The 974,044-nt window shown below is 38.0% G+C and overlaps 4 protein-coding genes across 10 annotated transcripts; 3 read left to right on the top strand and 1 right to left on the bottom strand.

The window, feature by feature from the left end:
• The first annotated feature begins 22,893 nt into the window (after positions 1-22,893).
• Positions 22,894-909,359, top strand: SNX16 (sorting nexin 16). 4 transcript variants are annotated; one of them, XM_049823263.1, is made up of 8 exons: positions 22,894-22,905; positions 885,024-885,411; positions 889,224-889,310; positions 894,371-894,519; positions 900,188-900,257; positions 904,819-904,955; positions 907,144-907,260; positions 907,548-909,357. In XM_049823263.1, the coding sequence occupies exons 2-8, from the start codon at positions 885,040-885,042 to the stop codon at positions 907,651-907,653; spliced, it is 1,038 nt and encodes a 345-aa protein (XP_049679220.1). In that variant the 5' UTR covers positions 22,894-22,905; positions 885,024-885,039; the 3' UTR covers positions 907,654-909,357. The 4 variants fall into 4 exon arrangements, with proteins under 4 accessions (XP_049679220.1, XP_049679211.1, XP_049679228.1 ...); XM_049823254.1 differs by lacking the exon at positions 22,894-22,905 and adding an exon at positions 879,860-879,928 and having other exon boundaries at positions 884,949-885,411; XM_049823245.1 differs by lacking the exon at positions 22,894-22,905 and adding an exon at positions 880,661-880,775 and having other exon boundaries at positions 884,949-885,411.
• Positions 909,360-922,221: 12,862 nt separating this feature from the next.
• CHMP4C (charged multivesicular body protein 4C) lies at positions 922,222-937,742 on the bottom strand. 3 transcript variants are annotated; one of them, XM_049823535.1, is made up of 7 exons: positions 937,470-937,533; positions 932,653-932,757; positions 930,329-930,493; positions 930,045-930,245; positions 928,980-929,094; positions 925,491-925,599; positions 922,222-923,254 (listed from the first exon to the last, which is right to left on the bottom strand). In XM_049823535.1, the coding sequence occupies exons 3-7, from the start codon at positions 930,403-930,405 to the stop codon at positions 923,190-923,192; spliced, it is 567 nt and encodes a 188-aa protein (XP_049679492.1). In that variant the 5' UTR covers positions 930,406-930,493; positions 932,653-932,757; positions 937,470-937,533; the 3' UTR covers positions 922,222-923,189. The 3 variants fall into 3 exon arrangements, with proteins under 3 accessions (XP_049679492.1, XP_049679483.1, XP_049679473.1); XM_049823526.1 differs by lacking the exon at positions 932,653-932,757 and having other exon boundaries at positions 937,470-937,573; XM_049823516.1 differs by lacking the exons at positions 930,329-930,493; positions 932,653-932,757 and having other exon boundaries at positions 930,045-930,222; positions 937,470-937,742.
• A 765-nt stretch (positions 937,743-938,507) lies between these two features.
• On the top strand, positions 938,508-949,691 carry ZFAND1 (zinc finger AN1-type containing 1). Its single transcript, XM_049823382.1, has 8 exons — positions 938,508-938,656; positions 939,195-939,237; positions 941,201-941,240; positions 941,601-941,728; positions 941,814-941,905; positions 942,720-942,844; positions 949,182-949,337; positions 949,476-949,691. Exons 1-8 carry the CDS (start codon positions 938,602-938,604, stop codon positions 949,644-949,646), a joined length of 810 nt encoding a protein of 269 aa, XP_049679339.1. The 5' UTR covers positions 938,508-938,601; the 3' UTR covers positions 949,647-949,691.
• Positions 949,692-955,554: 5,863 nt separating this feature from the next.
• IMPA1 (inositol monophosphatase 1) lies at positions 955,555-966,762 on the top strand. 2 transcript variants are annotated; one of them, XM_049823370.1, is made up of 9 exons: positions 955,555-955,591; positions 957,302-957,383; positions 958,600-958,733; positions 960,161-960,265; positions 961,616-961,661; positions 961,802-961,910; positions 962,647-962,755; positions 964,283-964,434; positions 964,847-966,762. In XM_049823370.1, the coding sequence occupies exons 2-9, from the start codon at positions 957,321-957,323 to the stop codon at positions 964,963-964,965; spliced, it is 837 nt and encodes a 278-aa protein (XP_049679327.1). In that variant the 5' UTR covers positions 955,555-955,591; positions 957,302-957,320; the 3' UTR covers positions 964,966-966,762. The 2 variants fall into 2 exon arrangements, with proteins under 2 accessions (XP_049679327.1, XP_049679318.1); XM_049823361.1 differs by lacking the exon at positions 955,555-955,591 and adding an exon at positions 955,708-955,887.
• The last annotated feature ends 7,282 nt before the right edge of the window (positions 966,763-974,044 follow it).

Raw genomic sequence — 974,044 nt, 5'->3', positions numbered from 1 at the left:
TGCTTAATTACTGCTTCGGCAGTAGAAGGAAGAGCAGGGAGAGACATCTGTACGAGATAAATTAACAGAGGAATAGAAGTGCGCATCCATAAACCAGGCGCTGTGATGGAGGGGGCGATCTAGGCGACACTTCCCCGCTCCCTCCTCCCCCCTTCTTCTCCACTCACTTTTTTTTTTTTTTTTTTAGAGCCCCTCTCTTTTCATCCGGGTCAGGAGGCAGGCGATACAGTCAGGTTATTACTCTATAAAAATTACTCTGGCCAGTAGGAGGATGCCCTGCTATATAAAAGACTGGTGAGGGCACCAGCCTGCCTTCTTCGCATCCTCGCACAAAGCTTTTTCCCTTGCCCTGACCATTTCTTTCTTTCTTTCCTGTCCTGTACCTCTTCCCCAGTGCTTCCAGAAAATGAAAAGAAATGCTCCCTTTCTTCTTTGCTCTCAACTTCTTCTATGAAGTATAAAAAGAACACTGGCCAAAGTTTAAAAATATGTACAAGCAGTTATGTTTTCTTGCTTGCTTTTTATTTTGGCACTCGGCTTGTTCTGGCATTTCCTTCCAGTCCTAGTTGTTCTCCACCTGCTAAGTTTGGCTCTCAGGAGTAGAGCCCTACCTCTGAGAAGGTTTAAAACACACAAAGAAGCCAAAAAAAAAAAAAAAAAAAGGAAGTCCTTAAAGATACAAAAATCTACAAGAAATGGAAACGTTTGGTGCCCAAACTAGCCAACTTAATCGTAAAATTTTTTACATACATATGACAATAAACTCAGTCATATTGTCATGATGGTATCACAAACTATCACATCTTGAGATTTCAGGTGTGGAAGGTGTATTTCCCTGGATGGTGCACTCTGATTTTGAATAGCATTATGTACTGCATGCAGAAATACAGTTCAATAGCTAACGTGGTTTTAAAATGATATTTGACATCAAAACATGTTTGCAGAATCGAGGCCTAAATAACAATCCTATTTTGTTGTTGCTTTTCAGTTTCCATTACTGTTTATGTAATTTTTGAGCACATATGTCTTCCCGAAATAGCAACAACAAAAGTTAAAGGATGGTGTTTTAATAATCCAAAATTGCATAATAGACCCGACTTGTAAATTTGCATCACGTTGACACGTGTATGGGAAACCGGATACGTACATTTTGGACAATATCTTTTATGTATTATTTACTCAGTAGATTCCAAGAACTAGGAATAAGGGAAACATGCAAATATATCTGTTTTCCTTTTCAATGTGTATGTATTGATTTGTTATACTGTAAGTGAGTTAAAAAGTCATTATGATACTTTGGGTAAATCTGGATGTAAACACTTCAAGGTGCAGGGCTTAGGGGCAGCTTCGAGTCCCAGGGCAGTGCAGTGAGCTGTTCCAGACCAGGTCTAGAAACAGAGCTGAAGGGGATCCAGACTCTGAAATGGTGACAGAATCACGTCCTGCTATAGTTAGCATTGTAAATATTGTGAAAATGAACTGGTTTTTAAGGACTTAATCTTAGGGCTACCTAAAGAATCACCAAAGTATGCTTCTGTTACTTTTCTGCTTACCATCCATTAAGGTAAAGTAAGCATTAGGGAGTAAGAGCTGCAAGAAGTTTGGCAAGAATACATGTTTGGAATAGGTTACAAGCAAGCAAGTAAGAGCTTGGGAGAATGTTATTTTCACAGAATCCCGGGAAACATTTATTCATCAGTGTCTACTTTCTGGCTACTGCCGCTCAAAGTTTCCTCCAAGAGCAGTTGTACACTTGATGCTGGACCAAAAGGAAGGAAAGTTCAGCACATTGCACACATTATAGCTTGGTTATGCACAGTGCTGAACAAAGTATATGGTAAAAGAAGGCAGCTGAAGAAGAAGGAAAAGGAGCATCACTTAGATCGTTTCCAGGGCATAAATGTTCATGTGCAATCCAGTGCATGCAAACATAGTGTCTGCTGGCATTTTTTAGGCTTTCCATTTTTCCTTCCGCAGGACAGCAACTGAGCTCCATTCCAACATAACTAAGAGTTATCCTTAAAAGTAACCAAGAATTCTGGGCAGGAAATGTATGAACTAGCACTTCTGTGCATCTGCCTTGGCTACCAGCACAGAGATGCTTCCTGAGGTTCCCAAACACTGTACTCCACAGCCAGTGCTCTGTGGCTTATGCTGGCCTTGCTATTCTTGTTAGTCATGCCATACAGTCCCAATATTTCACATCCCTTTCCTGCACCTCTGCAGTACGTCTCCCTTCCCCCCTCCCGGCCCCCCATAGGAGCAGAAGTAAGTACTTGCTCATTGCCTATAATCTGTTTTTCTTGATTGCATTTAAACACCTATGCTCTCAGCAGAGGGCTGCTGCTGTATATACGCCCTGCTTCGGCAATTTCCTTCCCTTTCTACTGATGCTAGTATTGGAGAAACGCATATGCTTTTTTTGCATCAATTTCACTGCACTTACACTTTCCTAAAATAAAGAAGCTTCTCTTTGCAGGTTGTAAGCAATTAGTTGGGAGTCCAGCACTAACATACTGGCTTTGCGCAGATCCGTCAGCATGAATCAGCAGCCTGCGAGCCTGAGCTCAAGTTGCAGACAGTTACTAGTATCTCCTATTGCACTGGCAAAAGTCAGCTAAAACAATACCAGATGCAAAAATAGCAACAGTAATAATAATGATAATGATAAAATAATTAGTGGTCCTTTTTGCAGATACAGCTGCCTGACCCTGCTTTAATGGCTAATTTGTATGTAATCCCTTTGAGACCACCCAGTATAACTGTAGGGCTATAAGGTTGTAGGGTGTTTTTTGTTTGTACATGTTGTTTGTATCTACCATGACAACAGAAAAGGGAAAACTAGTTGACTGGCAATAAATGCTACATGAAAGAATTACTTGAAGTTAGCCAAGGTATTACACTGTTAAACTGTTAAAGGAAAACTCTGTATTTCTCAAACTTTCAAATTAATATAGAGTTAGCTATCATAATTTAAATCCACTTATGTCTTGGTTTTCTTTTGATTAAATTTCTGTACCTTAGAGAACATCAAACTGAACTACTTCACATTTTTAAAATCAACTCCAGTCCATGTTGATAAATATGGGATATTACTTTAGACTGAAACAAATTTTTAAAAGACAGTTCCTTCATCTGTTTTTCTCTGCATGTTATCATTGTCATTCTTGCTTTGTTTCCATAGAATCATTGTTAATTTTCACAAAATTCTGCACTTTTTCTCCTTCTACTTGTCTTATAGTGCTTCTAAGACACTGTATTTATCTATATTGTGAAGCTAACTCACTTCTATTACCACCTTTTCAGCTGAAATTTCCAAGTGGCAGAGCACAATGCAGGTAAAAATGTCCAGTAATAAATGACAGAAGAAATTAAAGCAAGGCAGCTCTGTTTAAAGGAGGGCAAATAAAGTACCTGAACGTTACACCCACTGTGTAGGGGAATGCAAAAAAAAAAAAAAAAAAAAAGGAAATCTTCAACACTGATTTCATGGCATCCTTTTTAACTTCTTTTGTTGGGTTAGAGGGGTTTTTGAGAGGGAGGAGTTTTTAACTATTTAGCTATTTAACTAGCTTTGTACCCTGGAAAGTTTGATCTTTCAGCCCTTGCGTACTATGTTTTTCAAACAATCATGATATGGGCACACAGCATACAACAAGCTTTATGTCCTCAAAATTGCTATTTTCACATGCTATTTCATATAAATAAAACAAAAGTGATATCTGCATTAAAAATCACTGAGAATCTCGTGTACCCCAAACATCTTCCTAGTTCCAGAATTGTTGCCTTTTGCTCTTTTAATTTGTTCTTTTCTCAGAAGGGTTAATTAACAAGTACAAGTTATAATAAGCAGGTCTCGGTTTGTGAGTTTTGCAATAAATAATTCTGGGAACAGTGTGAGATAAGGCAGCTTATGATCATATTCACTGGTCTGCACCATCTGTTCTTATGCATTAATTTTCTATATGACAATCTTTCCATAGAGCATTCAAAACATACTTTCAGGGGTTTTTTATGGTTTTGGGGTTTGGTTTTTGTCTGTTTGTTTGGGTTCTTTTTAAATTGTGGTGTATCAGCCAGAATTAAATGATGGCTGATGACTGGTATTTATGGTTGAATGTAATGACACTGAAAGCTGAGAAATCGCATATATAGGGTTAATCAGACACAACACTGGAACATGTGCCTTTGCAAGAAAAGTAGTAACTCAAGAAGAAAAGAATACATGGTGCAGAAGATTAAAAAGAAAGAGAGAAAAAAGAACATTAAAAATTTCTGGCAATTTGAGTAATGGACTTTTAAAAATTACATCTAAACTGATAAACCTGGCTTTGGCAGAAACAATGGGAAAGAAGAGCTTTGTCTTCTGTGAATCAGATCCCACATGCTCAAGTTGGACACCCATAATATGAACAAACATGTATTGTATTAATCTTTCTAAGTCTACTTTAAGTGATTCAGCAACCATAACGTGCCTCTGTGTCAGTCAGAACTCAGTTTACCAGCCAAGCATTCATCTCCCTAAACTTACACCAATCCTTGTTCTTCTTGCCTTCAGCTGCTTCAATTTTCAGAGATGTGAATGAGACATGAGCTACGCAGTGTCCTCCTTTACTACAGGGCATTGTTTTGCATCTTGAGTACCATTTGTGAGCATTGCATAAGGCAAGGATAGATGAAGAAATAAATATGTGACCGTATGGCTGGTCTTTATCATAATGATTGTGCACTAAGAGGTGAAATAAGGCTGCATAGGCAATTCTAATCCAGGAATTTCCTGAAAAAAAGAAAATGTTATTGGCATTCCGCTGTTCATAAACAACTTTTTGCATGCAGGGAATGCACATGTATCCATACATAGGTATGCCTGCATCACATAACCTGTTCTACCATTTTCTTTTTTTGACTCTGCGTTCTAGTTATGAACAAGAGCTAATCTTAGCTAGCTAATGAGATCTGACATGATTGCAGTCCATAGCAGTATGGCTGGAGGCTAGAGAATTTTTGTGTATGTTTTTTTTATTCATGTGTTGTCCTGGACAGGACTGGAAACATCACATAAGAGTGCAAAGCACTCAGTGTCCGCCTTTAGGCAAAATACAGGTAAAGGACTCCTTCAAAATAAAATTATATAAAATTTAACTTTTTTTTTTTTTTTTTTTTTTTTAATGGAAAGACAATTTGTAATAGAGCATGTCTGACTCTAACCTCATCTGCCCTGCATAAATGCAGAGAACTTCTAGACAGGAGAACACTTACTCTATAATTACATCAGGTAAGTTGAGGTCAGTAATTTTGGAAACATATATCAGCATACTGAGTAGCATTTATTAATCTATCTGTTCTTATTTTTATCCTGAATAACACAAGCTCTTTTTCACAATCATAATTTCTTTTCTTCATCTCCTACTTATCAAGTATTATGTTCTAGGACAGCATCCCATTGTTCCTTTGAGGTAAATCATTAGCCTGTGAGACCATGTAGCAAATCTGTACAAGACAGATTTCCCTTTACCCCCCCTTCCTCAGTGCAGCTGCACTAAGAATTTTTTGGGTTTTGTGTTTGGCTCTCTCCTACAGCTAAATCTCTGCACTGCTGCAGATCTTTGAGCGCCTTGCAGCTTGTAAATGACTCATGCGGCACACTCCCTTCCCTCTAGCCAACACGGAGAAAGCCTGGAAAACTGTGCTTGGGAATGATCCTCCTTCTGGCTTACATCACAAATTACTTCCATTACAGGATGATGCCCAAAGGCACTATCCAGCCTGAAATGCATAGTCATCATGAAACATACAAATACAATTGCTCTTAACAGAGGTTATATACCTAGAATCATTTACTATTTTAAACCCAAATCTCTTTCAAGTCTACCTTTTCAAACTTTTAAAATTTGTTTTCTTTTTTTTGGTAGATGCCAATAACTTGCAGTTATTGTTTTTGATGAGAATGAACTATGTTACAAACAAACAGAGACAAGATACACAAAGCCACCCAAACAAATTCCATTATTTCCTATGAGATTAAAGCAGCAGTTTCAGCACAAATGAATCTTGGAAAAGTTCAAGATTCTTCAAATCTGCCAGCTCCTTTAGATAGGTAATTGCTGCAAAGACCACTGATAGATACTCAGTTCAATCTATGTTCTCCTTACTAACTATTGCCCAAACACTAGCTTCCTCAAAAGAAAGAAATCTGCAAATTTGCAATTTGTATTCCAGTAAAAAAAAAAAAAAAAAAAAAAAAAATCATAAATTGTCCATTAAATCAGCATTTATGTAAGAAGCTGGTGTAGTCTGATCTTTAGAATCTCCAAGTGACCATAAAATTGTTGTTATGGGTGCCCAACCTTCTGACAATCAAGCCTATGCTGCTCAAGAGCACTACCAATTTAGATATTGAAAAACCTTCCACTTTTATATTAAAATACACCTGACTATGAAAGAGGGACAAGTTTGTGCTCACCCTGTAATGGGTAACTTTGCTATTGTAATAACAGCCAAAGAAATGGCACTTAGTTGCCATCTAATTCTATTTGAGTATGCTTACTTTGGCATATACAGTGTTTCCATGCCAGAGAACAAAATTTCTTGTAGAAGCTATACCATACCTGTTAAAAAAATGGACTGGAGTAGCTCGCACTTGCGTTAAAACTTCACTTTTCCCCACCAACCCAGCAGATTTAGTATCTGGTTTGTGGGGTTTTTTTTTTCCCACATGCTAAACCATTTCACCAGTTTCACACACCAAATGAGAACATTTTGAACTGGATAAGCTTAAAGCAAACTCCAGAAATGTGTTAAATAAAATGCCTAATCACACTAAAGAAGTAATAGTAGGAGAATCAAGTATTCAAGTGGATGCTGTCTGCACCCTACAACTGCTGGTGCATGACACCCACTACACCCGCTGCTGCTGCACTGTAGGAACAGTTCTGCTTTCAACAAAGGCTCAAGAGCCAAGTCTCTACTGGGAAATGAAACAATACTAGGAAATATTTATATCTCAAACACCCATACTGTTAAATTATTAGCCTATTTTTTGGCTCACACTAGGCAAACATTTCCAAACTACTCCCAAAGTCAGTTTGGAGACCTGGTTCTGGGACACCTTTAGTGGAACAGAATGTGTGCAAACAGGGAGGACAATGTTAGTCTGGTACTAGAAGTGATTAGTACCTGCAGAGAAAAGGGAGGACTTACGGTGGAATGGGCTCTATCTCCCCTACTGCTTACATAGACCAAACAGCACTGACCACTGTTTTAGTCTGGTCACTGCAGTTACCAGAAGCTCAGTCTCCAAAATCCCAAATGAAGTGTCACATGCTGAGGCAATATGATTCTATGCTCTTTGCCTTCCAGGTTCCTCATTTCTTACAACATAGTCATCAGATGGAAGTTCTTGAACAAAAATTAAAAAAAATTAAAAAAAATATAAACCAAGTCAGGAAAGCCTTCATGCCAGCACTTAACTTGTTAGGATATCACAAATGTATTGCTAGTGATGTATGACGTTCATCGCTAGCAAATTTTTGAAGCCCATATTTTCCTACTTAAATTGGGAAATGCCTTACACCTTTAATAGAAAATTTTAGATCATTTTCAATTCTATTAGAATACAAAACAGAACATGAGTACAAAGGGAGAAACATCACAGGTTATTTCTTGAGAAGGTATTGGTTTTCCCTAGAAGTTCTTTTAAAGAAAAATCCTTCCTCCTGTGGTTTTTGAAAGCCTAAACATGCAATATTTTTCTCAGCAGCAGACCTGCCCAAGTACAAAGGAAAGTCTATCAGAAAACTTTGGAAGGTGTCACTAGGAGGACTTTTTCTTCATTTCTAAAGATACACGTGAGAAATGCAACTACAAGCATCAAGGTGACTTTGGAGGAAACAATTGTTGATAGCCCTGTTTTTAGAGGTTTTTAAGAGGAACAATTATAGATCTCTCAAGGTAGAATTACAGATTTTTATGGGAATGTTAGCTCTTAGCTAACATCTACCATATCAAGAAAGTCACCTGCAGTGCAATTGGTAATACCAATAACATAGCAATCCCACAGTGAAGCATTAAATCAGTATCAAGAAAATGGTATTTAGCTGATATCAGCTATACAAAGGGAAGGTAGAAGTAAGAAAGTAGCCTAGTAATATATATTTTTTTTTTACTTTCTCACACTTGCCTAATATTTTTTCCCTCTGTATTCCACAACATGACTGCAAGTTGGAATAAAGTGCATTTCTATTCATATATTCCTCTCTCATCTACAGACTATCTTACTTATCTGTTCAAAAAGGAAGTATATATTCTTGGTTTATAGTGGTGCTGATAGGGAGTTGCACTGCAGCTCAAAAAGAATAATATAAACCCAGGAGAAACCAGTAGCTTCTGGTGACCATTTTTATGAATGAGAATGACAAGAAAAGAGGGAGGAGAAAAGGAGGAAATCGGGAAAAAATTAACCAGTCTGAAGATTGCCAAATGTAATATTGTTGATAATGTAAGCAATCTGCTAGAAATACTAATTATTGATGGTTTCTAGAATCATAATTAGAATATAAGCATTCATATAATTTGTAGCAACAAATAAATCTGTGCTCTGTAAATATGATGTTCATTTGTCACAACAAAATAACATTTCCACCCTGTCTACATGTTGTAACTGTCTGCGTGTAAGAAGCATATTCTGTGATTGTTATCTGATATTAAAATCTTCCAATTATAAAAAGTGGTACATCAATATGAAAAACAATTTAACCTTGAATATAACCAGCACATACATTTTTACACGTCCATTTTCTTTTTATGAGTTAAAATAATGTACATACACATAATATACACAGAGAAGCAAAACAAGGAAACCAAGGTTCTCAGAAATAACAGGAGTCTCTGTATTGCAAGCATTGATTTAAGTGGTCTTCATACAAGTAGCAGTATTGATTTGAAGTGAATGCTTCTGTGGCTAAACACTACTTATATTATTAAAAATTTGCAGGAAAAATTTCCAACTTGTTGGAGATCCCTTTTGGCCCCACTACCACTTCAAGCTGTGGGAGGATCTTCTAAAATGTGGATTGCCATTAGCTTTTCAAAGCTGAAAATATTCTTGTAGCTTCTTCAGTATGTAAGATAAGATCCCTGCTTTAAAAAGAGTTTGAAGTTTCAGGAGGAAATAATGATGGAATAGAGGGATAAAGAAATGACCAAAGGCTTTATCATTATACAATTTGTTTATCCTTCCTGTTTTTTTATTTAGTTTTGTTTCTTTGAAGGTGAGACTGGGAGTCAAAGAATTAGGCTACCAGTAGGCATGCCACTCTGACTTCAGCCTAAAAAGGGTAACCAGCCTACCCTCATGGCTATTTATCTCTGCTTCCCCATCTCTCTCCTGCTAGAGGTTCTTCAGATACAATGACATAACTGCATAAACAGTTGATGCGGTTTTGTTAAAAAAAGATCCACTGTTACAGTGTTTATGTGGATAAGGATCACTACTATACATGGTGTTATGCTGCAGTGATGGTATCAGCTGGAAAGGATTAGTGGTGACAAGCAGTCATCTTGTAGATGGCAACCTTCTCATTGTGTAGCCAGATCAGCACATTTAAATTCACAGTTTGCCAAAAAAACAAAAAGATCCCAAAACATAATGGAAGATATAGACTCAAGAAATCCAAGGAAAATTTGGAGAAGGTTGAGAATTAGAGGAAGCGGTTTGAATTACGATAATAAGCCAGCAAATAACCTGCAAAATGGTTTAGAAGATAAGTGAGGTGTATTTTTTTCAACCTCTTTTTGAACATTTTTGAGAGAGAGAGAGAAAATAAACCAAGTAATAGAGGTTAGGGAGAAGCTGCAGGAGATATAGGTGAAATCTGTAAGAACTGGAGGAAAAAGGATAGAGAATTAAAGCCAAGAGGAAGTTATGAATGCAAATATTGAAGAAGCGTTTGAGAAAGTAAAAGGAGTAAAAAAATTAGTGCTTGGGTTAGAAATTGCCTGAAGTAGGAGAAGTGAAAGATTTTAGGTCAGGCCATAGGCAGTTCTAGCAAAGTGAGTATGGAAAGGAATTTTTTGATTCAAAATTGCAATAACGTAAAAAAAGTTGGTAATCAGAGAAACTATGTGAAAGTTTTAAGAAGATAAGCAGTGCTGTGGTGGATATTGACCTGATAATAAAAATGGAGTGTGCCTCATAGCGGTAATATTCCTCTTGATAATTTCCCAGAGATTGCCTGTTGGCATTTTTGGAAAGGTAAAGTAGAAAGTCATAGGTTGTGAGGTATTCATCTGTGTCTGCTGAGGTTTTACATGGTCTCAGAATGTGCATAGCGCTTAATGGACTTGGTTAGGAGACAGGACAGTTGGCAACAGGATAGGAATCAGGAACACAAGTTGCCTCAGTAATGTCTGCGTTGTATAGCTGTAAGTCACTAAATTGGCAAATGGAAGAGTAAAAGGAATTTCATTTTATTTGATTTATGAATCAGTAACTCCTTATCATGGCACCCAAATCCCTTAAAATATTTAGCTTTGCTTTTGTAATCTGTTCAAAGACTAAAGCTCTCCATTGTCTCCCCTTTTCCAAAGATGAGGAACAATCACAAACTATGTCTCCAGAGTATCTATAATTCCCAGAGTTTGAGCCTGCATAAATGAGAGTAAAAAGCTTTATTCAGTCTGATAGAATCCTTTCTGAATATGTTGGCTGAATGCAAAATAAGCATGTATGGAGAAAGGACCACTCTTTAAATTTAACTGTCTTTTCAGTGAGGATTGGGTTCTGGCTCACACATCTGTTGGCTTCACAAGTAATTTTAGCTATCTATGCATAGATGAATACATCTTTACAGAGAAAGAGAAATTTACAGTGCATGTCTTTGCAGCACATGTCCTGTATGTGTGAAAAAATTCAATAGCTCCTTTTTGTTAGTGTGTAATTCTTTAAGATTGTTTACTGTAATTCATCCTGTGCAAACCTTCATTGCACAGAAAAGCATGCAATGCACTTCTATAGCCTACCAATGCATTTACTAAATGTTACAAGGACTTGAAGATTATTAGATCATTAGAACAGGATGAAGAACACAGCATGGAACTGATGTTCAGGTGCTTCTCTCTCTTTCCACGTACCAATTTTCCTTACTCAAATGAGCCATAATCTCTCCTATAAGAGACATACACATTGGTTGCAACAAATGTGGTCAAGAGAAATAGCACCTTCAGTGTTTTCTGCTTTGACTAGCACAGATTTGTATCAATGGAAATACTTTCCTATTCGGCTTTTTCCTACTAAGTGGACTGCAATCACATGTGGTAGTATACGCTAATGGAAAGCAGTGGATATATAGCCCAGGAAACTGTTTACTTTCTCAGGGATAATCATGGAACCTTGGGACTAGTAGCATTTGTGTTTCTAAATAGGAATCTTCAATATCTACATGTGAGATCTACAGATAATGTGGTGATTCTTCTCAGGGACAGGAACAACAGTGTTTTCAAAATTTGAAATATTGAAAGTACTGCTGCCATACTCTTTATTTGGAAATGGATCCTCTAAAGTAGGCAATGTTACATTGTTCCTTGCTTTGTCATGAACATGGCTGGGGACTCTCAAAGATTAGAAATACTATAGCCTTTAGTTAAGATTGTGCATAGATAAATATACTATGTACAGGACTTGAAGACATTAAATACATACAGAATGTATCAATATTATGCCTTAAAGACTTTCTGTACTGGCAGTACACTAGTTTCCCTTTATGGGAAATTCTGTTGGAATGAGCTGGAGACAATTGTTGGAGTTTGACAGAAGCCAGGACAAATCCTGTGTCTTCCTTCCAGAAAGGGGATGTGACAAACAAGCAATACTGTAGTATGTATCTCCCTTCCTTGAAGAACAGAGGAAATAAAAGGTTATGAACTCTTAGCTGCATGAGAAACCCCACCATGATACTTTGCTTGAGCAAGCAAAGGTAAGACTGCATGTGAAGTATAGTCAATGTCTTTAAAGACAGATGTCTTTGGAGTTCCAGCCTTATTAGTGGGAGAACACACCCTGGTAAACATTGTACCTCTGCAAGGGTGTATAAAGGGAATAGACCTTTCAAGCAGGCCTGCAATTCTTACTGAAATCTTGCTAGAGTTTTTTTGTAGACCTGTGTAGTTCATCAAATGTGTATAGTAGCAATGTTTTTCTTTACTTTTGATCGGCGGTGGGGATGCAGCCTACTTTTGGGAGCCCTCCCTGTATGCGCTAACATTACAGCTCTCCTTTATGCAATCTCGTTCAGCTGAGCCCACATAATGACAGCTTCTACAGAAAGGCAGAGAGGAAGGTGTCACATCTGACTCCTCACTCATCCAAAGGTGCTGTCAAGATTTGGAATTTAATCTTTGAGATTAGTGCTTAAAAACTCAGAGCTCTAAAGTCAGGATTTAGGCTTTGTAAAAGTCAAGCTACATAATTATATGAAAGCTCAGTGGTCAAACCCAAAAAGCTCAGACTTCAGCTAAGTGCAGCTTTTAATAATGTTAGTTCATCATTTCTATAATGCACAATAACATATATATAGTATAGTACAGTATAGTATAGTACAGTATAGTACGGTATAGTTACTGACTGAACGGGTATATTTTCCTGATGATAAGAACTGATAAATCAGTTAAATGCATTAGCATGGTACACAAAACTTTCAAACAATGTTATTCATGAGGCAACTGCCTAGCCTCAGTGTGCAGAATACGCTTGTGACAAGAAGGAATGATCAAAGACAGCTCAGATATGTATAGATCAATGCTTCAAGTTCCTGACTGTAGTGAACAGTCTCTGAGAAACTGAGCACTGTGCAGGAAAACAAATGAGTTCAGGCTTATTTATGTACATTTGAGTTTTTAAAAGTTTTAGTGAAAGATGGGTTTGTTTGGATTCCTTTCTTCTTTAAATTTTATTAGGAGTTTTAATAAGCACACCTTTGTTTTGCTTTTTGGAAAAGAAGCAACAGCTTGTGCTCCTTGATTGGCATACTTTTTAAGATGAAATGTCAAAATTGGATAATAATTTCTCTAAATGTGTTTATCAAGTCTTTACAGATGCTTTTTTTTAGACAGCTTCTAGTATGAAAATAATGCTGGATGTTTGAAAGTGTTAGTAAGCCTCTGCTTCTTGCGGCATGGTTTCAGATTGCTGGAATTTTGTTGACTGAATTCTGTTCTGATGTCCTGAATCAGTGATGATGGGCATATGGACTCAAGCAGCTGAAATTGAATATTTTGAAAATATAATTTCATAAAAACACTATACTATATGACTAAACAATTTGAACTGTTTTTCAATACATTTACTTTTACAAAACTTTTCAAACACTGATCAGGTCTTAAATCCAAGGAAAAAAGATATCTTCTGTTCTATACAGTCGCTTGCTTGCTTATACCCACTTTTTGATTCCCTTTATTTTAGCTGTTTGTAGGAGATAGCTGCTGATTCATAAAACTCCATGTGTGTAAACTTTGTCTTTGGTTTTATTACTGTTTCTGGAAAACATGATGTTGAGTATTTGGCTATATTGCATTTTGATAAATAGTATAGAAGCAGTTTTCCATCATAACTGAAATTGTATTTGGTCTGGTGTAAGTGAAAGCAGAATCTGGCTTATTTCATTCAAACAAATCTCTTGTTTTCTAGTGTTATACTGATCTATTAAACCTGTGTAAAGTATTTACTGTCTACTGTACTGAGTTCACTTTCACAGACTATTAGTTTCTAACACACTACTAATTCTTAGATCTTGGCATTCATGGTGACATTACTGGATTCAAGAGAGGAAAATATTAGGAGAGAAGGAGGGGCACCATGAGATTTCCATTGTGTGGAACTGTTTTTTTGGATGTGGGGCTGATGTATCTCATTATAGCTACACCAAAATCTGTTAGAATAGGAAATTCTATATATTAGACTTCCTACATGCATATTTAAATGCTTGAATAAGTGAACTGGTTTAGTAACTGCTGACTATTTTAGAGTTCATGCAATTCACCTCATTCTAGTGGAAACAGGATTCAGTCAACTGAAGTTCTGTATTCCTGTCCAAAGTTTTCTTTTGTTTATGGAAATGTGCAACCATGCAAATACCATAAAGAAAACTACATTGTTTTATGTAGAGAGAAAGTGTTATTTAAAGTATTCTCATTTTAAGGATTCTCACTATAATTCTTTCCTCTCTTCTACTCAAGGTCTGAATCACCATAGACTAAATGTAACTTGCTTGAGCAAGATTCACTGGATCACTGGATATGATTTTCTTATCATATTACCTCTTATTTGTTAATGTAAGTTAATGGTAACATCAATAGTATGTTAATGTCTATAAAATCACACAGATGGTGATCAAAAACAGTTAAGGTTTTTGACTTAAGTTATGGGAGTTATATTTAAGTTCTTTGTAACTACTGTGATAGGTTGTCTAGTTCATCAACACTCAAACAGTAGAGAAGTGAAAGTGAATAGATTAAAACAGGACAAGTTGCTGGAACAACAGAAAAAGAGTTAGAGAAGAGTCTTTAGAAATGTTTGGGGTTTTTTTTCAGCTGGAAGTTAAAACACAAGTGCTTGCATTGCTGAAGGCAAGATTTAATATGGCCCTCTTAAGAAGTAGTTTCCTAGAACAAAGTGTCCTTGAATAGTTATGATTAAAAATCATTGTTTATTACATATAATTTCTGTGTAGAACTTTTCTTACATCAAGTGATTTAGAAAAACAATATTCTTCAGATCGTGTGGCTTAGAAGAGACTGCAAAGAACATGTTTGAGAGGAACGAGGTTTTGATTTTCAAAATAAATCTATAGGTGAAATTATTATTCTGTTTATTACTATTATAATAGAACTTTGAAAGAGGAGAAGCAAAGAAACACAGTGCTCTTAACATGTCATGAATTTGACAGTGTTTCCATGAAGTCAATGGTATATCTAGAAAGGAAAACCCTATCATAAAAAAAGATCTAAGTTAACACGGAAATCTGTTTGGGTAGGAATAACTTATTGAATAGCACTTGAACAACTTTCTTTTTTACACCCCTGTGTTCTGTTGGGAAAAAGTCTGTCCTTCTTACTTTCCAGCTGGCCAGTCCCTGCTCATTTGGCCAGTCCCTGTCAGATCCCTGTTGAGAGGAACAGCAGTGTTCAGGCTTTTCCAAAAGGGCCTTGAATGCTTAATTCCTGCCAGACCTTCACATATTGCCCCTTTGTTTTCTAAATCTAAATAGATTCCAACAGTTAAACGTGGGACAGAAAATAAGATTTTAAAAGGTAGGTGTTAAACAGATACAGCAGAAATTATGTTTGCTTATTGTTACATGATGGGTATCACATAAAGATTCAATTCCTCAATTATTTTTTTTTTAATTCCATGCAGAATCCTGACCATAACAGAGCACACAACAGTAATGCAACCAGGCAAAAATGATTTGTGATGAACATTCACATTGAAGAGAGAAGGTGAAACTCTTTTGAATTATTGAGAAGGGCAGAGTGATCAAACACACTTTTTCTAAGGAACTCCTATCACTTCTGTTCTACTTTCATAGTCTCGTTTTATTTCATCATGAATACTTTGCATTTATAAAGTGCCTACCACTGTGGTATGTGAGGCCATGAAAATAGCAGTTGGATTAAAACTGTGAAAGGCCCAGGCAAATCAAAGAGTTTAAGTAACATGATTCATACACCCAGACTCAAAAGAATGTCCCTCAAGGAATAACAATATTTTAACACTGAATTATTTATGTCATTTCTCTTTATTTCTGAATTTCACCTGTGTGTCCTGGAGGTGTTTGAAGCCATAGAGCATTAGATAAAGACATCAGGTGACTTGAGTCTTGCTATAGATACTGTCTTAGTCTGCTAGGTTGTGAGAGGTCTCCTGTGCTTTCTGCTTCCCCCACCTCGATTTTCTTCAGCTCTGTGGCACAAGTCCTCTCACAGTCCTCCCCCTCAGTGATTCATTATTCAGTGCCTCCAATCAACACAAACTCCTCAACCACATGTCTGCCCACCACCTGGAGTGAAACGCAGTCAAAACACTGGTGGCCTAATTCCTCTCTGTGGGGTGAATGGAAGAGGAAGAGGAGGTCCAGTGGGTGGTGGGGAGAATAGAAAAGACCCAACTCTGTCTCATGCTGCAATTTTAGCCAGGGGATGAAAGTCCTACCAACCCAGGGACTAGCATTGCAGAGAGACAAAAAGATCTGCATGCTCACTCACAGCTCCCAAAGCTTCACTGAACCCTCACTGTTCAGAGAAACATTGATATAACATAATGATATTTGATGATATTGTACTTTTGGGTATCAACATCATGAAAGATTCAAACAGTAACATCCAGAACTGCTAACAGTAAAAATGCTTACGAATCCCTCTAGTTCTTCATTTGGCCTCAAAAACAAACTGTGTGGGAACATTTATGGCATAGAATCCCAGAACAAAGTCATCTCGGATACTGGCTGCAGTATTTCAACTTGGTCATTGTGGAAGTGGGTACTCAGTGACCTCCAAACAGCAACTTGTTCAGTGCAGCTACAAGTCAGCATAATATCATTATTTTTTATTTACTCAGATCCATGAATAAAATACAGAATATAGGAAAAGGAGGACTGTATTGTGAATTTAAGTGAGATTAAGGGATGGAACCTATCCTGACCTCCTTGACACTAGGGTTTTTTTCAAGAAAACTTTACCATAGCTGTTAACTTCATTTGATTAAAAATCAAATCAATGGGGGTAACTGCACAAAAACGGGAGAGCAAAGGTGAACCTTAAGTGCAAGGATGCCTTTTTAACAAATGGTGATTACAAATGCAAAATAAATACTGAAATTAATTTGACATAAAAAGTCCATGTTAAACAGATGTTGTTATATGATCAGGAAATGTGAGAGAAAAAAGCTGAAAATTAATTTCAACATGCCTAATGAAGCAAAGAAGCTTAGAAGAAATCCCCTCCAACTCACTCACAAAGAACAAAGAAAACAATTGCTCTTTCCAGGTATGTCAGCTGTGTTTTGTACACTTGTTAATTATCTTGTTTCACAAATGCAAAGATTAACAGTTGTATTTTTCTAAAGTTCTGATGGATTTCATTATATTTGGTAAAATCCTCCTCTGTGTATAAACTCAGAATAATGTCTCCACAAACATTCCTTCCTCACTTTCCTTATATATTTGGTTATTTTTGTGATTTCCAGTTTGAACTCTGGGAAAGGAATTAAGGGCATGACCACATGACTAGGAAAGCATCCTTATGTACTGCAGTTCCTACCACAGTATTTGTGATTTATTTATTGCAGAGGGCCAGGGGAGCATAGGGAGATCCTAGAATCTTACAAAGAGCTCCTGTTTTGCAAAAACACACTTGGGGCATTAAATTAAAATTAAACTCAAAATTCTTAGTTTGGGGAAAGTTGTTCCAGAATTGTCTTCCCTAAAGTCAGTAGGACTCCAATGACAGAATTCTTTTCTGCTATAACTCATTCCATCTTGTGGAACATCCTGTCACAGGCACATCCAGACTTCCCCACTGGAAACATATTTCCTTGTATACAGGGAACATTTCATAACAAATAAAAAAGTAAGAAGTTCTTGAATTAGTGCTTCTAGACGTATCAGAATACTTGCTCAGGGTCTTTAGAAGACAGTAGGAATAAACGTCATCATGTTAAAAATTCCTTTCTGGAGCAAAGGACAGGGGGAAATTTCAGTTCAGTTCACCATTCACAATCAAACCTGGGAAATGCAGGTCATTATTCATAAATTCAGTTTCCGCTAGAATGCTGAAGTACAAAACAGGTTCATTCCTGCTGAAATCTGCACATTTAAGAGGTATATTCTATGTATATTCACATTTTTTATTTCTTCACATCTTAGGTAATGAATTGCTAGTTTCATTAGTATGATAAAAACACTTCAGAGAAAGCATGGGCCAAAATACTTTTCTTTCTATGACTTTCTATAAGAGCCTTTGGTATCTTTCTGTGGATGAGTTGCGTGGTGATGTTGACAAATTTCAAAATAATGTTCTTATGGTGAAGAAAATTTCCCAAGCACAACTTTTGTGTAGCAATCTGTATAGTTTTGTGGGCAGAAATTAAGAAGACAAGAACAAATTGAGTACAGAATTCTAAATTAACTTTGATAAAAAGTAAATCTAAAACATTAAAGCACTAAATGTTTATTGCAATATTTTCAGGTGGAGAGTACAACTTCACACACACAAAGTCTTTGCTGTGATTATTTCACATTTCACTCATTTGACTGATTTTTTTTCTTCTTCTCTTCATTTACAGTTTGTTGTTCTGCAAGTTTTCTGTTTCCCATAATTCCTACACTGGACTTCAAGTATAAAAATGGTTAGAATGGCCATGCTGCAACAGGTCAAAGGCCTATCTAGCTTCATATTATATCTGAAAGTGTAAGTCAAAAGCAAGTGTAAATGTAAGAGCACAAGAACAGAAGACCTGGACAAGAATATATGAATTTATGATACTCTCTTAATTCTAACCTCCAAGCACTTTCACCTCAAGAACTTCCAGAGTTGAATATAGTTTCTGTCTATTTAGTAGCCCTCAACAGATCTCCATGAACAAGTCAGGCTTTGCTTTAAGCTTATGTAAACTTTCAGCATCCTTTCACAAAATGTTTCATAGCTCAGCTACCTTTTGCATGAAGAACCACATCCTGGTGTTTGTTTTGAATATACTTAGCATCCTTATAGTGTCATCCCATCCCCCTTGTAGTACAGTCTTAGGATACCAGATGGTGCCAGGGAATTTTGGCAAGAATTGTCTCAGAACCTCACATTTCAGTTGAAACTGGGGTTGGCTGGAGTGCCAATAGGTATCATGCAAGTTTACAGAGTACCTCAACCTGGATCTTATATAACGGCTTACATGGAGAGGTTTGGTAGTTGTTATTTTTGTTACAGGAACTACCTCATAACATTCCAAGAAATCCAGGAGTAGCTGAATTTACTGTGGCACTGTTAGCTGTAAATTTATTCTTACGTCCTCCTCCCTTCATAAGAAGCTGGTTGTATACACTGGACTGCTTCACTGGTGAATATGAAGTCTCTAGGTCTTTTCTTACCTCCTTTGCTAGACATACATCTATCCTTCTAATGTTTTATTCCTCTTATCTCTTTCATCTTGTTATAAGGCCTGGAAGATGTGAGTGAGAACATGCTGTTTTAGTTTAGTCCATAGCACTTCTGACTGCTCACTTCTGGACCAGTGTAGAGTCAGTCACCTTTAATATAGGAGCCTGACTGTCTTTCAGAACGGGTAACATGATCATAAGAAATCTTTGAGCAGATCTCTCTTAATTTAATAAAGTTTGGCAGTCCATGTGAAGTCCCCTGGTTTATTCTGAACCTGCCTTGTAACTTGAAGAAAAATCTGTTGGACGTTAACTTTTTCTTCTCTGGATCTTTGGGAAGTATATGAGGAAAAATTGTCTTTATAGGATGGGAAAAGTTCATTTTCTTGTTTGGTTACCTTTTGTTGTGGGAGTTAAAGTTAAATTATTGGGTTTATAATTAATACATGATTGCTTGTTAACTGTATGGCAAGGATGCCTAGAGCTTGAGATAAAAGCTTTTGAATATTATGTACAAATCAAAAGTGAACAAACTAATCAAATTAAACAAAACCAAGGAAATAAGGCCCTTGCAGAGGACTGAAAGCAAACAAGCTTTATTTCCTCCAAAACTAGCTTCTAGATTATGTGGAAGTTAATTTTTCCTTCTTTAAAATATGAAACCTGAGGGTTACTAATATGCAAATCAAAAGCCAGGAACTAAAGCTAACCTCATATTTTAACTTGGAGATATTTTCAAGATTTCTGTCAGAGGCCACAGGGAGATTACCTCAGAATATCTGAATGGATTTAATTTATTTAGCTGCTTAGTATTTGTAAGCCACATTGCTCTGATCTGCTGTAGCAGAAAGGCAATGTGCAGGCAGGGCACTGGTAGGGCTCTTAACAAAACCCCAGGAGATTTTCTTGTTTTCCCAGGTCTGCTGGGAAATGCTGACTCATTCAGGGCAAGCTACTTCTCTGGGTATCTCAGGTTACCCTAGCTATGAGATAGGATTAAAAATGTTAGAGCCTCGTTTTAAAAAAATACTAAATTCACCAGAAATATGCAGATTCAGAGGACTCAGGCTACTCACAAGTCTGGGTAGAATTCAACTAAGTCTCATCCAAAAAATACTTTGTATTATAAAAAAATAAAAATAAAACAATATAACTCAGCAATTGATTGCAATTTAAAATAAAGAATGCATAGCATGTCTGCATTTACAATGAAATTGTAGATTTCAGTTTGACACAAAATTTAATTGGTTGTACTTTGTTTTGCTGTTTGGGGTCATTCACCTCCTCTTCCCCTGATTTCTGGTTTAGCACTTAAACAAAAACATCTATTATTCCCTGACTTCTAACTAAATTATTTTGCAACGGAGGTAAATATGATAATTTGCGCAGGAAACAAATATATTAGTATTACTGCCTCTGACTGAACTGGAACTGGGAACAGACTTTATGGCATGAGTGTGGGAGAGTAGGGAATGAAATGTCGCTGTCACTGCCTCAGTGGGGTTCTTTATCTCCCCAGTATACAACATGTCAGGTTAGGAGATTCTCAAGGTTTAACTAGACTTTTCACTAGAATTTGGCAGAAGGCTTTGTTTGCAGGAAGTTTAGGAATATTAGGTCTTTTTTTAGAATGGGAGTTGATCTTTTAAGCATGCAGGGCTTTGAGGACCTTACATACGAAAGTACGTAAAAGGGTAAGATGGCAGCCCACGTAAGAAGGACTATTCACTGATTAACAACTTGAAATGTATTGTCATGTTGTTTTGTTTTTTTCTGCCCAACTACTTATTTATGAGGTTCAGTGCAGTAGCGTTTGCAGAGATTGAAATGAGTTATTGAAGAAATAACACTGCATGAACTAAATCCTGAAATCCTGTTCAATTTTATGCAGATGGAACTCCTACACTAGCATGATTTTTATACAGTATCTGCACTTTGTCAGCAATAGATTTGCCATATCTGTTGATAATAGCTTTTAGTAACTTAGGAGTTGTTATTGTTCTAGAAGTATGTATTACTCATTAGGAATCTTTGAACTGTTAAACTGCTTTTTATCTCATAGCTTAATTTAAAATTTCTTTGAACATGTTCAGTTATTTACTTTTGTCTGGCAAGGGAAGCATTTCTTACACAAAGTAAAATGTTCTTATAAATATCTATTACTTTCCTTGGAGAATCATGGTTGCTCACAGACTTCTGTTCCTTTGATTTTCTCCTTGTATGATTTAGTGTATGTATCCTTCCTTACTATTAAAAATAATCAGTGTAGTTGGGACCATTAGGATATTTTTCTATGTGGCAGCAGAAAATGTTTTCTACTTTTCTTCAGGACTTAAGTTCATTTATTGCATTGCTTAATATTTACAAGGCAGTAGCAGTTCTGAGTAATCATTACAAATCAATTGATAACATTGCACAGTAGGTTTTTGGAGTGTGGAAGTGAACTCCATCAAAGGAGGGTGATAAATCAATAAAAGTCTATGGTTGTTTTGTGAAGTTTTTTGAATGATCTCACTGCAAATAGCTAGAATATCAATTTCTAACTACAATGACAAATTAATATAATGAAAATTTATGGGCATTTAATTTCAGTGTCAGATTACAAAGAAAAATAGTGTTGTTTGACATCTATAAAGACAACATCACAAGTGCAAAACATGTTTAGTGTAACTATACTAAGTGCATTTTATAATCGTTGACAGTTTCAGACTGAAACATAGAAATGCGTTACATTGTCTGTGATGCAAGAACTGCAGCATGAATCATCAGGTGGGCAAGAAGGGCAGTACCACACAGGTGGAAAAACACTGAAAAAGACTTCAAAATAATTTTTCTAAGATACCAGAGAAAAATTTTAGAGCAACACACTGTAACCAGGCCAGTTAATTTACAGTTGTGGTCACATATTGAGAGGAATAGTAATGGATAAGCTAAGGAATAATAGCTAAGTCCTTCTGACCTCTCAGCAGAATCCCATGCCCATTTCTCAGACTATCAGAAATTCACTTGATAATATATGGACATCCCATTCTGAGCCAGTCAGCATAGACTCCTGTAACTATTAGAAATCTGACTAATAAGAGTCAGTGAAGCCTTAGGCACAATTCATAACATTTTTGAATAAGCTTCAAAATAAATCTACCAAATTGTGTCTACTTCCACTTTGGGTGGTAAGAATGAGTTTAGTATGCCCACCTCAAAAGTTAGATGAATCCATCTACCCTATTGTCTGTGCTTTCCTCCAAACTCTACCAATTTTTTCTTAGGGAGCATGGTTCCAAGCCGCAGATATCAACAAAAGCATTTTCATTGACTTCTAAGACATTGTGAAGTTGCTACAGTCTCTAATCTTAAACCAACCTTAAATCCAACAGTTAAATGATGTACTCTTTTGTATTACCAGTCCCAGTTTAAGTATTAACAACTGTCTCTTTCTAGGAGGCACTGAGCCTGGGTAGGGCTGATGAAAATTTTGGTGCCTGACAACTGGGGAGCAAGTGTGATTATTAAGAAAATCTTTGGAGAAACACAATAAAGAACAACTGTCTTTTAACCTTTGATAAAATATATTAACTTTCACTGATCAACCAATATAGTAAAAATTTTTTCTAAGATTTGTTTGATTAGTGTCACACTTGGACTGCTGTAAACATTAAGTGCAAATACCTCCATATTTGCTGCAAATATGAATTGCCTTTCATGTTATAAGTGCACACCTTGTGTCTGGTTTCCATTTGTTTAGTATTAATGTCCAAAAACTGAAGTAACATAATTTGCATCATTGCCATTTAACTGAAAGGGAAGATTCAAATATTGTCTGAGACTTGAAAAAAATGATGAAGAATTAAAGCTTAGATCTTTCTCTTTATTAAAGCTGAAGCATTTCCAAATTAAAGTATTTCTATTGTAATGCTGTTGTATTTATACACATTGAAACTTCTGCTATTGTCTAGTTATCCATACAAAGAGATACATTACTATGAAAATCTGTTTCCTCTATTACAGACTATGAGGAGTGCAATATACATGCCAACAAATCTGTTCACTGCTATGTTCAAAGTCTTCTTTGCAAATAACAGGTTATTTTATATGATTTCTATAGTTCATTCTTGGCATGATCATTACCATGATACACTAAGCTGATTTCTTTTTGTATTTTTTAATTGGACACACCTATATATTTAATTAACACAAAAATTGCTTTTTAAATTTGCTAAAGAAGATTCAATAATATTGAGGAAATTATGAGACTAATTTAGTCACAGGTACACTTTCTGTTTTGCAGAAAAGAGATGGTTTATGTATTTAATTGTTGAGTGGTCTGTCTTCTTAACTTGCTAAATTAGGAAGCCTTAAAGTTCATGTATTTTGCAGAAAATATGGATAGATGTTTCATTGTCTGGGAAAGAACTTACTGGTGTTAAAAGATCACACATTTTTCTTCTCTGAATTTCAGAAGATTTGTTCAAATACCTTAATGTATTAGTTGTAACATATTTTAGAAGGGCAATAGGAAAAACATCATATTAAAGAAAAAAATATTTTGTAAAATTAAATGCAGAGCTTTCACTGATCCATTGTAAAAATGTTTCACAGTTTTGGTTATGGAGTCTAGACCTTATTTTTTTGAAAGAAGGATCACTTTGTGAAATCTGTATGGCATTGTGCTCTTTATTGGCATTTCTTACCCTGTCATGATAGGTATGGCGTTAGAAAGATGACACTGAAGCATCTTAAGTTTTTCAAGACTCTAGTTTCCTATTACTATTTAAAGTTTGTCAGGTACCGTGGCCCACACCTGCTGTCTAAGAATATCATATTATCTCTGAGTTTAATAGCACGACCTTTTGTTTTGAGTTTCTGTGGTGGGGTTTTGGTAGCAGGGGAGGGGCTGCAGGGACGGCTCCTGTGAGAAGCTGCTGGAAGCTTCCCTGGCTCCAAGTCGGACCCACCTCTTGCCAAGGCCGACCCAGTGAGTGACAGTGGTAACGCCTCTGGGAGAACAGATTTAAGAAGGTGAAACCTGTAGCGGAGAGGGGATTGGGATGTGAGAGGATCCCCTCTGCAGACCCCGAGGTCGGTGAGGAAGGAGGGGAGGAGGTGCGCCGCAGGAGGGGATGCCCCTGCAGCCCTGGTGAGACGGCAGGATGTCCCCCCCAGGCCACGGAGGGGAGCTGGGGAGCGGAGGCCCACCTGCAGCCCCAGGGGGAGAGGAGCCCACTCCGGAGCAGGGGGATGCCCCCCCAAGATGGCCAGGACTCCATGGGAAAGCCCGCGCTAGAGCAGTCAGTGCCTGAAGGACTGCAACCCGCAGAAAGTGCCCACAGAAAGTACCCGCACTGGAGCAGTTTGTGAAGAACTGCAGCCCGTAGGAAGGGCTCATGCTGGAGAAGTTCATGGAGGACTGTCTGCTGTGGGAGGGACCCCACGCTGGAGCAGGGGAAGAGTGAAGAGTCTTCGCCCTGAGGAGGAAGGAGCGGCAGGGACAATGGGTGATTGAATTGACCCTGACCCCCATTCCCCATCCCCTGTGCCGCTGAGGGGGTAGGTAGAAAAAACCAGGAGTGGAGTTGAGCCAGGAAGGAGGGAAGGGTGGGGGGAAAATGTTTTAAGATTTGGTTTTATCTTCTCATTATCCTTCGTTTGATTTGATTGGTAGTAAATTAAACTGATTTTGGTTTTTTTTCCCCAAGTTGAGTCTGTCTTTTGCCCATTACCATAATTGGTGAATGATCCCTCCCTGTCCTTCTCTTGACCCACAAGCTTTTTCTTTATATTTTCTCCTCTTTATCCCACCAGGGCGGGGGAGTGAGTGAGCAGCTTTGTGATGCTTTGTTGCCAGCTGGGCTTAAACCATGACACCTTTGAAAATCTGCATTCCATTCTTATTGGGGGGGGGGGGGGGGGGGGGGAACAACAACAAAAAACCAAAACACAAGAAAAGAAAAAGGCAACCTTTGGAACACATTTATTAAACCCTTGACCTTAAAATTAAATGCATAAAACTATAACTAAAGTCTTAAGTATTTCAGCTAGTTGGAATATAATGGTTTTTCTTTTGGACAGAGGACATCAGTTTACCAAAAGTGAAACAATTTGTGAAAACGTTTCTCTTGCAAGAATTTAGAAATGTACATTATAAAAGAACCCCAAAACTGGATTCCAGAAATTTACTTTTACTTTTAACATGGAAAATTGCAAAGTTAAAAAAAAAAAAAAAGCAGGGGGGGGGGGGGGGGGGGGGTGGGGAGGGAAGGGAGTTTCTGTAATGCTATAGTAAATTAGAAATAGCCACACTGAAAAAAATTACTACCTTGAGCCACACCGCAAATGCTTCATATTTTTGGTTTGTTTTGTTGGTTTTTTTTACTGAGACTTTGCACATCATTTACAAGAGGAATTTTTTAATTTTAATTTTTCAAACCTTGAAAAATCAAAAAGCAGCTCTGCAGTGCTTGCATGAGACTCTACTGAACACGGGTGAAGTATTTGCTAGAGGGAATGAAGCCCATAACTTCTACTGCCTAAAAGTTGGAAAGTTATTAAAATTGAATGTCAGTCAAGAGATATTTCTTAAAAACTGTAATTCTGGGGAACAATATTATCAGTTCATATTCTGTGAAATCACTCTGTCAAGTGCTATAGGAGGAGATAAATAACTTTCTGGGAAAAGGATTCCTGAACACACAAATGGCTTGAGAACTTCTGTATCATACTAAGGAAGGATGTGTTCAGCTTTCAGAAGAGAAGCATGAAAATAACTCAAGAATCTTTGGAGTTCTGGAACATATTCTATTCTTTCATATTATTATTTAAATTTCCAGGCTGGCATAACGGTCTACACAGCTGCCACACAGTCAGAAATAAATAAAGCAAAACAACAACAACAAAAGAATAAAATGGCGCTGTTTGTTTTTTTCTCTATTTTTTTGATGTTCTTTGAATTTGGGATAAGGATGGAATATTGCATGTCTTACATTACTTATAACTAGAGAGAGCCCTTAAAGAGAATTCTAGATATGATTTCCTAAAAATGGTAAAAACTTGGACTGAGATGGGAAACTTGTGGCTGTCCTCCCCAGTACTAATGTGTGTCCAGTTAGACTGTTATATGCTATCTGCCACGTGACATATAGTCTTAAAACACTTCAGTATTTTATTCAAAATGCAGAGGCAGATCATCTTCCTCATGTTTTCCATCTCTGGTCTAGAGGGATTGAAGCTCTTTTGGCTTGTTGTTGCTATTCTGGGAAGCCTGTCTGGAGGAATATGCTTTGCCTACTGCTCTGTGCTGCTGCTGTTCACAGTCATACTGCTCATAGCCATTCCTGAGACTGCTGAGTATTTCTACGTTGTGTCTTTATAAGTCTGTCTTTGCTACTGAAGCACCTATGGGACGTTATGTTATGTAAGAATGGGAAGACTCAGGGATAATTTCAGCCAATCACACTGACAAGAAGGGAGAAATCTTGCAGCTTTTTTTTTTTTTTTTTCCCAAGAAGAAGAGGGTAAAGAGCTATTTTTTTTAATTGTTATATTTAAATTCTGATTCACCTGTAGCTACTCAGAGTGAATGAATCAACTCATTTTAGGTTTTGATTTTGGAATTCATATGTGCCTCCATGACATTACAAATTCCCACATGAAGAAAAAATATTTGCACAAATACAAGCTGTGAATTTTTATTTTGAATATATGACACTGTATGATACTTCTTTAGCTAATAGATGATTTAGTATAATTTTTAGTTATTTGAATGACCCAATTTACTAACACTTTATCTTATTCTAGAAAGTGTTCTTTTCCCTAAGACTTTCACACTCTCCGTCCGTTTCAAAATACATATTGTTCATATGTTTCAAAATGCATATGCAGCTCATATTTTCTAATCACTTCCAAGACTCAGATATTTTCAATATATCAACATTTTTTGTCTTAATGGAGACATGGAAATGTTATATTAAGCAGTGACTCATCCCTGATTTTTCAGGAAAGACCCATAAGGTATTTCATGTACGTGGATGAGGCAGCAAATTATTCATTTAGCTTTCCTTCATTTGTCTCAGATGAATTTTCGGCGCACCCATTCCAGATTCCGTTTTGTTCTTAGAGATATTGATGGATACTCTTAAACTTCATGATTCCACTTTCAGATTTGACAGTTTTAATGACAAACTTAAACCAATGTTGATAAAGTAGGCTGGAGTGCAAAGATGGACAGAAATGGCTTGTTAACTATACACAATTTGATACCTGAACATTTGTATTTCGGTAGTGGATAATCACAAAACCACTGCATACATTTTTTTGTCTTTTAAAAATGAAGGAAATTCTGTATCAAACACTGGAGGGCTCTAAAAGTTGGTAATATATAATATATTGAAATCTTAAATATCTGGAAAAAGCAGATGATATACAATCTGATAATTTTTCTTCTTATTTTTCTCTAAATTTGAGTTTTTCATTCCTGTTTATTTGTATAGATTTGTTTTTATATATATAATGATAGGTCTATTTAAAAATAAATTTTTATTATGTTACATTTCAAGTTCAGAGGTTATGCACATGATATCTTAGCTATAAACAAACTGTCATGGATACATGCAAGGATATGAACACTAAAATATCCTATTTCTATGCAAGAGTATTCTGATATTGCATTCTATATAGATAGAGTAATAGTATACAGCATTGCTACGCTCCCTAATCTGGTACTTTTTAAAACAGTAGGGACTGTTGGCTGTTCTATTGGAATTCAACACTCCCAGTTACAGAGATCTATATCCAATTGAGTAACTGATTCAGAATTAAAAGTCTGTTGGTGGACAGTGCTTTTATGGCCTTCTAGTTAGGAGTCAGTGCAAAGCCTTTTCATTTTTGGCATGAAATACATGATGTAGCAGCAACAGGTCTGATCTATTCAGCACTGTTATGCTGAAATCTCTGATTGTTTTTCTGCCTCAAACTGTCTTCCAGTTACCTTTTATTTCCTCATTTGTCTGTTGCCTTGTTGGAGTAAGTGCTGTCTTCTTTTGCGCTTGTCTAATATTGTATACAGTGGTGTTTTGGTCTCTGACTGGGGTGGTAGATGTTACCACAGCAAACAGCAAGGAAATCTCAAAGATTATTCTACCATCTGGAGCTTATTAGAGCGCACTCTCATTCTTCCCATAAGCATACTATATCAGTTTGTGAAGTTGATTACGGCAGTCCAAAGTCACCTGCAGATGCCCAGGCAAACATGACATTACTTTAACAAGTGAAACTAATAACATGAAAGAAAATTGCATTCTGCTTCTACTTGCCTAAATAGAGAACAATAATACAAAAATGTTGGCTGTATTTTCTGGAGTTTCATGTAGTCTGTGTTCATAATTTTTGATTTTTCACTTTATTGATCTGTGGGGATCTATTTCCTATGCTGTTCTCAGTTTAATTCATCTGGGATTAGTTCTTAGTCATGTTTTCTTCACTTGTTTTGTATAAGACTAAATAGTCTAAACCATTGTTTTAAATCCAACTCTTAAATGATATTGATATTGACCCAGTTTTTTATAATTATCCTGTTCTCTGTCCAATCCTTTTTATTCCTTGGAAATAAAAGCATATTAATCAAAAACATTTCAGTGAAAGAGGGTAAAATCCCAGTGATATTAACTCTATGTGAATCACAAGATTTATCTTATCTTGCGTTACTTTTTCTAGAAAAACATGAAGCTGTTTGTCTGGGGATGTACCCAAAATATGTAACCTTTATAACACATTACAATGAAATTTCTATGGATTAAAGCATGTGGTAGATTAGTCTTTACTTATTTTGATTTCTAATTTTATATTGAATATAAAAAATACACAATGTTGATTGCTATGTATTTGCATTGACTGGCATTCAACTTGTAATTTTGGCAACTAGTCTGAACAAGGCAGCCACTTTGGGAAGAAATGGACTACCCTCACATGAAAGTCCTCAGCCCTCTTCCTCAACCGGAGAGGTAGCCAAAGTAGCAAACTTCCTCTACACACATAACTTGCAGTTGGGTAATGTTGGGGTAGCAGAATCAGAACTGTTACAAGACTAGATACTCTTAAAATTTCTGTGCAACAGCACAAAAAATTTTAAACAACAAACAAATTAGAAGGTATAACTGTCTGAAAAAGCACCAATCAAAAGGTAATTGCGATGACATCTTTAAAACACCTCTGCTAGGATGACAATCCCATCTTGCAGCACCATTTTCAGTTTCAAAACTTGCTTTTGTTACATGCAGGAATATAGAGGGTTTTTCCCAAACTTTTCAAAATGCCTGAGTCTTTATATGTGGAAAATATATATAAGCCTGCTTTTTTAAGGGTATATTCACGGGTCTCACACATCTGAATCCATAAACTCATCTGTCTAGGATGAAAAGTCTCTTTCACACACAGAATATTCCTATGAAACTTTATCAAAATGATATATTAACAGTGTAGCAGAAGAGCACTTTTGTCCCAAAATTCATATTTGGTGACAAGAATAATATATCAGACAGCTCTAGTCATAAAGCATTTTAGAATGATTGACCCTTCAGATGAACAGGACCTGTGACATTGTTGTGGATCAGTGTTCTAGTTGATACTTCAGAGAAGGTGCTAATGAAAGATGTGATATAGATCATCAGTCTGGATGACAGAACAAGTTGAGCTCTTTAAATTTCTATCCATATTACATACAGAGTTATATATTTTATATTTTATCCCAGATAGCTCAAATGCTAAGCCTCTATTATCTATTGAAACTATATTTGAATTTTCTAAAAAATAAAACAATGTGTAGTAATACCAATTCAAACTCTAGAAGATCTCATTGATTGCTGCACTAAAAATGATGGTTTGCTTGCATGCTAGTTTATTATGTTAAGTAAAAAATGTAGCACAGTCCCAGCCTATAATAAATGTCTTGCTATTCTAAAAGGGTCAGTTTCCTGATGCTGAAAGCCATCAGCTACAAAATTGGGTGGGAAGAACGTTAATGATAACAGAGAAAGTGAACACATTTTATTACATGCCACACATCCCTCATAAAACACACAATTCTGCTTTCACAGAAGATGGCTCTTTTATTTTAAAGCTGTCTCTGTTGAGAGAGAAAGCAGTCATTAAATACCTAACAAAAATAACAAATGGGAAAATATCTGGGCATACCAGTAAGTTAAAAGTGTTCATGAAAACCAGTCTGTGGCCAGGATCTATTTCCTTTACTAAGGACATGGATAAAGTACAGACATGAAATTCTAACAATTTTATCACTATTAGCATAGATAAAGCTGACGATAGTTTACAGTAATTCAGAACAGACTTAAGCAGTCAAAATAAATTCCTACTCAGTATTTGGAAAGAGCAGATACAGTAGTTACCAAGGGGTTCATTGAAGAGCAACTGCTAAATATTTACAACATAAAAGTCAAGTATTACCAAAAGTGAAAACTACTGAAATATCTGTCAGTGAGTCTGATGACCTCTCTGAAACCATAAGTACTATTTATTATCATCACTCAGAAAGCTAGTAAGTTGTCTAAGGCCCAGCTGGAACAACTGAAAAAAGCCCGTACCACTACTTGAACAAAATACAGACCTGGATTATGTAATTAACTTTAGGAGGGTTACCAACAACTAAACAATGCAAAGAGTGAAACAGGAAGCAGTATGTGCATAATTAAAGGAATATAACCAAACTGACTCTAAACAATGCAGTTTATGGCCAATAGGCGAGTAATAAACCCAATACATTTTTAAAATGAAATTATGGGTTTGCTTGATAAGTGCATTTAATGGAAGTTTGTAGAGTATTTTCATTGAAAATAGAAGCACAATTAAAAATAAAATAGATGTTACCAAAATGAAATGAATAAAAAAATACTACATAGATAAAATTAGTTTAGAAATGGGAAAAATTATTTTATGGAGAGGAAGCATGACACATTGGCCTGAATTATTCTTATAGTTTTTTGATGATTTGTGGAAAAATATAAAAATCACTGATTACAATATTTTCAGATCATATTTAAATGTGTTTGTTGGCATAAATACTTTTGGGAACCTGTCATTTATACTGACTGTTTTAGGGTGGTTTTGAGGATTCCCAAGAAGGCGAACGCACACACGCTCACTATAAGGGAAGAAGCAAGCATTTATTGACTACAGACATGCATTATGCTAAGGGTATCTTGTAAAGCAAATTAACATACCGACACGAGGACTGTGAGGAAGATGGACCATCCGTACATTCTTGTGCCATCTTGCGCCGTGACCTCAGCCCAGCAATCGGTAGGGGCCAGTTTTATGTGGGCGTCCCCATGGAGGCAAGGGCGGCCTTGCCGTACACTAGCCCGATGCTCTTTGGGAAATCCTGGTATCTATACATTTGCAGAGGAACGGGTTTCGGCACACATGGCCAGAGGGTGCCAAAGCACGCCTCGGTTGCAACACAGGGAGCCTGTGACGCATGCGCTCGCTGGCCAGGCGGGTTGCATGAGCCATAGCCATCCTGCCTATTGGTTCATGGGCTTTGTACACGCGGCATATTGTCATAATCCAGCCGTCACGCGCCGACCCTGCTCACAGCTGTGCTGTGCAACAGCCTGCTGCACGTCCTCCCCCAGTATTGCTCAGCTCTCTTATCTCCGTGGTCAGCATTCCAAGCAATGGGCAGCAAACCATCCGTTTTCTGCACTGACTGCGTTTTTCTCGGCTATCTACTTCTCCCCCATTGTTCAACCACAGACCAAAATTCCATCTTTTAACCCCTCCATATACACTGACTAATCAGATTTGAGCCTTTTTTTCTATTTGTAACTCTACTACAACAGCAAAGGACTGCTTGATGGGCACAAGACTTGCTGTAATCCTTCAAGACATCTTTGTTCTTGAAGCACAATGCGCAGTATGTTTGTCTCTTGCCAATGTAGGCAGCCATGCTTATGCTCCTTCTGCACCATTTTCTCATTATATTTCTATAGAATTTAAAATTAAAACATGTTGCTATAATCAGATTTTAAAGCTGTGAGTGATGGTAAGCCCTGTGAATAACAGCGATTTAACTCAAGGGTAAATAACATATACTGTGAGCTCTAAGTAAAGGCAGTGCATAGTTCACCAAACAGCCCAAATAACATAACAGCAACCAAATTGTGATTCAGGCATTCACAGCTTGATGTTTGTTTTTCAGAAAGTCCTAAAGCTTTTGCCTCCATGCTAGTTTAATTGTGACAGCCACAGACTGTGATATGAGAATTATTCTCTGCATTATCAGGCTACTATGGTAGGAGAGGAGAAGCATCCTAGTAGCATCAGTATTCAACACCTAAAGAAGTAGACTGTGAATTATGATCTGTCCATCAGTGAATTCCCATTTGTCTGATAGAGTGATATGAGGAGGAGATAACATCATGTGCTAGAATGAAAAAAAATGACACTTGTTACTGTGAACTTCAGGATGTGCAGCTTGCTGTCCCTGAATCTCTTTTTAGCTAAGAAACAAAAGAAATTTTAACTTACACAGCAATGGATGCAGTTCCTACATTCAGTCAGGTCTCTCTCTTATTGATTTTAGCTGCATAATTTTTAAGTATTGAAAGTCAGACTGTCTGGTATGTCATACCTTCTTCTGAGAGTCAGGAATCAAAGGCCTAATACCTCTTTTTCATTTATATGAGTTTTGATTGTTTGATAAATCAGTTCATTTTCCCCTGTCTCACATCTTACTTGCTTATCATGCCTAACACTCTTACCATAGTACTGTAAAAATATGTTTCTGCACAGTTTATGAATAGGTTCCAGTTCTTCAAAAGCAATACATATGCTAAAATTTCAGATGCTTATAGGAAATTATATTTTATATTTTTATTTCATTTTAATTTGTTTCTATGAGTCTGAGTAATGCTAAATTTATCTATCAGTTACTAGTTATCAGTTTTCAGTTCCTTGGAAGGCTATAATGCCACTGAAATACAGTTCTTAATGTGTTTATGTAGAATTGTCTTCAAATTTATGCCCTATAAACAGGCACAACCATTTCAATTTAACAATTGCTTTAATCAGTATTTCAGAATGACAACTTAGAATTATCCTATTAACTTTGTTATTGCAGCATTTATAGCCTTTGCAATAGATAGCCATTTGGATGCTATCACTGTATAACTTCATTTGAAGAAAAGAGTGAAAGGAGATAAATGCACAACTTTAGTTTCTGGTGCAAGAATGTCCTTTTTATATCTTACAAATGTCAATATTTGTAGGTCACTACTTAATAATGCTGCTAGTTGGAGAATGCTGTATGATCTACTTGTGTTCTTGAACGTATTGCTATACCACCATTAAACATAAAAAGATGATACTTTTTATGGTAATACAATTTTAAATCTTTATTTTTCAACTAAATAAAACTGTTCTATAAATTTGAAAGAAGAGCCAGAAAGATATTTTTCCATTATGTCCTCTTGACGACCTTTATACAGCTATTTCATCAGCCTCTCTTGGCTATAAAAGCAGTGTCACAAGGAAACAAGAATACATTGGACTTGTGACAGACCTTATCAAAATGTAAGATAACAATGCAAAGAAATGACAACCTCTAGACAGGTCCTTTACATAAATACATTTCAGTAGCATCTTTAAGTATGCTTATTTGGTGGCTTGTGCCTAAGAAAATGATCCATATACATGGCTGCACTTTGAAAATCCAGCCGACAGAGGAAATCCCATTTCAGCTAAAGTGAAAGCTAGCTGAACTGCTGCAGACAAATAACTTTTAAGACTTGGATCATTTGCCTCTGCTACCTTTCTCACTGGTCTTGCCTTTTCATGCGATATATTTAATAGGTATTTTTAAATAAATTTGGGATTTCTTAAAAAATAGTATTTTTGTGGCAAATGTCTTTTTTCCGCCCCCCCCCCCCCCCCCCCAAATAAAGCATAGCAAAGAACTGCCAGGAGCAATGAAGGCCACGCTATCTCCAATACAGAAAGAAAAAAGTATAATTCACAGCCAGGGTGGTCTTACCCCTCTGTTATTCTGCTTTCAGGACTGTAACACCTGAGCTGATGTTAACTTGATTGTGTTTCAGTTCAGTGCCATCATGCATGTAGACCTCACCTTGCATAACTTGTTGTTTGGAACTCAAGTTGCCTATTCTCCTTTGATTTGGTCCCTTTATTTAAGTTCATGATGATTCCATGTAGTCACATCATTGAAGACTTATCTATATTTGTGCTATTTCTGAATTCCTTTTTCCAGGGAGTCATCAAGTTCCTACCTATCAATCCCATTCTTCATTTAGACTCTGTACCTCACAACCCTGTTTACTTTCTTCCCCGTTTTCCTGCCTGCTTCCTTTCTGCGTCTCAAGTTCTTTCCCACCTCTGTCTTCTACCAGATGTGTCAGCTACTCTTTCAACATTCAGAGCAAATGTTTTTCTCTACTATGAATGGTAATTGAAAGAATTGGAAGGTTCTTCATTCTGGTGATAGGACCAGTATGAATTTGTGCAGGATTTGTAGATGAAAACTTAGGAGTCTGAGACCAAATTGTAGAGGAATAGTCTCACTTGAGCAAGAATCTTCAAAAGTGTTAGCTTTAGGATTTTAACAGGTACCAAAGGATATTTTTTTTTACCCTAAATGGAAATGAATTCATCAAATTACAGTGTATTTTCCTCATGAAAGCAAATGGCAAAATGTTGAGACATGGTTATCTTGATTGATCATCAGGATGCAATAGTTAATCAAATAGAAGTACAAAGCTATATAAAGAAAATAAGCACAGAAATATGTCTTTGGGAGTACTGTGGCATTCATGGAAAATTACTGACTTGATAAGCCTATTAAAGAATTCGGTCTACTGCTATTAAAATATGTCAACAGGTGATTTTTTTTTCTCCTTTGTACACTGTAAATCTGGACAAATCACTCCAGTTTTGGGGTTGCTGCTCAACTATTTTGTAAATGAAAGCAGAGCCTTCTCCTTTCTTATAAAATTAAGATGAACGTGGTCTGAGAGAAAGCAAATACTACATTTTCTAGAAGAAAAATCACGTTACACCAACATATGTTATGCCAACCTGTGTTATATTTGGCTTCAAAACCCAGAAGACAATCACTCTTATTTGATATGAAACTTGTTCCCTTCTGATTTTTCTTAGCAGATTGCAAGAAACAACTCTTCTAGTCAGTTCATTAAATTTTGAATAAACAAAGGATCAAATAGTTAATCTATGTAATGGTACTCTCCATAAAAAAGAAAGAGTCAGTAAAATTCCGTCTCTTAATTGAATCACTAAACAGTGAAAATCTCAGTAAGAGTAGATAAATGTTTCTTGAACTTTAAACAACATGAAGAAAAAGGTCTTTAAGGTAATGTATTCAAGAACTAGGAACACAAAGCATATTACCAGACTAAGGCATTCACTGGCTGAACAGTGAATGCAAGAGATTAATGTCTAAAGTGTGGTCAGATGAACTGTATTTGTATCTCTCAAAAATGTGACTGCAAAATCTGTAGTGACAGTTACGGTTTTAGATAGATTATCTAACTCATTTTGCTTAAAATAAGTAATGGTCTATGAGCAACATGGAGAATCTCTAATCTTCCTGAAGCAGGTAAGAGCAGTCATCGTTACTAAAATTCTGACAATTAGGGTATAAAAATGAGGAAGGATAACATATTTCTGTTTATTTGCAACAGATATGATTTAGTTCTTAACAGTACATCTCAGGGTATAAGTGAAGAATACGGCACATATAGTAAGGACCCCAACAGGCTTTATTGTTCTGACCCAAAATTTGCTTAAACAGTCTCAGTAACCTGAGACTTCACTACAGGCACTTTGCTATAAAATAGTTGCTCAGATATGAGAAGAGGCTGATGGATTTTAGATGTGAATTAGAAGCTAGAATAATTAGTAATTAAAAAAAAAAAAAAAACCAAACAAAAAACTGAATGTTTAATTTATTAGCAGCCAGGCATATTCTGTGCTCTTCAGATTTTGGAAACATCTCAAATACTGCCATTACAGAGAAGCTGCTCTTAAATTTGATTCTTGTTTTCCATTTTAATGCACAGAAAATGTGAAAGATGACTTCCGCATTTTGAATCTTTAAAGTTCATTTCCACATCCATCTAAAATATAGTCTTGATAATACATGACAAATGCTCCCATTACAGACAGTACCTCAAAAACCCTTTTAAACAAGGTTTTAATAAATAATATTTCAAGGCTTCCAATTAGTCTTATTTCTAGCTCTTGCTGTGATCTAAAACAATGTAAACTAATAATGTAGAACAGTGCAGAATGACTAAATGACTAAAACACCTACAAGTTGATCACCATCACTCTTAATTTGTATGGTCTGACTGTGCTGTAGAGTTCAACCCACAGCTAGACACTTAGATAGGTAGACATGTCCTATCCAGTCTAGAAAAAGAGATAGGAGCTTCTGTGGGCATCTAAGAAACTCCCACATTGAACTAGTTAACCACAGCTAACCAAGATGAAGCACTGAATACAGGTAATGTTTTTGTTTTTTTTGCCTTTTCCATGACTTATTGAAAAAAAATATATATAAATGTATTTTTGAAAGGCCTAATGGTATGTGTCAGGAGACCTTTGAATACAGTTACTGCATCAAGATCCTAAAAAAACATAGGCACTACTTCATTTTGTACACTAGTTCCCCACAGGCAGGAGCAGTACAAGAGTGGTACAGCATTCATTCAAATAAAACTAAAAGGTGGCTCCTAGGTTAGTGAGCCAATTATTTCTCTGGGATATATTTTGGGCGTAGATGATAGGCCTATAACTCTCACTTAAAGATGTTTGTTTACCTTGTGGATATCAACAGCTGAACTAGTTTGCTAGAGTCCTTTTGTGGCCAGTGGAGATGCAGTTACTCACCTATTTATTTCATATATCTCTTTTAACATAAAATGAACTGTACCCTAGGAGTAGTTGGCTATAAAGGAATGGATAAGCAGGTGAATAACTGAGGATTAGTGAATATTACAGAATGAACAGATGAACTTTATTCAGTTAAGGCCATATGTTTATGACCATAAATGCTATTTTGGATATAATCCTGAAACACTTCAGGTATTTGTTTTATGGTGAAAAAGAAGCTACAGAACAGCATCTTCATCACAGAGAAATGAAACCACAATAAAATATTACTGATGGTTACCAAATATGGTCAATGATTTGGTTTTTAGAGTGTTTTCTTTTCAATCAAAAACAAACTTCAAGTTATAATCCAGTTATGGAGATAATTTATCAGATTGGCAGTAATGCTTTTACCCACATAAGTAGGGGAAAATTATGAGTGCTACCCTTTTTATCAGTCTTTTTGGCTTCATCTCTCTTACTGTGTTCAATTACCAGCTGCTGGCATAGTCTCTTTTGTTTTTAATGCCCTGCAAAGAAAACTGCACTTTATTTCCTGTTTGTGTGGAGGGGATAAAGTCCATCTCTATTCTCACTTCCAGCCTGACTGTCTTACAATCTTTCAGATGGGGCATTCTTGGGAAAATGGGAGATAACGTCATATACTCTCAAACAGATAAAAACTTGATTTCAAGTTGCCCATGTTCTTGGTCCATGGAAAGACCTCTAAGAATTAATTTATTAAATAAAAGTACATCTCCTCTCTAAATCCATTTTCTTTCCTCCCAACTTCTATCCGTCTCTCTCCTCTCTCTTCTTCCCCAAAGGAAATCTACTTAGAGCAATTTCACAAATTTGGGTCAAATCCAGTTTTGGGATGAAAAAGACAGTAGTTCTTCATAAACATATTTACTTAATTTTCTTTCTTTTTTTTTTTTTTTTTTTTTTTTTTTTTTAACTGCTTGAAAATGATAGCATAATTTGGCTTCATATTTATACATAGTGTAAAGACTGAAACAAGTAATGATTCTATTCTTAATTTGATGACATGTAATTCTGCCCCTAATTCTTGACAGTGTAAATTAATTAAGGCAGATCACCACACTAAAGCAGCTATACTGATTCTAATACCTAAACTATCATTTTCAAAGATAGCTTGGATTATCTCTGCTTGGCACTCCTTTGTTCTGTGTGAAAGAACACATTTGTCTCAAACCTACTGGACACTGCGGGAATAAAGCTGCTACATGCCTCAAACCAAAATAAAATTATTATATCTCCTCTGAAGAGTGGCTAAATAGAAGATAAAATGTATTTTTAAATAGTCATTAATAGTATATTTATTTCTGCATTGAAATTGCTGAAACGTATGCTATTAGCATGATTTTCAGCAATTGAGCTGGTGTGAGTTGTTAGTAAATCAGGCCTGTAATCTTCAAACACACTCCCTAGGCCTTGAATCTAAAACCATCTGGACAGTGTGACAGTGTTCTATTTATTACATACAACTGCTTGGATACTGCCAATGCATAAACAGTAATTAAGCACACAAGCCAACCATGCATGCCAGATTTGCTAGAACTATCCTTTGAGTATCTTAGAGTTTCCATGCCAGTGAGCTTATTGAGGCATTGGCTGGTGATTAAACATTAATGATTTATGGTGTAAGCAGGGTTCATTTACTGCTTACTGAAATATGTTTGACTATCTTTGTGATTTTTTAAGAGATAATGCTTTCAAAGATATTTTTCCCGACTCATTTTCTATAGTGTTTTCAGTATGAATGTGATGTAGAATCTCATAGGACAGATGCTTGTATGTGTGGCTCTCTTGCTGTTGTATCTTTTGCAGCGAGAAAATGGGTTAAATGCAGCAGGAATTTGTAACTGTAACAAAGCGTTCTCTTTCCTCAGTTTGAGGGAGCTTTCTAAAAACCAATTCCAAAGTCCAACAATGCAGACTCTTAGTATTGAACTGTGTGTCTATACAGGTGGATTTTTCCACTGGTGTTTTCCTCACCCCAGCTCCAGGTGACCTTCCTAAAATCTGCATTTGGGGTCCAACACACTTTTCACAGGGACATAAAAAAATTGTATCTGTTGCTAGTCTGTATAGGGTTCATGAGAAAAGGCTGAGACAAACTAGGTACTGAATGTTCAATTCATCGGGAGAAAATCCCCTGTACTGCAAGTGGATGATAGTGAGACACCATCATTAAGGAGCTATCTGTCATTACTCAATTACAAGAACCATTGTCCAATATATCATGTTTATGTACATAGCAAAATTTCACTGTAAAGACAGAAATATTTTGTGACCACAACCATAAGTTTGAAACTGTGCTTGTGATGTTTGTCTGGAAATTATACAGGACTAGAGACTCATTATTACACAGTTTCAGCATTTATACCAGTAGATAACTGCTCATGTGTGTCAGTGTCAGATGTTTCCTCCTTCATCACACCAATCCTGATTTACTAGTATTTCAAATTCCCCTAGGAAGCTAGGAAAGTTAATTTCAAATTTGCACACCTAATCATGGAAAGCTAGGTATGATTCACTGCCTTGACAACACATGAGGGTGCTGATCAGGGATTCCTGGGGTTTTAATCTTAACTTTGGCATCAAACAAATCTTGGACCTGAAATAAATCCTGAACTCTCCAACCGAACTAGTATTTTGTAGAGAATCCTTTAACGCATGTTTTGGTAACTTCTGTGGTTGTACTGAGTAAGGTACAGTTTAGTGCCAGTTTGTGATCTATTAGTCTCAGATTTCAGAATCACCGGTATGGAGAGGTTAGTACTATAAGAAATACAAAATACAGAGTTTTGTAGTGTTTTTACCTTCCAGTAACACCCTACAGTCTGAGTCTAGGGACAGATGCTGACTCTCCATTTGGATTATGTCCAATTTTCATTAGCCATGCAGAAAGATTATAAGCAAAACTGAACCCACAAAATCACATGGTATGACAGTTTTCCACAGTGCGGACAAGCTAACGCAAGTTAAGAAACTAAGCCCTACATAGGACTGAACCTGTCAAATAAACAGTAGGCTGTGTTGGCTTTCTCAGACATAAAGTCCCAGACTGTAGAAAGATTCTTGAAACAGCTTAGCAACATTTAGCTCAGAAATTGGAAGCAATACAGAAATGTTAGTGTCATGCCCCAGATAATAATCTCTGCTGAGAGACAAGGGTAAATTAACCTGGAAACAGGATCAAATTAATGCTGTTAATACAGCTTCCAGGATGCAAGCAAATATTTTCTTTCAATGCTGCACTTTGCCACATGAATACATAAACTATTTTGGAACTATCTAAGATAAATTTTATGTGGGACACCATTCCCCCTGTGTAAATGTTGTGATACTCTGCACCCCTGCTAACAATAGAGGGCTATTCTACTGCCCCACAGTAGAAGGTAAAGAGTGATCTTCCCATATGCTCAGTAATTCTGTCAATGAAAATACTTTACCTGTGAGATTCTGTACTGAAAATTGTCTTCATTTTACAGAAACCACTGCCAAAGGTGGAACCTGAAACAATTGCTCCAGAGTTTTCTCTTGTAATTAGATTGTTCAGTATAATTTGGTTATTTGAAAAATAAAAGAAAATTGTCTGTAACCACACAGCAACAGAAGTCCTGGCTCCCCATGGTTTTCTGCCAGCTTCATACCAGCACTTGGAGGAACTTCCCTTGAAAGGCAGGATATAAACTGCTTGCTGCAGTTGTGAACTCCAGGTCTCGTATGCTAACACCACACCAGAAGGCTATAGCTGAAGAGTCAGTCTGTGAAGCAAATACTCAACCACAAACACATTGGACTGGAATTGTCAGTGTATTTTTCCCTTCAGGCTTGCAGATAGCCTCTGGCTAGCTATCCATTAGCTGTTAGCCACAGGCTACAACCTTGGGTGACTGTCTGCCTGGGATTTACTTTGCCCTCTGTTTTAACTAATTCAAAGTATTGTCCTTCTGTGTTTATGCTATTTAAAGATACTTATAAATACTGAGAATTTTTCTCTTGGGTTTTCTGTGGTTAATATTATGTTTAAAGAAAAAAATATCTGCACAGAGCAGAGAGGTGCAGGATCACTAAGCAAATAGAATTCAATTATGCTGATCTCTAACATGGTTCTCTCCTTTCTGCCCACCTCATCCTCTGCTGGCAGGCTGTTCGGTAAATATTTTCTCCGCACGTCCATGAGTCATCCTTGTAGTAAGTCACAGCCAGAGACTCAGGGATAATTGGGAAGTGGGTCAGTGCACTAGTCTTCCCTCTGGGGATCAGGGTTAAAAATTTCACCTATACTATTACCACATATTTACACCCCTGAGCTGCCGCTGCTGTTGGCCTGGTGCCTTCTGTAAGGAAAATCAGTCTCTCAAAGCTGAATTCAGATTTTGATGAGTGCCTGCCTGCACAGTCCATTTAGCTAACTGACAGACTTATATTCTTAGACAAATTGTTTTCATTTTTAACATGGAAGTCTCAATGTTTATATAAATAAGATATCTATAGATACAGTGTCCTCTGGAGGTCAGCTGGCCCAACATCCTGCTGAAAGCAGGAGAGTTACTGATGTGACTAACATAAGACTTATGTCAGGTGGCTCGGGACCCTGCCCGGATGCTCTCTGAACATAGAAACTAGAATCATTTAGGTTGGTGTCCTGGTTTCAGCTGGGATAGAGTTAACTGTCTTCCTAGTAGCTGGTACGGTGCTGTGTTTTGAGTTCAGTATGCGAAGAATGTTGATAACACACTGATGTTTTCAGTTGTTGCTCAGTAGTGTTTAGTCTAAAGTCAAGGATTTTTCAGCTTCTCATGGCCAGCCAGCGAGAAAGCTGGAGGGGCACAAGAAGTTGGCACAGGACACAGCCAGGGCACCTGACCCAAACTGGCCAACAGGGTACTCCATACCATGTGATGTCACATCCTGTATATAAACTGGGGGGTGTGGGGGCGGGGGGAATCGCTGTTTAGGGACTAACTGGGCGTCAATCAGCGGGTGGTGAGCAATTGCACTGCACATCATTTGTACATTCCATTCCTTTTATCATTACTGTTGTATATTTTATTAGTGTTATCATTATCATTATTAGTTTCTTCTTTTCTGTTCTATTAAACCGTTCTTATCTCAACCCATGAGTGTTACTTCTTTTCCCGATTTTCCCTCCCATCCCACTGGGTTGGGGGGGAATGAGTGAGTGGCTGCATGGTGCTTAGTTTCTGGCTGGGGTTAAACCATGACAGTTGGAAAAGACCCTTAAGATTGAGTCCAACCATTAACCTAGCACTGCCAGGTCAACCACTAAACCATGTCCCTAAGCACATCTACATGTCTTTTAAATACTTCCAGGGATGGTGACTCCACCACTTCCCTGGTCAGCCTGTTCCAATGCTTGACAACCCTTTCAGTAAAGAAATTTTTCCTAATATCCAGTGTAAACCTCCCCTGACACATCTTGAGGCCGTTTCCTCTTGTCCTGTCACTTGTTACCTGGGAGAAGAGACTGTCCCCCACCTTGCTACAACCTCCTTTCTGGTACTTGTAGAGACTGATATCGTCTCCTCTCAGACTCCTTTTCTCTAGGCTAAACAACCTCAGTTGCCTCAGCCACTCCTCATAGGACGTGTGTTCTAGACTCTTCACCAGCTTCATTGCCTTTCTTTGGACACACTCCATCACCTTAATGTCTTTCCTTCAGTGAGGGGCCCAAAACTGAACACAGTAGCTGAGCGTCACCAGTGCCCAGTACAGGGGAACAATCACCTCCCTGCTCCTGCTGGCCACACTATTTCTGATGCAGGTCAGGATGCCGTTGGCCTCCTTGGCCACCTGGGCACACCGCTAGCTCATATTCAGCTGGCTGTCGACCAGCACCTCCAGGTCCTTTTCTGCCAGGCAGCTTTCCAGCCACTCTGCCCCAAGCCTGTAGCATTGCATGGGGTTGTTGTGACCCAAGTGCATGCCAAGGTGGAGCATCCACAGCCTCTCTGAGTGACCTGTTCCACTCTTTGGCCATCCTCATCATAAAGAATTTGTTCATTTTATCTAATTGGAATATCCCTAGATGCAACTTGTGTCCACTGACTCCTGTCCTTTTACTGTGCACCTCTGGAGAAATTGAGCCCCGCCTTCTCTACTCATGAGATAGTCGAAGAAAGGAATTAGACTCTACCCTTTTTCTTTTTCTTCTTGATGCTGCACTACCCATTTTCATTCCCTTCCAGCCTTGCTTTGTTAAATACACATTAATTTGTTATTAATGAACATGATATATACCATTTTTACAAGCTAAAGCACTAACAGCTGCTTCCCTGCATGAAAGGTAGCTAACTGTCTTTTCCCTCTAGCCTAAGGAAATATTACTGCTTTTTTTCAGGACACAGTTGTATTAACATTACTGATGTCTGGTAGGAAACTAGATGGTGTCTCTGACCATTGTAATACATTACTCTCAGTGCCTCTTCCCCTCTAGTCCCTCTAATTTATCGTCTCCTGAAGATGTCCATATCAGCAGCCATAGTCCTTAACCTCACCAGGGTGCAGACTTTTCCTTGGTACATCATTTAAGAGCAGCTTCCACTGTCTTATGCGCCTCTCGCAGACACAGCCTTCACAAAAATCTTTCTGTGAAGCACTTTATCACATCTTTCCCTAGCAAGGGTGGTTCATCATCCTAATGTAAACTGCTTTCTTTTCATTTGGTATGGTTTCAGGCAATTATAGATCTATCCCAACGCTTTTCTGATATTTTGGTCCAATCCCTCTACCATATTTCTGTGCTACAGCATAAATCTTCTCAGACTTAATGTTAAAAATGTGAATGTTGGGGTGGTCTGGACGTTCAACTTCATCAGGTTAGATATCCTCTTTCCTGTGTGATCATCAAGAGAAACAACAAAACCTCCTGTAACTAGGATAACTCCCCTCTTTTTCCACCTTTGAAAGGGCCACGCTTTTTCTTTATGCTTCAGATGACCAACTGTCTTGATTGCTCCAAATTTGAATCAATATAGCTTCTTCCTTCCTAGAGCAACATTAAGCAATGCAATGCTTGATTAAACCTTGTTTTCAGTGCAGAATTCATCCCAAAGAAACTTAATCTTTTAGTACAGTTTTCCAAAGAGATGAGAAGAAAAGAAAGAAAAGGTTTTTCTTTTATGTTATTGTAAGCCTGCACTGAGTTGCACCGTTGAGATAAAATTAACAATGTGACTTTGTGTTTTGGACTGCATGCTATTTCCAAAGACCTTCTGCACTTTCAGTTCAAATAAAGAAATTATGTATAAATAATATATATAATATATAAAAAAATCATATGATTTTTATGGCAATATAAGTAAGAAATGCTTCTCCTGTACAGGAACTCTATACTTTATTACAAAGTTTCAATGAATATTGCATGTGTGGTTCAGTTTTGAAATGGTAGAAGGAGCACTGTCAGACCGTAGTTTTTCAAGCTAGAGACTTTACAAGACCCTTCTGGAAATATTTACCCAGAGTCACTATCCTGTAAGTACAGGACGACAAAAATCTCTGAAGAATTTTATGTCATAATACCAGGATGGCTTTGAAGAAGAGCTTCAGAGCTATGTGAGAAAACCAGACAAGTACTTGTTGAATAGTGTAGGAGACAGGTGAGGTGGAAAATGGCCTTAAAACTCTGTGATACTCATGTCATAACATGCTACTGTTTGAAGTCTGAGAAACCAGGCCAAGGTGATGTGGGGAACCAGGAACAACCAAGAGAAGGTATGTTACTACTAAACACTCTCTCAAGAGCTAAATGGGTGATTAAACCTGAGCTATCTTTGCTTGCCTCTTCTTCATATCCCTCCCAAACCTTGGCGTTTGGAAGCAAGCCCTGTATATCTCATCTTAAAATACAGTCATCTGAATGTTGATACTGCCTTTAAAACCAAAATATTTTTATTTTATTTAATCTATTACTAATATACAAGAGAATAGATTTGAAATGCATTTCAGAATATCCAGCATACACCAAAAAAATGCAGTGAGGGCTACTTTCTGTGCTCAGGCTTCAATTATTCAAACACTATTTAAAAATGTGCTCTTGTCATAACCTATATATTGGTTTCATGGAGCATAGAGCCTGGAATTGGTTGATCTAATACATAGTAGGTTCAAAGCAGGCAGAATGATTATTTTTATTTGGATTTTTTAACTGTTACCTATATTCTCACAAATAGTTATTGTAAGTGTGATGGTAACAATCTAAAAACTTATTTTGGCAAAGAACTGTAGACCAGCAATGACTATGATCTTGAACCTGGGAAGTACCAAGGACTCAAGGGGCTTCTGAATGAGGCATGGAAGATCGCTCAGAAGAACAAAGCAAGAGAAAGATGGATGTGATGTGAAGCAGGACATGAATACTGCAGTACTCATGTACTGCAGTACAGTTCCCCTGTACTTGGCACTGGTGAGGCCGCACCTCGAGTACCGTGTTCAGTTTTGGGCCCCTCACTACAAGACAGACATTGACGTGCTGGAGCGTGTCCAGAGAAGGGCAACGAAGATGGTGAAGGGCCTGGAGCACAAGTCTTATGAGGAGCGGCTGAGGAAGCTGGGGCTGTTTAGTCTGGAGAAAAGGAGGCTGAGGGGACACCTTATCGCTCTCTACAGCTACCTGAAGGGGGTTGTAGTGAGGTGGGTGCTGGTCTCTTCTCTCAGGTGGGTGGTGATAGGACAAAAGAAAATGGCCTCAAGTTGCAGCAGGGGAGGTTCAGGTTGGATATTAGGAAAAAATTCTTTACTGAGAGCGTTGTCAGACATTAGAACAGACTGCCCAAGGAAGTGGTGGAGTCACCATCCCTGGAGGTATTCAAAAAGCATGTAGATAAGGCACTTCAGGACATGGTTTAGTGGGCATGGTTGGTAGTTGGACTCGATGATCTTAAAGGTCTTTTCCAACCTAAATGATTCTATGATTCTATGATTGGTTATTTTAATATGTCTTTCTCTGGAAGAGATTGATTGTGAATGGTTGAAACTTTACTCTTGTATTTGTTCCTTTTCTTTTACTGCTTTTCCCATTTCTTTCAATTTTGTAGGTTCTTTTTTTCTATTTATTTCTCTTCAACTTTGTTTCTCTCTTGCTCATTTCACTATTTGTCAATATTTTCAATTATTTTCTTTTTAAAAAGCATTAAATAGAAACCAAGAACTCCTCCATTTCTTTTAATGCAATCTTTTAGCTAAGTGATAGCGTGACAGATTAGATTCTGTGTGAGTCTGTAGAAGGCATACTCAGTAAGGACCATATTCTTCCACTGTTATTCAAGGTTACTGTAACCTTTCCTTACACATACTTTCATTCATGTCAGTGGAGATGTTAATGAAATTTTGCTCAGTTGCATAAAGATAAAGAAGTCTATCTTTTGCTGATTCTATTTTAAAAACACTAAAAAAATCATTAGACTCAATAAAAATTGGCATAAAGGAAAGCATGCATATATACACAAAGAAAAAAATGTAGAAATCACTGTTAAAAATAGACAGCTCCAAAATCTACAAATTCTCTAAGTAAAGATCATCAATTATCTTTACTTGGCAAATGAAAGGCAATAACAGTAAAATGCGTATGAGCACCAACTGTGATGTGAAATTTAAGGCTCTAAAACTTCATTAAAATCAGACTGGTAATGATGTACCATATGCACTGGGCTGCGTTTGCCTGAGGATCTCCAACCTGTGGCTCATTTCTTCTGTCACACCACCTCTTTGTAAGAATGACTTGGAGTGCTTTGTTGAAGTGCTTAGGGGCTGACAAGCAGGGTAGGTGTTTCAGAAATAATAATTCGCTTCATTATACCCTGGTGGATTATAGACATTTTCTGTTTATAGGAGAATCTTAGTCTTTTATTTCTAAAGTTAACTGAAGACATGAAACAAGGCTGTTAACAAGTATTCTGACAATTTATGCTTTCCGAATAGGCAACTGATTTTTTTTATAGCAAGTAAAAAGTTGGTGGGTTTTTTTTTAATAGCTTTTTACAGAAATATCTGATAATGAATTTGGATAGTACATTTCAGAGGGATTACAGAAATATATTAACTAGGTAAGATAGATGGGTAGACATCATAGGTAAAGGGCTGCTCTTGAGTAATTTAGTCCCCATGTGCTTATTTTATTATTCTGGTACTTTAGTCACTTATTTGTAGCTCACCTTTATAAATTATTCAGGGACTTTTTTCCAATACTTTCATATATGGCTCCCATTAATGCCATAGCAAGCTACAGCTATATGTTGAAAGTAAAAGAAATGATTTTATATGAACCTTCAGCTTATTTTGATTAAAAATAAAAGAAAGCCTGTGCCAAAGTAACATTAAGCTATATTCTTTATATGTTAAGGAAGATGAACAGTTGGTGGTACCTGAGAGATATTAATTAAGATGAAATTAATTTGATACCTGGTCATACTCTAAACATTAAAAATTAAACTTCTGAAGATATGGGGAAGCACGTCTAAACACTGACATTTAGCAGAAGTGTCCAAGTTCTTACAAAAGACAATCTGGTGGGGATGCTTAAACTGTCTTCAGCATGTCTGGTAGCCACAGACACTCAGAAATGCAGATAAAAGAAAGAAGTAGTGGTTCCTGTGTTGTCTGGTTGGTTCATTTGCTTTCAACATAAGAAACCTGCTGACGAGGCTATTTACTCAGAGTAGGAAAGCCTGTGTTTAATTCCATTTTCTGAACAAGAAAGTGCCTTAGCCACTTAAAGAAACGCCTGGGAAGAGTGCACGCTACTGGCCTTGTAGTGCAGCAAGAGGAAAAAACGTGACCTTAAGAGCTAACATACAATAGACCTTACTGGACATAGGACCATCTATAAGATCACCTTTCCTTTTTCATGTAATAAAACAATTAGTGAATATATTTTATTGTTGTAGAATTATTTTCCCATGTTTCAAGTATTTTGAATATTATAAAAAGGATTTAAACATACTTTTTACAAGGGGTTTTTTTTTTCAGGTTGTCTCTGGTACCATTTAATAAAATAAAATCTAACCTTTTACTGAAAAAATAAATTTCAGATTAAGTTTTGAAAATTTTGTGATCACTTGGTAGATAAAAGGGACACCACAGGGGAATAATAACTCAGTGAACAGTATAGTGTTACCGGTGTCTGACCTTATACTTTGAACTCGGTAACCACTGGTAAAAAAGAAAATCTTATCTTATAGGATGAGAGTAAAGAATCATTGGACTACTAATTTTCCAGTTATAGTTTTTCAGCCTTCTAGAATAATCTTTACCAGAAGGTGATTATTAAAAGTTAATATCTTTTTCAATCTGAAATATTTGAATTAAGCCTTTGAGTAGCTTCATACTTTGTTATATGTTTCTGCATCAGTTCATAATTTAGAGAAAATAATGAAGGAACACATAACATTCATATTTTATTAAGACGTGCATGCAAGCAATGGTGGAATGCCTTTTGCATTTGACTCTACTGGCTAGGTGAAAGTGAACAAGCTGGTCAAAGAAAAAAAATCAGTAATGATCATTTGTATTTCAACTACATTCACAATACACTTAGAAAATGATGAAATTAAACAAATTCTATTCATGCAAACCAAATTTTCATCATAGTCCGTGCCTGTTTTGTGATTGCTGCCATGGAGTCTAGCATTACCCAGCTGACTAGAAACCCAGCCAACTAGAAATCTGGAGCTCAGACTGAAGGACCTCTATTCTGAGTACAGTTAGGTTGGTGCATTGGTTTTGTGTGGCAAGGTTTTGGGGGGGGGGGGATGGTGGTTACAGGGGTGGCTTCTATGAGAAGCTGCTGGAAGCTTCCCCTGTGTTCGAGATACCCCATACCAGCCGGCTCTAAGACAGACCTGCTGCCAGACAAAGCCGAGCCAATCAGTGATAGTGGTAATGCCTCTGTGATAACATTTTTAAGAAGGAAAAAAAAGTTGGGATGAGAGAAACAGCTGCCAGAGAGAGGAGTGAGAACATGTAAGACAAACAAGCCTGCGGACACCAAGGTCAGTGAAGAAGGAGGGGGAGGAGATGCTCCAGGCGCCGGAGCAGAGATTCCCCTGCAGCCTGTGGTGAAGACCCTGGTGAGGCAGGCTGTCCCCCTGCAGTCCAGGGAGGTCCACGGTGGAGCAGATATCCACCTGCAGCCCGGGGAGGACCCCACACAGGAGCAGGTGGGTGCCCGAAGGAGGCTGTGAAGCCCACGCTGGAGCAAGCTTCTGGCAGGACCTGCGGATCTGTGGAGAGAAGAGCCCACGGAGCAGGTTTTCTGGCAGGACTTGTGACCCTGTGGGGGACTCACGCTGGAGCAGTGTGCTCCTGAAGGACTGCACACCATGGAAAGGACCCAGGCTGGAGCAGTTCATGAAGAACTGCAGCCTGTGTGAAGGACCCACGTTGGAGAAGTTCCTGGAGAACTGTCTCCCGTGGGTGGGACCCCACGCTGGAGCAGGGGAAGAGTGTGATCAGCCCTCGTCCTGAGGAGGTGAAGCGGCAGAAAATAATGTGTGATGACCGGACATACTGGACTGTGTGGATTCGATAGCCTGGCACATCAGACCCACAGAAGTATAAGGCTTTGGTAGACACTGGTGCACTGTGTACGCTGGTACCATCAGGATACAGGGGCACAGAACCCATCTGGATCTCTGGAGTGACAGGGGGATGCCAAGAATTGACTATATTGGAGGCTGAGGTGAGCTTGACAGGGGACAAGTGGGAAAAGCACCCCATTGTGACCGGCCCAGAGGCCCCTTGTATCCTTGGCATAGACTACCTCAGGAGAGGGTACTTCAAGGACCCAAAGGGGTACTGATGGGCTTTTGGTGTAGCCACTGTAACAAGAGAAGATCAAACAGCTATCTACCCTGTCTGGCCTCTCGGAAGATCCTTTCATTGTGGGATTGCTGCAATTTGAAGAACAGCAGGTGCCAATCGCTACCAGGACGTTGCACCGGCGGCAATATCACACAAACCAAGACTCCCCGGCTCCCATCCATGAGCTGATTCATTAAGTAGAGAGCCAAGGAGTCATCAGCAAGACTCATTCACCTTTTAATAGTCCTATATGGCCAGTGCAAAAGTCTGATGGAGGGTGGAGGCTAACAGTAGATTATCGTGGCCTGAATGAAGTGACACCGCCACTGAGTGCTGCTGTACCAGACATGTTAGAGCTCCAATATGAACTGGCATCAAAAGCAGCCACGTGGTATGCTACAATTGATATTGCCAATGCGTTTTTCTCCATTCCTTTGGCAGCAGAGTGCAGGCCACAGTTTGCTTTCACATGGAGAGGTGTCCAATACACCTGGAATTGGCTGCCCCAGAGGTGGAAGCACAGCCCTACCATTTGTCACGGACTAATCCAAATGGCTTTGGTGGGCACCTGGCGTCCAGCCAGGGTTAACCCATCACAGTTGGATACTGAGCGACTACATTTCTGTATCAGCTGTGTAAACACAGAATTACCCCAAATGGAGTTCAGTTAAAACAGGAAGAGAAGCTGTTCCTAAAAGCTGAAGTTTTATGGTGAAGGGAAATAATATCATCCAATTCTCGATAGCTAATAATATAGTGAAAATGTAGAAATGCACTCATGACTGAAGTCTTTAATTTCTTCGCCTGGAATATCCAAGACACTAGTTTAAATAGTCAATAAATGAATAACCATCACAATCTAGTTTTAAATTCTTTGATCAGAAAAATGTGAAGTATGGTGAAATTCTAGTTCCACTGTCAGTTACCAGCTGAGGTCTAGGTATAGGAAGAAACTACTGCAGTTGTAAATGTACTATGGATTAATATTTGCATAGCATAAACTTATGTGTTCATGTAGTTGACTTAAGCGAGACCATCATCCTTAGTGTTGCCACTTGAGTTCCCTGGATTGAGAACATGTAAATTGATGACTGGTTATTTTCAAGATGCAATAATGTTTATAGACTGGTTTTATACTCTTTAGAAAGTAAAGTAAGTGTAATCCATTTGCCACTATACAGAAGGCTGAAGAAGTGAACATTTCTGATTCGTTTGATGCTCCATTTTTATCCAACACTGTCTTTTTAAACTTGTGCACTCTTTCTATGAAATGTAGAGTTTCATATTAAGTCATATGAAATCAAGAATAATGCTTCTCTTTTTAACCAAGTTGATTTGGTAACCTTATCCGACTATAGCTTCACCTTTGCTCTGTTCTGTATTCCTCCCCCCGCCCCCAAAAAAAATGACTTATATTTTTTTTCCTTCAGTGTTGATTCCACAATCCTAGTAAGCACCTGGCACTGAGTTCTGTTGGAGGCAGGATGTCGTAATAGCCGGACCTGGAGTTTGGTCCAATGTAATGAATATTTTGTTTCCAGGGCTCTATGACTAACAACATCAGTAAACACAAGTCAGCATCATATAGAGCTGCACCTTTGGGAACATTAGTAAAAATGTTGTATGTGACATTATTTCCAACAGAAAAAAAAAAAAAAAAGAAAAGGTTGAAAGAGTTAATATAAGAATGAAGATACAATTTTTACAAAAATACATTTCTTTATTTGGTCTTCCTTTTCTTAATGACTTTAATAGGATTGCTCAGTTATAAAGAAACATAATCCCTCTAAAAATGTTATTTTCTTAATGACTTAATAACATTGTTCAGTTGCTAATAGACAGCATCATGACACAGCTTCTATGTGTATTAAAAGCCCTGGTAATGTACATTTTTACTGCATACATATAATGTCTTAAGTGACAACATCTTAAATAGAAAATTACTGGAGGCAAATTTTAACAACATCCCAGAGCAGGGTTTCTATTGCTTATAGTATATCCATCATTTAACAAGTGCAAAGGAAATATTCATTAATTCTTCAATTAATTGATTGATTAACTTTCAAACATAGGATACATTTCTGAGCATCTACACACTATAAAAGTATTGATCCCATGACTAAAATAATTCTGCTTGAAGCAAATAATCTCCAAATGGAATCACTGTATTTTTTTTTCTTCTGACAATAATCTATGATCTCAGGAGAAAATACACTAACTCACATATACTGTAACCAGATATTTTAGTTTTTGTCATGCATTTCAAATGCTGAACAAATTTGATGACTGAATAGGTAATCAAAAAACATCACTTTGGGGCCACAAAACTTTCTATGAAACATTCAGTATTATTAACAAAAAATGTAGGTTAACTCTTGATGGATATATCATTAAATTCCCTGCTAGTTTTTTAAATGGTAAATTGCTAAAATTTCAACATGTAGGTCAATATGCAATCGAGATGATTGGGAAGCTGATCCATCTACGTTACTATGTGACAACATCTTTCTTGGGAGAAACCCTGCCTAGCAAAGAACAGTGAGTTTTTCAACTTCTCTCTTATATAATTTTGACAATAAACACTATAGATTGTCTCAAGTTTCAAAATTCACTTCCAGATCTGGAACTGCATCTCACTAGTTTTGGAAAACTCATATTGCTAATTTTTTTTTTCCTCCTTATTATAAACAGACGAGCAAGGTCTATATCGAATATAGTTTGTATTAAATGACCAAAGTATAGAGCTGTTTAGTTTAATCATTTTTGTTCACCTCTTCTTAAATATAAAATCAACAACCACTATCCCTGTGAACTAATGTCAGTTCAAAAAGCAGTACAAATCACTGATGCTTATTCATTGCCTCACGTGGCATATTATTGTGTCTTGGGGGCAGCACAAATCAGAACTTTTTTTCTCCAGGATATGAAAGATAGACTTACACTGTGTGTCACCAATCCAGAAAAAAAGGTAGTTTGATGAGCTGAGGGAAAATATATTTACCTAGTAAACATAACTTCATAGGCAGATCTTCAATGTTATGTACTTTAAAAGGAGGCCCCAAAGAATATCTGTCCCCAAACAATCAGATGTCAAGAGGAACCAATAGATTTCATTTCACCTCTTGCAGATAACAGGCCATCCAGTTTCACTCAGTTGTGCCTGTGGAGTCGAGTAACTTTTGTTGGTTAAAAACTCCTCCCTCAGTCTGGTTCCCGATCCAAATGGAACATGTGATGATACAGAGGATCCTCTGCTTCCCAGTACTGGTTTTTTCAAGTGTTAATTATTCTGACTGTTCTATCTTAATATTAAAATAGAAAATAAGGTCATAAAATGTTGGCTTATTTCTAGCTGGATTTTTTTTTTTAGCTTTGCCCCTAGATACTAGTTTGTTCTTTAAACTGTATTTTCTTTGCTAGACCAAAAAGCCCATTAGAACCCACTGGTTTTCTTCTGCAATCGTCCTTACTCAGGATAATCAATTTACATGTCATTGTTTTGGATAAAGTAAGTAGGTTGGGTTCTCTTAAGCTTATTATGGGATGGTAAGGTATTGTCTCTAGCCCCTGAAATATTCTGTTTACTTCTTCCACAGACCCTAGGATTTCAATATCTGTTACTAAATGTAATTATCAAGACTGGATGTTATACTGTCATTAACATTACCAGTGCCAAAACCAGACAAGAATTCGATCCCCTAAATCTACATCCCTGTTATGCCTCATTCTACCCCCTCTTTTCACAGTACCACACTGGAAGTTGATAATCAATTGCTTATTTGCTATGACTTTCAAACCGGGAAAAAAAAAAAAAAAAAAAAAAAAAAAAAAAAAAAAAAGACATGAGGTGAAACTGTGTCTTGGAACCACCTCATCAGTTGTTCTACAAGCTCAGCCTCTTCTCTGATGCAGTAGAAAATAACTTTATATATTGGTCTACCTGACTTATAAAAGCTTCCCCAGTATGCCAACCACTATGACATGTATTTGCAGTTGTTGCATGTATCAAAGGTTGAGTGAGTCAGGGGTAGCTTTGGAGTAACACAAACATGGCAAGAAATGTGACAGCTGTCTTCACCCAGGCAAGGGTCAGCTCAGCTTTACTAGATCTTTGAATGATGCCAGTACCATACACAGTTAAATAAAAACCAGCAAAACCTGATATTTTTCCAGGCATTCATTGTTCTTTCCACCTTTTTGCATCAGCTGTGACCAGCTTAACACAATAAAAAGAAAGAGGCTTCGATAAGCAATTTCTTAGGAAAGCCATTAATATTATATTGGGAAGTAAAACCCCAAAAGAGAAATGTTTACAACTGACATGTTTTTGTGGTTATTTTGGCACCAATATGGCAAAAGACTCCATTTTCTCATTGTCTCTGTGGCAAATTTGGACACACCTACTTTTTCTCCCAGGATCCACTGCACACTTGATTGGATAATATAAGCAAGTGCATCCAATTTGCTTTTGAAAAGAATGATGCACACTGTTATTAATAATGCTTCATCGTGCTGCAAGTAATCTGTAACCAGCACATAGAATATCCCAGATTTTTTTTCCTACCTTCAGTTTCCCCATGCATTTCTCTTACAATTCACCAAAATAACGGATTTTCAAGTGTTAGGCAAGTAAAAGATTCACAGGAAAAAAAAAGAAAAAAAAAGTTGCTTAGATTTTTTTTCAAAAACATATACATGAAAATAATTTTCATAGACTAGCTTTTCTTTCATTTTCCAGTACAATCTGAATGATACTTTCATAAACATTGTTAAAAGCTCTATTATTTATTTGTGTCTAGGCTGTCTCTAAATGGGACTAAAATGTACTGCATAACAGTGGTAAGTTTGATTTGGCTGGTCATTTGTATCTGGATAGATACTAGAGATAATACAGAGAAAGAGAGGAACATGGAGAGTTAATTATGTTCGTATATCATTAAATCAAGTTTCATTACATACCATTCCATTGTTTGGATGAATTCACACATTGGCTTTCATTGTACAGAATTATCTGAACATTGTACAGTAAACTAACTAAACAACCCACATAGACACCCACAAGCAAGATTAGTAATATCTCCCCTAACCTTCCTGTCTTCCCTTTCTGAGGCTATCTAAAAAGAATCCTAGATACTCTTCACTGCTGCTTTGAGAGCCTCACATAATTCAGTTTGAGAGAAGGTGGACAAGCAGGTGAAGACAAACTTGCTACATTCTCAGTTGCCAGGGTTCTTTAAAGACCATAATATTTTTCCATGGGCACAGATGTCTTGCTACCAAGTCTTACCATCTCCCCTTGACAACTCCAGCCTCCTGATTCTTGTGTAGTCCTTACACTAACATAACGTGGGTCTGGAGAAACCAGCAGTGTGGTTCCTGCAGCCAGAAGGTTTTCCTATGGTACAGCCATAACAGTTGAAGCACAGGTAAAGGGCCTAGAGAACTCCTGATAACCAAATCCATCAGTTTCATATTGTATTTGTAAAATTCATGTGATTGGTTAAAAAAAAAAAGTGGCACTTAACACACACACACATATGGGTGTTCGTGTGGGCATTACTAAGTATGTCCTGATCAAGGAGTCATCAGACTTCTGGCTGATTACTGAACTGACTGGACTCTACAACAAGACTAGAAGCCAAACGAAAAGTCAGAATATAATTTCTGTATGACTCCTGGTTTCATCCATTTCATTTTATATGGATCTACATATTATTTATCTATTAGGCAGCTCTAGGTAGTCATATTTATATTTTGAGCTAATTTCTATGTGCTCACCTAGGCTGATTGCATTAATTGCTTTTTTAAAGCAAACTTTACAGATAATGCCTTAAATTAAAATCTAAGATTCAACTCCATAGCACTGCAGAAAACCGATTTAATGCTTCTTCTCATTAAGGAGGAGAGATACCAGTTTTGGAGGGGAAGTAGCAGTTTGGAGAGCTCTTAGATGTTGGAGATACTAGGTCAATTTTCACCATGGCATGTCAGAGGCAATTAAGAGACAAGTGAGGGAAGGAGCTGTAAATTAAAGATAAGAATGAGCCCAACTCGACAGTACAAATCCCTTGGTTGGCAAAAGTTAGTGTGCTCTAAGCTACAATAGCTCATGCTGATCCCAGTACTTCTTTTTCTTGGAAAGAAATTTACTGTACATTTAATGGGAAGGTGATCCTGCTCCTGAAAAGACTTACTCAGGTACGTATTTGTGAGTGTATGAGAAGTCTATGATCCCAGACCCCATAGAGAAGATGATGATTTAAAATCCCCTATTCCTTCATTTAAATAAGATTTCATCAATTCAGGTAGAAAAAAACCCAAGGCACATTCTAGGTTTATGGAAAAGGAGCTAGCTGCCTAGGATGGCATAGCAAGGGTAAAAAATAATCCTGGGTTTTGATCTTTTCTTTGTCATGGAAAAAAAATGCACACTATGCAGTGCAATGGCTAATGATAATGCTGATGGAGAAGGGGATAGGTAGGTCCTCCGGGAAATTGTAGTTGACATCCTTTGCTCTTCCATGCATGTCCAACAGCAAGCCCATCCTACGTGGATCTCCACAATCCTTTCTCTCATCTTTCTGTTCTAATTTTACTCATTTTGACTTTCCATGGTAGCAGCAGTCAGACTTTTTATCCTTATCCAAGGGAAGGTAAAATTAGTCCATCTGGCTAAGAAGTCTCAGGCTAGCCCTGATGAAAGTTGCATGTTCTATTACAATTCAACATCAAAACGCCATGCCTATCATTGCATTTTCTCATCTGAGCCTAAGGAAATATTTTCTTGAAATCCCATGAAAAACGAGCAAACAAAATTGGCACAGAAACTGATCATACTGTGAGTGGCCAAGAGTAATTTGCTTTTATATCATTGTTTTATAACATAATTTTGCTTTATAACAGATAATAGCTTGCTGTGTTTTACTGAAGTAAGTCTTCAGATTAAAAGGAGGATAGAAGAACATCTATGTTTGCACTAGGCTGGATAAAATTTGAGGGTTATCAAAATTGCTTCTGGGCAGTATACAGTGATAATCAGCTAACATCAACGACAGATGCAGAAACAAAGAATCACACATTGCAATAGCTGAGGTATTGTGCATCCATGGTGAAACAGCGAACAGAAGTGTATACTGAAAGCACATGAGCTTATATACACACCAAATACACTTTATGGTAAAGCATTTTATCCAGGCTTCTCTAAGGGAGAGAGAATCAGCTTATAAAGAGCACACTGATACATACTGTGCTTTCACATTTCAGGAGTTAAGTTCCCTTTATAATGCAGTGATATCTCACTCTCCTCTTTTTATTCAGAAATGCTGGCTAAAAGTTGCTGCAGGCGTGAGACTTAACAGGCTGTTCATAATGACTGACAAGTTCCAGCTGGAACACAGAAAAAGGTAACGAAGCACAAACATAATAAGCCTTAAGTAAAGAAATAACTTCCCTTTATTGAGATTAGAGTGGGTGAGGTGGTTAGTGCTTTGGAAATGAAATGAGACAATTAATGTAAAATAGAATCTAATAATATTTTTATTTTGTTTTTCATTACAACACAGAAAAGGCAATAAACATATCCATACAATTCTGTTATTTGGTCACTAGCAACTAAATGTAAATTTTGAACTTTAAAGGAAAGGAACATCAATTTCTGTCAAGGGTAACTTCCACTGAAATCAGTTCTTTCAGACTTAAGTGTGTATCTCTTCTTTAGTAAATGTAACTTCATCTTTACTTCTGTGATATTTTTTCATGAAAAGCCATTTCTTATATTTACAGTCCTTTGCAAACAAAGGAGCTTTCAGCTCTTATAAATCTGATGACCGCTTTTATCCTCTTCATCCAGATTTTTCTGAAGGAAGTTAATAGAGGTCATCTAGATAAATGATTACCCTGCAGAATTGGAGGACCTTTTGATCAGTAAATAAAGCTGCAGAGAGAGAGATGTTATGGGAAATTCTAGCCAGATTATGGAACTGTGTTATCAGGACACAACATCCTGTGTGGCTCAGGCTTGAACCATAGCTTTGCTACAAGCTTGGTGTAAAAACAATGCCTAGATGAGCTACTCCAGGAGCTAATCATAGCGAGTAATTACTGCAGTATAGATAAAAATCATACAACATGTAATTTATTTGTAGTTTTTTGTTGTATTACTTATGGTAGTAACTGGAAACCAAAACCCCATTTTACTAAACCCTGTAAAAAGTGATGACTAAAGAAAATATTTGTATGACTCTGATTAATCTTGAAAAAAGATATTGGCATTAATGGGAAATACTGTTAGAAAAAGATTTAAAAAATAGTTATATGCAGTGTGGAAGATGATATAGTTTTTCCTTCCACACAACAAATTAATTTCCAAACTTTAGTAATTCCCCATAAAACTGTTTTCTTTCTTAATTATCACATTGCTGTATTTTTCTAAGTCTTTTGCTTCAGATGACACTTTTGTCATTATGGGACTAACCTTAAAGACCATTCACTGACCACTTGGTACCTCCTAATCAATATTAAGAAGTCATCATCTCCATAAAGTTGTCCGATGGTGATGGCCATCTTCATTTACTAATAAGGTTTCAAGGCCTGAACCGTCATGCTTTCTTCATCAGCACCTAAATGGTGCCCTCCCAGATCCTTTTTGGCTAATACCATGGTTCTTCATGTTGTATTGTCTCTGGCCTATGGTAGCTGTGCTTGCATTTGAGATTAGGTTCACAGTGGCATGCTTTCCTAGTAATCCTCTACCTGAATGATCTTAGACTATCAATTCTTTGATGGAAAGACTCTCTATGTACTGCATTTGTACAGTGTTACAATAAAACAGAAAAGAAGAAAGCTAATGGAGATGCCACAAATATGCTCAGTGGAGTAAATCAGGACAACAGAGCTTCCAGACACATTTTGTGTAACATAAATGATAAAACGTGCAGTTTGTCAAGACCAAAGAAGGAAAAGGCATTAACAGCCAAGATACTTGACAATTTATAGTTCTTTATGATTCTTTGGTAAAGTACTACTTCACTGTTTAACATTTTCATTACTTCTACAAGCCAGCACACACATGGATGTGTGCTTGTTTTGCTTCATGCCTTGTCTTGCTGTGTATGGTGTACTCCCTGTGAACAGGGAGATGGCTGGACAATTCAGTCTGCTGAATTCCCTGTGCGATTTACATTTGAACCATAGTTTTGCTACAGACTCTGTGTAAAAACAGTGAATAGATGAACTACTCCAGGAACACATAATAGATTGAGCTGAAACTACAAGAGCCATCTAATTTCTTTTAGCTAGAAAGAGAAGATTTTCCAGCTGCACACTTACGATTGAACATGCCTTAAAATTGTGAATGCAGATCACTCCTAGTTTCTTTGCCTGAATCTTACCAACTGCTATTTCAAAAGCAAGATATTCAGAGCATGCTAGTCAGGAAAAAAAACCCTGAAAACTCACCAAAGATTTTTTGTTTGTTTGTTTGTGGGGAAAAAAAAAAAAAAAAAAAAAAAAAAGCACAAATATTTTCATTAAGGTCTGAAGCAAACATTTATTTAACTTTGCTCAAAGTATGCATACAGACTGTGTAAACAATGCTCATACCATGTACATGGGGCAGCAAAAGAGGAGAAAGAGTAGATAACTCAAACCAAAATATTAGTCAGGTAAATAATACATTATTGGAAAATGCTTAGACACAGTCATTAATGATGGTTATGCACGTTAAGGCTTCTACCAAGTTGAGCCAAACACAACAATAGAACAGCTTCATGCAGGGAGCTAACACAGGGGACTAAAAATTTTCGTGTTGTCTTGCATGTTCAGTCATTAATAAAGTCTCAATCAAGTGCTCAAAGTGCTTCAGGCACTATGAATAATATTTCATAACAGCTAATTCTGAAGAAATCATATTCATTTTGAAGGTACGGCTTATTAGAGCTATGTGCTGTGTCCCAGATGTATATTGTCTCTACAGCAGGTCTTAGGATCATTTATGTACCATTTTTTAGAGAGAGGCAGACATCTCATGTTATAAGGATGAGAAAGGCGGTTCTTTCACTTGGCTTGCAAAATGCTGCATTCTGTTCTTGGCATTTCAGTACAAGAAAGATGTGAAGACACTGGTAGAATCTCAGAGCAAAACAATATGACTAAGGGGTTTCCTCAGTTCTAGTGAGGAAATACTAGAACTAAATATGTCTAATTTGGTCAAATGATAACACAGTGGAAGAACGTCTTAACTGTGTTTAAGTTTTTGGAATTCGAAATTCCAATTGGAAAGAAATGCTGCCTATAGTATTAGAAGGGGAACAAAGTAACTAAGGTTATTGGGATGTCAATAAGTAAAGAAAAATTTAGGAAAAAAGAAAATTTAAAGACAAATTTCATTAAAAAGTTTTTATTCAGTTGCAAAATTATCACCCTATGGAGCAAATGCTGGTATCTATAATTAACTAAGATTGAAAGAAAAATATCCACAAAACTACAAAAATAATTGCTATTTGGATTTTAATTTTAAAAAAATTTAAAAACCAGAAAGTCAAAATGTATGGTAATATATTTCCTTAGCTTTCTTCAAAACTAGTTATCTACTGCATTAATTTTGAAATGTGGTAAAGAGAAAGGGGGTTTATTATTTGAACAGTCAGGCTTTTAGTTACCAAAATTTGCACATTTCAGAAAACAGAAGCTGCTGAATTTGTAGTCCTCTTTTGGTGCCTATCTGGCTACAGGCATATGATGACTTCAGTAGTGTTCTGATGCCTATAGACAACCTGAAATTAATAAACTATGGAAAAGAGAAAGCAATGGTAAATAAGGCCAAATGAAGGTCCAGAATTTCACATACAACTTCACTGAAAACTCTGGACTATAAAAGGAAATGAAAAAAATATGTTATTAAGATATACAAAATTTTGTAAACAGGTAAACTGCAGGTGTGATACTGTTCCTTCTCTAGTGCTTGGACATGCGTAGAACATAATTACACAGAAACATACTTGTCTCTCTTTGGGAATGCTATAATTGGATGGTTTGGATTGGAACACGGATAAAACGAAGCTATGGTTATTCAGAAAGAGATCTGCTGCATGTGGACAAGTACACAGATTACTTAGAAAAAGTAGCTATCCAAAGTAGCTCTGTTCCCTGTTTCTCCACTTGAGAAACATCTGAAGGATGAATTCCTGACTTGTGGAAGTTTTGTCTTCTCCAAGTAGAGTCTTACTTGCCCTTCCAGAGCAGAGCTTTAGTTAAAGGCATACAAGAATATGCAGTACTGCAGAATATATGCAACCCACAGAACACATTGCAGGCTAGTAATACTTCAATATTATGAGCAGCCTAGTTGCAGTAACACAGGTCCCTGTGAGAGTAAATTTGTCCTGCAGATAAATTAACCATTACAGAAAGTATCACCATCATTGCAAGCTTTGGAAAGCTGAGCTAGCTAGGTGTGATTAAACTAAATCTATGCTTGAATGAAAAGTCGGAATATTCTTCATTCTTTGAGGGAGATATTCAGAACATTTTCCTTGTCATTTCACAAGAGGGAATGACTTGTTTGGGTTGGGGTTTTTTTTTTGTGTGGAAAAGATCTGAAAACTTTTAGATCCATAGTATTGATTCATTTACTTGATTTGAAATACAGGGTAACAAAATGGGGTAAAAGATACCTTAAAATGCTGACTTTTGCCCTTTTTAGAAGCATATAAAGTGGGTAACAAGATTCAACTTGTATTCAGTTATTGGTATGTTTAGTAGCAATGTGAAAACATAAATATATTAATCAGAATTTCCCGTGCCTAATTATCTTCTGTTCTTTTTCTTACAGTATTGATATGTGAAAAAATATCTAAAAATTCTGATATAGAATGATAGATAATTGTATTGTTATCAGTCATTGTACTAATTATTTCTTTTCTGCTTCGATATTCCAATTAATTTATGTTTGAACTTTGTAATTTTTAGGTATGACAAGCTTTCTATAAATCCATGAAATTCTGTAAGAATACATTTGTTTCTTAAAATTAAGTTTTATATACTCCTTAACACTATTCAGGATTTTTTTTTCAGAATAAATAACATGTATTTCAGAGCATCAAGAAATTATTCTTATTAAAATTACATTTATAATAAAATACTCCATTTCGTAATTTTATATCTTCAAAAATATTCTTCTGGTTAGAGCTGTGTACATGAAATATTTTAAAACCACTGCATTTAAAGAACTGACTTTCAACAGCCCATAAAGATTATAAAACTGCAAAAAAGCTCCATTGTTGTTTGGAAAAAGCTACTTCTTTCTTGACTTACTAAATGGCATTTTGTCCCTCTGGTGTGCTGACATTATATTAAATTAACTTCAGTTTGCCAAAAGTTCTGCAACTGATGTCCTAAAATACATCTAAAAATCATTCTATTACTGATTTCTTGTTCTTTGGACAAATTTACCACAGCACTGAATTAAACATAACAGGCTTTCTTGCATATTTGCTGTTTGTTTTTTCATATAAATAGAAAACTGGCCAGCTTGGGGCTAGTCTGCATGGAGATGATATGAAACATTAATGTGAAGCAGTGGAAGGCATGATGATACACTCTGTAAGTTAGTTAGGTTAACGCTATCACTTCCAACCACATGAGTGCTTTCAGATAGAAATAGTCATATAAGAGTACTGTATCTTAATTATTCTCCCATTTATGTGTGTATGTAGGGTGTACAGAGAGGTTTAACTTAATTTCCAAAAACATTCTATTCCATTTAATTTCCATGCACAGTCAAATCCAAAATTCCTTAAGAAAACCAAGGCAGGTCTATTTTGTCACATTGAAATTTTTTTTTTTTTTTTTTTTTTTTTTTTTTGCAAAAGCAGTCTCCACTGGCAAAGAAGAGATTAAAATTCTATCCATCACAGCTGGTTTATGGCTGGAATATAAGTGTGTTGCTTATGTGTGTTCCTTGCAGTCCATTGAGTAGTAATGTAAAATTGCTATCATGTCTGGCCTGTATTATAGAGGTTCATTCACAAACTTACAGAGAAGACTTAGTTGGGATCCTCTATAAAATTATTTTTCCAATAAATTTGCACTTACAACTACACAAAGAAAGTAATTGCAAATGGAACACCATTACAAAAATATTTGTTTTTTTCTCCTCAATAAATTGATTTATCTTTTTTATGTTTCATATACTTTAAATGCAAAGTGAAATGTAACAGATTAAGACTTTATTGAATTTGGAAAACTCTGACAATGACCTACCACCCTATGATTTATAGAGAACTGTTTGGCTGGCAATTACTTTCTAATACAGTCTTGTTTTTGTGGTAAATTGAAAATAAACACATAATCAAAAAAGAAGCGTGTAAGCATGACAACTGAAGTTGAAGTGTGAATATATGCACATAATAAGGTACGCTAAAGTGTTTTTCCTGTAGACAGAGAAGTAGTATGTTTAAAAACTGAGGAATTTATTAGTTAAGTATCTGGATGTGTGGCCTATTGTTATCAATTTCTATGCAAATGCTTGCATAGAAGGAAGAATAAGTAGGTTATTTGGGGATCAATCTTACTTTTACTGCATTTCATAACAAAACTTACATACATTTCAAATGAATGCAAGATCAGACTCTGGAAAAATACCAGTAAAGCATCCAGTATGACAAAGGTTATTGAGATGAAGGGGAATCTGAAAGTTTCTAAGAAGCCTGGTTACGAGGGTATATATCTTACAGGTTCCAATACTTGTAGTCTGACCCATCTTCCCTCTAAACACCTTCCCAGAGGGTGTTGTTACGGATGCACACACAATCAAATCCAACAGATGTTAAAGCTCAGATTTATTCTTCAGCAGAAAAGTTAGTTAGAAGTCCGGTAACATTTTATAAACCACAGACTCAATGACGTAAAGGGAATTAATACTACACAGCCGACTAAAGAATCAAAGTGATGACTCAAAATGCACATATCACTCACCTAAAAGCTGAGGGCTCTCTACCTTGAGGAGTTACCTCGAGCGGTGCCCCGACCCGAGGGGGAGTCCCCAGCTGCAGACCTGCTGCTCCCAGGAGGACTGATTCCAACATGTCCTCCAGCGGGACCCCGTTTATACCCTTGTTGAATCTGACCTGTGGTCATTTAATCCCTATTGACCAAGAAGGTCACCTCAGTGTACCTGGCACATCTTGATTAGCCAGTTCGAATTTCAACTTGTGGCCTCCAGGGTTTAGTTCTTTTTTTCCTCTTCTCCCTGCCTGGATAAGTTTCATTTCCTGCTGGGGGGGGCGGGGAGTAGTGGGGGGAGTGTACTGCCACAAGTGTTACCAAAGCTTTCCTAGTATCTGCTAATGTCACATGAATCCTTCACAGAGATAGGAATGATGGAGGTGGGAGAGAGTTACCAGCAGCCCTGTGAAGAAGTGGTAGACAGGGTTGATGAGGAAAGGGCCAGGAGTGATGGAAACAAAAGAGGAACACAAAAACAACAACACAGGGCTTAAGCAGGGTCACCTCAAGCATTTGCATGTAAGCAAGTAAGTGCCTACTAGCACTTATTATGAAAAAAACACCCAGATAATTTCTGGGAAATGAGCATACTGGGGTGCCTCTCTCAAGTGCCTATACACAAATGCACACAGTGTGGGGAATAAAAATGAAGAATTTGAGATCTGTGTGCAGTGCCAGGGCTATGATCTTGTTGGAATCACAGAGACATGGTGGGATGACTTGCATCCCAGCTTGGAGTGCTGCAGTGACAGCATACAATACAGGCTCTTTAGGAAGGATAGGCTGTGAAGATGAAGAAGCGGAATTGTCTTTTACATGACAAAACAGCTGGAGTACATGGAGCTCCACCTGGGGATGGATAATGAGCAGGCTGGGAGCTTATGGGTAAGGATTAAAAAGCAGACAAGTCTGGGTGACAGTGTAGTGGGTGTCTGCTGTAGGCCACTTGACAAGGAAGTGGATGAGGTTTTCTGTAGAAAAATAGAAGTTACCTCATGTTCATAGGCCCTGGTCTTCATAGGGGACTTCAGCCACCCCAATATCTGCCTTAGAAACAACATAGAAGGACATAAGCAATCCAGGATGTTCTTGGAGAGGATAAATGACAACTTTGTTACCCAAGAGACGGAGGAGCCAATGAGAAAAGGACCTCTGCTGGAGCATGCACAGATGTGGTTAGGAAAGCAAAAGCCCAACTGAAATTAAATCTAGTGAGGGATGTCAAAGGCAGCAAGGACAGCTTCTGTAAGTACATCGTGGCAAAAGGAAGATTACGGTAAATGTGGTCCTGCTGCTGAATGGTGCAGGTGCCCTGCTGACAGAAGACATCAAAAGGCTGAGATACTGAAGGCCTTCTTCACCTCTATCTTCAGTAGTAAGATCAGCCTTCAGAAATCCAAGGATACAGAGGCCAGGGAGAAAATCTGGAGCAAGGAAGATGTACTGTTGCAAGATAATCAGGTCAGAGAATATTTAAGCAAACTTGTCATACTTAAGTCTATAGGCCCTCAAGGGATGCACTCACAAGTGCTGAGGGAGCTGGCTGGTGTCATTGTGAGGCTACTCTTGATAATCTTTGAACGAACAAGGTGATTGGAAGAGGTGTCTGAAAACTGGGGGAAAGAAAATGTCACTTCTATCCTCAGAAAGAGCAAAAAGAGGACACAGGGAACTACAGGCTGGTAAGCCTCACCTCAATCCCTGCAAAGGTGACAGAACAACTAATCCTGGAAACCATTGGTAGGTACATCAAGGACAAGAGGGTGATGGGGAGTAGTTAGAATGGATTCACAAAGGGGAAGTCATGCTTGACCAGTCTTATAATTCTCCATGATGAAATAACTGGCTGGGTAGATGAACGGAGAGCAGTGGATATTGTCTACCTTGATTTCAGTAAGGCTTTTAACACTGTCTCCCATAAGACCCTCATACAAAAGCTGTTGAAGTATGGGCTGGACGAGCAGACTGTGAAGTGGGTTGAAAACAGGCTGAAAGGCCAGGCCCAGAGGGTGGTGATCAGTGGTATGAAATCTTGTCGAAGGCCAGAAACTAGTAGTGTAACCCAGGGGCCAATATTGGGTCCAATACTGTTTTACACCTTCATTAATTATCTGGAAGCTGGGGCAGAGCGTAGCCTCAGCAAGTTTGCTGATGACAAAACTGGGAGGAGTGGCTGATACGCCAGAGGATTGTGCTGTCATTCAGAGGGACCTTGACAGGCTGGAGAAATGCGCTAACAAGAACCTTATGAAGTTCAACAAAGGGAAGTGCAAAGTCCTGAAACTGGGCAGGAACACCTCCAGACACCGATATATGCTGGGGGCCACCCAGCTGGAAAGCAGCTTTGCAGAAAAGGCCCTGAGGATCCTGGTGGACACCAAGTTGAAAATGAGCCAGCAATGTGTCCTTGTGCCAAAGAAGGACATCAACATGCTGGGCTGCATTAGGAACAGTGTTTCCAGAAGATCAAGGGAGGTGATCCTGCCCTTCTACTCAACCCCTGGTGAGAGAATAGCTGGAGTACTGTGTCCAGTTCTGGGCTCCCCAGTACAAGAGAGACATGGCATCCTGGAGACAGTCCCGCAAAGTGCCAGCAGGATAATTAAGGGACTGGAGCACCTCATATAAGAGGAGAAGTTGAAAGAGCTGTTACTGTTCAGTGCAGAGAAGAGAAGGCTCAGGGGAGATCTCATCAATGTATATAGATACCTGAAGGGAAGGTGCAAAGAAGATAGAGCCAGGCTCTTTTCAGTGGTGCCTAGTGACAGGACAAGAGGCAATGGGCACAAAATGAAACACAAGAAGTTCCATCTGAACATCAGGAAACAATTTTTGACTGTGAGGGTGACCAGGCACCTGCACAGATTCCCCAGAGAGATTGTGGAGTCTTCATCCTTCGAGATAATCAAAAGCTGTCTGGACATGGTCCTGTGCAACCAGCTCTATGTGGCCCTGCTTGAGCTGGGGGGTTGGACCAGATGAGCTCCAGCGGTTCCATCCAACCTCAATCTTTTGTGATTCTGTCATGCTCTTCTTGACAGTCATGAACTTCTCTGCAACCAGAGATACAGGGACAAGGTTTGGTCCTTATCAAGCACAGAACAGGTATGGCACTGGCAGTTTGTCGACAGATTTGTTAAAAAATGATTAATCAGAATAGTCAATGAAATATTTAGACCAGTTTTGTGACAGTCGAATCTGTAAAAATAGTTATACAGTATATTAATCATATTAGGATATATACAAAGTAAGCTTCAATATATAAAATGAACTTAAGCACTAACTAGATAAGCGGACCACTTGAAAAGATTGGCAAATCAAAGATAAAACCAAGCTTTTCATCATCACTAAAACATGATATAAGGAAAATTTTTAAAATTTTTAAATTTTTTAAAACATCACTGAAAGAAATTTTAGCAAAAGAGTAGGATGGCAGAATGAAATGGTACAAAAATTAGAAGAGAAGGGAGATTGAAAGAAACAGATTCAAGGCAGCTACCAATATGTGCATACATGTAACATAATACGTGCAATACAGAAGGATTAGAATATGCCAGGTAATGGACCTAAAGGAAGTAAGAAAATATTGTCCCTACATATTCAGAAGAAAACCAACTTTGTGTAAAGACAGAAATGATAGGAAAATGCAGTAGGTAAGAAGTAAATAAAAAAAACTCAAAAGAATGTATTTTTAAATAGCTGTTTTTACTTGGTTTTCTCATTAAAAAATGATGAAGAAATGAAAGAATATTATGCAAGAAACAGAAACAGTGATTAATGATAATAGCTGGAGAGACTGAGACCAATGAGAAAACAGAATATCTGACCACATGCTGTTTGAACAGTGAATAATTCATAGAGAACAATCAGCTTCCCACTGCTGTGAAAATTATTTTAGGATCTACCTCTTGCAGTAGGATATTACCCCAGTAGCTAATTTTAAAGTTAAGTTTACAGTTCTCTTGGACAGAAGAAATGTCAGAAACTGTAAAATAAATACACTGAGTGGTAAAATTACAGGACCAGTAGGACTGAGAGGTGTAAATTACCCGGCTCCTCACTCCTTTCAGAGTGAGAACTCTGAAAACTAAGCCAGGTATGTTAAATGCCAGCTCTTAGCTATACAGTTGCTGAAGTTTCCGAAGTTTTCTTTAGTTGTGACATCCAATTAATGTGACTACACAGTCCTGAAACATTTGTCCATTGAGCATCAGCTGCCGAGATGTCATCAGCAACTAAAACTTCAACTTTCCCATTATAATCGATCTACAAGAAAAGTTCTGTTTGGCAGTTACAGAGAAAGAATGTAGAACTGAAGCCAAATCTATGTGATAAATTTCTATGGCATAGTTTTTGGAAAAGTGGTATAAGAATATTTTATTGGCATCTTTCAGAAAGTCTTTATGTAGCTTTTCTTATATGCACAGACATATCGATGTATGCATACATTCATATTTATGCATACACACTGCTTTTGCTTTCATACTAGCACATCCCTGTAACGTTTTACTAGAACACAGGGCTATGGTTCAAGAGTCATGAAAATCTTTAAACAAAACAATCCCACTCTGCCATTCAGCAAGGTGACTTATAAAAACCCCCAAAAGGCTGAGTCTATTGATTTCACTAGTGCCTGCATCTCTTATTAGAGAAGCATTCCTTTTTGGTTTATTCTTTTATGTATGGTAGCCTTTTTACAGGGGATCCTTTATTTCAAAATCTAAACAATAAGGCAAGGAAAGGTATAGGCATCTTTGTTGATGCATGATACTAGATCTACCACTCTCCAGGAAAAATGTGAAATGTTAATTTACAATTCACTGAACTTATTTATTGGTGAATAAAAACAGCAACTATGCAGTGTTGCAATAGCACAGAGGATGATTAACATCTAATCTAATCTCATTTTAAATCATTCATATAGATTAGTTTCTATGAGATTCATTCACCTGCCCTTATGCTAGTCATTTTAAAAATAACTTGCTCCTTGTCACTCTGCTACTAATGAATTCTCATCGGTTCTGTATTCCTCTGAGAGTTATTTTGAAATGCAATCTGTTATGTGAAATACATGTTCCTGATTAAAAGAAAAAAGCACATGAGAGTATGAATTCTAAAATCATGGTGTCACTTTTTAGAATCAAGCCTTGCAAAACTTTTCCTGCCACCAGTGGGTAGTCAGCTGGCTTTCCCAGGTTTCCTGTGGTCCTCTCCACCCCACCAGAACTCTTGCCAGGTAGCTGCCAGCAGCTGGCTTAAGCATATTTCCTCTCTGTTTGGTGCCCTCTTTCCCCCCATCATTTAGCCCTTGCTACATGTAGCTCTGAACATATTTTGTCTGGGAACAAAGCTATACATCTTGAAGAAGCTCCATGTGTTACAGACCCAGGAGAGCACTGTTTCAGAAGACAAAGTGTCCTGAGTTTGTTAGTGTCCTCACTAATCCTGCTTTTCTTTGAAAACAGACTCATGGAGACTTTTTATCATCTAATTGCTTATGGCCTGAAATGCAAAGAATTAAACATGTTATTTAATAATTTGAAAATTCCAGAGTAGAGAAGGACACAGTCAGTTGTATGCCAATGGTTTCAGCCATGACTAGTGAACATGAGAGGGTCCTGTTCATATTGCAGACTTCACTTGTATTAGCTATCAGTTGTAAAATGGGCAAGCAGTGAAGGACTGCTTGATAAACTGCCTGCAGAAAAGAAGAGGCAGCTGATCATATCAAACTCTGGTGCATGCTGGAAGCAACAGAACAACTAAGTCAGAGTTTAGTGGTTAATTTTTCACCATTACCATTGTTAGAAAAAGGAAAACGCTTATAAAACAGCTGTCTCTATATTATAAATTGTCAGGCCCAAGTTCAGGTCAGGCATCTGTAAATTTGATTCCCAGATGTCCAAAGAAAACAAAGAGAAGTTTCAGTGTCCTAGGTCTTCAAATTTTTAAAATCTTGATTTAATCCTAAGAGACCAAAGGATCCTTCTAATTAAAAATGTACTAAATCTAGGATGCTGAAGCTATTAACAGTTGCTTTTCATATTATAATCCAGAATCACAGATGCTTTATCCAGAAAGCAGAGCTACTGTTTTCTGGTAAACTCTTTCTTTTAAACATTAATTAATACTCTTTTCATTTTTTTTTTTTTTTTTTTTTTTTTTTTTTTTTTTTTTTGATCAGCCCCAGCCTACCCTTTTTCATTGTTTGGTTCACTCCATATTTCAATCCCCCAAGTCAGACTTCTTGTGTTAATCACACAGAGGAGGGCTACAGCTGACCTAAAGTAATATGCATTTATTGAAGGCAGCACAGGTATGCTACTTTGCATCAATTACAGGTCAGATCCTGTGTTCAGAAGACAGTGAATATGCACTCATTCATGAAATTACCTTCGATGTATTAACATAAATGCAACTGACTGGGATGTAAGTACCTTTCTGAGCGCTCAGTGTAACTGTGCCTGTCCACTCTGATTTCCCAGGCCTGCACACTCTGGGTTTCACGTTGGTTTAATCTGAGACTACTGTAGTATTCAGTTCTCTTCCTGCCCTTGTAGCTTCATCTCTAATTGCGTGGTCCTATATGTAGCTTGAGTAGTTTATTTGACCCCTTTGTGAAGCTCATCACAAGCAAGGAGAAAACTAATCCAGCAACAAGACAAGTGAGTGTCTTCCGACTGTCTCAGTGAGCTGAGCTCACTCATCAAAGGGTGAGATGTGTTCTTGTGTTGACACAAGTAAGGGAGAAGGCGTTTAGGGAGGGAGCATAGCTGAATCATATTCTGAGCTTATAATGCACCAATACATATATTTTTTCTTTATTACACTCTATAAAGATTAGCTCGATATAACCAGGATGACATTTATGCAAATGCATTTCACATGATCATTCCACATTCTCAGTGATTAAGTTTGTTCATCAGTTTAATGCTTTGTATTTTCTACATGTAATCATCCTAATTTCATTGTGGTTTTTGCCTGTGTGATGTCCATATCCAGAAAGAAGGCATTTTGGTAGAGACAGAAATAGAGTAACAGACTACATGGAGTCACCTGCTTCCTTTAGGTTTATCTTACTTCATTTTTCTGGATTGTCTGTTTCAAAAATCCTGCCATCTTCAAAAGTAGGGGAATCACCTTTGCTGTATTCAAGAAAGTACTGTTGTACTATTAACTGATTCTGGCATCTTTTTGCTGCAGTTAGTCCCTGTGCTTATGTAAGTTATTTAATTTTTTTTTTTTACTGCACTCATCTTCACACCTTCATCTTGCTGTATTTTCCTCTCATCTTTAATCAAGCTTCTTTTCCTTAAATTGTCCTGCAGTATATGCCCAGATATGATACAAAAAAGACCCCTAGGTAAACTAAGAGTCCTGAAGTAGGCAGTACTGGAGCAGTCAAGACTGAAGATCAATTTGTGCTTTTCATGCCAAATCATGCCAAATCCCGCCAAATCCCAGGCAATGAGGAGTTTGACCTACAGTCATGCACAGATCAAGTGAGGAAGCCATCTTTTACTCAGCAACATTAGAAATACAGAGACACAACATGTTAAGAAATAGTCTCAGAAAATATTTCATGACAAAAACTTACAATGCTGCCAATGTCAATACCTGAGTGGCCTATCTGCCTGCTCTACACACAGCAGTCTAACCTGGGCTTGGAGAGGTGGTAACTTGCATTGTTAAACATTCCTTAGTGTGCTGAAAGTCTTGTGTTTGATAGATGTTGTTTTCATGTAAATTTTCATAGGAGAGTTACATGACATGATTTTCCTCTTTACTGTGGCCAACACCAAAACATGTCAAAACAAGAAAATAAGTGATAATTTTTGGTTTTTTTTTTTTAAAGAAAAAAAGTATTTGACAGACTGGAATCAATGCTTCAAAAAATGTTTTTACAGAAAGAAAAAAATAAGTTGTTTTTGAGAATTTGAGCCTCATGGTTTTTTGGGGGTTTTGTTTTGCTTTGATTTTTCTTTTTTTAACTTGGATGTGAGGTTTCTAGGGGTTAATTTTGGTAGGGTTTTTTTGTTTGGGTTGGTTTTGGTTTTTTTAATAAAGACAACATATTTACTGTAAGTTAGGTTTAATCTTTATATTTGTTTTGCATTCAGCATTTAAATTAACTTGAAACATCCCAGACAGAGACAATGTATCCAAGTTCTGACCTTCTTAATGTTCTGATGACTTAAATGGAGGAGCTATACTGCTGCAATCACACCATAAGTAAACCAGAGTCTACTGAATCCATACCCCATGCTTTAGACTTTTATGGACTTGGATATATAGCTATTGTTTCTTGGCCAAGTGTTTGAAATATTATTTGAAATAAATCTTCCTACAAATACATCTTAATAAAACAAAGGAAAATAACTTAATTCATTGGACATAAAAAGTATAAATAAAAAAAAATGTTGATTAATTATTTCATCACTTGTAACATTTATTTCCGGATTTAAAAAGGTAGCTTTGACATAAAAGATAAAGAGCACAAATGGAATAAAAATTTACTTACTTTCAGAGAAACATGCACTACTGGCTTTACGTTATGGATCACCTGCTCGAATGTTGGCTACTGGTCCCTATAACACTGAGCTGGATGAAACCTCTCATCAAATGAGGACAACTGTTTTTATATTTTAGAACAGAAATTTGTTTCAACTTTCTCAGTAGACAGAATCAGAAGCTCAAACAGTTACCGTTACTAGAAATAAAGCTGAAAAATATGCTGGAGTGAAGTTTTATGTGCCTGTCCTGAGTACAATATGAGCAAGCAGTTGAAAAGGAGACAATGCTCAGACCTGTTTTATTATCAGAAGCAATCAGAACAATCAGATGAGAGATGCACTCTCATCATACAGCAAGAATGGTTAATATTGGCAAAGGTATGCAATGAACAGAGAAAGCAAACATCCTACATCTGTACCAGTGTAGGTCATACAGCATCATCCTGAACCTGTAAATAGCTGCTGCTTCTGAGCTCACTGATATTTGCCCAACATTTACATCAGCAAGGCCTAGCAATGTTTTGTTTCTTAAGACTGCCAAAGGGAAGATAAGAATAATAAGGTTTAAAACTATAAATGCATCTGAAAGCTGTAAGCCCAGCATCTGAAACCAAAAATCTTAGTTCAGAAACTGCCAGTCAAGCAATCAATATGTTTAGAAAACGGTCAGTATAGAATAAACCAAGAGTAACATAGCAATCAAGACACAGGCTTTGCTACCAGTCCCATCACATTCCACTACCCTCTGTTCTCACTAGCTAGGGGTCCTTCTGCAGTACACTCCATCCTTAAATTAAAGGAGACTGCTACGAAAAATGATTTAAGAAGGGTTGATGAAAATGGAATAGATATTAAAGAATGCTGTCATAAAAGGATTAGTGTTATTATCACAAACCCAGAGCCCTGCCTTCCCCTCTCCCAACAAATATGGTATATTTCAATTTGAATTTTGACTAGGAGATTAGCACTGCAGGTAGAAGAATGTTTTGCTGAAGAAGGCGTTAGCAGAACACACTGGATTTCAATTGCCTAAGAGAGTGAAGTCAAAATGAAAAATACATATGGATAAACTGATGTTTTGATAGCTTTATGTTGTACAGGGAACAGGTAGATAGAAACATGCTAATTCAAGCTCTTAAGAAAAGTGAATTCTTGTTTTTTCTGGTTTTTGTGGGTGCTTATCTAAGGAATCTGGATGATCCATACTGTCCTAAAACTTCCCAGTTATACATACCAAAGAAACAAAAAGCAAAAATCACCTTCATTTGAGAAACAATAATCAAGAATTCCTAAAAATGTACAATTAAAGTGAGAAAAGGAATGAACAGAGAACAAAGAGATAGGGCACAATTCTCCCAGTGCTAACTTCTCACAATTTCCTTACTCAATTCATGTGTCTATACCACCAGGCCCCCAAAAGCCAAATATGAGGAATAAACCATTTGCTCACTCAATACAATGCAAAACTGGATTTTCTGAGCACAACCAATTCCATACAGAGTTACATAACAGAATTACACATATCTCTTCATTAACTCTCTCTGACTTGTGTGAGCATGAATATCACAGTGCCAGAAAAATGATTTAACATCTAAATCCAAGGGGTCCCCAAACTGACCTCTGTATTTATGAAGTTGCACCCAGAAGTGGGAGCATTTAGTAATTCATATTTAACTACTTTACATTGTATACAAAAGTGAACAAGTGGCTGGAAATGCAGACGAAAGAGTGCTTGAGAGCTTTTCCTGCCACTGCTGGGACAGCTGGCAGGTTGGCTGATGGATGAAGGGACTGAGTTGAGATTAAACACAGACTAGTATCTCAGCCCCTCTCTACTAATACTGAGTCGAGTCATAAGTTTTGAAGGGCTCTTGGTAGAATCAAAATCTGCAACAGAGCAAGGCCTTTTTTGTTTCCCCATCAGTCTGTTCCTCCCAGATAACTGAAGCATAGGCAATGTATTTCATGACAGTTACAGTCACCTAAATTCGTATGCCATGAACTCACCTTGATCTCCCCCAACCTTCCCCTCCATTGCTGTGTGTTTCTGTCTTCTCCAGGACTGCTGGCAATACAAGTACGAGGTGAGCTGTTCAGGGAGCTGGGCTGGAAACTTGATCTAAAATCTCACAAGATGTTCTCTTAAGATTTCTTAAGAGAAGGAGCCAGTAGCTCATGCATTTTGCCTGCTCCAACAATTTAAACTGTGACATATCTTGTTCAAGGATTTTGTTTTTCATGCATCCGTTCTGCAAACAAAGTAGAAATTTGTAAATGCAAAATGCCTGTAGCTCTGGATGGGGAGAGAGAAGTGACTCAACTTGGATTGCCATAGGCTGCCTGCTCAGCTTTCCCCTGACCTGGGACAGGTCACAGGGAGAGGGAACAGCTGTTCCCTCAGGTAAGGAAATCACAGTAGTGTGCTAGTCAGCTGAGAAGCAGGTTCACATTTAAATGTCTAACTGTCCTTTTTGACATCTATGAACGCTGTTCCTTTGCTATAACAGTCTTTTTTTTCTGCCCACTAACCAGAACTAGTCTTTCTGTAAGGTAGAATGCTCCTTACAATAGCTGGAAAGAAAGAAAAAGGTACTGTATTTTGGATGAGTTGTTACAACCTGAAAATTAGACAGCCTGCAATTGCCTGGTGGTTCTAACTTCTTTTAACAGGAGTGGCCTCTCTGTTGGTCCTGCCATTCCTCTTTTCTTAGTGGCAGTATGACCTTTCTGCTGAGGAGTATGGCTTCCCATGCACTAGTTTCTGTGACCTTTATGGGCGCTTCGGTAGAATGACTTAGAGGCACAATCAGCATACTTCACTCTTATACTCAGATATATAACAAAACAATTTTGCAAATTTTGTGTATTTGCAGCAATAAAACAAGTAGAGCAATAAGTAAAACTAAGGATTGTTTCTGAGTGGAAAATCTGAACAAGTTTAAATAAAACCAACTTGAATAAAAATACATACAATAAAGTCACCAAAGTTATATGCAACTGTTTGATCAATGCACGGTTCAAACACATTTTCCTTTCCTTACTCAGCACCAAGGCTATTTGAATTTTCCCCATGACTATTAATCATGCAATCTACCGTCTTCCTCACCTACTACCAAGATTTGACAAGGACTTACTTTCACCTTGAAACACGCTAGTATAAATTCAGTTTGAGCCTTGCTTTTCTAGTAGGCCATACTGAGAGCACTAAAAATCTCTTTTCTGGTTCTCCAGAGAGAATTTGAACATAAGAAGAGGATTTCTCCATTTTCCTTCTCTAGCTATGAATACTTTTCATTTCATTTATTTATTATTACAAGTGAGATTTTACCTAAAAGTAATAATAAAAAAAAAAAAGTCACAGGCAGTAGAGCAATGTCAATGATTATTTTTTAATGTAAAATAACCTCAAAAATTCAAATGGATAGAGGAAAGAAAACTTGCTGGAAATCCTTTGTTAATGTTAGATACAGAAGCCAGGAGAGGACTGAAAAGGATATTGGAGAAAGTTAGGAAAACTCAGTGAAGACACACATGTTGATTATTAGACTTTTGGCAAAATGACAAATTCATTTATATAGCTACCTATTTGTTTAAACTAAAATTATGCCTGTAGCTCCTGAAAATAATAAGAATGCAGTAGATTACTCTGAAAGAATTCTGATTTAAACATTCTACAGACCTGTTTATAAAGATGTATGTGTACAGAAATACATGATCCATTCATAAAATACTGCTAAGAAGATTCTTTTTGGAAAATTAAAGAAGCTTGTAATAAAAAATTTTAAACTTCCAGGTGTTCTTAAAACAATTCAGAAAAGGTCTGCATTTCAATTTCTCTTGCTCATGTCTTTCAAAATATGCCAAATTGAATGAAACAATAGTGATCTAAATAGTGGATAAATGAAATGTTCAGCTTAAGTTCAAATGAAATGTACAAGTGGATCAATGAAAGTGGAAAAACTCTTAAATGTACAATATGAGAGAATATGAAAGGACATTAGTGAATCAAAAAATAAAGAGGCTTATGAAACAAAAAAAATAAGAACAAATATAAATAGTTTTTGCTACTACGTGGGATTTTCAAAAGAAGGCTGCATGCACGCTTTATTGTGCTTACACTGAAGCCAGTAATAAGTCTCCCACTGAATTAACAGAGAACAGATCTAAGCCAACACTGAGCACTTTCAAGTTCCCACCACTAACCATACACTAAACCATCAAATGATGAAAGCAAGCTTTCATATTCCTTCAGATAGCAAATAATCTTACTACATTATTTTCTGAGAACCTTGTATGGCCAGAGATTACTTCAATTATATTTAATACATAAAGCACCAATTTCAATATGCTCAATAGCAGATTGCCTGTATATTGTTAAAAACAGTGGCCTGCAGGGTAACTGTGAAAACATTTTTGAGACTGAAGTCAAGCAATATGGCTAGGATGAACATTAGCAGCAGCTGTCATGATAGACAAGGTGGCAAGAATCTTGTCATAAATTGTCATGACAAGATACTATGAAGACCACAGTCTACCTCAGTGTTGGATTCCAGCCTCTCTTTGAGAATTCACAACACTGGTCAATGCTTTGGATGACAGCTATCTAGAACATCGTTCTTTTCTCAGAAACAATTTTAAGGTATCTGTGTTTCAAGTCATTTGTAGCAAGAGAAAAACCTAGTGTCCTAAAAGCAATGAAGAAGATCATGTTGCCCATCTTGGTTTTGGGAAGCAAGGACCTAAACATATTTCAAACTCATACCTTTACAACATGGACACAGCTCTATCTCAGTCTTCTCTGGAGCTGCTCTAGTTTATATAAATCACTAATTATAAATCAAGTAAGAAAAGATTTTATTTGAAAATGACTGGTCTTCACAGTATGTTTCCACAAAACACCAGCCAATAATGAGCAGACAACATGAAATCATAGGAGTAACATATCAGAGATTACACTATCTCTTGTGTTAACTTGACATGCGGAAAACAGACTCCACAATCAGTGAGACTGTAAAGTAGGTATGTTCATTCAGCACTGGGCAGTACAGGGGGTAGTCCCACCAAAGTCGTGCGCGCCCGACTCGGCAGTTCGCCTCAAGTTTATACAGTCAAGTGTTACATATTCACACTACACCTATACATATGCATGACCTATCCCCACTTCATATTAAAATTAGCTCCAAGAGGTCATCTCCATAGTCTCCGCTCAACTGCGCTTGCGCAGGGCCTCTTTATGGTGGTTGTCTGGTGGTCGCAGAGATGAAGATAGATGACCCCATCACCGCTAGTAACCTTTTTTCTTGTGCAGGCTCAGTGGTTTCTTGGTATGTACCCAAGCCGCAAGACCAGTCTTGGCTGGCTTTTGGGGCCATCTCCTGCTTCTTATGAGGAACTGTCTCTACCTCATTGGCTACTTCTTGAGACCAGCTCTTCTTATCAAGGACTGTCTCTGCCACAGCTAATTTCAACAATTTAAGCACTAAACATCATCTTTCATCCCCCTTTATTATGTCTACTGAGATACTTTTGACTGGTTACCTTGCATAGATCCAAGGACAGATCTACCAAGTGTTGGTTGATGTGTATCAGCAGGCAAGAAAGCAAAACTATGTGTTGGAAGGACCTACATGTTGGTCAGCATGGGACCTTGACAGGCTGGGAAAGTGGGCTGACAGGACCCTCATGAAGTTCAACAAAGGGAAGTGTGAAGTTCTGCACCTGTGGAGGAACAACACTTTGCAGCAGTATATGCTGGGGTCACTCGGCTGGAAAGCAGCTTTGCAGAAAAGGCCCTGAGGGTCCTGGTGGACACCAAGTTGAAAATGAGCCAGCAATGTGCCCTTGCATAAAATAAGGTCATCAACATCCTGGGCTTCATTAAGCAGAACACTGCCAGCAGATCCTTCCTCTCTGCTCAGCCCTGGTAAGGCACACCTGGAGCACTGTGTCCAGTTCTGGAATCCCTAGTACAAAAGACATGAACATACTGGAGACAGTCCAACAAAGCAGCATGAAGGTGATTAATGGCTCGGACCATCTCTCCTATGAGGAGAGGTTGAGGGATTTGGGAATGCTCAGCCTGGACAAAAGGGTCAGGGGGACCCTATCAATATATATAAATACTGAAAGGGAAGGTACAAAAAGGATGGAGCCAAACTCTTTTCAGTGGTGCCCAGTGACAGGGCAAGAGGCAATGGGCACAAACTGAAATACAGGAAATTCCATTTAAATATAAGAATTTTCTTTTTCCTATGAAGGTGGTTCAACACTGGCACAGGTTGCCCAGAGAAGCTGTGTAGTCTCCATTCATGGGGATATTTGAAACCCAGCTGGACATGGCCCTAAGCAGCCTGCTCTAGCTGACCCTGCTTTGAGCAGTGGGCTGGACTAGATGATCTCCAGAGTTGCCATCCAACCACAACCTTTCTGCGATTCTATGATTCTGTGGTATTAGAATATCTTTGGAAGAAAGCTTGATAAGAATATGTTAAAAATATATATTCTGATCTTCTGGTTAGAAACTATACCTTGAAATTCTTTAGTATGGTCATTTTTCTGTTAAAACCCAGTAGAATATCAAACTTCCTATGAGTATTATTTCCTACTGTGGGATCTGAATTGGGTCCTGAAGAATTAGACATATAGAAGAAGTGGAGGGAGGTATTCTAAAGATGAGGAACATTCAAAGATAACATCAATAACAGGTGGAAAAATATGCATTGACAAATAAAGAACACTTTACAGTAAATAAATTAAAAGATAGAGGGTTGGTTTTTTTGGCTTTGTTTTTGTTTTTTTTTTTGTTGTTGTTGTTTTTTAAAGATAAGCCAATCAATTTAATTATGAAGCAATTTTAAACCTGGAGAGCTAATTTACAGAATACATAATTAGGATATGTAAGTAATTGCTATGAGATATTATCTAATCCTGAGATTAATAGGATTAATAAAAATGAAAAACATGAATATGCACAGCTAGAGTAGATAGGATAGAGTATAATGATAATAAATGTCCTTTGTGTCGAGTCAAAAATAAGAAAGAAAATCAGTCAAGTTCCAGTAAAATACATTCCAATTACTGTACCAGAAGTGCCAAGTAGTGATATATTTTTTTTCTGGTTTTGAAGCACCTGATACTGACCTTTCTGTCACTTACCTGGGATTTTTATCAGAATAATCACTAGGCTCAAAAAAACCCCAGCAGATGTAGTCTATCCTAAGGAAGGAAACTCTGTCATTTCCATTATGCACTTGTACCAAAATGACCTCAGTCCTCCTTAGATAGTTATCTGGATTCATACACCGAAGACTTAAAGATCTGATCCCCTGGTTTGGAAAGCTGACTATAGTTTTGGGACTCTTTGATATATTTTATTGTCATCACTGAAAAATTAATAGATGCGAGTTACTCCAATATGGGTAATAGCTAAATTATATATCAATCCACCTCTATTGGGCAGTTTTCCATTCAAAATAAAAATGGCATATTAACCATCTCTGTGGCAGTAACTTCTTTTTAACTTCAGTTTAATACTATATCAAGGGCAAATTTTCATCCCAAATAGTCAATGAACTGAAAATTATAAAATAATGAATTCTGAAAAATTATCACATAGAATGTAGTGGAACCAGTATGTGTGGATTCATTGATAGAACTTGTGATATATAAAAATCACCATTAGAATTACATTTAAGATTATATAAAATAGAAGACAAAGAATGATGCTACTTGTTTCTTTAACATGAAAAGGTTGAGTATTTTTCAAAGAATGAATAACAGGGAGGAAAGTGTGAGACTGAAAGATTTAATGTCTCAAACATTGTGGTGGGGCAAGTGCTACCTAAGGGCTGCATAGCAAGGAACCACAGGTGAAAAGAAGTTATCAGCACAGATCAGCACAGGGCAGGGAGGGCGTGCTGGAGGGTGCACAGCTCCATGTTCTGATATGCTGTTCTGATACGCTGAGCAGGGCAGCTCACCATGCATGGCCAAAGATCAAACAATAGTCATGTCTTCAGGGAAGTGGAAGTTACTCCCCAAACGACCCCCAAGCCCACCAACCCATTTCCCAAAGGTTCTGAAAGCACAAACTGCACATGCCACCTAATTAGCCTAATGAGTTCGAGTGCCCACCTGAAGGAGGGGCAAGGATGATAAAAGGACACAAACTGAAGCCCTTAGGCATGTGCACCCATGGGAACTGGACCCCTCGGCTGACCGGACCAATGCTGGACCCAGGACTGGTGAAATCTTTCTCTTCTCTTTCTCTCTGTCTCTCTCTCCCTCCCCTGCTTTTTTTTCCCCCATAGTCACTACACCTTATCCCTTTAGACATAAACTGTTGACCAAGTCTGGGGCTAGGAATGGATCCAGCCACCCCTATGATCCTCACTGAGAAGGAGTCTAGAAAGCAAGGGGGTCCACTCTGAACCTCGTGATTCAATGGGAGGGCTCTCCTTATTGTCTTCCCTGAAACGATCCCCAAATAAACAAGACCTGTAGTATCTGTTTGGTGATGTATGGTTAGCACATGTTACACAGCTTACTGACATAGTTTCATGCCAATTTTTGTCGTGAGCATACTAATTTTTGTGCTGAGCATGCCAACTCTTGTGGTGAGCGAATAAAAATTGAGTTTTGTGAGTTAAAGGATCCCTGAAGTTGTTTCATCTTAATCCTGACCTGGGAATCAGCAAAGCTGAGTCATCATCCTGAGAAATTGGGACATGACAGAAAGACAGATACAAAAGCTGAAGAAGCATGAGAACAGATAATACTCTACAGGAAAAAGTTCATAGAACATTATACCAGTAAGCATACATTTGCAAAAGCCAAATGTAATAGGGACGCAAACTCTGTAGAAAGAATGAGATTATTTTAAATACCAGATTTCAGGCCTGACCTTCCAGATAGTATTCTTTGATATAAAAGATCAGTTTGGTAGTGTTGTAGGTAGAAGGCAGAATAAATATTCCAACTACACATTTTTTGTAAATTAGGTAAATTAAGTTACGGAGGTTTATCAAGGTTTTTAGCCTATTAAATGTATTTTCAGCCACTAGAAACCTCAGCCTTACTGTTTTTTAAAGGAATTTATGAAAAGACTCACCTAAAGCTCTCAGGGAAATATAAATCTTTTCTTATATTGCTTTCAGAATTCACTGAACAACTTTTGGTTCTGGCTTAGAATCATACCTTAAATTATGATTGGTGATCATGATCTGCCTCTGGCTTATAAAGGACTTGTCAAGTTAAGGCATGCACCAGTTTTTGTAGACCTCAACATACAGTGGAGTAACTTAGCTATTATTTTCAGTTAATTCTGACTCTTCAGTGCAAACAGTCAAGCATGATTAACATGCTTGGACTTTCAAGCCTGTGGAAGTGATCAAATATGCTGGAAGTAATGTCAAAACCAATCAGAGGTATTTTTATTCAGCTATAGCTCACAGACTGAAAGGCAAAGCATCTTTAACTTGTAAAAGGCCATCTTTCTGTACCAAACATAATTTATCACCTTCTCCACTATCAGCAAATCAATGAGAGAAAAATATAATGTCAAGGCAAGGAAGAGAGCATGAGCTAAGAGGTTCTCCCAAAGGTGACTCTGTGGCTGTAAAAAAAAAAAAAAAAAAAAAAAAAAAGCCAAACAAAACAACCCCCAAATTCCTACAAAATTAAAAAGAAATAAAAGCACATTGAAATGCAAACCCACCTCAAAAAAAATCTGGTCTTTTCAGCCCTCTATCCTATCCCAGACTGTTCAACTAAGAGGAGCAGTTCTGTCAGCAAAATACTTTTCACTTCATGTAACTTCATTTAAAATGCAGTGCAAGTGAAGACTGCTCTGATATCAGCTGTTGGACTGGCAAGCAAAGTGGTGGGTGCAGCTAGATAAGCATTCATGTTTCCAAACTGTTCAATCACAGTTTAGAGGATGTTCATTAGTAAATCAAGCCCCTGTCCCATGGAAAACCTGCTCAGTTCATGTAGTTTAAACCAAATTAGGACTGAAGTGGTTTTACTGATTTAATGAGGTGTAATTAACTGAGAATCAGTGAACTATATATTCAGGATCAATATTAGTAATACAACAGGTAAACCACAATACTTTCGCAAATGTTAATAAGCAACAAAGCATTTTCTAAATACCTTCTATAATCCAAACAAATCTTAATCCCTCTTTTTATCTCCAACACAGTGATACGTGCCTATGCACCCCTTAAAAGGCCATGGGTGGTGCAGGTCCCCCTCATCTGGGTGTGTGAGACACCCTGCTCACCCCCTGCTCTGGGACATGTGAGTGCACTGGCTGCCCCCCATCCTCCCAGAGGTGGGTGACCCCACACCTGCAGGGTGCAAGTGTCTGAATGCCCCCGTGATAGCTGTGGGCCAGCTGGAGGCAGTGGCTGGGGGCAGAGTGGCCCACGGGGTGCTGTGCTGCCAGGCCCAGGCAGAGCCCCTGGTGTCATGGGGCCACATCTGGCAGGGTGACACCAGCACCATTGCTGCCCTACTCCCCTCTTCTCCTGTCCGCTACAAATCCTTGTGTTTCACTTGCGTATCTGCTTAGATGACTTTTTTCCACAGAGGTCTCCTAATTCACCAGTTACTGTTTAATCGGACTGATGGTTGTCTTCCTCTTTACCAAGATCCGTTTTGGGCATCCCACTCATGCACACTCTTACATGCACATTCCTTTCTTGCTGGCTTTTGTTATTCTGAACTCTTTGCCAATGCTGGGCTCACCAAGTGCTCGTAACACATCAAGGTACTAACCATTGAAATATACTATGTAGATCAGAAGTGGCAATGGGACAGAGCTGTTATGCATCTGTAATTTCTATGCTATTGTCATATTTGCACAAATAAATTCCATGTCTGCAGCTACAGAAAAGAACTAGAAAATCTTGTTACCAAAATATAGCATCTGCTTTTTTCTATCTTGCTATGACTTGGGGTTCTTGAACAGCAAGTATCATATGGCTGACCATTACATTCTGAAAGCAAGTGAGAAGCTAGATTCAGTTTTTTTAAATGGATGCTTTTCTGTCATTTTATAAATATTTTAACAGTTCTGAGGGAGAACTGAAATACCACTTTTTGAACAGAAAAGAGTATAACTGCACAAATTCAGAAAATATTTACAGCTGTACTGAAATCCTAAAGGTAAAGAGAAGAGTACATAATACAAGTCACAACTTTGAGATTGCAGAAGAAATGGAGCAGTTACGATGCCACTACAGAGAAATGAAAAGTGTAACAAGTTTAGTTATTATCAAGGAGAAATTGTCAATTCCTTCCCTTTGTACAAGCTCTAGTGGAGAATCAGTAAACACACTGATGCTCTACGCTTTGTTAACAGCTGTATATATTTGTTGTGCTTCTGTAAAATCCTAAAACACCCAAATTAAAGGTAGCTTGATGCATGTGAACACCTGTGTAAAGAAAAAAAAATCCATTAAAAGCAAATCATTATTTTTCAGGATGGTTTGGTTTTAATGACAAAAAGCAATTTTTGCTTCACTGCTCAGAATGTCTAAGTTCTTGCCCTCTTAGCTCAGAAACTATTGGACTCAGAAAACAACAATGGAAGAATGTGACAGCCTAAAACAAACCTAGTGACACTGTTGATTCACTTCTTGCTTGATAAACTGAGCAATCACAATTACATATGTGCGCAAGAATAGAATATACCTATATCTTTTAGTGTATGCATGGTTAAGCAAAGTAGCCTTATAAATTTAAACTGTAGTTACATGTGTATGGTAAGTGAGCAATCTAATAAATCTTACACTGCAAAGAATCAAACGAATAAACAGTTACTGCTGGATAATTCTGCACTTACATCATTTCATAGCTTGAAACATTGTACTATATTTTCCTCTAGTGGTAAGAATTTTTTCCTCGGTTTCATATACATTTCATTAAACTAATGTGTATTCCCACACAAACAGAAACCCCAATTTACAATTGCTAACATATCATTCTTTAAAATATTTTTTAAAACCTTGAATTTTAAATGTTGTCTTCAGACTTTTGACATATTTGTGATTGCATTTCCAGTACCCTTATGTCTGCCATCTTTCCACCTGTTGGAGTTCACTCTAATTTTTTGCCTCACAAAATTTAAAATGATATTGGTATATTTATGAATTTTAAACCTACTCAAGGTATTCAAACCATTCCCATATACATTTAGTACACAAAATTTCTTTTGTTCATCAGGTACATGTCAGGGCAAATTGCAGGGAAAGTTGGGAGATGGATCCATTTATCCATTCTATGTAATTTCTAACAAAAGAAATTTCATAGATGACTGATGATAGCCAATTGCCTCTCATGTATTTTTGCTAAGCTGTCAGAGAAACAGAAGAAAGCATCCGCAGTGCTCTTCTGCTATATTAACTGGGAGGTGGTAGAGGGAGAGTGGGGACCCTCCTTGTCACCCCTCTAATGAATGCAGCAAGCATTGGGAAAGGTTATTTGCTGTAACTTTGCTTTCTGTATTTACCTCAAATTCACATCTGCTAACACCTGTTGGGCTTGCGTATAATTTTCCAGTACCTGCTTCTGGTCAATGCAGTTCTGTAGCTCCAGAGTACACTCCTACCCGCAGAGGAAGACCAAAATCCCAGGACTAAAGGTAAAGAGAGACTAAGGGAAATATTTGAGTGTGGACCATGCCTAGAAGATAATATGTTTCAGCACAGTTCCAGATCAATATTTTACTGGTGCTAAACTGGCTAGCAGACACACAGTGACAGATACAAAGAAATTATGAAGTCTGTAGTTTAACATCAACTTGGAGAGTTTTTAAAACCGTAAGATCAAATTGGAAGAGATGCATGAGAAAAACAGTCTGATTATGGGTTGTCAATGTGGTTTAGGAAGGGATCAAGATTGTGCCTGACTTGTTTGTTGAAATCCTTTGAAAAGATTACCACCAGGGTAGACAAGGTGACACAGTGAGAGCTCTCACTCCAAGCTTCTCAGCAAAAGCTCTGCAGCCACTTCAGGTGAGTCTTGTTAAACAATGTATTTATTTTAAAATTGAAACCATACATAGAAACAAGGCCAGTGTAGAAGTTGAACACCAGGAAAAAAATGTAAGAAACATTTGTGGATATCGTGTTAGTAGCTCACACTGTGTTTAGTCCCAAGATTTGCCAGACAGCTTTCGCTGCCACCATTTAAATCCACAGTCTGGACCGACTGCTCCCCAAAAGGCAAACGAGCAGTCTTGCACCGCACCCCACCTCAGAGGATCAAAGACTCCAGGGAACTAAGTGCTGGTGACCCTTTTACCACCTCTAGGGCGACTTATTGCACATTCACCTCTGCAAATGGATGATGAGTTGTTCTAGAGGGGATACATCTCGCTGTATTGGGTATAAATGGCAAGGTGCTGGCAGGGAGGGCTGCAGGGCGGCCTCTGTGAGGGGAGGCCAGGGCTGCCCTGTGCCGGACACAGCCGGCTCCAGCCGGTTCCAGCCGGCACCACGGACCCACCGCAGGGCCCGGCTGAGCCCCTCAGCCTAGCAGGAGGTGCCTCTGAGAAAACATATTTAAGAAAGAACAGTAAAATGCTGAAAGAAAAAGGATCAATGATGTGAGAACATGAGGTGCTCCTTGGTGGAGCTGCCAGTGCCCACAGAGGGGCTGCAGACTGTGGAGGACTCACACCAGAGACACCAGAGAGGAGGAAACAAGCATGAAGGAAGGAGCAGTGGTAGAGTAAGGAACAAGGAGTGGCAGGAGACACCGCTGTGCCCTGATCCCACCCCCTGCCCCATGTGTCGCCTCACGGAAGAGACTGAGTGTAACCTGCGGCAATAACAAGGTGGAAGGAGAGGCCTGCAGTGAAGACGAGCTGGGGAAAGGAGGAGGAAAGGTGTTTTCACAAAGTGTTTATTTGTCTTCTTTATTTCCCAATACCCAAATCAATAATTAAATGTTTTAAATTAAGTTAGATTCCCCAGACTCAAGCAGGATTGAGTCTGCTTTTCTTCTGACAGTAACTGGTGCGTGATTTCCCTGCTTTTATTTTGACCCGTGGTTTTTTCTCTCTTGTTCTTCCCCATTCTGGTTGGGGGTGGGGGGAGAGGGAGAAAGTAGCTGTGTGGGTGCTTGGCTGCCAGCCGGGGCCAACCCACCACACTCAGCCTCAGATAACTAAAACTTTAGTTATCCTGACACCTAGACTACTTCCATAAGAATACCTACTTGCAGAGAGGGTATAATCCCATTTAAGATGATGGTCAAGGAAATGGCCTCAACATATTAAGAAGGTTCCAATTTACAGCTCTTTTCTTTCCAAGGCAGTGATCTAGCTGGCTTGATACAGTGTGTTTTGTGAAAGCGTAGGTTTCATAATCTGCTGCCCTATAGTAAGAACTATCCTCTTGTAGCAGGAAGACTAGTCTCTCAAAACTTTGTATGTTTTAATATTTAATAAATCAAGCTTAGCCTTGAAATGTGTCCAAGACTGTGGCAGTTTGGAGTAAGCAGAAAAACAGACCTAGAAGTGCATGCTAAAATTAAATGCATTGGTAAAATCTTGGCATCGGAGTATGCATGAATTTGTAGATTATCCTCTTCAATGGGCATGAATCCCATTTTAGATACCTGCATACTTTATACATGAGGACATAGATCTCCAGCTCACAGCAAAAGTGTGTATCCTTGCTTATGGAAATTGAGGGGTTGGGGGTTATCTTAGGAAATAAAAAACTTAAATTCTGTACCTTATTGTCAGTATCTTCATGTAAGCCAAGTGTCTAAACTGGCATTATATTTGATACGGTCAATGGAGTCTCTAGAGATAATAAGCTGAACAACAAATACGTATCTATTGTAGGGCAAAGTGATTAGTTTTCCGTACTCCTTTTTACTATATTGACCAGGTATTCATTGTTATAAGGGGAGATTAGGCACCAACAGCTTGATCCAGATGTCCAAACATAGGCAGCGCAGGTGATTTAAGCTGTCCTGAGATGTTCATTTCTCCATAGAGGTGATAGACACAGTATTTTTGCAACTCACACCCATGCTTATGCTCTCCAAGAGCAGCGGCTAGACACCAGCAGCGAGAGCAGGCTATCCTACTATCTCAAATGGCTGTACATACCTGTGTCAGGGCATCTTAATTGAACTCTTGGTTCACATTGAAACAAACAAAGATGTCTTTACCAGGTACTGGATCCTATGCTATGCACCTATAACCATAATCAAGAATGGAAATATCTCTAAAACAAATGGATGTGGAGGAAAAAGCTGCATAATCATGCAATCTTGTTGTACTGTGTAGAAACATGTGATGTACCAGCCATGTGATTCGGTAGGTAAATTTGTGATCGACTCCATCCTGGTAAATCTGCATCCGATTATAAGAATATATTCAGTAATACACAGTCACTTGCCTTTGAAAATTTGGCCTATGCTTTTAAAGGATTTAAGAACTTATTTCTTGGTCAGTTATTTTTAATTCAACTGTTACATTAGCTTTAAATATGTGCAATGGAAAGTAAGAAACAGGTATATGTGACGTTAAGCAAAGGCTGAAAATGTTTGTACTGCTTTTTGAGGGAGTGCTGCAAGGAAGATAACAGCTGAATATTCCATCAATATTTGAAAAGCTATTGTGCTGTGCATACAGTTTCCGAGATAGCAATGAGATAAATATGCAAGAAAAGCTGTTTGTGCTTGTGATATGAAGCAGTGTTACTATAGATCCCAACCTGAGAGCATCTGAAAAGCAGGCCCAGGGGAATGATGCAGGCAGCTAGCTGATGCAAGACTGTCAAAATTCAAGGACTTTCAGGACATTTTCTTAAATGAAAAAGAGACTGAAAATTGCAAATTTACATCTTTGAAGCACTTCTGTTTCATCTGTGGTGATTACTAGGGTGTTTTGCTTTGCCTAAAGATTTCTCTGAACTTAAAATAGCACAGACTAAATTCTTCCTCTCCTGTTTAGACTTGAAGTACTTAGATATCCTTACAGTGAACGGACAATTTAGTAGGATATGCAGAAAATAAATTCTTTTTCATATTTTAGTTTTAAAGGCTATGCTGGTTCAAAATTTAAAGTAATGACTACTTTTTCTGATGGTCATTTGTTTGCAAAGAATGAAAAATATTGGTTTTGAAATGTTTTCAACTGTGGTTTTTGAGTGACTGTAAGTAGCTCTTTTAGAACAGCTTAGATTGCTCATTGTGCATCAAGGAAAACAAAATTCATAGCACCGAAAAGTATAAATCTGGGTCATGTTTGCTCAGCTATGCCTCTCATGTCTGAAGTCAAAACCCAATTTTCAGACTGAATATAAAGAAGTGAGTTGCTATCTTGAGACTGTTCTTCACTTAGTCATTAACAAACTGAACGGCCAGATTAATTCTCACTACTAAAATTACATCATGTCATTTATACTAGCAGGCTGTTGCTGTAAACTTGTAGCAGAAAGCTGAACAGGATGCAAAGGCAGGACATCAGAGATTAAGCTACATATCTCAACAAATGTGGAATCCCTGTTTCCAAAGGTTTTTTTGTCCTTAGCATAACTCTCTTTTGGAGGGGCTGTGTAGGATTTCTGGTAAGTCTTTCCACCTCTCCTACTTGTTCAATTCTTTTTCCTTCTTGATGTCTCCTTGTCAACTGTCAAAACATGAGATCTTAGCTAATTCTTTTCCCTTATCTTATCTGGTAATAGGCATTATTCTGACATAGCTCCTTAGCAGTCATCCATAGCAAAGAGATGATGGAAAAAAATGTTTCCTAGTTTCGTACTGTTACAGCTGTCCTTTTGCAGTAGCAGGTAGATCAATGGAAACAAGACAGAAGACCACAGCTCACCTTAGTAAATGTTCTTTCAGAATTTTTTGTTACCTTAGTTCAGGGACTTTTTCCGCTTCTTTTCACCATTTTACTTTTTAAAGATTTCTGACTCCTTTCGTTACCCCTAGATTGAATGGACATTTTAAAGACCATATTTTTAAACACAGTAATTTGCATATACAAATACAAAAATATATCCTCTCTAATGACAGTCTATTGCCTTCTTTGAGTAAGTTTACCACATATATTGAAAATGTTCAGAATTCAGGCAAGAAACAGTATCCTGTTCTTATGTGAGGGATCTTGTATTAATCTATATTTTACCACTTTTAAGCATATGCTCTTACCCAGACATAAAATATTTAATATTCTGGTAAGTCAGTACTTGTTGTATAAAATATAGTGAGTTTAACATCTTGTCCTAGATTTTAAGAAACATTTTTTTTGTGTATTCAACTTTGCATATACAAATAATTGAGCTTGAATTTCTGCATGCATAATTCATAACAGGTGCAAATATTCTTTGGGTGATTAGATAACAGCTAATATTTGTGCTCACATTCACTTTAGGCACATGAATTCAGGTCAATGATTTGTGAGCACAAAATTGCCTCAAACTGTGAAGGCAGGCAGACACATGTAAATCAGGCCTTGATTTTGCTGACTGATAGAGGGTAGATTTGTTCCTGCAAGGTGCTGAGAACTTTTAAGAAATTTTGAGAATCCATGACTGCTCTTGTGATGGTTAGCAATGCAGAGTGATCAGCACCTTGCAGGATTGGGAACTATGATGTCCCAAAACCATCCTTTGTGAACAGACTCACTTTGAGGCTGCAATTCAGGAAGCATATGTTTAACTTAAAGGGCAAGTGGAGTGTCATCATAATGAATGGACTCACTTATGTACTTTAAATTAAACACATATTTAAGTACCTTGGTAAATCATGACAGTTTATTAAGAGGTTTGTAATGGGGGAAGAAGCCCATTAATATCAAAAAAGGACATTCAGGAGAACTTAAAAGAAATTAACCATCACACACTCGCTACAGAGCATTAAAGCTTTGTATGGGTGCTTTAATTCAGATGTAGAGTGGTCTTGGGTCACTTTATCTTAATCCTCCTTGAGCCAGTGAAGAAAGGTCATTTTACTTCTGAATGAAGGAAGTCACAGAATGTTTTAAAATGCTTTAATTTTGTTTTATCTTTTCTAAGTAGAAGCAATAAGCTATATTTAGGATGAAATAGCTATTTGTAAGAAAATGACAGTTCATTGACTGCAAGATATTTCCTATGGATCTTCTGAGGCCCTGACAGGAGGCTCAGCTGAACACACCAGCTCCTGTCACCCTGAGGTGCTGAACCAAGAGCTGAAGGTCCCAAAAGCTGCAATTCTAGCTGAAGATCAGCTTCCCAGCTCTGTAAGAAAGAAAGGAGGGACAGAAAACCTGGTTGAAGCCAGCATTATCAGAGTTTCACAAACCCTGCTGCAGACCCAAATTGGGCTGAGGTGTTTATTTAAATAATAACCAAACCACAATAAAATAAAAATTAAACACCTCTCCTTAACCTGTCCTGTTCCTCACTATTCTTGCAGACTTATTTTAGAAGACCTGTCTAGAGAAGGTCTATTCACTCAGAAAATCAGAAGCTGGAGGCTGATGACAATAAGATATTCCTGAGTTTGGATTTTTTTCCTAGACTGAGTTCTATATATATCATTTATATCTATAATAGCTTATTATATACAATTATATATCCATATAAATATTTCATTATCTATTATATATACGCATCAGTTATATTTATAATTAAAGGAAGATTACTACAAGGACTGATAACACAGAAGAAATTTTAAGTGTGATCAGCATAGGATTAATTCCTTTGGTTGAATATTCACCAACTTGCCACAGAAGATCAAAAGAAAATTCCTTAAGGAATAATAACCTTTAATATGCCCAATATACCATAAAAGCAAATTGGGATAAAATATGTGGATCAGGAACTTAATTAAAAATGTTGTAGTTGATTATTGTGGAAGCAAGTTGAATTAGAAGAATGTCATAATGTCCCTCATACTAATCACGGGTCCTCACATGTGAACCAACTGCCTCCTAGAGAATATAAATGAAGGTTCTACAAAGAGGGAGGGGATTAACATCCATGCTCTGACCCTACACAGATGTCAGACACTCAGTGTGCTGCTTTGGAGCAGAGCGCCAATTTTGCAGTCTTGTAAGGTTGTATTACTTCTTAACAGGCACCTGGTCAGAGATCCCGAGTATTACTATGCTATTTTGCAGTATAATTGAGTTTCCATTCGTACTGTTAGGCAGGATGCTTCGCACTTAGTTAGCATACAACAGTTTTTGTTTGTTACTGCTGACTTTTTTTTCACTGGTGTTATTCTCAGGCATAATTACAAGTAAAGAAGGAATCTACTACTGCTGTAAATAAAAAGTAAACATCATTTCACCAAACTGCACAGAACTCCATCCTGAACTTCAGTAGTTATGAAAGAAAATAAACAAGCCTTCTAGGAGGCAGAGAAAGAGGAAGAGTTCTGAACTACGTAGTATAAGGCTACATCAGCACCTTTCACTGAGTAACCTCAGAAAATCTAGGCCTCTGTCCAGAGAAGAAGGAACCATAGAACCTCTTTAAAAAGCATAGTGGAAGAAAACTAAGCCCTTCATTATTAATGCAGTCTAGCTAGAAAAATTCTTAGTGTTACAATACTGTGTTCAGAATATTAAACTATTAATTTTTTCTTAAATGGAGGTCTGCGGAGGCCCTTGATTCTAATGAATGTCTTTATGTCTACTTATATATCATGAGCAGCTGCAATGAACCCTTTTACAATACAACTGGAGCCATTTTCTTTCCACAACATCTATTTGTGAAAGGCTTTTTAATTGTCTCTGAAAACTGTATATTTGAAGATGTCTTGTCCCTGGAACACTGATTCTTACAGACCAGATACCCTGCCTCAAAGTCTGGTTCACCTGCCCCACTGAAAATTCTACTACTTCAGATCTTTCAATTGAGTGAATATCGAATTAGATTTTTTATCCTTGGATGCCTACCTGTGGATTTAATTTGGGTTTTTTTACCACTTTTGAATTTGGAATATTTGTCTTATACTAGAAATAAACTGGATTGCTTTACCAAATTTAAATTATCATTTTTCAACTACATAAAATAGAAAGAAGCAGTGTGATTTTTGTAAAGTTCTATAATGCAAAGAATACCAATAAGTCTTATAAGAGTGCATTGAGTTCATCAGGATGGTTAAAACATAATCTCCTCGCAAAAGGTCCCTTTAAGGCCTTCTTGCACTGCTAGAGTTGGACAAAGCAGATTTGAATTACTTAATTCAGCTGCTGAGGAGCTGACTACAAGAGAGGAGAGTTCTCAGCTGGTGCATGTAGGCAAGACTTGTCACACACAAGGCACATCTTGTCTCAGCTGCTTAGAGGAAGTTTTAAAGACAGGTGGAGGTCAAGAGGAAGAAAAATGAAGTTAACACATTGTGGTAACCCTGATATAGGAAATATTCACTCCTTGCAAAAATGAATTAGGGAAGTCCTGGAACTTTTGAGTTTAATTCCTGGAAATGAAAGATTAGCATATGTGGTACTGTGATATGAACACCTATGGTCTCTTTTCCTTATGCCTGTGAAATTAATACATGGGGTTTTTTTAGAGAAAGCTTTGTCTATTTTGGGGTGGAAAGTGCTTTGGTACTGTTTATATTCACTTCTAAGGTAGAATTTTTCATGAAGGATAGTCTCGTAGAGAGGAATTTTGTTGTTGTAGTGTGTCGCTAGCAAAATACATATAGTATATATGTATATAGATATTATTTCAGAAAAATAGCCCTTAAATGAGCATTTTTAGTTGCTGTGCACCTAAATATCTCATTTTGCCTTGTGACTTAGAGGTGTAGCTAGCTGAGTTCAAGACACTGTATAGCCTCTGGAATGCAGTGGAGAGAGAGTATATATGTGAAGGAGAAAGAGAAAACTGTCAAACCAGAAAACCATACAATGTGATTAATCTAATGTATGTTGATTACAAAAAATAATTTGATGGTTCTTAACAATAAAATACACAACTAAGAACCCATGATTACTGTTGCAGGTTTTTTTAATGGTCTGTTGTCGTTCTGATCTTTATTATAGTTCATTGTAGTCATTTAACCTCTTTATTATTAATATGCATAGCAAGGAAATGTAACATACTGATTCACCTACAAAGAATATAGTAAAGCAGGTAAAAAAAACCCCCACTCCTACCAGACGCTGGCAGAAAATACACACTACAGAGGAAAAAAATACTCAGACCAAACCATTATCATTAAAGAATGGCATTATACTATGTATTCTGCGCATGTGGAAATCTTCGTGGAAGAAAACTTAGTGATATGAATATATTTTCCCCTGAACATATATTTTCCCTTGAAAGTTTTACTTCTGTTGTATCTGGTGTTTCTAAAGGCAAAAAAGTTGACTAATATCAAACTGTGAATTTCATCTGATCCTTAGCTTAATTTCTCATGTACCTTGGATACATCTGGAGGTCTTGGTTGTGTGTGTAATGGTAAGGGACTGGAGTTCAGATAATTTGAAATAAGCATCTCTTAATCTCTGTATCAAAATGCTGGAACCACCACATATTTTAACTTCTCAAACAACTGGCAACATTTTTTTTTTGCCTTTGGAATGGCAAAGGCTTGGCTTCTGAAGCTGCTGACCTGACACTTTACAATAGTATGAGTTCCCATATTTGCTTTTTTCTATGAGCTGCCTGAATAATTTGGAACCAGGAACCTCAAGTCTTTGTGTCTTGGTCTCCCTACTTTTTTGAATGGGTTTGATATTGATCTACTTTATATAAAGTGCTATCTTACAGATAGGAATTATTAATTCTTTTTGCTGTATTCATCAACAGAATGGTCCATTATCACCAAAGCAGTAAGAAAATCTGAGGATGAAATTAGACACCTATTATTCCTTTACTTGTGTTGGCTCCTGGTGAATTCAGTGGTAAAACACCAACTGGCAAATAGCTAAAGAACAGTTTAGCCACCATGCAGTGTATCAGATGCTGAAATGTGATGCTATGTGGCAAAATTTTCTCACTAAACAGCATTGTCACACAGCATACACAGATGCATGAATTGGAGGGGGCCCAGAAAGCCTAAGCTAGCAGGAGCAATACATTTAAGTTAATTTGGATAGCTCATAAGTAAGACAAATATTATGAATCATGAACATTTCTGTTGTCTCTTTCAGAGCAAACATTGCATTTTCATTTATAGACTCAGTTTTGATTCCATTGAAGACACTGGGAATTTTATCACAATCTTAATGGATCTTTAATTAATCAGTTTTAAAATCACTTACATTTTAGAAATCAAAGTCTCAAGTCAACAGCTCTTAAAAGTAACTCATACTCATAAAGGTAAACGTATTAATGCCAATGTGATTATCCCATATGTAAGAGCTCTGGATAGCATTATTAAGGTGTCTAAAACAAGTAAAAAATTAATTCCCACTGTCTTCTGTCAAGGTTAGATATCTCAATAGAAGGTCTTATCAGGGTTTAATCTCCTTGTCTTCATGTTTAAATGCATTTCAAAATCTGTCTTTCTCTGCAGCAGTAAGACTTACAGCAATACAATTTGGTATCACAGTCCTGCCATTTATTTTCAGATACTCATATAAGTAGGTGATCCTGTTGTTTTCATAACTGTTTTCAGAAAGGAAGATGTTATTTTCATTATGCATATGGATTAGCCTTGGAATTCAATCTGATGACCCTCTACAAAAGCCTTGAGAATGCCTCTGCCTGCACTCTCTTCTGTAAGGATGTCAGAGTGTGAATTAAATGTTCTAATTTGTTTTAATAGCTGTAAAAGGCTGAATGGAAGTAGACTTTGTACTGTTTTTATGACTAATGTAGGAAACTAGCCAAAGAGAGTTCTTAAAGGTTAGAATGACTTTGATAGTGTTGGTGCCTAATCATTGCATAGAATATCAATGTGACAGACAGGTGCTTTGTAAAGTACATTTTTAAAGGAGGTAGTGACTTCCTAGAAGGAAAAGGTATTTCAAAGTCTGAGTTTAAACAATTTCACTGTTTAAAATTCCTTGCCATTGGTTTCCAAAGGCAATGATTACATTTCATTGTAATATTTTGCAAACAGTAGCTTTATAAGTATTTTGCAAGATATGTTACCCGTGTTCATAAACACTAAACTGTGATTGAACTAATTTTGATTTTGATTTAATTTGACATGTTGGGAGCCTTGTCTCAACATGTGTTACTATGTAATCATTTAACCAGTGACAGTTGGTTCCAAAAGCCAATTTTATACCTGCACTAAAACCTTGACTATGCAACAGAACTTAGACACTGGCGCAATTATTTCATTTTGGTTTTAGTGACAAATTAAAACTGACAAAGGAGAAAGAAAATTAACAAACTTTGAAATGGAAGCATGTACAGACTAATGGATTAATCTCTGCATTCACCTGCCATCTTTCCGTTTCTGTAATAATCCTGGGAAAAAAAGAACTAATGAAGTAAGATGAACACAGATTTCCACAGGACTCAAGCACAACGGCATATTTAAGAATCTACCCATTTCCCCAGTGTTAGCTCAGTTGAAAGGTATGGTTTAGCCACAAGTATTTACTTGAGTTAAAATGCAGGCTACAAAGACTCATGCCAGTCATAGGTTTTTAAAGGTTAATTACTTGAAGAATTGTGGGGCTTCTTAAATACAATCACTGACCTATATCACAAGCTATAGGTTGCATTAGCTAATGTGAGAAAGAATAATTTGTTTAGATATCATTGATGCTGGTTTTAGATTTTGTAGACTTATAAAAAATTAAGTACAGTGTGGCTATAAGTACAAAGACTTTCATGATTAGCATAAACATTGTTATCAATGAAATTGTGTGGGGACACAATGTCACTGCAGGTCCCTGCTTTTCTTGGGAAGTTTCCAATTCCAGATCAAAATTCTTACTTGTTTCTGTGGTCTCAGACACGTGTATTGTGCTCATATTTTTGCCTCGCTTGCTCTTTTAATTTACATAAAGTGTTCCATACTCTAGTCAAACACTTGATTTTTGCTACCTATTCATTCTAATATTTTGCTCCCCAGTTTGCCTTTTATCTCAGTCTTTCACTTTCATCATATCCTAGTGGTTCCATCTTTAGAGTCAATTACCTTTATTTCAGAATCCTTTACATAAAGATCTACTTTTCTTTTATTTTCTTGAGAAAATGAACAGTGATTTCCAAGGTGAATGCCAAGGTTCCTCATTTTCTATTATTGCTTCTGGAAGTGAAGTGTGTCATTCCATCAAAATTCCAGTTCTCTAGACTTAAAAGCAGCATCATGAAGTAGCACTTGGTTGTGCAGTGCTCAGGCATTCAGTCAGAGGCTTTTTTCTGACATTCTCTTAACACTGCTTTTTAAAATTAGTTTAATTATCTTCTAGAAAATGTTCCACTTCACTAGATCAACACACACATGTAGATTACAGTTATATGATTGGCTTTCTAAACAGGTTTAGGAAAAAATACTTTCATGAATGATGAAGGGGTAACAAAGAGGATAAGCTCTAAAACAGAAAGGGAAACCCTTGGATAAAGTAAGAAGCTGCAGGTTGCCCAACAAATTTCAACTGATTGATAAGTGTTGAATGTTGCTAAATTTCCACTAAATGAACAGTGCAGATTTGCACATGGCTCAGTCAAATTATAATTTTGCATGTAGACATACATGTGTATGTCAGCATGAAACTTTACAGTTACATTTTAATATCACAGCATTACTGTATAATGGCATCCAGTAAGTTGATTTGCTTGCCATCAATGTATCATCTTTTGACAGAATTTTATTGGTATCCCTGAAGTAAGATAACTTGCACTTTTCCCTAGATTCTTGTTGACTAATTTTTTTTAATTTTCTGTTTGTTTGTTTGTTTAAGCAGTAGATTTACTGATTAAAAAATCAACTCCCTATGCCATTTTATAATTCTAAAGGCAGTTACTTTGGTTTTTTTATTTGTTTTGTTTTTTTTATTTTAATTCTTGATTAACTTAAGTATTTGATACAAATTTCATTGTCTGGTAATACTAACAACTGATAGTTTTTCATCTAGAATGATAGTACTCTTCTTTACAGCAAGCTGCACATTTTAATTACGCATCAGTCTGGCAATTCAAGTCATGAACAACAAAAATAAATCACACTGCTTCTTAGGCAAGACATTGTCAATTTGTTGTAATAAATATGCGTTTGTTATCATTGTACTGGAAATAAAAAAGCAATAACTACATCAAGAGTAATGAGCAGTCAAGGTAATCTGAAGTTGTTAGTATATGAGGGGTGTGTGGCTGGATCAGTAGGCACAAAAGCACAGTAAGTTCAAAGTTGTCAGTACTCTACACTGGTCATGGTCCTGTGAGAAGAAGGTTTGCAGATATCTCAGATTTGACGTTACCCTTGCTGGTTCAGGTGGCACATTATCAATATACCTAACACACACTGACAGACCGAGGTTCCTTCTAAAAAGCTGCTCCTGAAGGATAAAAAGAAGTTGAGTATTAGCCTCACTATTGAAATGCTTTGTCCATGAAATGAGACTATTATGTTCTGCTTGGCCTAGAAATCTTAAAACCTATGGCTTTCACACCTCAGGAGAGCACCTGATTGGATGGAAGCTAGATTTCCCTCCAGAGATTAGGATTCTAAAACACAGGAATCTAATATACAGAACGTTAAGTTCTTTCCAGGCATGTTATACATTTATTTTGCATGGATATTCTGTTTAGAGACTTCTTCATCTGCCTTATGAAGTCAAATGCCTTCATCTTATGAAGAAAAAAACCTTGTTCTTGATAAAACGTCACACCAAAACAAAGAAAGACCTTGCAATATTTGGGAAGGCCTTAATCATATCTTCTTTGGTTCATTGTTCCTAATGTTCTTTTCAGGTATGCAAGGTTTGGATGACCAAAACAGACATTTAAACCTATAACAATCACAGATCAATTAATCACAATCAGGTTCAATTTATAAGAAAATTAAGCCTGATTTTCTCTTTCTTTCTAATGTATCACCAATGGTGCTTCTGTTGTTCAGTGTCCTTTTCAGACTTCAGAGAAAATTTTTCCTTATGTTTTTCAAAGCAACTGGATCTCATATAAAATTTTTTTGCATTTTTATAATGTTGCTTATGTATTTTTCATGGCCAGCCTGACACAACCTATATATTCCTGCTTATCTGGCATAAGGTGATCTCTACAATCTTAGTCTGAAAACCAACGTGAAAGCCAACATACCGCATGATGAAAGATGTTCAAAATCTGTTATGTCCCAGTCAATAGTGTGTCCAACATAGAAATCCTACTCAGTTGTATTTTTCCAGCTTTCTTATTCAACTGTTCTTTTTTTTTTTTTTTTTTCTTAATTAAATCATCATCCCTATAAGGTTGAAATTGACATCAGGGTCAAGTCTTGCCCTGTACTGTTCATGGGCAATTAGAAAATGGAAGGCAAGTGAGCAGAGGAATGGTAGACACTGGAATTAGTAGATGACCTGTGCTCTCCAACTTGTATGTTAAAATTTTGTAACCTGGTTTCATGACAAATGGAAAAGGGTAAAAAATAACATAAAAAATTAAAACCAGGTCTAACAGAACGTCTATCCAGATTAGTATTCCAACAGTTCCCTGGTGAAGATGATTAAGGAAGGAGTTTTGGGGAAAATACAGAAAAATCAATATCATCTGATGTCCTTTCCCAGCTACCAGAATCAGAGGTATAACACACACATACCAGCAGCCTTGTATCCAAGAAAGGAAGAGGTGATTTACTAACCATTTTCTATTATAAGGAATCTCTAAATATTATATTCATTGCAGGTCTTTGGACAAGAGAAGACCATTATAAAAACTTAATTTGACTTCTTGAATAATATAGGTCATAAAAAGACATCAAGTGATTCCTCTGTCATGCCTGTTAAAAGCTTTGATGTTGATTTCAACTATAAATCCAATACATTTTCCACTGATCCTCATGTGTATATATACATATGAGTGACTAATTACTTATACACTAGAATAGCCCATTTTTATTTTATGTCCTTGTTTAGGCAAACTTCACGCTCACACTGGCACCTCATTTCATTCTTTCCTTGTAAAGTCTAAGAGTCAATTGTTGTAGTCACCATTGGATTTTGACTCACAGTTTTCCCTTTTCTTTATATTTCTTTCTCTTCAAACCCACTTTCCACATTTTTACTGTCTTACCATCTTTGCTTATCATCTTTATTTCAAATTCTATGCTCTATCTTCTATCTCCTTACCTTTGGTTCCCATTGTTTTCCAAGCATATATAGTTTCCTTCTTTGCCACCTTAGTAGGAACACTATGAACATAGCTACATGGTACAGGTTGCTGTTTCAGTTTTTAATGGCACAGTAGCTTGCAGCAGCTATTGAACAGAAAAATCATTCAGGTTTGAAACTATGAACTGAAGAAAGCTCAGAATGTTTGGAAACACTGAGGCCAAAGTTGTGCAGATTTCTCCTGAGGAAAAACTGCCATGTTTTAAATAGCTGGATTTATTTACTGGATCTTAAGTTTCTGGAACCTGCAGGTCTTAATGCAAGAAAGTATTGTTTCAATTAAAAAAAAATAATCCCTTTGCTTTAAAATCAGTCAGTGAAAATTATGCCAAAAGATTCATGTTAGGGAAGTGGGTAGCTTCATGAGCAACTGAAGGTAGTGGGGAAACACATCTTCCTTTCTCAATAGCAGAGATGAATTGGGGCATTACTGTGGAAGTTCACAGACTGAAGGAAACTTCCAGTGTCCTAGCCAACTGACACTGGAAAGATCAATATTTGGGAGGATTTTTGTTGTTAATCTTCTGGCTTGGATCCATACCCTGAATGCTACCCTTTTTGAACACACAGAACTTTCTTGATAAAACACTCTTTGCCTACGCAAAACCTAGGGCAGGCTATGTCTGTGACTCAGAGGTACAGGAGCAGGAAAGGTTAATGACAGCAAGCTGAAAGCTAATAAATGCTTTTCTTTCTTTATACTTCTTTTTTTTCTGCAACTGCAATAGAAATTAAATCAGTGTCCACCCTAATTTAATGAATATCCAGTGCAATAATCTCTTCAGTAAACTGATGTTTACCTATGTTCTGAACAGCTAATAGAAAAGATAAAAGCCTACAGATGGGTCAGACAGGACAGCTGTATGAGATGTTCTCTAAGCTAAACTGTCTGAAGTATCGCTCTATTGTAAAATGAGGGCATCATTATACTATGGAATGCAGTTTTATGCTGGAAATATCTGATTTTTTTGTGAATGAGCTGAGAGGCAGAATAGTATTTCCAGTTAATGAACAGATACCCCCTGTTCAGTCAGGTGCTTGTTGTGGATCCTATTCTGAGGCTGCTCAGCCTCACCCACCCATCTAGAAAGAACTTAGATGTTTAACACAGGCCTCTGAATTAGCCAGGTTCCTGAGATTTAGGTATTATGGTACACAGCATTTTAGTTTTGAAGTACCTTTGTGAATTTTCCTTACTGTCTTTTCCTGTGAAGCTATGTAAGAGTTAGCAGCATCTCCAGGAAACAGATATTCACCGTTCTGGCTTCAGTTGTGAATCTGCCAGATCCCAATGGTAGAATAGCTTGAATAGTGGAACAAGGTATTTAGTGTTATGAATAGAAATGTTTTATAAAAACATGGAACCTGTTATAAAAATCTACAGAAGCTGAACAGACAAACCTATGCTTGTCAAAGGAAATTCTTACATGAGCTAGGTCACTTAAAGACAACAAAATTTTGGTGGATGCAGCTTCTCTGAAGCTATCTGAAGATTAAATCTAATTGAACAAACAATAGAAACACCCACCTGAGCACATGTTGGTCTCTGCTTATGAAAGCCAATAGTAGCTTCCACCAAACTGGGGAGGATGCATCAACCGATCTTTTCGATTGGTCTGTTTTCAAAAAGTTAATATAACTTTGCATTTAAGAATTTCAAGAGTCAGTTTTTAGAATGACAGAAAGAAGTCCGTTGTGGGTAGTTCAAATTTTTAAAGATTGATATGATGGACATTCATGGGAAAGCCATTAAGTCTAATTTATTTTCACACTTAGGAAGTTTTATTGTGTCACCTGAATTTCAGACAAGATTCTGTGCCCTTGCAACCTGTGGCCATTACTTCTTATTCTGTCTAATATAGACATGAAAAAGAAACTAAACTCTTACTGTTTGTGATGTATTTGTAGACTGCAATAATTTTCATTTTTTACTTCCACCTCTACCCTTTCTATTTTTTTAGGATTTTTTAAAAATCATAATTGGTCATATTTAGTGAGAGACAGAAATCCTGCACCATGTAACTTTCAAAATGTTCTTGTTGTGTAGATACACCCTACAACTCTTCTTTTATTTAAAAGGTGGAAATTTACACTAAAGACATACACAAGAACAGTGAGATCCAGTGCCAGATCACTGTGCTGGTGGATAGATATGATTCTGATGCAACTTCTTAGGCACGAGTCACATAGCTGATATTCAGATAAAGAGAATAGGGGGGTTTTTGAGTGTAAAATCTCTGCCTTTTTCTTTTCTTATTACTCAACCAGTGAATCCCAAGTCATCTTCTCCAAATAATGTCAACCTATGCTACAATCATCAAATCTATTTTTTCATATGCTAATTATGACATTTCAATTTCCATTTTTTAAAATTGTTTTACAATCACATAAAGTACCTAAAATAATGTAAAATAGAGGAAATGGATCAGTAATTTTTCTTCTCAATATTTTACTCTCAAGAATTTTTAATTTAACCATAACAGGACCAAGTAGGAAAAAAGAACTTACATTCATATAGGATCACGTTTCTTAAAGAAATTCTGCAAGCTCATGCTATGATACAATTAGATAAGGAAAGCTGCATTTTATAGCAATGCAGTGAAACACTCACAGCCAGAATGAAAGACATCATAAGTCTGACCGCATAACTTAATATATGCCAGGAGCTTCTCCCAGCACAAGCTATGCTATACAGAGATCATTGAATCATCCATCTGTGACCAATATAGCTATGTCAGTAAAAGTCTTCAAAATAGTCCTGACATAAGATATCCAGGGGTACACTGTATTTCCAAATTGGTAACAGCTTCATGTTGAGCTTCCTCTCCTCCATCAACAACTCTGTTGGCTATCTTTTGGTTCTATAGCTGGCGTCCACAAAGCATCTCTGACAGCAGTTGCAATCTAATTTGGGGGGTCTTTAAAAGTTCATAGGGATTTTTCTGGCTTTCTGAGTTGGAGTGAGTGTTACCCCATTTTGAGGAACCATTAATATTCTTTCTTATTTTTCTTTACCATATGATATGATAATTTGACTGAAAATTAAGCACAACTACTATACCCATCAGAAGTCATTTAAAATTAGTTGTTTGACTATATATTATGAGCAGGCATAGTAAGGCAAAGAATTTAATAAATTGTCCCCAATTCACATTTTCATTTAGTGCTCGGAACATAAAGCCAGAGAAGTTTGGCTTTAGTATTTACTCTGATAACCTGCTTTTAATAGTAAAGACTGAATTCTTGAAAGAAAAAAAGGCCTAGTTTTCTAGGAGTCCCTAATGATTCTGCCTGTCCAGCTTTGCTGACAATTGTATGACTTTCATTTTCAGTATACCCTTAAATTTAGTCTCTTTTAAAGTTATCCAAATTGACTTTCCAGTATCACTAACAATTAATGAGAGTTTAGGGAAAACATTTTCAAAGTATTTAACTTAAGAATTCCATTCATTTAGATGCTTAAGTCCCTTGATGATCTGAGTCTTGAGTCAGGCTTAACAAAAGTATTTGTTTAAAGATTTAGATAGGTACTTAGTGATATTACAAATAAAATATATTAAGCACCTGGCACGTCCTTAAGTGCTTTTGGAAATTCGCCTAGTAGCTAATGCATCTTTAGATGATTGAGTAATGTTGTAACTGGGGTTTTGTGGTGGGTTTAGGAGCAGGGTTCTTCTTGATGTTGTTCAGGATTTTACCATAAACCTTATGCTTTTATAAGACAAAAAAGTTTACATAGGGAATTAGGTTTTCTTTTTACAAACTTATTGTACATTTTAGGCATATCTGATGAACAAATGTGAAAAGATAGACATTTCTTGGTTTTGCTTTTCCCATTAGTATCACACTGGAAGTTATTGATACTGAAACTTCTTTAGTTAATTAATTACATAGTTGACTTAGTCAATGTGAAACAACATATACTGCTGCCATTCAAAGTAGGCCTCTACCAGCCACCACTATTTCTAGATATTAGAAAATACATTTTACAACACAATGTGAAAAACATTGGCAAAAGCTGACTTTTGAATTTATAATATCCTATAAAAATGTATGAGAAGCACTTTATGACACCAAGTGCTTTGTAATTTTTTTCCTTCCTTAACTCTGCTATTCTTTCATTTTCTAAGTGCTAGAATATGCTTTAGTCACATCACTGAGCTGCCCATGTCTCCTTTGACACACATCTTTTCATGGCTGTTTCAACTGTTTTTTTTTACCTATTTGAACAATATCAGCAAGAAATGTGAGAAGCGACAAGTCACTTCTTTCTAGAACAGAGAGGTCATCAAATGTCTAGATAGTGGCTAACAATCGCTGTGTATTTGTCTGTGAACAGATAGGAAGGAAATGTTTGAGGCAGAGCTTCTGTCACAGATTAAGTTCATATATTTTCAAAGAAGTCTTTAAATGAATAATGGACAATCTTAATGCGGTTTAGGGCCTCATCATTTTTAAAAGTGCTCTGCAGTTTTCTATACACCTTAGTTATATTCTTCATCTGTGATGTACTATATTCCCATAGTAAGGTGGAAGTTAACATTAAGAACTTCAGAAAGACATTTAATTTCACTCTATGTCAAGAAATTTCTGTCCTGAAAGATTCCATTTTGTTTCCTTTTCATTTTCAATATACCTTTTACTCTTTCTCAAAAGTATCACCTTCCTGAGATTTTTTTTTAATAAGAGTATTACCTGACTAGTACTGGAAGTAGTTAAGTCTTCTACCTGCAAAATGGGTTCTTTATAAATTACACTATTTCTGAAAAGTAAGTAATGTCACTGCTAACAGTAACTGTTAATATTATTTTTAAAAAAGCCCAGCGAAACAAGACATACTAAAAAAAGTCTTATTTTATATAGTTCCTTGGGTTCTATTTATTAATTTAAACAGTTTGAATTTTATCCCAGGAATTAGATAGAAAACAATAGGAAATGGCATTTCAAACCATAGTTTCAAATTTCTATTTTCACTCAGCAGTACTCCTGTTTTGCTATAAACACTAAAAATGCCAAATGAGACCTAAATCCTTTTGGCAGCCACGTCACTGCTTACTGTGATGCTGATTTATCATTTTAGGGTGCAACAGAGTTCAGACATTATTTATATGCATAGAAAAAGCCTCCATGCTTTACTAACACACAGGTTAAGTTATAAATGCCCCACCAAGCTCTGTTCTGCCTGTATTTTCATGAAATGTGAGAATATTATAGAAAGAAGAAAAGCAGAAAAAAAGGAAAAAACAAAAAGTCAGTTCTAGGAAATTAAGAATTACAGAGATGATCTTTTTGCCCAGTCTGATCTCCATCTTAAGAAATCCCTTAGCAAGTGAGTTTCATAACAGTGATGAAACACATAAGCTTTCAAGGATCCATTAGAGATATGAGCAGGAGTACTGTCTGAAACGGAGATGGTAGTAGGCAAAGAGGCAGTTCCAATATGGACGAGTGACGTTATACAATATTCTTGTTGTCTCCTGGCAACCCCTTGTGGGAGGCAGTTCTGATGAAAGGAAGAGCATGATTTGTCTGTATTTCTTTTTTTCTGACAGATTTGAGTACATAGAATGTAAAGTCATAGAATCATAGAGTATCCCGAGTTGGAAGGGACCCACAAGAATCATCAAGTCCAACTGCTGAAATGTACATTTTGAAATCATTACATTTTCAAATGGGTGGATTTGTTAGTCATGACTAAATGTTTACATGTGGTACTAAGATTTACAAGACTATTTAAGGACAAAGGATTTTTATATGCACATACTTTTTGTACGTGTCTAGATAGACAGGTCTAATAAAACTCTAATAGAAAACTAGTTCACTGTCCTACATTTTTAATATGTATATAAGATAACAAAAACACCACTCTTCTATTCAGGAAGTAAGAAATTATTTATTTTAATAATGAAGTGTGCCCAAATCAAAAGTTTTTAAAGATTTTTAATTTAAAAAATACATATATGTACCTCTCTCATCTACATTAGCTCAGCCTAACACTCTGTGTGGTTAATTGTATTTCTTTGCCATATGTGTATCAGTCTTACAGGATACCAGGAGGACTGAGGTGTTTCAAATCTGTATCACACATAAATTACAAAGTACAAAGATTATACTGATAGAGACTTTTAAGGCTCTTTCATGCTCTTTTCTAAAATTGGATGGTTTCCTTCAAGCAACAGAAGTAGTGTTCTACTAAATCCCTAAGAACATTTACGTCAGGTATGAATGTTTCAGGATTTTGAAAAAAAGGGAAGAAATATCTATTAACATGGCCTACTGCAGAAACGCAAAAGTACAGGTGTTGAATCACATAAGAAGCATCTGCTGGACCAGCTGTTGCCACCATTTCAGTGCAAGCTGGTGCCCAGGAGAATTTTCTCCTGCAATTTTGTTTGTTCATTTGGGGAGAATGATAGGTGATTGACTGCCAAGCTGAGATGTGATTATTGCATTAAAGAGTGATTTGGTTGACCTCAGGTGTGCCATCTTGTTAGTGACTTCCATGACTGGACTGCTGCCAAGACATATTTGCTGGGGAGTGGACAGATTTATTGAGTGGGACAAGAGGGAAAATAGTGTCTCCTTATTACATCTCCTCATATAGGATAATCTATATGAGCTGTTAACCAAGATATAATAGCAGAGATGATATTTGTGATAGCCAAAAAACAACAATTATTACTAAACTTTGGGTTAATGTTAGTTCACTGAGTGATAAAAGCACCTAAGCAGTACTTTCTTTTTAGCTTTGAAGGCTGACATGAAGTAGAATATGATTTCTCTGAACTGTTAGGCATCTGCAGCTGCCTTGGAATGCAGTTACATAGGTATATGGTTAGTATTTCAGAAAATCAGGCACTTGGTGTTTTATTTCTATTCCTAGGAAGCTGTGACAGAAAGGCATGACTGAGACACTTGGGGTACATGAAAAGGGTTCAAGAGCATCACATTCCTTACAGAGTGATGCAGGGACATAGCATTAAGTGATTATGCAGGAAATAGGCCACAGATTTATAACCAGTCAAAATGTTTTGTAAACTTTTACTAACAGTTTATGAACTGGAGAGACAAAAAACCTTTAGGTGTTGCAATCTTGGTGTGGCAGTACCTTATTTTTAGGTATTTTCTATTGCATTGGCAAGTCCAGCTCTTCTAGTACATTTCAGAATATATAGTTTAAAACAGTATCTTTTCATTGTACATTCTCAATCCTGCAAAGAAATTCTAAAGCAGTATAAGATTTTTGTACTCCACATCGTCTTGAAGGAAGCAGAATTTCATGTTTAAACCCCGCTTACGCATCACCTTTTTTCAACTTCTACTAAGAAGTCAGTTTTGCAGGTGTAATGATAAAACCATCTCCATGGTTTTATATATTAATTCTCACAAGGCTATTACCACTGAGTCCTATATTGCTCAGACTGAAGTTTCCACTTGTATCAATAATTTCATCAATAGCATGAGGACTATGTATTACATTGCTGTAAAGATGGGTTTTGCAAACAGCTAGCCAGTGAGGTCATGAAATTCATTTTACAACAGCTTCCTGAAGCAACTGATTAGGCCAATAGTATAGCTCTTCTTATTAGTGTTGGATATAAACCTTTGCCACCAGCAGCGAAACATAAATGTTTAATTTAAACAGATGCCCAATTCCCTTTATTAATGGATTTCCAGTATATATTTGTAATGCTCTGTTTAGTGTTATGTTATTTTTACAGATGCATTCTCCACACTTGGCTATTACAAGTTTTAATATCTTCAGTAAAATATTCTATAAATATCATTACTAAAATGCAAGTCTGATAACAAACTGCAAAGGAAGTGTTTACACTAACAAGGTCATAGTCTAATCAATTTATAACAGCTGTAAATATTTAATATGGGTGTGTGTGTGAGATAATACTCAGAGCTGTTCACAGTTTTGTTTCAACTTTTTCAGTAGAATTATTTATTTCAAAATTTTTTCTTCTAGGACAAAGTTTTGCATGGACTATGCCCACTAGAACATTGCTTACCTTTATTTCTGTTGTGCTCAGTGCATGTTGTTTCTTAGTGGTTATTACATCAGATCTATTAAGTTCACATAGAAACAAAGATCTTTTTCCAGTCTGTCAGTGGTCAGTCTCAGTCTGCAGTCTGAAAGTCACTGCGTTCTATGCCATGCCTTGCAAAAATCATATTGCAACAATACAAGCTTCTTTCTCCCTTGCCTATGCTTTCTGGAATGGGAACAGGAACTGGAACCATACAGGCATATTTTGCCAGCTGCCAGGAAGACAGGACTCCAAATAAATGCAACAGATGAAATCTCAGCTTCCTGGAAGGTAGCAGGAGTTTTTTCATTGGCTTCTTCAGTTAGAGGTTCACTCAGGGAGTATATCTTTTAAGATAATTGGTATTGTTTTCACATTGTTAAGTTTATGCTAATGGTATTTCAAGCATAGCTGTTCTATTTGGGTAATAATGGTGAAAATAGGAAGTATCCTTGTTTTGTTTTCCATTTCCTCATACATAATGGTTAAAACATATACATTGATCTTTCAATCTAATATTGCTCATGCAAACATCAGACTTGAATTCATCATATGTAGTCTCCATTGTATGTCTGGCCCTCAACCTAACAAATGATACTTCATTATTATCCATTCACTGCACATTTGATGCCTAGTCAAAACACCTTTACACTTGTTTATTACCTTTTAACCTGTTTATTATTAACTGCCAATAATATTCTGCAGTTAAACAATTTTTGTCATATAAACCACCTTGCAGTGCTTTTCAAAATGAATATTGAATTACTGTAATGTAGAAGTTTTTTCCAGCTATTCTTGGAGATGTGAATTGTCAGTCAAAAAACCAAACCTACCCTTAATTCTGTCGCTATTTCTGTGACCTCAATGTAAAGGTTTTTTAACCTACACTTAGCAAGGTGTTATTTTGTCTTTCTCCAGTGGGTTATCTCCATCATCACTAGAGATTCTAAGATATTCACTATGTCTCCACTTTACATGCTGTATAAGCTATTCTATCCTTCAGCTTCATGGAATATCCACCAGGTCTCTAGGTAAGGCATTGACTTAAAGCAGCTATTTATCTATGTAGATACACTAGAAGTAGTATTAGTGTTCTTTGCAATTTCACAGATGCTTCAGACTTTTTGAACAGTGACATTTTCATATCAAAATGAATAATGATTTTTTTGGACAGATTTGTATGCTATGGAATTTACTGGTGTAGACTTATATAAGCCAAGCATAGTAAATGCAACACTTATAGCATAGGCCTTTGGAACATTTCTCAGTCCTGACCTAAGAACATATCTTTCAGAGATGCAGATGTGACATCTTGCTGCAACCATAGTGGCTTGATAAGTCTTCTGCAAATAGAGTGAAGTAATATCAATTTCATTTATTATGAAGGGCTGGACTAGTTATTTGTCCATATTCAGTGTCCCTATTGCATTGTTTTCCTATTCAGGAACTAAAATGGGAGTTACAGCTGTAGTCTTAATTTCACCAGGTCCAAACTTCAAAGAATTCAATAGATCAGCCAGCATTTTCTCCTGAGATGTTCTGGACTGTATATGTTCTTTGTCAAGCACACAGTTTTCATTTCTTTTCTTCTAAATGACATTCTTAGGCTACCATTCCTTTTATTCGGCTTGGATGAAGCTCTAGCCACATCCCCAGCAATTATAATTATTAAAGAAATATTTGCTTTATCAGTTTTATATTTAGTCCAATATGATAATCTGTAAGGCAAAGTACTTAGTAACCTATTTATTAGTCAATGTACAGGCCGGGAGGATTCAACATCCAGTTTTACTTGTCAGTACTGATTTTCATACTTAGAATAACAAAATCTGTCTGGCTGGCAACTGGCTGTGAATGTCTGTAGTCATAGATCATTTCTGCTTATCAATGAGTTTAGCTCTTCCTTGCCCATTTTCCATGGAAACTATTAAGCTATTGAGTAGGAACAGTTACTTTCTTAAAGGTGAGAAAGAAAAAAAAAAATAAAAAAAATATTCTTTTCCTCTCTTGTAGAAGGAATCTGAAAAAACTTGTATAGACTGAATTAAAAAAAGTTACTCTTGAATCTCGTCTTAAAGGAAAAATAAATAATCAGGAATTTCCAGTCTTAATTTTCCTGTATTTGTCAAATAAGGTAGCTATTCTGAAAAAGTCTAGGACTCTTTTCAATCTTTGAGTTAAGGAGCTGGAATAGTTAAATATGTATAAGGACTCTTCTTCCAGTTGTAACCGGAATGCTACTAGGTATTAATGTTAAACAGGTGCAACATGAATTTAAAAGGATATTAAAAAAAAGTTATTATTGCTTTTCCTTTTCATTTATCATGATTTTTTTGTTAAACATTCTATGTGGTGGTGTTAGGAGTTTTCTAGCCATTGATAGCATTTCAGGTGAAAAGTTCAAGGTAGGAGAGACTTGAACTTCACAGAGCCATCTTCTTTCTTTCACTTAGCAAAAGCAATATTTATTTTTTTTTACTTTTACGTCTAAGACTATACAGCCTAAATCTGGATAAAAATAGGTATGCTTTTCATTTATGAGGGAAATGTCTATCATTTAACATGCTGTAGGATAATTTTGTTTCACTTGTTGTCTTATAGTTTCCATAGCATTTTCCATATGAGCCATATCAGACTTTGCAAACCTGTTCACTTACTATCTTCAGGACATAAGCAAAAACCTTTGTCTCCTGTCATTGGCAGCGAGAAATGGATGTGAGGACTTGAGTGACATTTCCTCTCCTGCTTACCTTTTCCATTCTTCTCCAGTTTTTCCTCTAGAATTACTTCAGAAAAAAATATCTTGATATAATGGAAAATAAATCTTATCAGAGATTCATAGAATAACTCCAGTTAGAAGGGACTGCTGAAGGTCATCTCGTCCCAACCCACTGCTCAGAGGAGGTCCAATTAGATTACATTGCCCAGGGCTGTGTCCAGTTGAATATCGGACACCACCAAGGATAGAGATTTCATTCTGTTCCAACATGTGTTCATTGCCCGTTTATCACCATGTACATTCAAGAAGAGTCTGGCTCTGTCTTCTATCTTCCCATCAGTTTTCACCAGGAATAAGGTCTCCCCTGAGCCTTCTCTTATGGCTGAACAAACCCATTTCCCCAATTTCTCTTCATAAGTCATGTGCTCCAGCCATGACCAGCTTCACTGCCCTCCATGTGCCTCACTGTGGCATGTCAATGTCTTTCTTGAAATGAGCCCAGAAATGGACATGACAGTCCATATGTGCTCTCACAGGTGCCAAGCAGAAGGGAAGGATCACTTCCCTTAACTGTTGACTCCACTCTTACTAACGCAGCCAACTGTACTATTGGCCGCCTTTGCTGCAAGGGCACATTGCCACAATTTGACCACCCTCACAGTGAAAAAGTGTTTCCTGATGTTCAAAGGGAACCTCCTATGTTTCAGTGTGTGCCCATTGCCTCTTGTCCTGTCACCAGGCACCACTGAAAAAAGCCTGACTCCATCCTCTTTGCACCATCCTTCAGGTATTTATATATTGATGAAGTCCCCGCTGAGACCTCACTTCTCCAGGCTGAACAGTCCCAGCTCTCTCAGCCTTTCCTCATAAGAGAGATGCTTCAATCTCTTCATCATCCTTGTGGCCCTTCAGTGGACTCTCTCCAGTATGTCCCTATCTCTCTTGTACTAAGGACACTGGGCAAAGCACTCCAGGTGTGGCCTCACCAGTACTGAGTAGAAGGGAAGGGTCACCTCCCTCCACCTGCTGGCAATACTTTGTCCAAAGCAGCCAAGGTCACCGTTAGCCATCTTTGCTGCAAGAGCACATTGCTGGCTCATGTCCAACTTGTTGTCCACCAGGACCCCTGGGTCCTATTCTGCCAAGCTGCTTTGCATCTGGGTTGTTGAACTCCATGAAGTTCCTGTCAAGTTATTCCTCCAGCCTGTTCTGGTCCTTCTGAATGGCTACCCTGTCCTGCATATTGACTGCCCCGCAACCCCAAGTTTGGTGTTATCTGCAAACTTGCTGAAAGTGCCCTCCGCTGCATGTAGTTAGTGAAGACATTAAACAATACTGGCCCCAATGTGGATCCCTGGGTGATGCTTACTAGTTACTGGCTGCCAGCTGGCCTTTGCACCACTGATTACAACACTTTAAGCCCAGCAATCAAGCCAATGTTCCAACCCCCTTTATCACCCAGTTATCCAGTCAGTATCATCTCACCAATTTGTTGATAAGGAGCCTACAGAATACTATATGAAAGACCTTACTAAAGTTAAGGTGTACACAATCCGTTCCCCTTCTCTTGTCCACAAAGCCAGTTATCTCATCATAAAAGGCAATCAGGTTAAGCAGACATGATTTGTTCTTGTGACATGCGGAAAAGAGACTCCACAATCAGTGAGACTGTAAAGTAGGTATGTTCATTCAGCACTGGGCAGTACAGGGGGTAGTCCCACCAAAGTCGTGCGCGCCCGACTCGGCAGTTCGCCTCAAGTTTATACAGTCAGGTATTACATATTCACAATACGCCTATTCATATGCATGGCCTATCCCCGCTTCGTATTAAAATTAGCTCCGAGAGGTCATTTCCATAGTCCCCTCCCAACTGCACCTGCGCAGGACCTCTTTATGGTGGTCGTCTGGTGGTCGCAGAGATGAAGATAGATGGCTCCTCTTCGTCACCGCTAGTAACCTCTTTCCTTGCACAGGTTCAGTGATTTCTTGGTATGTACCCAAGCCGCAAGGCCAGTCTTAGCTGGCTCTTGGGGCCTGCTCCTGCTTCTTATCAAGGACTGTCTTTACCTCATTGGCTGGTTCTTGGGACCAGCTCTTCTTACCAAGGACTGTCTCTACCTCAGCTAATTTCAACAATGTAAACACTAAACATCATCTTTCACCCCCCTTTATTATGTCTACTGAGATTCTTTTGACTCCCCTTGTCTCACTTGCTAAGCCCATGTTGGCCATTCCTAACCATCTACTTGTCCTTCATGTGCATAGAAATAGCTTCTAAGAGGATTCACTCTATATCCTTCCAGGAGACTGAAATGTGGCTGAATGCAGTTACCTGGATCCTACTTCTTGCCCTTCTTCAAGATGAGTGTGATATTTTCTTTTTTCCTGTCATCAGGAACCTGTGCTTTTGCTCACCTTCTTCTGCAGTTCCTTCACCTGCTGACTCAGGGCTGTGACAAGGCACACGGGAGGCCCCTGCTGCCCTGGCCCCAGCAGAGGCAACAACCCTCTCTCCAGCCCCAGACCTGGACAGAGGTGTCCTCCCTGCCAGAGATCTCGTCTGTGCCACAGACCTTTGCACCACTCAATGACAGAGAACATGCCCTGTGTTGTACTGAGACCATCACTGCCCTATCTTCCAGCATCCCCATGCAGTCATCAGCAGAGGTGCTCTGTGCCCTTGCTGTGCTACTGCTGCGTCCCTGCTAGCTGGGTCTTTCTGTTGGCCTCAAAGTGTATTACAGAGTGGACAGACATTCAAAAGCTTTGCAAAAAACCCCACCCCTAACTGAGAGCAGAAAAGCCAGAGCACAAACTTGCCTGTGTCTGAGAACTGCAGAGTAGACCTATTTCATGACAGAACTTTTTTCCTCTGTATAAGCAGATGAGGATATTTAATGATCTATATCTTAATTTATACCTCTGCTCCCTGTCTCCCATAATGCCTACCTACTTGGATTAGGATGCCAGTTTTCCTTCCCCGTCCTCAAAAGTATTATGAGTAACTGTGATGGATTTGCCATAAGTCTGATATTTCCTAAAAGTGTTATATTTACTGTGTATGCATAAATCAATCCTTGTGAAAAAAAAAAAAAATCAGATGTTTTCAGGAAGTGTCAAAATTGCTGCACTCGTACTCTGCTGTTAAGCACTGTGTACTCTGACAATTTCCAAAGGCATGACATCTTAGTCCGAATTAGTTTCATAGCTCTGAAACAAGCTTCTGGTACCCTCTAACAGCTTTAAAAAAAATCTTTAAATTTTACTTTGACAAAATTTACAGGTGGAAAAAGAGATATACATGTGGTAATTTTATATATATCTTAGCTCTATACGTGGAGATTGCAGACGCAGTAGTGTTTTAGGCAGACTTTCGCTCCTTTGAGCATCTGCAATCTATTCTCTACATTTATTTTTCTGATAGTAATGATATATAATGTGCTTAATTTTTTAATGTCTATTCTGTGAAGCAAGGGAAAAATGTTATTACATATCAACAGTATAGTGAACAACAGCAATTTTCAGGAATGAAGGGGGTTTTCTTATTGGAATTCATTGATCAAAGAAATTGATCAAATGTAAAAAGTGATATTAGCAAAAACTTGATAAGCTAACAGATGATTTGTGAAAAGAATATTTCCATTTTTATTACTGTATACTAACCTTGGACTATGAGACTGTGGTTAGAAAGATGTATTATACAGGTTATATCTATTGACATCAATAAGAATTCTATCTGGTTATTAACTCACTTTCTTTTTCTGTAACCCCATGTTATGGGACATTTTCCACTTGCTTTGTGTATTTAGATACCTGAACAAGCAAAAGAGTTGGAGATAATATTACTTACAAATTAACATTTCTTGATATGATGAAACTTATATCTGTGAGAATAATGTTCATTATATCTTTTTTATCAAATTGTCATCATGAACCTTGTCTAATAAAGAGGTGAATCTTATCCAGTACAACTAGAAATAACCATGATTATAAAATACTTATGATAGTTACTAAATAGCTTAGTAATACTCCAGCCAAAATCAGTTCACAATGATTTAGCCAGAATTTTAAAAGCCTCTATTCAAAGATGAAATTTGACTGTCTTTAAGCTACTAAAGAAGAGCAACCAACTCTGATATATTGCCCTACATGAAAGAACTAAAAATATTACAAAGAAAGCAAAACTTGTGAAATGTAAATTTAATTACATTTAAGAGGAATTTTATGTTTTCAAGAACTTCAGGGAACAAACCACGCCTACTGAGAAAGCTCATGCAGAACCTAAGGAATTCCCTTCAAACTCTATCATCTCTATCAACTGCAAACATTTACATTAGACTCTGAACTTTCTCTTGTATACGTTTTTCTCCCCCAAACACTAGCATTCAAATGTAAGATCAGTGGATTTGGTCTGTTCTTTACCTCTTTGGAAGTCCCTCCAGATTCTAGAGAAAGGTAGTTCATGAAATATCTAGCAAAAGAAAGTGAGATGCCAATTCATAATAGATTTTCCATCTTACAGGAATTGAGGATGAAGATCAGATTATCTCAGTTCTACATTTATACTCTCCTAACTGTTGTGAATCTGTGCTCCACTGGAGAACTTTTTCAGGTATTCAGAAGTGGTATATGGTATGTGGTTGCCTCAACAAAGGCACCTATTATCATTTTCAATGGCTTATTGTTATCAGCCCTTTTTCATGGGTCTGTCAGATTGACAGATTTTTCATTGGGTCTGTGCAGTTCTGTAGTGGTGATGTAAACCAGGTGACATATCCTTGGATTCCTGAAATTGCACTAAATACTTACCTGCATCCCACTCAAAAAGTTTTCTAGTTTTTCTGGGAGTGTTTGAGACTGTGCTAATGGCTAGACCCCTGACTTTTTTCTTATGTGGTAAATTAGCTTGTACAGACAGTAAACTAAAAATTAAGTTCTATTTTTACATAAGTATGTGTATTCTGGCCATGGAGGCTGGAGAATTATAGCTTGATATTTTATTGCCAATTATTGATCCTGCTTGTAGAATTTATAGTACTGCATCATACAAATTATATGGAAATTGATTTGTTGTTGGCATGATTGGTCATTATATAGAAGGCTTAATTGGTTTTCTCCTGAATTAAAAAAAAAACAAAATAGCGTGTGCTTATACACACACAAACACACACACACACACGCTTTTTAAAAATTGTACTCATATAAAGGATGCAAAAATTCTTGACTTACAGTTAATTATCTAGGCTTTCATATCAACATTAGTTGATAGAAAAAAGTAGTCTGCCGCAGAGTGATATAGTGAGACTCAATTAATTAATGCTAATACAAAGGACTGATTGCCTAGAGGAAAACTACAAATACATCTGGATTTCATTGACAGTGAAGAACATCACATTATAGGAAGGAGTCCAGGCTTTAGACAAAATTGCTAATCTGGAGCTTAGAAATCTCCTAAATGACACAAAGGCCTTAAAGTTTTTATGAATTACTCACTCTGGATGATAAAACTTTATCTCATGAACAGCTATGATGAGATCACAAAGAAAGGAAAGGATTCTTCAGATACATGAGCAGTAAGCAGAAGCACAGGGAAAACACAGGCCCATTACAAAACAGGGCAGGGAATCAAGTTACTAATAATACTGGCAAGGCAAAGGTTCCCAATACCTGCTTTGCCTCTGCCTTTACTGGCATAGCTGGACCACAGATCACAGGATCAAGTAGCTACAGCAATGCATGTGTCAACCCAGCAGTAGTTGAGGAAGGGCTGGTCTGCGGCTTCTTGCAAGGGCTCAAACCACGTAAATCTGTGGGTCAGGACACAATCTACCTCAGGGTGTTAGGAGAAGTGGCTGACACCGGTGCAAGGTCGCTGTCTATAATCTTTGAAAAGTTCGTGGAGATCAGGGGATGTCCCTGCTGGCTGGAAGAGGGCAAATGTCATACCCATCTACAAGAACGGCCCAAAAGAGGACCCAGGAAACTACAGGCTCGTTAGTCTTACTTCAGTCCTTGGTAAAGTAATGGAGCGAGTCCTGCTAGAAACGACCACAAACCAAATGAAGCAGGTGATTGGGAAAAACCAACACAGATTTACCAAAGGCCTGACAAACCCGATCACCTTCCACAATAAAATAACATCTTCTGTCGACATGGGGAGAGCAGTGGATGTTGTTTACATGGACTTCAGCGAGGTGTTCAACAGTGTTTCCCACATCCTTCTTCTGGACAAACTGGCAAGATATGGACTGGACAGGTGGCCTGCAAGATGCGTGGAAAACTGGCTTGCAGACTGCACTCAGAGGGTGGTGATCAATAGTTTTTACTCAGACTGGCAGCCTGTCACAAGTGGCTTCTCTCAAGGAATGCTACTGGACCCCACGCTATTCAACATCTTCATAAATGACCTGGATAATGGGATTGAAAGCACCCTCACCAAGTTTGCTGATGACACTAAACTAGGCAGTGAGATGAACATGTCAGCAGGGAGACACATCTTAGAAAGAGACCTGGACGGGCGGAAGAGTGTGCTAGCAAGAACAGTATGAAGTTTAACAAAGGTAAGTGCTAAGTTCTGCACCTGGGACAGAATAACCAGTACTGGTTTTGGCTGGGATAGAGTTAATTTTCTTCATAGTAGCTCTTATGGTGCTATTGGAATTTTGGATTCGTGATGAAAACAGTGTTGATAATACACCGATGTTTTAGTTACTGCTGAGCAGTGCTTACACAGCATCAAGGCCTTTTCTGCTTAAACAGTCTCGCCAGCTAGTAGGCTGGGCAATGGGTACAAGTTGCATTGGGAAAGGTTTCATATCGACACAAGACAGAATTTTTTTACAGTGAGAAGAATCATTCATTGGAACAACATCCCCAGAGATGTGTTAGAGTCCTCATCACTGGAAGTTTTCAAGACATGACTGGTTAGGGTGCTAGATGATCTCACCTAGGCTCCCTTTCCCAGGAAAGGTGGACCAGACTATTCTATGATTCTACAAAAAAAACCCCAAGCCAAAACAGTTGTGATGTTTGGCTGATTTTCAGTGATGACACTCTAATATAGAAATGAGGCCTATAAAGTGTACCATTTATCAAGCTGTTTTGCAAAATACTCAGAAATATATTTCTGAAGATGTTGTGTGTAAATTAGGCTCTTCTGGGACCCTGAAAGAATTTACTGTGATCATTTGGATATCAGGACTTGACAATTTTGGGAAATACAGCCTTTGTTAAGGAATTATGTGGGAAGGTATTTTCTTGCTTTAATATGATTGATCTTAAGTTTTAAGCATTGCATAGTTAAAAAAAAAGAAACTTTAGTGACAAGGCACATTACTGCAGGCTGATTTTAGTGCTATATAGATTTTATTAGGAGAGCATATACTATTAACATTTACATACAGTATTGGGAGAAAACAATGATGTGACTCCAGTGGATAAAGTCAATTTAGAGGTCCCTGAATCCATACATATTCAGGATTTCCGTCAACCATAGTAAATACATCTTACTGAAAACCTGTTCTGTTCTATTACAGCTCTTAAACTATCAGCATCACTTTATTATTTGATTCTTTGAGCATCTTTCAGTAATGCTTTAAGCAGTATGATCAATAAGTACAATTTGCTGTTTGTTCCCTGTTGTCTCCCTAGAGTTATGCATGCAGTGGAATGTTTTATTACAGCTTCTTTTCCTTATCTCTAAAACAAACGTGGCTATGCATTTATTTGAAAGATGTCAAGGACAAAATGGGTTTTTTCACTAAAATAAAAAGGAGTAAGGTTTGTGGTCATGTCTAGTTTTTCTGATACTTCTCATGACAGTCTTGGGCCAGCCCTCAAAATAGCACTGATCCCTTGGAAAACATAGACCCCTCATAGTCAGAGGATATGTGTACTATTTTACTTCATCTGTCAGGATGAGAATTAGCAAATTCCTAGGAAACCAGTGCAGAGAAGGAAAGATAGGTTTGATGTGCTCAGAGCAACCCATATTGCTGCAACATTCTGTATTCACTGGAATTTTCTATGGGCTGAAGCATTCATGCACAGTGAAACTGCATTGCTTTAGTCCAGCTCAAAATATGGTCCAGGTAGGAAGACTGCATGATGAAACAATGAGTAACTGGTAAAATATAAAGACCTGGGAGAAAACCAGCAATTGTGGTAGCTGATGTTTTAGAACTAATGTCTGAAATAATCTGTATGAGCTTTTGCTTAGGAGGAAATCCAGAAAAATATTAGCCTGTATTTTCCTCAAAGAAAAATATAATTTCATAGGTTCTGCCTATGTATTCAAAAGGCTAAAGGATGCTATGATGGTGAATTTCGGAACTGAATTTACTAACTGAATTTTGGAAACAATTTTCAAAACTTTTAAATTTTCTTTTTCGGAAAAGAATATGCTGGGTACAACTAGTTAAAGATAACATGAACAGTGCTAGGAAGGGGATTAACACAGAGGTCTGAAAGAAGGATTACAAGGGGTATGATGAACCTTAGCCACATCCACCAGGGACTTGGTAGGAACAGATGCCTTCAGGCTTTATGGTTTCAAGTGTAGAACAAATAGCCTATGAAGCAGGCTGTGTTTCTGACACACAGATGTGGTCCTGTGTGTTGTCCTTGATTTTTGGAGGACAGTCTCTCTCTCACTTCTAAGGCCAGAGCCTCCTGAGTATACTTTTAGAGTTTTGCTGTAAGTTCTGGAAGTGTCCAGTCCCAAGTGGAATGCTCTCTTAGTAGAAATAAAAAAACAGTGAGTCTTTTGTGGGGAAACTAGTACAGACCTTGGCAGCTTAATAGTGACCCAAGACTTTAATTTTGTGTTGCTCAGTGAACGAAACCTCTGTGCTAGGTTTTGCTAGCAGTTGTTGCAGGATATGTTTTCTAAAGCTTGTATTTTGGAACCAACACATATCTTGGATGTGATTCTGAGCCTTCTTTCTGTCTCTGGGGAAAATTTTCTGTAGACAGAGCAATTGAAAGGTGAACGATTTTTTTCCACACACTCCAAGCTGTGCAAAATTGAATCCAAGGAAGAAAAATCCTGGATCACTTCTTAAACTCTTTTTTCATTGTCTTCCTCTACTGGTTTTGCCTGGGATAGAGTTAATTTTCTTCAGAGTAGTTTGTATGTTGTTATGTTTGGGTATGTCATGAAAACAGTGTTGATAGCACACTGATGTTTTAGTTACTAATGAACAGTGCTTACACAGCATCAAGGCCTTTTCTGCTTCTTAAACTGCCCTGTCAGTGAGTATGCTCGGAGTTCACAAGGAGTTGGGAGGGGACACAGCCGGGACAGCTGACCCCAACTGACCAAAGGGATATTCCATACCATATGACATCATGCTCAACAATAAAATCTTCAGGGAAGAAGGAGGAAAGAGGGGACATTTGAGGCTATGGCATTTGTCTTCCCAAGTAACTGCTATGCATGATGAAGCCCTATTTTCTGGAGATGGCTAAACATCTGCTTGCCAATGGGAAGTGGTGATTTAATTCCTTATTTTGCTTTGCTTGCACATACATATTTTTCTTTACCTATTAAACTGTCTTTATCTCAACCCATGAGTTTTTGCACTTTTACCCTTCTGATTCACTTTCCCTTCCTGCTGTGGGGGGGTAAGCTATCAGCAGTGTGTTGCTTAGCTGCCTACCAGAGTTAAACCACAACACTTCCTTTAAAGGCAAGGATTTGCACTAGGAAAGTAAGACCATAAATTAAATGAACAAACATACAAACAAACAAATACCAATGGAAAACAATGCCCCCAAAGTCCTAAGGAGACAAACCTATTGAAAATTATCCAGTCTCATTAAACAAATTCCAACAATTGATGTGAGCCATCTGCTGTCATAGCTGGGAAAAGAAAGAAACTCTTCTTAGAGTGACAGTCACTTCTGCTTGTTCAGCTGGCTAGGCAGTGGGTATGTTTTACGAATTATACTGAATCACCCTCCATTGATAATAGAAATGTAGACATCTACAGCACAAGCAAACATCTAAATTTAGATGTCTAAATCTGGACTATAGTCTTTGCATTAGAATGTTGCTCTTTCTTTAATAACTCACCCATTGAATGTTCAAAGCAACAGGGCTGCCCAAGGATGTTGCAAAAGTACATGGGGCCATAGCTATAGGTTTTCACAGGTGTAGACCATGTAGCTAACATACTTGGAGTATGAATGTGCAGTGACTGCTTAAAGACATTAAAAATCTTTGTAGTGAGTTACATTTTTGCAGAACAGAAACCCTGACAGAAGTGTATTATGAAACACATTAAAGATACACTTATGAAGAGGGCTGGAACACAGCAAACAACAAATTGACTTGGGCTTTTAAAATAAAAATAAACCTTGCTGAAAGACAAAGTAAATTCAGTAAACTGAAGATGTGCTTCTTCATTGACAATAAATGTTACACATAATTCAGTGTTAAGAATTCCAATTTTGAGAGAAACTTTTTCCATTATAATAGAGCATGGAAGGGAAGAACCAAATTAGACTTCATCAATATAAAGTGCTCTATAATATAAAAAAGTGCCTATTAAGTTTAGACCTAAAGGGTGCAGTAAATGTGAATAAAATATAGCTCCCTCTCTCTCTAGCTAGACTAAATAGCACATAACATTTTAGACAACTGTACTTCTTTATCGAACTTACTAAAGATTTTTGCAGGACCAACACAACACAAACCATTTTCTGATTTGACATTTAGCGAAATACTAATACACAAAATAATTTTAAATGTAGACCTGCCGTTATCTAAATTCAACATGAACTTGGAAATCTAGTGTTATATAATTTATGATGAAAATTGCAAGACAGGGAAAAAAAAGGGCTTAGATTTTTTCCTTTTGTATCTCTAGCTAATAGCCCCAAAAGTGATAATTTATACTTTGAGTGGGACAAAATACAGACTAGCTTTCAGTTAGAATATCAAAATGTATTAAGAGGAATAGATAGTTTTAAGGTTTTAAATAGATGCTAAAATGATAGAAGAATAAATTATCTGAGTCATTTTCATCTGTTGCTCAGTCTGTCAGAAGATTCCATTAAGCTGGAACAGAGAGACCAGTGATGCCAGCAGCTTGCCTAAGGCCCTGATTCTGCATTTTAATGGGGCTCCAGACATACACTGTGGAATGACTATTACTGCATGGTTTGAATAGACTTCTTACTAGCTGTATGTATGCAGAAATTTAGCACTGCTTAAGAGTGTTTCCTCTAGAACTGCTGCCGTTTAAAACAAAACTAAGCGGGGATTTCTGACTATAAACTAGGAATTAATATCCAGACATTTCAAAATTTCATTGGCAATTTTTCCATCTTTTTTAATTTTTCCCAGTTCTGATAAAAAACTCAGTGTGATATTATATGTTGCAGGTGTTGACCAAAAAAAAATACCTGTATGTTTTTATGTGCAGTAGTTTTTATTGTTATCCATATGAAATGATGAAAAAAGGCAAAACATTTAACTCCAGTATACTTCACTTTTTTCCTTTAGCTCTTCATTCTCATTTCTTGGCTTGCAAAAGAGGCAGAAGGACGTTCATGCTTTCTGACATGGCTCGCTGAGAATCCTAGTGTTTCATGAGTTCTTTTAGGGCAACAACAGTAGGAGTGGTAGGTAGCCTGCTACTTCCACCTATGGAAAGGGGAACCTGGCAAGTCCAGCATCTTTGGGTTTATGTCGTGTATGAGACTGAGTGTAGTAGATGTTAGTTGGGGTTGGGCTTTACTGTCTACAGGGGTTAAAACCATAAGCATTCAAAAACAAGCAGAGCAGGCAGAAAAAATTTAAGTCAAAGAGTTATTCAGTAGAAAAACACTACTTGGATGCATTCATTTTACATCAATAAGTCACTGAGTAAAATATGCAATTGACTTGGGCATGAAAGCTTGGTGATCTGTGCCCCATTGGGTCACAAGGCTTCATCCATGGACTCTTTTCTTCACAGGAGCACAGCTTCAACAAAAGACATTAGGGGCAGGTGGTTTCTCTTCCTCCTCCCCCCTTTTCAAAGAAACCAGCCTACAGCACCTTGTATGGTTCACTTGTGGCAGCTGTGGTTGCAGGGAGCTTGATGTCTCTTACGTACAAACACAAACCTGGGTTTTCCTGTCCTGGCATGAGTGCTTTAACTACAACCTGACCTGTCACCTTCCATTTTCTTCTAGCAATATTTGAAAGAAAATAGAAGCTGTAAATGTCTTTTGTAAATCCCTATTTATATGAATTAGATGAGGCTGGAAACATATATCACGTCGAGGTTCTCAAACTGAAGGGCCACATTCTTGTCATCAGGGAGACTGAGACATGAGAGAGGACCCCAGCAAAGCTGGGTCCCTGGTACTAAGGTGCTGCTACAGTTCTGCAGTAGCAGAGCAGGGATTTTTGGAGTCCTTGACTTGGACAGAAGGTCTTAACATTTGCTCTGATCCCTGTATAGCTATGTAAGCTATACTTTGGTACTTCTGTATTTTTATACATAGAGCAGATGAAATATCACACTTTGGACATATTGGCTTGGTGCTCTGTTTTTTGAAAATTTTGTCCATAAACTGAAATTTAGAAGGAAGCTGAAATTTAGGTAAGGAAGAAGTAGAGAATTCAAAGGCCTAAGATATTTTTCCATAATTTTTGCCATCTGCTTTTAAGGAATAAATAGAGAACACAACCAGAGCGAAATGGTGTAAAGAAATGAGATGTCATGATTAAAGCAAATATCAAAGAATTATTATTTTCCTTTAAGTCAAAGAATATCTGCTATTACCAATTTTGCATTCTTACATCTAAGTTGCAGGGTACATATGTCTGATTATTTTTGGTTGGTTGGTTGTTTTTTTTGGCAGCTGTTAAAAGTGGGTTTAGTAAAAAGAAAGCAAAATGCTTTCAATCTGCAGGGGTGATCCATAATGTTACTGAAAACAATCAGTCTCTGAACCTGTTATTGTGAGCATTTAGACCAGATTTTATGAAAGACACCTTCATCCACATTTAACACAACTGGATACTCAAGAGAGTTTAGTTATCCTGTATAATATTTAAAGGTAAGATCAAGATTTTGAAAGTTGGTCAATATCTCAGCATTGTTAATTTAAAAAAATGTAGCTGTATTTGATTTAGCACTAATCTAAACAGCAAACAGTTAAGAATGTGTTCCTTTACCTTGCATTTAATTAAGAATGGAGCTTTTTGGAAACATCGATCCCAGCTACAGGTACTGAGCACATTATAATCTTGCTCTCTGGCTATCTTTTAATATCCTGATTTTTTTGGGTTACAGTTTAAATTGACTGTCAGTGAGTATGCATTGAATGAATTCCCTTGGTCATTCTGTATGACTGTATCTGATCACTTATCCAGGCCTCTGTGCAGTTTTTACACTATTTTCTAGCTCAAACACGGTTCATTTTGTTCAGTTGTATAAAAATAGTGATTAAGACTGGGATGTAGGAGGATCCAAAAAAAACCCAGACAAGAAATATGTTGTGGAAGCCCTTGCAAAATTTAATTGAACCATTAATATCTGATACTTCAAGCAAACATCATCTACCGCCTTAAATTTTGTACAGTTTCTTCAATCAGTAGTTGGTTGCATACAACTTCCACATGAAAAACAGATGGAAGTTAAAGGTCTTCCAAAATTTCTAAATGTTATTGCAAGGGAAAAAAAAAAACACACCAAAAAATAGAAACCTCCAATCCTCTTAGAAACCTTGAAATGTCTTTTTATGTGAATGTCTGACTAAGGTTTGCAGAATTTTCAGTTGGCTGATGATGAATCAAGTCATCTTGGGCTGATATTTTGTTGTTGCTGGAAGCCAGGAAAGATTTACCAGTTTTGCTTAAGATTTCTCTGAGTTTTTTAATTTTTTAGCACCTAATGCTCACAGAGAAATTCAACACATGAAACCCCACGTTTGGCCTGAAGAAAACTTTGTTGTTATTGACAAAGTAAACAAGCTACTAGTTTCTGCAGTGTTATGGTTATTAATGCTATTCCTTTAGAAGAAACAAAGAGCAAAGAGCTACCAAAGAGCAAGATAAGGCTTCTTACAGAAGTTTCTGAGATGATCACACATGCCAAGCAAAGAATGACATTTTATTTTGCAGATTTATGAGAAGCAAACGAGTACAGCCTGAAGATTATTGGTAAATACTGAGGTAGAGAAGCAGAAAAAATCCTTACAGGAATTATGCCTCTACAGACTTTCTAATAGATTCATTGCAGAGCATTTATCTGAGCTATTTAAAACGGACTAGAAGAGACAAGAAAAATCCGCACTGGTAGCAAAACATATTAGGTGGTTTAACCAGAGTTATTTCAGCTGGTAATCTTTGTGATTTGAATCTTTCTGTGAACACAGTCTGCATTTTGGACAGTGCTTTCTTCATTCCAGGATCCTACTAATTTAGACTAAATATGCTTACTTGCTTCCTGATAAATGACATAAGAAATATAGATCATGACATACCACAGATAATGTTGGGAATTGGCTTGATGAAAAAGGACATGGGTCTATAGAAAAGTTGTGCGAGCAGAGTTCTGTGTGAAAGAATGTCAGTTTGAGCAGCAAGATTAGGCCTTGGCCGAAGACTGCTGGCCTTGCTGATATCAGGAGAAAAACAACAGCTGGTCTCGCTGTTATCAGGAGAAAGACAGGGACGGTGTGACCTTGGCATAACTTCATAAGTAACTTTTGAAGAAGTTCCCATGAGAAAGTTACTGAACACGCATAGCTGCAAATTACAAGTGGGTGTGTTTTAGTAATGAATAAACATTAGCAATGTACCAATCATATTAGGACTAGTAGGCATAATTATCGCAAACTGTATAAATATGATGTATTGGTTTTGTTTGGCAAGGTTTTGGTAGCGGGGGGGGGGGTTACAGGGGTGGCTTCTGTAAGAAGCTGCTGGAAGCTTCCCCTGTGTTCGAGAGAGAGCGAGCCCATACCAGCCGGCTCTAAGACGGACCCGCCGCCGGCCAAGGCCGAGCCCATCAGTGATAGTGGTAACGCCTCTGTGATAACATTTTTAAGAAGGAAAAAAAAGTGGGACGGGGAGAAACTGCCGCCGGAGTGAGGAGTGAGAACATGTAAGAGAAACAAGCCTGCGGACACCAAGGTCAGTGAAGAAGGAGGGGGAGGAGATGCTCCAGGCACCGGAGCGAAGATTCCCCTGCAGCCCGTGGTGAAGACCCTGGTGAGGCAGGCTGTCCCCCTGCAGTCCAGGGAGGTCCACGGTGGAGCAGATATCCACCTGTAGCCCGTGGAGGACCCCACGCCGGAGCAGGTGGGTTCCCGAAGGAGGCTGTGACCCAGTGGGAACCCCGCACTGGAGCAGGTTCCTGGCAGGACCTGCGGATCTGTGGAGAGAGGAGCCCACAGAGCAGGTTTTCTGGCAGGACTTGTGACCCCGTGGGGGACCCACGCTGGAGCAGTGTGCTCCTGAAGGACTGCACACCGTGGAATGGACCCATGCTGGAGCAGTTCGTGAAGAACTGCAGCCCGTGGGAATGGCCCACGTTGGAGGAGTTCGTGGAAGACTGTCTCCCGTGGGTGGGACCCCACGCTGGAGCAGGGGAAGAGTGTGATCAGCCCTCGTCCTGAGGAGGTGAAGCGGCAGAAAATAACGTGTGATGACCATAAACCCCATCCCTGTCCCCCTGTGCCGCTGGGGGGGCTTGGTGGTGAAATCCGGGAGTGAAGTTGTGCCCGGGAAGAAGGGAGGGGTGGTGGGAAGGTGTTCTGAGATTTCATTTTATTTCTCATTACCTTGCTCTGGTTGATTTGTAATAAATTGAGTTAATTTTGCAAACTGAGTCTGTTTTGCCCGTGACGGTAATAGTGAATGATCTCTCCTGTCCTTATCTCGACCCGTGAGCCTTTTGTTATATTTTCTCTCCCCTATCCAGCTGAGGATGGGGGAGTGATAGAACGGCTTTGGTGGCCACCTGGTGTTCAGCCAGGATCAACCCATCACATATGAGCTATCCGTGCAAATAAAGTTGAATCACTTCTATCACTCATATTGGGTCGACTTATGTGCATTCCTCCGCCGCTCCAACAATATTACATAACTGTGGATATTCTTGGAAAAAAATTACTACATTTTTAAAATAATAGATGACCTCCAGAGAAGCTATGAAAAGTCGGTATCGTAATTCATGAACACCACAATGACTGTGTGTTTTCATAGTTCTACTGATCAGAGTATGTTATCTCAACATTCTGTGCAATGTATCTACTGCTCGAAGCTTTCATCTAGTTAGAGAAAAAGTTGCCTTCTCTCATTCTAAAGAATAATATTTAATGAGAAAAATACATCACTCTATAGGTAAAATGATCAGGAGAGCATGGGCTACTAGGGTTACCATTGCTATCTTCCTTAGTGTTTAACAGTGATATACTGTAGTCCTCCAGACAACCCAAAGAAGACCAGTCCTCCAACAACCAATGTTTCAAGCAATATATCTCTGAAGACCTAGCACTGAAAACATTCAAATAATATCACTGGCAAAATGTCTTAATAAATTAATGAAATAATCTCAAATTCTGCTGTAATCTGATGTTTCTAAAGCAAAAGCAATGTACAAAGAAGAAAAATTTTAAACCCATAGAAGTTCTTCAGTAATCTCCCAGGCCTTTCCAGAAACACTGTGATTTAAGATGCTCAGGACAAGTATACATATATTAAAAAAAAAAAAAAAAAAAAAAAAAAAGTGCCAAAATATCATGATAATATAATAATAATAATAATCATCATCATCATCATTATCTCATCCAGGGAGGTTATTCAACTTTTATTACAAAATTGTGGCAGTCTCTTGGGGTCATAATACTCATAAAGTGTTGGAGTGGGAGACTGTCCTGGCGTAACGACAGAGTCTCAATATAAGTATGATCGTTGTCCTTTATTACAGGGTTTTACAGGGTTTATATAGAAAAAAGTGATAGCATGCGCTAACAACAGCATTATTATTGGCTAAGCTTCTATGTCCACGTGCCTTGAGCATTATTGTGATTGGAGCAGCGCTTTGTTCACGCGAAGTGGAGACTCGACTCTTATCAGCTAAATTTCTGCTTATTCTACTTGCAGCACCACTTGCTTCCTTACATCTTACTGGTTATGGAAAGTCCAAGGTCACCTCCTTCGGGCCTAACTCTTGCTCAAAGCCTGGGTTGCTCAGTGGTACGAAATTGTGTCCCTTCTCACTCAACCATGTTTCCACAATAAAGAATAAGGGGATTTCGAGTCTTTGCTTTGGGGTTTTTTTTGGTACTAAACACAATATGCTTATTCAATGTAGATACCAAAATGCAAAAGGTGTATGTGTACTGAAAGCTTTGGAGAGCTCTAATGCATTGACTAACAAATGATGAATGTTATTTATGTAAGATATAAGTGCAATAGAACTTAAACCAAAAAATGCAATAAAAAAAATTATCCGTTAAGCTGTGAGGTACTTCAGTGTACATAGCAGGAAAGAGATTAGGGAGTAATTATTAAAAAAAATATTACCCCCCCCCCCCCCAACCATAAAGCTTTCAACCTAATATGTTACTGAAATGAAGAGGGCAAACAGGACATTAACTTTTATTGGAAGAAGAATACAGTATAAATCACAGAAGGGGATAGTAACCCACTGCTTATACTTTATGTCAAATACCATGTAAAACATAGTTCAAAATGCTTCATGAATGATAAAGAAAGTGCAGTGCACAGAAGCTTAAGGAATATCCAGTTTCAAGGATGTAAGAAACAAAGAAATGCTGGGAAATCTGATGCTGGGATGGCATAGAATTCGTAATGACTTGATATGTACAAGAATTCATCTTATTCTTCCTGACGACACAAGGCTTCATCCTGAAAATAAGGATGCTATTAAAAAAAATGAAAGGGATGAGCAAGCCAACCCAGTGCTATAATGGAAGTGACTCAATAGTCTTCTTTTAAAATAAACATTCAGTTTTGCTCTCTGGTGTGTTTGAAGGATTTTTGTAAGTGAAAACTCCCAAAGCATATGATTTGGGCACAAATGAATGGGGAAGATGAGAGTTATGTCCTCACTAATAATATTCAATCAGTCTGGGGTATCATTCCTGTAAAAAAAGCTGCTTTAATGTCTTGTCAGTAATTTCATGTAGGTTATCACTTTTCAAATATTTTATTTTTTCAGTTTGTGGTGATTTGTTTTGGAAAGATTATATGTCCCTGCAATGTAATTAATACAAAATTACAGATGCTTGTAGCATTCTCTGTTGCCTACATAAAATTATTACTAATTTTATAGTAGCAATATTCCCATTGCAAGCAGGAGATTGAATTAAATAATCTCCCAATTTTCTTCCAACTAGCATTTCTAAGATTACTTTGAATTTAAAGAGAAACTGAAAATTTGTAAGAGTGTTGGCTTTTCCCCTGAAAATCCAGGATTAAAGATGACTCCAGCAAAAGCCCTTTAAGTATACAAATAGATGTAGATATACAGATGGGTGTAGACATACAAATATACTTTAAATATTGTAAATGGTAGCACCTTTGCTGAATTGAAGCCTCTGAATCATTTTAAATACTAAAATGTCAAAAAGGAGGTGAGGAAGTAGACTAAACATCTTGAAAGATGTTTTCTTCACAGAAATTAATTTTAAAATACAATATTATATGACATGCAGTACTCAGAGGTCCAGAGTTGCAAGGTATATTCATAAAGAAGCGAGAAAGAAAAGAAATTAAGGTAGATAAATTCCTAATCAAGGAGAATAAAGAAAGGCACAGGTAAATGAATGAACATGACAAGTGAAAAGAAAAATGTGAACCTCAGTAACATATTTTGGTTTTATTACTATAGCTGTAAATTTTAACTTGTTTGAAATAAGTATGTTTTACTAGGTTTCACACTGATTAATAGGTATCCTGGTAGATGAAGAAACTGCCAGTTCAAAATATGAAGGGTATAGATACGTATTTATGGATAGAAACCTTCCTCCCTTCATTTTGTATTAAAAAATCAGTGTGACAAAAAATGCTAAAAGATATTGAGGTCTTCTCTCAACTTCAAAAACTTAGCCTGATATGTCATGCTATTATTTCTGAAGCAAAAGACCTGATTTAGACAACGAAAATTTTCTGACAATATTATCCTAAATGCTACATTACTACATGAGCTTCTGTTGTCGCTAAAAAGCCCTGTCACTGAATTTCCAAGTCACCACCTTTAGGTTTTAGAGAAAATGGCATGGCCTTCCAATTAGTTAGAATATCAATTATAACTGATATTAATTTATTTCAGAGGCATTTCCTCCTGTTTGTTTAGCCACATTCACATAGCACTTTAAATAAATAAAAGCCTTCAGATATTGTAAAGCAGGGCTTTTCAGTCAGCTTAATGAGCTCTTAAACAAATGCAGAAAATATTTGCTTTTTTTCAAACCTCTAGCTGCTTGGTCTGTGACATGAGGAATACAGGGCATGGTGGTGACTAATAGGTCTCTGTGCACTTTAAGTGTGAGGTAGTACAAAAGTTCGTTTGCTTTCAATAATTCTATTTATCAACTTTTAATTAGATCCTTTGCAGCTACATGTCCTTTGATCTGAGCTAATTGATCATGCATTGTGTTTTTAATAGGTTTCATAATAATAATGCTTGGCACTAGTATAATGCTTTAGATTTTCAAAGTGCTACACAAACATTAACTAATTAACCCACAGAAAGCCCCTTGGGAGTTAAGAAAAGTAAGTAAATATTTTACTAACTTTATAAAAGGGGAATCTGAGAGACACAAGGTGATTTGCCCAAGATTAGGGGGTGAGATGAGAGAAGTCTCCTCAAAGAGAATGCAGGAGAAACTGGTAAAGTGGGTTGACAGTCAATATTTGCATTTTTCTGGAAATGTTGATAATTTGAAATGTTTTATTTCCAGATTTGAACTAAATCATGATTTTTTTTTCTGAAAGTAGAACAAAAATAGAATACAAAAAATACATATTTACTGAAATCTTAAATATATATGTTAATTTAAAATATCAAGATTTTAATTTTTATCTTTTTAACATGTCTTTATTGTAAAGCTGGTTCTTTTATAATGCTATTCTTCATGACACATCTGGAGCTTTAAAATATTCTGTCAAGTTGCAGTAGAACATGTGATAGTAGTAAAACCATTAAATAACTTTGGTTTTATTAAAAATTAAGAAAGGAATCTGCTACAGAAAAAAAAAAAATGTTTTATTTCCATGGGGCACTTAGTTGAAATAATGTGATTTTTAAAAGTTACAAAAAAGTAATTTTTTTTTTGTTTAATTAAAAAACCACTTTAATAGTAAAGTTCCATTACAAGTCCACTGTGTCTTGATGTAAGTCAGAAAAGTTAGCATTTTATGACATTCAGGGACAAGCAAGTTCAAGATACTGTTATTCTTACAAAAAAAAAAAAAGTTATTCTTGACAGGTTTTTTTCCTTAGTGTTTTCTTTTTTTTTTTTTTTTTTTTTTTTAATATATATTTACTGGGCACAGTTTAGAGACTATAGACCCCTATATTTCAAAACTGAGATGACAGGAACCATTTAAATCAAACTGTCATGCTATTTCTATCCTGAGAATTCCTCTGTAGTTGCTGGACAAATGGATTTTTTTGTACCATTCATATCACTGTACATTTCTTAGCTCATTTGGCTAATCATTGTTTCTCATGCCAACTCATATCTTCTTTTATACAAAATCAATTATTTGTCTGTAATTAACTATTTATAATGTTCTTGGTTGTGCATAATATTTAGAGCAAATCCTTTAACTGCCAGTATATACACTTGAGACTTTGCAATTTTATGCAATATTGTTCAAATAGTGTGAAAATGGCTGCCTGTCAAAAAAAACTGAGAAATGAGAGTCCAGGATTATGAACTCTTTACTCCCCCAAAGACCAGGTAAAGACTAGCTCTTCTAGATCTAACATAGCTAAATTATCATTTTGTAACAGAAAATATCTATACAATGCTTTAGTATTGTATTGCATTGTAAAGATTTAGTATGTCTGTTCTCGAAAGGAATGTGATGAAATGATACATGATGTGTGTAGTGTATTTCTGAAAGTTGGTGTGAATATATAACTAAAATTCAACATTTTTTTTTTTAATTGACAAGTCATTATTAAAATCAAGGTTGAATTTTGATTGTTGATGCTTACCCTTCATTAGTCTTTCATTTCAGCTTTTTCTCTCCATATGAATTTCAGTGTTGGAAGGTTTCCAGTTTATAACTGGGGGCTGCAACAAGAGTAGGGTGATGAAAAAAAGTGAGAGCAGGGAAGGAGATAACAGTTGAAACAACTAGAAATTAAAACCTGACGGTACAGGCTAAAAAGCCGTTGTGGCTCATCCTGGCGAGAGCAGCAGTGCAAAAGAAAAATAATCAATGTTTATTGCTATTTAGCAATTAAAATCTTACCCTTTTATAGCTTATTAAAACAGATCATATAGAACTAATGGCTATTGAACTCCCAATGAGAATTGCACAGTACTTAAAGCAACAAAGATTTTTGTTGGGAAACAATAAAGTTTGTATAAAGATTCTTTGCCCTGTTCTGGGTTTCCAAATGAGAGATCTGACCTCTGCCAAATATGCCACTCCAGAAGTGAACCTAGCAGCATTTAAGATGACAAAATTGACTTCAAGAAGTGGGGTCTGATATCAGTGGAACAGGCTGACATCTTGTATTAGTGGTTTCGTAGTATCTACACCGACAGAAAAAACCATGGCAGAGACCATTGCTGTTGCCCAGGACTGGCAGCAGCTGCGACAGTGGAGGTGACTTTGTGAAAACAGTCATGACATCTCTTCCTGGGAGAAAGAGGCATCAGTTTCAGAATACATGGTAAAAGCCTGTGAAGCCATTTTTAGTACTCCTTGACTATATTCCTGGGGCAGTTTAAGGGCTAGAGGGAGTTGTTAGCGAGTCCTGAGCAAAATAAGCAACTAAGACTAGTTACTTGTATTTCCCACTCCCTACTCTTTAGGTTTTCCCAGTTCAGTTTATTATTGAAGCTAAGGTTCTTCCTATAAAAATTTTGTTTTCCCACAGCTTTAAAGGAAGAAGGAAACTATTACATGAATGATCCCCTTGCGGTTAAGTTGAAGGTTGCTAATGCCTGGGAATGGATGGGTTTTGAGAAGCAAGAGCAAGCCAAGCTATTTTTTAATTTTTACTTGGAACCCATAGTGACAGTTCCAGGCACAGGTATGTAAAGAGTAAAATTTGCAAGTCTAACAGAAAGCCTGTGTGCAAATTGCATCTTCTGGTGAGTTCCAGTTTCTAACTTTCTGCTGAATCTCTTTCAAATATTGACATTTCTTTTGCTCCTGATTTTGACATCTGCAAAGCTATTATTTTATTTACATTTCATAACCATTTCTCCTAAAATCCTTTATTATTGGAAAGTAAAAGAACGGGAAACCCCGACAGAAATACATTCAGCTTTGTTTCCCTTGCTTAGTGTCCAATGTATGATTTCTGAGTACACATCATTCGTTGTTACATTTGTCTTTGTATTTGACTCCAGGCATCCTCTAAGTTAAGGAAGAAAAATTTGTTGGCTTTTTAGCCTGCAGCTTTGTAAGATGCTGCAGGAAGCATCAAAGACAAATCACCTAGAAGCGCAAGGATCAATTGATGGGAAGGGAATAGCTTATCTTCCACATTATCACAGACCCCCTCATTAGGCATGCTGTGAGTCCGCTGACAGGCTGTGATGGATCAGCAGGCTCTGTCACACCAAGCTGCGTGGGAAATCCAGCCGCTGCTGCAGTTACCGTCAGCATCTGCTAGACAGCGCAGGGCGGGAAACACAGCACAACGCCATGCGTACTTGGTAGACTGCAATGGCACCTCGTATTCAAATGTGGTGCTTGCCACCATTTGCTAAAGGTAGCCAACATCAACAGGGTGGAAATGTTTACATGAAATGGCGCTGCAGTGATGCACTCGGGAAGTGAAGCCTTCCAGAAGGTGAACCAGTAGTAAGAACAGCAAAAAGGTTTTATGATCAACATTGTAATGCACAATTCTGAAGCCTTCTGCCATTTTTGCAGGACCCACGGCATAGTACTGGGTGCCCAGGAGGATATCTTTTAGCCAGATCTGTGCTTGGATCTGGTTTATGACATGACCATAAAAAAAGTTAAGCCGACATACGTACCAGAGTAGAAGCGAGAGTGAAAGATGGGTCAGCTTGTACCGCTTTAAGGAGAATCACTGCAAAATGAAGAGGCAAGTTTGTCCTCCACCTCTGCAAAACTCCAAGGGTGTAAACTGTCCATAGGTATCCGCAGCTATCAGCTGTGGTATAAAACTGATATTATTACTACCTACTGCTCCATTTGTACTCAGCAGGTGTGGAAAGAAGAGAGATTTTTAGCTCTGGTAGCTGGCAGAGTTTGACTTGCTACAGCAAAAGTCCCACGACAGACACAAGCACACCAGCTCAGCCTTCAGTGTTGGTGCTTCTTTTGTTTCATTATTAGCAACTCCAGTAGTTTAATCCTAAAGGTACAGGGCACAGTTCTGGCAGCTTAGTTGTCAAGGAGAGAGAAACAGTAACTTGATCATTGACAGCAATTCCTTCATAGTAATTTTTTTCTGACAATCCATAAAGAAAAGCTGCAAGAATATCTTATTTAAAGCTGAAGCTAGTAAACTGAGATAGTAAAAATAAATTAATGGAAGAATTTACCTAGCCATGAAGTTCATTTTCTATTATTTGAAAAAAATGCATTGAAACAGATATGGAAATTTTGTACTTGGTATAGAATTTGCCGGAGTGAGATCTTTGGCCTACAGTAGAAATCAGACGAAAAATCCTAAGTACCCCATTTTCCTTTAGAGTATCCTTATCTGCCTTGAATTCATTTGTAGAATCTGTTACATTTTCTACTGGTTCAGTCTTCTGTCTATGTATGTAAGTATATGTTGAGGGAAAGACAGAGAGAGGAGAAACATATCTCTATCCTAATATAGATGTATAACATGTTACATGATGTAATGTTTATCAAAGAAAATATCAATATTCCATCACACAAATAAGAGATTTTTTTCAAATATGTTAAAGCTGTGCAGTATGAGAAGGTGTAAATGTTTCCCATAACTGAGTATATTAAGCTTATATACTAATTTTATTCATGAAGATTGAGTGAATTATTACCTATACGATAAAGAGTTCTATTCCCCCCCCAGGTTATTCATGTTCAGGACAACAGGTAATAAAACATGCATTCATTTATGATGAGTTGCATTCAAAATTTTATCAAAAATAGAAGACTTTGATTTGATAATAATTTGTGACTCATAAGTAACAATAAATTAAATTTATTGAAAATACTCCTGCCCATAATTTAATGAAAATATTCCTGTCTCATTAAGTTTGGGACAATGCAAAACATTTCAGAGATTACAGTAATAATGTAATTTATTTGTGAAACCTCAGATACACTTGATTTAATTTATTAAAAAGAAAAACATAATTAGAAATTGTTCTAGGACTTGTGTAGATTTTTCTAATTTGCTTTATTTTGAAAGTTAAACAGTAGGTAGAATTATGAAATGGAGATAGGGGAGGAAGAAGCCCATTCTTTATTGGGTGAAATAGCATAAGTGAAGAAAAAAAAAAAAAAAATCCTGCTGGCATATCTTCCAGAAGCTTCATAAAATGCCATAATTCATTTTGAAGATAAATCACGTGCAAATACAAAGATCAATTTAAGGTAACTGAATGTCTTGTGTTTCATTTTATTGCAGACTCCTTCATTAAACCTGCTGTGATGATGTGCCAGCTTGGGATAGGCTATCATGTTAGATAACATCAAGTTATATGGTAAATCAGAGAGCACACAGAAGGATGACTACAAACAAGCCTCATACTATCTTCTAAATTGATCAAAATAACAATTCAATCTGATAATCTTGATTTATTTATATGTTCTCTTTAGCTTCAGAATAAAGTATCAGGGAATATGTTACACAAGTATTATGCACCAGATTACTCGGTCAGCTTCTGAGATCCCAAAGTTTTAACTTTATTTCCATTACAGAATCCTAAGAACCTACATTTTCCTTTTTTTAAAAGTTAGTACTGGAATTAATACAGATAGCATATTTTCATCCTCATGGAAACTGACAGTGGTAAAAAAGGAAATAGACTGTAATAGTTTACTACTTTCTTATTTTATCTCCTCCTTTCATACCATATTCAGACTTCTGCTGGTGGAAAAAATTTTGCATTTGGAAGGACACACTTTCACTGAGGACTGATCAATTCCCAACATTCACACATACATACAAACATATGCATACACATATATAAAAATATAGAAATTGTTCCTTTTGCTAGGAGGTTGTTAGTCCCATGGAGAAGTTTATTGCAATATGTGATACTGGTTTTAGAGTGTGCTAATAAGAACGTTAAGCTGATTCTGAAATTCATGATAGCTAAACCAACAAGATGAGATTTTTATAACAGAATAGTGTAATTAACATGGGGCACCTTTAGTATAGGACTGATATTTTGATTTCTTAGGTCCTGGGAGAATGCTCTCAAAAGCATCAAGAGCTTTCCTTTAAAGTTTTGCTGTAACCCTTAGAGAAATGTGTCATAGTCTTTATAATATATTTTTGTCCATCACCTTGAAAATCACTGAAATGCTGTATTTAAAAATAAATAAAGCAATGTGTGGTTTGCTCAGTTCTTGTCCAACATGACAGGACAAAGCAACATAAACATTGGGCAAGAGGAAGATTATTATGAAGCAATTCAGAATTGATCAGCAGAGTTTGTTGTCCAAGATGGATGAAATGCTAAAAGTGAATCAATAGTTTAAATAATGAAAACTAAATTATGTGTTTAAAAATCTTTGTTTTACTGGTTTGCTGTGAGTAATGCAAGTAAGGACTTGCTGAAATATATACCTCTGTCTTGATTATGGTCCTTTAAATTAACAGTATTGCAGATGGTGTCAAAAGGAAAATGATGGTTGAACAGACTCTGCCAGAGACAAAGTAAAGCCCTAAATCCAAGCTGAAATTAATAGTTCCCTGGTGAGACTGTATTTTTTTGTCAGACCCAGTTGTTGGAAATGTGATTCAAAATTCAATTGAAGAAAAGATGCTTTCCTTCTGAAAAGTATAGATTTATATTTCTTAATTGAAAAAAAAAAAAAAAAAAAAAGTATTCTGTTTGCAGGGAAAGGCATCAAAGTTATTCAGAAAAAAAAGATCATAAATTGATAGTCTCCTAATCAATCAAAAGATTGCAAACTAAAGCGTTCTTAATATCTATCTATCCAATACTTTTCTTCCCTAGACTTTCTGTTTTGCTCATCATCTGGAAATTTAAAAAGATGCTCTTATGGCTCAAGGTTTTACAACATGGTGCTCTTGGAAAATATATTCTGCTACAGATTTTGGCAGAACAATTGAGAGGAGTCTATGTAAAAGTTGAATGTCTAACATCAGATGCAAAATTGTTGTGTTGCCCGTACAGCTGCAACTGTCCAGTAACAACTGGAGTTAACTGATTTAGCGAAAGGAGGGATGGCTTTTAATAAAGAAGGTAGTCATCACCCATCATAAAATCTGCAAGCTAAGCTGGAACCCAAAACTTTCTGATTAACATTTAGTTAGACACTCTTTTTTATTTCAGAAATATATGGTTGTGATTTTTAGAGGCTACGGCACATAGCTTGTTTCCCAGAACTAGAAAAGCCTGGAGACAGTAAACAAGCTTCCTCCTCTGTTGAAATAGCCTCCAAGCTCAGAAATGTCCAAAAGAGATTAACTGGCTATGATTGATGTTCTGATTGTCTCCATCCGGCAGCCAAGACTCTGTGCATCAGCTGCTGGAACCAGCAGCCTTTTCTGTAAAGAGTGGAGATGGGCAAAGCCTCAGGCAGCCGTGGGTTAGGGAGAAGGGCAGCCTGCCAGAAAAATATTCTTCCTCCTGTGCCCAGAAGATCATAGTGCCTTTTTCAATTAATTATGAGAAAACAGAACCACCAGTGTTGCTCTGCCTTTCCTGCTGTGTAATCCTACCATAATCCCAGTTTTTACCAGTGCCACATGGGCAATGCAGAACAACAGCAGGCAGCTTTGTTTTTGAAATACCTTCTTCCGTTTAACTGCAGCTTACCCTTCTCGGGCATCACTGCCAAGTGGATGTTCCCAGAGATACTGATATGTGCCATATTCATATACTTCAACATACAGTGGAAACTTTTCACTTGCACTCTAGTCTTCCTCATTATGCATTTGTCATCTTAGGAACTTTTACCACAGGTAAAATGTCTTCTCTCCAGCAAGCTCATCTTTGTTTGGCTCCCTGCTGACCCCTGCTGCTGAGGGACAATGTCAGCTCTCTAGAGTTGGTACCGTTTTGAAATAGCACTAAGTCGGGAACTGGGAGTGGACCTACATTCACATACAGACCTACTGTATGCATATGAGCATGTCCTGGTTTCAGCTGGGATAGAGTTAACTGTCTTCCTAGTAGCTGGTGCAGTGCTGTGTTTTGAGTTCAGTATGGGAAGAATGTTGATAACACACTGATGTTTTCAGTTGTTGCTCAGTAGTGTTTAGACTAAAGTCAAGGATTTTTCAGCTTCTCATGCCCAGCCAGCGAGAAAGCTGGAGGGGCACAAGAAGTTGGCACAGGACACAACCAGGGCACCTGACCCAAACTGGCCAACGGTGTATTCCATACCATGGGACGTCACATCTAGTATAGGAACTGGGGAGTGGGGGCGGGGAATCGCCGCTCGGGGACTGGCTGGGTGTTGATCGGTGGGTGGTGAGCAATTGCCCTGCGCATCATTTGTACATTCCAATCCTTTTATTACTACTGTTGTCATTTTATTACTGTTATCATTATCATTATTAGTTTCTTCTTTTCTGTTATATTAAACCGTTCTTATCTCAACCCATGGGTTTTGCTTCTTTTCCTGATTTTCTCCCCCATCCCACTGCATGGGGGGGAGTGAGTGAGCAGCTGTGTTTTGCTTAGTTGATGGCTGGGGTTAAACCACGACAGAGCGGTATTACAGTAAAGAAAATCCCTTCCTTACAGTTTCTCTATTAAATGTTTACTTATAAACCTACTGTAACAAAAACACCTATTGAAGTATAAAAGAAAAACATGTATTGAGCTTATAAGCAATATCTCATATGCCTTATTAAGAAGAGGCAACCCCTTATGCTCTTTCTGTCACCAAGGTATCACAAAGACATTGAGAAAAATTGTAAGCGAGACTTTGGTAGAAGATTCCAGGCCCTCACAAGACTGTATGATATTATGAAATGCTTCTCTCCTTTTGCTATTGAGTTGTCCAGACTCTCCTCTTAGCAAAGCTCTACAGTTTCTGCTCATGTTGGATTTGTCTGGGCCTACGACTAGATTCTTCTTACCCATCACTAGCTGCAGCCCTAGACAATAGTCTCCTTTCTCTTTTTTGCTCCCCTCATTGGTTCTCAGAATTTCAGAGGTGATTTTTGAGGCTAATAGTTACTGCTTGTCAGTGTGGGAAAGCCAATAGTTTGTTCTTTTTCTCCTGATGGTCTTTTTCCTCTTTTGAAATATATAAATATGTTTAATGTAATATCATATGTAATCACAAAGGGGCAAACACACACATGGGACAGTTGCACAACTAGAGTACAGGAAAATATGTGCAAATAGAAAAAGAATGTGTAAAATAACAACAAAGGCTGTAAAACAAGCAGAAAAGATGCCCAAAGAAACCAAAGTAATCCACAGAACAAGCAAGACAGTGACTTGCAGAAAGAGAACAAGTGCCAGTTTCTGAAACAGTATGAATTATGTGAGGAGTATATGAGATCATTTTTCTTCTGGGAAGGGAGATGAGGATTGTAAACCCATCAGTAATGAGAGAGGAAAGATGAGCAGGAAAGGAGACACCCAAGTGGAGTTTAGCTTCCTTTACAAAAGAGCTCTCAAACCCAACTACCTTCACCTTGGCTAAGAACATCAAAGACTGTAGACATCAATGCTATGTGGCATCAGCTCCATGGTATTGTTATGTATGGCAACATACTATTGTCCTGCACTCACAGGTAATGTAGGATAAGATTGTTAAGGAATAATTGTGTGAAAATCCAGTGATAATGACTGTTAGTGAGAGCAAGTACTCTTGGCAAAGTGTCCCGTTAATGAATGTCAATCTGGAAAGGTGTTGTTCTGAAGTTTTTGAAACACCCATTACAGTGGTCTTTAATTCCCTGCATATTCCTGTATATACACCCAGTTGCAAGTCTTTTAAAACATTTGAGAGCTGTTCACCAGTATTAACTTTTAAGAGAATGGTATTTAATTTTTCCAGAGTTAGATCACTATATGGCAACTGACATTTTGACCAACAGCAGGAAGTGCATGAGAAAACGTTCAGAGCTGAAAGAGTGAATATGAATGGCTTGCTGTGGGGAGCTAGGACCTAGTGCTAAGCTCATATCCTTTGTAAATCAACCAAAGAAGGGGGCATAGCACACACAAGAGGGAATTCAATTATACTGTCCTTAACTCTGCTACTGATTAGCTACATGGCTTGATTTAATTCATTTAACTTCTTGTTATTTGTAAAAGAGGCTTATTTCATCTGTAAAATCAGTATTTTGCTTAGCCTGCCTTAAAGAGAGATATTATCTAGTTAAAAAATAGATTTTGATCTGAGATCTGCCTTCAGATCATCAGGCGTAGCAGCTCACCAATGCCTGTTTCTGAGAGAATCCCCAAATGCTTTACAAAGAGCAATAACGTTGTACCCTAATAATGGATTAATCCAAAGCCTGAAATACTGTCTAGTCAAACATGGTGCTCACATAATGTTGTATAACATTTCTGCAGAGTAACTTAGGTTAGAAAAAAAATAGACGCAGATTAATATTTCCTTATCTGTTCCTCAGGAGTAGTGAAATCTGGTTGCTTAGTTAGTTGGATCAACATTGTATTGTTAGTCTATCTATACTATGAACTTACTGGAGTTATGGAGACGTTTGCTACTGATTGTGATAGGACTAAGATGTGGTCTAGTTACAGACAAATAAGACTTGGGTCTGATTACTTCCTGTTTATGAACAACTTCATAAGATCATTGGAAAAAAAGGTTTCCTGCTTATAAAATTCATTCAAAGATGTTTCCTTTCCGCCTCCTCCCCCACCTTCTCTTAGAGTTCTCTTATTTTTTAAAAGTTTATAATCCCTTTCTAGGGATTTTGTTTGTGCTGGGGAAAGTATAACAGAACTGGATTTGGGATGAGGCCAAAAGCAGCATCTTAGACCATTAGATCAATTTCAGCTGAGAGAAATAATTGTTCCTAAGTAATGTCTTGGGCCTCTTCTGAGAATATCTTATCATCACACTTCATAGGAGCCAAAAAAAATCTCATTCAATAAATGCAGTGGTTGAATCAGGAGCCAGCTCTGGAAATCTTATTCTGACTAAAGAGCACAGCACCATACAAGGGACACAGTACTCATTCCTAGCCCTAAAGGAAGAGCAAAACATCTACCCAGTTCTGTCTTCATATTTGGAAGACTGAAACAATTTTGAAGATGAAATAACAAATGTCAAGAATTTCCATAGAAATTTTACTCTGTTTTAAACCTCTTAATTTTACAAACACTAGCTAGACGGTCTTTAACCAAGTAAAAGATTGGCTTTCCTAAAAGTTATTTACCACATGGTAAACTGACTGACCATTTCCCCACACTGCTTGGGACCTTGCTATGTTGAGATTTTTCTCATCAGTTTGGTAATGAAGCTACGGAGGAGGACAGCAGGCAGACCAGACCACCTGTTACTGCACTGATAGTGAGCAAATTGAAAGAGTATATTTCCCTTCTCTTGAAACAAGTTTTTGATAATCTGCTTATATCCTCAATACATCACTACAGGTTTTTGAATCCCTTTCCCTTATTAAAAAAAAAAAAGTATATCAATATATAAATGAATATATGTTTAAATATACAGTTTATAGATATAAATAAAATATTATTTATATTTATTTTAATCTCTTTCTGTCAGGTAAAAATATTTCATTTGTCTGCAACTTTTATGTAAAAACCCCACCTATTTCTTTTTGAAAGAGTTGAAATTTTATGGACGTGCTTCACTTGTACCCAGGATGCTTTACGTTTCTCTAATATTGTAAATGATTCCAGCAGAGACTGCATTAAGACTGCTTGCAGTCATTGTCCATAATAGGTATTACAAATGCCATCACATTAACAGTAAAGGTAGCAATAGTGGTTCTACTATCCAAGCTTCAGATCCGCATTTGCTACGTACAAGAAGCAGCACCAGTATCTAAATTAAGTAATGTCTTTTATGTGAATCTAATCAAGGTGTCATGATTGTTTCTCTCCATTGGCTGTGTAGGTTATATGGTACATGTATGTGTCTATGTAATGTTCTGAATGGCTTTTAAGTTGAATTTACTTTATTATCGGTGCATTTTACAAACCTACTCATATCACCACTGTGAAATAGAAAAAGATAATTTTGTCCTGTTTTGCACACAGGCAGTTGAAGAACTGATGACTTGAATCGAATTATTTCAGGTCAATGTACAGATTGTAATGACTTGAATAGGCTTCTAATCACCCCCAAAATGTTTAAATATTCAGAATCCTACTGGTTGCCTATATCAGATCTAGAAATTAAACCCAGGTACAGGAGCCAAGCATCTTCCTCTTTCTGACACAATAGCTCCTAAGTGAAACTTACTAAAACCAATATGAAATTTTACTTGAGTAAAAGTTATTTTTTTATTAAATCATTTATGCTAGAATTGTAAACTGTAGTGAATATATGCAGAATCTGAGCTCCTCAGTGATGAGGAAATGTAAAGACTTTTTTAAAAGCAAAACTGTCTATGTACACCTGTTTTTTAAATGATGACACAGTGGAGCAGTGTGCTTTTTATTTTACCTTGCTTAGATGTGCAAATGAAGCCCTGTATCTTTGTCACTCTATGAGAAAATAAGTGAATATGACATACATCTAAGCAATTACACTTGTAAAACACCCTTATGTGTGAAAATGTGATAATAGCTAAGATTCATTACAACAGACTTGCTACTCGGGGCCTGGCTTTGCAGCTACATTTAATGATGGGATGACCTCATCAATTCTAATGACTCTACAATAGCTAAGGGTTGTATTTTACCAGCATTTAATATAAGCTATAAATAAAATACATCCTTCATCTACTTTGAAAGTGGGCCATGAAACAAAAGTGAATTCCAGGCAATAAACAGAACAGACATGTCAGGTAGGTATATGCAATACTTTTCATCTGTGTGAGCTTGTTGGTTTTGTCCAAAGATTTATTCCAGTTACCATTACCTACTCCTGCAGTTGGTGTTGTAGGTACTAAAGCTTAAGAGAACACTGCTTTATATACAATGGGTATTTTACTAATTGTAAATGATCACTCAAGTATATTTTTTAACTCATGCAGATATTTTTCTAGCATTCCTATGCTCATTGTAACATATAGCCTACCAATAACATACTGGCTGAGTACAAAATTAGACTTTGTTGTAACAAAGTTATATGTGAAGTAAGACACACTGACCTATACCAAGGCTGAATTTGTCCTACTTTCTATTTATGGATAGAGTGGGAGATAAAAGTTACCATGTAATATGAGCACACCAGACTTCCCTAATAGTTCATTGTGTTGATATATATATATCAAAGTTTGTTGTTGGGTTTTTTTATAGGAATTGAAAAGCAATTCAGTTTTCTCACTAGTCAGGGTTTTAAATAGATGTAGGAACAGTCTGTGTTCTCTGCTTTCTAGCACATGCAGCTAGGTTTAGGTTCAGATAGGTGCTCTTACACGATCCATTTCTTGGTACTGAAGGGAACACAAATGAGTAGATCTCAGGGTTTATAGTCCACATTTCATAATTTCTTCTTTACTTTTCTTATGTTACTTTAATAATTTCTGTGCATATTTATTGTTTTTGAGGGGTATACATATGTATGTCAGATTTATAAAGTTGGGCATGTGAATTTTAGCGAACTGGTAGATACAGATGGTATTATTTACAGACGCAAGCAATGGAAGCTTAGTGATGAAGTCTGTAGTGTATTACAGGCCTACAGTTAAGTTATAAAAATTACAAAAAGTAACAACCCTTAGATTTTTTTTTTCAAAGCAAAATCATCAGCTGACCCCATTCATTGCATGCACATGCATTATCTGTTACACTCACAGTAACTTCCCTGCATGAGGTTTGCTTCCATATGAATATTAGTTGTCTGTGTTACAGTAGTGCCTAAAGCACCTAAGGCAGCCAGAGCACTCGGGTCTCCTGTGTGCAGGCAGGTTGTCCCACATGCCCAGACGAGGGGGGGCCTGCACCCCCCATGGCCTATAGTTGGGGGGAACACCTGTTTGGGATTAGTAATAGAAGGGCTCTTAGAAATTTGCGTTCGTAACATTTTGTAACTGTCTGGTAATGTGGCATATCTGTTGCATTGCTGATATTGATCCTAAATTTATAGTTCACTGATGGTTGATTAATTATATCTTGATAATAAAGCAGTAAACTACTTTCATTCTTGGGTCTGTGTGGATCGGACATTTTTTTCCCAGTAACAATGTTCAAGCTATCTGGCTTAAGACTAGCTTGCATGAATCATCCCAGTTGTGGAAGAATCCCAGCTGCATTGCAGATAGTTCTAGTTGGAGGGACTAGAAACGCAATGTCACCAAAATTAAAACAAAGCAAATATTTACAATTTATGGTTATATTAATTTATATAAAATATGGCATATAGAGACCAAAGTGTGGAAATACGTATTATAGAGTTTATTAGTTTTTATTTAAGATGACTTCGGTAATTTGATTTGTTTCTTCAGACATAAGAAATATAGATAACCAATAGTTACACTGTATAGCCCTATGTGTCACACAAGAAGTTGCACATCCCCTCAACGAAGTTAGTATTTTGAAGACAGTTAAGAATTGTTGATGCAGAAATCCAATTCAGCCTAACAGACTTGTACATTTGTATCTTCTCAAAATTACAAAAATCTATACACTGTGCTAAAGGACTGATTTTATAAAAGCATGCAATGGGAAATTCAAAGCAGATGGCTAAATTCACATCTCCTGTAGTTCAGACCTTGAAACCTACTGAGGATTCAGCCTAATGAAGACTGGCAGTGTCACATTGTCATGCTGCACCTCTCTACTCTCTTATCATTGCAGTTTTTAACATTTTTATGACATATTAACACTTGTTCACTTGCCAAAATGTTCTTTTGAACTTTAAGTTGAAGAGATCCTGAAGCTGGCATCCTGAAGAATGCAGTTTCACTCCAGCTAGTGGATACAAGAGAGCCAATGATGTAATGGAAAGAGAGGGGCAGAAGCAAAAACTGTCATGTTTTCATGCCTCCCTTAAAACACACTGCATTATTTACAATACTTTACTAATGTAATTTAGCTTGGAACATGATCAAAATTAAACTGTGTGTTTTAAATAAAAACTTAGGTTTTGGTCATGTTCCAGACAAAACTACATCAATAGGGTGCTGTAAATACTGCAGTGAATTTTAAAGGAGGCACTAAAACATGATGGCTTTTTCTTCTGCTCAGCTCTGAGCTGTGCTCCTTTCACCTCCCATAGCATCCTGGATCTCCCAAACTCAAGGTCACAGTCTGGATGAGAATAATGACATTTCAAAAGAGTTGATCAGTGGCAAAAACTTTGTTAACAAGAACATTGAGGAAATGAACTATGAAAAAGCTCTTTTTTGTTGTTTGAAATGTTGAATTCTCAAGGTTCTTAGGGGTTTTTTGTACAGGGTGTCAGGTGATTTCCATTGGAACTGATTGGAATTTTTTCATCAAATCATTGTTTTTGAAAGTGCCAATTTGTGAAATAACAGCAAAAGACAAAAAAAAAAAAAAAAAATTAAAATAGAGTGATATCAACATATATAGGCTTTACTTTCTCTCTTCATTTTTTGCATACCTCCTCTCTACTTCTTTCTGTCCTCACCCATATGCTCCTCTGCACTTTTTCCTCCTGTTTTTTTTTTTTTTTTTAATGTGAAAATCTTCCATAGCAGTTTATTTCATATTATGAGGACATGTAATGATAATGAGAAATGTACTGATTCTTTTCTCATCACCTTGAGCAAGAATAATTTGGAATAATGGTTTTAACTATTTAACTTTCTGAAGATTAGCAAAATTTATAACTTATTGATTGAAAGGGTGTTCCCAAATATAATTATTTTCATATCACTGTTAGAGAAGTGGCTTGTATTATTTTCCTCATCTCACTTTAATATGAAACAAGCTCTATCTTTTAAAAAATTATTACTATACAACTGGTATATTATACTTCTTGATTTCATGAAATTGTGTTTGAATTTATGGAAATTTTCAAAGTTGTGTCAAAATGTGAAAATAATATAAAGGCACTGGACTAAAGGCAATTTTATTATAATACTCTAAAAAATTTTTAAAAACTTCATACACAATGAAACCTTATATCTAGATGGGTCTTAAAATGTACAAAGTATCATGTTATTTTACTTAGTGCTTTATAATGTTTAAGTAATAGAAAATAAAACAAAACAAATCTCCATCTATTCCCTAGTACTTCATTTCAGGACATGGATTAGCGGGCATGGTTGATGGTTGGACTCTATGATCTTAAAGATCTTTTCCAACCTAAATAATTCTGTGATTCTATGATTTTAGTAAATCAGACCCTGCATTTACCAAAGCTGTATTCTTTCCTCTTTCCTATGCTTTCCCTTCCCTTCTCCTCTGGCATCTCATAGTATAAGTTCAAGAAAAATTGGTCTGGATGTAAGGCAATGAACATTAACAAGAGATTTGTTTTAGCTCACTTATCTCAAAACCCTCCAAATGCTGACATTTCCTCAATTTCAAGTGGCACTCAGAGTTTTAAGTTAGCTTTATGAATTGCATTGAAAGCTTGGCTAAAAACTGTTGTTAGTAGAAGGTCACATTTCTTTTGTAGGCATTCAATGGTATTATAATAGTTACAATTCAGGGATAGTTTCTAAAGCAAATTGTTATGGTCAAAAGCAAATGGTATAGCCATTACAGAAAACGCTAAATTATTTCTTTTTGCACATAATCTGAGGGCCAGGCTCTTAACTTGACATAAATGCAAGATCTTAATTAAAGGTATGGAGATCAATTCCATCTGGTGACCTAATCAAATTTACATTTGTGGATTTTGGCAGTGGCGCAGGGGATTATAGTATGCTGGTGCTGCAGGCTGTGCAGCTCAACACACAGAGTGAGCAGTTACCTGCTGCCAATAAAACACCCTGATCTATGTAAACAAATGGGATAAATGGGATAAATAGTCATAGGGCTACCTGAAATTATTTTCTATTTTGAAAATGAGTGTATTTCAATGAAATATTAATAACAGTTTGTCCTTTTTAAAATAAGACCCACATATGACTAATACTTCCACAGACTAATGCTAAGGACAAGAATGATTTAAAAAAAAAAAAAAAAAAAAAGTAAGCCATGTCTTTCCCCCACCCACTGCCACTCATATTAAGCAAAAGCTGTAGTAGGTGGTAAATCGTCACATGTAGATTTTTTTTTTTTTTTCATTGGTAAGAACTGCTTTGTTCTGATCAGCAGGGTGTGGGTAATACAAAAAAGGCAGTGATATGAAAAATGTGCATTGTAAAGTCTACTGTTTTAGTACAGTTTTAACAAGTAGTACTTGTGTATTTATTTTCCTTTTTACATGCTTTGTGGTGAAACCAGTATCTTTTATACTTCCAATAAACAAACAAACAAAACAAACCAGAAACAAAACCAAAATGCCCAAACCAACACATTTTTTACTCTCTGTGCATACTTTGTGGAGAACAGACTGCAATCTGGTCATAAAAGATGCAGCAGAATAGAGTAACTTCAGTGGCTAAAAAGAATTCCTTTAAGCAAGATGAATTATTTTGATTTTAAGAACTCTGTTGGAAGCTAAAACAACAGACTCAGTAACTCAGTAGAAAAATAATTAAAATGACTGTCATTTACACAGACCTTTTTATTAAAAGATGAAGGTTATATTCCTCTCTGTCAGTTCCACTGCACCAGTGGAGGGGCGCGGCTGGCCCTGGTGCCCATGGCAATTGCCAGCCTGTGGCAAGTGGTGGCCGGCAGTGCTTACTGGTGTGGGTGCAGGGAACCAGCTGCTGCAAGCTCCAGCAGCTGCTGCAGCAGACCTTGATGTTGGTTCTACCAAGTAGTTGGACAATCTTAGCCAGAACCAAGCCAAATACTACCATCTTTATGAAATCTATGTTCTAAAATCAGTCTTGTTTCCAAGAACCGTCTTCAGCTCAGATATCTGTCCCCTCTGACTGTAGCTAACTATGTATGTTCAATAAGCAACTTGTCTTTAATTTGGCTGTCATTCTAGAGTTTTTATTCTTTAAATAAGCAGATTGTCTTGGTGATTTCCATGTCTGGTCTGCAATACATGGCTTGATACGTGTGTATTTTTTTCACACTTTGATTTTTCAGTACAAAAAAAGGCAATTATTTCACTGGTAAATTATTACAAATTTTGCCAGTCTTTCATTATGGACTGAAGTGAATAGTAGTGAATGTCATTGATTTGCCTGGGTATGAGGGAGGTTCCTTTGTTTAAGGAGAAAAAAAAAAATTAAGAGTAAGAAAGAAAGAATGTATATTTTAAAGGCCATGGTTAATCTCAGTCAACTTCAGCTGCCTAAAAATTAGGCAGAGTCTCCATTGGTTTATTTACCATGTCAAGTTAATGGAGAGAACCTCTAGGCACTTCCGAAAGATATATGTATTTACTATCCTGGGTTGGAATGACACATCCTCCAAAACTGCTTATTTTCTGTCTTGTCTATAGAGACTAAACTACCAACTTAAATTAAACCAAATTTTGGATAGCCAGATGGTGAGATAAATCCCATCCTCTGAGTAAGAATATTAACAGATATGCCTTGATATGTGAATAGCCACTCTAGCTTCAAATTGTTTGCTGTTAGGACTATTTTATACTTCCTTTGTGTTAGCTTAAACACTTCACTTCTGCTAAAATGGATAATAAACAGAAACAAACTGCTACACTTTTATTTTTTTCATTTTACAGCACATATAACACCTGCAGTTTTGAATAAGGGTTGCCACATATTGTTCCTCCCATAAGTAAATTATTTAACAATCCCTTGACTTTCCTACATGAAAATTTGACTCCAGCAGGTGGGATGATATGAAATATCATATCAACACTGAAAATTATATCAGGGTAAGAAAAAGTTATCAACATATGCAAATATAGTGACTCCAAATTCTTCACTGCAGTAAAGACATCCCTGCTCTGTATGATAAACCTCAAGAAGAAAGTCATCTTATTTATGCAATTGGAAATACAATTTTCCCCATATGCACAAAAAATAACTCAGTGACAAGGGATTCCCTTTTTCTAACTTCTCTGAACATTTCTTTTAATTAAATTGGATACTGAAAAAAAGGATATTGTGACTAAAAGCTTGATTAAAAATTATATAAGCAAGCATGTAAAACATAAGCATAAATTTAGTACTAAAACCTGTGTGCTAAGCAGGTGTATGTGGTGACCTTGGCCCTAGACCAAATGGTGCAGACTGGCTTACAGCCCCACTGGTTAGATCTCGTTGCCTCTTTAATGGACTTGTTGCATCCACAACATAGAAATTGTTCTCGGGTCTTCTCTGGGACCTCCACATATAATTTAAGTGGTTTAGACAGGTTTTTCTAAGCTCAAATTATTTGAAGCAACACAAACTCTATATTGAAGATTTTATAATCTGAAATTATAGTTCCTGTAGTTGGCTCTGTGGAATGGCAGGAAAACAGGTGGAGCATTTGGATGCATAAACTCTGCTGTGTGAGCTGGAGGGAGCCAAACCTGGCTCAGCCTCGTGCTGTCTGATCTTTGGGAGTGATTCATGCTGAAAACCTCCCGAGCAATGTTCATGTTTCATCACTGAGAGTGCAAGCTGAAGTGGTCTAAAACACAGCTAGCAGTTCAGCAGCACGAAAAATCAAAAGCACAAATTATTCATTGCCTTTTTGTCTTTAGCAGGGTAAATATACTTAGTTCGGTTCTCTTGGAGCTTAAAGAAACAAACATTCATTGGTCCATGAAATTTCAGAGTTTGTTTCCGTTTGTTGCTTGGGGCTTCACCATCACAAGAAGACAATGAGACAGATCTGAGCAAGTTCTTGGTCATTCCTCAGCATCTCACTTTTCTCCAAGAGTTCCCAGACAGTGTCTATGCATATTAAAAAAAAAACAAAACAAACCAAACAAAACAATAATACTTTCCCTACACAACATCTTCGGTTAAAGCAGATTTAAAAGCTCTTGTGTTTACACTGCATTTCTATCAAGCTTTGGGTAGAAGTTAGCCAAAACCACCATTACAAGATAGAAGTGTTACATACAATTTTTAACCAGAATGTGATACTTAAATTGCCTACAATGAAGTTTAAAAGAATGTCTTTTACCTAGCATTGCATAACCTGTTGACATAAGCTGCCAAGCTGCTATTATTTGACATTTATCATATGGCTATGTCCAAAACTAAGGTTGCTTGATTTTAGTTCATATTTAGATGATTCAAAATGACAGCTACTGTTCAATTTTAAAACTAACTTTGTCATTAAAAGTACATTGGCTTTGCTTAACGCAAGCAAATTCCAAAAGATAAAGCAAATAAGTGGAAAAATATTCAATCATATGTGCCTACACTTAGGAGGTCTTAGATAAAATATTTTTTTTAGTTCTGCCTTCAAAATGATAGCTTCTTTTCAAGATCTGATTCACTTTTGCAGGTAAGCTGGACATTGTGCCCGGCAAAGGTGTACCTAAGACCTGGGTGTGCTGCAGGACTCTTCCTGTATCATAAAACAAGCAAACAAAACCCCAGACCTGAAATAAGACTTACTCTAGACATATACTGATAGACATATACTGGTAAGTATACAGATATGAACCAACTGTTGTACTAACATAAGCAGCAAACAGTTAATCTGTGCTAAAGGCCACATCACTCACTAGAGAAATAAGCCAGAGTGCAGCTAAGTCCAAAGGCTCTCATTGCTTTTTCTCTGGTGACCCTTCCTGACTCACCTTTCTGCTACTTCTAAGGGCAGACAGAATATTCTTAAATGTCTGTTGCACCACAAACTCTTCTTATGACACCACAGTCCAACAAATGATCTTCAGGCTTCAGCTATTTCAACTTCTATTCCTCCAAGGGAAGACAAGGCATGCAGTGATTCATGGCTTTCCATCTTACTCAGTTCTCAGCCTGAATGCCAATTTGAACAACTAACTGTGAGCTTCTTATATCCAGTAGGACCCATATAAGGCACTGCAATCTCTATTTCTTCAGCTTTCCACTCCCCAAACACTGTGTGCCAGCAGTCAGAGACTAATATGATTTAAGTCAGAGAACAAAATCTAGTAAAGAGTCAGCTACTGCTCCCCAAAAGGATGTGGAAGGATTTGTTTCAAAACACAGACACATAAATTAAAACCATACATGGAGGCATATATATGCATGCACGTGTGCTTCATAATTAATTTCGTACTACAATCACTGTTTAGGCAACTGAATTGAGATCCTGATCAACACAGTTCCTAGCGTCCAGAGACTGCTTTGGCTAACCAGCCAGCTGAGGCACTATTTAATTGTCTCAATATGTATACAGTACCAATGGATATCCAAGAAATCTTCATGGAGCTGGCAGGTATGCCACTGATCTATGTATGAACTTATGTTTCAGACCATAGATGACCCCAGGATACCTCTGTATTGGTTTTGTGTGGCAAGGTTTTGGTAGCGGGGTGGGGGTTACAGGGGTGGCTTCTGTAAGAAGCTGCTGGAAGCTTCCCCTGTGTTCGAGAGAGATCCCATACCAGCCGTCTCCAAGATGGACCCACCGCTGGCCAAGGCCGAGCCAATCAGTGATAGTGGTAACGCCTCTGTGATAACATTTTTAAGAAGGAAAAAAGTTGGGACAGAGAGAAACTGCCGCCGGAGTGAGGAGTGAGAACATGTAAGAGAAACAAGCCTGCGGACACCAAGGTCAGTGAAGAAGGAGGGGGAGGAGATGCTCCAGGCATCGGAGCGAAGATTCCCCTGCAGCCCGTGGTGAAGACCCTGATGAGGCAGGCTGTCCCCCTGCAGCCCAGGGAGGTCCACGGTGGAGCAGGTGGGTTCCCGAAGGAGGCTGTGACCCAGTGGGAACCCCGCACTGGAGCAGGTTCCTGGCAGGACCTACGGATCTGTGGAGAGAGGAGCCCACACTGGAGCAGGTTTTCTGGCAGGACTTGTGACCCCGTGGGGGACTCACGCTGGAGCAGTGTGCTCCTGAAGGACTGCACACTGTGGAATGAATGGACCCACGCTGGAGCAGTTCGTGAAGAACTGCAGCCCGTGGGAATGGCCCACGTTGGAGGTGTTCATGGAGGACTGTCTCCCGTGGGTGGGACCCCACGCTGGAGCAGGGGAAGAGTGTGATGAGCCCTAGCCCTGAGGAGGTGAAGCAGAAGAAAATAACGTGTGATGACCATAAACCCCATCCCTGTCCCCCTGTGCCTCTGGGGGGGCTTGGTGGTGAAATCCGGGAGGGTAGTTGTGCCCGGGAAGAAGGGAGGGGTGGTGGGAAGGTGTTCTGAGATTTCGTTTTATTTCTCATTACCTTGCTCTGGTTGATTTGTAATAAATTGAGTTAACTTTCCCAAATTGAGTCTGTTTTGCCCGTGACGGTAAGTAGTGAATGATCTCTCCTGTCCTTATCTTGACCAGCAAGCTTTTTGTTGTAATTTTCTCTCTCCCCTGTCCAGCTGAGGATGGGGGAGTGATAGAACGGCTTTGGTGGGCACCTGGCGTCCAGCCAGGGTCAACCCATCACAACCTCACATGTCACTAGATGTTTATGTTTAGGTAAGAGGTTCAAGTCTAATTTCAGAGTGAACCTTAGGTTCTGCTTTCGATTGGGCTAAGACAGCCCCCAGCTTGCATTGCCTGCAGGATGTGTATTTAGTGACAATACTGAGTCTCAGTACTGACCTCTACGGACTACAGTGGGAGTTCAGATATGTAGCATAGAGGTTGACATCAGACATCAAAATTCAGGTGTCTTAACAAACAATTGGAAAGCCTCATGGATTAGTTGCCACTTTGGCATCACTGAATGTTTTAGGGTGGTTTCGAGGATTCACGAGAAGGCAAACGCACACACACTGACTATAAGGGAAAAAGCAAGCATTTATTAACTACAGACATGCATTATGCTAAGGGTATCTTGTAAAGCAAATTAACATACCGACACGAGGACTGTGAGGAAGATGGACCATCCGTACGTTCTTGTGCCATCTTGCGCCGTGACCTCAGCCCAGCAATCGGTAGGGGCCAGTTTTATGTGGGCGTCCCCATGGAGGCAAGGGCGGCCTTGCCGTACACTAGCCCGATGCTCTTTGGGAAATCCTGGTATCTATACATTTGCAGAGGAACGGGTTTCGGCACACATGGCCAGAGGGTGCCAAAGCACGCCTCGGTTGCAACATAGGGAGCCTGTGACGCATGCGCTCGCTGGCCAGGCGCGTTGCATGAGCCATAGTCATCCTGCCTATTGGTTCATGGGCTTTGTACACGCGGCATATTGTCATAATCCAGCCGTCACGCGCCGACCCTGCTCACAGCTGTGCTGTGCAACAGCCTGCTGCACGTCCTCCCCCAGTATTGCTCAGCTCTCTTATCTCCGTGGTCAGCATTCCAAGCAATGGGCAAAACCCCATCCGTTTTCTGTGCTGACTGTGTTTTTCTCAGCTATCTACTTCTCCCCCATTGTTCATCCACGGACCAAAATTCCATCTTTTAATCACCTCCGTATACATCGAGAAATATATTGACAGGACTGAAGATGTAGACCTCTTTTGATATGTTATTGGTCCTAATAAATCAGAATTATTAAATGTAATACTGCTCTGCCAGACAGAAAAGACTCACAGCATGGTTAAGACTGCTGACATAATACCATTCCAAGACAGAGAGTTTTTTATGTATTTATGTATTTATATTTGATCCAAATGTGTCAGACTTTCCACCAAGTGATTAAGTTATAATAGAGGAATCTAAGAAAAGTACCTCCATAAAATTTCAAATACTGTATTCTAAAAAATTATCACAAATACTTAAAGCTTTTTATTCATCCATTAGGCAACTGGATTTATCTCTCCATAAGAAGAGAATCCAACACCAGCTTGCAATCACATTAATAAACACTGGAAGAACAGTGGAATGACAACATTGCTATTCTGTAGATGATGAGTACAGTCAGGCTAACAGAGTCCTGTATCTCTAGTCAAGACATACTGCTTCGAAGAACAAAATTTTCTTCAGTACGGAAGACAAGTTGAGAACATGTAAGTGGGACCTTTGTCAAAGGTAAATCATTTGGACTATCCATGACAGGATTTATTTGATACAAATATCAATTATATGAATTGCATGTCACACCCACTAAAACTTTAAAATAATATTTAGCTATCAGATTTCATTAACTCCTACAAGATTTTGGATTAGTGTACAGAGATCAAACTCCTAGACTTATGCTCCGGTCACAAGCTAGAGAGCTAGTGTGAGCAGATGTTGACCTTAAATTACTTTTCTGCTCGTTTATGTTCTTGAGTTCTTTCAGAGCAACAAATTAGGCAGCCTAAAAATCAAATTATAATTCCAATAAGAAAGTAAAGTAGTAGAAATTAAATTAGATGGGAGAAAAAGCTTTTTCTTAGCCATTCATCAAAGTTGTTAGGGTTCGTTCAGGAGCAAGTTTTAGTAAAACCTTTTTTATTTTCTATTTTAATTCTGTTTAAACTGTATTTTCCATAGAAATATTATTTTTCATAAAATGTTCATTGAGAAAGTCAGTAATAACATTTTGATAAAAATTGTTATAAAACTTCCTTAAACATGCAAATAATCCAGCAATTAGGACACGAGGCAGTAATGTGGCACAGGCTATTTCATACATATCCTGTCGTTCAAGGATTCTGAATAAGAAGCACAGGATGATCAACTCATCTTTCCTGATTTAATTTACCAAATTATATAAAGAATTAAATATTGAGAAAAGAACAGAAATCTGACTGTTCAATTCCCTAACCATCAAGCTGAATAATCAATCACATGCATGCTTGGAAAGTACAACAGAGTTATATGAAATAACTTGTGATATAGGGAAGCAGTATGGGGAATGATTTTGTATTTTTCTTCAGAATACAAAGTCTTTCATGTATTGACAAATGAAGTCACAACAAAAAGTCTGAGGTCAATCAAAAGAGACTTCAGAGCCCTGGGAAGAATTTGGGAGCACAGGTAGTGTTTTCCTCAGTCCTCCTAGTAGTAATGGGAGAAGACTTCGGAAGGAACAGGCGAGCCCAGGATATCGATACCTGGCTCCAGGAGTGGTGTCTGTGCAAGAACTTTGGATTTTTAAACAATGGAAGAGCCTTGGAGAGACAAGGTTTGTTGGGACCTGAAGGGATCCACCTGTCCTGATGGGGAAAACATGTCTTTGGGCAGAAGCTGTCAGGACTGATCATGAGAGCTTTAAACTAGAATCAATAGGAGAAAGGGATACCAACAGGATTGCAGTAGGTAACCCAAGGTTTGGCATGGCATTGCCAGAGGGTGGCAATCCTAGTGGGAACATTTACACTATTCCTGGGAGCATGGAGGGCTCAGAAGGGTATCTGAAATGCTTGTACACCAACACACACAGTATGAGAAACACACAGGATGAACTGGAAGTGTTGGTCAGTTCCCAGAGCTATGATATCATTGGTATTAGCGAGACTTGGTGGAATGAGTCCCACAGCTGGAGTGCTGGGATGGAGGGCTACAGGATGTTCAGGAGGAATAGGCAGGGCAGGCGAGGTGGAGGAGTTGCATTATATGCAAGGAAGGGTTTGATTGTACAGCCCTTACAGTTAGTGATGATGTGGTTGAGAACCTCAGGGTGAGGATTAGGGAGATGGAAAACAAAGGAGGTGTAATAGTGGGTGTCTACTACCTATCACTCAGCCAGTATGTAAACACTGATGAGTTATTCTATAGTCAATTAGGAGAAATTTCAGGATTAGTAGCCCTTGCCCTTATGGGAGATTTCAAATTCCCAGACATCAACTGGGAATATCATACTGCTGAGACAAACAGGTCTTGGAAATTCTTTAAGTTTGTAGGAGATAACTTCTTGTCAGAGTTACTCAGTGAGCCAACTAGGAAAGATGCCCTTCTGGACTTGCTACTTGTGAGTAGAGAAGAACTTGTGGGCGATGTGATGGTAGGTGTCTGTCTTGACCACAGCAATCACAGAATGGTCAAGTTTAAAATTTTCAGTGTAATCAGAAAAAAGGACAGCAGACTTGCCATGCTGGACTTCAGGAGAGCAAACTTTAAGCTATTGAGGGAGCTGTTTAGCAGAGTACGCTGGGAATCTGCTTTTGAGAGCTTAGGAGTCCATGATTGCTGATCAGTCTTTAAGAACCACCTTGTAGAAGTGCAGGAGCAGGCAATTCCACTGTGTTTTAAGTCAAGCAAGCAGGGCAGAAGACCAGCTTGGCTGAACAGGGAACTCCTCATGGAGCTCAAGAGGAAAAATAAATTGTATGATCTCTGGAAATGAGGTCAGGCTTTACAGCAAGATTGCAGAGCCATGGTTAATATATGCAGGGAGAAGACACAAGCGGCCAAAGCTCAATTAGCATTGAAACTGGACGGTGTTGTTTCAGATAACAAGGGCTTTTTTAAGTATGTTAATAGCAAGAGGAGGTCTAAAGAAAACATTGGACCAATACTTGTTGAAGATGGTCATGTGACTAATAGGGGTGAAGAAAACACAGAGGCATTCAATGGGTTTTTTGCCTCAGTCTTTAATAACATTGATAGACCTTGGGCTGCCCAGTCCCCTGAACTGGAGGGCCATGAGTATGGGAACAGTGACTTTCCATTTGTGAATACTGAAATTGTAAGGGACCAGCTGTGTCAGCTGAATGTTCACAAGTCCATAGGGCCTGATGGGATTCATCCCAGAGTACTGAAGGAGCTAGTGGATGTTATGGCAGGACCCCTCTCTATCATCTACCAAAGGTCTTGGGAGTCTGGGGAGGTCCTTGCTGACTGGAAGCTAGCCAATGTTATTCCAATCTACAAAAAGGGCATCAGGGAAGACGTGGGGAACTACAGACCCGGTAGTATTACCTCAGCTCCTGGAAAAAATATGGAAAAAATCATACTGGGTACTATTGAAAGCCATTTAAAGAATAATACAAAGGGAATTCCTGTTTAACTAATTTCATATCCTTCTATGATAAAGTCACCCACCTCGTGGATGAAGGGAAGGCAGTGGATGTAGTTTTTATGGATTTTAGTAATGTTTTTGATACTGTCCCTCACAGGATCCTTCTAGACAAGTTGTCCAACTGTGCGATGAGCAAGTACACGGTGCACTAGGTGAAGAAGAGGCTGAAGGGCAGGGCTCAAAGGGTTGTAGTGAATGGGGCTACATCTCACTGGCAACCGCACCCTAGTGTTCCTCAGAGCTCAATTCTAAGGTCAGTCCTGTTCAATATATTTATCAATGATCTGGATGCAGGAGTAAAATGCACCATTAGCAAGTTTGCTGGTGATACCAAACTGGGAGGTGCTGTTGACTCTCGAGGGATAAGAGGCCTTGCAGAGGGACCTAGATAGATTGGAGCATTGGGCTGTGATTAATGGGATGAAATTTAACAAGTCCAAATGCCATATCCTGCACCTAGGACAGAGTAACGTCAGGCACAAGTATAAACTGGGAGAGGAGTGGCTGGAGAGCAGCCCTGCAGAAAGGGATCTGGGGGTGCTGGTCGACAGCAGGCCCAGTATGAGTCAGCAGCGTGCCCTGGCAGCCAAGAGGGCAAACCGCATCCTGGGGTGCATCAAACACAGCAGAACCAGCCCGTCAAAAGAGATGATTATCCCGCTGTATTCAGCGGTGGTGCGGCCTCGCCTTGAGTACTGTGTGCAGTTCTGGGCCCCACAATTTAAGAAGGATGTGAACGTCCTTGAATGCATCCAGAGGAGGGCAACAAAGCTGGTGAAAGCCCTGGAAGGAATGTCCTATGAGAAATGGCTAAGGACTTTGGGCTTGTCTAGTTTGGAGAAAAGGAGGTTGCGGGGCGACCTCATTGCTCTCTGCGGCTTTCTGAGGAGGGGACGTGCAGAGGGAGGTGCTGATCTCTTCTCCCAGGTATCCATTGGCAGGGCATGTGGAATGGTTCAAAGCTGCACCAGGGGAGGTTTAGACTGGACTTCCATTAGGAAACATTTCTTTACCAAGAGGGTGGTCAAACACTGGAACAGGCTTCCTTCAGAGGTGGTCGATGCCCCAAGCCTGTCAGTGTTTAAGAGGTGTTTGGACCATGCCCTTAACACCCTACTTTAACTTTTGGTCAGCCCTGAAGTGGTCAGGCAGTTGGACTAGATGATCATTGTAGGTCCCTTCCAACTGAAATATTCTGTTCTGTTCTATTAAGTGTCACTCAATGAAATAATTAAGTAGCAGATTTAAATCAAAGGAAAATTTAATACAATTCTTAACAAAACCGTGAAGTTCTTTGACAAAAGCTCTTTTTGATACCAGCAGTATAAATTGATTCAAAATATTTTTAGACATATTCATTGAAGATGTATTGATCACTGCGAATCATGGTTGGCTGAGTGCAATTTGCAGGTCACAAAACTTGGCTAGTCAACATAGTGTATACTGAGGGAAGTCTTAAGCTGCACCTGGCCTTGTTTTCATGCTTTCCTTAAACATATGATACAACATTAAGTCAGACACAGAACACTGAGCTAGATGGAGCTTTGGTTTGATTTGTTGTGGAACTTCTATAATACAAACTATTGAATAATTCTCACTAAAATACAGGATTTTTTGTTCCCAGTCTATTTTCTGCATTTGAGTATATAATGCAGAATACTGAAGGACTCCTGAAATTATTCATTATAAGAATAACTGATATGGAATTAGTCTATATATGGCTTTTGTATATGGGACTATATAAAGTATAGTCCCTGTCTTTTTCTTTTCTTTTCGTCTCCCAATTACCCTTCCCCCTTCCCTTCCTTGAATACCTTTAATATTAATTGAAGAGAAAGGAAGATATATTATTTCAAGTCTCCCCCTCAGTGTTAGACAAGATTTTCACAAAGCTGCTGCTGACCAAGTGCTGCAGGGAGGCATGGATTTTAATGAGCCATTAGAGCAAGCAGAATTCATAAGATATTTCTCAAAAGTGGATCACCTGCAGACAATGAATAATATATTGGGAAAGACTGCCAAGAATAATAAAACCCAGATGACTAAAATGGAGAAGAGAGAAAGTAATGGTGAATTATCTTGAAAACTGCAAAGAAGTAGAAGTGCTTGGTGCCTGACGATGTCCTAAAATAGGGCATGGTATACATAGATACAGATATGTTGCAGTAACAAGTCAAAAGAATATGTTCCTGCTCATCTCATACAACAAAGTCTTGTTTCCTGGGGCACCTTCAACACTGAAGTTGTTTTGCTCCATGCAAAAAATAAGGTGAGGGAAAGGCCATCACCAGCCCTGGAATTTGATATCCTAATTTGATTGTATCACATGACCTTTGCAATAACTCATCTGGTGGAGCTAATGTCTTTAATGTCCCTGATTCTGAAGTGTGTGGAGAAATAAGATCTTCCACTGACATTGGCATTTGTCATAATACTGGAACATCAGTCAGAACTGGGATGTTGACTTGTAATTGAAAATAAAATTACATTTTTAAAAATAAGTAACAGTTTATGGCACATAACCAGACCTTGAAAGTTATTACTATCATTGCATCAACAATATAAATAATAATTATAACACTCAGTCCTTTTTTTTTGTTAAAAATATAGAGAGAAATATGATGGTTTTGATTTTTCAAGCAAAGGTCAATTGTCTTGTAGTAAAATATTCCCTGCTAGTGGTAAACTTGTAATAGTTGACACCAGTAACATTGACATCAGCAGGGAATTTACCCAAGGATCTCAGGGTTCGTCTCCTAGTCAGAGTTCAGTGCCTTCTTGAAGTGACTAACACAGATTAAGGTCCTTACACTTTAGATTTTTATATTTCAGGAAAGATTGCCTCTATTTTTAAAGTGAGAGTTTCATTGTTATTAATAAAATGCTTTTATATAGACTTCAGTAGAACAAATCATGAAGAAGGTCTCAAAAGTGATGGTGACTTAATTGGAAATGACTTATCCCTCAACAGAAAAATAGGAACTACTTCCCTGTCCCTTGCTATCTTTGTTGAATACAAAGTAATAACCTGCACATTAAGCATTTCTGCACATCATCTGACATAGTTTGGTCCTCAGTCAACTTTCCTCATGTCCATGTATTTAAAATTTTTAATCGTGTAAGAACATACCTCTGCTGCACATCACAGTCTGGAGAGATGAGATATTTCTAAATCATTCATCTTGAATACCAGAAACTGTCTAAACTTATTATCTAGTCAATGTTTTAATAAGAATTTTTTTCAGGAATTCAGAATAAGTGAATAAATACACTCTGGTTTATTTATTTTTGTATTATGTGATCAATTAGTTTTTATGAAGACAAGATTATCTAGCGTGTAGCAATAATTCAAGTACTACTAAATAAATGAGACAATGTGGAGGTTTTTTACTAGACTCTAAATGCAGATGAAAGAGTTAAAAATAAATTAATATAAAACAGGCAATTTCTCCAAGATTGCAAATCCAGCTCTGTATAGCCAACAGATTTAGATATGTAAGATCAAATTTCAATAGGCCTTGTATTTTGGGGGTGTTACCCATCCTGAATCAGTCATGCAAGCTTTTCTGATAACAAAGTATTAAACACTTGGTTTAAAATTCACGTCATTAGAAGCATATGCTGCAATCAGACATTTCCTGTTCATGAAAATACATATAATTAAAGAGAGAAAAAAAAAAAAAATTGTCAGCTGCCAGATGTGCTATTTGCTTATACAGTACATACTGTAGACAGGGTGAGAAGGATAAGATGTTATTTTGTCTTTTTACCAACTCTTAGTTTTAAGAGTTTTAAAAGCAGTTGTCTTCATAATGATGATAATCTCAGAGCTGCAGGAATACACAATTCTCAGTCCTCTAGTGTCTTACCTTATTATACTTCAAGTGCTATGCAAAATCATCTTTGCTGCTTTTTTGCAAAGCAGTAGCATAAGGGATTGTGGCCATGAAGGTTTGTGGGTGGCACAGTCCCTTCACCAAGGAGAAATGCATTTCACTGCAGACTAGATAGGCACAAAGGAAGTGTAGAATATGCAGCAACATCAGACACAGAGCACTTGTCCATACTGTCAGAAGCAAAGTGAACTCTTTTTACTAGAAAACTTTACTAGAAGACTGTGAGACATAACTGGGACCTTTTAAAATGAAATCTCTCACTGGTCCAAAATGCAAAGTCTTTACACCCTGCTGATTTTGTTTTTACAGTGAATGGATCTCATAAGCTTTCAGCTTGGAAATCCAAGCTGCTTCATCCTCCTAAATTTCAATTCTTTTCCAACTTCACTGGTGTTTTCACAGCACCTCTCTTACCTTCCCATCTCTGTGTTCATAGGTATCATATTAATTTTAGGCTTTAAATGCATAATTTCTTGAAGGATACAGTTGCTGCCTCTAACTGTGTGTTTTCTTCACATCTTAGTGAAATAACTTGAGAGACTAACCTCAGTTTTTAATTTGCAGCCTGAAAGAACTTCATATTGGTTTCCATCTCCTTGTAGTCTTCTTTGATCATCAGGCTGAGTGTGGAAATATCACTATCAGCAGTTAACATAAACATCCTATTACATCCACATTTAGTTACACACTGCCATTTCCTCCCCACATGGCAGCCCAGAGGTGAAATACACAGCTAAAAAGGAAACGCTTCACAACATTTGGAGAAATTCAAATCTCCTTAGAACTTGAAACAATACCCATAAAAGGACATCTGAAGTTTGAATACCCAGATAGTTAACCTAGAATAACCTTTGAATAACCTAGATAGTTAAATATGCACACCAATGCCTCAACTAAGCAGAAGCAGGGTTAAGCTTTGCTTCACAAAAGAAGCTGTGCTTTACCCTGGGAATCCAAAAGCTGCAGGGAATATGATGTATTTCATGCTGGTGCAGATCAAATATGACAAAACAGGATTTTGTCATATTCTTGACACTAAAAAGAAAAAAAAGGAAAGGCCTTTTGCCTTTCTTTCTTGAAAAAAAACCCCACCACTTTCTCTGTTAAAATTTTTCTCTATAAATAATTTCTCTGAGATTATGTGTGCTTCAAAACATGGGCTTATAATGGAAAAGCACATTCAGCTGTAATTTCAGTGCTAGATTCCTAAATAAGAATTCACAGGAGAGAATCATGGGATTTACTAGGTAAACTAGGTTCAACATTTCGGGAAGACAATATCTACAAAAAAGATATCCCAACAAAATGCAATTTCTTGCATGTTTTATTTGGTGATACATTTAAATTTGGTGATGGAGAAATAAACTCATGACGTTCTGTGTTAATTTGGGAACATCTGAAAGCCATTGGAAGCCATGTGAACTGCTAAAGAAATGCCCTTTCCCTCACTTACCCTAATATTATTTTGACCAGAGAAGGCTGTGGACTTGCAGCTGTCTGGGGGTAAAGGCATTCTGATAAGTGATTATGCAGTGAATAGATTGGTTTACCTGCAGTGCTTACCTGCAATGTTTGCATTCAGTGCTCCAGTGAGCTAATTTCCTCATGTGCTAAACTAAGCTGATTTTGCACATAGTTGATAAATTATATTGTATAAATTGATTTGTCTCTTGATGGAAGAAAAAAAATGAAACACTACAAACAACAGGTGGGATTTCTGGAATTTGCCTTAAAGCACAGATCTATTGTTTCAAAAGAGTCCTAGAAATGAGGAGTGAGATCACAACACTCATTGAGTTGCTTAGACAGAAGAGCCAAAAATGCGTTTGATTGATCTTTTTTCTTTCTCCAGAATAAAACTTCTTTCACCCACTCCTCACCTGAATATCATGTTAAACCAAATAAAACTTTTTGGTTTGGAATATATGTATATATAAACAATAAGGATATCTGTTGGGGAAAATAAATCATGTGGGATCCATCAGCCCAAGAGAGGCAAGGCTGCTGCAGCTCCATGTCCCCAGGTCCAAGCAGTAGCAAGGCTGAAGATGTATTCCTAGCAGGCGCATGCACACAGAGCACACATATACACCACATACATACACAGACACACACATATATATATATATATATACACACATAGTTGGCCACACAGATCACCGGCAGATACTCAGATTACTGACACAAACACAGACAGCACCAATGCCCTCATCTCTGGCTAAGCAGGATGGAGATCCATTAGTGGGAATACATGTACCTACCTATATGTAAGGCGGACCAGCAGCTGGACTCAGACACTCAGTCTGTCATGTGGATGTCCCTGACCTGTTGCTGGCACCTCACATATGCAAGCGCGCGCGCACACACACACACACAGACACAGAGCTGGTCCAAACTCCCTTGGTCCCATAGTTGATGTCCCTGTGCTCTCACCCTTAGCAACATACAGGCACTCTCACACACACTCATCCCCCTAGCTCCAAAGGCCACTTGACCTACTCGCTAGCTCCATCTTTCCTGTGATCACACCTGCACTTGCACACCTGCACTCGCTCCAGTTTCTGCACCGCAGACACATGGTCCCTCTGACCCATGGTCTGGCTCCAGTTGCTGCACTTAGACCCCCATATACACACAGGCACACTGAACATAGACCCCTTGTTGCCGAAATCTGGAATAAAACTCCTTAACAGCAATGTGAAGTTAAGAAGCAGGCACTTCGTTTATTGCTAGTGCTGGATGCATGGGGGATGGTTCCACCTAGCATGCATACCACAGCTTTAGCACTAACAGGTTATATAGAATGACTAACTGCATATTAATCAGATTAATATACATATACATAAAATGATTGCAACTGATTATCCTAGTAATGCCTACATCTGATCATGCGCAATGAATGATCCATTTGAATCGAAGGGCTGCTTTTGTGACCACCGACCCATTTGAAGTTCTTGTTGGCTGTCCATGAAGTCCTCGTTCTTGTCCTTGTTCTTTGACCTTGAAGCTTAGCACAATTTCAGTCACATGTGATCAATTTCAACATTGTTCTCCTCTAGTGTACAGGAACATCTAGCCATAAGAGCAAAGAACTACAAAACTTATGAGTAAATACTAGTTAATCACTTAACTACACTCTTGTAATTATCTCTATTAGCTAGTCCCCTGGCTACACTTTTGTCTATGGTTTCAATCATAATGTTAGTTCCTAAACACAAAATTTTGGCAGAAAATATACGAGGTTTCTATGGTTATACCCATCCTGATTCATTGCACCTAACACAATTCCAATTCCCTACAGTTACAATTTTAACCCATAAGTACAAAACTGATTTTTGTATTGTAACACCCTCACCCAGGAAAGGGTTAGAGAGGAATTTTATAAGAGGACAAGCACAGGTCATAGCCAGAGAAGTGTACTGACCGGGCAACTATTTTTGTGCGGCTGGCCCTTTCTATGTCTTTATCCTTCTATTTCCCATACTTGCTCCCCCCCAAATCACCTAAATCCCTCCCTTTTCCCACCTTTGGTTCCTCCCCTAACTGTCCCATAATAAATCTTGTGCAATCTCAAAATGCCTGTCCCCTGCATTCCACCACGTGTCCCACCCCCAGGCTCCAAATCCCGCTTAGTGGGAAGGTGACCTGGAGAGCTGCTCTTGAGGACTCATGGTGATGGGTTTCACACCTGGACAATGGAGCTTGAGGGTCCCCTGGGGCAGCCCAGGGCAGGGCCCAGACAAGGTGTTTGCCTCTCCAGTCTCCTTAATTTGGATTCCTGTCCACCATTGTGCCCTGTGAGGGGCCTGGGAGTATCCTAGCATGGTATTATTTGGGCTACCCCTCACCCTCCGTTGTCTCTCTGTGCTCCTTTGTGTGTTGTGCAGATGAGCTTTTATCACAAAGCCTAACTGTCTTCCTTTGACTCAAGTGAAGCTGCTTCTTCGCCAGGATGTGGGACTTGGCTTCCTTTCCTTTCTTTGGCAATTTGAACCTGATTTCTGAAATTTCCAAACTTCCTTTCCAAGTACTGGTCTTATTTGTTTGTTTTGTAAGGGGTTTTTGTTTGTTTGGTAGGTTGGTTAGGTGGGTTTTTTTTTTCCCCTCAGATATTTTGGTGCTAGCATATTCTAGAACACTCAGCAATTGTGTTTATTCATTTCCATTACTGTTTTACCTTTTGTTTATTTTTCAGACAAACTAAATTCATAAATTTAACATGAATTCATGAAGATTTTGGGCTGCTCCAGAATTCCTTCTTTCATGGAATCATTTATTTATTGAGAAAACAAACAAATAAATCCTGCCAAGTTTTATTTAGAAGCATAAACTTGTCTAGCTTTTTTGGCAAACTTATGACAGGATTTAAAAAAATCCTCTGCACTCTTAAGTTCATTGAATATCTAGTTAGCTTTTACAGGAGTTAGACTTCAGTGTTTTAATAAAGGTAAAATTATATTTTTCTTGTTAATTGATGTTATGGAGTTAAAACCTAACTGGCCAAAATATTATTAGACCATAGTACAAGGTCTGCCAGCCCTATTCCTTCTCTTATTAGTTAGGTAAGAAGTCCTTTCATGTTATGAAAAATTTTTGAATTACTCTGAAGTGGAAGATTATGCCCATAATCCCTCCAAATTCCAGAAAAACATTTAATCATATGTGGACTCCATTTGTTTTCAGAAAGGTTAACATTAACCTAACTTCATCATAACATTAAGTGCACCATTAAATCATACACATATTTTACAATAGACATGCTTAAATGTTAAACTGTGTAGAAATGAGCAGCTGGGACAAAGTCCTAACTTTGTAGTTTCAATTATCTTATACAGTCAGTGCACATTTGGGAAGTGGGGTACATAAGTTGTGATTTAATTAACTTTTCACATACAGTTTATTTTAATATGAACGATTCTGTTTAATTAAGACACTGCTTAGAAAATTTCTGCAGGAAGACTTTGCTAGCAGTAAGCTAGCAATGGCATGCAAATATTTTGAAGTAAAGGAAACATCAGGATATGATTCAATCACATGACAAAAGTGCTAAAATTTAAATATTTAAATTTCTTATTTACAGGGCTTCAGTATGCTAGTATAAAGGATTAAGGGATGGAAGAATTTACAGCTAATACTTTAAGATAAATCTAATCAATCTTCACAGAATACGGTAAAATAAAATACACATCTATATTATATCAAAATATTTTCATGTATTATTTATCTATTTTTTCTGGTCTCTCCTTGTGCATAAATACAGAAATGACAGCATGCAATAAAATAAGGCCATAATTACTTTTAACTGTTCCATTTTGGTGGTTACTTATCTTTATTTCAGTTTAATATATAAGTTTAAAAGATGTTCCAAACAAATCAATATTTGCTCTTGTACTGAAGGACATTCTTTGTAGCAACTGAAAGAAGTTTCATAACAAATATGAAGGAAGGGGGCATTAGAAGGATTATGGGGTGGCAAAAAACCACACTTATCCTCTTAAAGTCTTACAGTTCTTATGCTTACCTTCAATTCTGGTGAGGAACTCTCATAACTCCTGAGGAATTACCCTAAGAAAACAAAGTTCAGAACACACAGGGGATCAATGTCCGCTTGTTAGTCAGGTCTGGAACTAAAGGCTAACATTTCAAGTTTATTTTAAAGCTGTGTTGCAGGGTTGGACTGGAAATGTATTCTAAATTATGTTTAAAATTTTAATGTTGTTTAATGTCTCTTTCCAATGTAAAAGCAATGAAGGAAAATTTCCTTTGAAATCAGAACATTCATAACTGAATTCATGAACCAATAGAAGGAAAGTTAAAACTTGAAATTCTTCTGATATTCATGGTTTTGCTGGATCGTCTTCTGTTTTTATCCATGGGTAGTGATTTGCATTTATTCCCAAGTGCTACTGTGTCTACTTGGCAGCCATGGTTATGGAAAAATATCAGGAAGAGCTGTGCAAGAGCACAGGAGTCTGTGATAGCCATGAATCTTGGGATCTACCAGAATGAACTGAATAACATCTGCAAAATAATTTTCTGAGGCCAGCTATGTACTGGAGGTGAAAGGAGTATATGATATTATTTTTTTTTTTATTCTGTCCTATCCCACTTTATTTTACCTACTTTATTCTGTTAAAATAATTGGTTGGTATAGACAAAAGGCTTAGAATAGAGCTGCCTGGAGAAGTCCTGCATTAGGCATCCAATTTGATGTCCACTGATCCAGTTTATTGTCTGTTCTATTCCGTTGAAGAAAAAGACACTGAGTAATCTTGATGTTTCTGCTTAAATGCAGGAAAGATCTGATCTGCATTACTTATATTTCACTACAACATGTTTCTTTTTTGTGGGTTGGTTGCTTGGTGGTTTTTTTCAATACTACTTTGGGGTACTTTTTGGCAAATTAAACAGACATAAATAAACATAGGTTTACATGTCTGTTTTGATTTTGATTATATTTCTCTTGCTACAAAGATGCACATCAGCTGGAGAACTCATTTGTCACATACTCTTATATTCAGTCTTTCACACACAAGTTGACACTTTTTTTCATTACACTTTCACAGAAGAGTTCAGGGATACCCTTCTCACTGTTACGAAAGGCTACTGAACACCCTTTTGTACCACGGTGGACATGCTGTGTTCTCTCCCATGGGGTTAAATACTACAGGACGACTGTGTTTGACATTCTTCTATCATTCAGTTCAGGTAAGTAGCTTTAAATATGTCAACAGAGGTTTATAGATTAGATCACCCCAAAGGAATTTAATTGATCCAGCATTACTCATAGAAAAATATATAAAGTACATTTCTGTTATAATTAGTTACTCCAAAATGTTTTGGTGTAGTTGTGGTGGGTTGACATCGGCTGAATGCCAGGTGCCCACCAAAGCCGTTCTATCACTCCCCTCTCCTCAGCTGGGCAGAGCAGAGAAAATATAACAAAAGGCTCGTGGGTCAAGATAAGGACAGGAGAGATCACCCACCAATTACTGTCACAGGCAAAACAGACTCAGCTTGGGGAAAATTAACTCAATTTATTACCAATCAACCAGAGTAGGGTAATGAGAAATAAAACCAAATCTCAGAACACCTCCCCTCCACCCCTCCCTTCTTCCCGGGCACAACTTATCTCCCGGATTCTCTACCTACTCCCCCCAGCGGCACAGGGGTATGGGAAATGGGGTTTACGGTCAGTTCATCACACGTTGTCTCTGCTGCTTCATCCTCCTCAGGGGCAGGACTCATCACACTCTTCTCCTGCTCCAGTGTGGGGTCCCTCCCATGGGAGACAGTCCTCCACGAACTGTTCCAGCATGGGTCCTTTCCACAGGCTGCAGTCCTTCAGGAGCACACTGCTCCAGCGTGGGTCCCCCACGGGGTCACAAGTCCTGCCAGAAAAGCTGCTCCAGTGTGGGCTCCTCTCTCCACAGATCCGCAGGTCCTGCCAGGAGCCTGCTCCAGCGCGGGGTTCCCATGGGATCACAGCCTCCTTTGGGAACCCACCTGCTCCGGCGTGGGGTCCTCCATGGCCTGCAGGTGGATATCTGCTCCACCATGGACCTCCCTGGACTGCAGGGGGACAGCCTGCCTCACCAGGGTCTTCACCACGGGCTGCAGGGAAATCTCTGCTCTGGCACCTGGAGCATCTCCTCCCCCTCCTTCTTCACTGGCCTGGGGGTCTGCAGGGTTGGTTCTCTTACATGTTCACACTCTCTTTCCAGCTGCCATTTTTGTCTGTCCCGCAACTATTTTTTCCTTCTTAAATCTGTTATCACAGAGGCGCTACCTCTATCATTGATTGGCTCGGCCTTGGCTGGCGGCAAGTCTGTCTTAGAGCCAACTAGTATTGGTTCTGTCGGACACAGGGAAGCTTCCAGCAGCTTCTCACAGAAGGCACCCCTGTAACTTCCCCCGCCCACCACCACCACTACCAAAACCTTGCCACACAAATCCAATACGGTAGTCAAGGAATTCTGTGGTTTTAAACTGTCTTGCTTGCTTATACTGACAATATTAAATGTAAACTCCTGTGATATTATTAAATTAACTTTTACTAATCCTACTTATAAAGAGATTTACTGCAGAGAGGAGGGATCAAAAGGTTAATTTATTGGAGGAACTCTCACTAGCCATTAGTAAAAGGTATAGGTTAGTACAATTCCAGACATAAATCAGATTTCTATGTAAAACAACACATTAGAGTATGCTAGTCTAACCTCTGCTTCCAGGGAAGACCTTCTGAGGTTGGATTATTATGCTGTAGCAAGTCTCAATGGACTCAACACATACTACTCTTTTGAGAGTGCTAAGAAATCCCTGACTAATTTTTCTAAGATCTAAGCTCCACTTCCCCACCCCATGCATTGTTTATTTAAATAAATTCAAAGAAAATGTAACATGAAACTGAAAGTATACGCCACGATGCTTGTCTTGAATGGTAAAGCTACTTTACGTAAACATATCTATATGATTTAGAAGTCTAATCCTGATGAAAATTAGCAGCCTAAAGCTCCTAAAGCACTTGTATGCTTTTAAAAATGTTGCCTATGACCACTCAGGTATGAATCTTCTGAGATGAGCTGCTTGTCTAGGTTACAATTCTCTACACCAAAAAGCAATTGTATTCAGATTGTCTTTTGTAGGTAAGGACTGTAATTTATAATTGGAGCAATATTGATTATAAATTGTAACTGACTTCAGTATGTTAGCAATATGCAGTGTTCATCCATGTCATGCTGGAATATAGCTTCTCTTATGTACAAATCTTGATGCTTTGACCTTAAAGCATTCATTTCATTCAAAAATGAATAAATAAGATTTTTTTATAAGCCAAAATAGATCTCATATCTGTATTACTGTAACACACGTCTACTAACAGGTCATTCCAGGAATTGTCCAACTAAAAAAGCTGTTTCTACAGTATTGAAATAGTCAATGGAAGCATAGCATGGCAATAAGTATATTTTTTAAACTGAAAAATCCAGCAATTGTTTCAAATTCCTTATAACAGCACGAAAATTCTTCACATTAACACACCAAAAATGTTTTTGTGTGGGTTGACTTCAACTGCACTATGGACTTCCTACACTGTTGTCATGGTTTAACCCCAGCCAGTAACCAAGCCCCACACAGCTGCTCGCTCACTCCCCCCCCAGTGGAGTGGGGAGAGAATCGGAAGAAAAAAAGTGAGAAAACTTGTGGGTTGAGATAAAGACCGTTTAACAGGTAAGACAAAAGCCACTCACGCAAGCAAAGCTAAACAAGGAATTCATTCACAACTTCCCATCATCAGGCAGGTGTTCAGCCATCTCCAGAAAAGCAGGGCTCTGTCACATGTAATGGTTACTTGGGAAGACAAATGCCATCACTCCGAACATCCCCCTCTCTTCTTCCCCCAGGTTTATATGCTGAACATGATGTCCTGTGGTCTGGAATATCCCTGTGGTCATTTGGGGTCAGCTGTCCCAGCTGTGTTCCCTCCCAAATTCTTGTGCCCCCCCAGCCTCCTCGCTGGTGGGGTGGGGTGAGGAGCAGAAAAGGCCTTGGCTCTGTGTAAGGGCTGCTCAGCAGTAACAAAAACATCCCTGTGTTATCAACACTGTTTTCAGCACAAATCCAACATATAGCCCCATACTAGCTACTCTGAAGAAAACTAAGTCTATCCCAGCCAAACCCAGCACAACTGTCCAAGGCAGAAATCATGGAGATGCAATGACTTCTGCAACCAAAACCACTGTTCCCCTGGAATGCTGAACAACAATGGAAATATGCATCAAAGAGGTAAACTCACTCAAGCAAACACTTCAGATCAAATCAATAATTCAGAAGTTGCTGGTATTATTTAAGAATGTAGATATGCCAAGTTTTGGAAATATATAATGAATTCTTTTTTTTTTTTTTTTTTTTTTTTTCCCTTGTCTTTTGAGCAGTTACAACATGTCCACATTTGCTCCCTTGCTAGAAGAAAGCAAGAACTGAAATATCAAATGTTCTGCAGTGGTCATATTGAATACTGTTTGGCTTTACTAATTTTTAAGCACTCATTAAGTTATAGAATTTGTATTCATGACACTACCATGCCTGCTTCAATTAAAACAGGAAAATCAACTCTCAGAACAATCAGTTTGCTTGTATTTCAGCAGTTCTTAGATGTTTCCTATGAAACTGGGACTTCATTGGCTTCACACTACTTGTTCAAAAAGAAATAGTCTGTAATCCTAGACAAGGCAAAGAGAAAAGATCTAAAGGTCAAAAGGGCAAAAGATACAATGTATACTGTTTATAGAGAAGCACCTGAAGCTTAAGTGATAATATTTTCAAACACTTTAAATGACATATTGCCAAAAGACGCATCTACCTATGTCCGTGCAGTAAGATCTGGACTCCTCTGCCTTTACCCAGGCTGGGTAACTGCTATGACCACACCATTTGCATTGTATTTCAGAATATGTCCCTTAGCACGGATGCACAAGGATACTTTGAAACTGGCTCTGTTTAGTCAACTCAGAAGGTGGGTAGAGGAAGCTGGGTCAGTTTGTATCCATCTCTGTAGACACACACATTGAGGCTCTAAGGAACTAAATCCTAATGCACTATGTCACCGTGAATTGTTAGCTTTCTATCTCTGCATAACCATCCATAAATTCAGACCAACTTCTGGTTAAAATAATCCACATTCAGTCAAAAGCATTTTAAAAAAAGGAATATTCTAGCTGAGCTGCTCAATGTTTCTGAATTCCAACAATTTTTTGCCTTGCATCTCTTTCTCTGCAAGGCCAGAGTTAAATGGTAACAAAGTAGACTTGCATACATAGATAAACTCTCATAGTTTCATGTCGTGAAATCATTTAAACAGCTAACCCAACAATACAACCTTCAGAGGTGAGGTTTTCCTAAATATCACCAATTTTGACAGACGTACAGCAATCCATGTCCAAGTGTGAAAACAAATTGCAGAGTCCAAAAAAAACTGGGCAGAGTTAAAGGGAAAATTACTACTCTGTATGCAGTGCTAAGTAGTATGAAAATAGGTAAGTCACAGAACATGAAAGAAAAAAAAGAAACATAATTTCTGATGAGATGACTCCTGGGCAGATATCTCCTACAATGCACACACCGTCACCTCCTTTCCCTGAGTGAGTGATTGCCAGCAGAAAATAATCCCTCTCTACTCTAATAATCAGTAGTAAAATTAGAAGAATGGGGCCAACATACTGTGGAAAATGGGAACAGGAAAATAGGTCACCGTAAACATCATTTTCTGATGTTATTCACATGTGCAAAATATTGAACATATAAATATATAAGTTTATATGAAACCTTTGACATGATATGCATTTTGAAAAACACCCAATCCACTACGTTCTGAAAAGGAATTCTGCTATTCCATTTATACAAAACCACATTTATGCAAGAAAAATTAAAGCAGCTCTCCCTACACTTAAGAAAGCTCTATTTAGTTATTAGATTAGTAATAATGTAATGGGAAAGGGAAAGAACTAGATCATACTTAAAAGAAATGCCAGTCCCAAAATAACAAGAAAAAGACAAGTTGCAATGAGAGAAACACAGACTGTATTTACAAATCTAGAAAAAATAGCACAGAAAAAGACAAAGAACAAGCAAAAACCTCCACTTTCACATCATAATATGTATAACATTGCAGTATTTGTAGAAATGCATCACTCTGTTGAAAAAAAAAAAATAACCCTCAGTGTAAGCATACAGAGGTGTAATACTTCTCAACAACAACAAAAAGCAAACTCAAAATAAGCAAAATTTGAACGATTCCAAAGACAACAAAAATGATGCCTGTTAAAAGAAACTGAACCCAGTGAACCTCAGGACCCCAGGGAGATCTGAACCTGCTGTGGTTCCCTGTTCAAGATTCAGCCACTAATAAGGCTGAGCGTATTTCCCCAACACACATATACAAGTAGACATGGTTGACCACTAGCAGATAAATATGGGCAGAAGAGCACTGCCTTTAGGTGCACCAGATACACACAAACAGTAATCATGTAAATGATACAAATTTCCTGACCTGCTCCAGGCTGGTGAGACCTGGTCCCTCCAATATCCAGCTCCAAGACCAGCCAGCCAGACTACTTGCCAGCTGGTCTGACTGGAGTTTGCTAGCATCTCACACGCACACACAAAATAGGATGAGCACTCACACAGTTCTCTCTATGGAGTGAAACAGGAATTTACCAAGAAGTGAGGACAGGCTGTGCCGTGATCATGGACAGGGCTCAGACAAGTGTACTGACCTGCAGCTTGTTTACATGAGACTGCTCTCCATAATTGCCCCTCTTCTCCTTTTTTTCCTCCCTTTTCTGACATTTTGTCCTTCTCCTAAGCAACCTATACCAAGTTTTTCACATTCCCATAATCCACTCAAGCATCCCATAAGAATTTTTACATATTCACAATAATCCCCCTTAAATACCCTACAGTAAGTTTGCTCTTTCACATCAGATCCAGGATGCTCTCATTTCCCTTCTGACCTGTTACAAAGCTCTGGTTGACTATGCCCAAGGTCACACTTACCTGGTGCCTTTAACAACCCACCCAACAGCTCCTGTCTTTGGCATGGACTTCATCATCTACTGCTTTCTTAGGGTTTCTGTATCTGTGTCTTCAGTTACTTGCTTTTGAGTAAGAATATTAGTATTAGAGAATTCAGAACTACCAAATGTTTGTAACCAGACTGTTCAGCTGCTGACCCAACAATAACTATTTCTAAGACAACTCATCCTTACTGTATGGAATATTCTGCAAAGTACGATTAAGTGTTCAGTGCTGTTATCTAGTACTGTCCCTCTCTCATTTGTTAACACAATAAGCATGAAGTGGAACGTGCAGGGGAATACAGTCTCAGTGCCCTTCTTCTCTACACACAGTGAACATTTAGCTATAGCACATAATAGCTAACAACTTCTGTAGAAGTCAACAAGTAATGCCTACTTTGGCATCCCCTGGCACACATTGGTTAAATGACGTATGCTATAAAGGGGGTCATATGATTTTACCTCAGAGAAGCAAACTGAATCCATGTCTCCCACATTCATGTTGCGTAGCCCTATCGCTGAGCTACTGAAGCAGCATAAGAAGTCCTGCCTTCAAAACACTGATGTTTATTTATGCATTTATTCATGAGTTGGAGCATTCTGGGAATGCCAATGGTCTTGTAAGCAAGAAAGGCTGAGAAATATTTAACTCATGCAGTCAAAGAAAGTTTAGGCAGCTCCTGCCTGATGACATAGTTCCCTCCAAACGCACGCTTGTAGCAGCAAAGAAAACTTCACTGATGAAAACAAAAGGCTTTGAACTGGTCTGTATTGTGCCAGAGAGCCCCAAATTTACCAGATGGACACTAGAAGCAGCATAAGTGTACTGCTTCCATAGCACTTCACCCACAGAGCTAAGGGCCTGCAAATGTGGCTGCTGCTGTTGGGTTTTAGCAGATTCATGGCACCTGCTCTTGGTCTTCACACCACCTAGATCTTCATACCTGAAGATATCCTCCTCACATACATGTGGTTGAAGTGTCTCTGCACCCATGATCTCTTTGATGCATCTTGCCAATAACAGTTTGGTGACCTAAACTTTATGTACAGAAAGATATGGAAGCATTTTATATAGACCCAAAGTCTATAAAAAGTTTATATGAGTGATTGCTTTTAGACAGATGAAATACCAAGCATGTGGAGAGATCAGCAAAAGGAAGTGTTTATTGCATAGCCTGTGCCTGCTTTCTAGACTTCATTTTCCAGGACTATCACTCCATATTTCATAGCCATTCTTTTTTTTTTCAGCAGCATCTATGAAACTGGGTCCACAATAGGGATTGAAGACTCCCAATACCCTCACAAGATGAAAAAATAATAAATTAATCCATTAAGGGTAATAATAAAATACTTCAAAACCACTAGTAACTAGTGTTTCACTTAATTGAACGACACATCACCATATTGCAAATCCAAATCAAGGTTCATGCTTCACACTTTTTGTAATAACTACATAGAAACTTGATAATAAGGTGTATGAAATTATGATAAAAAGATAGAACAGAAGTCTGAGAAGTACATGTATAGAAACATGATTGTATGAGATTTCCTTTTTATTCAAATGCCCTTTCACATATCCTATGGAAACCATTTGAAATGTCTGTTTCATTTTATTAGTACTACTTTTGTACCTGCATGCTCCAGTTAAGAATTTCAAACTCTGAGCTTTTCAGTGGAGAACTCCCATGCATTTTGACAAGCCCTGCATAGAAATCAACAATGACTAAATGCTACATTCAGCTGGGACTACCCTGAAGTATTTTTTTAAGGCTTAGTACTACCTACTTCCGTAAATTTCAGCTACTACTGTAGAATTACAAAAGAATAAGCAAACCTTTTTCCCTACAAATATTTTTTGATTTGAGCAATGATTATTTAGGTTATGTATCTGTCCACTTGCATACTTGAGTTGTCACTCAGTTTTCTGAAATATATGCCTGCTTATGTATTCTCAGTGTTACATCAGTCTAAGCAACAGATGTTGCTTTTTAAAAATAACAAATAAAGATTAATGATGGAGTGAAATAGATCAGTGACTTGATAGATTCTAAGAAATGCTTGATATTAATAATGAAATTACAAATTTTATACAAAATATTATATTAATATTCAAAATGCGTGTTATGACACTTCAATATAATTGAATATTATTTTAGTCAAGCTAGGACCAATTATTTTATTTCTCTGACAACTCCTATTGTGGTAATTGTCACTATGTGCAGTCAGACAAGTGAGTTTCTTGTTGCAACTTGAGACAATAACTAAGACATGACATAAATGACCTTGGACGGGCAGATTTCAAAACATGTTCCTTTCAGTTTCACTGATATAATGAAGAGTAAAACAATGTCTTTGCATGGAAAGAAACACAAAACATACCAGCAAGCTAAGACTGTGTAGTGAAAAGGTGGTATAATAATACAGGATTAATGGCAATGCATTTTGGATGATGGTAAAGTATTGCCTGGTGAAGCCAGCACTAAGTAAGTTATTCCAGATAAAGGTAATAAGTAGAGCTTGCTAGAAAATAATGATTTGGTTTCCTGACAGTTTTTGCATTCCATATTTGTTTTATTCTGCTTTGGCATGAAAACAAAGCCTTTTAAATGCTACTGTAGAATGGAAGTGTGTCAAAATATCTGCTTCATGTTGAAAAGGTCAACTTTTTGATGCAAGACTTTCTCTCCTGAGTGTTCATTCTAGATCAAAACCTTTACACTGAAAATTTTGTCAAAATAAATGCCTCTGGAATGTTTCTGAAAAGTGTTTTGGCTGCAGCAAAATATCTTGCTCAAATGTGATTCCATAAGTAGCCAAAATAGTGAACCCTGGTCTGCTAGAGATTTGTGATTCCTTGCCAAACTCCCTCTAATTCACTGCTCCATACTGAGTGTGACATCCTTACTAAGAGACAGAACACTTCATTGGTTCATGCTAATTTCTCTCCTGTATGGATCTGCCCAGGTGACTGGCTAACTCACTGCTATCAAAAGAAATGGATAATCACAGGGGTCTCACAATTTTTGTTTCCAAGAACAAGGAACTGAGTCTCTCTCTTCAACAGCCAGTTTAAGGGGATGGAGCAAGGGGAAAAGGAAGAACTTATCATTCGGGGGGTGGGAGGGGTGGTACTTGGTTAAGACTGGTGATAACTTATTGTGGGTGACTGATAGACAGCATGATCACACAAAAAGGCAAATTAGGGGAAAAAAGATTTGTGAAGAATATTCTCATTTCATCACTACTAAATCCATTATTACACCTTTGCAACACATACTAAGAAGCTAATTTCACTTGATTATTATACCATTTATCTTTAAACATTAAAGTAATATTGCAAAACCACTCAAGAAAGTGATGACCTGGATTTCGTTTGGCAGTAGGCAGGTGTAACAAACATCACTCACAGTAAAGTTATAGCTATTTGTATTTTTATACTGCTCAAAGCATTGATACCTCTTTGTATTTTGAGGACAAGATTTGGCTTCTTGAAGAAAGCAATAAAGTGCCATAAGCACAGACGTATCTATATAGCTTGTCCTATCTGATGGGGACTGGATGATCAGTGGCTGATCATCTCTTTAAACACCAGGCACTAGATGGTATCAGAATTATTGCTTAATGTCTCAGTCAAATCTAGGCCACACTGGAATGATGTACACTGCACATATACACTGCTTAAATTATGTAAAACCACAAAAGTTTCCCTGACTGTATTTAAATTATAATTGTGGCTAATCAACATTTCTGTAATGCAGTTTTTATTGCTTTACCTAGTCATAAAAGCCACTCTTGCTGTAGAAAGACTTCTATTTGTCGTTTTTCTTAGCTCCTCAACAAAGCTACTTTTCAAAACTGGAATGCAGGGGAAAAAAACAAGTAAACAAAAAATCAGTGGCTTGTGGTCAGCACAGCCAGTGGGGAAAGTTTTGTTTTTTCACATAAGTACTTGAACCAGGGTGCCTGGTATGTAGTAAACAGCCCAAAAGAATACTGTGTTGGCTTTTTTGCCATCAGTAAAACATTCATCAGGCAAAAGAGACAAGGAAACTCTGCAGTCCAGAAGCTGGAGGGACATGTAAGACACTCAGAGGGGATTTGAGAAAAACGAAGTTTATACCCTTGCTTCAATGAACACTCAGTTATTTTTATGAAATAGAATAGCTCTGAGTGAAAATTAAGGGAATTTTGCTGTGGATGTCTACCTACCACAGAAAAGCTTGGTTCCACCAAGCTTGGGCAAGGAAGAGATATGAATACACATCTTTCACATCCCAAATGAATGCCCCGTAAACCATGCTTTTGCCTATTCTGAGAGAAGAATCTTTTTCCTCAGAGAATAGTTCCAGGCTCACCCAGGAAATAATTTCAAAATATTTTGTAGGATAGAAAATAACATTTTCACCTAGTTCTGTCTATATAAACACATACAGTCATGTCACTGTAACATGTGAAATAGCAACCCATATGCTCTCTAACTAAACACAGACACCTCTCAGATGTAGCCCCTAACAACAGGGTGATCATATTAAGACTGTCACATCTACAGCTCTGTGTTTCAGCTATATTTAGCACAGCGTCACTCCTGTAAGCTTTATATATAGGAAAGAAATCTGTTTTTCTCTTGCTTATTTTCAGCACTGCATGCCACACAGCAGCAAACTAACACTTCATGCAGGTTTTTTGTTTTATTGGGCCAGATGATGAAACAGCAGCATTCAATATAAATGGAAAAGAATGCTGCATAGCTTAGATCCAGCCCAGAAACAAGCAAATCACAGAACGTTCCTTGAGCTCAGCTTCCCATGTGTTCATTTTCAGTGGATCTGTGAGGCACTGCAAGCTGACAGGTGAAATAATTTGCCTCATAGATCATGAATGGAGCTACAGTAAGATGAATAGCATGCAAAATAGCAGATAAAAATCAACAATACATGACATACTGAAGCAATGAGAATTCTGCAGTAGATTAGGGAACTCACTGAAAAAAAATAAAAATAAAATATATGGCAGCTGCACTTCAGAATATAACAAAAGGAGATGTGATAAACTAAGCTTAGATGAGCATTAAGTACATTGAAGCTATGATATATGGGGTATAATAGAAGATGACTGCTGATTCCAGAAGGTCAGGTATTCCTTTTAAAGAATTGTCAGTCTAGTCTGTTGTGTTAACATCCGTTCATAGCCATTTTGTCAGCTGCTGGAAGCATACTGAGATACCTTTACCAATATCTACTTCCTGTACAGGAGTGGAAGAGGTCATGGGAATATTGTTTTAATTTGAAACACTAACAGAACATTTAAGACTAAAATCCCAAGACCTGATTCAGCAAAGCATCCATGTATTCTGTCTGGTCACTCACGCAGCCCGTTTTCTGTAAGCTGGTATGTTTAATTGTGGTTGTACTGAAAGATTAGTTTACTATAGTTTCTGTCAGAATAAAGCATTCATTTGCTGAACATAGTGTAAATCTAGAAGTGGGAGAATCTAGTTTTTCCTGGACTGAGATATGAGACAGCACTTTGGAGCTGTATTTAAGAATTGCTGAAGACACAGAACAACATTTTTCACCTGTGCATTCTTCTACATGTGCTGCTACTACAAAGGTTCTGGAGCCCACGCTTCCAGACAGGTTACTGTATGTGCATCCATTGCTCATGTTCAACATGTCATCTGCATGGCTGGGGCAATATCATGTGCCTGCCACTGCTTTTGTTTAAAGCTTGTCTTTTTTTATTGGGGAAAGCTGAGAGCCTAAGTCACTGTGAAAAAAAAACAGAGAAGCTAGTGTCCCTTTTCTTCATGAATGAAATGTAACATTGGAAGATGGCTACGTTCCTATTGGACCTGTTGGAAGTAGAAGTGCTTTTAAAATCAGGATAAATGTTGCTCCCCTCTCCCCAGTCCTTCCCTGAATAGGCAATCAGGCAATCAACCAAACACAGCCTGGTCATGACTCCGACCACTGTGAGCAGAAGTGTTGGGCTAAATCCTGAACACTGTCACATTGCCATAGCTTTGTGGAGAGGACTTGCGCTTTGAAAAACGTGCCCCTCCACCAAGCTGGGGTTCAGTCCAGCTCAGAGAGGGCAGGAAGGCAGCTGATTCTAAGGCGGAGGAGGGTGGCCCTTCAGGGAGGTGACCACAAGCCGGAGAAAGCTCTCTGAGGTGGACAGAAGGACATACAACACCCTGCACTACTGCAGCGTGAGGACCTGCGACCATGGGGCTGGGGCCAGGCTGGAGGAGCAGCTTTGATGAGAAGGCTCAGGGGAGACAGCAGGAAGCAGCAAGGGGTGCCCTTGGCCCCTGGACCCCTGCTCTTCCCAGTTAAAGCTACTTTCAGGCCAGACGCCTTCCGTGCCAGACAGAGCCATAGTTGGCCATGCATGTTGGCCGCCGTTGCAGTGGCCTCCTAATGTCACCAGCCAAACAAGATTTCATCTAGAGCAATACAGTCCTCTTTCATTTGTTCTTTGCTCATACCAACAGCCCATAATACCCCAAACACTCTTTAAACCTCTTAGTCAAAATGTTTAGGTATGTTCAGGTAAAAGCAGTACTGGGGCCATAAACTGTGGTACGTGAAAATATAATAAGCTACTATTACTCTTATATTAAACCAGCACATGTTTGAAAGGAGAATGGGAAAGGAGAGGCCCAGTTAAAATCCTTCATTAACATCATTTTAACCAAAGAGAGCAAGTTTGCCATTGAATCTGATAGGAGCTATTTCTTACCTGCTGCCTCACTACCATATCTGTTAATCTGGAATGTCTCTGTGGAAGTTAACAGAAATATAACCTTTGTGAGATCCGATCTATGTCAGGTCTGAAATGAGACCTTTTTTCCTTCAAACCCTCATCGTAACTCTGTTCACTGTTAACATATCTGTATAAAGTTCTAACAGCGGAAGAAGGTTAGACTCCAACATTTCAGTAATAAACTTTGCACAAGGAGCTTTAAAACCTGTTTGCAAATGAAACAAGTTAGGACAAAACTCTTTAATCCAAAAAGTTTAAGCACAGAGATAAGGGGAACAGGCAACTGCAGGTGCCATGCCTAGACAGCTGTACAATATCTCATTCAGGCTGCTGAAGTGGATGGTTGATGCCATTATTTTCTGCCTAAAAGTCCTCATGAAATCATTAGCCTGTATTATATTTAAAGTGCTTAAACACAGGTCTAAGAGTGAAATACTTCAGAGTGGACAGTTTGAAAAAACTTAAAAATAACTCTCTGTTAGGAAGATTTTATGACTGAAACAGATCTGAGTCTAAACCATGAAGTTTAGACTATAAATTGATTGCTTTTTGCAGTTTTATTTCCCTCATAATAATTAATATTACTATCATAGTATAATACATAATGTATAGTTAATATATACCACATGTGTGCATATATATATCAGTACAATACATACCATGTATGTTGTGTGTATATATATATGCATACACACATAAATATTATGTATATAATAAGAAGAATCAGTATGATTGGCTCACTATTCAGAACAAATGACTGTCTTTACTATCTTTATAATTACAAAATCTTGTAACTACATCCATCTCTGTCTTGTCAAACCTTAGCTTTGCAACTCTAAACCTTCCTCAGGGTCCACAAGGGAGAAATTTTGCCATTGAAAGATTTTTCTCAATGCCGAATAGAGGCATGGAATAGACAGGATGTTACTGTTTGAAATTATTAAGACATAGCTTATTAGAGTCTTAAGGTCCTGAACTTCTGTGATCTTGATTTATGTGATCGAGTGAATATGAGAAACCTGTGACTTAAGGGCAGGATCAGTGCTAATCGAGGTGCTAAGATGAGAGTGAATACTACAGAGATGTGGAACTCCATTCCATTCCACTGCTTTTACCGTGTGAGAATGTCATTATCTATGATGAACTTTGCTTTATAATCACTTCCAGTCACATCCACTAATGTTGGGGTTTTTTTAAGTATTCCTTTCTTGCACAATGCTGATGCTACTTCATTAACCATAGCAAGGGACAGCACTAATGAGTTACAAGCTGGTATTTTAACTGTTGCTAGTGTAGACCTCTTCCTAGTGAGAATAAAGAGTTGTTACTGGTACAGGTAACAAACAAATCTACACTCTGTCATCACTGTTAGGGTGACTGCAGTGCTACTGATCATGAAATAGACTACCAAAAAAAGAAGTTTTATGCATATATATATGTACACATATGTATACACACACAAACACACGTGTATATAAATGTAGTGACCATGTTTGGGAATAAAGGAAACTGAATAGATCTCCTGTAACTCCATATTCCACTTTGATTCTGTACAGTATAGCCTTGGCTATATCAAGGGTAATCAACCTCTGTCAGTCTGTCATTAATCTCTACAAATGCTCTGCAACTGAGTAATTACTAAGCAATTAAATGCAACCTTCTACTTTTAAATAACAGTAATGTTGTGACACAAGCCTATAAAAATAGGAAATTAGAAGATAAGGGCTGCAAGAGGTCCTTTATTCACATTAATATGAAGAAGCTACAACCATATGCATTAAAGAAGCAGTGACAACTTTAAAGCCATTTTCCTCTAGCCAAAGTGCTTATTTTTGCTCCATTATTAATGTCTAGAGGCTTTTGCTAAGTAAAATATTCTTTCTTTTGAAAATAAAAAGCACACATCACTTGTTCACGGAAAGTGGCCAAAATGGCCATTTTGCAATTTTTAGTTACTGATTATTCTGTCCCCCTCCCCCCTCCATTTATTTCAGATGACACAGTGATCTCAAAATACAGGGGAAAATGGTATTGTAGGTTTGTACTCATTTAAGGGATTTTCCCCTACATATCTATTTCTTTCATGGACAATAGGGTCTCTAAGATGAGACAAAATAAACTGATAAACCAAGTCATAGTAATCTTTGAAACCTAGATGAGCTCAATGAGCTTGACATCAGGAATGCAGAAGTCTTTATCCAGTGCGCTGAAATAATGTCTGTCTGTACTCTGTGCCTATCTTTGCTATGATGGCAGGTCTTACTGGAGAGCTGATACCTCAGCAATTTCCAGTGAATTTGAGGGGAGGGAGTTAGATGGTAAAGTTTTTAATTTCTAAATAACTTTGAAGCATGCTGCCCATTACTTGTAATAGAAATTACAGTCATTCACAAAGTCTTTACACCTACACAGTTGGCTTAGAGCCTAAAATTGGATATAGAACACGTTTGTGCTAGGCAATGTACAAACATGTAAGAGTCCCTTTTTCAAATTTTACTGTCCAAGTAAATGAATTAAACAACAGATGTCAGAGGAAAAGGAAAAATAAACCATTCTCGTACAGGGTTTTAATTCCACTGATGTAAAAAAAAATGGGAAGACCCCCTTCCAAAGTGTTGCTAAGACTCCAGATGAAAAACCGTGGTTTGATTTGGCAGTTATACTTCAAATAAGATGTAGGTCAACTGAATGAATCAAGAGGACCATAGTGAAAAATTATCTAGGAAAGCTTAAAGTGTTGTTTAGCCTCAAGAGTGAAGGAAAAATGAAATTATATCAGACCTCAAGTGTGTGAAAGACTTTTGCAAAAGCAAAGAAGGAAACAATCTGTTTTCTGTGCCTACTTGAAGGCCTTTTCAGTTCTGCAGCTCTGTGATCATTGTAAACTTCATCATGGCACTCAGGTTTTCCCAGTGCCAGCCCTACTGAGTGTCAGTCTATCAAATCACACCACCTTTCTTTTAAAGGCCTCTGTGAAATGACAGAATAACCCCTCTTCATCCCATAGCATTTGGATAGTTCAAATCATATTATTTGGGAATATAGAAACAGAGAAGACATCAGTTCAGTCCCTTCCCACCACAGGCACTATAACATAAAAATTCCATTTGGAAAGTTATCTCCAACCCAAAGGAAATATTCAAGGACTTTTTTTCCTTGGTAATCTCCTTGGGATGTTGCACTCAAAATTTTATTGGTAGTGAAATCTGGCAGTAAGAGAGTCAGATTTAGGAGTGATACAGCAATAATTTTTTTTTTTTTTTTTTTTTTTTCAACCTCTGAACTCATTCATGGACAATTTATACCTGATATTGGGGTTTAGTTGCAATAGTTCTTCACTGTCTGTCATGCCTGCCCTGTGTGTGATGACAATAACTGTGTCCATTCTTATCCTTTTTATTCCTCCTGTCTAGGCAAGACAATCTCTTTAATTTCCTCTTGTGTCATAAGCTTTCTGTTCCCTCCATCCTGTTGTGCTCTCATTCCACATTTGTCAAGGCAGGCCATCGTCCTAGAGGAAGCCCAGTGCTGGTTGGGCATGGACAGCCCTGTGCAAGAACCGAGGTTGCCAGCATAGCCGGACTGGTCTCACTGCTACTGCCACTGCCTTTAAAATTGTGCCAGTGGGCAAGTGAGAAGAAATGTCTCTGGCCATAGCTACAAGGAATTGAAAAGAAATAGGAGATTGTCTTGAGCAGTTAAATGCCTTACTACAGCCCTGAACAAGGGAACTTCAGAAAACCTTAGCAGTTGTGTGCCACTGAAATCTCCGATGGTCATGCGTTTGGTGATTTCAGTGAGTAGCTTGTTTGAATACAAAGATAAATTAATGAACAGAATTATAAGAAAAGGAAAACAAAATCCCAAACCCTATTACACTCACTACTGAATGATGCCTTACTAGAAATAAATTTTCTTTACCTGATTTTCACATGAGAATCAACTTACACTGACTTTTTCTCTCAAAGCTAAGACAAAATTTGGTCAATAAATTTTTTGGATAATAAATCAAGTTTGGATATTAATTAAGGTGTCATAGAAGATGCAACAAATTTATAACATTTTCTGATGGCTGAATAGAACTCCATATAGCTTTACAACACAATAGCAAAATTAACATAATGTTGAAGAAGACTGTGACAGAAGCTTTATGAGTTAAACCTAATTGTAGTTTAAAAGTTAAAATATAGAAAAATCTAAAATAATGTAAACTAGAGTGGTCTTTAAAAATCAAATGTATTGAAATAGAGTGATCAGCGATTGTGATGAATATTGAGAGAAGGACTGTATTATAATTGGCATTAACATAGGAAAAAAATAAAGTAGTTTAGAGTTTTAAATGGAAACAATTTAAATCAAGAAATATCTGCTGGCTATTTTTAAACCTCTAGAAATGTTTTCCTTTTCAACTGGGAAATTGTTTAGAATATTGAAAATATGTTCCTAGTTCAATAGATTTGTTTTAATCTTTAGGTAACTTCATAAACAAAAATAAAAGGACAAGCTTCACAGCTACTGTGAAAGTTAGTTTCTATGCATTTCATTAGTGATATGCTCTGTATTCATCTGTCTGGTTTCAGTCTCATTTATTCTTAGGCTAAAAAAATATTTATGTAGCTACCTTGGTCAATAGCTCCTCTGATAAGTAAATGTGTTTGAATATATTGAGGAACTGTAAGGAAGTCTACACAGCTGAATATTTACTTGATTTCTTTCTCCAAAAAAAAACCAATGTTAGGTAAGACAGTATGGAAGTTGTATCTCAGAAAATATATGTGAATAAACCCAAGTGAAGATGACCTTAAAAATGAAAATTTAGTTCTGATATTGCAGCTGAACAGTCTTTTGAAATGTGACAATATTGAGATTTCAGCTGCACTGATTTAAACAACTTAAATCAGACCAGAGCATGGAATATGGTCTCTGTTACATCATATCTCAATGCCTCATACTTTATAACACCACTTTATGATCCACACCATCTCCTTCCATTCAGATTAGTAGGTGGTCTGGGAGATGACTTTTTACTGACCTGGCTGCATTGTGTATTCATTATAGAGATCTGAGAAGGCTGCAAACAAGGAAGTGTGTCTATGGATAAAACTGGCAAAGAAACCTAACTCATATATAAATTTGCTTTTAAGTGTATGTCAGGTCTATGATACATATTTAGTGCTTCTGTGAATTTATGTCCAAAAGAGACCGTACATCGGTAGGGTGGCAAGATTAGAACATTAGTCTGTAGAGCAAATCTAAGAAATATTCCCAGTGAATGCAGATCCAATGTCACTGCTGCAATAGATGCTAGTCCCTTCACAGTCAAACAATTATATATATTTAATTGACAAAAAAAAGTGCAGCATTAAAAACAGATAGGTAAATCTTTGATTTTAGACCATAAACATTGACAAAATATTTAACTAACACTGTAAGTTGGCTTTATAGGAAATACATGAATAACATTACTTTCACTTTTAATGTTCTCTTTCTGGCAGTTATCAGTTGATACCATTTAGAAGTTACTGTCATTCAAAACTAGATCAAAATGGGGAAAAAAAGTGGTTTTTTCCCACATAACCATATTTAATATTCATACATAATTCAACATACATTTATACTCTGCCTAGTCAAGGGAACATTTCTTCTTAAACAGGATTTTGTTTATCTTGTATCATACATAGAATTCTAGGACCAGGTTATACATAAAAAGTCAGAGACTTAACAGAACTCAGCCATGTGAAGAATTTGTTTTCCCTCAACAGGGCCTTTAAAATTAGAGTTAGTTGATTAATTTTCATGTTTTATGAATTATTCATAATTTAATCATTAACAAACGAATACAGAAAATTCTGAATCTAGACCAATATTACAGAATCCATTAACTATTCTATCAATGCAATACAAATTCAAAGCTGCAAGAAATAAAGTAACATATGTAGTGATTTCCTTGGGTTTTTATCCGGTTTTCTGTTTCTGCTGGTGGGTTTACATCATCAAAATAAATAGGAAACTTGTTATATTGCTTTTGTTACAATTACATAGATACCTTTTGAATTTCATGTTTCAAACTCCAGCAGCAGTTATTGCCTGAACTGATTCAATGATATCTTGAAAATATTTTTTCCCTTCTATTTTTGCATATCTTTTACCATATTTCTTTCATTTGCTCCCTTTTTGGGTTTGGTTTGTTTTGGGGTTTTTGGTGTTGGTTGGTTGGTTTTTTGTTGTTTTTTTTTTGATAGAGCAAATGTTATTTAGATAGAAAATATGGCTGTCTACGAAAAAGATACACTTAACACCAGCAGTTTTATGAAAAATATTCTGTGCTTTAATAATAAGCTTAGATGGCTTCAGGACAGTTTAGAGATACCCCAGACAGTGTGAACAAATAAGCAATAAGTAGATCAATATGGAACAAATTTACCCAGCTCCTTGTCAAGTATACTAACTCACAGCCAACTCCTTACCTCTGTGGGGAGGGTACTTACCAGCCCAGGAGCCAGTTACTTCCTGAGTGTCTGGGTTTGGCTGGGATAGAGTTAATTTTCCTCCTAGTAGCTGGTATAGTGTCATGTTTTGGACTTAGTATGAGAATAATGTTGGTAACACACTGATGTTTTAGTTGTTGCTGAGTAGGGCTTACACTAAGTCAAGGACTTTTCAGCTTCTTATGTTGCCCTGCCATTGAGGAGACTGGGGGTGCACAAGAAGCTGGGAGGGGACACAGCCAGGACAGCTGACCCAAACTGGCCAAAGGAGTATGCCATACCATATGAAGTCATGCTCAGCATATGAACTAGGGTGAAACTTGGCTGTGGAGTCCCTGCTCGGGAGCAGGCAGGGCATGAGTCAGTTGGTGGTGAGCAATTGTTTTTCATTTGCATCCCTTGTTTTTGTTGGGTTTTATTTCTCTCTCTGTTTGTTATTTTCCTTTTTATTACATTATCATTAATAATAATAATAATTATTATTATTTTATTTCAATTATTAAGCTGTTCTCATCGCAACCCATGAGTTTTCTTACTTTTACCCTTCCCACTCTCTCCCTCATACCACCACAGGGAGAGTGAGTGAGCAGCTGTGTGGTGGTTAGTCGTCGGCTGGGGTTAAACCATGACACTGAGGAATTTGCATTGGTATCTGCAAGGGTCAAGGGTTTTTTAGTTAAATTTAAGTATGTGCACTTTAATTTAACTGTCCATAGTGAAGGTTAAGCTGGATATTAGGAGAGGCTTGACCATCAGAAGAGAAAGGTTCTGAAGTGGGCTTTCATTATTAAGGCAAGAAATCAAAATTAGTATAAAATGGAATTTAATATATTTAGATGTATCTCCATGGTATGGCTGCCTGAGACAGAAAAAGGCTAAGCTTGATAGCCCAGTGAGTAGCATTTGTAATATGCTCCCAATGACTTATTCAGCCTCACAGGCTAACATAGATTATCAAACAAACCTTGTAGCTACACCAAAACTGTAGCTTCACCAAAGCACCTCTGTGTATCATGAAAAGCATATATGTGTATCTGTATGCACGTATAACAAAAATGCAAAAATTATAGATTTTTCTATATGTACCTAATTGAGAAGTCACTTTTAAACATAAGCTTCCTTGCTATATTCTCTAGAGATAACTAAGGAAGGTGTCATGGTTTAACACCAGCCATCAACCAAGCCCCACACAGCCGCTCACTCACTACCCCCTGGTGGGATGGCAGAGATAATCAAAAAAGGAAAAATGAGAAAACTCATGGGTTGAGATAAAGTCAGTTTAATAGTCAAAGCAAGAGCCACGTGCACAAGCAAAGCAAAACAAGGAATTCATTCACCACTTCCCATTGTCAGGCAGGTGTTCAGCCATCTCCAGAAAAGCAGGGCTCTGTCACGCATAATGGTCACTTGGGAAGACAAATGCCATCACTCCGAACATCCCCCTCTCTTCTTCCCCCAGGTTTATATGCTGAGCATGACGTCCTATGGTCTGGCATATCCCTGTGGTCCGTTGGGGTCAGCTGTCCCAGCTGTGTCCCCCCCAACTTCTTGTGCCCCTCCAGCCTCCTCGCTTGTGGGGTGGGGTGAGGAGCAGAAAAGGCCTTGGCTCTGTGTAAGGGCGGCTCAGCAGTAACAAAACCATCCCTGTGTTATCAACACTGCTTCCAGCACAAATCCAAACCATAGCCCCATACTAGCTGCTATGAAGAGAATTAACTCTACTCCAGCCAAAACCAGCACAGAAGGTTATTTTGAGTAAATGTGTGTTTCACATAGGCATTTTTAAGTATAATTGTAATACAATCGCCCATTAACATTAGTTCCCTCAATTGAATTAACTGGATAAGCAATTGAGTCTAGGGTGAATGGTACATTTTCATTTTCTAGGCCCATAACTTCTTTTCCTTTAATACTTAGAAATATTATTGTTCTTCCTTCTCGCAAATGTAGTATTTGACTATTTGGACAAAACAGTCTGTGCTGTATTAATGTACTTGTTTATTAAGTGCACTTATCATCAGGGTATGATTTTGATGTGCAGCAGTGTGTGAGTATGACTTCAAAGCATCAGGGTTTGACTGCCTGAACTGTACTACCTCCTGATACTACAGCCTGTTTATGAATGCAGACTAACACAGACACTGTTCACTTTCCTTAAACATGCAATCTCATTTTAGCTGAAATTCTCAGAAAGAATTTTTTCAACTGCTTGAAAACAGGTTTGCCAACGGCATGCTCTTGTTTGCTTTCTGAAATTTCATAACACAAAGGCTGACTGGAAACAGGAAGTCTATTTGGTAAAAAATATCAAAGTTTTGGAATTTAGTGTTAGTCTTTATTGGAATGTGAGATCTCTCAAAGTAGCCAGAAGAAACTGCACCCAACAGCTGAGAGTTCAGTATTCCCAGATCCACCTGGAATATGAGAGATTCAAGTTTAAGGTCCTACTTCATGTCATCTAAATCTGACACTTCAGTTTGGTCATTTGATATCACAAAATCATGTTCTAATAGCTAAAATGCTCAGTTTTCAGTGTCTGAATGCTCCCTTCCATCTCCCTTCTTCCCTGACAGTATTGGTTGAATGAATAAGTTTATGTTGGTGTTAGATTCCAGTCCTGATTAGATCATAGTCTAGTGATTTGAGATCACATAGGTCAACATCTGTTCATAATTTTTTGTCTCTAAACTGATTCTTTTTCTTGGAAACTGTTTTGTTTTTTTCTTTTTGGTTTGTTTGTTTGAGGGGTTTTTGTTGTTTGGTTTATTTTTTTCTCAATGTGAGGAATAAAAATATGTTAAATTCCTTTGCCAAAGTTAAGATGATGAAAATTATTACAAAACGATAGTGGAAAAGTTTGATTTAACATTTTATCTTCCAAAAGACCTTAGACAATATAACTGAGGAGATGACTGTTTATCTCCTGTTCTGGTGAAGAGACTCCAGCTGACTAAAATCAGAAGCCTTTGTTTATCTAAGTTACAGAGTCTTTTGTAGTCAGATGCACCCCTGCTCCCTGTCTCTTCTTGGTATTCACTGTTCACTCTTGATACCATACAGTAACAATAAAAAATAACTATAACAATAAAAACAAGTGATGTGACCGGAGTTAACAACTATTAACATACTCTTGTACAATGGGGCAACAGCTTTCTTCTGTCTGTTCTGACACGAGACCTGCACTGACCACCACTTGCTGTCTTCTGCAGCACTGCAGAATTGATATGGGGCTGGTATCTTTCAATAGTTAATTTTTATGTTTTAAAATGAGACCTTTTTTCTCTTTTCCAGTCTGGTTCCTCATCTTGACTCCCCAGTGAGCGTTTTTTAAAATGCTCACTTTAAAACCTGTAAGCCCCAGTTCCCATGCTTTCAGTCCTTTCCCACCAAACACCGCCATCTAAACCTGTCCTTTTTTGCACCAAAATCTCTAGCAAAGTCCTCCTGAAATATATTCAGCTTAGCCTTTGCCCAGGAGGGCCCACTCACATCACACACCTTGGCTTTTGGATGGGGGTCTCTCCAATCTCTCCTCCTGCCCTTCTCTTAGGTTTATCCTTCCAACTTCATCATGATACCTCTGTCCATGTCTAGGATTTTTCATTGGGTTTGTGTCTACTGCCACCACCAAAGTCAACTGCAGGATCATCACTCCTTTCAACCCACTTTGTCCCAGAACTGCCACATGCTGGTTTTCTACAGCTGATTAACTCAAATTCCTCGGAAGAATCAGAGTCCTTTCCAGAGACTCCAAACAGCTTTTTCAGCACATCCTGCCAGTCCACCTTTCTGAGATGAAGTAGCCTTGTGGATCACTGCAGTGAAGCTGAAGTGCCTGGATCCCACAGGCGTGAGTCTGATTAATATATGTAGGTGCGATGGAGATTAATGGAGTGTTGTTCATATGACGGATAATTTAGGGGTTCAAGACATTGGAAGGCTTCCTCCAAGATCTTAGAAGGTTGCCAGGAGTAGAAGGAGAGCTGTCAGGGGCAGATGTAGTACCTGGCTAAAAGCAGTTCTGAGGCAATTACTGAGAATTACTGAGCTGTGGATAAAGTTGGGGTTTGCCATGGATTAAAACTGCTTCTTCTATTGCTGCAGCCAATCCCATCTGCAATAATAGAGTAGACACTAATATGGGTAGGGTGAATGACTCTTTCCTGGGCTTTTTTGTAGAAGAGGCAGGTGAAGGCTAAAGTTAGGAATAAGTTTAGAGTTCAGGTTCAATTACTGTTATGAACAATTTCCTATAACATCCTGCCATATTCTATAGAGTTTAGAAGAGTGCTGGTAGATGCAGAGTTGAATGATTTCTCAATAGGTATTTGAGAGGAAATTTGTTTCTTAGTTAAATCTAGGGTTAGCATTGGGGTTACAGTTAGGGTCTCAAACAGCCTGTAGAGATATGCTAATTACTGCAATAGTATCTTTTACACTTGAGACACTAATTATTTTGGGGGCAACTGGGCTGCCTGATGCCCCATTTAAAATTAGGATTAGGATAATCCAAAAGTTCAAACCCTTTTAACTTTTTTCCCTCTTCATGCCAGAACAACAGGGTTGGGTAAGAACAGTAGATCAGAATAATGAGCTAGGACATAAATATTCATACGATAATCAACTGTGAATGTCAGTGCCAAAGCATCAATGTTCATATTATCCTTAGCAATAAACATTCTAGACAGTTCTCCTTGCTTAAAAGCTAATTAGAAGAATGGAACTAATCAACCTATTTTCTTGGTCTGCCAGAATCCAACAGCAGTATTTACTTCAGCTCTTACCATTTAAACTTTGCCCCTAACCACAACCACAATTACTCCATTTCTCCAACTGCTGAATCAACTCAAGATGGCCTTAGAGGACATGTCCTGTCTAAACCCAACTTTAATCTATTCATTTTTGCCAACAGTCTACATCCTAGGTTTTAATTTCAAACACTTCTGACTGCACAAAAAACACTGCTGTCTGTTCAGTAGTTACAATAAGCTAATCATTCCTGTGATTGTCTTCTACCAGTCCTCAAAAATCCATCCCAAATTATTCTTACTCTGGAACAAAAAAATACCCCTTTGAAATGGATTATGTTTGGAATATCCCTCCCTCCTCCCTCCACTCCCCCAAAAATTTATCAATAACTGAGCTATCCTTGGTGGAAAACAGGCAAAACTTCAGTGGTTATTCCTGTGGAGTATAAAAGAAAATAGGTCTTGAAGACTGCTTTTCTTAATCTCCAGTAGTACCCCAACTGCTACTGTCTTTACAGCCACTATTTTTTCTATGATTTATTAAAGATTTTGATGTCATTACAAGATAGAATAGGAAAAATTTTAAAACCTTGACCAGTGTTGTGGGACAATATAATCATCTTTTGCTCTAATCTATTTGACAAATTGGCATTTTTGGACATAAGCTTGCTTCAGCTTCAGATTCTTGACAGCTCTTTCTACAACTCTCTCTGAAAAGGTATTAAAGACATGTAAGTAAAGTTTCATAATAATATAGAATACTATGGAGACAAGAACTAAAATAGTTCTATTTTGCAACTAGAAATAGCACTATTTCACATTGTTGTTTTAAATCCTAGTCAGTACAATGATGTGTGTCATGGTAAAACAAAATTATAATCTGGTATCATCAAATCCTACTTTTTACAGTAGTTAATAACATAATAATGCAAATTACTTGTTAATTTGTGTAACTCAACAGAAGTAAGAAATTAGATTATAACTATGTTTATTGGTCCACCGTTAGTTTTGAGGATTTTGTATTTGAGCATTGATAAACGTTACATGTGCATGGACACTTTACTTAGACTGTTTTGAATCAATATACTCAATTAAAATTAAATGCCAAAATCTAGTATGCAGTTTTGTTTAAAAATAAATATATGATTTTGAAAATGGACATAAAAACTCTTCCACAAAGTGTATTCTGATGTTTGCATTGGTAGGTGTTATCAAGGGACACGAAAAAATAATTTAATTTTTGTTTGTTTGTTTGTTTGTTTGACTGTATTTTTGCCTGCTGCTTATCTGTTTATATTTGCTGAATTCATAAGTCTTTCCTCAGGTATTTTTCCCAATTAAGCAAAATAGTCTTGCTTGTGACTATGTGGGATACACTTAAAACCAGAGTTTTACTTAATGGACTCATTAAGAAGGACCATTTGCAGACCCTGGATACTGAATCATGAGTCTACTGCACTATTCTTTTTTTCACAGCATGGATCATGGACAATCTAACAGTAAGTTATGCATTTCAGCAGTGTCTCCCCAGTCATAACCCTGCTCCTAACCATAACAGTGACATCCCTTTCTGCCCCCAGCTAATTAGGAACCATTCAACCAACACTCAGCTGCTGTTATTAATTGATTCTGCCAAACCAAAAAAGCGTGTATTTTACTTCTTGGTTCCAAAATGTGATCCTAAGCACCATAACATTTCTTAAGTCTTATCACAACCCTAACTGCAATCACAGCAGAGACCCAGACATCATCTCAATAAACAGCTGAAAGCTCTACGCTTCCTTATATAGAATATGCATCCTAGCTCTGTATATCTGGCAGGATCTAGTAATGAATTATGCATATCTGTCCCAAACTTTAATCCTGTACCAAAACAGAACTCTGGCCCTGCAGCCTACCCAGAAACTCATTGGGAATTATCTGTCCCTGTGGAGCTCTTATCCTGGTCCCCCGAGATTTACAGTAAGGAGCAGACAACCTAATTCTCCAGCCATTAATTGGGATAAGCAGAGGTATAACGGATAACCTCACTTTTTTGGTATTAATGAAGTAATCTGCTTTTCATCATTTTAATATTTGTCTGTTTCTTCATAGAATGTATCAGCATAATAATCACTCACTTTTTAGGCAAGATGCAAGGAACACAGCTTCAAGCAATACTAGTTGCAAGTCTGTGGAGCTGCAGTGGAAAGCACGATATTTTATGCAGCATGGATTCTCTGCTGTGTAGGACAGTTGTTTACCTCATTTTGTTTGCACAGATATTAAATCAGTTTCTGTGACATTCTTTTGTCGGTGATACTTGGCTAGTAAAGGTGATGGATGGTCCCATAAGCTATCCTGAGCTCTTTCATTCACTTGCTGAAAGTGTCTTGACAAAGTCAGGAAAAACTTGCTGAAACAGCATCTAAACCATAATTTGAAAGAAATACATGGGCCAAACCATGTGATCTAGTATTATGGTTGACATTTTTCTGGAGTTCCTTTTGGTGTGTATCCATGAAATATTGTTGAGCTCAGCTGAAAAATAAATAAAAAATAATCTAAGAAATAGTTATCAGATCAGTGAGAAGTATTCTTTCAAGTTTCTTTAAAACAAATAACCTCATGCTTTTCTTCAAATAGAAGAAAAAATACAAAAGCGTTAATAAATAATTTCACAGAAAATTTACTACTTTTTCATGCAGATGCATTTGTGTGTGAATGTGCAGACATACATATTAGAAGATAATAAAATTTCAGCCGAAAACGTCACCAACAAGATTGAATACTTCTGATTTAAAATATTATATTTATCAGCATCTTTGTCTTACTGATACTCTAGATGATTGTCTCCTTAATTTCATTTAATTTACAATACCGTTCAATGGTTCTTCTAACTTAAGTGACGCATGAAACTAATGTTAAACAAACAAATAAACAGCAAGAGTCCTGATGAAATCCTATTCTGATGAAAGCATAAGGTCAGTTTGCAGGTACGTTGCTTTTTCTGGCTCTTTGTGCTCTGCGTAGATTCTTATAGCAATAACACTCACATGACAGTAATGGGGCATTTCTTACACATATGCTACATCAACTATGGAAAGAACAGCAAATGTCACAGAGAAGCAGCATGAAAGCTGTGCCTCAGAAGCCTCTTTAGAAGCTGAAATAATGACTACATTAGTAGGGACACAAGATACATTAGTAGGGACACAAGATTACCTTTGCAAAATGGTACCTATGCAGCAACTGTGTCCTTATTTACCTCAGACTCTGGAAATGCACATTTCTGGGAGTCTTGCTTTAGCATCTCTCCTGTTTTCTGAGATCTTTCTCTATCATCAGCTTTTTCCAACTATTTCTTCTGTAACTCAGACACTCAATATTTTTCATCTTTCAGGGCAGCCACAGCTCTAAGGGGAAAGATGCCCAGCCTGCACTGCTTCCACACATGCTGTTGGCTCTACTTCACATGCAAGAGAGGGTCAGCTATGGCCAGCAGATGTGCCCCATGTGTATAAAAAATAGTACCCAAAAGGTCTGCTGAATAATCAAAAAGGAGATGCTTTACAATAAGCAACTATGCTCTGGGATTTTGAGGGTGGGGTGGTGTATTTCTTCAATAATAGAGTTTAGACATTTGGGTTTTTTTGAGGCACGTACCAATTCTTTATGATTTCTGGGATGTGACAGCTTTCTTATGCTGTGTTGTTGAGCTTGACTCCAAAGTTTTCACCCCAATTTCTGACTTTTGACGTCCTGTATCTGTTGAACTCTGTGAAGGGATAGTTTGTTTTGATGTTTGTGTTGGAGGGCATTATTCACTCAGTCAATGTCTCCTTGAAAATCATGCTTGACTGCAAAGGTGATTTATGAGGGATGATAAAGATCTGAGCAGCACAGGAACAGAGAGTCTAGCTCAGAAACATCAAATTAAAACACAGTACTATTTCCAAATATTATTTACAGTGCCATCTTGCGATATTGACAAGTAGTGTCTTAAATGAGCTACTGAAGCTCTTAGCATTTTTGTGGGGCAGCAGAGATCAGTCTATAGAAGTTCTGACAGTAATGAAAAACATGTTCACTTGTACGTCAGGAGACTGCACTGGTGCCTTCCTTTTTTTCTGTTTCCAGGGCCAATGAAATGTACACCAGATTTCTTACCCATTTCAGTGTCACCAGTTGATACATGGGTGAGTCTGCTGCGACTGAAATGCCCCTGAAACTCAGATTTATACTTTTGGTATTTCCATTGGTTATGGAAAACCTGTTGTGAAAAGCACCCTGGATCATCAATGAATTTTAAGTGCATGTTCCTTTTTACTTTCCTGAGTAAGAAGGGACTGAGTATTATGCTTAAGTCCTACAATAATCATCCTAACCCTACATGGTGCCACATAGGGTACAATTAATCTCAAAAGTGGCTGATAGGTTGGAGCTAATTAGAATTTTGGCAGTAAGGCTAATCATATTAAAAGTAAAATAGACAGCACTGCATGGCAAATTGTTTTTCAGTTAACACAAAACATTTAACAAACTAAATAGCTATGAGGAAGATAGGTAATAGTAGTCATTTGAATACAGTATTTTAAATCTTAACGGTACTACTTCAGAAATTCAATTGTCACAGAGATGAACCAGAAATTATTTTCTGTGCATTCCCTGATAATAAATTGTATAGATGGTCCAGAAGCTCACAGCAATTGTAAAAAGGATTTAATGTTTGATTTGTGAAGTATTCTCTCATTTGTAGCTAATCAACCTTGATAGTTAGTTGAAGGCCCTTAGGCCAAAATCCACAAAGAGACTCATATATAAGAAAGACGATTTTAAACGAAACCTAATTATGCTGGATTTTAAGCTGAATTTGGAGCTCTAATAACACCAGAGTTGTATTATCTTCCTTTCTGCTCATCTTCATTTGAACTCCAAGGGACATCAGTCCAGCAACAGGTCAGTATGCACCAAAACCCTGGAACTAATGAGACGGATCTCCTAGGAAATCTGTCAATAGCTGTATAAACCTAGGATATCTTACCACAATTGTAGGCTAGTAACAAAGAATTTTGACGTTTATATTAACAAAAGGAAAGATCTCCCAGTTCACCCATAGTTTGTATTGTCAGGATAGTTGTAAGCTATTGTTGCAGCATATTGTCTATGGTTTATTATTTAGATGTTATGACACACATTTGTTTAAGATGTTTAAATCAGCACTGGAATTTTTAAGAATATGCAAAATGAGTACTAAATAAATTATTTTGCTCAGAATTACTTGTTTCCTTCTTTGATGTTTCTATGGATTTTTCTTTTCTTCTTGTACATCCGAGATTGTTGAAATCTCTGAGAATTTTTTCAAAGTTCTTTGAGCCCAGTCCAGTAACATATTGCTGAATTAGATTGTAATAATCATTGATGATATTTTGATTTTATTATAGTCCCATAGTATGTTCTTTTTAGGCATAAAGGTTTCAGGTCTGAAGAATGATTTGCAGAGTATGCAGTCCCAAATGATAAGAGATCTCCATATAAAAACATGTACAAAACTTTAGCTTAATATATTCAACTGCTATTAATGAGAATATGTAACAAAAATACTAACTTACTAAGACATAAATAATGATAACCTCATTCTTCAGGAAACATCATGTTATGAAAAGGGATATATAACCTGGATAATGAAGCAGGGAACTCAACTTGAGCACCAAAATATTGGTCATTCAGTTATAACAGTAAGAGCTGAGGTAGATTTCTGTCACACTGTTTTGTGATATTTCAACATAATGTTTTATGGAGTGATCAAGGCTCATTAGCATTTGTTTTTTACAGGCTGCTCATTTGTAACTTGACTCGGACTAGATATACAGAAATTGAGTTGTGCTAACATAATATTTAGTGTCTAAATAATTTTTAGTCTTTTGAATATATCTTTTGATTAGGAAAAAATAACTCTTGGATTGAAAAATAACACTATTATTGACTTAGAACATTGTACACATAAAGAAGACAAGAAGGAAGGACATTCTGTGTTAATTTCTAGGATTTTCTGTATACTGGTGTTTCTCATTTTAAAACTCTGACACTGTATATAATTGTATTCACACCATTTTTTTTTCAGTTTGTTTTATATACTCTAAAGTGGGGAATCAAAAAACCACTGATCTTTATCGTAATATACCTGATTTTAAAGCTGCTGTACATTTGAAATTCAGTCTTTGTTTAGGATGTTAGGATGAACAACAATAAGGATTTAAAAGTACTTCACTGAGAGGGGGGTCAAGCAGTGGAAGACCCTCCCTAGGGAAGTAATCATGGCCCCAAGCCTGTCAGTCTTCAAGAAATGTTTGGACAACACTCTTAGAGGTATGGTTTAACTTTTAGGTCACCCTGTGTGGGGTCAGGAGCTGGACTCAGTGATTCTCATGGGTCTCTTCCAACTCCGGGTATTCTATGATTCTATGATTCTATTTTTATCCAACCACTAATTTTTAACATGAAGTAAATTTATCCATTATTAAAAGCAGATTTGAGGTGGTAAGTTTAAAGGGGCTGTGACATGGAAATGTAGTGAAACAGAGTTATTAATTATTATAACTGACACTCTGTCAATGTGTTGGCATCACACTAAAACAGGACTCCTACAGGTAAAGTAATCTCACTCTGAAAAAGCCATTGTTAAACTATAATAGTTGTACTATTTTTTTTTGTAATTCATTCTGTAACACATGATTTTCTCCTTCAGCAGAAAGAAAAACGAAATTTAAATAACTTAAAAGGCAAATTAGCTGTTGTACAGGAGGGATATTTGCACAATGCTTTCTGGTGAACGAAATGTACTATGGCTGTAGTTACTACCCATGGGTTTTCAAATCTCAGTAGTGGTCTGTTATGGTCACTGGGAAGACACTGATCACAATGAGCAATGGATCAAGCTTTATCAGTCTTATGAAGTGTTGAGAAATCCTTTCCAAAATCAGTACATTGTAGTAGCAGACTTTACCAAAAATAAAATAATAAAATAAAATAAAGATATAAATAAAATAAAGATATAAAATAGAGTAAAACCAAATGAAAACAAATCAGAAATTAAATATTTCAACCTTTATAGTCTGCCAGTGTCATGTTCTGATCTATCAGTACCAACCATGCATACTGCCCATTAGACATTCCTAAATGTATATAAAACTCAAACAGTAACATTTTATTTTAAATGAGAATTTCACCACTGTTGGTCCTTCAGTTCCCACTTCTGAATACATTTCCACATTATATGCCTTATTTCAAATTTTTAAAGGCACTGACTATCTAAATCACTAGTACTTACACATGAGAACATTTCTGAAGCCTGAAATAGGCAACTACTTACACATATATTTGAATAAATAGCATCCGAAGACTTCTTTGTAAAACAGTGGTAAATGGAGTTCAGATTTTTCTGTTTCTTTGACAAAACTGGTATTGCTCCATGATTTTTGCTTATACTAAACCAGATTAAATTTGTCAGGCTTTTTACTGGTCCTTGACCTCCTGTACTTTTCATGTAATGAATCTCTGAAAAGGTATTTTCTTGCTCTGGTTTTACAACTCTGAAAGTTTAAAAGCAAAGCGACAGCAGGAATCAGGCTATTCGCAATGAACAATAAAGTGAGTCTATTTTGTTGGGCAAAGGCAGAGAGTTTAGCCTTATGATCTCAAGCAATATTGCTTACAGTTAAGACTAAAGCATGGGTCATAGTCTATTTTATTTACCTGTATAAGTGTGTCCCTAAAAACCCTATTGTGCAGATGACATTGAAGGTTCCTGGACTAGAGCAGAGTTAATGATATTCTAATTTTGTAACTAGCTGTATGTCTAAGTACCTTTTACCTTCAGCCTCTAAGGATCTTTTATCTCCAAAATAACTTTAACAACCTATAATTTTAAACACAAAGCATTATTTCTAACAATGCCAACAAGAAAACCAAGAGACATTGGATTTACCAGCTCATGTTCATCAGTTAGTTAGGAGTGAAAAAGAACCCAACAAATCCTTTCCTTTAGATCAAATACAGTGAATGCTTTATTTTACCATGTTAGCTCTTTTAAGGGGAGTTCAAGCCAGAGAACAGACAAAGCAAAAATCTTTAAAAATGTCATATCTTTCACAAGACTGTGCATTGTGACAATGAAATGCACACATACAACATGCATTTTATTTCTTACTTAGGCAATATAATTCATTGTGTATTTCATTCCAAGCTATTTTTAAAGTTAAGAGAAACTGTCTGGAATCTGAGAGCAAAGAAGGTCCTTTACTTTTGAACACAGGTATGAATTAAGACCTCAGTCTTTGTTTATCTGAAAACACACGTCTGGTGTGAAAAAGAGCCGAAAGCACCATCTGCCCCTCACAATGGCAGCTCTCAATTTTCATTTTATAGGCTTTGGACTACACAGTAAAGGACTGAACTCTTCTCCATTTATTCTATTTATGGTCATCTAGTTAGCTTAGGATCACTCTTATTTTTAACATGTCCAGTCACTTCCAGGAGATTTTTGCTTGAATAAACTTGCTAATACAGGTCTGAAATTTGTAATATATTTAACTTAAGTATAAGTTACCTTTAAGTATAAAAGCCTTGACAGGTGCTTGAAGTTATCAATTTGAAATAGAGTACGTTCAGGTACTTTGAGTATAGGCTGCAGAAGATCATAATGTCTGTTAGGAGATTATAATTGTCAGACCTTGAGTGGTCTAACTTACTTTGAGGCATTAAAATCAAGGTTCTCTTCTGACTATTTGACAGAAATTTGACAGAGGTTTTCATTTCCCCCCCTTCCCCACATCGATCTGTTTGATTTCTACTGTGCAAGTAGCAGTAAAATGGTTGCCCTTCAATGCAATTTCAGAACAACTAATTACAAAAGATATCCGTCAATAAAATATACACATGACATTTTACTTACATGGAAAACTGCCTTCTAATTGGAATCTTTACAGCCCCTCCACGAAGCCCAGTTCACATGCTTAATCCTTCCACACCTTTGCATGGCTTCGGCCAGGCTGATTAACTTGCTGAAGCTAGAAAACAATAGGAAGTTGAGAAAGTTTAAAATAATAGATTTCCTTGATTAGCAGTACTGTATAAATATGTGATTTTGTCTGACTTTATGAACAGTTTTATGAATCCAGTCAAATCAATTCAGTGGTTTGTTCAGTCTTTCAGTTTTTCATATCCTTTTTTCTTAGAAAACTGACAGGTTAAGCCCAGCAGACTCAAGATTCCCCAACTGGTTTGTTTCTAGAGATGGTCAGAAATACAGTCTTAAACTTTTTTGCTTTTTTTCCTTTATTACTTTTGTTTTCATCATCACTGGATTCAGCTGATCAAAACTGAGCTGTTTCACAGGATGTGTGAAACTTCTTTCCAGATCTCAAACTATTTTTGTTGCACTATCATGTTTCCTTCTTAGTTTGCCAGTTGATAGCAACCTTGGAGCCCTGGGAACTGACAGGTGGGTCTCCCGAAGTTCCTAGCTCCCAGATGCCTTGGTTCAGGAGCTCTGGAAGCCCTGGCACTGCAGGCTGAAAATGACCTAGTTTGCATTAGCTTTGCTATTCCTTCATCACTGGATAGATGCCATGAAACTTGCTATCAGATAATAGAAATCTGTTCACCTTTTTTTTTTCCTTTTCTTTTTTTTCCCCCCAATTTTGAAATTCTTTGCCTGTAGAAGAACATGACATTGGTAATCTGTTGTTTAGGCAGTATTCAATTGTTCATCTTTATTAGTAGTATAATTAGTTGTATAACACCTGCTAACTTTACCCTAATCAAAGCCTTTACTAAAAAAAATAGTTGCTTCCGTTAGGAATCTACTATCTAACTAAACAAAATTAGGAGGCAGGCAGTGCTTTACTTCCAAATTTATGCACGGGAAACTGAAAGACAACAAGCTTAATTGCTGTACTCTGCTCCTACAAGAAAATTCTGGGAGAATCGGTATTGGGTCTACATTACATGAATCCCATTGCTGTAAACTGTGAACTTTTTTCCCAGTCTATTCATAACTTCTGCAGACTAACGATGTCCAGTCCACTCAAATTTTCTTACAAGGGCAACCAACAAGAGTACGTCCAGTAATTCTATTGTTGGTTTTTTTTCTAAATCCTCTCCTCTTTCTTTACTAATTCATAAGACCAACACCTTGTCCAGCAATTTCCTACTACCTTTGCGATTTTCATAGTCAAATAGCTTCCATTTTTTTACTAGCCCAGGTTTCCATTAACTTTTCCATAATCTGACAAGTCCAGCTTCATACATAAGATTCAAATAATCTTACAGAATGGAAGAAAGAAAAAGCAAAACTACTTATTCAATTACTGACATTACAAACATTGTTTTCCTAAATTTTAGATACATTTCACTTGCAACACATGCTGAGAATAAGTAATGCTGGTCTCCCTTGGGGATAATATTAGCTTTGTCATGCAGAGAGGCCTATTTACCGAGTAGCTTAAAACTGACCAATTTGTAGTATTATAGCAATATTGGGATTTCTGACTTACATTTAAGAAGTTTGTTTGCACTGATTTAGATTCCCTAAATGCCCATATGTCCTGATCCAATGTTGGGGAAAGTTTTGATATGATCCCAAGAGTGAGATTAAGACACAAATGAGGTCAAATGTCTTATACCCAAAAGAACTTTTATTATCAAAAGTATCAAATGTAGAAAATAGTAGCAATAGGATAGAATGGAAGAAAAGGCAGAAATCAAGCAAGCAGTCAGGATGGAGTTGCAAGGATAGTCAACACCATGGATCCAGCGACGTCCTGTTGGTCCTCAGTCTTTAGTTCTTCGGTGATGGATGCACACCACGTCTTCTCTCTGTGGTTTTTTTTATAAGACACAGTCTGATGCATGCACATACGTACTATTCACGCACTGTTCACATGCTACAAGTTTCTTCTGTCAGATGACCTTCACGTGATCAATACCAGAAACCAGTACCTTATCTCAAAGACTACAGTTTCCATGACGATGGTAGTCTCCACATTCCTGCATGCTTCGCCAGCTCTGGCCTCTCTCCTCCCCTGGATGCCTCAGTGGCCTGGTAATTGTCCTTATGGACAGAGGAGTGTCCCGCTTAAACAAGCCATCCCGGAGACAAATGGCTCATTACAGCAAACAATCCTTGAGACGAATGGCTTGAGATGACAGTCCAGTCTCTCACAACAATCTTTGAGACAAATAGCTCGGGATAACAATTCAGTCTCTCACACCATATTCTCTTTCCTCTCTTTAGCAGTGATGTCTATGGAGGCCATTTTTGCCTGAATCTGGTCTAACGTTCACTACTGCCTAGTTAGTGTGGGTATGACATAACTGACAACATATTTAAACATTTTCAATAAGCGTATTAATATAGAAGTCCAAGTAAAAAAAACAGGTGGTTTATCATGTATTCTTGTTTGCTGTCTGGAATGACCAAGATAGAAATTTAATGGAAAAAAAGCATATTCTACTAGAAACTAGTTGAAAATTCCTCCCATCAGACAAGCTTATAATATTAGTAAAACAACATTAAATTGTCTTGTCTTGTGGGGTGGTGGGTGGGGTTTTTTGGGTGGTTGGTTGGTTGCATTTTTTCCCCCAAAAATGTTGTGTGGCCCAATGTCTGTTTTATAAGTTAAGTTTGTTCCTTTTGTCTACCCTCACAGGGACAGGAAAGAATCAGTCTCTGAGACTTCAGCATTTTGAATCACAAGGGTTCCTCTAAGTCAACTGATAGAGTTTGAAATGTATTAGTTTTCTTTTCCATCTGAAATTTTGTTTGAACTCGAATTGATGTTCAGGCAAACCCACCAAATTATGATTTTGGGAAAAGTATAAGGAAAATTAATTATTGTAACTAGTCCCAGATGTGATGAAACATTCTAGTTTTTAATAGCTTTGAGAATTCAGTGTGAGTCTAGATGTTTGTTAGTCTTTTAAAAATCCAGTTAAGGTTTTCAAAAGGGATAAGTATATTTTGCATGCTTAAGTTTATAGGAACAGATATATTAAAATGCATTAAAAGGGACATGATTTTCTGAAGTTCATTTTGATACAAAAGTGCTAGTATGAAATTAGATTGCAACTTCTATTAATCTCATTAGAAAAAGAATCAAGCTGAATGTGTAATTAGATATCCTAGAGAGATACAAGCTGCTTAGCCCAAAGAAATAGTGAGAAGCAAGTCAATTACTATTTTTGTTAGCATTGTCATGACTAGGCTTAGATATGGCAGCATAGAATATCAATATAAACAGAAAAATACATATATTCATATCTTAAAACAGTTAATAAAAAACAAATAAGTATTCTTCCTCATGAAAGTAAGACATTTAGGAAGAGAACATAGAGGAGTGATTTTAACTAGGTGGGTCTCCTAGAAGGATCAGGAGGAAAAAAGAAGAAATTGAAGTTGTTCTGAACACCTACTGTCAGCTCCCTTTTAAAAGGAAATTAATGGAAATACAATAACAAAGCTCACCATAGGACACTTTCATGCCCATGACTTGGCAGATTGACAAGAACTTTGATGTTCAGAAGCCTGAATTTAAAAGAGGGAGAGACTGACAGTAAAAGAGAGTGAAAGGAAACCATATTCTGAATGGAAAAACAGGTCTGCAAGACAGTTCAGCTGAGCACCTTTTTCCAGTAATGGGACGGAGAAAGGGAAGGGGAAGGAGAAGGGGAAGGGGAAGGAGAAGGGGAAAAGGCAAGACAGGAAATCATATTCTATGGAAATACAATAAGAAGCAGGCTTTGAGATTTCCAGAAAATATGGGTATAGAGTTAAATACTGGGTAGGAATTTTTGCCTTAGAATGAGTCTTCCAAAACAAATACTTCCTTCATTATAGGCTTTGATGTTTTTTAAAAATTATTTATTTATTTGGTTTGTTTTAAATCAACCCATAATAAGAGTAAAAAATGAATCCCACTTATTTATTATCTTTAATTTGTGTACAGTGCACCCTACTATCATAAAAATACATCATCCATCACATAAAAATTCCTTTTTAAGACAAGGATTATACTGCCAGATTTTGTACTATCTCAATGTATGCTACCTAAAATGTGGCAATGCCATGCCATAAAAATTCTACTTCTTAGGAAGCTACCTTGGCTTTGGTTCTGTCTTTGGGAGAAGTGGTGTAGCCATGTTAGCTCAATGTATTGGATGTCCACTGGTGATTCTGTCAAAACAGTTTAGACAGTGGAGTCTCCTTACTACAGGTATGGCTTAAGAAAGATGATAAATAAAATTGAAATCTACATTTAAAAAAAAAAAGATTATTCTGAAGAAATAAATCTTGAAATAAATAAAAATCATTTGAATGTTTTTATCTAGATACACTGAGAGAAACTTAAGAGAAAAACTGACATCAAAAAAGGTTTCTCTTCACTTTGGTACCTTTGAACTCACACCCCTTTCATTGGTTCACAGTTCAGGGTAAGGAAGCTTCAGAGAACTCTTAAGATACACCTGTTTTGCTAAGACTTCAAAGGAGCATTCAAAGTGATGAGGGGACCAGAAAAATGGGTGCATGTGCCACTTTATTAGTGAGGAAAAGAACTGGATGAAAGAAAACGGAAATTGTCAGTCTTTGAACACATGTATCCAGAGAACTTCGAAAGGAGGGGCATGAGCAATGATGACAGGGGCAGAAGGAAGGTAAAAGTTCATTTATTGACCTCAACAGTTTCCCTGAGAAATTCAACAGAAGTTGAAATTAATATGAATGGAACATCCTCCAGAAACACAAAGGAGTTCTGCAGTTCTGTTTTTCGTCACCATCTCCCAAACAAATGCATCCAATTAGAAATCCATTAGAAATAACAACTCCAACAAGAAATACTTACTGTCTGGTGAAGTTGGAAGAATTAACAGAACACCTTGTAGAAGGGAAAATTGATACATGGCTGAATGAGGCAATATCCTCTCTCCAGAATGAGAAAGTCTTGAATCCATCAATTTTTTCTTGCGTTAATAACTTTGAGTTATGTGTAAATAAGACTGCTAGAAGAGAAATACAACTAACAAATTTGCATCCTTCCTGTTGTAATATGATCTTGCCCAAACATGTTTGCATTGTAAACTAGGCAGGAATTCTTCTGACTACAAAATCATGCAGTAGCTCATAGGAACCCAAAGGACATTCCTAATGATTTTTCCTGATCAAACAGAGCTTACAAAAGACAGATTGAATGTACAGCATTCATTAGGCGTCAAAATGTGATCTAAAAAAAATAAGGTCACCCACTCAGAGATATAAGATTGAAAAAAATAGTTTTATTCAATGATTCTATTCCTTTTCTTGAATTGAAAAAATCTGAAAATAAGCTCTAAATATCTGAGTTACATTAAAATCTTTTCTTTAAAATTCCATTAAAAATTAGTGAACTAGAATTCCTGAACTTTCAAAGAAAATGTGATTATATCTATCATTAATTTTTTCTATAGCTGAGATGTTTTTAACTTAGGTCTTTAGTTTATGATAGTATCTGACCTCTAGCTTAATATTTATTCCTTTATTTTCTTTACAACTGGATGAGTTTCTGTAGAGCTCAATAAATATGCAGTTCATGAAAAGTACTTTGCAGAAGCAGGGGCCTAAATCTAACAAAAAATTGTGAGTGCATTTTCATAATTAAATTGATATTATCTGAAACCCTGGTAGTATTATTATGAAGCTCTTTGTTTTGCTTTACCATGTGTGTTCTTCTACTATGTAATTTATTGAACAATGGCACAAAATTTTGGCCAATCTTCCTTTTCAAAAGTGAGTAATACAGCTCTTGTTAATTCCAAAAGTAATCCATGTGTTCACCGTTTCTTCCAGTAGTTGAAATAGTTCTAAAGCAGTACTATCCAGGCACATCTGTTAACAGTGGGAAAGGTTCTTTAAGGTTCATATATATGCAGTGCAAAATTGGACATATTCACAGTACTACATAAAAAATGCATATGGGAAATATAGCAAAGAAAAATTCCATGTAGAGAACAGTGACAACTTTTAGGCTTAGAATCAGATATTTAGTGAGTAATATTGAAAACACAGGGGAAAATTCCAACTCTTTAATAAACATTTATTCATAGAAAAATGTTCAGTGGTACCAAAATTAAATATAGAAACAAACTGCCACCAGTTATGACTACCAAACAATTTTGAACAGAAGCTCTGATTTCCAGCTGTGAATAAGTGAAACTTACTTGAAAGAGGATCACTGATATAGATATTAATTTACTGCTGTGGAGAACTTGGCTTATGCTTCTTATTCCAATAACAATTTGTAAAACTGCAATAAAATTTCAGTAAGATATTCCCAGGGCATTTTTGTAACCTTTGTGATGGCTACCATCCCCAAAATGTCAAAATATAGTGGAAAGGTAATTTAGAAACAAACAAACAAACAAACAAAATCCACACTCTAATACCAAGATTGTCATCTGCACTATTAAAACATCACACATGGACTCTATGAAAGACTAACAACATACATCAATATATTTGTAGTCTCTACTGCATGCTTATAAAGCAAAAGGGAAATAGCTGCAAAAACCTTAGAAGTTATACCTTGTAAAATGTTTACAATGTAAATTTATAATTGCAGCTCAGTTGACTTCCTTCCCAGCTTGATATCCATTTGATTTACTCTGCCACTGCTCAACAATTGCTCTGATTAAGGATTTGATCCTCTAGTTTCTAGTGGAGTGTGTTTAAAGGGAAAATATAAATAGGATTAGCAAGATCAGCCCTCCAAAGTCCCTCTTTCTTAATTAAAGATGTTCATAATAAAATAAGTTAACATTCCAGATATATCATATATAGCCAAAAGAAAGGTCTCTTAAGTTTCTTGAAAGCTCAGTCATTTTTGAGACCTTTCTGCAGTAGGTAGCAACCAGAACATTTCCATGTACTGAAAAAATCTCCAGAGGGGTAAGATCCCAATCTGTAAGAGTGCCATGATGAAAGGGATGCAATGAATCTCAGTTCCATGTAAATGACAGATAACGCCCTCAAAAAAGTCCTAAATTTTTGCTCAAATAGATTAGCTTTGAGTATTTTCATGTCTGCTTTTTCTGGTTTTACACTTCCATATTATAGTTATATTTCCAGTTTTATAATCACAAATTAAAACTATTTTGGTTTTTAGAATAAAGCATGAAGCTTTCACCTAGGGCTTCTGCATTGTTAAATACCAAATGAAAATGACAATCATGGGAAGCAATAAGTTTAATGGTGTCTGCAGATGAAACTTTTGGAGTATCCACAGCTCATGACAAGTCTGGGATGTAGTGTTTCAGATTAACATGTAGGAGCATGTAATGTCAAATGGCAAGATAAATACAAAATCTTGCCAGAAAGCATTATTCAGAGCTTCTGATGAGAAGTACACAGGAGAATACCCATATTCTGGAAAAATCCCTATTTCCTCACCCATGCTGTTCAACAGCTCAAACACCTTCATTTATGGAGTCTATGTGAAGTAGAACAGTTATACTACCAAAATGCAGATGATGAAGTGTAAATCACTGAGGAAATTCTTTTTCTTCTCTAAGAAAAATCTAAGGATTAGGTCCTAATGACATCTAAAAGTCTCTGAGTTAAGATGGATGATCTTGAATCTTTCTATTAGCTCTAGATTTTTTTCTCCTTATTTGCTTCTAATTTCTTTAATATTTCACTTGGCATTTTGAGTGGATTCACCAAAATGTACCTTAATTTGGTAGATATTTTTTGACAGGATCCCCCACAAAACCAGAAGAAAATCTTTTACACTTCACCACTCTGAAGTCTGCTTTATAACCAAGTTCAGACAGTAGAGGATGAGTCCACACAAACATTTTTGTGCCCAATGTGGATTGTCATAAATGGACATTGCATTTGGAGAAGCAGATGCCTACATACTTCTGTGCATCTGTACCATCTAGGCTATAGAGGTTTCATTCTGTCTGCTGGAAAGAATCAGCACTGATAATGTGGGCCATGAAAATGCTGTTCCTTTTTTTTTCTCCCTCAGGCTTTATTACACAACCTCCCCTATGGTTGTGTTTTTCTTCCATATAGTGATACATAATTATTCACAAACTGAACTAACCTTGTTAATAAAATTTTTATAATCAGAGACTTGTTTTCTACTGTCCAATTCATGGTTGATTATCTTTAGCCTCCTGCCTACATTGTATCTGGCCTAAGAAGTAATAGAAAGCATCATTTGCCAAATAGGAACATTCGCAAAGTGTTTCAGTAATGGGTTTTGAGGATAATTCTGTCCTCTTCTCCTTTTCATAAAGTCATTTGAGTTTCTTTTCAAGTAATGATCTCCTCAGTTTTCTGAAAGGCATAAATATGAATTTAGATATTATTTAGATAGCTGCTATTAATTCCTTGATTAAGTTTCCTGATTTCAGTTGTAGCAGTGCTTGCACTATTTGTGTGAAGAGGTACCATATATGTGGAACAAAGAATCTACTGAAGATCTTATCAAAATTTTAACAGTAAATTCAAAATGAGGCAAAGAAATATTTTTATTCTGGTTACAATGATGTTAACACTTTCAGTCTGAACGATCCAATTATAGTTCATTCCTAATAATAACGTACTTAAAAGTCATGTATGCAGTTATTCTAGTATCTATCCCTTTCTCTGCTTATCAGCACTCTTCCAGTATGTCACTGGGTCGTGAAATCAATTATCAGCCTTTCTCAAGGGGAAAGGTGTCAGGGTGAGCCCTCAGTGACATGAGTTCTTCAGGGTCTTTTGTCGGAGTTCCTTTCTCTTTGGTTGTAGTTCCATTTCTGTATTTTCAGTCTGTTCAACCACTCTCTTTTTTTGTTGACTCTCAAGTTTAGTTAGGCAATGATCACTTAGTATTGTTAAAACTTTACCACATATGGCGCAATTTTTATAGAGTAAAGTCAGATTATTTCACAAAGCTAAACGTAGGTGTAAGACACCTAACTATTGGACAGTTTGCTCCATTAGCTAAAACAAGCTGTAATAACCTCAAGAACAATAAAGGCAAATCCAGAAAAGAGATGACAAACCCTCAAACCTTGCATCATTGAGTTAATGAAAAATATATGGTTTATGACCAGCAATGGTGATACCATACTTACTGGGCTACAGTGGAGTAAGGATAAATTCAGAGACAAATAGGAAAAAAGAGGGTAGAATGAAACTATTAGGGAGTCTATGTTCTAGCTGAATTTGCATAAGACTGCAAATTAGTCTCTTAAATCTTCTATGTATATGTACTTTTCTCTTTGCTATAAAGACAACTCTTCTTTCTGGTGAGATGCAAAAAATCATCAGCTGCAGTGTTTATACTGTGGATCAAGTAGGGGAAGTATACTTTTAGCATTGGTTTGCAATGCACATTAGATCAAGTTTTCCACAGTCGTACTCCTATTTGAACAGGAATCAGCCAAACTTTTGAAGTGCATCCTAGCTGGGGTATCCTAGTCTCTTCAATGGGTTTGATTCTCATTGTGCTTAAATGACTGGCTCCACATCTAAGTACTGAGATGTGGTTACTGAGATCATCCTCGGGACGAAGCTCTCATATTATTGCCTGACACATCTTCAGGTTGTACACAAGTTTAAGATTTTACTATAAACCCAAAGATTACTGCCACCGTGTTACATTGGCAGTGATATGTGAGAAAAGGAAGGAAGATATTTCTACCAGTCCAGTAAATTCGGCCCAGTTTATTGGATCCTCTGTGTTGGCAGTAATAGATTTCCTGTTCCAAATTACTGCTAGATGAGCATGCTTCATAGGAATAATTCCTGACAAGATAAATGCAGGGAATTGGAAAAAACTAAGCCTTTTTTTCTTCTTCACCTTTATCATTCAAAAAGAGCACAGCATTTATTTCCTTTGTAAATGTCACAGACAGATTGGTGCTCAGTTGGAAACCTCCATGGTGATTTTTCATCTCTGCACAATTGTCTTGAGCTGGCTTATAAACATTGGGAAATGGAAATTATTACTGATCATTTTAAACTCTATTGGCACAAACATGGTACTAGGTTAATAGATATATCCTCTTTCCATTTCCTTTGACAGCAACTTAGGAAAACTTTTAACTATTCCTTCACTTGCCAAAAGATTAAGGAAGACTTCATTAAGTGCTGGATTTCAGCTCCTCTAGGTATAGAAAGTGTCACCAGCTCAGCAATATTTGTGCTGAGTCAGCTAAACGTGCAGAGCTAAAAGCACTAATTTACTTTTAAAAGTATGCTTGGAAGCAGAAATAGGAGCAAAGTCAGCTGAAAAACTGCAGTCAAATTCTATTTTAAAAGGAAATTTAAAAAATCAATTTCTTGTACATTGTTGTTATTTATGGAGGAAAAGCTAATACTGTAATCATCCTACTTTTTTAATGAAAAAAATAATTTAGTGTATTCTTTAGCACTAATGCCTTTCAAGTGAAAATACCCAACATTTAACCATTTTTTTTTAACTTGAACCCTTGGTCTCAATCACCTGTCTCAGAAGATTTGACAGAAATACTGTAAATGTCCTGCTTATACTGTATTTCCCCCTCCCAAAACAACTAAAAGAAAGGAAAGGAAAAAGGCAAATAAGTTTGAAAAAAAAAAAATTAATTCCTGTAACTCCCTTTCCTAATAAAGTCTCATTTAGTGAAAAAGATTACTAATTTATCTGTCAAGCCAATCTTTTACCAAGGTAGAGTGTTTCTCTTCTATACAATGCTTACTATCAATGGCTTTGCCATAAATCATTCCTTCCTCATCTCACAGAATTTGTGAGTGGTTTGGAAAACTCTGTACATAGAGAATTCTACATAGGCACCGTTCCACTGCACAGGCCTTGTTTTAGGTTCACTGAAATGGAAAATAAGCACAGATGTGGTGGTGAAGCTTTCAAGGATAAAAACATCAGCACTGATATTTAAGCATTCCCAAAGCATCATCAAAAAGTAAATTTGCCTGCCCTGTCCAGTCATGTCTGTGATCTTCCAAACTAGCTGTGTAGAGAGTGACTATTTACTTTGATTACAGGTATGAATGCAAAATGTTTCAGCAAAGATGAAAGAGAATTGAGTCTGAGACTCTTTAAGCATTTCCCAACTCATTAGTAAACCAGTATTTCAATAGGTGAAGAAAACTATGCTTTTGGGACACTGAGAGAAAGACAGTTTTAATGCCCTTGCTACTCAAGAACTATGTGAATATACACATTATGGATATACATATAAGTGAATATTTAAAAATGATGAATGCTTACCATAAAATGATACTTTGGAATGAAGGAAGAAGAAATCTGCTTGTTTTCCAATTCATCAGATTTGCACAATTCTATCAACAGTGGCTCTTTCTACTCTGTTGGTCATTTTGGAGGAAAGAGGGGTCCCTGTCCAGCATCTTTTTGCTAACAAAGTGCTCAGTGATGCAGAGGTCTGATTCCTGTGTGGACTCCTTAAGGCAGTGCTACCTCACTTGTAGAAATTGAATTCATAGTCTACTAAAATACTGGTGTGTGTCCTCCTTCCATACACCAATTAACAGGTTCATGAGATTTTAAAGGGCATGCAAGGTATGCTTTTCAGATCCTCAGGGAACACACTTGGTTAAAAAAAAAGAACAGGAGAAAAAAACGCAATCTCAGTTGTGCCTGTACACCCTCAATAACTCGGAAACAGAAAAGGCTTTACATGTTTCCAGACCTGGAGCTCTTTCTGCAACCATCATTTGCATCTCAAAGCCAACACAGAGAGACCCTGGAACAGTGTCTATGATATTTTTCATGGGCAGTCAAGTCCTTCATTCTCTGGAAGTTTTCCTTTTTATGAAATGACTGATACCTAAGGTCAGATATACTGAAATCCTACAATCTAGATCTCCATCTGTGCTATCATACATAGAAAGCCATCTGCTAATTTGATGTACAGTCTGTACCCTGGAAACACAAAGAGATCTTTATAAAAGTAGCAATCTTCTAATGATGAGATACTTTACATTTACCAGTCATTTCAGTTTTCCATCATAAAAAAAAGGGATCAGTTCACTTTCTTTAGTGTATGGGTTGCTGTATTCAAAAGGGAAAACTTCCCGAAGAGGAAACAGAAGCAGTTAGGAAGTGAACTTGTGGACATTACAGATAGACCCCTTGTCTACCACCCTTTGAAATCAAACAGTAGGCCTACATGAGGAGAAAAAGCTGGCTGCCATTATATGCAATCTAATGAAACTTCTCACTGAGAACTGGAAAAAATTCTAGAGAAAATAAACTGTTACAGGATAGACAGAAAATGGGATTAAAAAAAACCACAACAAAGCATTGTAGTAACGTCTTCAAAATATTTTGCATATGGAAACCCAAAACAGTCTTCATTTTCAAATGCAGAAATTAATTTATTTATCAAAGGCCACATAGCAGTTCAAGGTTGGAGTCATGATAAGAGCTTGAGAGTTAATAACCTTTCATTCTCTCTCAAGGAAGAAATAGTTTTCTTTTGAACTGTGTCACAGATTTTAAAGAACACGATGAATACAAAACATTTTTCATGTTGCATTTTGTCATATATGCCATCACACTGACCTTCCTTAAATATCTGTATTTTGGGTTTTCTTTCCCAGTGGCAACAGAGGTTAGGTCTGCTTTAAACGTTTATGCAACTTTTCTTTGCTTCAGCACTTCCTCTGCAAACCATCTTTGAAAAAATGAAAACTTCCACTACTTAACATTATTCCAGCAGAGCAAGCATTTAAAAATTGATAGCAGTGTTTCCTACTAGGCTGTTATTTTTACCTCCTTGGTAAATGAAATTCTGGAAGAGCCAATCTTAGTTTCAGGGATGTGAGAGTATTAAAATCCCTAATATCTCTAAGCCATATGAAAATTAGAATATTTATGCATTGGTGGAAAGGTAGATAGGAAAGAAAATAATGGGAAAACCCTTTTAAATAAAGTTTTCTTAAGAATGTTATCCTTTAATAGAGAGAAACATTTTTCCCAAGAAAAAAAAAAAAAAAAAAATCTGTATTTTGTTTTTAAGCCACTGCTTATTAATTTATTTTATTTGTAGATGCTGTATATGTGGGGTTTGCATCTTTGTGGGGAAAAAAAAAAAATATTTTGCTGATATACCACAGATTTCACTTTTCCCTCAAGATACTGGATGAGATAATATAATGGCCATGTTCTATAGAGACAAAAATGTTTTGAGTTCTTACAGTAAGTTTTTAAACCATGCTCACCCTGCACTCCAATGTTTGTTGAAGTTGGGTGGTGGTGGCTGCCTAACTACCGAGTTTATCTTGTCCAGCTGTCTGCATGACTGTTTCACAGCCAGGTGATTCAGTCCTGTAGTCAACAGGGGACAAATACATGGACCTTAGCATACAGATAGATTTTAAAAAAGCTTAAATTGCCTTTCATCATTATGTAATAGATAAGTTACTATTTCATTTTAATAGCTGAAAGTCATGCATTTTATGTATAGATTTATATAAAACTTGATAATAGCAGTCATGATAAATGAAATATCAAGTATAAGAACAAAACCTGATGCATTCTAAATATCCCAAGTGGTTATAAGTCAAGTCTGTTCTGGGTAGCATTGACTTGTTTATTTATTTGGGCCCCAACACTGCAAAAAAATTGCATGTGAACTTCTCTAAAATAAATCCTGGAATGTGATCTTGTCTTTTGTCATGGTTATCATATGAATATTTTGACTTAATTTGATATAAAAAATAGGGAAAAGAAAGCAAGAGACTGATAAGATGAGAAACACTTGAAATAAAATAATTCTTGATCATCAGAGATTCTGAAAAGGGGAATCTTCTGATAAGGGGAAGCGTTGATAAACTAGATGGATACACTGGCTTATGGAATACAAAGAAGCAAGACCTGACTAGCATCCTATCTGGTGATATTAAGACTTAAATAAGAAAGATGAGCATTTATAGACCACCTATCATTTTAAATGCTTTGTTTCCACTGTAAGAATAAATAATAAGACTTTGTCTTAAAGAGAACTGTCTCAGCATGAGGTATGACTAGTCCACACATTTCATTCAGGAAAGGGAAGACTATACCCTCAGTTCAGGAGGACCAATGTAGGGAACATTTAAACAAACTGGCCATACACAAGTCATAGAATCATTTAGGCTGGAAAAGACCTTTAAGATCATTGAGTCCAACCATTAACCTAACACTGCCAAGTCCACCACTAAACCATGTCCCTAAGCACCACATCTATTTTTTAAATACCTCCAGGGATGGTGACTCAACCACATCCCTGGGCAGCCTGTTCCAATGCTTGATAACCATTTTGGTGAAGAATTTTTTCCTAATATCCAATCTAAACCTCCTCTGGTGCAACTTGAGGCTGTTTCCTCTCATCCTACCACTTGCTGCTTGGGAAAAGAAACTAGCACCCACCTCACTACAACCTCCATGGGAGATGTGGAGATGGGACCCAATGGGATGCACCCTCAAGTGCTGAGGGAGCTGGCTGATCTCATTACAAGGCCACTCTTGATGGTCTTTGAAAGTTAATGTCAACTGGAGGAGGTTCATGAGGAATGAAGGAAGGAAAGTGTCACCCCTATCTCACTACACTGCTGGGTAGCCTCACCTCTATCCCTGGGAAGGTAACTAATCCTTGAAACTTTTTCTAAGCATATTAACAGAAAGGTGGTGGAGGGTAGTCAGCACTGATTTATGAAAGGTAAATCATGCCTCTCCACCCACAGCCTTCTCCAGTGAAATGACTAGCTCAATGGATGAAAGAGAGGAAGAGTGAATTTTTATCTTTACTTCAATGAGGCTTTTCACACTGTCTCTAATAATATCTTCACAGATAAAGTGATGTTATATGAACTAGATAAATGGACAATGAGGTGGACTGAAAATTGGCTGAACTGATGGGCTCACAGGGTTGTGATGAGTGACACAAAGTCCAGCTGGAGGCCTGTCACTGATGGTGTACCCCAGGGGTCTATACTGCGGTCAATACTATTTAGCACCTTCATTAATGGTAGAGCAGATAAAGGCGATGGGACAAAGTGCACCCTTAGCAAGTTTGCAGATGATAAAAAACTGTCAGGAGTGGTTGATACCCAAGATGATTGTGCTGCCTTTCAGACCTCAATAAGCTAGAGTAACAGGCTGACAGGAGTCTCATGAAGTTAAACAAAGAGAAATGTCAAGTCCTGCAACTAAGCAGGAATAACCCTACGCTCTAGTAAAGGCTGAGAGGACAACCATCTGGAAAGCAGATTTTCAGAAAAGGACCCGGAGGTCCTGGTGGTCACCAAACTGTACAAGAGCCAGCAATGTGCCCTTGCAACAAAGATGGCCAATGGCTTCCTGGACTGCATTAGGAGGAGTGTTGCCAAGAGGTCAAGGGAGGTGATCCTTCCCCTCTACTCAGCACTGGTGAGGCCACACCTGGAGTGCTGGGGCCAGTTCTGGGCAGTACAAAAAGACATAAGGACAAAGTTCTTTCCTTTAAAGTCATGATCAATACATTATTTTTTTATGGGGATATATGAAAGGTTTTCCTTTCTTTTTTTTTTTTGGGGGGGGGGCGGGTATATGAAAGTTTTTCAGCTTTCCGTACTGATGGAAAGGTTTAAGGCAATTAAAACAAAAAAAGTTTTGATGAAAAGCTTTTCCTCAAACAATTCTTTGTTTTTCTTGGTGCCTGAAGACTTCAGTAACCTCTTTGGATAGTATTTATCCTAGAATTGTGTAAAAAAGAGAATATTTTTCTTCAAGGTTGTCGTGGTTTAACCCCAGCCAGCAACTAAACACCACACAGCCGCTCACTCACTCCCCCCCGCCCTGAAACCAGGACAAGTTATGTACTAGCTTTAAACCTGAACAGTAAATATCTATATAGGTCTTATCTTTCTTGAAAATGTCCTACATATTTTTGAATATAAAGAACTGTCCTGGTTTCAGCTGGAATAGAGTTAACTGTCTTCCTAGCAGCTGGTACAGTGCTGTTTTGAGTTCTGTATGCGAAGAATGTTGATAACACACTGATGTTTTCAGTTGTTGCTAAGTCATGTTTAGTCTAAAGTCAGGGATTTTTCAGCTTCTCATGCCCAGCCAGCGAGAAAGCTGGAGGGGCACAAGAAGTTGGCACAGGACACAGCCAGGGCATCTGACCCAAACTGGCCAACAGTGTATTCCATACCATGGGACGTCACATCTAGTATAGGAACTGGGGGGAGTGAGGGTGGGGGAATCGCCGCTCAGGGACTGGCTGGGTGTCGGTCGGCGGGTGGTGAGCAATTGCCCTGCGCATCATTTGTACATTCCAACCCTTTTATTATTACTGTTGTCATTTTATTAGTGTTATCATTATCATTATTAGTTTCTTCTTTTCTGTTCTATTAAACTGTTCTTATCTCAACCCACGAGTTTTACTTCTTTTCCTGATTTTCTCCCCCATCCCACTGGATGGGGGGGAGTGAGTGAGCAGCTGCGTGGTGCTTTTTTGCTGGCTGGCGTTAAACCATGACAAGAACCTCTACCCAAGGTACGCTGTTTCAGCCTCTTGAGATCAAACTTCTGTTGACATCAGTGAAGTTTTGATTTTGCTGAAAGTCATCAAAGTTCAATACATCATTTGATTCATAATAACAAGCAGAGTGTGCCAGACATCAGTGGATCGGATATTTTATTTCTTTTTTCTCAGAGTTATGGGATGTATCAGCAAGGATTCTCATCATGTATGTGCCTGTGTGCAGCACATATTACTACCACAGTAAACTATCAAAATCATTGCTGAGCCATTTAAACTCTTTAATATGCTATTGGTTTAAACTTCACTGTAGAGAATAAAGCAAAGATGTTTGTTTCCTCTGAAATACTCCAATGCCAAGGCTGCCATCGTATTCTTTCTTTGCCCAGTAGAGGAAATCTACATAATAGCAGAAAGAAAGGAAAGACACGGGTCCTATTTTTAATGAGTCTGAAGGAAAGGAACCTGGAAGATGGGTTTGTCTTCAGCTGTCCTATTCAACTGTCTATCTTCTCCCTCCCTTCCTGATTTAACAAATGACATAGTAGAGTCTCTGATGGAAGGGGATAATGGGGGATCACTCACCTGTACTCTTTCTAAAAGGACCTAGTAATTTGCTAATAGTGAAACACATAAACTGTAAATGAATACAGGGCAAATCCTGAGCCATCTATTCGGTTCATCTCTGAGCCTATACAGGTGAGTGAGGTGAATTTCAATTACCTGGATCTGAACTGTAGTAGCTGAGACTGTGATCTCTTGTACTTCCTCCTGAGAAACGTGACTCTGCCGTGCTTCGGTAAATGTACGTGGAGGCTGGTGAGTGGGCAGCTTGACAGCACACATTGCCTCCTGACATCTGGGGTGTCATCCGAATCTATCAGAGGAATGTCTTTCTCAAAATGTACACAAGTACTTTGTAGCTGACCCTCCTTGTTCATCATAGTAAAAGCAGTGTAGGAGTGTATGCAATCATGAAAACTAAGCAAAGCACTTAGTCAGCTTCAACTTTCGGGTTTTGTCCTTTTGATTTCTGTTCTAATTCATTAACAGATTATGTATGGGCCAGACTCTCAGTTCATGTAAACTGGCCTTAACACTTCTATGAAACACCAGTGTACACCTACTAAAATCAGGTTTCAGGATGCATCTCAGATACATCTATAGTTTAAAATGATTTAAAATTGAATTAACTGTTTAGTTACTGTCGTAAATGGTAAAAAATCTGGAGAACATATTAATACAGATATGAATGAAGGATGGGGAAAAGTGAGACAAAAGTTAAATTCCTTTTGAGATGAAGCTGATTTTTAAAAAGACTAAGTTATCTAGAGGTGAGTTATCTGCATGTACTGTAAAGGGTCCTTGTATCAGCAAGCCTTGAACTGCTGAAATATTACTTATTAAATCAAAGAAGATTGTTAGGTTTAAGCTCATGTTTAGAAGGAAATTTGTGATTAGTTCAGTATAGCTACAAACAAGAAGTTATATATATTTCTAGACACTTTCTATGCTCTCAAAAAAAACCCAAAACATTTTGTTATACCTGATCCCCAGTTACCTCCACAGCTTTTTCTTTCATGATACCAGGAAAAAACCCGCACTTTAGAATAATGGAATGAAGCTTGACTTAATGCCAATGACCTCTCTAGTTATGAATCAAAAAGCAAAACTCAAGAAGTTGTGAAATAAGCTTGTTACAGAAATATTCATTCCCTCTTAAATATCTATTTGTCCTCGCAAACTAAACCAAAGAAAACAGAATTAATAGTTCTGCATTCACTTATTTTTACTTATATTTACTTAGAAAATGCATATTTTTTATATATCAATATAATTTCATATGAGTTCTTTTTAAAAAAAATCTTAGGAATTGTTTTTATAAAGTTCCTGCCCTGCCGCCCCCCTCCTCCCCCCCCGTTTTCCTACTAGCAGCAGTTTGGAACATCTAGGCAGAAATGGGAAAGTCTATTTATCAACATTATTAAACTTGATATGAGTACTTAATATCCCTCTATGAATAACTATCTTTATGGGTACTACTGGACATTTTTTCAGTTTCATTTTTTGCTGCTTTTCAAGATAACCATCCTCTTCATGGGGCTCAGGAACTGACTATAACTGAAATATCATCAGCATGCTGCCTGAGGAAGAAATTGAAATCAGCAGTTAATATTCCTTATTTTCAGTTAACCCACAAACACTTCTCTCTGGATTGAGCTTCCATTCTGGTGGACAAAGCTTTAACAACCTCCTGTGTGATCTCCATGCATCAGACCATGCATACCAAGAAATCAGTGAATCAGACTATCCAAACTAGTGTGAAAGAAAGAAAACCGGAAGATGGAGGTGTTAATGGGAGATGTAAATATATATACAAGAAGTGTTGATGGATATATATTGTCTATCCCTTCTCCATGGTTACAAGGAATAAAACTATTTTGTTAATACTTTTTCCCTAATCTGCAAACAGCATTGTGAGCAGCATGAAACATCTCTGACAGCAAGATCCAGCAGAGTCTGAAACATGTATTTTGAGTTCTCTGTGGAGGAATGGTTCAACAGCAGGAAGTCAGACACCGGGTCCCTTCATTCCCCGACTATTAGAATTTCTCAGTGCAGTGTGCATATCTGTCAAATCTCAGACAGGGAGAGTCAGGCTCAGACAACCAGCTCTGCCTCAGACTCCACTGCAGCCAGGTCTCTGACTCATACATTTTCAGCACTGTGTTCTCGCTCTACTCTCTCTCACCATCACTCTATATGTCAGACACATTCATGGTTGGCCGGATGTGCTACTGACCAACAATTTGTGTTTGCTTAGGATGAGGAGATCATGTAATGGAAAAACCCTGACTTGTAAGATTTCACGCTTGGTGCCACTCTTAAGCTGCGGTTTAATTTTGCCACATAATTTTCCCATTCTCTCCTCCCATAACCCTTCAGTCATAAGACAAAAGAGTCTTAACACGTTCACCAACTAGAAGTCGAAAAATGTCATGCAGAAGAGGTAATGGTCTGCACAATTCCCGTTGCCCAACATCATTTTGATTCCAACCCAAACTTTTCTGGTTTTGCTTCAAATAAGTAAGAATTCCTTTGAGATATTTTCTTTTCATTTTATATTAGCAGCTAGGAAAATCACATCTGAGTCTATAAACATCCTATATTTGCTGAGCACCAGTGCCCTGTAACACACACTGAAAAGGAATAGTCTGGAAAACGACCAGTGTGCCTAAGCCGGTTCTTATTCAAAACCGTGAAAGCCACACATTTTCCTCTGGAAATTCAATATTAGATATAATCTGTTGCAGACTTATGTGACAGAAAACTGTGCAAAATGTCTATGTCATTCTCTGATCAATGTTGGAAGAACTTTGGGGATTAGAATACCCTGTGTTTATGCATATAAATCATTAGACAACAAACCAATACACCACTGCATATGAAAATGGTATCAAATATTACTTATTAGAGAGGAGGTACTGTATCAGACTGGAACTTCTTTTCTTTTAAGTGACACTGGCTCCCTCTTTAATTTGCCAGATATGAGCCTTAGATAACGGAAGACAATGCAATAAATTTTCCATTGCTATTGCAGGCTGTAAAATATTTCTTGAGGACTGTAAAAGATGTTTCTCCTTCTCTGGCTGTCAGCAGTGTGCAGCAGGGCTGTTCACAGAAGAACTGAAGCACTGAGGTTTAAAAATTGTAAGGACCCAACACATTCTCAGTAGTATTTTAAGAACATTCAAAGACCAATAAAAGGAAAAAAAATGAACTTTAAAAAAAATCTGCTAAAATGCATTTGGCCTTTGTGATTTATATTTTGTTTTTTAAACTATGATTGTACCTGCTATCTGGCCTTTAGAAGTCCTTTCAGTAAGTCATACATTTCTCGTTGCTGTTTCTTTGAGTTAAACATTTATTTGAAATGCCTAAATGCCCCACTAGGCTTTCTTACACTTTGTATTGAATAGGTGGCAGAAAAAAAAAAGGCTGTTATCTGCTAATCCAGTTATATTTGTGATAGCAATAGAGGCTGTTCATTGTCACTTCTTGTGTTGATCATATCTTCTTTTTTCTTACTTGTTCTGATGAGAATTGGAGAGTTAATACTAAATGTTATCATCTAGGCATAAAACTATCATACATGGAGATAAATGGGGCATTCATGCTTTTTTTCAGAGCCATTATTATTGAAACAATTATCCTAAAAATGTAAGTCAAATGGTTCTGAGCAACATTACAAATGATTTAGTTTTAAAACAAACAAAATGCCACAGCTTTCTGAAGAATTAGGGAGCTGGCTGAAAAAGTTGTGCTTGTTCGAATAAATCAGAAAATTAATAAACTATAGAATCATAGAATCATAGAATCATTTAGGTTGGAAAAGACCTTCAAGATCATTGAGTCCAATCATCAACCATGCCCACTAAACCATGTCCTGAAGCACCCTGTCCACTCGCTTTTTTAATACCTCCAGGGATGGTGACTCAGCCATTTCCCTGGGCAGCCCATTCCAATGTTCGACAACACTCTCAGTAAAAAAAATTTTTCCTGATATCTAACCTAAATCTCCCTTGCCTCAACTTGAGGCCATTTCCTCTTGTCCTATCACCACCCACCTGAGAGAAGAGACCAACACCCACCTCACTACAACCCCCTTTCAGGTAGTTGTAGAGAGCGATAAGGTCTCCCCTCAGCCTCCTTTTCTCCAGACTAAACAGCCCCAGTTCCCTCAGCCGCTCCTCATAAGACTTGTGCTCCAGGCCCCTCACCAGCTTGGTTGCCCTTCTCTGGACACGCTCCAGCAACTCAGTGTCTTTCCTGTAGTGAGGGGCCCCAAACTGAACACAGGACTCGAGGTGCGGCCTCACCAGTGCCCAGTACAGGGGAACAATCACCTCCCTGCTCCTGCTGGCCACACTATTTCTGATACAGGCCAGGATGCTATTGGCTTTCTTGGGCACCTGGGCACACTGCTGGCTCATACTCAGCCGGCTGTCAACCAGCACACTCAGGTGTTTCTCTGCCAGGCAGCTTTCCAGCCACTCTTCCCCAAGCCTGTAGCGCTGCATGGGGTTGTTGTGACCCAAGTGCAGGACCCAGCACTTGGCCTTGTTGAACTTCATACGATTGGCCTCAGCCCATCAATCCAGCCTATCCAGATCTTTTTGTAGATCCTTCCTACCCTCAAGCAGATTGACCCTGCCTCCCAACTTGGTGTCGTCTGCAAACTTGCTAAGGGTGCATTCAATCCCCTCATCCAAATCATCAATAAAGATATTAAACAGGGCCCAACACAGAGCCCTGGGGAACACCACTTGTGACCTGCTGCCAACTGGATTTCACCCCAGTCACCACAACCTTCTGGGCTCGGCCATCCAGCCAGTTTTTCACCCAGTGAAGAGTACACTTATGCTGGCCATGAGACGCCAGTTTCTCAAGGAGTATGCCATGAGAGACAGTGTCAAAGGCCTTGCTGAAGTCAAGGAAAATAACATCCATAGCCTTTCCGTCATCCACTAGGCAGGTCACCTGGTCATAGAAAGAGATCAGGTTGGTTAAGCAGGACCTGCCTTTTGTAAACCCATGCTGACTGCACCTGATCCCCTTCTTATCCTGGACTTGCCATGTGAGTGCTCTCAAGACAAACCGCTCTGTAATCTTCCCTGGTACCAAGGTCAGGCTGACAGGCCTGTAGTTCCCTGGATCCTGCCTCCAACCCTTCTTATAAATGGGAGTCACATTGGTAAGCCTCCAGTCCTCAGGAAGGCTGATAGATGATAGAGAGTGGCTTGGCAAGGACCTCTGCCAGTTCCCTTAGTACTCTTGGATGGATCCCATCAGGTCCCATAGATTTCTGAGTGTCCAGATGGCGTAGGTCCCTAACTGATTCCTCCTGGATTAAGGGGGGTATGTTATACTCTTCATCCTTACCTTCCAGCTCAGGGGGTGGAGTACCCTGAGGATGACTGGACTCACTATTAAAGACTGAGGCAAAGAAGGCATTAAGTACCTCAGCCTTTTCCTCATCACTGGTTGCTACGTTCCCTTCTGTATCCATTAAAGGAAAGATATTGTCCTTGGGATTCTTTTTCCTGTTAACATATTTGTAAAAAACATTTTTTGTTGTCCCTTACAATAATGGCCAGATTTAGTTCTAGCTGAGCTTTTGCCTTTCTAATTTTTCTCTCTATATGATCTAACAAGATCCCTGTACTCATCCCAAGTTGCCTGCCCCTTCTTCCAGAGATTATAATCTCTCCTTTTTTTCTTGACTCCTAGCAAAAGCTCCCCATTCAACCAGTCTGGTTGTTTTCCTTGGCAGTTCGACTTGCAGCACCTGGGAATAGCCTGGTCCTGAGCCATTAAGATTTCCTTCTTAAAGAATGTCTATCCCTCCTGGACACCTTTGCCCTTCAGGACCGTCTTCCAAGGGACTCTCTCAACCAGTGCCTCGAAGAGGCCAAAGTGAGCTCTCCAGAAGTCCATAGCAGTGGTTTTGCTGACCACCTTCTTTGCCTCACTGAGGATTGAGAATTGTATCATTTCATGGTCGCTAAGCCCAAGACGGCCTCTGACCATCACACCTCCCACCAATCCTTCCCTGTTCGTAAAGAACAGATCTAGCAAAGCTCCTCCCCTGGTTGGGTCCCCCACCAGCTGTGTCAAGAAGTTATCTTGCACACACTCCAGGAACCTCCGTGGTTGTTTACTCACTGCTATGTTTTATTTCCAGCAGATGTCTGGAAAGTTGAAGTCCCCCACAAGGACAAGGGCACATGATTCTGAGACTACTGCCAGCCACTTGTAGAACGATTAACCCATCTTTTCAACCTGGTCGGGTGGTCTATAACAGAATCCCAGCACAATATCTGTCTTATTGGCTTTCCCTCTCATCCTCACCCCTAAGCACTCCACCTTGTCATCAGAATCGTGTAGCTCTGTACAGTCAAAACATTCCATAACATAGAGAGCTATGTGGGATGCCATATGAAGAATGACAAAGATTTTTAACTCTTTATGATTTGTGGTTTATCTTTGCAACTGCTGAGTGATCTGATCCTCAGAAAGTCCTGTAAGTTCTCCATATCCGTATAGCCATATATGCTATTTACACAAAATTCTGTGTGAGAGTCATTAAATACTGGAACAAGTTGCTCAGACAGGTTGCACAATCTTCAAATTTCAGCTGGAGCTGAGTTAAACTTGAGCAACCTGATCTGACTTTGAAGAAGGAGCTCGTCTCTTTCAGATGTTCTTGCCAACCTAAATTGTTTTGTGATTCTAAGTCAATAATAAAATTAATATAGTTGCTAAAAGTAGTTAGCTAGGACAGTTATTGCTAAGAGGAGAAACAGCTGATGTAACAAGGAGTTCTTGGAAGCTGCTATATATATTTACCTGGTACATAAATCTTCTTCCTCTGAATGTAGTGGGATAACACAAGAGGTAATTATTTCCTTACTACATTTCATGTTTTGGGTTTTTTTTTTCTGTGAAGAATTTATCCCAAGAAGTTTTATCTTTTGATTTTCTTCTTGGGGTGAAATATCATCATTTCCTTGGCAGCTTTTGATTTACTGCAGCTTTTTATCTGCCTCTCTGTAATTCTATTTCTCTGCTACTCTTTTTACATACACATTCTACTGAACAACAGCCAACCCTTGAATTTATGAATCACCCTCCCTGAAACACTACCACTGCCAAAGTTAGATTGTTTAGTGAGTCCTCCATGTTTTTGGTAATTGCTGCTATTTCTTTTAATCCATAAAGAAAATTAACTGGTGTGGGTTTTTTTGTTTGTTTGTTTCCTAAATGCAGAACATTATTCCACATCCTATTTAAGGGTTGTGTGGTGCAAGAACTGAAAAAAAAAAAAAAAAAAACCAAACAAAAACCAAAAACAACTCAGGAACAAGAGATTAAGGCAGAAGCAGCAACAAACTAGCATCAGAAGGTGAGATTTACAGAAGTTTTATGCAGGACACAAAGCGTACCCATTAACTGTCTGGTTTCAGAACTCTTACTTTGAGGGAACATCCCTTGTCAAAGCCAATTAATCTGGATCATTTAATTATAATCTCCAAGTTTTTGTCTGCTAATTTATGCTTCCAGTTACAAGTAAATTGCAAACCCTGTTTCTGCAAGGATAGTTTGTCATCTGGATTGGTTTACTAGAGATTTCTCTGTTGTGACAAAAGGTACTATAATACCTCTGGATATGCCATTTGTGTGACTAATACTCAAATGCCCTGCACAAGTTCCAACTCCATTTTTTCCTGAATACTGTAAAAAGAAAAAGTCACCAGAATGCTCTGAAATATTCATTTGTGCAGAAAGATTGAAGGACTTCCATTCATTCCGTTTAACAAAATGAATATGACCAGGTTATTTGCTTCTAGTCTATGCTGATACAGGAAACAGAAGTTTGATTAAAAACTAAAAAAAAACCAAAACATTTTTTTCCTCCTTTTCCTTTTGACAAAAACAAAAACTTAGAATTTTTTCCTCTACAGATTTAGACTAGAAGAAAGAAATTATAAGATGTATGTGTTTATTGACTACTGTCATGACTTACTAAGTTTCCATTGATACTTTAGCCATGACAATTTCTAAAAATAACTGATTGGTTTTCTAGAAAATGTAGAGCTGAAAGAGTAGTTCTAAAATAAGTTGTATCAAGACAAATTTACATTAGAAAAAATAATATAGTTGGTAGCAAACACTGATACGCAATGATTATACACTTTTAAGCAGAGAAATTTCTCAGTGTCTAGCTTGATTAATCAGAAAGGTGGGTATGTGTACTTCCTAATAACATACCACTCCTGAGTAACTGGTCACTTCTGACAGGTTCTAACCCTCATGAAGGAAGGAAAGAAGAAAAGAAAAGAAGAAATATATTTTAAAAAATCTAATAGAGTTCATAAATATTTTTTACTTAATTTTTTTTCATTAAAATAATTATTTCCAGAACCAAATCATTAATTTAAGATACAATTCAGGAAATAATGTTATAAATGGAGAATTCTTTTAGCACCTTCTAATGCAATGTTTTAAGAATATAAACATTCACATAGGTGTCTGAAAGTACAGCTAGAAAGAAAGCTTACCCTTAGTTTGAGCGAGTTCATAATTATACAGGAATTGTTCACATAGCTCAAATTTTTACTATTATGAAAACCACAAATATATGTTATTCATTATGCAGCTTCATTTTTATAGACAGGCATTAACCCCTACTTGTTCAGGCAGACTAGGTAAAATTGAATTTCCCTTGAAAACAGCAACATAATGAATAGGAGAAATACACCAGATGTGTCATTTTCACCTGTTAGAATATGGGTTTATATGCTGTAATCACCCACTCCAATGTGTAATTAGGAAACATTTTCTTCATAAATTAGAACTTACAGAGCATTCTAAAGATTACTGACAAACAAACTTTAAAATGTTTAGAAAATCCTTTGAGATAAGCACCATACCTTCAGTCTACTAAGGTCAGCAGTAGAAAACAACTCCTGCAAGAAATGATGGGCATAAAAAGAAGGAAGGATACTTCAGAAAGTATGTAGGAGGTAAAAAACCCTCTTCCTAGAACCTAAATTTTTTTATTTTGTTTTTGCAAGGTGAATAATTTCCAACAGTAATGTTACAGTAGTAGAAGGTATGAAAATTTGTACAAAATTCAGGTAACCTTGAAGCTAAAATAAGCGACTATCTTGATATGACTATTCAGGAAGTATGATAAATACATAAATTGTATATTTTATTTTTTAAATTATTTTATATTTTGAAGTCTTGTGGTTTACAATTGTGCAGGGAATTTCATACAGAGTCATACTGTAGAAAACTGTCTCACAGATTAAAAAAGAATAGCAAAGATTATTTTCTGGGGGAAAAAGTAGTATTATTTAAAAACAGATTAGTGTACAAATTTTGCCAAAACTTACTGAACATCTAAGAATTTTCAAATTCCCTCAGCAAGTTTGCAGACAACACCGGACTGGAGCAGTGACTGATAAGCCAGAGGGTCATGCTGCCATCCAGAGGGACGTCGACAAGCTGAAGGAATGGGCTGACAAGAACGTCATGAAGTTCACCAAGGAGAAATGTCAAGTCCTGCATGTGGGGAAGAACAACCCCATGTACCGATATATCTTGGGGGCCACTCATCTGGAAAGCAGCTTGGCAGAAAACAACGTGGGAGTCCTGGTGGACAGCAAGCTGAACATGAGCCAGCAATATGCCCTTGTGGCCAAAGCATCAAATGGGCTCCTAGGCTGCATTAGACACAGTATTGCCAGCAGATCAATGGAGGTGATCCTTCTCCTTTATTCAGCACTGGTGAGGCTGCACCTGGAGTGCTGTGTCCAGTTCCGGGCTCTCCAGTACAAGAGAGACATGGACGTACTGGAGACAGTCCACTGAAGAACCACAAGGACGATTAAGGCACTGGAGTAACTCTCCTAAGAGGAAAGGCTGAGAGACCTGGGTCTGTTCAGCCTGGGGAAGAGAAGGCTCGGGGGAATCTCACCAATGTGTATAAATACCTGAAGGGAGGGTGCAAAAAAGACCGAGACAGGCTCTTTTCAGTGGTGTCCATGACAGGACAAGAGGCAATGGGCACACACTGAAACAGAAGAGGTTCCCTCTGAATATCAGGAAACACTTTTTTATTAAGTTGAGGGTGTCATGGTTTAACCCCAGCCAGCAACTAAGCACCACGCAGCCGCTCACTCACTCCCAGTGGGATGGGGGAGAAAATCAGGAAAAGAAGCAAAACCCATGGGTTGAGATAAGAACGGTTTAATAGAACAGAAAAGAAGAAACTAATAATGATAATGATAACACTAACAAAATGACAACAGTAGTAATAAAAGGATTGGAATGTACAAATAATGCGCAGGGCAATTGCTCACCACCCGCCGACCGACACCCCGCCAGTCCCCGAGTGGCGATTCCCTGCCCCCACTTGCCAGTTCCTATACTGGATGGGACGTCCCATGGTATGGAATACACCGTTGGCCAGTTTGGGTCAGGTGCCCTGGCTGTGTCCTGTGCCACCTTCTTGTGCCCCTCCAGCTTTCTCGCTGACTGGGGATGAGAAGCTGAAGAATCCTTGACTGTAGTCTAAATACTACTGAGCAACAACTGAAAACATCAGTGTGTTATCAACATTCTTCACATGCTGAACTCAAAACATAGCACTGTACCAGCTGCTAGGAAGACAGTTAACTCTATCCCAGCTGAAACCAGGACAGGGGGTGACTAAGCACTGGCACAGGTTGTTGAGAGAGGTTGTGGAATCTCTCTTCTTGGAGATGTTCAAAAGCCATCTGGACACAGTCCTGGGCAACCAACTTTAGGTGGCAAAGCTTGAGCAGGGAGGGGTTGGATGAGAGGACCTCCAGAGGGCCCTTACAACATCAATCATTCTGTGATTCCATGAAATCTTCCTTTTTTTATAATTCAGGTTATTTTATGTATTTTTCTATTTTCATAGAATTTGAAGCAATTCTAGCTAGTTTGGTGACATAGAAAAAAGTTCTAGCAGGCTTACAGAGTAGGGTAGGAGAAAGTTAAATGTTGTGCTTGTCTGTAGAGTCACTTGTGAACACAGGTTTCAGTCTGCTTTTCTGAAATGTTGTCACCCAAACTTCAGTGCTGTAAATTAAGTCATTACAACATGAATTCAAGAATTCAAAAGAAGGAAAAAAAAAAAGCTCGGACCTCTGAAAGTTTGTAATTTACACAAAACACAGTTCAGATTCAGGCTCAGAATTTCAACTGGTATAAATTATTTGGGATATATTTGTTCATAGTAAATCCTGTCTGCCCATTCTTTAGCCAGAGAGACCTTTCTACACAGAATAAAGCCATCTACAACAGCATCTACTTGCAGGTAATGTCATACAAAACTTTTATGTGCGTGTGCATCCATGACACATAATGGATAAAAGGTGGCAATTGGCTACACCCTTTTCAACTTTCACTTTAAACTGTAGTGCCATTAAAAACTACTCTCTTCAAACAAAACCAGTAACTGTTGTTTTCCTTTTGCCTTTAATAAGTAGTTTGTCATTATGGCCTCTATTGTTAACATGTTTGAACATATGTCTTAAAGTGCTTTAACAGATAACCTGGCATGGAAAAATGCTGTAAAGGTGCAAAGGATTGATTTCACTGGTTATTTCCTACCTCTCTGCTGACATGATGGACTACCTTGATTAGCTGTCAGTTATCCATCCCAATCATCTGCTATGCTTCATATCTCTATTTCCAGCCTGGTAGATACAATATGTATAAAATCTATTTGATCTATTTGGAATAACCATTCATACGCCTGAGAGAAACACACACACACACGTCCTGAGCTGCAGTTGAAGCCCTCCTGTAAATTACTGCTTGTAATTCCCCTTTCTCTTCTGGTAATCAGATATTTAAAACAATATGGCAACTGAATCTCCCAGAATTACCCAGTTTTATCATTCTTATTTCTAACAAGTATCTCAGGAGCTGAATAACAGACAAAAGAAACAAGATAAAAATTGTGCACCGTCTCCTCCATTTTTGTTGTACTACTGGTACTCTGGCACAGCAGAGAAATGAACAACTACTACAAATCGATGCTATAGTCAGTGGAGCTATATCCCTGGAAGCCAGTGACTCAAACTGTGTTACCTTTGCAGTAGAGAAATTCTATTTCCTCCTTTAATTTTTTCTTTAAAAGAATTTATCATCAACTCTGAGATAAGGAATACACAACCACATTCTGACATGCTTAATGCACATTCTAGCAAGGCCTGCTGCTTTAGAAGTATGCAGGTTGGTGACCTGTGTCTTGTAATATGAACCCCCAAAACCATTATTTTGCATAGCTGCCTTTGGTACCAGCAATAGTCTTTTCCATTCATTATTTCTGCTTGGCATTGAAAGCACTTCAAAGAAGATGAACAGCACTGTCTTCATTAATTTTTGTAGTCCTTGAGATGATTCTCATCAGTCTCAAGTTGTCTCCTCCCATCTTCACTGCAGAAAGAAATAGTCTTGATTCTGAACTCTAGCTTGGAAGAATTTGACGTATTTGTGTAATACAAATTGTGTAATCCAAGTGTAATGCTGTATGCAGGACCCACATGCTATTTTGCTTACTGTAAATGTGACAGATCAGTTGACTGATATTCCTTACAATGGGATCATCAATAATCGGGATAGCTGATTTTCATTCTTTATGCTCAGGACTTGAGCCTTGCCCTGTTTTGAACATCCATTCATCTGCATTTGGCCTATTCTTAAGGAAAAAACTATAGGACCTTTAAGTTAACAAAAAAGTTCATATAGATGAAAGTTGAGAGCATTTTGTTTGTTTAATATGGTTAGATATTTTGAGGTTGTCCTACTGCAAATAAGACATTAGGTATATGTCCACAGTAAAGTTCTGCAAAGTGTCTTAGGTATATTGAAAGTCCAAGTTACCGAGGCCGAAACTGTCAGAGGTTTTTAAGTGCCAAACCCCTGCTTGCTTCAGTGACCAAATAATGAGACGCAAAATGCCTTAGCAACCAATGCAGTAAGGTCTTCTGTAAATTTTGCTCCTAGCTTCTTCAGGTACTGAGATGCTCATAGACAGATATGCTCAGACCTAAAAAGTAAGAGAGAGCACTGGGAGAAATATTTATCAATTAACTGTATCATTCTTTTCACAAAGATTGAATCATATAATTTAAAGGAAATATGCTAGTGCAGGCCTCATCCTTTATGGATACTTTCAAAAATTATATACTCTTGTTTTCAAGGAATGCAATAAAATCATTGCTTTTGTTACTATATCTTACTGTACTATGGTCATTTAATGAGGTATGCAGATACATTTTGTGTTATATAAACTGTGTTTTATAGAGCTTCTCTTGGGGAACATAATCGGGCAAATACAATTTAGGTGCCATTTGTGTTTATTAAGAATAATGAAAAGGGAACAAGCCATCTCAGCAGTCAATTACCCTTCTTCAGCATTTATACTGTAATTCTTATAATAATTGAGTCTCAAAGCATATAAACAGAAGAAAGAATACATTGTGAATTTTCAAATTTTTTTGTCTTGCATAAACTTGTATATTTTCACAAGTATGGATGTGAAAAGATGTTTCCTTTATATATATATATACACATGCACGTAAATGTATGTGTATATACAGATATATAAGCCTGCACATGTATATAAATACCTCTGTGCAATATTTAACACTTTGGTTCATGGTAGCAAAATACCACATTCTAAGAAAAAAAAATTAAAAATAGAGATAACTTTATGCTGGGTGGATGTGTGCATTGATAAATTGGAAATAAAACTGTTAAAGTACATAAAGCAAAAAAAAATAATTATAAATATATTTTAATGTTATGCCTAAGACTTGTAAACCACTGTCACTGCAGAGAAGATACTTATGATCAAATAAGAAACCCAAGGGTTACCCAACCATCAAAATAATATAAACTCTACTCTGGATGTCTCTTTGTAAATAAGATATCATCTTTGTTATAATCGATTAATTAATATAATAATGACAAAGTAGTATGACTATTGCAATCATTTAAAAATGTAGTGCTATATATAATCTCAATAATTTATATACAAAGTATTTTCATATTATAAACAAATACATTTATAATAGAATTTTTTTATAGAAAAGGAGTTTTTAAAATGCTTTACAAGGATAGCTTTCATATAATTTTGTAGACTTCACCACTTTAGATAAGAACTCCTTTGATGCCAGTCCAGAAAAGTGTTAAAATGTGTGCTTCACTCTAGTTAGCCTGAATTAGAAGCCTCCCATCAGACAAGAAAAAATTGATTTGTTTACCTTTGTAGTAATCATATTTGTATTAGTATGCAAGTAGTATACTGTCCAATAAACACTTCAAATTGTGTGTGGATATTTTAGCTATATCTCTTGATTGTTATTTACCACAGCTGCAAGATTTGTCAAAGATTGTTACAAAATGAAATAATTTATGAAGAAATACTTCTGAAAAAGTAAGAAAGGGTGTTCATAGAGGTCATTTCACAGGACAGCAGCATAGCTCAGAATACTTGGTATTCAAAGCATCTTCCTTTCAGTTGCATGACATTTGTCCGGCACAGATTTATTTTTATTTTTAGTCCATTCTGTCTTGCCAAAACACTAAGCCATCTATCTTGAACAATATGGTTCCTATTATTAGCACCGTCTAGTACTTAAAATTATTCTTGCTGAAGTGAAATTAACCTTAAATACCATAAGAAGTATTAGGAACTAGATGCCATTTGGGAACTAGGATAAAAAGTAAATTGATCAGTGAACACTTACAATACACACAATTTTCTCAAGCTAGACTGCATTATTGCTTTAGAGACTTTGAGCCTTATGAGTTGTGGCAGAGCACTTTGCAATATGTAGCTTTCACAAGAACTATAGAAAGGTGGGGGGTTTGGGCCTTGAAAGGTAAAAAAAAATCAAACCAATGTGATGTCTAAGTATTAAGTTCTTTCCACTTACTCTCTGAAATTCTTGGTTACGTGAATCAGACTGCCAAAAGTCATGTCTAAAGTTGTTTGTGTGTATTTTTTTAATTGGCGTGGATTTGTATGAATAACTTTACAGAAGACGTTGAGCCATTTATTGTATGAACATGGGCTTTGGTCTTCAAGCCACTGAAAGTAATGGCCATGACAGATTGCCTTTGATTTCATTGGAATTCTGAATTCATCTGACCATACTCTACTAAAGTACAGTCAATGAGGACACAACAAAGTGTTACCTGCAAGTCAGCCTCAGGCTGGCTGGACACTGTGGTCCTTACTAACTTTTGTGAAGCTAAACCACAAATGAACTCCATTATGTCACATTAGCATTCACAATCTAGCTTTCTTTTGATTTTGTGTTTATTTTTTATCAGCTGAGTGAAGGGCTGTCATGATTTAACCCCAGCCAGCAACTAAGGACCACACAGCTGCTCACTCACTCCCCCCCATGCAGTGGGATGGGGGAGAAAATCAGGAAGAGAAGCAAAACCCATGGGTTGAGATAAGAACGGTTTAATAGAACAGAAAAGAAGAAACTAATAATGATAATGATAACACTAACAAAATGACAACAGTAGTAATAAAGGGATTGGAATGTACAAATGATGCGCAGTGCAATTGCTCACCACCCACCGAACAACACCCCGCCAGTCCCTGAGCAGCGATTCCCCGCCCCCACTCCCCAGTTCCTATACTGGATGTGACGTCCCACGGTATGGAATACACTGTTGGCCAGTTTGGGTCAGGTGCCCTGGCTGTGTCCTGTGCCGACTTCTGGTGCCCCTCCAGCTTTCTCGCTGGCTGGGCATGAGAAGCTGAAAAATCCTTGACTATAGTCTAAACACTACTGAGCAACAACTGAAAACATCAGTGTGTTATCAACATTCTTCCCATACTGAACTCAAAACACAGCACCATACCAGCTACTAGGAAGACAGTTAACTCTATCCCAGCTGAAACCAGGACAAGGGCAAACTCAGAACTAAGGATAGTTGCCAAGAGTTAATACTGAACTGTTGTGCTAAATGTGAAACACAACTCCATCTCACAGAGACACTGTTTCAGCAGGACTGAAGGGTGGTAATGTTGGGGTTTGTGTTTATATATGTGTATGTGTGTGTACAAGGAAGGATCTAAATAGACCTTGGTGAGACAGACACATGTTGGTTAATTTGATTGAATCATGATGTGACAGCATATGGATTGATCCTTTGGGTATCCAGTAGAAGATCACTGACCAAACAAATGTCTTTCAGCTGAAGACGACTAACTGCATGAAAATATCTTGAAAGAAAACCTGAAGTGTTGGGATATCCCATAAGATATTTGAGGCCACTATCACCATGAAAACTATGTAAATTTCTGTTTTTCTTTTTCCTATAAAACTCAGAACTAAAAAGTAGCAAGACTGACTGAATGACTTCAGTGTGTTGCTGAAGGTATGGCCTTATTTTGAAAGAGCACCTTGGAAAAGGTAAAGGCTTAGTGATATGTGAGAGTACAGGGGGGAGAAAAGGTCTTGCAAGGAGAAGATATAAAGACCCAAAAAGTGACTACCTTAATAATTTTATGTAATTTCCCAGTCTTAGGAGAAAAAATATGTTTTATTTCACATTTAACTATTTTTCTATGGGTGGCATACTTAAAGCAGACAAGCTGATTCCAACAATTTCTTACCTTATTTCTTTTAAGAAATTAACATTCTATTTGACAGAGACAATTATTTTGCTGTGATAGTTTTGTAAATGACATTGTAAGGTCACGTTAAAAAAAAACCACAACCCTACACTATTATTCTTCATTATGATAATGAAATGAAACTAACAGCACCTAGAACAAAAAGTCATTAATATTTATTTGCAAAAGTTTCATTTTCTTGAGGAGGAATAATACTCTACAAAACTTTTTATTCATTGCCTTTAAAAGATACATAATCAATCAAAACCAAGATATCATTGCTTCACAATGCTAAAAGGACATTTATTTTGAAAAGCCAAGCATTTGAAATGTAGGAAATGCCAAAATTTAACCATTCTATAGATATATATCAGGATTTTTATTTCATTATTGCATTTTTTCCATTGAATTTCTGAAATATTATAACTTTTTTCACTTATTTTTAGATTTTCCATATGCAGAGCATATTTCCATGCTCTACTTATTCCATCCCTCAATAACATGAATACGGTAAGCACAGAAACACAGAATCACAGAATGGTTGAGCTTGGAAGGGACCACAGTCCAACTAGTCCAACAGTCATGTAGCCCAACTGCCCTGCTCAAAGGAGGGTCAGCTACGGCAGGTTACTCCAGATCTTGTCCAGTCAGATGTTGAATATCTCCACAGATGGAGACTTCAAAACATGTCTGGGCAACTTGTTCCAGTGTTTTACCACCCTCACACCTAAATATTTTTCCCGTGTTCAAATCTGTTTTGGGTTTGTGTGGTGGGGTTTTCTGGTAGCAGGGGAGGGGCTGCAGGGGTGTCTTCTGTGAGAAGCTGCTAGAAGCTTCCCCAGCTCCAAGTTGGACCCTTCTCTGGCCCAGGCTGAGCCCATCAGTGATGGTGGTAGCACCTCTGGGAGAAGAGATTTAAAAAGGGGAACTGGTAGTGAGTAGGGGATTGGGATGTGAGAGGAACCCCTCTGCAGACCCCAAGGTCAGTTCAGAAGGAGGGGAGGAGGTGCGCCGCAAGAGGGGATGCCCCTGCAGCCCTGGTGAGACGGCAGGATGTCCCCCCCAGCCCACGGAGGGGAGCGGGGGAGCAGAGGCCCACCTGCAGCCCCACACTAGGGCAGCTGATGCCCACAATGATAGCCATGACACCATGGGAAAGGCCATGCTGGAGCAGCCTGTGCCTGAAGATCAGCCCACGGAAAGGACCCATGCCAGGGAAGTTCATGAAGAACTGCAGCCTGTGGAAAGGACTCACGTTGGAGAAGTTAATGGAGGACTGTCTGCTGTGGGAGGGACCCCACGATGGAGCAGGGGATGAGTGAGGAGTCCTTCCCCTGAGGAGGAAGGAGCAGCAGAGACAACGTGTGATGAACTGACCCCAACCCATGTTGAACATTCCCCATCCCACTGTGCTGCTGGGGGGAGTAGGTAGAGAAATTCAGGAGTGAAATTGTGCCGGGAAGGAGGGAGGGGTGGGGGGAAGGTGTTTTAAGATTTAGTTTTACTTCCCATTATCCTTGTTTTGATTTGATTTGTAGTAAATTAAATTGATTTTGGTTTTTTCCCCAAGTTGAGTCTGTCTTTTGCCCGTGACCATAATTGATGAGTGATCCCTCCATGTCCTCGTCTTGACCCATGAGCTTTTCTTTATATTTTCTTCTCATCCCACTGGGGCTGGGGGAGAGGAGTGTATGAGCGGCATGTATGTTCATGATGCTTTGTTACTGGCTGGCCTTAAACCACAACAAAATCAAATTTTCCATGTTTTTAATTTGTGTCCATTGCATCTTGTCCTGTTAGCATGCACCACTGAAAAGAGTCTGTCTCCATCTTCTTTCTCTCCTTCCATCTGGTGTTTATACACATTGATAAGATCATCCCTGAGCTTTCTTTTCTTGAGGCTGAACACTCAGCCTCTCCTCATATGGATGATGCTCCAGTACCTTGATCATCTTTGTGGCCCTTTGCTGGACTTTCTCCAGTAAGTCAGTATCTTTCTTGTACTGGGGAGCCCAGAAGTGGACACAATACCCTGTATGTTTCCACCAGTCCTTAGTAGAGGGGAAGCATCACTTCTCTCGACCTATTGACAATGTTCCTCCTAATGCTGCCCAATATGTTGCCAGCTGCTTTTGCCACAAGGGAACACTGCTGGCTCATGTTCAATTTCGTGTCCACCAGGATACCCATGTCCTCTTCTGCAAAGCTGCTTTCCAGGTGGTTGGCCTCTAGCATGTATTGTTGTTTGGGGTTATTCCTCCACAGGGGCAGTACTTGGCATTTCTACTTGTTGAGCTTTATGAGATTCTTGCCAGTCTGTTTCTCTAGCCTGTCAAGGTCCCTCTGAATGGCAGCATGACCCTCTGGTGTATCAGTCACTCCTCCCAGGTTTGAGTTGCCTGCAAACTTGATGAGGGTGCACTCTGTCCCATCAACCAAGCTGTTAAAGAAGAAGTTGAAGGATTAGCCCCTGGGGTACACCACTAGTGACTGGCCTCCAGCTGGATTTTGTGTTACTGACCACAACACTCCAGGCCCAGCCTTTCAGTCAGTTTTCAACCCACCTTACTGTTCCCCTGTCTAATCCATACTTTGTCAGCTTGTCTATGGGGATGTTATGCAAGACAGTATCAAAAGTCTTGCTAAAGTCAAGGTAAACAACAGCAATTGCTCTCCCCTTAGCTGGGCAATGTCCCCTCTGCCTAACTTAATCCACCACTTTTGTTGAAACTGTGGACATCTAAGGAAACAAGTGCCCAAGTTACTTATACAATTTAAGTAAAGACAGGGAGGACTGAAAGCCTTTAAGGGGCAATCCTGCTGCCTAAAGTTAGTCACTTGAATTAGTCCAAAGATGGCAGGAACTTCCTATGGAATCCTTCACTGGGTACTGAAAATGAAGGTGCAGGACAGGTGCCCAAGAGAAATGGACTATAGAACACCCAACATTGACAATTTTCTCATGTGTAGTTTCAGCAATCTCATTGCTGTAACATGTCAGACTCTCAGAAATTAATAACATTAGCCCCATCTCAAAGTGGAGACCCTGAGAATTTAGTTGGCAACCTCTCCCAATTTTTCAAGAACATCTTTGAATATATTTCTAATTTCATTTGTTCTGAAGAATGAAACTAGTAGAGTTTCTCAGTGTAGGAGATGTATAAATATGTTTGAATATGGGCAAACAAAATGTATGATTTCCTGCTTTCAAGCAGAAGCATTTGTAAAGTTTTAAATCATTTATTGATATGAGTGATTCTCAGCCTATAGCAAGCACCTGGCATAAAAATTTCAGCTCAAAATACTTACAGTTATAAGTAACTTCTAGTGGATGTTGTCAGCAAAAATAACTATTGTCAATGAAGTGCTGATTGTAATGGGAACTGTCTGTTTATATTTCCTGTGACAGAAAAGTTGGCACTGTAGCAGTAGCAAAATGCTGTGGTAATGGAAACCTTGAGGAAGCAAAAAGATCTCCCCCAACAAACTTGGGGGAAAAAGTATATAACTTAAGGATATCATTTTAGAAGCCTTAATAAATGTAGAAATCACCATATAAACATCATAGAATCATTGAATAGAATCATAGAATGGTTTGGGTTGGAAGGGACCTTAAAGATCATCTAGTTCCAACCCCCCTGCCATGGGCAGGGACACCTTCCACTAGACCAGGTTGCTCAAAGCCCCATCCAACCTGGCCTTGGGCTACTTTGTACAGAGTGAAGAAATTCATGAATTAAAACACCACAGTCACTAACAGCCAATTCAAGCACACACTGATACCCATGAGTAACTCACCTATTGACCAGATTAAGTGATTGCAAGGCTTCAGCCTTATAAGAAACTGAAATTTAATAAAAGCACTGAAAGATTTTTCCCGTGTACAAATTAGTTAAGAAGAGAGCCTCTGAAATGTTATTTACTTTAATCATGTATCTGTTCGACTCACTAGTCCATGCATGTCTTCACCTTCCAAAGCATTCATATGGTTAAAAGTTAAGGCATCCCTATTCTACCTCTGTCTTCACATGTAATAGCAATGAGACATCGACACGACAAAAAAGGTTCACATGATCCTAAATGATGTACAGCCTATATTGACTTTCATTAGGAATATTAACTATTTATTTTTCTGACAGTCAGAACAACACCCATAATGAGCTTAAATGCACAAGGCTTCTTGCATTTTAGACCTAATCCTTTCTTTTTACACTACCAACTGTTTTTATGAAGATTGTGATCCAGGAAAAAAGTGTGCATTGCCATCTGTCACATATGTATTCTTTAAAAAGCTATTTGTAAGTAAAAAATGAAAACTGCCAGTACATCTTGCTTAACATTCACAAGCGATGCTGGCCTGAAAATAAGTTGAGTAAGGACTGAACCTGAAAGGTTGGAGTAGCAAATACTCCTCCTCCTTTTCCCCTCCAGCTGATAAAACAAGAAACCTGGAGGCTTGGTAAGACTAAAGGCTCCCTTTTACCTTGAAAGCATGATACAAAAAATTTTGATGGACATTTGTAAACCACAGAACTCTACTGTATATAACAGCAGGAATTTCAGCCAGGAAGAGGAGATCATTGAGTCCTAAGTATATACTGAGGGAAATAATTAGTGAGGCTACAGTAAAGCTCTGTAACAATGATCTCGGAGGACCTGTGGGTCACATTCCCTGTAATTCATGGAAAGGAAAGTGCAGGTAAAAAATCAGCCAATATCCAACATTAAATGGCACCAACTCTACACTTTAAGGACTCTTGGTCATCACAGTGACTCTGGCTTTTATCGCTGAGAGGGAGGATCAATTCTTTTTCTAACCTGTTTTTGTATGCAGGGCTGAAAAAAAGTGGGGAAAAAAAAACAGGTGAAGAAAACAAACCCACAATAAACTAATAGTCAAAGAATGTAAAAGGGAACTTGGTTTCTCAGCTATGGAGCAATATCCTAAGGACTGCACTATGCCATGTTTCTCTTTTCAACATTTGATCATATTCCATTCTGAGTATTGAAATCTTTGTAGAGTTAAGTCTATTAAATTCATTATGGTTTTGTAAATACTATTCAAAAGAATCAACATTTTTTAGTGCTTTGAATACTTAGCATATGTCTAATTGCCATCAAATTATAAATTATAAAAGTTAATTCCTTCATATAAGACATTTTGTTCTCTGTGACTCTAACTTTTTCTCACATGGTCAAATCAATTTCAACTTGTGATTTATTATCATTTGTGGAAAGCAAGATCAACGTATGAATTATTTACAAAACAAGCAGCAAACATTCCTATTTTATCCTCAGTTACACATTTCACTGGTTTTAGTGTAAGTCCTTGCATTATATTTATTTTTGTTATGTAAAAGACTGTCATGAAATTAAAATAAATAAAAGAATTAATCACAGAGACCATCAAGGGCATTTTCTGATTATCAATGGGGATTAACATTATTTATTATATCAATGTGTTTGTGTGCAGGGATGGAATCTAGAGTCCTTGTGTTCTCTGTCCCTACCCAGAGATTGAAAGACCACACACCTCTGTATATTGAGAAGTTACATTTCACCTAACTTCAGTTGCCTATAATGTAGATGTGAGCTGTCTAAGTGACCAATGTAAATGGTGGAGATATAATTGATAGAGTAAATGCAACAAAAGGCGCTATTTATCTGAACAAAGTAAATACTTTTGTGGGACTGAGATTATTCACTCTTAAAACACTGGTATCCTTATTGATTAGTTCTCCACTAAATATAGTAGAAGCACACTGTTTCTCTGCTCAGACATATCAGAACAGGGGAAGATGTCGTTGCCCATATTCTAGATGAATCCTGTTCCAAATGAATATATGAATATTTTTCATGTAAAGAAACTCTAAATGACAAAGTTTCATATTGGAACTTGCACATTTCCAGTTTGGTCAATGTGAATTTGGTTGTATGTAGACATACATATGCATACAGATTTTTATATATAAAAAATCTGTATATATATTGTACTGGTTTTGGCTGGGATAGAGTTAATTTTGTTCATAGTAGCTGGTATGGGGCTAGTGGTTTTGGATTGTACTGAAAACAGTGTTGATAACACAGGGTTGTTTTCATTACTGCTGAGCAGCCCTTACACAGAGCCAAGGTCTTTTCTGCTTCTCACCTCATCCCATCAGCCAGTGGGCTGGGGGGGCACAAGAAGTTGGGAGGGGACATAGTTGGGACAGCTGACCCCAACTGACCAAAGAGATATTCCAGACCATAGGACATCATGCTCAGCATATACAGCTGGGGGAAGAAAGAAGGGGGCACACTCAGAGTGATGGCGTTTCTCTTCCCAAGTCACCGTTACATGTGACGGAGCCCTGCTTTCCTGGAGATGGCTGAACACCTGCCTGTCCATGGGAAGTGGTGAATGAATTCCTTGTTCTGCTTTGCTTGCGTGCATGGATTTTGCTTTACCTATTAAACTGTCTTTATTCTAGCCCATGAGTTTTCTCACTTTTGTCCTCCCAATTCTGTGCCCTATCCTTCTAGCGGAGTGTGAGTGAGCAGCTCGGTGGTGTTTAACTGCCTACTGGGGGTCAACCTACAACACATATACACTACATATACACACATACATACGTATGTATATGATATATATATTGTATATATAAAAAACATATGTATTTCTGCATATATGTGCACATACACAAATATATATTTTTGTAGATTTACCCTGGCAGAAAAACAGAAAATCCATAAACATGCACCAAGAGAAAAACTTAACTTTTTAAAGGCTGAATTAGAACGTTAGAGAAAATGACTATGACAAAGGAGTTAAATATTTGTACGTGGATGTTAAACTTCAATCTGGTTTTAGATAAATATTTTCTTTCATAAAAAAAACTCAAGTGAAACCTCATATTTGGATGTTTTCTTTGCTATCTGCATAATTAAATTCCCATCCTGTGACAAGTCATGCTATTATAGGCACATCAGAACCAAAAATAGGTGCAAGAGAATACCTTGATTTCCATTCTCCTCTTTTAGGATGGACATACTTTAAACATGCATTTAGATATTTAGTGGAGTAAAGAATTAATGACTATCTGGGACCAAAATGTCTTCTTTTTTCCTCCTTTTGGCACTAGACAAAGCAAGCCAGCAGTGACGTGATAACTGCAATGAATAATCTTCTTTCATTATGAACTCAGATTGATGCTTCATCCTCTTTGACAAGACATGATGATTTTTGAATATAGTCAAGGGTTAGAGTATCAGTTTCTGCAGATGACACCTTTGTTTTTCTAAGATGTATGACTATGTGCCTGGCCAGATGATTTTTGCAAGGCAAATGTGACAGAGCATGAATCAAAAAAAAACAGATATAAGTGCTGCATCCTATCTGTTGCACAGAAATAATATTCATTTTTTTTTAGCCAGATGAAGTACGTTACCTTCTCTTCAGAAGTTACCAAAGTATGGGAAAGTATATAGTAGACTTAAAAGTCTACTTACAGGACAGTTTTCTGTTACAGTTACTTTTTTTTTTTTTTTTTTTTTCACCCCAATTCTTTTACTCTCAATGGTAAAGAAAATCAGAAAAGGAAGAACATGGGCCTGAAGACTCTGCTATACCTCTCTACAACGATATCCAGCAGCTGAGGCTTAGTCATGCTATTGCCTTTTGTGGTTATGGCATCAGTCTGGTTTGGTAAATACTAGAAGTTCAAGCTCTGCTGGTACATGGGCATGAAGACGAGGGAGGAATAGTTACTCCTACAGTCTGATTTTCTTCTCATGTTTTCCTTATTATGTGGCTAGGACTTTTTCTACATTTTTTTTCTAAAATCTAATAAATACCACACTGGTAATATTTTAATTTTTTATTCATTTTGATAAGAGAAAAAATTGAAAAAATTGCTGTTTATTTCATGAAGTGTAGAGATGTCGTCATGTCCTCAACTTTCACAACAGTCCAGGTCATTCAGTTACCCTGTTATAAAACTGAATGGGTTGAGCTTGAACCATTTGTGTGCACTTAGTTTGCTCATGATCTGTACTAGCTATTAGCCTGCACTCGAATACACTTAACATATTGGCTTCTTGGCAGTATAGAGAGATATGACACCATAAATGAATATAGTGTTCGCATTTCAAAACTATAAATAACGTGCTTTAGAAATGTCTTTCTGATATTAAGTAAGAAACAATAATGGGAGGAAAGAATCCTTAGTGCTGAGTTTAAGACAGCACTATGGGCTCATAATTATATTATGAGCTAATTTTTAAATTTCTTTGGAGGCTAATTAAAAATTCTTCTCCCCAAATTGCATAAGTGTTATTCTAAAATTATGGTACCCTTTATATGGGAAAATCCTCTGGATTTGTCTCCACAAGTTATCATCTTCTTTCTAGAACAAGACCATATTTTTTTCTCCTATGTCAACTCAAAATACACACATTCAGAAAACTGGAAGGATCTGTGTTATATTATAAATCAGCAAAAAACTTGTATCCTTTGAGGCAAAATGTAGGTAGAAATAATACTGAAACTTAGCATTAAAATTATGCTATTATGAAGTATGTTGCTGTTAGTTTTAAATACATGTGGGCTTGTCTCACAAAAGAAAGGATGTGCAAGAGAATGTTGAGAGACTCTAGAAACAACTGAAAGTCTGGAAACAACTCTGAGCTTGCTCACCTTTTACAGATGTGAGCTACATAAGAAGTTCATCATATTGTAGTTCAAGAAGCAGAAACAAAATGTTGCAAAAGAAACAGCACAAACTTAGAGGGAAGGTGAAGTACAGAGCTAATTCTGAGCAGCTCAGAATGCTCAGATTGCAGTTCTTGACTCCCACATGAAACTTGTAAAATTCAGCATTTGCTTCATTGTGAAAAAGACAATGAGCAGAAACGTAATGGAAAGAAACTTGTTATAATTATAGACTTCATTATCATCGAGACATAATAAAACATAGGAAAAGAAATCCAGGAAATTTTCAACATCCTCAATGTGTAAGTCTTATTAGTGCCTACTGTTCAATTATTTTACATGATCTGGATGAAGCACCTCAGGCACAGTTCACAATCTTGACAATGAAATTGTCACACAGGAACAATTCAAACTGCTGAGTATCAGAATCAGACTTCATCACAGGCCTTAGGACAAGACTGTTACTATTCTTCAAGCCCTCATGTAGCCAATACAGGCTGGAAAAAGAAACAATGCTACTAATGAATTGAGATAGTTCTGTATTAAACCCAATCTGCTCATCAGGGCTAGTAAGATGGAAGTAAATGCTTTTCTAGATGCAGGAGTCGTATGTATCACTTCTGAAGGAATAATAAAGCAACTAGGAATCATATATATTACTCAGCCAATTCTTATGGTTTCACAAATCCAGGATATTACTAATCTTACTGGAATATTAAGCAGCAGGTTATTTTGTTTTCAATAATCCAGTAGCACAGGTTTTTTAAATAAACATCTTGATAGTATTTAGGAATTTTGGCAGGGATGGTATGGTATTTACAGAAGAACAATGGGATTTATCAATTAGGAATCCCGACCTGTATTCTGCTTCATGCTGAGATTTCTTCTAAGGATCAGCAATCTGACAATCATCCCTACCAGCAATCACTACAAATATTTCACTTTCTCTCTAATAATAATCACTGTCATAAAATTATCTGTCAGCAATTCAATCTCATAGATCTGTTCACTAAAATTTTTAGAAACAGCTATTCAAAAGGTGTCAATGAGACTTAAAGTCAAATTCCTGGTGATTGCACAACATAATTTGCTTGAAGTATTTATTTATATAAATTTAATACCTCTTATATACTATGAGCAATGTACTCATACTTTTGTTATTTTTGTTGTCATAAAAAAACAAATTATTTGGAAAACTGACAAAAGTCTGACAAACTGTAGTACAAAAAGAAAACTGAACACAGGTTCCCAGAAACCACAAAAAATTTAGAAAACACTAAGGAGTCTTGATTAATGTTCAGCCACCTCCTGAGAGTCAATTCAGTTAGTCTGCTAGGCAAGTAATATCTTGCTGGTGCAATACATTAAAAGAAAACAAACCAGGCTTTCTTATTCCACAATTCAAAATGGAATTGTCTTCCATTAAGAACAGAAAGTCTCCCCCTTGCTCTCCCTCCATGGTACAAGGTCATTCATAGAATTTTTTGCTTTTTCCTATTAAAAAATTCTTCTCAAGTAGCTTTAGAAATTTGGCTGAATTCAGTTTTTCTACAGATTGTACATCTATAGTGTTTACAACTGGGATAAAATAACAGGTGAGAAAGATTGTTGTTTGAAAAGGAAAAAAGTATTAAACGTACAATCAGCTGACTATTCATTTTCTGGCAGGTAGTACCTGAATGTATTTGGACTATACTGTTTAAAAAGCCACTGCCACTAAGTTACCAAGTAATGATTGAATGTAATTTCAGAGTTGCATTTTCTTATTGCAGTGTAGTCATCAATACTTTGATACACCTAACTGAGAGAGTATTCTGCTAATAGGAAACATATTACGAGAGACTTGTTTTGTGTATTGCAAGAAAACCAAAGACTGCTGAGTAGCTGTGGTTGTTCTCTTAAAGTAGCACTTATTTCTTTGTTGAATGAAATATACCTGCATAAATATAAACATACATGAGGGTAAATAAACTGTAAAAATCTGCTTTTCTTTTTTTCTTTATTAGGCATTTCTGACTGGACAGCTTTAAACCATGATGTTAATGAGATTTTCATCTTCCTGTTATAAAATCCTTGACCCATATATTTGACATAGTTTTTGCAGTTGAAGTGTAGAACTGTTCACTCAAGGCTTCCATCAAAAAGCTGCTTATTTCCCAAATGATGGATGAACTTTAAAATGTCCCATTTTTAGTTCAGATGTGTCTTAAAAAAAATGTGAATAAGCTTCTGTGATGATTAGTTGACTTTAAACTTCATAGAGCAGAGGAAAGGAAATACTGTGAAGCAATATTTCTCATTAATAAAACATCAATGCCTTGAAAAATATGAGAGAGGGGAAATATAAATCAAATCCAACTATTTCTGATGTAACTCAAGGTCGTGCTGAAGACCAGCTCTGTCCAGTCTTTCTGTCCAGGGAGTTCAAGATCTCAGAATATAGCTTAATTCAAAGATGTCCTTTCAGCATTGATTTCTTTACTAACAATCACAGAAGACTTTAGAGATATGAAAGAAGTTGTGCAGAATGAAAATAATTGTTCATAATGTATTATTCAATGATTGCTTTTCTCTGTTCAGGATATGTACAATATCTTAGTGGATAGTAATGGTAAATTTTAAAACATTCAGAAAGATAACTAAAAATTAAGTTCATGTCTGAAAGCCAGATCATTAGTCTTGTTAATACCTACCTATGGTTCTCTAGTGGAATGAAGAAGTTGAGGTCATGGTTCAATGGATCATTTTGTAAACAGGAATCTCTAGGCCAGAAGGTAGTATGAAGACCTGATTTATGCATTTTCTGAAGTTAGGATTACTAAATGCCTCTCTCACTGAAAAAGTCTCCCTTTATGGAAACTCACCACACATCTTGCTATCATTCAATATATGCAAAAGATCGACTGAAAAGGAAGAAGGAAGCTTTTCCAAGTGTGTTTCTAAATGTCTTAATCAGAAGGAATTTGTTCTCTGCTAAAAGAGTTGGTTAGATCATGTTTGGAAAAAGGAATTTAACCGTATCATAAGCAGAAATACGACAATGCAAAAAGTTCAACTAATAATATTTGTCCTTTTATAATGTTTTTAAACTTTCTTTCTGATCAAATGAAGTAGCAAAGCAAGATACCTTGTTACTTTGATATGATAAACTTTGATTGTGGTGACTAGCTTATACAGCATCTCTGTAGATGAAGTCTGCACTGAGGTCAACAAGCAAGATGGACACATTTAACTTAAGACGCAAATTTTCTCTAACTTCTACTCTTTCTTAACAGAATTCTTCTAATGGGTTAGTAGAAATAGCATAAAATGACCGTGGCCGGTTGTGGCAAGACAAAACACTGTGGTAGACCAGGAATGCATATCAACTGTCATCAGCTTATTTATGCATGGAGCTTACTGTTCCCCACTGGCTTCAGATTAGGAAAACTAGAACAGTAATGTAATAGTATGCTTTCATTCTTTCTAAATCATCTGTCTGCTGGCACTAATAATTTACAATATGCATACTGTAGCCAGAAATCTGAGATTCATCCACAGTGTTTCTAGTTGAGCCAAAGAGACATTAACCTTAACGCTCCTGCAAGAATTCATAAACCTGTACTGGAAAAGTTTGGCTTGATTATGACTGAAATTTGTATTTCCCTCATATTTCTCCACCTTTTTCTCTCCCTCTCCAGAAAAAAATGCTTTACCATTTTTTTCAGACATGAAAACATTCCTGAAACACTGTAACTCAGTTTCAATAAGCATTATTGAAAGGTGACCTTGATATGAACCATAATATATGATGATCATTCTGCTCAACAACAAGGTTTGGATTAAGGATTGAACCATGGAGAAGAATCTGTGTTTTCCTAATATGACTGAAAAAGATAGAACTTTAGACTACAGATTCATATCCACTGTGCAGTTAAGTGCAACAGTAGTAAGCACATGGGCATTATTAGGCAGGACTGGGAAACAGTGGTCTGAGTTCACAATTTGTTCTCGGGCAACACAGACAAAGAACTTGAAGGAAAAATGATATCACAAAGAGTAACTCAGAAAACAAAACAAAACAACAACAACAAAAAACCACTTATCCTCAGACATCATTATTTCCCATTGGGAAATGGGAACATACAATCTCAAATGAACAAATATTACGTTTTAAATTATGCCTATTGTGTGTCCTGTAGCTTGAGTTATAATGAACAATCAGAAAAGATTTTATAAGTAGTTCTAAATTAATTTTAACATTTTAGGCCATGGGAGGAATTTAGAAATGTAAAATCACAGAAAGTCATGGTCCTCTCTGTGTTGAAATAACCAACACAGTAATTTGATCCATGCAGATTGGATGATCCAGAACCGCTACACTCCCAAGAAATTTTTTATCTTTTCTTAAGTTCCTTTGTGTAAAAGGTTCTGATCTTTAAACACTTTTTATCAGAAACGTCTTGTAATGCTTATACTAAAGACTTTGCGTCTATCTAGTTTATTGCATTTTAAATAATGAACACTCTTATTTAATTTCTCCCCCATCTTGTCATGTCTGGGTTGAACAACTTCTGTTCTTCCAATCTTTCCTCATAAATCATGTTTTCTAAACTCTGGTTGTTCCTCTATTTCTCTTTATGACTCCCTCCAGTAGGTCCATGCCTTTTTTTGAAACAGGGTAGTAAGAACTGGGCAAAAAGCAGCTGAGACCTTATTATGAGTACTTCACATTTCTCATATGCAACCTTCCTGTTCATTCATCCCAGTAAGAACTTGGGGTTTTTTCACAGCCCTAGGAGCTAGTTGACAGATGTCACTGATACATGGGATCATTATACCTTCTTGATCTAAAGAGTGTTTACATGTCAGTTGTGTTACTACTTTAAGAACTTGAAAAATGATTGATTTTGGCTTTCTGCACATGTATACATTATGATAACATGTGCAATGATTGCGTATGTTGCGCCATAAAAGCGAAGTATATATAACACAAAAAAAGTGATAGCATTGCCTAGCTGGCAGCAAAATACAGGCTACAGGCACTATTCATTTCTTATCTGGAAGAGGAAGAAGGACAGAATCAGCACTATGGTGAATTGCTGTTGGAACCCACTGGCAGAAACATCATGTACATGAAGCAGGATATGTCCTGAAAAGGAGAAAAATAGTAATAGGTTTTGAACAACAACAACAACAAAATATTATTCAGGAAAAAAATGCCAATTGCTCACTTTAAAAGTTGTATACTGTTTCACTGTAATCTGTATATTTTGTTAACAGCAATGAACAGTTAGAGCATTTTCTTTTCATCTGAGAAGTCAAGCTGACACATGGAAAACTAAAAATACTATTTAAAATTATACAAAAAAAAAAAAAAAAAGGCCATAACAACATCTATTTAGATCAGTCCATAAAGACTGCTAAAAGAGATACTTTCAAACATTTATTCATGGCTTTAAAACTCATAATGCTATTATTTCAGAAATTTCAAAAATGGAAAAGTGAGAAAAGCTATATGGAAAAATTCACAGGGCAAAGAAAGCAACTGAATTATTTATGTTTGTACGAGCAAAGCATTCTAAATATATATAAAGTTTTGGTGGTTTTTTTTTTTTTTTCTTTCCCTAGTTTATATATTTTTAGACCTGAATATAAATCTGAAAGAATTAGTATTACTATAGCAACCAAGATCCAGCCCTGCATATATACTCCACAGAGAATAGTAATTTTTATCTTAGTGAGTAAAAATCAGCAATACCTAACCTGGATTTAAGGTGGAATACAGGACACAGAAAATGGATTTTTTTTCTAAATAAGTGCAGACATCTGAATTAGTTATCAAAACACCCGTTATGATCATGAGGGATAAGTATCCATTTCTAGAGTCTGATTCAGCTTATACTAAAAGCACCTCAAATAGATCAGCTGAGCTGTGTCCTAAAAATGCCTTTTTTCCCCCTGCAGTTACTGTAAAGAGAGGTGATGGTGGCTAGATGTGGAGAGATCTACATTGTCAGCATTTCACCTCAGGTAAAATGAATCCATCCCAAAGCTGTTCACACAGAGAGAGTGGTTAAGTAACTGCTTTGTTGGATTTTCTAAAAACACACTTGTAAACTGTGCATGTTCTACCTGAAGCTGGATTTTCATCCAGACAGAGAATGTAATGGCATTGATGGCTCAGACATCTTCACAGGTGCCCTACGTGTACTTGAGTGCTCGCTTGCCCTGTGCCATGCACAGGACATATGGACAGCTGCTGGACACTCATTTCTGTGAAGTGCATCTGCTTTCATGTAGAATCAGGACCAGGTAGATAGCACATAGGTTAACGTGCATTAGATTCCCATTCAATATCCTGTAAATAATATTGGCTTTTATGTCATCAGATTTGAATTCTATTCCTTCGTATGCCAGGGTGTCAAAATGCAACTAATTATGGGGTGATGAGTCACTACCAGCCAGAAATCTCTGTTCACGGTGCACAAAAGTTGTGAAGGAAAATGAAAAATACATTGTAAATAACAGAATTAAAATTATAGGATGGAATTTTAGGTTGAGATAATTTAATTATCTAAGGTAATATTTTGGCCAGGAAACCTATAGCCGGCTGAATATGAGCCAGCAGTGTGCCCAGGTGGCCAAGAAGGCCAACGGCATCCTGGCCTGTATCAGAAATAGTGTGGCCAGCAGGAGCAGGGAGGTGGTTGTTCCCCTTTACTGGGCACTGATGAGGCCGCACCTCGAGTCCTGTGTTCAGTTTGGGGCCCCTCACTACAGGAAAGACATGGAGGTGCTGGAGCGTGTCCAGAGAAGGGCAACCAAGCTGGTGAGGGCCTGGAGCACAAGTCTTATGAGGAGCAGCTGAGGGAACTGGGGCTGTTCAGTCTGGAGAAAAGGAGGCTGAGGGGAGACCTTATCGCTCTCTACAACTACCTGAAAGAGGTTGTAGTGAGGTGGGTGCTGGTCTCTTCTATCAAGTAACTAGTGATAGGATGAGAGGCACTGGCCTCAAAAGTTGTGGCAAGGGAGATTTAGGTTAGATATATGGAAAAAAATTTTTACTGAGAGAGTTGTCAGACATTGGAATGGGCTGCCCAGGGAAGTGGTTTAGTCACCATCCCTGGAAGTGTTGAAAAAGCGCATAGACAAGGCAGTTCAGAACATGGTTAGTGGGCATGGTTGATGATTGGACTCAATGATGTTGCAGGTCTTTTCCAACCTAAACGATTCTATGAGTCTACATCATTTTTCATTTTGAAATTAATAAGCCTTGAGAAAGCCTTTACAAGAAATGAAGTAATTTCACAAATTCAAAATGTAAGAAAGCTCACGTATTTCTCCCAAGAAAATTATTTCGGGCAACTCCCAACAGATTTTAACATCTTTTCCTTGCTATCATTGTGTAATATTTCAACATAATTGTCTGTATGATATAAAGTGGTAAAAACAAAAAACAGACTAAAAAAAAAATATTCATGTATACTGAATCTTACCTGTACTATAAAAGAACCAGCCTTTCATAAGTGAGCAATGATCCACAGCTGAATGGACCTTTATTTATAAAAATCTCTCCTTAGAACGAGTTAAATGTAGTCACATTGATCATACTAGAGCACTGCTCCCATCAGTAGATTGATCAAAAAAATAATGAGACTCTTGCCAATGGACTTGATCTGAAGTTCAGAAGACAGGAAAAATAGTCTCAGTTGTCCACTGGGAAATCTTATGGGAAATATTAGATCTTACTTTTACTAGAATTTAAAATACTACACAACACACCATAAAATTTATGAGGCAAATGTTTATATACCTTCTTTGGGTAATGACATAGTTCTTGTTCTCAATACAACTGGAATCTTTTTTATATCCATATTATTATTCACTATATAGAAATATGCTTGCTTCTTTGTTCTCAAATAATATAGAAGATGACATATTACACAGTATAATAAAACTGTTTGGGAGCCACTTATGGTATAAAAAAAGCTTATATTTGAATATGATATGGCTATAGACCTCTTCTAGCAGCTGGTTTAAATAATACACTGTCAATTACAAAAAATTAAGAATTTTAGAAATCATAAATATGCAGAAATATCCAGAAAGACCACTTAACTTACCATACAATGTACATTTAAGAAACATGTCCACAGACATCTGACAATCCATCTGCACTACAAGGATACTTATTTATGCAAAGAATTACTTGCATTTATTTAGAAACTTAAAACTTATAATTTTCTGGTTCTTTAAAATTGTTTGAAAACATTTCTTCTTGTGGGGAAAGGGGGGTTGAAAGCCCTGATTCATACAGAAAAAAAAATAAAAAAAAATAGAGGATTTTTTCTTTTTATTTGCAATTGCCAATGAATTGAAAATAAGTTCCAGTTGTGGGAGAACTCTTCAAGTTTGAATTGCGTTTAAAAATCCAAAAATGAATGTGATTAATGAATCTTTGACATCTTTTCTTTTTTTCATTTGTATAATATTCCCTATGTTGTTATATTGTTATTCTCATTAGTAAGTTATTTTACTACATTAAAAAAAAAAAAAAAAAAAAAAAAAAAAAGGTGAGATGTTCAGTGACTTGGTTGAGCCATAAATTTACTGAAAGACAAGGACCTTAATTAAAGACAAAAATGTTGTATCATGACCAAAGTAAAAAAAACCAAACCAAAACAAAACATAAATTTCACAAATAAAAACCCTTAGAATGTGTTCCCACTTCATATGGTTCAAACAGGGGAAAAAAAAACACCAAAACCCCAAATATTTTAAAAGCACATTGTATTTAATTATTAAAATCTCAGTATAGTAATGCTTCTTATAACACCCTTTTCTGTCTCTCTTGTCTAGGATTATTCTGGGTTTACTTTCTTCTTTTTTTTTTTTTTTTTTTTTTTTAATAAATTTAAATCATTGCTCACTCTTTCTTATCCCTTAAAACTTTTAATTAATTAAATCCTGAAAAGAACCCTTAACCATCAGAATGGGTGTAATATCAGATATTCTACCAGGTATTAGCTAGCGACTACACATTCTCTGGATTGCTTGGAAGTACATAGATATCCATCTGATGGTTAATGCATATCTGGCAAACTTAGAAACCATAGCAGAAGTTAGCTACCACATTCAGGATCATAACTCCTTAAAATACTGCTTTTGGAATGACTGTTAGAATGACTTCAAGACATGCTCACAACCACGTTAAATTGTAAGATGGAACAGCATGATTGCCTTCCCTAACAGTGTCTCTCCTAGTAACATATTAAATAAGACTTTTAAATTGTTCATTATGTCATAGTGATGTAATAATGAATACGTCTTAGTGGACTGAAAAAAAAAGAGTATTCACAGAATCCGAACTGCTAGATTAAGAAAATGTGTATAGGATCAGGCTGAACCATATATTACAGTAGATTGACTGCATCCTAGTGAAGAGCTCTTGCTGAAAGAACTAATGTGATCCTTGGACACATACATAAAGACATGCTGAAATTTCTGGACATAACGTTAGGTTTGTTGAAGGCCTATGTTAGTTTCTGATGTGAAGAAGGTTATCAAAAATTGGAAGGGCTTGTTCATTACTGCTAAAGCAACCTAAGGTAAACTCAGAAATATGGAGATGCAGATGATGCATTTGCACATAAAAGGGGCCAGAAATAAGATAGGTACCTTGTGCATATACAAGGATCAGCTTTGTCTACATACCTTTAGTATTTGTGTGATTGGTTTATGCATGTCCATTACCTCTCATAATTTGATGTGTAACTAAAATAGTTGTGAATAAAGACAGGGAAATAAGATATTCCTAATCAAGCACCGTCACAACAGTGCTGAGAATATGAGCTTTAGATAAACGTTGTTCCTTCTTAAATTGGGAAAAATTACATCCTCAAAACCACACAGTAAAACAGATAAGCCTCAGAATTTTTTCCATAAGGGAATTCCATATCAGAAATAATATTTAGCATTCTCTACATCTAACATTATTATATTATTTGCATTCTTCTCTAAAAATATGGACTGAGATACCTGTTAACATGTAAATATTCCAGTATCATAAATGTCAGGGGTTTTGTCATATCCACTGCATCTCAAGGCTATACCTCATCCTTTTTCTCTCCCCTCTTGTTTTTTTCTTGATTTCCAACTACTGCTTGTCTTAAGGACAGTGAAGACTAACTTGGTATGACTTAGGATCACAGCAAAATTTTGTTGCCTAATGATCAAGCTTTGCTACCTGTCTTCCTGATCTCATTCAGTGCCAAGTACAAGAAAGACTCTAAAATCTACCTTAAAATTCTTCTTCATGTTCTGTAAATTATTTCCCTTTTATCTTGAACTTTCTTAGGTTAACTTTAGGAATAGTGTCAGTGGTCCTAAAATGAAATTATGATTATTGTAACAAAAATAATCAGTTTTAATAAAAGGTGAACTATTATATTTAGTATTTAATGAGAGCATATGTAGGTACTAAGGTTCATTTGCAAATATCAGAATTTCCATTCCTTATTTTAAAGCAAGAAGGTTAACAACATACAACAATTAAACTTTCCTTTTACAGATTTATAAGTGTAAAAATGGATAGTAGGTGTAAACCTTTAAGCAGTTAAGCAGCATTTTCTATGAATAAAGATGAAATTAAAGAACAAGAAAACTGTTTGATCTAATTTTTTATGCCCTATCGTTAATCATTGTTAGGAAGAGACTAGGGCGTGTTAAATGACTCTTATATACTCAATACAATGCTTTGAAGTATTGAATTAGTCTATTAGATCTGCAGAAATTAATTCTTCATTGGAATAGTTCTCTAAACTGCTTTAAGACCTACAAAAGCTAGAAAAATAACCATTTCCTTTTTTCACAGTACCAGTTATATGTAATATTAAAGATCGTCACAGCTGAAAATATGATTATATGAGTTCTACATCTGTATTGACATGAAAATCTTTAAAAGCATCTCTATCAGAGAACATCAAACAATTTTGATGCATGTACAAAAAAATCTTACTAATTTGAACACGAAGGGAATGACAGCAAGGTAATCGTGCGTTATTTAAAATACAAGGGTGTCTTAAAGAAAAAATGTAAAACAGTGCATTAAAAGTACAATCTGTCCATCCTAAAAGTTATAAAATCTCTTTTATATTCCAGGCAGAAAAAAGATGTAAGAAGGTGTTGAGGCAATACAGGACACATGATGCATACAAGTTTGGTTCCATTTCAGGCAGAGGAGATTTCATTGTTGAAATTTAGAAGAAATGTCTTTGAACAAGAATATTAACAAAAATCAGGGAGACATTGCACCAAACTTATGGTTTCTTTGCATCACAAAAGTACAGTGCCATGCTGCAGGTTGGTGCTGCACCTTCATCACAGCCTTCCTTCACCAGGAGAGACAGCAGTGGGAGAACACAACGGGGGCACTGGCATCTGACACACCTGAGAGAGGCCTGGTATATACAAGTATACACACACATGTGTATATACATATATATACGTATACACATGTAAAGATATAAAGCAAAGCTATCTATACACACACACATACATATAATATATATATATATATTCAAGCATTTTTTTGAGAGAGCAGATTATAGTAGGCATTTTCACTGTGTTGGTTCAGGCTTCACTACAACATAAGACTATAAAAATATTTAATAATTGTAATAATATATAATTAGGCAGTGGGCAGGCTTGCAGAATGCCTTGAACCCTATCTTGATTATTATCTTAAAATTCAAACCCTTGAAATTCATTTATGCCAGCTTAGCTTGCTTACTGTGGAATACTTTTAGTCCATTACTGTGTTGACTGTCTGTATAGAACAATATAATATAAATAAAAATGCAAATGAAAGTGTTCAACTCACCAAAAAAATTCATTGATTTCAAAGGAAATCAGTGGTATGCCAATGCTTTTGTTTGTTTATTTGTTTATTTAGAGCAATTTAAATAATAGTCTTGATTAAGCATACCACGATATCCAGAAGGGAAATTAAAAGGCTGCCAAAGAATAAAATATGCATGTATACTTATAATTTCCATTTTAAAAAACAACACTTTAAATGTAGAAGAAAAGACATATGTAATAAAATGTTATGTTCTGCAGACGAGATATATCTTCGGCTATATACCCGTCATACCTTTTTATAACATTAAGATGCATCTCATCTGATTGTATACACTAATCTTCTCATAGTATTGCCATCATATATAACTCACAAAAATAAAGTCTTTTTTATCAGTTTGTGTTATTGTGGATTATAGAACTAGTTGTGCCTTTATTTTGCTTGCTTATTAATTTAGTCTTTAGAGCTAGAGTATCTCCGTGGCTTTTTAAGAATGATCACATATGCTTCTTTCAAAAAATCAGGACAAATCTCCAGCCAGAGTAAACTGATGTAGATCCATAATTAAATGGTTATTGCAACAAATGGAGGTGAATGTCATGACCTTATTACCTGAAGTAGTGAAGATTCCACCTTGTGGAACAGCATGGTATAGTTGATAATAAATATAGCCCATACACATCATTCCACGTTGGAATATTGCTGTCGACAAACTCTAATGTAAGAATACCAAAGCTGTACCAGTGCAGGAATTGAACTACAACATACTTTTAATTCTGTGAGGTAATTCACTTGGGACCTTGTAAATATTATAGACCCCTAACAAAGGTCATCAGTGACAAAACTGATTACACAAAGGGCACTAAATGTGATCCTCCTACTCCAGGGCTGGCCTGCTGGTGTGATGTCTCAGTATTATTCATTATAGGTGTAAAAGCAAGATATTGCCATTCAGTGTTGACTGGCTGTTGATCCAGCTATTTATGATGGTTTTCTCATCCACTGCTGTTTTCTGTTCACATTATGTAGGACTTAAGGACTTTTTAATAGGTGTTGGTTTAATCAAGACACAATGGAAATATTTACTGAAGACTCTAGTAAACTCTTTTAGCTGATGAAAATTTCGTATCCCTACAAAATGCTGGAAGAGGATTCTGTTGTCTTAAGCAGTGGTGGAAATTAAATAGAGCCTGCAGCCTTTCTTTTCCAAGTATACATGTACACTTAACATGTGCAGAAAGGACATTACACTGATGCCTAAGCTTTATGGGAAATCTGATATATTGCCTTCCATTTTATTGTATCAACCCAGTAATCTTCAGTTCTTTTGCCTTTTAACATCTCACTCTGAAGCATACTTGATTAGATTGTCTAGCGGTAGAGAAACATATGAAAAAAAATTACTACAGAAAATAACAAACAGTAAATTAGGTCTGGTCTACATGCTGTTAGAGAACTGTTTGAACTCCATTACTTGCTTTTTTAAATCAAATGCTTTATGATTTTATTATATGTGAGGGTATGATTACAAAAAAGATGTGCTCACATATTGTGCTTTATTAACTCAGTACATAGTGTTGTGCATATATGAAATACACTGAGTTTGTGGAAAGACACTTTTTTATTTCCTACCAAAAGAAAAAATAGATCATTTTTGTGCAATCTCCAGTAGGGTCTGGCAACCATATTCTGTCTCCATGGTGTGATGTTTTTCTTGATATCTTCATTCACAGGATTTTTCTTATCTGTATTCATTGTTCTGCTAATAGAAGTAAAACTATAGACATGATTTTAGTTTTTACTAATAACGCTCAAGTAATTATGTCTGGTTAGAAATATTGTAAGCAATATTCTGATTTTTTTTTTAAGCTTCAATTATCATTCAATTGGAAGATCTAGGACTGTCTATTGTTAACTTCTTAGAGATTTGTATCTAACACGCCAGGTCAGATTTTTCTGTGCCACTAAATTTCCAGTATTTCAGAAGTTTAGATTAGCTGAAGAAATATTATCCTGAGGCCATTTGTATCCTTTAGCTAAGAAGGTTCAGTTAACGAAATTACTTATCTCACACATTCAGAAAAAAAATGAGACAGATAGAGACATCAATTCCCAAATTATTTCCGTTAAAAAAAATAAGATGAGATTGCATAAAAAGATTTTCCTTAGGACAAATTGTTAAAAGATGTATTTTTGATTAGTGAGAAACCCAGGCAATACCTCTCTATGTGTTAGCTGTCAGGTCCATAGATATTTCAGTACAATATGTACAACAGGACAAGATGTAAATGCCACAGCTTTTGGAGGTTAATAAATTTTTTTTAAAAGCTCATCAGTCTGAGTAGCTTGAAGCCATCCAGGAAACTATAATTTCTCTTAACATATGGTTCAGCACTTTACTTTTAGTAATATTCTCATTTTCTAAGAGAAGTAGCAGAAGATAGCTGCTGTATCACCATGAAAACCCTACCACCAGTGCTCTGAAGAGTTGTTCAACATCTATTTCCATTGTATTAAAAACATCTGAACATCTGTTTAAAACATCTGACCTATTTCATCCTTTTCATAATAACACTCCTTCCAGCTAAGTTACACCACAATTTAATTTGATCTCTCTGCTAATGATGATTTTTAGTTTGGTACAGTGAAATTTAAATATTTTTCTTAAATTGAAAATTTTAAGTGTCTGGGAATTTTGCGATGAAATGTATTTTTCTTAAAAGCAAAGGAAACCCAAACCAAAAAGAAGTTGGTCAGTCTAAAATAATATATTACATGTGAATATGGTGGTCTGGGGAAAAAAGAAACAAAAACAACAAAAAAAGACAATTCTCTCCAAAAAAGCCTCAAACACATTAATAGGAAGTAGTTTTCCTTGGTTCAGTTCCATAGTTTTAGTGCTTATTTTTGTGATAAAATGCATCAAAACTTTGAATGGTCTCAGCTCCACCCCCTACGGAGTGGGACGTCAAAATCTCACAACATTTTGTCAAACAGAAAACCTCTCCATATCTGAGTTCTAGCTATCTCTCTATGCAGTTGAAAAACATAGTGATTTACAGAAGCTGAACTGATGAAATAAAGGGTTGTAACCCCTCTGCATTTCTGAATTATTTCTGTTGTCCAAAGTAGCCATTTTTTTTTTATTTCTTCACAGTGAACTTGCTATGATAAACCAGACTCTGACTGTAAAACTCAAAACTCCGTACACAGATTACCCAGCCTCAACTGGTCAACCACTCTTTGTAGTCTCCCATCATTTGGCTAAAATGGGTGGATAGGTAGAAGCTGTTCTGGACTTCAAAAAAAGGAAACAATCTGGGTGAGAAGAAAACATACAAGTATAGATAAAGAAAGGAGAGGAAACAAATGAAGATGAAGCAAAATGATGCAGCAAGAAAGAACACAAGTGCAATTATTTACAAGAGACTCACACTATATCTACTTTGAAGATGTTGATCTTAGCACCTCCAGAAAAGTTATAGAGAGTAATGAATAAAGTTGCAAAGGGTAAAGAATGGCAGGCATGGAAGTGCAGCTTTCAAAACCACATTGTCCTCTCTTGTGAATGCCAAATCACTTACCAGGTCCTTTGCATGGTTAAAGCTCTACATTGGTTCCCACTGAGGGCTGGTATTGCTTTAGCAGGGGCACGAAGGTAGTGATCAGGATGCATCTTGGCAAAATTGCATTAAAATAAAATTACATTTTTCTTTATTGCTGTTACTGTTTTTCAAAACAACTCAGCAAAATATAGCTCAGTTATGTCATATTTTATTAGACATAATACAAGTCCCTTATCATAATACAAGTCCCTTATCAGTTCATCCTTAATGAACAAATATTTATTAGTTACAACAAACTACAAACCCCCACACATAAATAAAAGGAAGAGAGTTAGAGGTAATTTTCATAGCGTTATAATGTCACAGGCTTAATTTTATCTGTCAGATCTTCACAAAAATCCTTTTTGAAGAACGGGAGAATGTAACATGTTAATATTGTCTGCTAGGTAAATAAAAATTTGTCCTACCAAAGGCGGGGGGAGAGAACCTGAGTTTACATCACCAAAGTTAAGTGTATTTAATCACACTCTACTGTGAGTGAAATTATATATTCAAAACTGCAAATGACGTTTTGAGATAAATTCACCTGTAATCTACAATCCATATAAGGAATCAAATTATGTATGATCCATCACCTTTTAATTGAGTTGTACAATAAAACAGCTCTCCTTCAGAACAATTAAATAAAGGTGGTCTGCAGAATTATCTAAATGTGTGATTTCCTTTATAGCGATGATAAATGTTGAATAATTAATTCTAATGTAAGCTATTAAAAACATAGTTCTTAACCCATAAGGAACAAATTAAAATGTAGATGTTAATCTCTATTTTATTACAGTCTATAATGATTTTGAGGAGGTTTCTATGTTTAGATGCAGTGTAACTTTCCAAGGTTGATTAAGACTGTTCCTTCTGTACTATTGTGGTAAGTTTCTCATTTGGGTATTATGATTGCTGTTGACGTTTTTAACCAAGCTCTCCTTCCAGGTTTGAGTGTGGAAGATTGAAGAGGAAGGCAAATCATGAAAGCAGAACATCCATGTGCAAGACAAAATTGACACCAAACATTTTATCCAGAGAAATGTAGGTAGTGACTGCATTTGAAAGGTAGGAGCTGGCTAGTCACACATTTGGTTAGATCTTGTATTTCCTGACTTGACTGAGTTTTTAACTTCATTCTGTGGACCGATCACTTGGTGGACAAACTGAGAAGCAGCAATAAGGTGAAGTTTCCTTTTGGAATTAATTCTGGCACACTTGATTAGTGCAAAGTATCTTCCATATGCACGGACTAAACAAGGATTCTGGTCAGCAGAAGTTTCTTGTTAGCAGGAAAGAGGGCAGAAACAAGGTCCAGGTTTCACAGGTAAATAAGAATTCCTAAGGCTGAACAGCTGAGCTACTGCAAATTTTGAAGACCAGTATGAGGACACCAATTTTCTCTGAAATATAAGTCAGTCAACTAATATATACAGATAGAAACATATCCATAATCCTTTGAAATCAATGGATATGACCACAGAGCTTCAAAGGATCTGTGTATCATAGGTCTTCATGTGATCTGAGACTTTGATCACATACCACTAACAGATTAAAGCAACAAGAACTATGTAGACTGACTTTTTTCTATGAGCATGTTTAAGAGAAACTGCTGTTCCAAAGTAATCATGTTGAAAAAGAATCACATATAAAGAAGTAAGAGTTAGAAATGTAACCAAATTTACACGTAATCATATATAAAGAACAGATCAAACTCAGGTACTAAGTTATGTAAGTGTTAGCACTGAGTAGGAATATTAGTACTTATCCTTAATAGTAAGTTACTTGATGATATCTCTTACCTAATAAACTAACTGAAATTTTAATCAAAGTGTACATCAGTCCTTGTGTGTTGCTGCTTTCTGTCCCTGCTGTCAGGATGTTGCATGAGTATTACAGATCAGAGAGAGGCAAACAAAGTAGTAAACAAGAGCTGGCACAGCACGAGAAGCAACTATAAATATAAGCATCTTTATTAGAGTATAAAATAACTGCAAACCACAAGGTCATAGATGTGCTTATGTGAGAATGACAGAACTGTTACTGACACATGGAACTGAAAAAAAAAAAAGCTCTCATGCAATATCCACATCTCTCACAAGAATGCCTTTTCCTAATAAAGTGAAAAGCAGTAATCAGAATATCTGAATTAGAAGTAGCAAATTAGGGTGGGTGGATGCAGCAAGTGGAATGAGTTTGCTTGTAACAGCCCATTGTGGTAAGAGAAGAAAGTCAAATGTGTTTTCTGCTTTCTGTTATGAGGCAGCTCACCTCAAATACCAGACTGCAGACGCTTAAATGTAGGCAGATACATATAAGGTAGATGTTTAGGTTCCTTCAGAGCAGTCAGTGAACCTGTAGGTCTCTGCAGCTGACCTTCAGTGTCCTTTGGTGTAAGGGAAGGTTCCACTGATTTGCCAAGACCAGATACGTATAGCATGTAACACCTATGGTTTCATTTATTTGCTTAAACATAGGTACGTAATACTATTTCAGATGCTCTGATTGTCCAGGACATCTGGACAGAGTTTGCATAAACTTACAAGAGTCTTTCACATCTGGAAAGGCAGCTTAGGTGCCAGAGGGGATCTCAGATGGGACTATGCAGCTTGTATCCATCATTTAGATACTTTAGGTTTCTTCACTTGAGAGCTCAATATCACTCTCCTTGTTTAAAAATGAGGCTCTATAGCACACGCAGGAAGGTTAGAGAAAACATCAGATAGAAGCAATTCAGGAAAGAGCCAGACCTTCTAAGAAGGCTGTAAATCTGTAGCCCAATAGTGCCATTGCTAGTAACTGGCCATAAGCTCTGTACTGAGTTTGCAAGGCTTCAGGACTTGTCTTGTCAAGCTTGCTCTGTTGGAACTTTTCATCACCTGCCTGCAGCTTCACTTTGGCCATTTTCTCTGCAATGGTAAGGTTTATAATTGACTCTATGACAAAGGCTATTTTGTTTTTCTTGTGTTCATCTTTGTGTACTACCAGTATAGTTTTATATAGATACCAGTAATTAGCAGGTTTTCTAGACAGAGAGATTTATGGCTCTAACACAATAATGCAGTGTAAGGCAATAAAATACAATGCAATACTGGTACAGTACTGGTAAAACAGCAGGTATCTGGAGAAGTGATGGCACAGGACACAACATAGAGCAGTTCAGGCATGGGATGATAAGAGATGGGGCAGAATCTTGGCACTGGAGACCCCATGGCAATAACCATCTCACCAATGGTCAGTTAAAAGAAATGCAAACCAGGAGCAAGACAGAACTAGTTTGAGGGGTAAGAAGGAGACCAATGAAGTAGTATGTAACGTAAGCAAAAAGCACCATATAGGGTAAATTTGTATGCAATATGGAGCTGCAGACCAATGAAGAAAGCAAAGGTGTTAAAACTTGTGGATTCTACATTGAGGAAGAAGAAACCATCAACATGAACATCACATTTTCCCAGCAAAGAATTCCAGAGGCTTATGATTTGCTGTAATGCCCACCCCAGCAGCCTGAAGCTTCTCACCTTAAGAAGAATGAGAGTAACATCAAGAAAAAGGGTAGAAACCAAGAAGTGTGTGTATTATAATTTTAATTATATTGTTAGTATTAATTAGTGGGGGTTTTTTCTGTATGGAAGTTATTTTTTTAATGATTAGATCTAGAAAAATAATTATTCTTGTAAGTCAAGAATTACACCATTCACTCTTCCTCCTCAGAGAGCCAATCTATCCGTGAGACAACTTTCTTCCCCAGTCTAGTTACAATGGCATTTGAGAATTTTGGAAAATTTGAATACCCTTGGGATGTTGAGACCAATATGGTCCTATTGCTAGGAACTAGCATGGTCCTGAATGTGCTTCAGGCCTTGTTTAAGGTTAAACAACTATTTAAGATCACCCAGAGGTCTGCCCCGAGGTTGGATAATTATGAGTGGCAGGGTGTGTGGGGTAGTATGGGCAAAAGCCTTGAGCAGTGTTCCAAAACACCTCCAGTGTTTTGGAACTTCACCCTTGAATGAGTGCAGAATCCTGAAAAACTAGCAGAACATTTGGAAAAAGTATGCTGTCATCACCCCAACAATTCCAGGGAGGCACAACTCACTGCAATGTGCTGGGGCCTGGCCCATGCCTATTGAACCCTGTTCAACACCACTCAGTATCCTCAAGTGGAAGAGAAGGTCTCTGGATCTAACAACAAGGTGACAGGCACTGGGGCCACTCCAACCCTCACACCAGTATCAGTTGTCCCTGTACAAAAGAAGAAATATTCAAAAAAAAGCAGTTCACTTAGCAAAGGATGAAAGTGAACCAGGGTCATCACAGGAACAGGAGGAAGAGACAGAACCAAAGGTAATCACCTGATCCATATCCTTGAGTGAGCTGCAGGACATGGGATAAGATTTTGGCCATAGTATAGGTAAGCACATTATCACCTGGCTGCTCCGATGCTGGGATAGTGGGGCTAGTAGCCTGGACTTAGAAGGTAGGGAAGCCAAGCAGCTGGAATCGCTTGCCAGGGAAGGTGGCATTGACAAGGCAATTGGAAAAGGGGCACCAGCCCTCAGCCTTTGGAGGTGACTCCTCTCAAGTGTGAAGGAAAGGTACCTTTTTAAGAATTATATGTGTCAATCAAGCAAGTGGACCACCATGCAGAGAGGTATCCAATACCTGAGGGAATTAGCCATGCTAGAGACAATTCATTGTGACTCAAGACAACACACAATCACCTAAAGATCCAGACGAAGTCCAGTGCACACGACCCATGTGGTGGAAGTTTGCACGGAGCGCACCATCACCCTGCGCCAACACACTGGCAGTAATGACCTTGAAAGATGAAGAGGCACCGACAGTGGGTGAAATCACCTGCCAACTCCAACAATATGAAGAAAATCTTTCCTCCTCCATACAAGCCTGCGCTGTGGCTGTGGAGAAGCTGTCCCAGGATGTCCAGCAAATCAAAGAGGATATGTCCCGCTCCTCACCTGTAATGACCAATGTCTCAGCTATTAGAAGTGAGTGTTCCTCTGCCCAAGAGAAAGAATATAGAAAGTACACACTATGAGGTGACCTCATAGTGGTCTACCTATCTGACCACAGAGAGGATACGAGGAGATGAGATGAAAAACCTACCTCGGTCCTAGATGCATGGGTACGTGAGTTTCCTTGGAAAAACCACCACAACAGGGAATTTTCCAAGGAAAAAAATACCACTCCAGTTTCCAGAGTAGAAGGGCTGATCTTTCTTCTGATCCTCTCAAAGGGGCTTTTGAGTCAGTGTCATGGTTTAACCCCAGACAGCAACTAAGTACCACGCAGCCGCTCACTCACTTCCCCCATCCAGTGGGATGGGGGAGGAAATCAGGAAAAAAAAAAGGTAAAACTTCTGGGTTGAGATAAGAACGGTTTAATAGAACAGAAAAGAAGAAACTATAATGATAATGATAACACTAATAAAATGACAACAGCAGTAATAAAAGGATTGGAATGTACAAATGATGCACAGGGCAATAGCTCACCACCCGCCGACCGACACCCCGCCAGTCCCCGAGCAGCAATTCCCTGCTCCCCCCCACTTCCCAGTTCCTAAACTAGATGGGACGTCACATGGTATGGAATACACCATTGGCCAGTTTGGGTCAGGTGCCTTGGTTGCGTCCTGTGCCAACTTCTTGTGCCCTGGCTGGCCATGAGAAGCTGAAAAATCCTTGACTATAGTCTAAACACTACTGAGCAACAACTGAAAACATCAGTGTTATCAACATTCTTCGCGTGCTGAACTCAAAACATAGCACTGTATCAGCTACTACGAAGACAGTTAGCTCTATCCCAGCTGAAACCAGGACAGTCAGCTTCATAAGAAGTGGGTAATGGACACTCAGCAGAATTAGAAGGGCCTTGCCTCCAGCCACGTGGAGGAAAGGGATAACCAGGTCTATTGGACTGCGTGGATTCGAAGGCCTCCGTGTTAGACCCACAGGAGTACAAGGCTCTAGTAGACACCGGTGCACAGTGTACTCCAATGCCATCAAGATATAAAGGGGCAGAATCCATCTGCATTTCTGGTGTGGCAGGGGGATCCCAAGAGTTAACTGTATTGGAGGCTGAAGTAAGCCTAACTGGGAATGAATGGCAGAAACACCCCATTGTGACTGGTCCAGAGGCTCCATGCATTCTTGGCATAGACTACCTCAGGAGAGGGTATTTTAAGGACCCAAAGGGCTGTTGATGGGCTTTTGGTATAACTGCTTTGGAGACAGAGGGAATTAAACAGCTGTCTACCTTGCCTTGTCTCTCTCAAGACCCTTCAATTGTGGGGTTGCTGACAGTTGAAGAAGTGCCAATTGCTACCGCAACGGTGCACCGGCAGCAATATCATACCAACTGAGACTCCCTGGTTCCTATCTACAAGCTTATTTGTTGACTGGAGAGCCAAGGAGTGATCAGCAAGGCTCGCTCACCCTTTAATAGTCCCATATGGCCAGTGCAAAAGTCTAATGAAGAGTGGAGAATAATAGTTGACAATTGTGGCCTGAATGAAGTCACACTGCCACTGAGTGCTGCCATGCCAGACATGCTGGAACTTCAATATGAACTGGAGTCAAAGGCAGCCAAGTTGTATGCCACAACTGATATCGTTAATGTGTTTTTCTCAAGCCTTTTGGTCGTGGAGCACAGGCCACAGTTCACTTTCACTTGGAGGGTCATCCAGTACACCTGGAATCAGCTGCCCCAGGGGTGGAAATACAGCCCCATCATTTGCCATGGACTGATCCAGACTGCACTGGAACAGGGTGGAGCTCCGGAACACCTGCAATACATTGATGACATCATCACATTGGGAGACACAGCAGAAGAAGTCTTTAAGAAAGGGAAGAAAATAATCCAAATCCTTCTGAAAGCAGGTTTTTCCATAAAAGAAGGAAAGGTCAAGGAACCTGCGCAGAAGATCCAGTTTTTAGGAATAAAATGGCATGATGGACATCATCAGATCCCAATGGATGAGATCAACAAAATAACAGCTATGTCTCCACCAACTAGCAAAAAGGAAAGACAAGCTTTCTTAGGCATTGTGGGTTTTTGGAGAATGCATATTCCAAACTACAGTCTAATTGTAAGCCCTCTCTATTAAGTGGCCCGGAAGAAGAATGATTTTAGATGGGGCCCCAAGCAACAAAAAGCATTTGAACAAATTAAATGGGAGATTGTTCATGCAGTAGCCCTTGAGTCAGTCCAGGCAGAACAAGATGTTAAAAACGTGCTCTACACCACAGCCAGGGAGAATGGTCCTACCTGGAGCCTCTGGCAGAAAGCACCTGGAGACATCCGAGGCCAACCCCTGGGGTTTTGGAGTCTGGGATATCGAGGATCTGAGGATCGCTATACTCCAACTGAAAAAGAGATATTGGCAGCATGTGAAGGAGTTCGAGCTGCCTCAGAAGTGGTTGGTACTGAAACACAGCTCTTCTTATGCACCCCGACTGCCAGTGCTGGGCTGGATGTTCAAAGGGAGGGTCTTCTCTACACATCATGCAACTGATGCCACGTGGAGTAAGTGGGTCGCACAGATCACACAACGGGCTCGCATAGGAAACCCCAGTCAACCAGGAATTTTGGAATTGATCACAGACTGGCCAGAAGGCAAAAGTTTTGGAGTGTCCCTAGAGGAGGAGGTGACACATGCTGAAGAAGCCCCACTGTAAAATAAACTGTCAGAAAAAGCGAGGCAATATGCCCTGTTCACTGATGGGTCCTGTCATATTGCGGGAAAACATAGGAGGTGGAAGGCCGCTGTATGGAGTCCTATGTGACAAGTCACAGAAAATGCTGGAGAAGGTGAATCAACTCAGTTGCAGAGGTGAAAGCCATCCAGCTAGTGTTAGACATTGCTGAAAGAGAAAAGTGGCCAGTGCTCTATCTCTATACTGACCCTTGGATGGTAGCAAATGCCCTGTGCGGGTGGTTACAGCAATGGAAGCAGAGCAACTGGCAGCACAGAGGTAAACCCATCTGGGCTGCCGCACTGTGGCAAGATATTGCATCCCAGCTAGAGAACCTGGTTGTAAAAGTACGTCATGTAGATGCTCATGTACCCAAGAGTCAGGCCACTGAAGAACATCGAAACAACCAACAGGAGGATCAGTCCACCAAGATTGAAGTGGCTTAGGTGGATCTGGACTGGCAACATAAGGGTGAGCTATTTATGGCTTGATGGGCCCATGACACCTCAGGCCATCAGGGAAGAGATGCAACATATAGATTGGCTTGTGATCGAGGGGTGGACTTGCCCTTGAATACTATTGCACAAGTTACCCCATGAATGTGAAACATGCTGCAATTAAGCAAGGCAAACAGTTGAAGCCCCTGTGGTATGGAAGGTGATGGCTGAAATACAAATATGGGGAAGCCTGGCAGACTGACTATATTACTCTCCCACAAACTCGCCAAGGCAAGCGCTATGTGCTTACAATGGTGGAAGCAACCACCGGGTGGCTGGAAACATATTCTGTGCCCCATGCCACTGCTCGGAACACTATCCTGGGCCTTGAAAAGCAGGTTTTGTGGTGACACGGCACCCCAGAAAGAATTGAGTCAGACAACGGGATTCATTTCCAAAACAACCTCAGACACCTGGGCCAAAGAGTATGGCATTGAGTGGATATATCATATCCCCTATCATGCACCAGCCTCTGGGAAAATTGAACGATACAATGGACTGTTAAAGACTACACTGAAAGCAATGGGGGGTGGAACCTTTAAACATTGGGATACACATTTAGCAAAAGCCACCTGATTAGTCAACACCGGAGGATCTGTCAATCAGGGTGGCCCTGCTCAGTCAGAACTTTTACGTACTGTAGAAGGGGATAAAGACCCTGTAGTGCACATTTGCTAGGGAAGACAGTCTGGGTTACTCCTGCCTCAGGCAAAGGTAAACCCATTCATGGGATCGCTTTTGCTCAAAGACCTGGGTGCACTTGGTGGGTGATGCGAAAAGATGGGGAAGTCCAATGTGTGTCTCAAGGGGATTTGATTTTAGGTGAGAATAGCCAGAATTAAACTGCATGATATTAGTTGCTATATAACCCTGCTACTGTATGTTATCATTACTATAATTGTTATATGCTACATCCATAGTACTACAGTAAGAATCACTTAGATCAAGCAAGAAAGAACTGCGATAAAACTGAGCGAAGTGCAGTAGTGATGGAACCAGAACTGACTCCAGCATGCAACAATCCAACGGTGCACACCATCCTCCTGCTGCGTCCAATGTCAACCCACTCGTCACACCACACTGCAGCCTGATCCTGCTCTGCCGACGAAGAGGACTTTACACTATCCCTCCTGCCCAGAAAGACTGGTATGACAGATGGAGCCCAGAATCGGGAACTAAATGAACTCAACAAACTTTTTATGAACATGACCCATGAACCAAAGGAATGATATTCCTGTGTGTGCATAGTTATATATATATCTCAAAGGATGGAAAAGGTGATGATGACTGATCAGGATGACCGAGCATGACATCAATGATATAGAATAAGGGGTGGGTACTGTCCTAGTTTCAGCTGGGATAGAGTTAATTTTCTTCCCAGTAGCTGGTACAGTGCTATGTTTTTGAGTTAGGTATGAGAAGAATGTTGATAACACTGATGTTTTCAGTTGTTGCTCAGTAGTGTTTAGACTAAAGTCAAGGATTTTTCAGCTTCTCATGCCCAGCCAGCGAGAAAGCTGCAGGGACACAAGGAGTTGGCACAGGACACAGCCAGGGCACCTGACCCAAACTGGCCAACGGTGTATTCCATACCGTGTGACGTCATCTTTAGTATATAAACTGGGGGGAGAAGGGGGATCACCACTCAGGGACTAACTGGGTGTTGGTCGGTGGGTGGTGAGCAATTGCATTGTTCATCACTTGTATATTCTAATCCTTTTATTATTACTATTGTAATTTTATTAGTGTTATCATTATCATTATTAGTTTCTTCTTTTCTGTTCTATTAAACTGTTCTTATCTCAACCCACGAGTTTTACTTTTTTTTCCTTGACTCCCTCCCTCATCCCACTGGGTGGGAGGGAAGTGAGTGAGCAGCTGCGTGGTGCTTAGTTGCTGGCTGGGGTTAAACCATGACATCTTAGAATGCCAAGATTTCAATTATAATAACAATAAATTATTGGCTTTATATGTAACATGCTTTTCCCTTTTGTTAATAAACAAGATTTTGAGCATAACAAGGATAAATGACCATGTAGTGTTTATTAATAAATAGAAGACCTACAGGAAGGGGGATTAATTTAGTAATATGTGTTGGAAGGCTTCTTTTCCCAGCTTTAACTCAAGCATGTATTTCCAATGAAAGCAAAAATCTAGATTCAGTCTGTACTAATGACTCACTCTTGAGTAATACTTGAAGTATTAGGATGCAGCCACTATACTGCTATTTTATAAAAGGAAGTGGCATTTCTGCTCTCACTTCTGAACAGTCACTGTCGGTACTTTATTGCATCAGTGAAAGCAAGGGAACCAAAGAAGAAATAAATAAGCAAGTAACCAACCAACAAAAAAAAAAAAAAGGAAAACAAATAATTAGAAAGAATCTATCACTCCTGTCACTAATTGATATTTGTATGATATTTTGAAAAGTAAAATACTGCTTTAGATTTGGGTCTAGAAAATGGAAATGTGAATACAAGAGTGAATATTTATATAACTCAAATTTTGAAAGTGTGCTTTGAAAACTTTTTTAATGAAACCAGGACACACACTGTATAGCTTTGGAAATGTTCCAGAAGTTCCAGGTGTTATGTTTTTGTTTTGTTTTGTTTTGTGTTTGTGTCTTTTTTTTTTCATTTTTTCTTTTTAATCACTTGATATTTAGATGCAGAAACAGTAAAATCTTGTAGTGAGATATGTCATAAGCCACTGCAGTATATCAAAGAATATTTATAATTTATAGCAAAGGCTTCACTGGAAAATGTTATATGACTAAATAACATATCAAACATCCTATTGACTATAATGTCTGTCATGCATATTACATTTGATTAGAATTATAACGGCATAGAAAGAACTAGATTTTTTTTTTTTTTCCTAGAGTGTTAACAGACTTGACTGAAATTATTAAAATCATGAATAAGACATTTATTTCAATAGTAGGCTAGAAACCTTAGTCACGAATCCATATTTCCTGGTGCTGCATAAGAGTATTTGGCAGCAAAATTTGTTTATACCACAACAGGTTTCTTTCCATTTACAATTACTTCTTCTTTGTGACCTAAAAGAGGGATTGTTTTCTCAGGAAAAGTCTTCACTGTATTTCATCAAAGGAGAGAAACAGATGAGAAGAAAAAGCACAGAGATGCATTGATCTGGTGACAGGAAATATCCATGGCACATCAACGTTTTTAGCATGGTTTTTTTAATATAATTTTTTTTAAATATTTTTGAGAATCTTTATCAAAGGGAGGGGTCACGCAGGCAACCGTTTGAAAAATCATCCTCTTTTTCCCACTCGGTAGTTTAGTAGATATAGATGTGACAAACACTGACAAGGACCTGCCTCCTGCAGCATTTTGACGGAAGGTGATTGTTCTTCCTGTGCTGTTCACATGCAAAACCCAGACAAACAGTGGCTTAAAGTCACTCAGGGGATTATGTTCTCATATATATACTAAAAACTGAAAATATATCTGGCTCTTAAAAGTATGTCTTGTTATTCTGATTTCACTGTAAACAAGACCAAGGTTTTTAAGAATGACAAAAGAACCTCTTTTTGGATGGGTCCACTCCTTATGACGGAAATAAGATCTGAAGACCCAGTGAACCCAACAAACAAAATTATGTTGGACACCGATTTTACCCTGGTAACAAACAGGCTAAAGGACATGTGCTCAGACTGCTTTGGATTCTCTTGCTGTCTTCTGCTTACACTGAAGCTTTTTAGGTTTTTATATTGAAGGTCTTCAATTTGTTTATGGAAGTGTTTTGCGTAATTATTGCTAAGCATCCTTCTACACTTACATTACATGACTGCCTATGGGGATAGGATTCAAAGAATGAAGAGGTTTCTTCCAGGCTTGTGTAAGCCATTACCCACTGGGAGAATATAAAACCATGCTTTCAGTGGCACAGAAGCATCATTCCAAAAGAAAGCATACTTTCTAAATTCCCATCAGACAACCTAACCCACATCTCTTGCTTCACACTGTACTACTAAGAGAACTCAAAGCTACCAGTGTGCAAGGAAATTTCCTCTTGTGTTTCTGAAACATCTATTCCCTATTCAACCGATGAACTAAACATCTATTTAGGATTTTCAGCCTTTGGAAAAATAACCATTTGAGACTGGTAGGAGCTGTTGCACTCAAAATCTTGTAGTGGGCAAAAGGGAGCACACCATTCAGACGGAGCCAAAGATTTCTTACTCCAAGTAGTATCTTAGCAGTAGAATAGTCTAAACTATTCAATTAAGACTTGGAAGTCTCATTAATAAAATAAAATTGTTACACAAAGGCTTCTGAGTTTCTAAGCCTTGGGTGTAGCATTTGTCCTACCTTACATGTGTTCCTAGGGTGCTACATCTGATAGTTTCAGTCTTCCTTTAGCAGAATCAGAGGAAGGGCCAGTTTACTGGTGTCACCAGCACATTGAGGCCTTCTCTGGCAGAAGATCATGTTCCTGGTGGGGATTTGTCCTTCCTCATTCTTGAGGTCAGGTTGGGGCTACTTTTATATGTTCTCCTAACACAGACTGCTTCCTTCTCACTGACTCCCAGCCAAAGTTTGGAAGTTGCGCAGTAGCCTTCCTCAGCCTCAGTTGACCTGAAGGGCTGTTTGTCAAACAGGAACTGACTAGCTATGCCACACTTACACCATGAAGGACATGCACACAGCTTAAGCTAATGCAGGTTAGGTAGTAGTCACTTGACTAATAGACAATTTTTTAAACAAATAAAACCAGCTTGGGCCCAGGCAATCCCAGACAGGACCCCGCACTGTCAGTTCAGCACAGAGCCTATGGCTTTCTACTAGAAATGCCAGAAACAGTAGTTACTTGTTTACAGAGCTGGTCAGTGCTGTTTGCCATTAACAGTTATTCCTGATTTCCTTAAATCCTAAACCTTAATTTTGCCCAATAGTTTGAAGTAAGACCACAGAGGAATCTAAATAGACTCATGCTAGTATTAGCGGCCAATCTTGTGACTGGTCTTGATGCATTCACCTACAAAACTATCATAAGAGTGATGTAACATTCAGTGCTTATAAATTCATCATTCTTGACAACATTTGCAAGCTTGATCATTTTATTCACTTGTTGGCAGAGGATGAAATGGTGCCTTTATTGCACACAGTGAATCCTCTGTATTTAAGAGTGATGGGTGTAAATCAGGGAAGGATTTGAACATGGTAAGATTGATGTAAGGTTTCCAGCCAAACTGCTCCTAATTCTTAATGTGCCTAAACGTATGTAAATACATTTACATCAGCACACTGCTAACTGGGGACAAGATCTTTGTGTCTAAAAAGAGTCATCTTCATCAAAGGACATGCAGGTATGCCAGCTTCCATCAGCAGCAATTTTTGGACCCATAATTACTGAATGTCTATTATACATCAGAAGACAAATAATATCTTTGGGGGGTCTATTAAAATATCCCCCCAAAGACTAAATGGTCCCTAGGCATTCATACTCAGTACTGAATTAACACTGTCTTTGTTCTGGTGCATGACAAATGAGAGCAATCTTAAGCAAATCTCTGATTAGAGGAAGATAAAATTAAGAGTTTAATCTATTACAGCCACAATTAGTAATATGGCAGTAGATGTCTTCTCTTTGTAGCTTCAGTGCCTTTTAACTTAATAAAATGAAATAAAATCTGGACTTTTTATCTGTCATTGGGGTTTTTCAGTTACAGTAGTCCATGAATAAAGGACTAATATGCTGCCTAGGTGAAATGGCCGCTTTTTCAAACAGCAATCGGGAATAATAGAACATCATAACATATAGTTAAAGCTAATTATTTCAGCCAAGTTCCAATAGGAAAGAGTTACAAATGTGCATGAATAGACATGAAGCTAATTTTATATAAGTGGTATGAATATTTCAATAGTTAAGTCCACTATATATAGAAAAACTAGAGAGTATGGGGATAAATGAGTCATCAAATTCTGAGTTACTGTATAAAAAGCCAACATCAAGGGGCTAATATTACAGATATAGTACATGGATGATATACTTAACATTACCGTGCCATACTTCACTATGTGATCATGCTACATACTGGCAGTATTTCCTGATGTAATTGACTGTAATTTATTCACTAATCTTGTGATAACTTATGACAGCAATGAGGAGTGAATATACTTATTGTGTTACTTATATTCTAGGAAAGCAGTATGTCTTAAAATGCCACTGTAATTTTTTTAATAATTCATTCTTTCCCTATATTGTCCCAAATTCATTATATGTTTGTCTGTTAGCTTGGGCACATGGAAAGACAGCCAAGATTCAACCAACATGACCAGACTGAAGTAGGTACTGTAGATAAACTATCATTATTTTATCAGTAGAAATCATCTATGAATTTCCAATAATCGTTCATGATTCTTAACAATTTCTATTTGGTACATGCATCTATCAATAGGATCCTGTCTTCCTCTTGTAGGAGATTCATGTGTATCTCTTCATATTTAGGACTGCAGAAGTATTGTTGTCTTGCAGTAGTTTTGGGGAGACTGGTTTCCTCTGAAACTAGTTTCAGTTCCCAAACTTGTCTATGCCTTAAGTCTGTTTAATTATGACCTAGGACATCTCAGTGTGGTGCTTCTAAACCATACAAAGATGCATGTATCTTAACCTCTCTGTTAAGATATACCCCCAAAACAAAATGAGCAAAATGAAACAAAAATGCAGAACCAAAACTAATAATTTCTAGAGTCTCTCCCTCTTTCATGCTCTACTGTGTCCTCACATGCTCTTGTAGGTGAAGGCTGGATAACCTCAATCGACTACTTTCTTCACTGGTAGCCAGTTTCCTAATCCTTGACTCTGTAGTAGAACAAAGTATCTTTCATTCCATATACTGGCTTTGTTTTGTTCCTGTTCCCAGTCTATGTGTTCCTCAAGCAGCCCCTACATCACCAAATGTCCGGCCTCCTTTGGCAGCATGTGAAAAATGTTCAGACAGAACAGGAAAGTCGGTCTTCTCCATTTCCACTTACTGCCCTGTTGTCTACCCTTCCACCCTTTTCTAGGCAAAGGAAAGAAAGGAAAAACACATTTACCAGACAGGAGAGCTGAAATGACCACAGGTCCTTCACTTCTCACTGACAAAGCCTAACAGAACCCATGCTCTTAGTACTGTGACAGAGGGGAGCCTCCTGTGCTTCCTTCCCTCTCTGTCTCTTTCTTCACGCCGCTGTTGTAACCTGTTGGTTGTATAAAGATGTACTCACCAGTACTTAATGGTTATGTTAACTGTGTCTTTCCTGATCTGACAAAAGGGTCTGAATTAATGTTTGAGTTCCCTGAAGCAAGTAGTTCAAGTGAGCTGAGAATACCATTGACCTTGGCCTGTTTATGACGTATTTCGAACACGTCATCACTGTCCTTTGGCAGTAGTGAACTCAGAGCTATAAATTCTCCTAAATGATTTTGTATTCCACCATGACATTTCCATGTAAGGGTAGATAGTCATTACATGTACTTGGTAGACTGCTGTGACTCCTAAGGGAGTCCATCCAAGCTGAGAGAAGAGAGGGAGAGAGAAGGATGTTATGCTGAGGACCCCATGATTTTATGCAAGATTTTATGCCTATATGTTATAAAAGTCTTCAAAGAAAGAGCATTGGTATTCACGGGTTTCCAAAGAGATGGCCTTGAATTTGAACCTCCAGTGCATCTCTGTTCTGTCATTTACAGATTGGACATCGTGCTTTCAAATTTTACAAGCAGGGAAGCTGTTGGTGTAGCTATGCTTACTCAGATTTTAACATCATGTTTTCCTTGGTGCCCTAAGCAGTTTCTCTGCCAGCACCAGCTTCAATGTTGGGAAAGAGTGATCTTCTGAGCCTTGCTGCACTCAGCTTTTGTAGTGTGACACTGGTCACAGTATAGGGCACGAAGGCAGAGAAGTATGTGTGAGACATTGTGGCCTAACAAGTGTGAGTGCTACAGATCGGAAAGGCAGGTTAAGACAATTACTGTTTGCACCCATTCTGTTCATATTTGCAAGGAAGATATTTCTGTGTTGTTCTTTCTACTTTTCTTTTGAGTTTGTAGGTGCTGCGTTTCATTTCCTCTTCAACATTTAAATTTAGTGTTGTTCTACTGAAAGATTTCAGGAACCTCTGAAAAGCATATACACATCTAATAATCACAAGAGCCCCACACTTATTTCATTAGGTTTTGCTTAAGCTCTCTAACGGTGAGGATCTGTGAGACTAAAAGAGCTGTTTTATTTGTAATCGGTACATTAATGTAATGTTGCAAAAATCATTACCTTCAACTTCCACCACCAGTAAAAAACACTAGCAAAAGGCAAAAAAAACCCAGCTGACCAGTTTTTATGAAAATTTTCAACAGCTTGTCTGTGACACCTTCCTGCCCCCAAATGAAAAACCATTTAGAAAAAGCAATTCTAAAGTCAAATCAGGTTACTTGGTAACATGCTAAGTACAACAAAGCAGTTTCTACTACCACTCCTTAAATTGTCAGAATGAAATACAGAACAAATAGTTTAAACCCTGCTGTAATACATCTTTGCCAAGCATATTACTCCCTAGAATTACCATCAGTGGCTACCATATTTCTCGTAATCATAAATAAATTATGTTTAAATAAATAGGTTCTAAAAACTTCTGTATATTTGAATCTTGCTTTCAATGGTAAGTGAATTTAAGAAAGTCTGTGAAAGCTATAGACACCCTATACTCTGAAAACTCAAAACCTGTGTTCGCGAGTCTGTAAAACTATCATGAGTCCAGTTTCAGAGAACAGGTGTTACTCTCCCACTTCCTCAAACAGAATTTGCTTCCCAGTTTGGCCAAAATGTATTCACTTATGCTGAAAAGAAGATGAACCAACCAGTCAAGGTCTGAGCCTAATAACTATTACTTTATTTTTGACACTGTATGGCAGTTTTATGAAACAACTTCAGGGAGATTTTTTTTTTCATGGTGATGCTAGAACTAAGTTAAAACAAACGTAAACAGGATTAATATCATTTTATGGTATATGAATTACCATACACAGACTTAACATTTATGTTTGTTTGAGCAGAAACACAGATTGGAATTTGGATTTATACAGCCCCTTTCATACTGTAGGTATTTTAGAGCACTTTACAAACTAAGTTATATACTAGGAAAGTAAATATGTGTTCAGCAATAGCTCACATATATCTCTAGAGCTATTTTTTTGAGGAAAAGGTGTTGGACCTTTATTTATTTTCAGACATACCACAAACTTTAAAACACAAATGAACAATCACTAGAGATATTGAAAAGCTCATTAATTAAATTACCTACAAACATAGATGTTGCCAGGTTTTAAACTTGCAGACATTTCACAAACTAAGACCTTACAGAAATACTTGGTTCTTTGAGTAGTCTGTGACCTGCAGGGGCTTTACTATGTTAACATGGTCTTGTACAGACAGTCCTCTAGGGCCTGACCTTTCTCCTAGCAGTAGTCTTACTGAGTTCATGGAATGATCCATATCCTAGTGGGGCTTCTGTAAGCTTTGAAAGCTCATCCTTTGCTTGGAATTCATTCATCACATTTTCTAAGAAACAGCTGCTCCTTAGAAAAAAGTAAATTTTGACAAGTTTTGCACAGATCTAAGGATTTTTATTCCTCCCTGTATTGGCTTTTTAGCCACTATTTGTAAGCGATTTTCTATTTCTTGAATGCATTCATATTTTGTATCTGTTTTTAGGAACTGCCCATTTATCTTTTGTATTCTTTCCCAAGCAGCACTTAATAGTATTGCTAGACTAGGGCTTAGAAATCTTAGAAGAATATTCATAAAAATTCCTGCCCGTAAGTGAATATCAGCATGCTTCTGAGAACTGTTCAGAACTTCAGATATTCACAATCTGCCTTGAAGACATTATTTTTCTATGGCCCTTGTAAAGTTTTCAAGTCTTAGAACAACTGAAGATATGAACCAATAAAATTCAAATTGTTCCTCGAGGCCTGTCATGTAATGTCACCTTGCTTTCTCTGAATGCTTCAGCAGAAATTCCAGCAGTTCTTTCCCACATGCAGATCCAAGGATGGGCTTCAGGGGAGGCCAAACAGAATCTGAGGTATTGGTCTCTGCTTTGTCATGATTTTGCTGTTAGACCTCAGGACAGCCCATCTCTCTTTTACTGTATATATGACAGATTTTGATTTCATGCTTGCCTTGAACTCAGTCGGTATTGAACAAAGAGCAGAACAAAGTGGCCTTTTCTTTCATTTTCGTTTATGTCTATTGCATCCTGACAAGATTTTCTTTGTGAAAAATCTCCCAGTTGTCCAATGGGACCAGTTGTCCCTAGACCTATGTCCCACCAGATGTGTCCCTGGTGTTCAGTTGGCATTTTTTTTCTTATCTTGACAGTGAGCATTTTCAAGACAGCAAGAGCAAGCATACAGTCTCAGCCCCAGATGGCTTTTGCATACTGCATAGTTCCAAATCCATAAGGCTCAAATTGTAATTACACATTTCGCATTCATTCCTGCTTCTCTCTAGTTATAGTGTATTTACAGGATTCTGATACAGCAATACATTTATGAGGTATTGTAAAGCCTTCCACATAACTGATATCCCCATTTTCTGTTCCAGAAATAATAACGTCATCCCCATGAATTATCTTGCTCATTTGCTTACAAATCTTATCTAGTAAAGTAGTTTAGGGGCTTTGGTGTGCAATTAAATTCCATATTATTAATATTTATGTGATGCACTTGACCAAAATTCTCCTAGAAAACTTGAAAAATATCACTGAGACAGAATTAGGCAAGAGAGAGTATCATTTCCTCAGAAAACTTTTCTTGAAAGCTCACTGTATTATGCATTCACTTATTTTAAAAAAATACTTTGAATTACTGACTTAGTAACTGAGATTTACTATTCACAACAAAGTATAACCTCTTTCAAGATAGTATGAGTGAGTCCAGGAGAATGCTGTGGGAAACAGTGTCAAAGGCTTTACTACAGTCTAGGTAGACAACATCCACAGCCTTTCCTTCACCCACTAAGTGGGTCACCTTGTCATAGGAGATCAGGTTAGTCAAGCAATCAAGTCGGATTGTACTTTCATGCATACATTTGACACACACCTATTTTGGGTCACAAGAAACAATTATTTCAAGCAAGGACAATTCGGTGACAAAGATTATTGTAAATGCACACTCAAGACAGTCTACTTTGGAATGTATTCAGAATTTGCAGCTAGATCCCATCTCAGAGTATGTAATTGACTATTTCCCTTCTTGTATTCAAATTAACTCAGCTGACAGGAAATATCCTGTTGCATATACTAAGTTGTGATTTTAATTAGCTGTAAAAGAATGATAAATTAAATATATCCCTATGTCCAATAACTGGTAAGTATGTAGCATGGACACTAATTAAAGTTTTAACATTTTAGCTAATATTATATGACTTCTGCTGATCAGGTAGATCTGACAAAGGGGGATTAGGAATGGCAGTAGCCAGCTCACCTCACCAGCATGCACACAAAATTAATGATTTATTTACAAAAATAGTTCAATTACTTCCAAGACATTTTATAGATAAATATTTATTATTTGTTCTAACCACAATTTAGAGGAATGTTATTGCCCATAACATCAATGTAATATTAGTAATGCAAAGCTCATGTTCAAACAAGTTTATAAATAATAATAAAGAGCATACTACTTTTTGTTATAGTTATTGCACTTCACAATTAAAAAGTACCAGCATCAATTCACTCCCCTGGATACTTATGTTCATTGAAAAAAACTCTGCAAAGAAATTTTTATAATACATCTCTCTGTAAATACAGCCTCCTGAAAAACCGTAAAAGATTATCAGTAAAATTATTGTTTGCTACATGCCAAGTTGGAGAACAAAGATTCAAAACCAAAGTTCAAAGTGCTCCAACAAAATTCTCTTGATAGCAGTTTTGCAACCGAGAACTCCACTCAAATATGCTATTTCAGCTGTTGTATAACTGGAAACAAAAGTCCTCTCATTCAAGCAGGTGTTATACTACTTACAAATGTATGCATTATAACAAATAAATTCCAACCCAGTGTTACAGAATTAGCAACCTAGTGAAACATGTTTATAATTACATTTTCATGTTCATTTTCAATTAATATTTATACATTTTTACAAAATATTTATACATGTGCATTCTGGCTTTTCTACAGAGGGAAGATGCCAAACATCAGAAAAAAAAAAAAAAAAAAAAAAAAAACTAAAATAAGAAAATCACCATCTTCAAAATAATAACTCTGCATCTAAGAGAAAATGCAGATGAAGTGAATTCTGAATTGCTGTGGACTGAAATACTGGACTAAAATAATTCAGTATTTCTTGGAAGAAGAGACGCTTTATGAAAAAAATTTGTTTCTCTCAGAGTTCCCTATATGAGGAAAACTGCTAATAACAGAAAAATAAATTCAATTTGCCTAAAAATCTTTTCTGAGCAGTTTAATCTTTTGTGGCACTGAACAATTGCCATGGAAACTTTGGTTTTCTTTTCAATATTTAGTAGTATTCGCACAAGTAATATAGCATGATTTCAGCAATTAGGAGATTGGAACAAACACTTTTCCTAGTATAAGACCAATTAATTTAAAGGAAAAGTATATCACTATAGTAAATAATGATGTTCTAGTGGTCTAAAGTGTCTTGTATTGAGAATATGAAATCTTTACTGGATTTACTCTGGCTGAATGTTAAAGATTATAAGTAAAACTATACACATATATTTGCTTTTACCTAAGAAAACATACTCTGGAACAAAGTGTAAATATTTTAAATGTCTGTTCCTTGAAATTTGATATTTCTTTTAAAGAAAATAGATTTAATTAATTTTAAACTTCTTGTCATTCAAAAGTAACATCAATGAATTGATAAACAATTATTTCAACAAGGATTTCTTCATTCTTTCCTCACACAGAAACCTCTCAAAATATAGATTCCATATAGAAACAGCAAGAGACCTTGTATGATGGAAAGTAAATAGTTATCCTATGATATTCGAAATAATTCTACCAAGCAGATTCTTATACAGTTGTCCTGGTTTAACCCCAGCTGGCAACTAAGCCCCACCCAGCTGCTTGTTCACTCACGCTGGAGGAATGGGGGAGAGAATCAGAAAAGGAAAAGTGAGAAAACTGATTGAGATAAAGACAGTTTAGTAAGTAAAGCAAAAGCTGTGCACACAAGCAGAGCAAAACAAGGAATTCATTCACCACTTCCCATGGGCAGGCAGGTGTTCAGCCATTTCCAGGAAAGCAGAGCTCCGTCACACCTAACGGTGACTTGGGAAGACAACGGCTGTAACTCCGAATGTCCCCCCTTCTTCCTTCTTCTCCCCCCAGCTGTATATGCCGAGCATGACGTCCTATGGTCTGGCATATCCCTGTGGTCCGTTGGGGTCAGCTGTCCCAGCTGTGTCCCCCCCAACTCCTTGTGCCCCCCCAGCCTCCTCGCTGGTGGGGTGGGGTGAGGAGCAGAAAAGGCCTCGGCTCTGTGTAAGCGCTGCTCAGCAGTAACGAAAACATCCCTGTGTTATCAATCAACACTGTTTCCAGCACAAATCCAAAACATAGCCCCATACCAGCTACTGTGAAGAAAATTAGTTCTATCCCTGAAAAACCACCACAATAATACAAGAAATAATTTAGCATTAAGAGTGCTTTTGCAAAGCTTTCTAAATAGCTGGGTTATACGTATATCTGCAAAAGAATTTATTTAATTTTATTTACTTTACCATACAAAAACCAGCTTGGTAGGAAACTTGTAGTTATGTCTTTTTAACATTACACTGGAAAAGCCTAAGAGAATCTTAAGATCTTGAAGAACAAGACATGGAGACTGCATTGGGTCTGACTGGCATGGAGTTAACTCTCCCCATAGCAGCCGTCATAGTGCTGTACTTTGTGCTTGCAGCTAGAAAGGTGTTGGTGACACACCAGTGTTTTGGCTACTGCTGAGCAGTGCTCGCACAGCATCAAGGCCATCCCTCCAAACCCCCTCACCCCCAAAGGCCAGTAGGCTGGGGGTGGGCAAGAGCCTGGGAGGGGACAGAACAGCTGATCCCAGCTGACCAAAGGGATATTCCATACCACATGCTGTTGTGCTCAGCAATAAAACCTAAGAGAAAGGAGGAGAGGGAGGGGGGACATTTGTCATTAAGACGTTTGTCTTCTGGAGCAACCGTTACATGTACTGAGGCCCTACTCCCAGGCAGTGGCTGGACATCGCCTGCTGACGGGAAGGAGAAAATAAATCTGTTTGCTTTCCTTTGGTTCTGTGCACGGCCCTTGCTTTTGCTTTATTAAACTGCTTTTATCTCAACCCATGAGTTCTTTTTCATCTTATTTTTTCTCCCCTGTCCTGCTGAGGAGGGGAGTGATAGAGCGGCTGGGTGGGTACCTGGCACCCAGCCAAGGTCAACTCACAACATTGAAGTTATAATACAAACTGGAATGATTTCTTAATCTTGTACATAGTTCCATACTTTGAAAGGTAATCAGATGAAGTATGTGTGACACTCCATTCTGCTTCAGAGTAACAGAACATGATTGAAACAGTTATAGATTATACATTATTTAGAAAAATACTTGAAGATAACATTGCCTTTCTCAGAGGCAGGGGAGAAGGAAAATGAAAGTGATTTTCAGTTCTGAATTTTTTGGTTTATGATTTGTCTGCATAGACTTTTAATACAAAAGTCCAAATAATTAAGGCACTGTAAGTCACATATTTAACATGCATGCTATTTCAAAGTCTAATTGAGTTATTGATGTGGGGCACCGAGGGAGTTTCAGAATTTCATTTCACTTCAAAGTAAACATTTTTAAAATTTTTTGGTTTTGCTGATCTTATGAGGATTTGCAAAGTTTTATTAAAGACATACATTTTAGTATGTTTTGCAGTGACAGATTTTAAAACAATAATGGACATGCACTACTCTGGAATGTAGCTTTGTGGACGTATTTAAAATATCTAATTATTTTTCAGTCTGAGCACAAGACAATAGTTTTTATGTACTTCACGCCTTATGTAAGCATTATTGTTCTACCTGTGTCATAGATAGTGAGATAATAAAAGACAATATTTTAAAAATCTAGAAAGAAAAAGTTATTAAATGAAGGTTTTAAACTCCACTGTAGTCAATGGGAAGATTACCTCCTGATTTTACTGTGAAGTCTTGAATTTCAAAGTTATTTAGACATTTAGTGAATAAATTTCTGAAGTGAAAAAGTTTTCTATTTGAGAGACTTTCAGGTGATTCAGAGGATTAAATTATGTTCTTATTCTGAGAGTATTTATGGGGCACCATCTCCATTGACCAAAGTTAGGCACTTCATATTAGGTCTTGTCTAAATCTGCACTCTTAAGTCCTGTAATACACAATCATTTAACTGGCAGCTAAATTCTTAAATGGTTTTTAAGATCTGGGGCAAAGTGTTTTGGGTTTTCAGATATTTTTAACCTGCTGCAATACAAACAAAGCCAAACTAAGTTTGCAGTACTTTTATCTCCCTTAGCCCAGGATTGGCATTCACCTGATTCAATCTCAGTCTGAAGGTTAAGCTGACACATGCTATCCTTTTTTTGTAAACTGAGTTTTCTGCTGGGTTAATACCCTGCAGGGGTTAATCTCACTGTAGCGTCAGGAGTCAGTATCATAACAAGGAAAAGGGTTGTGGACAAGTATAAGTGGGATGATGGCAGTGCTGACCTAAATTGGCATAAACTGGCACTGAACAGCACTAACAGAGCCCTGACTTCACAGCGTATTTATAAATTTTGTTGCTAATACTGTGTGTTTTAGCCTCTCTGTGCTTTTGCTGTACATAAAATATGTATGTACAAGTTATATCAGAAGTTAGAGTTTAAGATTCCAAACGCAAGTTAGTGAAATACTTTGAAATCCATAGTTTCACTAGAACTAAGACTTCAGTGCAAATCCATTTTCTCTGATTGAGTAAAATGAAGAACAAAGAAACAATGCATTTTAAACTTCATATGTAGGAACTAAAATAGAACACAAAATTATTGAACACGCTATTTGTGGCAGAAACATTTTTGCTTAATGGAGAAGTAATACCAATACTTTTTTTTGTATATAATATTGTTTTTCCCAAGAAAATAACATTCAAGAAATTCCATCATGAAAAAAAATATGTTAAAACTCACTCTTATTAGCTGTCAGATTTATTTATCTAAACGAAATACAGTGGAAGGTGGTTGCCATAGCTACAGCAGAGCTCTGGAATAATTTTGCTTCTTCTTAATTGCTATGTATTTGTGTACAAACAGCTAAGAACATCTTACATTTTTAGTCTGAGACCTTAAAGCCACAAGAAAAACTTTGAATTTCAATCTCCTGCTGACAGAAGGGTACTCTATAAAAGGAAAGATGATGAATGAAAACTTGTCACTATAAAAAGTTGTCTACAGTTATCTGCATAAAACCAACATTTTTTTTCTTTGTATTATGCCAGTTAAGATTCTTGCACTGTATTTACCTCTGCAATCTTTATAATCATATCAGACTGTGGAAAGCTCAGGTACCTATAGATTTTTTTCCAGGAAAATCACATCAAATCTTACATTCTCAGAAGAATTTCAGTGGACTAGATGGGTAGAAAGAGCAACTCTTCTTCAAAGCTTCCTGTGACATATGGCTCTGATTTTTGCCTAGTTAATGTCATCATTGTCCATTTCTTTAACAGAATAATGCTACCAGAAGTGTACTTTCAACTTGTTCAGTACCATATTTATTCTTACAATTGAATGCAGATATGAAAATGGGTTCATCACAAAAAGGGAGAAAACAGTATTGAATTTTAATAAATTACTTCATATCATATTTTCTGTTAATATTATTCTTATACATGTCAAGCAGCTAAGATCAGTACAGCTATGCTCATTCATAGAACAGTGAACTCACATGTATTAGTCTTAAGGCCAGTATTCTCATATCTGAAGATCAAAAGTTAATGATGTAACTTCATAACCAGGCACTACATTGAAACAATTTCCTGTGGTTTTAGATGGTTTTAAGTGGATCTGCAGTCTCAGGACTAGTCAGAGATAGCCATGAGCAGAATACAAAAGTACAACTCTTCTGACACATTATGGGTAATAATATGTAACATAAATGTGCCAAGGCCTTCTACGTTCTCTTCACCCCTTTTTAGTTAAAAGTATCAGGGAAAATAAGAACATATAAACTGCATTTCAGTTTAATGGAGGCTCATTAACCTTTTTACCTTTTTTTTTTTTTTTTTTCTCCCCCTGAACATCAGCAGAAGACCACTTCTAATCATGCAGGTTACCTGGCTAAGTACAACAGAAGGCCTCTATTGTGGATTATCAGAAGATTCTGTTATTTTTCCCTGACCTATGTATAACATTATCTTTAGTTTGAATAATAAGCTATCTTTACTTCTTCACATTCTCAGTTGACTAAAGTCTATTTAAGACTTCCTTTGCATATCAAAATGTAATCCCATCTTTACCCTGGGAGTTCAAGGATTTCATTGTTCCTACTGCCTTCCAGTGCCTGCAATATCTTCTCATGGATGCTCTGTTTCTTCCACAATCCACCACAGAATTCTCCCATTTTATGACGTTACTGAATACTTTTCCAGAGTAATGATGTCAGGATTTGGTCTATATCCATCTATGTGAACTGAAAAACTACTGGTGATGCACAATCATATTTCAATATTTCTATTTCCTAAGTAACCTGGCAAAACTGAAATCTGGTTCTGGCTTTATGCAGTTACACAGACACAAGCTTAAATGAGACCCTGCTTTCTAGAGTTTAAAATATTCAATTATAGCAATTATAATCAATTTGGAAATTGGCAGACTTCCAAAAGTTGTTTGCTGTTATATCAAACAGAACAAAACTTTTTCTTCTTTGTATTCAGGAAGAGACTTATTTAGTAGTGACGGCAAACTACTGATTCTGTCTTCTTTCTGGCTCACAGAACATCTGAACTCTACCAAAAATAACATATGACTTTCAAGGATTTTATGATGTAATATGGTATAGATATTTGGCATCTACTACACTACATTAAAACATAGGTTTCTTTGTAATTGGAATTTTATACATACGTACTACCAGGGTATAAAATTTGTATAAAAAGGAGTAATAGTCTTCATTTCATACCTACTGATTTTGATCTTACTGAGAAAAATTCACTCATTATTTTATTTGCTCATGGATTTAATCATTCATTTACTGGCAGTGCAGTTTAAACAAATTGAAATGAGATATTCAAACACATCTGTCTCAGATGATAATTTATAGTATTTCAGAATCTGGATGATTTGGTCTTTAATAGCTCTTTTCTCTTCATGAATTCTATATTTATGACACAAAAGCTGATTTCATAGCACTTGAGAATAATGAGGTTAGTAAGAAATAATTTTTAAAGGCAGACGACTTCTTACCTTTTAACAACGTTTTTGAGTTAATCTTATGGGTTTCATATGGTTATGAAAGTAAAAGGTAAAAAATGATGTTAAACAACACAAAACTGACTATGTAAACTCAGACTGGCACTAACAGGCCTATGTAGACCTGTTTTGGGATACCCATCACTCTTGTAATAGATAAGAGTTGATTGTTCAGCACCTTGCAAAACTAAATTTACAGCAAATAATGTTTTCCTTCTTCTTAGGATGTGGAGTGAAATTTATGAGTACTGTGTTCTTGTATTCCCAGTCAAGACATCACTGTTATATATTTTCTACTACCTTTCTAGCCTTATTGTGTCATTTTGATTAATCTTTTTCTGACTTGTATTACAGCAATGACAGAAGTTTCAGTCAAGAAAAAAGTTTCATTATTCTGGCTTCTGTAGAAAGACAACCAAAACATCTCCTTTCCAAATCAACATGTTTCACCATTTCTACTGGCAATTATTTGCCTCTTGCACTCTGTGGTTTTATAGTCCTCATTCATGGCTGTATCTTTGCTGTGATTCCTTGTATTTTTCATTGTATTTCATTAATTCATTGTATTTCTCCCCCTCTTTTGCTTCTAAGGGATTAGATCACAGCTCCATTCTGAATTCTCGTTATTAATCACAAATATATGACCTTGAACGTTACACCTTTACAATCCACTTCATCCCTATTACTCCATTTACCAAGATAGCTTTTCTCATCTTGCTGTGTATAGATGATTCAAATTTGTGTCATCAATACCCTTCATTGTACTTTCATACTTTGATGATCATTGAAAGTATTTTTCAAAACGTTTCCAGAATTGCTTCTTTAGGACACCACTTGTAAACATCCAGCCCCTAAGTTCTCCCTTTCAGGATCATCAATGACTTCCAATGTGCAGCAGGTATTTTAATTATCCTACAGTTCTTGTATTAGCTTACACTTTCAACACCTTCACACACAAACAAAAAAAAGTCATGTGGCCTAATTATGTTATTAACATTCTAACAGATTCTGTCTGATACATTTCTTGTCAAGGAATATAATTATTTTAGAAAAGAAAAGTAATACTGTGGACTGACATATATAATCTGAATAACACCAGGTTGCATATCTCAGTCTCATTTTATATGTTTTAAATATAATTTCTTAGTATCAGTAGTATGTCTTGATTGTTGAATATGTCTTTTAATCATTGTGCTTTGATTTTTTTCCCCTTTGTTCCTATTAAGGCTCAGATTCCATGTTGAATGTCATGAGCATATTAACGTATTACTATCAATCAGCTAAGCTATTAAAACTGAATACCTGCATACAAGGAACCTTTAGTTTTTGTTAAGAAAATGTAGATAAGCAAAGATACTTCTATTTGAATCTTCCATGGCATTAGGGACATTTAATCAGATGCAACGTGTAAATTCCACTGGATTTTTTTTTAACAATGCCTTCCTATGGACTGAATGAGTTAAGTGTTTAGAAACATTTCTGGGGTATATTAGCAACACCTTTCCACGCACCATAACGTATGAATTCCAAATAATTAGGGTTTATGTCATTTTTTGAAGCTTTACACACCCAGCAGCAGTATTTCTGGTGGTGACATACTAGTACTACTATGAAACTTTGACCCTGTTGTGGTTTAACCCCAGCCAGCTACTAAGCACCACGCAGCCACTCACTCACTTCCCTTGCACGCAGTGGGATGGGGGAGAGAATCAGGAAAAAAAAAGAAAAAAGTAAAACTCGTGGGTTGAGATAATAGCAGTTTAATAGGACAGACAGGAAGAAAATAATAATGATAATAACAACATGACAATAATAATAATAAAAGAACTGGCATATACAAAAAAAAAAAGGATGCACAATGCAATTGCTCACCACTCCCTGACCAATGACCAGTTAGTTCCCGAGAAGTGATCTACCCTGGCCAGTCAACTTCCCCCAGTTCATATACTGAGCATGACATCACGTAATATGGAATACCCTTGTGGCCAGTTTGGGTCAGCTGTCCTGGCTGTGTCCCCTCCCAGTTTCTTGTGCCCCTCAAGCCTTCTTGCTGGCTGGGCATGAGAAGCTGAAAAATCCTTGACTTAGTATAAACACTACTAGCAACAACTGAAAACATCAGTGTGTTATCAACTTTCTTCTGGTACTAAATCCAAAACATAGCACTATACCAGCTCCTAGAAAGACAATTAGCTCTATCCCAGCTGAAACCAGGACAGAACTCTTAGTCCTTTCTCATAGTCTCTCTTTTCAGCCCAACTCCCAACACAGAAGTATGAGTAATCTATACATCACTGTATTGCTTCCTTATAGCCTACTCATTGGGGACCATATGAGGGGTTAATTCATGCCTTCTTATGTTTGAAAATAACTTCTCAAGGCATTCTACTCTTCTAATTGGAAGTATTGCTTCACATGCTTTATTATTGTTTGCTGCTTCTCTTTCAGAGAAAGACTACTGTAATGATTTCTTGGAAGAATTAAGCACCTTAATTTAAGTAATGTTTCAGGAAAACATACATTTAGTGACTAAAGAGCAACATAATTCAGAAGTAAATGGATGGTTAATAAACCATTCAATTTAACTCTCAACAAATTTTAATTATATTTCCAAGTTAACCTTCATAAAAGTTGTCACAGACTTTACTTGCACATTAAAACTAGACAGAACATTTTAATATGAAACATTATATTCACAAAAGATTATTAAGAATGTTTGTACTTAAACTGTTAAACAGATTCACAGTATGTTAGGAATAAAAGAAAATATGAATTATTAAACTTCATAAAGCTTATTATTAGTTCAAGTTTTAATAAATTATATTAAGGCCACGAACAAATATAAACACATAAGATGATGCATAAATACACACATGCAGAGAAGACAACCCCCTACTTGGTTACTTTTTCAGCTGTAGCATCGGTATCAAGAAGAACAGAGAGAAAGCCAATCAAGTCATACTCCACTTGAGATTAAATTAACAAACCTCTGGACAGAGGTGTACTGGATATCCTCTACATTATGCAATTTGGCTGAGAAAGAAGCATAAATTTTAAAATGTGGAAAAGAGTATGACTCTGCTCCCACTGAAATCCATGCAGACCCCTACTGACTTCAGTGGGATTAGAAGAAAGCAATGGTTTTTATCAGCTTTATTAGACTTTTGTCAGAAACCCCTTGGACAAGGCAAACAGTGGTCAGTAATGAATTATAAAAATAATTACATACATTCAACCATCATTTAAAAATTAAGCTTTCAAAGTAGAAAACTGACTGGGAATATTTGATAGTAAACAGTCAAAGTATTTGTTTTATTTTGGTTTTAGTCTAATTTCCCTCATCAACTTTGGTGCCATTGCTAAGCAAAGACTTCCATTTTAAAAGAGGAGAAGGAAGAATTGGTAGATAAGGTCTACTTAGAAGACTGAGTGAACGCCTCAGAAAGAGCAAAAGGCATTATTAGTGAGGGAAAAAATAAAAAAATTTGTAAGTTGGAATTTCCTTCAATCTTATTTTCAGAATTTTATTTACTTTGGTGTGAAGTGGTAGAGAAAAAAGGAATAAAGAAAAGGAAAACCAAGCGGAGTGCACTCCTTACACAAAAACCTACTTTTCTTTCCAACGAGAATATAAAAATTCCTAACTATTCCATGCATGATGGTATAGATGTAGCCACCTTTTATACTTGTAGCAGAAGAAATTTTCATCGTTTGGACCACCTCATAACTGGATTCTTAATGAGGTCTTCAGAATGTTTATATACATCTGAAACTATTGTGAAATCATTTACATCTACATTACACAAGAATCAGTCTGTGACGTCCCCTGAGAAGTCATGAATAATAATGCCATGCCATCTATCCTGGAAACAAGGGACACTAATGTACTCATAATTCTCTGTGTCTTTAGAAGTAATGTTAAACAAGTATGAAATATACAGTTACACATTAAAAAAGTATGTTGTGTAATGAAGGCTTGGACTGTGCTGTATGACTGTTTGAAGAACTTTAAAAATCTGCCTGTTTGCCTCCTTGAGGACCAGCAGCTGAACATCAGAGTTCTTCCCTCGCCACTGATATTATAATAAGGCTTTGAATATCAAATACATTTTAAAGCATCTATATATTCCATCAATCACACAAGTTCAATATGAGGAACCATCATAAAGTTCCAACCACACAACCTCTTACCAGAAGAAATGGTAAAACACTTAGATACAGGGCAGAGATTAAATTCAGTTCTTAAAATATTAAGAAGGATAACCATAAATAAACACCTCAATGTCTACTTGGTACCAGATGGGTCTTTTGTGTTAATGTTTACTTGGATGTGGGAACTATAATTAATTTGCTATTGCAAGAGCATATACTAGTGTCATGTTTATCATCAGTTGCTCATAAAAAAAGCCTACATATATTCTTCATTAATTCAATAGGATCTCTTGTTTAAAAAACAAACAAACAAACCCCCCACAAACAAACAAACAAAAAAAACAACAAAACAAACCTAACATAAAAATTAAGATTAGCCATACTAAAGATCAAAGCCAAGTCCATCCATCTCAATATTTTAACTCCTATGGTAGTCATCAGAGGAGTCCTAAAGAATATAGCAACAGGGTAAATACACAGGAGTACTTTCCTATTATATTCTCCATGCTTCCAGAGGTGATTAGTGAACATTAGTGTTGTTTAAGCAGTTTTCCTCCCATTGGAATCAAGGCTGAAGTCTGTCATCAGCATGCCAGTTTCTGTGTCCTGTTTGCCATGTCGCAAAGTGCCTTCCTTGTAGTTAACTTCTACAACATATCTAGGATTCAGTTGGCAACAACAAGGCAGGTGTACAGAAAAACTTTGCACATTGTCTGCATGTATTGCATATGCACTTATCTAGGACAAGCAACTGCAGTGAACTTCATCGATGGTAAACTTTTAATATGGACACACAACACAAGAACCGTAATGGATTACACTAGGTAAAACTCAAGTCCCTTCTTTTTTGTGCTTGCACCAGTCACCAAGGTGTATATACCTTTGCAACCAGTAACCTTCAGTGATTATTTTTTTTGCCTTCTTGATTCGTTCCATGTAAACTTTTGGATTTGCAGGATGTCATGGCAATGAGTTTCACAGCACTGTAGGTCACTTCAGTTTGTTTGGAGCAAGTTACCTGATAAATGACTGTACTAAAACAAATAAACATTAATATCCATTTGTAAAATTAATGACAGAATCTGACTTGCGAGCCCAACTAACCAAACTGAAAACATAAAAATCAATGTCTTCAAGAGTATTTATTTGTGATCTAATAAGTAAATAGTTACATATTTACAAAAGTGTTGGAGATTCATATTTAATTTCCAAAATTAAAAGAAAAAAAGAAATAAAATATAATCAGATTTCTGTGTACTGACTTGAAGTGAATATGGTTCAATTTTTCTTAAGTGAAAAAAAGGAGCAGGAAGGAGAATCAGCAACATGTTTGTAAGATCATCTGGAATTAGTATCATGCAATATATAGAATAAATATCCAAGATAAACCATCAAGCAGAAAATATAGGAGTGTCACGGAATAAGATTAATCAGGAAACTGACTTTAAAATAACTGCATTAAAAAAAACCCAAACAATCAAACAAGAAACTATACTTTCCTTTTCCAGATAATACAACCACGGATATACTATCACAGAACAGTATTTTGCAAATCAACTCTATCTTCATTTCACTGTTCTGTAAAAGGATTGCCTTTGTTAATGCAGAGGTGGGTTATGCCAGTCTCACTGACACCTTAGGCAATATTAGTAGAACTATATTCTCCAGCAAATTATTCCTTTTTCTAATTGACCTAACTATCGCAACTTTTTTTATTAATATGTAAATTAATATTTCCTGTTTGAGTTTCATGTTATTACTCTTGCTTTTATCACCTTTAATCATTTTAATAATTCTTCCCTATCTTCTTTGTTCCCACCTATTCAATTTTTATAGGCACTTATAACCTACTAACTAATCCATCCCTCCTTCACCTTTTTTCTCACATCCCTCTTCCCTAACACCTCTTTGTAATTCATACTAATGTTTTTGTCATATTAATATCTTAATGTCCTAATACCAAATTTTCTAGTTTTTGAAAATGAAATACAAGAGCAAAGAACAACACTTCAAAGACATTACAATCACACTGTGCAGAATAACAATAGGCAGGAACTACTACTTTGAACAGAGAAGTTTTTTAAGGAATGTTAATAATGGTTGAAACCAAACCTCTCTAACTCTTGCACCGTCCCAGGATGGGTGCAGCAGTTTACTGTCAGGGAGCAGCATCTTCCCTGCTCCAGCAGGGAGCTGAGAGTCAGCCCAGCACAGGGAAGGGCAGTGTCCCCTCCTGCAAGGCACAATGGGCCCAAACAAGGTGAGCAGAGCAGGGCTGGTGACAGCAACATGTCCTGTCAACAACCCAATGATCAGCATACAAAAGTAAGGTGACACAAAAGTCCTGAGGTCAACCTGGACAGTCCAGTCAAGAAGGCAGGAATGTCAGGGGACAAGCTGGGCAGAGGTCTACTTGCAGTATGGCTCAACTGAATACTGGGGAACAAGACTAAGCTGAAATAGAACCCCCAGGCCCATGGGCAGGGGTGTGGGTGCAGGTCCAGATGAAGATGTTCAGGGCCATTAGGGTCTGTCACTGCGCTCAGGGCCCTGATATTTTTTTTATGCTTTACAATGTCTGGTAGCTTAAAAGTGAATAATTTTTCTCACCTTATATGCATTTTTCCCTTTTTTTTTTCTTGTGCTTATGCTTTCGTGCTTTATTTTATTATAATTTTTTATTTAGTCTTTAAGCATAAACTTCCAAATTTTTCCTGTTATAGCAAAATCCTTATACATTGGTGGTGTGGTTTAGGCCCAGCCAGCAGCTAAGCACCACACTGCTGCTCATTTACTCCTCTCCACCCCGGTGGGATGGGGAGGAGAATCGGAAGAAAAAGGTAAAAACTCGTGGGTTGAGATAAGGACAGTTTAATAGGACAACACAAGGAGACATGAAATAATAATAACAATAATAGTAATAAAAGGATATATAAAGGGAGTGATGCACAATGCAATTGTTTGCTACCCAGAATACGATGCTCAGCCTGTTCCCTAGCTGCGATCCCTCCTCCCCTACCAGCCAGCTCCCCCAGTTTACATACTGAGCATGACGTCACATGGTATCAAATACCCCCTTGGCTAGTTTGGGTCAGCTATCCTGGCTATATCCTCCCAGCTTCTTGTGAAAAATTAACTCTATCCTAGCCAAACCCAGGACAATTGCAATATATTGTTTAGTGCCTCGTAAACAGTAAGACAGAAGAAAATGTTACTGCAAAAATGACTTCAAACTTGAATGTATGACTGCAAAAACTAAGCCAGTAAATTAAGGATTTCTTTTATTCATACTAAAGAACTAAAAGGAAGATTAATTCCCTTACTTCTGATGTTTGTATTAGCTAGCATTTTCATGTCGATTGATAAATTTTCTTCTCGTTGCCAGAGCATGTGGCTATCTTGACAGATCAGTAGCTAAGCCATGGATCAGCTGATGGGAATTAACTCTTACTCCATTGTGCCCTTTGTACCTGATACATACCTGAGCTTCTGGCTGCCACGGAAGCAATGCCAATGGCACGATGACCTACTGGGAAAGCAAGCAGCACACTGTCCTCTCCTGAAATCCTTTTCAAAGTACAGCTCAGGAATGGGAGGGGTTTGTTAGTATTTGAATATGTAGCTAAATCTTATGAAACTTTTGCTTTGAAATATGGGTTTATTAAACAGGTGTTGTGATAACCTGTTGGAAAGCACAGTTTACAACCTTACTAGACACTGGGGAAAGTGGTTCTTCTTCTATGTGCTTCTATATTTAATGCCTATTTTCTACTTTTATGATCTTACTGCTTGCATATTGGTGGATTTTTAAAGTGTGTTTTACAAATTTTCTTCATAAAACTTTGTCATTCAAGTTCCATAAGAAGGAAAAGCTTTAACTATGAGTAATCTCTAAGGTTTTCAAGGCTAGTTACAGCTATTTTTGGTTTTGCAATGTTGTATCATAAATAAGACTTCACTTTTCTAACACTGCTCATTGACCTTTAATCTAAAGCTGAAGCTTCTTCTTATTAACTTCACATAAATAAAGATAGTAGAGAACGGGCACTATAGCTGATAGTGCATTAAGATTAATGGATGCAATTCACATCACTACTACTATTGCTTTATTTTTTTATAGAAACTCAAAATATACAGGATTTTCAAATTTCTGTTCTGAGTTTAGAAGTTAACTGTTCAGATAAAAATAATATTATGAAGTTCTGTATGGAACAACTAGAATTAGAGTAGTTACTCAAGTAATTGTTTGGGCTGGGACCACTGATGTGGGGGCAGTTTCAGCAGTTCTTGGCTTCAGCTCAGAATAATAGAATGCTTCTAGGTAAGCTCCTTTTTTCTAACCGGTGCTAGTGCTACAGCCCTTCCAGCTGAAAGTATTCTATTCTACAGCTCCTGCTATGAAATATGCTCATGTCTTCTTTCCCACACAAACTTCCATGAGCTGGTCAAGCAAAACAAAAATTATTTGTTTTGTTTGCATTTGGGGATCTCCATGGGGACCTCCATCTCTTTCTTGCGCTGCAGTTTGAAGCACCAGGTGAATGATATTTGATCAGAACATCTGGTTAACAACTGCCTCCTGTTCCTGCTTATGTAGACACATGCTGTAATCTCCATCCACAAAGACTAGATTTTCTAGTCAAAACCACAAGTATTCCACTAGGCAATTTTTTCATGCATGGACAGAAATAGCCAGAATTCATAGGCTGTACTCTGGTAGATATTCCAAATTATCACTGCTGACTTGAGCATTCTTGAGCTGGAAAGTAGATACTACATCAATCTAAACTTTTTTTTCCCACCTGTACCAGAAATACCAATTATGAAACCTTACATTAAAGGATAATATTTACAATGATAAATCAAAATAGTTTATATTTATTGAATGTACAGAGTCATCAGTTTCTCATCTATTTTGCATAAATTTGGTTACTCTAAGGAAAGATGATGATGTGAATTTGATCAACTGTTTATAATGTAATTATTTATTCCTATTATTTTTTGATAGTGCATAACCTTTTTGATAATAACATGTAATACCTTGACCAGAATAATTTAGTGTTTAATCATAGTTTAATTGTTTTTTTCCATTTCCCACTACATGTATTTATTTAAAGAATAAAATAAGCCTCATTTGCATAAATCAGTTTGATATTAGTTAGCTATTGGATTAGATAACTGATCATTCCCAAAGACCAGGATGGCTAAGACTGCCTGCATAAATTTTCCCTCCATAAACTTCTCCCACTTTTGTATCACTCTGGGAGCCCCTGTCATCCTGTTCAGCCTTCATAATGTGAGTTTGATCCCATATCTTGGGTTTGCATGGTGTGAGAGACTGGAGGAGTTAATGTCTCAAACATTGTGGTGGCGCAAGTTCTGCTTAACAAATAACTCTGCCTAACAAGGAACCACAGGTGAAAAGAAGCCCATCAGAGCCCACCAGCAACAGGAGGGGGAGGGTATGCCAGAGGGTGCACAGCTCCCTGTTCTGGGGTGCTGTTCTGATGTGCTGAACAGGGCAACTCACCATGTATGGCAAAAGATCACATCTGTAGAGAAGGGGAAGCTACTCCCCAAACAATCCCTCAAGCCCACTGCCCAAAGGCTACCTAATTAGCCTAATGAGTTCGAGTGCCCACCCGAAGGAGGGGCAAGGAGGATAAAAGGACACAAACTGAAGCCCCAGCTGCACAAGCCCAGTGGAACTGGACTCCTTGGCTGACTGAACCAATGCTGGACCCAGGTCCAGTGAAATCTTTCTCCTTTCTCTCTTTCTTTTTCCTTTTCCATAGTCCATACACCTCATCCCTTTCGACATAAACCATTGACCAAGTCTGGGACTAGGAGTGGATCCAGTCACCCCTAGGCTCCTCACTGAGAAGGAGTCTAGAAAGCAAGGGGGTCTGCTCTGAACGTCATGATTCAATGGGAGGGCTCCCCTTATTGTCTTCCCTGAACTGGTTCCCAAATAAGCAACGCCTGTAGTATATATTTGGTGATGTATGGTTAACACAGTTTACTGACATAGTTACATGCCAATTTTTGTTGTGAGTATACCGGTTTTGGTGGTGAGCATGCCAATCCTTGTTGTGAGCAAATCAAAATTAAGTTTTGTGAGTTAAAGGATCCCTGTTGTCATTTCACCTTAATCCTGACCTGGGAATCAGCAAACCTGAGTCATCACCCTGAGAAATTGGGACGTGACACATGACAAGTTTTCTGTAGTGGTGGGGCTGCAGGGGTGGCTTCTATGAGAAGCTGCTAGAAGCTTCCCCCATGTCCAACAGAGCCAATGCCAGACGGCTCCACGATGGACCCACCACTGGCGAAGGCCGAGCCCATCAGCGATGGTGGTAGCACCTCTGGGATAACAGATTTAAGAAGGGAAAAAATGCTGCACAATTGCAGCCAAAGAGAGGAGTGAGAACATGTAAGAGAAACAACCCTGCAGACCCCCAGGTCAGTGAAGAAGGAGGGGGGGGGGAGATGCTCCAGGTGCCAGAGCAGAGATTCCCCTGCAGCCTGTGGGGAAGACCCTGGTGAGGCAGGCTGTCCCCCTGCAGCCCAGGGAGGTCCACGGGGGAGCAGATATCCACCTGCAGCCTGTGGAGGACCCCACGCTGGAGCAGGTGGATGCCCGAAGGAGGCTGTGACCCTGTGGGAAGCCCACGCTGGAGCAGGGTCCTGGCAGGACCCGTGGGCCCATGGAGAGAGGAGTCCACGCTGGAGCAGGTTTACCAGCAGGGCTTGTGACCCCATGGAAGGGACCCACACTGGAGCAGTGTGCCTGTAGGGCTGCATCCCATGGAGGAGACCCACGCTGGAGCAGTTCATGAAGAACTGCAGCCCGTGGGAAGGACTCACATTGGAGAAGTTCCTGGAGGACTGTGTCCCGTAGGAGGGTCCCCATGCTGGAGCAGGGGAAGAGTGTGAGGACTGCTCCCCCTGAGGAGGAAGGAGCCGCAGAGACAACATGTAATGAACTGATAGCAACCACCACTCCCCATCCCCCTGTGCCGCTTGGGTGGAGGAGGTAGAGAGTAGGGAGTAAAGATGAGCTCAGGAAGAAGGCAGGGGTGGGGGAAAGGTGTTTTAAGATTTGTTTTTATTTCTCAGTACCCTACTCTGACTTTTGACTGGCAATAAATTAAGTTCATTTCCCCTCATCAAGTCTGTTTTGCCCATGACAGTAATTGCTGAGTGATCTCCCTGTCCTTTCATCGAACCATGAGCCTTCTGTTGTGTTTTTCTCCCCCTGTCCTGTTGAGGAGGGGAGTGATGGAGTAGGGTGGTGGGCACCTGGCATCCAGCCAAGGTGAACCCTCCACACCCCATTCTCTCTGTAGACCTGAAAGTTTGAGACAGTCTTATCCACCTTTCTTCCACCCCACTCTCAAGGAAGAGTTTGATCAGCCTGTGAACAGGTTAGCAGGAGACACAATTTGCAATTAAATTACTGATAGAGTAGCTCAAAGATCCCCTCACTAGCACTGTCTTGTACCCAGGAATGCTCACAATTCAGCACCCTGCTGTCAACACCTACCGGTCTGGGTCTGAAAGTGGCTGAGAACAGCTGGCCCTGCATTGTCTGCAAGGTTAGCACAGCCCAGGGCAGTTTTGGTTTGTCTGTACACCGATAAAGAAATGCCACTTTTTCCATTAAGCCTTTTCAAGTCACGCAGGCATAAAATTTCCTGATTCTTCCCATGTAGTATCTCCAAGGTCTGGATATTTCTCTGTTCATAATGCTGAAATCCTCACTGGCGCATGCACTTCAATCCCCTCATTTCTGACTTCCTCCATGTCGCGTGTTGCTAAACATACTCACGTTTTTGAGGTTACCAGAAAGAGGTAACATAATGGACTACTTAGTATGAGAGAAGTTTTTCAAAATACTAACTTTCAGTTCAGTTACACCTGTTAGCATCTCCATTGAAATCCCATTAATCTGTTTCAATACCTTGAGGCATTGTGTGAATAACAGCCTAGTCTGTGAGTTCACAGAAGATAGGGGAGCAGCTTTCTCTGCGTACATGTCTGTGCATTGGGAATAGGGGAGAGAACAGATGAACAGGAGAAGGTGGGCTCAAAGGAGGGCCTTGCTTCTTCACCAGTGCCAGCAGTGCTCTGTTTAGCTATCCTGCTGCTCCAGCCTTGCTGTTGTGTTTGGGACTGAGGATGGTAAATCAGGGACTTCACCCTTTACACAACACATACTATGGCATGTCTCAACTCCAGTGTTTGCTAAGGTTACAAAAAAGATTGCCTTTCCTCAGGAAGACAGGCTGTTATCAGCTGGCTTATTTATCATTTTCATAATTGATAAATAGCTTTTTGCCTCCCTGCTTCCTGCCTGCCTTCCATACACACATTGTGCCATATAAATTCACTGCCTGTGTCATGTCTTAATCTGTGCTTTCAAATTGATATTAGGAACAACTGCCTAAATACATAGTGCTATTCTCTATTTCCCAGTCCAAAATTTCTTGAAGCCAATTGATTTTTATTTCATTTACTTCACTGGGCACTGGATAGGTTACATATTTCCAAAATCCATCTAGCTATGATAAACAAGGTATGTAAGATGTAATTTTAAAAAAGTGAATAAAAAGGAACCATGGTACACCCACAGCTGTAGTCTGATATAGCTGTCAGTAGCTCCCCCCGCTGCCCCCGCCTCATCCTACAATAGTCATTGCACCACATTAAGCCAGGCATTTCACAAGAGGTGCTGAGCATCTCTGAAGTAATCCCTCATCCAGGGAAGAAGCCTAAAAATGGAAACAAGAGAGAAAGATTGACCTCAGTGACTCTGATACAAACTCTGCAATTGTAAAAATATTTCAGAGAATTTGTAAAAAGATGGGCAGCAGCATTTAGAAGAGTGTCTCTCAATACACAATGATATTTTGATAATTTATGGTAAGACATGGCAATGTATAATCTAGGGGAGCTTATTACTTGTCCATTTTGTTCTGAGGATATTTAATGTCGTTTTGGTACAAGGTTTTTCTATCTGGCAGTTTAAAAAAAAAAAACCTCCACAATGTGAGAATGCAAATCTCATTTGTAAGAAGGTTGCATGAATTCCTCCTGTGAGAAATCTACTTCCTGATTTTGTGTTAATTACTTGTACAAGGACAAAAGAAACAGATGTTTATTTATGTTTACACCTTACAATAATAATTCCTTGATTACAGTAGAGACCAAAGCCTGATGTAAAAAAGATTTTTCATTTGCTTAGTGAGTAGATCTATGCTGGAAAACTAATACATTAAAAGCTGAAAGCCCAGTATTGAAAGCAAGGAATATGTAATTTGGGATGTTGTAATCTTAAAACATCATAGAATAGTCTGTCCTAGTACATATGGAATGATTAAATTTTGGAATTCAGAAGTTTTTGTTAAAATATATTTAGTAAACGCTTATATCTTTCTTGATCGTTCACTGCCTTTAATTTTGGAAGTAATGAATCTTTTCTTCACCTATATGTACAATAATAAATAACAGAGCTGACGAATGAGCTGATCATGCACTAGTTATAAGGATAATAAGAGGCTAATCTCCCTTCTTGACTGCAAAAATAATATATTCAAGGACATTAAAAAAGAATGGACATTAAAAATAAAATGTAAACCCTATTTAATATATTTCTTCTTTATAAATCCCTTAAAAATCAATTGGTATATGAACTTTGGTATAGCATAAATATTCCTTGATTGTCAGTTTTAGTATTTTAAAATGAATTTACTAAGAAAATTCTATTCAGACTGAAAAAAAGTACAGAAAAGTTTTAGATTAAGATGACTGTGACTAAGCTATTGCTGGTTTCACTTCATCACTGTCACTAACGTATTATTTGTATAGCATTTACAGCATCACTATGTCCTCTGTGTTGTTTTTGCCTAAAGCATATAACTTTCCTGCTTATTTGAGCTGACAGCATGATTTCCTGAATATTTAGTGGCATCAAAATTGTACTTTTTTTCTCCACACATAGCTTGTGATACAAAATGTTATTCATGTAATTTGGCTTTCACAATCATTATATAATCAGATTAAGGATACAGCCTTTTTATGTAAATGAATTACCAAGTGAAATATGGATCATAAAATATATCATGAGAACCACATTTTTGCTTGATTGCCTCTCCTATGAGAAAATCTTTCTTAGGAGTCTACAGTCTTCAGTTCTCTTCAGTTCTTTTCTCCTTTGTGATGATGAGAGTGATGAGAGTCCAAAAGTCATGTTGAAAGACCTGGTCCTGTCTGAGGCGTCCCTATGGTCTCTAAAAGTAAAGCCTCATGGTATGGAGATAGACTTCATGGAAGAGTGACAACAAACACTTGGTTTATTTCTTTCTTAACTTGCCATTTCCCTCCTTCCTATGCTCTGAGGAAAAGTACAAAGAATGAAGGGATCATGCACTGGTGGATTTCGCAGTCCTGAGGGATATGGGTCAGGCGAAGAGTAAAGTCAGGACCCTGAATTTTAGGAAAGCAAACTTCCAGCTGTTCAAGGAGTTAGTCAGTAGGACCCCCTGGGAAACTGCCCTCAGGGACAAGGGAACAGAACAAAGCTGGCAGATCTTTAAGGATACTTTCCATAGAGCACAACAGCTCTCAATCCCCAGGTGTAAAAAATCAGGAAAGGAAGGCAAGAGAGTGGCATGGCTGAGTCAAGACATGCTGGCCAAACTAAAGGGCAAGAAGGAAATGCACAGGCAGTGGAAGCAGGGACAGGTATCCTGGGAAGAGTATAGTGATGTTGCCCGATTGTGTAGGGGTGGGGTCAGGAAGGCCAAAGCGTGGCTGAAGCTGAACTTGGCAAGGGATGCAAAAGATAATAAGAAGGGCTTCTACAGGTATGTCAGCCAGAAAAGGAAGGTCAAAGAAAGTGTACTCCCCTGGTGAACACGACTGGCAAACCGGTAACAATGGATGAGGAGAAGGCTGAGGTACTCAACAACTTTTCTGCCTCAAGTCTCCACTGGCAATGTCTCTTCCCACAACTCTCAAGTGGGTAGACCACAAGATGGGGACTGGAGGAGCAAAGTCCCTCCCACTGTAAGAGAAGATGAGGTTTGTGACCACCTGAGGAACCTGAACATACATAAGTCTATGGGACCTGATGAGATGCATCCCAGAATCCTGAGGGAATTGGCTGATATAGTTGCCAAGCCACTCTCCACGATATCTGAACAGTTGTGGCAGTCAGGTGATGTCCCCGGTGACTGGAAAAAGGGAAACATTGCATCCATTTTAAAAAAAATGTAGAAAGGAGGACCCTGGGAACTACCAACCTGTCAGCCTCACCCCTGTGCCTGGGAAGATTATGGAACAGATCCTCCTAGAAGCTATGCTAAGGCACATGGAGGACAGGGAGGGGATTTGAGACAGCCAGCATGGCTTCACCAAGGGCAAGGCCTGCCTGACCAACCTAGTGGCCTTCTGTGGTGGAATGAGTACATCAGTGGACAAGGGAAAAGCCACAGATGTTGTCTGTCTGGGCTTCTGTAAGGCCTTTGACACAGTCCCCATCAACATCCTTCTCTCTAAATTGGAGAGATATGGGTTTGATGGATGGACTGTTCAGTGAATGAGGAATTGACTGGATGGTCACATTCAAATGGTAGTGGTCAACAACTCAATATCCAGATGGAGATCAGAGATGAATGGTGTCCCTCAGGGGTCCATATTGGGACCAGTACTGTTTAATATCTTCATCAATGACATAGACAGTGGGATCGAGTGCACCTTCAGCAAGGTTGCAGACAGTATCAAGCTGAGTGGTGTGGTTGACACACCTGAGGGACAGGATGCCATCCAGAGGGACCTGGGCAAGCTTGAGAAGTTGACCTGTGTGAACCTCATTAGGTTCAACAAGGCCAAGTCCAAGGTCCTGCACTTGGGTCAGGGCAACCCCCAGTATCAGTACAGGCTGGGGGATGAAATAATCAAGAGCAGCCCTGCAGAGAAGGACTTGGGGGTACTGGTGGATGAAAAGCTACACATGAGCTGACAATGTGTGTTCTCAGCCCAGAAAGCCAACCATATACTGAGCTGCATCAGAAGAAGCATGGCCAGCAGGTCGAGGGAGGTGATTCTGCCCCTCTACTCCAGTCTGGTGAGACCCCACCTGGAGTCTCCAGGTCTGGAGTCCTCAGTACAGGAAAGATATGGACCTGTTGGAGGGGGTCCAGAGGAGTGCCACACAAATGATCAGAGGGATGGAACACCTCTCCTGCAAGGAAAGGATGAGACAGTTGGGGTTGTTCAACCTGGAGAAGAGAAAGCTCTGGGAAGACCTTATTGCAGTCTTTCAATACTTAAAGGGGGCTTCTAAGAAAGATGGGGACAGACTTTTTAATAGGGCCTGCTGTGATAGGACAAGGGGTAATGGTTTTAAACTGAAAGATGGTAGATTTAGGTTGGACATAAGGAAGAAATTCCTTACAATAAGGATGGTGAAATACAGGAACAGGTTGCCCAGAGATGTGGTAGATGCCCCATCCCTGGAAACATTCAAGGCCAGACTGGACGGGACTCTGAGCAACCTGATCTAGTTGAAGATGTCCCTGCTCATTGCAGGGGGGTTGGACTAGATGGCCTTTAAAGATCTCTTCAACCCAAACTATTCCATGATTCTAAGCACCATTCCTGGGAGCTGGTGGTTATGTTTCTACATTCACTATCTTTCAGTACAAAAGGGATGAATGTGTTTTGTATATGAATAAATAGATTATCTGTGTTTAAAAAAAAGGTAATTAAAAAAATTTGCCTTACACTCAAAACTAACACATGCCATACAATTATTTAATTACTTAAATTTGTCCCTTATAATTCTGAGGTGTATTCAAAACTCTAATCATCAAGGTCATTGTTAATTACCCATATGCTAGAAGCTGGGAATTAACTTTTTCATCTGTCGGTTGGACATTTATTTTTTAAGAAATAATTTAGAGAAAAATACTTTTCCATAAAAAGTTCTGATAAGATAGGAGAAGTCAAGAAAAATATATGTCAAGCAATACTGAAAATCACAAGGGGACATTGCTTCTAGTAATTTTATCCATATATCAAAACAGCTGCTCAAGCTAAGAACTAAAATTCTCTCTCTAGTAAGCTGCTTCAACTCAAGACAGTAGAAAAACACAATTAGTCTTTTCTGACAAACAGTTTGTTTGCTAACAATTAAAATTTTTTTTCATTTTACTATCTTCAGCACCTTCTTTCCTGTATAAGCCCAAAAGATGTTTCACCAACAATAGATGTTACTAAGTAAAAGGCTGTATGCAAAATTTAAGGTCAGAGAAAACCTGTCTGCTCTGACCTAGAAGGAAAAAACTCCCGATTTTAAATTTGCAATGGTATAAAAAACTCCATACAGAATGAAGTTATTGAGAAAATCTTTTTTTAATATATTTTAAAACTAACACTCTAAAACAGAGGTTAAACTTTTTTTAGCCCAAAATTTCAATCTTTTTGAATATTTTTTCCTCCTGTGCATACTCTACTGTTTTCTTATCTCCTCTTTGTAAAAATACACAAATAATGAAATAACAATCAAACTAGTGTACGCTTTTTTCTAACTGAACTATATTAAAGATTGTCCTGTTTTCTGAAAGCATTATATGTATTAACCATTTAACTTAACAGAAATTAACTTAAAGACATGTTTTCAACTCTTGATGTGAGACAGCTAATTCCCAATATTGATATACCTTATCACAGAGCAAAAGAAAGCCTACTGAGAGTTGATTTGCTTTGTTTATTTAATGCTTGCACACTTACTAAATGTAGTCTACAGATCTCCAGAATTTCTGAGAAAAAAGATTGAAAACTACTTCTCTGAAGTACTCAGCTATACTTACTGAAAGACTGGTAATCTGGTTTTGACAATAGTATTTATTTGGCAGTACAAGACTAAGCAAATAAAAGCACATCTAAGACACTTCTCCAGAGACACTACACTTGCATTCAGGATTCAAGCAGATCCTACAATAGTAGTAAGCAGTAGTTACTTCTATCACACAGCTGGAAAAAATAAAGTCCCAGGCATGCATTTACATCTTGTCTTTCAGAAGTGAAACTTCTGATGGGCAAATTGCTTCTACTGCATTTCAGTCTGTAGTGTTATGCCATACAGTAAATGAAATAGCTGTAGAAGCAATATTACCAAAAAAATTCCAGATTTATAGTGGGTCAAAATGAATGACGATGCTGGAAAGTTCTTAATTGGATTTTATTTATTATATTTCTTTTATTAATAGAAAAAAAGAATAAGATTCTCAATGGAATTAATAATATCTCCAGGCTTTACTTTTCTAAATGTACCTTGAGACTCTTAAAGAGGCCTGATATTGAAATGAATTCTGTTTTGATCAACCTCATGATGTATACCACTAGTCACTGCTGACAGGCTGGGTGCTGGTGCTGGGCTTAGCATTTTAGAAAATAGGATATTGTTCAGATGAAGGTCCCAATGTGACAGACATGAATGTTGCCAAACATTCTCAAAAATTTAGATGCTCTGCAACCATGTTAATTATTAAGATAGAATGACCATTTCCACTGGAATGAGAAATGTTTCCTCAATATAATTACATTCTCCTGCACACTAAAACCATTTGAAAAAAAATGTGAATTAGAGTAGCAAAAAATGAAACCATCCTGTGGATTGTCCAAAATGAAGAAATTAACTCTGAAACAAGGCACTGTTCCTGGAAACCTCTGAATGTATCCCCAGAAGTAATGAGTCACCTAAAATCATGTTCATTTCAAAAGAAGTTGCTAGTCTCTTGGGAGGTGCTCAGCAGCTTGAAGGATTGGTTTCTAAGAGATGCTTTAGAGGTAAATTATGCTGTTCTTCCTATATTTTCCCTCCCACACTTCTTTATGCTTCATCACTAAGTGACCTTACATGGTAATGACTGCTGAACTGAGTAGACATCTGCAATTTTAGAAAGTAATCACAGCTTCTGCTTTAGTGCCTCCCTGCTGCTTTCAACAATTTATGAACAATAGCTGATGATGGCTAAATAATTAATTCAGCCGAAAGAAAAAAATATCTCTGAATAGGTTTCATATTGTTAGGAAAATAAAATGTCACAGGAGGTGAAGAAGAAGGAAGGGAAGCCTTCTTATTCTATTTAAATACCATAGTTTCCCACTTCTGTGTAAAAGATGACAGAAAGACATTGGAAAATCATGATGTCCTACCTTCTTTCAACAGATACAGTGAGGGCTTTTCCCCCTTCTTGGTCTCTTCTCCCTGAGACAAAATTACATCTATGCCTATCTTGAGCTAAGTATCAGTCTGAATTAACTCCTGTAGTTCTTCGGTCTTACTTCAATGTTTTATCGTTAATTTTTACCTTGATGTTTCTTGAGGACAACACAGCTGTGTTTAAGAAAAAAGTTTGTCTGTGAGTGTTTATTTACTGTAAACCATCTAAACGACCTTCAGTTTTAAAAAAGACCCAGCATTGACATGACCTCGCTGTAATTTAAGTTACTTGCAAAATTCCTATTTACTTCAATTAAAATAATTTTAATTGACCCATTGAAAGAAACACAGAGCCACCTTTCTCCTTTCATTCATGTAGTAGCTGAAGACCAAATTCTATCCTTTGGACTGCTGTGATGTGAATGACACCAAAAAAAAGAAAAAAAAAAAGAAAAAAGAAAAGAAAAAAAAGGCCTAATTCAGCAGAGCTAACAGGTGCTATGTACAAAAGACTTGGGCCCAGAAGGCATTTTAAAGAAATGTGAAATTACTTTTATGCCACTGGGCAATATATCCTGATTTTCATTAACACTGGGACCATTTCATGACAGGTAGACAATATAGAAGAGAGTGCAAATGAAAATTGCTCCCATTTAAAAGGCTTTTTTTCTATGAAAAAAACAGCTGCATAATAACTTCTGTTGTCCTGCCCTATGTATAATTTCCTTTGTCACTCTGAGAGACAGAATATTGGGCTAGATGGGCCAGCAGTCTGACTTAGAAGGACATTTCTTATGGATTACAACAGAGTAAGATCCATACTCTTCAGCATATTTCTCAAAGGACGTTATGAGCGGACTTACATATCTGCTGGATGAGAAATGGTAAATAAAACTCAGAAGTGAGAAATGCAGGGTTTTAATTCACAGTTAGCAAAATTTTAGAAGGAAATCAATGTTAAAAGTGAGAAAAATTAACTATAAAATGTTTTTATGAATCATGAAAGGGACCAGATTATATAAGTGAGAATTTGTTAGTGTTGCTTCAGCTAATATAATGTATAAACTCAGATATGCTGAATTAAAATAAACTTGAAATGAGCAACATGTAAATATATATTTCTTTTGCAATGATCAAATATCTGAAGAAAAAAAAAAGCTTACAGGGGAAGTTATTCACCTACATTTTAAATATAATTAGAATGATTCATTAATTTATTTTTTTTTTTCCAAAAAAATATGAATGAGAATAAATGGCCTGAAAAATTTCTCCATTTAAATTAAGCTCAAAGCTTTCCTGAAAATGGTGTTGCCCTTTTCCCTTAGCAGATTTCTTTGCCATGTAAAAGGCATCATATCTAGAACAAAAATGAAGGAAAGTTATATACTGATCTTCAGTGCCTGCAGGGTTTGCACGTTTTCTCTCACTATAAATATCTTACCCACTTCTTCCTACCCTTAAGTGTTTAATCTTTCTTTCAAGTAATAGCCGCTACCATGCCACTTGCTACTGCCCCTCTCCCCCAGTTAAGAGTCTTTTCTTGCTTCTCCAAGCTTGCATAACTTTGCCTATCACATAAAAAGACACAGGTAAGTCAGCAGGAGCATAAGAAGAACAGAAAAATAATTTCAACAGAATTAGGAGTTTAAAAATTGTGCCATCCTCTACTGGTGAAAATAAATATTACCTTCCAAATTAAGCCCTTTGTAGATTTCCTAGAATAAATTCTGTAGGTTTCATAGTGATTCTCTTCACCTTAGTAACTGTTACTTCTCAAAGATTTGCGAACAGATTTGCGATTTCTTTTCTAGTTTAGTGATAGCAACAAAAAATACTGTATTATACAGAAAACTGTCTGAAAAGGATGGTGTGCCTCCAGAGAAAAAAATTTTGCCAACCCACTTTGTTGTAGTCCTTTTTTTCTAGTTACACTAAGGAGAACTGACTTTTCTCTGACATCTGGAACTAATGCTCAGATTTCCCAGAATTCAAACCCTCCATAGTTACAGGAAGTACCAACTATCCACAACAAAGATCTCTGCTTAATATCTAACGAACTTTTTTAAGAATAGCAGCAAAACCATGTTCTTCATCAATGTTGATAACTGGTTCTTCTAGTTATACATGTAAACATCCACTCATTACTGAAATACCTATTTGAGGTGCATGTCTGCAGAGATGCTCTGCCAAGAGGCTTACTTATGAACAAAAAAACATAAAATTTGTTTCCATTGAAAATAGGAACAGATACCCTCTGAAATATCTGAATTCAAGAAAAGTTATTTTAAAAGCTAAATTAGCCCTAAAACCTGTACTTGCCCTTTAAATCTCAAACTCACTAGGGATACCCTAGAGTGACACTATGCCTATTCTGCTTTGAGAAATAAATTCTCTTCCATCACTTCCCCCCCAGCTGTGCAGCAGATTCAGCTCCTTTATATTTATACTTGCTTCCTTCATGGTTGTGTAGCATACCTTGTTATCTTTTTCAATATACTTGTTATCAGTGGTAGTTGCCCTTGGATACATAATGTTCTCTTCACCTGCGTAAATTCGGTGTCAGCTTGAGGTCAAGTTGACACATACACACAAATATGTGTCAGAAGTGTAACTGAACTCTGCATCTACATTTAAAATTTCTCCTGACTTCTGGGACAGAGCCTGACAAATCATATTTAAAAGAAGATAGCTCCAAGCTCAGGAGTTTGTTCATCAATTTAGTTTCACTTTTCAAGGTAGACAGGACACCATTCTTGAAATACCTATGAGGAAACTAGACCTGGATAGCTATTTTGAGTTACTGTGATTCAATGATTCAACCTCTTCAAAATGTCACTAAAAGTATTTGCCCATTCATCTGAAGCCTGCTTAATGCAGAAAACAAAATAAAAAAGGACTTAGACAAATATTTTGAAACTCAGCCTAAAGTCAGGCCTATATTTAGGTTCTTAGCCATGTGGGACAAATTTTTTTGGAAAAAACGATCATTCAGTTTCTCACGGAAATCAATGTGACTTGCAGAAAATCAGCTGTCTAAAATACTCAGGTCAGTTTTTAAGTGTCTTCAGTACTTTACCTTTATCAGTTTTGTATGTTGCATTGCTAGTAAAGAGAAGATTTTATCAAAGGCATGAAAATTCTGATTTATTGTTTTTCACATTAATTCTTTGCAAAATAGTACTCTAACTTTTTTGTTGTTTTGGGAATTTCTTTTGTATTTGTACATTTCTTTTTATTGTCCATGAATATGTATTAAGAGATTAAAGAAAATGAGTAAACCACTTTCTCACAACCTGTCTCATCTTATCTAGCCACTGACTTCCAAAGAGCCAGGATTTCATCATGGAAGCCCAGCACTTTAGTTGGAAAATACAACCTGCTGCCAACTGCAATTTCATCTGGGAGTAAAGCATCTCATTTCCTTTGGCAGAGGTCTGAGAAAGTATTTCAAAAGAGTATTTGCTGATCTTGCTTCATAACTACTCCCTTTATATTTAAGGCTCTTAACAGAGTACAAACTCATATCTCTCATCAACTGATTGATTCTTATCTCTGTTTTCCCTATCATGCCTTTATCTATTTGTTTGTTTATTTTTTAAGGTTCCTACTTTTTTTACCCAGAATGCTGCTTCCATTCTGGAGAAGTTCTCTTGCAGATTGCTTTTAAAACTGGTTATTTATACAACCCATTAAGAAGTAAAACGACACAATAATGAGAATGTTCAGGTTATTCCTACATCACATTATTTTCTTATTGTTTCCTTGTACTCCCCCACCAGTCCGTCTGGACCCATCTTTTACTTCTGAGTTTAAGGGAGACTTTTTTTTTTTTTTGGCTGTTGGTAGCTCACATAAGAAAACAGAGTCCTAAGATAGATTAATTGTTCTAAATACTATGATGATCTGAAAAATAAATATTACTGAAAGGCATAATGGATACAGGAGACTCACTTTTATTTTGAGAAAAAAGTTTGCTTTTTTTTACTCAAGTTCACTAATTTACAGTGAAAACCTATTATTAGAAACAAAAAACCCTGACAGTTTTCATCTCTAATTCACAGACTGAAGTAAATGCTAAATTGAAGACTTACCTTTAATCTGTCTTGTTATATGGAAGAAATCTGAATATCGCCTTGTTTGTCTGGGGTTTTTTTTGTTGTTTGAGCAGATATGACCATTAACTTCTATGATCTGATGGAACCTACTCAGTTTTGCTGGCCTTTCAACATACTCTGTAGAAAGATTCAATGACATTTCAGTCACATAAGAAAAGACTGAAATGAACACTAGCACTGTGTAGTATATACTCTAGAAAAATTTCCATTCCTTGTGATTTTAATTTTCTGATGATTAGCACAACATTTATCCTTTTTTTCCTTTTAAAAGAAAAGCAGCATAATTCTTTGATTTCATGAAATAATATTCAGAACTTGTTTCTTAACATTTCTTCAAATCCAATATTAATATTAGGCTCAACAGCTAAATGAGCAAGTGGAGGATTGACTCAAACTTTACATTTTAGACATTAAAATTGAAATGATCCCTCTGAAGAATTTCATTTTTATCTTCATGACTATAAGCATTATTACAAGGGGCTGCTAGAACAATACTAGCTTGTAGGCTTTTTTTGTCTTCATATTTCCTGTAGTATAAACTTCATACTAAAACTTTTTAAGTTAAAAAATACTTTAAACAAATTGCTCTGTGAGTGAGGAAGTACATGAATAAGTGTTCTGCAGGACTTTAATCAATGGACTGGTGGCATTAGTTAAGAGTGTACTACAAAAATTCCCTAACTCCTTCTAAAAATATATTTATCTATCTATGGGTAAGCTACACCATTATATGTACTAGTTGTATGGCTACAGTCATCTGAAAAGAAGCTATTTTAACATACTGGAAACATTTTTCAGAACTGTTTCAGTATCTAAGAAACAAGACTCACCGGTAACGAATTAGTAAACAGTCCTCAGAAACCTGGATTGAAAATCTGACTAACCAAAAGAGTCATGCTAACACTTAGTATTTCAAAGTTAGTAAGTGTAATTACATGCAAATGAAAAGAATGTGATGAAATGCATTGTGGCTCCTCTTAGGCTTTTCAGCAATAACTGTTCTCTGTCACAAGTAGAGTATTATTAGGTATAGAGGCGCACCAGAAAAATCAGAAACAATGCTTTTTATCAAGGTATATGCATTTTACAAAGTATTGATATCTTCACTTCACTGAGGAAAGGAACCAGTAACGGTAACAGCAGGGAGGCAAATGGTGACACAGAAATGAGTTCCTTCTACAATAAAAATTAAAATACTCTCCCAGTCAGAGATTTCTCCTCTGAGTATAACACCTTGCCAGGTCTGAGTTACACATCTTGGAATACATACAGGAAGATCTCAGGTTCAGAAAAACTAACTTAGGCTTATCATTATGTTTATTAGTTCTTGGAATTAACTTAGGAAACATTAAATATAATATCTTGTAGCTCACTTGCCTAATCCCATGAGAATCAAGAGAAGTTTCTAATTACATAATTAGGACTGTACTAGCAAGAACTTTGCTTAGCAGGAACACACCTGGCCAGTTCTGTGGTATCTTTAGGGCTTAAATATGTGACAGTAAATTGCATTAAGAACAGAATCTTTTGTATTTATATTTCATCACATCAATGTTTCAGATTTGAACAATGAGCTTTAGGGATCATGACCTATTTCTGATATTCATCAAGAAGTAATGCTTCCATATTATCAGATTATACTTTTAGTCCTTAAACTTTCATTTCTTTATAAAAAATTTAAATAAGGAAAAATCAATAGACTTCACTAAACTTATGAAGTTGATAAATTTTAGTGAACCACTATCACAGATTCATGATCTTAGTTTAAAAGACTTCATCTATTAAGAGCAAATAGTATAACCAAATTAGAACGTTACATCCATTGAGATTAAAGATTTGTTAAAATATTGTAGCATGAAGAAACTGAGGAATGACAGCTTTGTTCTTCCAACAACTGCTAATTTTGAGTGATAGCAACTTTTTTTAGATTACTGCTTTCCTCAGTCAAATGTAACATACCAGATTGCTGCAAAAAACCCTGGCCTTTTTCTACCAAGCAGTACACACAAATAATCAAAGCAAGAGTAATTTTTTAAAAAGTATTTGCAAGATGCTTGCATATGTTCCTTTATTTTTATTATTTACTGTATTTTAAAATATAGCCTAAGATGAAATAATGCAAGGAAAAATTCATATGAAGACATCTAGAAAACACAAGTGATGTAGAGGACCATTACAAACTGGGTATTATAAATAAGGAAAGAAGAAAACAAAAAGCAGAACACGGGAGCAGATGGCCAGCATGAAATTCTGGAAAGGACTTTTGTTGTTTGTTTTTTTTACAAACCAATCTGTCTGAGAGCATGTCTAACCCACAGGCTGCCACAAAGTGGTGGATTGTGTTCAACCTCTGGCTGTAGAAGAAGGAATAATTTTTCAAAAAGGTTCATTTTGTAACCTCTGCAATGGAAGGAATATCTGTGTGTGATAGAAAAGATTATTTTAAAACTATCATTTGCCCAGAGAAGTTGTGGATGACCCAGCCCTGGAAGGGTCCAAGGCCAGGCTGGATGGGGCTTTGAGCAACCTGATCTAGTGGAAGGTGTCCCTGGACACTATTTGGAACTAGATGATCTTCAAGGACCCTTCCAACCCAAACCATTCTATGATCATATGATCTCTCCATTTGAATTAGATGATACTTTCCCTATAATTAAAATTAACTTGCAATTATATGTCATGCCAAATTAACATGAATTAAAGTGCAAGCACCAAAAAGAGACCAAGAGAGGTGGAACATACACATTACTGACCAAAAAGACACATATTGACTAATATTGTCAATACCACACAAATGAACAACTCATTGCCACATTAATGTGATGAAATTAATTCCTGCTGTCATTATTACATTTGTTTGCATTTATAAATAGAATCATGTTTACATAATAGTGTTATCATATAAATTCTGTGATGATATGTCACAAACAGAAGTATGGACAACGTAGGTTGACAGCTCCTTTAGCTGTAAGAAACGCAGGGGGGCGGGGGGGGGGGGGGGGGGGGAAGGTTTATCAGAAATCCCCACAGCTAAAACTACAAAGGGATCTTGGTGTCCTGCTGCTTTCTGAAACTCATCAGACTTTGGACTTTCCATGCAACTAATAGAGAGTTAGTCTTCTAAAACCCCACAGATACAGAAAGACGAGCAAGTTAATTACAGCTTAGAACTCTGAGCAAAGTCAATAGTGTCAGGTACCTGGAAAAATTGCTTATGGCCACTGGTACAAATTAAGGGTTAGGTGATAGTTGAGCAGTATCTGGCAGAGCTCATCAATGCCTAAATGTCAGATACAAACATATTAGTCACACTGGGAATATATTTGTTTTAATTAATGAGAATAGGTATCATTGGAGTGAGAAGTTCTGAGGTTTTCAGAAGAGCCTACATCCTTGTGGACACTTTGTTTGAAAAGAATGTGTTCTCAGCTATTTTTTTCTACCTTATTAAAGGGTATGTTACAAAGAGGGTGACGTGGCCACATGATACAATACATAGCAATGCATTGAACAGTATGTTGAACTGGGAATTCCAAAATGCATAGTCGCATTGGAGCAGTATGGCATCAAAAAAGGATGAGCTTTACATCTCCGCAAAGCTAATTAGCCTAAGCAGAGAGCAAGCATGATATGTCTGTATTGCTCCAGTCACAGAACTACACACATTACGATTAACTCTTGTGTCTTTTTCCTCTTCTAAGCACTGTAAAAAGCCTCTTGAACACCCTTGAAAAATCCCACCTTACAATGCATTAAAAAAAAAAAAAGAAAGAAGAAAGATCTGAATATATCTGTCTTTCTCCACCCCTTTAACCTGACAAACCTTCTCAGACATTTATACAATATTTTATAATATGTCATTATCTAGGCAACCATCAATTAGACAAAAAACCTTAGGCTCAAATCCATATAATTAGCTATATAATTATTTTAAAGGCTTGGAAACTGAAACTTTTTTGTACAATTAGTATAAGTACTAGCAATCATAATTACAATACAATTTGTCAAATCTCAAGTCTTTGTGTTGGAACTTAGAAGACTGAATGGATTTGCTTTCATCACGTGGCTCTGCATAGATGGAAAACTGAGAAAAGATAAACACAGTTCACAAGCAAATTTGCACAGGTGGGGACCAAGAGATAGAGTAATGATTGTCATCTAGCAGTGAATGTTACAAAATGCTCTCAGACATTAGGAAAAAATATACAATGCACTATTATTTCTTTCCTTGAAAGAAATTGATCTGAATTTGTAAATACTTTTAACCTTTGACTGAGAAACTTAATATAAATCTGAGTGTTTAGAACTGAAAATTGAATCTTTTTTATACATTGGTTTAGGCAACTTTTATCTGACAGGTAAATTTTCAGGCAGATGTAGGAATTTTTCCTAATAGATGCAACCTGAGATTCCAGGTGTACTCACAGACTGAAACCCTGATCAACGCCTTCTCTGGAAGAACAAAAGGTCTTTCGGAAGAGGAAGAAGGCTCAGAGAATTGGGGAAAGGAAAAGAGAGAAAATGAGAAAAGAGGGGGGAATGTCTTTCCGACAGTATTAGTGGCAGTAGTCTGTGTGGCTTTGCTTTCACTTTATCTGTCATTTATAAACAGTTATTATCACACAATCACACAATCACATCAGCTTCTTGCTTCTACAGATCCAATCCTGTCACACTGCACAGTTTGCAAATCTAAGTAGAAATAACTTTAGACCTTCAGCAGTTAAGTAAGTCACAACTAATTGGTCAGTTCTATCCAGTCAGCCATGAAAAGAACCAAAAATCATATAATTGATGTGGTTACAAAGGAAAGAATCAATTCAACATCAAGGCTGAGAGACTGCGTGGGTAAACAACTACAGTCCCATTAAGCAGCAGGAACAAGCTTCAGCCCAGCTGAGGTCTTTGAATCAAACCAGTTAAAATGAAGAGAAATGAGGAGAGGGAAAAAAAAAAAAAAAAAAAAAAGAAGAAAAAAACATACAAAAACTACAGATAGAAAGCTAGTCCCTTGAAAATCAGGACACAGCAGAAAACTGAGAATGAAAGGCAGGATAACCAACAACAGGAGGTAAACTAAGAAAGACCTGAATTAGAGCAGGTATAGATGAAGAACTAGTCTAAAGGATGAGCAGGACTAGGATTCAGAATGCCAATACTGTGTGAAATAGGGAAAAGTAAAAACTGTGGTTACCTTTGGACCTGCTTTTTCATTTGTGATTGCAACTGCAGAACTGCGGAAAGGCTGTTAGGTGTGAAGAAACCTACAGTCAAACAGAAGGAATGAAGAACTGAAAGCAGAGAACAGCCAGAAGTCTCACTCTTTAAATGTGAATTGATTTCTGGAGACTGTCATGAAAAACTGGAATCAGTTTTTGAAGCAGAACACTGTAAAGGTAATGAATCAGACAGGAAACTACTTTATACCAGAAAACAGAGCAAAACAGGAAGGAGGTAATATATGAATCACTCATCCAAAATTTGTCAATATCCAGGCTGATGGATTACCCCATATATATCACTCCTGGATTACTGTGATAAGTCGTCTCCATTTTACTGAATATTTTATTGCATAATAATTAGAGAGCGCCTTCATTATTCTAGGCATCCTAATGCACACAGTTAGTGATCTGTTGATCAATCTGTATCAAAGCCTTTTTAAAACACTTCTTTTCCAAACACTTCTCATAATTTAAGCATGGCTTCCATTTTCTCTTTGGAGCATTAATCATTTTAAAACAAGTATGAATAAGCCTCACTTCCCAAGAGATGCAGGTCATAATGTGAAAGAGTCTTGGCCCTATTTATCCTTAAAAAAACTCACAACATCTACTGGTAATTACTTTTTGTTTGCACTCAGTGGGGTTTGTGTTGGGACAGTCTATCACCTATGTGTGTATAAGTGTATGGGCTAGAAATGTACACATGCAGCTGTAAGTTTAAAAACTCATATCCACTCAAGTGAAAACCAGAATATGAAACAAGACAAAACTTCTACCTTTGCTTTCCTGCCTCACACAAAGAGGCCAAATTTTTTCAGCTTCTTTGTAAAGTCTTGGTCTTGACAGGAAAGAAAAACTGAAATGCATGTTTTGGCTTTATTATCAGCTTGTATAAATGAGCACTATTATGTAAACTTTAATGGAGAGACTCTGTCACATGCCAGTTTGAAGATGTGTCCTGTTTACAGTAATTTCAAGCATTTGTCAGGCTGTCGAAAACTGAGGTGATTACAGCCCTGATGTCTTGTCTTCTTCTGTCATGTCACTGAGAACTGCAGAAAGGAAAAACATGTGTTACTCTGCTTGCTCCAGCACCACCAATTCTCTTTGGCTCCCTGCATCTGATCTCAGAGTTCAAAAGTCAGAAGAAAACTATGCCGCTGTGACAGCTTTATGTTTAGAAATAGGAGTCAAAAAGTGCCCTCCTCTCTCATAAATCCAGAGCTGACTTTAACAACACTTGCAGCACTGAACCAATGTGACAATGTTATTTAAGTGCCAAATTTGCTGAAAAGAGGAAGTGATGTTAGGAATTGAATATGGTTTAATATTTTCAAAGGCCTGAACATGAGGCTACACACACACACACACACACACACCCCTCCCATGCATTTGTGAGCAACAATGTTTTTCTCAATGCAGCATTTCAAATATGAAAAAAAAAAAAAAAAAAAAAAAAAAAAGACAAAAAGATGGAAATGGCAAAAGGAGGAATTACATCTAGAGGGTAATTCCCCAGAGGGATATCCAAAGCTCTGTTTTTGGTGTTCCAGTTCCCTGTGTAGAAGGGAGGCAGACACGAGAAATTCAGAAATCTATAAATGAATGTGGCAGAGTCAGGAAGGACTTCAGACATGCAGCTCCTGCTCCCAGAATTGTGTGGTGTTCCATTAAAGAAGCATTTTATTTTGAAAAAGTAATAATAATAATAATAATAATAATTTTATATATATATACATATGTGAACACAGGAACTAAAATCCCTCTGCCTGTTAAGGTCTGACTGTCCAAGCTGCCAAGTTACAAAGTCACCAAGCTGCTGCTTGCTTTTTCTGTATTCCAGCTTTACTACAACGGCACAGTTCCAGGGTACTATACTATCACCCAATTCAGCAGAAAAGTGCAACTTCCCTTCTACCTCATGAAGTCCATATTGACCTATTGAAGACCTAGTCCTGGAAAATGAGAGGCAAAACACTGAATCTTGCAAGTTAAGAAGGAAATTAACAAGAAATATTAAGGTATAATATTATTGCTTTTCTTTGAAAAGCCTTTTTTTCAACCATGTTAATTTTATTTAATTGGTCATATATTTTATATTTCATGGTGAATCAGAGGCAAGACTAAAAGTATAGATTGAACTTTCAGCTCAGAAACAAAAGTCAGTTTATCTGCCTAAGGGTCATACAACTGCTAAGCACAATTTTATCAGCTTGAAATTCTGGACTGAAGAAGTCCAAAACCATGCTGTGAACCTATATGTATGTAGTTGAACCAACACACCAGGTACAACTGCATTACTGAAGTGTTCAGTGCAGCAAAGGAATAACTAAGGTTTTATTTGCTGTAACCTCTCATGGTTTTGGGAGAAGTCCACAGAGCAACTTTTCTGGCAAGAAAGTTCACACCAGTTGCTAGTCCTAGGTGTTCACTGTGCATGCATGGAAAGTTAATCCTAGAGGACTTTGCATGTACTGCGCATACAGGTGTATAACCATGCATTTAGGGAATTATATTCATTTCCTTTTGCACCCTAAATACTGACTGAAAGCAAAGGAATTAGATGTAGAACGGGTAACGTGGCAGGCAAGTAATGAGAAGTGAGCCTCCGAAATTCATGAAAGAATTGTTATCACATTGCTGGTTTTGTGGACCGTGAGGTTAGTGGAAGCCCAAAGTAGCACCTGTGCAGAAGACAGAAGACATCAAAAGCCTAGAATATGACAATACCATTTTTTTTCTAATTATCCCTCACTTCATCCTATCAACATCATAGCTAAAGGGTAGAGGTACAAGAAATGTCTTTGCTGAATTTAATCACTAAAGAATAGATTGCTGGATTTAATTTTTAAAGTCTTGGTTCCATTTAAAATTTCTTTTACACTTACTTTTTGGGTATCTTCAGAATGAACAATGTCAATTTACTTATCAAAACACAATATTACTATTGCTCTCTACAAGTGAGAACTGAATTGATATGGTTCTTTTGCTTTTGAGATTCTCTATCTCCCCATCAAATAGGAATACAACTTTTACTTTTATAAGGCATTTGAGTATCCAGGAAATCTGTGTTTGAACTCTATTTCAAGGGAAACAATATGGTCTAAAATAAAAAGATCAAAGTTAAAAGAAAGGAAAGAAAAATATTTCTAACTCAGAGAAAAACTATTATACCTTGAATGACCTCTTAGTAGATTTTGGTTTCTTTATTAAGCCTCAAAATATTGTGCATAGTTTGATAACTTGAATTTCCTTCTTTTACTTTTTTTTGGAAACTACATCAAAAACATCAAAAGGGGTTGCTGTGTTCAGAGACTGAGAGTATGGGGAGCACAAGAGCAGATTGCCAGAAAAATAAAAAAATAATCAGAAGTCACCACTCTTTAGAGACTAGGGTTAAGGTCCAGCTGGTCTAATAAGTGGGTATTGGATTTAGAAAACCTGGTAACCCTTGTGTAAAAGAAAATAACCTGAAACTGCACCATATCAGGAAAAATATTCAGAAACTGAAAACTGCTAATTGCTAAGTCTTTATTAAACTAGTTATACTGGCATCTGGTTAACCCTTCAAAAAAAGTCATAGCTTTCAGATACTGCTTTTTAATTTTCACCTAGGGAAGACTGTCTGGCCCATGGGGAGGGAAGTTCACAATAAAACTTTTATTTGTAGGGGCATTGTGAAATAGAACTACAGACTGGGCATCAGAGGGTATTCACAAGCTGTCATAAAATATGAATTTTGTCTTTGTTATTTACTTAGTTTTAAGAATTATTATAAACTGAGGTAACCTTCTTTTAGGGTAGCCTCCCCCTATTCAATCTGTAACACATCAGATGAGGAATGTTAGCTATATCTACACCTCTCCCTCCTATTAGGAAACATACGTTCTGCTTCCAAATCCTACATGGAAGTGACTAGATGACCCAATTTGCAGGACAGTCCTATTACTCATTAGTTTTTATAGGACAGTTAGAGCCTGAACAGGACATTTAGGTAGTAGAATTGTACACTGCAGTTCCACTTCACTCCATTTCAAAAATCATCAGTTATAAATCTCTGTTATTCCTAGCCCTAGTCCTTGAGCAAAGTATGATGGGCAAAGCTTGGCCATGGTATTCATTAGGACTGACAGCTCTTCAGGTCTGTTGGCAAACAGCTAATATATCATTCAGTGATCCAACAATTCCATGAAATCAACAAAAAAATCTCGAACTTTACACTGACATTCCCAAACTGCCACAAATTCCTTGCAGTATTGCCACAAATTTTTTGAAAAACCATGGAGAGCGAAACAAGTGGCAAGGTATTCCTACCAGAGCCTTGACTAGATGTTGAAAGAAGGATTTACTGCTAAGGTCCAATCTGTTTGTATTAATTAGTTGCTTGCCCAGGGGAGATCAAATCTTCATTTTCATGACAGCTGAAATTTACCAAATGAAAAAATGGAAAAAGAAATCATTAGTGCAAATCACTAAAGTTTGTCATCATAACTGATTTATCATATATTGTCTTTTTTTCATTACACTGTAAAACCCATTATTTTCCAGAGTACTTTGTAAGCCCCAGTTCTCTGACATTGCAAATAATTTAATATTTTTTTTACGTGCAAGTAGAAAAAGCATCATTAATAGTCATGATGCAACTCTACTTGGGTTTATTTTGGCAAAATTCTTTTAAAATCTATTAAAATGCCCTAGTTTATACTGTACTTACCCTGGGGGAATGGAGTGAGTAATTGTGTTTACACACAGTTACAGAACTTCAAAGGCCTTATTAGACTAAACTAAACCATGGTGATTAACAATTTAGGTTGTGAACTGCACTAGTTTTCAGTTTGTCTGCCCCTGCTAAGAGGATATTCATCCTGGGGCTAGCACAGTGGATTGCCTCAATAGTGCCTCACTAAATCCAAATGGAGTTATCCCCTCCAACAGGCTGAACTGCAATGTGGTAAAATCAGCTGTTAGATATCACCAGGATTTGCAACATTTTTTTGTGTTGCTCACTGTGCTCAGATCCATTATCTAACATTTTTATGGTAGTCTGTGCCTTTAAATGGGTTTCACTGAAGAGTTATCAATAAACATATAATTGACTTCTGGGATATTGGCTTGATTTAGGAACAATAAATTTAATTTTTTGAGCAGCTGAGTGCAAATCAGTTTTGGGAAGAGAGAATCAGTTGTCTATATTGCTGTTATCAGGATGAACACTTTGGCTACAGCATTCCTCATCAATTTAGCTTTTTTTTTTTTCCGAGTGTAAGTAGTTCTTTGTCCTACATATGTAAGTCCAACAGACTATAGGCTGTGCTGTTCAGACAGACAGTACATGTTGCCTTCAAATTATAACATCATGGGGCAATTAAAGAGAAAACAGTTTATATGCTGTTAATCTATTTCCCAGTTTTTCAGGTTTTCTGATTGAAACTGCAAACTGTGTGTGAACGAGTAGACTAGAAATGCATAGAAGGCAATAAGAATAAATACATTCATTAAACTTTCTGAACACTTCAGCAATTCTTGAATCTGTCACAATGTTAGATTGAATTATAATGATAAATATAATAAAAAATATCAAGTCTGGGATGTACGAGAATTCTGATTCTCGTGACCTTACAGTAGGGTTTGTTGGTTTTGTTTGGGTTTTGAGCATTGTTTTGTATATAATGTTAATGGTCTAACAAATAGTGCCAGACAGAATTCATGCCATATGTACAGTGGAGGAAGCATGGAAAGAGAAACTGTTAGATAATTTAGGGAATTGTGAAGTGTTCTATTCCTCTTTGAAACGTTTCTAGGTATGTAGGATCATCACAAATTTCTAGTCTGAATCTCTTTGGCTCTAACTCTATCTTTGTTCTTTTTGCATCCAGACTACAGCTCGACTTGCCTAAATTCTCATCATTTGTTGCTCTTAAACTTGGGCAGTTTATGTAGGTTAAAGGAATACATGTTATATAAAAATACAATAATTTATTGCTAGTCTAACTGAAACAGTCTAACCAAAGAATTCTTTTCAGCCCAGACTTAACTATTACAGAAAAAAAGGAAAAAAAATCTTACTACTAAATAAAAAGTCCCAGTGATATCATAGTTAAAATTATTATACATACTTTCTGGGCCTTTCTACTGCTTCACTGGGTCCCAGGATTGATGGCCTCAGTCTGGGGAAAGGTTGTATTGAGTCATCAGCATCCTGAATCCTTTCTGGAAGGAGTATGATGTTGATGGTGAAGATTTCTCCCTCTTCACTCTGGGATATACTTGGGATTATTTTCCTACATTTTCTACCGTGCCCTACACTTTACTCTTTCTTCATTGCTCTCTCCATTACCAAATCCAAATTTGGTATATATGATGTTTTGCATACAATAGCTACCTGTTCATTGTTATTCCTAAAATTGTTTTACCCAGCTCCCAAAGATGCATTTATTTAATAAGGGATATTTAACTACTGGCAAATTGTTTATAGCTTTATGGAGTCTGGTAACATTTTGTGCCCACATTTTCAAGGCCTTTGCTATAATCCCCCACACTCCTCTACACTGTGTTTTTTATTCTAGGATCATAAATAGTGCATTCTACACAGCACATCTGCTTGTTATTGCTATCTATTATTTACAAGAAGTACCTATAACAATGGATGTTACACCATGCAACTGAACAAAGCTAAGCAAAAGCTATAGCAAATGAGAGAACAGTCACCTTGTTAGACAGCTGTTACAGCTAAACAAGCTTAAAGAAACCCATGTCGTCCAAGTCTAGGAAAAGCCTGACAAGCCCTGAGGTCTATGTTGTTAGCTTAGCACAAAGCCTGTGGGCTGTTGCTGTAAAGGTTACACCGTATTCACTGAGCTACAAGTCTACAGTCTCTTTTTCTGTGAGATGTCAGTGTTCATCACAGATATGATACCAGGAAATAGCTGTACTCTAGGCAGCACTTAGGCTCTTGTCTAAATCTCACAATTAAGATTTCAAATATGACATAAGAAAGAAGCATCGTAAGGAATGCAGAGAGGTTCAAGGCTGAAATAACAAAATCACGTACTTTAGGTAAGCTGCATGGAAATTCTACGAACTTCCCCATGTCACTATAGTGTCTGATATGGAAATTATTGCCTAAGAGTGTTATCACCATGCAAGATTACAGTGATGGTCCCTTTTCATATTCAAACCAATGAATAACAGAAACATTGATATAAGAATATTTTCACCTTACTACTTACTCATCAGCCAAATGTAAGTATATATGCTAGAGCAGAAGTATTTGCTTGCAGGTTTTAAACACAAAGTACAAGTATTTCACTACACAACCCAACAAGCAGAAATTCCCCTCAGAGAAGTCCCCTATGCTTCGTAAATCTTCATGTCTTTGTAAGCAATGGGAATGTGGCATACAGGTGGCTAAGATCAGAGGTTTAGCAATAAAATACCATTTCATCACTTATATTTTTTAACGCCAAATGAAGTCCTCTCTTTTATGACAGAAATTCATCTGTACCCTGCCACATTCAGTCTAATTCACATTGAATGGATGCCCACCCCATATGGACAGTTATTTTCACTATGTTTTCATCTGTATTGTTAGAACAAGAATTTAAGAGGAATAGTTTAAAACCCCAAACAAACTAACCTTATCTGTTACAGGCATTTCCTCTAAAAGCTGTTGGAGTAACACACAATTTCTCACAATCAGTAATCACTAGTTCTTCTGCGAAAGAAGAGGATTTGCTCCAGGGAGGCAAATCAAGGTCTTCCCCTAAGCATCAGTATTTAGATTTTTATTTTTCTTCTTTTTTTGCAGACATTTATTATATGATAACCACCAACAGTATGCTTTCTAAAAAGAACATGATAGTTGGATGCTGTATATATATGCTCACATTCAATATCTGTATAGGCTAGTTCAGAAGTCTTCAATGTCAGCAGGAATAGATGGCTTCATAGGCATTTATAATTATTCTGTGAAGTATTTCCTGCTTGCGTTTTCATTTCTTTATTTTCTTTATTTGATCAAATAACATATTCTAGCAAAGCTCAGTCCTTTTACTGTGTGGAATAGCACACTCTGTGCACTTTCCTGGGCAGGAGTGTTTCATCTCTATAATGAGTACACACAATGTGTGCATCAGTGACTCCTGTAAAGAGTCAAACGATGACATATGCTAAACTTCAATTCTCAGTAAAGGATTATAACTAAAACTTCAGCTATTGAGGTCCTGCAAATGAAAAATGTGGAAAAGGACAACATGCAAACCCCCTTACTAATTTAAGTACATTTCATTCACCAACAGCATTTAGTAAATCTGCAGTTATTGTTTTTGCCATACAATAAATCTGAAAATTAACACTGTCATTTGTAACAGCATATTATCAATGCAGAAACTTCGGAAGTTCCAGTTTCAGGTACTGGTTGAGAAGATGTGAACACCTACCTTAATTTGAAGCTTTTCACAATGTCTGCAGGGTGTATCTATGAAACATTGTCTCAGCAAGAGCTGCACTCCACAAAATTTAACATTAAGCTATATGGGTCTTTTTCTGATGCAGTATTAATCTATGTACACAATGCAAAGGCAGAAAAAGAGGTGAGAACACCTTATAGGTGCACTGGAATTGCTGGTATAGGGGTAGCATGGGGTGTCGGTGCCCAGGTGCTGGCAGGGAGGGCTGCAGGGCGGCCTCTGTGAGGGGAGGCCAGGGCTGCCCTGTGCGGGCCACAGCCGGCTCTAGCCGGTTCCAGCCGGCACCACGGACCCACTGCAAGGCCCGGCTGAGCCCCTCAGCCTAGCAGGAGGTGCCTCTGGGAAAACATGTTTTCGAAAGTCTAAAATGCTGGGCTGGCAGAGTGGAGCGAGAAAAAAGAAGTGAGAGAAACAGCCCTGCCTGCAGATACCAAGGTGAGAGAAGGAGGGGGAGGAGGTGCTCCAGGCACCAGAGCAGAGGTTCCCCTGCAGCCCGTGGAGAATGACACCAGAGCAGATCATATTCCTGAAGGAACTGCTGCCAGTGGAAAGCCCACAGCAGAGCAGAGGAAAAGTATGAGGAGGAAGGAGCAGCAGAGAGAAACATCACATACAGCCTGTCAGCCTCCACCCTCTATCCCCCCTCCACTGCTAACAGAGGGGTAGAGGAGTGGAGTTGAGGCAGAGAAAAGGGGAAGGAAAGGCATTGTTTTAATGTCTTTTTGTTTCCCACTACCCAAATTAGTCTTTTTTATTTTTTTCAGTTTTATTTTAATTTACAATAAGTTAAGTAAATTTTCTCCAGGTCAAGTCTGTTTTGCCCGTGACAGTGCAGTAATTGCTAAGTGATCTGCCTATCTTTACCGCAACCCATGAGCTTTCTTGCTCTTGTCCTTCTTACTTTCTCCCCTGTCTTGCTGAGGGGAAAAGTAAGCAAGAAGTTTGGCGGGGTTTTGGATGTTAACCACAACTAACCCACCACAGAGGGGAAGAAAATTTAATGTTAGTACATTATGCCCATTTCAGATTAATAAACATGAAAAAAGTAATACTATAATGAAATAGATAACAGTGGTAACAAAATAATAACATAGTTCTGTGTTGGTAGAAAGCACATATATAAAGATTGTTCAAAACAGTCTAGCAGGGACTTAAGGTGCATAAGCAGAGGGGCTAGTTATGTTTTAAAGCATGTGATGGTTCAATTACACAACTTATCAGAAGCCCAGGTTTGGCATGTTGTTTGCAGCCTTTGACGGAAACTGTTGGCAGGGGTGGGTGGGCTACAAGGCTTATCTGGGGATTAGGATTCCTATTAGAAAAGGCTTCAAGTGCTGAATATGCTCACTCTTCTTTCTTCAAGGATGAAAAAGTACTGGATTACAGTGTATAAATGTTTAAAAGGGTCACACATGAAGACCCTAAGAAAAGCCTGTTCTGATTCCAGGGGATTATTAAAGCAAGAAGTCATTGCTCTGAAGCTAGTAAACAATCCTTCAGAATCAGCAGTATACTGGATTGATATGTATGTGGCTTTCAAGAAAATCTAGTTATTACAATTATTGTAATGAGTTTGTAAGGAATTGTAAATATCATAGCTGAAGTTTTAAAATTTACTGTTACCTGATGAACAGTAGAGTAAAACCTAAAGAATAGATTATGTTTCTTATATTTTCCTCAGTGCTCTGAACATCTTGCATCTGCCTCTGAAACTTTTAACAGTAGCTGACAAAATATTGAATAAGACTGATTATGGCCTGAGCAGGGCAGCAGACACAGGTATGACAACTCGTTTCAGAAATCCAAAGTGGTGAAAGAAACTCTTCTTTACAATATTGACAAGAATCTGCACCTCATGGTAAGATCAAAAGAAGTAGATAAATATGTTTATGAATATATGTTGCTGACCTCAAAACATTTTTTTGCACTACTAGATTTATGAATGTCTATCTCTTTTGCTCCTATTATTTTCAGTAACAAAGTTACACAGTCTGATTTGTGTTTGTGCAAGTCAAAAAAATAACAAAAATTTTGAGATAATAGTGACTAGCATGCATTTTGGTTTTTTCCTCTGGAAAATTTGTCCATATGCTTGTGAAAAATATTAGTATTTGTTTAGAATTTTCTAAGGTTGTTTATTTGCCTACCTAATCTGTTGAAGCCCTAGGCATGTCCACAGCAAATTTTCAGGTCAATCTGACAGTGCTGGAATTACTAAGAAACATGACAATTGGTGTAGACCTGCAGAGTCAGCCCAGCACTCCTGGGAGACACATTTTACTCTTCATCTGATGATCAGTAGATTAATGCATGTGTTCTTCCCACAGACTTAAAGCATAACTGCAAAGAAATCGTTATTGAAACCGGTCACTTGAAAAGCACATACTCCAGAAGTGACCTTTACTCTTGAAATTTCTTCAAAAAGTGTAATTTTACTGAAACTATCAGTGAAAACAGGTGTCACAAAAATGTAAGTAACCCAAGCTCCTTTTTTCTCATTTTTTTCTCTTGATGTAATTTAGTAATAATAATAAAATGTAGCAAAAAAAGACATATTCAATCCTTTCTTATTTTGTTTGCAAAGCTTTGTTGTTCAGAGTGCATTGATGCCATAAATAAATATCATTTCCACACCCTCTAGAAATCAAATATACAAAGGGTAAATCATGCCGGAGTAACCTGATCACATTCTACCACAAAATAACCTCTTCTGTCAATGTGGGGAGAGCAGTGGATGATGTTTACCTGGACTTCAGCAAAGCATTCAACACTGATTCTCATAGCCTTCTCCGGGACAAACTGGCAAGATACAGATATGATGGGTGGTCTGCGAGATAGGTAGGGGACTGGCTAACAGGCTGCACTCAAAGGGTGGTGATCAAAGGTTTCTACTCGGGCTGGCAGCCCATCACAATTTGAGTCCCCCAGGGAATGATACTGGGTCCCACACTGTTCAACATCTTCATAAGCGACCTGGATGGTGGGACTGAAAGCACCCTCACTGAGTTTGCTGATGACACCAAACTCACCACCCAGTGAGGTGAACACATCAGAAGGGAGAGCCATCTTAGAGAGAGTCCTGGACAGGCAGGAAGAGTGGGCAAGCAAGAACTGTATAAAGTTTAACAAAGACAAGTGCTAAGTCCTGAACTTGGGACAGAATAACCAAATGGACTAGTACAGGCTAGGATCTGTGTGGCTGGGGAGCAGCCTTGCTGAAAAGGACTTCAGGGGCCTGGTGGACAACAAGCTGAACATGTCAGCAGTGTGCCACTGCAGCAACAAACGCAAATCGGATCCTGCGCTGCATCTGCAGGGGCATTACTAGCAGAGACAGATCACCCTACTCTACACTGGTCAGGCTGCACCTGTGGAGACCAGTTCTGGTCTTCACAATTCAAGAAAGACATGGACAGACTGGAGAGGGTGCAAAGGAGGGCCACAAAGGTGATTAAAGTGCTGGAGAACCTGCCCTGTGAGGAAAGGTTGACAGTATTCCAGTACTTAAAGAGTAGCTACAAAGAGGATGGAGGTTCTCTCTTCACAAGGAGCCATATGGAGAAGACAAGGGGCAACAGGTACAAGTTGCAGTGGAAAAGGTTTCATATTGGCATAAGAAGGAAATTTTTTACAGTGAGAAGAATCATTCACTGGAACAACATCCGCAGGGATGTGTTAGAGTCCCCACCACTGGAGGTTTTCCAGACATGACTGGACAGGGTGCTAGAAAATCTCACCTAGGCTCCCTTTCCAAGCAAAAGCTGGACCAGATCTTCTGAGGTCTCTTCCAGGCTGGGCTATTCTATGATTCTATGATAATTTTAGGTAATATTTACCTAATGTTACCTATAATCTGTAGTGTTCTAATACATGTGCTTGTGTACGAATTACGAATAGGTCTTTATTGAATGCTATAAAAGTACAACCAAAATAAACCTTAGATCCTTATTATTCATTCTGGTAGGTATATTTGGTTGAATATTTCTTATATTCTATGTTGTTAGACTTCTATACTGAGTTCAGAAAGGGAAAGGTTTCCTGTCCACTCTACTCCTATTTTCTGAATTTAAGAATAGGTTTGTGTCTGGTTATTTTAACAAAAATACATTTGAGGTGCCACAACAGATTTATGTCTAAAAACAGTAATTACAAAATATTTTAGTTTAAGATACCATATTGCAGACTGATGGAAAAATGTGCATTAAAAATAATGCTAAGAATATAGTTATCAACATTTAACTTGTACTGCATTCTTAAATATGATCTATAATGTTTTACTCTTACATTCATTGTGACATACATAATCATAACATACACACCATCAAAAACCTGCAGCATCTTCCTTTCATGTTCTGAATGTTTCTTACAATTACAAAAATTGTTTTCAGAATGACTTTAATATTCACATTGGAATAGAGCATCTGCCATAGCAGATGGAGAATACAACATCAAGTTCAGCTGGTATAATAACCCTTTAGAATCCTTGTAGTTTACAGAAATAATGTGTAATTCCTTTTGGCTATACTAAAATTGAAACTGTGCTATACAGTCAAGACAGGATATTGCTGGGAATAAAAAACTAGCCGTCATACCACTTAGTAATTTTCCTCAATACAGAGGGTAGAAATACATAACCTGAATTCTTCATTTAGGCTAGAAACAACAGCAAATAATTACTTTCTCTGTAAACATTTATGAGATTGACCTGAACCATGATTTTTAAAAACATTGAAATGTCCAGAAAAAAAGATAGTTTAAAAATATAAATATAAAAGGATTTTTTTAGGCTAAACTTTATGTAACATTTTTAAATTATGTTACTTCTGCAAAATCATTTTAACTTATCCAACACATTGCCTTTATATATATATATATATATATAAAAATAAATACTTTTTGATGTATTATAACATATTAATTTCAGTTCAAAGGAGATATTTTGCTTGGTACAAAGTTATCATTTTTTATGTTTTCAATTTTCCAATGAAAATATCCATTATTCAATCAGCCCTGCTTACAAGATAGGAAATCAACAGATAACTAAAGAATGTTTGATGATATTAAGATTGCATTTTTTGTTAAGGCCTCTTGAATGTTTGATAACAGAAAGATTAAATTACTTGGTAAGGCATTTTGTGCTGATGAGCTCAGTCAGAGATCTACCCTTTTCAGCCAGAAGACATTTCTGTTCCATTAAAAGACTTAATCCATTCTGATTCAGGAAAGGATTATTTTTCAAATAACTCACCTATCGGTTTTGCCAGGGATACCTTTTTAATGAAAAACTCCAAACTGGAAATTATCAACCCAGAAAATTTTTGTTAGGTCTTTGTTGTTTTCAATGTAAAGTTTTAATTTATCCTGAGAATTTTCACGTGATGGGGAAAAATAAACAAAACTCAAATTCTTATTATTTTCTGTAGTAAGATAGATAGTTTTTACAAAAGGTTCGTCCAACCCTAACTATTACGTCCCTATTTCTGTGTTCATTCTGGTGATGCCATGGATATCCCTGAGGTTCATATTCTGCCCATGTCACATAGCTGAATCCATTTCATCACAAGGAAAAAAGCCTGTACAGCATAGTTTCTTGGTATTCAGCTTTATCATGTATTAGAGCATGTAGAATTGTTTTGATTGCCTTAAAGCCAGTGTTTGTTTAGTAGAAAGATCAAGGCCTCTCAAAGCTATTCCTTTTCTGATTGCTGCTGACTAATATTGCAGTCTTACATTTTCAGTCTCTAAGTCAGGAGGCTGTAGCAATCTACCCAGCTCCCTGTCAGGGACTTTCTTCCAAAATCTTTAAAGAGGATCGGGCAAGGCGAAGGGTAGTTACAGATAAGAACTTTATATAAATATAATATATACACACATATATAGACACAAATAAGTGCACAGGTATACACATTCACTTTTATATCCATACATATACATATATATATATGCATGTATGTGTGCCTACACACACACGCATGCACACACACACAAAGGCAATTTGACATAATGATTTTACTTCTTGCACTGACCAAAAAGATGACAGGCATGTAGAAAACGGTTTCCCTCACAGAAAGTAATTTTGAAAGTAATCATCTTAGTTTATAAAAACTCCATGGTGCTTCCAAATCACTTCATTAACAATTGTAAAGTATTGGCTCAGCCCAGCCAGCAAGTGTCCAGAAATAGGATATCTGCAATTTTCCTAAAGCCTAAAAAGAGTAATATTCATTACTTTCTCTTGTGAAATCTTTGATTAGAATCCAAGATACCCTGGTGCTGATGCAGTATTTTTGGTGAGAGCACTGCAGAAACCAGAAAGATCATCTATCATTGCCATCATTTTTTAGATGTAACTGATTTTATAGGTTTCATTTGAACTTACTGAGACTGAAAATGTACTTAAATAGCCTAGTTAATATAATATTGGTTTTGATTTTTCAAACAGAAAAACAAAATTAATGCTTCTACACCTCCATCCTTTTTGCTTTAATTAAAATACCACTGGATAAACTGTACCCTCTTCAGGTTTCTTTCTAGGAAAATAATGCCTTTATAGTCCCAAACTGCAGCAGCTGCCTATAGTGCAATGTCCAGAGCTACATGCTTTTCCTTCACAAACGACTTCCATTTTTCTGTTCTTTATGTGAGCTCAAAACAATTCCAGATTTCAGTCATAAATAAACTTTTTACATGTAGACAAAGGAGACTATCAAGTAAGTTTGGGGGTTTTTCCTGATTTGAGATGATTACATTTACTGTCAGTATGGGATAACTCCAATAATGTAGTCATGCAATGTCTTTGCTTTCCTCTGAATTAAGAAGGTCTCAAACAGTGTTGTAACATTTCCCTATTCCATTTCCAATGTAATAACGTTACAGAGATGTTAAATGTGAAAGCTCCACTGCTCTTGGTACTGATGCTTTAGCTTCAACAAACTAAACACACTGTAATTTAATCACACTAAGGTCTTCCTATGGGAATGTTACTCTTTCTTGTGGAAGTCTTAAATCTATTATATGTAATTAATTTTAGGAATTACTTAGTTCACAGACTTTGGGAATGTGCAAATAATAATTTTTAATGTTAAAGTAACTTAAAAATGTATTTTGTAAACACACTTAGCAAAGCTGTCACTGACCTACAGAAAAATCAATATAATAAATATGGTAACAATGTAGATGCATGTAACATATAAAAGTTTAATTAGTTTATTAATTTAATTAGAAAGTATTTAATTCATTAGTGGGTATGCTGTGGGAATGTATTTTATATGTTCAGCAAATATAAAAGATAAACAATTCCCTATTATTCAACTTCTGCAATTCAGTTCTCTAGAAGACAACCAAAGAAAACAGGAAAAACAGTGAATAGGTACATCCATGATGAATCTGTCACATTTGATGTACAAGTTACTACAGTGGGTTCATTTCTTCTCTCAAACTCAGAATTTAGGAGCAGATCCCTCTTTAGAAATATTCATAAAATGAACAAGCATTGACCCCTGGTGAAATCCAAAAATTCTATAACAACCAAGGAATCTTTGGCAAGGGCGGCCTCATAGGTTTTTTTTCTGACAGGTGGGAACACAAGTAGCAAAGTACCATAATGTGACACCATGGTTTGGAATCTTCCAGTTTTGCATGGCCTCCAACTGAAATGTAGAAAGTACAATTACTTAGTAGCCTTCCTGTTTCAGTTTCTTATTGCTGTTTTTAAACAAAACATCAGTGTTGAGATCTTCAAAAGCCCTTACCACCTTCAAGGTCAGATTTAATCCTAGACTCCTGAAATTTAGAGCAATATTGCATAATTGTTCTGAACTGAATCTGTGTACTGACAAATTACATAAATTTTATGCTGCAGCACTGGAACTGGTATTTGCCTATCTTCTCTAATAAGCATTTTCATTGTGTTAGAAAAATGGCAAAGTTTTCACTACTATTATATGCAAGCATGTTCTACATCAGCTTCAGCCCAGTATTCCGTACACTTTTTAGGCTTAGTCTTTGCCATCCATTTTAATTTACAGGCACTTTTCAAAACCTCCTGCTTTCAGAGTGGTCCTATTCGATTTCTACTTGCTATATTCTTGAAATTGTATGTGTGATACCCTAAGTTCGTCAATGCTAGATTTCATTTGCCATGTGTGAAGCCAATTATACAGTTAAGTCGTATCTACCTGAAATCCTTTTGGTGCATCCAGTCTTCATTAACTACTTGTTCAAAGTTCTGAATCATTAGAAAATTCAACAAGCTGTTAACTGGGTTTTCTGCCAAGAAAATTGTACATAACTAGAGGGCTTGAGCAGTGATTTTCTATCGTGTTTGGTATATTCTATCCACCTCTGTACCATTCCTGCTTTGATTGTAGGTAGTGAGCAATGCAACTTCCCATTGATACCAAAAATGTCTTTATATGATATTTTTAAAATCAGCTTTTTATCCCTTGACCTCTTTCACTCTGACTGGCAAAGCAATACAAAATAGGTTCCTATAATTTACCAAAGGATTAAGATAATCCCAGTGAATGCTCTCATCTCAGCTACCATTGTCATAATTTCTTATCTCTTTCAGAAAGGTAAAGAGGTTAGTTAGGCAATATGTTCCTTTTCTATATTCATTTGGGAAATCTTCTGTTATCTCATTACTGCACAGGTGTTCTTTTATGCTATTGCTCAATATACTCTATTAGTTTGCTTACTCTAGAGAAAAAATGCCCTAGTTTAAAAAATTGGTGGAGGTTAACATGTTTGAAAAATGAAAAGTGTATGTTTTAGTAAAGAAATTAGTTTCTGTAAAACCCGCAGTCCATTGGTCCCTGGCTTGCAATGATACAATCCTTTTTCTTTTTATTTTGTCACCTCTAAGAAGCTAGTGGGAGGACTAATCAAATGGTGAGTAAGAGAAAGTTATAGTCACTGAAGTCAAATGAACCATACTGGACAAAAAACTACTTTTAGGCACATGTTCTGTATCCAAACTCTGACTTGTACACCTTAGTGTATTAAATAAAGAGAATGATCTGTGGGCAAAATCTGAATCTGCTTCCACTCTTTTAAAGCCTGTGTGATTCTACTGATACAAAGCTACAAACTTAAGCTTCAGTTTATGCTTATTGAGAACTGACACGGGAAGGAGACAGAATCTGCACTGTGAAAATTGCCCACAACTTCCACTGTAAAGACTCACTCTTAACAGAAGTTTTTATCCCAAGAAGTTTGACTATGCAGTTCAGAGGTCTTCTTAAATAAAGGCCACTTCTGCAAGGACTGTGTGTAGAATTTAAAGGTAAAGCAGTAACTGCAATTCATATCATCTTGATTACAAAAATGTTGTGTGGAGAGACTCACTTTTAAAAAATATAAAGAAAAAACTTTAATACACTACAGAAAGTCAGTTGAATCTGTGATTGCTTTCCCATATTGGTGAACAAATATGCGATTAAACCATTACTGTTACAGGAATTGTATACTCCCTGAGAAGCTGTTTCAGCCATCCCTAAATCTCTCTTGAGCTTGGTGTGCCACTCTTTCCCTCTTTTTTGTTCTGTTTTCTTCTTTCTTATTACCTACAATACATTTTATTATTGCATTACATACTCTAGTACATTTTTCACAAACATAGAATCTCAGTTTGAAGGGTCTTTGGATATTGCACAGGTAATAAAATGTTGTAAAGATCATCACACCATGGTTGTACTGGAACTGGCTTTCTCTCATTTTCTGATGTGTAAGTTTCCAGTCATATAAATGCAGAGCTTTTAGACCAGCAAAGCTCACTTCTAATGCACATTGTATGTTACTAACCATAAGGAGAGTAGTCAGAGGTGGCTATGGCTATTACGTAACACCAGCTAAGGAGTAAGTAGGAAGCCAATAATAAATCAACATTTTGCTCAGTTGTTGCTTTTAAAGAGAAGCGTTTGCAACTCTGAAAGTCAAAGAGATGAATGTCACTGAGAGGGGAGGATCCCAGTAAACAAGATTCAGGGCTTTGATTTTTTTGTGAGAAAAGAGTAGTGCAAAAGGTATTAATATGATTTAAAGAGGCATAGGGAGAAAAATTTAGAAGTCAGTAAGACTACTATATCTTTCCTCAAGTTTTCTAGGAAAGTGGAAAGAGAACTTTGTTTAATGACCTAAAGTACATTGATATCATCCTGTCAAGATCTCATCCAGGGAACTAAGTTAATTCGGGTGAAACCTGTGTTTAGAAACACATCAGGTAGTGAGGATATGTCTGTTGACCTCTCCTGCTTGGATTTGTGAAATAGGTTTTGAAAATGAGATGTCTATTGAGGGGACTGAATACTCTCATTAGTGTACTGGTGACATCAAGCTACTACACTAGAGAAAACATTAAAGGCAAAAGCAAGTAATAACTTTAGAAGTAGAAATCACAGTCAGGTGTATTAAGAAAAAAATAATCAGGGCCTGGAAAGTTTACCTTATGACATTTCTTTTCTAATGTTTTTATAAGTTTGTGTTCTTTCATACATCATTTTTCCTAATGGCATAATCTAATATTACTATTAATCCTTAATATGAATTCCATACTCTTAATCATTTATTCTACAACCTCATAAGACTTTTGTATTTTCTCTAGAACTTGCCTGAGATAGAGGGGCCAATGTCAGACAAAATTTGAGAAAACAACAGAAGGTTTATTCAGAGGTTATTATATGAAACATCAATCATCACTTAGACCAATGGATAAACAACAAAATGAGAGAGAAATCATTAGTATCTCATCCTAATGGACTAATGAATAAGAGAACATATGCGAAAATTGTTGGTCTTCATGGAATGGAAACAGAGGAGGCTGGAAAAAGAAACAGTCACAGTATGGTAAACTATTAAGTCATATTCAATAATTAAGTTTACCTCCCAAAGAATGTTAGAAAATGTGTGAAATTTTAAGAAATGTTTTCAAAATACATTTTTCTCATTAATCCTAGAAGAGACCTCCTGCCAGCCAAGAACATCTATAAAAATCACTTCTCTCCATACTGAAGCACATCTTCATTCACAGATGAACAGGGGGACTACTTTATTTTTTAAATATAAAAAACCTCCAGAGCCAAAGGCAAAATATTCTCTGTTTTGCATACCATGATTCAACTTCAGTATTCACTCAAAAGCTAATTTTATAGTTACAGTCCATGCAACCTGTTCATTACTGCTTCACTAATATATTAATGCATACTTAGAAAACAAGTTACCTCAGCTTGCAGTATAGCCAAATAAATTTTGATGTATTTAACACTTAATATTCCTGTAGGAAACACACACACAGACAAATGAAACACATATAGTTTGACTGTTTAAAATATCAGGAATATACCAGTCTGGTAGAGTAACATAAGATGAACAAAGAAGTGTGTTCTAACTTCAGCTTCCTGACTTTTGACTTCATTGAACTCATTTTCAACCTTTACAGGTTGCTGTAGCAACCTATAGCAGCCAGCTACAGTTTGAGTCTCCATCCATGCTAGATTTCACATTTGCGATAATGGTACTGTAAGTGAATTCCTGACCTTTATCTCAAGCAAAAAAATGTTCTCTTAAATATTAATACTTGTAGTACCTTGAGATATACTTGATTCATTTCATTTGGTTAGGGGGTCGATTCTGGGTTCTAGTGGCACGTGCTCTTTTATGTATGAGTATATTCTCATGTTGGCTAAAATACAGCGTTTTGTGGTTTTGTTTGCTTGATTTTGTTTATGGTGAGTTTTTTTATAATCTTGCTACAGCACTATAAAGATTCAAGCAGTAGGCCCAAAAAGGCTCACTGTTACTTACCACTTTTCACATACCTTTGGATAAATATTATGTTTGCTGTGCTTTCTTCTCAGTTTATATCATTCTGAGCTCTACTATATGTTCATAAAGCACTTTTATTTAAGAGCATTCTGCTTTATGAACTTTATAGTTCTCATATAGCCGAAGAGGAAAGTGAGGCATGGAACAGTGTAGACCAGTTATTCAAGATGGGCTCTTTGGAGCTGATGGAAAGACTCCAATGCTCTCTAAAGGAAAGGGCATTACTTCTGTGAGCAGTTGTGCCTTTTCTAGGCTGGTGAAGGACTAAATAGTTCAGCAGTAAGGGAAGCCTATGTCGGGTTGAAAAGACAAACTAAGTCGAGCTCTGCTGCTGCTCCCCAAGGAGTACCCTGCCCTCATCTGATCTTGAAACTTTGCTGAGTTCTCAGTGATGTGGTGCCTCTGCACAGGAAACACATACTTTTAAAACCAGGAATGAAAGTTACATTTAGGAAGTATTTGCTTTAGATCAGATGAGATTTCAAGTTGTAACTTCTACTCCTAATAACTTAGTTCTGAAATAACTCATTTTCCTTTATCTTTTCCAGTACTTTCTCTCATTGTCTTTCAGCTACACAGTCATACTCCCAGGGCCCTCATTGACCACAAATGTTTATTTCTTACAGTGCCACTGCTGCCAGCATGAGGAAAAGCAGGGTTGTGGATGATAAGGATCTATCTTTAGGAAGGAAAAATATTTGTTTCTCAAGTAAATTTTTGATTTGTAGCTATAGCTATTCAAACTCCTCCCTGTTGTGGATTGCTGTTGTGTGGTGGCAATTCTTAGTGTTAAGTTTAGCAAAGCAGATATATCTTGACTCCAGGGAGCTCCAGGGAGCTCATGTTTTATCAACTACAGAACTGGATGGGTACTATTATTTTTCGGCTGTACCTTCTAAATCGATGTCATAGTTACCAATTCATTCTCACTTTCTTGAACTGCCTCTGCATGATAAGAGGTCTGAATTATATTTATTTCACAGATTTTGTAGTAGCCACTCATTGTGAAAATGAACATTCAGTTTCTGTCTGAAACAGCATTATATTTAAAGTTCTCTTTTTGTTGCTGTGTCCTTTTAATATGCTTAATTGTACTGCATACATACATAATGCACACAGCCTTTAAATCAGGTTTGTGTCATAATAAATATGGAAGGCTATGCACCTCTGTAATATTTAGTATATACAGTTATTTACAGACATGCTTCTCTGACATTGCCAAGAAATTGTGTTTGTACCCACTACCTTAGTGCAATAGAGGAGAATGGAGGAGTGTCCTGGTTCCAGCTGTGATAGAGTTAATTTTCTTTCTAGTAGCTGGTATAGTATTATGTTTTGGATTTAGTACCAGAAGAATGTTGATAACACACTGATGTTTTCCGTCGCTGTTAACTAGTGTTTATACTAAGTCAAGGATTTTTCAGCTTCTGATGCCCAGCTAGCAGGAAGGCTGGAGGGGCACAAGGAGTTGGGAGGGGACACAGCCAGGGCAGCTGACCCAAACTGGCCAAAGGGATATTCCATACCCTATGCCTATTCCCTGACGTCATGCCTAGTATAGAAACTGGGGGGCAGGGGGTAGCTGGGGGGGCGTAGATCGCAGATTGGGGCCTAACTGGTCATTGGTCGGCAAGTGGTGAGCAATTGCATTGTGCATCACTTGTTTTGTATATTCCGATTCTATTATTATTATTTATTATTATTATCATCATCGTCATTATTAACATTATTATTTTCTTTCTTTCTGTTCTGTTAAACTGGATTTTTCTCAACCCATGAGTTTTACTTTTTTTTCCAAGTCTCTCCTCCCATATCACTGTGGGGGGAGAAGTGAGTGAGCGGCGGCATGATGCTTGGTTGCTGGCTGGGCTTAAACCACAATAAGGAGGTAATCAATTTCCAGAATAGAATACAACATACAGAGATTTTTTTTCCCCCAAGTTTTCCATTAAGAATCAATTAATAACAAATTTCATTGATATGAAAAAAAAAAAATCTTTAAACTAAAGCAAAATTTAGTATCGAATACTTCCAGTTTTATTTGTAAAACTGTAAATTTGTATACCAAGTATGCCTGATTTTAATTTGCAGTGACTTAATATTTTATTTCTTAGCAACAGATTTCCTTTTTTTGTATCAGGACAGTATTTCATGCTTAAAAACTTAAAGAGTAGGAAACAGCTGATTTTCTCGTCCTCTAATAAAACCAAGTATAACACTTCCTTTAGAAAAGAGTGATTTTCTGCTTTCTTCAGTTTTAACAATGATTTTCCAGGGAATATTAGGGGAAAGAAGTTAAGTTAGAAACTGTAAGATTATGGCACCCTGAGTCTGGTAAAGGTGAGATATAGACAAGTGTTAACAGAGAGTAAAGGAGAGGAAAGAGAGCAATTTTATTGTTTAGTCCAAGTCACATGACTTAAACAACCTATACAAAAGTTATTGCTTTTTTGAAAAATAAGAATTAATATGCCCTTACTTTGATGCCAGCTCTTCCATGGGAGATTTACTAAATTATATTTTTTTCATCTCAAAATAAAAATTGTTGTTTGTTTGTGTGGGTGGATGGGTGGGGTTTTTTGTTTTTTTATTATTTTACATTACCAACAAAGTCTAAGAAAGGGAACAGTATTTCAACTATTGGAATTAAATATTGGCTATGCAGCAATGCCTGTAGACTGTATGGAGAGGTGGATATTTCTTTTTGAAATGCTTGTTTTTCCAACAAATGGTTCTCTTTGGCACAACTTTCCAATTTCTATGTTCTTTCAGATGTGTTTTATTACACAAATGTTAAATTGAATACATTGATAACAGTAGATTTTTATATAAACTATAAACTCAATATAAAATGTGAAAAAAATAGAAAATGTTCCTGAATAGAAAGCAGTGCATTTTGTTATGAGCAGATTTAAATATACATAAATGTCATTTTTTGTTAATGTGTGTTTCGTTGACTGATTGATGCTGGAAATAAATGTGATATTTTCAGTGTTACATTTGAGTGCTCTAATCTCCACTAAATCATTTTCCCCAGGTGTCACCTCCAAGACAATGATTAATGACATACTAATAAAGTTCACTTTGGCAGTCTAAAACTAAAATGTCATTTCTATTGGGTATGAATAATTTTCAGCTAAATAGAGCCTTGAATCAGCACCATGATGTTCTTTGTTCAAGGACTTTATTTTTAAAATATTTTAATATAGCTGAAAGTGAAAAAAAAAAAAAAAAAAGTGGATGTGAGTTATCTACATGATGAAGTGATGTTTTTGTTGGCTGATTCTTCTTTTAGTCTTGGCACCGTGCTCTTTGAAATAAATTAACCATTATCAATCACTAGATATAATCGGGTTTACAAATCACTCTACAGTGCCATTAGCCAATCACAAATGAGAACTCTAATTCCTGTCCTCATACTAATATATATATATTCTCTTTTCTAAGTGGTGTGTCTTGCATGAAAATGGAAACCAGACCTTAGACTCTATTACTCCTTAACTGTAAAGCATTACCATCTGCACAGAATGAGCAATGGCAATCTGTACCCCAAAGAACTTAAAATTTTAGAGACAAACAAAGATGTCAGGAGGACACACTGAGAAGTTTAGGGAAGAAATAGAGTGGACAGATTTAAAGATAATATTACTGTTCTTCTCTATATTGCAATTGAAGTGATTTTTCAGAAAGGACTTAACAGTGAAAGTGTTGCCTAACAAACAGAGATTGTGTGTTTAGGCACAAAAAGCAAAGAAAAAAGTAGAAAAAGAAAGGACGACCACCTGTATTGAGATCATGTGAAAAAAATGAAGAAAAAAGGATATGAGAAGAAAAAATATCTTATAAGATGCATGTTCTTCTGAAGTTGTATAGAATGCTAAAGGGGAAAACAAATCACAGGTAAGGGGAAGGGAGAGTCTCAGAGGAATTTAAGGAAGACTTGGTTTGATCAGCTCTACAGGTACTGTGATCATTAGGAAAAATATGGGATTCTTAAAATCACCCATATGTAACTTGAAGCACAAATTACATTGATTTTTTGTTTGGATTCGTTTTTAAATCTGATATTTCTAAACTGTGGTATATATCATGCCAGTGAACCTACATCAGAGTACTGTTGAAACATATATGTTGGGCATGCTGGCACAGAGGCAGAACTAATTCTGCAAGTACTGCTGTCACTTTGTCCTCAGCCTTTACATCGTTACATCTACATTGTTCTATTACTGAACTTTCTGGGTTTTACTGTTCCTCTCCTTACTTACATTTTCATGTGCTTAATGACTTTCACAGATCACAGAATGATCCAGGTTGGAAGGGACCTCTGGAGGTCATCTTGTCCAATCCACCTACTCAAACATGGCTTCCTAGAGCCAGTTGCCCAGCACGATGTCCAGACAGCTCTTGAGTATCTCCAGGGATGGAGACTCTACAAGCTCCCTGGGAAACCTGTGCCAGTTCTCTGTCACTCTCACAGTGAAAAAGTGTTTCCTGATGTTCAGAGGGAACCTCCCATGTTTCAGTGTGTGCCCATTGCCTCTAGTCCTGTCACTGGGCACCAGTGAAAAAAGCCTGGCTTCATCCTCTTTGCATGATCCTTTGGGTATTTATAAACACTAATAAGATCCCCCCTGAGACTTCTCCAGGCTAAGTAGTCCCAGGTCTCTCAGCCTTTCCTCATAGGAGAGATGCTCCAGTCCCTTCATCATCCTTGTGGCCCTTTGCTGGACTCTCCAGTATGTCTATGTCTCTCTTGCATTGAGGAGCCCAGAACTGACCCAGCACTCCAGGTGTGGCCTCACCAGTGCCAAGTAGAGGAGAAGGATCACCTCCGCCAACCTGCTGGCAATAGTTTGTCTAATGCAGTCCAGGACATCACTCACCTTCTTTGCTGCAAGGCCACATTGCTGGCTCATGTTCAACTTGGTGTCCACCAGGACCCAAGGTCCTTTTCTGCAAAACTGCTTGCCAGCCATGCACTGGTGCATGGGGTTGTTCCTCCCCAGGTGCAGGATTTTGCACTTCTCCTTGTGGAACTTCATGAAATTCCTGTTGCCTCATTTCCCCAGCCTGTCAAGGTGCCTCTGGATGGCAGCACAACCCTCTGGCCTATCAGTCACACCTCCTTTTTCATTGTTTTCTTTCAGTCATTCTTTACATTTTTCTACACATTTAATGTTGTCTAGTTGCCTTACTTTCCTAAACATGCTGTTCAGTAGAGCTGGATAAGAAGATCTGGACTTAAAGGCATGAAGAAATAGTATGCCTGCCATTGTACAGCATATCTTTTACCTTCTGTATGCTCCTATTACTACCATTGCTTCAAGACTATGCTTTATTCCCTCTAAGATTTTCATGGTTTCTTCCTCAATCATAGTCATTTGTGAATATAACTTTACTACGTTTTGCAAAGGGCACATAATAAAATAACCCATTGTCAGTATCATAAATATGGCAGAAGCTGGTGAATAACTTGCATGTGGAACATTTTTCATAAAGGTATTTATTTTTATAGTAAAAGGTACATAGTTTAAATAATATAGGAGGAAGGCACAGGAGATACTTGTTTTATTATTGACATAAAGCAGGTCATTTTCTCTAGATATTTTCACAATAGAATAAAGGATCTATTTTTTTCTTCAAGGTCAATATGAATGTCTAAAATATTTGCTTATCTGAAGCAAACCTTCCTTTTCCAACAAAAAGGCTGCATTTTGCTTCCCCAAGAAAACACTGTTTAACATTCCATTTTGGAGTGGAGCATTAGGACATTACCTCTCTCTCCTAGACTATTACTGAAAAGGCCACAGTAGTTCAGACACAATTTGAAGTGCCCTTCAAAGAATGGTCATTAAATGACTTTCAATGATGTGATTAAGAACTTTTAATTTTTAACTTGACTTCTATAAACAATAAAAGAACAAAACAATATAGAGACTCTATTTAGTTTTTTGATCCTTCTATGTAATTCCAGGTTAAAAAAAAAAAGAAAAAAGAAAAAAGAAAAACCTTGATGATGTGCAAGCACCGTGCAGCAATAACAAAAACACTGGTGTGTTTTCAGTGCTGTTTTAGTCACAAATCCAAAACACGGCACCATGTGGGTTGCTGTGAAGAATACAAACTCCATCTCAGCCAGACCCTGTACATACATTCAGACCTCCTGAGACCAAACTAGACCAGTGACAGCATCATTTCTCCTACACAAAAGAAGCCAAACATTTTCTCTAAAAAACTGCTTCAAAGCGTATCTTTTTGGAAGAAATTCCATTTTGCCAAACACCAGGGATTCCACTACCTCTTTTAATGAGTTGTTTTGAAATTGAATCACCTCTTTAAGATACTGAATCTGATTTTGACAATAAATTTTTCAAACTTAAATTTCTAGCCATAGGTACTATGAAGCTGCCAAGATCAAAAAGCAAGATATATCAAAAAAACTTTCCCTGTGTAAGTGCATACTCAAGGGATGGAGGTGAACTCTTTAACCTAATGGGAGAATTAGGGCAAGGAAAAAATGGATCTTAGCAGCCTTGCGTACTTTGAAGATGGAAACCAGAACAAGCTTTCTAGCCACTAGAAGATTTGTAAATTCCCAGAACAACCCTCTGGAGGGATGATTGAGACAAAACAGAAGTAGTTTTTAAATGAGGTTGATCCATTTTTAAAATGGGTTCTTTCTGTATTTTTTATTTCTTCTCTACAGTTTTTGACTTTCTGTTACAGTAGAGGACTAAGAGTTCGTGATCCAGTGCTCCCTCCCAGGACTCAGCAATACAAGCCTCTGAAGATAAGGGTTATTTCCCAAACTCTTGGTTATTTCTGTTGTCCTCCTTTGGGAACTCTTCTCTGTTTCCACTTTCTTGGAATCAGGTCATAAGACTTGTACACAATATTTTATTTGTGCAATGCTGAATACTTAAACAAGATTACTCCTTAGACTACTTTCAGTGGTGATAATAAGTACAAAAGTAGGTCATCTCGGATCAAGACCCAAATGCTGACAGCCAAAAAAGAATCATTTTTGAATGCTAAACATGTTCAAGAGTTATAAAATGAAGAAGGGGGTCAAATCATCATCTAAATAATTCACAACTGTCTGATTCTATTAAAGAAGACTGGTTTTAAATTTATGTTTTCAAGCAGTAGAAAGATTCGTATCCAAATTATAAAATCTCTGCAAAATAGCCCTTTCCACAACAACTTTTTTTCAGCATACATCAGTGATAGTAATTTTCAGATTACTTCATGTGACCTGGTGGGCTTTGGCCAGCAGAACTTTCCATTTTCCAAGAGTGCAATAAACTTTATTCCTCTCCTTCTTTACAAATTATATTGTATTATATTATCATAATTGTAAAAAGTGGTGAGTTCACCCCAGATGGCACGTAAGCCCCTACCCAGTCGCTCGCTCACTCCCCCCAGCAGTTGCCATTAACTTATACTGTACACCTTGTAATTATTTGAAATAAGCCAAAATGGCATTTCAGCTTTACGACAGTTATATTGCATGTTCGTTCTTCTTTCCCTTTTTAATTTTTACAATTTTTTTTACACTGCATGTATATACTAAACCTCAAGATCCTGGCAACGCAGTGCAACAGTTGCCTGTGTGTGATGTAAAGTGCTTTGAGATCCCCTTTTATGAAAATTACATGTAAAAAGGTAAGGTATTATTAATCATTAGACGTGAAGTTATGAACAAGGCTTGTAAATCAAGACCATTTGGAATTCAAATAACATCCACTGTGTCAGTTTTTCACTGTGACTCATTATATATACTGTTAATTACTTTTGTAGCACCACAAGTAAGCATGATACTTCATAAATAAAATATCGAGAGCAAATCATATTTGTTAAAAATACTACATGTAGTCTTCATACGTACTTAAAATTATGAGAGAAACTAACAGAATCTACAAGATAAGGCACTTTCCTGATATTTAACGCATGCATTTTGAAAAAATGTAAAAAAAAATTACAAAAAGAAGGAACCAAAAGTCTCAGTATTGTAGTCAGATAAAGACAAAAGTTAATCTATTCCAAAGGTTTTCTATAGTGTACAATTTCAATCACTTTGTTCTGGCAGAGATAGAGTGAAATATCAATGCACTTGACCAAAACTTAAGCAAAAAAAACCCCAATATATAGATGCTATCAGTGAGGTATGAGGAAAAATAGAGAAAATTAAATTATTTCAAGACTGTCAGGGTATTCTGATTAGTCAAAATCAAACTTTTTGTATAACTTTAATTTGGAAATGTCATGAGGGTATGTATATATAGTTCTGCAAAATTAAAGACTGCATTTTTTTTGTAAAGCTATAAAAATGTGAGTTTTCATTCAATTTTTTTGCCTTCATCTTTCTTTTAAAGTAGGCTCCTTCCCCCCCCCCCCCCCCCCCCCCCCCCCCCCGCCTCAATGCTTTTCCATCTAAATGAAACTTTATGTCAAGGAAAAATGGCTTTAGACACATTTTCACGATCACCTCTAAAATTTTAAGGTTTTTTTTGAAAAGTAGTGATCAGAGCAGAGGAATAAGAATTGCTTTAAGAAAGATAAAGAAATGATTAATTATCTCATCCATGATGGAGAAAAAATCTAATCACAGTCCAGGATTTGTGTTGTTGAAATAACATAGGTTTATGAATAGAGTTTCTCCACTCTAACACTCAGAAGGCCAGGATTCAGAATTTAAACTTGTACTTTCTAACTAAAAGAATGAAGTCTGTGAATAAAATGTCCTGAGTTCTATAAACAAAACCATGGAGTGATTATGCAGTATATGTTTTCAGTGTTGTTGTTTTCAGAAATTAATATATACATCAGCTTCTGTAAAACCTACATGTCCTTCTTAAATTCATAGACCTATTGAATGTTTTAGGCTGGAAGGCAGCTCTGGAGGTCATCTTATCCACCTTCCTACTCAAAGTTAGGTAATGTTTGAGCATGTGGCCCAGGACCTTTCCAGTCAAGTTTTGTATATCTCCAGGGATGGGGATTCCTACAACCTCCCAGGGCCTCTGACCCTATGCATAACCATTCTTCTGAGGAAAACTCCTCCTTCAGTCTCATGGGAATTTCCTTTGTTGTATCTTGTGACAGTTACATCTTCACCCTGCATCTCTGAGGACAGTCTGGCTCCATCTTTCCTGCAACCAAAAAATGAGGAGTTGAAGACAGCAATGATATTCTCCTTCACCCCTGCAGTCTATGGGCTAAGAGCTGGGCCTCCAGCCTCTACTGCTTGACTCTCTCCAGGCTACCCTTGTCTTTCTTCTATTGAGGAGCTCAGAACTGGATGAAGGACTTCAGCCTCAGCATCACAACTGTGAAATAGAGGGGAATAATCACTTCCCTTGGCCTGCAGGCTGTCCTCTTGCTAATGCCACCCAGGGTATGCTTCCTATCAGAATTCTCTGCAAACATTTTAAAAATTGTTTGGCTGTACAGACACCACAGGACCCTTCAGATTTGCTGAGCCTATGGGTATGTTTGATTTTGCAAAATCCTTTAGCTCTAGGGATTTCATATGTAAGAGGAAAATAAAAAACTACATGAGAGAAGGTAGTAGAACTTGTATGAACCGTGCATACTCAGGCCGTTCTGATTAAATTATTATTTAACTCAGTGTTAACTATGCTTTCAGAAATCAAATTTCAAATAAAGTTAAAACATATGTTTAAAAAACAGAAAGAAAGCAGAAGCAATTTTAGCTTAGAAAAATAAGAAATACATAAAATCTTAACAATATATGAGAGTAGTAAATGGTTTTGTTCCATGATAGCCTACAGTCATTTGTCATTGTGAAAGTCTATTTGATAGGAAACTTGAATTGTTTCTGGGCTAGGTTTGGATTTTTTTTCCCCTTTACTAGTCTATCACATTGCAAATGCAGAAGAATCTGCAGCAGTGAGATGTGCTTTTGCTTGCAAAAATTCTCTGTTATATTTGGTGAAATCAGAATCAAGCCTTTCCAAATTTATTTCCTTCTTTCTCATATTCAGCAGTTATTTATTTGATGTTAAATGGCATATTTTCCTTATTTAGCTTTTTATTATTATTAAATGGAGCATTACATACAGTATCTGATGGCATTTGGGAGATTTGTGAATATTTGCATTCTGAATATGCAACTGGTAAAATATTTCACTATAATTAAATATACTAGTTGAGCACTGAAAGGAGGTATACATTTTCATTAATTCTGCTGTGTTTTATAATTGTGGTTAATTTAGTCCATGATTATTTGAAGCAGTGAACAAAGAAGATAAGCAGTGAACAAGGAATAGTGGAAAAAAATAAGGTATATCTCTATAAATGGCTAGTTATGTAGCAGTCAGACACAATTTATTCCACAAACAGGTAGAAAGTAACTCACTTTAAACACATGCCTAGCCCCAGTCATATCAATTCACTGGTTACAGAAAGCTGAACCTTCCCAAATGCCTACAGTAGACAAAGAAAACTCCAGAAAGCATTGCAGAACAGCTCCAAGAAACAGCATTATCTCAACAAAACATAAGCACCCTAAATTCAAATTTATTAATCAGGAAATTCCGGGTAACTAGGGAGCAATGACTATTGGCAAACATTCTCTAGGGATAAATTTATTTCTGTGAATCACAGAGCTCAATGACAACTCATCTTCAAAAGCAGTGTGGAAAATCAATATTCATCCCCCACCACTAATCACCCTTCCCACAGAAATTTCTTTATTGTTCACAGAAAACAGAAAGATATTCTAGCCCATCAGGTGTATAGGATCAAGAATCTTGATCTTCAGTATGATCTATTATCATAAAATAGACACAGCCTCATAACCATCTTATGGACCTCCAAAACCACATTCAAATAATAAACTCCCCTCTTGTGTTTCACCACATAACTCCTGGGCTACATGGTGCTCTACCTGCTATTTTCTGCTCTCGTATATCCCAATCAGCTCGGTTTGGAGGAAGAAGTGTTGGCACAAATCTGAATATTATGTTTCCTCCAGCATTCAAAACAACCTTCAGGAAGTTGGAATAAACCATCTTGTACACGGCACAATTTTTTTCTTGGCTGCTTTAGTTTTTCTTCAGTTACTCCTCCCCATTTCCACCCTTCATCTCAATTGCTTGGGGGTAATAACCCATATTCCTTTTCTGAGATAGGAGTCAAGAGTAATGACATCTCTGCATACTGGACATTGTACTATATGCAGATGACTTCCTCTTATGTCTACCTGGATTGTTTCAGAAATGCAGATGCTGAACAGAATGGATACTTGTCCAGGACATCTAGTCCAATGAAGAGTTAGAATTTAAATGGCCACCTTCCTTCCAGCCCAGCTTGAATTTACAGATATCAGGGTCAGAATATCTAGATATTGGGCAGAAATACTGGCTTTCCATTTTAACACAGTTCAAATATTTGAGAGAACAGTATGTTGCCAATCTACAATTCACAGATTAATTTCACCATTTTTCTATTTATGTGATTGGACTTTTATCAGCTTCTGTAAACACAGTGCTTTTCTACCACATCACAGCAAAGCTTTTCAGACCTGCTTTTCTTGTCCAGTTTTTCCAAAACCTCTTTTCTAATGAAGGAATATATTGAACTCTTTATTAAAAAAACCCAAACAACAACAACAGCAACACCCCCCCCCCCAACCAAACAGAAAACCCCAGAAAACGTTAATTTCCTACATCTATAAAAGGCAGTGGTAATTAGCTTGTGAAGGACAAGGAAAGCAACGATCAGTAGTGCTCTTTCCTCATCCGCTGACCAAGTCATCTCATGAAAGAAGCAATCATGCTGGGCAAGTATAATCTACCTTTGATAAATTCATACTCGCTGTTCACAGACATCTCCTTGTCCTTCACCTTGAAATGACTTCCATAACCTTCCCAGAGACTGAGGTCAGTGAGGCTGACTAGCCCAGATCCTCCTTTCCCTCCTTTGAAAATGGGTGCGACATTAACCTATTTTAAACAATTAGGAAGGATCTTTCAAAGACCTTATACAATCCAAGACAAGAGGCTGGTGTTAGGTCTGATATGCTAGTAAAGACAAATTATTGAACACTGTAAACAAAAATGATGTCTGAAATTTCAAGCATTCATTCAAACTTTCACTATTAACTCATAATGTCCATGCTTTCATGAAATGAAGCATCAGGCCAACAGGATGTGTTTCCATTCATTGTGTCTTCAGCTGACAATACAGAAAACAGTTTAAGTGTAACTGATGTAATTATATTGGTTGTGCAATTTTATTGATATAAATATAGTATATATTTAAAGTTTTTATACAACTACTTTGAAATAACTCCTCAGAAAATACACATACACACGTCATAACATTTTTTTTTACCAGGTTACTACTATAAGAAAGATAGTAAGAAAAAATTAATTACTGACTATTATACGAGCCAGATACATACAATTTCAATTCCACCTGTATTGTTTGTGCTGATTTTTAGTTCTTCATACAGCATTTTTTTTGTCTTAAAGGGAATCATAACAATTTTCAGAATTTGCTTGTGTGCTTTAGTCTCCATTTACAGTCTCCAATTAATTTCACAAAATAGTTACCTTTTTTTTTGTGATGAAAGCTAAACATTTTAAGGACCCGGTATGGCCACTGTATTTCTTCCACTCAATGCCAAAACCCCCACTTTTGTTGTTTTTGTTTAAGAAATTTAGAAACTCTAGCCCACTTCCCTAATTCTTTTTCCAAGTATGAGGATCTTCACCCCCTGCCCCCCCCCCCCCCCCCCTTTTTTTTTTTTGCATTGGCTGTGGTAAAGTTCTGTCATTCTGGCTTGTACAAAAAATAATAAGTTCTCTAAAACAAGGAGGCTTAACGAGTTCTCCAGAATCTGGTATGAGTATGAACAAAAGCAGTATTATTTGTTGCAATCTAGGCTATTTTGTTAATGACTGTTCTAGTATGTTACTGGATTTTGTAACATTCAGGGAAAACACCAGGCAAGAATATGATTTTATTAAATAAAAGTAACTACCAAACTGCAACAACAGAAATAAAAGTGGGTTTACATCAAAAGAGGGAAATTGTAATTTCCCATCACCCATGCGTCATTTGGACAATATATAGGATGTTATTTTCTGACTTGTTCTTTTAATCCTTACAGTATGAAACCTTCAAACATCTTTCCTTCTTTATAGAGAAATGAAGAGGTTTCATTTTTAATCTATGACAGTAACCAATGTTTTTGAGGGACAGAACCTATCAATTTTTATTAGAATTGTCTATCACAATTTGTACTGAAGTAGAACCTAATGGAAAACTAAAGAGGAAATTGAAGTCTATTACAGCTATTTTAAAAATAGACTAAGATTCCAGCATGGCATTGTATCTGGACAATATGTTGACTTCTTTTAGAATAAACCTAAAATAATAATAAAAATACACCACATGAAATAATTACCAAGAAAACTACATGACTGAATTGCTGTTTCAGTGAAGGACAATACAAGCTATACAGTTTCGCTTGATGTGTAAAAATAAATATTGAAGACTTCAATATAATTTTTACATCATATTATTAGAAATTGTAGTGGAAAAAAATAATATACCTTCATCTTTGTGAACAGGTAAACAATTTCATACTGATGAAGATGATGAACAGCAATTGCTTATGCAAACCCAAAAGTCAGTTTAAATAATATACATGCCTAACATCAATTTAAGCTCTCAGAAGACAGACACTTCCTGAAAATTCTCTATATTATTTTGCAGGCTTGAAATTCCGTTAATTTTTTTTTTTTTTTTTGAGGGTTTGTGGGTTTTTTCCCTCCACATAAAATGTGCAAGTGTAATTTATCTGTTAAAAGGCAGGGCTACAGAATCTGGACAACAACAACAAAAAAAAAATGTAGAAGAAGAAACTACCATTTCTCAGAATTTTTTAATTTCATCAAATCTAGTGTTTCTCTTTTGCACATTCAATCAGTAATTCTTTCCTTCAGATCATATAATTTTACTGTTTCTGTGTGTGAAGAGATTCTGGCACTGCTTATTACTGCTCCTAATCATTGTAATGAATGTTTTGAAGTATTGCTTTTAATTAGGAAGCCCATGTTATAATTCCATTTTTAGGTGGAAGTAAACACACTGAAGTTCATCAAATATTCTAATAAATGATCTATGCAGATCTGCCCTCACTGTCTGAGTCTATAAAGACAATCAAGAAAGCTCATACAAATTAAACAAAATTACACATTTTAAATGGATTAATTAGATTACATTAAACATTTATTGTGACTCTTTCTTCCCAAGGAAAGTATTCTTTATTCAACTTAACTCACTTAATTTCCAGGTGAATTAGAACCCCTTTAATTTACTTCAGTTCTGATTTTGAATGTCTATACAGGGAACTAATACTGTTTAACTAGTCCTCCATAAATCAGACTTGTTAATTGATTTGAATTAATTTCCTGAAGCATCTCTCTGGACATAAACCCTAAAGAGAAATATCCTGACAACTGGAGGTTGAATTCAAGATGAATAAAGGAAGATAAAAGGGTTAACAGCTTTGTGAAGCTTTAGGTCTTTTTCTCCTATTTTGTAGAGTGCTTTCCTGCTTCTGTGTTTTTATGTAGGACTAGTGAAGAACAGACCAATATTTTCTTCCAAAAAGAACTTATATAAGTTAATTTATTTCTCATTTCTGCCTCAGTCTCCCACTTAATATGTCTTAGATGTTTACAGAAGCAGGCAGAGCCCTCTTTTCTGGTCTGCTTTTTGAATATTTTGAGATTATATCAACCATAGATTAAAAGCATCTCACCAATCCTGAACATTAACAACTCTCTGTAAATTTTTATACATTTTTATTAAATAATAATCAACCTTATTTAATAGTATTTAACAAATTCTGTGACTACTGATGCATTCTATGCTTATGTTAAAAAAGGGAGGGGGGTGGGAATTTGCAACCAATATGTGAATAAAGTGGTGTTTAGGTAATTTGAATTCCACCAACCAAGTGTCCCAATCCAGTATCGGGGGTAGGGGGGGTGGGGGGTGGGTCTTAAATGATCCCAAGAGCAAGATTAAGACACAAACGAGGTCAGATGCCGTACAACCTTACAAGTTTTATTTCCTATAACAACTGATTTATTTCCTGTAACAACTGATAATAGCGACAGGACAGAGGGAATAAGAAAGGAAAAAGTGGCAGACCTAAGCAAGAAAATGGGAGAGATGCAGCAATACTAGTTACCACCACCACAAAGCCAGCAACGTCCCATTGGCTCGGTCTCGGGGCAGGTGATGGGGGTCCAAGTTCCAGGTTGCAGCAGAGACATGATGACAAAGTCCCAGTTTCAAGTGCTGATTATCAATCCTTTGCGGTTCCTTTCAGTTCCTTTTTCCAGTCCCTTGCAGTTCCTTTTTCGAGGGAGGAGTACGCAGTTTTTCCGAAGAGTTCAGCCATTCCCACAGAGACTGCAAGCTTCAGGCGGATATGGTGATTTCTTCAGGGCCTTCAGCGCTTACTTCCCACAGCAACAGGATGCTGAGGTTAGCAAATGGTCAGCAAAGTCGAGACAAATATAGTCCAACACAATCTCTTACAGTCTCTTACACTGTCATTCAATGTATATGACAAAATTTCTCAAGTCTGCTTCCTATAGACTATTTAGCTCCCCAGAAATAGGATATTTAGACCTGTGTGTGAATGCAGACCAAAGAAATTATTACATTCTGTTCAAAATAGGAAAGGGTACTTTATTTGATGTGCATGTTTAATACTTTATATATCTGCTGAAGATCATGCCTTTTTTTGTAACAATTGAATGAGAGTATGGCTTCATGTCTCCTGCCACACTCCAGACCTGTGCTTAAAAGGAGTGATTATGTGGTAGATTTTGAAATGAGGGAAGTTCATGAATGATGTTGTGCTTGCTTTGTTTTCATGACATTATTTAATTACTTATTCCTCTACTTTTTTTTATGGTGACAGACTATAGTTCAAATTATCCCTGTTACTTGAAAAAAAAATTTAAAAAGGAACAATTTGGCAATTTCTGTGCTCCGATAACTAAGATTTTTCACACATTGAAATAACATGAAGTCCAACTTCAGAGCATGGAATATGTGGTAACATTTTGCAAACTTGCTCCGAGGAATGACAGACTGCTGACATTTTCAAATGAGAGTTAATCATTGACTCTATGCTGACTAACATCACCAGAAGTTAACAAACAACACTGTGTTACAAATGTCATTTTCTTTACATTTCATATTAGATTTGTTATTGGCAATGACAATAAATGCATCAAAAAATGATTGGTGACCTACAGTTGCCCAGCACTTTCTTTTTGCTCTTTAATTCATCATGACTTCCTGTACATTGAACTAGACCTCTTTTACAGCTCATTAATTGTATCAACATTCCAATTTATTACCTGGGATAATGAAGTAGTTTCATAAAGTTTGCCAATTTTCACCATTGCATTTTAAAATTTACAGTTTCTGGCCAAGTTTGTAGCATCTCAGCCATTGATTCACATATGCTGAAAATTTTGTTGAATTTTTATCAGGATTTTGACAAGGCAATGGCAATGAAATAATTCTGGACACGTTTCTGTAATGAATCACTTTTTACTGATCATGGACCATCTGCTACCTTGGTTGTTAGATTTATTCTCCCTTTTTTAGCTTAGTGATCATAGGTGTTACTAGCAGTCCCATTAAAACATATGGTAAACCTGACAGGAACAATTTTTCAGTAACTAATCTTATTTTTATTTCTGTGCTTAGTTATTAATACATACTCCTCTATTTCTTCTCTGAAAGCTTGAATATGGTACTTCTTGCTTTAGTATCCTCTATTTCAGATGACAGAAATTTGATTTTGCAACTATTATCACACTTATAATGAACCAAAAAAAAAAAAAAAAAAAAAAGAGATACATTCTCTGCTAAAATGATCTCACCTGCTAAAGTAAAATACAAAGATTTAGGTTATTCTAAACATTGCATTTTAATCTACCTTCAACTGTTTAAATTTGCTTTTCTTGTTAAACTAACATGTTTCAACATAGTTAACACTTTCTTTTCTTCCTCAAAATAAAATTTTGATTAATATCGTTGTGAATTTTTAAATGTTGTGATGGCTGAATGTCACAGTTTTTTCTGTTGAATTCCAATATTTATAGGTTCGGATAGGTTAACATGAAAAACAATTATCATTATATTAAATTCCTTTGCTATATGTTTCCTTTTCATCCAATATGCAGGTTATAGATTCATGGTTGTCACCTACTATACTCTAATCTGTGTTGCTCACCTCCAAATCCTAGCCAATTTCAGTAAATTAAGGTTGGTGACTGATCAGGCATCTTATTCACTCTTTTGGTGGAATAGAGCAAAAAGTGCACAGAAACAGAACACAGCATAACTTGATAGCTAGAACCTGATTTCTTTTTCAGGTAAGATTCAGATGAATGTTCCCAAATCTTCCTTATCATCAAAAAGTTTACTTTTAAGAATAAGGAAAATATTTGTTGTCTTTCATCTTATAATTTGCTTGGATATCCTTACTGATAATCAAGACTACATGGATATTTTTGGCCTTAGGTGAAAATATTTGTGCTACCAGCAAGCTGAAAGGACACAAACCCCCGTTTATGCAAGCCTGCATTTATGAACAAATTAAAGGTTTTAGGTATACAAGGAACTGGAATCTCTTTCAAAAATATGTTTATTTTTAAGTAGAGTTACCTTTGAATTAGAAATGGTTGATTTAATTAACCTTCCTCTCACACCCATCAAGCAAAAAGTTATAATATGTGCTACCCTTAATTATAAATTACACACATTATAAAATGTACATGGAATTGTCTCTTTTGGGGGTGGAACTACCTCCTTGAGTTCCAGTTATTGACCAGAATGTATAGACATTCTAAAAGACAAACTGCAGTATAGTAGATGAATAACTAACAGGCATAGACCACTCCATATCTCTAGATACTGCACACAATAGATGGAAAAGATGGGAAAAGGGGCAGAAAAATAGGATTGGACCCATATTTTGCAATTTTACACCAAATGTCCTCTGCATTTGTTTAATACTTTGAATGATTGATTCTAAAATTATTTACTTCTGTAAAGAAATAAAATTAAAAGTATGAAATGAAGGTGGGTTTTACACTTAATACATTTCTCCTTGTTTATAAGAAATAAATTATTTTAGGCTTTTTTTCCACAGAAGTGTATCCATTTTTAGTTCTTTAATTATAAAGTTGAATTCAGTGATTCATATAAGAGTTTTTATGAATACCCACTGTCAGAAATTGCATATTTGTACCTTATTCTACAAGAAATTCCATATACCTTCAAGGCTGATATTATTCTTGCTCTGTGATCTTGGACAGTTTACAAGTTTGTTGAGGAATGACATAAATGAATGCAGCAGTGCTGACCTGCTGTAACTCAGCAGAAACAACAGTTGGTATGGCTAAACTAAACTGAAACCTCTACCATATTTATAAGCATGTAGGTTTCATTATTGGCTTAAAAAGTTGGAAAGAAAGAGATTACACAAATGCATACACTACATGCATTACCATTCACAGTGCAGAGTAAGTAACAATGTCACAATGACAGTAAGTAACCTAAGAGTACTAGACTACCAAAACTTGTCAGAAAGCCAGTCTGAAAAGTCAATCTACTTTTACATGTCAGTTTTTAGACAAGAATTATGTCCTCATAATAAGCACAGTCAGTTCAAGAGCCATTTCCACTCCCTGCCCCATTTTATGTTAAAAGATATAGAATTCCTAAAAATCTGACATAATATTGAAATCAAAACTAAACTATATTTCAGTCCCTATCAATCAGTACTCTCTGAAAATCAGTACCTTTTAAAAGATGCCTGGTATTGTGTTACACACACACTCTTAGTCTTGCATTTTTGCAATCGATAGCCATTTTTCCCTACAAAATCTATACTAGTGTGTCAAATGAGAGCAGAGAATCCAGTCCTTCTTTGGGAAAGAAATTGCAAACATGTATTGGAGTCTTTGGAGACAAAAAAAAAAAAAAAAAAAAAAAAAAAAAAAAAAAAAAAATCATGTGTATAATTATTTTCAGGTTCCTTTGTTTTCTTATTGCTTTTATATGAACTGAATTCATCAAGAGGACAAAAGAAAATTCTAAACTTTGAAGAAATGCTGTAGGGGAAAGCAGTATGAAACACACAAGTTCAGTTGAATAGTTTTTCTCCATTTCTATATTTTTGTCAGCTCTGATAAGAAAAGAAGTTATTTGATAAGAAAGAGGACTTTTATTCAGGAACTCAAAACTGTAAACTAAAGAAGTCTTCAAAAACAAAGTAACAATGCAAAGCTGTTTCTTCAATTCTAAATATATTTTCTGTATGATCTAGAAGACTCAAACTATTAAAATTTTAACTGCCTACTAAATCTGTGTGGCTTCAGTTGGAAGAATACCAGTGTACAGAAAGAAAGGTAACCTGAAGATTTTATAAATGACCTCTTAAGAACACATGTTGGTTTAAGAGTTGTCAGCTGCTCTCTGCTCTGACTTACTCCATTGAGACTCAGGAGGCAACTTTTTAATCAGCAGTCAATGGCCCGTTCGGAAAATCACATCTATTTTTAAAATGTATCAAACTGGGTACCCAAACAAGAGAAGAGAAGGGAAGAGAAGAGAAGAGAAGAGAAGAGAAGAGAAGAGAAGAGAAGAGAAGAGAAGAGAAGAGAAGAGAAGAGAAGAGAAGAGAAGAGAAGAGAAGAGAAGAGAAGAGAAGAGAAGAGAAGAGGAGAAAAGAAAAATACCAAGTCTCAGTGATCAGTACAGCAAACTACCTGTTATAAACTATTAGCAGAAAAGTAAGTAAAAATTTCATATTCTAGCCTTAGCCATTGCCACAAAAACTCAGTATGAGCTAGTATATAGGAAAAAATTCTGCAAAACTTGAAAAAAAAATTGACAAACAATATGCATTTAATAAACTCTGCAAATGGTTATGCATAACTGTAATGATAGTTTACTTATTTTTGTCAGTAACATAGGTACTGTGACTAACTAGTTTACACTACCTTTTCTAAATTCATTTATAGATAGCAGTGTTTACCAGAACAGCAAAGCAACCTGAAAAATACTTCTGGTTTTGTGCATAACTGCAAATTAACATGAACACTTCAGGACTTGTTATTTCTAAAAACATATGGAATTTGTATATGTGTAGTTTGAACATATCATTGCAAATACTGACCATATGTTTGTTACAGATTTACATTTACCCCATAACACTGCTAAACATTAAAGAAATGTATTTATTTTTTATATGTCAAAATCATAAAAATAAAAACATGACGTTATTTTCTCCTTATTAACATTTTTGAAATAAAATGTTGCAAAATAATTATCAAAATTATGTTTATAAATGATAGTAGCAACAGCATTTTGTGTAACTGACCAGTCTGGCACACTACTCCATTAAATTTAAAGATTACAAGGATTTGGGGGAGAATTTGGCTATTTGTGGTGGTTTAGCTTGCAACTGTCATTATTATATGGGAGAGCTATATTTATCAAGATGTCTCTATTTACTATATCCTGTCAAGAAAAAAAAGCTAAGAGAGGAAGAGTCTTGTGTGTCGTAACTATGGGCTCTTACTGGCTTACCAAACCTAGTCCTGAAGGACTGGAACACCGAAAATAAAACTACTTGCTTCTAAATAGTTTTTATGAGTGAAATGGTGCTTATGTGGGTTTTGTTATTTCTACTACATAGTTTTATTAAATACTAAGCCAAAGAAATCTATGCATTTCTCCCTCATTTTGAGAGAAACTGACTTTATTTTTAATTTGTGTTATTCATACCCCTATCCTTCATCTTATATGCTTCATTTATTTTGCCAACTTCACAGTCCCTCCTTCCATAGTTACTGAAAGCATCTTAATGGCCCAGGGTTGCAGACTACCTGAGCTCTTTGCCCTTCCAGCATCACTGGAGAAAACATGAAAAACTCTATTAAACATTGGCAAGAAACCTCACTTGGCCTTAGAAGTGTTTTTCATCTGTTCACCACAACACAAAACCCTGTTTAATCTGAATAAGCTTTTGTACACCTGAAAGGCTGTCTTTCCCCCACCCACCCCAAGACTGTCATTCCACCTACTAAGAGACAGCCCTATAACTGTTATATGTATAATTATGCAAATCTGGTTCTAGGGAAGCTTCAACACCTACACATGCAACAGTGAAAATTGTGTTCCTTCCCCACACTTACATAATCTGCCTTCATAGACTACCATGGTCAAGGAAATGATAGTGAAATCACGACTGAGGGTCTCAATGTGGTGCTTGAAGAGAAGCAAGGGACAGTTTATACTAATTGCTTTTTTGATCTTTATCATGTTATTCTTTTGCAAAGATGTGTCTATAACTAAAATATTTAAATTTCCTATCAGGACTTGTTTTCCTGTATTGGGAGGAGGATTAAGATGCCTTGTACCTATCTACTGACTCCATGCACAGTGAATTTCTTAGGATGCTAAGAAAGAGGCAGAACGTAAGAATACTGTATATAGTAACTGAGATTTAATTTCATTTGAAAACCTTTCTCTTTGTTGAATAGGTATATCACCTTTCTCCTCAGGTGGAGATAGTTCTTGTGTGAAATGTGAAAAGATAAATACAGCCATGGTTGAAAGGAGGTTAAAAACAACCTCTATAAGAAAGCATGATGTCTACAATGTTACAATGTGCTAGGTATCTTTAGGTACACTTAAAATGAAAGTGTTTGTTTTGAAAACAGAGCACGATATTAGAGTTTTCCTATGAATCATCAAAAATTCATCTACTTCATTTCGGTCTTACTCTTGTTATGTCTTTTCCTTTCTCATCATCAAACTGATTCAAAATCATACCAAATCTAATTCAACTGAGTGGATCCAAAGGGTATAAATCTTTCATCGACTTTCAACTTCATTGAAACTATATAAGATAATGCTAAGTAAAATTAATAATATGAAAATTTTCCAGTCTTTGTTTTGAATACTCTGACCTATTATCAATATAATTTATTCAGTGAACATAAAGAGTAAGTTTAAATATTTAAAATTTACTGAAAGCCATATTTTAAAGGATGTTAGAGCATTTGTGTTCTTGTCCTAGATACCACAGTTACATGCCTCAGGTGAGGTCAAGGGTCAAGGACTCCATACATGCCCTGTCAGTGAAAAGTTTCCATTAGATTTCAGTTGGTATCTCATCAGGATTGTATAGACAATAGTTATAAATAACTTAAAAAGAATTATATAAACAATAGATAAAATTAGGAGTTTTCAAGTGGGGGATTGGGACTTCTGAGCTGAAAACCTACAATATCTTACACAATATTTTTAAATTTCTTTTAAAAACTTGAATGTTCAACAGTTTTTCTCTAATTGCCTTGTTGGTTGTGAATTACAACAGAATTTAGCTGCACGTACAGACAAGAATATTTGACCAGAGGGTCTCTATCTTCCTCTGTGTCTTTCTTCCAGAATGCCACTGGCACATACACTCCATCTGACTAACAAATGATGTTTATAGGAATTAGCCTGTAGTACTCTAGGCAAAAGAGAAGTTCTAGAATGATTTATTTTTATATATGTTGTTTGGATTAGAAAAAAAAAATTTGTGTATATATGCATATACATATACATTTAGTTTATAAAAGAGGATGATATTTCATGAAAGCTAATAAAAAAGTATTTTCCCTCTCAGTTAACCAAGCAAATTTTTAGCAGTTGAAAGGCAACTTTCCATATGTTGTCATTCCCTTCATTAGCATTATAAAAAAGCCTGTCACAATTAAAATACAATTAGAAAAAAGGAAAATTGCATTTGTTATTGCAAGATGTTATTAATTTTATTCTTATAATCTCAGGGGTTTGCTCAAGTCCTTTTCAACTCTGTGGGCACCTTTAAACTGACTTTTGTATGAATTAGATCAGACCTTTAATCTTTGAAAGATTAGTACTGCACTATAGCTAGATAATAGTTTTCCTTTTAAGCATCTTTTACATAATAAATGAGACAAGTTTCATCCAAGCTACCTTTTGGCAACTTATACAACAGTTCCTATCAGTTCCGTCTCTAACTTGAGGCTGAAATCTATGCCTTTAGTCAAGCTAAAATCTTGGCAAAATTGGGAACCTGATAAAGCAAAAAAAAAAAAAAAAAAAAAAAAAAGGAGGGGGGGGTTTGGATATACCCTTGGGCCATGAATAACAGACAAACTCTTCTACATTGATATCTGAATCCTCAGAACATTAGTTCTTGTTCTGCTGTTTCTTAAAGGAGTTTGGAACTGAATACATCTGCTGATCTTTAATGCCACATGCTCTTACCACCACAGAGTAAAACCTACTGTACATAAAGACTGAGAGCTCAATTCACTTGAGCAAGCATAGATGCCCAGTGTCTTTTGAGACTCCAGAAGGTATACAGTCCAGGCTCTGGCTGCTGTTGCAGAAGTGTGCAGATCTCTTGGAGGTTAGTGCCTTATCTGTTCATCCTCTATGGTAAGCTCAGAAACTCTAAAATATTTCATGTAGTACTCCCTACCTGTGCATAGGTAAGTGAATTGCTCCCTGTGTGTCATTACTATATCTGTTTTCAGTTTCAGAAAAAGAAAGAATTGGGTTTGAAGCACTATGAAAAAAAATATGTCATCAGGTTTGTAACTTGGATCAGTGGCACTAAAAGATAGAAGCATTTTGAGTGCATTTGACACATTTGAATAGTTCTACAGAGACACCAGATTCATTGCAGTAAATTAATCTCTACTCCCATTGGGTCTAGGATCATTCCTTAGGGTTAGGTCAGCCAAACAGTGTTTTGAAACAGTGTGTTGTGGAACTCTTATATGACTCAACTTTAAAATAGCCTAAACCAGCAGATAGGTTTTTCTTCAGTATAACTGCCACTTTAAAAATAATTTCAAACAGGAAATTCAGAATGGAATCTGCCATGAATTTACACAACATTCTTACTGAAGGAAAACAATGAGGTCTTCCCACATTCTTTCTGTGTAGAAATACATTTAAAAACATACTTTATATAACACAGAAGTCCAGTGTGACACAAAGCATTGGAAATTAGTATTTGTGTTCCTTCCAAGGAAGTTAAAGAATCATATTTTTAGATATACCAGCTATATTAATAGTAGAAGCCATTAAATATATGTACTTGCTGAATAAAGAAGCAAATTAGACATATTTTCTTTCACGGAACAGATCTGTAGCAGTTGTTTCATGACAGAAAAAGAAAATAAGAATTCAAAATCACTGAAGTTACTGGAAGGCTAATAAATCACAATTTGAGGCTGACTGATTGATGCTTTAATACTTTTTTGCATCAAAGGATATTTTTAAAAGACATTTGAGTTAATCACCATGATCAGCTATTGTGATACGTTGGACAGAATAGTTTTAGCAAGAAATGCGTTATGTAAAGAGCAGTACACCTCTTAGAGAGGTGTCATCTGTATTTCTGTGTGGCCAGTCTGAGTACTGTAGAGGCCTATAGAAAGGGGGAAAGAATACTCAGAGGAACACACTAAAAAAAGTTCAAATACAAGTATTAATTCATACTATTCAAAACTGACAACAGCTATAAAAGCTTACAAAACCACATTTTAAAAAGTATGCTAAACCTTTTTCCATAGTGTTGCACTACTCAGTTCACTTGCTATTCCCTCCTGATAGGTTGGCAGTCAAGTTTTCTTCTTTTTTTCTTCCTTTCTAGGTGCTCTTCAGCTCCTATAGCCAGTCATCCTTTCAAAAGCCTTCTGAAAGATATGGTCTAGTTTAATATTTTTTTCCCAAACTCCTTCTAGTTAATTTAAGAATGGTCTTAAGAGAGGCTGTTTCCCTAAATGTACTGGCAGTCATCTCCTTCAGGTAACTGATTAGTAAGCAATCTTTTGTCTACTAGAAGAATGAAATGTCCCTCTCTGACGAATGCTTAGCATTACCCAGTAAGGAGCATATCTTTCGTTCTTATCTTACATTGTGACTACAATAGATCTTACATTTAAAACATGATACAAACATCTAAACAGTTTAGTTTTCTCTTGTGTATAACTGGCTCTAGACTGAGAGTAGGTGAAGCAGCAATCCATTGCTTTGGAGTAGTAAGCGTTATGAGGTTTCTTCAAGACCTTTTCAACAGAAACGAACTACAGTGATTTTAGAATGGATCCTAAACATTTGTGTAGGTTTAGTAAATATTTTGTCACTGTCATTATCCATCTAATAAATAAGGTGTTTTCAGATTTTAAAAAAGAAAAAAAAACACCAAACCAAAAACCTCGAAAGACAGAACAGTAAATTTTTACCTTATGCTTTAAAGGAGGAAGGTTATATTAGACTTCCATGCAAATTTCTATTAAAATGGTCTTCCTGAGTTCACCAATTCCACTATATGAGTTGCAGTTAATATTTAAATTTTCCTAATATTAAATTAGTTTTTATATTAATCATTTTTCTTTTCTTTATGTTAGGTTTGGATTTTTTTAAATGTCATTAGAATTAATGAGTAAGGTTGAAGTGTATTAATAGAAATTTTATTGTGCAAAAATTCCCACTTTAAGTAAACTTCTAATTTGCATATTATGAAAAAAAAAGATACTTTACACAAGAAGGGAGAGCTGTTCAGCATACACTTTATCATTAAACTCCTACACTATTCTTTAGACTGAAACATTAGGTATCATTTAGCCATGTATGAAATAGGGCTATCTGGTGCATAAACTTGACCAAATGTACAAGTGACTGCCTGACTGGACCTAAACTAACTGTTATCACAGACACAGCACTTTCTAATTCTTTGATTTTATGCTCTCTGGGAAGGAGCTCTGTGGAAAAGGCTGTGAGCGTCATGGTAGGCAGCAAGTTGAACGTGAGGCAGCAGTGAAGGCCAACAATATCCTGGGCTGTATGAACACAGTCAAACAAAGTGATTATCTCCACACTCATTAGGGCATATCTAAAATACTGCATCCTGTTTCAGGCCCCCAAGACAGGAAAGACACTGATAAACTGGAGTGAGATCAGCAGAGGGCCCCTGGCATGCTCAGAGGGCTGAAGCACTTGCCTCGTGAGGAGAAGTTGCAGGCACTGGACTTATTCTGTCTGGAAAAGAGATGGCTTGGGTGGGGGAAGGGGAAAGGGGGCTCACAGAATTCCCCAACACCTACAAGGAAGTGACTGAGGAGTTGGAGCCAGGCTCTTCACAGCAGTGCATAGCAGGAAGATGGAACAGAAAGAAGAGTGATACAGAACAGATAAGGAGACCCTTTCCCCTGGGGGGACAGGACTGGACAGGGGCACGGGTTCCCAGCAAGGCTGTGCCAGCTCCACCCTTGGAGATTGCCAAGCCTTGACAGGGCACAGCTCTAAGCATCCTGGTCTGAGCTCAGAGCTGGCCCTGCCTAACGGGGAAGCTGAACTGGAGACCTCCTGCCCTCCTTTCCCACCCGTGTCATCCTGAGATCCTACTGCTTTAGTACAGCACTAGCAGCTAAGCAGACCAATGAAAAACGGATTCTCTAAAAATGACTGGTAATTCAAGAATGCACTGGCTCTAAATACAAGTATTATTAGACTATGAATTGTGTATCTGGTACATCTGACAGACAACCACAGATAATATGCACAAAGTAAATTCATGTTCTACATTTAAAAAGTTCCTAAGCCTTAGATTTGTCCCAAGAATCAAACCACTTCTCTATTGCTTCTCAGAGGAATCAATATCTGATGACTTTATGTTGGCAAAACTATAAACAACAAAACTAGGCTCATGTAATGAAAACTGACAAAACTTAGGAATACATAGAACTATATACTATTCCTGTAAGTAAATGCTAATACTACCTTTCATCTTGTATTTTCTGTTAAATTTAAATCAGTTGTTGTCCTTGATTAAGGACTCTCAGTTCTTTACCTGTTAATGCCTCCACTGGAAGGATGTCCTTGTCTATTGCAGATGTAGGTTCAATTCCAAATGGAATAATTAAGGATCGAGCTATGTACTGGAGTACACCTTCTTAAATCTCTCTCCTTCAGGTTACTCTGGCAATTTATTTAATTGTAGTACTGGATTTAATAAAAGCCCTATATTTTCATCTCAAAATTTATTGTTTGTATATGTCATGCTTTAATCCCAGCCAGCAACTAAGCACTACGCAGCTGCTTGCTCACTCCCCCCCCAGTGGGGTCGGGGAGAGAATCAGAAGAGTAGAAGTGAGAAGACTCGTGGGCTGAAATAAAGACAGTTTAATAGGTAAGGCAAAAGCCACACATGCAAGCAAAGCAAAACAAGGAATTCACTCACCACTTCCCATGGGCAGGCAGGTGTTCAGCCATCTCCAGGAAAGCAGGGGTCCGTCACCCAGAACGGTGACTTGGGAAGACAAATGCCATCACTCTGAACATACCCCCTTCCTTCTTTTTTCCCCCAGCTCTTATTGCTGAGCATGATGTCCTATGGTCTGGCATATCCCTTTGGTCAGTTGGGACATGTCCCAAGCTGTGTGTCCCCCCAACTCCTTGTGCCCCCCCAGCCTCCTCGCTGGTGGGGTGGGGTGAGGAGCAGAAAAGGCCTTGGCTCTGTGTAAGGGCTGCTCAGCAGTAACGAAAACATCCCTGTGTTATCAACACTGTTTTCAGCACAAATCCAAAACACAGCCCCATACCAGCTACTGTGAAGAAAATTAACTCTATCCCAGCCAAAGCCAGCACTGCATAGTAAAAATAACATGACAGTATATTGAAAGCTCTTGAAGTTCTGAAGATTTTGCTATCTATTGTAATTGGTCAGGAAATGTTTATTGGATCAAACTTAATTGTCTCCAGTGTTGCTATGCTGTTACATGTATATCTCTGAGCCAAAATCAAAATCTGATAAAGCTTTATCATAAAAATATCATAATATTTTCAAAATATAGATTTCAAAGTTAAATATTCCACATTCCAATAGTATTTTTAAACAACTTTACTGGAAGGGCACATTTTCATTTACAGCATTCCTCAGTGAAATCGATACAGATTTTACAGCTGATCTCAATGTGAACAATTTCTTAACAAAAATATGATCACAATTTATAGACCTCAAGTGAAGTCAAGTTCTACACTTAAAAACTTCCCAAGGATTACACTAATACTTGCTAAAACAAACAAACAAGTGCACAGAAATGTTCTTAAAATAAAAATTCTTTTGCTTTGTATGCATATTTCATATAATTTTTGGACCTTTAAATTTCCAGTGAGATTTTGAAGATTCTGTAGCATTGAAAGTTAATAGCAGGGCATTTGAATGGTATGTTAATCTGCTGACCCTCAAGTTTATTTTACATAATAAGTAAATCACTCTCTCTTATCAAAAGTACTTTCTTGCTGAGCTACCTTATTGGTGAATTTCAGTTCCCTACTGACAATCCTTTATAACAAGAAGGGGTTATTAAATTTTGATTAGCATCAGCTTATACTCATTTTATCCACCAACTGACATTTCTGCTAATTGAGGATAAATGCACTAGTCTGATACCTCCCCAAAACATGGAACTTATTAAAAGTCTCAGCACAACCTGAAAACTTAATTAATATTCATTGTGTTTCCTGGAAGCTACTGGTTGCCTAAACCAGAGTCTTGCAGATAAAGTTGAAATTGCAGACTCTACAATATCACTATTTGGCACATTTTTTTTGAATTATTAAATAGAAGTGATATATCTAAAGTTATTAGCAAAATGTTAATGTAATGACTTTAGTCATTACAGACCTTTTTGTGATAAAGTATGCTCCTGTGCAGTCATTAAAGAACACCAGCCAAATGCTGATTTCCCGTTCAGGAAAATTTCACACACACTTGAAAAATGGGAACATAGTAAGGAGTACAGAACTGGGCCTCTCTTCTGGTATTAAAGATTAGGATTGGTAAAAGAATGGTCATCTTTCTTTGATTATTTTCATCAAGCCTAAGCAGAAACCTTAAGGCAGTAATTATTGCAAATGACAGTTGTTTGTTTGTTTGTTTGTTTTTTCTTTATTGTGAAGCCACTCCCCCCAGTGCTTTGTTGTCATGCTCTGAAATGGCTGTATTTTAATGTGAAATATTGTTATTCCAAAAGGTTTCAATTACCTAAACTGCAGAGTCCTTCTTTAAAAACTTGTATAGCTCACAGTTATATAATCAGCTGCTTAGATATTTCTCAGTTTAGATAAGGAATCCAGAAACTGCAGCTTTTAGATAATGACTACAAAAATGGAGCAGAAAGGAGAGCCCTTTCTTTTCAAGGAAACACAAATGGATAATTTCTGATACCCTTTTTTGTTAAGAATAGGGCAGATCACATCAAATGTACAAAACTAACACTTTCTTATCTAACTGCAACTGTCTTAAAGATAATATTGATTTAGACAAAGGAGAAAGAGGTTGAAGAAAGTCTGTGCCAAATTAAATACCAGTTTATTGTGTCACTGATTATGAATATAAGTATATCACTGGATTTATTTGACCAACTAATCTCTGGAATATGCTTTTCTTAAGTAATCAATTTTTTGTTTGCATTAATAATTAAATTAGAATGGAGTCCAAATGAAATATAATTAGCAATTCAAATCAGAATCAAATTTGTGAAAGGTACCCTGAATTTCAATTGTAGATGATTCACAGGCATGGTAAGAATTTTAAGGCTTTGGAATTTTATAACATTTTACTTTTCATATGCTGGACTCATCCAGCCACTCAATATTTTACAGTAACAAGTTTCATACCAATCAAACAATACGATATTAAATGAGTTGGAAATCTGTGTTACCATTTTCTATGCTGGTTTGACTATTACAGTATAAAATTATTGGCAAAAAATAATTAAAATTAATGACAATTAGTTTTAAAATCATAATAATGCATTTTCATTTCACCAGGTTTATTTTAAATTCTTCATTGCATATTGTGGTAAATATCAGTGCAAAAGTTCTTATTGTTCCACAAACTCAGAAATCCACTTATACACTGATTATGACTTTCATTTCATTAATAGTATTTTCACCTGTTTTTATACTTTGTGACATTTTGCTTCAGATTTTTGCCCTGGGAAATTTGTTAAGCATGGCTTGACTGAGAAAATAGAAGGAAAAAGGAACACATATTCGTAGGTATAGTAACTTAATGCACTGAAGACAGTATTCTATTCAGACTGTGGCTGTCACAGTTTACTGCTACCCTCTTTGCCTGTAGTTTTCTTTTAACAAACATTTAAGAGGATGTTGTCTTTTCTCGCTGAAAAATATATGCTAATATCATTACTATTGCTATTCTAACTCACTGAAAAGCTCTACTGCTTAAATTTTGAGAACATAGGTTGTAATGACATTATGGGAAACACTCAGAACCTACCAGGATCTGTCCCATTGCTTTTTTATAGAAGACTAGGAGAATAAAATTTTAATATTGTAAATATTTGCTAGGAATCTCAGTTTAGAACCAGAGACTTCTTGGAACATAAGCAAAATGGAACGAAGGATTCCAGCTGTGAAGTTTCCTGATTAAACTACCGTTTTTTTTGTTGGAAGTGGACAGAACTGGTACACATATAAATAAGCTGTCACACATGCTCAAGTTGTATATTGTTCAGCTACATGCATACAGGACCAAGCATATGGAAGAACAATAGTGTTATAAAACCACCCTGCATTTATTTGATACAGCTGGCTCTACACAATATTCCTGTAGCTTACAAAACTATAGCATCTGGCCTTTTGCTGTCCTTCTTTGAAGTATTATTCAGTTGTGATAGTGAATCAAATTTATAACAATGTGGATGTGACCTGCCTATCCTGACATAGGCAATGCACAAATTGAACAAACTCAGTAATGCTTTCAGAACTTAAAATTCTTGTTTTTCCCATAATGATGTTCATTTGGGAAGAAAACAGAATAGAAGAGTTATTACCTTCAACCTGGGCATTTCAGCAAGACAACTGCTGAAGTTACAAATGTCTGAATCCCTGGAAAAAAAAAAAAAAAAAAATCATTAAAAGAGGAAAGCAGCAATTCTGTTCAAGTTCTACCGCCTTTTCGGCAGCTCTGTCCTCTCAAAAGAGGTCTGCACAACCTGCTTCCACTATTATCTAAATAATAATCATTAAGGACTCTATCAACAAAGTCACTGTTTTCTGTTACCTAAAGAAGGTTACAGTGCTCACTAATATAGTCTTAAAATTACTGAAACTCATGTGAACACCAATAGCTTAACTTTGATCTGTGGTACTCAGCAAAGCTATCATTAAACACAACTGCTTGTGAAAACATGCACTCTAATGCCTTTATTGGCATTAATAATTTCAAAAAGTAACAATTTTGAGTACTTGTATCAGAACATATCACAAAAACACATCCTCTAGTATCTATAGTTACGATGAGCTTGGTTGTAATCCTACAGTTACTTAAAATGGGATTATTCCTGCTATAGATGGTTTTAGATTATCCCTATTAGAAGGGATGTCAATGTCTTTTTCACAAATAAAATAGTCTTTCTTAACGAAGACCTCTTTACATATGTTCATTGAATGCAAAGAAAACACCCAAAGCAAAATGTACCTTTGTTCTGAAATTGTCTTGAAATGTTTCAGAAGCAACTACAGCTTAGAATATATTTCATTATTTCTTTTTCTGATAAAAGACACACAGGCACACAATCAAGTTTGTATTTCAAATATGATGACAATTTGACTTGACAGATATATTTGTTGAATTAGCTTATAATACATTTGGGGAGACAGACACTGAAATATCATTAAAATTCCAATCCTTATCCAGATGAAAATCAAACTGCAAAGAGATTTAAGTTTGCTGGGTTTTAGCAGTGTTTAACATCTTAGCAGTCTGATTGCAGGTTAGAATCTAGAATTCCAAATCAGGTACCTGAATTGCAGATGCATTCATATAGCTGAGCCCCTTCCAGCAAGGCTCACAGCAGGGACATGCTGATTTGTCTTCTCGGAAATCCCAATGTTCTCCAGATGTCAGACATGCAACATAGCAGAGGGCCAAGCCCCAAATCTTTTTCTCAATGTCAGTAATAAAGTTTTCTCTTCTTTAAACTCCCAATGGCCTGCTTATTTAAAAATACACATGAAGGAGAAAAGTAAGTGCTGAAATAGTAGTAGTAATACTACCACCATCATTACACATCTTTGAGACTTTGTCCTAAGCTGAAAGCAATAACTTCTGGCATCACCTGCTGGGATAAGTAACAGTAAACATGGCTGGTTCATTTGGCACTAGACAAATGAGGAAAATCTCAGCCCTGAAAGGCTCTTACCACCTAAGCATAGAACTATATATCTAGGTGATATTTTTGAGGGGCTTCCCCTCTCAGATTTAAATATTTGCATTCTAGGGCTAATTGCAGGAGGTTCTATAACTGGGTAATAGTACTGTAGATCTAGTTAGAGCCAGTTCACTGTGTTTCTAAAGGCAGATATCAGTTTAGAGGTGTAGGAGAACAAATTGTTGGGTTCACAGAGCCTGTGCAAAAGTGGGTGGGTGTGGAGACTATTAGATTTTCCAGGGGTGAATTCAGTGTGAAATACTGCCTCTAGATTGAAAAGACGTTTCCCTATTGCTTAACCTGTTTTGTGTGCAAACCCATTTCCAAAGGTACTTCGTGTGCTTCTTTTAGGAAAACCAAACCCGCTTATCACTTTTCTACAAAAAGTCCCTGTCTTTATCCTCCTCAGTGAGGAAAGGTGTAGCTGGACTTGCTCCTGCCACAGAGGTGATCAGGGCAGTGCCTGATCACCTGGAAGACACCAGGAGAGCATGGGCTCACTCTTTCTGCTGCCAGGGTCAGGGTGAATAAGGGGAGCATTGCTAGAAGCAGATCTAGAACTAGAGAGTTGCCCGGAAGCAGAGCAACAGAAAAGAAATATCTGCTGTATTGTACATTTGTTTTTCTTTCCTGGTGTTCTGCATCCCACTTTCCCCAAGCAGCATTGGAGTCAGGGTTCAACTAGCTAGTGCTGCACTCAGATTTAACAACCAGTCCTTGAAGGCTGGTAACCAGACAAGTCAAACACAATTAGCAAAACCGTAAACCGGCTCCCTTTTGTGATAATAAAATAATATGAATGTATGTAGTAGTACAATACAGGACAGTTCTGTATAGCTCTGACCAGTTCTGATACTAGTTCTGATGTTTCTATTAGTTCTAACTGTTCTATTAGTTCCATTTTTCTGATTTTGAATCATGGTGCCAGCACAGCTAGCTGGTTCTGGTATATATACACGTTAAAGCAAGCTCTCCTATGCTATTAGATGTGAGCAGCTTCATTAGACTGTCACACAATTCTGTATCAGTAATTGGTCATTTGTATGAATAGCCCTAGGGATGCTGTTATCATTCTGTTCCTGAATTTTCTATGCCTCTGCTATCTTTTAATGTCAAAGTTCTGTGCTACAGCTTTGTGACTATTCACTTTTACACATACTTTTACTGTAATATCATTGATAGCTCCCTTTACATACTAATGGTGTTTAGAAGCATATACATGCACACATCCACACACAGACATATGTATATAAAATACCTTCTTTACTATTTATTATTAATATTGAACTATAGCAAAGTTATTGGTATAAAGTAGAATTTAGATATTTTCAGTTATAACATTAGCAGCACATGCTGCTTTAATGGCCATATCCAATGTCCTCCTTCACAGACAAAAGTAGTACTCCCTCACCCCTGGTCTTATTCAGTACAAAATCACTGACTGCTGGACTGAAGCCTGAAGTCAACCCTGCAATTGCAATGCAAGTTCCTCCTACTTATTCCTGGATAAATCTCATTTGTCATTTGCAATAGAGTCTACCGTAAAATAACCAGAACTGAACAATTCACTTAGAGCTGGGATAAGTTTGGTTTTGTGTCCAAAATGGAAAAAATACCTGAAAATATTTTTATAAAATGGTCATTGCAAATTCTTTCCAGATTTTCTAACAATTCTTTCCATCTAGCACATCTTGCAAAAAATCGCCACTGTGCTGGTTATTTTTAACTGAAAAAAAACCCTCCCAAAACAACCCCAAAACAGATCCCATATTTTTTTTGTACCATAATTGGATAAGATTTTTGGTAAGTATACATGCACAATAGATAAATATGTTTGTTTCTTTGTTTTCTTACCCCGTCCTTATTATAAACACCACTGGAAATGATCCATTTGAAACATTTATTACTCTTTCTCCATGTTTCTACTTACTATGGTAGTTTTCCAACTTAGAAAGAGTAATTTAATATTATCTATTTTAAGAAGATGACTAAAAAATAGCAGAAAGTGGAAAACGTATTACTAAAGATGGAGTGGGGGATGTGTATCAGGTTTGCATGGCAATGTTTTGGTAGCAGGGGGCTACAGGGGTGGCTTCTGTGAGAAGCTGCTAGAAGCTTTCCCCGTGTCTGACAGAGCCAATGCCAACCAGCTCCAAGACGGACCCACCGCTGGCCAAGGTCAAGCCTATCAGCGATGGTGGTTGTGACTGTGGGATAACAGATTTAAGAAGGGAAAAAAATAGTTGCTGGGACACTGAAACTGCAGCTGGAGAGTGGAGTGAGAACAAGTGAGAGAAACAACCCTTGGTGCAGACATCCAGGTCAGTGAAGAAGGAGGGGGAGGAGATGCTCCAGGCGCTGGAGCAGAGATTGCCCTGCAGCCCATGGGGAAGACCACGGTGAGGCAGGCTGTCCTCCTGCAGCCCAGGGAGGTCCACGGTGGAGAAGGACACTGCAGTCCGTGGTGGACCTACACCAGAGCAGGTGGGTGTTCCCTGAAAGAAGCTGCAGCCCATGGAGACCCCACGCAGGAGCAGTTGCTGTGGAGAGGAGCCTATGCAGTCTCAAGTTTTCTGGCAGGACCTGTGATCTGGGGGGGGACCCACGCTGGAGCAGTCTGTGCCTGAAAGACTGCACCCTGTGGAAAGGTCCCATGCTGGAGCAGTTAATGAGGAACTGCTACCAGTGGGAAGGACCCACACTGGAGACGTTAAGGAAGGACTGTCTCCCATGGGAGGGACCCCTTGCTGAAGCAAGGAAAAAGCATGAGGAGGAAGGAGCGGCAGAGACAAATTGTCATGAACTGACCATAGTCTCATTCCCCATTCCCCTGTGCTGCTCAAGGGGAGGAGGTGGAAGAGTTGGGAACAAAGGAGTGAAGTTGAGCCTGGGAAGAAAGAGGGAAGAGGGGAAAGGGAAAAGGTGTTTTTAGTTTTGTCATTGATTCTTACTATCCTACTCTATTTTTAATTGGCAATAAATTAAATTAATTTTCTTCAAGTCGAGCCTGTTTTGCCTGTGACAGTACTTAGCAACCTATCTCCCTGTCCTTCTCTTTACCCACAAGATTTTTCATCTTATTTTGTCTCCAAAGAACAGGTGAAAGTGAAGGATCAAACGGGCTGGGGTGCAACAAGTCTGGGAAAGTGGAGTGGAAATGAGAGGATAAAAGGGGCTTGTACCGTTTCAACACGCTGTAGTCAGTAACTTGTCTGGCTACAGCTGTTGCCTCATCAGCACTGTTGTTCTGCCTTCTTGTTAAACTCCTTCCCTAGCTCTGGCTGTGCCAACTTACTTTATGCTCTCTGTATTTGGGTAGGTGCATGATTCACAGCTGAAGATGGACTCACCAGTGAGTAGGAGGAGATGCATATGCACACAGATCAAGCTCTCATCCTAAGACTGATGCGAAGACTGAGCCTGAGGTCCGATGATGGGTATTAGGCAGTCTTAGAGCCCATGCTAATATCAAAAGATGTGCAAATGTGGGTGTGCCTGTGGAGAGGGTCCATGCATGAGTCAGTAGTGAACTTTCATCCCAATCAGGTGAGAACAGGGGTGGGACTAGGCCTCTCATACTCAAATGTATGAGAGTGTTGTTCATGTTTGCCTAGGTGCAGGTAAAGGCATTGCACCCTGTTGGGCTGATCAGCATGTCTGGCCATCTCTCTATGAATGTGTGTGTGCCCACAGGCACCTGCGCCTTTGGAGCTCAGACTTGCTGCTGGCTCAGTCAAAGGTCCACGGGATCCAGCTTCCCTTAACACTTTGACTAAAGACCTGCTACCTATTACAATGACAAACAACTGAAAGTAAGTTTTCTCAGTAGCATAACATCACTGTGAAATTTATTTGGTAGGAACTGTTGTATAGACTGCTGGTTTTAAAAATGAAGTCAGTCTAAAGACCATGTTGTTGTCCTCTGAACTATTGTTTCAACAAGATGTCAATGTTAGACTTCTTCAGGAGGTTGATTTTGGTGTTCCCATCACTACAGGTCACTGGGGCTGCCAGCTCTATTAATCCTATGCAGTGTGACTGGGCTTTTTGTACTTAAGGAACTCAAAACTCTATGGACAGCTGCCAGAAGTTAAACCAATCCTATGAAACAGAGCAAAACAAATTTATAGTTTAAAATGCTCCACAATAACTTTAGTTCCACAACTAAATAACTAAAAGAACAAAAAAATCCAGCTAACATTGTAGGAATTTAAATATTAAACTCATTTGAAATTATAAATATATGCTCTCTGTAAAACTATGATCATGGGTATCTTGTGATAGAGCCATCAAAGGGTCTTTGTGACACAAACAGACAGCTTCTGCTTAATGCTAGTACACCAAATAGTTATGCTTTTCCAAATAATTACTGAAGAATAAGATCTTTGGCATATATATTAAACAAATTCCAGGGTGAATAAAAGACAAACTAGAAGTTGTTCATTAATTTAACGCTAACATCAGTCACAAAACATAGAAAACCTGTATTAATCTAAGTTACCAGATAGACACTGCAGCAGATTCTTCAGAAATTGTACTGCGAGAGCTCTTACGCCCCTAAAGTCCTGCTTACTATGCATGCAGCAGAACAAACCTCACCTTGCATCTCTTTGACATGTTCTCTTATGTTGTTCTTCTTACAGGTGGAGTTTGGCTTCAGCTGGCTGGATCTGGCTTGCAGCAAAACAGTTTCCTTGCTGCTGTGCAGGTGCTTTGAAGCAAGTGAAAGCAGGCAGACTGGTTCTGACTGGTTTGCAGTTCTTTTTCTTCTTTTGGGCTATTCTGATTTTTAACAGTCATATCATAAATGTTTAATCCTTTGCCTATACTACCACTGAAATTCAGATAAGCATCGTCCAGCAATATGACAACTCTTACCTTTTCAAAGATACTTAACCATCAAAGAGTAATGGGAGGAGCAGGGACTCCTGGAAGATGCAGCACTGCATGAGACAGTACAGCATAGGCCATGTGCCCCAAAAGGTCCTAAGGATCAGGCAGATAAAAGAGTTTCCCTGCATCCTAGGAATATAACGAGTTTCCCAAACTTAGAAGAGTAAGTTTTAATGCCAAGTCTTGAGTAATTTTCAGATTCCCCCCTTAAAGAAAGCTATCATTAAATATAAAACATCACTTGAAAAAACCACAGATGTACATTTACTTTAAAATGCTAACAAACAGATGTTTTTAAATCAAACCTTCAGATTTTTTTTTAAATGGTGAAGTTTGGTTGTTAAGTTATGTAACACAGATGACCACCTTGCTTTTTGCCTAGGAGGTTTTGTGCTGCAAAATCTTCATAGAGAAAACTTTAATTTTTTTATTACTTTTTTCTCCTAAAATGTCATTTGCATGTTATTTCAACTATTTCACTCTAGTCATTTTGTCAGTTTTGTAACTGCTTCTGTCCATTTTATAATTTCACGCATGACATTTTCCATTACCTTTAAGTAGCCAGTGGCAGTTATTTATTTTTTCCCTTCAAAATATTTCCATGGAAACTAGAATTAAGTAGCCATTAAAATGGGAGAGTCCTTTTGTTCCTGTAAAATAGCTCTTGCACAGCACTGAAGTTGCTGGAATTAACAATTACATGTAGGCATCTGGAATCTCTGTGTGTGTGCATGCGTGTGCCTGTGTGATGAGTTGTGATGATGATAGCCTTAAAACCATCAAGATCAGGGTTTAGATAATGACTAGTTCTATACACAGACTGACATAGCTGCTCCAGTCCTTCTGAAGTTTAAGGCACTGTTGTACTCAAGAAATTTGTGTATTGCAATAACAAATAAACCTCTCTTCATTTATCCAGTGCATTCATCTACAACAGCCCTGAAGAACAAAAAATAAACATAGATACTTGTGTGAAAAAAACCCAAGAATTAAACTTCAAATGTACTATGAAACAAAAACTATGTAGTAAAACAGCAGATGATACTGGGGAAAAGAAACCCTGGTATCGCTGAATATGAAAATAATTTGAAACTTAAATGCAGTCTAAAAAATACAGGACCTGTAAGAGAAAATACTTGTCTTTTTAAATACAGAAACCATGAAATAAAACATTTTGTTTATCTTTCATGGAGCCAAGAGAATAACGGAAATGAGACAGCTGCCAGCTGTCTTTTGTGAAGAGGGAAGAACTAATAAATTTTCAAGCTGAAGGAACTTGTGAAATCTGGATTTTTAGTTAGAGTGTATTGTGAGATTCTGAGATTTTAACCACATTCTCCAAAAATGCTTAACACTTATTTAAGAAAAAAGATAGTAACAACATAGCAAACCAGCATTTACAAAAAATATGAAACCATTTGGTACCACAGATATTCCAAAAATGAAAGTGACCAAGACTAATCATAAAATTAAAGCAGCTGAATCCATTTAATCCTGCCGGTAAGGTACCTCTCATGGTCATTAAAAGTTTGATGACATCTGCCATCATCATGTGCTACATTTAACAAAGGCTGCTATAAATTTCTTCTGAAGAACAACCATATTTGTTAAAAATTTCTGATGGAGTGAAATCTGTAACCACCACATATTCATCTGGTACCAAAATATTATGTTTTCCATAAACAATTTTTTTTTTTTTTGTATTTTGTAGATGTTCAAGTAAAGTTCCAAACAAATCTCATTTTTGAATGGATGATAAAGTTTTCCCTGTTTCTGGTGTAATACAGAAAACAATCTTCAGAATGAACTTAAAAACAAGGTGCTTTTAATTTACTTCTATTCACATCTTAGCTTTATGTGTGTTATAGCCAAACCCTCTGCAACACAAAAAGACCTGCTTAGTCTTTTTGCAACTTTTCTAGACTCCCTCCCTAACATAAAACTCTTAGTTTCTCACATAAAACTCTCAGTATGTTGGAAAGAATAATCCACAGCTGTGAAGACATAAATTCACATTACAGATTAAAATATTGAAAGATCATAAAAAAGCAACAGTAGGGTTATCTGAAGGCTTCCATTTAAAACTGTTTTTAAAGGGAAAAGTAGATTTCCCACAACTGCATTTTTTCACAGGAAAATTTCACCACGAGTATTCATTTAACACAAAGCAAAAAAATTTTACTTGAAGAACAAGAGATGCAAACCAGAATAAAAAGTCAGTTCAACTTTGTTCCATGACCATCAGAGCTGCCTCACTGCCTTGTGAAAAATGTAGTTTGTGTTCCTCATGCTGTTGTTCTCTGTTTATGATAAGATCGCTCTCATGTTTCAGATGTCAGATGTGACATCAGTAAGACTTGTGTGTTTAAAGAATATTTTTTCTATATGTACCACCTGTTAAAAAGCATAGAATCATAGAACTGTTCAGGCTGGAAAAGACCTTTAAGATCATCAAGTCCAACCATTAACCTAGCACTGCCAAGTTCACCACTAAACCATGTCCTGAAGTGCCATGTCTACACGTCTTTTAAATACCTCCAGGGATGGTTACTCTACCACTTCCCTGGGCAGCCTGTTCCAATGCTTGACAACCCTTTTGGTGAAGAAATTTTTTCTAATATCCACATTAAATCTCCTCTGGCACAACTTGATGCCATGTCATCTTTTCCTATCACTCGTTACTTGGGAGAAGAGACCGACATCCACCTCGCTACAAATTCCTTGCAGGTAGTTGTAGAGGGTGATAAGGTCTCCCCTCAGCCTCCTTTTCTCCAGGCTAAATAACCCCATTTCTCTCAGCTGCCCCTCACAAGACTTGTGCTCCAGACCTTTCACCAACTTGGTTGCCCTTCTCTGGACACACTCCAGCACCTCAATGTGTTTCTTGTAGTGAGGGGCCCAAAACTGAACACAGTGCTCAAGGTGTGGCCTCAACAGTGCCGAGTACCGAGGGACAATCACAGTCCTGCTGGCCACACTATTTCTGATACAAACCAGGAATGCTATTGGCCTTCTTGGCCACCTAGGCACACTGCTGGCTCATATCCAGCCAGCTGTCAAGCAGCACCTCCAGGTCTTTTTCCACCAGGCAGCTTTCCAGCCACTCTTCCCCGAGCCTGTAGCGCTGCATGGGGTTGTTGTGACCCAAGTGTAGGACCCGTCACTTGGCCTTGTTGAACCTCATACGGTTGGCCTCGGCCTGTTGATCCAGCCTGTCCAGATCCCTCTGTAGAGCCTTCCCCGCCTCAAGCACATCAACACTCCCACCCAACCTGGTGTCATCTGCAAACTTGCTGAGGGTGCACTCAATCCCCTCGTCCTGATCATTGATAAAGATATTAAACAGAACTGGTCCCAATACTGAGCCCTGGGGAACACCACTTGTGACCCACAACCAACTGGATTTAACTCCATTCACCACAACTCTTTGGGCTCAGCCATCCAGCCATTTTTTTACCCGGTGAACACTACGTCCATCCAAGTCATGAGCAGCTCATTTCTCCAGGAGAATGCTGTGGGAAACAGTGTCTAAGGCTTTACTAAAGTCTAGGTAGACAATATGCACAGCGTTTCCCTCATGCACGAAGCAGGTCATAGAAGGAGGTCTGGTTAGTCCAGCAGAACTTGCCTTTCATAAACCTGTACTGACTGGTTGTCCTGTATGTGCTGCATGATGGCACTCAGTCTGGTCTGCTCCATAACCTTCCCCATCACCAAGGTCAGACTGACAGGCCTGTAGTTCCCCAGAACCTCCTTCTGGCCCTTCCTGTAGATGGCCATCACATTTGCTAATTTCCAGTCAACTGGGACCTCCCCAGTTAGCCAGGGCTGCTGATAAATGATTGAAAGTGTCTTCATGAGCACTTCTGCCAGCTCCCTCAGTACCCTTGGGTGGATCCCATCCAGCCCCATAGACTTGTGTGTGTGTAAGTGGTGTAGCAGGTCACTAACCATTTCCCCTTGGAATACGGGGGCTTCATTCTGCTCCCCATCCCTGCTTTCTGGCTCAGCGGGTTGGGTACCCAGAGAACAACTGGTCTTACTCTTAAAGACTGAAGCAAAGAAGGCATTAAGTACCTCAGCCTTTTCCTTTTCTCCTTAGCCCTCCTTTTGCTGCTAATATATTTATAGAAACATTTTTTAATTGTCTTTTATGGCAGTTGCCATATTAAATTCTAGCTGGGCTTTGTCCCTTCTAATTTTCTCCCTGCATAACCTCATGACACCCTTGTAGTCCTCCTGAGTTGCCTGCCCTTTCTTCCAAAGGCCATAAACTCTCCTTTCTTTTCTTGAGTTCCAGTGAAATCTCTCTGTTCAGCCAGGCTGGTCTTCTTTCCTGCCAGCTTGTCTTTTAGCACATGGGGACAGCCTGTTCCTCTGCTTCCAGGATTTCCTTCTTGAAGAAGGTCCAGCCTTCCTGGATCCTTTGCCCTTCAGGACTGCCTCCCAAGGGACTCTGTCTCCTAACAGGCCAAAATCTGCCCTCCAGAAGTCCAAGGTGGCAGTCCTACTAGCCCCCTTCTTACTTCTCCAAGAATTGAAGACTCTATCATTTCGTGATCACTATGCCCAAGATGGCCTCCAACAATCACATCACCCACAAGTCCTTTTCTGTTCACAAACAACAGGTCCAGCGGAGTGCCTTTCCTAGTTGGCTCACTCACCAGCTGCATCAGGCCTTGTTGGCCTTCCCCCTCCTTCTTACTCATAAACACTCAACCCTATCATTACCATCATTAAGCTGTAGACATTCAAAAGACTCCCTAACATACAGGGCTGCCCCGCCACCTCTCCTTCCTTGCTTATCCCTTCGGAAGATTTTATAGCCATCCATAGCAGCACTGCAGTTGTGTGTTTCTTTCCCACCATGCTTCCATGATGGCAACTGTATTATAGTTTTCCTGCTGCACAATGGCTCCCAGTTCCTCTTGTTTGTTGTCCATGCTGTGTGCATTGGTGTAGATGCACTGCAGTTGGGCTATTGATCCTGCCACCTTTCAGGGAGGAGAAGCCCAAATTCCTACATGACCTTTTTTCAGGCACTTCTATGGTTTCTATCACATCAATAACCCTTGAGTCTTTGCTTCTGCAGGGATCTCCACCCCCTACCTTCACTGAGACTGCAGACCGAAGGACCTCGCTAGCACACCATCCCTCAAACATTGGTGTGTTTTCCCCAGGCTTATCTGTAGCGAGCCTGGTTTTATCCCTTTCCCCCTTCAAATCTAGTTTAAAGCTCTTTCCGTGATCCCAGCTAACTCCTGTGCAAAGATCCTTTTACCCTTTTGAGACAGGTGTACCCCATCTGTTGCCAGCATGCCTGGTTTCATGTAAACCAACCCATGATCAAAAAACCCAATATTCTGCCAGTGACACCAGGCTTGGAGGCAGGAATTGAAGTGCTGGCTCTTCTTGTTTTTCTTCCCTCATCATTCTCTGCAACTGGAAGGATGAAGGAGAACACTACTTGTGCTCCTGATCCCTTAATCAGTTGTCCTGCTGCCCTGAAGTCTCTTGGTTGCCCTTGGACTTCTTGTTGCAACTTCATCGCTGCCTACCTAAAAAATCTGTAATCGATAATAATCTGAAGGCTGTACCAGGGTAGAAAGCTTTCTCTTCACATCTTTAACCCAGGCCCCAGGGAGGCAGCAACTTCCTAAGAAGTGGGTCCGGTCTGCATATTGGGCCTTCTGTTCCCTTCAGAAGGGAGTCTCCTGTGACAATGACCCATATTTTTTCTTTATGGAAGCAGTCGTGATGCAGGGAGTAGTCTGTCTTAACCTTGGCAACTCCTCCAACCTAGATGAACCATCATCCTTGTTATTCAATTCCACTTACAGAGCCTCATACCTGTTATGCAAGGGCACCTGGGAAAGTGGGGTAGTCACAGAGGAGATGTGCCTCTGTGTTGGTTGAAGATACAATAAAATTCCACAGTGCCTTTTCTAACAATCTAAAGTCCAAAAATCTAACAGTCCAAAAATCTAAATCAAATTGTTAACACTGATATAGTTTCATTTTCAAATGAGAAAGTTTTTATGGTGTTCAGAAAAGGTTGCATGCATATCTAAGTTCATTAAGTTAATGAATAGACTTACCTAATTTAGTAAATTAATTTTAGGAATAAAGTTAGATGTTTGCTTATGGATTTGCAACATCAGATCTCCAGTTTCAATACACAGGGAGGAGTGAGGGGTCCCTAATGTGCTTTGTGTATTTCAAACACCATTTTCTCTCATTAAAAGCAAGAAATTAAATCCCACAAGGCATTTACCAACAATTTGTAACCAGTGTTTTATTTTACCTAGATTGCAAAAGTACTTTTTGTTTGTTTGCCTGCTTGTTTGTTTTCCCTAGAAAACATCAGACTGCCTCAAATCTTTATATTTAAAACAAGTATGGAAAAAATCATGTAAAGATATAATCCAAATGTTTTCACATTCTTAAGGAGAAGTATCTCTGCCTTTAAAATGGAAAGAAAATAAAATTAATGTTATTCTTTCCATAGGTCAAAAATCTCTTTTCTTTTCACAACAGTCTTACCTCCAACTGTGACAAATCAGGTACTTTGATTTCAGAGAATATTATACCTCCTCATTGATGTATCAGTAGAGATCTTATTTAGAACTCAACTATATATTTCTGGTTTTACAAAATGCAAAGTAAGTTTTGTACTGAAGGAATTGTATTTAAATTACAAATAGATGAAGATTATACAAATATAAAGATAAAGATTGATACATAGATGATACTACAAAATAGCCCATTATCTTGGTTATTGCTATCTGGCAAAAAATAGGAAAAGTGTTCTGCCTTTTTTTTAATGTAATGTCCTGTATTTAGTACTACCAATTCCAATTACAGAGAATACTACATTTCTACATTATATCTCTTTTTTAATCCTGTTCCTATGGTAACTTTTATAGCTGCAGTTTGTTAAAACATTTGACAAACATTATTCTATTGGTTATTATAAACAGATACATGTCAGAATGTAAAGTTACTGACCCAAGAAAAAAAACTGAAAACTTGGTTCTACATCTTGTTATATAAAAATTCAAATGAGGTTGAGGTGAGCTTTTACCTAAATTAAATTTCTGTAAATGTTTCAAAGGTAAGAAGAGCTTTCAGATTACCAAAACCTGCCATAACATCTTATCTAAAAGAAAATTTAAAGAATTAACTTGGCCAATAAAAGAATAGAGTGTTGCTTTGCTCAGGAATCTGTGTTATTCAATAGACCCTTAAGAGCGATACATAGAACATAAATACTAGTAAGCTATGATGAAGCTATATTACTTAAGTGGAGGATTGCATTAGTATATTTAATAAGCACATCAATTCCCTTTGAAGATTTCATGCATCATGCATAATCTGACATTTCTTCTTCCAAAGAACTTATTTCAACTCATGTAATTTGCAAGGACAGGAAGTTTCAAAGGTGTGTCTCAAAAATAAGTGTACATTCTAGCAGACCCAATTATGCCAGCAGGTTATATCTATACCTGGACTACAGGTAGATTGAAGCTGTTAGTTTCAAACTAAACAGTAGCATTTATATATTTTGTTATTTTGTTCGTTGTTTGGTTTTTGTTTTTTTTTTTTTAGTTTTAGTATTTTAGACTTAGTATTGTGTTAAATGTTTTGAGGGTTGTTTGGGGGTTTTTGGTTTTTGGGTTTTTTTTGTTGTTGTTTTGGTTTGCTTTTTTTTTAATTTTCTTTATTGTTTTAATTCATGGATATATTTAGAAAATTGTCAATATGATAAAGTTGCAGTTTCTGCAGACAAGTGTGTCTTCAGGTACTTTCTCATGGTTTAGAGTATATGGTCACAATTGTGTCTTCCATCCACAGAAAACAGATGTTGTAAGTTCTGAATCATAGAATTCAAGTGAATGCTTAGAAATCATAAAGCATAGACCATTTAATGTGCAGAAATACACCCAAATTCTTTTCCCTGCCAGCAAATGAAAGGCATTTGATCTCAGAGAACCGTCATACTAATTCATAGGAAGTTGACAATAGAGTTTGCCCACTATACATTATGGGAATATCTGTGGGATCAATTGGGGTATGTCCTTATTTATTTCCCTACAAATAGACAGATCCAAACAAATTCTGATTCTGTAGAGGAATTTCGGTTACAGATAACTTTATTTATATTCAAAAGCAAACAAAAAATACCCCAACATATTAGTTCATCAAGATTAAAAATAGATCATAAGAAATAAGCTCCAGTAATACTGTTTTGAATGTCTATTTCAAATTTCTAATTCTAGGAATATAAGGAATAGAAGAGTTGGACTTGTCCTTTATCAAGTGTAAATCCTAACACCTAGATGATTAATAAAAAAGCACATCTATAGAAGTAAACAAAATTTAGAAACAAAATCAAGGCAAATAAAATCTACTGCAAAGCACTGACATTTCTTGACTTTCAGCAGTTGCACAGAGGATTAAGTTACACGATCCCTTCCTTGAAAATAACAACCATTTTATCATTCAGATGTGCACATCATGTTTCTCAGTTTCCCTATTATTATTTTCCAACTCTGTCTTCCTTTACACTATTCCCTTCTCATTTTCATTCATATAGTTTTCTCTATTGCTAAATTATAAGAGGGGAGATTTTTCTCTCACTTTAAACTTGGGAATCCATCTAGAAGGCTACTGTATTCTTTCCTACCATCTTTACTATTCTAAAGATTTCTCATTTAAAAGAAAATTCAGGGGAAAAAAAAGGTGTTCTTCTGAAGCACTTTTTTCCTAAGACTTCTTTAACCTCATGTTAATTGCAAACAAACCCAGTTCAGAATTTGAGTTTAAATATCAAATATCGTTAATATTTTCAGATAGCTGAGATATTAGGAGGCTATACATCCCATTTAATTCCTACGTAAATATCTGTTGATTCAAGATGCATTGCTATATTAAAAATGTAATTGAAAATTATTCTTCCTTAAGCCTTTTTGTTAAAATTAAGAACAAAAAGAGTATTTTTGTACATTAGTTCATAAACGCTTAATAGCACTAGCTGTTTAGCCTGGTGGAATCCATTCAGCCCTGTTCATAGGAAAGCATTCATTTAAAAGGATGTGACTTGATATTCCCTCCCAGGAAGTTCAAATCCTCAGGTTCAGTTTTCCTCTCCCTTTGCAACTGTGAGAAGACAGACTATTCTGTATTTAAGGATCAGGATCAGTGATAGTGCTTCTGAATGTTAATCCCCTGCTCCAAAAGCAACTCCTACCATGGCAGGGATTTTATCTGTGACATGGAAAGTTACTGAGCTTGTTCTGATGATCATCATAAAAAAGACACCTTGTGCATTATGGTTTATTGATTATTTATAAGAAAAAAATGCACACATGATAATTTCCAATAACCATGATGTAAAAAGAAAACTAAAATATTCACATTTAATAAAAAGTCAGTTTATTTGTCCCTCTAGAACAATGACAGTTAGAAATGGGTATACATAATTAGGATGAAGAAATTCAAATTAGGCAAAGAAATATTTTAAAAGTATACCATCAGAAATGACACAACAGCAAGAAATAGCTAGCTGTAACAGCAAGAAATAACAACGAACACTTTAAAATAATGATCAGAGTTAATTAATGCTGAATGAGAATCCTCCAAAAATACTCATGACATTCACAATAATACTAAATGAGTTCATCATTGCTTTTATGAAACCAACATTAAGCCAGTGAATTAGGAGTAAAAACAATTATGTGCAGTATGATATTTCTGTTCCTCATTTTGTATCTATTTTGTCTTCCCACAACTTCAGTCCTCCAAACAAATTCATGAGTAAATGAGTACATGAGTACACATTATTCTTGTGCATAATTCCATGGAGTGAAATTTATGGAAATTCAGGAAGATTGTATTAGTGATGAGCCATTTGCAAATCAATTCTGTGGTCTTATTCTTTATCTTGTCTATATTTGTAGTTCCTGCTAAGACATTTAAACTTGGAATTATCTCCCTTCCTTGCAGATGGAAATGGCGCATGACTAATTTGCAGTAAACTAGAATTAATATAGGTAGACTGAGTTAGACTAGGGAACAAGTCTGTCAGAAAAAAGCTGTAGGTATCGTTTTTCCCTGGTGATTGTGTAGCTTGTCTTTTGATGTCCCTTCCATCTTAAGAAACTTGATGTCGTATGAATGTAAATCCAAACCAAACTATCCGATACTTAGGACCTAGAGACATAGAAATATATGGTTGTAGGGAGGAAAATAACAACGTTCAGTAAGAAATATTTCAGTGGAGATGATGAACCTTTGAAGAAAAGGGACAAAGACACCAGGTGCCTACCCAGCCGCTCTATCACTCCCCTCCTCAGCAGGGCAGGGGGGCCAGAAAATAAGGCTCTCTCCTTTCTCTAGCCCTCTGCTGAGGGAACAGTCATGCACAATTCCTCAGACAAGCTTTGGATGTGCAGTGGTACTGGAGTATTCATCAGGTGCCCGATGGTCTCCAGCAGATGCCTGCATCTTTCTTTCAGCTGCTCAGTGAGGGCAGCGGGCTGAGCATTTTTCTGCTGGAGCCTCTCTGCCTTCTTGCATGCTTCTGGAGAGCTTCTCTTTCTCAGGAGGAAGTTCTCCATCTCAAGGGCACCACGTTGCCTCTCCAGGTCTTGCATGGCACGGTGCAGACGAGCGTTCTGCTCCAGCAGCTGGCTGCAGATGTTACCAGGGAGCACCAAGTCTTACTCTGCAGGCTCTGGCACCTGGAGCAGAGCACCCACCACAGCCTCCCATGTCATCTGCTGCCAGCACTGTGGTTTTCGGGAGGTCTTTCCTGTAGCACCAACCAGAAAGGCCGAGGCTCGGTGTGGCAGCTGGCTGTGGCCAGGGCCTGGGGCCCATTTTCCTCTAGGGAGCAGGATGTCTGCATCTCCTGATGGCCCCGCTGCCCAGGAGGGCCTTCAGGCTGGGCCCAGTGGCGCAGCTCACGGGACCGGAGACGCTCGCCCCCCGGCTCAGCCTGCAGCTCCTCCAGGTCCCACCAGTGCTCCTCCTTCTGCGCAGGGCAGCCGGGTCACCTGGGACCTGGGGGGGTCAAGGGGCAGATGCTTGCCACCGGCCCCCAGCCCGCACCATCCTGCCTCATGGCTGAGGGCATGGGGAGCAGGCCGTTGGCCACCAAATGCTGCTGCCAACAGTCACCACCAGTCACATTCCCTGGGCCTGCGAGGGGTGGCAGCCCCCTGACCCCACGTCAACTGCTGCCTGCCTTCACCATGCAGGAGCAGAGATAGCTTCCGCCATGGGCCAGGCGTGGGCGAGAGTGCAGCTTTATATGTGTGGCCTGGCCACAATGGGGGGGGGCAGTGTGGTCTTTGTGGTGGGTTGACATTGGCTGGCTGCCAGGAACCCACCCAGCCACTCTATCTGTCCCCTCCTCAGCAGGACAGGTGTGAGAGACTGAAAGAGTTAATGTCTCAAACGTTGTGGTGGGGCAAGTTCTGCTTAAAGACAAACCCTGCACAGCAAGGAGCCAAGGTGAAAAGCCCATCAGCTCAGACATCAGCAACAGGAGAGGGAGGGCGTGCTGGAGGGTGCGCAGCTCCCTGTTCTGATGCAAAGATCAAACAATGGCCATGTCTGCAGGGAAGGAGAAGTTACTCCCCAAAGCACCCCCAAGCCCAAAGGCTCACAAACTGCTCATTAGCCTAATAAGTTCAAGTGCCCTCCTGAAGGAGAGGCAAGGATGATAAAGGGACACAGACTGAAGCCCCAGGTGTGCAAGCTCACCAGAACTGGACCCCTCGGCTAACTGGACCCCTTGGCTGACTGAACCAACGCTGGGCCCAGGACTGGTGAAATCTTACTCTCTTCCTTTTTCTGTCTCTGTCTTCTCTCTTTCCTTTTCCTTTTCCACAATCCCCACACCTCATTTGTTTCAAGACATAAACCATTGACCAAGTCTGGGACTAAGAGCCGATCCAGCCACCTCTAGGCCCTTCTCTGAGGAGGAGTCTAGAAAGTGAGGGGGTCTGCTCTGAACCTCATGACTCGTCAGGAGGGATTTCCTTATTCCCTGAATTGATGTATACGGTTACCCTGGGTTACACGGTTTACAGAAGTAGCCTTATGCCTATTCCTGTTGGGAGAAACCCTGCCACCTACTATCACGCCCCTGCTGTTCAGTTTGCTTCTGTCATGAATAAAATCTTTAACTGATTGTTGGGTGTCATTTCACCTTAATTTAGCCCAAGGTAGTTTTGAATTAAACATGACTCCTTGGTCTGTCCAGTCTGGGTCATGACAACAGGGGGCAAGAAAATAGGATGGAAAAGAAGTTATGAGTCAAGATGAAGGCAGTTTAATAAAGCAAAAGCAAAGGCCATGCATGGAAGCAAAGGAAAACAAAAACATTTATTCTCTACTTCCCATCAGCAGCCACTGCCTGGGAAGTAGGTCCTCAGTAACTGTAGTGGTTGCTCCAGAAGACAAACACCTTAATGATGAATGTCCGCCTTCCCTCTCCTCCTTTCTCTTAGTTTTATAGCTGAGCATGACTTCATATGGTATGGAATATCCCTTTGGTCAGTTTGGTCAGCCGTTCTGTCTATGTCCCCTCCCAAGACCTTGCCTACCCTCAGCCTACTGGCCTTTGGGAGTGAGGGGTGTGGGAATGTTGGAGACGCAGCTTTGATGCTGTGGGAGCACTGCTCAGCAGTAGTCAAAATACTGGCATGTCATCAACACCTTTCTAGCTACAAGCACAAAGCACAGCACTATAAAGTCTGCTATGGGGAAAGTTAACTCCATCCCAGCCAGACCCAATATACCTTCCAAGAAAGAAGTTTACTTTCTTGCCCATTATTTTTTCTGTATAGTATAGTATAACATAGCATAGCATAGCATAGCTCAGCTCTTAAATAGTCTGAAGGGGTCACTGGCTGCATGCTAAGGGATGGAGACTTTTCTGCCAATGTAGTACCGTGACCTTGTGGCAAAACACACAGCTACTGATCTCTCATTTCATTCCATATCAGGAGGGATGTGGGATGTAATCCCAAATCAAGCCAGGACCTCCTGAAGTGAAAAGTATAATTTCATTACAGATTATGACATTCTATGAATCCATTCCATTTGGACATTAAATATATGGCAAATAATCCCATTTTTTGCATTCATGAAATGCTACATAAGATGCACATGTTTAACTACAAAACATAGTTCTGTAAGTACCAAACTGAGAAACTTTGTCTTCGTACAGATCTACCTACTAAACACTGGATGTCTGGGGAGAAGTAAAGAATATGTGGGAAGGTAGCAATTATAATAAATTTCTCCCATTTCCTCCCTGCTATTTAAGGAAGGTGTGTTCTGATATTACAGCTAATAGTTTCCTTAAAGCTATTACAATCTAATTGCCTATCTTCATTAGACTTGTAGAAACTTCATTTTGAGGAAGGGGAAAGAGGTTTAACCAAATGGTCAATAAGCTGCGAAGGTATTTATGGGGATGACCACATCAAAATGTGATCACAAAACCAGGATCAGAATTCATAACTTCACTTCCATATTCTTATTTAAGGATGTTAATTAAAATACAGATATGATTATTTAAAAAAAAATTTAAAAATCCAGGAAAAGGAGGCCAGAATAAACTGTCATGGTATAACTTGTTTTCCTTCACTCAGATTTATCCTCCATTGAAAAAGCTCTTTCTCGAGTCATAAATATAACAAGTTGGCAGTTTTCAAGGTGGCTTTTCATTCTGAGCCTCACAGGCAAATGGCAGGGAGTTTGCAAGCTTTTTCAAGCAAGCTTTAGAGGGTCTGCTTAGTTTGAATGTCTGTCAAACATCTACATATCCTATTTTAATAAAAACTACCAGAAAAAAAACCCTAGGATAATTAGATTTAATTTGGATATATTTTATCAGACAGCATGGACGTTCCAACTTGTTCTAGAAGCACAGAGAGAGACGATGCCTTATTCCAGCCTCTTTCCTTTTTCTTTATCCTTGAGTTTGAAGAAAGGGGTTCTCTTGCTTTATGGAAAGCTAACACTTGCTTGGTGGAAAAAGAGCAATATATCGATTTTGTCTTTGCACATTTCACCTTCTGTTTGCATTAATATAGAGTAATTTCCTTTTATGGAGGTGATATCAACCCCCCTGTTAGTCAATGTCTCATTTCAGATGCCTAAACACATCTACCATCACTTGCTCTCCTTCCATGTGATGCTGGATATGTGACAAAGGATCTCTGAGAGACCTCTGTCACTACAGACCTACCTGTTCAGTGCCTCACTATAATCTCAGATGGCACCTGGTGCCTATGCTTAGGCAAGGTATACATGTCCTTGCTGTCAAATCAGCTGATGTCCAAACGTATGGGTCGTAATAGAATTCAGTACAACTGAGAGCTGGGGAGAAATTAACACAACGTTTCGCCTTCCAGAGTTGAAAATGAGCTGAGATTTGAGCTTTTGTTACATGTACCCATTTTATTACTCGTTCTATTGGGCATGCATTATAGCCTAATGCAAGTAAGAGTGCTGAAATACAAGTAAGTTCCTCAGGAACTGGATAAATTCTGTGTTGTTATGCCATTGAGAAGTTTCAAAAGTAAAACAAGAGTTATGTATAAATTATATTCATCACATATCCTATAGTCCTGTCAAACATGTGGAGTCTATAGCTGGAATATGACCATAGTCAGAGGTACATAAAACTAATTTTGCTTAATAACCATCACGGTAATTTCTATTTTATTGCCATTCTGATGATATTGCCTTTCTAGGATATAAAGCAAACTGTCCCTCAAAGCTTGTTCTGTACTAGTAATCACTTATTTTAGTAAATGGTTGAAACACTAGGAAAAAAGTTATCTGATATATTGTTTCACCTTTTATTAATTAAAGATAATAATGGATTTAATGAAAATAATATATTATGTATCATATCATATAATATTTGGGGAATTAAATTTTAGTTTGCTCAGTGCTCTTTTAAGACTTCTCTGCCTATTTCTCTCTGGTATTTTCTCTGTACTAATCAGTCTAGTGCTGAAATTCCAATCAGTGTTGCAATTTAAAAGACAGATTCAGATTAACATCATTCCAGGCCATCTGTTCTGGTTGAAATAAATTGAAGATAATATCATTCCAAATGCAAAACAATCTTAACATAATACTTTATTTAAGAGTTAAAAGCAGAAAATCCACATTTCCACACAAGTCATCCCTAAGGAGACAATGTTAACATTTCAACTTACAAGAGCATTTATTCTTACTATATTTTCCTATGTTTTCTATCCTTCCGATAGTCAGAAAGGAATGTGCATCCTGCTTATCATTAGCACATACAATTTTAGTCTTCCTTTCCCAATAAAAATTTCCATGCACTAAGACAAAACCCTAAAATTTGTTCCAAAAACTGGGGGCTTATTTCAAAGACCAACTTTTGCTGATACCATGTTAAGAAAACACACAGCACAAACAAACAGCAACAAGCAAACAAAATCAAACATACGCACAATTTTTTTCCCCTGTACCTCTTAGGGAGAAATGTCATATCAGGTTGCTTTCAAGGTTTATAATTTTGTATGTAGGTTATATCATAAAGAAGCAGTAAATAGCATAGAATAGTTGTTCAGGCACTTGTGTCTGTCAAGCCATCCTACTTTTGAGGGTTAATTCCATATGTGAAGTACTTTGTTCCATTGAAAACTATTTTCCATTGACAGAAATAAAATATCTGTATCACAAATTTAGAGAAATTGTTTAGATCCTTTACTTTCTGTTCTTAAGAAATAAATTTTCTCTTGTCCTATGTTCTGTTTTCCTATCAATTTCAGAGAGAGTAGACCAGGTAATATGTATTCTTCTATACCAAACATAGCGTTAAATTCCCTATAAAACAGTTTGGTCACCCACCAATTTGTTAGCATTTCAAGCTGGTAAGTTTAATTTAGATGTTTCTGTGGTCTGTGACAGTTATTCCAGTACAGAATAAAGAAGAGCCACTTCTCAAACTACCCTTGAAACAACTGTATGCTGCAGTAGGCTGGACAGATGGTGCATCTCAGATGACATTGGATACAAAGTGTAAGCAAGTGAATCAAGTACTCCTGAGGGGTGAGGTCTGGGTTCTACCAAATGTACAGAATAAATTGCCCTGGAGCATAATGGCAATATCAGCTTCTATAATGGATTGTAGTCAACCTCATTTTGGTTGTCATGTCCAGAATGGAATACCACATATTGTTTCCTCAAATAATAAATCTGTGACCTCTCAAATTAGAAAAATATTTTCCTCCGTTTCTTAGTTTATCTAAAACCAAGAAGGACAAATGGAATCTTCCTCCTTCCTTTCTTCACTAGATTGTAATTAAAAAAGGGAACATTTCAGTCTCTTATGAAGCCTGTATTTCTACTGTTATGTCAGAAAAAGATACCAGGTACTGCAAATTCCATAGCAAATATAAACTAATTTCTACTTATACATTTTTTTCTAGATCAAAAGGATAAGTTTAATAAAAAGTTTTAAAAGTAAATGAAAATTACTTTAATAATTTCTAGCATCTCCTCTGTAAAAATATCAGCTAAAAGTCACATCCTTCATTTTCTTGGCATGAATCTACGTTCGACCAAAAGTGTGCTTTTAACTCATCCCCAGAGTAAATCTGCCTTTATTTTATTGAGCCTTCTGCACAGGTGATGTGCTAGTCACTGGTAACTATTAATCGTGATATTAAGTAATTAGAAAGAAGAATAAAACTAAAATAAACATTTTTTTTTCTTTATTATTGGTAGTTTCTTTTGCTGTTTTTTCAAAATGGAAGACATCATCAATTAGCTCTAAAAAAATATAAAACCCAATCAACTTCTGAAGTATTACTAATTCCTTCCTTCATATGTGAAGGGGGAAAAGAAGACAACAGAAACTTGCAATTTATATTCAAATTTCATATTTAAAGTTGAGCTGAATAAGGTGTTCTGAAAACATTATGTCTTGACAACTAATTAGTGATCAGTCTGCATGTCACTAATCAGACTGTATTTGATTCTAATCATCACCAAAGAGAGACAAAAGCTAAGGTGAAATTTAAAGGGGGGGGGGGGGGGGGGGGGAGAAAGAAAGAAAAAAAGAGAAGTGTTTAAGAAATTAAGACAGAGCAAAAGGAAGAAGTGCACCAGCAGGTAACCAAGAGGATAACTCTCTTAAAATGCAGTGGTAACCTTCACTGACTTGCATTCCTGGCAACATTTTGTGCCTTTGAAAATTTTCTTTACAAGACTCAAGGGCAGAAATTTGTTTAAGGTGATAGAAGGCAATATAAGCACATTTATATTCCTGACACAGTAAACTACTATTGTAGGCTGTAGAAGAACCATTGCTCATGCTTTTAGAACAGATTAAGCACAGCACTAGAAAATGTACTCTTTGAAATAATCCTGTATTGGCAGGAAGATGATAATTATGTAGTATGCATGCCTACAGCTCGTGGAGAGGACATTCTTCATGTTCCAAATAACTAAGCTCCCAGAGTTCTGCTTTTCTTACTAATGTTGAGTCAATTTTAATTACTAAGCATTGGCTTGATGTCAGCCCGTATTGAGGGACCAAAACAGTATAAATTCAATCTCTTGACCAAAAGGCCAAGAACCTTACCTGCATCCTCACATGTGTTTTAAAGTTCTCCCATGCATCAAATCGGGAATAGTTCATTCAGTAACTCAGGCCAATGAGATTAAGTCCCTGCTGGCTCTAGTGTAAATACTGGAAAATTCCATTACATCTTCCTTTTCTCCTGAGGCTTTGAAAAAAGTCTGCAGGGTTTTTCCTGATTTATGTTAGATATGATAAGCAAGGACCATGATTTTATCTTCATGGTTCTTAAGTGCTTAAGGGTGCATGGTATATAACCAGTGTGAATTTACTAAGTGTTAGGAAAGTAATTCAATAGTCCATTTTATGACCAACCCCTTCCTTTCTATCACTGAATATGTCCTTTCCTGGACAACTTTAAACTTGAATATAAGATGGGGTGTTCTTTCCAGTTAATCTGAAATGGCACAGTTCCTAACCCTGGCTTCAAATGTATCAGTTGTGAGCACAAATGCCTTCTGAAAAACTGAACTATGGAATCTTCTTTCATGTTATACTACCTGGCACTGTGCTGCAGTTTATGGTTCACATCAAGTTCCTTGAAAAGTGGCTTTTTCTTTCCTTTTTTTTTTTTCTTTCTTTTTTTTCCCTGCTAAGGTCAGGTTAGAGAAAACAAAGATATCACAGCAGAATTAAATCTCAGAGGAGTTCATAGCTCCCAGGAAAAGGACTGCAGACAATTCTTCATTTTCAGAACTACATAAATGGCCAACAAAGGAAATTTGTTGACTCAGGTGTTACTTTCCACATCTTGCAGTCTACTTAAAATTTTATATCATGTTCTTACGTAACGTCACATGTTTCTATTGGAAATGAAACCTGAAGTAACCATAAAATACTTACCAAGTGCTCAAAGCACAATTCCAGTTTTCATGAAAAATCACCATTTAATTTTTTTGTATCACAATGCTGAGGAAGACTTTCAATACATTACTTCTCTGTTTTTGAAAGATATCTGCAAAGCCATGAACCCCATACTCTCATGGGTTTTTTTTTTAGATTGTGAATAGCCCTGGTGGAAAGCAAAAGAAAAGCAGGGATGGTTGTATAAGAAATCTTTCACTAGTATTAGTACCCTTTTCCAGTATCTTTTCTTCATTTACCTAGTCCAGTCACACCAGTAATTTCTTTAACAATGACTTTAAGTTGGGCTGTGGTAATAAAGCACCTTAAACCAGTGAGGGGAAAAAAAGGGCTGTCCTGTCTTATTTGATAAATAAAAAATGGAGGTTCTATCTACTTTTCCTGTCTGATGAAGACACCATAGCAAACATCTTGGTGTTTATTAGACCTTAGTTCACCTACACTGGACCATATCTTCTTCTCCAGGACATCAGTCAGAAAATACATCTGTACACATTTTCTAATTAAAGGTTTTCAGTGCTTTTCTCAGTTAACAGAATTTCTGTTTCCACCAATAAAAAAATGGGCCTACACCCCATGTCTAAATCAGCTAAGCAGATGAGTATTAAGGGCAAATGTATCAGAATACAAAGGCTAATTTAATACTCTTATGCAAAGTTTTTTTTTGCCATTCTCAGGTATAGAGAGGATCACTAAAGAAAGAAAGTGTTGAGGGATAAAAGGAGATAGGGATGGAAGGAAATAAGGACAGTGAAAAAGGGTGCTGAAGGACAGATTAGAATAATAAATATTTTGAAGAATAAAGCATTAGGAGAGGAGAAAGGATATCACAGTAACAGTGAAAGAAGTTAAAATCGAATGAAATAATTCTGAAATTCTTTTATAGTATGCTCTATTCTGTAATGAAAGATCGCTTAAATTCCCAAGAAAGATCACCACCAAAACCAAACCCATAAACATGGAAGAAAGATGGGAAGAAGACTAATAACACTGGGGAGGGCAGCAGGGCAAAACAAAAAACCCAAACCAAAAAAACACCAAAACCAAACCAAAAATCAAAAACTAACAAACAAACAAAAAATCCCAAACAACCAAAAACCAAAACACACTGCACAACTACAACTTCAATCTAATAAACCAGACCAGAATCTTCCTAGTGTCCATAGCCCCACTGAAATTATATCAGCCTTCAATACTTAAAATGGGGACTGGAACAGAAATATCTCATAAGGAGATATCAACTTTTAGGTGATATATTTGACCTTGATGTAACTAGTAATATATTTTTATACCCACATATTTACCCTTTTATAATTCATAAAGACCAAATTTTATTTCAGAAAGAATGGTTCTGCAGTTTACATAGCTAATAATGAAATTAGTCCATCTAATAAGCTAAATTATTTTTTTTTTTAAATAAAAGATACAAATCATAGTATTCACAGGTAAAAGTGACTTGAAACCTACTTTAGCCTGAATACATGAGTAAAGCTTTTACTGCTTTAAGAGAAATATGTCTGCCCTTGGCACAAATTTCATTCACAAAATCAACCACCACAACACTTTTTGCCAGGTGATTGCCTGATGTCCTGTTACTCTGAAGATGTCCTTGTGCTTTCATGTGCTTACTTCAATACTCCCAATATCACTACAACATATATGTGTGAGAGACTGAAAGAGTTAACATCTCAAACATTGTGGTGGGCAAGTTCTGCACAACAGTGACCAAACCCTGCATAACAATGACCGCAGGTAAGAAGCCAAAGCTGATGAGCAACAGGACTGTGAGGGCTTGCTGGAGGGTGTGCAGTTCCCTGTTCTGATGAGCTGAGCAGGGGCAGCTTACCGTGTATGGCCAGAAGTCATACAAAGTTTACCTCAGAAAGGGTCTCATGGCCACCCGAGGGACCCTTCACGATCCCCCCCCTCAATGGTGCCTGCACACAAGATAGAGAATTACATAAGTCCTTACAGGCAGTGTGCAGAAGACCAAGAGGGGAGTGATTGATGTGAGAAAAGGTGGGAACTGGACTATAAAAGAGGAGCACTGTGTGCGTGCTCTCCGGAACTGGACCTCTAGGCTGACTGAACCAATGCTGGACACAGGACCGGTGAACTCTTTCTCTCTTCCTTTTTCTCTCTCTGTCTTGTTCTCTCTTTCTTTTTCCTTTTCCATAAGCCCTACACCTCATCCCTTTAAGACACAAAACCATTGACCAAGTCCGGGACTAGGAGTGGATCCAGCCACCCCATGGCTCCTCTCTGAGAAAGGGTCTAGAAAGCAAGGGGGTCTGCTCTGAACCTTGTGGCTCTACAGGAGGGCTCTCCATATTCTCTGAATTGACGTTTATGGTTACCACGGGTTACATGCTTTACTGAGGTAGTTTCATGCCAATTCCTGTTCTGAGAAACGCCTCCACCTACTGTAACATCTTCCAAATTCAGACTGCTTCTGCCATGTAATAAAATGTTCAACTGATCATTTGGTGTCATTTCACCTTAATTTAGCCTCAGGGAATTCTGAACTCACCACGACTCCTCCCTGGTCTGTCCAGCATGGTTTGAGACAATATGCTACTTAAAATGTTTCCAACATCACTTGCTTGACCATGCCAAGCTCAACCACAGTAATTTCAGTAGTGTTTGGATGCTACAGACATCATCAGCTTTAATCATGCTAACCAATGCAGTTTAACTTGTCTTGTAACATTCACTTAATTTTCACTTTAGTTAGAATCATTATATTCTGATAAAGCTGAAAAGCACAAAACCTATTTGAATACATATACTTCCTCCCTTTTCTCTATCTCACCCATCTTTTAACCATACTTAGAATTTAAGGACTGTGTCAGATGTGAGTCTGTGGCATAAGCAAGACATATGATATTAAATAGCAGGTCTTAAATATTTCTGATATACTATAAAAGGACCTGTGCCATATGCTTGGTTTCATGAGTTTTGGCGTCCTGTCAGAGTACTGGGTAACCAAAAACATCATGCCAAGACTGTTGTGCATTCTGAAATCATGGAAATATTTCTGCAGTACAGTCAGCTTAAACAGCAATAAAGTCTATACAGGATATTGATTCATTATCTCAGGCAGAGACTTAGCAAGCTGTTCACCAGACATCTGAACTCTAGCACAGAAGTCCCTCACCTTATTCAAAAGAAACTGTCAAAGAGTTTTGAAACCATTAACCTCCAAGTTATGAAGAATTTAAACCAGAAAAAAATAAGAAAAGCAAAAAGCAAAAAAAAAAAAAAAAAAAAAAAAATCAGAAAAAAATATCACTTTGAGCTGTAGGTCTTTCCAGCTCCATCTTTAATGTCTAGCTAGATAAGGAGGATTGTAAAGATTTATTCTGGGTGCAGCCTGTAATCCTCAAATCCTTAGGACACTCTTATTTAAGCATCTTTTATGTTATACAGTCTTAAAAGCAGGACCATACAAACAGCTGAAGACTACACAATAATTATCATATCCATTGCCAGTGTATGTTGTGGTGGACAGGACTAGCATTGTATCAGCACTAAGCATGAACATGCACACTTTTCCTGTTGCAACCAGCCAAAGGGTCTTACTGGTCAGGTGGTCTTGAGTCAGGTGGACAAGTGTCAGCCTCTTGCTCCTTGAAATGTGTTTCTCATCAGTCTTGTTGAGCTGGCATCTTTTCTTTTAGATTTTTACATCCTGTCACATCAAACTTTTTGTCCTAGTTCTTCGGTGATTTGCATCTTTCTCTTTACTTGTTACCAACTACTATCAACTCAGTAATTTCAGCTCTGCATTGTTTCTTTGTTTCTCCTTTGTCATCTTGCACTTCTTAGTAGCCTCAACAATTTCTCCTTTACAGACATTAGTAGTAGGGATTGATCATCATTAGCTTCAGTTAGCAAAACTGGGCTCTCAGGCATATCAAAATTTGCAGTTGTGACTTGCACTGAAGGTAGAAGAAGAGACAAATGTACCAAAAAAATTCTCAATAGTCAGTAAGTGTGCAAACAGATTTACTTTAGGGAAAAAAAGAATACAGAGTGAATGAATCAGTATCAATATAGAGACTGGGTAATACTGAAGGAATAGAAAAAAATATCCATACATTATAATAGTATAATAGATGAAGTGGTTATTACCTTGGGAAAATGACCTAAGTGACCTTCTCTCATTTAAATTAAGTAATGAAAAAGCCCCCACTATTCTGTCTAGATTAAAAGTTTTACAACTAGTTCACAAATATTCAGAATTCAAGAGATTAAGTATTCAACATTTAGGATGGAAATCAGCAATGTCTGTTACTAAAGTATTTGCAATTTAAACTTGTCACCTGATTTGCAGATTTTGGCTTTCTTCCAAGCAATTGCCTTTGACTTAGCTTTTCTGTCCAAGGATAAACAGTGCATATAACTACACAGACACTTACCTATTTCCTGAAAAATTTTGAAGTAGAAATTCTGGACTGTTGTATTCAATCACCTAAGACATACGCTAGCACCACAGTATTGCCATTTAGTTAAATCCTTCCCTTTTTGCTTACCAGGTTTGCATGGAACAAAGCAGAACTGCAAATCTGGTTTCTCTTCAATTACATGTACTTTACTGTTTTCCATTGGACAAAGGAGTAAAACACTAGGGAGACTCAGAGTCCTATCTATAGCTTTGGAAAGAGGTCAGTCTGGTAGGCTGATCAGCTACACTTGGAAATGTTACACACATTGCTAGACATTGTGATGACTGATGAAAAGTAAATGCAATATGTGCACTTACTTTGTTTTGTCTTACAAATTACCATTACTTAGTATAACTTGATAATCAAAATATAAGATTTGTTATTAGCTACAAATTATGTCTTCTCCTGCATTTCCTATATAGCCATCATGCTGATGTCATGGCCTACATCATCTTCAGCCTTTGCAGTCAAAGCACTGTTCATTTTTAATTTATTTTTAAACTTTATTAGGAAAAAAGCCAGTTATAATAAAGATAAGCATATAATAAAATCAAGCAGCAAGTGAGAACATGACTTTTGCTCTCCACAGAGAGTGTCAGTGCAGAACAAATTTGAAACAATTCAGTGAGAAATTTTTCTTCAGATACTAAGCTTTTATAGACTTATGTCCCAGTTTCTCAACTATTGAATTAATTGAAATCTAGTTTATCTTTTTGCTCTTAACATCAATAAAATAAACGCTATTTGTATTTCAAATATATATATATGTATATATGTCCATCCGTTGGCACTGATAACAGTACTATGGTCAAATAGAATATAGCAAAACACTGCGTCTATTAGGAATGATCTCTCTTCTGTACCGCACAGCTACAGTAGGCATCTGAAATTGTTCAGTGCCCTGAAATTAATCTCCTTTGTAAGTGCTGGACATGAGGTGCTCCACTGAGATTTCATTGGCTAGTATCAGAACAAACTGCAAATGTAATAGCAAGCTTGCCTCAATTTAACTGACATGGTGTGGTGTGGAAATTAGTATGGAGGAAAATAACTAAATTCCAGGACACTATCATGGTATTTCAAAGGTATTTTGTTGCCCAGATATGTTCAGTGTGTTCTCATCTTCAAAAAATATAGACCAAAGTTGTCCAGCTACAATCTTACACACTTAGATGCACAAATGCTGCTTGTAATCCAAGTCCTCTGTTATTGGAATATATTCCAGAGAAGTAGTTTTGACATTAACAAGAGAAAGTCCTGCTTTCAGGATATTTTAAAGTTTAGCAAATGTATAAAAGAAGTACTGGTTAGCACCATTTTTTTTTAATGGTTTATTCTAACCTCATGGAATTGTATTTTAAGTTTAACTCACTATTACCATATAAAGTTTTTAATATTTATCATGATACAAATCACGTATTGCTGCTTATTATATGCTGACTTAAAGTTACTCCCCCTACCCCAAAAAAAATATGCAATTTACAGCGCAGTTTTGAACTGTTGTTCAAAATGGACCTTCCCTGTTTTTCATAAACTATTCCCTTGATACTTATTTTTAAGATAAGTTTTCCAAAAGTATTTACAAAATATTCATTTGCCAGCATTTTTATTTTGTTTTGGATTATATATTTTATGATTATTTCTTAATTGATATAATAAGAAAAGGTGCAGAGGAAGGCAAGAATGGCAGAATTTTGGAGCAGTTTCTTTACAAGGAGAGATGATGTCAGCAAAGAACTAGCAGGTCCCTGGATTTCCCCAGGGACAATGTTGATGTCTACAGGTCATGTATTACAAAGGCGTGATAAACTTCCCTAATAAAAACTGACAGCAATAAACTATGAGCAGAAATATAAGAAAACAAATAAAAAGTCATTTGTCAAAAAAGTGTAATTCAATTATGATGGTCATTTCTATAAAGCATTACAAAGGAAAAATATGAATGAATCAAAGCTGAAAAAAATATAAAGAATAGGTCCATTAATAACACTTAATCAGAAGCACTACAAAATGGTGCACTAGAACAAACATGGTTTTTTCTATATAGAATATACCCCACTTGTCATACAGCACCCTGGACACCTGCTTCTTGTCACTATTGTCATTGCAACATTGGATTTTTGGTCTGACTTAGTAAGGCAATTCTCACTTTCTCATGCAAAAAAAAAAAAAAAAAAAAAAAGTTCAAGTGAAAGCAGAACTAAGTGTTGCTATATTTTAGTGAAAAATTGTTTAGAGAAATATCTTGAAGATATCTTCTGGCTCAGTAGATTTTATTTTCCAAGAAAGAGAGAAAAATTCTTGTCCAGAAGTCTTTTTTTAAAAAAATTATTCCAACTAGCCAAACGTTGCCTTATAACTGTTTATTGAGTGGAGTGAAACTGTGCTACATTCACTTCAATTTACTACATATTATGTTATCATGCAAATAATTGAAATAATGTTTAATAATTTTATGACTCTAGCATCTTCCTAGATCTAAGGTATTCAGAGGTAGGTCTTTATACATTGACCAATAGTTCATCCATTATTTATGTCTTTGAACAAAAAGAAGAAAAAAGAGAAAAACTTGTAAAAGTGAACAATGCAGCATTTATGTTAATTTATAGCTCACAGTAAATTTTCATGTCTAAGCTGTAAGCCAGTAACAACAGAAGGCGTATTATGGAAATTCAGATGGATTCTTAGCACTAACAGCATGTCCAACGCCACTGCAATATTGTTTTTTGTTTACTGTTAATAAGATACACAGAAACCTTCCTCTGTTACAGCAGACAAAGTGCAGTGACAGGTATTATCGATTTGCACTTCCACGCTCTAGCACACCCTGCTTTGTAGGCAGCTGGGTGATCCCCTGCATCTGTGGACATCATGATTTTCACCTTTCTCCTGCTCAGGGTGAAATAGAGAGTTAGAATGTCACTTTTCTCAGTTAATCTTCACCATACGCCTTGTCCCACTTGTGCAATTAGAGTTTTCATTAACTTTTTCAGGTAAGCTACATAAGCAGTCAAAGGCAACAGTGGAATTGGAAAGAAAAAAAGACTTACTTCTTAGTTCAGTATTTTAATTAAAACTGTTGGGGGGGTGATGCAGGGGTGGGGAGTAAAGGAGAAAGGCGGGGGGGGGGGGGGGGGAACAAAAAAAAAAAAAGAAAGGGACTAGTTTAATTCCAGAGAACTCCATAGAGAATGCAGAGAAGCTGAAGCAATTTCAAGGGAGCCAGAGCATTATTTACCAGGAAGGCAATAGTCAGCGCAGACAGAAACAGTTTCCAAATGTGACCAGTGAGGCAAGTTAGATCTTAAATAACAATTGTGCCTTGCTGCAGGAAGAGTTTCCAATTCCAAATGTGACCGGTGAGACAAGTTAGATCTTAAACAGCAGTTGTGTCTCTCTGCTTAGATAATAAATCAGTGCTTAAAGAAAACTTGTTTACAAACCTGAGTTTGACAGAAGTAATTGTAGTAACATCAGCCTATTATTCTAATGGTACTTTACAGGGAAATACTACAATATTGTTGTACAAAGACCTAAAGGTTTCCAAAGCTTCAAAGTGGTATCCCTTTTCTACCAGTTCCCACTTGTAGATGGCAAATGATATTAGACTTCCCATCACTTAAAATAATGTTTTATTAGGAAGTAAAGTAAACCACAACAGGAAAATTTGTTAAAAAGGACAACCCGGGACTGATAATCCAGACAGAAGTAAAGGTTTGAAAGTAAATCTGTAACCTGACCCCAGACTCAATGTTAATGGAGATCCTTTCCTTATCTTGTCACTCCAAGTCCACTCAAATTTCCCGTGTGAAATAGAATTCCTTCTCCAACATCTTACTTTGTCCAGTGTGCAGCACCAGTTTCTTTCCTACATATCTTCAGGGAGGGGGGGGCTTTTTCACTGCTGGCCTCACTGTCCCCAGCCAGCAACTAAGCATCATGCAGCTACTCGCTCACTTCCCCCCCCACCTTGTGGGATGGGGGAGAGAATTGGGGGAAAAAAAAGTAAAACTCTTGGGTTAAGATAAAGACATTTTAATAGGACATAAAGGAAGAGAAGAATAATAATATGACAATAATAATAATAAAAGAATTGACGTATACAAAACAAGTGATGCACAATGCAATTGCTCACCAGTTGTTGACCAATGACCAGTTAGTCCCCAAGCAATGAACCACACACACCACTCCCCCCCCGAGGCCAACTCCCCCCAGTTTATATACTGAGCATGACATCACATGGTCTGGAATACGCTTGTGGCCAGTTTGGGTCAGCTGTCCTGGCTGTGTCCCCTCCCAACTCCTTGTGCCCCTCCAGCCTTCTCACTGGCTGGGCATGAGAAACTGAAAAATCCTTGACTTAGTCTAAACACTACTTAGCAACAACTGAAAACATCAGTGTTATCAACATTATTCTCATACTGAACCCAAAACATAACACTATACCAGCTTACCAGCTACTAGAAAGAAAATTAACTCTATCCCAGCCAAAACTAGGACACTCAAAAAAAAAAATCTTTGGGTTCCTCTCAGAAAACTCTCACTCTGTTTTTGTGCTACATGAACTACATATTTGGCTCTTACTAGTAATTTTTTCTTAAATTTTAGAATACTTTCCCACTCTAAAGAAATGTGCCTGATCTTAATGAGTGCTCCTCTCCTCCTCTCTCCCTTCACCTCTGGAGAACCTGAGGACTGGCACACAACAGTCAGGACGAAACCATCAGCCTGCTTGCTCTGCTGCCCAGTCATGCACCCAACTTCTTAATTAACAAATTGGGAGCAAGCAAATTCGTTCTTCCTATAATGTGACAGAATGATACGAGTGCATTTGCACTCAGGGCAAGACAATTCTTACTACTGAGAAAAATCTCACTAACATGACTTTAATGTGCGAAGACATAGACACATACAGTACAAGTTATATAGAAGACATTTAGCTATAGAGAGTATTTCTTTGAAGTTTGTGCTTGCTTGCAAAACTGCAGATATAACTTTTTGTTTAACTGTGAAAAAACAGCATAATATGTTCTTGTACCCAACCCTTCTGTTAGTGTTAATTTTATTTTAATAAATGCAATACAGTGCATATACACTGCAATACAGTTTTGATTTTTTAATTGCAGTACACTTCTGAAACAAGAAACCAGCCAAGACATGACTTTTCTGGAAATTGCTACAGTGTAATATGAAGATTAAGAAGATAGTATGTAAGAGCAAGAATCAGATGTAGAATATGATATATATGATATATTTAAATGGGGACTTCTTCCTCTTGTCTTTAATACTATATATTAGATGACAGTCAACTCACTAAAATATTGGAAATAAATATATTTGTACTATATTGCACTTTCTGACAAATGACACCTTTAGGAATTACGTTTCAATGCTGATAATAAATACTGTGATATGCAGAAATCCAATTTACAAAGACACAGTGCCTGTAAAAAAGGCAGTTCCAATACACTGAAGGGTTTTAATCAGGGAAGTAGAGAATTTCAACTGACACCGTCTTAAAAAGCCTACCCATTTATTTGTGTACACATAAGGAATACACACTGAAAGGACGTGGGTTTTCTTTGTTTGTTTTTCTTCCTCCCATCTACTTCCACTATATTGCTGGAATATTTAATTTCTGGACAAGAACTTTTTAAAAATATATATTTTTTAGATCTCTTTTCTGAATCATTTCATATGTAGAGCTCCTCTGAACTGTTAAAACCTGGAAAGAGCCTGAAGATATTTTAATAAAATCCAAAATCACAGTCACATGAAAAATAAATAGAAAATCTCTACAACTTTATGCATTACTGAGAGACTATGTTACTTGCATTAATTACATCCAAAGTTTCCTCAATACACCTGCCAGCATGACACTAAGCTAAGACAGGTTATAAAGGGCATTACAGGTCTTCAGTTTTCCAAGATGTATCAAGATTATTAGTAATAAAAATAGAAAATAATGAAGAACATCAATAAGTATAGAAAGCACTTTTTTTTTTTTTTTTTCCTGAGGACCTTGTCTCTCACAAAAAGAAATTGGAAATTTTTTCAGGAATATCATTCCAAGAATAAAACGTATTTCCACTGGTGTAGACCACTAACATATTTGGAGGAAAAGAGGTTGTTTTCTAGAACTCAAACTAGCTTGAAATTTAGTTACCTAAAGTAATACATTCCCATGTGCTCATTAAGTCCAGTAATTTATTGAAGTTACTTCTAGATGTTCATTAGTTTTTTCTCAAGGAAATTTTCAATAATTTTTTTCCAATTAACAGAAAAATAGAAAAAAAATAGTGTTTGATACTTTTATTGAAGTTAATATAAATAAATTATTGGGTGATAGGATTGTTTTCTGTAGGTATTTTCTTTCACTTATTTTCCTGCCTTCTTTTTCATTTTTTGCAATGTCTTCTTCTCTGAGTATTACTCCATCATAAAATAATGCCTAAAGCCAAGTGTGACATAACAATCGTACACTTTTTTTTAGTCAAAAGAGCAAATCTGAGAGTATAACATATCATGGAAAAGAATGAAAACCTTGCCATTATGCTAAGTCCTTTTCCACTCAAATAGAAAATAAAGGGTGTTTTTTAAGCAAAAGAGAGAGACAAGTTTCTTTCCCTTCTGTGAATGCTGATGATACTGATGTATCCCTATACATTTTAAAGGACCCCTTACAAATGCAACATCTGAGTTGCACTTTCAGTGGATTCCCTTTTCCTGAAACAGTCTAATAAAAAATAAAAAAAAAAAAAAAGGCGGGGGGGGGGGGGACAGGACGACAACACAGGACTGCAAGCAAAGCACAGATAAGGCTTACCTTTGCTTTTTCACCCTTGAGTATATTTTAGCTATTTAGCTCTAGAACAGAGAGCTGAGTATCTTTTACCTTTCATTTGCCAGTCTGTGTTTTCAGGTTGATCTTTTTACCTAGTTCAGAAAAGCTGGTTGAGCAGAGAAGGTGTAATGCAGGTCCCTCTCTTTTTATTCCCTTTTTCTCCCTCTCCCCCATATCTTGACACAGAGCACAGCCAGCATCAGATGGGATTCATGTGACAGTCAGAGGGAGATCAGCAGCAGCTACTGGGTGGTTATTTGCAAGGAGAGCTGAGGGATGGGATAAAGTCAATCACCTCTGGGAGGGCCCTAACAAAGGAGGTGAGGAAGTTGTTGTTCTGGGGGAGATTGGTAACCAGATACCCTTCTTGGCCTTCTGGGAAACTAACATGTTGCTGAAGGAACCTAGTCCCATGTTTTGTTGGTACTTTTCTTCTTAACTTTGATTAGTATTTCTCTGTATGTTTCTGCTGCTTATTTGCTGACTTGAGTATCTTTGTGATACCAGGCACTGATAACAATGTGAAGTAAGAATTGTATTTTATAGCTGAATGTTATCTTTACCCAGCGTTAGGTCTTTGCTTCTCAGTTGTAGCAAAGAAAACTTTTCCTCTCCGTATATTGGAGGATGAGTGGTAATGGGCTGGTTATTTTATCCCGTGTCAGCTGAGGGTGTTAGGATTATTGATTTTCCTAACGAATTCAGCTGTGGCTAAATTTTAATGTTCATACTGCAAAGCCTGTTTACACTTAATGTGAAAACGGTGCATGTTGACTTGCAAACAGTTTGGCTACAGAACTATTTTCTCTAGCTGAAGCAATGCCATTTCTTTTTCCTTAGGTAGATGAAAAGTTGTGTGGACTTGTTCCAGTTATGCTGCTTCCTTATTTCTATTCCAGTGAGATCCCTCATGTTTGTCTGTAAACTGTAGTCCCAGTGGTTGGTTGGTTTATCAGCATTTTGTGGGTCTGTATATCCCATACATATAACAAAAAGATAGCTATTAGAGTATGTAATGATCTCTCTGTAAAAAAAATAAATAAATATAAAAAATAAATTGTGTTGTAGCCCACATTTACAGATACGTATGTATGTGTGGGTTATGTGTATATGTATGTAAGTGTGTATACATATATGTATATACACATATCAATGAATTAATTAGAGCAGTGGTCTCCAAAAGGATGTGGGTCTGTGTATGTGCAGGTAGCCTGGGGTGTGCACAAGACAGTCTATGGGAGCATGAGAAGAAAATACTAGAGTGTGAGAAGAAGATATCAAAACTTCAGTAGTACATGTCTATAACTTATGAATAAATAAATACTTGTATACTTGTGGTACGTGCTCAGAAATTTTTTACTAATGGGATGTGTGATCAAAAAAGTTTGGAGACCACTGATTTAGAGAACCAGAAATTTCTGCAATGGGGTTGTTCAGAAATCAGGACAGTTTTATACTTTAAAACAAAACTTTCCTGGACTGACATACATATTCAATGCAACTAGTTCTTAACAATCCTATCCTAATTAATTACTTTTTCTAGTCATTGGCTGAAGGTTTTAACTTCCATGATGGCTGAAAGAATTAACTTCCATGACAAAACTGAGCTTGGTCAATGTGACTTCTATTGCAATGCTTCCTACCCTGTATAATCCAGTTGATCTGCCTATTGTCCTTCCTAGTCACAGAAGTGACTTTTTGATCTTCTGCTATTAGTTGAGCAGAACAAGCCTAAGCTTTCTACTTTAGTCAGTAAACTGAAGCGCTTGACAATGAAGCACTGTATAGGATTGTAAACAGGGCACTATGTAAGGATTCAGGACTATATCGGAACAGGAACTCATCAACAAAAGACTAGACCCTAGAAACCCTTTCATTTTAGGAGTTTCACTCAGAAAATAGGCCACCCTGTGGATATAGGATGCAGGATACTGCATTCATCATGTCAAAGAATATTTAGTGAATAATGCAGACATCAACTTTAGTGTCTTCTCTCTCTGTGGTGGAATCTCATGACGAAAGATAAGTGATATTCTTATGCTGACATTTTTTTAAGCTAACTAAATTAATTTTCATAACTAAAATGAAACCCTGGAATCAACATTTCACAAAGTGCAGAAGTATAACTTCTCTCTTAAACAAGTTATTCTTGTCAGGATAATTAGATATAATTGACCACTTTTCTAAACAGATGTTTGAGTGAAAGACATCTTATGTGACGTTTTCTTGAAAAAACATAATAAAATTATAGCAATAATAACAATTTGTTTTGCATGTTAAAATATGTACTTAAATAGCAGTTTAGTGCAGATGGCTTGTCATGTACTTACACACTACATTGTCTTACTAGGTTGGCATATGGTAAATAAATTCTAACTGGTGTGTGCCCAAGGAACACCCACAGCTGTTGCAAAGATGATCAACTCTGAGAAAGATGCACAAAAATCTAGATATGGCTAAAATAAATGTCCAACAGATTTTAAAACTTGATAGAGAGCTTTTTTTTTTTCCTAATTGTGTATTTCACACTTCTCTCAGGCTTTGAGTCATGCTCTGAAGAGTCTACACCTTTGTGCGGAAAGAAGAGAGACTTGTTAAATTGCAACATGGATGTCCTATGGCTCTATAGAGAAGAATTGTGTAGGATTCTTCTTGAGCAAAGTTAAAATTTTGTTGTTTTTCCATGAAAGTAGAATAGTATTGTTGTATATTTGCTTTAAAAATAAATATTCAAGTTTTTTTCAGTAACTGTATGTCTTGGGTTCAGCTGGGATAGAGTTAATTTTTACAGGAACCTGGGAGGTGGGGGCATAGCCGGGGCAGCTGACCTGAACTGGCCAAGGAGCTATTCCATACCATGTGCCATCATACTCAGTATATAGATGGGGAGCGGGCCAGGGGGTGGTCTCGGTTTTCAGTGGGGGAAGTGGCGGAGCGTCGGGTCCCGGGTGGTGAGCAGTTGCACTGTGCATCACTCTTTTTGTATATGTTTTCATTAGTACCGTTGTTGTTGTTGTAATTTCTTTGTGTTGTCCCAGTAAAGTCCCTTTATCTCAACCCTCGAGGTTCCAGGGTTTTTTTTTTCTTTTCTCTCCTCTGTCTCCTCCCCATCCCACCGGAGGGGGGCGGAGGAGTGAGTGAGTGGCTGCGTGGTCCTTTGTTACCGGCTGGGCTGAAACCACGACACTAGTTTTTGAGGGAGTTTTAGTGAGGGAAAAAAAAAAAAAAAAAAAAAAAAAAAAAAGTTGCCATAAACCCACATAACATACATAAGCTTTGAACAATATGGAATAGTTGCTATTCAGAGTCTACATGATTAGCTGAGACATAGTGTGATAAACTTAAAATTGACAATCTGAAGTCCTGAATTTTCATCTTGCATGAAGCAACTAGTTAAAGGGTCAGAAATGAGATACAGTACACTGTAACTGCTTAAAAAGAAGTAATTTCTTTTTCATTTATATGATTTCATATCAGTGTAGTAGCTCAGGTGACAGATGGTGTGATTCAGTGTACAAATGGTATGGTATTTCTCAGTCAAGTGAATAAGAGGGTTTAATAGACAGCAGGTTCTCACAGTATATTTGACAAAGATCCGAATAGTAAATCTGTGATTCCTCAGTATCCCTACTGTGTCTTTGCATGTTGTTTTGCTGAGGCAAAAGAGGGCTTTGAACAACACCTGTTTCCAAGTAGAGTGATGGGGGTTTTTTTAAACCTCTGTCTGGTTTTCTTGCACTCTCACTGTTGTAAACTAACCATATGGAAAAGTATTGTGCTACATTTGGAAGAATTATCTTGCATTCTGTGTCATTCCATTATATATCTATTAATCAGAAATACAGAGACTGGATGTTTAAACTACTCTGCAGCTATCTTGCAATGTTAAAATTTCCCCCATTGTCATAAACTGATTACTAGCGTTGTTGCAAAAGCAAAAGCTCAAATTTGTGAAGAGTTTAAAATTTGAAAATGAAGCTTTATGTGAGAAGAAAGAATGTTCAAAATTCTCATCAGGTCCCATTTTGAGAAATAGCTCAGGTTTAAATGTTATTTTGAAGAAAATATTTTTAATTCCATCTTTTTATTATGAATTCTGTAATTTATAGAGAAAAACTCTTAAAATTAATTTTAAAATTAATATTTTGTTCTGAGAATACTAAATAATAGCTGCCTAACATGTTGCAGTTTTTCTGCTTTTATGACAAAACAAATAATCCTCTTAAATGAAAAATCTGATGAAATCTACCAGATCTTAACAAGTGTTTTCAAAGCAACTGTTCCTTTTACAGATATATATGTCTCTACTGAATTTTATTCAACAAGCTGTGCTGAAAATAGACTTATTATGTTACTATTTCACTGTTGCCTGTACTGGTGCAACATTAATTCACTAGAGAAGAAAGGCCTGATTTACAGAAAATAAGCCATTGTGCTAAATGGAGTGACTCATTAGTAGCAGTGAACCCTGAGGAGATTCAAAGCTGGATTGAGATTGACTAATGAGAAAATGAGAGGAATATGGCTCCCATCCTGACTAATTAATTGATGAAAGCCCCCTGCCAGTTTTTAACAACAGGGGAAGGCTACTGTATGTCCAAAGTCTTGATTTTAATGCTTGGTTTTTTTCTGTGTTGCTCTTTATTTACTTATTCATGTATTGGCAAGCCATTCGAGTAATTGCCTACAGTATGGTGACATAATCTCCTATGTAAAATAAAGGGCATTTTAAAATTCATGGTGTATTTTTGTGGTATATCACAATTTCAGATCCACTGGTAGCAATAGGTTGCTGTATGTCATTGTGCCATATGCAGGTTCAAATTCTAACATTGTTAACTTGGAATAGTTTTACCACATAACCAAATACTGATTTATGTGGTTTCTCATAGTGATCTAGCACCTAGCTATGTGGCTATGTTATTGTTTTCCTGAACATCTTGTATGAGGTAAATCTTCAAAAACAGTACACAAACATGAAATGCTTCTACATTGAACTCATACTCAATCTGTTGCAACAGAATTTTATTGCATTTATCAAAAATGTAATGTACAGTCAGTCTGCACCTGTATGGAGAAGGTATGGCATATAGGAAACGTCAGATTTTCTGACTATGCACAGATCACTGCGAATACGTGCACACACAGTAGGTCTGATATTCTAGAGGCACTTGTTGATATTAGCCACTCTTAATACCACTCTTAATGGAAGTCTTTGTGGACCTCCATTTAAAGCGTTGTTCAGAATTATGTATGTTGTGTCCAAGGAGTAGCAGCACAACTGCTCCTTAGGAATCCAGTCCCACCCAGGTTTTGAGCCAACTTACCATATATTCACTAAGGGTTTATGATTTCAGCAGGTGAGATTTCTTCCTTCTGTATGATATTTATTGTATTGTTTCAACTTAATTTTCAAAACAACTTGACAGGATGGGAGTAGTTAAAGAATTCACTTTATTTTCTTTCCGTAGCAGCATTCTTGAAATAAAGCAGAGTGCTCTCCACACATTTATTTCAAGTGCCTAGCTACTAAACAGCAGCACCAAGCACAAAGTGGTATCAATGTAGATGAAGAGGAAAGCAAGCAACCCAGGTTGAAGGGATGGAAAGTAGTTCTGGCCATTTTATTCACTTAACGGTAGGGGCAACTTTTACCTTGCATTCATGTTCAAGTATTATGCAATACGTTTTCACCAGCTTGAAGTTAAACTGTGGGCAAGGTCTGATTTACCAAATAATAAATCTCACAAGATCTCAGCTGCAACCTATGTACGTTCAAATAGATAACAGTAGATGAAGGATTCAAAATGTTTTATCTTCTGGTTGTCCCTGTGGATTGGTGGTGATGTTGCCTGTTCTTTGTGTCAGGCCACTTGAGTCATTATGCTTCAAAAAAACCGGACCATCAAAGAAAGAATTGCTACTGCTATAATAATATTAACTACATATGCAGGATACTTACACAGGAAGCAGCATAAATTTACTGTAGTGTTATCATCTCAATAGAGATTTTCACTTATTGTAACATGATTTCATAGCATTAATGAGGTCTGTATTCATTTTCCTCACAGAAGTCACTAATACAATAGTTAAGAGTAAGTCATCTGCTTCCCATGCAATTATGTCTGGATAAGAATTTTGCAATGTATTTATGATTCATTTTCCTATTACCTTACCACCTTGCATAATTCACATCATATTTATTATTTTTTCAGAATAATCTGAAACCAAATTATCAACATGGAAGAAAAATCAAGTAGAAACACACATTTCTGGAAAGGTGTATAGACTATCAAAACAAGTGTTCCTAACTATTTTAAAACTAAATTTTAACTCTATTCAAATATTCAAATTGCTGACAATTTTCTTATCACTAAAGAAACATTTAAAGTGTTAGTCTTGGCTTGAATCTTATACTGGGAGTAAATTTTTTTTTGTATTATTTTTTTTTGTTTCAAATGGACTTCTGGGTTTTATTCTAAACAATATCATAAATGCAATAAATGCTTCACAAAGCACATGCCGTCAATCATCATGGTTATCTTAATGTCAGCTCTGTTGACACCGGAAATAATACACCAGAAAAAAGTGTTAGTTCAGTGAATACTGACTGAGTGCCTTTAGCTGGAAGAAGGTGCATTTCAGAGGATTACTAAGGGTTGTAAAGGTGAATGCTACAGCAAACCATGTTACAGTGTATTACTCCATTTGACAATCCCCAACAACATGCAGAAAACCATCAGGGAATTTCAGCACATAATTACCATCCTTTACACCCTAGAGAAAGAGATAACTTTCAATAAGCCCAAATACTTTATAATAGACAGCTGAAGAACATTCACATGCCACATATTTGTCATAGGCATAAGCATCCTATCTATGAGAAGTAATGAACATGTTAACAATGTCCACAGGACAGTCTGGTATTACATATCAAACCTGTCTCTATCACAGAAAGTTTTTCCACTGGTTTAACATTTTTCTCCCTCACCAATTTTCTAGAAGCTAATGTGAGAGGCAAGTACAGGAAAAAGTTTTAGGGATTTCTGTATCTTGTCATGTACAGGTTTATCACATTCTCTAATAAGAAAGTGCAATGCCTACATGTCAGTCTGAGCTTTTTCTCCTCTATCAAACAAAAGTGCATTCTTGGCTCCTTGGGGAGTTCTTCTGTTTGCTGTTATGCTTCCAGATCAACACATCATTGTAGGTCAGGTTTTCTGTCAGCTGGAAATACAATACAGAGACACCCTGAGGACTTACTCTTTTATGCAATGGACTTAAATGATCCAATGTCTTTGCAATAAGCATGGTATAAATGTCCTGGTTTGTCTGCCAAGAGAGTATCCTAAGGGTGAATTCAAAGATTTTCCACCCCTAAACTTCATGCTTGCATTGAAGGTATCTTTAAAAACAAATTTTTGCTCAAGGTCAGAGGCAATTCTGTAAGGTTATTTAGTGGTCTCTTTTTATTGGTATATACATTATCATCAGAGAAAATTTTGTTTCAGAATATTCATGTTTAGATATAGATACAACCCCAAAAGCAGCTACATAGTTATAATAGAAATTATAGTCCTACAGTTGTATCAGAGAATGAGTGTGATTATTCACACATTGAGACTGAAGGCAAAGCAGTTACACCTGTAGAGGCAAAGCATATTAACCAAGTTGTAGTGACTATTTGCTTTCCTTGAACCCAGATAGTTGCATACCCAAACACTGTAACTGCAGACGGTGTATAAACATTTTGTAACATTATAGCACTGCTAATAGTTATAACCAGCAACAAGCACAGTTTGTTCGTAACATAGTGAAACATAAACATACAAGTAATATGTACCAAAGAAAAAGCACATGGAAACTTTTGGGACACTTGCATAAATACGCTAAAGGAAAAAGTGCAAGCAGTAAACCACACAAGATAAAACCCAAGAATTTAGAACAGACAGGAAAGAGTTTATTTCAGGGCCACATTTGTTTGTCTCATCTTTTATACTGAAAGGATACATTGTAAAAAAGACAAAGATAATCCTGCTGAATCAGCAAGAAAGAGGCCTGGTAAAACCAAAACAAGTCCTTATCCCAAAAATATGATGAGCTATGTTGGGAGAAAATGTGATCACCATTTTTTCTCTTTGGGACAGGTATGAGAAATTTAAAAGATATCAACAGTGAGAGAGGAAAGAAGAGCAATCTGCAAAATGCCCATGCCTGTTCCAGCTCTCCTTGTGGAAGAGCTCTCAAACTTCATGACCTTCATCTTGACCTTGGACTGGAGAGATCAAGAACTATAGCTGTCAGCATTAATCACAGGGTATCAGCTTAGTGGTATCGTATACCCGTAGCTAATCTAGATTGTTGAGGAATATTTGTTTGAATATGTAGTGATAACAACTGATAATGAGTAAGAACTCACCATTGGCAATGTGTATTTTTAATGATTTCATGTCAATCCAGCAAAGTGTTTTCTTGAAGTTTGAAAATGGCCTGAAAATCAGTCTTTTAGACTCTCCCATGACAAACTCTAGTTCCCTAACTCATATTGATATATATAAACAAAATATTTAGATTTTTTTTTTTCCAGTTGCAATATAATCGATCATAAGTGTAAAAACTTTACATTGTTCAGAAAGGATAGACAAAGGGGAAAAAGGAGACACATAATTTTACTCTATAGGTGTTAACAGGGAAGATTTCTAAATGCTAACAAGCCACAGTAGGTTGCCTTTATGATCTATGGAGATTAGTAAAGAGGGCCAATGAAGTTCAGGGAAAGTATATGATTCATTCTCATGTTCAAGTATATACTGACATTATGATTAGATATTTACCTTACAAACTATATGACTGAATAGCCAATTAGTATGATGGGAGTTTCACAGCTAGGTCTGTGTAGCTACCCATATGATAAACACCAAACTCTATGTGAGCTACGTCCCAATCCTGCCAGACAAGGCATATCAGAAAGTAGAATCCAGCAAGATCATGAAATACAGGTAGAGCAAGGAACCTGAAGAGAGCCTTGTCTAGATTTGCTTCTAAACTCTAGGGAGTAACTGGATGAGAATGTAGACCCTGAATGAGAGCTGGGTGATGAGGGCCACCATGAATGGTCACATCCATTGAAGATGGCTAACCATCAGAAATAGAAGGAAGGAGAGTAACAGTGATGGATTTCAGAAGAGGCAGACTTAATAAGCATAGGAAAGTGTTAGAAGAGCCTCCTTGGAAAAATTTAGGAAGCAATGACAGATGAAAGAGAAACATCTAATTCTGTAACTGTCCTCACACACTCTTCTGATCAGTATAATTATAAGCTACTAAAAATAATACTGTAAAGACAAAAGTTTGTAATATGTTATTTGCTTTTCTTTTTAGTAAAAAAAAGTAAACTTGTCTGACTGCATGGGTATTTTGGTAATAGAGAAAGAGATAAAACCTCAGACTGCACTAAAGGAAGACATTTTAAAGTACTGAGAAAATTTAGGTATTTGTCAGATAATCCAGGGTTGGTGAAATTCACCTTTGGGTGCCTAAGATATTGGCTGAAATTATATCAGCAACATTAACGATTGTCTATGAGAAGTTACAGAAGCAGGTGACAGGACAAGGGTCTATATTTTTAAAAGCAAGAAATTGAAGACAGAACATTACAGAACTTCAATTAACTTTAATTTCTTCCATTCTACAGGAACAATTAACCCAAATAATTGTAAAGACACAGCAGAAAACAAGTTACATTAGTTACATAAAATGGATTGCTATTTAACAAGAAGTGCAAGCAACTATGCTAGGCAAGAATATTCAGCTTTATGAACAAGATTTAAGGAAACAAAGAGCTAAGCAATATTTCTGAAGGAAAGGAGCAAGGATTCTGTAACGTGAATCTTACAGAGGAAAGTTAGTGATTTCTAAATAGCAGAATACTCTTAAGATGCACTGCTCCATGTAGGCAAGGTCTCACTTACAGACCTGTGTTCAGTTTAAGGCCCTGCTCTTCAACGAAGTTTAGATGAAAACAATTAAAATGCCTGGAGTTCTGGCAATGTCACTGGTGAGGAGAGATTAAAAGAACAGAAGTTATTCAGAGGTGAGAAGGATAAGGGATTATTCTATATTAGTCTTCAAACAGATCAAAAACTGTTGCAAAGGTAAAGGAAATGAGATAATGTCTTCTTTGTGGTCCATAATAGGTAATGAAAAAAGTAATGGGTGTGAATTTTAGCAAGGGAGATTAGGAGCACATATAAAATACCATGATCCTCTGTGGAATATGAGGCTGGACTATATGACCTTGAAAGGTCCATCCAGCTCTATTTTTCTCTTACTTTACATAGAAAAATAAACCCGAAATATTCACTGTATTACTTAAAGTAAAGAAATAGTTGGAACTGAAATTTAAGTGCTTAAGATGTGGATTAATTTCCACAGAGAAAGGTTATAGTGAATTGAGGAAATATAGAGTACTCGGGATAGTAATGCAAATAATTTTGCATATCCTTGTGTATGTTTGTATGAAATTAGTTACTTCTCTATGTGTCTCTAAGATCTGAACTTTTGTGTCAACCACTCGAAATTGTATATCAGAAACTCGTGGCAGATATTAATTCATACCTAGGATAAATACCACAAATCTGATCAGTAGCATAAATTTTCAAAGCAAACTGCCAAAGATGAAAAGACACACCATTGTTAGACTTGCATGTATCTGTTAAATAAATCAGAGATACAAACTAATTCACTGTCAGGCCGAGGTATTAGTGCATGTTGACAAGAATGAGTTACAGTTGGGTCTCACACTGAAATGCAAAGCAATATTGCAGGTCAGAATGGAATTCAAAATTATTGTTGTCAGACTGCCTTTTCCCTGTAAAGTCATCCTTCAAATAATTATTTATCTTTTTTCCCCTCTGAACATACTTTGTTGAAAAAAATCCTGGATTTCCACCTGAGAAAGAGAGTTACGATATTAAGCATGAGTTGGGGGGGGGGGGGCGGGGGGGAGGAAGGTTAAGTGACAGAAGTATTGTAGGAGCTTTATGAATTATTAGAAAAAGTGATTGATCCTGAGGGAAATACCTAACTCAGAGCCAGAAGCAGATGGAAGAAGTTATGTCTCATTCGTGACTGCACAAATTCCTGAGACAGTTTCACAGGCCCTGAAAGAAAAACTTGTGAAGAGATGAGAAACATGAACTGCACAGTTACCAAAAATAAATTGTATTGCTTTTTAAAAATTAGGTTCGTTGTTGATTTATTTATGATATGCACACTATTCAGCTTTCTCTAAAAATCCTGCTTGACATCCATAATGATATTTTCAGATACATTTTCAAGCTAAAGTTTTAATATAATTGGAATGTTAGGGCAAACATTCTGTTCCATGAAACCAGCCTTCAAAATCTAAGGAGGTTTTATATGCATATAAAAGAAAATCAAGTACTTTTTGCTAGAATATCTATGATCTGGGCTGGTTTACGTATCCTACAATGAATGTGCTCCTTTGAATATGTGTGCTCTAAATTAATAGGCTTCATTCATCTAACAAAGAATGTCTGGAATAAGTATTTTAAACTTGATATTCTCAGAAATTTATGTGTCTTTTTTCCATTAGTATTGGGCTGCATATACAAAGCTAAGCATGTGAGTTTGGAAGAACAGTATACTATTTCTAACAAGGAAATATTCCATCAAAATGGAAAAACAAACACAAAGCCTGGAAAAATTGTTCAAGCAATTGTTTAAATACAAAAGGACATTGCCAAAATATTTTTGCAAAATGGTGAGTGATTCCTAACAGAGAGATCAGGCAAAGATGGGACTGCATTCAGATGTAATCACGTCAAAATATTAGGGTAGAAGAGACAAAAACAGGAGTCCAAGGTTAATAAATACTCCTGATGTAGAGCAGATATGACAGTTGCTGACTTTGTAACTGGATTCAAGCGGTAGTGCTCAAGGATTAAGAGTATAGCTAATAAATCACCTCACATAAATGTTCTTTTTAAAATTGAAAGATCCCATGATCTCCAAACAAAAGGTCTAGTTCTCCATGCCTTTACAGACGCGTCACAGGAGAGAAAAAAGTTCTTTAATTTTATTAATAAAAATGTTTAAAATAGAGGTAGTCTAATAAAAACAAACCATCCACTCTATTACATAAACTGTGGGAAGCACATTCAAGTTGAATAAAGATAAGAAGAGCATGAAGCATGAAATTTAAGCAAGAAATCTTCCATGGGTTTTTTTTGTCCATTGTTTTAATTAAATTAAAACCTAGTCCCTTCAGTGATAAAACTAAAGAAAACTTAATTGCAAAGGAAAAATGGTGAAAATTAATTTAATCTTAATCTGACAATGTACTAGAGGCTAGTGGCTATTAGTACCACTGCTACACTACGGGTACTGATCCATCCAAACTGAGAAACTACTTCAGTTAAAAAATAAGCATATACATACTTGATAAATACTTGTTAAATCCAGATTTTTATATTTTTTTTTTCCCCTTAATTGAAATATTCGGTGATTTCTCTTTAGGTCATTGTTTATATTTTTGAAACTTTGTAATTAACTTGCACTGTTTATGTATTTTACAAATAAATAATGTACAGAAACTTCATGCAAAAAAAGGATAGGGAAGAAAAAAGACTACAGTTAATACAGACTAGAGAATTATGCATAATTATACAGATCATTATCATGTCAGTCTCAACACATGCTTAAAGGTATGATGCTTATTGAAAAGCAATCCTACTTACTGTTACTCTGTGCCACTTGTTTTGTGGTGTGACTTTTGACTCTTTTGTGGATTGCAATGTGTTTCTGTACTGGTAGAAATTGTGACTTTGTTTAAACTTCCAGTTTATTCTAAGGGAGAAACATCTCTATTGGATATTTTTTATTCCCTGGAACCTGGATTTGCAGTAAGAAAGCTTTAAAATGGGACATTCACAGGTTCTTAGGTACATAGTAGCTGCTGTGTATTAGTGGAACCACAGAGGTCTAAACCATAACTTAGCTGTTAAATTTTACACAGTACTATTTTCTGTGCTGTTGGAAATAGTCATATTACTTGGGAAGAACATCCCTCTGATTTGTTTTTCACTCCAATGCATGTGGATAGGGTGATTTCTTTATGTACGTAATACCATTAACAAAGGGAAAAAAAAAACAACAGAAAAAAAATGTTTTCTAAGACATGAAACTGAGGTAAGAGAAGAATTGTCTCTGAAATTGTCTTGAAATCATTTAGGAGTATGTATTATATTATCAATCATCACAACTTTTATTGCATATATTTAGAGACCTTGGATGGTTTAGGCCCCGGTGCTAAACATTATATAACCACTTTTTAAAATCTTGAAAGCTAACTGATAAGATATAACAGATAGATAAGACATGGGCATAAAAAGTGGAGAATGAAAGGAACAAAAGAAATATTGTCAGATTCATTTTCAGTAATTTAATGTGTGTACACTGTTTTAGGATTTGGCACTGGGATTTTATATCTTTAATATGTTTTCCCTTTAGAGTTCTCCTCTGAAGGACCTCTGTTACAGTAATTTTGTCAATTGTCTTACAGCTATGTGCAGAATATCAATATTTTATAAGAGATGGGCACAGTGCCATATTGAACAATACACTTAAGGATGGTCTGGCTCTAAATAAGATAGCACAGAGTCCTCAGAGCATATCCCTCTTTCTTCACTCCCCTCTCACTGCCCTGCAACACCCATCTTTATAGCATCTTCTACAGACAGCTTCTCAGGATCACAGCTTCCATGGGTGTGATCAGTGTGTACGTGCAACTGACTCCACTCAGAAGTGTTTGCATTGCCTAATTTACATCTCCTGGTTTAGTCATAATTCCCTATTGAATGCGACATTTTCAGAGAAGCATCTAAAAGGGAGAAAAGCAACTCTTGGATTGAGTTGGTACAGGCTGTCAGGAACTACAGCAGGTCCTGTTGCCCAGATACTTCTGCTCTGGTTGCAACAATGCCTTGTTCTCTGTGATGATCCATCCAGATAAAAATCTTAGTGATCACCTGCCCAGAATAAGAAATGCTCTGCTGGACCACAATATTGGTCATATTATTAGTTGTACCTCAGTATCATTCCCAACCAACTTTGTTTCCTTTACCTCCTTTTCTTTGAAAGGGTCAACCCAGAAACTAACCGTCCTGAACAGGAAAAGCAGGCAATGCCCTTATTTTCCTCCTACTAAGGCCTGTGAAACTTCTGCCAGACATCTCTTATGGAAAAACAAACGAACAAAAATTCCATTATTTCTCCAGAAAGCAGCATCATAGAGTTGTTTCAAATCTGTGCTGTTATTGTGCTCATTATTTTTTGTATTAACATCAAGAACTGGAAAATTGAGAACAATCCTCACCATTTTCAATTTCTCTTGGAAAAAACTTTTTGCACGGTGTCAGCTGCCAGCACTGGAAGCTTCCCCCCCTGCCCCCCTTCCTTTTTTTAGCTTTGTCAAGAGGCACTTGCCTTTTTAAAATAACACAATATAGAAGATCATTATAAAATGAAGCATTCAAGTTCTGATGATCTGTTTCCTCTTAATTGACAACTGTGAAAAGCTATAGTAGTGCAGCTGTCATACTCTTACTCGGCAGTTACCTTCCAGAAAAAGAAATCATTCCACGATTTCCTCCATGCTAGCTAAGTAGTTTTCTGGGACACAAATGGGGAAAAGGCTGCAGTCATAACTTCTTTCAACTTTATGTAAATAACTTTTTGATTAAGGGAAAAAATAGATGAAAAATGATTCATGAAGTTGAATTTCAGCCGATGCTTCTTCCATACTGTAGATGGAGCAGTTCTGTTGCAAAGTTCTGTTTCTTATTGTGAGCAGCATTAATAGGCAATTGATTATCATTTTACTCAAATAATGGCTATCTATGTATTAGAAAAATTAACAGCTGAATTACTCCTGAAAACTGTAGAATATTCATGTTGGTATGCACCAGCATTCAGCTTAATTGGTGTATATATAACTTTCCTGCATTTAATTAGAATTTAGATTATGTGTAATGCACTTATTTAAGACAACTCCTTTTCTTTTTTTTTTTTTTTTTTTTTTTTTTTTTTAATGAAGTAGCTCCCACATCCTTATTTTGCAAATCAAATAGCAACTTGTGATTCTCTTGCTGTTTGGTGAAGAACACTGAAGACCAAATGCGACTTTTGAATGAATAAGGGGTCCACAAGCAACCAGTCACAGAAGAATCACAGAAGAATTTATCAGGTAGTGTCTGAATGAAGGTTCGTATTTTGAGTTCATGAAAAAATGTATAGAAAATCCTCTCTGTAAAGGGTTCCGAACGTAAAAGCATCCAGCTCACATCATGTATTATGTCCTATTTAGCCTCTCGGTTCTGCAATGGCTTTTTAAAAATTATGTTATTTCTAAAAAGACTAGCCATAAAAGCAAGCTTTCCAGATGTGAACTAAGTATAAAGAAATGTTATTGCAACTGTGGAATACTGTAGGAAGTCTGACTAAGAGGAATTTAATCCCCGTTCTACACACTACTAATCTCATTGAAGGGTCAAGTTTACAGGCCACAGAAGACACATCTGTGAAACCATAAACTATTCAATTGCTGATTATTTTAGCAGATAAAGTAGAAAAGAGGAAAAGAACAAAATCCTTGAGAAATTAGTCTTGAGAGTGCCAGAATGAAAAACACAACAGAAAAAGGTCACAGTAACTGACATGAGTAAAGAATGCTGAATGTAAGAAAAAGTAAAAGAAAACTGAAAACATGGCACTAAAGGGAATAGGATTTGTTTATGGAGAGTGCCTGCATAAGCAACTGAAAAAAATAATAGAGACACACATTTTCTGACAGAAAGTTGTCTGCATTTGTTCTACTATTTCTGTTCAAACCTATTAGCTATATTACTGGAAGTCCTACCATGGAACAAAGAGTGTGAAATCCTAAACTCATACTCTAGCCCATGGAGCTCAAATAAAAATAAATCCTGGATGATAGGAAAAAGTCTCAAAATAATAGGAGAGTTAAATTTCCTAATGTCATTATGTCATAAAATGGGTCAGAAGAGAATTATCAGCTATGGTAAAAAATAGTTCAGAATCAGCCATCCCTTCATTCAACAAAAGGTGTGTCTGCTTGGAAATGAGGCTTAATGCCAGGTGGAAAAGACTTAGGGAGACTAGTTTCTTCCCTGTTGGAGGAAGCCTATACATAATATATCATGTATGTCTGAACAAAGAAATTTAAACAACGTTAATGCAGTGTACCAAATTTTATTTTCAGGTAAATAAAATAAATAGACAATGCAGTAATGAAAAGATAAAACAGAAAAATCAAATAAATAGCATTTCTAATATACATGTAATGGCCACGATTTGTCACATTTTCATGAGCTGCACTATTCTAAGCACACTACCAATTTAGGTGGTATGCAGAGACAATTTAGGCTCACACTCTCTACTGGCAACTTCTCAATCCTTGAGACACATTCAACCAAATTTAAATAATGGATAAGTGGAAAGGATAATTAAGTTCCTACAAGTTATGTGCAGGCTAGCAGATAGTGAGAGTGACTCAGACCAGTGGACTGAGGAAAACAAATATAATTCATTAAAAATAGAGTCTGAATGAGATGGCCAGCCAGTGATGGCAGCCATAGCAAGTGCTCTTCCCTGATTCATGGGACCACCAAAGAAGACACAAGATCTGCTGGGGTTAATTTGGTGGGAAGTAAGGGATAGAGGACATGAACTCAAAGGTAAACTGAATGAATTAATTTCCACAGTTTACTAAACAATTCACTCTTCTCTGAAAGAACAAAACCTGTGGTCCCTGAGAACAGATTGCTTTTGCATCTCCAAGTTTATGCTGAAAAGCAGCTTTACCTTCTATGCTATGAACCTGAAAGTAGGATAGGGGATCTTGAGCTTCATGTCTCATTTGGAGACACTATGGCTGCTAATGTCTGCAGCTTGAGCAGCAGTCTGGACCTCTCTGCACCTGGCTGCAGAATATTTGTCATGTGTTGTCTCTTCCTTTCTCCATAGGTGCTAAATTCAGTCATCATGTGGGGCAGACAACCATGGGGATTTCTAGCAATACTCTTTTACATTGCAAAAAAGTGTGGAGATGCCAAAAAAGAATGGGGAAGTACCACAGCTACTAATGAAAGCAGATTTTTGAACATTTCCTGTTGTTCTCTTAGTTTAGGATTGATTCAAAGTTCACAGAAAACAAGGGGGAAAGTTTCTTTGAATTTTACTGTAGTTTGGGGCAGCCCAGTACACTTCTTCATACCAGATAATACACCTCTGGTTCCTGGATCATTGCAGATGAACAGCTTCCTGTTTCCCTTATAAAAGTACCCATCAACATGGAAAACTTTATTACTGGTCAATGTCATTTTCATCTCAGAGTATTCTAGTCATTTTCTACAGTTAGAATAAATGGCTTATTGGAAATCTGTGATTTGTACCTGTGATAGCACATTTATCTGAACAGTTTGAAAATAAAAGCATTTATAGATTGAAAGTCCACTTGCTTAGTATAAACTATATATGAATATATTGTTATCAACTGTTGTGCATGAAAAGATTCATCTATGGAGCATGTGTTAAAGGGAAGAAATCAAATTCTATAAAACCAAATTATTATAAATTTATCTCTTATTTACGGTCCTTCTAAGACCACCATGTTAAATCGTATAGCAAATCCACCTCAATTCTTGTCTTTCCATGTTGTTCTCCCAGAGTGTTAATTGTCCATTTGGTAATGCTGTCTTTTAGAGAAGAAACATTTTCATGTTCATTTTGCAAACAGATTAAACAGAATTTTATTTTTTAATTGAGAGGAGTTTTTTGCCTACAGATTTGTTCTCAAAGACTTTGGTGCATTGTACAGAATCATTTAGAAAAGTGTAACCAAAATGCTAAAGTAACCATACTCTTAAACAGTAACCAGAATGAAGAATTTGTTGTACTGATAACCAGACCCATACATTTGCACACTCAAATCCATCCACAGCAGTGCCGGTGATCCCATTTCTGAGATTTTTCTGCTTAATAGCTTCTGCCAGTCATTCCTTCTGGGAGCTGATACCATATAGCTTAGGTACCCAGCGTTTCAACACTTAACAGACAAATTAACAAAACTTCCCAGGTACAAACTGAAGTGAAGAAACTATGTGAAAACAAAACCCGAATGTAAGCCCACCAAAGTAATTTTAAAAAAGGAGAGGCTAAAAAAAACCCCTGTCATACACAAAGGAACTGAGCTCTTGAGGGTTTTTTGCTGTTCTGGGAAAAAAACCCAAAACAAACCAACACACACACACAAAAAAAAAAGCCTCAAACCTCTCAAAATTTTTAATCAAAAATAATAAAAAAAAAGGCTCAAAATAAGACAGTAATAGTAAAATGACTGGAGGAGACACACTTTTATGACTGCCAAAGACTCCATTTCAGGTAAGTATTATAATTTCCAGGTTTAATTGTCTCTCCTATATGTCGTTCCTGGAAGTTTTTGCTTAACCTGAAAACTTTCCTGAAAACATTTTGGTTGAAACATGACCATTTGTTTATTTAAAGGAAATATAATTTCTGACAGAAAAATAATTTATGTGAATGAAAAGAAATGCAAACAAAATAATAATCTACTGCTCCAATCAAACAGCACTTGGTACGTCTTCTCTGGCAGAATGTTAATGTCCTATTGCAGTGCATCCTTGGTAATCTTTCATGAATGTCTTAAATATGCTATTCTTTATAAAAGTTACCTGTTTCAGCGTTAACAAAATTGCAGACTGACAAAGATTATTCATAAGGAAATAACTATAAATACATTTTTACTAGTTAAGAGTTTCATACTTACCCATATTTATGAATGAATGCTCCAGAAAATATTTGGGTTTAATATACATGCTGACTTGAGGTATTCACTTGTAATCATTAAAATAAAGATGTTTTGAATAATCTAGAATATGTCTGCCACCTTTTTCTTTACATGCCCTCCTGATTAGACTTACTTGTTATAAACTTTCTTCTTGTTAATAGAAATCATTAGGAAACAATGAAATGGGATCTACTGCTCTGTTTTCTAGTCATGTTTTTTCTAATAGCAATATTTATAGTAGTTCACTGGGCACTCTAATCATATACTGTCAAAGCATCTCTTGAACATTTTAAAACTTCTGATGTAGAGCATTCACAGTTAGGAAGTATGGCAATTAGATTCTCCTGGGCAGCCTAGATTGAACTCTACTTCTGTGTCTAAAAGGAAAATTGGAATGGTGCTTAATGAGCAGCGCACATGCCCATATATTGAACAAAAAGAAAAGAGAAAAAACTGAAACTGAATGGTTGTTGAAGAAGTGAACACCATATATTCTGCACTGATATTAAGCCAAAGACTTTATGGGGGAAAAACTTAGCAAAATTATTTGTATTATTGTACAAAGAGCCATAGGAGTACAAATTCAATCAACACAACCATTATCTAAGCAAGCACTTCAGCATGTGCCTAATTTGGGGTAATGGTAATACACCTCATATGCCATCAAACTGCCTCTATATGGCTAAATATCATATGGTTTGGGGACTTTCATAGACTGCAAATTGAGGAAGCTAGATTATGTCTGTGTGCAAGATCCAACAGTCATGTCAAAATTTCACACACGCTTCCCCAGTTGAAATAGATTTTTGTTTATCTCCTCCCTGTCATTTTCCCCTGTTCCTTTTTTTTTTTCTTGCCTCTGAAGACTGTACTGTTTGATCACTATAAAAAAGAGAAAGTTGTGTAGAATGAAGACTGATGCTGTGATTTGACCGCAATGTTACATGTCTTCAAGTCAACAAAAGAAGATAAATTACTCAACAGTATGCTACAGTATCACTTTCTAATTAATAATATTACAACAGAATCTTGCCTTTTTTTTTTTTCTGTGTGAGAAACATAATAGCTATGCTGTCAATTGGAAGTGGAATTTAAGCATGTGAAAACAGATCAGAAGCAGCATTGACTTGGATCTGTGTCTGAATGCAAATAACATTGTAAATAGAAAGCTTGCAGCAGGAAGTTGCAGTGTTGATGCCCACTTACATGTATGAAAACCTATTTTTAGTGTACATCTACAGGGCCTCTTTCACCCTTATCACATAATTGTGCTAAGGCTGACATGTCTGTTGAGTGAGGTCTCTATTCACAGCAGTTTTAATAATCCTCATTTACTTTACAGTTGAAATATACTTGCATTTTTGACAAAGACCGTCATTCAAAGTTAAAGTGGATTGCTTTGTAAGTTGATATTTATAGTTCTAAGAAATCTCTACCAACGGTAGTGTCATAACACTGGCTGCTGACTGTCTATAGCAACATTGGTCACTTGAGGTCAATTATATGTTACAAGTTTAAGATAAATTTTAATGTTAGGAAACTATGTAAAAGTAGTGTTTAAGATTACAAATTCACTTCACCTTTTTAAAATGAAAGGCAGAGAAAAATGAAAATGAGTATATTTGAATGAATATGAAAGGGGATGCCCATAGAACTTGATCCTGCTTTCATTATCTATGTGGATCAAGAACAACATAGCTGAAATCAGTTGAATTATATCAGACTTCAAGTCTTCAGATATCAGACATTTTACCTTGATTTTGTTTCAGTAGGGAGCTCGAAGGATTTGACCAGGCATACATGGTCAAATACATCTCTATGAAATACTCATACTTTTATATAGTATTAATGTTCTTCAGGGACTGCGTGAATAAAAAATGGTTATACACTTCAAAAAACTGTCTAGGAATGGATTCAGAAAAAAAAAATAGAGATTAAGGAACAAAAATTCTAATCTGGAGTTTAAAGCATCATAATAACTTGCAAAAAAGATTTATAAACTTCCATAAAAAACCCAAAATGTTTCAATTTCTGTTGAGAAAAGAGAAATAGCACAGTTACAGCTGAGCCTGGAGCCTAGTTAGGTTAAAGGCAAAAAAAAGGATGCCACTTGCTACAAAAAAAAACGCCAAAAAACCCAAAACAAAACCAATCAACCAACCAAAGACAAAAAAACCCAAACAAAACCAACTCCAAAACACTTTAACGTTAAAATTTACTCTAATGGGGGGGGGGGGTTTGGCAAGTTTTCTTTGCAGGAAAACCAACATTGGTGTTGATTGTTTTGGGGGGTGGTGATATTGGTCTTCAAAAGACATCTCACTTTTTAGATCTAATGTAATTCTGAGCAGTGTTCATATTAGGGGTTTATCTTTACCTGTACAGTATGCAAATGATCACATACCCCGATTAATATAAACCTTTAACATAAATCAAATCTACCTAACTATATTTTTGTTGAGTTTTTCTTTCTTATTCTCTGACTGCTGTCATCTCTGCTGGAATCTAAGACTGCAAAACAGGGCAGCAGATATGATGAGAGCAAGTGCAGGGCAATCAGCCAGCTATCTTCCTCTGCATACTGTAAGGAAGTCCCCCTTAAATAAAAATTTAAAAAAAATCAAATAAAATCTGTGTGGCAGAGAAGACTGGAGGAAGGTGGTTATGTCATCCTTCTTTTAAGTCTGAGCACAGAGACGGAATTGAGGAATGAGTAAACTGGAAATACAGGCAGAGGAAAAACAGGCATTAAGTATAAATGGCCATTTACTGAAACAAGAAAAGCAGATAAAACCAGGAAAACATCCAAAACACACAAACTGTTCAAGAATTCATGAAAATGGTGAAGATTTATAGTTCAAGACTTGTCTTGGTATCATGAGGTTTTTCAGATTACTTGCATGAAGTTTACAGAGGATATTGGAAGTCAGAGGCAAAAGTAGAAAACAGCAGACTATGGTTAAACAGGATTATGCATATGTTGTTCTCCTGTTCCTTTGTCCTCTTCACTCTGTGGAATAGGGAGAAAAAAAAGTATAGTAGGAAAACATGTACTGTATTTTACTACAGTGTGAACCACCCATATCCAACATATATTTCTAAAGCTAGCATCTTTGCAGAGTATGTGTTAATGAATTTTCAGTGGTTTAGTAGCATTTCTGTATAATGTCTATAACAAAGAAACTTTGCCAAAATAATATAAATGAGAATGTATGAAATTGCAATGTCAATGTACCAAGGAAAGAAAACAAAAATAGTTCAAGAGCTTATCAAGGTGACAGCAAGTCAGAACTTTTTTTTTCTGCTAATAAGGAATCTATTTTTTGTAACTCCATGAAGAATTTGTGTGAGCTGTTCACTGCTGGATTTTTTTGTAATACATAATGAGTTTCATTTTGCTGACTCTGTTGACTGTGCCCACAGCATAATTAGAGATTTTTTCTGCTGACTGAGTAGAAGAAAGTAGTATCTGGAATCACATATAGCTCTAAAGCAAAAGTCTAATCTGTACTCATGCAGAGACTAGCTACAAAACTGATGAAGTTTATGGCTAGTAAGCGCTGGAGGTTTACAGATGTCACCTTCATAGTGTGGTATGATGAGCTTACCAAATCAAAGCTACATCAAAGAGATACCAGGGGAAATCTTAAACTTTTTCTATTCCCCTTCAGCCTAGAAAGATCTTGCTGAAATAAGCATCAGTGTATTACAGCCATCAACTTATCAGTCTGAATCTGAGGAATTCCAACATGGAAGTGAAGGTCTATTATAGTAAATTATGTGTATGGGATGCAATGGCGTTTTGAAACTATGGTGGCTAGTAAAATTTCAATATGCTAAACAACAAAAGAGTAAATATAGATGTAAGGTCCCACTGAAATTAAGCAAAAGCTTGTACATGTGGGCATGCAAAAGTGCTAACGTACAGACAGTATGCTGAGCTGTGCTACATTTCCAAATAGTTTCCTACTCCATATCATCTCCTAAACCATAAAAGGAAAAAGGGTTGAGAAAAAAATTCTTTTTTTTCTATGAATTTTTCTTGCCACTGACTTCACATAATGATACATTTATGTTCATATGAAATTAATCTTTTAATTTGGACCAAGTTGAGCAGTTCCTCGTTTCATTAAATGTGAGGAATATTAAATCCTCCTAAATAAACAGCCTCCCAGAATGAAAATATTCCAGTTAATTTCATGAGTTATGCACAATGGAGACCAGTCCTCAAAATTCTCATGGATATATATTTATATGTATTTTTAATTCTAAGATTATATTTAAGAGAAAATAACTCCTGAGCTGTCTAGATCTTAAACATACACTCAAAGGACATTTTCAAGGGCTTGGTATAGTTGAAGATTCTTTCTTCCCTAAGAGAAGCCATCCATTTCATCCTAAACTTGGTTTTATACACACACTAGAAAGAGGGTTGTTAGTGACTGAACTGTACCTGAAGCCTGGTCTCTATTCACTGCTTAAAATAAACTATTGATTTTGCCATTCCCAATTCTGTTGCTCTTTGTTTTCCACAACTGTCCTTTCTCTATCTTCTCCATTTACCTTTAGTTTGTTCTTTATTTCTCTTTTATGTACTCTGTAGTTATCCCCCCCCCTTAACATAAAGATTTTTGAGCATATGTATTGGCTTTGTGCGGCAAGGTTTTGGTAGCGGGGTGGGTTACAGGGGTCACTTCAGTGAGAAACTGCTGGAAGCTTCCCCTGTGTCCGACAGAGCCCATACCAGCTGGCTCTAAGATGGACCCACCGCCGGCCAAGGCCGAGCCCATCAGCCACAGTGGTAGTGCCTGTGGGAGAACAGAGTTAAGAAGGAGAAAAAGTTGCTGTGGAAGAGAAAACTGCAGCCAGAGAGAGGAGTGAGAACATGTGAGAGAAACAACCCTGCAGACCCCCAGGTCAGTGAAGAAGGAGGGGGAGGAGATGCTCCAGGCGCCAGAGCAGAGATTCCCCTGCAGCCCATGGGGAAGACCATGGTGAGGCAGGCTGTCCCCCTGCAGCCCAGGGAGGTCCACGGTGGAGCAGGTGGATGCCTGAAGGAGGCTGTGACCCCGTGGGAAGCCCACGCTGGAGCAGGCTCCTGGCAGGACCTGTGGATCTGTGGAGAGAGGAGCACACGCTGGATCAGGTTTTCTGGCAGGACTTGTGACCCTATGGGGGACCCACGCTGGAGCAGTGTGCTCCTGAAGGACTGCATGCCGGGGAAGAGACCCACGCTGGAGCAGTTCATGAAGAACTGCAGCCCGTGGGAAGGACTCACACTGGAGAAGTTCATGGAGGACTGCCTCCTGCGGGAGGGACTCTACGCTGGAGCAGGGGAAGAGTGTGATGAGCCCTACCCCTGAGGAGGATGAAGTGGCAGAAATAACATGTGATGAACTGAACATAAACCTGATTCCCTGTCCCCCTGTGCTGCTGGGGAGACTAGGTAGAGAATCTGGGTGTGAAGTTGTGCCCAGGAAGAAGGGAGGGGTGGAGGGAAGGTGTTCTGAGATTTGGTTTTATTTCTCATTACCCTGCTCTGGTTGATTGGTAATAAATTAATTTTCCCCAAGTAGTGTCTGTTTTGCCCATGACGGTAATTGGTGAGTGATCTTTCCTGTCCTTATCTCAACCCATGAGTCCTTTGTTATATTTTTCTCTCCCCTGTCCAGCTGAGGAGGGGGGAGTGATAGAATGTCTTTGGTGGTCACCTGGCATCCAGCCAGGGTCAACCCACCACAGCATAAGAGCAGCATCCATTCTGGATACTAATAAAAGGCCAACATTTTTCTTCCTGTCATGCAACTATGAAGGAATGGATAAATTTGATAATTCCATCTATCTCACACATCCCAAGAATTTCCACACAAAAAGCCATATACTTCAGGGCATAAACAATTCTTTGACTACTTACACATTTTGATACTGTGTAAACATAGTAAAAGCTGCAAAAATGTTAACCAATTATAAGCATAGTGAAATGTGTTGGTGAGGTAATGGTTACTAAATAATATCTAGACAAGAAAAATATACAGACTTGGAAGAAAAAGATTCAAAGCCTTTTTTGACCCTTGTAAGTTCTGTGACCTTCATTTAGTGATATCTTGTTCTTCCACTTGATTCCCAACATTCTGCAGATGCTAAAGTCAACATTGCATTTGAAAGATAATTTTATATTGGTATAAAAACCATTAATATCCAGCTAATATTTTACTTATGATGTCTTAGCCTAATACTCCATAATACACATTGACTCTTCCCAAATGATGTGCAACCTAGTACTATTTGCATTATAGCAGTACTTTGCCGAATATCCCTAGACAGACCTTTAGGATTAATTGTTTAGATGGGACAGAAGTATGAACTAGATGAATTCTTGGAAAATCATCCTTCCTAATTTTGCCTGAGGAATTTAAAGAAAGTGAAAATTGTTTCAGTCTAGCATTTAGAAACTTTGCATTTCAGCTTTATGCAGTCCTACTCAGTACTAGGAATTAGAAGAAAAAATGAACATACATGGCCCAGATCCTCTAGCCTGCAATACTTTCTTTGTGCCATTTAGAGAACTTAGAGTGAATGGTGCTTCTCTTGGGAAATTCCAATTTGTAAGATGAGTCAGAGAAAGAAGCAGACAGACATGATGGTTGGCAGATAAAAGTTGAATCATGTCTGATACTTAAGATCCCAGAGGACATCATTGTATGCATACATTGAGTTACATGCACAGGGAGTATTTTGAAACTGTATACCTGTATACTGAATGACTGGAGAGCTGCCAATTAATGTGCATCATTCTCCCCCCACCCACACAACACATAAAACTAAACTAGTCTGATACACAGAAACAAAGAACAAACCTACTCATCTTCAAGAAGGAAACAATTACCTTCTTCTGCCTCATCCAACATTGTCAGAATCTTCCCTTCGAGTTTATAGTTGCATAACTGGTGAAGTTCTGTTTAAACAGACCGATTCTGTGAACAAGAGGAGCTCTCAAAGTGTCCCCAGTTTTGCCTTCCCAGATGATCATGCACTGCCTGGAATATAGATTAACTTGCAATGTATTATATGTGTCACTCCTAACTAGATTTTCAGATTTTAGGCAAGCTTTAAATTTCCAGGCTTTAGCCAAATGTGCAAAAGCCTTCATGTTACACAAGCACAGATTTTTTTGCAATAAAGTACAACCACCAAATCAAGCAATGTACTACCTGATTTTGTAGACAAAATGTCCATTTTGATTTCTTTTTTTTTTTTTTTTTTTTGTTGAAGCCACACTTGGTTAAGCACACAGAATACTTTAGCAAATGTCATAACTAAACTTTCAGCAAAATAATATGAGTTTCAGATAAGAATGCATAGTTCTGCAGTTGCTTGTGAGCAATCTATGTCACATGCAGCATGGTTTTAATACTCCTTTTTGTCTTTTTGTCAATGAAAATTGAATACCAGGGAATTGTTAATGGAGGAGTTTATTCTCTTCAAAATGTGTATAGATTTATACAAATAATTCCCATTTATTCAGATGGCAGTCCTCATGATTTCCTAAGGAAAGATGTATTCTACTGTGAAAAGTACTTTATCTGAGACCTCAAGATAGTCTAAAAGTGGCTAAGGACTAGATTAGGGTTGCAGGTAAATCATTACACCATCGACTAGGGCCTGGCCTGAGGTTTACCTAGGAGAACAGACTATTAAAAGCTATGGGATATGACCTAAGAAGCTGCTGAACATGACAAATAACAGTGTGAGAAGCAGGCAAAAGTTGTAGATAGCACCATGAGGGAAGGCTGGATTTTACACATGGTTAACAAGGAGTTATGTTACAAATGGCTGAAATTCACAAATATTTGGAGGGGAGTACTGGGGATCTTTTGATACTACCTGTACCTAGGTAACCTTATCAGAATATAGAATCAGAGAATGGTTTGGGTTGAAGGGACCTTTAAAGGTCATCTAGTCCAACCCCCCTGCAAAAAGCAGGGACATCTTCAACTAGATCAGGTTGAATATCTGCTGGGAAGCCCTGATCATGACATCTGGAAGAGGACAATAAATCAGATCTGTCATTCTGATCTCACCGATAGGGTCGCCCTGCTTTTGTGATCAGGACGATGCATGGGGAGCAGGCAGTGCAGGCAAAGGAACATCCCAGCAGTCAGAGAGATGGGTCGACCAGCCTGGTATTAATGGGTCTGCACGCATTCCCGGCCTGGCGGCATCAGCAGCTACCTGCTGCATCATAACATCCAGTGTAGATGCTTTCTCGAACTTTGGCAACCAGGCTTGAGCATGAGTCAATGAACAGGAATCCCAGGGTTAGCGATCAGTAGGAGAGCTCTCACCTGCATGGGCCCCCCCAGCGCAGATAGGGCATGTGCTCTGCCTTTCACAAAAGCTGGAGTATGAATGGACCTACCACGTGGGATGGATATAATCCTGTGACTTCCACACAAGAGGTTTTCATCCCTGAAATTAATCCAGTAAATAAGTCTGCAGGAATTAAAAAAGTGGAGAATAGAGGGAGAATGAAGTCTAAGGGTTATTTCTCACTTGAACAAAATGAACTTCTAAAAATACTAATATCAAAATTAGTTTAATTCAATCTAACACTTGAGTGAGTATTTATTTTGAAATTGGAACCTGGATTTAGCTAATGACAATTGCTGGGGTTTTATCAACCATTTTACCTTCCTTCTTACAGACTGCCTATCATGTTTTATACTTTCCCTTAAGACTTGAATTGTTATGCTTCTAAAGGAGGCAAACTTAATAAATAATCTGCAACCATCTACTTTATTTCATTTACATGATATTTTAAGACTGTAAAATGTCCAAAACTATAATTAAAATCAATCAAAGTGTTGTTTAAAGTACTGTAAAGCACTATTTCCTGTGAAAATTCTGTGTCTGGGGGAACGAGTATATGGATAAGGAGAGGAGTTCACATTCATTTTGCATAACCAACAGGTCCAGGCACTTAAATCCTATTAATGTGACTTCAAGTTTCTTCAGTCCAGAAAGTAAATTTTTTTCAAAGCCTCATTTGGTAGTGTGATGGGTTGACCCTGGCTAAACACCAGGTGCCCACCAAAGCCGTTCTATCACTCCCCCATCCTCAGCTGGATAGGGGAGAGAAAATATAACAAAAGGCTCACGGGTCGAGATAAGGACAGGAGAGATCATTCACTATTACCGTCATGGGCAAAACAGACTCAATTTGCAAAATTAACTCAATTTATTACAAATCAACCAGAGCAAGGTAATGAGAAGTAAAATGAAATCTCAGAACACCTTCCCACCACCCCTCCGTTCTTCCCGGGCACAACTACCCTCCCGGATTTCACCACCAAGCCCCCCCAGCGGCACAGGGGGACAGGGATGGGGTTTATGGTCATCACACGTTATTTTCTGCCGCTTCACCTCCTCAGGACGAGGACTGATCACACTCTTCCCCTGCTCCAGCATGGGGTCCCACCCATGGGAGACAGTCCTCCACGAACTCCTCCAACGTGGGCCATTCCCACGGGCTGCAGTTCTTCACGAACTGCTCCAGCATGGGTCCATTCCACGGTGTGCAGTCCTTCAGGAGCGCACTGCTCCAGCGCGGGTCCCCCACAGGGTCACAAGTCCTGCCAGAAAGCCTGCTCCATGGGCTCCTCTCTCCACAGATCCGCAGGTCCTGCCAGGAGCCTGCTCCAGCGCGGGGTTCCCACTGGGTCACAGCCTCCTTCGGGAACCCACCTGCTCCAGCGTGGGGTCCTCCACGGGCTACAGGTGGATATCTGCTCCACCGTGGACCTCCCTGGGCTGCAGGAGGACAGCCTGCCTCACCAGGGTCTTCACCACGGGCTGCAGGGGAATCTTCGCTCCGATGCCTGGAGCATCTCCTCCCCCTCCTTCTTCACTGACCTTGGTGTCCGCAGGCTTGTTTCTCTTACATGTTCTCACTCCTCACTCCGGCGGCAGTTTCTCTCCGTCCCAACTTTTTTTCCTTCTTAAAAATGTTATCACAGAGGCGTTACCACTATCACTGATTGGCTCGGCCTTGGCCGGTGGCGGGTCCGTCTCAGAGCCGGCTAATATGGGCTCGCTCTCTCTCGAACACAGGGGAAGCTTCCAGCAGTTTCTTACAGAAGCCACCCCTGTAACCCCCCCCCGCTACCAAAACCTTGCCAAACAAAACCAATACAGGTAGGCTGTAGGGAGTAGATCCTAAATGCACATACATACCTAAATTAGACCATACTCAGTATTTAATACCCACCGTATCTTTACAAAATCTTCTCTTGATGAAGCTACCAAGATCTAGAAGTTTGCCAGCAAAGTTATTTAGGGTCTTTACATTCTGCTGCTGGATGTACTTAGGACTATTGCCATGGTGGCAGAGCTGAGGATTTTGTCAATGTTATTTCAGTTTATTAACTGAGGTTCAACAGAAAGAGTTGAAACTAGGCATAAGAACCTGAAGGTTACAATGCTTCTTTTTCTCTTGTGCCACGTGCTCCTCTGCCTGGCTGCCCGACCAACCATTGACAACCTGCTTGCCAAGGAGGCAAAACACATGATGTTTTTGTCACAGCATGCACCCAGCCAAGGTCTCATCTGAGCTGCAGGCCAGTACAGCTCTGCTGTTGCTGTCACCTCTAGTCTGGAGACATCACTAGGCTAGCTGGTGGGACAGAGGAGGGTGAGGAAGAGGAGGAGAACACCTTAGAAATGAGAGAGACTGAATTTAAAGAGGAAAATTCTTTACTCTAAAGTTGTCTTCTCCTTTGGCACCAAGAATCAAGGCCCATCTCTGTTCTCATATGTCCTACAGACCTACCACAGCCACATTACCCAAAGCAAGGAAGAATTTGAGTGATTTTTGAGGGAAAGCACCATTTCTACTAGAAAATTCAAACAACCCAGTCCAAACTTGCCCATAGGAATGTGGACAGTTTCTCCAGACCAGGCAAGTCTTCCCATGCAGAAGCCACGGTTGAATATGACCTTCCCAAGGGCCTCCTTCAATACCATTGGGACACCCTGATTGTGCAGTGTGAAAGTAACAGCCTGCTCCTGACCATAACCAGTAGGACTCAGACCACTGAGGCATTCAGCAGAGAAAACACTACAGTCAATCATAGTTGATTTAAAGCAGAAGACTGAAGTGTGAGAGGGCCCTTTTCTGGATTCAGTTGCTCAACACAGCCAGACAGGAGGCTCTCTTCTGTCAAACCTTTTAAGATCATTCTCTGAGCTGTTGCTCAGGACATACATTACTGAGTTGAAACTGGAGATACTGATCAAATTGTGACACCTTTATTATTCTGTCAATTGTATTATCACAGATATAAATCATGAGTGAATGAGCTTATGTGCAAAATGCATGAGAAAACTCGACACAGTTGATGAATAATTTATTTTTTCTCTATTTTTTTCTGAAAAGGCCAGATTTCTATAAATAAATGACCAAGATGCCTCAATGAACTTCAATTCTCACTCAAAATTCTTCAGTAAATACAACTCAGGAATTCATTAATAGACAAAGCTTTCAAGACGCTTGGTCCTAGTTACTTAAAAGCTACAGCTTTTCTTAATTCCTGTAGTAAAATGAAGGTGAAGTCTTAGACCTATAAGCACAAGAGACTGCCTTTCAGTCTTAATTTTTTTATCTAACCCCTATTACTTTGTAAATATAGGTCAAACAACAAGACAGAAAATAGTCCTCTAACTTGCAAACAACTTGGTCTTAGGAAAGAGTCAAATGCTGTATTCATGTAGAAATGCAGGAAAACATGTCTGCTCATTTCTAAGAATTTAAAATGCCACAAAAGTAAAGAAAGTTGGACTGAATTTCATGGACTATTTCAATGTCAAACATTTCTTATTCTGTTCATATGCTGATATTCTATTTTTAACCAAACAACATATTCAATGCTATACAATTATTGCAGCAGTTTCAAGATGACAAGATTTAAGTATTCAAAAAATTTCAACTATTGAGATAAGATAATTTATATTCTTCCTAGCTGGCATATAATAAACCTCATGTCATTACTGAGTAAATCTAAAATTTTTTCTAATAGTCTTCATAGCTTTTTCTGACATTCACAAGTACTGTAATTTGGACGAGTTGTCTGTTTACTTAATATGCCAAGTGTAAATTACTGTTGATTGTTCCCTGGGACCATTCTACTTCCATCACATTCATATAATACCATGACATTTTTTTATTTTGACATTTTTTTCTTTTTCTTTTCCTCTTTCTTCTCTATTTTCTTGTTAAAGTCTCTTAGGAGAAAGAAATAGAAAAATGTTAAGGGGGGGGGTAAAAAACCAATCTTTTTTACTGCACACAGGAGCAGTAGATAGCTTGCTCTGCTATTTTTACCTTTCAGTTATGTACGAGGAGGAGGTATTGGATACTTAGGTATGTTATGATCCATCTGCCTTTGGATTCAAGGAATATACTTAATAAACATCTGTCAGAGATGGTATGGATACACTAGATCTAGCTCAGAGCAGAAGCACAGATCTCTTGAAATCCCTACTATTCAATGAAATCTCTCTCTTGCAGAAGTTCAGGCAAAACTATAATGCGAGATTGATTAGACCAAACTCACTGAAAGTTGAACTGGTATAGACAAGCTCCATTTATTCAGCTATTTCATTTCCTAAGGGTGATGCAACACCAACCTGCAGAAAAGCATGATAAAGAATCATGCATACGAATCCAACAGGCATTCAGAAATCATAGGTTTAACAAGCTCTAGTTAATCATTACACAGCTGTTTTAAACTCTTCATGAGAAATAATGAAAGAGGACAGTTGAGGATAGACTTTTGTAACTTCCCACCATTAGCCAGACAATGCTCTTACTATGGAAAAATTCTTCTGCTTAGGCTGCTGCTCTGTGCAGAGGTGTAGGACCAAGCCAGCACTTGTCCATTGTGGAACAGGCAGGAGAAAACAGAGAAGCATGATCTTACCTACAAGTTACAGATCCTGAATGTTTGCTGTAGTTTCTGATTGAGATCTCAACTTTGCATTCGATTTGAGCAGAGTAAGGTTCTTCAGGATCTTAATAACTTACCATAGATCTCTTTCTAGACTACGATAATGGAGAGTACACCTTACAATATTTATCAGTGGAGTGACATGAACGGAAAAGTGAACTACTTGCAGTGTGCAAAGTAGCAAAATAGTAGTGACCTGAGCAATAGTTCACAATGTGTTTGGCCAGTAGCTTACATGGCCAAACTGTGAGCAAGACTGTTATTAATCTGTCCCCCTGATACCAAAAGAACTAACCTGGCCCTGAAAGAAGCAGGAGGTCTCTGCTGCACCCTGGAAATCAGAACTGCTAGACCTAAAATAATTTCTCTTGTTCTAGGCTTGGCCAGAGTTCTTGCAGGCACCCCAGATAAATCTCACACACACACACACACACACACACCCCCCCCCCTAGTACAGCATCTCTGGCTGAGGTCTGGGAAAGTATACATTTAGGCCCCTGTCCTGGTTTTAGCTGGGATAGAGTTAACTGTCTTCCTAGTAGCTGGTACGGTGCTGTGTTTTGAGTTCAGTATGCGAAGAATGTTGATAAACACACTGATGTTTTCAGTTGTTGCTCAGTAGTGTTTAGACTATAGTCAAGGATTTTTCAGCTTCTCATGGCCAGCCAGCGAGAAAGCTGGACGGGCACAAGAAGTTGGCACAGGACACAGCCAGGGCACCTGACCCAAAATGGCCAAAGGGGTATTCCATACCGTGGGACATCCCCTCCAGTATAGGATCTGGGAAGTGGGGGTGGGGAATCGCCACTCGGGGACTGGCTGGGTGTCAGTCGGCAGGTGGTGAGCAATTGCCCTGCGCGTCATTTGTACATTCCAATCCTTTTATTACTGCTGTTGTCATTTTATTAGTGTTATCATTATCATTATTAGTTTCTTCTTTTCTGTTCTATTAAACCATTCTTATCTCAACCCACGTGTTTTACTTCTTTTTCCCAATTTTCTCCCCCATCCCACTGGGTGAGAGGGGAGTGAGTGAGCAGCTGCGTGGTACTTAGTTGCTGGCTGGGGTTAAACCATGACAGCCCCTCAATTAGATATTTATGTCATCATTTTATCTTGTTATTATATGTATTGAATCATTCATCTTGATATTTGGTGACAGATAGGCTCACTTTGAATTTTACATCTGTGATAAGCTGATCATTTGTTTTATTTTAAATAAGATATTATTTTTAATTTTTATTTATATTTTTTATTTTAAATATTGGCCCTTTACTACAGGAAAGACATTGAGGTGCTGGAGCTTGTCCAGGGAAGGGCAACCAAGTTGGTGAGGGGCCTGGAGCACAAGTCTTATGAAGAGCAGCTGAGGGAACTGGGGTTGTTTAATCTGGAGAAAAGTAGTCTGAGGGGACACCTTATCACTCACTACCATTGTCTGCAAGGAGGTTGTAGTGAGGTGGGTACTGGTCTTTTCTGTCAGGTGGCTGGAGACAGGACAAGAGGAAATGGCCTCAAGTTGCGACAGGAGAGGTTTAGATTGGATATTAGGAAAAATTTCTTTACTGAAAGGGTTGTTAGACATTGGAACAGACTGCCCAGGGAAGTGGTGGTCACCATCCCTGAAGGTATTCAAGAAGCGTGTAGACAAGGCACTTCAGGACATGGTTTAGTGGGCATGGTTGATGGTTGGACTCAATGATCTTGAAGGGCTTTTCAACGTAAATGATTCTATGATTCTATGATTCTAAATTTAAGTCTGTAAGGAATTCCTCTTTATTTGCTTTGTTATTCCAAGGTGTACTTAAGCACTGATACATATAGAAATTATAACATGCTTTTGCTATTTCTTCCTGCCTATAGCCCATGGCTAATGAGGTAGAACCTTAGTATATGGTTTCCTCAGAATAGTCCTATCCTACAGGTGTTGGAAAATGCATGTGTCTCATTTCCCTTCACAATGGATCGGAGAAGAACACAGTAAAAAACTCAATTGTTAAGGGTAGCTCTCAGTCCTGTAACTTCAAGAAAGCTGGAGGTAAAGATGTGATTATATAAAGATCAACTATAAAGTTTGATTGACTGAAAAATAATTCTAGTAATAATAAACTTCTATGGAAAGTAGGATAGGCTGAACTATGAGATAATTTCTAGAGCCCCATTTATTAGCAAAAGAATCTAATTAAGGTCTCCTAACCCCAATTAGGAGATATAACACTAAATATGAACACCAAAAATAAACCCTATTTAGTTTACTAGTTATTGTTATGATGTAATAAATTGTCTTCTGAGACTATCTTAGCATGTAAAGATCAGGGAGTATTACACATCACTTCTCAATTTATGTTGCTGTGTCTTATTTGAGCAAAATAATTTCTTTGCTGTATTCAGTGACAATAAAATACAAAATCTCAATTTTCTCTCTGTATTTGTCCAAGAGGCTTGTTTTCAACAGCTGATTATTTTTTCCTAACTCCTTCTTTCATGTGTTTTTAATTGCTGTTTTCTTATATTATTCTCTGCATCTGGTCTTTATTTCTTTCTTCCATTCTGCCATACTTTAACTCTGCTAATTCAAAATCATCTTAGGCATAAAGTTTCATTTCCTAGTCCTATTTCTTCCATCTTTTTTCTTACGCTACTTTTCTTTCTCATTTTATAGATTATAAAACCTTTCTGCTTCCTAGTTATCTACATTTCTTTTATATATTTGGATTTAAATTGCTTTAACTCAAACTTTCCTCCTCCCTCATCACTTACTCCTACTTCTCCATCCCAGCAAATCTCTCTTCTGCTTCCTCTATCAAAATTATTTGAAGTAAATGAGTTAAGAGATTCATTATTGTAGACTCTTTTAATTCATTCATCTGACAGTTGCTTCAACTAAGCTTCAACTAATAGATTTTCAAGTGTTTTGTTCACTCTGACTTAGAATTTCCCAAGTGGTTGAGTGTCTATCATTCCCTTTGGGACAATGATCCATACCATGATAAATGTCCATTATTTTCATGGTTGTCTTTAATTTCTTTCAATCTTTTGCTGATGCCCTATTACAATAAAGCAAAAGCTTTAAAGAATTTTTCTGAGACCTTTTCTCTTGAAAGGCTGACTTTGCTCATACTTGCTAAGCATGCTCTTTCATTTAGTGTGCCTTGTGGGCAAATTTGACGTCCAAGCTCTAAGGAAGTTCAAACAATGTTAAACCTGACCATGCGAAATAACTTTCCTTGAAGTTGACAGTCTCTTCAAAGTGTAGTGCAGTGCAGCCAGAGCTATCCTTTTCGCAGTGTCTTCCACCCAAAGAAAACCCAGCAGAATACATGCTCTCTCTGGGTACACCCCAGTGTCCCAGCCTCACAAAACCTATACACAGGTGCACTGACTTGCCTTGTCATTTTTGTACTTTGGCACTTCTTCATCACATAATCCAAAACCTTGACAGTCCCAACTCCTGTATCCTTCTGCACCTTTCCTGTGAGTCAGTAAGATTCCATGCACTAGGAGAGAAAATAATTTATTAATATGGCTAAGATTGGTAACATGGAGGCAACAAAGATAACTCAGTGATAGCTATCTATAATGTATATTAAAGTGCCCTTACTTTAATGTGCTGGAGAAACAGATAGTAGTCAAGGGAGAAAGTGTGGCCATTCATGAAAATGGTGTCTGTGGCCATTCATGAAAATGGTGTCTGTACTTTGTATAAAGTGCAGCAGATGACACATAGCAAGGAACAACAGCCTTCTGCAGCTGTGTCAAAAAACTCTAATAGCTTAATTGCTGAGCCAGAAATGTTCAAGAGAGGTATGCATGGTGAAGGAAATTAACAGCTTGTCCTACCTCACATGTTCCTGTTTACACAGACTTCCATATTATAAGTCACTCAAGAGTAGGACATAACAGATGCTTATGGCTTCTCTCACTAGCCAAGTTACTATAGATTCCAGGCATTTTGAAACAGTAACAGTAATAACATTCACCGTAACAAAGTCTTTTGGAAAGAATGGGAATAGAGATGTGCAGAAATCCCAGCACATTACATTTATATCACATCTCCCTTGCAACTGCCAACAAAGATCTGATGAAATTAGCATTGACTCAGAAATTATTCCATTAAAAATAAAATGGAAATTAAAAAATACTGTAGTGATGAAACCGCCCCCCCCCCCCCCCAAATGAACAAATTCTTTTCACAGAAAGGCTGATAATGATCTTTTCTGTCCTCTTCTATTGTCATATTCACCAAAACAACTTCTGATCCCTCAGGATTAAATTATGAAGGTTCAAAACAAAATAGTTTTCTACTCATTTCTAATAGGGCAGACATACAATCTACCTGTCACACATATTCATTTTGTCTATAAACTGTGCATAACGAGCAGAGAAGCCTGTACAGACATAATACTTGGCCTACCTCATACAAAGAGTTACAAACTAAAATTTTACCACCCACCACTTTTTTCACTGTACTAGAAATATATTTCCCTCCTTTAGCATCACAGATTCATTTTTATATATTATAAATGCTGACCATTCCTATAGCAAGCAGACACCCACATAAGACTGTTGAGCCAAGCTACCCCATACAGCTGAATTGAGACATCTTGGATTTTTTCAAGTACACATTCTTATTTTTACTTTAACTGTAAGTATGACTTTCAGGTAGAGTCAATCATTGCCATGATTTCTTGGGTTTGCTCAGGTCACCTCACAATATGATCACCGCTCTCACAAAATGCTTCAACTCATTTTATCCTCTTTCGTAATATTTATCCAGGCCACGCTGATATAAGCGAAGTGCCTGCAGATAATTCTGTGAGATGACACCTATCCAGCAACAGCAATTCAGAACCGCTGAATTCCTAGGTGTTAAAATATTTGATAATGAACAATTTAGAACAATCCAGACTAAAAAAGTTCTAGAAAAGTGGCCAGTGCTCTATCTCTATACTGACCCTTGGATGGTAGCAAATGCCCTGTGCGGGTGGTTACAGCAATGGAAGCAGAGCAACTGGCAGCACAGAGGTAAACCCATTTGGGCTGCCGCACTGTGGCAAGATATTGCGTCCCGGCTAGAGAATCTGGTTGTAAAAGTACGTCATGTAGATGCTCATGTACCCAAGAGTCAGGCCACTGAAGAACATCGAAACAACCAACAGGAGGATCAGTCCACCAAGATTGAAGTGGCTTAGGTGGATCTGGACTGGCAACATAAGGGTGAGCTATTTATGGCTTGATGGGCCCATGACACCTCAGGCCATCAGGGAAGAGATGCAACATATAGATTGGCTTGTGATCGAGGGGTGGACTTGCCCTTGAATACTATTGCACAAGTTACCCCATGAATGTGAAACATGCTGCAATTAAGCAAGGCAAACAGTTGAAGCCCCTGTGGTATGGAAGGTGATGGCTGAAATACAAATATGGGGAAGCCTGGCAGACTGACTATATTACTCTCCCACAAACTCGCCAAGGCAAGCGCTATGTGCTTACAATGGTGGAAGCAACCACCGGGTGGCTGGAAACATATTCTGTGCCCCATGCCACTGCTCGGAACACTATCCTGGGCCTTGAAAAGCAGGTTTTGTGGTGACACGGCACCCCAGAAAGAATTGAGTCAGACAACGGGATTCATTTCCAAAACAACCTCAGACACCTGGGCCAAAGAGTATGGCATTGAGTGGATGTATCATATCCCCTATCATGCACCAGCCTCTGGGAAAATTGAACGATACAATGGACTGTTAAAGACTACATTGAAAGCAATGGGGGGTGGAACCTTTAAACATTGGGATACACATTTAGCAAAAGCCACCTGATTAGTCAACACCGGAGGATCTGTCAATCAGGGTGGCCCTGCTCAGTCAGAACTTTTACGTACTGTAGAAGGGGATAAAGACCCTGTAGTGCACATTTGCTAGGGAAGACAGTCTGGGTTACTCCTGCCTCAGGCAAAGGTAAACCCATTCATGGGATCGCTTTTGCTCAAAGACCTGGGTGCACTTGGTGGGTGATGCGAAAAGATGGGGAAGTCCAATGTGTGTCTCAAGGGGATTTGATTTTAGGTGAGAATAGCCAGAATTAAACTGCATGATATTAGTTGCTATATAACCCTGCTACTGTATGTTATCATTACTATAATTGTTATATGCTACATCCATAGTACTACAGTAAGAATCACTTAGATCAAGCAAGAAAGAACTGCGATAAAACTGAGCGAAGTGCAGTAGTGATGGAACCAGAACTGACTCCAGCATGCAACAATCCAACGGTGCACACCATCCTCCTGCTGCGTCCAATGTCAACCCACTCACCACACCACACTGCAGCCTGATCCTGCTCTGCCGACTAAGAGGACTTTACACTATCCCTCCTGCCCAGAAAGACTGGTATGACAGATGGAGCCCAGAGTCGGGAACTAAATGAACTCAACAAACATTTAATGAACATAACCCATAAACTAAAGGAATGATATCTCTGTGTATGTGTACATATATATATATATAATTTTTCATATGTCTCGAAGGGATGGAAAAGGTGATGACGATTGACCAGGATGTAACTAAAGGTATGGGAACTGAGCATGACATCAAAGGTATAGAATAAGGGGTAGATACTGTCCTAGTTTCAGCTGGGATAGAGTTAACTGTCTTCCTAGTAGCTGGTACAGTGCTGTGTTTTGAGTTCAGTATGCGAAGAATGTCGATAACATTTATGTTTTCAGTTGTTGCTCAGTGTTGTTTAGACTATAGTCAAGGATTTTTCAGCTTCTCATGGCCAGCCAGCGAGAAAGCTGGAGGGGCACAAGAAGTTGGCACAGGACACAGCCAGGGCACCTGACCCAAACTGGCCAACGGTGTATTCCATACCATGGGACGTCCCATCCAGTATAGGAACTGGGAAGAGGGGGCCGGGAATCACCACTCGGGGACTGGCGGGGTGTTGGTCGGCGGGTGGTGAGGAATTGCCCTGCACATCATTTGTACATTCCAATCCTTTTATTATTGCTGTTGTCATTTTATTAGTGTTATCATTATCATTATTAGTTTCTTCTTTTCTGTTCTATTAAACCATTCTTAACACAACCCATGAGTTTTACTTCTTTTCCCAATTTTCTCCCCCATCACACTGGGTGGGAGGGGAGTGAGTGAGCAGCTGCGTGGTGCTTAGTTGCTGGCTGGGGTTAAACCACAAGTGGACAAACACAACCTGACGTGGTAGTTTTGAATAATTCTAATTGATTGTAATTTATTAATAAACTTGAGATGCAGTTTTTCCTTCATATTCTTTCTACTTCACCAAAGGCACATCTTCTAGCACTACTTCCAGGATCTCTTCCTTCACATCCATTCATGAATTTCAAATGAAAGAAAAAAATTATCATTTTTCAGGGCAAGGTCTACACATGTGGGGAATTATTACTTATTTTTTTCAATATTTTTTAGGCATTGGTCCTTTACTAGTGATGTTTTTAATCTTAGGTAAGTGGGAGAGATAATATTTATCTGAGCACTGATGTACTTTCTAATATTTACTACATACATTCCTCTCATCACCCTGTTTATTCTTCTTAACTTCATCCTTTAATCTTCCATTCCATATCAGATACACTATACCTCCCACACTCAATTGCCTCTGATGATAGTTTGTTTTTTCAATTTCTTTAAGCCCATCTTGACATTTATTCAATCCACTTACTTACACTTATTACTTGATGACACTCACGTTTTTCTAGCTGTACATTACCTGGAAGTTTTTAATTTCTTTTCTGGCATGAATATATATAATTTATTTGAACTCATCAGCTAGTCCCTGCATTCTTTACTAATTCAGTCTGTTTAAACAGTGTGTAGGGGGAACTAAATAAATGCTGAAAGTTTGGGATGAAATCAGATATGATAAATGAAGGAAGGGAAAGTACAATATTATGCTTTGTGCAAATCAGATCAAAGTCAAATATTATTTATTGTCTAATTTCCCCTTGTACACATTGTGCCAGGAAGGTACAGTGTGCTGTGTCAACAAATCTACAGATTAATTTATTCCTGAAACTAGATGTGACCCTGTTTATTTCAAGTTAGTTTAAATGTTCTCTTTGGCTAATGATAACTGATCTCTAGAGGCTCAGCTTCAGCCAAAGAGTCTTAGCCTGATCAATTGCCCCCTAACTTTCCAACTGTATTTTCTGAGAAGGCCTTTTCTTTTTCATCTAAGACAAACATAGGGAAAAGGATATTAATTGCAGAATCTGTGATATGGACAGAATCCCCACAGACATTCCTCCCCAAAAGCCCTGTTTATGGCATAAGACATTTTCTTTCAATGCTGGTTTTTTTAACTAGAAAGAATGCAGTACCCCTTGAGTATGTTATGGAGAATATATTTGAATAAAGTAGCTTTCATTTTCATGAAATAGCCATGCAGTGGAAGCACTACCAACATGCAAAATTTTCAGGTGTGCTTAAAATTTCCACAGATTGATGATCTATGGGTGAATGGTTCTAACAACTACTTTATGAACCAACAACTACTGTCAACTCTGCCAATAACTGCAGTCTACCAGCAGTAGTTCATGGTTCACACCCAGAATGGTTTTCTGGACCAGCAACAATCCATTTCTTGTCCTAGGCTATTGATTATTGATACAATTATGAAGCTTTGAAGAAACAGAAAAAAATCAGTGTTAAGCAAAAAAAGTTTTGAAATTTTCCAATTTTAACAACTTGTATTAATTTGACCACTGTGCAAAATCATTTAGAGATAATCCATCACCTTAATAGATAGATGTTTCACAGGGACAATTATGCACCAGATCTTCCCTCGGACTGTAAAGCGCAGTGGTGAAGGAACCGGGACTGACTTCAGCATGCAGCAATCCAACACTACACACCATCCTCCTGCTGTACCCAATGTCACCCGCCAGCCACACCACACCAAAGTCTGATCCTGCTCTGCCAACTGAGTGGACTTTGCACCACCCCTCCTGCCCAGACAGACTGTTACAGATGGAGCCCAAAGTCATGGACCGAATGAACTCAATGGACATTTGATAGAGATGGCCCATAGACTGCGGGACTGGTATTTGTGTGTATATATTAAAAGTTAGGAAAAGTAGTGGTGATTAATTTGAAATGTATCGCAAAGTGTGGGATCTGGGCATGACTTAAATGGTATAGAATAAGTGGATATTGTCCTGGTTTCAGCCAGGATAGTTAATTTTCTTCTTAGTAGCTGGTACAGTGCTGTGTTTTGGATTTAGTGTGAGAATAATGTTGATAACACACTGATGCTTTAGTTGTGGCTAAGTAGCTTTTATCCTAAGTTAAGGATTTTTCAGTTTCCCATCCTCTGCCAGCAAGCAGGTGTACAAGAAGCTGGGAGGGAACACAGCCAGCAGACCTGGCCCAAACTAGCCAAAGGGATATTCTGTACCATAGAATGTCATACTCGGTTTGTAAACTGAAAGCAGTTGGCCAGGAGGGGCAGATCACTGCTCAGGCATCAGTCAATGGGTGGTGAGCAATTGAATTGTGCATCACTTATCTTTTCTTGGGTTGTGGTTTGTTGTTTTTTTTTTTTTACACTTAGATCTGTAGGAGGATTCTATCTGCACTAAGCAAACAGTCTGCCACATGCCATGCAGCTCACAAAATGTGTCAGAGTGTAGGATGGCTGTGAAAGAGATGTGTTACAATACTTGCTACTATGTAGTTTCAAGCTGCATTATACTGGACTCATTAGTGCTGTAAAACACTGTTGTGTCCGTACCGTGTAGTATAAATTCAACAGTATTAACATTTCTATGATGAAGTAACATCACAAGGACACATATACACAAGCTGTGAGTCAAAGAGTACCACCTACACAGTGCTAACATCTTTTCCAAAACAATAAATCTTTTTTTTTTTTTTTTTTTTTTTTTTTGTTCCAAAGAATCTTTAATGCTACACCCTGAAAAGCAGATATTTTCTGGGAATATTCTAATACCTTCACCAATAAAACCGAGACTTCAGCTTCTCCTGTGCCTCTGTAGCAACACCTTAAACTTTATGGCTATGACATGTCAAAGAACTGTCTTGTGCCAGTCCAAGAGCAGAGGTTCAAAGGAGCTTTTGTATATCCTAAACTTCTCTGACTTTCTAAAAGCTACTTAAAGTTGATGTGCTTTGGATACTGGTTGAAGTGTTTGCCGTGAGGCATAAGCCCTCATAACAGTCCTGCCTTATAACTCTTCAAAATTCTTTGCAGGTCTCACAAGAGATCTCTAGATTGATTCTTTGGCCCCAATCTATCCTGAATGAAAGGGCTCCTCTGTGCTGCTGCCTGAGCACATACAGGAAAAAACTCTGCACCATAGCCTTTTCTTTAAAGAATACTTTCCCCACTCCTTCAGTGGCTATAGATGAAAGGTCACACACTAGGCACAGGGCCATATTTCTGCCTTAAGGTAAATACTTTTCAGGCACTCAAGGCAAGCACACAGGTCAGATTTATAGAAGTCTGTTTGGAGGCCACAGGAGATCTGAGCCACTCTGCTGTCTGTAGAATATATCTATGACAGGTAGAGATTGAGACAACCTGAAGAACCATTTTTTAACTTACTTTAGATTGTATTGAAAAGTTATTTAAAAAAAAAAAAAAATCCATCTGGGTGAGGTTATGGACACTTTAAGCAGAGAAGAAACAATAGTGCTTGGGAGAAAATAAGACCAGTAATTCAGCATGTGCCAAAGAAAAGCAGAATGAAGACCAAAACAAAATCTGAAAGACAGAAAACCAAAACAAAACAAACAAAAAAAAAAGTCCTTAAAGAATTCTTTGGCATGAATCACTGTAAGGAAAAAAACCAACAGCAAAGAACAAGTAACCTCTCCCTTCATGTACAAGGTAAGTTGTTCAATCAAAGGCATCCGAGCAAAACAATACTGCACAGACCAGACAAAAGGGAAAAATAAAACAAGGGAAAACAAGTTATCCAAGACAAAGCTTTTACAGGTAATATAGATCGGTTCTGGTGACAGTAGCTTCAGCCATTATGGAAGAAGAACCTCTGCCAGGTAGAATTACACAGTTTCTTATGGATGGCAACACTAAGGCATTGGAAGTTAATTTATCTATTGATGCCTGAAAAACATGAAAATTATTGAGAGTTATGGGACTCTGTTCTGCAATATTGAGTTGGGATCCTAAAAGCAGATATCTAGTCAACTTAATAATGTAAAAAAATAACAAGGGAAACTAATAAATAGTGAAAAATATAGTCATTACTAAATATGGAAATTCTGTAGAGTATTGATGGATCTAGAGCAGAGATCTCTCCATCTCAACAGAGGGGCCACTTAAATTGGAGCAATAACTGTAGGACAATGACTTGAGTTATTTTCATTATAGTTACTAATTTAAAACAAGTAAAATAATGTTTTTATCAACAACTGCCATTTGTTTGAGATTTCCTAGAGAAGTGAAGAGCAGACAACTCACTTTTAATATGAACACTGAGCTGATAACAACTGGACCTTGTATGTCTACAAAAAAAGGAGAGGAAAGGTCTTATGTCAAAAGCAAATTAAATCTTACTTAAAAAGTAATAAACTGGTAATTCATTAGAAATTAAGGATAAATCTATGACGTCAAAAATTGTATAGCCTTGACACAGTCCACATCTAATAGTAAAAAACAGTTAAATCACCTAAAAATGAAATGTTGGTCATCTAGGCTTTCTTTCTCTAATATGTTGTGCATAGAAACAATACTATCTCTAGCACATATGCATAGAAAGCTCAAAAGAAAGAGAGAGACTTCAAATCTCCCTTAAAAGTCTGTCCAAATATTGTTCCTTTTTATCCTTAAACTAAACAGAATTCACAGTTTTCCTGTTTGTAATTGATTTGAAACCCTGAAGATGTGTTCTGTGAACACAGTTAATTATTTCAGATCAACTGCCATTTGAAGACTTCAGAGGGATAATGAAAGACACGAAAATGTAGGGCTTTTTCATTAATTTAAGGGGGAACCATCTCTTTAAAAAAAAGAGATTTCACTTCATGTCAAGCGCTGACTGTTATTATAGTTCACCAACAGAAATGGGAAGTTTTGTTCATTCAAGATTTGATTATACCAGTAGCACAACAGGAAATCTAAGTTGGCATCTCTACCTTCATAGCTTTGGGAATGATACCCTAATATATAGTAACTCCTGTCACAGAGGTTGATTCTTTCACATATGGAGGTTAAATACTTCTTCCCCACTGTTTTTTTCACAGCCCTGTGAACAAAATACGATGTCTGAGTGGGCATGCACAGCGGTGTTCATGTGGTCCAAAGATGACAGCCCTATAATGTCACTATCAGCCTGTAAGTGCTGAGCTGAAGGGGTGACAGACCATTACAAAGAAAGGAAGAAACCAAGTCATGCTGACTGGTGGCTGGATGTGGAGGGGCAATGCTCTGCCCTACATGGGGCAGGTGGCCACTTCCACCATGCCTCCAGCTGGCCTCAGATTGTGCAAGAGAAAGCTTCAGTCGACCCTGCTCCATTTACTAAGGCAGACTCCTGAAATTGTGGTTGCATAACAGGCTACTGAGATTTTTAAAAGGATCAGTATAAACTAAAAAAAAATAAAAAAGAAAAAAAAAATTAGGACAGGTCAGGGACATTTTTCTTAGTGCCAGTTGTTCCCAGAGACTAAATTTTTCAGAAAGGATATGGTGAGTTATCTCCAGGGTTGACAAGGCCAGATAATGTGTCAGTTATTAGGAGCAGGAGGATTAATGGACATCCACCAAAAATATCATGTTCAATACATTGGTTATTCAGGGATGAGGATGATTGAACTTGGAAGGAAATTGTTAAGGCATCTGAAAAGTTAATTTGAAATGAGAGGAGGTACCAGGCACTAGATCTTATCTGAAGTCTTATTTGAAGCAAGGCTCCAAAGCATTTGTCAGTTCTACAGATGCTCTAATGCGTGATTAATCAGAGTTGGAAATGGACGGAGATCAAGGGATACCCCAGAGCAGAGAAACAAGTTTAATTACGCTGTGTGGAGTAACAAGAGTGGATTCTCCTTCCTATGCCTTTTAACACTTCTGTAAAAGGGGCAGGAAGTTGGGTATGAGTAAAAGAAATATGAATAAGAATCAAGAATAAGGGAGAAAGGATGGCTGATGATATACCTCTGGTATGTGAAAACAATTAAGGAAGGTGTCTTGATATGCACTGTACAATTTATTGCCAGAGAATTCCCACAAGAGCTGAGCTAATAAATTCATGCCCTAATTAAGCCACAGCCCTTTATTTTGTTTTTCATCCTAGATACAGAGAGAAATCTCTGGTGGATGATAACAAACATGATATTTGCATCCAGTAGTTTGTAGATTCTAGTCCTTCCAATACTGTGGTTTGGTCAGTTTGTCCAAATCTTCATTTATGCACATTCTTCCCTCATATGCAATGCCACATTACCATTGAATTCAGCTAGTGATAGTAATTCAGCAATTTTGCTAAAACTAAATTGTAGCTTCTATACCCTACCTTCTTTTTCTTTTCTTTCTTTTCTTTTCTTTTCTTTTCTTTTCTTTTCTTTTCTTTTCTTTTCTTTTCTTTTCTTTTCTTTTCTATTTTCTTTTCTGAGTCAGGTCATACCCTGCTTTCTTTAGAATCATCTTATCACCTTTACTCTTATTTTCTTTTCCCTCTATGCTACTTTACCCAATTGTTCTCCCCTCTTTCTTACTCACCCTGAATGGGTTTGTTATATTATATTGCTTCTTTGTTGGCTTACCTCCAAAATGCATCATTTTCATCCCCTCTCGTTCCCTGTAGAGCACATTCTGTAACCTTAAAGGATTTCTGTCATTTTTCAGTCTTTCTTTAGTCAATGTCCTTTCTTCACTACTGAGTTCAAATGCAAATTTAACCCTGTAGCTAGTGCTTAACAAAGATGGTGTAAAAAGACTATGCTGTTCTCTGATCATAAAAATTATAAAAATATTAAAAACTACAAAAATTATTACAATTACTTTTACTAATGTTTCTAATGCAATCTCTCAGCTATGCACAAGTATAGATGTAGCTCATCATAATGTTGCTTTTCTTTATCCAGTTTTCTCATATTATTTCCCCAAATCCTTTTAATCAATTCTGATGCAGTTAAACCATTCTCAATTTTCTGACTTCTCCTAGTTCCTTCTGCCATTTGGATTTGTTGCCTCCCATGACTGCATTCCACTTTAATTTGCCCTGAATTGACGGAATGATGACTTTCCGTGTGAACTGTTTAGCTCATTTATGAAGGGAGGAAATAGTATGGACTCAGTTTAAATCCTTAGGGCTTTGCCTATTTGAGCAAACTCTCCTGTCTGGGATTTGTGTTCATATTGCTATCAAGTAGCTCTAGGACAGCCTGTTACCTGTATTACAGGAGCACCTGGGAGATCCAGTTCAGAGTTGGTACGATACAGGCAAGTCAGGAAACGGCAGTCCATGTAGCATAACAGTGGTTTTAACTCATTATCAACCTCACAGCTAGGCCTATTATCGCCAGCACAGTAAAAACTATATGGAGGTGGAAAATGTGAGATTGTGGACTGTGAGATGTTAGTTTTTGAGGAGGAGTTCCTTTGGACACAAATATGCCCTTATGGAACAGCATAAAAAGCAAAAAAAGGTACCAGCAGAGAAGGAAAACTAATACTCAGTTAAAACTACCATAGCTGACAGGCAAAAGAGAGGGTCCTCAGGTGGACAGATGAATAGGAAAGGGATCTGAAAGCCATAAGCACATTAAAAGCATGAAGCACTTTTAAAGAAAAAGACATTGTTCTGTCTCACTTTATAATTTAGATATGCTGAATAACACTTTTGCACTTGATGCCTGCAGGGCAGAATTTGACAGTTGTAGTCTGGCATAGTAGGTTCTTAATCCAGTAATCACAATTAAACTCAGAGGCTGTTCAAAGAATGCAATATTCACTGTGAGTGAGGGTATCCACATCTGTCTCCAATTCGTCTCTTTCAATGACTTACCTTATTTTAACATGGAATAATTCCACTGAAGGACAGAAATACAGAACTCTGCAACAATAAAAAATGGAAATTAATATTCAAAACTGTGAATAAAGAAAAAAAATATCTTTCATAATTTGTGTCATTCTCACCTTAGAAAGTAACAAAAATTAAAGCAACATAGAGACAGTCCAGATATATTCTGAAACAGTTTTTACTTCAGCATCCACGGAGTTTATGAGTTAGATGGTGCAGAAAGCTTTGAGATTTTTGTTGTTGTTGGGTTTTATATTTTTAATAACAGATTAAGCAGATAGTGCCTTTCAAGGATCAAGGTGTGGTGGGATGGTGTGAACCAAAACATCATTCAAAAGGCACAAAGCTGCACTACCTGTCTGATTTATGCTGGTCGATAGAAGATAACTACCTCATGTCTGCTTTTATAGGAAGCACTTGATATACTTGATGAATTTTACTAAAGCTTAAATTCCAACTTTGGACAATGGCACATTGTTCCTGTTCTATTACTTGCAGGGTAGCTGTAATATATTACAGCAGAATAGCATCCCTCTAGTGTCCATTCACCTGAATCATTTCATTTCTCATCCATTATGCACCTAGAGAAATGAAACAAGCACCTTTTTCTCTACACAGTCTGTAAATTATGAAACATTGTACAGCCAGCCAATGTGAATGATTAACTGAGATCAAGAGATATTTCACAAAAATGGCTCATTCTTCTCAATCAGAATCACAACTTGGTGTACCAGATCAGAAAATGATGTCAAATGTGAGTATTCTTATTCTGATCCCTGGCAAGAGTTATCGTCATTTTTCATGTAACAACTTGCCATTGCAAGATCATAAAATTAAAACTGTTTTAAGGAAATTTTTTTCTGTATAAAAGACACCTCCTTTATACAGAATCATGTTCTTTTTCATTAGTATATATAATGTGAGTGAAAATCTCTAAGCAGCTTTCATAAGGAAAGTACAACATTACATCAGTTTGAATCTTGTTGCAAACAACTCACATCACTCGTTGAAATGATAAATAGATTGCTTTATTATTGATCTTGTTAATATCTAGCTTAATCAAATTTATTAGTTATCCTAAATGTGAAAATAGTGAGGTATAAGTCCAAAAAAAAATTTAACAGCTTTAATTTTGCCTTTCATTCGTTGCAAGCCTGAAAAAAAAAAGAAGTGTATTTATCAAACTGTTCCTCCCCTATATCCAAAGTTAGTTATAATCTATTTATGAATATGTCACTTTCTGCATTAGAGCAGAGCATTTAAGTTCAAATTATTGTCCACCATTCTCTGATCCATATTAGCCATTGTTTTGGACTGAAATTATTCATAATTTATACTGGGTTTACTGCAATTTCTCCTGGTAAAGTTGGTTTTTTATTTAATCTAGTCGTGTAAACATGAGCTTAATCTTGTGAATTTTTACAATCAATCTTAATTTTACTAATATAAATTGTGTCACTGAAATCAATAAAATTGCTCAGGCATTAAAAGTCACTCACTTTTTCATCTTTTGCTGATTCAAGACCTAACAAAATAAGCTTATGGGAGCTCTAGTGATCACTGCTTGACATGATCTTGTGTAGCCCTTGACACTTAGTTGTTTTGATCCCTGATTAGGGTCTGTTATCCCACTGGACAATAATTTTTGTAAAAAATGTTTCTTGCCCAGAATTCAGTGTTTACAGCACCACATAACCTATCCTTGATTATGAAGGTCTTCTAATATTTTAGGCAAATAAGTAATTTTTTCAAATCCATACATGAAGACTTTTCTTACCAATGTAGTTCCATTTTGCTTTTAAGCTGAGTTATATTTCATCACTTGTACATAAAATGTAAAATGTAAAATGATGTCTTAACAAGTATAAACTTTTCTAGTCTGACTAATTTAAATGTACTCAAAGTTTGGACATATGCTTAAGAAAAATGATTCTCACATCAGAAAATGTTTAAGTAAAACTTTTTTCTAATGCTTGTCTTTGGCTTTGCTAGCAATGGAATGCCAATATTTTTATTATTATTATTTTTATTTTCAAAAACTCCATGAATTTGCAGAACTAAGATTTCAAGGAAGTTGTAGAGATTACCTTTAAATGGGGCTCAATGGTGAATTGGAAAAGTTTTTTCTCTAGTCATTCACATTAGTTTTTAAGGGATTTATTCCCTGACTTTCTTGTCTGGTCACATATTTTAATGCCCAAAATAAAGAAAGTCATGATTGTTAACAATAGCAAGCCTCACTACTTTATCATATGATAGTTGGCAGTTAATTCCCATCGGCCTTTGAAAGACAGAAGGTGAAGAGCAAGAAACAGGAAAAAAGGTGCAGCAGAAGACTGCAAGATGTATGCATAGTAGAATAAATTAGAGAAAATCATATAAATTATGAGCAACAGATCAGGCAAGGCCGTAAATATTTCATGCATGGTCTCCCTTGGGCAATAAAAATGAGTGGCACATTACATGGCTCATCATGCTTTATTATATTTACACCTTTTAAATTGTTTCCCTATTTGAAGTCAGTTTCAACAGCACTGCAAAGATGAAGTTTTGAAGGAAAAATAACCCTTTTACTAATTACTTTCCTACTTATAATACATCCTTGTCAAATATGTCCATATACCTAACTGTATATGAGACAGTTGGCTAGGCACAGATGTTCTGAGCACATGCTTTTATTTGTCATGTTTGCATATTACTTACAAGCTATTTCTCTATGCATTTTTTTATCTTTACATATCACTGTGTTGCTCAAAAATAGATGGGTTTATTAGTTCTCAAAAACAACCTCAAAACAACCAACCCAACCAAAAACCCCACCAAACGTGAAGAAAAGAAAGAGGAAAAAATAGAGTATTTTACTTTGTTATTAAGAATGACCTTACCAAAAAAAGTTTTTCCCTGAGGAAAATTATTACTTTGGGATTCCTGAAACCTAGGAGTATCTACTCATTTATCATTTGAAACAGCCATTCTGTAGCATTTTTGTTTAAAATAACTCATACTCTTATTATGCAGTAGCTCTGCTTAGAAGGATGGCTTTATGGCCCATAGATATTTAGTAGCTCAACTGCAACTGATCTGTCTGATGAATAGGGCTTTTAACTACATTATGATTTTTGGAAGACCATAAGTGGAACAAAACTAATTGAATTGGCTTTTGAATTGGCTGGGGGTTTGCCGATGTTTGACAGATAATGAAAACAATTTAAATCACCTTTAACAGGAGAATTTCTTTGACTCTGGGAATATCACCATGAATTCACATACTATTCCCTGGGGTGCCAGTGGAAACCACACTTTTAATTGCCACTGTTACACATATATGAATCATATTGTCAGCAGGATGTGTAGCAACTATGCAGGGCCTGTAGAGCGAAGCTGTTAAATTGGGAATGCCTTTGTGCCAGGCTAGAACAAATAGTTAGACTTTGGCAAAGAAAAAATCATTCATCATTCATCTTAACTAAAAAAAAATCTTTTTCAGGTGCATTGCATAAAATTTGGTGCTCAGTAGGGCAATCAGCCCTTTAAATTTCTCACTGTCTAAAATTCATGAATTTCTTGCCCAGAAAATATGGTCTGTAAGGTGAATTCCCTATTCTTCATGTTGGATATGAATAAATATTAATAAAAAGCCCAGCTTGAAACAATTAATCCCACTACCAAGTCTGGCAGAAGATAAGTCATTAAAACCAAGACTGACTAAATTGCTATGACATCCATCTTTCTTTCTGGGGTCTTACGATGTTCTTATCATCATATCTGAATGTCTATGTGTTTTTAAGTAAACATAAGGGATTTCTTGGTTTCTTTCTTTCTTTCTTTCTTTCTTTCTTTCTTTCTTTCTTTCTTTTCTTTCTCTTTCTTTCTTTTTCTTTCTTTCGTTCCTAAGGTTCATCTGCTTTTCTTTTCTTTCTCCTAACTTAATGGTTTCTTTTTAAAAAACAATCTTTATCATTCTCTGTGGTATTTCCATTCACTTTTATTGCATTTGTATTGTCCTTTGTAATACTTCAGAAATAGTATTTATGCACAATAGCAGCTATTTTGTCTGCTGTATATAAAACTGGTGGGCAGCCACAGAGACAACTATCACTTGGACACAAGTTTTACTTACACCTGTTGTAATATTTAAGATAGAGTTCTCTTTCAAAGAAGCTACTACTATGTATTTTCAAAAAGATTTTAATATATAGAATTGGATCCCTAAATGTGGACAACTGTGGGAGCCCTTTTATATTTTACTCTTCTACTGTATTTTTTAAACATAGTCCATACAGCATAGGTAAAAAAAATATGGTAGGTAGTCATCAATAATAATGTCATTTTCCGTAAATGAAAGTGAGTAACTGTTTTTTTGGTTTGGGTTTGGGGTTTGGGATTTTTCTGTTTTGTAGAACAATAAACTAGCTAGTACCTATACAAAAAATCCAACCCCTCCCCAAACTTTGAAACAACCAAAAATTTACTTTCATCACAATTTGTTTGTATTTTAATTAACAATGTCATTTGTGGTGGGTTGACACTGGCTGAATGCCAGGTGACCACCAAAGCCATTCTATCACTCTCCCCTCTTCAGCTGGACAGAGGAGAGAAAAATATAACAAAGGGCTCATGGGTTGAGATAAGGACAGGAAAGATCACTCACCAATTACCGTCATGGGCAAAACAGACACTACTTGGGGAAAATTAACTCAATTTATTACCAATCAACCAGAGCAGGGTAATGAGAAATAAAACCAAATCTCAGAACACCTTCCCTCCACCCCTCCCTTCTTCCTGGGCACAACTTCACACCCTGATTCTCTACCTACCCCCGTCAGTGGCACAGGGGGACAGGGAATCAGGTTTATGTTCAGTTCATCACATGTTACTTCTGCCACTTCATTCTCTTCAGGGCCAGGACTCCTCACACTCATCCCCTGCTCCAGCGTAGAGTCCCTCCCGCAGGAGGCAGTCCTCCATGAACTTCTCCAGTGTGAGTCCTTCCCACGGGCTGCAGTTCTTCATGAACTGCTCCAGCGTGGGTCTCTTCCCCGGCATGCAGTCCTTCAGGAGCACACTGCTCCAGCGTGGGTCCCCCACAGGGTCACAAGTCCTGCCAGAAAACCTGATCCAGCGTGTGCTCCTCTCTCCACAGATCCACAGGTCCTGCCAGGAGCCTGCTCCAGCGTGGGCTTCCCACGGGGTCACAGCCTCCTTCAGGCATCCACCTGCTCCACCGTGGACCTCCCTGGGCTGCAGGGGGACAGCCTGCCTCACCATGGTCTTCCCCATGGGCTGCAGGGGAATCTCTGCTCTGGCGCCTGGAGCATCTCCTCCCCCTCCTTCTTCACTGACCTGGGGGTCTGCAGGGTTGATTCTCTCACATGTTCTCACTCCTCTCTCTGGCTGCAGTTTTCTCTTCCACAGCAACTTTTTCTCCTTCTTAACTCTGTTCTCCCACAGGCACTACCACTGTGGCTGATGGGCTCGGCCTTGGCCGGCGGTGGGTCCATCTTAGAGCCGGCTGGTATGGGCTCTGTCGGACACAGGGGAAGCTTCCAGCAGTTTCTCACTGAAGTGACCCCTGTAACCCACCCCGCTACCAAAATCTTGCCACACAAACCCAATACATCATTCTACTCTGTACATAATGCCATCAGTAAATACATATGAAATCAGAAACTATTTAAAACTAATTTTATGTTCTGTTTTCCTTTTTTCAGTCATCAGATAGTGTATTTTAACTCTCTATACACATTGCCATTTGAGTTTTGTGCATTCGGTGTTATGAGTGTTATTTACAAGTGGGGTTCTCAAAAACACTGTAGAAGAGGAAGAAAGCAAACGTTCAGTTCTTTTCCTCACCAGTGACATTATGGGATGTTCTCCATCTGGCATATTTACACAATGTTCAGACATACTGCTCAAACTTTATTTATAGCATAGACAAATATAAATATAGATATAGGAACATCCTGTATGGATACTTCATTATGTAGATATAAACAGTGTTTATATATACTGTGATATATTTCTAACATGTAAGTGAATCAGGTGAAAATACACAAACACATCTACTTATGCACCTGCACACACACACACTTTCCAAAGTTCATCATCTTATATCATCCAGAGGAAAGCTGGCTAAAATTCTAAGACTGGTCTCACAAAGAGGCAGTGTCCCATGCACTCCTTCAGTGACAAGTAAGACCAGAGCAAAATACACAGCTCAGGCATAATACAGGGTATAGATCAGTACCAAGCTAAAGGGGCAAAATGTCTCCCTGGCAAAAGTCTGAACTTTTTATTTAGGCATGAGTGACTACCAACAACAATGAAGAGCTACTAAGTATGTTATAAAAATTAAGCAGATGGCATTTTGTTTATAGGTTGGATTTAGACATTATTAAGCATGTATCCTGAACTGGGCAAGTTATGTAGTCTACTTTAGAACTCAGCTTATAATTCTATATTGTATTAAAACTGGAAACCACGATTTCTGAAAAAGTTAAAAGAAACCTCTCATTTTTAGATGCTTGTAAAAATCCAAAAAGGAAATTTATTTTATTTTATGTTGCAGATATGGGAAATTTTTTTATCTTGTCCTGATACCCCTTTTCTATTTCCCCTCATAGACTCAAGTCTTCCTTCCCTATTACTGCTGTGTTTCCCTTTTCAGTCTATGCTAGGAAAAGCAGTTGTCACATAGGTGGCTTGCTGGAAATTCGTCTGTTACATTTGAGTTCTGGAAATTCACTCTAATCAAGATGTAATTACTCAATATAAACCCCAGTAGTTTACATTTTCCTTTGTTTTCCAGAACTTCCAGGATTCTGTTTCATTAGTCAGTGCATCTCACTCAAACAACTACATACAGGTTTCTAGAGCATGTCTGCTCACAGAGAAAATAAAAAAAAAATTAGCTTATCTTTTCTCTTTATTCAGGTGCCTGACTATAAGGTGATCAATCTGAAGTTTCCAGAGCATTATGTGTGTATTTTATTTAAACAAGAAACACCAAGTGTTAGTGTTGTGTCATAGTGGAAATCATGAGAATACATTCACAGTGTTCTGCACAATTCACAGAGAAGGAAATGTATAAACTACAGACAGAAGTTCAGATGCTGCTGTCTACAAAAAACAACTCTAGAAACAGTTACTTAAAGCTATACGTGATTGGATGACTTGAAGGATTAGTCCTGTGGACTTACTGCAAGAAGTTCAACTCTGTCTGACATGGATCTGACAGGGTTACAGGTTGTAGACATCATCCTATCTATTATTGTTTTGACTGCTGAAGCAAGAACATGTTATTCTTCCAGGAATTAACTTAACAGACATTTATTACTTCCCCAGAAGACTTGAATGAGAGAGGCAAACCTCCTGATTCCAAGAAAAATGTGAGTCTGCTGAAAATTTTATCATAGTAATATATGACATAACACCATGCTGCTCTTATTGGCAAGTTTCTTGAGAAAACAATATATGTTAACTTTGCTTGCAGAATGAAAGGTTTCTCTGCTCAGTGCTGACCTAAAACCATTGGAGTGTCTGTACAAGGAGAGATCACCAGGAATCTGGTTGAAACTTTGCAACATCTTGCTAATCCAGTAGGAAATACCACTATAATATTATCTGACCCTTCACTGAATTACCTGACCCATCAACAAATCAGCAGACCACCAACTGAGATTATAATGGACTTATCAAATGACTGGACAGAACTTTACAGGGATAAGTGTGAGAAAAACCTGTCTGGGCATCTGCAGCAGACTCAACCCTGGGCATCAACATGATGAATGCTATTCATGACATGCAGCATAGGAAGGAAAATTATGCACCAATGTGATTCTCAAGCAAGAATGCCTTAGTAGAACGTGTTTAAAGACACTTTTAGCCATATTGAAATTTAACACAGAAAATAAGATTTTGCCATTATTAGTAAAACCCACAGAAATTGTATTGACATAATAAAGTCTCAGGACTTGTCTAGACTTGTATTGGCTTGACCTGATTTTAGCTGTAATAGCAACTGCCTAGTGCTGAGATATTATTGCCTACATTTGTTTTCACTTTAGTTTAACTTAATGCAGCTTTGTGTTATAACATCTTTGTTAATTAACAGATAGTAATAACAAGTAGTTATTCTGTTTAGAGTGATCTATGATCCTAGAAAGAAAACATAGTGTAGAAGAAATCAAGCTTAGGCAGAAAACACAAATCACACCAGTCACTTCAGGAGTGCATCTTTGTGAATCAGATTAAACTAGTTTTAAGAATATTGAAAAAGAACAGTAAAAGAGATATAATCTGGAAGTGAGAACCAGTCAAGACAAAAGAAGGAAGCAGACTGTCCTCATGAATTCAAGACTGAGAAGGAAGAGAGCCCCACCATGAGCATCGTACTCTCCCTGGTGAAGACTTCAATATGTCAGAGACATACTGCAACCCTAAAATCCTCCCATTCTTCTACAAGAAGGTTCTGTTGGCCATAGGACCCAGAGAGACATTGAAAGCTTGAGTGTTACACCAGAGAAAAGGGGTAGATACTCAGAAGTTCATGTATAGCAATTTTTAGCATTATTAAGAAGGCGATCTGTAATAATTAGATCATTTGGACTGTAAGTGTTGGTAATGCTCTAACCTGACAAATAACAGTTTGTTGTATTTTGATTGGACTGTTAGAACTTTATTAACTCTAGTGACAGATTATTGGCTCCTCACATAAGATGTGTTCCCTTTTTGTCCTTATAAACATTTCGAGTGTAATAAAAAAAATTGACCAACACAAACCTACTGAAATTATTTTTCTGGAAAAGTATTTTCCAATTGTTTCTTTTTTATTTTCAGGAAATAAACAGTACAAACAAGAACCATTTGGAATTCCCCAAGCTTCTACTCTTTCAGAATAGGATGTCTAGTTAGGAGAAAAAGACTTGTTGTTTTGATAATATTCATGGTCCATGACAGTTCTAAGAATTACCATTATCAGTCATAAAAGATTCTATACCTAATTGTAAGAAAATCTGGATTTGGAGAAGTCAGTGCCCACTTCCTGTAGTGCATAGTAAAGTTGGCAAGCCAGCAGAAGTAAAGCAGAGGCTGATATTCAAAACACCTGCTCCTGAAAATGTTGGTGAATATTGTCTGACTCTAATCTAAGGGTATTTCTCTGAACATTGGTATCTAGAATGTTTGTCTCTTTACTGCTGTATGTATTACCATGTTCCAACTCAAAACAGTAGCCACAGAGACCAACGCGGGGGAAAAAAAAAAAAAAGGTCAAGAAGATCCTTTGCTCTATTGCATATTGGCCTGAAAACCCCCAGGTATTCTCACATTTAGCTCAAACTATAGTCCACACAGTCTAAAGATAATGTAGGCCAGAAGCAAGACAGCATAAGGTTGTGTAGGACTGCTTTCTTCTATAACCATTAACGCATGTTGGTTTCAATTTTTATTTTAGGCTGTTTGATGCTTCTGTGTCAGTTGTGCTGGTGACTGGTCTCTTCCTTTTCCAATCACAGCTTGAACCATGAATAAATATCTGGCAAAACACCATTAAGGGCAGATCTGTAAAGAAACATCACACTTCACATGACATTTTGCCTTTTCAAAGCATAAGATGTGTGACAGTCCAATTTATGGTCACTACAGCTAGAGAATGTGAGAGCAGAAGTCTGGCTTAAAGGGGGTTAAACAAACAAGTCAGATGGTAGCAGATAGGTTTTTCTCATCTATTCAAGAAGGTCTTGACCTTCTGCCTAACTATGAGTAATTGGTAACTGTGGGACTCTTCCAATAGGAAAAAAATATAAACTGGAAAAAAACTAATAATATGGAAGCACTGTCCCTACAAAGCTTTACTCTGAGTTGGAGTTACAGTTCTGTGTCAAGGTTGGACCTATAACCTGAAACTAAAACCAAAGAAGGACATGCTTGTCCTCCAGATATCTTTATATGAATATAAGTAATGACTAATCAATAACCATCTCTGATGGTAGCATCACAAATAAGTTAAATATCCACTTATTTGTAAAACGACCCTGCATTTTCACAGGTTGTCTCCTTTGAATGAAAAGAATGGCAGTGTGGTATCTGTTGTCTTTCCATGCTTGCCTTCAGGTAATTTAAGTGCCTTCAGAGCCATGTTGCCAGCCATGCCTGCCATAATGCACTGTATTGTACTAAGAGATCTTCATATTTCCATGTTATTATGTTATTTGTTATATTCCTAGCAAAATATATACAGAGCTGGCAGAATATTCTGTTAACATTGTTCTTCCAACCAAACCTAACATACATTAATTCTAGTATATCACTTTTCTGTTTTACTACAGCTACACACATTTCAACTGTCACAGAAGTACTGCATCCCAAATATTAGAAGATTTTCTGGAATTATGTTTCTAGGCATGTGCTTTACAGCCAAATTTACTTTTGTAGACATTTATCTCTTAGTTTTTATTAAGATCCGTTGTAAGAAAAATTCACTCCAGTGTAATGAGAACATCAGGCATTCTACAAATCTCTGAAGACTATCCAAAAGACAAGGCATTGTTCCTTTTCTGTCATAAATGTAAGTGCATAATTTACTTATTAAGTGTAAGAACAGTTAAGGATTTTTTTAGATAGTCTTTAAGGGGTAAAATTTGGCCTAGGGAGGTGGGGCAAGGAGTGGGAATTGCAATATCAGTAAGGAAAGCTTTCTCCATTCATGGTTGTTCCAATACTGAAAAAGAAGTAGCTTTACAGATTTTAATCTCAGAAGAATGGTTGAATGAAACATGATTTTCATTATAAAATGGAAAATATTTGGCTCAGAAAATCAGAAATGTATTTTACAGCGTGTGTAAAAATGCACTAGTTCAACACTTTTATTAAACCAGTGACTGTGTTCTTTGTTTTAAACCCTTTTGCTGTACTCTTACAAATTACTGATGGCTCTTCCTGTTTTCCATTTCTGTGGGTCATTCAGTAACATATATAGTCACCACTGAGAAATATCTTTTTGGATATTCTAGAAAAGGCTTGTATCTTCAAAAACTTTTTAAAGTACTCAGTTAAGGACAGCAACTTAACACAAAAGCAAGTGAAGGTAATTGACAATTATGTAGACCTGAACCTGTGCCTCCTGAAGTATTATATATTGTATGAATTTAAGGTGGGTGAACAACAATAGCAGGATATATGTATTTCTCATGAAAAAGAGGGCAAAAGGGACTGTACCAAATTATTGGAGCTTCATTCATGAAGTGAGATTCCCTTTCTTCCTTTCTGGATCTCATTGTCTTGGGCCAGAAAACAAGACTATATGCATATTATTGTAACCTCTTCTTTTTTGGCCAGATATTAAATTTTTTATATGGTATCTAGGTTGCCCACCTTGGTTATTGTTAAATTCTCCTCTTGCAGTCTCTTTTATGCTGACATTGTATTTTACTTAAAATTCCTCAGTCTCCAAAATCATAGAAATAAAAGTTCCAACCTGTTTGTTAGAGTACATTTTTTCACCTTTTTAGCTGATATATTTTTTTCCAAAAGAATTTATTTGGGTTTGTGCCTTTCCTCAATGTCCTTATACAGACTTGACCGGAAAAAAAAAATTCCTTTTTGAAAAATATAGATTTTTGAGATACATTATTCCAGTGCAAGAAAGAAACATTGCAAAAATACCCATGCTCCATGACAAAATATAAAAAAGGATTAGCTAAAAATAGCCTACAACTCATTTTCAAAATGACAACCCCAGGGATGAATCTGAGAGATTTGAACATGCATTTCCCACATTCTAAATTCCTCAACTCCTGGCTGATCTGGGGATTATCAGTGTTTACTTCCTTATTCATCTTTAAAAACAAACAAACCAAACCTCTAATACAGAGGGTTTGTTCCAACATATTATATTTTTTAAGACCAAATCCAAAATCCAGTGAGTTGGTAGAAAGAGTCCAGGTGATTTTAACAGGATTTGGCTTAGGTTCTTAGGACAGAAGACATTCTACTAGTATGTATTTTCCAACTGCACTTGGTGTAACACAACTCTGATTCTGACTGAAAATGCTTCACACTCCAGCAGTGTAAGAAATGGATAGCAATAACACTGCGACCATAGACAGGATACACAAAAGAAGTTTAAGCATGAAACTAGCTGTAAAGATACTAGAATTAGAAAGATTTATGTGATGTCAAATAGCAAAAAGCATCCAGAGAAGTCAAAGAATTTGTTGAAATGCCAATCATAATTATGTTAATAAAATCATATAAAGGAAATCTGATTGTTTTCCATATGATTGGTTCTGAGTTCCATGCTTCAGTATGAAAGATTTTGGCCTATTCTGTATCCTGAACTGGTTATTGTTATAAGGTTGGTTGCAAGAAACTCAAATCCAAAATATTTTTATTATTAGAAAGCAAAAACATTACTCCAACTTTGGGAAAGATGCTTAGAGCTAAGCATATATAAAACCCTTTGGTAAAATTCAAACTTTGTAAGGCTAAGCACAATATGTATTTATTTTGTCTTAAAGCAAACTATTTCCTAAATAAATTAAATATGTAGCATGTGTACTCTTCATTCTAAGGAGGCTAAACACAGGACTGTTCTTTCATTATATACATATTGCCTCCAAAGTTACTCTGATTCTTGAGTTAGTTATTCTAGCTATCAAGTTTCAGTGTCAAAAGAAGCACATATGTTGCTGACCCTCAGGATGACATTGGAGAATTCTCTGCAAGTCACAGAACTTTCTTCTTTACTAAAATTGGACCCAAGATATCTGAATATATTTTTAAACATTGTTGAAGATCACTTAGGAGATTAGTCTCTTCATGCTGATAGACATCTCATCTTTCCTCTTTGTTTCATCTGACCATTTTCTGGGATATTGGATTTTTTTTTCATATTATGTTTGTGTGACATCCATCACCTAAGACATCATCATAGAACCATCAAATTAAGGAAACATTGTGAGGAAGGTACATTTGAAGTTTCCATAGTCCAACCTCCCTCTCAAAGTGAGACTGTCACTAACACAACCTCAAGTTAGTCATGACTTTCTCTAGCTGACTTATAGAAACTGTTGGGGATGTAGATTCCACAGTTCCCCTGGCTATCCTGGGCCAGTGCTGCACTACTCTCCTACTGAGGGTAATCCAGCTCATAGTCAGCTGTCGTGGTTTAACCCCAGCCAGCAACTAAGCACCACGCAGCTGCTCGCTCACTCTCCCCCCATCCAGTGGGATGGGGGAGAAAATTGGGAAAAGAAGAAAAACTCATGGGTTGAGATAAGAATGGTTTAATAGAACAGAAAAGAAGACACTAAGAATGATAATGATAACACTAATAAAATGACAACAGTAATAATAAAAGGATTGGAATGTACAAATGATGTTCAGTGCAATTGCTCACCACCCGCCAATCGACACCCAGCTAGTCCCCGAGTGACGATTCACCCCGCCCCCACTCCCCCCAGTTCCTATACTGGATGGGACGTCCCGTGGTATGGAATACACCGTTGGCCATTTTGGATCAGGTGCCCTGGTTCTGTCCTGTGCCAACTCCTTGTGCCCCTCCAGCCTTCTTGCTGGCTGGGCATGAGAGGCTGAAAAATCCTTGACTTTAGTTTAAACACTAGCTGCAACAACTGAAAACATCAGTGTGTTATTAACATTCTTCTCATACTTAACTCAAAACACAGCACTGTACCAGCTACTAGGAAGACAATTAACTCTATCCCAGCTGAAGCGAGGACATCAGCCTACCCTAGCCTTCTCCATGGATGTGATACCCCAGTACCGTAATAATACAAACAGCTAAATACATACTTGAGTAATACTAAATTAATTTTAGAGAAGATGAAGATAGGACTTTCCCTCACACAGCTGTGACACTAACTTGCTGGCACTACACATGGAATGTTATAAGTAAACGTATAGTGTGACCTAAAAGGATTGAAACTTCCTGTTAAGGCTTTCTATCATGGGAAGTAACTAAAATGTATAGTACACACTACATGTTCACAGGAGATCAAGGCTTCTTCACTCTTATTTGGGATAAGTTTGTTTAAGAGTCTCACAAGTTTGTCATTCAAATGTATTCACAAAACTGATGCATAACAGTCTGCCATATAACTGGCATACGAGACCTAAATACTTGTCTATCTATATAAACACACGGTTGACTTCTATGTAACAGCAAGCACAAAAAGCAGCATAAAGAGTAAAAAGTCAGCAGTCCATTATGAGCTAATGCTTATATTATTTTGCTGGTTTATGTGAATAAGCTTTAAGACTTGGTGGCTCTTCAATCTTTGGTGATATGGAAATGATGAAGTGACAGAAGAATCACTCCAACTGCTTTGTAGTTTGTGCACTGATTTGTATAACATAGGTTTACTCATTGCCTTCTGAGATTTACTTCCTCATAATACATTTTAAAAGGTCTTATAAGGCATTTTATAGTCTTACTGACTTTTTCATTTGCTATAACAAATGGGCACCCAGAAGGTCTAAGTGATCTTCCCACTATCCCTGTTCATAAAAGGTATTCTTTGTCAAATGCTAAGGTCCAGAAAACGTTTCTTTCACCCTAATATTACTTAGATTTCTTTGGAAAATTGTACCAGGTTGTTGAGTAATATATTGGAATGGAGTGCTTTTATACATTCTAGTTACTCTTGGGTCCACTCCTCACACCCGCTCAGGGTAAATTAACAATAAAACAGAGTCTATTTACACAACCCTCATATACAGAGTATAGTTACAAAGATGATAAGGTCAAGTTTAGAGAAAAAGAAAAAGAAAAACATCTTCAATAACTGACAGATCACTTTTCTCAGGTTGGCTTGCTGTCATACTACCATGCATGACTGAAACATGACTGGATACTGATTAAGTAAAGTAAGTGTGAGATGTTCCACCTCCCAACTGGGTATCCAGTTCTTGTGTAAGCAAGCCCTACAATGTGAATTTGCCTTCATAGAAGACAATGGAATTTTTGAGGCATCACCAGCCTCCTCCACTCAAACCTTCTGGTCTGTGTCTCATTCAGACAGAAACCCTATTGGCAAGGGAGGTCTTCTAAGGTAACGTAACAGGATGTAGATCTCAGTATTTTCCTAAAGACTTACTTCCTAACTTTGTCTAACTTTTAGAAATTTTGCTGCTTATGTTTGGTTAGACAAAATCAACTTCTACCCTGTTTAGGTAGTAAATACAACTTCTTAGAAATTGGAGCTTAAGTAACTACAATTACGTTAGTAACCTACTGCCAGAAATCCGAAGTCCTTCTGCTCAGATTACAACATTTTTTCATAGAAATTTTTTTAATGCAAAATGATATATAATAATTATCATTCAAATGTATTCACAAAAATAATTTATGTAGTTCCTTACTGACTCATAACTGAGATCACGCCTAAAGTTATAGTGAAAATATTAAGTGATAATGATGAGATTTGGTGCAAATGATTCCTCCCTTAGTCCATCCCTTTTGTCTTTAAGGGACACAAAGATACATTTTAACTAGAAAAAAAATAATTCTAGTGATTTTTGGTTTTAATATTGTTTTCTTTCACCCTTATTAAAAAACGAATAACAATGGTTAAAAGAGTCAAAACCTAGTCAGTGGGGAAAAAAATACAAAACTGAAAATCTTTGTATTTAAAGACACTGGATAATCTTTTAGTGTGAAATGTTACTTAATTTATTTTACCTGCTTTGGAACATTCTTTTAAAAGAGTGGGCAGAGGGTTGGTTCAATCTATTTACTTTTGGAGCACTACCACAGCTGTAACCGAGACAGAGTAGCACACCATGGTTTGACATTAAACCCCTTTTTGGAAATGTGGGACTATGTTCTGTTCAGAAAAAAAATGTTATGACTCCTCAATATGGGTGGCAGCCATATGAGACTTAACAGGTTTCATGATTCAAAAATACTGCTACAGGAGGAAGATAGCAATTGTCAAAGTAAGAATATATGTAAACTTGAAGAAATGTACAGAAGGGGAAAAAAAGTAATTTAATGAGGAAATTGCAATCAGTCTTCTCATCATCAACCAGAAATAATTAGCACAGCATGCTACCATTCAGCTGTTGATTAAAGGTATTTGCTTAATATATTTGAAATAATTATGTTCATTAATAAGGCTCTGTTAGCACTTCTATTAGGAACTGTGTCCCTCTGGGGTTTGTACCTTTAAAATTTGTTCAGGGATGCATACAAAACTTCATTAGTTGGAATTATAACACTTTTAGTTAGATTTGATGGAAGTCATGTATGTATGTAGTGTGGTATGCTTAAAAACCCAAAGCTCTTCTCTTGCATCCTTTGCACATTCTTAGTCCCCAATGAAACAAAAAGAAATTACAGAGGCACAAGAGAATGCAAGAGTGCTCAGAAAAGACACCTGGGATTTGTATATATAGTATATAAAATATCTAAGGGTCTCTGCATATGATTATCATTTATGAATTAACGATTATGAATTAATTTTCTATTGTGCTTGAAGTTGTTAGCTTTTTATTTGTAAAATCTAAATGATAGTATTGGCACCAACTTTTTGCACAAAAATATGATTAACTTCTCTATGTAAAGTTGCATTCTTCATGAGGAGACATTAATTCCCAGTGCTGACATTTGTTAATATTCCATTTCATGCTGCAAAGGCTATTAAGATCTTCCTGGATTGTTTTTAGAAAGGCTAACCAGTTTTTTATTTAGTTTGTGGTTAGACTAACGACTTGCTGAACACAAAACTCTGTCCTACCAAAAACCCGTTTTGTACCTGCAGTTGTGAGAATTTATATGAATAGACAATATATTAGAATTCCAAAACACTGAATACAAATAATGAATAAGATTTTCATTGCCTTGCTAAAATATTGGAAAGAAAAAACAAACAATCAAAAGAAAAAAAAAAAACACTTAAAGGTCATCACTCCGTTTTTCCTCTTAATGCCTCTAAGTGTTAATGGGACCATTAGTTTTCCTCCATTACTGATGATATCAACACTTTATTGCTCAATCAATGTTACGGTAATAGAGTTCAATAGGAATGCATGTTCAGAAATCTGAACGCAACCTTGGAGTCATATATTTGTCATATTACATTGTAGGAAATATGTATAATGATGATCTTGCAGTCTTATTCTGGGCAGTGCAACAGATAGTGGCGTTTTAGCTGACTCTTGTCCAAAACAACTAAAGGCAGACTATCTGTTTAGCTTCAGGACTATGGGCTGTAACAGCTATATATCATATTGGATATACATCACATGGGGTGAGGATTTAAACATATCCTCATATCAGTTGAATCAACTATCCTGTCATCATAGCTCAAGATCTTCAGTCATCTTTATGCTTAGTCACCTAGTGCTTAGGAGCTATAATTCCTTTTTAGAATCTATCAACATCCTTGTCTACATCCTTTGTAAGCCTTTAAGGGCTCAAGTGATACATTAACCTTTTATGACAAGTATGACATTACCTAAATTCTTTTATTTTTCAAGTTATTTTACAGTTTAGAATTCAGATCAAGCTGAAACTTGGACACTTGAACTCATGGTCACAAGAGACATCTTCCCTCTGTATCTCTGAGGCATTATTTGAGTACCAACTCAATGAACTATAAGATCCATATCCACTCCATTCCAAATTTACATACAGCTTACAGGGACCTGAACCTCAGTTTCCTATATTTTGGATTAAAATCCTAAATGCTTCAGTTACTGACACTCCAAAGTATTTTTTTGGCAATTGGTCCTGATAGACTACTTAAATAATTAAGTATTAACTGGGCTGTTAAAAAGGCAGACTAATAATTCAGAGAGGTGGGAAACAGCAAATTGATATGAAGGCTTTCTACTATGTGTCTGTGTGATGACACAACCAAAGTGTGCTACCCACCAGCCTACTCCCTGTTCTCAGGAGCGGGCTGCTTTTCTTACTTCTAGGAAAGTGTTTATAGCTCAGTATCTGACGTAGAAGAGGGTGTCTTTCTGGAAGGAGAAGACAGCAACTGATGGGACAGCAATGGGAAAATTAATTCATCCACCCTCCTTAACCTTTTAGTCCTGTTTAGGTCAACTGTTTTTCTCCTGAGCTGAGTTTTGAATGTAAGTTACATTAACATATTTCACTTTATAAGCACCCTTAGCCTTAGCGCCCAGTTCAGGACTAAGAAGGAGGATGTTGAGTATTCAGTATCTGAGCATTTTTAATGACCTGTTCCACTGTGTGTCTTCTAGATCCAACTTAGTTCTGCCAAGCAAAATTGTCTTCACCATGGTTGCTACATCTAAGCCCTAGTGATATGCCATGGAGAAGAGTGTTATTTTCTTTTTTTTCTGCACACAGGTGGTACCTGAGAAGGATTTTGAAGGGTGCCTGACAAGGATTTTGTCCTTTTAGAACCATTACACTTCTTCACTGAAGACTCATGCCGTTTAAAATTCCTGAGTCTCACTCATCTCTGGGGTAATTCTACTAAAATTACTGATCCTGCAGTGAGAATAACTGCTTACATATTTTTGCCTCATGAGTTCAATGACTAAAAAGTCAAAGTTATTCGAACTTGAAGTGGCCTGATACTGAACATGTTTTCCCTGCTGGCAAATCTACCCTTCATTCATATACTATTATACTATGAGCAATATATTGCAGAACTATTTTCAGCCAGTCAATAACAGGTATAAAAATCATAACGGTTTTAAGCCACCACGCAGACGAAGTTCCAACATGCTATGAAAAAAATGTAATAACTTCGTTAAAAGTAAATATATTCTGTAAAAAACAAAGAACAAACCAACAGATATGTCCTTATAAGAAAATCATATTTTTCTTTAAAATACCATAGCTTTAACACAAAACATATTTCAGATCAATAGCAGAAAATTCTGTCCAATTTCCTGTTCTGTTCCTCTTGCCCTGTGTTTTTGTATGTGTGTGCAGACACAATAGATGTAGTAGAGTATAGGAAAGTGAAAATGTAATTTATAAAAAAGAAATTAATTATGTGAGTTAATAATTTTAAATTATTAATGTAAACACCAGTGTTTGACACAAAATATCCTTAACAGCATTTACCTTTCCCCATAATCTACAATTATTGACCAGAATGTGCCAGAAAAACTAAGGAAAATATTTAGAACCACTATCAGAACATTAATTTCTCACTGTTATTTGCTCTTTTTCCTTGCAAATGGAAAAAGAGTCTGAAAGTTTTCTGTTATATGATGTTCACTGTTAACACTCTACTAACATTAGTCATACAATAAACACACCATTTTATTTTCATGAATAGTCCAATAGCAGTATAGAACTTTCTGTTTATAAATCCTGTCCACATAAGCCATTTAAAATCCACCTTTCCAAACTTCAAAGCAAAATTACCTTGCTGTCCCTCTCAATATATCTTTTGACTGGCATCCCACAGGTTGCAAAGGTCTATGCAGACACCTGCCTAGCCACAACTGTGATCATCCTGAAGTAGGTAAAATAAAGTTGGCTTTATTTTCTGATTTTTTTTCTATCCTCATGCTGATGGAAATGAAACTACACTGGTGGTATTGAAGTCTGATCAGTGCTTTGTGAAGTTTCAGAAGACCATTTTTCCTTTTCTTTAACATACTCATGTGACCAGATTACAAATATTTGTAAAGTGGATTAACCCAGCGTGCTCATTTTAGGGTATGATTTATAGAGCTGCATTTAACAGAAATGAAGGATGAAACTGCTTTAGGTCAGGAGAATTTTCTTTGCTATTGCACAGACATGACTGTAGCGTTAATCTAACATGCTCTAGCACCTTTCCTTGGCCCTAGATAAACTCTCTCCTCCTCCAAAGCCAAAGCAAAGGAAAAGGCTGAATTTGTTTCATCAAGTTACCTGCTGTATCTATACCTGCAGCATTTCATACCTGCATAATAAACCAACTGTGTGCTAGTCACATAGCTATATGTTCCCAGAGAATCCTTTTGCAGCCTTTCAAGGCTCTCACATGTGATGATTAAAATGATAATTAACTTCTTTAAATGGGAGTTAAGTTCTGATGTTCATGATGCTCTGAGGGTGTACTATATTGTTTATTAAGGATCTTATGCAAAAATTCTTCTCACTCTTACTCATTCTTGAGCCTTTTTTTTTTTTTTTTTTCTATATTAGGCTGTCTGTGTTTATTTCTAGCTCACAATAACTAACTTCCCATAAGAGATATGTCTCTTCTGCTCATTGATAATTTCTTGTGGAGTCTATTCAGGTAGACAATATAAAGTTATTGATAAAAAATATGTATTTCTTCTTAAGAATCTTTAAGATTGCAATCTTTCTTAATGTGGATGACTCCAATTCCACTGTTTCTTGAACTATGAGGTTAGTTAAACTAGATAATATGATGATAAATCATTTGGTCTTCATTATTTTCTTCATGTAGTCTCATAGGGATTCTTTAGTAATCTTGCTAAATTACAATTGTACATGTCTTTTCCCATCTAGAAAATGATGAGGAATTTTCATTTAATTCATTCAAGTCTGGTCCAAATATATGTCACATATGAACTTGCAAAATTAGATTAATTATAAGTCAAACAAGAACACATTAAAATATACTGTAATGTTCTTATTTAACTCTGGGTCATCTATACTACATCATAACATATGAGAGTCAAGTTATCACATTTGCCAGCAGCTCAGCATGAATTTCTCAGGTAAGAGAAAAAGAACGTGTATTTGACTTCTGTCAAACGATTCATGTTTATAAGAGAAGTAGGGTTACAGGGCTAGTCAATCATCAGTAAAACTTTGCCATTCCTATTTACATTAAAATGTCAAGTCCCAGCTTTAAAAGATCCATTAAAGAAGAGTTCTGTTGTAGAAAGACTGGTTACTTTTCTGATACTACTACATCATATGCCAGTTTAAACAGGTAACTTTGGAGACTCCAAGCCTAACTTCTAAGGTAACAAGAACTGCCATAGTGTAAGTGATGATTTGTCATTTTTTTATTGTTGATATTGTATGTCACTGTCACACCTGTCTCATACTCTAAATTGATAGTGGATATTTTACCTGAAATAAAGGTAGGAAATGGAGAATGAACTCACCGCCAAACATGTATAGAGCAATCTGCAGTCTGCTGACCATCCTTTCAGTACATTCAAAACAAATTCTGGAAGTACAGAATTAGGAAATGTCTGCATGCCTTAGTCTTTGCTCATCCGTGGTACTAGAAACAGAGTAGACGTCCAAATAGCTTTAAATGTATAGAAACCATGATTTGCTGTATCAGATTTATTCTTTCTTTTTCCAAAAGAAAAACATTTCAGCAGCAGATGTACCTAGGGGTGTCTGTCAAAAAACACAAATGCTTTATGTGTTTAAAGATATGCAGCCACCTAAGTTTTCATCAATAAAGAAAGGCAATTGAGCATGTTATTGAATGTGCTCACACTGACATTGCTGTGAAGGACAGCTTCTCTCGTAACCTTGTCACACCTATTTCTAGTGGCCCCGTTTAAGTTTGCTGTGTGTTCCAGGCTGCTATGCACACAAAGATTGTGACTCTACATGTTAATAAATTCACCTGTATTTACTTTATCAAACATGTTCTATCTTTAATGTGCAAGCAGTCCTGAGAACAGAACTAGATTGAGGGACTCCTTGCTCCAGGAAAGCTGGGGAATGATCCCTATTCCTGCTCACACCCTCTGAATGTCAGGAATGCAGAGTTGTCCATTTTACAGTGACAAAGTTTAAAGGAAGGTTCAGTCTACCCTACATCTCACCGTAAAGTGCACATTTCTCAGAAGGACAGTCAGAGGTCTAGCATCCCTCATTTATTTGACAAATTTTTGGTTACTATGTTATTCAAAAAAAGAGAGCAGCATCACAGCATACTGAGAGAAGTGGCTAGCTGGTCTAACCTCTCCTTTACAAAGAGGTGATTTAGAAGCGTTTGAGTTCCATCCATGACAGAGAAACAGTTTTAGTCACACTGTGTCTTTGCTGTTTCCAATAGATTGGCTTAGACTTTCCACAGCTCAGCATGCTGACTACAATGAATTTTAGTTAAGAGTGTCCCAGGTTCCCTATGAATTGTATATGAAGTTTATAGGTATAAGATGCAAGTTTTAGACCATAGATAGAGAAACCATGCACAACTTGTTCTGATATGAGATAGTAAATATACTTGTAACTTATTTGAACATGTTGAATAATTATTTCTAATTTTGTGACGTTGTTATTAATGTGGAAATTGTTAACATTAAAAAAACTCACATACAAGTGAGTTCTTGAGTTATGTTCCTCAATGCTTTTTTAATAAAAATCACAACTTTTAAAAAGTTACTAGCAGAGGATTAGTATTTTATGTTGTATTGAAGGATAGTACACTTTTATGTAGTTTCCATAACAACCAGAGTATAAGGTAGTTTTAAATAATTTGCATTTCACTACAGTCTACATTATGGATGCCTAACTTTGTGTCAAAAACTAGATTCAAGAGGAGCACTTTCATATGTTATTATTTTACCTACTAAATGAACTGCACAGTCATAAAGAGGTGTTATTTCTGTTAAATGGCAGGTCTGAGAAATAAAGATCTATTTACTTAAGCAGGCCTCTAAGTTGCTTTCAGGAAACGCAAGCATCTACATATCTGCCATCAAGTGCAATCAGACTGCCACCATTTTGGCAGAGCAGAGCATCATGAACATATAACAAGCAAATTTTAAATTGTAACTTTGATTTTGTCTAGTGCTTTGGAATTTATTTTGCAGAAATCTCTTAGTTATTTTGCTTCTGTATGGTTTTGAACAACTCTTTTCAAAAAACTATCTCAGTATTGTGTTTATTGGATACTGAAACATGTATAACTTGTATTTGGTAGAAAAAGGTTTGTGTATTGACTTCAGGTGAAATCAGTTATGTACAGCCATCTATTAACTGGCTGGTTATCTTTTACTAAAGTATCTCATTTTTTCTACAACCAAAAAATATTATTTCTAGTTTTGTTTTGGATATTTTTATTAATTACAATATTTCTTAAATCTGTCTTTTTTTTTTTTTTTTTTTAATCCACATTATTTTCTTCTTTCTATTTTATTCTTACAACTGAGTCGGTCTTTGAACTTGTATAAATGCCTTTCATTGTCTGAACTGAAGACAAGTCTTTCCCTCTGTGCTATAATCAATTTTTTTTAAAACAAATTACCAATATTAAGAAATGTTTTGCAAGGTATTTTCACTGTGCTTATGAATGCAAAGGAGGTAGTTGTTCTACCTTCAGTCTGACAGCTCCGCTAAGACTGCTAATAATGGGCTTTCAGCAGTAAGATTTACCATGAGGCCAGCCATGGATCTATTGTTAACTGTACCAGCACAAGTTCCGTTTACTTTACTATGTGGACTCTAACAGGCACATGGCATTACTGAAGACTTTTATAACTGTCAAAATTGTCACTCCACACTTTTGGCTTGATGTAAACTAAGAAGTTACGGTTGTGCATAGTTGTCACTATGCTAGAGCTGATAAAGTTATAATACTTGTTACTGTTCGATAATTTTATTTTTTTTTTTACATACCTAAAAATTAGTATCAGAAGCAGAAAGAATGATAGCACTTGCTATGTTAGACCTTCTTAGTATGTTGGCTCCAGACTTTCCTGGACACATGGTATCATTCATAGAAAAGGCAGATGAATTACCAGCTCTGAGCTTGGGTGAAGCAGGAAAGCGAGCCTTCCTTGTTCCACTGTGTCTCAAAGTAATTGTTCCAAGAATGAGGGACAGTTCCAAAATATCTCTTCATCATGGCTTTCTTAGTATGTTGTGAAGGAAAAAACTTAACAAATAAACTTCCCTTTTCTCATGTTAAAAAAAAATAAAAAATAAATAAATCATTTGTGGTGGGGCAAATGAAAAGTCAAGGGACGTATTTAAGACAGTAACTTAATTTTTGAAGTAATACTTCTATAGTTGCTCTGCAATGACCATAAGGAAAGAGTTAAAAACAGAAGCATAAGAAAGCAAATATTTATTTCTAAATGGTACTTTCCACATCACAGACAGCTGCTATGTTATTAAAGAAATTAATGAGTTAAAAAAGACTGTTCCGTTTATTTAGCATCTTCATCACTGTCTCTCAGAGCACTTAACAAAACCAAGCTGACTCTCCAACCTGCCACCTTTGGGTTTGGTGCTGATTTTTACATACATTAGCAATAGGCCCATCTTACAGTGATATGCAATCTTCACACTGGTAGTTGTATGAGATATAAACTGCCTTTGTTTACTTAAGTATTTATCGTAAAAGAGTAATTTCAATAGATTTCCATACAAATAACCAAAAGATCAAATAATGGGGACTAGTTGCATTGTCATCAATATTACCTGTTATCCAAACACACAGCATCCCCATACGAGAGGAATCCAGCTGCTAGACTACAACGATGGTGTACAGCAAAGCTATGACAAGCACTGGTAGTTACCTGGACATTTCTTCCTCTGGGGCTGTGCCAGCCATGCTGGGAAAGAAATCTACATACGGTGAGTAACATTAGGACTACACTGTGGCTGTTCTGCACCTTGTTCAAACATCTGAATTTGAAGAGTTTCAAAACTAACAAACATGGCTGAAATGCCCACTCCTGCTTTAATTCTCATCTAATCAGAATGTTAATTTTAGAAGACTGGTTTATGTCTGTTATCAGTTTGAGAAAAAATGCTGTCTTCATGTGTAGAAAACTATATTCATGGCATAGATGAGCACTATCCCTGGAGCATTACCTTCATTAGAATAATATCAGTAATCAGCCCTAAAGAGGAAGAAGAAACCTGCAGCTGTAAGGTGGAGAACTTAAGAGAAGTCAATGGTGGCTGAGCACCTGCTGCTGCTGAAGCTCTCATTCTTGACTCTGATATTAAGTAGAACAGAACCATGAATATTTAATGCATCAAATTAACCTAATCTCAAAGCACAGTCATTTAGGTTTGTTTCAACTCATGGCAATGAGAGAAATAGTGTTATCATGGAATAGACCATTAAAATGAATGAAGACCAAAACACTACAGGAGCACTGTGAGGTGTAGGGGAGAACGTATACGATTCTCTTTCCAATCTTAACTATAACAAGCAAGTCAACTTTAGACCCACTGCATTCATTACATGAAAAACACAGATAAAAGTCTTTGACTGTGGCCTGTTGGCATGGAGGGTCAGCAATGTAGCCCTGGTTAATATGAATATTCTTTACTCAAAAGTCCACTTAGAGTAATTAGTTTACTAAAGGGAGAGGTTTTATGACTCCTTGGGAAGATTATGAGAACTCATACTGCATCAGTGAGTCTACTTCTGATAGTGCAAAACACCAAGGGATAGGCTACCACCACCTCACCCCATATATCCAAGTACAACTCAGATGAGTAAAGGCTCATCCGGTCAGACACCCATGAGAATTGCGTGCTAATGAAATTATCAGAGTTCAATATTTCAGTTGGTCACTTCTTCCATCTGTACCTAAATACTACCTAAAGTAGTGTGGTTTTCCTCAGTACAAGTGAACATGCTGCAACCATAACAAAAATTAAGCTGTATTGAATATTTCCATTTTAACGTTGTCACAGCAATAAACCACATATTTTTGGAAGCTTTAAAAATTGAGGAAATTAGGCTTATAATTATCTTTCTTAGTCCTGATTTCTACTCTCCAGAAATAAATTATATTCTATTTAGTGATTTCTTTACTAAATAATTTTTGTTGCATCTTCAAATTCCCCACATTATTGAACCAATTATCTTTTTATTATTATTTTCCAGATGCATTTAGCCTGTACTTATCTAAGCAGGGAAGATTTTTTAAATATTTCAAATGAAAGTATTGTGTCCTGATGTTTATCTGTGGGAATTTTTTCCCCCATAATTTACAGGCATTATAGAACAAAGCAAGGAGATAAAATATGGAGAACGTTTGGCATATAATGAAGAAAAAATGGCTGATTATGATACCCAAATTACTAGAAACTAGTCATTAATGACTGTCTCACAAAAAAATCTCAGCCATGGCTCCTGTAGCACAAATACAGGAGCATGATCATACAAACTATAAAATCTATAAAAGTTTAAGAGGTTTTCAGAATAACAAAGCATAGTGCCTGCAACTCCTTTTGATTTTTAATTGCTGTTTGTATCCTATAGGCAGTCTTCATAAAGCTTATAAAGACTCCAGCTGAGATGAGACTAAATTCAAGTTCTATCCTCTTATCGAGCCTCTTTTATTCACCCAGATCTTATTGATTTAAGTAGGAGCAGCACTTATGCATGTGTGTGAATGTCTGTGTGGATTAATATCAATGAGCAAAATTTTCATATGACAGGATTTCACTGTATTTTCCCCTCAGGATTTTTCAATGGGCTCTACTCTGAAGTTAAGGGAACTTTGACTTCTGTAGTCATTATGGCTAATAAGAAAACAGTAGAGAGGTTCATTGATTCACATCTCAGAGGGGCACAGTCTCAGTTCTCATGCTGCTGCTGCAGTGCATTTCTATGGGAATGCTTTAAGAAGTGCTATCAGTAGAACTTAATGATCATTCTGAACTGTCATGTTCACTAAAGCATCAGAAAGCTTGACCTTTAATCAAGAAGAAGGAGCATCACAAAACATCACTTTATTGTAGAGATAATGTGCAATTCACAGTACTGCATATTACAGTTCTTTGATGGTTATGAAACTTGTTTTTCACTCAGTTTCCTCCTGTTGTATTTTCAATTTTTAGTTACTAATATATTACTATCTTATTTACAAAAAGAAAATGAGGAATACTTAGCAAAATTTTGAATTTAAAGGATCATTAAAAATATGTCTGTCTATGGAGGGGAATTTTTCAAGTACTCAACTTTAGCCCTCTTATCAGACTACTTACTGATAACTCTTGCCTTTTCTATATTGATCATCTAATCTGGTGGGTTTAGTCATCCCTTAATTTAGGGCAGAGATGTCTGCCAGGCCCTGTCCTCATTTTATGTTCATTCTTGACTGTCATTCTTGTATCTTAGCTCTCAGAAGTCTCTGATTCCATTTATAAACATGTTCATTTTTAGTTACAACATGTATCTTACTCCTATATACATGAGAAAAACCTGGGTGTCGGGTACGGCAAGGGACACTTCGCCAAGACAGTCTGAAATAAGCTTGGTCCCTTTCTCAGCTATTATTCTCCATTTCTTTTCTGTGACTGACCTTAGGGTAGTTCTGAACCTGTGTTCTCACACTCACTGATGACTACATGAATGTATGTCTAGCATAGTAACAGCCATGGACAAAAATGCTGTGTTGATAAATGAGGGACATTATTTTAATTAGCTATATAATTGTTCTTTCCACTTTAATTTATAGTAGGGTTGTTTTTACATTTTTCCAATTTCTACAGGAAAAAAAAAGGCAGGCTTTACTTGCTTTATGAATTAAAGACGTCACATACATTAAAAATTGAATTTACTTTTAAAGATATCTCTTCATGTCTACACATGGCTTAAGTCACTCTATTAATCAAAACCTAATTTTTATTTTCAACTCTCTTGTTATAGAAGATAAGCCAACATGATTAAGCCTTCTCTGAAAAAGTTTTTTTCCAGACATACCAAGGACACAAGCATCCAACAGCACAGCTATCAGTCACATTAAGTTCTGTTCGTTTAGTGTTCCACTGAGAGCTGGACTGGTTCCACTGCACCCATGAGAAGAATCCAAGAAAGGGTTTAAGTGTATCTCAAATAAGGTGTGCTCAGTTCAATATTTAAAATATGTGATTGTATGAGCAAAATCCATTATTGAAATTATTTTAGCGTTATTATCATTTCCTGGGAGTTTATTCAGCATTACACACAAGGATTACATGATGCTGTCCAGTCCCCAAGCTTACTGCAGGGGAGCAGCAGGAGGCGGCTGCTCCACCGAGGAAAGCAGCAAGTCGGAAAGTGCAAGGAGAGTGCAGGGCTGGCAGGACACCGTCCCTCCTTGTCCAACAAGGAAAGCAGAGCAGGGCCAGTGGTGCTGGTGGTGGCCAGGGTCAGATGCCGACCAGGGATAGCCAGATGAGTCTGTAGCGATGAATCATGCCTGAGGTCAGGCCAAAACGTCAAGCCCACACGGTAAAGTTAGGATCAGTCAAATACAAGGCGAGGCACAGCATAACTGCATTCAAGCTCCAGTCCTTCAGCTTGGTCCTTTCCTGGACTTTGCTGCAGATCCACTGTGCCTGGCCTGCCTACCTCATCCCTCGGCTCCTGACTCACCTTCCTTTTTGCAAAGCAGCCCATACCTGTTGCTGCCTGACAGAGATTTTGTTTCAGAAAATATTTCCTGCTGGTTTTCTTCATTACACAGTACTACTGTTCCGAAAAATCAACATCCAAAAAAGAGACTACGTACTAGAACACTCAGCCTGGGAACAGAAAGAAGTTAGGTTTTTCTCCTTACAAATGTGTCCTCACACCAGGTGACAGTCATACTTAGTCTTGCAGAAGTTCTCTCCATCTGTCTTCTGCCTAATGAATATTTAATCACCTTTCTGTGAACCACTGAATGTTTAGTTTAATTTTAGTATACAACTTTCACCCATGAATGCTGAAAGTATAATACAGGAATAGTCCTCCTAACAGGAACTGCAACTCATGAATCTTGTTTTCTGTCTCTTGAGTTCTCAAAGTGAGTGCTTTAACCTCAAGGTAACCCCATGATCAGAACATTTTGTGGGCTGCTGGATGGTACAAGTTTGAATTTCCTCAGGAAGCAAAGGGAATTAAAACCATATAAATCAATTCCTGAGTGAGTGCTCTAGCTTAGGCTATTACATGAAATGGAGTTGCTATCACCACTTCTGGAGATGTTTTAAAAGAATGTTCTGCCTGCAATTGTACTGTGGGAAAAGGTTAATTCTGCCCTGTACTCTAAGAGTGTTTTAAGAATGTCTATGAACTGGAGACCCTGACAGGTTTTCGGTAGAGCTAAACCAAGTTTTCGTTATTACATGTACAGGCAAATGCATTACTTCTTGAAACAGTGCATTTTGGAGAAGCATAAAGCAGAGTAAAGGATTTTTTAAGGACAAGGAAAGAGCATAACCAAAGGAAAGGAAGATCTGAAGGAAAGTGTCTGTTTCGCTTCCTTTTTGATTTTTCCCTCAGGCTTGCTGATGATTCATGTGACTGCTGTTCCTTTTCTTTCCCTGCCCCGTGCCACTGTTAAAAAAAGGAAGGATATCACATGTAATAACCAGGGTCTGGTCTATACAGTGTATCCCATACTAAACAGTTAATAATAGATATTATCCAAACCAATGTGGTGCCCATGACACAGGAGAATTGCTACTGCCTTTGTTTGTCATGGGGAGGAAAGAAGCTTTAAACTGCTTGATCCATTTCTAAATGTTGTAAGTCCTTAGATGTGATAGCCATTTTCTTCAAAAGTAGTACAGCTTAAGACATGTATTTTTTTCAACTTTTCTGCTATATCCAGTAGATTTGTTTTGAAGATTTTTCTCAAAGGGGATAAGAAAGATTTGACTAGCTGATGGCCTGTGAATTGGTCTTTGGGCAACATTACAAAGAAACAAGAAAATTCCAAACTTTCAGGCAGCTTCATATTTCTTCCCTCTTGCCTCCTTCTCTCAGATGGTATTATCAGGTGGGAATGCAGAACACAGCCCTCTTACCATCCATATTAGCCCTTAGTATGCTGATGAATCATAGCTTCCACAACTTTTATCAGTTAAGACCCTCAAGGAAACAACAGTTTCTAATTTTGGATTAGTTACCCTGATTAGAAAATGTTTTTTAATAAAGATGTGTTCATTAAATTAAACTGCATTTTAAGTCCACAAAGAAAAATGTTTTCAGAGTCCTTGCTCTAGTTTTTAAAAGCAATGAAAGACATAAACAACCAACCTGGCATCACTTGTCTCCTGCTATATTTTGGTGTATGAATTTCTTTTGCTCTTTCTCCACTTCGACTATTACACCAATTTATGATCTCATTTCAGTTTTATTTCTTCCACCTGCACTTAAAGAAAGTTTTTCAATTCAGTACTTTCAGTTATTGATATATTCATTCTCTTTCCCAGCAATACTTCATTTTAAAAGGACAATATAGTGCAATTCTCCTCTTAATATTCTGTAGAAAATAAACCTGCAAAATAAATAAAACCAGAATATATGTATAGGTAACCTTAGGTTATTGCAAACTTGTCTTTATTGGATTTTAGGAATACTTACAATTATATTTCTAAATATGATGCTGAGAATAATATCTCATGTTCTGTTTGTTACTAATGAAATGTTCATTTTCATTAACTTATACTTAATCTTTTGTTCAACAACAGACATTAGAAGTGTAGAAGAGAAGTAGACTTTACTTTCCAAATCCAGATGCAACTGAATAATCTGGATTTTTTTCTACAGCCTAGAAATCCATCTTGTTTTAGCATTCTGTATGTTGTTTTCTGTTATAGAAAATCTGAAAGACATGGGTGTTATTAAATTGTTGTAAATCATAAAGCATATGTGAGGAATCTTTACTGACAATGCAAGGATGAAGAAAACATATATTTTACTATGGCAATTACTTGGAGTTGATTAGGCAAAAATATTCCCTTCTATTGTTAAAAGATGTGGAGATACAGTTTGGCATGTTACAAAAAACAGGTTTGTATATCAGTTAGGATACGAAGTGACGAAAGCTAACAAAGAAGCATCTTTAATATTCATCCTCCTCAAACAAAAACACTCAAAAGATTCCTAAAATATTTTAAATATTATTATTATTAAAATTATTATTAAAATTATTATTAAAATTATTACTTGTGGTGTGTGCTTTACCTCTCTAACACCTTTATTTAAATGTAAGAAAAATATGTGACAGGAAAGTTTTTTACTTGCTCCTTATATCATGATTCCATTCAAGAAGTTAGACCTCTACTTATTCCTGAAGAGGTTAAAACAGTTTAAGTTTCTTTTTGTTGATAATATACAATGATCTTGCATGTAAATCCAATCACATATACAAATTTTAACTACATGAATAAGGAAATATTCTACATACAGATTTGGAACCTAGTGATCCAGTTGAAAAAAATTAATATTAAAAAAAAAAAAAATTAGAACACCCCGTATGCACACATGAAAGTTTGTGCTTTAAGAGACTATTGAGATTAAAAGTCAAACACTCAAAAGTTAAGAAAAGTCAAATCTGCATTTATGTGTGATGTATACAGACTACAATCAAGTCATGTCTTATCTTCTTTTTACTAAGATGAAGAGATTGACCTCACTTGCTCACATAAGAGTCATCACGCTTCCTCATTATTTAATGATTCGCAGAACTTCTTTCTTTGCCCTCAGTTACTGCAACTTCTTTCTCAAATTGAATTGGACAAAATATTGCGATATTATGCACATAACCCTCCTCTTATTTAAGAATACCTTGTTTAAATGGTCTATGGCTGCCTTAGCCCTTTTAGCTTTATGCTTGAACTGCAGTTTAGACTAGCACAGCATAGATTAGATTTGCTACCAAAGACGATCTTCCTAAATATTTCCCCCAACATCATCTCATTTCTGTTGGCACAAATGTTTCTGCAGCTATGTTCTGAATTTTTTTAGCAAAAAAATCAAACAATTTATTCTAAAGTCCATAATTGGTTTAAAGTGTATGTTTCCCAGAAAATCTGCTGCGTGGTTCTGTAGATCCACGCTTAGGCACAAGAATAGATAAACATTGGCAGGCAGCCAGTGGTAGAAACGAGGGCTGAAACATTTCTTTGATAACGGCATCAGCTTGTGTTGACTTAAGCTGCTTCTACTTTTCAAGATGTCTGAACCAACCTAATAGCTGGCTTCTGCCAGAAGCGATGGTTCCTCCTCCTTTCTTTCCTGAGTTCTGCTGCTTGGCTGATCCTCTGGTGAGCTTTTCAGGTCACTAAACCAGCAAAAAACCATTGTGATTGCTTCTGTGCCTACTTAGTGCATGACCTTACTGAGCAGATAAGCACAGCCCAGGCAGTGCAAAGGAAGCGGTGGGGCTGTGCAGATGGGGGCACAGGCTCCTCGAGCCTCTTCTAGCAGCCCGTGCATTTGCGTAAGTGCAGCCCTCGCGGGAAACCTCACCCTTGCTGCTGTGCTGCTGGTTAGCAGATGTGACTATTCTTCATAACCTAGCTCTCAGAGGGTTTTCCAGAGTCGTTACTTCCCAAAATAAAGCATGCTTATCCCAGAAGTTGTCCTAATCCTTCTCACGGGACAGCAACACAGTAACAGCACAAGCTGGAACAGAGGACTCTGAAGAGCTAAAAATATTTCTGTGTGATACGATGTTGCTTAATTCAATAGAGACATCTTCATTTAAGGAAAAGAAAAATGTATCATTTTCCTCCTTTCAGATTACCGACACTGATCTTTGAGTGACAGTATTGGAAACACAAGTGAGCATTTCCCATCCAAAAGGAAGCTTGGAGTACAGCTTACTGGACAACTTCCAACAGAAGAGTCTCCCATGGGAATCTGTAAAACCTGAAATATTTCCCCCCAAAACACCCCTGTTTTAAAACTAGTTTGCCAAATCTTCTTCGTGTTTTAGCTCTGCCGATCTGTCTAGGTCTTCAGCTCAGCAGTAAGCTGCCTAGCAAACCATTCTAAACATGGGTAATCCGTGGCTTTTGCATTCAGAAGACATTTTAGAGAGTGATACTTCATCATAAAACATTTTGAACTACTGAAATCCACCATGAGAAAGAGGTTTTATTCTCTTCTAAGCTTCAATTTTAAGATTTCCCAGTTGGCTAATTAATATGTGCTATGTCTACTTCAATTGAAACAGAAAACACGACAATACTACTCAGAGCAATTTTATTTTCCTTTTCAGGAAAATACCTACAGCTACCACTGTTAACATTGTTTTCTTATATAACACTTGGGTTTTTGTTTCTTTCATGATGCACAGTTTCTAAATACTCTTCTTGACTAAAACTGAAAATTACTGTTGGACAGATCTTTCTACAATATCAGTCTCCCTCATCCTGTGATTAGACATGTGTTATTCACATTAAAGAACATTTATTTCTTACTCAAATGCACAGGAACTTCACTGGGGAAAGGATATTTGCACGTGAGTAGAAAATACCAGGCACCTCTGTATTTTCTCTATGACAGATTCAGTCTACCTGCTTGTGTCATACTAATATGATACAAATAATATTTATTAGACCTTCTGAATCAGGGGAAACACCATCTGTCTTGTTACATAGAGCTTTCTATGAAGGAATATGCAATGAATAATTTGTGCAGATTTCATTCTTCATGAGTTAGCTAAATAAGGAACACTGTGTTTTCTTCTCGCAATTTATAACGAGAACAAAAAGCCCAAACTGTTGAAAAAAGACATTTATGTTTTTAAATGTACTACTTCAGCAATTTCTAGGGAATATAAGTGTGAATAAATGCGATAATTTAAGTTCAAAGTGTTTACTGTAGCATAACAACACTGACATTGAATGAATTTGGTAGCAGAGACAAAGGAAATAAATTGCTGAAAACGCAGTTAGAAATGTGACGTAGTGTTTAGAATAAGAAGCAAAAAAACTCAGTGTGATGGTGAACATAGTGATTTTGTTTGTGACACCTTTTAACTTCAGAATAGATTATAGAATACTTGCAATTATGCAATATTTATGAGATTCATTTCTTTTTCTAAGATCCAGTGCCTTTGACTTCTCGTGCATGACATCCATGCACAGTTGATGTAGTACTTCTTTTGCACAATAAGCATGCGTCCTTAATACACATTTTATTGATCTGACACTAAAAGAGAATTAGTCAATTTAAAGACACATTGTCAACCCTTCACTTTTCAATTTAAATCTTCCCTTATTGGCGCAAATATCAATTCAGTATAAGATTTAACTCAAGAAGTTATTTTTGAATTGCATTGCTCGAATCATGAGCTTTCACTTTTTTCTTCATTTACTAAAACTGACAAGTATAATTTGTCTGCAGAAGAAATGAAATCATGTATTGAATTTGGTATTGATCCATTATCAGTACAAGCAAGAAGATTGCAAAAACTGTTTCCATTAAAATCCTGCTTTGTTTTGAATGCTCTGTAAGTTTTAGACTACTCAGTTTATAACTACAAAATTGTGTGTGTGTTTCAGCTGGGGGAATCCGTAAGGAAGGGGAAAAATATTCATTCTGAACAGATAGCAGCTCTCGGAGATGCAGAAATACCTGTTGATTGCATTAATAAATAATGTTTCGTGGGATGTGCCAAGATAAATGGCAGCACTTTAGAACAATAGTTTAACTGGGAAACACAAAGCAGCAGATTGAGAGGAGTACATTTCTACATTAAGTGGACTATTCTGAGTAAGGCTGTTCAGAATTTTCTTGACAAAATTGCTTTTCCTCAGGGTAGATATTTTTGGTGAAATTTATTAATTTCCTTCAAGTTTTAATCAGGATGTTCTTTTTGGTACAGTATTTTGACCAGTAGTAATGAGCATAGAAGTTCCTACAGCACAAGGTTTGCCCGGGAATTTACTTTTTTCATTCCAGTGAAAAAATAAACAAATGTTGAAAACTCAAAAGCTGCTGTAGAGTCACGCCTGTAGAGATTTAATTTTTAATAATTACCCCTGAATATTTCTAAATAGTAGATTTCACTATGAAATCAAACATCATCACAGAAGGGACATTATACAACAGCTGTTTGGAGCAGTTACAGAAGGAGGGATACTAGCCTCCAATTCACAGTCTTCATAACTGCCTTTATACTTAAAAATGAGAGAAGAGATGGTCCAGAAGTCCTCAGGAGAGAATAATTCCAGGACACGGTGTCAACAGTGGACTGAAGAAATGAGTGAACTCAGTTCAGGCTGAAGGATGACTTGTGCCCATCAATAAGCCCACACTCTCAACTAGGACTGATTTTGTTACAGTTTCTGGTTCTAGATAAAGCAGGCTGAGGTATAGCAATACAAACTAGAAATGTCTTAGTCCAAGCATCCCAAACACACAGGATTTAAACATAGGGGTACAAAAGTCAAGCTAGTACGGGTCAATTTTTTTTTCACTGCTTACTTGCAGTATCTTTCAAATTGAATAAAAAGTTACCAGGACTTTGAGATCTACTCATTTGAAGCAATGAAATGCAAAACAGAAGTGTTAGTGCATAACAGAAGAACAGCGTAATACAACTGTTTTGTGGCGAGTTAAACAAACCTTCCACTGTGGAGCCCTGCAGGAAGATAAATTGCAATAATGACAATAACTGCTGAAAAATAATTTTGACTGTCTGTAGTTCTGCCCAGCCTTGCGCAAGACATTTAGTCTTTCATTATTTGTAAATGCAGACTTGTGCAACAAGTGGTATCACACCTAGATAATGTTCCTTAAGTTGTGTGCAAGGTGGTGTTACATGTAATGAGCAGGTTTTTTCAGTACATACTTAACAACGGAAATAAATGCTTTTATCTTTCATTGCTTACATAGATAAGCTTTAATGAGAAAGAATAATAACAACACGGTGACATATGTAAATGTATACAAAATGGAATGTGTCTTCCAATCCTTGCATTGAAAAAGTTCCCATTAAAAGGAGCTTGTTGTATAAAATAGAGACCAAACAATAACTCTTGAGGTTGACTCCAATATCCAATATTTATTTGAATAGGGCTGAAGTGCATAGAAGAAAACTACTGAAAAAGAGAATGGGATAGATTGCCCATTTTTATAGGCCCCTGGTGAGAATTTTTCAACTCATGGGTAGTGACTTTAAACTACATCTACATTTTTTATGTGTTACAGTCTTCTAAAATGTATTTCAGTTCACAACAGGCTGCAGCATTTTATAGGTATTGGTATATTACTACACAACATCACGTGGTTTTATTAGCTATTCACATGGATGTCTCATTAAAGTTGTGTAACCAATTAAGTTAAACGAAGGTGAAAAATGTATTCACTTCTGTTCCTTAAATTTAACATTTGATTAACTCAGATGGTTAGTAAGTGCATATCTCCTAGTGCATTTGGGAGACTTGAAATTGTTTATATTTACACTTGATGTTCTATCATACTTTCCACATGATTTCTCTGTGTTTGTTTCTGTGAGTTTAACAGGCTGCAAAGTTGCAAAATGACATGTCCCAAGAGCTAACTGGGGACTCAGTTCAAATTTGTCCACATCAAAGTCTTTAAGTGGAAAGCAGTTTAATATACATACAGTTTTCTATTTTAGACTACACTCCAGTGACATGTTTTGTTTGTGACTGACTTGCACTAAGCATTACAGTGATGCAAAATATGTTGATTAAATAATCTAAAGACAAAGCCAAAACAACTTTCATGTATGAAGATGAATAAGTACCTCACTGGCTGCCTTTGCCTATAGTTTTACCCACAACTGCTCTCTTTGACTACATGTTATGTAAATAATGTTCTTGAACATTTCAGTATGAAATGTCTCCATAACTGGCTATTTATAACAAGGGAAAAAAAAAAAAAAAAACAAAAAAAAAACCCAAGAAAAAAAAGCAAATTTCTGTGATTAAGCAAATAACATTTCTTGCAAAACTGAATTTACAGCAACAACACTGAAAATTGTTACTGGATTGAGATAAATTATTTAATTTCATTGAATTTGCTTGTGAAATTTATTTCATGGCTCCAGTCAAGCTATATGATAAATAACAAGTATAGCCAACAGCTCAAATTCTGTGAGCTAATCTTAGAACCTTAGTGATAGAGATGGGCTTTTTGCTTGATCGCACTGACAGGTTAAATAGTTTCCTTTGGGTACAGAGTCTGAGTTTGCTAAAGGCTCCTCCAACTACTGATAACTGAGCATTTGATGCTACAAATGTGGGCTTTTTATTTTTTTTTTAATCGTAAGAGGATTTATAACAAGGTAATAAATGACTGTGTTTGACATTTAGAAATATACATTGAGCAATCAGTGACTGGAAGTAAGATTACACAGAAAATGGCTAATATGTCTTGACTGTATTTAATAACAAAAACACAATAAAAATACTCCCTCCCCTGATGATTTTTCTTCTGTCATCTGGTAAAAAGCAGAGCAGTGCAGCAACACATAGCTCTCCCTTCTGACCTTACTTTGCAGTAAGAACCATTCAACTAGGATGATAATGATAGCATAGGTACAGAAGAGGAAAATAGGGAAAAATCATAAAGCAAAGGTAGCAAATGTCAAACTGACAAGACTTTTATGTATCACAAAGCCCACAGAGGAAAAATGTCTTGTCTTACTAAATCTGCCTCTTTCACTACAGCATATATCTTTAAAGAGCATTGACTGCTGCTGCACGCTGGACTAGCAAAGGAACTGAACTGTAACTGTACCATGTAACTGAAATTGCTCATTGCAAATGAAAATGACTTTTGGTCAGAAAGAGTGATAGGTGCGCTATCAAACAATCTAATAAAATCTATTTCTTTCCTTCACCAGCCAAGGTTTTCTGGGAAGTAGCCTCATAGAAGGCAAGCACAGTCCCGTCTCTCATATTCAACTAAGAAATCAATTATAACTACTCATTAAGCAAAACATATTGGATTTTAACATGCCCTGTCAGAAACAAGAAAGTAATATTATTTGATTTCCAAAAATAAAATGCAAGAGAAAAAAAAGTGCAGTTGAAGTAACAGTATAGTACACTATTCTTTATGGAAGGTCATATAATGCAATTTGACCCTGATGTGTCCTACACCACCAACTTAATTTCAGATTTTCAAAATTCAGTTACACAAGTAACTATATGGATGATGTTAAATAAAATCAGCTATAGGATTTCCTGTTGTGGATTTTTGTTGGAAAACTAACTGTACAGCAGGTATTCTTCATGTTCATCTAAAGGATATGTCTGTGTTCAGGGAAATATTTCCTTACATTATTTAATCACTAATGTTCTTGATCTGATTATCTTCCAAATGTAAGCATGAGGCGTATTTTATGGAAACCAGCTCAACAACAGTATAACAATGTAAAAATAGTATAAACAACATCCACAAATTGCAAAGAATATTTATTTTTCAGTCCAAGACCCACCAAACACTGATGTGTACTCAAATACACAATCCTCCTGGAAATATTTAATTCATGTTGAAGCAAAAAAAAATACCAAAGAGAACAATTTCAGCACTTCAGTTTGTCTGGACATGTTTTCTAAATGGAAATTAAATATATATGTACCTTTTCCCATAAAGCTGTGGTTCCCTAGTTTTGAATATTCTGTACTCATTTATACATGTGAAAATTGGTATAAATTATATCTACTTCCACCATGATCTTTTTTTTTTTTTAGATCATAACATGCATTTTGATGGAAAGGGAGAAAGCAAAACTACAGATATCATATTTGAAAGGTATTAGAAACTCATATTCTTGGGGCATCAATTTATGAGAAGGGATAAAGGAAGTATTGGGAATATTTGGGAATATTTTTTTGGTAGTTGAATAGTTGACATGGCTTAAAATGCTCTCTCTGTTCTATAAAGTAATGCAGCCAAACAATGCATTCATTTTCTCTTCCCAAAGAAGCACAGTAGCTACTGGTTGACCTTTTCCATCAAGGGTTAGAGAGGTGGAGAAGAATGCCTAAAATAAGTAAAGGTACACAAACCTGGCCTTAACCATTTTGAGTCCTCTTTGTCATCAGGTTCCTTCTTTTGCTTTTATCATAGACTTGCTTTGCACTCAGCATTACAGGGTTCAGAAGCAGTCTTTTATTTATAAAGCACAATAGAAAAATCCTCAAATGCTTTTTTTCCTTTCTTCCAGTCTGTCATCACATGGTTTCTGTTCAACTTTCCTTGGCAAAGGAATATTTACTCTTGACTGACTGTGGTAATTTAAATAATCTTGAAAGGTAACCATTATTTAAGCAAAATCTCTAGCTTTAACAGGAGATGGAGAAAATTTGTACAATTTTCAAACTACAAGAACTGGACAAGAATTAGAATTTCATTTCCCAGGAATGCCAATATTTGATTTTAGAATCATCCAAACGTATTTTGGAACCAACTGCTTAAAACAATGCATGAATAGGCAGCTTTCTATACACTGTGGACTTTTTTTTTTACGGAAGTATAAACAAAGTGAATTTCAATGTCATTATCATAAGAGAATATGCACATAGCCTTGAAAACATACAGATTTCTCTAATTAAAAAAAAATGTTGACATATACCCGTACAAAATATTTTAATCTTCTTTATTTTTTTTAAAGGAAGAAGGAGGCTGTTTAAAAAAAACAATGAGACAGTCTATCATTTAGAGCAGAATTCATTTCCCTACTTGGACTTCCATGCTGCAGCAGCTTGCCAAAACTTCAAGGAGGTTTCCATATCTCTCTCTGAACATTAAATTTTTGTGAAAAAAAACCTTTCTGAATAGAATTTTAACACAGTATCAAATATAATTATGCCTAGTTAACAAGACACAATTTGAGGAAAAATTATGCAACCTATCTTTATGTTATCAGTCAAAAGCTTCATATTTTTCACAGCTCTCCTCCCTGATTATTCACTGGCAGAAGTGAATAACTCAGGCAATACATACTCCTACTTCTAAGAAAACACTGCCTTTCAAGCTTTACCTTGCAAGATGCTCAGTTACTACCAGCCGATACCGTGAGATTTCCTGTAATCACAACCTTCTTTTCTGAAGTAGGGAAAAGGTCCCAACCCTCTATGTAGTCCAATTATCCAGAAAGTTATTGTGTGCCTTTCACTCCTAGTGATTTCAGTAAAAAAATGAGAGAACTTAGGAGGCATTTTTACAATGGCTGTAGTCAAGTACAGCTACTTTGCCACATACCTTCTACAGTCATTGGAAGCATTGTGGGGTTTGTGGGGTATTTTAGAGGGAGAGTTATTCTGGGAAACTTGATTCAGGTGCTCAAAGAAAAACCTCTTTTTTTTCTTTCTATTGACCACAGAAGAGCCTAAAGACATCACCATTTACAGTTCAAAAGTACTTCACAAAAAGTGCCTATCACTTCACATTACCACATCTGACACGAATTACCGTCATGTTTGTTTATTTAGTTTTATGCAAATGGAAAAAAAAAAAAAAAACGACCAAAAAAACCCTATAACCATTTTTTTGACTTCATGAAGTTCTTAAACACCTGCATATCTTCACTCAGACTTAAGCAGAAAAACAAGAATTCAGGTTACAGTCTAGTTTTTTACTGAACTGCAACCTGTTTGAACTGCAATATGTAAAAATACATAATGGCATATTCTCAGTCCATGCACTGTCAAAAGAGCTGTAAACTACACTAGATATAAGGAAAGTGATACAGTACTAGAGGCATCAGCTGAAGCTTGTATACAAACTAGATTGAAAAGCAACATGGTCCAAGCTAAAAAACATAATTTGTCTTCAGTTCTGAATTTTCATATCTGCTCTCCTCATCAAACCTAAGAAGCTCAGACTTAAAAGAAAAAACCCCTCCCAGATCTTACATTTAGAGGCAGTTTCCCTAACCTTTAGAATCTCTCCTGAGTTCAGAGACAAAGTGGACTAGATTTGAGTCTTCATCTTCAGTTCAGAGATGCTCATTAGAGGAAAGGGTCAATTTAGAAGATCAAGGGACAAATTCACATGAATGTCAGCAGGAGCAACTCCATTGACTCTAATGAATTCAGACTTAACTTATGCCAGACATGTATTTGGCTCAAGAGTCTAATAGAAACATTAAAATATATAAAAAAAAAAAAAAAAAAGAAGAAGAAGAAGAAAAAAAGAAGATATAGCTTAATGTCCTGGTGTTATCATTTAGTTTTAATTAAGGAGAGGAGAGGAGTTTATAATTCTTCTACTGTGTGTCACATTTAACAGTTACTTCGTAGCTGACTGTGTCTCATTTTAAAAACTTCATGGTCTTTTATTTTTTAAGGGTATTAAGTAAACAGAATGGTATGAGATGGATCACCAGGCAACTTGTATTTGCTATTTATTTTACTTCGGTCTGTGTACCAGGAGCTACTGGTGTTCCTCCACCCTTTTCACCGTAATTATCACTGTTTTCTTTTTCTACTTCACCTTCTAGCTAGCAGGCACAGTATAAAAATGCTTATGCCACAATCAAGGGCTATTTCCATGCTCCAGAGGCAAATCTTTGCTGATGATGTCGTGGGTCTGGAAAGCTACAGCATCACCCTGAACATGCAGTGGAACTGTGACTGCTGTGCCCAGGTGTACCCAAGCGCTCCTGCTACACACCTTCCCTCACAGACTCCCTGGACACAACCAAACGTCACCCTCTGGTAGTTGAATTCCTATTAGTGACAGAGTTAGCCAGGTAAAGGTTAATCCAAACACTTATAACACTGTTAGAGCTGTAGACACGTCTGAAACATGGCAGAGTAGAAAACATGTTAGAGGCACCCGGGACAACAAAATAGCATGGTCCTAAACTGTCCCAAGCAGTTAACACCTTTGCTATCCATGAGAGATGGGTGCCTCATAGTCTTTTGCCTTAGAGGCAACTGTGTTATAATGAAGGTTGGATTAAAAAACATTCGCAACCCAAAAAAGTTGGTGTTAAATACAGTTTACTTCTTTTTAGTATAAGTTGGTAATTGAAATGATTTTAAAATGTTATACTATAACTTATTAATAAGTATTTGTGAGTTTATTAGTAATAAAGTTCATTACTTTTAGTGGTTAATCGCACTATTTATTAGTGCATATTTATATATATGTCAATAAGTCCTGGCAAAACCAGATGATATTTTCTCTCCTTGCAATTTTGAATCTGTGAAAGACTCAGATTTTAATTTTCAAATTTCTAGCAGTTCTAATATCAATTCCTAGGTTCTTTTCCACACCATTGATTTCAAAACCTTATACATTATTTTTTGTAATATTGCTGGATCTCTCACTTCCATAAAATGTCCTAAGAATCTGTTTCCTCACCAGATGTATAAAGTGATTGGTAAAACTTCCACTGGATAGTCTAAGTGTGTTTAGTCTACTGCTCTCAAAACAGAGACCTTGTTAACCAAATCACTCTCAAATACAGTTTTCACCTATAAGTTGTCAAATATTTTTTTGGCCACTATAAAAACTATTTCTTAAAACCAAGCTGTAAGTCCTAACCAAGAAAATGGTCACAATTTCGTTTTACTTTTATTAGTTTTTCATACTGATGTAGATTACAGTTCAGACACCATTCTTTGTTCTTTTTGTTGGTACAGTTTCAGGTTTGGGGATTTTTTTTCCCTATTATTTCTTATACATTCTTAATATAGCTAAAGCTTACATTATAGTGACATTACTGAGTTACTTTCTATATTAGAAATTTGCAAGCAGAAATCCTGTTTATTTCTAAGAAAAAAAAATATCTTGAATACATAGTACACTTTTACATAAAATTTCCTGTACATTTCAGTTTCCCAACCATATCAATCTCTGCATTATCCAGATAAAGCAGCTCCTTGCAATGCCATATATGCAGTCATATCCTATTTATCACAAGTGGCTATCTTTAACCACATTAAAGAATTGCTTATGGTGACAGTTCTTTGATTTGTAATTATTTTGCATATTGCAAGTTTTTTAAAAATATAATTTTTCACAGAGTTTAAAGTTTGAAAATATTTTTTGATTCAGTTATGAGATAAACCTCTGTTAGGATGGAATTATTATAGAAACTATATTTAAGGTAAAAAAAACAATGAAAATGCTATATATAACCCTGGATATAATATAACAAAGCCAGAAGTTCAGAAATAAAATTGAATTTAGAAGAAAGCCAAACACATTTAACTACATAAATACATAATGAGGCATCAAACAGTTTGAGTGAAGATCTGAAAAACATACCAAAGATAACCCTATTATCATGATTAAGGCATTTCTGCATTTGCAGATCCACATTAGAAAAAAAAATATTTTGAAATGCACAGTTAATTTGCCTTTGCTGCACGTACTCCATTTTATCACTGTGTACAAGTTCATGTTGTTTGAATATTCTTACATCCATTTCCTTACCTTAAAAAAGGTTATAATTTTTTTCAGATTAACACTAACTCTCTAGCTTTTCCATAGTTTCAATAACAGATTGAACATAAGTTGCATGTTACTTTAAATTGCTGTACGCATATGTATATCTACCTGAGATATGCACAGCTTTATTTTAACATCGACTTGAAAGCACATCATAGTTTGGGTGTTTTTTTAATTTAATTATTAAACAATAACCCATCAGAGATCTTTTACCCCTCAAATACTAAGTACCTTTAAAGATATTTGAATAGCTTATATGGCCAGTTTTATCTCATTCTGAAGGCCAGTGAATTTTAAATCCTAGGGTTGGTAGGGTAGTGCTGCTTCTGAAACTTATTACCACCAGAAAATTTTCAAGAAGGGAAAATATTGCTAAATTCCAGAAAACCTTTCCCTGAAATTGACTGGGTCAACACTGAGAAAATATGTGGCATAGAAAACTCCAGCTAAAATGGTTCAATTCTGACACAGATCTCCACAAATCTAGCTTTTAATTATCATAAGCTAATGATCATATGTATTTTTAGAATTTTAGTGAATTAATTCAAGATTAAAAAACCTTTGTATTCAAGGAGAAAAGTCTGGAGACTTCCAAGAGAAGGGTGGTTGCTGCTCTGACTCCAACAGAGACAAGAACTTGCCCTGTTGGGAAGCAGCAGAGAAATAACGCACAATGGAAACTCGCACATTGGGTCTCACAATTGTGTTCTGGAAAACCTCACATGGTAAAACAGCATGTTCTGTCCTTCACATTTAAAGCATAGCAGGCTTGTTTAACCTTCAGCACACTGACCTGGAGCAATAGACTATTTATACCACTACAGTAAACAGAACCAGGACATTGACTCAATTGCTCACATAACTGCTGGCATGTTTCCTTCTGTGACTTCTGCCAGAAAGAACTTTTGAGACAATGCCCAGGCACCAGAAAAGAATATCAGGTACCTTGAATCATTCCTAGTGCACAATATGAACAGTCTGTAGGGATTGGCGCTCGGAAGATCTCGCGATGTACGGAAAGAGAAGGGTTAAAGGAGGCGGGATGACCGACAGACAGTATGTAAGGGCGTGACGCAGTTGAATAAACGCCATTTGCAGCATCCTCATATTGGTGTCAGTGCTCTGTGGCCCAGGGTATGGTGGACCCTGTGCCGAGTCCCACGGGGTGATCAGACGAATGTCTACAAGTGGTGACCCTGACGTGATTGGACATCGGCGGATTACGCGGGGCGTAATCGAAGGCCTGGCCAGGCATGGAAGGAGTCCTGAAGGTGTTGGACTCATGCTCTAGAGAGGTAAAAATCCCTATGGGACAAAAAGAAGCGAAAGCTTGCCTAGAGCGGCTCCTGAAAGAGGAAGCGATAGAGCGCCCGGGGGACATATTGTCTCCTGAGTGCTGGCCGAAATGCACCGCGGCTTTAGCGGAACGGGCTATGGTGACGCAGCATGGTCCGGAGTTAAAGACGTGGGGGCGGATTAGGGCGATTTTCAGGAAAGTGCGGGAGGAGGGCTTAACATGGAAGGAAGCAAAGAGATTGATGCACGCGCAGGCGGATCGGGGCGTGCAGGCGGATGGGGAGGCGCGGACAGAAGGGCTGACGGAGGTAGCGGAGCAGACGCCTCTGGTGCTCCCAGTGCAGCCGTCGGCACCGGCCGAACCACCGGGATACCCTTGGGAGGAGTTTGAACGGGAGCGTGAACGGGCGAGAGAGGAGGAGCGGGAGAAAGAGCGACAGTTAATTCAGGAGGCAGAGGAACCCGTGGCTGAGCAAAGGAGACGGGAGAAGGAGAGGCAGAGACTAGAGGAGGCGGAGAGGGCTGTGATGAAGGGATCAGAAAAGGAGCAGGTAGAGGAGGGAGCGGTTCCCCTGTATGATCCGGAGGATTGGGTGCCGGGACGTGTTTTGCGAACCGCGCCACAAGCGCACCCTAAGATGGCGCCGACATCCGCTTTCTCCCCGGATGTCTCTCCGGAGGTCGGGAGAGGCGGAGCACGGCCAAAGGAAGGAGGAAGGAAAGTCAGGACACTCCCACTTCCGCGCGTAGCGGAAGAGGAAGAGAGTGGGCCGGACTCAATCGAGGGGTCGGCTCAACGGTTAGAGGAGGCGTGGCAACTGGTGGGCGGAAACCGCTGTCGTCCGCCGCACGCAGCGATAAAACAAAAGGCTATCTCCGGCTGTAAGGCGCAGTCGGCAGCAGCCAGTGAAAAGGCAACGCCTATGCCTTTAATACCTGCGCCCGACCCAGCTACAGATCCGCTGCAGATGTTGCAGCGAGTAGTAGAGGAGATGCAGGAGCAGGTGAAGCAACAGCGGCAGCTGCTACAAGCAGCTGGGGAACAGAAAGGAGTTCCCGATTCACCGAAGGTCACGTTGCCAGACTGGAAAATTGTAGCAAGGGAATGCGTTATGGACGGCATACGTTTTGAAGGACCCCCTTTAGTTTGCCCAGTCCGAGCTGGTCCAGGTGGTGTAGGGGTGGAGTGGTCTCCGTTAGATAGCAAGCTTTTGCAACAAGTGAAGAAGGCCGTGGATGAATACGGCTTAGGACATCCCATGACAGGCTCTCTTTTAGATGTGGTTTTTTCAGGTTCACTGACTCCCTGGGATTCGCGACAGTTTTGCAGTATGATTTTGACTCACACCTTTTTCTTGATTTAGAAAGAAGCTTGGACAAACAGATTACAAGCAGCACTAGTTGAGACCCAACAAGAAAGACCCAGAAACAGGAAAGTGGGAAGGTGGGAGGCGCTTGGTGACACAGGGAAGAGGGTATGCTGCAGTACAATCATCAGAGCACCCAGACTCACGTGTGCGCTGGGTGCCGTCACGGTGGTTGAAACCAGACCTCAGTCAATAACGATTTATTGTGAGTTATTTTGCAGGATGCCGTTCAGAAGATCATCTGAGTACCTGCACTGTGGTCGCTGTGACCTTTGGGTGCTTACCAAGTATGACCGCTGTGGACAACAACTCTGGAGACGCACCAGCCGAACATCAAAATGGTGTGACCGATGTTTTGAACACCGCACATCCACGTTACAGCAACCGCTGTGTGTACCCCATAAGCAGGGGACTATGATATGCTTTTAGACAAAGCCAATCAATTACAGGAGGCAGGTGACAGTGGCTTGACAATCTCCTCTCGTCGACCTGGCAATGGCTCCTGTCTTTGATTGACTGAAAAACGTTGACCCTATTTGGAATCCTTTTGGTGGTGGTTATTATGGTTTGTTGTGGGATACCAGCACTGACTGTTTGCGTGCGGAAACTCTTTATACAGAGTGCGGGTACCCACCAGTACACGAATTACCATGAGGTGGTGGGATCGCTTATAGCTGTAACGCCAGTTTGTACCGTCGGTCATCCGCCATAGTGAGGGGGGACTTGTAGGGATTGGCGCTCGGAAGATCTCGCGATGTACGGAAAGAGAAGGGTTAAAGGAGGCGGGATGACCGACAGACAGTATGTAAGGGCGTGACGCAGTTGAATAAACGCCATTTGCAGCATCCTCATATTGGTGTCAGTGCTCTGTGGCCCAGGGTATGGTGGACCCTGTGCCGAGTCCCACGGGGTGATCAGATGAATGTCTACACAGTCAAGCACCTTTGGTCCCTCCATCCTACATAAATCCTGGAATGAAAACAGCACACAGAAAATAATAATTGTATACTACAGTTCCAGGTGCATCATATGTAGCCCAGAAGGCCAAATGCAATGCAGTCTGGACATAGTCTGTCTCTTGGCCCCAGGAGCCATTGGTTGTTCCTATTTTATTTAGTAGGGTATAAAGCAGTGTGGATATTCAGCCGCCCAATGCTCAGTCCAACTGCCTAGCACTGTTTTATTCACCAGTAATGATACAGCCAAGGTGTCTTCATACAAACTACATACTGTGAGCAGTTACTTCATAAGTTTTCAAAGTTCTCTTACTCTCCAAACAAGCAAAACCTCATATTCATTTTCGGATAATAAAAGAAGTGTGTTATGGCCTATGCAGATATACATGGATTAATGAGTTGATTTATGAAGTGGTCATATGGTACAGTTAATCCCTGTCAACGCTGACTAGGGATATTAGTAACACGTATTCTTTCCCCCATCTCCTTTATATCTAACAGTTTTCCTTTTCAGTCCAATCTGTATTAAAGCACTATCCCTTGTCAGCATTTTTTTTACTGATTTTTTTCTATGTCATGCAAGGCAAAAGATCCAGCAAAAAACTTCTCTCTGAAGGGTATTGGAAGAGGACAGACCAAGGAATAAAACTGTCATTTGCTAATGAAAAGAGGTCAAGACAAACTCCAGTTTTCCTTGGGTTTTGTTTTATTTTGTTTTCTTCCCACCTATTATACAGGCCGAGTCTGTTATTCCAGGAGTCATTGGAGCACAGGATAAGCAGGTGTCTGATATGTTGCCCTTTACTGCCTCAGGTGCTACTCTGACAGGTTGTTTTCCTGTTGCAGTTGAAAATACAGTTTAAGATTTGGTAGAGTGACAACAGCTCCTTGCTATTAAGAAGATATTTCAAATGTTTCAATTTGTTAAACTTTCAAATACTTCATATTATAACCTTATTGAAGGGACAAGCTAGAGCTGCATTAACCAACAGATAGTGTATGAAATACCCTTTTCTAGTGTAGTGTTCCAAGATAGTGAATTTAGCCTGGGGGTAACCAAAGGGACAATGTTTAGCTGCTTGTTCCAGTTGGTTTTGAGATTATGTATTGGATTAGCCCCTCAAAATGTATTCTTTTAAAAGATTAAAGAGTAGGAAAAAACCTGTCAATTCAATTCAGAGAATAGAAAGTCAGTTCTCAATGATACTATCTCTGCTGCAGAACCTTGTTTTTTACAAAAGCTTGAGCAGCAGAGCAAGACAAGTTTGGAAGATGTTTGTAAGCATCAGAAACTGCCAGAAAGACCACAAACAATGTAAAGAATACTGAATATTGATTATGGCTTAATTTAGATCTTTTTCTGAGGAGAGGGTCTGTACTGGACAGAGCAATCATTTATTCTTCTGTGGGCACTACAACTGTATTTTCCTGCACTGTTTATGTTATCTTTAAGTTAGGGAGCATGACTGTTGTCAGCCTTACAGGTTTCAAACATGATTGCAGAATCTGTCTTAAACTTAGTCTTTCTGTAGATGCATCTTCGGTAAGTGCAACTACAGACTACAGGTAGATGTTTTCGATATGGACGAGCCTGCCTAGTATATGAAAATAGGTAAATTTTCAAAGGAAATTGACTCCCATTAGACACCATCATGGAGATGGTTCAGGGAGAACTGGCTTCTGCTTATTTACAATAATATTTGTGTTAATTTAGAAAGTTTATAAAACAATTATCTATCCTTCTCTTAGTATTTCTAAAATAAAAAAAAATTACTTCACAGGAAAGTTGTTCAGTGATTCCTTCATTCACAGATACTTTTAAAATACTTTGTATTTAAGAAATTGAAAGAAACCTAAAGAGCAAATAACAAAGCAGGAACCATTATAAATCTATATCTGCTAAATATATAGGTGTGTGCGTGTCTCTGTGTGTGTGGTCCCAGGAACTTAATATACAGTATCTTGGGAACAAATGAACTTGGAAATATATTGAGCTATAGAAAACTTCAAGCAATAAAACATCAAGTATACTGATTATCTCTAGCTAGCACATAAATAAATAAAAGCAGAAAAATAACCCATAAAATACAACCGGGTACAGTGAAACCTAACAGAGATATTTTGTCCCCTTTTTCACACAACTAGGCTGAATGAAAAACTTTTTTGATTAAATGCTTTTCCCTTGATTTGTGGAAAACACTGTGTTCCAGAAAGCATATACAAATTATATTCCCTTAAAAACCGATTTTTCATATATGGTTGAAAACTTTGAAGATACTATTTCAATCCCCTCTTTAAACTGATATTTTTAAAAAATATTTCTATTATTAACTAAATTATATTAATAAAAACCAGTTTTAATAATGAAGTTTATGTTATTATATCTTTTGATCCAATCAGCTAAGTCATCATAGCAAGATTTTTTACTTATCTTCCCATTTTAAAATGAAAATTCCTAGCTTTCCAGTTCAACACAAATTTTATGTTTAAATGGACCTGAACCAAGTCTGAATACATTTCTGTTCCAGGCGCTCCATGTTTTCTTAGCTTCTGCTGTTCATATAAAACCCAGACAAAAACAAACATAAAAACAATACTACCTGTAGTTTAAAAATATCACTCCTTTGCCTACTTTTCTTAACCACCTCTGCCATACCTACCTTTGTGCTATGGCCCTGTGGAAGACAGTTAGCAAGTAGGGTAAGTTAGTATCACCTGAATTCTCTGTCAGGAGGGACATTTGTTTTCTTCCAGCATCAGAGGAAGGTTGATGCTCATCAGGGTTCTCCTGTGCATACATAGCAGGTGTAGCACATTTGCACTAACTGTGCTTACTTGCACACTAATGAGCAGAGATGTTGATGACGTGGATCTCTAGGAGAGAGCCCAGCAAGGAGTCATGTGGGGGATAGATAAGCAATAAACTCAGAATACCTGCACTAATTCCATTGGCCCACCAAGGAAGATTTTAGAGATGCAGTAATTTGTTTCCTGCCCTTTAAAATAATTTCTGTATTTCTTCAAAGAAAGCTGTTTAAGCTTTCATGAGTTCAGCATGGCACGCTCTTCATGCCTGTTGCAGCATCTGAGATCTTCCACAAGGGTAGATCTGTACCCCAAAGCTCTTGCTTCTCTATCCTGCTTCCAGCCTATACAGTAGCTAAAGAAAATTTGTCATTAATTTTGCTCTTTCCATTCTGCTTTCTGTAGAATTTAGGCTATCACTTAAGAGACATGTATAAAATAGGCTCCTTTATGTGAAGATTCTTGCAAAAGTTTTCCTATTCCCCTAGAAAATACCATCCAGCTTGTATTTACACAAGATAATCATCAGACTTCTGTTTTCTCCTCAGTGTGATGGCATAGTGGGAGGACAGCAAACTATTGTCAGGAGTGGAATATAGAAATCCTCCCACATTCCTTACTCCATTTTTCTCAGTCTTCTTATCTGGGACATAAGTGACAAAGAACAGAAAAATAAATATATAAGGGTGTGAAAAAGATTACACTAAAGGAATTGCATACTCATGTATTATACAATTAGACTCACTTTGAGCTTCACAGAAAACAAGTGAGACCTAGAGTGATTAGATCCTGTTGGGGGGGGGGGGGGGTGGTGGAATCCACAACCTTAATAGAAAAAAATTCTCACGTTTCAGGTCTTTAGAGTTAGAGCTTTCCTTCAAGGGAGCAGACCGTCCCAGGCTCACTCCCAGTGATGGTTCTTGTACTTTTCTTAGAAGCATCTTATCATGGTCAAAACTGGACATAAGACTGAGGACTTAATTAGGAATAGCAATCATATTATTCCTATTCCTAATATTAACCCGTCATTTAGAGAAAGGAATATACAACATAAAAAAGAAAGATTCCAAATAATTCCAAGAGTTGTAGTTTGGACTGGTAAGGATCTTCTACAATTTATTCCACAGTTTTCTTAACTTAGAATCACATTAATATTCAGAGAAGGGCTGTAAAATACATACCATTTAGAGCCAAGTCATTCTAAGCTTCCTCTTGTGACTGGTTGTGATGGGGGTGAATAAGAACTATACTGCAAAAACTTTCTTAATTACCTTAGGATCCTTCACAATAGAGTTAGAAAATTGGCATTATCTTCCTAACTACCCATTACCTGAACACAATTGCTTTAGAACAGATTGCAGTGCTGCTGGCTAGGAGGTTTGCTACATATGCTTACAGGATAAGCAAGCAAGAAGTTAACTTCCTCAGAACTATACTCCAAATACCTGTTATTGATGGGTGACAAAGTATCAACCCAGACTGCTTTTCAGCATGCAAATCCAATAATGTCCCTGTGGAAAGCAGTGGTGAGCAGCAGAGGGTGAGCTGAGCAAGATAGCTTCTGAACTGAGCCCAACAGACACTAAAACAAACATCAGACTTCCTCTTTCCCTTCATTACCCTTTATTTTATAATAAAGCAGATGAACAGAGTGTTACATGTTTAATTATAGTTAATACACTGTACCTCATACCTCATTATTTTGCATATACAGGAGTTAGGTTTCCATGAAGCCGATTCAGCATTTGCACTCTTTTTTTTGCACATTCTTTCTTCTTTATTTTAGGCTAGGCCCTGACTTACACTTTTAAGGACTGTTGCAAATGAACTGTGTCTGTGTTGGATGTATGCCAGACAGCAGTTTTCTTATCCATTTATGCCAGACAGCAGTTTTCTTATGCTTTTAAAAATGAAAGAAAAAGAAAAGAAAAGAAATCTCTTCTGATGAGGCTTCATTTTTAATTAGACCTTTCTTTAATGGAAGATAATATCTATGTTTTGAGTGGCTTGCTGGCTCTCAGTTTCCTCGCCTGTTACTGGTGGGTTTTTTTCAATCCATAATTCCACATTAGCAACATGATGTAAATGAAGATAATGATAATCTTAAAATTAACATTTATAGTGAGAAAAATTAAATGTGAAATTAGAAACTGGAGCTAACAGATGTGAACACATTACCAAAAAATACCTATAGTAAATTTAAAAACAAGCAAAGCCTTACAGTAAATAGGGTAAGACAAAGACTTAGGTAACCAGAGCCACTTCTCAGACACAAAATAATGTTCCACTGCTCTGGGAGTTCTATAGCTAGTTTCTTTTAGGTATACAAAGTAGGACAGTAATTTAATCAGTTACTCTACAGTGTTACTACAGGGCTGCAAGAAGGAAGCTAAACAGTTGTGTGCTGATAGAAAAAGATTTGATCCTACTTTCATTTCTTTCCCATTTGTGTTGTTAGAAGTTGTTTGCAAAGTATAATTGTTATTTTATTTATCCAGGTAGCTTGACTGTGTGATGCTGATTTCCTGACCACTGCTTTATAAAGTGTAGCCCAAAACAGAGAGCCACAGGTGGCCCTGAACAGAACCATTTTCATCTGTAAAAGAAGCTCCACGTGTTTATTCTTCTCCAAAATAAATCTTAGCTCTGTGTGTGTGGTGTAAAAAGGGACTGAAGGCCAGCTCATTCTTATGGAATAAAAACATATAAGGAAACATCTATGGACATTTCCTATAAAGGAAAAGTATAGAGAAAAAGTCTTCAAACAATCAACAAATTTTGCATAGCAAAAATAATCTCTTAAACTGTTTGGTTGTTTATGTCGGAGGCATCACTGATGGTTTCAAAATTGCTGTACCTAAGTAAGTCATTGGGATTCTTTATACATAGAATCACAGAATGATTTGGGTTAGAAGGGACCTTAAAGATTATCTAGTTCCAACCCCCCTGCCATGAGCAGGGACACCTTCCCACTGGACCAGGTTGCTCAAAGCCCCATCCAACCTGGCCTTGAACACTTCCAGGTTGGGTCGACCACAACCTCTCTGGGCAACCTGTTCCAGTGCCTCACCACCTTCACAGTGGAGAACTGCTTCCTTCCATCTAATCTAAATCTACCCTCTTTCAGTTTAAAACCCTTACCCCTCATCCTATCACTACACTCCCTATTAAAAAGTCCCTCCCCATCTTTCCTATAAGCTCCCTTTAGGTACTGGAAGGCTGCTATAAGGTCTCCCTGGAGCCTTTTCTTGTCCAGGTGTCACATCCTAATTTCTCAGAACAATGGCTCAGGTTTGCTGATTCCCAGGTCAGGATTAAGGTGAAACGACAGCAGGGATCCTTTAACTCACAAAACTCAATTTTGATTTGCTCACAAAAAGGATTGGCATGCTCACCACCAAAACCGGTATACTCACAACAAAAATTGGCATGTAACTATGTCAGTAAACTGTGTTAACCATACATCACCAAATATATACTACAGGCGTTGCTTATTTGGGAACCAGTTCAGGGAAGACAATAAGGGGAGCCCTCCCATTGAATCATGACGTTCAGAGCAGACCCCCTTGCTTTCTAGACTCCTTCTCAGTGAGGAGCCTAGGGGTGACTGGATCCACTCCTAGTCCCAGACTTGGTCAATGGTTTATGTCAAAAGGGATGAGGTGTATGGACTATGGAAAAGGAAAAAGAAAGAGAGAAAGGAGAAAGATTTCACTGGACCTGGGTCCAGCATTGGTTCAGTCAGCCAAGGAGTCCAGTTCCACTGGGCTTGTGCACCTGGGGCTTCAGTTTGTGTCCTTTTATCCTCCTTGCCCCTCCTTCGGGTGGGCACTCGAACTCATTAGGCTAATTAGGTAGCCTTTGGGCAGTGGGCTTAGGGGGGTCATCTGGGCAGTAGTTTGCCCTTCCCTGCAGATGTGATCTTTTGCCATACATGGTGAGCTGCGCTGTTCAACACATCTGAACAGCACCTCAGAATGGGGAGCTGTGCACCCTCCAGCAGGGGCCCTCCCCCTCCTGTTGCTGATGGGTGTTCATGGGCTCTGATGGGCTTCTTTTCACCTGTGGTTCTTTGCTAGCCAGAGTTCCTTGTTATGCAGAGTTATTTGTTAAGCAGAACTTGCGCCACCACAATGTTTGAGACATTAACTCCTTCAGTCTCTCACACCAGGCTAAACGACCCCATCTCTCTCAGCCTGTCTTCATAGGAGAGGTGCTCCAGTGCACTGATCATCTTCGTGCCCCTCCTCTGGACTTGCTCCAACAGGTCCATGTCCTTATCCACCAAGTTGTCCCTCCATCAAATCCATGTCTCTCCAATTTAGAGACAAGGATGGCATGCTGGACAGTGTCAAATGCTTTACACAAGTCCAGGTAGATGACATCAGTTGCTCTTCCCTTATCCACCAACACTGTAACCCTGTTGTAGAAGGCCACCAAATTTGTCAGGCACAATTTGCCCTTAATGAAGCCATGTTGGCTGTCACCAATCACCTCATTGTTTTTCATGTGCCCTAGCATAGTTTCCAGGAGGTCTGCTCCATCATCTTGCTGGGCGTAGGAGCGGGACTGACTGGCCTGTGGTTCCCCAGGTCTTCCTTTTCTCCCTTTCTAAAAATAGGTCTTATGTTTCCCATTTTCCAGTCAGTAGGAACTTCTCTGCTGTCCTGGGTTTGGCTGGAATGGAGTTAATTTTCACAGGCAGCTGGCAGGCGGCACAGCCAGGACAGCTGATTGGAACTAGCCAAGGGAATATTCCATACAATGTGACATCATGCTCAGTATATAACTGGGAGTGGTATCACAGCAGGGGAAGTGGCAGAGCTTCAGGTTCCAGGTGGTGAGCAATTCCATTGTGCATCACTTGTTTTGTATTTTCTTTTTATTAGTATTATTGTTATTATTGTAACTTCTCTCCTTGTGTTGTCCCAGTAAACTGTCCTTATCTCAACGCACAAGGTTCTACCTTTTTTTTCTCTCTCCTTTTTGATTTTCCTCCCCATCCCAGTGGAGGGGGATGGGGACAGCAGAGGAGGGGAGGAGTGAGCAAGCAGCCTTGTGGTGCTTTGTTGCTGGTTGGGCTCAAACCACAACAGTCCTCTGTATATTGAGCATGACATCACATGGTGTGGAATATCCCCTTGGCTAGTTCAGGTCAGCTGTCCTGGCTGTGCCCCCTTCCAGCTTCCTATGAAAACTAACTCTATCCCAGCCAAACCCAGGACACCTGGACTGCCATGACCTCCCAAATAAGATGGTTAGTGGCTTAGCCACTTCATCTGCCAGTTCCCTCAGGACCCGCAGATGCATCTCATCAGGTTCCAAGGACCTGCGCACCCTCAGGTTCCTTAGATGGTCTAGAACCTGATCTTCTCCCATGGTACTTACCTATATGTGTATATATATTACACCAATAGTAATAATGCATTTGTCTGAAATGCTGAATTTGCCTAGATGCCAAATATGTTCAGACAGACCACTTCACTGTGGACTAAAACATGTTTGATTTTTTATTCCTCTTATGTATATAGTTCTTTTAATAAGACATATAAAGAAAAATCAATGTAAATCTTCCTTATCCCAGTTTAAGAAATTGGTAAGTGGTGATAGCAGCTGATTTCAAGGCCCATGAAAGTCTTTGCTGATTACAAAGAAAATTATGCCTTAAAAGTCAATAAATGTTGAGACAGACTGAGAATTCCTGAAGTTCATTTGAGTTACACTAGCAGCAGGCATTTAAAAATGTCACTGGAGATTTTTCAGTTAAAGGTATATAAAAACAGAACAAAGGAGGAAGAAACCAGTTGCTATGAGGAAAGAATGAGATTAAGGATAGTCTTGGCACTGGCCCCCAATTAAGCAAATTCTTCATCTTAGACTTATACACTGTGACATGAAGGCAAGCCTGACAACAACAAGAAGGATATAAAAAAATGGAAATAATCACAACTAAGGAAAACCCATGACCCCCTAGGACTGAGGAGACTAGATAATGCTCACGTTAGAATTCTAAAAAAAAGGATTTTGAAATTGTGGATCCAGGAATGAGTATTTTTAATAATTCTTTTTGGAGAAGGAGGGTGCAATCAGACTGAAGAATAGCAAAGTAATGTCTGCATATGAGAAGGGGATGGAGTAAGTATCAATTATACCTGCATATCAGTAATAAGGGAATGTAATTGTCCTTAAAGGAAAAAAAGCATATAATATAATATAATAAAGCATAATACCAGAAATACAATACAAATTAGCAAATACAGAATGTGCTAAAGTAACATAATAGCTTTTTTTTCACTGACAGTTTTCTAAAGAGAGGACATTCGCAAATCTCATCTCTGTGCAATCCAGTCCAGCATTTGATACACCAGTGAAAAAAATGTATATATTAAGCTGGAGAAGATAGAGTTTGGTAAAACTACAAGGTCATACAAAGGTGAATTTGGCAATGGAGAGCTTTAAAAATTGAGGCATTAACAGGTAGGGATGCTATATTATTGGATATCCTAAAGACTGGATTTGGAAACTTGGTATCTTAGTTAAAATTTTGATCAGCTTATTTATCCAAAATATTAGGAGTGCATTAATAAAATTCACTAGCACAAAGTTACAAAACATTCAGGGGAAAGATGGCTCTGAATATTACACAGAAAGAGATTAATGATATTTAGGGTTGGCCTTGGTGCAGTAGAATTGGTATGAAATTCAGTTTTACAAAGTGCAAGTCCATACTTCTGCGAATCAAACCCAAAATATTTCTCTACAAACTGGGCCTGATCAGTGTGGAATAGAGAGTCACTTTGCTGGGCAACAGCCTACTGTGAGTGGCAATATCTTTTATAACTCTAAAAAAGGCAAGCAATGTACCAAAAGAAGTTTTTCCTGCAGAGATAGGAAAGTATTAGTGCCATTGTACATGAAAGAGGTTAGACCTCATTTGAAACAGGTTGCTTAAAATCAGTTACATATGTTCAAGAAAGATTAAATGAAAGCAGAAGAGATACAAAGAAGTATGGTTAACATGACTGGGGGGTATGGAAATATTTTAAGATGAAACAATAGTTTTACAGAAGGTACATCATGTTTACAGTAGCTGGAAAATAGACCTTTTAGGATGCCTGGGGTCCTTAATAATTCTCTCAAAATCAACTTTATGAGACATTTCAGTCATGACAAGTTGAAAAGTTAAAAACAAAAATCTAGAAAACAAATTTGCTGCTATTTCCATATAATAAAAATATGAACAATTGTAGAGCTAACAGTACATTTTGCTGGTAAAATGTAGATTTATATAATATTTTAAAGGTAGGACTCATCTGAAATATGCAAAATGTGATAATAACTTAATGAATATCTTGGCTTTATGCTTACCTGGGGATAGCAAAGATAAGCCTATTAACTTATGCACAGGGTTGTCTTGGGTTTTATACAGCGTATAAACTATTAATTATTATTCCTACAAGTACTTAATAAATGAATACCCATTTTAAGAGCATTAAAACAGAAAAGGAGTCTGCAAGAACAAATCACAGGCAAAAATTGGTCTAATTATGAATTGCCCTGTATGAAATACACTTGTGCAGTGTGATGTACTAATAATGGATTAATTTAGTATGCCAGTTATAAAGGTTTCCATTGTTGATGAAATTAAGAAAAAAAAATAAATCCTGTGAGTTAAATGAGAACCCTAAGGAGGAATTCTCACCTGCACACAGGCACTGAGTTTGAAACTCAAAAGCAAGATATACCGTTTCTTTCCTGAGGCTGCCACAAAATGCTGTGTCCAGTAACTCAAGATATAATGCAACACAGGACAGAAAAAAAAGATTCATATATATGCTGTTTCCCAGTTCTGTGCTCTCTACTAATGTAGGAGATGTTAAATTGAAATTTCTCCACTAAAAGATTTTTTAAAGAATTTTATGACGCTCTCTGGCTGCTTATTCCAGTGTGAGAGACGTGCTTTGTATACTAGTCTGGTTACAAACATCGTCATTGTAGGCAGTTACATACACAGACTTCCACAAGTGTCGGAACAGCCTCTTATATCCTGTTTTTTTGTGTGGTCTGAAAAAAATAGGCATAATGTTGCTGTTCCCACAAGACACAGGTGTAGGGGCTATTGCTCCCAGTGGCAGCAGGTATTGCTGCCTCTGTCAGTCTCACTCCCCTGCCATCAGCAATGCTCATAAATCTGACTCTCTAGAGTTTTCTCTGAGATTCTTTTCCATCCCTCATTCTACCCCTTCCCTTTTCCATCCATTCCGCAGTGGGAAGAGCCCAGATCGACTCTTTATTCTTTTTAGTCTTTTTCTTATATTGCTGAGGATCTTAGAGATAAACAAACATATAAAACAGGAACAATTTGATCCTAGAGAAATATTAATGTTAAGTGCTGAAATGCAGGTAAAGTAGATTGGAAACCCAGCTTCTGTAGTGCAACCCTGACAAAGAACAAGTCAAGGCTCAGTTCTTCACTACCTTCCCATGCATTGATATCATGTACTTTTCTGCACCTTTCAATAGATCTACATAAGACTTGTCAGTCTTACCTTTTATGGATTTTCTGTTGATTTCTATTTGCTTATAATAAGGAAGATATTGGCTGACCTCTGATATAAAAGGGTTATTCAGTATTAGACTCATCTCACATCCAGATGTATTACCTTTTGTTACTAAATTCATTGGCATGTGGAGTTAACACTTAAAATCAATTATATGCACTGTATATATAATTATCTGCCCATGTCAATGTTTTCTACATTGTGTTTATAAATATATATCAAGTAAACACCTAAGAACATAATTAGCATATGGTTATGAGACATTTTGCAGTGCACAACCAGAAAGCAGTTCAGCTTCAGAAGGATGAAAGAGTCCCTTTTAAAAGGCAGCACTTAGGGAATGATGAGGTTCACTATAACGAGAATTTTGTGCAGAGAAAAATTATGATCCAATATCACTGTACTCTACCTCTGTTATTTTGTATTGTGTTATTTATTCTAGGTCTCTATTACTTCACCTTTTACCTATACCTGGTTGAGCTATATTAAAAAATTAATAAGGACTTTTCTTTTTCAGATACACTTTCAGCGTTCATACTGCAGTTACTAGGATTTCACTACACTAGCAGAAGAAGTGATAACTAAATTAATACAAACAAAGATCTCTTCAGTATCAGTGCTTTATTATTCTGTGCTATTATTTCTTCCTTTTTGCTCTGTATCTGGAACATTTGCATCACAATTGTTGAAAGTGTCTTTGGCTGTGCAGCTCTAAACTACGAGCTGAGTTGTATCAATGGCAAACCTCTCAGGTTGAAAGTACTTTTTTTGTATTCATATTAATGGTTCTGTAATGTGCTGTGATCAAGCAAGGAAAAAAGATAGGTATGGAAATATCGTCTTTTGTTGTCCTCCTCCCTCCCGTTTGGGGATGTCTAAAAACCCGTGTTCCAAAATATCAGCTGAAACAAGAGAGAGTCAGTAGACCGAATACGTGCTGCTCTGGGTACTATGAACATGTCTGGGAGAAGAGATGCATAGTAAAGCTTTCTCCTGGTAGCAAATTATTGAAATGCCACATGATGAAACAGGCAAGATAAACCTATTGCTGCATATAATAAAGCTCCATCTGCCAACACTGACAGCATTTGTTATCTGTACCTTTTCCTTGCACAAGGGTTTCCCAGCAGCTTTGATAACGTTTTTATTATTCTATCCTAAATACATTTTTCATAAGAAGTTATTAATAGCTGCATTTTTAACAAGAAAAACATGAGTTTCACAGTCATTTTGCATAAGCTTAGCAAACACATTTACATACATGTGTCTCAGGTAATCAACATGTCAGACTGCATTTACAGAGGAGGCACATATGCTTAGCATCTATTCTGTCCCCTTCCAAATGAGGGACTTTCACTTAAAAGATTTGTCATTTTTCTTTGCAAGCATGCAAACTGCAGAATAATTTATACAAGTTCAAATAGTCAGAATGGTCACTATCTTTACACAACTATGTATGAATGCTGAAACCAGTGCAAATGCATTTTACTGCCTCATTAGTTACTGCTCATTGTAATCTCTCAGGTCCACTCAAGTCCCAAACACCTCCTAGGATGGAGATTCCACAGCATCTTTGGGCAAACTGTTCCAGTATTTAACCACCCTCATGGTCTGGCTCCATCTTCTCTGTGTCACTGTGAGAGAGTTAATTATTATCTCGAGCTATTTGTCTCAAAGATTGTTAGGTGTGGGAGACTGGACTGTCATCTCAAGCCATTCGTCTCAACAATTGTGAACTGTTTATCTCGAGCCCTTTGTCTCTGAGATGGCCTGTCTAAGCAGGACATTCCTCTGTCTATAAGAACAATTACCAGGCCACTGAGGCATCCAGGAGAGGAAATGGGCTGAAGCCAACAAGCATGTGGACACTACCATTCTCACAGAAACTATAGTGTTTGAGATAAGATACTGGGTTTTGATCACATGAAGGTCGTGTGATAGATGAAACCTGCAGCATGTGAACAGTGCATGAACAATGCATCTGTGCATGCATCATCGAAATATGCCCGAAAAAAAACCATGGAGACAAGCTGTGGTGTGCACCCACTACTGAAGAATTGAAGACTGAGGACCAACGGGTTGCCGCTGCATCCATGGTGGTGACTATCCTTGCAACTCAGTCCCAACTGCTTGCTTGATTTCTGTCTTTACTTCCATTCTATCCTATCACTACTATTTTCTACTTTTGATAATGAAAGCTCTTTTGGTATACAGCATTTGAGCTCCTTTGTGTCTTAATCTCGCTCTCGGGATCATATAGAAACCTTCCCTGACATTGGATCGAGACAGTCACCTGCTCAGATACACCAGCACTCCCAGCATCTCCTCACATGTCCTGTGGTCCAGCCCCCTAACAATTTTGGCAGGCCTCCTCTGGACTCTGTCTTTCCTGTGCTGGGGTTACCCACACTGGACACAACACTCCAGGTGAGGTTTTACAGATGCCAAATAAGGGTGAAAGATCACTCTTCTAGACCTGCTCGCTCCATTCCTATTAACACAGCCCAGGATGCAAGACTTGCAAGACATGCAAGCCTTTCCATTTGTTTTTGTTGAACTCCATGAGGTTTCTGTCAGTATTTCTTCAGTCTGTCCTGGTCCCTCTGAGTAGCAGCCCTGTCCTCCGGCATGCTGACTGCTTCCCCGCCAAATTTAGTGTCATCTGCAAACTTGCTGAGAATGCTCACCATCCCATCACCTATGTGTTCAATGAAGATATTAAACAGTATTGGTCTCAGTACTGATCCCTGAGGGATGCTACTGTTTGCTGCTTGCTGACTGGACTTTGCACCAGTCAAACCCAGCAGTCAAGCAAGTTTTCCAAAACACCTTCATTGTCCACTTATCCAGCCATTGTCTCATTAATATAGTGAATAAAGAGGCTGAAGAAGACTGCTAAAGCCAAGGTGTGCAACATCCACTGCTCTTCTCTTGCCCAGAGAGCCAGCCACCCCATTAGCTAAGTCAGACTCAACTTGCCTTCAGTAAACCCATGTTGGCTGTCCCATATAACCTTCTTGTCCCTCAGGTGTGTAGAAAAAGCTTGTAAGACAATTTGCTCCATAATCTGCCCTGAGACTGAGGTTAGGCTGACTGAAGTTGCCTAGATTCCCCTTTGTTTAATATACTTAATAAAGTCAATAGCCGTAATAGTTTGATATGGTTATATTTCATTTCTGAGTTGTATTAAAATTCATGTGTTCTCATCTGCAACTTTTGTGATAAAGATATGTTCTGTAGAAGACAGAAGTTAGCCAAAATGAAAAAGTTACCTCTGTTTCTCAAATACTTTCCTTCACGTACTGTGTACATCTGTCTACACTATGATAGTCTGGTCTGCTTTAAGGAAAGCCCTTTAGGAGGTTGAATTATAGCCTAAACTCTAAATTCAGCCAGATAAATACCTGTATCAAAATAGCAGTGAACGTGTTCACTTCAGATATGCATTTATTGTGCCAAAAAGGATGCTTACCAAAGTAAGATGGTGTTTACTCAGTCTTGAACACAGTGGACACTTTAATTAGACATGCGAGCACAAGAGAAAATTGTTTAATATAGTACAGGATATGCAGTTCCTCCTACAACATAAGTTTAACTTCCTATTGTAGTAAAATAAGTTCTTAGGCTAATGTGACATTGAAGCACCCCAGTTGCTTGCTTTCTAAGTTGAAAATGTTATATTCTTCTGGTATTATAGACCGGGCTTGATGCCACTTAAATATATATTTCCAGAGTTGATTCTAGCAAAAGGCAGCAGGCTGCTGAAGAGGGAAAAATTACTATGGGTCCCAGCTAGCTCTGACTCATTCTGGCTGTCACTGAGAAACCCCAGGAGCAGATGTCATTCCACATAGCTCACTGTGACCTGTTGTGTCACAGAGGACATGGTGGGAGGGAGAAGGCTATTTCCCCCTGTGTTCAGACACCAGCTGGCATTTGGGTCAGGAACACATATTCCAATTAAATTTTCCTATGAGGTTACAAGCTAAAGATGCTTCTATAATGTATGCAAAGTCTTGAGCTCTCCCTTTCCTCTCTCTGAGTGACTCTGCAGAAAGGGCTCTGGCATAAAACTCTTTGCTTTCACCCTTTCAGATTTCCTTCTCTTGTATCTGGATTCAGCGGCAAAGATGCCTGAACAGGGAACCTAGATCACACTACCTAAAACAAAGAGCAGTTTTCCTATTGTCTTTCATCTAAATACACACCTATGTACAGACCAGGTGTAAGAATTTAACCCTGTGTAACTAATTCTAAGCACACTGACTCTGTAATGTTACTACACTAGCAACATTAAGAGATGCTGCCATGGAAGTATTGGGATGACTGTCATATGTCATGGAAAGTGTATTGACACCCGCAGAGCTTCCTAATCCTGCCACTTCTCAGAGAACAATAGCTGTTGTTTTCAAAATCTGTCAGATTTTCCCACTGAAAGTGTTGTCAAATTCTCCCATATATACTTTGAAGGACTAGACAAAAAAACGTTAATTCATCAGTGGGCATCTGCTGACATTCATCGTCATATACAAATACAAATCACATTTCCTGAGGAAATACCACTGACCTGTATTTTAAGTAGGTGGATTTGACTCTGCCTCTGATCTTGGATTTTCACTTCAGCTTTTCCAAAATAAATGTAACAAGTAAATCAATGTTTATACGTGGAGTTGGTAGAACTGTATGAATAAAATGGCAAGGAATGTCAGATCATTTGCAAAGTCATGCCCTACATGACTTTGAAATGTCTGTGACTTGAGTCATGCCCGTGCTGTGAAAGTGTACTGGTTCTGTAAGTATATGGCTTACATTCTTTCTCACTGACTGACAGAAAGATTAAGGTGTAGGACGCAATGCTTCCAAAAAAACTGCAGTCCAGACTTGAGCTCCAGGAGGAAGCCAAGACCTGAGGGACTGATGCTTTGTGCCTGAAAGATGCAGACTCTGCTGCAGATTCTCGTGCAGGTCACATATGACCTTGTGCTCCTTGCTTTGCGCATCTGTTCTGCTTACATACACAGAGAGGATCTGATGCTGAATGACATCATTGTACATGGGACATATTGATATCTGTAAGCCTGGGACCCTGTAAAGAACCGTGTATGTTTTGAAAAATACATAAATACATTTACCTCAATCCCGTGATATTGCCAAGTGCCACCTCTGAGGAGTTACAGAAAGGAGAAGTGCCAAAATGAAGTACTGGGAACTATTATCCTCTTTCCACCTGAGGCAGCTGGTTCCTCTCTCTAGAAAAGGGAAGATGGGAAAGAAAACTCTTTGTTAACATTTCCCTTTCCTCTGCCCTAGGAAAATTTTCTAAGTAAATTTAGCCAATTAATCATGTTGCGTTTTTCCTGATATTGTTTCTTGGTGATAAACTAATGTCAGAATGTTACATATTTTAATGATCTGTAAAAATAACTTATGAGCATCTATCTAAGATTTTTAAAAAAATGGTTAAGTGGTAGCTAAGAATGATTGTATTGTTCATAACCTGAATAGCCAAGAGGAAAAGACAACAACTTTTGCTGAAAATTATATCCTGATTTAACAAAAACATGTTTAAATACGTTTTAAAGACTTCCTGCAAGCAATATTGCAAATATTTAGAAAATACTTAAGGATATGAATATTTATTTTCTTTGTTATTATCTTGGGTTGAGCACCATAATCACTATCAACAAACTTTACTTATAAATATAACTTCTGTTCAACATATTTATGATCTCAACCTCACATTGAGCAGGCATAGAGACTTAACCTACATGAAGTTTATTGAATCTTGGATTATGCTGAACCACAGCAGAGTACATGGCATTGGATTAGGGAAAGTAGAGAAAATATGAGATGACAGAGGAAATGTGATTGCTGTGTACCACAGTGGAATATACACATGGCACAATAGCTGTATTATCTCTAAACTGTAAGTTTTTAGCACTCTGAATGACACCTAAGTTAGGTGCCTAACCAGCATAAAACAGTTTCTTCCTCCTCTCCTGTTCTACCACTGCTATGTTTTTAACATCACATATTCAAAATCACTAATAAGGAGCAGTTGCTCAGAGAGCATGGTGGCCTTCAGAAAGGATTCTGGCAAGTCTATCATAATGCCAAATTTCCTCAGTTTCCCTCATCACCCTTCACATATAGGTTTCTACTATGGTAATGCAAAAGAAAAACACTGGAGATGTGAATTCATTGTGGGAATATCCTAAAGATATAGAAAATATTTTGCTTTTTTTGATCTTATATTTAATCCCTACTAAAAGTATGAAGTTGTCACAACTAGATGTCCAGCCAGATATATCACCCCAAAAAGCATCAGCAGAGCTTAGAAAAGTGAAGCCATAGGTTTGACTCACTGAAGGGTGAGTAAGGAGAGATGATGGAAAAGTGGATGACTATATTTACATTTCTCTCTTAATGCACTTTTAAATTAAGCTGTTCAGCTTTTTTACTTTTAGAACATTTTTTTTCTAGGGCCCAAAAGAATCTGTGCCATATCCCACCATCTCCACTCTCAATCTATAACTCTCTGAGGTGCAGTTCTTTTTAGGGTATGTTAAATTGCATAGCAACTCCAGATTACAAGACAATTCCTGTTTAGAGCTTTAGCTATGATCTTCAAACAAGTGCTACTATCAAAGATCAGGGAGAAAGAACATATGAAAGTTTTCAGATGACTGGGTTTGTGACAGCAGTTAGGCCATCTTGGTGGTTCCTAGATGCCATATACAGGAGATGACCCTCTTGCTCGGAATTTGGAAAAAAAACATTAGCTACACCTTCTATTTTGTTCTAATCCATTTTCCCAGCTGTAATACTTAGGTGTTATAGTTGATATTGGTATTTCTTGTTATCTTTATATCACTGTGATATTTTTTTCTGAAGCTGTAAATGGGCGACAAATAGGATGTTTACAAGGAAAACATTATGTAACCTTAAAACTCATTAATCTCACAAAAAAAATGCTCAACTTACTTTACTAGAATGAGAAGTTATGAAAGAGTTTTGGAATCACAAAAATAAAATGATCATTTGCAAGGTGACCATAACAACTTGAGGTATAATCCTGTGTGATAATTTGTTAGCTTTCTTTTATTCATATTCTGCTACCTGGCTTTTCTTCACTTTTCTGAAATATAGCTGTAATTAAAATAAAGAGTAATCAAAATGCAAAATTTTGTGCTAAGAGAATTTTGTAACACAATGAGAGATTTCAGGTCTGGTTCAATAAATCGAGTAGGGTTACACATGAATATTCCAGGTACTAATTTTCAACTTCTTAATGAAAAATAATTTATGTCAGGCATTACAAAGTAATACAGAAAAGGTGTTTCATAATTTCTCTAATTCTCAATAAATAGTAAGGAGGTGTAATTTTAATTAAACTAAGTGCATGATTTTTTTAGAAACCTTCTATAAAGAACACTTTATCCAAATAAAACTTTAAAACTTGCCCAGAATCTTTCAAAATTGTTCATGGTAGACCTACTTCCTTTATTATGATAGTCAGAATGTAAATAAATAATTGTTTTACTGTTTTATCCCATTTGATTTAACAGCATCATAATCTCATGCAGGATTTTACTGAAAATTTCTAACTAGGATAATTATTCTACTCTCAGACAGGAAAAAGTATTCATCAAATTAATTGACCAACTTGCCATTTGCATAGGAAGCTAATTGATTCTTAAATGTATACCCTTTGTTCAGCTCCTATGCCAATAGGTCATCCACGTTTTGCTCACAGTGAAAACATCAACAAAGAAATTGAGTTTGCGTAAAGCTGTAGCCATCAAATGGCTGCGAGCAGATCTAAATTGGTAATACTGAAATTAATTACTATGGGGTAGTTACATATCATCTTCTACAGAAACATCATAGTCTCTCCAAATGACTTTCCGTGTTATCCCTGAGCATTAACATATTGAAGTTCTGCTTAGCTTCATGTCAGCATCTTCACCTGTCATAATCCTTTTTTAATGCCAGTGGAAAAGGTTCAGTGATATCATCAACACAGTATGTTTGGGATGAAAAGCCTAAAACAGAGGCTCTTCTGGCCCGTGTTTTGAGAGATGGATATCTGTGCTCACAAGTCACTTCCTTCCGGTTGGACGCCCTATCTTTTGACTGCAATGATTGCTTGAATCAAAAAAGTCACAGTAATTCACTGTGGTAAACTCTTTATGGGTAAATAAAAGCTAGGTTCACTCTTATCAGATCAGATCTCCAAGCCCATGCAGCCAATAGTATCTTTTCAATTGACATGTTATCCTTGGCTATGTTGGTAAATTTTTAAGCTAGGTTGTTTCTAGATGCTTGCAACTCCATTTCCAGGAAAGTTTTTATTTTCTCTCCTGGAAATATTTGAGTCGCTAACCATTGTTTTACTAGCTGCAAACACAGACACTGGACTAGTCTACATCTACATCTACCAAAAGAACAGAAGTGAATGACAGCCTTGGTTTCAGCATGCTTCATGTGGACAGACAGTTAAGCTTACACAGAGATCCTGTGAGTGCCCAGAAGAATTGTCTGAGCAACTCTTTCAAATCTTTGCAGCCACTCCATAGATTTAAATATTGCAAATAGATATTCTAATGCATTCCAAACAAACTCACTCAGGAAATCAGTTTCTTGACCAAAGTTGCACGTATTCAGTTCATGGGGTTACTTATGTCAGACAAAGTTTTATCTTTAGTTGATAATTGTCTGTTGTACATTGGACTTCCAGTGCTGGTCTTGCTTTTAGTTTTTAAAAACAGAAAAAATGGTTAATTTTTTACTGAAAGAGCTTTCAGCTAGCAGTATTTTAATTGACCAGTTGGTAAGCAGTTTAAATTCTAGGAATAGATTAAGAACGTTTTCCCAGTGATTTTATTTTATTATATAGTTGCAAAACGTATTGGCATGTACCGCATGAAGTATTCAGTTAATTACATTTCCTTTTGCCCTCATCAAACAGTATGATTAATAAACAATTAAATCTGAGGAATGTTCTGTACTAATAACAGGCTATATGAATGAGTGATATTATCGCTGCAGGGATCTGAGACAGGCTAATGTGAAGGTTCAGAAGGGACACTAGAAATAAGTGATATAATTCCAAGAATAATTTGAGAACTTTTGATGTGGTGTTATGAATAATGCAATGTAGAATTACATTATTTATATGCTGTACGTTTAAAGTATCTACTACAGATATCCTTCCCTTCTGGGTATCAGATTAGTTAAACCCTAATTTTGGTTTGATGAAAGGGAGATTTTCAAAGAAGAAAGGCAATAATTTTATGAATGTTCTTTAACAGGCATTGGTGATTTTTAGAATGTGCCCTTCCTTCATTATTCATTAATCAGTCAGACATGAATTTGGATTCCCACATGCATTTTTTATTTATTATTTCTGCTCCCTAATATGATGACTGAAATTTTTAATAAGATAATAATGAATAGTAGATGGAAAATAATGAATAACACATGACTGGCAAAAAAAACAAAATCTCATAAAAATACATGATAAAACATGTAAAATTTGGGGAATTACAACTTTTTTTTTTTTTTTTTTTTTTTTTATATAGTAGCTGTGTGACCACTCACTGTTGCTTCATTCAGTAAATTCACCCTGTTAAGAGGTCAAAGTGAGAGGAGGGTGTTGAAAGCCAGGGACAAGAGGATAAGTTTTCTCTTAAAAAATGAAATTAAAACATTTAGAATCACTTCATGTGGCTTTCAACACTTTTATATGGGAGTTCATTTCACATATAGTAAATTTTCTTTCCTCAATGCTCCTCTAAGACGTCTTAATGCAGTTGGTATGAACATAAAAACATTGCTTTGTTTTTGTGGCAGTTTCAAGGACACACTTAGAACTACAGTATAAATTATTTTCTATGTCAGTCTTTAGTTCTGTACTTCTCCTATGTAGCATACCTTTTAAATAAAGTATTTTCTTCTGTAAGAACAAGGGAAGTCACAAAGTTGAGAGGGTGAGACTCGAGTTTCTCCTTCCCCTTTGGAAAATTCTGTCGTGATGAACCATAGACACACAGGACAAAAGGCGGGGGGGGGAGTATCTTTGGATTACATGTGGCATTTCTATTAATGTGGAAATTTGATTGCACAGTAAAAAAGGTGTTTAAGAAAAGTCAACCTTTAAGCAACTTTAATCTGCTAAGAAAATATGAAAAATATCTCAAACATAAATGTGACATAGCGAGAGTAAAGGAGGAGAGAATCTTTAATTCCCAGACTTCTCATGAAAATTATATCAACATGTATGTAGAGTCTTAGAGGCAGCTACAGCTGCCAGTTATCCAAAAGCAAGTGCCACATGCAAAAGGCACTGGAGAGGTACAGCGAGATCCTCTTTCTGTTTGCATATTCCTTATGATTAATGAAGAACATTGGAGAGACTGAAACCTACTTTCATTTCTACAACAAATGATGGTTTATAAAGTTTCTTCACTTCGGAGATTGCATCTAACATTCTTTCTCATCCAAACAATATAGTAACTTTACTTCATAATTTACTTATTTTTGTTTTTACTTATTAATGTCACTTTTTCCACAAGGGTAACACTGACATTTCAGTGTATGCTATAAACACTCCTGAACCCAAGAAAAAGACAAAGTTGAGTAATACTGGATTAAAGGAATGAAATAGATGTTATATAACTACACTTTAATAAAGCTGCTTTATTCACAGCTTTACGGAATCTTGAAAAATTTCTTTGGTTTTATATAAAAAAACATGTATTATGTCCAGTTATAAATAATATTTTAACCCATGTTTATTCTACTTCATATGCTAAAGAATCAGAGCTTTTTTCAGTGATTAGCGTTGTCAGCAACCCTAAAATGAGATTCAGTCTGAAAAAAACCATGAGTTACTGTGCCTTGAAAAATTATTGTGTTAAATTCAGCTATGGAGTAAGGAAAAAAAACACACAAACACAGGAGGGAGAAATATTGATACAATCTGTAAGGCATTAATAGATATAAAACCTGAGACACATTTGCAACACAATACAGCACCACCAAAAACTATGCAATTTGGGAAAATACATTCATCATCAGAGGCATCATTATAGACCAGGAAAATGATAGATCTTCTGTTTCTGACACTGAGACTACATCTAGAATAATGCCTGTAGATACAACTCCTCAGTACTATGGCAGAAACACTAAAGTATACTATTCAGCAGATACTCTACTTTCAGAGGATGCTTGGTGTCTCATTGATATGAGCCTAAATTTACTGGTTTTATTTTGATTTTCTACAAAAATTATGCCCTATGTAAGCTCACTGCTGGATATATGTCCATCCATCTTCATAATGCTGGAACCTACTGTCTGGTTTTAATGAAACTCTAAATGCTTCAAAGTTTGTAACTCTCTACAGATTTGGTTAACACCAGGGGCTGGAGTAAGATTCAACTCAGTACCGCCACTGAAGGAAGTGCTTCAGTATGAATAGGATAGTTATCTCATTTGGCTGACTTGGCTGACAAAATTTCAATATGCATGAAGGACAGGAATATTATTTTGCCAACACATGAAGCCATTTAATTGAAACTTTAGCACTTTAGTTCAAATCTCATCCCTATCTCCCCAAAGGGAACTCCTCTAGATCCAAATTTAGTGTAGTATGTTCATCAATGTTAAAACATAACTTTTACATTAATGTATATATTAATAGTTTTTAGCCATGACAATATATAAAATTATGACCAATGTTGCCTAATATCGTGTTTCAGATTATTTGTTTTGTCTTCAGGAAGGTCTGAATTATACTGTCTTGAAAAAATAAAAAATATTGAAAAGGCAAACTTAAATCCAGGTTCCCCTTACTCTACTTTCACAGACAACATTTATTTTATTTTGTCTTTGCTCTAGCATCTAGACCCTTCATCTGTGGTATGTACCATACATTGTGATACAAACTGTACAAATTCATAGAAAATACAGAGTTTACTGTTACATTAAAATGTAAAAAGAAATAATGACATTTGGATAAAATGAGTAATTTAGTCAGGATCATCATATCTTATTTGAATTCAGCCATACACTTTATCTGAGAAAATAGTTATCATCCACAACTTCTCCAAGGAACTTGCCTGCTATCATATGGTTTCAGAGAGACTTTCAAATTCTTGAACACCAACTACATGTACTGTGATTCATCTGCTTTCTCTTTTCCACAACTCTCTCACAGCTGAACAGAAAAATCTGTTTCCCAGGTAGGGAATATTAATCACAGTATTTTTTCCTTTGGTGGATGAACAAGCATTAGGAAGTGGAGGACAGTCAAAGTGATTTAGTACCCTCAAATTTGGAAACAAGCAGATTTGTCACTCAAAACACAGAAGTACAGATGCAATTTGAGCTGAATAAAAGTATGAAGCTTCTCTTAGCTGTTTACAAGTCTACTAGGACATGCTAGCTCACCAAAATCCAAATTATGCCCTCTCCAGGCTTACTGCCATTTACCAGCATGTTCTTCTAGGAAAAAATATATTATTTTTATAACATACGATCACAAATTTTGAGATACAGTTTCTGATTCTCCGTGGTGAGCTACTAACTCACAGGGGACCATCCAGCAGACAGGGTTGGGCCTGGCTGACTGTCCCACTGACCCAGCCAGGAGCAGGGCAGCTGGGGGGCATGGGGGACAGCCCCAGCCCTGGGCTTCAGGCACCTCCCTGGGGGCAGGGACTGTTTGAGGCTGGGCTGGGATGGCCTGAGGGTGAGGGTCAGGATCAGTCCTGGTGAGGGGAACCATGGTCAGACACAGCCCCAGGATGGCCAAGTAGGCTCCGTGGGGATGGGGACTCAGGGCCCTGCCCAGAGGTCTCTTTCTCTGGCACCAGTTTTTGCTGTACAGAATCACAGAATCACAGAACGGTTGAGGTTGGAAGGGACCTCTGGAAGTCATCTGGTCCCACCCCTAGCTCAAGCAGGGCCACCTAGAGCCAGATGCCCAGGACCTTGCCAGGTGGCTTTTGCACGTCTTCAGGGGTGGAGAGGAGACTCCACAACCACTCTGCCACAACCTGTGCCAGTGCCTCATCACTCTCACAGTAACAAAATGTTTCCTTACGTACTGGAGGAATCTCCTGTATTTCAGTTTGTACCCATTGCCTCTGGTTCCGTCAGCCTTCATTGCACCCTCCCTTCAGGTATATATATACATCGATAAGGTCCCCTAAGCCACCTCTTCTCCAGACTGAGCAGTCCCAGCTATATCAGCCTTTCCTCATAGCAGAGATGGTCCAGTCCCTTCATCATCTTTATGGCCCTTCAGTGGACTGTCTCCAGTATATTCATGTCTCTCTTGTGCAGGGAGCCCAGAACTGGACATGGTACTCCATGGATGGCCTCACCGGGGATGAGTAGAGGGAAAGGTTCATCTCCCCCAACCTGGTGCCAGTACTTTGTCTAATGCAGCCCAGGGTACCATTAACCTTCTTTGCCACAAGGCCACATTGCTGGCTCATATTCAACCTGGTGTCCACCAGGAGCCCCAGGGCCTTTTCTGTCAAGCTGCTTTCCAGATGGGTGTCCCCCAGCATATATTGCTGCATGGACAGCCCCTACAAGCTGATTTGGACCACATCAGCCTAGATAAACAATTGAACCACTTCTTTCATGAGTCCTTGAATCATAAGATTATATATAAAGGGGACATTTTCTGATTATGCTGTTTAAAGTCAGCCTTCAGCCATCAGCTCCCCACAGAAGGCCCATGCATCTGCACCAAAGGATGCCCACAGGTAGATGCCAGGGGCCTCAGCTGCCTCAGAACTGACGATGCTTCAGACACCTTATCCTCCATTCACCAATAGCAAGAAGATGACAGATCAAGAAGCCACAGAAACCAAGAGGGTTTTCCTGCACACAAAGAATGGGTGTCACTGAGGACAGGCCTTCAGTGGAATGACTCCCATTTCAGAAGACTAGATGATGTCATCCCAGCATCCCACAGTTTGGTATGAAGCTGTCGACTGCATACCACAGGATTTAAAATGCTAACAACCAAAACTCACAGAAACAATTACAGAAACAAAGTAACATACTGAATTTGGTTTTATGAGTCTTCAGAACTACTTCTGGCCATTTGATGGCAATATTCTCTGGACATAAAATTATTGCAACATACCAGGAATTAAATCCTTAAACCACAATATTATAGATTGTACAATGAGATTATCTGCCCACTCCAAATCTGAATGTGGAGATCATGGATAAAGAAATGGAGATGATTTTCCTTCAGTAGGTCCCATAAACTGTTAAATTTATTGTAAAAAAAGTGTTCTTATTTTGGATTAAGCAAACTGGTAAGCAAGTCTTAGTCTGAGAAACATTGTTTTCTCATTCCATATGTTCATTGAAGTCAGTTTCTGTTAAGTAGAAGTTGAATGAGCTGAAGTGTTGCAATCTGAAGCTAAATCAGTCTTCCGAAAAAATATAACAAGGACTATAGTTCCCTAATTCCAAAGCTCATAGCTTGCTGTCACTTATAGTGATGTTAAACAAGAGGATCTTCCTCAGTGTAGCCCACATTTATAGCAATGTAGTTTAGCGCAGAATGTGGATGGATAGTTATGTGCTTTTTAATATAATGTCAAAGTTCACAGTTTACTAATTGTACACACACAAATAATAACACTTTGTCCCCCAAATATGAGACATTATGTTGTCATCTATGGAAATGCTGAGAATGATATACCCTTCTAGCTATTGCTTCTGTTTTCAAATGTTAGAGTGAGGCATCACTAATTTCCTAAGCAACCGTCTTAAACAGTTATAGAAGGCGGACTATGAATTCTTCACTATAGATTTTAAGAAGTGAAGATATGTTTAACCTTCCTCCCTGACCTCACCTTCCACATACAGTGGACCACTTCCAGCATGGTGAAAGACAAATCCGGACTATGCAATGCCCAGATCTTTAAATCTTTTCTTTGAGACAGAGAATGATTTTTGAGAATAGTTAAACTGCTGATTTTCACCAACTGGTAAGATTATTCAGAAAAGTTTCTCCTTGATTCCTATTTGGCCTGACTTAATCAGATTCTTTTTCACCAGACTGAACTTTGGAGAAATGAGAAAGGAGATAAAGCAGAAGAAAACCTCACATGTGAAGCCTCTGACTTTGCTAAGACATTGGTTCATATCTTTACAGCATGATTTTAGGTGTTAAGTAAATTAAAGGAATAGCTATAACCATCACTCTTTACAAGTCAATGCAATATGAAAACATTTGAATGTCAATGATGTTATATCATATACATTCATTTCAGCTTTTAATTCAGTTATGATTAATAGGAAGTGCACAGAAGCATGAATCAAACTCCAGCTGAGTATACAGAAGTGGCTCAGCAAAAGAAGATCTGGACGTATTTATTCATAACAGTATGCAAAGCTGGGAAAAGTGTTATACAAAGCTCTGGCTTGAACAGTGTCTAATATAGGTAACGAATGTTTGGGGACTGAGTGAACTTTAGACTTGTGGGGACTTTGCCAGCACCTGCAGTAGAAGTTTGTCCTCATCACCCCACACACTGCATGACTTGCATTGTTACCTGCCGTGACCAGTGTCTTCTTCTGGTTTCTGATTGCCCTGGCTGCTCATCCCTTAAGGTGTGGGGTTTTTTTTTTTCTTTTCTTTTTTTAGAAGATGTTGGAAAATTATGTGAAGCTTAGAAGGAAAGAACATACTTTGGGAGACACTGAACAGCTGCCATCTTGTCCTGTATGTATCTGAGCAGGCTAATAAATCAAAACATTTAAGGTACGTATTTAAGTACCTTAAAACTTTTAAGGTTTATGTATGTTTTTAAAAACATATATAAACTATTCTGCAGAAACTGAATGAGTCCAAGACAACAGGAAAGAAGAGGGATGCTACAGAACATCCAAGAAGGTGGTAACGTGCTCTTTTCTTGAATAAAAAATTAGTTGTTTACTAGATAGAATAAAGGAATACATCTATGAGGGAAACAGAAAGCAAGAGAAAATGCGCTGAAAACAGTGATTTGATGCTTCAGAGTAGCATTATTTTTGTTATGAGTAGATGACTAAGGAGACATGAAGGTTGTCTTTTCCAACTTGTTCTTTTCTCTTTTTTTCTGCCCATTATGTAGATTTCAAAGGTTCAGATATTCTCCTGGTTTTGTTTTTTCTTTAAATAATAATAATAATAAAAAAAAATAAAATGCTGGTTTGTACTTGCCACTGCTTCACGGAAATAGAAATTAATCATTTCAGTGTTTTGCAAGACCATATTAAAGATATTTTGGAGGTCCCAGGTTCAGTGTGATTTGCAGATCCAGACAGTTCAGTAATGTGTAAGTAAAGAAACTTCACATTGCAGAAGCAGACAGTGAAGCTTGTTAATTACTACCCAGCCTCAGAAATGTCCTGTTATTGTCCCTGGAGAATATTGCTCTCACAGAGCCTTCTTTTATGTTTTCCAGCTGGGAAAGAGAGTTTGCCCTTTTCATGGAAAAAAGTCTGGCGTCCAGAGCTTGAAGACCTTATTGTCTATTATAGGGCTTTTAGCAAAACCACCTGCTCAGTGCCTGATACCTTCACTCAGTTCTAAACTAAAAAGCTATTCCTGATCTCCCCTGTGGGGAACAATTTATCCACAGTCAAAATTTGTATTTTGTCAGTACTATCCAGACGTGCAGTTTTCATATTATTTCCATATCTATTTTATGCAGAACTTCATGTATTAACACTCTGCTCAGGATATGCAGACCTGTTTTGTGTGATCACCAAGTACATATATTATCAAGTTGTTTTCAGAAGTATCATAACAATTTCCTTGTGAAATATAGAAACAACATTGACATTAGAAGTCTAAGGAGGAATTACATAATTAAAATGTCAGTAATGACTTATCTTCTAGAAAAAGGATATAAATCTTTGTTTTTACAAACATATCATTGCATTTCACTGGTAGCCAGTTTTCCCAGGAGTAGCTGGATAATTAGAAAGATTTGCTGCATGTATAGAAAAATAACTTTTGTAGGTAAATTCCCTCAACAGGATTTATTTTAATAAAAGAATCAGACTGAAAATAAACACTTTCATTTTATGGCACAATTACTACCAATGACATATTACTGCAGTGAACTCTCTGATTTCTTTTTAGTCTAGCATCATATTTCACTGCCTGCCCCTTCTGTTTAGTATGTACAGTACTGTAATGCTGCTTAGTAAAAGAAAAATTGTTCATTGTTTGTTAGTACTCATTAATTTGGACTTTTTAATTACACTTAGATGGGCTTAAATTATGAAAAGGAGTAAAGGGAAGCTCAGGGAGAGGTGGTTCATAAGGAGGGATGCCTTATATGGCCAAGTACCTTCAGACATGTGCCTGTTCTGCCTGTTTTCCAGTCTGCCCTTCTTTAAAGAAATTCTTGTCAGCAAGCCATACAGCCACATTAGGACAATACTGTGCTCAAGTCAATATGCCCTGAGAAGAGGTACTGGTATGGGCTCCTCTGTAATCAATAGGATGACAGCACTACATCATTTCTAGGGTTTCATCAAATCTCTTTCAGCTGATGGAGAGGAACTATTATGTCCTTGTAATTGTGTCCATAGGTCACCAGTATTATCTTTGGTTCTAGCAATATCGTCTTTTCCAGTGGCATGCGTTTTAGGTTTTCTTATTCAGATATGTCTTTTGTATCCCCAAGAGTGTGTTTTAATGTGAGGTTTTTTTCAATCGCTAACTGATGACCAGCTCTTGTAAAACTGAGGGTCGGACTTCAGACAAAGTTGTCAGGGACTGTAGCTAAGGCTCCCTACAGATGGTATCATACTGGGGCTGTACTGGAACTTCCAGATAAGTTCAACTGTTCTACAGATCTTCGTGATAGGGCAGCCTGAATATCATTAGTGCCAAATGCTATCCTCTGCCCCTTCCCTCATCTTCTGATACCTTTATGATACCTTCTACTACCTTTATGTACTCTCTCCTAAATCCATTCTGACTGCTCACTTTCTGTATTACAGAGATTCACATGAAACTGGAGTTTGGATGGCGTAGCTTTGTCTATTGAATAGCACAGGACTAAGAGGTATAGCCACCTAAAGATGCAGGTAAACACTGAGTTTCTTAACTATCTCACTACACACTAACTCTAATGATAGTAAAAAATGTTCCTCTGTGCCTTTGAAATTTACAGCCATCTGTAAACACCTAAATACCCCCTTTCAATGGCTTTTTCTCAGTCAGTCATAAAGATAGGATTTCCTAGGTTGACCATGACCAGGAATGAGTTGTGCTAGATCACCCGAAGCAGGCTGTGAAGCAACAGCAACAGCAATGAATCCTATTTCACTCTCAACCAGGAAATGGGAACAGCTTGGGGAAGAGCAGTGGGTGAGGAAGGGCAATGTATCCTATGTAAAATATGGTAACGGATGGGGCAGAAATGCCCTGAGGAAATTAGAAAAGGACAGAAGGAATCTGAGGTAACCCTGTGGGAGCAGGCAGGAATGGCACAGTTATGTCTCATAGGCTGAAGAGTTGTCCTTGTTTAAAGTCCAAGGACAGAGGCCTGAGAGGCTTCTCACTGAAGAGATGAGCCAACCTGATAGTGGTGATGACCCTGAATTTAGGTACAGGCACAGATGTGATGGAGGGTGAAAGCAGGAGGGGCAGCTCTCCTTCACTCCTACTCCCCAGTACTTTGTGCTGGGCTGCATGAGGAGAACAGAAATAATGCTGACACACTCTTGGCTGCTGTACACAGCTCTGCAGCTCTGCCCTGGGTGATATCATCTATTTTCAATAAGCTCTAGTCTGTTGGTACATGACAAAGAAAGAAAGAACACTACATTGAGGGACAATTAAGCAGAACATGAGCACATCCTTAATGGATTCCCTGAACAGGGCTGCTTTACTTAAGGCACATCAGCAAAATTGTGGGGTTTTTTTCCTTATATTTTAAGGAAATTTTAAGGAATATAAATAGAACATGAACTTGATACAGAAATGCATTCTTTTGTATGATAAACACATTTGTGCTTAATGTATTCATTTATAGGGGTATTTTAGCCACTGTGTATATTCCAGAGAATGAATGGAGTTTTGAGGCCTTGACAGTGAAAGAAGAATAATTTACGGGAGGGAATGGCTTGTAGGAGGTACATCTGGGATCATACTTTAGAGCAAGGGTCTGTCTCTGAAGTATTGACTGGAAAAGAATGAACTGATTGCTGTGAGGACAATCAAGTAGTACAGGGACAGAAAGAACAAGTCTGTAGGAGAAGATTTTATTAGTTTTGGAATGAAGAACCAGAATTGCATTAGAAATAGACAAGAATGTAGAGAGTAGAGTAATTGTCTGGGATAAAAAAAAATGTTTGTGCCAGCCTCTGTGAATCTAAGACTGACACCATCTTTCAAAGCAAGAATAGCCATAAGTTTTAATTTTTCTGAGTTTTGCTTTTTAACTTGATGAAAAGACAGGTGTTGGCTTAACAGATAGACACTTATGCAATATGAACATTTTTAATAAAAAAGTTAGACGAATAATGAAAAGTAAAAAGCCAAATCCTAGGAAGCAAAAATAAATTAACTGGAAGGAATAAACTTTCAGAAATTCTTTAATCCTGGGAGAAGAATGGGCAATAGTCTGTAGCAACATTTGGATCTGAAAACCTTGACCAAGGAGGCTGTAGGATGGGCCAGTTATCTGTGATTGGCCACAGAATCCAGAAACACTGGGATACAGAATATTCTTTAGGCTTATACCTGAAGTGGTACTGCTATTTAAAGAAAATTAAAAATAAGGGTATCAGAGAAACCCAGAACAGGCATAAAGGAATCTCTGAAACATAGATGGAAAATAAGCACAGTGCCTACTAAAACTTGAAGACAGTCCATGTGCCAAGTGTCAAGATGCACACTTGAGCTAGAAAAGTAACACAGCTTACCCAAACTGTTTCAAGCAGTACTGGAGATGCATAGTTGTAATTAACCAGGGTTGTACGATTCTTTCCAGGCTGTGTCATTCCTGACTGCCTGGATTTATACCATAATATTTTCTCCCAGTTTCAGTTGAACTTAGTTATATAATTGTTCTCTCCAATGCAAAAGATTATTTCAGGGAATAGTTGTACATCTTGACTGTATATGGAATGTATCAGTCTCAACGAGTTATATTCTGTTGTTCATATTTCTGAAGCTAAAATTGAGACCAGCTAAGTAAAATACAAAGCGAGTACAACAGGTAATTTTCTTATCTGCCCTTTGCCCTCAGATTTTCCTTACTTCATGAAGTAAGTTAAAATTCTGCTTCTGCTGAAGTATACTTTTGTTGTTGTTGTTTTCAGCTTTTAATAATTACTTAATGTTAAAACTGAGAAGAAATTAGTTTATGAGGTGTCCTGGTTTCAGCTGGGATAGAATTAACTGTCTTCCTAGTAGCTGGTACAGTGCTGTGTTTTGAGTTCAGTATGTGAAGAATGTTGATAACACAGTGATGTTTTCAGTTGTTGCTCAGTAGTGTTTAGTCTAAAGTCAAGGATTTTTCACCTTCTCATCCCCAGTCAGTGAGAAAGCTGGAGGGGCACAAGAAGTTGGCACAGGACACAGCCAGGGCACCTGACCCAAACTGGCCAACGGTGTATTCCATACCATGGGACGTCCCATCCAGTATAGGATCTGGGAAGTGTGGGCGGGGAATCACCGCTCGGGGACTGGCGGGGTGTCGGTCGGCGGGTGGTGAGCAATTGCCCTGCACATCATTTGTACATTCCAATCCTTTTATTACTACTGTTGTCATTTTATTAGTGTTATCATTATCATTATTAGTTTCTTCTGTTCTATTAAACCGTTCTTATCTCAACCCACGAGTTTTACTTCTTTTCCCAATTTTCTCCCCCATCCCATTGGGTGGGGGAGGGGACTGAATGAGCGGCTGTGTGGTGCTTAGTTGCTGGCTGGGATTAAACCATGACATGAGGGCTCCTGCTAACAAACTTCCAATATTTCCTTCATATGAGTATACCCCTGGTAATTTTACTTTGACTTTTTTAACAATAAACTATAAGAATACAGTAAAAATTAGCTTGCACTAACCAGTTCAGTTTGGTTTCCATTTAAAAATGCCACATAGAGCAATTTGCATTTGATTCATCACTACAGAAACAGACTGAATGAGCGTCACTTGTTTGATGACCTCATGCAACCAAAGCCTCCCCAAAAGCTCCCCATGAACCTCGGCTCATAGTGTGGTCAAAGTCCTCAGATTGTAAGAAATGTTTTCTACCTTATTAATTAAGACCCATATCATTAAAGTGAGATTCTCAAAAGTGCTCAGCAATGGCTTGGCTTAGTGTTATCGTTATCATTCTTAGTTTCTTCTTTTCTGTTCAATTAAACCATTCTTATCTCAACCCACAAGTTTTACTTCTTTTCCCAATTTTCTCCCCCAACCCAGTGGGTGGGGGGGAAGGGAGTGAGTGGCTGCATGGTACTTAGTTGCTGGCTGGGGTTAAACTATGACAAAAGCTTATGCTGATATCAACGAAATAGGAGTTAGGTCAATACGAAAGAGATTTTTGTAAATTTTATTCATATGTCACTGCAAGTTGGTCCAATTCTCTTGCTTTGAACATTATGCAATAGAGTACACACAAAAGGTGCAAACATCCAAGCAGCAGGGCCAGCTTCAGGAAAAGTCATCTGTTGCTTAGCACAGCATCTTGTCAAGGGAGCACAACAGAAGGTCCATGGCTTTCACTGCTTGCCTCACCTGTGCAAGGGCTCAGGAGGGCCAGTTGACTCTACTGTCAGATATGGGGAAAGTTCTCTCCATCCCAGTGCTTCCCATTCCCTTCTCTTTTATCTTTGCCTGGCAAAGATGTGCTGGTCACAGGCCCAGAACTTGCCTTCAGGAGAAGAGCTCAGCTGTAGATGGCTGCAACAGCACAGTGTCAAAGATCAAAAGAATCCTCTTCTAATTGGTATTTTTGTTTGCAGTGCATTTCTTTGCTGTTCCTACTATTCTGAGCATTTTTTTTCTTTCTTTAGTTGCTTCTGATTTCAGCAGTTTCTTTAAAAAACAATTTTTAAATGTTCATTTATTTTTTTATCATAGTATTCACTTAAACTCCAGAACAGTTTCAGGCAGCTGCAGCTTGGTAATGCCCATGGCTATGTGTTAACCCCTGCACTCAGGCAGTCTTCCTTAAAGGTGCAGTGACGCACACAATTTTAAATATATAGTTAGAAGCTGCAAAATAACTACTTTTATTTATTTATTTATTTATTATTTTTGAGAACCATTATGTCCTACTGAACAGCAGAAAAAAACAATCCCCTAACCAATTCCTGACTAGAGTACAAAACTGCCAGGCTGAAAAGAACAAATCTCTTAGGCATAGGGATAGGAAGAAAGCTGTTGAACCCACTTATAAACAGATACTTATTGAACAAATAATTTTTGTTCTTGTGTTTTATTCATCAAGGAAAATTATTCTGAGGGAAGGGAAAAGTTTCAAGTAAAGCTGTCTATAATGCTTATAGACTGTAGTTCAGGGACTCAAGTAATTTTAAAAGAGAAGATTTTATAGTTAAAATAAGATAAAACAGATTCTGTTGTATTCATTCAAAGAGCATTGTGCAATAGACTATTATGGACTGTCAATTATCTTTAAATTTAAGTCCAACACTGAGACAAATCTCAATTAGTAAATCAGAAAATCTATTCAAGATCCATAACCTGCAGTATTTCTCAAAGGAAAGTTAAATGTATATTTTTATAAACTCTTTACAAATTATAGCTATTAGAAGTAGCAATGTATGTGTGTTGCTGTTTTCACTAGTCAGTTTTGTCACAACAATCCTGAAGAACATAATGCCCGAGATCAGTATTTTGCTCTACTATCCTTTAATTCTCCCATTCCAAGAGAAATCTGCAGGATTTTTTTTTATTATTTTTTTATTTCATTTTATTTTTCAAAGCAACAGACTGAGGAGTTCCTCGACAACTGAAAATGTAGAATCAAGAGGAAAATAGATGCTAAGACAAAAAGGAATCTTTTTGAACTACCATCTGTCAAAATAGATTATATTTTTTTCCCCTGTTCTTTTCAGCTCCCCAAGATTAACACATTGTGAATACATTGATAGAAGATTATGCATTGCAGTCTATGGTAATGCTGAGTCTCTGTTTTCAAGTAACTTCCAACACAGTAAACAATGTTTTGCTTAAAACAGATTGCACTTCTGTTGCAGAGGTTAGTCTTGAACCAAATGTTTCCGTGTCTTAAAATGAATCTTTAATTCATGTCCTTGTGATAACTTCTGCATCTCATTTATGTTTTGTTAATTTTGTATCTTCTTTGATACTTTAATCCTGATTGAGGAATCCTCAGATGATTACAAAATTTGTTTCTTTTTTGCAGTGTTTTCTGACTCCCTGTGAAGTCTTTATGTTGATTTAAACAGGAACTGCTGGTCAGAGTCAAGAGAGGGTGCAACATCTAACAAAGAATTTGTTGCCAGGCCTGCTGGCAACAGACAAGGTACATCTGTCTCAAAGGGTTAAAAGGATCTTTGCTCAGGAGTTAGCAGGGATCACTGAAAAAGCTTTAAACTATGTTTGAAGGGGGAAACGGATAAAACCAGGCTCACTACAGGTAAGTCTGGGGACAACACACCAACATTTGAGGAACGGTGTGCCAGCGAGGTCCTTCGGTCTCCTGTCCCAGTGGAGGTAGGGGGTGGAGATCCCTGCAGAAGCAAAGACTCAAGGGTTACTGATGTGTTAAAAACCATGGAAGTGACTGAGAATGTTCATGTAGGAATTAGGGCTTCTCCCCCCAAAAAGGTGGCGGAAACAGATGTACCGAAGTATATCTACACCGATGCACGCAACATGGGCAACAAACAGGAGGAGCTGAAATCCATTGTGCAGCAGGAAAACTGTGATATAGTTGCTACCACAGAAGCATGGTGGGATGACTCACGCAACTGGAGTGCTGCAATGGATGGCTATGACTCTTCAGAACGGGCAGGCAAGGAAGGAGAGTTTGTGGGGTAGCCCTGTATGTTAGGGAGTCTTTTGAATGTCTACAGCTTAATGATGGTGATGATAGAGTTGAGTGTTTATGAGTAAGAAGGAGGGGAAGGCCAACAAGGCAGATATGGTGGGAGTCTGTTATAGACCACCCAACCAGGATGAAGAAGCAGACAAATTATTCTATAGGCAGCTGGGAGAACTCTCACAATTGCTAACCCTTGTTCTCATGGGGGACATCAACTTCCCAGATGTCTGCTGGAAATATAAAACAGTGGAGAAGAAACAGTCTCGGAGGTTCCTGGAGCATGTGGAAGATAACTTCCTGACACAGCTGGTGAGTGAGTCAGCTAGGGAAGGTGCCCTGGTGGACCTGCTGTTTGTGAACAGAGAAGGACTTGTGGGTGATGTGGTGGTTGGAGGCCATCTTGGGCATAGCGATCACAAAATGATAGTTTTCAATTCTTGGAGAAGTAATAAGGGAGGTCAGCAGAACTGTCACCTCAGACTTCTGCAGGTCAGGCTTTGGCTTGTTTAAGAGACTGGTTGACTGAGTCCCTTGGGAGGCAGTCTTGAAGGGCAAAGGATCCAGGAAGGCTGGACATTCTTCAAAAAGGAAGTCTTAAAGGTGCAGCAGCAGGCCATCCCCATGTGCCGAAAGGTGAGCTGGTGGGGAAGAAGAACAGAGAGATCTGGCTGGAACTCAAGAAAAAAAGGAGAGTTTATGGCCTTTGGAAGAAAGGGCAGGCAACTCAGGAGGACTACAAGGGTGTCATGAGGTTATGCAGGGAGAAAATTAGAAGGGGCAAAGCACAACTAGAACTTAATCTGGCTATTGCCATAAAAGACAATGAAAAATGTTTCTGAAAATACATTAGCAGCAAAAGGAGGACTAAGGAGAACCTCCATCCCTTATTGGATGCAGGGGGAAACACAGTGACAAAGGATGAGGAAAAGGCTGAGGTACTTAATGCCTTCTTTGCTTCAGTCTTTAAGAGTAAGACCAGTTGTTCTCGGGGTGCCAACCCGCTGAGCCAGAAAGCAGGGATGGGGAGCAGAATGAAGTCCCCATATTCCAAGGGGAAATGGTTAGTGACCTGCTACACCACTTACACACACACGAGTCTATGGGGCTGGATGGGATCCACCCAAGGGCACTGAGGGAGCTGGCAGAAGTGCTCATGAAGACACTTTCAATCATTTATCAGCAGCCCTGGCTAACTGGGGAGGTCCCAGTTGACTGGAAATTAGCAAACGTGATGGCCATCTACAGGAAGGGCCAGAAGGAGGTTCTGGGGAACTACAGGCCTGTCAGTCTGACCTTGGTGATGGGGAAGGTTATGGAGCAGACCATACTGAGTGCCATCATGCAGCACATACAGGACAACCAGTCAGTACAGGTTTATGAAAGGCAAGTTCTGCTGGACTAACCAGACCTCCTTCTATGACCCGCTTCGTGCATGAGGGAAAGGCTGTGCATATTGTCTACCTAGACTTTAGTAAAGCCTTAGACACTGTTTCCCACAGCATTCTCCTGGAGAAACGAGCTACTCATGACTTAGATGGACGTAGTGTTCACCGGGTAAAAAACTGGCTGGATGGCTGAGCCCAAAAAGTTGTGGTGAATGGAGTTAAATCCAGTTGGTGGTGGGTCACAAGTGGTGTTCCCCAGGGCTCAGTATTGGGACCAGTTCTGTTTAATATCTTTATCAATGATCAGGACGAGGGGATTGAGTGCACCCTCAGCAAGTTTGCAGATGACACCAGGTTGGGTGGGAGTGTTGATGTGCTTGAGGGGGGGATGGCTCTACAGAGGGATCTGGACAGGCTGGATCAACAGGCCGAGGCCAACCGTATGAGGTTCAACAAGGCCAAGTGCCGGGTCCTGCACTTGGGTCACAACAACCCCATGCAGCGCTACAGGCTCGGGGAAGAGTGGCTGGAAAGCTGCCTGGTGGAAAAAGACCTGGGGGTGCTGCTTGACAGCCGGCTAAATATGAGCCAGCAGTGTGCCCAGGTGCCCAAGAAGGCCAATGGCATCCTGGCCTGTATCAGAAATAGTGTGGCCAGCAGGAGCAGGGAGGTGATTGTTCCCCTGTATTCAGCACTGGTGAGGCTGCACCTCAAGTCCTGTGTTCAGTTTTGGGCCCCTCACCACAGGAAAGACATTGAGGTGCTGGAGTGTGTCTAAAGAAGGGCAAGGAAGCTGGTGAAGGGCCTGGAGCACAAGTCTTATGAGGAGCAGCTGAGGGAACTGGGGTTGTTTAGCCTGGAGAAAAGGAGGCTGAGGGGAGACCTTATCACCCTCTACAACTACCTGCAAGGAGGTTGTAGTGAGGTGGGTGCTGGTCTCTTCTGTCAGGTGGCTGGAGATAGGACGAGAGGAAATGGCCTCAAGTGGTGGCAAGGGAGGTTTAGGTTGGATATTAGGAAAAATTTCTCTACTGAGGGGGTTGTCAGACATTGGAATAGGCTGCCCAGGAAAGTGGTTAAGTCACCATCCCTGAAGGTATTCCAAAAAGCACGTAGACAAGGCACTTCAGGACATGGTTTATTAGGCATTGTTGATGGTTGACTTGATGATCTTAAAGGTCTTTGCCAACCTAAATGATTCTATGATTCTATGATTCTTGTTCAGCAATCTCCAGGGCCAGCTGGATGGTTTTCATTTTTGTAGACTGACTCAGTTCACCTTTTCCTTCAGGAAGTTCTGTGACTCCTCATGTTTGGCTCCACACAGCAGTTTCACACTTCTGATGGTTTTGCAGAATACAACAGGATGCATCAGTAAACAGAGCATATTGCTTTTAATTTTCTGGTAATTCACAATATGGCAGGGCCTCTAGGAAAAGAGTCACCTCCTCAGTCAATGCTCCAGTATCTCTGCCTTCTGGTGAGTCCACGATCTCTTTTGGGATTCCTGGGTAGTTGGAGTTCCCCACTGAAGCCTGCAGCATGACCAGTGCTACCTGCTTACTTTATGGTGCCAGTTGCACAATGTGTAGAAGGGACCCTTCCTTTGAACATCCAACATAGCAAAAGCAGTTACAATGCCAAGATGATCTGTGCTTCTGTAGCAACTACTCCTGAAGCAATTTCAACTCTCTCCATGTTGCTAGTATCTCCTTTGCATTCAGGATATAGTCAGCCTTGGGTCCTTTATATCCCCAGCTCCAAGACCCTAAAGGTTGATCTTGGGTCTCTCTGAGTGTTTTCTGCCAGAGGCTCCATGTGAGGCCATGCTCCCCACCTGTGGTGTAGAGCACATTTCTCATGGCTGGTCCTGTATGGAATTACCCAAAGGCTACTACGCAAATTGTTACTGCTCTTGTTTGACCTTTTCAAAGGATTGTTTCTACTTAGGATCCCACTCAAATTAGTTCTTCTTTTGGGTTGCTAGACAGAGAGCAAGCTGACTGTAATGTGGAATATGCATTCTCCAGAAACCCACAAAGCTTAGCAAAGCTTGTGTTTCCTTTTTGTTAGCTGATGGGAACACGGATGTTCTCTTATTGATCACATCCATTGGCATGTGATGACACCCATCTTGCCATTTCATACCCCAGAACTGGATCTCTTGTGCAGGTCCTTTAACCCTGATTTGGTTTATGGCTAAATCAGCTTTCAGAAGAATTTGGATTATTCTTTTCCTTTTCTCAGACACTTTTTCTGCTGCACTGCTCCACACAATGTCATCAATGTATTTCAGGTGATCTGGGCCTTCACCCTATTCCAGTAAAGTCTGGATCAGTCCATGACAAATGGCAAGGCTGTGCTGCCATGGGGCAGCTGGTTCAGGTGTATTGGATACCTCTCCATGTGAAAGCAAACTGTGGTTGCACTCTGCTGCCAAACAAAGCAAGAAAAAATGCACTGGCCATATCAGTCGGGGCATACTACTTAGCTGCCTTTGACTCCATTTCATACTGGAGTCCTAGCATGTTCAATATGGCAGCACTCAATGGCTACATGGCTTCATTCACACCGTGATAGTCCACTGTTAATCTTTACCCTCCACCAGATTTTGCACTCACCAGGTGGGACTATTAAAGAGTGAGCAAGTCTTGCTGGTCACTCGGCTTTCCAGCTGACAAATCAGCTCATGGCTGGGAACCAGGGAGTCTTGGTAGGTCCAACGTTGTCACTAGTGTGCTGTCATGGTAGCAGATGGCACGGGCTACAGGTGGATATCTGCTCCACCGTGGACCTCCCTGGACTGCAGGGGGACAGCCTGCCTCACCAGGGTCTTCACCACGGGCTGCAGGAGAATCTTCGCTCCGGCGCCTGGAGCATCTCCTCCCCCTCCTTCTTCACTGACCTTGGTGTCCGCAGGCTTGTTTCTCTTACATGTTCTCACTCCTCACTCCGGTGGCAGTTTCTCCCCGTCCCAACTTTTTTTTTCCTTCTTAAAAATGTTATCACAGAGGCGTTACCACTATCACTGATTGGCTCAGCCTTGGCCAGCGGCGGGTCCATCTTAGAGCCGGCTGGTATGGGCTCGCTCTCTCTCAAACACAGGGGAAGCTTCCAGCAGCTTCTTACAGAAGCCACCCCTGTAACACCCGCCCCCCCCCCCCCCCCCCCCCCCCCCCCCCGCTACCAAAACCTTGCCAAACAAAACCAATACAACCCTCCACCAGATTTTGCACTCACCAGATGGGACTATTAAAGAGTGAGCAAGTCTTGCTGGTCACTCCTTGGCTTTCCAGCTGACAAATCAGCTCATGGTTGGGAACCAGGGAGTCTTGGTAGGTCCAACGTTGTCACTAGTGCGCTGTCATGGTAGCAGACGGCACCCGTTCTTCTTCAACATGCATCAACCAAACAGAAGTATCCTCCAAGAGGCTGGACAAGGTAGACAGCTCTTTAATGTTTTCTACATGCACATTGGTTACACCAAAGGTACACCAGTACCCTTTTGGATCCCTATTCTGATATAGTCAATGCCAAGGATGCAAGAAGCCTCCAGGCCAGTTACAGCAGGATGCTTCTGCCACTTGTTAGCTGTTAAGCTCACCTCAGCCTCCAACATAGCCACCTGTTGGTAACCTTCTGTCATTCCAGTAATCCAGATGGATTCTTCCCCCTCGTACCTGATGACATGAGGGCATAGGGTGCTCCAGTTATCCACCAAAGTCTTATAGTCCTGTGCTCCCAATGTTCAGGTTGTCAAATACAGAAGAAATGAGAAAGAAAAAAAAGTTCTTTATCACAGATTGTGAATAAAGGAGAATGCTGATAAATTGCCTAGTTGTGGCAAAATGAAAGTGTTGCAGAATCAGAACTCACAAACCAGATTGGGAGTTGGAACTACTTTGTCAGTTCCACCTAAGTCCTGCTATAGGTATCTTCATATTTTAACATTTCATATCTGACATTGGGGGTCTTTTATTTTGCAACAAGGAAGGGCTAGCACTAGGACAAGCCCTCGGCTGGTTTAAACTCCATTGATATGTTAGTGCAACATAAGCCAACACATTTTAGGTTCTGTCCTTGAAATGTTCACAGCTCTACACATGCTGAACATGTCTCTATTCTCATCAAAGGCATTTAAACTATTCAGAAATAGGGTCAGTGTTTATTTCCTTCCCTCCTTCCACCCCTGCCACCTTCCCTCTGTCCTTCCAGCCATGCTTCCCTCCTTCTCCTCCTCCTTCCTTCCTTCTCTCACTCCTTCCCTATCCCCCTTTATGTCTCTTCAGTTTATGGAGTTTACAACTTCTTCCAGCTTCGAAGTATTTAATCTCCTGACATGTAAATTCCTTATGCAGTTTATGGAATTTACAGGCTCTTCAATCTTAAAGGTAGAGAAGAATAACTTGTAAATTTTTATAAACTAGTGAGTATATATTTCACTATCTATATTGAGATGCGCATTTATACAGTTACAGACATTTTCTGCAGTTCCAGAAGTCAGAAGTGCAAGCAGAGGTCTGTCTTCATCTGAAGTCTTCCATAGTTTGATTAATTGATCACTCTAGGTAAGGTCAGTTGCAGATAAGCTCCTATATAGCCCCCAATCTCAACATTTTTATACTTTGTGCCTTTCTCACAGTAATATTTTTTTATTTTTATACAACACCTATATCCCTCTGACATAAGGTAATTCCATTTTTATGGGAAAATCCTAGCATATAGACACCTGTGAGAGACTTATACAGAGGGAAAAGGTACACTGCCTTTTCTTTTAGGTTTGATACTGACCCCATAGTTAACTAGTTGGTACCTGTCCTAAATTTGTTAAAGACATACAAGGTCTGCTAACACTAACACTTCCAGGGTTGGTGAATGCCTCTGTTTCTTGCCTACTTGAGCTTTTTCTGTTTAGTTTAACACAAAAGCTTCCCTTCCTCTTACTGAACGGTTTTTTGCTTTGGTATTGTACTTCTTTTTTTTTTTTCCTTTTTTCTTTCACTCAGCATTACTCCATATCTAAAAGTAACTGCTTGGTATGGGGTGTCAAAGAGCTTCTGTCTGAGATTATTAGTTAAATAAAGCCATCAACTCTTCCACTGGCAGTTTGGTTTGATCATTGAAAACAACGGCTCCAAAGAGGGAAATAAAAATGCCAGTTTTGTTTTCCCTCTCATCAGTTTGAAAGCATGATTATGATAGCAGAAAAGAGGCAAATGCATTAATAATGGTTAACAGCATCATTTCTGCTTCTGGTGAAGTTTAATTCACAATGTCTCTGTTCTACTTTTTAAATTCTATCTTACTTCTCTAGAACCAGATACAGTAAACAAGATTAGGGATAAGAGAAAACATGGATCAATCCATGTTCCATGCAGGGAAGGATGGATTACAAACACTTTTATTAGTAAAAGATCAGCTGCCTGATATTCCAAATCTAGTAACTATTTTAAGTATAAGTTTTCTTGCATTTGTTGATTTTGGTTTGCCTCTACAGGGACTGATTACTCTAGCCATACAAATCAAAGCTGGACTTCAGCAGCTGAATGAAATGAGGCTGACTCAGTTAATTTCCAAGTCTAGAAGTCCAACAGGGGAGAAAGATGGAGTTAAGTTTAATTGTTACCTATTAACCTTGAGTAATACTTTACAGTAAAATCACAAATATACTTTATAGTACCTTTTCTTTTCCCTGTCCTTGCAGTCTGAAATATGGAGGTAGTCTAAATCCCATTGACTTTCAGTACCATGTATTCTCCTGAGTCCATTAGGTTTTGCTGACCTGAGCTATGCATTTTTCTTCAAGATAATTTTTGTATTTTATTTTTTTTTTTAAGAACAACTTTGAAAACTACTGGAAAGTAAGAATAAAATCTCATGTGTTAAAACTATACAATCTACTTCACAGCAGACAAACTGGACAGAGTACTGATGTGGTGACAGAGTTCAGATCAAAATTTCCTTTCTTTGGCCAAATACCCTAAATACCAGATCAACCTGCTGCTATTAGGCACAGTTATCAGATACTTCTGGCCTATACTTGTTGAAAGGAAAACCATGACATGCTCAACACACACACACACACACACAAGATTACAAAGAATAATGGGGAAATAATGGTGGACAACACTATTTTCATAGAATTAGAAAACTGTGAGTCAGTATGGGGAAAAAAGAAAAGATTAACTATAACCCGTATTAGGCATGGGAAACCAGATAATCAGCTGACAGCCAGCAAGGACAAAAAAATCACTTCTCTGATACCCCACTATTTTTAGAGTAATACTGTTGAACTGATTATAAATACTTCCAGAGAAAATGCACAGGGGCTAATTGTATAATAAGCTAACTTTGCCCAATTTAGAGAGGTTCTTAGGAGTTGTTTTGGGTTTCTGTGGTGGGGTTTTGGTAGTGGAGAAGGGGCCGCAGGGCTGGCTTCTGTGAGAAGCTGCTAGAAGCTTCCCCGGCTCCAAGTTGGATCCGCCTCTGGCCCAGGCCGAGCCCGTCAGCGACGGTGGCAGCTCCTCTGGAAGAACAGATTTGAGAAGGAGAACCGGCAGTGAGTAGGGGATTGGGATGTGAGAGGAATCCCACTGCAGACCCCGAGGTCGGTGAGGAAGGAGGGGAGGAGGTGCGCCGCAGGAGGGGATGCCCCTGCAGCCCTGGTGAGACGGCAGGCTGTGTCCCTCAGCCCACAGAGGGGAGCGGGGGAGCAGATGCCCACCTGCAGCCCGGGGAGAGAGGAGCCCACTCTGGAGCAGGGGGATGCCCCGAAGATGGCTGTGACTCCGTGGGAAGGCCCACGTTGGAGCACTCTGTGAACTGAAGGACAGCAGCCTGCAGAAAGGACCCACGCTGGAGCAGTTTGTGGAGGACTGTCTGCTGTGGGAGGCACCCCACGGTGGGGCAGGGGAAGTATGTGAGGAGTCCTGCCGCTGAGGAGGAAGGACCGGCAGAGACAGCGTGTGGTGAACTGACTGTAACCCCCATTCCCGTCCCCCTGGGCTGCTGGTGGGGAGGAGGGAGAGAAAATCGGGAGTGGAGTTGAGCTGGGAAGGAGGGAGGGGTGGGGGAAATGTATTTTAAGATTTGGGTTTACTTCTTATTATTCTTGTTTTCAACTGGTTTGTAGTAAATGAAATTGATTTTGTTTTTTCCCCAAGTTGAGCCTGTCTTTTGCCCATGACCATAACTGGTGTATGATCCCTCCCTGTCCTTGTCTCAACCCACAAGTTTCTTTATATTTTCTCCTCCCCATCCCAGCGGGGGCTGGGTGGTGGTGGTGGTGGTGGTGGTGGTAGTGAGCAAGCAGCTTCATAGTGCTTTGTTCCCAGGTGGGCTTGAACCATGACAGAGGGTCATATAATTCTGTTATTTTAGCACATTAATTACTTCCATCTTAGTTTTCTGTTTCATATATGTATGTATACACACACCCCAATATTTCTGTGTGTAGCTATATAGAGACATCTATGAAGCAAACTTTAAACAAAATCAAGATGTACAGACTCAAGGTGCCTTCACTTCCAGTAAGGTAGTTCTCTGCTGAGAATTCCAATTTCTTACAAAAATGCAATACATACTAATTGTTTAATTTTCATTTTTTCCCATAATTTCATTTATTGCTATGTACACATTCTTAATCTTATTCTTAAAGTTCTTAAATACAACAGCCATGATAGCTCTTGCTATGTTGAAAAGTAGAAGCTTTAAAGTTTGTTTTCTTATACAAAAGCATCAGTGTCTTATACAATTATTAAAAGCATCAAAAATCTGGGGGACAGGCAAGGCGCTAAACTTCCACAAATAATTTCTAGCAACAAGTCCAGTCCATATGCTTTCAACTCACTAGCATTAATACTGTTTTAAAACTAGAACCTATTCTTTCTAAATCTCTGGTGCTACCTACACAGTACTAGCATATTTTTAAGAAATAGTACTAACATATTTTTAAGAAATAACTTCTCCTTTATAAATATTAAAGAGAAAATAAAAACATAAACCTGCATTAGCCTCCCATGCTAAAATAACATACTGGTTTTCAAGTCCAAGAAGAGAAGAAAAACATGCTAAATTTTAACAATACATTTTAATTGCATATTGAATTAATTTGCCCTGACAGAAAATCTATAACCAGAGTGGACACTTCCTCAGTGGAATTTTCAATTCCTTCTATTGCCCAAGAAATAAATTCCCTAAAATTTCTGTAGTGAGATCTTTGAGTAGATGGTTTAATAGCTTTTGACAGCAATTCAATAGCTATATCTGAAATGCCTGTTGTTTGAAATTATTTCTTGGTGTGTGACAAGAGATTAATTTAGAATTCATTTGAGAGGACAAAACTCAGTCCCACCTCAGGAGCTGAATCACTTCTCGTACTGTACTTCCTCCATAATTGTAGGTAGTCAATCAATGTCTGAATCAATGTCAAAAACAAGGTCAGAATAGTCACTGAAGTATTTCAGGTAGTCTCCAATGGCGAATACTGTAGAAAACATAAAATGGATATACAACAATATAAATAGATAATGTGGAATTTTCCACATTTTCCACTACCTTGCCACGATATGGATACCCTGAAATGTTTTAAAGGTAACATTGAATGCTGAACAGTGTAGATTAGTGCATATAACAAAGGCATTTCTGAGAACTTTTCCCATGACTTAGATACTTGTTAATTTCTGACTTACTCCCATGACTTATAGATAGGACATCTGTGCCAAAGTTCTTTTCCACTAGAATATGTTAACCTAATAATTGGGACAACATTGTCCCATTGCTATTTACAGTTAGAAAGCTTTCTGCCCCATGATGTAGGCAAGAGTGCTATCTTCAGAGCTACTCTGATCCATTGTTTCTTTGTTGTGATAAAATGTTCCTCATTCTCCTCTTCCTCCATCCCTTTGTCTCTGCTGCACAGTGCAATCTGAAACTGCATGTCATCACATTATGAATATATGTCCATGTGACAAACAAACCAAATGTGGCGCATAATATTCAGTTAATCCCACACTCAGAAAGTTACATGCTATCATGCCATGAAAGCTGAAAGTCTTGGCTTTTCTAGGTACAAATACTTCAAACTGTGCCCAGAGAATAGAAAATCCTAAAGAAAAACATTTTGGTTATTCAGTCTCAATTACATAGTCAGTTAATGTTGTACACGTACTTGCAGTTGCTGTGGCACACTATACTGGAAGGGTTTCTAAAACACAGAGAGAGAATGAATAAGTTTGTTTTGCTGTAGGTATTGGTTCTGCTTTTAAGGACATTGATTCAGGTCAAGAAATTGATTTTCACAATAACTCTATGAACCTGCCTTGCTTGTCAGGAAACAGATCACAACACTACTTGTCCAGGTTAGGAGACTATGCAGTGTCTGCTAAAGGAATTTAAATTCTATGGTGCTTTTCTGAGCTGTGACAAGTGGACTTGAAAATTGGAGATGACAGGTCACCTATAAAAACAGGTAAAGTAGCATTTTGTTTTCAGAATTTAATTTAAATAAATTACATTTTTTCCAAAGATGTCTTGAAAGGTTGATCTATTCTGTAAGCTCTGCAATGATTTTTTTTTTTAACAGAAGGAACAGACATATCTCTACATTAAAAAAAAAAACAACCAAAAATGAACAAGTTCAATAATGTAAGCTTCTCCAAAATTTTTCTCATGCTTATATTCATGTTGAATAGGAAAGGAAAAGAAAATGAAATACATTTCTCCATTTAAAGTGTCCTCAAAATGAAGCTGTACAATTCTGTCCACTGTACTCTGCATACCTCTGTTAAGTGTAACCCTCTTCTCTGCAACCTTAATTTGTTTCACTTGAAGGAATTGCCACAGAATAAGAACCCCTTTAAGAATCTCTGTGGAGACCTCTGACAATTGAAACAATGGTACCTGTCAATCTCAGAATGATGATTTCTAAGAAAAACAATGGCAGAAATGTAGTTCAGAATGGATAGTGGTGAAGCTGAAGAGTAAATATTTCTTTGCCTTCTTAGCCACTGGTGATTTGAATGTGCAGCACAGACTCTAACGCTTGAGCTACCAGAATAATTATTAAAGTCAAAATACAATCCAGTGCCAAAAGAATGTTGCACAAATAAACATAGAGAACTTTTCTGTTTTTTAAATATTTTTCACATTAAATGTCTATTTCTAACTCAGTTTTTTCTTCAGTAAGCAACAGACAGCATTATCCAACAGATAGAACATGAAAATTTTAATTAAAAAATGTTAGTATCTTCATCTGCCACTGAATATAGTTGAATGACCGTGAGTAAATATTTTTTGTCTAATTCACTACACTGCCCATATGAGTCACCAGAGGGAGTCTCACTGATTTGAACAGGCATTAGATCAGTCCATTACTTTTTTATGCTTCAGCTTTCCTGCATCTGATGGTGATATATATTCAGTATTGTAAAGAATGCCCAAATCTATAGATGATAGCACAACAAAGGTCGAGTATTACTGTATAGCCTATATGACAAGACATAAAATATCTCATTTTCTGACACAAATTAATATTATCATGAACAGTTTGGAAATTATTCGTGTGCCCCTGAATTACCTACCAGGCTGTATTCCATCTCCTTATTTCTTTAGTTGTAATAGGTTGGAAAAGTCATGGGTAAGAGAATTCTAAAGCATTTGAGCAATTAAAAGCTTGTCTTCATTTGTGCTTGGCCTCGAGCAACATGAGTCAACTCAATTCTTCTTATATAATTGATTTCCAGTGTGCTGCCTTGAAATGTTCCCTGGAATGCTCATATATAGACCGTAAAACAGTTTTCTTATTGCTGAAATGCAGCCGCTTCTTTGTTGGAAAGTGTAACTGCTTCATAGTAACAAATGGTGCTACGCAGTCTCTTAGTAGCTTCACCTCTTGAATCTACAAGGCAGTAATCTACAGAATGAGAAAACAAAATCGAGACACTATTTATGAGAGCCTGACCTTTACCTATAGGGTAAAGGGTACCTTTACCTATACCTTCCTACTGCATAGGAAGTCTTAAACCAGCTTTCTCTTTTTCATCTTAGGCATCTTCAGCAACCAAAAGTTACATCAATGACAGTAAACTACTTGTTTGTGAAAGGTCAAGCAGGAAATTTGGGCTACAGTCTCCAAGAACTGAATCTCCTTTCTTAACTCTTGCTCTTTCCTTCCTCTCTATCTGATTACAGCTTGATCATGAGTTCTTCCCTACTGTTATGAGTGACTTATTTCTGTAAAAAGCCTATGTAGTAAATGAAGTAAGCACCTTCTTTTCTTTCTTCTCGTTAAGGAATTATTCTTTTGCTATGCACTTCTACAAAGTTTACTCAGTCTCTCTCTTGCTTGGTTTTGGTTCTGTCTTTTCAATCATAAGAAGGGAGCAAGGATGACTGAAGAACAGAAGCTGAGAGGTCTGTAGTTCCCTGAATTCAATGCTGAACAGGCTGTCTGGCAGGAATGCTCCAAGACGTGAAAAGGGTGGAGTTGAAATTGTTCTATTTCACTTTAGAATTCTGAGAACAAGTATAATTGTCCTGTGAAGTTGCTAATCATAGGCTTGTCTGAAACAATCAACAAAAATAAAACACTGCAAAAAATACATGTGTTTGAGATTACTTAGTTTAATGGATTTATTAATTCCTTATGTAACACACAGCTACAGAAGAGAATGTCTCTTCTAAATATAAAAGAGATTATTGTGACGTAGGATGGTGGACCTGCAATTTACTGTCACTGCAGCATGACAGAAAATACTTAGGCTTGATTTGAAGGTCTCTGTGTTTGCAAAATAAGCAATATTCCTGATTCTAAAGAAAGGGAAAATGAGTAGGAATGTAAAGAGAAAAGTGTCTCATTGATCTCTAGATGACTATAAAGGTACTGCCAGAATGGATCCACTCTAGCTGTCCTTTGGTGGAGAAGTTGAACAGGAAAAATAGGATCACAGTAAAGATATAAAATGAGTTTGCATGAATTGCATAATGTTTTGGTTATGTTTGGTGGGTGGGCCTGCTGAAACATGGCCAGCTGCGATAAAAAGCTATTTGGAAAACCAGCTGATACTGGCCACCATATGTATCAGTTTAATAACAAGAACGATATCTTGCATTTGCCTTTGACAGATTCCCAATTAAAGTAATATACTTTTATTTCTAGGACAAAATGTAGTAACAAAGGTTCCATTTGTAATCTTCTTTTGCTGGTTAAAAAGAATACTTTTCATGTTCTTGTGAGTTACATTAGCTGCACGCCTTCCGAGGAAAAAAATATCCTATCCCTATTCCATTCCTTTTTTCCCCTGTATATTCAAAAAGGACAGAACATGTTTTCTCACTTGAAAGAATACACAGTACTAACCACCTGTGAGCAGTATTCAAAAATATACGGGGACTTGTGGATACTTTAATCCAACATTAGAACTTTGTGCATTAATGGTTATATCTGTATCCTCAGTCCGAAAACTTCCAACAGCCTCATCTCCTCCAATAAAAAGGTTTCTCCAGCACAGAAGTTTCAGAAACAGCTGAAAGGCTGTCTTTGAGGATGTCTTTACCGATCCCATTGTATTTCCATGTAAATTGCAGAGTCAAAGGAAAGTGTGTAGCAAAAGAGCAAGGTCTCTCTCAGCAATACTGCAGTGCTGGTGGATTATACAGGACCTCATGGATAGACTGAGAAAACATGTAGTAAGTCCCAGGCTTCTGTAAGTTATGCCATTTTTTTGGCCATGTACTGCCTGATCCTTCCTAATTGTTGATTGGTCACAGTAACTTCTGAAAAAATGTGGTGAAATGTGTTGGAAATGCACTGGTGTACTTGATGCCGAGAAACTGAACAATATGATTAGCTGTAAGAGTGATCTGGTCATCAGTATGTTCAGTTGTATGCAAAATTATTAAGGTTAAGGTTATAAATAAAGTAAAGCATTATACATAGATTTTTTTATACTATAGATCTATATTTACCCATCAACAATCACCTCTGAAAAAAAATGTGAACACATGCACAGCCTTTTCAAATTCATATTAAGTGACATGTCCACTACTCTAATCTACACAGTCTTCCATACTTTGATGATTTATTCACTGGCCATGAATCCAGTAATATCCAACCATTATAATAATAGGACTTCTAATAAGTTCTTGAGCAGGCAGATGTATTTTGCATGGATTTAGAAACTTGAGTTAAGATATTTAATTTAAACCTCTTTGATGGGAAAGTGTATAAATGTAATCAGTGATTTTAAATGAGCTTTATTGATCATTAGAAAGCTTTTCTGCTACTTGATATCATCTGTAAATATGGAAGGAAGCACTGGATATAGATTTCCCTGCTCACATAATTGAATCAGTTAAGATTATTTACAGCAATCAACACTAACTACTCTCTGTGAATAACGAAGAAAGAGTCTGAGCTGATGTCAGAAGTTATACTTATCTCTGGGCCCCATTTTCAGCTGCTGAATTTGGCCAAGACCTATCAAAGCCAAAAAAGTTGCCAGAAAACAATCCAAGCCACTAGCTTTCAAGCCCAAATTATTTTTTTTTTCCCCATTGTACAGAAACATTTGAATAAAGCATTGTAAATCAGAGTATATCTTCCACTGAAGCTATTCAGAGCATTCTATGGAAACTGATTAACCAAAGACTCTTCATACTTCTTGAAGGGAGAAATTATTCACCATCAATACCCCTGAATATGTGAAAATAAACAAGGTAAATATCTTGCCTAGTATAAAGAGAAATTATTACGTAAAGCTCTATGATCTAGCTTCTCTTCTAACTCTGTAGCCTAGATAGATACACAAGTACCCTTGCAATTAGTAGTGCAGACTTTCCTTTTCAGTGAGAAAGTCCTGCTTTTAATGCTGTGATCTGCCATTGACTTGTAGGCGAGTTTCCAGCAAATATGGTATTTCAATGCATAGACCAATTCTACATATTCTGGAAAGAGCATTGAGGTAGGAATTAAAAGAATATTCCCAATTCTGCCCCCTCAGTCCCCTCTATCATCTCAGGCAAGCAACTGAGTTTCATTTTGTCTTGGTTTGTTTATGTAAAATGTGGGGATAGTAAAAATTGACTTAGTTGAGTGATTCCAGACAAATCTGTACATCTGTATCGAAATATGATAAATTTAAATGCTTACCTGTTTCAAAATATGAAAATCAGAGTTTAATTGCATAATTCTTCTAGAATTATTCAATTAAGGATAGCTTTCTATGGAAATAAGTTGCTTTTGAGTGGGAAAATAATTAATCTGAATTTAGAAAAAAGTTGTTCAGTAAAGAGATGCCTCAGAGATAATATTGATCCCTAAAAGACATAATTCACTTAAAATCATCAAGTCTTCCTGTGGTTCTGTACAATCACATGGTATTTCTGTAAAAAAAACACTATACCTGAGAACAGGTTACTTATCAACCTTTCCACACCTAGCCCAAAAAGTGTTGTGTAATGGAAGGGAAACTCTGAGGCAGAAGATCTCTTTCAGGTTGTCCTTAGCTTGGCAGTGCCTGAATGTGTTAGTCCCTGCACTTGGACTGTTCCCTATTATTTATTTTACATTATTCAATAGCCAGAACAAAAAGATGTATTCCAAGGAGCCACATATGGAAAATAGACCAGCACACTCTCAGCTGGGCATTCTGGTTACTAGCCTGTTAATTAGGTTGTTTTCCATCCATCCTACTTCTGTCTCCATAAATATTTCATCATCTGCTACACCCAGGCCAGCTTCAGCAAGATAACCCTGATGCCTGGTGAATAAGAACATTAAAGCCAGGGTTTAATTCCCTCAGGTTTTCTCTTCCTGTAGTGCAAACATGGTCAATGCAGCTTTTTTGCAAAAAAATAAATAATGTCATCTGAGTGACTTAAACAAGAAGCTCTTTAAAACTCTCTCCTCATGACTCTAAGCTTTGGGTCCTTAGAAGGATAAAGGTATCTAATGTATGCCCTTGAGTTAGATGCCAAAACTGCAGAAAGGGAGTCTGAACACCTGCCATGAATAGGAGGTTTTTGTCCCTTTACCCCTTTCCTGCCATAGGTACTTTCCACTCAGAATTTTGGTATTCTTTATGCAGATGTTAGAGTAGCAAAAGGCTGTCTGTCTCAGCTGACTGTACAAGAAAACAGCTGGGATCCCCTGTTGCAGCTTGACACCTTCTTTTAGATCTGATAAACTCAAAGTTACAAATATAATAGGAGAAATCAGAACTAATAAGCAGCTATATAGGGTTTAACTGATTTTAGCTTTCACGTTTTAATAATTAGGAAGCAGTCTTCATGTTCCTAACTGCTATCTCCTCATTAGTTTCTGATGTATACCAAATGCTCTTAAGCAATAGTTTTCTAGCTTTTGATGTTTTGGCTGTTTCAGCTATTATCCTGGTAAAGAACTGGCCCTCTGCATGTTGAGCGACAATGACTCTACTTTCCTTAGCTGCCAAACATCGAACTTTTGGATCCGTGAAGATGTTAGGTTCATGGACTGATTCAGAGTACATGGGCCACAGACTGCAAAAAAACACTATTCTAAAAGCTCAGTCCCTTTCTTGTAGGCATGAAGTAATAAAATATTAGGACTATAATAGGATTATTATATTCATACTGAAATGGCTCAGTTGTGCCGTCTTAAGTCACTTGGTACTGCTGTGTAATTGAAGTAGTATGATTTTATTTTTAAGAGTTTATTAGTATGCCTGAAACCTTAACTGAAATTTCAGCAGATTCTTTGGAAATTTATTTAAAGAATAAATATACGTGGGGGGATTTCGTTAAAGGAAACTTCCTTTTATATAAGGGTGGACTGAAACTGTTTCAATATGCCTCAACATGTTAGATATTAGAGAAAGGGCTAACTGATCTGGGTTTTGTGGTAAATCCACATCATAGAGAGAACTTTTATGAAAGTAGTAATCTTAGACATCTTTATTTTTGGTATTTTCTCTTTTTTCCTTCAACTCAAAATGTTTGCAGTATGAGTCATTTTAATGAGATTCCCTGTTACTTTTTGAACTCCTGTGTCCTTTCACATGGTTGCTGCCTTTTAATTTAAAACACAGACCACAGATTTCTGTGCTGCTGAATTTTTGTGAGTTGAGAGCCATCACAACAGTATATAATGTGCACATTTTTGTGGATGTGTCTGGATTTATATCTGGTAAAGGTAAAGCTGTTGTTCTCCATCAGCCCTCCTGTATCAAAGACAGAATTTGCAAGACAAAAAAAGTTGAGAGAAATTTTCAGTTGGCTTTTAAAAATTACTGAGGAATGAGAGGTTCAACCCTGAATAAATGAGGTTTTTTTCAGTGACAAACGTTCTTCAATTTCCTAATTCCTGTGAATCTGCCATTGTCTCTGTTATTCTTCACCTCTATCCACAAATTTTGTTTCACAATATATCCCCACCACACTACATGGCCTCTGTTGCACAGTCTCACCTTTTTTTCTTCACTAGTATAAGTATCCCTCCTTGCACTTCCTTCACTCAGTTTAGCATGGTAATTCTGGTGTCCTGGTTTCAGCTGGGATAGAGTTAACTGTCTTCCTAGTAGCTGGTACAGTGCTGTGTTTTGAGTTCAGTATGCGAAGAATGTTGATAACACACTGATGTTTTCAGTTGGTGCTCAGTAGTGTTTAGTCTAAAGTCAAGGATTTTTCACCTTCTCATCCCCAGCCAGGGCACAAGAAGTTGGCACAGGACACAACCAGGGCACCTGACCCAAACTGGCCAACGGTGTATTCCATACCATGGGACGTCACATCTTGTATAGGAACTGGGAAGTGGGGGCGGGGGGAATTGCCGCTCGGGGACTGGCGGGGTGTCGGTCGGCGGGTGGTGAGCAATTGCCCTGCGCATCATTTGTACATTCCAATCCTTTTATTACTGCTGTTGTCATTTTATTAGTGTTATCATTATCATTATTAGTTTCTTCTTTTCTGTTCTATTAAACCGTTCTTATCTCAACCCAGGAGTTTTACTTTTTTTTCACCCAATTTCCTCCCCCATCCCACTGGATGGGGGGGAGTGAGTGAGTGGCTGTGTGGTGCTTAGTTGCTGGCTGGGGTTAAACCACGACATCTGGTGCTTCAGGAATTTTTATCCTTCCTCCTCTACTCAGTGTCAATTTTTGCTAGCTTTCCCAGTAAGCACTTGTTTTCATCTTTGCTCTCACATTCATCTTCCAACAGCAGCCCTTAATTTCTCCAGTCCTTGGAGCAGAGAAGGTGTTTATCTTGCTTCTTACTTCCACAAAATTTGCAGCAGAAAGCTATGACCACAGAACTGAATAAGGTGCTCCCAATGTGGTGAAAGCACAAATAGTGCAAAGGATACTGAGTAAATCACCTGGTTTTCTTCTGCTTGATGTCAGAATGAAGTGGCTTTGTGGGTCAGCTCCAGTGGGATGGCCAAATGAGATAAAGTGAAAACTCATAAATAAAAGGAGAAAGACTGAAAATGTCATACAATACAAAAGAACTTGAACTCTATTTCCTTGCAAATATGTATGTAGTGTTACTGCATCAGAATGGAAAAATTGAGACAATGAAGATTCTTCTTCCACAACTAGTGAAAGGAGCAAGTAAGCTGACATGAATATTGTCATTAACATATAACATGTAAAACTGAGAAGACATATACAATACACTAGAATCCTGGGAGAAATTCTACCATAAGTAGTAGGAAGCTACAGCGCCTTCTAAGGACACGTGTACAAAGAGGAAAATTATTCCTCTTGACTACTTTAAATTTACCATAAAAGTTGATGGTTTTAACCACTAGTTAAGAAAGATACTGCTGCTACCTACCCCTGAGTGCACAGTTAGGGCTGCCACCTTACCCAGCCTAGATAGGGTGCCCACAAAATTCTCTCTCCCATTAAAGGGGCTGAATAACTGTTAGAAATTACTCCTGCAGCCAGGAGCAGTCTGAGGAAGGCTAAACTACCCCAGTAAGATATTGCATTTATAATATTCACTTTATGGTCTATCAAATCTGTACGGTACATTTTATTACAGCCTCATGAGCATGAGCTAGTGATAATTCATTGTTATTTTCCCAGCTGTTTGGATCAACACTTCAGTCTGAGACTTTTTAAGACACTGGTGTTAAAACTCCTTGCAAATTACTGAGATTTCTAAATTTCAGGTATCTACAAACTTGACATTTAATTTCTAGATATTTTTTTCTTTTACAGGAAAATGCTCTTTATCCTTATTGGTACTTATAATCTTTTCCAAACACTTTGGTAACTAATAGTTCTTTGGGTAAAGAATTAAAATAAACTTAATGTGTTCCCTGTCTGTAGTGCTCTAGTAGAAAATTTCTCCTTCTCAGTATTTTTTTTCTGACAGATTCAAGCACTGAAACAGTGTATAGAAAGTAATGGGGCATAGCCCAAGTCTGGGATGAAAAGTAACAAATCAGAAGTGAATATTGCTTGAAGTCAGTTTCTGTTGTGCTCATTTTTCTGGATGTGTAAGGAAAGCTGACAGGCAGAATTGCTTGCCTCACAAATCACTGGGTGAACCTTGATAAGATGGACATGTGAAGGAACACACACAAAACAAACTTTAATGATTGGCTTACTACATTTTATTTGAGCTAACATGGAAGGTACACAGTAGCTTTAGGGTAGGTAAATAACATTTCATACAGCGTTCTTCATTTAAGCAGATTCTGAAGGATAACTGAGTGACTTAGTAAAGCAGCAGTAACAGACAATGACATTGTGTGCCGGGTTACAAGTCCAAAGCAGCCCTTCACTAATACTTGTTAGAGTAACACTTTATTACATACCTTGCAGAAATTATCATCTTCTCCTTCATTTCTTAGTAAAGAAATATCAGCAGGCCCTTCTTTTATGCAGCCTCAGTATCATTAGCAATAGTTGAATGAAGCTGGAAACCAAATTACTTTCTTTCCCCTTATGGCAATCCTTTGAGAACAGAACTGTGACAGAGAAGAGAAGTATGACAACTTGCACACCACCTGTTTTATCTTGCACAGAAATCAGGAATGCTGTCAAATAGCTCCCTTCCTCTGCAGTAAAAGCATGTAGGAAAATTTTGCTTGTATGTGAAGGGGAAAGATGTGAGAAGATTTCAGAGGCTAATTACGGACAAGATTTTTTTATTGTTATTAGATATTTGCATAGAAGAAATAACAGATATATGATGACTAAGAAAACTTCAGCATTCAAACAGTAACTTTTTTTGTTCATATTTGAGTTAATTATGCATTTTTTATGGTTAATAATTTTAATTTCAGAGTTACTGAGTAGTCAAACAGCCCATGAAACAGGTAGCAAGAGCTGTGTGAAGCACTGAAACATCTGTGTGTTGATCTTGGGTAGTATAAATCAGGTTCTATCCTTTGGAATGCTAATTTATTAATAGAAAACAGGAACTGAGAGAGTTAGAACTGTTAAAAGTAATTATGAATTATAATATCACAGTAAAAGCTTGAGTCATGCAGATCTGTTGCACATGCTTAGCTTTAATCCCTTGATGTCAATGAGACTACTCAAATGCTTAATGTGAAGCATGAACAGGGCAATAAATCAATTTGGGTTTTTTAACATACCAAAACCCCAGAGTATTTCGCCAAACCCGGTCGAATATAAAGCAAGTCTAAGACTGACAATACTGTAGTTTACATGTCTTATATAAAACTCTTTTTTCCACAGTTAGGAAGGCAAGCCACGGGCTGTTTATCCAGACACACAAAATGTATAGTCATTTCTGCTGAGATTGCATAGTTTCTTTATTATGCTGTCTGTCTTTATCATACCTGCTTAATCCTTAGGCACCTTAAATTCCAAATGTGCCACAGACCTGGTCCAAAAGAACTGAACGAATGTTTTAACAAATAAGGGAATTTGTTCTGTGGCATTGCATTAAGCTGCAACATCAGATTCCTGGCTCTTGGTTTCCTGCATAGGTATTCTCATTACAATTGAAGGAAGCATTTCAGCACCAGCATTTATTTGAAAGTGATTCCTCACCAAAAAAGAAGGATAAACCTTTAATTGGCATTCATTCATTTGGTTGGCTTCCTATATTCTGTGCCATCACCACTGAGCATAGTATCCTTGCTTGATTTGCATTAGGTACTTGGATTTTGGAATGTCCCTTTCAAACACCAAACTTGATGAGCTGCTATAAAGTATTCATGTAGCAGGACAATGGCAATGCCGACAATACATGATGGTGATAGGGGAAGAGGAACAAAATATAACTGAGGTTAATTTTACATTAGAGAAGAAATTCTATAGAAAAACTGAACTATTTTAGCAGAGCAAAGCGTAAGAATATATAACAGAATTTGAAGTAAGAATGGACATAGGATGTACATATTTTATCAGAGTTTAATAACTGGAATGACTTATATAGGAATGAGGTTAATTTTATATCACTTGAAGTCTGTATATCAAATTTAGATAGTTTTTGTAAATATGTTCTGTAGCTTAGGAAAAAAGTTATAGGTTTGCTGTTGTAATGGCTAGGTTGAAATTCTATAGTGAGAGGTCAGTCAAAATGGTTATGGTAGTTTCTATTGACCTTAAAGATGTAAGAAATCTACAAAGTTCTCTTCAAAAATAAAAATTAATTTAGTCACTGTCTGTCAAACTTTAAATCTCTTCCACTGGCAGGTATTAATGGCCTTCAATCTATGAAGCACAAAGTGATTATCTATCTTCGAGAACATAAAATTCTATCATAATTTATTGCAACAAGCAATGGGTAAAGGTTAATGGTGAATTTGTATTTAAATGCAATTTTTTTTATTATTATGCATTCTAATTGATGATCTGTTTACAACAGCATTAATATGCTTCTTTTTTTCTTTAAAATATCATTCAAATGGAATAAAAAAAAAGGTAGTCATTTCTATGTATTCTTCTGCCTATTCATTTTAGGCATCTAACAAATGATGCCCAATATTATTATCTCATGACTCTTTACTAGGTGTGTGCTACAGCACAAAAGTTTTTCTTGTGTGCAGCCTCATTGAAACTTTTCAGGTTCCTTCCACCTCTATTAGTACAAAAGAAAGTCACATTACATTGTTTTACATGGACATTCACTGAGAATCCAGAAACAAGTGTAATAAAGACTCAGGTAGTTTCGCTTCTATGTTATCAGAGTGGCTAATTAAAAAATAAATTCAATTTTCAAATAACATTGTATTGACAGTATAGACCTTTGGGATAGGCTTGCTCTAGATATACCTGCAGTCCCATTTGGAGTTTCAGATGGGTATCTCTCTTACCTTCCAGTAAGAAGACTTACTATAAAACCGCAGTGAAAATACAATAGGAATTGCAATTACTTCTCTATACCATCTATTTTAGCAATACAAGACAAGCAAGAAGTGGCAACTATTAACATTGCAAGTTGTTTTGGAAGTTACACACGTGCACTCTAAGAATAATGAAATCAGCAGCACTCACTTCTTTGTATTGAAAGCAGAACCGCATCTCAGAGTTTGAAAATTAAAAAAAAAAAAAAAAAAAGAGAGAAAGAGAGAAATGAGGTGAAGCAGAACCTCTCAGATTAGGAGGTCATTTTGTTTTCATGTCATTTATGCGAAATGACAATTGCGTGCCAAAGATCTTACCATGATTCCATACCAATTCAACTGTGGGTTTTTTACAATCTATGTATATTCTAGCTCTGCAGAAAACTTATTCCATCCTGATGAGATTTAGCGTTTTGATTATTTCACTTTCATATGTACAGACATTCATTTCATACATGTTCTGATTGCTTAATGGCATAGGAAAATGCTGAAATCTCCCTTATTCTCTCAAGCTTGCAAGAAAAAAATTTCAGGAGGCTTATTTAGTAGAAGTTCTTTATCTCAGGCATATCTACAATGCTGCTTTTCATATCAGACATAGCTAATTCTTTTTTACATCAAGGCCATTATGTTTTCTAAATTGCTCGTGAGTCCGGAATCTATTTAAATCAGGTAGTTTAAAAATGTACTCTTACGATGCACTATCTTCTAAAGGCAGATTCTAAACAAACTCGTAAACTGCAGAGAGTAAACCTTTCAAAAATCCTCAGCTCACAGCTCTTCCATTAGTGCTACTGTCAAATATATAAAATGAAAACCACAGAAATCCTTTCCATTGCTGGATCAGGTGTCAGATATTGTCCTGCTAGTTAATCTTTGAAAGTAAGAGGGAAGCTTAATAAAACTATAGGTAGAATCCTTTGACATGAATCCTGCTCTTACCTGTGGATTATACTGTAATCCCATTATGGTCTTTCAATATCCTTTATCTAACGTGAAAAGTGATGTCTTAATAGCCTTCTTATTTTTGAACAGTAGTATGCATGGTTTGGTTCTATTGTTAGAGAATGCAATTTATCTCTAAATATGTTGAAATGTAGGACTTCCTGAGTCCAGATCTTTTGTTATAACTATTTACAATCTTCAGTTTGGAAAACATTTCTACTATCATTGTCAAACAAGTATGGCCACACCTGTTGAAGGTTCTCTCTTTGGTTTTGGCAGACGATCACTCAGCTTTCAGTGATCGTGGTCTGAGTAAATGGTTGGTGAGGAGCCTGACTGGCTCAGGGTGCAGTCACCTTCTCTTCAGTGATGCTCACGTATCTGCATTGTCCCTTTCCCTTTTGCTGTCAGGATGCTTCTCCTTCTCTCTCTTGACAGCCCTACTCTTTCCTCTGTCTCTTTGCATGAATAGAGCAACTGTGGTGTTTTACTACCTTTTTCTATGGAAAGAATCTTTGCAAATCCTTGGCGCTATATACAGGCATAATAAGCTATAAATAAATAATAATACAAGGCATTAGTTTTATTCATTTCCAGTACCTTTTTGCGCTAAAGTCCTTTTGTGCCAGTCATGAATAAGGAAATATGGGTGACAGGTCTGGAGTCAATATTGGCCTTTGCAATTTGTCTTGAGTCTCATCAGGCAGGGGTGAAGGATGATATGAAAGGATGATGCAAGAAAAGTATGAAAGTTATTGTTTTCCTGTAAAATTAACAGCCTAGTTGTTGGCCTTCATTCTGCCACATTCTTGTATATGTTATAGGGAACTCAATGATTATATGAATCAAAAAGTCAAGTACATGTTTCAATTCATTGTTACATTTAGTATTTATTTTATATTTCTCTAGTCTTTCACCATTGTACGCCATGACATGTGAACAAAATAAAATGTACCTTTTCAAACTAAAGTTGCTTAGAATAGTAAATAATAAAAAGAAAGCTATCTTTACAACAGAAAATCAACTTTTGATAATTACAATGACTAGTGTGTCAATGCCTGAACTAAGAACCAAGTATCAATTGCCTGATACTACCCAACCTCACCAACATAAACTTGAAATATAAAATTGTACTGTCGACTCCTTCTGTGCAAGTCTTTTCAGTCACTACTGTTTTCTGAAGCTACTGACAACACATTTTTTCTGCTTTTCAGTTAGAAACAAAATAGTTTTAGGAACAAAGATGACGTTTCCATGATCAGATTTCTCTAACCCACAGAATGTTCAAGGAAAACTTACAAGACACAAACCTGTTTCATTTTTTTTACAAAGAAACTAGTGTTCTGCAAAAGATAACAGGGGTTGTGTCAGAAAAGTTGTATTAAGATTTTAAAATATTTACAAAAAAGATAATGATAGAAAACCCTTAATGAAAATATTAATAAGCATATGACCTTTTCTGATAAAACTTCCTCATGGCAAGGCCATTATGCAGTATATATTTTGGTAAGTTGTTTTCTTCTAGGTGTAATATGTTCATGACACTAGAATTCAAAAAATTAAGTATATTGCGAGTACACAAAAAAGAAATTAAGGATGATGGAATGTATGGTAAGAACTAGTTAAATGGAATTTATCTTATGCTCAAAGCCCAAAAAGGGGCTTTATAGGTAATACACCATTACGAAAAGCACTTCAGTCTCGAGCATTCTGAGAGACATCCTAACCCTTTCCAAATAATCCAGTACAACTATACCTCTACTTTCAAATATCTAAATTCCTCAATGATACCCAGTGTTTACGAAAAAAATTGAGTTTCTGAACATATAGATTCTTTTCTATATTATTGCCTCTGAACTTTGACTGCCAGTTTAGTTGCAGACACCCAATTACACTTGTAAAATAGTCCATCCAGATTTGAACAGAGGCTAGAAAATTACCTAGCATTTTTTAAATTATAGGACATGCAATGGAATAAGTGTGCAAATAAAATATACTTCATATGCATAATACCAATTTCAATGATGATTGACTTATTACACAAGCTTCATTTGTTTTATGTTGCCTGTCAGCCTGCAGCAAGATCACGGAAGTCAGTGTAGAAATATCACAGTCTAGTCAAGCAAAATAATTATCCTTTGCTTTTTCAAGCTGGTGAAGTTACAATAATAAGCTTTGGGGGAATTGATAATGAGCTTTGTAAAGGATTTAGTTTTGTTGTTCTTTATTGGTTGTTCTTTTGTTCTTTAGAAAGGACTTTGCTTCTTTTCTACTGTAGCCTGGACACTCAAACATAAATATACACCCACCCTCTGCTCAGACAGCGGAGGCACTGAAAAAGAAGACAAAAAAGCAAGAAAGAAGGAAGAGAGGTAAGGACTCCATGTAATTCCCTGCCCTTCATCTCAGGAAGGAAGTAAAGGAAATAAATGGAAAAAAAGGAATGACCTCAGCTGTTTTGCCTCCTGTCTTGGAAAGCCCGAAGAACCTGCATGGCCCCAACTGTCAACCCTTACAGGAGCTGGAACTAATGAGTGTACCACTCTAGCTACTATTTTTTTGCCTTTCCGTCCCAGGAATGAGAGAGTCAAAACTAGGCTTTCAGGGAGCATATGACACATATTCTTCTCCCTGAGATGAAGGGAAGGAGAGAGAAGGAGAAGGGGGAGAAAAAAATTCACCAGACTGGAAGTATTCCAGGCTTGTGCATGACCTTGGGAGGTGAAACCAAGGGGACACTCCATGCAGATCTCTCTACTAACTGTCTGCTGACTGGGACAGACAAAGAACTAAAGAGAGCACTGACCTTGTTTCTGTTGTCCCACCTATCAGGGAGTAGTTGGGTCAGCAGCTGTAGCTATGCAGAATATCCTGCAGGTTCAGCTCCTGGACTAGGCTGAGGGCATTAACAAGCATAATAACAGCCCCATCAGCTGCTGCCCTCGTTATCAGGACAGCATGAAGCTGCTCCAAGGCTTCACCTTCTGCCAGCCCTCAAAATATACACAGCTCCCAAGAAGAACCCTTTCCAGCTTGGGGAGGGCTGCCATATGTCAGAATAAATCTTGGTTTAATCTAGAACAGAACCAGCAAAATTCAAGTTGCATGGTTCAGTGCATGAGCTGAGTTAAAACAGTAATATTTGCAGGTACGTGTTGCAAAATAAGACATTACCAAATCTGTTCCCATTTAAAAAAAAAAAAAAAAAAAAAAATAGCAGCAGCAAACAAACAAAACACACACACACACAAAACCCAACCTACCAACCAAACAAAAAAAAAAAACCACCAAAAAATCAAAACCACAAAACAAGAGAAAATGAGAAATGAGTCAAAGATGATTGGTTTACAGTTTTCAAATATAAAAGTGACACCTTTGACTCATGTAACTACTTCCAGTGCCAAGACAGATGTGTCAAATGTTAATAAAGTGTAGCAAACTTTCCTCTGTTTCATTTCCCTTTTTTTGTTGTTGTTGTAGTGTAACTTCTCATAGTAACTGTAACCTGCCACTCATTTTTCTACTCTTACAACAAGCACAATACAAAATAAATGCCAGATGAGAATATGTTATGGAATCATTATCATTGTGGTGTAACTGGTTACTTCATGTGAAAAGGCAAAAATATCTCAGATGGAGTCTTCTGGGGATTACTCCTGCTTACATCTGCAAACAGTAGAAAATTTACATCCAATATCAGGTAATTACCTTTAAGTGGATGACTGAACTAATCCCACTGTCTTCTGAGTTTCCAATTAAAAAAATAGACTTACCATGTCCTCGAGATATTATTTCAGAAACCATGGCTCAATGGAGGGTCTATAAAATACGACCTATTAAAGATACAGAAACAGTTGGGTTCCTATACTCTTAGAGAGGAGAAGACTGAAAGGACATTTGTTAACAACATTCAAATATGTAAAAAGTTTCTGCAAAGAGTAGTAAACTGCTTCCCTGTGGTTTTTTGGGATAGCACAAAGAATAATTAGATAAATTGCAGCAGGGGAGATTTAGCTTTGATATTGGAAACAACAGTTTAATGATATTCAAATACTGCAATTTATCACAGAAGGAAGTAGTAGAATCTTCATCACTGAACATTTTTAAGAACAGGTCTCTCATACGTCAGGAAATGTTTGGTTATATTTGACAGTTGATCAGCAATCAACTGTGTAGTTGACAATCTTTTTAGGCAGAGATCAACTAAGTGATATTTAAAGACACCTTCCAGCCTTATTTTCTATTATCCAAAATTAATTATAAATCTAAAGCTATCTGTAGTGCTAGAAATATACTGTAGATTCCTTAGCTTTCTGCATTTTCCGCTTGCAATTTCATTAAAACCAAACTCCAGTTTGGACCAATATCAAAACTACAGTGGAATCCAACAATATTCTTACCTTAATCTAAGGAAATCTAAAAACTTATTGAATCTCCTAGTGCTGTCCATTGTGGGATTCAGGCTATGTTTATACAGTGAATTTAGAGCTATGTCTTGATACGTCTATGACTATGTCAGAGCTAGTCTGTGACTGGATCTTGGCTGGAGCTTTCTGCCTCCCACACTGAGATGCAGAATTAGGGAGATGACATTTGATCACATCTTGCTCTAAAATGTATCAGGATGCAAGTAGAGACTGTATTTGAACCTGGAAAAGCTCCAGTTCCTGCAGTTTTGATCTGTCTTGTACAAAACAGGGCTAAGTAAACAGACCAAAAATGTTCCCAAAACTTTTTAAAACTGGATCCAGATTATTTTTATCTTTGAAATGGGGAGGTCATCATATATACAGATAAGTAGTAAAAATTAATATAATAAACTGCAAACCCACTAAATTCAGTAAGAATTCTGCATCATTTTGGATCTTTACTGCACTCTCTCTACCCTGTTTTTTTCCAGAAAACTGTACAAAAAGTCAATACCCACATTGGCACAATTTTCTTTATTTTACATATTAAATATGATTTGTTTATTGACCTTTGTAACATCTAAACTGATCAAATAGTGTTGAATTCTGAAATATATGTTCCATTACATATCTATTAGTTCCCAGTATCTGGGTAATACAAGACAAATTTTTCTTTTCTCAAGATATACTACATTTTTGTGGCCTTAGATTGTTTTGCAATTTGAAGCAGAAACCTAAATCAGGTATTTTCTTTGTCTAATGTACTTATTTACAGACCTCATCCTTACACAACAGCAAATCTAGTTCCATGAGCAGCCTTGACACTGATAACTCTCTAAGTAAAGGTAAGGGAAGCACTGTTATCCTGCTTTACAAAGCAGCTGTTGGATTGTTTGTCTCTCCTTGTTCTTTTTAGAAATCTAAATTGCTCAAAGGACAAGTGCTGAATTCTCCTTCTCAATTCTTGAAACAATGTTGTCTTCTTTCCCTCAGTTTTGGGACTTGACCTTTGAGGTATTTTTTCTACTTCAAAACTCGCTGAGTCACAGTCTTCAAAGATTTACCTGGATGTCTACTCTATTTTGAGCAGCACCTCAGCCATTCAGAGGAACTTCTCAGGTTTGCCTGGCAGATAGTAGAAGGTCTGAGTGACACATTACAGCTTTCTTAATGAACTATCCGATTGCACATTTTCCATTTTATGGCAGTCATATATGTATTTGTGTGACTGCAATATGGAGGACTATGGACTCTAAATATCATTTAAATTTTTAGCACAGGACTGCAGCAAAAAATAATCAGGGAATGTAAAAAGTAGTAGAGTAGAAGAGCGGCAGAGCAAGAGTGAGAGGAAATTATTTTTATTGAGTCAAAATTCTCTATTTAATAGGTCCTCCATTAAACAGCTAAACACCTGATTCATCTTGCACCTAAAAACTTCACTCTCTCAAAAAAAAGACATGCACTTTCACAGCAAATTTAAAACAAGCTTACCTAAACACAGCGTTTTGCAAAGGTATATCCCTCCTGTCATCTCAACTTGCTAACATAGGAATTTGTGAACCCAGGACAGTCAAAAGCACACGTGAAAGAGCAAGCACTCTTTTGTTCCAGACATAGCTTAGAGAAGCATGAATGTTACAGTACATTTTGGCTGCATCCTTCATCTCTGACTTTCACATTGCAAAGTATCTCATCTTCTGAAAAAAGCAGGACATTGAGATAGATTTCTACTTTCTGTGCCAGCTAAAATTTTACCCAGGAAACCTCAACCTGCCTGCTTTATTTTGTGTTGTCAAAGGCTTTTAGTTTAATAGTGAATTCTGTTACCTGACTGTCTGAAGTAACCACAGAACAGCAACTTGTTTCTACACAGAAGACGGAAGACCCAGTCACAAAGCAGCCACGTATTTGTTCCCCATGTTGTTTTCTCTGTCACATACACATACATACACCTATTTACCTAATTTTGCATCTTTATTTCATATCATTTTAGATGTATTTCACTGTCAATGACCTCTTGAGCCATTTTAACCTGGCAGGGGCTCTGTTTTGATTAATCTGTGAGACTGGTTCAGTATAATCCTATATTACGCTAATCTATCAGCACACTCTTGTCAGACTAATGATGTTATAACTCAATGTTATAACAGCTGCTGACGTCAATGTTTTTGGCTGACTTGGTCTTTCTTTATATAATAGCATTAAATTATTGTGGATAGTAACTACATAATCTTGCTATATGGACAAAGATGTAAAAGAAGCACTGTGCAAGCCTCTGTGTCTTCTGATATACATAGTTGAACATTTATTTCTCTCCGATTCCATACAGCAATTATTGCAGAAACACAGGTTTCATTTTTTAGAACACAAATTAGTTTTATTGCCAAAATATGCTTTGAGGCTGAAGAGGAAAAAATTGAGGGAATACTCAATAGAGAAGCCATGTCTGTGTTTTATTTTTTTATAGTAATCATGAAAAGAAGTAATTTCCCATATGTACTTCACAAGCAAATCTTATGATGTTTCACAAATAAAAGATTTTTTCTTTTTTTTTTTTTTCCTTATTTTGTGCTTCAAGGAAAAAAAAGCAAAACCAAAAGTCACCTTCCCATATCTCTTCCTTATATGCTATTATAGACATATTTGAAAACAAAAAATCTGTAATGAGTTAGAGAAGAAATAATGGTCTATTTCCATTCCTTTTTTTCCTTCTCTCTTTGCTTCTTCACAAATTTGTCCAAATATTTAATACAAATGAAAATCTATTTGAGTTTAGGAAACTACTGCACATGAACTTTCTGAAATGTATTTCCCAAAGACCACCTCACATCAAACATTAATGTAAATTGCTGTTTCTAACAAAGGTGGATAAGGCAATCTGCAGACTACAATGTCCTTACCGGAAGCATATATACAGAAATACTGCAGGAAAAGTTTTAATTGAGGGTTTTCTTATTCCAGCTGGAATTTAGAAACAATAGAAACTTCGTTATTCCTGTTAGCTTTGACCTCAAGCTACTTCTGGCCAAAGAGAATTAGATGAGTTTGAGCAACCTCTACATGCAAGTGCAATGATTAATATTTAGCTTTTTAATTTTTTTTAAGGTTCAAACATCAGTAATCTGATATTACAGGTTTCAGACTGACCCAGTCATGTATGACTCGTCAAGGTGAAGATTGATAGTACACAGCATTTCTCTATTAGTTAAAAGTTAGCATTGAAAATATCAGGATATTTCTACATTAGCAACTACTATGGTGTGACAGAAGCAGGCTAGTAGAGCAGAAAACTTGGTGCTGAGGGCCTGACATCCACACCACATGTGTTTCACTACCCCTCATGTGTAGCAGTTATGCTGGAGTAGCTCTGGACCATTCTCAAGGACAGACTTCCAGTAACAGCTAGAGACCACCTTGATGCAGCTCCTTTGGTGAGGTTTCATCTGAAAGAAATCCATGAGTCAAGAGCACTCTGCAATACAAATGAAGCGGGGTAAGTGGAAAGAATTGGGAGTTTCATTTCCAAAACTCTTTGCTGATTCGAATTAAATTGCTAAAGCAGATGCACTCTCCACAAGGCTGGCACATTTTTCTGTATTTTCCTACCTTTGCTTCTTCATTTGAAATTCTAGCAGGATAAAAAGGCACTGCAAACACTTTCTTTTTGGTGGATCTGGTTTGCAATGTTTATTTCATTTATTTTTCTATTAAGAATTTGATTGCTTCAGTCCTAAATGAATAGATTAAAGAATATAAATGCAAACAGATTACTTGGAAAAGATTACCAGGGTTTTGCACACAGTAGGTTGCAGCAGTATTTTTACAGGGTTACTTAGCAGGTGATTTCACTGTGAATGTTGGACAGTGAAATAATCTCTTAAGAGACAAGTCATCCAATAGCAGAAACATCTGAGAGCCATAACAGCACATCATATCAATGATCAGTGACCTACGAAGGTTATAAATATACTGTAACTCTCTATTTTGTCTAAAATCTGCTTACTAAAGGGTATACCAGAGCCATAGACTGCAGCAAAGAAGTCCATAAATATGAATTTCCATGACGGATGGTGACTGTTTGGAATGAGCTGTTATCCTTTATTAGGGCAGCAATCTGCATTTTTAATATCTGTGGCAGTACATCACACACACACACACACCCCCCCACACCCCACCCCCCCCCCACCCCCCCCCCCCATGCTGCCAGCATGAAACGAAACTTCTCCAGGAAGGGAGAAGGGGAAGGAAACCCTGGAGGCCACAAGTTGAAATTTGAACTGGCTAATCAAGATGTGCCAGGTACACCGAGGTGACCCTCCTGGCCAATAGGGATTAAATGACCAAAGGTCAGATTCGACAGGGGTAAAAAACGGGGTCCTGCCAGAGGACATGTTAGCAGTCCTCTTCGGAGCAGCGGGTCTGCAGTCAGGGACTCCCCGTCGGGTCAGGGCACCACCTGAGGTAAATCCTCGAGGGAGAGAGCCCTCAGCTTTTAGGGGAGTGATATGTGCATTTTGAGTTATCACTTTAAATCTTGGAGATTCTTAAGTTGGCCGTGTAGTATTAATTCTCTTTACATCATTGAGCCTGTGGTTTTATAAAATGTTACCAGACTTCTAACTAACTTTTGCTGAAGAATAAATCTGAGGTTTAAGACCTGTTGGATTTGGTTAGCCATGCATCCATAACACATCCACTGAGTTTTCCCAGCTGAATTTTCTTGAACACCAGGATAAGAATGTATTTCAAAATCTTTTAACTTGTCCAGTTTTTTTTTTCACAGAATATTACTAATTCTATTCCTTTGAAATTTCACATTTGATTTTATGGAAATGTGCTGTAGGGCAATCATAATTTTGGGCAAAGCCGGGATAACCCTAGAATTGCTATTACTTCTGGATGACTGTGTGGAACTTATCCAGACTTAACATATATGTTAACAGTTTCAAATTTCTGTTGAAAAAGCATTGCTGATCAGCCAGGGAGACCACGATCAGGTCTCCCCTTGACTAGGGAACTGCTTATAATTTATATCTTAAAACTGTATATCTACCTAAAGACGAGTCAAATGAAGAAAATGTCTAGAGAAAAGGTGGAAAAGCATGAATGAAACAATATGAGTTCCTTTCGTTTTACAGCTCCAGATCTTGTCAGAATGAGAGAGGAAAAAATGATTCCTAGAAATCATTCTCCCTCTCAGCCTTTCTCCCTCCAGCCTTAATTATTTACACAGATTAATGTTGGCAAATAATTTCTGCACTGAACTCCACTGGAAACAAGAGAGACCAAGGCAGAATAACGGAGCATAAGAAATCCAGTCTTTAGACTTAGATTTATCAGATTAATTTCCACATATTCTAAAATGTATATAACTATGATTTATTTCTTTATACAGGAATACAGTAGGTAGTTAACATATCAGCAAGAATTATAACCTTTAGCAGCATCAGCACTTTGTTGATGAAATGAAGCATCCTTCTGCCTTGCTAATTCCAGCTGTATAATAAATTTCATTTTAACTAATCTTCTATGATACTGTTATTTATGCTGCCTACCCAATGTGCTCACTCTTTGGGCCCCAATCAGGTGGTAAAAGCCATGTACTACTCAAAGTCAGTACTTGGTCTCTGCTTTCACAGAAAGATGATAACAGCTACTACATGTCAACTCACAGTAGCCAGTACTCACTTCATTAGGCGAACTGGGACTCTGACAAGTCAGGAAACTTTAATATAGTGGATCTTTATGTAGGTGTAGCTGTGATTTCCCCTCCGCTTTTCAGTCTTAGACATGACTTTTCCCTTATTGCAAGTCTTACAGGCAAATGATAGTTATCCTGAAAAATTCTAAGGGTCTTGTCTGATCATACTTAAATCTCTAGTGAACCATTCTTTGCAGCTCAGGAAATGAACAATTTAAGTTTTTCAAGAGCGAGAGTGAAAGGTTATGCCAAAGAAAAGCAATTTCAAAAGAATCACTATGACACCCTGGGCGAAAAAAGGTACAGCAAGTATGGATCCTTTCTCCCCCCAGATAGCATTATATTCTATTTATTAGCATTTCTTATTTCATTCCATTGAACCAAAGGGGTTTCAGTTCTGTTTGGACAGGAATGGAACTTGATGCAGCAATGGGTTTTCATTAAATTGAACTTACAGTAGCTTATGGTGACCGCCAACAAGGCATAAAGGGAGAATTAACTGAGGCCTTACTGTCATCACATTGCTTGAGCCAAGCATTCACTGGAGCTCACTCAGGAGAAAACAAATAATATATTGGAATGATTTCATCCTAGCCTGTCAAGCAGAAATAAATGCAGACATTGAATCTCAGGGAACCTTAGAGAAAATATAGACAGGAGTAAGTTCTACCGTAGTGTAACTTTCAGAAAAAAAATATTGCTGCAGAAGAAATATGTTTTAGAAAGCAAGGCCTGTTATGGTTCTGCTGTTCCTTAGTAAAAGACAACTATTTGTATCCACAACTTAGGACAATCATAAAAGCCTTAAATGTTGGTAACTGCTTCTGTTCCAACTGTTAGAACTGCTGCAAGTTAAAACAGTTTGCAAGACCTAGATAAATCAGAGACTTTCTCATTTAATTTTGTGATCCTTGGGCTATCCTCCTCTTTTTTAATGATGGTCTCTTTTTCTCATCTAACTCCTGATCAGATAGTCTCACTTGTCAGTAGGGACAAAACAAGCTAAAATGGGAACTTGAGTGAGCTATAGGTTAAAACGTAAAACAAAAAGTACAAGCAGGCATAGAAATCAGCATAACAGAAATATAGTTCTAGTAATAGAGAAGAGTCAACCAGGCCCATTGTGTAATGTGCAATCACCAGACAGTAGAGTTACAGAGAAAATAAAAAAGACAGAAGCATTATAGACATAAACAACATGAATATTATGTTTATTCATTCAATATGTTTTCAAATTACTTCTGTTGTGGCTATGGGAATGGTACAGTTTATTTAGCCAAGAGTAAATAGTGTAAGAGAGGATACCTGAAGAAAAGTCACAGTGGTTTGAGCAGAGGATGAAAAGTGGTAGTGAAGCTAAAGTTATACTTAAATAACTTGAAGAAACAGAAGAGGGGTAAAGCTGAGCAATTGGGAGAGAGAAGGTTTAGTACAAATTTATACAATGTAAAGTAATGCTTTGCTGAGACAACCAATCTCTGACAAAGCATGAAACATCAAGATAAGAACTTGTGGTGCACTTCACATCTGAACTCCACCAGGATTCTGGTAGCATGTGGAGAGGAATCTCAACCCCTAGAAAGCAGTACTAATACAAATGGTCCTTGCAGTATTAACACTAACACCACTGAGTTGGCACAGGGTTCATCTATTGTTTACTTTAAAAATATATAGATAGCTTAACCTATTTTTTGTACTTAGAGCAGTTATTGAAGAAATTAAAGACTAGATTATCTCTTCAGCGTGAAAATATTCAAGGGCAGTCAAGTTTATTCTCCAGGAAGGAGAGGCTGAGGTTATATACTTCTGTAAAATGACATAGCGATATGCCATGGAGCTGAAGGAATGGAAATAGTCTCCATCCCTTCTGAAGCAGTGTACTAATTTGTACTAGACGTGAAGTAAGGAAGAGAGTTCTTGACTCTGTAGACCATCTTAGGGAATTTGAAGGAAATGGTGTATATATCCAAAAGAGTCCTCCCTGCTCCATCACTTTACTGAAGGGAAAAAAAAAAAAAAAAAAAAAAAAAAAAAAAAAAAAAAAAAAAAAAAAGAAGAAAGATAAAAATAACAAGGCAGAAGGAAATTTTGCATTAAATAGAAGCTTTGCTTGGAGTTATCCAGCTCTCATCTTGGGTCATAAACATTCCCATCTAAGACCCTAAATATGTCCACTAGGTACAATCCAGTCCCTAAGACCTTTTTTTCAGTCTTCTCCATATGGTCAACACTCTTTTTTATTATTCTCTTTTAACATTGTCTAATAGGAGTTTAGTTACACTGTTTTGATTTCCTTATCTGTGTATGATAACTTGCAATGATAAAGTCTTCCAAGATAACTATAATAATTCTCACTTTTACCCAGAAGAGAGGTCATTTTCAATTATATTTCTGGCTTCTACCCACATAAAGATGCCTGTTGTATTGACCAGAGCAATGCAGATGAACCTTCTTTCTCTCATGGAAAAGGCTTGAGTGTTTCAGTTGCTGTAAATAATTTCTCAGTTTTGAGGCTGCTTCTCTTTAACCCAAGAGTTCTTATTCTCAAATTGCACCAGGGGATGTTTAGATTGGATATTAGGAAAAATTTCTTCACTGAAATGGTTGTCAAGCATTGGAACAGGCTGCCCAGGGAAGTGGTTGAGTCACCATCCCTGGAGGTATTTAAAAGATGTGTAGTTGTGGTGCTTAGGGACATGGTTTAGTGGTGGACTTGGCAGTGTTAGGTTAATGGTTGGACTCGATGATCTTAAAGGTCTCTTCCAACCTAAATAATTCTATGATTCTGTGATTCAATTGAGCTAAGTCAGTAGAGAGAACACTCGTACTTCAGAAAGCTCTTTCCAAAATCAGATTATTTTATAACTTCAGAAAATGCATTTACCTTTGCCATGGCATTATATTGATTAATTTTTCTACTCTAACCAACTTGAAAAAAAGAGCGTACCGATCCAATGTTAGGGAAGGTTTTGATATGATCCCAAGAGCGAGGTTAAGACACAAATGAGGTCAAATGCCATATATCCAAAAGAGTTTGATTGCCAAAAGTATCAAAAGTAGAAAATAGTAGTGATAGGATAGAATGGAAGAAAAGGTAGAAATCAAGCAAGCAACCAGGATAGAGTTGCAAGGATTATCACCACTATGGATCCAGCAGTATCCCGTTGGTCCTCAGTCTTCAATTCTTCGGTAGTGGGTGCACACTACGGCTTGTCTCCACAGTTTTCTGTGGGGCATATTTCAGTGATGCATGCACATATGTACTGTTCATGCACTGTTCACACGCTGCAGGTTTCATCTATCAGATGACCTTCTCGTGATCAACACCAGAAACCGATATCTTATCTCAAAGACTACAGTTTCTATGAGAATGGTAGTGTCCACATTCCTGCATGCTTCATTGGCTCCAGCCCATCTCCTTCCCTGGATGCCTCAGTGGCCTGGTTATCATCCTTATGGACGGAGGAATGTCCTGCTTAGACAGGCCATCCCAGAGACAAATGGCTCGAGATAAATAGTTCACCTTCCAGTCTCTCACATCAAACAATCCTTGAGATGAATGGCTTGAGATGACAGTCCAGTCTCTCACACCTAACAATCTTTGAGACAAACAGCTCGAGATAACAATTCAGTCTCTCACAAAGAGTAAAGATATTTTGTTCTGTAAGAACCTGTTTATACTGTTCCTCTTCTCTGATAAGGGTTCACTCAGCAAACTCCAGGATTAGGACTTCAAATTAGCAGGAAAAACAAACAAACAAACAAACCAAACAAACAAACAAACAAAAAAAAAATCCCAAGCTAAACACATAAATCCACAAAACCATTGCCCTGGCTAATTTTGCACGACAATTGTAATCAAAAGTTAGTTAACCTGGATTACAAACTCATCTAATCTTAGTGTATGTGTATACCTCTCTTGTCTTATTCCTGAATGGGACTTTTAGGCAGTATTGTATAGAACCATAAACCATCTTTGCATAAGAGCTGAAAGAAGAGGCAAAAAGTCATGAAGTAATAAATACCAGACAAAATCTGGGCTCTGGTCATGGTACCCAACTGCAGATTCCTTAAATCTAACTCCCAGTTTGTGAGTTGGAGAAAACCCAAAAGGGAAAAAATAGCCCGTCAGCCAGTCCGATAATAACATTGCAAAGAACTGGAAAATACTTAGACAGAAATTTGAAATATATATAATGGCAGCTGGTGCAGAAAAGTGAAAGTGAAGGCATCATTCTTTCCACATGTTGCCAGAAAAGCAGCTTTTAACATTTACAATAACAATAGTTTTCAGGAGAAAATGTAAACTTGAATATGATACTAAATATCTTGTACTTCGAAACAAATCAGCTTTGAATAGATCAGTTTTTCTGTGTGCATGAACAGACTGGGCAAACAATAGATCAGATCTGAATAGAAGGCCTAGTCAAATGTATACAGAGCAACTAATAAAATACAGAGTGATCAGTGGAATTACAGAGAAGGTGTTAAGGGAGAAGCTGTCTTTTGTGCTACAAACTATAGTAAGTAAACTCTCCTAGATAGCATAAGAGATACTATTAAATAAAATAAGATCTAGAAGAAAGGGTATTTTTGTACTAAATGATATAAGAAGAGGGCACAATCTGAAAATGAGAAATATCCAAAGGTGAAATCTACACAAAAAAATATTGAAATGAAATGTTTATAAATTACAGTATTTAGTCTTATCTTCTACCTAGATAAAAATTCCGTCCTCACACAAATCCTGTAAATAAAGCACATAGACCTGTATTGTCATGCCAATGGGCAATCAAATGTACTCAAAAATCTGCATTAAAATTAGCACCTAAGATGTCATATTTCTTAATTCCTTCCCAGCTGCTGAGAATCATCATAGCTAACCAGCTGGAAACAGCCAGGTCAACAATGTGAGGTGCTGTGAAATCCTGAACTGTGATTAAACATTTAGCTGCAGTGCGTTAAAACCTGCATTGTCAGACTTCTCGAGCTTATTTTTCTTATTAGCTGTGTGATAGCTAAGTGGTTTTTACCTAACCTTGATGTTTCAGGAAACAAACTCACAGCTGTTTTTTGTTACCCACCAGGTAGAAGCCAGTTTTCCCAATGACATCCTGTGAGGGCTTTGTTTCACTTAGTTTGAGAACTAAGTCAACTGGGTTACTCAGATAATTTCTTTTATTTTTTTCATTGCACAGCTGAATATTTGCAAATTGCACATATGAATTGTGAAACCTGCATATTCACAAGAGAATTTCAAAAAGCAGACAATAATATCAGTTGAAACTTTCACATGCAACTCTTCAACTTTAAAATAGGAATCCCTTTCATTTAGTTGTGTTGGTCACTCTGAAGAAAAGGAAAAACATCACACAGCCTTCTAATTAAGGGACTGTAATTTTTTTCCTGGGGTGAGTATTTGCAAATGAATTATTCTTAAAGCAAAGTACACACCAGGCAGTTTGATGGAGCAAGCACTTCTGTGTCCCCTGCAAAACGAACTCCTTGCTGCTGCTAGTTCTCTCCTTAGAGATAAACCACCCAGGGTAGCTCCAAAGCTGGTTCTTCTCCTACCTCCTCCAGACTGGACCAGAACTCTTTCCTTCTCCCTTCCTGAGGGAGGGGAGTGATGGAAATCCCAGCTTCTAGCCCAAAGCTTAGAACCTGCCACCACATGCTTTGGTCTTACTCCCAACAATGGATGCAGCTTGTTCGTCAGTCCATCCTGTCCAAATAACCAGTATGCTAAACATTGTTCAGTGAAGAGATTGTCCACAACTGGAAAATAAAAAAAAAAAAAAAAAAAAAAAGAGTTTAGGGATATTTTAATTCTGCTAAATAAATTATTCTTTATCAGTTACTCACTCAGTGCTAGTTATTATACAAGCTTTGTCCATTTTGTCAGTTATGTATAATCTTTCCATACATGAGATAAATTTATCAACATCAAGCATGACGAATGTTGCTGGGACCAACCTGTCTGCACAAGGAATTAGATGCCTTCCATGCAAGGAATGGAAAATTCACTCTTTCAACCTAATTTGAAGTATCATTTCAATTTCCCTGAACAGTTGCTACCAATTAATGTAGGACAAATTTGGAAGTTTAAACTATTTTTTTTTTAGTCACAAGATATTTTCAAAATCAAGATGAATGACTTCTCTGATTCATATCTGAAACACTCTGCAATACACAGCATGTAATGTAAAGATAAGGTAGAGCTATTAATATTCCAGAGTTCTTTCTGTAAAGTCATTAAAATAAATGTGTATTAATAACATTTTACTAAAAACTGACATTATTCTGCCCATGACATTAATGCTTTAACATAATGGCTATAATATCTTCTACATAATGTGATCAAATGATATTAAAAAGGAAAGAGACAAGCAAATGCATTATAAAGAAGGGCTCATATATATTAAATTATGTCATCATTAAAACAATAATAAAAAGAACTCTTACATTAAATTGTGTAAAATATAAAAATTAATACTGTTATTTGCTAGACATGTTTGTCATGAATTTTAACAATATTGTGATGTCTGCAAACAAAGATGACATATTTGCCTCTTTCCCTTGCTTTTTCAAAGTATACAATCCATAGTTTATTAATGAAAAGCAAATTGTTTTTTCTGACATATTTCTGAGTCATATTATTAGTATCATTATTTTCTACTTTGTTTTTTAACTGTATGACTTTTAACATGTGGGTTCTGTGAGTGGGTAACAGGAACAGTGAATGCAGTTTCCAGATGTTTTTGTAAGAAGACATAAGAAATACACAAGGCAAGACCTTTTGTAGTAAAAACTGGTTTATTTATGAATTATTCAAGAACAAGTGGATCACACCAACATTGACTATTGTGAGATTTAGACCTGGTGTATGCTGATCACCTGAGCATCTTGGCCTTGCTAAGCTTTTTCCAAACTATGTAATCTCCATAAATATCTTCAACATTTCTATTTTATTACAGCCCTACAGCTATGCCATTCATTTTAAAGATCCTCTGGGTTTCTCATTATGGCGTTCTGTTCTTTCTGTTTTAAAGTCAAGCATTAGCTGCATAGACTTTACTATGCCACAAACCACCACAGTGGTTTTTTCATATCAAACACATCAGGTGTTAATAAGATCTTTGAGACTATCTGCAGAAAGAGTGCATCCTAAAAAGGAAACTGAATAAGAGAAGTCACGGGCTCTGTTTTCTTGAGAATCCCTGCCAGAAACCTACTTAAAAAAAGGAATGAAAATATAGAAAAATAATTGAGATGATCAGCCATATCCCTGATATTTTTTCTCTTTGTATGTAACATTAGTCATTTTCACATATTCATTCACTCAGTACTTCATGCATAGTTAGATGTTTGGATTTTTTAATTCTACAGCAACAAGGGAATATGTTAATTGTGATGGTTCATCTAATTGCTCTACAGTTCTCAGAGCAATGAAACCATCTACTCGCTTTTGGCCTTTACTTTTGGGAGAGGTAACATTCCAGTGTGTATGAGTCATGGTTTTATTAGTCTTACTTGGCAATATGGGATGCCTTTCTGAAAATTTGTGTCCAGTTCTTCCTTCTCTGTCTTGCTGTCCAGTCCTTCTAGTGAGTAAACTTCCTTGATGATTCCAAAGCTTCAGTACAGCAACTTTATTAACTTCTTCAGAATGAAAAAAGTCCAAATCAATTTCTCTTCTTAAAAATACAAGAAATATTTGGGATTTTAATCAAAATATTGATTTTGAATCAAAATTTATTTTTTTACAATTTTGAAGAATTTCATGACAGCCTAGGACTTTTTTTTTTTTAATTAACTAACTAAATAGGCCAATTAATAAAAATAAATGGATAAGTCATCCTTTTCTTAGTGGAGTTTCTTAGTGGGGAAATTTTCAAAGCCAGCACTTCCAGCAGGTTTTACCTGTCTATCTTCTGAGGAAGAAACCAAGTGATAGACAATAAGTTTTTTGAGTGAGCTAATACACACAGTTCTAGTAAAACAAGCCAAACAGAGCAAGCACATTTGTAAGTGATCACGAAGTAATTTACCGGTATTTCAAAGTACTTCACCCAGTGGTTATAACCTCTTTGTCTCCTCTAGGGCAGACAAGCCCTCACAGTAACATTTTAGCTTTAATATTGGTAGCATCACTGTAAGATTTACTGATTGTCCACTTGATGTTACGATCACCTCATTTTCTTTGGAGTTTCTTTTAAGAGGATAGTGACCTACTGCCATTCTATTGTACTGCGTACAATTTATATGACACCAAAATGCCTCCAGGTTCAATGTGCTCTATTGAGAGTAAAATAAATTATACCCATAGGTTCTCTTTTGACTGTTTAATAGCATAGAATAAGTTCAAAAGGAGAAAAAAATGGCCAAAACAGGAAAGTAGAATGAATTCTATCATATTTTGTTTGGAAGAATGTGTATTTGGATTGGAACATCTATACTTTGACTATTGAAAAAGAGATTTATCAAAACAAATATAGACAATAAAAATAATCACAAAGAAAACATTAATTAAAATATCAAAGTATGTTTACCTGAGCATTTTTAGATATTTCCCATATTATATTTTTTCAATTATGATTATAATTAAATAAAAACTTGTTTACACAAATAAAAAAAAAAGGCTGCAGAGAAATGCTGTAGTTTTCAGAAATAAATAAAAGCAAAATAGTACATCATGAGAGTGTCTCAAGTTTAAAGAAGTTCAGTAAAAGAAACCTTTAAAACTTTGGCAAAAGTGTGCTTGAGAGTGAACTGATGGTACACCTTCATCTGGATTGTAACGGAAAAGAACTCTCAGTATGGAACTCCAGGATTTGTTTGTTGTTTTTCTTTCTTTTTTTTTAATTTACTGTGGAAAGATTCAACATTATACTCCTGAAATATCTAATACCTTGGGATCAATTATATGTGCATGCGGTAGGCAGGCAGAAAGGACTCAACAGAGAGAAACAGGAAAGGGGTGTTGAGATTGGCTAGGGACAGATGTAATGTCAACACAATCTGCAACCACCCTTGATAAGCACAGGGCAAATGTTCATTTGATTCTTAACCAATGTGGTTATTGCATCCTCCCTCAGACCATGGGTGCAGGTGGGCCTATGCTTACACTTCAGCTATAGTGGCTGAAGTGGGTGTTTAAATTCACTTCTATTGCACCAGTTTCAGACAGCCAGAATATACTGCTTGAGGAAGTAATTTTTTTCATTGTCACAACTGTTTGCTTCAGTGTGTGTGAGTCATTCCTGTGGGTACAACTGAGAGAATAGCAAGCAATCAACCAAGTAATTTTAAGTTAATAGCCAAAGAAGCAGTATGATCAATCCTGAGGTAACAACTATAGCTTTTCAGATTATTTTACACTGATTTCTTAGCATCTTTTGACCATTTCCTAATGTAGTTTAACATATGGTTTTCATTGAAATAGAGCAACTTTTTGTGTAGATGAGCTTACAGTTGTACAACTTTCTTTTCCCTTGCAAAGAAGATGGAAAAAAGAGCAACTTACTGCCTGCATCAGTAATAAATGCAACCCCTGTATATGGCAGTTCTGACCTTTACTCAGATTCACTTTGTTCATTTGCTCTTCCCTGTGCATGTTCCATATAGCCTGCACAAAGATGTAAATCTTCTGTTTGAGAATAAAACCTGAACCACTTGCTTGAGGGTCTTTAGAAATACATATGAGAACCACAGACTGTCAAGGCACTGAGGACACTAATTGGGGTTAAATACCTCACCCGGGACACCTACCCACACCCTGTGTCCAAGGAGCTCCTTTACACACAGCCTCCAGTCCCTTTGATGGATTATGTTGTATGACCTAAGTCAAATATTTATTGTCACACAGGTTTTGCTATGTTTTGATACTTTCTTTTTCCTCTCCAAATGGAAGATGTCGAGAAGAGGCGTTATCTCCTATCCATGGTGCAAGTTGATGATAAAAGGCAGGAAGAGTGCCCCAGGTGAGGGAAAGCCACTGACAGCACCCTGTTCAGTGATGCATTTTCTGTAGAACTGGGAGGTGGTTGGTTGAGGTCTTACACTGGTCTTGGACTGCTTAAGTTAAAAGTGCTTTAATTTGAGTGAGTTCATACTAGAACCCCAGACAGCAATCCTAGATGTGCAATCCTTAACACACCTTGCAGTGTCCCTTCACCTTTTCCCTCTAACTTCTGGCATCTAAGAATGAAGCTGCATACCCAGGATGTGGAAGAACAGTGCCAGCCTACCCTAAAAAGCTGTTAAAAGTTTAGTGATCATAATTGCCAAATTTCTCACCTGAACAATAGTGATGTTTCAGGCATCTTTCCCAAACTAGCTAGCCCTCAGTATAACTGTATGTTATAGGTGAAGCAAAGGATTTCAGGATGGAAACAGCTTCTGCAGATCTAAAGTCACTTTCTTGTGTTTCAGTGGAGGCTGTAAAATAAGCACCCATTCAGTCTTTCTTCCAAGTCAGAGGTGCCTCTCACCTTCATAGAAATTGTACTGAATTCTTGTTCTGGAGTCACAGCTTCCAAAGACAGATGAATTATAAACAGCTCGCACTGTAGAACATTGCACGTTCAACATCAGACACTATCATTGCTTTGGTTCAGTTCTGTGTTTTGGAAGAAAAACCTCCACACATATGCTTGATATTTATTTTTTGTCCTTAAGATTGACTTATAAATCTGAAATACTACTCTAGTTGAAAAAAAGAATAAAAAAAATCCTCAGCCTCTTTCCTGTATCCTACCGAAAACCAAGTCCTCTTGTGGAGCTGCCTTGCGCACTTCTCTAACATTTCATCAGGCTGCAGGTGATTCTCTTCTCTAGGTTTTCTTAAGGAATTCAAACCAGACCTTCATGCCTCCAAATGTTCTTCAAAAAACCACCATACTTTTGCAAGGTGTTTTGCTCCTATGGTGTGCTGTATGCACTGGATTTTGTTGCCGGGGCACATGGAATTTGGTGGCTTCTGTATATGCTAAGCTTAAGCAAATCTTGAAGATCCTTGATTTTGATTCACTACATAATTGCAATTTACTTTAGTTTTTTCCCAAAATTTGTCATTCACCTTGTGTATGATATTGTACGAAAATTACCTGAAACTCTGGTGTTTGAGATAACTTTTGCTTTGAGGTATCATAGTTTAATTGACATCTGAATTAAAGGAAATAAGTTGATACAGTACAAAAAATCTTCTAAATCCTTATTTTTTATGAACTAAAAGTATTTTTTTAAGATATTTGTTTTATTTTATACAAAATTGTTTCCTGTAAGCTTCTGACTTAGAGTATGTCCCCTATTATCTGGCTATAATTATTCTGTGAAGCCAAGACCATTAAAAGCTTTCTTCATTTTCCTGTTGGTTTTATTAAAAATCTAATTTAGCTTTAAGATACGGTACATTCAGAAATGATCATTTGAAAATGGAAATTGTCATCAAAAAAAGGAATTTGGTAGCAATTCCTGGACTTAGTGATCAGTTTAGCCTCCAGACTGAGCTACCAATCATTTCCAGAAATTGTTATGGTCAAGTCTGGCGGGTACATTTAGAAATTTTTCAGTAATCTCCTGTGCAGATGTTTCATTCTCTTCCTGAAACCCCTTGGCTTATAAAGGTCACATCAGGGCAACACAGAAGTGGAGTGAAAATTGCCAATTGCAGGTTTGGAGAAAGGTTGTTTCCTCTGACAAGTCAAGGAAAAGCTGGAAGACTGAAAAGAGCAATGGGTAAACACAGCTGTCATTTACTCCCAGCTGATTTCATTGTGGCTGCAGCAGGTCTCTAACTGCAGAGTTTATCATAAAATTTCAGCAAGGGCCTGCTAAAAACCAAAAACCTTACAAGTTAATCTAGCAATTCGTTGGTTTTTTTCCTGAGCTTTAGACTTACGGTCATTAAAACCTCACACACGTTACTTGGCAATATGATCTATAGACAACCATTAAAAGGAAATAAGAAATACAAAATCCTTCTGTACAGTTTGGAAAGAATTCTGACACGTACCTAGGTAGCTGGAAGGATGAAGAGGATATAATTTTACTGTTAGCTCTCTGTCCTGTGCCCTGGGTGCAGAACTGGTAATGCGCTCAGTCTGGTTATTGCACTCCAGATGATAGTTGCTCCCCAGCTACCAAAATACAGAGAGGACTCCAAGCGCTCCTCCAACACTGTGAGAGAACATGCGCTGTGCTCTCCTCCGAGCATGCTTCATGGCCAGTCTCTCCCAACCGCACTTCTAAGGGCATGTGCCACCAGAAAAGCTGAGTGAGAGCTTCACAGAGGCTGAGGCTTGACCCTCCATCAACATCGGGAGAGCTGAAGGTTGAGACGGGAACACAACCCTTCACAAGAACAGTTGGTAGGCAGGATGCTCAAGCTTGTTTCAGCCTGAAGGCACTTGATTCTGTATTCATCGGTATGAGCTTCATAGCTTTATCAACCCCACCATACAGTAATTCAGCAAAGACTGATTCCGACTTCCAGCTATACTACTTATCCGTGATTTCAATGCTTCTCAGTCCTTTCCTGTTGTTTGCACTAGGAAGTTAAGTTTTGGGACACATACTGAAATGCGCAGTATTTATACTGTCGTAAATGAAGTATGAGCACCCATTTTTTTCAGCTAATTATTAACATAGCAATTCATATTTAAAAATAACAAAACAGTGGGTTTTGTTAGTTTTCACAGATATGGACATTATTTAACCATTAACCTTAGGGAAATTCCAGCCCCCAAGTTTTAAAATGTATTCTCTTGAATTCTTCCCTATAAAATCAAAATCAATGGTTATTCTGGGAGAATTCTCTTTTTTGTTGTTTTCCTGGCAGAAGAAAAGGGAAACAGCATAAAGGTATAAAGATTAGTAGATTAAGGTAATTTAATGACCATGTGCTCAAATGGAAAATGTTCTTTTTGGAATGAACTGGTTCCTGGTGGATCACCCAAAGTTCATGCAGCAATTAACATTAATTATTTCAAATGTGCTGAAAACTTTATAACAAATATTGGCTACCAAGGTTAATTATTGAATGTGAAAGCGATGCACTGATGTAATAAATACAAGGAAACTCAAATCTTAAGGGGAATGGTGCCAGCAACTAGAAGAAGAAACCACAATCCATTCCCATAATAGCAAGGGCTAACACAACATATCATTTTCAGATGTCCTTGCCCAGCTCTAGTACCTCACAAGACTAAGTTGGGATCATATTCCTGTGCAGAAAATTCCAAACTTGCCATGCATGTCTCATTCCTTTCCCACTCCTGAGACTAATATCTGACACAAAAGACATCAGAAAGCTTTTTTTCAGATTCCTCCTTCTCTTCATATTAAGTTAGAAGAAATAGATTTCAAGTAATGTTGGAGTTGGACTGTGCTTCAAAATGAAGAGTAACTGATTCATAATAATAATTTTTCTAAAATTTCCACTGCCTCTTTTGTGTTAACAGACCCTATGTTGCTAAGGAAAATTCTGATCCTTTGCTTCAGAACAGCAATTCCAAACTAAAACGTTTAATTACATACAAATTATAGATAACCTTTGGATACCTGTTATTAAAATTATTAGACTTCAGTGATGCCACCTTTTTTTTCTCTACTTTGATTGGTTTTGTTGGAATTATTAAGTTTAAAAACTAATTCTACAAGTAGAGAGAAAAATATTAAACAGATATTTCTCACAAGCAGCCTCTGACATTCAGTAACTATTTTCCTTATGTTGTACAATTTAACCTGGTAGGAGTAATTGCTTCTGTGTGATTTCCTCAGTTGTATGTCTTGAAGCTGTTTCAGCTGTTTTCCAATAGCCATTGATTTTGAAACTTTGCCAATATTTTAGGTTTTGTTGCTATGCAAACAATTGAATGTTAACCTTTAAAATTATTGATCCATTTCCAAGTAGGCTCAGAAAAGTTTTTTTCAGCTTTTACATGTTATAATAAATTTATTACTTCTAAGAAAGAGGTGTAAATAATTTTATAATCATATTTTATTTTTAGCAAGTGAGAACAAGATAGACTCATTGTCTTGCTCTTGTTTTCAGTTCACTCGCTTAAATAAGAACTAACTCAACTAGTAGAGCACCAATTTTTAAAGAAGTTCAATATGCCTAGAAACTCATTGGCCTATGCCCTTTCTGAATGCACAAAAAAATAATACCAAAATATCTGAAACAAAGTTCACAATTCAGTTCTGTCCTGGATTTGAAGCCCTTGAAGTGTGAGGGTTTTAATACGAAGATTTAGCAATACTGTGGCTTTCATTCTTTTAGCTGTAACTTCACAAGTGCAGCAGAGTTTTCTCCTGTTACTTTAATAAAAAATGCTTATAAAATTTAATGAAGACAACATTTGGTTTGAATTACAGGGAGATAGTAATTCTATATTTATGCAGATGTTAAGGGGAGCAAGGTTAAGCTGGAAGTCATGGCACCATATTCCAACGCAACCTGATGTAAAAAGTCAAGTTCTGTAGAAAGCAATTAAAACGAAAGGGGGGAAGGGAAGCAGAAACATGATCAGGGATGGAAAAGAAATAAACTCTCCTACCAGTCTGTATTCAAGCAAACTGAATTTATAAGGTCTATCAAACAGTGCAGCAGAAACCATGTCATAGCACATATTGTTTGACATCAAGTGTAATCAGACTGCATTCTGATGCAGGGAGAGCTCTTGGTGCAGAGGCCTCCTTGCAGAGCATGGAGAGGAATGAGCTTTCCAAAAAAAAAAAAAAAAAAAAAAAAAGTTTTATATTTTTCCTTTTTTTTCTAGAAAGCTGACATAGAATTTTAGATGTGCATTACAAAGAAATGGGCCAAAAGCAGCCCAGAATGACACATTATTTATGGGACTACTTTTTAATACTGTCATCATAACTTCCTTCTGGGTTGGATTCGACAGAATAGGCTTCTTTTCAGGTTCCCTTTAGACAAAGCCAGTATTTTGCCAGGACAGCTTCTGAGAGATACTACTACAGAAACTGGGTTTGACCTGAAATAGAAATGCTAGCTTAACTCTCAGCAGGATCCAAATACTTCGCTTAGTCTACATGTAAGGAAATACTTGTGCTTAATTATCTACTGAGTTCATACAAATGAACTTTTCTCCACCTCCTGGTGTTCAGAGGATGTCTAATAGAGGATGATGACGTAGGAACTGATCTTCAGCTAGGGTAAATTAGTGCAGCTGTTCCAGCTGAAATCAACCATGGATCTTGCCAATAGACATCAAGTTGTTTAAGGGATGATGAATACAACTTTAATTTTATTGAGCTTTTACATGATGTTTCTTAATATATGGTTGATTTAATTTCCTGCTTTTAAATAGTAGTATAATTTACATTGATAGCATGCTATTATCTTGGCAATGTTACATAATCTCCAAATCCCTACATCGAAAACCATTAGGTTGACATATCATAGTTTTTTTACTGACATCCTTTTGCCATTGTCTTGACATGGTAATGTCTCATAGCATAGTTGCATTGAAATAATTTTTCTATCAGTTTGACATGACATTGTCTCCATGGACTTGTACTGACACTTAAAACAAATGGAGAATTACTGTTTCCATGTTGCGCAGAAAAAAATTGCTGCACTCACAAAACAATTTTGTTTTCACAATACAATGAACCACTTTAATAACAGCTTTCAGTTTTAGATGGCTATTCTTTTTTTCTCTTTTTTCCCTAGAGCTTGCTACTATAAAAAAAAACAACTATAAAATGAAAGCAGAATTTCACCTCTGCTCATCTAAAAAGGCTTCACATAGTGAAACCGATTTAGTTTAAAATAAAAGCAAAATAAAGAAAAAATACCCAGTTAGTTACAACAGAGATGTAAAACAGCTGACATAAAATAGGAAAAAATACTGAATTTTGAGTCTGACTGATCTGAAGATTTGTTCACTTCTTCCAAAAGATGTTTCTTATACGTCCATAAAGATGTATAAAATCTCTGTGGGTTTGTATCTTCCTTTGATTTGCTGTTTGACTGAATATCAACATACAAACAAGAAAACATTTTCTGAATTGTTGTGTTCAGGAATTCCAGCACTGTTTCTTCTGGATTTTTTGAAGAAATGCCCAGATAAGGTAGTATCCAGCTATCTAGACAAAACTATATGCAGAACTATATCAAAACATTGCAGTTCCAGTTTTCATAATTTGCCATGACGACCACATTTCTGTTACTTTCATATTCCAAGCTAAGGCCAAGATTGTGAAACATGGTCTAAAGGAAAGATAATTGGAGCGAGGTTATTTTCATATCTGGGTGTTTGTCTTTAAGATCCTTTTCATTAGTGACCCTGACATAAAAACTGCTAGCTAACAAAATTTGTTAATGGCTCAGAGTTTGAAAGTACTGTCTAAACACATAAGGGTCAGACTATCAGAAAGCACTAGGTGACATTAAAATCTGGGAATGAGATGACATTTAATAGCACAAAATGAAAGCTATGTCTCTGTAAAGGTCAGCAAGGATGTGTATTATAAACCTGGAGCTCAACACTGAACGTAAGAAGATCTGCCTACGTGATGTAATAATGAAAAAAACAAAGCTGTATCAGGGCAAGTATTTCAAATAGAAAAAAGATGAGTACCATTATACAGGATACTGGAATACAGGACTATAGTTTTGTTGCTAATGTCCAGAGACATTAACTCAAACTGAAAGGCCACCAGGCAAGCATTACCAGGCATCTTCCTAGGAGCAAGACAAAGTGCCTGCCTTTGTGCAAGGAGAAGTAAACAGTTGGGCCCTGCAAAGTAAGTGCTAGCAGAAAATACGGTTTTCTCATCGAGATTCAGAGAGAATGAGATTATATCTTCTCAGGGACAAGAAGCATTTCAGCTAGAGGACAATGCTAACACAAGAGCAAAGAGCTGTCTACTGGCTGTAAACATGGTTACGCTGGTCCTAGGAAATGGTTTCTTCCTAACAAAAAGAGGACGTCTTCCTGCTGAAGCAGGCTGAAGACCGCATGATGGTATGGCTAAATGGGTTTGGATACCAAAATACTTTAATCACAGATGTGCGATTTTACTAATTGCATGACTTCCCCAGCCCGTGGGAGAGACAAGACAACCTGGAGGAAGATCGGGTCCATCAGTGCACTGGTGTCAGTGCTGCAGTGCACAGCCCAGTGCTCTGGGGTCCCCTGTGCTCCTCTGTGGTTTCTGGAGGTTGAAGACATGGTGCTGGATCCTGGGGAGGGTCATGGGGTTCCTCACCAAGGTCTTTTTTATATTATGGTTACCTCCACTAATTTTAAGTGCTCTTAGTTATCGGTTTGGGTACAGAATAACTAACTGAGGATTAGTCTTCTCCAATTGCACTGTTGTTTCCTGATTTGCTGTTGCCATTGTCACTGCTCCCAATCTTCCTGTGCAGGTCACTTTTGGCCATGCTTGCACTTCTTGATGACCAACAGACTGTGTAGTTTGGCTATATATTTCCTTGAGCACAGCAAAACACAGCAGAAAGTGAGTTGAGTTCATCGGTTTGTGCCAGCAGCTTTGCTAACTACATCTAACGCATGATAACTGCTACAGTAGTAGAGCCAGGAAACAAAGCTGGTTTTAGTCTTAAGACTAAAATTAGTATTATATGATTTCTCTGAGAGACTTTCTGCTGACCACAGGTGATTGGACAAAGGTCTGTTACAGAAATAAGATCCTCTTTTCCCAAGATGTGGGCCTGCTTTTTACAGTTCTGTGACATTTTTAGTGTGAGTGTCCATGGACTGTCATATAAGCTGGAATAAAGCTCTGTGTTTTCTAGTGCTGGTCAGGTGCCATCATAAAGAGAATATAAAGTTGTAACACTGCCAATTGTGGAAAAAGAAGAGTATTTAACCAGTAATTGATGACAGAGCAGTAGGTCTCATAGTTTATGAACACTACAAGTTTGGTCAAGGTCAATGCTTGTGTGATTGCCTGTTGTTTATCCATTTATGAGTAAAAAAAATTCAGGAGAAACTCCCTTTGAACACCAGCTGATGCACATGCTTTAATATAAACCGATTTGAATTTTCTTGATAATACCAGGTGAGTAAGTCATAGTCCACACATTATGCCAGCCTGCTTCTGTTCATCAGGAGCATAAGGCTGTATTTTAACAATGATGAAGCCCAGGAACACTTTTTCGATAATACAAATTTGATCTTAAACAGGCAGGTTAAGCTGACAGCTGATGAAATCTAAACACTTGCTGTCTTTTTCACAAGTAATATACACAGTGGAGTGCATCTAAAAGTTATAAACAGCATTTTAAGCAGTCAAGCCAAAAAGGAGAAAGGGTTATATTTAAACGCAAACCTGAACAATTCAGTGCTTCAAAACATCAGTCAAGTCTCCTTGAACCATGCTACTGTAACTGATTGAAGTAGCCTGAGAACCTTAAAATGAAGAGAGCTGACACTTCAGGTTAACACTGATTTAACACATATTGGCCTAGATGAAGTAATATTGAACATAAAAGAATGACAGCATGTTATACATCACTAAAAGAGAGCTGTCAGAAGGTAGTTTCTCTAAAAAGTAAGTCCAAGTTGTTTCTAGAATTTTGGCCTTCATTCCAATCCCTCTTCTCCAAAGTTTTAATTACAGTATCAGCAATTTGTCATTCCAAGGGCCATGGCATTACAAAAAAAAGGTAGGTCTGCTGAGGTCACAGCATTCACTAAGAACATGAATGGAAAATATTAAGCTGGGTTAGCTCTGGATATCATTTTGGTAAGCAGACCAATATACTTGTGAAATTTCTGACACCATAATGTGTCCTTATTATTACAAGGGTATAATTAATATAGTTATATTAATATAATTATAAGCCATATAATTATGGCTTCCTTATTTATGCTTCCCAACAAAATTATAGTAGAAGCTCCTAGCAGGAGGGCTTTTCAGAATTATTGGCTCTGACCTGTCCTTAGGGTGAGAAGACTTTGGAAAAGAATGTCTGGCAATGGCTAAAGATGTTATAAGAATGTGGAGTAAGTTATCAAAAGGAGATAAAATATATTAAAAATTCAAACTTGAAATAAGTACACTTTCTTTTTCACAAAGGATAACTATTGGAATAGAGGAACTTGCTAGACATCATCATAAAACTTATATCCAAAACAAACTAAAGACCTTTTTGTCAAAATACTTGTTGATTTTTTGATGTAGCATTAGATTTTCAAAAATTCTACTGAACATTTTGCCAAGTTTGCATTGTTTATTAGGTAGAGGATTAAGGCACACCAATTTCCATAGCCACTAACACATTAAAAGCAAGTCTGACTCCCCTTAAAACATGCTTAGGTAGCCCTTTACATCTGGGTGACCCAGGTACCTCCTCTCAGTGAAAATCCACAACAAAATTTAACCTTACACTTTTAGTTCTTATTTACTTTGCTGCTGTGCTCTTAGAAAGAGGGATTGGGTGGTCATAATTCTCCCTCTGACCTTTACATCTCTGAATATAAATAAGTATGTGATAGGATATGCCAGCTTCACACTGACCACAAAGAAATCCTTTCTTTGGGGTGGGGGAACCAGACAGACATCTAGGCTTCACTATAAGCATAGCCAAAAGCAATGTAATTTTTGTACTTCAGTACAAGGAACATTTTTAGATTCTCCTCTAATTCTATGGAAGAATGCATTTCAAACAATTTTACAGAACTGGAGAGCAGGTCTGAAACAGCAAATGGCATTATATAAACCCCTGCCAAGCATACAGGAATACTTGGATCATCCTGACCCAGATTATGTTAAGAATCAGTTTCTGTTTCTTGTCAATGCAGCTTCAAGTCAAACCTTTAAAGTTGGTGGAGGGTCTACAAAGCCATTACCTTCTAAATATGGCCCTGGGCATGTGTGTATATATATATACACATGAAAGAGTGAAAGCAATATAAAATTGTGAAAAATTTTGGTTCCGCTTCTCTGATCAAATATTTATGCAAGGGATATTATGCAACTATTTATTGTCCAGCACACTGTTTGCGTGCCTATACTTTAATACTCTCTAAGGCTTCTGCTAGCTGGAATCAAGCACATCTACATTTTAAAATATTTGCTTGTAATAAAGGTTTTATGTATGGAGTCTTTGATGTTTTGCAGGGGGGCTATTTTTTACAAATGATCTAAAATAGTGAATGGACTACTGAACAATCTTGCGGTCAGTTCTTTTTGACCTACAGCATGCTTACAAATTAACCAACAGGAAGGTGGGCAGGAAGGCTAAGGGGATTAATTGATTACATTGTCACAGTGAGCAGGTTAGCTTACATTACAGTGAGTTCAGTCTGTCATTGTAAATGGGAGAGGAGATAGAAACAAACAAGCAAAGATCAAAGCCAATCTGTTATAAAATGCTCCCTTGCTACTAACTTCTTTAAAAAAAGGATGGCCTTCAGCAAAATTTGAGGTTTTTCTCCCCATCTAGTCTTCCTACTGAGGATAGATAATTCTTCCCTTTGTGGTTCAAGATGAGGTTACACTCTCTGTCTAGGACAAAACAGAGGTCAGATGATCTCACAAGTCCCAAAATAATAACAAAAGCTGCTACCAGGCACCCACGTGCTTTCACAGCTAATCCTTACCCGTTATAGAAATCAGCTTATGTATAAATGACGAAATCCAGATTTTATTAGGGTGTCTTTCTCATACTATAATCTCATTATGAACACACTAGTCAATAATATATTTTGAAGGGAAAAGCTGGGAAAAAAACTACCAATTTTTAATAGTTATTTTTTCTGAGCATGTTTTAGTGGCCACAGAGTTTAAAGGATGGAGACAGAGCAAAAGGAAAACAACAATTTACTGAAGCATTGGAACAGGTTGAGTCACCATCCCTGGAAGTATTTAAAAGATGCTTAGGGACACGGTTTAGTGGTGGACTTGGCAGTGTTAGGTTAATGGTTGGACTCGATGATCTTAAAAGTCTTTTCCAGCCTAAATGATTCTATGATTCTAAGACAGTTAGAAATCATGTGAAGGCCCACCTCCAGTTCATGCCACTCTGTTAGCAAGTGTCATTTGTTGCAGATGTAGCACATTGAAGATGAGGTACAATCACCACCATGGAAATATAAGGCAATGCTCCAGGTAGTGGAGCTGGACAAGTTGAGAGACAACTCATCACAAATTCGATATTTGGTTAGTATACAAATTTTACTCAGCAATAGTTGATTATCCAGAGATCAGATTCCTACCCTACACTCTCTTTTAACCTCATGCTGACCTTAGCTGTCCTACATTAATGGAATAAGTCTAGTGTCAGGGAGATGGCCAAACACATTCTTTACTAGCATTCTTAGCATACCTCCATGTTCTAATTCTCTAATATACATGCTAAATTATGCATTACTATTACAACTGTTTTATAATGGTATCAGAACTATATAATTAATAATTAATAGCTCATTATGTATTTAATAAAAGGCACACTTTCACCCATTAATTGAATGTGAAGTGTTGATTTGCAGACAAAAGGGTGTAAATCCCCATGCCAAATCCCAGAAGCTGGCACATATTCTAATTCTCTTCCCTTTCAAACATCAAATCCTCTCATGTACCCTTTCTTTAATGACAGAAAAGAGATCCTATCTACATCAGTTTTTCTTAATACCAATATCTTTCTGAATTAAATAGTTGAAAATAGATGCACATTTATTTGACAGTTTTTCTTTAAGGCTTGTCTTGCTAATTGAGATTCTACAATGTTGTACTTTCTTCATAAGCATATGAAGAAAACCTCCTATAGATTAGGATCATTGTAGTAGCAAGGGGTTCCATACTACAAGATCACAAAAGTTCTAAAATATAACTTTCCAAAATACAAAGCATCATTGAAATCATGAAATTTCTGCTAAAGGACGCCTTACATCAGTCTCTGTTATTGATTACTTTTTTTTAGACAAATGTATCTGCAAATTGGATTTAACTGAGTTGTTTTGCTAACTACTTTTTTCATGGTCCCTTCCATCCACCTGAACTCACAAAGAAAAAGTAGTTTAAGCCAAATTCATTAAATTAAGAAAATATATCTGCTCAATTACATCATTTTATTCAAGAATTAACAACTTTTCATACTAGCTGCAACCCTTAGTGTGATTTCTGTAATACAGGCTTACTTCAGTTGCCTAAGCATAGGCACCTAGTGCTACTTGAGATGCTCTGTGGTACCTGAGACTCTGCACAGGGTGAGCAAATGCAAACTAGAAGCTACAAAAGACCTTTTGTCTGCTTAGAACAGCATAGCACCTGGAGGCCAAACAGGATGCTCTAGGACATAACAAATGGTATTAGATGCCTTTATTTAGACAAATTTATTGAGTTCTTACACTGTCCTTCTACCTCTGCACTGAATAAGCTTCTGAAACCAAGACCCATTATGCAAACTTGAAAGCTGCTATGTAAGATGGTATAGTACACCACATTTTTTTGTCTAAGTAATACTGTTAATTTTATTATTTTTATATCCCTATCCAAACATAACATCCCAACTATGACTCTTTAATTCTAACCTTAATAAGTAACTGGGTTTTGTTTTATGAAAATTCTGGTATTCGGTAGTGTGTGAACTTCATGTTTCATGCTCATACAGCATTGTTTCCTTTCATTATGAAGTTCACAAGCTACATCATTCTTCTTTTATAAGATCTAAATGTACTGAATAAAACTACACTAGCAACACTAAATATTCTGGAAATGTAAATATGTGTTATTTTGGAGGAATTACTTTTGTGTCAGAAAAACACAAGACAAATTTATTTTAGTCGTATGTTTAAGATGGCTCTCACTCTCATTTTCAGACCACCCCTCTCCTGAATTCATTTTGGTGTGAAAGAAAGTCAGCATGGATATGCTTCTACAGTCATTATTGAATAGCAATACCTCAAGACATGAAAATGTCTGCTGATAAAAGCAGAAGCTATAGAAAACACAGGTCACTGTAATGTGTTTATAGTTTCTACTATAGTTTTTAAACTTTGCTAGGCAATCAAAATGAAACTGGAAGCTGTCACCTGGGTAACACAAATTTACCAGTTAGGAGGACAGATAAATATTTGGTTGCCTTTAGGACTAGTAAGTAAATTTATGGTAGGTTGTCAGTCTCCAAGATAAAGTTTGGGGTTTTTCCATAAATTATTGCCTGGGGTTTTTTTCCACATACATATATAGATTTGATTTCTTGTTATTTATTCTTCTTTGTTGCTGTTATCTACAGAAATAAATATTCATAAGTGCAGAAACTCTTAATCTACTTTGGATAATGAATACTGATTTTTCTTATAACAATTTATTAGCTAGTGAAGCTTTTTCTGTAAAATAATATTTAAAAACTAGAAGTCTATTCTGCTTTATTTAGATCAAATTACTACAGGAAGGAAGGCTGGGCTAGCCCAAAAGGTCCTTTCCAGACCAAAATGGTATTTTTAATCAAATAACCCAAAGTAAATTATTCAGTCCATTAGATTTGCCTATTTGTAGGCAGAAGCATCTAAGTCATTCTGATTTACAAGCTAAAGAGAAAGAAAGAGAAAGCCTGTCATGCTGCTTGCATCCTTGGAGTTACATATTTTGTTTTGGTTTTCCTCCTCAAGAATCAGACTCAAAGATTAGACACTAAGCCTCTCCTGCATTTAGAACAACAGCTCCAATTTATAATTAAATTACCGCATTTTAAGAAGCTGCTGCACTTCAGTTCAGCTGTGGTAACTGCTGTTATGTATACTGTTATGTCCAGACTTCTGGCAATTTGGAAAGGTATCAGAAGTGCTATTGCTTTTACATTTGCCCAAACTCACCAAGTACACACAGGAAATCACTGCAGCCAGTTGCCATAAGTTAAACTGCTAAACTACCAAAATTCAACAAGTAGCCAGAGCTTTAATGCAATTAGAAGAATGCTGTTAAGAAAGCAGAGATAAACACACACAGTTTTGATCATCTCTGTAAGATTGAAAGCCAGAAAAATCTAATTGAGAATACACTTTGTCTACAAGGTCTAACTAGGTAGATGAAAGATGAAGTATAGCATAATGACACTCAGTGCCAATAAAAACAGTAAGGCATAAAATACCACGTTAAACAGTACTAAGTAGCAAAGAAAGCAGAGTAGTATTTTCGTTGCAATTCCTTTGTGGAATATTTATAGCATGATGATCCTACTCAAAATAAAAAATGCAAGGGACAAAGAAAAAATGTTGTCTTGCATTTCAGATATGCTAAGAAAACACTATCAGACTGATTTTACTAAACCAGGACATTCTACTGAGATTTATATTTCTTTGGACTATGTCGTGGTTTAACCCCAGCCAGAAACTAAGCACCACGCAGCTGCTTGCTCACTCCTCCCCCCTTCCGGTGTTATGGGGAGGAGAATATTAAAAAAAAAATTAAAACTCATGGGTTGAGATAAGAACAATTCAATAACTAAGGTAAAATAAAATGTAACACTAGCAACAACAACAGCAACAATAATAATGATAGTAATGAAAAGGAATATAACCAAAAAAAAAAAAGGAAAAAAAAACCCAAAGCAAACCAAAGCAAAAAAAACCCAAACAAACCAAGACAAGACAGGTGATGCACAATGCAATTGCTCACCACCCACTGACCGATCCCTGAGCAGCAATCCGCCTCTCCCGGCCAACTCGCCCCAGCTTATATACTGAGCATGATGTTCTATGGTATGGAATATCCCTTTGGCTAGTTTGGGTCAGCTGTCCTGGCTGTGCTCACTCCCAGCTTCTTGTACAACTGCTTGCTGGCAGAGCATGGGAAACTGAAAAATCCTTAACTTAGGATAAATGTTACTTAGCAATAACTAAAACATCAGTGTGTTATCAATCAACATTATTTTCACAGTAAATCCAAAACACAGCACTGTACCAGCTACTAGGAAGAAAATAAACTCTATCCCCGCTGAAACTAGGACAACAATATGAAATACATTCAATCCTTTGCCTATGTGTAGAACATACATAGATTCTCTTAAAATTTTATGTGCTTCCTTTACAAAGAGAATGAAATGACGACAATATGTGAAAAGAAGGTAAAGGGGTGGGGGTAAGAGGAGAATATTTGACCTTGTTTAAACTAATAATGTAGCACAAAATCAGCCCGTTCACAAAAATTCAGATTATTTTATAGGATACAAGTAAGAATCTTTGGAGAAGATTTGTAAACATGGGACACAAAGTTTTCCCTGAAATTCTGCTAGAGTGGAAGTACTGCTTGAAAATAGAAACAGACCAAAATCAAGAGAAGGGAAAAAAATAGTCTGCCAAGTATGAATCTTCTCAGATTCCTTGTGTCTTTGCAGAAAGCATTTAAAAATAAGTAGGTGACTGCAGCACAATCTGGAAGATGGCCTACTGTGACACAAAGCAGAGAGAAAACTTCTGCCATATAATATTCACTATAGCTAGCAAGTAATGCTGTCCATTGCTGGAGTTGAAAACAGACTTGGGGTTTACAACAGATTGCAAGTATCTCATTAGCTTTCAGTGGTATTAAAAAAACCCCACACCAGAAACCTCTTTGAAAACCCTGGTTGTGTTCAACGAAAGTTTCTATAGCTTCTGCTTTACATAAAGAAGTTGTAATTACGTATCCAAAGACTTGCAAATCTTCAGATTCACAAGACATAGTTAATATACTTAACACACATCTAGCATTGGATAACCATGCCCTGTGAAACACTGAAAATAGGAAAACCAATGATAATACCTCCCATTTAGGTACATACTTCTCTCTTACTGACCCTAATACCTTGCCTTACTTTAGCTACCTTTCAAAATAGAGCACTTATGCACTGGATTTTTCCAAGAATTTCCAGGAATTTCCAATAATTATGACTTATAGTTGTGGCAGCAATTGCTTCCTGCAGAAAATATAATGGCTAGTGACAGAAGTTGATGTTTCAACACAAAGCAGACCATGTATAGGAAGGGGTGTGGGGGGATGTCCTGGGTTCAGATGGGATAGAGTTAATTTTTACAGGAACCTGGGAGGTGGGGGCATAGCCGGGGCAGCTGACCTGAACTAGCCAAGGAGCTATTCCATACCATGTGACATCCTGCCCAGTATATAAATGGGGAGCGGGCCGGGGGGTGGTCTCTGTTTTTTCGGTGGGGGAAGTGGCGGAGCGTCGGGTCCCGGGTGGTGAGCAGTTGCACTGTGCATCACTCTTTTTGTATACTCTTCCATTAGTACCGTTGTTGTTGTTGTTGTAATTTGTGTTGTCCCAGTATCTCAGCCCTCCAGGTTCCAGGTTTTTTGTTTGGTTGGTTTTTTCTTTTGTCTCCTCCGTCTCCTCCCTATCCCACCTGAGGGGGCAAAGGAGTGAGCGAGCGGCTGCGTTGTCCTTTGTTACCAGCTGGGCTGAAACCACGACAGGGACAAAGACAAGACTACTGTAGCAGATTGGACGTTGACTCAGTAGATAGGGCAGAACATCATTAGCTGTTGTATTTACGTGGGTGGGTCAAGTATTCTAGCAAATAAATTATTCTGCCATCTAATAGGCCAGGATTCTCTGAGATTCATGTGTTTGCCTTGTTTATATTACTTGAACTAACATAATTTCCTTCTCTAGAAATCCTACTGGGCTGAGCAGAACAAAAGAAAAGCTAAGCTTACCCACAGAATTTATCTTCTGTTGTATCTGGGGAAGCATTGAGAAGCCTCCTGAATGGCTGACTTCAGGCTCCCAAACTTTACTTCACAGGTGTTGACAGAAGAAAAAGAAGAATACATATTTAGATTTAAAAAGTGTACATCAAAGAACACTAACCAATGACAAAGCTTTTAATGAGGAAAACCTTGACAAACTAGAATAAGTATAGAGAATAAGGATGTGAGAAACTACAAAATAAGGTAAGTTTGAATGTCACAGGAACTCAAACATCTTCTTTTATTATTCCTAACAGGAAAAATATAAAACAACCAGGCATTACGAATAACATAAATGTCTTATATACATTAAATAATTTTTTCCTCTGCTAATACCATGATATGTGCAAAATATATTAATTGTTTTATAACTACACTGACTCTGTGACCTCCACTTTCTGAATAATCTCCCAATGTTTTCCAGTTATTTTATTTTCTGTTAGCATAATTATATCCATCTATATGACTAAAGATAAGTCAAATTTATGTTCTTGGCAATGACAATATTTGTTAGATTGCTATTCATTTTATTATCTTGTCTCTTAAAGTTATCTTACATGAGTTGTTATAATACCTTATTCTATATAACACAGTTATTTCTATTAAATATTTAAAAAAAATCCATTACAGTTCTGTATTTGCTTTGGTCTTATGTTTTGAGGAGGGGAAAGGAATTAAAGTAATCCAGACTGTTATCCGTTCTCATTGTGTAGCTCATCTATGTATAATAAGGCCCACATCTAGTAGTATTGTAACTCAGTCTGAGGAAGAATTGAGTGAAAATATGAGTCACTTGTTCCATTAAAAAGGGACATTATTTTTTTTCTTCCCTTTTGCTTTAAAGGGCTTTGTACTCCAGGTGCTTTGTGCTTTCTTGTTGAAATATGCAGACTATTTGAAAATTAGTTTGTGATGAGGCTGCTTTCAGTATCTCCAGAAAAAGGGCTCAAGCTGAATCATAGTTGACTGTAACAGGTTTATTTAATTTTCAAAGCTACATCTATATAATTCAAAATTGGAATTTTAATTGTAACATTTCATTTTCCCTGTCATTTCTGCTTTGATTTAAGATGATGGGTGCTTAAATACCTGGATTCCCAAATTAATTATTTTTGCTGACTATTTGAAGTGATGTGTATGTGTACACATTTGTGTGCATTAAAAAAAAAACAACAAAAAAAACATAGATATAGTAATTGATAATACCTGTTTGGGGAAGGAGGAAGGCCTTCTAATTCTTTTTTTTTACCACTTCATTGGCCTGAATTTTGCTATCAGCATATATAATTGGAGAATATGTAGAACACGATTCTATATCTCAAGAGGTGCTAGGGTTTGGGTTTTTTTTTTAATCACTTTTTTGCCCTTCCCTAAAGCTGTGACTCTGAAACAGACAAATTTCTGTCAACATGTTTGGTTTTGTACCACTTTTTTCTCTATGTAGAGAGGCAGTTTAGTATGTAAGCAAGTAATTTAAAAAGTAACAGGATTTCTTATGGCCAATTTGCTGGTCTTTATCAAATGTCTTTTGAAACTCAGATCTTGTTAACTTAAATTTGCAATTGCTTATGTAACAGTATGAGATGGCCAAAGGATAGTTGTAGGTTAAGAAACATGACTTTTTTTGAAAATCACACAACAGTGACAAAACATGAACACAGTTCTACTGTCATGGTTCTAGGTCAGCTCATAAGTGGAAAAAGCCTATGCTCCCCTGATCAGACTTCACAAAAATGTGGGAGACTACAGAGTCATCAAATATGAAAGCACTCTCAAATCCCTGAACTCAAATCTTTTGCCTCAAATAATACACCAGCAACAGAGAGGCCACTTATTTGACTCCTTTTGGATTACAATAAAAATAAAACTTTTGTATCTTTTATGAGAATTCTCACTTGCAGTATCTCAAAGCTGCCATAATATTCATGCCTACTACAAGATTAACCTCATTTAATAAGAATTTTAATATACAAGATCGGATACTAGAAACTAGATAAATCTTTACAGATAAATATGTTGTAAAACAGCAATTGTGCATGTGGTGGTTTTACGATAGCTACTGAAACTTTCAGACTCATATTTACAAGCTTTGTGATACTTACAACTATGCACGCCTAATGTGTCATTAACATACGATTTCTTTTCATAGGGGGCTTGAACTCCTTCACAAGAAAAGTGCATGTGATCTCATTTCTTGGTCACTGAGGTCTGCATATTGTCAATGTTAATTTCTCTATCAAGTGTGTTGTGTGATCAATTTCTTCCCGTGGTACTAACACTGCAGTGCTAGGATACAGTGTGCCTTTCCCTTCCAGTCTTCTGTTAGGTTCAAGGAGATCTCCATCATTAATAGCCATACTCAGCTCTTATTCCAGTAATATCCCAGAATCCCTTTTTGCCTGAATAAAAGTTACCAGACTAATAGGATCTCATGAGAACTTATTAATTCTTCTTGCTTGCATTACCTGATACGATCCTTCTGTCATTTCCCAGCAGTTGTGTCACTATCTTGCTTAATTTAAGATAATTTATGGAATTATCCTGCCTAAGGAGCAGGCAGAAGCTGTTTCCTTACATTTTTAAATGTGCATTCTCTTCATTGGAATATATTCTTTTCTTCGGAATATATTCTTTTGATATACCTTATATCAAATAATTTTTTTTCCTGTAGGGAATAGAACTCTTAAGCCATACATACAGACTTCTCAGAAGACAATAAATACACCTGCTGTGTTCTGATGCAGAATGATTGTATCAAGGGAGGTGGCTGTTATTTCCCATAGTACCAGCTGTTCCATCCTATAACTCATATGAAAAACTAGCATATTTTTAAAAAATTTTCTGAGTCTCTTTATTGTACTTACAAACAAAATCAAAGTCATGTGCTGCTTTTCCTTTTTGAATTCCCCCAGGAAGTAGTTCCTGCTTAACATAACTCTTCATGCAGTAATATCCCCAAATTATTCTTGCCAAGTTTTAAGGCTATTTTTCACTCTGGACTATTTCTATCTGTAAATCCATATTTGATAATGTAGATTTAACATTAGTGATTTTAATTAAAAATCTCACAACTAAAATTAAATTATGACACCTATCTGTGAAATGATAACTTCATTGACATCTGATCTGTCCATCAGATGGTGGTGATGCATTGATGAAAATCAACATTATCCAAGAAAAAATAACCTTGCCTTTTTCCTGTTTACTACTGAAAAGAAAAAAAAAAAAAAAAAAAAAAAAAAGGAAGGAAAACCTCAGACCTCTTGTATCCACTCAGAAAAACATCTTACTTTTAACAGTTTTTCCTCCTAAATAAAAGTGGCAACAGAGTCTGCCCCATTAATAGTAACAGGATGACATTATATAGTGCTTCTTTCATCCTTTTACTTCATCCTATTGTTCCTCGCTGATGCTATTTATCTACAGGGGAATTTAGTCTCCTTGTGACTAGTGATTTCTGTAAAAGTAGACATGGGTTAGTAATCTTTATTTTTAAAGTTATTCCCTTCAACTTTCCAGCAAGTGTTTTAACATTTTGCTTAATGCCATTGCAGGAGTGGATACCAAGAGTCTTTCCTACTTCTGCTGAAGGCGGTGGTAGTTCTGTCTGCAAGGAAAGAGCACTGAGGTGCTGCATGATTTGTCTTGAGTCTACCACTCATTGTCATCCACTGTTCAATATGATTCTTTGCTTCCAGTGATGTAAATGAAGAGAAGAAAAGTTTTGAAATATTCATGTATTCTCTACCAAAATGCTAACAAGAATATATCTCAAGGTGGAGGAGAAATCAGACCTAAATCCAAATTCTATCAATAACTTTACTCAGAAGATTCTAGTAAAATATGTAATTATTGTTATGTGTGATCCAAAGGTAGGTAAAATAGCTGAATAATTTTACAGGAAAACTAGGAGCTGTATTCTCAGCCTTCTGCTGATGTCTTGATGTACTGGCATCCATGGTATTAAACACATTTTTGTTCTGCTTAAAGAATGGCTGTGTCCATTGTGTTAGCTAGCATTAAACCATGATGAAAGCTCCCCAAGCCTGGGGACAAGAAACCTCATTTGCCTGGGGTAACGGATAACAGAAATACATCAGCTATTGGAAAAGTTCAATAAACAGAAAGGATTGTTAGCTATTTGTTCTCTAAGACTGGCAGCCCCTACGCAATTTGAAGACAGCATTTATACATTCAACAGCTTAGTTCACACGGACTTAGAGCTCCAGCTGGAAACTGAGGAAAAAAGGACACTTAATGGGTATCACAGATTGAAACATTACTTTGTAAAAACATCTCTTTGTGACTGCCATCAGAATCTTTATATACCTGCATTTTCCTTGGACTTGAGAGTCTATACAAACTTTTAAATTTAAAGCACATGGAGACACTTAAAAAACAAAGGAAATAGGGACATAGCTGCTTTTCACAAACGTATGTGATCTAACAACATGATCCCCTACTTACGTAGACAGAATCTTGCCATTGACTTTAAAGTCAACTGAATCAGATAATTCTTTCTGGAAATAATCTGGAAGTAGAAGAAAAAGGGAAATTATTTTAAAGTTGTTCATTTACTATTTATTGGTTACCATTTTCCCACGTAATGACTCCATGGAGAGCCAGTTGCTTGTTTGACAGAAATAATTGATTATATTGTGTCCCTTAGGGGTCAGTATTGGGATAGGTACCATTCTTTATTAAGGACATATACAGTGGGAATCAGTGCATCCTCAGCAAGTCTGCGGAAGACATCAAGCTGAGTGGTGCAGCTGACATGCTTGAGGGAAGGGATGCCATCCAGAGGGACCTAGACAGGCTCAATAAGTGGGCCCATGTGAACCTCATGAAGTTCAACAAGGCCAAGTGCAAGGTCCTGCACCTGGGTCGGGGCAATCCCAAGCACAAATACAGGCTGGGCGATGAGTGGATTGAGAGCAGCCCTGCAGAGAAGGACTTGGGGATACTGGTGAATGAAAAATTGGACATGAGCTGGCAATGTGTGCTCGCCACCCAGAAAGCTAACCCTATCCTGGGCTGTATACAAAGAAGCGTGACCAGCAGATAGAGGCAGATCATACTCGCCCTCTACTCTGCTCTTGTGAGACCCCAGCTGGAGTACTGTGTCCAACTCTGGGGCCCCTAGCACAAGAAAAAGATGGACCTGTTAGAGAAGGTCCAGGGGAGGGCCATAAAAATGTTCAGTGGGCTGGAACACCTGTTCTATGAAGAAAGGCTGAGACAGTTGGGGTTGTTCAGCCTCGAGAAGGCTCTGGGGAGACCTTATTATGGCCTTTCAATACTTAACGGGGGCTTATAAGAAAGATGAAGAGAGACTTTTTACCATGGCCTATAGTGATAGGACAAGGGGCAATGGTCTTAAACTAGAAAAGAGTAGGTTTAGATTCAACATAAGGAAGAAATTTTTTATGATGAGGGTGGTGAGACACTGGAACAAGGTTGCCCAGAGACATTATGGATGCCCCTATAAAAAAACCCTTTATATCCAATCAGAATTTCTGGTTACTGGTACTAATTTGTGTCTGTTTCTTTTCATTCTATGGCTGTGCACCTCCTAGAGGTTAGAGTAACATTAGGTTTACCATACAAAAATCCTGCACAGGAAAATTTTTTTTTTTTTTACTTCGATGTTGACATTTACCCAACAAAATAAATAACTTCCAATCAGAAACAATTTCATCTAAGTTATACTGCATCAATTCTTACTCTTGTTCAACTATACATAATTAGTGATCAGAAAAAAATATTCATCATCTTGATTGCAATAATTTACCATTCTTTTAATTATGTGACTGTAACATTGTGGATGACGTGATCTATTTCAGAAGCTGTGGAAATCTTCTTATTGCATCCTTTTCTCATTTGATCACTTATTGATATGGCTCTCAGAAATTTAGTTAGTTCTACCCGTGTTGATTTTTGTGCATTTCTATTTGCATTAATTTTATGTTTTCTGTTGAGCTATTAAAAATATATAAGAATGAAGTAATCTTAAAAAATACCTCAGAATATTATAGGTAATGGAGATCATAGCACACAACCTTAAGTTAAGTTAGAAGTTAAGTTGAAATGCAAGGAAATATTAACTAGACCATAGAAAAATGTTCTGGCTAAAAATGCAATTAAGTTCCAGGCTGGTATTGCTAGGCAGTGGTAGCCATAGTTAGACATTTAGAAGAATGTGATCAGGGAAACAGATTCCCTCATTTCCATATGAATAGATGCAGCCTTCCTATTCTGGGGTTTTGAGGGGCTGCATTTATTTGTTTTACTTAGTATTCTTTTTCTTGTAAGAAACTACAATTCCTCCATACTTTGAATCATGGCTTTAGTTATTTCTGTATTCATCAGCTCAGGTAAATATGACCAAGTTATAAGACTTTAAAATTTCTGAATTATATGCCTTATATTTAAATTTACAATAATTTCTTCAAATTTGTAACAGTGAGATATGGTTATGTTGTTCATTTTAACTCCTACCAACTGGCATATAACCATTATATAAAAGATATCTTTGGAATAAATAATTGATTACTCTCTAAAGTATTGCACTTTTTGAATCATACTCTCTCATGTTACAATCCCAATAAAATGTTCTCATTGATTACATCATCTAAACCATGTAAGATATGGGATTTTTTTCTATTACACTTTGGGTTTCTTAGGGTTTACAGTTTGTAGGTTTGCAATTTTTACAAGGTATTAAGTGCACAGTTCACATGTCAGCTGTTAACTCTATCAATTGATATATCATATTACTATTTATCTTCTATTTTGTGAACTTTGTAAAAATATCTTGAACGTCACTAGGTATATTTTTTTTATTTTATTTTATTTCAGAAGAATGCAGTACATTTCAAAGTTAACTTTTTTTTAATAAGAAGAAAAATATTACTTTATAACATGTCTAAAACTGTGTTGAAAATCTTTATAGCAAAGTTACAAAAATTAGTTTACTATTTATTGTTACTCTTTAACAGAGGAACTGGTAACAATTCTAAAATTGTTATTGTTTCCAGAATTATTTAAAAATGCTTAATTTATGAGCATTTTTATATGTCAAAATAGATAGTCATAATTTTAAAGTCAATTGACTGTTTTACAAAATCTTATGCTGTCATTAGCTTTATCTTTTTTTCACTTAATTGGAAGTTAGCAAAGCCAAAGCTGCTTAACTATTTTAAATGTGTTTATTTTAAATATAACAGTAGATTAATAAACTTAAAGTCACCATGCAGGTAAAATTACCTTTAAGATCAATCTTTTATGTGTCCATGAAAGGTTATCCAGGTTATAACCTCTGATAGAAGGAAGAAAATCTAGTTCAAATCAATGACTTACTGACATTTTGTAAACTGCAGCCAAAATATTTTTAAAATATTATCAAAAGCAACTAATCCTTTTATATTCTTCTCACTTGTACATTTTTTAATCCATTTCAAAAAGAATTACAGTTAATTACAAAACTTAAACAGTAAATATTCATCTTAAATGATGAAAAACAAATCTACATTGTAAGATTTTAATAGGAAATGTTAATTACTGCCTAAATGTTTCAAAATCAATTGCTTATAGGTTTTAGATATAAAATTATTCATTTGTAAAACTATAATTTTATTTTCTTAGCCTTGAGAATTAAGAATGTAACTTGAGAATAAGGGATGTTAATTAGACTCCATGGAGGGGATTCAAAAGCAAAGTGTTTAAATACATTAGAAATTTTTCAAGTAGTACCAATTATAGACACCCTAGTATACTTATGACATCCTACATTTTCATCAGAGGACTATATTCTCTTGAAAAGTTGCCCAAATATTTGACAATGCCATGCTTTCATGTAGCTGTTGAATTCTTAAGATTTGGAGAGCATCATCATGACTTTGGTGTCAGTGAATACTATAATCAGATGCTCAGGAAGATTGGTCCTGTAGGTGTGACTCCTGGCTGGTTTAGGGCTATGTATTCATATTTTGTTCACCAAAAAAATCCTGAAAAACATCAAATGGTAAACCATGACCAATACCCTAATTAGAGTATTCCTTTGCTCAATATATCTTACAGCCAAAAATGTTATATTGGTATTAAATCTACCTTTTTGGTTTTGGTGTCATCTCTTGAAAAATCCCTGGATAAGTGACTTTATTCTGAAAGTTTATTCCTTTTGTATATTTATATACATTTTCATATATATATATATATATATACAGTTGTCTGTCTTCTTTTTTTCCAGAAAAAATAATACAGCTTTTTATTTATCAATAACTGTAAATAAGTTAGTGGCAATTTACACCATGCAGAAGAAATGCTTTCCCTTCTTAATCCTACCAGAATCTGTATCAAATTAACTCATTTTTGTATTTGTTGTCCCTGTTAAATTTTAATTCTTCCAGTAGTTATAAATGATTTGGGGGGTGAAATAATTTGTTATCAATGATTTGCTAAGGTTAGATTACTGAGAGGAGGTATCGGGCATGTTGTGTTTCATACTAGGTTTTTCAAGAATGCTGCAGCAAATTAAGATTTTTTTTCAATCTACAGTTAACATATTGTGTGGCTTTTGTGTTTTCACTGAAAACCTCCTCTCCAGAGAAAAATCTAGGTGCCCAGTGTTAAAAGTGAGGAGAGGCACAGAGAGGTTTGGGGTTCAAGTAAACTTTGCTGGGACTTTTAGCTTGGGCTATCAAGGAGAGCAGTCAAGGGGAGGAAGAGTGTAAGGAGCACAGGTAAAAAGAAGCAGTGGCACATGTTTTAGAGCTCTGCAGGTAGAGCAAGGAAACAGCAGTGTGAAGGAGGGCTAAGGAAGAAGCAACATCAGCCCTAGGGGAGAGAAAAAGAAAGAGAGGAAGAAGAAATATGGGAAGACAGCTAGAAGAAGAAATTTGGTTTGGCTAAGGTGCAATAAAACTGAAAGCATTGCCTTAGACTAATTTGTGCTTCATGGTTCTGCAAGGGAACAGAAGACATATGAAACTCTTGTCAAGCCCTATGGACAAACATACTGGTTTAGTAACTATAGTATGCTTACTTCTCCTTCCTTCTCCTCCAATCTCTGATGATATGTGACAAGAAGAGAAAAAGATTGACCAAAAATGATGTAGGTTTAGGTTTTCCACTCCTAAGTTATCAGGTTTAGAGAAAAGATACAGAGAGAAGCAAAAAAAAAATGAGCAAAGGGATAGGGCAACTGCTTTTCAAGCAGATACCAAAAGGCTGTTTGGTAATTTGAGAGAAGGATGCAGAGAGGGCATGTGATCAAGGTTTACAAAATCAGGAAGATAATGAATAAATGGAGTGAGAGATAGCTGTTCTCCAAATCTTGTCATACTTGTAAGGGTACACGGAAGGAGAAAGTGTCTGCTCTCTCAAGGGTATCTGATCAAAGGCCTGCTCAGTGCAAAAGGGGATAATAAGAAAAGGAGGAAGCCATAAACAAGAACATACAGACACAAACTTAGCTGACAAACGATAAGGGAGGCAGTAGTAAGAACCAAACCTGGTCAGTCACACTAATTGATAAGGGTATGTGAAAAGTGGGAATGTTTATTTCAGTGAGAATATCTGATCATGGACCTTGTCAGATGCGATACCAAGGAAAAGGGACAAAATACATGGAGATGCAAACATGACAGACAAAATTAATGGAGACAAAGACAAGTAACAAACCTCGTCAGTCACACTAATTTTCGTGGGTTATCACGAAACTGCAGGCAAACCAGGGCTTTGTAAGTGATAAGGATGGAAACCTAAGGGTTGTTGGAGGGGGCTCAGTGGAACTACGCAAACTGATGAGGGAACATGCAGGGGAAGGAAACTGGGAGGAACAAAGTGGGTAATAGAAAGAATGGAGTATAAAAGGGGACAGTGGCATGTAAAATGTGGCCAGTCAGTACACTTGTCTGACAGAGCCCTGCACCTGATCACCACAGTCTGCCCTGCCTTCTTATTAAATCCTTTCTAAAATATCTGAGTAATCTCACTCTATCCCATGTGTACATGTGCTGCAAGGGCTCAGTACCAGCTACTGCTGGAGCGGAGTAGGTGTCAGCTGCTGGAGTAAGACTGGAGGTGTAAGCAGGTCTGACTTACACCAGTGCCAGCTACCAGAGCAGGTAGGGGTCTTGGCCGCAGCCACTTGGGTGGGAGCAGTGTGTGTCCCAAAAAACAGCCAGTAGGAGTGACTGGCATGAGGGAAGTGAGGGGCTCGGTGCTGGTGGCTGGAGTGGGACCACAGGTCACAACCCATGTGCCTGGTGCAGGCTGCTGCCAGGGTGAGTGTCTGTATCTTCCCAAAAATAGGGCGGGGTGGGGCGGGGCGGGGGAAGAATGTCATTTGCTAGCAAACCTTAAGCTGGACTAGGCAGCAAGGAGGAGGACCTGGGTCCAGGCGGAGGTATCAAGTGGGTGGAGGGTATTTGAGGGGACCCGTGAGCATGAGGTGCCTGTGGGATGAGTGTTGTGTGCACTGTGTCTTTGCTAGCGAGCACCAAACTGGACCAGCTGGTGAACAGGAGACCCGTACGGTGGATGAGGGGGCCTGGGATCCTGTCAGGGGTACCGGTCAGGCAGAGGGACTGTGCTGGTACTGAGGGGATCCAAGAATATGCATGTACTTGGGAATCTAGAGAGTGCTGTGTGTGCACCTGTGCTCGTGACCTTGTATCTCTCCCAGTGCGAAGAACAGTGACTTGGCTGTCTGTGCTTATGGTTTACGTTGGTCCTACGTATAGGTGCTGTTGGAGGCAACACCTTGTCTGTGACAGTCTGTGTGAGTGGCCATGCGTGTGTCCTCTGTGCATGTGTGTGTGTGTCTGTGGGGTAGATGCTCAGCTCACTGCTCAGTGAACCTGCAAATGGGAAAGCAACATCTGCATCCCTCAGCCTGGGCAAAGACCCTCGGTCTTCAGGACCCTGGTCTTCAGGACCCCTGCTCCAGCAGCTAGGAGCTGCTGGAGGTGACCACTGTTCCTAACATCCTTTAACAATACTAAAATAAGGGACAAGCAAGAAAACTAGTATGAGATCAGTTTAAAACCAAGAAAATAAAATAGCCTTTAGGTTTGGGGTAGGTGAAGCTGCACGGGGGTTATTAAATTTCTCAGCCTTATTGCCACAGTACATAGTGAACTCTGACAGTCCAGAGAGTCTCAGCAGTTTCAAAACCAAAACGGGGAAATTAATGGGAAATTGTCCATAGGGAAAAACTAAAAGGCTGGGAAAGGTTGTGCCCACTATCACATGTAATACAATTGTGGATGCTGGACAAACTGGAATAGAAGGAACCACAAAGAGAGCCCAGATCCATGTGCTCCTGTAAATCACATCTCTTATCAGTACTGTCTGAGACAGAATATTGGGTTAGATAGCCTTTTTTGTTTCTATGTTGTAATTAACTGTAAGAAGAGGTCTAAAGAAACATTGCCTTTTGTTCTTGGAGCACAGGTGGGAAAAAATTTCCTCCGGCAATTCTTGTTGGCCATATTTCTTTGTGATAATGACCCTGAATTAGAACAGTACTGCTCAAAAGGAGCACATACAACACCGTCAAGCTGGCTACCTGAGTTACTTGTTTCCAAAGAAACAAGAATATGTAGTACAAAGACACTTAAAATCACCTCAGGAATTTAATTTCCCTATCTCTAATTACTGGTTTGAGTAGTAGATGAATATGAACAATTTTTAGTATAAGAAAAACCAAGCTGTGCAGAAAGTATGTGATACAGTAAGTTTTTTGAAAGTCAAGCAAAAAAACCCTACCTCTGTCTTTGGCCATGTAATAAAATTATTTTTTCTAAACAAATTCTACCATAGTCACCATTGCTTTCTTTCTAGAAACTCTTTAAAAGCTTGTCTTAAATATGGCAAAGGTAACTCTTTTCAACAATTTTCTTTCTATTCAATGATAAGTTCAGAATATGAGCATTGTCAATAAATGTTAATACCAGAAACTGCATCAGTAATATGCACTGCAGCAGAAAACAAAACACTGTGAGTTAAGGTAACTTGGTAAATCAACATCAGTGTAAGGATGACAATTTACACTATTTAAGGATTTAAAGCTGTGTCTAAAACATATTTCTGTTTTCTGTTCAATTTTCTCCAGTTAACTCCCTCGGCAACCGGCCACATTTATCATTCTCCCGTTTCCCTCCCTGTATTTCTAATTTCAGAACTCACTGTAATGTACTCTCTGTCATAATTGGTACCCACCACTGTCCTGCTTCCATATCTCCCATGAATGTTATTAACAAGCTGGTTCCTCCATCTGCTGGATTACTAATGGTGATAGTCATCCATTCACTGATTTGCAGACTTTGCATGCAAGGACTATTCATAAATGTTGAAACTGCTCCACAAACTTTGTTAATCCTTTCAATCTCACTGGTCTGCACAAGCCTCAGGCTACTTTTCGCCACTGCTAAAACTTGGATAAATCAAAATACTTATTCAGTGAAATGTATTATCAGTTTGGGGGAGGTTGTATTTAACTAATTGTCCTAACTTTAAGGCATGCTTATGGCACCTACATATACAAAAAGCCTGCAGGTACTCTTTAAACTGCTTTTTTTTACGATAATGCAAATGTAAAAAGACCCCCTTTTTCTGACATTTTTTCTTCCACCTGTTTTTGAGCTCTAGTAAACTAGTGGTGTTGTTCAAAGGTTTTGCCATTCACTTCATTGGGTTTCACCTCCAAAATTTTCCATGTATCTCTCTTAATAACATGAAAAATTATGTGAATTGAGTTTGTTGTGCTATTTAAATAACATAAAATCTTAGGACACAGTTAGTAGACAATTTTTCTCTATCTGAGATCACCTTTCTTCTGAATCCTCATTAAGTCACTTAGCCTGCTACCAAAAAGAGGAAATATTTTTCAAATTATGACATTAACAGGAGAATCAAAAGACACCAGTCTTCCGATGTAAATCCAGTTTACCCATAGTACAGTGTACTATCATGGTTTTCTGACTGTTGTGTATAGTATAAAAGGATGGAGTATAAGGCTGATCTATAGAAATAGAGAAAAGTTATAAAGATGTAACAGCAATATTTCTAATCTTACATATCACAGCTAGTTTTTTAGAGTAGGCTACTTTAATGAGTCTATCAGCTATTTCAGAACTTTGCTCTAGCCTTTAAAGAGATGATACATATATTTCCTAAAGAAGGTTGTGTGAGTAGAATATAAATATTTTTCCTAGCTGACAGTTAAAGCTACCAATAAAATAGTGAAGCTTATATGAATAAAATAGCACATACAAAAGACCTGAACAGTAAATGTGATTTTTTTTTTTTTTTTTTTTTTTTTTTTTTTTGAGTACTGGATGACAGCCTTAATGCAAATAAGCATATGGCTTTCAGAAAAGGCTTCAAAGATTTGCTCAAGCAGAAAAAAAACCCCTAAACTTCTTTCTTTTTACCAAAATCAAAGTTCTCTTTTTTTGCTTTGATCATTAAGTGGAAGGCAGTCTATATACGCTGCTACAATATAGTTTAGAAAATGGGGTTTATTTTTATTCCTAATATGATACAAAAGCAGAGCTGGAATTGAATGTAATGGATAGAGGAAAGCAAGGCAAGCTATTGCAGCTTATAGGAAGGGTGTGCACCAGGTCCTCTTGTGCACAGTCAATAACAATGTGAGGTTTTATACCTCCGTAGTTGCAGAGCACAAACCCATTAACTCCAGCAGAATCAGCTTTTGCTTTTTGATCTAGAGGTTACTTCAAGATGTTAGCTAGGAAATCAGCAGCTGCCGCACCCATTAAACTACAATATTAAACCAGAACTGCAAATCATGCTATCATTGATGAGCTAATTTCATGGGCAGCCTGCATAAATAAACACTCACCAACATGAAATAGTCCAAGTATGCCTTTGGTTTTTACAGATGGATTTTCCTTTAATAGAAACACACTTTTTTTCTCACTCCCTTTGGAATCTTTAGGTAGGATTAAAGATTAAATCAATGAACTGAACATGGATTCTAAGTAAACCAGCAAAGTTGCACTGAAACTCTCAAGTGCCCCAACAGACAGACAGCAAAGTTTTCAGGTAGTACATCTCATTTGAGATGTAATCAGGATTCTAAGTCTAAAGAGACCTTCTTGACTGGTTTGAGCAATGCTATTATGTATGACCAATTGCTTTGCTGATATATTTACTATCCTAGTTACTCAGGAGCCTCTCACCTATAGACCTTGAGATAAAAAAGGACACACCAGACACGTCAGCAAAAGAGCTTTATTTCCTAAGAACGTGCAAACTCACTCACTCATATCAAATCAAGTTTAATTGGAGAACACAGCAGTGGTGGACAGGTGGCAAAACATCTGATGACACGGAAAAGATGCCAGTTTGAACTCCCAAGTAGAGAAGGGCTTAGAAGGCCTCTTCCTACTTCCCAGAGAAGTTTTATGCTGTGCTACTGATGAGAAAGAGATAGACATATCTGAAGTGCAGCTCTGAATTCCCTTGGGCCACAGACTTTCAAACATGTCCTTCTCTCTTATATTTTCAACTGCCTGTCATGGCTATCCCAAACCTTACCATGGTATTGTCATTCCAGCACCAGAAACCTAGTTTCCGTTTAGTCTGAAAGAAACTTAAGACATCTAAGGTCAGGCTTGTGAATTACACTCCTGAAGCTGCCTACTTCTCTCCCAGAGTTAGGTGCTAAAGCTACAGCACTTAAAAGCTTTTGTTTAATGACTCTCTATTTACTATCATTTTCTAAATTTAGGGTTTTTATATACTCAGAGCACAACAAACAGGCCTCTTCCACATTTGTTTGACACTTTGCAGGTTGCAAACATGGTTTGTAACCTCCTTTATCACTGACCTAGTTCAGAAGTTCATTTAGTGCATCTTGACGTTGGCTGGATTTCTTCTCTTGGTACTTCTACTGGAGCAGTATTTGGAGGTTGCACTAGAACCTACCAATTTAAAATTCTTTTGTTTTCCATCTACATATATTCCTGAATATTAAAAGTCTATGCCAAAACCAGGTCAGGTGTCTTTTCTGTTTATGTCCTTGATGTGCTTATAAACTGCAATTGTAGTAATGGTTTTGAAAGGCAAAACCAATTAAGCTTTTTAAATTTCATACTGAAGCTCTGCCTTGGAGAAATTCTGATAATTGCTCTTCAGACAGGTATTTTCAATTCCTCAAAGCCTACCAGACCCAGGCACCACCAGACCTGATGGTAGGTCCCCAGGCCCTCTGAGGCTCCCCCACCCTGCCCACAGCCTAGGACTCCATTTCAGCCCCCCCCCCCCCCCCCCCCCAGGGGGAGCCCCTACTACTCCCAGGCCCTGGGCCCCAGAGAGCCGCCAGCCCCCATGGCACCTTGACACCAATGCAGCACAATTTATTCTAGTTTTATCTTTTATTCAGTTCCATATCACTTTACATAACTTTTATTTATTTCTTTCTTCGACATTGTAGGTAAAAATTTCTTTAGTGACAATTTATGAAATGTATTCAAGAAGAGGAGAGAAATTTAAACTGCTGCTGTTGTTTTGCCAAAAAAGTTATGTTATTAAGGAAATCATACAATCGTTATTTCATTTTCTTTCTGCTCACATATCTTCTGTATCTTCTTCCCTTCTTTTTTTTTTTCTTTCTTCTTAAGAACAGGTTAATGAGTAAGTAATAAAATCAATCACTCTTTCTTTCCCAAGTTTGAGAATTCTTTTTCTTATTCTTACTATGTATTATTTTAGATTTCATTTTTAAAAATCTGGCTACTGGAAACACAATTTCTTTAACCAGTTCTATCCAAAGACTAAGATAGGAATTACCCAGTCCTTCCAAATTTCAGTTTTGCTGGATCCCCATGTTCTGCTGGTAGTATCCTTATACAGCCATCACCCCAAGCCATTCTGGCTTACCCACTTTGCTCAGCATAATTGTCCTTGATGAAAACTTAAGGCAAAATTTTCCTTTCTGGGAGCCCTCTGTACATTACACTTAAATTAAATTTCATCCTTATTGAACTGAGGCCTCACTCATCCTCTCCTATGTTCTGTCCTGATATCACTTTATAGATAAAAGCTTTACGTGGTTGAGCACAGATTTTCTCAGGTTTACTTCAATCCTGTTCTTATTTTCTGTCTTCTAAAAGTATTTCTCTTTCTGATCAAACCTTTTTTCTTTTTTCTTTTCTTTTTTTTGTACTTTTCAGCTCTCAGCATCCTCTTAATTCTATTTTTAGGTGGTTGTTCATCCATCTCCATTTCAAACCATTCCTTTCTCATTTGCCTCATGTTTTCAAACTATGCACTCCTGCTCATTATCATGTAACTCTTGCATGCAGCTATGATGTTCCAGACAGACAAATCATAGAAAAAGTCAGCTACAATAAGCTTCAGCTTTCAACTTAAACATTGTGTGTATGCTATGTTCAGTATTTTGTTTGGGGTATATAACAGGGTTTTATTTTTGGAGTCACTGAACACCATGACAGTGTACTCAAGGACACATCCCAGATGTCAGGTCAAAAAAGATTTCAGCTCATTATAGCTTACTCATATTATACAGTAGTCAATGGATAGAGAGGGGTATCTCCAAATGGACATTTCTGCTTTTATTACCATTTCTTCCACTGAAGTTGGTGAGATTTAGCCTCACCACTAAGTCAGAGCATCTGGCTCTGAGGATAGAGATTTTTTTTTAACGTAGTCGCAAAAAGTAGCTATGTATTTAATTAATGGACTTTGTAATTTGAGTGACAGGCTTTACCTACATATTTCAACTTAGATTTCCAGTAACCACACAAACCTTATAATTTAGGACTAAAAGGGAACTCTACCATTTAATGAAGAAGCATAAAGATGACTTTAATTTTTTTAAAATCATTTCTCTTTATAATTCTTTAATGTAACTTGAGTTCAGGCAAAAGCCATTTTTATTCAAACACTAACTGCTATACAAACCTGAAAAGATAATTTTGTAATCCCTTTATCAATTTAAAACAAAGACTGTAGTGGTTAAGTTTAATTAAGGAAAAGTAAATTGCTTTCTGTTAGCCAAATTAATATGTATCTGTGAACCATGACCCTTTTCTTTCATTTACACTGGAAAATTACTTAAAATGATAGTCCTTTTCAAACTATTTGTATAAAAAAAGAAAATTAATATCATCATATTAATCCAAGCTGGGATGGCAAATCATAACTTTTTTCTATTATTTTCTACAGAAAGTTATCTGAGAAAGGGTAAGAATTAATTTGAAAATTACCTTCATTTTTATGCCTTCCATCTATCACTTGTGTATTTTTAGTCAGTCAAGGGCAGATTCTAATTTGGTGTAAACTGGTGTATCAAGATTTATTTTTGTAAAACTTCACTCTGATGTAACATTATCGATCAGAAAATCTAGAGCAGCATCATTGCCTTCATTTTATAAATGGGGTAACTAAGGCACAGTAAATAATTGTGACTTGTCCTCCACCATTTTGTGAACAATAATAGGTAACAGATCCAAGAATACAAGCCAGATTACCTGAAAAATGATATACACCACTGTCCCCTGGCACTTCATACTAGAAGTGCTATTTTACATCAGATAAAATTTTAAGGAACATTCACTCTAGTCAAATCAGCTTTAGTTTTCAAATCAAACCTTGTAAATACCATTGTCTAAAATGCGAACTTCACAAAACACAATCCAAACTCATCTGTATTACCCTCAACTGAAATATTCTTCCCTCAGTATCAGTGTTGCAGATGAGAACTTACCATGGGAAAATGATCTTAAGAATATAAATGTAGCACCAGAACCCTGGAGTCATGTATCTGTAATTGTGGGTCTAACTGGTTGGATCAGCATGACTACTGTACAGTCTTGAGGCAAGGCTTCAAATCAGATTTGTCATACATCTAGATTATTTATGAGCTTTAATGCCTGCATGGCCAGGTCTGGAGCAACCCCTCTAGCACTATAGAAGAGAGTAACCCTTGAAAGGACACCCCAGAAGACTGTCCACCTGCTGTCTGGAGGGTGTCACCAGTCTGCAGCAGATTTGGCTTTCCATTTGACACTAGTCCATCTAAAACATCACATTTCATCCTTGCTGCAGCACCACATCATTAAAATCAGGCTGTCAAGACAGCTTCCGAAGGAACCTTCAGAGTCAACTGCTGCAAAGACAACTGCGGTTCTCAGGCAGTCTGACGTGATTCTAGGAGCAAAATCCAGAAATGTCCTGAGCTTTAGAAAATGCACATCGGGTAAGAATGTATGTAGCTTTTATGCCACACTGAGAAGCAAGCTTTGTGCAGAAGGGCAGTAAGAATAGGCTTGTTTTTCAGAAGAGAAGTGGACAGTTTTAAAGAAGGTCCAGCTGTTTCTGCCAAAATCACAGTATGCCGAGGAATTGCCTACACTCAAGGATGCTTCCAGGATAGGAGGTCAATAGTGAAACTATAAAATTCCCCTTGTCAAACTGTAGATTTCCATTAAAACAAATTTCATGAATCACCCACAGAAATCTGCACTTTATTCTTTCATTGATTTTAATAGCATCATTCGCACTATCTTACAGTTTAAAAACAGTGAAACCAGCGTTGTATTCTCATTGTCAAGGCAGCCTGGCCAGGCTTTTTTAGTCTATTTCACTTCTACTCTTTCCACTTCTCTCTGTTTTAAAAGAGTTCCTTTAGATCTGGTTTTTAAGCCTAGCATCATCTGTCACATGGCAGAACCTAACTGCCACTTTAGGCAATCCAGAAATTAGAACCTCAGATCCCATGTACATCTTAAAAGCCCTAGTGGGATTTGCAAACTTGGTATCTCTCTGCTCATGGATAGGTCTGTGGGAAGGTGACAAGTACTGTAGCCCCTTCTTTCCTTTCTACCTTTAGTACTCCCAAGTGCATCCCACAGTTTGTGTCACAGATGTGACCTGTTTCAAACCAATGTCTAGACACATACTCATTTCACCTAGCACCCAGATCTAATTATTCCTAACGTCATAAAAAATGCAGTTTCAAGAAAAACTGCTTCTTCTTCTTCAAACCTATAGAAGCATAAGTTAAAATGCCATTTCTGGCTGGTGTATTCCAAAGTTTTCCCACATTTTCTGAGATGAGAGAACCACCACATGATAGTCTAACTGGCTCTGCTAGATTGTTCTGTGCTACTACAGAAGTTACACTGGGTACCTCTACATTATACTTTATTCTTTTGTTTAAAAAGATGCTTCATATTCCATTTGTTAGAAGGAGTGGAGTTTACAAGATTCTGTAAGAATCAAAACTAGAAACAATTACTGAATACCAAAAACAATCTTCAAATTTTCTTTTTTGGCTGAAAACTTGTGAACTTTCTGAGTTCTTCACAATGAAACACATTTTTCTGGAATACCTTTTCCTCTTCTCTTCAGTGTCTTTAAGTCATTACTAACGACAATTATATCAATGCAATTAACAGAAGAAAGACAGAAATGAGAACAGAATCAAGGTTAACTTCTGCCAATAGTAGAAAGAACAGATTGAGCTTCTTTGAAATGCCCATCTCCCTGATTACTTTCTCTGTTTTCTGATTCTTTAGCAAACTCATTCTGTTACACTTTTTCTTCTTTTCAGCTTATAAATACTCTTTTTGACTTTGGTTATTTGCCTCCTTAATTACATACATTCTTTTGAAGAATGAACTATCTTGCAAACTAAGAATGAGATCATTCTTGTACAGGGATACAACAGTACAGAGTTAAGGCACGTGTATTATAATCATGTAATTACCACTCCTCCTTCTAAAATAATGGCAGTGTATCAGAATCTCAGAAACACTTTTCTTATGAAAACTGGCCCATTTATTTATGATGAAACAATTGTTAATGTTATATAGATGCAACCAGTTCAGTAGTGTCTACCTGAACTTCCAGAAACATTAAGGTAATAAAGTTGAGTGGAAAGTAAATGTTCCATCTGCCTGTCCTGATGCCCCAGCTGAGTTCTTTCTCCAGGAGAGGCACACCCCAGCCTAAAAAAATCATACAAGGAGAAGTGGTGTACACATGGTGATACCCAGTAATTCTTGCTTAAGTAGAATAAAGTCATCTGATATTGGCCTTATGCCAGCTAGTACATGCCATGGAGACTAACAGTACACTAATTAATATGCAAAGCTATACACTGATGTAAATATGGGGGAAAGATTTGGAGTAACTTTTCTGCATTGTTTTTTTTTATTTTTATTTTTGTATCTCTACCAGTAACTCACTCCTAACCCTACTCCTCTCCTAATGTTTCCACCGGGAGAGACAGATTCCCCGCTCTCTCTCTCTCTCCAAACATGGAGACTAAGAGTGTTTCAGGATGTTTCTTAGGTGGCATCATTGAGCTTTGCAGTTATTTTGTGAAAACTTGGAAACAAGCAGAATGTTTTTCAACTAACATGAAAGCAGAGTATATCTGAGTGAAAATGTATTGCCTTTTCTGAAGGCAGCTCTGTAATTACATTTTTTGAAGACTCTCCTGTTTAAAAATTCATAATCATTTTATCATTTGATGGACTTAAAAAATTAGACATTTTTCTACATAACAACTGTATCTGGGCACTACTAATTCCATGAGTCTTAATGTAATGAGAATAATAGATATGCAGCCATCAAAAAAATGAATATAATTCTGAGAAGAGGTCCTTGAAGCATCATGAACTATGCACATGGTAGCTAAGCATTTTGCATCAGAATCGTCAAATGGGTAATTTCCTTCTCTTTGGCATATTCTTACACCCTTGTATTTGTTTATATACCACACTAACTAAAACAATCTTTCTCAAGTGACCTTGGTTTGATTTCATGTCATGCGATTTCTCACACTACTTGAATGAACTGCAGACTGTGAGATGATAAGCAATTGTATGTGAAATTTAAATTTTCTCTTTCAACTTTTTTACCACACTAACATCCACCCTCCTTTAGAATCTGACCCCTTGCCTTCACTCCCAAGCCTGCATGAGGTTATGATTCATGCAGTTGTGCTTATGAACAGTCTGTCCCAAGACCTTTATTTCATGCCGCCTTTGCCTTTTCCCTTCACCTCCCCCCTTCTCCTATCAGGTGAAACAAATCACTGCTTTTCTTCTAATCAGCACATTTTTCCATGGAATCCAATGCTTACCTGTTCCAGGTGAGTCAAGCAGTAGTCTTGAACTACAAGCTACCACCACTTATTCACGTCTATATTAAAAATGTATTTTGCCAAAGTTTGGAAGGACAGTAACAATGCCCTCTAGTTTGTGTTGGTTTGGGTTTTTTTTTTCCTTCCTCCTGTTATTCCTTCAGATATCAAATTCATGCAGATATTGTTCCTCATTCTATCGTTTAGGAAGTTTTGACATTGCCATAAGACCTCCTTCTCCAGAAATACTTGGGATATTCACTGACAAATCTAAGGGGAGGAAGAAGGGAAGGACCCTATTAAACAAAGTTGTTACAACTAAGAAAAACTGAGACCAAGCTGTTAAAATATTCACCAAACATCTAACAAAAAAGTGAAGGTCATTTCATTCCAGATTATATCACAGTGCACTTCATTGCATACAGCATTCATTTTAGAGACCATGTCCTTATGATTTAATCTATTTTTAAACCCCAGATAAAATTATGCACTCTAAATCTATAGTTTTATCACTTTTTGCACTCAGGACATGAATAAACATTTCATAGTTCAACTGATTTCACTTGTTTTAACTGCCATTTTAGTCAATATTTATGTGTCAAAATAAATAATTTTATCAGCCAGAAAAAAGTAGTTGCTCTCTTACCAGCAAATAAAGTAAATTTTGTACACTAACTCTGTGCACACTATAAAATTTACACATTTTCATAAAATATTGAAAATCTAGGGCTTTCTTGCATCCCATGGGTATTGTGTTAGCTAATAAACACTGTATCAAATTAAAGGTACAATTGGATCCACCAGAACTGATGTAAGCAGAAAAATATTAAGGAAATTTGAAACCAAATATTAAATGTATTCTTAATAATGATTACAAAATAAGAAAGTTTTAAGGTCACCCTGGCAAGCACAGAAAGATACAGAATAAATATATTTGTTTCTACAAAGCAGAATAACCAAGTTTCATAACTGCAACAAAGGGTCTTTTTTTTCTTTTTTCTCAAGGTAGCACAATTATAATTGTGAATTAATGAAATATCTAATGCTTCAGGAGACAAATCTTGGAGCGTGCCTTGGGGTGAGGGAGATGTTTATTTGATTACTTCTCCAATAATACAAAGCACAGTTTTCCATTAATATTCTTTCTTTTATAGTCTTTTTTGACTATAATGGAACTTACATGACTAAATTGGATTAGATGGGTAAGTGCTGGTTATTTTAGGATGCAATTCAGCTACCCATGCATTGACAACACATGCCACATAATTGCCCTAGAATGTCCAGTCGCTCACATGGGGCTGGCAGATGAGATACAGAAGATCTCTGCTTTTCTGGAGCAAAGGAAACTTTAGGGCACTTCTGAAAGTGCTAGACATCCATTTCTTGGCATAAAAATAATTCCTTTAATGTCCTAGTCATATAAATACTGCTCAGGCATACATTAATTCTATGCCATTGGTATAATGACCTACTCAGTGATATATCTTGTTACATCAGTGTTATGTGAATGGTTGGGAAAAAACCTGCCCTTTAGATTCTGTAATATTTTAATCAAGCTACAGGTTCCACAAAAAGTGGTTGTTGTCCTAGAACTGACTGAAACACAGTGTACTTTCTCATTCTTTATTTCCAGTTAGAACCCATCTACACAACAAACTAAGTTGAAAATGCATCTTAATTTCTACTTTAAATCTTTAAAGGAAAGAATATGAGGAGCCGTAGATAAGAGATGTGGCTTTCATAAAATACTTTAACTCTTTTTTGTCTTTTGTTGTTCCTTCAGATGTGTGTATGTTTCAGCAACATACTCCATGCAATATTCAAGAGTTTCCTGGTGAAGTTCTGGCTGCCATCAAGAATAAGTGTTGAGAGTTCTTGGCTTCTGCCGAACAGGATACAAAAGGCAAATTTTTATTAGAGCGACGAAAGTTCAACTAAAAAGGATTTCCTTTTGAAGTAATGCCTGTTCTATTTCACTTGCATTGGTGTGCTATTCTTCTAAGTCAGCAGGGTGAATTTCACTGCCAATTATGAAAATCCATTCTTTCTCCATTTCCCATTAAATATTGTTCAGGCACAGTAGGATCCAAGTAGATTTGTAAGCTAAAGAATGTGTCCTGGTCCAGTTATAGATTTTCTCACACATTATCAAGGGCATAACTTGTATTTACAGGATGTTTCATTGGATTTCTGAGTTATGCTTCTATCTTATTCAAAGTAAAACTTGTTCTTTTTGTAGTGCCTAAAACCACTTTATCGTGAATGATAAATCATTTTTTTAATATAAAAGAGTAAGCTAGTATATTCTGAAATGAACATGTTATGAAACCCTCTACCCTGTGTTAGAAATTTATTTACATTCAAGAAATAAATATTTTATTGTGAATTAAAGAAAATTGGACCATTGTTAGGACACCTTGGAAAAAGCTTTCGCCTCTTGTTAATATTGTCTTGCTACTCACCAAGTCACCCATTGCTTTAGTGTTTAAAAAAAACAGAGGGGTACATACAGAACCTGTGTACAGAGATATCCTGACAAATATTGACTACTCCAGAAAAAAAAAAACAAAACAAAATCTTTCAAAAGTTTTTCACTTTCTGGTTGACTTTTTTAAAATAATCTGAATAGAATATTACAGACATTTTTAGACAATAAAAGTTGAAATTAAATACTATATAGTTTCAGTATATACCTTACAACACAGCTTATTAACCAAGGTACAACACTGGAAAATTTAAAATATGGATTAAATTTCTAATTATTTGCTTATGATTATCTCCATATAAAAGTCATGCATTCAGATGTAGTGGCTGTCGCCTCTGATCCATTCCAGTTTGGGAGAAGCCTTGGCTCTTAATTCTCCAGATTAAGTTTTATTTTGGTGTTTTCTTGATGTTGGTCTAAAGGTCCTTCTATGAAAAAACCCGCAAAGGGATTGGTCCAGAGTAATTCAGTTGCAAATGTTACCAGGGGAATTAATATTCCACGGAGTTCCACAACCACATCTTTATTTCCTTATGTGTTATAAAAGGCCCTAGTATTGGTGCTTGCTTACAGAGCTCCACAGTTGCCCAGAGGTAATTTTTCCTGGGCTGGGCATGATGATTTTAAAAAACAAGTTCTGGAGCAATGTAACATAAAAGCATTTACACAGTAGAACAAACCCAGCTTGTTGCTGTTATTTTAGCAAATCAATAAAATAATACTATTAGATTTCTTTTGTCATTGCAAATTTATAGTAACACTACTTAAAATTTATGTAGTATATTTACAAATGAGTTACATTCCAAAGCACTTCATACATTTTAAATAATTAATATCACTTGTAGAAGGCAATAAAGATAATTTTTTTTACTTCATGACATTTACAATCAACACAGTAATTGTAGAATACAGATGCTTCATGCATTACAAAAAAAATCTTCTTGTAATGCACTTAGGTGTTTTTCAGATATAGAATTCTCTGTATCTGTCCTGGTTTCAGCTGGGATAGTTAATTGTCTTCCTAGTAGCTGGTACAGTGCTATGTTTTTGAGCTAGGTATGAGAAGAATGTTGATAACACACTGATGTTTTCAGTTGTTGCTAACTCGTGTTTACTCTTGTTGTGGTTTAACCACCACCAAGTCTAAGGTCAAGGATTTTTCAGCTTCTGATGCCCAGCCAGCAAGAAGACTGGAGGGGCACAAGAAGTTGGGAGGGGACACAGCCGGGGCAGCTGACCAACGTGGCTGATGGGGTATTCCGTACCATGTGGCGCCATGCCCAGTATATAAACTGGGGGAGAGTTGACTGGGGGAGGGGTGGATCGCTGCTCGGGAACTAACGGGACATTGATTGGCAGGTGGTGAGCAATTGCATTGTGCATGATTTGTATATTCCAATCCTTTTATTATTACTGTTGTCTTTTTATTAGTGTTATCATTATCATTATTAGTTTCTTCTTTTCTGTTCTATTAAACTGTTCTTATCTCAACCCACAAGTTTTACTTCTTTTCCTAATTTTCTCCCCCATCCCACTGGGTGGAGGGGATGTGAGTGAGCATCTGCGTGGTGCTTGGTTGCTGGCTGGGGTTAAACCACAGCAATATCTTCTCTTTAATTATACCCACAACAGTTTTTAAAGAACTTTAAAAACGTATTGGTATTTTCTATACAATACCTCTATACAAGGGACACATATCTCCACATAGGTAATTCAGCCTTTTGGTTTCTGGGTAGGCTAGTGAATATCAAGGTCGTCTTTACTATTTTTCCCATGTTTTTATGATTTTTCTGAGTAGTACATTCGGGTATTAATATGTAACTGCACTAAACTGTCATAAAACTAGTACTGCAGTTTGAAAAAAGTCCCAAAATACTATTAAATGCATTTCTTCTTCTCCAGAAACAAGTGAGAAATCTTTCAAAGTCTGAAAATGGCTTGTAAATGAGGTGATCTTGCAAGAGTTCTGTAGACATGTATTTTCTTCTACTGCATCATGTTAGCAATAGACATTTTTGTAATTTTTTTCTTTAAGTTCAAAGCTATTTAAATATAAATGCAATGATGTGGACTTTGAGCCAGAAATGTATTTGACCGCCTTTATAATTGAAAGCATCTGAGGACTCCTAGTGAGGTCAGAGAGCCAAAACATGTATTGCAGTCCAGAATGGAGAGTCTTGCTTGATTGGGATCATTTAGTTAATAACAATAAATCAGGAAGTGGATACAAAACCCAGCAACATTTAATAAATCATTGCATTTCCAACCCTTAAAATTTGAGCAATCTTTTTCATAGAATACCTTAAAGATAATCAGATAAAAACACTAAATTGTGATGGGAGAAAAATCCTGTTAAGCTTTTGACTCTTTCTCCAGTGACTGCATATCCCATTATTCAGGGATTCTGATCTCTCTGATCAATAACTTAAGCCAGTATCAATACTGTGACTGAAATAGTATCAGAGGCATCACAGCAGCCTTGTACTGCTGACAATATCATCATTGCCAGTACAACTGCCTCACAGCTAAAAGTCCAAAGGCTTTGCAACTTTGGACAAGAATGCTTTTTACTTAATATCACTTTTACACAACCCTTGATACATTGCTTTACTCATTAAATGAGCAGTTTGCTCAGGCACAGTGCATAACTAAATATTCTTGAGCTGTATCTACTCAATCATTTTACAAGATGGAATTTAAAGCATTTTAGTTATTAATGTTAATTTGTTTTTCTAAATGCTTACGGTTTTCCATGGCAATGTGTCGGAAGAGATTCTTTGCATTTGGCTATTCAAGTTCATTTATAATTAATCAGGCTCAAATATACACAGTCACGTCCAGCGCAGTGGCAGACTTAGCACCGCTTTATCATCAGGCCTAGCTGTACATCAGCTGCCTTAGGCACGAGCTGCCATTTTGGCATGGAAAACACCTTACTAAGCACATCATGATAGGCTTCATCTGGGACAGGTAAGGTTTTGGTATTAAAACATACGCTACTGTCTTCAGGTAGCTTTGACACTAATGCTCATTTCTGCCCCTAGCCCCAGGATGTATGGCTGATCATATAAAACAGTGTGAATCACTGTGGATCAATATGATATTCAGACCAGAAAAAGTCTTCTGGAATGTCCCTATGGGCAAGATGTGTAGAATTTAACAGTACTAAATAAAGATTCATAGGATTCTCTTGCTCTATAAAATTTAAGAGAATGGTCTTTTACACCTTTTCCCATACACTCTTTGGTTTATTTCCATCTTTTCTAATTATCTACACCATTTATAATTCCTAGTTAAATTCAAGGAGATATTTCTACAATATATGTAATTGTGTTCATATTGTTTAATTCTAGATCACTGTTCTGTAGTATAATATATTTTGATAGCTATGACAATAGTAAAACACGGTGTTAAGCAGCACTTTTACTAGTATGCTTTAAGACATTTAATAAAGTATCATTTTATAAAAACATCTGTCAGTGATCAACTTCCTGAGTAATAAACAATGCAGAAAATCTGTCTTCCTGTTAATAAGGCTAGCATATGAGTGGATTAAAATAAATTATCAGCTTCATCATTAGGCTTCAGCCTGAGGACAGTGTTCCACTGGCTTAAAGGTTTGTGTATAGCTACATTTTTCATTTTTAAACAAGCAGTCAAGGCTGAATGCAAAGATTCAGGAAATGCCTTAGGGTCTTAACCCACCTGATCGTTATACACCAGAAACTGGCCAAGCCAGAAGCCATTATTACTCAAACAAAATTAATTACTGAAAAGTTATTTTCTGGTTTTACATATTGCCTAGAGAAAAAGTAGATGCATTTTCTTAGCAAGCATGAAACAATAGCCCGGCATGTTCTTTGACGTTTGAAGCCTCTCCACCTGCTGGAAACAAAGAGGTAGATATGCTAACAACAACAACAAAGGTACCCTGTTTTACAGGCTCTGATGTGCGACTGCAACATATGCTTCCTGTTCGGTGAGATAAGGGAGTGGTGTTCTGCCCAGAAGGAACATTCGGGGCCATTGATGGTGCTGAAAACCAGGAGTGTGAGCGGCTTGAGGCGTTTCTGGCTGGATCCGAGATGAGAAATCGTGAGCCTATCTTCATATCTGAAATAGCAGTGAAAGTGTGGCCTGTGTGGACTTCTGTAAGTCAGACGTGAATAATGTACGGAACTGTTTCTGCAGTTTTTCTTAATATGTCTCTCTTTGCTAAGGCTGAAATAAAAGCCTCCTGTCTCTTAAATAAGATCAGCCATTGGCTTCCTTTTACACATAGGTACTCCTTTTGTGGTTTTTGTTTGGTTTTGTTTTGGGGGTTTTTTTTTAATATATATCTATTTACATAATTAAATTTTAAAAGATGAAAATGCCTTTCTTGATGCAATATTTCAGCTGATTTTGCATAGGTTTATTTTCTTATTTTTTTTATTATCCTATGTAAATACATTAAATAGAAGATAAAAAATACCGAATTCTGGAGATAGTTCAGACCTCAGGCCTTCACTGCAGTCTCTATTTTGTTAAGAAGTCATGGATCACATGCTGCAGTCAATTAATCTTACTACCTTCTTTGGAGCCAAAAACCACAGTATAACATTTGGCTTTTAATACCAGCTATATGTTTAAAAAAAAAAATAATTGTAACCTCAGTGCTGAAAAGCACTGTAATTCAACAACAATGAGATCTAAATGCCGGCTGGATGGACAGACGCTGAGGTTACTGCTTCTATTTAGTGTTAAATGTTACAGGCATATACATACAACTAGGCTACTATCATACCAAGATAAATAGAAGGAACTTGGAAAAACTTCCAATTCAATTCAATTTTACTTTCGTTTTGTGTACTTCTGTTCTGTTGCTTAAAAGCGTCACTTGCTCTCCAAGTTCTCTGTGAATTTCAGAAATATAGAGTTGCACTAGTATTTGTTGTTCATTTACAAAAAAAGCAGTTCCTTTGTCTCCATAAATATATCATTAACAAATTTCTAATAAAAATCCCTGGAAACAAATATTGATTATTCTTAAACTGATTATTAGAAATGACAGAATCCATTTAACTTAAATTTCTATAAATGCATAGGAGGATTAAAAAAAAACCTTTGTTGAACATTACCTATAAAAATAGAAAATTATGAACAAATTAATACCAGACCTAAAACTAAGCCTTAGGTTAATTCCTGATATCTTTTCCTTATGCACTTACTTTTTTTCAAATGTGTGCCATAAGGTTGGCAATCATAAACAATGCAATTTACTTGAACAAGTCATAGTGTAAAGAGAAGTGTCTACTTACCTTTGTGAAAGCTAATTATTATTGTGCTGATTGTGCAGTAAGTTCTAATACACTGAAGTCTGAACTAAATGAAATACTTCCTAGGGTGAAATGCTGCCTTTCTACTTGTTTCCAAAGACTGCGACTTTTTTTTTCCTGCCTTTCACTGTAGGTGTTGTCAGGTTTACAAATAAGATCTTCAGAAGCTAAGAGCTAGCTGCTTCTGTTGATATTTAGAAATACATACTTTGTTGCAGAAAGAAGTGAGATTGTCTATTTATAGGGGTTTTTTTCTATTTAAAGCATTTTTTAAAACTTTCTCTAGAATAAAATGTACCCAAACCAATGTATGTACACTTCTGGATGACCTGAAGAGCATCTCATTCTGAAAAGGAAAAAAAAAAAAAAAAAAAAAAAAAAAAAAAAAAAAAAAAAAAAAAAAAAAAAAAGAGCATGCATGCAGATGGCCTTGGTACCTTCCCCAATCCTTGGCATGTGCTGTCAAATTAAGCTAAGAACTGGTTCTTTCCTCCCATTTTATCTTTTACTCAGCATGTTACTGCAGACAAGATATTCAGAAACTTTTTGCACTATCCCAGAACTGTGTAAGTCCGTTTATCATTTTGAAGTCAGTTTGAGAGCTGCAGGCTTAAAATGAACTATTTTAGACTATTTAGACTATCTTTGACTATTTAAACTATTAAAATAAATAACAGTTCAGCTATCATTAAATGTGATCCTGCCTGGGACTTGTACATGTTATTACAATAATATTAATAAATATTATCAACATTATTTAATATAATTCCCAAAGGTCTGATACTGACTTTACTGACTTCACAGAATTTAAATGGAGTCAGCTTCAGCCTTTTAGCTAGTTTATATTCTCCATAGATCTTTTTAATTATATCATATGCTCCCATAACAAGAAAATGCAATTATTTATTTATTTGTTCATTCATTTTACATGCATCATTAAATAAAGCATTGTGACTAAGCTCCTATACTTATTGCAGGATTTATTTATTTCAATCACACAGGCTTATTCCATGTAGTTAAAGTATCAGACAGTATTAATTTATATGATCATGCATTTTTTATAGTCAACAACTGATATCATCACATCTACAGTTCCCTTTCTGAATACCCTAATTCTCAAGCACTACAATCAGTCTACTCACAAATTTGCAAATTCCTGTAAGAGTCTAAACTCCCACAGCAAAACAAACAGGAGCAATACACTTTGTTCCCACAGTGTTGTCCAAAACAAAAGACAGGAGTATTGTTGTTTGGGTTTTTTTATTTCCTGGAATTATTTTATGTGGCTTTAGTTCTGAATTTAATGTTAATCAGTAATAAAGTGAATCCTTTTTGACAGCTCCTTAAAATTCTCAGGAATGTTCTAAAATGAAACCATATTGCTCTCATAAAGTGAACTCTATCTGACAGCTTGCTGACTTTCTGTCAGGGAACATACAATCACTTCTGGGCAGCTGAACTTTAAAAAAAAAAAACAAAAAAAAAACCAAAACAAACAAACAAAAAAAAAACGTAGACCTGAGTTTTGCAAAATGTACATACCAATCCCAGTTTGCCCAACAACAAGAGGCTGAATTTGCATACATGCACATATATGGAATTTGGGTGTACCTTTGTATGAATTTTCAAACTTTGAGTGTTCAAATGCCAGACTTTGTATAAGACATTAGAACATTTTCAGCACATATTTTAATAAACTTGGTTCACCTTGAGTCACAAAGTATTTTAAGTTAAATGCATTGGACTGGATGCACAACATTCATATTATTGATATGTTACTTTACAGAGGGAATCTGAGCCACCCAGACAGCTAATACACATTTTGAGAAGGACATAAGAACCATATCATCTCATGGGTCTCCTTCCAGAATATTTACCCATCAATCTGGGTGGTACCTAACAATACGGTCTACCCAAATGCCTGCTCTCCTGTTTTCATTTCACCTGCAATAATTACATTTTAGTTGAAACCGTTTAACACCAATACACAAATCACTTATAGTAGCAAAGCTATTCAGTATCCAAAATTCTAGGAGGCACAAACATAAAATTATGCAGTGACTCCAAGACACCTTTCAGAAAGGAACAAAGCAGTTGTGTCAGGAGAACTTTTCTTGAGCAATGTGCCAACTTATTCCCTCTCTTTCCCCTACTACAATAAAAAGGTGGATTGTTCTGCATTGAGAAACATGACTATCCTTTCAGTTGTCTGAGGTACAATGACCTAAGCTGCAGTCTTCCATGTCAGTCATAACTCTGTTTTCACCTGTTATGTTTGGTGGTGCTGCAAACCTAAGGCTTACTACAGAAAAAAATATAGAACGTTACTCCTCCAATAGCATATGTATGTTTGAACATCCAACAACCTCTCAGTTCACAGTGTTCAAAAGTAATATTTTCGCTTACCTGACACAGCAGCTACTGCTACATTTTAATAAGCACAGTAATTCAGACTGCTATAAATACTAATGATGACACTAGCAAACAATCCATTTTCATTTGCATTTGAATGCTACCCTCAAACAAAACTGATAGTCCTTAGCAACATCCAGTACCATGAGATAGTTAAACAGATAGATAGATCGTTAGATAGATAGATAGATAGGTGGATAGCAAGCAACATCTCAGCCAAATGTTAAGAATCACAGTTCTCAGTAAAACAGATCATAAATCAATGAGTCAGCTGACAGTGAAAAAGTGAAAGAGTAGAAGAAATTGCATTTAAAAATACTGATCTTTTTATTTCAAGTAGATTCTGGTTACCTTATTCTTAGCAGTGCTGTGGCTATTGAGGCTAGATACATACAATTAAATGAAGCAAAGCAAAGTGTAAAATACCTATAGAGGTATCCTTTTGGATGCCTCTTACAGCACAAAGAAACCAAAATAGTCTGCTTTTACAATTCCGATTACAAATAATGCTCAACAGATCTACATTCTTTATGTAATGAAGAAACCAAAGAAAGGCAAAAGGTTAAACTCTGTATATAACATGCAAAAATACAGGTCCTTTTTACTAAAAAATGTAGGATACAAGATCTGCTGCAACCATGGGAGTTTCACAAAGAGAAACATAATATTTTTCTTCTTTCCTTATTCAATTCACAGAGCTACCCTGGCCAGGCATTGGGAAATGGATTTACCTTTCATGAGTAAGAAAAAAATGTCAGAAGTGTTGTTATACTAATGCCCGTGGGGTTCCTATAAAACAAATTCAAAAATACACGTATTTTGAAAAGAATGACTGTTTCTCAGCTGTCATAGCTCCCTGCCAATGAATCTTCAGCCAGGAAAGGTTGTTAAGCAAGTCAGAAGAATCTTATATAGATATTTCTGGAACAAAATTTATCAAATCCTTCAAACAAATATTTAATCTTGAATTAATATGTCAGTTTCCTTCAGGGAAATAGCTAGATGAGGCATTTTAAACTACATTTTTCATTTTATCTTTTCATAGAAATGTTTTTTGAACTGAAATGAATTTTAATGTGGGGTTTTTTCACCTTAAAAAGTAAATATTGCAACAGATGTTCTAATTTTATGTTGGTTGAGTGAAATAAACATTGTTTTGTGTTCATTTCCTGGTTTTGGCTGGGATGGAGTTAATTTTCTTCCTAGTAGCTGGTATGGTGTTATGTTTTGGATTTAGTAACAGAAGAATGTTGATAACACACTGATGTTTTCAGTTGTTGCTAACTAGTGTTTAGTCTAAAGTCAAGGATTTTTCAGCTTCTCATGCCCAGCCAGTGAGAAGGCTGGAGGGGCACAAGGAGTTGGGAAGGGACACAGCCAGGGCAGCTGACCCAAACTGGCCAACGGGGTATTCCATACCATGGGACGTCATGCCCAGTATAGAAACTGGGGGAGTTGACTGGGGGGGTGGATCGCTGCTCGGGGACTAACTGGGCATATGTTGACGAGTGGTGAGCAGTTGCCCTGCGCATCACTTGTTCTGTATATTCTAATTATTTTATCATTATTATTATTATTATTATTGTCATTTTATTATTGTTATTATTATCATTATTATTTTCTTCCTTTCTATCCTATTAAACTGTTCTTGTCTCAACCCACGAGTTTTACTTTTTTTTCCCCTGACTCTCTTCCCCATCCTATGGGTTGGGGGAGAAGTGAATGAGTGGGTACGTAGTGCTTAGTTGCTGGCTGGGGTTAAACCATGACAATGTCACATGATATTTCAAAATTCAGTGGGTTTGGTTATACTGCAGAACGGGAAAAAAGTCATGTGTGTGGAAATTCCCAGGGAAAAAAGAAAAACAAACCTATTTCACATTCAGCCTAACTAAGCAATTTCAGTGACTTATTTATTAGTCTTTCCTGAAGGTGGGAGGAGAAGGAAGAGGATAATGGGAGATTTCAGAAGGGCCCTTTGGCAACATAACATCCTGGTAAAACTCTTCAGACCTTAGTTAGAATTCTGGGCATTCTAATTTTAAAAGGGGCAAGGAGGTGTTAAAATCCTTCTGCTTTCTTCCCAGGTGCCAGTTTCTCTGCATCTTAGGAAGATTATTAAAGTCTTTCAGTAAAAGATGAAAATACTTTTTCTCCACACCAGTCTGAAGTTTTGTCCTTTAAATGATGTAAGTCAAACAAATATTTTCAGCTTAGGCTTTTCACCTTTGCTCTAAATATCATGCAAAAGGCCTTTTACCCTGCTTTTTTGTAGTCAGGAGAGGTATTGCCTTTCGCAAAAAAAAATTCAGTCTCTTTGAAACACTCCTTCAGTGCTTTGTGCTTTCAATGTACAGCGTTTCATCTTCTAGGCATTAGATCTTATTACAGTTCAATTTGTAACTACCTTTTTTAATAAATCAATTAGCTGAATGTTCTTAGATGTTTCCTAATATGTTTCCCAGACCAGACTACAGATCACTCTGGTAACTCTTCTCTGAACCATTTCCGATCTTTGCCTTTTTAAAACAGACTCCAATAGTAGGCAGAGCAGTCTGACCACAATCTCAGAAATAGAATACAGAAAAAAAAAAAAAAAAAAGAATTCCTCCAAATCATGGCTTAACATTTTTCAGACAGTGCCTCAAAGTGTGAGCATTTCTAATGGAACATGAGCTATGGTATGATGGTTAGTTATCAGCAGTGGTCTTGCAGTTCTTCTGTAAGACATAGTGAAGAGATCCACAAATCTTTCCTTTGTGCACCTTATGCCTGGTATTTCTCCTAAGTTCAGCACACATCCAGAAGAAAGGATTGCTTGAAGTACAGAGTATCATTCCATTTTGCAAATATGGGAAATCAAGAGAATTTCTCTACTCTTTGTAAATTTTGCAGAAAAATAACCTCTCCTGGTGAGATTTTATTGATTTTCATTTTCTGAAAGGAGCTTACAAATTGCCCAATTGCATTCTGTGCCTCTGTGAAAAAACAATGTAATGCTTTGGTTGGTTTTACTGTAAGATTTGAATGTGAAATGGATGCCTGTAATGAGACTAAAAGGCTAGGATGTAAACCAGTTACTTCTGAATGCCAAGAGAATCTTACTTTTCATAGCATTACAGTGATGGCAGTCTCAGTAGTATCCTCTGTTTAAACTTCAAAAATGCTAGGAACAACTTGAGTTTGCCATTATTTTCTCATAGGATCCACTATAAAATGAAGATCTAGACCTGTAATAAGATTTTAAGTATCCCTAAAGCAAGTTTCCTGCATTTCTAGAGATATGTAATTTGCTTTAATCAGCTGGAAAAAAGCATGGCAAAAGTTTTGTCAAAATTTCTTTGCATTACTGAAAAAACAAACTTTGTGGGCTTTTTTGCCTATTTGGTTGATTTAATTTACCTTATTACAGTTTCTTTAGAATGACATAGTATAATTTTCACCTGCAGAGTCAGGCCTGACTTTTATGCTTATCCAGCTTCTACATCTTTGCTGTGTGTTTAAATTAAAAAGAATTTGGAAATCAGCTTGGACTTAACACCATTTTGAGCAATTCTCTTATGGTACAGCTAACTGCTCCTTAATGTCACTTCTGAAATAGAAATGCTTAAAAAATTAAATCTATTTATATAAATGATGTCAAGTACTCACTACTGCAGGAAACATTGCAACTTCTTAAGACTACAACATTTTATTATTTTGAATTAATTCTCTCAACCTCTATAAGGTATTTGATCAAGTAAGACATTTATTTATGTTTGAATTGGCAAATGCAGTCACCCAGATAATTAAGTAGCTGAAAATTATTGATCTGTTAGGCATAATGTGGTCAACGTCAGAAAGGTTTACTAGAGTTACAGTAACATTAATACATTCTATACCCATGTAATTATTTGGTTAGGTCTTAAGACCACATGTCTTTCCAATAATCTTCAAAGATTCAATAGAATCCTAGTTCCTTCTATTTGTGAGGAGTGAGAGAACTTAAAAATGTTTAATACAAGTTTATTTTTGAAGCCTATAAAAATATCCCTTGAGATATACTCAGCATGATACTGTAATATCTGTCATGATCAGTCTGGTCACGAATTTCACAAGAAGTTTGCGAAAGATAGTGTAGCATTAATTAAGAGTCTGTGGCCACAGTGAACATTTAGAGCCATTAATACAGATACTTCAAAATACTGGTATGAAAATTTCTTTCTACATAATGTGCCAGCAAAGGTATTTTTTGTACTAGTGCTAGTTTGGCATGTCACCATAGATATAGCACATTTTGAGCACTAGATATACATTTGAAACTTCATGGTGAAACTAGTTACTGAAAGCAAGAGCAAACTCTTTGCTTTCAGCAGGGCTATGACTTGTGACTTTTCATTGTAGAGTCAGATTATCAGTTATTTACAAAAGCATTATTTAAAAATTTCTAATTCATTTAGGCCAGATAGACCAACCAGTTTTTCCAACTGATTTATTTCTGTTGTACATACTTTCTCTCTACATTTCTGCATTATCATGAACTGTATGACATCAAGCACCATCATTCTATGGGTTGGCACCAAAATGGTTCTAGTTGTTTGAAGTAAGGATTATATTTAGACCTGCTGGACTCTAGCTGTAAAATCCCAAGTGATATAAAGAAGGCAAATAGCTGACGACTGCTCACAGTCTTAAGTACAAGAACTAAGGGGTGGTAAAAACTGCTCAACGTGCTGGTTCAAAATAAAGAGAAGGAAGCTGTTTTTCATGTAATTAAGCTGTGGAGCTCCTTGCCAAAGACTGCATGCTAAAAATCCACAGAGGCTCAAGAAGTACTTGGCTTAAATCATGGAAAAAGATCTGTGGCGGGCTATTAAGTATGAAAACATCCCCATTGAGTCAGAAAGTCCCTGAACTGCAATTTGTTTGAGACTAGAAGAATAACCTGGGGAACTATTACTGCATACTTGTGCTTATATTTTTTTCCTAGACCTCCACTGTGGACCATTGTCAGAGAGTCATGATACTGAGCTAAATAAACTTTTAGTGTGAACAAGAGCCTATTTTGGTCTTTTTATGTATCAACAATATCATCCTGCACCTATAGTTCTAGTTTTACTTCTATTTACTTGAGGTAGGACTACTGGAAAAAAAGAATCCATCAAAATTATTTTAATTTAATTAGTTATTTACATTACTTAAAATTAAGATGTCGGATACATGAATGTCCTTTCAATACATTGTCACAAAGTTTTTATTTGCATGTAGGTGGCTAAGGAATTATTTTTGCCTATTTGATTTTTACACCATCGCATTTCACCTTTTTATTAAAATTAATTTGTGTAATTTCTTACTGACTGTTTCTCTCAATGCAAAGAAGATATCTTTCCATTTTTTTCCCCAGCAATGAAGCTGTAGGTTTGCTTATCTTGTTACTGCAAGGTTCATGTCTGTGCAAAGGATAAAGTCTTTATATTAAATAACACATTCAACAAGTAGCAATAACAGCTACAACAAAGTTACCAGAACAAAAGCTTCATTAGCTGCCTTTGTCTGCACACTTTCTATGGCTGGAATGTCTTTCTTCTATCCAAATGACTATTAAGACTCAGGATTTTTTCAAAGACTTCACTGTTTTTGTTGTAGGCTAAGAATTAATATTAATTTTAGTGAAACATTTACATCTCCAACTGCATTATAGGCTTGTATATTTAAAATACAGCCACTAGAAATTATCATATCCCATTAATCTGATGCTTAACACGAAAAGCTCCTGATTTCACTATAATCTACATTTTCACTAGACCCTCCCCTCTCAATATTGGTATATGATGTCTCTTAAATCTGACAAAATCAGCACCCAACACATGCATCAATCCTGTCTGTCATTCACAAGCTAGGTATCTCTTCTGCTTAACTCACCTCTAGTACCAGAAATAACAAGTATACTCTGAGCATACCTACTTCCACAGACCTAGACAAGAAGAAGAGTCAGTAACAGCATCTGGTTTTTATATCCCAGTACAATTTGGGATATAGGAGACTCCAGTTTAAATTTTGGTCTGGAATAGACTACTCAGACTAGAGATTCCCAGGTAATTGTTCTGTATCCCATTACACAAGGTGAAGTTATAAGGGGGAGCATCATACAAAATGTAAAATCACCACAACCACTTCTTCTTCCTCCAGGCTTTTGTGAGAAGGTTAGGCACCAAACATCCTTTCAGCCAGGATATGTATGCCCATCTCTTCTCTTCAGCGTTTCCCAGTGGTTATCAGCCACCCACTGATGCGGATCAGCTCAGCACTTACCTGCATGTCTAAGTTAGGCATGGTGATGCTTAAGTCCTCTTCATATATGCACCCCTTACTGTCAAATACTACTTTCAGTGATGTCAGGATCATGAACTTTATTCCCTGTTAAAAATTATAGCCCAAGTCAAAAATTATACATCTTTTATTTTCACTCCTGAGTATGCTTATTAGTTTTCTTGGTCCTGATTCCAGTTTTACCACATAAAATTGAAAAATGGTAAAATGCAGACATGTCTGGAGGGAGCGGCACCCATGTACCACAGAAGGCAAGGAAGGCATGTACTCATTTGCAATAATGTTTTTAAGTTCGTCATCTAAGATTAGGGTGCCTTGAGTGCTCTAGAGTTGAGATGAGTCAGATCTAGAACTCAGGTCTCCCACTTCATTGGTAAAGCCATCCTATGACATGAAATACAAACAGGGACTATACTATGAGAAGAACTTTTTTTAAAAAAGGACTATCTAAAAGAAATTAAAGGAGCATAGGAAGTAAAAGAGCATGGGAAGATGTATCTTCGAAGTCAGCACAGTCTACGTTTCTGAGCAGGAAGGTTTCACATTCAGTATCCCAGCTGAATGAGGTGTCATGTAGAAACTTTGATTACCATCAGTCCAGACAAGTTGCAGAAAGCACTATCTCTCTGGTGATTTTTTGTGGATTGGCTCTGTCATTACAGTGATGCTCTGAATGCAACCTCATGGACCCCAGCACAGGTACCATCAGCTACCTGAGGAAGGTGCAGTCAGCTTAGTCTGTGAATGCTATTCCCAAAGGCAAGAACGTACCTTTCCAGCCTTGAAGCTCTGTGTATCACAATAATACTAATTTTGAATTGGTTCCCCACTGTTGGTTTTTGTTTGGGTTTGGGGGGTGTTGTTTGTTTTGTTTTGTTTTGTTTCTGGAGAAAGTTATTACACTGTTCAGATCCAGTCTGAGATCTTCTGTCTGCTTCTAAGCTTAATTGTGACTGATAAAAATGCCACAGAATATGACAACCTTATACTGGAGAGAAAAAAAGCATCAAAGTTGAGAATCTAATATCTAGATAGAATCTGATTTATCAGTTAAGTTTAGTCAATAGACTTCAGCTGATTTTTGTCTATTTAATATCTCTGCCCCCTTATTTTTCACCTATTAAAAAAAATGTAAAAGCCCAAAAACTCAAAAGATTTTATACTCTTTAGATTCACATCTCAGCCTCACTAGTGTCTCAATCAAATTCTCCTAACAGACTTAAGACACAACTTTAGTGTTTTGCCTTCAGATGCTTGCTCTTTTGTACTCCCAGATGTGAGAGACAAGTTAATGGATGGGTTTTCCCTAGCAGGCTGGTTTATCTTTGCTCTGTTATTGCCAAGAAGAAATATACTGTGCTTGTTTTTAGCCAGCACCTGGAAAACAGTATTTCAGTGTCTTCAACTTCTTTCCTATCTTCTTCTTCCTCAGTGGAAAATTTTTTTATCAATATCCACGCTCACAAAAGAGACATATACTTAAGGAAACACTCCAAGAATGGATTTGATCAAAAATGAAAGAAAAGGGAACTTTGCACTGTCTTTTCAACAGGGATCGGTTTCCTGAATCCTGCAAAGCACCATTAAGAGAATTTTCTCTGTCATGTTGAATGCATTCACAATTCTTCATCTTTCCAAGTTATTATACCTGGTCAGTGAAAGAGAATTTTCCATGGTATTTTTAGCATATTAGAATAAAATTTAGAATAATTTAAGATAATTCTAGGAATAGAATAATGAAAAATTATTTGTGCCCAGGCAATTTATAGTTCAGGGTGTTGTTTGGGCAAAGATTTGTTGAATGAGACACAGTAAATCTTCTAGAAAAAAGTAAAATTAAACAACACAGAATCTACTGTGAGATATTCAAGACAATGGAACATTGAATTCATGTTTACATTGCTGTTACCAAACTACAACAGAAGTTGTAATATACAATTTACCAAATTACAGTATAATTTTTTGCTGGTGGACTCAGAAAGTGAACATGTATTTTCCCCCAGTATTTCTAATGCCTATTCTTATATTTCAATCAATAAATAATTTCTCTCCAAAGATTGAGCCTCTCCTAGAAAACAAAATAAAAGAAATAAAAATGGGGAAAAGAATACGAAGAATGTTCTTGGACTGTTAAGTTCCTTAAAGAACTGTGTTTTGATTTGGGGGATATTTTTAATCAGAGTTTTTTCCTGATTGGGATTGTCTTGCACTATTTTCAAATGTCAACAGTTGACTGCAATTAAGAAATTGGGGGGGGGGGGGGGAGGGGGGGGGCTCAGGTTGTTACTAATAGCTAAAGAAGAGGGTACCATTTGCTTCCTTGAATTTCTGCTTGGAATTAGATAGCATTTCATTTTCTGGTTAGTCTGATTTGGGGAGTTGAGGGACCGGAGTAATATCCTGAATTATTTCACCTCCTTTTTATTTCAGTTTCACTGTGTTAGGTAAGCTATTGAAAAGCTTGATCTATCCATTTCTATACACAAATAGCTTTGGGGAGCTACGTGTGTTTAATCCAGGAGGTCTTTGGCAATACAAGTTATTAGTTGTAGCATTAGTCAAACTATTTATTTCCAAAATATTTTTTTGATATTAAAATAACTTTTTAACCCAGGTTTAATATTTCTGTTGAAATATTTGGAATTTAATATTTAAACCATAAAGAATGTCAACTGTTTCTGTGAAAAAATGAAATTAATAAAAAATTTATACCAAGACTAAAAACTTAAGAGTATTCGTTAATACTGAACTTTTAAAGTTTTTCATCAAGACAACTTTTTTTTTATCATTTTTGTCAATATTTCCAGATTAATAACTGCAACTAGCTGACCTGCTAAATTGAGTATTGCTAGCAATATCTACTATGATTTCACTGCCAAAGACTATAACTGTAAATATTTACAATGTTTTCCTATCATGCTGCCAGATGACTGCTAGGAAACATGCTGGGTTCATTTCTCGCTCTTGTTATTTATTTGTTGTGCAAAGAATGATTCATGTCATGCCAGTCTGCATTCATACTCAGTTTTGTGATAGATTCTTCTGCACCAAGTAACATCACTCTGTTTTCTGTCAGCTCTAAAACCAGTCTGAGCTAGCATACCTAGAAACAACCTATGCAGCCAGTCAAATATACAGCACCTTGTGAAGGATGAAGGCAGAAGCGATTCTTCATCCTCAGCAGTATCTATGACGTATGCCTAGTTCAGAGCACCAGAGACCATGGTACCATATGTCTCATTAAGGTATGTCTCCTCATTCTCACTTCTCTTTCAGCAAACATGACAGTTGTAGGAGACTGTTATATATACAACAGATAATTGGTACAAGGTTCTAAGTTGCCTTGATCTTGCACAGACTTGGAGCTTGTCAGCACACTGTCACTGCATTCCAGCAGAGTTCTTATTAGTTAACTGTACTTGACAGCACCTCAGAAACTGTATATTTTAAGTTTAAGCAGCTTGACATGATAAAGGTTATCACTTTCTTTTCCTGGATAATTACTGTCAGCATTGATAAACATGTATTTCTTCTCCAGTCCATCAGAAGACTGATGGTAATAAGTCAAGAACATGCTTCTTTATAGTGTAAATTTTAAAGATCCTGACACTTTCCAGAATCATTTATTGTCGAAATCTTTGGCTGATAATGTAATTATAGGCCCATATATACATATATGTATATATTTATAAGCATCTTTGCCCATTATTTGACTATTATCTCTCAGCTTTCATAGTATGAATGAAGACATATTTGATCTGAAGAGGAGAGGGAATTCCAGGGACCATGACTGGGTTTTTTTGTTTAGCTTCCTGTGCTTTTATTTATTTATTTATCTATCTTTCAATTTGTCTGTCTATCTAGTGCTTTAACACTACAGTTCTTTCTCATCAGATGCAATTGTGCTGCTACAGGAATTTGTTCCTGTAATGACTCTGAGGTAAGATAGAAGGAACAACTAGGCTTAAACAAGGTGATCAACAACCTCATTTTGTGAGTTGCCCTGCTGTTTTCTATGTGCATTGTTCTGTACTACAGGCTATAAATACTGGTACCTGAATATGGTCATAAGCAGTGTAGTTAAACAGCAGAACACAGTGCTACAGGATTGTTAAAAACTTTTGCGGAATCAGTTACAGCTGTTCAGCAGCTACAAGCAAAGTGGAATTCCTTGAAGTGGCATGTGGAAAAATACAAGAATAAAACTAGCATAATATCTTGATAGAGGATTCCTAGCAGTGCATGGCTGTCACAGCAGATCTTCCAACTTCTCTGTGTGCTCATTACCACAGAGTAGTAGAAAACATTTGCTTTGCAGTGGACTCTTTCTAGTGAGGTAATAGTTAGCTGTCTTTGCATTTTCTGATGTGATATTCTACAGACTCCAGTCTATGCTTTTGAAAGTGACTGGTGATTTGAGGTAGACAAAGTAAAACAGTTTAGAGTCAAAGACTGAGTATCTGTTCTCTGAAAACCACACCTTTATAGCTTCCTTGAACTATGCATTCGAAAAATTGAGGAACGCATTACTTGGGTTACTTGTGAAAATGCAGGAACATGACTTCCCACTACCAGAGAAGGAGATATTTTACTTAGTGGGAGGAACAAATGACTTTGATAGACGTCGCCAAAGGGTCAGACTGCCAAATAATTGGTCGTGTTACTTCAGAAAGGGAGAATCACTCATTCTGCTCTCGGGGGGAACATTCTTGTGTCATGGAGAGCTGCATAAGAGCAAAAAACAATTTACATGATGCTGGTGCAGGAGTCGGATGCATACTTGCTGAGAAAGTTGAAGCTGAGGAAGAATAGTCACCTTTAGGAATGAAACTTTCAAAGAAGAGAAAAAAGGAGATTGATTCAGGATATTTTGCTTGCCTCTCTGCCCTCTGCACTCAGTTCCTGTGGCTTTTAGTCATGTGTTCTAGCACACACACTGTATAGGTCTAAGCTATGATGTGGAACATCAGATCTATGTCATAGCATCATGACCACTCACAAATCCATTTAGACAGTTTTAAATGAAAGATGTTATGTCTGCAGACCTAGTAAGAAAGATTTGAATAGCTCAGTTACTCAAAACAAACAGGTTCCTTTATAATAGTCTTTAAAGACACCAAAACAGGACCTCAGGAACCCATAGAATAGTAGACAAAATAGGGAGAAAAGGGAAATCTCTCATTGAACTTATTTTATTGGGAAAAAAAGTGAGAGAGATACAGAGGTAGGGGAGAAGGAGGGTGGCCCACATATTACAGTGGTGACTGATTTAGAAAATACATCTGATGGGAAGGAAGTCTGATAGGTTTAGATTTCAATATTTTAATAGTGTCTACGAAATTTCAATAACATGGCATATTTTTAATAACATTTGGGGGAAGGGGTTTAATATTATTGCACACACACTTTTATTTGGGGTAGAAGAATTTATAACAAGAACTAAAGACCAACCTGTGCAACTTGTAATAAATGATTTTAATATTTATGCTGTATACAATCTGTTAGTTTTATCTGCTGTGTTTACATAGTAAACAGTGGGTAGTAAAGTAAGAACTATTGTCTTTGCTCAGAAATGCTCTCTACAACCACAGAGGAATTAAAAACAAAGAAAGAATGCTGAGAGTAGAATTTGCCTCTTAGAGATAGCAAAATTCATGGGATGGCGCACATATCAAATATTTCACAGCATATTAAGTATTTCTCATCTTCCACTACGAAGAAGCTTGTTCATAGCATATTTGACATTGAAGAAGGCCAAATTAAGTGCCATCAGGGGCTTCCAGGGGGGATACTTTCATAAAATTGGCTATATTAACAAAAAGCTTAAAATCCAGAGACCTAATGCAAATCATCTAGCAAAATAATTTAACCAATTCTTTGCTCTGTGGACATGTACCAAAGACCATGACATTTTCTTGATAAAATAATTAAAATATCTCTGAAAGCAGCTGGCTACACATTTCAAGTACTTGAACACACGGTTCTCTGACAATTTACATACTACAGTATTTTAATGGAAACTGAAATTAGCTATTCTCCCTCCACTGTCTGATAACTTTCTAAGCGTTGCTTTGTACATTTGTGTGATAGGGGTTGAGCTGAGACACTTAACCATTCTAAGGGAGAGATTATCCTACTCTTTTGCAACATTAAAATAGCTGTCTGTAATGATCATACAGTAGCTGGTAAACTAGTAAATTTGAAATAACATAATTAATAGATCCTGCAAACCAAAATATCTTAATTTTTAAGGCAAGCTTTGTGAACCAAAAATAAAAAAAGAATTTTAAAAAATATTTTTTCACTGTTACATATTCAGAAGAACGTTACTTTTCCTCCTCTGTTCATTTCCTAGTTTCTTTTGAAATCAAGATGCTTTATTTATTTGTAGTATTTTCTCCTTTTAGCTTCTTTTTCTGAACACAGTACAGTTACATTTTGATTTGTTTTGATTTGTTCCTTTCCCCCCATTACTGAAGTATATTTGAAATGGCAGATATCACGATATGTATATTAAAAGGCCAAATCCAAGTCTTATCTTTTCTTATATATTCCATTCATCTTTTCACTTAAAAGTTCAGAAATTCCCATTTACAATGAACATTACTTGGGTTTAACTCCTTCATTATTAAAAACAGATTTAAAATAATACATATAACTCAGAAATTCTGAGTTATTAAGTTCTTATTCCTAGTTCAAACATGTAACTCTTACTGAATGGATTACTCAAAAAAAGTAAATGATCTGATATGCACCTAATGGGTTTACAGTTTGGTTCTAAAAGGGGAATATTGAATTAGAATTAATTAAGAAATCTTTTTAATAGTAATGATTAACTAGCTCTATTGAATAACATAAATTATACTGATTAAAAAAAATTATATAGGAGAGCAACTTGCAGAAACATTTCTCATGGCCTATGGTTGGAGCATTTCTCATAATTTCTCATTTTTCTCATGGCCTATGGTTGCGTTTTAGTAAAAAAGGCTTGAGATCCTATGGTGCAAAATAACAGAGAAGTCCCAAATATCAGTATAGACTGGGAGATGAATGCATTGACAGCAGTCCTGTGGAGAAGGACTTGGGGATACTGGGGAATGAAAAATTGGACATGAGGTGGCAATGCATGTTTGCAGCCCAGAAAACCTATCACATCCTGGGCTGCATACAAAGAAGCATGACCAGCAGGTCAAGGGAGGTGATTCTTCCCCTCTACTCTGCTCTTGTGAGTACTGCATCCAGCTCTGGGATCTCCAGCACAAAAAAGAGATGGACCTGTTAGAGAGAGTCCAGTGGAGGACCACCAAAATGGTCAAAGGTTGGAACACCTCTCATATGAAGAAAGGCTGAAAGGGTTGAGGTTGTTCAGCCTGGAGAAGAGAAGGCTCTGGGAAGACGTCATTGTGGTCTTTCAACACTTAAAGAGGGCTTATTTATAAAGAGAAAGTCCTGCCTAACTAATGTGATACCCTCCTATGATAAGGTCACCTGCCTAGTGGATGAAGAGAAGGCAGTGAATGTAGTTTTTCTGCATTTTAGTAAGCCTTTTGATACTGTCCTTCTGGACAAGTTGTCCAACTGTGAGATGAGCAAGTATATGGTGCACTGTGTGAAGAACTGGCTAAAGGGCAGGGCTCAAAGGGTTGTAGTGAATGGGGCTACATCTCACTGGCAACCAGTCACCAGCGGTGCTCCTCAGGGTTCAAATCTAGGGCCAGTTCTGTTCACTATATTTATTAAAGATCTGGATGCAGGAGTAAAATGCACCATTAGCAAGTTTGCTGATGATGCCAAACTGGGAGGTGCTGTTGACTCTCTTGAGGGACAGGAGATCTTGCAGAGGGATCTAAATGGATTGGAGCATTGGACAATGATTAATGGGATGAAATTTAACAAGTCCAAATGCCATATCCTGCACCTAGGACAGAGTAACGTCAGGCACAAGTATAAACTGGGAGAGGAGTGGCTGGAGAGCAGCCCTGCAGAAAGGGATCTGGGGGTGCTGGTCGACAGCAGGCCCAGTATGAGTCAGCAGCGTGCCCTGGCAGCCAAGAGGGCAAACCGCATCCTGGGGTGCATCAAACACAGCAGAACCAGCCCGTCAAAAGAGATGATTATCCCGCTGTATTCAGCGGTGGTGCGGCCTCGCCTTGAGTACTGTGTGCAGTTCTGGGCCCCACAATTTAAGAAGGATGTGAACGTCCTTGAATGCATCCAGAGGAGGGCAACAAAGCTGGTGAAAGCCCTGGAAGGAATGTCCTATGAGAAATGGCTAAGGACTTTGGGCTTGTCTAGTTTGGAGAAAAGGAGGTTGCGGGGCGACCTCATTGCTCTCTACAGCTTTCTGAGGAGGGGACGTGCAGAGGGAGGTGCTGATCTCTTCTCCCAGGTATCCATTGGCAGGGCATGTGGAATGGTTCAAAGCTGCACCAGGGGAGGTTTAGACTGGACTTCCATTAGGAAGCATTTCTTTACCAAGAGGGTGGTCAAACACTGGAACAGGCTTCCTTCAGAGGTGGTCGATGCCCCAAGCCTGTCAGTGTTTAAGAGGTGTTTGGACCATGCCCTTAACAGCGTGCCTTAATTTTTGGTCATCCCTGAAGTAATCAGGCAGTTGGACTAGATGATCATTGTAGGTCCCTTTCAACTGAAATATTCTGTTCTAGTCTCTTCTGTTCTGTTCTAGTCTATTCTATTCTGTTTTGAAGAAAGACAGAGAAAGACTTTTTACCAAGGCCTGTAGTGACAGAGCAAGGGGCAATTGTTTTAAACTCAAAGAGGTTAGGTTTAGACTGGATATAAGGAAGACATTCTTTACTGTGAGGGTGGTGAGACACTGGAACAGGTTGCTCACAGATGTTGTGGATGCCACCTTCATGTAAGTGTTCAAGATCAAGTTGGATGGGGCTTTCAGCAACCTGATCTACTGACAGAAGTCCCTACCTATGGAAAGAGGTTGGACTAGATTTTCTTTAGATGTTCTCTCCAACCCAAATGATTCTACAATTCTATGATTTTATAATTCTATGAAATATAAGCTGAAGAGTAATTTCAGGCTAGAATATGTTACCAAAAAAAGCCTTTCTTTTTTTTTCATTTCCTCTGAACAACTCTGAAGAAAATGTAAGACCAAAACATATTTTGTACATCTAATTAAATACAGTCTGTGTGGTACAGGGTTGTCTGTTCTTTTATTCCTTCTTTTAGTCATGCTCATCTGCTAGAAGAAGCACTTCAGGACATTGTTTAGTGGAAATGGTGGTATTGGGTAGACGGTTGGACTCGATGATCTTGAAGGGTTTTTTTTAACCTAAACAATTCTATGCTTCTATGATTCTAATAAAGTGCTTTGATAATATTGGAATAAAAAGTAGTTTTTACTTTGCCTCTTGGATGCTGCTACTTTGGGCACCCAATGTCATCTTAAGACACTTGATGGAGTTACCCTAGTGCATATTGCGATTGCTATCCACCCTGTGGATAACAAGAACTGAGGGGAAAAAGAAAATAATCAGGCAAAAGAGAAACCCATATGAATCTTTGGAAATTACTTATTTACTCATAGTCTTTACAGTTGGTACTACCATTAGTAACCTTTGAAATTTTATCTCAGTTCAACCACCGCAGTACATGCTCAATTTTGTGAGACCAAAAGACAAATTTGACATGAAATATGAAGCCTATTCCCAGATTTGCCACTGGACATAATGTAAACTCTCTCTTTACCAATAATATCTTATTGTCTGCTGGCAAAGGTTTGACATTTGTTACTTTATATCCCTCTCATGAGCAGCTTGCTATAAGTAATTAATTCAATTACATCATTTGAACAGACATTAGGGACCTTTGTGTCAACTTTACAAAGTATAACTGACAATGTCATATGTGACAGTGCCTACCAGGAAGAGATTCTCATGGGTGTTGAATGCACTTTACTCATATTTTCAGTAACAATAAAAAAATTACAAAGGCGTTAAAAATGACATGAAAGAAATGATCTAACAATTCAAATGGAAAGAGAACAGAAAGAGATCTGGTCACAAACAACTGACCTGCACAGTTATGTTTCCTGACAAATTCAGAAAACATCACAGGTGAAATATCTGAAATAAATGTAGTTGTTCTATATGCTTCTTTTAGAGTGCTAAATGGTGTATTCCCCACTTAATATAACACCAGCTTTAACACTGTAGCCTTTTTTTTAATCCAATCATCTTTACATTCAGTTTAAATCTATTTTGTCCTGCTATTAAAGCACTTCTGTGACATTATGTGTTTCCCTGTACCTGGCTCTTTTATTTAAAATAAGATGGCTAAGCTGTGATAGGACAAGTCCAAATTATCTACTTATTAGACTGACAAATGAAGAGTGGCATCAGGTGTATAATTTCGATGTCTGCAGGAGCTCTCTAAGGGAAGTAGATCAACTGAGAAATGTACAGGGAGTTGGGACTATACTAGGATAGCCAGAGTTAGAAGGCTAGAATAGACTGGGGCAGTTGAGAAATTTGCCTAATAAAATAATAGGAGAGACAAAGGAGTTAGTGGGGGAGTTTACTTGTTAGCTGTTCTACTGAAAAATAAGTTTAGGGAGGATGGTAAAGAAATAATTGACCAAGAGAAAGCTAGCAGGTCTACTGAAAGGTTTCCATTAGAGATGCCAGTGTGATTGCTGGATCAACGTTGGTAAGGAAGGCCTTCAAAGAAGGAACCAAAATTAAAATTATCCTAAACAATTTACAGGAAGTTCAAGTTTGAACTCTAATTATTTACCAAAATACCTTGCTGGACTTCACCTTGCTCTCTTCACCTGAAGAGAGTATTGCATAATGAGGTAACTCTCTGTACTGCCTTTTTCTTGATGCAAGGTGCTCACTTCAGATTCTCATGCACTCTGCTCTCTATTCAGGTTCTGGTCAGCTAATACTCCATCCTGTAAGTAGGTCATTCACATTTAAACATATCTATTGAAAGCTTTACAATCCTAAGAGTATTGCATAAAGGATTATGAACAAGAGTTAGGAAAAAAAGCAAATTCAAGATTTCAAAAACTTTATTTAAAACTGACTTGAACACATGTCCAGAGGCATGTTGAATTTAGTGACAGTTTAAACTGTTTAAGGAAGTTGCTTTGAAAGTCAAGATATTTCATTTTTTTTAGTCTAAAACATCTCATTTAAAGTGTATTTATTTTATAGTAATAACAAAGGCCTTAAGAAAATTTCAAATAGACAAAATGTTGGTTTAGGTGGAATGAACTACCTAGATCAAGCACCCAGCTATGTTTTATTGTTTTCCCAAGCAGGAAAGAAGCATTTGACAGGATACAAGAACAGTGATTTTTTTTCAGTTTGGTCAGGGATCAGAGAATGAATTATTCATGCAACTATATAAGAAATTCTTTTTCAAGCTACCTAGCTACACCATCTGGCCTTGAAGGAGTAAATAGAGACAGAGGTCTTCTTAATTCTATTAGGAACATGTAGAACGAATGAATCTTTAATTCTTTAATGTCCATTGATTGATACAGCATTAGGGGTTCTATAAGGCATTGTAAAATTACTGCCACTGTCCTAATAGAGGCAACAGTTACAGTTGAAGGGCCTAGAAATTTCCTAGATGCCATTTCCTAATTGCTATGTTTCCATTTATGTATTCCACATTTGATGCTTTGCTCAGAGCTTAAATTCATGGTCTTGCATTTTGTTTACCATTTCAGTATAGGAGGCTTGGACAACCTTGTGGCTCGATCATAATCATATTTGGAAAAAAAAAAGGTATATTTCAGTACAGGATCATTATTGTTAGGAAACATTATTGTTTCCTAAGCAAAACGTTTTGAATATGCTTATACAGGATTACACAGTCAGCAGCCAACAAAATGGAAAGTGATTTTCACAGTGAAATTAAAAGGGAGAGGTGCTTTCTTTCTGAGTTTGTTGCTCTGCCCAAAAGCCAAAAATATGAGGAAAGACACATAAGTATGGCTTCTAGTGTTATTTCTCCCTAGGAAAGTCCAAGACTTCTTCACTTTAAGTTTTTATCTTTATATTTGATCACAAGACAGCATAATGACAATATGTTATGATAACATCAGAATGTCATCTAGTTATTGTTCTCTTTCTAACGGAGAATATATAGAAACTTGCTGTTAGTGGCCTGCAGCAGGAAAGTAGATGCTGAAATACTGCTAAGGGACATTAAGAAAGACTATATTAATATCTAAATTTTTCTCGGTGCAGACATAAATAATATATAAATGCTATAATGGAAAGAGGAAATGCATGTTTTGTGCACATTTGTCTTTGAGTTCAGTGCAATTTTGCTGTGCATTGACACATCGCAGCTTTCTTCAATAATCACTTTCATCATAAAGAACTGGATATTGAATGAGCAAAGCCAGAACAATCTAGCTTCCTCCATCTGTACTCCGAAAATACCCACGTTTCTGAGGAGCACTGGAAGAAAGCCTGAAAAGATTCAGAAGTGCTCAGTCTCACCATCACTCGTTTTCTGCCCTGCGGTGTAGGTAGAAGTCTGAATTTGGGTTGTAGGAATTGGTCTCAAGTTTTCTGTTCTTTATTTCTCTGTGTCAGTGTTCACAAGGAGAGTAAAACTGGAGAGGCAAATCATAAAACCATTAATCACCTCGATCAAGCTAATCAAATGACAAAGGGTTGTAGAATGGGGTGTAGGCTGAACAAAAGAGGGACAAATTCCAGTATCACTCTTCTCCATTTCAGAGGTGTACACTTGCCAGGAAGAAAGGAAAGGAATTTATTTCCTGTTACAAAGACACTGATTTCCTAAACTGATGTCAAGGGCCTAATCAGAGCTTGTGATTCCTGGGTGGCTTGAAAAACAGACTCTGTATTCTGTGTGTTCTGGGAAAAAATAATGCAAAGAATGAGAGCAGAAGGAATAACCTTTATTAAAATGAAGAGAAATATGTTACCGCTTCCCATAAACCTTGCTCTGTTAATACCATGGTTAGTGTGTTCATTGTCTGGAATTCAGATGGTTTCTTCCTGCTGCAACTTTAGCCCATGCTAATTGATAATAGCTGCAAATGGTCAGTCTCCTGAACTGCAGTTATGCAAATGTCAATGAATACTTAATAGCGTCTACATCAAATTCAAGAAGTATAATGCCCAGGGGATTGCACTAGCTTAGGGCAAGCAGAGAAATTGTGTCCAGTTGTGAGTCCATCTCTTATCTTCTGTGATCTATAGCAAAGGCAGGGTAAGAAAGTGGCATCAAACTGAAGCAATTATGCCTGATCCAAGTTGATAGCTACTGTTGCATTCCAGGGAGAACAGTTGTGCAGGTCTGGTAAATTGGAGGCAGAAACAGGAGTTAGAAGATGCCTGAGGGAAAGAGGAGAGTTAGAAATGCCTCTGAGAGCTAAAAATATGTCCCTGCCATTCTAGTGACATTATCTAACATATGAAAAATACCCATCTGTGCAAGTCTTCTGTATCATTCAATTACCATGGAATGTTCAGCAAAGTCATAATGCAAACCCTGCTTTCACATTTCCTCACCTTTTGTCCCTTTTTGCTCGGCAGCCTTGCCATTGCGTTACCGTAGGTGTAGGCTGGACTAAGCATTCAGCTACATTCAGAGAGGAAGTTCTTTGAAAGGTTTTAAACTGTCATAAAAACAGTGCTGAAGTGGTCTGTCAATACTCCTTTTCTTGGGTGCACAAATATTTTAATGCTTATTTGTAAGGAGATTGAGTTCTCATTAGGGACAAGATCTTTGCTTACAGAATTTTTACTAAATCCTGTTTTCTGCATGTTGTTCAACACTAAAGGACCTTCTTTCTTAGTGTCTGCTGCCAATGGCCTGTCCTTGTGCCAACTAGGTGTATGCTATGAAATGAAACTAGGAAAATGTAATCCATGGTAACAGATGATAACTGTTTGAAATTTAGCATTTCCTGAAAATACTAATTTATCTAGACTCCTTTTCAAAATCATACATGAGATGTATAGGGAACAACATGACATAGGAGGTCAACTGAAACATCACGGGAAGAATCTATATGTCTGCCCTATATGCTAATCTTCTAAGGACTGCAACAGTTTGTTGCAAATATATCAAGTCAGTAGAGATTGCTTCTTCCCTGAACTGCTGGATGGGTATCAGAGCAGTAAACTCAAGACATTGAGAAGACCTTATATACACTCTCGTCAACGCTTTGTTCTGATCTTGAATAATCTTTTGGTTATTTATGCATTGTTGCCAACTCTACAGTGTCAAAGATCATACACCAGGATAACAAACTATGATTTTTTTTTTTATTTTTTTTTTTACAACTTCATTATTTCTAAGCTAAATAATAAATATTGGGTCCTGTTAATTTCCTTTTGACCTTTGATATTTTTGCTATTATGTCTTTCTCCAGAATATCTTGCAGAGAAATTTCTAATTCAGCTTTTTATACTGCTTTTATTAATTACATGACCAAGCCGTGAGAAGAAAATACAGCATGGACAATACATTATTGATATTTTAGTAAAAGAAATCTATGCTAACATTAGAATACTGAAAACAATGGTTCTTGAAATTAGTACTCATCTTATTCTCATGTTCAAGACACCAAACTTCTGATTGTCTCATTGCAAAGCAAGCAGTGTATGATTTGTTCTGGAAAGATGTACTTGATCTATTTATAAATTGATCCCTATAATGCAGTAAGTGATAAGACATTTACATTGATTGACCAGGGAAACCTTCCAGTTCTGATGGAAGAAAATCTGCTGTTTCAGTATGATGATATAATATATGATTGTGACAGAATTTAATATGACAGCCTGCTACCATTTCAAATGCACTACTACTGAAAAAATATTAAGTAAAAATAGAATATTAAGTAAAAATAGAATATACAAGAAATGAAAAATATTAGGATTTCAAATTTCATTAAGACATTGCATGCCAGACTGTTTCAGAATAACATATTTTCTTTTTAAAAAAATTATAAGGGTTTTTTTTACAACTTTAATTTAAGACAACATAGAGAGAAATATTAAAGCCCATATTTACTAAGATTTGAAAACTCCAACATACTATCAGAGCTAAAAGGTATGCTTTGTTCTTTCTAGAACAGATTATAGAGCTGCACTTATATTTTTGAGGAAATAATTTAAGACAAGGATTTGGCCAGGAAATTAATTCAGTTAAGTCATAACTTGTAGCTGCAGGTAAAAAGGAAGATGTAACAGGAGACCTATTAAACAACTTAGTCAGGTTATTACTGAGAAATATTAACGTGCCTGAGCTAAATTTATCAGAAGTGAAGGATGAGAAACTATTGACACCTAGCCAAAAGGGTGGAAACTGGTGAGTCCAGATGGCTGGGTTCTTAACCTTCAGAAGAAAGATGGTTAGAGAAAAAGACAAACTTTAAACAAATGTTATCGCTAAAATGTAAGGGTTCTTCTTCATTACTGTTTTTCTTAACTTCAACAGAACTACCTACATCAGTAAGCTAAGTAAGATTCAGTACAATTGGGAATAGGTAAATCATTAGTCCTTTACAGTACTGCAAAATCTATGGTATTTCTAATTGCTTTCCTCTTTCTTCAGTTTTAATAAATATTTTCAGTATTATTTTTATTTTATATACACAGACAGTTGTATGTGTATTCAAAAGATATATTTTGTAATTTAGCATATAAAATACTTTTAATGATAGCTTTTTATTTATAGGTCTGATTAAAAAAGGAACTAAATAGAAATTAGTAAAAAATTACAATTACTTTATTGAGATAAAAATTTCAGTAATAGCTGTTTTTAAAAGAAATATTCATTGAACAAGGTAATATAGTTTATACAGTATGTTTAGTTTAAAAAGTTTCAGTTAAAATATTTGGGCCATTGAATGGATAATATCAAAGTAAAAGTTATTTCCAATTTGCATTGAATACAATTTTTATAAAAGAGTTTATTTTTTCAATTTTAATTCCATTCTGTTAGTAATTGACAACTGAACGAGCTAAGTCCTCAGGTACCTCAAAGTGGAAATGCTTCTAGAACAAAGAGCAGTTTGTTATATATGTTTGAAAGGGGATGAGAGTCATGAAATGTCAAAGGATGAACATCCTTTGAATTCTCATGTGCTGTATTGCCAATAATACAGCCCAAAATTAATCTCAGTACAGTGATAAGTCAAAGACTGATGGACTACAGAAGAGTAGACCCCAGGTGTGTTATGGTCCCTTGTGAACATCCAGCTTTGTGAATGCCTTATCTGGCCTTTCATGAAGAATCGAGTTTCACAAGCCAGGTCAGAAACCTAGTACATTTCAGGACAGCATTCTGTAGAAGCCTGCTAATATGTGTGTTACAAAGAAATCTGCTGAATTACTTGTCAAGAACTGTCATTTCTAGTGGCAGTGCCAGATGTCATAACAGTAAGCAAAACACCTCCTTAAACCTGGAAATAATTCCTCATTGATTCTTGCCTCTAGGAGCTGCTTCACTTCTTGACAGATCTGAGAATATACTGCTATTACATAAAATAAGGGCATGGTGGGGTCCTTGATCCCCCTATGACACATTTTATTTTTAATATTGAGTCTTTCGGGTCCTAATTCCTTTCATGGGCAGAAGTATTTTGATCCATTTGATAGCCTACAGAGGAAACTGCAGATACCAAAAACACAGTAACTTGACTAAATATCCCCTTGTACCTCTGTGCAATTTACATTTCAGCAAATTAAAGATAGCAAAGACTTGAGAAAATTAAAAGTCAATCTCATACACTGTAACTCCATCAGGATTTATGATTCTGTTTATTTAAGATGTGATGACAAGAGTTTGGACAGAACTGAGTTCCAGCTTGATATTGTTCAATTTAATATTAGAGCTCCTAGACCTTGTCGAGTTGTTTTTATTGTTTTAAAACTAAATAAAGGTAGAAGCTTTTTGGCCTTATAATTCTTATGTAAAACATTCTGATATAGGGAGACAGTTATTTTGAAAGAGAAATAAAATGCCTTTGGGGCTTCCCAGTCCTCCACAGGGGCTTTAACTGATGTTAGCTGCTCTCATGCTTCAGTGTGTAGTGGGCATATATTTCCTACAGGCTTTTTTTGAAAACTCAGGTTACTGCAACTCTCAGTCTATATGACCACTGAGGTATTTGGAACAGAATAAAAAATAGCTGTTACAATTGGATCATCTGGCTTCTGATATTCTTTCACATACAAAATTAGATTCAAGTAATCACAATGTGTTTTTTTAAATCACAGTGCAAAAAGAGCTGGCTATGTCACACTCAGATTTCCACAGTAGCATTAGATACTATTAACCATTTCATAGACTTTGCCTACATACAGAAGTCTGCTTGCATCGTCCAAGATCTCCCCATAGTCAACTTTACCCAAAGTACATAATGTGAAAAAAGACCAAGGCACAAGCACTGATATGGCAATAATTTACAACAGAAACAATTATAGTTCTAGTTTTTTAGAAACCTTAACATAGTCTTAGATCCATACCATCACATCAAAGCCAGAATGATTGTGTTCTATGGCTTTAGTGGATCTATTTTGAGTATGTTAAGAATCAGACCCCTTGGGTGAAAAATGTACTGCGGAAAAGTGGACAAGAGGAGCCAAAGCAAAAGTTGTAGCACACAGCGGAAGTTGACAAGAGCTGCTGGCTTCTATTCTCTCTGAGTCTTTTTGTAAAAACATCTCTCTCTCTTTCTTCTTGCCAGAGAAATAACATCTTAAATACTCAAGTTCCAGTTAACCTTGTCTTAATCTTAGTAGAATTTCTTAAATAACAGATAAGAAATTATATTTGGGCAGTAGTAGGAAATACCCTTATGAAAAGCTCTAGGCACCCTGACAACTGTTCAAAAAACTTATGTAATTAAATGTGCAAAATACATTTTCAACCTCAGATTACTGGAACAGGTTTAGAAACTCAACTATCTGAAAAATAGCCATACAATTTTTATATTAAATCTCATTAAGCTCTATCACTGTATTAATTACCAATAAAATTTTACAGTGCAGCATCAGGGCCTTCATTTTTTCTTACCTGCCAGCTTCCCAATGCAGAGTAGCCAGGACACTGAAGTAAGAAGTGCTCTTCTTGTGTAATTTGACATTCAATACTGAGTAATCATGGAATGATACTGGTAAACAAAGAATGCCATGCAAACCTGGAGAACTGCATCTGCGTGCTTTGATTATAAATACCCTTGGATTTTTTCTACAAACTGCCTCAAATTAGAAAGCAAAACATCACAACTTATATCACAGATAGAACAGCTCTGCTTGTCTCAGTCACCAAAGCCATTGAAGCCACAGTCACTGAAGCAATTGAAGCCATGGTGATGAGACAATTAGGTAACGTTTCAACACACGGTGAACACAACTGTTTGTCACAGGATGCTACTAAAGCTCATTTTCAGTGGCTGATCTAGAAGGAACCTACAAAAAACAACTCAAAAATATAGTCCTTTGAATATTCCCCCAAGATTTAAATTAAGAGTTTTTGAAGGGAAAGTTTTCCATTTGTTGTTTCTGATCATTCTTGGTACTGTTGTTTTGTTTTGATTTTAACCAACAGATGTAGGATCCTCAGTGTGTGTACATCTGCAGCTGCAGATTTTGTGCCTCATGCATATTTCATAAACAACCAGCACTGAAATGAAGAAAAATTGCTTTTCCTGAGTCACTCTGAGACCACATACTTGTTTAATTTTAGTATACTTCTTCCATGCAAGAAAGTACTCTCAAGGAAAGCAAACAAGGATTTGAGAATATAGGTGAGGTATTTAGATACACACAAATATACCAACAGATCACAAACTCACTGGGTCTTTTCTAATAAACTGAACAGACAACAGTGATTTGAACATATGAAATTGTCATGCCACCTTATATTGGCTCCCCTGTTAAATATAACATTCTCGTCATAGATCCAGTTTCTGGTTTTCTCATTCTCATGGCCTCAATTCAAGAAAGTGCAGAAATACATGAGTAATCTATTTTGTCATCTGGAGGTTAAGCAAGTGATGAAGCAACCTGTAGATATCAGTCAGGATATTTGTAAAATATCTGAGTCACCATCCCTGGAGGTATTTAAAAGATGTGTGGATGTCACACTTAGGAACATGGTTTAGTGGTGAACTTGTCAGCGTTATGTTTATGGTTGGACTTGATGATCTCAAGGGTCTTTTCCAAACTAAATAATTCTATGATTCTATAATTCTATGATAAAACAAAAATTGTGATCATTGATGGAGTTCCTAAGAAAAAATGCCACTACTGTGAGGGTCTTGGCATAATCACATGTTAACACCCACTGGCAGCCCCAGTATTTCTTTCCTATGAATCTTCAAAGCAAATATATACATAAGTACCCCACTGTTTAACAGAGAATGTTCACATGTAATTCACTTACTTACATCTAAAATTTTGTAAAAATATAACAAAGGTATTAGAAACTATATTTAGAGCTATTCAAAACCTGAAACCCAGACTTGAATCTATCACTTTTCTATTGTAAAGTGCTTCTAATATCACACTTAGGTAAACACATTTGATGGATGTGCTTTGAGAATTAAATAATTAACTATTGGAGAAAAAAGTAGGAGAATAGTAGGAGAATTCATAACCAGAAATCAGCCTTTATTTTAAAAATTAAGGATGGTTCAGTGTAGTTCAGTATGGTTTCCATATCTGGGAACTTTTCTCTGGGAGAGAACTGAAAAGTCTTCTGTCTGAATTCTTCTCTTCACACAACAAAGGTTTTAGTGTACTTGTTCAAAAGGTAAACACTAAATATGACGTGAAATTACTATCCTAGATCTAACTGGGGCAGCAGTGTGAGGAGGCAAGGAGTGCAAATTCTGGGAAAAGGTATTGTCCCTATTTAGTCAAAACTGTCTGTTTTCAAAAGCTTTCTTTTGGGGAGGCACTGAATCCCTTGCTCTTCCAGGGCCGTGGAGAAGCACCTCTTGCCATTTCTGCATGCAATTCCCACTCCCAGCCCATAGTCCCAATGTCATGCCTGCTTCCGCTGTTTTCTGCTGCTCTGCCTGTTCCAGTGAGACCCCCGTGGCTCCAGCTGCCGATGTCCATACCCTGGCTGGCTACTGTGAAGGCTCAGGAATGGACTCAGATCAGTGAACCCCAGATTACGCCACACCAGAGGCAGAGACTGAGCTACCAAGTAGGCAAGGTGGACAGTCAGGAAGTTTGAGCTTAAAGAGCGAGTTTGACCTCCAAGCTGACTTGACAGCACAGATAATACCATAATATCTATACTACCCAAGACGGACAGTAAAGACAAGGTGTGGCTAATATGAGGACAGAAAATTATTTCACTTTTTCCCTACTATTCTTCATTGTGGAGTCAAGTCCAGATAGAATAGGACAGTTGCTACACATCCAGATACATTAGGGCCACACAAGACAAACACAAGAAATAGTTTTGTCAGGGATGAGTTTTACAGTATTTGATTTTTCTGCTTCAGTTCTCAGCCCAGGAAATTTAAGGCTAGACAAAACCTGGAACAATACATTTTCATCAACTTGATATTTATCTGTACAAAAGCTCTTATGCTATCTTAAACAATATAGAACACTTTGACAAACGTACAACTGAACCAACGGTAAGCTTCAGATATATCAGGATGTTTTTGTTACAAACATCGGAAAGGTCCTGATATGCTTAGGAATCATGTTTGCTTCTTCATTGGTTAACACTACACTGATGTCATATTTTTAACAGGCCAAGATTTTTTTTTTTTTTTTTTTTTTTCAATTCTAGCTGTGGTGGGTTGACCCTGGCTGGATGCCAGGTGCCCACCAAAGCCAGTCTATCACTCCCTGTCTCAAATGAACAGGGGAGAGAAAATGTAACAAAAAGCTTGTGGGTTGACATAAAGACGGGGAGATCACTCAGCAATTACTGTCTCGGGCAAAATTAATTTATTGCCAATCAAATCAGAGTAGGATAATGAGAAGTAAAAAATTAAAGCACCTTCCCCTTACCCCTCCCTTCTTCTTGGGCTCAACTCCACTCCCAATTTTCTCTGCCTCCTCCCCTGCCAGTGGCGCAGGGGGACGGGGAATGGGGATTGGGGTCAGTTCATCACACCTTGTCTCTGCTGCTCCTTCCTCCTCGGGAAGGACTGCTTACACTCTTCCCTGCTCCAGCGTGGGTCCCTTCCACAGGGTGCAGTCCTTCAGGCACAGACTGCTCTAGCGTGGGTCCCCCACGGGGTCACAAGTCCTGCCAGAAAACCTGCTCCAGCGTGGGCCTTTCTCTCCATGGGTCTGCAGGTTCTGCCAGAAGCCTGCTCCAGCACAGGCTTCCCACGGGGTCACAGTCTCCTTCGGGCACCCACCTGCTCCAGTGTGGGGTCCTCCACGGGCTGCAGGTGGATATCTGCTCCACCGTGGACCTCCCTGGACTGCAGGGGGACAGCCTGCCTCACCAGGGTCTTCCCCACAGGCTGCAGGAGAATCTCTGCTCCGGCGCCTGGAGCATCTCCTCCCCCTCCTTCTTCACTGACCTGGATGTCTGCACCAAGGGTTGTTTCTCTCACTTGTTCTCACTCCTCTCTCCAGCTGCAGTTTCTGTGTCCCAGCAACTATTTTTTCCCTTCTTAAATCTGTTATCCCACAGTCACAACCACCATCGCTGATGGGCTTGACCTTGGCCAGCGGTGGGTCTGTCTTGGAGCTGGCTGGCATTGGCTCTGTTGGACATGGGGGAAGCTTCCAGCAGTTTCTCACAGAAGCCACCCCTGTAGCCCCGCGCTACCAAAATCTTACCACACAAACCCAATACACTAGCCTGGCAATCAAGGTTTTTAATAACTTACATGTTTAAATGTTATCTTTTTCTTGCTCCATATGGTAAAATTTTATTTGTATGTTTTTGTTCTGTTTTCTCAAAAAAATTATCCCATTGAAGTGAAAAATTTCAAGAAATATTTTCTGAAATGACATTTAGAGAAATTGAATTGAAATACAAACTGAACACGTGAGATTAGTACCTACATTCTACACTCAAGTTCTGAAACTGCTCGTGATGTACCTTAATAAACTTCAAGAATATGTACAATGAGACCTAAAGGGAAAGAATTAATGAAAATTCAATATTTCAATATTTTATTACTTAGTATTGTGTTGCAAGTTTTTGTAACTATAGTAGTTAAACAGTAAAGGATTTGTGAAATGGAAGAATATCAGTAGCTTATGTATCCAACAGGATAACTGAACCATACCGTGTATCTACCTGGGTAACATACCACAGACACTGTTCTAATCCCCAGGAATGTTAATGGATTTATAACACAGTGAGATTCCAAGAATGCTATCCAATTTTTTTTTTTTTTTTACTTCCCCTTAATTGAAAAATAATATAAAATGAGTTTAAGGCTGAAACTGGCATTTTAATCACTATTTCTCAATTTAGGATGTGGAATGAAGGGCCTAACCTATAGAACAGGAAAGAAGTGAACATCGTCACACAGAGTTACTCTGGTACAGAGAGCGTGGCAGCTATAAACTGACTTCAGGATTCCTTAATCGTTGCTGCCTCACATTAGCATGGCCCTTGCATTTCACTTTATGCCCTAGCCACAGACATATGCATATGCACGTGAGTCTGGAAGTGAAGGAGAGAAGTATGGCATGAAGAAATCTGTGCCATCTTTGAGTTTTTTGAGAAATCCACCCATATGGCAGATTCTTTCTTTACTGGAGGAAACTATACAGATGCTGGGCAGACTCAGCATAACAGTTGCAAAGTAAATAAGTACAGCAGTCACCAAAGGTGGATTTGTACGGAACTGGCCATCAGCAGCATCAGTGGAAATCGCTGGCATACTCAGCTGGATGAGTTCTGAAAGGTCTCTCAAATGACACACTGAAATGGAGAGAAACCCATGACACAGGCCTTCAGAAAAGTGAGATCTTCAAATAGTTGAAGATATATGAAGGCCAGGTTCTGACAAATGGCTCTCATATTATCAAGACCTCTTTTTATTAAAAGCTAAAAATTCAGACCTTGTATTCAGATGCATGCACAGATCTAACAGAACAGACATGACAAGACAGGTACAAGCTTTTGATATCTTTTAGTAAAGATAGGAAATCCTGTGAATTACCTTGAAGAATATCTCTGATTCAATATGCTACTTACTTTTGACAAGGAGCTGATATCCACACCCTGGCATAAATAAGCACTATTAGTTCAGTGAGTTCACTTTCCATTGTTAGGGGTTTAATTATTTAAAATAAATCTTTGGAGGGTGCTTTTTCCTGTATTCTTTTATTATCATTATTGTAAAAAACAATTTTTCAGATGAAGATATGTCTCAGTTACAAACATAGGATTTGACAATACCTACTAATCTCATCTACAAATCATACAGTCTCTCAAATATACCTTCTTCAACCTGAGGAATTGGGAGTAACATATCTTTCTGCCACTGCAGGCTTCAAATATTGAGTACTATTTCTAGAGTTCCCAATCAGTTTTGTTGTCACTAATGAGATTTTGGTTATGAAAGTTTCTTCATTTAGTGAAAACACTTTCCAGATTCTTCACGTGGGATAAAATACTCTTTGTGTTATTCCATTTTAAAGTATTATGTAGTATTTTATGCTGCAGGAAAAAAAACACTCAAAATCTGTTTCAAATTTATATGTCACCTTTTTAAATGCTAACAAAGTGCTACTTTGTCTCTCATGTTTCCCTTTTCTATAATAAAATCATTGCAGTCTTGCTATACTTCCTCAGCAACATTTTTTTATTTAAAAAGCACAATTTTCCTATAAGTTCCCTTGGGAAAAAAAATGAAAGAATAAAAAAATTATATGTGCCAAGTCTCCACTGCCCTGAACAGAGCTTTCAAGTATTGAAAGGAATCCCAGAGCTAATTCTTTCTTCTATTCCCTTGTTAATCTCTCTTTTTTCAACATCAAACTTATTCATTTAATCATTAAAATTACCATGGATAGGCTTCAATTCACCTAACTTTAGACATCTATATTGCAGATCTCCATGTGAGGTATTTAGTTCACTTACATTAAGCAAAGAGAAACCTGCATATTTAGAATCATAAAATCATAGAATGGTTTGGGTTGGAAGGGACCTTCAAAAGATCATCTAGTCCAAACCTCTCTGCCATGGACTGGGACATCTTCCATTAGACTAGGTTGCTCAAAGCCACATCCAACCTAACCTTGAACACTTCCAATGACAGGGAAGTTGTGGATGCACAACTTCAGTGGACAACCTGTTCCAGTGTCTCACCACCCTCATCATTAAAACATTTCCTTATATCTAATCTAAACCTACCCTCTTTCAGTTTAAAACCATTGACCCTTGTCCTGCCACTACAGACCCTGGCAAAAAGTCTCTCTTCATCTTTCTTATAAGCCCACTTAAAGTACTAAAAGGTCTCAGTAAGGTGTCCTCGGATCCTGCTCTTCTCCAGGCTGAGCAAAGCCAACTGTCTCAGCCTTTCTTCATAGAACAGGTGTTCCGGTCCTCTGACAATTTTCATGGCTCTCCCCTGGACCCACTCTGACAGGTCCATCACTTTCTTGTGCTGGTGGCCCCAGAGCTTGATGCAGTATTCTAGGTGAGGTCTCTCGAGAGCAGAGTAGAGGGAGAATATGACCTTGCTCTATCTGCTGGTCATGCTTCTCTGTAGGCAGCCCAGGATACCATTGGCACACATTGCCAGCTCATGTCCAATTTTTCATTCACCAGTATCCCCAAGTCGTTCTCTGCAGCGCTGCTCTCTGCCCATTCATCCCACAGTCTATACTGATGTTGAGAATTGTCCTGACCCAGGTGCAGGACCTTGCATTTGTCTTGTTGAACATCACAAGGTTCTCACGGTCCCACTTTTCAAGCCTGTCACTGTCCCTCTGGATGACATTGTGTCCCTCAAGTGTATCAACTGCACCACTCAGCTTGGTGTCATCCACAAACTTGCTGAAGGTGCACTCAAACCCACTATGTCATTAATAAAGATATTGAACAGTATTGGTCCCTATACTGACCCCTGAGGGACACCACTTGTTACCAATCTCCATTTCGACATTGAGCCATTGACTGCTATTCTTTGGACATGGTCATCCAGCCAATTTTTATCTACCAAACAGTCTATCCATCAAACCCATACGTCTCCAGTTTACAAGTAAGGAAGTTGTATGGGACTGCATCAAAGGCCTTACAGAAGTCAAGGTAGATGACATCAGTTGCTCTGCCCTTATCCACCAACACAGTCACTCCATCGCAGAAGGCCACTAGATTAGTCATGCATGACTTACCCTTGGTGAAGCCATGTTGGCTGTCTCTGATCACCTTCCTGTCCTCCATATGCCTTGAAATTGCTTCCAGGAGTATTTGTTCCATGATATTACCAGGCACAGAGGTGAGGCTGACTGGTCGGTTTTTCCCAGGGTCCTCATTTTCACCCTTTTTTAAAAATGGGTGCAATATTTCCCTTTTTCAGTCACTGGGGACTTCACCTGACTGTCATGTCTTTTCAAATATGGTGGATAGTGGCTTACCAATTACATCTGCCAGTTTAGGGTGTAATTCATCTGACTTAGTTTAGATGTCTGCTATAGGGCACAAGTAATGTCTCGTATACAAAAGTATTTCTTGCACAGAATATATAGGGACTTTAAGGTGACAGTTCAGATGTAGACATTACAACATAAACACATACATAGCCTGTTCTTTTCTACCCTGGTCCTTATCACTATCTTTTATGATCAAGAAGTATCAAGTTTTACTTTTTCATTATTTCTTCCCTTTTATTGTCATTTAAATTTTGGGAACTGGTCAAACAGCCCAGTGACCATTATACAGCAGAAACAAAAATATTTTACTTCATTTCAGTGGACAGAATTGACTAACCTAAAAAATTCCTAAAGTTTTTGCAGAAAGATTTATTCAATGGGTACATGCAGAAGAAATAAGATGGTATAACAAGAGCAGATGCTGACATTTTCATTTTGACATGCATCATTTCTATGATCTGCATGAAAAAAAAAAAAAAAGTACAAAAGCCAGACAACATCTTTTATCACATTTTTATTCATCCACCTATGATTTAGATTACACTGAACACAAAATAGTATTGTAGATGTTTGTTTGGATTTTTGCCAACCTGAATGTAAGATGGTGGAAGTTAGGACAAGGAAGCTGGAAAGGCACTGAGATAATTTCAGGAATATATATGTGTCCTCAACCCAGATGGAGCTCAGCACATGACCTTGATCAAGTTGCAAGATAAGGAAGCATAAATTTATAAACCCTGTAACCCATGGCCAAGGGGCTCAGATGTCTGTGACCAAAAGACCAGTTTTGTGTAGCACATCTGGGTGGCTTTCTGTCAAAGAAAATTGTTGCTGAGGTGTGACAAAGTACAAAAGTTAAGGCCAAGCAAGACAAGAAAAACAAAAACACAGGCAGAAGTAAAGTTGTTGAGGTAATAATAGTTACCAATTCAAAGATTCAAGGAATGAAAAAAAAACCAAAAACAAACCAACCAACCAAACAAACAAACAAAAACCAGAAAAATGACTGATAAGTTTTCTTAAGGAATAAAGTCCTAAGCACTTAACAAGACTGAGGATCAGCCCTTTACAAGGAGAAAAGAGGCAGCACTTCTGCAGCTGACTGGTGACTGCCTGGACAGCAGAGACCCATCTGGTGTCTCATCAGGGCCAGTGAGCAAATTAATGCTAAACTTAGTAGCATCTTTGCTATCAGCTGTGTATATGAGACAATAAATAATTGCTTTGAACATTTAAGTTGTATATCCTGCTTGCAGGAGCTCTGTGAATGGTAAAAGATGCCTGAACAAAAGTGACCCAGTTAAGGTTACAGTTCCACATTTTTCACTAGGGAACAGCTTCTGCATGCGGAATATACCCCTCCTGAGCTTTTCATTTACTTGCACGCTTTGATACAGTCGGTGAATGAACTCACTATATGGTAGATTATTGCTCTGACCAGGACCACATCAAGAGTCTATTTGCTCTAAAGAGAAATTGTATAGACATTTCTGGAACTCTGAAAACTAGATAAAACCATTCCCTAGGAAATTCACAACACATTTGTATGCTTGCACCAACACTATTGTTTCTTCCTGACAGATTCTACAAAACTGACATTCTTTTCTGAAGTAATTGCTTTGACTTCTGGAAGTTGCAATTATGTCTTACAATCCTGACAATATTTTGCCAAAGTGTGCAATGTTACTTTAGTTCTTTACACAGTGAAAATGTTTATCTTATGCCTCCTTCCTATTTTACTCCTTTTCTCTTAAAACTCTTCAACATTTGGGCAATTTCAACTTTGTCTACTAATAAGTTCAGACCTATATTCCGCCCGCCCCCCCCCCCCCCCCCCCCCCGAAGATTCTAACTGTGAAACAGATCTCTCAGGCAACAGACAGACATTTCAATACCCATTCTTTCCCCTGGTCTCTATACAATAAGAGTTAAAATGCTTGGTCTTCCATGCATATAATATTATGGTAATTTTATAGTAAAAGTCACTGTATAATCTACTAGTTACATGAGAGTTTGCTGAAAGAGTCGTAAAGGACCTGTAATAAACCTGAATCGCTTTTTACTACTAATCCAATGCCTTTGCCAGTAGTTCTTAAGTATTTTAAGCATGTGTATGTATGTGTTTATTTATATATTCCATTGTATACACCTAATTAAAGGCTTTTTTGAGCTTTAAGAAAAGTACTGCAGCTTTGACAATGGAAGCGTTTTGCCAGTGGCCTTAATCAATGTTGTGTGTTTTATCATCTACTAAATAGCCACAGGCACTGATCAATACAATAGCAGAGCCACTCATCATTAATCTCAAGCTCTTCTAGGTCAGCATCATGATACCTTCAACTGAGAATTTTTAATGCTTATCTAATATATACTTTTCTTATTTCTTGTCATTGTACTTTTCCTACTCATTCCTTTAACACAGGAGCTAAGCTTATTTCTGGTAAATTCCATTTGAACCCCAAAATAAAATTTAAGATTGCCAAGATTTTGTTTTTTTCTTTTAACAAATCCATTTTCCGCACTGCAGTAATTCTACATTCTTGCCACAGTAGCATTAAAATGCAGAGAGCCTGCTGGCATCCATTTGAATTAGCTTTTCTAGTAGTTGTTAGTAGTCCTTGTAGAGACTTGTAGAGAGGTATGGGGACTCTTGACATTAAAAAAGTATGAAAATCATAAAACAATGTAAAGCCATGTCTTGAAAAACACAGGTTCAGGCAGCTATTCTAGCTCTTAAGTGTTTTCTACCAATAAGTCCTGAACCCAGAAGCAACAGTAACACCTGAATAGCCAGCAGAATTTCTAGACCTTGTGAATGGCATTCATTTAATGTAAACTATATTAAAGCAAGACATCAAAACCAAGAGCTCCAGGATCTGTTTAGAGCCTATATAGGGAGAGATCTGCCTCCAGAGGACAGTGCCTCCCTTAGTTGAATATCCAAAAGACTGGATAAACTACCTTATAATGCCAGTTTGACAGAATATCCGATTGCTTATCCAGCCATACAAGATGTGCTCAGCAGTCTTTGGTACTAGCAACAATTATTTGGATTCATCTCACATAACTTTGGCCATTAAGGATAATTAATTAATGTGATCATAGTATGGATTTCTGGGTGGAATTGATCATTCTTTGGCAACACCTCTCTCATTTTCTTTCCAGTGATTACAGAAGGAGATAACCAGAATCACTTACAAACTTAACATTTGGATGGCTAAAATTAAGGTGACTTCAAACCTTTTTGGGCAAATGTTAAGGCCTGTTCTTATAGAGCAAGATTTGTGTGGCTTAAAGCAAATAACTAACAGATCTTTCACATGTTAGTAATACACAGAAACTGTTTTCTTGACTATTCAAATAATTAATGTAAAATATAGTCACCAGAGAGTTGAAATAGAATCATAGAATCACAAAATAGTTTGGGTTAGAAGGTTTAAAGGGCATTTAGTCCAACCCGGCTGCAATGAGCAGGAACATCTTCAACTAGATCGGGTCGCTCAGAGCCCTGTCCAGCCTGGCCTTGAATGTTTCCAGGGATGGAGCATCTACCACCTCTCTGAGCAACATGTTGCAGTGTTTCACCACCCTCATCATAAAAAATTTCTTCTTTATATCAAATAACATCATAATATATTCAAATTCCTGAGCTGCTGCTACAAAATGAGTCCTATGTTTTCCCATAAAGTGTGTTGAGTATTAGTGAGACTGTTTTGCCCAGAGTGGCATCCTGTTTCCTGAATTCTTAGAAAGAAGTTAAGTGGTATCAGAATAATGAAGCTGTTTAAGAATTTGCTTGGGATAACAGCAGCCAAATGCCATCCATGTTAAATGTAATTTGAAACACCTTATTTTTAAAGATCAGTGAAAAGTACAATTGATTATAATAAACAAATATTCATAGTTTTCTTATAGAAAGAGCAATGATTTACTAAAACAGGAGAGCTACTTAGGTATTTCTGCTGATAAAAAAAATCCTAATGTAGCAATAGATACAAGCAATTAGTCTGTCATGATTTAATCAGCCTGAAAGTGATTAATTTTGAGTAATTGTGCTCATCTATTAGGCTTTTACTTAATTATCCTGGAAAGCAAAACAAAGAACAGTTTACACAGACATGTGTATCTGTATGGGCTCCACTTGAATTGACCGTGACAGAAAGCTGAAGTATCAACATTTCACATTAAGGGCAGAGAGATGGATCTTTCTGCCAGATTAACATCAGACACAAAAATCCTGTTTCTGAATAAATTTGAACAATGCCTAGTGTATTGATGCCCTGGGATTTTTTGCTGTTTTGTTTTCAATCATATTGTTAAAAAAAAATATTATAATCTTCTCCAAAACCAAGTGGTTTCTAGAAACAAAGAGCCCCTGAAGCTGATGACATTTCTTCTATTTATCTCCACCAATGGTGAGGGATGTTTCCATAAGTATAGAAACCACCTCTGAGAATTGTTCATAATATTGTACAAGCATCCTCTTAATTTCTCTAAGGTTTATCTAGTGTGTTATATAGGACTTGTGTGTAACACCAGCAAACCTGCACCACTGGTTGTAAGCAATAGGCCTAGAGGAAGGAAAGCAAACACCTTCTGGAGATGCTAGAGAACACATAACAGCAGAACCTGTCTAGTGACCCAAAACAACCTGTACAGGATATGCACTTGTCTTCATCCCCACCTCAGGACCTTCCACTGTTCTTCCACGCTAGCTATGTAGCATAAGTCTATTCTGCAAGTGGATTTTTTTTTTTTTTTTTTTTTTTTTAAGGGAGTGCTGGAAAGATATACAGAGAATATCTGTATATAGAGCATGTCTGCATCATGCACAGATTCCTCAGCTAGCTCCAAAACTAGAATTATTGAAGTCTAAACACAGTGCTCTGTCAAAGCTAATTAACTGCTACTGAAAAGAGGAGGCAATTAGCTTGGGAGCAACCCTTCACTGACACAGCCTTATCTTTTCAGGTATCGAAACTTCTGAACCATGTTATTATTGTTATTATAATAGCACTGCATAACAAGCTAGGGTGTCTTTTATGGGATGGTATTGACTAGAACACACATGGACTTCTCAGCTGTGGTACTGGGCCATTCATTAAATGTAGGGTGCAGAAAGATGACAACAATGTCATGTCTCAGTAGTGTCGTACTAGGAAGCTGAACAGAGGAGAGAGCCAGGGTCACTCCAGGCCTCAGGTCTTGTACCATTTCCTGAAACCAGCAGTGCCACATGCCTGCAGAGGTACAGGAAAGGGGAGAGGGCCTGTGATGGTAAAGCTGTTGCAAGAGATAGAAGCTACATGGGGAAGGGGGACATAGAGTAAAAGGCAGAGCCATGAGGTCCGTCTAACCAAGCCCGGGGACCTCAGTTTTAAAAAAGAAATATCCTCTGCTTTAGCTATCAGGACTTCCAAGGTTATGTTTGTGTAAGTGAATGTGTATTGTGGACAAGATGCTTGTAAATTAAATATTGTAGTTGCGGTATAGGACTTTATTTATCTTGTGCCTCCGTCCATCCAATAGCACATGTTCTTGATTTTCACATCGTAAAAAAATGGAGAAGAAACAGGGGGATCTTATTAATGTATGTAAAAATCAGATGAAAAGAAGTCAAGAAGAAAGAGTCAGACTTTTCTCAGTGGTACCCAGTGACAGGGCAAGAGGTACAAACTACATTATGTGAAATTCCATTTTAAAATAACAATAAGGTTTTTGTACAGTGATGGTGGTCAAACACTGCAAGAGGTTGCCCAGCCACACAGTACTGTCTCCATCCTTGGAGATACGCAAACTAGAGCTGGACACAGTTCTGGTCAACCTGCTCTAGCTTACCCTCCTCTGAACAGGAGTTAGATTAGACGATCCCCAGAGGTGCCATCCAACCACAGTTGCTCTGTGACTCCACAGTGGATCAAACATTCACACCCTCCACTCAATACAGCAGGCACTAGTGGTTTTCATTCCTAGACCAGGCACGCCTTACCTAATTGATGACAGTTAGATTATGAATCAGAGGACTCCTGCACACTTTATCAGCCTCAATTTTAGATTAAATTTCTGCAAAATTTTATTCATGTTTCAAATTAGGCTAAAGGGTTAAGAAAAAAAAAAGATTGCCTGAAATACTTGTTAAGAAAATTATTTAAGGGCAGTCATTTAAGGGTAATGCAAAGAAATCTAATAATTAGGTGACAGTTGATTTGGAATAATAGAAATAAAATGTAAACAGGGAATACAAGCAATTTGATTTATGTGTTTGATTCTGAGTTTCAACTGAAATACAAAAGATAAGAAGCTAGGAGGACATAATATGGGATGAAAGAACATATGTAATTACATCCTGAGTTCCATTGATCAGTATATGCTGCTGTACCAAAGTGTATAGCTGGTATTCACTCTTACCTTGTTTTTAAGAGAACACTCTGGTCTCGGAGAAAACACCAGGAGAACTGGTTTCCTACCACATGCCTGGGGGAAAATGTTCAGGTCAAGAACAGATATTATTTTGCTTGATAAAGACATATTTTATAAAAGGACTAAAGGGTAATTAATAAACAGTAGGATTTTTTTTTTTCTTTTGGTCCAATTGTAAGGCTTTATAGGCAAGTGCTTTCACTGCTTTCAGTGGCACTTTTCTAGAACTTGGATCCAGGAAAGGACTTGTGTGTAGCAATTCTCCAGGTTGCAAAGGCAAGCTTCTAAGTACTGTTTATGGTGTCAGAATATGCAGTCCTTTATAAAGCATCTACACAATGCATAGAGGTAGATGTGCATGTAAACTAGGGAAAAGAACAGTCTTAAATTCTTCCCAGAATTTACTGCCATAAAACTCTTCCTTATACTTAGAATTTGTTGCACTTACACCTATCCTAGATTCAAGGCATCAAGTTACTCCTTTTCCAGAAATTTCTTCTGCCTGGCAAATGTGTTAAGCTGATAAGGCAAAAGATCTGGTCTAGGTCTAGAGTCTCTTCCTAATATCTGTAAATCAACAGTGGGAGCCTACAACAATGGCTTGTTTTCTGGGCTTGCAGCCCAGAAAGCCAGCCATATCCTGGGCTACATTGAAAGAAGCACAGCCAACAGGTCAAGGGAGGTGATTCTGCCCCTCTACTCTGCTCTGGTGAGACCCTTCCTGGAGTACTGCATCCAGCTCTTCAGTTCTCAGTAGAGACATGGACCTGTTGGAGCAGGTCCAGAGGACGGCCACAAAAATGATCAGAGGAATGGAACACCTCTCCTGTGAGGAAAGGCTGAGAGGGTTGGGGTTGTTCAACCTGGAGAAGGCGGCGGCTCCGGGGACACCTTATTGCAGTCTTTCAATACTTAAAGGGGGCTTCTAAGAAAGATGGGGACAGACTTTTTAGTAGGGCCTGCTGTGATAGGACAAAGGGTAATGGTTTTAAACTAAAAGACAGTAGATCCAGACTAGATATAAGGAACAAGGTGGGAGATGCCACCATATAAGGAAACATTCTAGATCAGGCTGGCTGGGGTGCTGAGCAACCTGATCTAGTTGAAGATGTCCCTGCTCATTGCAGGGGGTTGGACTACTTGTCCTTTAAAGGTCCCTTCAACCCAAACTATTCTACATTTCTATGATTCTATGAACAGTGTCAACAGCGGCATTGGCCTGGGAAACCTATCTGCTTTTCACACTGCTGTTCAGTTCAGAAAACCTCTTGATTGTCCATCCAGTGTGACAATATCCTGAGATATTTTGATAGTGGAAACCCTACTCATTCTCACAGAGGACTAGTGAATGTGCAGGAAGCTAAGAGGACGTTCATAAACTTCAGGCATCAGACAAAATTAGCTGCAAAACACATGAAAAAGCCAGTGTTTGGGAACCAAGAGTGAGCATATTAATTACTCTAGAGCTGACCTGGTTGTTACTTTATGAACTGGAAGTGAAGATGCTAATGATTACAGTTAGTTGAAAGAGATTAGAAGGACACTGCTGTGAGCACAGGCTATGTTATATATGCACTTTTTTTCTGTATCTCCACTGATGACCTAGAAGAGAGTGCACTCTCAGAAAATTTGTGCATGATACTAAATTAGAGGGAGTGGTTGACATGTCAGTTGGTAGAAATTAAGTTCAGGGGACCTTGAGAAACTTAATAGTTGGTAGAAGCTCTGCAGAAATGGACTTGGGGATCACAGCTGATACCAAGCTGAGTTTGAGACAGCAGTGCTCTCTTATTGTAAGATACATGTCAGATACTGGGTTATAGTATGACCAAAGTTTGGTTAGAAGTCTGAAGGGAATTGTTAGCCTACTCTGCTTGGCATTGGTGAGGCTGGACCTGGAATGTTTTGTCCATTTTTGGTGTCTTCTTCATAGTATCAGGAGGTATGACAGCAGTCACAAATTCCAGCTTGGGAGGTTCAAAATGAATATTAGGAAATTGTTTGGAGTTTGAGATTTGGCTAGACAAAACCACTGTTAAACTCATCTAGGGTGAGCAACAGTCTACTTAAAGTAAGAGGCAGGAATATGTAACCTCCATAAGTCCCTTCCAACTCCTATTTTTATGACTCTGTAAAATACTGATTCAAAATATACTACTTTGTTCCCCTTGGTTTTGCTTGGCTGAACAGCTGAATAACAGAGAAGTCAGGAGTGTTAGGTTCTAGATGTACTGCAACATATTGTACATTCCTGCCATAATAAACTAGGAAAAAAAAAAAGAAGTGGCTCTGTATTCAGAATGCCTGAATTTGATATTTTTTTTTACCTTCAGTTCTCCAGTATACAAGAGAAAAAATAGAAAGCATAATGCAACTAATAAAAGAAAGCCAGAGCAGAAGTGATGAGATATATTGCAAGATGTTTCTCACCCTTTTGCAAAAACTGGACTGAATAAACCAGCCTTTACTACTATCAGTAAAAAATCATGGCTTTAGTGATTATGTAAGTAACACAGTTAATTAACCTAAATTCTTCTGCGTTAGTGTCAATTAAAAAATATGTAGAAAATTATTTCAAAGGAACATGAAGGGTAAGAGATGAAATAGATTAGCACTTCATAGACATTACAAAACTTGAAAAAAAAGTTTATTGTCATGTCATTGCAGACAAAGAATAACAAGAATTTACATGTAAAAGCAGTGAAAATAGCATGGTTATATTTCAATATTTTAAATTACTTCTATTTAATACAACCACCAAAACTTTAAAAATATCTTAATTGTATGACACTTAACCCAAAGAAAATACTATAGATATTCACAAAGAAAATGAACTATATAATAAATATGTTAAATTAAAATTATTATTATAACGCAGTCCTGTAGTTCTTATGCTAGCTGGTACATGCAAGCCTGAGAGTAGAAGTGAGTCTTGCTTCAGTTGTGGTCATATGAAGCAATAAAAAAAGTCTGATATCCTGATACAGCAAAATCTGTAGCATGATTGGTTCCCTCAGAAATGTATATCCTCAAACCAAGAACTTCTCAGGAAAAAAAAAGCTAAAGCATGTTGCCATTGCTACAATCCACAACTCCTGCTCTTCTCAGCTGCAGAGTTCAGGAGTATGAATATTTTCACTCCTGTGACAAACAGGTTTCTCTGAGCTATAAACTACTGACATACCCATTTGCTAGGCCTCTTGCTCATATTTTTCCTTTGTGCTAAGTCCAAGCTATGTGTAACTTTACTCCCCTGCAATGACTGCAACACAGGCATCAAAGGTAGGACACTTTCAGAAGTAAATTTTGTAGTTAAAATGAATGAGGAAGATTTTTCTAAAAAAAAAAAAAATCCGTTAGAAAATAGTGACTTGTCAAAACTAAAATTATTGGTGAACACAAATTAGTTTCAAGAAATTTTTACCAACGTCTCTCATGTTTACAGTAAAACATTTCAAAGAAAAAATAAAGTGTCATCCCAGCACAGTCTCAAGGCTGAGACTTCAAACCAAAGCAAGCTGTGACCTTATGTTGCATCTCTTAACTATCCCAGCCAGAACCAGTATACTCTGCAGTCAGTGCACTTCTCTCCTCTGGCAAAATGAATTTTTAATTATTTGTTTAGGTAGGTTCAACATGAGAAAAAGAAAAACCAGCTGATGCTAAATTTGCTGACTAGGAAATTCGTGTACCTTGTGAATCTTTTCTTCAAATTAGCAGAGGAGAGACTTTAACCTTCTTTTTCTTAACCTTCTCTTATCTACATCACAGATGAGTATTTCAAAAACCACCTTTTTTTTTTTTTTTTCCCCTCCTTGAGTGGCACTCTCCTTCTTCTTTCTTTTCCATAAATTTTCATAAGTCCTATGTTCTTCCAAAGTTAAGCAGGAAGAGGAGGAATACTGTTAATTTTCTTAATTCTTGGCATTGCTTCTTTTTCCTTTTCAGCTGAGCATTGGTGGATTCACAGCTCATTGCTTCTAACACGTGCACAGCACCTGGGCATAACTCTTAGCCTCTTGAAGGTAGCAAATATCTGCTTTCAGGTAAACTGTGCATCCTAAATACCCTATTAGAGGGCACCTGCAAGGAATGCTAAAGTTTTCTTGAAAGGATAGTGATCATTCAGATGACTTAGGTTCCTTCTAAAATGGGATCCAACCTGAAAAGTTTTAGTTTATATTTAAACATCCTAAAGTTCACAGCATATCTCACAGCACACCTGGATTCAAAATCTAATCCCATTGCAGAAGCAGAGGAAAAAAGAAGAGATATTTCTGAGAACTACTTCTAAACTTTGCAAAATGAATTTCATTGTAATATATCAGTGACCCATTGGCTAACATACTATTGGTATCTAGAGATGTGCAGATGTACGTGCAAGAACTTGAGAACACTGTTACCCAGACCAATTTTAGTTTGGAAATGGAGATAAAAGCTAAATTACCATGGACAGTGTCATGGTTTAACCCCAGCCAGTAGCTAAGCACCACACAGCCACTCACTCACTCCCACCAGTAGGATGGGGGAGAGAATTGGAAGAGTAAAAGTGAGAAAATTTGTGGGCTGAGCAAAACAAGGAACTCATTCACCACTTCCCATGGGCAGGCAGGTGTTCAGCCACCTCCAGGGAAGCAGGGCTCCACAACCCGTAACGGTGACTTGGGAAGACAAAGGCTGTAACTCCAAATGTCCCCCCTTCCCTTTTCTTCCCCCAGCTGTATATGCCGAGCATGACGTCATACGGTCTGGCATATCCCTGTGGTCCGTTGGGGTCAGCTGTCCCAGCTGTGTCCCCCCCAACTCCTTGTGCCCCCCCAGCCTCCTCGCTGGTGGGGTGGGGTGAGGAGCAGAAAAGGCCTTGGCTCTGTGTAAGGGCTGCTCAACGGTAATGAAAACACCCCTGTGTTACCAACACTGTTTCCAGCACAAATCTAAAATGTAGCCCCATACTGGCTACTATGAAGAAAACTAATTCTATCCCAGCTAAAACCAGCACAGACAAAGAGCCTGTGTTCACCATTATCATGTCTAAAAGAGGCAGAATAACCTTATTACTTGCAAGACAAGTATATGTCAAGTGAAAAAAAACAACCAAGCATTAATAAGAGCATGGTCAGTAGGTGAAGCAAAATGGTTATTCCCTTCTGTCTGGCACTTATAAGTCTGCTTCTGGAGCATTACGTCCAGTTTGGAGACATTCTAGTACAAAGCAGACAAAAAGGACATTGTCCCATGAAGGGCCACCAGGTTGGTCAGTGTGCTGGACCACGGGGTGTATGAGGAGAGACTAAGGGAGCTGGGTTTGTTTAGCTGCAAGAAAAGAAGGTTAATAAGCTTACTGCTGTCTTCAACTATGTATTGGGTAGTTATGGAGACCATAAAGTCAAACTCCATTTGGAGAGGCAACAATCATAAAATAATTTCCTACTAAATATTAAGAAATAAAACTCACCTTGAGGGCAGTCAAATACTATAGCAGGTTGCCCAGAGAGACTGCAGAACCTCCATTCTTGGAGATGTGGAAAAGACAGCAACCTGACCAAACACTGAAGTACACCCTGCTTTGAGTCAGGGCTTGGATCAGATGATTTCAGGAGTACCTTCCTACCTAAATGATTCTTTGGTTCTGTTACTCAAACTTTAACTGAGGAATGTGTCCTCTTGCTACGTATCAGTATTCTTGGGACTACAACTTCACTCCTGCCCTCGAGTCTTTCTCTGTGTATACATGAAGACCTGCAACCACATGTTTTTCTTTTGGCATTCAGAAATGTTTGGCTCAGCTAATAAAAAGCAATATTTGTTCTCTTTGAGAAATGTGTCCCTTATTTTAGTGTCACCCAGTGTAATGAGTGCACAGGAAACAATAATCCACAAACAATTAGATTGGTCATTTATCTCTTTCTAATATATGTTGGTAATCAATAAAAATTACCAACTAAGCCATTATTTCCAATAACAATGTGCCTACTTTAATTACAAAGAAACTGATAGTGAATAGGATTCATTTAAGGCTGACAAATTAGGATAGGCATTGACTGTATATGTTTATTCCCATACATTTTATCCCAATGAAGAGTTGTCAAAGGAGATAAGGAGACACTGTGTAACTGAAGATATTGAATGATGCAGCTTATTACGGACTATAACATATTTTATGAAACCCACAGAGACAAAATATTCTCTTTGAAGAAATGCAGCAGACATAGGGCCTGGAATTGAAGTCATAACTCTAATTTCCCAATTATAGGCAGTAGGACAGTATTAAGTATTCTGTTAAAAGTAAAATACACTTCTTGGATCTGTCTGTAAGCCAGCAATTTTCAAGACCAGTAACTGTGGCTGTTGAACCAATAGAGATTTCATGTCTGGCTACCGAATAAAAATGAGTTGTTCTTACTCAGTTTTTCTAAATTAAACTTCTATTACTTTTGCCACTGTGAATATGCTGGTACGATATGTTAAAAAAAAACCCAAAACACAAGAGCTTATCTTAGAAGCCATACATTTCCATACCTAAAGTATACGTTTCATACCTAAAGATACTGTCCCAGCCTCATTTAGCAAACTGTTTCTCTTTCTTTGGTTTGCAATAACTGTTTTGTGTCTGGAAATTAGTTTGGAAATAGCTACATTTTGATTAAAATGGAATAAGAATTCTCCTGCATCTTTATAACACCCTATTTAAAGAAGAATAAGTTTTGAACATGGCTGTTAGGATGCTCCCATTCGCTGAATTAGAGAAGTATAAAATAAAAAAACAACAAACCTCTATGAAACAGGCACGTTTCTGGGAAAGTGCAAAAAGCATATGTGAATTCTGCACATTGACTTTTATTTTGGTGGACATGTGTGGAGACAGGTTCTCTCTCTGAAGGTGGAATTCCCCCAAAGACTGGTGAGAAACAAAATGCTTGTGGCACAGACTGAAATTCAATAATATAGTGCTTTAACAAAATTATCTAACCTGCAGTCATTATATGTTCATCTAACAACGGGATTGGCCTATATAAAATACTTTGAGTAACCACAACAATGATTTTCTTACAAGTAGTTTTTAGACAATCAATGCTTTATAAGAAAGGCAACTAACTAGGAATATTGCATTTCATTTTAGTTCCAAATAGTTGTTCTTTCTGATACAAACCCCTTACCTCACTTACTTTTTTCCTGATTTCCTCTTTTCAAAAAATAATGATGTGATAGCAGGACTCAGCATGGCACCTGGTAGATTGGGGGTTAAAAGCATGAGTCATGAAAGCAGAGCCCTTGTATGACTCATGTCAGTGATTACTCCTGTCAGACTAATTGGCCAGACTCCTGAGTTTCTCAGCTTCCTTAGCTCACATCCAGGACTGACTTTTGCAATGCAGGAGCCTTGACCCTAGGAAGCATTCAGTTTGTTTGAACTGGAGCTGAAGGAAGCCTTCATTATACATTCTAAAAGTGACTGTGCAAGGCCTTTTCCTTGATCTAACCAAATACTGCAGTGATCAGCATGTCATCTTTTGATATGGAAAATAAGGTAGTTTTCTGCAGAAGGTCAATTAGACTTGAATACTTATACATTATTCCAAGCCAGTTCAGCTAAGAAAGTTACCAGCTGGGAAAGTTCATAGCTTTGGAAAACAGCTCACAGCAACTCTGGTTCTAATTCAACTTAGAAACAGAATTGTAGAAACAATACATAACATATTGGTCTAACGATCAAGAAAAAAGTGAATTAATGGGCAGAAAAATCTAACATGGGCCACTGCTTTTAGTCTTAGTGTGTAATTGACTTCCATTTGCAGACCATCTTTGCAAAAGCCAGATCTGGATAACAGGTTTGACTTTTATGTAGAAAAGATCGAATTAACAAATGTTTTGCTCACAGAAACAGTATTTGTTTACCAGAAGTAGGCAAAGAAGTAGTTTTTAATGGGTTAAAATAAGGTTTCAACAAAGTTAGGAAAATTGCTCCAAAAGAAAAAAAGAAGTATTCAGCCTTCTGAAATATTTATAATGGCACTAATGGTAAATACAGTACATTTGTTTGCTTCCCCTGCCACAAATCATCCATCAGTGTAGGCCTGAGCTGGTCCACAAAATCTTTAGCATACCAGAGAATCCATATGAATATACAGGACTGACAGGTAAATAAACATCATCCAGCCTTAAATGTATTTCTTATTCTACTTCCTACAGATTCATGCCATTTGTATTGATTTTTTTCCAGACAAAGTAATAACCACAGCATAATATTGCTCTCCAGTGTAGTACCTTTTTTCATTTACAGGAGTCTGAAATATTTTTCGTAGTGACTTAAAATATTTACACAACCAAAATGAATTCATTTTGTCAGATTGTTAGTAATGCAGAATTTTGGACACATAGGGCTGGCATTGAGGGGTCTTTTGTCCATAAAAATCTGCAAACTAGCTCAGTCAATGGAATTCAAACTCATGCTTAAATCTTGGAAAAAAACAGGAGTAGTTTAGAAGGGCTGAGAAACATAAGCATTTTAAAAATTGCAAAACTGAGTAGACCATTCTGCTAACTACTTCCTATCTTCAAAAAGTAGCCAAACATGGCCTCCTGAAGGATCACAATTAAAAAGACTGGAAAAGTGTCTCAACCTATGACATAGTCACTATTTTTAAAAAAAATCTTTAAAGTAAGTGTTTTTTTAAAAAAAAGTTTAGAAAGATAAAAATATTTTAACAATTTAAATTAATTTTAAATGGACATAAATGGTCCATTTAACTTTATGGTCCATTAAAATAGTTTAAACATTTATGTCCTTATAGGACCTAAAATAATCTCACATTATATCCAATATTAATATACTGCTGTTCGCAAGCCTGTATATCACCATCACTGCTGCAACAAACTCATTTAGTTAGTTGCCTAAGTATCTTTACCTGCATATTCCTATTTTCCCATGGACACACAATTGTATATGCAGTTACATTTTGGTTTGGGTTTTTTGCTGAGATCTTGGGTCCTTTTCTTCCCCTTTTTGATTTTTTGCATTCTGAAAATCCCACAATAACTCTAAAAATATGTAAATTTTTTTCCCCTCTGATCTTGTGTCGTGGTTTAACCCCAGCTGGCAACCAAGCCCCACACAGCTGCTTGCTCACTCCCCCCAGTGGGGTGGGGGACAGAATTGGGAGAAAAAATTTGAGAAAATTTGTGGGTTGAGATAAAGACAGTTTAGTAGGTAAGGCAAAAGTCACGCATGCAAGCAAAGCAGAACAAGGAATTCATTCACCACTTCCCATGGGCAGGCAGGTGTTCAGCCATCTCCAGGAAAGCAGGGCTCCATCACACGTAATGGTGACTTGGGAAGACAAACGCCATCACGCTGAACATCCCCCCTTTCCTTTTTCTTCCCCCAGCTTTATACGCTGAGCATGACGTCCTATGGTCTGGCATATCCCTGTGGTCCGTTGGGGTCAGCTGTCCCAGCCGTGTGTCCCCCCCAGCTCCTTGTGCCCCCCCAGCCTCCTGGCTGGTGGGGTGGGGTGAGGAGCAGAAAAGGCCTTGGCTCTGTGTAAGCGCTGCTCAGCAGTAACAAAAACATCCCTGTGTTATCAACACTGTTTTCATCTACTGGGAGGAAAAATAACTCTATCCCAGCCAAAACCAAGACAGGTAGCTCTCTTACACATTTTGGAACAGATCTTATGCTTATTAAGGCTGATTTTTTTTTGCCATTTGATCTGAGCACAATAACCTTCAATTCTGCTTGTAAGTATACAAAATTTTCCCTAATCAAGGTAATCTTTCAGCACAGTTCAACTGCTCTAGCAAACCTGAAGTTTCTTCCTCTACCAAATCCACTAGAGCAGCTGATCTGTGAGGATCAAAGGAGTGTAGCAAATCTTCTGTGATCTGCAGTAGCTAGACTCTGGGTATCAATATGGCTCAAAGTCTGGAAAATCATAGAGAAAGGATATTGATTTAATGTCATCTTTGCAGGCATACCCTTATAGCAGACATGAAAAGACCAGATACCAGGTCTGAATTCCCCACTGGTTTAGGGGTTTAGACTTCAATAGCAAATAGAACTGTAAATCACTTATAACTTCAACCACTTAATGGCAGATATGCAGAAAAAAAGAGTTACATGTTTAATTTCTAATCCTCTTAGGTGCTCAGATGATTTCAGTTTATAGAACCAGCTTTGCTTGTATAAAACAGGGCACAGAAGAAAGTCATATGCAATTAATAAATTGAAAATTAATTCCCACCAATGGATATGCATTTCTTTTGCAAGACAGGCATTACCTTATGGGTATTTGTCTGTCCTCCCCTTTAACCACTTTGCAGTTAAACTAAGAAACAGAGACTGACCTTCAGGGTTGTTTTTTTAAAAACATCAGATTCAACATCCTATCATTAATGAGGAAAATGGTCTGAAGCGATCAAATATCAGTAAAAGTGCCCTAGAAGCAGACACGCCCATATGCTTGCATTGTTGCTGCTAAGCAACAAGAACAAAAAACTCAGCACAAGTCAATTCTCATTTCAAGAACTGATGTTAATTTCATTTTTGTTTTGGAAAGAGAAAGGAAATTAACGCAAAGTGAAAAAAACCCAAGAGGTTCTTTTTTTTTCTTTTACTCTTTCTGATAAGAAAGTATGACTTTCATTAACAACTAGTCTGAGTGAAAGGGAATAAAGATTTGCTACTGTTATTAGCCACATGGAACAGAAGTTCACAGGATGATTAGTACAATGAAGTCTAAATCAGTGACCAGCCTGAAATATTCCTATTAATGATAAAATTGTAACTTTATTAATCAGCATGCATTTCCCCTTTTCCAGTTTCGATTCTTAAGTTGTTCCTCTGATCAGATCCAGTGAACTAAGCCTTTATGTACAAACCTTGGTTGCCTCTTGATGAGATGACGTGACCTGTACTGTGCAGAAATGCAAGTGTGGACTTCAACCAAAGAGTTTAATGACTCTTTCAAGGAAAGGAAAGCTGATGTAGAAGTTTAAATGCAAAGAAAAAGAGAAAGAAAATGCCCAAGTTAAAATATAAGAAGACAGCAATCACCACATTGCTCTAAGGCTGGCTTCTCCCATACTCAGATTATAATTTTATGAATGATCTCACATAGTGATATAAGCAAAATACTTAGAGTTTGCTGAGTTTCAGTCATAAACTGTGTCTTAGTGTAAAGGTCACTGCCCTTGAGTATGCCTATTTTGGTTTATAAGCTTTCTGCCCTATGTATTTTTTAAAGCAATTGCTACAGATTCAATACTTGGACTTCTAATATCTGCTTGATTTCTGTCATAAATTGATCATCTTTAAAGCAAATGTGTACAGTATCCTATAGCACTGATTTGGTACACAGAGGCTGTGAGAGTTGTTTTGCTGTTAGACTGCAGAAAAACATACATAGCAAAATGCTACATGCCTTGCAGATAAATGCCTGTTTTGCCACATGGTAACTACCCCTGCAGAGCGGACAGCAAAATAACAAACACCTGGCAACTGCCTGGATGTCAAAAGCTAATGGATGCCCCCTGGTTGCTGATAAATTCAAAAACAGATTGGACTCTGTCTGGCAGCTTTTACAAGACAAGTGAGAAAGAGATTCTTCTGAGGTGCATTATTCCAAAATATTTTGGTATGGAATTAATTTTAGACAAGCTAATTGTAGTAGCAAGGTCATTGTGCTGAGAGTACAACTTGCATTTCAGGTACCTGTCTGGAAGACAATATGTAAACCATTATATGAAAGTAATCTGGTCTTTGACAACAGATGCTGTAAAGAAATTGGCTTCCAAAACTGGAAGCAAAACCAGAGGTGTGCTATACCAGACCCTTTGCTACTGTTGGGACGGGGTGAGATTTGTTTCTTGCCTTGATTTTATTGTCCGGAGGAACTGAAAGAGATGTGTATCAAATATATTCCATTTGGGATTAGAAGAAATACCCTTAAAGCAACTTGGAAGCAACACTTAACAACAATGAAGAGACTCATCTGGACTGTACCTTACTGGCCTAGGACATGAGGTTGGGGTGACAGGCACGTGAGGAGTAATGTCCCCCTGATCCTTACTGGCCTACTGACCTTTATATCCTACTTGGGTGATATCCAAGAGACCTGGAGTAGGAAAAAAGTCTAAACACAAATGAAAGTGTTGGGGGGGAGGGAGGAGGCAGGGACTATTGCTTTCATTAGGATGAAACAAAATGAAGAAAAGGAAACACCAAGTAGAAATGTACATGATACCTTGTGAGTCATTGTCAGAGACCAAGGAAGAATGGACAGTTCTCACCAACTTGGACAAGAAAGGAAGAGGCAAAGGCAAAGGTGATGTAAACGCAAGTTGCCATTACTAATCTCTGTATTACAGTCCTTTTTTCATGTAATAAATTAGACTGGCTCATATATCTTTAAATTATAATGTGATTTAATGGAACTACCTGTTTTTGTAGAAAGTGCAATGGATACGTGTGTTCTTGGAAACTGAAGATGAGTTTTACTACTCCAATGCCCTAAATGCACAATCTATTTCAATGTATGATTCAGTAAGATTTCCACATGACATTGCCAATGTACACTTGATTTTCTATAATATGGCACATCTATCTTTTCCTAGTGTAAGAGAGTGCTAGTTCTATTTGAACTCTGTGTTATAATGCATGCAAGCTCCAAAACAAGCATCCATTTTTATTTTAATGTATAAGGATGTGTTGAGGTCTTCCTGGTATGAGATGTTGCTTTTTTCAGTATATCCAATTTGTTGCCTAATTTATGTATGTAGCTCCCATTGCCACAAGAATCTAAAAACACCTCAAGATTATAGTGTTACTGCCTTTATAAACCCTTCTGTGTGAGAAAGCAATGCCTTCACCACATTTAACAGACAGAGAGAGGACTGAGATTCAAATCATGGGAGATTAAAGGAGATGAGTTCCTGTTAAAACCAGAGGAACAGTGCCTTGATGGTTTGAAGATCTTCAGCAGAGAGACTTGTGACAAGATTCACAAAGAATTATATACATGGTGACATTCAACATCCAAAGTGTTAGTTACCTGACTAAAGAGACAACTGGACAACTAAAGGCTGCAATATCACTCTTTCCCAGGTGTCCTGGTTTCAGCTGGGATAGAGTTAACTGTCTTCCTAGTAGCTGGTACAGTGCTGTGTTTTGAGTTCAGTATGCGAAGAATGTTGATAACACACTGATGTTTTCAGTTGTTGCTCAGTAGTGTTTAGACTGAAGTCAAGGACTTTTCAGCTTCTCATGCTGCCCTGCCAGCGAGGAGGCTGGAGGGGCACAAGAAGTTGGCACAGGACACAGCCAGGGCACCTGAACCAAACTGGCCAACAGGGTATTCCATACGATGGGACGTCCCATCCAGTATAGGAACTGGGAAGTGGGGGCGGGGAATCGCCGCTCGGGGACTGGCGGGGTGTTGGTCGGCGGGTGGTGAGCAATTGCCCTGCGCATCATTTGTACATTCCAACCCTTTTATTACTGCTGCTGTCATCTTATTAGCGTTATCTTTATCATTATCAGTTTCTTCTTTTCTGTTCTATTAAACTGTTCTTATCTCAACCCACAAGTTTTACTTCTTTTCCCGATTTTCTCCCCCATCCCACTGGATGGGGGGGAGTGAGTGAGAAGCTGCGTGGTGCTTAGTTGCCGGCTGGGGTTAAACCACGACACCAGGGTTTGTTGTTTGACTTTTGTGAAGTTAAAGCTAAAAAAAAAGCATGTGAGACCAGCTGGCAAGATTTTTGTTTGTCTAGAAAGAAGTAGATATCTGAAAATTGTCTGAGTATCTTTGGGAATCTTCAGTAACATCCTGTTGTCAAGTGACAATGTGGGTGCTGTACAGACAGCACATGCAGTTAATAAGATAACTGTGCTGGTCTAAGAAATTCAAATGAATAAAAGAGATAATCTCATGACATCTGAGATGAACTGAGAGTGTCTAAAGTTTTCTTCTTATAAAATGATCTTCCTTCTGCTGAGTTGTGATAGGGAAGGAAAATATGTGATTATCAAAATATTATTTAGAGCCTGAGTGGAGAAGAGTCTACTTTTACGTGCTTATTTGCAATTACTCTACCAGTGCTTCTCAAAAAAATCAATTTTATTCCATAAGCTAAAGAAACCCAATGAAAAGCTAAAACCTTTTTCTTTCTCAGCTACACTGAAAAGAAACATAAGGTAATGTTGTGCTGTGGAGATTTTTCCTACCTTATTTTTAATTCATTGAGAACTTAATGTACAGGTGACCTTTCTATGCTCTGAAGGGAAACAAGCATGAGTGATATAAGGAGGTGTCTCAACCCTACCTCGGGCCACAGTTAGAAGAGCCTGATGGTGTGACCCATGTAGACTTCTTCCTGAGGTATCTGCCAAATACGTCAAGCTTAGATGAAGTAATTAGGAAAGGAACAGATGAATGAGCTGACAAAGGCTGGTGCTGCCCCAAGGTAAGACTCTGGTGTGCCTAGGAGAAATGGCTTTCAGTACTTTGAGAAATACTGTGCTCCTGAAAGGGAGAGGAGGTTCATCAAAACTTCTCAGCAGGATGGAAATCTCAGTCACAAGTTCACCATCTTGTAAGCCCAATTCAACTTCTTTGTCAGTGAAGAGACTGCTCAGATGTCACACTAAGGGACCTGAAGATCAGCTGGATATTAATCCATTCTCCACTTGGATGTGCAAACTATTTAACCATAAAGAACTAGGGAATGATTCATCAGGTTCCTTGAAGACTAAAGAAGATGTAGAAGGGGATTGGATACACGTTTTTGTCCCTTTGGATCTGATTCACTTTAAATCACAAGTTCTAGAAGCCAATTGCCTCACCAGGGTTGCTGACCAGAAAGGAAGTCATAGCTGGTTAGCAAAAAAAAACACTAGAAAGAAATATCCAGATTTTGTTATTATTGTTGTGTAGACAAATAAAGTTCTATTTTCACAGGAGACTTTCTTTTTTCCTGCTCCTGCTAGTTTTTCCTCTTTAGACACACTTCCCACAATGACATACACTGAGAAATACCTTTCCTAAGAAACATTTACAAGAAGTCCAGCACCATTACTATTCACTCTTATGGACAGAGCCTGTCATGATAAAAGTAAATGAGGATAGTAAACACTACAGAACTTGTTAATTTACTCAAAGTTGTTGATAAGTGATCAGTGTCAGATGACAAACTCATCCAGACAACTGTGGATAGGATGCACTTCAGGTAACATTAGACAGAAAAAGTTAGGTATGTACTGTAGGATAAGCTCTCTAGGTACCTTACAGGATCAAAAGAGATGGTTATTCTTAGACCACACAATTACTGTAGATTGCACATTTCATGCTTTGATGGACAAAGTGAGACAAGATGAATCCCACCCTGAATCACCAGAAAACCAATGTCACTCTAACAAATGTCACTTTCAGTCAGAGCTTCAGATCAACAACAATGCATAGTCTAAAAAGACCTACTTCTGCTATTTGCATAATTGTTTTATATTCCTAAGAAACTCAGACTCAGAAATATATTCTCCTCTTTATTTTCATACTATAATGACAATAGTGATGTAAAGCAAACAAATAAACATCAGTCATTGCATGTGATGGAGGAAGTTTTCCTTCAGGTTCAGACTTCAAGTAGCAACAAATGTACAGAAGAATGGGGCAAACTTGTGTAATCCCCAGAACTGCTTATTTAGACTCATGAGAGGTGTACAGTCCTTTGACAGTACCTCTTGTAGCACCAAAGCATTTGCTTTAGCATTGTGCTTCCCACTTGCATAGATATCAAGAAAGAGAAGGGCATCTCTGTGACCTACTCCTATGACTTTTTGGTTCAAAATCTCTATATTACCCAGTACTGTGGCTTGCATGTGTACTTATATATTTGTTAAAACTATTTGTCTACTGCATGTTGAGTTTATACACTCTTGTTTCCCGTACAGTGCAGCTCTGGTAGCTGATTTAATAAAGTATGCTGCACAACATTCTGAATGATTAGAAGGGTTGATTGAGCTAACAAAACTGTAATAAGTATAGTGTCAAGAAAATATGTCCATTAATATGTCATTACAGAATGTATATGTTTCTGTTGTATCAAAATCCTTTTGACCTAAAAATATTATCCTACAAGCAGATATGCTTCAAGCAGAAGGTCTGGGAAGTTATCACTTCAGTTTAGAAACAATGACATATCCTTAAGCATTCAGATTAAGAAAAAACATATATACTAGGACATCACAATTTAAACAGGTGTGTGAAGTGGTATCTGTCCTATTTTCCTGATTACAGTACTTTGATTATTGCAGACTGGTATCTTTGAAAAGTCTATTTAATAGATTTTATGGGAAATCTCATTTTTATTTGCAAGAAATTTCACAAAACATTTGTTATTATTGCCTTCTGAAGCAGAAAAATGAAGCTGAAAAATCCATAGAAATATTTTTAAAGTCTGTCTGGAATTATTTAGTTTGGAAGTATAAGTTCATTTCATATTTTCACCATGAGTCGGCAATGTGCTTCTGCAGCAAAAGAAGCCCAACTGTGTATTAGCAAGAGTGTAGCCATCAGGCCAAGGAAACTGATTATTCCTCTCTACTTAGTACTCATGAGACCTCATCAAGTACCATGTCCATTCTTGGGCTCTGTGGTACAAGAGGGGCATGGATAGATTGGAGAATGTCTAGCAGAGGGGCATTAAGATGGTTAGGGGGCTGGACCTTGTGGCATACAAAGACAAGCTGAGAGAACAGGGTGTGTTCAGTCTTAAAAATAAGAAACTCAGGGAATATATTATTGCTGTTAAAGGTTCCCTGATGGGAAGGTATAGAGAAGGCAGAGGTCAGAAGGGTACTGTAGAAGAATATGAGACAATGGACACAACTTGGAATACGGGAAATTCTGACTTGATAAGGAAAAAAGCATTCACTATGAGCATAGTAAAACAGTGGACTAAGTTGCTCAGAAAGCTGTGAAATCTCAATTCTTGGAGACACATAAAATTTCACTGTACAGGGTCCAGGGCAACTTGCCCTAACTAGAACTCCTCTGAGCAGGAGTTTGGACTAGATGACCTCTGGAAACCCCTTCCAAACTACACGATTCAATGGCCCTAGGATTCTATAGACTACCCTGTGTAAATTCTCATAATAGATTATTGTTAATATTTTAACAAAGCCGGGGGAAAAAAAAGGTTAGACAGGCCTTGCAACATTATTGTTCAGGTTCCTCACTTTGTTTCAGCAGTATTTTGGCTATCAAAATTCCTCCCCAAAAATACACATTATTAAATGTTTCTGATTCAGCAACTCTATGTTGTTTTAAATGAAAGTTTTGGAACACCAATTGTAAGTGAGCTTTTGTTGCATGCTGTATTACTGAAGGATAGTTCTAACTTATGGAACGTGACCTTGAATTTGGGTAGTGCATAATTCCTCTGTTCCTGGAGGAATGCCAGCTCAGCCAGGTCTGCTGGCCAGCATATGGGCAAGGTCAAAGCCCCATCTCCTTTGAAGCCTCTTGGGTACAGGAGCAGAGGCAGAGCAGCTCCTCATCATTCTCACAGTGCAGTAAGGGACCAGCCACAGATTTAAGCAAAGCAGATGATGGGATGCTTTGTAACTTCTCCCCCTCACCACATCTCCCTCCTTTAAGAGTGAATTGCTGTTGAGAAAGGTGAACCCTCTAGCTCATCAGGGGAGGTATGGAGAAGAGAAAGGAATTACTACCATAGCAATAGAAAGTAGTTTTCTGGTCTTTGCTGGAAAGCATGGCATTAGAGAGAAGTTCTTGTAGTTCATATACTTGGATTTGGACTCTAGAAACCTGGGTTAAATAATCTAGGTAAGATTTGCTGCAGTTTCTATTAAATTCTGGCTTGTTAAAGATACCCAGGACAGCTCTAAATTAGCTTTTCCACATATCTACAGTAGACAGTTTTCACTTTCCGAACTAGCTTTCTGTTATGAAATATATTTCTTTAGCAATGCATTTCCCACTGCATAAAGGAAGACGCAGAGTGCGATGGAGCAGAGGAAAGTCTATGAATTTGGTTATACAGTAGAAGGGTATAGTCCTGTGCTGGGACTGGTGGGGGAGGGCTCATATCTGCTCTGCTTTAATCTTTATTTCTGAAAAAATGTTCAAACCTACCTAAGCAAAGTTTATACAGCAGAAAATTTTAGGAGTCAAGGAAAATCTGGATGAGGAATAGCCCTCCTTTGAATCACACACAAACTTTTCAGAGTGGCAGCTCTGCAGGTGAGACAGCTTAGCTTTGTATGCTCTGTAATTTTGAAAAAAAATCAAACAACATTTGCATGGGCATCCAAAACCAAGCTGGAACTGGGAATCAGTCCACATTGTAGGACTGCATGCCAGCATTGCAGCCAGCCTGATGTGGGTTGAACTGGTTATAGTGATATAGCCAAGAATGTAGATCTGTTCCTAGCCCTTTCCATAGTGTGAGCTCACAAGGGAAGGTTTTCAGAATTTTTAGGGGAAAAATCATTTAAATATTTAATTATCTTTGACATTTTCAGACCTCTTAGTGTCTGAACTTGCTCCTTGACATTACTATATGATAGTTTTTTCATACGGTTTAGAAATTCTCTCTCAAGCAAGGTGCCTTTAAGTTGACATACATTGTTTTGTTTGCATTCAGTTTTTACTAAGGCATTTCTCTGAATTTTTGCACTTGCCAGAAACTCAACAATGTTATTTTATTGTTGTTTGTTTTAAGTCATAACACATTTGATGTTTTCAGAAGTGTTTTAAAACTGGTTTGGTACCCAAGCTGCCATGCAGATAAATCAGTAGTTGCAGTGCATGGGTCATAGCACTTTTCTTGAACCGTAAAAATGGGATTTTAACCAAGAGTGCTAAACATCACAAGCCATTTATTCTGCGTTCACAGCACAGTTGAAAGAAACGTGACTATGTTACCTAATAACGAAATGCCAGAGAGCAAGATTTATTCTAGACTGTTGACAATAGAATCATGGCTAGATTATGCTGGTTTTAAAGGCCATTAAAGCATTTTTGAGGGAGAAAAAGAAGAAGGGCAATATCATAATATGTCTTGAATTTCAACATGCTAACACTATTAATGTCAGACTATGAGAAGGAATCATTAGATTCAAGTTTGCTAATAGACTTTGTATTTTCATTTAAAGGCTTTGCAAGCTTGATGTCTGCCTTGTCCTGTTTAAACAGGGGTCTGTATTCAGAATTTCTACTATCAGGCAGCCAGATGCCACATGTTCTTTTTATTACTGAAGAGATGTAGCAATGACATTTAAACTAGATGCTTCCCACAAGAGGACTACGTAGTTTAAGGACTGTGGTTGCTTGCCTCTGACTGTCCAGTAGACCAAGATCTTGCTTTAGATTGTAGGTTGTTGAAAATGTATAGCTGGATGTCCCACATATCCCATATACTGTCATAGTGCTGTCCGAAGACAAAGTTAAGCGTATAGGTCAACTGTGGGATGCTTTACAGAATGGTCCAACCTTCACACGTTACATCAGTTTTGGAAGCAGCCTGTGGCTGGTCTCTGCATTGGGCAGTGCGGATGAAGGAAGATGACTCAGAGATCAAGCCTACTCTTCCCTCTGGCTGGACCTTACAAAGTGCAGGACAGATGTTGTTCATGTAGTCTGGTGGTGAGAGCAGAAGAGCACTAAAAGCCAACATCTGCTAAGGATTACGCTGAGACTGCCTGCCATCGGCACCTTGTTTGATCAGCACAGCTACTCTCGCACCTTCTACATCCATCTTTCTTTGCTCTCCAGAGCATTAATAGAGTGGTCACTGCTGGTGATAACTGCAGCTGTGAGAAGAGCCTGGCCATGACCACAGGTGCAGGCCCAGGATTAACACAGTGCTTCCACTTCTCCCAGGGGCTATGTGGAAATACACTGTATTACAAACTTTTCTACTGACTTCTGTCTATAAGATATGTCAAGTTGAGCAAGTATAGTAGTTTCCTTAAGTTCATATGATTGTACTATGATTTAACCACTGTGATCCTAAAAATTTGTTTGGACTCAAAGATCCCCTGAATAAGTATTTTTAATAATCCACATACCAAAACCTGCATTTGGAACACTGCAGTTCAGATAATATCAAGAAACAGTTATGGAGTTGACCTTCTCGAGGGTCCGCAGAAATGTCACCCATGGGGCGTGCTCACTAACAAGCTGCTCTCAGTTCTTGCTCCGTTCAAGATAAGACAAACTGTCCCTAGATGGTGTGTTACCTCTCTTCCTTCTCCTGTGGTTACCTGCCTCCTCCCCCACCTGTCACTACAATACGATCCACTAATTATCTGTAAAGAATCCAGGCTGTGATTATCTGTAAGGAATCCATATGATTGTGTATTTCCTGTGCAAGCAAAGTACTTGCCAAGACATAATTTTCGCAGAATTATTTAGAAGACAGGGAAAAAAAAAAAAAAAAAAAAAAGAAAAAAGGGTAATCAATTAAAAAAAACAATAAAGCAAACACACATAATGTGAAAACAACAAAACTACGGCAAGATGTGTTTTATCCTATAAGGACAACAAAAACTATACATGGAGATTACGTCAAAGAAAAAAAAAATAAAAAATTGGTGGGCAGCTGAAGTCCAGAGGACTAAATCTGGATGTAATAGTCCTTAAACTACTCTGGAGATGGCTCTTAGTATTTGGCCCTTGCATGTTGTTTTTGGTATGTTCCAGAAGATTTTTCTTATACATGTATGCATGTATATTTTTTTTATTTATTTACATACAAAAAAGAGACTCAAAAAGAGTTCCAAAAATTCTTCTGAAAATAATAACGTGTAACATATATCTGTGTAAATGATATGCAGGCTTGTGAATTCTGTGTCACAACATCAGGTGAGGAAAAGAAGGCCTCGCTCCAGAAGAGTAAGTGTCCTTTAGAGGTCAGCCTGAGAAAATCCAGTTCCTAAGCCCTCCATGAGGTAGCTCTGTGAATCTACCCGCTCTGCTATATTAAACAGCAGAGTACTAGGTGTCTGTGGGAGATTCAAATGAGTAACTGAACTATGCAAAAATCAAAAATTGAGAAAAGGCACTAAGAAGTGCTAATCATGGCTATTGGTATACAACTGCCCTCCCCACATACAGCAGTGAGGTTGCAGCAATGGTCTTGCTTGTGATAATGAGTATTAGGCCAGATCATCCACTTCTCCAAAACCTTGTTCTCATTCTAAGTCTTCATTTCAGCAGGTTTTAGGCAATTATGAATTACAGAAGAGATTCAACACAGTTCCGTTTTTTTTCTCCCTCTGATCTGTGTCAGTAAAGAATTTAAATATATGCTTTAGTCTGGTCCTCAAGTTTATCTCTGTGCCACAAAGTCTTTGCTCTGGATCTGTATCAGTGCAACTTCATTGCCAAAGCCTGGACCCCTCCATCTTGTAAGGAGTGGAATGAGGTCCAGAATATGGTTATGTGCACACATGCAGGCTCACGTGCGTATGCATACACACACAATGCTTGAAGCAGCAGCTCTCAGTTGCAGACCATTAGGCTACATTGACTGGGTGATTAACCATTTTTTTCCTCCATGACACCTGGAAAATAATTAGTCATCTGTGGTAGTGCAGAAGAAGCATAAACACCAGCTGTTTACATCCACTGAATACCTTAATATTGTTTTATGAATTGTTTAATTGTTTAACTAAAAGTACAATGTTCCTTAAAACATTCAGTTAATTGCATTTACTATTGTTTTAGAAAAAGAGGTTTTTGTTTTCGTTACTGTAGGATTGCTTTGAATTAATATGCACAGATGCATTGGCTGATTTGCATCATTAAATCTTGAAAAGACTATTAAATTTTTATATCTTCCTATCTATTCTTATTATCTTTCCCAGTAAGAAACTTTTACTATTAATGGGTGAAGTATTTCAGCAAGATTATGGAAGCAACTTTGAAACTGTAGAATAAAATTAAAATATATAAATAATAATATTTAACAGAATACCAGAAAATAATTCCAGTAAGGCCGCCATATAGCATATGAAGACAAATTTCACAAGTGAAGTGAAAAAAATACGGAACACATACTCTTGCAACTGTGCTTGTAAAAGAATACATCTATTTAGTATAAATTCCAGCTGACCAGAAAATATTTAGGTTGACTCACCATAATGAATAGGAGTGTTTGACTCACAGTAATGATAAATTAAATTAAAATAAAAAACTATATTCAGATTTTTTCTTGAGTTCTGAGTAACATGTTCTGTGAGGACAGTCTCTCCTCATCCTCAGTTATAGTATAAGGTGGGAGGAAAAAAGTAACATACTCCAGGGTCAGTCCTAAAACTAGTATATATTACAGGAAATGTTTAACCCAAACTTATTTTAAAATGGTAACTGTGCTTTCTCAAGAATAGGTGTAAGAAAATACAGTCTAAAAAGAAAATGTGTTTTGTGAACACCTTCAAACTGTTTAGGAGATCCCCATATTTTTAAAACTTCTTAGCAGAATATTAGTATTTTTCCCGGAGTTTAACAGAATATGCTTCTGTAGCTTTTTTACTTGTAAGATTGTACCCCTTTGGCAGAATTCACCTGCTAAAATCAGATCCTCAAGAATACTACGCCATCTCAAGCCACAGACAGCTACTGAGGATGCAGTAAGCATGCTAATACAGGAATTTAATTTAAAGGAATTTAATTTAACTCCAAGTACTTTAATCTTTTGAAAGACTGTGGCTTTACTCAGTATTTGCCACTGTACTGGTGGATAAATCTACCCAGGGAGTAAATTTTTGATCACCTTGCTGAATAATTTCATTTTGTAAATATTACATTTCACAGTTTCACAGAAAATGCTGTTTTAGAATAATATATCTGTAAATGATTCCCAAAATGCAGCATCTCAGCATTGGGGTAAATTTTTCATTATTGCTGCAACAACATAGAAATAACTGTATTATAGAAATGGAATAACATTCTATTGCTTGCTTTTGCTTTATGGACAGTGGTTCAGACACTGCATAGGTTCATTTTGTGACTGTTCAGCACAGTAGGTTAGATGAAGTATTAGTAGTTTAAAATAGACACGTACACTTTCAATTTCAGTGCAGCCCAATGATTTTTCCTATCTTGTCTGTTGGCATCATTATGCAATCAAAACAGCACTCTCGACATTAACCTCCTTGGAAGTTTTGTTTTGGCTCAAGGACATGTTGAGTGGCTAAACCTTGATCCTGTTCCCATTAAAATCAAAGCTTCCTTTGATTTCAATGGCATAGGCAGAGATCTTAGGAAAACAGCATGATCTATCTGGTAAATTACAGCAATAACAAGTAGGGATACATTTGTGAGACTACAAATGTCTTCTGTGCTGTGTTCTGAATGTTTTGAAAGTATATTACTCACAAAATATAATGACCCTACACAGATGAATTGACCCACTGTTTTGTTCGAACAGTAGAATAATTCTTTTCTGAATTATTTGCTCTAAGTATAATTATATTGCTCACTCATTCAGCAGTTTGTATTCACTGCTTCTGTCTGTATTTGATCTACAAACAGAAGTAGTCACTTCACCTTTTATAAGCGTTTCCTTCCAACTGCAAACAAGAACTGAATAATTCATAATAATTATCTTTTTTCTGTATGCGTTGCGGAATAAGGACTTTGAAATTTTCACAGGTTTCTTGAAGAACTAATAAACCAAAGCTCTTGTTTTGCAGATTGTGAATATTCACAATTTGCACAGTGATAGTTAGATCACATTAAATTGTTTCTCTCCACTGAGTTAAGAAACTAACTAACACAGCGTGAACTCTACGTTGTGCAATCAAATGCCCCATTAAAAAAAATTTTAAAAAATCTTATAATAATTATTCAGGCTTTTAAGTTTTAAATCTGTTTTCTAGGGAGTATTCGGGTGAGCAAAGAATGATTATGCTAATGTTTAGAGCCAAAAAAGAATCTGAATACAGATGGGTCAGGAAAGAAGAAGGAAGAAGAAATGACAATTGTCTGGCACAAAAAAAAAAAAAAAAAAAAAAAAAAAAAAGTGAGATCATTTTAGAAAATGTTCTATTTAGTCAGATAGCACTCAGTGTTGACTCCCAGGCAACCCTTCTCCTTCTTTCTCTTAAACTTTCATCTCAGCTGGTGCCCCATCCATGCCATGCTGCTTTCGCTCACAGCAAGGGTAAAACCAGTTGGAGTTCCCTTTCTGTTTGCCAGTCACCAGTTACTGCTTGCCACTATCTGCCTGAAACAGAGACAAGAAATGGAAATATAGTCTTTCCACTACACTGACAGCCCAAAATTCAGGGATCAGCCAAAGGGAATCATTTCACTTTTTGGAAAGCACCTGCAGTTCTGTCCTTGCAAAAGGGCCCTTGAGTGCAGTCAGTGTGGATCTTTATAGCTGCTGACAATATCACCCTAACTCTGTACATAGAGAAAAAGACTAATGGGCTCTGCCAATGAAATACCTAACCGGTTCATGAACTTCACCTTCAGTTTGGTATATAGGCTTCCTTTTGGTTTCAAACAAACAAGATTCTTTTCTTCAGGCAGCTTAGGTTTCTGAGGATTTGGCCCTCAGTAAATGTAAGGTAATTGTAATTATAATATAATGAATGTAATAAATGCTGCTGTAATACAGTGTTAAGTGACAGAAAATTGCCAAGTACTATAGATACATTTTTGCCTTTAATTAGAGAGAAGCAACCATCTCATTTATTCTAGTTAAATCAGAGATGTAATTTTTGAAGTTAGCTTCAAAGACCTCATGATTTAACCTTACCAAGCACACTACTAATAATAATTTTAAGTGCACTTACATTAAGCAATAATAGTGGCTTTTCATTTTATTACAGGATAATAATTTGGTCTTAGGGAAGGCAAACCAGGAGATGGAAGGCCAAAGCAATGAACTGCAGAGTAACACGATACTATTATTAAGCCTCCACTGCTGCAACCATCATTGAACCTGTTGTTATTGAGCAGAAAAAACTTGTGCCTGAAGAGTTTTAAAACAAACATTTTTGAGGCTTAAGAGAGTGGGAGGTGGGGTCATAGTGAAGATTTCAATATGCATTACTAAATCTTCCAGATTTGCTGAAAGAAGCCACTGCTACTGCAAATAGTAAGTACTTGAATGCATGGAACAATTTCCCAAAGTCAGAGCATGTTTCTGAACAGATAGATTAAGCACTGCCTACTTTTTTTTTTCTTTTTTTTTTTTCTGATGATGCCACTATGACTCTCATGGGAGTAAGAAAAGGGGAATGTGGACTTTTTCCATTTTTTTGAAAAATGGTGTTTTGAAAACAGTGGCATTGTTTCTTTGTTTAGAAATGGCAATGGAGATAAAAAATTCTACATATTATTGTCTGTCACATGCTAAATTTGTGCTGTAGTATAAAATTGCTTCTCCCGCTAAATCTGATTTGAAATCCATTAAGTAAATCATGTCACAATGTATTATACCTCACTCCTCTCCATTACTAATGACGAGTTTCCATTTGATTCATATGGTATTGCTCTTTTTGGAAATACCCTTATTCCCACCCTGCCATCACCCTGAAAATATTTATTCTAATGACATCAGTCTAGCTCTTGCATCTATCTTTTAATTAGATCTTTACCCCAGACTATAACTGAAGTAAAACTTTACAATGAATTGTGATTATTGCCAAGGTCTTGGGGGACTTCCACACTGCAGATGATTAAGAAACTCAAATGTACATTTAACAGCTTTCTTGCTAAAGAGCTTCACAGAGCAGCACTTGGATATGTTTCCCTTTGGGGTATTCTGATCAAGAACTTACTCCAGGTACCTAAACCTTACTATTTCAGGAACCCAAAAGCTTTTCCAGAAGATGAGTCACTTGAAAAACATCACCACTAGGAACATTCATTGTCATTTTGTGAGTCAGCTGAAAAAAATGGTTATTGAAATTGTTGGAAAAGGAGGGAAACTTTTCCCAATTCATGCTTTCATTTTGATTGCTTTTTTCTTCAAAGTAAACGTTTCAATCTGGTAAGAATCCTTCATTCCATCCTGAAAACAGAAGATTGTTTTGTACAGTTCCATTGTTTTCTTAGCCGTAAAGGTACAGGGAGAGAAAAAATTAACTTCCCAGTATTAGAACCCTCAGAAATAATGAAGAAACAAAGTAGTTTGGGCAAGAGAAAAAGATTTCCATACAGATCTTTAGATTTCTCAGAAATGCAACCTTGTCTCAGAAATTAAAGCACATCTAGTTTCGAGAAACACTGAAAGGAAAAAAAAAGTTGCAAGGCAGAGGTCAGCCAAGCATGACTCTTTGCTCCCCTGAGACAGAATTGAAGTGGATATGTCATATACCTCTGTTGTCATAAAATCGTAAAATCATAGGATCATTTAGGTTGGAAAAGACCTTTAAGATCATCGAGTCCAACCATAAAAAAAAAAAAAAAAAAAAAGAAAAAAAGAAAAAAGAATCTGTGTAACTCTCAGGAGAAAGAAATTCCAGTAAGGAGCCAGATGTACACAAAGATAACAGGCAACTTAGCTGAGCTGTCCACACAGCTATGCAGAGCCAGCTTGGCCACCCTGCCGTATCCCACCCAGCCCATCTCTCTGTCCAGAGAGAGGTCGTCTTTCTATCCAGTGTTGTCATATGTAACAGTTCTCCAGGCTCAACTGATTCTGTTAACTAGATCTCCATTAAATATAATGAGAGTTTAGACATCTATGCACATACAGATACATGCATGTAGATGCCTACATTTTGGTGCCTTAGTCCCAAAATAAATCCTGTGTGGAAACAAATTCAGCAGAACTAAAGATGTCAGTTTTCTTCAGTTTTTATGTCCTTGCACATCTAAATGCTGTCTGGTGGTTTCAGGCTTCTTTGTACTGTTCCCCTTCCCACAATTTTCTTGCCACAACTCTACATCTTCCTAGGTTTCTCTGCCCTTCTGCTTGGCTTCTTGTCTCCCTTGATTTGCCATTCTGTTTAGCTAATCCTTTTAGTTCATAAAAGCAGTAACAGACAGCAGAAGAACTCTCTAACCTTCAAAGCAATGGTACTACCAGACTGCACGCTCTTGCTAGTACCCTGGAGCACATGTAAACTGCAGCACCAAGAGCATTTACCTGCTGCCTCATTCACAAATGCATTATACACTGAACTCTTTCGAGGTGGGAGATCCTGCACCCATAGCTTTCTGTAGAAGCTGTTCGTCCTGTGTAACATACACAAAATCAATAAATGTGCTGAACCAAATCATTTCTCTGTAGACATTTATCAATAGTCTTGCATTCATTCATATCCTTTTAAAAAATCACTTTACCTAGTTTTAAATCCAGAAGGAGTCATGCCATACTACAGAATTCTTCTGAAACAGTACATAAGGAGCTACGTTACTTGTGCGGACTGTTGCTTTCTCTTCTAGTGTGCAGGATTTTGAAATCTGAGCATCAGAAACAAGCAAAATACAGTTTTCATGCTATTTATATTCCTTTTAAAAAAAGATACAATATATATTGAATTCCACTCCATTACTTTGAAGGCAGTGAGTCTATGAAGTCTGCACTGGTGAACTGGTAAATTAGAAAGTCAGAATACAACTTTTTTTGTCTCATACTCCAACTGCATTAAATGAACTTGAGGATTGAAAAGTGAAAATAGCAAGAATGGCTGAAATAATGAGATCCAGCCCTGCCATAAAAATTCTCAGGTGTTATTGCAAGTGTTTTATTTTTTTATTTTAAACTACAAGCCTCATTAATTTTCTTTTGGTGGTAAAATACAACTCACAAATGCATGGAAGAAAAAGGCAGCTTTTTAATCAAAATCGCTTAAGTGATTTAGGAGCTGAAATTGCATTTAAAATCAGTAGCACTGAGATTTAAATATTCATGTAAGTCAGACACTTTTGAAACTGTTATGCAAAATTCCCATTTGGAAGGGATGAGAGGATGAATTGCCAAGACAGAAAAGTAACACAAAGTTTGAAAGTAATCTCTGTTAAGGCTATCCACATAGTATATTTAGTGAGTTCCAGTCCAATATAGGGAGCTCTATGTAGTCCTGTCTCTTAGGACTCACATTACAAATATAGTGAAAAATTGAATATAATAACTGAATAATTGCATAATATATTATGAATTGAATAAAATTATACAATAATAATTGAATAATCCAAATATTGAATAAAATGGGCTATCATGGTATTGATGTTCTTTCTGTGGGCAGTGTGAGAGGGAATAGGTTGTTGCTTGTGTTCCACTCACATGTTGCTGAGGAAGAACCCAGCCATAGTCTGCCAGAACCACAATGAAGTAAGAATTTCTTCTGGCAGAAATAAAAGAACTATCTGTTGCCTAGCTAACTTTAACAGGACAGAGGATATCTATCTAAAAATGTGAGCTGATAATAACTTTCTTATGTTCAAATGCCTGCATACACAATCAGGTTAAATTCCTACATACCATGAGCATAGCTATAGCTGTACTATGAAGGGGTTTTTTTGTTTGGTCACCCTCCGATTCTCCTTTCCTCATATCTTTTCTACTTTGCCTTAAAACAGCATGCCTCTTACCTTTCTCTGAACACCTCTTGACACTACATCTGAGGTTTCTTTTTTTGTTTTTGAATGTTAACAGTGGCCAAAAATTACTTTTCTGTACAAGAAACTACTTTTTGAATTCAGGTTGAATTTGTTCAATAATTTTATCTAGAGAAATATTTTGAAAGCTAAATTTAAAGAAGAACCATAGAAAAAGGTGGTGTCAGCAGTTTGTATTCAGTGCCTCAGCAGGGAGCCGATTACACAGACTTAGGCTAAATTCCACCCTCACTGTGAGCATATTCAGGCCCACACTTCAACTTTGTAGAGACTGGAACAGTGCAAATGAAAAGGATAACAAGTGGTTCAGTCCTAGAAGGGGGATATGTTGTTGAATAGAAATTCACATGGAAAAAAACCCCAAACAACCCAAGTTCAAAGCCTCTGCTTCATACACGACCAGAATTTGAACTCATACACTTTACTTCTTGCATGAATGTCTTAATCACTAGCTATCTAGATATTCTGAGGCAGAGCTTTCACAGTCTCTGCTTATACATTTCCTCTTTGTATAAAAATACTTAAATAGTCATTATGCCAGACTGCATAAATGATTCCAGCCTGGCTCTTAGGCCATTTGCCTTGTTGATGGATTCCAGCCGATGCACTAGCAAATATCTAACAATTTATCTGAAGTGTGACAGAGGCTGTAGGAGGGACTGAAATCACTTCTCCAGGATGACCCTACAGCTTAGAAAGCAAGAGCACTTTCTCAGAAGAGTATTTTTCTCACTCACCCTTTTTTGTTTTTCCTACTAATATCTTCAGAGGTGTTTTATTTTGTGTCAGATAGAACATTTTTGAAGCAAACAAAACATCTTGATTCAATTTTGCAATGTAGAAAATAAAAAAAAAAAAAAATAAAATTTTAGATACGTACTTACAGCTGTTTTATTTTCTGAGTGCAGTTCAAAGACAGAAAGCAGGGACTTGCACAGCCAAGCCCAGTACCCTCATATTTTAGCTCCCATCCCCAAGGGCTCATGGTGTAAATAAAAACAGGTGGGGAAAGAGCAGAGAGAAGCATTTGCTAGAAAAGATATTTTCAAAGAGAGTTGATTTCAAACAGAAAATTTGAGAAGTCAATAAGCATGTTATGGAATGAAAAAAAACCAAAACACAAAAAACCAAAAGACTAAACAATTGCCTTGGTTGAAGTAAGATTTTAGAAATGTGTAGCATTTTTCTGAATTAATAAATGTTTTAACAGTTTGAAAAGCCTTGGTTTATAAAGGCTTTGCACATTATCTGCAGCAACAGCAACTTCATGCACACATGAACTTAATGAACCAACCAACAAAAACAAAGAAATAAGATTATTAATGAGACATTTGCTCAAGGCAGGCTAAATGAGTTGATTCTGAGAACATCAGAGAGAGTTGTCTAATGATAGGCAGAGAGGCACAGCTCCTGATTTGTTTTTGTACAAAGATAGCAGTCAGTGGATTTATTGCTGGGTGACAAAAGAAACAGATTTGGTAGGACTTTGGTTGTAAATCTCTAAGTACATGCTTCATCTCCTCTCTTTTTATTTTCTTTCTATGCCCTTTTCCCTCCTCTTTCCTGTCATTGTTCTTACAATTTTTCTTGGGTTTTGTTCCCTAAAATTGATTTATTCACTTTTTCTGAAATGTTAGAACATACTTCTTAACAACTACTAGGCTAGTGTAATCAGAACTGAGCTTGATATACTTTTGAAGCTTAGTTATCATTTTGAGTCACTTTCTTTCAATGCTGTGCTTTGATTTTATTGTGCTTATGGGGGCATTAGTCCTCCAGCTGAAGTGAAGTTCTCTTCCCCAGAGATAAGCAGGAAAAGAGCAAAATTTAACCTTTGGGTCAACATGTTTCACAACAACCTTCAGCTTCTATGAGCCACCGTTTCTTTGCATGGCCTGGGTGATTGTGAACTTCTTGCTTTTGAAGCCTACCAACAGTGTTTCATACTTGGTCTACAGAGGTCTCATAACACTAATTAGATTTAAAGGAATCGTTTGCCCTCTCATTCTCAAAAGCTTAATCTTACAGAACAGTAATCTTTCAGTACTGTACAACCAATCCTACAGTGCAGCTTAAGTAGATTATAAATGAGGTATACCCCACACCTGGAACTTGGAACAGAAATATTTTTCATTACAGGTCAAAATTACTCATGTGATATGTAAAATTTTACTAGTCTTTCCTTTTGTTCCAACCTGGAATCAGAGGTACTGAAGTATACGTTATCACTAATCAAAATCATTGAAAAAACTGAGGTAATGTTTTCCTTAGTTTTCTAGCTCAGTTGCTGAATTATACAGATCTGGTGACCTTAGAACAGAAAACAGCCCCCACCCCAAATTGTCAAATCCCTTACATACTGCATCTGAAGTGGATATTTGGAAGTTATTCTGTGCAAAGGCTTTTTAAATGGTATCTGTGATAATGATGTTTAGTTTACTTTCAGCGTTTAAAACAGATAGGTGTCAAGGAAAGACCCTTTCCCAAAGAGATGCTTTCTAGAAGACAAATCTAAAGTTGCAAGAAAACGGAGGAATTAAAAAAAAAAAAAAATTAAGGTGGATACTTTATGCAGTTATGTATAGAAAATATTAAGTTAAGTAGAAAAGTCAGAATGAAATTCACACAAAAGATATCCACAGAATCAGTAGATGATTGGAAACTCCAATTTACTGTGGAATGTGCATTATTTCAGAATCTCATGTAAATATAAGCAGACAGGAGAATCATCACAAGAGCTTAGTTCCATATAGTGGAAATATAGGCCTATTTTGCTTCATGACATACCTGATCTTCTTCTGATTGTGAGCAAAATATAGAAATTGCCATGAAACCAAAATCCATAACTGTTTCAAGATCAGAGAATAAAATACTTTTGTTTTCATATGACAGAAGTAGTTGAGCTTGTGTCGTGGTTTAACCCCAGCCAGCAGCTAAGCACCACGCAGCCGCTCACTCACTCCCCTTCCACCCAGTGGGATGGGGGAGAAAATCGGGAAAAGAAGTAAAACTCGTGGGTTGAGACAAGAACGGTTTAATGGAACAGAAGAGAAGAAACTAATAATGATAATGATAACACTAATAAAATGACAACAGCAGTAATAAAAGGATTGGAATGTACAAATGATGCGCAGGGCAATTGATCACCACCTGCCGACCGACACCCCACCAGTCCCCGAGCGGTGATTCCCCGCCCACACTTCCCAGTTCCTATACTGGATGGGACATCCCATGGTATGGAATACAGCGTCAGTCAGTTGGGTCAGGTGCCCTGGCTGTGTCCTGTGCCAACTTCTTGTGCCCCTCCAGCTTTCTCGCCGGCTGGGCATGAGAAGCTGAAAAACCCTTGACTATAGTCTAAACACTGCTGAGCACCAACTGAAAACATCAGTGTTATCAACATTCTTCCCATACTGAACTCAAAACACAGCACCATACCAGCTACTAGGAAGACAGTTAACTCTATCCCAGCTGAAACCAGGACAGCTTGAAAGAAATTGTAATAGCTATACTTCTGGAATGTTACCTCAGAAGCTTTCTCTTAGCATTTTTGGTCACTGAGTGGAGCTCACTGATTAAGTTCTGCAGTGTCTCTACAGGTGGGTTAAACAGGTTGTTTCATGGCTGCTGCTTATGGGATTTTCTTTAAGGCAATAAGCTTTTGTTTTTTCTACAACTCTTTATCTCTCTACTGTGTTTTTCACTACACTGAAGCCTGGCTACTTGGAACAAGATCTGGCTTTCTACTTTACTGTTTATTCAACCCAATAGCATATCTGTAATACAATCCCACCTGTGATTTACATCACCAGAACTAAAACTTAACAGTCCATGAAATTTATTGCATATTGTTTGATTCATTTGTATTGAGTCCTACAGAACACAAGCTAAATTGTAAATTTATCTCATATTGTTTTCAGAGTGAATGATTGGTCATAGTTCACATGCAAATCTGGAGCTGCAGTGAGAATTTTAACTGCTTCATAAAAGTTAATGTCAGAGGTTTTCTGATGACTGCACCCATCTTCTTTAATGGCTTTATTTATTTATTTTTCTAGAACAAGCTTGATGCAAGTCATTCTTTCATACACATTTGCTGTAGCCCTAATACAGCAGTTTATTTTTAGACCTCTTCCTCTTCTGCTAAGTAGCATGAGGAATTGACAATAAACCCAAAATATTTCCTTCCACTTAATAACATTAAATTTCATGCTTCAGTTTTCTGCCTATTTTCCCATGTTTTTAAAACCTTATGCAGTTCAGGAGTGTGTTTCTTGATGCATACTTCCCCCTCTGTCTTATTTGAAATTTTTGACATTATTGACGTCCAGGTAAATTTAAAGTTGTCTCAGTCAAAATGCTGGGATGTTCTTAGGAATGTACATGTATATATCAGAGGCAAGGGCAAGAAAAGGCAGAATAAGAGGGAGAAGAGGGAAAGTGATGGAAAGAGAAGACATTTAGGGTTTATTAATGGAAATCTACCAAGACCAAGTGCATTGCTTGCTGAAGCTATATATATTTGTTACCGAGATATTAGAGGATGGAGCTCTTGCTAATGGCATGCATCCAGTAGTCAGCAAACACTAGTCCTTCCATCTCAACATAGATGGGTTGAACTGGTTCAGTTATTCTCAGTCTTTTGGACCGATATGAAAGAACAGAGGGGAAAAAAATCTTAAAGATACTTGCATCAATGCAAACATCATCTCTCAGGCAATTACTGCTGCATTAACACTGGAAACATGAAGAAAGGTCCTGGCCTGAGCAGATGGAAATAGGTAAGCTGGGCTGAGCTTTTCCTCACCACACATTCTTCACAGCCTTGGGAATGTCATTTGGGGCAAGATGCACAAAGTCTATTTTGATGCCTAAAAAGAGAATTCTGTGTAATTTTGATGTCCAAGCATAAGTGGCAGCTTACTCTGTTACACATAGCCCTTGTTCCCTGGCTGCTGTCACCAAACAGTAGAGGCCTCAAATCTCACTAGATCTGAAAGATCCCTAGGAGTGATATTCTGGATTTATTGCTAATTCCTAAGTAAAATCTGTAGCAATTCATATGCAGAAAGGAGAGAAGGCTGGACTCTGCCCAAATGCCAAGTGGTATCTGTTAGGTGTGCTCTCACCACGCTGTAGCCTTCTTTACAGCACAAAGAGATGGCACGGGTATTTTAATTCAAAGATCATAGTATTGCCATAATCCGTCTTCTGCACAATAGGTTTTGTTAAAAATCAGTTAAATAAGACACAAAACACTGAGGCTATAGAGGAGCCTGAACAGGAATACTAACCATATGCTACCCAAAAATGTGACAAAAAAAATAGTTAGTCATGGGTCTGGAAGAAAATCAAATAAGCTGACTCTGTAACCAGTTGTCAGGATATTCGCTTAGGACCAGGAAAAGAGTGTTGTATTACCTGTAGTTCAGGTAGTTCAGAACATAATGATCACAAAAAATATTTTTGTACTGTGCTAACTCCAAACTGGAAAGACTGCCAACTTTAAGGTTTGTCAGAATGGTGCAGGAAGCAAGCTTCAAAATAGGCAGAGTAGATTACTCCAAACTATTGCATATTTATATTTTCAGAAAGGTAATATCAGGTTTGTTACTGAAAAGCAAATCACATCTTCTTAAAGAAAGTGTTCAAAATATATGACTCTCCTTTTTTACATATCTGTCTGCACAAGCATAGCTGTTTGGCGTGAGCGTTGAACTTTCTTTGTAAATTAAGCAGTGAATGTCACTATATTAACTACTAGCTTCCTTTCTTTATATTGATACAAAAGCAGCATAAACAAGAGATTGTGACATTTCAGCTTTTAAAATAGTTTTTCTGAAATTAATAACATATTTTAGCAATATCAAGTGACTAATTTACAGCTTCTCAATGCTTTTAATGCATTTATTGCAGGAAGTGGGAGGACTGAGTAATACTAAAGCTATTTCTTCTCTGTGAGGTATAGTGGAATTTTAACTAGCCTCACACAATCACTAAAATAAATGTGTGATATATAATCACATTTTTAGTTAACTCAGCACTTGAAATAACACATCAGCTCTCAGGAGAACAATTCAGCAACTGTGATGATTATGCAGCAACTTGCTAACCTTCGCCTTCTGAATACAACTTTTTGAAATTTTGATTCCTTAAGCTTCACATCCACTTTCCGTGAAGGATGGGGTAGTGCTGCATCTTACAGATATCAATATTTGAAATGCATAATAAGCCTGTTTATAGCTTAATTGGATGCAGGTAGAGACTTTGAAAAATCTTTGCACTAGGTAGATATGATTTTACTGAAAGCACAGTTTAGGTCAAAGACTAATAATAATAACAAAAATAAAATAATAATAACTACAAATATTAATGTAAAAAGTTGAATTTTTTAACTACCAAGGGCTCCAAGAAGTTATGCAAACAATCCCACTAATGTTGGGACAAACAGAAAGATGTCAACCCAGTACTCGGGCAGATGTCTGGCTCTGTTTACTAGTACAGACATAGCTTTGTGTTTCATTTCCAGCGTTATGACAGATTTGCAGCTAACCATTGTCATTTTACTCAACTGCTTGAAGCTGTAGTTTTCTAGACTAGAACTGCCTAAGCCATGCTTACCTACCTCACAGCTGCATGAGGTAGGTTCATCCAATGTAAATGCTTTTGGGTTATTAAGTTAACCATTATTATAGATGGGGGTTTAGTACAAACTTAGTTTATAGGTTAAAGATTGATTAGCTGGAAATGTATTAGAAAATAATCCTCATTAGGATAACTTTTATTTTATTTTAATAATCAGAAGTTTTGAAGAGAACCTGAAAATTTTGGATTGAGATTCCCTTCTACCATTCAATACCCCTGTGGGCACAAGAAGCACTTTACAGGATATTTCTAAGAAGTGTAATGGTTTTGTTCCATGCTACTATTTTATTATCCTTTCTTTTTTATTCGTCAGTCTAAGCGGTAAACAATTAGTCAACTAATATCACAAAAGGACTTCCTTATGTATAAAGTTTCAAGATGTTGAAAACAATCATATTCACAAAAGTATTGTTCTAAGAAAAGAAAAACTCTGTTTGAGAAAAAAAGGTAAGACCAAGGCACTGTGGAAGCAATACCCCAATGTCCTCATGCTCAGAAAGTTAGACACATCTTAAGTGCATCAGACTGGCTCTGCCATTCCCAGATTCTCTCTGCATAATAGGACTAGCACATCCTCAACAGTGAAAAAATCAGGAATTTCTGGACATTTCTGCAACTGCTCTAGTTGCTGTGTGGGACATCCAGAAATCATGGGGAAGTGTCTCAAGTGCTTTCTACTTCCCTTTTTTTTTGCCCCCCCCCCCTATGTGGATAGCATTTCAAACCAGCAAATCTGTGGATGTTTTCCACAAGGCAGAACATGTGGAGAAACCTGAGAATCTTGGTGAAAGCCTGATCCCTGAGTTTTCTTTTAAGAGGAGTGTTCTCTCAAAAAAGTGGGCAATTTGCTATCCCATACTTGGATATTAAATAAGGAGGCTGTATAAAGTATATTGAAGACAGAACTTCTTTATTTTTTTAACTGTTTAAAAATCTGTACAACTTATTTCCCAATTATTGCTTGCCTGTTATTTCTAATTTCAAAAACTACTTGACTTGAGAATTTTCTAGAAAAATAAAATGTGCCTAACGAGATATTTTTTCCCAGCCTTTTTTGTTTTATCAGAGACCAAGGAAACTTCACTAGGTTTATTTAGTACTTTCATTGTCTTTTGCTCATAATTAAGATCTTTCAGCACTTAACAAGACCAGAATGCATTGGAAAAATATTACATCTCCCCAGAATAATACTATGAGCTCTTAATTTCCTCTATAAAATTATTCACCTACTTCAGTATACTATTTCTGTTCATTCTTCATAATATATGACTTATAATTTCAAGAAAAAAAAATTAGATAGATCATTCCAGACCAAGAACAATATTTTAATTTACAAATGAGAGTCTTTCTGAGTAACAAAAAATGGTCACCTACTAACATTTTATACAGAAACCCTAGGTAATTATAATGTCTGTGGCAGCATATGAAAGTCCTTTCAGTACTTTGTTAAATGTCTTCGAATACAAAGATTTTAATAAAACCACATTTTTAGAATATAATTTTTAAACTTTGATTATTTGGCACTAGATTAAACTACAGAGACTTAGCAATATTTTGACATTTCATGTGGGGGTAGCAGAGACTACAAGTCAGCAGGGTACCAATAAGGAAAACATTTAATTTAAAATTATTGATGTCTAAGGGGATTGCATGTGTTCATGAAACAAGTCGATTGAGAAAACAAAGTTCCCAAACACTGTTTCTCCCAGAGCTCATACACAACATTAATTTATTAACCAAAATCAAATTGGCAACTAATGTTGCAGTATTATTCGGTGCAAATTACCATTATTATTTTATTTCAAGTAATTAAAGCAGATTAATATATTCAAGTAAACATAAAATCATTTACTTTTGTTACCATGGCAGAAAAGTTTAAGACAAAGCAGCTAATATATCAAATAATTGCAGTAGTCTGCTATGTCTCATATGAAAACTGCTTTTTGATCTCTAACAGAAGATGGGGTTGTGTTATAAAAGCCTCCTTTCACAATTTCAATGTTGTGTTGTTTGAGCATTCAAATAGGGATGAATGCCATATGTCTAATAACGTGATTATAAAACCCTATTTTAAATGCATCCAATTTAAAATGCTTTACTATTGCCTTTTAGCAAATTAGTTAGAAATGCTGAGAAAATTAATGTTCAAAAACATGCAGTTATGGGACCTGAAAGAAACATCTTACTGAGATAAAACAAAGGTGCAGGGGAAGCAGTAGACCCACAATGCAAGGCACTTCAAGGCAAGAAGAAATATCTTAATAAAAACAGTAATGTTATTTAAGAATCTTTAAAGAAAAGAAGCAGTAAAAACCTACACTCCTACATTTTTGCAGAGTAACAGAGCCCTATGAACAAGAGATGTCTCCATATACTAAATAAGTCAAAAGAAGTTTAGTGATTCCAGTTGAGGTGAAAGAAAGAGTACTGTTTGCTCTGTCTACTTGACAGAGTGGAGGAGGCAACTGAGACCGTTTTAGAGGAGAAAAGATTCCATTTTAACTACAGAGTTATACCAGCCAAACGTAAAATGTAACTTCAACCCTGGACCACTGTGGAGACAACTATCTGCAGGAACAGATTGTTTCTTGCTTCTAAATCTACCCAAGGGAAGCTAAATTGCCAATCTTCTGGTTTAGTTTGGACAAGGAAACAACTAGGGATAACTCTTGCTGAAATACATATAATGAAATGAGATAACATACATACATACATACATACATAACTATATGTGTACATATATACACAGACAGACAGACAACAAATTGTCGGGTTTTGCCAATATATTTGTACCTCTCTTCATTATAGATATCACAATACTCCTGATCTGTATTTATCGTTTGTCAATCAAATAACTGACAATGGAAATAGAAATTCTAGTATTTCTTTTGGGCTACATTCACAAAGCTCAAACAGTGCAGTATTTGCAACTGAAGTTGTCACTTACCTGCTTTCACAAAATTCCCAGCATTTACAACAAGAAAGGCATCATTTTTCAGGCAGGCAGAGGATAAAATGACATACAAGTCCATCACAAACCAATATCTCCATCAAAGGCATAAGCTTTGTTTTTCTCTTTTTGTGAGCATTATTGCAACATAGGTAGTCCCTAGCCATTTCTACAGAATGGATTGATTTTTTTGGCCAGAGTACTTCAATTTTTGACCTTCTCAAGAGCTGAATCTGCCCCAGATATGCTTCAAGCAGTGTTCTGAGCCCACTCATTTTTTAAGTCAGCACCCACACACACACATACACACACACTCTCTTCCTGCCTTGTTGGAGGTCTGCCACTGTTGTGTGCCTGTTTCTTAAAAACTGTTTGGAAAGTGATTGTTCATTAAAAAAATGTTATCTCCAGAAACAAATTCAAATTAGCTGAAGCTTGAGTTAAACACTAAGGTCTGCGGAACTTTTGGGTTTGTTTATTTAGAAGAACAATTATCTTGATTTGTAACATCAGCTTCCAAAAATAATTCATTATTCATTCAAATTCTTCTGCATTTTGAATACCCTTCATGCAGCCATGACCTGATACGGCCCTAATGAATACTTGTATTTTCCAGACTGAATGCCCATTCTGTTTCATGATGCAGCTTTGTATTTTATCCCCTTTGTTATTCAAATGAACTTCTAATAAGTGATGAATATGAGCCAGCATTTAGTTTTAATTAATTGCATGGGGTAATCAGATATGGCCAAATAACTCTGTGGTGTCTACAAATCTATATCTATCTATCTATCTATCTATCCATCTATCTACTTTTTTTTTTATTTTTCAGACTTAAATATGCATACAATACACAGAAGAGGGCTCAATTCAAATATACAGCAATGTTAATAAAGATCTCAGAAAATGAGATGTTTATTAACATGGTACAGAAAATGAGGTGTTTATTATTCTATAGATGTCCGCAGTTGTTGGATTTTTTTACGTCAGAATGCAGCATTCTGAAGCCAGCTTAAAAGCTAATATAGCAAATTGACATAGATCTACTCTCATTTATTACATTTCAGTAAGTGAGAACAGATCTATAGGAATTCTTCACATATCTAATTAGATTTGCTTTTGGCAATGTCTGTGGTGTGTATCTAGAACATTAAATGAACTGTTGCCAACAAGCTTCGTTAACAGGACACCAGTGCTTTATCTGATGCATTTTCATGTTCACATTTCAGCTTCAAATTAGATTGAGTTCCCATATAAACAAGTTCAGCTTAATTTAGCTCAGCAGAATTGTACCCAATAACATCAGCTTTGAATGTGGCCTGTTGTGCCATTTGAGGTTGGATACTATATTAAAGTTCAAGTACAATTTTCACAAAACAATCTTTGTAAAGAATGTTTTGAGATATTAATTCTTGTTTATAACAAATCCTCAACATTTGATCTAAATATAAAGAGATAGGATTGTTGATGGATTGTTTGAAGTTCCATGAGAGAAAAAATTAGTCTCATGGCAATGAACAGTATGAAATAGTAGTAACAAGATCTCTCAGTACCATTTAACTATACGCTAATGAAAGTGCAAAGATCTGGAGAAAAGTGTCTTTAAACCTCTGAACTATATGTGGGAATACAAAGAGTCCTGATGAATGAAGGGATAATAGGAATAGAAAATGAGAAAACTTGAAAAGAACTGAAAAATACATAGATGTGAAATACAGTAAAATCAATTAAAAAGATGTAGCCCAAAGAATAATAAGCTTTTCAGTGATAACATTCAAAGTTTAGCTGAGATGGAAGTGTCCTGAGCTGGATAGTGACAGATTTAGAATATATTGCTTTTATCTTTGCTGGTTCAAAAAAATGCATGGAACATTTCATTTGGCTTCAAAGTGATAAAATGTCTCAATAGAACATAGCTTATAAAAGCAGCCTCGTAATTAATGTGAGCTGATACCAAGCTACAGGATTATGGATTTACCTATTCCTAATTTCCTGTATTTTCTCCTCTATCCCACAGAAAGAGAAAGACATGAATGAGTCTCTGCAAGTGGTACCTAAAGATGCCCTCTGGAAAGGCTGTGTCCATTTAAGAGAGAAGAAATTTCTTATTTGAGGGTATGATGCCACTTGAGCTGATGAACTGGCATTTTAAGAGAAGTGTGTCCAATACTATGAGGAGAGCACCCAGGAAATAGGATCTTTGCCCCATTTAACACAGCTAGCTGGTACTTTTGTATGAGAACCAGGTAAAAACCTCTCCTGTTTGTGATTAAAGCTAACTACAACTGATGGTCACTTTGGGGATAACAAGTATCTCTTCACAATGCAATTTTAGCATTCCTGTTATAATTAACATTATCATATATATTTGCCAGGACGGGATGGGGACTTCATAATTCAGAATATGTATAATGGGGCTCTCCTTGAAGTGTTTTCTCAACTGGCTTACTCATTCAAATTTAGTTCATGTCATGAAATGCTATTTGGAGACTCTAAGAACTGAGCTAGTTACCTCACTTTGATCTTTAATGAACAAATGCACACATGTAGTGCAAATATATTCTCCAGGGCTTGTAACACTGTCCTTGCCAGCATTCTAAACACATAGAATTAAAAGCTGTAAGCTACAAAGAAGAATTCCCCCCTTCCCCCCCGCAATCTCTCTCTTCTCTTAGCAATGCATCTTTAGAAGTCTACTGCTGAAAAAGTGATACAGGAAGTTTGACTAGAGATTGTCTTTGATGATAACAAAGAGAATATTTTTATTACCTAAAACTGTAAATCTGATATCAACATTCACAATTAAACTGAAATTTCAAAAAATATTTGCAACTAATAATAAATTATAGAATTGTTTGAAAGTTTTGCATGAGGACAAAGCATGTTTGAAATTAATAGCATTCAGCCCCTTCTCTGAGCAAAAACAAGCAAGAGCAAAAGGATCACTTGAAAAAGATCATTCAACATTAAATACTTCTGTACATTCCTAGATAAAATGCATTTCAAAAGCATTCGGGTATGTACTGAGTAATGCATCTACAAGGGTAAATCATTATGGATGGCCATTTCATGTCCAGAGACTATGTTCTTCATGACGGATTGGAATAGTGGAGGGTTTGGTTTTTTTTTTTTTAGAGTGGTCACAATGTTTTTCTCAAGTGCATTAAGTGAACAATGGAATCCTTTTTTAACTGAAAGCAAGTGAGAAACCACAATTATACCTAGACTGAATTCCTGAATTCCACAGTAGGATGTTAAATGATTGATGTTGAGTAATTTAGCTACAGAACAAGATGTGTTGTCGGGGTTGGCCATAGCACCTTTTTTCATTTCCCTGTAAGGCAAGCCTGTTATTTAAGAAAATAAATGGACAAGGGAACAGTGAGGTTATACACCTCAATTAATAGTATCTTGCAGGTCCCTTGACTCTTTGTGTTGCATGCTTTTAACTTGCAGAACTTTGTACTTTGTAAGAAAGAGAAAACATTTATAATTGCAAGGCATGCTATGAGAAAAGACTACATTTTTGTAAATATTGAGGGTGTTTCTCTACTATTGTTATGAATAGTTTTCTGAGACACAGCTAAAACTCCTCATTAGCTAAAAATACTGCAAAAAATATATTAATGTAAAATATATTAGTGTGAAATATATTAAATTCTGCAAGCTATCACAATATCAGTAACAATCATCAGAGTATTTGGTGATTGATCTTTGACCGTTGGTACTTACCTTGACTCCATTGTTCTGATATTTTAATATCATCCAGATTTTTATGTGTTTATCTTCAGAATCGCCCTGGGATTCTGATATGACTTCTCATATTCCTTTTAGAAACTGAGACACTGACAACTGAAGACTGAATCAATTATCCAAGGTCACAGAGGAAAGCAGAATTAGACCTTAGGTTTCTGCTTGTCCAGATACTGCCCAGTCCTTAGAGTCATTCTTCTTCTTTTTAGTCATCTAAGAGACTAACAAAAACACCTTTAGGGGTATACTCATACTGTAACATGAGATTGTTATGTGATAAAAGATGTCACCTGCACACTCACAAAGGAGCACAAAAAGACAGTGGGGAAGGTGGGGAGAACCCAAACAATACCCTGCCCCCAGCTACTCCCAGGCCCATCACAGGAGCCTTCAACCCATCAATGATGCATCTTGACAAGCCCAGAGGAACACAGGGGCACAATCACAGGTGGGAACCCAAAATAAGGACCTCCAAGGAATGAACACCTTGTCTGGGCCCCTTTCAGGGCTGCCCCAGAAGATCCTCAGCCCCAGTGCCCAGGTGTGAAAAACTCATCACAATGAGTCATTGGGAGCAGCTCTCCAGATCACATTTCGGACTAATGGGGGTTGCTGCCTGGGAGTGGGACACTTGATGGGATGCAGGGGAAGAGTGTTTTAGAATTGCACAGGACTCCTTATGGGATGTTTTGGGGAGGAACCCAAGGCAGGAAAAGGGAGAGATTTAGGTAATTCAGGGAAGAGCAAGTGTAGGAAATAGAAGGGTAAAGGGATAAAAAGGGCTGGTCACATATAAATATTGGCTAGTTATTATGCTTGTTTGGCCTTATCTTGTGCCTAATAGTAGTGTTTAACAATGTCGACAGTGTTCCTAGACCATCTAGCTTTGATATTCAAAACTGTAGTGCACATTGCTATTCCTAAAATAATTATCTACATTGGGAAATTACTAACTCATTTAAACATTGTATCTCACCATCAATTCAGTTTGCTGTCTTTTTTTAATAGCTATGAATTCACAAGTTTAAAATACATATCTCTATCTGATATCATCCAAAGATCAGAGATTTCATACTTCAGCACGCACATTTATTGCAGACCAGTCAAGAAGTGCGAATGAGAAATCATGGAACAGATCCTACTGGAAGACATATTGAAACATATGGAAGACAGGGAGGTGATTAGAGACATGGCTTTGCCAAGTGTTACCAATTAATATGTATAATATGATTAAAATAACCAGGGAGCTGCTAAAGTCCTGTGTACAGTCCCCATCAGTTAACACTTAAAATAGAGAAACAGTAAGTAGACATGATTTAGGCTTTAGGAACTAACTACTAGTCAATGGGGCTTTATATTTATGTCAGAAAAGGTAATGGATTGTGGTCTGGTCAATAAACCTTGAAGAACCGCTGAAACTGTCAAGATTAAACAATAAGTAGGTAAAACGTAATTCTTACAGGGGGAGATCACGACCACCAACTCATTGACCACCTACTCAAATGATACCACCTACTCAAAAGAAGACAATGAAGGCAGAGTCTGCGCACTAATTTACATGAGGGGCAGAGAAGAAGGAACCAATCATTAAGGAAAATAACAATTAATATCTATCAGTTAAGTGTATAAATGTGAGAATTTTTGAGACAAGGGTGTGCTGTCTTGACACAGACACCCATTCATGTGTATCAATGAAATAAATTTGAAAATACCTCGACTAATGTGTGTTATTGCCTTGTACACCAGGTAAATGGACCCCGTTTGTGGGACAACACAAGAGCAAATTGTGACTGACTAATCTAGTGGCTTTCTTCTATGATGGAGTGACTGCATCAGAGGGAAAAGGAAGAGCAACTGATGTCATCTCCATGGAGTTCTGTAAGGCCTTTGATATGGTCCCCCACAATATTCTTACTTCTAAATTGGAGAGATATGGGTTTGATGGATAGACTGGATAGTGTGGGTCCCTTGTAGGGTCACAGGTCCTGATGGAAAAAACCTGCTTGAGTGTGGTCTTCTCTCTCCATGGGTCTGCAGATCCTGCCAGGAGCCTGCTCCAGCATGGGCTTCCCATGGAGTCACAGCCTTCTTCAGGGGCATCCACCTGCTCCAGCGTGGGGTCCTCCACAGGCTGCAGGTGGATATCTGCTGCACCGTAGACCTACCTCCATGGGCTGCAGGGGGACAGCCTGCCTCACCAGGGTCTTCCCCACGGGCTGCAGGGGAATCTCTGCTCTGGCACCTGGAGCACCTCCTCCCCCTCCTTCTTCACTGTCCTTAGGGTCTGCAGGGTTGTTTCTCACACATGTTCTCACTCCTTTTTTCAGCTGCAGTTGCACAGGTTTATTTCCCCCTTCTTAAATCTGTTATCCCAGAGGCACTACCACTGTCACTGATTGGCTCAGCCTTGGCCAGTTGCAGGTCCATCTTAGAGATGGCTGGAACTGGCTCCCTCTGACATGAGGACAGCTTCTGGCATCTTCTCACAGAAGCTACCCCTGCAGCCTTCCTGCTACCAAAACCTTGCCATGTAAACCCAATACAGGGGTTTATAAGAAGGATGAGAGACTTTTTACCATGGCCTGTAGCAATAGGGCAAGGGGTAACTAGCTTAAACAGAAAGAGGGTGGGTTTAGATCGGACATAAGGAAGAAATTTTTATGATGAGGATGGTGAGACACAAGAACAGATTGCCCACAGAAGTTGTGGATGTTCCATCCTTGGAAGTGTTCAAGGCCAGGTTGGATGAGGCTTTGAGAAATCTAGTCTAGTGGAAGGTGTCCCTGCCCACAGCAGGGGGGTGGAACTAGGTATCTTTAAAGGTCCCTTCCAACCTAAACCTTTCTATGATCCAATGATTCCATGAATAAGCATATCTGCAGCTGGGCGGGATAGAATTTCCCAGGTATCAAAAGCTTATGTAAAATACTAGTCACAGATGTTGATATAAGAAATCTTAGTCTCTTATTAGACTAAAGTTGGCAGTCTTAAAGTATGAATTGACTGATGTCTCAGTCGAAGGAGACTTCATTATAGCTATACCATATCAGATATTTAAATAAGCCATGCAGTTTCTGTTTAGAAGTTAAAACTATTATAACATGCAAATGGCAGACCTAAAAGTATATCATGAAATAGTTTCCTCAAATAAGTAAAGATTAATTTCATGCCTGAAACTGAGATATTGAAATGAGCTATATTATTAAAAAAGAAAAAAATAATGTCAGCTAGGATCAGAATGACATCCACAATCCTCATATTAATGTTAAACAATGAGGCAGAGACTATTCAAATGTCCGCTTGGCACTTTCATGCACCATTGGCCATTTATTCCTTTTTATGAGAAATATTAGTTACATCTTTTTTCTTCAGTTATTCCAGCACAGCTCCCCTGAAGTAAATGCATTTGTACAGACATAAATAAGATGAGAATTGTGGAATTATATAAATCAAAATATGCATCACCCTACTGAGATCACCATACTGAGATCATCAGAGATATATTTGAGAGCAGCATTAACTAAGATTTTAATTTTAAAAAGCTCTATTAGATTGAAATAACTAATAGTGTGATCAATAATACCCTATGCTAATTGGTCATATTTTCATATCAAGAAGGAAATAATCTGTGGCCAAATGTTACGTAGTTTAAAGTGTGTATTTATATTACAGTAAATTATACAAACCATAATACAACTGTCACTTACAGTTTCATCAGTAAAAGAAACTGCAAAATGTTTGTTTCTTAAAAATTGTCAAACTACCTGGCTAGTCCAGGCAACAACATTTAAACAGGAAAAGCAAGAACATTAAGCTTTAGGACTCAGGCAGACAAAGCAGTACAGACATTTTTGGGAAAATTCTTTAAATAGCCTGGATGTTGGACCCTACAATAGTTAAGCCAAGCTTAACAAAAATAACTAGCATACACAAAAAAAAAAAAAAAAAAAAAAAAAAAAAAAGGCAAGCCAGGATTCATCTTGGATTCATATTAATTAACTATTTCACACACATTGAAGACAGAAAAGTAAAATGTTTACTATGTATTACAGTGAGCAGCCTTGAATTACAGGCAGTACTGCATAGGGTTGCAGAGACACCAGTAAATCAAGGCTGCTTCATGTCATAAAAACTCAGAGGTATATTTACAGTCTTGCTCAAAGTTTCTCTTCTTACAAGGTAAATTGCATGAATCCTGTGAGATAGTTCTTGTTTAATTTAAAATAATTGATATTTGAGATAGGGCAGAAAAAAATCCCAACTTTAAATCATGCAGTCAATGCCAATGTCAGCACAAGATTGCTTTCTGCAGTATATCCTCCAGAGTTTGGACTCCAATGCTGCATCTCTTACTGTTTCCCTGCAAAGATTATTGCTCAGAATAATAGATTTTACATTTGGAAAATATTTTCTGGAATTATTTTGACTGCTTTCTTTCCATTGCTTCAGGCCTGATTCTCTTTAAAAATAAAAAAAAAAAACTAAATTCTACTTGGATTGTCTAAAGACATGTTGAGTGACCTTGAATAACTATGGAATTGCCTATAACTGTTTAAGCCATCCTCTGATATAAAGAGGGGTATACTTCTTTTTTGTTTCCTCATGTTGATGTCTGTGGTGGCTTGACTGTGGCTGAACACCAGGTGCCCACCAAAGCCGCTTTATCACTCCCTTCCTCATCTGGACAGGGGAGCGAAAATATAATGAAAGGCTTGTGGGTCAAGATAAGGACAGGAGAGATCACTCACCGATTACCATCATGGGCAAAACAGACTTGACTTGGGGAAATCAGTTTAATTTATTACCAAACCAATCAGAGTAGGGTAATGAGAAATAAAACCAAATCTTAAAAAACCTTCCCCCACCCCTCCCTTCTTCTTGGGCTCAACTCCACTCCCGGTTTTCTCTACCTCCTCCCCTGCCAGTGGCACAAGGGGACAGGGAATGGTGGGTTGCAGTCAGTTCGTCACACGTTGTCTCTGCTGTTCCTTCCTCAGGACTCCTCACGCTCTTCCCCTGCTCCAGCATGGGGTCCATCCTACGGGAGACAGTTCTCCATGAACTTCTCCAATGTGAATCCTTCTCATGGGCTACCATTCCTGACGAACTGCTCCAGCATGGGTCCCTTCCACAGGCTGCGGTCATTCAGGCACAGACTGCTTCAGTGCAGGCTCTCCCATGGGGTCACAGCCTTCTTCAGGGGCATCCACCTGCTCTGGCATGGGGTCCTCCCCGGGCTGCAGGTGGATATCTGCTCCACTGTGGACCTCCATGGGCTGCAGGGGGACAGCCTGCCTCACCAGGGTCTTCCCCACAGGCTGCAGGGGAATCTCTGCTCCGGTGCCTGGAGCATCTCGTCCCCCTCCTTCTGCACTGACCTGGGGGTCTGCAGGGTTGTTTCTCTCACTTGTTCTCACTCCTCTCTCCTGGTTGCTGTTGTGCAGCAGTTTTTTCCCCTTCTTAAATCTGTTCTCCCAGAGGCACAACCACTGTCGCTGATGGGCTCAGCCTTGGCCAGCAGCGGGTCCATCTTGGAGCCGGCTGGCATTGGCTCTGTCAGACATAGGGGAAGCTTCTAGCAGCTTCTCACAGAAGCCACCCCTGCAGCCTTCCCACTTCCAAAACTTTGTCACGCAAACCCAATACAATGTCATAAGATTTAATTCATTATAAAGGTGTTTGTGTACAAAATGCTCTGGAAACAGTGCTATTCATTACTGCCTGCTATGGTGTTTTTTTAAATACCCTTTTTGTCGGCCTTAATAATCCCTTGCATTTTTTCATGGTTATACTGTTCAAGTACTTGGAGACTGTTACCTTATCCTGCTAAGTTATCTGGCCAAACTATCAACATTCAGCTCTTTGAACAACTGCCTATAAGTCAATCACTCTAACCCTCTATATTCTTTTCAGCTCCCGACCTTTATTAGGCATCTGAGAGTACTGCATACGGATTCAGTTGTTTGCTTCTAAACATGCTTGAAAACATGTTCCATCTTTATATTCAATCTTTATTCAACCATGAATTTTAGACTTAACAACAAATCTGTCTTCAACTGTCAAACCACATTATAATTCAGGTGGGAAGAAAGATTCACACTAAGTCTGTGGAAATCAATGATTTAATGTTTTAATTGTATGCCTCAAGAGATAGTCAGTCTTGCTGTTGACCTTACCAAACTATGCAAGTCGTGCTTACCAACCTGCTTTCTCCTTTTAGCTGAGCTGCTAAGGCAAACACAGAATTCCAAGAAGCACAAAAACAGAGGTTTATGTTTCCTTTCCAAGGATATTATCTGCTTCAGCTACCCACTCAAACAAAAGATTCTTTTTTTTTTTCTGTTTCTTTTAAGTCAAGGGTAAAAGCTATGAGCTAATGTACTAGGTTATTTCATCGGGCATATGTCAAGTTATACCAGGAAAAGATGTGTCCTTATTGCTACTGACATGGAGCCTTGACAGACATCAAGGGAAGAGCTCTCACGCTATTGCCAAAGTGCTTATGTAACTGAATGAGCAGTATGTGGGCCCTGCAAGAGAAAGAAAAGGTAATTTGGGTTAGAGAGCAAATGTCGAGAGTGAGTGCTTGCCTTCTGGTTTTGTCCTGGTAAGGTAAAACGTGGTAAGGTGGTTCAAACGCCTTGTCAGTTAACAGTACAAGAGATATATTGATGAACTTTAGAATCTGTTCACTTTGGAAGAGCTAATAATGGTGATAAAAGGAGATGGATCTGTCACTACCAAGTGCTTAAAGCAGTACTCTGCCTTGAACATTTCTTTGCAAACAAAATTAACTCCTCAATAATTTTTGTGATTTAAATCAAGTGGTGAGTCACCTTAGCAGTGGTAGAAGACTGGAAGCTTATGGTCAGCAAATATGAGGTATAACATTTGCCTTAATATAGTCATCTAGTGTCATTTGACATACCCTAGGGCAATCAACCTGTCTGGCTGTTGCCAGTCCAGGAGGCACAGGTCCCACTAAATCCTGTGACATATGTACCAGCCCTGTTTAGATGCCTCCAATACCATACAGCATTTTAAATGTCACTAGATGATAATGTGTATGCAATGGAATCATCAAATAAATGGAAAACAGAGCTGCAAATTGGCTTGAAGCCTGTGAATATTCATGTTGCATAGAGGAGTATACATCGTGTTCATTTAGGTAAACCAGGCCTTAAGCACTCCTATTGCAGATAGTGGCAATGTTCCCATTGATTAAACTGGAGGAGAATCTTGCCCTTAGCTGTGCTATGAATATTTAAACAAATTGGACAACAGTGACCACCTTTGTGCCTTTTGATCCACTCAGGAAAGATCTTCAGCTAAAGGCAGCTTCCATTTTCTGTGAACTAGCAAAAGGAGGCTGGCTTCCTACCAAATCTATTTATCTTTATTGTCTTTTTCTTCCTCTTCATCTCATGGCATTTCCTACACTTACCCTTTTCATCAGTTTTATTGGCCCTTAAGCTAAAAGCACATACTGTAGATGTTCAGTCCCATTTTCTTTAGCTGCCCACCAGAAAAATAGCAAAAAAACTTTATAAACCACCCAATTTTAGCCTTTCCTGATGGTTCTGGTTAAGAAAAAACTAACATTTGGGAGCAGTGGTCTTTAGGATTCTCTGTTATTTTCCTCACTTCTGTTATTTTGTATCTGAGAGCAACTAAAAAATTCAGAAATAGTAGTAAAAGTAATAGTAATAAGTAGTAGTAGTAGTAGTAGCAGCAGTAGTAATATTAATGTAGTTCTGTCTACTCCTGGAATCCTGAGAATCCTGTACATGGAGAAAACAAAAGATGTTGAACAAAGGGAAGAGGAAGAAATTATTGTCTTTCTTTTTAAGGACTGCAGTGGAACAAATTAGAAACAGTTTGGAAATACAGAGATCATTTCAGTAGCTAACACTGATAAATGGGACTCAGAGTCAAAACCAATCAAAGATGACTAGCAATGTTTAAATTGGGGTTGTGCTGACCTTTATTCTGATGTGTTATGCTCTGTTGACTTTGTGGAGGAAGGGCATTTCTGACAGAATTTTCAGCAGGTTCACTGATTCATATTTGTTTGCTGGGCTGATATATTACTGGCTATATAAATTGTTTTGTGCCATAAGTATGATTATTAGCAGCAAGAACAAGACTGTGACCACACATGGACTGGCAAATCATTATTTATCTTGAAGCTTAGCAAAATAAAATGTTAGACAATTTATTTCAGCCTTCAGTTAGACCATCCTTATTTTGACCAGTGTGTCCTGTTACTCTGAAGACACAAAGCACAGGGAATATTTGCTTTTCATAGGACAAAGCCATTGTTCATTTCTCAGACCAAAACGACAGCATATAGAGTTATGAGCAATGACATTATGGAGACAGTCTGATGAAACTGACGGTACTCACCACATATTGAATGTATATCAGCTGACAGTGCCTGACAGTGGATAATCGGTGGGTTATTTTATTATCATTACCCAAATTTGCCTTAGTTATTTTCCAATCTCTTCTTATTGGAAAGTTATTCTGTAAATTTTTCTTAACCTTCCAAGCCTTAAAACATAGCACAGAAACCTGCAGAATGAGGGACATGTAACAAAGTGCAGAGGAAGAATTTTGGTTGAGTTCGTTTAACAGACAGAAATGCTGAACTCTAAAGCTGAAGGTGTTGAAATCTCTCTATTGTAAAATCTTGTTTATCAAATATCCAGTGAAATAAACCTGTAACTGAAAGAACAACCAATCCTGAAACTTCCAGCATGGAAAAATTCTGCCTACTGTAGTCCAACTTCCAGATTTTGGAACCAGTCTTAATTATGTCTGTGCCATTTTGAATTCCATGGAAAAATTCAGGAAATTTACAGTAAGTTTAACACTGTGTACTACATTGAATCCATAAGTATAACCACTCTTACAGAAGTCTATTTGTTTGCAACAGAGACTTTAATCCAATTAAATTGCATAGATAGGTTAAAGCCCAAATAATTTCCAGATGCTTTTCTCTTTGTTTCTAATATGAACCCAAATTGCTCAAATCATTTTACCAGCAACTGTAATTTATTGGGTTATGACAGAATTAAAATGGCAAAACGTAAGATTTATTTAGTCAAAAAGCTGAATCATACATGAGCACCAATGTTAAAGGAGATCTTAGTTCTAGAGTAAAGACAAATTCTGGGGACATCTGTCATAAGCCTAAGGGAAGATTCACATCCACATTACACTCCTTTAATTGTCTAACATAAGCACATATCAGAACTTCTGTAGCTACAGTCGTAAAGTCATATGCAAACACTAGAAAGAAAAAAAGGGCCTTCAGAGGGAGATGCAGAACACAGATAGATGTCTAAAATTAGCCAGTGTAAATGCCTCTCTCAGTATTTCTTTTTTTCCTTATTTTCCTTTTCTGAACCTGGCAGAATATAGAATAATCTAACAATGAGGACTCCAATAAATAGGGCCAAATATGATAATTACAGTTGCACTGTACCACTACAGTCAAATAAGTACCAGAAGAACTCAGCATGCAATACAAGATTTGGCCCCTGTCATGCCCAGACAGCCAGTTGTTGGAGCCCCAGAAGACCTGAACCAACACAAAAGTGAGTTCCTCTGTGCTGAATGAGGGACCTGCTTCCTCGGGGGCATGGAATTATCCTTGCATTTTGGTGTGAAATCTAACCAAAACTACAACTGTGATGATCAGGAAAGATAAGCACAAAATGGAATCATGCTCATGAAAATATTTCCTTGATCATTTGTAAAGAGACAGTAAAACAATTTAGAAATTATAAGCACAAGAGAAAACTGACTTTTACTGGAGTTAAGTTGTCCTCTTGTAATTCAAAACTGCAGCACTGATACTCATTATATGCAGGAACATCATTACACAGAAATGCAAGAATTCACAACTTCAGGATTTTTTGTTAGGCTTGTTTTCTCATAATTTCCTACAAAAAACATTAGAATGAGATTCTGCACTTTAACCTGGGCTGCGTGAATTGCATGTGGTGTGAGTACTGCTAGAGATCCTTGTCTAAAACTCTAGAAGCAAATCAAACCCAAATCTTTTTAGGGTTACAGTTTGGCTAATGGTATTGCAGAGGGTAAAGTTAAGGGGATTCAGAAAAGGAAAAGGGATATAAACTTGGCAGAAATCTTTAATCCTTTGTGTGCAGTACCATTCCTAAACAGATTTAACTCAGAGAATTAAGATCCTTTTGGCTTCCAGCCTTTTTTTTCCTGGATGTCATGCTTTAACCCCAGCCAGCAGCTAAGCAACACACAGCTGCTCACTCACTCCCCCCCACCCAGTGGGATGGGGGAGAAAATCGGGAAAAAGAAGTAAAACTCGTGGGTTGAGATAAGAATGGTTTAATAGAACAGAAAAGAAGAAACTAAGAATGATAATGATAACACTAATAAGATGACAGCAGTAATAATAAAAGGGTTGGAATGTACAAATGATGCGCAGGGCAATTGCTCACCACCCGCCCACCGACACCCCACCAGTCCCCGAGCGGCGATTCCCCCTCCCTCACTCCCCCCAGTTCCTATACTAGATGTGATGTCCCACGGTATGGAATACACCGTTGGCCAGTTGGGTCAGGTGCCCTGGCTGTGTCCTGTGCCAACTTCGTGTGCCCTGGCTGGGCATGAGAAGCTGAAAAATCCTTGACTATAGTCTAAACACTACTGAGCAACAACTGAAAACATCAGTGTGTTATCAACATTCTTCCCATACTGAACTCAAAACACAGCACCGTACCAGCTACTAGGAAGAGAGTTAACTCTATCCCAGCTGAAACCAGGACACTGGGTTAAACTTAGTCAGGATATTCAAAAGCTATGATGTGAACAAAACACTGAAGATACTATTTCAAAACTAGAAGACAGATATACCTGTGGCAGGATTATTTGTGATCAACTCATAAAAGATCTATCCCGAAATGCAGTAATTCTAACCAAAGTATTTGTAGTCTGATCATGGGTATTGCCTCAATGTAAAACTAATGTTCAAAGAGTAAATTACATTCTGTAAATTGCTTACCCATTTTCACTTTGTAACCACTGTCACATGGATTTTAAAGAGCTTGTTCAACTGACCTATTCATCTATTAGCTGACAACATTTTTATGATAAGAAAATTCCTTTCTCAAATGTGCCTTCACCTTTCCTATCTTTGCTATCTTTTTTCTGTTGTGGTTTTTTTTCCCCTTTAGCACAAGGATGTTTTTAAAGTAATAAGCAGATAAAGGTATTTTCTTTGCTTCCTTATTGTCCAAGAAGGCATTTTAATTTGATCAACTGTTTACAGCAGCAGCCTACAGTTTTATATCTGAAAGCTTATACAATCCAATTAAATGAAGGCATCTATCCCAACCGCCTGAGCTGCAAGCAGCATTGCATCCCAGCTAATTCTCATCCTACATCACAAAGGGAGCAGTACAACAACAGCAAGTAGTTTTTCTAAAGTAGAAAAAGCTACCTGTAAAAATATTCTTATAATATTGAGCACATATCATTTCATATTGTCTGCATTTTCTATTCTCATCATATTATAAATGTACTTCACTCCTTCTCTTATAGAAGATAAATGGAATGAAAGGTAACACTTAAAAAAAAAAAAAAGGTTTCTCTCCCTATCAAGAAAGAAATACTAAAGCTTCCTTATAGCTATAATTTTGGTATAAAGAAGGAAGATAGTAAAAAAATTTTTAAAGTCTGTCATGTGTCATTAACATTTTGCATAATATTTTTATCTGCTCCTTAAAGAACTGCAGATAAGGGACAATTGTACTTAAAGCAAAGACTTTACAGGTCATCAGTTCTGAATTTCATTTTTCTTTATTTGTTCCCACAAATCTATTTATTTTTGGAATAAGCATCTGAAAATTAAGCCCAGAGTAGTTCCTCCTATTCCTTGCTATCTTAGCCTGCAACACAGGACATTCCTTTCATGTGCAATATTAAGATGGCACTACTTAATCTGTAGGTCAGGTCTTTAATCGGGTTTTAAATGGCTCGTTGCTGTATTTGCATAATGTACATTGCTAAGCCATAACTAATGGGGCAAGCTGAGCTAGAGACCCCAATTTTTTTTTGGATCCCAAACTTTTCTCATTTTTGCCTTCTGTGCAATTTTAAAAATATACTTATTTGCAATTGCATTTTTAAGAAAAATGAAACTAGCAAACCTGGCAAAATGGCTACATTTTGCTACTTTTGCTTTTAAAGGAGGATAATTTTTTCTGTACTCCTAATGCATTTTTGTAAGATTTGACTGTTGAAGGAATCAATTTTCTACAGAGATGGCAATACTTTTCAATAAGAAATGAAACCTCTGTGTCTTTTTGCTCAGCACTTACTTCATGCTATTTCATTTTGCACAGTTTACTGTGACAGCCAACATTTTCTTAGCCATCACTGCTACAGGTATGTACAATTCATAATACAATAGAGATTAGCTTCAGAGCATTACCACCACACAGAAAAATAAATAAAACCAAAAATCATCCTACTCATTTTGCCTTAAAACTCCTGCCCCACTGTTTGCCCCAGCAGAGCTGGAAGGCACAAGGCCTTCCTTCTTCTCTTGAAACTTTCTCCGCAGAGGGCAGTGCAGAACGGCTGATGGCTTGCTGCTGGACAGAAGGAAGGACGGCACCACAGTCAAGAAGGCTGCAGTCCCTAATCTAAATGCAGCTCCTAAGTTTAGAGGTGAAGCATGGTGTGGGGGAAAAAAAAAAAAAAAACACAAAAAAACCACACCAAAAAAACCACCAAACCAACCCCCCGCCAAAGAAACTCAACCCAGAACCTAGTAAAAAGGAGGAGATCCAGGATTATGAAGGCTTATCCAGGACACTGAAGTTGTGTTGCAAGCTGTCAGGCAGAAATCAGTTTCAGGACACCCCCTTGCCTCACAGCAGTGAGTAGGTAAGGAGAAAGAAAAGAAGGTGGTGATGGTGAAGGCTGCCTTTGCCAAAGAGAACAGCACTGGGGCTGCTGCATTCTTACCCCTGCCATTGTCTGTGTAGGATGCAATTATGGTCTTGTTGTGGTTTAACCCCAGCCAGCAACCAAGCACCACGCAGCCACTCACTCACTCTCCCCCCATCCAGTGGGATGGGGGAGAAAATTGGGAAAAAAGAAGTAAAACTCCTGGGTTGAGATAAGCACAGTTTAATAGAACAGAAAAGAAGAAACTAATAATGATAATGATAACACTAATAAAATGACAACAGCAGTAATAAAAGGATTGGAATGTACAAATGATGCGCAGGGCAATTGATCACCACCTGCCGACCGACACCCCGCCAGTCCCTGAGCGGTGATTCCCCGCCCACACTTCCCAGTTCCTATACTGGATGGGACATCCCATGGTATGGAATACACCGTTGGCCAGTTTGTGTCAGGTGCCCTGGTTGTGTCCTGTGCCAACTTCTTGTGCCCTGGCTGGGCATGAGAAGCTGAAAAATCCTTGACTATAGTCTAAACACTACTGAGCAACAACTGAAAACATCAGTGTGTTATCAACATTCTTCGCATACTGAACTCAAAACACAGCACCGTACCAGCTACTAGGAAGAGAGTTAACTCTATCCCAGCTGAAACCAGGACAGGTCTCTTCTTGTGCTCTTTAGCATTGGTGCCATGATCTTTCCAGTAGCACAGCTACAGCAGAGGGGAGGGAGGGTAAGTCCTCCCTTGCCACTTTTGTCTGTATCTTGTTGGGTGGGGAGGCCCTCAGAGAGGCAAAGGACATCCTCAGGCTGAGAGGGGATGAAGCTATTCCCCCCCCCCCACTTTCCTATTTCTGCTATGCAAAAGGCAAGTGGTGGCATCACCGCGAGATGCTGGTTGTTCAGGTGCTCCGCATCGAGCAGGGCTTCTTCACTGCAGGGGATGGCAACTTCTTCTCGATGCTGAGTCAGAGCTTGAGGTTCATCCCCCAGGACAAGTATTTCCTCTAAGTAGCTGCTGTAATTGTGTCACCATTCAGAGGAGCTCAGGCCACCCCATGATGAGCACAGGGCCCATAGGCGCCTTGCCTAGGATTCTGAGTTGCACTATGACAGCCATGTAAAACAGGGATTGGTTCTGCAGCTCTGAAAGTGTTTTCTGAGCTACAGTCTTAATGTCCCCATGCCTCCATTTCCTCACTGCAAACTAGAAAGCATAACTTCCAATATATTTGGATTATTTCCAACAGCACTTAGGAAAAGAAAAAAACAGGTCTTCAAGGTGAGCTGCTGTGATAGCTTTCATAAGGAAACAATTACTCTTTTATTTGTTTTGGAGGGTCTAGTTGTGATTTATGGTAAAATACTATAAAAAAACTCTAACCCTACTACCCATGGAAATAAATGTTTATGATGTTACCTGGGAAAAGATGAAATACAGACAATAACATTTAAAAAAACAGTGATTATATTATGTTCTGCGTTTCAGCGGCTGTTTTTGAACATGCAGAGAGTAGTCGTAAGCGCAGCTCAGGGGAACTTTGTCAGCCTGCATTTCAAGTGATGTAATTGTTCTCTTGAACACAGGCAATCTGAATTCAGGTCACCCTTCTGGCCCTGAAACAGCTAATGTAGAGTCTGGCTCACAGTCAGACCAAGGAGCTATAAGAATTTGCTGCCTCCATCTGACCACCGATCCTTTTGTCAGGTGTCACAGCTCCCATTGCAGAGCTGGCTGAATAAGCCTTCTGTTCAACCCTGACTTGCCACAATCCATAACTTGCTGTATTTATAGAGACCATCAATGAGTGCAGTTTATTTGCAAGCATCTCTAAGTTTAGAACAGGGAGGGCAGGACCTTGATTCACAGTTCCCTGATGGAGTTAGCTGAGGCAGTTGAAGTTGTTACTTCCCCGCCCTAGATGGGGACAGCAAAAACTGGAGTCCATTGCAAGTAGACTCAGTAGAGACTATGAATCCAACCTGCTTCTCCATACCAGGTGATATTTAGCCCAAAATATTTTAAAGCAGCAAAATGAGCAAAAGGATGAAAGAGTTCACTGGAAGTCTGGCCCCTGGAATACCAGCAATTGTTCCATTTAAAAGAAGATTTCATTTTTCATTCAGTTTGGCACTGATTTACCCCAGATCTGTAAGTTGGCTTAGGACCCTAGCGATGGTCAAGGTGCACTATGAAACCTCTTCATCTTGTTGCTTGAATGTTTACAGAAAACTAATCAAGTTATTTCAAAATTCCCAAGTGCAGAGGTGTTTATGACTTGAGCTCATCTATTTTTGAAGCAAACAAAAAGCTGTGGTGCTTAGAAAATATACTTGCAATAGTATACAACAAATTGGTCTGCATATGGACCACATTCCTCTGGAACTTCATAGGTCTAGGGGCAAGAAGGCTGTGAACTTTGCCGTGACTGTGGTTTCTCTGTGTTTGTAGCTATGCTTTGTTAGCTGTGATAATTGCCTCTGATTAATCAAAGCTAACACTCCAAGGTGCTTTATAGAAAAACAATTTCTATCAATTTGGTACCACTGCAAATTGCACTCCAGGGTCCACATTCAGCTGAAGTGGTTTGAAAGCTGTCTAATTCAAGGGATTCTTTCAAAGCTCAGTATACTTCACTAGATTAATCTTTCAGGGTTTCTCTTCACCTTTGTTCTTATCACTTATCCTATTCAATCTCCCCTTTTCCAACTTTTTATTAAGTTCTTTTCAAGCTATCAGCAGATTCCACAGGAGCTTTTAAGTGAAACCAGCCAGAAAATTATTTACTTTAGTGTCGTCCTTTCCTCATTTCCAGGAATATAGAGGAAAGAAAAAATATCTCCCCCTGGTTACCGTGCAGTACAAGAATGCCATATTGCAAGATGTGTACATACTGCCTGCAATAATGTGAAGATTAGTTGCTTGTTAGATTGTGCACAGACCATAAGCTATTTAATTTGAATAGTCATGATTGCAGAGTATAAATAATTACTGATAATTTGTGCCATTTTAACTAACTGAATCCTATCTGAAAAACAATATGTATATTCCAAAATTGGTCTCTGGCTACAATTGTGAACACTGTTATTTATTGCATACTTCCAGTTAGCAGCCTTTACACCACCTGAGACCTGCAGTATCTGATTTTCATCTGTGAGGCAAAATGAATGTATGGAAGTTAAAAACACACAGGAGACACTTTTGTGCCTCCTGTGATGGAGTAAGCTTCACTTGGTAGAGCACCTGATCATAGACCAAGAGATTACCTTCATACAGCATCTACAGCTGATTCTTATTCTGGCAGTCCATATACTTGTCCTTAATATGGACTTTAAATAATATGATATATCACTTCCCTATAAAGGGAAAATGCATCATAATAGAAAACATGTCAGTGCTTCTAGTGTTAACCATGAGCAGCTGATACATTTTCTAACATGATGTATTTTCATCCTATATAAAGGAGATTTCTGCCATGTAGGTCCATACTGCTCCAGAAAAACTCCTGTCAGGTAATAGTTTAGACCATAAAATATTTGCAGCCCCATCAATTAGCACTGCCAAAATAATTCTTTTTAACCAAAGAACATCATCCACCATGTTATGGAAAATGTGCTCAGCAACAGCAATGATGTGTGGTCATATAAATTTGCAAAGCAGCTAAGGATAACACTATAGCTGCAGTACAAATATACCACCAGAAGACCTTTGGAGGGTGGAAACAGACTGTGGCTGAGGACTAAGATAAGTATTGTGTGCATGTGATTAAAAAGAACTTGTGAGGTTGAAAACAGGAGACAGGTTTTAAAATGTTTAATTGATGGATACACTTACGGTAGTGGATTCTTTGGGAAAATGTGGATTAGTGCAGTAAACTTCAATCTCTGGTGAGAGAACTATTTTATCAGTTTTATTTTTTTGTTTGTTTTTAAAGGAAAACAAAGTGTTATGTATATTAAAGATTTAAAAGGAGATAACAATGTGAAATTCTTGCAGATCTGCATACAATTATCCTGCTGCACTGAGATAACCAAAATTTAATCATGTGGAAAGAGCTGAAGAACTGTTTGTTGAAGTACTAATACCTAGGAAGTTTGGGAATAAGAAAGCAGAAGCAATCTCTCTAATCTGCATTCTGTTGGTTTTCTGGGGTGTGTATCTGCTTTACAGTTGCTTTCCTTTTGTGTCAGTAGCCTGTCCTTGTAGAGTCCATTTTGATGATTATTATTCAGTACCTGAAAAAGGCTGTGCTTTCTTGGTTTTATTTTTTTTGTGTAAATTCTTGTACCGCATGCCCTCTGCACTGTTATTCATGCTGAGCTGATTTACCTGCTTAGATTAACATTGCACATAGTGCTTGAGATGTTGAATGTTTAATTGCATCCCTACTCAGATGCTTCTCTTTATGGAGCAGCAGAAGCTATAAAGCATCTATTTTTCCAGTGTGGATTCTGACAGCAATAAACCCTTGCTTATGATACGCTGTGATAGCTATTTCGAAGTGTCAGAAAACATTTCAGTGCTGGACTGGCACTTTAAAGCCAAACCCACAATGGGTCCTGTTCCAGGAACCAGGCATAATCTAAACCACATGTCAAAAAGCAGGTCTGAGGCAGTGACTCTCATGCTCAGTTCAAGATTTCCTTTGGTTTTATTCCATTTGTTGCTAAGTAGCTAGAATTTGTTTTCATCTGGTAGATTTTTTTTTTTTTTTTTTCAATTGGCTTTTCTTTAAGTGTTTGGATTTTTTTTTAATTATGTAATCCAAGTAGTTTATGTAGCAGAATAAAGGACGGAGGGAGTCTTCTTGTTCTCACATTCCTCTGGTTATAGGTTATGAGGCTTTCAACTTCTGAGTCACTGTGAAATCTGAAGAGCCCTCATGATGCCCATGTTGTCTTTTGATTTCCTAGCTCATTTGGTTCTTGCTCTCCTGCTTGTGTCTCCATTACAGGCCCAGCTCTCAATCTCATTTCTTTTTTGTGATTTAAGAGCAGCTCTCACTTTCATTCACCTCACATATGAATTTGTTTCAGAGAAGTATATATTAAATATTACCCTTCTACCCTAGGTTTTACTTCAGTAAAATTGTCCAAGTCATTGACAAAACAAAACCTAAGTTCCTAATGAGTATATAAACTTTTTTTTTAAATATGAAACAACACAGCTTTGACAATATTTTAAAAGTTATACTTGTTGAGAATTTATTTAATTAATTTATCTACATCTGTCATATTGCATATAGGCCTCACAATGCCAACCTTTAAAAAAAAAAAAAAAAAAACAGAAACATATTTTTAACCTCAGAAAACAGGCAAGTTTCCTTCTCCTTTATAAAGTATTTAGATTCCTTTTCTGATTGATAAAGAACACATATGAAGTCAGCAGTATGGCAGAGGGAAATTAAATACCTTCCACCTGAATTTATTTTTGGTGACATTTTTTACAATGTATTTTCTAATCCTGACAAAAACCAGCAGGAATTAATAAGAATGAGGTGCCCATAGGTAAAAGCCTTCTTCTTCCATTTCAGTTCCATTTGTCAGGAAGGAAATATAAGTAACTGTTCCTGAACTAAAAGAGAAATTCCCTTTTCCTATCAGATAGATATCAGGAAGGTATTGTAATGACAAGGTCATGTTGCCTCCCAAAGTCCAAAATGGTTGCAATAAATTCTGTATTTTTTTAATTCAATTTAGCAAACCTTCCTCCTAGACTGCATACATTACTACTAAGCATTCATGGAATCAATTTTTATTTCCATATTGTAAAATCCACATTGTTTAGCACATACCTTGCCTATAGCCTCTTTGTGCATTGCCAGCAATATATCTGTATCATATTTCTCCAAATAGACTTAATATGCCTGAAAGTCTGCATAATAATATGCCCTTTGCTGCTCTTTTAAATGTCTGCATTTTAGAAATAAACAGCCTTCAAACAGACTATGCCTGCCTCTCTGTATTTTGTGATATGCAGCACCCAGCTAGGACTGTGGCATGTGTCCCTAATAAATGCAGTGGCAAACTATATTTCCTACATTGTCATCAGCTACAAAATCATTCTGAAGCATATCGCTTTAATAGGAAAATGTATTATTCAACCAGCACGCATATGTAGGAGCTAACCTTTGCCATGGGAAAGTATTAAACAGCACGATTTTCACAAAGTTTTCACAACCTTCTAGTTGCAAAAGACTATCACCTGCTTCGTGTGGTGTACAAAAAGATTATTGCTCCTTCCCTTCCAGGCAGAGCAGCAGGGTATGCAGAAAGTCTTCTTTGTCAACTCACTCCTGGCATCTGAAATGAAAATGATAGGTTTTTTACAACCCATTTACCAAAGAAGGAGTAATGCTAGAGAAAAAAAAAAAAAAAAAAAAGAAAGAAACATCGATGCACAACCTCGCATCAGGAAAAAGTATGTTATTGCCAGAGCAGCAACATAGGGAAAAAAGAACAATCAGATTTATAAGATCACAGTAAAGCAGTAAAAGCCTGAAAAAACACAACCAGGCAACCCTTCTGGGAGAAATTATAAGAAGGAAAAACATACAAACGGAGACAAACTGAAAAGCTAATGGCTGTAAGCAAATGTTTTTACAGGTCTAAACACATAGAAGAATTAATATTCTTCAATTTTCCTTAACTGTGTCTGCAGTTGTAATCACACAGGAGACAGCAAGGAAAATGGTAAGAAAGAAATGAATGTCCTGGATACGTGGGGGGAAATACTAGTGACAGATTTGCGGTTTAATCAGATTTTGCTAACCTGGGTCACTCTGATCATAAATTATTTGAAAAAAACCTTCTTAGAAGTCCTTCCTAATCTGCCCCCTACCCCCACCACGGTTTTGCTACAATCCCATTTTCCCACCACCTTTAGAGCCTAGGGAAGTCAGGTTGCTGCTTTACAGCACTAGATCTAGGACTCCCAATCTCATTCCCAGCTTCTTCAGAAACTCCCTCTCCCCATTCCCAGCAATCAGACCCCCACGGAAAGAGGATTTGTACTCAACAGCTGTCATTAAAAGGGGACCAACAGTTTCATTAGCTCCCTTCCCACCACTGCTAATGCCCACATCCCCAGATCTTCAATATTTCCTAAATCCACTGAAATCTATTTCTAAACTCCAACCCCCAAATACTTTCTCTTTCAACTTAGTTGTCCTTTAATTTGTTCCTTTATTAATCATGCCACTTTGCTTTTCAGTATGATACATACACTGCAGAATAAAAGCCTAAGTGGAGTCATGTCTGTTCTCAGGTGAGGCCAGGTAAGATGCTTTGCACCATATCAGCTGCAACGTGTGTGCTGCTTTGCCTGAGCTACAGCTGGACAAAGCTCATATTGTCACATCTTACGCATCCTTACTCTCTGATACTTGAAAAACTAGCAATGGTCAGCAAGGACACCTTGCAGGTAGATGATACCACTGGGATGGGAAGAGGTCCTTTACTATGTGTCTACATCCCTTCTTATATGCAGTAAGTATGGGCTCCCTTAGTAAAATTGAACTACTGTGTTCCCTGATACATATCAACGTGCTTTTAGTTTCGGGCAACTTTCAGTTACAGGTCTGGCATAGCAAGTATGAAACAGAAGACTTATTTCAGGAACTTGGCATGTCTTCATCATATCTCATCTGGAGAACAACTCTGCTATTTCAGAAATTTCCAGTTAGTGAACAAGCATCCTTTCCTTTTCTTGTTGAATTGTTGTGTTTCTTTCAAGGTGTGACCTAAATTCCAGTGATATGCTTAGAAATTTTTAGATTGGCTCCTGTGGATTTCCGGCTCTGTTAAAACTATCTACCTAAAATGTAAGCAACTAATGTAATCATTGTTTAGGCTTATTCTACAGTCAACAAAAACCCCTTAATATGTACAGATAGCAGTTCACTGATGTTGTCACCAAGCTCAAGTTTGCCTCAATATTTAAAGTTTTCCATCTCTCTCCCTAAATCCAAGGACAAGGATTAATTTTGCTTAATTTTGAATTAGTCCAGATTGCACCATTTAACGTATATTAACCTATGTCACACTTTGTAGCAAAACACACCACAAAGGAAACTCGTGGGAAAATTTCTGAGCCTTGTACAGAATAATTAGAAGTTTTCTATGGCATTTTTAAACAGTATCATCCAATAACCATTATTCAAACAGTAATGGGAATTTGGAGTTAGATTTCCACAGATATTTACTCTCTGAGGATGTAATTCATGGAACAACATGTAAAGGAGTCGAGCAACGGAATATGTGAAGCATTTCCTATCTCTCAGTGTAAATTCAGATGATCCTTCAGAAGACACAGAAGTTAGTCATTCGATCTCATGGTAATCCCAAACACCTTTGTCAGGAGATCAGTGTGTGCCAGTGGGGTCGTCTTTGACCACGATGGAGCATTTTACCTACAGCAGGTGTAATTGGCTGAAATGAGTCTTAGACCACTTGTACTCTCTTCATGGCTATAACTATGGCTACTGTATCTTAGAAGATGATATGCAATTGCCATAACCAGCCTATCTGCTATCCTTTCAAGTTCAAGGAATATTCTCAGAATAGTGATTTCCAGAGATGTAGACACTTTCAACAATTGGAGAGGAAAGCTGAATTACTTTTGCACTTACTGTTTTATATTAACGGTAGCAGTTTAGGAAAAGATGGACTCTGTTGCTAGCCCACTAGAGATGTCCATTTAACATGAAATCACACTGCAGAAAAGTGAGTTCTCAGATGAATGGAGTAGAACAGAAAACATTGCAGGTGAAGTCACAGTACTAGTATGTGTTGCAGTATGATCTGACATACTTTGCTTTGTACTGTCCAGAAAGATGGAATACTGTGGAATAATAAAAGTGCAGTCAGAGAAGAATGATAGTAATGGTTAAAGGCACAAAAACATGTAAACAACTTCTCTGAAGAAGGATTGAAAAGACCAGGATTTTTCCTTTGAAAGAAAAAGTATAAGTAACAAATAAAAATACCTAAAACAGTAAAAGCTTGTTGGAAGGTCTCTCTCCCTAATTCTTTTCCCCATCACTAAAATAGGGTAAATATACTCTAGACCATTTATCTGGAGTTTCAGAAGGAGAAATAGAGCATGACTAAAAGCATCAAAGCCTTCACAAATATGCCTTCTAAAAAAGATTATGGATCCAGCAGAACACTTACATTCATGATGAAGTTTTGATAACCTTTGAAATAGCCCATTGATACTGTAAGTTAGTATATGTCTGAATGACATAATAATCAGGAGCAGGGAAGATATATCCACTTCTATCCACAGCATTTACTTGCATTGCTGTTAATGCAGCCATTTGCCCTGATCACCTTGTTGCAGATTATCTTCAGCCAGTGAGGTGATTGTCCTTCAGAATTACACTCGTATGCAACATTAGGTACAAAGGACTTCACTATTATTAATGTTGTTATCATGGGGATGAGGAAAAAGCTGTTGCCAGTGGAGTCTGGCACACACGCAGTGGTTGTACCAGTACTATTTCTGTTAGGAATGTGATTTTCTACTGAAATATTTATGCTACTACCTTCCTCGGTGTGAGCACAGTTGTAATACATCTGTGTATGTGTGTGTACTGGAGAACAGTATAGTCTCCTTCCCTGTGGGGAAATAGATACACTAAGATAGGACCTTTATCCTTTTGTATCTACATCCCCAGAAGAATGTAATTAAGCAGTGCAATCTTTCTGTGATGAATTGTACATCAATATCTGAACTTATTAACTACTGCAGAACTGGAAAGGTGTTGCTATTATCCAACATAGGTTCATAGGCACAAATGTATTTCAACTAGAAAATAATTTAATAGTATGTCACTCTGATGTATAAGAGCTTAGCATCAGAATTAGTGATAACATGGTACCTAGTGGCATTGATTATACCATTTAGAAAGAGCTATGAGGACTTAAATAAATAGGATTTGCGTATAACATTCACTTTCAATGTCCAGTATAAAAAAAAAGAAAAAAGTACATATTAATCTTTCAGTTAATTTGTTTCCCTAAGCTATCAAAGTGGTTCATTTACTAATAGGTATTTCCAGGTTTTCCCTTGCTGCTGTCAGCAATAAGCAAATAAGTTGCCTAGCATCTTAGTTTGCACCATTTGTTTTGTTCAAGGTGTGCTGACGCTGCTGCCCCATGTTTCCTTTTAAGACATGTACTTATTTTGAAAAAAAAATCTAACTCAAGTGCATAGTGCCCTTGACTAACAATTAGCAGTGCAATTTGGTAGACACACAGAAAAAAAGAACAAATAACTATCAAGTTTTCAATTCGGCACAAAAGTTTCAGAAAGGGAAAAAATGGTCTTATGCTTGCCACACTGAGGCTCAAGACATTGGAGATTGGTTCCTGGGCTTGCTACTGTTTTGCACGACATTGAGAAAACCATCATATCAGTATTGTAGGTTAGTGGTCAAACTTAGTATTATTTCCTTATCAGTTACATGGTTCAAACATCTGCTTTGCACACAGAATCTGAATATCCTGAGTTGGAAGGGAGCTATGAGGATCATCAAGTCCAACCCCTTGACATCTGAGATTAATCACAGGTCAGGCTGGTCACCAGGGAGACACTTAATCCTCAAGCCCTGAAATGGCATTTGTTTATTCTGTCTGGGGGATGTTATGGTCACTTTCCATTGATTTAGTCCCCCACCTATAAAGTAAGACAAAAATACTTTCATCTCCTAACAATTGCTTGCCTTCATTAGGCACCATTAACAGGTTCAGAGGTTAATCTAAGCTAACAGCAGTTAATATTGTCTGAAGGCTTTGTCTATATATCACATTGCTTCAAATTTTTATTTTCACATAGTTTTCAGCATAAGGTAATCATTAACTAGTTATGTTAGTTAATCGATTTGGCAAAAGATGCACACCTGAGAAGGGATTTCAAGATTTGGGATTTTCTATACAATGGCAATAGAGCTACTCAGCTCTCACCTCTTCCAGAATCCATTTGCCTCTTTGCTGCTTCCATAAATGAAACAAAAAAAAAATCAAAATTAAAATGTTTGAACCATACTAAGTTAGGGAAACAAGATGAATCTGCTCAGCTCTGACTACTAGCTCAGCTTTCATCCTCCAGCCAATTACACTCCATTGCTGACTGGTCAAGTCAGGACTTTGCTGTTTTCTTACAGAAATAATCAAGTACTATACCTACTTTTATTCTTTTATCTGATTGTTCAAGGTTGACCACTCACTTGTCTTCAGCCTGCTGAAGTTTACAGGTAGAAGTAAAGTCTTTGGCATGTGAGAATGTGGTGGGTTGACCCCGGCTGGAGGCCAAGTGCCCACCAAAACTGCTCTGTCATTCCCCTCCTTAGCTGGACAGGGGAGAGAAAATACAACAAAGGGCTTGTGGGTCTAGATCAGGACAAGGAGGGATCACTCAACCAATTAACCATCATGGGCAAAACAGACTCAACTTAGGGAAAATTAACTTAATTTATTGCCAATCAACCAGAGTAGGGTAATGAGAAATAAAACCAAATCTTAAAACAACCTCCCCCGACCCTTCCCTTCTTCCTGGGCGCAATTTCACTCCTGAATTTCTCTACCTCCTCCCCGCCAGCAACACAGGGGGATGAGGAATGGGGGTTGGGGTCAGTTCATCACACCTTGTCTCTTCTGCTCCTTCCTCCTCAGGGGCAGGACTCCTCACACTCTTCCCCGGCTCCAGCGTGGGGTCCCTCCCATGGGAGACAGTCCTCCACAAACTGCTCCAACGTGGGTCCTTCCCACGGGCTGCAGTTCTTCATGAACTGCTCCAGCGTGGGTCCCTTCCATGGGGTGCAATCATTCACAAGCACACTGCTCTAGCGTGGGTCCCCCACGGGGTCACAAGTCCTGCCAGAAAACCTGCTCCAGCGTGGGCTTCTCTCTCCATGGGGCCACAGGTCCTGCCAGGAGCCTGCTTCAGGCACCCACCTGCTCCAGTGTGGGGTCCTCCCCGGGCTGCAGGTGGATATCTGCTCCACCGTGGACCTCCCTGGGCTGCAGGGGGACAGCCTGCCTCACCAGGGTCTTCCCCACAGGCTGCAGGGGAATCTCTGCTCTGGCACCTGGAGCATCTCCTCCCCCTCCTTCTTCACTGACCTGAGGGTCTGCACCAAGGGTTGTTTCACTTACATGCTCTCACTCCTCTCTCCTGGCTGCTGTCGCACACATCTTTTCCCCTCTTCTTAAATCTGCTCTCCCAGAGGCACTACCACCGTCACTGATGGGCTCAGCCTTGGCCTGCGGTGGGTCCATCTTGGAGCTGGCTGGCATTGGCTCTGTCAGACATAGGGGAAGCTTCTAGCAGCTTCTCACAGAAGCCACCCCTATACACCTCCTCCCCCTCCCCCCCCCAAACCTTGCCACACAAGCCCAATACAGAAAATTTCCAAAGAAAGTAACAATGCAACAATACTAGGATAGCAGCCCAGCTCCTTCCAAGATGCATGGTTTTAAGACGATAACTGAGAACAGGTGATATCACCGTAGAATTGGAACTATGTAAAGCAGAACTGGTGGGAAAACAAATTTTAATTTTGCAATAAACTTTCATTTTCCAGATAACTTTCACTCCAAAGAGAAAAAAAAAGAAAATACATCAATCATGGGATTGAAATTCTGCAGCCTTTCATTTCAGGAGAAAAAAAGAAAGGATGTTTTCTGGGACCCAGAGCTGCTGGCTGCTATTAGCATGGGAGTATTACATTTAGCACCACTGAACTGCAGTGATATATTGCTCAGTGCAGTAGTGTTGCCCCCCACATCGTCCCAAGATCTGCAGGCTGCAGTGCTGTGGCACAGAACCACAAGCTGCCTGGCTCAACACAGCCCTGCCCCTTGCCTGAAGTGGGGCTCTCTGGGTTGCTAACCTCCCTACGTACAGTAGATGATCTTTCTGTATGTAAGGTCCAGTTGTAATGTACAGAATTTTGTGTGCAAGAGCTAAAAATGTATCAGTGAACAGTGTTTCGTGATGCACCCTTAAGGTTTCATTGGTGCTGCCTTTTGTATTTAATGCCAGTCAGGAATTCTTTAGATATACACAAAAATGCAGTTATCTGAACAGTACTTTGAAAACCCATAGTGATCTAATAGAAGTATAATTGCTTGAAAAAAAAAATAAACTAATTGATTTAATGTTATAGTAAAAGGATTACCACAGCAATAAGGATCAAGGCCTAAGATATTTGCTGGGCGATTAGCTGTCTGGCTACATTAACCAAATTTTCCAGCTGGTCATAAACTCATAAATCCTAAGGTATGATTGCTGCTTTTCCACAGGAAATGTCTGTGGGTAATTTTCGATATAAATAGTAAAATAAAAAATTTTCTGAAGACTTTGTCCATCACATTGCTTTGTGCCTTGAACTGCTCATTGCTTGTAACATAAGGTAAGCATTAAACTGCCTCACTTCATATAAAAATTTGAGCTGACTATGTAGCTAAGGATGAAAATCTGCTTTGCGTGTTTCCCAATGGATTATACAGTTGCATACGGTCTTCAGTAGTCATCAAATGGTTTGGGTTAGAAGGGACCTTAAAGATTATCTAGTTCCAAGCCCCCTGCCATGGGCAGGGATGCCTTCCACTAGACCAGGTTGCTCAAAGCCCCATCCAACCTGGCCTGGAACACTTCCAGGGATGGGCCAGCCACAACTTCTCTGGGCAACCTGTTCCAGTGCCTCACCACCCTCGCAGTGAAGAACTCCTTCCTTACATCTGAGCTAAATCTACCCTCCTTCAGTTTAAAGCCATTAACCCTTGTCCTATCACTATATGCCCTTGTAAATGAGGTATTTTTCCACATTTTAATGGCTATTTAGAATCCTCAGAAATATCGGGCATCTTATTAGTTGCACTGGAAGTAAAGACCTAAGTCCTGAGATGATTTACATCTGGATGTACAGACTGATAATGAAAGTGGTATTGCTCATTCTACAGTTACCAGTAATTATTTATGTAAGGTCCAGTTGTAGTGTACAGAATTTTGTCTGCAAGAGCTAAAAATATAGTCTACTTGTGGACTGGCAGAGATTCTCCTGTCACTGCAGACTAGTTAATAAAGCCATTGATTACTTTAAAGTGTAGCAGAACACTAAAAAATTCCCTGGTGTTATAGAAGTGGGAGAGATTGAAAACACAACAGATGGCAAAATTAAATAAAATAAAAATCTGGCTTATACCTCATTTGGAGTATGATTTGGAAGATTTTATTCATAATTTAAAAAAACAAAACAAACCATCAGAAAATCTGTCTGAAAGAACAGACAATAATATTTATTAAAATTTTTAGTAGGTAGGGTATATTCATAGTAAAAATTATACTAAATGAACATATTGTTCTTTGCAAACTAAAAATACTAGGATAGATTACTGGTCAGTCAAACAGAAGTGGGAATTAGTCAATAGTGCAAAATAGAAAATATTAGAAATGTTTTATAACAGTTATTGAGAAATCAGTTCAACTGCCTGTAATAGAAGAATGAAAAAGATGAATGTCTGAATAAAGGTCCTGACACTGAGAATATTTACACATGGCCCAGCTTTAAGCATAGGAATAGTCAGTTGGCTTGAAGTTCAGCAAGTGCCTAAGTATTGGCCAAATCTGGGGCAAAATGGCAAAAATAAATGAACAAGGGACTGCTTACACAACTAAAATGTATTCAAAGAACTAAAAAAAGGGACAAAAGAAATCAGCTTGAAGAAAGGGAAGCATTTCTTGCATTTGGACATTGGGACTTGGCTATCGAAGACATCTTTTTTTTCTGTCTTGTTCCCCTATCTTCTCTTCTCGGTTCATGGTAGATTCAGGCTGCAGCCCCTTCAGGCAGGTGACCCATCTTCTCACTTGCTTGCAAGGCAGCAAATGTAATTTAGGCTGCTATTTAAATAACAGCTGAAGGATTACCCAGCAGTGAAAAAAATAATTTGATGGTGGTTGCCTCAGATTCACAGGGAAATTAAGCTATTTCAAATAGCAACAGCTTCAGTACTGAACTGTCTATGGAAGAGAGCTATTATTATTAAAATTAGTAAACATTTCTCCTTAATTCTTTTTTTTTTTTTTTTTTTTTTTTTGCTCTACCATATTTCCATAATGTTTTTTGTTCTCTTTTTTTTTTTAAAGGAAGAAAAGTCTAGTCTGCTACTGAATAGCACATACAAACTCAGTCACTCACAGAGGGCATGTATACAGCTTTAGGAATGTGCATGATAATCCATTTACAGAAAATACCACAGTCACTGCACTTAAATGCCATTTCAAGGAGGGACAAAGTTCACATCACAGTTACAGTGTCTTTTTCCTTCAGTTCCTTTCAAGCAAGTGACTTAGCTTCTCAGGTGTCTGTTGGTTATTTTATTGCTCCTTCTGCTATCACAGGAGATTCTGAATAGAGATGAGACTAAACTATTTTTAGATAGTAAGTAGATCTGTGAAAAACTCAGTTATTTCATGTTGCAGGGTTTCACGCAGTCTTTTGGCTTTTGGTTTATTTGATCTCACACACACCAAGTTATGCTTTGAAATTTATGTTCAGACAAATCCAAAAATTCAAAGCAAAATTCATCTGAAAGTGCCAACACCCTCTTGCCACTGCAGACAGGCTGCATGAAAGAGGTAGTTGTAACTGATTTCAGTATTTGAACACAAAAGCATAGTCCAAACCTGGTTCAATATAAAATTTCACCAAGCGTTATCTTAATCTAACCCAAAATTTGAGGGTTTGGCTCCAGGACATATTGACCATTGGACTCAAGATAGAATGTGTAACCTTTTTGCTTACTTTATAACCTACTGAGTTTTATAATGAAAACCCTACACCATTTAAATTTTCAAATGAGATGAAACAGAGATTACAGTTTGCACTTTTTTTAAGGCTAAGCAGATACTTAGCAGCACACTTATGGAAGAGACCCACATGGCTTAATGAATGAATGATGAAAATATCATCCTCATGGAATTCTGAAGATTTCCTTTGTGCTCTATGTGGAAACCTCCTCCTTCTCCTTCTCCTTCTCCTTCTCCTTGCTGTTCTTTCCTTATTTTGTGAGATCTACTTTAGTGTTAAGACTGTAAGCTCTTTGAGGAAGAACCAGCTTTTTGCTAGTTTATCACTGCACTGTTTAGCATAAAGGGTTCAGCCTGAAGGCAGCCTTCAGCTCTTGTACCATAGCACAAATAACAGACTCATCTCCAGAAATACACGGTGGGGCTGTATCTGCTGGGTGCGCCACATTTAAAAAGAAAGTATTCAAACCTGAAAAGAATTCCCCATATCCCTGTAGGGTTTTGCACTTAACCAAGATGTGGCAGAATCTGTCTCTCTGTCTTCTGTAGCTGGCATTTCCACTTGTTCCTGGCACTGCATTAAATTCAAACTCTGTCCCTCAATATTCAGCCCTAAGAAAAATCCTGAAGCAGCAAAATTACTCCGCTTGGTTTCTTTAAGCAGGGCTTTTAACTGCGTGCCACATTTCCCTTCCAGACATCACTTCTTTTTGTCTTTGGCCTCAGGTGAAGTACTTATTGATTTTTTCATGCATGATTGCAAGTGGGTCAGCTCCAGCTAGTCTAATGCCTTTCCATGGCTCTTCTAGTGCCGCAGCTCTTACTTTGCTCTTCCTCATGCTGTATGCTGCCTCCTCAGACCTGTGGAGATTAAATGCATGCTACATTGCCAGCTGTTCTGAATGCTGACAAGCGCCTTCATTTGTTTGGAGGCAGAACACGCTCTCCATCTCTCTGCACAAGTTCAGTGGCAGACTGATGCCAGGGGTCTCAAATGCTTCTGGAATTCACTCTTGGCTCTGGGGACCTGTTTCTAACAGCATACTCTGGGTCTCAGTAAGTCTGAGTATGCTGTCACAGTAGGGCATTCATTCAGTAGAGGGTATGGTGAATAGCAGCAGCAGTTATTAAGTACAATTTTCAGAGTAACCTCCATTTACCAGGTCAGGGCCCCAACAAATGAATAAAAATAACAGATATGAAGTAAGAGTTTTTGTTTGAAAGATTGAGCTAATGCTCAACCCAGCATTCTTCCTTACAGTAGATATTGTCATTTAAGAGCATTATCCAATTTTATTTTGGAAGGATGTTCTGAACAAAGAATCTTCTTCAGCAGAGCTGCCTGGGAGCCATGGAGAGTTCAACTGAGTTTCACTCCGTTCTGTTCCTGACAACCAATGCTCTCTAGCTGTTGCGCGGCAAATGTATACTGTCTACAGCATGGTACCTGGTGACTCCTAATGAAAATATACAGCTCACTCAAGCCTGTACAAACTTTTTGCAAATTAAAGAGAAAATTCTTTTAGGATAAGGATTGATAATACTACACTTTTCCATAGAAAACACTGAGTTTACAGAAATTCTATGCTCTTGAGAAGTCAAAACTTTAAGACCATGCAAATAACCACTCAGGGTTTAGAAAGAAAAAGTCACAATCATGCACATTCCTCAGAAACTGTGTAATTTATTTCAACCTGTGAAGATGCACTGGTCATCTGCTTCATTTATTCTGCTGTAAATACTTTCTGCTCTACAAACACTGCCATATGGAGCCCCATAAAAATGTAGAGAATTCTAGACTAATATGAAAGCTATGAACCTCTATTACTTTCCAAAAATTTAGAAATAGCATGCTAGATTTTTTAGAGATAAAATTAAATATAGAGTAGCCAATCCTTTGAAAGTATGCATGCTTACAGATAATGTGTCACTTCTTTAACCTTACAATTATAGAAATACCAGCCTTCTATCTTCTACTCTTTAGATAGGAAAACATTAATGGAAAAAGAGGTCCATTTCTCTTACGCATGGCTTAGCAGTGTTCTTGGCTTGTAAAGAAATTTCATGAAAAGCACCTCCAATAAAGTCTAAACCTCCTGTACGATGTAGTAAATAAGACTGTTATATCTATCATATTCTACACATATATATTTAGGATTCTGGTCTTTTTCTGGGTTTTGATTGCCATAGGTCTAAGTAAAAATCCCATCTGCTGAAGCCTCTGTATTCTGCATCTAACTGGAGATAACCATGGTTACAATGCCAAGTGCTAAGCATGAAATTGCAGGCTTTAGATGCAGCAAAAATGATATATTGGCTCTCTGGCATACACAGACACATCTGCACCAGATCCCGTATTTGTGTACTAAGAACAGACTGTTTACAAGATAAGGTGACTGACATTCTTAATTACAGATGCATACCTCTAGATAAAAGAAGATTATTATTTACATAACCTGATTGCTTACTCGAATATTATGCAGTGCTAGAGCTAATAAAAAGGCTTTAATAACTTTGAGACCAAGAGGTTTGGTTTGGATTGGTTTGTTTTGGGGTTTTTTTTATGGAAGGCACGTGATATAGTTTCTTGCAAGAGAGATCTCTCCCAGTCTATCTATATATATATAATTTTACATTAACTGGATACACATACTCATACATACACACCCACACTCTGGGAAAGGAGAAAGTGCAAGACATACTTGGCTATAGGACTTGAAGCAGAAAAAATTCTCAGAATTTTTCCCATCACTCGAGAGAGAGATTGTCATGCTGTAATTTAACACAGGTTTGTTATCCTATCACTTATAAATTCATTCTTTGGATGTGACATTTCTAAAAGAGAGGGGAAAAAAAATAGAGAGCTAGGATGAGGATTGGTTTGGGTTATTTTCCCTAATTCTTTCCTGCAGCATTTTGCTAATGAGATACACAGTAAAATTACATTGCTCATGCATTATTTAACAACATGCCCTCTGGAATTTCTACAGCTTGAGCTTAGATGACTCATGAGCTTGAAATCAGGGCAGCTTTAGGCATTTTAAGTTTCAGAACATACAGAAACCGTGTACATGTTTTTCTACATCCATTATTTTTCATTAACTAGATTTTTTTTTTTTTTAATTTGAACTAGTTGGGGAAATGAACATGTCCTTGGAATGACAGTTGCAGAAAAGTCACTTTCTGAACATGATGACTGATTTTCCACAGTAAGATGTGCTGTTCAGGTAAATTCCTGAAAGTTAGATACAGAAATCTTCACACTGGCAAAAATCACTATGATTTAATGAATAAGAAATTTTGACTAAGAGAGAAAATTCGCCCAACTAGACCAGAAAATAACAGTGTCAAATATATATGTAATTGTGTTTACAGCATCAGAAGTTCACTTATTAATGCCCATCCTCTAAAGCATAGACATGTGTCAATAGTATGTTACTAGTACCTCACAGACAAACGGCAGTGAGTTTGTTACCACTAGCAGCTTCTAAGCTGTTGTTTTCCTGTTAGGTATGTTCTCCAGGGCAAGCTTGGATGCTTTATCAACTAAACTAGCTATGAAGGACACATCTGAAGTAAATGGAAAAATTAGATTCCCCAGCTGGCAGTCTTTAAGTTTGGAATCTAACAAAACTGATAGTAAAAGGCAGTGTAACATTCAGTGAGGTGTCTGCCTCATAATCATCTCAGATGATTCACCCACAAGCAGGAGGGGAGCTTGATAATGATTAGTGACACATGATGAGAGAGAAAAAAAAACCTAAAAATTAAGCACTACAGGTTGCCCTCACTCAGTGCAGTGTCAGAGCACATTTTAGGGCCACGCTTTCCTTCCACAAAGTGGCCTGTAAAAAGGAGGTTAATCCACTACAAGGAAGTTTTGTTCTTGTAGTTCTGGTCATTGGGAAAGACTCCTCAGGAAACCATCCAAATGCAGGCTGCCATTAACTGCAAGGGGCAAAGACCCTTACAGAAGCAGGGCCAGGTTCTGCAGGGCACAGCTTCTTTCTTTCTGCTGTCTGAAGTCTGAGTGTGCAGTGGGTGCAGGGAATTGTGTAGCCTGATTCCTTCCATTAGCTACTATTCATGTTCACTGGGAGCTGTAGAGGGCAGCAATAAAATTGTCATGAACCGGCTTGACGGTTTATTCATCCTCTGCTTAGCTGGGACTGTGAGCGTGTTCTTTGGCTGTGCCCTGAATATTAACCAAAGTGGGGCATGACATTATAATACATATATATGTGCATTTCTAACATCTGCAAGAACACGCATAGTCATACCCACACAGCAGCACCATTTGTGGCATCAGATACTGAGCACAGCCCTTCGCTTTCAGGCACACTGACGTGACATGGAACCCACCTGATCAGCAGAGGAAGCCAGTTACGTAGGTGAAGGTCGGATGCTGGCCTCGAGACGGTTCAAACCAGAGTGCTCCCTTGGCGGGCTATCTCAATGGCTGCAGTACTACACAGGGAAGAAAAGGTGTCTTCTCAGGTAACTAAGACCTAAACCTGACAGACCTTTTCTCTTTACAGACAAACTCGAAGTGAAAAGGAAAGCAGAGAAGCCACAGAGAAGCCAGTACAACGTGTTTCTTGTGCTCCAAAGCCCCGCTGATGTGGGCAGCTGTGAGCAGCACACTCGGTTTTGGAGTAATTGAAGTCATGGCGCACAGTGATCGTGCAACCTAGGAGGCCCCAAAGTACACATGCAGGACTTTCATTGGGATATTTTTCTTCCTGCAGGGAAAAAAAAATAAAAATTAGTCCTCCCCAGTGATTTCATGTTTACTCACTAAAAGATAGGCATCTCACATAGCCAAAAGGGTTACAGTGCCAAGGCTGTCTTGACTGGGGCAGCGGGAAGACATGGCCAAGGACAAGACTCTGTGACACAGCCAATCCCTTGTAGTTCTGTGTTCCTTTAAAGAGGCACTGGTAATATCTAGCTTATTTTCCCTTCTAAAGTTCATTAAAATCATTATCTTCTTAACCTCTCACAGCTTCACTATGTCAGCATTGACTTTGTCTTTATTATAATAAAACCAATGGGACTTTATCCTGCCGTTTGTTTGTGTAGGATAGTTCATCCTATTTACCTGTTCTGACAGTTGTTTTTCTGGCAGACTGTTCTTTCAGAGTTTATCCATCCAGCTGGACATTTGTACAAGGTCCAGCTCTCTGACTGAATTGTCATCGCCATGAGGCATTACTGCAATGTAAACAATACATAATCATTCATCCAACTCAAGGCCAAGGGGTGACTGCAAATACAAAATCAATATGACAAACAAAGAAGGAGCAGCAACGAGTAAAGCTGCAAAGACATATGTAAATGATTGCCAGACTCTTAAACCTCAATGAGATGCTTTCTTATGAGGCACTGAAGTTGTGTGTATATAGGACGACAGAAGGCTGTAGACTCCAGAGCAATAGAAACCCCAGAGTACTGGCAGATCAACAAGAAATAATTAGAGAGAAATATGCAAGTTAAATGAAAAAAAAAAAAAAAAAAATCCAGATTACTCCAAGCTGTGCTTATAGAGAGAAATACATATGCTTTCAGAATTTTAAATAGACACATGAAAAGATCTGTTTTCCTATAGTAAATTACGAAAAAAAAAAATGGAAGCAGTTTCTATCTTCTTCTGCTTCTGGACTTTTGACAGAGCCAGTGACAGACTGGTGACACAACTGAGTGGGTACAAAGATCTGGAATTGCTGCCATCCTAGCCTAGCATAGTCTAACCCCAACACTAAGTATTGGCCAGGATTCACACTGTACCACAACCTTTCCCAAAGGGTACAACCACATGGTGAGATCCTAGAGCAGAATAGAAGAGCTTTTCATATAATTGCCACTAAGGAAGACACATTTCTGACAAAGGCAGAACCAGTGCAGCCAGTTCTGCAGTCCCTCTCAGGGAGCACTGCCTTAGGCATGTCAGATGCAGGCTGCAGGCAGGATTTGTTGCATGCAGTGTGTAGGTTAGGACCACATTCAAGAATTAACATATTACCATTTGTCTTCCTTCAGTCCTTCTCCTGTAGCCATAGTTTCTGTTCTGGTGACTCTCTGATATCTTTCTTGACTTCTCACACCATTTTACAGTGACATAATAGCTAGGCAGACTCAGTAACCCAGAAGTAAGTTTTTTTCATAAGGATATCCATAGATTTCCTATTAGTACAGAAGAAAACACCTTTATTATTCAGCAATATGCATTATCTGCAGACACAGACAAGTAGAAGTTTACATCAAATTTTTCATTTGCTGAATACCTCCGTATCTGAGCTCTGCCACTGCCTGCTCCCCCTCCCACTGCAATTCACATCACCCCATGATCCCCCCATCACTGACAAGGACCCAGGAACACGAGGAATTTGCTGGGTTCGCAGCCACCTTGGAAGGGAACCCACACACTGGCATTATCTCTGGATTGCTTCTTAGGAATGGTATTTTAAAGGGGCATATGTTATACAAACCTCTCAGGGGTAACTCAGAATGTAGCAACTCTGCGGTGCCAAAATACACCTTTCTCAGTGAAATTTAAGTGGGATAAACACACAGTCTTTTGGATCACAACCTCGTCTTCCTTTTTTCTCTTAACATGACTATCTTCCTTTACCACCTCCACATCCACTCTCTTCTCTTCTGGATAACTTGACTCCAAATAGCCCCCAAATTTAGCTATGTTGCATATTTCATATAACATATCTTAAAAGCCATCCCTCCTTCTGGTGAGTTGCTTTCTCACACACAATCTTACTCTTTGTCCAAATATTGCTCATCATGTTTCCACTTTCCAACCCCTTTGCTTCTCAAGAAGCCAGCCGAGGTCCAAGCACCAGATGATCTCATCTTTCCTCCAATCTACTGGTCTCACGTTTTTCACATGTGAACTCCAGACCACTTCTCCTTGGGGCTGCATGGCTCTGCTCCTGTCTCTTTCTTCTTACCCTGAGCGTTGTTAGAGCATTGCATGAGTTGCAAAGGTTGAGACTTACCTCTTTCACATGCAATTATAAATTACAGGCCCTGAGAGAAAATGGAGTTTTGATAGTATAACATAGTGGATACAAAAACTCTATGTCCCGTTTCTTGCTGTGGCAGAAGAAGTCTCAGACATTCCCAGGTTATGTGAAAAATATCACACCTTGCTTTTCAGGTCAGCATCTATACTGGATGCATGTGCTCATCCTAAATGGGAAGAGTAACCAGACAGGGAGGGGATATGGAGAAGATTGCAGGGAGATTGCCTGCAATGAAAGTGTGACAAGGGGAAATTTTGCAGGAAAACTCCTTCTAACAGAGTTAGATTTTTTTTAAACTATGTCACAGGACCACTACTAACTGGTTTTTCTGTCTTTTTCTTTCCCTTCCTCTTTTTTATTCTTCTACTCTATCCTTAAAACCCACCGGTAATTATAAGGTTTATTTTTTTTATTTTTTTTTTTTTTTTGCACCAAATTCTAGACATGTAACAAAACATTGCTAGGCAAACACATAACAAAATTATAATGCCCGTCTTCAGAAGCTTATCTTCTGCAAGTTTTAAAGAAAAAAGCCAATAGATACCAAAAAAGCAAGATATCTGCTGTCAAAATTGTAAGCAAAAGTCTCAGCCCAGAAACAGACACATTTTTTTTACAGTGTTTTCCAGGGTATCACTGCCAGGTAACATTTAAAGAGACTTTAAAGAACTTCTTTACTTATCTTTATAAGGAGGTCTTTCAAATGTCACGTAAAATAGGAGAGAGCAGAAAAACGCTTGTCTGAAAAGGTAACTCGTCAATGACAGTAGCTGATATTCTAGGCTGGTGAAAGGTAGGGGCTGACCTCCCAATATTGTCTGGGAGATGATAGATTGGATGTGGATAGGCCATGAAGGCTTTTGGATTTGAGGATTCATGTCACATCCATCAACTAGTATTAAAGCACCTTCCCTCTTCAGCTCTGCCTGTATTCTTGATCATTTATACTGTTTTATCTGTTTAAATTAAGTTGTTAGGTCCTACAGATCTTACCACATGTTTGCAAATCTTTATGGACACCTTTGATACCATATAAAGTATAAATAATGATAAAATACTAAACTGTTTAATTTTTTATCACTGTAAGTGCTTCCTTCAGGTCATATTATGAGTACCTCCATTCCACATTGCTTAATCCTGATTGTATAGGAAATCAATACATAAAAATATTATCTGGAATAATTTTCAGTTGAAAAAGTTATCAACATGATTAAAAGCAGTAAACTGAAGTTTTCTGGTTTTCATGGTTCTGAGATATGTTTCTTAAAAACTGGCCTATTTTTCTAAAAAAAAAAAAAAAAAATCCCACAAAATAATTTTCTTGATCCCAGGTACATGTGCATGTCTTTGTGAAAAAAATAGCTAGGTAGAAAAGTAACTTTTCCTTCACTGAAGGGAGAAACTGTTTGGCTTGCTTTATGTATTCAATGATTATTCTCCATTAGCGAAGTGTTCTGGTGCAAGTGGCCCGTCAGCACGCTCTAAGTTTTTAAATGACATCGATACCAGGGATTTCCATTTTTTATTTATGTGAAAAAAGTTTCACCATTTTTAATATTTCCATTGTTTAAGGGACATCTATTTCCATTGACTTTTCAAGAAAGTTCAGGATTAATTTTAACGTTTTTTCTCTTTGATCAATGGCCAAGTGCCAGATATAGATTTTGGCAGGAAGCAGCTGAGCCAATTTATTACTTCCTCATGGTCAGCTCTGTTCTGTGGAACTTCATAACCTCTACTGTTAAACCAGTTCACCCTGAATGAAGGGTTTCTCCTCCTTCATTAAATGAATCAGAACTGTTTGGAGTAAATGGCTATGACAAGGTTATTTTTCCTGCCCTCTCCTGAAAAGGTGAGATTTCACCTGCATGATCCCATTCTGCGCCTTGCCATGTGTATACTTATCCACTTTTCCTCTTCCATTTCTCCCAGGAAAGCATGCACCATTCCCAAAAGGGTGTGGAGTCCTCTTCCATAGTTCAACAAATTAGAGAAACACTGGAAAATACTGTCTTTTATGTGTTCAGTCTTCTTGCACCACACAAGTTGTTTAAAGATTTACTCTAAGCAAAATGAAAATAATCCATGAGGATGTAAGTTTTTAGCACTCTTGAAAAAACAAAGGAAGACCCCACAACGGTTATCTGGTTAAGCAGAGAAAAATCAGGAAATCTAGCTGGCTGAATTTCCATTGGATCAGCATAAAGGCGGGGGGGGGGGGGGTGGAGAAAAGAAAAAAAAAGATTTTATCCAATTGGTTTCCCATCCCCTCTTGAACTGCTTGTTCATCGTAAAATATTGTTCTGAATTCAGTTTTGGAGTTGAGAGACTTTTTGTCCCTTAAAATAGCGGACTGAGCTTTTTTCCTCATTTCTTCTTTGTATGCCCTAGTGGGCCTTATACCTAACATACACGTACATTGATTATAAACAGATCAAAAGACTTGTGGTTTTTAATGGGGAAATATTTGCTAACCAATCAATACAGGCTTTCAGATTTATGATTCTGTTTTATACAGTCATAGAATCTTTAATGTTTGGGCTAGGTAGATTCCTCTATTGGTATTACACATTGTACATTAAAGTCGACTAACAGGACAGGTTTTTTTCAAATACAGAGACAGAAAGGCTCATGACAAATAGGAAAAAAGTCAGCAAAGTTTTGGTTTCTTTGATCTGCTCTGGTTCAAAGACTTTTGTGAATAGTATTCAATCAATAGATTGACTAAAATATATTAACATAATATTCAAGAAGCATGTTATTCAAGTTGGTATGTCATTAACCCAAATTGTTATCACAAATCAAAAATCCTGGACTTTCAGTAACTCATTTTAAAGCAACCTTATCTACTGGGAATGGGTTTTTAATTTTATTCAGCAATTACCTAAGATTATTACACATATAAAACTATGGGAGAATTCTTCAATTTTTCAAAAAATATATTCTATCCAGCATGCCTAAATATTTTGAGTAATGCCACAAATGCACTTTAATCCTCAGTAACCTGATGTTTAATTTTCATCTCACTTACAATGATGTAAATCAAGAGAAAACCAAGTGTAGTCAGAATAAAATTACATGCAAGCATACATTATGTGTCAAGGTCACTTACAAGCCTGTAAAAAAAAGAAACCTCAAAGCTGTTGTTGAAAATTCTCTTGGGAAAAATTTAATAGAAATATTTCAAAGAGATGTATTCCTCTGGATTTTTACACTCCCCTATATTTAAACAACTTTAGACTCATACTAAAAGAGCTTGGAACCTGTTCCCCACTAAAAAAAAAAAAATAAAAATTAAAAACAAGAATGTTGTCTCTGTTCTTGTTCAGGTCAATCAATGCCAAAAGTGACCAAAGCAGACTGTCAGGCAGTCTAGGTTGTCTCCGCTAAGCCATACGCTGCAAACATGAAACACTGCACACAGACCTTTGGGAAGTGTATATGAAAGTTATCCAAACTGCAGACCAATAGGAACATCAGCAGCACCCTTGCTGGTCTTCAAATTGTAAATAGCACTGCAATAATAAAAGTTTGAGGATAGACTATAGGGATTGATTTGCCACATAGTTTATGTTTGGCTATTCCACCGTGAATTATTAGGTGCTCCTTACTTCACCCAAATCATCCATGCACACACAGCATGGACTTTTTTGCAGGTACAAGCGTGCAGCTTTCTGAGGAGTATCCCATGGTAGTCTGTCCTGGTGGTGCAGCGATGTATCGTGGGCTGTTCTGGTAGCACAGTGCTCACATTCATAGCATAGCTTTCTTGAAACCCGCTAGAACAAAGTTATTTATTTCCAAGATTCACCTCTTTCTCAGCATGAAGACAAGAGGGATCCATCCTATAGTGCTGGCAGTCATTGACTCATGCAAGATACATAGCTGATGTTTCAATACTAGTCACTCTCCTTTTAGTGGCATGTTCTGGCAGGTATGAAAGAACCCCAAAATGAAGAGCCCATTGCAATGAACATTTTTGTGGGGCTAAAGGAACAGCACAATGCAGGAGAGCTTGCAGTGGGCAGGTTAGCAATTGTCTTTATACCTCTGCAGGAAAATCAGTTCTTCAGTTGGAGAACATCAGGCTGAGACAGGAGTCCAGTAAGCAAGGGAAAGAGTTATTCAGAAAGGCTACAGACTGATCAGAAATTATCTGAAGATGAGCACTGCAGTAAGTTGAAAGAACAGATAAACTGTAATGCCTGTGTATTCATCATTCTGTTTTGGGAAACCAACTCCTACCAAGCATTCTGAGCATGACTTTTATTTATGCCTCCGTGTTATAAATACACCTGGCCAGAACTACAGCTGGCATAAATCAGCTTGACTTCAATGGAACAATACCAAATTACAGCAAGTGAAGATCTGGCCCCATGGAAATATTGTATGCCCCTTTTGTGACATTCTGCTGGTTCTGAAATCAATACTTCATTTATCTTCTGTCCCTGGTACAATACCACTCCTGCTGTAATTGTGTTGCTTTGAGCCTGCTGGACGTAACAGCATTATGCAACTGAGGCATATTTTCATTTGCCAGAGAGCACTCATTTTTCAAAGCAGTTCTCCAAAAGCTTTTATTTGTTCCATCCTCCACTTAATATTCTTCCAGTTTCCTCCCACAAGCAAGTTGGTCCCATCAAAGGTAGCAGAGGTCTGAGACCTGACCCTGCTCTATTCCCTAGCTGACACATCTTCATTTTCACATGCAGTGTCTAATTTCAAACAGCTGTTTATCCATTCCCATGTCCTACCCTATGTCACTGTTTCAATAGGCAAAGTCAAATGCTGCCACTTATCCTCCGCATTTATTCTGTACTAATCGGAAAGGGTATATGCACAGGATTCAGTCTGCCAATAAATAAAAAGCAATAACAATCACATATACAAAAAAAAAGAATGATGTTTAAAGCCAGGAGCATACTTACTCTTTGGGCTACACTGATATCACTGATGATGATATTGAACACAGAATCCGGTAAAGAGAATTGGGAAGATAAAAGACCTAAGTAAATATTAGTACAGTTAAAAGCATAGGAACAGATTAATACTAACGAAGGAAACGACAGTGTATATTAATGGAGAAACTGATAATATATCATTCATCTCAGGAAAAGTGTCCTCACTACCTCCTTTTGAAAGACATTTTAACACTGAATAAAGAATAACCTCTAATAGCTCACTTACAAGCTCTGAGTCACCTTCCATAATGCATCTACCTCCATCCACCATTTTTAAGCGATTTTAGGATTCTACCTTTTTCCTCATAGCTGTGCATACGTTTAGGTGTCACATGAATATCCCATTGCAATGTTAGACTTTCAGCCATTGAGAGCTTTGCATATTCCTGTTCCTCTTCCAAATTTTGTAATTCTTATTACCATGAGTGTGAAGGGTAGGAGACATAAATAAGCCACAAAGAAAGGCTAGGGGACTGGTATCAGTAAAGCCAAAAAGGACAATTATTTAGGCAAATCAGTAAAGAATAAGAGCTCTAGCCCACCTATATATCTGCCAAAGTACTAAATCTTCTATAGATACATGCAATAAAGTATAACCACTAAATAGAGTTTTTCTAAATGTTATTTATACAAAAGCCCTTTCACAGGTACAATTAAATTAGCCACAAAGGGATCTGAATGTCCAATTAATAGCTACAACTACAGTCATGATCTATTTTGTGCAAATGTCTGTCACTGTGGTGACACATAATTACAGATTAATAAACCTGACGTATCTGATGCACTTTTCACGAGCTACAATACTGTTAATGAAAGTTGGGGGAGATGTCTCCTGTTCTGTGAAATACCTAGAGGGAGCTCCTCTTAGTGTTCTGCAAGCGTGTTATTTAACCCTAAAATATCCCAGTGCTCTGAAGCATCACGCACTGGAACTATCACTATGTGGTTACCTACATGCCAGCCTGGAGCATTCGCTGATATACTTTTCTTCTCAAAGGAAACTAAATCATTTCTGCTAGCTAAGTCATGCTCAAAGTAAGAAGGGAATTTTGCTGTTCTACTTCGTCTCATTTCATTCGGAGCAGCTTCCTTTTCTCATCCTTGGCAGACTGATGTCTTATCTGGAACAAGATGCCGAGAGGTTCTGTGCTCCATCCAAGACTTAGCTGGACAAGGCTCTGAGCAACCTCATCCCTCGCTAAAATTGGCCCTGCTTTGAGATGGTAGATGGACTAGGGGACACCTACTCCCCAAAGGTCCCTTCCAAACTTAATTTTTTTGATCCTGTGTTTTTAATACAGCAACACTATCAGTTTGTGAGTCATCGGTATGGATGAACATACTTTGCACAAAATAGCATTTCAGAGGGTTTTGTTCACTTTATGCAAGCATGTCCTTTCTCTCCAGCTCTCAGACATTTTAGACAATTTTAGACTGAATTATCTTAACTTTGAGTACTCTATATTACTGCCATAATGGCTTCCACCACCGAGGAATTTTTCAGTTAGTAAGTTCAAACATGTACCTGTTGCAGACAACAGACTCTACATGCTCTACAATGTGAGTAGCTATATTAGCCTGCCTTTTCTACAGCCCAGTGTTTCTGCTCATGGAATTATTACCCCAGTAGGCCTTTGTTTAATAATATCATGATAGATGTTACAGGCAGTGTTGACTTTCTATGGAAGTGAGGCAGAGATATGTTAAAATTCTGCTGATGCTTCAAATTTACATATTCATACTATGCTATATAAATCCTTTATCATTACTAAAGATCTTGGGTATTCCATGCTAAAGCAATCACTTACAAAATTTACTTTTTTTGTGTGATATCTGTTTCCTTACAGTCCATATACATGGGCCGGGGCAATCCCAAGCACAAATACAGGCTGGGCTGAGAATGGATTGAGAGCAGCACTGAGGAGAAGGACTTGGCTGACAAGACGACCAAGAAATGTGCATTTGCAGCCCAGAAAGGCAACCATATTCTGGGCTGCATCAAAAGAAGCATGACCAGCAGGTTGAGGGAGGTGATTCTCCCCCTCTGCTCCACTTTCATGAAACTACACCTGGAGTTCTGCGTTCAGCTATGGGCCTCCCAACACAAGAAGGTCGTGGACCTGTTGCAGCGAGTCCAGAAGAGGGCCACAAAAATGATCAGAGGGACGGAACACCTCTCCTATGAGACAGGCTGAGAGAGTTGGGGTTGTTCAGCCTGGAGAAGAGAAGGCTCTGGGGAGACCTTAGAGCAGCCTTCCTGTACCTAACGGGGCCTAAAAGAAAGCCAGAGAGGGACTTTTTGCAAGGGATTGTGTTGATAGGACAAGGGCTAATGGCTTTAAACTGAAAGAGGGGAGATTTAGCTCAGATGTAAGGAAGAAGTTCTTCACTGTGAGGGTGGTGAGGCACTGGAACAGGTTGCCCAGAGAAGTTGTGGCTGGCCCATCCCTGGAAGTGTTCCAGGCCAGGTTGGATGGGGCTTTGAGCAACCTGGTCTAGTGGAAGGTGTCCCTGCCCATGGCAGGGGGGGGTTGAGACTAGATGACATCTAAGGTCCCTTCCAACCGAAACCATTCTATGATTCTATGATATAACAACAACTATTATAAAATATTTTGCTTCCCTGTAATTTCTAGTTAGTCTATGCCTGCATCTGTCCAAGGCCAAGCACCATAAATTCATTGGAAAGTTGCTATTTATTCTGTCCTAGCTTATGGACTTTGACACATGCTGGAGAATGCATTAAACCTGGACCATGCTTTAGCATGAATATGGTTTAATTGTATACGGTTTACCATTTCAAGATCCACAGGTTTTGGTATTCTTTTTTTAATTTCCTTATAAAAGCACCATTTAAAATATTCATTCTTTACTTATGCACACAATATTCATAAGCAGAGCTGTTCAAAGTGTACTCTGAAAAAAAAAAGCTGAAAACATAGTTTTGAAGCAATAAAACTGTTGTTGATATTATTTGATTAATAGTCTCAGGCAGAAAATAGAGGGATTAGAAGTGGAAAAAACAAAATATCTCATTTCAGTTTTGACAAACAGAAATATATAAGTGCATTTTAAAAAGAAAATAAGGATTGAGTATGTTCAGTAGACCCCAATAAATTTTATGTACATACATTTCTGAAAGGCCACTGAACCAAAAGATCTATTATTTGCACAAGTCTACTCATGAATACCAAGTGCCAGATCTTCCTTTTTATTTTACCCTTTCTTTCCTTCAAATGCTTGAAGTAAGATATCTTCTTGGGTGTGTCTATTTGTCAGTCTTTCTATATCAAAATAATTCTGCCTGATATATTCAAGTATATGGTGTTTTTCTTGTTGCTATACACTGAAGATTTCATAAACAGGACTTTCAGCAGGCACTGCTACTCTAGACAAAGAGACTGCCGTGGGCATCAGATATCCTAATCTGTATTATGCAGCCAAGTGATATTTTGGGATTTTCAACAACATCACATAGCCTTTTCGAAACTCAGAACAAACACATTTTGAAACCACATTTGATAGATTTGTTGTCCATGTGAGCTGTAAGTCAAACCTGGTGTTCAAAAAGGCTACATAAACACAGTTTTGCTCTACTGAAATGCCTAAAGGCAAATGCTTAAGGCTTGCTAGTTGGTAAAACATTGCTCCCACTTTGTATTCACCAGCTTTGCAGTTTTCTCATCTCAGATGTGTTCAGTATTTCAGAACAAGGTAGTCAGACACTAATTTAGATTTCATGGAATTGTACACATGTTTGAGGACAGATCCAGGCAATCCCTTGAGGGACCTCATTGCCCAGAAAAAGTGCAACATTCAGCTATGCATCACTGATGGTTAATTCTGTTTATTCCATAGAAAGAAAATGTCTAAAATCACCCAAGTTCTCCTAACATCTCATTAAAGTACTCATTTGTTAGAAGCTAACTCGTATAAAGCATCATATAGAGACAATGACTTCTTTTGCTTTTTGACATTGAGTCCTTTGAGAAAGTCTACTAAGCAGTAATACTGTATTTGAAACGTGGCTTTTTGATGTGGTTAGAATCAAGATGTTCAAAGGAGTCTCCAATATTAAGATGTTACCTGCAACTATCTTAGCAACTTCAAATACTTTGTATTGTTAATATTTTCCTGGTTTGGAAAAAAATAACAAAGCCACCTATACCTACTTTTTTATGTCCTATCACAGAGACAATTAAGGTTCTTTTCTTCAAATTTTACCTGCCAGATACTTCTTTGTCCTTAGATTTTTGCTTTCATACACCTGATGTTACCAAACTGGGAGGTGCTGTTGACTCTCTTGAGGGACAGGAGATCTTGCAGAGGGATCTAAATGGATTGGAGCATTGGACAATGATTAATGGGATGAAATTTAACAAGTCCAAATGCCATATCCTGCACCTAGGACAGAGTAACGCTGGGCACAAGTATAAACTGGGAGAGGAGTGGCTGGAGAGCAGCCCTGCAGAAAGGGATCTGGGGGTGCTGGTCGACAGCAGGCCCAGTATGAGTCAGCAGCGTGCCCTGGCAGCCAAGAGGGCAAACCGCATCCTGGGGTGCATCAAACACAGCAGAACCAGCCCGTCAAAAGAGATGATTATCCCGCTGTATTCAGCGGTGGTGCGGCCTCGCCTTGAGTACTGTGTGCAGTTCTGGGCCCCACAATTTAAGAAGGATGTGAACGTCCTTGAATGCATCCAGAGGAGGGCAACAAAGCTGGTGAAAGCCCTGGAAGGAATGTCCTATGAGAAATGGCTAAGGACTTTGGGCTTGTCTAGTTTGGAGAAAAGGAGGTTGCGGAGCGACCTCATTGCTGTCTACAGCTTTCTGAGGAGGGGACGTGCAGAGGGAGGTGCTGAACTCTTCTCCTGGGTATCCAGTGATAGGGCACGTGGGCATGGTTCAAAGCTGCACCAGGGGAGGTTTAGACTGGACTTCCATTAGGAAACATTTCTTTACCAAGAGGGTGGTCAAACACTGGAACAGGCTTCCTTCAGAGGTGGTCGATGCCCCAAGCCTGTCAGTGTTTAAGAGGTGTTTGGACCATGCCCTTAACAGCGTGCCTTAATTTTTGGTCATCCCTGAAGTAATCAGGCAGTTGGACTAGATGATCGTTATAGGTCCCTTTCAACTGAAATATTCTATTCTATTCTATTCTATCCAGTGAAAATCTATCAATTCACAAAATATGATGTAAGAAGCCATTTTTTCAGTATACCATTTTTTTTCTTGCCAGAACACTAAGAACAACATTCTTAATATTCATTGTAAATCCATCATAGTCAAGCAAAAAGCATGGAGTTAAAACACAAAGTATCAAGTACTTCAGATGTTCTATTCCATGCTCAGAATAACAGATACATAGCAAATATCTGGCAACATGGGAATAGTAATGAGGAAATCCAAACAACTTATGGTTAGCTTCCTGACAGCTGGCAGAGAGGCAAGTTGAATGTTTATATTCCCTCATTTTCAGTTCAATGAGTTAGAGGGAAATCTGAGACCTATTACCTAAAAAGAATAAAACTCAAAAGATTTCTGACGCTTTTAGGTTGCCTGCATTTTGAGTGATTTCCATCTCCCCAGTGAATATGAATTTTCTCACCCCTCCTTCAGGTGAGCACTGACTATTCAGAGGATCTTTGTTGTATGCTATAGAAAATCTTCACAATTCTCTGTCAGAACTTCAGGGAAAAGCTTGTAAAAGGATGTTAGGCTAAGCAGATCCTTCAAATTACTTGCTCAAGAAGAAAATCTCAAATGAAGCAAAGGGTCAATCAGAAATGAGTATGAGCACAGTAAAAATGGAAAAGGAAAACAGAGCCATTTTAAATTGCCATTTAATTACAGAAGTCAAAAGAATTTTCATAGTATCCTTTAAAGAACATCTGTTGTCCCTGGTTAGTTTAGATATGCCAGACTAACAATGTGTTTTCACTGCACTCGACCACAGTCCAGGTGGCATTTGTGGACTGTTTACAGCAGAGAAAAGGTAACCTTCTTGGCAAGGATTGGACATGTGGAGGTTTGGAGACTTAAAGCGCAGGAGCGGAGTGGTCTTTGACTTTGAGATGTCAAATACAAAGCAGGGATGGTAAACAGAATACTACAAGAGGTTTCCATTAAAGGTTTTATGTTACCTATGACATTCAGGAATTATATTTAGCTGAAAGAGGCTGAAAATGGGCATCTCATTCCTTATGGTTAGCTCTAGATCTAGACAGTCTGACAGTACTGCTTGTGCAGTTTGGTTTAGGACTGAGGCAAAGCTGCACTGTATACAGCAGAGAAAAATCTGCACATGGCATATATGAACCAATCCACTCTCCGCACCATTAGGAATGAGAACTGAGCAGAGTGAATAACATTATTACCTACACCCTCTTCAAAGACCTGGGGGCTGTTGTAAGGGTATGTGGAAGTGTGGAAGTGTGACTGAGGTACTGGATACAGGTAAGAAGTTCTAGTGAATGATCCTAGCTGAGGCAGGGGAAACTGTCCATGCAATTTCTACAATCTGGCACCTGGAGACAATCTGACGCACTGGGTTTTTTGTACCTTGTGAGGATGAGACTTTGTTAAAAGTTAGCATAACACTGAGGAGACTGTCGCATTTTACAGTAAGTCCCATACCTTTCCCCAGAGCAAAGAGCCTGTAACTGAGTTTTGAAGGTTGCAGCAGACAGTGTCGTGAGGGAGATGATTGACAAAAGTAAAACATGTGTGGACTGAGAGGACACTGAACTTGCTTACAATTGCAATGAGCCAGTACCAGTGGGTGCAAACGGGGAAGAAGCTGAAGACAACCCCCTTTAAATAGGTCGTAAAGAGTGAAAAGGGCATGATAACCTATACTGCACAAGTTACTGCCAGATGGCTCCCCGATGAGTGAAGTTAATAAAGTTTTAGGCTAATTAAACCATATCCCCTGTGCTTTGTCATTCTTTCTGCATGTCCAGCACAATGAATAATTTAAAATGAGACTGCAAAATAGAGCTGTTTAACTAGCCTTTTAATCCTTTTTTGCATTAGTAGCACCAATAGCTCTTTCGTTTCTCTTTACCTCCCTTCTAACAGTATTTAAAGCACATTTGTGGTTTCCAGGTAGCTTTGCAGTTGATGGCCAAATGGGACTGCCATTTCAGCTATTACAGTATTAGTATCTCTTCCTAGAAGTTTGTCTTTTGATATGTGTAGTCAGCAGGATGGTCATTGGGGACCATGTTTGAATGAATGTTGTTCCACTATAAATATATGTATATATAATCAAGCTATATTTAAGCACGCTGATTTCGTATCCTGTGTAGAATTCCCACCACTCATTTTACATGCTTCTCTTTCTAATGGGACAACCAGATGCACTAAATGAACATAAAAGTCATCCATCTTACTGAAAATGCAGTTTAAAGATGGAGATATTTAAGCAGATTTAATGTCCAAGAGGAAGAGCTGTACACAGAAATCTCCTTTTTATCTCCAGAACCTGTACAATGCAGATAACAGCAGTGAAAACTTCATGTCTGCAGAGAGCTGAGTCAGAAAGTTTAGTGTCTATAAAGTTGTTTTTAACCTGTGGCCCAGAGACCTCTACCAGACTGTGAACAATTTTTAATGAGTCCATGAAGGGTAAGCAAAGAAGAGAAAGTTCCTCTTGTCAGAAGGCTTCTATTCAGTCCACATATCTGTGTTTCTGCTGGAAAATGTTTGGGGATCTGTAAATCCAGAAAATAAAAAATACCTGCTCTAGGCCAATTTAGTGTGTCACTTGCCTGCTGGGATGATCAAGAAAGGTCATGCTGGTGACTGCTATTGAAATATAGACACATGCTCTGAACAAAAGACTGATCCATCTCATCTGTAGGACAAAATTACTATTGGGTCTGAATAGTCACTGTCATTGTTACCAGTCATTATCAATATGAATGAATCTGAGAGAGAGGAAATAATATTAGCTTCATTCCTACAAACGAGAAGATGTAGAACAGAAGAATGGATCCAAACTGTGAACTACGTCACGATTTTTCAAAGCAATTTAACATTATATGGGATATTTAAATGTTCAAACTGCAGTTCACATTACTTTCAATTGCACTGGAGACACTTGGCACTTGTGCAGATTAGCCCTTGGGATATAGAGTCAAGCATCCAGAAACCAAATACTACACAATAACTGAAAAGGGGTTTTTTAATGTCTTGATTAATTGAAAGTGTCAATTGACAAAGCTGGGAACAAAAAATTCAAATTTTCAGAGCACCATTCAGTTGATTTAACTAACTGCTATTCCTTCGCTTCCTGCAGTAGGTTTTCTAATTTTGAGGGACTAGACAGGCCTAAAAGGTCAAAGGTACAAAATGACCATATGACAGTACAACATTAGATTGTTGAATAATGCTCAAGTAATGAATGCAAGGCCTTAGAGTACTTGTTTACCAAGGATTTTCTTTTTAATAGTATCTCTTATTCCCTTATTTTTACTGTAAAGAGTTTTTAGAAAGAAAAATTCCTGCTTGATACATTTACAGAAATACTATTCTCTGTTGGGAAAACAAAAGAAATAAGTTCTGTTATTTCTAGAAGGAAGGACAAGAAAAACACACACAGAAGAGGAAAGAAAAGAGGGAAAAAAAATGTTTTTAGTCGGAGCTGCAGACTCCTACTTGCAAACTCACTGTTAGAGAAAGGCAAACACATCAAACAGCCTTATCAGGCCCTTCAAGTCCTGGCAGATGCCAGAGTCATGTTCTTTAAGTCGGTGCTGTTAGCTGCCCTTCTGGTCATGGGTCACAGTACAGTCACAAAAGATGAAATCTTAGCTAGTTAAATCAGTCTCTGTATTTAAAAAGGAGGCAAAAGAATAAAATAGGAAAGAGGAAAACAACCCTGAGAAGGCAAAGGAAGCATGAGAGAACTGTGAAAAGAAAAAAAAAAAAAAATCCTCTTTTTGTTCTTGTTGTTTGTAATTAAGTCTAATTAGAATCTTACAATTGCTTTAGATTGATTTCTAGCCCCACCTTCATTTTGAACACCAGTTCTAATGTTACCTCAGGCTCTGGATGACATTAGGAAGCATAGTTTGTTTTCGCTGTTTGTTATATTAACTTGTTTGTACTGCAGAAAATTTGGATTACAAGATTCTGCACAATTTGTGGGCATTTGTGACTATTTCCAGCTTACGCAAAATAAATACATAAAGTGGGCGATTAGCATCCTGCAAACAAGACTCTCCTTTACCAAATAGAACTGCAGAATTTCATGGAGACATACCTTCTGCACAATGAATGACACTGGGATGTTATGGAAAAATAATGGTTGATCATGCAGTGAAACCCCATGAGACAATGCTTGTGCTGAATCCCAGCTGCCATGATCCCAGCCCCACAATGAGTCTCCCAGGATTCCTCAGGCTGTTCCTATCTCAAGATCCTTGCCTAAACACCCTGATTCTTCCAGCTGCCTGTCTCCAAATACTCACTTGGGCAATCCCAGATCTATTTGTTGCAGGTCTCTCCCTGATCAGTCATATCTTGCCCCTTCTCTTTCCTTGGCCCAGTTCACATACACACTCCCTGGCCATTTTCCTGACAAGCCCGATATACTTTCCCAGGAGTCCGCCTTCCAAAATCTGGGTCTCTGTCCTCAACCCTTGGTCAAGCAAATTTTTATGGGAAGCAAAAGACACATACCTCATATGCTGCAGTCTTTCTGCTCCTTCCTCATCTCTTCCTGTTCCTCCAAATAAAAGATATTTGAGTATTTCAAATAAAAGCTTCTAAATCATATGGACAAAACAACCTATTTTCCCCCAGCATCATTCTCAGAAAAGCTTGAAACATCACAATGCAAAGATTCAGCTGGAGGCAGAAGCTGGCATGGAAAGGTTCATCACAGCTACAGTCTGGCTGAGTTATAAGTAACTGAAAAAACCCATGTATCAAGGACAATGATTGGCAACCTCAGTAATAAGCAATGCTACTTAGTTTTGCCTAAAATATGAATGCTCCTCACAAAGAAAGAAAACGAAAATTGTAAAAAATAAGTAAGAAATTCTAAAGATGTTGTCATACAAATATGGAGAAGTAAGACTGAAAACAGCAGCTGCTGTACATTAATATGCAAAGTCACTTTCACAATATTAGACATACAAAAGAAAAAAAAACCTTCCTGTGGTTGCTTGCAAGCCTGCACACTGGAGCAATGAGTGTGTTCTAACTCAGATGGCCAGGGGCCTGTGGATTACGGGTGTCAGGCATGCCGCCTAATATCCAGCTCCAGATGTATCCTCCCTCCGGGTCAGGACAAGACTGACATGCAGCACTCTTCTCCCCACAGGTCCCTCCTTCTAGTGGGAGGGAGGCTGAAAGGGGTTCACCATCACATTCCTTCTGGTCTAGATGGTGGACGTACCAGGATGGCTAAATATTACCATTGGGTATGTCTGCTCATCATACTTCATTTTTTCTAGCTTTCACCGCCTAAACTGGACCCAATTTCAATAATAGGCATTATCACAAGCAAGTTTCAAGGGCAAGTGGCGAGGAGGAAGCTCAAAGCCTTCACCTGCTGACGACCCAGAGGTTTGCACAGCGATCTCCTCCTTTCCTAGGTGTTCAGCTCTCTGTAGTCCAACACCTGGTTTGGTGCGACCCTGCTGTGCAGCCTTGGCTCTGACCTCTGAGGAGGCGGCTAAGTGTGAGGGAGAGCTGTGGAGGTGCCTCATGGCCAGGGCTGGAGCTGCCCCGCCTGCCCCCGCCTGCCCTCCTCTTGGCTGGGGAGGTGGGAGCCACTGGCCCCCACAGCACTGCGACAACCCCAAGGGCTCAAGAGGTAAAAAAGTGACGTGAAAAGGCAAAAAATCCTGAAGAAAAAATCAGGGAATTGTAGATGGTGACTCAACAAAGCTATTTCAGGGAGCAGTAGGCATGGATCCCTCTGCACCCGGCCAGCAAAAACACATCACGCCCCTTATGCAGAGTGGTGAAGCTTAGCCTAACAGCTCACTAAACTCCAGCTCTCCATTATGTGTGTTACCTGCAATATTTGCTTCACTCTTATAAATTGCACAGAATTTCTCCATATGAAAAGAGCCCAGAAAAAGCAATCGAAGGAGGTATGGTGATAGCGCAAGTATGAAAGCAGTCACATAAACAAGAACTCATAAATCTAAATGCAAGAAAGACTTTCTTTTAAAACATTTTGATGGTGCAGGGAAAACTTAAAATATTGATGTAAACAATGGTTAAAAGACCAGAATTTAAGACAGAATTTTATGGTTACTCCAATGGTTACTCTTCTTTTCCCCTCTTTTTCCAAGCATGACTTATTAACTTGGTCCTCAAGAAATGGCACCCCAAAGAAACCTTGACAAAACTGCATTGTAGTATTCAAGCTCACAAAAATAGAGAGAACTCAATGCAATGTAGAGGTCCAAAAAAATGCAGAGCTAATCAATTCAGCTGCATGATTTTTCCAGGTTAAATTAAATCAACAGTCAGTTCATAGCACAGAAAACAGTAGCAAGATCCAACAGTGTATAATCATTTCAGGTCTGATTGTGCATTCTCTGCACACCCACTTGTACAGAAGTCATTAGACATTTTGGTGCATAAAGAAATTTGGATTAGGTCTTCTACAAACTCCATAGGAGCAAGAGTAATTAAAATTTATGACTTCGCAGTCTGACCATCCAGGCATCTGATCCGAAGACTCACATTTCAAGCAGAAACTTTTTGTTCAACCTTTGAACCAATTAACCTTGCCAATTCCTCTGTATTTCTGCAACAGCAACAGTATATTTGGGGAATCAAAAACTGTCATTGGATCCAAAAGTCACTGCTGGTCCCTCTCTACATGTATTTAATTCCCTATTCAAAGTAAGTTCACATACACATATCCCCAGAAACTCCTCACCTGTCTATTAATACTTGCCCATAAGCACTGTAGGTACACAATTTATTACACAAAGGCATGAAAACACCCTCTAAGTGACAAGTCTCTTTCTCCCAGAACAAAATACTAAGGACTTAAACCTTTCTGAACCTGTCTTCATCTTGATCTGCACTGAGCTCCATCTAAATTACTCCTGTGATATTTTATAGGACAGCATAATTGCCAGATAACCAAGAATATCTTTTCCACTGGCACAGCAATTGTTGCACCTTCTATTCTAACCTGTGGCAAAATATTGTGGAGCTATGTTGTTCAAAGATCAGCTGAGATGAGACGCCTCTGCATGCCTCACTTGCAATTATTCATCACTGCCCCCTTACTAAACATGGCAGTATGTCTGAATAAAACCCCACGCTTCATCCTGGAAAAGGGGAAGACCAGGACTGCCATGAAATTTACAGCATTCTCATGGTGACTGACCCCATTTGCCTGTGGTGCAGGACTTCTTAGGTTACACATCATTTATGATATTCACTTCCCGAATGCTTATGATTTCAATATTGGTCTAGTAGCACATATGCAATGGCAAAATGAAGTCTTAAGAATGAAACTAAACCTCTCTGAACCAGCTTCTCTCTTCACGTTATACAAAGGAAACCCTTTCAAACAACATCAGTAAAGACAAGATATTTCACAGTAGGTGAAGGTTTGATTCTTTGCATTTTCCTTTTTTTGTATGGATCAAAGTGTCTTCCATCATTTAAATGATTAGTGATCCTCTTATTTTATTTATGTACTATCCATGCAGCAATTTGTCTGCATTTGTAATGTGTCCAGATTACCTACATTTTATATATATACTTTGGCACAAAACTTACCTTCAGAATTCACTGCCTCTGTGAATTAAGAGCAAATCTCTGATTCAGAGAAACTGCTCCCTGAACTGCAAACTTGAGTTTTACTTCTTTTGTTAACATACTGCATTCTGACTGGTGTTATATAGCAGACATCCTAATTCACAACATAATATCAATGACAGATCACAATACAAACAGAAGAGACCAAAGAAAACCTAAGTTTCTGCCTCATATGAGGCAGAACATAAAAATAAAGCAGCCTCTCAGAGAATCTTCTGTGAGAGTGTTTATGGGATTTTTATAGTTTTTGAAATCAGCCCCTTTATGATAGAGAAGAAATGCCTTAAGTGCAGGTCATTTGTCAACAGACAATACAGTTGTATAGCCATATATCACAGACACTTCATGATATGCCATTACACATATGCAAATGAGACACAAGATAAAGCTTTTCCGAATGCAAGCATTGGCAACAACTATAATAATAACAGTGACATTGGTTTAGACAAATTCCTTTGCTATCACTGCTAAAAACTGCAAAGGACTAAAAAAACCCACCAAAAACAAACAACCAAAACCAGCCAGAATAACAAAAAACAAGGAAATAGCATAGCAGAACATAGCACATTCTTTGTGGTGTGGGATTAAATATTTCATTTAACTTTAAGGAAGTTTTAAAGTATGGTTTTCAACTAGAATACATTTTAAATAGGAATGGGAATGTCTGTTTAAAATATAGCTGAAACCTAAACACTGAACTAAGTAAAAACCTTTGTTTAACAAACAGCTGTTGGAATCATTCATAGAGAATATTATACTTCTTTTATATTTGGTTACAGAAAAAGGTACACTAATGTCAGTAGTAGATTACAATAGGAGCAAAATCAATTTCAGTGCTAGCTGACTTGGCTTCAAGAGAAATTTCTGATAAACATCACCATCACTCAGTCATACTTTTAGTATACCATCTCAATATTTTTCACTGGTTCTTTGTATTTCCTAATATCCTGGTACTAAGGTCTCTTCCATCTGTCAGATTTGCCTTCATCACTTTTGTTTTCTTCCTTCTTTGTTAAGATCAGATGCAGTTTGAAGATCCTTACTGTCCCAGACTTGTTGGGTAAATCAGAATATTAATAGGATGCAAGAAAGGGAAATCAGATGCAGAAAAATACACCTCCAATAAAGACAGACAGAATCAGAAAGACAAAAGGAGAAAAGAAATAGAGAGCAAAAGAAATCCAAAAAGATGAAGAATGATAGCTGGCAGGATGAGAATTGGAACCTGAATCTGCAGAGAGTATTATGCTTAATTTTCTGGATTGCAGAAGTGCAAAACCTGACAGGATTTTTGGCACTGCCAAAAAAGTAGCACTCAGATCTGGGAAAGGGAAAAGACAGTGGGGGAGATACTATGAGGCCAACAAGGACTGGAGTCCTCTGTTTGGGAAGTATGGACTTCCAAAGCCAAGCCTGAGCAAATCTGGAGAGAGGAAGAGTTACTCCCAGGAACACTCCCAGGAATAACTCATAAAGTGCATCATTCCCAAAAGACGCCCACAACCACAGGGAAAAGGACTTTCTGGTGGCAACTTTTAATGGCCAAAGAAGTGGCTGCAAAGCAAACAATTAGTTTTGTCAAATAGCTTCAACCAAGAATGTTGGAGTTCAGAGCAAGAACAGAAGAAGAAGAAAAAGAAATACCTGGTATGCTTGAGAAAAGAAATGTCAAGGAATGAGAAGTGAGTAAAAATGTGGAAAAAAAAAAAAAAAACAACAAAATTTGAGGAGCTTATCTGATCTCACAACCTTCTGGCAGATCATCTTACTTTTAAAGAGGTCTGTCTGCTGCTTCTTCCTTGACACTGACCAATATTACTTATTGAAAATGTCAACTGAATATTAATCTGATTATTGCTGAAAGAGTGAATATACATTTTCCTCCACATATCTTAATTATAGCTCTATTAAAGGGTGCCTGCAGGCATACTGCATATTTAAGCAGTGACCATTTACAGATGGACTTTCCAATTTTCTGTGGAACCTTTATTTTCCATTTAAGTCTGAGGTCTGAAATGCCGCCGTTAGCTTTACCATTTAATCTATTTGATAAATTTCTGTTTGGCTTTGGGCCAGACTAAAGCAAAATTACTTTGGGAAGCTACTCCAACAACCTACTTAATGTGTCTTGCCCTTGCTATTAGTACTTGTGGACACATCTGTAGGGATCAACAACTTAGATTTAAAAATGAAGCCAACCCAATTTTTTGCCAAAAGTCCTTATTTATGCAAGCCTACTTCTTGGCAAAATTTATTTTTCTAAGAATATGGAGTGGAAAAGACTAGAAAACCTAATAAATTTCATAGGTATTTTTTCAGGCTTAACAGTCTGGTTTTCACTTTTAAAATATTTATTTAAAAGAAAAGCGTCATAAATAGCAGTGTTGTATAAAGCTGCATTTCTTGACAATTTCAAATTAAAGGAAATACAGTATTAACGTTTCACTAGTACAGTTCCAATTGAATTTCTCAAAGTTTTCCTTTTTTTAATGGAAGTTGTACAGGCATCGTAGAATTAGATGTGACCTCGGGATGCAACCTAGTCCTATAGCCCCTCACTTTTTGTAGCCACAACTCACTGCTGCTGCTTTCTTTTCTTAGCCTAAGCCTATCTCAACTGTTGTACCACACTGCCAGTCTCTACCTGTCCCTTAGGTTCACCATGGTCTCTGTGTCCCCTCTCCCTCCCCAAGCATTACTGCAGGATCACTTAACAGCCCAGCCAGCCAAAGCTGAATCTGCTGAAGTTTGGCCTGACGCAAAATCACACAGTTTTTCAGCTTGAGCTCTACTCCATACCTATATGTCATTTGGGGGAGCAAATTGCTGTTTTATACCTCTTCCTCCGGATATACACCCAACACATTCCTGAGGGAACCTATCCAGCCTGTCTTTTAAAATTGTAGATGGCAGAAGATTCCACAACCTTCCCAGTTAATTTATTTTAGTATTTAACTACCTTTATAATTTCTGAGTTTATAACCTATGTTTTGTTTTCTTCAAATTGACCATTATACGTCCAACATCCTACATATGAAAGCCATTTTTTTTTTCACTTTCATTTGTTCTGAAGCTACATTTGGAAATTTTTGACTCTGCCTTCCTGACACATTCTCTGGAATGAACAATCCCATTTCTTCTAACGTTTCTTCACACACAGGTTTTTGAGACCTCTGATCATTATTTTGTGTCTTGCTTAAATGGCCCATGCCTCGTGGAAAAATGTGCTAAAACTGGACACAGTATTCCAGCTACACTTGTACTAGGGCTGTCAAAACCAGAAGAATTATTGTTTGAGTTTTACACTCACATGTCTACTCCTATGCCCCCACATTAAGTAGAATGATTGATAACTTGCACTTGCCAATAGCAGTAGTATGGTTTTTCACATGAACTGTGGGAGTGATGCAAACTTAACCTTAAAACCATACACTCATGCCTTGAAGCTCTGGAGCCTTGACATGTATAATTTTTTGCCAAATCAAGGTGTCAGTGCTGCATGATTTCAGAGGAGTTTTGAATAAATGTGCACTGAGGCCTTGATTCTGTACGAAAAAGCTGTGAATTTTGAATTCATGTTGCATGTTCATGCAACACTGCAATGAATTCAACGCAACGTGCAACGTTGCAATGAACTCATGTTCATTCTAGTTGCATGCTTTCCTAGATGAGGTACTTTGTATTTAACATACCAATTACTGGAGCAGAGCTCCCCTGTGTTTATAAGAAAGAAGTCCTAACAGCCACAGTGATGTTGCTAGTCATCAGCTGCTAAATATATGTAAACAGGGATTAATCCATTTAATCTCAGCAATATTTGGTGACACATGGAATAGAAATACTTACAAAACCTTATTGCTGTGGCTTCTCTCAACAGATGCTACACACCTTATCTACTATGAAAAATCCTAATTTTGAACTTCACTTTCATTTGTCCTTCACTACTAGAGCTGCAGTCCTAGTGCTATTCAAGAGTGTTAAGGTCAAAGACACCAAGTCCTGGATAATCTTTGTCACTAGTGAGTGCAATTTAGTAGCCTCAGTAAAAATCCTGAGGTGCTGGTTTCATTTGCCTTTAATTCAGATCTTCAAAATTACTATGATAACAGTTTCCCATCTCCTCCATTTAAAACTGGGACAACATGCTGATCTTTGAGCTCTAATTTAAAGCAAATTTTGTTCTGCCTATAGTGTAATTTTCTTTTATTAGGGTCACATGCAGACTGTCTATAAATAATGTTCTGGTCTGTGATTACTTTTCAGAATAAATTTAATCTCCATGGGGTTATCATGTACATCTCATTTTCTGAATTTCTGCCTACACTATAGATTTTCATCATGTTGGAACATGGATGTGAGGAACAGGATAACTTGATGCAAGTCCAAATACTGTGGTCAGCACAGACCATTTACATCACCATAACAGAGAATTACAATAAAATTTTCTGTCTTTTACACAAATTATCATTTTCTCTATGTTGAGCACATTCCCTAATTCCATTTTTATTTCTCTTTTACTTTATTCATGATATCTGCTATGCTTTGCTTTAAACACTGACACAGGTCTCATGATCTCAGGAAAATATCAGCTTCTGCTTAAAAACATTATTCATATTATCCTAAACCAGCTGATCTCTATCAGTTATGTCATGCTTAGGGTTCACTGTCGCTGAACATTGAATCCAGACTCAGATGCGTGTGGTGCTGAGGAAGTGTCTTTCCTCAGATATCCAAGACAGTGGTTCTGAGAGGCCCTAATCAAAATGAATAAGACATAGCACATACTGGTCCTAGGCTTTGAGAAATGTCTGTATGAAATGTTGGCCTCCAGCCTTTAAGTCCTGGCTCTCTTCAATATTAATTTTCTCCCTGAACACTACAAAGTACAAAAGGAAGATGACAAGGACAGAGCAAAGCCCTGTCCCATCTGCAGGGATGGTATCTGTGGTGCTTCTGCAGAGGTACATGGAGGCTTTAGAAACTGGAGGGTTTCCATCTAGTCAGTGACCTACTCCTATTCATTAGGAATGTGGGAGCACAGTTTGTCAAAAAGAAAGGAAACAAAAAAAAAAATTTAAGGATAATATGCAATAGATGCTTTCATTTTTAAGACTGCAGTTCAAAAAGTTATCTTGGTATATATCTTGTTACTGAGAATCTCTAAAAAAAGCTGTGGTCACCAGCTCTTTCCTCTGTGTACTGAATTATGTGTGTCTCTGTAGGGTCAGAAATTGTATTACAAAAAAATTACTTTTCTCCAATACTTCAGAAAAAGATCAAAGTGATCTGGTGGAGTTTTGTGTGTCTCCACAGAGTAAGGATGAAGACTTCTCAATCATAGCCTCAATCTATTCACCATTCTTTAAAAAATATCCTCAGGCTGGACAGAATTGGAAAAAAAGAAAAAAAGTTAAATATAAGTCCTGTTGTTTTTATTTCAATTGTTCTTAAAAATCTCATGAAGCAGGAGGCAGAAAAATCTTTAAAAGTGCTTAAAAAAAAAACCAAGGATTTCCTATGTAGCATCAAAGAAAATATAGTAAGGTGTAAAAAGCCAAATAAAAGGTGATGTGGACAGTACAGTAAATGTAGTGCACATTTTAAATTTTATGTAATAAAACATTCCAGAGGCAGAAAAAGATGAAAGAAAAGGGAAAAAAAAGAAAAGAAGTTGAAGTTAAAAAGAATACAAAACAGAACTACTATAGCTGATTGCTAGAAAAACAACTACTCTGTTTTTAATAAATATGAAACACCACAAAAAGGTTTTACACGGTGTCTGATAAATCTTTCAGTATCATTAATGTAAGTATAGTGGAAAGAGTAAAGGCTAAGACAGAATATGAGCTATGAGCTCCTAGAAGCTAAATGACAGAGAAAGTAGGTCACTACTAAAAGCAGAAAAATGCAAAATCCAGTCTAGTTGTGTTTAATGTCTTTAGGTATCTAGAGCACATACTGGTATATGCACCATCATAGGGGTTGAGTTGCTGGTGCAATTACATATACTCACCAAATATACTGAGCCTTCCTTGTTAACAGCGTGATGTGTTCTCACTTTCCACATCACCATAATGGATTTATCTCTAACATCAATCAGAAAAATTGATATGGGAAAGCTCTTTGATGAGAGGATTCTTATTCAATACCTAATGGTGGAAACTCACAGCATATAGCCACAAAATTTGTATGCAATATATACACAAAGGGAAAGGTTTTCTGCAGGATACTGAGAAAAATTAATGTCCAGTCACGATAAGACACATTTAGATTTAATAAACTAACTAAAGTTTTCATATTATGCAGCTTTTAAATTACTAAACATTACAGGCTGGGGGAGGTTCAGAGGCACTGATCCTGAGGACATCCTACCTTTCCTTTCAACCCATGTTCTGCTATGCTCCGAGGTTTTACCCTTTTCTATTAGCTCAGCAATCTTCATGCACAAGTGAGGTGTAGAGCTCTCAAACTGATATATACAAGAGGAAGCATTACAGCAGGAGAGTAATCAGAACATAAAATAGGGCTGTTCAAGAACTAATATTGTGACATGGATGCTGTTGGAATGTATTAATAATGATGTTTCTTGATATATTATATGAGACACTAATAACAAACAAACAAAAAAAAATCAACATAGCTTTTGTATGAAAATAAAATACAAAAATAAAGAACACTTCGAAACAAAAATTCCATGGTAAAACAAAGCTTGGGATTTTGACATTTTTGTGAGCAGCAGCTGAAATCTTGAACTGCTGTTTCATTTTGAACACAATCAATGCAACTTCCTCCATTGATGGTTATTGGATCAGAACTTTTTGTTTTCTAGTGTAAAATAGTGTCCTTACAGAAAATTAATGACCAAAATGCCATTAATTTCATTGGGATTGAGACTGTCAGCATTCTTTGTGTCTACTATTAAATTCACTTCTTAAAAACCTCTTTGTTTGGCATATCTTTTGAGAGGTACATTCAATACTGCAAAGCTCTTCGAAGAGGCAGAGCAGATATAGTGAATTCATCATCAAGAAAATAGTTTGATTTTTTTTCTTGGAAAAGCTGCAGAGGAAATTGAGAAAGGCTAAAAAGTCCAACACAGAAGAAAAATATCCTGACATTCATTTTAGAAAGGAGCATCAGAATTTTAGCATTTTAGAAAGGGAATCAGAAAGTAAAACAGTGGCATTGATTGACTTTTAAAAATCTATCAAAAGACAAGAAAGTGAATAAGCAGTAAGAAATACTATATAAAAATACTGCGTACTATATATTAACACCAAACAGCCAGCTAAAAACCTTACATTAAAGGATCTGAGTAACATAGTATGTCAAGATGGAAATGGCAAGTGATTTCACTCATAGTAATTGTTCAACGACTTACAAGACACTCCACTTGGCAGTAGCAACACCATCTGTCTTTCTGGCAAGTGTGTTCCTGGGAATCTTGTCTTGATGACTTATATGGATCAAAACACTCCCTTGCTCCAATTCCTCAGTCCTTTTTTGGTGTTATATCTGGAAAGAATATACTGTCTATTGACTGACAGAGTCGGGCATTGGCAAAGGGTGAGGGAAATGGGAGGGGAGGAGAGAGGCAGAAATGCAGAAAGTCTCCTGGGGAACAGGATGGGGAAAGCAGGATCATCAGCTGACACAAAGCAGAATCTGATTATCCCTTACCAATTATGGGGCCCCTAGGAATCCTTAGCATTTGGCACACTGATTTATGTCAGAATCAGATATAGAAAGAGGGAGACACAACCTTGCTGTGTCAAGGGCAATCTCCCATGGCCAATATGCAATACTGCTTTTCTCTCAAATGGGTGTGCTGTTGCCCAAGGGCTAGGAGAAACTAGTAAACATTTCTTAAGATGTGGACGTTTTAATACTTTGATTCCAGCTCACCATATCCCAGTTTTGCAAGGCTATAGACAACAGCTTTGAACCATTTGCAAGAGGGGGAATCGGTCCATTAAAAGGAACATGTATACCACACATCAAGGCTAATAAATTTCTTAATACTAGACCACACTAAAGTACATGAAACAACCATACAGTACACATTCAGAAGTGACAGAGATTTTGAAGCAGCATGGTTAGAGGTGCATTCACACTACCTACTTCAGCTGCTTTATGATGACCTGGATGACATAATTGAAGTGGTTCAGCCACAGCAACATAGCATTCACAGCTAGATGCAAAGCTGACAAGGGGTAGGGTAAATCCATTGCAAGCTGGTCATCTTCCATGGCACATCTGCTATCAGTGCTGAAGACTGCGGTCAGAGAGTGTCAGGAGGACAGGGTGAAATCTAAGTTAGACATACGTCAACTAGGAACTAGGTCAAGTTTTTGTAAACTCGTAAGTGTTGATGGAAATAATAAGCCTTACTATATTTTTCAAACTTACAGTCTCACACAAAATGTTTCTGTGTTCCCAGCAAACTATTACAGATATAGATAAAGAACTCATTTAAAATTAATACATCTGTTCCCATGAGCCCACCATGAAAACGTTAGAGTATGTCTAGATCTTCAAGTACTCTGAAGTTATCAAAAAGGCTGATCTATTGTACTTTATGTTCATTCTGCCCATAGGGTATTTCTATAACACTAACCAAAGCAGAGTACTTTTCCACATAGCCAGCATTTCTGTACAGTTTATTTGAAACTTTTGAAAAGAATAAGGGTTGAAACTCAAAGTATGCTTATTGAATTATAATTTATGAGTAACACATTACCCAGGTGTTTTGGACAAGATAGTGAAAGGGTAAATCAGGAAATATGACACACTGCTTTCCATTAACCCCCTGGCACTTGCAATTTGAAGCTCCCCTTACTAAAGGCTAATCCATTTTGCTGTAGTGCTTAGCATTTTAAAATCTCCACTCCTCGTGTCAAAATATTTATATGCGTTTAGACATTAGAAAGGCACGTAGCAGTTTTGATCCCCTTACTATTTTGCACATTGTCATACCCAATCAAAACAAACAGCAATACAAAACATACTTACTAAAAATAAAAGCTCTTTAGTCTATAAGAATGAACTATTTCAACCCCTGTTTTCAGACAAATGCTTTTGTCCAATCTCCAGAATTCTGTAACGAATAGTAAGTACTCACAGCAAAGCTGAAGTTTAATACATCTAGGTTCTGGCTAATACTAGTAATGATGTTACTTGTGAAAATGGCTTTTCACTGTTGTTTAGAAAGTAGATTTGGTCATAGCAGAAGCAGGCTACCTGTTCCTTAGTGTTGAAACTGGAATAGGAAACATTTTGACTATTACATTTTGCAACATACATTCTTTTCCTGGATGAAATCTAAGTGTTTCAAGAAATGAAATAATCTGTTAGGAAAATGTCTATTAGCTCAGCCAGTTTAGGAGGTCTTATATTTCATTTTTTAAAAAAGATTATTCTGAAAGGAACAAAGAAAGATAAGAGTTTGAGTATCATTTGGATTGTTATATTCATTTACTCCTCAATGAGCAGAATGAGGGCAACTTACTGTCATTATTGTTAGGAAAATAAAGACTATAATCCAAAAATACCCTCCATGATTTAGACAAAATTGCCCTTGCTTCCAAAATATCATCACTCTTCCCCATGCAAGCAAGAAGCAGATAAGCATCCGGAGTTGATATAAGTTTTCTCTAGAGCGATTAACTTAGCAACCTATACTGTGATGATATGCATTTGTTTCCCTTAGATTGGATGTTTTGACATCACTCATTTAAGCTTTAGAAAATCTCATATCACTGAAAATTCCCCAGTTAATATGGATGACAATCACCTGCTTAGGATGGAGCTGTTCTTTTGATGAGTTTATACTGGAGCCTACAGAAATGATATTAATTATTAGAAAATGGAAGTGTCATTTTAGTCACTGATAAGTCACTGAGCAGATGCTGCCTTCAAGTGACTGCACTCATGCGTGGAGCTGAAACAGAGCTTACTGTTTTTTGTCTATTTTCTCTTGAAGGAGTCTCTCATGTTTAATGCTGCAGAATTCCCTTCTGTCAGTTAACATCTGTATGACTTCCAGGTAGAGCATAGGGAAACAGGAGCTTCTGTGATTATGTCTACATAAAACATAACTTTCAAGCTCACTTTTGCAGGGAGGAATACTACATTGGTATCAACACCACTGAGTATGGCGTGAGTATGTTCCACTGAGTGTGTAACATGTCTACATGGCAGTCAATTTTATAGTTCTGTCAACAGTCCCGTGTCTGATTAACACGTTCACTGTCCTACAAAATCAATAAATGCTTTCCGAGAAACATTAAAAAGTTTGCTATTTATTGTATGTCAGCTTTCCTAAACACTAAACAATTCAAATGAGATTTTTTTATAAGTACACATTAAATGCACCTACTCATTTGTATTTTGAGCTGTTTTTTACATCGTGTTCTCAGACAACACTGGCACTGTTGGAAAGAAGAAGAAATACTGGATGGCAACTTGCATCCTCAAGGTGCACTCAAAGTAATTCACTTTTACCTGGTCTTTCTCAACAAATTTCCATAACAGCATACAGAAAATTAAAAATTAAATATAGCTAAGTGTCAGACTTTATGAAACCTCTCTGCCAAAAGAACACAGGGAAAACAGTTAATCTTTATACCTTCAGATTTCTTTTTGAGAAGATTTTTGAGAAGAAAATCTTGAAGTTGGCAGCTCAAAAATAAGCAGAAAAACTATATGTCTGAGGACATATCTGGGAGTCCACATACCAGGAGCCCCATAACAAGATTTGTAACACCTGCTCTGTGACACAAAGAGCAGGTCTAATGCTCTTTGACATCAAATTGCAAACATAGCATGATATGAAGTTTTCATAGTGTACTTTGTATTGAATTTCCAAGCAAAGCAAACTTAATGAGGACAGAGGGGACAACGGGAAAAGTGGAAAGCATGGAAGAACAAAACCAGTAATGATGGCACATGGTAAAAAAGGTCTCTGAAACCTTTGTGACAGACCAGAATAAAAATAGAAAAGCATGCATGGATAGTATATATATATATTGATTATTATACCTAAATATACAAGCCAATCTGATCATGGGTGCAATGTTATAAAACCCAAAAATAAAATGCAATATAATGTATATATGTATTAAAAAATATGCTGCTTCTGTGGATGTATGTTTGGGTTCTTTTTACATTGTGTGGCCTCATACATTAAGTTAAGGCAATCGGGAGAGAATAATGTACCTAGTAAACTCCAAGGGAAATAAAGATAGGCCAGATGTAATTACTCAAGCTGGAATTCACATTTTTCTTTACATAAACAAAAGAGTAAAACTGCATATTTTAAAAAAAAAAAATGTACTTACTGTAGCAGAAGTAGTTCCTTGACACATTTCTATTCAAGAATAGCATCAGGAAATTGATTAGCAGAATATTAAGAAGAGATTTCAGAGCAGATGAAAATTTCACAATTGGACACAATTTTCACAAGAGTTTAGATAAGTGATAATTTAAATTTGATCACTGATTTGATTTGAATGTATAATTTTGACCCTATACCAAACTAGGAACTTTGCTTCTTCAAATAAATGAATGAATGAATAAATAAATATGGTCTTTCACTAAAGATATGAAATTACTACACTTCCAATGTAAAATGGTGTCCCTTTCTATGAGTCAAAAGTTCAAAAAACATTTGAATGCATTTGTCTTTATTTGTATTCAAGTTTGGGCTTTTAAAATCTTTTTAAACCCTGAATGGTTTTTAGCTCTTTTGTTTTTTCACTCTTACCTTAGAATTTGAATACAAACGTAAAGGTAAACAAAAGTGCAAAGACAGTGCACCTGAGAGAAAGAGAGAGAGAGATTTGTGGATGTCAATGAATCAGCAAAATTTCCCAGAGAGAACTTTTAGGCCATGGAATATTTTTCCAAGAGAAGCAGTTTGCATCCTACCGAAGGGAACCCTCAAAATTAGATTTGGAAAAACCCTTGTAAATGCTAGGTTAAAAATAAAACCTTGCTCTCACAAAGAGATAGAATACATCACTCAAAGGCATTTTTCTTCTCTAATGCCTATATTTTGTAATTATGCAGAGACTGAATATTTCACTCCATGTTCAAAATGTTAATCAGAAACTCAGTCAGGCATTCTGGTCCTTAATCATCTTCTGGACCTTAGTTTTAAAACCACATCTAGAATTCAAGATCTCTCTGCAGTGGGTGACATTATTAGCTAAAGCTTTTTTTGCCTCTCACTTAGCTTCACTGAAAAATACTTGGCTACATTTTCTTGGGGAAAATAAACCCACTTAACCAAATTATTTTAGGAGATGTTTTTTAAAAGAAAAAAAACCAGATTTTTGGTCTTTTTTCAAAGGAATTTAATTTATATCACTTAAGTAAACAGGCCTATCATTTTCTCTTGGCTATATTTACAGTTCGTAATCATGCATGCATCTGTACATTTATGCATATGTATCATATATCAATTAAATATAGATTAATCCTTTAAAAGTTACTGAAACTGAAAAGGTTCATTTGCAAACATTTAACTGTAGCTACTCTAAATCCTTATGATCTAATCTTGTTTTTCTCAAGTACTTCGCAAAATTAGCTATTGTCAGAAAAAAAAATTGCAAGCTTGATCTAATCCTCCTATTTTATTTCAGTGCTTCTACCCACATTAAGTATGTGTTTTATTCCTTACTGCATATGACATTCCATTAATATAAATCCTCTAGAATAAGGTCTCTAGTACCAGCACTTATTAAGAGGTTTCATATAAATAATTTATTTTTCTCTTCTTTGACTCTTACCATTAATCTACCATGAATCCCACCAGAAAATGACCTTTTTTCTCAAACATATGAACAAACAAAACCCCTTAGTTTATATTCTGCTTAAACAGAATGTTGGGGAAGATATGGGATACGGTAGGAATATGACAGGCCTCATGTAAAAAGTTATTAAATCCCCAATTTCTTTCTAAAAAAAAATATTTTTCAAAGGCAGATCTAATATCTGTTGGTTTTTTAAAGAATATTTTATTGACATTAATTGGAAAACAAAAGCTTAGGTAATGAAATCCTTTGATAGAAGTTTATTATTAGATTGATTATTTTTTCTTAACTGGAAATCCAGGAATTTCTTACAAACCATCTTTTTTCAGATGGTGATTAGTCAGAAAGGGAAATTTACTCTTCCCTTCATGGAAAAAATCCTACAGAATGTAGCAGAACTGGTTAGCCTTTCTGTAACAGTGTGATGCAATAGAAACATTAGAATCTTACTGAATTTTAAAAAAAATTGAAAGTCCCACACTTCATTAAACATTGCTTAATTACAAACTTCCTTGGAAATTGGTTGTCTTTGTTTCAAAGCTGTCATAAATCAGTTCAGCTTTACAGTTTAGGCACAAAATATTCACTCTGGGAAAACCAGAAGCAGCCTGGCCAGACCTGAGTGTTCTCTTTACAGACTTTTCTTTCATTGATTTCTTGTTGATTTATGTGACTGAGAAAGGCTCTGACTTATTCAGCTCTGGAAACAAATATGTATTCAAGACAGTCATCAAAGTGTGTGCTTGAAACACCAAGGTACATTGACAATGACACAAGCCAGACTACTCCAGCACCATAGTTTCCCAGGAGATCAGAAACATGGTCCTGATATTGCTGGCTCCAAGATCCCTGCAGCCCTTGAAGTAGGGGAGAGCAGATGGGAGGAACAGACAGGATCCTGAAGAGTTGGGAAGGCACAAACAGGTTTGAAGAGGAGCAAATCAGGCTGGGATTTTGAAATCTGGATTGACAGAGATGGAGAACAAACCAAGGGTCTTGCTTAGATTGCTGGCAAATAAGAGATAGGCACTGTTCCAATGAGTTTACTACCTATATAACTAAGACATGAAAACAGGTAGAAAGAGCAGCCAAGGAGTGACACGTTCAAGATCATGAAGACAATGAATAGCAGGATTCATCACAGACCTTAGGTTTTGCAAGTACCTACTTACTCAATGCCCAGTTTACCAAACAGACCATCTCTCTGATAAGAACCTGTTAGGAGGCATCACCAGTTGCTGCACTGCTGTCTTGCACTAAGCTTGTTATTATTTTTAACGTTATGACGAGTTCTGCTTTTGCCAGCTTGATCATAGAATTCAAAATAGATTCTCCTTGTCCGAAAGAAAGTAATACTCAGTTTTGGCAACAGTCCATTTAGCTCAAGCTTGCTATGTACTATATCAAATCTGCTTCAGTACATTTTAATTTTAGACTTTGTTGCATGTTTTTTTTTCTTTGAGGATATCGATTTTTCTCCCCTTCAGTTCAGTAATTTGCAGTTACACCGTCTTTTTGGAAACAATGGAAAAAAGATTATTCCTCCACTGATGCATGCTTTAGCAACTTCAAAGACCAAAGCGGGGAAAAAAAGCAGGAGAGGACTTCTGAGCAGCGTAAGAAGTATTATGACAAGCAATGACTTTTAAGTTATCACAGACCCAAGAAATACCATGGTTTCTTCAAAAGGGAAAAGGAGATGGTATTTGTACTCAGTTGTCATTGCATTTCAACTTAGTTACAGCTCCAGATGTTGGAGTTATTCAACACAGAAGGGGCATAAAGCAGTTTAAAGACTCCATTCTGCTGCAAATACAGCACAGAATTTTTCCTTATTAATATTTTCTTAAATTCATTACTAAATACTAGAGTTACCCAAATTAGGTCTACTCTGCAATGCAGCTCCATGTAGATCTATCCAAGCTGACTCAAAGAGCTTTGCACTAGCACAGCTAATCAACCTGGCCATGGTGCAATGCTAATCTGACTATATCACCTCTAGAACCACATTACATGGTGCAAGGAGCTATTACAGCACATTAAACTCTCTCTCAGATCCCTTTGCATGGCACTGTGTTTTATATATACATACTGTATGAGATCCCCAGCTCACGTAATAGAACCTCAAAATATAAATTTGCTCCTAGTATCATATCATGTTCTAAAAGTGTGCAGGTACATAAGGAAGGTTACTTTTTCCTCTCTTCAGTTTGCTATCACTTACGGGCATACGTAGTTTGTCTGAATAATCACTCCCTTTAGTATGTACCTGGTGTTTAGTTCATAACTCATTTAATGCATTCTTCATGGGCTGGAAATAAGTCTATCAAAGTCCTTGCATCTAGCATGATGGGGGTCTCAGTTCTGACTGATAGCTCAGATGCTCTCACCATACAAAAAATTAATAATAACAATAGACTGCAAGACTCTACAGTTACACCGAGTTGGAATGTCACAGTTTCTTTGAAAAAAAGAAAAAGCAGTGGAACTTTCTGAAGTGAGGATTTTTAAGTGAAATTACATTCTTACTGTCAAACACTTAGCATATGTTTTTATGTTAACTGTTTATTCAGAAATTTAAAACACAGTCATTTTAAAGCAAAGAGAAATCACATTTTTACAGGCAAAGGACCAGAGCTTAGCATAAAAGCAAAGTGTGGTAGCAGACAGTAAGTCAAATGGAAAACAAATTCAAATTTTTCAATTCAAAACACATTAAGAATAGAGGGAAGACATAAAATTCGAAATGTGATGTTGATTTAACCTGACAATGTCCTTTAATCTAAAGAAATCACGTAGTATTTTAACACGGTAATGTAAATTCCACAGCATGCAATCCCCATGACAGCTTCTCTAAGAGATAACCAGCTGACATCTCCAAGTAACAACTACTCCAGTGCTTAAACACTGAATAAGGATATATGCCTGTGCTGCATACTGTCATGCAGCGTGTACATCCTCAGGCCAGCCATAAATACACGAGCATGAGTGCCAAAAGCTGCCAAGCAGCCTGAAAGTGGGATAAATTAATTCACATGGTGTTCAATTCTACTGCAGCTAGGCTCCTGTGGGAGTGCAAACAAGTTCACTTACAGCTAGCCTCATCTGCCTCATCATATGCAGAATAGGAACATATTGTTTCCATATATGTATGTTTTTAATACTTGCACAAGCAAAATGCTGCTCCTTTCCAGCTGTTTGTGGATGTTAAACATGTATAGTGTTTTCCGAAACAGTCAAGAGGGGCACTGGGCATTTTAGTACTTGAAGTTGAACAGAAGATGGGCATGAGAAGTCTAGATTTGATCCTTGTCATTTCATATCAACATTTTGACACAAAATATTGGTTTTGTTTTGCTTTATTTTTATCTAAAATGAAGCAAAGCTCCATGTGAAAATAAATGAAGATTGTCATTTCATTTCCAAATGTCAGTTCAAAACCAAACTATTTGTTCTTACATTTCTTGTTGAAACCATCTGTATTTTCATTGGATTTGACATATTCCTGCAAGACTTTTAGTTTCAGCAAAATATTATTCTTCAGCAGAAAAGTCTTCAGCACACAAAGTCAACCAAACATCTATGGTAATACCATTGGGACCAATTCTATTCTGAGGAACCACTAATGTGATGCATTACTAAATGGCTCCAGAACTGAATTAGGCTGTATTAATAGCTAAGGTCATTACAAAGCCTTTATACTTCTGTTAATCAGTCAGCCAATGTTATATATAAAAAAATGTATAAAACATGTTCTGTTCATAACTTCATCCGATGGGTTTTCTCCTTCATGGTTTTTCTCCTTGTGCTTCTACCTAGACTAGTATAATGGGTTAACATTTAGCATGAATGTTGATAACTTCAGCCTAAATATGTTTGCAAATATAATTACATCTGAAATACCATTTTACTAGAGAATATAATGATGACTAATAGGTATGAAAAAGAAATCTTACTGCTTCATTTTCTAACTAAAAAATACATAGCAAAATGAGGAATGTAGCTGATACGCTACAATTCAGAAAACCATTTAGGGATATAATTGGTACTTATTAAACCAATTTGTATAAAGTAATCAAGGGTCAATAAGCATATATGATTCTATGATTCTATGACATATAATTTACTGATGCCACTTAAAGTGGTCAAATTCTTTGTTATTCTCAGTAAATGTGTACAAACAATTGCAAGCAAACACTGATATTTAGAACACAGTTTCCTTGGAAGGGTTTACTACTTGGTGAAGTTCTGTCTGTACAGAGATTGTCAGCAGTCAACAAACAAATGCCACGTCTCAGCTTGGCTTAGCTGTTAACCTATTTTTCTTCCTTTTTTTGTTACCAGCACATACACACTCTTCAAGCTGATGCTTATTTTTGCTTTGAACATGGGCTTCTTAGCACAGCCAGCTGTGAAGTTTAAAGGAGAAGCTGTTTCCCTCAGGTTAAAATTGCCCACTTTCCAAGGAGTACATTGAGATCTATGAATGCATACCACAGCAGGAGGCTTGGGCATCTGTACATAACAGACCTTGAGAAGTCCTTTTGTTGATTTCCTGAAAAAGAGTGAATTTTACTTCACATGGTACCAATTTCTGTGGAGTTCCAGGCCTCCAAACCAGTGGACACCAGCTACTTTGTGCCGTGTGTGGTGTGTCGATTCATTTTCAGGATTCTTTCAATTAGGTAAAGGAGGGCTAAAAGCTTCAAAACCAGTTCACGTGGAAAATACAAACCTCGTTATCTGCTCATTCAAGCAAAAAATTGCTGGTAGGTTTAGTGATCTGAAAGGAAGTAAAACTATTATAATTTTTAATAATTTTTTAAAAAGCCTCATGTGTCTTTCGCATAGCAGTCAGGCGATTAGAGATGTCTTACCTGAATGGAGACACTGATGTTGTTCCTTCCTCAGCCACACAATGTTCAAAACCTGTAATGAAGTATATCCTGCTAGACAACAGGCTAGGTAACCCTAGCAATTAGCATGTAGGGGTAGCAAGTAATTAGTCCATCTTGCTCAGGGAGGACAGATGCAGATTGCTTCTGTAGAAGGCTTTCTGGTCTGCAGGTAATGCTAGCTGAATATAAAAGAAATACAATCCTGAAAATAAGCACCAAAACTCAGAATCCTCTTTTCCTGGAAGGCAGCACAACAGCACACAAACCTCCATGCTCCACTGATGTCTCCCTCCTTGTGCTTATTCTTCTGAGTCCCATTTGACCCCTTACAGCTCCCACAGCCCAATGACATGGCTACAAGCATCAGGGAAGGGAACCACAGAGACACCAGTTAATGATCTCATGGAGTCTGCACGAGACTCCAGAAACAGTTCCTGGCTTGAGGTGTTTTGAGCTGTTGGTGGTTTTTAACTTCTTCAGTGTTAAATGCATTAACAATTCAGAAAGCACAGGTTTAAACTGTGCATTCCTTTCTCTCTTTCAAGTCTCTTAGCCATGAATGTTTAATTCTTTCCTCTTTACTGGACTCTAGGCATCTGTGAAATGTAGGAAGTCCGTATCTTTCCAATTCATCATGATGCTAAGCCTCACAAGACCCAGTGGTTTGAGGAAATTCTAAACTGTGGAGAACTATAAATCCTGACATCTTTGATTAAGTCTTTTGAGACATTTCTATTCAGACAAGACTTACTGTAGAAGAGCCTGTCTTATTATTTAAACTAAGTACTGAAATTTTCCCTGGCAAGGTGGCACACCTTTCCTTACATGTTGTCTTACTGTTCTTGCTCACTCTCAGGCAACCCTAGAGCACTCCACAGGTTGCAGAAAAGCAGTAAAATCAGTGCTTTCAAGTTATTCACACCTTTAAAAAAAAGTGTAAGGATGGTTTATGCTTAAGGGAACCACAGAATAGATTAGAAGTAGATTATATTTAGTCTGAAATAGTTTATCTACCACAGACATTCTGGGCAATTAAATGTCTGCTTATTGGGATCACTGCCAAAAGAACAGATTCAATTAAATGAATTGCAATGACTCACAATCATAGTCAGCTGGCCCACCTTATCCATTTAATAGTGCATCTGGTCTTGCCTGCTCACCTATTCGTGGTTCACTCGTACAGCATTTGCTGACATAAATGGGCTGCAGTGAAATCCTTTTTTTTCTGTTTTATTGCTGAATTCTGGCCACTGATTGAGTAGATCTAACTTGTGCTGGGGCTGGTGACATCTTTTGATATTTGCCTGCCTCCATCTTTGTCATCTACTGTTAGACAGTTTGGGGGAAAAAAGTGGAGGAACAGAAAAAAACTTAGCTGTAAAAAATGAATAGTCAATCATTATTTCAAAAAATACAAACAATGTCAGAACTGAATGAATAGTCTATAAGGGGAAGGAGAATCTTTCATCACATTATGGGAATGAAGTGGCATCAGCCAACTAAGAAAATGTGCTGAGTGTAGCAGGTTTATTCAACTTCACATACCTGAAATCAAGACATGTAAGAGAAACATCAAAAATCAAACATCTAAATGTTGTCATCTATAAAAAAATAAAAAATAAAAAAATTGAGAATTCCCTACCACTGACCTTGAATAATGAAACAGAAAAGGCAGTCCGTAATTTCTCAAAGTTAATAAACTAAAAAAAAAAAACATAAAAATAAAAAAATATTTATTGGGGGGGGTGGGGGGTTAAATAAAGGCCATAAGCCTGTGTCAGTGTTTAACCTAGCTGGCAACTAAGCACCATGCAGTCACTCACTCACTTCCCTCACAGTGGGATGGGGGAGAGAATCGGAAGATTAAAAGTAAAAAAACTCATGGGTTGAGATAAAGACAGTTTTATAGGTAAAGCAAAAGCAACGCATGGAAGCAAAGCAAAACAAGGAATTCATTCACCACTTCCCATCGGCAGGCAGGTGTTCAGCCATCTCCAGGAAAGCAGGGCTCCATTACACGTTAATGGTGACTTGGGAAGACAACGGCTGTAACTCCAAATGTCCCCCCTTCCCTCTTCTTCCCCCAGCTGTATATGCCGAGCATGACGTCCTATGGTCTGGCATATCCCTGTGGTCCGTTGGGGTCAGCTGTCGCAGCCGTGTCCCCCCCAACTCCTTGTGCCCCCCCAGCCTCCTCGCTGGTGGGGTGGGGTGAGGAGCAGAAAAGGCCTTGGCTCTGTGTAAGGGCTGCTCAGCAGTAACGAAAACATCCCTGTGTTATCAACACTGTTTCCAGCACAAATCCAGAACACAGCCCCATACCAGCTACTGTGAAGAAAACTAACTCTATCCCAGCCAAAACCAGCACAGCCTGAAACTTATTTTGGAGTGTTGATTTTGGAGAGTTTTTCAAAATCTACTTCTTTTTTGTAGTTCTGCCAGTCATGAAAATGAGGAAAACCTGTTCCTAAATATGCAAACAAAAAAGCTAATTCTAAAATTAGTGCTACTGCAAATAAACTAGCTTTTGCACTCCCATATGCGAGTGCTTGGGCAAAATTATATTTTATACACCAGAATTTATGGAATGAGCCTAGAATTTGTCATTCTGTGCAACCAGGCCATGATTATATATGGTCTTGAAAACTCATACTGGCTCCAGGGCTGTATCGAGAGCCTCAAGATGCTCTGGCAACAAAAATCATTCAGAATGTTTGCTACCAAAATTACCTAGATGGAACAGGCTTATAGCAAGGCTCCCCCTGGGAACAGTTAACAGGAGCAGAGGGGTGGCTGGTGTCCATCCCACACCAAAGTCCCTGCCACTGGATGGGACCCAGGAAAATGCTTGCCCATCCACTGCGGCTGGCCCTGGCTCTGCTTTTAAGCTGTGTTTCTGCCTTGAAAAAAATGACAATAGAACCCGATTACCTTGTAAAGGATTATATCATTAGAGTGCCCGTGAGAAATTGCACAGAGGAACAAGCAGAAAGAATGTGAAAAACCCCAAAGCTACTGAGTCATAATAGAGTTACCAGTCTTTCTCAAGCAGTTTTTCTTTGGCAGAAGAAATTGAAGTGAAAAGTTGTAAATCATTAAAGCTCTTTATCACACAGTATTGATATATGACATAATGGCTACAAACAAGGTACTTGTGATTATCTGAATCTTATTTCATGAACATGAATTTCTTAATCGGGTAATGCCTACTTAATTGAGTACAGTCAAATCAAACTAATTGTCTCCAACATTAAGTACTTATGTTAAGTCTTCATGTGAAGAACAGATCCAGCACCTAAGTCTTTTCTGCGTCAGTGAGTTCGTAAGATTTAATAGAAGAGGAAGGCAATGCTCAAATATAAAAAGAAAATTAGATATTTAAAGAAGAATGTTCTCTGTAAATATGAATTTTGCTAGTTTCTTTCCATTAAAAATACTCCTATCCAAAAAAAAGTGGTAAGCAGGTGAAAAGGTCTATCATTTACCAGTGAAATATGTTCGCAAAATGCTAATAGCATAGCAGAAAAATACATGTAAGCAAAGACAAACAAACAAAATAATTTTTCAAAATTCATTTTGATTTCATGGAGTGTCTAATAGTTGTATGCTTGCTTGCTTGGTTTTACAAAGAGGGGTTTACAAATTGGTAGATATGTAGATATACAGCATTCATGAGTACCTCTGTCCTCTAACATTAGTAAGTGCATACTCACTAACTGTTCTAGCTGATAATCACTTCGGAGTACAAATCCTATTGTTGAACTGCTAAAAAAACCTATTTCTTCAAAGAAATAACAAACCTTTTGTCACAATCCAATATGGAGTTTCACATTTTTACCAGCTAAGGCTTATGATCGAACTGTTTGGAACTAAATCTGAGTACAGGGAAGGTCTAATAATATAAATGGTTGTATAAAGAAGAGCTTTGTCAGAGAAGGCTAGGAATCATCTTTTTCTGAAAGGCCATGGGTCACCTGACATTCAGGGATGTCAACTTTAACACCAATGCAGACTCAACAGGTTCTGGTTATTGTAGGATTTGTATTTTTCAATAAACAGTACTTAATAAAACAGACTACACAGGAAAAAAGAGGTATAATACCACACAGGGATTTTTCATCTAACAAATGAAGGAATAACATGGCCAAATGGAGACGAGGCTAGGCAAATTCAAGGAAGAAATAAGGTGCTCATTTTTAGCTGAGGGTAAATAACCTCAATTAATTGGCATAATTTACCAAGGGCTCTGGTAGATTCCTCATCACTTGAAGTCATTAAATAAAGATTGAGAATCTTTCTCAAAGACATGCTGAAGTCATAGCTCAAAGAATAGGTTCTTATGTTCAGATTCAATGGGGGTTATTGCAGTGATATTTTCTGAGCTTAGCATCTATGAACTTACAAAACTTGATAGTTCACTCATGATTTATTTTACAAATGCATAACAATGCAAAGTTATCAAAAAACTCAAGAAAATGGTCCAGAAATTTCACAATGAGAAAACTTCATTTCTCTTATACTTGCTAATGATGGAGGAAATAAGACGCATCTTTTCTTCTATCAGCTAGTGACATTTAGTCTGGTCAGTACAGGATGATTAAGTTAAGCACTTTTCATTTGGGCACTGTCTCCATGATTTATGGCTGTTATCACTGTGCTCTACATGGTTTTAATACCTTACAAGAAAAATTATGATGTTGACTGAATACAGTAAATTACAGATATCCAGTGAATGAAAAGATCTTGGATAGATCTGGGCAATTTTTGTTATCCAATTCATAGCCAGGGCTCCACAAAATAGAGTTTCAGGAATACCAAAACTATTTTAACTGTTAAACAAGTATAGCCGATGTTTGGGAATATAAAATGTGGGCGAGAGGTCAAAAGCATCAAAACATTTCCATTCCATCATCTCTGAAAGAAAACAGTTTGTTTCAGAAATATGCCTAGCAGTATTTTATGGTGTTGACAGTTTTCAATTCTTCATTTGGAACTAGAATTAGTTATTACACAATTTACTTAAGCTAAAGAAAAATGTTCATGTAAAGGGGTTTAAAATCTGAAAATAAAATAACTGAATATGATAAAGTAATTTCAAGCAAAGCACCTGAGTTTAATCTAAAATAATTGTAGAACTGTTGTAGGATTTTTAAACTTTTTGTCATGTTTCCAAAATATTCTTTTTGGTTCAACAAGAATCATTTTTTATGGGGATAAATATCTCACTTGACTTCCAAAAATAAAAATCCATTAAAAAAACATTTTCTCAGTATTGCTTACAGTCTTTTTTTTTCATCAGCCCCAGAATGAAAACTTTTTATTTACTGTAGCCTGTGCAGATGTTATGTCCAGGCAATGTAAGCAATTATGTGGACTGGAAGACTGACAGTGAAGACGGGCATCTTGCCATGACAGTGTTGGAGGATACAAGAGTCATTTATGACTGTGGCAGTGCTGGGATCAACACTTCCTTCCTGCACAGCCTGTTGCTGCTGAGGCTGCCCAGGGAATGGAAGGATTTCGAGAGACAATGGCAAGGGGACCCACTAACCCACCTAATCACTCCTTCCTCTCCACCCAGCTCCCCCAGAGCAAGCCACAGGTCTCCAGAGGTCTTATGACACAGCCCCAACTTTCTTACAGTCCCGTCATGGGGGATATGTCTCTGATCCCTTTACAAAATGGTCAGATCCTTGCCCAGATTCTTGTGGATCACTGCAGCTAGATAGTCTGAAACCAAAAAGTCAACATCAATGCATTGACACAAAAATCTATGCAATATATTTTCCCTAAGCAATATATCCAAACACAAAAGACATTCCTAATCCCTCCCAAAGAGGAGGAGCAGGACAGCTTTCCAGGATAAACCCGATAGTTTAGAGAGAAACTCTGTGGACCACAAGTTTTCAGTCCTTTCCTCATAAACTGATCACTCCCATTTTCTGGGAGATGTACCAAATCCTCACCAGAAATACCTAAAGGCTACACTTAGGCTGTACCATTTTTGTTAACAAAAGCAGAATTTGCAACAAAATCTTGTTACAGAGAAAACTGATGTCTATCTACAGATATAGGGAAACTGCTGGTACCAGAAAGAGCTCAGGATGATAGGAAGATGTGACTTGGGCCAGTCTGATCAGTCTGATGTGGAGTCCTAACTGTTCTGCTAATCAGTAGTTTGCTATGTAGGTACTCCACTTTTCTATTAAGCAGTGAGACTGCATAATATGCATATGTAGAACCTTTCTAATAAGAAAAAGGAAAAGGTAATACCCTCACAAGCCTTGTAAGACTTCCCTCTCCTAGTCTACCTGCTTCTGCTGAGTCTTGGCAAGAAGGTTCAGCCTCGCATATGCCAGTTATAAGACTATTAATACAGTGAGCTACAGATACAGAACTAATTAATGAAGAATAAATGTGATATAAAATGCTATCATATTCTCAGCATCCTTTCTCTGAGTTTAATCACAATGTAAACCTCTTGTCGAAGCATTTTTTTATGTGCAGATTATTCTGACCATTAAACAAAAAAACTAAAGTACTCACTTTTATAAATCACAATATGTTATCTTTGTGGAAATGCCCTCCCATTTTATTTATATAATTTTCAGTCTGGTATATATTGGTCTATGTGAATTGCTTGTTAGCAAGTATATTCCAGGAAAAAGTAGTATTAAAATTTCCAGCAAAGGTACAATCAGGCAATTGCCATTCAAAATTAATGCATAAAAACCTCATAGATACAATCACAAACAATTACCATACAATTACAACATGAAAATGTACCAAGTACAGATACAATCACAAAGACAAGTACAGCTGATGGCAAATCTAGAAGCAATTACACAAAGCCTTTGAAGAATTACGCACATTTATTTAAACTTGATAAATCTGTATGTCTTAGCAGTACCATAATTGAGCAGGATTATTATAGCCAGTGAGACAGGGCAATTTCATTTACATAAGTAGTTTTGCAAATTTCTAATATTTAAAATTTGATTAAAAAATGAAGTTGCAGTTATTAACATTCAGGTTATTCACTTTTCTATCTTACAATCATTAATTATTTTAGAGCCACTAGAAATTAGAAAAATACTTCACATACATGAGACACTATAACTCTTCCACAAAAGCTCTTGATATATAATCTTGGCCACAATTTGCAACCAAGAGGTAACAAGGCAGGTAGTAAAAAGACAGGGAGTTGTAGAAATTGTTAGCTCCTGAAGTCTGCACACTTAAACCATGATCCAAAACTCTGCAAGCCAAAAGACACATTGCAGTAACTTGCAGAGATGTTGAATCAAGTCCTTTCCTAAGGAATGACTCTTTTATTTTGCTGCTCACAGTCACCATTCAAAAAATGAGTCTTATTTTGTCTTGCATTTTGCAGTGCTTGGAGTGGAAATAAACCTGAGACTGATTTGAATGACAAGAGGATAATCATGAATTTTATTCCTCAGCAAGCTACTAAAACCAATAAACCTAGGTTTGTTCAAAGTGATGACCTGAGAAATTCAATCAGAATAGGTAACACCTGATCTTGAAATACATCATTAACAATAAGGTATCTTTGAAATCATAATGGTAAGTATTTTAAATTGCTAGAAACAGAATCACATACACAGAAAAAAGGTAAACCAAGGTAATGATACACCAGTATTGTCAAAAGGGGCACACTAAACCACATGATTTTATTTTTACTTGACAAGGACTTGACAGACTTTGGCATGGATATCAGAACAAAGATTGTCTCTGGCATCAAAATAAAATCAAATACTCATGGATAATTTTAGTCTGCAGACTCCAAACTATATCTGACATACTCCTTCCTGGATCCTGCTCCTGGATCAAGGACATCGCTCTATACAAGCCCTGCAACATTTTCCAGGCCAAAAATGTCAGCTGCCTAAGTTGTTGAGTTGCTGAATATTAGATTGCTTAAAATCAAAACCAAATATGCCAAATGCCTCTTTAACCTTATGTATTGCCCAGCAACAGTTCTGCTGTCAGATCTCACTTTTGATGAAATCAGTGATAGTAGTATTTTACTACTGTATAACAAAAGGTATGAAAACTCATTTAACAATGTTATTGATGAACTGTAAGCTTATAAGTCATGCACTTTCATATCTTCACTGCAATTTATGCTCTAAGAATCTGTTTTGCATGCCAGCTATTATGTAAAAAATGTGTGCATCTTCAATTTTGAAACATCAAAAGATTTTAATTCTATTCTAAATGTGTCATTTCTGTGCACTACCTTGTACTTTCAGTTTTTAAATAAAAGAGGTCTGAAGGGTCACATTCTTTTATGCTTCACCAAAACTAAGTTTATAATTGATAGTTCACTGTGTTTACATGGCCCTCTTCTGTCTGATTCCTGCCTAGTATTTGTGAAACTTTGTACAGAACTTAATATCAGATTGATGGGATTAAGTTTTAAACATGTTACATACCTGTTCCTGCTCCGAAACAAAACAAGGGGTGTGGAAAATTGTTCAGCTGGAAAGTAAGGCTGGAAGATTTGCATTTTGGGGGTTGTCTTTGACTACTAGGACCCAAGAACAAAAATTTGAGGCCCTTAATTGAGCCAGATTCTAACTGACAAGTACAAATATTCCCTGGGAAACACACAGTTTGATCCACAGAATTATACTGTTATTCATACTATAAGCTATTAGTAGTTTAATCATGCAACTATGAACCTTGTTGAGTCATCTGTTCTCATGTCAGTCTTGTTATTACAGCTTACCTGCATCTACAACATTGAATTCTGATCAATTAATTTATTCTCCCATTGCTACAGAAGACGACCTTAACTTTATGGAATTAGTAAATAACAGGTTTCCTCACCACGTAATAGTAGTTCCTCCACTCTCAGTATAGATTACAAAATAAACAACATAATGACATAAAGCAGGGAACTCAACAGCTGGTAAATCTACATAATACACTCTACTTGGTATGCACACTACAGCAGTAGAATGAGCAGAAAAGGAACTGAATCAAATTGCTTGACCTATTTTAATATTTGATGAAGAAATACTAAGCCTAGAAATATCATGTCCTCAGGGACCTTGTAGTTGATATTATTAAAAAACATTTTAAAAAGAGGCTCCTATAGTCTATCATAATAAGCTTTGGGTAATACTTTAAGAGTCCATTAACTTATGCTCAACTAATCTTGAATTACAATAGAAATCCTTTGAAAGCATGTATGACAGTCACACAAATACCACATAAATTCATTTCCATTCTTTTGTGAATGTTTTCCCCTAGATGCACTACAGTTTTTAATCCCTTTGTGTAACAGTCTAGAACATGATATTTTAACATTAATGGAAGGAAGTCTGATTACTTCTAACTCTAAAAGAAATCAGACTCTATGCACTTTTGAAAAATCCAAATCAAAACTGCTTGTGAAACAAATTTAATGATTTTTTAAAGTTATTTATCCATAACTTTTAAACTACAGTAGAGTAAAAAAAAGTTTTTCTTATATGTGTAGTATAATTGTAATGTTTATTAGTTCCAATTAATATTACTGTTGTGTTTAAAATTATCTGAGTTATCAATACAAGCTAAAAATTTGCAGAGAATCACTACCTGAACTGCAGCCTGGAAAGCAGTAGAGTCTTTTAAATTTGTGTGGATGAAACAAAAAGTCATGAAAAAAAATCAGCCATGCAAGGCTGTACTATTGAACTGAGAGAGGAAGAAAAATGTTTAAATGGAAAACATCTTTGTCAGAAAATAAGACTTCAGACTGAAACTTAGGAGACTATAATTCCATTTTCCCAGTTTTTCCAATAGCCTTCCAAAATCACTGCACTTCAACTTTCTTTACTAGAGATTATTTTTTCAACAAAATAGTGCATTTTCTTAAAGTCTAAATATTTGCAGGCATTTTGTTATTGACAAGGTCCAGTCATTTCAAAGGAAAGACAGGCCTGAGAAGCTGGATGGTTTCAATATCAGAAAATAAATACTTCTAAGTAATTCCCCCGTAAATGTCTTTGAATGTATTTGAATGCATATGCTGTAAAGGCCTCATATACTTCAGCAATATAAATATCTATGTCTCGTTCTTTTGCACTTGGAGTTTTCAGTGTTTTGCCCAGTTAGTCAGTGCATCTACTAGGCTTGGGGAACAACAGATCAGAAATGGAGATCCACACCAGCCTGGTGATGTAACCTCCCAAAACGCACCCAGCAGAGGATCTTGGGCAGAGCAACTGGAAGGACCGGAGATGTCCCTGGGTGGCCAGAGGTCCAGCCACAGGCACCATTAGGGACTGGGCCAGGCACATGGACACTCACTCCCCAGTAAGCACATTCATTAATGCTCCTCCTGCCATTCCTACTTTAGAAATTTATTGTTTCATTCTTCTTTCCAGTGTTAGAGAATTCCATCATCACTTATTTTCACGAGAATGAACTGCTGCATACACATCAAGGAACAGAGATCATCACAGCCTCTCATCAGCCTGTAATTTACAGCCAGCACTGAACAGTTTGAGCTATCCTCTATGTACCTGGCAAGCCAGAACCTTGACTTATCCATGTGGTAAAAAGTCGTGATGACATCACTAATTTGAAAATAAATAGCTTCCTGTAATGTTATAGAATTACTGTAGCAATCAGGCACATAAAGATAAAAGCTCATATAGATAAAGGCATATTAATTAGCTCATAAAGCCTTATTAATCAGGCTTGTAATGGTAGCAGTTTGAAACCATAAAAGAAATGTGTAAGATATTTGTCTGCAGGCTTAAAATAGACAAAAGAATGAAAACCCACCCACATAGCATGATGTGACATTAGCACCCTGCTACTGGGAAAAGGAAGATACAGTCTAAGAGTAGCATATTCTTTGCAGTATATGTACTATTTAATACATTTGCTCTGGTCTAGTTGAGGGATAAAGAGCACTTCGGACATACCTGGACATATTAATTTACTTCTAAAGTAGCTTGCCTACCGTAATTCATTACTTATGGAAGTCAGTGGGACTCTGAGAGTGGGATCCTATAAGATCCCGTTGTAAAGAAGAAATCCTATCCAAACTCAAGTCAATGGCTACTGACTTCAAAAACACAGGATGCCAGTTTGTTTCCTGATCACTGAGTCCTAGACCTTCTTCAGGCAAAATTTCCTATTCAGATTGAGATCAAATGAAATTCAAGGATTCTAAAAAATAAAATATGTTCTCTTTTTTCACAGAAGTGCTCTATTTCCGTCTTTAATTAGCATTTGATACTTCCAACCAAAGGCAGCCACTCTAATCCATTGAATTGTCAACAAAAACTAAGGATCAGAGACATTTAGAAAATTGTACACTCTCTTATTTATTTGTGTGTCACACCCCACTAGCCATACAAGTTTCTGACAAATCTTCCTTGTTCCAAGGAAGACTTTCTGCACACAGTGCAGACAGACATCCCATTTTATTGTAAATAACTGAGGCAACTGCAGCAATTTATGATTCTGAAAATGCCCTCCCTAATCCCTAAATCTCCATTAATTTTATAGATAATTCCAGAAGGTAGAACTGTTTGCTGTGCAAGAGACTGTAAAAGAAGAAAAGTATGACTTTTCCCTTCCTTCTTTTTGCTCCCAATTTTCTAACAAATGCATAACAGGTTTACTTGGGAAAAGTAAGCTCCACTCCTCTCCTGAGCAGCCGTGAGCAGCAATGGTAGTGCCTGGTCCTTGACACTGACCCACCTCCTCCTCACACATTTCACCATTGCATCTGACTCAAAGAAACCAGTATTTATCCTTGACATAATCTGATGGGGCAACATCAGGGCAATGAAAGCTCCATTTTAAGTCCTTCCAAAGGAATTCATTTTGAGACACCAAAGAAGTTGATTTTCATCTAGGAAGAAATGTATAGGGTTTTTTTCCTTTTCACCTAAATTTAAACTGAAGTAAGTATTATTTTACATGTTCAGCTGTTCATCCCTTACACTGAAACAATGGTATCTCTTAGATTGTCAGTGTATTCAGCCTCATACTTTTTAACAACCATACAATGGTGACGATTATACCATTTTCATTTGTTGCTTTGTCATATAACGTTGGTTATATTACTGCAAAACAACAGTGACATCCAGAGGCACAAAAGCCTAATCAGAAGTATTCATTATCCATGACGATGTGTTTAAGATCTGAGTTACTCAGGATTTCAACAACTTTTATTCTGTGCAACTCCATGAATTTTAGAAGCCTGTATAGTATGTAAGGAACACGTGTAAACTTTTTATTTTAAATCTGTTCCCACACAGCCTTACACTGGTCAAATGTTCATTGGAATATGGTTGACTGAGACAATATTGGGATATTGGCACACAGGACCATTATATCCTGTCATTGATAGTTGTCACTGATAAGGTTCTGTGTGAAACCTTTTGGCCCCAGATACATTTTTTGCAGTCTTTTTTTGAAAAAAGAAGAGGCAAGATCAAAAGAAACTCAGATGCTTCCAAGTGGGGCACAAGAATACTTAAAAATTACATACTTTTAGACACCTTCTTGGAGAACCAATGCTGTTAATGTACGGTAGGTTGCTAAAAGCACACCTACCACGTCAGCATGCAATAGGGTATTAGGCAGACTTCAGTGCGCTATTTCGCTTCTGGGTCATGAAAGCAAAATTGTGAAGCCAGTCCAGCCCACTAGGAGTGTCCAGCTTCAGTGTACATTTACATGCACAGCAAATGGCTCATTTCCACACAGAGTGTGTGTTTGTAATGAGGCTGAAAGCTCACTGAAGTCTGAGTGCTAAGAGCTTAGCCTGAAAAAAGACTCAAGGACTGACAGATTAGAAAGCTTTAAGATTTTTTTCTAATTTTTTTATATTATAAGATGCTAAGTGGGTCACAGAAGATGATATAAATATATACGAAGTCTGAAGAAAAAATAAAATATCCACAGCACTTACAATTATTGTAATCTTAGAAAAGCTCAAGTCTCAAAGCAATGCACTTATTGACCAGCTCCGTTGTTGGCATGAATCATAATAGCTCCATTTATTTCAATGGAGCTCTGTCAGGTTACATCAGCTGAAGACTGGGTCCTATCAGTCTCCCTCTTAACATTCCTGTCATTCCCAAATGGATGTAAGTGCTATATCATTTTTCAACTCTTTAGCTCCTCACATATGCTGAACCTGTGCTTGCAATATGAAGATAATTGCATATATTTACCATTTCTGTCTACAACATTGGAGGAACCTGCAAGTCTATTTAACCTACACACTCATTTCTTCATCAAGGAAGAGTATTTCAAAAGATGTCTTTTAAGCTATCTTTTCATACACTGAAGGAAATGGCTATTGTAATAATGACAGTATCATTTTAGCTGTCAATAGACATTTTCTCCTAGAGTAGCTTCTGGTTGTAAATAATGCCTGTGAGTAGTCCATTTTAGGGGGTTTTCTTCCTTCCCTACCAATACAGCTCCCACGCAATATTTTGTCCAGGATTTCATTCAAGGGAATAAAGTTTTTTGAGGAAAATACTGTTCAGTGTTCTCCATGTCAAGCTAGCAGTTGACATACCAGTGAACTGTTTACAAAAACAAATGCTGCATCCTGTATCCAGCTGACATACTCCTGTGGTTGGTAATTTATTAGTTACTCTTGCTATGAAAGAATATATAGATAATCTTTGTATGGAATTCACTTTTATATAAAAGAATAATTACAATTCTTTTATTTGTGATCACACAACTGACATAGTTCTAGTCATATAATATAAAAACAGTTTACTGACAATCATGTGTGAAGTGCTACTGTATGAATAAGAATCTTTCACTTTGACCACTGAATGATGATCAGTTGGCCTAAATTAATTTTTTATTATTATTTATGACAATATGTTTGTTTCTGAATTCAGAAATTCTGAATTTCTGGAACTAGCAGAAAATTATTTTTAAAAACTAAAAAATGGACTTACAGTATTAGTTATATATCCTGGTTGAAGAGGAAGACAAAACTGGAGTAGAAAAATCCTTGAATACATTTACCAGTGATGGAGAAAATGTTTTATAGATAAATATTTTCTGTGTCAGGAAATAGATGTTCAGCTAGCATAAATCAGCAATGGCACATCCCTTATTTTCCTGAGCTAAGAATCTAGCCCGTATGCTCTACTACTACACAAAAATGGTTTTCATCCTGGTACAAGAAAGAAACAATATTTGCACTCATTTTATAAATTGAAATAATGGGATGAAAAAAGGATGTTAAATAGTGTGGCCAAGGTTGCACAAAAAGTATGTATTCAGGTCAAGTCTGTCTGCACAGTTTGCCTGTCTCTATAACAATTTTGCCATTGCCAAAGTCACTGTATTCAAATTTTTAAAGTAGGATAAACTTGGATTAGGCGTCAAGGACTAAACTCTTACTATCACAAGTGCCTACCTCCCAATAATTATTTAACGTGTATGGCAACTAGAAACAAAAGAAATCTGTCTCACCATATTTGGGGATACTAAAAAAGCTTCCTTGAAAAATATCAAGTTGGACTTATCCTCTTATTAGCATCATGTCACAGATGGGCAGGGGGGGGCAAAAAAAGCAAAGGATTTTTTTCAAAATTGTACAACGGATCATTTACCATCATAGTCCTTTCTGGCTCAGGGTTTGTATTCCTGTAAATCCACAGCAGAGATTATATTATAAAGGAGGGTTCATGTGGTGCTGCGCAAGTCTCCAGCCCATAATTTAACTAGCAATCATCAACTGTCTTCCGTGTATGTTAATCATAAAATAAAGGAAGCTGATGCCTTGCAAATACAACAGCATGTTACTTTGACTTCTGTCCCTAAAAAGATATCTGGACAGGGACACACCACTCATCACTAAAGACTATGTGGTGCTTGGCAAGGGCATGACCATCCAGTCCTAGACAAAGCAAGTGCACCAGACTTTCAGACCATCATGGCCTGGGCAGCAGGATGCACAGTACATCCCACTTCAGTCACAGCTCCCAGAGATCCTGTAATCCCTTCTAGACCCTCCTGGGCAAGCGTTTTGGGTTTCTGTGGTGGGGTTTTGGTAGCAGGGGAGGGGCTGCAGGGACGGCTCCTGTGAGAAGCTGCTGGAAGCTTCCCCGGCTCCAAGCTGGACCCACCTCTGGCCCAGGCCGAGCCCGTCAGCGACGGTGGCAGCTCCTCTGGAAGAACAGATTTGAGAAGGGGAACCGGCAGTGAGTAGGGGATTGGGATGTGAGAGGAACCCCACTGCAGACCCCGAGGTTGGTTCAGAAGGAGGGGAGGAGGTGCGCCGCAGGAGGGGATGCCCCTGCAGCCCTGGTGAGACGGCAGGCTGTGTCCCTCAGCCCACAGAGGGGAGCGGGGGAGCAGATGCCCACCTGCAGCCCGGGGAGAGAGGAGCCCACTCCGGAGCAGGGGGATGCCCCGAAGATGGCTGTGACTCCGTGGGACGGCCCACGTTGGAGCACTCTGTGAACTGAAGGACAGCAGCCTGCAGAAAGGACCCACGCTGGAGCAGTTTGTGAAGGACTGTCTGCTGTGGGAGGCACCCCACGGTGGGGCAGGGGAAGAGTGTGAGGAGTCCTGCCGCTGAGGAGGAAGGAGCGGCAGAGACACCCCATCCCCTGTGTTGCTGGGGGGGTAGGTAGAGAATCTGGGAGTGACGTGCCCGGGAAGAAGGGAGGGGTGGGGGAAAGTGTTTTATGATTTGGGTTTTACTTCTCATTATCTTTGTTTTGATTTGATTGGTAGTAAATTGGATTGATTTTGGTTTTTTCCCCAAGTTGAGCCTGTCTTTTGCCCATGACCATAACTGGTGTGTGATCCCTCCCTGTCCTTGTCTCGACCTACAAGCTTTTCTTTATATTTTCTCCTCCCCATCCCACTGGTGCTGGAGCGGGGGGTGGGGGGTAAGCAAGCAGCTTCCTGGCACTTTGTTACTGGCTGGGCTTAAACCACAACAGCAAGTCATCTTTGGCAATACTTTTTAATGTCCTCTAAGTGGAACATGCGTATGTAACAAAACTCCCAACTTTGTAAATGGTTCTACTGATTTCATTAGCAGAGAAGTTGAGCCTTCTTTGGTCTATCTTCCCAGTTCTGAGGTCTTCTTTTTAAGAACGATTCACACCAAGAGATTAATATGGAATTAATATTGAAGATACATGAAGGCTTTACACCATATTGTTCACGTGCACTGAAATCAGTTGTAATCTATTAATCTGCAATTTGCATGTGGTTAAGCTTCAAGAGTGTTCCCTGTCTGCCTATGCTGTATCTCTTTCTTCAGTGCCTATTGCCAGGCATTTTTCAGAACTGATAGTGGCTTATCACTATCAAAAAGCAGCTCAAAGTCCTTAGGAAAATCTTCAGCTTAACAGCCATCCTTTTAAAATTGTAAATCATACCTGTTTTCCTTCATCTTTATAGCTATTAATAGGCATACTTTTCATGACAACAGGATTTGTTTGCAGGGTTATGAGATATCATCTGCTCCTTCTCCTTCTTCCTCTCTTAAGCTGTAATTTTCTGCCATATCATAACGGGTTGTCCTGGAAATAGCTTGTCACAAAATGAAAGATTTGTTGCTACTGAAAGAGCAGAAACAGCTGTAAAAGTGCAAAAGTTAGATTTCAGCCAAATGTTCTTTAAACAAATGAATAGGAAAAAAGGAGACCCTAAACAAAGCTTACTTAAGCTGCTTTGTTTCTCCAGACAGTCTGCAAAGTCTGGGAAGATAAGAAGAGTCCTACAAATGGTTGTAGCTTCAAATAGATTGTGTGGGTGGATAAATATAGGGGAGCACAGTGAGTGATGGAAATAGGATGGGCTTGGGTCTGTACTAAGAAGGAAAACAGATTTATTTTCTAGCAGAAAGCAATTTCCATGAATAAATAGGATGGCTCATCATTACCTGCTTTAAGCATGATTAGGCTAAATATACTTCCAGCAGTCAAAACAAAAAAAGATCGAAATTAAGTTTTGCTTTTCTCTGAAGAGGCTCTGCTGCACCCAGTTGGTGTCAGGCATGAGGACAGGAGGGGGGCAGGGTCTAGCTACCACTCTCTGATGTTCAGGGTGAAGGGGAAAGAAACATGGCAGCTATTTCCGCAGATGCTCTAATCCCCAGGGTTATTCTGCCAGCAGGGCATGCCAGAAGGCTCCATGCTATAGCTGTGATATGTGACCAAATATCCCAATATGTGCCTTTTAGTGGTCCCAGCAGCAGGGGCAGGCAGACCTGTAGCCTACCAGCTCTGTGTCCCTGTGTGTGTAGGTGTGTGTACATGAGACTCTCCTGTGCTAGGGACATCCCCAAAACAGCAGTGACAGACAACCCCTGTTTCTTTTGTACTACATGAGCAGAGCAATGGGCTGGAACTAGAGCTTGCTGTATATAGTACACAGAGGTTAAGTCTATTCACATTTTTCCAGTTGAGCACCTCAGGGGACAGACCAGCCCATTTTTCTCAGTTACCCAAAAGTTGAGTGATTATAGCCAGTGAAATTAGAAGCATGGTCAAACCCTTCTACTAGAAAGACAACTGAAGCCTGTAAATATTCCCAGGAAGGTGCATTTTTAATCAATATAATGTGTATGGCAGTATTTGGTTTTCCAGTAGTATTTACTCAACTTTACACAGGAAAGTAAACTCAATCAACGCAAACAAAAATAGTTGATGTTTCAGTTATACATGGTGTGTACAAACAGAAATAAGCTTCTGATGTTGCCTCTGGGCTTAAAACCTGGTCTTATTCATTACCTTTACTAAGAGGCTACATTTTTTTATCCTCTGAATAGTTATTATTATTGTGGCTATGTTGATAATTTCTGGTAGTGGGCTGTTGTCCCATCCATAAAAGACATTGTTATGAACTGCAAATATATGCTAAAATATTCTACCAGATGATGAGAAGAAAAATTATTATAATTTTTATTTACTTGTTCTAAAGTAAACATCTGTAAACTAATTACAAGATACACCTTTTATAGAGATTCTGTGAATGGAAAAGACTCACTGATTACCAGTTTTGTCTTCAGTTCTATTTGATGAATCACATTTAATTACAACATAATTAGGTAGCACCTCTGGAAAAATATGCCATGTAATAGTTATAAAGAATGAAGTGATCACACTGTAATTTTGAAATACATCATAGCAATTCTTTTCATTAAATTTCTGTGCAAAGGATGACACTTATCTTAATTGTCAGTGTCAATACTATAGTCCTAATATTATAGTTTCCAAAAACCTAATTTCAATCCCAAAGTAAAGTCTGTGTTTACTTAAGAAATCATCCAGACCCATTTAACTTCAAACACTCAAGGAACTCCATTAGACTACTAAATATAAGAAAATACAGAATTCTCTGGTTTCTAGAAGCTTTAGACAACATCGGAGTCCTCTAGCATAATTCTGATTTAAAACAGTACATTATGCAGGTTTGCAGATATATTTTAGTCTCTAGAGAATAGAAATATTGCTAAAAACACCTACATTTACATTATTGCATCTTCCAGTGACTTGAGGCAGGATCAGGGCTCCATATGATTGAAATGTATCAGCATTTAAAGAAAAGCAAAACCAAAAAAGTCCTTGCTGGATTTATGTAGAAAGGAAACAAACAAGCAAAGACAATTTATGAGGCAGAAATCTCATCACAGCTTTTCTTGTTGACCTGATGACTGGGTAGAGAAAGTAGCAACAATACTTGTGGATACTCCAGTGACCCCATCTTCAGAGAAGCAACCTTCTCTCAAACAGCTACGTCCACCCCTAGCTATAAAATACCTTGCATACTGGCAGTGCATGTGTTCTGCTGACAGGCCTTTTCATTTGGGATGTGTTAGGCAGGCAGTCCACCATCAGCTGTGGGCCACACATGCAGAGATCTGCTGTAGGGCCTCACGTTACACGGGTTGTCTAGAGTGCTATGGCCGGTCTTAAGAATCTCAATATGGGCCTGAGTCATCGTTTTGCTACTCGTACTTGACTTAGTTTTATTTTACAAAAGCTTATTAGGAACCTGGGCTGTCTATAGGCTTTTCATGTCCTTTTTGGTCCTTCAGCAACAACCAGGATGCTAGGTCAGGCCGAGGAGTCATCAAGAAAATACCCTCAGTTACCAGAACAGACTTCAGTATGCCCTTATTTTGCATACTGTTGTAGTGGTCCTGTTATTTGACTACCTGCCAAGAGTGATCTTTCAGAAGTGATGAGTCACTCCTAAAAAATTACTGGCTTGGCTTAAAAACCTTAAGTCTTAAAATTGCATATTGAGCCTCAATTTATTTGTCCACTGGATTTTTAACCTTTGGAATTGGCATCTTCACATGTTTCCCTAGCTCAGAAGGCTAGCCATATAGAAGATTTTGATGTCTCCTTTTCTGTTTTCAGGAGGTTTTTTAGTAGAAGCTTGATTTCTTCCATACTACAGGATACCCTGAGGTGCATTTCCAGGTAAAAAATGCCAGACACTTTGAAGTGTGGTAGCAGTCATGGAGGTTACCAAAGTTGCAGACCGAACATCAAGGAAGAAAAGCAAGCTAGCTAAACACTCACCCTCCCTGGCATGATTTTTTTTTTTCTGTGAAGTTTTCTATACAGAGAGCAGTTGGGGTACTAGAGGAGGCTACACCGCTTTGCTGCCAGTGCAGCTACTGGGGCAGCTGAGAACAGCTCCTGTGAAAAACTCCGGTGCCACACATGTGCTGTCTTCTCTGCCCTCTCTACAGTTCTACAGAAGAAAGACCCACAAGCAGGGCTTTTCGATCTAATGGGTGCTGCCACGTTTCTGGGATACTGTGGATTGTTGCAGTGAAGGTGTTTTTTAAGCCCAAAGGGCTTTCAGAGGAAAGGGCAGCAGTGTGCAGCCACCAAGTCTGCAGTGCAGTTACTCGAGGAAATAAACTCGAGGCCGGATATTCCACCTAAATGTGAAGCTGCTGTAACCTAAAGGAAAACTAACTTAAGAAATGCAAGGATGATTTTTCTCTTTTCTTTTCTACCCATGCAATTCGCAGTATGAACCAGTGCCAGGAGGTCATCCAGTGCCAAGAACCACGACCAGCCCTCTGCAAACTGAGCTGTGTGTCTCTCACAAGGGTTGGTGCACAGTATTATTTTCCATAAATTCCCAGGTCCTGAAAAAATGCCTAATGATTGCCTATGTGTCTCAAGGGGCATAAAATAAATTAAAAAAAAAAATGTTGTTATGGGCTTTTGGATAGGTTTAAACGCATTAAAACTGTAAAGGTTCTTAGATGTAAAAACAGTAAGAAGAAAATCAGGCATGTGTAATACTAAAACTTTTATTGCATTACAAGAAACTCAGTAGTAGGTTGACTTTAAGTACCTTTGGCTCAAGTGAACATAAATGTATGGTTTATCTTTTCCAATTGCCTGTGTTTTTAGTACTGTTTTGCTTAAAACATTTTCTTGTTAAACTCCTGTTTGAGAAATGCTATCCAAAAATGTTAAAATTAGGTATGATGTTCAACTGAGAGCATAACAGAGTCAGCTATGAATGTGAAATAGTATTCTTCAAGTTTTTAACCCAGATAAATAATGCTAACAGGGATAAGAGAATATAGAATTGTTAAAAATTTTCATTAAAATTATTTTTTCTTTCTTTCTCATGATCCAAATCAATGGAAACTTTCTGACATGATCGCAGAAATCCTTCTGGAAAGAAATTACTAAGAAATTATTCTGGAGGGTAACTCCAAGATAAAATGCTGAGATCTATATAGCATGGAATATAATTATGGCAGAGGAAGGGAATGATCACAGCCATGAAAAAGAAATATAATCTGCTTTGGAGAATTAAGTAACTTCATCCCCAGTAAGTTCAGTACATTTCTCATCAGCATTAATAGGAGTTATACCTGCTCACACTATGAGTAAATTTAAACAAGTTAATTTTATCCTTCTCAACCTAGGAAGATGACTTTAGGAAATGAAGGATGAAGATTGCTAAGATAACTGACTTAGGATGAAGATGCCTACATTGTCCTTCTGCAAAACCCATTAATTCCCTTTTCTGTGTTAGCTTTCTGCCCAGTCAAATATTTGTGAATGGCTACTCCTTGTTCCAGCATAATATTCATAACAATATTATAGTATAGTATAGACTTGGGTCTAAATAAGAAGGTACTAAGCTTCCAAATCTGTCTGCAAAAGATTTTGACCTGAAACAAAACAAGCTTTGAATTAACAAAATTATTTTAGAAGGTAATATACCATCATTTCGGAAAGACCAGCCCCACTGATCTCACAAGTATCCTGCATTTTACATTTTGCACCACCTCCAGGTCTATATTCAACAGGCTTCTGTCCTTCATTAACAGCTTTTCAGTATCTTGGTCTGAGTTCTTCTCTCTTTGTTTGTTATCATAGCAAACAAAATTCTAGTCAGATTTACTGCAGCTGGGAAAATAACAGTTATTCAGAGTTCATAATCATGCTGGTGACACCTAAACCTCTTTCATTCCATTTAAATGAAATTTGCCTTTCTCATGATTACTTCTGCCAATAGCTTAAAAAAAAAATAATTCAACTTACTAGCAAAATCTCCACAAATCATAAAAGCTTCAAACTACATTACAACAGACTCCTATTCTCTCTTCAATTTTAACAACTTTAACATAACACAGATGTTCAGGAAAACACCATACACAGCATACCTGAGAACTCAGAGGTAAATACAGGGTTCTGGGCCAGATTTCTCCCAGGTGAAGGAAAAGCAGTGCCAGTGTTTTAGCTTTGTGGCTGTTCTTCAAAAGCTTTCTTTTCTGAAATGCTAGCTCTTTATGAGTCATATTAATCCCTGCTGCAACTTCTGTTTAGATACAAAGAAAAATCCTGCCTTACATCATGCAAAAATCACATTCAATCACATTATATTCTGCAGGTGTTAAATATACAATATGATGTAAATCGGTGGTGATCTATGTAGAGCAATATGTGTTCCCAGGGTAAGAATTTAAAATAAAGATATCCTGGTTTAGGTTCAGATTAGTAGCAAGTATAACAGGAAATAAAATGGCCAGATAGTGCTTAACAGCATGTACTCTAAAGAACTGCTTACAACTTAGAATGGAATTTTAATGAGGTAAAGGTTAATTGGAAAACATACCTTTTCTATCTAACCTTCCAAATTTAATTAAATATCACAAAACCAGCAAAGACTCAGTATGCTTTTTTAAAGTAACACTAGTCTGATTAAAATGAATAGTTCTTGAGCTCAATTCTGCTTTCACTTTTCTGAAGTAACTCTTCTGTAGCCAGTTATCTCTCACTACCAATAAAACCTCCTCCTTTTTCTGAAAGCTCCCGGTTATATCACCCAACCTGTCCTTACAAGAAAAGAGCTGAGCCTCCTCCAGGCTGGGAGTTCAAACCTGCCTGTTTGCATCTGGAAGTCAACTGGAATGGGAATTGTCTTTGCAGTATGCCTTGGGTCCTAAGAGGAAAGAAGTAAGAATAGTATATTTCACCACCAAAGCTTCACTGTTCCTGGTCTCTGTAAGATGAGGGGAATGAAAGATCTTGCAGCATCTAGGAGACAAATCTCTCCTTCAGTCTTTATTTGTCTGGAATTTAATAAAGCCATGCTGAAGATTGAAGTTCTGTGATTTGGGGGATTTAGAGATTTCAAACTGACTTTTTGAAAATACTCTTTAAGTACTTAATAATCATAGAATCATAGAATACCAGGTTAGAAGAAACCTCAAGGATTGCCTGGTCCAAGCTTTCCTGGCAAAAGCATGGTCTAAACAAGGTGGCCCAGCACCCTGTCCAGCTGAATCTTAAAAGTGTCCAATGTTAGGGAATCCACCACTTCCCTGGGGAGATAATTCCATTGACTGATTGTTCTCATTGTGAAAAAATTTCCTCTTGTGTCCAACTGGAATCTCCTCAGGAGTAACTTGTACCCACCACCCCTTGTCTTTTCCATGTTACTCCTTGTAAAAGGAGAGTCTCCATCTTCTTTGTAGCCACCCTTTAAATACTGGAACATGGTGATAAGGTCTCCCCTCAGCTTTCTTTTCTCAAGGCTGAACAGACCCAGTTCTCTCAGTCTTTCCCCATATGGCAGGCTTCACCGTCCTTTGATCATCTCTGTGGCCCTTTTCTGGACCCTCTGCAGCCTGTCCACATCTTTTTTGCATAGTGGGGACCAAAACCGAACACAGTATTCCAGGTGTGGCCAGAAAAGCACTGAGTAGAGTGGGATAATGACTTCTTTATCTCTGTTGGTGATGCCCTTGTTGATGCAACCCAGCATCCTGCTGGCTTTCTTTGCCACAGCAGCACGCCGTTCACTCATATTGAGCTTGTTGTCCACCAGGATCCCCAGGTCCCTTTCCACAGAGCTGCTCCCCAGCTGGGTAGGTCCCAGCCTGTGCTGCACTCCTGGATTATGTTTTCCCGGGTGCAAGACCTTACACTTGTCCTTGTTGAACTTCATAAGGTTCTTGTTAGCCCACTCTTCCAGTCTATCCAGGTCTTCCTGCAGGGTGGCTCTGCCTTCTGAAGTGTCCACTTTCCTACTCAGTCTGGTGTCATCAGCAAAATTCATCAGGTTACACTTGATCCCATCATCCAGATCACTTATTAAGATATTAAATGGTGTTGGGCCCAATATCAATCCTTATATCATATAATAATATAACATGGGAAGAAGTTGCAATGATGATAGCAAAATTAAAAAAAAAAAAAAATCCAAAAAGAATGAATAGTGAATGTTACAACACTGCATGAATTTTAGTTTGTTCAAATTCTCCAAAACCAAAAATCTGGTGAGTATTTTAATGTGTTCCACAGGGCTTTTTAAGTTGCTTTAACTTTTTGAATTTTTTTAATTTGCTTAATTTTTTACAGTTTTGTTTTTCCACAAAGAAGGTTCCATCAAAGTATTTACCACCCAGCTTTAGCATCATCTTGGAGCTAAATTACAATTTTTCTATGACCAAATAAAGTACATTATAAGGATTTTTACTTGCCTCTAGCATTAATTTTGCAAATACTTCTGTGCAGCCTTTACAGCCACATTCCAATTTCCAGCTCGCTACTTTTAAAAGCCCCGGAGAAGAAGTACCTTAGAGTAACCATTTACACCAGGGCACAGCGATGTCTGTACTGCTGTGATGACTGTGAAGTTAGAGGAAGGACTGAGCCAGAGCTCCACTCCAATCCTCAGTCCATTTTAGCTGCTCCTAATCTATCAGATTTGGAGAGTAACTGGGCAGCAGAAACTACCATCGCTTGCACTCTAGACAATTATCAGATAGGGCCTATATTTCTCTTCTCCATTCCTCTAAATGTGAATGAGAGTCATGCTTTGATCTCTAAAGCTCTGAGGGAGAAACTGAAGGAGTCAGAGCAGCAGCTTGCCAGTAGGCATAGAAAAACTTGATATCTACAGAAAAGTAAATTAAACATGGCAGTACCATTCTATGGCACTGAAATCAAATGCCATCGACCAGCTCATGTCCATACTACTGAATTGCTTTCCCCTCCCAAGCAGGATGGCCTTACCCAGTTTTCTTGTTAGGACTTTTGCTAACATCTGAGCAAGGCCCCAGCATGGGCTGAGAGATGGCTGGTGAGGGCAAAACCACCCTAGGGACAGCTATGACAAGTCACCGCTGTAGCTGGTCAGGGTCCAGGCCCCAGGAACATTTCCTGCCAGCACTTGACTTACTCATATGGATACAGTGATAGCAGCATTCAACAAGGCAGGGATAGCTTCAAACTAGCAAGGAGGCAGCCAGGCACCTGTTTTAACAAAAAGTTAAGCAAAATGCAATAGCAAGCAAGCTCTGAAACCATTAGGCTGTTGCAGGTCCACAGCCAAGTCACGGCATAGGACAAATTTGTTTTAAGTTGTCCGCAAAAGGAAGTTTAGCTGAACTCAACCTGTTTTGGTTTTCCCCATGTTCAGTATAAGTTACATAGATATACACGCATCCTTTAAATAATTCAGGAACTACCCTTTTCACTTTAAAAATAAATTGTTATGCTTTGCTGCTCACTCATTTCACTAAGCTTCCCACCAGTGAAAAACTGTAGAGAAATTTTTAAAAAGCATTTCCAGTACAAGGAGTCTTGGAAGTACGTCAGACCCTTTTCCTCTGCCATCCCATCTCTATTCATGATTTTAACCATACACTTAATGAGACTGAGATTCATCTCAAAAATTCTCCTCACAGCTGTCAAGCATTCCTTGCTCCTTTTCCTTAAGCTCATCTGAATTCTCTGAGTAGCACCATTTCTGCCGTGAAGTTCCCTCATGACATGCTGACTCTCTGATTGACAGGCAGCACACACACACCAAGCAGAATGTCAAAGAACATGACAGGATAAAACCAAACATAGCTTAATACAGTTATGATAATGCCAAACTACTTAAAATTCTCTATACCTTTGACAGACTAGCCATGCACTGTATGTCTTTCAAAGCTGTGCATCTGCCTAGAAAAACTAGTTTCTCTGGCCCTTGAAGGAGATAAATACCATTTGCATCTTAGACCAGGTTTAAACTAGAGCTAAGTAAATTGATTTTTATTGATGACAGTAAGATGTTTATTGTGGTCTTTCAGACTTACAAGGTTGCATCTCACTGCATATTTAATGTGTGATGTAAAGGCTACCTGACTTAAATGGCACTCTTATTAAAGTTTGATAAATGGTAAAGACCTAACTTACAAATATTTTCACAGTTGAAATCTGCAAGACAAGGTTACCTGTAAATTATGTACTCATATTTGCAGAAAATAACTGGGAAAAAAAAAAAAAAAAGAGAATTCATTATTTCCTAGAAGATTATTCTTCAAAACTTGATTGTAGCAGTAACTATTTCAGATTTTCCTGTCATTCAAGCAAGGAGAAGGCAACAAAAAGGTGACTTCAGCAGGAAGCACAAAACACTGAGAAAGAATAATTAAGCAAAGAACTCCTAAACAGCTCACAGGCTAAAAATTATTCACTCAAGCAAGTGTATTTGTTTCCAACAACAAGTATGTTGGGAAAGTTTAGGAGTCATTTATAGACACAACTTTGAATGCTGCTATACAAATGGTTTTCCTACACAGAGAAGCCATCATGCAGCACAAAGGGCATGAATCTACAGCATGCTTGTTACTCCTGCCACTCTTCTGTGGACACATTTCAGTTGACATTAAAGCCATACATTGTAGTACTACTAAATGAAACAGGGCCACAGCCTTATTTCGTATCCTTATGGATCTAAGACGCACCTAATATGGGGGTAGGGGAGCTTTCTCATTACAAAAGTGTCCAAAATAAAGCCTGTGCTACAGCCCATCCAAGAGGTGCTTTGCAGCATGAAACCATGTGGCATGACTGGCAGTGTGCCACGAAGACATGTGAGCAGTTTGGGAAGGCAAAGCCTGCTGAGGGAGCACTGGAGGTGTACGTGGTGGGAGCCATACCCAATACTGTTGTTGGGCATGGTGTCTCCTGTCCTCCGAGCCATACTCAAAAAATATCTCAGAAAGTGCGAGCCAGCACAGAACAAAACATCTGGGGGGCATGCAGGATATGTCCAGTTAAACAGTCTGAATGGTCAGTAGACCAGTGTTTGAAATAACTCCCCATCTCTCTTTCTTTTAGCACTACAGAAAGAGGCTGAGAATTCAGCAGCTCACTGGCCTTTGCAGAAAAAGTTAGCACAAAAGCCTCCTCCTGCTACCCATGCACAGCAGCTGCAGGAGGGGCAACCAGCCTACTACCAGCACCTTGACAAGGTTTGAGTTTTAACTACTTCTGCCTTTTAAAATAGTCCATCACCAACTTCATTGTTGCCAACACCTTCTTTTATGCTATAAACTTCACTTACTCACGCATCCTCTCTCTGCTTTCCTTTTAAGATCTGAGGAAGTGTTTGTGTGCCCAAAGCTTTTTGAATCTTACTGGCTATACTAGCTAGTAATAAACTAAATTACCCCCATCTATAGTCTGGCTCTGGTTTTTGTCCATAGACTATCATGGCTAGAGCAAAATATAAAGTCCATCTAAGGTTGCGCTTTTGCTCAAGAACTCTCCTGCACTTGTAATAAATGCTGCATTTTGAGCAGATGGCAGTAAAAGAGCACCTCTGAAACAAACAAACAAAAAACCCCACCAACCCTCACAGCCTACTACTTGAGGATTGATTTTTCATCCAAAATCAGAATTTTTTCACTTGAAAAGTTGAATACAGTAGTTTTCAGTCAAGCCAAACTGAACATTCTTACATCATTTGGCCAAATGTAAACTTTTAGTTATGAGACAGTTCACAGTCCCACTATTTATTTTATGATATCTCAAGGGAATTTGAAGTCTCCAAAATTCTCTGTCACCCAAGCTGCCTGGCAAGAAAACACCTTATATGCAGGAGCATAGCACTGATCTTCACTGTCTTCTCACAGCATCTCACCCAACACAAAGTCTGAGCTAGTCTCTCCTCAAGAAGCTACTAAGCAAGAGGCTCTGTGAGAGTTTCAGTAAACCATTAAAGGACCGTTTAAATTCTGAGACAAGCCAGAAGGAAATAACCTACTTGGGAATTAAAAAAAATATAATTTTCTTGATATATCAAAACACTTGTTTATCTAGACCTTTCCAGATTAAATACATCTTCTGCTAAAAGCAAATCACATGTGCATTTTTTAACTTGATGGGATTTCTTTGCTTGTTTTACTACACATGACATTACTAAGCATGATTTTTACCCTGAAAAATTCTACAGAATCAAAAAAGCACAAGTCTTTGTCACTAACATTGTATGAAAAAATTGAGGACCTCAATACACAACGGTCTGCAGTGTTGTTTAGATATCATCCTTTTCCCTAGCCCTGAGTCTATGGTTAGTTTCTCACTCCTCCCATCATAGAAACATAGAATCATAGAATCATTTAGGCTGGAAAAGACCTTCAAGATCATCAATGCCCACTAAACCATGTCCTGAAGTACCCCGTCTACTCGCTTTTTGAATACCTCCAGGGATGGTGACTCAACCACTTCCCTGGGCAGCCTATTCCAATGTCTGACAACCCTCTCAGTAAAAAAATTTTTCCTAATATCTAACCTAAATCCCCCTTGCCGCAACTTGAGGCCATTTCCTCTTGTCCTATCTCCAGCCACCTGACAGAAGAGACCAGCACCCACCTCACTACAACCCCCCTTCAGGTAGTTGTAGAGAGCGATAAGGTCTCCCCTCAGCCTCCTCTTCTCCAGACTAAACAGCCCCAGTTCCCTCAGCTGCTCCTCATAAGACTCGTGCTCCAGGCCCTCACCAATTTGGTTGCCCTTCTCTGGACACGCTCCAGCAACTCAATGTCTTTCCTGCAGTGAGGGGCCCAAAACTGAACACAGGACTCAAGGTGCGGCCTCACCAGTGCCCAGTACAGGGGAACAACCACCTCCCTGCTCCTGCTGGCCACACTATTTCTGATGCAGGCCAGGATGCCGTTGGCCTTCTTGGGCACCTGGGCACACTGCTGGCTCATATTTAGCCGGCTGTCAAGCAGCACCCTCAGGTCTTTTTTGGCCAGGCAGCTTTCCAGCCACTCTTCCCCAAGCCTGTAGCGCTGCCTGGGGTTGTTGTGACCCAAGTGCAGGACCCGGCACTTGGTCTTGTTGAGCCTCATACAGTTGGCCTCAGCCCATCGATCCAGCCTGTCCAGATCCCTCTGTAGAGCCTTCCTACCCTCAAGCAGATCAACCCTGCCTTCCAACTTGGTGTCGTCTGCAAACTTACTGAGGGTGTACTCAATCCCCTCATCCAAATCATCAATAAAGATATTAAACAGAACAGGGCCCAACACTGAGCCCTGAGGAACACCACTTGTGACCCGCTGCCAACTGGATTTCACTCCATTCACCACAACCCTCTGGGCTCAGCCATCCAGCCGGTTTTTCACCCAGCAAAGAGTACAATCATACTTGCTGATTACTGCTGCTTTTAACTTAGAAACATTTAGAAAATTCATCTTTTTTCTTTACAAGGCTGAGCCAGTTACTCAGAACACAGCAGTTTCCAGAGCTATTCCTTAATTACACTCATTGCAAAAATAATGACTTAATTTGATAAATACCTTTAATTTGAAACTTTCATGTCTCAATATCTGCACCAAGGGTAAACTGCTGAATTCCCACTGACAGCCGTGGAAGAAACACGTCTAACAATACTCTCTGCAATGAGGAGATTCTTTTTTTCTTTGTTCATTACTATTCCTTAATTTCTACTTTGGGATCTGCTGCTTCTCGGGTGCAAGAAAAGCAAAATAATGCAGAGAAAGGTTCAATACATAGGCATGGTATGAAGTCGCAGACTGTGCTTGCTATATAACAGGAAATTTTCAAGATGAAAAAGTAAAACAATGGGGACAATGAAAGCACCCTTACAGATTCATTGTAGAAACTGCAACTAGCATCTTATTCAAATGAAGACCAAGTTCAGCATGAGGAAACTGCTGTCTAAGAGAGCTAGCAAAGATTAAAGCAGATCAGCTAATAGTAGCTGAAACTGCAGTATTTTGAATTCAGTTGGATTATTCTTAACTTGTGCCTTTAATGGGTTATGTTCACACTTGTTCTTTCTTTCAATCTGAGTTATATAAATTGCTATGCAAGCACAAGATAATGTTTTCAAATAGACTCATTGGCGCATTAATCTATAGCACTATAATCGGCCTGAAGATCAGATTTTTTTTTTTCATTAAGCAGTGAATGTCAGCTCCTTTGGGTATACAAGGTGTCATCAACTTTATGCCAGCTTTGCTGACTCATATAAACATCTACACTTCTAAGCATTAATTTTCTTAGAGCTACAGCACATTATGTACTAAGGGGGATCACAAGTAAGCAAAATCATCTGGAAAATATAGTCTAAATTTATATTGCTTCTGCTGAGAGGATTAATTTAACTGGCTGGAGATGATAGAATATATATTAAGCCATTAATGTTTATAAATCTAGAGACACAAAATAACTCATTTTACACCAGCTATTATTACCACACTCGTTTTGTTTTTATGTGCTCAAAATGCTCTGTTACCTGAGTGTTGAGAGTACCCTGAAATCATTAAGTAGCTTTATATTCAAGGGCAAATGCATCTTGTGATTTTGAATTTTTTGAAGATTTGAGAAAATCTGATGTTTTGTTTTCTAGTTGAACAGCCACACTGACTGAAAACAAACCGCAACTTCCTTTTCTAAGGAGGTGTGCTCTTACCTTTTTTGATGGCAAGGTATATAGATAGGAATACCTGAACTTAAGCTACTGTTTCAAAGTCTTAGCTCTTCAAGTGGTGTTTCATGAAATCAGGCAGCTCCCTCAGGTAGCAATCCCTCCCCTCTTTCAAGGGGATCACAGAAGGACAACTCCCTTTTTGCTGTTGTGTAACACCAGGGACAGAGAGTACGTGTCACGTTGGCAGCCTCCTTCTTCTTCCCAAGACATGCAGGCAGCAAAGAAACACAAGAAGAGAGAGCAAAACTGCACCATAGTGAAAGGATCAAGAAAAAATGGATTCAGTCTTGGGGAGAGATTTAAAATATTGAAATAGAATATTTTGTAAAGAGACTTATTCCTTGATAAAGAACTATTCTGCTTCTTTGTCTTTGGAAATGGACATAGACAAAATTTAATACACAGATTTACCTCTCTGTGGGAGAGGGGAAAGGCTGAATTCCATGTAAATAGATAGATGGCTGGGTTTAGTATGTATGTGTAGATTTATTGATGTGGTTTTATGATGCTTTTACTACTTCTGAAATCGAATCTCAGTAAGTCTTAAAAGTAAGGCTTTTGAATCACATACTGTCTCCTGCTGCACAGAAGCCAAAGAGTAGGCCTAGTTAGTTAAGTACTAAAGACAAGGAGTTACCCAGCTCACCCTGTCAGATGCAGAATAGGTGCTGTTTTTATTTTTCCTTGTTATTGCATTGACTTCATTCATATTTATCATTTAAAACAATGTTAGAAAAAATTTAAGTGCACTTAGGTCGTTCAGGGAAATGATAATTGAATACTGAGCCACCTCTTTTTAAGGTCATCAGAACAGAATTGGCATGGGTTAGCCTTTATTCCTCACAGCTATACAAATTAAGCTGACAGCCTCCATTTTTTACAAGCAGACTCCCTTCTGTGAGCATCAGTGGTGAATAGAAACATCTGGTAAGTATGAACACTGTCTCACCTGAATTCCAGCTTTTCTGGTATTGTTTCAGTAGTTCTTGATTTGGTAGGTCACTATAATTTTCTATATTTTCACAGCTTTATGATCATAATAGAATACAAACATCTAGATTGTCACTGCCAGGAACATTTAGGCTGACATTAGTATCTGTTCTTTGCACACTCTTAATGATAAGCTGACTGGAAGAGCAACCAGCACATGTATGCCTTTTTTTAAAAAAAAACAGCTGTTTTAGCAGCAAACAAGTATCTATTAAACTGATTACATGCAATTTTAAATATTTTCTGAAGAAGGGTTCTTAAGACTACGTAAGTTCAGTGAAGTGTCATAAATTATGAGAAATAAGTTTTAAACTTTTAGCAATATGTTAAAGAATTCAGTGGACCAACAGTAAATTTCCCTGCATCTACACCAAGCAAATAAAAATGAAACTATAAACACTGCAGAAACATCTTTGCAATTTTCTCATTTGAACCAGGCAGCTTTAACAATTTTTGAGCCTATCTGGTGTTTGTATCAATTTACATTGGTGTTTGTAAATTTATACAGTGAGGAAGATACTAGAACAACATTAGAATCCTAGTGTTTGCTCTGAGAAATATCAACCCAGCCTTGGAAACTTTCTGTTAGAAATTTGGCAAAACAGGATGCTGGATTCAGTGAATAACAGGAGTGCCCTTCCCCTACCAACATCTTGAGAGAGAGGTGTTATGTCCATTCTGTTAGCGATCACACATCTGCTGCTCTCAATGAAGCAGGGACCAGCTGGAAATCTGAGTCACACAGAAAACAGACCTTAAGCTGAGTTGCTTTCCAGTCTCAGTTTTACAACTAAGCAAGGGCGAATGCTGTCTTGAGACCCAGTACTCCCCACTGCTGTCTTATGACCTAAGTCCTTTTATAAGTCAGAGAGCCACCCAGTGTGAATTCCTGTGACCACATGAAATGTTTCCGTCCTATGACAAGACACACACCAGAACCTGAGTGCCACAGATTCAGCTTTGTAATATTCACAGCTGAAATGCTTTGACACATTACAAACCCATGTAGGGCACCTAAGCAGCCTGTTCAACACAGAAGCCTACAAGATGGGGAAAAAAAGGCTGATGCCCACAATTTATGAATATTTTCATCCAGAGATGTGACAGATCAGTTCACATCAAAGGACCCCAGCTGTTGGAAGATCCAAGTCTCCACAGACCAGATAGCATTTTATCTGGGAAATGCATCTTATGCAGTTTCTCAGTGTTAGGCTATGGGGTAGGTGAAGGAAAACACCATTTCCTCCTTCTTTAGGCTTAAAAGACACACCACAAACTGTAAGCTTGTCAGGTCACACCAAGAAGAAGGGAAAGCAGATGCATAGTTAGTGAACCCCAACACAGAGTTGCCAAGGTACAAACACAAAATTCTCAACACTTAAGATTTAGGCTGCCAGGGAACAGCGCTGGCAGAAACGCAGCCAGAGTCCCTAGATGCCCTCAGATTAGGCAATGACTCATGAAGGCTTTTGAAGGGCTAGCTGTGAGACTGCAGTGACCAGTGTGGCTCTTAGACACTAAATCCCTGTTTCTCCCTGTTTAGATGTGTCACTGGTGGTGGGCTAAATAGGAAGTTTATGGACTGCAATTCCTAAAAAAACTGTAATGTTAGCTACCTGGATGAGCATGTTTGAAAATAATCTTCCACGATCACATCAGCGTAGATGCATCTCTTTTTTCTTCATATACTCATTTCATTGAGGAATATTATCCAATTTACAACAAATTCTGCAAATCGGGGACCATATCAGAGACCAGTACAAGGGACTAAATCGATCTGAGCTAACCTTGGGGATAAACTAAGTTACCTCTGATTTACATCAGTACCCTCAAAGGAGGGTTAGATTACAAGAATATCTGTGTTAACCTCAAATACATATTAACCATAAGAAGTAGAACACTGTAATAAGTAATTTTGAAGGAAAAGAGAACATTTCTCCAGGCAGTTTGCTGATAGACTGTGAAATTTGTTTCTGCAGGGATTACAGTGTCTTATATTGGACTTTGAAAGGAAGTGATCTTTTTCAGGAAAAAAAATTAAAATTTATTTCTGATGGGACAAATGTGGGTAATGGGCAGGAGCTGATGACATAGGATTAAAAATGGAATTTTGCCCTTATGGAAACCGTACTGTTGGCAAGCTATGTTATGTCTGTCCTCTCCCTTCTGCTGAAGCATTAGACAAAGCAACTGCTGGAAGTAGAATAATGGACCTGAAGGACCAAAAACCCAATCTGGTGGAGCAGATTGTGTTTTTGTATTCAGAGCCATTTAACAAACCACATTGTGAATCGACTCTGAAAAATCAGTACCTTGATAACCTTTAAACAGGATTTTATATTGGCCAGATGGATCATGGCAGAGCCTAGTCAAGACTGGGGTCTCATTCTGCTAGGTAATCAACAAACATGAGAAATTAAGGCTGGGAGGGAAAACAAACATGGCACTTATAGTGTGCTATTAAATACAGTGCAGAAGCACCTGAACAAGCAGAGAGAAATTATTCTTATAACTTGAACCAGTGCAGCCACCTCTTGCAGCCTAATGAGAACTAAAGCCTATGGATCTCTAATCTCTAAGGCCCAGGTCCCCCTGGGCTCTCAGTCCACTATTATCATAGGATCATAGCATCTTGGAAGGGACCTTTAAAGGGTTGAAGGGACCTTTAAAGGCCATCTAGTCCAGCCCCCCTGCAATGAGCAGGGACATCTTCAACTAGACCAGATTGCTCAGAGCCCCATCCAACCTGATCTTGAACGTTTCCAGGGAAGGGCCATCTACCACCTTTCTGGGAAATCTATTCCAGTGTTTCACCACCCTCATTGTAAAAGATTTCTTCCTTGTATCTATCTAGACTGCATCTACCCTCCTTAGTTTAAAACTATTACCCCTTGTCCTATGGCTACAGGCCTTACTAAAAAAGTCTGTCCCCATCTTTCTTAGAAGCCCCCTTTAAGTATTGAAAGGCCACAATAAGGTCTCCCTGGAGTCTTCTCTTCTCCAGGCTGAACAACCCCAACTCTCAACCTTTCCTTGTAGGAGAGGTGTTCCATCCCTCTGATCATTTTTGTTGCCCTGCTCTGCACCCACTCCAACAGGCCCATGTCTTTCCTGTGTTGAGGACTCCAGAGCTGGATGCAGTACTCCAGGTAGGGTGTCACAAGAGCAGAGCAGAGGGGCAGAATCACCTCCCTCGACCTGCTGGTCACACTTCTTTTGATACAGCCCAGTATACGGCTGGCTTTCTGGACTGTGAGCACGCATTGTCAGCTCATGTGTAGCTTTTCATCCACCAGTACCCCCAAGTCCTTCTCTGCAGGGCTGCTCTTGATCTTTCATCCCCCAGCCTGTACTGATTCTGGGGGTTGCCCTGACCCAGGTGCAGGACCTTGGACTTGGCCTTGTTGAACCTCATGAGGTTCACACAGGTCAACTTCTCAAGCTTGCCCAGGTCCCTCTGGATGGCATCCTGTCCCTCAGGTGTGCCAGCCACACCACTCAGCTTGGTGCCATCTGCAAACTTGCTAAAGGTGCACTCGATCCCACTGTCTATGTCATTGATGAAGATATTAAACAGTACTGGTCCCAGTATGGACCCCTGAGGGACACCAATCGTCACTGATCTCCATCTGGATTGTGTCATTGACCACCACCATCTGGATACAACCATCCAACCAATTCCTCATCCACCAAACAGTCCATCCATCAAACCCATATCTCTCCAATTTAGAGAGAAGGATGTTGTTGGGGACTGTGTCAAAGGCCTTACAGAAGCCCAGACAGACAACATCTGTGGCTTTTCCCTTGTCCACTGATGTACTCACTCCACCACAGAAGGCCACTAGGTTGGTCAGGCAGGCCTTGCCCTTGGTGAAGCCATGCTGGCTGTCTCAAATCCCCTCCCTGTCCTCCATGTGCCTTAGCATAGCTTCTAGGAGGATCTGTTCCATAATCTTCCCAGGCACAGGGGTGAGGCTGACAGGTTGGTAGTTCCCAGGATCCTCCTTTCTACATTTTTTAAAAATGGATCCAATGTTTCCCTTTTTCCAGTCACCGGGGACTTCACCTGACTGCCATGACTTTTCAAATATGATGAAGAGTGGCTTGGCAACTATATCAACCAATTCCCTCAGGACTCTGGGATGCATCTCATCAGGTCCCATAGACTTATATATGTTCAGGTTCCTCAGGTGGTCATGAATCTGATCTTCTCTTACAGTGGGAGGGACTTCGCTCCTCCAGTCCCCATCTTGCGGTCCATCCACTTGAGAAGTGTGGGATGAGAGGCTGCCAGTGGAGACCGAGGCAAAAAAGTTGTTGAGTACCTCAGCCTTCTCCTCATCCATTGTTACCGGTTTGCCAGTCGTGTTCACCAGGGGGGTACACTTTCTTTGACCTTCCTTTTCTGGCTCACATACCTGTAGAAGCCCTTCTTATTATCTTTTGCATCCCTTGCCAAGTTCAGCTTCAGCCACGCTTTGGCCTTCCTGACCCCACCCCTACACGATCGGGCAACATCACTATACTCTTCCCAGGATACCTGTCCCTGCTTCCACTGCCTGTGCATTTCCTTCTTGCCCTTTAGTTTGGCCAGCATGTCTTGACTCAGCCATGCCACTCTCTTGCCTTCCTTTCCTGATTTTTTACACCTGGGGATTGAGAGCTGTTGTGCTCTATGGAAAGTATCCTTAAAGATGGTCGTGGTTTAACCCCAGCCAGCAACTAAGCACCACGCAGCTGCTCACTCACTCCCCCCCATCCAGTGGGATGCGGGAGAAAATTGGGAAAAAGAAGTAAAACTTGTGGGTTGAGATAGAACGGTTTAATAGAACAGAAAAGAAGAAACTAAGAATGATAATGGTAACACTAAAAAAAATTACGACAGTGGTAATAAAAGGGTCGGAACATACAAATGATGCGCAGTGCAATTGCTCACCACCCGCAGACCAACACCCCGCCAGTCCCTGAGCGGCGATTCCCTGCCCCCACTTCCCAGTTCCTATACTAGATGGGACGTCCCATGGTATGGAATACACTGTTGGCCAGTTTGGGTCAGGTGCCCTGGTTGTGTCCTGTGCCAACTCCTTGTGCCCCTCCAGCTTTCTCGCTGGCTGGGCATGAGAAGCTGAAAAATCCTTGACTTTAGTCTAAACACTACTGAGCAACAACTAAAAACATCAGTGTTATCAACATTCTTCGCATACTGAACTCAAAACATAGTACCATACCAGCTACTAGGAAGACAGTTAACTCTATCCCAGCTGAAACCAGGACAAAGATCTGCCAGCTCTTGTCTGTTCCCTTGTCCCTGAGGGCAGTTTCCCAGGGGGTCCTAGTGACTAACTCCTTGAACAGCTGGAAGTTTGCTTTCCTAAAATTCAGGGCCCTGACTTTACTCTTCACCTGACCCCTATCCCTCAGGACTGCTAACTCCACCAGCGCATGATCACTACAGCCCAGGCTGCCTCCAATCTTCACGTCACCAATTAGCTCACTTGCGTTGGTGACCAACAGGTCCAATATTGCATCCTCTCTGGTAGAGGTGTCTACTACCTGCCTTAAGAAGTTATCCTCAGTGCATTCCAGGAGTCTCCTGGATTGCTTACAGCTCACCATGCTACTTTTCCAGCAGATATCAGAGAGGTTGAAGACCCCCAGCAGGATGAGAACCTGTGAGCACGATGCCTCCTGTAGCTGGTGTAAGAAGGCTTCGTCAATAGGCTCCCCTTGATCTGGAGGCCTGTAGTAGACATCAACCACAAAGTTCCCTTTGTTGCCTCGGTCTCCAGTTCTTACCCATAAGCTTTCAAACTGCTCATGGCTATTCTTCAGATACATATATATTTATGTATATATTACAATATATAAAAATGGTAAAGGACACAAGAAGTTGCCAAAGCTCGTATATTTGCTTAGCTGTCTCCTGAGCACCTACCACAAATAATTTTTCATACTATTTTCATATCCCTTGCTTCCTTCTTGGGCATTTAATGCTCTTCTTCCAAGGCCTTTCTAGAGCAGGTTCCGGTATCAACTAGCCAGGTGCTCTGTTAGCCCTGGCCAACAGCTTGCAGGTCCATTTGTAATGTGTGTAGTCTCTTTCTTTGTTCTTTTGGATGGAGATACTGCTATGCTCCCTGCCTTGTTGCTTGCTACAGCCAATGCATTTCAATGAAAAATATTGAGTAGAATATTAGAAGGATTTGCCATTGCAATCATAAAAATCACGGTAATAAAATATGAATAGCATTTTGAACCAGAGTAGTAGAAAGAAACTTTAGCAATAAAAATTAACAACGTAACAGTTTACTGCCTTATGGTCCATTGCTTATTGAGTTAGTTCCGTTTCCTCTTTGATGGAATCATAAAGGCTTCCAGTAGAAAAATAATTTGAAAGACATATTTGTTTATGATCTTTCACTACCAAGAGAGAGATCAAAACCACGTTTTTGAAACCATCTTTCAGAAAGAAGTGCAGTGCAGAAAACAAGCTGCCTTCACTCAGCAGGGTGTGCTAAGTGTACGGGAGCATTAAGAAGAAACTCCTCAGAATATGCAATTTTTCAAGGTGAAAGAAAATCCTTGTCAAATCCTAGCAGTGAAAGAAAATGAGAAAGTATGATTAATAGCACCATTTAAAGTAACAAAATAAACCATGAAAGCTAAACAATCTAACATTGTGCAGGGAGCCTATGAATATGAAGAATCCATTTAATTTATGTATGTTTTAGTGGTTTGCTGTGTTTCTAAATTCTAAAGGGTATGCGAATGCATTCCCATATTGACTGAGCAAAGTTCCTAACACTGGACTACACAAATATCCACTATGTCTCTTTACATTCCCACTGGTACACATAGCACATTCCATGGCTATTTAAGAGTTGTCAGTCCCTGTTTCTCAGATATTTGTGGGTTTGGCTCCAGTTTGCAGGAGTAAGCAATACTGAATTTCAGGTTCCTGAAAGAAATATGCATGGTTTAAAGAAGAGAAAACCTATGTATAAACTTTTTTTGCTTTGTTTAGGTCAAACTAGCTGTTTTTTTCTATTGCTTTCTTTTAGAAATAGCAACACAGGGTGATAGGTTTACAAAGATAATAAAAATAAAGCCTTTAAGTACTGGGCTTATTCCATGATCCAAATAATTGATAAAACCCCCTGAGAATATGACCATTTTTCTGGAACTTTGAGCAAATACATTTAATATTATTGATATTGAATATTAATTTCATATTGATGAGCCTGCTTGAGTTGCAACTTATGAAATAGAGACGAACAGGACTCATCAGTACCTCTGCATTACATTGATACACTTAGTTGAAAAAAGCCACATAAAGGAAGCTAATTTTATTGTTTTTATCACATAAAAGTGATAAATTTGGGTAAATATCTTAACTCCAAGAATATTCCAGAGATCTACATAACTGTTAGATCAATGTAACTTTGCTCTGCAGCTACAACTAGTATTTTCAAATCTCTAGCCAAAACATTATATATCTATAACTAGACCTCTGCAAACACACATTCCTCTATGTCTGACTCAGATTCATTTTCCCAACATAAAATTATTTTTTGAAATTTATTTTAATTTAAACAAAATAAGAAGGGATCTAATGCATTGTTTTATAAATTATCTCTGTCCAGGGAGGACACTTTCTAGTTCCACAGAATGGAGAAAGAGGTAGGTCCAGGCAACCAAATCAGTCAAATTAAGATCCTGTTCTTCTCTTAAAATTCATTTCTTGACACACAAATTCTTGCCAGTCAATTGCTCAACCACTTCTGTGGAAGGAATGCTTGACAAAACATTGGCTGTACTACATGATGGATCTTCTAACTCGAAGACCAGACATCCCACAGCCTCTCATTTAAGTTTCACACCTTTTTCATTTCCTGATTCTGGTAATATCATGGAATTTCTCTTACTACTAACTCATAAGTCACTCATTTCTGCCATCATGCTGCCATGACTGGTCTCACTTTCCTTTACCTAACAACTGCATGCAGTACTTTCCCTCTCCACCACCCATTCTTTTTCATCTTTATTTTCTGCTGGTTCCTCCACTAATTTCCTGGAATTAATTAGTTCCTTTCAGCACCCTTTCTTCTTACCCCTGAAATGACTGACATGATCAGAATTCATAAATGTCTATTTTATAATTCATGAAAAAATAGACCAAAAAAACCCCAAGCCCCAGATTTTAATGAAGCAGTCTCACAATCTTTTTGTTATAAAATGGAAAAGTCTCATTTCTATGATACTGTTGGTTTTATCACTGAGGCTGATTGCATTTGTGCCATATACATGGTAGCTCTTTAAGATGATCAGGTCATATTCCCCACTAGGTCAGCAGATCAGGTATCTGGAAGCTTTAGAGTGTGTTTGACCAGAACAATGAAGTCAGCCTTTTAGCAACAAAACTGGACATTTTTCAATACTTGAGAGTATTGCTATGATGAAACTTCTTTTATCAGCTAGGTCTTAACTTGATGTAAATTAGCAATGATTAACTGATATGATTTAGAGCACTTCAAGTTTAAATAAACAGATCTTGTCCCAACTAGAGGCTTATCTGATTGCCAGAATTAAGGAGGTAATCATAACAGGCATGATTTCTTTGGGGTTTTGTTGTTGCCTTTATCTTTTTGCTATAAGCACTTGGAAGAAAACAGATCTTCTAACCATATAACCTTTGCTTGTGTTGCATCTCAGAAGTATTGTATTTGAAAGACTGGTGTATTTTTCAGTCTAGAAGGTATCCTCACATGCCTTAGGTTAACCAGCTACAGTGTTTCTCTCATGTACCATATTGTCTGTTTATCTCTAAATATTTGAAATTACATCATTTTATAGATAGATATCACATCTGAAACACACCTTGCAAAAGCTGATAGCAAACTGCTGGTAGGGAGGTCAGTTATCCCAGGCATTTTCATATGCCCTGTATTCCTGTAAGGGTCAGTTTCCTATTGGTTTGAAAATGTAAATGCTAGAGGGTACAGTATATAAACCAAATGCTCATCAGACACAGAGCATTGTATTCTGACATAGAAGATGTCTATCTTTTTTCTCGTAGTACAAGCTTCATCAGTTATTTTAACACCCTGAAGTTAAAAATTAATAGTTCGTGTTTGTCCTTATCAAATCCATCCTATGAGATTACACAGGATAATTAAGATGTACAAGAGGATTTTAGAAAAATTAAAGGAATTATGTCAAGACTGGCAGGCTTAAAGATTAAACATACCTGCTCGGCTGTTGTGAGCGATTGTGTTTCCTTACCCCACCATTCTGCCTACTAGCAACACTCTTTGTGAACGAGTCAGGCACAGAAACCTTGTGAACATTTTGACAGTCTCTCTCTGTCTTTAAAATTTATAAAAGGTGGCTGAAATTACAAATCTTACATCACTATAAAGTGAATTAGGATATTATTTAAATAACTGACTCCTGAAATATAACTTGAAAATTAGGCTTCGTGACAGGTTGGGTGCACAGGCTGTCTCTCATGGTGTTTTCCACAGGCTGGCTCCAGGACACCTCAGCTCAACTTCTGCTGAATTTAATGGGAATTTGATCATGAAATTCCCATGACAGTGAGTTTAGCTAGCTGTCCATGAACACTATAAATAACACTGCTTTAGCTTCTGCAACTAAAAAGGCTGTTAACAGTGCTCCTGAAGCTGTAGTTAATGTTTTGTAACAAATATTTAGATAGCTTCGGCCTGTTCCCTGGCAAAACAGTGTACACCAGTAACACCACATCCTGGGGGTGGAAAGTAGTGTCTAGGCTGGATGAAAGCAACTGATCCTTCGTCAAACCATCCCAGAGCAAATGAATTCACCATTCCCGTGCCCGAACCTGCAGAAAGGGGGTCACACAGTGTGTGCCAGATAGAGACCTATGTCTGCTGATCTTACTTCAAAACGACTGTCACAATGTGACTCGATCCCGTTCTCCTCAGTAACACCTGAACTGTGACGGATTGGTCTTCCTGGTTTGGCCATCTCAGCCGGGTTTCCAGGTGAGGCTGTGTAGATGGCCCTCCTCTGAGGCAGGAGCACTGGGTTTCTGCAGCCCTGTCCCCTAGGCCCTGCACATGCACCCGCCGTCCCGCGGGAGCTGCAGCCCTCAGGACGTGCAGAAGCAGCTCCATGGTGCCTCTCCCAAGGCTGCACCTAACCTTTGGGGAGAAGACGTGCAACAGATGTAGGGCGATAAATGGATTTGTACATGCATCTGACTCTGAAACAACATATAGGTAGAAGAAAACTAGCTGTGCATAATCCTACGGAAGAAGGCCAACTCCTCCCTGTGCGTTAGGAGATCTGTTTCCTCCTGGAAAGAAGCCTTCTGTTTTAAACAAAGCCGCAATGCTTTGTTTTAAACTACCGCAAACAAAGTCTGTGTTGATTTCACTAAGATAACACCACATCTGTATTCACTCAGGTGTTCCCACATCTTAAACTTACCCCTCGCCCTTTAGTGCCAATGTGTAGAGCTTTATTTTTCATACTTTGACCCTTGTAATGGCCCATTCCTGGAAGGTGTACACAGTTTATCAGCATGATATAGCCCATTAAAGAAATACTGGAAGTGGCATGTAGTACTTCCTTTGGTCTAAAATGAATTAATTTATTAAACATAGAGTTTGAAAGTGACCACTGAGGTAATTTTCTAACACCCAGAGAAGAGTAAAAGAAACAAACCAGTATATAAGCATTTATTTTAAAATAAATGAACACAATTTCTTTAGGATTCATAATAAACACCCTTAGCTACTATTTCTACAGAGTAAATCTGCTTTTAAGGAGTACTGAACGCATGTATCTGTTTGACACAAACTGCCAAATGTCATTTTCAACTGTACGAGATGCCTGTATCAACCAATTGTATTGATATATCAGGTGCTGGCAAAAGGAAGTCAACATTTAAAGCTGTTAAACTCAGAAAAATATATTTGAAATCCATAAAACCCTAAATTCATCATCGGACAATAAGCAAAGAGCTAGATAATGGAAGAACACATCCCATTCCATTCACAGTCATTGATGACATTCAAATGGAGGATAGAAATCTGTGTCACTTTTAAAGCACAGAACGTTATTGTGCTAACAACCCATTAAATCACATCGTCATTATTGGTACTACTACAGCAATAAACATAAACGTACCTTAAATATAAAAGCTGTTTTGTGGAATTTTTATTTGACAGGCTGTAAGCTTTCTTTTTTGTAGCTCTTTCTTCATTGGTAGGTGAACTCTAGAGGTTTGGTTGAAAAAAGTTTTATTAACAATGTGATCTTATTTCTTAATAAACTGGCAGCATATATTATTCAGGCAAGGTACCAGGCCTTAGCATGAAATAGTAGGAATGCTTACACAGGGAACGCTGGTGTGTGGCACTGGGTTAAAGATGATTTTCTGGAAGGAGCAAAGAGGATTTTCCTTTCCCAGCTACAACGCTCATAGCCCAGCAGCTCTGTGTGCGAGCCAAAAAGTCTTTCAGACCCCTGAGCTGGTGCCATCCTAAGCCAGAACATCTGCATGGCAGTGTTGTAGGAAATACAAGGACCTGGGCAATTTACAGCCCTAACAATGCTTTGGTGGGCTCTAGTTAAATTAGTCCTATTGAAAGGAGATGCCTATTGCCTCTGGGTCTGCGGGGGACTGTGCTCTTACATGGCTGATCTATTGGACTGTGCAGCTTCCAGCCTTTAAGTTAGGTGGGTCACCTGGGTCATTCAGGGCCCTCTGCATCACTGTCTTCTGCTGTCTAAATGTTCTACAGGGAATAAACTCTCCGTATCCTCATAGAAAATGGAAGGACAGTGGGATAAGGGGACTTAGGGAGAAAAGGCCTGAAGATCACTAGCAGAGTCAGCAACAGACCCCTGAGCCGTGAAGAGAGAGTCAGGAGAGTCACCCACTAGTACACACTACCTTAACTACTAAACTAGTTACCATCACAACATTGCCTGTTCCCTACAGGGATGTTAATCTTGTTTACTTTAGGTTGCCATACAGAGGCATTTAGGGTACTCCCAAATCTTTGTGCTGTAGAAACACAACTGCTCTGCCATTGCAAAGCAGAAATTTTAGTAAATTAAAGGTAAGGACTTCTTACGCACCTTAAATGTGGCTCCCTTCTATACAGATTTGAAGGTCCGTCCAACAGCAGAGAAAAGCTACAAACACCTGCTGTCTGGCCAGCACCAATGAGGTCAGGACTTCTGGCCTTTACCACTTCTGGCTTTCACTGGTAGGTGAAAGGCGTTAATCCACATCTTTCCCTGCTGCTGTGGGAACTTTGTAAAAGAAGGTTAAATAAACATTTCTCAAAATAGTTCAGACAGCATTAATTGAGCCTCAGCATGCAGACTGTGTAGATGACCTCTCACAGCCCCTTCTGGGACTATTTTCTGTAACCTGAGATTGTTTCAGGCTGTTGCCTTACAGATTCAGCTTGGTGCTGCCATAAGCCCTCACATCTTCCCATGTTTTTTTTAATGTCACATCATTTGTAATGGAAACAGAATCTATTGCATAACCTGGTGACATAAAATTGATTCAGCTGAAACCTTCAAAACCGCAGAGAGATCTTGGAATATAGTGTTCAAAAGAATACCCTCCATCATGGCCAAGTGTGTTCCTTTTGCTTTAGGTGAGGGTTTAATGTAATGGTGTATATGTAGCTAATAGAGAGAGTGGGGTCACACACTGCTGCTGAAAAACATCAGCTTTAAATCACAAATACCAAGGCATTTAAGTACTTCTGAAAAGAAGCTGCTCAATAATTTCTTTATCAGGAAGAATCAACTGATAATAGCCACCTCCCTGATTCAGAGAAATATAACAAGACCTAACTTCGCAGACTGCATCAAAGCAGATTTCACAGGATTAGTCTGAGCTGTTCTTCAGATGCAATGCTGATGTCCCTCTGGACAGATTATTTATCACAATATATTACAGCTGATTCATGGGTACTGAATACAAATAGCTACGCTGATGTTAAGGATGTTGCAAAGCTAATAACGATAGCTATGAATCCTAGTTTACCATCACTGCTCTGCAAGCATGTAATTCATTTCAGGAAGGTGAGAAAGCTATTAAAAAGTAGCATAATGTGACTCATTCTGTCAGCCAGTATAAATAGTGCAGGAGAATCAGAGTTCGTCAGCATCTCTCCTGGTTTTGGATGTTTCCGAAGCGTAGTTCTCTTCTCCTCCAGGTTGGGTGGGTGTCTTGCTGCCTGTTCTTTAGTTACCTGTAAGAGAAAACTTAGTTACCTATAAGAAAAACTGCTTGTAATTTTGTTAGTGATAGAAAGTTTTGGTTCTTTCAGCTAGTATTTTACTATTTCATAGCAGAGGGACCAGACTTGAAAGCTGTTTCACTACTAAAAAAACCACACAAAAAAGCCCCACACCTGACTCATCTGCTTAGGATTTAGTCATAGGAACAGTAAAGAGGAGTAAATCCCTAAGATAATACTCAGAATGAATGATTTAAGTAACTTCAGGAGTACATGCAAGTTTTTATGTACCGTCTGCTCTGAAACAGCACTCTATTCAGATTACAATTAAAAGGCAGAAAAACTGTCTTTTAAAAGTGGGCAGAACCGGATTAAGACAAAGGAACTATAGATCTGCTGGTGGTGTTTACAGGATCTGCAGATCACACTCAACAGTCCCAGACTGTCTGAGCTTCCTTTGTCATATGCTGTGGCCCATACTGTATTTCTCACTGGGAAGCATCCCTCAAAGTACTTGTCTCTACTGGATTAGTCTGCACTTCTGGCCAAAGTAGAAACCCATGACTAGCCCAGCTCTGAACACAGTAACATGAAATCAGTCTCCATTTCCATAAGAGAAAACATTTCTAGCCTGCATGAAGGCAAAAAAAAAAAAATATATGTGAGTCCAGGGTAATAAATACCTACGTGAGTCTGCCTGAAACAATAATTTTCATCTGAACCCTGAAGACCAGTATTGTCCAAAGGAGTAACAAGGATATAAAGAAGGGGTAGTCCCCGTAGAAGCCTCTTTTGCCTTAAGCCCGACCAAAGCCCAATGCTGCCCCACTTCTGTGCAGTCTGCTAAATTCTGAGCTCATAACTCCTACTAAGTTGTTCAAAATCTTTCAAAAGGACCACAGAAATAGTAAAAAATAGCACACACAGTCGTCCATAGTGTCCCACACTCCTTAGCTAGAAATCAGCCCCAGGCTGTCCTCCCCCATCCAGAGATCACAGAAAGATAGATTTCTCTTCCTATTTTAAATGTGCTTTTTCAGTTCTTAGAGAATGCAAATAATAGTCAGACAGGAGGAGAAGAAGTGATGGTAGATGATAACATTCCGTAATAAAATGTGTGAAATTAAATTTAAATTAATTTTAGTATATTCATTTTAGGTAAGAAATAATTATTTCCAGTGGTTAAAAAATTCTTCCACATTTCTGACACAATAGTTATTAAATCTTTTCAGAAATTGTCAGTAGACTTTTAAAGCTATAATATAAGACGCCTTTACCTTAGGAAGTATATTCAGTCTGAAATAGAACCTGTAAATGGATTTTTCTTATCATCCGTGAAGAAGTGTAAACTTAATTTAGTTGCTGGTTCTTTATCTCAATTCCTTTTTAATTGACATTCCGCTTAAACTAATGAAAAACCACCCTCTCTAAAGTCACTGCCATTAGTACCTTATTCTGGCCTTGTCAGGAATGACTGACAGAGAGGTGAAGCTTAAACACTGATAGTCAGAAATCTTTCTGTTAATCCAAAGTCAGTAAAATCTTCAGGCTCTTCAGACTGAACATATAGCTATTATTCTTTGTAACTAACTTCAAGAGGATTTGAAATGGTAGATAACATGATTCAATAAGACCTTGGTACACTCTTAAAACTCCACTTAAAAAGCCTCACTGGGTTATTAGATATTGTGATTTATTCCAGAAAATGCTTTCAAAGAAAGCTCAGGGAAAAAAAAAACAAGAAAGCTCTATATTTGAAACATAATCTTTCCTACCTTCCTGTAATTCAAGCTGCCAATTCTCCTTGAACACAGCTGTTAGAGCCCTGATCCAGCAGATAAAACCTGGACTGAGAGGAAGTGAGGACTAGCCCGACCTACAATGTCTCTCAATTCCCTTGACCTATGGCAAATGCATGTTTGCTAGACAGAAGTGCAACTTGGTGACACAGGGCATTATATCTGTCAGAAGGACATTATTCAGTTTACACTACCACATTATTACTCTACTAGACCACTGGGTTGGAGGAAAATTGTCCAGTGAAACAGGCTGGGTGATCCCTTCTAATGACAGCCAAGGGGTTTTGAGTTCTTGGACAAAATATTTCTTGTTTTCAAAATTTGGGGGGGAAGAAGTACAAAAAACTTGGTTTAATTCTTTATACTAAGGTTTTAATTTGGGGAGAAAAAATACATTTTGTGTTGTAATATAGCCATTCTTTAACCAACTCTACTCATCATTTAACTAAGTTCAACATTGTTAATAAATTAAATACTAGCTAAGCAGAAGATTAGCATTTTTATTTTCTTGAAAGTCCTTTGAGTGTTTACATGCATTTATGTTTTCTATATGAATATTTTTCTTTTCAAGCCATCTTGTTGGTTTTGCGGGGGGGGGGCGGTCTGTAATCATTTGAGCTACAACTATAATGTACTTCTTGGAAACCAGGGCTGTAATTCATTCTTGTCAGAAACAGATGGCTGAGAAAATGAAAGCAACAACAGCAGTGAAAGACAAGGCCACCTGGGTCCATCAAGCTGATGAGAAAAGCCTGTGAAGCTAATGCCAGTGGTATCTGGAGCCAATGCAAGTAGGCTTTCAAAAGAAGAAGAGCTAGGAATCAGTCAATAATAAATGAAAAAAAAAAAAAAAAAAAAAAAAAAAAAAAAACAAAACCCTATGAAGCTGTGGAGGAAACAATCCTGGGAATTTCAGGCATAGTCAGCATCATGAAACATCCCAACTTTGAACTGAATTAAAAAGTGGAAAAAGTGGACAGTCAAGCACTAAGCAATGGTATTTGTCTGGGACCACATTTCTGAGTAAGGTCAACTCAGTCTGCTATTTTCACAGAAGAATACAGTTAAACAGAAATTAAAACTCCTGTTAAACTGCTTGGCCTACCTCCCCTGGCAATGCAGGATGATTTCTCCACTCCAGAGATCCTTTAAGTATTTCATGAACCATCACAGAGCATTCCCTGGAAAGAGTCAGATAGCCACATAAAGATAAATTTCCTCCTCCTTTTGCTACTTCAAGCTCCTGAACTGAGTGCCACTACTTCTACCAGACCAGGTCCCTTTTTGTAGGTTATGCTGAATGAAAGAGAGTCACCTAGAATTTGCAATGAATGCAGGTAACAGCAAGACTTCTTTTCTTCCTGCCTGAGGTGCTATTGCCGTCTCTCTGCACATGCCCTCAGAGCTGAGAATGAAGCATAGCTGGGCCAGCAGCATCGTTCAGTGATGGTCCAGGCTTTATTTCTCTCAGAGCTGCTGTGCAGCACCAGTAAGCACCAGTTAGCTCTTTCTCCCTTTTTAACAACTTCAACCTCGCCAGCTGCTGCTTTATTTTCTTTTTGGTTTATTGCAATTTAATGACTTCTCTAGATCTATAGGTGCTTCCTGCCATACAGAAGTGAATGCTAGGTTGCACTGGGCAAAAGAAATCCATTAACAATGCAGCAAATTTTAAATTCACTCTGCTTTAACCACAGTCATGCCCCATTCATGCAGCTGACATACCACTGGAAAAAACTGCTACCTTCTATGAAGTTCTGCACCAAAAACAGTACAGTAAAAGTTTCAGTCATTCACCTACGGAACATTAGTAGTATCAGGTACTTTCATGTATTTTACAATTCTCCTTGATTACATCTATGGATGACCCCTGAAGTCACGTATCATGATGTACAAGATCTAATTCATGCATTTTCTCATTGGCCTTTCTGAGGAAGAAAAGCCACACATATAAAGAGCATAAATTGTTACATAGAATTAAACCACCAAGCTGGCCTAAATAATTACACACAATGGATGACGGTGTTTGGCTGGAGAAATCCTTTGGAGTTTGGTGCTTTCTGTTTTCACTTACACAATCACATGAATTCACAGGGAAATTGGTTGATCAGAACTTGTTACTGCTGTTATTTCTGCTTACAGATATAACATGTGGCAGGATGCTGAGGGGCATATGTGCACAGCAGCCTATGGAGACTTGAGACCCTGTGCCGCACTTAGGAAAATTTACAAGGACACCCCTATTTCACATGTGAATGATAGCTCTGTGAAACTTAAAGGTACAGTACTTTCGAAAGATGTGGAGGTGCCATCATAAACCACAAAATTTATTATAGTGAAACAAAAGCCTTCTTCAAACAGAATTGCTAGTCATGGGTTGCAGTAGCAGTTATCTGCAACTGCAGCCACTTTGAGCTTTTGGGTTTTATTTAAAAAGCTTAATTGGAATTTTTATTACTCCCAATTAAGCTTTTTAATTAAAAAGAAAGTTGAAAGAGGCTGGAGGCAAGTATTGCTGAAACTCATATCTGCATAGACTCTGAGGGGAAAAAAAGGGAGTTTTGTAAAATTGCAACTGTCAGCCAGCTGCAGCTTTCAGTAACGCTTACTGCTGATCCCATTTACCTTGCCAGCGGCACACTGCAAATGCAGATACACACGTCTAATTGGAAAAACAGGCTTTCAGCTTTAAATAGCACTATAAGAATATGAATCCTGCTTCATTCCTGCAAAGGATGCATCATGTGAGTAAAATATCCTACCTAGTCCCCCATCTCTGCTTTATTTATTCCGTTAGTAATTTGAGCCTGGTAGATATTTTCCTTTTCCAAGACCAGGGTAGATTCATATAATGAATTTAACAACATTCCAGAAGACATAGGGACTACCTGCACATTTGTCTCCAGACCTCTAGATGTACAACAGGTAACATGTTCAGAAAACAGGGATGCGTCTGAACCTTTCTTATAGAACCCAATCAATATTTTTGGCCCAAAGGTAGTTGGTTTCAACTTTCCCTTCAAACTCAGTTATTCCATGTAGTCTTTAACACTTTATTTGGATTAAGGAAAAAGCACTGGTTTAAAGAAGGAGTGAGAACTATTATGGAGCGATCTGCAACATTCAGCTGGCAAAGCAGAGACCTTCACATATCCAGACAACTGCAACTTTTTTTAGATAATGAAGACCTTGGCCCAAATCTCAAAAAAAAATCATATCATTCGTTCTTGCATGTTAACTTCCCCACTCTTTGGAAGCAAAGATACTGCATATTTAGCCCTACTTAAGGTTTGTTCATAGAGTAAGATAATATTCTAACAAACAGGGATGTTGGATTAGCCCTTGGAATTTACTCTATTGTTTCTAGAGAATACCTGGGGAAAATATTTTCAAAATATACCTAGTGGCAAACAATTTATTTTTATATTAATATATATATATTATCAAAGTGCAGCACAGTTAGACAAGGGGTGCTTAGTGAACTGATTTTGAAAGTGTAATTTGAGATATATTTCCCAGATACAAATCTCAACAGAGCTGCTTTTTACCCCACCTTTACCTTGAGTAAAAACCTTATTGTGAACTGCTGTTAGAGAACAGATGTGCTTTGCATAGGGCTTAAAGGACAAAGTTGCAGAAGTAAATGAAGATTAGTAATGTACGCATTTTTTTTTACATAGTTAAAGATTGAAAAGTGAAGGGATTATCCAACCTGCAAACTGAAATATTCTTCTCAAGAGAAAGAGGCATTTAATTCCACGGGAAATTAAGGATTCAAGAAAAGTTGATTTCCTCCCTGTTATTGCAGCTAAAGCTGTGTTTTGAGCAAAGACTGGATGGTGAAGTACGTGGGTAAACATGTACCATTTTTCTTAGAATGACATAAAACAAAGATTTAGGGATGTTCACTTGATTAGATACAGTCCAGACAGTGTTTTGATATTTTTAATAGAAATTATAAATCAAGCTGGGTTACTCTTGAAACAGATAATAGAAACACCTGACTACATAAATCTTAGAACTTTTGTATTCTGTGTTCTTTATCTTTCCATCTCTTCAATAGTTTATTCTGAATGTTTGCCTGTTTGTTTGTACATCAAGGTCATTACCAAACAGTTTACTAATTTAAAGGGAATATGCTTCACAGATACTAGTATTCTGAGGACCAGAGATTAAATTCTAACGTTTCAGTTTTAAAAACCTTAGGACTGATCTTATTTATGTCAGAGCTCAATGATTAACCGGTTAGATATCAAAAGCTTTGTACTGAAACTATACTGCATTTTTTTCTCTCTGTGACTTCTTAAGCCAAAATGTCTCCAGACTGACATCACAAAGGGTTTCTTCTAGCTGGTGAACAGCCATGCTAGAAAGGGCACAAATGGTACCTCTCACAGTGTGAATTGCGAATGATGGTGAATTTTGCAGGCTGCTTGCCCCAAGGTCCCCATGGAAGCCGTGAGAGAAAGCAGCTACCTCTAAGCATCGTTCTTCTTTGCTCTCTTGCTCACGCACATAAGGTCCAAAGGCAAGAAAAGGGGGAGAGCTTTGGCTTCACCTCGCAAGCATAAATTAGTATAGCTGATGTATAGTGTGAGTCCCGTAGAGGAAAAGAGCTCTGCTACCGGTCTGCACTGGGGATAGACATCTACGCTGTGTTTGATCCTGGAGCTGTGCAGCTGTAACACTGACTATAACTCAGGAGACACTATGATATCACAATTTACATTAAATGCTCTAACAGTAGCCATTCCAGGCTACATAAAGATGCCAGTCATTTTATAGATTCTGATCTTTAAAAAAAAAGGCCAACACATAGCATTGTTTCTCCATCACTCAGTGCTTCATTAACAAGATTTTCTTTTAGGAAAACACTGCTGGCAATATTGTAAATACATTTACTCTGACTCATCAGTGAGCCCTGGGATATTTTTTCATGTTTATGGATATGATTTTATGTATTTGCTCATGAATATGTCTCTTAGATATAGGCTGGTAACATTTTATATGAATCATTAAATGTATTTTAGCAGGCATTACAATGAGTTTATTTGTTTCCATATAGAAATGAGGTTATGTTGTTTGTTTTGCAAAATGTCACTATTACTTACTGAGAATCTGCTGTGGCCATACTGATAAGGTGGGGATAAAGGTTTCAAAGCCAATTTCATTCGTTTTAAATGGTTTGTGTCATCTGGTTTATACCGGCAAATGTCTTTAGCAAGTGAGAAACCAAGGCAAATAAATCAGGTATAAATCTAAATCACTGGCTTTATTGTAAGGGGAATTGCATTATGTTCTCTGAGAAACTTGGTAGAATTTCTTCTTTAAGAAGTGAGCCCTCCTGCAGGGCGTCATACCGATACCAGCACAGCTCCAGTGCCATTCAGCAGTGGGTGGAGGGATGCTTGCCACTGCTCCAACCAAACGAGCTTGGCTCGGACTTTAATACATAACTTTGGATAGCATCCAGGATGCATCCTCGATACAGTGGGGGGAGAGCAAAAGAAAAAAAACTTATTTAAATGAGTCTAAATTTTTCCTTTCTTCTTACCAGGGTGGCTATAAATGTCTGCCTTGCCTAATCATTCAATCAGTCAATCTCAGTCAGGGAAGTCAGGGCACTTAAGAGCTGCTGCGGTTCCGAGTAATTACCTGAACAAAAGACCGTCTGGGATTGGTCTAAGTATTGGCTCATCTTTATTCAGCAGCATTTTCAGATCGTGAAAGGAGAAACCTGGAAAGTACAAGGGAGGAGGTGCAAAAGAGACAGATGAAAAGGGAAAAAAATGTACTGTAAATGTACACCATAGAAAAAAAGGTAGAGATGTATTTTTGTTGTTTGATCAAAGATTTCTGTGAGAATACAGAAGTTGCAGGGAAAAAAATAATTAAGAAGGCTTCTCTGCTTCAGCACTAAATTTCTGCTAAAAATAGAAAATAAGGAGACAATGGACATTTGAACTACAAATAAACAATCACTCATTTGGGCTGTCTGAAGCCCAGAGTTAGCTGTTATTTCAAATCATGATGGAAACTGAATCTTTGGTCTCTCACATAACTCTCCTGATCAGCAAGCTATTTAATAAACTGTGGAATTTCTTTTTTGTTTCCCCTGAACCACTTTAAAAAGTCTCTGACTCACCCTGATGTGTGGTGGAAAACATTATAAAATAAACTCAGAAAATTTTGTGCAATAAGAAAATTGTTTGTTACACAGCTCTAGTTGAAGCTGAACCCTGAGCCAAACTCTGTGTTCACACATACTGAGTTTAGTGCTCCACTCAGGAAAACTCCAGTGGGCAGTGACCTTGTTTTAAATATTTTGGTAGGGACTGTAAAGACAATGATCTTTACCCATATTCTCAGATGGAAACATTTTCACTTTATTATATGGGTACAGGCAATTCCATACAGCAATGAACTTCTTTAGGGAGACATTTTATTCAGATTCATAAAATTTACCATTAGATCACCTAACCTAAAAACTTACATAAGCCATAGTAGCTGTCCCAATTATGCTGAGCCTTAGCTTCCTCTCTTTCCTGTATTTTTCTTTGGTTTGAATCACTTTTTATTACTTTCAGAACTACACTCCCAGCTCCCAAATTCGTTAGTGGTCTTATGGGCAGTAATTGGAAGCTTTGATCACAGCCTCAGCCTATAGGCCAAGTATTGCCTGAAGATGGAGTCAGAGCTCATACTCCTTCACTAGCTAGCAGGTGTTTATCCTGGTTTCAGCTGGGATAGGGTTAATTGTCTTCCTAGTAGCTGGTACGGTGCTATGTTTTGAGTTCCGTATGAGAAGAATGTTGATAACACACTGATGTTTTCAGTTGTTGCTCAGTAGTGTTTAGTCTAAAGTCAAGGATTTTTCAGCTTCTCATGCCCGGCCAGCGAGAAGGCTGGAGGGGCACAAGAAGTTGGGAGGGGACACAGCCAGGGCAGCTGACCCAAACTGGCCAATGGGGTATTCCATACCATGTGATGTCATGTCTAGTATATAAACTGGGGGGAGACGGGGCTGGCAGAATCGCCACTCTGGGACTAACTGGGCGTCGACCGGCTGGGTGGTGAGCAATTGCACTGTGTATCATTTGTATATTCCAATCCTTTTATCATTACTGCTGTCACTTTATTAGTCTTATCATTATTAGTAGTAGTTTCTTCTATTTATATTCTATTAAACCGTTCTTATCTCAACCCACGAGTTTTACTTCTGTTTTTCCCGATTTTCTTCCCCATCCCACTGGATGGCGGGGGGAGTGAGTGGCTGCATGGTGCTTAGTTGCTGGCTGGGGTTAAACCACAACAGTGGTCTTCCCAGAAGAAGATTTGCAATGAGTGTCTCAGAAGATACAAATACACAAATGTGAATTACCAGCTTTTTGAACTTACCTATGCAACACCTTTGCTAAAGCCAACCTTGTACTAAAAAGCAAGAGCTCTTGCTACTTCCATGTAGCTTCAGCCTGGCTTTCTGTTCTGGGGATTAAGACCTCCTTATGATGCCAATCCCCACCTCTCTTGGTCACCTAAGTCTTTGATGATGATGCCTAAACATGTTTTAACTCTACAGAAGTCCAAATGTCCAAAAAGCAGTTGAGTTCCTCAGAAGCAAGGCAACGTGCAGAATAGGAGGTTATCAGCCCAGCAAGTAACACAAAACTTACCTGCAATCGGAATGACTATCAAAGCAGCAATGGTATCACTTGTGCACTCCTGGCAATTATGACAGATATTTTATCCATATATGTGTAGCATTGCACAATATCCAAGAGGTCACAGTTCTTTAAGATAGACAAAGCGAGGTTCATAGTAATAAAAAAATATTGCTTTAAAATTATAACAAGTAATAGCCATATGAAAAGGAAGAGCAATGATGGTGACCCACAGCCCCTCTTATAGTACATGGGATAGAGTAAAGCAGAAAGGATGTTGGCAGCTTCATGAAAACTCTGACAGCAACCTTTGGAGAAAAAGCAACCAGTCGAGGATGAAGGACAGTATGGGCAGAACTTATTAATAGCTGCAAAACAGGAACTTTCCTAGAAATCAGCTGTGGTATTCGGGAAAGCACCACACTAAAGACCTTTCCTTTGCTGACTGTGCTTTATATTTCTGTAACTATAGCAATGAGTAACTTATTTGGAAATTCTCAAAAATCTTCATATATTTCTAAACAAAGATTCAGAGCCATATGTTTTAAAATCTTTCATCATTATCTCCATCCATGGGGCCTGGAGATTGTATTAGATTGCATTATTTTAGTGCCCAAACCAAGAGATTATCAGTCTTAAATGCTGGGAGAAATTGCTGCCCATAACACAAGCATGGTCAGTGGTTCCACATGGCTTTGAAAACACAGGATGGGATGGAGGCTGCACGCTCCTCTCCTGTTACAGTTCAAGTATGTATGTCTACAAAATTAATAAATACTTGGTGAAAGCTGAAAAGATTCCTGCTGGCTGTGGAGTTACTTTGATACTGTTCTGAAAATCTCTTTAATTGAGCAGGTCACAAATGGACCAGAACTGCCTATAACTCTCAGTTGACATTTATGCCCATCAGCATAGAGGGTGTTTACTTATCTCTTCATAATATTCTGACACTTTCTAATGCAGTTTAAGATTCTTCTTTTTACAGTAACATGCACTTACTTTCCCTGCCTTCATTTTAATTCCTCCCAGAAATAAAGGCTGTGAAGTGTTTATGCAGATCCACCGATACCTTGACTTTGGGTTTACATTTCAAAACCAGCCCTGATTTACTAGGAAGAAGTGATACAGGACATGAAGTAGGAAAATCATTCCTTTTATAGCAGGTGAATATCACAAGAGGTAGGAAAAACATAGGACAGACTACTGCAGTACCTTAACTATAGCAAAACAGAGAGGGACCTATATTCTCAATGGCAGATAGGATAGCCAGTACAGGCATGTGATGTGCTGTGTTCAGTGCTGTGAACAAATTAGAGCATTCAGGATTTGGAGGATTCTAGCACAGGCTGAGATTGTAAAGGAAGGAGAACCTTCAAAACCAGCAAACAGGGACCAAAACAAAACAAACAAAAAAAAGTATCATCTTTCTCTTGATTTGCCCAGTAAAAGAGACATTATTTTCCTTCGAGTCAGACACTGAAATAATTGGAAATGTAAGAATAAACCTCCACCCCCACCCAACCCCAGAGAATTACAGATCTGTACCAGTTGTGGCATATTCCAGGGTAAAAATATGTCAGTCAGGAAATCTGTAGCTTTAAAGGACTGTGCTAGAGTCACCCCTGCTGGCACAGAGGGTTGCAAATAATTTGAATAATTGCTGCAGAGAGCAGATGGTAGAAATACTCCATTAGAAGATTTCCAAACATAGCTTAATTCAGCAAGGGGAGTGAGAAAAGTAGAGAAAAAGTTCAAAGGAAATCCAGCAGCAGCATCAAATTATTATTAATAATAAATAGCAATAATATTAATAATACAACTGAATGGGAAATGAATGGGAAAAAAGGATGCCAAAATTGCTGGTTTGGGCTATTGCGCCCTAATGGATGCCACCAGAAAACAGCAGTCTGGTTTGCACCACCACCATTTCTGAGAGTACCACTACAGCTAAATACCATCAGTCTGGTGCCACATTTTATTATTTCTGGCTTTGGCCAGAGCACTGAATCAAAGGGATCTCGTGAGTTTCCCAACTCCTTGCTGTCTTTGCACATCATTATTGGACACTTGGTGCCTCCCAAGGATGAGAAATACTCAGCTCCTTGCAGTGCAGTAACCTCCTCGTTCAATGTTCAATGCCTTGCCCCAGGGCAAAGACCCATGAAACTCAGGGTTGAACTCAGTTGCTCATCTTTACACTCCTCTTTTTCCAATGGTAAAACTGCAAGATGGCGTGCCCTGTAAGACCTCGGAATCCTAGACAGATCACAACAGTGGAAATGGGTCACAGAATCAGTGCTATAAAATAATAAATCAGCAAAGCTGCAGTTCTCAGGTGGAACTTTGCTGTTGTAAAATCAGGGATCCGAAATTGAGTGAACCTTGCTGAATGCCCTTCCTCAACGCTGCTGAGAACGTTTATCGTATTTGTCAGATCAATAAATTATGGTAAGAGAGCAGAAAAACCCATGTCTGAGGAGGACACCACAGATAGTTTTTGGTACAGGTGATAAAAATATGCTGCATGATGAAGAGTAATTTGGTTAAATTCTTTATAGACTACTAATGATTAATTTGAACTTCTTCCTGCTACTCTAAAAACAAATATGAAAAAGAGATACATAGTTAAGTCAATTCATCAATCACCTCATATGATCTTGAAAAAAAGCAGACATCAGATCCAAATGTAGCAAAGGAATTGACAGTGGCTAAAATATGTGACATTTTGCAAAAGTATAAGTCAACAAACAAGGCTTTGTGCAAATAAACAAAGGCAAAGACATAAAATGTTACAAAACCCATGTATTTTGAAGGTTACCTCGAATTCCAGGGTTCACCATCCTAAGTATAATATCACATAAGACTGTTTAAAATAACTCACCACAATTTACATTGCAGCCTTTTTTTAGGTACTTTAAAGGCAATAATGGGAATAATGGGCGTACATACATTTGGAGGAAAATAGAAATCAATAAATCAGAAATGTTGCCAGCTACATCAGAAAACATTTGAACCTTCTACTTATATCTGCAAAATTTCAGTCACACTTATAGCTTTCCACCCAGGCATGAAAATTACAGCATTTATAGTAGCAAACCTGCCTTATTTGCATTTGTTTTTCTTTGGAAATAATAACTTTGCACATGTAGGCTCTTCCTTTGTGTGCACAAATGTTATTGCACAAGGCATCATTTTAGAGACTTTGTACTACAAGAGCCATGCATATCCATTACCTCAGTGTACACTCACTACCATCTCTCGCCTTACTAAGGTTTCTAAGATCCACAGACAAAAACCAGCAGAAAACAACACAGGCTGAAAAAATCCAAGCATTTTCTGTATTTCCTTAAGCACTGAAGAAGGCTTAAAGAAGATCAAGCACTTCAAATATTGCAGCCTGCTTCACTGGAAATATTTCTAATCAAATCAAACATGAACAGAATAAAATTACATGAAGAGTAATGAAGACTATGATAAAGATTGCTAGATTTCAGTGAGTGATCTGCTACAGCTTCTCTAGTTTCTCTTTTGTAAATGTCACTATTAGCTGCAAAAGTAGCTCAATTAGAAAAGTATTTTCTGAGAGAAAAAAATTGACAGTGTTTGAAGCTGAAGATACTCGTATTTTACAAAGAAAGGGCATTGCAGAAGATTCTTACTGTACTGAAAACAGAAGTATAAGCCCCAAGACAATGGTGAAGGGAACGTCCGAATATGACGTACTGTGGTAACAAGACTGGAAAACGTGGTCGGTGTTTGAGTTTGCAGTAAAACAGCCGGAACGATTTGGCAGCAAAGTGCCCACCAGAACCAGCCGGAAGGATACCGCAAGGAAAGAAACCCTCTGGTTTCCACCTACGGAGGCAGAAGCTATAAATCGGCTTGCAGGTATTTTACAGCCTTCCCCTTTTAAACCAGTGACTACTGTCTGGCGCACAAACAAAGGGAGAAAAGATGACAAATGGAAAAAGGGAGGGAATAGGGATCGATCATAAATAAACGCCCGTTGCCAACCGAGCCCGGAGAGCGAACCGCAAAGACAGAGCGCTCCCAACAACGGCTCTAGCACTCGTTTCCAGGAGGACGCAGATTTATTCTCGGCGCTAGCAAAAGCAGACGGGGGCAGCAGTCAGGAGCACAGAAAGGCATTCTGACCCACATTTGTGAAGCAAGCTCGTTTTAACTTTGCGCTTTCGCGTCCGTCCTTGCCGCGCCGTCTCCTTGCAGCGCATTGCCACCTGCAGGACAGCCCGCTGCGGCGAGCCGCGCTCCTGCCTCTCCAAAAAAAAGGCTCGGAATGCGGCTCTCCTCGCAGCTTTTGACAAGCGTTTGTTCTCACGAAGCGGCTAAAATCGAGAAGCCAAGGGCACGTACGCGTCTGTGACCATAAACGTGCGTAAGCAGGTGCTGGGAAGAGTCAGCACTGTTACCTCCCAGCCTAAAAAGGCACAGAGGGCCGAACGCTTATTGTGGTCAACGCGACGTCCCGGCCTGTGGCGGGGCTGCGCCTGGTGAGTCCCAGGCAAAGCTAGGTAGGTAAACCAGGTTAGAAATTCAAGTTCTCACTTTCATTTAACGACTGTGAAAGGGGAGAGAGGAAGATGAGACGCTTGCATTTAAAGATGGAAACAGGAAACACAGGATTGAAAGGAAATACCGTATTAGTTGGTTTTCAAAAAGTCGGACTCCCCACGGTGACTTAAGTAACTCTGCCAACAGCTTCCTGTCACCTGGAGACACCAGATACCTTTCCAGTGTTTGCTTAAGACAGGGGGAAGGAGAATCAGTGAATACAAAAACATACTTTACGATACACCACGTGGAATCCTGGCCCTACTGATCACCACGGCAAAGCTTTCGCTGATCCTTATGACTATCCTTTACACCCACAGTCTGGATATAATGACTATGTGAGATTTTTTCCTAATTGAGGCTTTGTAAATGTCAAGGGCAAAAATGAACGTTGCGGAAAGCAACTCCAAGAGTTTCATGCCGTGCACAGGGTGAAAGCGCTAACTTCTGTTAGCTGGAGAAAAACAGCAGCAGTTTCCTTGTTACAAGGAGGAAGACACATCTGCACACATTCTCCCGAGAAGTACTCCTTTCAGCTAACTATTGTTAATTACTGGAAACAGAAGGAGGTTTAATACAATCCATGCAGCCAATGAGGAAGTTAAGCTTCAAGTAGTAGACACGAGGCAGAGTCTCAGCTGAGCCGAGTAAGTCATGAGCGCTCTACGGCAAGGAACCGTCTCACTCTTCTAGGGAGCACGGCAGCGCTGGGGTTCGAGAAGGCGGCAGGGTCTGCCTGGAGGCAGAGCTGCCTGGTGTGCTCTGCTCATACAGCAGCCCACACAGTCAAGTCCTGTTCCTGACTAAAAAGCAGAGGTACCTCACATCCACCACAACCATCAACACCAAGTGGCAGAAAAAAAACCTAGCAAAAGAGGACCATGAAGCTATAAACTGCACGGGAGCCATTTGCGCAATGCCGATGCAAAAAAGGCAAATGCAAATCTGGCATGTACAGGTGTGGGTGCAGTTCATCAGACATGGAGGTGGCGATTTAGGAAATTAAGTTCAGCAGAAATCAACAAGACTGATGAACACGATATATGAGGAGAGAAGATAGAGCAATGGGACTGACTTATTTTCAAACAGAGAAGAGGCATAATGAGAGCATAAACATGGCAGTGATTAATTGTTTTCTGTGTACCCTCTGTATACAAGAAATTGGCAACACTAGTTGAAAAGAAGATTTATGCAAGGTGTAGGGAAAATCTGTCTGTTTATAAGGAGAGTTAAGTCCTGAGGCAGCTGGGGAAGTTAAGAAATCCTTTTATTCAGAGGTTTTTAAGAACGGATGAAGCATTATTTGGACTCTTGCCACTTGGACTTGTTCTTATAGTCTCAGGTCCAGAGATTCACTGATATCACAGATTTCTCTTGCTTATTTCTTATCAGTATCTCTTTAGTCATGGGCAGATTAAAAAACCATGACCATAATGCAACTATAAATGGAATACAGAAGGACAACACACATGCATTATTTCTTTTTCACATTTCATGAAGCCAAAGCTTATTTCCACAACTTCCAGTTTGACTCATGATTTTTTAACACTGAGAGACTAACCACACTGGAATCAAGACAAATAATAAAGATCATCAGCAAGAAACACTCAACAGGTTTTTTTTTAATAAGGCAAACATGCATGAAACCAAGACATATGTACTGCTAAGTATGTGTAGTATTTTTACATCTGTATATTTCAAATCTGAGTAACGCAGTAATGTACTTTTATAAATTCTCAAGGACATCCAGAGAACTAGATACAATTTAATACAATCATATAGCTTGAAATAGACAATTTTATAGAAAATAGATGATTTACTCACAAGATAAAACACTAGGGGCCAGTGAAGGCACCAAAAATAGGAACCACAACACATCACGATTCATTCTGAATTGTGTACAGCAGCCCACAGATGTCTTCTGCATTGGAGGCCTTAAATTTCACATGACTATAGAAAACAGATGTGCCACCTATTTAAATCATGAAAAACAGCATTTTGTGCTATTTGGAAAGCTCAGACAGTGGGTTTCAGGCTATTGGAAAGGTACTAGGAATTATCTGAATATGAACTACTATCTTGTATAAGAGTTGTCACAATTAACACCCAGAAATGGGGAAGGAACTCTAAAGGTGGTGATTCAAGAAATAGGTAACTCTAGCAAAAGATTAGCAAGGGATTTATGTATGAAGTCTATATCAAAAATATGTACTTTGGACATTTTACCTTCAATGCAAATTTTGGGTTCTGATACCTCTGCCGGGGTCAAGGCTCTGACTCAAACTACACCTTTTTTCTTTGAAAGTAGGAATTCATTTTTACTAACGCAAGTGATCTGCAAGTCAGATGAGTAGCTTAAGCAAGTCATTTAAGTTGCCTGTAGAGACAATGAAAACAGATAGGCATTTGCAGGCACCAGTTCATCTTACCTTAAATTATCACATTATGGTTAATTTTAATATTATACCAAGATGATCTGTGTCCTGGAGAGGCTTACTGGTCTGCTTAGGTTATAGAAGCACCACAATGATGGAGGTTCCAGTTCCAGCTCAACCCAGCCCCTGCACAGGCAGTTGGCTGAAATGCCAAAAAATTTCATGTGTGTTTATTTCCTGGACCTGAGCAAAGGCATGGAGCATTTAGACATCCTGACAGGCAATTGCATTCCCTTCAGGAGCATCACAGCCTCTTCATTGCTTTACTTAAGAACTGGATATTCAGAAAATGGAAGATGCATTTCCAATTTGCAAACTGATTATTTAGGGCCTGATGTGGTGATGCATATTTAAATACCTTAGTGCCACTTGAGACAGACTAGAGTATCTGAGAAATCCCTGCAGAGGTGGTATATATTTGAGAAGACCTTTGTGAGACCCTTTCCCTTCTAGAGGCTGCTGGAGAGGTCCCCTCGGATAGCTCAGACAGCACTAGATGTTCATGCACGAGCAAATGGATCAAGCCCAAGGACACTACATTTGGATTTCAGCCCTCTTGACTTACCCACCAGTCTGAAATGTTCACACCATAAGAGGAGATGCTGACATAAGTAGCTCTGTACCTCCTTGTTAAATCCGCTGGCACAGCGGGAAGAGGTGTGAAAAGGGGTCAGGGATGGTGGAGGCAAGTCGGCGTTGCTTGGCTCCAGGGACAGGCAGCGCAAAATCTTGTTGCTTTGGTTGTAGAAATACATGGTCTGAATGAAAAAACACAACATAACATGGACCTCCTTCTGTGAAGCCTCTTGAGGATAATAATGGGATCACCTTACACTTATTATTATAAATAGGTTATTACACAGCCCTGACTTCTCCAACCTCTGTAGCAGCATTACTCCACTAGGAAAATAATAACACAGTGGTAAATTATATTATTTCTACAAATAGTGTGAGAAATTGTGGATAACCAGAAAGGTTAACCCCTGTTTAATCCTCAGTTGCTGTGCTAGTGTGGTATAAATCTGATGGTAAATGGGGAGCAGGAGAGCAGAATAGAGCCCTTGTCTCCTACATACAATACATAGTCATCTGAAAGTTTGCCTCTTACTTTGCTTTAGCACTATAATTTCTCATAAAAGGCTTGTGAACTAACAATAATTGGAAAATAACTACTAAAAAGAATGGCATTTATCTGCCCTTTCTGGCATGTTCACTTGGGATGCAAGGGCCTAGGGAAAGAAAGAAATACTGCAGCTGAAATGCACAACCCCTTTGTTTTCAGTATAGGAAAAAGGTTCCTCAGGGGGTGGCCAAAATACTCAAAGCATGTATCTTTTATACATCCAAACAACCCTTAGATAACTCTGTCCGTAGAACAGCAACACCAGGCAAGGAAGCTACTGAAAACAAGTATTTATTCTCTGCATGGTATTTTTTGTCCCTCCCTGCTGCTAATATTATTCTTATGACACCAGATACTGCATAATTTGACATTTCAAATGTATGGCACCATGACAATGATATATGAGGAAACATTTACAGAGCCTGGCACAAGAAGCTAAATTAATACTGAAGAGCAAATGACTTGCTTAGATTGGCTGCTCTTTCTCAGTTTCCAGGGTAAATATTCAGTGTAACAGTTAAACTTGGGAACACAAATAATTGATAGCTTTCAAGCAATGACTGTAGATATTTACAGCCTACCTGCTTAACTACCTGTTTTCTGCCAGCACCAATGTTAGTTTGCTGCAGGCATGTCTGGCTATATGATCAAAGGTGGATAAACATAATCATACAATATGAATTAATTAAGTTCTTTATGTAAAGAAATTATCTTTAAGATTTCAAAGAGAAGAGATTGCAAAAACACAACTGAAGAAAACAGCCTATGGAGGTCGTTCAAAAGGAATTCCAGAAAGTGGAAATTAATAAAGTAGCACTCCCTGTCCAAAGTATTTGGTCTTCTTCTGGACAATTTGAAAAACAATTTGTGAAAGGAAAATTAAGGAATACACTGAACATTTCTGCTAGGCTCCCTTTCCCCTCTGCCCTCCCCCCTCCCTTGGGTAGCACCTCCAGCTCATTCAGGACACATCCTCACGCTCGGTTTGCCTTAAGCTCAATCATCTTAAAAGAGTTTTCCTGAAGGTCAAGAAGAAACAAAAAGCATATATCAACATGAAGGGAAGAGGAATAATCTTAAGAACGGGTGCCAAGAAGGAATCAGAAAGAAACCAATCATGTCCTGGGTAGCAGAAGGACAGAGAAAAGAAAAGTATCACTCTCTAAATTCCAGCCCCCCAACCAGTCATTTAGTTATAATATAAATTGGCAGAATAGATTATGCAAAAATTATGAAACTATCAGTAATATGTCCAATGATCTCATCACAGCTAACGTTAGTACAAGGAACGCTTTGGTCTACATTTTCAAGCAAGTACCTAAAACACATAGCTTTGTTGCCAAGGTCTAAGTGCCAAACAGGTCTTTCCCAGATCTGTCTTCTAGGGTGACAAGACAAAAGCAAGACTCCTATGGCCTTAAACACTGCTAGATTAACTTTTTGCAGGTGATAAAAGGTCTGCAATCTCCACCGAATGCAGCTGACTCAGCACCACTACAGCACATTGCTGCCTCATACAATCACAGCTAGGACTTTGAAATGGATAGAAGGTTATCAGCCAACATCTTCCTAATGTAAGATCAAGTCTCAATATACCTCCAGCCTCCTGGATCTAAAATTCCATTTGTTCAAAGGTGTTAGTATATATACTTGGTTGTAAGAAGCTTTGGGAAGCTTTTGTTCAGGTATGACTCTGAATGCAGACTTCTCCAGGTGAATGAGGTCAGAAAGCAAGGACTGCATACTCTGTTCCTATTTGGCTCAATCCCAAATTAATAAAATCCTCATGTCCAGTTTCAGGGCCAATGTTAATTTATATTACCCTTCATTATATTATGTTTTTCCTTAGTTAAAGAAAAAAAAACCCACTGGGATAAACAATTTTTTGTCATTCTCTAGATACTCAGATCTACCATCAACTATCAGACTGGGTTTTGAAATTTTGATAATAACGAAAATTATCTTTCCTTTCAATCAGGTCTTTTAATACCCTTTAGTAAGTTCTACAAGGTCTTAATTTATATTTTTAGTAACTGCTAAAGAGCTCATTAACTGATCAGTTCATTACATAATGACAATAACATAATTTATTTCTAAAGTGGAAACTGGAAGCAGAGTAAATCTCAGCCACAAATTCCTATTAAGCTCTAACCCTGAAAATGAAACCACATGGAGAAAAACTGGTTTTAGGTAAAGCAGAAGAAAGACGAAATCAGTTTATATTCCAGAGAGGAACACAGCTACTTCACCTGGTCCCGTGTTGAAGGGCCTTTTGTGAAGTCTCTACACAAAGTCTTTTTTCCTCCTGTAAAAGGAATGATCAATAAATATCAATTTGTTTTAGAAAAAAATTCTCTGTCTATAAGCAATTTCTCACTAAGTTGACAGCCCTTTTTTTAAAAGTCCCAAATCAGAGCTATTAGGCTGCATTTTGGCAACAGCTGTGTCCTCCAGGAACACTTTCAAAGTCAAGTGATCTCTCACCTATAAATTGCATCTAGGACTGGCATTGAAGGGATTTAAGTTGGTAGTAAATGCTAGCATTCCCAGTTAGGTCCTGCAGCATGGATGGCTCCAATGAGTCCCTGCCCCACTCCTTTACTGAGACAATGCATCAAGACAGTATCTGTTCTCTTCTTAACTCAGATGACTTCTACATCAGCTTATCAGCAGGTTGGATTCCAGCTCAGAAGCTTGAGACTGACATGTCTTTTGAGATAATCAAGAGAAGCAGATGAATAAATCTATTACCTATGTTTATTTTTGGCAGGTTGACAGTGTTTGGTGCTGAAAAATAGGAGTGTTGTGGGAGGGAAAAAACAAGACTTGCTTTCCTTTGCTTTTAAAACCCTATGCTGCTTTATGGGACCTCATCAGGAGTTATGATTCATTGAACTAAAAAGACTATCCTGGATAAGTAAGATTAATAAGTAATAATGCCAGTTATGCACCTATCTGGATCAAATAGTGGGACTAAAACAATTGTGCTAAGTTTTACATTATTATACAAGAAAAAGCTTTATAAATGCTGTCACTCGATGTGTGACACAGTCCACAACGCAGTCCCACCCAGAGCCAAGTAGCACGGTGCTCAATCTGGCAGTCGTGTTGCACAACAGCAGAGTCAGCCACAGCCATATACCCTTGTGAACTATGATGGAGAGTGCTGGAAGTACAGAGAAAGAGATTGAAAAACGGATCTCGTCAAGAGGGGGAGAGGATAAGTTTGGGAGAGAGCGAGAACATGGACCAACACAGTGTTTACTGCATGACATATCCTAAAAAAAATTGTCATAACTCAAAGTTATGTTTTTGATACAACATTGTCTGGTGTTAGTGAACAGCTTGTATTTTGCTGAGGGATAGATCATCTCATCATAATGGTCTCTTTGGACATGGAAAGCAAAACTAGCAGTGAGACACAGAAGTAAGAAATTAGAACTGTTTATCTTGAAAGAATTCAGAAGTTGCCAGGAGACAAGCAATGTGCTCCCACTCCTAGCTCTGAAATAAGAAGGTGAAACTCCATAGTTTCCAAGGTAATATTGAGAGCCTAATATTTTCCATGTCTTTTGCAATCAATCACTTCCTTAAAACAATGCAAAATAACTAAGTGAGTATAGGCAGAACTGTGCACTTGGAATCATTACAATTAATAGCTTTCATCATAATCTGAAAGAATAATAAACTCTTTAACAACAGACATGAAGTAAGACCGATTTGTTCAGCATAACTTGCTTGATGCTGTTAAAGTCAAGCTGCATGAAAAAAAGGATAGATTTATGTATTCTTCAGCATGAGAAATGCCAAAAAGCATTGGGGAAAAAAGCTACGTTCAGTCTCGCAGGAAGATGATTCACCATCCACCCCTTGTAGTCACTGAAGTCAGATACATTCATTACCCATTACACTGAGGACTTTTATTTTTCCCCTTTTGGTGAATAAGCACCGAATTACCCATATCACTGGGCCATCTCACCAAACGCAGCAGCTGCTGCTCACCAAAATAATCATAGAAAGCTTATCTGTGAGGGATTCTAGACATTTAAATATATGGGAGCTCCCTCTGCTAATAACAGAGATTTATCTTTCATTCTGAGAGGGGTGTACACAAATTCTAAAAATCACCAGTCAATACCACATGCAAATACACATGCTCAGTGAATGCTTGTAGTTTAAGACTCTTCCTTTCATAGAAGAGAAGCATTTAGCAATCTTCAGGGGCAGGGTCAATGAAAATGTGAAAAAAAAAATCACTAGATGAGGACTTATAATGTTCTAAATCCTCAAGGCCCCATGTTCCATATGGACTGGATTTTGAATTGATAGCAAGATGCTGTTCTAAACACCAAATTTACTATTTTAATGTAAAATTTAATTTCACTTTCTGTCTAGCTTCACTTCATCCTTACAAACTTTCTTTTTTTAGTCAATTTATTTAACAGTAGTAGAATGCAACTAGTAGGCTGGATTTTTACTAGTCTATGTCTTTGGATGTACCTAGCTTGATGCTGCTACCCATGTATTATTGTGTTCCTATTATGAAATCTACTTAAAATAAATAATAATCACTTAATTAAAATGTAGTCCTGCCATCACCAAACTGTATACTCTGCTGTGTCACACAAGAGACCTGGTTTCTAATGCATCTGTGGAGCTTGAGAATAAACCAATTTACATTGCATGGGTGTTATAGAACTGTACAGAAGAATCCTCCAAGCTAGTATATAAAAGGTTTTTCATTTATTTTATTTGCTGCTTATATGTGGAGTTAACTGCTTAAATGTTTGCAAAAACAGGGACAATGAGGCAGGTTCAGTCATTCTGTTAAAAATAATGGAATAAGAACCAGTTACTGTCACCAAATTTGTCCCTTTTAGAATTTTCAATTATTGGATGTGCAATTGACTATCTCTTGGTTTATTTTTGAACAAAAATTTTTATTAATCATATGTGTTTAAGCTTTGATAAATATAGCCAAGAAAGACATCCACCAATTCAAAGTTTTTTCAATTGCCCTTCACATTTTTGGCCAACTATTTGAAATTTCTAAGTGGCTTTTCTTCTGTTCTGCTTAAAACCACAGCTCTATGCACCAGTCCAAAGCATGCTAGGATACCTGCACAGGCAGTGGTTGAGGCAGGCTTTCCACAGCTCGAGGGTAACTGGCCAACTAAGTTTCAACCGCTGATGAAATCAGAGCTCACTCATTTAACCTGACCTCAGAGCATTTGGGAAAAGAAATTACCTAAAAGCCAAGGTGTCATGGTTTAACCCCAGCCAGCAACTAAGCACCACGCAGCCACTCACTCACTCACTCCGCCCCCCCCCCAGTGGGATGGGGAAGAAAATTGGGAAAAAGAAGTAAAACTCATGGGTTGAGATAAGAATGGTTTAAGAGAACAGAAATGAAGGAACTAATAATGATAACACTAATAAAATTACAATAGTAATAATAAAAGGATTGGCAAGTGATGCACAATGCAATTGCTCACCACTCGCCGATCGATGCCCAGTCAGTCCCCAAGCAGTGATCCCCCCACCCCCCACTCCCCCCAGTTTATATACTGGGCATGGCATCCCATGGTATGGAATACCCCATTGGCCAGTTTGGGTCAGGTGCCCTGGCTGTGTCCTGTGCCAGCTTCTTGTGCCCCTCCAGTCTTCTCGCTGGCTGGGCATGAGAAGCTGAAAAATCCTTGACTTTAGTCTAAACACTACTGAGCAACAACTGAAAACATCAGTGTGTTATCAACATTCTTCGCATACTGAACTCAAAACATAGCACCGTACCAGCTACTAGGAAGAAAATTAACTCTATCCTAGCTGAAACCAGAACACTAGGTAAAGTCATAACAGTTTAGCTCTTAACATTTTCCTTTTACCTCCTGACAAAAAAAACCCAACAAAAACCAGACATCTAACAAAATCTATTCAACTATTCAAAGCGTATAAATGTTACAAATCCAGAAGGTATCCATAAATATTGAAATGGCACTATCCACATAAAATTATTTTGATAATAGAATAGGAAAAAGTCATTTCTGTTTGGTCAGAAAACTAATACAGTGTAGCAACTGTGTTTGATTACTGTACAAGAAACAGGTAGTTCACGTTTTCCTAACATTTTAATATAGTTTGATTAATGTCAATAAGCTACAAAGTCATGTGTTCAGTGTTTTCAAAAACAGCAGAAAAAGCAAGCCCAAATAATTCACCCATTTTCTTCGTAACTGGAATGAGGAAAGGCCATGGAGGCATGTCAGATATTCACAAAGCGAATCTCAGCCCAGACTCAGTCCTGAGCATGCTGCAAATTAAGCTGCTGTTTGCTTTGGCCTTCAGATAGTTTAGGGCCAGGTAGCAGAAATGTAGATTTCAGTCATTTGTCAGACTCCTGTATTGAACTTCATCAATTGTGAATTTAGCACAATTCAAAAATAACTCAATCATTTCCACTCAGTCAGATTTTGTCATCCTCTGTGTTGGTGGAACTGCTTGCCACGTAAAGGACTTCATCATATGCGGCATCTTTCTCCTCTCAACTTCTGTACGGTCTGAAGACAAAAAGAACATTAACAGTCAAGCCATGAATACAACATCTCAGCTTTCATCTCACTGGTGCAATAAATACATAACAGGGACTGCAACAATAGCTAAACGTATTACAAAAAATATATGCTAACAAATTGACCTTTATTTTAAATCTTTTCCTCTTGTCCTATTCTACTGAATACCTTGCATACTTTCAGAATGCAGGCACAGATGAAGATTCCCATAATTGTTCTACAGATAGGAAAGAAAACTGACTTCTATGCAACTGCCTTTGGTTATTGGAAATGAGGTGCTTGTACACAGTATGCTGCCTCTGCCAAACTGAGCTGCAGCCGGTCTTACAGAGGAAAAATGCTGTGCAGGAGGTCTCAGATAATTGTAAGTGAGTAGCAATTTTAATTCTCAGCATATTGAAAGACCTAGAGCAGATAAAATGACCTATACAAAAGGCAAGACTAAGGAAATTATTCATATCAAAATGTGTTAAGTATAATTAGAAGTTTAGGTGGAATAAATGTACAGGATGAAATAAGAATGATAATACTCATTTTCCTGTTTCATAATCTGCTTTTTCTGCCCTCTAGGGATCTGCCTGTCCTCCAGTAACACTGTCATTTTTCTCAGCATTTCCCAAAAATCATCTCTCAGTCCACTCAAAAAATGTTCAAAAAGGGTCTGTTTGGTAACTGAAGCTAAATAGAACCAACTCCTGCGAGAGCACACCATGGCTCCCGCGTGGTCCGTACACCCACAAACACTTCAGGAGATACCTGGCAGACGCATGACCACATATCCACTCCATTTCAGTAGCCTGAAACTATCACTGTCACAGCCAGGGTGTGCACCAAACTTGGGCACTTTGAAGAATTCAGTTCAACAGCCCAGGAATGGTCTGTGGGGCCATTTCAAGCCATTGATGCTTCTAGCTCCTAAAACAACTTTTGAGTTTGCTTTAATCAAGCTTCTGAGGAAAACGCACTTTATAATGCCGTCTTTGAAGTAATGGATTTAACGTAACTTTAATCTACAAAAATTGACCAAGAAAAACCCTGTTTTCCTCTTCTTTTCCTTTTATTCCTTGGTGTTGTGAATAAAAGTGGTTTTAATTGGCTCGGTCTCAAGATAAATTCAACCCTTCAACAATACTCCTCACAAATTAGCTATGGTGACAAAATCAGTATGTATTGCATGCACTAGAATTATACTGAACTTTCTGAGTGAAAAGGAGACATTTTAAGATCCTCTTTGATTCACATGTACAGTCACTGAAAAAAAAAAAAGAAAAAAGAAAAAATACTCTGTGTGAACTGCTGCTATCTATTAGAAATAAAATAGAAAGGCATTGGTTATATATATATGGCTAGATCAAGAGTCAAACCAAGGAAAATAAAGCAGCATAGTCCCTAGAATATTACCTATAAATTGTGTCCTGCTAGTTTTAGCTACTCATGCAATTGCTCCACCTAGATTCATGTACTAATTTGGCTGAACTCTTAGGTTTTGTGCAATTTTTGAGTTTGCCTTTTCTTAAATGCCCTCAGATGGTTTATTCCCACATATCACCTTCTCATCACTTTAAACAAGCTGTTATTTATAGTAGGTAGTTCAAATCCTCTGACTAGGAACATGCCTCTTCTTTCACTATACCCTGAACAACAAATGTTCCAGCACACAGCTTAGATGCAGCTTCAAATACCAAAATATGCACCTCACTGAATTTCAGTTGTCTTAAAAGATCGGCATCAAGTTCAATGTAATCATTGAGGTTTCGTCTATGCAGTCAATTGAGAAAGACAGACACCTCCAGAGTATGATTCATCTCATCTATTCCAGGATAAGATAAAGCATCCATTGGAAGTACCTGCCTCTCTCCTTTTGAGGCAACCTACACAACCAGTCCAGAACTAATTGCTAACTTTCCAACACTTTCAGTTAAATGAGATGAATCCCACCCTTACTGCCTAAGGCTGTGCTAATTACCAAGAAAAAACAGAGTATGCTCCAGGATTGGGATTGCCCAGATGGGATTGCTGGAGTTTGCTTGGCTTTCCTTTCTGCAGAAATCAGAGCAATGGCATGCAACGAGGAAGCAGCCTTGTGCACTCCAGGGTCATAGCCTGAAAAGGAGCCAGGATGCAGTCTCAGATAGCACCTCAATAAGATTAGCAATGGCAGCTTACAGCTGTACAACCTTTCATTGCTGGAGACGTGCCTGCTCAGCATGGTGCAATGCTGCAGACAGATCCCTAAGGCTCCATGGAACAAGCTAGTCCAGAAGCAAGGTAGCTGCCTTGACCCAGCCCCACGTATCAGCTTTTCAACACAGCTAATTAGCTGCTTTAATTCAGCACACTGTCCTTGTTATACGCAAGCTACATGGTTTAAAGCCAGCTTAGTTATATCTTCACTTTAGATGTAAATAGAATGCCTGGAAACTCCCATGGACTTTACTAGTTTGTACTTCAAAAGTTGCCTCTGCAGCTAAAGGATTGGAAACACATCTTCCCCACATGAAAACTCATTTTCTGGAGCATAGTTCAGGCTCGGGGAGATAAGGGAGGAGAACTGTACAAGGACAAGCCCTGAACTACAGGACACAGTCTACCAAACCACAACAACCAAAATAGATTTCCATATTCAGGCCCCTATGTGACTCCAAGGTCAACCTGTTCCCAATGCTTATATGCTCAGATAAGCTTAAAGAGGTGGAAAACAAGTGTCCCTTTCTATCCCTTCAAAAATTTGGAATGCTAAAATTTTCAATCACATGTTATAACCAGGTATTATGCAAACACTTGTACTTTTTGATCTATATTTCAATGAAGAGGTTTTGACAGGGCAGTCCCTTGCAGTCCCTTTGTGACCTCCAGCAGTCACAGAGCTGCCCCTGAGGACAGCTCCACGCTTGGGTCTGGGATAGCTGAGGCATGGGCACAGAGTCACCAGAATGTGACTGTCTCATTCTGCACTGCTTGATTTCTTCCAAAAAGTGGTATAAATAGCAAAATTAACTAGGGGCTCATCTGACAGTCAGTGAATACAGTGCTCAGTGGCAAGCAGGCTGAAGCCTTCAGCAAAGCCTGATCATCGTCAGTGAGAGCCTGCCTGCTCCTACCTAGAGGATCACACTTTAACTTTGTAAAAAATCCATTTGTCTGCAACTACCTCAGTACCTTTATTTATCCTGGGCCCCTGAGATTAAAGCACCAGGCAAGCAAGGAGCTGAAAATAATGTATCTGCTTTGCTGCATTTTACCTACTTTTCTTGGGTCCACAGCCAAGCATACATGCACGGGAGAGCAATGGTCTTGACCTCCCCGTAGGTTCAAGGCCAGAGTGAGAAGCTGCTACTGCAAAGTCCTCACCTTACAGCCACATACCTATAGCACAGCCTTCAGTCTTGACACAAAACACAAACACCAAGCTCACACCTCAGCAACACTTTGGAGTAACAGCAGCTGCATGCGGCACAAGCCGCAAGTAGCCAAAAGCCTCAGCGGGACATCGGGCAAAGAAGGATTTCCAACCACAAAGCAGGAACGGGGGGATGTATTTCCATACCACACACACTCACTGAAAAAATTACTGAAATTAGCTGCCATTTGGTTTCTTGAGGTCTGAAGACTGGGAAGTTTGAAGTAGTTCATATTAATTCAAGTAATACCAATGAAGAGTGGGAACTAACATCAGCACACATCTATCATCAACCTGTCTGTTTGGTATATATACCATATGCCTTTCCCACACATCTTCATCTCTTTCTTTTGTTGGATTTAGCCTGTACTTTGTTTGGGAAAGAGACTCAGTCTTTCTGCACATCTGCCATCTCCAAGTGAGATTATTACCAAAAAATCATTAGCAGCAAAGGCAGAGAGAGTCACTTGGGAGATTTCTGACTCACACTTTACACTGAAAGTCAACAGTGCAATGACTTTTACAGGGTATTCATGGGCAGACATCAGAATGATGTGGAACTTAACTTTGATATATATATTTTGGCAGTATCTGAGGGCAAGGAGCAGCTTGATACAACTACAGCACGTAAGGCCAAATGCTCTACTTCCTAAGTGCTGTTCATGGTGTGCAGAAAGACCAGAAATGAGCTCTATATTCCCCTTCTGGTAATTCCCCAGGCCCAGGAAGCTCTCAGCAGAAACAGACCCTCAGCATCACCTTTCCAAGAAGCTCTAGAAACAGTGACGGGAATTGACAGGAGCACAATGCTTTCTGGCAGTCTCCAGCTGGCATGGAAGCTATTGCAAACTGGTAAAACTCTCGTCTTAGCTTTGACCTTCATGTTGCGGCACCACCAATAATGGCAGCTAAGCAATGCTCCTTTTTCCCCTTTTCCCACAGCAGAAGAGAATTCATACTAGAAAGATTTGATCCTTCATCCACCAGAAACAATAACAAAAATTGCTAGAGGTAGATGTGGGCTTCTGATGGTTCACTGAAGTTATATCTGTGCAATATAACTAACTAACTTTGAATTTTGTATTCTGAAGATGATTTGGTATGATATGAAAAAGGACCAGTATTGTTCTATGGGCTTCTGTGCACAGTAACTCCACGCCACATGCTAAAATCTTCCATTGTCACCGTCACAATAAATATATTAGTCCACTCACTGACATCCATTACTGAATACACTTAAGTCCTTAACAAAATTTACCTTACTGAAGCCTGACACACTATGTTAATGAAATCCCAGTGCAGTTTATTTGGGACCTGTAAGAAGGGATTCTGTGGTACATTAGCATGTTGCTGCCTCTCAGCATAAACACAAAACTCAGCCACTGAATAGAGTCACCCTGTCTCCCAGTACAGCCTTGGAAATAAATGTCAGGCATGCTTTCATCTGTACTCAAATCTGAATCAAGTCGTCTAAAGGGACAACATACCCTTTCACATACCCATTCACCTAGAATAAAACACTTTCTACGTGGTACATGAGAGTGGGGAAAAAACAGGAAGAAATTAATTCCAGCTCTGAAAGGAGCTCTTTTTTTTTTTTTAATTTATGGATATGCACACATTAATCTCTCTACCTTGTTTTAAATGTCTGATGGAAACTGGCTTTACTGTTGATGCCACATCTTGGTCTCATGAGAGAGAAAAAGAAAACAGCTTGATCTACAAATGAAAGTGCAATTAAAAGCTAGTAACATCATGCTTTAATTTTTAGTAACATGGGAGGCTCAATCACACACAGTTTACACTGGAGAAGAAACACCAATGAATACAGGTGAAAAACAGTGCAACTAAAAAGAAATAAAGCAAAGCCTCAGTACCTTTCTAACCAGTTGGGGGGTGGAGGGGGGGGGGGGGGGGTGATTCTCAGTAAGATGGATAAAGTAGGCTTGTGCATTGCCTTCCAGAAGGATGCCTAGCTGCACACACAGGGTTGATCCAAATCAGATTCAACATACGCAGTCCCTGAAGCAAACACCCAGCTGCACCAACTATAACTCAGATTTTTTAAAATACAAATACTGATAAGATTTTTCAGAAGGGATAGTTTTTTACAGCCTCTTCCCTGTACAACTAATATATTAGTAGGTTTTTTCTTTTTAATTCTTTTGCTATTTGGGCAATTCTAATCCTCACTATCCTCATATGGCTCCTACCAACTGTGTATTAAGAAAAAATATATGTTTATCAATTCATTCGGTTTATCAATGTATTTCTTATAAAATTATATGAATGCTAGCTCCTCAACATTCATGAGAAATGCCTAAGAGCAAGCATTTTGTTTATACACAACTTGATTAAAACTAAACATAATGCAACTGCTCATAGGTGATGACACAGCTAAAACAATCTCCAGCTCCCTTCTGAGTACAGGGGGAAGAGAGGGGATTCAATTAGTTTCAGCTTTAAAAATGAAATTATGTGAGCCATTCAGACCTAGTGTAAATGCCACCAAATGTTAAGCCAAACAGCTCATCTTCCCCCCAGAAAAAAAGAAAACTTTTAAATTAATCTCCAAGCATGGGATTAATTCAGTGAAATTACAGTCTAGCCTCCCTTCCACCAACTCCAATCATAAACAGCCCAATTCTGCAAAAGACCAAGTACCCTCCTTTCACACCGACTGCCAATAATGCTTGCCAGAACTGCATCTAGGGTTGTTATTTATACCATGTTTTGCAATAAGGGAATAATCATACTCATAACCAAATACAGAATCAAAATATACTTATTTTGCACTTCAGGGCTAAACACAGTAAAAATCTCTTTTCAGCCCAGCTTTTTCTACCACAGTGAGAATTTTACTTAAACGATAGCACTTCTCTCAGCATTCATGGTCAGCACTGACTGGCAAAGAGACCAGACCAGACCTGACTCTTAACTGGCCTGTTCAGCTTACCATTAATTAGCTTAGCAAGACGGAAACAGCCAAGAACTCACTGTCCCAGTTTCTCAGACAGCCTGACAGTAGCTGCTGACTCCTCCATTGCAAGACAGCAAGACAAAGCCATTCCCATTTTAATAGGATCGCAGAGCAGTTTCACATGCAGCCCTGGTACAATCATGCTGAAATCAAAGAAATAGACCATAAATGAATCCTTTAGTGTGAGAAATAGCAACCTCAGCCCATCCTCCAGACACGCTGTGGTAGCAGAACTGATGCAGGTCCAGTGTGCAAGGGAACGGTCTGAAGAGTGACACCAACCTGTGAAAGCATTTGTGTAGACATGAAGAAAAGTCCTTTCTCTGAAGAGAGCCCAAGCCAAAACAAAATGTTCTCACTGTATGGTGATTATCCACGTGGCCTTGTACAAAACACCCTTTACAACTATTCGTACCACTCAAGACTTTTGAGCTCTCCTCCCTGGTGGGTGCCCCTACATAATGTACAAACATGGGCACAGTCTCAAGGGTGCTTCTTACCTTAAACAACCTTCAGCCCATGATCCTGGTTCAGGAAAGGATTTAATGGCATATATCTACGCTTTTTTAAGTGAAGCTGGAAACATGTATTTGAACTACTGATATAGTGGCATCTAAGTTATGTTTAAACACTCTCCAGAATAAGTTTCTTTTAGAAGAATGGGAGATGTGATGAATCATCAACCCTCCTCCATCCTTTAACAGACAGGGAAGGAGGCTCAGAGAGACAAAGCAACTTGCCAAGGACCATTCAAGAAGTCTGTGGCAGAGCCAGGCATTAACGCTAGACTTGCTGTTAATCAGTTCAGCATGTTAACCCCAAAACATTTTTTCTATTAGAAGAGTAATCAAAAATTACATAGATTATTTAGTATGTAACTGGATGGAAGACAGTCAGGTGAAAGCTATGCAATACTCTGAAAACAAGAAAGCATGCCTCCATCACTGAAAATGTGAAAGCTAATGTTAATGTTTTACCATGGCATCCCCATTTTATAATGTTCAGCACACTGACAACATGGAAAAAACTTCTACAAAATCATTCAACAGAGCAAGACTGTAAGAATTCAAAATCATCATTAGGATCTGCAAAATATTACTAAAAATACTGCTATTTAAAAATTTCTGAAGTTATGATACTAAACATCTGTACTACTATCGTGCTAAGAATCTGAAACAGTCTTATCTATATGGTATCTCAAGTAAACAGAGAACCACATCAAAGGAAGTAACTGACAAAACCTTCCAAGTACATAATTTAGTCCACAGGCATGCTTTTACTACTTTTTATTCCTTGCAGCCTGTTAGTAAGTTTTTGATTTCAAAATAAATTGCTTCAGAACTTAACTCCATCCTTTCACTTCAAGAAAAATGGATAAGAATAGTTTCAGGAAAAATTCCTCTGCATCTGTAAAATATACCTTCCCCTTTAGCTAGAATCAGTAAAAGGACTTTTTCCTTATGTCAAATTTTGCCACAAAAAATGTAGCACTGGCTCAGTTATCTTCATTTCTTTTCTCACCTACTGGACAAGTTCAAATTAATACAACTGGCAAAACTGAGTCCTGTTATCTAAGCTGCAGGTCAATTAGTTCAAAGGCAGCTGGGAGCAATAGGCATCTTCCAGGACATGTCCAAAGAAGAGAGAAACCTTCATATTTTGTTGTGGAAAGTCAGTCTGCAGAAGTTTTAGAGAGAATTAAAATGAGCAGGAAAAAAGTTCCATTTCATCAGATGCATTCAACATTTTTAAACTGAATGGCAGAGATGCAAACTCAAGATTTCCTCCTTGCTGCCTGCCAAGCAAGTCAGACCTTCAGCCCTTTCTTTTACTTCAGTCTGCTTAAAGAATGGCAACACAATACAAAATCTCTGATTCAGCTCTGAGCCTATTTACAAACCATCAGCCCAAGAAAGAGACTAAATCCTGAGTTTTTTGCCAATAAGCTAAGCTCAAAATAAGCCCATCCTTGTCTTTCACATATAGATGTTAGCAGAGAGGCACCATTTTCCCAGGGTAAATACAATGGAAAGGTTTTTTACATAACTGGTGAAGCTGCAATGAGCTCCTACCTACCATATCAGCAAGTCTAAACATCTATGTTGACATCCATACTAAAACTTCCAACTTTTAAAATCACAAGTTATAACTCTTTTTCACCTCCAAAGAGTCATTAGATGCCTCATATGAAATTCAGTTGATTTGAAGACACAGATCAGAGAGCTGGCTGAAGATCAGGCCAGGCCATATTCTCAGGTAAAAGGACATACTAAGGAGCTAGGTGAAAAAATGTTAAGCTTAACTTAATTTCTGACAAAAGTTCCTTTCATGCAAACATTTCCAGAATGAGACATTTATAACTTTTGTGCTGGAAACATGTCTTAGATCTGTTTGCCATTTCAGGGGATGGGTGAAGAATAACATAACAGCAGAGCCCAATAGCAAATTATGTTGTGTTGGCCTCTGAAAAGAAGAACGACTATGTATAAGTCCTTGTTCCAAGCCAGAGAAAGCAGAGATTTAGACCTTTATTTACCATGATGTACTTTTAGTGTCTTAAATACCTGAATAGTTTCTGTTCCAAGATAGCAGGTTTCCATTTTTGCTCTCATTATTTTCTAGCAAATTTCAAAGTATCTGAAATTTTCCCTACATTAGACCAAGACCAACGAGAAAAAGTTCAAACGGTATTTTGTGCACCCAGAAACCTTTGCAAACCCAGCTTGCAGCTCACTATGCCGCACTAAGACCTGGCGTAAGTGATTCCATCAACTTGCACTGATGTGTGCCCAGTTTCATAAGGTCTGATTTAACCCTGATCTCTAAACTGCTCTCAGACAGACCTCAAACCTGCTTCCATTTATTATTTTGTACCACAAGCAACTATTCCACTATTCACCATCAATTTAAAATCAATTGCACAGCACCACAGTCAGCCAGTTATCTAAATATACCTCAGATAGGTAAGGCTCAATTACACTGGAGGAGTGAAGAATACATAGAAAAGATTCATCACCAACTCAGACGGATATCAATAAAAGATGTAATCAGCAAGGGACTGCATGAAATATAAGAATGTGGACACATTTTGTGAGTTAATTCTTTTGTATTTCATTAAACCCAACTTTTAATCTTTTCTTCACTTTTTTCATATTGATGAAATAGATGGAGTGAACAAGAGAAGACTTTTTAAGTAGCGTCTGTGCACAGTGCCCATGACGTAGCCCATAATAACCAGTGAATGTTTTTGCCTTGTTCTTGGCAGAATTATTTCAATGACAGACTGGAGCCAACACCCACACCACTGGAAAATTTTGTCTTGGGCAGGCGTGGATTTCACCAATGAACTTCTTTGCATGGATTTCCCTTATGATCCCCTGGCCCATCAGAGCAGCCTCAGCAGCACTGCAGGTCCCAAAGCACAGGGCAGCAGGTTTTGTGGCTGGCACGGCAGACCCAGACCTGGCATACAGCTTCCCGCAGAGCAAACCTCACCCAAATCACCCAGCAGGTCACCAAGAACAGACTGAGGAGCACCAGGCTAAGAAGAGTCCAGTGTGACCGAACAGATGGGGTGGAAACTCTTGATTTTGTTCCCAAGCCAAGCGCTGTGAGAGCACACTTAAGAGATGTGTAATAGACCAGAAATCTTTACTGAATCTTGACAACTTATTGGGTGTATGATATACTTATTAGACACTAATAGCAGCTCAAAAGCAATGGGACAAATGTGCTGAAGGAATATTGCTTGTGATGAAGAACAAGCCAATGGAAACAAAAGGGAGATGAACAGGAGAGCTGGGGACAGGAGTGGTTAAGGTACCATTATACCCCTTTTCTCTTATTTGAACTTCCTCCGAGGAGAAATTTCTTGGGGTTTTGGAGTGTTCGACATATTATTCTCCCTATTTGATAGACGCAAAGACTGCTGGAGTTACAAATTCTTCTTACACTGGAATTTCCATTTTGTGCCACACACAAATGTAGAAAAGCAAGTAAAAATCAAAGAGTTCTGGGTTATCTATTGTCAGTCTGTGGTGGACGCCAGGTGCCCACCAAAGCCGCTCTATCACTCCCCCCCTCAAATGGACAGGGGAGAGAAAATATAACAAAAAACTCGTGGCTAGAGGTAAGAACAGGGAGAGATCACTCACCAATTACCATCACCAGCAAAACAGACTGAACTCAGGGAAATTAATTTAATTTATTACCAATCACATCAGAGTAGGGTAATGAGAAATAAAACCAAATCTTAAAACACCTTCCCCCCACCCTTCCCCTCTTCCCGGACTTAACTTTACTCCCAATTTTCTCTACCTCCTCCCCCCCAGCAGCGCAGGGGGATAGGGAATGGGGGTTGTGGTCACATCACACCTTGTCTCTGCTGCTCCTTCCTCCTCAGGGGGAGGACTCCTCACTCGTCTCCTGCTCCAGCATGGGGTCCCCCCACAGGAGACAGTCCTTCACGAACTTATCCAGCATGAGTCCTTCCCATGGGCTACAGTCCTCCATGAACTGCTCCAGCGTGGGTCCCTTCCACGGGGTCACAAGTCCTGTCAGAAAACCTGCTCCAGCGTGGGCTCCTCTCTCCATGGGTCTGCAGGTCCTGCCAGGAGCCTGCTCCAGTGTGGGCTTCCCACAGGGTCACAGCCTCTTTTGGGCACCCACCTGCTCCAGCGTGGAGTCCTCCCTGGGCTGCAGGTGGATATCTGCTCCCCCGTGGACCTCCCTGGGCTGCAGGGGGACAGCCTGCCTCACCAGGGTCTTCACCATGGGCTGCAGGAGAATCTCTGCTCCGGCGCCTGGAGCATCTCCTCCCCCTCCTTCTTCACTGACCTGGGGGTCTGCAGGGTTGTTTCTCCCACATGTTCTCACTCCTTTCTCTGGCTGCAGTTTCTGTGCCACAGCAACTTTTTTTCACTTCTTAAATACGTTCTCCCAGAGGTGCTACCACTGTCACTGATGGGCTCAGCCTTGGCCAGCAGCGGGTCCATCTCGCAGCCAGCTGGCATTGCTCCATGGGACATAAGGGAAGCTTCTGGCAGCTTCTCACAGAAGCCACCCCTGTAGCCCTCCCACTACCAAAACTTGCCACGCAAACCCAATACACAGTCAAAGCCTCAAATCCACTGCATTTGTACAGTAGCTTGGTTTTGGTTTTGTTTTTAATTTAAGTGCAATAAAAAGCTTTTCTTCTAGATTCAATAATACGGAAAGCTTTGGAGCTCTGCATCCAAACAAGTTTTTAGCAGTGTAAGCATACATTCATTTTCTATTATTACTATTATTACTACCACTACTACTATTATGTGCTTTTTTTCCAAAGCTTTGTTACTTGTGTGAGTTCTATCCTTATCTATCATGGAATAATTTATCAGTCCCTTACCCATGAGAAAAGGAGAGGTTTCCTTTTCTTTTTCCTTGAATGTTATCTGCTCCAAGACAAAATATAACACCTGCTGTTTTCTATCAATTACTTATGAATAGAAAAAAATAACACTATATTTGATATTGTATCTCTTTGTGAATAAGTCAGCTAGTTATATTTTTCCATGGAATATACAATTAGTATATACACAATAGAATCAAAACAAAATAAGGATGGAGGTAAATTTGCTTTTGTAAGCAAAAGGAGTAGCAAATGTGAAAACAGGTCACTTTACAGAGTTTACTGGCCCTAGAGATCTGCAGACAGACTTCTGACGTGCTGGAAGCTCTGCTAGGGGTGACAGGCAGAGGCAGGGACCACTGGTGTGGTCTGGTGCCCAGCCCACCCGATGCTGGTGACCTCAGCCTTGCAGCGCCCACACACGAGCCAGCCTTTGGGCTAAATCACCCTCAAGACTGCTCACTGCTTGGGATTTTCACCTCTCATATGGGGGATTATGTTGTGTCTGGCACTATCTGTTCCAGGAAGGAGGAAAAACAATTTAACAGACATTTAATAAGCAAACTGCAGGAAGACCAGAGTCATTCAGGGGCTACAAAAGTACTTTGAGACATTCTGCATCCCATTTTGTCATAGGAAATGTGCTGGGCTCAGCTGCGGATGTAAGCCTGTGCCTCTGTGTGCATCCCGCTTTCTTCAACATACACAGACACACTCTGGTGCCCTACAAACATTTGCTGGCACTAAGAGTCCTTGTGACTGACGTATCAGTGCTAGTGAAGTCCTTCCACACATGCATTTATTCCAGAAAAACTGCACTTCTGCAGAGAGAGCTGAAAGCACCCCATAAATTCCCTGTTACAAACTGTACCCTCAGCAAGAGCACTTTGATAGCAGAGGTCAGCACAACCAGGCCAGGTATCCATACCAGCGCTACGTCTGGCCTGCTGCTCGACGCCTCTTTCCTCTTCAGCTTTTACCTGTCTGGATCACAACCTTTCACTTTCCTTACTGCTTTCTACTTCGACCTTGATCATCGATTCTCCTGCCGCACAAAGGATGCTGAGCCAGGGTAACGTGCACAAAGATTTATTAGCAGGATCCACTGCTGAAGACATGCACTGACTCTAGCAAAGTAATTTGGGGGGAAAAACAAAGACAAAAGCAGAGGAGAAGGACAGAGAAAAGAGGACAGGAGAGGGGAAAATGCAGAGGAGGAGGAAAAACTCCCCAGGTACCAGCCAGTAAGGGGAGCCATGGGGTCCCAGGTGAGCATCATCCTCTGGACAGTGTCTGCAGTGGTAATGGAGGCAGGTGGTGATGATGAAGAAGAGGAAGAGGACTTTTCTCCTCATCCTAAATGTTTCACTGAGACCCACTCAAATTCCCTAGGGAATGCTTCTGCTTACGATGCTGTTAGCACTGACCAGAGTATGCTAATCAGATGCAAGTGCTGTACATTGACTGTTAAGCTTTTGTCCACATATATTATTGGATAACGTTTATTGAGCATTTGGATGACTATTATCTGCTTTGTTGTACAGTGTTTGATTTCTCTAATATAATTTAAAATCTACAAAACAGGAGGGAAAGAAAGAGGGGAAAGAAGGGTGATTCTCAAACCAGTGGTAGCTACTTCCATGAAAGCCCACTGTAACAACAGTCAGGATGTGCAGGTGCAAATCCATGCAAATGATACAAGGATAACAGCATGAAAACAATAATGGAAAAATTCTGGCACAGAGGCTCCAGCTAACGGCTCAACGGCTTCAGGGGGAGGTTACAGAGCTGCAAGGAGCAGGTTCTTGCCAAGGCACTTCAGTAACTACAGCACCGTGCAACACCCCTGCAGCACAGCACATCTTGAAATTGGTATCACCCCCGCCTTGAATTTTCTTTCTCATGTCAAACCAGACCTATTTCCAGTGCAATCAATACGAATAATTTATTCATATTTTAGTAATTATAATTATCTCATAGTCTTTCATAACGTAGCTCTCAAATCATACAGCGGCAGCAATGCCAGAACTGGGCGTGGGTCTGCAGATTAAAAGAGAATTGAGGTTTCTGAATTCCGAAGATTTGGAACAGAATTTGTACCATCCTATCCTTGAATTAAACTAGTAGGCTTACTACGTTTCTGGGTATTACAGGTAAGGCAGGTTTATGTCAGAAAACAGAATCCAAACCAGCAGGGGAATCTCAGCAAGGAAGCCGAGGACTGAATGCACATGGTGAGTAAATTATCCTCTCCTCTTCCGAACTGCTCCCCCCGGATTGTATTAATGACATGCATTAGTTGTGTGCACCAGCACAGAAAAAAATTGAGCCATGTTTCTGAACGATAAATTATCTCTTTATCAAGAAGGGATAGGTAGACTATATAGACAGCAGCAGCTAGACAAATAAACTAAGTTGTCAAATAAACAATTTGTGAACTTCGTCTCACTTCCAAGGATTAACTCTAATCTCTCCATTTAGATTCTGTCCTCAGCTTCCGTTATAGACAAGGTAAAAATACAAGTGTTTGTGATATGTGCAGCCTTGCTGGGCCACTAGCCATGTTTCTCTGTATAAAGAGGGGATTTCAGCTATTAGCATTCCTGGGTTAACAGCAGAAGAAAGAGGACAGAAAATTATTCAAAAAGCTCCAGAAAACCCACTGAATGTCCAAGACAGCAATCCATAGCATAATCTATGATTAAATGGCTAAGTACATCTATCAACACTGTAGGCTGCTAAATACACTGGGAACCCACCACTGAACCTGAAAGTGAAGACCCAGGGCAAGACAAGGCAAGGTAGACAAGCATGAGAACTCAACTTAAGTCCCTGAAAAAGTTGTGAGTGATTTACTACCATTGGCATGGGAGGGAAGACAGGCCCGCTGCCCTGTGACAGGGAGGTGGGCCAGCCCGCAGGGCACCGTCCTAGAAAGGGTGAGCCCTGGTACCAGGCAGCAGGATTTCCTAGATGCCCACTCATCCCACAGAAGAAGGAACAGGGGTCAGCAAAGTCCATTCGCTGGGAATCATGTCTGTGCTTATCTGGTGATCCCGCCACGCAAAGCACATGCCACTCCCCAGGACCAGGGGCTGTAATGTCAGTTTTCCTCTGGGGTTCTCCTTGACTCTTGTGTAAAAGGTGAGTGGCAATGCCAACACCAGACTGGTGACTGGGACCACCCTGTGTGTGCTATGGGTTTCCAATATTCCCAGCTGAAGGGTCCCAGTTTAACTGAACTCCAGCACACGCTGGAGGTGCTACACTCCCTATGCTGCCAGTGGAGTGAGGAAGACATTCAAATTAGCAAGACTAGGTCATCATTGAATGCTGGTGATTTTTCTTTTGCCAGTTTCAAGACATTTCCAGACTTACTTGGAATACTCAATGTTCATTTCCAAAATGGTGATACTGGTTAATGTTGGTCTCCTGGGTTTCTTCTAAACAACCCTAACTACAGCTGCTAAAACAGGGTATTCTAGCAGATGGAAATGTTTACCATCTGAAATAGTTTTTTTCATGAACAATCAATGAACTTCATTTGGAAAAGGAATGAAAACAAGACAAAAAAATAGAGCAGAAGAGTAATTTCAGAAAGTTAGTAACAAAAAGCAAGTCTTTCAGCTCCCACAAAACCCCATACACACAAAAGCATTACAGCACACGCTAAGGCATACTAATGATTTGCCCTCTCAATTTTACCAATGGTCAATAACTATTTCGGGTACTTCTAAAAACTCAAATTTTTAACAATTTTGAAAATACAGTTTGCTGTTAACTCAGAAGATTACTTCTGTCACATCTTCGCCAAAAAAAAACCCAACCAAAAAACCAAACCAAAACAAACAAACAACAACAACAACAAAAAACCCAACAAAAACCAAACCACAAAACAGGCATTCATTAAAACAATAATGTAGAGAATGGGAAAACAATTTATATTCCATGAGGGTGTAGTTGCAGTTACGGACAGGACATCATCCTGAACTCTAAATTTCACTATTACAGAAGTTTGGCATAAACTAGAAAGTGTCACCCAGTTAGAAACTTATATAAAGGAAGTCTTGAAAAAGAATAAACATAAAACCATTTGCAGCAAGCCTCCAGGTCTTACTTAGATGTGCACTCAACTTTGAAGAATCAATCTACACATAGTCCTTGGCCAAATTGTGCTAGCGCTTAAAACTAACAGACCCTTGCTAAAACTGTGTGATTTAAATTGTCCTGGGTTATCTTAAACTTTTCAGATGACCTCCCACTGCACAGCACCACAGGAGTGAATTGGTTTAAAGCACATGACATCCTCCAAGAAGTACAAAGTTACTACTAGAGCCTTGTTTCTGACCCAGAAACTAAGAGACTGACTTTTTGTTACAGAACAGATGGTAGCAGGAAATCAGCATTAAAGCATGCAACTTACAATTGGCATTTAGCATTGTTTACAGTTTTTAAATGTGGTTTTCCTCTAAAAAATGCAACCAAATCATTGTGTGAATTGCATTTTTGTCTTCTCTTACAGATTTGCAGGTTAAATATCTCAATATACCAGTTAAAGGGCTTTTTCTTCTAAAACTCAGGTCTACAAATTCACTCTGGGGAATTGGAAGTCAAGCTGGGCTGTTTCCATCTTAAACATTAGTACCAGAAATAAAGGCTTCACAAGCCAAATTTAACTCTCAGTCATGCTTCTGTAAATTCCCTACTTTTAAATCAAGCTTTTAGTTTTGAACACCACATCAGGTTAATTGTCTTAAATGGTTCTCAGGGCAAATATTTAAAGTTGCTGGGGCTGAGATTGGAGGGCAAGAGGTTTACCTGAGCACTGCTGATGCAGGAACATGGGACCCTGATGAATATTGTCCTACCAAGGGTCTCTGCCACTGGTCAGCCCCACTCTGCACATTCTTGCTTGAGTCTCTGAGCAGGAATTGCTGCAATGTCTGCTTAACAGTCTCCCAACTCCTTTGGCCCTCAGACTGCTGGCTCAGACACCTCTTCTTCCTCTTGTTCACATTTTTCCCTGACGAATAAAGTGGGTGAAATCGTTAATAAATAAGATTTCCCCTGAAGACAGGTTGCAATTGAGTAAGTGGGGAACTGAGTTATCTTTCCAGTCCAGAGACGAGCATCAGTGCTTCTGTCCCTCGTATAGCAATACATACTTGTGGCGAGGCAGCGTAGCAAAGCCCTGCAGCCGTGCCCCCCACCCCCGCCATCCGCCCGCTGAACCACAGAGCGGGCTAAAGCCCAGCGCGCTCCCCGAGCCACGCTCTGCACACTCATACTGCCTCCTAGGTCACTTGTGTCACAGTGACCTATTTCCCATAAGGGCATGCTGACCATTATACTGGTCTTTCTGACCCACATGTGGCCGTACTACACGACTGCAAGTCACTGTGGCACTTATGGCAGGGGACGGAGGCTAAGCAAGAGCAGGCATGCCCATGTTTAGCTCTCCTTCCTGATACTAAGCAGACACTTTGCTCATACTAAAAATTTGCACAGGCTTAATTATTATTCTTTTGCACTCCTCAGGGCTTGCAGAAAGCTGCTTTGGCATCGGCTTGGGTTCAGAGAATTTGGACAAGTCACTTTGGGTTCAAGTGCAAGCTCAGGCCCGCACTGGTAACACAGTCTAACCGCTGCACACAGCTGCATGAAGAGCGGATTCATTTTCACAGGCAAGCAAGGGAAACTACTGCAGACCTGCCAATCAGGGACATTTCATCAAAACTAATTTCACCTTTAAGCCCTGAGTCTTTTGTAAGCCCATTATTTTCAGACCAACTCTAAAACACTGCAGCAGAATTTCCAGAAAGCCCAGAAATTTCTGCAACATAGCATTTTTACCTGTTTGTGAAATACTTGCTAGTAAAGTAGACCATGTCTTGATTGAAGGAAGCCCCAGAGAAATCCGGTAGATCTCCCTGCTTATTTGGATGCACAAAGCTCCACAGCAATACTGGTACATTTCTGAAATAGCTGATGGCAAGCCACGTTTATTTATTTGTTCAGGTCTACAGGTTCAAATTGCCTCAGCTAACTTACTTGGAACTAATGCCATTATAAATGTTTGTAAATGTCAGAGATTATCCTCTTGGTTGATTTTATATTACTTACTCTTCAGTGCTTTAAAACGATACAGTGCTGTCCTATTTAAAAGTAGATTTTTTCCAAGTACATGCAAATGCACCAAATTTAAGAGTTTCCCATTGTTTTGAAGTTTCTTGAGTGGCAGAAAAAAATCACCATCCTGCTTCCAGAAAGGCAGCTTCATTGTGCTTCCATTGCATTTACTTAGGAAAAAAAATCTGCAACAAATAATAACTTCAGATTGCAGATCTGGGAACGTTAAATTTCCTACCTATGTATTAGGGAACAAGCATAAGTAAATATATAATTTGCAGTATGCACTAAAATTTACTGCAATTTAACCTCTCTTCCCCAAAGTTATTAGGAGAGGAAGGTAGAAATACCAGTAGAACTTCCTAGGAGTGAAGCTGGAGTGTCTGCTTTGAAAAGAGAACATTCCCCCCGTTATTTCATCTCTAAAATCCCTTTTATAAGAATACTTAGAAAGGGAAAGCTTATGAAAATTAATACAGAAATTATACAAAAAGTAGTCCAGGTCAGGAAATAATACAATCACTCTTGTCATAAGCAACGCATACCATCACATAATGGATTCAGACTCAGTGCATATTATGCTCTATTTTTATTTCTGAATTTTAGATACACTTATATTATGCTTCCCTTGAAATGTAAAGCAACATCTAAGAAGAAATAGGGGCCAGAACTGTCAAAAGACACAAAACTAAACCTTACTTTAAGCACTAAAAATTACACAGCTCAGCGTGAGCCTTACTGCTTAGAGAATGGGGCTATATCCAAGATATAACAACAGGAATTCATATATTTGAAATTTGTGCATTTTTCTGCTTCTCCTTCCGTTTACGTTTTAAAAAAAAAAAATAAATTGCTGCTCACCCTAATAATCAAGGATGCACATCACTGTAAACACTCAGTAACACACCGCAGCACAACAATCCAATTTTTAATCCTAAAATAATGTGAGCAATAATCTCAACAGCAACACATGTATTCTTCTGTTCGACCACTTAAAGAAAATCAGGTTGTACAAAAGCAAAAAGTAGCACTGGTACAAAGGAACAGAGAAATTACTTTGAAAGAGCACATATACAAAAGCACTTCTATAATTTTCAATGGCCAAAAATTTCCATTAATGTTTCGATTTATCAGCTAAGGGCTAATGTTGGTGATGACACTAGATATATTCCACAAATAGGAGCCTCACTGTTTGGAGAAAGGGAATGAGGTAACGAACAGACACAAATCAGGGGAACTAACTTTGAAATTATGTATTTGCCAAGAGCATCGAGTGTTCCTATATTTGAACAAAGCATCCTACTAAACCAATCTCACTGCAACATATACTTCTTCCTAACTAGGCACAGCTTATGAAAATCTTGAGACTGATAAATCTTATTACATTCAGTAAGCCACTACATAGTCCAGAGTAATTCTATATTTATAAAATTTTCCCATACAGAAATTCTGTTTATAATGGTAATGCTCCTAATCTAGATACCCAGACATTAAAAACAGTCCTTTGTGAATACAGTTAATTCCATTCTAAAATACAACTTATATTATGATAGCAAAAGAACGTTTTACCTTGTATAATTGACATCTTCCTTGGAAGATGTGAGGGGTTCACCAGAAAATCTGTTTAAGTGATGACAGAAAGCAATACTTCTGACATCCAAAAATGATAAAAATGCAAGACACAAAATAAATTCTTTATTGTCACCTCATGAATGAATGAGAACATGAGGGTTTTTTACATGCTGGATGAATTCACAATTTCTCCCTTATGGTTTATTTGAACTTTTCCAGAGAAGAAGAATGATTTGCCTGGTTACATTTTATTACTTATAGCACAGATTAGAAGGAATCTTCCTTTCTCCCTGAGACATACTGCAGGTCTCTGCCAATGTCTCCTGAACACTCTTCTGTTGCGGGAGTCTTTCTTCAAAAACGGCAAAGGTGACCCCATGTAGATGAGGGATGAGATGCAACAAAAAACCTTAAGCATCATTAGCCATGGAGATCACACTGTTTTAGGCAAACTACTGAAGATGAGCGAGCAGTCTGGGAATGTTCAATGTACTCTCACCAAATGTAACTGTGAGTTAGGAATATGTCTATGAGAAATGCACATTGCAGGATCAGCACAAGTGCATACCATGCATACCAATTCAAAATGCCTTCCTAAATTCATGGAAAAGCACCTTCTTCATTTGTTTCTCTGAACAAGAATTGTTCTATACAGACAATAACTGATATTAAGAACATTCCTAGGGCCGCTAGATTCAACATATTATGTAAATGATGGAATTCATAACTTTTCTCCATCCTTCTCTGCAAGGAGACGATCCTAATCAGGTTAACCTGAATTTTGACATTGATTTGCATAGGAAAAATATTGGGACCCTGACTACTTATGCATGAAACAGCAGTTATCTGCCTCTAAGACATTTCCTACATTGGTACTGATCTGTCACCTTGCATGACTCTCTCAGCTTCCAAATTGAGCTTCTGAAGCAGTCTGATTTTCACATCACTGTTCCAAAGTCAGCAGCTATTACCCATAACTAATATAATACGACAACATTCCTCAATGTCATACTCTTCAAATGCCCTTAGTAATTGCCATCATTTAATATTTAGAATTATGCATGCTGGGAAAACGTAGTTCAGAAGTATAGAGACTGCTACGCACAGAGGTTCCTCTCAAACCTTTATTCTTGAGTTCTCAGAGGTTCTCATGAGCTCTGTGGATGCAGGTGCTTCAAAACAAATACATTTCAAAGCAATGTTTCCTTCTACAGAGAACACCCTTGAAAATATAATAGAAGGAATTTTGACCAAATTGCCTCTGTTTGCCTGCTACCAATAAAGGTAGATCGCACTCAGTTTGTATTACTTAAGCCATTCAGGTATACCAACATCCCATTAGAGTTACTCCCGAGCGCTGCAGCTAACTCTGCCAACACATCTCTAGATTACAGAAGAGGAATGCTGACAAATAATGGCATATAATCACTGCTTGTGTTCTTCAAGGTGTGTTATCCTGCTGACCTGTTCTTTCCTTCCCAGTGTCAAATATTTCTCTTACGACAGCTCTTCTTCTGTAAAAAAGTCAGTTAATATCCCATTTCCCATTGGGCTTAAGTGCAAGCAGTCTGATTGTGCTTCCCTTTCTCACATAAATGACACTTTGTCACATAAACAGATTCACTGAATCTACTAGTACTTGTACAGTAATGTATTACATGAAATTGAGTCAGGGTAACCGAACTGAGCCCTTCATGTTTAAACAGGGCTTAATTCTCAGGTAAACGCCACTACTGGCTGTCTACACTGCTCTGGCAGCATAAAAGGACCTTGAAATGGGTGCAAATATGAATGTTAGATCAAAATCAGGCCCATCCCACACACATTTCTGTGTATGCACATTGCGAGGCCATTAGCAAGGTGCACAATGTGAATGATGGAGACACAGGTGGTGTTCTCATGCACGGAAGACACACGAGTGACTGAATGGGTATGCGTGACCAAATGTCGTCAGGACTAAAAGCAATACAACAGTCAGTGCTCCGCTCCTTTATCAGAGGTTCAAATGGCCAGCCACAGATCCCACAGATCCTTGCATAGAAGAGGGGGAAAGTAAAATGCCCTACAACAGCAGCAACTGCAGCCCTTAAACCACCAGTGGGACTCCCTGAGACCGTACGAGCTTTCCTAATGCTTTCTATTACAAACTTTATAAAAAGTCATATTGGTCTATCATAAAAGTTGAGACATGACTGGGGCCCAAAGAACCATGGCTCAAAACGTCGTAAGAGAAAGATGTCACCAAAAAAAAGAAGCATCACCTGAGAAGACTAGCTCTGAAAGAGTCTAATTCATTTTCTACCAACAATATGCAATGTTTATTTAGATCGAGGCAAAAGAGTTAAACATGAACCAACTGTAAGGTAGAAATGTAAAAGTGCCTTTGGGCAAGCTTCTCTCCTAAAAAGGCCAACTTCACCTCACCTGACTTCTCAGCACCTTTAGGTAAGAGAAAGCATTAATAAAATCAGTGGGTTTGCCTCTACCCTGAAATCTTGAGACTGTGACTTGGTCAATCATACGAGTGATCAACTCACCACCCCTCCACCATCAAATATTTGACAGGATGTTATTTTATCAGTGCTAAGCAGCACCGATGTCTCAACTCCGAGGGTAGAAGTCTTTTCAGTCTGCAGACAACATGAACAGAAGTATCTAAAGAAATCTTTAAAGATTATTAAAAAGGAAGCCAGTCAATTCCCATGTATTTGACTGGAGCTAAGTTTACTGTCACTGTCCTTGAAAGCACTCTCCGTTAGCATGGAGGAAAAAAGTAGAGTGAATTTAATTGTATTAAGTGCAAAATTATATGTATCAGTGTCTTTACTCTGCATTAAACTATGTATTTTTTATATTATCCAATAGAAATAATTTAATGGGCTCAAACATATTGAAGTAAGTTAAATAGGAACAGAAGAGACTTTTGTCAGAACTAACATGGACCCATTTATTTAACAATGCCTCTTTCCTTTTTGGGATGTTAACCTGTCTAAAGATCAGGTTAATTTTGGTTTGCTTTAGTTCTTAAGGGTTAATAAAGAAACAGAAAAGAAAGTAGGCAAAAAGAGAAATGGACATTTTTTTCAGATGATACTTAATTGGAAGCATAGCCAATGATGATAGAGAATGCAGTCAAGTACAGAAGAGTTTTAAACTAAATCCCCAAGCAACCAGACAGCATATGCAGTTACATGGAAATAAATTCAGAATAGGAGTAGCAGTGAAAAAAAAACAACTCTAAAACCTCAAAACTTTTTCTGTTGAACAGAAGAAGTAACCCTAAGCTAAGAGAATATGGAGAAAGAGATTGAGAGCAATATACATTGCTAGCAGCTAATACGACCACACGGTTTCTTGTTGCAAAAAAGGAAAAGTTTGCAATGCAAGTGGAACTAGTTAGTCAAGATTCAAATTCTTGTCTATATAAACTTAGAGTTCATAATGGGAGACATAGTTTCCAGTCTTCAGGAAAAAAGTAATTTTGAAGAACATTGGACATAATGCAGATGAGAGAGAACTCTAGAAAGTGTTAAATTAGAATAGCTACAAACTACAGGATCTAAATGTCTTGGAAAATAACCAAATTTTTCCAGTGTGATTAGATCCAATTAGTGCTAAGCTTTCATTAGAAACCCTTTTTGAAAATAAATGATGGGTAATTTATTACACACTGTCCCTTTTTTATGATGCCTTTATAGAACAGCTGGGTGCTTTAAATTTATTGTCTTTTATTTAAAAATTCCTATTGAAAATATATGAGCTAGCTTGTTGCACCTTTCAGCACTAACTCAGCTACAGGAAGACAGCTATTTTGTCACCCAGGAGAAGTGCTTGAATTATTGCTCTGCTCTCGGTGTGGTTGATCCTGCGTCTAAGTAAATCTCAAAGGATTCATCAGCAAATCACACAGCATGCTTTATTCAGTACCTACCACTAAATTATATTTTGGGGACCCACACTGAGATTTCATTAGTCCTATTTCAATTTTTAAAAGTTACATTTGGAGATTGCTTGAATCTTTCTTTCCTTTATGGGGATTCTCAAATTCAGACATAGACTTAAAGGAAAGCTCAAGTATATTTGTGGAAAACCTGAGGGGAGATGACAGATTTTTTTAGACCACCCATAAAGCTGGGATGCTTCATGCTTTTCTTTAATAATACTGACTAAAATCATACATAACAATAGGGAGTTGGCACAGAAAAAGCTAGTCTTGTAATTTAGCACAGCTTTGTGAGAGCATTATTCTTTCACTGTTGGAAAGCAGAGGGAAATGGTAACCTACACTGTATTACTCCTAAAGAGGTTGCTGAGATACCTGTAGAGATTCACACAATGAGACTGATGATGTAAATTACAAAACAGTACCTCACTGAAAAACATAAAGAGGTATTTCTGAAAGCCAAAGTGAGAACAGACAGTCTTTCCGTGCATTTATCTAAGCAATCGCAATTCACAATTCAAGGCAAAAGAAGCAGTAAAGTATAATCAAAGAAATTCACTCGCTGCTTGTCTAGATACTTTTAATAAATAATGGGGGGTGGCAGGTGTGGGGGTGTGTCCTAAAGAAAGAATGCTGATCTGTTGGTCTTTGCCAACACATTTTGTTTCATAAGTCCTGGTAGAGGACAGGCTATATAATATTCTCTGCAATACAGAAAATGTGTATTTTCTGCGATACAGAAAATACACACACCTGCTAGGGATAGAGGCAAAGATGGACCTTCACCCAGAAATCAATCATGTTATGGTTAGTTACCCTTTTCCTCATCAGCAGAACTGGCTGTAGTGCAAACATCTGGTCCAGACACATGGATCTTTAACAAGACATGGCAATAATTTGTTTTCCAATTTTCCATAACAACCAAATATATCACCAAGAGCACAGCTTACAGTAACCTTTCTGCTTTTTCCTTCTGGAAAAAAAGATACATTTAAGGCCACAACTAAAAAGGAAGCACAAGGAAGGGCTCAAAAGCTGCAGCTGAAAGATTTATGTACAGCTTATAACTGCTTGCTGATATAAGTGTGATAGTTAGATATCTAAGTTAAGTCTGTACCATCCACTTCAAGAGATCTTGGTGACAGTCTGGGCCTTTGAGCACATACCTGCCACTGTTCACCTGTAATTCAACACTGAATTCTTAAGTAACATTTTTTGAGGGAGATAGAAAGTACAGTTTATCCCCAATTTATTGACTTAGAAACTGAAATAGAGAGCTAAGTGACTAATTTGAGGTCCCAGAAAGAAGAGTTATCAAAGACAAGTTTACACTACAGGAATTTGTGGAAAGTCTGTGCTCTGAGTAACACTGCTTTCTGCCTTCAGAGTAAGTCTCATCACTAACATATTCAGCATGAATATTTAACACTAACTAAAATGATACATTCTCCTCCTTTGTTTTTTTTTCATAGGAAGAGTATCCCAGAATATATAACATTTTGCCTTCTGTTCATCTCTGCTCTTAATCTTGTAGCTGTCATGGAAAAGTTTAACCCACAAGTCATTTTACTTGAATTTCCTCTCTTGCCAAATGAGTAAAACCAAGACCCAGCTGTTTCTGCAGGAGGGGATGACCTGGAGTTCAACATTTCTGTACATGGACAACCATGCAAAGTGATTAAAAAAATCTCCAGAAAGGTTATCTCAGAGAAACTGAAGTCCTCTGAAAGTGCTTTTGTCTTCATATGGTCTATGAGGGATCCCAGACAACCACCTCAAACATAAATTTAGATGGCTAAACATAGGTAAGAAGAAGCCTTGTCCCCAAGTGGGTATGGAAAGACACTCCACCAAAGTGAGACTAGACCAGATCACACAAAAGTCTAGTCAGCAAAAAGGACAAGTTTCCCTACCACTCTACATCACTCACTTAACCCTTTCCTAAAAGGATTGTCTATCATGTTAATTACAATTTTCTCTCTGCAATGAACCCTCAACCACTGCTTAGTCTCTAGTATCAGCTGGGTGGTATCAATCCTGGCAATCTTTTTTTTGTGATGTAAATATCTAACAGGAACACAAACAAACCATCAATTCATTTCACATAGACCACTGAATAATCTTCTGGCAATGACAACTTCAACCCACTATTGACATGGCTGGAAAAGGACTAATGACTTAGATAAGAAAGATTCTTTATGATATTGGCAACTCTTTTGCCCTCTACTTGCCCCCACTACAATCTTTCTAAAACTTTAGTCAGGGAAGGAGGTTAAGGAAAGATGTCTTGTAATACAGTATTGGATACAGTGCTTCAAAAACTTCAGCTTTTAACCACATTTCATTTTTAATAGTCATACCCCAGATTATTTATTTTTCAGACAGCAGCTTAAGTCATTTGAACAACGTTGTGAGCAATTTCCTTTACCCCATTTCTTCAGACATTTGCAGTAATTTCATAGGTACCAGATCTTTACATTATTTTCTAGCTCATCACTTTTACTATCATTTTGACTCAGAACTCATTTCTTTGATGTATAATAATTTGTTGTGAGAACACAGGATATCAAAGGACAGAAATATCTTCATCATCTAATGTGCGGCATGATCTACATGTCAGAAAGAAATTGTAAGGTTATTATTTATGCTTCCTCTCAACCATCTCTCTTGCACAAAAGTCAGATTGCTACCATTCAAATTACAGCACACAATTCGTTTCACACCAAAGAAACTCCATTTAATACCAGGCAAGGAGAATTCATACACTGAGCTTTGTGGTGTAAAATCCTGTATTCTACATTCTACAAAGTAAGAGAAGTCCAGCTCCCTTTGTCACATGATTGCTCACTGCTCTTTGGATTAATCTGTAACATCATCCAGAACATGAGATTTGGGTCCTACATGCAACATTTCTTCTATTTCTCTTTTTCTTGCTCTGGTTTATTTTTGCTCTTTCCTACTTGTCTTCTTCTCTGGTGTGAAAGAAATCTGATCTAGCCAACCAATACAGAACCTCTTTTCATTTCATTGTCAATCCATGACCTGAAAGGTGGCTGATGCAGGTTTGCTGGGTCTTGGGCTGGATGCAAAGATGGCATAGTGTGCCTATCATTCCAACTGATAAGGCTGCAAGCTAAAAATCAGCATCAAAAATAAAAAGTGCAATGTCAGCTTTTGCTGTTCTCTCCCCTTTTGTGTCTATTTGTTTTGTTCCCAGCAAAGCCATATCAGAGCATAAACTTAGGAAAAGCAATAGCTTGAATCCACCTCAAATACATTTTTCTTTTTCCAAAAGAGATATTTGATAAAGTCTTTAATATTAGCTATAATATAGTTTAACAGGAGGAAGAACTTCCTTCTAAAATCTTTTTTTATACAAAGGAAAGCAATTAGGGAATGCTGATGAAATGAAAACCTTTTACTTTTTATTGTACTATGTATTTTTATAGTTACAGGTTTTATTTTAAAATGTGTATTTCTAAACCTCACTTAATAAATTATACTTCAAATTCTCTAACTACTTTTCTTCTTTTTCTCGGTATCTTTATTAAAAGTTTTAAAACAATTTTCGGTGGCAATTGTGGACTTAGTAAGCCAAGGTCTTCATGCCAAAACTTCATGTCCTTACTATCGTACGGTGACAAAGTCAGACTAAGACGTGAGACCATTCAGGAACACTTATTCCACTGAAAGTAACACCATCAAAATTGAGTTTGTTTTTAAATTATGCAGGTAGTATGCATTTGTTAGGATGTACCTTTTGACACCTGTCGTGACGGCAGGCAACATTGATTTCTTATAAAACCTGATCATTTTAGTATTGACTTTGTTCCATCACATACTATATCTCCTTAGAAATATCTGTGACAGTTCTGACAGCAAATCTCCATCTAATATCACTTACCTTTCTTACAACCATCCTTATGTTTTTTGCCATGTCACCCTACACTTGCAATGCCTACTGCTTCCATTACCTCCAGCCACAGCAATGTTTTCATTCACAAGGCATCCTAAAGATTGCCTTCCTCCTCAGCACGTAAAAGACATTATTCGCTCATACAGCTGTCTAATTTTCCCTTTCATTTAAAATTATTGAGTTTTTGGGAATGCTGCAATATGCTAGTGATCAGTTGTGTCCAAGTTTCTAGGTGAAATGACATTTCAGGTACCCATTACTACCTTTAAGCTGTGGTACCTGGGAGCTTCTCCCATCTTGGGTGAGGGGGTGAGACATGGCTGTGTCCTACCGGCATGCTGGGACCATCCCACCCTCTGCTTCCCTCCCATACTCTTACATTCACTGGGAAGTAAGACATGTGGGCGGTTCAGAAGGAAGAGATGGGCATTCCAGGTGCTGGGACCATGTCCAGATGACAGTGAGACAAGAAGTGCAGGACACACTGTGCAGTGGACTTGCCTCTCAGTTTCTGTGATTTGGGGGTTTCCTACCGCACACATTCAGTGAGAATTGCTGCAGCTGAGATCAGCTGAGGTATTCCAACTAGAGCTCACCTCTCCTAAAAGAGTCTTTGCTCTATGTAATCATCCATCACGATAAATACTGTTTGATAATAAAAAATTGTATGTCGAGGCCTAAAATGAGGAAGTGATTGAACTTCATGTGATAACCCTCGTTCTCTCATCAACTTCTGCCAGAAATATTTGTTATCATCACTTGTTTCATCCTGTTCAATATAAAGTTACAAATCCATCCAGAAAATAATGATGTTTTTCTATGCATCTGCAAATGATTAGCACACTTCTGGGCTCTGCAAGATAGCAATAATAATAATCACTAAACAGTAGCCTCCGGCCCTAGAATAGCTGGCAAATGTTAATGCTAAATTAACATGTCAGTGTGCAACATAGTCTTGAATTGCAATTCACAAGGTAGAGTTGAAATAGAAAAAGACTAAAAGGCTAAATAAACAGAAAGCAATAGATAGAGTCCTTCTGAAGGACAGAATTTTTTCTTCTTCAAAGCCAAAAGTCCAAATTATCTGCTGGTTTTTACCATAAACAAAATACATTATTGTATAATATTCATCTAAAAATAACTAACTACATGTTGCTACTTCACAAGAAAAAAGAGTATGATTCTATCCAACATTACATACAAGGATGTCAAGTATAGCAGCATTTCAAAGTCTACCTCTAACACAGAAGGAAACACTGCCAGAATTTTGGCTAGCTGAACCCAAGCTGAAGACAATGCAGAAGCTCACTTAAGTGTGGCAGTACTGAACATTGCCACCCTGGTACTTACTGAAGCACAGGGTGTGCTCATTTCCATATCAATGCACCATATGTTTCTCCAAGACAAAGCTGTTTCACACCACTGCTGCTATTTGAACTTTGGAAATAAATGGAAAGGTTTCTGTATTATTGTTGAAAAGAATCAAGCTCACATCCTTTGTGCACAGGATACAGTTAATGAACACTGCCCTTTATAGGGCTGTATTAGTGATTGTGTGCAGAAGGAGTGTATTGTAACAGAGCTGTGTTGTGCAGGAAAGACAAGTATCACTTTAAATTCAGAACACAGGGTTGTGCAACCAATAGTGATGCCTTCTAGATTTAGAATAAGATTATATTCACTGTAACTTTGTTAACTCGCTTAATGAGCCTATAGTAAAACCTGGGAATCAACAGTAAAGTGAAGTTGAAGTGATTTCTCCAAGGTCACACAGAAACCCATGAAACAGTTAACGGAGTCTGTCCCACTTGTGTGTCCGTTCATGTTTTAACAAGACCAAGTTTCTTCTTTACCCCACAGAGAAAGAAATACTTTTGAGACCTCTGAGACCAAATCAATACTAAAATACATTGTGCCATACAAAACAGTAAGCTGTAGAGCATTAGGAGGGGAACCCAAAACCTTCTACAAAGAACCAGAAGCTTTGCCATGTCAAATAACAGTGCAGCGTACCATCTTGTCCAAAAGGTTATTACTGGGGAAGAACCACCTCTTCCCCACAAGGAAAGTGAGTGAATGTTTCAATGATGTAAAACAAAGAACATTTAAAACCACTTCTTCTATCTAAGAGCAAACTAGCCATTTTTAAACTTGAAGCTTCAAATGCATGTAATGAAGTCATTATTGCACATGAATATAACTCCTCAATCAAAATGCCTTAAATCTCTGCCATAGTAATTTTATTTAGATTGAAAAGAAAGCATGTAGTCTACTATTCAATTAACAATAATTCTTTATTCTCTACTCCCTGGGTATGTTCTTCTCTTTTCAGATTGATTACAGGAAAGAAAAAAGAAGGAAAAAACCTTATTCAGAAAAAAGTATCAGAAAGTACAAAGATTACCTGTCAACTTGCAACAAGTTGAATTTTATTTCATCACACAACAGCAAATGAGGAGAACAAATTTGCTCCCATACTCTTTGAAGAGTAGATGCTTTTAGGAAAACAGGAATAGAAACGTTGTCTGGTATCTTTTTGTTCTGCAGAAACAGCAGGATGGCAGACCTCTAAGCTCACAGAATTGCAGAAGGGTTGAGGTTGCAAGGGACTTCTCAAGATCACCTAGCCCAGCCCCTGCTCAAAGCAGGGTCAGCTAGAGCAGGTTGCTCAGGGCTGTGTCCAGTCAAGTTTTAAATATCATCAAGCAACTGCCTCTCTGGGCAACTTACTGCAGTGTTTGATCATCCTCACAGTAAAATGTGCTTTCTTACATTCAGGTGGTATTTTCTGTATTTCCATTTGCACCCTCTGAGTCTTGTCCTGTCACTGGGCACCACTGAGAACAGCCTGGCTCTGACTTCTTTGCACCCTCCCATCAGGTATTTCTGCACATGGATAAGACACCCCTGAACTTTCTCTCCTCCAGGCTGAAGAATCCCAGCTCTCTCAGCTTTTCCTCGCTGTCAGATGCTCCAAGCCCACAGTCATCATCACGGCCCTTTGCTGTACTTGCTCCAGTATGTCTGTATCGCTCTTGTACTGGGGAGCGCAGAACTGGACACAGCTCTCCAGATGTTACACCAGTGCTAGGCAGAGGGGAAGGATCACCTTCCTCCACCTGCTGGCAATACTCCTCCTAATGCAGCCCAGGATACCGTTAGCCTTCTTTGTCGCAAGGGCACACGGCTGGTTCACGTTCAGGTTGGTGTCCACCAGGACCCCCAGGGCCTCTTCTGCAAAGCTGCTTTCCAGCTGGTTCGTTCGCAGCCTGCACTGGTGTTATTTTCAGCTGGGATAGAGTTAATTGTCTTCCTAGTAGCTGGTATGGTGCTACGTTTTGAGTTCAGTATGTGAAGAATGTTGATAACACACTCATGTTTTCAGTTGTTGCCAAGTAGTGTTTAGACTAAAGTCAAGGGTTTTTCAGCTTCTTGTGCCCCAGCCAGCGAGAAAGCTGGAGGGGCACAAGAAGTTGGCACAGGACACAGCCAGGGCAACTGACCCAAAGTGGTCAACAGGGTATTCCATACCATGGGACGTATGGAACTGGGGGGAGTGGGGGCGGGGAATCACTGCTCAGGGGGTAACTGGGCATCGATTGGTGGGTGGTGAGCAATTGCACTGCACATCATTCGTGCATTCCAATCCTTTTATTATTGCTGTTGTCATTTTATTAGTGTTGTCATTATTATTATCAGTTTCTTCTTTTTATATTCTGTTAAACCCTTCTTATCTCAACCCACGAGTTTTATTTCTTTTCCCGATTTTCTCCCCCATCCCACTGCGGGGAGCGGGGGAGGGGAGTGAGTGAGCGGCTGCATGGTGCTTAGTTGCTGGCTGGGGTTAAACCACGGCAACTGGTTATTCCATGGGGTTTTGCCTCCCCAGGGGCAGGACTTTGCATTTCCCTTTGCTGAACGTCATGAGACTCCTAACAGCCCATTTCTCCAGTCTCTTGAGGTCCCTCTGAATGGCAGCAAAGGTACCTGGTAATGCAACTACTCCTCACAGTTTTTTATTGTCCACAAATCTGATGAGGGTGTACTCTGTGCCATCATCAAGATTATTAATAAAGATGCTGAACAGGGTTGTACCCAGTATCAACCCTGGCATACGCCACTAGTGACTGGCCTCCAACTTGACTTTGTGCCGCTGATCATAACTTTCTGGGCCCAGCTGTTCAGCCATTTTCAGTCCACCTTATCATCTACTCATCTAGCCCATACTTCATCAGTTTATCTATGAGGATGTTACATGAGACCATGCCAAAAGCCTTGATTAAGTCAAGATAAACAATTTCCACTGCTCTTCCCTCACCCACCAAGCTAGTCATCCCATCACAGGAAGCTATCATGTTGGTCAGACATGACTTCCCCTTCCTAAAACGATGCTGACTACTCTTGATCGCCTTCTTGTCCTTCATTTTCAGAAATGGTTTCCCAAATTATTTGCTCTACCACCCTCTCAGGGGTCAACTGCTGGCCTGTAGCTCCCCAGATCCACTTTCTCATCCTTCTTGAAATAGGACGTGACATTTTCTTTCTGCCAGTCCTCAGGAACCTCCGCCAGACCCCACGACCTTTGAAAGATGATCGAGAATGGCCTTGCAGCGACATTAGCCCACTCCCTCAACAGTCATGGGCGCATCCTACCAGGTCGCTGGACTTCCATATGTCCAGTTTGTTTAAATGTACCCCAACGTAATCCTCTTCCACTAAGGTAAATCTGCCTTGCTCCAAACTTTCCCACTGATCACAGGGGACTGAGAGCCCCTGAAAGTTGATTTTGCCAATAAAGAGCATGGCAAAGGCGGCAGGGAAAGCAGGACCCCAGTGGAATATCACGAAGTCTACCTATTGCAAAATTACATATTTTGTTCTTTTTCCAGAAGGGTAGCCAGATGTCAACAAGTCTTCAGTTGTCAATTTCTAGGACAATTTCGCCTAAGCATCATACAATCAATTATCAGAATACTTCCTGTCCTGGGTTCAGCTGGGATAGAGTTAATTTTTACAGGAACCTGGGAGGTGGGGGCATAGCCGGGGCAGCTGACCTGGACTAGCCAAGGAGCTATTCCATACCATGTGCCATCATGCTCAGTATATAAATGGGGAGCAGGCCGGGGGGTGGTCTCGGTTTTCAGTGGGGGAAGTGGCGGAGCGTCGGGTCCCGGGTGGTGAGCAGTTGCACTGTGCATCACTCTTTTTGTATACGTTTTCATTAGTACCGTTGTTGTTGTTGTAATTTTTTTTTCTTTGTGTTTGTCCCAGTAAACTGCCTTCATCTCAGCCCTCGAGGTTCCAGGGTTTTTTTTTTATCTTTTCTCTCCTCCGTCTCCTCCCCATCCCACCGGAGGGGGGCGAAGGAGTGAGCGAGCGGCTGCGTGGTCCTTTGTTACCGGCTGGGCTGAAACCACGACACTTCCATATATTCTTATTTATTAATGATACATCATTATTAGCAGTGGGTAATCACAATTACTTATGTATTTTAAAGCCAAAGCAAGATATATCCAGCTAGGACAGGGGCTGAAAATGCTCACAGTGAGGATAAAAAGGAAGGAAGAAGGAAGGATACAATTTGCTAGGGATCTCAATACCTGCCACCGGATAGAAGCAAATGTTGTAACTCATATATTATTTTAAAATCCACACTTATAGTTCATTCCTCTGAACATTCTGGCCATAACACCTGCGAGCTTCTCTACCCAGAAGCAATCCCTGAGAAAGAAAAATTCCCTATAACTCAAAGTAGACCTAGCCTCTGGCAGGCACGGATTTCTTAACTCCATAAAGGCTGCTGCTTTCTTGCTTGAGGAGTCCCATCTAAGAGAGAAGCACAACAGGCATAACTGAATAGCTGTTAAGTCCCATTTGTAGCTCAGTGAATTGCCAGAATAATACACAGCAGCTAAACCATACCTGTGAATCTGGTATTCCACAAAAAGTCTATTAAGTCTATTTTTATTCCATAAGAAATCTATTGTCAGGATACCACCCTGAAACCAATTTAGGTGTAAAACTATATTATGAGTAAAGTTTACAGCAAGCATCAGAAGGTAATAGATAGATGTTACCAGGCTGTGAGTAATCAGTTAGGAGACAAAGGGGCAATCAGTATCCAACAAGGGTCAAATCTGAAATTCCAAACCTGAGCTAGAACAAAGTCCTAGAAACCACAAAGATCTAGAGCTAACAGAAGACTGGACTTTGGGAGAGCCTAGTCCTCGGCATGATACTTCAAACTCTGAACAAGGAGTGCAGGCTTCCAGGAACCTATACTGCAGAAGCGAGATGCCTCATGATGATTTCAAAGTAAGCTTGAACACAGTCAGCCACAGAGCAGCGAATCACAGAAAGTCAGACCAAACCTGCAAAAAGCCAGCCAGCAACAGAGTTTAAATCCCATCCCTTACCTTTGCCTCAGTCTTTTTTGACCACTGGATATCAGAAACTGTGTAGTACAACCTCCCAAGGACAGGAGCTCTCAAAGGGTATGTATAAAAGGTCAATTTTTTCAGCCCTTTAAAAGCGAAGGTCCCTCTGAACACGTGCTGAAGTAGCACCACACAGACATAGGAAGTATTAAAATACAACATACACAGGCTGATACAGTATCTATGAAATGGAGACACATTAGAATGATATGGCAATTGCTTAAAAGTATTACATGATCACAACTCAGGAACAGGATGCCTGCATTTTATGAAATTCCCAGTTTCAATGCTTATATCTACTTCTAAAATATCCAGCTGTACTTCTTTAAAGTTGTGTAGTTTTTGCATCTGGAAGGAGTTACAGAAAAAACTGCCTTTAGGAGAAACTCCATCACTTCTAATGCTGCAGGCTCTACAGCTGAGAAAGAAAATTGGCTGTTTTGTCATAAAAGAAATATCCTCCAAGTCATAGGTTTCACAGTATCCCGAGACAGAAAGGCCCAAATCCCACTGACTTATAATGGGATTGAATGCCTGAATTTTTTCTAAAATACAATGGAATTTGAATGCCTACATCCAATTGAAATGTAATGAGATTTGAGTGCCTAAATCCCATAACCTGATTGCAAATCTGCCCTCAGCGTTTCACATGATCATGAGGGCAGGTGGGACTTTCAAAACGTATCACATTATGCCTCAACTAGCACAGCAGAAGCTACATTTAATTCAATAGCAGATTATCCCAGAGTTGTCATCTATAGGATTATTTGTATGTTTTTGAAAGAGAAAGTTGAATTGCTGGACCACTAGTGCTACATGATTGGCAGTTCCTGCATTCTTATTCCCAGCAGAGAAAGTGCTGGGAAGTTCACAGAGGTTGCATAAAGTTCTTTTACGTTAATAGGCTTTTCTGATTCTGCAAGCCCTATCCCCTAAACGAGGTTAAATTAAGCTAGCTAACCAGCTAGCACTAGCAAAAATCAGGTCTTTGGCACAAAGGATTATGATGGCCTGACAGATTTTGATCAGGCCTATTTTATATATATCCTCTGGAAAACCAAATAACTAGTGGATGAAGGCAGAATACGGGTGACATCTGGTACGAGTATGTGCAGAAAAAAACCAATAAATACTTTCCAGGGCAGTCCAGCAAATACTTTCCAGTCTCTTAGGCATTTTTGTAAAACTAGTTTTGTGGACCTTTCGATTCAATAAAGGTGAAATGCACGGCACTGCCACAGGGTGGCTCATCTAGCCTGCAATGAAAGCCACAGATTTTCTGCTTACACAAGCAGCTGAAGCAAGGCAGTCTCAAAGCTTCACGGATTGCTACAGCCAGAGTATAAGCATGGAAGAACTAATGTAAAGAGAAGACCAGGAAAGGCACAGACCCAATTTTAATTCACCTTAATCCTGCATAGTTTCTCTCACCCCAGTGAAGCAACAGTCATTCCTGATGACTTTGTCGGTGAATAATGCCTTGTGACATGAAGGCACTGAGCCCACATTCCTCAGCAGCCAAAAATCCCACTGACTTCCTTGGAATTTCCAAATAACCAAAGAAATGCAGCCTCACACCTTGATCCTATACCTGCTCACCATGACGAAAAATGTCCCGTTCTCTTCAAAGGATATGGGATAGGACTCTTGCTTGATCGACAGTGTCATAGTGAAAACTGATCTCACTACCATGGGGCGGGGGGGGCTGCTAAAAATTTTACGTTTACCTATACAATAAATGTCATGTCACAAGCTGTTGGGATAGCCGACTAGAAAACTGAAAAACATGCATTTATAACTATCAAATGTTTATAGAGGTGAAAAAATCTCATTTGTTTTTAAAAAGTAGCTTGGCATAGGTAGCAAACTTTAAAAATAACTTTTTACACTAAAAAAATTAGAATATACAACTAAATTATTTTAATGCTCAGATATGATCAACTACTATAGAAAAAAAATGTTCTGAACAACAGGAAATTAGAATTCTCTTGTTTCTAACAGTTTTTTCTCCTCTGCCACTCTATGTTAGAGGGCGTTTTCACCTTGAGTGAGACAAAGTTTAAAGTTCATAATAGTAATATGCTCAGCATATCAGGTTCGGCAATGCAATTTTCAAAATGCAGTTGATTAAATTTCCCCAGATTTAATATATGCATTACTATAACACATTTCAAAAATCCAGTGCCTTATCTCTTCCGAGTACTACATATTTAAAACAGAATTGGGAAGAGAGAATTAGATTCAAAAAAGTTCTCACGGCATGGCTTCTGAACTAGTCATTCAGAAATGCTTTTCAAATCTATTAATTCTACTCATGATGAATGCTAGCTACTCTGCCAAATCTGCGGAAATTGCTTGAAAGACCAACATCCATAAAACCCACTAAGTTCAAAATCAATTCCAAACAGTCCAATGTACTGCTTAAACATTATGACACAGGAAAAAAACCAACAAAATTCCCTAAGACCCTAAGAATATAATTCCAGCAGAAGAATTACACTCCAGTGGCAACAGTAGCCCCCTGAGCAGTATTTATTGACACGGGTAATGCAACAGGCCTATTCTACTGTTTGCAATCACAGATCAGATCACCTTACCAGCACAGGTTTGCTACACTATTTGTGTGCCCATGCGCTGCAGAAAGTATAAAGTTTATAATAAACACGCAGATCAGTTGCGCAGCATTTGAACAAAAGGTGCAACATTTTCTGGAAGCTTCTAATGGCTTCCAGACCCATGAACATGAGACAGATGTTGGGCAGCAGTCACAGCTGCTGTCACCCTAAAATCCCAAAGTGCTCAAGTACCTTCCAGATAATAGGTCCAAAAGGCGGGGGGGGGGGGGGAAGCCAATCCCAGAAAAACAGGTGTGTGGTAACCTCTGGATGAAAACTCAAGAGACTTTCTCAGAAATTCTAGGTATCACATTTTTGCGTGATGTATAAAAAAATGTAAAACATATTAAAGAAAATGTACCTTTTGACACAAATTGTGCCACGTTCACTTTCTCCAGACTATCATATTCCTGTTTACATACCTAGGTCACTATGAGATACAGAGACACCGCTTTATTCCCACTACTTAAGAGCAGTGATTTCCTTCCTTCTTCCTTCCTTCCCCCCTCCCCCGGCAAATTCACTGATCACTCTTATCCACTACCACCCCTGTCACGCGGCCGTGTGAAAACACCTCGCGGTACAGCAGGACTTTATGGCGGTTTTACGCGAAATCACGCCTACAGCCCGCACTTGACAAGGTTCCTGGGGTTTCCGCGCCCGGGAGCCGGGAGGGCGAAGACCCGCCGCCCTTCCCTGCGCGCCCGCGGGCCCCTTCCCGCCCCGCTCCTTCCCTCGCTTGGCGGCGGGGGCGCCGAGGGCCGCCCGCCCGGCCGGCCGAGGGGCAGGCTGACCCTGTCAGGGGGCCCGGAGCCGCCTCCCCGCTCCCCCTTGCGCGGCTGCCCGGGGGCCGGCCAGGCGGGCGGCCTGCGGGCACGGCGGTGGTGAGGGCGGCCGCGGCGACCAACCGCCCTCAGGGCGCTCCCCCGCCCCCACCCCGCGGAACTACAGGTCCCAGCGGGCACCGCGACGCCGGGGAACTACAGCGCCCGAAATGCAACGCGGCCGGGTCCCGCCGCGGCGCGGCCTCGCGCTGCCTGCCGGGAAACGAAGTCTTTCCCGGCGGGCGGGGCAGGCCGGTACTTGTGGTCCCCACACCGCCCCCGCCCCCTGCCCGCTTCCTCCCCGCCCGCCACGCGCCGCAGGTAGCAGCGCGCTGCCCCGGCCCGGGGTGCCGCGCAGCTCCCTTTCGGCGCGCGGAGGGGCGGGGCGGGGCGGGGCCGGCCGAGGGGGAGGGGCGGCCCCAGCGGCCGCGCGGCAGAGGGAAGCGAGCGCGGCGGCAAGCAGGTGAGCGGGGGCGCTCGCCCTCTCCCCCCCCCCCCTCCGCCCGGCGGGTGGGAAGGGATGAGCGGGGCAGGAGGCGCCGCCGCCGCCTGCCGCGAATGAAGAAGGCAGGCGGTGGGGCGCTCGGGTTGGGGCGGCCGGGGGAACGGAGCCTCGTCGCTGCCGCCCGTCCCGTCCCGTCCCGTGCCGGGCACGGCCGGCCCCCGCCGCCTCCTCGCCGCGCCGGCCGGTGGCGCAGCTCCCGCGCACCTGTGCGGAGGCGGCCGCGGCCCCGGGCGGTTGAGCCGGCCCCCGCCGGTGGGGGGCGCCGCGGGCGGTTGGTTCTGCGGAGGCGGCCGCGACCGCGGCCGGTGCCGCTGGGGCGGGACGGCGGGGACGGATTCCCCCCCCCCCCCCCCTTCCCCGGGGCGGGGCTGAGAAGCGGCGGCTCACCTCAGGGGTGGTTCCCCAGCCGGCGCCGCTGCGAAACCCGCCGGTTTCCGAAGCCTCGGCGACTGGGCGAGGCTCGCCAGGCCGTGCAGCCGGGCCCCTCCGGTACCGCTGGCTCGGTGGCCGCTCCTGAAGCTACGTAGAAGGGCGCGAGCGGCATCCAGGGAGCGTGAGGGCCCGCGGGCGGCAGCCGCCTGCCCTCCGCGGCGGTGCCGTGCGCCTGACGGAGCCCGGCGGCCGCGGTCAGCGGCGTGACCGCTGCGCTCCGGGCGGCTCCGCACACCCCACACACGCACAGCCCTGCCCTCAGCGGGCCCCCTCCGCTTTCGGGCTCTGCCGGTCGCCGGTGGCTTGACGGAGAGCTAGCTGAAGTTTTTGTTCGGTTTGTGTCCGTTTCAGAACCATTAAATCGCAGGCGGAGGTAGGCAACGCAAGCGCATCCGACTATGGAATTGGGAGGAGGGGGGGGGGGAGTTGCCTTCAGTTGTTCCTAATTCGGTAGCAGGCGCTTTGGGGCAGGAACTGTCTCCCTCCGTGTGCCTGTCTGTGCGTGAGGTGCGATAAGCAAGAGTTCGTAAAGGGGTGGAGTATGTTGTTAAGTAACTTAATTGAAGTCGGCACCAAATGATTATCTTTTAAAAAATTTTATAAAACCTATTATCTCGGCGGGTGTCTCTGGAAATACTCCACTAGTTCTTCAGCTGACGTTCCGTGGTAGCACCTAAATCCTAAACAACAGAGGTCAGCCTGACTGCGTTGTCCGTACAGAGACGTAATAAATGTAACCAGATCACAAATAGTATTGCATAGCTAAAAGTCTTCTAAATCCAATTAGAACTGTTAAGCAAGGATTGTTTTGTTTTTAATCTATTATCCTTGAATCGCTTGGCTTACATGTTTCTCACTGAATGTACAAACCATTAGCTTAAAAGGGTTTGGAATTGCGATAGCTGCAAGCTGGGGGCAAACCCTTTTTAAGTGGTTTTATTATAGACTGTTTGCTTCACCCGCAAAATAAAGGAGGTGGCTGTTGTAAACACCCTGTAGGACAAGTTGGTGTCATGCTGTTTTGTAGCATGTGACGGTAGGGTTCCTGGGACTCTGTCCTATCCTGTTTCAGGTCTAGCAGTTCAGTACTTCCAGCAAATATTGTCTTCTTTTTATTTCATTCTTAACTTAGAGGTGGAAATCAAACTAAACCAAATACAGGCTCTGAACAGGAAACAAATTTCTTACAAAAAGTAAAGTAAATATCTAGACAAGAAAGAGAGTCCTGTTGCTGGATTATCTCATAGGTGTCGTGAGTGATCTGTTTGTTCTGAAAGTTGGTGTGGTGCAACAATTCTGCTGGTTCAGTGCAGTGACATGTGAGACCGGTCCGTGGTGAAGCTTGGGTAGTAGCAGACTGTGCACTTAAATCTTCCCTCACTGCACCAATGTAAGCAAGGAGTGATATGGTTTGTCGAAAAGGTTGGGGGTTTTTATCAAATTATTTTCTGTTCCTTTTGTTGCATGAGTTGGCAATAAATTTCTGTATTCGTAGAAAAGGCATGAATCCTAAGGTTGTGACCCTCATTTGAACATTGTATTCTTCTTCTAATGTTTAGCCTTCATGAAGTGCAAATTAATGAGATTTTTAGACTCTGTTGTGATTCATAGCATGTAAATATTTTAGATGCTTGGAAATTGTGATACTTTTACAGTTTAAGATGGATTTACATACATATATATGCATACATATGTATTTATGAATCTTGTAAGTTCTAACGTAATATCTTGGTTCTTCTTCTTCTGTTTTCTTTGGGACAAAAAAAAATAAAATCAAATTAAATGACACAGTGTGCCCTTTGCTCACTTAACCTGACAGTTCTGTTACTCAAAGAATACTCCTCTGGTACTCTTCAGAGTTACAGAAATCTGGGTGTGACACTGGTAGTATCAGCCCCTTTTACTTATCTATGGATATGTTTACTGTGCCAGATTGAGTCAAGAATGTCCTTTAGAAGCAAATATTGCAATCATCTCCATTTAATATGCATTGGCTCACAACTTGGGATGGTCTTGCAGTGTACAAAAGAAACTAAACCAGAAAAGATACCCTGGGAGCAGACCAAATGCAGTCCAGCTGCTAATAAGCATTCAGCCAATAGTACCAAATTGCAGCTAGTCTGACATAAAAGCTGCTGAAGCATGTACAATGTAGATGTTGGATTCTTAACACCAAGTGCTTTACTCTACAGGTCTGTTTGTCTTGAGCTGTGTTGCTTGCCAATATAGGTACCGCTTTTCAGTAATGCATCTGCATTTAAGAGTAGTGGTAAGTATGTAAGTTCACGATAGTAAGTTCTTGACTGGCATTTCACTTTAAAGAAAGAAGTTCTTCTAGAAGAGACACTGTTCACAAGTATGGTAACTGGTGAAAACGTTGTCATGGTTTGTAGTTGGGGTTTTTTTGTTTTTTTTTTCCAAAAAGTGCTGAAAAGCACAGGCTTTTTTTCTTCTCAGAATTCCATGAACTCCTAGGTGAACTTCACCAGATTCCCTGAGATATGGGCTTATTTTCCTTTCCTGGTTCAGATTAATAAAGTCATGCAGCAGAAGATAATAACCTTTTTGTTGTTGTTGTTGTTTAAAGATCCTTTGATTTGTTGCAAACCTGGACTCAGTTGGGTTCTTCTGTTCATAGGGATTTAATCCTCCCAGAAACATAGCAGGGTGGGGGCATTCTTCAAAGGGATGCTCTCCATTCCTTTTGCTGGTAACATGGAAGACTCACTGAAGTGGCAAGTGAAAAAGGAGTTACCTTGTTCAGTGTTTCATACAGATGACAATATTTCTAGAGAATATCTACCAGAGAATACTTACGTGTCTTGATATTTTTATCTCTATTAAAAGAATTTATTACAAAGTTTATTGTTTGAGGCAGAAAACAGATTCACTTGCTGAGATACAGGTGGAAAAAGGCATTTAGATCTTGGTCTACCTCCAGGAGAATGTCATCTCCAAGACAGGCACGACTTGGTTCTTTCAAACTGTGGGAGGCTGAAGCAGATCATCTGTCAGACACATGAGGTTAAGTCACACAACCAAGCAGAGGACTGTGCTGCAACAGAAGCTGCTGGGTAGTCCAAATCCTGTAGCTGACCAGCAAAGTCAGTCAGCAGGGGTTTATGATACTGACATTTCTGGTCCCTTGGATGCTGCTGAGTGTCCAGCCTCATCCTACAGTGAAGCAGAGTTGTTCCTGAGGAGTCACTGCCAGTTTGAAATTATTCTTGTTGGTCAAGTTCCCTGAGCTTTCTGACATACAGAGTGTGTGAAGATTTCCCTGTGTAGCTGAAAGGATGAGCAAGTTTGGTTTTTTCCTTCACGGATGGAGTTCTTTCGAGAGCATTTTTCAGTCTTCCTTGTTGATGCTGGTTCATTTCATATTTATTTCCTTATTCATGTTCTCTAAGATTTATTTAGAGCAAGAGAATGAAAGCATCATTTCACCCAGGCAATTAGGAAACTCATTTGGGTTTTGCTCCAGTAGATGATTGATTATATATATGATGTGAATCAGGTTGACAGTTTCCCATTTCACAGCCGTCTGCTGTTGATTGGTATACTCTTGGGTGAAATGGGTGGTGACTCAAATCCTATTAATCCAAAGAGGTGGTATCTAATTTGCATCTTGTAAGAGCTCTTTCTTGGGTACTTTGTTAAAATGAGGGAATGGTGCTTTTTTAGCAGTTTGATACTGCTGTCTTAATTTTCTTTTGCCTTTTTTTTAGAAATGTACACAGACGCACACAAAAGATTAATTTTGGCTTGAAATGGTTTTCCTTAAGAACAAATATCAAATCTTTTGTTTATGTCTTTTCCCTGAACTTGTTTTTTTCCATTTTAATCTGCTGGAATGAAAAACTAGCTGCTATTACAACACTGCTTTTGATGTGCATGCTTGTAAAACTTAATTGCTCCAATTCAAGCTACAGAAAATGTGCCCAGTTAACATTGTTAACAAATGTCTGCAGCATTATATACAACAGAGTTGTTCTGAAAAATATTTCGCTTTGAAAACAGATCCATTATACTTCAGTGAATATCTAATATATGCAAATATGTTTTTCACCTAAGTTGTTTATTGTGTTGTCTTTTGCTTCATGTCATGTATATTGTAGCATGCATGTTTGGCTTATGTAGTCTGCTCCAGATATCTTACAGAGACAAGTCTGAGAAAAGCTTTTGTACTGTTTATACTAAACAGTCAGTAAAAGTATCCCAGCTTCTTATGTGCCTAAAAATTGTTGACTTTTTCAATAAAACAAAATAGCACTTAAAGGACCAAAAGATTCTTCTCTTTTGTAATCTTACTTTAACTTTGTCATTTTAATTGCCATGAAAGACAGAGAACTCCTGTAAAACTGTCCGTCAAACTGCAGAGATACAGTTTAAAAGCAGCATTTTATATGAAGCCAAATTCCTTGTGAAAATGTTTAACCATCAGTACTATCTATGTACTATCTCAGCGCTGATACGTATTCTTCCAAAGCAGTACTTAGTGTTGCTTTCACTTTAAAATGACAATATTTTCTGTCCTTCACTACAGGTAATGTTCTTGAAAAGAAGAGAAAATATGGCTTATACAGTGGATGAACCTTAAACTCCTGGACCAAAAACGAAGGGTTTTTTCATGAAGGATGGCAACACCATATGTTCCTGTTCCTATTCCTATTGGAAGTTCATCATCCAGCTTTACAAACAGAAACCAAAGAAGTTCTTCTTTTGGGAGCATCTCAACAAGTTCCAGTTCCTCAAAAGGACAGCTGGAGGACTCCACAACTGGTAGTTTTAAAAAGATGAGCGTGCCTGACCAAATTGGTTCTACATCATCTGTGTGTAGTAGTCCACTCGTTAGGACTAAGTTTACAGGTATGGATACATCCATAGAATACTGTACACAGCCCGTAGAAGAAATAGAGCAGAATACAGATTCCAGGAGCTGGGAAGATCGACCGTCCACGCCTACTATACTGGGTTATGAGGTGATGGAGGAAAGGGCAAAATTCACTGTAAGTTTTCGGGATAGTATAGTTCATCCTGTAATGACAAGATAACAATTGAATGTACTTTACATTCTCTTTCAGTAATTAATCCTGCAGTTCAGGGATGTTGGGGAACTTTACAAATACCAGTTTAGCTTCGAAGTACTGCCATCTGACAGGAAAATACCGCTCCCCTTATACAGGTGGCAAAACTGAGACTCAGAAGCAGTCTTGACTGTGACTGTGTGAATGGAATAGAAGGAATTCATTCTACTTCAGGTATCAATTTCTGCTGGAGAAGTCAGGAATTCCCTGCAAAGTTACAATTCCTTGTGAAATTGAACTTTTAGAAGTTCTGGACAGTTTAACATCATAAATAATATGTACTCTTTTATTTGAAATTAATGATAAGACACCCTGGTATTTGCCTTTTGCAGTTATTAGTTTTGCACTGAAGTGCAAACATGTAGTTTTCAGCTTCCTGCATTGCTTGGATTAGCTTGTAATAAGGGAAAATCTGTTCTGAAAACATCAGTGAGACGTCACATATGTAGTATCTCATAACAGAACACCAGCTTAACTGCTTTGTACTGATTTTCTCCAAATGTACTGTAGCTGGCAATTCAGTGGTTTTTTGCATACTATAAATATATTAACACATTTGTGCATTTGCTTTTGTGGATGTGGTTGAAACAGTTCCTTGAGATAATTCAGCAATGCTTGTGGGACTGATGGAAGTTGTTTGTTACTAATTATTTATTAATTATGTTACTTCAGGAGAGCAACATTAATCACAAAAGGTAAGGAGGAGGAAATAGCAGACAAACTTTTTTTTTCCTATTTTCTTTTAGATTAGAAAAGTGTGGAATCTAACGCTCTTATGACAGTGGAAATATAAAATCATCAAGTTCTTTTTGCAAAGAATTAAATAATGCTGCTTTTTAATTATTTGAGAATGATGGCTTGGCTTGTCATAAGTTTTTCAGTTTCTAAGATCTTCATGCATGGTAGCATAAGAGAAGAGCCAACTTTTTTTTGCATGTAGATTTAAAGATTCCCTTTTAAGTAATACCTTCAAAACTAAAACAATGATTAATATTGTTATATTGACAAGGGTTAGTCTGAAAATATGCCAACGCATATTCCAGTGTGCGTGTAAGATGTCATTGTAACTACAGTTGAAGAACCACTTTGACTTATTTTGTGTAGAAGGCCAGGTTACAGTACAAATGAAACATTCTTCATCATTAAAATGCTTGGTTGCATTTTTGCTCTTTCTGAATTCACTTCTGTTGCTGTGTTTGTTTCTTAGAGCACATAACTAACTGTTTCTTTTCAGCTGCATGTTGAAAATAAGCTTGCTATTGTCCATTAAAACCAGCAAGGAATTAATCCTAGAAATCTCAGTTGCTTCTGCAGTGCAAAATCCATGGGATGGAAGACAGTGGAAATTAAATTGAAATCACCTGTAAAAGACAGGAGACTCAATTGCTGAAGGTTTTTTTACTGTTTGTTAGCATCTCATAGTTCCCAAAAAAACGAATCTGAATTACTTAAGCTGGGTGATGTACTAACTCCAAGAGTTGAATGTTGGTGCATGTTGGAGTACATGGCTGCTAAAGCTTACAGGAGAAAAAAACCTAGGCTGAAAAACACCTCTGTAAGTAGTTAGTCTCAAATGAGTTAGTCCTGGAGTGTTCAATTAGCATTTTTTTTTTTTAAAGCCAACTAGAAATAATAATGAGATGCTGAATCAGCCAGAGATTGTTACTATATATTGGCATATTTTCATTGAATGTTTTTTATTTGTGGAATAAGGCCATTCAGGATTGACTGAAATTACATGAATTTGTTGAATTTGTTTGTAGTTTTTTCCCAAGACCTTGTGTGAAGGAACAGACAGTTGTTTTTTTAATACTCTAGTTTTTCTTGTTTATTAATTACAAATCTTAAACAAACAAACCAACAAACAAAAAAACACCACCTTTTTTCTACTTTGGCAAGAAAACCAAAAATGTTTGTTTCAGGTTGACCATATTTCTTTTTGCCAGTAATCACGAGCTGATTGTGCTCCTTATTACAGTTGACATAATTTGTGAAGACTTTCTTTTAAGTTGTCTAGTATTTACTTGGAAACCATTCAAAGTAAGGGTCAGACTAACTGAATTTTTTTCATGTGTGCACTTGTAAGCAATGCCTTTGCCAAACTTCTAGTAGAATAAAAGAATAGAATACTGATTAGCAAGTAAATCCGCAAGCATATTCAAAAGTTTGTTGTTCTGTGTTACACTGTATGCTAGCAAAGAGTCTTTACAATCTTACATAGCAGTTCTGCTTTATGAAATTTTCATAACATAAAACTGTTTCTACTTTTGGTATGACAAGAAAGCTAAAATGTTTGGACAAACTTATACAGAAAATGCAAGACAGAAGAATTACGTTTTAATGCTGGCTTCACAGGCATGCCTTGCAGCTTGAATTTTAAAAGCTAATAGCTTTTTGTTAGTAACTGAAATACTGCCTCTATCACAGTGCATGACTTCCACAGATGATGATGCTTGAAAGTAGAATTCTGTGTTTAAAAAGTAGATAAAAGAAGTACTTGCTGAAAAATTGCTTTTAATTTGCACTATGGTTATCTGTAGTTTGTGCAACTGTCTGCAACTTATTTATAGAATACAAAAATGCTAAAAAACAGTCTCATGTGTACAGAACTTGGCTAGCACTGGGGTTATCACTTGCTGGGACTGTAACAAGAAAAATAAATTTATCAGCTAAGACAACCTGCTGTAAAAACATGAAATACTAGAAAAGATTTTTCTATGTAACAGATTAGAAAATGTTTTAAATAGAATTTGGTTAAATGCCTATAAGGGATTGTTTATGATTCCAAAAATACCTTTTTCTTCCTTGTATATTTTTTAACTAGAGAACACTTAGACTGGGAAAGCTAACCCAGTAAAATTGCAGAGCCTCTTTTTCCTTACATTGGAGACAGTAAGGTTGTGATACGAGAACCTTTCTTTCCTAGACAATTTTCTAGTTGAAGTTGTGTGTTGTTAGATTCATTGTGTTCAGGCATTTGAGCATCAGTCCTCCTAAAAGGTAATTGTTTGGGTTTGGGGTTTTTTTCCCTATTACTGTTTTATTTATTTATCCATTTGCTTCTAAATAGGAGAATGGTACTGCTGTGCTGTTATCTTGCTAAATATGATTTAAAGGATCCCTTATTTCGGTTTTACAGTGCTAGTATAATTGTTCTGATGCAGTTATCAGAGAAATGGTAATATTTTGCCTGGAAAGACAAAACCTAATGTTCAAGACAAATGGAACCGAAGGAGGATGTTATTCTTATGCTGCATCACTTTTCCTTGTGAAGCAAGTCAGACGAGACATTTTAAAACAATATAACACTCAGTACCTGATTATTACAGTTATTTTAAAAACAGATTGGCATCAAGGATTAATGAGTAAAACTATTAATTCAGCAAAGGTTAAAGTAGATCACTAAAACATACTTCACTTACTCGTTGATAGCTGAGACTTGTTTTTTCCTGGGGAAGAAATTTGGATGCAGTTTCACAAACCCTTTCTTACAGACAGGAAATAGTTAAATGTATGTAGGGATTATAGAAACTCCTTCCTTAAAATCTGAAATTAATTTATACTATTTGTACCGATAATTAAGGTTTTTGGGGGAAAAAAAAAAAATCCAATTAAGGATTTTCTTTTTATCCACAACTTTTGTTTCATTAAGAAATAAAGGGTAATTTCAGCCTTCCAGCCAGTGCAATGTGAAGTTGTGCACATTTTTCTGATATTCCTGTTTTTCCACACAGGTATACAAAATACTGGTAAAAAAAAGTCCAGAGGAAAGTTGGGTGGTTTTCAGACGGTACACTGACTTCTCCAGGCTTAATGACAAGGTGAGAATTATACACTGGTAAATTCTCAGCTAACTTGCCTCACTCTTGTTTCACATTTCATTTTCTTTGTGTCTCATGTTTTTGTGACTTTTCTTTCTTTTTTTACTGCATATAAAACACATACTAGGTTAATAAAGTAAAAACATATGATTCCTCCTTATTTTTTCAAAGATAGGTGAAATAACTACAGCTAAGGTAAAGAAGGTATTTCTTCATTTGAAGCTGTTAGTGTGATACTTTATTCCTAGATAAAGGAAATTGAAGCTGTTAGTGTGATACTTTATATTTATTCCTAGATAAAGGAAATTAACTCTTTTATCAGTTGTATCCCCTGCAAGGAAATAGAACTGGGGGCCTGTGTTCTCTTGCATGAATGATCCAGTAATTATTCTGTCCTTTCCAGTGCAACAAACTCTTTTTTTCATGATAAAACTGAAGCGTCATGAACATTGGAAGTTCTTTGTATGTTGGTCAGTCTTCAGCTGATTTCAGTGTCTTTGAAGCTAACTGCGAAATATTGTATCAAATCTTTAAAGCTGAAGACACAGATGCCAGGTATATAGGAGTTCTGGGTCAGCATCTTAATGTTTTTAGAACATTTGAAACAAAAAATGTTTGTCTAAAAAGCACAAGTTTTTTTAATTGGTAAATAGCATTTGGCTATCCCATTTAGCATTATTTCTATAGAAGCATAAAACTAGAAAAACAGAATTACACTTTTCTTTGTCCGTCTGTCCATTCCTAAGAATAATCTTTCCTTGCAAGTTCAACATTTTCTGCTATTATGTTCTTTCATGTTCGAACCTGTAACTTTTTAACACTACATTTTTTTACCAATAGTAGGGGACTTTTTGTATCCCTTTTCTTCTCCTTGGTTCGGTGTGCCTAATCAACTAAGAACTTAATTCTGCTGAAATTTTGAATATGGACTTGAATTTGGCTTGACCTATTTGGATATCTTTTAGGCTACCTTTAAAACACCAGTGCTATCTAAAACTACCACAAACTGTTGAATGTGAATTAGTTTAGAGATTTTTTTCTGAAGAAATTTCAGTCTTTTAATTCAGTCTATCCTAAATTAAGGAGTGTCTTGGTATTGGCAAAAGCCTTTTTTTGAGATGATGATATTCTGGGGATTTCATCTCAAGTTTCAGAAGTCAAGTCATACAACAGTTTGTATTTTGGTCAGCTATGTCAGATACAGGTCAAGAACTGGCTTACATGCATTGTCTTTCAGTATGGTTATCAGCAGTTTGAAAAATTTGAAAAGCCACAGGTATTTATTTTAGAATAGATACTTAGATTCTACAAGTGAAGGCCTTAGTCTTTGCAGTTAAATCTTTGACAAAAATGTCTGGCTTCTAGCACTATTTGTAGGTATCAGGATTTCTGTTTAGAAGGAGGAACTTTATTCTTCCCTTGGTTCATCGACTGAAGCTTTTTCATCTTTCAGTATCTATCTAAGTTTTTATTATGTTACTATTCTGTAATTCTCGAAGTTTCAGAATTATATGTTTCAGTTCCTGGAGCTGGCATTTCTGTGTTATAAAAACCATAATGTCTCATGAAATGAAGAGTAAATGGTTACATGCATGCATCAGTGGTTCAAAAGGCATGGTGCAACTCGTGCCTTTCCTTGTTCTCTGATGGCAAATATAGACATGAAGTTGCATGCATGTATACTTTCAGGATTTTCTATACCCTTTCTCCTAGAAATCCAATATAAAGAAGAGAAATATACTATCTTATAAATCCTTTTCTCTATCACCCTTCTTGAGTGTGGTGGCAAATTATTGATTCCCTGAAATGGTATTAGAAACTTGGCATTATATGCCAACTGAATTGAATAATCAATCACTGTGTGAATCAGTTTGAAGTATTAACAGAGAGGGGATGGCTTTTCAGGAAGACCAGGTAAAGACAAAAGAGCAGTATGTTTTGTACGTGTTGGGCATAGACTTGCTTGCAAGTCCAAACTGAACTGAGAGTTGGATTTTGGCAGTCACAAAAAATGGAGAAAATGTGGGAATAGCAACAGTGTCACAATGGGGACATGAAGATAAAATCAGGACTAGATGAATGAATCCAGCTCAGCTAGCTAATAGAAGCAGCAAGTGAACTTAGTAATAGCATGCTTTATTGCCCTGATCTCTCAAAGAAAATAGATAGCTGTAGGACCCTAGAAAGTGTTTTGTACTTCCACTAGTTTCTGAAAATTTTTTAGCAAGGAACAGCTAATAAAATAGAAATGAATGGGAATAAAAGATCTCAAAACATGAACTCTCTTTTTATTAATGAAATGAGTAAGTGCAGCAGCAGGTTAAGACTTGAACAGATTTCAAGTGTGAGCAACAAGTTCTTTGAGTGTCAAAGCTTGGCACTGAAAAGGTTATCCAGGCAATGAAAAGGTTAAGAAAACTCTGTACCTACTGAAAGAAGACAAATAGAAGAGGATGGCAAAGTAGTCCAAAGATGAAATATTGCCAGTATGGGTACACAAGAAGCCACATAATGATCTCAAAGTCGAAAGTAATTAAAAAAAAACACAAATAGAGATCAGCACAAGGAGAGTAGCACAGACTTCTAAAGACTAAGGTGGAAGTGCTGATATGCAAGATGGACTGTCAGAGGATGTTAAGAGCAATAGGTAAAGTTCTATAAATCATTAGGGACAGAAGTAAGGGAAGGAGGCAGTAAAATAACAGATACATTACTTGAGAGCAAAGTATGGAAAGTGAATAGTGAATGATACAGCAAAGACTGAAATATTTTTGCTGTGATATTAACAAAAAATTTTAATCTTAGTGGATGTTGAAACATGACAGAATTTGAGGGGTTAGGAGCAAAGGCTAAAATACAGACATTTGGCTAGATGCATAGGCTTTGTTTGTTAAGAACACCTAGTGGATTGTAGAAGTACATGAAGAATACTCTTCAGTCCCAAAAAAATATGGGAAAAGAACTTTGTAAAGTTTATTACTATGCTGGTAAAGAAGTTGAACAAACAATGAAATGGCCAGTCTTAAGAACCAAGAAGTTAACCATTTCTCCCTGAGACTGTGCCTCATGTGACAAGCATAATCTATCATGTGGTCATGTAGGGGGGAGGCGTCTAGAAAAGATGCTGGGTCCAACCAAGCAATCACAGCCAGCATAACTGGTCTGACCCACAGTTTTTTCTGCTGTGTCTGAGGAGTATTCGAGGAAGAATGCCTCAGGACTGTGCTGTTGAATATTAGTCTGCTGACAGCAGCTAGCTTTCTCATACTCTTTTCATCCACAAAAGGAGTAATCTGTGGGTAGGCATACTCTTTCCTTAGAAATAAATTACATGATCTACATAATCATACAAGTGAAATTACCATTAAGCAGAAATCTCTTGTGGTTGAAAAGCTTTCCCAGCAGTGGTTCTCTGCCTCCTCTCTACAACTAACAGAGGAACTCATTTTGTTACCTTTTCTGGGTTCAGTTCTTTTCAGAGAATAGAACTTAAGAGGGGTTATGGAGCATAGATGATATTTACATATATGGTATTAATGATAACTTGGTAAGAGATGAAGGAACTTTGGGTGACCACAGATAAACTTAAAAATACCAAGAGGAGTCTAATATCATGATGAAATTCAGTAAGAGAAGAGGAAAACATACTTAAGTAATTAAATGCAAAAATAAAAAGCAAAGCTTTGACAATAAACCATTCTATAAATAAGAAACTAGCAGTTATCGTAGGCTATTTGAATATACAATACTTGTGGTGTTAAAAAAGCACCATTGTGCTGTGAAATGGTACTTACATGAGCAAGGGTGATCCACTAACGTGATTCTTCCTTTAAACTGTGTAGAGAGATTCTAGCTGAAATACAGTATCTGTTTTAACTTTTTTAAAACTTATTCTGCTGAAAGAGCTGTCCATTAGCTTTTTCCATGAGTCCATAAAGAGTAGTTAAATAAATAAAGCTTATTGTCAGAAGGCTTAACTTTTGCTGTGCAAGGATCCAGACATCCAGTGAAGAATTACCTTGCAGCTATGTAAACATTGAGTGCTAAACTGTTTCCAAGGCAGATTCTGGAATACCTGTCACTGGAACATTCATAGGAATATATTAGGTGTATGGAGTACATCTCTGACAGCAGTTGGCTTCATCCTGTCTTCAGAAAAAGATTAAACAATTCTTGTGGCAGTTAGAGGAACGTTAGATTTTGAAAACCTGTTTTCTTTTTCTTGTTGGCTGTAAATCCTATTTGAGGTTTTTTCTGTGTCAAGCATCTCTTATAAGAAAAGGCATCTAAAAATTGGGGGGTTTATGAAGGTGTTAATGTTTTTTGATCTTCCTGCATCTTAGAAAAATAACTGCATTCCTGGACAGGTCCATTGTGATATAATTTTATGCTTCCATTCACTTGTATATTTCATTTCTGAATACAAAGAAAAACTCTAGGTATTCGGGATGTTTAGTATACCCCATTACTATTTAAGTAACTCAAAAACACAATTTTGCATGTTAGTACTAGGGTTTGAGCCACATCCATGCATATTGAAATTTTAATATTCTGAGTGTACAAGGAGCTACTCTTTACTAGAAGTATCTCATGCATGTGCTGTAATTCATTCTGCTAGCCCCCCAAAAAGACAAGTTGCAGAGTTGTAGGTCTGTAATGAGCTTTTATATATTTTATTTATATAGTACTTATCCCTGAGTACTTCAGAAAAAACACCACTGAAATGCTTGCTCATCTGAGACTTTTTACTTAAATACAATTTTCTTACGTTTATTGTCTCAAAGGCATTAAATAGCCTACTCAGAGACATTAAATAACAAAGCAAAGTTTTTCAAATTTGAGAGGTCATTTGCATAAGGCAACACAGCAAGTGACAGAACTGTGTCCACAATTTATGCTATAATTTGGATTGTACTTGTGGTTGAGACTTACCTTGTGCTTGAACTTAACAGAAGACAGAAAGATCCTGTAATTCTGAGTAAAGTCAGTGCCTGTGTCCAATTCAGTATTTCATCAAAACTTTTTCTCATGATTTTCTTTGGCTTTGATTTCTATTTCAGCTAAAAGATATGTTTCCGGGCTTTCGGTTGGCCCTTCCACCAAAGCGCTGGTTCAAGGATAATTATAATCCTGACTTCTTGGAAGATCGACAGTTGGGACTACAAGCATTCCTCCAGAACCTAGTAGCTCACAAAGATATTGCGAACTGGTATGTGATTAAACTTTGCCTGTGGATTTGGATGGTGGTTTTGTTCCAAATTCCTCATATAGGTTCCTAGACTCTAGCAGCGTACCTTTGAGCAACATAGTAAGGAATTTCATTAACGTTTATGTTGTGCGTTTGCTCATTATGTGAATTTAGTGTCGTATTAAATTATTCCCATCTTAACCTAAGCAAAAATGGGAATTGAGTATTTTGAATTGTACATGCTTAACTGCTAACTAAAAGCTGTAATATTTAAAGTGTTAGACTAATCCCATGTTTACTCCTAAAACATTACTTCTGTGTGCTGAATGCAGAATTCATATATTGTTAATTTATATTGAGATTAAATGTTGGGCTTTTATAATGGAAAGTACCTACACTATTATATGATTAGTTCTTAAAATGTGTATTAAACTAAAGGTTTTTAATTTACATGACATGGTAGTAATAGAAGTACCCTTATAGATTGCTGTACATAAGTGTAAACCACAGATCAAAAAAGGCTTAAGAAGAGTCTAAAAAACATAATGTGTTTAAGCAACAAAGTGCTGAAGTCTTTGAACAATACCTTTTTTCATACAAAGTGGAAGATTCTTCCAAAGCTGGAAGGTGACTAGAACATAACTCTGGCAAATGAAATGTAAAATCATTTTAATATAGGTCAAAAGAGAACTTCAGTAAGCAAGTTGCTAGAGGCAGAGCAGTTTGTTCTAAAAACCTTTTCCAACACCAGAAATAAAGTTGTGAGGTTGCTGTAGCAGAGATTCTTTGAGGAATGAGTCTGAGGAATTGTCTTTGTCTGAAACTTCCATTAAAAATGAAGAGTAAGAAATTCTCTAGAGCAAACAGCATTCCCTCAAGAATTTTAAAGGAACTAAAATATAAAATTGCTGAGCTGTGGTGTAAGACCATATAATGCTCATATCTACTTTTTACTAGAACGGCTATTATTACGTTTGGTTCATTTTTTATAAGGCATTTGACTGCTGAGTCTAGAAACTAGAGATTAGTAAGTAAGTCTGACTTCTGGTACTGCTTGTAATAAAAAAACTAAAGTGGTAAGCAGGTAAATAAAAATAATACTTGGAAAAGCAGTAATGTCTTTTGCAGAGGGAAATCTGTCTAACAAGTAGTTATGAGGGAGCTTGTATAAAATGGTTGAGAGGCAAGGGGAAAAGGATTGATGGAAATTTAGGGGTACTATATATGGAATGTTGGATCACAGTTGTGGACACTGGTGCTCAGAATATCTAGGAATTACCTGGAAAAGGGAATGAACAATGAGATCATGAAGTATTGTAGAAGAATCCTGAGGCAGTGAGTGACTAACATAAATTTTCACATCATGAAGTGCAAAATGACAGTAAGTACATACGTACAGAATCATAAACTCAATTGTTTTTCACAGCCTGGAAGATAACTATTGGTATTGATACAGTTTTCTGAATCAGTTCAGTATTCAGCAATAGTCAAAAAGTTGCATGAAAATTGTTGAAGAGGAATTTGAAAGGAAAAAAAAAAAAGTTATTGCTGTGGGAATCTGAATTGCACTTCCACATAGTCCAGTGCTAAAACACAGCATTCAATTTCAAAGGAGGGTCTGCTCAAGTACAAAGAAAGCAAGCGAAACCAGATGAAATGACAGACAAACTTCCCTGCAAGAATTCTGTTTGGTTTAGTCTGTCATCTTGGGAAAAGGCTGGCTAAACAGGGTGTATGAAATCATCAAGGGGATAGGGAAGAAGGTGAGTAAAGAATGTTAATATTTTTGATGATTCATAGTCATGTCTTTGTCACACTGAGTTGCGAAGCTTTGTTGTGAGATGTCAGAGACAGAAAGCTTAAATGGTTTCAAAAAGAAATTGGGATCAACCTGTGAGTTTCTCTGTCAGTGGCTATTAAACATGATTATAGGGGTGAAATATGTGGCTGAGCAGTTTAAGAACTTCCTGATTATTAAATTACACAATAATACGTGTGCCAAAAAAAATATGTAATTGTTCCCTAAATGTCACTTATGTTATGCTGCTGGAGACAGACTAGTGAGCTGGATGGACTTCTAGTCTGCTTGAATATATCAGAAGGCTTTATGCCTCGTGTTGTTGCAGCTAGTTTGGCATTTCAGCAAGCTTGTTTATATCTTGATAATGGTCCATATTGGACAAAATAGCGTGTCATAATTTAAGGCAAAAAAGTCCAAAACATAACTTTCAGGCTTTATCACTCATCAGCTACAAAAAGGAATTTAAATATTTGTGGAATCAGTTTGTATTTTGGTTAATGAAAAGATAGTTAACTGAAATGTGGTTTTGAGGAATACTCATCTTGGCTGTGTAAGGTTCTGCATGAAGATTAAGATTTTAATAAACTTTATAGCTTAGTGGTATGCCTTATGTTCTAATGTTTGGCTCTGTGGAAGGTCTGGATTCCTCAATAAGTGATTAAAACTGGGGAGACTTGGTCTGTCTGACTTTTTTTTTTTTTACCCACTTATCAGAGAATAAAAGTTCGTATTAATGAAAATTAATATTTGCACCTTACATGAGCAGTGGTGAGTATCTGACCCTGTTTCCTCCTTAAAAGCTCACCACTTCTACGGTTTTGCACGGAAGTCAAACTGCTTGGGTCACACCAAAACCAACTGAGCCTTTTCTCTTTCCAGAGAGGTCTCTCTCATTTCTCTTTATGCACTATATTATCATTGAGACACATTGACAGTGGGAAATTTGCCCTTCAGGGATAGGAGACCTCATTTGGTATACCTATTTTTTAATAAAACTAGATTCACAAAGCAGTTTAAAGATAAAATATAGGACGGTATGCAGGTGACTAAGTAGAGTCTGTGGTTTATGGATTTCTTCTCCTAGTTTTCCTTCTGTTAAAGACTCAGTGAAAGATCAAATTGAAATCCACCCGTAGAGTTTAATGTGTTCAAGAAAATTTCATACAACCCATGAAGCGGGAGAACGAAGTTGTAACCTGCTAAACAGAAGCGTCATCTGGCTTTATATAGATGACACAGCTCTCCTCTGCCTCCACCCTGTACAAGCAGCAGCGTGAAAGGGAGGAACTCGGTCGGCTGTTGAGTCTTGTCAGGGATCCCATGTGCCGCGCTGCCCCTTGCTGCCCTTCTTAGTGCTGGTGTAGCCTGGCATTGCTGCCTCTCTCGAAGGATATCAGCTAGCATAGGAGCGAAGAAAGAAGCAATCTGTTGCATGATGTAGCAGATTTCTGTGATACTTTTAAGGCAGAATTTTCTCCTATTTGTTAGATGAAAGCAAGACGTGTAACGCATGGAGGGGAGAGCAGGGTCAAAGCAGACACTCAGAGTAAAGCCAGGCTGCAAATGAATGTTTATGCCATCGGGTGCATATTTTAGTTTAAGAAACAATGTTTTTGGTGACCTGTGGCTTTAAGTTTCTTGCCTTCCTTATGTAAAATAATGAATATAAAGGTTTCTATTTCAAGAAGTTTTGAAAACTATGGAAAGAGACACAGTTTTCTGCCAGCAGCTGTAGGGAGAAGAAAAATGGGTTTGACCTGATGTAAGCAGATGATATGTGTAGATTGGATACTCTTGCACATTTATTTTTCTGAGTATTTCCTTTTTCACTCACAAGCATTACTGCACGTTATGCCATTTTAATGTTACCTTTCAGTAACATAATAAATTTACTAGCAAAATGTAGAAAATAAATACTTCAAAAATATGTTTGAACTGAGCTATGTGAATAAAGATGAAGGTATTGGAAAAAAAATGGTGAGCAGAAGTGTTCCCACGTAATGAATTCTTCTGCATTGTGCTGAATGAACTCACATATGCCTAACTTTCATCTTTATGAAAAGAACAATTCAACCATTAAAAAATGGACTAGAGCTTCATGTTGGAAAAGTGTCACTTCAAACAGATTAAACTATTTGGAGAGGAAAAAAAACAACCCTGCTCTTCTCCTTGAAAATGTACTTTATACGCCTGAATAACTTTTCATTTGGTTTGAGGTTATGTTTTCTAATAATTTAACTAATGACTTCTTATCTATCATTTTTTGTGCTAATTGGAGTGATAGTCTTGGTTTAAGTAGCAGAAATTGTTTATTATTGGTTTGAGTACGTGGGAGAAGCTGTTTTAATAGTACGGGTTTAGGCTATGGCTTGCACAGATCGTGGATTGATGAATGTAAACCAGTGGAGAGGGCTTGAAAAAGGAAGGTTTTATCACATTTGTCACATAGATTCAGTAGGAAAATGAATTATCATGATTATAGGAGAAATTTTTTTCAGGTTGGCGTAAAGGCTGATGAGGTGAAAGTAGGTACAAAGACAAGAATTCTTACCGACCATTGGCCAAAAATACCCAGCTGTATCTTCACATGTACAATCAGCACTCAAAAACAGGCTTACAGAAATCCAGCAACAAAATAAAGGTTCAGTGTGTTTTAGTCAGAGCCTTTCTAAAACTAAAAGTGATGGCATAATCTATGATTAGCGTTTGCTGAAAAAACTTCTTTCCCCGTGTTGCTTGCTAAACCTGAAACTGTTTAGATTAGTAGCTGGGTAAAAGAAGTTTCCTTTCTTGTGTTTGTACTTTGCGTCTGCCTCAAATGCAGAGAATGAGCGGAAGGTAGAAAACTACTTCCTTTTGCCCTCACCTTCCCACAGGACTTAGGTGGGAGGAAGAGATGGGGAATTAGTTTGGATTCACATCTTCCATTTTTGTGCATTCATTGCGGTGGGAGATGATTTAAAGATTTGTAGTAGTGAGTGCAAGCACAGAATTGCTAAGTTACTACTTGCTAACTAATTGTGAATACAGTATTCTGATTGGAAGTTACTTATAGACGATTGAATACAACAGAGCAGGAAAGGTGGGTGAAGGGACGTATTTGGAGATGTTGAAGAGTTCTGTGAGAAGTAATCTAAACTTGGAAGATAGAATGAGCAAGATGCTCAAAATACTCTATGGTGAACCACAGGATTGCACATACTTCTTTCTTCTGGGCTTTGCAAAACAACGCATAGAGGGGGATGACAACTGTTACACAGTTTTACACAATTAAGTTGAATGCATTAGTTCAAAATGTGTGTTTAGAGATGCTGTGTAGTGTATCCATGGCACATTAACCTTGTCACTGCTTATTCTTTTATAACTTACTATTCTTTTTATATATAGATATAAAATTATATACTTTGTGTGTGCATATATAAAAATTATATACTGTGTGTATGTCAGTGGATTATGATCTTAGCAAAATGGAGACACGTAAGGGTGTTTCAGTACCCATGCGTAGTTTCACTGAAGGAATCTGTGTATGGATTTTAGCAGCATACTTCTTCACCCATCTTTTAATGTTTATTTTTCACCAGGAGAATTTTTCAAACCTTTTCAATACCAAAAGGGTAAACTTGCTTGCCAGTTGTCATGTAGCAACAAATTTGAAAAATCATGTTCCAAATTGACTTACTCTCTATTTGAAAACTTTTAACTGTACTTTTGCAACTTCTTAAGTCACATTTTTAAATACTGTCCCTGGTTTGCACGTACAACTAAGATTAATAGTTTGTTGAGGATGGATGTTTGTGTCCCTTGAAGAAATACTGCCTTTGTATCATCATATTTAAGTATTGTTGCTTTTTGTACACCAAGTAATTCATTCTCTTTTATTTGGTAAAGCCTTGCAGTGAGGGAATTTCTTTGTCTGGATGATCCTCCAGGTCCTTTTGACAGTCTAGAAGAAAGCAGGGTAAGTGCTATGTAGTATGATAAAAAGAGAATGCAAAAGGCAGTGTTGGTTGTTAGGATATTGTAAAATCTGCTGAAACAGTATGGAATGAAACATTTTTATTTCTGTTCTTTCACAAAGAATTGCAAATGGCTGTATTTCTAAAACTGACACAGTCTGATCACTGGTAATCTTTGACTGCTGTATTTGATCCCTGTCCCAAGGTACAGTCTATTCTTTTTTGCCTTTTATGACCAGTGGATGAAATTTGTTTTTAAGGTAACTGTTGAATATAAGGAGAGTTTTTGTAGGTTTACATTCAACATGCTGTCACAATGCGTACACCTGAGACTTCAGGTCTTGCAGTAAAATGTTCTTGCTATGAAATGTAATGAAAGGATTAATTCTGACCACAAAAAAATACTGTTCTTGCACATAACTGAGCAGTGTCAAGTAGTGTTGTGAAACAGCAGCCTTTCAATGTGCATATGAGCACATTGAACAAATAATACTGTATGCTGCAGCCTATTTTATTAGAAGTATGTTTCAATGGCATGCAGACCTATATACCAAAGTCTGTCTAGAACAGGTTGTCTTAGTTTTCTTGCTTTATAGAATAACAATGTGTTTTGGAATTGCACATACATTATTAATGCTGTAGAAATTATAAATGGGAAGCGATGCTTCCTCAACTAAATTTGTATTTGCCAGTTTGTTTTGTGTGCAAGTGGGGAGTGCCTTGGCTCTTGTTGCATTACTATGTATTGGTATGTTTTATGAGCTCATATTTGATTTCTGTACTATCACGTTTCATCATAGCTATTTAAGTTGATGAAAAATAATAAATGCAGGAATTATTTGTTCAGATAATGAATTAAGAAATTTAGTGCTGCCTTCGTAAAGATTTTTATCATTTATGCCACGGTGAGGTCTCAGGGTTATTCTTTCACCATAGAATTTTAGGCAAACTATTAAAATAGCTATGCTGCTGTAGTTTTGGCTATTAACCATTTCTGTGAAGTTGGTCAGGCACAGTTGTCATAAAATTCTGGTCTCCAAGGGATACCCTGCTTTATTACAGAATGGTTGAGGTTGTAAGGGACCTCTTGAGATCATCTAGTCCAACCTTGCTGCTCTGCTCAAGCAGGCTTAGCTACTGCAGATCGCCCAGGACAATGTCCAGCCAAGTTTTGAATAATCTACAGAGGAGACTTCACAATCTCTCTGTGCAACCTTCTCCAGTGTTTGATTGCCACCACAGTGAAAAAAAAAAAAAAAAAAAAAATTGTTTTCATGTGTTCAGATTGAATTTCCTGGGTTTTAATTTGTGCCCATTGTCTCTTGTCCTGTCAGTGGGTACCACTGAGCAGAGTCTGGCTCCTTCTTTGTTCCCTCCCATCAGGTATTTATACCCATTGATAAGATCACCCTAAGCCTTCCCTTCTCGGACTGAAGAGTCACAGCTCGCTTATCCTCTTATTGCATGAAAGATGCTCAAGTCCTTTAATTACCTTTGATTATGCACTTCGAATCATGAGCCATGGGGTCCTGATGGACACCAAGCTGAAGATCAGCCAGCTCCCTCAGCACTCATGGGTGCAACCTGTCAGGCCCCATGGACTTACATATGTCCACTTTAAGTGCTCCCTGACCTGATCCTTTTCCACTGAGTGTAAGTCTCTCATGCCCTTCCTTGTCTTTTCCTCTGGTTGTTGAAGTCTGGGATTCCTGAGGCTGGTCTTACAGACAAGACAGGCAAAGATGGCATCAAGTACCTTAACATTTCCAGTGTGATTTGTCACAAGTTCTCCCACTCCATTCAGCCGTAAGTCCATGGCTTCCCTAGTCTCCCTTTTGCTGATTATGTACGTGTAGAATTCTTTCTTATTCCCATTCGCATGGCCTTGCCAGATTCGGCACCAGGCTGTCCTTTACTTTCTTAACCCTGTCCCTGCAAGATGAGACAGCAGCCCTATGTTCCTCCTGGGTCACTTCTACATGTTTCCAGTGCTCGTAAACTTTGTTTGAGTTCAGTTAGGAGTTCCTTGCTTATCCATATGGACCTCCTGCAAACTTTGCTGGATTTCCTTCTTATTGAGATGGACCTTTCTTGAGCTTGGAGGTGGTGATCCTTGAATATCAACTAGCTCTTCTGGTCTGCTCTTCCCTCCAGAGTGGTTTCCCATGGAGTCTTTCTTCCAAGGAGGTGTCTGAAGAGATTGAAGTCTGCTCACCCAAAATCCATAGTTGTGGTCCTGCTTTTTGCCCTGCTCCCTGCCTGTTAGGATCCTGAACTCCTACATATCAGGGAGCAACTATATCCATCCCTTGCTTTTGCTAACTATGCCCAACTACAGGGCAAGTGCTGTGTTTCACATACTTATTCCTGGAGTTAATTTTAAAGGTATCTCAAAAATCACTTCTGTTTCACCTTTCTGCTGTTACTGTTGTGATACAAAGCATTGCAAAAAAAAAAAAAAAAAAAAATCTTCTATTAATTTTTTCCTAATAATGGAAAATACAGATGTCCTCTATTTGTTTTATGTCCATTCTATTATTCCAGTTCACTAAGGACTTGCCAAAACATATTTATCTTTTTTGGGAGGGGTACAGGTACGTCTCCCATTAGAAATTGTTTAGGCCTTACAGAAACTTAATCACAGAAATGTAGGCAAAATACTAAAGCAATCTTGTTTTCTGTCATATCCTTGGTAATTATTTCCACAGGTCCTTTCTTAGCCATCAGTGTTTCATGATCCACTGCAGAAGGAAACAAGCTCTCTTGCAGCTGGCCTCGTTCTGTTGCCCTTTGAGAACTTATAGGGAAAATTGGTCCCACCTGGGTGTTAGACCTGTACCAGACTCCAGGTCTTCAAGGAGCAAGATGTCTCATTACACACAGTTCCCTCATAGGTCTTTCTCAGCTTTGGTTCACCTTTCTGCTGTTATGGCATCCTTCAGAATATGTTGATGTTTTCTTACTCAGTTGTGAAGAGTCACTCCCTTTCCTTGAGCAGCTGATACACAGATTGCAGCTAGAGATGAGTTTTTCCAAATGTTTTTCTTTCAGATCTCATGTAGAACAATGAAACAGTTCACAACATGTGGAGTACTTTTAATTATTCTGTGAATAGGGAAATTTGCATGTGTATAAATCTGAAGGTAGACATCATATAACTTACATTCTTAAGGAAATAATGGCCAATTTTCAGCTAGGCCACCAGCAACCCTGAACAGTTTTACAGAATACACTAGAATTAACTTAATTGGCTTGGATGGAACAGGAGGACTGCTTAACTGGAGTGATTGCTAAAGCAATCACTAAAAATGCTGTGTGAAGAATGAATTGCATGCCACGTGTTCTCGGCTCTAGTAGATGTGAATAAAGCTGTAGCTTAACTGATGATTGGTCTTCAATTCCTGTCAACCAAGATAAATTTTCTATCTGAGTCAATAAAATAAATTAAAACTCATTGCAAAAAAAAATAATCAAATGGCTATTGGATTGAAAAACATTGCATTTGTTTGAATTGTATAGTTACAGGAAGACTCAACATTTTAAAGAACTTGATAAGTCTGCTTCAATTAAAGAACAGTATCTTCTTGATGTTTGTAGCCCGTTTTAAAACTTTAGGAAAACAGTGTTTCAACAGCATTGTTCTTAACTGAGCTCATATAAAATGTTTATATTCAGAGGATTCCATGAAATAGTGGTTAGGTGCATGTAATGTTAAGCCAAGAAAGCCTCCTACGTGGATTTCTTATTTAGTGAGAACACGTAAATTATTAAATCAGAATTGCACATTACTGTTGGTAGATTTGCTCTTTCCAGTAATAGATCAACAGGCTCTGTGCCAATGCCTCTGTCACTTCCTGCATTCAGCAGATACTGCATTATACGTTGGCTCTTCACATTAAGGTTTGATGAGATTGCTTGCTGTCAAATTCATCAGGGTGGACTATGTATACATGTCACGCTCAGCAGAGTTATCATGGTTGTCATTAGTGTTCTTAGCATTTCATTAAACTTTTTCAAAATGTTCTTGTATTGGTCTTCCAACTCTCACAATTGTCATATTTGTAATAGCTATTTGGTACAGAACTGTACAACTTTGTCTTTATCCTGGGTAAGGGAAGAACATGCAGTTTAGCTGAATATTCGCAGCATCTTGGAATTCAGTTTCAAAGTATCTAATTATTCCCAAGTCACGTGAAAGCAAATCTTATATGAGGGGAAAGGGGAGTAGGGAGCTCAGCTGATGTCCCATATAGGCAAAAAGGTTCAAAATTAGGGACTGTGTCAAAGGAAACCTCTTTCTGAAATCTCCTGTGAGACAAACAAATGATTCGATAAATGTATTTGCATTGCAGTTTAGCCTAATAAATTCATTCTTCAAAGCAAAGCAGCATTGTTTTATTAAGGACAGAACTCTTGGGGTTTTTTAAGCTTTTGTAGCTCTATGGTAATCATTATAAAGAGAAGTAGCTACAATTCTGTTACAGTTTGATACTTCTAAAAGAAAAATCAATAAAGGCAGTCCACCGAAGTTAAATGGAAGATGTTCTTTAATTTGTCTCTTAGGCTTTCTGTGAAACTCTGGAGGAAACAAATTACCGTCTACAAAAAGAACTGCTTGAAAAACAAAGGGAGGTTGAATCGCTGAAGAAATTGTTAAGTGAAAAGCAACTTCATATAGATGCTATTGAAAGAAGAATTAGGTATGTAGAAATTGTATGGGGTTTAGGAGTTTCTTTTTGTGAAGGCATTTTCTCACAGGCACCAGCTTTAAATGTACTCACGGAAACACTTTGCCCATGATAACCACACATAAAGCAATTTTTTCAGTGGGCTCTTTCTTGTATGCTGGCTAACAAGCTGTTGTTTAGTACAAATGACTGAGAAAGTGTTGTCCCATCTTTTCCCTCTAAAGTAACTGCAATTACGTTTCATAATCCTTTAAGTCCTGTAAAGATAAGGCAAAGATTCTCTTCTGCTTTTGAGATGTTGGATATGTGAAATGCCCTGCTAGAGATGAGAGCAGTGGAAAAACTTCCACCTGTACTGAAAGCTTTGATAGACCATAGTGATCAAGTGATTATACGTCTGTATAAATGTCTTTAATTTTGTTCTGAATTGCCTAGGATGATGCCACAGATCGTCCATTTAAATATAAGGAAAAAAATGGTGGAGTTTTATTACAAACTTTATGGCGCCTGTCTGCTAAACTTTGTAGCAGGCCCAGCAGAGTTGATGTTGGGCTATTCCGTGTCCTGATAGACCTGCTGTGTCAGTCATTGTGGGGTTTCCTTAGCAAAGGAGTAAATGCCCATGGTCCCTTTAGAAGTTATTTTAATACTGCTTGGGTTGTTGAGTCTAGCAAATCCAGGTTAACTAACAAATCACATCTTTGGATATAAGGTTTAAGTGAACTACATTTGGAAAAGGATTTAAATGGAATTGTTGTGGCTTATTGAAAATTCTGATCTGAACACCATATTCAATTTGTCACGTACTCCTGAGGGCAAGTAATTACATTTGAAAGGCGTTTTCCCTGTTTGACGAGAAAGTTCTGACTACTGCTAGCTTAAACAATGAAATAGCCAATAAAAATTAAATAACTCATATTTGGCTGTAACATCATGATAGGAAATTCTGTGTGACTAAAAATAAAACAAGAAGGCATGAGTAGCAAAAATGGATTTTACTTTTTAGTGCTTTCCCTGAAGACACTTTTTTTAACACACAAACGCCCTGCCAGTTTCCCAGATGTTTAAAATTATTGAAAGTCAGCCAAGTAGTATCTGAAGTATTAATGGAAAATAACTCCTGTGATTTTTTTAGTTGTAAAAGTTAGCAAGTAAACCCATGACCTTGTTTAAGAAATTCAGCATGTCTGATGGGAATTAAACCCAAAAGAAATGGGGTCTGTCTTTGGCCTTGTTGAAGTGGAATTTTGATCTGATGACCCAACAAGAATTCAGCATCTTCTGCCTTTATGCTTGAAAGGCCAGGTACCTAAAATGTATGTGAGGTAGGAGGGGATAATTGGACAAGGCATCAGACTTGTAGGCCTTTACATGTCATGCTGGATTTGGCCCAAACATGGGCCAATAAATGTGTTAGAGAATACTGCTGAGGTATTACTTAAAATGCATGCATTAAAATAAAACTATAGAAACAATAGTAGTTAAAGTAATTTAAAAAGAGGGTGAAATAATAGTAGTATCACTTTCAACACAAAATTGTTCACAAGCTTTTCTTTCCAATTCAAGTGGCAGCTTTCAACACTAAATTGATATATGTTTTCCACACAGAGCAATACTTAGGAAACAAGTTTTTTTGATAATTTGACATGACTGTATTCCCATTTGTAGCCAGTCTAGTCGGACTGCCAGCTCGTGTTGCTGTTAAGAAAAAATTACTACCTGTCTCTTTATCATTAACGGGAAAATGTATTGCTCTGAAATGTAATATGTGACCCTAAAGTTACAATGAGAAACTTTGGAAAGTGTTGAAGAAATCTATTTATCATCTTGCCTGTCTTCTGACTATGTTTTGGTTATAAACCTTGTGCCTTTTAGGCAAGATGTGTGTGGGTTAGATCATCTGCTTGTAATTTCTTACCTGAAGTAATAATCAGTCCTCTGGGACTTGAATTTTGTAAAACTACTAAATTGTGATGCAACCAGAGGACTGAATTAGTTTAGGAATAAGCAGCTGGAGCAAATAAACTGAATAGCTATCCAGTGCAAACCCTGCATCTCTGTAGTAATAAAAGGAATGGGGCATGTAGGAGTGAGATTGATAGGTTCCCAGAAACTGCAAAGTTAAAAATGAAACAAACAGCTCTTCAGTGGTGAATGTTTGCTGTATGGATTGGTGGTACTCTGTTCTTATTTGTTGTAGGGATTTATCTTTAGGAAAAATGACTCGTCAAATGTCAGGAGAAGAAAGTGAGTGCAGTGGTGAGGTGGAGTCTTCTGCAGTAGAAGCAGACCAGGGTACCCTGGGTGAGGACAGCTGGTAAATACTATTATTTTACTTATAACATATTTAAGGCTTTTTTTAAGTATGTTTTTAAATGTTTGGTCTTGGATAAATTCAGAACAGCTGAGGAATTCAGCATATTATTGCACCTCTCTGTAGCTATCCCATGTTTCATAAAGGCCCTCAAGATAGATAATTTCAGATGTGGAATAAGTGGTAAGTTGAACAAGCTTTGTAAATGTTTTGTGGATTGCTGGCATAAAATGACTATGGAAAATCATATTAGTTTCCATTTGACAAAGCTTATTGATCTGTTGTTGCAGCTCAGATAAAGAGAACCATGAGGCATGCTGGAGTGGCTCTTTGGCTGAAAATTCTGTACCAGAAATTGAAGTCGCTGAAGTAGCCTATACGGCTGATGAAGAATAGATTGGTAGCAGCTGCTATTACCTGGGAAAGGTTCACGTTTGGGACATACTCTGTGGGTAGGGGCATAGAGTAGCTGTGAAGAATTTACAGCAAAGAGCAAGAATGCACATATTGAATGTTTACATAAATCCTTACAAATTATTAACGTAAGAAATATACCCAGTGCTGCTTTGATTTCAGTTTTTATCTAGCCTTTATATATTTAATATATTAAAGTTTAATAAGGGCTAAAATCAGCTGAAGTTTAGATAGTGTACATAAACAATTTGGCTGACTTTCCGAGCAGAGTGACGAAAGCTTCACATTAAATCACCAAACACATTTAACTAGCATGTCATATGTTTCCACTGATGTGACACATTTGAAGTGTTCATCTGTTTGGTATTTGTGTTTTCATATTCTTATAGCCATAAGTTAATGCTTGTTGAAGTAAAAATGGACTCATCTTACGTTTCCTGAGAGTGTAGAATGTGTTGTTTTTAAATTATGAAGCTGAAGAATATTTCTTTGAAATTTTAATGCAATGCAATAGGAAAACTTACAGTACCAAGAGAAAAGTACTTATGCAATGGGATTGTAGTTGAACATTTTAAAAAAAAAAAAAAAAAAATGGTCATTTTTGCTGAAGGAACTAATATGAGACCCCCAAAACACTGTGTATTTTCATCCCAAGATAGCATGCTGTAATACTTTCTGTTCGGTAATGCTGCTTTTAAAATCTGGGATACCTTTGCTATATACCCATGTAACAATAAAAATTGGTGAGTTTGCCTTTTACTTGGAACACTACCTCTTACCATCTTGCTAATACATTCATGTTTGTTCAGAAATATTCCAGATTATATGGACATGATTGAAAGACTTGTAAAGAAGCCATATTTTTTCCTGCACAGATCATAACTAGATTGAATCTAGTTGCAATGTATATTTGTTTCAATATATTGTATACATGGGGATATTGCTACATATGTTCTATAGCCTATTTTTCAAAATGTATTACGACAGGAGATGCACTTTATAATTAAGACTCCATTGTGCCAAGTTCGGTTGGCTAATTGGTTAAGAAAGGGGAGTTGCAGGGAGATGATTATGTAGTGCCTTTTTGTATTTTACTTGTTCATTACTGCAGAATTTTGCTACAGTGCTCTGTGTCAGCTCTGTGGAATCTTTGATGCAGCTTGTTTCTGTTCTTCACTTATTTACTGGAAGTGCCTTGTTTTATTCTGCTTTTCCAATAGGAAGAATGCTTTTTTGTTTTAAATCTTTTTTTTCGCTGTATACCACCCACATCGTTGTTTAATGTTGTCAATATGCAGTGTCTTTGTGCTGGAGTTTTCAAAGGGAGCTTTGTACTTCAGGCTGTGCATACAATGACCTTTATGCAGAACTGTATAAACCTTCCTGGTGAAATAAAACTATGGACAAAACACCTGTCTTCTCTTTTCCGTTGTAGAAAAAATGTTCAATGCCTTGTCTAGTAAAAGTATAAAAATACTATTAGAAAGAGACATTTCTTACCTCAGTGATTTCCTACAGTTACTCAACTTTTGGTCTGAGTTCTGTTTGTACCAAAAAATGTGTGCATGAAAATGAATAAGAATTCTGTAACGAGAGACCAGAAAACTTACTGTACTTCTGCTGAAGATTAAAATAAAAAAAGGAACTGATTTTTTTTTATATTCTACATGAATCCTCATAGATGTTGAGTGAACTCAATAAAGTTTTGACACCTTATTGAAAATTCATGTAATCTTTTGTCAGATATCACTTGTATATTTGAAAAGAAGGTTGAACCGTGTATATTGAAGTAGTATTAGGCTTGCGACCATAAATGTTTTAAAAATCTTGAAAAGGTGCTTGGTCATACACGCTAGGCATTTCTAAAGTACTTCAGGTAAATCTGCAAATCTAGTCACTAAAGAAAGCATTAATATAATTTACAGTTTAGTCATGAGAGGGCAAAGGGATGGAAATTTTGTTGTGCTCTGTCTTTAAGGTTTATAAGATATATTGCAGATCAAAGTATTTAGTATCACATGAATAGACATTTTTGTTTAGGGGGACCTTGATTTTTAATTAAACTGAGCTGAAAAACGTGGATTTGTTCAGCCATGTAGTATCACTTGGCCTATGTTCTTGGTTTAATGAATGGTTACCCCGCTAAGGGACACGCAGAATTTGAGGAGTACAACCCATGGTGGCCTTGAACATCCTAACTGAGGTGGTTTCCAAGTCTGTCCTATATTTAACTTTTTCTGGTGCGCTTGCTTCCATTCTGGCAATTCATCTATTTTCCACCCATTTCCTTCTCATTTCGCTCACTGCTGCAATTTTAGCAAAGAAGCCAAGTTTCGATTATTTCATTCATGAGAATTTGACAGTGGAGTTCTGTGCTCTTCACAATGAGCAGAGGAGTATTCAAACTGGAATTGTAGCAGAGTGAACTAATCATAAGAATTGCAACCAGTAACACTTTGTTCTTTTCTGTTGTAGTTAAATCACTCCAAAGGTAATTGTCTTAATAGTTCAGCCACTGATTTACAGTGGGGTTTTTTTCCCTTAGTTTTAGATTTTTAATACATTGTACCCGGCTGAATCTTACTGGGGTTTGCTTGTTTTGTTTTGGTTTTAATACTACATCTTAAATTTAATAATCCTGCAGGACTTTTTATCCTCCAAAGCACTTGCAGTCTGCCCACACCACTTCTCTGGTTTTGATTTGTGTACTCCTAAATCAATTAAAATGCTGACTAGTCTTGAATCGAGAATGAGTCCACATAAAACTCCCACTTCATATCTTTCCCACTGTGACAACCATTAATTACTGTGACTATAATAGTCCCATTGAACCAAGCTCAAGGAAGGGAGGAGATTCATAAAACTGCACCTGACAGTTGCAGGAGAAAATAGCCTATGCCATGTGTTTTCCAGCAGGCTGTGGTACTCACCTCTTTATGTTAAGCATCTCTTTGTTGCTCTGGGGGGTCATAGTTGCAGAGAAAAGGGATGTGGAAAGCTGCTGTTGTAGGTGGTATATCTGTCCCAGATTGGTTTTGCTCTGTGTGCCTCATTAGACCACTAGTTTGATTTTTCTCTGTGGTTTCTATTCCTTTGTTGAAATGTAGCTATGAAGCAGTAGCAGTTATCCTGCCAGAAATTTGCTTTTCTAGTAGAACGGGTAACAAATGCAACTTTCTATAGGAAGTTTTATATGGTTTTGTTTGTGGAGGGGTTTTTTCCCATGCTACAGCAGGCTGTAATACACACTGGGAGAGGAATTCTGAAGAGCTATGCTCTGAAGCTGCTGCTGCAATCAGTTTTTTTAAGAAATGTCAGATAAATAAATAGCCCAAGGTCATGCATCACCAAGGAAGGGAAGAATCCTGTAGGAAACACTACCTTTATGGAATACCAGGTCTAGGGGTCTGTCTTCATGTCATTCCTGTCTATATTTCAATCAAATCTTTGTCCCAGAGATCAGTACATTCAGATTTCTAGACAGGTCCGACATTCAAAACTAGATATGTACTTTTCCTGTAAACTACAGGGCTTGATTTAAGGGATGCTAGGGTAGCTGAACTGTATCTTCACATCCATGTTTCTTTGTTTGAACTTGGAGTACTGATAATGCAGCTGTCTTCAAAAGATGTCTCTCTTAAACAGTTTGTATTCTGGGTGAGCAGTCAATGTACTGACCGGTGGAGTTTTTTGTTCTACGTTTTGATTTTTTATCTTTATCACATTTTTAATGCATAGGATCTTAACCTCCTAACCGAAAGAAAAAAAAAGAGAGAGAAAGTGAAGAGGCAGAGGAGAAAGAGGGGATTGCCTTGTCCATAGTTTACACTTGAGGATTTTTCCCCTTTGAAAGTGAAACTTGGTTCAATCATTTGCTAACTAGAATTGCTTCTCCACTAAATGTTTGCAACCCCTGGTTGTGCTAACCTTTATCCTCGTCTTGTTTCAAAGGGCAACCTTTTGTATTTGGTCCTTCCCAGGTTGTGCATTGCAAGGAAAACAAACTGAGCTAGAGCTTCTGTTAAATGTTTTCAATCTTCTTCCAAAGTTTGACGTATCTTTTGTTATCTGATGCAAATGTAAAGATTGGGAAGAGTGGAAAGGTGGGGAAATGCAGTCCTTTATTATAAACAAAAAAAGATTAACAGATTCTTATCTTGTAATAGATATAAGTGACAAACTTACATCATCTCAACTTATGAGTAACAGTGACTGTTGGTCACATCTATTTCTGCTGTTGCTTTATAGATCATCCTCCAGTTAGATAGCGTGGGTGATATACTGGAATAGGAAATGTTTCTCTCTAAATTTCTCCTTTGGTTGATGGATTCAGAACCATTCTGGTGGTTGTTCCAGAGTCAGGAGAAGGCTGTCACGAGATGTGTCTAAGCATAACCCTGTATGCCACATACATAGCATCTTTTTTTCTTCTGGTAGGCACATTTCAAAACTCCAAACTGCAGTTTTATCCAACACCATCACAATAAACTGATAGTAGCATTGAAGGATGCTGTTTAACAAGGGTCAGTCTGAGTTACATTTAGGCTGCCCAGAGCACAGGATGTGCACAGGCAGGATGTTTCTGGAAGACAAACATTTTTCGCTATCGCGGAGAGGTAACAGGAAGGCTGAAGGAGCTATGCAAACGGCCAAAGTTACTGAGTCCTCAAATGTAAATCTCTGTAGTTGGATAAATCAGAAAGCCTGATGTGTAGTTCATTTTTATGTAACAGAGAATGAAAATTTTTAGCATGAAGTCTTTCTGCAGTGGAACGGCACCTGACACTAAAATTACAATTCAGGAAAGCTAATGATGTTCTAGCTGAACTGGCAAAGCTTCTCTTTCTCTTTTTATACCTTCAGCCTCCAATGGACAGGCAGAAAAGTAGTCTGCAACGCATTTGTCTCGTGTGTAACCCAGATCCGTACCCTCTGCCTGTCCCCGTTTGTGTGACTTGTGCCTTTTCTGTCTCCTCAAGGATATCACGGGGCACCAGCCCAGGCTGGAGTTCTGGTATTGCTTGTAAAAATCCCAAACTGCAAGCAGGGCAGTGTGGCTCTGGAGAAGGAGGAGACTTGGGAGTAGTGACCTTGAGCAGTAATTTCAGTCCAGTCCTCAAAAGTGCTGTCACTGCTAGCCAAAGCGGAACCCTTCGGCTTTAGGAGACAGGAACACGCATCGTCAGAGAAGAGATCCTCCCCCACAGTGCAGAAAGCATCAGCGTGGGTCCTGCCTGCCAGCAGGCGTTGTGGCTCATCTGATTAAAGCGCTGGCCTAATAAATGGGATTCTGGGCTCAACTCCCAGCACTGGCTGAGTCTCATCTGTCTTAAGGGAAGTCAGCAGGTTCTCCACAACCCTTTGTTAAGCCTTCAGGAGTACATGGTTTTCAACACAGTCTTCATGGGGACCTTTCCTCTTTTTTACCCCTTTCAAGCTCTTCAAGGAGATCCTAAATGCTTGCTGATTTGTACTCGGCAGTCCTGTGACTCAAGGATCGTCAAGGTGCTCTCCAAATAATGAGGTTGTTCCCACTTTGTATCTGAGAGATAAGTATTGTATTTCCCTCTGCTTTGCAAATAGAGAAAATGAGGAAGAAAGCAATTATATGATTCACCCTAATTGCACAGTAAGTCAGTTGGTGTAGTCTTAGTGTTAGTGCTGATCCCATAGACTTGTCAGCAGGTTAAAATTAGATGATTTGCTGAGCCGGTGAGACTCCTGTCTGTATAATACAGGAACTGTGTCCTGGATATCTCAACTGGGTTTCAAGTAGGTCTAAATATCCTTGCTCGTAAATTATTAGCTGCTTCTAGATTTTATAATACTCCTTTCTTCTACCGGTTCAAACTGAAAACAGTAGGATGCCTGCATTAATATGGTGGGGAAACAAGCCTCTGCTCTCTGAACCCCCTGTGGATTAATGCTTTTCATCTAGAAGAAACCTCAGCTGCCACAGCTGTTTTATGGAAATGTTGAGGATGACTATGAAATGCTGATCATGTGTTTGTTTGGCAGTTAATGCGGGTTTGTCAAGCATTGCTCATCTGGCAAGTGCCTATTGGGAGAAGGTTGCGCACTGATGTTTAAAGATCTCATTACTGCTTTGCATGTTTGAAAAATAAATAAATAGATAGAGAGATAAATAGATAAATAAATAAATAAATGTGGTTTAGGAAGCAGTTGCAACACGTGGCGAACCTTCTACAGGATCTCTCCTCCCAAATTTCCTGTGGCTCGTTCCTAGGTGTTCTCAGCATTTCTGATAACCTGGTTATGGGGTGGATAGTTTGTGATGTGAAGGTGTCTCCCTTTCCCCCTCACTCTGTCATATAAATATGCCTCTTACAGGGATAAGCAGAGGCATCAGGCAAGAGATCTACCCTATTATGGCTTTGTACATTTAGGGAAAGTCTTGTCCTGAGAAGTTTATTTTTTGTGTGTTGATTTAGAAACCTTGCAGCATAGCTTGTAGGATAATGTAAAACTAACAAAAACATCACGTGATTCTTTTTAGATTTGAGTTGGGCAAGGGGATAATAACTTGCATGGGAAGAGGCAGATGAGAAAACTGTCTCATTCTATGTAATCTTTTGAAAAACAGTGAAATCAGCCATTCAGTAAGACGTTGATGTGCCTATAGAGGTGTTGTTTCTGCTTAGATGCAGAAGAAGAGCCCAGATAAGCCAGCTTCTTGTGGAAATCACTGCTTTTTCATCTCACACCACTCAGATCTGACTCAATCGTCCCTACTTAAATAGGCAATTAAAAAATAAGTAAGTTGAGAGTGTTGCAAAATGAATGTACAAAGTAATGTGTTATGAAGGAGTATGTAACAATGAAAAATTAAGCTCAACCTTGCTGTGAGTTAACCTGAGAAACAGAACATGTGCAAATAATTACTTTTCTCTATCTTTGCTGTCACCATGCTGTAGTCAACTACCGACATCTTCTGTGAGCTACGTGTTTCGTTTCTGAGTCTAGAAAACCACGGAAAGACCAACAGCTTTCACTTCTCAAATGATGTGAGTTACACAAGACTCGTGATCATCCAAAGGTCAGAGCACAGGATCTCTTCTCTCAACAAAGAGGCTGCTCTGTTCTGCTCTGGTGAAGCAGCTGTTGGCTCAGATCTCAGTTTATTCAGACACAGTATGTGCTCTAGACAGATTCTCAGCCTACATAAATGAATGTCTTGACTACTTATTTTCCCCCATCATTTTTTTTTCTCCTATTGTCGTCTTTGCGAAATAAACCCCTTTTTGTGTTCAACCACAAGTGTCTGATACAACATACAGATAAGATCTCTCATCAGGTTAGTGCTATTACAAACCTTTTCGGAAATTTCTTGGTCCATGCAGGAGGATTTTTTTTCTAGCTCAGGAAACTAAATCGATTACACACATTTTGCTGACAGAGCTTGCAAAGCATTGGGAGGTGTTTCAGGTTTTAACCTGAAAAGTATGAAGTGGTCTCTGCTACCCACGTTCAGCTATTAACTTCTGAAACTTTTCACTAGACACAGGAAGGTCACTGGTAACATAATCCATTTTACTTGTGCATCCACATGGACTTTCCACTGTATTTATTTTTGGTTTAGCAGAAATTACCTGAGACAAAGGCAGCATTTTTTTTTTCCAACCTGCTCTTGTGACCGGATTTGGTATTTGCCACGTGCCACCATTTCTAGCTTAGTGTATTGGTTTTGTTTGGCAAGGTTTTGGTAGCGGGGGGGGTTACAGGGGTGGCTTCTGTAAGAAACTGCTGGAAGCTTCCCCTGTGTTCGAGAGAGAGCGAGCCCATACCAGCTGGCTCTGAGACGGACCCGCCGCCGGCCAAGGCCGAGCCAATCAGCGATAGTGGTAACGCCTCTGTGACAACATTTTTAAGAAGGAAAAAAAAGTTGGGACAGGGAGAAACTGCCGCCGGAGTGAGGAGTGAGAACATGTAAGAGAAACAAGCCTGCGGACACCAAGGTCAGTGAAGAAGGAGGGGGAGGAGATGCTCCAGGCGCCGGAGCAGAGATTCTCCTGCAGCCCGTGGTGAAGACCCTGGTGAGGCAGGCTGTCCCCCTGCAGCCCAGGGAGGTCCACGGGGGAGCAGATCTCCACCTGCAGCCCGTGGAGGACCCCACGCCGGAGCAGGTGGGTTCCCGAAGGAGGCTGTGACCCCGTGGGAACCCCGCGCTGGAGCAGGCTCCTGGCAGGACCTGCGGATCTGTGGAGAGAGGAGCCCATGGAGCAGGCTTTCTGGCAGGACTTGTGACCCCGTGGGGGACCCACGCTGGAGCAGTGCGCTCCTGAAGGACTGCACACCGTGGAATGGACCCATGCTGGAGCAGTTCGTGAAGAACTGCAGCCCGTGGGAATGGCCCACGTTGGAGGAGTTCGTGGAGGACTGTCTCCCGTGGGTGGGACCCCACGCTGGAGCAGGGGAAGAGTGTGATCAGCCCTCGTCCTGAGGAGGTGAAGCGGCAGAAAATAACGTGTGATGACCATAAACCCCATCCCTGTCCCCCTGTGCCGCTGGGGGGGCTTGGTGGTGAAATCCGGGAGGGTAGTTGTGCCCGGGAAGAACAGAGGGGTGGTGGGAAGGTGTTCTGAGATTTCATTTTACTTCTCATTACCTTGCTCTGGTTGATTTGTAATAAATTGAGTTAATTTTGCAAATTGAGTCTGTTTTGCCCGTGACGGTAATAGTGAATGATCTCTCCTGTCCTTATCTCGACCCGCGAGCCTTTTGTTATATTTTCTCTCCCCTATCCAGCTGAGGATGGGGGAGTGATAGAACGGCTTTGGTGGACACCTGGTGTTCAGCCAGGGTTAACCCATCACACTTAGCCAAGACACTCTAATAGCCTCTTGTTGCAGAAGCTCTGAAGGGCTTTTTCTCTCAAGCTCTTGCTTGTGCAGTGTAAAAAGAATGTTTGCAAAGCATGGTGAAAGAATCAAAGCATTATCTATATGATTTATACTCCTTGTTCTTGAGATTGACCTATTATGGTTTCTTCTTTCCAGCCTATTTTCTTCTTTCAAGAGGAACGTTTTGCAGTGCCTTACTTCAGGTACTTTTACAGTACCTGAAGAGGGATACATGAGATGCTCCAGAGTATAGCAATACTTCTTCAAGCGTCGCAACGATTGTCCTGGAGAGCTCAATAAACGACCCAAGTTACACGTAGACACAACCCTAGAACAACTAATGGGGCTGCAGACTTCGTTCCTTAGTGGACCAAGTGCCCAAACCCAATTCAGCTCTACTTTGTAGCCAGTCCTGAAAATGGGGCCTATCTGCTCAATGTGTCAGTTCAGACTGAATTTCCTTTGACAAATAAGACCTCTCCTTCTTGGTAAAATTACCTTTTAAGATCCAAATCCTCAATAAATCAAAAAGTGATTAATGCTACACTTGACCATCCCCAACAGCCTCAAAACCAACAGCTGCAATACCTTCCTATGGGCATGTCCCCCATGTTCCCACCTAACCTAATGTAGCACTGACATTACCACACAACAACAGACCTGCCGTGAACCCTATCAAGGGCTGAGAGGCAGAGACTTGACCCAGAAATCCCTCTTCATAGTTCAGTGTCCTCAGTGTGGTGCAATGATATCCAGCTCGCAGCTGGTTACTGCAAAGCAAAATTCACTGAACCAGTATTAAAGAGGCTAAGAAGTCATCATGCTGGGCTGAACTTCTCTTTGAAAATGGGTACTTTTAAGTGATTTAATCTTTGTCTTTCCTCCAGTTTGTCATGGTGTGAGTGTGTTAGGAGAGGGCTGATAAAGTTCTGCATGAAGGGCTGCTTCTGAGGTCGTGCTGTCCTGCATATTTGCAAGTCCAGAGCACAGAAGGCAAGGTGGCCATAGACAGGGGAAGGTAAGAGAAGAGACAGAGGCCAGAAAAGCAGCTGAGAAGGTGGGTTAGTATTTAAAAGAGCATTTTAGCTTTGAAAAAGTGGGGGTTGGCGGGGGGGGGGGGGGGGGGGGGGGGTGGAGTGGAAGGGTTCCTCAGCCCGCTTTTTGAGCGGCACTTCCAAGCAGGCCCTCTTCCCTCCAGCATGAGCAGTAAGACTGGAACCAGGTCCGGTATGAAAATCACAGCTTTCTGAGCCTGCTGGAGTTTCTTGCTGTACGCTGAATCCAGAGCTCCTCCTGGAGGTCTGCAGAGTCCAAGCCCTGCCGCTGATGGAGCTCATCGCTGCTGCTTGGCACAAACATCAGTGCACCGGGCACTTCAACAACCCTGCATATGTACAGGATATATACAATAGGGAGGTATAGGGTAATACAGAAACCGTGCGTATGCCTACACATAGGCAGTCCTAGCTGACTTCAGTTAGTTCTGCAGCTGCACCAAGGTCCCTTTGGTAAACTGAATCCAATCACAAAAGTAAAGATAATACATCTGAACATATTTATATGTTAAATATATCTTAAGACTTACATTCCTTCCGAAGTGCACATTTTATTTTTTGAGGAAAGGGTGCTAAACCCGGGGTGGAAGGGGGTCCACGTAAATCCTGTTTGAACCCACAAAACATGCCTCACCCAGTAAGACAGTATATCTTTGAAAGCTGATGTCATACCAATGAGAGGCATTGAGACTCATTACCTACATGGGAAAAGACTGCTAGCTCAGACCAATTAGCCTCCCACCTATTTCATTAAACTTAGCTCACCTACAAACCCCAGATCCTCAATGTAGACACACATTGCCATTCAAGTCTAGGAGGATCAGATGCCTCCTCTGTGAGAAAGCCAGCTGAGTGGGGATCTACACAGCCCTGCTGCCTTAAAAATAGCCGGGGTAACACTGGCTGGTGAGACAGCACAGGGAGAGGGTGTAAAGGGGTTGGGGGAGCGGGTTGCCCAAACTGTCTTGACAGGGCCTTTGTGCAAAGCTCATCTCAGTAAAGAGGAAGAGAACGATCAACTCTATTAAACAGCAACTGGGGAATTAACAGGAGACTTTTAGTTGCAGGGGGCAGAAAGTCAGCTAAGCAGACATGCAAGCAAAACACAACAACACGAGGATGTGTAGTTTTCAGAAGAGGGGAGCAGGGCAGAAGAGGGGCCTGTGTGACCCTGCCAGACACAGCCATCCCAGTTATACAATGATGTTTAGAAACTTCTAGGCACATATTAGCATTTCATAACTATATTGGCTAGCTTTATCTATTGCACTGCAAATAAGGATCCCAAGCGCATATATAGTTCAGCGAGGGCCAGTTAATTACACATTGATAACAAAACAATAAACCACTTAAACCATGATCAGTCACATGAACTGGGCAGGATTTCCTTACAATATACCTCTGACCGAACAGTGCTACGATGGTGGGTCTTGCAGCAGTCTCTGCCATGGGGTCAGACGTGACAAAATATGACAGCTATGCAAGATTAGACTGGTGATAGCTGGCATTTCTTTAGATGTTCAAGCTAGTCCCTGTTGTTAAGTAATTTTTGGAAAGTAAAGCTGCCTCCTTAATGTTTCTAAAAAAAAAAATTACATCATTAAAAAATTTAGGCACTACATCATACAAAACTGTGAGATTTTCTGATCAGAAATAGTCCTGTACATGTCCATTCCTCTTCTTCCACCCCCCTCAACCTCCCCCCCTGCCCCCAACAGCTGTATACACAGCAGGCATGTGTATGTACCAGAACAGTTCCTTGACATTTTGTGATGAAGTCTTTAGGCTTCACAAAGAGTCAAAGACAAGCTGCCCAAGCAACTGAACCCTTTCCAAACCAGATAATGAATGACAGTCTTAAACCTTTGCTCCAACACTTTATACATATGTGTAAATATACATGTGTGTGCATACATAAAATGTGAGATACTATACATACACACACACACTTGAAGGAAATTCTAATGAGATGCATGAAAAAAATTCATTATTTTATTTGTTTTAATTTATCCTTGCCTACAGGAATTTGTCTTCTTCATGTTTAAAAAGACCTGACCATTCTTCCTTTCAACTAAGGCCTGGAAAGTGAAATCCACACATTTCTCAAACAATGAAGAAATCTTTGCAGGGGTGGGAAGAAAAAGTAGGTATTTTGGACACATTAAACCAAAAGAATCTCTTGCAACACAACAGTTAAGTGCAAAGGAACACAGTCCAAACACCATAGCATATACTGCTTTCTTCTTTTTTAAAGTAAATCAGCTTTGAAGAATGGTTGAATTCTAACCTGATGTTGAAAGACTAATACATCAAAAATCTTTCAAAATAACCCTACATCCTCTAAGGAGCACTGTATCCTAATGACAGTGTAAGGAGAGTACTTACAGGTTTGCCTGATAGGAAAATAAATTTAACACAGTCATACAGCACAAATATGACACCAAAATATTTATTTACAGCATATATATATTAATTCTTTTTACTTTATTAATGTACTTTCCCCCTTTAAAAGCTACACAGATTAAAAATGTCCAAGTCTGTTAAGAGGAGAAAACATTCTCAGAATAAATAAGAAACAAGAAAGGAAGTCAGCTATAGTACACCATCTGCTTCCACAGTCCTTGTGTAAAATATGTTCCAGTTAATAGAGAGTACGTTTGCAATAACATGTTGACACTATACACTCTCATCTGCTTACATACTAAACAAATACCATCTTGGCATGAAGAGAGACATATGTTCAAAAAAGAAAGAGCCATTTGTCCCAGCATCATCTGAATTTACACAGGAAAGAGCCACCTCCTCAGCCGAATTAAATCCCTAGAACCCCTTTGCTTTTGAAGAAAACCAGTCACCTACTGTCTCCCAAACAAACATAGCAACAAGCACTCCAGTTCTAGAGGTCCATACTGTATTTTGGTTTGTGTACATGACTATAGTATCTCCAAGCATAGCTTCACCAACCACACACGTCCTAGCCTGTGAACTGGTATGTGACTCTGTCCTCCAGAATCACCAGCCACTACACACGAGGTTTTAGAGAAATTCACCCAAATAACCTGTTTCTTTTCTTCACCCTTCACAAATTTTGTTCCTGAAGTGCCTGGTCTGAAATCAACAATCTGAAGACACCTGAAGCTTCCCAGGATCAACACTTGGCCAAAACATTGCTGGAGGTCAGCAGTCAGCTGCTAGCTTGCAAAGGAGATGAACTTCCATAGGATTTCTTCTGCCCTGCAGGGTGTTCATATGGAAAGTTCTTGCACAAAAAAAGCAGGTCCGTGTATTCCAAAGCAGACTGAAAATCACTTTAGTTTCAAACTGGAAGCTTAGAGACCCTTTTGGTTAGGTTGTAGAGCACTTTAAATATGCCAATTACTATGTAAGTGCCAAGTATTGGAAAACTACTAATTCGACCAAGAACAGATGCTAGAAGCCAGCTTTTCCAAGCTAAGCACAGGACTACGTTGGCACGGCCTCGCATTTAGAAATACCAGATGTGTCCACATGCATGGCCAGCCTTGCACAGTAATGCAAACAGCATACGTTAATACTTTCTGTACCCAGTTCAGAGACTTGCATAGACTGCATGCCTTGAAAACAGGATTCCAGACAAAAGGGTTAGCAAATGGATTCTAACTCAGAATATTTGTTATTTTATTAAATATGCCTGCTTACAGCTGGCATCTCATCCTGAATTTCAGCAAGCATTAAAACTAAGTAACATTTTGTTAGTGTTTGGTTTCCTACTGAGAGTTCAACATGTATTTTTAAATATAAGGCAGTTCTTTAATTTTTGTTTTGTTTTTAGAACACACATTGAATAGTTCCAGGTTTTCTCTACTCTCAACATAAAGGGACAATTTTCCTGGTACCTCCAAACTTTGGGACAGAATTAACGTGCTTGATTTTTTCCAGTAGGAAATTTATCTCAAGTAAAGTGGCAAGGCTTGATTCTCCTATCACATGGATGCAGACCAAAAGCAATTCCACTACAGAGAACAAAAAAGTCCTGAAAAACTGAATCTCTCCACAGGGTTTGTAAATTTTGGGTTTCGTGCACGGAACTCAACTTGAAAGGTTCTGAGCACGCCAGCACGCCATGTCCAGAAACACATATTAACTTACGCTTAACCTAAATTCCAATAAGCTGAAGCCTATTGTAGCCTATCAAAGCTAAACACCCAGCAAATCACAGCCTAAAGCCCACAGGAGAAGGGGTCAATCTTCTGCTGCTATAGATCTACAGAAACCAAGTCTCCCACTATTTCCCAAGTGGTTCAATCATCAGTAAATTTAAATTAATTTGAAAACAAGAAACCTAGATCAATGTGTCTCTGCTTCCCACAACCCTAGGAACTCCACAATGTTTTACTATTTCCTTGTGATTGACAGCAGGCTACTAGCATAGAGCTTAAGTCTTATTTAATACAACTTCTTAGCACAAAGCAGCCTATCTAATTTTTGTTTTGTATTTCAATAGTGATTTCTCTATGTATGTAGTAGTGTAGCACTCAGAGTGGCATTTGTTCCGTAAGCTAAAAAGCTGTCAGTTGGACAATTACATATCAACTTTACAAGTAAACCAGAACCAGCTTTTAACCAGGGTTAAAAAGCATTTCAAATACTCAGTTTCTGAACAGAAATAATACCAGCATGTTGTAAGAAAGAAGAACCAAATGCTCAGAAATCAAAATTATTTTGAAATTGTATAATCAAAAAAATATGTTACTAATTCCGTTGAGGATGGGTATTAGAATACAAAGTAAAGACTCACCCTAGAAATACACTGTGGAGGACAACACAGGAAGGTCAAACCTCTTCTGGATTTTTGACAGTATTAGCGGAAATCAGTTTTGTTTGGCAGGGATCTGTAAGAACTTGGACATTTCATTTCCCCCAATCACTGTAAAACTGTTCTTTAACTGAATTGGAAATAGTTCAAAATATGATTCATGGTGACCTATAGAAGTACACAGGATATTCTGGCCAAGGTTAAAACAAAACAAAAAACCTATCCCACTTCAAAAACCCTACAGAAGAGTCTCCTCTTAATATCTAGGATACTGTAAGTTGCTCTAGGCAGACTGTTTAAATCTCCATGCCCAAATGAATGGCTATTAGCTCTTGAGCTCAAAGGAACTTGCAAGTCAGGACACGTATAAAGCTGTTTTGCTAATATTCAAATAGTCTGAATCAAATAACTCTCTAGTAGGGCCTTGAGGACTTATTTGACTTTTTCATTTCAACAATGAATCCAGCTGTGTGCATAAGTGAGACTCACAGGTTTTACAAACCAGCCAGATATAGTAGGACACTACCTAATAAAAACTGATACTAATAACAAAACAAATCTCTGGCCAAGGCTGAAAAAAAAAAACTTTGATGCTTGGAGGTTTTGGCAACTATTGCATTTTTTTTGTTTGTTTGTTTTTAAACTAGTTTTGTAGTAGCAAATAGTAACACTATTCTTAGCAAAATTGGCCATAAAAAAACCAGCCTGTATGAAATGCAACCACGCTAAATAGGTGCAGTTATAAAACAGCATTACAGCTCTTTACATCTGCACTATAATGTTCAGCATTATAAAAAGACCATGCTCTTATGAAGCCCAGGCAGCCAGCTGCTTCATTTCATCTTCATCCTCTGCTCTCTTCCTGGTCGATGCTGCAGAGAAAGAGAGATTAACAATAACCACCAAGTAATGTAACAGTCAGAACCATTTTATTTGTTAGCATGAGGACTTGCATAGTGCTTTTCAGTTTGAAGAGCTCTGATCAATTTACTGAGTAGCAAGCTAAACAAAGGTAATGCAGTAATGAAGCTGATGAGAGATGTGACTATATTGCCCCACCATTATCTCACCATATAACCCCGAGGTTAACGATATAGGTCTGATGTAACTCCTACCGAACGACTCCCACAGAAAATACCTTTTAATCTCTAAAAGCTGTCACAGAGAGCAAGCATCCACAGAATGCTGCCAGCTCTCTCACTGCCACTTGAGCAGGCACAAGTGACCTACCCCTGGCCGGCTGTGCATCCTGCTACCTTTCCAAATAGTGCTCAAGGGTTCTGCATGTGCAGGTCCAGTCTCCAAACAGACTCACCCCATTTTAATGACAGAGGTCATCTATTAAAGGGGAGAGAGAAATTCCTGAACTTATCTTTGCTCACGTGACATCAGTTAACTGCTGTGGTCACAGCAACAGCAATTCCCAGCTCTGTACCAGGTCCCACACACACTTCATCTCTCCTTTTTTTTACCCAAATCTCCTATCACACATCTTTTGCATTTGCTGAACTAAAACCTCACCCAAATAGTCTTCATTCACTGACCTACAAACTACACGCCCTACAGCCCAGGTTCAACCTCAGGCTGACTCCATCTGTGGGCTGTGCACATCAGGATCTGCATTCCTCCAAATATCAGTGGAACACTGTTACTGGATGCAATACCTTTGTGTGTACATTTACAGCACCAGCTGGCTCCTGTCTGTGGTGGCCGTACAGCCAGGAGCCACAGTCTTGAGAGGGGCTGCAGCTACCACCTTTAGGGACTAAAGGTGGGAAAAAGACATGGGAGACCAGGGGCCCAGTCCCTACTCTAGAGGCAAGTGCCACTGGTTTACTGCGCAACTGGGGAAGGTCACTACGCCTTGCTCCATCTCCTTCCCCATCTCTAAAATCTGGAGGGTACCTCGCATCTCCCATTAGAAGCATTATAGAACCATTAACTGTTGTTCTTATTTTGCCATTGCTGCGTAACAGTAAGCATCCAGTTTCATAAAAGATAAGCCAGTTTTGCAGAGGCCTTGAACTGTATAAATGTAACCAGCTAATTTTGCCTGAAGCAGTCATACAGATAGATGAAGTAGCAAATTAAGATAGTGAGAAGCACATGGAGATGGCCTGGGTTTAATAAAAAAGTCAACTGACACAGCTGGATCTGGAAGAGGATGTATGAACAAGCCATAAATGCCCAGACTGCACTTTGCACTGGGTTCTCCTAAATCCATTTTTTTTACTAGCTATTCTGCAATTGACTCTAGTAAATGAGGCAACAATCCCAGACTGAACATTTTAAACTGCTTCTCAGTGGTTTAAGTGCTGTCTGCCAAAACACATGAGAGTCTCTTTGCTGAGCTGGTTTAGGTAACCTGTTCTGCAGCAGAATGCACCATAAACAACCTGTGCCACATGTGTGCTGCCCTTGCCACCAAATACTTATACTCTTTTACCAGCATTAGTACACAGCAAGTCTTTCAGCTGATAAAGGACAACGGGGACATGGTAAAAGGTAAAAAGTTGGCTGTCTCTGGCTTAATTCAAAATGAACAGGGCAGAACTACAGAAAAATAAGACTACCACTTAATGCCAGGAATAAGTCTGTTCTGTGGAAGGAAAGCAAAGGAATGACAGTATTTCTTTAAATGTGTACTTCCTGCTGCCTTCTTCATTTCTAATTAAAATACCAGGGGCAAATATCAAACCACTACCCTACAAAGCTGAATCTTTGTGATGCAAACATTATGAATCTAGGTCAGACTCTAATTAAAAAAGACTAAGGATTTAATTGCCAAAAAGAGAAAAAAAGGTCTTCCCATTCCTCAGTGATCTCACTACATTTCAGCAGGAGATGCATTATCATATGTGCAAAGTCAAGTTCCCTGAGTTTGCCTCCCCAAATCTACACAGATTTTGATTCTAAATGCTTTCATACAGCAAACCAGAATTCCACTCTGCTTCTTCTGGTAAACAGATACAAAAATAAGAAAAGGAACCTATAATACTTTAAAGGTTAAGACACAGTTAAATACATATCTGGAGCTCCCTCTTCCTCTCCTCCTACTCAAGCATGCCTTAATCATGAGAAACGTAAAATGGCAAGCAAGCAATTTACCAGGGCGAGAAGGCAGCGATGTGGATGGAACACTTGGCAGTCTGACATCTCTCATTCCCTTGTTTAATTCTTCTTGCTCCAGTTCTTCCAATTCTGCCATCAACTCATCCTAAATTCAAGGAAAACATTATTTGCAAATTCATTGTTCTGACAGTGATCTCAGGCAAGGGCACATTTAATGACCATGAAGCAAAGCACTACTGAAAAAACAGTTTACACCTGAAAACAAATACCAAAAGCAGCATATCACAAGTACAATTTTTACTAAGTGTGGGCAATAACAATAAACCTTAACTGAAAGTTGAAAGGACAACGAAAGTCAGAAACAGGACAAGGAATAAAATTAGAAAGAAAACCGATGGCATTGTAGTACTCGTCAAAAAGGCAAACAGAGGTGGTGGTGGGGGGGAAATGTCCCTCTGCTTTGCTCAGGTTTGTTCCAAATCTAGAGCCTGTACTCCTTAATGGATTCTAATTTTAAGGTGCAATTTCTCCCATTTTGAAAAGCAAACAGCTTCCACTGGTTATAAGGTAGAATATCATTACACATTATGCTTCTGCCCTATCACACAAGTCCAGAATGATATATGATTTCAGCACTGGAATCAGAGCTGTCCTCCTGGATCTTGTTATTTACTCTTGAAGCACAGAACACTCTTGGGCTTTTAGCTGCAGAAGCTGATTTGAACAGATGATCTAATCCACTTGTATAATACTAAAAATAAAAAGGCTACATACTTTTTAAAAAAAGCTGAAATTCTTTGGCGGGAGTTTCCCAGAGAAAGGGAGCTAAATATTACATATTCATAGAGAAATGGACACTTGCCACGTTAATAAAATGGTTTAAAAAGAAACAATGAGCAAAAGTGGCTGGGGAAAAAGCAGCTGCAGCAAAGTGAGATCTACTAGGTATTGAAATGGGCTTTGCCTACACATTTATACCTTGCTTATCACCAATGTGGAAATTAAAATGATAATTACATAACCATCACAGGCCTTCCTAGACTTACTTTCTCATGTTTTTATATTTTTAAGGACAAAAAAAGAGTACAGTTTGCCTACCTCACCTAGTTCACAAATACTACAATATCATCTAAAAATTTCAGCATCAGGTCTACAACTGATGATGTTCAACTGACAGCTGATCTCTCAAAGAAACGTTCAAGTTGGGGTCTCATGTCTAATTAGGCATTTAGCTGAGGTGCAAATGTGTCTTTACTTTAAGTGCCTCAGTCAGTGGTGTGAATACAAGCTTCTTACAAAGTTAGTATCTAAGTTTTTGTAAAGTCAGCTGGTATTTTCTGGGAAACAGGAAACAGGTATTTTCTGAAGACTTCTAGATGGTCATCTAACACTCCCCCACATCAAATTAGTCCTTACCAATCTGTGCTGAACAAGTAAACAATTAAGAGGTGTGTCAGCCATAACAGGGTCTTTAAAAAAAAAAAAAAAGTGAAGGAAACAGTGATCATGACCCCTACACTTTTAACATAATAGTGTAATGGCTAGAACATTTGTTCTTGAAGTGGGAGACCCAACTTTCAAGTTCTTCTAATCCTCAAGCATGGATTTACCTTGTTTCCCCACTACTCAGGCATTGCTCTACAACTAGGCTGTAGAGTACTGCAACAGCAATAACAAATGCCCTTTCTCATTTTGAACCTAGGCCAAAAAGATTGCAGAGGTGAACTCTCACGTTCCAGACTTTGTCCACTGAAATGTGCGTATTTTGGATTTGATTATCAGAAACGGTCCAGGCAAGGGTCGCCCCTCCCAGCAACCATCCTACTCAGGTGGGACAAGCTTTTTTGCATTCTTCATGACATACACTGTGTCAACCCAGGGAGAAAAGTACCCTTATGTTTTTGAGTCTATCTGAAGCAATAGAAATTACATGCTTTCATGATCTCTTTAAACCTATGGCACACATGTGAAGAGGAAATCGAAGCGTGCAGTCAAAATGTCCTTCAAAAAAATAAAATTAAATATCATCCTCCAACACAAATCACCTCATAACCCAGCAATTAAGTCATTGATTCTAGCACTCTTAAACTAAGTGGCCTGCAAACCAGGTTTCCCAATTACTGGACAAGTGCTATAAGTATTAGGCTCCTATGCAAAAAGCAGGTGCTGGTACAATGATGCCCCATGTGACAGTGGCTTGTTTTCCCAGAACAGAAAACACGCCCATCAACTTAGACTAGTACCTCCTTAGGAACTTCCAGGTCAATCTACAACATGCTTACTAAGTGCTTACTAGACTCCTAAAAGTTAAGCACTGATGAAAAGTAAGTGACACTGTATAGCTGTTTGGGATGGCAGTATGTTTTTCAGTTGTTTGAAGCCCAGTTTCTACAGGCCAAATCCCATTTCTTGTGCCGGTACTGACTGAATGTTTCTTGAAAAGTCTATTTACACTCAAAAGTGGAAAAATAAAATACAAAGAATCATTACCGTTTTCAACAAATTATAACTGTTAAATGAAACCTCCCCTCCCGCCCCCAATCAAGCAAATATGATATAGCATATGTATTTTTCTTTGTTGTCCATTTGGGCACATAGGAATGAATTAGTTGGGGAGAATGTGAACCATTTGATTCTTTAGGGCATTCTTCAAACGATCCCTAGTGCTTGGTCATTTTAAAACGTAGTTAAAAACCAAAACCAAACTGGTTGTGATCCTGAGCCTGATCCCCAGTTCTGCATTCCACAGACTGCAGGAATTTTGAGTATACCTGACCCTTGAGTCCTCAGCCATGGTTGGATCAGAAGTAATGTCCTGCTTAGATACACAAAATCAATTCCAGGGACACTGCATGAAAGCTACTGCACCAAATTTTCAGTTGGTCTTAAATGCCTTGTGGGGGTTTTAGAAGAAAAGCACTCAAGGAAGAAACCTTATTGCCTCCAATAGGAATTACTTCTACTTAATGCATCTACTTCTGTAGAAAATCTGGAAAACAGGGAGAGGACCTGCACCTCCAAGGACCAAAAAAGAACTTAAAAAACTGGTCCAAATATTCAGAATTGTGAACAGCAGCCAGTTCATAGCATAGGAACATCCACTTAGTCAAACGGATGTCTATTTGGAGCACAAAAAATTATATGTTTCAGTGTCCACTTGGAGCAGTACAAATTACATGTTTTAGTGGCCTCCTCCTTTCATGGTACAAATAAGAATAACAACTACAGGCGTGCAGTTAAAAATTGTCTTTTTAAAAATGTATATATAAATAAAAATATTTCTGTATCTTACATATATAGATTTTAATTATGTTATATATATTATTAATTTGATTTATTTTATATACGTGCGCGTGTGTGTGTATATATAAAATAATAAAATGTCCTAGATAGGGTAAACTAGAATCAAGGGATTTCACATCCACACCTTCTGAGAAACAAATCACTGGAACAAGCCACTGCACAACAAAGTAACTATGCAGTCATTGAACAGCTAAAACTCACACGCTTTACTGAAGTACTAACCTCATCAAACTCATCAGCAAAGGCCGCTCGGTTTGAAATAGCATCTGAAATTTCCTGGGCAACATCTTGCTGTTCAGTGATATCTTGCATCAAATCATCAATTTTGTTTAAGTCCCTGACAAAATAACATGGAAAAAAATTTTAAAGATACATCATTCAAATCCTACAGAAGAGACTCAGAGAGACTTGAACAGACCCTATTTTCTTTTTCTGTCCATGGCTGTATAAACAGCAGAACTCACAGGGAATAATTTCCCTCACATACACCTGAATGTTTCTTGGCAAGCTTCTGTGTGTTTTAGCCAGTCCAATTTCTTCTCACTTTGGGATTATAACAAAAGTTCAAACTGCAGCCATCTGTGTCTCTCTCCCTCTCTGGGCTTCTCAAACCTTTAGCAGCCAACAGTCACATTCCCTGGGCAGATATCATCTCCTTCCCGAAGTGAGCATCTTTATAGATGGATCTTTTTTTGATGTTAAGCTTTCACCAGAACTGGGGGAACTTAACATGACTATACCCCATTGAAAAGCTTCCCCTTATTGTTACTTCATTATTGTTTCAGTTCCTGTTTACTTCTCCCAGAACAACCTTTCTGATTTAACTCTGTTTATTCGGGCAGGAACATGCCTCACGAAACAATACAGGACATATAAAAATACTACATGCACAAAAAAATTACCCTTTCTTTTATTCAGGTCTAATGAGTACTTTGAATCACACAGTCCAGCTTATGGACTTTGAGGAAAAAAGTCCACTTAATTTCTTCAACTAAGTTTTCTTCTGGAAAAATCAAGGGCAGCGGCCAGTCTCTACTGCCAAGGCAGACTTAAATAACCAGGTACCACACAGATTCTCCCTAGTTAGCTGGACTTTCTTCTAGACTTGCTGTTAAGAAAAGATATTTTTCTGCCAAATATAACATTACAGCACCAGTAGCATTCCTGACATTAAATGCCTGAACCCAAAATGAAGTCAAAACTGCCTGACTTGATACAATCGACGGTGGCGAAATAGTTTGAAAGTGGTTAGTAAGCTCGACTTGAAAGCTATTAGAAAGCACTTACATATTTTCATGCACTTTTTTCATAGCTTGTGCAGCATAACCCATATTCTTGAGCACTTCTGTGTTGGTGTGGGAATTTTCCAGTGCCTCTCTCTGGAACTCAATGGTCGACAGCGTCCCATCAATTTGACTCAACTGTTTCTCATATCTCTTTTTTCTCTTCAGTGCTTGTAAGGCAGCTGGAAAGCAGAGGCAAAGTGCACTATGTTTTTATATAGCAAAATGCAAGGATAAGTAGTTCAGCACCAAGCCAACCTGCAGAATTTGTAATTCTCACTCTCCTACCTTACTAGTAGGAAGACAAACTTTGACCACACCAGATCAGCAGCCTGTTTATCACCAACATGCTGTTGCATGAACATGCTGGGAAGCCTCTTTTAGATTAACTCCTTTTAGCACCACAGGGAAGAGCAGCTTCTTCCTCCACTGCGGGAGATCTTGAACTCCGTCCTGTGCACACAGGCAAAGCAGGGAAGGTGGGGAGGAAACAGAAAAATGTCAGAGAGAAGTCAGAAAGGAGGAAACAGGGGAAAGAAAGAAAAGAAGAGGTTGCAATACATCAGTAAAAACTAAGGAAGACAGAGTAAGAAGATCTGTCATGATAACCAATGCTCCACCAATGCTGCTCTCTAAACTTTGTCTCAGCAGCAGAAACTGTCAAGTGCAATGGAAAGCCCAAACGGCCTAACCAAGCAGGTGAGTTAGATCAAAGGAGGACTCACAATTCTCTGGCTTTCAGCGGCATATATTTTTCACAGTCACTTAGGAGCATGATCTTTAAACCTTAGAACTTGAAAACATATAGAACTTTGTAGACACAGCCACAGTCAAATCCAGCTACTCCCCATTATCTTTGTAAATCCTTGCGATTAGTCTTCTATATTTGCTAAGTTATGAGCAGCATACTTTGCCCAGAGTAAATCATTACCAGAATAAATGCACATGACAAACAGGAGGAGAAAAGCGCTTTATCTTGGCCTACGGGTGTGGAACACACAATCTTGCCACAAGCATTTCCTGACCACTGTCCTTTCCAAACTACACACGTGCCAGGCAAGAAAAACACCAAACAAAACCAAGAGACTGAGTTGACCCATTGCTTTTTCAATGCTATTAATACCTGTGTCCTTTCCCTTGCGTCTTACATTTAATTTTTAAATTAGGGTCAGAGCCAGCAAGCAACAGCAGCACTGCAGGTCCTCAAACTCAACCAATAGCAGCACTTACTGTTGCTGTCCTATTCAAATAATTGCCTACCTGCAATAACACTGAACCTTGACGTTGGAGTACACAACTTGTCAAATGAAGTCAGGATTCCTCCAAGGAGGTGGCATAGATTTTTGGTAACAACATACTAAAATATTTAGTGTTTTCTTGACAAATGCGTGAATCAACATGGTCAAAATCAGTCATCATTAGCTGCGCAAGGACAAGCATTCACACTGGCTAATACACACAATGCCTTCTAGCACCTGCAGTAAAATGTTTCAGGACAGCAAACCACAATCACAACAGATTAATCACAGTATTCAAATGCAAGATTTCTCCCTGGTTTTAGGGGATTGTCTGAAAATCATGCATATTCTGAAAGAGATGCATGAACACCAGATGATGTCATGCAAATGGCAAATGTGACAATTGTAAAATTCTCATTGGCAATTCCAAACTACATCAGTTTGACTTGATCCCAAATAATCTTTTTACCTACTTATTACTTCCTTACTTATTTATGCTTATCATTGGTAGCGTTAGGACACCAGCCACTTCCTTCCTTAGCTTCAGTTGAATCAAAATTTGATCCTGGATTCTTAGGTTTGGAAGCCACAGATTCCAGCTAAATTTAATGGTCTGAAACTGCATAACACCGGCTGTGCCAGAGAGGACTCCAAAGCCCTGTGGACTGAGGAGCACTAACTAGCTGATGCAGAAAGGCTTCAATTGGAGTAAGTAGCTACCACAGGGCAGTATTTCCAGTCAGTGTTTTTCAGAAATGGGACTCTGTAATGGTGCTGTTATTATTGGCTGCTCAGAGAAAATGGATTTCCTCAGTTACACACAAAGCAGTTGTTTTCAAAATCCTGAAGGTTCCTGTATTAACATTTAATTAAACCACACCCAAATTAAGAAACCTCGGAAGCAGCTAAACTCTGTGTGACTTCACCTATTCGTAAACAGCTTTTCCTAGTTATTGTAGTGCAACATATCATCTTCATTAATTCTCTTTAGGTTTACCAATGACTTACAGAACAAAGCACTTCATAGGAAATCAATTCACACTCCTTCCTTATCAACCAAGGCTTAATAAATTCCCACACACTACATGATTTCTCATTTATATTAAACACATGTCCTTAACTGCACAGTGTTTTGTTTTAGTAGCTCCTATAGCTATGATCTGAGAATCTCCTTGCTATTTGAAATCTATTTTTGTTTTACACATTATCATGAACTTTTAAGTGCTTTTCTACTGCACATACAAGCATTTTAAAATTGTTTGCAAGTCTTACAAGATTGAAATGCTTCACAGAAATGCTACTGAATTATAATAACCAAACTGAAGAACATATCTATCAAAAAATAAAGAAATTGAGCAAAGAACATAAACTTACTTCACTGAAGGTCTAAGAATGGCACTGAAAAAGGCTGTTGCTCATTCCAAAGATTTCAAAGAAGGAAGACAGCCCAGGGAGGAAGAGTCTAAGCAGGGGTAGAGTCTGAGGAAGCAAGTGCCATTAATACCATTTCAACCAGGAAGAGGTGGAGGTCTTCTCCAGGAAAAAAGCAATCTCGTATACTGTCTCTGTTGTGCTCCAAAGAAGCCAGTTCAACTCCTGCATTTCATAATAAAGTGGTTAGCAGCTGGCTGGGTTTTAGCATGTTTCCTGTGTTCTACTTCTGAGTCCAGCAAGCAGGATACAGCTCAGATTAGGAACCACTGCTTTTAATCTGAGTGTTTATTTTATTTTCAAGGTAAGCGGCTGGAACAACAGTAGACTATTATGTCATCTTAACTATGCATATTAAAGAACTACTGTTTTTAACATACAGAAGGACATTTTTCCAATATCGCTACCATGCCGATACATTATTAAGGAAGCAGAAATGGCCAGCTGGGCAATAGTAAGCCTGGCCACACTGAATATCCAGGTTTGTAAAGGAAAGAACAGAAGTAGCGACATAGAAAGAGTTGTGGCACTCTCCTCATGGTTTCATGACAGATCAGAATGAAGAGACAGTACAGTGATAACACCACCTTTACCTGTCAAGCCCACCACCAACAGCCATCAGTACAGGAATTACCGATGATCTCATCTTCTGAAGTAGAAATAAAAGCATTGTCTAGTAATCCTTAAAATTCCCAGGGGGAAACTGGTGAAGAAGGAAAGGAGTGTTTCTTCAGAAGACATAAAACCACTGTGAAAATACTAGATTTCATTCTTGGATACAATTCACAAACCTCCCTTCACTCCTGCAAGGGACCGATGGATTACAACTTCCGATCTCCCTTACACCAGGGACAACCAAAAGAAATGCTGCTGGAGGCCATAAAAATCATGCCAACCTAAGTAAACTCATTATCAGCATTCATAATCCTTAAAACCTTGTAGGGGAAGCCATATACAGTTACAACTGAGGGGCTAATTCAAGAACAATAATGCACTTGACTTATTATAATCATTCCACTTTATGGCAAGACACTTGAAACGATCATGAAGATTGGAGAATAGCTGTTACTCACAAAACAGACACACTAAAGGCTTCCTCCTGTCTCCCCACCAGAAACTCTCAGTCCCAAACTGTCATACACCCTGCCATAGGTATGACAGCCCTGTCCACATTAACACACAACATTGTTGTTTGGTTTCAACAGCATTCTGGTTACAACTAAGTCACTGAAAAGGAATGCTACACAGCTACGTAAACTCTGCCCAAACATACCACACGACATGTTTAGCAGCATCTACCTGTAAAAGCCTACCTGTTATTCCAACTTACTAGATAGGTTTTGTCCTCAGTAGTACTATGTGGCTCTTTACAGTTAAGATTTAATCCTATTCTGGATTTAAAAAAAAAAAAAAAAAAAAAAAAAAAAAAAAAAAAAAAAAAAAAAAAAAGCAGCTATGGCTTCTTTTAACAATTATTTTCATTTAGCCATTTTTTAGGATCTGTGAAAAATTGTAGGCCGAAACAACACTCATTCACACGTATGTTACTTGCGCAGACACACTTCAGAGAACACATTTCTTTTTAAACAGACTTCTCAAATACTCAGTATTACGTTCTGTCCTTTAAATTTTCCTGTATGACCTTCAAAATATTGAAGATGAAAGGCCAGTTCACAGATGGAGTTGGCAGCTGTGTACTGGCTGAAACTGAGATACCCAAAAAATAAAGCAAGAGATGTAAAAAAAAAAATCTTGACTTTGTATCTGGAATAGGGAGAGATTAAAAGGCAGTGCTAACCATGAAAAGAAATACTGCTTATCATGACATGACCTCTGCAGGAGGGATTTCAACACACACCGCTGTTCTGAAAACCCACAAGTGGTCCAGCTACAGTAAGTTATTAATGGGGAATGCTGGAAATGTATCACCCCAGCAGTGCAGATCACTTCAGATTAGGTACAGGAACTGCAGAGATACTCAATTCACAAAGGAGAAGCCAAAAATATTTAAGTGATGTTTCACGTCTATTTGCATAGCTAACGTGTTACGGCTTTTAAATTAAGTTAAGCTTACTGATGCCACGTGAACCCATTCAAGAATCATCTGAACTTGTGAAACATTGCTGATGCTTGAATCTGCTCTCTCTTCTGTCAGTAGAACTGACTCAAACTCACACGCCTAAAAATCAAATGAGATCACGCTAATTTGGTGCATTTTCTATAGATTTTCTATCTAGATACATCTTGCTCTAGTCTCAGACACTCCCATTTTAGTTTCCATAGGCTTCTCCACAGAAGCAATTAAGAAAAAACATTAAAAATTACGTGCAAGGTCCCTTTGAAACATTCACTTTAACAAGGCAATGTAGATTAAAACTTTTATTCTCTCATTTGTGTGTATGTTTACATAATGCTACAATAGATGCTGGTTAGCGCAGGTTCCCTCTGAACTATATAGTACATTATACCAGCTAATACGCTGTTATATGTATATCAACAGCAATTAAACTGTAAAACAACTGACATATCAAATGAAGGGGTATTACTGGGGATTTAAGTTTACTCGCTAGCCCGGAACATTCGAGCACTTTGGCACACCAAGGTTAGTTTCTTGTTTCTCCTCTGACTGTAGTTACACTATCCCATTTTGGCTTTAGAACTGGTTTTGGCATGAAAAAAATGCCCACTCTGCACTTCTTGCCCTACTCCTGTCTCCTTACTGTCCTTAACTGTAGGTCCCCCATCAAACGACAAGATAAAAGGGAGTTATTCTTAACCACGACCAGCTCAACAATCCAGTTTGCAGCCTGGCTCCACAAAGAATTGCATAGATAAAAAACTCGGGGAATTGCATACTGGGCACAGCAGTGGAAACAAAGATCTGGGAGAAAAGCTTAATTTGTCAAACACTGCATGCATGAAGCACAAGGCCAACAAACACCTGAAACCAGCATCAACCAGCCGAGTTAAAGGAGAAGCAGATCCACCTTCTCCCAACAACAAGTACTCACTCCTGCCTGCGCACCACCCTCTCCTTCACCGGTGCCCGAGCACTCGTGCAGCTGCCGAGTCAACTGGAGAGGTGGAACTTAACCTACGCTGGGTAAAAAACATAACCCAGCCAAAGAAAACCCATGATGTTTGACAGCTGCATCCAGCTTTCTGAAACACACCCTTTAGGGAGCTCTGCCAAGGAAAGGAAAGGAGCAGTACGAGGGCAGGAGCAAGGCAGGAAGCATCGCTTCTTCCTGCAACCATGCCAGCTCAAGTCCAGGCTTGGGATGAACTTCCAGGAGCTGGCCTGTTTTCTTGCATCAGCCCTGCCGCTCGGGCATTTGCACAATGAAGCCAGCCCCAGGAGTGATCTGGTTGCTGTGTCCCACAGCAAATTAGTTTTCAGCTGGATCACCTTCCTGAACCAGGTCACTGCGCCAGCACACAGGTGCCAGTACCTGCACAAGGGGACAAGACAGACACTCAGGGGAGTAGAAAGTGTGGGACCGGGACAACCCTGGCAGCTCCCGTGCTGCAGAGCAACAGGCTCAGCTGCGCTGCTGGACTGGCTTTACTCCCTCTGACTGTTTCAGCCTTCCAATCTGTCCCATCTTGACCCATGGTTTTAAATCCTGTCTAACTAAAAGTTAGTTTAGTTAATCTGCCTTTTGCTAATAACTATCAAATGCTAAAGTATTACAAATACATTGAACAACACACCTTTAATGTGCAGCTCCTCACAAGTTCTAAGTTACATGGCATTAATTTTTTAAATTACCAAGCAACAGAAAGAGCAGATGAAAGAGCTACTTTCTCGTTATGTCACAAATCTTTAATTTGAAATGTTTTTCTTCTGTTTTGAAGTATTTAAGGAAAAGTAAAGCTCATAGTAGACAAACAGGACTCCAGGTGACTCTAGGAAGTAATTAACTTGTTTCTCAAAGGCCTGTATATCCCCCAAGACATTGGCTACCACCATTTGCTTCCCAGAGATATGACAACATCGGTACAAGCAGGATCCAGACCTTACTATCCCTTAGTACCCTCTCCTTTGCAGCTAACAGCAGCCCAGAGCAATAGTCACTAATGCTCTGAGCTCCAATTCATTTGTTAGCGGTATCACGTACTTGCTATGTGATTTGAGGCGAATCACACTGTTCCTCCAACCCTCACAGCGGGGATAACGTGAACGCATCCGTGAATAGACAGGAGATCCTCGCATGCTTCAGCTCCTTTGCTATCTGCACAACCAACGCTCAACACCCAGGCTGTTCCCACGTTGAACAGCAGCACTTTGCGCAACGTGCGCCCAGCCGACACCCGCCTCGACCGCGGTGCGAAGCGCGAACAGAAGCATCGCACAGGAAACCACAGACAGCAAATGAGCGAGGAATACGGCGTCCTATTACCAGCCCACCATAACGAAACCACCACGCATTAAACCCCAACAGATGCCAAAGACCCAAAGCCACCACCCTGTCCCACCCGGCCTGCGCGCACCGTGGCGACGCCCGCTCAGAGTCCACTGCTGAATCACGGAACGCGCTGCGGAGCCCACAGACCCGGCCTAGCAACAGCCCCCGCGAGTCCGCCCTCTCCTCAGCCGAGCCCCGCACCTAGAGGCCTTCGAAGCCTGGGCTTCAACGCCTCGCAAGCCACCCAAGCGGCCGCCGCCGGCCCGGCAGGGCGCGCCCAGCCTTCCCCGGCGGCGGGCGGAGGGCAGCGGGGCCCGGCCCGGCCCCGGCGGCCGGCAGGCGAGGACTCACCTCGCTTGTTCTTGGTGCCGTGCTGCCGGGCTGCCGCCAGCTCCCGCTCGATCCTCGTCTCCAGGTACTCCTGCTTCTTGCTGAGCATCTCCTCCGTCTCCCGCAGCCGGGCCAGCGCCTCCTGCGGCGAGGGCCCCCCGCGGCTCTTGGAGGCGGCCGAGCCGCCCCCCTTGAAGAACTTGGAAATCTTGCTCATGGCGGCGGCGGCCCCGGCCCGGCACCCGCCGACGGAACGGTCTGACCGGCCCGGCCCGGCCCGGCCCGCAGGAGCCGCCGCCCCGCCCGGGACACGCCGTGACGGCACTTCCTGGGCCCGCGGGCGGCGGCACCGCACCTGGCGGCGGGGCGGGGCGGGGGGGGGGGGCCCGGGGAGCTCGGCGGGGCAGCCCGCGGGGGGCAGAGGGCAGAGCCCCGGGCGGGGCGGAGGAGGAGCGGCGCAGGCGGCCGCGTAGTGCGGGGCTCCCCCCCCGCTTTCCTCCGGTCTCGGGCCGGCGGAAGGTGCGCTTGGGAGGCCTCACAGGTGCGGGCTGCCACAGCGCCGCCGGCCGGGGCCGAGCACGCGGGTTGGGGCTGAGAAGGTCAACGCCGAGTGCTGAGGAAACGCGGCTTTTAAAAGGGCGGGCGCGTCGCGGAGGAAACCACGGCGGCACCGCTGAATTAAGAGGAGCGCAAAGCCGCGGTCGCCCTCCCTCTGCCTCTCGGAACCGGCCCCGCTGTCCGCAGGGCTGACGCAAATAACGACAAGAATAAGACGCAAAAGAAATGCTTTTTTCCCCCGGTAACAGCAGCCTGATGCCTGAGGAGCACCAGCGCCGCGGCTCCGGGCTGTCCGGAAGGCTGAGACGCCGCCTAGGCGGGCCGCGGGTCGGACAGCGCAGGCCGCCCTGAGCCCGGCGGGACGGCCGGTCCCGACGGGGACCCGGCGGCTCCGAGCCGGCGGACTCCGCGCAGCCTGTCCGCCCCGTCCCTCGGGCCCCGCCCCGGGGCGGGGACTGTCGCCATCCGCCCCGCCCCGCGCGGCCGGCGCGCGGCATCCTCCAGTGGCCCGACAGCCCTTGCGCGCCCGGTCCCTGCAGCTTCGCTGCCCACGCACCCCACCCCCCTCCGCCCCGTCATTGGCGAGGCGCGGAAAATGGCGGAGCTGGAGCTGGGGCAGCACTGCGGGGTGGCGGATTGCCGCCAGCTCGGTAAGGGAGGGCGCGGCGCGGCGCGGCGCCGGCAGGGTCGCGGAGACGGGGCCCGGCCTCCCGCGGGCCGCCGCTGGCGGGGGCGGGGCCCGGGGCGGGGCCGGGGCGGTGGAGGGGGGGGGGGTGCCTCCCCCTGGGGAGGGGGAGGGCGGCTCCGGCCGTCGGTCCGTGGCGTTCTGGGTGGTGTCGCAACAAATTCGATTTTTAGCAGAACTGGCAAGTTTGATGGCTAGCCAAATGTTCTAGTCTCAAAGTTCGGTATGGAAAAAAGTTTAATTTAAAGCATCATTCCAACTTTTGGAATGTAGGTAAGCAGAATTTACCCACTCATATGGTTTTCAGTAATACTAACTAGGGGAGTTAAGTGTAACTGTGCTACAAAAGCCTCTTCTAGATGCTGTGTAGATGCAGCTGCTAAGTGTCCTTGTAAAGATACCTACCCCATGATATAGGTAAGCAAAAGTTAAATCATGTAAAAATTAAGATATAAACAGAAAAAAGACCATGTTGTCTAACTCGAAACAAATCTCTGTTTCAGATTTTCTCCCCTTTGTATGTGATGGCTGTTCAGGTGTCTTTTGGTAAGTTCATAGAGTCACAGAGTATCTCATGTTGGAAGGGACACATAAGGATTATCGAGTCCAGCTCCCTGCTCCTCGCCCGACTACCTAAAACTAAATCAAATGACTTAGAGCATTGTCCAGATGCTCCTTGAACTCTGACAGGCTTGGTGCCCTGACCGCTTCCCTGGGGAGCCTGTTTGAGTGACCAGCCATGGTCTCAGTGAAGGACCTTTTCCTAATGTCCAGTCCGAACTTCCCCTGACACAGCTTCATTCCATTTCCTCGTGTCCTGTCTCTGGTCACCAGAGAGAGATCAGCACCTTCCCCTCCACTGCCCCCCTTGAGGAAGTTGTAGTCTGCGATGCGGTCACCTCTCAGCCTTCTCTTTTCAAGCTGAACAAACCAAGTGACCTCAGCCACTCCTCGTAAGTCTTGCCCTCGAGGCCTTTCACCATCTTGGTCCGCCCTCCTTGGGACACAATGTAATACTTTGATGTCCTCCTTACACTGAGGCACCCAAAACTGCATACAGTACTCGAAGTGGGGTTGCACCGGTACAAAGTAGAGTTGGACAATCACCTCCCTTGACCGGCCAGCTATGCTGTGCTAGGGTATGGTTGCCCCTTTTGGCACGCTGTTGAGTCATAGTCAACTTTCCATCAACCCAAACCCCCAGACCTCTCTCCACAGGGCTGTTCTCCAGCCTCTCATCCCCCAGTTTGTATGTATAACCAGGATTACCCCGTCCCAGGTGGAGAATCTTCCACTTGCTCTTGTGAAATTTCATGCAGTTAGTGACTGCCCAGCTCTCTAGTCTACCCAGATCTCTCTGTAAGGCTTCTCTACCCTTGAGGTAGTCCACAGCTCTTCCTAGTTTAGTAATCGTCAGCAAACTTACTTAACGTACATTCGATGCCTGTGTCCAGATCACTTATAAAAACACAAAGAGCAGTGGAGCTAAAATGGAGCCCTGGGGAACCCCACTGGTGATTGGCCACCAGCCTGATGTAACCCCATTTACTGTATAACTCTTTGAGCCCAACCCATCAGCCAATTGCTCACACATCGTATTATGGACTTGTCTAGCTATGTGCTGGACATTTTGTCTAGAAGGACACTGTGAGAGACAGTATCAAAAGCTTTTCTAAAATCCAAACCCACCACATCTGCTGGCTTCCCTAGATCAACTAGATGAGTGACCTTGTCATAAAAGCACATTAGGTTGGTTTTCCTATAAGGTTGCAGTGTGGCAGTTGTGTAGACCTAAATGTTGTATAAAACATTCTGTGACTCAGTTCAGATACATTTAGTTAAAAAATAATTGTTTCATTGAACTTGCCACATTTTTCCTGAGCAGCTGTTGTGGAGCTTTGAAATCAGTGGAAATATCTCTAGAATACAGGTAGATTATTTTGGGAGGCATCTAGCTAGACCCTGTTTTGCACTGATTTGGGGAGCAGGGGGGAGGGGTGGTATTTTTCTTGTGGAAAAAACTTGAAGTTTCTTCCAAGGTTCAAATCAGGGCCTGCACTTTGATTTACACTTCAGATTAGCAGAGGGCAGCTGAGATAAGATCAGATAAACTGAGGGCAGATTTTACTTTAACACGTTAGAAGCTTTCAAGGGATTTCTGCTGCTGTGGAAGGTGATTCAGAATCCATTAAAACAGACAAACTCCAGTTCATTTGACCTGAATTCTTAAGCATGCTAATGTTCATATTCTCTTTAAATGGTTTGTTATCTTGGAGTGTAAGTTCCAAGGGCTAAATGTTTTACATACTCAGGAAGAATATGATCAATCCATTCACAATGTGAAATGCATAGGTTAGAAGAAATTTTGGAGAAGATTCATTATTTAATTGAAATGTTCCCGTAATAAAACTTGTCAAAGCACTCTTTAAACACTTAAATGTTTTCACATGCAGTTTTCTTTTCCTGAATTGTTGATAACGGTGTGATATTTCCTTCTTTTGCCACAAAGCCTTCAGCACAGGAGCCGGGATGCTCATGGATGTTCTGAGGTAATCTAATAATATGTGACTACCTTAAAATTAAAATTCCGTGCAACCTAACTGTATATTTTCAGATTAGATATATACATGTAGTATATAAGTATGAATTATTTAACTGAGAATTTGACAAGCTTAAAAAAATGAATCTATTCTTTTTCTGCCTGTCAGAAGTAAATTGAATTTGAGTAGAACGATGGTTGTTTTTCTAACTCTGAGCTAAACTTAACCAGGACAAAAGTAGGAGAGAATCACTGGACTGGTTTTGCCCACAGAACAGAGAGCTAGCACAGTTCTTCTGGAAAGCTGGGGTGGTAACTTGTATCTGTAATATCTGTTTATTTACACAAAACATTTTGTATTAATGCCTAGGTGAATATAAAAAACAATGCTGTGAAACCAGATCAGCACAGATCTTACCCATGCTCATACAAGGACTGCAACAGAAAGGAGCTTTTGCCAGTTTTATGTCCTTACTGTGAAAAACATTTTTGTCTAAGGTGAGTGGAACAGAGTCTTTAAACATCAATACTCATTCATTAGTATATGGAAAAGGTAATAAAAGTTTTACACTGTTGTTTACAGACACCGGCATCAATCAGACCATGAATGTGAGAAACTGGACACACCAAAACCTCGAATGGCTGCCACCCAGCAGCTAGTTAAACATATTACAGGCAAGTACAGTGGGGTATATATTCTACAATTTCTTCAGAAGGCTATTTTCTGAGGGTTCAGGTTTGACCAAATAAGAAGAAAGAGTGGGGGTTCCTTGTTTAAATAGCCCTAAACTCACATGTCAGCATGTAATAATGTTCATCTAGACTGAGACAAGACAACAGTAGCATATGTCTCTAAAGAAAATTTTTAAAGATTAAATAGGGCTCAGGTTTCTTTCAGAATTATTGTCTTGTTTTCATTCTACAAGTACTATAATGTAATGAATTGTACCTAGCCATTATTATTTCCTTATTAATTCATGTGCAAATAATGCAACTGTATTGTATTGGATGCACATGCCAATCTGCTGGGATTATACCTATGCAACCAAGATGGCAAAAAAACGTGAGTCTACAAAGTAATGTTTTGCAGCTTTTAAACAAGCTGTTGGACAGGAAAGAGAATAAACAGCACTGCCTAACTGGACAGTGGGGTTATGTGTAGAAAGGAGGGCCTGAAACTGTTGCCATATGAATGCTGTGATGGCCTCAGGTGTGCAAACTTAGGAATTTTTATCTCTTTGCCTTTTGCAACCTGTGTTAACCTCACGATAGTGTTTACCTCCTTTTCAGTGTAAAGAAGTTCTGCTAGAACTGTAACAATTCCAAATATTCTTGAATAGGAGTACCTGATATGGCCTTGGGAGGACATGAGAGGGACATGAAAGGGATGGGAACCCTGGAGATATAATGAGGCCCAATAGACTAATTCCAAGATACGTTCAGGAGACAGTCTGAATCATCACACTAACAGTAATAATATTGTTCTCAGATTCTAAAAAAAATGAGGAAGCAAAAAGCAAAAAACGCAAAGGAGCAAAAAACAGTGAGACAGCAGCAAAAGTGGCATTAATGAAACTGAAAATGCATGCTTGTGGGGACAAGTCCTTGCCTCAGGTCAGTCATGTTTGTTTTCAATAATTGACTTCTCAAAGGAAATGGGAAGTTTTCTAAATATCTTGTTCTTTATCTAGTTCTGTCAGTTTGGTTTTAGATTTAATTCTTCAAGCCCACAATCATTTATACATCTATTTCAGCCTGGTACCCAAAACCAGTCTCACTAGTCATGTCTTTTATAAGGCGTCTCTGTAGAGTTTGGAGCAGTCAGGTCAAATTCCTTTATTTTATAGCAGAAATGTATCTGCCTGCCATACAGCTGTCACCCAATACTGGGGGGACAGACAGGTTCTTTTGGGGATCCTTGGCAGAATGATGACGGCACTAAGCCTCAGTGAAAGCTAGAGGGAGTCCCCATTTAGAAACAGTTTTCTTGTTCCAGTGGGCATCTAGTGGGTGTCTGCCAGTTATTTAAGAGTCTAACAGCCTTAGGTGGGGCTTTACCCCATTTTCCTGTATATAAGCTTTGCTCTAGAGCTCATTTCAGTAGGTCATTCCACTTCTCGACTGTGCCATTGCTTTGGGGTCTGTAGGACAGGTGAAACACCCAGGCAACACCATTCCTGGAATTTTAATTTTTTTTTAAATGAGTGCCATTGTCAGACTGCACAGCAGAGGGCATGAGAGTGTCAGCAAACCATTGATTAAATCCTGCCACAGTGGTAAGACCATCAGCTTACTGGCAAGCAAAAACTTTCCCTAAGCCTGATATTATTTCAGCTCCAGTAAGGCTGTAATGCCACCGCTCAGGTGTTTGAGGGAGAGGTCCAACATAATCAATTTACCAAGTGGACCAGGGGACTTATTCTCTAGCCACAGGTGACCTCCTGGCTGGAGTCCTGGCATTGTTTCTTCATCAGTTGATTCTATAGCCCAGTTAGTGTTGCCCTGTATCCAGCTCACAGAATATCTGTGCCAAATAAGTTTCCTAGTTGCATTTGCTATTTTGGAGGGCAGGGTAAGGCAAAAGGGAAGTTCCAGTTTTACCTTAAAAATTCAATAAGGAACCACTGCTCCACTTACTCGGGTTACTAATATTTTCTGATGTTTCAGAGGGATAGCTCCAGGACATCATTCTGCTTTAATCATGAATAGTTGTGCTCCAGTATCTATGAGGAAATCAGTCTTTAAAAATTATTGTTTACTATGGCTCAAAGGGTAGGACTTGGTCTTCAAGTGGCAGAGGGTAGGGCCATTTGTACCTCCACCGGTCTGAGCCCCTTGTCTAGTTCCCTAATACTGCTCTCTGATAGGAGATAAGTCAGGACATTTTTGTGGTTTAAAAGGGTTTCTATTTATGGGAGGGCATGAGGTAGAGATGTGGATAGCTTCCTTTGCTAGCAATTGTAGTTTTTGGTAGGCAAACCATGGAGCAAGTCACCAGTGTACCCCTGATTTATGCAGGCACGCCACAACTTGTTTCACTCGGATCGTGCACTTTCAGTTTGATTAAGAAGTCTCCTGATGGTATTATATTCTTTATTTAAATTGGCCTGATGGCAGTGTGGGCCACTTGTTCAACCTCCAGGTGGGACTGAGGGAGTTAGGACCTGGCGCTGCTCCTTTCATATGGGAGGGTTTAGGACTTAGTTCTTGCATTTGTGGAGCACTGGTGAAGAAGGGATTTCTGTAAATAAACACTGGCATATTTGCTTAAAGATTAATTTCCATGACCCTACAGCTCCTTTACCATCACACCTCAAATCAATGTCCCAAGGACTAGGTTCATCACCCGGGGCTTTGGCTCAATGTAATAAGGTTATAATAGCCGCTTGTAATTATGCTTCCTGTAACTCATCTGGACCCTGCCAAGGAATTGCAGGTTCCTTGCTCTGATCTTGATAATGGATTCCTCTTGCCCACTGAATAGCTAAGGTCCATAAGGTTCAAGCGACATTCCCTCTGAGGGTGAGAAAAATTCCAGGACCTAAATCTAAGTCTCTTGCCTCTCCTGCAAACAGAGTTACTCTTGCTGCTTTATCATGCCAGAGGGTCACAACCATTTAACTATTGACTGCCCAGGTCATTTTTGGTACGTTGCCTGAATTTTTCACAAATAATCCACATTAAAATCTCGAATATTAGTAGTATCCCACCTCTGCGGATTGTTCCCCTGTGGGTCATGAGTAGTGATTTCTTCTTTAGTCAAGGGTTGTATTGGTACAGAATCAATTAATTCCTCATCAGATTCATCTGGGCTGTGCCAAATGTCTCCATCCCAGGCACTATCATACATAGCTACACAGATCTTTATGGGGTCTATATTGCTACCTTTTAACAGGTTTTCAGTATGTTTTCTTGCTTTTTCTATAACTTGTGGCACTAATTGTTTTTCAAGATACATTCTTTTTTCCAGACTTACGATCAGCCTTTAATTGGGTTATACTTATTTCTAAATCCTTTGCTGACAATTCACCTTTCAACTTTATAATTTCCTGTTCTAACCTTTCAACTTGTTCATTCCTAATTTTTCATACTGCGGCTAATAGCCAGCACATTCCTTCCTTCCATCTGTCCTTCTTCACTTTACACATATCCTTCCATTTATTAAACTCATTCCATACGGCTTTTGGATATGGCTTATTGCCTCTAGCCACTTCTTGTCCCACTTGGGATCTTGCCATCTATTTTCTGTAAACCCCTTTCTCCAGGAGTCCTATTTATCGGGGAAATCAGTCATCATCACTCTGACCCAAGGATTCTGTCGACTACACCAATTTATTCTGTCACCCGACACTACAGGGACAGACAGGTTGTTTTGGGGATCCTTGGCAGAATGATGACGGCACTAAGTTGTAGTTACAATTAAATCTTTATTATTTTAACAGACTTTGATGATCAGCATAGCATAGAATTTTATGATCAGAGTAGTACAGGATTTTTATGATCAGGATTGGTGTAGCACAATTTTGTAAGTAGCGTAGCACAGGATTTTAGAGCACAGATTAGCTTATGGTTCCTAATGACCTGGACCCTCTGCAGATTGGGTCAAATCTTAACACTTGGCTTGCACTGTCAATATTGCAGTCATCATCTAGGCTCGAAACATGTAAAAGAATATGAGTCACTCAGTCCTTGGAAGAATCAGACAGTGAAGGCATCCCTGGCCAGCAGGGGATCATGGGTTTTGCAGTCCAGCGGCAGTTCTGGTCCAAGTCCCACTTAGGGCTTGTAACTGCTTGATTTTATGGACAGTGCTCTGTGTGCTGCTAGGCTTCCCTGTTCTGTGACGGGGTCATCACCACCAGGTTGGCTGGATGCCTGGGACCTTCAAGGCCGGTAAGGAGGGGAGTAGTCAGCCTGGCGCCCCAGGACCTTGAGGCCAATAGGGAGGAGGAGAAGTCATCTGCCTGGTGTGCAGGACCTTCAGGGCCATCAGGAGTGGGGGGAAAAGGCAGCTTTCTTTGTGACCAGCTCAGTCATAGAGAATGTCCGTTTGCCTTATAAAATGGCATTAATAGTGCTAACCTTATTAGCAGGGGTCAGGAGCAGGGAGTACCAATCACACATGGCAAACACATCTCAAAGGGATGGGTTTTCCTGCTGGGGTTCTGAGAGGCTTCTGACACAGACAGGACGCAGCTTGCACAACTCTGTACCAGTCAGATTGAACCTGTTTCATGTGAAACTGCGCTTTGTGTTCCACAAAGCTCCATTCTTATTTCTGCTACTTGGGTTTAATAGACATCTATTACATTTCTGGATGAGGTATGAAGGGCCTGAGATCTGTTGTTCCTGCCTTTGGGTTGCAAAAGGGTTTTGACAGTTGCTTTATGTTTCTTTCAGCCTTTAATATCTTTGATTCTCGAAGCATTTCACAGATTCCTTATTGTTTTTCACTACTGTGGCCAGTCAAACCTGGTGTTCAAGTCATTTCCACATATCAGGATTATGTTGGGTTTAGAAACACCTTGATTCTTTCATCTAGGGTTGCACTTTAGATCTGTACTTACGCATCCTCTTAAAAGAACTGCATTTAAATTACTTTTCAGCACATTGTTATGTTGGAATACACAAAGTTTAGGCATGTTATATTGATTTTGTAATACTGAAAACATTGTGTGATAGTCTTATTGTTAAGCCTTACCTTAGTAGAGTACATTTAATTATTGTTTTTAAAACAACTACAGCTATTCCATTATTGAGTACTCTTATGGATTTCTTCTTTTATATTTTTTTATACTTTACACTTACAAATTAGATAACTCTGCTTAGGCAGAATTCATAATACAAAGACTTGCTTGTAGCATTCTTCACAGATAGTACCACTTTAATAAATATGTGGTGGAGGGAAAATGATTAATTTCAAATATTGTGGAACATAATTTTAAAATTCCACCCTTTATATATATATAAGAAAATTTTAAAATTTGCTTCCTAATTCCAAAGCCAGTAAGCTCTAAAAAGTGTAGCACAAATTACTGTATGCTAATTTCTCTTACTATTCATTTTCTCATTTGGATATTAATTGTTTAATCATCTAGAACATTTATCTAACACTGATAAATTAAGCTTGTTAACCTTCAGCACTTCTCTATTTAAATTGCTTCCTAGGGTCCTTCTAGCCTTCTTCTGCCCAGTTTGTTCCAGTTTGATGACAGATTTTTTTGAAGAGAAAGTTTCTGGAATGCCTTTTAGACGCATTAGTTCTCTCATCACTATATACAGAAGATTGACACATTTTTCTTGGAGTTGCACAGCAAAAGGACAGGGTGCAATGTGCACAAGCTGCAACATGTGAAATTCCAATTAGATAATAGGAAGAAAAATCCACAGTGAGGGTGGTTAGACTTTGAAACAAGCTGCTCTGAAAATTTGTGGAATCTGCATCTCTGGGATGTTCAAAACTTGATTGTATCTGACTTGGAGCAACCCGATCTACCTTTATAATTAGGTCCAGCTTTAATGCTCCCCCTGCTTTAAGCATGGTTTTGGTCCTTCCTGACCTTTCTTATTCTATGATCAGGAAAATCAGACTATCTTAGAAATACCTTTTCTCTGACCTCTTTGTTGAGATTCGCTTTCTGCAGGTGATTGCTTCTTTTGATGTCAGACCTGGTATGAGTTGCCCGTCTTGAGACTGATCAGCTCAAAACAGGAGGGCCATGCTGTAAAATAGTGTTAGTTATTGTGTCCCTGACTGACTGGTATTTTCTTGGATATGGCACAGAAATTCCAGGAGGCATATCCCATAGTTAGGGATGCAACAGTAGAATGAGCTGTTTTGTGAATTAAGTTCCAGTGAACTGCAGGAGACTGTCTCATCATCCTTGGAACTGGAGGAGCAACTGTAGGAAGGTACTGGGGCACTGACAGCAGTTGAGTGAGGTTGGCATGTGTCCATAATAGGGTGGCCATTGTGTTGGCTGTTTTGCAAGTTGTGGTCATTTACATTTTAGCAAGATTCAGGTTCTGCTTCCCCAGCCCCTTTGTAATGTTCCTGGATGTTAAAAGATTTTGTGTGTGTGTGTGTGGAGCCCTCAAGTTCTGAGGAAAATGCACAGGTTGAAATTCAGATTCAGTTTTATTAACAGAGCTGGGGAAGAGTGGTTCCGTATTTTTCTAGGGAAGGCATAATTAAATCCTTTAAAAAGAAGACTACTGTCTTGTTTGATAGTGTCTGGCTTGGACTCAGTAAGAGCAGTCTGAACTGATGAATATACCAGTCATGCTTACTCTGTGTCTTCTCTTGAATGTCAGGAAGAAATAAACCTGAAGAAGGGATTGTCCCATTCCCATTCAAAACCTCTCCCTCATAGGTTACTCTTGAAATTTCTTAAAGAAGTCTAGTAGATACTGAAAGAGCATTTAGTACATAAAAGGAGGAAAAACAGGATAAAGGATTAGCTGGCCGTGACCAGAACGTCGGTTTGTGAAGCAGGCATTTCTAGTATGGTGAATTGTTCTGTTTTAACTGCCTTTGCATTCCAATTTGAGACATTATACTGGTGCCAAAAGCCAGCACTGCTTATTTAAACTCACATTTTTCTCCCCAGAGTAGTCATTATTGTCTAGTAAACCCAGGGCAGAGACCTTTTCATGTCTGTCTATATATAACAGTCTAACTGTGGGACTCTGGCAAAAGATGTTCTCTCCACCTTTCTGAACTTACTATCCATCATATACATGCCTGCAGCTGGAGGGGATGTGACTTGATGATCTCATTTATATTGTGCAGTAAAATGGGGCCTTGGTCCTGATGGAATAGAACAAGTTTCAGTTGGTAATTTTTGGGCTGAATTTTAAGTTTTCTACTCAAAAACTGTTAGACGTGTATGACTGTAATTATGTGTTTTTTCTGTGAATAATTTTTCATTTATTTTTCATGTCTTTCTAGACAGAAAGAATTTACTTTCAAGTATTTTTACCAAAGGGGAACAAAGAGAAAAGCAGGCCCATGTTCTTTTGCAGTAAGTGGAGTATTGGCAAAGTAGTAGATTTTGCAGCTTCCTTAGCAAGCCTTAAAAATGACAACAACAAATCAACATCCCAGGTAAATCAAACAAACATTTTCCAGCTTATTAGGGTTTGATTTGGGTTTTTTTTTACCCTTTTTTCCCTCCCCCACCCCAATTCTTGCATCTCAGATAGGCAAATCTTGATGTTAATTTCCATGCTATTTGTCTTACAGAAATTGAGATTATGCCATACTGCCTCTGGAGAAGCTTTGCCATTCGAGCACACATTGGAAACATGGCTATCTGATAAAGACTATCCATTGTACAATGGTGGAAATATAATTTTGGAGTATCTTGATAATGATGTTCTATTTATAGAAGACACAGAGTCATACTTTAGTTAATCACTAAATTATCACAAACAAATAAAATCAAAGAATTTTTTAGAAGTGTGGTATTCAAACTGAGTCCAGTTTTCTTTTAAAATCACTGGTACGCCAGAATCTGTCCTCAGTTGTAAAGGCGCAGTTCCCATCAATTTCTCAATTGCTTGACTGACAAAAGAACTATGTCCTGAAAGGAAAATTAGTTATTATAATAACTAATATTACAGATACTCACTTTCTAGAATAAGTTCTTGCTTTATTTGGCTGTATAATGTCAATAATGTTTTCCTGAATTTTATATTTATTTTTGTGTAAATGATGGGAGAAGTATGTATTAAAATCAATAAATAATGAAAATGTAAACTTGCAGCGTATCAGTTCTCTGAAGGAAAGAAACACATTACATTATTGCAGCACCTTTTCTACATCTACAAGAACAGATTTCATTGAGTTTGGAATCCAGCACTGTCCATGCCCCAGGTCCACATTTTCTTCTCTCTTCATAATAGCATAATGACGTTTAGAAGAAAAGCTTTCTGAAGCAAAAATAAATTCACACAGATGTCTATCTTGTGTTTGTAAATGTCAGCATCACTGTGTGATTAGGTGGGGGATAAAAAGAGAACTTGAAATTATCATTTTCTAATTCTTGTGTAAAAGAGGAATAAATATGATAAGAAAGGACAAAATACAGTTCAGCTAGAAGCATAGCATTCAACAGCTTGCAGTTCCATCCTGGCATTTCTGACCTTAGGTAAATCTCTATTGTTTCTTCTTCAGCAGCCTGCAAGATGGACTTACTAAGTTTTAAAGCATTGTTTACAGTGATTGTACGTAAAGAAGTTACACCTCTGGGTGTGTAAGTATAACCTATAGAATTAATGGCTTTTTTAAGTGTCAGTGTCTTAAAATTGTTTGGTGCTCATTAAAGAGACTGTTCAGAGTATCAGTAGTTGATGTGCTCCAGTTTTTGGATCTCTTTTGGTGGATTTCAGAGCTGGATTGTAAATTAAAAGCAAACATAGCAAGAAGAACCACAAGGCTATTTTTATCACAGTTAGAGCTGTTTTGAATTACTGAAACACAAAACTACGTAATGTTGCACACAAATATTAGGGCCAGCACTTTCCTAACCATAAGTTTTGATGTATAACCAAGGAGTCTTCCATCATCTTTCTTGAACAGGCCTGTTACAACCTAAACTCATTCTGCAGTGGCCTTGAGCCTGTCTCTAAGCTAGAGTAGAACCCTTTCAAGACTAATCCCTCCAACTTGCTTTCATCTCTTTACAATTATTCAGCCAATGTCCTCCAACTGAGGAGCTGGAAAGGCAGTCCTACAATGACAGAAAGGATAATGTATGAATGGGTGTAGACAGAGGACTGGAAAGCTCAAGCCTCAGCTCCATTTGCGAAGCTGTAGTGTGTTTCTACCGCTCTGTGGTGCTGTGCAGTGTGAATGAACTACTGAGGCAAACCTATTTATTGGATACTAAATAGGCTAGCAAGATTGTCAGCTGCAACATGTAAGGTGTGATCCATCGCTACTGAAATGACCGAGTGGCTTGTGATTAGGGTGCAGTATTAAGACAGGGGGAGAAACCTCCATCTGCCACAGCCTGACTCACTGCTAGATCAGTGTGACTCACCTTTCAACAAGTCTGAGAACAGAAGAGCTACCTTTCTTTTTCAAACACAGGCCACTTTCAGGTAACCAAGGATGTTCCAGCTTGTATGTGCACATCACTGAACGTGCTCAGTAATGCCTGGAGATGTAACTGGGCCACAGGAGAACTGAATGTCTACATTGTTCAAAAATGTCAATATGATGCATTTCAGGGACATTTCCCTGCCATTGCAGTTCATATATAGAAGTGGGGAGAAATTCTATGGGTAGGGCAGGGGACATAAGGCTGAGGAATATTAGTCCTGTGAAGAAATGGAGTTTTGGTTTGGAGAGCTGACATGAGCAGAGAGGTATACTCAGACCTGCAAGTGGAGGTGGACACTGCACCACAGTCACCTGGGCATTCACAAATCTGGGTTTGGTATTTTGGCTCATTCAGTTACCATGGTCACTAACTGAGAAAAACTGTCCCAAGTTTTTCTCTAGTACGTACTTGCCTGAAGGGAACAATTGTCCACTGGCTATAATGCTAGATTCTGGTTCATTTGTACTGGTTTGAAAACAAACAGATAGCCATGCATGACATACCCATTCTAGGCACAGCTGCAATAAAAAAAAATATCACCATGTAAGAGGAGCCTGCCTTAGCATCTTTTCCAAAGGTACTCTCCATTGGCAGAACAGTAAAGTCGTCTTGTTCAAGTGGCTGTAAAGTATTGTGGGGTTTGGTACTACCAAGAAGTATAACTTTATAAAAATTTAGGAGTATCTGTAGGATTATTATATATGGATTGGGCTTGCATAAAAACCAAAACCATCTCAGTAAGCATGTCACTGTTAATTGTTCTTATTTCACTTTACAGTACTCTTCACTGTGGTTTTAACATGACTTGGGTATTGATAAATGATTTTACTGGATGTGGTGTGGATGTCACAAAAAGGAGGGTGCTTCTGGTTTCCATGAAGGAAAGGGTCTTCAGTGGCTGAGTATTTTGGAAATCTTTGGTTCCTGGCAGCTGGAAGTATATGTGCATTTCTCCCTTTTCCCCCGGGCCTATCTCTCCAGCTGTTTGTCATCTCCCTTTCCAGCACAAGAGGAACCATTCCCTTTTCCCTTGTTATTTCTTTTCCTCCCTTTCCTCCGCAATTCTCTATTCACCTTTCCTTGTGTCTTAGGCTGCTGTGGTAAGGAATATGCAGTAAGAGGCCAATCATCATTGTGGGACAAGAGAGTCGGGGAAGAGCCCCAAACTGAACTTGCTCCCCCTGCTGTTGTTACAGAAACAAGTGGAAAATGCTGCTACAGAACAGGGTCATTTTTCTTCAGCAGAAAATCCTCATTCCCTACTTACTCCCTTCCTTCTGCCCCTGATTTTTCTGCCCTAGCAGCTTCAGGAAAAATAATTAAAGTAACATTTGTTGTGGATAGAGAGAAGATAGACTTGGGATGCAGGAAGTAAACCTCTGGGGAGATCTCAAAGTTTTTACCAGGAAGGTTGTTTTCATCAATCACCAGTTATTATTACTAAGGGCTAGCAGCCTGTAAATGACAGGATAAATATGGGAAGTCACTGTTGATAAGACTCTAAAAAGTTTTCACACTCACTTTCATTTTATTCCAGGAATGTGTCTGGGATTGTATATAGAACCTCATTCCACTTAGTCTTCAGAAACTGAGAAGCAAAACCAAATTAAGCTAGTCTGGCAGATAAATAACTGAGGAGAGGTGAAAACTCTGTCCTAATCATCAACTCTAGGAACAAGAGCAGAAACTTTCTCAGAGCTTCAGTATCTTGCCTAGGCTAGAATTGCTCACATTGTAGCTGATTAGACTCTAGCATATCTTTACTTAGCATATGCAATTTTTATTTTTTTTCTAGAGCTTATTATCTTAGTACATTTTCATAGGGAAAGTTAAACAATTGGATTTGAAAAACAAAGCAAAACACTTTGGAGAAGACATTTGACAATTGAAACCATTGTTAATTTTACAGGCTTGTGTTTAGAAGTTGCTGAACTGTTTCACTTCAAAGTTAATAAATAAAATGTTAAACTCACTTCTAGTAGATGTAAAGAAATTGTATGCGAAGTTACTTAAGTGGGAAGAGGAATTTGTTCAAAAGAAATACTTAATGACTTTATAATGAACAGTACTTTCAGCCGAACTGTTAAAATAAGTAAATGTCAAGCTTTTTAGTTGTTATATCTGTATAGTAATTTTAGAGAATGCACAAGGTCAAGGCTTTGCAAACATTTTAAAGCTGAAAATGCTCTTGGTAGCAGCTCCTGGCCTTGTTCCACTTCAAATACTGCTACAAAATTGTCTAGCATATATTTGTGATACACACAACAGTGTGGAAAGGGTTACATTAACATCGAGGGCTCAATTTTGCTTGGATATGCAACATTTTAGATCAGCTGGGCAATGCTGTAGCAAACAAGAATTAATACATCACACTAAGAAAGCAGGCAGTAATCACTTATACTTTTATTTTCGTCAGTTTCCTTTTGTGTGTCTATTTCAGAAAAGTATTTGCCCTGGAGTGTGATCAGTCTGGTTTGAAGACTTTTATCAATAGATCACCTCTGTTCATCTTGCTTATCAGGTGTCACATAAAAATATACCTCCTTGCATCTCAGTTCTCCTCAGAGTAGCCACTTAAATGAAACAAAAAAATTTCCTTTCAGCTGGAATGGAAATTGTGGTTTGGGTTAGGGAAATTCTTGCACTTCTGAGGGGAGTGTTTCAGGCATTTCTGTGTGTTTTACTTCTGCTGATTTTAGGATCAATGTGGAATTTGAAATCCCATTCTAAAGCCGATGAAAGACTTGCTGTAATGTTAAGTATAGTATTAACGATGTCAAAGAAGCCATTTTCCATAATACTGGTGCAGTCCAATACAGCTTGCACTGAGGCATGTTTGGCAGCTTGCCTCAACAAAGACTGAATCAGAGCCAAAGTGCCTCTTTCAATTGGCTGTATGCTTCTAGTATAGCCTTGTAAAGAATGACTTGCAATATAATTAAAACACACCTTATCATCTCTGCAGTTCTTTAATGGCTGTGAATACTCTGAATACTTTAAAAAAAAAACAACAAAAAAAAAACAACAAAAAACCAACAGGTTTATAAGGCTATTCCTGTTCTTGAAATAGGAAGGAAGGAACATGAAAAGGGACAGTGACTTGTCCCACACAACAGCACCGCTGGGAATGGAAACCATATCTTTACTGATGTGGAAAGGACAAAACTACCCCCATTTGGCCCTGAACAAGTGCCTAGTTGTGGGTTGGACTGGCATTGGGGAAACAGGGTAAGGCGGCTTCTTTTGGTGATGTAGTCATTTTATGATCATTTTAAGTCATAAAGCAAACTACAAGCCTTGTCCTGTTTAGAGTAGATTATCATTTTACAGATGACAGTAGATTATATCAGTTGCAATTTGTGACTACAATACCTCAATGTTTTACCTTTACTTGATGAAAGACAATAGGGTCAAAAGACCACAGAAAAACAATGAAACTGGTATCAGTCAGTCTTGGAAAGGAAAGCTTTTCTCCCCTCTGTATAACTTTAATTATAGCAATCTTGCAAATGCATCATTCCAACTGCAAATTATTTTCAAAAATCTTTATTTGAAAGCTAGGGAGTTTTCTGGAAAATGTGTTTACTGTATATTTTAAAAACACCAGTTCTCTCTGGTTACTGATTTGGTATTATTCTAATTAGCAGAACTGACATCAGGAAGGGCTAGTGAGGGGGCAAAGGAATCTGTTTCACGGGTGTTGGGTTTCTGAGGGAAAAATCAAGACGTTAATGGAGAAGAACCACATCTGTAAGAAACGTGATCGTTTTACTCTTTTTTAAGCACTGCAACCTGAATTGACGAAATGCTGTTTTACTTCGAGGGGACTGTTACACGTACTTTCATCTTCCTTTTTCACGGCCCTTCATACTTTTTCCCACACACCGAATAACGCAGTCTCGTTTTCAACAGTGGCGCCTTCAGCACCGAAAAGCCCAGGTAAACGCCAACCCCGTGCTCTACGGGAGAGCACTTACGGTACCTTCATCCTGCCCCGTCCGACTATTAAGCAGAAGTCCACATGAAAGGCTAATTTCAACAATTTAACTGTTATTTTGACGGCGCCCGACGACCGTTCCCTCCTCCCCGCGCCCCCCTCCCCACCCCCCGCGCCTACCGCGCAGGCGCAGCGGCGGCCAGAGAACACCGGGAGGAGGAGGCGGGGTTAACGGCTTCGGCCTTGGCGCCTGCGCACTGACGCGCCTGCGCGCCTCAGCGGGAGCGACGGTGGCGGTGGCGGAGGGCGGCAGGGGTGAGCCTCTTCTCCCTCCTTCCCTCAGCTGCCATTTCGGGGTGCCGTGAGGGGGATGCGCTGCTGCCCTGGGGGTTGTGTGGCCCTGCCGCGGGGCGGGGCGGGGCGGGGCGGGAGGTGGTCTCACCCCGGCCGGGCAGTGTGGGCCGCCCGTCAGCCCTTCGAGCCTGGGATCTAAACCTCTACTCTGAATGCGCGACCTAGTTTGTGGGACAAACTCGTTTCGGGGCATCCAGAGAGGACAGAACTAAGCTGGGGAAAAAAAAGACACTTCTTCCATGTAGGACACTTCCAATGTAGGCGCTGGTATTTAAGTAGAGTAAGTGTTCTGGAGTTAAGGTTTTGGTGAAATGTAAATGATTTTTTTTTTTTTCCTTTGCTATATGAGTCTGTGTCGTTGTACTGGAGGTCAGTGTACTTAAGGTTCCTCTAGTACTACCAGTCTTTTATGGATAACAGAGTAACTTTATCTAGTGCTATGGTACCCAGTTCTGTGTCCTGACAAATTACTTCTGCGTTTATATAACACAACCTATACTTTAAAGGCTATGATAAGTAAAGAACGTTATCAATGTAATTGAAGCATCGTATCCTTTGCACTTTACCTAGTTTTTCTAGCCATCTATCTGTTTAGGACCAAGGCTGAAAGAGGCAAGGACCATTAGATCAGCGTGATTGGACTGGGGACTCGTGGATCATGTTAATTGCACAAGGGTTTTTATGCTGTTCCATGCTGGATTTTTTATGATCATTTATCTGATCTTTGTGAATCTGCAAGTGTTGCAAAACCATTACCCGGCTCATCACTTAAAAACTGAATGACTCGAGTAGGAAATACCCAGAAGGCTTCTTAAAGGGCTAGAGCTCAAAAATGAAACAGGCTTCCAAAATTCAGAATACTGTTGCGTGACTGAATGAGTTTGTGGTCTGTTGGGGTGTATCAGAAATAATGTATGATATGCTGATTTGTATTTTACATTGCTCATGAAAGTAGAGTTGCATAGGAAATAATGCATCTTTTATTGCTTCATAATACTTAAGAATATAGAAGACGCTTTTAAATGACTGTGGGATCTTGTAACTTTCTCATGTAGAAACAAAACCATTTCATATTTGTGTTTGGAATAAACCCCTAGAACAAAGCATGGAGGAATAAAATACAGAAAGGATAGATTTTGGGTTTAAGTTTCTAATCTTCTAATTTAAGATATTCAAAGTCATTTAAACCATACTTAAAAATAGACTAAGCTGTATGTTAGCAGTCTTCTGCAATAAATTACACTGAAGATTCTAGTATTTCTAAGCAAAAAGGCCCTGAGCTGTACACCGTATTTGAGAATGTGCTTGTGTGTACCCACACTATTGCTTTTCACAGCCTTTATGTACATCGAGGTCAGCGTCTAAATGTGGAATCTTGTATATGCGTGTGTCTTTCAAGACTGAGGTTCTGTACTTGTTAATGTTTTATGTTATGCCTTTTAGATAATCACAAAATGTGGGGAAAAAATCTGGTAACTTAGTCTAAGGTTTTAATGCTTTTTAAGTGGGGGGGAGGGGGGGGAGTTTTTTTCAGAGAAAGGATAGGACAAGCTTCCATATTTGAGCAAGGAGAAAACAGTACAGTCCAGAACAGGGGGACTAGAAAATTAGAATTTGTAAAAAAAAAAAAATACCCATATTTATTTTTGTATTAATCTCTCATTTTCATAGGCTGTATACCTAAGAAAAGATGGCAGACCCTTGGCAAGAATGTATGGATTATGCAGTTGCTTTAGCAAGAAAAGCTGGGGAGGTAAGTATAAACTATTATAAATAGTAACATTATTTATAGAGTCTAGTATGTATATAGCTTCTGAAGAAGTTTGGTGTTGGATATTCTTCTGAGGATTATTTTGTCAAAAACATAAATTAGCAGAATCATTCAGTGATGTTCAACATTGGAGTGTCTTTGATGTTTACAGCTTGGTTAATTTAAGAAAACAACTTTGCACTTGTTTTTGGACCAGAGTCTGGTTAAAGACTAACCATTATCTTTTGTTCCTTAAATTTTATTAAAAAAAATAAATAAATTCTAAATTGTGGTAAACAAGGAGCAACTCTGTTTTTCCCCTTAAACTGCACCTGTCTACCTTACTATTTTACCACCTGAAAACTGTTGACAGTCTTTCCTGTGAACACCTCAATCAACTTTATACAGTGGCTTGTTGTTGGCACAAGATACCACATTGAGTTCTCTTCATGAAGACAGCTTTACTTCTATAAATAAGAAGCATCCCTTGCAGTGGCGATACTTTGCACATGTGTGATCTAAGATGGCTTAGAACAAGAAAGAGTTTGCACATCTTGGCAGACAGAGCGTTAGCATAAGAATGGTTACCAAATGTTCAGTTCTTGGTGGTTCTGCTTGGTACATTTGAATGCTATTGCAGCCAGACATGATGGCACACGTACTAATTCTGTCCCCTGGAGCTGCAGAATCTGCAGAACATTGTCCCTGCAATGACCTCATTAAAGTCTTCCCTCAGAAAATCTTTCTAAGTTATAGTAAAATAATTTTGTAGGCTGTGAGGCATGGATTCTTGCTTAAACTGAGTCTGATAGTTTTAAGATCATAAATGCAGGGTCGAGTTAAAAATAGCTGACTTAAGCTCAGTCTTAAGTGTTTCATTCAACTCTGGTATTTAAATTTATAAATCAAAAACTTGTCCTCAGAAAATAGAGCTCAGTTTCATGTACCAGTGGATTTTCTTGTAGTACTTGGATTTAAGGTCATGTAAAAAGTTTGTGCTGAGTGGGGAGACAGATAGATAGATAGATGCAAGGGTAAGCCCCAGCTCCTGCAGTTAAATCCAGGTTTTGTCACTGCTTGTGTTCATGTTTTGTATGTGCAGTATAGAAAATGACAGCAAAACCGATGCTCAGATTTTTGGGAAAACTAATATTTTCCATACTGTTAATGGAGAAAGCTTTTTTCTTTTTTCTTTTTTTTTGTTTAATTTTGTTAACAGATAATCCATGGAGCACTCAAAGGAGAAGTATCTGTTATGACTAAAAGTTCACCAGTAGATCTAGTGACAGAAACTGATCAAAAAGTAGAAAACTTCATTATTTCTTTGATAAAAGAAAAGTATCCTTCTCACAGGTATGGCTTCTTATCAATACACTTTTTATAGAAGAAGGGGAGAAGTGACTGAAAGAAGAAAATGGAAAGTTTATGATTTTGCTTGGTAAAATTTCATTACGATTGCCATGCTGGAAAGTTACAGAATTCTCTCTTACCCTCTATATATTAAGTATTTTAGAGTAGTAGCGGGTTGAAGTTTTGCCCGGGGCTGTAGTAACAAAACAAGGTGTCCCCAGGGTCTACTGACGTGAGTTTAGCCTTGCTTAAGACTTATACTGAAAAGTCGCTTCCAGTTGAGCCAGCTGTAAGTAACTTCTTGGTTATTTGTGTTGGAGAATCAAAGGTGGCCCCAAGATACCCAGAATCCCAATTTCTTGTATGCTGTTGGCTGTTGAAACTAGCATGCCTTCGCTGTCTGTGCTGGTTGGGTCGTGTGGTACTGAGTGTGCCTTTGGCAAGTCTCATACAACTTAAGAACATCAAACATCCTTAAAAGAAGACAGGATCTTCTGATTCTACATAACTGAAAGTCTGTCATACAAAATACTGATTTATTTTTTTATATTGCTCTTTCCTTTTTTTTTTTTCCTCCCCATGCCCCTCCTCCCCCCAAAATAAATCTGTTCTTGAAGCATGAATTTTATGTATTTTACTTACATGGAACTTTCCCATTTTGACATCTGAAACTGTTATTTCAGGGTCATTCCACAAGTCTGTGTGCTTACACTACTTTAGTTAGGTTACTGGCATGTCGCATCGCCTCAGTTGTTCCAATTCTATACATATTTATTACGTTTCACATATATAGCTACAATAAGAAAATCTCCAAGAAAATGCAAGAAAAATTAGCAAACCCCCTTTAAGGAAACTGTATTAAACTTAAGACCTCATCCCTTTACCATGTTACCATTTTGTAATGCCTGTAAAACTAAACAGTTTTGAGACTAACAGCTTTCTGTCATATTTGGGTTGAAATCAGACTGCAAATTTAACAGTTACTGCAGTGGTCTAACTAGACGCATATGACCACAAAGGCTTTCTTTGGTTAAAACACAGGCTAAAAAGTAGTGGTTTACAGCACAAATAAACTGAAAGGCCTAAATAGCTACAAGTATTCTGACCAAAATTTGATGATGCTGTCACTGGAAAAAATGATGAAAACTGAAATGTTCTGAATGCTCGATTCCAGTAACGGATATTAAAATGTAAAGTTCTTTTCCCCACATGCTGTGGTTATCTCTGACATCATAAATATTGGTGCAAGCTTGGTCAGATGAGATTGGTGCTTTCTAGAGAAATTGTGTATTTCTCAGCTTTTTACATATCATCACTGGTGGTACAAAAACCTGCATCTCACTTTAAAAATTTTAATTTCAAGGGCAGTGTTGTAATTCAGATATTTTAAACAGTTTCTTTGTATCTTTTAAATGTCTTTGCTATTTCAGCTTCATCGGAGAAGAATCTGTTGCAGCTGGAGAGTGCAGCGTTTTGACAGATAACCCCACATGGATTATAGACCCTATTGATGGAACTACCAACTTCGTACACAGGTCCACCTTTCATTTTTTTTGTGTTAGCAACTTCAACTGATTACCTTTTTTCTTTCTCCAGTTCCATGAAAGTAAGGGTTTTTTCACTTTTAAATTCCTTTAAAAGAGATATTATGGACTTGTTAATAGTTACAAATTGCTATTTGCATTTGTTGAGAGCCATTGGGCAGTTTTTGAAATCATTTTAGTATTTCTGTAAGTATTATAATAGTCTCACTCTATAACCAACAGCAGTTGTTCCATGAGAGGCCTGTACTATATAGGAGGGATCAGCAGCTTTTGGCACATGTGCCAAAGATAGGTGGGCAGATTTTAACAGTAAAGCGACAGGACTCAGAATTAGGAGTTGCAGCATCTTCAGAGATGAAGATGCTTCAGAGATGAAGATCACTTCCAAGTGCTGATTTCTAAGAAACTTCAAATTCATTGAGATCTAGGAGCCACTACCATGAAAGCAAGCAGAATGTCACCGGTAATTGTCTAGTGGTATTTTACACCAGGATGAGGAGGGGACTTTCAGTGTAATGCTGACTACCTATTCCTTCTGTCTTTCAAACATGACAGATTTTGGCCCGGATGAGCTTTTCTGAGTGCACGTGATTCCAATTTTGAAATGACTGCTGCTATGTGTGCCACAGCTTTAAACAGCTGCTGAATCCTGCTAAATAACATGTTGAAAAAGCTGTAAGAAAAGAACTCATTCTGCTGGATTTAAAGACTTAAAAGTCTGTATTTTTTTCAGATAGCAATTAAAGCAAATGTTTTGGAACTGCAAATTTTCAAGAGTAAAAAATAATAATAAAAAAAATTAATTGGTTGATTATTAGAAACTTGACTGAGACGCAGCCCACCATGTCCTATAGATTCCCACTGCCTTCACTCTTTCCCCTGCATTCTTCCTTCTCACTTCAGTATCTGTCTTTCTCATTGCTTTGCTGGAGAAAGTGGAGGTGGGGGGAGAGGTGACTTGTTTCTTTTGGTGAGACCATTTTGGCCAGCTTGTTCCTTCTGAGAAAGGGTAGTAGTATAGAGGCTTGCTTGTATTCTTTGGCCATAAAGTGACAGTCCCTAAGCTATTAACAGTTGTAACTGGGATGACAGTCCCTAAGCTGTAACAGGCTTAGTTTCAGTGTGTGGAAAAGTTTGTATTTTAAATGGTAATTGGTGGTGTTGGGTCTGTTTTCACAGTAAATTGTGCAAGTTCAGAAAACTAACATTTCCTATATAGTCCAAGTTTCTTTTTGAAATATACATTACATTTAACTGAACATTGTTTTTATTGAGAGTAAGCTTGGTAATGAAAGAAGCATAGTATCTCACTATAAATCAGTAAAATGTTTTGTTTTGTAGGTTTCCATTTGTGGCAGTTTCAATTGGCTTTGTTGTAAACAAAAAGGTATACTTTTTATTACTTAATATCTAATCAATCAAAACCAAATTAATTCCTTGTTGCTAGCTATAACCAAGATCTACATTTTCACAGTAAATAGGAAGAAAGGGAAAAAACCCTCAAGGTATCTTTACTTTTTCTTACAGATAGAGTTTGGAATTGTGTACAGTTGTATAGAAGACAAGATGTATACTGCCAGAAAAGGAAAAGGTGCATTTTGCAATGGTCAAAAACTTCAAGTATCAGGCCAAGAAGGTAAGCTGAACTGAGTAGCTTGTTTCTAGTAATGACATTTATTTTGCAAACGAGGCATCAACAGTTTTAGACCTGGATATATTCCTGTTTCTTAGCTCATCATTTTGTTTTGCAAAGACAGGCTTTTTTTGGCCATGGTTTGTTCAGTCTTGAGAAACAGCTTTTATGTTCTCTTTGATGCATGTAAAACATGCTTGTGATCTTTGCAAAATCAGGACTCAGCAATTGAAGATTTTACTCCCTGTGTGTCTGTGTTCTGGGTTTTTGTTTGTTTGTTTTTAATTCCTTGTATGTCTGTGATCAGTCTATGATTGTTTTCTAGAGTATGTAACAAACCTACCAAACAATTCAACTTCTTCCAGGTGTGAAGTAGTGGTTTAAATCAGTATGACTCTTGTATACTTACTACCCTATGTAAAGTAAAATCCACACTTAAATCGGGACCTTTAAAAATATGAGGATTGTTCTATTTTTTTATAGTAATAGAATTTAATTACTAATGACATCGGTTAATGTATATGCATAATTGAACCAGATCATGCTTTGTTCACTTCATTTTTATTTTTTCCTGCCATTTTCCATGTAAGAACAGATTTTTAGACATTCAATATATGTAATATTTGTATTAAAATATTTTTATTCAGCCTTGTAAGAAAGCAATGAAATAAACTCTGCTAATTACTGTTCCTATATAAGCTGTACTGTTGGAAAAGTGAGGTTTTGGGTTTTTTTTCAGACATTACAAAATCCCTTTTAGTAACAGAATTGGGATCAAATCGTGATCCAGAGACTGTAAAAATAATTCTTGCTAACATGGAAAGACTTCTCAGTATTCCTATTCATGGGTAAGATACTTCCCATTTTTTATATTTACTGGTAGTGTTAATATTGTAAATATGATAATTATTAGGAAGGACTGGTTGCATTACATTTGACACCTTAAATGTGAAATATGATTTAAATGTTTTTGTCTTGTAGCTTCTGCAGAGAAACTCTAAGTGTGTTTTAACTTTTTCAGGCTGGGACATATATGAGAGAACCCTAAAAATCAGCATTGGGAAGCAAAGCATTTTTGGTTTTGTAGGACTAAAAAGTATTGTATTTACTAGTTAAACAAATGAAATACAATTTTGTGCTTTTCTTCCCCCCCCCACTCCCCCCCCCCCCCCCCCCCGAAACACACAAGGAGTAAAACTGGAAAAAACAGAAGCTATATTACATTTCTTAGTTTCCTTACTCTGTAGTAATGAAAATAATTTGGGGTTTTTTTTATATATATCAGAAGACAAGAGCAGATCTCCCTTTCCTCTTTCAACGCTGTACAGTTTTTTTGAATTTGTCCAAGTAGTTGAAATTGTTCATAAACTGCTCTTATTTTATGTTCCCTGCTTCCTCTCCTCCAGATAAGCTAAAGCCTGCATTTCTGCAAACCATTTTACGTCTAAATGTGGTTTCAGTAGACAGTTTTTTGTTACTCAACCCTACTCATGTTTCTGATCTAAAAGGGGCTGTAGTTTTATGCTGAGATTCTCAAGATTCTTGTTTTGACACTTAACATATAGGGTTTTTTCTGCTTTCAAAAAGTCTTCTGATGTCATTAAAGAATATTTGCTAAATTGTAAGTAGGGAATACACTTTAGGTATGTTGTTGGTTGAACTTTGGTATTTTACTTGTAAAAAATAAATTGAGATTGGAGTTGATTTAAGTTGCTTCTTGCAGTAACTTAGCTGCTATGGTTTACAATTTAATGTACGTTTTACTGATAATTGAAATAACTGCAATTATTTGTACAAGTCACACTTAGTAAGTGCATCAACATTTCCAAAAGAAACTGGAATTTGTAACACAAGGGTTTTGATGAAATTACCCAGACCAAATTTATGCTGTGTAATTTATTTTTTGTGATTACTGCTGTTAGGGTGTTTTGCAAGTCAGTGATGCTTACTGAGCATCACCAGAGAAACTGAAGTAACTGTTTTTTCAACGCTGAGAACAGTGTACACTCTACTTGAATTCTTGTATTCAAAAAGTGAAGTAGAGTATCTGTTACTGTTTCATGGGTAGATATCTTCCATACTATGTTTTAGGTTAAAAAGTTTTTTTGAGATGTGTTTTCACTCTAAACCAAAATTGTTTAAAAGAATTCATAAATGTAATTTCTGGAAATTTGCTATATTTGGAGTTCTCTTCAAGCTACTTAAGCAAAACTTCATTCCAAACTTTTTATTTGTTTCACTGCAGCATTCCGTCACATTTTCTCTCGCTCAGTTCACTTTGCGTATGATGCTTCTGTGTTCTCTGTGCAGTGTACACAGACATCCTGACTTTCTTACAAACTGTTCTCAATTAAATAAACAAATGTCTCCTTTAGGATTAGAGCCGTTGGTACAGCAGCTGTGAACATGTGCCTTGTGGCAACGGGTGGAGCTGATGCCTATTATGAAATGGGGATTCACTGCTGGGATATGGCAGGGGCTGGAATCATTATTACTGAAGCAGGTGGAGTACTGCTAGATGTATCAGGTAAGTATGCAGGCATGCATGATACTCTTTTGTCCTTTTAAGGGAGCAAAACATAGCTGAAATGAGAAGGCAAAGAGTTTTTTCAATCCTCTTTCCAAATTACCTCTACTGAACAGAGTTCCCATCCAGTTAATAGAGAGTCAATTGTACGTTCTTAATCCACAAGACAACCTTTACTCCCTTGGCTGAGCGCCTGGAAGAGTGAAGAAAGAAAGTAAACATACACTGAACAGAATTTAAATGTAGCTTGTATGAGATATCTATTGTGTTAAATGCATTTTTACCCAGGGGCAAACCTTGGTCCTAAATAGTAATATACCATTTACACTTGATTTTTTCAATGCTCGTTTTCTTACCAACTTTTCATTTTCTCCAGATACAAGCTAATTACTTTGCTTGCTTTGATTTCTAGGTGGACCATTTGATTTGATGTCTCGAAGAATAATTGCAGCAAGTAGTCGAGCTATAGGAGAGAGAATAGCCAAAGCGCTTCAAGTAATTCCTCTGAAAAGAGATGATGCAACTAATTGAATACCAAAACTACACCTTAAATGTAATTATATAAATGTTGTCTCATACTCCCATATGATGGTGGTTCTACACCTTGAATCTGATAATAAGATAGATGGTAGTCTTTCAGTACTGGTGTTAATGCTAAGTTGTGTTTTGAGATTGGACCAACATTGTAAGTAAGCCTTTACTGTTAAGTATTTTATTTAACATCTTGATTACATAAAGAAGCAAATATACACAACTAATATTTTCAAGTTTTATACTACACTGGAAGGGATAGCAAGAGACTCTTTGATGTATAGATAAATAAAACCCTCTAGTTCTGTAAGTGACAAAACAGAATTTGCTGTCTTAACACCACATCATCACATCTGATCCTGAACCTGAAAAGATGAAGGCATTACTGTTTATCCAGTATTTCTCTCTCTCATCTGTTGTTTTCTCCGGTGTCATCAGTGTATCCATTTCCTCACCTTGTTAAGGTTTTTGTAGAGGTAGTTCACACATTTCCAACCTTTTTTTAGTTGCTTTTAGTTTTGGCTCTAATTTAAAGCCTTTATTACTTAGCTGTCATTGTTCTTGTAGTCATCGTTCTTCCTTTCTTATGGTAGATAAAGACAATCTCTTCTTTAGCCTCTTATGTGGCCCGTACGCTTGCAAATTCATTACAGTTGCAAAAATAATAGTTACTGTGCCAGAAAATATGTGCATCTCCCAGAAATAAGTTCTGAGCACACCTTCTATCACTAAATGGACTTACTTTAAATTAAGATGAAGTATCATTTGCATTTGACCATTGGAATCAGCTGATACTAGGTCCTCTATCTTATTCTTGGCAGTTACAATTCTTGTTAATTTTGCTTGGGCTTCTCCACAGATGTGTGTGTTTCAAAGTCTAAGGAATCATTAAAATCCAAGAGTGTTTTCAGTAACTCAGCTGGCAAAAAAATAAGCCTGTAGTCCAAATCTTTTACATAATTTTCTGTAAGTTATGAAAGCAGTGACCAACCAGGATCAGGTTTCCATTGTTATAGAGTGTACAGGCACAAAAGAAGATACGTATCTAAACCTAAAGGGTTTGTAAATCTAGGAAATATTCGTAATTTCATTCTTGGTGTCAGTTGTTCTAAACTTTGAAAACTATACTAGTTCTTTGATATTTTGTATTTAAGATTGTAAAAAGTATCAGTGTACTGTTCAAATAATTAATGCACTTTAAAAAAAAATTTAACTTGGATCAGTTTTTTTAGACTGATTTTTCTGTGTCTAAAGTTTCTGAAAGAAAGTTGTCTCATTGGTGGTCCAGTCAAGACACAGCAATGCTTTCGAAAACCTGACTTTTTGTACTGCTGTACCACTATTTTTATTTTGGAAAATGGTGTTCTCTGTCTTGAAGTTTCAACAGAAACTTATTATGTCTTATTATACATTTCAGTCTTTTATATTAGTTGATTTTTGCAGATTTTGCAGAAATATTAATTTGAATTTGTATCTAATGCCAGATGATTAACGTTAATGAGATCACCCTGCTATTTAAAGGTTTTGTCAAAAAGCCAGACTTAGATTAATTTTATTTTTTAAATTCCCATTGACAAGGATAGAAACTTTTTGAGCATTTCACTGTAACTTTACTGCTGTAAGTGGTGTGAGATCATTATTTCTTGAGAAGTATGTCTACTGTACCATTTCTGTGGCTTTTGTATAACAAATTCTGCATAACTTCTTTAAACTGATTTATGTGTGAAATGGAGACATGTCTAAAAAATACATGAGATGGGAGAACACATTCAAAATAAATATGCTTTAGCAGCAGCAGCTTCAGATGTACTTCCTTTCTTAACATTCATCAGAGTACAATGCTGGGTCCCAACAAGCTGGATTTGTGGGCTTCAAACTTAGTCTCTGAGTTGAACACTTTCTCTTCTTGGCCTCTGATGTAGATAGATCATAAACTGTTGTGCTTTAGGTAAGTGGGATTATGTATACACCTGCAGTAGGTTTTTAGAGTGAATATTCCAACACCTTCCAATGAGATCATGGTGCGTTAGTAATCTCCAACCACAGAGCTCAAACTTTACAGATTTTCTTGCCTGTGATTTGTTTTGTGGGCCCATCAGCTGGTAGCTTTCTCACGGTTAGCTTTCCTAATAATGCTTCTCGAGGAAAAATTTATATGAATTTCCTATCTTGGCCCTCTCTATTTGCGTTAAAGACCAGCCTAATTTTTTTTTTTTTCTCTGTAAATGGCAGCTTTTATCAATTGTCTGCTTTCTTTTTAATTTTGGTCTCCCTTTCAGGGGGATCAGAAGTCCCTGTTTGCTACTTTGCTAAGCATTATCTTCTTAGATAACTCTTCATCTAATATGTGGTCACTTCTTTCATCATGTCAAAGCACACCAAAATGTAATTATTCAGATTAAAGGCGTTTTCTTTTTGATTCTGTGCTATCCTGCAATTTTAGCAGTTTTTTGTAGTAAATGTTTTTTGTAGTAGAACAGAGAAGTCATGATTGCTGTGTAATCAAAATGATTTTGAGAGATTATATCTGAGAGGTAGTCCCTGAATGTTCTAAGCAGTAAAATACCTGGGTTTATTGCCTTGAAAGATGGAGTGACACAGATAAACATCTTAAATTTTTATTATATATAGTTTAAGATAAAGTTACATATTTACGAGACCATAAGACAATCAGAAAGGAAAACCAGTTACCACAGATTGAACAGATAGACTGTCAAATTAAGGTCACGAATATTTGTCATGAGGACATCAACAGTCCAGTGTACAGGAAGCTTTCTTGCGTAGCTTCTCAGTGAACAACTCATGACTTTAGCTGGCAAATTCTACTGTGGTTTGAATCTCAAGTCTGAGTGAGGAACGCTCAAAACTTACAAGTGCAAGAAGAAGATCAGGCGGTCAGATTAGCAACTGGAGCAAGTGGAAGATTCCAAGAAATACTGCTGGAAACTAAGGGCCATATGGGCAAATTTATCCAGTCCCTTCACCTTTACTTTGAGAATTTGACTAGATGGTCAACTTCATCACTATAGCTGTAACAGGGCCTACTGCTGTTCTTAAAGGTCTTCAGAGGAAGGGTACTGATTTTTAGTCTGAGATGAAAACAATCTACTAGAAAAGAGGTAATATTGATTTTGAACACTAATATGTATGAAAAGGGGGAGGTAGCCCTAGTCTACCATCCTGGCTATCATCCCTGTTCAGTAGCCCTCTTCATTTATTGATTTGCTGATAGTTTGTGATTGTTTTCTATGACAACCTGCAACGCTGTGCTTCTTCAAAGCAGGGTGTTCCAGTAGATTCAGTCCTGCAGAGCTTTTCCCAACATGAAATATTGCCAAAGAAAAAGTCATAAAAGGTTTCAGGCCCTTGTCCAGTCCTGCTAAGCAGCCTGCAGGAAACCCCCCCACCCCCTCCACCCCTCAAGGAAATATGGACTATAATATCTGTGACCCAAAGCTATGGTTTTAATTCTGCATAGTCTAATGCCTAGGTGTGAACTAGGCATTCTGACTAGATCTAAAACAACAACCTGTGACCTCAGTATGAAGCAATTTAAATAAGGGACATCTCTTTTCCTGAGCTTCTTCCCATCCTCTCAAAGCCAGCTGCTCATTCAGTTCTATTCATTACCTGTGAGTGAAGTAATTGCTTCACAAGTCTGATCCTGTTGCTAAAGCGCTGACAGGCAACTTTCCAACAGCACATTGTTTTTGGGTCTACAGCAGTTGGCATGGCTTCATTTGTTTGCACAAACTCCAGGCATCAGAAGGATATATTGTCAGTGATGTGACACCTCAAGAGTCTCTGCCAGAGCCAGAGTCAGCCAGATCCCCTGGACAACGTAATCCATTCAATCTCTGGATTACTGCTTGTCCTGCACCAAAAGTGACAGTGAATGTATTCTGTCACATCACTCTGGTTTGTACAACCTTCACACAAAGATCCACAGCTTCTCAAAGATCAGCAGGAACTTCTGAAATGTCCTCTGTGCCCACTATCAGCTGTCTGCAGCAACAGGGCAAACAAAATCTGATGCACTTTCAAAGCCGTGTGCAACATCCAGAACAAACAAACTGGAGGGCCGCGCTCATCTGAGAGCACATTGTGCCACTGTATTAAAGAGCTACAAACTCTTACCTGCTTGAGGAGGATGGATTAGATCTCCCACAGTAGAGCAGAAATAATTTCCTAGCATAATTCAAGCTAGTAAGATGCTAAAAATAATAGATGCTAAAAAATAATGGTGTGCATCCTGTTCCAGAAGCTTATGGCCTATGTTGATGACTCTTACATTAGCTCGAGTTTATACATTGTGTGTCATACTTACTCTTGGTTTGCACAACTGCAGCGATGATTTTTACACTGAGAGGATTCTCCCTCCACCAATGTTGCTTTAGTTAGGAATGGGGCTTTCCATACATCCATTTAAGTGAAAGGAAAAAGAAGCCCAAAATGCAACAGCAACTACTGTACCACAGCAATAGGGAAGAACAGAAGCCTACCCCCTTTTTATGCGGTGGAAGACCAAGGTTTATATTTTGTTATGTCTGTCCTTAGCTCAGTAGAGCCCACACCTAAGTACCACGCAAGACCACAACCATGTAAAGCAGTTAATTCAGAGGAAGTGATGCTACCTCAAATACTTGAGAACTAATTTCATAGGAGCTCTTCCTCAACTTGCTGTGTTAAATCTTCCTTGTCTGCGGTCCCTTGGAGAGGTGGTTCTGTACTATTTATCCCGCTTGTGTACACAGGCCAGAGTTCAGTCTCGGAGAAGATTCACACAGACTTAAAATAAGCCGTACACCTCACCGTGCCTGAGAAAACACTAGATGGCAGCCGGAGTCAGGAAAACACCAGCAGGCCCAGGGTTCCTTTTTTACAGATCAGATTCCCTTTTCTACTCCTCTCTCCAATCCTCCTTCTGCTCTCTGTAATTCTTGTTGGATGCAACTAAAAGCGTGTCTGAGAATTATTCAAAAGAATGATACCGCAAAATTTTGAAGTCTTGGGCTCTGTGTTTTTGTGACTTGATAAGAAATTTGAAACAGGACTTGAGTCAGCAGCATTAACATTCCCTCCTTTCCAATGTAAGTATATTGAAGATTGTGGTATCCTTCAGAAGAATATGAATCTGAATTCTAAAATAAGATAAAAGCCATACAAATGATCAGATTATACTGCATTTAAGGCTGTAGTCATTTCCCTAGATTTTTGCTGTCATAAATTAGGACGTGGCTTTTAGAAGCCTTTTTTCAAAACCTGCCAGATAATCTTCTGGGCGAGCGTGCGTATGCAGATACAACAGCCCTGGGACCACAAACCCAGACACAAATGAGCAGCTCTTTATGATATTTGAGAAGCAACTGGTTTATTTTCCAAAGAGAACACAAGCCCAGTATTTTACCTCCAAACGTGTTGTGATGATGTAAAGACTCTTTACCAGCTGTGTCTGCATTGTCCCTATACCATATAGCGTATGGCGACCATAGTTGTCAGAACCTGTTCAAGCTTGGGTAGGTACCTCATCCCCTTATTATTTCGCAGGTCTGTGTGCTGCATCCTATAAGTTTCTCTGCGTTTGTGTCCTTGCCTGGGAAGGCAGTGGCCTAGATATTAAGTGCCAATGCACTACTGACCTAAGGTTTGCTATTTATGTCAATGTGGCTGGTTAAGGGTTGCCTCAGCAGTGTTCTCAGGAAAAGACTTTCCTGCCCTCCCTGTAATATGTCTGGAGATGCCCTGCTAGAGCACACCGTCCAGAAACGTGCCCAATGTTAGCACACTGCCAAGCCCAGCTGCACAGGCTATTGGGCAGGCCCCAACGTACTCTGCTTCCTAACAGCGAGTAGCAAAAGGAGAGATACGTCCTGGAGTGTCTGCAATGCGCTTTCAGTACAGGTCAGGGTGACTTAAAATGAGCAAGTTACTCTAGCGTGGATCAGCATGATATACCTCTCTTCTACTATGGCTTCTCTATGTGTTGTAAGACAGCTACTCTCTCCTTCCTCCAGCTACCCTCAGTTGCAGGGTCCCCTTTGGACAAGAGAAAAGCTCCAAATGCTGTTTCTGGCAGTGGGGACCTTGGCTGAGGACAAATGCTGCAGGAAGACAGGTCCAGCTGAGAAGACGTGTCGACCTGGGGAATGCATGGGGCGTGTGGTCTTGGGGAAGGTAGGAGAGCGGCTGGCCGGAGAAGGCCAACAGCAGCAGGTTGTTTAATTAGAAGCGGAGAAAACCGTAGCCCAATAGAAATGGTGGCAGATAAGTGACTACCAATAACGATTTTGGGGAAGGACTTTGGAAACTAAGTGGGTGAATGTAAAACTGTATAAATTGCTTGCTTGTTTAACTGCAGGGTGTGCTAGCTTTGTGGAATTACCACTTAGAACCCATCTTTGCACAAATATGAAATAAATAATGTCTTTCCTGAGTGTGTGATTATTGGCTCATTGCACAGCAGGTAACAAAACAGCTTTTCAGACAACATAGAATGGTCATTCTTTTCCAGCTCTCACGATGAATGGGCAGGGTGACGTCTGTATAGTTTTTCTATATAGCCATACAGAAAGCCTCTGTAGAGATTTTCAATTTTCTGTAACTTCTCCAGAATAATAAAAAAGGTTAATTCAGGTCTATGAGTTCATCAGGATGACTTTACTTACTATTAATGGCAGAAACCTCCACATTACTGGATATTTGCATTGGCCTTTTGTAGGCAAACAGCTAAAAAATATTTATTTTCACCTCACAACTGAAGCTAAAAATAATAAAAACTTGCTTTATTTCTGCTTCATTATACCTGAAATTGTGATTAGTTCTGAACAGTCCTCCAGCAAAACACATTTAGGAGAGAGTAATGGTTAATGTTATTAGAAATTCCTGTTTCAATATTTATTCAGTTGTAATTAGCAATGTATTAGCTGTGTAAAAGTAAATTGTATCCCACTTCATCTGTGCGCCTTGTTCGGCTCACTGTGTTGAAATGGAATGCATAATGATAAACTGTCGTAGCGGGGGGAGGTTAAAAGCTTTACTTCTGTAGGCACTTAGATCTTAATAGCAGTTTCCACTGAAAGGAAGTGCAGACCCAGACATAATGATTCCCATCAACAGTGTATCTGACACTGAAAAACACTGCGATTCAGTCAACTGAATCAATTAAGAGAGAAAATGTTTTCCACTAGTGCGCACTCCTGTTTGGTTAATTTCTCCTATCCTTTATTTAAATATCATGGGAAATTAATAGCTAGTAGGCTCTACCAGGATTATTTCTTTCTGCCCCTTGTGTACCTGCCAACCACTAAGCCTAATACTTGACATTTTAGGAAACGTCAGCCCAACTCTATGCTCAAGTTAGTTCCTCCAGTTCAGCAGGCTCTGTTACTAGCATTTATTTCTTCTTTTTCCTGAAGTTTTCATTGCAATCTTCAATGCACCTCAACTGAAATCATGTTGATTATGTCTCCTTGGGAATCCAGAATAGAGAGATGATTGCTTAGTTTTCCCATGCGATAAACATGGAGAACTAGGGGTTCCTCAAAACAGAGCGATCTTCCGCTGGAAGTTCTTAAAATTAATCAGTAGGCAAAGCTGAAGAATGACAATGTGTCTCGAATCCTATTCCTAACAGAAAATTAAAACCAGACCTCAAAAAAGGATGTAGCAGAGACTGAAGTTGCCAGTAAAATGAAATTCACTGAGAGTTGTTAAACATAAAACACATCTGTCTCAGTAAGTTCTTGAGCTGAAAGTGGCTGATAGGTAGGAATGTACAGGGTGGGAGGTTTTTTTGTGGTTCTCCTGTTCTTACTGTGGTACTGGAGCAGAAAATGTTTTTTTCACATGGCCAGAGACAAAGGCACCTACCTTGTACAGGAAGCAGAGCATGCTCACAGGCCACAGGGGTCCACATTTAGTCCCTTCTCTGCTAGAGGAGACTCAGACCTCCATTCTTGGAGAATCTCCTACCTACCAAAGAAGAATTTGAGGTTCATTGGACTAGAGAGCAAGCAAGAAAGACTATAGGGGTGTAGTTTGCTGGGTAAACTGCACACCTGGACATGAAATGGAGACTCTTTGGTTCCAGTTCCTGGTCCAAGAACTACTATGCATTTTAAATTAAAGAATTACAGACAAAATGTACAAACAATGGGAAAAGGAGAGAGAAATCACAGCCTCTTTCCCTCTCTCAGGTAAGTGTGCTCTTCACTGGAGTGCTGATTTCTTTAGGCTAGGATACCGTCCTCTTTTCCCCTTCAGAGCGACACAGCTTCAAGAAGTGCAAAAAAAAAGACCATAAAAGTACATCCTGGTCTTTAAATGTCAAAAGAAGGTGATGGCCACAACTATGTTTTCTGTAGAGTCTGGTCCTGGTGCCTCCAGAACTTCAGATGAAGTATTCTGGGAAAACTTCTGGACAGAGACTCAGTATGACTTTTGGTCTCAGATAGGTAAAATATTTGCCAAATTGTGGTGTCCAAGATGTCCAGGACTGGCAGTACTAGGCCATTCTAGGCATTTTCAGAGTTGCACCCTCTGGGCAACTAAGACAAATAATGCAGTATTAAGAGAGATTAGGTGCCTCCAGTGGGAACTAGATCTGTGGGGTAATGAAAGTAGAGACTTACACACCGATGTTTCACCATGCTGCAGATGCTTCAGCACCTTCTCTGTCTGTCCACGGCCCTCACTGCGGTGCGTTTGGTACCAGCAGGGAGGCTCCAATCCCCACGTTTGAATGGGACGTGGCCCAACCGCACGCAGTCAGTAGCTCCTTGGTGTCACGCTGTCATCTTCACTCCTAGAGAACAGGCGATACGGGAAAGTTCAGTAATTATACTGTTCCTGAAAACCAGGGAGCCACAACAGACTTCCTCCACTTACAGGGAAAATGAAACATGATATACAGAACAAACATACAGGACAAAAGCTGACTTTTCCCAGTCACTGGCATGCAAGTAATGCAAGGCACAGACTTGTTATAGAGGGTTCGGTATAACCTTGGCAGTTGTGTGGAGATGGTTGAGGGTTTTTTCCTCCCATTTGTCCATTCTCCTGTGGTTACCTGTTCACTGAG

This window comes from Accipiter gentilis, chromosome 2 (genome assembly GCF_929443795.1).
Source record: "Accipiter gentilis chromosome 2, bAccGen1.1, whole genome shotgun sequence".
Classification (NCBI taxonomy): Eukaryota; Metazoa; Chordata; class Aves; order Accipitriformes; family Accipitridae; genus Astur; species Astur gentilis.
This window is presented reverse-complemented; position numbering and strand designations above follow the sequence as displayed.

Coding starts and splice junctions, on each gene's coding strand:
- ZFAND1 (XM_049823382.1), top strand. CDS start 938,602: ATGGCGGAGCTGGAGCTGGGGCAGCACTGCGGGGTGGCGGATTGCCGC. Junction 938,657..939,194: donor GGCGGATTGCCGCCAGCTCG/GTAAGGGAGGGC, acceptor TCTCTGTTTCAG/ATTTTCTCCCCTTTGTATGT. Junction 941,906..942,719: donor GCTAGTTAAACATATTACAG/GCAAGTACAGTG, acceptor TATTGTTCTCAG/ATTCTAAAAAAAATGAGGAA.
- IMPA1 (XM_049823370.1), top strand. CDS start 957,321: ATGGCAGACCCTTGGCAAGAATGTATGGATTATGCAGTTGCTTTAGCA. Junction 961,662..961,801: donor GCTTTGTTGTAAACAAAAAG/GTATACTTTTTA, acceptor TTTTTCTTACAG/ATAGAGTTTGGAATTGTGTA. Junction 962,756..964,282: donor CTCAGTATTCCTATTCATGG/GTAAGATACTTC, acceptor TGTCTCCTTTAG/GATTAGAGCCGTTGGTACAG.
- CHMP4C (XM_049823516.1), bottom strand. CDS start 937,665: ATGAGCAAGATTTCCAAGTTCTTCAAGGGGGGCGGCTCGGCCGCCTCC. Junction 930,223..937,469: donor CGGCACCAAGAACAAGCGAG/GTGAGTCCTCGC, acceptor TCTGCTTTCCAG/CTGCCTTACAAGCACTGAAG. Junction 925,600..928,979: donor TTGCTGATGAGTTTGATGAG/GTTAGTACTTCA, acceptor CCTTGAATTTAG/GATGAGTTGATGGCAGAATT.
- SNX16 (XM_049823263.1), top strand. CDS start 885,040: ATGGCAACACCATATGTTCCTGTTCCTATTCCTATTGGAAGTTCATCA. Junction 885,412..889,223: donor AGGAAAGGGCAAAATTCACT/GTAAGTTTTCGG, acceptor TTTTCCACACAG/GTATACAAAATACTGGTAAA. Junction 904,956..907,143: donor GCTATTGAAAGAAGAATTAG/GTATGTAGAAAT, acceptor TATTTGTTGTAG/GGATTTATCTTTAGGAAAAA.